This window comes from Homo sapiens, chromosome 2 (genome assembly GCF_000001405.40).
Source record: "Homo sapiens chromosome 2, GRCh38.p14 Primary Assembly".
NCBI classification, from domain to species: domain Eukaryota; kingdom Metazoa; phylum Chordata; class Mammalia; order Primates; family Hominidae; genus Homo; species Homo sapiens.
Genome location: NC_000002.12, coordinates 225,176,207 through 226,329,639, shown reverse-complemented (window position 1 = coordinate 226,329,639; position 1,153,433 = coordinate 225,176,207). Strand labels below are relative to the sequence as shown.

Below are 1,153,433 nucleotides of genomic sequence, written 5' to 3'. Positions count from 1 at the left end.
TTGTAGAGATGGGGCTTCGCCATGTTAGCCAGGCTGGTCTCAGAGCCAGAGAGAAGAGCATTACAGAGGACATGATGGTATGATGGATAGTAAATGCCTGGGTCCAGTCTAATAGTCTCTGAAACATCTTCAGTGTTGGCAGGGGTGACAGTGAGTGGATGGTTTGGATGTGCTTGCAGCACAGGGTGACAGTATCACCAAGCTGTTCTTGAAACTGGAGTCCTTGTCGTCAGTGTGCACACAGAAGCCAATGCCTAAACCATGTATGACGTCTGAGCCTCCAGCTCCCTTTTCTGAGGACAGACTGCGGCAGGCACAGGAGGGGAGGTTGGTTGGAAGAGCTGACACAGAGCTCAAGTTTCTTGTACTGCATTTGTCCTTAAAGCCACACTCCTCACAAGACATTCCTAAACTTCTTGTCTCCATGCGGGACCTTAGGTACACAGAATCAAATGGATTCAGTCAATCATCTACCCTGATACCAACACAATGTCATTTCTGTTCAAATAATAACTCCATGACTACTGTTGACTCCTTTTGTCTCTTTTTCCAGTTTCCACCGCTTTCTGTGCATTGGCAGCTAATCTGAACACTTAACTATCTATCTCCCATCAAGGACTTAATATACATATATTCTAAAACATAAAGTATTGCTTAGTGCATAATTTTAGAATTCATACAAATACATTATTTGGTATGAACTATACATACTGCAACTTTTCAAAATCATTTACCCTTACGTTTTTGACATTTATAATGACAAATGTACCTTGATTCTTCTAACTGCCGTATAGTATTCCACGGCACAGTTATATCACAATTTTGTTATTCCTCCACTGACCAGCATTTAGATTGTTTCCAAATTTTTTTTTATTTTTTATTATACTTTAAGTTTTAGGGTACATGTGCACAACGTGCAGGTTAGTTACATATGTATACGTGTGCTGTGTTGGTGTGCTGCACCCATTAACTCGTTATTTAACATTAGGTATATCTCCTAATGCTATCCCTCCCCCCTCCCCCCACTCCACAACAGGCCCCAGTGTGTGATGTTCCCCTTCCTGTGTCCCTGTGTTCTCATTGTTCAATTCCCACCTATGAATGAGAACATGCGGTGTTTGGTTTTTTTGTCCTTGCAATGGTTTGCTGAGAATGATGGTTTCCAGCTTCATCCATGTCCCTACAAAGGACATGAACTCATCATTTGTTATGGCTGAATAATATTCCATGGTGTATATGTGCCACATTTTCTTAATCCAGTCTATCATTTTTGGACATTTGGCTTGGTTCCAAGTCTTTGCTATTGTGAATAGTGCTGCCAAATTTTTGTTACTATAAGTTTTACAGCATGAACAATACTCTAACAAGCAACTGTGTACATGTTTCCTGTGAATTTGTGCTGTGTTTTCTCTAGAGTAAATGGCAAGAATTAGGATTTCTGAGTTTTGAGGCATACGTATTTTCAAATTTGTTTTTCAGAATGGCTGTGTCAACCTTTTTTCCTACCTGGAGTACAGGACAGTACCCAAATAAATTTACGTGCAAGCAACAGTCATCTCTGATGACTAGTTATGATACTATGTTATGATGTGGTTATGATATTACCTAAGGGCGGTTAGTTTGAGGTTCTTGACAAAGCCTTTCCATGGGATTAAGCTTGATCACTAGGGAAGCATTTCTAGGTGACCATGTCAAAGGCAAGACAGAAATGACCATGGAATTAGCCACCACCTAGTGCTGTATTTGTCAGTGTGTTGGTGTTATTAGGAAGCTGATGGAAATTGACGCATCACATTATGCACTGACTTCACACCAACTCTTAGGCCCCAACGTATGGCCTAGCCACTCCTTTCAATCTGCTGGCAGCCAAGTGGGATACTCTGGGGTCAGCAACTTGCTGAAGTGAGTAACCCCCTCTGCCAGCAGGCTTTAATTAAGCAGCTACATAGAAAACAGCTGCGAAAGATTCATCAATCACAGGATGTCTATTATTGGAATTAAACACCTTCTAACGGTGGCATAGATTTGCATTGATTGCTCTAGGCTGCGAGTAGCACCCTGCATTTCCTGCTTGCTCTGCACTGCTTCTCTGCCTTTGGACTGAAAGCTCAGATGTACGGGCTGATTTCCTTTCTTTCTTGGAGCCTACTTCTGTAATGCAGAGACAATGGGGTGTTAAATGGAATACAGATATGTCAGGTGACGTGATGGGTGTGCAGCCATTAAACTTGATATTATTGCAAACAATTCTTTGACAATTAAAAATGGGAACATATGATTTGACAACAATATTTTATGCTAATTCAGAATGTCAGAGGCAAGCTGGGAGCTGCTGTTTGACACTGAAATATGGTATATGGAAACAAGCAAAGGCAGTGTCTGAAATCAGGACTTTGGAAAATAGGGATGGTGGCCATATTGACATAATTGTCTCTCATGTCACTGTTCCGTGTCCTTGTGTAGCTGAACGCGGGGTTGTAGTTTATATTGAGGACAGTTTTATTAGAAGGATTTTTCTCCTGTCTATAAAGTATGTTATGACAGTCTTTTGGGGTCTTCTCAAAGTGCCCTAAATTTCACAACTAATAATAATGATTGATAATTTGTTATTGATAATTATATCAACTGTTATTATAATTTATAAGTTTTCTATTGCTATTGTAATTGATAATTGTTCAATTGCTATTGTAATTAACAATTTGTTGAACATGCATCTGACATAGCGTTAAATACTTTATATATAATGTCACTGAATCCTTACAGTGATTTAAGTTCTGAGTATGATTATGCCCATTTTCAAAACACGGAGACTACATCAACAATTTAAATTGATTTATTTGCTCGAAGGTGGCCAGTATTAAAATGTTCCTGAGAAGCGTGAATTTGTCAGGCCCATCCGAGGGAAGGTAAAAATGCCAGGAGCAACCGAGCGCGGTGGCTCACGTCTGTAATCTCAGCACTTTGGGAGGCCGAGGTGGGCGGATCATGAGGTCAGGAATTCGAGACCATCCTGGCTAACACAGTGAAACCCCGTCTCTACTAAAAATACAAAAAAATTAGCCGGACGTGGTGGCGGGCATCTGTAATCTCAGCTACTCGTGAGGCTGAGGCAGGAGAATGGCTTGAACCTGGGAGGCGGAGCTTGCAGTGAGCAGAGATCTCGTCACTGCACTCCAGCCTGGGCGACAGAGCGAGACTCTGTCTCAAACAAACAAACAAACAAACAAACAAATGCCAGGAGCTAAAATTCACCTGTCATTATCAAAGACGAACTTCTCTCCAGCTTTACATAGGCTATCCTCAACTTCTGTGCAGCTTCCCTTTGTGTGGTTCCTACTTTTATACTGTTACCTTAGGTCACTTGCATGTCCCATTCAGACTTTCATTCTTCACATGGTCAATGAATATTTTAAACTATAATATGGCAGTGCCAAATATATGTTTACAGTTCAATTTCAGGAAAATTGGAACTTTTGTCCATAGAGCAGCGTCTATTTGTGTAACTTAAAATATTTTCTTCATTTTTAAAATGAAAAATAATAATTTTTTTTAAAAAGTTCAATTACTTAATAATAATGAAAGAAAATTTCCTAGTATGGTCATTAAGACAAGAATGGGTGTCATTAGCCTGAATTGAGTGTTCAATGGATAAATGCACGGTTTCCTGAAATTACATTTACACATATTTCTGCCTTTGAAAATATAATGTGTAGGTTCTTGTTTTATTCAGGAAAAGCAGAAAACACATGCTTTTTGCATCATAGTGTTTTCCTCTCCTAGGAGCAGTTTCCCACTAATAAGATCTCTCTGCACCCCAAGGCTTTGTCCTTTCTGGGAAAGTTGCTTTCAGCCCACTTGTTGCTTTACTGGAGCCTCAAGGCTAAACAATAGGACAAAACATACCATGCAGGAAGAAGCCCTAAGACTGGATGCAGGAAATACCAAACCACAGAGTGGAGCAATGGACAGAGCATAACTGCCATTGCATTAATGAAGGGACTTACATGTTGATTTGTGAAATATGGCAAATCCCCTAACATTCTTTGATATAAGTTAGGGTGTAAATGCATAACACAAAACATAGTTTCTTGATTTTTTTTGTTTTTTTTTTTGAGACGGGGTCTTACTTTGTCACCCAGGCTGGAGTACAATGGCACAATCTCAGCTCACTGCAGTCTCAACATCCCAGGCTCAAATGATCCCCTTAGTAGCTAGGACCACAGATATGCGCATGCCACCAAGCCCAGCTAATTTGTGTGTGTGTGTATGAGTGTGTGTGTGTGTGTGTGTGTGTGTGTATGCGTGTGTGTGTGTATTTTTTGTAGAGACAGGATTTTGCCATGTTGCCAAGGCTGGTCTCAAACTCCTGAGCTCAAGTGATCTTCCTGCCTTGGCCTCCCAAAGTGCTGGGATTACAGGTGTGAGCCACCATGCCTGGTCGTTTTTTGAATTATTTTTGATGCTTCTCTTTCTCTTATCTTATATCTAATTGGATAAAAAGAACTTTGAAATATAACTGCTTTTATCAAATGTAATTGCTTCTTATCACCTCCACTGTTAAAGTGGTCCCAGTCACCATCACCTCTCAACTGAATGACCAAAACAGCCTATTTCATCCTTGCCTTTCACAGTCATATCAGACAGAGTGAATCTTTCCAAAGGGAGTTGGGTTCTGCTTTTCTGCTTGAAAGCTTCCAGTGGCCACTCTTCTTACTCAGGCAAAGGTATTGAAATGGCTTATGGGTCTATATATGCTATGGGTCCTATATATGCTACCCCCCACTGCCCTCTGTCCTCTCTGACCTCTTTTCTCACTACCATCCCCAGCTCCCAACCCTGACCACTGCTAGGGCACTGGTCTCTCTGTTCCCCCCTTAAAAGGGAAGAGCCAGTCACATGCTGCCTTTACACAGGCTGTCCCTAGATATCCACACAACTGGCTTCCTTACTGTTTTTACATCCCTGTTCAATATGAATGCTTAAATGAAGTCTGCCCTGACCACTCTTTAAAAAATAACATTTTTTAAAACAATTGTTTAAAATAACAATCATTTAAAAAAGTAACTTCCCTGACCACTCTTTAAAAGATAACAATTTTAAAAAAATAACAATTTTTAAAAGAGTGGTCAGGGTAGTTATTTTTTAGAGTGATCAGGATAAACTTCATTTAATCAGTCATTTGCAGTGTCCTTAGAAATACAAACTAAATATCATTACAAACAAGATATAAATAAAAATCTCCTTTAAAAATATGTCCCTGCCAAAAAGGTAAGTAAATATCTTTTAAATAAGGTATTTAAGAAATGAATAGAAATTGAATATGCAAATAACTATGCATATTTGTTTGAGTTTGGGACATAATAGAAATTAAAATCAGTTGGACTGTGTGTGGTATTTCCCCTAAATGTTTTTTAATAATTTTTGAATTTTTTGGTAAGTTGCTCACTTTTTAATTTCTGGAACCAAAAGCAATACATGCTGTTTTTAATAAAAAAAAATTGTTTAAAGAATAATGTTAGATTTACAGAAAAGTTGCAAAGATAGTACACAGAGTTCTCATAGGCTCCACACTGATTTCCCCTAATTTAACATCTTAAATTAATATGGTACATTTGTCACAACCAATGAGCAAATACTGTTACATCATTATTAACCAAAGTCTATACTTTATTCAGATTTGTCAATTTTTACCAAGGCTCTTTTTTTCTGTTCTGGGATCTGCTACAAGATACCATATTACATTTCATCTTAGTCTGCCTGGGCTCTTCTTGACTATGAATACATCTCAGACTCTCCCGATTTTTGATGTCCTTGAGAATTTTGAGGCATATACCGGTTGGTTGTTTTGTAGAGTGTCTCTCCATTGGGATTTGTCTGATGTTTTTTCTCAAAATTAGGCTGTGATAATATGCTTAGAGAGTGAAAAACACAGAGGTAAAGTTCCATCTCATCACATCCTACCAAGGACACACCCTATGAACATGACTTATCATGGCTTATGTTGTCCTTGATCACCTGGCTGAGGTAGTGTGTGTCAGATTTCTCCACTGTAAAATTACTCTTTATTTTTATTTTATTGTTTTTACTTTCCAAACTGTACCTTTCAAAAACATGGCACTGTAATCAGCTCACACTTGTGGAGTGGGGAGTTATGCTTCCTCTCCTTGGGTACAGAGTATCTATCTAAGTTGTTTGAAATTCCTCTGCATAGGAGATTGTCTCTTTTCTCCTATTTATTTATTCAGTCATATATTTACATCAGTATGGACTCATCCCTATATATATTATACTTTGGGTTAGAATCCAGTACTATGGTATTTATTTGTTGTTCAAATTGTTCCAGCTTTGGCCATTGGGAGTTCTTTCAGTTGTCCTCTGTATCCCTTTGAGATATGCAGCCATTGTGCATGATTGTGTGTTGGCGTGTTTAACACTTTCTTAATTTCTGGCACAACAAAATGTTCCAGGCTTATCATATGTATTCCTTGTCCCAGTCCTAGAGTCAGCCATTTCTCTGAGAACCTTTGGTTCTCTTTAATGGAAAATGAGATAGATCACCATCTAGGTTGTGAATATGCTTGTTGCTGTCCTTGCTTTCAGGCCCACTCATCTGCAAAGCAAAAGCATATACCAGCCAATGTTTTTGAACATTGTCCTTACATACCAAGTCCTCATGTTCTTCACTCTATTTTAGTCACTATAGGGGAAATGTATCCCCTAATTAAATCCTATTGACTCTGTTTAATTATTTATACATGTATGCAGGCATTTAAGAAAATATAAGTGAATCAACATTAGTTCACAAATGAAAAAAATAGCATCCATAGTGATTTCACTTCCCTGAGGGTGAAACTTGGTGGAGGGGTCAGCAGCATCACTCTCAAGTGGAAAGCACAGGGCTGTCATTTGCAGTCCCCTTAGAAATAAAAACTTAATATCATTACAAACAAGATATAAACCAAAATCTTTAAAAATCTGTCCCTGCCAAAAGGATAAGTAAGTATCTTTTAAATAAGGTACTTAAGAAATAAATACAAATTGAATATGCAAATAATTATGTATATTTGTTTGAGGCTGGGGAATAATAGAAACTAAAATCTGTTGGATGATAGTATTTCCCCTAAATGTTTTTTTAAAATAATTTTTGGATTTTTTTGATAAGTCATAGTTTTCAATTTCTGAAACCATAAGTAACATGTGCTGTTTCTTAATAGGTTTTTTTTTTTTTTTTTTTTTTTTTTTTTTGCATTGTAACCTTAAAGAAATATCTGTTTCAATACCTATAGATTAATGACATTTTAAATGGCTGCATATATCCCTGTATGTATCATATAGTATCATAACTAATTGATCAAATCACTATTAATGGACAGTTATGCTGTTTTTCACAATGTACCCAACAATACCTCACTGAGCAACCTTGACTATTATTTGCCTAAATATTTTTTAAAGAATAGATTCCTACAAATGAAATTTGTGTGACAATGTAGATAGGTAAAAGTTTTTATTCAGTTTCCTAAAGTGCTCTCCAGAAACAAATAAAATTGAGACGTGTATCAATAATTCATGAACATGACCAATCCTTCACATGTGTACTAATTGTTTTCAAATGCATACTAATTCTTTACATTTTTGCAAATCTGAATTTTAGCTTTTTAAATTATTAGTGAGTATATTTCCAGAATATGTTGGCTATTTGCACTTCCTTGGTGAATTGCCTTTACAACTTCCTATGCTATTTTTATATTGTGATTGCTGGCTAGATTTTTGTTTCTTACTGATATGTGAGAATTAATTGTATGTTAAAGATAGCAATACTCTGTCTTAAGTTGCCAGTGGTTTTCTAGGGTGTTGTTTGATTTTTGACTTTCTGTATTTTTTTCTTTCCTTTCCTACAAAACTTTTCATTTTACTCTACCCAATCTTTCCTTTATGACTTATAATATTGGAACCATGGTAAAAAAAGAAAAAAAGAAAAATTCTGTCTTAGTTCATTATTAAAAGAATGTTGATTAAGAACATGTGTTTATGCTTTGGAGCATATTTTTAATTGTTATAAAATTTTAAAATGTAAACTGTTTTCAGGAAACCCCTTAACCTACTTATGTATTGTTTAAAGAGGATTAAAAAGTGCTTTGTATTTTTTACCTTCTTAAAATTATTTATTTTATATCAATATAGATGTTAAAAACAATTACACACTGATCATATGAACATAAGTATTTTGTTCTTAATATTTTTTTCCACCAGAAGAAACTGAATTATCCATTTGTTACTGAAAAAAATGAGCAGTTTTTAAAAGAGGCAAAATTAATATTTTATTAAATGGGAAAATTTCTGTATACAATGCACTTTGTTGAGATGAATAGAATTATACATTATTGCTGGCAAAGAAAAGATCAAGATGATGTTATGTAAATTTACATTAGTACTTAACAGTTGCTATAGAATCATGAATCCAACAGACTTATTTGTGTTTATTAGTGACTTTAAATTAGATTCTTCAGTTTTTGTTGAAAGGCATAGTCCAAGTATTGCAGATTAATGGGTGCCCTGAACCTAGAATTCCATGTTTCTTCTTCCTTATCTCTCATGTGGAAGGACAGAGGAGACCAGGTATCTCCAAGAATTGTCTGTTTTTTTAATCCCTATCCCAAAAACATGTTTTCTAATGAAAGGACAGGAATGGTGCATAGAACTTTTAGGGAAGTGGGCCAAAGAAGGCTGAAAATTAGTGAACAGTCATGATGTGGGGCTGAGCACTCTACCTGTGTGAGCTCTCCTTGCCCCCTGAGCTCCTCTGGGTCCCTGAGTCCAGCCACTTTCATTGGATGGCACTCAGCTACTGCCACGGGGCACGCTAGCAGAGCACCAGCTAGCGGCGACTGGTGACCTGGCTTCTTGGAGCCTTCACTGGAAAATAAACTGAGCACACAATGGGCAATCTTTTGAATTCCATTCCAAAGAATTATATTTACAGAGCTGAGGTAGAGTACTCAACAGGGTGGGGCTGAAGAGCCCTGAATTAGCCACATCGATCCACGCAAGTGATGGCTATGTTCCCCACTGAAGAGGAAAGCCTTACAGAGTGAAGGGCTTTATCTTCTATTTAAAAACTCTATGGGCAAATTCATCAGGCTATCTGACAGGTAAATTAAGCAGGGTTGCAGCTTCCAGGGAGCCCAACTCATATTCCAACCAGGCAGCAACAAATCATAGCCAGTTCCATCCACTGGGCTTCCCCTTCAGGAGCTTAACAGGCTCAAAAACCAGCCTCAGAATTTGTGCCTCTCAGTCTGCCTTGCCATCCCAGCCAACTCTCTGAGAGTCACCAACAGGTGCTGTCACTTCTCCTGGATGTGGAGGCTATTCCTGGAACAGGCAGGCTTTTCTTCTTGCACAACCCACCCCAAGGGTAATTCATTCATTCCCAGGGCTTGGGGGAAGCTGTGGTGCTTATGAGGCAAAGCTTGGTCACTGTGGACCATGACAGTGAAGTAAGTGAATTCCTTTCAGGGACAGAGAGAACCAATACTTTCCACCCACTTTCACTATAATTGGAGAGAAAAACAACCCCAGCCAAGGGGTGGGGGGGAAGAAAAGAACTACAGAGGTCACCTTCCCGAAGAGAGATACTCTGTTGGCTGCAGGAGAGGAATTAAATAAATAAATTCTATGTCAGTTATTTGTTAAACATGCAGTGGATTACATTGCCTGAGATGCAGTGGTGAATAATACACTTGTGGCCTTGTCCACAAGGAATAAAATCCTCATGCCCCATTTGTACATTTTTAATGTCCCAATATATAATTAGATTGCTAATTAAAGGCAATGTCCTGGTCACTGCAGATAAATAAACAAAAATGACGTATATTTTTTCCCAGACCTTCATCCCTTCATGGCTATAGCTTCTCTAGTGCTTTTCATGAGCTCAGCCCTGCAGACAACACTGCCAACTAATTTTAGCCTTTTTCAGACTATCAGTGATATATTATTGGGCTGATTTCACAGGTGAGGGGATCAATGCTCAGTATCTTTTATCCATTCCTTCTTTCCCTCAACTGATATTGAGTGTCTACTATGTGCCAGGTACTGTTCTGGGGTCTTGCCCTAGAGGTCTGGGGGCCTGCAAAGTCCCTCACCCCTAGGCAATGCCTCTCTTCACAGAAGTTCTTTCCTCCTTGTAGATCTGCCCCACTCCATGCTGGATATGTAGGCTGAGGCTAGACGGAGGTTCACAGAGCAGGACTCATCACCACACTGAACCCTGTTTCTATGGTGGCAAATGCTATCATGGCTTTGGGTTCCCATTTGAGGAGCAGGACTTTGATGTGATTCTTTCGGCCCTCCCTTTGCTCTGAGGAGCCTGACACATTGTCTTGATAACCTGCTGGATGTTCCACTGGTGCTTAAACTGAGGTGCTGTCTGGCTCTTGCCAATCCTTGCAGGGGCTTGATAGCTGTCCTCTCACCCTTCAGCTCCGTATCAGGACCCATCCACCCTTCCCCAACTTCCTGGATGGCCTTCTCACAGAAGGGTCCTGTGTGTGGTCCCCCCAGACTCCTACTCGTAAACAAATGTACAGAAACCTAGGTTTCATTCCTGACTCCTCCCTCTCCTGCATCCCATATGCAGTCCACAAAAACTACTGCTTATTTCATCCTCAAAATGGCCCTGTATCTAGCCATTCTCTTTATCTCCTGGTCCAAGGTACTGTCATCGCTCCTTGAGCTACTAAGATGGCCCCAGACCAATCTCACTGTAGTCACTCAGGCACCCTCCAGTTTGTTCCCCACCTGCAGCTAGAGTGGCTTTGTTTAAACACAGATCTGAGGACTCTTCTCCTCGCCACTCCACCATGCTTCAACTCTTTAGTACCTTTCTCTTCTCCTTAAGATAAAAACGAAACTCCTTAACTTTCTTTCCTTTGGTCATTCTACCTTTTTGTTGTTGCTGGTGTTGTTTTATTTTTTAAATAAACAATAATGGGATACTTGTAGATTCATAGAAAAATTTCAATTATAGTACAGATGACTCCTGGATATCCCTTGCCCAGTTAATATCTTAAATCACTCTGGGTTGCATTTGTCAAAACAAACAAATTAGCACTGGTGCATTACTAATAACTGGACTCCAGACATTATTAGGATTTCACCACATTGCCATTAGCCTAATTTGGTTTTTGATCACGGGACTATAGTATTTAATGTTTGATCTGGATTCTTTTTTTTTTTTTTTTTGAGATAAAAGGGCACTCTTAATAATTACTAGGGACCGCAGGTGTGGATGGGAACTGCCCCAGGTCACTTTATCTAGAATGCAGGAGGATGACACTCCTCTACCTTCAACTCCCCTCACATTCTCAGTGCTCCAGACATGCCAACCTTCTTTCACTCTTGCTACTCATTTTCCCTTCACATGAGCTCTTCCCACTCATCTTCTCCTGGCCAATGGCTATGGACACGTTCTCACACAAATCTTCCCTGACCTCCTGAACTAGGTCAAATGACTGTTCTCACTTGTTTCTTAATATAGCATTGCACTCTCTCCTTACCCTCCCCTCCCCTCCCCTCCCTTCCCTTCCCTTCCCTTCCCTTCCCTTCCCTTCCCTTCCCTTCCCTTCCCTTCTGTTCCATTCCATTGCAGTTGTACTTAGTTCTGTGAGGTTATTTGATTGAATTCTACCTTCCTTGTGAGCCTGTAAGCTCCACGAGGGAAGGGGCAATGTTTCATTTTTCCCTCCCTTGTCTCCTCTGTGCCAAGAACACAGAGTGAGTATTGATATGAATAATTCTTTGATGAATGCCTGAGCAAATGTGCCTCTTGATACTACAGTGCCATTCAGTACATGCCACAATGTTCTCTGAATAGCAGGCTCCACCTGCCTAACTCCATCCTCTCCCACCAGCCTTCCCTATGCGCTTATATCATTCTAGTGGAAACATCTAGTTTTCGGGCTTTGTCCATGATAGGCATTGGATATATACATGTTCAATGAATAAACGTCTCTATTTATACACTCTTCTTTGCACCATGAATTAGTCAGGACTCTTCCAACTGTAAGTGACAAGTCCCTATTCAAACTGCTTTACCAAAAACTACATGGAAGGTGGAAGTAAGCAGTGAGTCACATAAAAGGGAAATAGAGGGGCTGGCTAATTTCCATTGTGGCCTTGATCTGGGTACTTAGATAGAGGCTACCAGGAGGCTATCTCACTCCCTCTGTCCCTACTCTGCTTGCTTTTGTGTTGACTCCGTGCTCAGGCAGATTGTTCTTGTGTGGTGAAAATGACCAGTGGCCATTTCAAGCTCATAAGGTCTTTAAAAGTCAAAGCTCAGAAGATAGTAATGTGTTATGCTATCAATATCAATATCCATTCCCAACAAAAGATTCTGATTTGGCCTTGCTTGGCTAACAGGTCCATCTGTGACTCAATCTCTGTGGCTGGGAAAGTGATTTATGCTAATTGGCCAATGGGAATAACATACTCAGCCCCCTGGAGCAGGAGGCCAGGACATACGATTCATGGTCCTGCTGGGTGGAAATGGGACTGGTGAAAAATTAGAGCTGCTCACTATAATCCCTGGCTTCCAGAAGCCTCACAATAAGAAATAGATTTCTAGCCTCTCTCTGTTACTTGTTTTCACTAATTTAAAATAGTTAGGTTACACGTAGCAATAAACTTTTTTTTTTCTGATAAACACCTTTATTGAAGCAAATATTTGATGCAGTATGCATTAATGACTTGTATGCAAAATACCCTCAAGGTTGATTTTTTCTTTTCTTTAAGTTAAAACCAACTTTTAACTTAAAAATTTCTGGTCTTTGGGCTCAGTGTTCCATATTTTGCTTGGTATATTTTCTGGAAGTAGAAAGGAAAGTTAAACTACCTCTCTAGCATCCCTTTGGAGTAAATTTATTTTCAAAACATTATTTAAAGAGAAGTTTTTTAAAAAATAATATAACAAGCTGAGAAATTCTTCTGTTTTCCAGATTAATCATAGAATGACATGCTATGATTATTTTAATATTCTGGTTAACTTAGAGTTACCCAAAATACCCTTCATGGATATTTTACAAAAATAAGGCCTGAAATTATTTAATCTTTAATATGTAATTTCGGAGAGGCTTCAGACACATTTAGGTTATTTAATTTGAGCACCACAGTCAGGCAACTGTAAAGAAAGTTTGGATTTGTTTGTTTGTTTGTTTAGGTCAGGGGCCAGCAAGTGTTTTCTATAAAGGACCAGATAATAAATATTTTAGACTTTGCAGGTCATGTGTGTTTCTCTACCTTTACTCAAAAGGGTGGCGGGCCGGGCATGGTTGCTCACACCTGTAATCCCAGCACTTCAGGAGGCCGAGGTGGGCGGATCATTTTGGGGCAGGAGCTCGAGACCAGCCTGACCAACATGGTGAAACCCCATCTCTACTAAAAAGACAAAAAAATTAGCCAGGCGTGGTGGCACAGGCCTGTAGCCCCAGCTACTCGGGAGGCTGAGGCAGGAGAATTGCTTGAACCTAGGAGACGGAGGTTGCAGTGAGCCGAGATTGCACCAGTGCACTCCAGCCTGGGAGACAGAGTGAGACTCTGTCTCAGAAAAAAAAAAAAAAAAAAAGGCGGCAAATTGGCCATAGACAATAAATGAATGAAATGTGTGCAGCTGTGTCCTAATAAAATTCTGTTTATAGATACAGGCAACAGGTACCCTTGGCCTGGACTATAGTTTGCAGCCCTCTTTTAGATTCTGCATACGCAGAATTTATGGTTGTTATCTTGTGGTCATAATCAAATGTTGTGTAGGTGTTTGCAGTATACTCTCATAGCATGGTTTAAGGAACAGAGTCTTGAAGAAGAAATCATAAACTTAAGGGGTCCTGGATCTATATGCTGACTATAGTCCAATTACTTCTTCCCTCTAAGCCTTTATTTTCCAAACCATAAATAGGGCCATTGAAAACTGTTCTACCAATCTTAGAGTTATTTGGCGAATCAAATAAAGAAATGTATGAGAAAAGGAATTGAATACATAGTTACTTTCTACCATAAGGTACAATTGATTTAATTTTATGGCACAGCAATTGTCGAAATATTTGAGGAAAAGGGAAAAACCATCTGAAAAAAATAATACGAGTTAAGAACCCTGTAAGAAACAGATAAACAACACGCATATTAAGATCTTTTTTTTTTTTTTTTTTTTTTTGAGGTGGAGTCTTGCTCTGTCGCCAGGCTGGAGTATGGTGGCGCGATCTCAGCTCACTGCAACCTCCGCCTCCCAGGTTCAAGTGATTCTCCTGTCTCAGCCTCCCAAGTAGCTGGGACTACAGGGGCCCACCACCACGCCCAGCTAGTTTTTGTATTTTTAGTAAGAGAAGAGGTTTCACCATGTTGGCCAGGATTTTCTCGATCTCCTTACCTTGTGATCTGCCCACCTCAGCCTCCCAAACTGCTGGGATTACAGGCGTGAGCCACTGCACCTAGCCTTAAGGTCATTTTTGTAGGGTTTTACATAAGGACTATTCAGAAAGATAAGGACAAAATATGAGGGTAGTGCAGTAATGTGGGAGGAGCAACCTCAGAACTTACTGACCTGAGACCCAGAAGGAAGAAGGAAGGTAGGAAGCTGCCACAAGAACAGCTGTGCCCTTCAGTCCAGGGACACAACTAAAGTGACCCTGGGACACAAATATCCTGCCTGCATCCTCCTTCTTCCCTCTTCTCTGCTGATTGATGCCTCCAACTGGTTGAACCCAACCAGAACCCATTCCAAGCAGGTCAGTGTCCCTGGGCAGACAGCAAGGTGAACAGTAGTTGAGAGGGGACATGAAGGTACAGACAGAAGCAATCCAAAGTGACATAACACGTATATATTCTCGGCAAGCCTACACATGGCTTATCAGTGATATTTTGCATGTTGCATTTCTCTCCTTTTTCTTTGTTGGCATGTTTATTTGTTGTAAAGCATCATTGTAACTAAAGCCTGTTGGTAAACTTACACAGATTAAAGCAAAGTCCAGAATAGTTTGGCACTAAATAAAAATCGCCTATAGAGAAACTAAAACTTGGGTGAAAATAAAAATGGGATAAAATGCTGCCTGCTACTTGTTCTTTACCTTCTCATTGAATTGGCATTTTCTATTACAGTATACTAATATATTTATGCTGAAGTGAAAGGGGAACTCTGGTAAAAGTCATGATAGGCTATTATAAATGCTTAGCCCAGTGAGTAAAAAATATTCCAACAAAACAAAACAAAAACTCTCACCAAAAGAAAGAAAAACTACCTTAGTTACTAGCAAGACAGTTTGACCAGTGTGCATGTTTAGACTTATTTTATCATGTCTGTTAAACTAATCCAAACTCAAGTAACCAGCATTTTCACGTTGCTTTAAAGAACATAGTCAAATTTTCAGAGAAAGAAGCTAATTTTTTAAAAGCCTACATTAAAAATTGATTTTGGAAAGCCTGACAACTTCCATGATATGGTTTAGGATGAGCTCTTGCTCGTCTCTGCCTGTCATGCTTTCAAGTCTATGCCAGAGTCCAGCATTGGGTTGGAGGAAGGATCTGTCACTTTGGAGATCCCTGCAAACCCAGAGATATTATCAAGCCTCGATTGAAGATGGAAATCATGACCTTGGGCATTGTGAAGACCTGATTAACCAGAACACAGTTCACCTTGATTGAGTGTATGTAACCAAAGCAGGAAAGTGGGCTATTATATTCCAACAATAAAGGAGAAAACAAGAGTGCTTCCTGGTCAACTCTCAATTTGCAGAATATTTGAATAACTCAGATCCTACCCTCCCTGAGCATTTTGATTAAAGACAGCTCCTTGCACATGTCTTCTCATTCTTTTCAGCATTTCAGAGGGAGCTCCGATATTTCCAATTCCTGATCATTCTAATGAAAGTAAGGTTGTTATAGGCATATAGGTATAGGTACATTGTATAGATATACCCTATACATCTTATTTTCATTTGCAATTATTCTTAGTTGTTGGTTTACTTGATTTTGTGGTTTGTTTACCCCATTTGATTATGAATTTGTGACTTGTTCCCCATTGTATTTCTTATGCTTAGCACAGTGCGTGACACAGAGTGGATGCTCAATAGATATCCTTTGAATGAATGAATGAATGAATGAATGAATATCTAACCCATAGGGAAAGGGACAGTAAACCTGGCAGGCTGGTGATACACACAAAGGTAGAGTAATTGCTAGGCTTGTCTGAATGTCTGTCTTAATGTAGTCTCGAAAGAAACTGGGCTTTATTACTGACGTGCTTTCTTCATTATCATAGACAATGGAGGCTGCTGTGAAACATGGCTTGTGAAAAGAATACATATGTCAAGCTCTAAAATATGCAGTGCCACAAATCATGAGGATTGACGTGTAGACAGAATCTATGTAAATGAATCACTGATCAAAGATAGACTTGTTAGGAAAGCAGACTTTCCATGACACTAGTCTATACATTTCTGAGGTTTTCACTGAATTATTCATTTATAGAAAGTGTTCATGGGTCTTGGCATTTACTTTTAAGAAAAGTATATAAGAAAGAGATAGTCTTTGGTGATATCTTTTCAAACACACTCTTTTCTTAAGGGTGGGATTTATGACATTTTGGGATAAGACAATTTGACGTACATTATTTAAGCAAATGGGTTATTGAATCAAACTGCTGGGTTTCAACTTCAGGTGCTTACTTATTATGTAACCTCACAAAGCCTCAGATTTCTCAATAGTAAAATTGGGAGGATAATATAACAATAGCATTTATCTGATGTGTGTGTGTGTCTTTGTGTGTGTGTGTGTGTGTATGTGTGTGTGTCAGACAGCACTGATGTAATCTACGTAAAAGTACTTAGCACATTATTTATTCTCACATGATGCACTTTTATTTAGATTTAATTACATGAAATTGTTTCCTAAGTTTGCTAAAACAAATCTCTTTGTACAAACATATTTCCCTTACATTTATATCTTATTTATTTTTGCTCCTTCCCTAATTTACCCCAAAGTGCAGCCACTACCTTCACTGTTTTGGAGACAGAAAGCCACTGTCTCAGAAAATTGAAGACAAAGCACCTCATGTGTGTGCTGGTGGTGGAGTGTAGGTGAGTGATCGATTTAAGGAATGACCCCATCCGATAAAACCACTGTAGTCTTTTAGATTTGTTGTCATCTTAGGAAACACAGAATCTACCACCAGCAGCGATTGTATGTGTAATAGTTTGATAGCAGTACTGGCTACAACACTTCAGCTAGCTCTGAAAACATTCTTTTTGCCATGCGACTTTACACAGCCTCTTATGCAACAGGCAGAGTCTGTTATGTTAGACAAGCATCTTATTTTGAACAAAAGGATGTTATCAGACATGACTCTTTAGAAACCTGAGAAAGTTCTTATACATTTCTGCTTCCCTTCTTGTTCCTCTGTCCTCGCATGAGAACATGCACAGAGTTGAGAATTGGGAAGCAGAGCTGAGTCTTTCTGGTTGCCCCAGCCTAAGCCAGCCTAGATCAGCCAATTCATGGTCAGTGGCCCCCCAGACATGGTGAACCCAGCTGAGCCCAGGAGAATGTGCAGGCTTATCCTGTCTGAACTGCCCATGTGAAGACTCCTGTGCCAAATAACCACTTTGTTTTAAGCCACTGAGTGTTGGGATAGTTGGTTACTTGGCATTATTGTGACAATGTATAACTGATATTGAACATGAGCTGAATAGTGTCATGGGACTCTTTGTGGAATCTCTCTAATGTATAACTAATCATATCGTGTTCATACTTAAATGGCCGTACTTTAGTTAGGCTCTATTTCATCAGCCTCATCTTTTCTCCCCCTAGAACCCCAAAACTATACTTTTTTAAAATTGTACTTGTATTTCTGAGGACTGCATATTATCTCAGTCTTGGGCCTTGGTTGAGCCAATTGGCCAGACTTCTTCCACTCCCAGCAAAGTCGGTTTCTATTTGTCCTTTGGTTCTTATTTTAGGAATCATCTCCTTTGGAAAAATCTACTTAGCCTTGCTAAGAAAAGGTTGGGTGACTCTCCTTTGGGTGCCCATAACATTCTGGTACTTAAGATTTTGGCATTATATCACTTTCTGAGTACTTAGTATATGTTGGCATTATGACCTCTTTTGGGGCTTTTCTCACTGGACTCCCTGTTCTTGGAGGGCCAAGAACATGTGTTTTGGGTTTTGTGAAGCAATGCCTCTCTAGCATAAAGCTCAGTGTCTGGCATGCAGTGTGCGCTCAACTAATAGATATAAAAGAAATGAATGTAGATGTTAAATTCATGGGCAAATGGGGAAAGGATGATATTGTGAGGGTCCCCTGTCCCAGAATAAAGATAAGTAGAATAAAGGGAAAGGAGAATATTAGATCCATCTGTAACTTGGGAATGTTGAAACTACTTAGAATGGTTTCTACACTGTAGACCTTTTGTATAAACTTCAAGGAAAGATCAACACCAACCCAACTGCTGAAATAAAATTAGAATTATTGGTTTATAAGTAAGCCACTCTTTCTAAAGAGGGTGATCCAAATAGCATCTGCCAAATAGGCATGTGGACTGGACTTCAATTTCTTCCCTAAGCAAGTTAAATAAAAATTGTAAAAAGACCCTGTTTAGAATTTCTTTTACAAAGAGCCACTTACAATTTTGGGGTATTATTTTAGGCATTGAATATGCAGTTTTAAAAACAAACAAAATGAAGGGCACAATCTTTTGGCAGTAAAGATAGGTTCCTATGTTACCAGGAGAATTCATGAGCAAGGGATGTAGAAATTTATAATCTCATGGTTATAGGATTCTAGACAAGGAGTAAACCTTTGGGATTTGCTAACCCAGTGTGTTCTGCAAACTAGTGGAACACAGGTTTGACATCCTAGGTCCACTCTTACTTCCACTCCATCTTCTTCTGGGCTTTCCTTTGGCTTCCCACACTTCTGTTTTCTAGAGTATATACACCATCAAAATTTAAATTTTAACCCACGGCTTTAGTTTACCTTTCCTCACTTTATAAATAAAGACAAAAATTCCCTGAAGTCATGATTGCCTGAGTTAACCCAAATGGTAATGCAGAAGGTAAAATCTACTTCTGGAAACTCGTGGTACACTTGGTGATTTTTTTCACTGTGATGCACTCTCTTTGACCCTTTTCCTCACACATTCCATTGGGTTGTGCAGAATCTGCATGGCTGGAATGAATACAAGTTGAAGGGGAAGTTAAATCCGTCTAAACTTTAAAATGTAGAGAAGATTTAACATCCTTATGTCCTTTGGAACGTTATGGTGCATTCATGGTTCACGCAGTCAGTAAACTAAAGGTCGGGCTTCAGTTGGTATTCAGCATAGTGTGTCGTAACATTGACAGGCTATATTTATACAGTGGTGCTGAAAGATTAAAATAAATATATATCAATGTTGATCCTAACAAATGTATGCATTGCAGCTGATAGAGTTACCATCAGTTTTTGAGTTTGTAATTGTTTACCCATATGTTGCCAATGGCAGTTTTTCCAAAATATAATAATTTGGCACTTCATTCTGTAGTTTTTTTTGGAGAACTAAAAAATAACATTTAATATTGGTACACCATGATTTCTAGACTACATTTGTGAGGGGAAAAATAGAGACCTGGCTTTCAATCAGTTCTCTAACCAGTTTTATGAGAATTCCATCTCTACCAGTCTCTCTGGCTACAATTTTTGCTCCTCCAAGTGCTAAGGAAAAAAATAGTTTGTACTCTCTGCTTTCTCACAAGAGAAAATGGCATGGACCTAGGGTCTTTAGAATAATTTGTTACTCCTACCTCAGCTCTGTGCCCACATTTCTCTTGCCCTTTGAGCAATGGGGACTCCAATCTCCTTCCAACAAGACTCAATTCATAATTTTCTTTTCTTTTTCCTTTTTTTTTTTTTTTGAGACAGAGTCTTGCTCTGTCACCCAGGCTGGAGTGCAGTGGTGTGATCTCAGCTCACTGCAACCTCTGCCTCCCGGGTTCAAGCCATTCTCCCGCCTCAGCCTCCCGAGTAGCTGGGATTACAGGCGCCCAACACCATGCCTGGCTAATTTTTGTATTTTTTAGTAGAGATGGGGTTTCACCATGTTGGCTAGGCTGGTCTTGAACTCCTGACCTCAAGTGATCCACCTGCCTCGGCCTCCCAAAGTGCTGGGATTACAGGCATAAGCCACCACACCTGGCCTCATAATTTTCTTTCTATTCACATCTCCAAGGGTAATGAAATGTTTCCTACACTTCTGTTAAAAAGAACTTCTGCCATGAGAAAGAATTCTCTCTCTCAGAATGGTGGTTCTTTTGGTTCAACTCATATGATCCCATCAGTCCTAAAATGATTGCCTTGATATATCCGGTTTGGAACTCTTTCAGATGAGGTCATTGACAAAAGAGCACATCTGGTAGCTATTCAGGGCAGCTCCACTGGATCCTGCTCCCCATGACACATGTCTGGTGTCTCACAGCTGTGCACGCATCCTTCCTATTCTCTCTTCATCCTTGCCTCTCCAGGGAACCCTCCTGAGGAGCTGAAAGACAACCTTTGGCTTATCTTGTTTGCATTGAATCTTTACTCTAATGGTCAGGGAACATTCCTCCTTCCAAGCAGCTGAGTATATTTCATGCAAATTGCACTTCTGGTACTTTTCACTGACAGTCAAGAGCTTCTGAGATCCTTCTCTGTTCTTCTGTACAGGTGTCTTTTTTTTTTTTTAACCCCAGGTTCATTGCCTACATTGATATTTTAATAATGTTACAGATAATGATAAACACATACTTAAATTAGATATACACATATGATTGTATGGGAGGGCTCTGTAGGCCAACATAAGGACAGTAACCATTCAGTAGATTCCCCATCTTTAGGTTTATCAAGAGATTTGAAGTTGCTATCTGGGGGACTTACTCATATTGTCTTTGACAATCTCTTTCTAGACTGTTTCTACAGTCTAACATCCTACAGTTTTGTTCCCTTACTATCTATACTTTATTACTCCCTATATTCAATTGTAGTAGGCACTTTTTTTTTTTTTTTTTTTTTTTGCCTTTACTCATGCTGCTCCCACCCTGGGATTCCTGTCCTGGGTTTTTCACTTATTAGTGTCTTCAGGAGATATGAGAAAGCACTCCCCATGTCTCAATCAGAAGTCATTACTTCCTTCTTTGTACTCCCAGTGCACATTGCTGACATTGCTGAGAGGTCATTGGTCCCATCATTTACTGCTATTTCTGTTGGGTGTATACGAATATTTATAATATATATGTGTATGTATGTTCGATATTATATATTTGTATTATGTATTTATGTAATATTATCACAGATTCACACAGGGTGTTAAAAATAGGAGATTCTCAATAACTACTAAACCAATGGATATTTTGTGTGAGTAACTGAACACATGATTTTCTTGTAAACCAATTTGATTTTATTCTTTTAATGATTAACTTTAAAATGAACAGAGGTAACTATTTTGAACAACTAACTGCTGTTGACCATGATTCTGATGAAAGTAACCTATGTCTTCTAGAAGTTTAGATTCATTCTGAATTGCCTAAACACATTTTTAACAAGAGTGTCCAATCTGGACCTACATAGTACACAAGTAAAAGGAAAATAGCACAGGCTCTCGGCGATAAAGCTTCAAGGTGAATTTATGAGTGTTCAGGGGAAGTTTTCTCCTTCACTTCCAAATGTACTGTCCCAATTTGACCAAATATTTGCATAGTATGTTGTACAAATATATAAAGTACCCTTTCATTTTGTACTTTCAATGCTTGTGTCACATAGCACCATAATATGAAAAAGAGGACAAGTGAATCCCTGAACAGAAACAAAAATGTTTTTATGTCACCAAGAACTATGTCCTTCCTCTTTAATAACAAAAAAAAGGAAACACACACACACACACACACACACACACACACACCCCAAAAAGAGATCAGGAAGACTCCATCTATGATGGTGTAATTTTTGTGCTGACGTGTTGGGCAAAAAGAAAATCACTGTCAGCCTCCTGACTTTCACCTGCTAAACACACAACCACAGGCGCTAAGAAACCTAGGAAAGCACTTTCATCAGCAAAAGTTTGTCTCCCCCAGCTACTTGGTAACTTCCTGAGTCCTCTGTGCCTCTGTCAGTTGCTCCAGGAGACCCAGGGCAAGGTAGATAAAAGTCATTAATTAGGAAAAGTAATGGAGAAATCATCCACAATGAGCATCTAGTGAATTGTTTTCATCACAATCTGAACTGCAAAGAGATCAGAGTACAGGACAGTGACACGCCATTGTGGAATCCAAGTGGGCTCAGGTGTGTTAGATGTTAGTTTGTGAAAAAATATTTGCTTATCAGCAATGTCAGAATAAAGAGGTATAAATATTTATTTGAAGTTTAAAATCCACATTTCAATTATTTATCCTACTTGAGTCTCAGTTATCCTAATCTAGAAAATGGGATAATAATAACTACACTATAGAGTTATTATGATAATTAAATAAGATAATATATGAAATGCTTGGCATGGCACTTTGGGTATCATGAATTCTCAGCCATGTCAGTTCTCCTAATAACAATAGTAATATTTATTCAGAACTTATTAGTGCAGTTGCGATTTTAAGGAATTCATATGGATTAGCTCATTTTGTCCTCTTAATAAACTCTATCAGGCCCTCCAAATGTTAAATATAACACAAAAAGTTTAGTTAAAGCTTTACCAGATGATTACTAATATAGTATATATAAAGCCATCGTTTTAGCATTTAGTATTCAGAGATTAGTTCATAGGGTCAAAAATTCTACTAATGTAGTTAGTATATATTATATCCACTATTAGAAATATGATAGCATAATGATTTCTTCACAATTGCTTTACAGTGCTAAAATCTCTTACATATGTGTCTTATTTGATCTTTAGAATAGTCCTACTAAATAGATAAAGTAGTTATTATCTTCCTTTCTTTTTTTTTTTTTTTTTTTTTTTTTGAGACAGACTCTGTCACCCAGGCTGGAGTTTAATGGTGCAATCTCTGCTCACTACAACCTCCACCTCCCAGGTTCAAGCACTTCTCCTGCCTCAGCCTCAAGAGTAGCTGGGATTACAGGCACCCGCCACCACACCCGACTAATTTTTGTATTTCTAGCAAAGACAGGGTTTCACCATGTTCGCTAGGCTGGTCTCGAACTCCTGACCTCAGGTGATCTGCCTGCCTTGGCCTCCCAAAGTGTTGAGATTACAGGCGTGAGCCACTGTACCCGGCTTTTCTTTATATTTAAAGCAACTGAAACAGAGAAATATTAAGCAACCTACACTGGTACATACCAAACCTGAAGAGCCAGGTCTCTGAATTCTCATTTAATGTTTTAAGTCTTGTATGAGTCTACATCATATAGCACCTCACACCACTCATTCAATAACTAGTTTATTGTGCATTATTTTTAAGTATATATCCTTCCCCAAGCCGTATAATGAGCACATTTAGGGTACTCTAGGATATCTTATGATCATTGAGATTTACAATTGGATGGGACATCAAATCCAGTGAAACAACTTCAGAGACTGCTCCTCTCTGCTCCCAAGATCCACATTCCCCTCCTGAATGCACAATTAGACCACTTTTCCCAAGTTAGGTGTGGTCATGGGCATGAGTTCTAGCCAATGGGATGTGAGCAGAATTGTCTTGTGCCACGTACAATTCTTTCTACTCCTCCACTAACTCGGAGAAGAGAAAAGGGAACATGTTGAAACTAGAAATATTTCATATATGTACATAAACACACATTCTTATGGATGTTGACTAGTAATCTTATTTATGTACATATGTGTGTATTTGTGTGTGGAGTGTATGTGTGTGTGTATCCTTCCTTAGAATATGTACAACAGATGAAGCTACAAAGCACTTATAAAGATGAGAGAGACTTTGGAACTTGTTTTTCCCCTCTTCTTTCTTGTTACACATAAACAAAGTTAAGTGAATTAAGAGACTTACCCCTGGGCACCTGGACAGGGACTAGCAGATGTGAAATTAAAGCTCAGGTTTCTTTGCTCTCAACCAAAAAATATCACAAAATATCCAGTGAAACACTATTTGTGCCGGATGATCACAGTTTTTATGAGACAAAGGGTTTCCTGGTCACGTGCATTTGGAAAATTCTGGGTTATACAAAGCATAATAAGTTCATTTGCTGCAGGATTTCTCAGGACCTTAATTTAATTTACCAGTGAGTTCTGTGAGTCTTCATGAGGGCAGCACTGAGTTTTCAGAATGTTCCCAAGTGATTTGTTACTAGGAAGCAGGGTTCCACATTGCACCAGGTTCAGCTTTTCCCCTCATTTGTACACAACCTCTCTGTGTGTTGAGAATAGAACGTGAAATTTCTGTTCACGTCTCTGTCAACAATAACAACTTGACCGTAAGCTAGTTCTAGTTACTTCTTTGGGCCTCAACTTTTCCATCTATAAAAGGAAGTGTAAGATGGTTTTCTTTTGAGGGTCTGATTATCTGTGTTAAATGCTGCCTATCAGCCATATGTGGAAGGGGACAAGACCAGGATACCTCAGGGTCAAGTTCTAGTTCTGTCACTAACAAGATGGATGACTGTTGGCTCACTGAACCTTTGCAGACCTCTCAGTTTTTATCTGAAAAACAGTAAAGTTGGACTAAACGGTCTCAAGCTCTATGCTCTAGATCACTGTGTTTGATAGGCCAAATATTATTCAATTTTACAGAGACTAGACCTGCCCTGAGAAGTGCTATAAAAAATAGCGAACTATTCAAATTTGATGAGCTGAACCTCAGAGAAAAGTGATACTATGAAATAATGTTACTTTTGGAATAGGAAAGAAAATGAAGGTGGCCCTCTTATTCTAAGATGGAGGGAAGAAGAAAAGAGTGAAGGGAATCAAAAATCGTGATAATATAAGGGGGGAAAGTTGAGAGGAAAGTATTATAAGTGTGTTGGAAATTTCTGAGATTAAGTTCCTCTTTTTCTCCTATCAAGTCACAGATTTCATAACATGACTAAAGAAACTAATTAAATAAGGGTAGTACTTTTACAGAATTGAAAAGGAACTCTAGCACTATTAAAAACTATATCCTCAATTCAAATGACTCATCTGGGGAAAACCAGGCGCCAAATATATCAACATCTCAAATAAAAGTTAACAAAATGGAAATACTGATGTCATCATTAGTAGTTTACAAAAATGAATATTATTCGCTGATTATAAAAGTAGTACATTTGAACATATATTGCAAATACTTCCCCCAGCTTGTCACTTCCTTCTTATCCTTTAGTCTTACAATATAGAACAATTTTTTAAAAATATAATCTTTACTGAATCTTCATTTATTATAAATAGAAATTATTATATTTCTGGTGCATTTGAAAGGCTTTTTGTGATAAGGAGTGAGGCAGGTATCAGATTCATTTTCTCCCCCATATGGTTAGTCAATTGTGTCATTACATTTTATAAGCCATTATTTTTCTCATTAATTCAAAAACGCCTTTTAAAATAAACTTACATAGTTTAATTTATCAATATTTTCCTTTAGAGTTTCAATGTTGAAAGAAAACCATTTTCTTCTACTAATGTGAATGTGTAGTTTATTTTGTTTTTCATCAAGAATTATTTGTGATGAAAGGCATGAAAATGGGATGATCATTTTAGCCAATATTTACCCAGTTATTTTCAGCACCATTTATCTACTCTTCCATCACTGATTTCAAATGTCAACATTCTTGCACGATAGAGATAGAGTTTGCTTTTGTTCTTTCTGTTTTGTCTCTTTCTGTGCCATTACTATACCTTTAAGATTGTTGTGCATTTATAATATACTTTAATATCTGATTGTATATTCATAAACAGCTGGTAAAGTCCCTGTCATTATATTCCTTTCCTCTTAATGCTCTTGGCTATTTTTGTATTTAGTCTTCAGATAAAATTTAGAATCATTTGTCAATCTAAGTATAATTATACAGCCAGGAGTAACATGTGTTATTTGGATATAGAGGCTTTAATGTTCTGTAGGGCTTTTTGAGATATCATAGGGAAAGTTCTTATGGAAAAATATGAACTTTTTAAAATGGTAAGTTCCTTTGCTTTAGATCAATATTCAGCCTGAATAAGAGCGAAGGACATTTATAAATTTTTATTTCTGTGCTGTTTATAGACTTTTTTTAAAAAAAAGAAAGCTATATTCTAATTTTAAGTCCTTAAAAAGTTTCACTGTCACCACAAAATTATTAATAAATATTTGTAGGCTAATAAATAGAAAACCGTCTGTGGAGTTCCTAATGAAAGCATGAGTCTTTGAAGAGGGACTTAAAACCAGTCCCTCTTTAAGTCTATCCAAGTCAGGATCATAGGATGATAGCACATTAAATTTAGCATAATAGTAATACTTGTTTTCAAAGACTTTTTTTCTACAAATCACAGAATAACACAGAATATTATTAACACTCAGTTTGCAAGATAACAACTATCTTTCAACTTCCTCCTCCCTTGCAAACAAAGCACCAGTTAAGGGCTAGTCCTGTAGTTCTCTTCTAGATCGGTAGCTCTCTTTGATGACAGTTTATGCAGAAAAGAAAGGAATGAGTGGGAGGTTTTGTGTAACCCAAATAAAATTCAAGATGCCTCATGGTTCAGTATTAGCAGTATGTTTTTCTGAAAGAAACACTGTCTAATAATCAGTATTATTAAACATCAATTTCAACCTTTACATATTTTTCTAATGATTTTAAAACGGATTCAAGAAATAATCTTAGACACAACTCTTTAAATGTCCTTTTCCTCTGTTCATCTATTCTGTAAAGCACAGCGACTTCTCCAGGGTCTCTCATTATTCATAGTCTTCATTCTCCATCAACATGTTTTTCTCTGATACTGTTGCATCCATAATGTCTCTCTTCTCTTTTGTTACCTTTTCATTTTTATTCTTCATTTCTAGTCCTTTCTATACTCCCAAGTTTGCATCACATGATTTTATAGGCCAGTCATGTAGAACTCTTCTTTAGAGAATAAAGATCAGGGATTGGAGGAGGTTTAGTGGGAAAATCCAAGATTCTCTTTGACAGGTAGGATGAACAGGCCAGAGATAGTTTAAGGCTGAGAGTACCTCCATATTAAATAATTTTGTTCCTGTTACCTTTGTACAGATTAATAAAATTCTGTCTAGGTCATATCAAGCTGTGGAATTCAGATTGGCATCTGTCAAAGGAGGAAGGCATTAGTAATTATTTTCATCTTTTGCTTAAGGAAAGAATTGCAGTTTTCTGCAGTATACCTTAGAAACGAAGTAGGCAAAAAAATAGGAAGCATTGTTAATAGCTATAATTTATTAACTAATGACTATATTCCATGCAGTGGGGTCAATTACTTTACATCCTAAAACAACAATGAAACTTTATGACAGTATTTATTTTTATCCCAATTTTTCTAGGAGGAAACAAATAATCAGAAATGTAATCAACTTTCCTCAAGGCAGATAACTAGCAAGTGGTGAATTAGTCTTCCACTATAGAGTCTGACTCCATATTTATTATTTTCCAACATACAGCAAAATTAGTAGAATATTATAAATTAGGAAAATAGAAGAGTAAAAGCATCTACAGTGAGCTATCCACAAAAAGTTCAGTGGAGAAAAACAGCATACACTCTCTCTAGTTACAGAGCAAATGTTCACTATTTTTCCAGTGAAATAAATAAATAAATGAAATGGCAATTTTCTTAATCATTAATACTGTTAATGTTTTATTTTATTTCATATTCTAGCTGATTTTTGAGTTTATTCTATCTTGCTCTATTTTATAAAGTATTGGAAACTCTTTTAAATTATCCTTGCAACGATGAAGGGGTCATAATTATGTGCAGTCTTGACAAATCACGTGAGTCAATAAAAATCGGAATATGTTTAGTGTTGTATTACTTCCAATTTTCATATTCCTAGGGATCCTTACTGAAGATGTATTGTGAATCAAGAAGAGTCCATGTAAGACATTTCCTTGGAATTTTTGAGAAAAGTCTACAGGATGTTAAATTCCCTACCGGGGTAGAAGCTCATGTTATTCATAATCACATATTTTGATATAATCAGGTCAATATGTAAGTGACTTTGAATGTGATCCATTGTGTCCATATTTTCTTTCAAAGGTTCAGCCAAGTCTGGTTTCTCCAGAGACAGCCTAGTCAATATCTGTGACTTGCACAAGCCAGATATGTGACATTTAGGGAGCCAAGCACCATGGAAGAATGGATTCCCATCTCATTTGCACACTGCACAAAGATTACCAATTATAGTAAGGATGACACTAGCATAAAAATTCCTGCTCCCCATTGTAGCCTGGACTTGCTGTTCCATCAGTTCAATACAAATTATTTCTGAGCAATTCTCCCCTGCAATTACCTGATTAGCAATCCCAATTGCTTCTCCATATTTCGAAGACCTTGATTAAATGATATCCCCTCCTGATTACTTTATAAAGTCTAGCTACCATGGATTATTGACAGCTCTGTGTTAACTAACTGCCTGTTTCTTTGGCAAGCTGCCAGGCAAATGGGAAAGCCACTGTTTCTTGAGATGGGGAGAAGAGAAATGCCAATGGATACAGTCTTTATGGCTTTTGCAAACTGAGAGGCTATTAGCTGAACTGAAATTGTTCTGGTGGTAGTTAGTGTGTTTGACATCACTTTGGATTACTAAAGAGTGATAACTAAATGGTGGAGGTGGTTGATAACCTGATGCAAAACCCCATCACCTTACAGTTTATAGAAAGCAGGTGTACTGTGGGTTGTTGTGAAGGTTTGCTAGATAAAGGAAATGAATGCTTCAGCCAATTTTTCAGAATTCTAACTACACAGGTTGTCCAAAGCCACAATGCTCACACTCGACTTTTGCTTAACTTCCTTGTTGAAACTGAAATCATGTGTAAAGGCTGCTGAACATGCTGATTTTCACTGAACAGCTCTATACGGTAGGAATGGTAATCTCTTTTCTATCCCTTACTCATAAACTCAGAAAGGTTTTGACACGTGTGCAAAGGTGACTTAAACATATTCATAATCATTCTTCTACCATTGTCATTAAATGTATATTATTTAATTTTTAGCTTTGTTATTTCCTTTCAAATATGAAGTCTCATTTAATTTACTGCCTTTTTTTCCCCTCCATCAAAGGTCCTTCAATCTGAATCTTGTGGCAGATGGGTAGGCAAAATGTTGTGCGAGACGGCTTGAGTTGATGAGTATTACTTAAGCACAACAATGTTTGCCTTAGCCTCACACTTAAATCACAACATTTTTTTTATCTTTTAAAATAAACTTCATTTTAGAACAGTTTTAGACTTACAGAATTTTTGTATAGGTTGTACAGAGAGTTCCAGTACATACCACATCCAGTTTCCCCCACTATAAATACCCCTACAATATTATGGAATCTTTGTCACAATTAATTAATTAATATTGATACATTACTACTAACTAAAGTCTATAGTTTATATAGATTTTCTTAGTTTTTACTTAATGTCCTTCATCTGTCCCAAGATTCCCTCCAAGATACCACACTGGATTTAGCCAGCATATCCCCTTAGGTTCGTTTTGACTGTGAGAGTTTCTCAGGATTAACTTGTTTTTGATGACCTTGACAGTTTTGAGGAGCACTGGTGAGGTATTTTGCAGAATGTCCTTACATGTAAAGAGTAATTTTAAAGTGAAGAAACCTGAAAAACACTACCTAAACCAGAAGATCAAGGTCAACACCAACAGTGATAAGTCATGTTAATAGTATGTACCCGTCATATGATATAATGAGAATCACACATTACGTTTGTGATTTTTCTCTCCTAAACCTGATACCCCAACCTAATGATGAGACAAATATTAGCAATATCAGTTGAAGGTTCTTCTACAAAATATCTGACCAATATGCCTCAAAACGGTCAAGGTCTTTAACAACAACAACAACAACAACAACAATTAATCAACAATGAATGAATGAATAAAGGAGAATAGACAAATCTGTGCAGAAGAACTTCAAATAATTTATGTAGATATTCTGTCTTCACAATGGACTCATGAATATTTATTTTGTACTTTGGATTAGAGACCAATACTACTTTGCTTGTTTGTTGCTCCAATTGTTTCAATTTGAACTCTTAGTTGGCACTTGTATCACTCTGATGTATCTCCATCATTGTGGGGCATTTTTATTTAGTTTTTTCAGCTGGGTAGTACTTTATCAACTCCAAATGTGAAAAAAATGCACATAGCACAATATTTACCATCTCAACTCTCTTTTTTTTCTTGCTGTATTTTATAAAGTATTGAAACTATTTTAAATTATCCTTCCAATGATGAAAGGGTCATAATTATATGCAGTCTTCACAAATCACATGAGTGAAAAAAATGCACATAACACAATATTTACCATCTCAACTCTTTTTTTATTTATTTATTTTTTTTTTGAGATGGAGTCTCTCTCTGTTGCCCAGGCTGGAGTGCAGTGGCATGATCTCGGCTCAATGCAACCTCTGCCTCCCAGGTTCAAGCAATTCTTCTCCCTCAGCCTCCTGGGTAGCTGGGACTACAGGTGTGCACCACCACGTGCGGCTAATTTCTGTATTTTTAGTAGAGATGGGGTTTCACCATATTGGCCAGGCTGATCTCGATCTCCTGACCTCATCATCCGCCTGCCTCACCCTCCCGAAGTGCTGGGATTACAGGCATGAGCCACCGAACCCGGCCTCACCTCTCTAAGTCTACAGTTCAGCAGTATTAAATGTATTCACATTGTTGTGCAACCAAACTCCAGAAGCTTTTCATTTTGCAAAATTGAAGTTCTATACACATTAAGCAGCAACACCCTTTTTTCTATGTCTCTAGCCCCTGGCAACCACCATTCCACTTTGTGTTTCTATGAGTTTGACTACTCTAGATATAGCATATAAGTGGAATTATACAGTTTTTGTCTTTTTGTGACTGTCTTCTTTCACTTGGCGTAATACTTCCAGGGTTCATTTATTTTGTAGCATTTGTCAGAATGTTCTTCCTTTTTGTGTCTTAAAAATATTTAATTGTACAGTATGTATAAACCATCTTGTCTTTATTCATTCATCCATTGGTGGACACTTGTGTTGCCTCTACCCTTTGGATATTGTGAATAATTCAGCTATGAATATGAGTGTACAAATTTATCTTTAAGACCTTGTTTTCAATTTTTGAATATATACCCAGAAAGGAATTGCTGAATCTTATGGTCATTCTATTTTTAATTTTTTGTGAAACTACCATACTGCTTTCCATAGCAACTGCACGTTTTAAATTCCCACCAATAGTGCACAAAATTTTAACCTCTCCACATCCTTACCAATACTTATTATTTTCTGTTATTTTGTTGTGATAGTGGTTTTGTTTTTGGCAGTAGTCATAATAATGGATGTGAAGTCATATCTCATTGTGATTTTGATTTGTGTTTCCATAATGGTTTGTGATGATGAGCATCTTTTCATATACTTATTGGACATTCGTTTATCTTCTTTGGAGAAATGTCTATTCAAGACATTTACCCATTTTTAAATCAGATTTTTGTTGTTGAGTTGTAGGAGTTCTTTGTAAATTTTGGGTATTAATCACATATCAGGTATAGGATTTACAAATATTTACCACTCCGTAGGTTGCCTTTTCACTCTGTTGATTGTGTATTTTGATATACAATAGTTTTCACATTTTAGTGTTGTCCAATTTATTGATCTTTACTTTTGTTGCCTATGCTTTGGTGTCAAATACAAGAAATTATTTTCAAATCCAGTGTTGTGAAGATCTCCTTCTGTTTTTTTCTAAGAGTTTTATAGTTTTAGCTCTTACATTTAACTCTTTGATGCCTTTAGGATTAATTTTTGTATATATTGTAAGTTAAGGGTCCAATTTCATTTATTCCCATGTGGATATACAGTTTTCCCAACACTATTATTTTTGAAAAGAATGTTCTCTTCCTATTGACTTGTCTTGGCACCCTTGTCAAAAATTATTTGACTGTACATGAGAGTTTATTTCTAGGCTCTCTATTCTATTGCATTGGTCTATATGTCCACCTTTATGCCAGTACCACACTGTTTTGATAATTACAACTTTGTAGTAAGTTGTAAAATCATCAACTTTGTTCTTTTTCAAGATTGTTTTGGAAATTTGAGGTTCCTTGAGATTCCATATGAACTTTGTGATGAAGTTTTCCATTTTTGCAAAAAATGTCATTAGGATTTTAATTGGTATTAATTAAATCTGTAGATGGCTTTGGGTAGTATTCACATCTTAGCAATATTAAGTCTTCCAATCCACGAACATTGGACATCTTTCCACTATTTATGTATTCCTTAATTTCCTTCAGAAATTTTTTGTAGTTTTCAGTATACAATTTTTTTATCTCTTTAATTAAATTTATTACTAAGTACTTTATTCATTTTGAATCTATTTTAAATGGAATTGTTTTCTTAATTTTCTTCTCAGATTATTCATTGTTAGTATACAGAAACACACTAATGTCCAATAACTTTTTTTTCCTCCAACTCCTGGGTTCAAGTGATTCTCATGGCTCAGCCTCCTGAGTAGCTGGGATTACAGGCACCTGCAACCACACTCAACTAATTTTTGTATTTTTAGTAGAGACAGGGTTTTGCCGTGTTGGCCAGGCTGGTCTTGAACACTTGACCTCAGATGATCCTCCCACCTTGGCCTCCTAAAGTGCTGGGATTACAGGCATCTAATAACTTTTAATTCTGATTTAACTGATAGCTTTAGGTAAAAATATATACATAGAATTTTAGAATCCATTGAAGGACCAAGTAGTTTTTCTGAAGAGGAACCCACAACCTCAGCATTTTGAGTTCAGTTGTTTTCACTTACATATGTGACTCAACATCTAATTTTTTAAGGTCAGTTTTTCACTGAAGGACTTTCCTTTTTACTATTTTGCTTTCTTTTACTTTAGGGGAGTTGTTATGCTTGTTCTTCTTGGTTATGGGAAAGAGAGAGACCAAGTTAGTCTCCTCTTGTGGTGCAAATTCCTTGAGACAGTGACAGCATTATTGCTACTGATAGAAAACCTTGCATCATGTGAGATAATTAGAATTTAGTTACTTGTTAGGAGTATGGCTTTGAGGTTAGAAAAGTCTGGTTTTGACTCTTGTGCCAAGATTTACTAGCTGTGAAATCTTGGTGATTTACTATCACTAAATCTCAATATTCTTCTTTGAAATAAATGATGAAAATACTATTAGCCACCTCCTAAAGTTCTTGTATGAACAAATTAGAGAATGCATGTGAACTGCTTAGCATAATACCAACCATGTAGAAGCCCCAATATATTGTATAAATCACTATCATGTTTATTATTTGATTAATGGCCAGGTAACACATCTGATGTAATGCTTAATACTGGAGTTCTTCAACTTTACTATTATTGATTGCAAGAGGAAAAAAATACTAACTTCTCTGAAAAATACAGCGGCACCAATGACTTTCTTGTGGGGGTGGGAGAAAGGATTTGCACCAGAAGGCATGACCATGAAGGAATACATCCTAGCTTATCTTTGTATTTAAAATTTGGTTGAGAAGGATCAGTCTGTAGCACACGGGCTTGGCAATGCAACATATGTGTATCGGGGACAGAAAGTAATGTGTGAAGTAGAATTCATAATCTACGTTGATTAGAAATTCAGATACCAAATTTCACAAACTGGCTCCATTCCAACTCTCCTGAATGTGTGCCTGAATCCAAATAGCATCCTTAAAGAGAAAAGAACAGCAAAACTGTGAAATGTGCAGTTAATGAACTTCCCAAATACAGGGACTTAAAAAAAAATCAGCTCTAAATGAAATAGATAAATGTGTGCTAAATGAAATTCTGTCTTCCAATACTCTGAAAGCCACTTGTCCAGAAGTCCTCCTACACCAATATGCTTGGGATTTTCTTAGCAAATGTGTATCACTTCAGATGAAAATAGTTAAAACTGAAATCAGTGGGTAAAAAAGAGAAGTGAACAGATGGTATGTAAGTATAATGATGATCCAATTGCACCATATTATAAATGAGCTATCACAAAATCTCAGGGGAGCTTCTGGCCAAACACTTGAACATAGTGGAGAAAAACCTTACTCTTATCTCCCCCACCCTTTTCTTTCACATTTTAAGAAAATTGCAAACAAATCAAGCAAATTACCAGAAAGTGTAACACAGAACACCTACTCACACAACAAGTATCCTTCTTATCACCCTCTGCTGGAAATTGAAAAACACCAGGCACTTGGTCAGAATGAGAAGTCTAAATACTATTTCCATGGAATTTATAGAATAAAGGGCTGATCACTGAAAGGGCCTTCAGAACAGCAAGAGAACACAGCACTTTCCCTTTCCTGGTCTTTTAGGGAAGCCATGCATTTCATTTTTCTCTGCTGCTGTGTGGCTTTCCGGCATCTTTTCTAATTTCCTCAAATTGTTGGTGGGAATTGCTTGAAACTACTTTGTTATCTTTCTCAGATGTTCTATGGAAACTGAAATGAATGTGTCATTTGTAATCATTTAACAGTTTTTTAAAAAGCACTTCTGTTAGAATCTCACAACATAATTTTGCATTCAGTTCAATCCCTTTCAACTAAGTTGAGCCAGTAGCAGAGATATTTGCAAGGGGCCAAAGATAATTTTATTAGCCTGAAATCAAACTAATTTCAATTCTTCTCAGCAAATATTTCCAGTACACCTACAGTCAACTTAGAACTGAGTGAGGTAGAAGGTCTCTACATTCTTGGGGAGTACTGAAATTTCCGTGCATAAAGAAATCTGTTCAGCCTGAATAGTTCACATTAATGAAATGTTTAAAAAGACATTAGCGGCTATTCACAGCTAAGTCTTTAATTTTAACAATTGACAAAATCCAAATGCCTATCATGTTAAATGATGAATTTTGAAGATTACTGTGAAATAGAGTTTCTCAATCTCAGCCCTATTGACCTTATGGTTCAGAGGCTGAAGGAAGTATCACATACTTTGAAGGATGTTTATTAGTATCCTTGGCCTATATCCACCAGATACCAATAGTGCTCCTTATCCCTGAATTGCAACGGCCAAAACTGTCTCCAGATTTGGCAAAATCACCCTAACCGAGATGCTATGAGATTTTTGTTTCCAGTGAGAAAAGGAATAGTACACATATTAGACAATTAAATTGTTAACAGTGCAAAGCCAAAGGTGACTATTAATTAGAAATGGCCTTTTGACTGGCAGTAATTGGAAAAAGCATGGTACTCATGCCTGTTGACATTTTTTAAATTTGTTGTATGATGTCTCACCTCATTCCTGATTTTCTGCCTATGCTGTTTTTTCCAGCAACTCTAAATGGAGAACCTAACTAAAGTATATTGGAGGTAGAGCTTATGCTATCTGTTCTATGATTGGAAATTATAATGTCAAATATCTGATATTAAACAAAGAGATATTTCATGGAGTCTAGAGTTAGCTCTAAGAAAATGGTAATCACTGATATCACTGACTTTCTATCACCATGATTACATATCATCTGCCCATTAAGCATTTATGGAGAATTTACTGTAGAAAAAACTGTCCTTTCCATCTCTTGTGAGTTGAGAGCAGAATCTCTCGCCCTTGTTAAAGATGGAAATGACAAGATACTCAATTCCTCATTTTCCTTGAAATTAGGGCATATGAGTGAATTCTGACTCCCCAAAAAGAAGGCTACAAGAGTGGGAGGATGTGAAGCTTCTAGAAAAGGTTTGGCACCATGGTGAGAAGGAATTCTTAGGAGTGACTCTCTTATTAACCCGTTCTCATGTTGCTAATAAAGATATATCTGAGACTGGGTAATTTATAAAGGAAAGAGGTTTAATGGACTCACAGTTCCACATGGCTGGGGAGGTCTCACAATCATGGTGGAAGACAAAGGAAGAGCAAAGGGACATCTTATATGGTGGCAGGCAAGAGAGCTTGTGTAGGGGAATTCCCATTCAGAAAACCATTAGACCTCATGAGACTTATTCACCATCACGAGAACAGTATGGGGGAACCATCCCCATGATTCAATTATCATTATCCCACATTGACATGTGGGGATTATTATAACTCAAGGTGAGATTTGGGTGGAGATACAGCCAAACCGTTTCACTCTCTTTCTTCTCTGTGGCTATGATCATATGAGCATATAGCAGCAGGAGCTGTAGCAGGCATCTAGGAGCGATAAGGAGACAGCCAGAGGATGGCAGCCACACTGAATGGCAGAAGTGAAATATGAACATCCCAGTGTCTATGGTGACATGCCTGTGTGGTTGAATTCTTCAATCCTATGCTGCCTGACTTCATACATCTTGTTAGGGAAGATTAACTGCCCTTATTAAAAAAGCTTCTGTTAGCAAGGTTTTCTGTGAATTGCAGCTTTAAAAATTCCTAGATAATATTTTCCACTATTTGCAAGACATGATGCTATTTGGTGTGTGGAATTTAAAGACCAATGAAGCAAGCAAAAAGAATGATGAGTTCTGTCTTTAAGAAATGCATTTTAACATCATTGTGGACACTCTGTTTCCAGAATTGATATTATGGCTTCAGAATCATCTTCAGCCTGCAGTGGACACAGATAGCATAGCATTTTGTCAACTTCTTTCCATGCCAGTAACAGGTTGAATTGTGTCCCTTCAAATTCATATGCTGAAGTCCTAACCCCTAGAACCTCAGAATGTGGCCCTATTCAGAGAATGTGTCTTTGAAGAAGTAATCAAGCTGAAATGAGGTCATTAGGGATCGCCCTAATCCCATATGACTGGTGTCCTTATAAAAGAAATGTGGACATAGAGATATGCAAGAAGGGAAGACCATATCAAGAAATGTAAGAAAATATGGCTGTCTACAAACCGAAGCAAGAGATCTGGAACAGGTCTTTCCCTCATGGTCCTTGGAAGAAAATAACCCTGCTGACACCTTGACTTTGGACTTACAGGCTTCAGAACTATAAGGCAAAATTTCTGTTGTTTAAGCCACTCTATTTGTGGTACTTTGTACTGGCAGCCCTAGCAAAGTCATACAGTGTCCAAAACTGAATTCTTCATATCCACTCTAAATTTGCTCCTTCAATGGTCATCCCTATCCTAGTTAATGGCAACTCCATCCTTACAAAGCTCATGTGGAAAACCTTACCTCCTGGATGTTCAGGCATTATCCCTCACTACTTCTTTCCCTCTCTACAGCTAGTCAGCACTACCGTCAAATGTATTAGAATCTCATAGTTTTGGGGCCGGGTACGGTGGCTGATGTCTGTAATCCCAGCACTTTGGGAGGCCAAGGAGGGTGGATCACCTGAGGCCGGGATTTTAAGACCAGCCTGACTAACATGGAGAAACCCCATCTCTACTAAAAATACAAAATTAGCTGGGCATGGTGGCACATGCCTGTAATCCTAGCTACTTGGGAGACTGAGGCAGGAGAATCGCTTGAACACAGGAGGTGGAGGTTGCAGTGAGCCAAGATCATGCCATTGCGCTGCAGCCTGGGCAACAAGAGCGAAACTCTGTCTCAAAAAAAAAAAAAAAAAAATGAATCTCGTAGTTTGATTGGGGGGAACCCAACCCCAACATTTCAACATAGGTTCTTTCTATTTTCCATAAATGTCGGCCAGCTAAGAAATAACGAGAGACAGTACAAAGAGGGGAATTTTACAGCTGGGTCACCGGGGGTGACATCACATATCAGTAGGACTGTGATGCCTACCCGAGTCTTAGACCAGCAAGTTTTTATTAAGGGGAAGGGATGTAAGAACAGGGAGTAGGTACAAAGATCACATACTTCAAAGGGCAAAAAGCAGAACTACTAATAAGGGTTTAACAAAGATCACAAGGCAAAGGGCAAAAGCACAACTACTGGTAAGGGTCCAACAAAGATCACAAGGAAAAGGGCAAAAGCAGAACTACTGATAAGGGTCTATGTTCAGCAGTGCATGTATTGTCTTGATAAACATCTTAAACAACAGAAAACAGGGTTTGAGAGCAGAGAACCAGTCTGACCACAAACTTACCAGGGCAGAGATTTTCCCCACCCTACTAAGACTGAGGGTACTGCAGGAGACCAGGGCATATCTCAGTCCTTATCCCAACTGCATAAGACAGACATTCCCAGAGCGGCTGTTTATAGACCTCCCCCCAGGAATGCATTCCTTTCCCAGGGTATTAATATTCCTTGCTAGGAAAAGAATTTAGCAATATCTCTCCTACTTGCATGGCTGTTTATAGGCTCTCTGCAAGAAGAAAAATATGGCTCTTTTTGCCCAACCCCACAGGCACTCAGACCTTATGGTTGTCTTCCCTTGTTCCCTAAAAATTGCTGTTATTCTGTTCTTTTTCAAGGTGCACTGATTTCATATTGTGCAAACACACATGTTTTACAATCATTTATACAGTTGACACAATTACCATAGTGGTCCTGAGGTGACGTACATCCTCAGCTTACGAAGATAACAGGATTAAGAGGTTAAAGTAAAGACTGCATAAGAAATTATAAAAGTATTATTTGGGAACTGATACATGTCCATGAAATCTTCACAATTTATGTTCCTCTGCCTCGGCTCCAGCTGGTCCCTCCACATGGGGTCCCTGACTTCCCGCAACATAGTTTTGACTTTACATTCAAATTTGATAGCATATCATTATCTCTTTTTACCTCCATAGCCACTACCCTAGTCAAAGTTGCTGTCACCTTTTTATTCAATTATAGCAAAAACCATAGACCTCTTTTTTTAAACCTCACTGGTTTTTCTATTAAAGTAAGCAGATTTATCCTGTTAAAATAACAGATGGGTTATGAACCTGTTCAAAAGTCTGCAATGGCTTCTAATGACTCAAGTAACAATCAAAGTTCCTGAAAAGGCCAGACCAGATCTTGGCCCTATTATCTCTCTAATTTTTTGTTACTACATTTTTCACTGACTAAGGCCAGAGTGGTTATGCTGGTTCTGCTTTGAGCCTTCGTGCATTCTCCTTCCCACTTGCAGTTCTTCTGCTAGGATAATTACTTCCCCCAGATTTGTTTGATTCACTCCTTTACCTTCTTTAGGTATTTCATTTGAGAAGACCGAATTTTCCTAATTAAGTTATCTATTTATTTATTTCATTTTAACAGGTGGTATTTGGTTACATAAATTCTTTAGTGGTGATTTGTGGGATTTTGGTGCACCCATTACCTGAGCAGTATACACGGTACCCAATACACAGTCTTTTATCCTTCACCCCTCCCCCACTTTCACCAAAGTTCTCAAAGTCAATTGTATCATTCTTATGCATTTGCATCCTCATAGCTTAGCTCCCACTTATGAGTGAGAACATATGATGTTTGGTTTTCCATTCCTGAGTTACTTCTGATGGCCTTATTCAAATATGAAATTGCTAGTTCCCCTCTCCAAATCCCAGCTTTAACCTACTTTTTTCCCTGCATTAATATTTATACTAATATTATTTGTTGCCTATATATATGTATTTCTTATTTATTTTGATTGATGTCTGTCTCTCTTACCATAATGCGATCTTTATGAAGGCAGGAATTTTTGTCTTCTTTGCTTACTGCTCCATCTCTAGTGCCTAAGAAATATAGTTGCTCAAAAAATACACGTGCAATAAATGGATGAATGAAGAACTCGCTTTGCCAATGTATATTACAAGATTAGAAGTTCTAGGGTATTTGGAGTCATTAAAAACTTCTTATGCTTTGTAGCATGGTATTGTTAGATTTGAAAAACAACACTCCTTGTAGTTTATGTGTAATGTTTTAAAACTGGTGAATAAACACTTAAGTACTTACGATGTGTAAATCTTTGCTATAACATAAGCCCACACTAACAAATTAAGAGGATGAACATATTAGGGGCTTAGTAAAATTTTGTCTAGGGATTGAAACTGCAAGTACTTGCCTTTTTACTTTTACTTTTTTTTTTTTTTTGAGACGGAGTCTCACTCTTGTCCCCCAGGCTGGAGTGCAATGGCAAGATCTCAGTTCACTGCAACCTCCACCTCCCTGATTCAAGCGATTCTCCTGCCTCAATCTCCTGAGTAGCTGGGATTACAGGCACCTGCCACCACACCCAGCTAACTTTTGTATTTTTTGTAGAGATGGGTTTCACCATATTGGCCAGGCTGGTCTCAAACTCCTGACCTCAACTGATCCACCCGCCTCAGCCTCCCAAAGTGCTGGGACTACAGGCGTAAGGCACCTCTCCCAGCACTTTTTACTTTAAATATCACACTCCAGGACTACCTGGCTGAATCCAGTAAGTACGTGTTTTTTTGTTGTTGTTCCTTTCATTCAGGGCTTGTTCTTAGGTCCTTAGGTTTGAAAGTTACCCAGGTAGATAGCTACCTTTGTAAATAGTTTATAATATTTATTGATGTGAATACTAGACTCAACTTTTGTTGCTAAATTGGTATAGTTTTCACTGGAGTGTGGGAAGGAGGGATAAAGCAAAATAGATTTGTTGTTATTTTTAGACTTTTATGATAGTAAAATTTGTTTGAAACCCCTCTGAACAGGAACACATTTTTTCTTCCCTCAACTTCTAGCAAATACATTATATATTTGTATATAATACAAATATTATATGTTAAATAGTAACATCCATTTACCATCCACTGCAAACATTTTATATGATAAAAGTATATGTTCCTTTTTCATATATTTTATGCTTGATATAGACTTAGGCCCCAAAATTTTAAGCTCTGTCAATTAGTCTGGAATCAGCTATCAAAGGATATTTCCAAGGGAACTCTGAGTATGGTCATGGACTCATGTTAATGAACACCTAAACCATCAAACACAGGTGTTTTTATAGTCTGGTTTAAAGGATTTTCAGGGTCAGAAAATCTAGAAGGGCTTTCCTTCGCTCCTAAGTCTAGATCATGCCTTAAAACAAACAAATCTATACCTAGCTTAAGTCATTCTTGCTAAAGGTAAATTCTTTTTTTATTTTGTTTAATCCTTAGAAGATATGGGTGGTCAGTGTCATGAGAAGAGGTGGAAAAATAGTACTTTAAGGCTATTTGCATGACACAAAAGCAAACTTTTAACCCATAGGCTTCTGGCAAATAATAGCTACAGAGATTCTTGCCAGAGATTTTGTAATGAGAAACATTACAGCTCTATTGGGTAAATTTATATAGAATCACAGTGGAGGAATCTTTAACACTTTGGCCTTCTCTCTCCCTTCTTTTTTCTCTTTTCTTGCCCCAAATATAAAATTTTAAGACCATGTCTTTCACGTGGGTAATTCATAATGGTGGGGCATCTATTATCCTTAATTCTTTCTACAGCCTCTCTGTTGTCAGACTAATGACCTTAAAACACAGTCGCTCTAAAACCTCCGTAGTTCCTCCATTGTGTATATAATACAATTTAAACTTCTTAGCTAGGTACTCCTGACTGCCCTAGGTCAGGTCCCCTAGAAGCCGGATCTGAGATAAGGATTCTTGTACAAATAAATGATGAAGGTGTTCCCAGCAGAAGCCCTTAAGGAAGAGAGTGAAGAAGGGAAGCAGGAGAGCGCAGGGGAAGATGCTAAGCAAACCACTAGATGGGGTTTCAGCTGACATCTAGCCTGAGTCTGACCCACAGGGGGTCTGGATTATGAATGGTACCATGAAACTTTTCCACTTTGAGGCAGAGGCCAGATTTGTACCCTTGTATCAGTGGTTGCAGCCCACCACCCATACTGCAGATCCCCTGAGAAGGGGCCCTTTCGGCTAAGGGCAATTTTCCAGGGAATGGTGTGGCTGGGAGTCCCTGTCACCAACACTCACTGCAGCTGGGAGGTGGATGCACCAGCCCAGTAAAGGGAATCTGGGTGGAGCACTGATAGGCTCCAGTAGGAAGGCTCTAGGATCTGCCTTCACTCTCGGATACCATTTTCTTCATTTGTGTATCTTCCCCTCTGCTGCTTCCTGTAAACACTTACTTCCCCTTTCTCCTCCTTTCTAATGTAAGGGTTTAAGAATCTACCACTTATTTAATCTTCCCTTCAGGGACCTGGATGATGGTTCACTCTAAGATTCTCTAGACAATTGGTAAAGTAGTACAACATTTATTAGACCATGTATACATCCAGGTAGATTTTCTTGGCTGCTTACCCCACCACCATTCTCATCTCCCTTCTTCCTGGTGGACAAGACTCACGTCATTCCAGCAGCTAGAAATGCTGCATACAACATTTCCCAAGCTCTCCTGTTGCTACGGCATGAGTGTACGACCTGCCCTGGCCAGAGGATTGGAGAAGTCTTCTGAGGTCTCGTTAAAGGAGGACCTCACCCTTGCCTTGCTGCTCTTGGACAACATCATGTGAAGATGTAGATGTGATGCTTCAAGCTGTCTCAGAAACCTTACAATTCAATGACAAAGCCCACGGAAGCTCAGGAAAGTCCAGCTGGTCCCCAGCTGGCAGTGAATTCCCAAATTAACCCTTGGGCTGCCATGGCCTTTTGTTGTTGTAGGTGAGTCAAACAGATCTCCACTGTTTAAGTTGTTTTTGTTGGATATTTTGTTCTATGCAGCTGAAAGCACCCTACACTATGAAACTTTCTGGTAAAAACTGGAATTGAGAAAATGGCTATGACCTTAGAATTACATAGATTCTCCTACTCCCTCCTCTCTGTATTGACAGCAGCTGGACCCAGCCAGCTACTTGGATGTGGGCTGTGGGTCTATCTCACAAGAGAGAAAATACAAGAGATCAATGGTTCAGTTTCTATACTAAACAGAAATAGGAAGCTCAAGAGTACAACTAATGAGGGGTCCAAGCAGCTGCTCCTCCATGCCTGAACACTGGCAGGCGGAGGGAACTGGCAGGGGAAGGTTCTCCCATGAGACACAGTGATTCTGCCCACTAGGGCAACATGCCCTGATGAAGGCCATCCATGGCCGCATCAGGCAAGTTACTCCTACTTCCTGGGAGATGGGAGTAGGGGTGCAAGATATAGGTTGCAGTTGGCATCAGACATCATCTCCCAGAAAGAGTCGTGCTTTTGGTTTCTTTGGCCAAAAAAATGGGTTGGAGAATGAGAAAAAAAGAGACTCTTCTCTGAAAATAATAGCAGTAATAATAATTTTAGCCTATAGCATGCAGGATGCATTTTACTAAGAGCTAACATGCATTATCATGTCTAAACTTCAAAATAATCATGGAAATCTGGTGTTTCCTTTCCTCTCTGACTTTTCTTTGTGTTTTCTTTCCTTACAAGTTCCTATTTGGTTTGGGCTTGTACAAAACCCACCAATATTTAGCTTACAAGCCTCTTTCATACATTCACAGGAGCAAAATTCTCTTCTGCTGGTGAACACTGCACCTCCCTCCACTTGTTTTTGTGTGCATAGAAGGGAACCACGGAGAACTGGAATGAGAGTGATGGATGAAATACCTCCTGATGAAAACCCTTCCCTTTATCTTCCAAGAGCTTTAAGTTTGGGAACACTTTTATTTACCCACCGTGGAACGTGTGTAATAGGAAATGTTCACTATTTTGTAGAGTTTGAAATTGGGATATAACTGAGTATAGAAAGAAGTTTACACAAGATAACTCTTGTAGAACATTCCTGTTTAAGACTATGTCTCTGAGCTATTAGTAGATGATCTTTGGGAAGAAGATTTTAGTTAAATAAATTTGAAAAACCCTGGATTTCACTAAATGAAAGAGTTTTTCTTCCTTACAGACTATTCTGGAATTTAATGCATTAATATCAACTGCAACTTTCCAAGAATAGAATATAGCCTGAAGAATTTATCAAATTTATCCAACCGTGAGTTCCGTTTCATGAGGAGCACCCATTAACATGTCTCATGTGAGTGTTCTGTGGCAGATACTTTGGAAAATGATTTTCGAATAGACATGAATAGTTTTTCTTATAAATCCTATCAATAATCTGATTACTAAAATCATGACATGAACACTTCTCACCAACAAAAGTTCTACTTCAATCACATTGTTATAATTCTCAGATATTTAAATCATACTGGATTTTATATATGTAATTATTAAGACCACGTATATTGAACTTTCTTTTTTTCTGGTAAGTTACTTCCTTATTTTCTTGCTTGGAAATGAACCAATCAAGAATGTCCAAAAACATTAAAAGATACTTCAGAGATGGGAAATGGGAACATTATATTTTATTAAAAATATGAATTAACTTATAATACAATATAGAGAAAAATAAAACCATCAGAAATATTATAAATCACTCTATCTGGAACAGCAAGGAATTAACTTTAATCTTTTAAGAAGTCCTTGCCACTCATCAGTGACAGGACTAAATAGTCCCAATATTGGTACCAGATTAAATATATTATAAGGTTGTATAATTGCATAATAATTCATATAATTCATTAATTCATGATAATTCATATGATACAAAGATAAGAACAGCTTGATTATGTATCAGATAGACAGAGCTTTAGAACATAGAAATGCCCTCTATGGTATTGGTTTGAAGTTTACTGCCAAGAAGACGAGGAACAAGGACTGAAAGAGAGTAGAGAAAAATATGAAATTGCAACATACATCATGTAAGAGGTACAATAGCCAGTTTTCTTTTTTGGGAATGACCTTATAAATGTCTCTGTACTTTTATTACTAATAGGTGCATTTGATAGGAAAAACTCAGCAATTCCTTTGAAAGTTACATGAGAATATCCACAAAGATGTGAGGATCAAGAAATACCCAAAGGTTGAGTTGAGTAATAGGAAAATCCCTGAACACAGAGCAAAAGAAGGTGCTTCTAAGTCTAACATTGTCCTGGAGGGAGGTATGTGCCCTTGGAAGAGGGTTATGGGCTACTAGATTATCAGTAAAGTAATTTATATTTCTAAATGTATGTCATTATCTTAATGGCATGTGAAAATAATTTACTAGAAGCCAAGTGTTTTTGGTACATATAATTTTGCCAGATGTATATTTGTTTGGCCTCCCTTGAAAATGACATAATTGTGTGTTAAACATAATTTACTGGATTTCTCAAGAGATATATGAAAGAAAACTGATGACTCCAGAGGAAGTAAGATGAAAGATAAGAAGGGGACTTGGTGACATGGTTTGTGATTTTTTTTTTTTGGTGTATGTGTCACCTTAGAAAGTGGTTCTTCAGTCCAACCTGTCTTGAGGTTTTCTTTACAAAGCCCTGATTACCATCAGATTTGGTAGGGTTTGGAGACTTGGAGGAGGTGTGTTCTGGTGCCTTTGTGCTCCCTCTGCCTTGGTCTGCACTGCAACTTTCCTCTTTCTCATAGGCCCTGAAGATATGTTTTTGTACCAGGCAGGATTGTCTCACATGGGCTCAATAGTTGCCTTTCCCTGAAATGTCTTCAGAAGGAATAGCTGGAGGGTATGTCAGAGGTGAACTTTCCTCTCAAATATATTTACGTTTTATGTATAATCATTCTGTAAAAACCTAATTTTTGGAGTCTTTAATGTCTGCAATTTGGCTAAGACACATTACCACAAACATAGCAGCTTAACATTCATTTGCTATCTTAGTGTCCATGGGTCAGAAGTTCAGGTATAATGAGGCTTTACTGTTTCCCTGATTAGAGTCTCACAACATAGCCACACCCTTTTTCACAGGATGTAAGTGTGGGATTCATTTTCAGGCTTATTCTGGTGAATTCAGTGCCATGCAGTTATAGGACTGAGGTCCCAATTTCCTCACTGGTTGTTGGCTGAGGTTGTTCTCAGCTCCTGGCAGCCACGTGCATTGGAAAGGCTTGTGAACCCTTTCAAACCAGCAGTGGTGGGTTGAGGTTGAGAACTCCTTTTCATGCTTTTAATTTCTCTGACCTCCCCCTTCTGCCTCATGTCTCCTGCCTTCCTCTTCTGCAACATCCCTCTTCTAGCTCCAGCCAGAGAAAAGTCTCTGCTTTTAAAGATTTAAGTGATTAGATTGGGCTCACATGGCTGTTTCAGGATAATCTCCCGTATTAATCTATTCTTACACTACTATGAAGAAATAACCAAGAATCCATAATTTATAAAGGAAAGAGGTTTCATTGATTCAAAGTTCCACATTACTGGGAAAGCCTCAGGAAACTTACAATCATGGTGGAAGGCAAAGGAGAAGCAGGCACCTTCTTCACAGGGTGGCAGGATGGAGTGAGTGCCAGCAAGGGAAATGCCAGATGCTTATAAAACCATCAGATCTCCTGAGACTCACTCACTGTCACCAGAACAGCATTGGGGGAACTGCCCCCATGATCCAATTACCTCCACCTGGTCCCACCCTTGACACATGGGGATTATGGGGATTACAATTCAAGATGAGATTTTAGGTGGGGACACAGCCAAACCATATCATCTCCCTATCTTAACATCCATAGCCTTAATTACATTTGCAAAGTCCCTTCATAGCAGGACCCAGATCAATGCTGAATAACTAGGAAATAGGAATCAGTGTATGTCTTTGCAAGTCTACATATTATAGTGGCATCATTTGGAATTTAATTAAATGTAAATACTTGTAATACTTAGATATGAATAAAAAAATAGCGTCATTCTCCTTCTTGGCTGATTCATTCATATACCCATTTAACATTCTTTCGGGAATACCTGTTGATTATTTGCCATGCACTGATCCAGGCACTCAGAATGCAAGGGTAAAGTGAGGCTAGACCTTTGTTGCCCAATATGGTAGCCTGTGACCATTTATGCAGCTATTGCAAACTTGAAATGTGCCTAATGAGACTAAGGAACTGAATTTGTAATTTTATTTAATTCTAATTAATTTAATTTAAATTTAAATAGCCACATGTGTGGCTATCCAATAGCACAGATTTAGAATATTTTGATCATTGCGAACAGTTATACTGACAGAGCTGCATGTCTCTGCATTCTTGCTGTTGATATTCTAGTATGGAATTGACATTCTAGTGTGGAATTGACAAACTTTTTCTGTCAAAGGCTATATAGTAAATATTTTAGATCTTTTGGACCAAATGGTTTCTGTTTCAACTACTCAACATTGCCATTATTGCTGAAAGCTACCATAGCCATTCATAAGTGAAATGGTGTGGTTGTATTTTCTAATAAAACTTTATTGACAAGAATAGATGAGGGGTCAGATTTGGCCAGGAGGCTATAGTTTGCACACCCCAGTTCTAGTGGATGATTCCCAATTCCTTCATCTTATGGCTATTGCAAAGTTTTCTCCACTTTTGCTGGGATCTTCACTTTTGCCACTAGGCCAAGCACTCTGACGTCATTTTATTCAACAATGTATGGGGCTTCAGCCTTGTATTTGTTTGCTAGGGCTGCCATAACAAAATATCTGGTGGTGCTTAGGTCTGGGGGCTTAAAAAAACAAATTTATTTTCTTGAAGTTTTTAAGTCCAATGGGCATAATTCTTCTGAGAGCACTCTCTTGGCTTGCAGTCATATGCCTTCTCACTGTGTTCACGTGGTCATTGCTCTGTGTGCTAGCCTCCCTGGTATCTCTCTGTGTGCACAAATTTCCTTTACTTTATTATAAAGACACCAGTCAGATTTGACTAGGGGTCACCCTAGCAGCTTCATTTTAACTTAATTACCTCTTTCAAGGTTTTATCTCCAGATATGGTTACCTGTGAGGTACAGGGAGTTAGAGCTTTAACTATGACTTTTGAGGAGTCAAACTTTAGTCCATAACAAGCCTAAAGTTTCATACAGTGCCTTCCAAACTTGGTCAACTTTAAGACTACTTGAGAGTTTAAAACTGCATCCTTAGGTCTTCCTTAAGAGATTTATTGAGTAAATTTGGAGTCCTGCCTGGGAATTGAAATTTTTAAAGTTCTCTGGATGTATTAGTCCATTTTCATATGCTATGAAGAAATACCTGAGGCTGTGTAATTTATAAAGGAAAACAGGTTTAATGGACTCACAGTTCCACATGGCTGGGGAGGACTCACAATCATGGCAGAAGGCAAAGGACGAGCAAAGACATGTCTTACATGGCAGCAGGCAAGAGAGCATATGGAGAGGAACTGCCCTTTATAAAACCATCAGATCTCATGAGACTTATTGACTATCATGAGGACATCATGGGAAAAATCCACCCCCATGATTCAATTACCTCCCACTGGCTCCCTCCCATGATACGTGAGGATTATAGGAGCTACAATTCCAGGTGAGATTCGGGTGGGGACACAGACAAACCATATCATTATGCCCCTGGCCCCTGCCAAATCTCATGTCTTCACATTTCAAAACCAATCCTGCCTTCCCAACAATTCCCCAAAGTCTTAACACATTTCAGTATTAGCTCAGAACTCCACAGCCCCAAGTCTCATCTGAGACAAGGCAAGTCCCTTCCACCTGGAAGCCTGTAAAATCAAAAGCCAGTTAGTTCCTTCCTAGATAGCATGGGGTTACAGGCAATGGGTAAATAAACCACTTCCAAATGGAAGAAATAGGCCAAAATGAAGGGGCTACAGGTCCCATGCAAGTCCAAAATCCAACAGGGCAGTCATTAATCTTTGAAGTTACAAAATGCTCTCCTTTGACTCCATGTCTCACATCCATGTCATGCTGATACAGGAGGTGGGCTCCCAGGGCCTTGAGCAGCTCCATCCCTGTGGCTTTGCAGGATACAGGCCCCTTCCTGGCTGCTTTTGTAGACTGGAGTTGAGTGTCTGCACCTTTTCCAGGTGCACTTTGCAAGCAATTGATGGATCTACCATTCTGGGATCTGGAAGATGGTGGCCCTCTTCTCATAGCTCTAGTAGGCAGAGCCCCAGTGGTGACTCTGTGTGGGGGTGCCAACCTCACATTTCCTTTCTGCATTAGCCTAGCAGAGGTTCTGCATGAGAGTTCCACCCCTGCAACACACCTCTGCTTGGACATCCAGATGTTTTCTTATATCCTCTGAAATCTGGGTTCCCAAACCTCAATTCTTGTCTTCTTCAGACCCACAGGCTTAACACTATGTGGAAGCTGCCAAGGCTTGAGGCTTGCATCCTCTGAAGCCATGAACTGAGCTGTACCTTGGCCCCTTTTAGCCATGGATGGAGTGGCTGGGACATAGGGTACCAGGTCTCGAGGGTGCACATAGCAGGGGGTCCTGGACCTGACCCAAGAAACCATTTTTCCCTCCTAGGCCTTTGGGATGGGGCCTGTGATGAAAGTGCTGCTGCAAAGGTCTCTGACATGTCCTGGAGACATTTTCCCCATTGTCTTGGTGATTAACATTTGGCTCCTCATTACTTATGCAAATTCCTGCAGGCAGCTTGAATTCTTCCCCAGAAAATGGGGTTTTCTTTTCTATCACATCATCAGGCTGCAAATTTTCCAAACTTATGCTCTGCTTACTTTTGAATGCTTTACCACTTAGAAATTTCTTCCGCCAGATACTCTAAATTATCTCTCTCAAGTTCAAAGTTCCACAGATCTTTAGGGAAGGAGCAAAATGCCTCTAGCCACTTTGCTAAAGCATAGCAAGAATCACATTATTCCAGTTCCTAATGAGCTCCTCACTCCCATTTGAGACCACCTCAGCCTGGACTTTATTGTCCATATCACTATCAGCATTTTGGTCAAAGCCATTCAACAAGTCTCTAGGAAGTTCCATACTTTCTCATATTTTCCTGTCTTCTGAGCTCTCCAAACTTTTCCAACCTCTGCCTGTTACCCAGTTCCAAAGTTGCTTCCACATTTTCAGGTATCCTTATAGCAGCACTCCACTCTACCAGTACCAATTTTCTCTATTAGTCTGTTCTCACAGTCAATAAAGACATAACCAAGACTGGGTAATTTGTAAAGAGAAAGTGGTTTAATGGACTCATAGTTTCACATGGCTGGGGAGACCTCACAATCAGGGTGGAAGGCAAAGGAAGAGCAAAGGCACATCTTATATGGTGGCAGGCCAGAGAGTGTATGCAGCGAAACTGCCCTTTGTAAAACCATCAGATCTCAAGAGACTTATTCACTATCATGAGAACAGCATGGGAAAAACCCATCTCCATGATTCAATTACCTCCCACCAGGTCCCTCCCATGACACATGAGGACTTGAGAGCTGGAATTCGAGATGAGATTTGGGTGAGGACACAGCCAAACCATATCACTGGATAATAAAGATAATCAACGAGGTTGGAAACTATTGTCCTATCATGTATCCAAATGCTATATACTATGAAATCCAGTAGTGACCTACGTGACACATCATGAGCAACTCTTCAAAGGCATGATGTTTGCATCTCTATGACCAAGTCTAAAAATTAATTCAGTTTAAAGTAACTTTTCTCAAGTTTTTCTCATCTATGACAATTTTGAACAAGCAACGTGCACTCAGGAAAACACTTACTTTTCCAGGGATGGTGCTGGTACTCCAGGATGCAGCTGATTTGTCCTGTCTATTTTACTGCATATGATGTCACTCATGTGTGTGAAAATGGTGATGGTGAGGGCTCAGATAAAGACATACCGATAAAGACCTTGGCTATGTGCTTCTAAAAAGAAAAACAATCATTAAAATTATAATGTGCCCTTGATTCTAAGCATCATTAAAAATTATGAATAATTGAAATCTTTCGTGTAGTGTGGAGAGTCCTAGACCAGGTGGCTTCAAGTTGCCTGTTTTGCTTCCTTTCCTGCTATCCTTATGTAAGACTTCCATGTTACAACTACCTAGCACATCTCACCATATTTATGCATGTGCTTTTCTCTCTATGGAAAGTTCTTTCTCTTTCTTTATGCCTTTTATAAAAACACCTTTTGATATCTTCCTTAAATTTTTAGACACAAGTACTTATGACCTCTATTTATTATTATTTTTCCTCTTGGGTTGTAGTTTTCTCTTTCTGTGTTTATGCTGCTCAACAGATCACACATTTCATCTTCCACCCCTTATCTCCTAACTGATTGTGGAGGTGATCTATGATAGTTCTCTCTCTTGCATGGCTGATATGTAGACTCACAACACAGTTCAACAAAGTACTCTGGGAAGACACCACTAACTGACCATTTGGCTTGAGATTCAAAATGCTTTCTATTTGGGCATTGAATGGCCTCTTAAGAGTGGAAATTGACAAACAGTCAAAGCTTGGTAAATAGGTAAACATGGGGCCGGGTACGGTGGCTCACACCTGTAATCCCAGCACTTTGGGAGGCCGAGGTGGGCAGATCACCTGAGGTCAGGAGTTTAAGACCAGGTTGGCCAATATGGCAAAACCCCGTCTCTACTAAAAAATAACAAAAATTAGCCAGGTGTGGTGGTGGGCACCTGTAAACCCAGCTACTTGGGAGGCTGAGGCTGGAGAATGGCTTAAATCCATGAGGTGGAGGTTGCAGTGAGCCGAGATTGCCCCATTGCACTCCAGCCTGGGTGACAGAGAGAATCCATGTCAAAAAAAAAAAGTAGGTATATATGCATTGAATTAATAGAATTTTGACATAATGAATGCAGACATAGCTTTTTGTTAAACTTTTTATTTTTAGATATTTGTAGATTCATATACAGTTGCAAGAAACAATACAGAGAAATCCCATATACCCTTCACCCAGTTTTTACTAATGGTAACATCTTGCAAAACTAGGGTACAAAATTACAACCAATATATTGACATTGATACAATTAAGATAGAGAACATTTCTGCCACACAAAGATACTTCATGTTGCACTTTGATAACCACTCTGTCTTCCCTCCTCTCTACACCCCTTACCCATAGCAACCACTGGCCTGTTCTCTATTTCTATAATTTTTGTCATTTTAAGAATCTTATATAAAAGGAATGATACATAATATAACTTAGAATTCACTTTTTGCATTCAGCGTAACTCTCAGGAGGTTCATTCAGGTTGTTTGTGTATCAATTTTCATTATTTTTTGTTTATGAGTAGTATTCCATGACAGAGATGTACCAGAGCTGGTTTAATCATTCACCCATTGAAAAACAATTGAGTTGTTTCCAGTTTGGGGCTATTACAAATAAAATCTCTATAAACATTTGCATACAGGATTTGTGTGAACATAAATCTGCATTTCTCTGGGATAAATGCCTAAAAGTGCTATTGCTAGATCATAAAATAGTTGCACGATAGATTTTTTTAAAAACTGCTAAACTATTTCCCAGAGTGGCTGTCCCATTTCACATTCTTGCCAGCAATGTATGAATAATGTAGTTTGCCCACATCGTTCAGAGCATTTGGTGTTGTCAACATATTTTACTTTAGCCTTCCTGATAGGTTTGTAGTGATATCTCATTGCAGTTTTAATTTGCATTTCCCTAATGGATAATGATATTGACTGTCTTTTCAAATGTTTATTTGCAATCTATATATTCTCTTCAGTGAAATATTTCTTCATATCTTTGACCATTTTCTAATTGAATTGTTTGGTTTCTTTTGCTCTTGAGTTTTGAGAGTTCTTTTTATTTCCTGGATATTATGGTCATCTCCATATGCAATTTGGAAATATTTTCTCCCACTCTGTAGCATGTCTTTTGATTCTCTTAAAGAGCAAATCTAAGAACAGAAGGGAACTTCCTTAGCTTTAGAAAGAAAATCTACAAAAACTTTTTAGCTAGCATTCTGCAGTGAAACCACCTGTGCCTGTAGATTTCTGTTTTAGGAGTTCTTAAATTACAAATTCAATTTCTTTAAGCTATAGGGCTATTTAAATTATCTGTTTTATAATGGGTGAGTTTTGGTTGTTTTTGGTTTTTGAGAAAGTGATCCATTTCCTCCAAAATTTCAAATTTATGTGGCTAGAGTTGTTTGTGGGATTCCTCCAGTGTCCTTTTGAAATCTGCAGGGTTGTGGTTATATCTTCTCTTTCTCTTCTGATATTGATAGCATGTGTGTTCTCTCTCTCTTTTTTCCTTTGTCAGTCTTGCTAGAGGTTTGGTAATTTTATCGATCTTTTCAGCTCTTTGTTTCATTGATTTTCTCTATGGTTTTTCTCTTTTCAGTTTCATTGATTTATAGTCTTTACTATTTTCTCCTTTCTGTTTAGTTTTATTTTTTCCCTGCTCTTCTTTGTTTTTGGTTTTTGAAGAGGGAGCTTACTGACTGATTTCAAACTTTTCCTCTTTTCTAATGTGTGCATTTAGTGCTACAGATTCCCTCTCAACACCACATTAGCCGTGTCCCACCAATTTTCATATGTTGTATTTAGTTCAATGTATTCTTTAAATTTCCTTTGAGACTTCCTCTTTGACAATGGATTATTTAAAAGCATAAGGGCTGGGGGACCAGGGGTAGAATGCTATAGACTGAGTGTTTGTGTTTCCTTAAAATTCATGTGTTGAAATGTAATTTCCCATGTGATAGTATTAGGAGGTGGTCTTCTGGGAGGTCACGAGGACAGAGCCTTCGTGAATGGGATTAGTGCCCTTATAAAAGAGATCCCAGAGACCGCCCGTGCTCCTTCTGCCATGTGAGGACGTAGTAAAAACATGCTGTCTGTGAACCAGAAAGCTAGTCCTCACCAGATACTGAATATTCCAGTGACTGTTGTACTTCCAGCATCCAGGACTGTGAGAAAATAAGTTTCTCACCATGTCTATGGTGTTTTGTTCAATAGCCTAAACAGACCAAAACATACAGCTTTTATATATTAGTTGCTCTAAGAATTACTTTATATATGTGTGTGTATATACACATGTATGTGTGTATGAAGATTATGTATATATAAAGTTATATATATATATGTGTTATTAGTGTCATATTACCAGTTCAAATAAGATATAGAACTCTTATCCTTTTATCTTCCTCTATTTATAATATAATTTTCATAAATATTTCTTTCACATACATTTAGAACCACATCAGGCAGTGTCATAATTTTTGCATCAACCATTAAACTTAATTTGGGAAACTCAAGAAATAGATATTTTAAGAATAGCATGCATGTATTTGTGTGAATACACACACACACACACACACACACACACACACAAATCCATATTAAAAATAAGAGGGGTTCATTGCTATTCACACTGTTGATAGACATTAATCAAATATGTTTTATTTGCAATCAGATTATTTATAGACTTATTTCTTTCAATCTTCTAAAAGACAATCTGAGGAAGTGGCAATAAATCAATAGAAGAATTGCAAAATCCTCCTAGAGCATTTAAACCTTCTCCTCTAAGCAGTGATTTATCACCATGAGAACTTGATGGCATTGCTTGTATTTCATATTATTAGTTGTTTTATGCATGTTTGCTCTTAGGCTTGGTTGTGCAGTCTCTAATAATGACTCCCTTGGAGAAGAAGCCTTCTCCCTTGGAGAAGAGAACATCACATAGAAACACGAAAACAAAACAATGGGGAAGTCTTTATACTGCATCTCATGAAGCAATGTTGCATATGCCTTTGCCATTACACAAAAATACCTCAGTTGACCACTTCTACTTTGTCCAAATGAAAAAAACAATGAGCTCAGTACAGACAAGGGGTTCTCAACAGCATCACTATTGGCATCTGAGACAGAACATTCTTTTCTTGTGGGGGCTGTCCTGTGCCTTGTAGGATAAGTGACATTCTTGACCTCTACAAATAGATGCCAATGGTACCTCTACCTCACCTCATCTCAGTGGCAACAAGCAAACATTTCTCCAGACGTTCCTAAGCCTCTCCTGGCGGGTGGGGGGGCTGTGGCCCCTGATTGAGAGCTGTTGATGTAAAGATGGGAGCTCTGACACTTGCCCTCTCTTGTCTCTGCTCTGTGCTTGTAGGCTTACTTCTTCCATTTCAGTGATAAACCCTTATTCATGACCAGCAAGCTGTCCATCTTTCTCCCCTCTGTTTACTTATAAACAGAGAATTCATTACTTAATTAATTTTATTCCTGCATTAATGTGTACAATTCCCACTACTGGGGAATGTGCTTGGTTCCAGTGGACAGATCTGATCATTCCTTGAAGAGGCCATCTTCATCAACAAAGCACCCTGCTTAGCCAGCCACAGCTACCAGATCAGAGCACAGGCAGGGTGCCTTGATGTCTCGGAAAACTTGGCATCATCCTGAAATGGGGTTTTGAGACAGCTGGGTTTTAAATTTTAATGTATTTATATGACATCTCAGAAATGAAGCAACGGACACAAAGAGATTGGAGGTGTAGTTTCCCAGTTCATCATTTTTAGCTACATATTTCTCAAAAACTGTTTCTTTGGACAGTAGTTTCAAATTATTCTCATAGGAGTAAAGCAAAAAAGGCTTTCATAGTCAGGTGAATTTGGGAACATATGAAGTTAAGCAAGACTCTTACTCAGAGCTTACTCAGAGCTTTTTATGTCCTATTAAAAAGGATAAGGCTAAGGCGGGAGAATCACTTGAAACCAGGAGGCGGTGGTTTCAGTGAGCCGAGATCGCGCCACTGCACTCCGGCCTGGGCGACAAAGGAAAACTCTGTCTCAAAAAAAAAAAAAAAAAAAAAAGATAAACAATAAGATAAAATGATACACAATATAAAAAGGATACATAATAGGACCTAACATTTTAAACTTTTTTATATCCTAGATATAGTTAATCATAGGGCCTTTTGTCTTCACAGAATATGTCGTCTGATCACTGATCCCCATATTACACTCTGGGAAATCTTGCAAACCTTAATTCAAAAAGTTGTACTTTAGGAAGCTTTGACCTAATTTTTTATTTTGGGAGAGAGGAAAAGACAGACACATAAACAGAGAAGTAATTATTTGTCTCACATCATTTATAGAATAAATTATTTTGATCTTACAATTTCAGTAGGTCATCCCTCATGAAAGGTAAGCACATTTCCCAAAGTTCATTGGACTGAGAATAGGACTGAATTATATCTTCTCCAGATGAACTATGGAATGGTGGGTAGAAGCTCATCAACTCCATCTTTAATGTGTTAACTAATTATGTAGCCTTAAGGAAAAAGTTTCCTGTCTCAGAATCTATTAATGTCTCCATCTATTAATAGATCACTTGGTCTCTAGTTGGCCCTCCATCTCTGAGTCACTATGACATCTTTAGCTTGTCAATTCATAAGTAAAACAGATAATGCTTGACCAGGCCTCTGAAGGACTTGTGGTGGGAAGATTTTTGTCTAAAGGCAATTTAAATGTTTAATGTCAATTTGTGCTACATTCTGTAACAAATATCCTTCTGGGATTTCAGGTTTCCCTTTTGGATGTTAGATTATTAACACTGGATGTTAGAAATATTTCATGTTTCTATAGTTCTGATACCAGCCTCAGAGTTTACAGTGGAGACAAGATATTTAGTGATTTTCTGCAATGTACTAATGAGGCTATTATAAATTACCATGTTCTTCCATTTGAAAAAGAAAGGGCAGTTACCTAATCTAAGCCTTTATAACCTACTCAACAGAGTAGAAAAATATCTACAAAAATTGCAAATTTAAAGTCGACAGGAAGCACATACATAAAAGAAGATGTCTGAAGAGCTGCTTTTATAATTCAAGCCATACTGTACAACTTAACCTTAGTATATGATATTATTTTTTCATCTAGAAATGTGGGCAGATCTACTAAAAGTTATTTGAGTTGTATAAATTTTAAAAATCATTTTACTGAAGTAAATTCAAGGTAGACATATATGTGTATCTTATCTTGTTCATTTATCTAAGCGTTCTCACAAATACTTTTAGAATCCATTTTGTTCTAGAAAAAAATGGAGAAGATATTCTTTTGTTTTTATCTCTCTCTTCCACTTTCATAGAATTTGCAATTCTCCTTAAAACATTGGGATGACCATTAAACAAAGGCAGCTCTGTCACTGTATTTTCCAACATTTCACATTTGAATTCCTGTAGATTCTACTTGCAAAGGTTACATTTCAACTCTGTCATGTTCAAGCTCAATTTATTAACTAGCAAATTATTTTCTGTTAGCCAAGCTCCTGGTTGCCAATTCCTTTATCCTTTATTTCATTATTTCCATCCATTTTTTTATTGTTGTTGTTCATCTGCTTACTGTGAAAAAATATTCTCCAGTCAGCAGATTTTCTCAGAATCTGTGAAAAGAGCATTGATCTGTTTGCTGGCCATCACAAGGGTAGGGCTGTGTAAGGAGGGGAGTCTGTCAGAGTAGAAAGTCGTCTTGTGACTAGATTTGAAAGATCTAAAATCAGGATGCTGAAATGTATGCAATGGCAATATCTGGCTTTCAGTGCAGGTAGAAAAATGAAATGAAAGCCTTTCCATTCAATCCTCAGAAAATATAATTGACTGCAGATGTGCCTATAATTGCAGTGCTGTGCAGCACAGCACAATAGAAAACTTTATTGCTTTGTGTCCCTCTAACACCCATTTGCATCTGTTTGTTGGTTGAATGTATTGGCTGTAATCAACACGTACAGATCTTGGCTGGCTCTTGCTTTGCTAAAGGTCTTTCATGGCAGAGTGCTTTGTTATTTATCTAGATATGTTTCTGTTTTCCTAAAAGAATACACTTTGATAGAAAAGAAGCAAAAAAGAAATGTGCCATTCAGAGATATACTAGGTAAGTTCTGTGCCAAAATGTTAGAAGAGTGACAGGATGTATTGCATCTGAGATAATGGAATCATGTGCTTGGAGGTGTGAACAGGTGACTGAGAATGGGATGCATTCATCATGAAGACCAATGTGCATTGGCTGTCTATGATGGTATTTTTCAAATATACATAACCTATTATATATATACTTATGTAACAGGGTAATAAGCACTTCCTTAAGTTAAAAACAAATCAGAAGACTAAGCAAGTTGATACGATAGAAATTGGGGAAGTCTCTATAATCCTCCTGAACTTCAGTAATATAAAAATGTCATCTACAAAAGAGACACTCATTTTCTGGCTATTTGTTGTTCACATTTCATTCTCTCTTCCAGCTGTTCCTGAAGGTTAGTTGATCTCAGCTTGTTTCCCTCTCCCTTTCAGCGAATAGAGGCGGCAAGGCCAATTGTTAAATTCAGATCAGTTGCATACAGATTGGGCACTCATATTCGATTTGGGGTACTCTGATCTAGTCCTAAGTCACTCAGAGAGACTATTGTTTCTCCAAAAAGCAACTACTGTTTTCTCAAACTCAATACCTTACATCTTTTTATTGCTTTAGAATATAAAGTCTAGTTTCATGTTTCTTCTTTCACCCACACAGCACTCTATGAAACCCTAGTTATTAAGTGCACTTCATAAGGTTATTAATCATCATTATTGTTTTATTTCACAGATTCTTGTGAAATAGCTCAAAACTATAAAGGAATGAAATGGGAATCAATCAGTCAATCAATCCATATTGCCTTCATAGTGGTAATAAAATAATCATAGTGAGGACTCAGGCTCTTTGGTGCTGAAATCAGCTGCTCCAGCCTGTTAGGAAGATATTCAGAATTAGACTTTGTCAAGAGTTTTCATTCCATGACTCATTATGCCACACAATAATTACCAGAATAAATGTTTATAGTGCATTCAGAATTAAATATCTTAATGATTCTCAGGACAGCTAGGATCGGGAAGCTGACTGGCTCTCTTCTTTGACACAAAAAGCAAATGGACATCTTTTCGAGGTACATGCATTTCTTCAGTCATAGATTCCTCCACTTCTTCAAGATAAATGAAATGTGACCTGTTTCCAATATAGTGTCATTTGTGCTGAAGACCCAGTCATAAAAAGAACCATAATTTCTGCTCTTTGTTGTTCAATAATGCTAACACTAATTGTAGTAAACTGTTGTATTTACACGTGGTATATAGTATGTAGATGGTAGTGAAAGCTTTGTGGTAGATGAGGTCATCTAAGGCAATTATGGAAAACGAGAAGAAAAAAAAGGCTGAAAGCCAAATTCCAGTACATAGCAACATGTAAATATTCAGTGAAGGAATAAGATTTTAAAAACCTGAAAAGAAGTAGGAGGAATTAGAGAATAGTTTCATGAGCATTAAAGGTGAGTGTGTTCATTTCCTGGGGCTCCCATGACAAAGTATCAAAAACTGGATGGCTTAAAGCATGAGAAATTTATTCTCTCATAGTTTTCAGGATTAAAGTACAGAATCAACGTGTCAGTAGGACCATGCTCCCTTTGAAACCACTAAAGGAGGATTCTCCCGTGCCTGATCCAGCCTTTGGTGGCTCCAGGAATTTCCTGGCTTGCAGCTGTGTAACTCCAGTCTCTGTCTCCATCTGCACATGGGTGTCTGCCCTCTGTGTCTGTGTTTCCACGTGGTATTCTTCTCCGTGTTTTTTTCTGGGTCTGATTTTTTTTTTCTTCTTATGAGGACTTCAGTCATATTGTATTAAGACCCACCCTAAAGAACTCTTCTTGACTTGATTATATCTGCAGAGACATTTTCCAAATAGGGTTGTATGTAGAGGTACTAGAAATGACCACTTCAATGTATCTTTTGGGTGGACACAATTCAGGAAGAAGGAAGGTAAAACACAAGAAACAGAGCAGAGTAAGGTCAAGGCAAAATGTGCCTGCTGGATTTTATGATTAAAATTTGGTTCATAACCTTATTTTCAACAGACTCACGGGAATGATAGGAAAACAGCAGAACCCATGGGGTTGAGAAATGGATTACAAAAGAAAACGGTGTCAAAAGAAAAAAGAGACGGCAATGACTAGAATGAGATCTAGAGATGAGTGTTTTGGGGGGTGTGTGTTAGTGAGGTGTGTAAAGCACTTGTACATATGTGTGCATTAGGACAGATTTTCTGCTTTCTTTAGCCTTTTTTCCTTATCAGTCATCACTCATAAGAAGAAATAGATCTTTTGATATAGTGACATCAAAGTGATGCTCTGAGAGATTAATATTTGTGAGAGGAAGGTCTGTAGAGATTGTCAGTATATTGCCATATTGAAACCAAGACCATTCCTCTGGAGTGACTTGACACAGGCAATGAGAAAAGCGGAGACCCTCTCTGTCCTACTTGATTTTGTAGATGTTGAGTTGCATTGCTGCTAAGTAAAGTTGCCAGGATAAACACGAGGTGTCCAGTGAAATTTGAATTTTAGATTTAAAAAGTCTAATACTTTTTGTAGAAATATATCATGCAATATTTGGGACACACTTGTATTAAGACATTTTTCATTGCTTAAATGAAATTTAATACATTGTTTAGTGTTTTCATTTGGTAAATTTAGCAACTCAGTAGCTGAGTGAATATGTGTTAATAGATGAAGGATGGGGTTCAGGGTGAGAAAGAGAGAGGAAAAGCAAAAGAAAGAGACACAGAAAGACAGAGACAGAAAGAGAAAGACTGAAAATAAGACAGAGAAAGTGAGAGAGAGAGAGAATGAATAAATAAGTATGAGTATAGGAACAATAGGAAGGGATAAAATCCTATGTTGGAGGAATTAACATGAAGTAGAAGAGACAATTCTTTCTATTGAGACAAGGAAAAAAGATATGGATCACATATAAATATATTCAATTTTGGGAATGTCACCTTGAATGAATTTAGTCCTAATCATCTCTACTTTTATCTGAATTAGGAAGGTAAACCATCTTCAGGGATTGAAGAATTAGAAGTAGAACTAGGAAGGAGGAGCTTGGAGAGAATAGGGAACACTTGCAATAGCCAGTGGAGAGAAAGTATCATAGGAAGGGGAGGGGACTGATTTGGGACTAGGAGCAAGCCCATGCACTTCCCTGCTGTTCTGCAAAAGCAGCAGGAAGAGTAACCCTACTTCTCAAGAGAACTGCGGAAAAAATTACTTAATGGTTTACATTGTAGGGCAAGGAGACTTGGCAAACCTTCAGATCTCCAAGTTTGGAAAATGAATTGGTGAACTGAAAAGGGGAGAGAAGACTGAAAAGATCTCTCTCTCTCTCTCTCTCACACACACACACACACACAATGTATTTCCACACATTAGTTGACTCATTAGGCAAGCTATAGTGTCACTGTGGCAAGATGCCAGCCGAAGCCTTAGGCTTCAGCCCCCCAGTAGCAAGATAATTTCTTTTTCCTAATTTTTATAGCATGCATCCAAGGACTGATTGACTCTGCTTGAATTAACTATTTCTGAATCAGTCATGTAGGTCATGTTAGTAGAAACTTTTGATTGGCCAATGCTAGGGCTGAACTGCATGGATTTGAATCCACGATCAAGGACAAGGAAACCTACAGTGCCCTGTGGCTGGCAGATGAAATCCACTACATAAATATCTAGAGTTTGAGGAAGACTAGGAAGGTAGAAAGTGACAGAGGGTCAGGAAAGAGTTAAACATAAATTGAAAACTGTGTTCTCAGATTTATCTGCCTTATATAATTTTCTATGTTAACTTTGAATTCAGCCCAACCATCTACAGACCTCAAAGTTTACAAAGGGGAATTCTCATGACATCAGTGGCACCTTTCTGTTTACAGGTGCAACTGTGCCTAACCATTTCAGGTTGTTAGATGTCTGTCTCCTTTTTCTAGAGCTCAAGATCTGGCTAAGAGTTATCCTAAATGAAACAGAATAATATGTAGTCTTTGAAGTATTCATGGCATGACCTACTTCAACAATTCAATGTAACAAGCATCTATTGGATGGCTGCCATGTGTAAGTCACTGTCTTACAGATTAGGGAATATGGAGTGCTGTATACACAGGTGCTCTCAGAAAATATTATTGAATGAATTCATTGATTTATTTAAGGGGCAGATTTAATGTTACATGGAATTGTAGCAAAAGTTCAATAGTAATGATTTATGTGGGTGATATTGGGTAAATAGTTGTGAAGACTTAACTTTGAAATTTCTTCTTGTGTTAATCATGATAGTCCAGGTTAAAGTGCAATAAGAGAAAATAAATTTCAGAGGCAGAAAACAAGACAGGCTTATTTTTGCTCATGATACATGTCCATTTTGCACTGGCAGGGTGCTCTGCTCCACACGGTTGTTGCTGAGGGGCCGAGGCTGATGTAAGCTGTGAACACACAGAATGGCTGTCAACACTTCAGAAGAAAGGGAGGGTAAAGAATCATGCAGTGGTTCTTATGTGCTTCCACCCAGGAATGACATGAATCACTTCTGCCCCTATGTCAGTGCCCAGAGGAAAGTTCCGTGGCCAGAGTAAAGTTTCATGGCCAAGCTTAACTTCCAGAGGGTCAGGAAAATAGAATCTTTGCCTGTGCTAAGAGCTCATGAGAAGCCAGATAGTTGTCAATCTCAGACTACCTCAGCTTCTCAAAGGTGGATTATAGCATTGAGTCATTAGCTGCTATCATGATGAGGATACTAGAGATTTTAATGATGAAAACCACCATTTATGGGGATCTATTAATTTCTAAGTATTGTGAAACATGGATTAATATTGGGTTTCCCTTTTCATAGATGAAGAAAGTGAGTCAGAAATTGTATAGATTTTCTAATGTCACAGGTGCTAATGTGGCTATATAAATAATTCATGTTGTCCAATTCTAAGATAGTTCACAAATACCTCAGATCTTGTTACTCAGGGAATCTTAGTGCTGAATAAATGTATGTAAATTATTACTCACAAAGTAACTAGTGAATGCCAGCCAGTGGTCTAAACACTTCCTGTGTAATTTCCCATTTCAGAAATATCTGCCTCAATTGCTCTAATTCTGTAGCTTGCCCTTGCATTATTTGATGGATATGTAATGAATTGGTTTGTTGCTGTAATCTAATAGTTAAAAATATTCAAATAGTTTAAAAAGAACACTTCAGGTAGAGGAGAATATTATATGGAAAGATCTTTAAGCTTGGCGTAGAGACTTCACACTTCATTTCATCTTCATTTCTCACTTCCTGAGCCAATCCTTGGACCTCTGTTTCCTTTTATGTAAAGTGAGCAAATTAGATCAGTTGACCTCTATGTATCCTACATTACCTATGGTTGCTTTTCTGTCAGTCATTCTACATCCAGTCAGATTAATACAATCAGATGAAATTTGAAGCCTCTATCAGCTTTTTGAGAAGGGTCCCCAAAGCAAGAAGAGTGACTAAAATAATAGCAAGAATCAGGCAAGAACACATGCAGTCATTGGCAGCGGTATCAGCTCCAGCAAGACACTCTTGGTTTGTGTTAGGTTTTGAGGGAGGGACTTAAAGAGTGATCACCGAGATTAATAAAAGCCAATGGCTCTGAATTTTTTCTTAGGTATAAGAGTGTACACACATATGCCTATCAGCTTGTTGCAGCTTTTCCTACAGCCTAAACATTTTTGCTTAGCCTCAGAATTAATGCTATACAATGAATCCGAATCAAGAAAGAAGTGAAATCGGAAGGACTTTAAATAAGAAGGAAAAAAATCCAGCCATTCCCCTCTCATTTTCACCTCTTTTGTTCCTTAAACACTTCTTAGATGTCCTTTGAGTTCATGATTCTTAAGTGGTTACTAAAATTACCTCCTTTTCATGCTCCTATAATGTTAAAAAACCACATTTCTAAAATGAAGTGCTATACCAATGGTATGAAAAGTAGGCTATTTTATGGAGTCAACAATTTTCTCTCCAAACAATAAACTTACCACATCAATTTTCCCAAGTGACAATAAACATACCAAAGAGAAGAATGGTTTCCTTCTTCAAATTTTAAAGTTAAGTGTTTTTGCTAAAGAATAGGTTGCATGATATGAACAATGCATACTGCATATAAGGTTGTGATGAAATTTTAGTTCATCATAACGTGTAGAAAAGATAGATGCTATTATAATTCAGCTAAAATGACCAACTAAGTCTCTAAACTTAGAGACTCAAGAAAGAACTACCTGGAAATATAAGTAAATCATTTAAATCCTTTCACATGTCTAGCCAATTAGTAATATAGATTATATCCAGGTAGTACAAATGTCTTAATATCATTTTCAGGCCTCATTCTGCTCCTTGCTAATTCAGATAAAGTGGCCAGATTTTCTTTTTAATAGTAATAATCAATATCTCTTTAATATTTTACTATGAATAATTGACTCTTAAACAATGCAGGGGTTGGGGGTGCCAACCCCTTGCATGGTAGAAGATTCATGTATAATTTTGGACTCCCTGAAAACTTAACTACTAATAGCCTACTGTTGATTAGAAGCCTTACAGATAACATAAAAATCTTATTAACATATATTTTGTAGGTTTTATGTATTACATACTATATTCTCACAATAAGCTGGAGAAAAGAAAATATTAAGAAAATTATAAAGAAAAGAAAACATATTTGCTATTTATTAAGTGAAAGTAGATCATCTTAAAAGTCTTTATCTTCATCATCTTCACGCTGAGTAGTCCAAGGAGGAGGAGGAGACAAAGGAGAGGGGTTGGTCTTGCTGTCTTAGGAATGGCAGAGGTAGAAGAAAGTCCATAGATAAGGGGACCTGCATATTTCAAACTCATGTTGTTCAAGAGTCAACTGTATACATTTTTTTCACATTAATTATTGACTATTTACAATAACACTGAAAAATAGTATTATTTTAATTCTCACTTTACAGGGAAGGAAACTGAGGATCAGTGTCCAAATCTCAAGTTGTAGTGTGACCATGATACAAACTCCCATCTTCAGCCTCCAAATCCACAGTAAGCCCTTCTGTCACATGAACCCTAAATTAACCATTATATCATATCTTGTCCTCAAAGAAATACAGGCAAAGTGGGACATTTTGATGTAACCAGGTATAGTGATCAAGACAAAGGAGTGTACCAGGAATGCAGACACAACAAGGAACAAAACAGCAGAAAATTCCGCTTCACAGATTTTAATGGAAATGGGTAGAGTAGGGAGAGTCAGATAATAGGTAAGACAAATATGTAAACTACATGCTACATTAACTGATGATGAGTGTGAGAAGAGAACAAGGTAGGAGAGCACAGAGTGCAGGCTGGTGCTGCTGTTTTAAATGGGTCAGTCAGAAAAGACTTTCCTGAAAATTTTGCAATAATCTGAAGCAAGGAAAGGAGATGAAGATGCAGGTAAACTGTAATTTGAAGAATTTTCAGGAACAAAACTGAGAATGCAATTCTATCACAGCTTTCCAAATTGTCTACATCCAACATGGAGGGAGGCAGATGAGCCTTGCTGGTGAACTTCCTGATAGCTTAGCATATTCCTCGGTGGGGGGAAACCAAGTGATGGACTGACTCCAGATGGTGACAGTGGTGACTGAAGTGCTAGCAGTAAAATAACCAGGGAGGAACAAGCTGAGGAAATGCCCAGTTTCCTTGGACAAAATATTGCTCTTTCAGTTTTCATGTTGGGAGAGAGCTCCTGGACAAGGTTCTAACTTTATTTCTCCTTCTTTCTCTAAAGCACCTTGTCTCTTCTCTCCTATCATCCTAATTGTCTTTTCCTTCTAATTTCCATATGGTAGGAAAAGGAAAGGGGTGTGAAAAATAGTAAGTGCCCAAAATCAGAGTCAAATCAGAGTTGGAAGTTAAAATCAATTTATCTCTTCCTCCTGTCCCACCTCCTACTCTTAATAATTTGGCTCATTGCTCATCTTAAAAGTTGCATTTTTCTTGACGATGCTTAATCAAAGTTGCCATCTTTTTTCTTCATGTAACCTCAATTCTCTTTGAGAATTTTATAAATAAAAGCTACATTTGCATGCATAAAGCGATTGATTCCACTGGGTGATAGATGAGTTTAATCTTTGAATGATTAAGTAAAAAATTTTTAGCTCCCTGTTTGCTTTTATTTAGCGAATCATACCATTTGACTGAAATATTGCAGCTAGAATTGTGACTTTGGTGATGTCAAGGGTGGACACATCATACAAACTGAAATAAAATGAAGTCGAACTCTCCATCTTTAGTCAAATTGGGCTATATGGAAAAGTCTCCAGATATTTTTATCATCATATTGCTGGATAATACTCAAATACAAGATTTTTAAAAAGTCTTCCCTTCCACTTTTACTTACAGCAGGTGTATTCAGTATTGGACCTCATTGCCTTCAGTGATGCTGTCCCAGTGAATCATCCATCTGGGTTGCCTTTATACTTTTGAAGCACAATGATAAATACCTGATTTTAAAATTTCACAGATGGTGTTTCCTTTTTGTTGGTCTTACTTTAAAAGAAAATCCATATTTTATCTGGGGGTAAAAAACAGCTCTTCTCATTTTACAGACTTCCCAAGCCTTTCCAACACTTCAAATACTTGCTTCTGTCAAAATAAATACAATGTAGAAATAAATGCAATGCTCTAGTCCAATTCATAAATGCCAGTTAAGGCTTAATTCTGGGGTTACATTATGTATAGAATTGAAAATGATGTTTTTAAAATTCAGAGTTTGTATACATTGAGAAATTCATAGGCTTATAGAAAATCTAATTGGAAAGGTTATTAGTAGTCATCCATCTGTACTCTTACCTGATGTATAAATCCACATAGCCCAAAAAATGGTTGTTCAGTTCAAACTTGAACACTAATAACAAGTCTTTCAAAATATACATGAGATCGAGGCTGTGTTAGTTGAAAAAAATGTTAAAAGGACAAGAATTAATTAGGAACATGATATCCTCTACTGTCTTTTTGTCCTCATTTAAACTAACTAGTCTTTGGCACAAACCCAAACATCCTCTTGTGTTCTGGAAGATTTTTAAAACAAGGATAAATTTAAAGACAGTATTACATATGACAATGTTCATCTCTCTGCCTATCACAGAGTAAAGTTACAACAAATTTTAGTCATTATTACTTAAAATGATTCCTTGGCATACATTTGATTATGCAGACAGAACCTGTTTTTTTTTGTGTGTGTGTGTGTATTAGTCTGCTCTCACACTGCTAATAAAGACATACTCAAGACTGGGTAGTTTACGAAGGAAAGAGGTTTAATTGACTCAGTACAGCATGGCTAGGGAGGCCTTGAGAAGATTACAATCATGGCAGAAGGGGAAGAAAACAAGTCCTTCTTCACATGGTGGCAGGAGAGAGAAGTGCAGAGTGATGGGGTGGGGAAAATCCCTTATAAAACCATCAGATCTCATGAGAACTCACTATAACAAGAAAAGTATGGAGGTAACCATCCCTATGATTCAATTACCTCCCACCAAGTCCCTTCCATGATACATGGGGATTATGGGAACTACAATTCAAGATGCAGTTTGGGTGGAGACACAGCCAAACCATGTCACTTGGGCTGTGTTGGTTAAGAATGAACAAAATCATCTGCATCTGTGGATGGCCAATGTGTCCTAGTTTTCCAGGGACTTGCCCATTTTAGTGCTGAAAGCCCTACATTCTCAGAATCTTTTTTTATGCCTGGACAAACCAGGATGATTGATAATCTGACCCAGAATCCAGATTTCCAGCCTAGATCTTTGATTCTCTCACCTCCTTTTCATGTCTATAGATTTTTTTCCACAGAGTAACTTCTGAATTTAAAAATACATGTAATATTCCAATATATATAATTGAAGAATGTAAAGGTTTACTCTAAATGTTCTAGTTCTAGATTAATAATAGCATGCTACGTTTTTAGGACCTGTACTACTAAAATGTGTAATGGTGGTTATTTTTCTCACCCATATCCCTTGTGACAAATTTAATTGGTTCTCAAGGTTGCTGGTGCCTTGACCTTGGATTTCCCAGCCTCCAGAACTGTGAGCAATAAATTTCTGTTGTTTACAAATTATCCAATTTAATGTATCTTATTCTAGCAGTCTGAACTGACTAAGACTCAGGGCTATACACAAAGTTTCTTGGAGATATAGCAAGAGATGAGATGTTCTTTGTCATCCAGCAAATCATGCTCCATTGTCAGACACACTGTACTTGGTTGAAGAGGTATTATGTAAAATTTAGCAGTTGATACCTCTAAATTTATGATTACCAGTGTTACATGCACCTTCAAAATTGTTTGTCAATCTTACTACTTTTTTGAACTGGCTTGTGGTTCCATTTAACATAAATGTCTATTTCAATATTCCACAGTATTGTCAAACCTCTAGGCTTCCTCCCCTTTTCACCGTCAGTAGATAACTGCTTCTTGCTGTACAAAGAAAGTGTAAATCATCAGGGAGAAAGGCTTTCAGTTTCTGAAATCAAATTTGCCTGCCTGCTAAATGGAAGTGATAGACATTTATTTATTCAAGCCCAGTTCCTTAAACTCTGTTCATGTCCTTCTCTTCCTCTTGCACTAGATTTTTATATTCTGTCTTCTGTGTCTTCAACTTGTGACTCTCTACCTGACCTTTCTTATCTCAGCTAAATTTGCTTCTCTCATCTTAAAATAAAAAAGCCTTTCCTTGATTTGAATCTCTTCCTACTCCTGCCTTTTACACTCCTTCCTTTCCCACTCAAAGTTCTTATGAGTTGTCCAGGCACATTGTCTCCACTTTTCCACTCCAACACTGTCCATGCTAATGCCACCTACAACCTCAGTATCACAAAATCTAAAACATGATCTTCCATTATTTTCTAAGTAACATCCCAATCACATTGAATGCATTTGATTTTCCTTGAAACAGTATCTTGCTTTGACTTCACTGACGCCGGAATGTTCTGATTTTCATTTACCACACTGGTCACTCCGTGACAGTCTCCTTTGCCATCTCTTTCTTTTAGAACCAATTTTCAAATGCTGACATTTCCATCCCAAGCTTGACCTCTCTCTCTAGTGCTCATTCCAGGCAAGATTTTATTCTTTCATCCCTCAAACTCAACTGCTGACTTGATCCGTGTATTAATAGCTTCAAACTCAACTATTCAAAACCAAATTATTTATTTTTCTTCACAAAACTGATCTTTTCCTAGGATTCTCCATCTCAATAAATGACACCATCAACCAGCATTTGGCTCAATGTAGAATTCTGGTTATCAAACTTACTACCTCCCTCTCCCCGCATCTGCATTGTATTAATCACCATTCTTTCAATTTTGCTTACCTCTCTTCATATGTAACATCGTATTCTAAATTAACAATGTCTTTCACTTGTTTTCCTCTTATCCAGTGTTGCTCCCTCAACCTCTACCTCTATTTTTTTCTTCTGTAAGCAGTTAGAGATGTCCTTACAAAAACAAACTTTTATCATGTCATTCTTCTTCTGCTGTTCAATGGAGTTCCTCATTGCTCCTAGAAAAGCCTTTAAAATCCTTAACATAGACTGCAGGTATTGAAATTACATCATTTGTATTGTTCTTGCCAACCTAATTTCTCATCATTCCCCACCCTATTCTCTGTCATATAGTCACCCTGGACTCCTTTTGATTTTTCAATTTTTCTGTGCCCCTTCACACCATGGAGCCCTCATGCACGTCTGACCTGTCCTGCCTAGGCAGATTTTTAACCTGCATCTTCACCTAGATAACTCATGTTTCAGTTCCTCACTTACAAATCGTTTCCTTTGAATCAAAATAGTCTCATATTTCCATTTTGTAATACAACAATTGACATATATGTAATTCTTAGTGTAATTATTTGTTTATAGACTATTTTGCTAGCAGGATGAGGCCGGGCATTATCTGCTTTATTTACAGCTGAGACCAGGCATTACTTGCCTCATTTATAGCTGTATCACTAGTTATTTTTTGAATGCATGAAGACACTCCAATCAAATTTCCCCTTTGTAATAACTTCTTGATTTATCTTGTTGCAAAAAAATCAGTCTGATAACTAATACAATAAAAACACTGCTTTGAAATCTTCCTGGTTGGTTGATTAAGGAATTTCCAGAGCTCTTCATAACTATTTGTGAAGTCTGTTTTTTAGTGTATATATCTTTTGTTCATTTGCCTACTTATTTACTGTATTGTAAATATTACAAACAGTATCAGAAACTTAAACAAAAGTGTTGTGCTTTTGTGATTATCAAGATCTTTTAAATAAACAAATAGCATCACCGGAGTTTAACTTTCAGTTATACTCTAAATTAATTATCTGGTCATTTATTTTTAAATTCATAGGTTAATGTGCATTTATATATTTAATATTATTAGAATCTAAATTACAGACATAAGCAGGGGGAAGAAAACTGACAAGGGATGGTGATGCACTCAGACACTAGTAGTATTACGAAGCCATTGTCATCACTAGGGCTGAATGAAGGGGAGGGAAAAGTGTTACTGGAATCTGACAAGAGTTAAAACAATGGAAGATGGGTCCCTCACCTGAAGCTGGAACATAGAGGAGAAAGGACACTACCTATGTGCATCAAGACTGGATAGGACTAGCAGCAGGGTGTGTGTGGAGGGGAAATTTCCTCACCTTCACCCCCATTACCAATTTTAAGCCTCTTGCTTCTGCCTGCCATTGGTTTATCCCCACAGGAAACCAGGGAACACTGTGGGAGAGAGGGTAGAGTTTGGGTGGGTGAGGGAGCTTCAGAGAACACCCAGTAAATCTCTTTTCCTCCATAATATTGTGGCAAGATGGGTTCTTATCTTACAACTCCTTTTTTTTTCCCCATGTCTGTTGTTTTATCTCTTCCAGTAGCCCAATGGTAAGATTTTAGTTCTCTCATTTCTAGTATAAATTTCTGTAGATTCCTTTTGTACAACACCAAAGTAGGCAGGTAAAATCACTAAATAAAGACATTTCATGCAAAGTACAACTCATAAATTATAACTTCCCCCATGGAAACTTTTATTAGATCATCATATGAATAAGACACAGAAATTTTATGAAGACGTGACCAATGTGAAACTGGCATCATCATGATTAAAAGAAAGCTAATATTAGGTTCATGATATCACATGGATACCTATAAATGTTTTAACCCACAAATGAAATTGATTGGATAAGGCAAAAACAACAGCAACAACAACAACAACAACAACAACAAGAGGTAGATAATAGCCAATACAAGAATTTGTAACTAGAGTATAAGATTTAATTCTATGTTGGAACCCATTTAATATTGTAACTCAAGCCTCATTATTTTGCAATTTAGATTTCTAAGGTTGTCCTATGTCACCTATGTTAATTGGACAATTAATCAACATTAATGTTACTTGATAATAGACCCTTTATTAAGTTGAAACGTCTGAATTGCTGATAATTGTCCATTTTGGCCCGTAAAAACCGTAAGACAGTGGTACCACATACTGTATAAATGCACAATAACCTATGAATTTAAAAATAAATGACCAGATAAATAAATGCACCCTTTGTTTCCAGTATTTATTATCATCATTATTTTTTATTGAAATATAATAGACATACATATTTTTGAGGTGCATGCAATAATTTAACATATTTATATAATTTGTAAAGATCAAGTCAATGCAATTAGGATATCTATCACCTTAAATGATTGTCATTTCTTTATGCTAGAAACATTCAAAGTCTTACTCAAAATATGTAGCCTTTTAAAAATGGCATTTATTTATTTGATGGAATGGTAGCAATTTTGAAAGAATTATACAATACTTGTACTATAGCTAGTGCCAACATGTGCATCTGTGCCAGAATTAATCTCTTTGACATAGCACTTTCTGAAAGTAATTTGTTTATCTCTTCCACAGTACATGCTTGTACACAATTCTTTTGTTAATACAACACAGACTCATCTTTTCATTAAGCATTTTGAATGTAGTCAGGTACCTTGGTGATAAGGAATAACAAATCTGCCTAATATATTTTTAAAAATCAAAAATAGCACAGCTATGATTTCTTCTTTGGCAATTTTACTGTTTGTGAGAATGCTCTATGGATATATTCTCTCTTTCAATTTTCACATTTTAACTTCTATCAAATTTAACAGGAGCTGAGAGTGTTAATTAGAACAAGCTTTGGCACAGTATTTTTCAAACCTTCAATCCTGAAGACCTCTAACTACTTATTTATCATTGGAAAAAAATAATAATTTTGATGTGTTGAAGACTTAACAAGAACATGTATAATGCCTATTTTTAATATAAACTTTCTCTCATTGGTATTATATATTATAGTTTTAGCCAAGAGAGATACGCTTATCTAGAGACATGTTTATATTTGTTTGTTAAAATTTATAAGGTAAATAATTTGTTTTTAAATCAATGTTTAATTTTCTGTGATAACATGCAATCTAAAATACCTCTAAAATAAACCAATTCTCCACTCTAACAAAATATACTGTTTTATTTTGTATGTTTTTCAGACTTAAATAGGAGCTCACAAGTGAATAGATTATCAATTTTATAAACCATTAGTTAATACATCTCAAAATCTTTTTCCACTAAAAGTGAGCTCCACTGTAAGAAAGAAATGAAAAAAATGAAAATAACTGAAAGAAAGGAGAGAAGGTATGGAGAAAGAGGAGATACGAAGAAAGCAAAAAAAGATTAAACAAGAGAATCAACCTAAAGCAAACTCGAAACAGATATAATGGCAGGAATTGCATCCCGGCATGTTGGAGAGTTACTCTACATGTTTCCTAAATTGGCTGTACCCTTTAGTTGAGTAGGGATGGCAGGTGACACTGACCTGGGTTATGTATTTGCTGAGGGATGATAAAGGACAGGAGCAAAGCCCTCCCTCACTGTCTTGGCAGCCATCTCTCTCTCCATCACCATGGCTTCAACTTTTGTTTTTAGAGGAGAATTTTAGGTGAAAGCAATATGTCTGGGGTTACAGCCAAACATGAATCAGAGGGAGTTGCCATAGTAATGGCTACCTCTGCTCAGGTTCAATTCTCATATGTCAGCTCGACATTTGCTCAGGGCAGGTGGTCTCGAAGATTTGGCTTACTGGATATTTTTCCAACCCTCGATGGAACTGGAGAAGCTGCCAAAAATAAGACAAGAGTAAGGAGCAGGCTCTCAGGACAGCTGATCAGCTACTCTCTATGTGCTAAGAACCAAGTCATTTCAAGTTCCGGAGTCTTATCCTCCCTGCATGTAAACTGGTATCTGTGTTTCTGGTTGCAGGAAATGTAATGGGCTTAGATTAGAGAATACAAATGGATGTGCTTTAGAAGCTACACAGTATTGTACAGATGGAAGGTGTAGGATTACAATTGTATTAATAGCTAATTTTAAGGCATTGTTTTGGAAAACTGAAAAATCTAGGAAACAAAAATCCACAAGAAAGTAAACTAAACCATTTGAACTTTTGGATAGTCTCTACTTATAGTGCATGCTCCCCAGGTGCTGTATGATTTTATCTATTGTGAAGATTCAGTCTATGACTGTGGGTTTTAAATGTAAGAAGTATCTGATACACTTAATGAAAATGCTGATGTCATTCTGCTGGAAGTGGTCAGCATAGAGTAGCTGCCACACTTTTATGGCTATCATAACATTCAACAGTGTTAGCCTTTGAGTCAGCTGTGAGCCTTACTACCTCCACAGCTTTCAGCACGTTTCTTCGTTTGTTCATTAATTCATTAGTCATTGATTCAGTCCATACTCACTGAGCATTTGTTGTGCTAGATACTGGCCAAGGTGTTGAGATAAACTGACAAACCTCTTCCTCTAAAAATTCTGATGCTTGTGGTAGCCAAGCAGGCAGGCAACAAGGAAGTAAAATCAAACAATGATTCATGCTGGGAAAATATAAACACTAGTTGTTTTTTTAAATTATTATTATACTTTAAGTTCTAGGGTACATGTGCACAACGTGCAGGTTTGTTACATAGGTATACATGTGCCTGTTGGTTTGCTGCACACATCAACTAGTCCTTTACATTAGGTATTTCTCCTAATGCTATCCCTCCCACAGCCCTCCACCCCGCAACAGGCCGCAGTGTGTGACGTGCCCCACCCTGTGTCCATGTGTTCTCATTGTCCAACTCCCACCTATGAGTGAGAACATGTGATGTTTGGTTTTCTATCCTTGTGATAGTTTGCTGAGAACGATGCTTTCCAGCTTCATCCACATCCCTGCAAATAACATGAACTCATCCTTTTTATGGCTGCATAGTATTCCATGGTGTTTATGTACCACAATTTCTTAATCCAGTCTATCATTGATGGACATTTGGGTTGGTTCCAAGTCTTTGCTATTGTGAATAGTGCCACAATAAACATAAGTGTGCGTGTGTCTTTATAGTAGCATGATTTATAATCCTTTGGGTATATACCCAGTAATGGGATCGCTCCCTCAAATGGTATTTCTAGTTCTAGATCCTTGAGAAATTGCCACACTGTCTTCCACAATGGTTGAACTAATTTATACTCCCACCAACAGTGTAAAAGCATTCCTGTTTCTCTACATCCTCTCCAGCATTTGTTGTTGTTGCCATTCTAACTGGCGTGAGATGGTATCTCACTGTTGTTTTGATTTGCATTTCTCTGATGACCAGTGATGATGAGCATTTTTTCATATGTCTTTTGACTGCATGAATGTCTTCTTTTGAGAAGTGTCTGTTCACATCCTTTGCCCACTTTTTGATGGGATTGTTTGTTTTTTGTAAATTTGTTTAAGTTCTTTGTAGATTCTGGATATTAGCCCTTTGTCAGATGGGTAGATTGCAAAAATTTTCTACCATTCTATAGGTTGCCTGTTGACTCTGATGACAGTTTCTTTTGCTGCGCAGAAGCTCTTTAGTTTAATTAGATCCCATTTGTCTATTTTGGCTTCTGTTGCCATTGCTTTTGGTGTTTTAGTCATGAAGTCTTTGTCCATGCCTATGTCCTGAATGGTATTGCCTACGTTTTCTTCTAGGGTTTTTATGGTTTTAGGCCGTACATTTAGGTCTCTAATCCATCTTGGGTTAATGTTTGTATAAGGTGTAAGGAAGGGATTCAGTTTCAGCTTTCTCCATATGGCCAGCCAGTTTTCCCAGCACCATTTATTAAATAGGGAATCCTTTCCCCATTGCTTGTTTTTGTCAGGTTTGTCAAAGATCAGATGGTTGTAGATGTATGATGTTATTTCTGAGGCCTCTGTTCTGTTCCATTGGTCTATATATCTGTTTTGGTACCAGTACCTGCTGTTTTGTTTACTATAGCCTTGTAGTGTAGTTTGAAGTCAGGTAGCATGTTGCTTCCAGCTTTGTTCTGCTTAGGGTTGTCTTGGATATGCAGGTTCTTTTTTTGGTTCCATATGAACTTTAAAGTAGTTCTTTCCAATTCTGTGAAGAAAGTCAGTGGTAGCTTCATGGGGATAGCATTGAATCTATAAATTACCTTGGGCAGTATGGCCATTTTCATGATATTGATTCTTCCTATCCATGAGCATGGAATGTTCTTCCATTTGTTTGTGTCCTCTTTTATTTAGTTGAGCAGTGGTTTGTAGTTCTCCTTGAAGAGGTCCTTCACATCTCTTGTAAGTTGATTCCTAGGTATTTTATTCACTTTGTAGTAATTGTGAATGGGAGTTCACTCATGATTTGGCTCTCTGTTTTCTGTTATTGGTGTAGAGGAATGCTTGTGATTTTTGCACATTGATTTTGTATCCTGAGACTTTGCTGAGACTTTGCTGAAGTTGCTTATCAGCTTAAGGAGATTTTGGGTTGAGACAATGGGGTTTTCTAAATATACAGTCATGTCATCTGCAAACAGACAATTTGACTTCCTCTTTTCCTAATTGAATACCCTTTATTTCTTTCTCTTGCCTGATTGCTGTTGCCGGAGCTTCCAACTTTATGTTGAATAGGAGCGGTGAGAGAGGGCATCCTTGTCTTGTGCCAGTTTTCAAAGGGAATGCTTCCAATTTTTGCCTATTCAGTATGATATGTGCTGTGTGTCATAAATAGCTCTTATTATTTTGAGATACATTTCATCAATACCTAGTTTATTGAGAGTTTTTAGCATGAAGGTTGTTGAATTTTGTCAAAGGCATTTTCTGCATCTATTGAGATAATCATGTGTTTTTTATCATTGGTTCTGTGTATGTGATGGATTACGTTTATTGATTTGTGTATGTTGAAAAAGCCTTGCATCCCAAGGATGAAGCCGACTTGATCATGATAGATAAGCTTTTTGAGGTGCTGCTGGATTCAGTTTGCCAGTATTTTACTGAGGATTTTCACATTGATGTTCGTCAGGAATATTGGCCTAAAATTCTCTTTTTTGTTGTTGTGTCTTTGCCAGGCTTTGGTATCAGGATGATGCTGGCTTCATAAAATGAATTAGGGAGGATTCTCTCTTTTTCTATTGATTGGAATCATTTCAGAAGGAATGGTACCAGCTCCTCTTTGTACCTCTTGTAGAATTTGGCTGTGAATCCGTCTGGTCCTGGACTTTTTTTGTTGGTAGGCTAATAATTATTTCCTCAATTTCAGAACCTGTTATTGGTCTATTCAGAGATTTGACTTCTTCCTGATTTAGTCTTGGGAGGGTGTATGTGTCCAGGAATTTATCTATTTCTTCTAGATTGTCTAGTATATTTGCATAGAGGTGTTTATAGTATTCTCTGATGGTAGTTTTTATTTCTGTGGGATTGATGTCCCCTTTATCATTTTTTATTGCATCTATTTGATTCTTCTCTCTTTTCTTCTTTATTAGTCTTGCTAGTGGTCTATGTACTTTGTTGATCTTTTAAAAAACCAGCTCCTGGATTCATTGATTTTTTGAAGGGTGTTTTTGTGTCTCTGTCTCCTTCAGTTCTTCTCTGATCTTAGTTATTTCTTGCCTTCTGCTAGCTTTTGAATTTGTTTGCTCTTGCTTCTCTAGTCCTTTTAAATGTGATGGTAGGGTGTCAATATTAGATGTTTCCTGCTTTCTCTTGTGGGTATTTAGTGCTATAAATTTCCCTCTACACACTGCTTTAAATGTGTCGCAGAGATTCTGGTATGTTGTGTCTTTGTTCTCATTGGTTTCAAAGAACATCTTTATTTCTGCCTTCATTGTGTTATTTAGCCAGTAGTCATTCAGGAGCAGTTTGTTCAGTTTCCATGTAGTTGATTGGTTTTGAGTGAGTTTCATAATCCTGAGTTCTAATTTGATTGCACTGTGGTCTGAGAGACAGTTTGTTGTGATTTCTGTTCTTTTACATTTGCTGATGAGTAAACACAAGTTTTAATAGAAAATGTCATAGGATTTCTCTTAGTAGTCAGAATTGTTCAACATAAAGATGTCCTGGCCACATCAATGATGTTCAATCTTAGACCATAAAGTATTTAAACATGCCAATGCTCCATTTTCTCATCTGTGAAATGGGAATAAATTTGGGATCTTGATGTAGTTTGGGTGTTTGTCCTCTTTAAATCTCGTGTTTTAATTTGATCCCCCATATTGGAGATGGGGCTTAGTGGGACATGTTTTGTTCATGAGGGTGGATTCCTGATGAATGTCATGGTGGTGTCCTCATGGGAATGAGTGCTTTTGCTTTATTCATTCCCACCAGAGCTGATTGTCAAAAACAGTCTGGCACCTCCCTCCTCTCTCTCTCTCTTCCTTCCTTTCTCACCACATGATGGCTGCTCCTTTTCCATCATGAGTGGAAGCTTCCTGTGGCATTCACAGAAGCAGATGCTGGCGCCATGCTCCCTATACAGCCTGCAGAACTGTGAGCCAAATAAAATTCCCAGAGAATACTCAGCCTCAGGTATTCCTTTATAGCAACACACATGGACTAAGACACACCTACCTCGAAAGGTTGTTGGGAGGATTAAATGTGGTGATCATTAGCATATTGTCAGGTACAAAGCAAATGTTCAATAAGGGTTAGTTATTAATAATACTAATTACTATTTAGTTTCTTGTTATAGTAAGGAAACATAAAAAGCAATAAATAAACAAAACAAGATTATCCAAGTAAATGAAGTAATAAATTTCTACTGTCTTGGAATTTTTTCAGTAACTCAACAGATAATGTGGGTTGTATAGTAACAGATTTATAACTTGTATAAATATATTGCCCCAAGTTAAAGAAAACGAAAGCCTTTTTAAAATGTCAGAGCATGTCAAAATCATTGTTTCACTAAAGCTAAGGCCATGATCCAGAGGTTTAGATGAGGTCAAAACAGGAGTTGAGATCAAGCCAGCAAGCCTGTTCTTCATCAGACTCTGATTCTGCTCGGTTCTGTGTGCCACTCCAACCTCAGGTTGGCAACCCAATGGTTACAGTGGTGCCCACACTCATATCAGGACATATCTGGAGCCAGTGAGAAACAAGAGATTATTTCCAAATTTCTCAGAAGTGAGAATTATCTTCTTTCTCAGAAATCTCAAGCAAACACCTCCTGTCATTTCCTTTGGCAACTGGGTCATCTCCTTATTCCTGAACCAACTTTTGTAGGAAGAGGAATGCCCTTTGCCATTGACATAGACCTTCCCATCCCTATCCAATCACTATGGAAAGGGTGATAGGATTAGCCTGATTGTACACTAATCAGGCCAACCCTGCTGCATTGAAAGATTTTTCAAATCACATCACTATACAATGACAAGGGGACTGTTGGGAAGGCCAGCACATACCCTATATGTAGTTCTGCAATCCTTAATCCCATAGTGGACTTGTGTGCTTCCAGTTGTAAGTCTAAAGGAACCAAAATTTGAAGTTCTTACTCAAAAGTAAGGTAAAGGTGACTTGAGGGAGAAATACTTTGATCTAAAGGGCAGAGTTGATACCGATCCTGTGAGCAGGGAGGGGTCTCAAGTCCAGAAATGTGTGGGGATAAAGCAGTTATTCATTCATTCTTCCATGTATTAAGTGCTAAATATTTGGTAGACACTATCTCCCTGTGGGAGCTTACATTCCAGTAGAGGTGAGGATGTGTGAGGGACAAGAACAGAGTATAAAATGGGAGGCATGATGGCAAAGATAAGGAATAATAGCATGATGAATTAAGACAAAGGAAGATCTTCAATATCCCCTATCTCCAGAGAAAGAAGAGCAAAGTAAAGAGGGACAATTGCTTTATAAATGCTTGTACTCTCTGTTCCAGCATTAACACAACCTTAGTCTTCTGGGTGCCAACTTTAACATTGTTTTTCAAATCCTCGTCTTATTTAAACCATTATTTTCACTACTTTCCACAGAGTAACTCTTTGAAACTTAGTTTTATTTTATTTTCATCCTTGCAGTCCTCAAACAGAAGTTTAATACGCTTCTTATATTTTAATAGGTATTCATTAAATGTATAATCAAATTTTTAACAAGTAAAATAAAATCAACAAGTAAGCATTTCTGTGTGCCACTTAAAATAATATCCTAGCTTGGCGTAGAGGCTCACGCCTGTAATCCCAATAGTTTGGGAGGCCGAGGCTGGTGGATCACCTGAGGTCAGGAGTTCAAGATCAGCCTGGCCAACATGGCGAAACCCCGTCTCTACTAAAAATACACAAATTAGCCAGGAATGGTGGCTTGGGCACCTATAATCCCAGCTACTTGGGAGGCCGATGCCGGACAATCACTTGAACCCAGGAGTGGGGAGGTTGCGGTGAGCCGAGATCACACCATTGCACTCCAGCCTGGGCAACAAGAAACTCCGTCTTGAAAATAACAATAATGATAATAATAATAAATAATAATATCTTAGCAGTGGAACCTGTCTCATGCTTTGAGAAGCATTGTTTTATTCTGATAATCCTTTTGGTAGCCTCTAGGTTTTAATTTCAGCATACCCAATCCAGCTTCAGGGCTCTCTAAGCCTCTAGATTTGGATGTCTTTAGCAACTCTAAGAGAAGCATTTTTCTGGGGATTTCAACTTGTATTTTTAAATCTCCCAAAGCCTTTTTTACTTACCCTGTTGGTGTGTCCTGAGAAAGTTCCCCTTCTTTCTTTCTTTTCTTTCTTTCTTTCTTTCTTTCTTTCTTTCTTTCTTTCTTTCTTTCTTTCTTTCTTTCTTTCTTTCTTTTTCTTTCTTTCTTTCTTTCGTTCTTTCTTTCTTTCGTTCTTTCTTTCTTTCTCAAGATGGAGTTAAAAGTTGGGTGTACCCATCCTTCATTCTCTGCTGACAGCCCTGGTACCCCTGGCTTAGCAAATGCAGTGAATACATTCTCCATGGCAGTTTGGCAGATGCCTCAACCGTGACATTTGCCTTTTATAGATTAAGAAAAGAAGGTGTCCCCTTATGAGCTGCCTGTGCTAAATCCCCTGACACATTTATTTTCGATTTATTGCATATTAGATTTCAGGTTTTTAATTTGCATGTTTCTGGCAAAGTGTCAGAAGGTTGTGTCTTAGCACGTGTCTAGAGTTGTATGTACATAAAACACAGGCAAATTCAATAGGTAAAGCTCAAAGAAGGAAACAAAGGGCACGTCTAATTGTTTAACCCAAATCATTTCGCTTTTTCTGCTGGATGTGTCAGAATATAAAGTGGCATCATTTAAAAAATACTCTAGATTATTTCTGAGGTTGTCCATTGATATTTTTGTTTCTTTACACCTAAATTAAAAGCAATGTCTGACTTTTAACAGCACATTTTTTAACAAAAAATACATAACACATACAAAATAGAAGCTTGTTTTATAATTCAGATCAGTTTTCAGATTGTGTTATGATGAATACAACCAGAAAATTATGAATAAATTCCTTCTAACAGGGCCTTCATTAAAACTGCTCGTAAAGCAGGATCTTTCCTCTTTACTATTCAGTTCACAAACACTGTTTTTAGACAATAAAAACCATACAATATAATTATGTACTTTGTCTGAAATATTTTATTAATTAAATAATAGGTTTAGATGACTGAATTCTAGCAAACCTCTGCCACTTGTAACCCAACAATCTGTGTCAGGCATGCATAGCCCCTCAGAGGCTCAGGTTTCCTCAACTGGAAAAGGGCATAATAATAACTAAGTTAAAAGCTGGCTTGTGGACTTGTTAAGGGAATTGAATAAGAAAATGTATGTGGAACTGGTTGGTAAATTCTATAGCACTACAAAAAGTACATCCATATGGTAACATAAAAATTAACTAGCACATATTGTAATATAATAATAGACCATAATACCGTATAATCTCATAAACTTAGAGAGTAGCCAGGACTTATAAACATGCTTGTGATTTCAAATACTATCTCCATATATGTCTAAAAATATATTGGCATGTAGTTGTCCAACAGGTTTGTTCTTCAAGAATATTTCTGGATCATTTGTAATTAACATGGATTTTAATTACTATAGTTGCTTGAGTATACTTATAGTTTCAATTTTTAATTTTGTATTTTGAAATGGCTTTTGCCAGAGTAGCCTTGTTCAATTGGGCTATATAAACATGTAATTATTTATACCAACTCACGTTAGGTTCATAGTTTAAAGACTGCCAATTTTCCACTGTTGTAATTATAGCCATAACAGATCTTAAGTTGTTTGAACTAAACAGTTCACTGTCTTTTAAAATTTGCCTTGTAAGTTATATGTTCATTACATTTTTAAAGGTAAAATTACTATACACACACATCCGTACACACACATATAAATTGTGTATGAGACATGCAATTCTTAAAAAGTTGGTAATTCTGACATTTAATATATGTTTCAGAAACAGTAAATACAACTTTAATTTCAAAATGTTCTTCAGATTTTAAAATAACTTTAATTTCCTTGGATATGAGTACTCTGTAATTAAGTAATCCCTGTTATACAGAAAAAAAGTGTTAGATGTAAATACATAATTCTGCCACCGCAGCTAACAGAAATGTTATCATTAAGTGTTTTCTACATTCTTGAAGAAGTGAGTAAATATTTCGAAGTCTGTCTTTTTTCTTTTTTAATGAAAGAAGCATTAGTCATATTGAATATCCAGTTCTAGCCAGGAAACAGGAAAACACAGAAGACATATTATCAAATACTTCTTGAGGGCAAACTTCTGTTTGTCAACCTTGGCTGCTATGAATGACATTATTAACTAGGGTTCACTATCATAATGCATTTCTTGTAGTTCTCACAGCTCTTAATTCTCTGAGTTGAAATAAATGCTCTTTGCAATAGTATGATTCCCAAGTTGGCCTCTGGTTTTGTAAGTAATTTTTTAATAGATATTTTTCACTTATTCATTCTGTTTGCTTATAGGGCACAGCTAATTTACGATTGTTCTGATCTAGTTCTGAACCTGGTATGTTGCCTACTACTGAATCATCAAACATAATTCACATATCTATGTCTAGGTAAACACAGCACCCACTGTATTTAGAGTAATGTTTTCACCAGAAGTTCCTGCAAAACTTTATATATAGCAATATGGGATGTTGGCATAAACAGACTTTTCAGGATAGATCAAAGAAGTTTGTGTGTGAGCAAGGAAAGGTTGACATGAAGCATCTCATAGCCAAATACATATGCTAGATTCACTTTCAACCCAAGCCACCTTCAGAATGTGCCAGATTTGGATAAAATTGCCTTTTTTTCCTCTCCAGAGCTTGGCTTCACTTATTCATCTCAAATTTTTCTCAGAACAACTCAACTAAAAACCCCCTAAACAAAATTTATGAGACTCCATAATCACCCTGTGGACAAACCTAATATAGCAGTTTTTCTGAAAACTACTAACCAAAAGGTGAGGAAATGTACCAGAAAAACACTTGTCCATCTGTATGTTTTCCAACATCTCCTAAATGACTTATCTTGATTGTGTATGCTGAATCTTTTGGGAGTACACATAAAAAAATTGACATATATGTAAATGATTTGCAGGCAGAGATGATATTTGTATTTAAATTTGAGCTAATTGTATTCTATCATTTTATTGCCTTACACTCATAAAAGATTACATTTAATTTCTTAAATTCAGATGATTTCAGACTTTGTTCCTGTAAGTAATATTATTTTATTTGAATTGCAAATAGTCACATAATCTCATTTTTAAATTTCAAGCCTGGGGACCCAAAGATTCTCTGAAAATCCAAACAGACATTTAATATGAAGAATGTTTACAGACTTACTAAATCAAATGTTTTTTGGTTACTAAATTTTTTGACAGTGCAAAAAGTTTTTAAGAAAAGAAACTAATTTTTGTGTGTGGCTTTCTTTACACAGCAATGGTGTGTGAAATCAATTGTTAAAGCTCCTTAGTTTCTACATTATAGATTCTGCAGAATGCAGCAAGGTATTTTTAAAGTCAACATCTGTACTTCTTATAGCAAAAGTAAAAGAGACCAGTTTTATCCACCAGTATTAAGCACATTTTTAGTTGTTTAGGAAAAAACTTAAATATATATATATATATATATAATGTAAGTATTCAGATATTGGAATACAGGCAATGAAGTTCTGTAACATTAGAGAAAGATAAAGTAAGCAAGCTAGGTCCTGCAACTGCCCCAGTACTGCCTTGAGATTTTCCAGGGAGGGGAGTGCAAGAAAAACCTATTGGTTACCTGCATTTTGGAGACAGCATCGAAAGGTAGGAGAGGACAAGGAGCTAGAGTTCCCATGACAGAGTAATGGTGAACAGAAAGTTGCATGAAGGGAAAATGAGCTACAAAGACCTGCCAAGGATTCCCCCCTCTGTCTTCAGCTGAATGAAATTGGTGCATGCATTTGCGGTAGCCAGCAAGGCCAGGGAAAGGACTACCTGTAAAGAGCAGGTGGAACAATCTTAGGCTCACAACAAGCCTTTAAAAGTTGATATTCTCAATAATCAGAATAGAAACCCCTTGTAAAACATGCAGCATTGAGTAGAATGTTAGAAAATGGTATTGCCTTAGCAGTGAGGAAAAATGAGGCCTGAACTAAAGACTTTTCTGGTCCCACTTGTAAAGCTTAGAGGCAGGTTTCAAAAATAGGAAATTATTTACAAATGACTTGAGAAGCCTAGAAAAAAAATCTTAAGAATGTTAAAAAAATACAAGACTCTTTGAAGAAATAATTAAAATTTCCCCCAAATTTGATTAGGAGTAGAAATACATTTATCCAAGAAATTCAATAAACAAAGCACAGGAAAATTAAGACAACTGCAAGGCATGCCATAATCAAATAGCCTACTAAGGATAATAGAGAGAAAATTATTAAAAGTAGCTAGAGAAAAAAGACACACTATATATAGTAAAACAAAGATCAGGATGACAAACAATTTCTCTTAGGAAGAAATACAAACCAGAATACAGTGGAAAAATATTTTTAAAGTTTTAAAAGGAGGTATTATTGTCCACCTAGAATTTTATATATAATATAAAGCCTTTAAAAAAACTAAGACAAAATAAAACATATTTCTAGAATACAAAAAAATGAAAAACATTAATTACCAGTAGGCCTGCACGATAGGAATGTAAAAGGAAGTCTTTCACAGAAGGAAAATTATATTGGGTAGATATATGGATCTAACAAAAAAGAAAAGAGCACAGAATTAGTAAGCATGCGGGTAAATATAAAATTGTTTTTTTATTTTGAAATTCAAAACTAATGATTTCAGTAAAAATGATATTATATTGTAAAGTTCATAACAAATACAGAATTAAAATGTATGATAATATCAAAAACTCTGGGATAGGTGAAATGGAAATATTCAGTTGTATATAAAGTGATGTAATATAATTTGAAGGTAGACCATAATAAATTAAATGTGTATATACTAGAAACCCTAAAAGTGAGCACTAAACACACACACACACACACACACACACACAGACACACACACACACAAAGGTTCGGATTAATAATCCATCATAGAGATAAAATTATAAAAGATACTAAATCCTAAAGAATGTAGAAAAAGAGGAAAAAAGGAAACAGAACAGATGGAACAAAAAAGAAACAAAAAAAATAGGATTGTAGATTTAAACAAAACCATGTCAATAATCACATTATATGTAAATGGCCTAAACATCCCTTTTAAAATACATAGATTGTCAATTTGTCATATGGATTAAAAAACAAGACTCAACTACTTGCTGCCTATAAGAAACTGACTTTACATTAATGCCACATGTAAGTTAAAAGTAACACTAATGAAAAGAAAGTTGGAATGCCAACATAATAGTATATAATGTAGATTTCAGGGCAGAGTTTAATAGAGATAAGTAAAGTCATTTCTTCAAAATAAAGTCAGTTAATCGTGAGGACATACCAATCATGAATGTTTATGTACCTAATAACAAGCTTCTAAACACATAAAGCAAAAACTGTCAGAACTGAAATAATAAATAAAGCAATTCACAAATATAGCCAAAGATAACACCAGTCTCTCAATAATCCCTAGAAAATGAACACCAAAAAATGTATTGGCAAACATATGGAAGACTTCAACAATGTCCTCATCTATTTCATCTAATTGACATTTAGAGACTATTACTCCTACCCAATACAGCATTGTACACATTTTTTTCAATTACATATAGAACATTTTTCGAGACAGACCATATTCTAGGCTACAAAGTAAGTTTTAGTATAATTATTTATTTATTTATTTATTTAGAGATGGAATCTCGCTCTGTTGCCCAGACTGGAGTGCAGTGGCACAATCTCGGCTCACTGCAACCTCTGCCTCCTGGGTTCAAGCAATTCTCCTGCCTCAGCCTCTTGAGTAGCTGGGACTACAGGCACGCACCACCACGCCCACCTAATTTTTTGTATTTTTAGTAGAGATGAGGTTTCACCATGTTAGCCAGGATAGTCTCGATCTCCTGACCTCATGATCTTCCCGCTTCAACCTCTCAAAGTACTGGGATTACAGGCATGAGCCACTGCGCCAGGCCAAGTTTTAGTAAATTTAAAAGTATAGTAGTCCCTCCTTCTTCATGGAGGATATGTTCCAAGACTCCCAGTGGGTGCCTAACACTGAAGATAGTACTAAACCCTGTATGCACTATGTTCTTCCTATGTACATATACCTAAAATAAAGTTTAATTTATAAATTGAGCACAGTAAGAGATTAACAAAAATTATAATAAAAAAGAACAATTATATCAATAGACTGTAATAAAAGTTATGTGAATGTAGTCTCTCTCTTTGCTGTCAAAGTTCTGTAATATTTTCAGACCATGGTTGACTATGGGTAAATAAAACTGCAGAAAGAGAAACTGCAGATAAAAAGGGACAACTGTATTCAAGTAATACAAAATAAATTTTATGATGATTATAAAATTAGCAATCAATAGCAGAAAGTTCTCTTTAAAAATTCTCCAAAGTCTGAGAATTAAGAAACCTACAGCAAAGTTAAAGAAGAACTAAAACAGGAGATTAGAATATTTTGAGCTGAATGAAAAATGAAAACAATATAAAAGCAATTCTGTTATGCAGCCAAAGCATTGCTTAGAGGGAAATTTATAACCTAAAAATCCTGAAAACCTGTAACATCTTTAAAAACTAGAAAATTAAGAGAAGATTGAACCTAAAGTAAGTGTAACAAAGGAAATAATAAACACAAGAGCAGAAACTACTAAAATATGAAATAGAATAACAATAGAGAAAATCAATAACACCAAATGCTGATACTCTTATAAATCTTTTGTCAGACTAACCAGGAAAACAAAGTAAGACACAAATTGTCAATATCAAGAATAACAGAGGAAAGACCTCTGTAGAACTTACACATATTATAACAGGAAAATAAGGAAATATTACAAACAAATTTATGTCAATTTCTACAGTTTAGGTGAAATAGACAAATTCTTTGAAAAACTGAAACTACTAAAGCTCTGCAAGAAGATGTAGATATACATATATGTATAAACATGATATATATAGACATAGATATGTATAGATTCATGAACATTCTGTATCTATTAAAGAAACTGAATCTGTGGTTCAAAACCTTCCCACAAAGAAAACTTCAGGTGCATGTAACTTTACTGGTGATTTTTTTCAAACATTTAAGAAGAAAAAATACCAATTTTACACAAACTTCACCAAAAAGCTAAAAAAGAAGGAATACTTTCCAACTTATTTTATGAGGCCAGCATTGGCCTAATAGCACAACCAGATAAAGGCATTAAAAGAAGCCTACAGCAACTCAAGATTTAGCCAATCAAGAAATAGTGCTGAAACAATTGGATATCTAAATGCAAATCAAAACCCCAAACCAAAAGTATTTTTTGAAATTTTTAAACATTATGTTTTTTACCATATAAAATATTAACTCCAAATGGATATTCCTAAATATAAAGCCAAAAATTATAAAGCTTCTGCAAGAAAACACATGAGAATAATCTTTCTCATCTTAAATTAGGCAAAGATTTCTTAGATTTAGGACCAAAAGCATGGTTCATAAAGGATACATTGATAAACTGAACTTTATTAAATTATGAACAGTCTTCTGTTTTCTGGAAGACATTGTTAAGAAAACATGGACACGGCCGGGCACAGTGGCTCATCCTTGTAATCTCAGCACTTTGGGAGGCCAAGGCAGGCAGATCACCTGCGGTCAGGAGTTCAAGGCCAGCCTGGCCAACATGGTGAAACTCTGTCTCTGTGAAAAATACAAAAATTAGCCAGGCTTGATGGCAGATGTCTCTAATCCCAGCTACTCGGGAGGCTGAGGCAGGAGAATCACTTGAAACCTGGTGGTGGAGATTGCAGTGAGCCGAGATCTCGTCACTGTACTCCAGCCTGGGCAACAAGTAAGACTCTGTCAAAAGAAAGAAAGAGAGAGAAAGAGAAAGAAAAAGAAAAGAAAAAAGAAAAGATAAGAAGGATACATAGAGAAGGACAACACACACAGGGACCTATCAGAGGGTGAAGGATGGATGAAAGAAGATGATCAGGGAAAGTAACTAATGGGTACTAGGATTAATACCAGGGTGATGAAATAATCTGTACAACAAACCCCCATGACACAAATTTACCTGTACATGTACCCCTGAACTTAAAAGTTAAAAAAAGAAAGCAAATGAAAAAGACATACCACAGACTGTCAGAAAATGTTTGCAAATCAAATATTGGATAGAGGACTTGTTTTCAGAAAATATAAAGAATTTTCAAAACTCAACAATAAGAAAGCAAATAACCAAATAAAGGAATGGGCAAGAGATCCAATCAACTCTTCACTAAAGAAAATAGAAGAATGGCAAATAAGCACATGATAAGATGCACAGCATCATTAATAATTATAGAAAAGCAAATGAAAACCACAAGGGGCTACCCTTCTGCATACACAATGATAGTAAAAAACAAAACAAAATGGTAGTGCCAAATTCAGGCAAAGACGCAAAGTAAAATATATTGCTGGTATGAATGCAAAATGGGGAAGCTTATTTAGCAAACAGTTTGGTAGTTTCTGGTACTTTTAAATATCCATTTGCCATATACCCCAGAAATCTTACTCCTATTTATTTAAAGGAAGTGAAAAATTATGTTCACATAAAAAATCCGAACTCAAATGTTTATTATAGCTTTTTTTGTGATCACCCCAAACTGGAAGCAACCAAAATGCCCTCAGTTGGTGAATGGATGAGCATTGTGTAGATATACAATGGAATAAAACTTAGTAATAAAAAGAAACAAACTGTATTAGTAGGGTTCTCAACAGGGACAGAATTAATAGGATATATGTATATAGGAAAGGGAGTTTATTAAAGAGAATTGATTCACATGATCACAAGGTAAAGTTCTACAATAGGCCATCTGCAAGTTGAGGAGCAAGGAAGCCAGTGGTGGATCAGTCTGAGTTGCAAAACCTCTAAAGTAGGGAAGCCAACAGTGCAGCCTTCAGTCTGTGGCCAAAGGCCCAAGAGCCCCTGGCAAACCCCTAGCATAAGTCCAAGAGTCCAAAAGCTGAAGAACTTGGAGTTTGATGTTCAAGAGCAGAGAGCATCCAGCACGGGAGAAAGTTGAAGACTGGAAGACTCAGCAAGTCTGCTCTTTCCAACTTCTTCCACCTGCTTTATTCTAGATGCACTGACAGCTGATTAGATGGTGCCAACCCAGATTGAGGGTGGGTCTGCCTCTCCCAGTCCACTGACTCAAATGTTAATCTCCTTTGGCAACACCTTCACAGACACACCCAGGAACAATACCGAGGCAGGGGAATCACTTGAACCGGGGAGCCGGAGGTTGCAATGAGCCAAGATCGCACCACTGTGATTTGGTTATTTGCTTTCTTATTGTTGAGTTTCGAAAATTCTTTATATTTTCTGAAAACAAGTCCTCTATCCAGTATTTGATTTGCAAATATTTGCATCTTTCAATCCAATCAAGTTGACACTCAATATTAACTGTCACATAAACTATGGATGTTTGTACCAACATGGCAGAATCTCGCATTACTTTGCTAGGGCTGTAGTAATAAAGTCACAAAAACTAGGCGTCTTAAACAGCAGAAATTTATTGTGTCATAATTCTGGAGACTGAAAGTCTGAGATCATGGTGTCAGCAGGGTTGGTCCTTCTGAGGACTGAGAGGCAGAAACTGTTAAATACATCTCCCCTAGCTTCTGGTAAATTTCTGATAATTTCAGGGTTACTTTGCTTGTAGAAGCATCATCCCAATCTCAGCCTTCATTTCCCCATGGCATTTTTCCTATGTGCAAGTTTGTATCCAAATTCCTCTCTTTTATAAGGACACCAGCCATGTGGGACTAGGGCTCACTCTGCTCCAGTATGACTTCATATTAGCTTAACAATTACATCTATAATGTTCCTCTTTCCTATGGATATATAGTAATATATAAACAATGGAATATTATTTAGCCATGCAAAAGAATGAAATCCTACCACTTTTGACAATATGGATAAAACTTGAGGGTTTTGTACTAAGTGAAATAAGTTAGACAAAGAAAAAAATGATCTCACTTATATGTGGAATTGAAAGAAGTTGAACTCATAGAAACAATAGAATGCCAGGTGCTGGGGAGCTGGGGGAGAATGGGAGATGTTGGTCAAAGGCACAATCTTTCAGTCATTAAGATGAATACATTCTGGGGATCTAGTATTCAGCATTCAGCATTGTGACCGTAGTTAACAATACTGTATGGTACACTTCAAATTTGTTCAGAGTAGATCTTAAATGTTCTTACCACCTGCCCCCTCCCACCAGTGGTAACAATGGGGTATTAGATGTGTTAACTAACTTGATCGTCATAATCATTTCACAATACATATGAATATCAAAGTGTCATATTATACACGTTAAATTTGTCCAATCTATGTCAATTATAACTCAATAAAGCTGGGGAAAAATAAATAGGAGCAGAAGTCTCCATATACATTAATTTTTATACAACATTGTTTTAATTAAAAGAATTAGAAATAGTTTAAATGTTCATCGATAAAAGAATGTTCAAAATGTATTACCAATGTTTTGGAATACAAAACACAACTGTTAAAATGTTGTACACCTTAAATGCATGTGAGTTATTTTTGTCAATTATTCTGCAATGATGCTAACATTTAAAAAAAAAAAAGTGCTGGGCATAGCGGCCAATGTCTGTAAACTCAGCACTTTGGGAGGCCGAGGCAGGCAGGCAGATCGCTTGAGCTTAGGAAGTTCAAGACCAGCCTGAGCAACATGGAACAACCGTGTCTCTACAAAACATACAAAAATTAGCCAGGTGTGGTAGTGCCACGACTGTAGTCCCAGCTACTTGGGAGGCTGAGGTGGGATGAACACTTGAGCCCAGGAAATTGAGGCTGCAGTGGTTACAACACTGCACTCCAGCCTGGGCCACAGAGCCAGACCCTGTCTCTCTCACACACACACAATAATAATAATAATAAAATAGAGTCAATCAATGATGTAGATTGGTAGATTTTCATTTATTCATACAGAAGATGTTCATGGTACAGCGGACTAATGCTACAGTGCCTACCAAGACCAGATGCTTCTTTGCTTGAGAACTGCAGTATGTTATTCTCAATTCCTAATACAAATGGAGTCAAAGAGATTCTCCCTTCTGAGAATATGGAATTGGGGTAAGAGGTGCTAGTTTATCTGAAATAGTTACAAGAGCGAACTGTGAGAAAGCCAAAACGATGAGAGTAGTGACAAGCAAAGGTGCAAAAAGAAGCAGACATGAGTTTCAGTGGCCCCAGAGAAAGATAGAAGAACGTAATGGAAGACAGTGGTTTTCCCAGCATCTCTTCTTCTTGATGCCGGTATTTCTTGATGCCCAGCTGTTCTCTCATCCTTGGGTTTTCTGAAAGATCTCCTATTCTTTATTTCAAATATCCTTTACTCCGTTAGCTAATCTTTCCTTTGGAGTTGAAAGATTACATGAAAAATAATGCTTAACAGTTTACGGACCCCCAAAAATGTCAGAGAAAGAGAGAGAATGAGTAAGCTTGGGCAGGAGATATACAAACCTGCTACTAGTGATTATCTGTAGATGGTGGGGCCATAGATGATTTTATTTTTTTAATACATACCTTAAATTTAGACATGAGCAGTTGTTCAATACATAGACACAGGAATGTGCCATTCCATCCCAGTTTAATTATTACAAGTGAAAATTATTAATGGTTTGATATTTACAGTAGTTTAGAATTCTTAATTATATCACTGAAGTATCATATTTTTCACTTTCAAGTAGTTTTGTTTGCAATGATAATGCATTTCTTTTTATAATAAAAGACCCATAAACATGTTTAAAATAAGTTAAAATCAATTTGTTGTGAATATAGCCTGTTTTCAGATATGAAATTATATCACATTTTCTCATTTCCTTGTAACACTGTGCCATTTCCCCTTGAAAATACATTTTCTTTTAAGTTGATGCTTTCCTTAGCTTCAGTGATCTTTATACAAGCAGAAGGAAAAATGTTTGTTATTATCTTCCTTTAAGTAAATCTTCTTATAGTGAAGAATTTCCTAAAGGAGCTCTAATTTCTTTGCTTTTATTGGAATTTATCATATTTAATATTGTTTCATTAAATCATAGGCATTTTTGATAACCATGTTTTTTAAAAAATTACTACTTAAATTTCTCACTCTTCAAATGACAAGAATAACACCTAGAAATGTTAAGTTACAGAGATCACCTTCAAGTTGATATTCTGTTTTCTAGAAGAAAATAACTTTGTATGATGTGATGTCTCAGGATATTAGACATTTCTTCTATCAGTGGCATCATTTCAATAGCTATAATTTATTCCTTTTTAATATATGAATTTGTAATCTGTGTATCTAAGTGTATCTAAGTGTACATCTAATGTATATTCTAGAATGCATTTGCTCTTCCTCCCCTTCCCATCCTTCCTCCTGCTCCCCCTTTTTCTCCTCTTCTCTTTCTACTTTCTCCTCCACTTTTAAATAAGATTTGACATACCAAGCTGTTTTAAGATCTTGTCTCCACTTCATTTTGAATTGGGTAACAAGTGAGACAAATAAGACATTGTCTTGATAGGGAGTTGACATTTGTTTTTCTTACTCTATTTACGTTTACAAATTTGAGAACTCAATACCTCACATTTGCCAAGTATGCTCTGTGAGCCAGATACTGAACTAAGTGATTTATACTGATTATTTTGTTTAAACCTCCCATCAACTGCTTAGAGTCTCCTATGGAAACTGAGGTCCAAATAACTTTTTCAAAAATTCAAACAGATTGCAAGAGGTAGACTTCTGATTCAAATACAGGTGGTCTGATTTCAGAGACCAGACTCAAAATCTGGGAAACTAAATTTGGTCAAGGTTATAAGGCTCAATATTTTAACTTCTCAGGTAGGAAACCAGTATTTCTAGATCACCACAATGATCTGCAGATGTCTGCCATTGTGACCACTGACCAAGTTTCTCTACTGGGAGAGGCTACTATGGACTCCAGCCGGGAACGAGGACATCCAGTTAGATCGAATTCAGAATGCTAAATTACTCTTCTAGCTGTGTGTGTGTGTGTGTGTGTGTGTGTGTGTGTGTGTGTGTTTTCTTTTTTTTTTTTTTTTTTTTGAGACAAAGTCTCACTCTGTCACCCAGGCTGGAGTGCAGTGGCGCGATCTCGGCTCATTGCAACCTCAGCCTCCCAGGTTCATGCAATTCTTGTGCCTCAGCCGCCAGAATAGCTAGAATTACAGGCGCCCACCACCATGCCCGGTTAATTTTTATAGTTTTGGTAGAGATGGGGTTTCATCATTTTGGCCAGGCAGGTCTCAAACTCCTGACCTCAGGTGATCCACCAGCCTTGGCCTCCCAAGGTGCTGGGATTACAGGCGTGACCCACCATGCCTGGCCTCAGGGTAATCTTTTAAGGAAAATTTCTTATCTGCCTTGAAGCTCAAGATGTTCTATGCTAGAAACTAAGCGACTATATATATTTTTAAAAAGTTCTTTCTTAAGGCTATTTACTTAGCTCCATAAGCAATATTAAAGGTTATGTTGCTTGCACTGATTGTTTATGGCAGTCACATAAATTCATGTGGACTGACAGTTTTGTCCTGTTCTCCAATGACCTTGAAGTGTAGATAAATATGATTTCTTAAAATAATTAAATATATGCTATATTAATACCTTTATTTAGGCATATGATGGCCAAAAGATACTTCTTTGCTTTTGTCATATTAATGTGGAAAAGGCAGAAATATTTGGGGCTGATAAATATATTATTTGGTGGTGAATCACTTGAGCCCAGGAGATGGAGGCTGTAGGTTGTGCCACTGCATTCTAGCCTGGGTGACAGAATAAGACACCATCTCAAAAAAGAAGACGAAAAAAGTATATATATATATATGTGTGTGTGTGTGTGTATGTTACATACGTGTGTGTATATATGTGTGTGTGTATATGTATATATATATGGTGGCTAGCATATTTTTACTTTTATTATGCCATGGCTAGCATATTTTTACTTTTATTATGCCACTAGATGTTAGTTAATCATACATCATAAATTACAGTGTTGTTTATAATTAAAAAAAGAAACCTAAATCTCTAGCAATATGGAATTGGTTAAGTAGTTTCATTCATAAGATGGGAAACTACACTCACTAAAATGTATTCAGATGAATAATCACATTAAAAAGCTTCATGAGATGTAATTAAATGGAAAAATATTTAAAAACACTATAAATCAGGATATGGGATATGAGTTTATTTTTGTAAAACCATCAACAAGTTAAGATATTTGCCCTAGTGTGAGTTATTTTACCTTTTCTTTTTGCACATTTCTATTTTTAACACCCAATATTTTTTTTTTTTTTTTTTTTTTTTTTTTTTGAGATGGGAGTCTCACTCTGTTGACCAGGATGGAGTACAGTGGTGTGATCTCTGCTCACTGCAACCTCTGCTTCCCAGGTTCCAGCGATTCTTCTGCTTCAGTCTCCCTAGTGGCTGGTATATTACAGGCACTGGCCACCATGCCTGGCTAATTTTTGTATTTTTAGTAGAGACAGGGTTTTGCCATGTTGGCCAGGCTGGTCTTGAACTCCTGATCTCAGGTGATCCGCTCGCCTCAGCCTCCCAAAATGTTGGGATTATGGGCATGAGCCACCATACTCGGCTGTATATTCTGTATAAGAAAAAATAACATACATAAAATATTACTTGAGGACAATGTATAAGGAGATAATCTGTGTTTGAAAGAAACACTGTTTAGGTGTTGTGAATGAAAGACAAAAATAAAAGTACCTCACTGAAAATGCTATCTTAAGATTTTATTTATGCAAATATTTGGGACCATATGCTGAACCTTACAGTTTGGCATGCAAATATCTCAGCTTCTAATTGCCCGGGGATCTTGCCTAGATTTGGGAGATTATTTAAAGTTATTTCCAATAACCAAGACCATTTAGTCTGTAAAACCAAGTAGAGTACAAAAAGATACCCCAAATAGAAATAGGTCAATTACATTATCAAAACCTATGGGCTTGTTATATTATTAATTATCTTTAAGGCCAATTATGTCAGTATGCATTTGTATTATATCAAGAATAAAATTTATATCAGTTTGAATCAGAAATCTTATTCTTTCTAAGGCCCATCTGGCCATTTGCAATCTTACTCATTGGCAGCTTTCCAAAGAAGGTCCAACATGCTCCAAAAGAGGTCTTCCCTTACAAATGCAAACAAACATTAAAACAATGTTGTCAATACACATGAAATGCTCAAACCTCTTACAAAGCTCCCATTGCTCTTAAAGTCTAAAACTTTAAAAATGATGTATAAGGTCCTCTGGGATCCGTTGCCTGCTTGTTCCCCTGGTCACCTCTGTCATGATTCCCCAGTCTCTCAGTACACTCAGACCAAACTGGATTTATTTCAGTTATTTGATTGTGTCACACTTTCTTGTCTCTGTGCCTTTGTATGTGCAATTTCCTCTGCCTAGAACATCCTGCCCCTTCTTCAGGCCAACTCCTGCTCAAATTTGAGATCTGGGCTGAGATATTCCACTTCTTCCAGGAACTACATGGTATCACTTTTTAGAGGGATGGTCCTGCAAATCACCTTTCCACTTAGATATGGGATAGAGACCGAGTCTCTCCTTCTCCATGGCATCACCTGGTCCTAACAAAAGAGGTATAGAAGGTGCACATTGAAAATGCAATGATCAATATCAATGCAGTTTCTTTTGAAATATTATGCTGTTTTCAGAAGATCCATGTGATTTTTCCCTCACTATGATGTGTGGGAAAGAGACAAATTTGAAGTTGAAAGGGTTCTTGTCCTTGGATGTTGAGTTAACTGTGATTGTGATCTGTCATTGGTTTCGCAACTTCCCCAACTGTCAGTTTCTTCAGTTGTAAATGGGGCCAATAAAGATATTCTTAATCTCTTCCTTAGATTAACTTCAAGAACAAATTAACTCACGCATAGGAAGTCATTCTTTAAATGAGCAAGTACCATGTATATGTCAGTTATTTTATTGACATTTTCAGTGGAAATCTCATTTGCCAGTGGTGGTGCTTGGATTGTCACTTCCCCTAAGGCTCTATCATCATCTCTCAACAAGGAACACCAAATGGATATATAAACTGAGTAAAAATAGTATTCTTGCTCTGCAAGCACATTGTCATACATCCTGAACAATACATACATTCCAAATATGTTTCTGCTCCTCTTATAATGAAATTGGAGAGACATCGCCATCTTTATGTTCAAAATTCTTATAGCTACAAGCATGTGGTAAACAAAATCCATCCCAAACAGATTAGCTTAAAATTAAATTGGCCAAATCTATTAAGGAAATTTTATAGTTGCCTTATTGTGTTACTGGATATCATTAAAGTGAAGTTCTGAATGGTGAAGAAAACATAATTTGGCATAACATTAACACCAAGATCAGTAGAAGAAATGCTGTTTTTAAATAGATTTTTAAAAGGGTTATCTGTAGAAAAATCTCCATTTAGGAAATGGTGACATTTGATAATTAAAACCTGGGATATCTCCAAAAGCAAAGATTCAAAATGGTTTTCTCTATTGCCTGTCAAATGTTCTCTTTTAAATAAGGTGTGTTGGGCTCATTGATTTGCATGAATTCTTCTGGTTTCTGTCATCTGAAAGTGTGTCTTGCAACTTTGAATGTTTATGTGCTTTGACAGTTCCCATCTGCTGTGGGGATGGCTAAGTGCCCCAAGCCTCATTGGCAGAACTCAGTTAAATCTTTGTATTTAGTTAATAGTTTTAAATTATTTATAGTGATTCTGTCTCATTGATTATTAGATAAAATTTTTGATGACACAAGAATGTCCTGTCAACATTTTCCAGATTATAAATAAATGCAAAGTAAAATGACACACACTTCTTATTAACATGAACTTTCTGATATTGTGATCATAATTAGTTGATCTGTGGCCACTTCATTAGTTATTTATTTATTCGCCTTCATTTTCCACTTCATTTTGGAAAGGATTTGTGGTGGTGTCATTTCATCAAGAAAAGTACAAGGGCAACCGTATCAGAAATGTCAATTCAGATATCGTCGACCTTGAAAAAAATCACCCTTCGAACTCTACAGATCTAAAACTCTTAACTATGACAGGAAGGCTTTCAACAAGAAAGGAGCTAGGGGAGAGGTAAGTTAGGAATGCCAACCCTATCAAGATGGCTGGCCCACATGCCATAGATGCCGGCTTTTTATGTTCAGGTCATGAGTATTCAAGCTCTGTGTATCACTGTACTTACTACACTTTACTTACTTGGGAAGTGACTGTGTGATAGTCATTAGCCATAGCTCTGGGAAAAAATAGAAAACACAGAGAAGGTACCTGTCCTCATGGAGTTTACATATTAATGGGACAAATCAGACAATAAATATGCCCCAAAACTTTTTTTAAGAGTTCTTCGAAGAAAATAGAGTGAGCTGTGGTTGAGAACAATGGAGATCAGACAGGGAGATATCCTCCTGCATAAATCTCTAGTTTCTCTGTTCTTGTCTTTGCTGTAAAATACCCTTTCAAATTAGAATGTGAGGTTGTGATCTTATATAAACAATGGACACTACACCTCTGATGTTATAATTTTAGGTCCAATTTTTTCTCTAGTGTAAAATTATCATTTTTCCTAATTGTAAGGTTGCCTAGTGAAAATTTTTCTTTTCATCTTCCTTTACTAGTTTTTGTAAGAACAAAGTAATGCTATGTAGTATTTATTGAAATTTTATCATGGTAAGCATGAGCTATGTCATTTAATCTCCACATATTATGAGATAGGTAGATATTATTTCTAGTCATTTTGTACAAATATACAAATAGTAGAACGTACAACTCTTAAGTCTACAACTTACAACATTTTACAAAGTGAATATACCTATGTAATTCCCCCAGATGAAATTATCTGTTCCTAGATAATGCTGGTGAGTACCCCTCCAGATCTCACCCCATACTGAATCTAGTCATTGCCTCCTCCTAAAGGCAACCACTTTTCTGAGTTTTATTACAATTGATTAATGAACTTCCTATAAATATGCATTCTTTTGTGTTAGGCTTCTTTTTCTCAATAGCATGTCTTGAGATTCATTTGTGTTGTTGCATGAAACAAGCTTGCTCCTTCTCCCTGATATGTATTGTAATGTGTGGCTATCTCATGCTGGATTTATTCCTCCTCTGTAGATAGACATTTGGGTTGTTTCCAGTTTGGGGCTATGATGGATAAAGAGCTATGAATATTCTTGTTTATGTATTTTTGTGCACATAGGTACTTGTTTCTAAGGGTGGATATTTAGGAATATAGCTGCTGATTTATAGGGCATGCATAGGTTCCACTTTAGCAGGTATTGACAAAAATTTTCTATCAGTTGAGATTTCATCAGAAACCTCAAGCCACTATAAATAATATATAATAAGAGATTTATTACCATGATTAAACTTTACTCAATTGTGGAAACTAGTGGAGCTGTCTATTGAGGATGCTGTCCCCCTGTCTAGTATCAAAATTCAAATTATTCTGCAACAGCTAGACCAGAAGTCAAGAAGAAATGTTGATTTTAAAAGAGAACAATAAGAAACTGGAACTCACAAGGCAGAACTAGAACGCTTGGGGAAAAACGGAAACCTTTGAGAAAAACTCAGTGATAGCTGATGAGCCTCTGGTGAGCCCCTTCTAAATCTCATTTAGAATGTCTTTTCCAACCAGGGCTAACAAAGAATCACATGCGGAAAGAACTTCTGTGAAATGCAGTTCCAGATTATTTGTGTAGACAAAGGAAAAATCCACTACATTCCAGCTCTCTTTCAACTATCCTTAATTCTTAAAAAAAAAGAAGCAAAATTATATTTCTATCTAACATAATGCAACTATCTCTCATATAACCCCAAATATGCTATCCTTCTCTTCAAAAGGGAACATAAAATAGTTGAATCTATTTTTGGATTATACTATTTATCCCTTTAGCTAAGTCAAATTCTCATTTTTTAACTCCTGTATTTAAATTTAATTTCTATGAGTATGCATTATAGTAGGTGGTAGAGAATAGGGAGAGAAAAAGGAAAAACATGGTTAATATAAATACAAACACCGTCATATCAAAATAAAGAAGAATATCCATAGCTACTCTAGTCATCATTTCTACAACTAGTCACACAGTTGGAACCAGTATCATTCTTTTTAAAATGGTAATTGTTAATTATAATTTGTATACACTTATGGGGTACAAAGTGATGTTATGACTCATGAATGCAGTGTGAATAATTAAATCAAGCTAGTTCGCATTCATCACCTCAAATACTTACATTTTTTTGAAAACTTTCGAAATTTACTTCCTTAGCAATTTTGAAATGTACAATATTATTAACTATATTTACCACACTGTGTGATAGAACTATTAAAAAAACCTATATTCCTCCTGTCTGAGATTTTGTACCGTTTGGCCATCATTGCCCCATTGCCCCCAGGCCCCAGCCTCTGTAACCCCATCATGCTACTCTTTGCTCCTAGAGTTTGATTGTTTTAGATCCTACATAAAGTGAGAACCTCCAGTGTTTGTCTTTCTGTGCCTGGTTTATTTCAGTTAGCATAATGTTCTCCAAATTCATCTATGTTGTTGAAAGTGACAAAATTTCTTTCCTTTTTAAGGCTGGTTAATATTTCATTGTTTAGATACGCTACCTATTCTTTATTTGCTCATTTGTTGATGGACAACTTTGTTGAGTCCATAACTTGGCTATTGTGGATAGTGCTGCCTTGAACATGAGAGTGCAGACATCTGTTCAACAAACAGATTTCAAATCTTTTGGATCAATATCCAGAAGTGAGATTGCTGGATCCTCTGGTAGTTCTATTTTTAGTTTTTTGTGGAAATGCCACAGTTTTCCATAGTGGCTGTACTAATTTACATTCCCACCAATAGCGTACTAGAGTTCCCTTTCCTCCACATCCTCATCAACACTAGCTATCTTTCATCTTTTTATAATAGCCATTCTGACAGCTGTGAGATGATATTTCATTGTGGTTTTAATTTGCATTTCCCTAATGATTTGCGATGTTAACCATTTTTTCATATTTCTGTTCATCATTTGTATATTTTCTTTTGAGAAATATCTATTCAGGTCCCTTGCCCATTTTTTTATTGAGTTTTTTGTTTTCTTGTTGTTGAGTTGTTTGAGCTCCTTATATGTTTCAGATATAAATTCTTTATTAAATGCATGGCTTACCAATATTTTCTCTCATTCCACAAGTTGTCTCTGCATGCTGTTGTTTCCTTTGCTGTGCAAATGCTTTATAGTTTAATGTAATCCCATTTGGGTCTATTTTTGCTTTTGTTGCCTGCACTTCTGAAGTCAAATCAAAAAAATAATTGTTCAGAGCAATGTTGTGTAGTTTTACCCCTATGTTTTCTTCTAGCAGTTTTTGGTCTTACATCTAAGTCTTTAATTGATTTTGAGTTGATATTTGTATAGGATGTGAGATAAGGATCCAATTTCATTCTTATGCCTATGAATATCCCGTTTTCTCAATGTCAGTCCCATAATTATTTTTTCCCTAAGCAAGACCTCAGCTGGTTGTAATTCCTTTCCTGGTATGGTGATTCAAATATTTATTTCTGAAAGAGCTGGGCGATCTACAGCCCTGCCTGTCTTGGGTATAATTTTCCATTTATTTTAATGACAGGACACGGGAGTACTAAGAGACAACCAAAGGATATTCCACATTCCAGGTATATTCCCTTATGCTCACTATGTAGTAGTACAATTTCCCCTTGATAATCAGGAATCATTATTCCAGGCAGCCTAGTAACTGTTGGATCATTCTCTTAGAAGCCTAAAATGGACAGTTATCAATTTCAACTTTTAGTGTAATGGAAACATTACAATCCCCTGGTTAAAGTATTAATCTTTTAAAACTGTAGACTTTGAGATAAACATTAGTCTAATATGATAGTCACTAGGTATATGTGGCTATTTATATTAAATTAAATTATTTTGAATTAAATCAATTTTTAATTATATTATCTGAGTTGAAGTAGCCATCTTTCAAGAGTTCAATAGCCACATGTAGCTAGTGGCTACCATGTTGAATTACACAAATATGGAACAGTGTTATCTGGTCTAGAGACCACCAGAATTCAAAGTTTTGTTAACAAACAACATTTTAACTAGGGGAATATCAGGGCTAATAGTTAGAAGAGTTCCTCTCATTTCCAACTATGTTGATCCTTGGACCCATGAATTTTGGATATGGGGAAACAGCACTATGTATAGCTGCTGAGTTAAAGCATATACTGCATCCTGGAGGACATTATCTCAGCCTCATAAGGTGTTCTTACCCAATTGGTGCCATAACTGATTTTTCTAAAAGCTATTGCACTATTCTATCATACTACTGCTTCAGAGTGATAGGAAACATTGGAAGACCAGTGAATTGCATAAATATAAGACTGTCCCTTGGTCAGAAGCAAAGATGTATGAAGTGAATAACATGGAAGTTGCTGTTTGGTAAGGGTTCACATGAAGAACAAATATTGTCATAGTCTGCACCCAGTTACAGAACCAATTTTCTGATTATGTTTCTTCCAAGCCCCTGTCCACTTATCTATTAGCCTCTGTCCACTAAGTGGCACAGATTCACGATTGTGGCCAGAAGCCATGGTTTTGGCAGAAGCATTACGGGCAAAGAAGGTAGATCCATATTCAGAGTAATATCTATTCCAATGAGAACAAGGTGTTACATCTTCCATTATGAATGGTCTCACAGGAGTTTCCAAGGGAGAGAATACAGTCATGGGTTCTTAGTTTCTGTTTCTGGTTTGGCCAGTAAAGCCCCTTCTTCATCCTCCTTTCTGCATATTACTAGAGACAGACAGTTAAATCCATGGCTTCGAGCTGCTAGAAGCCTAAAACAAAACAAAACAGAACAACAACAACAACAACAACAACAACAACAACAACAACAAAATAAGGAAAGTTGGACAAGCTTGGATGCAATCGACCTGCAGCATGTTCCTCAGCAATCTCCTTGGTAAATGGTGCAAAAATGGGGGCTCAACATTTGTCTCTGTTGATGGTAGGTCAGCAATGGCTTTAGCTAAATTGGCCTTGGTGAGTGATAGTTTATGTTTCTGAGCCCAAGTTTAAACTCTAGCCCTAAAACATCACCACTTTGTTCATGAAGCTCACTCATGACAAGGACAGAAGTGGCTGACTTACCTTCACAGAATGGGTCATTTTGTCTAAATGATCATTAAAATTCTCTTGTTTGAGGTTGTTGTTTTGTAAGTGTTCAGATGAAGAGCAAATATTGTCATAGTCTGTGCCTAGTTACAGAACCAATTTTCCAATTATGTTTCTTCCAAGTCCCTGACCACTTATCTAATCTTTTAGCCACTGTTCATTAAGTGGTGTAGATTCACAACTCTGGCCCTATCTTCTTCCAAGCAAAGCAAACAGCCAGATTCACTGCTCAAAGTTTTGTCCACTGGAGGCCTTCCCTTCACCCTTGTCCTCCAAGGCCACCCCAAATAGGTCTGAAAGGGGCTCCCATCTTTAAATGAAGCTGTATTATTTCAGTCAACCAGCTATAGGGAAATCTCTATGTGGTTATGAGGGCAGGTTGAGAAAGAGGAGGCATTGGATCAGGAATGTGGCCTGTGGGCCACTTGCTCATGCAACTTACATTTGCCTTTAGGATATGACTGGGCTGAATCTCTTACATGTCATTTGAATATGAAGTGCTGCTGTGCTTTTTGGTTTGATGGTTAGACAGCAACCAGTTCATGATAGGCAGCTAAGGCCATGTGGTAATTTGGTAGCCTGTGATAAAATGTTCATTCTTTGCTTGGCCCCAGCAACAAGACAGAAGTTGTTCCTCAAAACTATAATAGCTGTTTGCAGAGGATGACATAGCTTTGATCCAAAATTTTAAATGTTTGTACTGTGAGCCTCCTAGAGTGTTTTGTCAAAGTCTCCATGAAGCACCCTATCTGTCACAGACATGTCAAGCATCATGAGGATATTCAGGGTCATCTGGTCCAACTAGTAGGGCAGCTGAAGAATTATTATTTTTTTCCTTGGCCACACTCAAAATTGGTAGATTATCAAGTTACTCAATGAGTTGGTCTGAATAGCAGGCCCAAGTGAGGTTTATGGCTCTGCAAACTCTAAAGTGGTGCACTAGGCATTTTGGTTCTTTTTTCATGATAAAAGGGTGCACATGAAGCAACTGATCTTTCACTTTGAAAATATCACGCCATTCCTCTGTGCCCCTAGAAATGTCACTGAGGTGGCAGGTCCCTAAATTTGTGTAGGATTTATTTCCTTTCTTCTCTCATGCATATATCTTTGGAAGATGCCTAAAGCAGTAGTTACTTTCTGCTCATCTGATCTAATCAGCGAATCATAAATGTAATGGATTATCAGAGTAATGATGCCCTGTAGAATGAAGATGCCATAGAAGTCCCTGAGGAGTAGATTATGGCATAAGACTGGAGGTTTAATATGATACTGGCTCTGTTAGGGAAAAGCAAGTTGTTTCTGAAGTTCTTTACACACACACAGACACACACACACGCGCACACACACACAAAGAGAGAGCAGAGGGAGAGAAAGAGATAGATGCATTTTCAGATTGCAGATGCCAGGGGTGTGTTGATTGTTCCAGTAATGATACTACAACTGGGCCAGCAACTGCAATGGATTTCACCACCTGATTAAGTTTACAGTAATGCACTGTCATTTTCAAAGTCCCATCTGTCTCTTGCACAGGCCAAAATAATGGGTGTGTTGAATGCGGGTGTGGTAGTATCACCATACTGCATCCTTTACACCTTCTTGGTGGCTCTTATCCTTGAAGTCCCTAAAAAATATGCTATTTGCTATGGGTTTAGTATTTTGGTAGGTAGAGGCAGTTTCATCTGGATTTTTCTGCTGTATTTGCATGGAGATGTTCATGGACTTGGTTCATGCCTCTAAGAAGCTGACAGAGGAGACAGTGGGAGCAGAAGGAGTTGAAGGTCTGATTTATGCCCCAGGCCAACCAGGAGAGCTGGCAGATTAGTGACAAATTACATTAGCTGCCCTAGTGCCTGGTGCCCCAAGCTGGCTTCAGGGTATAAGCTATATGAATATTGCTTTACTTTGCCATCCAAATACTACCTCATAATCATGAAGATTTGTTTCTATTTTATCTTACAGAAGATTTATTGTTTACCATTCAAATTTAGTTCTACAATGTATCTGAAGTGGATTTTTTTTTTTTTTTTTTTTTTTTTTTTTTTTTTTTTGAGACGGACTCTCGCTGTGTCGCCCAGGCTGGAGTGCAGTGGCGCGATCTTGACTCACTGCAAGCTCCTCCTCCTGGGTTCCTGTCTCAGCCGCCCGAGTAGCTGGGACTACAGGAGCATGCCACCATGCCCGGCTAATTTTTTTTTTTTTTGTATTTTTAGTAGAGACGGGGTTTCACCGTGTTAGCCAGGATGGTGTTGATCTCCTGACCTCGTGATCCACCTGCCTTGGCCTCCCAAAGTGCTGGGATTACAGGCGTGAGCCACCGTGCCTGGCCTGGAATGGATTTTTATATGTGGCTTAAGATAACTACTGAAATGCATACTTTTCCTATATTGATACTGTTAGTCCACTTCTGTTGCTATAAAGGAATACCTGAGAGTGGGTAATTTATAAAGAAAAAAGAGCTTTATTGGTTTATGGTTATGCAAGCTACATATGAAGCATAATGCTGACATCTGCTTTTGGTGAGGGGCTCTGGAAGCTTACATTCATGACAGAAGGCAAACGGGAACCAACAGGTCACATGGTGAGAGAAGAGGCAAGAGAGAGAGAGTGGGAGGTGGCAGGCTCCTTTTTAAACAATCAGATCTTGTATGAACTCATTCTATGGGGAGGGGACCAAGCCACTCATGATGGATCCACCCCCATAACCCAAACACCTCTTACTAAGCCCGACCTCCAACACTGGGAATCACATTTTAACATGAGATTTGGAGAGGATAGACATCCAAACTATTAATATATCAGATACTGATTTGATTCAGCATCATTTTCTAAAAAGGACATCTTTTCCTCCATTTTGCAGCAAAATCTTTGCATAAAACAGGTGACTGACTGTATAGGGATTGGAATGGAACATAATTATTGTACTTTAATAATATATTTTTTCTTTTTCTTTTCCTTTATTTTTTATTTATTTATTTTTTTATGGAGTCTCACTCTGTTGCCCAGGCTGGAGTGCAGTGGCACCATCTTGGCTCATGGCAGCCTCTGCTTCCTGGGTTCAAATGATTCTTCCGCCTCAGCCTCCTGAGTAGCTGGGACTACAGGCATGTGCCGCCCTGCCTGGCTAATTTTTGTTTTTTTGGTAGAAATGGGTTTTCACCATGTTGACAAGGCTGGTCTGGAACTCCTGACCTCAAATGATCCACCCGCCTTGGTGTCCCAAAGTGCTGGGATTACAGGCGTGAGCCACAGTGGTGAGCCAATAATGTCTGGATGTCCAGTAGTGCAAATTCTCCAAAATTTTTGACTTCACAATTTTCATCTTTTGTTCTTTCATACATGTTTCAGAACTCGCTTGTCAATTGTCACCACAGTTTCTGTTGAGATTTTGATTGGGGTACATTGAATCTGTAAAACAACTTGTAGAGAATCAACATTTTAACAATATTGTATCTTCTCATCTGTGAACATGATGTATTTCTCTGTTTAAGCCTTCTCTAATTTCTCTCAATAGGATATTGTAGTTTTATGTCATGTACATGTCATTAGTTAGATCTAGTCATAGGTATTTGATGTTTCTGTATTGTTTCTGTGGTGCTATTGTACATAGTATCTTTTTTAAAAAAAATTGTATCTGAATTGTTTTAGTACTATGTAGAAACTTTTTATATAGATCTTTCATGTTGTAATTTTCTACATTTAAATATCAATAGTCTATGGAATTTTTTATGTACTCAATTATTTCGTATGAAAATAATGACCCTATAATTCCTATCTTTCCAATTCTTATAACTTTTATTTTTTAAAAAAACTTCCTTTGCCTGTTTTCTAGAATCTCCAGCACAATGATGACTAAATATAAGGACAATGAACAGTCTTGTCTTATCTATAATGTTAGCTAAAATTTGTTTTGTAGATTCTCTTTATTAGGTTAAGAAAACTCTGCCTTTCTATTTCTTGTTGCTAAGCTTTTAAATTAATGGAGGGTGATTGATTTTCCTTAAAATATGAAGATAATGATATGACTTTTCTTTATTTTTCTGATAAAAGGGTAAATCACATGAATCAATTTTTGAATATTAGCTGACTTTGCATTTCTTTAATGTAATTTTTAAAATATGTTATTTTGAATTTGACTGCTATCATTAGTTTGGTATATATGTACATATACTTACATTTATGCTCATAAGAGAGATTGCTGTTAGTTTCTTCTATGATCCGTAGACTACAGATTTGGAAATTAAGGTATAGAGAGATTAAATAATTAAACGAAGCCAGACAGTTACTTAAATTAAGGAAGTCTGATTCAATAATATATTTCCATGAAATTAAATTATTAAATGGCAGTTGCAGATTACAGTGTTTTCAGAAAATGGTATAAAAAATGATCCTGCTGTTCCGTGAAGTGCCCTATAATAAAGACTATAAATTTGTATTTGTCTACACATCATATCATTTTGGCAAGTTTTGTTTTTTTTCATACAGTGGTAATGTGTTTTTATCTCAACTTATAAGGCCGTAAATAATCTCTCTTCTTCCTCTTCCACATTCACACACACTAGTCTTCAGCTACACTGCCCACTTACTGGTTTTTGAACATGCCAAGGCTAACTGCTCTTCTCTGTCAAAGTCATTGTACATGCTATTCCCTCTGCTTAGAAATATCTCCCTGTAAACATCTGTGAGCCTCAGTCCCTCACTTCTTTCACTGCTCTGAAGAAATGCCTTCTTATTAGACAGGACTCCCAGAGCCATGCTGCCATCCTATGCAAGTGACTAGCATAGAAACAGAGCCACACTCCCTCCTTCCTGTTCTCCCATAAACTTTTCACTTGTTCCCTTGTATCTTACCTCTTACAGCCAGATATTTTAAATTCATTTCTCTAAGGTCTCCAAAAGTATGTAAATTCCTTTAAAAGAAAGGGCTTTGTTCTGAATCCTGCTCTATGTCTAAAACACAGATGAGTACCTGACATACTATAGTTTTTTTTGCTTTACAAATATTTGTTCTATGAATGAACAAAGAAATGAATGAATAAATTTACAAGTGTCAAAAGTTACCAAATTTATCAGAAATTCTTGCTAATTATTTTTTTTTCCTATGAATCTAACCTGTTTTCCCCTTCCGTGAATCTAACCCTGAAGAAAGACAAGCTTGGTGCCTTCATCATTATCTTCTCTTTATAGCAATCACTGCAGAAGGTGTTGATAGATATTTAACACATCTTTGAGATGCATCCTGGCTGTGCCCAAGGTAACTTGGAGGTGGCAGCATTAATCATTTGCCATATGATAAGCTTCTGTTGTTCGCTTGTGGTGCATGGAGTTCATAATGCCCACTTTATATGCAATATGCTTGAAAAATGAAAATTGTTGATATTATAGTAAGATATGTAATATCATATGTAATTCATTTCCCTCAATGTATGCCCTTTAGCTGTATTCAACCCTGTCCTTCACACCTAGTCCTGAGATAAATGTAAATGTGAGATTCTGTGTATAAAGGGTGCATCTATTTACCAAATTGATTTCTGGGGCCAAAGAAATAATTGTAATTTATGAGATACACCTGTGATAGTCAGGCATGTTAAGCAGAGTAGATAGGCTGAGTGGCATGACTTTGATTTTTAATTATAGGTCAGCTCAGCTTAGCTTAATTCCATTGTGTGAAGCATCACCTTTCTTTCAACTGAAAGCTAAAAGTGCAACGAACTAACCTTTGAATGTTAATCTGAGTGCCAGCAACTACATGTACAATTCTGAGCAATTATTCAGCCTCCTGGGACCTGAGTTTTTTTTGGCTTAGCCCATAGGATTTCTCAATGTCCATCTTTACACCTGCAAAATATGATTCTATATATCATCGTTAATGAAGGGAACCAATTTGAGGTTCAGAACTTAGATGAGAAGAAGTGTTTTAGTATGTCCTATACACAGCTTTCTGATAGAGAGGGGAAAAGAAAGGGAGGAAAGGAGAGTGACAGTTCTAAGTCAAATTTTTTAAAAAAATACAACCCCAGTTTTTAAAAAGTACAACCCCAGTTTTCCAGACCTTGTTTTCCTGTGGGGCCAGATTGGGGTCAGAGTTACAGAGTAACCCAAGTTTTACAGGCTCTTTTCTTTGCCTGCAGACCCAGAATCTCACTGTCTTCTTAAACACCAGTCTTCCTCTCCATGCAGGTGTTTCTAAATACCCCAATGACATGTGCTTGAGAGTGAGAAAGAGAATTGGGCAAGATTCAAGCAAAGAGGTTTTGGTGATGTCAACAGCAAGGATAAAGGTTTAATTATCTGATGCAGCATAGTGCAATGATGTAAGTAGAGCCTAAATAATGGGGCTTGAGGGGGAAGATGCGATAACATAAGACCAGAAAGGAAGGCAGGGGCTAGATCAATCAAGGGTCTGTAGGACAGCTCTTTTAGCTTGTATGTATAATCCTTCTGTTCAGTCCAAGTAGGGTTGATATGGGAGGAACATTCAAGTGCCAAATATCATATTATATTTAGGATTGATCCTTCTCCCACTTCTTTACTAGTTCAAATTCCTTCTAGGTGGTTCCTTCTTACCTAAGTGTAAGAGGCCTCCCAGGAGGTCTCCACCTTTTCATAAATTTGTTGGAGATCAGCCTCGCTAACTTATTAGATCAGTCTTGCTAACTTATTCATCATATCAGAATCACATTTTAGGTATAAAGTAATTTATCTTAGGCTATATCATAACATAGTATTATAATCAAAACTTGTGATGCCTTCAGGTGCCAAAAATCGTACATACTAAGTAGACATTGACATCTAATTAGAGATTAAAGATGTTTTGATAGGATTACTACTTGCCTTTCTCATCAAAAATGGATTTTTCAATCGCTTCTTTGCTATCTCCTTATTGACCCATGAATCCGGGCCAATCTCACTTCTTTATTATGGAGATGAAATCATACCCCTCTTGAAATAGATCTTAGTATGACAGGCCAGTGCCAGTGTGAAGATTTTCAAACTCTTTGACATAACATAGCCATATGTTTTCAGAAGGGCTGACAGAGAAATAGTTGAAAGTTGATATTTAAAACAATGATTTAGAATCTTTTGTACAACCTTAAATGTACACTGACTTCATGCAAACATGTTAAGGACACACATTGCCTTCCTATTAGGAAAGATGAGCAAATACATTCTCATATTACATATATGTAGCAAGGCTAGTTAGCAAGGTCTAACAGAATATTTGTTTCAGCCATAATGATGAAAACAAATGCTTGCATTTGGGAAACTTCCTCAAGTGAAACCAATCATTTTAATGGAAGGAACTCATTGTAATGCTAAAATTATGTTCCAGTAAAAAATGTTTACTTGTGGAAATGACGCTCTATTTAGAAATGCTTACAAAGCTTGATGAGGAAGTAAAAGGGCCAATAAACTGAAGTGTAGTATTAATTTCTTTGTAAGGCGTTTTATGTGGCTTAACTGTTTTGTGAATTCGTGTAAGGCTGTTTGTTTTTGTTCATTTGTTTTAAAGAGGAAGAATTCATTTGCTGATTCTTTTCCCCTTTTTGGGTTTATTAAATGATTTTCAGGCACATTATTTCAGGCCCTTTATTGGTAGGCTTTTATTGGGTTAATATTGCCTTTATTTGTTTCAAAGAGTTGATTCTATGGTTATTTGAGGTGAATTTGTTGACACCTAGGTTTTTTTGTGAAAAAAAGAAGCTTTAATCGCTAAGTTGTGAATAAGACGTGGGAGTTTGTGATGTCCACTTTGCTAACCATATTATGTTGCAGAGAAACCCAATAAAATTTCATTGACGCTTACTTAATTTTATTAACTAAGAGATGTATCTAAGTTATTTTATAAGATATCTCAGTACAGATTAATTATTAGAGATCTAAATACAAAATTCTCTCTTACCCCGATGATAGCATGAAGAATTACACATTGTTTGAACAAGTGTGCAAATTTCCAGGCATTTCTGTGTATCTATGGAATAGTTTCTTAAAATTCTTTTATCAGTTAATTGCATTTAGTTGCCCAGAATAGAAGAGTATATAGTTATGTAAGGCTAATAAAATTCTGTCAAAATTAAATTTTCTTACAGTTTGAGATATAATTTAAAACTTGAAACTCATAGAAAAAAAGCATCACTTTTGATGCTATTGACTCTTGGAAAGTTTGTGTGCATGGCCAAAGACCAATGTCATAAATAGCAGAAACAGAATTGCTTCAGTAGGGAAGATTTAGAGGTGAAACAATCATAGAAAGTGTTAGGAATGTAGGGTGCAGGTTGGGCTCCAGAAACAAGGATCCTTGCAGTAGAATCTGAAACCTCTAATGAAAATTCAGAGAAAATGGCTAGAGAAAGTTTGTTCTTCAGAAAGTAATGAGACAAAAGTCAATCTCCTCCTGTAACTTAAAGTTACGTGGCACTATTGCAGAGTCGAATCATGATAATAACAACTACTATCTTGAATCTAGGGCTTACTGTGTGCCAGGCACTTTGCATATTTTAGCTCATTTAATCTTCACAGTAATTCTCTGGGGTAGGCTTACTGTTGTTATCCCTGTTTTAAAAATGATAAAACTGAGGTACAGAGAGATTAAGTGGCCAAAGCTAGATAGCAAAAAGACAGAAGGGGTAGGATCTGAACCCAGGACATTTCTAGAGTCTGTGCTCTGTACCACAGGTCTATGCAGGAAGTTGGTTACCACCATTCTTGCTCTGGGTGGGTTGTAATACTGCCTGGACTCATATTGGCTCAGGAAGCTGGAAGAACAATTCCAGCTTAAGGTTCTAGTGGTTATTCTGGACACTTCCACAAGGGTCGGACCCTCTTGCCCTCTGTTTCCTGTCTTGGTTGCAGGTGGTAGCAATCAGGTTAGTTTTATGAACTTTGTGAAGGGAGAGAGGAAGGGGAGACAGAACTAACATTTGTTCGAAAGCTAAGCATAAAGAAGGAGAGCTTATCAAGACACAGTCAGGACTTTCCAAATAAGAAACTTGAAAAAAAAAAAAGTAAAGAATCTTAGCATACATTTTACCATAGCCTTGAATAATGGCCCTCCATTAGAAATGCATAATCTACCTACACCAGGGTTTCTTAACCTCGGCACTACTGACATGTTGAAACATGATTTTGTTGTTGTTGTTGTGAGAGGCTGTTATGGGCATTGTAGAATGCTGACCAGCACTTCTGGCCTCTACTGACTGGATGCCAATAGCAGTTTGATATGGTAACCAAAAATGCCTCCAGATGTTGTTCAATGTCCCCTGGAAGTAAATTTTTTCGTAGTTGAGAACCACTCAAACATGTAGTTGTGATATTCTACCTAGGTAGGGTAAAAGGTTTCCATGACTTTAGTTAGTATTAGTAGAATGATATGAATTCCTGCATTTTTGGAAAAATGAGAATTTTTCTTTCTTTCCTGATTTGAATTCATATTTATCTTTTAATTCATTAATTGATGGATTGATTTTTAGTAGCATGGTTAGTGGTATAAGATAAGAAGGTTTGTTTTCAGGGTATTAAATACTGAAGCCTAAAACAAACAGGAATGCTAAGATACTGACTTACTGAGAAATTTCAGAAATGATTCAAAAGAGATTTCTACTATAAGAAGAATGAAAGTTTTTCATATAAAAAGATAGGGCTCAGATGGACATATCAAAAAAAAATCAAAGGTGAAATGTTGATTTTATCAGCTTTCTTAAAAGATTACTATCATGGCATGTCAGAGTCAGAAATATCATTTAAGATCCTCTTATTCAATTCTTTCATTTTAAAAAGAAGCAGGGGTAGGCCGGGTGTGGTGGCTCACGCCTGTAATCCCAGCACTTTGGGAGGCCGAGGCAGGCGGATCACGAGGTCAGGAAATCAAGACCATCCTGGCTAACATAGTGAAACCCCGTCTCTACTAAAAATACAAATAATTAGCTGGACGTGGTGGCGGACACCTGTAGTCCCAGCTACTCGGGAGGCTGAGGCAGGAGAATGGCATGAACCCGGGAGGCAGAGCTTGCAGTGAGCCGAGATCACGCCACTGCATTCCAGCTGGGGCAACAGAGCGAGACTCCATCTCAAAAAAAAAAAAAGAAGCAGGGGTATAGGAAACCCAGATAGGAATGGGAGGCAGATCTGATCCTCATTTTCACTAAACACAGTTTCTCTGGTGAATGCATGAAATTAAGAAGTTAGTTGTCCTAAAGAGCCTTCAATTCCTACTTATAGAATCAAGGATTCCTTTTTTCTCTTCCCATTAACCATTTGGTTGGTTTCTCTTTCGCCAACTAAGTTTTGTTTTCTGTAGAGGAGAGGCTATCTTTATGTCCTTTCACTACCTAGCACAGTAAGTTCAGTGTTAAGAAAACAATATTCTATGCATCTTAAGAATTATAAATTCCAAGCACTGTAGATTGATATAGAGATGGTTGCTAAGTGCCCAATGGTACTTGTGCTTTCCCAATATAGGGGAAAGTATTGTTAGACACTATCATTTTATTTGATTGGGTTTTCCATCTTCCCAGATGGGCATGCTTCAACGTGGACAGGGCCCTTTTCTCTCTTGCTCAATCTTGGTTCCCCAGGGCCTCACATGGTAATTGGCAAAGAGGAGGTCTTTAATAAATTTATTTGTTGAATGATGAAATAAAGCAGTAGATTTGCCAGGGTAGACACAGTGGAAATTTTCAAAATGAGTTCACATGGAACATAGATACTTGACAACCATTTGCCAAACAGGGTATCTAGCATAATGTCTAGAAGTGGCAGACTCCACCAGTCAGACTTGGATGAGAAAGCCAGTTCTGTTTGCTGGCAGCTTTACGACTCTAGTCAAGTTTTTTAACTCCCCTAAATCTCAACTTCTGCATCTGTAAAATGGACACAATAGTAGTATTTATCTATCAGGATTGTTATGAAAATTAAATGAAGCAATGTAGATATATTGATTAGAGTAATGCTTGACACTTGGTAAGCAGTCGACAATTGTAAGCTGGGAGGGAAGGATGCCCCTCTCCAATCTCATCTGGCTATTCTTGCCTATGGAGAAAGTTTTATGGGCACAAACCCAGGTTTCTGGAAGGACTGTTACGCTGTCAGTATCAGGAGATACACCAGGCAAGTCTCTCATCACTTCAAACATCTGGGCTGTAAGTGCCCTCTGCTTCCCTCCCTCCCCGCCCTAGGTGCTCCAGGGGCAGGACATGGGCCCTAGGCCAGGCTCGCCATCTTTATCCATGTGACTCACTCTGTAACTGGACCCAGAGCCTCACCCACAGGACAGCCATCCTAGATTCACAGACACGGTGAAAAACAGCTCTTTGAAATTCAGCCTGAGTCCTGCAATTCAGCAGTGGTTTCCAGAGAAGCCCTGCATGAGGAGCGTTATAGAGTGTTCAGTAACTCCGGTAAACTGCACTTCATTTTCCACTTGGCCATTTTTGTCCTTTGTGTAAGGAACCTCTAGAGAGAGCACCAGGAGTGAGGTAACAAGCCCCAGCCCTTTTATTATTATTAAAGGAAATGTCGGCCTGAGGATCCTATCCTTTATCGAGATGAATAAATAAAATATACGTAACAACTAGCTAAGGGGTGAAATATTTAAGTGAAGAAAATGGAACAAACTATATATTTAAATACCGCAGAGAGACACTGAGGAAATGCTGACTGTATCATAATCTACCCCCCACACCCTCAGCCACTGCCATTCACTTCATGCCAAATTGTATCATGTATGTACTTCTGAATGTTTCCTCCTATGGTGTGACTTTGGGGTTGCATATAGAGTTTTTTTTCAGTCATTCCAGACAGCGTAATTAGAAGATGGTGAAGACTCGGGGTGTTGTATGGAGGTGAAGCTGAAGCTGAGCCGTCTAGAGTCTGGAGCGCCCCCTTGAGGAAGAGGAAGGAAAGGAAGGTAGCACAACATAGCTGAGGCCTGCAGGAGGTGGGGAGTGAAGGAAGAGGATGGGAAAAGGTGGCCTCGGAGAATGCCTATGTTCTGATGACCACTGCAGTGTGGATCTGCGTAGATTATTTTTAAAAAGTTATCTTTTCTTTTTCCCTCGAGCATGAAAACATTTTATGTCTCTGGGACCACTTGTGGGCAAGAATTAGGAAGGTGACAATTTTGAAACTTAAACAGGCCTTAAACATTAGAAGAAAGTACTCATTCATTCACTCATTCACTTATTTGTTCTTTGAATAAACAGTGTGTTTCTCTTATGTTCCAGACAAGAAAAAAAAATTCAGATATACATCTCAGTTGTGTCAAAGCTCTTATTGAAAATTCTGGAGATAACAATTTTGGAAACATTCTAGCAAGCCAGAGATGGTATATTAAAAATAACTGAGCTTTTACTGCAAATGAAGCACATACGAAATATCAAAATGCTTCTTTGTTATTTTATTTTAGTGAATATTAGGAAAATATTCTATCTACACTCTACATTTTGTTGTAACTGCTTTATCTTATAACAGAATGATAAAAATAAATGCAAGACTTTTTTAGAGAAAATTATCTATCACCCACTCATAACTGGGTGATAGGTGATTTATTTTAGTTCGTACTGTTGATTGGCTGTTTATGATAATTGCTTTTTGATTGGTTTGTGCAAATTGGAACTCGAAATTCCAAGGTGAGATTTATAACACTAGGAAGATTTTTATTAAGCCCTGAACAAAAAAAAATATGTTTATAATGTGAATTTTAATTGCATTCCACTGGAAAAAAACAAGTTCATATTTCACAATTAAATGAAAATCACTTAGGATTAAGAAATTCCTATTGCTGAAATATTCTAAGTTCCTTAAAAAGGTAAGCATTACTGGCTTGTTCTAGCACTACTGACTCTAATAATCAAAATCACATATAAATTCCAAAATAATAATACTGATAGCTTACATTTATTGATCACTTAGGATGTGCCAACTTCTGTGCCAAGCACAGGTCTGCTAGTTATTTAATACTCACCACAGCCATATGAGACAAGTATCATTATTTTCACTTTACAAATGAGCTGCTGTGGCACAGAGATGTTGAGTAATTTGTCCAAAGTCACACAGCTGGTAAAGAGTAGAGTTTGGATTTTCCGGGTCTGTCTGGTTCCTTAGCTTACTAGATTAACTAAGCTGGATGTCATTATATAGAAATTACTTTCTTTCACATTGTCAACTGACATTTGCATTAAAGAAAGATAAATATTCTTACTATAATTCTTGTTTGAATTCAGAACATGAAGGAGAAAATGGAGAGGAGAGTGGAGCCTGTCTCTTGGTGAAAATTATAAATGCCATCTCAATGGGACATGCCCTTTGATAGTTACTCTATTCTGCATCATGGCCTCCCACTCGGCTCTAAGAACTTTTAAGCTTGAAGAACAGCACATCCTAACCATAGTGAGCATTTAAGAAAACTCCCTAAAGTATGCATTATAAGGGGAAAATCCCAAGTGAATCTAAATAAAATAAAATGGGAAAGAATAAAATGAAACACACACACACACATACACACAGACACACACACACACACACACACACACACACACACACACAGAAGTTCAGCTCTATTCTTCCATTCTGCTCAACTCACTTTTTTCCCACCATCCCCCACTTTTTTCCCACTATCACCATTTGGGACACTTTCAACTTTCTCATGGTTTGAGCACAGATTTAGCTTTTTTGAGAAAACCATATTTGTCTTAGGCTAGAATATCTTTCATAAACATCCCCTGCCTATTTATTGAGGAGAGCTTCTGTTCCTTCTCACATTTTCTCCCTCCAAATTCTCTATTGTGATAGCAACCATAGCCTCCAAACTTTAATAATTAACATTTAGTAATAGGAATGTAGGCAAATTTATTCTCTGTTTCTCTTATCCCAAAGTGAAATTGCTTTTTCTTTAAGATCTCGAGGGAACACTAGGTAATGTGGCTGTCTTTTCTGCATCTCATTCCTGAAAAATTCCAGTGATGGAGATTAATCAGTTAGTATTGCGTTGAGAATAGATTCTTTTCCTTAAAAGCTCTTGACTGACTAATGCCACAAAAATGACATTTTAGCCAGAGATCCCGAAATGAATTGAGTCCTTCTTTCTCACTATTCTTAAGCCAATCACAGATGTCTGTAGTATTTATCCATTTAAAATGACAGGCCAGACAAATGCCAGATTGATCAAATAAAGATGAAAATAGAAAATGGGGCTGTAAGAGAGACTGGGAATTAAGATGAATGCTACAGAAATATGCTGTGGTTTCAGATGAAACATCAAATTTGTTCGTGGTATAACCCCAAGTATCAATTTATGAATAATATGTTATTTGGGTAATACTTACGTTTGAAAATATTTGGAATTCTTAATTTGATTTTTTATAGCTTGTGATATTTTTTATTTTCAGTTTTATTATGAATTTCTTTCTCACAATCTTTCAGCTGGACTGGTAATCAACTTTCCCCAAAACTAGTCCTAACTAGCCTTTGAAAACTATTCTCACAGTTCCCATCTAAGCCTGTTAAAATTAAGCCTCTTATAATGTCCTCCCTCTTCTTACCCCCGATGCTAGCTTGAATCTACTGTTTCTTTACAAGAAATCCTTTCCACGTTCCACATTCTGTACTTGTTAATAATTTCTGCTACTCTACTAGTGGGAAGAATATTTGCCCCCACTTTATTGGGGAGAAAAGATAGATGAAATATTGTACCTTTTGGGGCTGAAACATTTTGATTATATAATTTCAATACATTGTTTTTTGTTATGTTTTTCAATCTTCTCAAGAGTGGCAAAATTGTCAAAATGTTAGAAAAATGTAATTGTCTCTTCAAGAAAATACAAAGAACTGATATGAAATATTTGGCCATTTTCTGTATTAAATAAAGCAACAAATATATATTAGCTTTCTCATCCTAATCATGAGTAGAAGATTTGTTTCTGGGATACTCAGAAATGTTAACCAATTCTACCCAGGAGATAGAAAAAAAATTCCTATCGATTTTTTGAGGTTTAGCTGGAGCTATAGTTATCATTTTGTTCTTGAGACACCTATATCTTTATCACACTTGAGAAAACTAAAGAAAACAGACAATATAGATCTAAACTCTTGAAAATAGGCAGGTAAAGTCATTAACATGTGATGGGTTTTGAAAGATTCTAGAAGGTTCTGATTCCTGCCCCTCTCCCAAACTCTCTCTACTCCTGCCTCTTCAGAAACATGTCTACATGTCGGGTTGACCCTCTGTTTTCTTCACTTAAGTTACCCTTTTTTAATGTATGGTTTCAAGTCCTGTTAAAATGCAAGAGCATCCTTTTTCTTGTTTTGCAAAAACAAAAAACACAACAATGAGTGTATTTACTTTGCAGAGATAGCACCATTGTTACTGCAGAGTGTGACCATGATTAATAGCAACTTCAGGTGTTGCTTGCCTAGGAGGTAGCCTCATTAAATTGGACTGCATCCTCATCTTCTGAATGAAGAATCTGGGTGGTTTTGATAAGACAGTAAAAGGTTCAGGGAGAGAACTTAACCACTTGAAGTGCAGGTGCAGGTGATGGTGCCACAGAAGAGGTTCAAGGACACAGAAGGAGACAGACACTGAGTAGAGACAAACTTACTTGCTTTACAATTTTGCTGAAAGCAGCTTTGGCAGAAGCCTGCACTTATTGTCACCCAACTTGTTTATAGTTGCCAGCCCACATTTTAACCTCACCTCAACCTTCAAAATGCAGCTAAAAGACATGATTAGAAATGAGAACACCTACTACTCAATAAAAAACTATTAGGTCCCAAGAATCCACAGTGACAAAATGCAATTTCAGATAGATACAATTGTAAATTTCCTTATTTAAAATCTTGTCTCTCATTTAAACTCTCTTCATTTCATCTTTTGTAGGCAGGGCTTTTCTGCAGTAGAATCTGAATATGAACAGTCAATATGCCTATTAAAAATATATTTCTAAGATAAGGAGGAGTTGTTATTTATTCTTTACCCACACCATTAGCATATTATTAGCAGGATATTTTAAGATTACATAAAGTGTCTTTATGTCACTGAATCATATAACACATTATTATATATATATATAATATACACATATATAAACACGTATGTACACATATACAATATACACAAATACACAGAAATGTGAAACAACCTTTTACTTTTGTATTAGCCTTAATAACTAGTAATACATGACCTCCTATGGGCCTAAGATTATTAATATTGTTCTCATTTGACAGAGGAATTACCTCAAATAACCTGTTCCCACATAGAGTTTTATGGTCTGCTTTCCAAATAGTACAAATTACTCTGAAGTGAAATTCACAATGGAAAAGTTCCAGAATCACATTCTTGGCTCTGGAACACAATGCCTTGGTTGTCTGCCAACTTTCTTTTCTTCATTGTTCAGAATAGTTTGTAAAAAATGTTTATATGTGTCTATATTGAGCAATAGCTCCACTGTGTTCTCCTTTAAATTTATTGCTGGCAGCTTCCAAGATAATTTGGGAAGGAAAAGATCAGTATCAATTGAATAGTTCATTGATATCTAGGAGATCTCGCATTATCCTAAATACATGATTAATTTGTATTACAGAGACTCCATCTGAAATGTGTGGTCAGAGAGCAAAGGCATGAACCAAGACTTATAGGAACTTGCCGATAGAAAAAGATGCTACTGCCAATTTATGATCTTACCAGGGTAAATCTTTCAATGTCCCGAAGTTTCATTATAAGCATCATTAAAAAAAAAAATCATTTAGTATTCCATACAACATTCTGGGCATTTAAACACAGTGCTGTATAAACAATGCAAGGAACATATATTCTAATATTAATATACCTGTAGAAATTATAATACAGTATTACACTGAAATAGCATAAAATATGATTATGTAAAGTTCATTCAAGAATGCAAAAATGTTTTACTATTAGGAAATCTGCTTATCTACTTACATAACTCATCATATTAATAGGATGAAGAAGAAAAATATGTAACTCAATAAAGAAATTTGATAAAATTTCATAACCATTTCAGTTGAAACTTATTAAAGTGGTCTATTTTTCTTAATAGGATAAAACTAATAAAATTCAACTAATGTCTTACATCACACTAGAAGGATTATTATAAAATAAAGAACAAAATGTGAATTTACTCTCATCATCGTTTTTTAACATCATTCTTCAAAAGCTCACCAGTCCATTAAAAAAGAATAAAAAAAGGAAGTGGTATAAGGACAGAAAAAAATAAGGTACAATTGTCAGTATTTTATTTTTTGATTCTATGTCTATAGATCCCAAGACAACCAGGTGGAGGGAGGGGTGTTAGAACTACTCAGAGTTCAGCAAAAATAAGCCATTTAAAAATTAATTTACAAAACTATTTTTATTTTGACAATAATCCATTGAAATATATTGGAAACAAAAATAAAATGTTCTAAGAAGAGCAAGAAACACATGACACCTTCGTGAATAAAACTATAAATATTTTCTTGAAGTACATAAAATAAGACTTAAAATATGGACAGTCGGTTTTCCAAAGATGTCAAATTTTTTAATGAATCTATGTTAAGTCAATCCTAATGAAAATCTAAAGATATTTTGTTTATTTTCTAGAATGTGATCAACAGATTCTAAAGTTGATGTGGAAAAGAAAATATCTGATTATACAGAAACATCTGAAAAATATGAATGTTGAAGGAAATTTTAAAATTCATTGAAAAGCCATGGTAGTCAGAAAAGTCTGGTACTGAAATAAATATAAAGATATAGGTGAATTTAAATCCACTATTATGCTCCCTTAGTGCATATTGAACAGAAGAATCATTTCCTGGGCATGGTTTTTAATCACTTTACTCCCATTGACCTTGGCTCCATAAGCAAACAAAATTCACTGGAAAATTTACAGTTCTTGCTCTTGTATTCAACAATCTTTTTTTTTTTTTTCATATGGATGGACAGGTTATCTGAATGCAAAAAAATCACTTTTTAATGTCAAAGGTGCTAATTCATTAGTTCTAATTTCCTATAAACATTTATAGATTTTGCTGGTGTTTACGTTTTATAATATTCACATATTTAAAAAGCTATATGAATACACACATATATGTATATGTGTGTGTGTGTGTATATATATATAAAGAACACATGTTTAGAGACAAATGAGAAAATATAGATCTTTACCCACACTAGACATAATTCTTCTTTGTCATCATTGGCAATCTGATGGACTAAAATTAATATCTCATCTTAAAAATGTTATATTTAATTACTAGTGAGTTTGAAATTTTGCCTTGTGTTTATAGGATACTTATATTTTCCTGTGTGGATTGAATATTTATATTTGTAGGCCGTTTTTCTTTCTAATCTGGGTTTATATTTTTACAAACTGATTTATAAAAGTATATTTTCATACTAAAGGTATTAGGCCTTTATCTTTCAAACATGTTGCAAATGATTCCCCATATTGTCATTTGACTTTATTTAAAATGCATTTCATCATGGAGAAATTGTACTTTTTATGTAGTCAAACCTGTCGATCTTCCCCTGAAAATTGGAAGAATAGAAAATGCAGTGGAGGATATGAATGCAGAATATTTGTGGACAATTAGGGAGCAGTATTATTCTCCCTGAAATATTAGACATTTTAGTAGTTTTTTTTTCCTACCATGATTAACTCCGTACATGTCTTACATTTACCACAGTATCACTAGCTTTCATTTAATTTTTTTTTCTTGGTTTGCCTATTTTTGTTTGCTAAATAACGGAACTCCATGAAATGGGACCTTAACTTTATTTGAATAAAAATGTTTATGTATAAGAACTTAAAAACAAATCAGTCAGCTTCACTTAATTCCTGAGAGGGCCTCAGCAATAGTGATTGTTTCCCTCCTATGCTAATCATAGGCAGCATTTCCCAAAGACTATGACTTGGAACTTCTCCAGAGGTGACTGGTAGACCTATCCCCAACAAAGTGTTCTAGGGCCAATGAATCTCTGGGAAATTCTATATTAAACAAAGTCAAATATGTTTTTTTCTCCTCAGCATGACTTAGAGTCTTTTATATACTAGTATACACTATGACTTCCTCCCCATTCAGGGTATTCAAGGGTGTTTTATTCAGGGTTTCTCAAACATAGTGAGTCACAACCCCTGTTTTCCTCAGAGCTGTCAGGAATACAGGCCCGGGGATCTTTGCCACATCTTAAGGAGTCTCTGCTTCAAACGCCACCCTATCAGAGAGATTTTCCCCTGTTCCCACCTACCTAACTTACTATCACACCCACATCAATTTCTACCCTCTCATCTCACTTTTTGTTTCTTCAAAGAACTCAGTACCTGGCATTCTTATTGACTGTTCCTCACTAACCCTTGGAATTGAAGGTCTATCAGAATAGAGTTCTGCTGTCTCCTTAGTGCTTGCCACATAGTAAATACTGAAAAACTATTTGTTGCCTGTGTTTGTTTCTGGCTTTTGGCCCCAAGTCTACAATATGGCTGCCCTGCTTCCGGGCGTCATAACTATATTCTAGATAAAAACGGGCAAAAGGCAAAAGCCATGTGCCTGCTGGGTCTGTCCTTTCTGTCTGGAAAACCACTGTTTTCCAAGTAGGTCTACCCTGCAGACTCCTAAATTGGTCAGGACCATGTCACATGACTGCCATAGCTGCAAGAGGGGAATATTTTAACTAAGTAGTTGTGTTAAGTGAAATAAGATTTCTGTTAATAAAGAAGGCTATGCTGGGCATTTTGTGCACAACAACTCCCAGAAAGCTGTGATTGTCACACACTTGGCTTCACTCATGTCACTTGTTTGGCTCTCATAGGCATTTGAGTTTGCAAATTTGAACTAGAAATTTCTTAAAGTCATTTGCAATCTTTAAATTTAATGATTTTATGATCTATACATCTCCAGAAAATGCCCCAGACTTATCTGTATACAGACGATTTTCATGTGATGAGTTTAAGGGGAAAAAAGCTTTCTTTTTTTCCCTCCCATTTAAAAATAAGTCAACACTTCTAGGTAATGGTCAGCTCTGCTCTGAAGTCATTCTTGGTCATGTTCACTGAAGTAGAATAAATGCTCTGGAACAAGTGAGCGTCCCTCCCCTGGGATGGTCTGTCATGCAAACATCACGAGTCCTAATCACAGTCTTAGGACAATGATGACGCTGTCACTGGAAGGTCAGGAGAGGAAGCTGAGAAGCTCTGAAGTCTAAGCCAGAGCAAAAGCGACAAGGACACATTTTTTAAAAATTAGACCCAGACACACAAAAAAATGAAGACACCTGAAGAAAACACTTTGTGAAATGTGTTGAAAATTGGAACATTTGGTTCTATAAAATATCCTGTCACCTTCTAACAACTTTCCATTTTGCTGCTTGATAAGTGACAAGTTTCACGTTGCACAGGTGGCCAATTTCACTAAAAATAGTTTCTTGAGCCTTATCAGTATCATTTATCAGAAGCAGCAGGGAATGTTGCCTTGCACTGGAGACATTTTTTCTGGGGCTATCTAAACTCCTGACTGGCCACCGGACTTCAGGATGGGCTAAGATCAGATGAGGACATTTATTAAGTGGCTGCTAAGTGGGAGGCATTATAGGAGACATGTTCACATTTATCATACTATTTCTATTATAACCTTTTTCAACATACTACGAAAGAAGAAATGGAAGCACAGGGTTTAGATGTAGGCAAATTATTTGAATCTGCTGGTTTCTCTTTTTCTCTAAGCTTATTGCGATTGGACAGGGTGACACTCTTTTTCATTCATTTAAGACTAATTTTCAACAAGTGTCTTCCTTAAAATTTAGTTTCCTCATTTGTGGAATGGAGATAAGAATAGCTACGATACATCCCTCGCTGGGTTTGCATAAAAATAAAATGAAATAATATGTAAAAGTGTTTTTGTTACTGTCAACAATATGTAAAATTAAGTTGGTTTTAGAATTTTCAATTTATGTTCTTATGAGATTTTCACAAAACAATCTAGAATTGCATTTTTGTTTATGATATAAGACTAGAGGGTGAAGACATGTTTTTTCCCAGTAAGTATATCCAGTTGGTGCACCATTATTTTTAAATTAATGCCAACCCCTTCCCACTGTTCTGCTGTGTCACCTTTGTAATAATTAAGGTGACATATAGCTACAAGTCTGTCTTAGGACTCTGTTCTGTTCCATTAGTCTGTCTAGCCTTGTTTCAGTGCTACATTGTCTTAATTATTATAAATTAAGTAAATAGACAGCTTTAAAATAATTATCAATGCATAGTAGTGTTAGTCTACTAAATTTGTTCTTTTCTGGATGGCCCTAGTTATATTTGGACCTTTACAACATTGAGTTTTCCAATCCAAGAACATAGAATATCACTCCACTTATATGGGACTTCATTAATTTCTCACAATAATGTTTTATAATTTCCAGTGAGGGAATCCCACATACCTTTTCTTAAATTTATTTCCAGTCAATTTTTTTAAGTTTTTATGAATTTTTTAAATTTTAAATATCATTTTTTAGTTTTTCCGTGTGGTATATAGAGATACATTGTGCTTTTTTATATTGACCTTGTATCTAGTATCTTAGTAGATTTACTTATTTATTTTAGGTGTTTGTCTGAAGATTCACTTAATCTTTTTAATTTACACATCCATGTTATGCATGAATAATCATGGCTTTATTTTATTTCTTCATTTCTAGTCCCCATGACTTTGGTTTGGTATTCTTGTCTTTTTGCACTGCCCAGAGCCTGTAGCATATTTTTGAATAGAAGTGGTGACAATCGGCGTCCTTGTCTCATTCTCAATATCAAGGGGAATATTTGCAATATTTTATCAATAAGTATAAAGTTTGCTTAGGTTTTAAAATAGATATTATTAGATTTAGGATAGTCCATTAGGTTCCTAGGATGCTGAGATAGTTTTAAACCATTGAATCAAATTTTTAAAAATCTCTGCCTCTCAAATGTGACTGGATAGCTAAATATCATCAAACATATGTTGGGAGTTTGTGATGTAAAAGATTCAAAGATTCAAACAGGCAGGTAGAAACTATAAACAAGGAACATGCATTTCTGGAATGAAAAGATCCACCAATTGATTTGCACAGTGAATTTTAAAAAGCCCACTCCAGTGCACATCATTATGAAATTTTAGAATAGAGATTTTAAACATTTTCAAAGAAAGAAAAAGAAGACATAAATAACAAGGAAATATATAAGCTCAGAATCAGACTGTCTTTAGATTTTTTAAGAGCACCATAGGGGGGAAAAATACGAAATAAATAAATAAAACAATCACTTCAAAATCTTCAAGAAAAATTATTTTCTCCTAGAATTCTGTACCTTGACAAATATCAAGACAGTAAGAGGATAGAGTAGAGGTATTTTCAGAACTGCAGTCTCCAAAAATTCACTTAATTTCATGCGATCTCACCTGCCATCCCTCCATCATCCTTTCTCCCTCTGTTCCATGAAAATTATTACAGCAGTGCCTCAAATATAAGATTCTTTTGTGAAATTCAGTAAAAAATGAATTACTGGAAAAATTAAAGTTTTATTAAGACATAAGCACACACATTAAATTACATTCCAATAAATATGATCTGAACAAACCTAACATCGGGAAAAAAGGATCTCAACATCTGTATGTGTTGTTCATTGAAAGTGAGTGTAAATTAATAACAGGAGGAAAATTGAAAAATTCACATATGTGTGGAAATTAAACACACTCCAGAACAATCAAAGAGTAAAAGAAGAGATCAAAATGGAAATTTAAAAATATTTTGAAAAAAATGAAAATGGAAACACAGCATATTAAAGTTGTTCAATGCAGCAATAGCAGTTATAAAAGGAAAGCTTAAAACCACAAATGCCTATATTAAGAAATGCAGAAAAATCTCAAATAAACAGTCTAGTTTTATATCTCAAGGAGCTAGTAAAAAAATAAACTAATCTCAAAGGTAGCAGAAGAAAGGAAAAAATAAGGATTGAGTAGAAATTAATGAAATAGAAAATTAAAAGACAATAGAAAAGATCAGCCAAATGAAGAGTTGGTTATTTGAAAAGATAAACAAACCTGTAGTTAGACTACCAAGAAAAAAGGGACAGGGCTCAAGTAAAAACAATTATAAAAGGAAGAGGAGATATTACAACTGATAGCCCCCAAATCCCAAGGATTGTAGGACTATGAACAATTTTGCACCAGCAAATTCGATGACCTAGAAGAAATGAAAAATTTCTAGAAACCTACTAAGTCTGAATATTGAAGAAATAGAAAATCTGAATAGTTCAGTAACAAGTAAGGGGATTAAATCGGTAATCAAAAACCTCCCAACAACAACAACAAAAAACCAGGACCAGATGGCTTCACTGACGAATTGTACCAAAAATTTAAAAAAGAATTAACACCAAATCCTTGTCAAACTCTTCCAAAAAACTGAAGAGGAGGGAACACTTCCAAACTCATTTTATGAGGCCAGCATTACACTGATACCAAGGCCAGACAAGGACACTACAAGAAAAGAAAATTACAGGCCAACATCTCTGATAAATGTAGATCCAAAATTCTCTACAAAATACTAGCAAACTGCATTCAACAGCACACTGAAAGGATCATACATCATGATCAAATTGAATTTATCTCTGGTTTGCAAAGATAATTCAACAAATGCAAATCAATAGATGTAATATACCATATTAACAGAATGAATTTTAAAAATCATGTGATCATTTTAATAAACGCAGAAGCAGCATTTGACTGAATGCAGCATCCTTTCATAACAAAAAGTCTCAGCAAATTGGGGATGGAAAGAATTACCACAACATAATAAAGGCCTTATATGACAAGCCCATAACTCACATGATACCCAATGTTGAAAAGATGAAAGCTTTTTTTCTAAGATCAGGAACAAGACAAGGATGTCTACTCTCATCGCTTCCATTCAACATAGCACTGGAAGTCTAGCCAGAGTAGGCAAGAAATAAAAGGCATTGAAATCAGAAAGGATGAACATTGTCTCTGTACATGACATGGTCTTTTGTATAGAAAGACCTAAAGAGACCTCATTTAAAAAATGAACTAACAAATTCAGTGAAGTTGCAGGATAGAAAAACAACATGTCAACATCAGTTGCATTTCTATATACTAAGGGAAAACGATATTAAAAAAACATTAACAGTAGCATTAAAAAGAGTAAAATACTTAGGAAAAAATTGAACCAAGAAGTTGAAAGATCTGTACACTACAAACTAAAGCATTGTTGAAAGAAATTGAAGACACAAACAAATGGGAAGAGATCCCATGTTCATAGATTGGAAGAATTTACATTTTTAAAATGTCTATACTACACAAAACAGTCTCTAAATTCAATGTAATCTCTATGAAAATCCCAATAGTGTTTTTCACAGAAATAGAAAAAAACAATTCTAAAATTCATATGGTGGAATCACAAAAGGCCCAGAGTAGTCAAAGCTATCTTAAGAAAGAACAAAGCTGGAAACATAACACTTCCTGGTTATTACACTTGAAAATTGTAGTTGCTCCACATTTGTAACTTACAGTTATTACTGAAATAGTAATCCCTTATTTTAAACATCTGTATTTAGAATGAAATGAACACTATGTATATAAATATTTAATGTTTGTAATGCCACAGATGTGCTTGCTTTTTGCTTGTTAATGTATCCATTCTAGGTTGCACTGATTACAACAGTATTCTAGGGAAAGATGTATATCTAAAATGTTTCTATCTTTTTAAAAAATTACATTCATAATAGAAAAACCAGTTTTCCAGAATATGTGACAAAAACTAAAGAAGAAATTTCAAAGCAGTTTCAGCATGCTCAGGATATTCAGTTTTACCTTTTATTTAAAATGAAGCAAATGATGCTACAATTTCAACAATCATTTTCAATCTTTCACCAATAGAAAGTTGCAACAATCTATGCCTTAAAATATAAACGTTTTGTTTCCAATGAAATAACAAGGTTCTAGCTCATGAATGTCCTGTTGCCTTTTTTGTGATATAAAATAGAGATTAAAATGTTCTATCAAATTTGTGAGGTGTTCAGTTTTAACTTTTTCAGACGTATAATATCAAGATTACCTTCTACTTTATGGAAAATTGTGTTAAATTATGAAGTATATATCATAACAGCCTGCAAAAATTCTCTAACTTGTAAATTTTTCCATTGCCTTTCAATTTGATTTACCACTGAAAAGTATGTTGCATTCCTTCTTCACATAGTAGTCAGATAATTAGAAATATCAGTGATATTAAACACATAAGCAAATTTGTAAAATTTGTGTTCAATTTTTGTCTTTAAATTTGGGGGACCCAACAAATTTCTTATTTTTCAGGAGCACCAGAGTTGATTCCCTATTTCAATTTAGTCTAGAGTGAGTTTTTCCCCTTGATAACCATTTTACTTCAGCATACAAAAAAGCTGTTTGCAATTACTTTCCTTATTGTTCCATAATTAATAGAATAAGCTGAATATAATACATTAGCCTTACAGCTGATAGCTTTTTGAGTAAAAAATAAGACTTTTTGAGTAAAAGATGTTATGTTATTGATAGACATATTGATACAAAGTGTAATATTTTATAGTTTATACTCTAGACTGCAAACCTAGGTAAATTATTTTCTGCAATGAAAAAGCTTTCTTTAATTTTTACACATTTTAAAATAATTACTACATTAGCCATATATGACCAATACTCAACTTGTACTAAAAAGTTTTAAAAAAAATACTCGCTGGGTTGATTTGTTCCAAGTTAGAATTTGCTATGTGCTAATTGTGAACATGGCCCTTGATCAAATGTGTGCATGGAGTAGCACTATCAAAGTATTATAAAAGCCTTCGAATGCTTCCTATTGATTTCTGGATCCCTCTCATCACAGAACGATGATAGTCTGTGCACCAGAAATGGCTTGCAGACTCTCTAGTCTGCATGGCACTGTATTAGACGATGTACTCCACCAAGACAAGGAGGCAAAGGAAGAACAAGAAAGACCAGACCTAAGAGAATTCAGAGTAAGTGAAGTTATAGAACTTCACTGCTGAACTACTCAACTTCAGCAACTGTTGAGTAGACATAGAGCAATTTCCAGATTGGGCAAGGAGGCAATTTCCAGAGGACCAGGAATAGGCTAGAAGGAAAAAAGAAAATTGAACTGTTAGCTTCCTGGATGTGCTTGGCAATGTGACAAGGTGAATTCATGGGTGTTTTTAATTCATTTGGAGAGCTTAGGAAGCATTAATTACAATGATAAAAAGTCATGAACGCAAACAAATAGATATGATTATTAGCAGCAGAAAAAATGAAGTAAATCATGCTTCAAATGATCATCACAAAAGTATGACATAACTGCTGGAGAATGTAGAGAAAGGGATTTGAGGATGAGGGATGTTAAGGGTGCTTTTTGTTCTCTTTAGAAATTCAATAGATAATGCCTAAAAATTATAAGTGAAGAGGTAACAGGAAAAGTATGTTATTTAGAATTGTGGAAGCATATACCTGACTAAAGAATTGTCAGTAGTTACTTCTGATGAGAAGCAGGCCAGATTAAAGTGAAGTCAGAGACTTCTGATTTCTGGATAAGGTTCCTAAAATAATTTGACATGGAAAAATCTGTACATGTATAAAATAACATAATGAAAATTGCTAGTCTAATTTAGTATTTTTATTTTTTAACTTTATTGAAATTTTGATCTACTAAAATATGTTTCACACAGGATTCTTTTTGCTAAGTGTATGTACATACCAATCTCTATAAACTGTTTAAAATTAAACTCAGTTATCCTAACTACATCTAATATTCTAACATAATTTTGAGCCATTCTTAAAACTTCTAAAATTTTATATGAAGAATAAAATAATTCCCACATCATTGATATTTGTGTTTAAAGTTCAAGAATCTTTATATTTTAAAGGTTCAATATGGGTGATTGTTTTTTGTGCTTATGACTAAAAAGTGGCTCAGAAGACTTCAAATTATCTTTTTAGACATTCATCTCACCTCTGAGCAGAGAAACCCCTGCCCCTTAGAGAGAGAAAGCATTTGTACAAATTTCAACCGAGAAGAAATGAGGTTAGAGTGGAAAGTATTTGGCAATGATAAATTTTAGATCTTGCCAGAATTATAGTTATTGTGTTTTAAGTTTGTAAAATTTCATATCGCCATGCTTAGTATAAAATACGGTGATGTTCTTTGGGTACATACATTAAATGTTGTATTAAAACAAGTGAAAGCATAGGTGAGCTTGGTTTCATCAACTGCTATCATATCCTGACAATATCTTTTTCATGATTTCTTTTTCTATTATTATTTTAATTATAAAGGTAATGCCAAGATAAGGCAAAGAGCTTAAACCTAAAATGAATTTCATTCTGCTCAGTGACCTAAAACATCTCCCTGGGACATTCTTACTTCAGTCATATGACCCTTGTTTGTTCTTTGGTCTTTTATGGCCCAAAATCTTTCAGTGATTCTCATCCTTCTAAATGAAAAATTACTGTCTGACTGCAACTTACGGTCTCTGAAATTCCCACTGGAAATGCTACCAGGGTATGTGGATAGAGTGATGCCTGGAGAAAAACACATGAGAAATTGCCTTGAGTTATTCTGGAGCAAAATGACACTTGTGTTTGAAATGGAGAAGAGGTTGCTTTCTTGCTCAATCCCTAGGCTCCAAGTAAATTATACCCTCTATCTGAAGATTCACCATAGGGTTCACACTGACCTGGAAAAGCCATGGGGAAAGAGAAATAATGGTGTAAAAGCCAACTCATGAAATGAGTCTTTCATTCCCAAAATGAGTGTGCAGTTGAAATCAGGGTAATATGAATATCAGGGTCACAGCATGGCATAAGGAGGCTATGTGGAAACGCAAGGGCAGAATGACCTGCTTTGCCTTGGTGATGGCAAGTAGATTAATCTTAGGCTGCTTTGGCAATACATTGTGATGATGAGACCTTCTTCTCTACTGGCTATCTCCTCAAGGTGTCCCTTAGTCCTCTGTTTCTATGGAGTTCCCAAAGGCTCTGGGTTCAGGTTCACAATCCAATTCCTACACCCTTGTTGTAAGTAGCCACAGGGAGTAGAGCAAGAGAGATTTTAAGGACTGATTAGTTACTATTTGATTCCAAGTCTTTCAATTACTCCAACCCACAGTTGATCTCATTCCATCTCCCCCAACCCACTATTGAAGATTCAGTTTCTAGAACCACTTCTTCAGCCCTGTAGAGGGAGTTTGAACTAGCTTCAACTGTGTCCAGAGTAGTTAAGCATTGCCATCCTTTTTCTCTGGGAAGCTCCTCAAGGCAGTGAATTAAATCCCAGACCTCCACCCTGATTTCGAGTTATCTTTTATCTCAAGCTCTAAATTTCCATGACCTGTCCAATACACTAGGTATACCAGGTCCAAAGACTTTCCTGGATTTTTCCGTTTAAATATTAAGAGGAATCTCAAATGTAAAATGTTCCAAACTGAAATAATGATTTATCATGCTCCAAACTCAATCTCCCTATCTGTTCACTTTCATTATTGGTGGTAATTCCCCTCTCCTCAATCAGCTAAACCAGAAATAGTAGTATTTTCTTTGATTCCTACTTCCAAACTTTGTTCTTTATGTGACTTAGTCACCAACTCTTGGTAATTCTTACTCTATCCTGTTTCTCCCATTGATTCGTGTGGTCATGTCCCTCCTCTGCTACTGAAATCTGTGTTTCTGCTCTGCTCACCCTGCCCCCAGCCTTGTCTCATTCCTTATTCTGCTGGTGAAGTCACAAATAGAATGATTAAAGTCTTTCAGTGTCCCCCGATTGCCTCAGGATAAAATTCCTTTTCCTTAGCATAGCATGAAAGGCTTTTCTGATCTGATTCCTGTCTCTGTTCCACAGGATATCTCTTGTTCTACTCACCCATTCCCTTCACATTAATGCCTTGACAACGCTAAACTTCTTGGGTTGTTGCAGCAAACCAAGCTGTGTAACGCCTCTGTGCTTTGTTTGTGTTCTCCACTGTAAAGCCTTCTCTTCAGTCCACCTAGAAGATATCTAATCCTTCCTCAAAGGCTATTCAGGCTTCATCTTCTTGTGGGTCTGTCCCACACACAGAATCCCTAAGACAATCTAATCTTATTGTCCCACTATGTCATTTTCTTATGTCTTGTTTACTTCTCGGTCCACTGTAATCTGGCTTGTGCTTTCACTATTCCTCTGAAACTACTCTTGCCCAAACCCAAAATGACGTTCAATTTGTCAAATCCAATGGGCCCTTTTTGGAGCTTAGCTTACTTGGCACAACTGCTGTTTGATACTGTGAATTATGTCCTTGTCTGGGAGATCTTTCTACACGAATTGGGTTGTTAGACCTCCCATGCTCCTGATTTCCCTCTCTCTCTCTGACCAATCCTCTGTCTAATTTCCCTCTGTTTACTCTCTTTAATTTGTAGTGTTTCTTGGGTTACATTCTTAGCCTACCAACTTACTTATCTCTGTGATCTTACCCACTTTTATAAATCTTAGACTTATAAACCAACAGCCTATTAAACTTTTTCATCCAAAAGCCCAAAAAGAATTTCCAATCCAACATTCTCAAAACTGAACTCATCTTTGCCCTCTAAGACCTGATTTGCTCTTCTGTTCCTTTAGTTTGTGAAACAAAATTCTGTCTAATAATCTGAAATAGAAACTCAAGATTTTTCTTGATTTCTCACATTTTCAGAATCCCTAATCAATCACAAAGTCTTATGGATTTTTCCCCAAATATTTGTTGACTCTGTTGTGCCATTCTATTCTGTATTGCTTCTTTTTAGACTACTATGCAGACTTATAATTGGATATGTGCTCTTCCTATACTTGTTCAATCCCTCCTCCCCATAGCTGCCAGAGTAATATCTTCCCAGCATATAATTGTCTATGTAACTCCCTTGCTGATATGGTTTGGCTCTGTGTCCCCACCCAAATCTCATCTCGAATTGTAATCCCCACATGTCAGATGAGGGGCCTGGTGGGAGGTGACTGGATCATAGGGGCGAATTTATCCCTCGCTGTTCTCATGATAGTGAGTGAGTTCTCATGAGATCTGAAGGTTTAAAAACATGACACTACCCCCTTTGCTCTCTCTCCTGCTACCACGTAAAATGTGCCTTGTTTCCCTGTTGCCTTCTGCCATGATTATAAGTTTCCTGAGGCCTCCCCAGCCATGTGGAACTGTGAGTCAATTAAACCTCTTTTCCTTATAAGTTACTCAGTCTCAGGTAGTATCTTTATAGCAGTGTGAAAATGGACTAATCCACTGCCTAAGCCTTTTCAAGAATTTCCTCTTACCTACAAGACTGAAGTCCATGCTTACTAACAGCTCCAATATAACTTGATCCCTATCATGCTTTATGTTTTCTCTTTTTACCATCTACTTTGCACTTAATCAGCATCCACACTGACCCACTTATAATTATCATGCCCAACATGATGTTCCTTGCTTTTATGTTTTTGCTAAGTATCAATACTTCTCCCTGGAATGCTAATTCTCACATGTGTAAAATTTCTGTTTATCCTGGAAGAGTGAAAGTTTCTCTGCCTCTCACTTTTACTTCAACTCCTATGACATATAACTACAGATTGAGTTATTTTATTCGCTTCTTTGCTCCATGTTCTTTTCCTCCATAGGAGACTCATTTCAGGCCCATCTCTTCTCTCCTAAGATCTGGCTTCTGAAATTATCCCTTGCTATTGTCCACCTCCATTAGATATTTCCCTTCAGCTTCCAAATGTGTTCTTCCTTTTCAAGTGTTTTTAAAGTCTTTCCTTGATTCTACTCTCATCTCTTTTCTTTCTTTTATCATCCACAAAAGAAAGAAGAGTAGGCTACATCTGCTGCTTCAATTATGTCACCTTCTACTTCTTCAGTCTATTGTAATGTCATTTCAAATAGCAGCACATAATTGAAATTGCTGTCTCTAAGTAACCAATACTCTGCTGACTTTAAAGTCAAGGATTGTATTGTCCTTATCCTATACAATCCCTCTGAAGTAATTGTGCTTAATGCACATTTCTCTTCTCTGAAAATCTTTTTAATGTTGTTAATCTACAGTGCACCATTTTACTTTTCCTCCTGTATCTACTAACATTCCTTCTCCTACTTTTCCACTTATTCCTCTTCTGTTTTCCTCATATGCAGGAATGTCCTAAAGGAACAATCCACTTTCCTTTTCTCATTTTTTTTCTTATGTTGTAGCTTCAATCATCTCTTCTTTATCGATAGAACCCAAATGCATATTTTAAAACTTATCTCTTTTCCTCTTCTACATTTCAGATCTATCTATCTATCTATCTATCTATCTATCTATCTATCTATCTATTTTTTTTGAGACATAGTCTTGCTCTGTCACTAAGGCTGGAGTGCAGTGGCATGAACTCAACTCACTGCAATCTCTTCGGCCTGGGTTCAAGCAATTCTCCTGCCTCAGCCTCCTGAGTAGCTGGGATTACAGGCACCTGCCACCATGCCTGGCTATTTTTTTGTAGTTTTTAGAAGAGGTGGAGTTTCACCATCTTGGCCAGGCTGGTCTTGAACTCCTGACCTCGTGATCCACCTGTCTCAGCCTCCCAAAGTGCTGGGATTACAGGAGTGAGCCACCACACCCAGCCCAGATCTATATTTCTAATGACCTGTTGGACATCTCTTGAATTGAGAAAGTATGAAAAGGGACTTAATAAATCCTTATCTTGTTCCTTTCTTGAATGACCTATTCTCTTGTGTCCCCCATATTGATCATGTTTTGGAGCCTTAAACTCATCTTAAAATAGTCTTTTTTCCTCATCTTCCATACCCAGGTGATCTCTCAGTACTTCCAATCCTATCTCCATATAGCCGTTTCCTCTTTTTTGTTCCTGTTGTCATGACACTGGTCCACAATCTCTCTTTTAAGGTTTTTAACTAGATGCCTCATTGGTGTCTCTTGTCTCCAGTCCATTCTCTATGTTGCCATCATTACTCTTTCTAAAAGCTTAGGTCTGTCTACACCATTTTCCTACACACAAATCTGCTTTCTTCTCAGATTGCTAATAAAATAAGATTAAAATATGTTTTAAAAATTGTAAAACCCTCCTTAGTTCATGGATTAGCATTATCATATTTTGGATCAATCTCTTTTTCCAGACTTCATTTTTCCAACCATACCTCAAAATTATTAAAACACTAGTTGTAGAGAAATCTGCACTCCCATGTTTATTGCAGCATCATTCACAATAGCTAAAATATGGAATCAACCTCAGTGCCCATTAATGGATTAATGGATAAAGAAAATGTGATACATACACACAATGGAATATTATTCAGCCATTAAGAAGAACGAAATCCTGTCATTTGCAGCAACACAGATGGAACTGGAGGCCATTATGTTACATGAAATAAGTCAAGCCAGAAAGACAAAGATTGTTCTCATTCATATGTGGGAGCCAAAAAGTGGATCTTATGGTGGTGAAAATAGAGAATAGATTGGTGGTTACCAGAGAGTATGGGGAAATGGGGAAAAGCCTAACAGTTCTGGAAGTTGACCTGCACAACTCCATGTTATCTATTTAGAAATAATGATTAAGCACTTGCTCTAAGCTGGATTCTATGCTATGTACCAAAGATATAAAGATGAATAAGATGAAAACTTCTCGTAATTTTCACAGTCCTAGTGCAGAAAAATAATAAAATATAGTGTGTTAGATGCTATGCTAGAGGAAATACAGGATTCTGAAGTATATACAATAAGGCACCTTGCCTCATGCTTATAATAATTAAACACTTGCTCTATGCTGGATTCTAGGCTATGTACCAAAGATATAAAGAATAATAAGACAAAAACTGTGGAGGTTGCAGTGAGCTAAGACCATGACACTGCACTCCGTCTCAAAAAAAAAAAAAAAAATCCTATTTCTATTGGGAAGAATTATTCTGGTTGCAGTGTGAAGGATAAAATGGAAAGGCAGGACCAGAGGAACTGAAAATGTTTAGAAACTGTTGCTAAAATTCTTAAAAGCAGATTCTTTGTTACATGAACAGAGAAATGTGAACTGACTTAGAAAACAGGCATACAAAATGATTTCATGATTGCTTTATTGTCAATGATACAAAATTAAGTAGAATGGATGATGGCCGGTGCCAATGGGTAGGGGTTATACTGCCTGGAGCTCAGAAAAGAGATCAGGAATGAAGATGCAGATTTGAGATTCATTAGCATATAGGTTTAGCTGTAGTTATGGAAGGAGATGAGATCACTCAGAGAGGGTCTGTAGAGTGAGTACAGTATCTAAGACAGGACCTGCAGAAATGCCAATATTTTAAGCATTGTCAAAAGAAGAGGACTAGGTGGTCCTAGGAAACTCAGAGAAGCCATTGAAATTAGAAAAAGTTGGAAATGTCAAATGCAGCCAATGGTAGAAATGGGAGTTACATTTTAAGAAATTGGAGTTAGTCTTGAGGATATAATTTGTGAGTTTGGTGAGAGCACTTTCAGTGGAAGGGTGAGATGGAAGCTACGTTGCTTTCTTCATTTACCTATTGTTAGGTCCACCCCTTGGATGGGCCACCTTGGCAGCAGCCCTACCCTTGCCTTTGGCACTGGATGTAGGGAGTTACAGAGACCACGGGCCACTACACTTTACTCCTCTCTTGGAGCATTATTACAAGGCAACTTTGACATTTCTGCCTCTATTGATGTGCAAAGTATCCTATAAAAGATGGCAGCAGCAAGGCTTCCTTTCAAGTGCGATTATCTTGGGCTCCCTGCCATTGAGGGTTGGCACAGACCCTCTTCTATCTCCACTTTGTTGAAGTTCTATTCATTTTCAAGAGGCAGGTCAAATGTTACTTCCTCCTAAAAACATCCTCACTTCAACAGAGAATTATCATTCTTCTGGGTTCTCAGAACGATAAATGCTTTTATAAATTCAAATTTATTTGTATAAATTCAAAAAGCATTTAAAACATTTTTGCTTCACAGTTACTTACGTAGCTCTGTCTTCCCCTGTTTGTATCCATGATTTTATCTGGTGAGATGAGGTGTTTAATCCTTGTTTATGGAATTGAAGTGTTTACGTGCCATGGTTTGCCTGATCACAATAAATTATTTTGAAAGTTCAGACTTAGTTTTTCAAGAGGGAGAACTACATTTTCACAGGGGAAAAAAAATCTATGAGACAGGTGAAATCACTTTTGCTCCGTTTCATAGTATGAATACCTCTTCAGGTATAGCTCTGAAGTTGGACCTCTAGTCTTTGTATGTGAGAAAGACCTAGTGAATACTTTCTTGAATAGGGGGGAGCAAGTTAGACTCAATACTTAATATTTTGTGACTATAGTCTGTGGGCAGCATTCTGAAAAATGCACAGTAATCTTGGGTCTGCCTGTAAATTAGGTCTGCTTTAGACAGTCAGCTATATCGATAAAACAAATAAGTGACTTGCTATTAGGGGTGATGGTCTACTTTGCAATCTTCACCTTCAAGGACATATTGGAGCTGAGTAAGTCATAAAATTTTGGTCCTAAGGAAATAAATTCTAAGCTTGTGACTAAATGAGGTTTATGTTTCCTGCTGATATTATGCCTTTTAAAAATGTAATTTTATTTGTATGGTCTCAAACCTGGAAGAGTCATGTTTGATACTTTCAGCTGATTATTGCCAATGCGATGTTGAATTTGTGACATGTTTTCTCTGTAGTAGGGAAATATTTGAAATATGTATCAATTCTCAAGTCTCAAATGAATTATCAGGGTCCTTGAATGTAATGAAATCTGAATACCAGTGAGAAATATGTGACTTTACAAAGTAGGCTTAGCCTTAAAGAAATCATGAATTTCTGAACTTTTTTCTTTCTTTCCAAAATACTGCCTTTCTATGAGCAAACTGATACTTGGCAGAAGAATTGATGAAAATAAGTAATACTGGAAAGTGCTAAGAACTCTTGAAAGTGCCCATGCTTTAATTGTTATTTGACCCCATTCCTCTTCCCACCAGACAGAGCATATAGTAAATGACGTATATCAAATGCGTAGCTGTAATTCATCAATTAGGTAGACTTATAATGCTGCATTTTCAAACTCAATGAAAATGCCCAAGCTGATCAATATCTCAGTCAGTAGAATCGGTGCTAATATAATAGAGTGTTTTTTTTTTCTTTGAGTATATTTATGGAAGCAGAGTAAGGAGTAAACTTTATTTCTTATGATGGTGGGGGTAGGGTATCCTCACAGATGCAAAAGGAGACATGAACAGAATTTATATTCTGTATTTTAGAGTGTGTGTGCATGCGTGTGAATGAGAAAGAGAGTTATTAAAATGGTTTAAATATCCTCAAGTGTTACACAAGGAGGAGAGTGTCGTTGAAAAACAAATACTTGTTTTCTTGTTAGAATTATAATCATGTATTTTAATGAATGAGTTCTCTGTCATTAATGTCTTTAGGCTAATATTAAGCAAAACTGTAATGAAGTGAAATCAGTTTTTCAAGCTAACAGTGAAATTTTGCTTATATCTTTTTACAATAGAAAGTAGCAATAGATATTTTGGCATTTGAAAACAGTTCATTGAGAGTTCTCCATGAATAAATAATATTTTTTTCCTTTGTCTAAATTCACTGCCAAAATATTTGGGACTGGACACCTGGGGCACCTGATTCCTCTTTGAGTGCAGGCCTCCTTCTCAATTCATGTAGTGTTGACCCAATAAATTCTGTCTGTTACTGTCAGAACCCACATCCATCCAAAGTCAAAGAGAAAAACCTTGATGTTTGTGTCTACAGCTTCACTTCCTGCTTCATGGACCCCACTCTGAGGTGCCCTCTTAAAGCTCCATTCTTTCATGAGGCTGAGGCATTCCTGATTTCCTGTACCACCCTTCTCTGTACTTCAGATCAATTTCAGTCAGTTAGGGCTCATTGTGATTTTTATTTACGGGTACCTTTCTAACATTTCTGCATTTTTTCCAGGCTCTGATAGGTATGTGTATAGCTCTATCCCTATTAGAGGATTTCCAGGCATCAGTGTCTAGGGGAGAAAGCAACAGTCTCTTCCTGGCCCGTAGAAGTCATGGGCCCACGCTTTAACCACACAAGCCTGTCTTCACTCCCAGGCCTATGATGGACGTTCAAGTCCCTGTGACCTAAAACCACCAGCAGCTCTTTTCTTCTTTAACTTTTGGTCCTTTCATAGTCCAGATTTCTTCAAAGAACTTTAATAGCTTCTCTGATCTGTGGCCTATACATTACATAAACATCTTTCTCTACATGTACAGATATAAACCCTTTTATATATTTCTTGGAAAGAGCAATCCATTTTTACTTTATTTGTTCCCATTATTCAAACTTAGATGTGTTCTATGGGACAAACCAACCACTAGAGCCAATGTGGACTGAATAATAGGGTCTTTTCTCCTGTTTTAAAATATGTGCACACCATTTTTATGGGCTTCACCTCTGTTACCATTGGGCACCCAATTCTGCTGAAGCCACAGTTATTTTGCAAGTCAGCGAGGACTTCTCCAGCACTGGGTTGGAGTTACATTGGTAACTTTGCTCTAAATTCCCCCTTTAATGGAAAAAAATATGGATAGAAGGCAGAGAAGCATAAATCTTGCAAGTTGCTTTTCCGTGACCAGCCAGAACCAGCCCTAAATGAAGACACTGTATGCTGCTGGCGGCTGTAATCTCTTCATTCCTATTTCAATAAGTGTCCGACAGCCAGAGAAGCATTAGAAGGTAAAAGGGGATCAACCAGTTGTTAATCCAGTTGTGACTTTGGTTTGGGGTTCATTTCTTCAAACAGCCAAGTTGTGTGTTGTTCTGTGATTGAGTGCTTTTGTCCTGACAGAACTTTTCATTTTGTACCTTTCACCATTGTTTTTGGCCACGGACCAAGCCTCACATCTTCTGGTCACAGAATTCCTTTCTGCAGACTCCAGTGTAGGCCAAGGCCTCCGGGTAACATGAGACGCCTCCATTTCCCAGTAGACAGCACATTAAAGTGAGGTCTGTTGACCAGCTGCAGAGACAGGTGTTATTCTCTTTTAATTCACACCACCCCCATTTATTTGTCCTAAGAATTCCTCTTACAGTGTTGTTCACAAATGCTGAAGGAATTGGGCAGATTTTATAGGTGGTGGAGTCTGGGATTAAGGTGCTTCACCTGCTTGGTAGTTTAGCTTCATGAACAATACTTCCAGATTTAGCACACATTCTTTTTGTTGTTGTTTTTGTTTGCCCTCTATTGATGGGCAAGAAGAGGCACAGTGCCGCTCAAAAGTCCACCACACAATGTGTTTACCAACTCAGATTCCATCTTCGCTCTTTGAAGAAGGCTGACTCATGCTGCTTTCTGAGAAACTGGAGAAGAAAAGTAAATGCTATGATCATTGTCCCTTTTTCATCCATATAGCAGAGCCATGAAAACCTGCACTGATTGAGTCCTATCAGATTTAAAGTTGGTAGGCCTAATCCAGATCATTTTTTATAGCTCTATTATGTAGATGGAACAGGATCAAATATCACAGTGTTTACTGCAGACTTTGCTGTTGTTTCAAATATGACTTTGAAGAGTCCTATGATTTTCATTGGAGAAGGAGCTTACAGGATGCGTGAGAGTCCAAGATGTGGTCTATCTGGTAGAGATCACCATGTTCCACTCTTACCTCTCCTAACTGGGCAACTCTCCTTCTAAGTTGCATGAGTTTGTTTGTCTTCCTGATCTGAAATTTAGCCGTAAAAAGGCCTCTTTGAGTGGCCTCAACATTGTTTCAGAAACAACCTCCAACCCTCTGGGTCTATTTGCATAGGCTTGGCTTATTGCTTTTTCTATGCCTGAATGTGCTTCCATCTTTCCTTCTTCAAGGCCCAGCTTCTTAAATGCCTGCTCAGATAGGAGCTTCAGTGATATGCAGAGGCATCAGTGACATCTGTTCAAGGGCCTTTCTTTTCTTTCCATTATTTTTCATTTAAATCCATTATCCTGTAAACTCCGAGAGGACAGGAAAAGTGTCTTCTGACCCAACCTTGTGATACCTCTGTCAGCAGTAACTATTTATTAAATAAATGAGAATATAATTTTCCAGCTCTGGAGATATGTCTTGCATTTAGTTTGACACAGTCACAAGTGCAAAAGGCTGATTTCATTATTTTATTACAGTGTCTCTCTTTCAGGATAGTTGACTGGCAGGATTTGAGGTGGATAGCAATATTTATTAGACCAAAGGCTATTTAATGCAAATTTCTATGTCATTAGCACAATATATTAATTTATTTGATTTAGGTAATGTGTAAGTAAATGCTATATATCCAGAGAAACTATGATATTAACAAAGTGACTATGAGTTCATATAATTTCTTTGTAACATTAAGAATTGTCTCTTTTAAGATGTTTGGATGTGACATAGGCAAAACAGGAGATAATATCCAGCTCCCTATCTTCCAGAATTCCCAGAAGCTGATTTTTAAAGAAAATCAGCACGTTCTTCATTTAAATGCCTGAAGGCTGTTGCATCTATGGACTCTTCCTCCCTTCCTTCAGGCAGGAAATCAGATGAGCAGACTTCATAAGTGGCCTCCTACCTTACCATTACTTGTGACTCTCTGAAGAGACCTGGGCCATTGCTATGTTTGCAAATCCAGTTCTGCCCAACACAAACTACATTCCAACCGTAAACATGATAAGGCATGCAATATTCATTTGATGTTCTTCCAGGCCTTGGTGTCTTTGCATGTGACATTTCCTCTGCCCGAGCTGCTTCCTGGCCTCTTCTTTTCCCTGTCGTCACCCAGTGAATCACAACTTTTCTTGTAGCCCTAAAAATCAAGCACCTTCTTATTTGAGATAACTTCCCACCTTTTCTAAGCAGAGCTGGCTACTTCCTTCCTACTTGGTTTCTTGCCCACACCCCATTTTATAATGCGTCGTGTGATCTTTCTTCTAATCTTTGTTGGCTTTGGAGTGTTTGTTTTATACATAGGCCATGAGTTCCTTGAAGGTGAGAACTGTATCTTACTCACCTTTGTGCATCTAAGGCTTTCTTCACACCTTTCCCTCCCAAACTTCCTCCCCTGCTCTGTCTTGCAGAGTCCAAGACTCTGTAGGTGCTCAACTAATTTTGGTTAAATGAATGATTGAATAAATATGTGAGAAGTGAAGAAAATCATACTGATAATTGGTCTTGAAAGGTTTGGGAGGATAAAGACAGCCTCTAAACTCTGGGAAGGGGTCAACGAATGAAGGATAAAGAAGGGTCCAAACTTTAGGGACTCATTCTCTTGGACATAGTACAAATTGGTTACAATGGACTCATCAGACCTTTCATGTAATTTTTTCTTTCCCATCTATTTATTACTACTGTGTTCAGAAGAGGCACAAGATAAGTAGACAGTGTGGACAATTACTAGTATGACATCCTCCCCACTTCCCAGCAACTGGTCATCATGAACAGTTTTATGCAATGTTTTATATCTGCAAGTAAAATAAGTTTTACCTCTGCTTCAAAATAAAATCAGGCTTAATACACTGCTGCACCAAGATAAATATTAAAGAGTATTGTATTTGTCTTACTGTATGGAAAGTGGTGATTTTTGATCATGTGGTCTTTCTGGGCTGATCTGTTTCATTCCTTCTGTTCTCAACCTCTGTGCATATTTACTGAGCTGTGGGCAAACAGTCTGGTAAGATTCTGAGTACTTTTTAAAATCCTCAAAACAACCAATTAAGAAAGATGCTATTAAATCCCAGTTTTACAGGGGAAGAAACTGAGGCTCAGAGAGGTTAAGTATCTTACCCAAAGGGCACACAGCTGTTAAGAGGCAAAACTGAAATTAGAGCCCATTCAGTCTGGGTTGAGTCTGTGCTTTTAACTACCATGATAAACGGTCTCTTCTTCAGAAGTTGACCCTGTACTGTGTGAAGAAAAATTTATTTACAGGGATGAAAACTGGGCAGCTGGTTCAAAGGATCCCTTGGAACTACTCCATAGAAGGATAAAGAGTAGAGACAAATAACAAGCTCACTTGTAGTTTTAGACCCTGGTAAACTTTTGGATGCTCCTGCAATTTCATACTTCAAATGAAATAACTGAATATTTCCTGAAGTAAGTAACCAGCTCTATAACTTGGCAGAAATCTCTGACTCCACTTAACTCACGCAGAGGGCCATGACATGCAGCCTAAGTGCCCAGGAATTTTAAATCAAGATGTATCTATGTAGTGAAACTTTGTGTGCGTGTGAGTGTGTGTGTGTGTGTGTGTGTGTGTGTGTGTGGTTGTTTTACCCTTTGCTTCCTGCTTGGAAAAAAAAAGGTAAATATTTAAAGTTATCTACAAATTGTATTTTTTCCCTAGAATGCAAGAGTCACAGAGATAAACGTTAGCTGTCAGAAAAGCTGCAAATCATCTGAGATGAAGGTGGTGCTTTTTTATTACAGTATCTGAGAAGAAAAGCTTTCAGAGTGAAATTCAGTAATCCCTCGCTTCTGATTCCATGTCTACTGAGATGTTCAAATTTGAGTGCGGCCCTTGGTAAAGCACTGATTGCTGAAAGGTAGCTCTGTCCCATGGGAGGATTTGGAATGAGATCTAGTAGAAATTTTCATTCAAGTTGAATAGAAAACAGAAAAGTGAGTGTTCTATGGAAAGCAGAAGTCTGGCAATGATGGATTTGCCCTGTGAATGAAAGTCTAGGAATGTGTGTCCTTCCCACAGTTGGTTTATTAAGAAAGTCCTGCAAGTTAATATCACAGTATGTGTTTGAATACAGGTATAAATTTCTTGAGAGTCCACAAATCAACTATCAGTGGAAATCCTGATACCCACCAAATGATGTTTTTACATCTATGTATTCATCAATCTAATAATTTTCTAAGAGATAGCAGTGTGTCTATTCTATTGAGTAGAATACTATTGTTTTTCTTTTTTTTTTTTTTCTTTTTTCTTTTTTTGAGATGAATTCTCTCTCTGTCACCTAGGCTGGAGTGCAGTGGCACAATCCCGGCTCACTGCAACCTCTGCCTCCTGGGTTCAAGTGATTGTCCTACCTCAGACTCCCAAGTAGCTGGGAATACAGGCATGCATCACCACACCCAGCTAATTTTTGTATTTTTAGCAGAGACAGGGTTTCACCATGTTGGCCAGGCTGGTCTTGAGCTCAGGTGATCCTGACCTCAGGTGATCCGCCCTCCTCCGCCTCCCAAAGTGTTGGGATTACAGGCGTGAGCCACCGTGCCCAGGCTGTTTATCTTTTATTTGTAAATTTAGATATTTCTGAAGACAATATTAATTTACAGGGAAGTCATTATCCTTCTTCCTAGAATATGCCTGCATAAATCTATGGCATGAAATGCACACATTTCCGACAGGATTCTTTTAATAATACTCTCTCATTTTACAATATTCCCTGACACCATAGCATGACTGGATGAATTATTCTCCAGACATAGCCTAATTTCCAATAGTCATATTTCTTAAATATTTTTGAAATTATTTTTAATAGAAATTTGTAAGATTATCAAATTCAGTATTTTATTGATGGACAAAATTTTACCTGAATTGTCTTAAAAGTGCCACTTTTTATTTCTAAAAGCAACAGAAAATGAAAGGCATTCATTTTATAACTCCCTAGTGTGGATCCTTCTCCTGTTAACAAACTCAAATTTTTAGGAAGCTTCAATTCTTCCAATTCCACTTTAATGCCATTTTTTCTCTCATTCTGTTTTCGGAGGCAATGAAGAACAGCTGGTCACCATTCTCTGCAATAATAACCTTCATATAGTTGAAACCCAAATGGTTTTGGACATGGTACTTACAAAAACATCTCCTTGCAAATGATGTAGCCTATTTGGTATTTCCCCTGTAAACAGCTAGATTCCTTATAGCCAACCCTTCCAGCAACTATCAAATTTTAGCTCTGTTTAGTATAATGCAAGCATTTTCTGCTTTGTCTATTCAGGAATGTCTTCCTAGGAGGTTTCACAATAAAATTTATTGTGTTTCATTTATGACGTACAATGTAAGAAGAATGGAATGCTTTTCTGTTAGGATTTGCATTGATAATGAAAGGTTACTATAGTGCTGGTCTGCTTTGACCAAATTTGCCAAATTCTGAAGAGAATGCCAATTAGAAGGCTGTAATGCTTTTCACTGAAACAGACTGAGGCCAATACCTGGTGGTGGGGACCTGTCATTGTTGGCCAGACTCTATTTTTAATTGGGAGAGAAGGCAAATGCTAGATCAAACAGTGTTTACTAAGTGATACCAATAATTCCAAGTCATAGCCACACCCCAAAAAGCTGAGGAAGTGACTAAGTCCTTCTGAGGTCGTCTTTTCTATTAGTAGCAATGTAGCCAAAAGTCTGAAAACGCTCACATTTTGCTCTCTTTAGGAAAAGACAACATTGATTTTAGAGGTTTTTGTTATGGAGGCCAGGGGGATTTTTCCAGTGCAGCACAGAGAAATCTGGGTTTGGATTGGGAAGCCAGACATTTCTTGGCTTACATTTCCTACTTGAATGGGATTCGTTTGCCCCCTCCTCACCTCTCCCCAACCCCCAGGCAGCTAGAAGCCCCACCTCCTTGCTTGGACCATATGGGGAAGCTGGCTCGGTGGCTGTTATTCTACTGACTCCAAGTTCACGCAGCTGTTCATCCCCTGCTTAATGTACTGGTAATTACAGCAATGTGCTCTTCTCTTTCCAATCATGTAACTTTTACTAATGGAAAATGATTTGTTTTTAACAACTTCCATGCATTTCTTTCTCGTTTTAATAAGAAAGGGTGTCTTGTGGCATTGAGCTATTGAATTCTCTATAAAAAACAAAAGTCTCTATATGAGTTTCCAGCTCCATAGGAGGGCTCTGTGGGATTGGCCAAAGGTGGTGGGGAGACTTAAGTGAGTGTAACTAACTTGATATGAATAGGTCAGTTGGGAAACAAAGCAAGCTCATCGCCTTCTGATCATGGAGGTGGTGAAATAACATTTTTTAAAAATGTGAAACCGGGAAGGATCAGAAGTATGAATTGAGTTCTGCTTTCATGATCCAAACTCTATGTACTCTCAGAGAATTTTTAAAACAAATATCTGAAGAGGTTTTCACTTATTTTCATTCAATGTTTCAGAGCATGTAAATGTTCTCCTTTGATGAGAAATGTTGATGATTTGGGTTGGGTGGGGGTTGAAATGATTATAGCAAGTGCGTCTTTTGCTGTAGCCATGCTAAGCTACCAGGCACAGATCAAACAGGCATGTGGTCACATGATCGTTTTATTTGCAGATAAAATACAGACACCTTGGAATTTCCTTCCTTATATCCCCTAAATGGCACTGGAAATCACTCTAAAAGGATAATTTTTAAAGCAAAACTTTTCCAACTCATTAGAGGATTTCAGTTTTAGACTTTTATTTTAAATAAGTGGTTGAGTAGCAGTTGTAACAAAGAATGCCAAGTCACACCCTTGTGTGTGGATGGAAATACTGCTACACAACACACATAGCTAATTTTATCAGAAGGATGATAGCAAAAGGAATGTCTTCTCTACATGAAAACTCAAAAGTCAAGAGCATTGACGAGATGACAAACCATGATTGCGAAGCCTATTTGCCACATCTTGACATTTTAAAGATTCATATAATTCAAGATTTAGCTAAAATTGTAAAATACATATCCTGAGCTCAAAATTCTTTGATGTTAACATGTATCCATATCTTTTAAAGACATTAATTTTATTCCTTGTGCATTTCTTTTCTTCTATTCGTGGTTAATAATGACATGGCAGCCGGAAATCACCTATCTTCTCCTCAGCCCTTCTTATCTAGCTCCCTCCAGAAGTCTTGTTTTTTCTTAGAGATTTCTTTGGAAATGTTATTAAGCTAGAGTGAAGTAATTTTTAAAAACACACATTGAAACTTAGAACTGAATAATTTTTAAATATTTGTAATAACTTTAGCAAAACCATTGCTTTCCTCAAGAACCACAAGACCACACCAGCAGCAAAGAGGCACTATTGTTCCCCTGGAGTCTTGAGAAGCTCCTCGTGTGACAAACTCCAGCAAAGGGGGTCTGTGCTTCGCTCCTCCATAAATGCAACACCAAGTCTAGATCTGATTTTGCCCTCTAGGAATTCTTGTGCCTTGCTTTATGCAAAGCAAAAATTATGTTTAATATTTTAAAACTAGCTTCAGGAATTAGGATCTTCAGAGTTAGTGGTCTGACTCTAGTCATGTGCATGTCTTACATCATCTTCTATTTTTTCAGATGGTTGCATCAGTAGCTTTGGGAATATTTTATTTTTAAAGTTTTAAGTCATTCTGATATCCACGAGACCATCAAAAATATAACTATGATCTAATGAATGCCCAAATAAGTGGTTGCATAAATAACAACTACTTATCATGTTCACTTTCCCCGTTATTCATTTATTCATTCAGTATTAATTGAACAACTCGTATGTGCCAGGCATATTCCAGGGACCAAGGATTCAGTAGTGAATACAAAATCGTAGCTTTATAAAGGTAGTAGTTCAGTAAGAGGAGATAAACAAATAAAATATATAAGTAAAAAAAAGTTAAATAGCAATGAGCTCTAAGGATAAAAAGCACTGTAAAGGGACAGAATATGATGACAGAGTTTCAATTTTACATGGAGTAAAAGAGAAGACCTCAATATGTGACTTTTGAGCACACAAGGGAAGGAAGTAAGATAAAAGCTTTGTAGATATTTGAGGGAAAAACTGTCCAAGCAAAGAGTACAGCAAGAGCAAAGGTCCTAGGGATCGTGAATGTAGAGTGTTCAAGAGTACCAAGGAGGTCAGTGTGCCCGGAGTACAGATAGTAGGAGATAAGTTTAGAGAAGTGAAGGAAGCCAGATCTTACAAAGCCATAGTTTATTATAAGGACTTTGGCTTTTACTTTGAGATGGGGGAGGCTGCTAGGGATTTTTGAACAGAAAAATGACAGAATCTTGTATAACTTTTAACAAAATAATCCTGGCTGTTATGTTGAGAGTTGATTTAAGGGCGGCAAGGGAAGAAGCAGGGAGACAGTTTAGAAGGCTATTATAATAAGCCAGGCAACGGGACAAAGGGTAAAGGTGGAGAGAGTAGATATAAATGGACTTCCTATTATATAGCAGGCACTATGTTAGGCTTTGTTGATACATCAGGGGGAAAACAGAGGCTCTGTTCCCAGGGCCTTTGCATTCTACTGAGAGGAGCCAGGCAATCAACAAATAAGCCAGTGCATACATAAAATATCAGGTGATGATAAGTTATATGGAGAGAAACCCTAACCTGTTCCAAAGTTCATTATGGCAAACACCTAGAAACAAACACAGTCCTATATAGTGGGGGCTGGAGAAGAAAAGTGTGGCATATTCAAAGAGAGACTATTACGTAGCAATGAAAATGAATGACTTTAACTACATGCAACATTGCAGATGGATCATAGCAATATAATAGGAATACAAAATAAGTTATTATATATTTAAAACATTACATTTTTCATAAAGCCAAACACACGCAACCCAAACTAATACTTTTAAAGAAATACAAATAGATGTGTGAACATATATCAAATGAAGTCAGGAACATTGTTAATACAAGATTTGGGGTAGTAGTTGTCTTGAATGAGGAGTGGCAAAGAAATTCTTGGGATACTCACATGGGTTTCTGTGAGTGTTCTAGCTTCATGTTGGGTGTTGGGTTATTGGATTTAATTATATTATTTGCAGGGAAGGAAGAATGGAAGGAAGGAAGGAAGGGAGGGAGGGAGGAAAGAAGGAAGGAAGGAAGGGAGGGAGGAAAGAAGGAAGGAAGGGAGGGAGGAGGGAGTGAGGAAGGGAGAGAGGGAGGGAGGAAAGAAGGAAAAAAGGAAGGAAGGGAGGGTGGGAATTTTACAGGGTTAACCACTATGGATAATAATTCATCTAATTGTGTTTCCCTGTGGTGTAGGGTTGGGAAAAGTTATGGAGTATTTGCTTTTATATATATAAATTTGCCAGGGAAATCCTGTCTAAGGAAATGACATTTGAGCAGAAGCATGAATGGATTGGAGAAGTGGTTGGAGGAACAAGGAGAAACTCCTGGCTGGAGTGGAGTGAGCAAAAAGAAAGCAGCAGGAGGTGAAGTCAGGGAGAGCAGGAACAGGTCATCTTGACCTTTATAAGCTGTGAGGAACTCTGACTTATACTCCAGTGGACACTAAAAACAACTGAGAGGTTCTGACCAGAGGAGTAACATTATCTGCTGTAAATGTTAAAAGGATTGTTCCTGCTGCAGTGTGGGAATACACCAGGGTTTCTCTGCACAACTGACATTTTGGACTGGATGATTCCTTGTTGTAACAGAGATTCCTCTGCATTGTAGGATGTTTACCAGCACCCCTGGCTTCTCCCTAATAAAGCTATAATGTCACCCCCTACCCCCTAGTTATGACAACAAAAACTGTCTCCAGACATTGCCAAATGGGGGGCAAAGTCATTCTGCTTGAGCACCACTGGAATGTGCTAAAGGTGGCAAAAGACAGAATCAGGGAGAGGGGGTAGGAGGATGTTGCTGCATCCACCAGAAACAATGGCTGGGACTAGGGCAGAAAGGCTCTCTTTTCTAAACACACGTATTCATAGCTTGGGTCTGTAGCCCCATGGCTGGAATCTCTACAATTTGAGGATATTCAGAAATTCCCAACGATGAGTTGTTAAATATTCATTTACACTCATATATTTCCCAAGTGCTATAGAAATGGGGTACATTTGAGCATGAAATAATCCATATGGTTATTCCTTAAGGACTAGATCCAAATTGTCCACTTCTTTACCTCTTGGCTTTGTCCAAGCTGACAACTGATTCTTTGATTTGCATCCAGGTGAGTTCCTTGAAGCCCTGAACCGAGGACTTCTTGTGTACTTTAACATTTGTTATATCTGAAGATATTCTGATTGGCAACATTTTTAACATAGAGAACTGTTTAAAGAAAATACCGCCAGCACACAACTCATCCACAAATTGCTGTTTTTGAAAAAGATGGAGAGGCTGTGACTGAGATCATCAGAGAACCAGCCCGGCACCCCAAACATAATAGGGCAAAGGAGTCAGATGAGAATTTTGTTCAGTATGAGACACTGGACAACAAGACAGGACCCTTGACCTCAGAAATGCAGGAATTCAGGAATATTATAGAACATGAAGTAGCAGAGCCGTGGAGGAGAATTTATAGCACTAATCTTGAGCACTTTCCCCCGAGGACTCTGCGCTGTTTTCACAAAGGCCTCTCGGAATGCCAGGCTGTGAAAGGTAGAAATGTAAACACGGGGACAGGAGTGTCCTTCAGTCTAAAGAGTGAGCCACGCAGGTTTCTAGTTGCCAGCATTCCAGTAGTGGTACTGGGAAATGGTTTTATAGGATAAACAAATCACCCAAATGCAGAAAATGCAATTCCACTGAAGCAAATCCAACTTCCTTTCCTGACGGAGAATGTAATTAAATCCTGCTTCAGGAGGACGGTTTATATCCTCTGCTGCTGGGGGTCTCGGCTCATGCTCATCGCTGGTGTTTACAAGATGACATTACCTGCCTCCTGTGACATGCTGAGGCAGCCCTGACTTTGAAGATGGGGCGGTGGTGCATGTGAGGGAAGGGGGATGAGTGAGGCTGTGTTTCATTTGCAGAGCTTGGCTGTTCATCTCTCACATTCACATCTGACACCAGAAGCCCACACCATGCTTGGCTTTTCCAAAACAGTGATTCTAATGTAACACCCTAATAAGCTGTGTTAACTCACCTTTCAGAAGGAGGCTGGGGGGACATACATCACAACAAGTTGAGAGGAAGGGGTGATTGTAACAATATTAAATATAATTATCACCAGCAGAAGTTCTATGAGATGAAGTGAATGAATCACAGCTCATGATGTCTTCAAAATACAATTAAAAGTGCAATTTTACTTTATTTATTTAGTTATTCCTTGTATTTTAAAAGTTGAGTCACTGGCAGTAATCTCATCATGTCCTAAATTAAAAAAATCTAAGAGGTTCATGAATTTGCTACTCATTTTTGGTCCTGCAGTCACTTTGTAACACACAATCTCTATTTGGAACATAGAATGTCCTGTCCAAGATATTAATCAAAACTCAAGCTTGTTGTGATATCAACTATCACATCTTCTCCCTTCTCAGTTTGGATCTGCTTCTCCCTGGAAATAGACAAAGGGAAAGGGCTGTGGGAGTAGAGCTTGAGAGGCACCTGATTTCCTTTCTATCTTTTACACTGTGATCCTTATCCTCCCTCTAACAGCAGCTCACCAGACAGTGTCTGTCATTCAGATCCTGGCAGCGGGGAGACAGAGGAAAAGCCTTATTTGAACTGGACCTTCCTTATCAGGCTTCTCATTTTCAGGGTTCAACAGATGGCTAAGGTTGATGTTTCTGCTCGAGAGTCATCTTCATGGATTTGCAGAAGACCCCACTCCTGAAATCCCTTTCACCTGGGCCGATGCATCTAATTATGATGGTAGATTGAAAGCTTTTCAGCTCCCAGGGACACAGCATTCATTTCCATCTTCTCCTGTGGGGATCCCTGGCCCATCTAGTTGGATTTCTTAGAAGGACTTAAGGGCTCTACATTGGTTCTCTCTCCCACATAAAACAAGGAAGGGAGCATATTTGCTCCTTTATTCCAGCACTCTGAAGTGCAGGCAGGCCCTCCCCAAGGCAGTGACCCCTACCCCTCTACCTGAAGCCACTATGCCTTTGGCAGTCATGAGTCAAGCTGAGCCCATATTTCCCACACATTCCATGGCCCTCTGAATCATTACGTAGTCACTCCTCACTAGACTTGGGATGGAATGGGGTACCACTACCTGTGGAAGAAGAATGACACCATGGCCAGTAACAGCTCTCTCCCAAGGCATCTCTCCACTGTGCTCTCTTTCCCTCTCCTCTGTAAATACTTTTATAGCCTTGAAAAAAAGGAGGAGACATAAGAATTATGCAATAGTTTTTTTTTAACCTTTGTAAAATCTGTTTATAGTAAACTCTCTCATACACATCTTGTTATCTGATGTTAATTATTGGAACCTCATTCAAAGCTATGTTAGAAAGAGCCCCATTTAAGCTTCTCTTAAATTTATAAAAGAAAATTGTTCATAAATTAAATTATAAGGAAAAGAAAGTTGATTTTCTATATTCTTCCATGTTTGATCTTTCCACATGGTCATGGAAACCACCTCACGCCTCTTAATTTTTTAGTTCTTTTGACAGAAAACACAGAAACTATGGTTCCCAACACCATAGGGCAGTACTACCACAGTCTCCACCACCTCAAGCAATAGACTTTCCAACCTCTTCTCTCCATTAAACTTCTCTATTACCAGACTCTTACTAAATTATCTTACTAAAGATAGTTTTTGAATGTCTCTCTTGTGCTAAGAATTGTAGAGTTCTGGTGGCAGAAGATGACAGAGAGTTTTTTTTCTTTTTGTCCTAGAAGAATTTATAGTTTATTCTAGTTCTTTCCATTGGAATCTGAAACAATATACAAAAACAGTGCAATAGTTTTTTTCAATACATTTTGATCAATGTGGAAATACATTTTTGTAACAGTTGAGGATTCATACTGTATATTATAACGTTGGTCAGAATAACTGAGTCTGATGATTGAGTTGGGAGACGCATGGTGGGGCACGGAAGAATGTGCCCCTTTAGGTCAGAGGTAAGCTGGTGCCACCAAAAGGAACTTTGTTTATCACAATCCACTAGAACTTTTAATTTCTTTGTGTTTGTATTTTCTTTCATAGGACAAGGTCAGGGAAATAAGCATTTCTACTCAAACTCCCAAATAGTACTGAAAGAATACCAAATGAATAGGACTATAATGGTATATTTTAAACATTTTTTTCAAAAGAATTGGCATTTACCTTTTAACTCCTTCAATGTCACCCTAAGCTCTAGTGCTAGTAACTCAGAAAATTTAACAACCACTGATCCATTCACTATTAAAGAAAATGTTATAAACTCATTTGGACTGAGGTGTTAATTGTTATTTTTAAGGTTAATGGTTATTAGTTGTTCTTGATCTTCTAGGATAACATTTGCATTTTAGGCTTTAAAAAAAATCCCAAATGTCCTTAAACCTGAAGGACTTGGTTAGATAAATATTTTGGGGAATGATGGCAAAGCCTGCTGTGGCAATTTTTTGATAGGGTGAATACCAGTACTGGCTGATCCTCCCACTCAAGAAACACACTTAAATCCAGTGTTGGCTTTGGGAATGCTGAGAAAACATTGGCTTTGGGAATAGAGAAAGAAAACATCAGTAGAAAAATGAAAAACAGAAGTGATTTGAAGGACAGCTTTAGGCTTCACCATATTCTGTACCCATTAAATAACTCCCCATTTTTCCCTACTCCCAGTCCCTGACAACCACCATTTTAATTTCTATTTTTATGAATTTGACTAATCTAGATAACTTCATGTAATTAAAATCATACAACTTTTACCTTTTTGTGATTGTCTTATTTTATTTAGCATAATGTCATTAAGATATATCCATGTTTAACCCATGCCAGAATTTTCTTCCTTTTTAAGGCTGAATAGTATTTCGTTATGTGTATACACCACATTTTGTTTATTCATTCAGCTATGGATAGAAACTTGGGTTGCTTTTATTTTTCGCTATTGTAGACAGTGCTGCCGTGAGCATGGGTATGCAAATATCTCTTCAGGATCCTGCTTTCAATTCTTCTGGATAAATATAAAGAAGTGAGATTGCTGGATCACATGACAATTCTACTTTTTATTTTTTGAGGAACTTCCATACTGTTTTTCACAGTGTCTGCACAATTTTACATTCCCACCAACAGTGTACAAAGGTGTCAATTTCTCTGCATCCTCACCAGCACTGGTTATTTTCTGGGTTTTTTTTTTTTTCTTTTTGATAGTTGCCATTTTCATGGGTGGGAGTGATATCTCATTGTGGTTTAGATTTGCATTTCTCTAATGATTAATGATGTTGAGTATCTTTTCATATGTTTGTTGATCATTTGCATATCCTCTTTGGAGAAATGTTTATTCTTTTGCCCATTTTAAAATCAAGTTTCAATGCTTCCTGCTATTTATTTTAAATGTGCTTTACAAGTTAGAACTTGTGAATTTTGACCAGCATGATGTAATGCCACTCAGCATGGCTTTTCAGGCTGGTGTCGGGCTGGTAGAAGGATGAGTTAGAATGAGCAAGGCCAAAACTCAGAGTTCAGACAGGGGCAGGGGAAGATAGATAGTCCAGAGAGAATCATTCCTTTCTTCCTTCATGCAAACACACGTGCAAATAGCAAGGATTTGTTCCATGCTGCCATGTGCTAGGCACTGAGCTAGAGATATGAAAAGGGACACAAAGTGGGACAGGATACCTTTGGGGTTTGGAAGGTAGAATCTGCACTTAGACTGCTTGGGTGTGAATTTTAGCTGCAGTATCTGCAGCGTGTGGACATATTTTGACTGGGTTACATCATAAAGAGCTTTTATCTCATGCTAAGGGCTTACTTGTAAAGCTGTAAGACTGGGACCCATTGAAGGGTTTTAGGTATTACAAGCTTCAAAGAAAAACAAATGAAATAATCTAAACTTTTAAGGAAACTATCATAGAAAGACAGATTTAGAAAACAGAAAGGGGAATAAAATCCCCCTAAAAGCAAGGGCTGTAATGGACACAATTAAATGCTAGGGTCTTGGTTCTATAGTTCTATAGTTGACTAGTTATATGACCTGACAAAGTCATTTTAACTCTCTGGCCCAAGGTTTTCTTATATATAAAACAGGGATAATGCCTTACAAAACTTAAAAAAAATAATTAACTAAGAAGATGTACTCAAAAGTGTATTGCAAGGGTTTCTTTTTTAATTTTTCTTTCTTTTTTTTTTTTTTTTTTTTTTGGCACACAGGAGCAGTATGCTGTGTTTTAAAGGACATTTTAAAAATTGGCTTGGTTTCCTCTACTCACACCATTTTAGCCCCCGCATTTGGGGCTATTTCACCCTCATTTGCAAGCTTAGACCCGAGCCAGGGTCTGAGATTCATCAGGCTCCAACCCATGCCAGTTTAGTTTTTTTCTGATGTTTTTCTTTTTTTTCCCCCCAGAAATTTGGCTATTATACTTTAAAAAAAAAAAAAAATCTTGCTTAGACTGTTTGCTCCCCTATTTTCTTCTTCCCTTTCCCCTCAGCATCATGTATTGGAAAAAAGGTGAAAGTCTGGATTAATGAATCCAAAAATTAATGTTACCTTGTATTTTTACCTGTATTGTTACTTGTATTTTTCTAAGGCACCATAATCACACTACAAAGAGGTGAAGACACACAACACTACAGTGAAGGATAGAATGCTAGTTCCAGTTTGATTTTCATTATTTTTCAAGATTTTCTTTGGCGCTGAGTATTCTGTTGAAAATTTTTTTACACTGAAATATCAGGAGATAGAGTTTTAGGAGAATACACAACCAGGTGTATGCCCTGGACAGTCTATCTCAGAAACACAAATGTTTTGTTCTTTCCAGAAGGGAAAGAAGAGAGCAGCAACTGGCCACCTGGCACTCCTGCAACTCCTCTCTGATCAGGAAGGAAACTGCCTGGGCTCCTGTGGAAAATTAGCTTATTCTCATGGCTTTGGAATATGTTTCTCCATTCATTAAGAATATCTTTCTATCAGAATGGGCTAGGGGAGAAGCAAGAGAGAAATTTACTTTTTGATCTAGAGATCAAAAACTGAAAAGCCTTTGTTTGTTTGTTTGTTTTTATAAGAAAGAATAGCAGAACAGAATTAGAATGTAGATTTGAAGAAACATAAGGAAAAATAAATCCATGATTATGTGAATTGATTAATGTATTGTGTGTTTCTTTGACTATTTTAATTATTAATATATAAATATAAATCAGGCTGCGGAAGACTAGGAGGAAGATTATGTGCTTCCTGATCAAATTATAGCCCCAGCACATGGCACAGTGGCTATAGTAGATATTCAATAAACACTTGTTAAATGAAAGAAGGTAAGGAGAAGGAAGAAAGGAATGAAATACATAGGGAAGGCGAAAAGGAGGGAGTGATCAAAGAAGGCAAGAAGGAACATATACAACTGACGTGTGATTTCTCTGTTGAAACTGACAAGGGTACAATTGCATTATTTACCTTGTTCAATAAAATAAATCTGAAGATTTTCACAAACAATGTTGTGGAGTGAGCATTCCATATTCTTATCTATAATAAACAACAGGGATGAAGTGAACATTTGAGGGAGAACCTTGGTAATGAATTATTAGATAAATTATTTCATGCAGTTTCCATTCACTTTTCAAAAACAAAGAGATTGGATTAGAATCATCCATTCACATTGACATTCATCAATAAAGTTATAGATGACTCAGCAATTATCTAACCCAAAGCCTTAATTGAAGATGCAGCTGTCTGGAAATATTCTCCCCCGCTACTTCCAAAATACCTCCTTTAAATTTGAATTGTGGAATGTTTCTTTATTGGAAAAATAAGAGCTAACATTTATTCAGTGTTGACAATGTGGTGTGAACACCTATTCTAATCACATAGACACACACACATAAAATCCTTTAATTTTCACTAGAACTCAAGATATGATAGATATTATCATAGAGCCCAGTTTTACAGATGAAGAAACTGAAGAATGGAGAGGTTAAGTAACCTGCTTAGTAGAAGCAGAATTCAAGTTCAGACCAACTGACTCCAGAGGCTGTGCTTATATCTACTGTGTCTCATTGTACTTTCTGCTTATATTTTAAGTCTTTATGTGCATGGTTTGTTTTTGCTTCTAGTACAGTGGTTCTCAACTAGGGGATTGTTAGCAAATCTGGAGATATTTTTGAGGTGCAAGAAATGTGGTGGAACATTCTAGAATGCACAGGACAGTGTACCACAACAAAGAATTATCTAGCCAGAGGTTGAGAAACCTTGTTGCAGAGTATTAGACACTAAAGGACAAGAATTATGCCTTACTTACATTTGTATAGCATTTGGAACAGAGTTGGCTGAAAATTAATATTTGTCCATGAAAAACTTAAGTTACCTAGTCTGTTAAAAGGAAGGAGTTTTACATAATAATCAATAAGGTACTACTGAACTCTAACTCAGCAAATTAATGTCTGTGTCCTGGAAACATACAGTTTACCTATTGAGGCCAAGGTACTGGTTTTTCCTGCCTCTTAACTGTATGATGCTATGTTATGAAATTATATAGATTAAAAGCAAAAGAGTATAGGTGAGTATCATTAGAAAAAAAGGTAAGTAAGCATACAAAATATAGTTTTTATTTAATGAATATGAGAAACAGATGGAAAAGTGATATTACTCACCTTAAGAATTTACCAGCTGCAAGGAAAGTATAATTTATACAAAATTTTGGAATGAATGAGTTTTATACCTAACATCATTAGGCTAATGGCACTACAAATCATAACAAAAAGATAAAATTTTAGTTTAACAAAGCTTATTATGAATTGTTCTTGTAAAATTCTTTGTGCTTATATGGCACAAGACAGACTATGGTTCCTTAGTCTACCTCAATCCGGGGCTCAAATTTTTTGGAGTCTAACTTGTCAACAGAGAACCCTTCCCCAGCTCAAAGACAATAGCATCTCCCCTCCTTTTTGTTGACTTTCTGCAGGTAAGGTGCCCTGCTTTGTTGCTCCATGAGAATACTAAAATAAAAGTGCTACATAAAGGATAATTGTTGCAAACTGATAGTGTCTCTCTTTCATGGACTTTCAGAAAACAGGAGCTAAAATACACCTTTGAGCTAGCTCCATAAGGGAGAGAAAGTAGAAAAATGCTCTGACGCAACAATAAGGTACCATCTGATTTAATAGGAGTCAGGGTTCTCGGTAGCCTTCAGCGTCCTGCCGGGACACTTCATGAAACTGAAGAGACTCTCAGGTTCAGAATGTCTTTCTTTTAAAAAATTTAACAGTAGTGTTATCTCAAAAGTCTTGTAGCCTGCTCCATTTTTATGGTATTTTGAATGGAATTCTTCCTATTTTCCTGGAATCTATCAGCCTCAAACCTGTGGGCAAAGTGAGCTGGAAAGTCAGACATTCCACAAACAGGAAACAAACATCTCCAAGCTATTATAACCCAGCCCCAGTGGAGATAAGCAAAACAGCAAAACACCAGCAGAGAGAAGTTTGCTATGAAGTAATAATCACCACAAAAAAAAAATGCAAAAACAAAAACCCCATATTATTAGGAATTGAAGAGCTTGGGATTTTGTTATACTAAGCTAAGATAATCAAATAATGTATTATGCCCTGTCGCTGAAATTCTGAAAATGCTGAGGGCAAAGTAGTCTCTGATCCTGTGGACTGATTGATCCTTCAAAGGACCCTGTGAGGCTGTCATGGGACTTACCTGGACAGCTTTTGCAGTAACCGCTGAATGAAACCACTGAAGCGCCTCTCTAAGGATCTGTAACTCTCTAGTTACAAGGGAGAGTTTCACCTTCAAGCGTCACTGAAAACACAGATTGAATCCCAAGCCCAGGTGGTTGGCTTTTCTTTCAAACTCCCAGGCATGGCATTTTTGTGGGAGTGTACCATTCAGAGTGATTCATTTGTTATATTTCATTATGTTCAGGTCTGTGATTTTTTTTTTTAAATAGTGCTTTTTTCAGATTTTTTGATGGTAGCTCTTTTAAGAGAATTGTTAGCTGGGCACGGTGGCTCATGCCTGTAATCCCAGCACTTTGGGAGGCTGAGGTGGGAGGATCACTTGAGGTCAGGAGTTCGAGACCAGCCTGACCAACACGGTGAAACCCCATTTCTACTAAACAGACCAAAATTAGCTGGGCCTGGTGGTGGGTGCTTGTAATCCCAGCTACTCAGGAGGCTGAGGCAGGAGTATCGCTTGAACCCAGGAGGCAGAGGTTGTGATGAGCTGATACCGTGTCACTGCACTCCAGTCTGGGTGACAGAGTGAGACCCCATTTAAAAAAAAAAAATTGTTGACTATTCCTAGATAGGGACAAAAATTAAATGAAAAATGGCAATACCAATAGACAATAATGCAGCTGTGTAGGGTCACAGTGTCTGTGATTTGTTTCTAATATCGTTATTTTTATGACAATTTTTTTTCTTTTTTTTTTTGAGACAGTCTCCCTCTGTCGCCCATTCAGTGGCATGATCTCAGCTCACTGCAACCTCTGCCCACAAGATTCAAGCAATTCACCTGCCTCAGCCTCCCAAGTATCTCAGCTAATTGTTGTATTTTTAGTAGAGAGGGGGTTTTACCATGTTGTCCAGGTTGGTCTCGACCCCCTGACCTCAAGTGATCTGCCCGCCTCGGCCTCCCAAAGTGCTGGGATTACAGATGTGAGCCACCATGCCTGGCCAATTTTTATGTTAATTCTTAAATTTATTCCTAATGGTGCTTTTTTTCTCAAGGATTTACATGACCTATTGTCTTTAATTATGATTCATTTTATAACCAAAAAATATCTCAAATAAGTTAATGGTCACCATCTTCACTGTCCCGGCCTTAGTACAAAATATACCATCTCTCCTACCCAAGCTACTGCAACAGACTCCGAAACCCTATGTCCACACTGTCTCTTGCCAATCTATTACCCTTGAGGCAGCTATCATGTTTGATTATCTGAGACACTTGTTTTAAACCCTTTATTTTTAAAGACGTTTATTTTCTTTAAGAAGAAATCTAAATTTTTAAGATATGACTGACAATGTTTATCAAGACCTGCCCCTTCTCCAGCCTCATGTTGCATCAACCCCTCATACATCCCCCACCATACCTACAGACTCAGCTCAGCCACTGTGGCCATCTTTCAATTCTTCCAGTTCTCCAAATAGCCTTTGACATGCTCTTGCCTCTATCTAGGATACCCTCCTCCCTGCTCTCTGGCAAACTCACACTTATCTTTCATGTTACAACTTACATGCAACTTCTTCTTAAAAAAAAAAAAAATCTCCCTTAGCTAACTCATCTAAACTGTCTGCACCTCATTATTATCTTCCAAAATACTTTGTATCCCAAGTGCTCCCCAGTGCTTGGTGCATTATGAATACACAGTAAATATTTGTTAAATAAGTTTAAAAATGGTCAAATGTATAAATATGGGACATTATTTTTAATAATGCTGATGGTAAAATTAATGCATTTTTGCACCAGCAGTATAGTGAAAGGTAAAATCTTTTAAATGATTTTTCAACTACCAGGCATTTTAGTCTTTCAGCTTAAAAAATATAATCACAAATTACAAGCTATCAAAGCAATTTCAAACAATCAGCTGGGGGACTTGTCTGCACAAAGCCTATTATGTTTGAGCCCTAGTGCCTCTCTGGATGGAAAAGGATGGAGTGTGTTGGGAGAAGTGTCTGATACTGTGGTGTGGCCATATGGGGCTTGTATGAGACTAGTTGGACACTGAATGTGAGGAGAAAGTGTAGGTTGGGCAGACCTAGCTGTACATAGACAGACATGGGACCAGAAACTATGTGGAAGCCCAAGATTAAACATAAGTATTGTAGCAGAGAATGCCTGTGTTGAGTAAACAAAGACAAAAGGCTAGACAGTATTCAGCAGGTCTGGTTTCCAAGGGTAAAATAAAAGAAGCAGGAGCATTAGCAGGAATGTAGGTCCTCTGCTGCAACCTTGCAACTAGCAGGACCAGCATCAGACTCCAAGGAAGAAACCCTAAACTTTGAGCTACGGAATTTTTGAGCACACGTCCCTTTCCTGATGTGATCAGAAGTTGAGATCAACATTAGATCATTTGGCAGAACTTTGGTTCCAGCCTAATTCCATTGGCTCAGCATGCATGGTTGCAGCAGACCCAGCTCCTACTGTGCTATGATCAGTGGGCTGGAAATAAGCCCAGTGGATATAATTCACATGATATAGTGGATGGATAACTGAATTCATCAGCTCAGAATTCTTCCGGGATTGAGTGTCTTAAACACTTGACTATAGATGGTACCCATGGCACTTTATGAGTGGCTAATCTGCAAGGAATCACTCTTAGACAAAGTACTCCTTCTCTATCAAGTCTTGCCCATCAATAGCCATGCTTTTTTCCCTTGTTCCCTGACACACAATCAGACTTTGTTTCCCAGGCTCCTTGAGGTTAGTTGTGGCTACATTATTGAGTTTTGGCCAAAAGAATGCGGGTAATGGAATATAGATACCATTTCTAGATCTGATTTCCACAAATTCCTGGGTACCCTTTCATCTTTCCCAATATCTGTTGACTGTAGGAGATCTGATGGAATATGCTAAGGCCTTAAAAGGTACAGGAGCCATACAGTTGAAGAATCCTGGCCTTGAAATGACTATACAAAGCTAAGCTCCTTGCTAATACACATTAGATTTGGTATGAGCAAGAAATCAACCTGTGATTTGTTAAATCACTGAGATTTGAGGGATTGTCTATACAGCAGCTAATGTTACATACTCTGAATAATAAGCATATAAAGTAAGAGGCTGGTAGTTGAAGATAAGTAGAGAGCTAAATAGCACATGAAATGCATGAAAGATCAAGGCCCACTTGGCAGATGGGCAGATTCTACTGGACAAAAAAGTGCTATGTCAATGGGTTATTTTTGAGTTTTGTTCACTAAATTATAAAATCAGAGATATATATTTTGCCATTGGAACTCTACTTACTGTATCCTGATCTATTTAATGGATTTGCATGGTAAAGCACCCCTTGCCTTTTCTCTTTCCTTTCCCCACTACCTTGCCAAATATTTTACACATCCCAAAGTCAGTCAACATTAACATTTGCAAATGCTCCTGAGTGAGTACATTCAGCTAACATTGATGAAGCTCCTACTCTGTGCTGTCACTGCTAAGTGCTGAGGCTGAAAATGCAGTAAGACTTGTCTTTATTTAAGGCATCGAGAATCTAGTGTAGGATACAGCTGTTTAAATAACACGAACACTGTGTGCTGTAATTGAGAAGCATACAAGACAACAAAAAAGAACAGCCATCTAGTTAATATCAATTACATCATTAATTTTTTTTTAACATAGAACTTACAACTTTGAATTTATGTTTGTTTTGTTTATTTTATTTTCCCTGACCTTTTTCATTCCATATCCTTAGTGTATTGCCTGGTGATACTCAATAAATATTTGTCGAATAAATAAATGAAAATGGGTCAGTGAACTCTGTTCTTATTCATCTGAAAGAGGAGATCTAACATCAGGTTAGGAATTTGGACTTTATCCTGTAAATGGTGGGGGTTCAAAAGAGTTGTGATTCAGACAGTGAAATGATAAGAGTTTTATTTTGAAAATTTACTCTGAGATCTGAATGGAAGAGATTGCAGACAGTCAAGCTGTAGGCACGATAATTAGAGAATGATCATAATAGATTAGAAAGAAGACTAAACAATGACAGTATCAATGAGAAGAGAGGGAAGTGTAAAGTAATGAGAGTGACTGAGAAATTTAAAAAAATGACAGGGCTAGAGTATCTATTGGATATGGTGAAAAATGTTGGGGAAAGGAGGTAAATGAACCCCAGGTTTTTTGCTTGGATAATTACAGAGACAGGAATTCTGTTTGACAAACATTTTGGAGAAAACAAAATAATCGGTCCAACTTGGACAGTTTGGGCTAAACATAATGGTAGAACATATAGTTTGAGTTGGCAAGAGGCAGGAAAATATACGGACTTGGAACTGAGAAATTAGATAAGAACTAGAGGTAAAAGTTTGTGAATCATCTAAACATAGGTGGTAGTGAAGGATGAAGCAAGGATAAGATCGGCCAGAAAGGGTAAGAATCTTGATCAGAGAAAGACAACAGGTCAAAATCACTAAGGTGCTTTTTAAAATTAGACAAAATCTCCCACCTCCAACTTAGCTTTGCAAATATATGAGCTTCTGTTGCTGTTGCATACTGGGGCCCTCAGTGTACCTGGCTTGAAATACACTTGAGAACCACTGGGCTGAGAATGATACGTGGAGACCAAGAAGAGAACCCTGGCAAAAAACAAAACAATTTTAAGAGTTAGCACACAAAGAGGGGCTCGGGAAGAATATTGGTACCATTGTAAAATGTAAGAGAATACACACAAGCAAGACAAAACCCAGAAAAATGTCCTTAAATCTGTAGGTATTGAAAGTTTCAAGAACCAACAGTGATCAACAGTGTTAACTACTGGTACATCAAGCAACACAAACACTTCAAGGTCCCTATTAAATTTGACAAGTGGCAGGCTCTTTATGATCTTGGTGACAGCATCCAGATTTTATGGTGAACTTACAAGTGAACAGAAAGTGAGGAGCTAGAAAAAACAAATGTTTTTAACTCTTTTTAAAAGGTTGAACTGTGGAAAATGTTAGTGATAAGGCAGTGAAGATCCAAGCATGATGAAAGTATTATTTCATCCTGTTTTTTTCAGGTGAGGCTGAAAGAGATGAAGTTCAGATGAAATAATTTTTTTTTTTAAGATCCATGGGAAAGGGTGATCAGGGATGAGACTGGAGAGTCAAGCCACAGGATAATGGCCCCATGCACATAAAGCCTCACCAAAAAGTCTGGGAACACAATGAAGGATTTTAAAATAGATGTTGAAGAGATCACATTTTTATTTAAGACAAACTACTCTGAAGTATTATGGCGATTGAATTAACTAAAGACGAATGAGAGAAAACTAGCTATAATGCTGTTCTAGTAATATCAGTGAAAAGCGATGAACTACGTCAGTTACGTTAGAGAAGGGTGGCAACTGAAATGAACAAATACTTGGGAATGAAAATCAAAATGAACTTTCGATGGACTGGAGTTAGAAAGTGATGGAGGGAGACATGGTTAGAGAGTTCCCAGGTTTCTAACTTGAGTGATAGGATTGATATGTTACTGTTAATGAAAATAAGAAATAATGGAGGAGAAGCCAAACTGGAGGAAATATCATTGATTCAGGGTGAGATATGTTGAAATTGTGGTTCAAAACATCTTTGCAAGTGGATATTCAAGAAGATATGTGGTAGGAGCTCAATAGAGAGTGCTGGAATAGTTATGTATATTGGAGATTGCTTGATAAATTGTCCTGTAATAAATCAGGGCTGTAGATAAGATACATCTAGAGTGAAAAGAAAAGCAGATATCGGATCACACATATGGGAAATTTATTTGAAGGGCAGTCAAAGGAAGAGGCATCCATAAAGAAGACTGGAATACTATGATCAGAGAGTTAGGAAAAAAAAAGAAAAAGAAAAAACTAAGAGATACAAGAACCACAGAGTTTAAGACTCAGTGTACCTGACAGTCAGTTGGTAGCCAACGAGTGTTAAGTTCACTTCACTTGGTGATATAAAGTGGGACTGAAAAGGACCAATAAGACCAGGAAGATCAAGTTAGAGATGAGTTCAGAAATGTCCATTTGGCACAATTGATTACTGGATATCTTACTGATCAAGTTTTTAAGTCGTGATCCAGATGGAAATAAAATTTAGTGGGGTTAAGGTAGAAAGGACTGTGTGGAAAATTCAAGACAAAATGTGTCAGTCTTTCTGGACATTGTCTAAGGTGCTATTTACTCCTGAAATATTTCAAAAGACTGATAGTAAATATTTAGGACTTAGAGTGTTCTTAATAATATGCATATCATGTCTTCTACATTTCTCTAAAGACTGTTTCATAAGTAGGTTAGTGGAAAGTGGAACAGATTCTAACACAAGTCTAGCATGATGGTCTCACGTCACTTTGCTTTATCACAAACTGATGATCGCCAGATCACTTTGGAGACATGTCTGAATATATTTTATCAAATAATGATAGCTATCATTTATAGAGGGCTTACACTTTGCCACACATCATAGCCAGTATTTTAAATAGATTATCTGTTTCATTTAATTATCACATCACTTAACCAGTGAATACTAATATGATCATTATATCATAAATGATGAAATTAGTTGCAGAAAAATAATGTGCCCACAGGGGTCCATCTAAGTGGTAGAGAGGTTTTGCCAAGAAGTCTGATAATTGCACCTGCGATCTTACTCATTGTACCTCACTTTCTTCTGCAATTTGCACATTCTTTTTTTTCTTTTTTCTTTTCTTTTCTTTTTTTTTTTTTTTTTTACACAAGCAGCATGTTATAAGCGGCAGTTTTAAAATTTAGCACAAAGGTAGTGCTTTGCAATCAATATTTTTTCACGAAACCAAAAATAGTCAAGTTAGGAAGAGAAAGAAAATGTGCTGTTCCTGCACCTTTAATTTTAGTACTCAATACAAGACAATCAAGAAAAATCAAGCAACTTATTTTGCCAAGACAAGGTAAGATTCCAAAAATCTTTCGTATTGTGGCTGGCAAAATTTGTTTGTGCATCCATTGTGAATATTTGTGGTCAGAATTTTTGAAAGCAAGTAATTTTATGCACCAGGGCTGATCGCTAGTTGTTCAGATTAGTAATTTTTCCAAAATTAAATTCTACCAATCTATGCAAACAACTACAGCTTGTTTGAAACGCCATAGCGTCTTTATGGCAGTTTTAGCTTAAGTTCCAAAATTCCATTCTTACCTTTCCTAAGATGACATTGTTTAATATTTTGACATGCTTATTGAATAGGAAGGGGTTTATCAAGAGACTGTGCCTCTCAGTATTCACTGAAAAATATTTAAATAGCATCTTCTAAATACTTATCACTCAGTTGTATTGATAACGGTCAAATAATTAGACAAGACTAGAGTAATCCCACTGATATACATTTCACAATTCCACATAATTACCTTCAGGCATTTCATAAAATTCCACTGCTCAGTTGATTGCTAATCCTGATAAATCCTTTGCGGGAAACAAAAATAAATAAATAAATAAGAAAAGAAGAAGAAGAAAAAGAGGGAATTAAAATGTCCTTGGAAAGTGTAGGCTTTTATTCTTTGTCTCCCCAGTTGCTACTTCACTCCATCATTTGCTTGATCTATCTATCTATCTATCTATCTATCTATCTATCTATCTATCCATCCATCCATCCATCTATGCATCCATCCATCTATTAATATCATCTATGTATCAAATGCTTCCAAATACATAATATACATGATACAGTCAGAGAAAGCAGAAAGTTTAAAGATTGAGTGTGATTATAGACATATCTATCTATTCAGAAACAAAATGGATTCAGAATCATTACAACTCTCACTGTGTAGTGGAATTGATTAGTTGCAGACGGTTTATGACAGATTCAAGTGAAGGTGGCAGGTTTCCATCAATCACTACCTCTGTCAGCTACAGCTGACAGACTCTACTGTGTTTCCAGGAATGGAGCTGCCACTGATTGCTCACACTTCTGAATATGGAGTCATAACCATCATCTCACATCCTAGACTCAATATTAAGAGAGTACTAGACTTTCTTGCTCCTGAAAGGGCTACTAGAATTTCCAGGCCAGAGATGAAATGTGCTTACTTAATCTTTCTAGGCTTGATTAATTTCTTCCTCTTCCAGAAAGCCTCTCCTTATTTCCTGTAGCAGGGACAATCCTGAGTGGTTCTTGAAGTCCTTTTCATTTTCTTTCTGGGCACACAAGAGGACTAGGTTCTGCAGTCTGATTGCCTTAGAGAAACTGAATTCCGGCCAATAAGATGTGTAGGGAATGTAGATTAATCATTTTTTTTTTTAAACAGAGTCTCACTCTGTCACCCAGGCTAGAGTGCAGTGGCACGATCTCAGCTCACTGCAACCTCTGCCTCCTGGGTTCAAGAAATTCTCTTGCCTCAGCCTCCTGAGTAGCTGGGATTACAGGTGTCTGCCACCATGCTCAGCTAATTTTGTACTTTTAGTAGAGATGAGGTTTCGCCATGTTGGCCAGGCTGGTCTCGAGCTCCTGACCTCAGAAAATCTACCCATCTCTGCCTCCCAAAGTGCTGGGATTACAGGTGTGAGCCACCACGCCTGGCCAATCAATTCTTTTACACCACAAAGTGTTAAAAAAATATATTCTTTTTTATCTTAAATAAAATGCTAAGGTCTTTGATAAAAATAATAATATGCTGTTTCTTGGCCTATTATTATTTTTAAAAAGAGATAGTTGGCCCAATCTGTGAGTCAAGGTATTTTTAGCCTTTTAAAAATATGGACATACTTATAGTAACTTATTTCATATTTTTTCTACTAAAATGATATTTCAGACCCAAATATACAAATTGTATTCTCAAAGCTTTTTTTTTTTTTTTTAAATGATGTCCTAAAGATGGCAACAAAAGAAACTGGGGACTACTAGAGAGGAGAGATTGGGAGGGGGACAAAGGTTGAAAAACTAACCATTGGGTGCTATGCTCAGTACATGGGTAATGGGATTAATTGTGCCCCAAACCTCAGCATTATGTAATATATCCAGATAACAAACCTGCACATGTACCACTTGAATCTAAAATAAAAGTAGAAATTATTAAAAAAAAATAGATGTCCATAGCTGGAATGATAGGAAAGATACAGAACACCAAGTTGGGACAGAGGACCAGAGCATGAATGTTACTTAAGTCCGAAATAAAGAAAAGGTTCTCTTGTGTTGTTGTTTTGCTTAGACAAAGGGAACTCTAGGGAAAAAAGGATCATGACAATTAAAGAGACCCCAAAGAGCAGATGCAAACTGAATTTTACCATAAGTCAATCAACTGGGCCTAGGTTGATCTTAGAGCTCATTAAACTCCTTTTCTGGGATCAGCTTATGGAAGGCCAATCCTGTGGCCACCATTCCCCTTTGAGAGCCCATCACGCAGCATTCTGATGGCCTGGTGTTGTGTTGCAGAGGCATGTTGGAGGGTGACTGGTGGCAAAATGCAGTACACAGATGATTAACAATTGTTTGCCATGGACTGGCCTCATGTTGAAGGTGGTTAAGGGATAGGCATACATGAAACATGGTCAAAAGCTTCCACCAAACTTCTTTTAGTTTCTCTTCTCTCAGCCTCACCTAATGTATAATATTTTAAAGCTTTCTTTGTGAAAAATAAAAATGAATTAGCAGTAGAAAAATCATGAACAGTATTTGGTGAAAGTTCTAAATGTGGTTAAGAATAATTTAATTCAAATAGTAAATTTCCTGGTCTTACATTTCTTCTTCCTTATTCTGACAAAAACAAACAAACAAACAAACAAACAACAACAACAACAACAAAAACCCTCAACTTTCCTTTGGGAACCCATTCTTCTCATTTTTTTTAGCCAGTTATTGGCTGGGATGGCAGTGATGGCCAGGGTGGGGCATAGCACCCAGGCTTGGCCAATGAGAATTCCCAATCCCCCTTGTAGTCTCATGTCTCCCACGTGGTTCTAATCATAGTGAATCTGTGTTTCTGTGCTGTATGTACTGGGAATGGATGCTCTCTTATTCTGTTGGACTTAAATTTCAGAGAATGAATATAGAAAGCTACTGCTAGCTTCTTCCCATCACATGTAGCCTAAAGAGGTAGACAACACCACAGAGAGATGGGTAGAGACAAGCTAAACCAAAAGAAGGAGAGAAAATTCGTTGTAATTGGCATCATTTTAAAACAGGGATTTCTCAATCATATGTGCCAATAAATTATCTTTTTCTTTCAGTTTGAGATTATTTTCTTGCAAGTGATTGAATAAATAGCTGAATAAATACTGTATATTTCTCATTTTGAAGAAACAACTATACTACTGTACTGAAGCTTTTATTGACATTCTAACAGTATGTATTTGGGAAATTTATCAGGAACATTTTTATTAGGTGTGTTTCAAGGGAGAAATTAAGTAAAATAAATAAACACTTCTTTGGAGTGCCAGTTTTGGTATATATTAAATTCTGGTATCTATTCTCAGCAAAATACATATCAACAGGTAAGTCAGTACATACCCAAGGGAATATTTCATAGTTTTTCCTGTTTTGAAAATAAGTATTTGGCTGGTCAAAGGGAAACTGAATAAAAGAATTAGAAGGCCCGGCACAGTGGCTCATGCCTGTAATCCCAGCACTTTGGGAGGCTGAGGTGCGTGGATCACTTGAGGTCAGGAGTTCAAGACCAGGCTGGCCAACATGGTGAAACCCTGTCTCTACTAAAAATACAAAAATTAGCCAGATGTGATGACATACACATGTAATCCTAGCTACGGGGGAGGCTGAGGCATGAGAATTGCTTGAACCTGGGAGGTGGATGTTGCAGTGAGCCAAGATCATGCCACTGCACTCCGTGCTGGGCAACTGAGTGAGACCCCATCTCAAAAAACTCAAAAAAGAGTTAAAATAAATCACTGTCTATTGTGCCAAAGAGCTGTTGAAGTCATCATTCTTAGAAGAATAGACAGATGGTATTTCAAGGCTTGATTTATAGCAATCATATTTAATCACAACTTAATGGTCCATAAATATATGTGCTGTTATCAGTGGAACTGTTTCAGAAAACAGACATAATCTTAACTTTCTTTGTAAAGGATCAGCTAGTAAACATGTTAGGCTTTGCAGGTCATACAGTCTTTGTTGTAACTATTCAACTCCGCCACTGTTTTGTGAATGCAGCAATAGGCAATATGCAAATGATTGACCATGACTGTGTTCTAAAAACACTTTATTTATGGACACTGAGAGCTTAATTTCATGTTTCATGCCTTTCATGAAGTGCTATTTTCTTTTAAATTTCGGTTGATTTTTTTTAACCATATTAAAATATAGAAAACATTCTTAGCTCTCACACTAAAATGGGTGGTCTGCCCTTTTGGCTGATTTGGCCCAAGTGCTGTAATTTGCCCACTCCTGTTATCTTAAAGGCAAGTCCAGCCTTCCATGATCCTCAGTCTCTCGGTAAACCAAAAAGTTATTTTCCCATATCTAACTTTTACTTTTTGGTAATCGGTGAATCATTTGAAAATGGTCTATTTATAGTATTAAAATTCAGGTTTAGCTTTCAATTCTACATGTTTGATGACTCAAAAAGAGGTGTTCTTGTTTTCTTTTTAAATATTACCACGAGAAAGTAAATGAGAAGTGTCAGTTGATAAGTGTTTTTTGTTTTTGTTTTTTATGAGATGGATTCTCGCCCTATCGCCCAGGCTGGAGGGCTATGGTGCAATCTCAGCTCACTGCAACCTCCGCCTCCTGGGTTCAAATGATTCTCCTGCCTCAGCCTCCCAAGTAGCTTGGATTACAGGTGCCTGCCACCACACCCAGCTAATTTTTGTATTTTCAGTAGAGATGATGTTTCACCATGTTGGTCAGACTGGTCTCGAACTCTGGACCTCAGGTGATCCACCTGCCTCAGCCTCCCAAAGTGCTGGGATTACAGGGATGAGCCACCATATCCAGCCTGATAAGTTTTTAAATTAGAAAAAAATTTATTTAATAATAGAATCATACTAGAGGATGGGTACCAAGAATTTTCTCTTGTTTTTCCGTGTTTTAGGAATATGCATAAGGAAAAGAATTAACCCAAATATTGAAAGATGTACAAAAATATGAGGGATGTCATGAGGATATTAATTACTAATGTTGGTTGATATGTATTTGAGAAAGGCACAAAACAATGGAAACTTTTTTTTTGCATGAGCTCAAAAGTGGGGTATAATTTTGGCAAGTGTTTGATTGACAAGGGGCTATTTTGTTGATGGCAGCTTCTTTTATTATGATATCAAGAAAATATAGATTAGTGGCATGTTTTGAACAGCATAATCTGCCTTAAATAGGGTCGTTGGGAATAGGTTTACCAACAGAATTTCTCAAATAGGCTTTTCTGTCTCCTGTCTTTCAGCGGGTAGAGAAGGGACTATGTTACAAACTTTAACCTCTAAAGCAATAACTGCAGTGATAAACAAGGGTAGAGTTTAAATTTCAAAAGATTTACTGCTTGGAAAAAAAAGAAACAAAACGAAAACAAATCGCTTTTGAAGCTGACAAACAGACATATCTCCTCCCTAAGTTAAATTTACCTTTGGATTTAAAAACAGAAAATGTCAGGCAAAGCACAACTGAACTTCCAATCAAAGAAGCTATTGTTTTACAAGCTGGGAAGCCTGCATTCTTGACATTCCTCTCTAAAATACACAAGACCCCTGAGACACCTTTTTGCTCCTTCCAACCTTGCATGAATTTTAAATAAAACTGAAATCTCTTTAAAGCATAGGCTTAGGATATTTACATGTAAACAGATAATATTCCAAGATTTATGTCCTGTAGATGCAGGTATGATTGGAAATAAGATTTTTATTTACATTTATACTAGAAATGATAAGAAATGGATCATCATATTTTCCCAGACTAGAAGTTACCCACAATTCCAAAAAAATAAAGAGAAATATGATGTATTGTTAACTTCAGAAAAAGACTGATGATTTGTTTAAGTTCCTTATAGATTCTGGATATTAGACCTTTGTCAGATGCATAGTTTGCAAATATTTTCTCTAATTCTGTAGGTTGTCTGTTTACTCTGTTGATAGTTTCTTTTGTTGTACAGAAGCCCTTTCATTTAATTGGTTCCCATTTGTTGTTTTTTTTGTTTCTGTTGCAACTGCTTTTGGAGACTTTCTCGTGAAATCTTTGCCAAGATCTATGTCCAGAATGGTATTTCCTAGGTTTTCCTCTAGGGTTTTTATTGTTTTTGTTCTTATATTTAAGTCTTTAATACATCTTGGATTGATTTTTTGCATATAGTGAAAGGAAGGGGTACAGTTTTAATCTTCTACATGTGGCTAACCAGTTACCCCAGCATTATTTATTGAATAGGGAGTCTTTTCCCTATTGCTTGCTATTGTTGACTTTCTCAAAAATCAGATGGTTGTAGGTGTGCAGTTTTATTTCTGGGTTCTCTAACCCATTTCATTGGTCTATGTGTCTGTTTTTGTATTAGTACCATGCTGTTTTTGTATTAGTACCATGCTGTTTTGGTACTAATACATGCAGCCTTGTATTACAGTTTAAAGCCAAGTAGGGTGATGCCTCCCGCTTTGATCTTTTTGCTTAGAATTGCTTTGGCTATTCGGGCTCTTTTTAGGTTCCATATGAATTTTAAAATAGATTTTTCTAACTCTGTAAAAAATGATGTTAGTAGTTTGATAGGAATCATATTGAATCTGTACATCACTTTGGGCAATACAGCTATTTTAACAATATTGATTCTTCCTGTCCATAAGCATGGAATGTTTTTCCATCTGTTTGTGTCATCTCTGATTTCTTTCAGCAGCATTTTGTAATTCACATTGTAGGGATCTTTCACCTTGCTGATTAGCTGAATTCCCAGGTATTTTATTCTTTTTGTAGTTATTGTGAATGGGATTACATTCTTGATTTGGCTTGGATGTTACTGCTGTATAGAAATATTACTGATCTTTTACATTGATTTTGTGTCCTGAAACTTTACTGAAGTTTATCAGTCTGCAGGAGCCTTTGGGCAGAGACTATGGGGTTTTCTAGGTATAGAATCATATCATATGTGAAGAGAGATAGTTTGGCTTCCTCTTTTCCTATTTGGATACCTTTTATCTCTTTCTCTTGCCTGATTACTCTGACTAGGACTTTCAGTACTATGTTAAGTAGGAGTGGTGACAGTGGGCATTGTTATTCTTGTTGTAGTGCTCAAGGAGAATGCGTCCAGCTTTTGCCTGTTCAGTATGATGTTGGCTGTGCATTTGTCATAGACAGCTCTTATTATTCTGAAGTATGTTCCTTCAATGCCCAGTCTGTTGAAGGTTTTTAACATGAAGGGATGTTGAGTTTTATTAAAAGCCTTTTCTCAGAGAACTTAAAGCAGAATAACCATTCAATCCAGCAATCCCATTACCCAAAGGAATATAAATTACTCTACCAAAAAGACACATGCATTTATATGTTCATCACAGCACTATTCACAGTAGCAAAGACATGGAATCAACCAAGATGCCCAACAACAGTGAACTGGGTAAAGAAAATGTGGTTCACAGTCATAAAAAAAAGAGGAAAATCAGTCCTTTGCAGCAACATGGATGCAGCCGGAGGTCATTATCCTAAGTGAATTATCGCTGGAATGGAAAACCAATGCATATTCTCTCTTACAAGTGAGAGCTACACATTGAGTGCACATGGACACAAAGAGAGGAATGAGAGATACCAGGGTCTACTTGAGGGTAGAGGCTAAGGGGAGTCTGAGAGTCAAAAAACTGCCTGTCAGTTACTGTGTTCACAACATGAGTGATGAAATAATTTGTATACCAAACCTCAGCAACATGCAATTTACCCATGCAACAAACCTACACACATACCCCCCTGAACCAAAAAGTTGAAAAAGAAAAAAATAAATTGTATAAAAATGGAATATGGCAATTGTAAATAAGTGGTACTGCAAAAAGCAATAGAAATTAGAAAGGAATCAATGTGGACTGTGCATTTAAATAAAACATAGCTGAAGCAATGGGTTTGAGCCAGACCAGATGGGTAGGCAGGGTTTATATTGCAAGGGAATGAACTGAGGAGGCTTTCTGGACAAGAACAAACCTGGGAATGAACACTAGGAACTGACTGGGGATCTGGGATAAAGCAAACTAAACACAGAAGAAGTTTTGTACAGCTGAGAAAAAAGACAAAAATCAGTATAAGCTTCATTAGGAATGTATAGGATTCGTGGAGTGTAACCATAATGCCACTTAATTTTGTATTCTGTCTCTTTAAAATTCATTGAAGGGATTTCTTTCTCTGCCTGAGCTATATCTTGGGGCATGAGATGACTATGCAAATAAGTACCATGGATTCTTAAGTCACCAAACAGAATCTTCGTTCAGAAATTAGAATGTCCAAATGCATTTAATATGCAAAACTCCAAACTTGATTAAAGTTAAATTTTCTCAACTCCTCCAGTTGGAGCCTGCCTCAAACAAGAAGCCAGGAATGGAGATGTGGTCCTCATTACCTCCATCTCTCTCTCTCCCCATCATACTGAGACTGGGTTCTGATCCACCCTAGCAGCAGGAGTGTGGCGGAACTGAGGGCAAAAATAAAGGTGAAAGGAAGATATCCCTTGACCAGCATTGCTGTATGACGGTGTTGCACTCTCTGGGCCTGGCAAGTGTTTCAAGCTGCCTCTTGCTTTGTAAATGCCTACCTGGTTTGTGCAGAGGTTTCCATGAAAAAAAAAAAAAGACTGTGCTGCAATGATGCAGACTACCACCTTCCATTCACCCCTCGTGACTGCCCACCCCTCACAGACTGTCCCTGTTGAATCTCATTACACATCTAGTTGTTCATGACCTAGGATATTTATTCTGGGGTGAGCGTGTGGTGGGATTGCTCACCAGTAACTCAGAGATTACTATAAGGGAAGTAAAATCCAGTTCTTAACCTTTCTCTCCTGAGCCAAGGTTTCTACAGACTGATAGGAGGCCTAGGAAGGGTCTTAGGTCTATTTTGAGCCTCCATCCTTGACTAACTTATATATTTAGACATATTTAAAAACATAATATGTCATAATAATATTTGACATATTTAAAAACACATCTTAAGATGATTTTAAATGTCATTGTATTTAGATGCCATTGTTGCATCTAGACTTTTGGTAATAGGAAAAACCATCTTTGAAATTGACTGGGTTCATCACAGTGATCTGAATGTGTCTATACTTGTGTACTGAGATCACACACACACAAACCCTGAAGGAATGAGGGGAGTGATTTTGCCTAATGAATATAAATTTAGAATAAGGCAAACATTCTTAAGCTCTTTGTGCTATGGACTTTGCAGTATGGTAAAGCCTATAGACCTCCTTCTGAGGAAAAAAAAAGTTTTTCAAATGCATAAAATAAAATGCACATGATCCTAAAGGAAATAAATTATATTGAAGTATAGTTATAAAATAATTAAAAAGTGATATAGTAATGTCTGTTTCTCTTTTTTCCTTCTTTTTTTTGTTTTGCCTTCACTTGGCATGAACAAAATGTGTTTCTTTATTATATAATAAGAGTTAGTGTCAGGGCCAAGAACATTATATTTTAGAAGTATTGGTCCATGAAAATGGTATTCCATAATATCTCCTACAATTGAAATGTGATATGTGATATGACATACATGATTTCCGTTGGTGACACAGTTGGAGGTGTTGCAAATACTGCTGCAGTTTGTTTCATAAATTCCTAGTTAAGTAAAGTGCCACATGTCAGAGAACAGGGAAAACAAAGGTTTCTGAATTCCATCCTGGATAAAAAGCAATCTGCTTGCATATTGTCACTGCCTGTTTCAGTGAAATATTGCTAGTCTCTCCACTGAGGAGGTTTAGTCCATAGTATTTAATGAAAGATTTACCCATTCCTTGAATCTTGTTTACTGATTCCTCCCATCCCTTCTTTTCTTCCGGTAGATTGTCACAGTCTGTTTACAATGCTCAGTTCAGCCTGGCTTCCCTCATCAGCAAGGCGTGGTCCCTAGCTATTGAAAAATATTACTATTTCACAGGACAGCAGTTTTTTGTTTTATTTCTCCTAGCACTTTCCTGTGCATTGGGGCACTCATCTACACTGGATATGACTTTTGAAAGAACAGGAAGGGATCTATCAGGACCAACAGTTTTCCTTTTGCCTAATAAGATAATGATGGCACCAAAAATAAAATCCCTCCCTTCCCTCTGGAAATGCAGGCCTCCTGATGGGATTTCTACTTTGCCTCTCCAGCAGTGTGAAATGACCCAGGGAAAGACTTAATAAGTAGATGTCAGCCCCAGTGTAAGCAGAAAAAAAAAATGATGAATGGACCACTAGGCAACCCTATCCCAGCACAGTTTGGCCGTGGACTTTGCATTAGATTCTGTAGTTTTTCTGTCTTAAATATCATCAGGGATTCTCAAGTAGTTTCAGCCTGAGGCTATTACTCCTAATAATTGAGACTGATGAAAGGTCGTGGTATTTTTACAGTTTAGTTGTGGCACGCTATATATCACTTTGCTTCCGTCAAAGAAAATATTATACACTTCATTGGGAAAAGGTTTGATCCTGAGTTTTTCCTCTGCAAGTTGTCTACAATGTATTTACTTGGGTTTACCTACAAACTTTACATTTAAAATGCTCCAGAAAATTGCCTGGTACCAGAATGAGATCATTCAGGTAGAAAGCAAATGTTTCAGGATCATTAGGAAATTAATTACATGAAATGATTGACACGTTCCAGCTAGAGAGGAAGTGTTTCATACAGCCGTGCTTGTTTGAATACAACACTACAGATCCCTTGTGAAAAGCTGCTTACCGTGCTAAAATAGGAAAAGTGACTTAGGAGGAAAATCAACAGTGTTAGAAAATTGTCTAGTCAGGGAGTTTCAGCTCTGTGGTGATTAATTTTCTTTTCCTAGTTATGCCTAGTTATTGGTGGTTTCTGAGTTTCTATATAAAGGCTGGCACCCCAGCCATAAGTGCCTTGGAAATTTGTTGTTGTTGTTTTTTTTTTAATCAGGGAAACATTTTATTATTTGGCGGTTGGGGGGGGGGGAATGGGAGTGTACAAATTGAGGTGACTAGTAATAAAAAGAACAAGTTATTTATGATAAAGGAAATAGCACATATTAAAACCCAGAAAATCTGTCTGAAGTATTCAGAGGAAAATTCACAGTGTCAAATTCTGTATAAGTTGAATGACCCATACAGAAAAATAGAAAACATGTAAAGTAAGCTTGTAACCGAAGAATCCTCTCAAAGTCTTAAGGAGGACAACAAGAAAAAGTAACAATAAAAAGTAAAAATAAATATAGGTTTTTTTAAAAAAAGATATACTGGGTTTAATATATCTTAAAATTATTTACTTATGAAAACTTTTGCAAATATTATACATTTCAATTTTTAAGAAAGGTTTTAAGTAGAAAAAAAATCTGAATAACCAGACATAGAATGCTATAAAAGTTTCCAGTACCTGCTGCTGTAATGGTGAATTTGAATGGACTGCACACTTTATTCTTCTGAATCAATGCTAGAGAGACTACAGAAGCTCAAGGAAAGTATAGGTTAAGGAAAATAACAATAATTAAGAAAATAAATCAAGCTGAGATTGAAGACTACCAAGAAGCAGTCTCTGTGTGGAGAGGGCTGTGGTATGTCTGCAGCAGGAGCACAGGATAATAGGAGGCAGATAAAGGTGAGTAGTGTGGGGGAAAGCTGTTTTAGTTTTGTTTTTCCCTTTCTGTGTCACCTTGGCATAACCAGTTTCTTTGCCACGAAAAATATAGGACAGCCCAGGCCACAGAAGCTATCAAACGGTAGGTTTGCAGATGATGGTGGGTCTGGACTGCTGCTGCTCTCTAGCCTTACTTTTTTGTGTACTCTTCCTCCAACCCCCTCAATAAACTAAACAGGAAATTGCTTATTTAAAGTAGTTTAAAAGTGAATCTTTGACTAGGAGACTTATATAGTGGTTAACATGATGCTGTGGGGCCTGGGTTTCTCAGCCCTGGGGCATGTCCCTTCCCCTCTTTATAAACACAATGGAGAGACGCAGGCAAGGGCCTAGCCTTTGGGTCTACCCCAAAACATGTTATCAGGAATACCAAAATTAATAGACACCTGTGGAGTACACTCATTAAAGAAACAAATATTCAGATGTATATACATATATATGTGTGTGTGTGTGTGTGTGTGTGTGTATATATATATATATATACACACACACATGTAAAATAGAACGGAATTTTGGGACAAACCAAGAAATATAATAAATATGCACAAAGAGCTAAGAGAAAATAGACAGATACATGTGTGTATGTGTGTGTAATCTCCCTCTGACTTTATTAGGAATAAAATATAATACTTAAAACAAAGAACACATAGAAGGGATAAACACCAGGATGGATACAGCTAAAGAAAAAGCTGGGAATTAGACAGCTGAAAAGTCACATGGAAAAACTCCACAGGAACAGAAACTGATGAAGAAAAATAAAATAATAAGCCAGGCTAGAAGATGGAGAAAGAGACCATCCCGGCTAAAACGGTGAAACCCCGTCTCTACTAAAAATACAAAAAATTAGCCGGGCGTAGTGGCGGGCGCCTGTAGTCCCAGCTGCTTGGGAGGCTGAGGCAGGAGAATGGCGTGAACCCGGGAGGCGGAGCTTGCAGTGAGCCGAGGTCCCGCCACTGCACTCCAGCCTGGGCGACAGAGCGAGACTCCGTCTCAAAAAAAAAAAAAAAAAAAAAAAAAAAAAAAAAGAAGATGGAGAAAGAATCAACATATAGTAATGGGAGTCTCAGAAGACAAGGAAAAAAACAGAAAAGAGAACATGTCTTTAGAAATAATGAATATACAGTTTAAAAATTTCAAAAAGATTACATACCTTGCATTAAAAAGGCTCTTAGAGTATCAATTTGGAGAGAATTAAAAACCTACATCTTGACATATTGCAGCAATATTTTAAAACATTGGAGGGAAATATATTATTCTAAAAGTCTCTATAGAGGAAGAATAAATCATGGCAAAATAATAATCAGATTGATGCCAAATTTTTCAGTACCAATGCTGGATATAAAATAGAAACATAGAAATATTTTTAAATTATGAAGAAAAATAAATTCTACCACACTTTTATTTCAAGCCAAATTATTATTTAAATATGTGTGTAATCTGTTATAATAGCATAAAATACCTCAGAATGTTTACTACACAGTCTAAGAGGAAATATTGAGATTAAAAAAAAGAAATCAATGAGTAGCGGATGCCATAACATATGGGAAATATGTTTGAATAACTTGGTAAAGATTATTGTGGTTTAATACTCCTATAATAGATAGCCAAAAACATTGAGATAATTTCGAAAGAACAAATCCTCCAAATAGTCCTGAACCAGATTGAATGATGGACTTATTCACCAAATTTCTGAATAATTGGTATTTATAAATATAACATACTTTTTTCAATAACCTAGAGAAATATTTCAATGGACCTATCAATTTATCTTATAAATAAAAGTTTAAAATAAAATTTAATAAATAGACTAAAATAAAAGGTGACAACTAATCTCTATTTTAAATATTGGTATAAATATTATATTTAAAATATTGGTATAAATATTACATTTAAAATATTGAATTTAATATTTTGAAATAGGAATAGCAAAGAGAATTTATGACAGGAATGTAACTATGAAGTTATATTTGGTTATATAAAACTATAGTTTATTTAAATAGGCTAATTAAGGAAAAAATCTTAAGTGTCACTGGAAAGATAACTGATATAATTCTACTCGTATTTGTTATTAAAAATAAAACCTTTAAAATAACTATAAAAATGGTTAAGTATTAGTTTATTATTTGAACTAGGAGCCAGGAGACTTCTAGTTGGGATAATGTAATTTCAGATATTTAAGGACCCCATCTGCACCAGACGTATAGCATAATGGTAAAATATAAAAAGAAGAAATGACTATGCATATGAACCACAAGTAAAAGTTAAATATTTCTGTGGATGAAAAAAGATAAAATGAACTTAAAGCTTCAAGTATGCAGGGATTCTGAAATGATACATGTGGCATTACCAGAATAAATATTGTTCACTGAGGCAGTCTCTTTACTGAAAACTGAGGGCTGAGGAAGCTCATCTCCTTGAAAAGAGGTTGAAAAAAAACAAGCTAAGTCTAACTAGAGCCTGAAGCTACACTGTAGTTATAATTATAAACCAGGGACGTCAAAGGAGCAGGCATCACCTAGCAACCAAGACTTGGGTCAAGCTGCCCTCTGGTTTCATGAGTTGATCAACATTGTTCTCAGTATCACTGTGGGAAAGGTCTCAATAGCTAGCATAAGATCTAGCCCCAGACTGCTATCCAACTTCAGGCAACTGTGAAAAATTGTTAAAGGAAAAAAATAAAAGGGTGGGGTGAAAGTATGTAGGAAGAAAAGGAGAACTAAAATTTCCATTTAATATCAGCCTGCAACCTAAGCTATTAAAACACAGAAAGTAAACTAATGCTAAGACAGACAACCAACAATTTGAAGGTTAATTCACCCCAAGGAAAACGAAAATAATAGAATGTGCAAAAATGATTTTAAAATGAGTGTGCTTTAAATCATGTAATGAATAAAGAACTTAGAATGCAGTAAATGAACAAGAATTTATGAAGCAAACATGGGTAGATATAAGATATCCAGGCATTATTAAAATGAGAAAGACTGGAAATTTAAAAAAAATCTTAATTTAAAATAAAATCTCAATATATGGAATACTCTCAAGATAGCAGCAAGGAGATTTGGTGAACTGAAAAATAGTAACAAAGAATTCATCTAGAAGGTGGGGCACAGAAATAAAGTAGGATTTCTCATCAACACTTTTGTCACTTAGGGCTAAATAATTATTTGTTGTGGGGAGTGTCCTGTACATTGCAGAGTTTTAGCAGCATCTATAACCTCTACCCACTACATGCCCATAGCACCCCCTCCCCAGTTGCGACAACCAAAACTGGATTGTCCAATGTCCAGGTGACTACCCCTCGCCCAGTTAGAACCACTGAAATAAAGAGATAAAAGTACTCAAAAAGCAGTTAAAAGACATGGAATTAAGATGGGAAACCACAACAAAGTTTTAGAAGTTGCTCCACCAGAAGATTCTAGAAGAAATGGCAGAAGAGGAATATTGGCAGACATTTTCTGTAATTGAAGAAAAAGTAAGCCCTTAGATTAAAATAGATTCCATCTAGAGAAGAATAAATACAAATAAATCTAAACTTCACACCAGACTAAACTATAGATCATTGAGCATACACAAATAATAGTAATGTTATTAAAAAGCATAACGGATTTCCTAAAAAACTATTACAATCAGATGCAGCAAGCTTCTCATTAACAAAGTTTTCCAAATGACAAAGAGACTATAATCCACAAATTCTATGTAGTGCTAAACTGTTAATTAGAGAAGATAGATAGATAGATAGACAGATAGTTTTTTTTTTTTTTTTTTTTTCAGGCATATAAAGAGTAGAAAGTCACTACCTACTGGTCTTTTCTGTTTTTCTTTTTTTTTTTTTTTTGAGACGGATTCTCACTGCAAGCTCTGCCTCCTGGGTTTTACACCATTCTCCTGCCTCAGCCTCCCGAGTAGCTGGGACTACAGGCACCCGCCACCATGCCCGGCTAATTTTTTGTATTTTTAGTAGAGATGGGGTTTCACTGTGTTAGCCAGGATGGTCTGGATCTCCTGACCTCGTGATCCGCCCGCCTCTGCCTCCCAAAGTTCTGGGATTATAGGCGTGAGCCACCGCACCCGGCCCCTATTGGTCCTTTCTAACGTAAATACCAAAAAGAAAAATCAGAGAAAAGGAGGTAAGCAAAGATATTGTAAACCATATTTATAAATATCACCAATGATGTTAAAATAATTCATCTTGATCAATTTTGCATTTAGCCTTCTGACAATAATAACAGAAATAAAGTTTTTAAGAGAATGTGTAAAAGGAGCAGTCTGAGAAACATTAAGGAAAAGGATCAAAATACTGAATAGATTTTGTTGGAATAATTTGAGTTAAGTGTGTATTTAAAATTGATAGTGAAACTAAATACTAAAAAATATAATTTTATCTCGAAACAAAAAAGAAATAAAAGAAATATTATTAATAAAATAGATACTAGGGAGGTAGAAAATGAAAGAGGTAGTAAAAAGAAAACACACCATAAAATGGTGAGAATAATTTCAAAGTACTAGTTATCACACTAAATATTGTCCTAATCTATTGAAGGGCAAAGATTATCTGGATTAAATACATTAAACAGTAGTCAGCTTTGTACTTAATGGTCAACCACTAGCCGTGTTCTTCTAAAAGAGAAAAGGTTATCAATACTAAAGCTACTATTTAATATTGTTTATATACTAGTGGTATTAATATATTTGCTACGTTTGGACATCCCAACTCAAAGATTGATAATATATCTACATAAAAAACTAAATGATTGTATAACTTAAAAGAATCACAAAGTTTTGTTGTTGTTGTTGTTGTTGTTTACTTGTTTGTTTGCTTGCTTGTTTGTTTTTTGAGATGGAGTCTTGCTCTCTAGACCAGGCTGGAAAGTGCAGTGGAACAATCTCGGCTCACTGCAACCTCTGCCTCCTGGTTCAAGCAATTCTCCTGCCTCAGCCTCCCAAGTAGCTGGGACTACAGGCACGTGCCACCACGCCTGGCTAATTTTTGTATTTTTAGTAGAGACAGGCTTTCACTATGTTGGCCAAGCTGGTCTCGAACTCCTGACCTCATGATCTGCCCGCCTCAGCCTCCCAAAGTGTTGGGATTACAGGTGTGAGCCACCGCACCCGGCTACAAAGTTTTTAATATATAAACCTATTCCTTATATTTGGTTTGTATCCTGAATTCCAACCTGTTACACTGTCTACACAAAAAAAGGTGGGAATAGATTCTCTCTCCCATTCTGCTAGGTTCCTTTTTTCCCGTCCTGTTTTATGATGAAAATTTGCAAACATGTAGAAAAGTTGAGAGAATTTCAGAAGGGACACCCATATGCCCACTAACTAGTCTCTACAATTAATGTTTTGCTATACTTGTTTTTATTACACATCTATCTCTCCTTCCTTTTCTGAAAATGTATTTGAAAATAAGTTGTAGACTTTAGTACATGTTATAAATACTTCAGCATACGTATCATTAGAATTCAATATTTATTTATGGGTTTTCTTCTTTTCAAGTAATATGTACATACAATAAAATACTCAAATCATGCGACCACTTGATTACCTGAGAAAACAACCTGCTATTAATAAACAAAACATGACCGTCACTCCAGAAAGTTCCTTCATGTTCCTTCCCAATAAATCTTTACCCCCATTTCCACAGAAGCATTCATTGTTCTGATTGTTTTACACCATGAATTAGTTTTGCCTAATCTAGAAGTTTATACAGGTAGAATCATAGTGTATGTTAGTGTGTAAGACTTCTTTTGCTCCATATAAGGCTTTGGCAATTCATCCATGTTATTGTATATATCAGTAATTTATTATTTTTATTGCTGTCTAATATCCCACTGTAAAAGCATATTTTATTTATCCAATGTCCTATTGTTGGGTATCTAGGCTGTTTCTTTTTGGGGATTATTACAAATAAGGCTCCAATAAATGATTTTGTACAAGCCTGTTTGTGGAAATACATTTCTTTGGAATCACCAAGTCTTACACTACAGGTTGATCCACTTTTTTTAAGATGCTAAGGGAGCTTTTTCTAAAATTGCAGGATTTTCACTGCCATCAACAATATGTGAAAGTTCTGGTGGCCACAAGTCTTCATCAACCTTTAACATTATTTCTCTTTTGATTTTAGCTACTTCAGTGGATATTTGATATCTCATTGGGGTTTCAATTTGAATTTTCCTAATATCTAATAATATTCAGTGCTTTTTCATGTGCTTATTGGTTGTTTATAAATTAGCCTCTTTTGTGCATATGTTCAAATCTTTTTTCCATTTTTTTCTTTTTATGATTGCCTTATAAACTTTATTATTTTTTGTTTCTGAAAATGTATGCTAGTTACCAGTCCTAAGTCAGGTGTGTAAACTTCAAGTATGTCTCAGTCTACAGCTTGCCTGTTCATTTACTTGATGTCTTTAGATGAACCAAAGTTGTTAATTTTTTAAAAATACAATTTATATGTATTTTTATTTCATTGATATTGTTTTCTATGATTTTTAAAGAAACTTTTCTCTATTTGGAATCCACAAAAATATACTATTTTTAAAAACTTATAGTTTTAGCTATTATGTTGAGATGGATTCGAGAATCCATCTCAAATTAATGTTTGTACATGGTGTGAGATAGGGGTCAAAGTTTACTTTTTAATTTGCATAGCGTATTGTTCCAGGATCATTTGTTTAAAAGCTTTTCCTTTTCTCGTAGGATTGTTGTGTCCCTGTGGTGAATATCAAATGATCATATAATGTGAATATATTTCTGGGCTCTCTATTTTATTTCATTGATGTATTTGTTGATTCTTTGCCAGCGCTACACTGTTTTTATTATGGTGGCCTTATAGTAAGTCTTGAAATAGGGCTGTATAAAAGACTTTTGAGTTAATTGTTAGTTAAAATACATACAGTATATAAAAAACATAATGAAGGGACCATGTTCATTTAATGTATTTCTTACAAATTAAAACTGATAGGGAAATAAAATGAACTAAAGGCATTAACAGATAAATCAGAGAAAAATACATCACACACACCCAAAACACACACACATGACCATCTTACTTTCAATAAAAAATGAGCTACTACTTCACATATTCAAAAATGGCCATGTTTTTAAGTGAGTATATTCAGTCTTGATTAGAATGTATATATAGCTAATTGGAACAATAATTTGGTGTTATTTACCTGGATGCAACATTGCAATGTGTATATGAAGATTGAAAAAATTAGAAAGACTTGTCTTTTGACCCAGCAACTCCATTTTCTGTACTCATTTCCAGTGAGGGAGAGAGAAATTCATATATAAGAATTTTCATTGAATTTTTTATAATTTAGAAAATAAGGAACAATCTAAAGTAGAGGAATGATTTTGTTAGAAATAGTACATCAGGCCGGGCGCGGTGATGCCTGTAATCCCAGCACTTTGGGAGGCCGAGGCAGGTGGATCACAAGGTCAAGAGATCAAGACCATCCTGGCCACACATGGTGAAACCCCATCTCTACTAAAAATACAAAAATTAGCTGGACGTGGTGGTGCGCGCCTGTGGTCCCAGCTACTCGGCAGGCTGAGGCAGGAGAATTGCTTGAACCCAGGAGGCAGAGGTTGCAGTGAGCCGAGATCGCACCACTGCACTCCAGCCTGGTGACAGAGTGAGATTCCGTCTCAAAATGGTACAACAACTAATGTCAAATATCATTCTGCCATTAAAATATCAGGCTTTAGAGAAATATTATAGACCTAAGAAAATGAAATAAGCAGGATTAAAAATGTATGGTTAATATAATCCTAACTTTCTCAAATAAGAAAATTTATACACAGAAAAGAAAAGTTACCATAAAAGAAATTATTTCAGGAATTTAACCATTACTTATTTGATATTGGCTACTTCTGGACAGTAAGATGCAATATGAATTTTATCATCTACTTTATGGTTTTCTGTTTCTCTTGCATTTCATAATGAATATTTATTTTTACGATTAAATATAAACATTCTTTAAAAGCTTAATTGGTGGCCGAGTGCAGTGACTTATGCCTGTAATCTCAGCACTTTGGGAGGCCGAGGTGGGTGGATCACGAGGTCAGGAGATTGAGACCATCCTGGCCAACATGGTGAAATCCCCGTCTCTACTAAATATACAAAAATTAGCTGGGCTTGGTGGCACATACCTGTAATCCCAGCTACTTGGGAGGCTGAGGCAGGAGAATCGCTTGAACCAGGGAGTCGGAGGTTGCAGTGAGCTGAGACGGTGCCAGTGTATTCCAGCCTGGGCAACAGAGTGAGACTCTGTCTCAAAAAAAAAAAAAAAAAAAGTCTAATTGGTTTAAGAAGTAACAAACTACAGTGGGAACACCGTCTTAGTTCAGGTTACTGTAACAAATTATCATAGACCAGATGGGTATAAACGGAAGAAATTTATTTCTCACAGTTTTGCAGTGTGAAAGTCCAAGGTCAGAGTACTGGCATGCTCAGGTTCTGGTGAGGGCTCTTTTTCCAAATTGGAGACTAATGAGTTGTCGTAACCTCACGTGGTGGAAGGAACCAGCTAGCTCTCTGGTCTCTTCCTATAAAGGTACTAATGCGATTCATGAGGGCTCCAGCCTCATGTCCTGGTTATCTTCCAACAGCTCCCAATCCAAATACAGTCATAATGAGATGAGGGGTTCAACACACAAATTTTGGGGGCACACTAACATTCACTATATTGCAAACATATGTCCTCAGAAAATCTCTGAAAACAGAGCAAGTCATAACTTATGGATGAAAGAATAGAGGTGTACCAGAAAGAGAAAGGTCCCGCACTAGAAAGCTAAGCAAGGGAGAGCACAGTTTGACACGTAGGATCTTGCCTCTTTGTCTTGGCTATTTCTGCTGTTCAACACTGCATCTTTGGATAATTTCCAAATAACCAGACCATTCAACTAACCTGGATGATCCTGTAAGACAACAGAGTTAGCAGTTCTTCACACTCCTTGCTATTCCATGCATCTGCACAGAGAAGCAGAAGCCAATAACCTCCTGAACTTATGCATTTGTTTCATCTTAATGTAATAATTTTAGTGCCCTTTGAACCAGTGGCATACAGTCAGAATATGTATGTTTATTTAATGCTGACTGTATATCAGTTACATTGTGAGATCTTTGGGGGTTCACAGATGAAGGTGGCATGAGTAGAATCAGCATCCACTCTAGCTGCTTCCAGCATAACCAGGGTGAGGTGCTCCAGCAGGCCCTGGAGCTGTTTCCAGTGTGCCAGGTCTGCTCTAAGAGAATCAGTCCACTGGCCGAATCTGAAACTTTGGCAGCTTCCTGGTGCCAAGAGTAATGTAGCATTGTGTATGTCACTGGAGAGTGTAAGAAACAATGTTTAATTCAGTTATAAATTATTCTAGCAATAAGCATTCGCTTATAATGACCTGTAACCAAAGCAAACTTTTTTTTCTCAACCTGTTTTTTTGTTGTTGTTGTTGTTTGTTTGTTTTTTCAGCCATTAATATGATACCTTGGTTAGATAATCCAGATTCAGTCAGGTTAGTGACCTGGGCATATAATTGGGAGAACTGAAGATGCATGATTGTGATGGTTGATACTGAGTGTCAACTTGATTGGATTGAAGGATACAAAGTACTGATCCTGGGTGTGTCTGTGAGGGTGTTGCCAAAGGAGATTAACATTTGAGTCAGTGGGCTGGGAAAGGCAGACGCACCCTCAGTCTGAGTGGGCATAATCTAATTGGCTGCCAGTACAGCTAGAATATAAGCAGGCAGAAGAATGTGAAAAGAGAGACTGGCCTAGCCTTCTTTCTCCCATGCTGGATGCTTCCTGCCCTCAAACATCTGACTCCAAGTTCTTCAGTTTTGGAACTTGGACTGGCTCTCCTTGCTCCTCAGCCTGCGGATGGCCTATTGTGGGACCCTGTGATTATGTGAGTTAATAGTAAATAAACTCATATATATATATATATATATATGTGTGTGTGTGTGTGTGTATATATATGTGTATATATGTGTGTATATATATGTATATATATGTGTATATATATGTATATATATATGTGTGTGTGTATATATATATATATATATATATGTATGTATTCCATTAATTCTGTCCCTCTAGAGAACTCTGACTAATACAATGATTAAATATATAATTGACTTCTTTAGAACTGGGCTAATTTTGATCAGGTGTTTTCTGTGTTTTAAAAATCCAGTTAACACACACTAACAGCTACTTGGGAGGCTGAAGCAGGAGGACTGTTTGAGCCAGGAGTTCAAGGCTTCAGTGAGCTATAATTGCTCCACTGTACTCTGGCTTTGGTGACAGAGCAAGACCCTTTCTCTAAATAAATAAAATAAAATAAATAAAAATGTATGTGATTATTATGCATTGCATTCCTATATCAAAACATCTCAATAAATATGTACACCTACTATGTCCCCACAACAATAAAAAAATTAAAAATTTAAAAAATTCAATTAACACATCTGTTTTATAAACATAAGCATGGACAAAATCTATAAAAATAAGTAAATATTCTGGAGAGTCATGCACAGATGTAGCAGTTCACATGGGAACAGGAAACAAATTCCAATTTATCTAACTTCCTCTCACCCCGTGGAAGGTGCTAAACCATAGTCAGAGCTCTGGGCTGTGAAGAGAAAATTGATTTCAGTTTTCGAATTCAAAAGAAGAAAAATAATTTGATCTTAATTTTAGTGACTGGATGAAAATAAGGCAATACAAAGTATAAAATACTAGTGAGGCCTCATTTATAATTTGACAGACAACCTGTAGGGAAACACATTGCTCCTTTTGATTCTCAAATGCAAAAAAGGATACACTGGGTGCCTTGAGTTGGTCAAATTATCTCATGCAAAGTGTCATGTATTAAGCCACAGTGGTTTAAACACTAAGGCTCCACTCACCATCTGAAGAACCTGGAGGTATCTTCTTCTTTGGAATGTTCATGTGCTCACATGGTTCCGGGATATTGGCAAAATCAAAAGGAGTAACCTTCAACACTGACATTCTTTTATATTTTCATCTTATTTTTACGCTGGGGTGGACTTGTTCATTCCTCTTCCACCCCCAGTCAGAGTGAAGCTCTCCCAGTTTTGCAGACAGAGTCTCTCTCCCACTTGGTCATACCATCTGTTTCCACATTGCAGTTTACTCTACATGAATACCAGGTAGCAGACAGGATTTTGCCCAATAGCAAGTACAGCAAAAAGTCTTTCACAGGCTCCTCACAATCTGTGAACATATGATCAGTCTAGGATAACACATTGTACTAAAAATATACCAGAGAAATGTTCATGTGGTAATAAACAAGGAACCTGAATCAAGGAGGAAACATGCCATGAGCTTCTGAAGTGTATATTTCTCTGTGTACCAGAATGATGATGGTCTGTCAATGGGAGATGACTGGATCAACTAATGTTTGTTTCTTTATTGCAAGTGTTAATGTACATTTAACAGTGTGGACATAGTGTGTTTGGTCTAAAACCCAAACTGTGAGTTAAATGAGAGACAGTCTACAAGTATTTATCATGAGGTGGTTGGTTTGATAAACAGAAATATATGTAATTTCCATGATAATTTCTGAAACTGCACAGTGACATGATAAGGAATATCTCAGCAAGTCTGAGAGCACAAATTTAAAAGAAAAAAGATGGTGTCCTATATTTTATGCTGCATCATTCTTTCCTTATTAGCTATATCATCATTTTAATAGAACTTGACAATACTCCCCAAATGTTAGATATCTATATTATAGAGACCTTATGAAGACTGATTGTCAGCTCATGCAGAAAAGACTTGTGCGGACTTTTAGTATCTCATTTTATTACTGGATTCTGGAAACTGATTTTCTGTGCTTCGAATTTGTAACTTGCTTTAATTTATCTGATAGTCATAATACATTTTTATTATTTAGCTAAGTTGAACTTTATCTCATATTGTACCTGTTCCTCACCTCTCTTATTTTCATTTCTATTTGCTAGGGGAGGATGGGAATGGGAAGTCAGATGTCTTCTTAGATTGGGCAAATGATTATGTCTGGGATTGAATTGCACAATATAGATGTGGATCTAAATTCTGCATCTGCATTTGGTACAACCATTTTGGTTCTCATACTAATCATAAATGTTTAGAACTCCAGGTGGTATCTGCTCCCCTTGGTGCTTGAAAGCAATGGGAGGTAGTAGCGATAACAACACGCTAAACATCAGAAGGCTGGTGTTCACACTTGGGCCTTCCCTTCTGTGACTATATGGCTTTGAACCACTGATTTAAAGTCTATATGCCTCATCTATAAAATTTGGAAAACAATACACATGCCACTGTGCTGTGCTCCAATAAAACGCCTGGTCCATAACATCCCTTTTTTGTATCTGTATAATCAGTTGACACAAATAACATATTCCTCACTGTCTTCCAGTTCACTGTTTTACGTATGGATCTAACACAGTGTGATGGGTTCATGGTTCCAGAGGCCTGATTAAATTTGGCCTCATTTACTAGCTGGGTGATGAGAACCTGTCAGTTGAATTGTTGTGAGGATTAAACATATATTAAAATAGTATCTAACATATAATAAGTGGCTTATTAAGATTGTTGTTTTTACCATGTATAAATGAAGATTTGGAAGTATTGCTTCCACAGGACTGGTCACTTTGTTTCTTCAGATCATCCTCAAGCATTGATTGTGCAAAAAGAAATCTTTCTCTAGCTCCCATGGGTAAAGATTTCAACCAGTCCTCTGTTGTCTCTGCATGCTGCTCACGTATTCATTCCATCACATTTCATTGTGAATATCAATTGTCAGGTCTGTTTTCTCCACTGGACTTTCAGCTACTCAAAGACAAGGGCATACATATTCTTTTATTTCTCTCAGTGTCATTGGATCCAGGTTTTGCTGGCAAACAAATACCTGATAAATGCTAGTTTGATATAATCGTGATTGAATGGAAGAAACTGATTTATTCTTTTATGTTTCCCCTATAAAAGTATGTTCTTAATCTGTGATCCATGGATGTGCCTGGGCTGGTGGGTGTTTGTGAGCCATCTCACGTTGTTTGCAAAATTTGTTACCTTATACATTTGTCTAGGAAAAGGGTCCAAAGTTTCATCAGCTTCCTGGGGCAGCCTGTGGCCTTGAATAGATTAGGAACCATTCATAGAGAAGTTCCTTATATTCTTTCTAAGAACATCATTGTCTAAAAATCATGAAGCTTTTAAAATAATAATTGACTCAGTTCACTTTGCCATTTGCCTTAGACATTTGCCACTCTCTGTACTTGCTTCTTCAGTTTAATTCAATGTCTGCTGCCTAAAAAAATGCAAGCAGCTGCTGTGAAAATTATATATGCAATATCTGTCCATGAGAATGTAATATGGTCAATCAGATTCCTTTAACAAGTGATTTGGTTCTCATGTCAGCATATTGCCATATCTTGAAAATTGAGTGATAATCAATCATTATTATATCTGGAAGATAAAATTGACTTCAGCCCGTGAAGCCCAAGTGTCACCTAATGTTTCTCCTGTCCCCCATCCTGCCTACTGAGAAAGAAGTAGCAGAGAGGCAAATAACAAAGCAGAAGTTTGACTGATTTCTAGCATATGCAATATTTTAATTATTTCTTATTTAAATACAATTAGCCTTCAAAAAGCTACCCAAACCTGTGGAGAAAATGAGAAATATTTGGATCTGTTAACCAATGAGCAATTATAAGATTTCTATCAATTATGTTGTAGCCACTAGAATGAAATCTGAGTTGATGTAACAAGGAGACCCAAAGATCATGGTTCAGCAAAACAGAAGTTTATTTTGTGTCTCTTCATGGCACAGAGCAGGAAGGTGGCTTCTATTTCAGGAAGCCATGCTTTGGACAGAAAGGCAGTTCTGTCATCTCCAATGTAGCTTCCAAGGGAACTCTCTTGTTCTCATTTTCAGCTAGCAGAAAGACAAGTGAAGAGTGGTTTCAGAGCAAGTGTTTTCTAAGGAAGTAAGGCAGAAGCTACACATTTGACTTCTGCTCATATCCCATTGATGAGAATTTAGTTGCATGGCCACACCTCACTACCAAGAGGCAGGAAGATGTGGTGTGCCTAAGCAACTCAGCACCCAGATATACACTAGTACTCTGGAAAAAGCAGAACAGATTTTAGTTGGACAAATAACAGTCTATGTTGGACATACAGAATTAGAATTTAGACACATGCATCAAAAACGAGTTCTTCTTACCTCTTCCTTCTGGAAGGAACAGTATTCATTCCATTTTGAATGCTATGACCAAAAGTATTCATCTTTTGGTCCAAACTCAAAATGGTTTTACTGTCCCAGAAGAATGTGAAAGACAGAAAGTAACAGAGCATAGGTTTGGGCTTCAGCAGGATAGACAAAAAAGAATGGTCAGGACCCAGAGATAAGAAAGCTCCATTTGACAAGATAGAGGATCCAGAAAGATCCAGGTGTGAGATAGTAGAGAGGATAAGAAAGGGCTCTGATGACAAGAAGTAGAGACAAAGCAATGGAGTTTCATGTACATGTCTGTACCTCCCTCAAACTCTGGGAAGAGCACGCTTGGAGCTGGTCATGGGAACCAGAGCAACAGGTAGAAAGTTCTGGAAGAAAATGCCTGGCTCCTAGAACCCTGATACGTGGTCACGAAGAATAAAGCAAAGGTCTATTCACTAGAATCAGGATGAAAAGAGCGACTTAGCTACAAAAGAGATGAATAAAGAGTGGCTCAGCTAAACATGTAGATTGTTGTTATTTATTATTCTTAGGAGTTTAATAAGGTCTCATGGACTAGAGCAAGTTAAACCTGCAGGTGTCATTGAAATACACCCAGCTATGGTTTTGAGGTGCTAGGAGCAGCCAAGGAGTTAAACCATCTTAGCTTCTTGAATATAATGGAACGAAACTCCTAGTCATATTATCTCCTTAAATAAAACTGAATAAAACTCTAATCTCTTGATTATTTTTAAGAATGAACAGCTGCTTTTTAGATAGGAAGCCAAAGACTATATAAATTAGAAAAAGAATCAAAGTCAAAAAGATTTTTAAGGAGAGAGAAGAAAATGACAGTTAAGTGATTAGAACCCTGTTATAAAAATCAGTAAGGGGTACAGAGTGTCACTCAGGGAAGATGAAAAAGTTCTGGCAATGGTTTGTAGTAGTGGTTGCACAAAATATATACATATTTAATGCCACTGAATTGTATGCCTAAAAATGGTGAAAATACCCGGGTGCGGTGGCTCACGTCTGTAATCCCAGCACTTTGGGAGGCCAACGCGGGTGGATCACCTGAGGTCAGGAGTTCGAGACCAGCCTGGCCAACATGATGAAACCCTGTCTCTACTAAAAAAGTACAAAATTAGCCAGGCATGGTGGCACATGCCTGTAATCCCATCTATACGGGAGGCTAAGGCAGGAGAATCATTTGAACCCGGGAGGCAGAGGTTGCAGTGAGCCAAGATTGCGCCATTGCACTCCAGCATGGGCAACAAGAGCAAAACTCCATCTCAAGAAAAAAGGAAAAAAAAAAGTTAAAATGATAAATTCTAATTCTCTTTTACTAGAATAAAAACAATGTTTTAAAATTAAGAATTGAAAAAAATTAAAATAATGAATAGAGTGTAAAGCAATTATGGTATTTAAAAATTTGCATATGTCAATTATTAAGTGAAAAGAACACAGCTTTCAATGGGCCTATATGTTGAATATAAATATTTTACCATTTTCTCCTGTCTTAGACCATTTACTGGATCTTGAAATTTTCATTGTTAAAGTTAAGGTAAAAAAAAAAAAAGTAATATGAAGCAAAAATACATAAATTTAATTAAAGAAAATAAATATGTGAGACTGTGACATACAGGAGAGCAACAAGAAAACCCAGCCTCAGCCACATGTTCCAGAAGAGCCTCCAATCTGTGCAGGCTCCTGAACTGGCCACCCTGATCACCCACTACTTTCTACCAGGCGGGCTCTTTTCCCAGTTCTATTTTAGAAAAGAATTAGATGTCTAGACACCTTCTTACATTCCTGTTACCAAAACAAGTTGAGAGATGTTTACATATTTTTAAATGCTAGAGACTACAGATAGAGAGCCTTCTCTGCCCACACCTGTGGTCAGTGGGCAACCTGGAACATGATCCCTCATCACTGCTCCCTGCTACTCATAACCTTGTGTACTGATCTTTGTTTGAGCATGAATTGGACCTGTGACTCGCTCCAAATTAAAACAATGCAGCAATATTGATGACATCATCAACCTTAAAAGATGAGATTTGGGAAATATGACTAAGTATAAAGTTTATTTGAGTGCAGAGCTTAAGAGTAGCCACCTGGGAAACACAGACTCCAAAAGAATGGGTCAGCATTCCAAGGTGGGGAAAGTAAGGTTTCATTTATATAGGCGAAGACAGAGAAGCTTAACAAGGTTGCAGCATTTTTCAAAACAGGTTAGTACATGTGTTATAGTGATTTGATTGGTTACATTCGGAGGAAAACTGCCTTAACTTTCTGTAGGGAGGGGTAATGGTTTTGATGGGTCTTATCTCTGGTGCCGTTCAGCCTTTCCTAATCATTTACAGGGCAAGAATGAGGAAGAGATATGATCTATAATCAGAAAAGCAGAACTTGCAGCTTCATGCTTTGTGACTCAGGCCACATAGCCACATTCCTCTTAAGGTTTAAAATAATTTAAAGTTCCAACAGCTTTAAGTTTGAATTATTTAATTTCACAGGATGAAACTAACAAGAATAGGCTACAAAATATGGTGAATTCTACCTTGAGTTTCCTTTCTCACTCTCTTGATGGCTCATTACAGTGGAAGCCAGCTGCCAAGTTGTGAGTTTCCCAGTGGAAAGACCTTAGTGGCCAGGCACCTGTATCTACCACCAACCGCCAGTGAGGAAGTGAGGCCTGCAAGTGGCCAGGAAAGTGAGCTTGTAAGTGGATCCTCCCTGCAGTGTCTGTTGATGTCTATGAAAGACCGTGAGCCACGGGCATCCGGTTGAGCCACATCAACACTCTTGACTCATAGAAAACATGAGATACAAAGTATTTGTTGTTTTAAGTCATGAAATTTTGGGAAATTATTTTTCACAGCAACAAACAACAAATATACACCTGGGTAGTGCATAACGGTGATTCCTAAGCAAAGCAGGATGAGAAACACCTTGCTTATCAAAAAGGTGCTAAGCAAAGATGGCTGGCAGTTCACCAAAAATCCATGGTGACCTTCCACAGTGTAGAATTGTTGCTGGAAGCAGCTGCCAGGACAAAGACTAGGATTTCCAGCTCCATCTTCACCTCTTCATTATTATTATTTTTTAAGATGGGATCTCACTCTGTTGCTCAGGCTGGAGTGCAGTGGCATGGTCATAGCTCACTGCAGCATCAAACTCCTAAGCTCAAGTGATCCTTTAGCCTAGCCTGAAGAGCTGGGACTCCAGGCATGTGCCACCATGCCCAGGTAATTTTCAAAAACGGTTTTGTAGAGATAGGGTCTTGCTATATTGCCCAGGCTGGTCTCAAATTCCCGGCCTCAAGCCATCCTCCTGCCTCAGCCTCCCAAAGTGCTGGGATTACAGGAGTGAACCACTATGTCCGGCCCATCTATTCACTTCTAGGTGCCATGTGACTGGTTTTCACTTACAATAACATGTGTGGGAATGATTGTGGCACTTCCAGGCCTAGGGGTTAAGCCACAGATGGGCCAGTCCTGCCCTCTTTTTTTTTTTTCCATGCCATGCTGGGTCCTGAATGACCAGAAAGAACAGTCCTGACTCACTCATAGAGGACAGGAGCATTTGCTCTGAACTATTGTGAACAGAACATCTATTCTGGGCAAGAAATTAACTTTTCATGGGTTAAGCCAGTGAAATATTGGGGGTTGGGTGTTTAGTTACAGCAGCTAGTGTCACTCTAAATAATACAGAAATTCAGGAGCATAGCTTGAAACACTGAGATGAGACACTCCTCATGGAGAGTGAGTGCACACATACTTAGCAATGTCTAGATGCCAAAGTCAGAAGTTTTTATATTTCAGAGCAAAGTCTTCCAGGTAGCTGTGGTCTCTAGGGCAAGGCACAGGGAGAAGATAATATGATATGGATTAGGGTTGGTCATATCCAGTATCATCACGTGCAGGAGGGAGAGGAGAAATGAAAAGCCTTGTGTGTGTGTTTTTTTTTCATCTCTGTTTCCTTACTACAAAACTCTTGTTAAGTATAGTAAATTGTAGGTGGTTTAGTATTTGAAACTAACTCACAGAAGACCAAAAGGAGAGAGAGGAGAGAGAGAGGTGGCAGGAAGAGAGAGAGAGAGAGAGAGAGACAGAGAGAGAGAAATTTTTTAGGGAGAAAGAAAAGTGAAGAAATGGAAAAGGAAAAGGGAGAAAAGGTCATACAGTTTTAGTAAATATTATTCTATTTTAGCAAGATTGAGCATTTTGTAAACTGTTTCTGGAAAACTGTAATTGGAGTTCTTAAATTGGGGTTCAAAAAAGGAGATCTGAAAATCTCAATATTTTCTACCAAATGTCGATATTTATACACACAGATTTTTTTTTCTGGAATTGATGATCCCCCTCCCCCAAGTTTAAGAACCATTTCTCTAAAGTGACTTTGGCCATATTATTTAGGGCATTTTGATTTAATCTTATTCTTGCCAACTTTTTGCCTCCTTAAAAGTTATTACCAAAGGAAAATTTTATAAAAGCCATATGAAGAATGTGTATTTAAAAGCAGGTTGTATGTGTTTGAACAATGCTTGTTCTGTCTGCCTCTACATTGCTTTCTTAGATTATAAACAGAAACCATGCCTTTTCCCCAGAAAAATTACTTTATCAGAATACCTAAAACCAGGTTCCTTGCAGGATAGAGCATAATAAATGCTATTGTTTCCTGCTGATGAAGTGTCTAACCCAGTTCACACACAAGTCAATGAAAATACTGAAAATAAAACTTATATTTTCTATTCCACTGCCTAGTTAATAAACGTTGACATGCATAATTATTTTAGATGTAGGAAGACAAAACAATAAATAAGAGGAAAATACTGATAAGATGTTGTTGATTTAAATAAAGGAGCTGATCTCATGTGAAGGATGTATTGCACATAAAAGCAAGAGGCAAATGTGATGGCCCTTTTATTCCTGCATACTGTGGCTTATTTAAAAGGAAGTTAATGGTAGAGTATTAAGTCTTGTTTCCTGTGCATGTCATGTTTTAATGGTGTTTATTTCTTTTTTGTTTGTTTGTTTTTCTTTTCTTTTTTCTTTTTTTTTTTTTTTTTTGTGGCAGACAGGGTCTTACTCTGTCACCCAGGCTGGAGTGCGGTGGTGCAATCTTGGCTCACTGCAACCTCTGCCTTTCAGGTTCAAGCCATCCTCCCACCTCAGCTTCCACACTCAGCTAATTTTTGTATTTTTTTGATAGAGAAAGGTTTTTACCATGTTGATCCAGGCTGGTCTCAAACCCCTGACCTCAGGTGATCAGTCCTCCTCGGCCTCCCAAAGTGCTGAGGTTACACGTGTGAGCCACTGCACCCTGCCTAATGGTGCTATTTCTAATCTAGGTTTTGTACCACTAACCTGGATGTCTTCTACCTTGCCCAAGTTTGTCTGAGGAGCCCCAGAACAAATAGGACTATTGGTATTATTTCAGTACTAGATAAATTAAAATGTCCTCCTGGAGATGCTCAATGAACATTTGTTTGTCATTATCGAGTAACAAATATAAAATTAATGAATATTATTACTTCATGGATTCTTGAAGAATGTAACAAAAAAGGAAATGTACATCCGGATGAGGATTTAAGGTAAAATCTATGAAAATAAATTAGTTACTCATCACTTTATATTAGCAGATTAAAAAAAATGTAGCTGTCCTATAAATGAAGTGGTTTTTCCACTCACCTGTTTTGGGTGGACCATTTTTATGAAGTTGATTGTCTTGGTGATAAGACAGCATTAGAGAGAGACCATGAAGTGCTAGATTTTGAGTTCTGATCTATCTACATCTAGAAGATGATTTCAAATGTTAGCAACAAGAAATTAGATTGAACGTGATGCCAGTAGCTCTTCAGGAATCTACCTGCAAAACGTAGCATGTAGAGGACAGAGATGGGAAGATGGAGAAACGAGGATGATGTTTCTTTTTTCCTGCCTCCTCTCAGTGACTAGGCTTGACCACTAATAGGAGCACACTAAAGAGAGAGATCTGAATTACACAGGAAGCTTTATGAAATGCAGAGAACCAGCAGCTCAGCTCTGAGTGTAGATAGCAAAACAGAACACAACTGGAGAAAAACACATCCCATTTCTGACAAGAGCTCCCCATGATTCAAGTGGTACAAAGAGGGCTGGAGAGGAGGCAGTGCCCCTTGATATCTGGCATATTTGCCGTCTGGGGATGCCCTGGAAGGCCACATCCTTGGTAGAGTAGCAGTGTGCCCAGTGAGGTCACCTCCAGCCATGACCCCACAAGGCACAGCCCTCAAGTGGCTTGCAGACAGAAAACATCCAGGAGAATGCCAGCTGAGAAGAGAAAGGGGGATTTTTCCAAAGCATCCATGAAACATCCCAGAGAATAGGAAAAACAGGGCGAAAAGGATCTCAGGTGAGGTTCTGTGAGGGTCTTCAGGATGAGGATGAGGACCCTCACAGAAGGCTCCTGACACCACAGAGTTTGTGCTTTTTTGCAACAAGGGAGTTGGGCTCTGAAACTGCCTCACTAATTTAAGTCAGCCATTGTCTCAAGGCCTCCGGGCATTTGGTGAGCAGGCAAAAGAGCTCAGCTAGCCCAAGGATATAGTACTCTGAAGAAAACTGCAGGTGTTACACCTTAGAAACAAAGCTCTCAGAAGTTGGGGGTGGACACACAGAAACAGTAAAAGAAACTTCAGAGGATCAAGATAGAACCCAACCAACACTTGCTATGCCACCTTAGCCAGAAATAGCTGGGGCTAACTTTGCAGAAAATAGCATGGGTGCTGAGGGCCCGCAGTTCAGCAAATGGAGGCTAATAAGTTTACGTAACTGCAATGTCAGCATATACATGACCTCATTTATATTTGCAGGATGGTGAAGCCTTGGTGGGTTACATATGAATAAAAAAATTCAGAATTGGAAGGGATCTTGTAGATCATCTAGTGAGAACTCTTTCTTCCCATTCTGTAGCAAAGATACTGAAGTACCAAGAAAGATAAGTGATTTGCCAAAGAGAAGATAGCTAATGTGAAAGTGAATGCAAATGGAATCACTTGTGTTAAAAACAGACAAATAGGGCCAAGGAAGGCCATGAAAAAGGTTTCTCATGCGTGAATGCCTGATAACAAGGCTACCACAAAAGACTCTGCAAACACCACAACCTTGCACAAAGGCCATTGCAACCTTACAAACACACAAACAAAAAAAACAAAACTCACCAGGTCATTTGCCCAACAATTGCCTGTCCAACATCAAACTGACATCATACTTGTTGCTGATCCTTATAGCCAAGGATAATTTTCTCAAAAGAGCTACGTAACTTTTTTTTTAAGAAAAAACTTTGTCTTCCTTTACCTCCTTGAATACACATACAGTTTACTATGGAATGGGTATTTTCATTGCAATAACCATTACTGAATAAATATCATTCTGTTTTAGAGAGTCTCTCTCTGTCTGTTATTTAGGTTAACACTAACTAGTGGCAAAGCCAGGATTAAAATTCAAGTTTTCTGATCTCAAATTATGTTTTCTCTAATTATCCAAGACACATCATAATACAGAAAAATTTTGTAATTTGAGGATTTGCAATGCCTACCCTGAAAACATGTCAAGTATGTTGTGCTCCTTTCCGTGTCTTATGACAGAGTGTTGGCACTGTGATTTTATTACATTTACATTTAATCTACTCTTGTTCATATTATTACATTACTTTATGTTATCCTGAACACAAACTATTTTAATATCCATCTGTATTTACTAGTGACTTTCCAGGTAACATAATAGGAAAATGCAAAGCTCAAATTGCTGGTGTTGCTGAATGGGGGTGATAAAGAATACCACGTTTCCTTGTCTTCGCAGGGCTAGATTTACTGGAATCAATCTATTTCCTTTTTGAGAAATTGGGCAGCTGATCTCTGACTCCCTGGCCCATTGTTTTCTTGGGCTCTGATAGAGATTATTGCATAGTTTATTAAGCTTACTTCCCCCAAAAGCTGAATGTGATGTAATAGTGCCATCTGTCACCTTTTGTAGAAGGCAGAGAGGAAAAGCAATGCCTTAGGAAGCCTGAGGTTGATTATAACAGGTCCTGAAATACAGCTGTGGCTTCAGGTATTAAGGCCAATGGGCTGCTCTGTGCGGTGCAAAACGATGACAGAGCCTGGAGTGTTCTGGGCCATGGCCAGGGAGGAAAGGCCAGCAGAATAGCAAAAATAAACCTGCTGAGTGACCCTGAAATACCTGGTGCAGAGCCACATTCCTCTCAAGGTGAGCCTGGCTTTTCCTTGCCCTGGTTATCACATGGCCAGGGAGGGTGCTCTCTGTGGTGTCAAGACTATTCTTAGGCCTGATTCAAAGGGAACATATGAGGTCACAGAAAGTAGGTTTGGATACAGGACCAAATCTGCCATTGAATTCCAAATCTGTCACAGATTCTAAGATGTTATCATTTAACTATGCCATGCCTCAGCTTACCCATTTGATAGTGTAGAGTACAAGAATACGATGAAAATATGTGCCAGAACATTACACACAAACACATCTCTCTATATAGACTTCATACATATATAGCTTGCTTAAGACTGGGATCAATGAGGATATCAGAAATTTAGAAAACCTAGTCTCCTTGGGATAGCACTAATACTTCAATTTTTTTCTCCATAGATTATTTTGTCTTTCTTTTATTTCTTCCTTCCCTGGCCATGCTCTATTTTGGTGTGTGCTGAGTGCTGCATTCATTTTCTTATTTTATTTATCAAAATGTTTTCAGTAAATACATGTAGGATTTCTGTATTAAAGTATTACAAAATAAATTCCATCTCTTATAATCATCTTGAATCAACAAAAGGTTAGATTCTTGGCATATTTTATTATGACAAGTAATTCTATAATACAGTTTACATTTCATGGAAATAATTAAAATTAAATAAAATATTGGGGATGGAAGTGATTATGTTTGGTTATATAAATAATCCAGTTTTGTAGCACTCTTTGATTCTGTCTTATAACAGAGAAATGACACAACATTGTAACTGAATCAAAATGTCTATTGTACATATTGAAATAATGGGATTTTTTTAAATAAAAAAGATATAGCTAGAAGGAAATGGAGATAGATACATATTTAAGAAGTAAAACTGAAGAGAAGATTGAGAAAGTGGCTAGAAGGATGCAATTTGTTAGCTCACAGGACTAGCCAAGAAGACTTGAGTTTGTCTGTTTCAGAGACATAGGGGAGGAGACCATTCTCTGTAGTATTTTGGTGAGAATACCTTGGACAGCGAACATCAATGTAGCGCAACTCATTATCAGCAAGAGAGCCAACTGGAGGGTTTTCAGAGGCCTCCTGGGGATGTCAGCATGGTTTATGACAAGTTTCAAAGAAACTGAGAGGGTCCCACTTACTTGGTATTTTTTGTGGGCCCAACACTTAAGCTCTAATTTCTGCCATTTTAAGTAACATTTTCTAAACAAATAAACAACAAAAAATAAACAGTCCTTATATACTTTTCCTTTTGATTTGGCTCTAGAAATTTATTTGATTCCTAACCTATTGTCTTTGATAGTTTTACATATTGAGAATCTTTGTTACAATTAATATTAGATATATCATGTGATATAACAATGTAATGTGAAAATTAAAATTAAAAATATAAATAAAAATTACTAAGTAAAAACTGAGCAGATGCTATTTGCCTCCACCAAAGGCCACTTTCGTTTTTTCCCTAATTTTAATTTAGTTTGCACATCTACTCTTACTTCAACTGATTCACAGCCTAGCATTTGAAGTAGATTGTTATTGGTCTAGGACAACATTATTCCAACTATGAATCACAATAATTAGTAAATCCTAAAATCAAATCAGTGGGTCATATTATTGTGCCTCAAATTACATAGAATAGGAAATATCAGGTTACATACAGATTAGAGACAGGCTAAGAAAAATCTCATAAAAACTTAAAAAATTATGTATACATATGTACTTGGTGTCAATGTAAAAACAATTCTATCGTGGGTCACAATCAAAGAGTTTGGAAATCTTTGGTGTGAATCAGTCATCATGGCCTTGTTTCCCTTGTGATTGGATTATTTGTAGATGTGCAACAAAATTGCAAACACTGAGCTTTGATGAGAAGTTTGCTGAGTGTCATCCAGAAAAGTTTATTTATGGATTGTAGGAATCACTGAGTAAGTGATAGTCCCATTTCTTCCTCCGTATGTTTTCAAAAATGGATATAATAACCCAGAACTGCCGCAGAATCTTGCAAACACAAGATGAGCTGACCTATGGAAGGGTCAACTTCCTGATATGAGAAAACTGAGAGACAGAATGAATCTGGATTCTTAATGATATCATTGAGAAGCCAAGTGCACTCTGGTGCATCCTTACCTCTGAACTTCTTGTTGTAAGATAATACATGTTTGGGACTATGTAAGCCACTTGGCTTTGGGTTTCAGTTTTCTGCAGCTTAAAGCATCCTAAGTGATGTAACTACTATCTTATGTGTTGGTGCAGACTTGAAGACTAGGGCTAGCTTATTTAATAAATTATATATTAAGTGATTATTAAGTGTGGGGGTTTAAGTGCTAAGCATATAGCTGTGAAGAAAATAAATAATGCCTCTGCTCTCAACAGTTTAGATTCTAGTGATGTAGACAAGTAATAGATAGTAAACAAATAAATGCAGTTAGATTATAATTAATCCTCTGAAGGAAATAAATAGAATGACATGATAGAGTGATTTATTTGGTTAACAGGTGCTTCTTCAAACAGGATGATTACTAGTGACCTCTCTGAGGAGGAAGAGGCATTGGAGCTGAGACTTAAAAGAGAAGTTAGTCAAGGAAAGAACCATTGAGAAGTTCATCCCAGAAAGACGGACAACAAAAGTTATAGACTGTCTTGCAAGTGTAGTATAGTCACACGCTCTTTATATTTTTAAATGTTCAATTCTGGGAAGTTTGCAACCATGGTAAATGTTTTCCATTGATTTATTGGTATGAACTATAATATCGCCTGGAATGTGCACTCTAGATGCTAGAACTTAATGGATTTTCTCTCAGTAGACTGATTATCCCATACTTTATTGGATGATCCCTTAGTAGAAAGGGGTCCTGTTTTCCTGGCAGTCAGCTCAGCACCTGGACATTGGAAGCACTCACTGTGGGTTAAATAAATGGATGAGTGAATGAAAACTTGCAGGGATTTTATGCATTTGATAATGGCTAAAGGTAACGGAAAACTCAGTGTCCCTGAGAAGGTTATTCAGGTATGAGAAGGTTTACTCATACCCAAAGGTACGCTTATGCTATTTACCTCTTATGATTCTTCTCTGAAGTGCATTACTGCATAGAAAAATAGTTTGGTAAAACCCATATCAAATGTTCAAATACTAATGAGAGTTATCATTGGATTAGCAGATGTCTCCGACTATTTATAGGAATTTAATATTATCTTATTTTCTGATTTTATAAAATTACAATGCATCATTATGAAAAGGTAAAGACTATTAATTCTGTATTAGCACAGGATCTTGTGTACGGAGTAACTTGCTAATCCCTGGTAACTATTTTTGGAAAAGCTTCTGATTCTCGCTTCTCCTGTTCTATGTCTGAATATCTTTCCACTGTTTACTTAATGTCCAGCTCTGAGATGACAATGACCAAGTTTACTGTGGTCTTATATTGGCTTGTATCCCTCACTAAATTATCATCTACCTTTCAATACAAGATGTAGGTCTTATTGTATTGTTACCCCAGTGTATAACATAGGGTCAAGATTTGCTGAGGTTTCAATAAATCAAAATGAAAAAGGGTGACAATCAAATTTGCTCTAGAATCAAATTGTTTTATTTTTACACTATTGACCAAACCTCTCTATATGCTCTGTTCTTTCTCACCTCCAATACACCATTCATCACTCCTTAGCAAGATTGTATAATGTAATAGGGTTTTAGAGCTGCCAGTTGGAATTTTAGCTGTGACATTTGTTAACCATGTGATATTTAGCAATTTCCTTAACTTCTTTGAGTCATAAGATAATTTGAAGAGGTCATTTAAAAACCTAGGGTGGGAGATGGAAGAGAATTAAAAAAACTAACGTTGGGTACTAGGCTTAGTACCTGGGTGACAAAATCATCTGCACAACAAACTCCTGTGACATGAGTTTACCTGTATAGCAAAGCTGCACATGTACCCTGAGCCTAAATAAAGTTTTTATAGAAACCCCAAAACCATCCAGGCGCGGTGGCTCATGCCTATAGTCCCAGAACTTTGGGAGGCCAAGGCAGGCGGATCACCTGAGGTCAGGAGTTTGAGACCAGCCTGGCCAACATGGTCTCTACTAAAAATATAAAAATTAGCCAGGCGTGGTGGTGGGAGCCTATAATCCCAGCTACTTGGGAGGCTGAGGCAGGAGAATCACTTGAACCTGGGAGGCAGAGGTTGCAGTGAGTGGAGACCTCGCTATTGCACTCCAACCTGGGTGACAAGAGCAAAATTCCATCTCAAGAGAAAAAATAATAATAATACTTACCAAAGTGAAAGACAAAATTGGCTACGTCATCAGATTATTGCATTTCTTACTTTAAACACTTCATAATTCTCATGTATATCTATGTTTTCCTATTCTTCATTTTCTAAGTCAAAACTCATGATAAGCTTCCAAAGTCTTCTATGCTGTTTTAATCCCACCCAAATGAAAATATTCTATATTGGAAGCTCTGCCCTAGTTCAGTTCTGCCTGAGACCAAATGGTGAATCTACCTAATTTTAGGATGTAATTAGTAGGTCTGCCTTGACAATTGACCAAAGTTATGTTCTCTAATCTGACCTTCATCGGTAATAAAAATGGGGTTTTGATATCTTTTTTTTAAACTCTTCAGATGTGAGGAGAGTAAAAGTGTTAATAAGTATTAAATACTTTTTGAAGACTGTAATAATAACAGACATTTATTGAGTGCTTACTGTTTACCCAGAGTGGCGATACATGTTTTAGATACATCATATACCCAGAGATAATAATTATTTGGAATTCTGTTAAAAAAGAAACAGAGGTTGGGTGTGGTGGCTCACACCTGTAATCCCAGCACTTTGGAAGGCTGAGGTGGGAGGATTGCTTGAGTCTTGGAGTCAAGACCAGCCTGAGTAACATAACAAAAGCCCTGTCTCTGTAAGAAATAAAAAAATTAGCCAGGTGTGGTTGTGCACACTTGTGGTCCCAGCTACTCGGGAGGCTGAGGTAGGAGGATTGCTTGAGCCTGAGAGTTCAATGCTGCAGTGAGCTGTGATCACACCACTGTACATTCATCCTGGGTGACAGAGCAAGATCCTGTCATAAAATAAAATAAAATAAAATAAAATAAAATAAAATAAAATAAAATAAAATAAAAAAAAACAGATTTCCCTGTTCATATTTAGAAATATAAATGGGATTTTCTAGGAGATTTATCTAATAGTCTGTTTATTTAGCCATATGCTAGAGGAGCTTTATTTTCAGAGAAGGTTTTGGAAGCACTGAATTATTATATTTAATATTTACACCAGGAAGGATTAAATAAAACTTCTTTTAAGAAAAAAACAATTGAAGCTGTATCAAGAACTATAAAGGGTCTGAGATTTTACTCCATTTCCAAGCTAATAATTTAGTCTTCCAGAGATTCATAGATGCTGGCAGAAAACACAAACTCCTGTGTCAGAGACAAAGGAAAGTGTATCAGTCACAGAAATAGCAGTAGCAAGAGTGTCAGAATTTTCTTCTGTGAGTTCCTTAAGCCCTCATTCACATACAGTAATAAGATACAATACAGCCATGTAATGCCTACACAAGTAGTGGGTTATGTGACAAAAGAACCCGAGCTTTGCTCCAGAGGAAAACAGTAGTTCTATCTTTCTAGGCTGTTTTCTCTGTAAACATCTTTGGAAAGATAGCCTGGAACAGAAGCAGTCCGTGTCTCTGCTCAAAAAATGTGTAGGAACACAAAAACACCCTTAAGGAATTGTTTCTCAATAAGCTGGACTATGATACTTCGAACAAGAGGAATTGCTTAAATAAAGGTCCAGAGAGAGGAAAATAGAAAAACAACACAGCAAATTCTTCAGTTTTGCAGGAGGCTGGGAACAGATATGAATCACGTTTACATTCAATGTATTGAATAATTCTTGTAAAGCGATTCTGATCACTGAATTTGATTTCTACTGCTATGGCTTCCAATCAAGGATAAGTTACCATAGAAGTAAGGCCAAGGCTAACTACCTTAAAAGTGCATGACCGAAAATGGATTATCTCTATGTTCAAGTTTAAGAGATATGCAGTTGTTTAGCAATTGCCTGGCAATTCCCATATACAACATGCTTGAGCAAGTTTTATCAGGCAAGTTTCGGAAATAAAGTGATGAGTGAAGGGAATCAGAAAATAGTTAAGACCAATAACAAGAGAAATATGTAATTGTAAAGTTTACCACATTAAATTTATTAACTTTGGAAAATATTTGTTTTCAAACAACTCCACTAAAAGGGAAGAGTGGATCTTATGAAATTTCTCTCTTTTTTTCCTCCAACTGGGAGACAAAATGACAGATAAATCAATTGGCCTTTTTTATATCTAATTCTCTGAAGTCTCTTACTTAGAAACTTAAATGCTTCCAGTTTTGTTTCACTGGTAACTTGCTTTTTCATCTCTGTTTACTTCACTTTTTCTTATCTTGCCACTATCCTGTGCCAAAAGTATTACAAATACACATTAATATATACCATCTGGAATATTTTTCTCAAGAAGAGAAAAGAAAAATATGAGGGCTGATGAATTTGACCCAGGGCCCCAGTCCAACATCTGTAACACCCTCTCTCTCCAACAATGCCTGCGGGACATAGCAAGTCTCTTTTAGATCTAATCTGAGCGTCATTCACCCCCTGCCTTTCCCATAATGAAAGGGCTACTCAGACACAGAGGGGTTTCCTAGGTATTTCAGGAAGTGGGGAGATTTCCACCAGACCTTTGAAGTGAAGTAGTTTGGAACTGAGGAAAAGCTTTGTCACAATCCATGAAATGGGAAGGAGATGTAGGAAGAGTAAACAGACACTGCTCTGCCACAAAAGAATAACATGGGCTGCTTTCTTCTAGCACTAGCAAAGGCTTGAATATAGTTGGAGATCTTCCATGAAGGGAATTTGGGATGCAAACACACGGTTTTACCTATTTAATTGTCTTTGAATCATACAGTTTTCTCAATGTCTGTTATAAGTATAATTTTATTGCAAGGTTCAGATTAAGATTCAAGTTTGTGTATTCCTGAGAATGATAAAAGCAGTAGTATTGAGAGGAACTCTATAGATTAAACAGAGTAGCCAAGGAAACATTATGTCAATAAAGGAATTGGCATGATAGAGATGAAAATCTCTCTCCAAATCTGATAATAGACTACTAGACTAACATATATTTTATTCCTCAAGGAAAACTATGTTACAACCAACATTTGTATAATTTTCCATTTTTTTTTATCATTTAGCAAATTGCTAAATATATTATCTTCTGTGAGTAAGCTTCAAAAATAAGATTAAATGTGATAATTTCCTGTAAAATAAAGTCTCTATTTTTTCCCACATGTTTACTGGAATATAGTTTCATAGAATATTTGAATACATACATTATTATAATAGAGTTAGGCTGGAAAAATTTGCACTTCTAAAGTCTGTGTTCCCCTGAACAATGGCTGACAGATAAGGAGGGATTGATTTAAAGTATGAAAATATGGATTTAATCTGTTGAACCAGGCCCTACCCATTTTACCTGTCTTGAATTAGAATTTTACTTTTGGCAGAAAGACCCCCCCTTTTATATGCTAGAATGCTTTCAAAAGCAATCAAGAATTCCATTACTGAGGAAGCAAGCACTAAAGTAATTGCTGCTTCTCATTTGGGAAAAACTTAGGTTCAAGTCATACACAGTCCCCTCTTGAAAAGTTTGAGAAGTGGTTGAGTTAACAAAACAAGTCAAGGTGAAAGAGAGGACTCATATCAAGACAAAACAGTATTTCTCGAAAAGAAAGAGGAGGATAATATCCTCAATTAGTTTATTTCCTGCTCTTACAATTGTGTAATTAATCTGGTCTAGCAGTTGGCATGATTCAAAGTACCGCAGAGAAACATCAGGAAGCTTTTTTTCCATTTAAATTTTATTGTGTGGCTGGCTCCTCCCTGGGAAAAAAGCCTGTTCACATGAGTTAGCCATTCCACTGACATTTGAATTTGCGAGGGAAAAGCCAAGTGTCTCTAGCATGCAGTAAAAGAAATGTGCTGAGGCCATAAATATCCTCCTGCTGATGCATGATTTAGATAGAGTTGTTTATTTAGGTAGAATGGTCATTTCTCTCCTTCTACTCCTCCTTCCTCTCTTTTCTGTTCTCCTCCTTTTCCTCCTTGCTCTTCCTCTTCTTTTTTTTGTACAGAAACCTGTTGAGACAATATGAATGCCGCTGGAGGCCATTATCCTAAGCGAATTAACATAGGATCAGAAAACCAAATACCGCATGTTCTCACTTATAAGTAAAAGCCAAACATTGGGTACTCATGGACATAAAGATGCCAACAATAGGCACTAGTGGGAAGGGAGGACAGTGGTAAGGATTGAGAAACTAATTATTGAGTACTGTGCACACTACCTGGATGACCGGATCAGTCATATCCCAAACCTCAGTATCACACAATACACCCATGTTACACACCTGCATATGCACTCCCTGAATCTAAAATAAAAGTTGAAATTATATAGAAAAGGAACCTGCTGAGAACTAGGTAACCAAAATAATGATGACTGTGATGATTAATACTGAGTGTCAATGTGATTGGATTGAAGGATGCAAAGTATTGATCCTGGGTATGTCTGTGAGGGTGTTGCCAAAGAGATTAACATTTGAGTCAGTAGGCTGGGAAAGGCAGGCCCACCCTCAATCTGGGTGGGCACAATCTAATCAGTTGCCAGTGTGGCCAGAAAAAAAAGCAGGCAGAAGAAAGTGGAAAAGACTAGACTGGCTTAGCCTCCAAGCCTACATCTTTCTCCTGAGCTGGATGCTTCCTGACCTCAAACATCAGACTCCAAGTTCTTCAGCTTTGAGACTTGGACTGGCTTCCTTGCTCCTCAGCTTGCAGATGGTCTATTGTGGGACTTGTGATCGCGTGAGTTAATGCTCCTTAATAAACTCCTCTCTCTCTCTTTTTCTCTCTATCTATCTATCAAGATAGATATAGATATATATCCTATTAGTTCTGTCCCTCTAGAGAACCCTGATTAAAACAATGACTGAATCAGAAAATGCCAGTCTGATTTGATACTGATAGTGAGAAGCTGCACAGAGATGGTATAAATGTTAAATCACACCAACTTCCTCCTCTTCTTCTTTCCCTTCTACTTCCTGTCTTCAGTTTCTTATTTTGCAACAGCCCTGAGTGTAAGATGTGCAGAGATTACTCAAAGAAGAGAGAAAAAAATGTGTCTAGGGGAATCCAATTGTTTAAATTTAATTCTGATTCTATTACCTAGTAGCAGTGTGACATGGGACAAGGCTTTTAACATCTCAACCCTGTAGGCACTGAATAATAATCTCATCATATTGTGGAAGATTTAAATAAGGTAGTATAAATTAAGCTGGAAACAGGAATTACATGTTAATTTTTTATCATTATAGCCATATTTTTTCTGCTCTATTTTTGTGTTTTTATCCTGCGTTTTCATTGTTTTTATACCATGAACTTGGACTACTTCATAGGTTTCTGCAATTTAATGGCTAAACATATTATAAAGGTCAGGAAAATAGCTTTACAAATATTGTCATATCTTTTAGAGTAAGAGGGAGGATTTATTTTGAAGTTGGCATGATGTAGTCACATTTCCTCCCTAATTTAAATTTCCATATTATATATAAATCTGAAATCTCTTTTGTTGTCTAGCAATTATAACAATATGATAGATCAGAATATATATCAGGAAGCAGACAAGCCATAAATATGTTCAATGTTTTCAAAGATGACAATTTTAAATGTGAACACTGTGGATGAGATGAAATGGAAGGAAATATGAGGCTATTAAGATGGAAGAAACCAGGAAACATTTGGATTTAATTCCATCTTGGATCCATTCCACCAAAGTTCAACATAATGCAAGGCTGAAGCAAATGATTGCTCTCCTTTGCCCTTATTCTTTTAGTCTTCTTTGTACTTTTGCACTGCAGAATTCTGTTAATGCCACATAGTTTTTAAAGGATCATATTTCAGACCAGTTAGTAATATTACTTATTTTTTTAAAGGTCGAAAAAAAAGAGAGAAAAATAAACCTAATTTCAGGCTCTAGACGAATCTGGAGGGGGTTGTTTAAAGTGTTCAAACACAAGACAGCGTTAGAGTTGTGCGGCCAAGATGAATTTTGAGGAACTAACCCTAAACAGGAAAAATGCTTTTGTAAAACACTTAATAATGATTCTTTCATGAAAAGTCCTTTGATCCAGAATAATTACAGGAAACCAGTGGAACCAATGAGGGGCTACTACTGGGGACACAAATCTAGTTGGTAATTGTTCCAGACAGTGTATCATCAACTTGTATTTTATTTAAAACTATTATTTTGCTTATTAAAAAAAGTTGAGAAGTGAATTTGATGATGGATAGAACAACACTGCATACACATCCTTATCCATCAGCTGAGTCCCATAGTTTGCATATGCAAAATAAATATCACTTCAAATCTGTAGCTAATTTTTTTTTTTTTTTTTTTTTTTTTTAGTTTTGTGGGGAGATTAAAACCACAACAAGAAAGAATAACCTGCAACATGAGTGGATACTATGGTTGCAAAAGTTATTTAATATCCATATTTCACAAATATTCAGCAAAAGATTTCTTAACAAAATTGAATGACTTTCAAATGGACTTATTTTGAATGTTTTAAAAACTATCAATTTTACCTGAAAACAACCAATTATTAGCTGATTTTAATAATTGATCTAGAGATTATATTTACAAAAAAAATATTATGGAGCCATTACATAGCATTCAAAGTCATATCACTTCACCATTAACTGAGATATAACAATTTGGGGCAACATAACATTTAATATTCTTGAAATTACCTAAATAAGACCATTTGTAATCAATAATACATTTAAATTTTCACCCTGTTGAAACGGTGGCCAAATACATGATGATTGGATGCAAAGTGCTGTGAGTTCCATAAGACAAGCATTTATCCAATATGATAAACATCAGTATAATAAAGGTATCAGGAAATTTCTAGAAGTAATCGATGATCTGTTACTCTTTGGATGAACATTGACTTGTGTTTAGGTATTAGGAATATGTGTGTGTGTGCATATACATATGTATGTGTATGTGCGTTAACGCTACACAAGATAAAGATTGTTGAATGCAAGTATAAGATTTAAAATGTTTAATTTGCATTGCTTTGTCTGCTATACATATATATTTTTAGATGAGCAAAGCTTAGACAAATTGATTTTTGTTCATATTAATAAATAACATAGCATAAGTATACTTATTTTTTCTAGTTTTATCAAAAGTTTTTCAATTTAGAAACAATTTAATGACAAAACTAAAATATTGAAACTGGACTTCAGAACAAAATCTAATCTTTTAATCAAAAGCAAACAACTAGTTTTGGCTTGAAATGTAAGACATAATGTGTATTTAACCATGCTTATTTAGGTAGAATGTCTTATCTGATCCCAAGTCTACCCCTGATTTTTCTGTGAGCTCCCAAGTTCCTATTTCCATTGCAAACTCTCATTTTCTATAAAAATGTGAACTAACCTAAATGGTTTTTCCATAGACAAAGGCCGTAAAGTCACAAAACACTGTGCCATATAGTAATTTTTAACATTTTATTGGTGTAATCAATAGCAACCTGTATTATGACTTCTTTTTCTCTTGAACAAAGAATTTTTGAGTCCCAATCAACTGAATCTTTGTGATTTTCCAGCCAAATACTTTTAAAAATACCAATTAGCCAATCTTAAAAATTGACATATAGCTGCCATTAACACAGACCTTTTTGTTGTGGGATTTTACAGATATAATATGACACTGAATCCCTGAATGTTTGACCATTAGGAAAGCATAACATTTTCATAACGTTTTTATCCACTTATTTGTCGACTAATCTAATTGATTATTCTCCTGTAGCATTTTATCCTGTTTATGAAACTCTTTCCTTAGCCACCTTTATTTTGCAAGTGCATGTCATAAATTATAAAATCAATGGCATAGCTTGTCTGGCACCCGTAAAATTGATAGCTTCCCTTTCTTTTATTAGCATAATCTGCCAATTTATTATGAAAGAGTGAATGGCATGCTTGTGATTAGAACTGGTCATGACAGGTCACTTGAAAACATATTGATGGTGTATGAGACATGCTTTTTAATTAAAATGTAGGTCTGAGCTGGCTAGGCAAACACCAGTTTCTCCTTACTCATCACATTTATTGAGTCATGTATTTGCTTATTTATAATATTTTAAATTAACAATGATGAGTCAGATTAGCATACAGAAGACATGCCCCAGAGAAAAACAGAAAAAAAGCGTGCTATTTTACTTAGGACAAGCAAAAGCATACTGCCTGTAAAAATACTGTAAGAAGGTGAGAACATTAAAAATGATAACTCGAGATGTATAAAGTTTTACCAGATTTGCCAGTCACTTTTAAACCTACCCCTGTGTATTTGCTTAATATCCACTCAATTGTCTTAAGCAAGAACAACTCCCCCACTTTCACCCACTTTCTTTCACAAAGTTATAACTTAGGCAAGAGAGTCCCAACTCCAATTGCACAATATCCTCAGGGTTACTGTGAGCTCAAAGGATGTTGTGAAATCCTCGAGGCAAAATTAATCGTGATGTGACTTAATTTTTTAAAGTGAAATGTGTACCATAAAGTACCCCTAAGAGGAGGCTTAGTGGATGATGAGGGAGGTAATGAATACAGCAAACGATTACAGGGTGTCAGAACAGCAGGACTGGGGTGGCTGGCAGTGACTACTACTTTCATCCCACAGACATCTGCGGGTGAGGGCAGCAGATGAAAAGCCGTGCATCTTCTCTGTAATTTGTATTGCCACAGCATTCCATCTTGGCCACACGATTCAGTCACACGTACTTTTGTTGATTCAGAAGAATTTCCAAAGGACAAGCTTGCACTGTTCTTGCCATGAAAGAGAGTTCTGCTACTTTTTGATGAAATTGAGAGTTAGGGTCTGGCTTTATGTTTGTTTGTTTTTGCTTGTTTGTTTTGGAATACAATCTATGATTTCTAAGCACCCCCTTTTACTTTTATTTTTACTACTAAACAAGACAAAAATATGGATCCAGTCTAAATAGGACAAATGAGAAGCAGGGGGCAAGTGTGTTTTGCCCCTGGTAGTATCTCTGACTTCTTTTAGATTTTGTGAAGTGATTGTGACATAAAAAGAATTCAAAACAATGTTTTTAAATAGAGTAGAATGCACTCAAAGTCCAGGTGTGATAGGGTAAGCATGCTATTATTTTTTGGAGATAAGTTTTGAAATGATGAATAATCAATTATAGCTATTTAATGGAGGTAATAAGTGGATCAGGTTGCTACCTTAAGCTGACATATTAATCTTTTTCAAAATCCTGCTGTGTTTCATACTTGTTATTGCCCTCAGCTCAATGTACTCTACATAGTCCAAATATAAGACATTCTAGTATAGTGGAATCTGATAGTATACAAAGCTCAATTCAGGAAGAACAGATAAGATGTGCTTGTGCCAGTCTATTCCATCCCTCCTGCAGCATTGCTACTTAACTTCTCCAGGCCCAGCGAATTCCTAGCTTGATCATAGAATTCCATTGGTAGCTTTGCATGGTTTTCAACAGTTGTCTAGGCTGCTTATTTTCCCTCACTTTCCAAATTCATCTGATCTGAGCATATATGGCTTATGCATTATAGTTTACATACTATGGTTTATGACTAAGGATGTAACGATTTTTGACTTTGTTTTATTGCACTTGAGCTATATCAAATTAAACTGGCCTTCTTGTTAATTTATCATTGGTAAAATATTTCATATGCATTTTTTTGTTAATCCTGTACTTCAAACCTACGAATAGCTTGCTTAATTGTATTTTATGAACTGAACTGCAATGACCTCATACTTTGGCTTTACCTTTGTAATAAATTGACATTAGTAAAAAAATGTTAGTAAGTAATGTGGAATATTGCTAATATCATTGGGCTTGACATTTGCTTGGAAGGAAAACTAGGAGACACATCTTTTGAAAGACAAATCCATATACAATACATTCTGTAATATTTTTCTCATACCTCCATAAATTTCCCCTTGTGGATTTTAGTCTTCTCTGTCTGATATCAGCCAACACGCTGTCTTGATGTAAGACTGTGTAGCATGGAAGAAAATGAACTTCGGCATCAAAAGGACGTGGTTTTGATTGTAGGTTCTGTCCAAACTTTTGATAAGTTATTTAACTTCTTCAAACTTCAGCTGCCTTACCTGTGAGGTGGAGATTTGATATTTACATTTTAAGGCTGTTTTAATGTCAAATGAAATAATATTTGTCTAACAACAAGGAAGGTACACAGAATCAGTAGTAGCACTAGCCCTACTATTCTATTGAAGAATCTATAGAATCATGACAAATGATCTTGATGGATCTTTTCACCATTTATGGGCCTTAAAACTTTAATGCATTCATTCATTCAATAATAATTTATTGAACAACTAACTTGGAAACATAACTACAGAAGATGAGAAGATGAGAATCAGTAACTAAGACTGATATGTTCTACTTTCTATCAGTATGACTAGTAAGAAAGGAAAATTTTAATTTTTTATTCATTTTATAAATAGTTGCATAATACTTATTATATACACTGAGCACTGTTCCAAGTACTTCACAAATATTACCTAATTTAAATCTTATAATAACGCTATAGGTAATACATTATACTTATTTACATTCAAGGAATTGACACATAGAAGTTTAGTAACATATCCAAAGCTATATATTGCTAGTAGGTGATGGGAGCAGAAATGCAGGAATGAGCCCTGCTAAACTGGCTTCTGAGTTCATCCTCTTAGCCACTTAACCATGGTGCTTCTCCGGAAGTAATTGAATAGGATTAATTCTAATTGTAATAAGTGATATAAAGGAGATACACAGAATGCTGTAAAATGAGAATAACAATATCTGCCAACAAATGACTTTTTGAGAGCTCATTGTGTTCCATGCTCTGTGGAGTCCACGATGCCTTTAATTTCCTTTACTGAGCTCCTCTCACCACTAAAATACATTATGATTTGGAAATTTAACAAATGTTTTTCTAACAGCGATCTGCTAGTTCTTCTGCAAAAAATAAAAAAAGAAAGTGGCCCAAGCAATTACTTTAAAATATTATTATGCAAATGTTACATTAATTTAGAAAAAAACATGGCTGAATTGCATTGCCATTCTTCCAAAGCAAAATCTCATTTGATAAAAACAGTTTCTTTGCAAGTGAATGGTACAACACCTTTAAATACAGTTAACAACAACAAAAAAGTATTCAGGCCTGCTGTGACCATTGCTGACAATGAATGCAGTAGCAAGTCCTTACATCAGCCTGATGAAGTAAATACCAAGAGAGAAATGTTGTTCTAGATTAAATCACAAAAAGAGTAGCCAAGACTGTCCTTTTTATTACCTGTTTGTTTAAGGCTTATCTGGCTGTTGATATGCAACAAATGGCCTCTCGCAGGAACAAAATATATATCTTTGCCAGAAAGTTCTTGATAAAAAAAAAAAAAAAGTGCCTGATTCACTGCTATATGTCCTACTCTTTAAACAGGACCAGACAGATAGTAAGTTCTCAATAACTACCATTAGAATATTGAATTTTGAGTAGATGTCTTTTTGGTTACATCAATACTAGTCAACCAAGGAAGTCTAAATGGGACTGACATAATGTGGGTGAAAGTTACCCATTACATCTAGATTCTAGTCCAGCCTTTACCACCAATTTAGCTTGTGATCTGAGGTGAACGACTTTATCTCCCTATTTCTGTCCTTTCTCAGCTATGAAAGACCTAATACACTTCTAAAAGTGAACAGGCACACATCCCTTTGATAACCTGTTCTCAGTTTTAGCTTGCCAGAAGTTTATAACTTTATTTTTTACTACAATTAATATCTTTTTCTTGTGGTAGTGGGAGGAGAAACATAATGATGTACATGCAAAACCAAATATGCCAAAAGAATGCATGTATTTTCCCTCTGGAAGGAGTGCATGAAAGTTAGGCATGGTGAGTAACCCCGACTGATTAACTCTACCACTGATTAGAACACTGACTCACCATATGACTAACCACACATCAGATATTTATCTTGGGCCAACCCTGGTTGACTCATAATCTATGGTTTAAGATGAAGATCGGAGCTACTTTTGATCTTCTTCTTGCAAGCATTACAAAGAAGATAATACCCTGTGTACTAGCAGAGCCAACTTTACTGCCACAGAGGATGTACCCAACTCCCATTATTCTAATTCACTGGAGAACAGGTTACAGCAATAGCAACAGAGTCTGAAATAATCACTTTCAAATTTGTACTTGGGGCTGGAGAAGCTGATAGAAGTTATACCCCATTGTGTAGCTTTGAAAAAATAAGTATCTGAAAGCATGTGTAGACTTTTAAAAATAATCACATCCCTGTAACATTAGACACAGAAAACCAATATCAAAAATAAACCATGTATTTATCCACTTTATAAACATTTTTCCCTTCTGATTTCTATATGGTTATAGATTGTAATCTTTAAAGGCAGAGATTGAGCACAGTTTGATATGAAGGATATTGATCAGGGACCAACACCTGGGGAAGGGAGGGGTCAGCAGTAAGAGTAGGCAAAGAGAGAAGTCAAACATTGAGGCAAGCCCAACAAAGCCTTGGCCGAGTGTGCAGGGAGTTTTGGAGTGCGTATGGCTTAACAGGCTTGTTCCCCAGGAGTCAGAATGACTGCACTTTAGTACCCGCCAGAGGTCAGTCACTGGATGTGGGCTACTATGGAAAGGACGTGACCTTAGCCAGATCGCTCACTGAGGAGGCACCTAAAGGAGCTGACAGCTAGACCAGGCATGTGGTCAGCAGCAGCAGTAGAGGCAACAGTCCATTTCTGAAGAGGATCTGGGTAACAAAACTCCTTGTCTATCACTCATATCACATAGTGAGTAATTTTTAAAGAGAAAAATGCAGAATATGGCCAAATTTCTATGAGACAAACATAACTGCTTGATAATAAAATTGCTGTTCTATGATTTAATATGATTGTCCAACTGGGATGCTAGCGTAAAGCTTACTTTCTGCAACATACAAATATCTTGAGGCCATGGACTATATCACTGAACTGTATTTTTTTTTCAAAACTATATTAAGAAATCATTCAACACATCTAGTAATTGGCTGGCTCTTGTGATTCAGTTTTTTCAGAATAAAGATATGGTCATATGCCTTGAATGGTCAGAATTTACTATAGAGGGAAAGCTTAATGTGTCTACGTAATGTAACTATATATACATGTGTAAATATATAAATATATAAATATTTATATATAAATATATAAATATATAAATATATAAATATTTAAATATATAGATATATATGCATGTATGTGAATATATATACAAATTGTGAGCTCTCACTCACAAATTATGAGCTGTAAGTCACAAAGGATGCATGATGGTTAATTTTATGTGTCAATTTGACTGAACCATGGGCTGCTCAGATATTTGGTCAAACATTATTCTGTATGTGTGAGGATTTTTGGATGAAATCAACATTTGAATCAGTCAGTACACTGAGTAAAACGGATTGCTCTCCCCAGTGTGGGTGGCCCTCCTCCAATCAGTTGAAGGCTTGAATACAACAAAAAGCCTGCCCCCTCCCACAAATAAGAAGAAACTTTTCCTGCCTGACTGCATGAGCTGGGACATCAGTCTTTACTCATCTTTAGACTCAAACCAAAATGTTGGCTGTCCTAGTCTCCAGCCTCTGCCAACTTTTGGATTTTAGACTGGAATTATACAATCATCTCTCCCGCGTCTCCAATAGATTTTGGGAGTCTCAGCCTCCATAATCTTATAAGCTCATTCCTTATAATAAATATTTTTGAGAGGATATGTCAATAAATATCACAATCAAAATACATAAATTCACCACCTGCACTTCTCTATTTAATTCTTTTTTTATTATTATTATACTTTAAGTTTTAGGGTACATGTGCACAACGTGCAGGTTAGTTACATATGTATACATGTGCCATGTTGGTGTGCTGCACCCATTAACTCATCATTTAACATTAGGTATATCTGCTAATGCTATCCCTCCCCTCTCCCCCTACCCCACAACAGGCCCTGGAGTGTGATGTTCCCCTTCTTGTGTCCACGTGTTCTCATTGTTCAGTTCCCACCTATGAGTGAGAACATGCGGTGTTTGGTTTTTTGTCCTTGCAATAGTTTGCTGAGAATGATGGTTTCCAGTTTCATCCATGTCCCTACAAAGGACATGAACTCATAATTTTTTTATGGCTGCATAGTATTCCATGGTGTATATGTGCCACATTTTCTTAATCCAGTCTATCATTGTTGGACATTTGGCTTGTTTCCAAGTCTTTGCTATTGTGAATATTGCCGCAATAAACATACGTGTGCATGTGTCTTTATAGCAGCATGATTTATAATCCTTTCGGTATATACCCAGTAATGGGATGGCTGGGTCAAATGGTATTTCTAGTTCTAGATCCCTGAGGATTCGCCACACTGACTTCCACAATGGTTGAACTAGTTTACAGTCCCACCAACAGTGTGAAAGTGTTCCTATTTCTCCACATCCTCTCCAGCACCTGTTGTTTCCTGACTTTTTAATGATTGCCATTCTAACTGGTGTGAGATGGTATCTCATTGTGGTTTTGATTTGCATTTCTCTGATGGCCAGTGATGATGAGCATTTTTTCATGTGTCTTTTGGCTGCATAAATGTCTTCTCTTGAGAAGTGTCTGTTCATATCCTTTGCCCACTTTTTGATGGGGTTGTTTGTTTTTTTCTTGTAAATTTCTTTGGGTTCATTGTAGATTCTGGATATTAGCCCTTTGTCAGGTGAGTATATTGCAAAAATTTTCTCCCATTCTGTAGGTTGCCTGTTCACTCTGATGGTAGTTTCTTTTGCTGTGCAGAAGCTCTTTACTTTAATTAGATCCCATTTGTCAATTTTGGCTTTTGTTGCCATTGCTTTTGGTGTTTTGGACATGAAGTCCTTGCCCATGCCTATGTCCTGAATGGTATTGCCTAGGTTTTCTTCTAGGGTTTTTATGGTTTCAGATCTAACATTTAAGTCTTTAATCCATCTTGAATTAATTTTTGTATAAGGTGTAAGGAAGGGATCCAGTTTCAGCTTCCTACACATGGCTAGCCAGTTTTCCCAGCACCGTTTATTAAACAGGGAATCCTTTCCCCATTGCTTGTTTTTGTCAGGTTTGTCATTGATCAGATAGTTGTAGATATGTGGCATTATTTCTGAGGGCTCTGTTCTGTTCCATTGGTCTATATCTCTGTTTTGGTACCAGTACCATGCTGTTTTGGTTACTGTAGCCTTGTAGTATAGTTTGAAGTCGGGTAGGGTGATGCCTCCAGCTTTGTTCTTTTGGCTTAGAATTGACTTGGCAATGTGGGCTCTTTTTTGGTTCCATATGAACTTTAAAGTAGTTTTTTCCAATTCTGTGAAGGAAGTCATTGGTAGCTTGATGGGGATGGCATTGAATCTGTAAAATATCTTGGGCAGTATGGCCATTTTCATGACATTGATTCTTCCTACCCATGAGCATGGAAAGTTCTTCCATTTGTTTGTATCCTCTTTTATTTCATTGAGCAGTGGTTTGTAGTTCTCCTTGAAGAGGTCCTTCACATCCCTTGTAAGTTGGATTCGTAAGTATTTTATTCTCTTTGAAGCAATTGTGAATGGGAGTTCACTCATGATTTGGCTCTCTGTTTGTCTGTTATTGGTGTATAAGAATACTTGTGATTTTTGCACATTGATTTTGTATCCTGAGACTTTGCTGAAGTTGCCTATCAGCTTAAGGAGATTTTGGGCTGGGACAGTGGGGTTTTGTAGATATACAATCATGTCATCTGCAAACAGGGACAATTTGACTTCCTCTTTTCCTAATTGAATACCCTTTATTTCCTTCTCCTGCCTAATTGCCCTGGCCAGAACTTCCAACACTATGTTGAATAGGAGTGGTGAGAGAGGGCATCCCTGTCTTGTGCCAGTTTTCAAAGGGAATGCTTCCAGTTTTTGCCCATTCAGTATGATATTGGCTGTGGGTTTGTCATAGATAGCTCTTATTATTTTGAGATACGTCCCATCAATAGCTAATTTATTGAGAGTTTTTAGCATGAAGCGTTGTTGAATTTTGTCAAAGGCCTTTTCTGCATCTATTGAGATAATCATGTGGTTTTTGTCATTGGTTCTGTTTATATGCTGGATTACGTTTATTGATTCGTGTATGTTGAACCAGCCTTGCATCCCAGGGATGAAGTCCACTTGATCATGGTGGATAAGCTTTTTGATGTGCTGTTGGATTCAGTTTGCCAGTATTTTATTGAAGATTTTTGGATCGATGTTCATCAGGGATATTGGTCTAAAATTCTCTTTTTTTGTTGTGTCTCTGCCAGGCTTTGGTATCAGGATGATGCTGGCCTCATAAAATGAGTTAGGGAGGATTCCCTCTTTTTCTATTGATTGGAAGAGTTTCAGAAGGAATGGTGCCAGCTCCTCCTTGTACCTCTGGTAGAATTCGGCTGTGAATCCATCTGGTCCTGGACTTTTTTTGATTGGTAAGCTATTAATTATTGCCTCAGTTTCAGAGCCTGTTATTGGTCTATTCAGAGATTCAACTTCTTTCTGGTTTAGTCTTGGGAGGGTGTGTGTGTCGAGGAATTTATCCATTTCTTCTAGATTTTCTAGTTTATTTACGTAGAGGTGTTTATAGTATTCTCTGATGGTAGTTTGCATTTCTGTGGGATCGGTGGTGATATCCCCTTTATCATTTTTTATTGCGTCTATTTGATTTTTCTCTCTTTTCTTCTTTATTAGTCTTGCTAGTGGTCTATCAATTTTGTTGATCTTTTCAAAAAACCAGCTCCTGGATTCATTGATTTTTTGAAGGGTTTTTTGTGTCTCTAGTTCCTTCAGTTCTGCTCTGATCTTAGTTATTTCTTGCCTTCTGCTAGCTTTTGAATGTGTTTGCTCTTGCTTCTCTAGTTCTTTTAATTGTGATGTTAGAGTGTCAAGTTTAGACCTTTCCTGCTTTCTCTTGTGGGCATTTAGTGCTATAAATTTCCCTCTACACAGTGCTTTGAATGTGTCCCAGAGATTCTGGTATGTTGTGTCTTTGTTCTCGTTGGTTTCAAAGAACATCTTTATTTTTGCCTTCATTTCGTTATGTACTCAGTAGTCATTCAGGAGCAGGTTCTTCAGTTTCCATGTAGTTGAGCGGTTTTGATCAACTACATGGAACTCTTAATCCTGAGTTCTAGTTTGATTGCACTGTGGTCTGAGAGACAGTTTGTTGTAATTTCTGTTCTTTTACATTTACTGAGGAGTGCTTTACTTCCAACTATGTGGTCAATTTTGGAATAAGTGCGGTGTGCTGCTGAGAAGAATGTATATTCTGTTGATTTGGGGTGGAGAGTTCTGTAGATGTCTATTAGGTCCACTTGGTGCAGAGCTGAGTTCAATTCCTGGATATCCTTGTTAACTTTCTGTCTCATTGATCTGTCTAATGTTGACAGTGGGGTGTTAAAGTCTCCCATTATTATTGTGTGGGAGTCTAAGTCTCTTTGTAGGTCTCTAAGGACTTGCTTTATGAATCTGGGTGCTCCTGTGTTGGGTGCATATATATTTAGGATACTTAGCTCTTCTTGTTGAATGGATCCCTTTACCATTATGTAATGGCCTTCTTTGTCTCTTTTGATCTTTGTTGGTTTACAGTCTGTTTTATCAGAGACTAGGATTGCAACCCCTGCCTTTTTTTGTTTTCCATTTGCTTGGTAGATCTTCCTCCATCCCTTTATTTTGAGCCTATGTGTGTCTCTGCATGTTAGATGGGTTTCCTGAATACAGCACACTGATGGGGCTTGACTCTTTATCCAATTTGCCAGTCTGTGTCTTTTAATTGGAGCACTTAGCCCATTTACATTTAAGGTTAATATTGTTATGTGTGAATTTGATCCTGTCATTATGATGTTAGCTGGCTATTTTGCTCGTTAGTTGATGCAGTTTCTTCCTAGCCTTGACGGTCTTTACAATTTGGCTTGTTTTGCAGTGGCTGGTACTGGTTGTTCCTTTCCATGTTTAGTGCTTCCTTCAGGAGCTCTTTTAGGGCAGGCCTGGTGGTGACAAAATCTCTCAGCATTTGCTTGTCAGTAAAGTATTTTATTTCTCCTTCACTTATGAAGCTTAGTTTGGCTGGATATGAAATTCTGGGTTGAAAATTATTTTCTTTAAGAATGTTGAATATTGGCCCCTACTCTCTTCTGGCTTGTAGAGTTTCTGCCGAGAGATCAGCTGTTAGTCTGATGGGCTTCCCTTTGTGGGTAACCTGACCTTTCTCCCTGGCTGCCCTTTATATTTTTTCCTTCATTTCAACTTTGGTGAATCTGACAATTATGTGTCTTGGAGTTGCTCTCCTCAAGGAGTATCTTTGTGGCGGTCTCTGTATTTCCTGAATTTGAATGTTGGCCTGCCTTGCTAGATTGGTGGGGAAGTTCTCCTGGATAATATCCTGCAGAGTGTTTTCCAACTTGGTTCCATTCTCCCCATCACTTTCAGGTACACCAATCGACGTAGATTTGGTCTTTTCTTGGATAGCCCCATATTTCTTGGAGGCTTTGTTCGTTTATTTTTATTCTTTATCCTCTAAACTTCTCTTCTCACTTCATTTCATTCATTTGAGCTTCCGTCACTGATACCCTTTCTTCCAGTTGATCGAATCGTCTACTGAGGCTTGTGCATTCATCTCGTAGTTCTCGTGCCTTGGTTTTCAGCTCCATCAGGTCCTTTAAGGACTTCTCTGCATTGGTTCTTCTAGTTAGCTATTCCTCTAATTTCTTTTCAAGGTTTTTAACTTCTTTGCCATGGGTTTGAACTTCCTCCTTTAGCTCAGAGTAGTTTGATCGTCTGAAGCCTTCTTCTCTCAACTCGTCAAAGTCATTCTCCATCCAGCTTTGTTCCATTGCTGGTGAGGAGCTGCGTTCCTTTGGAGGAGGAGAGGCACTCTGATTTTTAGAGTTTCCAGTTTTTCTGTTCTGTTTTTCCCCCATCTTTGTGGTTTTATCTACCTTTGGTCTTTGAAGATGGTGATGTGCAGATGGGGTTTTGGTGTGGATGTCCTTTCTATTTGTTAGTTTTCCTTCTAATAGTCAGGACCCTTAGCTGCAGGTCTGTTGGAGTTTGCTGGAGGTCCACTCCAGACCCTGTTTGCCTGGGTATCAGCAGCAGAGGCTGCAGAACAGCGGATATTGGAGAGCAGCAAATGTTGCTGCCTGATCGTTCCTCTGGAATTTTTGTCTCAGAGGATTACCCGGCCATGTGAGGTGTCAGTCTGCCCCTACTGGGGCTGCCTCCCAGTTAGGCTACTTGGGGGTCAGGGACCCACTTCAAGAGGCAGTCTGTCCATTCTCAGTTCTCCAGCTGTGTGCTGGGAGAACCACTACTCTCTTCAAAGCTGTCAGACAGGGACATTTAAGTCTGCAGAGGATTCTGCTGCCTTTTGTTTGGCTATTCCCTACCCCCAGAGGTGGAGTCTACAGAGGCTGGCAGGCCTCCTTGAGCTGCAGTGGGCTCCACCCAGTTAGAGCTTCCCAGCAGCTTTGTTTACTTACTCAAGCCTCAGCAATGGCAGGCGCCCCTCCCACAGCCTTGCTGCCACCTTGCAGTTTGATCTCAGACTGCTGTGCTAGCGATGAGCGAGGCTCCGTGGGCATAGGACCCTCTGAGCCAGGCACGGGATATAATCTCCTGGTGTGCCGTTTGCTAAGACCGTTGGAAAAGCGCAGTAATGGGTGGGAGTGACCCGATTTTCCAGGTGCCATCTGTCACCCCTTTCTTTGACTAGGAAAGGCAATTCCCTGACCCCTTGTGCTTCCCAGGTGAGGTGATGCCTTGCCCTGCTTTGGCTCAGTCCTGCACCCCGTTCCTGACACTCCCCAGTAAGATGAGCCCAGTACCTCAGTTGGAAATGCAGAAATCACCCATCTTCTGCCTCGCTCATGCTGGGAGCTGTAGACTGGAGCTGTTCTTATTTGGCCATCTTGGCTCCACCCCACCCCCCCATTTAATTCTTATATGTAATAAACTTTGATTTTCTTAGTAACATGCCAATATACAGAAAGTTTCAGATCTAAGACATATAAATAATATCAGAATAGAAATTAGAAAAGAAAAATAAATGTAATTAGGAGTTCTGATATTTGTTACATGATTTTTTCTTATATATTTTACTTTGGGGTTGAAACTAAGAAAAAAAAATGCCCTGATAATTTGTAATTACAAGCTAAGATTCATGCAGAAACTCAGCCACATTCTTACTACTTGGGTAATTTAAGAATAAGCTTAAAGGAGTCTCAGTCTGTGAATACAACCCAGGTTACTGGAAGAGGCAAATATATATCACTCTGGAAGATTCCCCTTTATTCCAGTCTTCTAAGAATTCTTATAGATAATGTGTCAAGAAAAATGAGCAGGTTACAGCTAAGAACCCACAAAACAGTTAAGGAAAAAGGCATCATAGAGAGAGCAGAAGAAATATCACATAGAGCTAACATTGATTTGTGAAGTTTCAGATATTTAACTATTAGACACAGTTTGCAAATTATCTAGTATTTGACATTTTAAAGAAATTATGTTAGATATTTAAAATGGGAAAATGGGAAAAATTCATTACCAAGTGACAAATAGAACTTCTGTAGATGACAACTATAATATTTGCAATTTAAAAACTCAATGAATAGATTTATAGTAGATTAGACACTGTTGAAGAGAAAATTAATGAACTGGAATGAATATATAAATAAATTATCCAAAATATAGCAATTCTACACTTAGATTTAGATGTGGATACACAGACATAGATATCTGTGGCTCTTAAAATAAGTAATAGAATATTTGACAAATAAATTAAGAGACAAGGTAGATTTTGTAAGATATTTGAGCTAAATCTAATCAAGGTTCCAAGGAACAGGGAAACAGATACATAAAATATTTGAATTTATGTAAATTCTCCTAAACACTTATGAACTATCTCTGCAGAAAATCTACAGCATCCCATGTTCCTCATTTTTTAAGTACAATTAGTCTTTATTTTTTATTTCTGCATTTATGTCATCACTATCATTCCATGCAGCCCCTTCACCACACATTAGATGGTGGACTTTTTGTTGTTAGAGTTTGTATTGTTTTCATGTTGGCATTCCCATTCATCCCCAATACAGTGCTATATACTTAGGGCAGTAAATAATTATTTTCTTAATTTAATTTAAGTTTTGTAGGATGGATCACCGCAGTCTGATCTATGTCTACACAATTCAGTACAATCACTTGTTCTCAGTATTTCTGTAAGGAAGGAGACACTGTGGGCATAGGAAGACCAATGATGTTACAGCATAAGCTTTGAGATATCTGACTCTTTATGGTTGCTTAAATATATCTCATTAGTCCATGTTTATTCCGTTTTAGTTACCTACAATGTAAAATGTATTGCATTCTTTCAGAAATGTGTATTTTTAATATTCTAGTGGTTTGGAGGTTATTAAAGTAATTAATTGAGCTGAGTTAATAGCATAAAACATTTAAGGACATTTCTCAGAAAAAAAGAAAAAGATACATATATTTATATGTAGTAGATGGTGTTTAAGATGTAATTCAGAACAAATTTCATGGCTATATTACAAATCTCTAAATATAGTTGCTAAATGAAATATTTCAAGCATCAAGAGAATAATCAACCAATTTATCAAATTCTAGCATTTTTAAATATTAACCTTATATTTTTTTAAGCCAACGGATGTCATAGGTATATTAGAAGACTGTCATTTGCCTACCTCCATCAAATGAGATCACTTTAATAGAAACTCTGACCCTGATTTAACTACAGGAACATAAACAGTACTACTATAATATAACAGAAGTATAAAACATTATAAAAAATGACAGTAGGTCAAAAAAATCCCCTTCAGGTTAAGGAGAGTTAGATATTTATTTAATACACTGAAAAAGCCCATTGCTTGATTGTTGACTGCTCACATGTTTTTATTTCACTATTTAAACTCCAGACATTCATTTTTAGGGGAACTCATCTATAATTTGAGTTGAAATTATAAGAATGTGGGGATTAATAAAATGCTTGTAGAGTTGGCTGCAAACATACCACCTGATTTTATATAATTAGAGATGACAGACACTGAGGCTCAATGAATAATACGCTTTCTATCTGTATCAAATAGGGTGTGAAAAATAGGTAGAATAATACTAGTGGAAAAAATACATGTAATTTATTAAACAAAAAATAGGGTTGTGTTAGTCTTATTTTTCAACAGCTAAGTCATTGCTTTCATCCTGGTTTATCATACATCATAAAAAACACTGCACTTTCTGAAAATCCTAACTGAATATCACTGTATTAGTCAGGGTTCTCTAGAGGGACAGAAGTAATGGGATATATATATATATATATATATATATATATATATTTTTTTTTTTTTTTTATTAAGGAGTTTATTAAGGAGAATTAAACTCACATGATCACAAGATCCCACAATAGGCCATCTGCAAGCTGAGGAGCAAAGAAGCCAGTCCAAGTCCCAAAGCTGAGGAACTTGGAGTCCGTTGTTCAAGGGCAGGAAGCATCCAGCACGGAAGAAAGATGTAGGCTGGGAAGCTAGGCCAGTCTAGTCTTTTCACATTCTTCTGCCTGCTTTTATCCTAGCTGAGCTGGCGGCTGATTAGATTGTGTCCACCCAGATTAAGGGTGGGTATGCCTTTCCCAACCCACTGACTCAAATGTTAATCTCCTTTGGCAACACCCTCACAGACAGGCTCAAGATCAATACTTTGCATCCTTCAATCAAATAAAGTTGACCCACAGTATTAACCACCACAATCACAATATATGGGAATGAAGATAATTAAAAATTCAATGTATTCCCTGAATGCTAAAGCTATTCAACTAATAAGTGATTGAAAATTATAAAAATGGCTGGGTGTGGTGGCTCAAGCCTGTAATCTCAGCACTTTGGAAGGCCAAGGCAGGCAGATTGCTGGAGGTCAGGAATTCGAGACCAGCCTGGCCAACATAGTGAAATTCCGTCTCTACTAAAAATACAAAAACTAGCTGGGCATGGTGGCCCATGCCTGTAATCCCAGCTACTCGGGAGGCTAAGGCAGGAGAATCACTTGAACCTGGGAGGTGGAGGTTGCAGTGAGCTGAAATCACACCACTGCACTCCAGCCTGGGTGGCAGAGCGAGACTCCCTCTCAAAACAAAACAAAACAAAACAAAAAAAACAAAACAAAAAAAAAAACTGGAAAACCAGCTAACGTGCTTCTTTTGTTAAACCACTTTATTGAGGTTTGATTGGCATGCAAAAAGCTATACATATTTACATTTGGAGATAAGGATACGCTCATGAAACCACTACCACAATCTATGCCATAAACATATCTATATGTTTCCATATGGTTTCCTCCCACTGTATTTATTTCAGCTTGTTTATTGTGATAACACAACATAAAATCTCCCCCTTAGCAAAATTTTAAGCATACAATACAGTATTGTTAACTATAGGCACTATACTGTACCATAAATCTCTAGAACTTACTCATACTATATAAATAAAACTTTGTATCGTTTAACTAATACCTTCCCATTTCCTCTTCTTCCCAGTCAATGGCAACCACCATTCTTCTCTCAGCAGCTATGAGTTTGACTATTTTAGATTTCTCATATAAATGTATCATGTAGTATTCATCCTTCTGTGTCTGGCTTATTTCATTTAGTATAATCTCCACCAAGTTCATCCATATCGCAAATGGCAGGATTTCCTTCTTTTTTGTGGCTTCATGTTTTATTGTAGGTATATGTCACATTATCTTAAATTTATCATGTACTATTCGTCCTTCTGTGTCTGGCTTATTTCACTTAGCATAATCTCCACCAGGTTTATTCATATTTCAAATGACAGGATTTCCTTCTGCTTTGTGGCTTAATATTTTATTCTAGGTATATGTTATATTTTCTCTATTCATTCACCCATCAATGGACATTTAAGTTGCTTCCATAGTTTGGCTACAGCAAATACTGCTGCAATGGATGTAGGAGTGCACATATCTCTTCGAGGTCTTGATTTCATTTCCTTTGGATATATGCACAGAGGTGGGATTGTTACAAATATGGTAGTTCCATTTTTAGTTTTTTGAGGAACGTCCATACTGTTTTCTATAGTAGCTACACAAGTTAATATTCTCACCAGCTGTGTACATGGGTTCCCTTTTCTCCAAATTCTTGACAATACTTGCTATCTCTTTGCAGATGACATGGTCTTATTCACAGAAAACCCTTAAAACTGCACAAAAAATCCCTGATAGAGCTAATAAACAAGTTTAACAAAATTGCAGAATAAAAAAACCAATATACAAAATCAGTTGTTTCTATACAATACCAATTAGCTATCTGAAAAAGCAATTAAGAACACAATCTATTTATAATAATACTAACAATAAATAAATAAATAAATAAATAACTCAGGAATAAACTCAACCAAGGAGGTGAGAGACTTGTACATTGAAAGCTATAAAAAACTGACAAGATAAATTAAATTTGTGAAGACACAAATAAATGGAAAGACATTTGTGTTCATTGATTGGAAGAATTAATATTGCTTTAATGTCTATACTACCCAAAGAGTTAAATATTTAATATAATCGCTACCATAATCCCAATGGCATTTTTACAGAAAAAAAAAATCCTAAAATTTATATGAAGCCAGAAAAGACCACAAACAGCCCAATAAAGGAGCTAGAAAAAGAAAGCTGGTGGCATCACCATTCCTAATTTCAAAATATATTACAAAACTACAGTAATCAAAACAGTATTGTACTGGCATAAAATCAAACATCTAGATCAATGGAACAACATAGGCAGCCCTACAATAACCCAAGCATAGACTGTTCACTGAGTTTTAAAAAGGATATCAAGACTACTCAATGGGAAAAGGATAGTCTCCTTAATGAATGCTGCTGAAAAATCTGGATATTCACATGCCAAAAAAAAAAAAAAAAAGAAAGAAATTGGGCCCTTATCTTACACCATACACAAAAACCAATTCAAAATAGGTGAAAGACCTAATCATAAAATCTGAAGAGATAAAACTTCTAGGAAAAAACAAAGCAAAAGAGCTTATTGACATTGGCTTTTGCAATAATTTTTACCAAAAGCAAAAGCAAGAAAAGCAGAAACCAACAAATGGGATTCTATAAAAATCAAAAGCTCTGAACAACAAAAGAAATAACAAAATGAAAAGGCAATCTATAAAATATGAGATAATATTTGCAAACCATGTATTCGATAAAGAGTTAATATCCAAAGAGTATAAGGAACTCCTATAACTCAATAGCAATAAAACTAAATAACCCAATTTTTAAAAAATGGGCAAAGGGACTGAAAAGACATTTTACCGAGCACAACATACAAATGGCCAACAGATATATGAAAAAGATGCTCAACAATACTAGTCATCTGTGAAATGCAAATCAAAACCACAATGAGATATTTATCACCTCACACCTGTTAGGATGGCTATTATATATATATATATATATATATACACACTTATATATATATATATACACATTAATATATATATATACACACACACATATATATATCAAAAGTTCAAAATAAAATTAATGCAGAATAAATAAGAATTTTTGTATGTAGCAGAAATACATTTTGAGCAAATATGTGCAAAACTCAGAAATACACAATTATGGCTCATTTCTATAAATACTAAAAGTATTTACATTATATAGATTTTCCTTCTTTTTCAGGAGTTTTGACAAACAAGTAACAGATTTATGATACATAAGGTCTAAATTAGAGAAAGCTAAATGAACCTCATACTGAACCCCAGAATTCAGTGTATTTGTCTACTCTGCCATTGCAGCACTGGACCAAGATAGACAAATCTGTAAGTTTGCTAAGATAAGACATATAGCCTGGAAGAAGAGGGGAGAATGCATGCCACTTTCTGGTAGGTATTTTGTGCCATAAGGAATAAGGGTCTTGCCCAGTTCCTCTCTCAAATTCATCTATCAGGTAATTCATTGGCTTTCTTTAACATCTTATAAAAACATAATTTAGAAGTTGATTATCTGAATGAATAAAATGAAGTAGACATAAGTATTTTCTAGATCAGTGCTTTCCAATAAAAATGTAATACTTGATGCATACTTAAATTTATATTTTTTAGTAGGCAAATTAAAAAGAAAACTAAAAAGAAAAACATGAAATTGATGTAATAATATATTTTACTTAACCCAATATATCAAAAAAATCCCTTCTATTCAGGTGTATTCAAGTATATCTAAAATATTCATTACAACATGCAATCAATATGAAAAATTTATTAACAGGCTACTTTGTATTCTTTCTTTTTATACTAAGTTTTCAAATTTGGGTGTGTATTTTACACTTACAGAACTTCTCAGTTTGGACAAGCCACATTTTAAGTGCTCAGTCACCATATGTAGCCAGTAGCTGCCATATTGGATAGCACAGATGTAGGTTAGCAAGTCAAGCAGGCCCTATTGTTAGTAGTAGTATTAATATTTTCCTTTCTTCCTTTCTTTTCTTTCCAGCCTCAGTTAGAAGAAGAATATAGGTGCAAGAAAGCATCAGTGTAGTTCATTAGAAACCAAAAGTAGTCAAATTCAAAATCTTCTTAAAGTTTAATAAAATTTGTATAAACCAATCCACCCAATAAAGAAGGGATGCTGTAAATGAGAGGTATTATATGAATAAATTAACATTCACATTTTGGATTATGTGAATTAATATACAAAAATTAAGAGATATGTTAAATATGTCTCTACCAACACAAAGTAATTGGGTGGAAAAGTATATTTAATCATCTCTGTGTTTAATCTATAAAACATATAAAACTGATTTTTCTTTTTGTTGAAATAACTTGCCAATTGATTATTATTCAATCCATTTATTTATATCAGAAGCTATTTTAAATGGTATATGCAAAGTATTATAGCTATTATTCAAATATTCCTCTGAATATTTTGAGCAGCAAATTTTAGTGCTAAAATTACACAAATGAAATATAGTAATACAACACAAAAAGTGTGTATTCATGTCATCTAATTCATTATTCTATCATAACATGAATTCAATTTGTCTTTACTATCACTTTTGAGATTCAGCTCATTTATCATTTTTAAATGATGGAAACATCTATAATGTCATAATAAGTATGCTATCTGAAAAATTTTTTCTTACTTTACAATTGTTTTCTATGGATATTACTGGTTATCCTAAGTAATTTTAAGAGTACTGTCTTGAAAACAGTTTCTTCTAGATTTAGCATTATCTTACAGTATATGTTTTAGAAAAAATACTAATTCATGAAGTCAGGAATCATAAGACAAAATATGAAAATATGAAAGAAACATTTTCTTTCATTAGTACTAATTTTATGGTTGATAAATTAAAAATTTACAAGAATTGATAAAAACCTATGTCAAATTTCACAGTGACAATACTAAATATAGTATCCTAGACCATGCTATGAATTCAAAATATCATGAACCTTGACTTGCTTATCTTTGTTTTTTTTAATGGTTTCTGATGAGGCAATGCCAGTACATTTTGGTTGTTAGGGTTCCTCTTCATTACAGAATCTAAGATTTAACTTTTATCTTGTTTATAAATATTTGGTTTTGTAGTGACTCCTCACATGACCTCTTTAGTTATAGAATTCATATGTTAGTTGGAACTTAATTACCAGATTAGCATTTAGAATGCTTTTACAATGCACCAGTTATGCAAGCACTAGAAAATACAGACTTACTTTTTTTCAAATGTATTCTTAAAGATTCACTGGCAGTGTTATGGATGAATTGTGTGTTCTCTCAGTCCACATGTTGAAGCTCTAATTCCCCATGTGGCTCTATTTGGAGATAGGGCCCTGAAAGAGGTAATTAAAGTTAAATGAGGTCATAAGGGTGGGGCCTTAATCCAATACATCTGGTGTCCTTATAAGAGGAAGAGACACCAGGATGTGCATGCACAGATAAAAGGTCATGTGAGGTTGCAGCCTGAAGGCCAACATGTGCAAACCAAGGAGATAGGCCTCAGGAGAAACCCAATCTGTGGAGACTTTGATCTTAGACGTCTATCCTCCAGAACTGTGAGAAAATACATGTCTGTTAAGTCACCCAGTCTATGGTATTTTGTTATGTCAGCCCTAGCTAACTAATACAGACAGATAATCTCCCAGATCCAAACAGTCTTGTTTCCACACACTAGTACAGCTCTTTCTATATGAGTAGTCATTCTGCATTGTGGCATTTTGTTGTATTTATGGTAGCATTTATAAACAGTGAAATTCACCCATTTTAGGTGTACAGTTTGATAAAATTTGGTAACTATATATAATTGTTTAATCATCATCACAAAAAGATACAGGATGGCTTACTCTGCATGCATCTTTATAGCTAGAACCTTTGTACCACCAATCTCAGCATCGGACAAAACCTGATGTTCTTTCTATCACACTGTATTTGCCTTTCCTAGCATATCATACATATGTAACCATACAATATGTTGTCTTATTGATTGATTGATTGTGTTTGTCTTCTACTTAAGATAATTTTTGAGTTCATCCATGTTGTTGTACATATTAATATTTTTTCCTTTCATTGTGAAATAGCATCCTATAGTATGGATTTACCTCAATTTGTTTATCCATTCATCAGTTGATGGCCATTTGAGTTGCTTTTACTTCAGACTCTTATGAATAATATTGCTAAGAAAATGTGCATAGATTTTTTTGGTGGAATTGTTGGGTAAATACCTATGAATGGAATTGATGACTCATATGGTAATATGTACCATTTTGCATTTCTATCAGCAATAGTGAGATTTACAATTGCTTCACATTCTCACCAGCACTTGGTATGGTCAGAATTTCTAAAATCAACCATTCTAGTGGGTATGCAGTGATATCGCATTTTGATTTCACTTTGCCTTTTTCTGATAACTTGCAATGTTTAACACCTTTCCTTGTGCTTATTGACACAGACACTTCATTTGATAAATGTGTATTCAAATCATTTGCCCTTTTTTCTGTGGTTTGTTTTCTTATTATTTAAAGAATTCTATGTATTTTCTGTGAGGAAAAGCCCTTTCCTGTATGTCTTGCAAAAATATTTTTGCCAGACTGTGGCTTGTCTTATGCTTTTTAAACTATATTTTTTGAAGAGCAAAATGTGTAATGAGGAGAAATTTGGGTCCAATTTTATTTTTTTTCCACTAAGAGTTTGTACTTGTGTCCAGATTGAAAATTGTTTGCCTAATTGTCACAAATATTTTTCTCCTTTTTTCATCTAGAAGTTGAAACTTTAGCTCATTTAGAGTTGATTTTTTGTATGATGTAAGGCAAGGGCTGGAAATAATTTTTTTTATGAAGATATACAGTTGTTCTAGCACCAAAAGACTCACTTTGTCCCCATTTAATTGCCTTGGCAATTTTTAAAAACATCATTTGACCATGAGCATTGGTTTCTTTTTGGACTCTTTATCATGTTTTACTAATTTCTATGTGTATCTACACACCAATTCCAAACTGCCTTTAATACTGTAGAGTTACAATAAGCTTTCAATCAGGCAGGTTTTCAGTTTGTTTCAAATTATTTTATATATTCCTGCTTCTTAAAATTTAAATATATTTTTAAAAACAGTTTATCAATTTCTTTAATGAATTGTGTTAGAATTTAGTTATGAATGTTTTTAAAATAAAAAATAGAGATGCAAACGTAAAAAAGTAAAAAAGAAACAATAATTGATTGCACTGAAGCTATAAATCTATTTCAGTAGAATTGTTCTTAAGATTAAGTCACCAGTCCATGAACAAAGTATATATCTTACTTTAAGTCTTCTCCAATTTCCTTTTGCTTTGTAGAGTATGCAGCTTTTGCACAAATATTGTTATATTTATTCCTAATATTTAATTTTTGATGCTCTTTTAAATATAACTGGTTTTCAAATTGTATCTTTTATTTATTAATTGTTAGTATATGGAATTATAATTATTACCCTTAATGGCAAAAACCGCAATTATTTTTGCACCAATCTAATACTTTTTACAGCAACCTAGTGTCCTATAACCTTGCTAAATTCACTTATTCATTTACTTTTTTTTGTAGAGTCCTCAAGATTTTTACAAATATAATAATGTCTACACAGGAGAGTTTTAATCATTTTTACAATCTATATTAATTTTAGTTTTCCTTGCTTTGTTGCACTGGTTAATATGCTGAGTAAAATGTTAAATAGAAGTAATGAATGTAGACATCTTTGCATGTTTCTGATCTTAGCTAGAAACAATGGGCCTTTAACCATTGAGCGTGATATCATCTGTAGGCATTTCACAGATGCCCTTAATCAAATTGAGGATGTTTTCTTCTTTTTCTACTGCTTAAAAATATTTTATCATGTAAGAATGTTGAATTTTTATGAACAACTTTAATGCATCCATTGAAATGTGGTTTGCTTTCATTATTTATTGATAGGGTGACTTTTTTTAAGACTTCAACTTTTATGTTCAATACCACGGATAAATGTGCAGTTTTGTTACATGGGTATATTATACCCAGGTAATAAGAATAGTATACAATAAACCATCTCAGGTTTGTTTTTATTTACAGTGAAAGGTAAGGGTGTTTCATTCCTCTGCATATGGTTAGCCAGTTATCCCAGGACCATTTGTTGCATAGCATATTCTTTCTCCATTGCTTGGTTTAATTGACCTTGTCAAAGATCTGATGGTAGTAGATGCGTGGCTTTATTTCTGAGTTTTCTATTTTTTCCATTGGTCTATATGTCTTTTTTTTTTTCCCCCAGCACCATGCTGTTTTGGTTACTGTAACCTTATAGTATAGTTTAAAGTCAGGTAGTGTGATGCCTCCAGCTTCATTCTTTTTACTTAGGATTGCTTTGGCTATTTGAGGTCTCTTTGGTTAGAAGTGAATTGTAGAATAGTTTTTTTTTTTAATTCTGTAAAGAATGACATTGGTAGTTTGATAGGAATAGCATTGAATCTGTGAATTTCTTTGAGCAGTGTGGCCATTTTGACAATAGGGATTCTTCCAATCCATGACTATGGCATGTTTTCCCATTTTTTGTGTTTCATTTCTGATTTCTTTCAGAAGTGTTTTGTAGTAGTTCTCCTCATAGAGATCTTTCACCTCCTTGATTAGACATATGCCTACGTATTTAACTTTCCTTGTGGCTATTGCAATTGGTATTGTGTTCTTGATTTGAAGATCAGCCTAGATATTACTGGTGTATAGAAGTGATATTGATTTTTGCACATTGATTTTGTTTCCTAAAAACTTGCTGATATCATTTAATAGTTCTAGCAGTCTTTTGGTGGAGTCTTTAGTGTTTTCTAAGCATAGAATCATATTGTCAGTGAAGAAAGATAATTTGACATCTTTTCCTATTTGGATGACTTTTATTTCTTCATCTTTTCTGATTGCTTTGGCTAAGACCTCCAGCACTATGTTGAATAGCAGCAGTGAGAGTAGCCATTCTTGTTTTATTCCAGTGCTCAAGGAGAGTGGTTTCAGCTTTTGCCTCTTCAGTATGCTGTTAGCTGTGGGGTTTGTCATAGATGTCTGATTATTTTGGGGTATATTCCTTCAATGTCTAGTCTGTTGAGGGTTTTTATCATGAGATGTTGAATTTTATAAAAAGTTTTCTGTGCATCTATTCAGATGGTTATATGGTGTGTGCTTTTAAATTTATGTAATTAATCACATTTATTGATTTGCATAAGTTGAACCAGACATACATCCTAGGAATAAAGCTTACTTGATCATAGTGAATTATCTTTTTGATGTGCTGCTGAATTCAATTTGCTAGTGGTATTTTGTTGTGGACTTTTGAGTCTATGTTCATTGGGGATATCAGGCTGAAGTTTTCTATTTTTCACTTTGTTTCTGCCAGATTTTTGTAGAAGGCTGATGTTGGCTTCAAAGAATGAATTAGGGAGGAATGCCTCATCATCAATTTTTTGGAATAGTTTTAGTAGGATTGATAGAGGTTCTTCTTTATATGTCTTGTAGAATTTAGTTGGAATCCATCTGGTCCAGTGCGTTTATTTAGTTGGTAAGTTTTGTATTACTTAATCAATATCAGAGCTCAATATTGTTCTATTCAGGGTATCAATCTCTTTCTGATTTAATCTTGGGAGATTGTGTCTTTCCAGAAATTTATCCATTTCCTCTAGATGTTCTAGTTTGTTTGCAGAGTTGTTAACAGTATTCTTTGCTGATCTTTTGATTTCTGTGGGACCTGTTATAATGTCATCTTTGTAATTTCTGATTGTACTTATTTTAATCTTCATTTTTTTCTTTTTTAATCTAGCTGGCAGTCAGGTAATAATCCTGTTTGTTTGTTTGTTTATTTATTTATTTTTGAAGAACCCACTCCTGGTTTCACTGATCTTTTGTATGGGCTTTTCATCCCAATTTTATTCAGTTCTTCTCTAATTTTAGTTATTTCTTTTCTTTCACTAGCTCTGGTTTTTTTTTCTTCTAGTTTCTTTAGGTGCAAAGTTAGAGTGTTAATTTGAGATCTTTCTCACTTCCTGATGAAGGTGTTTAGGGCTATAAACATTTCTCTCAACACTGCTTCAACTGTATCCCAGAGATTTTGTTTAGTTGCGTCACTATTTTCATTGATTTCAAAGAATTTCTTGATAACTGCCTTAATCTTGATGTTCACCCATGAATTATTTAGGAGCAAGTTGTTTAATTTCCATGTGTTTATGTAGTTTTTGAGGGATCTTCTTGATACTAATTTCTATTTTTATTGCATTTTGGTCCAAGACTGTGCTTGGTATTGTTTCATTTTTTTTTAATTTATTGAGACTTGCTGTATGGTCATGCATGTGTTTGATCTGAGAATATGTTCCATGTGCAGAAGAGAAGAATGTATATTCTGTGGCTGCTGGGTGAAGTGCTCTGTAGAGGTCTATAAGGCCCACTTAGTCAAGTGTTGAGTTTACGGCCAGAGTATTTTTTGTTAGTTTTCTGCCTTGATGATCTGTCTCATGATGTGAGTGGGATTTAGAAATATCCCTCTATTATTGTCTGGTGGTCTAAGTCTTTTTATAGACCAAGAAGAACTTGTTTTATGAAACTGGGTCCTCCAGTGTTAGGTGCATGTATGTTTAGGATAGTTAAGACTTCTTGCTGGACTATACCCTTTATCATTATGTAATGTATTTCATTGTCTTTCTTAGTTTTTTATTGGTTTAGGTCTGTTTTATCTGATATAAGAATAGTGACTCCTCCTCTTTTTGTTTTCTGTCTGCATGGTAGATCTTTTCTTCATCCCTTTACTTTGGGTGTCATTACATATGAGATGGGTCTTTTCACAACAGTAGATGGTTGGGTCTTGTCTTTTTATCCAGCTTGCCACTTTACGTCTTTTAAGTGAAGTGGGACATTTAGCTCATTTACCATCAGGGTTAGAATTGATGTGTGAGATTTTAATCCTGTCATCATGTTGTTACTGGTCGTTATGTATACTTTATTGTGTAGTTGCATTATGGTGCATATGTGCTATGTGCTTAAGTGTATTTTTATGTTAGCAGGTGTCATTCTTTCAATTCTGTGCTTAGCACTCCCTTACAGACCTCTTGTAAGGCTGGTCTAGTTGAAATAAATTACCTCAGCATTTACTTGTCTGAGAAGGATTGTATTTCTCCTTCACTTATGAAGCTTAATTTGGTGGGATATGAAATTCTTGTTTGAAACTTCTTTTCTTTAAGAATGCTGAAAATAGGCCCCAATCTTTTCTGACTTGAAAGGTTTCTGCTGAGAGGTCTGCTGCTAGCCTGATGGTGTTCTCTCTGCACGTGATTTGACCCTTCTCTCAAGCTGCCTTTAAGATTTTCCCTTTTGCATTGACCTTGGTAAATCTGATGACTATGTGCCTTGGTGATGGTCACCTTGTATAGTATCTAGTTTGGCTTATCTGTATTTCTTTTACTTGCATGTTAACCTCTCTAGTGAGATTAGGATATTTTCATGGACTATATTTTCCAAGTTGCTTATTTTCTCTCCTTCTCTCTCAGGAATGCCAATGAGCTGTAGATGTCATCTCTTTACCTAATATCACATTTCTTAGAGGTTTTGTTCATTTTAAGAAATTAGTTTTTCTTTATTTTTGTCTGACTGAGTTGACTGAAAGAACCAGTCTGCAAGCTCTGAGATTCTTTCTTCATCTTGGTCTATTCTACTATAATACTTCCAATTGAATTATGAAATTCTTATAGTGAGTTTTTCAGCTCTAGAAGTTTAGTTTGATTCTTTCTTAAAGTGATTATTTTGCTTTTCAGCCTTTGGATTGTTTTACTGGATTCCTTGGATTCCACATATTGTGTTTCAACTTTCTTCCGAATGAGAGAAAGCTTCCTTGGCATCTACATTCTGAATTCTTTATCATTTCATTCATTTTATACTGGTGAAGAATCAGTGCTAGGTAGCTAGTAGATTGGAGGTAAGAGGGTACTTTGGCTTTTTGAATTGTGAGAGTTCTTGTGCTGATTCTTTCTCATCTGGGAGAGTTGGTGCTCCTTTAACTGTGGTATAAGTTGAGTACAGTCAGTTGGCTTTGTTTCTGGGTGCCTTCAGAGTGCCAGTTCTCTGTACAGAATCTTTATGTGTGGATGAATTATTGCACTTGGTTTCACAGGTATAGATAATAGCAGAATAATTTCTGGTGATGACGTTTGGGTTGCAATCCAGTAAGTGATGCTTAAGAATAATGGCTGGTAGCTAGGTCAATACTCAGCCACGGCTTGTTTGTACTTCACATTCATAGGCATGCTATGTGGTGAGGCAGGCAGAGAGATGGTCCCCTCACCAAGTCTGCTCCTGGGCCTTGGGGGAGCCACCTACAATTACTGGTACTACACTCACATATTTTTGTTAAGTGTTTCAGGCCATAGGGTTCCCCTTGGGCAGAGGCTGTGGCAGGGATATAAACCATAGTCTTTCAGGACTGGCTCTGTGGAGGGAGGCATGCCCCACTTGTGCACTGGCTCAGAAACCCAAATGTCTAACCCCTGTCAGTGCTCTGAGAGTGGAGGATTCTCCTCTGCTCAAGTACTGGACATGGGTCTTGGCTGTTACTACTGAGATGTGTGCCACAGCCATGGGGAGGAGGTGCCAGGATGTCTTGCAGCTTGACATTGGGCTCCAACTGTACTAGGGGATCCAATCTGCTCCAGGGAAGTACTCCAGTGGAGCAACACACTCAGGCTGGGATGCAAAGGCTGCGCTGTGCACCTACTTTTGCAGGGCAGCTAGGCATAGCTCCTGGTAGGGGGTGGAAAGCAGGAGGTTTTGTAGAACAGCTGTGCCCCAGTCCCATGGGCAAGCCTCTCTCCTGGCTTTGAGGTCAGCTGGAGCCAGAGCCTCCTGCAGCAGATGAAGAGCACTGGGGAAATGGGGTTGTATGGCTGCTCTCAGCCAGAGATGCACAGCATACAAAAGTGCCCAGGTTCCCTGCTGTCCGAAGGCCTGTCTCTTTCTGCTCCCTGGGGAGATCCCGCTGCCAGCTGACATGTCCATAGGGGACACAGGGTCCCCTGTAGCTATTGTAGGATCCCAGAGGTCTGTGGTGAGAGTGAGCTGACTCTCAGTTCCTGCACTCACCCCTTTCCCAGGAGCCATTTGGGGCAGGGAACTAGCTGTAGCATCTGGATATCCCATGTATAGTTCCCAGCTACCTTTCTCTTCAGCCTCAGCTTCAGCATTGCTTCTCCATCTACTCTCAGCATTTTCTCTCTGAAGACCTGCCCAAATGATGGTGGTTTATTTGATAATTTGGTCTCTCTCAGAGGGAGTGACACTTCTTGCTTGTGTCTAGTTGTCCATCTTGTTATCTACCAATATGACAACAGTTATTGACTGATAGTTAAGTGTTAAATTGACCTTGAATTCCTGAGATAAAAGGAACTCGGTCATGAAGTGTTTTCTTTTCTATGTATTGTTGGATTTGATTGGCTAATATTTTGTTAGTGATTTCTGCATCTCTATACATGACAGGTATCCTTGGTCTATTTCCTTTTCTACTAATGTTGTTGTTTTCCTTTTCTACTAAAGTAAGTTGTCTGGTTTTAATATCAGATAATACTAACCTCATTAAATTTGTTATGAAGTGTTTTCTCCTCCATGTTCTAAAATAGTTGGTGTAGGATTGGTATTATTAGTTCCTTAAATGATTGATAGAATTCATGAGTGAATTTGGAGTTTTTTATGAGTTTTTTGTTGTCATTGTTATTAATTCAATACATAATTGATAAAGTAAATCATGTTTGTTATTTCTTCTGTTACCAGTTTTGGTGATTTTCACCTTTCAATAAATTTCTGCATGTTTTCTAAGTTACAAATTCATTGAAATAAAGTTATTTATAACGTTCCTCTGTTATCTTTTTAATATTTTGGTATCTGCAATGATTTTTCTCGTTCAATTTTGATAATGATAATGTGTTTTCTATTTAATTATTTTGTCATTAGTCTGATAAGGGTTTTATCAATTTTACTGATACTTTTCAAAGTGTCAGTTTTTGGTTTTATTGATTTTTCTGAACTGGGTTTAAAAAAAAAAATGTTTCGGCTGGGTGTGGTAGCTTATGCCTGTAATCCCAATACTTTGAGAGACCAAGGCGGGTGGCTCACCTAAGGTCAAGAGTTCCAGACCAGCCTGGCCAACATAGTGAAACCCCGTCTCTACTAAAAACACAAAAATTAGCTGGGTGTGGTGGTGGTGGGCACCTGTAATCCCAGCTACTCAGGAGGCTGAGACAGGAGAATCACTTGAACCCACGAGGTGAAGGTTCCAGTGAGCCAAGATCACGCCATTGCACTCCGGCCTGGGCGACAAGAGTGAAACTGTTTCAAAAAAAAAAAAAATTGTATCATGACGTCTGCTATTTTTATCTTCTTCCTTTTACTTTTTGTGTTTAATTACTCCTATTTTTCTGGTTTCTTACGGTGAAAGACAAAAGTAAGAGAAGGAGGAATAGAGGAACAAGAACAGATAGGACAATGAGAAAACAACCAACCAACATGTTAGTCTTAAACCAAAGATATCAATATTACATAAAATGTAATTTAATAAAATATTCAAATAAAAGACAGAGATCTTCAGCTGAATTTTAAAAATTAGAGCTCAACTATATGCTCTTTAAAATAATATCCCTCACATATAAAGACACAAACTGATTAAAAGAAAATGGTGAGAAATGTGTGTTAGGTAAACAGTAATTAGAGAATGTTGATTTTACTAAATTAATACCAAAGTGGATTTTAAGACAAAGAACATTTCTAGATATAAAAGGGACATTTTATAATGATATAAGGGTAAATTTGTCAATAACACATAAATTCCCAAGTTTCTTGCCATCAGAAGGCCTGTCTCTGCCTTTATTCCAAAGACAGACTTTGGAATAAAATCAAGAATCTTAAATCTGTACAGAAACAATAATAGAACTTTACGATATATGAGTAAACATTGGGCAAAACAAAAGGGGAAATAGTCAAATCTACAATCATATTTGGGGGTTTGGGGGTTTTCATATGTTTTCCTCAGAAATTGATGGAACAAATAGACAAGAAATCAATACAAATATAAAATATGCAAACAATTCTAGCAACTAAGGTATATTTAAAGACTACTACACACACAGAACATATCATCCTTTCAAGTGCATGTGAGACATTCACTAAGAGAAATGATACACTATTTTAAAAAAACCCACAAAATAAATCTTTATATATCTAAAAAGAATGAAATCATACAGGGATCAAAAAAGCATTACATTTGAAATCAAGAACATTGTAATATCTTAAAATTTTCCCACAGGCCACAGAAGTCACAAGAAAATAATTTAAAAATCATGTTTTAATGTGAATGGTAATAATAAAGTAACATGTCAAAATTTATCAGATGCATGTAAAGCTGAACTTAAGAAAAATTTATAGTTTTAAATGCCACTGTTTAAAAAGTATAATGGCTTAAAATAAATAATCTAAATTATGGCTGAAGAAGTAATTAAAAAGAGTCAAATCAAAGTCTAAGTAAATAGAAGAGATAAAAATATAAAAATAAAAACAATTATTTTAAAAATCTTACAATAAAGAAAATCAACAAAGTCACATGCCAATTCTTTGAAAAAAATAAGCGAATATATTAGCAAGACTGAGTTGAGAGAGAGAGAGACAGAGAGAGAGAAAGAAAGAGATCTTGAAATAAGATCAATAATTTTTAGTTTGGTTCATAATTGTGAAACAACTCTGCAAAATATTGATGCTACTTTGCCTGATCATTAAATGACTCTTCTATACACTGCATGTTGTTCATGGAGCTTAACTTCAGAATACAATGAAAATTCATTCTTCTTTCCTGTTTTTATGGTGTGAAAATCTATCACCAGTCTTAGATATTTTCTAAAATTTTTAGAATAGTGGTATTATTTTTCTGTTGTCTCAACTCCCAACAATTATTTTTAAAGTTAGTTATGCAAAATTATAAAAATAAATCATCCGTACAGAATTATCCTTATGATGGCAGCAACAGCCTATCTTAAGTGGCAGCTGCAAGGTTGCTGGCTGCATTGGGGGGGTGGGGGCATGGCCAGGGTTGTGCCGTTTGTGGAGCTGGCGGTAGCTGGAAACAGGCAACAGCCCTGCCCACTACTGAGTTTGTGAGTCAGGAGCCCACTCTCCTGGGTGCAGCTGCAGCCACCCGACCTTAGCTCCAGACCCCAGCATCCTTGCACTCTCAGGGGTTCAGGAAGCTCCCTGCCCCTGCAGGCTTAAAGTGCCTGGTCCTGCTCCCTGGCCTTTCCCCACTCCAGGTGCCCACTCCAGGGCAGAGCAAAGTTGTGGCCAAGCCCAGGCACTGTCACAACCCAGCCAGGTGTGTGTGCACTCAGGGCAGCACTGACTCACCAGCCTCCTGTTGCCTCAGCCCCCTCGGACTTTGGTGCCAAGGAGCATAGGAAGGGGGATGGGGTAAAGGCAGCTCAGCACTGACCTATGGGAGCTTCTTGGTGTGGGGCGAGTCCCTGGTGAAACCTCACTTTCAAGCCAAGGATAGCCTGAAGCCTGAAAGCTGGGCTGCCAGTTCTGGGCAAAGTCCACCATTGAGAGTGAGAAATTCATTGATAACCATTTGACCAATTGGATGGTGCTTTTTCCAGGCCTGCCCTGTGGCTGCCCATTGACCAATCAGCATGCACTTCTCCATTCAGAGCAGACGAAAAGCCCAGACTCAATCAGTCTCACACACTCATCAGGACTACTTGGCTATGGAAAGGAGATAGCCACTATGGGTCTCCTCTCCATTAAGAGTTGGACACTTGTCCAGATGACCTGCCTACAGAAAGAAGCTACCCACTATGGGTCTCCTCTCCTCTGAAAGCTGGACACTCATTGGAACAACCTGCCTGCAGAAAGAAGCTGCCCACTTCAGGGCTCCTGAGAGCTGTTCTGTCGCTCAATAAATCTCCTCTCCACCTTGTTCACCCTCCAGTTGTCTGCATACGTCATTCTTCCTGGAAATGGGACAAGAACTTAGGACACACCAAATGGCAAGACTGAAAGAGCTGTAACACAAACAGGGCTGAAACATGCTCCTTCACTCACTAAGTGGTGGGCAATAAGTAGGAGAGAAGAGCTGTGTCACTTTGGGGAGCCCAAAGTTAAGGGCTCCCCAAGCCAGGGCTGTGCCACCCTCTTTTGGGGTCTATGGTTTCCAGTGTCTCTAAGCTTCTGGGCACCACTGTATTCCCTAGTGCCTGAAGCAGTACAGCTTGTGGTACACCTGGTCTAGCCACAGCCTCACGTGGAACCACTGCCTGTGCTGGAACCTGGAGATGACTGCCCTATTGCAGCCAGCATGCTGGGCTGTGCACAGTTGCTGTACCCTGTGCTCACTTGCTCACACACCCCTCACCACTCTGCTCCTGGCTTATCCTTGGCAGGTATGGGATCCAGGCCAGTAGTATGAGCCAGTTGCAGCCTGCTGGCTCAAATGGGTGGAATGAGCCCAGCAGGCGCAAGCAAAACACAAGCAGAGTTGCCGCCAGCCACAGAGGTTTCTGACTGGCAAAGTGACACCCCAAGGAACCCATGACAGTTAAGCAATAAAACTAAAAATATATCACTTTTTTGCAATACCTGAGGATAGAAGAATGTATACTGTAAATTCTTATTTTGTGTATGTATAAGCTGCATGCTTCATATACTATCTTTTAGGAGATATATTAGAATATCTTACATTAAGTATAAATTATTATTAATGTAGTTTTAGAATGGCATATTTGTGATTAAATCATAAGATTTTATGCATCAGGTTTGAATATTTCTTAACTGACTTTTGTGTTTCATTATAGATGTGTTAAGTTATTGCTGAGAATTTCCCTTTTGAATGCTATGCTGATAGGATGTTTCAGTGTTGTGAATTCTGTATTCTAGTGCTGATGCCTCCATCCCCAAAACCTGCCATTTCACTTTAAATACTGTAAAACAGGTTACCTACTCTCGTACGTAACTCAGAAGCACCTAATAGTATGGCTGATATTCTGTTGAAATAAACAACATAACAACTTGTATCGTTTGGAAATTCAGATACTGATATTCTTTGCCCTTTAGCACTTCTGTCTCATCCACTCAATTTCTCTTCAACATTCTCCCTCAACTTTTCAAATTATAAATCACAACAAATCAATGAAAACAGCATTGCTTATATAGCAGCAGTCCTTTAGGCATAATCAGCATTCAGTTACCAATTCATATAAAATGACAGGCCCAGGGAGGAACTGAGACCTACCACAACACCATGATAAAGGCAGAAGCCATCTGAGAGATATGAAAACGGCCAGAGGGTGTGAAATTAATGGAGAGGAAACAAAACACATATTGAAATCAGATAAGGGCTTGTTTGAAATACTATTTTGTAAACCATGTTCTAACAGCCACCATGGGGTCCTTTGTAACTCTTCACACTTAACTCCAACTGCCACTGCTCTCTGTTGACTAAACTCCCATCCACACTGACTGCTTTCAGTTTCTCAAAAGAGGCAAGCTCTTCCTGCCCTGGGACCTTCACTTAAACTGTTCTTCATACGTGTGATTCTCTCCTTAACATCTTTACATGATGTCTTTTTCCTGTCTTAGCCTCAACTTAAATGCCATGTCTTCAAGATATTTTATCCCAGTACCTAATATAAAATAGTGGCCACCAATATTATTTTCATAATTCCTTTTTTTCCTCATGTATAGAACTTATCACATTTGAGATCAAGTATTTGTTTGTTTCTCTAATTTGAGTTTGAGTAAATTAAACTGCCAGTATCACTATATACTTAGCTGTACCCAACTTTATATGGTTTGGCTGTGTCCCCACCCAAATCTCATCTTGAATTTTAGCTCCTATAGTTCCCATGTGTTATGGGAGGGACCCAGTGGGAGATAATCAAATCATGGGAGCAGTTCCCCCATACTGTTCTCATGGTAATCAATAAGTCTCACAAGATCTGATGGTTTTATAAGGGGAAACACTTTTTGCTGGTTCTCACCCTCTCTTTTTGCCTGCTGCCATCCATGTAAGACATGACTTGCTCCTCCTTGCCTTCTACCATGATTCTGAGGCCTCCCCAACCACAAGGAACTGTAAGTCCATCAAACACTTTTTTCTGTATAAATTACCCAGTCTTGGGTATGTCTTTATCAGTGGCATGAAAACAGACTAATACAGTAAAGTGGTACCAGTAGAGTGGGGTGCTGCTGAAAAGATACCTGAAAATGTGGCAGCAACTTTGGGACTGGGTAACAGGCAGACGTTGGAACAGTTTGGAGGGCTCAGAAGAAGATGAGAAAATGTAGGAAAGTTTGGAACTCCCTAGAGACTTGTTGAATGGCTATGACCAAAATGCTGATAATGATATGGACAATTAAATCCAGGTTGAGGTGGACTCAGATGGATGTAAGGAACTTGTTGGGAACTGGAGCAAAGGTGACTCTTGTTAAACATTTTAGCAAAGAGACTGGTGGCATTTTGCCCCTCCCCTAGAAATTTGTGGAACTTTGAACTTGAGAAAGATGATTTAGGGCATCTGGTGGAAGAAATTTCTAAGCAGCAAAGCATTCAGGATGTGACTTTGGTGCTGTTAAAGATATTCTGTTTTAAAAGGGAAACAGAGCAAAAAAGTTTGGAAAATTTGCAGCCTGACAATGAGATAGAAAATAAAATCCCATTTTCTGAGGAGAAATTCAAGCCAGCTGCAAAAATTTGCATAAGTAATGAAGACCCAAGTGTTAATCACCAAGACAATGGGGAAAACGCCTCCAGGGCATGTCATAGAACTTTGCAGAAGCCCCTCTCATTACAGGCCCAGAGGCCTAGGAGGAAAAAGTGGTTTCATGGGCTGGACCCAGGGTCCTTGTGCTGTGTGCCCCCTAGGGACTTGGTGCCCCCTGTCCCAACACTCCAGCCATACTTGAAAGGGATCAACATATAGCTCAGGCCTTGGCTTCAGAGGGTGCAAGCCCCAAGCCTTGGCAACTTCCATGTGGCATTGTGCCTTCAAGTGCACAGAAGTCAAGAATTTGGGTTTAGGAACTTCCACCTAGATTTCTGAGGATGTATGGAAATGCCTGGATGCCCAGGCAGAAGTTTGCTGCAGGTGCAGGGCACTCATGGAGAACCTCTGCTAGGGCAGTGCAGAAGGGAAATGTGGGGTTGAAGCCCCCATACAGAGTCCTTACTAGGGCACTGCCTACTGGGGCTCTTCCCTGTGAGAAGAGGGCCACCATTCTCCAGACCCCAGAATGGTAGATCCACAGGCAGCTTGCACTGTGCACCAGGAAAAGCCACAGACATTCAATGCCAGCCTGTGAAATCAGCCAGGTGGGGGATATTCCCTGCAAAGCCACAGGGGCAGAGCCGCCCAAGACCATGAGAACCCACATTTTGCATCAGCATGACCTGAATCTGAGACACAAAGTCAAAGGAGATTATTTGGTATGTTCTGGATTTTGAACTTGTATGGGGACTGTAGCCCCTTCATTTTGGCCAATTACTGTCTTTGGAACAGGTATATTTACCCAATGCCTATACCACCATTGTATCTAGGAAGTAAGTAACTTGCTTTTGATTTTACAGGCACACAGGCAGAAGAGACTTGCCTTGTTTCAGATGAAACTTTGGACTGTGGACTTTTGAGTTAATGCTGAAATGAATTAAGACTTTCGGGGGCTGGGCATGGTGGCTCATGCCTGTAATCCCAGCACTTTGGGAGGCTGAGGCAGGCAGATCATGAGGTCAGGAGATCGAGACCATCCTGGCTAACATGGTGAAACCCTGTCTGTAATAAAAATACAAAAAATTAGCCAGGCATGGTGGCGTGTGCCTGTAGTCCCAGCTATTCGAGAGGCTGAGGCAGGAGAATGGTGTGAACCTGGGAGGCAGAGGTTGCAGTGAGCTGAGATCACGCCACTGCACTCCAGGCTGGGTGACAGAGCAAGACTCCATCTCAAAAAAAAAAAAAAAAAAAAAAAAAAAGACTTTGGGGGACTGTTGAAAAGGCTTGATTGATTTTGAAATGTGATTTGGGAGGGGCCAGGGTGGAATGATATGGTTTGGCTGTTTCTCCACCCAAATCTCATCTTTAATTGTAACTCTCATAATTCCCATGGATTGTGGGAGGGACCCTGTGGGAGATAATTGAACAACTGGGGTGGTTTCTCCCATTCTCTTCTGGTGGTAGTGAATAAGTCTCACAAAATCTGATGGTTTTATAAAGGAAAACCTCTTTTGCTTGGTTCTCATTCTCTCTCTTTGCCTGCTGCCATCTATGTAAGATGCGTCTTGCTCCTCCTTGCTTTCCACCATAATTGTGAAGCCTTCACAGCTATGTGGAACTGTAAGTCCATTAAACCCTTTTTCCTGTATAAATTACCCAGTCTTGGGTATGTCTTTATCAGCAGCATGAAAATAGACTAATACACCAACCCATATATGGCTCAACTTTCCTTGATCACTTAGTGATATGCTCTATTTTATTTTATTGATTATTTTACAATTCATAAGTCAGAAGGAGTTTTCTTTTAAGGAAAACCATTCACAAGCTTACCATCTAGGCATAACAACATTTTATGACATTATTAAGGAGAAAAAAATAGGCAGAATCCAAATGCCATCACTAGATAAATGTATGAAATAATCGTGACATATCCATATATAAGACAATTAAAATGAAATATACGTGTACTGTCACCATGTATATCCATGTGAATACTCTAAAAATGTTTTGTTTTCTGACATCTTTACTACTACAAGTTTTAATTTCAAAATTGTGCCAATCTAGTACAACTGAAATGGTATCTAATTTTTAAATTTAGTGCTATCTTGATTACTAGTGAAGTTGAGCATCTTTTTAGAAGGTCTTTTCTATGAATTGTATCTTTACACACATTTTTTCATTTTATTGATTTGTAGACATCCACTATGTTTTCTGATTATTAATATTTTAATCAATTTTATGTAGCAATAATTTTCCCCTTTTCATGTGCCTGCATTAAACTATCTTAATCTCCAAAATTTGTTTTCAGTGAGATATGGAAAAATAACCTCTGTCTCATGTATTCCCAGTTCTTTGGTATCAACATTTTTCTGAGTATTTGGTTTTCTTTCTGTTTTATTAATGTTAATCTCTAAGTCTTTGCTTCTAAATTTTGGAAGCTCTATTGAAATTTGTCTTCCATATTTTAGTTTTCTGTAACATCAGATTTGATGTTTTCTGTCTTTACCTCCCATATTTAATTTTGATCCTATGATTTTAGTTTTCTTTTTCTCTCTTTTATAATTTTATTATTCTTTCTTTTCACCTTTTCATCTCATATTGTTATCTTTTCATACACTTCTTTCATTCAACTAAACTTTCTTATGACATTTTTTCTCTTTATTATCCACTACATTTTGCTGAAGTATATAGGAACTCTTCTGAAAAATTACTCTACATATTTTAGTTCAGTTTTTACAAGTATTTTTAGTGTAGTATCCCTTGTCTTATTCTATAGTGTGCCTTCTAGTTGATATATCACCTAGCATATATATATATGTATGTATGAATGTATATATGTATGTGAATGTGTATATATATATGTATATGTGTGTATATATGTATATGTATATATTTGTATATATATCCTCTTTAATGATCTGGACTAAGATTTTTATGAACAGACAGAATAAATCGGTCACCTGTGGCTCTGCTCTTTTTCACTAAGATGGTTAACCAGTCTCCTTCTGAAGTCTTTGAGTACTTGTGGGCCTCAGGCAGAACGCAGATCAATTGCTTGTATCCAGTAGATTTTCATGGAAGGTACCTTTGTTCTTTTGGGGTAGCTTTTTTCTTCCATTTCTGTTTTCTTTACTCATCTCTGAAACTCTAGACAGAGAAAATACCATGCAAAACCTTATTTTATTACCTGTTATTGTCCTGCTATTCACAACTCTTAACTTCTTGTCCCACTGTTTCCAAAGTCTGCAGTTTCAGCCTAGACATAGAAAAAGTGAGGTGGTGGAAAGTGAGAAAATAGGATCATGACTGCAGAGGCAAGAGTAATCAAAGGGGAGAAAAGAGTATATGCTTATTTTCTGCTTGCCATAAACACTTGGGCTTGGAGTCAAGGAACAGGGAAGACAGAGAAAGAAATACCTTCCCACTTTGAAACTTTTCTGAGTAAAGTATCATGGGGTTCATCCACATTCCCTGCCCAAACTTCTTGCCATATGGAGTAGTATCTTCTTGGGAGGTGGTAATATTAAAAAGCATAATTGAATTATATCTTATCTGATACTCAACTGTTCATGAAAACTATTTCTAGCCTAAAACTTCATTATATACTCAATCTTGTTATGTTTTTAGAAGTAACCTTATGGTATTTGTTAAAAAATTGCCTCTCACATGTTTTGGTAATAGACATAATGGCAGTCCACTTGGAAAGAACTTTTACCAGGTGCTTATTATTTTCTGCTTAACTTTTTCCTTGCTAGTTACATAGTAAATGTAACTGGAACTGTATTTTACTTTTTAGTGTGCTCATTTCAAAAGTACTACATTTGGCACAAAATAAGAGCTGTGTTAATGTTTGTTGAATGAACACACAAAAGAAATACATGAATTGAGAAGGGTAAGTAAAAAGTCACACATTTTCCCTGATAATCTATGCTTTAGTGTACAGAGCTGGCTTTAATTCCAATGGCCAACATTATTAATAGAATAAACAAACTGGTTCATGCTTTTCTTTGAAAACATTTCTCTTAACAACATGGATATTCAATCAATCATTTATTTCTTATTGGAGCAATCATGATTGAACATCTCCTTTGTGGCAGACTGTGTTCTATGTGTTGAAAACACAATAATGAATATGATGAACTAAGTTTCTGCTATCACATAGCCCACATTCTGGTGAGAAAACTGAGATAATAAATACCAAAAAGCACAAACAACTTGCAGATAATGGTATGCATTATGCAAAATTTAAAATGAATAATAGAGAAGAGCATCAGAGTTTAGAGATCCAGGCTACTACAGCTGAGGACAGCCTTTCTTCCTGGTAACTTTGAGCTGAAACTTGATAGTCAGTACAAGGTCCTGCAACCTTCATGTGAAAAATGTTGAAGTCAATGTAGTCATTTCCTTGGAATCAAAATGCACTTGATTACATTCCTACTCTTTCCTAAGGGATACATTTCCTGCCACAGCCTTCTTCCCCTTCAGTGTTGCACATATGAACACCCACACAGAAAGACCTATACATGCCTTCTTGGGAGTAATTACTGTGTTAGTCTTATTTAGTAATATAATGTTGATAACCTGATACTTCACATATTTTAATTATGTGTGTTTATGGCAGCATTTTTCTTAGGGAAATGTGTGGAAATTGCTATAAACTGTGTTACTCATAACTTTAGAGAACAATTAAAATCAGTTAGACGAGAAGGTGAAAATAGAGGAGGAAGATCTTTAAAATCAGCTTTCTATTTTCCTGCACTTGGCCCTTGAGAAGACAGTCTCTTAGTCTCATGGCCTCATATGGCATAATGCCATCTGTCTTTGATGGAGTTTCCAAATGATTTTGTGTATTAACACTTTGCAAAACAAATGACAGATAACAGTGCAAGACATTGCATGAAGGCACAGCTCCAATCATGATAACCCCCTTGAAGCATCAACTCCTGCTTATGCTATTTGTGGCTTCTTGCCTCCACCCCCACTCCAAACAGAGAACATACTGTGGTCAGCAAAATACAATAAGGAGGGAGCAAGAAGAATGAACCTAACTCCACTGGTTTGCTTCAAGACTTGAATGATGTAATTTACTGTCATGCTTCTCAATGTCAAGGCTCCCACAGATGACATGAAAGTGCACTAATGCACCTCTCCAGAATGCTGTGGTCATGAGATCACCCTATTCACTAAGACTCAAAGTCATCAACACACCCTCAGTTTCCTGGCCAATTCATTCATTGTATAATATGGATATAAATAATGTTTTATTTCAGATCCATTAGTCAGAACATTGGATTCAGGCCTTTGGAGCATATAATGAGTTTGTTTCTAACTATAGGAATTTGCTCCAACTATCTTCTTAAGAAAGGTCTATAAAACAGAAACTCAAAGCACAAAAAAAATTATTTTTTTAAAAAGAAAGGTCTAAAAGCTTATCCATAGTCTTGGTTATAACATATTAATCCCTTTTCCAAAGTGAGTTGTTCTCCCCAGTGGCCCCCAATGAAGCCATGATGTATTTAGGCTACAGTGAATCATTATATCTGGCTCATTTCCCTTGACTTTCTCTTCCAAGGTGGAACCATGCTGGAAAATGCATGAAAACCATTGTTTTTGCACTCAGTCAGGTTTTGCTCAGGCTTTTTTTTATCTCAAATAGATAAAGCTAATTCCCCCTTCATAGGATTGCTGTCAATGAACAATGCATATTCACATTTTAGAGAAGCCATTATCATTCCTAACAAGTTATCTAACATTTATTGAGCTTTTGAGAAATCCTAAGCTCTGTTCATACACCATTCTATTCAAGTCCCCTACAACCCTGTGAAATAGATTCTATGATTATCCCTATTTTCAGATGAAGGAATTTCCCACCTAGTTCATATGAAAGGGGGTCAGAATAAGAACATAGCCACTCTGATGCCAGAGCCTGGAGCAATTATCCTGTAAGGAAATTCAGATTAGTTTAGAGAAGACAGCAGGCCTGAGTGGGCCAAGTTGATGAAGGAAGAGGAGGAGGATGTGCCTCCAAAGTGTAGCAGTTAAGCCATCACATGGCAAGAATGTCACCAGTGTTCTTATTAATGAGAAAAATATGACTAATCATGAGTCCATTGCTTGACTGTGAGAATGGAATACAGGTATTAGGCCATGTTGAGGAAATAGGCTTAACTTTGGGAGAAAAGAATAAAACTGAAAATATAAACTGAGCATATGGGAAATGGGCAAAAAACAGAATCTGATCAGGGAAAGGAATAGGATTCAGCATCTGTCGGAGGAATACTAAGAACAGATTACACTATGATCAGGAGAACTGGACCTTGTCTTGGCTTAAGTATGCATTTTCTTGTAGGCTGCTGATTATAGAGTCCCTGGCTTTTAAGCCTGATGGTCAAAAGTTTAGGTTCTAGGAAGATAGCTTCCAGGTGTAATAGGGAACAAAACTAGACAGTGGCCTATAGTTAAGAGTCATAATTATTTGTAAATGGTGAAGAGCAAATAGGTTTATCTATTAATGTGCTAGGGCTGCTATAACAAAATATCAGACCAGATGGCTTACACAATGACAATATATTTTCTCACAATTCTGGAATCTGCAAGTCCAAAACAAAGTTATTGGCAGAGTTGGTTTATTCTGAGGCCTGTGCATGGCCACATTCTTCTTGTGTCTTCACATGGTCTTAACCTCTGAGCTTGTCTGTGTCTTAATCTCTTCTTCTAAGGACACCAGTCATCTTGGATTAGAACCCACCCTATTGACCTTATTTTAAGAAAATTATTGCTTTAAAGGCCCTCTCTGTAAAATACAGTCACATTCCCAGGTATTAGGACTCAACATATGAATCCTAGGAGACACAAACAACATTCATAACAACATCTGGTGCAAGTTTGTTGTTGAGTGGCTAAGAGAGGTATGTCTTGTATTGTTTCACAAACCCCAGAGACTCTTAAAGGATTAGGCTATATAAATAGCATTAACCATGTAATCATCTCTTCTATGTGTAAGAATTTCTAATCCCAAATTATTTAGTGTTATAACATCTTGTATCAAGATGGTCCCTAGTGCAATTTTAAATATCACCCAGGATGGAGGATGGCATATTTTTGAGATTATTCACTTTAAACATTTTTAGAACTATTGTAAAGCCACCTTTATAAATGCAATGAAAGCTATACCTGGGCATGCATGCTTTAGCAATTACAAGATTTCATTCTCTATCCTCCCGTGCTTAGATACTTCTGTTTGAGGACAGGGAAGTGGAACAGAAAGTAGAAAGGGCAAGAAAAAATATCAAAATGATAATTTATTTGTGTTGGTGGCCCTGAGGGTTTCTTCGGATAGGTAGATTCATGTAATAACATCTTCTTTCTACTCCTTCTGATAGGTAGATGCATGTAATAACATCGCTTGGAAGCTGCTCCTTAAAACTTGACTCTTTTTCAGTAATGAACAAGTAACATCCACCTTTCAGAAAAGATTTCTTAAGAAAAGAAAATAAACTCCCAGTGTTTGGGCTGGGAGGTGGGTGTGTCTCAAAACAAGTTCTGAAAAATATACTACACTTTGGTTTTTATCAATTCTAAGTATAACTTACCAGGCATTCTCTTCAGCTTATGTTTAAACCCATGTGTATCTCAATGGAAATCCAATCCATATGTTCCTGATTCATTTACACTTAGCTCATCAAAATATTGTTTTGCAAGAGCTATTTGAAGTCCAAAAAGGCTTTGAAAAGCTTTTTTTTCTTAGAAACAGGAAATCAGTTTTTGCCAACTGTAAACAAACACATTCCTCTACTCCCTGTGCCCATATTTTAATTGGAAATTTAGAAGACAGAAGGTTAGAGAGCTCTCTAAACCTGTCCAGAAACAAATTCATCCTCTATATGGCATGAACAGAGAAGTGTATTTACATTTGCTTTATATTCATTTTTAAGTGACCTTTTTCATGTAAATTTCCCTGTAATTGTATAAATACTTAAATTAAGATTTTCTATTTTACCTTAATTTTCATTAAATTCTTATCTCAGTATTCTCAAAATACATTATTTCTCCTAGGAAAATATTGTGCTTAAGCATTTGTCTGATAGAGTTTCAGATAAAATGATACCCACTTAAATTTTCTCCTAAATCTGTGAGTCAGTTTCAAAAACTAACCCTGCTTTGTGTGCTTGGCTTAGATAAATGGTCACATTCATGCCAGAGCTGGTCGTATCATTGTTCTTGGTCAAATTCTTTTGACATTCAGTCAAAGCATGATGAAGGTCTCCAAAATATTATAGAGTAAGATATTAATCTGGTAGATAAGGGGACCCAGGAAAATCACACTCAAATAAAGCACCCAGAACTATCAGCTTATTGTAAGAATTCCAAGTTAAACACATGATCTGTTATTATTCAGCATTTAGAAACACCTGAATCTCTGAGCTTCACTTATAATAATTTGGAAGGAGACCACTGTATGTCCATCCTGATGAGTATTTAATGTAAACCAAGAAGTAGATCCAGGGACTGGTCAAATAGGATAGTGACTCAAACCAGGTGTTGATAATGTAGATGAGCAGCCAGGAGCAAGAGTACCCAAGACCAAGTGCAGATTCTGACCCTGAAAAATATCCATAGTTAAAAGGATGAAGAACCTGAATCAGTAAAGGAAGTCAAAAGTAAGCAATCACATAAGGGCCGGAGTGGAATATCAAAAAGGTAGAAACAGAGGCTGAAATGAATCAACACAATTTAAGACTTTTGCCATGCACAGCCTAGAATGGCAAAAGAATACTATTCCCTTACAAGTGTAGGCCAGATGGCATGTGGATTACCGTGGTTTAAAGCACAGGAAGGCAATCCATGTAGATTGGATGCTACTAGTAGCTTCCTAAGTAAGCCAAATCTCTTCTTCCCTACCAGCCTCATAAGAACCTCCTATGCTGGATTAGGCAGGAGATACAGGGAAGGGAAATTGTATGATACTGGAATGCAACTCAACGTCCAAGCCACGGCTCAATTCAAAACCCAGTAACCAGCTATTTTAAGGATTATTTAGGAATTTAAATGGAAACATTCTAATGAAATGGAAACCCTATGCCATCCATAAGATTCAAATTCTACATTTTATTAACTTGACACTTGTATCATGTGATAAAAATAGCTGATGAATTAGGTTATACCTATCTCCTGCTGAGATTTCTATAAAGATTTCTACCTGTAGAAAAAAGATGTCCAAATTATGAATTGTTAGAGTGATGCAGAATTTTTCTTGGCCCCCTCACTGGACTCAGAGCAAGAGTGCCCCTCTCTGCTTGGCCTGCTGTGCTCCTTTATGGGAGGGAGCATGTGAGAGAGCAAATGCGGGACCCAGCTGGCTGCTCCAGGCACTGACACAGGAGCAAGCTCCATGCAGGGCCTGTGGTCAGACCAGGCATGTCGCCTTGAGGGGAACGTGGTGGTGTCCAGGTGAGGGTACCTGTGACTCCAAAGTCCCAGAGGGGGTGTTACAGTGCTCCTTTAGTTCTACTGTCCTTGGACGGCGGTGTGTTAGCAGCTCATTTGGCCCCTTGCCTCATCATGAGAGGTAGCTGCCCTCTACCAGTGATAGCAAAGGGCCAGTGTGACAGCCTTTCTGGGTACCCACACTCAGTGGGTCTTGAGCTCTTGTCCAGCATCTAAGAAGAATGAGGTCACATGGATGGTTGAAGGATGGTGAAGGTGGAGAATTTTCTTGAGCAGTAAAAATGGTTCTCAGTGTAGAGGGTTGGTGGAGAGAGGATGGGAAGCGCAGGTTGTCTTCCCCAGAGTCAGATTGTTCCTTCCCTGAAGTCAAGCCATCTCCTTTCCTGAAGTTAGGCCATATTCTCCTCTACTGACTGAGCCTGTGGTCTTTATAGGACAGGACGGGTAGAGCATGCTGACGGTTTGTGAGTGTGCACAAAAATTTAAAGCAAAGACACCACTCAAAGGTGGGAATGACAGTATAGAAAACCAATTAGGAAAGGGTAGGTATATGTAAAATAGGTGAAGAGGGGAGATCAATCAGAGGAAAGCATGCCAAACAGGAAGACAAATTCTTAATCTGTTCTGAGTATTTAAGTTTTGGCTTGGCTTTCAGGCTTTAAAACATCTTTGGACTAGAGGTGGGGTTTTACTGGGTACCCACCCCTATCTGCCTATGCATTTGGCTGCCTCCTGTCACTATCAATAGCATTATATATACATATTTTAGGTAAATATGTGAATCAAATGAAAGCTGTATTTAATCTACATTGCCAAAGTATCTAGAGAAAACAATGGTTCACAGAATAGTGACACATGAGGTAGGCATGGCCTCATGTTTGGATTCGGATCAAGCCAGGTCATTTGCTAACTCAAAGGATTGGAAAGACCTTAGAAGTCACGAAATTCAACGTGCTCTGATGCTTGACTGTCCCTCGCCCTTCTCCCCAACCCACATGATCTAGATCTGCTTTACCACTCTCCCTGAGACTGTAAACTATTCATATAGTTTCTCCTGAAGTACACCACTCGATTTTAGAGAACCAAATTCTTAGAAAGGCCTTTCTTGTTTTAACTAAATTATATCTCCCTATAAATATCTTGCTTTACTCCTGGGTCTGCCCTTTGGGTCCAACCAGAAAAACTCTCAAAACAGGGAATATTAGTTTTTATGTTTTTGGCTCTTTGCTTACAATTCAGCTTTTCAGACATTTGTAAATCCTGTCATAAACCTCTTTATTTAGCCCCAGTTTCTTCAATATTTACTCATGTTTTCTAATTGCTGCTAACTTCCCTCTCATCTGGGCCCTCTTCTCTGGCTAGACATGCTCTATTTTCTGATGTAGATTCCCTAACTTCCCATGATGCTCCCAAAATTTATACAACTTCCAACAATTTCTCCCACATCAATGGTTTTGAACTGGGCCAGAATTTCTTCTGATCTTAAAATCCTGTTCTTTGTACCAGGATTTCAGGTCTAATCCAATCTCTGCTGATTTCTAAAAGCAGCAATCTGTCAAGTTTTCACCACCACTTTCTGCTTTCCCTTTCTGTATCACAGGCCCAGTTTTAAACTTCTGTGACTTGTGACTCACATTGGCAATGTCAGGGAAAGACCTCTTCAAGACAACCTGTAAGCTACTTTTGAGACTCACATTACTGCTCAGGATAACACATCACCTTGATAGCAGAGACAAACTTTAATTTGTAATAGCCTTACATTGAACCGAGGCCAAAGTGAATAGTGATGCAATAGCTGTACCCCTAAATTACAGTATGTCCAAATGTGTTCATCCTCGATCAATGTGTTTTGGACAAGCTATAAATGTGTCAGAACATTTTCTCATTATCAGCTTGTCAACTAATCATATTCAACTTTTATTTTCTTATTTATGCAAAAATCCCAGATTGAAGTTCTATGTAATACATAGACAAGGCCAAACTTTATTAACTCCTCTCATATTCTAGTAAATGTCATCTGTGAATGCTCATAAATAACTTTTCAATTGTTTCCAATTCTTGTTTATTTTTCTTTTTTTATTCTCAGATCGAGCTCAGAGACTATTTTTCATGGAGGTCTGGTAATACGCCAAAGTTGGAAGCTATTGTTCAGCATATTTGGTTACTGTTGAGGGAAGGACATTTATAATGCTTTAATTTTACCCTTTACAAGTAAAATCAAAGCTTTGCTACTATGCTTTCTGTATCTCTTCTCTGCATTCCATCTATATACTTATTTTGTCAAGTTATTGACTATCACTTGCATGCAAATCATTAGGTTGGTCATCAGAAATTTTCCTTAGGAAGTGTCATGTTTCCTATCACAAACAATATCATGTTTGATTCCAAAGACTGTTGGCTCAAGTGGAAGAGTGACCTTAAGAGCAGTTTAGTATTGGTCTCACTGCAGATTCTGTTTTCTGTAAAATTTATAATTTATGATTGAAGGCTTCTATGAAACACACTTCTATTTTAAAATAAAATATCTTTTCTTAAAAGAATTCTTGAAACAGATTAATGGTGACTTCATAACACCCATGACTGGGGCCAAAATAAAGACAAATGTCTTACTTGAATAAAATTTGAACTGATCTTAAAAAATTATAGACAGAACTAAGACTCAATCTGGAAAGGATTTAAGAAGACTTGGTTTACATTTCAATAAAATGATCATTATTGGTGATGTTTATATCTACACTTCCTCTCTCTCTTTCTCTCCTTTTCCCTTTGTTTTTTAAGTTGGTTGTCTCCACCCCTTTCCAAGAAGCCAGCAAAACCATGAGTATATAAGGAAAAATATTAAAGCATACCATAGATGTTAAAAAAAATGCTATTTTGCATTTTAGACAAGATTCTATTCAAGTCCCTTGAAAACTTGCATTTTAAGTCTGGCTCCTCTCCAAAAAATTAGGGAAGATTAAAGGTGTGTGTGTGTGTGTGTGTGTGTGTGTGTGTGTGTTTATATATACTTATATATATTATATATAAATATATATACTGAGTATAAATATGGAGCTAAGGAAATATATATTTATATGTATATATTATTAAATATTTATATGCATATTTATAAATATATATATACTGAGTATAAAATATGGAGCTAAGGAGAGGATAAACTTGACAGTTATTAGAAATTGGTCTTTGACATCTGACCTTAAATTTCCTGCTTAAAACTGAAAATCTATGTGCTTGTTACAAAGCAAAAAAAAGTAGAGGTGTTTCCTTTATTTTAATATAAAAATTTATGTTCTGTTAGTGTCTCTTGGATTTCCAACCTCTCTAGGGAAATACAGGTTTGGGATTCTTTTTGTTGGTTTCCAAAAAGGTACTATTTTTGATATTGCATTTTATATAAATCTTCAATATGTATCAAAGTTATTGTATCTCAAAATTGCATTGGTTCTATAAAATTTGCCCTGATTCCACTAAGTCTTACATTAAGAGAGCATCATTCAGATGTGCCAGTGTAGAAAGAAGCAAGTGAGCAGACTGATCTTAAATGGCTTAGATGAGAAAGAAAATTAAAGAGGGTGGGTTTTTGTTTAAAGACTGTGGATTGGAGATACGCATTTAGCCAAACTCCCTCTTCAAACCTCCTAAAATGACACTAAAGATACATTAACAATAAAAGGCATACACTTACAAGTATAAAAAGATGGGGTAGGAGATAGAATAAATTATTTGAATACCTGAAAGCAAAGGCCAGTGAAATAACAGACAGGGAAAGGTAATCCTAAATAAGCAGGAGGGAAAGGCTCTAAAGAGTCCCCAGATGATCAGATGACTCTGGAAATGGGAAGGAAGGTGTGGCTAAAAAATAATTGGGTCAAATCCTCTTAAGAGACAGGACGCCCAATCTCTCCCTGACCTCTTCCCCAACTCTGAGTGTTAATAATCATGTCTTTTACTTATGATAGAACAGTTCTGGCAAAGAGTCTCAGTTTCAAAAATTTATGTGATATGATTGGGCTCACCTGGATAATCCAGGTTAATCTCCCCAAGTTAAATTGTTTAATCTTAATCATATCTACAAACTACCTTTTCCCGTATAAAATAACACATTCTCAAGTTCTGAGGATTAGTACTTGGATATTTTGTTCTGGGGTTAAGGGAGTTTGCATAAGTCACAAAGCCACAAGGACTTAAGGAAGGTATTACTTTTAGAAGAATATGGCAGTAATCCCTAAAAAGAATCACATTTACCTAAAATCAGCTATAAGGAGAGGGGACTGACTCTGGAAAGTTGAAAGTAGTTCAGACATTGTGGGGTGATTGCTTGCATTGATTGGATATGGAAAGGGAACATCCAAATATAATGCACAGATTTCTGTGTTGGACACTGAATGGTGAAGCTATTCCTTTATAATCAGAATCATAAGAAAACAGAATAAGTTTTGGGAAGGATGAACATAGTTTAAGGTATGAATTGAGTGAGGAGTCAGGAAACTTTTAGGTAGAAGGCTCAAGGCAAAGACCTCAGCTGGATTTACACATTTGAGGATCATTAGCAATGGCATATGCGTCCGTGATACTAAATAAGATCAACAATGGAAAAGATCTGTGTCTAGAGAACAAATGGAAGAATTTAGAGCAGAACTCAGAGATATATACTATCTGTATTTAAATGACACACAGAGAAAAAAGGAGGTGGAAAAACCAAAGAGTAGATGAAGGTTGGATGAAAACCAGGAAGACATAGGAAGGCAAAGACGTCAGTGGATACTGAGGATTGCCTGTTCTCATGGGCTGTGTGTTATAGTACTGGGCATGCCATTTACCTTAGAAGGACAAGAAATTCAACTGCATGTATATGTAAACATATGCGATTGCGACAGATTTTTCCATAGCTGAGAAATAAGCACTTATTCATTGGTCCTGGAGGTTCTGAATTTTTAAAACTCATTTGTTTAAATTTTACATAGGAAGGGCCTTCTTGCTTCTTCCTGCTAATTTTCTGTATTAGTCCATTTCCACACTTCTATAAAGATACTACCTGAGACTGGGTAATTTATTTAATAAAAGAGGTTTAATTGACTCAGAGTTCTGCCTGACTGAAGAGGCCTCAGGAAACTTACAATCATGGTGGAAGGTGAAGGGGAAGCAAGGGATGTCATACATGGCAGCAGGAAAGAGAGAGAGAGAGGAAGTGTCACACTTTTAAACCATCAGATCTCATGAGAACTCACTTACTATCACGAGAACAGCATGGGAGAAGCTAACCCCATGATCTAATCATCTCCCACCAGGTCCCTCCTTTAACATGTAGGGATTACAATTTGAGATGAGATTTGGGTGGGGACACAGAACCAAACCATATCATATTCTAAACAGTTCTATAAAACGTTGTTTTCTTTTATACTCTTCTCCTGTATTTAAACCAGATACAGGAATTTGTGTTAGTGACATGAAAAGATGTTCAAATTTTATGAAGAATTTAGCTGTGAGATTTCAAATCTGTAGCCGGGAAGACATAGTGTAAAATTTCGATCTACTGACTTGTTTGATCTTCACTTTGTCTCTTTCAAATGAGCCACATTTAAAATTTCTCTCCTAAAAGTACATGCCAAATCACATCAGGAGGTACCCACTTACTTCTCCTATTTTTAAAACCAACTAGATCATTTTACCAGATATTAAACGCTTATTGGGAGCCAATATTGTGTTGAAAACCATGTTGACTGCTTCATTGAACTGAGTCTGTGGTTTTCCCTAAGGCTCCTGATACTGTTGTAGACATGATTCAACACTTCTTTTCAAGTGACTTTCATACAGGATTTAATATGAATATAGAAGTTAGCAAGGTAGTATGATCAAAAGCCTAATCACGTATTGCCATGTAACAATGAAATTTGCATTAAAAATATAGTGAAATCATTAAGGGCCTATGTTGAAACATTTCAAACAAAGATTTACTTCCCAAATTATGAGTAATAGTATTTCAAAAAATATGTGAATGCAGAAGCCTTGTTCTAGTAGTAAGTTGATGTGTGATTTCTAATTTTAGTAATTAAACTATTTTAAGTGGCAGACATAAAATGTGTTAGATTTTGTCAAAATACTGATCCTATCCAAAATAGTACTTTACTTTTTTAAAAATAAGAAAGCTTTGCATAGCTGAGACTCTTTTCTGTATAAAATTTACATTGATTCCTTCGAAAAATTAACAATCTTCATATTTAGACGTTAGAATGGATACTGAAATGGAAATTGCGGCTACAGATAAAGTAGCCACACTGGCATATATGCAATTGACTTGATATAGGCCAAAATGATCATGCACTTCTTTATATGTTCCTGTTGGAGGTATTCTTGCATTTATCATTGCATTGGAAGATCCTGCTAGGATTTTGATAACTGTTTTCTCAGTCACTATCACCAAGCTCTTGGTATCTTGCTATGCCATCAATATGGCACAAAGTCATAAATTCTTGTTACATTTGACCTTAAGAGCCTTTTTCATAATTTCAAAGTCACCCAAAATAAATGAATATCTGAACATTGCAATTTAGAACCTCTTCTAAAATGGGATTGTCTGCCTCTATGTGAGGAACTATCTCAATTTCCTTAAAACAAGAAGATTATCGTTTGGAGAGGGAAGTGAATATAAAGTTAGAAGTTGTAGGTGACCTAAGATGATAACCTTGAACATTTTTAACAGTGGAATTTCTGTTGCTGTCTCTTACAATCTTATGTGTATTTGTCTGCCACTTCCTCTATATTGTTAGTTATTTAAAGGTCCATGGCAGGGTACACCCTGGGTATTGCATTCTTAGGAGAGGTAGATATAGTAGGAGTTGAATAAATATATGTTTATTGATTGAATAATTGAACAATGGATACCTGAATAAATACAAGCAACATTATCAGTGGCGGCAAGATATGGTTTGGGGAAAGAGAAAGAAAAGATATGAGATAAATTATAGCAAATTAAGATAATGAATTTCATTTTAGGCATGCCAGTTATCATCTTTACTTATAAAACACTTTAATATTTACAAAGAATTCTCTCTTTGTGTATAGCATTATTTGATATTCTTAACAACCTGGTAAAGTAATTTGGGAAGATATTATTTCCTCATTTTAATCATAAAAACCTGAAGCCCACTAAAATAGTGGTATCTCCAAGTTCAAAAGGCCTAGGTAGCTGAGTCTCCACTGTTGTTATTAAATATAAATCCATGCTTCATAGTTTCTCACTGACTTTGAGGTAAGAGTGATTAGGTTTTAGGGCAGGTGAAGAAATTAAGTAATTTGCCAGGCACCATGGCTCATGCCTATAATCCCAGCATTCTGGGAGGCCGAGTCAGGTAGATGAAGTCAGGAGTTCGAGACCAGCCTGGCCAACATGGTGAAACCCCATCTCTACTAAAAATACAAAATTGGCCGGGCTTGGTGGTGCACGCCTGTAGTTCCAGCTTCTTGGGAGGCTGAGGCAGGAGAATCACTTGAACCTGCGAGACGGGGGTTGCAGTGAGCCAGGATCGCACCATTGCACTCCAGCTTGGGCAATAAGAGAGAAACTCCATCTCAAAAATAAATAAATAAATAAATAAATAAATAAGAAAAGAAAAAAGAAAAGAAAAGAAATTAAGTAACTTAACCTTAAAAAATAAATAAATAAAATGTCAAAAAAAAAAACTTGAAACAAGAAAATGTATAGAGCAGATTTCAGGTTTCATGCTTGGGGACTCAGTCATTTGAAGATGCTATAAAAACAGGAGAAAGGAAAGACAAAAGAGGGAAGGAGAAAAGGAATGTGAAGGAAAGAAAAAATAAAAGAGAGTGAAAATGTTAACAATGCCAGCAAAGAAAGTACAGTGGTCAGCAGAAAAGAAAGCAAAGAGTAACTGCACAAAGAATACTGTATTTTTAAAATAGATCTATGGAGTTAGAAACCATCAAATTTTGAAATTTTAACACAGTAATTCTCATGAGTGATGCAAGGTCAGAAATAACCAGGTTCATGCACATTTGTGTCTTTCCACAGTGTTAGGCTTTTATCAATGCTATTTCAATCACAAAAGCCGGGAGCTACATGGAGTTTCCAAAGAGGCAATTCTCCTTAGTAATTCCTGTTCACTCATTAGTCAGAGCCTATGGCACACAGGCTCAAGCCATTTCATAAGTCAGTTGATATTGCAAACCATACATAATAGTACACTTAATCAACATACAAACAAACGTTATGGATTAAACAGTCCATAAGGGAATGGGAAAAGGAACCAGTCCAGGGAGAGCGAAGTAGACAAAAAGAATCTTCTGGTCTGGGCCAGGTAGTCCATTGGTCTTGCAAGGAAGAATCTTTGATGTGGGCAGAGCTCTCAGCGGCAGATCCTGGTGCTTATCACAAGTAACGGCAAGACTATGTCAGTCTGTTCTTTTTATAGCCACAGAGTTGTCTAGTGAGGACTGATAGTGGAAGAGTGTGCTTGGTTATGTCCTTATCTGGTTGGATGCTGTCTTTATTTATTAACCAAAATATCTGGTCCCTGTTGTCAAAGTGCCTTATTAATGTAAGATGGAGTCTTTTCTTAAGATGGAGTCTTTTCTTAAGATGGAGTTACTTATGTCAAGGGTGCACTATACAATGGTGGTGAAGGTTAGGAAGAAGAGCAATATGTAAAAAAAAGATTTCTTCTTTAAGTTGGTGGCTTTATAGATTAGCATGTTTGGGAGATAATTGGGTTGAGTTTGAAACTTGGCCTTAGACCTTACTAGTTTTATAACCCAAAAGGAGTTGTTAAGCCTCTCTCTTCTTCAATTTCCTCCTTTGAAAAATGAGAATGATCACAGTAACTGCCTTAAACAGTTGTTATGAGTTTTAAAGAGGCTTATGCAAAACAGCCTTGCAAAGATCCTTGGCACGCAGTCAGCACTGTACCACTGGAAGCCTTGACTAGGAATTTTTACTATAAAGGATGCGTTATTTGATTGAGAACGAGGACTGCTATGGACTGAATTGTGTCCCATCCAAATTTATATGTTGAAGCCCTAACCCCAACATGATGGTATTTGGAGATGAAGATTTGGGGAGACAATTAGATTTAGATGAAGCCATGAAGGGGGGCTCATCCTCATAATGAGATTAGTGACTTTATAAGAAGAGGCCCTAGAGAGTTTACTTTCTCTTTCTCCCTTTTCACCTTGTGAGGACACAGCACCTACAACTTAGGAAGAACCCCCTCACTGAGGAATTGAATCTGTAGGCATCTAGATCTTGGACTTTCCAGCCTCCAGAACTGTGAGAAATAAATACCTATTGTTTAAGCACCTGGTCCCCGGTATTTTGTCGTGTCAGCCTGCGTCTGTGCAGACAGATACAAGAGCTTTGTGCAGATCTTTTTATTTATATTTAAAAGTAGAAGGGCAGAAACTAATGGGGAGAATGAACAGGAAAATACTTGTGAGACAGGTGATATGTCTAAATAGTCTTTTGTGGACTCCCATTTTCTAATTTGCAATTCACAAATTGTATTTTAACTCACACATAGGGCAGGCAACTAGTAGATTAGAAGTGGTCTTGTTTTGTTTTGCTTTGCTTTACTCTGTCTTGTTTTAGACATGGGCCTCTTGCATGTGTAACAAAACAATGCCCTATTTTTTATTATAAAATTGAATATTCATTACCTCTTTCTTGCTGCAATTATGATTTAGATTGGAGATGATGAAACAAAAGATAGAAGTTGGTGCCATATATCTCACCTTTCTTAATGCACAATAGAGATTTCTAATAGATGGCAGGAACTCTGATTTTGCAAATATGTTTATATCTGTTTTATGTTACTGAAATTGCAGAGTAAAGAGTGTCTTTGATTTAAAAGAGCAGAGAAAAGAAAATAAGAAATTAGCAAAGGAGGTAGAAAGAACAGAATGGAAGGCAGGAGGGAAATATCTATTCCTTTTCATGATTTCTTCTAAGCTCTCTTTACTATTTTTGCCACTTCTCTTGTCATCCACTTAACTAGTTCTGCCTCCAAGTACATGATGAAGTGAGAATCTATTAGGCTGGAAAATCCCAAGGCACAACTGGCTGTTCTGCATTCACAATGTGAGCTGACTGTTAGTTATGGCCTAGCTGAAAATGACAGCAATTCTCATAAAGGCTATGGCTTTTTGATATAAAGCCAAGAGTATGTTCCCCTGCACAGAGCTGCTTGCTTTCTCTGGCTACATCTCTCAAATAATTCTGGAAGCATAAAATTTAAGTTGACTTTTAGAAGTAAAGGTTGATGCTAGGTCACAGGATGCCTTGTGAATTGAACAGTGGTTTTATATACACACATACACACACACACAGACACACACACACATATATTATATATAGTATATAGGAACTATTATTAGCTTGGGGCAGTGGTGCACACGTATATTCCCAGCTACTCAGGAGGCTGAAGAGGAGGATTGTTTGGGCCCAAGAGTTCAAGGCTAGCCTCAGCAACATAGTAAGACCCTATCTCAATAAAAAGAACTATTATTGTTGCTAATAATAGTGAGGAGTAGCTATTGTTATTAATATAAAGAGTGATATGAGAACCGATTAGCTGTGTGAATATAGAATATGGACATTGTATTAGTTCATTCTCCCACTGCTATAAAAGGAATAGCTGAGACTGGGTAATATATAAAGAAAAGAGGTTTAATTCGCTCACTGTTCCACAGGCTGTACAGGAAGCATGGCAGCCTCTGCTTCTGAGGAGGCCTCAGGGAGTTTTACTCATGGCAGGAGGCAAAGTGGGAGCAGGAGCCTTACATGGCAGGAGCAAGACGGAGGTGGTAGGAGGTGCTACACCCTTTAAAATGACCAGATCTCATGAGCACTCATTCACTACCAATTGCCTACCACCAGAGCCCACCTTCAACACTGAGGATTATAATTTGACCTGAGAATTGGGGAAGGACACAGATCCAAACCATATCAAGCATGAAGATCAGTCACTCAGCCCTGAAAAGGGTAGGTAGAAGGTGGAATGGGCAGACACACACACACACACACGCGCGCGCACGTGTTTATATGTATATTACCATGTTCTATGGAGATGTCACACACACATCCATTATACAGAAGACTATATATATATGTGTGTGTCTGTGTGTGTGTGTGTGTGTTCTCCTGTATATGGATGCGTGTGTGTGGCATCTCCATAGAACATGGTAATCAGAACTCTTATTTCTTCAGCATAAGTTCTAAGTTAAGAGCTTTCTATCTCTTAATCCTTTTGCATTCTGTTAAGAAAATGGATTCACTGGCTGGAATTTACAAATTCTTTAGTGTGTTCCAATTGTGTACCCTCTTTCACCTCTTTTTTGATTCAAGTGAATCAGCATTTGAATTATTGCTAAAAGGAGACTAAGTGAGGATCGGGCATCCTGACAAGTGTGGACATGAAAGAGGTTGGGAAAGTACAAGGGAGTCAGGATATCACTTAATCATGGATAGAATGGGGGGATTAAGGGCTGAGTGATGGCAGGACGTTTATTTCAATTGCAGGCTTTAACCATCTGAGACTCTGGGCTGGGAAGTAGCTCCCAGAGATCAATCAGTCCATCCCTCTGCCTCTGGGCAGAACCACACCTAGGTAATTCCAGACAGATGAGATATACTTCCACTGGGATTGCTCCACAACTGAGGCCTTACCAAAAAATACTCCTGCACTTGAATTACAAATGACTCATGAGCTTCAGAGTCATGATGTTGCTGTCATTTATAGCTTAATTAGTACCCTTTAAACCACATCATATTTTACTACATTTCTCATTGTCAGTTATAACTAATGGAAATAGCCCAAGCCATAAATGATTTTATTATTTAAAATATTAAAAGGAATAAGCCAGACACACAATGTTGGTTTCACAAATTATAGTAGTAAGATTTGTTTCAAACAGAGACAAACTATATACAAATGCTCAAATGCTAAACCTAGCCCATACTACTTAAAATGATAGAGAAATGAATCAGTTCCATTTTTATTAGTAATTATTAGAAGTCATAATGAATGAATTTATTTTAAAAATTAAAATACATGAAAAATATTATAAGAAAAAGCGAGCGTCCCAGCATTATTGTTTATGCTAACAATGCTTTATAAAGGAAAATAAGATAGTCAAGCTTATCTATTTATCTATTACCTATATATCATCTATCCATCTATTTAATCTATCTTTCAATATACATTTACGTCCATTTTTAAAATTCTAGGTCAACTACTGCTTTTGCTTTTTTGTCCACATCCTCACTAGCATTTGGCCTTATTTATTACTTAAATAAACTTTGTTCTTTATGAGCAGTTTTAGGTTTACAGAAAAATTGAGCAGAGAATACAGAACACAGACATTTCTCACATACCCACTCACTCCTGACAGTAGCACTGTTAGCACCTTGGATTTACGCCATTTTACTATGTTTGTAGTGGTATCTCATGTTTGATGTTGATTGTCTTTCATAGGCTTATTTTCTATGTGTATATCTTCCTTGGTGAGGTGTCTTCTCAAATCTTTTGCCCATTTTGTAATTGGATTGTGTGTTTTCTCACTGACAACTGTAATATATAGGGCTTTGGTAGTATGGCCATACGGTACTGGGGGAGGAGAAGCCTTCTATACTCCTGTCATTAGGTCTGTCTTTTAGTCTTTTAGTATGCCTGTGCCTCCACACTGTAAACTGGATTGTGAACACACATACCCTCTCCCTCTCATTCCCTCACCTCCACCTTAGGTGGGATAGGTGGAAAGAGAGGGCTGGAGTTGGGTATTTCTCTTCCCCTTCCGCAAATCAGTTAGGCTTCAATAAAACCTCCGTAGATTAGCTCTGGTAAAGTAGTTTCTCTTAAGGGTAGACCCTGTCAAGAAAAGTAGAATGCCCTGATATATTTCAAAATGGCTACTTTTCCCTTTCCCTTACTGGAAGCAGGAGGGGATTTTTCTCAGATCTTCACTGTGAGAACCTAATAGGGTTTCTGGAGGTAAAACTCATACAAGTGTGTAGCCCCCAGAAGACTGGCCCCTCCTAGAGACTTTAACTCTCAGACTTATCAACACTGAGCTCCAGCAATTTGTCAACTATAGTTTAGGTTTTCCTTCCCCCTATTGGTTCCCTCAAAGGTTTCTGCTCAGTTAAGTTGTGATTCTTTGTATCTGCCTGTCTTTTCAATTTGGGAGGTACTGGTTTGACCTGTGAACTCAATTATCTGGCAGATGTAAGAAAAGTTGTCTATTTTCAGTAGGTTCAGTTTTTTCCTTGTTGTGAGGATTCCAGCGATGCCTTCTAAGCTTCTTACATGCTGGACTGGAAACCAGAAGTCACTGAAATATTTGTTTTTAATGCTTATGATAGAAATCCATCTTGGTCTTCCATTGGATTTATTAATAGTCTCTCACTCATATTTGCTGTTTTCATTTATCACAGAGCCTTTAAATCATGGTATTTTCTTGTCAACAATAATTATTTTGTTCTTAAATTTCATAAAGTAAATTCTATTGAAGTAAATTTCATAAAGAAAATCCTATTGTCATCGGCATGCATTTTTGTCAATCAATATTGTCAAAATATTTTAATAATATTAAGGCCTAACGGTATCTCAAGAAGATACAAATTTTCTCTGAGTATGTTTTAATATTTTCGGATTTATGTTAAATACATCTGTGCTATAAATCTACTTAGGATTGTAGAAACTCTCAAACCACAAATAAAACTAAAACAAACTACTAACAAACCTGAACTAGTGAATTTGTAAGCTTACAGTAAAATCATAATCATGATGTAGTGAAAAATGAGAGTATAAAAATATATTAATTTCCTGTTTGGTGTCTTTTTTTTATTTCTGTAATTGATCACTTAGATTGCTGTAGTTGCTAATTGAATTATATTTAAAAATATATACACTTTATTTAGATCAGTGGAAGCTGTGAGCTATGTAGATGATGACATTATCCACCTTGTTTTCTTTTTATGAATGATTTGTAAATTTCAGCAATCATATTTTTTGTCTAATTGTAGTCTATATATCACCACTTCCTCTTCAAACAGCATGTTTCTGTCTGTTGGAATTTCATACCTCTACACTTACTTACTCACTTCACCACTGAGGATAATAAATATGATGTAGAGCTTAAGGTTATTTTCCCTCCTGGTTTGCCTTTCCATTGGTAATAAAAAAGAAATAACAGTAACTTTTAAAAAAAAATTAAAAATCTACTTGTTCGTTAACTTAATGAATGAGAAAAAGATAGTAATTCTCTGTTTCTTGCCCCCTACTTTTCTGCAATTGATAATTCACTTTTAAATATCTGCTGATATAAAAACAACTTTTATTGAAATGGCTAACTTACAAAGCATTTCTTAAAATGATTGTGAGATACTACATTCATGTTCATATAAAGCAATCACTTCCATTTTTAAGTTATAGGTGTAAGGCTAGAGCCTAAAACATTACACAGGTACTATAGATGGATTTCTAGGTTGATACAAAATATTTAAATATATATTTTAAAAGTTGATGACACTGTCTTCAAACTTCTAATTTCCATTAATTGTCATGTGGAACAAGTTAACCAAGAGCTGAATGTATGGAGCAGCTGAAATTGTAGAAACATACATATGATATGGTAAGAGAAAAGATCCTGCCTTCCCACACGGAAGTCATTGAGAATCAGTGGGAATATCCTCAGCTGAAAAAAAAATCCATGTCCTAGAATTAACAAGAGTACACATGTTTTACAGTTTAAGAAAGAGCAGCTAACACATCTATGTAATTTGATTACTGGTGAAATAAAGTCTATGTGATTTTATTATTGGTGAAAGGCTATCCCCGTGCGTGTGTAGTATGTGTGATGTCAACACCTATGAGACAGATAACTAACTGATAGAGAAACTTAGGGATGTTGAAGATTTACAATTTGTATCATAAAGTTTTGCTGTGGAGGGAAGTGATATAAATAAACCCTTGATTGTGAAATATAACTGTAGTGCACAGATCACTTTGGTTCATGGGAGTTCAAAGGGTTTACTTCAAAAGAAAACTTTATTCTTGGTTTGAACAAATAAGTCTTTATATGAAGACACATTCAACCAAAGGCATTTGGCACTGCTAACTTTAGGTTATTTGGTTCCACACTGACTAAATTGTAAGTCAAATCTCCCCAGGAGCTATGCTTTGGACTTTTAGAAAAACAAAAGTATTCTGTCTACCTTGTTGATGGCACTTTTTGGGGGCCTGATCCACACACACACACACACACACACACACCAAGCACTCTACAGTTCATAAACATGACTCACGGTTCTCCCTGTTCCTCAGTTACCTTGTCAGTTGCCTGGTTCTCCTTTCTTTGCTATGCTTATATCTGAGCAGCTGCTGTGCCAATCTCATTTTTGATTCTTCGATGATAATAGCAATAAGAGTAAATGATTACTTAATGCTCACTACATGCCAGTCTCCTAAGTGCTTATATGTATTAACTCTTCTAATCCTTAAGACGAAAGAGACAAATACTATTATTGTCACTCTTTTACCAATGAGTAACCATCTGAGGCAGGTTCCATTATTGCCCCCATTATACAGATGTAGGTACTCTTAGTACCCCCATTTTACAGATCAGTACACTATAGCACAGGCAGGTTAAGTAAGTTTCACAAAAGTTACACAGACTGATAAGTAACAAAAGTAGGGTTTGAACCCAGGCATTCTCTGTCCTTAGCTTCTGCTCTAACTTCTACATGATGGAACCTCAATCTTGCTGCTGGCTTTTGAATGTTGTTGGGCGACAGAGCGAGACTCTGTCTCAAAAAAAAAGAAAAAGAAAGGAAGAAAAGAAAAATACCAGTTTGCCTTCTCTTCATTGATGCAATCATCAATGTGTACAAATATGTGTGTGTGTGTGCATGTGCGTGTGTATGTACGCACATGCCTGTACATGCCTGCATGTGCGTAAGGGTTAGAGGAGTTATGGGAGGGGTATAGGATTTTGGAAAGCTACCTTTTACAAATACCAAGAACTCTAATAAACAGTAGTTTAAGAGTGTCGAAGTATATCTGATTGCTATGGTTTGAATATTTGCCCCCTTTAAGTCAGGTTGAAATTTAATACCCAATGTGGCAGGATTGAGAAGTGGGGCCTTTAAGGGGTGGTTGTATCCCGAGGGCTCTGCTATCATGAATGGATTAACAAATTAATGGATTAATAGGTTATCTTGGGAGAGGAACTTGTGGCTTTATAAGAAGAGTAAGAGATACCTGAGCTAGCACATGAGCACGCTCAGCTTTCCCATCATGTGCTGCCTTTTACCACCTGGGGACTCTGCAAACAGCCCCCACCTGAAAGAAGACCCTCATCAGATGCAGCCCCTAGACCTTGGACTTAGCCACAATAACCATAAGAAATAAATTCCTTTTCTTTATCAATTACCTTGTTTCAGGGATTCTGTTATAAGAACAGAAAACGAACTAAGATGCCACGTCTTTCACAGCCCAGATTCAAGTACAACAAGAGCTTAATATTGTCTTAACGATGTTTTCAATGTTTCAGTCAGCATGATTATTGACATTGTTCTTTTCATGTGCTTTTAAGAACTATTTCTGTTTCTCAAATAGCTCCAAACTTGGGAGCAAAAGAAAGGGTCCTACAACTTAGTGCAGTCTTGCCATAGTGTTCATGTTCTTGGTTATCTTTATTCTTCTGCACCAGGTATTCCAGGTGTTACAGATGAAAGGTCAAATATGTGTGGTGGGTTAGAGGAAATGTGCAAAGAAGCTCATTTGACGTGTTTTCTCTAGCTCAGGAAGGAGTCCTGAATGATTCAGCTTAGCTCAACAGAAATCTCCACTGGACTAGAACTCATACCTAATGGTAGTCAGGGTAGTCATTTTCCAGGTGAATTCTGTAAATGTGATTTCCTCAGAGACCTCAAGTTTAGGGCAGGATAGGGAGGGTCCGGTCAGCTCTCTCGTTCTCTGGAGTTAGAGAACAAAGGGAATAGGTTGAGAGCTTAGTCTTCTGCAGCAGCTCCATGTTTAAATCCCGGCTCTGCCACAGTTGAGGTTTAGCTTATGCAGCTAAACACCCCTGTTTCCTTCAGGGCTCATATTTATATGTCATAAACTCCATGGCATGAACACAGAGGAATGAGAAGATCAGTTTTATGTATGGTAATGGTTTAATGAAGGACCTAACTGACTTATGCATCAAGGAAGAAATTTGCAATTATCCTGCCTTCACCTGAGTTGAAGATAAACACCTCCTTCTTCTTTTCTTCCCAGTTGAGCCAAAGCAAACTGACAGCATGACCTGGGGAGGAAGTTAGAGCACAAAGAGGAGACTAAGGAGCTGGGCAGGGTCAGACTGTATCTGGTGTGCTCAGTATAGGAAGTCAGAAAGCAACTGGCAAGTGTAACCAGCATGGGGAACAAGCAAGGTTCCCCGAGGGTAATTCAGTGCAAGTACATTGTTGTCTCTCACTGCTCCCTTTAAATCTCTTCATTGTAAAGAAGCTCTTCCTCTGCCCCTGATGGAAATTCAGGGATTACAAACTCAGGCAAGTGCATGCCTCTTACGCTCACTCTTATCTTATGTAATCAAAGATCCTATGGCTTCTTTCAGTGGCAAACAGTCTTAATTTAGTATTGAGACTGCTATTAGTTTTAATGGCAAAAATGCAATTATTTTTGCACCAACCTAATTGCAATTGCTCAATATAACATGTTAATTTATAATCCAATATTTATTGAAGGGAAAGATTTTCACTTCACCTATCCTGAGCTGGTAGCCTGTAGTCCTGCCTTTTCCAAAAGCTAAGCACCTTCTCTCTTTATTGCTCACCTCCTCACCACTCCTTGGCTGCTGTTGTGAATGGCTTCAAGATTAACAGTGGGGGAGGAGTTAAGGGGAGGGACAAGAGATAAAGAAGGTTCTTATGTAACTGATAATGAGAACATGCTTCATGCTCTGAGGTCTTGGCAGATTTTTAAAACTGTCTCCACCTATCATGGGAGCTTTCCTGAGTTTCTCAGCATTTCCACTGGAGTAGTCAACTGTGCTTTCTATGATACAGGTGTTGCAACTTTATCTCGTCCTCTGGACTCCCATTAGCCTCTGGTTTCTGACAGTCCTTTTACATCATGTCTCACTGTTGGTCCTATCATTCTTTAAGATGGTCTTTTTAGAGAATGTCAGGTGTCTCTGTCCTTGCATGGTCCATCTGTAGACAATAAGAAAAACTCCTGAATTATTGTAGAATTGTAGCTAACTCAAACATAGCTGAGCACTCTTTTTATGTCCTACAGTTTACAACTAATAGCTGTAGATTCTTGCCTTTAGACTCTTTCGGCTTTTGTCAGGCACACGTCCACTATATACCACCAAACTCCTGGCTATATTGAAGCTTATGTCTTGTAATGAGGGGCAAAGAGTTGGGTTGGAAGATGGACTCACAGCACTCTGCCAATTACCCAATAATTTCTTTGAAAAGGAAAGATCTGTTCTGATCATCATTGCCTTGATCATCTTATGTATTTCGTATAGAAGATATACATTTTATATTCTCACTGCTCTCGGTCACCTACTTTGAATTACTTATAAGCATGCCTGCCTTATCCCTTCTATTGTTGGCTTGGTTCAATTTAACATCCAGTTTCATGAGCTTGTTCCTTTTGTGAGCAGAAAAATAAAAAAAGAGAGAGAAGAGAAAGAAGGCATTGTTTTTCTTTGGAAGCACCCACAGCACTGGGAACAAATGTGATTCCCATCTCCTTTTCCCAAATGGAAGAGATGGTAAAGATTGAAGAAGAAGGAAGCTTCCTTATCACCACTTCTGGGCTGGGAATCCTTCCTAGGTAGAAAAATTCCAAGAGGAAAGGGCATCAAGCAGTTGCCAGACTGATGGTTTTCTACCCAGTAGCTACTTTTCTCCTTTCTAATAAATTTGATTTTGAAAGGGGCAGCAATAAGCCCCATTTAGAAAATAAACAAACATGCAAACAAACAAACTTGCATTTCTTAGACTTATTTGCATAATGGGTGAATAAAATCCACCTTGCACTTGTTGACTTGGATTTCTGAAAAAACAGTGCTTAAGAGCCTATTCAGCCATTGGCACTTCCCTTCTGCCTCCTTCCAGCCTGGACTACTAACTTGCCACTAGGGTTGGAGCAGCCATCTTGAAACAATAATTTAACAACCAAAAGAATCATAGGGCTTTCCAGTTGATGTTCCCAAGTCTTAAATACCTGTTTCCAGACTTCTTGTTACAAAAGAAAAATGTCAACCCTCATTTGTTTAAGTATTTTTTGGTCTCTTTTACAGCCAAATATTTTTCTTAAATTATGTAGTAGCTGTGAGACTTTGGGCAGGTTTTATAATATCTGTGGACCTCTGTTTCCTTATTTGTAAAACGGAAATTTTACCCATCTCAGAAATATTTTGAAGATTAAAAAAATACCATGGATGGAGAGTGTTAAGCATAGTTCCTGGTGTACTATAGTGAATAAATATAAAATTACTACTTCTCTCCATATAAGTATGACTATTTCTCAAATCCAATTTAGATTCTAAATCAGGAAAATATAGGCTGTGGATGAGAAGAGTGGAGTACATTTTTAAAAATCACTGTAAGTACATTAGAGTTTTTTTCTTATTAACTCTTATTTGTAAACTTTGGGGAAAAAAATGAAGATGTACCCAAGTAAGTCAGCCAAATCCATTCCACATAATTCTGTATAACAAAAGCAGATTATTTGGATGAAAGAAGCTTATATCTTAAATTTTAGAAATTATGGGGGTTATTTGAATCCATTCTAATTCAAGAAGATTTTTTCATTATCATATTTACTTTTGTAAATGTAGATGTGATGTGATAAAATTATAATATTTCTAACTGAAAATCTCATCTTCCAACAAATGTACACTGCCACAGATGGTAACTGCCTTGGCTGTGGCCACATAGGTTAACATATATGCATGTGGATGTGTGTATATCCATGAATATATGCCTATAAAATTTTGGGTTGAAATGAGATCCCTTGTCTATTAATACTTAACACACGGTACTTCTGAAACAAGGCCCTAAAATCAAGGGAAGACGATGACTTGTTATTAACTCTCATGCTTACCAATTAACAACTCAAGCAAATGCTAGCTTTCTCCCCAGATTTAATCATTCCTTTCTTTCTTTTTTTTTTTTTTTTTAACTTTGCTTGGTTTCAGAATCCTCTAGGAGTCCTACCATGAAACCTTCATGTCCACGGCTTAATATTTTATACCATCTTGTTGTCAAACACTTTTTAAGGCTTACTTCTACAGAGTACCCTCTTCCTAACTACTGACTTTAGCATTGACCTGCATCTTGCTAGGCAATTGCTGTCCATAGTTGGAAAAGGTCGTAGTGAAAAAGATTATGTGCCATGGTCAAGAACTTGTAAAAATTTCCTTAATGCCTTCTTTTTCATCTTTAGGCCTACCAAGGATGTAGATACTTGATTCTTCCATAACATACACAAACAAATGGTTATAAGTCAGCTATTAAATCTTTTCATCAATATCATTCTTAAGGTCTTTATAATGGAAACTTAAATTTTCCATTGGCACCTAAGGTATCAAATAAATCATGATATCTGATTCTAGAGAGCTCTGGGCTTGAAAGGCCTTGGCAGGACTCATGTCACGGATGTGTAGTCTCACGCAGGGCCCTGCACTGGGCTTTAGTTTAATGCTCTGCTGTCATCATCTTGAAATTTTTAATTTGTGAACAAGGGCTCAGCATTTTCGTCTTGCACTGGGCCTTGCAAATTATGTAGCTGGTCCTGGGCTCAGTTTTTGACTACTTCTATTCAGTTGGAACCATAAGTTCTCTTACAATCAGTTGATTTTCAGAGGCTAAGTCTCTGGCAGTAAAGTTTCCCAATGGACTTTCTTTCTATTTTAGGATTCCAATATTACATTAGCAAACAAGTCCTTAGGGCTTTGGATTTATACCAGCGTTTTATAATTGACTTTGTCTTTTACAGTAAAAATAAAGTTTGTGCATCTGCCTATTATTTAAAACCACCTTCTGCATGGTAACAATTACTTTATTTTAAACAGATTCTCTTAATTTATATAAAGCATTTTTTCTCTTCTTTCCTCTACACATCTAAGAGTCATATTAATTGCAATTCCAATTTAAAATATACTAATCAGTGTTTCAAAGAAGATAAAAATACTGAATTTTTTCTTGCAATTTAATTAAATATCTTTGATTCAGACTCTAAGCGCAGTGTGTAAACTGAGATTGAATTTGGATTCTACAAGTGTATGTGTTCATGTATTACCTTAAGAGGGAAATAATTTGAGATGCAAAAATAACTGAAATGCTAAAAATAATATATTTTTATGGACAGAGAGCTAATATAGGATTGTTAGATATTAAGATAAATTGCAAGGTTCTATTTTCTCTCAATTGGTTCCTGAGTGAGATAGATTCATTCTTTGGAAAATGTACAGTATAAATCAATATCACTAATATTGTGCAAGTCCATAGTGGCTTTGATACTCTGGTTTTCTAAAGACTTTTAAGAAATTGATGCAATTTAATCTCTATAGAAGTATTTAAAAAAAAATAAAAGCTCCAGTGGATAGTGATTAATATGAAAGGGCAGTTGAAGGTAATGTGTCTTCCACTGAAACCCATCCCAAGCAAACAAGTAAAATAAGTAAACTGTAAGTAACATGTTACAAGTTCGTACTACATGGTCATTTTAAGGAACAATGCTTTGATTTATCCCAACAAGGTGTTTTATTTGTCTTTTGTTTGCTTTGTTTTGTTTATATGTAAAAGTTTCCAGCATTTCTTTTTTAAATTAATTCCAGTTTCTATCCTCTATCAACTGCATGCTAGTATCTCAAAAACAGTTTTTGTTTTTGACAAGTTTTCATTTTTGTTCTTTTTAGTTCTCTTTTGCTTCTCTCTTCTGTTTCCAATGAGCTTCACCCTTTTGGTGAGTTATCTCCTGACGACTTTCCATGCTTCAAGACTTAACATTTCCTCTCCCAGGGGGAGGTAAAAGGTGGGTGTTTTTCAGCCTTAACACCATGGCTCCCTTTGTTTTCTGTTTAGGAGCTTTATATTATCCATGAAGTTTATGCTGAATATCCAAACAGCATCCCTACGTGAAGCACAAGTTACGTTACCTTATTTTCTGTGGTCTCTAATTGACCTTACTTATGTGCTCCATCTCTAAAATGAGTTGCTTAATATTTGTGGAGTCATCAATTCTTTTGAGAGTCTGATAAAAAGCCATGGTTTCTTGCTCATTTCCAGATGCTGCATACAATTTCAGGAGTTCACAGGCCTATGAGGCCCATTCATGAACCAAATATTACAAACACCTGCTCTGATCTATTGATTTGTATTTTACAGATACTGCACTATGCATCGTTTTTCAAGTATGATCGACTTTGTGTCACTGGCCTTTGCTATCCACTCTGCCACCTTCTTTACCACATCCTTTCATTTTCAACTTTCATTTCTGATGTTCTTACCCAGAGGTCCTTTTATTCTTGGTATGTTCTTGCCCTATCGACTTCTCATAGTGAAATATAAAACAGGCATGCCCTCATTTAGCCAATATCGATTGAGTGCATTTTACATGCTAAGCATCATGAAGTGTGCAAAAGTAAAACTGAAAAGACTAGTTATATATTAATGATAATTGATAACTTTAATTACTAATATTGAGTGAATATATTTTATTTTCCAAAAACTATGCCAAATACATAATTATCATCCTTCATCCATTGTTTGTTTTTCTTCCTCCTCCTCTTCTTGTTTATCCTCTGTTTTTTCTCCTTCCTCTTCTTCCTCTTCCTTATCTTCCTCCTTCTCTCCCTCCTTCTACACATCATCACTTCTTTTTTTATTTAAACAGATAAGTTAACCTAAGTTTAAAGAGGGTAGATAACTAACTCAAGGTGTCAGCTACAAACTAACAGACCTTGGCTTCAAACTCAGTTTTCTCTAGCTTCAGAGCAGGCACTTTTAATGTCTTTATGCATCTCAGATAGTCTCTGGCTCTCGTTTAGCATAGTAGTGGAGAATATCTTTGGATGTGTGAATTTACCCATCCATCCACTCATCTACATTCACCTATAATTAATACAAAAGAGGAAGAAGAAAAATTCATAACATCCATATAAAATTATGTGAGCATTAGGAAAAGCCAGGAATTACTTGGACTTTTCTTCATGGAAGAAGTAGCATTTGAAACATGCCATAAATGATACTGAGACCAAATAGGAAATTGTATGGGAAAACTGTGAAGGCTGGGGAACTTGCAGAAGTGCATGCACAAGAAATGATTGGCAGTTTGACTTGGCTAGTGTAGAAAACGTGGAAAGTAGAATTAGAAGAAAAAATAAATATCAGAAAGAGTTATAGGCCAAATATCAGAGAACTCTGCATTCCAGGAATAGGGGTATGACCTAATTTTAACAATAGAAAATGAAAGAGGATTTTAAACAGAAAAAGGACATAATCAGAACTGTGTTTTTAGAAGATGACTCTGGCTGGCTGTGACCAGGAAGATGAGCAAAGGGTAAAGACTGAAGATGTGTGCTCATTCTTTTGACTGTGTTTTTTAGATTAAGACAAAAGTAATAAACTTTTCTATCGGAAGAGGCTTCGTATTGGGAGATCTATATAACTAATACTAAGAATAATTGAAGTTTCAACTACTTAAAAGGCTCAGTGTGTTTCATCCTTTTTTCTGACGGTAGTTATACATTCACTCATGTTAATCTTCTCCTTCTTCTTTTGTTTTGTATTAGCTCTTGTAAGAATTGCTTTCTAAGGCTATCTGTGTAGGGCCATCTTCACCACGGCATTTTTGATGACCTTTCTCTTCTACTCACTTTACCCCATCCATTGCTTTTCTTTTATTCTTATGGTTCTAGGTTCAGAGTTGTTGATACATGTTTTAACTTCCCTTGGAGACAATAATATGCTTATTTGTTGATTATTACCCTTGTAATCTGCTGAGCTTTGCCTCACATCAGCCCATCTTCCACCATATTTTTTCACCATCATATTGCATTTATCCTTCATATGTTGCAGATTTCTTTATAAACTGATCAACAGCCTGGAGACCCTGGCCTTTGCTGTAGCCTTCATGTGTGAGGGCTGGGATTGTGAGACAAAGCCTATGTGGGTAGGCCCAGGAGTTTATGTTTACTGACAACTGTGTTAGGATGAAGGCAATACCTGTCCTAGCAAGTAATGAAAGATGTTGGTGGATTGAAAAGCAGGATTCTATCAGGAATCAGATAGATCTTCAACAGAGATGGGACAAGGTCTGAAAACAAGTGAATATGTTTGCATGGCTCATGAGAAATAAGAAATATAATAATAACAAGTAGATAACAATAATAACCACACAATAAGCATGGTTAGGTGCTTAGTCATTTCCCAGGGCGGGGCTGTAATCTGTGGAGGGCTTCTTGTTTGCCGATGGGTGATCCTCGCTTAGAGTTGTGGTGTTAGGGTCATCATCCTAATTCTTTGACTGTATGTTACCGTCTCTTTCCTCTTTTGTGGGATTTAGGGACACCGCTAATCATTTGGATAAAACACCATGCTTGCATTATCTAAAGATCTTGTTGCATATTCTGAAGTTTCATAGGGTATGCATCCTTTTTGAAGACCCAGAAGAAAAAATTGTGATGAATCCAGATTTCTCTCATCCAAGTTCAACATGGTTATCTCCATGATGTATTGAAGGGTGTACTGTTACTTTTCTGATAAAACTTGATTTTCATTAAAAGATTGATTGCACTAATGTAATTCATTATTACTTCTTACTTATTTTTCTCTTTCAAATTGTTTTTTTGGCCTCTAATTCTCATATCGAGTAGAAGAAAAAAAGCAGATATACAGGAGATAGCTTGGGGTCTAAAAGGTAGGAAACAGGCCTTAAATGGAAACTATGATCCCTTCTTAGACTAAAATGATCAGAAATGTTCAGAAACTGGATGATTTTCCCATTTTCCTAAGCAATTCAAGGAACCAATGAATGTGTTGCTTGCATCAAATTGATAAATCATTTGGACTCCATTAATAGCTTTCCAATAAAAAGTAGGCAACGTCTTCCTCCCAACATGTTCCCCTCCTGCCTTCCTTTTCTCAACGTAGCAACCTTATTATTTCTGCATCCTGAGTATGACATTAATGAAAATGTGTTGGGTCTTACTGGATGACGTAGTGAGAGCCATATGTGTGAAAGGACAAGAGGATATTCTGACATCTTTTTTGTCTTAAACAAAAACTGCCTTCTTGCAGGTCACAAGCCTGACTTGACTTAAACGTATAAAAGAGGAAGTTAAAGATTACAGTTCATGTCGAGTATTTACATATTTTGATTTTATGTCTATCATTAAAGAATTAAAACTAATATAATAATAACAACTGTAAGAATAATAATAGGAAGAGGATGAGAAAGAAAGAAAACAAATTCCTACTAATTCAAAACACTCAAGTGTTAGTGATATAATACCTGTGAGAATTTTCTCAATTGGAATTATTCACCTATAAACATTGATTATTACTTTTCTTTGATTTTGTTGATTGTCAAATATCAGCTATTCTATATAGATAAGAAGGCTTTTAAATTTTAATTTATTAAACAGACATTTAAATAAATTGATTATATAACAATAGGTAAAGAATATTAGCCTGGGATAAAGAAATAAACAATTATACTTTTGAGTAGTATCTTCATTAATTTGCTTCAGCTCCACAATATTCCTGAATTATAATAACTTCAGAAATATATCACTGATAATTTTCAACTTTTTTATTAGTAGGATATATTATTCTCTTCTTTCTCATCTTCTATTATTCTTGCAATTATTATATTACTATTATGAGTTATTATAATAAAATTATTTACTACATGCCAAATAATTAAATTCTTGAATAAAAATAATTTCATATTACACACCTTAAACGTTTGAATGACTGGCATATTGCTATATATTTGTTCCCATCCCAACCTTTCCTAAGTGTATAATTTTCTCAACCAATTTAATATTAAATGATTGCTCTGAATTATTACCTTTGAGATACGTTACATAAAATTGGCTCAATAAAATATTCCTAAACCCTTCGTTTATTCTGAATACACATGATTTAAGGGCTGTTTGCTGTTTTCTGTCATTTCAGACAATGTGGTTATAGAAAACTCTTTGGGCTTTGGATTTTCTCCTTTACTAAATATATTTGATGGGGACTTCCAAGGGTAATTTAACTTCACACTGCCTTGGAGTATATTTTCATTTTTCCATACAAGTCACCTCTAAACAGTACCAACCCAACTCTTTTATGAAGTAAACTCTCATGGCAGTCAAGGTAGAACTTGTATGTTGCTCCCTCTCCCTACTTCTCTCCTAGCCACTTCACCCAGGCTAAGGGAAGGGGTTAGAAGATCGTGCACTACTGAGTTTAATTTATGCCAGTCCACCTAGTAAGTTGAAATATTTCCTCAAGGAAGTTTTCATTCAGTTGACATCCTGAAGGGTTAAGAAAACAGAACCCCATAGTATTACAGAGTTGTTGTTATGGATGTTGCTAAGGAAACCATAGCAGGAATGTTTAAGTGTCTTGTTTCTTTCCAAATCCACAGGAGTGTAGCTCGTTTGAGGTTTTGATATCCTCTCAGTTCTTGCCATCACTGCTCTGCCGTAGGGTTTCCAGCAGGGTCAGAATCCCTGGCTGCGAAGCAGTGCTGGCTCAGGGGCACAACATGCTCTCAGAGCAGCATTCAATTTTGCATCTTCTTTCTGAAACATGTTAAGGGCAATTCAAAATCAAATAGAAATTGATTTTATTAAAAAAAAAAAAAGGAAAAAAGTCCCTTTAATGTTTTCCCCCTAAATGCCCAATATAGAGTATTTTTAAACATGCACATTAGCATACTATCTGAATATTTGATCAAACATTTTTAAAAATGGATTCGTGTTGCAGAGATTAGAAGACTGAATGTATATGATAAATCAGAACATGTGTTGTTTTCAAAGGTGTTTTAAAGAGTGTGGGAGATGGAAGTGCTGTGATTTCTTTTGCTTTTATAGCTATGAACAATTTTTAATGTCACTTTATTTTTTGGAATTTTTTTTTTTTTTTTTTTGAGATGGAGTCTCACTCTGTCATCAGGCTGGAGTGCAGTGGTGTGATCTCGACTCACTGCAGCCTCAGCCTCCTGAGTTCAAGTGATTCCCCTGCCTCAGCATCCCGAGTTGCTGGGACTACAGGTACGTGCCACCAGGCCCAGCTAATTTTTGTATTTTTAGTAGAGACGGGGTTGCACCTTGTTGACCAAGATGATCTCGATCTCTTGACCTTGTGATCTGCCCACCTCGGCCTCCCAAAGTGCTGGGATTGCATGAAATTTTTATAATCAAATAAAATTGAAATTATGAAGAGTTCTGAAATAACATCCAAGAGTAGTAATTTTCTTAAGCTTGACTTAAAATATTTTCATAATTAGATTCTACAGGATGATTAGTACATCTTTTAAAAATGCTTACCCAAATATCATGAAGCCAAAGGAAACATAAACAATTTTCGTTCAAATTGTATAGGGAGAAAAAAATGTCTCTCTCTTTCTCTAACTCTGTTTCTCTGCTTTATTCAAAAATCATGAACATACATATGTATATTATAGTTCTATTTTATATATCCCAAACATTTAAAATTAGCTACATATACACAGAGTGGTAAAAACTTCTATTTTATTTCCATATCACAATTAACCAAGTGAGATCATACACTTTTGTTGTTATTAAATATGTGCAAAATAGCGAAGCAAATTTTCCCTCTAATCTGAGAAAGAAATATGATTATTTTAAATTATATAATTATCTGTTTATCCTACTGTATTTTAATATGACATGATATATTGTATATTATTTAGGTATATATTATAGAATATGTAAGATACATTTAAAATATATAACTGACATTTACTTTTCTCCCAATGTAATTTCTCTGTAATGGGGTTGGTTTATCATTTGCCATTTTCTCCTTTATTTAAGGCCTGGTAAAAATTTTTGAAGGAACACAAAATATTTAACCATATATGTGTGTTGTTGATTTATCTAAGTCACTGCAGCTAAAATATTGTTATTAGAATCTTTTGGGTAAATATTGGGTGCTTCCAACAATAAGGTAGTGAACACCACATGAATCCCTCTTATTTAATCTGTTCCTAAAGATAGATAAAAAAAAAATTGTTGGATAAAAAATTTTCAGGTAGTTACAGCTTATCTTCCATTATTTTTAATTGAAAAAATAATAATTTTCTCCTAACCCATCTAGAACCACCAACAAATTTCACTAAATACTTTAAATACATATGCAAATCCTCCACTGAAGATAAATGCTGTGATCATCAATTCCCCTATTATTTAACATTTAATGAAGTTGTGTGTAGTACATAAAGATGGGCAGGACATTATACTAATCACATTTATTCAGCACTGTAATGCTGATCCATCTGTAAATGAGCAATGAAATAAGATGCTAAACCTATAGACAAGTAATTGTGAACAAAAATAAATAGTGTAAAGGAAATAAATGAGTAGTTTTGGAGATTTTTGAGGTATCTTTTTGCTTTTTTCTAAAAACAATTTTCATGCAGGTTGAAAAGAGGCAGATTAACTACCAGCCAAAACCCAAGGCTAACTCAGTTCTTAACCTATCACTTTTATGGAATTGCTGAAAAGAGGTGCAATCAAAGGACTGTGTCTCTTGGTCTGGGTTCCCTTGAAAGCAGAGCCTGAGACACAGACTTGGGTGTAGGCAGGTCATTTGGGAGCTAATCCGAAGAAACAGAAGTGAGAAAGCATGCAAAATGAGAGAAGAAAGGAAGGCAATATTAGAGTCTGCTATGGAGGTCACTGCTTTTGGGAATGTTATTGAATTCTCCAGAGAAGCTTGCAAGAATTGTCTGCCTACAAATGAAAGGCAAGGGACTATCCACCAACTGTCAGTCTCTCTTGGTTGAGGACAGGCTGCCCAAAGGTTATTCACTACTCTGCATTTCCAGGCTGCAGGCCTTCCATGAGCCAACAGGCTCTAGCAGCTTCCAAGATGCTGGAAACCAAAAAGAACATGCAGTGAGACACTGAGCACAAAGTCAAGCTGCTGGCCACAGCTAGGCTAGCTACAGCTGAAATCAAGTGTCAAGGAGTGTTGAAACAACGTTTATTAGAAGCCCTGCCCACAGCTGCATTCTATTTAGGGGTTGAACACAAACTGCATGATTCTATAGACAGCTTTCTCGTATAATGCATTATTTTGATTTCAGTTGGCTTTTAATTTGAGAGCATAGGCATTCCTACAGCACTATGATAGTTCTGTTTTTGGAATGTGGTGGTTTTCAATCACTGGTCAACAGAAGGGTCTGCTCTACCCTGGGTCTATGGAAAAGCTCAAAGATCTCAGTTTCAAAGTTCTCTAAAATTGTCTTGTTAACAGCAGCATATCCATATGAGTCCGCAGCAATTCATCCTTACCTCCTCCGGGAAAAGAATTTGACCAAATGGCAGAAGTAAGTTTAAGGCAGAGAGTTAGACCAAGGCAAGTTTTAGAGCAGGAGTGAAAGCTTATTAAAAAGTTTTGGAGCAGGAACAAAAGAAAGTAAAATACACTTGGAAGAGGGCCAGGAGGGCTACTTGAGAGATTCAAGTGCCCTGTTGTGCCCTTAACTGGGTTTTTGTTTGTTTGTTTGTTTTTGAGACAGAGTTTCACTCTTGTCGCCCAGGCTGGAGTGCAATGGCACAATCTTGGCTCAGTTCAACCTCCGCCTGCCGTGTTCAAGCGATTCTCCTGCCTCATCCTCCCGAGTAGCTGAGATTGCAGTTGCCCGCCACCATGCCCAGATAGTTTTTGTATTTTTAGCAGAGACAGTGTTTCACCATGTTGGCCAGGCTGGTCTTGAACTACTGACCTCAGGAGATCCACCCACCTCGGCCTCCCAGAGTTCTGGGATTACAGGCCTGGGTCACCATGCCTGGCCGACTTGGGGTTTTATACATTGGCATGGTTCCGGGGTTTGCATTTATTCTCCCCTGATTCTTCCTGGGGGCAGGCTGTCCACATGCTTGGTGACCTGCCAGCACATGGGAGTGGCTGCATACGTAGTGTGTTTCCTGAGGTTGCGCACATGCTTGCTTGAGGCATTTTTCCCTTACCAGTTGCGCATTCCTACAGGAAGGTCATATAACAGTTAAATTCTGCCATTTTGCCCCTTAGTGCATGCTTGAATCGGCTCACCCAACTCCTGAGATGTTATCGGGAAGCTGCTGAACACCAGCTTCAGGTGTTTTCTATCTATTGAGAGACTGTCATTTGCTGGAGCTGGCTGCGATCAATTATTGTTTTAGAGAGACAGTTCAACAACTGCTCAACTATCACATGATGGTCTATTGACATTCCTGGAGATGGTGGGTGGTTCTCCTGCCCTGCTTATGTCTGCCTATCTACCTAACAGTTTCATTTCACCAATATTTCTTTTTACTGCAACGAATTAATGATGTCATATGTATGATTTTTGCTTCTTTACTGTCTTATAAATTTGACTTTACTAAATTCATTAATTAAAACTTTCATTTAACTTTCTCCTTTTTTGGGGTGCTATGAGCTCTTCTTAATTTTATAGTATGATGCATCGCTTTATCACCCACCAAGGTTTATAGTATAGAAACCAAATATTTATCCCAATTAGTATTTTTTTCCGAACTTGTATTTAATTTTCCCGTAGAAGGATCAGGATGTTTCCTGGTACCTTACATATCTATATAATTTTCAAAGAACAGTCTATGTAAATACAGAATATACTTGAGGTTTAGACAAAAATCCTCCTTTGACTTTATATGTATCATTAATATCCTCACTTTAATGACAGGTAAACATAATAGAGAATTCCATATGCACATAAGCTTTTGGAAAAATACATATCACTGCTGAAATAAAACTATAAGAATTCTAACTTTCCACAGATAACTAGAGATGTTATAAAAGACAGCCATAGTTTATCAAAATAAATTACAATTACATTTTTAAAGATGACTGGAAAATATGTAAAATATTACATGTTTAAGCCACACCTAATAAGTCAACTGGTGTCTTTTGCAAAATTTATATAATCTTCAGATTGGTTCCTGATAGGACCATTTCATAAAGGTATTTTTTTTCACCCAATTGGATCACATTTCAATTGAAATCTCATACTTACATCAAACATTAGCTGTGTAGTTTTAATGAGGAAATCCAAACTCTTCCATGGAATTAAATATGCCAAGCCCCAAATTCCCCATTTTTGCATTCTCCAATAATTTAATCTACCAGTTCAGAGTAAAAGAGAAACATATTTTTTAAAATAAAGTTAACAATCATTTTTATTGTTTTATTTTTCTGACCACCCTTTCAAACTCAAGAAGCCTTTAATACAAAATTCCCAAGTTTTTAATAAATGTTATATTTTACTTATACACATGTATATATATATATATATATATATGTTTGTGTGTGTGCTGTGTATCTATAGAGATACACTGCAAAAGATTAAAAATGAATCTTTTACTGAAAAAGAGTTTCCCACTGGGGCCGTGCTATTAGGCTACATTTTCAAAGCTTTTTCTTAAGTCCATATTTCTTACAGAAAGCTTAGCCTATGACTTTTTCTTATTACTCCCAAATTAAAATTCTCTTCTTGAGAGTAGAAAGTGCTTACAAAAAAACAAATTGGTTTAAAACATTCAAATTTAGATAATTTCAATTTCACACCCAAACTTTTGATGTCATCTTCTCTTTCTTGCTATAAATCACCAAACCACATTCAATCAAAATTTCAAACACTGAATCAGTAAATATACCATATATATACACGTGTGTGTGTGTGTGTGTGTGTGTGTGTGTGTGTACCCTAAGTTCTCTGACCGTCCTTTATTTGAATACATTGATAACAGTGTGTTTAATTTTTTTTTTTTTTTGAGTTAGAGTCTCACTCCTGTCACCCAGCCTGGAGTGCAATGGTGCAATCTCAGCTCACTGCAACCTCCGCTTCCAGGGTTCAAACAATTCTCCTTCCTCAGCCTCCCAAGTAGCTGGGATTACAGGTGCCCGCCACCACACCCGGCTAATTTTTGTATTTTTAGTAGAGACGGGGTTTCACCATGTTGGCAAGGCTGGTGTTGAACTCCTACCCGCCTTGGCTTCCCAAAGTGCTGGGATTGCAGGCATGAGCCACCATGCCCGGCCGTATTTAATTTCTAAGATGAAAAATCTTATCTGTTAAACAAAAAATTGCCTTATAATTTGGCTGCTAATAGTTTTATTTCAGCATCTAAGATTCTTAACTTACAATACAGTCCTTCTAATTCTCCTACCCTCTGGCCCTTCATAATTAGACTCAATCTGGGGAGATTTACTAGTATTTATGTTAGCTACATTACACAAAAATGAATACTGGAAAGTGAAGTAATTTCATTAAAACAGAGTTTAACTGCAAAGGGGACTTTGGTGCATTTCATTCACCACTGACCAGGATTTCTCGGGAGTCCTGACCTCAAGGCTCAGAGACTTGAGTGATGATACCCAGAGGGTGTAGTATTATATGCAGGCAGTCTGAGAGATGGCATCCTCCCACCCTCAGGGACAGGCGAGAACTAAAGCCCTGTGAACTCACCCCCTATACCCAAATGGTTTAAACTGAGGGGTAAAATATGAAGAATAATGAGGTTTACTCATTCTCATTTCCCCAGTTGTCAAGTGTTTTTTAATAGCTATACATTTCCCAAAATATTCTAGGGCTTTGGTTTAGAGTTTGAGACCAGTAACTTCGGTGAGGAGTGAGAGTTTGGTCTTAAGCTTTTGGGAATGTTTTACAGGTACCTGAGAAGTCTTTCCCCCCAAGCTAATTGCCCCCCTCTCCAGCAAATATTATAAATGAGGCTTTGGCATCTCAGATGGGCAGTTTAGGATTTTGTCTTAGTTGTATAAATCCCATTTTCCCAGGGACATCAAATTTTCATCTGGCCAAAATGTAATTTTTCATAGATGAGTTAAGGCATGATCACCCAGGAGCTATAAAGAAAAACTATAATTAACATTCTAGCACATAGTCTATGAATTTATCTACCTTAGCTCAATGAAAACATCTGTAAGCATTGAGAGAGGAATTGATTAAGTCTTGGAGGAGAATATACATACTAAAAATAATTTTACAGCTGAATTTATATAGAATGGCAGTTTGTAATGTCATGGGTCTAGGAAAATGCTTTTCCATCCATCAAAGAAGAATTTTAAGATGTTGTGTATGCCAGGGTCACAGTCATATTTTGACCTATGTTAAATCATGCCTATTGCTTTGTGTGTCACAATATCTTTATTTAGAAAGCAGCTCAGCATTCATTCTTCTTTTGAGGTTTTAGCTGTTTCATCCAAATAACTTCTGAAACCCTGGAGCCTCTTAACAAATTTAATATGAATTTATACAATTGTTTCCTGCTTTTAAATGCCATATGAAAGCAGTTCAGACTTCTAGTGAATTTCCAGACTTCTAACATCTAATAGAAGAGTGCTAAGCCTTTCTGGACATAGAACCAGTAGTGTGCTGGTTGTCTAAATTGTGAAGACATAGTGAAGGCATGTCAGTTGCACTGTGCATATAAATTTAGGGAGTTATGGTGGTTTACATCCTGAGTGAGTTGCATGGAGTGCTTTGAAAAGTAGTTCTTTCTTACAATAATCAGACTTATTTATAGCAGAAATTATGGCGCTGCCGACCAGAAGCTTGATGAACATAACTTAGAAAGAAATCTGTTATAATATTAGATATCCAAAGTAAACATTCTTAGAAACATGTTCAAGCAAGCTGGGGTCTTTTTACAGAAACAAAATGCTTTCCTCTGTGTTTAGTTTTCATAACTAGCTGCTTTCTTCCCAAAAAGTAAGAAAAAAACCTCAAATTACCTGGAAATTCTGTTCCTATCTATGTTTACCTCTGTGTCTAAAACTGGCAAAAGTTATTTTAAATGACCTATACTAGGGTCATGATGTCATCCATGCTCATATAAAGGTTTTGCTGCCTTGGGCTGTTGTAGGACTCTTCCAACATGAAAATCAAATGGCAGATGAAGTGTAAGGCACAGGAAAAGATGGTACCATTCTTATAGCTTTTGGATCCAAAGCTAAAGAACAGTATTAGCATTGGTAAGATTGGTGATCTCATTAAAAAGTTATTAACTGTATTAAGTTTTACAAGTTGTTAACAGCATTGTATATAGAAAATAATGGAGGTATTAAAGGTCCAAATGATGCAAATTAACAGAATGTAATGAGTAGCTTGTATATGAAGCTGTATTTAGTTCATAGCTTATACAGATACAGTGTAGCACACCATCTTCTATTTTAATATTTATTTATTGATCATTTTGGCAGATATTTATTGGATATCTATGTGCCGGGCACTGTTCTAAATGCAGAGAATATGCAAATTAATAGAATTGGCAAAATTCCAGTTCCAAGGAGTTTGCCTTCTGGTGAATTTAGACAGAAAATAAGTAAGTGAGCAAATAAACAGGTATTTATAGTCTGTGATGAGTGAATATAAGTGTTAGCAAATTGGGAGGCGTTAGGGAAAGCCTCTGTGAAAATGTAACATTTAAGGTGAGACTTGAAAGCCAAGAAGATGTCAGTCAGACAAACATTCAAGGGAAGAGCTTTCTGGAAGAGCCAACAACAAATGCAAAGGCCTAGAGGCAAGCATGTTCATGGACAGGAATTAGGCCAGAGTGACTGGGGCACAGTGAGCAGGAGGAAGGGAGTGTGAGATGGGGTGGCTGTGTTGGCAGGAGCCAGATCACACCCGTCCATCTGGGGCATGGTAAGGCATTTGATGTTATGCTGAGGGCAATGGAAAAGCCTTTGATGATTTTTAAGCTGGGAAAGGAGATGTAGAGTAACAAGATCTGACTGAGGTATTTAAAATATTACCCTGGCTTTTATAGGTACAGTGACTTGTTAGGGGAGAAAGAACTGAAGCAGAGATGCTAGGGGAGAGGATGGCTGTGAGTTGTAAAGATGGAGAGAGACAGACACAGGAGAGCAAGCTCTTAGGGGAGAGGATGGCTGTGAGTTGTAAAGATGGAGAGAGACAGATACAGGAGAGCAAGCTCTTAGGGGAGAGGAAAAAAGAAGGCTTCGCATGGCTTCCTTGGCTCATGCTCAGTGGTACTATTCACTGGGGTGAAGAATGTGCTTCCTCAGTGATCAGAGAACATTTTCAAAGCCCTCTGAATACAACAAAGCAAAAATCCTAGAGACTACTTGATATAAGATTTTAAAAACTCATTTTGAGTACTTATTGAGTCATGCTTGTTTTCTTATTTAAGGAGAAGGAAAGACTGCTAAAAAAAAATAAAAATGAAAAAGCCCAAAGAATGTCCTGAAGTCATAGTTCCAACAAGCTTCCCAAGTTTTTTAATTCAAGCAAGATTTACAGTGTGCTTTTATTAGTTTCTGATGGCTGATGTCACAAATTACCGTGATATTGGTGGCAGGAGTCTGAAATCAAGGTTATTCCCTTAGATCCAGTTTACAGAACAGATCCCAGTTTTTTGTTTTTTTTTTTTTTTTTTACTTTTCTCTGCTCCAGGTAGAGAATAACAGGAAGATTACCTCCTTGAGCTCACACACCACAATTAAGTATCTCTCTAACTTTGTTGTACAGAATTGCACTTCCTAAATTCACAGGACAACTTAACTGCAAAAATAAAGAGTGCTTTTTTATTTTTTGGGAAATGTATCCAGTCTCCTTATTTGAAGCCCACTGATAGTTAAAAAGTATGGTGAGAGAATAAACATACTTCCCTGTGATGGTCAGCTCTGTGTGTCCATTTGGCAAAGGTAAAGTACCCAGTGATTCAGCTAAATGCTAATCTAGATGTTGCTATTAAGGTGTTTTATAGAGGTGATTAAGGTCCATAATCAGGTGACTTATACAAAGATTATCCTAAATAATCTGGGTGGGCCTGATCTAAGCAGTTGAAAGGCCTTCAGAGCACAGCTGAGGCTTCCCTGAAGAAGAAGAAACTCTGCCTGTAAACAGTAGCTTCTGCCCCTGGCTGAGAATTCCAGATCATCCTTCCTGAAATCCTGCAACGCAGATTTCAGGCTTTCCCAGCCAGTCCCACAAGTTCATAAACCAATTCCTGGCAATAAATCTCTTAATATACATAAACTATTGGTTCCCTTTCTCTGATTGAATTCTTAATTATACATTCTCCATCTGGGAGTCAGAAAACAATCCAATAATTTAAACCGGCTTTTTAGGATTCTAAAATCCCATTGGCATTGCTCATAATTGATATAGATTCTCCTTCTGTGTCCACTGCCACCACTAACAGAAAAAGTTATTTTTGTTTTATTTAGTATTGTTTTGTTTTGTTTCAATCTGCAATGTGTTCTTGGTCTTGGAAGCACTAATGGTCTCCATCCATTTTGGCCCAAGCATCCACCCTACAGCTGCTGTCCTTTTATTTCATGCTGTGGTAGGCACTGCTAGAAAGCTCTGGCCAGGCTTTGATCTATTTGGGAACCATGTTCCTGCCAAACAGGAACTGAGGGTAGTTAGGGCAAGCTAAACACTGAAGCCTCCTCCTCCCAGCCATGCTACCCTGACTTTGATATAGCAATGCCCCATATGGCTGTGGGGGCAGACTACAAGATGGTCTTTCTTAGAACCCAAACTTTAGAAGGGAGAAAAGCCATAGTGGCCTTAGTGTTCCTCCCACACTCTTTCTGAACATGTCTAGGTTTTTGGCTACCTTATATTCTTTGGAATTGGATTTACCAAGGAAGTGGGGATGGAAATGAGGAGAGAACCTTATATTAGATCATTTTCCTTCTTCCTCTTCAATCCCCAGGGACTTGAAAGAATGGAGCTTTCCCTCTTGCTCTTCCTGTCTGGTATGCCCTTGAGTACACTCCAACAGTCTAGTTAGCCAAACATGGCATCCTTTTCATCCAGACCTGTCAGTGAACCTATTTTCTTGTTAAGTTTCTTAACTACCCTCTCTGTCCCTGGGATGATAACCCAAAGGATCACTCTGAGAAGGAGAAGCATGTAAGTGTTCAGTAATTTGAAGGAGAAATAAAAATGGATCACTTTAGTATTATAGGCATAAATCAGAAATATTGTGGGTTCGGTTCCAGACCACCACAATAAAGCAAGTCGCACAAATTTTTTGGCTTTCCAGTGCATATGAAAGTTACTTCTCATTCTACTGTAGCATATTAAGCATGCAATAGCATTATGTATTAAAAAAGTACACTTAAAAATACTTAATTTAAAAATATTTTACTGCTAAATATGATTATGAGACTTCAATAAGTCATGATCATTTTGCTGGTGGAGGGTCTTGCCCTGATGCTGATGGCTGCTGAATGATCAGGATGGTGGTTGCTGAAGGTTTGGGTGGCTATGGCAACTTCTTTAAGTGAAAAAAAAAAGGAAGTTTGCTGTAATGATGGACTGTTTTACAAAAGACATGTCTGCAATATGTGATGCTCTTTCACAGTATTTTACCCACAGTAGAGCTTCTTTCCAAATCGGTGTCAATCCTTTCAAACTGTGCCACTACTTTTTGAACTAAGTTAATGTAATATTCTGAATCCTTTGCTATCATTTCAACAGTGTTCACAGCATCATCACCAGAAGTTTTGCTCCCAAGAAATCACTTTCTTTCTCATCCATATGAAGCAACTCCTCATCCGTTTAAGTTTCATCATTAAATTGAAGCAATTCAGCCACATCTTCAGGCTCCACTTCTAATTCTAGTTTTCTTGCTATTTTCACCACATCTGCAGTTACTTCCTCCACTGAAGTCTTGAGCCCCTCAAAGTCATCCATGAGGGTTGGAATCAACTTCTTCCAAACTCCTGTTCATGTTGATATTTTGACCTCCTCCCATGAATAGCAACTGTTCTTAATGGCACTGAGAATGGTGAATTTTTCCAGAATATTTGTGCAGATCCATCAGAGGAATCACTGTCTATGGCAACTATAACCTTACAAAATGTATTTCTTATTATTAAGACTCAAAAGTTGAAATGACTTCTTGATCCGTGGGTTGCTGAATGAATGTCATGTTAACAGACACAAAAACATTACTCTCCTTCTACATCTTCATCAGAGCTCTTTGCTGACTAGGTACATTGACAAGGAACAGTAATATTTTGAAAGAAATTTTTGTTTTCCTGAGCAGTGGGTCTCAACAGTGGGCTTAAAATATTTATTAAAGTATGCTGTCAACAGATGTGCTGTCATCTAGGCTTTGTTGCTCCATTTATTTTTATTTATTTATTTGAGATGGAGTCTCACTCTGTTTCCCAGGCTGGAGTGCAGTGGCATAATCTTGGCTCACTGCAACCTCCAGCTCTAGGATTCAAGTGATTCTCCTGCCTCAGCCTCGTGAGTAGCTGGGACTACAGGTGCATGCCACCACACCAGGCTAATTTTTGTATTTTTAGTAGAGACGAAGTTTTACCATCTTGGCCAGGCTGGTCACGAACTCCTGACCTGAAGTGATCCACCCACCTTAGCCTCCCAAAATCCTGGAATTACAAGTGTGAGCCACTGCGCCCAGCCTGTGGTTCCATTTATAAAGCACAGACAGAACAGATTTAGCACAATTCTTAAAGGCCCTGGGATTTATAAAATGGCAAATGAGCACCAGTTTCAACTTAAAATCATTAGCTGCATTAGACCCTAACAAGAGAGTCAGTCTACTCTTTGAAGATTTGAAGCCAAGCATTTACTTCACCTCTCTAGCTATAAAAGTTCTAGATGGCATCTTGTTCTAATAGAAGATGTTTTTATATACATTGAAAATGTATTGTGTAGCCATAGCCACCTTCATCAATTATCTTGGGTAGATCTTCCAAATAATTTGTTGCTTGCTTCATCTTACACTTTTGTTATGAAGACAACTTTTCACCTTAAGCCTCATGAACCAACTTCTGCTAGCTTCCAACTCTTCTCCTGCAGCTTCCTTATCTCCTTCAGCCTCCACAGAATTGAAGAGAATTAGGGCCTTGCTCTAGATTAGGTTTTGTCTTAAGGGAATGTTGTGGCTGGTTTGATCATCTATCTAGACCACTCAAACTTTCTCCATATCAGCAATAAGGCTGTTTCATTTTCATATCATTTGTGTGTTCACTGGAGTAGCACTTTTAATTTCCTTCACAAACTTTTCCTTTGCATTAACAACTCAGCTAACTATTTGATGGCAGAGGCCTAGCTTTCAGCCTATCTCTGCTTTCAACATTCCTGTCGCACTAAGTTTAATTATTTCTAGCTATTGATTTAAAATGAGAGACATGAGACTCTTGCTTTCACTTGAACACTTGGAGGCCATTTTAGAATTGATTGACTCTTTTACAAAAGACCTGTCCGAATTTCAATATTGTTTGTCTCAGGGAATAGGGAGGCCTGAGAAGAAGAAGAGAAATTGTGGAATGGCTGGTTGATGCACCAGTGAAGACATACACATTTATCAAATAAGTGTACTGTCTTACATGAGTGCAGTTTGTGGCACCTCCAAACAATTACAATAGTAACATCAAAGATCACTAATCACAAATCACCATTAGAGATATAATGACGAAAACGTTTGAAATATTGTGAGAATTACCAAAATATGACAAAGACAGGAAGTGAGCACATGCTGTTAGAAAAACGGCACCAATAGACTTGCCTAGTGCAGGGTTGCCACAAACCTTCAATTTGTAAAAAATACATTATCCATGAAGCTCAATAAAATGAAGCACAATAAAACAAAGTATGCCTGTGTAACAATACTATCCCCACGGCATACTGCAGCTCACATTGATTTCTGCAGCTCACAGAATATATCAGTATGATATATTCTGTTGTCAATATTTTAGACCTATGATATGGTTTGGATCTGTGTCCCCACCAAATCTCATGCTGAAATGGAACCCCCAGTGTTGGAGGTGGGGCCTGGTGGGAGGTTCTGGGTCATGGAGGCAGATCTCTCATGGCTTGGTGCTTTCTTCACAATGGTGAGTGAGTTCTCTAGAGATCTGGTTATTTAAAATGTGTGTGTGACCCTCCTCTCTCTCTCTCTCTCTCTCTCTCTCTCTCTCTCTCTCTCTCACTCTCTCTCTCTTGCTCCTACTCTGGCCATGTGAATCATCTGCTCCTGCTTCACGTTCCATTATGAATAAAAGCTCCCCGAGGCTTCCTCAGAAGCCAAGCAAATGCCCATGCCATGCTTCCTGTACAGCCTGTAGGACCTCTTTTCTTTATAAATTACCCAGTCTCAGGTATTTCTTTATTGCAACATGAGAATGACCTAACACAACTTCTCTCTACCTCTTTCCATGTGGAGGAAAGGTCAGTGTTCCTACAAAGTCATGTCAGAACATGGACATCCATGTAAATGGCAGTATTTGAGTGAGAAAAATTAAGAAAAATCTTCAGATACAATATATCTTTCCTGGGGTAAAGAAGTGGTTTATGGCATCAAATTTAGACCTTTGATGTAGTTTTCAAACAAAGCTGTACATTCAGAAACTACATTGAAAGATGTTCATCATCAATGTCAAACTTTTGTCCTGTGACTGAGACACACTCAATGTAGCACAGCAGTTTACATTTTTATAATTATGAAATTTGTCTTAAGACTGCATAGATATATTGCATTATGCATGTTAAAATTGTTAAGGTATATTTCAGATATACTACTATTTCAAAACTCTTTTGGCACCTTAAAAAATATACCTGGAATCTCAAAAAATTCACTTGATCTTAGCCAAAAGGCCGAGAAGTGATTCTAAAATTTAAAAGTGGCTCAATCCTTTCTGGAACTCTGAGACGCTCTATCATCAGAAACCTTAAGATGATGAAGGTGTATTACTGGCTTTGTCCTCAAATCCAAGCTATAAATTACCAGTATTATTGTAGTTCAGTTATCTTTCCATTCTAATATAGTGATAGGCACATGGTAGGTTATTAAAAAATACATATTGAGTAAATAAAATATCTTAAGACTGTATTGGAAAGTTAGATATGGCAACAAAAGCACAAATGATAAAAGAAAAATAATTGATAAATTAAACTTAGTTAAAATAAAAACTTTGCTGCTTTGAAAGACACCATCAAGAAAATAACAAACTAACCCACAAACTGAGAGAAAACATTCATAAATCATATATCCAGTACAGGATTTGTGCCCAGAATATAAAAAGGATTCTAACAGGTGAGCAATAAAAACCAAATAACACAACTAAAAAAATGGTGGAAGGTTTTGAATATTTAGATATTTCTCCTTAGAAGATACACAAATGATTAATAAACACAGGTAAAGATGCACGTGATTGAACATAACAAAATGCAAATCAATACCACAATGTGATATTATTTCTCACTCACCAGAATGGCTATAATCAAAAAGACAGACAATAACAAGTGTTACTGTTTGGAGCAATTATAACTTTCATATGCTTTTGGTAAGAATGTAAAATTGTACAGCCACTTTGGAAAACAATTTGGCAGTTTCTGAAAAATGTAAGCATACCATATGATATAGCAATTCCACACTTAGTTAGGTATCTACCAAAAATAAATGAGAACATGTCTGCACAATGACTTATATGTGAATGTTCATTGCAGCATTAATCACCACGCCCAGAAATGGAAACATTTCTGTTCGTCAACTGATGTTCGTCAACTGATGAATCGATAAATAAAGTATGGTATAGCTATACAATGGAAAACTATTTGGCAATTAAAAGGAACAACATGGACGGACCTCAAAAACATTACTTAGGGCTGGGGCAGGAATGGATAGTGATCATAAATAATCACAATCTTTCTTTATAGAGTGATGAAAACATCTTAAAATGAAACTGTAGTAGTGGTGGCATAACGTAAATAATATATGAACCATTGAATTGAACACTTAAAGTAAGTGAATGTTATGGGATATGACTTATATCTCATTAAAACTCTATGTAAGTAAGCTGTTTGTAAGAACAGACAAGAACATTTATATCTTAAATATATAATGAGTAACTCACAGTATATTTCTTCAATTACTATGGGCATTGCCTTGGCAATTGGACATAACTTAAGAATTGGTCTGAACCAAATATTGTTTTCTATGTAAAATTTACAAGTCCCAAGGTCCATCATAGCATTGAATTTACATATCCAAATAAAATTAAATTTTTGGAGGAGACATTGGACTGATACAAGATATGCTGATCTATGCTTTGGATTTGTCAGTAGGTAGAATATTGACCACGTAAATTCAGTCATCTGTAGTTTTTAATAAAGTTTACTTGAAATGTCAAATAGTTTTAATAAAGTGTTTTCAATATAATTCACCAGTTATTAAATTATCAGACTACTATGGAAAGGAATATATTTAAAAGTGTTACTCAACACACATACACACATATCCTAGCCATAAATGTAAAACAAGTTTTCTTTAGCTTGTCAGTGTGCTGTGGATCTGATAGAGAAAAAATCAGCATAGCAAATGAAGATCGTTTGAACTTCATTTGTGTACATGCAGTGCATTCACTGCCTGGCATTTTTCTTTCTTCTTGACAGAAGCTTTACAGAATAAGAAAAAACGTGGCTTCTTATTAGTCTCTGTTTTTCTCCACTGGAACATGTAATGATAATTCTAAAATTCCTGGTCGCGGTTATACGAATACACCTGCACACAGCTTCTGAGATGTGCTTGCTCTCGCCCTGCTCCATCACCTAGCTGCTCGTGATGCAATTCAGGCTATCCTTAGAAGAAAACCCACTAACAGAGACCACCCCTGGGTGGCAAAACCTGGTGACTCCTGTTAGGATTTGTGGTTCTTTCGGACAGAAAAATGCTCCTTAAACTGAAATCCTCTAGTGTTCAACAAATACAGCTGCACCATCATTTTAGTATTCAGGATGCAAAGTAAGTATCTCCCTAAGCACACAAGTCTATTTGAGGAGCACACATGTACTCATAGACACATTTCTACAGTCATGATCCTCTGCTGCTGCCAGTGTCTCAAGCATCATTCCTTTCCTCTCAGGAGACAAGGGGGACCAGAGAGAGGGAGAGCTGAGATTTCATCCTTTCTCAGTCTTGGTATGCAGGCACAGGCACTATAAGAATGTGGTAGGTTGGCTAAAGCTATTTGTTTGCTAGATTTCTCAGAGTTCAATGAGATCATTTTTGTCATTTTCCCTGTGCTCCCCTGTATTTTCCAAAGATCTGCCAGCTTCCAACAACACTCTCTTTCTTCCCATTGGAAATGGAAACGAGTCCTCTGCAGGAATTTTCCACTTAACAGTTCCCCCTTCCCTAGCTGGGGCCTCAGCGCACCAGCCTGTAATGCTGTATTTCTTTCCACTGCAGTTTGACATTTTTGAGCCAGCACAATGAGTTGTATTCAGTCATTCTAAGTCCCCCTCCTTCTACATTATCTTTTTTTCTTTAATAATGCATACTTTCGAGCAATTTCAGAAAGAGAGCAAAGGCTTTTAAGCAACATTACATTTAATTAGTTATGTCACTGTCATCGAATCACCAGAATCCTTTGAGTCATCCCCGCCACCTTTTCCCCCACCCACACACCTCACCCCATAATTTTCCGGTCTCCCAGCCCCCTTCTCTGTCCTTCTGGTAAGTACATTAAAGACAAACCTCATGGTCCATATACTTTGCTTAAAATTGTTTGCCTTTGCAAATCATTTCCTTTAAATAATATTTACAAACTATATATCATTGCCTGACACGATGATAAGAGGGCACATAGATTGCTTATAATCTCAGCTGTAAACAAGAAACGGGGACGTGAGCTTGGAAATGTGTTCCATGCCCTGTCTGGACGCAGCCGCATTTGCAAACGCGCGCAGCTGAGCCGGAGCTGGGTCGCATCCGCAGCCTCTCTCACAAACACTGCAGCCAGAGACCAAAACGCTCAAGTCCAGGGAGTCTGCAGGGCAATCCCAAGTCCCCGAAGGGGGAAGGGAAGCGGAGGCATTGGGGAAGGGGGGTGTGGGTCAGCAAAAGCTTGCATCCAGAGGAAAACAATGCTCGCCTTCCCGAAAGCAAACGGCAGAACCTGCGAACACAGATGCCTGCGGGATCCGGGCTCCCGTGCGGCCGGGGAGAGGGCGGCGGGTGCAGGGGCAGGGCGGAGCCTCCCCTGTCTGGCCGGGTGGTAGCTTCTCAGACAGCGAGGGCCCAGGGGGTCACGCCAGCACAGTGGAGGGTGTCTCAAAAGGAACTGGGATTCTGCAGAGAGGGGAGGAGGGAGGAAGAGGGGGATTTGTTCAAGCTGGGAGGGTGGGCCTCAGGAAAAAAGAAGAAAAAGAAGAAATAGATTAATGCTTTGCAGGACACCTGGGGTATTTCTTTCAGTGGGTATTACTTCCACTTTTAGGCAGGAACAAGAGCTGGGAGGAAAACAGCAGCAAGGGCTGACAGCTCCAAGGTGATCAAAGGGGACTGCGTGAACGGCTTGCTCTGCCAGCCGTTTATTAGAAAGAGAGGGGTGCTCCTGGGCCACGCTGGCGGGGGAGAGGGATTAAGATCAAATAGAAAGAGATCGGCCTGACTCCTTTATGCAGGAGAAAAATGCGCGCATATATATTTATATATTTATATGTTTACATGTATATTTATATTCAAAGAATGCTGTCCACTACAAGATCCACTCCTTCCCATAGCCCCCCACCCCACCCCCCACACACAGGCGCGCGCTCCTCACACATGTAAAGGAAGGAAATTCCACCCTTTCTTTCCAAATGTTGTTACTTCTGCTTTCTCAGTGCTTGAAATATCACATGATGAATTATCCACTGGGGGACATTTTTATACTGAGGCACCACCCCCCCCCCCCCTTTGGGGAACGCTAACTTTGTGTGAGTCTGATTTACCTCAGAAATAACGTTTAACGCACTCCTGGGATTTGGAAAGAACCTCTCTTTCTATAGATAACAGGGCAAAGTGTTAAAATGCAGGTCACTGGTGCGAGAGATATCCTGTTGTAAAAACGGTGACCTCCAGAAGTTTTGGGAAGGATGGCAGCGGAGCCCTCTACATGTAGAAAGAACACAGATGTTGCTCTCGCAACAAATGCATGAGAATGGTAGGTAGGCAGCTGCCCAGCATATATAATGCAGTTTCTTCCCTTGTGAGATATGATCTTTATACCTAGAGATGCAATAAAGTTATTAAGGGGCCTGAATGGAATGAGAAAGACCTTGTCATATGATAATGACTTTATTTTGTCTAAGCATCAGTTACTCTCTCCTCTCTCTCTCACAAGACTTTTTATCAGCTACAGCTTTACAAGAAAAAAAAAACAGCAGCAACAAGCAAACTAAATTTTACGCAAATTCACAGTTTGAAATCTCCACACCCTAAATCTTACATTTAATCATAAAGTGTTAAATTTTAATGTATTCTTTTAACACAGCACTAGCATTTTGTCAAAGATAGGCATAGCCAGGAAGTTCAGAAGCTTTTCTTACAGTTAGAACAGGTGTGCTTTGTTTTTCCCTTAAGAAGTCTTTAACTTTACTGTTTTCTCCAATATTAGGGAGGTTTTTTAATATCTATTGTTTATTTTTCCAATTATATAAGAAAATATTTTTATCGTAGAATATTTACATAATGTAGGGCTATACACATTAAACAATGAAAATCTTTTATGAAGTCCCACTTTCCCAAATGATTCCCTTCCCCAGAAGTAAATTCATACTTCCCCACAATAGTATTCATCCAACCCTTATAAAATCCATCCAGCCCTTGTAAATATTTTTATATGCATAGATGTATATATGCAATCATATAAATTTTAGAAACCTACAAATTCACTCATACTATATGTTTTATTCTGTGAAGTGATTTTGTTCACTTACTACACCAAAGAGATCTTTTTTAAAAAATCAAGACCTATAAATCTATCTCATTTTTGACGGGTGCATAACGTTTCAGGATTTATTATTACATTATTGATACATAATGAGGGTATTTCCAGCTTTTTGTTATTATAAATAATACTGAAACTGACATTCTTAGGTATACATCTTTGACCATACATGCTAGTAATTTTATAGGCTAGATTGTACTGAAATCCATAAGTGAAAGGATATATGCATTTTAAATTTATGGATACTACCAAAGTTCTCTCACAAAGAGCAAAAACGATTTATATTCCACCAAGTTGTCTGTGACTAGACTATTGTTTTGCACAGTCTCTCAATCACTATTTGTTATCAATTAAAAAATGTTTTGTCAATATTTTGTAAAAAAAAAAAAACTTGTTTTCTCACTTGCCTTTTTAAATTACTACTGAGGTTGAACAAGTCTTACCTACACTGGACATTTGTGTTGTTTGTTTGTTTGTTCTGAGTTGCCTGTTTACGTATTTGCCCCATTTTTTCTTTGGATCTTTCTTTTTCTTCATGATTCTAAGAAATTCTTTACCTATAATGAACACCTTTGTTTCTTTTGCTTAGTGTAAATGTTTCTCTTAGCCTGTTGTTTATCTTTTAACTTGGAATGTGGAAACTTCATCATAGGGACATTTGAATTTTTGTGTAGCCAAATCTGTCAGCAATTTCTTTTATAGACTCCAGGTTGTGTCCTGATTAAAATTTAATAGAGAACATGTACTTATATCTTATATTCCAGATGGCAGATTAGCTGTCTAAAACTGTTTCTATTTCTTTAAGACCATTCTACATTAAAATAAGTGTACACTGTATCAATTAATCAGTAGGGAACTACATTCATTTGTTCTCTTTACCAAAACACTGAGGACATCTTCCCCTGTAGTAAACTAAGACTTTGCCTGTAGATAAACCCCAAAAATGTCTGTGGATTGTGGAGGGAACGAAAAGCATCAAAATAATGGCTTATTAAATGAATTAACCACAGAAATAGAAGACCAAATACTGCATGAGGGAGCTAAACATTGGGTACATATGGACAAAAGGATAGGAACAATAGACACGAGACTACTAAATGAGGGAGATGGGGGCAGGGAGGTAAGGGCTGAAAAACTACTTATTGTATACTACGCTCACTACCTGGGTGACAGAATTATTTGTACCCCAAACTTCAGCATCACACAATATACCCATGTAAAAAACCTGCACATGAACCCCCTGAATCTAAAATAAAAGTTTAAATTATTTTTAAAAAAGAAAAACAGCTTATTAAATAAAAGTCATCAGAACTCCTGGTTCCATTGGTTTTTAGAAACATGAATATACTCAAGATTGATTTTTTCAAAGGAATCTATGACATAGCCACTCTCAAAAGTTATAAATGTTGGCATCATTCTTCTCTCTCCTAAAGTAGTGACACACATCCTCTCTATAAAACTAGACACAAGGTGTCATTTGATGGAATAGGTAAGTGTTAACAACATGGCTTGCTACCTACCAGGCCTATGGCAGAAATGACCACAGAAACTATTCCCTGGGGAAATTTTTTTAAAATGAAGATTCCTAGCACCATCCCAGACATTCTGAAGAATAGTCTCAGGAATGGAGTGATATGTTTTGGCTGTGTCCCCATTCAAATCTCATCTTGAATTGTAGTTCTGCAATCCTCATGTGTCAAGTGGGGGGCCAGGTGGAGATAACTGAATCATAGGGGCAGTTTCCCCCATACTGTTCTCCAGGTAGTGAATAAGTCTCACGAGAGCTAATGGTTTCATAAAGGGGAGTTCCCCTGCACTAGCTCTCTTGTCTGCCACCATGCAAGATGAACCTTTGCTCCTCATTCGCCTTCTGACATGATTGTGAGGCCTCCCCAGCCATGTGGAACTGTGAGTCAATTAAACCTCTTTCTGTTATAAGTTACCCAGTCTCAGGTAGGCCTTTATTAGCAGCGTGAGAACAGACTAATACATGGGGGCTCTGAGATTTATAGTATTGGGCACTTGCTCATAGAGTAGCACTGGAAACCAACTTCTCCAGTTTATTTAGAACATGTAGTATTCTTTGGTTTCTCTTTGGCATGTTCTCTCTCCCCTCCTTACATAAAATAGATGAATGCATCTTATTGATTTTGCTTCTGAAGTGTCTTTCAATTCATATTATCCTTCCCATTCTATCTACTACTCTCCTATTTTAGGCCTCCATAGTCTCCTTATGAAAAACGGTCTCCTAACTTATTTTCTCAGTCTTTGTTGTTCCTCATCTTGGTATTTTCCAAAGCTTCTTGGCAGATTTATTCATGCTACCAGTACGTGAAAACCTACATCTGAATAGCCACACTCTTTTCACTCATTGAGTAACTTTGTGATTTTTATCTCAGCTGACTTTTCCATATCATCAACATCTATGCTGACCTCCTTTTTCTCCTCGAATTTGTCAGTGCCATGTCACGGCTCAAGCCCTCCGTATTAGTCTGTTCTCACACTGCTATTATAGCAAAGGCATACCCAAGACTTGGGCATTTATAAAGAAAAGAGGATTAATTGACTATTGACTCACAGTTCAGCATGGCTGGGTAGGCCGCAGGAAACCTACAATCATGGTGGAAGGGGAAGCAAACACATCCTTCTTCACATGGTGGCAGAAGAGAGAAGAACCAGTGCTCAGCAAAGGGGGAAGGACCTCATATAACCATCAGATCTCATGATAACTCACTCACTATCATAAGAACAAGATGGGGGAAACCACCCCCATGATTCAATTATCTCCACCTGGTCCTTCCCATAACATGTGGGGATTATGGAACTACAATTCAAGATAAAATTTGGATGGGGACACAGCCAAACCACATCACCCTCCATTTTACTTACCTGCTGTGAAGCCACTGTCATGTTTTTCTCTAGTGACTAACATGCCGTTCCCTTCATTATGGCTCTGACTTTTCAAGATTCAAGTCAAATGCTCTTTCTTCTGTAAATTTCTTCTGCTAATTTGCCCTTCCCTCTTCTGACAGTCTCATATTTTGAATTACTTTCTATTCTGTTATCATTATCAAAGACTCTATTACTGTCTTACATTGTTGTCTCCCACAGTAGGTTGTAAATTCCTCAAAAACAAGATCATTTCTAATTGAACATTTGGGTCATAATACCTAATAGTGTCTGTTACAAATGGTGGAAATGAAATAGATAACTTGAATATATCCAAACAGTCTATCTGAATGGTAACAAAGACTATGCTGTGTGATTCTTGGTTCCTATCACAGAAAGTCTAGAAATAGTTAAAACCAAGATTTTGATTCCATCTGTGTCAAGAATTATAAATAAGTAAGACTTACCAAAATAACAGCATGTCTACTGCTAAACAGCCAAACAAGATGAAGAAATAAATATATATATCCTCTAGAATTACGGAGACAAAATGATGGAATAAGTCAATTCTATTAAAGCTGACTTTTGTCATTTTTAATGTTATGATATTTAAATAATTCACTCTAATATTTCATTGAATGGAATTATATTACAATGTAAAAGGATTCGTAGGTAAAATCCCATTCCTTTATTCAGGTAATACAAATTCAGATTAGAGAAGTATAAGTTCATTTGTTTTCATGTCAAATCACATGATGTTCTAATAGGCATGAAATACTAGAATAAATGGCAGTATTTTAAGTGCCATAGAATATGGGCTGAAGTAGGAATCAGAGGATCTGAGGTTGAGTCCCTGATTGATTATGAGATCTGAATACCTTACATGCCTTTCCTCTCTCAATCTGAACTGTCTGATTGTAAAATGGAATGCTTTTTCTACTGTACAACTTTATAGACAAATGAGGTAATGTGTCTAAAATTGCTTCATAAACTATAAACAATGATGTAAATATTAATCGTCTATTTCAATTTAAGTCAGAAACTAAAGTCAAAGATGAGAAATGGGGCAAGCTCAAGCACTGTACACACCACCCCAGCTTCACTTGACTTTGCTAATTTTTTATAGCACTAAAGGTAATATAGATGCTCTTTGGCAATTTAGGGAACATCTCACCTGGCAAGTTAGAGTTACAGGTCCTTCCAAGAGTTTCATGAGGAACAACAGCAACCGAAAGGGTGTCAATTTGTGAGAAGAAATTAAAGGACCAATGGTCTAGACGTCTCAATGTCGAGCTTGATGCAGTCAAAGAACAGATGTCCTAAAGCAGAGGGCCTGTGAAGATCATAGATGACTATGTCAAGGAATAAAGAGTCTAGGACAGAGCTTTTCTAACTTCAATATGTGTACCACGCACCTCAAGATCTTATTAAAATTTTGTTTCTAAGTCTGTAGCCCTGTAAGGGGATGAATTTCTGAATTCTACAAAGTTCCGAGGTGATGCCAATGTCGCTGGCCTGTGGACCACTCTCTTTTTTTTTTTGAGATGGAGTCTGGCTCTGCGCCCAGGCTGGAGTGCAATGGCACCATCTCGTCTCATTGCAACCTCCACTTCCCGGGTTCAAGCGATTCTCTTGCCTCAGCCTCCCGAGGAGCTGGGACTACAGGTGCCTGCCACCATGCACAGCTTATTTTTGTATTTCTAGTAGAGACGGGGTAGTGTTGACCACATGTTCCACCCGCCTCAGCCTCCCAAAGTGCTGGGATTACAGGCGTGAGCCACCGCACCCGGCCTGGACCACTCTTTAAGTATGAAGAGACTAGAACATTTCATAAATTGTGCGTGTGGCTATGAAGTCACCTGGATGGGGCCAGGATGTGGGCTACAGAATAATACCATGAGGCATGTGCCGCCATCTTTGTGAGAAGGACTTCGTTAGCTGGTAGAAAGAAGGACGAGTAGAGGAGAACATTTCCAGTTAAGAGTTTCCAAGGAGGGAAGAAAAAAAGCTCCGGCAGTGAGGATAAAGGACAAGGCTGATCCATGTGAATTGCCATGTGCCAGTATGGTAGAGGAAAACATGTAGTTGTCACTAGAGCTGAAAGTTATATCCTCAGAGGTGAGTCAGATTTCAGTTTAAGCAAAGAAAAATTCAGCATATTCTGTGAAGGGTTTTGAGGACTTTGGAAAATTGCAAAGATAAGGTCAGGATGGTGGCAGCTAGGCCATGGAAGGAGAAGCACACAACAAAATGTTGATGAAAGTGTGGAAGAAGAAAGAGCAAACATAAAGGTTTACCTCTGTGAAAGGAAATTAAATTTTGGGACCCCAAACACATTTAGCCAAAGGGAAAACTCAAATTGGAAACTGGGTCATGCAAACCTGCTTCCCCCTTTTAGTTCCTGAATAACATGGCTGCAAGATGAAAAGCTACATGCCTCCCCCACATTTTGCCCACAAGGAAATTCCTAGTGAGCTGTTAAAATTTTCCCATGGCAATGGAAATTGATAGCTTATCTTTACAGGTGCAATTACTCCAGCCCACCAGAAACAAATGCATATCTGATCCTTCCCCTACCCTATTTTGTCTGTATTATCTTATGTAAAATGCAGATTCCCTGCATTTTTCCTCTGACCCTTTTGTTTATGTCATCTTATGTAAAAAAATACAGAGTCACTTACATGAAAACCATGTACTTCTCAATCTCCCACCCTTTCCCCTTTAAATTTAGAGCCCTCAAAATCATCTTTGGAGAAAGGCTTAGATCTGTCTCCTGGGCATGTCCTTAACTCTGGCAAATAAATCTCCTAAAATGATTGAGACTTGTCACATCATTTTCCTCAATTGACACCTCTTAAGAAATCACCTAACAAGATCAGTGTAGTGGATGCTGTGGTGTGTCTCCCAGACACACTCCATCCCTCGGCTACTAGGGTTTTGGAGGCTGACTTCCTCAGTTAAATGCTGCTCCAGGATTTTCCCTCGGTTGTTGAAAGCCACCTTGTGGTAGGCATGCCACCTTCTTGGGGGCGACCCCTATCAAATGACTGGCTGATATGTACGTACGTGAGCATGCTTGGGGAAGTGCATCACAAAGATACTATTCCTCCCACAAATCTCCCTGAAACTGGATTTATTTTCTTTACTATGAGAGATAACACTACTAATATCAGATAAACCTTTTTTCCTCATATTGTTTCAAGGTGGTCTATCACAGGTAAATAGACTTCCTGTGCAAGGTAAAAGTTTAAAAGTCTAAAATTAAGTGTATTCAATAATAATACCAATCTAAGACCAACATATTTATGTCTTTTTAACATAATTTCTACTGTATTCTTGAAAAATTATTTTTCATTTAAACAGCTATTTTTATAATTTATTTCACAAATATTTAATAAATTTTATCACTTGTATAACATATATTACATATACATCTATTTCCGAAGCAAAAAGCTGCCACACATCTACACATATAGACAGTTTTAATCTACTTTTACGTTAGATACCTCTTCAAGGATTTTTTTTTCCAAATAGCATTATTTTTCACTGTATTAAATTTATATAGCAGAGCATAAGCATATTCAAATAAACTAATCTGAATGCAAGTTTATGTCATTGTTTCTAAACATCATTCACTATTTTATCAATATTACAAAGATAATTGGTGACATTTCTTTTTTTTTTCTTTTTTTGAGACGGGATCTTGCTCTGTTGCCAGGCTGGAGTGCAGTGGCACGATCTCGGCTCAGTGCAACCTCCGCCTCCCGGGTTCAAGTGATTTCCCTGTCTCAGCCTCCTGAGTAGGTGGGACTACAAGCGTGTGCCAACACACCCGGCTAATTTTTAGCATTTTAGTAGATATGGGGTTTCACCATGTTGGCCAGGATGGTCTCAATCTCCTGATCTCGTGATTCGCCTGCCTCGGCCTCCCAAAATGCTGGGATTACAGGCATGAGCCACTGTGTCTGGCCTTAAATGGGTGATACTTCTTAGCACTTAATATAATGCCTCTTTTAATGCTCAATTTTGTTAAATGTCAATTTTAACATGTCTATCATGAGTAGGCATCTTAGGGCTTAAGGTAGGTTATAATCTCTGTTCCTGGAACAAAAGTACTCAAGGAGAGAAGAGTCATCTGTTGGTACCTACAAAGTGTTATACTTCTCAGTAGAATTCATAGATTTTTTGGTCAACTTTTATTTGCCTTTTATCCTGTCAAAATATGAACCTGTATGCCATCTGAACAGACATAATTATTATTTGAGAAAACAAACCCTTGAAATCTACATATGTTATTCAGAGAACAGAAGATATAGACAAAGACAGTAAAAACGGTTTGTTTCAACAGGTATGATGGTAAAATCTTGACCATACTTTATGTCAGGGGTCCCCAACTCCCGTGCCATGGACTGGTTGGTCCATGGCCTGTTAGAAACCGGGCTGCATAGCAAGAGGTGTGAGCAGCAGGGGAGTAAGCATTACTGCCTGAGCTCAGTCTCCTGTTAGCTCAGTGGTGGCATTAGATTTTCATAGAAACACCAATTCTTTCATGAGCTCACATGTGAGGAATCTAGGTTGCACACTCCTTATAAGAATCCAATGCCTGATGATCTGAGGTGGAGCAGTTTCATCCCAAAAGCATCCCCTGACTCCCTCTCCTCTACCATGGAAAAAATTGTCTTCCGTGAAACCAGTTCCTGGTGCGAAAAAGATTGGGGACCGCTGCCTGATGTTGATGTTCTATCTCCTCATCTTTGCTCTAATTGTAGGTCTCACCCACAGTTGTTCAGCATGTAAGTGCTACACATGTGGACAAGTGGTATTAAGTCATATGAGTCAGGGAAGTATAATGAACACCTATTCACTTTCTGGTCCAATAGCTACTGAGGAAACAGTGTGGTTAGACAGTTTGGGCAGACTCTAAAATCTGTGCAGTGCTTCGTCAGGTACCATGGAGCCTACTAGAGGATAAAATATAATCCTCTGCCCTTAAAGGATTTATAATCTATTGGGAAAGTAAAGTACAAAATATGAGCACTAAGGAACATTGTGGTAATAGGGTAGAGCTTTTTAATGAAGGTTGCCCAAGAAGTAGACCAGAGACAGTCTTAAATAATGAGAAGGGTCTGGCTAGGCAGAGGAATGAAGAAAGCTGAACTAAAGCACTATCCATTAGAAGTGTGAATATTTACTGTGTGCTTCCTAAGGTTCAGCCTCCTCACTTGATCTTACCTGGCTTTATTTAATCCCCCCAAAATCTATCCTGCTGTTAATAGTTTCATTTTACACAGAAAGAAACTCAGGTTTAGTGAGATTAAGTAACCTGCCTACTGCAGATACTGGGAAAGCCACGCTTTCAACTCAACCACCCTGATTCCAGAGATCTCATTACTCCATGCTGTCATCATGAGCCATGAGGCAACAGGGTGAGGGATAGTGTTGGTGATGAGAGCACCAATGCTACAAAACATGAAGTGAGGAGTTTTGAGTGGAGGCAGATTTGAAAGTTAGGCTGAGAAATTTAGTCTTACTGTGGTGATGTGGAGGGTGTCACTGAAGGTTTGAGAGCAGAGGACTAACATGGTAGAGACAGTATTTAAGGAATATTGATTGGGCAAAATTGTAGGAGATAGGCAGGGTTCTCCAACTAGCTGGCATCATTTTCAGAAAAAGGATGAAGCCCCTCACCACAATGATAATGGTAAGAATAGATTTCAGGGCACACATAGATCTTCTTTGCAAGTAAAACATACGAGAGAACTGTATCCCTACCAGTCAGTAGGTGAAGTAGTGGTATAGAATAAGGATTAATAAGGATTAATAACCATACCAGTATTTACTGATCATATATCAAATTCCAGGTACTATGGCAACTACCTGTAAAGCATTATTTATAATTATTCATGATGACTCTCTGAAGTAGGTTCTATTATTATAATACTCATTTACATATGAGGTTATATAGTATAAAGAGAGTTAATTAATCACTGGTAGACAGAATAGGCAGGATTAAACCTAGATTGTCTTGTTTTCTTGAATTGGCATTTCTTGACCTGGAAGGTAGAGCTTCTGAAGGCTTGTGATGTTGACAAGGCTCTGATGTCTCTCAGCTCCACTTTTCTCCCTTGGGAGAAAAGGTGGCATTTGTTTGCTTGCTTGCTTGTGTGTTTGTTTTGTTTTGGGATGGGTGAGTCCAGAGTTGTATGAGTGTTACTGGGAATGATGCAATAGAAAGTAGGAGGTTGAGGAATCAGGATTGAGACAGTGTTTAATCAGCTTATTTTTAAGTCATTGTCATTTGTTAGCCTGGTTTTCATTTATGGTTTATCATTATTAGCTACACTATGGAAGAGAACTTTGGTAGTATTGGTAGTATTTATTTTTAACCCTAATTTACACTAGGCAAAATGTGCTGGATTTTTGAATACTGGATTTTTGTTAAGTAAAGATGCACATTTACTGAGTGTAAAAATAGTAACAAATCAAATAGTGATGAAAATTAATATAAGAAATAAAGACCAAAAGAGTTTGCACTGATTTCACTCAACCTGGAGGTGCACATCAGAATGCCACAATAAGCATCTAGTCAGAATTAAAGTTCATGCATATTAATTCTGTAGCCTTAAACCTGAGAAACCTGTTGGTAAATATTAAGTGGTTGATATGGTTTGGCTGTTTCCTAACCCAAATTTCATCTTGAATTGTAGTTCCCATAATCCTCACGTGTTATGGGAGGAATGCTGTGGGAGGTAATTGAATCATGGGGGCAGTTTCCCCCATGCTATTCTTGTGACAGTCAGTTCTCAGGAGATCTGATGGTTTTATAAGAGGCTTCCCCCTTCTCTTTGTTCTCATTCTGTCTCCTGCCACCTTATAAAGAGGTGCCTTCCACCATGATAGTAAGTTTCCTTTCCACCATGATTGTAAGTTTCCTGAGGCCTTCCCAGCCATGTAGAATTGTGAGTCAATTAAACCTCTTTCCTTTATAAATTACCCAGTTTGGGGCAGTTCTTTATGGCAGTGTGAAAACAAACTAATAATTCAGTACATTGGTACTGGGTAATGGGGTGCTGCTCTAAAGATACCCAAAAATATTGAAGCGACTTTGGAACTGGGTAACAGGTTGAAACAGTTTGAAGGGCTCAGAAGAAGACAGGAAAGTGTGGGAAAGTTTGGAACTCCCTAGAGACTTGTTGAATGGCTTTGACCAAAATGCTGATAGTGATATGGATAATGAAGTTCAGGCTGAGGTGGTCTCAGATGGAGATGGGGAACTTGTTGGGAACTGGAATAAAGGTGACTCTTGCTATGTTTTAGCAAAGAGACTGGTGACATTTTGTCCCTGACCTAGAGATCTGTGGAACTTTGAACTTGAGGGAGATGATTTAGGGTATCTGGTGAACAACATTTCAAAGCAGCAGAGGTGACTTGGTGTGCTGTTAAAAACATTCAGTTTTTTGTATTCATAAAGATATGGTTTGGAATTGGAACTTATGTCTAAAAGGGAAGTAGAGCATAAAAGTTTGGAAAATTAGCAGCCTGAGGATACAATAGAATATAAAAACCCATGTTTTTGAGAAGAAATTCAAGTTGGCTGCAGAAATTTGCATAAGTAATGAGGAGCCATATGTTAACTACCAAGAAAATGGGGAAAATGTCTCCAGGACATGTCAAAGACCCTTGTGGCAGCCCCTCCCATCACAGGCCTGGAGACCTAGGAGGAAAAAATGGTATTGTGGGCTGGGCCCGGGATCCCCATGCTGTGTGCAGCCTAGGGACTTAGTGCCCTGAGTCCTGGCTATTCCAGCCATGGCTAAAAGGAACAAAGGGATAGCTCAGGCCATGGCTTCAGAGGGTGCAAGCCCCAAGCCTTGGCAGCTTTCACGTGGTGTTAAGCCTGTGGCTGCATAGAAGTCAAGAACTGAGGTTTGGGAACCTATGCCTAGATTTCAGAGGATGTATGGAAATGATGGATCTCCAGGCAGAAGTCTGCTTCAGGGGCAGGGTCTTCATGGAGAACCTCTGCTAGGGTGGTGTGAAAGGAAAATGTGGGGTTGGAATCCCCACACAGCACCACCAGGGCACTGCCTAGTGGAGCTGTGAGGAGAAGGCCACCATTCTCCAGACCCCAAAATGGTAGATCCACCAACAGCTTGCACCGTGTGCCTGGAAAAGCCACAGACACTCAACACCAACTTGTTAAAGCAGACAGATGGAGGGCTGTACCCTGAAAAACCACAGGATCAGAGCTAGCCAAGGCCATGGAAGCTCACCTCTTGTATCAGCCTGAACTTAATGTGAGACATGAAGTCAAAGGAGACTATTTTGGAACTTTAAGATTTAATTACTGTCTTGTTGGATTTTGGACTTGCATGGGAACTGTAGCCCCTTAGTTTTGGCCAATCTCTCCCATTTGGAATGGGTGTATTTACCCAATGCCTGTACCTCCATTGTATCTAGGAAGTAACTAGCTTGCTTTTGATTTTACAGGCTCATAGGCAGAAGGGACTTGCTCTGTCTCAGATGAGAATTTGGACTTGGACTTTTGGGTTAATACTGGAATGACCTGAGACTTTGGAGGACTGTTGGAAAGGCATGATTGTGTTTTAAAATGTGAGGACATGAGATTTGGAAGGGGCAAGAGTTGAATGATATGTTTTGGCTGTTTCCCTATTCAAATCTCATCTTGAATTGTAGTCCCATAATCCTCACGTGTCATGGGAGGGACCCAGTGGGAGGTAATTGAATCATGGGGCTGATTTCCCCCACGCTATTCTCATGATAGTGAGTAAGTTCCCATGAAATCTCATGGTTTTATAAGGGGCATCCCCCTTCACTCAGTTCTTTCTCTCTCCTACCACCCTGTGAAGAGGTGACTTCCACCATGATTGTAAATTTCCTAAGGACTTCCCAGTCATGTAGAACTGTGAGTCAATTAAACCTCTTTCCTTTGTAAATTACCCAGTCTCAGGCAGTTCTTTATAGCAGTGTGAAAATGAACTAATACAGTGGTGTTTAGTAACTTACACTATATTTGGTAAATTTAGAAGAATTCTGTTGTTCCTCTTCCTTTCAAAGTAAAGAATTTTCAGGCCAGGCACAGTGGTGGACACCTGTAATTCCAGCCCTTTGAGAGGCCAAGGTGAGCGGATTGCTTGAGCCCAGGAGTTTGAGACCAGCCTGGTAACATGGTGAAACCCCGTCCCTACCAAGTGTGGTGAGTGATCCATTCCTGTAGTCCCAGCTACTAAGGGCGCTGAAGTGGGAGCATCACCTGAACTTGGAAGGTGGAGGCCACCCACAGTGAGCAGTGACTATGCCACTACACTCTAGCCTGGGTGACAAAGTGAGACCCTGTCTCAAAATAAAAGCATTTTCATGTCTTAGTTTACATGGATTTGCAGTGTGTATACATGTATATATGTGTGTGTGTGTATATAATTTTTCTTGACATAGGGTATGTTTTATATCTGAGTGTACTTTTTAAAATGAGAGAACAAAAAGATGTCCATATACCTTTAATAATTTTGATAAAGTATAACTAGACATTGAACATTGTAAATTATTAAAAATAAATCTCTGAGGGTCAATAGGAAAGACTTTCAAAATTAATTATTCCTTAGTTTAAATCAACTGTACATAAAAAGTTATGAGGTATGTTATGTGTCACAATTTTAAGATTTTAAAATCTTCTATTTTTCTAATTTTCTATTATTTCAGTGAATTCTGGGAACAGATTTTGTAAAAGTCGAAATTAGGTCATGAAGACATTTAATCTTACTGAGCAATACAGTCAATATACAAGATATATAGAAAGCATGAGAATCTAGAAAAAGTGTAAAGGAGACAATGGGTAGTAATGTTTACAATAATCCAATGTACAACCAAATGAATGATTAGCATATAAATCATGACAGGTATTCATACATACCATGAATAACAATGACACAGGAAGGGGATGGTCATGATGTATGAGACGTTAGTTATTTTAAATGGGACAACAGGAATGTTGTGTCTGATAACGTAACATTTGAGCAGAAACAGGAATGAAGGGAAGGCACAAGACATATTAATTTCTGGAGAAAGACTATCTGCAGAGGGTGTAGCAACTTCAATATTCCTGAAGCCGGTGTTTCTTTACTCCTGGTGTTTTCAGGGAGCAAGCCCAGAGCTTGTGGTTTTCGAGTAGAGTGAACAAGAAGAGTTGTAGGCGATGAGGTCAGAGATGAAGCTGAGAGTAGACCCTCAGAGGCAAGAGTAGGATTTTTTCTTTTATTTTTATGCGATGGAAAAATACTGGGGACTTTCAGGAGAGAAGGTATATTATCTGAGTTAGGTTTTAATACAATTATTCCAGTTCTAACATGGAAAATATAATGTAAGGGAAAGGGCAGAAGCAGGTAGAACAATCAGGAAGTTAATAAAATCATGAAATAATCCAGATGAGAGATAATGGCTGAAGTAGTAATGGCAGATGTAACAAGAAGTGATTAGGTCAGAATATATATTTGAAGCTAGATCAGCCAAATTTGCCCATTAGTTATCTGTATAATGGACTAGATTGTTCAGTCCATGAGGACAGAGATTTCTGTTTTGCTCACTGCTGAATCAAAAGCACCTCAACTAGTTCTTGGCATGCTAGGTGTTTAACAAATACCTTTAATGCAATAAATGAATCAACAATAGATATGAATAAGTGGCAAGAAAAGAATTATTTGTATTAATTTATGTAGTCAGAAAAATAATATAGCTGTTACTTGTGTAATTTATAAATGGAAGCTATAATCTATTATACTTATAACCTTACCTTAACATTAAAATAACTTCAAGGATTATTTTACTTGAGAATTTATATAGAAGTTTAAAGGACTAGTTGAGAAGAAATTTTAATCAATATTAAAAACCATACAGGTAACATTCTAAACAGTATATATATATATATTCACACCCCCACACTTATAGACATATGTATATGTATATGTAGACATATGTATATGTTTGTGTGTAAGTATTTACTCATCATTCACAACAGATACACAAGTGTAAGTTACCCATAAATCAATATTGATGATAATAACTTCTTGCTAATAGCTCTCAGGACAGTTTTCTGTTCTTACTCATTCTGGATTGAGATTTTGCCCTTTGATTTTTCCGTTTCTGATTCTTCTGCTGTTTTTTGTTTTTTGTTTTTTGTTTTTGTTTTTTTTTTTGCCTCTAATCATTTGAATAGAGACTTTTCTCTGTTGCACCTGCAAGGCTTCATTAATTGTATATTTTGTTTAAACCACTGATTTACTTTAAACAATATTTATTATTTTAAAAATATATTAAGGTAGAAATTTATTTAAAGAAGGCACATGGCTTGTGATAATATGTCTCTGAATATCTAGGAATATATCTTGGTTTACCTCTTGGTTCATGGAGAAGCGGGGTTTTAAGGCATATTTAGGGTGAAGAAAAAAACTGGGATTATCTGGAAGTTGGGTTTCTTGTTTCTTTGAAGCCTCTGCTTTATAGTTTGCCTTGGTTTCTGACATCGACAGCTTCTTCATCAACTACAAGAGAGTTAATATTATTTGTGGTCCTATTGGGCTTTTGTTTATCAACACTTTGTTTCATACCTGTTTATATAAAAGTTGAATGTATATCCTTGAAATTTTTTTCTTTAGTTTTTTTCTAGAGGCATAACGATTCAGGAAAAGTTGATGAAAGCATTTAAATTTTCCCTGAATCAAGAATAAGCCACCCCAGTTATTAGCAAACTTCTTCCATAAAATGCCAGATGATAAACAATTTGGGATTTGTGGGCCATACAGTTGCTATCATGGAAACTCAACTTTGCTATTCTGGCAGGTAAGCAGACAGACAGTACATACATGAGTAAGTGTGACTGTGTTCCAGTCAATAGAACAGATATGGTCCTTGAGCCATAGTTTGCCAACCCATGAGTTGGACAGTTATTGGTAACAGGTAAATAATTTTGGCGCTGGTATTTGAATTTATGTAAATTATGTTGTATATTGTTAAATATGTTTTTATAATCCACATTGCACTGTGTTCTCAAAGATTTCATCTATTTATAACTATATAGAAAAATTGTTATTTTCTCTTTGATTCCATTAGTCTTAGATGACATGTGGAAAACCTTTGGTTCTGAAGGTCATAAGCAAGTTACAACTGCACACCTGGTGGTAGGTAATATTCTCATAAAGATGGAACACTCAAAAGGAAATCATTATCCCTGGGGTACTAACCTTTGCAAGCCCAAATAGTAAAACCCACAAGCCATCTTGAGAAACACCAACAAGCTGAGCTGCTTTTTCAGCTAGCAGTTCTGTTGTGTCAGGGTTTTCCTAGTCAGTGATTTGGAACATCTCAGGAAGGGTGTACTAACACTAAAAACAGTCCCTACCATTCTCCTGGGTTTTTTCTTGTTTTGTTTTCTGCCCATGTCCCAGAAAGGTAGTTGCTCCATAGATCTTTTCTTTCCTTGGCCTTCCTTCTTATTTTGAAATTTATTTTTGGGAAGTTTTCTGTCTTTTTAAAAAATATTTATTTCAACAATTTTTGGTTACATGGATAAATTCTTTATTGGTGATTTCTGAGATTTCAGTGTACTCATCACCTGAGCAGTATACACTGTACCCAATATGAAGACTTTTGTCACTCACCCACCTCCCAACCTTCCCCGCCAAGTTCCCCAAATCCATCATATCATTCTTTTTTTCTTTTTGAGATGGAGTCTCGCTCTGTCACCCAGGCTGGAGTTCAATGGCACGATTTCAGCTCACTGCAACTTCCGCCTCCAGGGTTCAAGCAATTCTCCTGCCTCAGCCTCCTGAGTAGCTGGGATTATAGGTGCACAACACCACGCCTGACTAATTTTTGTATTTTTAGTACAAACGGGGTTTCACCATGTTGGTCAGGCTGTTCTTGAACAGCCTTGTGGGTTTTACTATTTGGACTTGCAAAGGTTAGTACCCCAGGGATAATGATTTCCTTTTGAGTGTTCCATCTTTTTGAGAATAGCCTTCCACTTATAAGTGGAAGCATCATTTCCACTTATAAGTGAGAACATACAATGTTTGGTTTTCTATTCCTGAGTTACTTCACTTAAAATAATGGCCTCCAATTCCACCCAATTTGCTGCAAAAGATATTATCTCATGACTTTTTATGGCTGAGTAGTATTCCATGGTTTATAGCATTTTCTTTATTCACCGGTTGGTTGATGGGCACTTAGGTTGGTGCGAATTGTATTGTTATAAACATGCATGCACGTGAGTCTTTTTCATAGAATGACTTTTTTTGCTTTGGCTAGATACTCAGTAGTGGGAATTGCTGGATCAAATGGTAGAGTTCTACTTTTAATTCTTTAAGGAATCTCTATACAGTCTCAATAGTGGTTGTACTAATTTACATTCCCACCAGCAATGTAAAAGTGTTCTCTTTCTACTACATTCATGCCAACATCTATTGTTTTTTAATTTTTACATTATGGCCATTCTTGCAGGAGTAAGGTGGTATCTCATTGTGGTTTTGATTTGCATTTCCCCAATGATTAGTGATGTCGAGCAATATTTCTTATGTTTGTTGGCTGTTTGTATATCTTCTTTTGAGAACTATCTATTCCTGTCTTTTGCCCACTCTTTGATGGGATTATTTGTGTTTTTTTTTTCTTGCTGATTCCTTTGAGTTTTTTGCAGATTCTGGATATTAGTCCTTTTTCAGATGTATAGATTATGAAGATTTCCCCCCATTCTGTGGGCTATTTACTCTGCTGATTATTTCTTTTGCTGTACAGAAGCTTTTTATTTTAATTAGGTCCTATCTGGAAAAATTTTATCAAGATATCAGTAGTGGATTTGAGTTAATTTATGTGTGTTGTAATTTCTTTAATGCTGAAGACATGTAAGCTTGTATTATTGAATATGAAAGTAGAAGTTTTCTCTTGACTTTGCCCCAGACAGAGTTAGACAGGGAAAAAAAGAAAAGAAACAAAGTTAGGGAGCATGATATAGATGTGAAAAGACACCAACCTCATATTCTGAAAAGCTAAAGGGACTATTATGGACATGGATGGTTAGCCATGGAGAAGTTAAAGCACAGTGCTCTTAGACATCTCCTGCATACATCTAAAGTGCCTTTCAACCCCTTTAGGCTCATATTTTCTGCTACAATGACTGCTACTAGTTTTGTAAGTGCTAATGCTAATTGAAACCACATCATGGGTGCAGATCAAAAATAAGCCAGTCAGGCATCCCTGCTGAAAACGTACGCAGCAGGATGACCCCTTTGTTCTTCTTAAAAATGAACTAATTCAAGACAGGCACTGCCTCTGGATCATTATTCATTAATGTATGCAACATTCCCTCTGCCGCACTCTTTCCTCTTTCTCTCTCTACTCTTCACTATAATTTTCATGTGGAAAAGTAAAAGAACGCCAGTTCTCTTGTAAACTGCATAATTGGGTTTAATATGCAGACGTGCCATTTCTAGGCATGTACGTTTTCTGCATTAATAGGAGTTATACGCAAAGCATTTAGAGATCACCTGTGGATAGGCTTGTTAATTAACGGAGTTAGAGCCTTATTTCATTCCATTTAAACCAGAGTAATTGAAATCAGCATAATCACCACTGCAGTATTCAGTACTTTCGCCCCTTTTCAAGGTTATTTTGGCAATTATGTTCTTGGCTGAGCATGTTAGTAAATGCTGCGGTTACTTCCTGTACTACTTGACTTTTCTTAATGCTGTGCCCTGTAGAATGTATTTTTCATTATTCCATTATTTTAAAAAGCTAGTAATAATTTGAGTCACCCTTCAGTTTTTTCAAAAAAAAAAATCTAATCCAGTCTACAAGTTGCTTGGGGAAAATGTCAGAAGATTAGGTTAAATCTGATCCTCCAATAGGTCATATGCTACTTTGTGAATAATTTTTTAAATGCATATATATATACTATCAAATTTAATATTAGTTGGATGCTAGTACATATTCTGAGGTTCCGGGACATTTGTTATTATATATTTATTTATAATACAAAGTTTTTTAAAATTTGAAAATGAATGTAAATATTCTCAATTTTATCAGATGGAAGAAACTAAACTACTTCAACCTGTAGACAAAAATAAAAAGCCCCTTGAAATTATTTTTTAATTTTTAAAAATCATTTTTACAGAAGATGAGAAATTACCATCTTTCACACTTTCTACTACTACTGGGAAAGAAAACTTCCTATTGCTGTTCTGCATAATTCTAGGATTAGAATGTAAAACCCAAGATGATATTGTAATGATTCTATTCCGTTGACTTATAATAAAGTATTTTCTTTCATCCAAAGTGATACTGCAGAGTGGCCCAATGATTTTTTCCCTATATGCCCATTTTCCTGGGTATAAATACAACATTTTCTTACAAGTAAATTAACACTAGGAGTTTATACTGTGTTTGATAGTTTGCCTTCACACATTTAGCCTCTTTCCACTTATACTTGGTACAGTTCCAACAACTAATATTTACTTATTTTTTTCCTATTTGCATATCTATATAAACATATTTCTGAAGACTGGTTTCACCAGCAATATACACTTCGTGAATAATTTTATCACCTGATATATTAACAATCTTACAGTTTTATTATAAAATTGGTATATGGCTCATGTTGCTGAATGTTTTTAAGGGATATGAGAATATTGCTTATTTAGCTCCTTAAGATGAAAATGAGGATGTATGCATGTTTCCATTCAGTATTGTTGTCTGCATTGTCTTTTTGTGGGGAGCGTTTGAAAATAATCATCTGTTCACATATTCTAACCAATGGTATTTGCAAAAACAAAGTTGATATTTACATATATTTTAAACCATTTTCCAGTGGCTTAGTAAATCTTATTTCGACATGCATTTTCTATCTATATTTGAGCAAGTTTTTTTTTGGAAACCTCTTCTGCACTGTGCTTTCCAGTTAAAATTGTCGTTGTCAAAGACAACTTGAAAACATTCTTTTGAATCAGGTCATCTATGAAGTATTTACATTTAATATCTCAATGAGAGAGAAAAAAGAGAGAGGTTCATCAATAATGATGATTTAAATTCACTGTGTTTATCAGTGTAAATGAACAATCAAAAAACCAGACATCCCTGGTATCTTCTGTACTATCCTACCCAGGAGAGCTCAGCAATAACCTACTTCAGCAATTCTAGCTAATACTGCCTTGCAAATTTGCCCAAATGCATTTCTGTTCATAGTCTATCCTGATTTGGTAATATGCAATTACAGAAAATGACCATTTTAATATAGAACAATTTTCTTGTAAATTACACAGTAAAAAATATTTGAAACATATTAAAATCAAGTGGATTTAGAATGATTATAGTTATGAATTACTGTAATTTGGTCTTACACAGCTAATTCCAAAAGACAGAACAGCCGTTTAGCAATTTCCATTCTCTAAATTTCTCATAATGGGATTTAATGAAAAAAATGAAATCATCGTGTTTTCCCTAAAACTCTCTCCTCCTCTTATATGTTCTATTTAAATAAATGAGCCACCACCCTTTCAGACACTCCAGTCAGGGAAACCCAGGAATCACAATTTCTTTCCTCTACTCCTTACTTCAATACTCATGTTCTCATAGATACCCAGGTGAATGGATCCAGTCCCACCCATCTCCTCCACCATCTGCTCCCACTTCAGATACTCACTACTCACTAGCCTTTGAGCCTCCTCATGAGGCACGTAGCCCACCAGACATACAGCCCTTATTGCATGTTCAGCATAGTGGCTACAAAGGTCTCTCTAAAATGCAAACCTAGCCATGCCTGGTGGCTCACAACTGTAAGCCCTTTGGGAGTCTGAGGCGGGAGGATCACTTGAACCAAGGAGTTTGAGACCAGCCTGGCCAACATGGTGAAACTCCATCTCTAATAAAAATACAAAAATTAGCCAGTCATGGTGGCACATGCCTGTAATCCCAGCTACTCAGGAGGCTGATGCAGGAGAATCACTTGAACCTGGGAGGTAGAAGTTGAAGTGAGCTGAGATTGTGCCACTGCACTCCTCAAGCCTGGGTGACAGAGCGAGACTCTGTCTCAAAAATAATTAAATAAATAAATACAATACAATACAATACAAATCTAACAGTGTCACATTTCTGCTTAAAATCCTGCAGTGGGGGCCGGGCACGGTGGCTCACTCCTGTAATCACAGCACTTTGGAAGGCGGAGGTGGACAGATCACTTGAGGTCAGAAGTTCGAGACCAGCCTGGCCAACATGATGAAACCCCGTCTCTACTAAAAATATAAAAAATTAGGTGGGCATGGTGCGCACCTGTAGTCCCAGGTACTCAAGAGGCTGAGGCACAAGAATCACTTGAACCGGGAGGCGGAGGTTGCAGTGAGCCGAGATCATGCCACTGCACTCCAGCCTGGGTGACAGAGTGAGATTTCATCTCAAAAAAAAAAAAAAAAAAAAATCCTGCAGTGGGTAAAATGTTGTTTACTGTAAATTCAAACTCCCTGGCATGGCACACAAGGCCCTTCATGCATGAGCAGCCCCTGGCCAACGTCTCCAGCCTCATCCCACACCGTTATGTCAGTTGCATCTTATTCTCCAGCCACAGACTGTCCCAGCCAACTGCCCTTCCAAATGTCTGTCCTCACCCTAGAATGTTATTCACTGCTCTTCCCCACCACCTGCCCCTCCTCCGTCTGCTCTTCCTTATCCTTCATGACTTAGTGTCATGATAGCCCCTTCAAGGAAGCCTTCTGTTAAAGAAAATAATATTCTGACACTCATTAAAGTGGTAAGGAAGACTGTATTCAAGACTCACAATAGGGATATTGCAATAGGGGAGAGAGATTGGGTTCAACTCTAAATGCAACAAGGGCAAGTGGGGAATTATAACCAAGGAGCGAAGGAGGGGGTCAGTATATGGAAAAGTACTAAGAAGAGAAATCTAGGGGAAAGAGATTCTTATAAAAAACTGATCTAACAAGAGTCTTGCTAAAAGCAGGCAAAAGACTTATGCATCAAAAGTGGAAGAAGACCTTGATTAAATATCAAGGATGATTAGATATTTAAGGCTGGGGGATGAACTAGTAGGATTCTTTGCTAAAACTGTACTAATCACACCAAAGATAGGGCTAGTGTCAAAATTGAGGCCTAATTGAGAAGATGGCTCAGATGAGCCTGACTAAAGCTTGTCAGGGAGACAGTCTTTGTCGTTTCCCTAAGTCTCAGACACGGCTTGATCTCCACTCCTTCCTGCAATTTTCTGGGTTTCAATAGCACTCTAAGTATCTCTGCAATCCATGTGTCACATTCTGTTGTATTATGAGTATTTGTCTGCTCTTCCTCTAGGGTGAAAGTTCTCTGAGAGAAAGGATTTTGATTCTTATCTCTTGCACGTTGACTGTCACTTAGATGTTTAACAATGTTTGTTAACTAAGAACTGTGTGTGAACTGAAAGAAAATTAAAATTATCTGTCTACATTTCCTCTCTCTTCTAAAAAATATTTTGTAAAGATGGGGTCTTGCTATGCTGCCCAGGCTGGTCTCAAATTCCTGGCCTTAAGCAATCCTCCTGCCTCAGCCTCCCAAAGCACTAGAATTACAGGCATAAGCCACCATGCCTGGCATGCCCTCTCTTTTGTTTTCCACCTATTCCTCCAGGGTCTCTTTTGCTTTTAGTAAAAAAGGTATCTTTGTTATTTGTAGGGATTTTTTTTTTTGACCTAGATATTCCTAAACCAGATGTGAGTCACTAGTATTCACTCTTCATATTCTTATTATGCCCCTATGCATTTATCTTGTGCAGGGATCTATACAGGTGAAATCTCATTGCAACAAACACCATTAAAATGAAATTACTGAATCTCAAAATATATAAACCTCTTTTAGTGATCCATTTATAATAACTAATATTTCATACAATTCCAATAATAGATTTCCATTTTTTTGGAATTTGTGTGTGAGAGAATAAGTTATGTCCTGAAAAATACATCCATGACAGTTTTTCTGTTCTTTTCTTATCACTTTGTGTAACTCTAAAATTAAGAAATAGTTTATTCTGTAGAACCTAAACATTATTCTATAACAATAATTATCTCTTTCTGGGCATGAAAATGAATAAAGCCCTTTGCTCCTTTTTTTCAAAAAAAAAAAAAAAACCATTCATTCTTAAAGCCTATGTATTAAATCATCTACTCCTTTACTTGAAAAATGTATCACTAGTTATTGGCGGTGGTGAATTCAGTTTACATGGCTCTGAATTCATAGCAAGTTTATTTCTTTAGGAAAATGCAAATAGTTATTGTGGTTGGCAGAATTATTTTAATCCCGCAAGAGTACTATAAAATTAAAAATTAACATAAAACAGTAATTCATCATCTTACTAGGCAGAAATAACCATTGTGAGTAAGTGATAAATTGTTACTTTAGTAGCTGGCATTAGAGATCTTTCAAGGTAGGGAACTATCTTTATTTAGGAAAGTATCTTAATTGGCCACGTTGAGTGAGAAAAGAGAGGCCCAGAAGGCATGAACTCAAGAAAAGACCAAGAAACTAAAGAGATCGGCCTAAAAGTAGAGCAGGAAGATAAATGACATTAATTCCACTGAGAACAGGAGCTCCAGAACAAGAAGCCACAAGATTATTAGATTATAGAAATATGCAGAAACCTCAGGGAGCACATTGGTCTTCCCAAAGTGTAGACTAAGGGACTTAACCAAAATTTATGTAAACATTCCAGGGAGGAGTAAATTCAATTGAGAGAAAGATCTAGGATGGTGCTCAAGAGAGTAGATTCTGGAGTAAGATTGCCTGGGGTTCACTTTAGGTTCCAACACACTTTCTCTGTTTCTGTCTTTGTGTGTTAAGGTGTGTGTTCCTCAGGACCCACCCAGTAATGTAGGAACTCTTAAGAATTAAAACCAAGGGAGTTTAACACTGGCTACACTGATGATGGAAGGATGGAGAAGCCAAACTGCAGATAATATGGCACCCAGATATTGACAATAGGAGAAAGTTATTACTACCCTTAATAGAAAGGAACAAAGGGAGAAGCAATTAGAGGGGCCCAGAGATGAGAGTCATGTTTCAGAATCCAGAATCATAATAGAGAAAACTAGGATTGTAGCAGGTATGTCTAGTCGGAGTTGGAGCCATGGAGAAGGCACAGCAGCTTTCCAAAACTGCCCGGGGAAAACATCAGATACTTTACCTGGAAAAAACAGTTTGGTCCAACACATCCATAAACCAGATGTAATAAGAAGAAAATAATACTGACCAATGAGGTTCAGGGCCAGCGCAATGTATGTGTTTGCATATATGTATTTATGTTATCAAATATAAATATATAGGTACTTATATATATTACATATATATATGCACATACAACTATATCATGCAACCAAATGGAACCATCATGCACACATTTTTATAATCTGATCTAATACTTAATGTGAACATGGATATTCCCTCATGACATTAAATATAAATATAAGTCTGTAGTAGCAAAAAATGTGGCTGAATGATGTCCACATCCTAGTGATTTGTGGAAGGCAGGACTTAAGAAAGTAACTAAACTATGTGGGGGGGGGAAATCTCTAAACAAAATATTCAGGGTACCGCAGGGCTTTTCTTGACTGCTTATAGTGAAATGTGAGAAGACAGAAACAACTTAAAGATGGAATTTATAATCAAAAGGGACTTAGAACTCAAAGATCTGGAAAATTCTCAGCCTGGCCACATCAAGAATAAAAAAGTACATTGGGAAAAGAATACCAAGGGTGTGGCCAAGTGAACATTTGATAAGGAGATGAGTATGGATACTAGGAAGCCAGATGCGATTCATCAAGATAGTAGAAGGATGACCTCAAAAGCATTTCAGAGATCTTCATGACTGCCATTCCCATCACAGGCCCAGAGTACCAGGGCATTGAGGGCATACCAATTTCAAAGGAGGGGCCTGAGACACCCATGGAAACCTGGGGCTTGCTGCCCAGGCTCACTTCAAGTTTCTGCTCCCTGCAAGTTTCTGCCCCCTGCATTCTGTTGCAGTGTTTCTTGGCTACCCTAGCTATGGCTCAAGTGGCCCAGGTCCAGTTCAGGCAGCCCTTCCAAAAGGGCATAAGTGGTAAGTTTTGGTGACACCTGCATGATTCCAACTCTGCATGTACACAGACTGCGCAAAAGCTGTGGAGGAATAGCTACCTCCATCTAGATTTCAAAGGATTCCTTGGAGAGCCTTGTAGACCAGGTAGAGAACAGCCACAGAGGCAGAGGTACTCCAGAGAGTCCCCAGTAGGACAATGATTCAGGGAGCCATGAAGATAGGGCCACCCTGAGACCTCAGAACTGTAAATCCAGTATGCAACACCAGCCTAGGGGAGCCACAGACACCTGAGAGCTGTCACATGGGCTACACTCAGGTGAACCATGGGGGCAGGGCCACACAAGACCTTTCGGGTCCAGTTCCCTTCCCAGTGTGTCCGGAAGGCAAGACGTGAAGTCAAAGAAGATGATTCTCAAGCCTGAAGATTTAATGTTGTTTGCCTTGTTGGGTTCTAGACTTTCTGGGGACGTGTTACCCGTTTATTCTTCCATATTTCTCCCTTTTGGAATGGGAATGTCTATCTGATGCCTGTCCCACCATTGTACTTTGGAAGTACATAACTTCTTTGATTTCACGGGTTCAGACCTAGACATAAATTTGCCTCTGGATGAATCATACCTTGAGTCTCACCCATATCTGATTTAGATGGTATTTAGGTGAGACTCTAAACTAGACTTTTGGGTTGATGCTGGAACAAGTTAGTACTTTGGGGCTATTGGGATAAAATGAATATATTTTATATATGAGAATGAATTTTGGGGGATCACAGGTGAGATGCTATGGTCTGAATGTGTTCCCTCAAAATTTATGTGTTGAAACTTAATCACCAATATGAAAGTACTAAGAGGTGGGGTTTTTCGGAAGAGATTAAGTCATGAAGACAGAACCCTCATACAAGAGGTGTGAAGGAGCTGTTTTTCTATTTTGCCCTTCCACCTTCTACCATATGAGGACACAGCAACAAGTCCCCATCTTGGAAGCAGAGACCCCTCACCAGACCCTCACCACAGTGCCTTCATATTAGGCTTCTAGTCCTTAGAAGAGTCAGCAATAAATTTCTGTTGTTTGTAAATTCCCCAACTTAACATATTTTTAATAGCAGCACAAATGAACTAAGACAATCTCTAAAGGGATTCATTTTTTTTCAAACACCCATGAATATTACAAAAACTGGCCAAGGTCTTACACTATGAAGAAAATATCAAGTAATTCTCTAAATTACAAATCAAAGAGGACACATTATATAAAGAGTTAAAAATACATTCTTATATAAGGTTTGGCTTAAAGCAAAAGCTAAAACCAAAAGAAGAGATTATTTATAAATAAATGACCATTAAAAAGTAATACCATGAAATCAATGAAAAGTGGATACCAATGAAAAGATGATACCAAGATGGTAATTTATACTGTTAAATGCATTTAATTTAAAGTGAAAGATTAAAATGTAGACAAACAATGAATAATGAAGTAAACTTTAAGTTGGTAAAAGAAAAGAATAACAGTTGTAAGAGAAACTAATAATTAGACCTACAAATATAATAATTTTTAAAATGAATTCAAAACTAGTTATTTGAAACTTTTATTGAATTGCACAAATTTTTGAAAAGTCTGATGAAAGAATAAGTAAAAAAGAAAAAACAACCTAATGAATGTGAAAGGAGTCTTAGCTAAAACTATCAAAATTGCGTAAAAATTATGACAGATCCATGCTATAATTTTATATAGATCCATTTGGACATCTGAGGTTAAATTGATAGTTCTAAGAAAATATAAATGATTGATATTGACTCAAAACATATTCAAAAGGAAAACAATAAGTTAATAAGCTAGTTTAAATCAATTCTTTTTTAAAAAGCCCCCAGATATTATGAAAGAGAATTAAGAGAATTAAAGAAAGGACACAGTAAATACAGAGAGCTTTTGAGAGAAGTTGGAAAGGGAAGAAGAGACAGAACAATAGCTGTTGTGGGAGAAGAGGTGTCTGGAGTAGGTACAGTGCGTGTGTGCATGTGTGTATATGTGTGTGTTTTATTGAAGAGATATGAGCATATTTTATGCTGAGAAGAAAGGCTATGGTTAAAAGTAAAAATGAATATGAGTAAGAGCAGTGATATTTAGTAGTATAAGGTCTCTGGAAAGGTAAGAATAGTGAACCAATGCATGTCTATTGGATTGGCCTTAAATATGAAGTGATACTATTCCCTCTTTGTAATAAAAAGGAAGAAAGACAAGACTCATACAAGTTTAGTAGGCTAATATGCTTTCTGGTGGGAAGATGACCATGCCCCCTCTGGATACCTTTCATCTTCTCTATAGAGGAAAGCAGAGGAATAGGGGAGTTGGAGATCTGACAGCAATAAAGATTTAAACAAATCACTGTGGAGTTTTGAAGACTGAGTGCAATAAGAAACATAATGTTCTCTAGGCAGTCTTGAGGGCTTAATTGAGGTCAATAACCATAAATTCCGCGATTATTTTCAGATTTTCTTCATCAGAATTCAGCAGATCGGGTGCAAATGTCAAAAGAACAGATAGTTAAAGTTCATCGAGAGCTGTGACTTCAAAATACGAATAAGAAGAAAAGATAGAGAAATGAGACAGTGGAGTTTAGAATATTGGCAAAAGGCAAATCAAAATTCTGAAATCACTTATGAAACTCAAGTTGGATGAGGAGCAAAACAAAGAAAGGAAAAGATTGAGGGACTGAAAGTACAGGAAGTCCTAAGTCAAAGTATGGGCTGCAGTGACCATGTTGGCCAACGAGCACATTCTCTCACACAAGCAGATCTCCATGGGAACCAAACTGTAACCAAATGATTGCTCAGTAAGCAGGAAGTCACAGACTTATGAGATAGTCAGATGACTCAACAAGAACAATCCTCCCAAAAGACCAGAGTGTCACAGAGTTTGGGCACCAAGACACCCTTCCTTAGGCAGTGTTTGAATGGGCTCTGCTAATTTCTGCTTTTGAGGATCTCTTTTTCCTATGTGCTAGGTCATCGTCTCCCAAAGTGTGTTCCACTGGTTTATCTAGATGCGCTGAAGGAAAGGGTTTCCATGAAATAACTGCGGGAAAAGCTATACATAACCTTTTGAGACAGTCCACTTGTGAGGTTTTTTTTCATGCATAATGCAGCTATGTTTGTGTGGTAGGTTAGAGCCAAGAGTTTTTCCTTTAGAGGGCACGCTATCGATTGGCTATAACAAGATCATGGTAAAACAACAACAGAATGTCAATGTAGTTTTGGTGAATTACTCTTTCGAGAAAATGAATTGATTTTCATTATATTGGTCTGTTTCTGATAGAGGTGAGAGGCAAGTCTGTGATTCTCACTGTGAATTTAGTGTAGCCTAAATAATTGCCCAACAGTGAATGGAATCTGCTTTTTAGAACCAACTCCCTTCCCAATTTTAGCCCACGTTTTAGAAATACAGTCAGCTGCCACATAATGTTTTGGTCAACAGTGGACCACATGATGGTAGTCCCCATACAATTATAAACAGAGCTTACAATTTCTATCACCTTATTACATTGCAGTCATGGTAACTTTATAGCATAATGCATTACTCATGCATTTGTGGCAATGCTGGTGTAAATAAACCTACTTCTCAAGAAGAATAGGTCCTTCAGGAGGGATTCTGGAAGAAGACATCTGGTAATATGATAATCAAGGAAAATAATCAACCAAAAGGAGTTGATTAGTTCCAAATGATAATTTACTGTAATATCATTCCTGTATAAAATATGTACTTTATATAATGCTCTGGACTCAGGCGAACCTCTTGCCTCAGCCTCCTGAGTAGCTGGGACCATAGGTGTCTGCCACCATGACTAGATAATTGTGAATTTTTAAATTGTTTACAGAGACTGATTTTTGCTTTGTTGCCCAGACTGGTCTCAGACTTCTAATTTCAAGCAATGCCCCCTGCTCAGCCTCCCAAAATGCTGAGAATACAGGCCTGAGCCACTGTGCCCAGCCTAATTTATTATTGAAGAAAGAATTGTTTTAAATAAATTTAGTGTAGCCTAAGTATACAGCATTTATGAGGTCTACAGAGGTACAGTGCAACTTTGTAGCCTAGGAGCAATAGGCTACACCATACAGTGTAGGTCCTTAATAGGCTCTGCCACCTAGGTTTGTGTAAGTACATTCTGTGTTCACACAAGAACAAAACAGCCTAACAATGCATTTCTTGGAATGTATCACCATTGTTAAACAACACATGATGGTGGAGGTTTACTTTAAGTCATGTTCTCAGATTCAGCTTTATAACTGAGATGTGTACTTCAGGCTTGCATGGGAATTGTCTGTACAGCCCACAAACTGGCCCCCAGGTCTTTGGGACTCCTTCCTGTAACTTAGTGCTCTGATATGGAGAATAGATATATGATTGGCACCACAAGTCTCAGCTGACACATTTTATTGTATAACCTTACCTGTAAGTTATTTTTCAGTCACACTTTGCAGGCAATTTTTTGAATTACTTCCACAGAGGGCTAATGATTTATTATATCAAATGACAAAAGATATATTTATTAATTGGAAGGTTTCTGAGAAGGGGTTATCTCATCTACGAATTGAGAATAAAAAGAAAATGTAGAATTTTAATAGTAGGCGCATATCTCCATTTTATTTTGCATTCCAGAAAAAAATTTTTTTAAGACGGGGTCTTGCTCTGTTGCTCAGGCTGGAATGCAGTGTCGTAATCATGGCTCACTGCAACCTCAACCTCCCAGGCTCAAGTGATCCTCCTGTCTCAGCCTCCAGAGTAGCTGGAACCACAATCATGTGGTCCACACCTGATTTTTTCTTTCTTAATCTTTTGTAGGAACAGGGTCTCCTTATGATGCCCAGGCTGGTCTCAAACTCCTTGGCTCAAGCTATCCTCCTGTTTTGGCCTCCCAAAGTGCTCTGATTGCAGGCATGAGCCACCCTGCTAGGCATCACCCCTGGAACTTTTTAAATGGTTGCTACTATTATTTTTCTCCAAATATTCTACTCAGCAGTCCTTCTGGTAACTTACATATTGTACCACATTTTTTAAAGATTGTATGCTGCCTAAATTTTGCAAGCATTTTAACGTTCTCTTGTTTAGCCGTTAGATAGGGGTAAAGAAACTCAAACTGTATCTCTAACTTTGACTGTAATATCTATTTGCCAACATTAAAATAAAAGAAATAAAATAGTAACTGTTTAGTAATATTTATCTTAAGTAAAATGAAGGGACAAAGAAAATATAATGTATTAAATAATGTAAAAACCAATATTACGTGTACGTGTATGTGTGTCTATTATACATACACATATGTATGTGCATATTTTTTAAAAATGTTAAGTCTGCAATTCTAACCAGAAGAGTTGCATTTGAAATATGGAAATGTATTTTTTCCAAGTAGTTATTTCTAAAGGCAATATTTTAGTTCCTACTCTTTCTAAAATTCACACATTTAGTAATACATCTGGGAATTGTATTGACCTCACAAAACCAGTCTGTGGGCACAGTGTTGATGCAAAGGACAATAGGTTCCCAAGCTTGTTTATTTAGCCAAGGAGCCTTTGTTCTCAGAGACTTCATCCATCTGGTTTCTGGAAGTCAAACTGCTTACAGTAACTTTGGACATGGCAGAAGGAACCAGCAAATGGAAAACTAAATAGAACAGATTTCTAAAACAGTTCATTAGGCATTCGAGGAGTCTCTACAATTTCTGGGCATTAAGTCTTAGAAATTGTGGTGACAGTGCAGCCAAGATCAGCGATGCCCTTTGGAATATTTTATAAAAGATCCTAGATACCCAAAATGAATTTTACAGAAAAAGAAGGGGGGAAAAAAAAAGAAAAAAAATGAAAAGCTTTTGCTCTTGTGTGCAGTGGAAATTTTTATTTTCCCTTAGGGATCAGTAGAGAGAAATAAAGTAATTATTTTTTCCAATTAGCAAATCTAAATGTAACATAGGCCTCTCAGTCACTTAATTCTCAAATATCTTTTCTCTAATTATAACAAGAAGACTACCATGTGGAATTATAAAGCCCATAATCATTTTTAGCCCACTTTCATCCTCCATCACTGTGCCTCCAGTTATAGCTAGGTATCCATGCTCTCATGGGGGACTTTGTCTAGGAAGGCCTTTACCTCGCCTGTGTTGGGAGGGTCGTGCATGGAAGCACCAGATCTGGTAATATGATAATCAAGGAAAATAACCAACCAAAAAGAGTTGATTAGTTCCAAATGATAATTTAATGTAATATCATTCCTGTATAAAATATTTATTTTATATAATGCTCTGACTGAAGTAAGTGAAGAGTTTGAGGTTTTCAAGCACCATATCAGCTACAATGATAAAGACATTTGCGCTTGTACCCCCTCTGTCTAGTCCTTAATCATTCTTGCCTTTTCAGCCCAGACCCATACCCACTATTCTAGGGCAAGAACTTGCCTTTCTATCCCTATATTGTCACCAAAACTTGACTGCAATCGCTTCGAAGGCAAGGATCCACTTTTATGCTTCTTTGGAATTCCTTAAGATTCCTTGGACATTTGTTCATGGGAAGAATGGGAGGAGTTTAGAGCTGGAATGTTACACTACCAATAGCAGAGTCATATCCAGCAACATGGCTTTAAAACTGCCTGCCAGAGCGGTTAGCTGTCTTGTGGTTGTTGTTTTCTGTTGTTTTCTGTCTTCTCAACAGTTATGCTGGATGCAAAGGCGTAAGAATGACACAGTGGACTCTGGGGACTCAGGGGGAAAAAGTGGGAAGGGGGTGAGGGATAAAAGACTGCAAATTGGATGTAGTGTATACTGCTCTGGTGATGAGTGCACCAAAGTCTCACAAATCATCACGAAAGAACTTACGTAACCAAACACCACCTGTTCCCCAATAACCTATGGAAACAAAAAAATTAATAAAACAGAGTCTGAATTATAGAGCCAGACTTTTAATTTGAATACCATTTTTTCCTCTTATTAGTTATATGATCATGAAGGAGTTATTTAACCTCTCTGCTACTTAGTTTTATCATCTGTACAATATGGATAATTACAATACATTTCTCAAAGGTTTGTCATGAGGACTAAATGAATTAAATTAGTTAGTATATGGAAAGCACCTAGGACAGGGCCTGACACATAGTAAGTTACGCAACGTTAGCTGTAATTACTATTGGCTGTATAATTACCAGCAGCTTTTTCCTTTGAGATCCATGGTGCTTTGAACTATTTCCTTGGCCCTGATGTTTCATCTTCTTGATGAAACTTAAGTATTAAATTTCAAAGTTAGATTTGAATCCTGGATACATTCGATCTTATTAGGCTAACTGGTTTTTGTTTATTCTAAAGAAGTTGAAGATACACAAATTGAAAGCTAATTTTCTCTGGTATAGAGAAGGCATTTGTGTCCACACCCTTTTTTCCATGCTCTTTCGCTAGTTTAGGAATGATAACCGTGATGTGTGAAGTTAGGTTAGTTAGTTACTAGTGGATTTGTGCTGTTTCCCATTCTTCTGTAAGTCTGAACCTAGGATCCATTAAAAGTGAATGGTGGACCTACCTTGGAGATAGGGTGACAGCTCCAAGATATCTAGAGGTCAGAATATGATGTTATATTTGCAGGAGGAATTATTGCACAAGCTGCAGTGGCTTGCATATATGATGGGTATGTGAGGCCAGAAAGACACATGACACATTGCTACCATTTTGAAACATATAAAAATTACAGCTTTCAGAGATGGAAGGAATGAAAAAGACAATCTTGTCCACTGACCCATTTTCTGTACTAGAAAACCACAGAAGCTAAGTAATTTGTGAAAGTTTATGCACCCAGTTTAGTTGAAGAATCTGGTGGAGAATGGAGTTGGCTGGCCGCCCAGTCAATGTCGATTCTATTATTCCGTAATTCACACCAACGCCAAAGAGAGTCTCAATGTTGTAAATATTTGTAAATAATTTGCATTAATTAAAATGTATTAGCAATGTAAGACATCTATGATATCAGGATTAATCATTAGATCATCCAAATATAAATGGTTGAAAATTACTTAGGACTTAACATATTAAGACATTAATACCTGTAAATTGGTTATATGTATGGCACTTACCTAAAATTACTAGCATATATGAATTTTGTAACAGCATTTAGCTGTGTCTTTTGCATACTAAGTTCTCAATGAACACTTAGAAAGAAAAAATTAAAATTTGAACATTGTCTTAGTGTCTTAGCATGAAATAATATAATATTAGTACTATACAAGTCAATAAAATATGGATTCCTTATATTGTATATATTATTTCTGTATTATAATTGTTCCAGATGTTCAACAGTTATTCAAAGTCTACTTCCAGGAGCATAAAAAGACAAATTGCATTCGTTTTAAAATGCACTAATTAAAATATTTTGTTTTCCCTTAAAATGTTTTCTTAATCTCCAAATACAGTGAGTGACAGAATTCTGACTCATGATTTTTGTTAAGGTTTAGATCCTCTGAGCCTTGCTGATTTTTAAAAATTTGGTTATTGAAAAGCCTAGCATCTACCACATTTGTGCTTTTGTTTTCAACTGACATTTTGTTTACGATTCCAAACTTAAGGTCTCTAGGTCTCTATCCAGATATGAATTCCTTTAGGATACTTATTTTTTTATGAATTTTTCCTGGAGGTGGCCTTGATTATTAATTATTTGTTAATGTAGCCATATCTTTTAGCTTCACCTACATTGCTGGACTTCTTATAACAGTGAGTTTATTCTGCACTTCATTGCATTGCTCAATGCGATGACCAAAAAAAAGACACAACCTGGTTATTGTGAAATTTGCAAAGAAATATGCAAAGATTTTTATGTCACCAGGGTTATTGAATAACTAACATGCAAAGATTTGGAAACTTTAATTCAACGGTCATCATTTTAACATATTGACTTAATATATATCTGACTGTCTTTATTTCCTGGATAGTAGAGTGCCAGGTTCTGTCAACAGGGTCTCTCTAAGGGGTTCAATGATCAGTATTGAGTCTGTATCATAATACCAAGAGCATTGTTTACTAAGGGCATCATCATCTCTGGAGGTGATAATGCCTATTAAGAAAAACGATCCTGACTGAGGGCCAGGCTTTGTTTACTTTATAAAAAGAAACCACAGCCCAAAGCTTTTACAGTTCACAAGCCTGAGGAAATCCTAATGTAAGTTGTTTGCTGTTACGTTGCATCCCACCTACTCTTGCTTTGAGGCTACTCTGAAAATTCTTCAGTTAAAACCCAATGCTAAAACAGGAGGGGGCATATTTCACTGTAAGAGGGCTTTAAAAGTCCACAAATTAATTTGCTTTCTCCTTCCAGCTGTGCAATTCACCCCCACCTCCAGCTTTGAGCTGTAATTAAGGACATGTTTTTATAATACAAGTAATCTTTTCCTGGTGCTTCCCCAGCTGCAAATTCTGACCCAGATTCCCACTATGAATCATGACTGTCACATGTGCTTGAAATAAGTTTCATTTCCCTCTGCCCACCCCCAGCTGTTGGAGATACCCCTGGATTTATCTCCAACCTTACTGAAGAACTGGAGAGAGGATTTAACTTGTAAGAGCTCCTTGAAATGCTTGTTCTTTTTGTTTAAAGAAGGAGACATCAACCAAGCATCCAGTAACCACAGCAGAGGGCAAAAACCATACTTGTTTAACGTTGTCAAGTAAAACTAAAGCTGGCCACTGAGTTTAATTGGGTGCAGAATTAATACAACATTTTTAAAGTGAAGGCACACATCTCCAATAAGAGTTAAGGCCTAAGGAAGCTGTGTGCGGAGAACACATGTGTTTATGTATTCATTAATTGTGTTTGGATCCTTTTCCAAATTGTATCTTTCATTTGAAGATCTTCAAGCTTATCCTCATGTGTTCCTTTTTCTCTATATCTTCACAAGAATTGCACTGTAGTCCAAGACACCTTTGAGCCACCATTGTCTTTCTCTTACAAGAATCTTCTAACTGGCTTCCACATTCCCATTTTTGTATTTCTCTGATCCATCATTCATAGTCACAGGGCTCTTTGAAGCATGTAAATAATAAAAAATTATCACTCTGTCCCTAAGACTCTCCATTAGTTTCTCATCATAGTCTGTGTGATCTGACACCTCGCAGGAGGACTGCTAACCTCTACATTAAAAAGCTGTTTTTTCTATTCTCCCTGGCACTAAGATAGGCTGTTTCCTAGTAGTGGGGAGCTGGGGTAACTCTATGACTGTGAGCTAATGGAATGTCAGCAGAAGTGATGCATGTGACTTCCAGACCAGGAGAGCAAACACCTCCAATGTACCATCCTCCATGTTCCTTTCCTTGGATGTCGTCATTTGGAGGAAGCTTGGAAGCCAAGGGTTGCACATGGCAGAGTTGGCATTCACCTGGGTCTCTGAATAACTGCATGGGGGCACAATGCTTCTGCCCTCTCTATAATGGAACCATATTGGATTATTACATAAATGTGGTTTATCTATTACATCACTATCCTAGTAAAATTCCCCATCTACTGCAGACACTGAGTCACTCACTCTCTGTCACACTACCATATCCTATTTCTATGCAGAGTACTTATCACTCGATATGATTCCTATTTATTTACTACATCTACTTGTTTATTTTTTGTTCAGTCTCCCAACTAGAATGTGAACTCCTTGACAAAAATAGCTTGTCTTATTGTTCACAACTATGTGTCCAAAAAAAAGACAATGCTTGACATATAGTAGTCTTTTTATTTATTTATTTATTTATTTATGTTTAATTTTATTTTATTTTATTTATTTTTTTGAGACAGAGTCTCACTCTGTCACCCAGGCTGGAGTGCAGTGGCGCGATCTAGGCTCATGGCAACCTCCGCCTCCCGAGTTCAAGCGATTCTCCTGCCTCAGCCTCCCATGTAGCTGGGACTACAGGCATGTGCCACCACGCCCAGCTATTTTATTTTGTTTTATTTTATTTTGTGTATTTTTAGTAGAGTTGGGGTTTCACCATGTTAGCCAGGATGGTCTCAATCTCCCGACCTCGTGATGTGCCCACCTTGGCCTCCCAAAGTACTGGGATTACAGGCATGAGCCGCCGCATCTGGCCAATGCTTAGTAGTCTTTTACTAAGTTTCTACTGAAACTTAATGTCTTCTATAGAACAAAAAATCTTGATTTAGGTGATAGCTCTGAATATTCAGAAAATCAATTTTCTCTGCTTACTTTTTTTATAATTTAAAAAACCATGGCTTTTTTAATAATTAAAAATTCTCATCAGATCTTTATGAATGAAACCCTCTTTTAAACCTTATCTTTTATTGACATGAAGTAAACACAAGCATGAATTGTTACTTCCCCAGGTTTACTAAAAACCTTTTTCATTTACTTAAAGGATTCTGTAAAGACTGTATCCATCCTTTAAATCATCTACAGATTTAATTCAAATTAAAATGAAATATCAAGTCTGGCATGCTCTAGTCATTTGTTCCTCCTAGAAAGACATTAGCTCATGCCAGTCCAAGGCTAACCTCTCTTCTTGTGTCAGGATCCCCCTCCTCTCCTCTCAGCGTTTGTTCTGCTCACATCCTTTCCTCTCTCTTATCAGACATCAAGTTCTTGCCAGAGATTCATCCCTGCTGCCAAAAAGCCACTCCTCTTTTTTAGTTCTCTGTGCCTTCTCATTTGCTGAAGATATTCTGTCCTTTCTGCTCTCTCCACCACTAACTCAGAGTATGACCTTCCCTTCCTGACTCTACCTAACAATTGTCTTCTTCCTAATTCTTTATATTCTTTATCTATCACATCACTCTCCTAATACAATTCCCCATCTACTGCAGCCACTGAGTCACCCACTCTCTATCACATCATCATATCCTATTTCTATGCAGAGTCGTCATCACTCTGATATGTTTCCTGTTAATTTCCTTCCATCTTCTAACAATTGAAACTTCTCTTCCAGAGATCCCCAAACACCAAAAAGAAAAGGTCTCTTAAAGCCCTCATCACATCCTGTCTTCAGTTCTACGCCCTGGTAAGGTGTCTTCACGTCTTGAAACTATTTTCCCAGAGTTTCTAAAACATTTCCACCTTTCATTTTTTTCTCCTACCACCATGATTGCTCATTTTAGTCATTTTTACTGGTTCGTTTCCGTGAATCTCGGTAACAGTCAATCTCAAAATTTACCTTCATAACCATCGCCTGAACGGCAGTTAACCTGAAGGGTTAAAACTCATATTGCCGGGCCCCCACTCCAGAGTTTTTGACTCAGTAGGACTACAGCTATGTAAAACTATTTTTGAATTCTACAGCGGGGGCAAGTGGTGGCGCTTATGGTAGCCAAATGATGGGAGGGATGAGCTTACCCAACCAGTCTAGTTATAGAGGTCCTGCTGAGTGGTGGTTACGGAAGTGCTTATGGTGGTCAGAGCAGTGTGAGTGGATATGACCAAGTTCTGCAGGAAAACTCCAGTGACTATCAGTCAAACCTTGCTTAGCTAGAGAAGGAGCAGTAAACAGCTACTCCAGATATAAAAGTTGTGCATTTATGGGAGTTGAATGGAATGGGAGGGATGTCTACTATATCCAGTATGATTGGTAGATGGGAAATATAATTGATTCTGATCACTCTTCATCAGCTTCTCTTTCTTTATCTTCTCTCTTTCTTTCTCCTCTTTTAAGAAAACAAAAATTAAATTTAACAGTTTTGCATTACAGGCTTGTGATTCATGCTTACTGTAAAGTGGAAGTTGAGATTATTTTAAAACTTCAAGCTCAGTGATTTTGAACACGGAAACATTCATCTAGGACATAATAACAAAGTTCAGTATTGACCGTAACTGTTAAAACAATTTTCAGCTTTCCTCAAGCTAGATTGTAGGAGTGTATCTAAGCAGTAAGCGTATTTGGATTAATGCAGTTTCACTTATGTTAAATGTCGCTCTTATACCACAAACACATTGAAAACTTCGGATGCATGTTGAAAAATATGCTTTTCTGTAAAACTCAAATATAGGAACTGTGTCTATGATTTAAAATGAAGACATTCGGCATGTTTGTTAGTTCTAGCTTTTTGATTTAATATCCTGTGAGGCATGTGAGTATACATTTTTACTTTTTTTTTTTTTTAAAGGATATGGGACAATTTTAAGATGTAATACTGATACTTTAGGAGTTTGGTCATGTTGTTTGTATGAAATTCTGAGGCTTTGGTTTAAATCTTTCCTTGTATTGTGATTTCCATTTAGATGTATTGTACTAAGTCAAACTTGTTAAATAAATTTTTCTTTTAGAAACTTTTTTCTTTTTTTTTTTTTTGAGAGTGAATGAGTTTATCAGATCCTTCCTGAGAATAGGTTTTTCTGATAAAGGGTAAGTGTTTGCACACACTAAGGCACTTAGCTCCTGGCCAGGGCAGCAGGCCAGCGAAAGGAGGGGAGAAAAGAGCAGGGAGACCCTTACTCCATGCTTTCACCAAGTTCCTAGGTGATGATGAAGCTCCTTGTCTGGAGACTGCATTTGAAGAATGGTCTTTAAATTTCCCCCAGAATTCTTCTCTACCTCCACTCTTTCCTTGGGATCCTAGTTTATCCTTATGCTTCACACCAGCTCCATTGGAGGATGGCATCCACAACTGCATATTCAGACATCACTTCTCTCTTAAGCCTGACCAGTGATTTCAATTGCCCACTTAAACTGAAATGTCACATGGTCATTGACACCCTGCCCAGCTCTTTGGTATTTGCATGTGCTGCTTTTCCTGCCTGGAATACCCTCACTCTTGTTGATTCAGCACAGATATCACCTCCCCAGGCACCCCACCTACCTACCAACTTCCATATGTAATGTACTCTACTTAAGTTGATTAGTACTCTCCCATATTGCTTTGAAACTCTTACTTCCCAATCTGAGATCTGCTCCCTGATAGGTATTGTTGATATTGTTGTTTTTGCAAATTTAGTGCATACCATGATAACTGACATATGCTTAATATGCAACTGAAAGTATACGAAGAGGTATCCTACTTAAAAACATATTCATCTCGCAGGTTTTTGCAAAACCAACTCTTTTCTTCTCTTTTTTTGTGATCTTTCCCTCTCTTAAGAGGATCACCATGATTTCAGCTCTAGCTTTCTCCTGAATCTCCATAATCTTTGTATCCAATTAGGCAGCATATCATGTTATTTCATTTCTAAATTGTTTCTTAGAGTCATTTCCTTCTTTTTATAACCAATGTCATTGTGACTCTTGGCATTGCCACCTGGATTATGGAAAGCAGCTTCTTTCGTAACCACATCTTTCTTTAAGATTACTTTAAAACATAAATCAATGGTTCCCATTGCCTACAGATTAAAATATTTATTTGCTTGATTGGCATATAAATCTCTTTGATCTCTATTAATGGTTTCAACTCCCACGAATCCTCCTAGCAAATACCTTTCTCTGTGCTGTTCCTAATGCCTATCTGTATAGAATGAAAACAAGTGTCCTCCCACTGTCCCCTGCCACTCTCATCCATGATGGTCACTTTATTTATGTGTGAGGAATTATCTTCCATATTTCAGGCTCTCACTTTCTTTCTTTGAGTTACAGTATTCTTCCTCACACTAAAATTTCTATTTGCATATGTTACCTTGCCAACCTTACTAATACACTCAGTGAGGTCAGGGATCTTGTTTTTGTTAAAATATTTTGTAAGGTATAAACTGTTCAGCATAGAGTTATGTAAGTTTTAAGTGGTCAAAAAGTATTTATTAATTTGCACTGACATAGAAGTATCTGTGAATGTGTGTGTATAATAAAGGAAAAGAGACACAAAAATTAGTTCTGAACACATTTATCTTTATGTAATTATATATATAAATATACATATATATGTATATTTATATTAGTCCATTCTCACACTGCTATAAAGAATTGCCTGATACTGGGTAATTTATGAAGAAAAGAGGTTTAATTGACTCATAGCCTCACAGGTTTAGTAGGAAGTACGAATGGAAGGCCTCAAGAAGCTTAAAATCATGGTAGAAGGCGAAGCAGAAGCAAGCATATCTTAGCATGGTGGAGCAGGAGAGAGTGAGGGGGGAAGTGACAACTTTTAAATCTTCAGATCTACTGAGAACTCACTCACTATCATGAGAAAAGCATGGGAGAAATCCGCCCCCATTATCCAACACCTCCCACCAGTTCCCTCCCCTCACATTGGGGATTACAATTTGACATGAGATTTGGGTGGCGATACAGAGCCAAACCACATCAATATTTGTGAACATACACCATTATAAATTTGTCAAGCATTCACTAATAAACAATTCTTGAATATTTGCTATGTGTCAATCTGTGTTGGTTATCTTTCATTTGCACTCCAGGCCTCCCTCCTGTCCATTCATTCTCTACTCTTCCACGCTCCAGAGTGCAGACACAGGTGGGCTGTATCACCACTGGCTTTCTCTCTGTCTTTGAGTTGAGTTGAGCAAATGGAAGGTACTGTCAGGAGATCAGAGGGTAGCAGGAGAGAGAGGTCTTCCCCACCTCTTTCTTGCCTCATCCCAAGGTTCAGGCAGTAGCCACAGCCTCACAACTACAACGTCTGTTGGGCAGAACAACCCAGCTCTTACTTTTATTATTCCAATAAAACTGTTTCGGCACTCCGCCACTTCTTGCCTAGGTATATAACAGCTTCCTACTGTTATGGGTCCCTGGATGTTTTGCCATCTGTATTTGTTTCCTCAACTTTTTCTTTCTCTCTTTCTCTTTCTCTTTTTTTTTTCTCTCTCTCTCTTTCTTTCTCTCTTTTTTTTTCTTTTTTGACGGAGGTTCACTCTGTCACCAGGTTGGAGTGCAGTGGCGTGATCTCGGCTCACTGCAACCTCCGCCTCCTGGGTTCAAGCAACTCTCCTGCCTCAGCCTCCTGAGTAGCTGGGACTACCGGCGCCCACCACCACGCCCGGCTAATTTTTTGTATTTTTAGTAGAGATGGGGTTTTACCATGTTGGCCAGGATGGTCTCAATCTCTTGACCTCATGATCCACCCGCCTTGGTTTCCCAAAGTGCTGGGATTACAGGCATGAGACACCCACTGCACCCGGCCTCCTCAACTTCTGCTATACCTCTGTAAATAATCCCTTTTAAAAATTCACTTATTTTTATTGTGGCTTCTGTTTCTTGTCAGATCTATATATATTGCTTTAAAAATTATTTTCTGTTTCATGCTCAGTTCAGAATAAGTTCAATAGAAACAGAGATTTCCCTTTCTGTTTTTTTTTTTTTTTTTTTTTGTATCTGTATCTTTAGGACTTACATGAGGGCCTGTCTCATAAAAAATGTATGGAAAAATGAATGAATGAATAGCATTTCCTGTTAAGTGTTTGAAATGTATTAATTTTGTGGCTTGTAATTAGTAAAAATTAAGTTCAAGCATTTTTTGTTAAATGGTACTAAGATATTACATTTATGATTTGCTACTTTTAAAGATAAACTTTGCCTTTAAAAAATTGTATTTGTATATTTACTGCTGAGTTCCTTGGAACTTAGAATCAAAAGTTGCATTAGTGCTCATTAACTCTAAAACTTTACCTGGCTCTAAACATAGAATAGTTAGCAAAAATCAGGAGTTAGAGTCCTATATGGTTGTATTATGGCATGATTCTACATTAAGACCTTATTCTCAGCCAAGGATTGTAAGGCATTGGAAATACTATGATGATACCTCTACTTAAATGCCTTCAGTAAACACCAAATCAAATACTTAATAGCAAAATGTTTTTCAAAAATTGAGATATAATCCATGTACCTGTAATATTTGCCATTTTAAAGTGTATAATTCAATGTTTTTTAGTATATTTATGGAGATGTGCAATCACCACCATCTTCTAATTCCAGAGCATTTTAGTCATCCCCAAAAGGAACACAATTGTCAGTCAATTTCCATTCTCCACCTACCCAGTCCCCTGAAATCACTAACCTACTGTTTGTCTCTACATATTTTCTTATTCTTAAGATTTCATATAAATGAAATCATATAACATATTGTAGCATGTGTTGTCACTTCATTCCTCTTTATGACTAATACTCTATTATATATATTTTATATATTAATACGTAATTTAATATATGATATATTAAATATATCATATATTTAATATATAATTAATTAATATATATTTATATATTATATATAAATAATTAATAAGAAAATATATTATATATCAAATATATATTATATATTAAATATATTATATATCAAATATATATTATATATTAAATATATTATATATCAAATATATATTATATATTAAATATATTATATATCAAATATATATTATATATTAAATATATTATATATCAAATATATATTATATATTAAATATATTATATATCAAATATATATTATATATTAAATATATATCAAATATATATTATATATTAAATATATTATATATCAAATATATATTATATATTAAATATATTATACATCAAATATATATTATATATTAAATATATTATACATCAAATATATATTATATATTAAATATATTATACATCAAATATATATTATATATTAAATATATTATACATCAAATATATATTATATATTAAATATATTATACATCAAATATATATTATATATTAAATATATTATACATCAAATATATATTATATATTAAATATATTATACATCAAATATATATTATATATTAAATATATTATACATCAAATATATATTAAATATATTATACATCAAATATATATTATATATTAAATATATTATACATTAAATATATATTATATATTAAATATATTATACATTAAATATATATTATATATTAAATATATTATATATTAAATATATATTATATATTAAATATATTATATATTAAATATATATTATATATTAAATATATTATATATTAAATATATATTATATATTAAATATATTATATATTAAATATATTATATATTAAATATATATTATATATTAAATATATTATATATTAAATATATTATATATTAAATATATATTATATATTAAATATATTATATATTATATAATGTTTAATATATTTTAATTATATTAAATTAAATTAAATTATATAAATTATTAAATTTAAATTATATAAATATATAATATATTAAATTTAATTTAATATATAAATATATATTAATTTAATCTATAAATATATATTAATTATTTAATATATAAATATATATTATATAAATATATATTAATTATTTAAATATGTATTAATTATTTAAATATATATGAATTATTTAATATATAAATATATATGAATTATTTAATATATAAATATATATTTATTACTTTATATATTTATTATTTAATAATAAATATATATTTATTATTTAATAATAAATATATATTTATTATTTTATATATTTATTTGTTATTTTATATATAAATAATTGTTATATAATTATATCAATATAATACATAATATATACTATATAAAATACATGGTATTTATAATATATAATATATAACACAATTATATGTTTATATTCTATATATCATATAATATATATTACATATCATTTATTGTGGATATTATATATTATATTTATATATACACACACCCCACATTTTGTTTATTCATTCATAATTTGATGGTCTTTTCAGTTGCTTTCACTTGTTGACTATTAGGAAAAAGGTTGCTATAAACATCATGTACAAGTCTTTGTATAATATCAACATAAGGTTTCAGTTCTTGGGTGGGGTATATACCTAGCAGTAGAACTGCTGGGTCATATGGTAACTCAATTTTACCTTTTTGAGGAACTGCCAAATTGTTTTCCACAGTGGCTGAATTATTTTACATTTACACCAGAAATGTATGAGGTTCTAATTTCTCCACACCTTCACCAATACTTGCTATTCTTGTTTTTCATTTTAAAAAATCACAGCTTTTCTACTGGATATAAAGTGGTATCTTATTTTGGTTTAAGTTTGCATTTTCCTAGCGAGGATGATAATGATGAACATCTTCTCAGATGTTTATTTGCCATTTGTCTACCTTCTTCACAGAGATGTCTATTACATTTGTTTTGCTCGTTTTTATTTTGCTTATGTGTCTTTTTATTGTTGAGGTTTGAGAGTTCTATAAATATATCCTTGATACTACACATTATCAGATATACGATTTACACATATTTTCTTCCATTCTTTGATTTGTCTTTTCAATTACATGATACTGTCCTCTGATGCACAAATGGCTCTAATTTTGCTGAGGTCCAATTTATCTATTATTCCTTGGTTGCTTGTGCTTTTGGTGTCATACATAAAAAAAAAAAGTTGCCTAATTAAGGTCATGAAGATTTACATCTGGTTTTCTTCCAAGAGATTTAGAGCTTTAAATCTTAGGTATTTGATCCATTTTGAGTTGACGTTATGTGTGGTGTAAAGTAGCAGATCCAAATTTATTCTTTAGCATATAGATATCTAGTTGTCCTAGCACCATGAGTTGAAAATATGATTATTTCTGCATTACATTGTTTCAGTACCTTTTATGGGTTGAATTATGCTCCCTCCACAAAAAAAAAAGTATATTAAAATCCCAACTCCAAGTACCTCAGAAGGCGACCTTATTTAGAAATACGGTTGAAATATATTAGGTTGGTGCAAACGTTAATTGCGGTTGTTGCCATTGCTTGCACCAACCTAGCAGTCAGTAAAGATGCAGCTAAACTGGAGTAAGATGGACCCCTAATCCACATGTCTGGTGTTCTTAAAGATGATCGCCATGTGAGGAGAGACACATGGTGAAATTCACATGTGATGATTAGGGGAGAAACTGGAGTTATGAAGCTTCAACCAAACAATACTAAAGATTGCCAAAAAACCCATCAGAAGCTATGAAGTGTCAAGAAAAGATATTCCTGAAAATTTTAGAGGGATTGTGACCTTGATGATACGTTGATTTCAGACTTCTAGCTCTCAAAACTGTGAGAAAAAAAAAAATTGTTTGTTTAAGCCACACAATTTATGGTACTTTGTTATGGTACCCTAGAAAACTAATATAGTAGCCTCGCAAAAATCAGTTAACCCTAGGTGTATGGGTTTATTTCTGAAGTTTCAGTTCTATTATATTGATCCGTATGTCACCTTCATGTTAGTAGTACAGTGTTTTGATTATGGTAGCTTTCTAGTAGGTTTTGAAATCAAAAAACCTGAGTCCTCCAAATTTGTTGATCTTTTTCAAAATTGTTTTGGCTATTCTTTGTTGCTTGCATTTTCTTTGGGATTTTAGGATAAGCTTTTTTTTTTTGTTCTGTTGGGTTTTTTTAATTTTTTTTTCATATTTAAAAATTCAGCTATATTTTAATAGGCCTTAAAAATACAGGTTTACATTAAAGAGTAACATAGTGTTTTTGTTTTGTTTTGTTTTGTTTTTTTAATTATTTTTTTTTTTATTATACTTTAAGTTTTAGGGTACATGTGCACATTGTGCAGGTTAGTTAAAGTCAGAATGTTAACAGGGATTTTGTTGAATTTGTAGATCAATTTAAGGAGCATTGCCCTCCTAATAATGTTATGTCTTCTAATCCATAAACACTGATATCTTTTATTTTCTTTTATTTTGATCTTCTTTAATTACTTTCAATAATGTTTGGTAGTTTTCAGTGAACAAGTCTTGCACTTCTTGGTTGCATATTTTTCCTAAACATATTATTTTGCATGTTACTATGGTAAATGAAACTGTTTGTATTTTATTTTTAGATTATTCATTGGTAGTATATAGAAATATGACTGATTTTTGTATGTTGCTCTTGTATCCTGTAACTTTGATGAACTCATTTACTAATTCTAAGAATTATTGCTTTTGTGGATTTTTAGCGTTTTCTATAAATAAGATCATGTCATTTTCAAAGAGATATAGTTTTACTTCTTCCTATGTAATCTGGGTGCCTTTAATTTTTTTCTTACTTAAGAAAAATCTCTAGATCTGGCTAGAGCCTCTAGTATATTGTTGAATAGAAGTAGTGAGAGTGGACATCTTGTTTTATTCTTGATCTTAAAACAAAAAGCTTTCAATCATTAATCCTTAGGTAGAACAGTAGCTGTGTATTTTTCATAGATGCCTTTTACCAGGTTGAGGATGCTCCCTTCTATTATCAGTTGTTGAGTGTTTTTATCGTGAAAGTGTGTTGGATTATGTCAAATAAATTTTATTTGTATTGTGATTGTCATGTGGATTTTTCCTTTATTCTATTAAAATGGTGTATTACAATAACTGATTTTCATATGTTGAACTGACTATGCAGGACTGGGATAAATACCACAGGGTCATGGTTTCTAATTTTTTAATATCTTATTGAATTTGGTATGCTAGTATTTTATTGAGAATTTTTACATCTACATTAAGATATTGGTATGCAGTTATATTTTCTCAAGATGTCTTTGTCTGGTTTTGATATCAGGGTACTACTGGCCTCATAGATAAGTGAGGAAGTTTTCTATTTTATTCTATTTTTTCGAAAGAGCTTGGGAAGAATTAATGTTAATTCTCCTTTAAACATTTTACATAATTAATCAGTAAAACCAACCTGGTTTTGGGCTTTTGTGAGAAGTTTTATTATAATTATTACTCAATCTCTTTACTTGTTATGGATTTATTCAGGTTTGCTATTTCTTTACAAATCAGTTTTGATAATTTGTGTCTCCTAAGAGTTTATTCAATTCATCTAGGTCATCTAATTTGTTGGAATAATATTATTCATAGTATTTCCTTATAATCCTTTTTGCTTGTATAATGTCAGGAGTAATGTCTCCTATTGCAATTTTAATTTTAGTCATTTGAAACTTTTTTTCTTGGTTAATCTGGCTAAATGTCAGTTTGTTGATCTTTTGAAAGGAATAATTTTTTTGTTTCATTGATTCTTTCGATTGTTTTTCTATTCCCAATTTCTTTATCTCAATTCTGATATTTGTCTTCTTCTTTCTGCTTGTTTTGGTATAGTTTATTCTTCCTTTTCTAGTTTCTTAAGGTAGAAGTTTAAGTTATTGATTTGGGGTGTTTTCCCCCTTCTAATATATAAGCATTTTGAGATATAAATTTCCCTCTGAGCACCATTTTGAACAGCATCCCATCAGTTTTGGTATGTTTTGTTTTGTTTTCATTCACCTCAAATCATTTTCTAATTTCACTTGTGATTTCTTCTTTGACCCATTGGTTTTTTAGCAATGTGTTATTTAACTTCTACATTTTAAAGAATTTCCTACATTTCTTTTGTTATTTATTTATAATCTCATTTCATTATGGCTACAGAACGTGCCTTGTATGACTTCAATTTTTAAAAAACTCAGTGTAACTGATTTTAGAGACCATCCTTAAGTCTATCCTGAGGAATATTTCATGTACACTTGAAAACAATGTGTGAAAATTGTGATGGTGTTGGGTGAAGTGTTCAATAGATATCTGTTGTTAACTTTTTATATCATGTTGTTCAAGTCTTCCATTTCTTTCTTAGTTTTCTGTCTAGCTTTTCTATACATTGTTGAAAATGGAATATTGAAGTCCAATATTATTGCAAAATTGTCTATTTCTCCTTTTTAATTTTACTCAATCTTTACTTCTTTACTTCTTTATCTCTGGTAATAATTTGTGTCTTAAAGCCTATTTTATATGATATTAGTATGTCTGCCTCAGACTTCTTTTGATCACAATTTGCATGGTATATCTTTTTATTCTTTTACTTTTAGCTAATTTTTGTATTGAATCTAAAGTATATGTCTTATATACAGCATATAGTTAGATCCCAGTTTTGTTTTCTTTCCCATTATACTGAAACCATGATTGCAAAATTATAACTGAGAAAACTATTACAGTGAAAGAGATCTGATCTAACCAACTCCATTTTGCTTCTAACCTCCAAGCTGTCCTTGTTCATTCCTGAGTGTAGGCTGAACTAACTTTGGGAGAAATTTAGTTTATAGTTTAACTTTGAAACAAAGGTGGTAACAGCCCTTTCCCAAAACAAACCCCTTCCTGCCTGGAGACTAGACTGTCTTTGCAGGACTAACAAATTAGCCAAAAGATTAGAAATTACCATTTAGTAGTCATGCAGCTGGAGGTTACAAGGTTCTAACCCTCCCCAAATTGCTCCTGTGGAATAACATCACTATTGTAAAACCTAAAATCAGTGCTTGCGATATTATGAAGACCCTGCACTTGATGGATCAGCTGGCACCATGCAGATAGATAAACTGGCTCATCTGATATTGTGGCCCCCACCCAGGAACTGACTCAGGGCAAGAGGACAGCTTTGTCTCCCTATAACTTCACCTCTAACCCAACCAATCAGCACTCCTGACTCACCGGCCCCTATCCACCAAATTAAACTGAGAAACTCTGATCCTCAAATTCTTGGGGAGACTGATTTGAGTAATAATAAAACTCTGGTATCCCGCACAGCCAGCTCTGCGTGGATTACTCTTTCTCTATTGCAATTCCCCTGTTTTGATAAATTGGCTCTGTCTAGGCAGTGGGCAAGGTGAACCCCTGGGGTTGTTACAATACCAAGCCTGGTCTTTTAATTGGAGAATTTAATCAATTTACATTTAACGTAATTACCGATATGGTATGATTTACACCTGACATTTTGCTATTTGTTTTCTACATCTTAGGTCTGTTTTGTTCTGCAATCTCTTCATTGTTGCCTTCTTTTGTGTTAGACATTTTCTAGTGCACAATTTTAATTTTCTGGTAGTTTTTTTATGATATGTTTTTGAGTTATTAGCAGTCAGTATAGAGATTGCCATTAATACCAACTTAAATTCAATAGTATACAAATACTTTGGTTCTTTTAGACTCCATCTCCTTACATTTTGCTATTATCACAGGTTACATCTTTACACATTATGTGCCAATTAACTTAGATTTTTAATTATTGAATTATGCAGTTGTCATTTAATTCAGATAGGAGCAAAATAGGACATACAAACAAAAATATATTTATAATGTCTTTGAGTTTTACACATATACAAATGTAAATTATTACATTTACTGGTACTCTTGACTTCATTATCTGAATTGGTGTTGTTGTCTAATGTACTTTCATTTGACCCTCAAGGTCAGTGAGGAATAAGAGCTTAGGACCTCTCCTGTCTTTTGTGAGCATGAACACAGCTGCATACAGCCTGTGCATGCACAATGCCTTCTAGATTTCCAGGGATATATTGGAGCTTTTCAAAGCCCTATGGGTATCTCATTCTGCAGCTTTTTCTTTTAAGCTTTTTGACTAGTTTATTGTTTGCCCCAACTTTTATCCATTGCTTCGGGCAGCTGTGATGCTAAAACATTAGACACACACACACTTCCCTGAGGCATTTAGCACTGGAGGAGTTCAAGTGAGTTTGCATAAAGATAAGCTTTTGGAGTGGGGTTTTCCAGGGAACCACAAGACAGGTCAAATAATGGCAATCATTTGGGAATGACGTCTGTTCTCCCTCAAGTGCCAGGAATATAGGCTGTGATTTTTTTTTTTTTTGAAGACTGCCACTGAGGCCGGGCGCGGTGGCTCACGCCTGTAATCCCAGCACTTTGGGAGGCCGAGACGGGCGGATCACGAGGTCAGGAGATCGAGACCATCCTGGCTAACACGGTGAAACCATGTCTCTACTAAAAATACAAAAAGTTAGCCGGGCGTGTTGGCAGGCGCCTGTAGTCCCAGCTACTCAGGAGGCTGAGGCAGGAGAATGGTGTGAACCCGGGAGGCGGAGCTTGCAGTGAGCTAAGATCGTGCCATCGCACTCCAGCCTGGGCAACAGAGCGAGACTCGGTCTAAAAAAAAAAAAAAAAACTACCACTGAAATAAAAACCAGAAGATGAAACCGACTACCACTGAAACAAAAACCAGAAGATGAAACTAGGGTAAGTTAAAACATGACAGAGCCCACTGTTCTTACTGATATTCAACAGTTTTTCTTGACTAAACTCTCCTCTGGTTGCTGCAAGCCTTTTGTTAATTCTCCAAGTTCTAAAAAAAAAAAATCAATTTTGGCAATTTTTGCTAGTTTCTTTTATTGCTTTTATGGAAGGGTGAGCTTTCAGAGATTCTTACTTCTCTGTTTTCACTAACACACTAACAGCATCCTGTGTTTAATGGAACAAGATCACATTATATTGTATTGACTATAATCATTACTTTAGTAATTTAAGGAGTCATCAGTGTGAAAAACGGTTATTTACATTATGTGTATAAATCTACCTGTCCTAAATTATTGTATTTGCTCAGAATTTAAGTGTACCTCAGTTTGTGGTAGCTCAAGGTCAGTATTTACATGCAATCCATATTTTGACCTAAATATTGAACATTGTCTAATACTGCTGACTAGTTTATGAACTATGATATAGATTAAGGTCATCTACCTGGAAATAGTTTATAAATATCAAAATGAAATTACTGTAGAGAGTTGAGCTACAGGTAATTTGGACCCCAAAACTAATGTCATGGCAATGTTTGAAAAGCTTTAGTATTATAATCACAGTTAAAAATGCTTTCCCCTCCCCACTCTTTAAATCAAACTCACACTATCAACAAAACACAGTAGAATAGAAACTACTGCTAATACTTTATCTGGGAACAAAATAAGTTCAGAAATAACTGTGGAATGATGAGGAAGAGAACATAAGCCTAAAATTACATGCAACTATTTTACTTATCTCTACCTAATCTTTTAATTTTGTTGCTTTACTAGTAGATTGCATCCTTCAACAGCTCTTAATTTTTCTGTGGAGCAGAGAACAGCTAGCCATAAAACTAATTGCTTACCCTGAGTGACTATTAGTTGAACTGCTAATGGGAAGTTATGCTTGGAAATGTGGACACAAATGGGGGATTAATAAGTCTGAAAGCAGAGGCTATTATCATATCATAATCTCCCTTTTCATTCTGTTGTCCTAGAATTCTGTAAGACTTCATATTCTTTAGATGATGTATCATGTACATTTCTTCTGTATCAAAATATCAACTGGAAAGACAATGCATCCTTTATTTTAGGATAAAGGTAAACAATGGCACTGTTCAAGAAGGAAGCAGAGATCTGCAGTTTTCAAATAGCAGTTCTTTCAATGATCAAAACATGTCTCTCGCATGAATTCGGAGTCACTCTGAAGTTCACAACTAAACTAACTAAACTGTCTGTTACACTGTGAAGCTTTCACTTCTTGCCCTGCTAAAGGCCAGATTGATATATCCTCTCCCCGTCTTGCCATAGAACTTTGTTAATCCCCTATCACAGCATTGTTCACATTTTATTATGGTGGCATGCTTGCCTGTCTCTTCAGTTACATTTTAAATTTATGAAAAATAAGAATCGACTCTTATTTATTTTTATATCTAACTCCAAGGGAATTTTCACAAATGCCTCGAAAGAAAGGAGCAGGATTTGGTAAAATAGTAATAGAGGTACTTATGTAAGACTATATGGAGAAAAAAGGTCCTTCTACAGAGAAGACATTTAAGCAGATTCCTAACGAATAAGATAAAGCTAAACAGATAAAGCCAAAGTGAGGAAGCAGGGCCTGGGAAGTATTTTTAGGTTGAGGAAAGAGATCATGGAGTAGAGGTAGGTTGAAAAGTAGATAAATGGGTTGTATGAAAATGCAAGGAGGCTGATGTGAATGTTGCTTTGTTTGTTCACAAAGGGAACAAGAGAAAGTGTGGCATGAGACAAGTTCAGCAGCCTAATCATGCAAGTCTTTGGAACAATGATAAAAAATTTTATTCCAAATATTTATTCAAAGTGCAATAAATTGCAATTGAAGATATCAAGCAAGGGAGTGCAAAAATCTAATTTTCACTTTAAAGAGACCATTTAGGCTGTTAAGTGAGAAAGTATTAGTAATGGTGATATGGTTTTGCTGTGTCCCCACCCAAATCTCATCTTGAACTGTAGCTCCCATAATCCCCATGTTTTATGGGAGGGACCTGGTGAGAGGTAATTGAATTATGGGGGCAGGTTTTCCCGTGCTGTTCTCATAATAGTGAATAAGTCTCACAAGATATGATGGTTTTGTAAAGGGCAATTCCCCTGCATGCACTCTCTTGCCTGCTGCCATATAAGACATGCCTTTGTCCCTCCTTTGTCTTCCACCATGACTGTGAGGCCTCCCCAGCCATGTGTGACTGTGAGCCCACTAAACCTCTTTTTCTTTATAATATAAATTACTCGGTCTTGGGTATTTCTTCTTAGCAGTATGAAAATTTACCAATAAAAAGGAACATATTCCCTCAAAGTAGGAGAGTAGTTAGCAGGCTCAGGCAGTACCCTCAATGTTGGATGGATGAGTATTCAGACTAAGAAGGGCTTGGAGTGAGGTGGATGGATATGAGATATGCCCTGTAGATACAGTAAGACTTGTAAATCAGGTGACTGGATGTGAGAATCAAGGGAGGGGATATGTTAAGACTGACTCCTGGATCTTGGGCTTGAGCAACTGGGCGATGCCATATCCTAAGAAGAGGAAGGCTAGGCAAGGAGAAAAATGAAGAAATAGATCAATTTTTCATATTGAAATGTCTTAAGTCTGGGATGGAGAGGAAAGGTGAAACATTCACATGTACATGTCTAGAGGTCAGATGGGAGGGTTACATTAGAGAGCCATCAGAATATGAATGTGATTAAAAACTATGGAAAAAGTGGGGTACTTTAAAGCTAGAATAGAAGAAGTCTTATCTACAAGACCTGGGGCACTCTAACATTTACAAATTAGGTAGAGGAAAGGGCCAAAAAGGTGAGAGAAACACCAGAGGAGGACAATATTATAAAAGCCAAAAGAAGAGAGGTTTTTCAAGTCACAATTGTATTCATTCATTAAGTTATAGTGTAGAATTAAGCTCTGGGTCTGGTGTAAGAGGGCCCAGGTTCACACCCCTGCTCCACTATTCACCTCTTTTTGCCTCAGTTCCTACCCCATAAGATGTCATCAAGATTAAATTAAAACACACCTAAAGTATGTAGGGCAATAGTCAATAAATGTTTATTGTCATTTTTACTATTTTTCATTCATTCAATATAATTTATTGCATAATTTCTCCATAAAAGGTAGAGTGCTGACAACTGGTAAATATCACTAAAGAATGTGACATTTAGATGAGGCATTTACCTGGGAAAGTTGACATTTGTCTTCTTGGTAGAATTAGGGAAATGAGATGTACAAGGTTAGTAGAGATAATTTAGGATGAATAAAGTAGTAGAAAGGAAAAGAAAAGAAACATAGATTTGAAAGAACCTTAAAGGTAGTGAAGGTTATAAATTCTTCATTATGAATAAATTACAAAGTGAAAGGAATCTGGTTAGATAGGCATGAACCTGGCCATGAAAGAGTTAGTTTGATATGTAAAGACGTTAAAATTAGACCTTTAAGTCATGAGGAATTGTGGAATAAATTTGAGGAGGGAAGAGACCATAGCAAACAAAAGTGGTTAGCTAATACAATAGCCATTGCCAGATTCTTCTCTCCCCTACTTTCTGCTACCGAGACTGGGAAGCCTGATTCTCAGTTTCAAGCATCCATTGCAACCAGAGATATCCACAGGATAAATTTCTGCACTGTAGAATGTAGGTGTTACCTGGTACAATGGCTGGTTCATTGCACAATTGCTGTAAAGCAAAGCATGCCGGACAACAACCTCTGCCTAGATTCATACTGGTATTAAGTCATCTTTTTATGGCTACATTCTTACATAGGAGCAGACAATCAACGACTTCCATACCCTTGAAGAATGCCAGCAATATTAAAAAGTAAGACAAAACAAATGAAAAAGTAAATAGTCACAGATCGAGGAACAGAAAATAAATTATAAAAATGTCTTAATAGTGTTGTCAGATTCAAGAAGTTACTGTACTGATAAAGCAAGAAGTGTGAGTTATGAAAAATGAGCAAAGAACTTGAACAAGTTTCTTGAAATTGAAATATGATTTTCATTAAAAAATAATCAAAGGAGTAGAAAATAATGTCAGAACGATTTCTCAGATTAAAGATAAAAAAGATGAAGGATCAGAATATTGGCTTATGAAGATATATATGATCTTAGAAATGTTTTCTCTTTTGCTACCTTCTTTAGGAATCTAAGGATATACTCTAGTAGCATTTAGGAAAAGATTAAGAAAGAAGAAGACATGGAATCCATGAAATAGTGCTTTAGGAGGGCAGTGAGCTGTCCTCTGTATAATAGGAGAATAGCAAACTTAGATAGCAACAAGTTGATATGGTAATATGGAGGCAGAAAGTTATGGAGGGAGATTTTTTTGGAAATAAGAAGCATTAAAACAGAAACAAAGTGATGAGTCCTTTAAGAAAAAGTGAGCATATTGTCAAAATGATTGATAGAGAATAAACATTTATGAATCCATTCTAACTTGACTATAATCATATCCCATTTTCAGTGCAAAGAGGTTGTGACATTGATTGTGTTTGGCTCTGGAGTAAACACTCTGAGTGACCATCATAATGTAAACATCCTCGAATGCTTCTTAACTTTTAGATTCCACTTACAGATAAATCATGTAAAGCCCAAGTATATTTATTGAACACAATGTAAATATTATCAGCCTTATACAGGGATACCTCATTTTATTGTGCTTTACTTTATTGCACTTGGTAGATGTTGTGTTTTTTACAAATTGAAGGTTTGTGGCAAGCCTGTATCAAGCAAGTCTATCAATGCTATCTTTCCAACAGCATGTGCTCAATTTTTGTCTTGGTGTCACATTTTGGAAATATTTAAAATGTCAATATGGTTATTCATATATTTCAAATTTTGCCATATTATTGTATCTGTTATTTTTATCTGTAATCAATTATCTTTGATGTTACTGCTGTAATTGTTTTGAGGAACCATAACCAGCACCCATATAAGACAGCAAACTTAATCCATAAATGTTGTGTGTTCTGACTGCTCCACTGACCAGCCATTTCCCCATCTCTCTCATTCTTCTTGGGTCTTCCTATTCTCTAGACACAAAAATATTGAAATTAGACCAATTAATAATCCCACAGTGGCCTCTAAGTGTACAAGTGAAAGGGAGAATCACTCATCTCTTACTTTAAATCAAAAGCTAAAAATGATTAAGCTGAGTGAGGAAGGCATGTTGAAAGCCAAGAGAGGCCAAAAGCTAGGCCTTTTGCACTGAACAGTTAGCCAAGTCATGAATGCAAATAAAATGTTCTTGAAGAAAATTAAAAGTGCTACTCCTGTGAATGCATAATGATAAGGAAATGAAACAGTCTTACTGCTTATATGGAGAAAGTTTTGGTGTTCTGGATAGATCAAACCAGACACAACATTTCCTTAAGGTAAAGCTAAAGTAGAGCAAAGCCGTGACTCTTTCCAGTTCTATGAAGGCTGAGAGAGGTGAGGAAACTGCAGAAAAAATGTTGGAAACTAGCAGAGATTGGTCCATGAGATTTAAAGAAAGAAGTTGTTTTTATAACATAAAGTACAAGGTGAAGCAGCAAGTTATCCAGAAGATCTAGCCAAGATAATGGATGAAGGTGACTATGCTAAAAAATACATTTTCCATGTAAACTAAACAGCCTTATATTGGAGAAAATGCCATCTAGGATTTTTACAACTGTGGAAGAAAAGTCAGTGTCCAGCTTCAAAGCTTCAGAGGGCAGGCTGACTCTCTTGTTAGGGGCTAATGCAACTGGAAACTTTAAGTTGAAGCAAATGCTCATTTAACGTTCTGAAAATCCTAGGGTCCTGAAGAATTACACTGAATCTGCTCTACCTGTTCTCTATAAGTGGAACAACAAAGCCTGGATGGCAGCACATCTATCTATTTACAGCATGGTTCACTGAATATTTTAAGCCCACCTTTGAGACCCACTGCACAGGAAAAAAATGATTTCACAATATTACTTCTTATTGACAATGCACCTCGTCAGCCAAGAGCTCTGATGGAGATATACAAGGATGTTGTTTTTATGCCTCTGAGCATACTATCCATTCTGCAACCCATGGATTAAGGAGTCACTTCTAATTTCAAGTCTTATTATTTTAGAAATATATTTTGCAGGGATACAGCTATCATAGATAGTGATTCCTCTGATGGATCTGTGCAAAGTAAACTAAAAATCTTCTGGAAAAGATTTATCATTCTCAGTGCCATTAAGAACAGGGTAATTCATGGGAGGAGGTAAAAATATCAACATGAACAAAAGTTTGAAAGAAGTTGATTTCAACACTCATGAATGACTTTGAGGGGCTCAAGACTTCAGTGGAGGAAGTAACTGTAGATGTGGTGGAAACAGCCAGGAAACTAGAATTAAAAACGTAACCTGAAGATGTGAAGGAATTACTGCAATCTGAAGATAAAACTTTAACAAATAGAAAGTTGCTTCTTATGAATAAACAAAGTGGTTTCTTGAGATGGAATCTGCCCCTTGGGATGATGTGAACAGTGTTGAAGTGACAACAAGGGACTTAGAATATTATATAAACTTAGTTGATAGATTAGTGGCAGAGTTTGGGAAGATTGACTCAAATTTGGAAGGAAGTTCTACTGTAGGTGAAATGCCATCAAGCAGCATCACATGCTACAGAGAAATCTTTTGTGAAAAAACAAAAAGAATCAATCAATGCCAAAAACTTTAGTCTTATTTTAAGAAATTGTCCCAGCCACCCCACCTTTCAACAACCACAACTCTGATCATTCAGCAGCCAACAACAGAGGCCAGACCCTCCACCGGTAAAAAGATTATGGCTTGCTAAAGACTTAGGTGATTACTAGAATTTTTCAGCAATAAAGTATTTTTAAATTAATGTATGCATGTTGTTTCTTTAGATATAGTGCTATTGCATATTTAATAGACTGTAGTATAGTGTAAATATAACTTTAATATGCACCAGGAAACAAAAAAATGTGTAACTTACTTTATTGTAATATTTACTTTATTGCAATGGTCTGGAACTGGACCTCCAGTATCTCTGAGGTATGGCTGTAATGTAAAAGTATAGATGTAGCTGCAGCAATGAAGAGGTTGAAGGTGAGGAGAAGAGGTAAAAGGAAAGTTGGGAGAATTAAAGGCTTCATCTTACAAAAGAAATTCTAAGTAAGTTTAACTGAACAAGAAAGGAAGAATTAACTTACCCTTTAGTAAAAGAAATGACAAGTAAAAAACTGACAGTCATGTTTATACTTACATTAGAAAGTCAGAGGGAAACTAGTGTTGTAAGTTGCTAAATCCTAACCTAGAATATTAGAAGATAGTAGAATATGTATTCATTTCATAAAAGAAATAGTGCTATAATTTTTTTATTCATTGCAATAGAAAAGAACCAAATAATTAAAAATGTGTTTGCCAGCCTCTCCTCACATGCCAGCAGGAGTGGAATGGGTGAAACGTTGCTTTTCATTATATGTCATACTAGAATCTGATTTTAATTGTGAGCCTTTACTAGTGGGATAACTTTTTTTTAAATCTTAAAAATGACTTTTTTTTTTCCTGTAATAATAAGTAAGTATAAGAACGAGGATGGATTTTTGATCATTCCCAGATTTTGGTCTTGTTACATGGGGAAGAAGCAGATTTGGAGATGAAAAAGGAAATAATTGGGGGGACATTGAGGTAGCGATATTAAGTAGGCCTATAGATAATCAGGTTCTGAGCACTGGGGAGAAATTTGGGCAGGGGTACATGTTTTGGAGTCATCAGCACATAGATGTTAATTGAAGTCATGCAAATGAACCAAGTAACTCAGAGGATAAGAGCAAAAGAAGACTAAGGCTGGAGACTCCTAATTTATGAAGAAAAGAAGAAAGATGAGTCTGTAAGTAGAAGAAAGCAGGAATATAACAAAAATCAGTAGAAGGGGCACATACTCAAAATTTTCCACTTGTAGCTTTTCTTTTTCTTTTCTTTCACTATACTTTGTATGTACATGATTATGCAGTTTCTTACTTTCTGGTTATACTAAGTAAAAACCTCGTGTTCTGGAGTTGCAAATGAGAGGAAATCTATTATACATGGGCATCAAAGAAAAATAAGCATTTGGCAGTCATTTTATTCAGAAAAAAGCTAACATTTATTAAGCGCTTGTTGTGTACCACAGGTGTTTCTAAATGCAATAAACCATTTAATTCTCACCACAATATATGAAAACGTCATTATATTATTGATTTAGAGTTGGAGAAACAAAGGGACAAAAAACATGATTACTATAATCCTAAAATCCAGTAAACATCTTTCTTCCCATGCTAATGCATTATCCGCATTGTTTCTCAGATCCAGTATCCTAAACCTCAGAGTTCATTGAAGTATTAATTTAGTCCAATGACTTCTACTTCTATACCCCTTGAAAAACCTCCTTTACTGTACACACTGGTCCTGGTCATGATGCCAAAACTCAAACTCCAAGTTCCCAGGCGATGATAACAATCCCCCACCTTTCCATTACTCCCATTTCTAACTTCCACTAATTGCCCTCTGCAAACTCCTTAGGGCATTTCATGTCATAGTCTCTGCTCATTTATTCTGTCTGTCTGAACCCTCATAGTTTTCCTGCAATGCCTGGACATCATGGGCAATTGGCTTTATGGCTCTTTTATTATACTTTTTTTCCACAACTTGACTTTTCATACCCTCCTTGGATGATCAGATCACATTCATGATTTGAGAACTTGTTTTTTATATTTGCTAATAGTTATCTCTAGGATAGTAAAGTTAATAGTTGACCTTACATTGATTTAAACATCACAGTGAATGGTATTCCCCTATGTGATGGTTAATTTTGTGTGTCATCTAGACTGGGCCATGGAATGCCCAGATATCTGCTTAAACAGCGTTGCTGGGTTAGTTGCTAAGGATGTGTTCGGAAGAGATTAGCATTTGAATCCATAGACTGTGTAAATCTGAGCACCCTCCCCAGTGTGAGTGGGCATCAACCAATGCACTGAAGATCTGAATAGAACAAAAAGGCACAGGAAGATGAATTTGCTGTCTGTCTGCCTGACTGTCGAGCTGGAACATTCATCTTCTCATCTTCTCCTGCCCTCAGTGTTCCTGGTTCTCAGATCTTCAGACTGTAACTGGCATCTACACCATTAACTTTCTCCTTCTCAGGGCTTTAAACTACACTACGGGTCTCCAGGTTGCAGATGGCAGTTCATGGGACTTCTCAGCCTTCATCATCACTGAGCCAATTCCTTATAATAAATCTTACCTATTGACTTTTTTTCTTTGGAGAACCCTCACTATTACACCCATTATACATTAACAAAATTGACATTTTTGCCTTTTCTTCCACATTTCCAGGCTTGAAATATGTATTGCTATTAATTATAACATTAATGGTTTTAACAATTTCACATTTATTTTATTTTATTTTATTTTATTTTATTTTATTTTATTTTTTTTGAGACAAGAGTCTCACTCTGTTGCCCAGGCTGGAGTGCAGTGGCGCCATCTCGGCTCACTGCAAGCTCCGCCTCCTGGGTTCACGCCATTCTCCCTCCTCAGCCTCCCGAGTAGCTGGGACTACAGGCACCTGCCACCACGCCCGGCTAATTTTTTGTATTTTTAGTAGAGACGGGGTTTCACTGTGTTAGCCAGGATGGTCTCGATCTCCTGACCTCGTGATCTGCCCGTCTCGGCCTCCCAAAGTGCTGGGATTATAGGCGCGAGCCACTGCACCCGGCCAATTTCACATTTCTTAGTATGAACTCAATTTGACATTTATATATAGCATTGTGAACATTTGCTGCAGTCATTTGAAACTCATGCTGTGTGTTATTTCTCAGTTACTCCCCTACATTCATTTTGTATCAGAGCTTACTCATTCTGGAAGTTTATTTATTATAAGTATTAATCTGATACATCCTTTGCCTGCCTGGACATATATTTAGTTCGTATTTTTTCAGAAAGTACGTGTGTAAGGGTAAGCTTTACACCCTAACGCTTTCCAATATTTTTCTATTGCCCTCACACTTAAATAGCACCTTGAAATCTTAAAGAATTCATAGGAAACACCCCCCACCCCCGCCGCACACACCCCACTATCACCACCACCTAGCGTTTAATGATCTAAAGGTATTACTTAGCTCTTTGTAAATAAATGCTTCTAATATTATTTTTTCTTCTGGATGAAAATCTGTCATTCTCCCAATGTCCTAGAAATTATTTTAAATCTCCAGAATTTGCCACATATTGGCATATTTTTCATTAATTTTGCTTATTACTCTGAGGGTTCTCCAAATATTCAGAAAATATTTTTGCGCATTCACAAAAAGCATTTTTCTAGTATATATTCTGTTATTTCTCCCGTATTCTTACTTCTAGTCTCTTCTTACAAATAGCAATGAACTATATGCTTTTTTTCCTCTATTCTCTGTTGCTGACTTTTTACTCACCAAGTTGGTTTTTTTGCACTTTTCCTTTGTATTTGGAGAAAAAATTAAGGTTTTCCTCCCTTTCTCTAATATACTGATCATATTGTTTTATTTTATTGACCACTTCTAATGCTCATTTTAAGTACCTCTGTTTCTTTGTTCTGTCTGTATAGTTTTCTTTCGTGCATTTCTCACTTTTTTCAGTTTTGTCTCTCAGTTTCTTTTTTGTCTTTCTCTTGCTTTATTTAAATTATTTTCCTTTATCTGTTGTTTTGTATGTACAGCATGTGATATCTTGAATTTTATTAACAGTACAATGTGTCATTTTCTAAATGTATTTGTTTCTTAAAAAAAAACTTTTCAAAAACTTGTTATTTTTCATTACTTGTTTTTTGTTTGTTTGTTTGTTTTTGAGACGGAGTCTTGCTCTGTTACCCAGGCTGGAGTGCAGTGGCGCCATCTTGGCTCACCACAACCTCCAACTCCCTGGTTCAAGCAATTCCCCTGCCTCAGCCTCCCGAGTAGCTGAGATTACAGGCTCCCACCACCACGCCTGGCTAATTTTTTTGGTATTTTTAGTAGAGACGGGATTTCACCATCTTGGCTGGACTGGTCTCGAACTTCTAACCTCAGGCAATCTGCCCACCTCAGCCTCCCAGAGTGTTGGGATTACAGGCGTGAGCCCCTGGGTCCAGCCTCATTACTTGTTCTTAAAGGAGGCTGGACCTTTCTAGGTCAGATGTTAGTCCAAATCACTGCAGGTGTTTTTCCTTAGCTCTTCATACATCCATCTGGGTATTATTGGATCTACTTAGTTATTTTTGGAAAACTGATGTTCATAGCTCCTGGACAAATTCCTGGTAGTTTTAGTCTTTTATCTAGAGTAAATCTGTGGACCTATGCAAACACACTTCTGATGACCCTACCTAGTTGGAAATTGGTTGAGGATAATCTGAAATTAGTTGTATTCATTCTCTTGCCAGGAAGAGTAAATTTAAAAACTGAAGAAAAATGTGCTGATGTACTGGGAAATGCTTAACAGTAGGCTCTCCTGAGGGGTAAGAAAAGAAGCCGTGATATGCAGTATTTGCTAATTTCTATGTTATAAATGCTGCCACTGTGGTCTATTTCAAGCTACCACCTGACATCACTGCACATGGAGGAAGAGCTGTGGGTAATTGGCTCATGGAATCCAGCTCCAGATTTAACACTGTAACAAAGTGTTTTGTTTTTTCTAGTATATATTTTTCTAGTATATATTCTGTTATTGCTCCCATATTATTACTTCTGGTCTCTAGGCTATTTTACTGCTAACCTCAAATCTCTGATATTGCACGTTGTAATCCCCTGTTTATGTTGTCTTTCTGGAAATGTCAGTCTCAGAAAGAATTGCTGATTAAGGCTATAGAGGTGAACCAGTCCTGGCTGCAGCAGAAAAGTATGCTTCTGAGATGGCTTTCTTGCCTCTGGTTGGAGGACAGCCTTTGAATTTGAAGTAGAGTTGCAGATGGTGGTATAGTGGAGATAGGAGGAAGGGGAAGCTCTCATCTTTTCTTCCACAATGATCATGAGGATCAGCCTTTGTCTTCATTTCCTTTGATAAAAATTATTTCTGCCATACATAAATTATGCCAGCATTTTATTTCCCATGGTTGTTGAGAAATTGCATTTATCCTTTTAATTTCCATATATGTGTCAATGTTTAATATGGAGAAGTTAAATCAGATTTTACTGATTTTCTGCCAGAATATTTTCTTATCTATAAATTTGTGTACATTTTTGTTCTCATTGTTATGTGCTTCCATGAATACTTTAAAAATATATAGAGATTTATAAATAAATAAAAGTGCTGATAATTCCAGAGTCTATATCTCTAATTCTTAGTGTTCTACTTAAGCTTTAGGCAAATGTTGTGATTTGGATTTAATATGTTTATATTCATGAGTAGTTTGAACATATATATTAATGAGTGGTTTCACTAAAGCTATTAATGGTGAAATACTGGTATATTCATCACCTCTAGGTAAAGTCTGTATATATTTGGCACTTTTCTATCCTGCCTCTGCAGCTAATACGGAATTCTGTACCTGGTAGGCAGTCATAACATTTGAAAAAAAAATGATGTAGTAAGAGCCTAGATAGAAATAGAGGACTGAAAACAAACCTTCAGAGAATGTAAGCGAATAGAGGGAGAAATGGGTTTATCAAAACAGAAGAGAATTCTCTTTAAAGTGTTGCTTTAAAACCAGTTTGCCACAGATTTCCATATTGCAGATGTTACATCAATGGGTTCTTCTTTTCTCCTTCCCTAGATCAGTGTCTGTATCTACATATGTATATTCACATATTGATATGGTTTGGCTGTGTCCCCACCCATATCGCAACTTTAATTGTATCTCCCAGAATTCCCACATGTTGCATGAGGTAATTGAATCATGGGGGCTGGTCTTTCCCATGTCATTTTCGTGATAGGGAATAAGTCTCACGAGATCTGATGGGTTTATCAGGGGTTTCCACTTTTGCTTCTTCCTCATTTTCTTTTGCCACCACCATGTAAGAAGTGCCTTTCACCTTCCGCCATGATTTTGAGGCCTCCCCGGCCATGTGGAACCATAAGTCTAATTAAACCCCTTCTTCTTCACAGTCTCGGGTATGTCTTTATCAGCAGCATGAAAACAGACTAATACACATATATATTACAATATTGATATTTCTACTTATAGAGACACACTGCCATATTTTATAGCTATACAATTACTCAAAGGGAATAGGTTAAATAACATTGTTCAGAGCCCAGAGTAAAACTATTCACCCTGACAAATATAATTAGGCAAAAAAAATAAAAACTCCCTCTTCAGTCGCTCCTTGGCATTTTCTACCAGACTTTGCAACTGCTAAAACCTGGTACCAGATGACTTTTTAAAAAGCTATTTTTCATCATGCTAAATGGTGTCTCCAACTACTAGTCTACCAGAACAATACCTTTCTAAATAAAATGGTCTTGGCAAAACGTTGTGGATTTCTGAAGGTAATGCGGGATCATTTCAAGGTACTTGGTTTTGAGAAGTTGATAATGCAGTTTTCATGTTCTACCAGTTATACTTTTTCCATTAGTTAATTATGTAATTTAATAAACATACATTGAACGAGTATTATGTGCCATGTAATTCGCTGGGGATATAGCAAAGAAAATATCAAATTTGCTTCTTGCCATCATAAAGCCTACATTTTTCAGAGTGGTACAATAATAATAAAGTATTTCCACATCATATTACTCTATTTTATTCATCATTGGTCTTAGCAGTATCTAAGACCAATGATGATATTTTCTAATTTATTTCTTATGTGTTTTCTCTCTCTTCCCATGAAATTATGTTCCATGAAAGTCTCTTTTTGTTGTTGTTGTTACTACATTGCTTTTGGCGTGTCCAATGTTTGGAACACAGTGGGAACTTCATAAATATTTGTTGAATGAATGAACTTAAGCAATACCTGGAATAATTACAGATTTATGTTAGTGCTTGAAGGAAGCAAATAGGCTGTTATGATGGAAATAAATTTTATATAAGAATAGTGAGAAACCTCTTTATGTTGAAATGGCATACAAGTCTTAAAACCTTAAAAAAAAAGTGCGGTCACAAGGAGGAGAAAGGAAGGAAGGAGGAAGATAGGGAAATAGGAACAAAAGGAGAAATAAAAAACAGAGGTGTTGAAGGTGACGTTAGAGAGCTTAAAGTTTCTCTCAGTGGTTTGAGAAATCACAGATGAACATTAAGCAGGGGTGTTAAAGGACCCCGAGTATTAGAAACAAACAGGCTTCTTGTACATCCAGTATCACACTAACCATTTATCTCATTTAATGTGGTGGGAATTTTAAGTCCCCTAAAATTGAGATTTCCAATCCATTTAAGCAGGTTATACTAGGGGTGCGTGTGTGTGTGTGTGTGTGTGTGTGTGTGTGTGAGAGAGAGAGAGAGAGAGAGAGATTTAACAGAAAACACTTGCTCATGAAGCACTTGAAGATTCTATATGGTACCAGTAAAGAGAATTTGCCAACACACAAGTGTCCAAAGAGATCACTTCTTTAGACAGCCATGAATTAATTGACTTAAAACCATGAAAATCATGTTTCAGTGAAAATATTGAGTACATTAGTAGGGAGAATTATCACCCATCCTGTATATGTAGTCCCAATATTACATCCAATGTTTATAGTTGTCTTTCTTGTCTTCACTTTATAGTATTTTCCACAAATTTCCTGAAGGTTGGAGCTGTTGTGAAGAAAAGCTGGTAATACATATAATGTGAACACTAGTAACAAAGCAGTATTTAAGGTCTCTTTCATGAATTCCAGTATTAGATTCTTCTGACAACTGGTCTTGGGAGACGTTCTCAGCTTGACATCATTACATGACACTATGGAAGAAAATAAAGACATACAAGTACCACTGAACCACGATTTTCAATTTATTTTATCACTGGAATTTGTATGTGTAATTTTTTAGCCTGCTTTTTGAATGATTTCCCATGGGGAACAAAAGAATTGAGATCCATATATAATAAGCCTATTTAAGTGAGGTATTTGAAATAAGCTAATTTCTAACAGTTTAATCTAATACTGGCTTTAGATTTTCTGGAAGCAGAGGCAAAGATAAAAAATTTGGATTTTGTGATTTGCTTTTCCTTATTTTTTTCCAAGTCACATGTTTATTTTATGGTTTTATATGGGACAAAGTTAAACAGAATAAGGAAGCTTTTCACTTTCTGGTTTCTCAAGAAAATAATGTTGCTCAAGTGTATGATTCTAATATCAACTATCAGCCAAGGCAAAGGGTACAGCAGTGAATCATTTTAAAAGAGTATTTTTACCATCTTTATTTTCTTCAATCAGACATTTATTTCATGCTTTTGATGGGCCAGGCATATGATAGTTTTCAGAGATACAAAGTGAATTAATATATGATCTATGTTATTTGATAAATATTTATAAAGAGCCTAAACATTCAGTAAAATGTTAAAACAAAGTCCACAAAGTCTAGAGTCTGGTGAAGGTCCTTATGGGTTCTTTAATAAATCTGAAGGCTGGATTTGTCTTCATTTAACTATTTCAAGCAGTTAGAAAACATCTTCATCTTAACCATTCTCAGAGATCTTTAGTTATTTGTGTAGATCCAAGTTTCTGTTACCATATTCCTTTTATCTTAAAACTTTCTTTAGCATTTCTTTTAATGCAAGTCGGCTAGTAATAATACTCTCTTTTTTTGGTCTTTAAAAGTCTTTATTTCACCTCTGATTTTGAAAGATATTTTTGGATATACTCACACTATTTATCTTGAAATGTATTGTCTGATAGTATTAGCCGTTCCAGCCTTATGTTTTCTGTTTGCATGAAATACCACTTTCTTTTCGCTTTACTTTAGCCTGTATTTTACCTATATTTTTAGATTTGTATTTTTTATTTATACACCATATTTGTACATATCCATGAGGTACATGTGAAATTTTGTTATATGCATAGAATGTGTAATGATCAAATTAGGGTATTTACGGTATTCATCAGCTCGAGTATTAATTTACCTTTCTTTGTATTGGGAACATTTTAGGTCTTCTAGCTATTTTGAAATATAAAATACATTGTTGTCAACTATGGTCACACTACTCTATTTACTACTACATAATAGTAGTAATAGAAATACACAATACATTCTTGTTAACTATATCCACACTACTCTATCAAATACTCTGCTATTGAATACTAAAATTTATTTGTTCTATCTAACCACATGTTTGCACCTATTAACCACCCTCTCTTTACCCTCTCCCTAACACACCCTTCCCAGCCTCTGGTATCTATCATTCTACTCTCTGCTTCCATTATATCAATATTTATTAGCTCCCACATATGAGTGAGAACATGAATATTTATCTTTCTGTGCCTGGTTTACTTCACTTAATGTAATGACCTCCAGTTCCATCCATGTTGCTGCAAATGACATAATTTTTTTTTTAGTGGCCAAATAGTATGTGTGTACATTAAATATATATATTATAAATTTACATATAAATTATATATATAATTTTCTTTAAAAATTTATTCATTGATGAACACTTAGGGTGATTCCATATCTTTGCTAATGTGACTAGTGCTGTGTGTTTACATCATTGGGGTTCAGGTATCCTTTTGATATATCAATTTCCTTTCTCTTGGATAAATACCCTGTAGTGGGATTACTAGATCATATGGTAGTTCTATTTTTAGCTTTTTGAAAAATATCCATACTGTTTTCCACAGAGGCTGTACTAATTTACATTCCCACAAACAGCATATAAGAGTACCATTTTCTCCATATCCTCACCAGCATCTGTTGTCTTTCGTCTTTTTAAAAATAGCCATTCTAACTGTGCTAAGATCATATCTCATTGTGGTTTCGATTTTCATTTTCCTGATGATTAGTGATGCTGAACAGTTTTTCATATACCTTTTGGCTCTTTGTATGTTTTCTTTTACGAAATTTCTATTCATGTCCTTTGTCCATATTTTAATGGGATTATTTGTTGGTGTTTTTGTTACTGTCAGGTTGAGTTCCTTGTATATTCTGGATATTTAGTCCTTTGTTGGATGAACAGTTTGGAAATATTTTTTCCCATTCAACAGGTTGTCTTTTCACTCTGTTGATTGTTTCTTTTTCAGTGCAGAAGATTTTGAGTTTAATATAGTCTGATTTGTCAATTGCTGATTTTGATTGCTGTGATTTTGAAGTTTTAGCAGTAAAATCTTCACCCAGACCAATGTCCTGAAGTGTTTCTCCTATGTTTTCTTCTAGTAGTTTTATAGTTTCAGGTCTTATATTGAAGTCTTTAATCCACCTTGAGTTAATTTTTGTATATGCTGACAGATAGAGGTCCAGCTTTATTCTTCAAGTTTTTTCCTCTCTGTGCCTCTAATTGGAAAATGCATATATACACATTCAAATTTACTAACTTTTAATGTCTTCTTCATTCTGCTCTTTAGTCCATCTTTTATATATGTATATATACATATATTTATATTTAAGTTGTACATATTGTATTTTTCATTTTAGAGTTTCTTTTTCTTACCTTATTATACTTGTTCGTACCACAAGTACAATATTAAACAGAATTATGATAGCACCACACTTGCTTTATTGTGGACCTTATAGGAAAATCTTCCAAAATTTTATCAGTACATGATGTTTGTATTAGATAAAAGAAGTTTTTTTTTCTAGCTAATTTTCTAAGGCTCTTTATATGAACAGGGGATATTATCTATCAAATGATTTTTCTGAACTTATTGAGAAATCATGTTTTTGTTTTTTATAATAAAGCTTTTTAATTTGAGATAATTGTAGGTTCCGTGGCAGTTGTAAGAAATAACCAAGAGATTCCATTTCTTTTTTACCCAGTTTCCTCTAATAATAAAACTTGCAAAACTATAGTACAATATCACAACCAGTATATTGGTATTAATACAGTCAAGATACAGGACATTTCTATTACCACAACAATCATCCCTGTATAGCCACAATGTCTTTCATTCCACCCCCACACTCTGTAACCTCTGGCAATTTCTACTCTTTCTGCTGCTTTTACAATGTTGGCAAATCAAGAATGCTGGATAAATGGAATCTTACGGTATATAATCTTTGGGAATTGGCTTTATTTTGATTTTTTTTTGGATTTGGGAATGTGATTTTTCCACGATCCTCTGGAGATTCATGTATCTTGTTATATTTACTAATGGTTTGTTATTTTATGTTCCTGAGTAGTAGCTCAGGATATGGATGTACCATAGTTTATTCACTCATTGAAGGAAATTTGGATTGTTTCCTATCTGGACTTATTATAAATAAAGGTGCTATAAACATTTGTGTACATGTTTTTGTATAAAATAAGTTTTTATTTTTCAGGGATAAATGATGGTGCGTAATTAATGAGTTTTAGATTTGTCAAATGGTTTTTCTGCACCAACTGATATGAACATGTGGTTTATTTCTTTAGCCTGTTAATATGATGTCATATATTAATTATTCTTTGACTATTGAACAAATCTTGCATGCTTGGAATAAACCATCTATCTATTGAGATGTTATTATTTAAATAATTTATTCTGTTATTGTAGTGGATTATATTATAGTCTTGAATAAACTCAATGTGGTTATAATAGGATGTCCCTTTTCTATACTGTTGGGATTATTTTGTTAATATTGTTAATATTTAATTTGGGAATATTACATCTATATTTTTGAGTAAAATTGTCCTATAATTTTCCTTCTTAAAAATTATTTTGATGTCAGATATGTTATAAGGGTCATGCTGACCTTATACAATGGGCTGGAAAGTATTCCTCCTATTTCTATTCTCTGGAAGAATTTGCATGTGTTTGTCATTATTTCTTTCATACGTGTTTGGCAGAATTCACTGGTGAATTCTTTTTAGTCTTGGTATTTTGTGTTTTTCTAGGAATTTGTCATTATTTTCTAGATTTTAATTTTTATTGCTTTGAAGTTAATCAGGATAGCTTCATATTATATTGTTTAATGTCTATGATATTAGCAATATAACTCTTCAGTACTAGCTATTTGAGATATCTCTCTGAAATTTTCTCTATCTCTCCGTATCTCTGTCTCACCTCACCCCACCACTTCTCCCTCTTTGTTGATCAACATTATAAGGGAATTATCAATTTTATTAATCTTTGTAATATGTTAACTTTTTTTTGGTTTATTATATTGTCTACTTGTTTTCTATTTTATTATTTTCTCTTATTTATTAAATTTTCCTTCTCTTTGTTGAGTTTAATTTGATGTTATTCTAACTTCTTGAGAAGGATTCTTAGATCATTGTTTTCTGCCTTTCCTTTTATATATTAAATGAATTTAAGGCTAAAATTTCTCAGTAAGCAGCATCTTGCTTGCTGAGATATACAATAGTTTTATTCATATTCAGTTAAATATATTTTAAATTTTTATTAGAATTTATTTTCTGAAGTATATTTCTCTGGAAATATGTTCCTTAGTTTCCAAACATACGAGGATTTCAAAGTTAATTTTGTTTTAATTGAATTATAAATTAATTTCACTGTGATTTAGAAATGTCCTATTCATTATTTAAATTCTATGACATGTTGAGATTTTATTTCTAGCAAATAATAAATTTTGTTAAATATCTTATGGTCACTTAAAAAACCTATTTTCTATAGTTCTTAGGTGAAGTATGTTAATTAGAACAAATCTGTAACTCTGTAGTCTGGATCATCTATATGCTTACTTTTTAATCTGCTTGTTCTATAAATTACTAAAAAGAGGCTTAGTAAAATCTTCCAAACTTAAAAGTTTGATGGTTTTTTCTTTTTCTTATAGTTTTGTCGACTTTTTCTATACGTATTTTAGCCTAGGTAATATGTCCACATACATTTAAAATTGTCATGTCTTTTTGTTGGCTTGACCTTTTATTATTATAAAATATCCCTCTATTTCTACTAATTCTTCTTTCCCTAAAGGGTTTGATATTTAGCAACTTTTTTTAAATTTTTTACTGTTTACCTGGTATCCACACTGTGTCTATTATTTTAATTTTACCATTGTAATCTTTACATTCAAGTTGTGCTCTTTGTAAACAACATATAGGCTAATTTAAAATTTCATTTTTACAATGCTTTAGATAATTTAGTTTGTTTACATTAAATGTAATTATTTCAATATTTAAATTTAAATCCATAATATTACTGTTTGCTTTATATTTGTTCAAACTGTACCATGTTACTTTTTCATTTTTCTTATTTACAACTTATTATCTTATTCTTCTAATTTGTTATATGTTAACTAGCTATTAGTATAGATGAAATATAAATATAAATACAGTAAATCTACTTTTACTCTTTCTTTGTCAGTGAATTTACTTTAGAAAACTTTAACTTGATTTGGGCTCCTGAAAGTGAATCCTGCATTGATAGTTGTTTTCTTTTGTTCACTATTTCTACACAAAGAAGTCAAATATTAGGTTGTTTCAGTTGTTTTTATGAAGTTACTAATATTCCTATTTTTTACCTACTTTTAATATTTCCTCTCTCCACCCTTATTCTACTATTTTATTATGATGTAAATAGGAGCTTTATTACATATTTTTAAATCTCGTTAGAGATGAGGATTCTTTCTAATCACTTTGATATCTCTTCTCAGTTTTGAAGAATTTTCCACCATTATCTTTTCAGTTATTAGTCCGGACCCATCCTATTTATCTTCTCTTTTTCTTAGGCTCCAATTACACAGATAGCAATTTTGTAGACAGATTGCAGTAAAGTTGATCATACCTAAGACCTTTTTAGTTCCACCCAGTATGACTCTGGCCTTCACCATGTGACTTGCTTAGCCCATGGAATGTTAGCAATATTTATGCAAGCAGAGGCTTGAAGAAGTATTTGTGGCCATTCAATTTTAATATTTATGTCAGGGTAAGTGGTAGCAGACTACCCCTTATGTTTTTAACAACCATAAAAACAAACACAAAATATACGAAGAAAAACTTTCAGTATTGGAAGACAGATTGCACAAGACTGTGATCCATGAAAGAAGAGAAATAAGAAAAATTCCCTGGCTCTCTGTCTTGGGACAGTATTCCAACTGAAGAATGGATTTCTGGAGATTGAGGTGACTCTGACCATCTTAATGAGTGGGAAGGTAGATATCAGAATTCAAGGCAACTGACGCAGCTGGTATCTGTAGGACAGGACCTGAGGCAAAAGAGAGACTGAATCAGGGTTATCTCAAAGGTCTGTGGTGGCTTCCCCATGAGTCCTTGACCGAAAGCTAGATTTTACATGGAAGGAGTAATACAATAACTGACTTACGAGATATGTGTTCTCCAGGGTTGAGAAAGGAAAATTGATATTAGCAGTCAGTTAGTGATGTGGAACACGTAGACACTGGCTAGCCAACATATATTTAAAAAAAGAAGTTAACCCTTATTAACACTCTGGAGCTACTAGAAAGGCTATTCTTTAAGTATAAGGACGATGCCCTATGGTAAGCTCTTCTTTTAGCCTCATCCTAATAAACTTTAAAATTAAGTCTGAATTAGAGAAGACAGAGTTGTAGGTTGAGTCTGCCAATGAGAGGATATTAGAAATTTTGGGGGGATTTTTGTGGATCTGTTCTTACAAAACATAAAAATAAAGGCTACAGAAGTGTAAGTTTTTACCAGTAACTCAATTGCCTATTAGAACGAAGTAAATAACAATTTTAACGGAATATTTAAAGGAAAATCTAGAACATCTACAGTATATCTTTTACTATGTCCAGTGCACAGTTAATATAAATATTTTAAATAATCCAATAATGCCCAAATGATCTAAGGAAAATATAATCTTAATAGAGAAAGAAGAAGTAATGTGTGCAAAACAACTGAAGTTATGTGAAAGCACCAGAAAGATATTTTAAAACTTAAAAGCATGCTAACTGAAATTATATTTTTTTCTTTACAGCCGCAAAGGCATATTAAAGATAGTAGAAGAGATTGTTAGTAAACATGATTAGCAATATATGGAACTAATTTAATCTAATTAAAAGGGGAAAAAAGAAAAATGAAGCGAGCCCTCAGTGACCTGTAGGAAAGTATCAAGCAACTTAACATTAGTAAAATTAGAGTCCCAGAAGAAAGAAGAGAGAAAAGGAAATAGAAAAATTCTATAAAAAATAATTGCTCAAAAATAGTTTACTTATACTAATAGTAATAATAATAATGACAATAGACAATGATACACATATTAAAGATTCTCAGCTAGTCCCAAATACAGTACATATAAGAAAAATCACAGCTATACACATTGCAGTCAAAATGCTTTAAACGAATCGCAAAGATAGGATCTTATAAGAAAGCAAGAGAATGAAAGGTCAATCATATATACGGAAACTCTAATGATGATTAACACTGATATTTCCTTGAGGTCGAGGTGGTGGGAGAAAAACAGGAATAAGGACAACAGAACAAATTAAATAAAGAAGGGGGAAGTTAACTCAGAATTTAATATCCAGGAAAAATAAACTTCAAATATTATTTAAATTAAAATATTGTCAGACAGATAAAAGACAAGTGAATTTTTTTTACCAGTATACCTTCACTTCCAGTAATCCTAAAAGATGTTGTTCAGGTTAAAGAAAATGATACCAGATGGAATCTTAGAGCATCGGAAATGGTAAGTAAAGAGGTAAATGTAAAACATATTGTAATTAAATAAATTAATTATTGAGATGCAGTCTTGCTCTGTTACCCAGGCTGGAGTGCAGTGGCATGATCTCGGACCATTGCAACCTCCACCTCCCGAGTCCAAGCAATTCTCACACCTCAGCCTCCCGAGTATCTGGGATTACAGGCATGCACTACCATGTCTGACTAATTTTTGTATTTTAGTACAGATGGGGTTTAACTCCATGTTGCCCAGGCTAGTCTTGAACTCCTGGCCTCAGGTGATCTGCCCACCTCGGCTTCCCAAAGTTCTGGGATTAAAGGCGTGAGACACTGCACCCGACCTAAAACACTATTTTTATCGAAAAAATTAATTTCTGTAACTGACTCAGACTAATTTAAGTAAAAATAACAATATCGTGAGGTAGAGCTTATAAATATAGCATATGATTAAGAGAACACAAAACTGTAATCCCAGCACTTGGGAGACCAAGGCAGGAGGATCACTTGAGGCCAGGAGTTTGAGAACAGCCTGGGCAACTAAGAAAGACTCCTCTCTACCAAAAAATTTAAAAATATCCTGGTGATGTGGCATGTGCCTGTAGACCCAGCTGCTCAGGAGACTGAGGCAGAAGGATTGCTTGAGCCTGGGGTGGAAGCTGCAGTGAGCTGTGGTTCCGCCACTGCCCTCCAGCCTGGATGACAGAGCAAGACATTCTCTCTCTCTCTGTAGCTGTACTTGAAAATATTGCTTTTGATATATATAGCATTCTAAAAAAAAAAAAGAAAAAAGAAAATAGCACAAAAGATAGAAGTGTGGGTAGAGAGAATTATGACATTATTAGGTCACTTCTAGAAAGCATGATGTGTGAAATTTCAGGTATGAAATCAGAGAAAGTATCAAATAGGAATTGTAGAGTCAAGTATGAAATGTAAAGTAGTACAATATTGACACTAATTAGATATTGTTACAAATATATTTATTTACAAATGCATATTATTCACTTCAGAGCATATACTGAAAAATATTTTAAAAGGTGTAGCTAAATTTGTGGTAGTGTGGAAATAAAATAAAACACTATTATCTTTCGGTTTTCTATTGCAGTGGTTTCTGCGCTGATACTTATTTTCTTTCTACTCACATCTGAATTTCTTCTTATAGTGTCATGATGAGAACTTATATCAGTGGGCATCTCCTGAATACTGAATTTTTATTGATTTCTAAGTAAAGTGTATTGTCTTATGATAATATTTTACAAAATACTTCAATCTTTTAAAATGTATTTATACTCACTTTATGGTCCAATGTAACTTTTATTTTTGAAAATGTTTCATGTGTACTTGAAAATATTGTGTACTTTGATTTTGATATTTGTAGCATTCTGAAAATGCTTTTAATATCAATTTGGTTGACTGTTTCTTTAGGTATATTATATGCTTAAAATTTTTGGACTACTTGTTTTATTGATTACCAAAATGAGATGTTAAAATTTCCTGCTTTTATTTTAGATGTATGTGTTTTTCCCTTAGTTTTGTCATTCTTTTGCTTCTTGAGTTTTGAAGCTCTGCTATTTGATGCCTACATATTTTGGATTGTTATGTTTTCCTGGTAAATTGCCTGTTTCATTTTTATAAAATGTTTATTTTTTAGACTCATAATACTCTTTGCATTATAGTCATTTTTCTGATACCAATATGGCTTTATGAGCTTTATTATTATAAACTCTATGCTTCCAACTCATGTAGTAGGTTGTGCATTTTTGACCATTCTAATAATCTATTCCTTTTAATGGGAATGTTTAATCCATTTATATTTAATTAGGTATTGACACCTTCTAATTGAAGGAAAATATCTTCTACCTAGTTTTCCATTGGTCTCTTCTGCTTTTGTTATTATGGTGTATTATTGCTTTTTGCTGCCTTTTTTGCATTAATTGATAATTTTTTACAATAAAAATTCAGTATTCAGGAGATGCCCATTGATATAAGTTCTCATCATGACACTATAAAAAGAAATTATCAGACAAAAGTTGGATAATTGAAAAGATGGATAAAACTGAAAAGCCCTAGCAAGACAACACAACAATAAAGAAAGCACAAATTACCAATATCAAAATAAACACAGAAATACTATTATCTGTCTTCCAGATATTTAAAAGATAATAAAGATATGAAAAACTAATCTATGTCAAGAAATTAGATGATGTGGAAGAAATACAGAAGTACCTTGAAATATACAAGCTACCAATACACGTTCAAGATGAAATAGATAACCTAACAATATCATATCTTTAAGAAATTTTGAATTGTGATAAATAGGTCCCAAAGAGCAATCCAAGAGTAGATGGTTTCACTACTTTTTTCATCAATTATTTAAGGATGAAATTGTTTCTGTTTATGAAAACTTAGGAGAAGAATAAGCAAAAATACTTTGCTATTGATTTTTGTGAAAAGTTTAAGGCCTATGTCTAGAATGTTTTTGACTTTTTTATTTGCAAGTGGATGTCCAATTATTCCATCACTATTGTTGAAAAGAATATCTTTGCTTCATTGTAATTGTAATTTTTTTGATTCTTTGTAAAAAAAAAAAAAAGAGTCAACTATATTTATATGAGTCTATGTTATATGGGTCTGGTCTTTCTAGTCTGTTCCATTCATCTATTTGTCTACTCTTTCAGAGATACCACACTGTTTTGATTATTGTTACTTTATAGTAAGTTTTAAAGTCAGGTAGTGACAGTTCTCTGACTGTGTTCTTCTTCAATATTGAATTGACCATTCTGGGTCATAAAAGCTTTAGAATCGGGTTGTTGATATCCACAAAATTACTTGCTGGGATTTTTACTTGGATTGCATTGAATCTGTAGATCGAGTTGGGAAAAACTGACATTTTGACAATATTGAGTCTTCCTACACATGAACATGGAAAACCTCTTCATTAATTTAGTTCTTTGATAGTTTTCATCAGAGTTTTGTAGTTTTCTTCATATCAGTTTTGTACATGCTTAGTAGTATTTATATCTAAATATTTCATTTTGAGGGGTGCTGATGTAAATAACAATATGCTTTTAATATCAAATTTCACTTGTTCATTGCTGCTAAATAGAAAAATTATTGACTTCTGTATATTAACCTTGTAGTTTGCATTCTTTTTTTCCCCCCCAAGACGGAGTTTCTCTCTGTCGCCCAAGCTGGAGTGGAGTGGCACCATCTTGGCTCACTGCAAACCTCCAACTCTTGGGTTCAAATGATTCTCCTGCCTCAGCCACCTGAGTAGCTGGGACTACAGGTATGCACCACCACACCCGGGAAAATTTCTGTACTTTTAGTAGAGGCAGTGTTTCACCATGTTGGTCAGGCTTGTCTCAAACTCTTGACCTCAGGCGATCCACCGGCCTTGGCCTCCCAAAGTGTTGGGATTACAGGAGTGAACCACCACGCCCAGCCATATTTTGCATTCTTGATATAGTTCCAGGAGGTTTTTTTAAATTGATTGTTTTGGATTTTATACATAGGCAATCATGTCATCTGGCAACAAATACAATTTTATTTCTCTTTGTCCAGTCCGTATACATTTATTTTCTTTTCTTATTGCATTAGACTTCCAGTTTGATGTGGGAAAGCAGTGGTAAAAGGAAACATCTTTGCCTTTTTCCTGATCTTAATGGAAAGGCTTTGAGTTTCTCACCATGAGCTATGATGTTAGTTGTACTTGTTTCTTAAATGGTGTTGAGAAAGTTCCATTCTATTCCTAGTTTTTTTAGAGTTTTGTCAAATACATTTTTTAATTGCATCTATTAATGTGATAATGTGATTTTTTTCCTTCAATATGTTGCTGTGATGGATTACATTAATTGATTTTTGTATGTTGAACCAGACTTTCATACCTGAGATAAGCCCTATTTGGTTGTGGTATAATTCTCATTATATGTTATTTGTTTTGATTTGCAAATATTTTATTGGGAATATTTTCATATATCTTCACAAGAGATATTGATCTGTGGGTTTCTATCCTTATAGTGTCTTTGTTGGGTTTTGGTATTAGGGTAATGCTGAGCTCACAGAATACAGAAGTCTTGCCTATATTTTTTTTTTTGAGATTGTAGATAATTGGTATCATTTCTTTTTTAATTGTTTAGTAGAAATCACCAATGAACCCATGTAATTAGCTAGCCTGGCTAGAATCTTATTAATTTTATTGATATTTTCTTTTATATATATATATATTTTTTTTACTATACTTTAAGTTCTAGGGTACATGTGTACAATGTGCAGGTTTGTTACATATGTATACATGTGCAATGTTGGTGGGCTGCACCCATTAACTCATCATTTACATTAGGCATATCTCCTAATCCTATCTCTCCCACTTCGCCCCACCCCACAACAGGCCCTGGTGTGATGTACCCCTTCCTGGGTCCATGTGTTCTCATTGTTCAATTCCCACCTATGAGTGAGAACATGCGGTGTTTGGTTTTTCTGTCCTTGCGATAGTTTGCTGAGAAAGATGGTTTCCACCTTCATCCATGTTCCTACAAAGGACATGAACTCATCATTTTTTATGGCTGCATAGTATTCCATGGTGTATATGTGCCACATTTTCTTAATCCAGTCTATCATTGTTGGACATTTGGCTTGGTTCCAAGTCTTTGCTATTGTGAATAGTGCCATGATAAACATACATGTGCATGTGTCTTTATAGCAGAATGATTTATAATCCTTTGGGTATATATCCAGTAATGGGATGGCTGGGTCAAATGGTATTTCTGGTTCTAGATCCCTGAGGAATCACCACACTGACTTCCACAATGGTTGAACTAGTTTACAGTCCCACCAACAGTGTAAAAGTGTTCCTATTTCTCCACATCCTCTCCAGCACCTGTTGTTTCCCGACTTTTTAATGATCGCCATTCTAACTGGTGTGAGATGATATCTCATTGTGGTTTTGATTTGCATTTCTCTGATTGCCAGTGATGAGCATTTTTTCATGTGTCTGTTGGCTGCATAAATGTCTTCTTTTGAGAAGTGTCTATTCATATCCTTCGTCCACTTTTTGATGGGGTCGTTTATTTTTTTCTTGTAAGTTTATTTGAGTTCTTTGTAGATTCTGGATATTAGCCCTTTTTCAGATGAGCAGATGGCAAAAATTTTCTCCCATACTGTAGGTTGCCTGTTCACTCTGATGGTAGTTTCTTTTGCTGTGCAGAATCTCTTTACTTTAATTAGATCCCATTTGTCAATTTTGGCTTTTGTTGCCATTGCTTTTGGTGTTTTAGACATGAAGTCCTTGCCCATGCCTATGTCCTGAATGGTAATGCCTAGGTTTTCTTCTAGGGTTTTTATGGTTTTAGGTCTAACATTTAAGTCTTGAATCCATCTTGAATTAATTTTTGTATAAGGTGTAAGGAAGGGATCCAGTTTCAGCTTTCTCCATATGGCCAGCCAGTTTTCCCAGCACCATTTATTAAATAGGGAATCCTTTCCCCATTGCTTGTTTTTGTCAGGTTTGTCAAAGATCAGATGGTTGTAGATGTGTGGTATTATTTCTGAGGGCTCTGTTCTGTTCCATTGGTCTGTATCTCTGTTTTGGTAAAAGTACCATGCTGTTTTGGTTACTGTAGCCTTGTAGTATAGTTTGAAGTCAGGTAGCATGATGCCTCAAAGAACCTGTTTTGGTTTTGCTTTAGTCCATTCAGGATACTTTAACAAAGTACCATAAATGAAGTAGCTTATAAATAACAGAAGTTTATTACTCACAGGTCTGGCAGCTAAGTCCAAAATCAAAGTGCTGGTAGTATGACGTTAGCTATGGGTTTGTCATATATAACCTTTATTTTGTTGAGGTGTGTTCCTTCTATGCTTAGTTTGTTGAGACTTTTTACTGTGAAGAGATGTTGAACAGTTTGAGGAGAATGGGTGTTATTTTTTTCCTTTGTAAGTTTGGTAGAATTCAGCAGTGAAGCCACTCAATCCTGGGCTTTTCTTTGTTAGGGGACTTTTTATTACTGATTCAATCTTATTACTTATTATTGGTATGTTCAGGTTTTCTATTTCTTCCTGATTCAGTCTTCATAAGTTATAAGTGTCCAGGGATTTATCCATTTCCTCTGAGTTTCCCAGTTTGTTAGTGTACAGTTATTCTTAATAGTCTCTGATGATCTTTTGTGTTTTCATATATCAATTGTTATGTTTCCTTTATAATTTCTTGTTTTATTCATGTGGGTCTTCTCTCTTTTTCTTTGGGTTAGTCCAGCTAGTGGTTTATGAATTGGTGGGTTTTTTTCAAAATATCAACTTTCCATTGTATTGATCCATTGTATTGTTTTTTATATGTCTATTTCATTAGTTCTGCTCTGATCTTTATTTTTTCTTTCCTAAAACTAAGTTTGAATTTGGTTTATCCTTTTTCTTCCATGTGTGGGATTCCTTTAAATATTTCTTGTAGGGTCAGTCTTGTGATTAACTCTCTCAGCTTTTGTTCATCTGGAAAAGAATTTATTTCTCCTTTATTTATGAAGGGTAACTTTTCTGGTTATAGTATCCTTGACTAGCATTTTTTTTTTCTTTTTCTTTCAGCATCTTGAATATATCATCCTATTTTCCCCTGTCTTGTAAGGTGTCTGCTGAGAAACCTGCTGTTAATCTCATGGAGGTTGTCTTGTAAGTGACTAGGTGATTTTATTTCACTGTTTCTAAAATTTTCTCTTTGTCTTTGACTTTTGACAGTTTGATTAGAATGTACCATGGAGAAGATGTTTTTGAATTGTATATATTTGGGCATTTCTGAGCTTCCTTTATCTGAAAGTCTAAATCTCTTGCTAGACTTGCAAAGTCGTCAGCTATTATTTCATTAATATGTTTTCTATTTATTTCTCTTTGCCTTCTGGGCTACCAAAAATTTGAATATTTTGTTTATGGTGCCCTACATGTCATGTAGGCTTTGTTTATTATTTTTAGGTTTTTTTTTCATTTTTGTCTAACTAGATAATTTCAAAATACTTGTCTTCAAGTTTTGAAATTCTTCTGCTGGATGTAGTCTATGGTTAAAGCTTTTAAACATACTTTTTATTTTATCTAATGAATTCTTCAGTTTCAGGATTTCTGTTTGGTTCTTTTTTATGAAATATATCTCTGGTAAATTTATTATTCCTATCTTGAATTGTCTTCCTGATTTTTAAAACATTTGAGCATTTATTTTCTTCCCAAAGAAATTCATGGAGAGTGAGAGCGAGAGAGAGAGAGAGTCTGATTTTTTGTATTATTTATCTGTGTTCTCTTGTATTTCACTGATCTTCTTTAATGTCATTATTTAGAATTATTTTGCTGGTGTTTCATAATTTTTTTATTGAAATATGTTGCAAGAGAATTGTTGTGTCCCTTTGGAGGTGTTATATTTCCTTACTTTTTCATGTTTCTTGTATCCTTACATTGATATTTACATGTCTGTTGTAACAATTGCTTCTTCCAATTTTTGGATTTGCTTTTATAGGGAAGGACTTTTTCCTGAAGATGTATCTATGGTGTTGATTGGGTATGGCACTTTGCCTTTGCTTTTGGGTGTGTGCAATAGTGTAGTCCCTATATAATTTATTCATCTGTAAGCAGTGTCAATGGTTTTTTTCTGTGGCTTAGGGTGTAATTCTTAATGGAGACTGTGTTTAAGTTTTACTGTGGATGGGGATGCCAGGTGGGCCAATACTTGGGCCCATTGGTGGCAGCAGAAGGCCAAGCATGCCTGTTCCTGAGCCCCAAGGTATTGTACTCTGGCCCCAATTTTAATGGGCTTATGTGGGCTGATTCTTACAGGCAGCTTGTGGATTAGTTGTGGAATGGGCTGGTAGGTGGGTCCTTGGGCCCCTAGGCAATGGGCATGACATGGGTGATGCCATGGAAGACAGCAGTGGCAGGACAATCTTCTGGTTTCCAAGCATCTACACTGGTGTTTGTGGTGTCTGTGAAAGGCTAAGTGGGCTAGTTCCCAGGCCCACAAGTGGCATGTATTGGTGGGTGCCAACTGTGGTGGTTGCAGCAGGTTGAATGGATCCATGCTCAGGCCCTTGGGAGGGGTGCTCAGGTGTTAATGGCAGAATGGGCAGGATGACCTCCAAACTCCCAGATGGTGTGCTTGGGCACTGACAGGGGCAGAGCTGGGCCAGACAGGCGTGTCCTCAGGCTCCCCAGTGACATGTGCAGGTGCTTGCTTTGGTAGGTAGCCTGGGTGATACCTAGGCTCCTGATAGAATGGTTGGGTGGGGGAAGCAGTGGTTGTGCTGCAGGCCTGCTGCCGGTAAGAACAGGGTTGCTTTCAGTGGCAGTGGCCTTAGGCAGGCAGCTGGGGAGTTCTCACTTTAGTCCCAGGGAGCGGCTTCAGGCAGGCTAATCTGTCCTTAGGGTTGCTGCCAGTGGCTCACACTTTGGCCTCAGAAGTGACAGCCAGCAGCAGCAGCAGCCGTAGGTTGGGGAGTCTGTCCTCAGGGTACATGAAAATGTGACTGGTGGAAGGGCTGCTGCCAATAGCTCATGCCTTGGCCCTGGCAGTAGCAACCAGCAGCAGCAGAGTCTGCAGGCTGGGGATGTCAATGGGGCTCCAAGGTTTTAGAGATGCAGGGGTTGTGGGACCCCAGGGCAGGATGCAATCTTTTCGGGGTGGGTCTCTCTCTGTGTTATAGCATCTTGGAACTCGGGCAATATGGGACCCAGCTTGAATGCCTTCTCTGGAGCAATACCATTGTGTGATTTCCTGGCAGCTTCCTGTTAGTCTTAGGGCCCCAAGGGTCAAGGGGCTCTCTCACGGCCAGGATTGCAGGAGTCTGCAGAGGAAATGTTGACCACTGGGGGTCTCTCACCCTCCCTTTCCCTGTATTGAGGAGCCTCTCCGGACAGGCTCCCAGCTGATCCCAGCCAAGCAGCCTGCCTTACTTTCCTCTCTTTCCTTGCCTTAGGTGTTTCCTTCCAGACACTTCCCTATTGAATCCCTGCATTCTCTCTTAGATGATCTATTTGAAGTGTGATTATTTACTTGCTATTTTGGTTCTTTGTGGAGGAGGTGGGTTCCAGAGGCCTCCAATCACCTGTCTTGAAATCCCTTCCATACATAGTTATAGCAGTTTTAAAACTGCCTCTGATAAACCCAACATCAGCATCATCTTAGTAATAGTGTCTTGATTATATTTTCTCTTAAAATTTGCCACATTTTCCAGGCTTTTCAAATGTCTAGTATATTGGATTTTATCATTGATGTTGTGGAGTTATGTTGGGTATGTTCTGAATTCTATTATACACATTTGGCCATGTTTGTTTGTTTTATTTTGCATGTAATTAAATTGGTTGGGTTCAAACTGTAAACTCTGTTTCTTGGGTGGCAAATCAATCTCAGTACTGATTTTACATTTTGGAATATGTGCCATACTTTAGTGTTTAGAAGTTAGCTTGATATTAGGCTAAATTTATAAACAAAATTTGGAGTTCTCCCTCTTTGGCTCCATCTTTTCTGGGACTGCTCTCAATAACTTACCAGTGGCTACAATACACCAAATCTTTGTCTTGTGTTTCTGCAGGGGGTAAAGTATGTGAGCTCCCTAGAAGAGTTTTATATACCCCATGTGTAGACTTTGACCTGACCCTGAGTTAAAAGGCATAAAACCTGATAACTCACTCATGCCAGTTTCATCTGCCAAATGTTACCTTCCATTAGGAATTGGCCTGTGTATTAGTCAGTACTCACACTGCTAGTAAAGACATACCTGAGATTGGATAATTTATAAAGGAAAGAGGTTTAATTGACTCACAGTTCCACATGGCTAGGGAGGCCTCACAATCATGGCAGAAGGCAAAAGAGGGGCAAAATCATGTCTTACATGGCAGCAGGCAAGAGAGAGAGAGAGCATATGCAGGGAAACTCCCCTTTATAAAATCATCAGATCTCATAAAAGTTACTTACTATCACGAGAACAGCATGGGAAAGACCCGCCTTCATGATTCAATTACTTCCCACCAGGTCCCTCCCATGACACATGGAAATTATGGGAGCTACAATTCGAGATTTGGGTAAGGCCACAGCCAAACCGTATCAGCCTGTTTTGGTTCATTCTCCAGTTCCTTTATGTCATTATGGGATTTTTGTTTATATGTTTGTTTGTTTATATTTTTAAAAAATGTGTAGCTTTTATATGTGTCAGTATTGGGTCCTTTAAGAGCTACTTGGTCATACCAGAGGCAAAAATCTCTTGTTAGACTATTTTTACCCAATTCTCTTAAGGTAAAGAAAACAAAAATAACAGTGATGCCTTATGTTCCACTAATTTAAATATAGCATATAACGTATTTTTAAAATCAATTTTATATTTGCCTCCATAAAGTAAATTATCCCTTAGAAGAAAGGTTTAATAAAAATTACAAGTGTTACTAGCTCAATGATTTCTCATATTACCTCTAATCTTGCCTTTAGTTAACAATATTTGTCTAACCATCATTGATATTTTGGCTTGTTAACCTCAGAATATGTCCAGTGACGTCTTATCAACCACTATTTATAAAGAGGACTGGGAATCAGCCTTTTAAGTTCTTTCAATTAAATCCACTCTAAATTCAGTGCAATTGGCTTTCATTTGTTTATTTTGTTTTGTTCTCTCTAATGATTTACATACAGATGCGTGGGCAGTAGATTTTTTTTTAAGATGTGCAGTATTTTCAAAATATCTCTATTAGGAAGTTATAAATTTACATTTATTGGTTGAATATGTAAACAGTATGGGCTCTGCTACAAGATAGGCCTGAAGTCTAATCCTTTTTTAGGTTATTTAATCAAACACCACCCTTCTCATCAAACTCTTCTCCAGTCACCTTACCTAAAATTAAAACCAACAAACCCTTCTCATTTCTTATTTTTCTTCCTAATTTACCTTCTTCTTTAACACACATCACCTCACAAACTAACATATGACATACTTTATTGTCTTCTCTCCTAAAACCAACTAAAATGGTTGACAGGGATTATGATCTGTTTTATTTATTGCTATTTTTATTGCTTCTATAAGAGGTCCTGGTATAAGTTAGAGACCCTATTTGTTGAATCATGAATTTGGCCTCCCATACTTACTAGCCACATCATCTTGGGAAAGTTACTAACCCTCTCAAACTTCAGTTACTGCAGTTCAAGAATGAGGATACTAATAGTAAATACCACATGCTGTTTTATTGAAAATGAAATGAAATCATTCATCTAAATAATTTTGCACAGTATTTGGTCTAATTCAACATATGTATATATTTCATTTGATGCCAACTAATTCATAGCAACACTATTTTTAATACATCCAAACTAGAAGCAATCCAAATGTCCATCTAGAGTAGAATGGAGAAATATGTTTTGATATACTCATATATTCAAACAATACAATGCCATTATATAAATGGTACAACTTCCCAAAACATAAAGGAAAATTAAAACATTTAAATAAATATTTAATTAAAGGTAAAAAATAGGCATATGTTGTTTATAGTGTAAAGAATTAGTAGAGATTTTATCCTGCAGAAGGGCCGTGTGCATTGGAGAGTCTTAGGCATCTTTATGGGAGGCTGGCAGGACTTTGTTTTTTGATCTGGATGCTGGCTGCACAGTTGTGTTCACTTTGTACAACTTTACTGAGATTTACGCATGATTTATGTACTTTTCTGTAAACACGTTATATTTGAATGAGACTTTTACTTGAAAAAACATAGGTACAAACTTAAGCAGCCTAGTTATTCTCTCACTTAAATGATCTCTTACATCAGCATAAATTCCAAATGTTATTGATTCAGCTTTTCTCAAGAATATTATATAGACAGTTTATGTTATTGTAGAACAAGCAATTTCTCTTTCATTGTCACCTTGTTATTGATCATTTTCCATATGGTTTTTATTATATTTAAATAACTATTTATTAATTTTTTACAGAGTCTTTTTAAAAGATAGTTTCTGGTAACAAAACACAGAGAAAAGATAGATGACAAATTGTAAAATTGCAAGCAAGAAATACATGAAAAAGAAAAGTGGCTGCCTTAGAAAAGTTTCTCAAATATTTAATTTCTATTTTAACATGTTAATAGATAGGATTCTACATATAAATAAAATTTCGATTAAATATTGACACACATAAGCCACGTTCATTATTTTGTGCTACATATCAAGATTGTCTTTATCATATAATGGCTCTTCATTTACTTTTCTGTATGGCAAGTTGTGCGTTTTTACTTTTTAAACTCAGATTTTAAGGCTCATTAGGGAGGAGATAGTGCATGTGTGTGCATGTGTGTGTGTGTTTACTTTCTTTCTTATTTTATGTATTTATTTATTTTTTGAAATGGAGTCTCGCTCTGTCACCCAGGCTGGAGTGCAATGGCGTGATCTCAGATCACTGCAACCTCCGCCTCCTAGGTTCAAGAGATTCTTCTGCTTCAGCCTCCCGAATAGCTGGGATTACATGCGCCCACCACAAAGGCTGGCTAATTTTTGTATTTTTAGTAGAGAGGAGGTTTCACTATGTTGGCCAGGCTGGTCTTGAACTCCTGACCTCAAGTGATCCGCCCACCTCGATCTCCCACAGTACTGGGATTATAGCCGTTAGCCACAGTGCCTGGCTGTGTTTAATTTCTTTGTAATTTATTCTGTACTTATCACTGTGTTACTCAGCCAAACAATAGTGGACTCATTCTCAAATACAGTAATTTTGATTTATCTTACTTTTCACTATATTTATGAGGTTTAATTGCATGTATTTCAAAACCAAGTAGGATGTTAGGAGGTTGCAAAATAGGGGACATGAGTATTTGGAATTCATTTTCATGTTTTTTCTTCTCTCTGAAAATACTGTTTTTGGCATGTGACGCTATCTACCTATCACAGCCATATGTCCTCAGATTTTTAGCTGCTTCAGCTACAGATGGGTAGTAGTTGAAGAGATAATGAGTATAGAATTCCTGTTTTAGTTACTTCCTAGTGATGAAAGTAGAAGGAATGATACTCCAATCATTTGTGTTGACATTTGTAAAGATCTGGCATTTCGGGCACAGCCTCATTTACCTGTGGCATTCTTGGAGGCCTGTTCTTTGTTTCTGGGTGTCTTCCATCCCCACTGTTATTCCTTTAGTCTGTATTCACACATTCTCATACATATATAAGAGCTTGCCTCCATGACAGCATTTTCTTCTCTCTGTATTCCATGGTGCAGATGTCCACCCAAATTCTATAAACATAGTTTTCATTACACCACTTCTGAGTTTAAAAGCCTCCAGAGACTCCTGATGCCTGAAAAATCACCCTGTTCTCATTTGGTTTTTGAATATTTTTATTGAATATTTGATATCTGATATTTGATATCTGATAGGCATAATGTTAGGCACTGTGGAAAGAGGAAATTAAGGCAAATTCTTATTTTGCTAGTAAATGTATAATAAATCTACTGGAAAAGTTTGAACTTTAACCACCTTGATTATTTTTCAGCTATCTAATCAAACTTACTTTAAAATCTACTATTGCAAACCAACTTGAGCTTAGCTCTTTGCTTTACAAATACTCAGTATCCTGATTTTGATGCTTTAGCGTATGTTTTTCTGCACATCAAATGACTTCACAACCTGCATTCACTTGTTATGCCCATCCCAAGCTTATCTGTCTTACATAGTCCTTACTCTTCATAAGTCATTCCTGGAATGTGGTATCCAACACGTGTATCTTTCGTCCATGGGATTAGTAGTGATGATGACTCTATTAGCTATTTGTTGATGCATAACACATTTCATGAAACCAAATGACTTAAAACAACAGACATTTATTATACCAAAAATTTCTGTGGATCAGGAATATAAGCACAGGTTGTAACAAAAGTATCAACCAGAGCTGCCATCTCATCTAAAGACTTGACTGGGGAGGATCTGCTTCCAAGCTCACTCAACATACTCATTTGCAGAATTTACCTCCTCTTAATCTTTCATCAGAGGATTACATCAGTTCCTTGGCAACTGAACCTCACCATAGAGCATTTCACAGCCTGGCAACTGGTTTCTTCAAAGCAAGGCAAGTGAGAGGGCAAGAGAGAATGAAAGTAAGGGAGAACATGCTGGCCACATAGAAGTTATAGTCTTGTGTATCCCATCATATTCTATCAATTTTCCCATATATTTTTCAGTAGAAGCATGCCAGTGGATACAGCCAACTATCAAGAGGAGGGCTGTATATAAGGCCATAAATAACAAGATGTGTGAATCATTGGTAGCCACCTGTCATCTGTCACACTGGTGATGATAATGACAACAGCAACAACAATAACAAGAATTACAATGATAATTTATGTTTCTTGAGTATATTTCCCATTTAACTGATGAAAGAACTGAAAAACAGATTACATAACTTGCCAGAGGTCCTACTTGCAAAACCATGTAAAAGCCTGTCTCTAATGGACTATCACCCATCCAAATAAGCACAAAATATCTTGCAAATCATACATTAAGTAATTAACTATACACCACACTTATATTGTTTATTACAATATTTCATGTAAGCTAGTCTTGTTTTCCTGAGTATATAGCAATCTTTTGGAAAGAAGAAAATTACCCATATTTTTTCTATATGTATTGCATATATTCTTGACAATACTTAATGTAATATAAAAAAAAAATTCAATATATTTCCTGTAAACAGGATTTCTTGCATTGAACTAACATAATTAGTGACATTATAAGCATGGCAGACCGATATTGTACAATAGGATCCAGGTCTCAAAGAATATGACGTTGGGAAAAACCATAAGAAATGAAATGGAAGTAGACTGACAGTATTTTTAAAATTAATGTATTTTTAATTAAAAAAGTAATTGCTTGTATTTATGGGTACAGTGTGATCTGGAGGAAAACCTTTTAGTGATCTATTGCACCGTATGGTGACCACAGTTAGTAATAATGTATTCTATATTTCAAAATTGCTAAAAAAAATAGATTTTTAATGTTCTCACCACAAAAAATGGTAAGTAGCTGAGGTGATAAATAGGTAAATTAGCTTGATTTAATCTTTTGGCAGTATATACAGATATCAAAACATCACACTGTACCCCATAAATAGACTGATTGTATTTTTTAAAGTTTACTTCCATTTGTCTCTGTATAAAGAAATGTAGCTGCCCATAAAAAAAATAGTAAGTAATTATGGATATTTCTGGTATTTTCAGGTTTTTGAGTACCTGAGAAACCCTCATATTTGAAAAGATGCGGGACAAGCATTATTTTCAGGACCTGGTAGTGATAGAAGGATCTAAGAACTGCGTTCTTCCCTTCCTTTTTCCCTCTCCTATTTTCTCCCTCCCTCCCTCTCTCTCCCTTCATTCCTTCTTTCCTTCTTTCCTTCCTTTTTCCCTTTCCTTCCTTTCTTCCTCTTCCCCTCTTCCCTCTTCCCCTTCTCCCTCTTCCCCTCCTTCCTCTCGCCCTCCCTCCCTCCCTCCCTCCCTCTCTCTCTCTCTTTCTTTCTTTTTCTTTCTTTCTTTCTCTCTCTTTCTTTTCTTCCTTTCTCTCTCTCTCTCTGCCTCCCTCCTTCCCTCCCTCCATCCCTTCCTTCCTTCCTTCCTTCCTCCGTTCCTTCCAGAATAATCACCTTGTTTCTAACCCTGTGCTTAGCAGTGAGGATTCAAAACTAAAACATATAATTCCTAATTACAGTATGCTCATACTAATAGGATAACGACTGCATAAATTGAAAATTACTAATCCATAAAGATGTACTATAAGAGCAGGCAGTGTTCTATATGGATTGTTGAAAAGAGTATAAAATCAAACCCTGAAGGGAAAAGGGTTGGAATTTCTAGGAGGAAACTCTTGCTAATTGATGGAGCTTGAAAGCTACAGTTTCTTCTTGTATTTCTTCAATAACAAATTTAGATTCAAATATAACCACAGAAAGAAGCATATTCAAATATAACCACAAAAAATAGTGAAAGAAAATATTATTGATGCTTGCATAAAGAATAAAATTAAACTACCCAGTCTCACTACTCTTCAGCAACCCTCTTCCCAGTACTAAAGGTGTTAAAATGTACCTCCATATGCTATCAACTATAATAATAGACAACTAGTGAATGCATTCGCTGCATGGTTTGTATCCTAGCTTTGCATCCCTCCTGAATGTGAAAGGCATTTGGAGTGGGGTGAGGTGGAATGAAGAACAAGAACTTTCAGGAAGTCTACCCTGGGAAACTTGGGCACATATGTTGAGTGATTGCTGGAGCTATTGTAAGTATGTAACACATGTTTTTTAAGCACTTACTATGTGCTGGGAAGAAGACCTGGAGGTTGTGAAGACTCAGCTCTTGCTCTTAAAATGTTGATACGTTTTTGGACTAGGTAAGCAAGTAAAAAGGGCAACTAACATACTGTACAATGTGATACATGCAGAAGGGTAAAGAGGAGCATTATGAGAGTGCACAGGAAAGCACCGAACCCATTATTAGCTTCTATGTCTCCTTCATTTATTCCCCATGGGGAGAGCTATGAACATTCTAAAGGGATATCTTTACAAATAGCAATTTAAGGAGGAGGATCTTAGCATTTATTTTTTTCTCTTCAAAAGTACCCCTGATATTCATTCTAAATGGAATTACTTAATGCCCTTTAAATTGGTCTTCTTTCTTTCACTTTTGTGCATTTCTCCTACAGCCTGTTTTCTACAAAACAAGCCAAACTTTTTAAAATGTAAATCAAATTGTGTGACTTTCATGCAAATGTTTAAAATTCTCTAAGGCTTGCACATTGTAGCTGGAATCTTTACCTTGGCCTGTGAGACTCCAGAATCTGGGGCCTTTCTGTTTCTCTAACCTCATCCTCTCTATTTTCCCTTCCAGCCTCATCAACTTCTTTTTGTCCTTTGACCATAACAAACTCATATCCACATAACATTTTTACTTGCTGTTCAATTTGCCTAAAAATGTTCTTCTGTTGTGCTGTTGGATGGCAAGCTGCTTGTCACCATTGAAATATCAACTCCTGTAATCCCAGCTCTTTGGGACGCTGAGGCGGGTGGATCACCTGAGATCAGGAGTTCAAGACCAGCCTGGCCAATATGGTGAAACCCCATCTCTACTAAAAATACAAAAAAAATTAGCTGGGCATGGTGGCAGGCACCTGTAGTCCCAGCTACTTGGGAGGCTGAGGCAGGAGAATCCCTTGAACTCGGGAGGTGGAGGTTGCAGTGAGCCAAGATAGCGCCACTGCACTCCAGCCTGGGCGACAGACAGAGCCTCTGTCTCAATAAAACAAAACAAAAAAGAAATATCAACTAAAACGCTGCTTTATTCTTTGAGCTATAGCTGAAAGGAAAACAAACTGAAACAAAATAAAAATAAAATGCTGCTTCATCAGAGAGGGCTTTCCTGACCATCTTATCCGAAGTACCTTTTCTCACTTCCCATCTATCTTCTTTTTTCATTGCTTTGTTCCACTTAGTTCATTAGAACTTTTTAGAGACTAAAGGATAATCATCTTTATTGCCTCCCTGCACTTGGCAGTAAGACCATGATAATATGGACCTTATTTATTATTTTTTTAATACCTGCATACTGGCTCAAGATTAGTCCTAGACATAGTGAAGCTTAACCTATGTTTAGCAAATGAATAAACAATGATTTCAAGTGCAATATAGCATATTCGATCGTATTAAGACTGCTTAGTCGGCCGGGCGCGGTGGCTCACGCCTGTAATCCCAGCACTTTGGGAGGCCGAGGCGGGCGGATCACGAGGTCAGGAGATCGAGACCATCCCGGCTAAAACGGTGAAACCCCGTCTCTACTAAAAATACAAAAAATTAGCCGGGCGTAGTGGCGGGCGCCTGTAGTCCCAGCTACTTGGGAGGCTGAGGCAGGAGAATGGCGTGAACCCGGGAGGCGGAGCTTGCAGTGAGCCGAGATCCCGCCACTGCACTCCAGCCTGGGCGACAGAGCGAGACTCCGTCTCAAAAAAAAAAAAAAAAAAAAAAAAAAAAAAAAAAAAAAAAGACTGCTTAGTCAATCTGTAATAATTCTGGGGAGTTCAGTGAATAAGTAACCTTGAGCAATTTTTCGAATCCTCTGTTGACCTCAGTTTTATATCCGTACAACAGAGGTAATGATTGTACTTGTCTCATAGACCTGTTACCAGGATTGAGTAGGTTAATGTATGTCTAGCTCATAAACTACACACACAAGATGTTATCTAACCTGCCTAAAGAAGGTCTTACAACCTATTAAGATACTACAACCACACATAAAATTATTCAGTGCCCTAAGATTTCTCTCCCAGTGTTTGGTTGTTTTTCTAAAACAGATTTTGTAAGTAAATTAAATAAGATTCTATTTGATGCTCCAAACTTATGTACACTGGGTTAGTAATTTACAACCTCTGTTTCTGAGTACTCTTTTGGACCTGTGATATAATCCTGCAGCTGAAAGGTCTTAGTGAATAGATGCTATGGAGAAAGGCCAGGTCACATTTTAAACACCAAACCAAATTAACCAAAATTAATAAGTCAAACCTTATATCTATTATGATTAAATGCAATTACTGTTATGTAAGTGAAAATGTGTTAACAGTAGTTATGCTGCTGATTTCTTAACAGTAATCTTGACCTTTCACATTAGGTATTTGCATTCACTTGTATTAGGCTCTAGCAATTGAATATGGTTGGGGATATTGCACTTGTTGCATCATTTGGAATGTGAGACAAGACAAATTTAAGGGCTGCACCTGCTATGAAATCTTTAGTCACCACTGACGCTAAACTGATTTGGTTTCAATATCACAGCTGCATTTCTATTTATGTAAATATTTAAATATTTTAATTAAGGAAGGGACAAGGCTTATGTAAGGTGAACCATGTATGCTGTTTTATTTACTATTTATATATTATTACATTTCTTTGTATCTCAGGATCCTAAATTATAAAATAAGTGGATATGACTTGATTCTTAGATTCTTCCAGTTCTGAAATTCTCTAGAGCCATTAAAATATGGAGAAAAACATTGGCTACAATCATAATTGATGGACTGATGACAGTAATTTTATACAGAGGGTGCATTCAAATTCTCAAATCAATGCTAATGACTCAATAGATAAGACAGATAATTGATATGACGAAATAAGTCATGCAAACATGACTAGAATTCAAACACAGTAATATGGTACCATTTTCTGAATGATGAACATTTAAAAAATATAGCAAATTCTAGTACTAAAAATTGATATGCTCATCAATTATTGATTACAGTGCAGTTACTAGTTATCTTTTGGAAAGAAATTTAAAGAATTTTCAAAATATTTTAATTTCAGGGAAAAACTACAAGCTCCAACTAGCATGAGAAAAGAAAGTGGGATGATCATGGGTAGTTATTAGAGTCATGAGGCTCCATGTCTTAGCTGTGCCTTCATATGTGTTGGGTTGATGCTCAGGCTGACCCTCTTTATGGGCTTCATTGTTTTAATTTATATTGTTATTTGTCTGTAGTGTCACAGATTTACTGTGAGTACATATGTATTAGTCTATTCTCATGCTGCTTGAAGAAATGCCCAAGACTGAGTAATTTATAAAGAAAAAAAGCTTAATTCACTCACAGTTCCACATGGCTAGGGAGGCCTCAGGAAACTTACAATCATGGCAGAAGGGCCTTCTTCACAGGGTGGCAGGAGAGAGAATGAGTGCTGAGTGAAGGAGAAAACACCTTATAAAATCATCAGATCTCGTGAGAACTCATTCGCTATCACAAGAACAGCATGTTGGAAATCACCCTCATGATTCAATTATCTCCACCTAGTTCTGCCCTTGACATGTGGGATTATTACTATTCAAGTTGAGATTTGGGTGGGGGCACAGAGCCAAACCATATCAACATATGTGTTTGATATAGGTCTCATGGCTACACTTAAAGCATCACTGTGGCCATGCAATATGAGACTCTGACAGGCTAGGTCTAGATCATGAGTCAATATTTGGATCTGAGTGACAGAACTGTTCATTCATTCATTCATTCTCCTTTCAAGAATGTATTTAACATCTATTTATTGTGCACCAACAATATGTTGGGCACTGTCCTGGGTGCTGAAATATAGACATGTGCAAATCAGTCTTTCTTGTCAATTACACCACATGCCAGTGGGGAAGGAAAGAAAATAAACAAACACCAACTGTGTTGGGTGGTAATAATTGCTGTAAAAAAATTCCACTACTAGGTATATATCCAAAGGGAAGAAAATTAGTCTGTCAAAAAGCTATCTTATTGCAGCACTATTCAAAATAGACAAGATATAGAATCAAGCTAAGTATCTGTCAACAGATACTGTCAACAAATAAATACCTCATGGCCTCACTTATATATGGAAGCTAAATGTTTTATCACATAGAGGTAGAGAGTAGAATAGTGCTCACTAGAGGCTTAGAAAGATAGGGAGGAGTGGAGACAGGAAGAAGTTGGTTAATAAATACAGAAATCCAGCTAGATAGGAGTAATGTGTTCTAGTGTTTTATAATACTGGAGGGTGACTATAGTTCACAATAATTTATTGTATATTTTCAAATAGAAGATTTTCAATGTTTCCAAAATGGAAAAAATATCATAAATGTTTGAGGTGATGGATATGCTAACTACCCAGGTTTGATCATTATACATTGTACACACATATTGAAATACCACTTTGTACTCCATAAATAGGTACAGTTATTATGTCAATTTAAAAAATAAATGCTTAGCACATTTTTAAAAATTAGGGAGGCTAATGGGATAAGAGGGTTTGTCCATCCATCCGTTTGTTTGTTTGTTTGTTTGTTTGTTTGTTTGTTTTAGATAGAATGGTTAATATAGTCCTCCCTGAAAAGGAGATATTTGAACAAATACCTCAGTCATGTGAGGGAGTGAGCCATGTGGTTATGAACATAAGAGTGTCCCAGAATGAAGAGACAGTAAGTTCAAGGGCCTTGAGATGGGAATGTGCTTGAGATGGGGTATTTGAGCACCTGCAAGGGGCTGGGATGGGGACATAGCATGGCGGGAGCAGAGCTGGTGGATTAGAGTGAGAGAGCATGAGGTCAGAGAGGCACCTGGACACAGTTCTCTAGGCAAGTCTTGAAGGTTATTTTAAGGGCTCTACAGTTCATTCTTAGTGAATGGGGACATCTTTAGCAGATACTGTTATAACTTATGGTTTTAGACTAAGAATCAGCTAAAAGTGTTTCCAGAAGAAAAATTTAAGTGCTAAAAGAGGAAAAGTGAATATTGGGAAAGAATATAAAAGTCATTGAAATTCCCAACTTTTGATTCACTAATAAATGTGAACTTATTTTAACTACATGTGATATGAAAAAAATTTGATAACTGCAGCCTAATTTTAAAGATCTAGGAAAAATATTGACACGTAAAAAATCAATTAGTTAAATTATTCGGTCTATACCCATAGGCATTTTCTATTTGTTGGAGTTTAACTAGTTTTCTAGAATCTTCTGATATCTATAATAGCACAGTTGTTCTAAAGTTTATAAAGCTACCTCCCAAATTGTATTATTTTGGAGGAGTTTATGTAGATTGGACTACTCTAAATACAATTTTTGTCTGCTCAGGATTCTTTCCCATCTTCATTTGGAAATACCTTTTCCATTACATAAAATTTTGGTAGGAATTTCAGTCAAAGTTCTATAACATAATCTCTTATCCCTTCTACCCCTACCATTATAAGGATGTATGTGTTATGTAGACTAGGCCACAGATAATACCACATCTTCCTGCATTTTTAAGAGGCATCACCCCAAGGGAGACTTCCTGTCTTCAAATTTCTGCTGGAAATAAAAAAGACTAACCTTTGGATTTTAAGTTTGTAGAAAATTGTGTTAAAACTGTTATAATGAATAAATCCAGTCTATGTAACAGAAAAGCACATAATGAGATCAACACATACAGGATGCAGGGCTGAGAAATTAAGAAGGAGGAAAAGAGAGAGCAGGTAACATGATGACATAATTTGATCGAACTGAATCTGAAGATAGTTTGTCCTTGGACTTTTGGTTATGTAGGCAAGACTTTTTTCCTTTCCTATGGTTTAACATGGCTGAATTTGGATCTCTCACTTGCAACTGAACGAATCTTGACTAATACAGAGCAATAAAAGACAAACTGTAGAATGTATGGGAAGGTAGTTTCCAAAGCTGGAGAATAATACATCAGTTGTTCCTAAGAGAAAGGGCCTCTGAGAAACAGAACTTTAGCAAGAGTAACAAGTTTTTTTCTCAACCAGTGTCTGTGTTTAGTAAATACTGGTGAATTGTCCAAACTATACCCAGGTCAACTCTAGAGACATTAATAAGAAAACTCTTTGTTTGAAAGTTTGGGAACAGACTCTTTAGGGTTATGAAATGGAACTGATGGATTATTTCATTAGAGTGTGAGCTATCAAATCTTGATGATGTCTTGGAGGCAGGACAGCCAATAGTGACAATTGGAAGGTGAAATGAAGGTGAGTGAAGACTGAACTCTCAAGAATGGGGTAGGACAAATGATGGACATCCCAAAATAATTCTTTAGGACTTTACAAAGAAGGAGTAAATGGCCTATTCCTTGTTGGTAGTAGGGTTTTGTGAGGTCTCAGACCAGGAATATGAATAAATAATATCTAAGAAAAAAATTGGGCCATGCGTGGTTGCTCGTGGCTGTAATCCCAGCACTTTCGGAGGCCAAAGTGGGCAGATCACAAGGTCAGGAGTTCGAGACAAGCCCGGCCAATGTGGTGAAACCCCATGTCTACTAAAAATACAAAAATTAGCTGGGTGTGTTGGCGCATGTCTGTAATCCCACCTACTCAGGAGGCTGAGGCATAAGAATCACTTGAACCCAGGAGGCGGAGGTTGCAGTGAGCCAAGATCGTGCCATTGCACTCCAGCCTGGCAACAGAGAGAGACTCCGTCTCAAAAAAGAAAAGAAAAGAAAAGAACAAAATTGGGCGATAGAGTGATAGGAGAGATGAGCGAGTAAGAAAAGGTCATAAGAAAGACAATTTTATTTAGAAGGGAGGATGTATGACAAAATAAATACATAAAATAATAATATATTTTGAAAAAAATAATGGAACAGCTCAAAGAAGGGAAATGGCAAGCTGAGTGGGAAGAAGAGAGAGAGAAAGAGAGAACAAAGTAAAAGTTGCTTTGATAGAGGCAAATTTCCACATTTTAAAAAGTGTTTAAATATTTAGAAACCTCATTATATTATTTTCTCCTTGTCTGACATCTAGGTGCAATTATGGTTTGCGCTATACCAGCAGTTGAAATAAAGAAAACAACAGCAAAAATTTCAGATCAACATTTTTTTTTAGAATGAGTGTTTCTCTTTGTTTCAAACTTTGTCTTATAAACTAGAAATTCCATAAAAACATTTAGCATCTACTATCCAAAGTGGTTTGGTAGTCCTGTCCATAAGACATTAATTTAATAAACCAATTTTATATAATTGTTTTTTTAACTCTAGATTTTGACCTACTAATAACGTTTTGTTTTTTTTTCACAATAAAATTGCATTTTAAAATTCTTCATCTTCATCAGCTGTTTATCAGTGTTCCAGGTATTATTTTAAAACTAAGTTCTGATTTTTTTTCATCATAGAAACTTTAATTTGAAACACTAGACAACTTATATTAATAGGTATGGGGCATATAATTCCCAATATTAAACTGCCTAAGTATTATGTTGTAATGATTTATAGCACATAAATAAATGCCATTTATGCTGCAAGAGAAGTTGGGTTATAAATTCTGTGCATTAATCTGTTTATTCTTGAATCCCAATTGCCTATATAGAAGTCTAGAAAGTTCTCAGTTTTTTTCATTAATGATTGAATGCATGCCATCTAATATTTTATTTTATATTTATGGAAACTGAGACCCCGGAAGTAAAACAATTAGCCCAATGTAATACTCTTTAGTGGCAAAGTAGTGATAAGGTTTTACATTTCTTGATTCTTGGTCCATTTCTCCTTTCACAATTGCCTTTTCTCACCTGGGTTAAGAAAAAGAGGAAGAAAAAAGACACCTAAGTCTATCCGAGTTAATGTTTCTTTAACAACAAAATATATATTTTAATTACGAAAAATTCTGAGACCATTTTGATGTTTCATCTATGTTATACCAAATGTTCAGATATTTTTAAATGCTAATTGGATAGATTTCACACGGAAGAAAACCAGAATTAAGTGTTTAATAAGCTCTTATAATCTATTTCAATTAGCTAATTTAGCAATGAAAATAATCTCAAAGGACTAGTTAATTGAAATGTTGTCGAAAATCCTATTTATCATTACTAAACACCTGTCGTAGTTTTAGTACTTCCCGTTAACTTCTCCAACAGTCTTTGCATTTTAATATGTTTTTGAGATTTAAATGTATATTTTGCCATGTTTATTTCCCCACCAGGATTTTAAGTGGCTTGAAAAGAGTCTGTCTTCACTGTCTTGACTAAACATTTGGAATCACTGCAATGATCTCTGGGCTGAACAAAAAAGTTTCTATCTGCAGTTAGATGAATGTTATTACTCCACAAAATACATTTTAAAATGTTTGGTTTTAGTCCATGTTTTTTTCATGACTGATTTGGAAATGTGGAAAGCCCCATAAGCCTTGATGACTGAGGCTGTTATTCTTAACACAGAGTTAGAACGTTGTAAACATGAAATTTTATACAATAATGGGGTTGAAATTGGAACCAAGAGAGGGTAGGAGCTTACTAGTTGGCTTGAATTAATGCTTTGCCTTAAGTAGGATGCAGAAATACCAATTCCAAGAATTTTATAAAGTAGGAAGAAAGGAAAGTATATGTGAAAATAAACATCAACTGCCATAAACCAGAGCCTCAAAGCAAAAAGCATAACATCAAAGTAGAGTGTGATTGGATTGGCAAGTTTACAATCTGTCTCAGTATTAAATAACATTCCCAGCTTCTGACCCAGTCCAACTCAGTGGTGAACCTTATGGCTTGACCTTTCAAGATTCTCACTTGTTATGATTTATTCTTGTTCAGTTATAGACTTGTTGCATAGAAACATCTCACAAGACAGTGTAGTTCATTTCTCAATTTCCCAGCAGAGATGCATCAGGGCAAACTCAAGCATTGGGGAAATCTAGCATGTTCATTCATTTCTTTAAGGAATTATATTCTGTTTCCCAAAACAGAGTCTGGAGAATGATGCTGATTTCCAGTAAAATTCCCTTTCGAAATTATTTTTATTTTTATTTTTTTTATATTTTTTGAGACAAGAGCCTCACTCTGTCACCCAGGCTGGAGTGCAATGGTACGATCTCGGCTCACTGCAACCTCTTCCTCCCAGGTTCAAGCGATTCTCCTGCCTCAGCCTCCCAAATAGCTAGGACTACAGGCATGCACCACCACACCTGGCTAATTTTTTGCGTTTTTAGTAGAGACAGGTTTCACCATGTTGACCAGGCTGGCCTTGAACTCCTGGCCTCAAGTAATCCACCCACCTCGGCCTCCCAAAGTGCTGGGATTACAGGCGTGAGCCACCGTGCCTAGCCTCTATTTTATTATTATTATTATTTGATTGTTGGTTGAAATTAAGAAAAACTGGTTACTGTATACTTCTTAATACTCAAAGAATTAAGGGACAGTGTTTTTCAAATTGTCTTATTCTCATAGGCCATTATAAAGGTCTTAGTTTTCTATCGCAGCTGTAGTAAATGACCACAAATTTACTAGCTTAAAACACAAATTTATTATCTTACAATTCTGTTAGGTTAGAAATTTGATGTGGTTCTCACTCTGAAACCATGATGTCAGTAAGGCTGCATTTCTTTCTGGAGCCTCTAAGAGTAAATCCATATCCTTTCCTTTTTCAGCTTCCAAAGGACATTCACATCTCTTGGCTCATAGCTTTCTTCTTCCCTCTTCAAAGCTATCAATGGCAAGTTGAGTCTTTTTCACATCATATCATTCTGACACTGACCCTCATATGCCTCTCTTTTCCACATTTAAGGATCCATTAGCACCATCTGGAAAATCCAGGACAATCTCCCTGTTTTAAGGAAATAAGCATCCTTAAAATTAGCAACCTTATTTTAATTCCCCTTTCCATGTAACATAATATAGTCACAGGTTCTGAGGTTTAGGATGTAGATACCTTTTCTTTGGTGGAGAGTGTATTATTCTGCCTTTAACAGATGATTCTAAAAAATGTTTGTTTCTGTTCTATCCTTATAGTGCTACACACACACACACACACACACACACACACACACACAAACCCATAACTTTAAGGAAAAAAATTAAAGTAAAAATATTCCCCATGCTTAGGTTTAGTCAATTTTAGAATATCAGTATTTTCACCTAAGAAAAGTTGATGATGTGAAGAAGTAGATGACAAGATGACCCAAGACCAAGAAGAGAAGGCAGTTAGAATACAAAAGTGTTGATTACAAGGGTTTCCCATTTATGTCATCACTTCATAAATTCCCACTGAATAAATTGTAACAAGATATTAGGAGAATCAACCAAATATGTTTTCTTCTTTAGACAAGGCAACTCAAAATGACAAACAATTTTGGTAGTGAAACATTATTTCTCTTATGACTTTCATAACTTCCCTCTAGTTCTCATAAGTGTAAAGTCTCCTGAATAAAGAAAATCTCTACCAAAGCTCTCCTCTTAAAAATATTTCATTCTCAAGAAAAGAAAATTTGTTTCTCAAAATGTGCTATTTTAAACTCACTAAAAAAAGAATAGTAACATTAATATAAAAATTTTGAACTTTATTAAAGTCTCTAAGGACTGCTGGCATGGGGCAGGTTTCTTTTGGCAGTATTTGTCATTTCCTGCCCTCCAGAAATAAGACACCTAAACATAAACACCCTCAGGATTTCTCTTCATGTCCTACTGCCAACGATAATACCCTGTAAATGAGAGATACTGGCTGCTATAGAATATTTACATAGTAGAGAGTACTGCTTAAAAAATATCTGTTTATATGGGTCAGGAGATCCTTTTCTAAGAAAAATATAGCTTACAATGCAATATTTGAAGTATTAACTCTCTGCCATCATTCTTTTATATTCCAAATTGTTGTATGAAGATGAAGAGTCCAATATTTGACTAAATTTGGGCATGTTGTTCCCTTTTTATTTAGTTTGGCCTCAGCTTCTAATAAGCTTTTTTGAATTAAATATAATAGGTCAAAACGTAAATACTTGTGCATTAAGCACTACATGGGAATATCATGGCACAAAAAGTGCTGTCTAAATTTATATTCATTAGTATATTCTAGGTTGTGCTGAAATAACAATCAAAACAAGTTAGTGGCTTCACACCCCAGAGGTTTCTTTCTGAGTCATGCTAAGTTTTTGTGCATCCAAGTAACTCTCTCAGGCAGGTTTCCTCCAGGTAGAGATTTTGTTGACACACGAACCTTCAAATCCATAGTTCCACCATTAGAATATGAGTCTTCCTCCATGATTATCATAGAGGGAAAGAGTGCATGGAGACTCATATCAGCAATGAAATGCTTTAGCTGGGAAGTGACCCATGTCACTGCTGGTTGCTTCTGGACCAGAAACAGTTGCACATTGCTACCTGGATGGAAGGGTAACAAAGGCTAACCATTCCAGAAACCTGGAAAGGGAAGATAAATGCATATGTGTGAGTACTACGGGCTGTACCATAGCTGTCAAAGACAAATAAAACTAATTTATGTATGTTTTTGCAGTCTCTTTAAATTATATCATTTTTCACATAGAATAGAGTCACTATGTTTAAGGCAAATTTTCAGTCAGCCCATTGAATATAATATTTTTCCTTAAAAAGTCATAAACCATTCTGATGTGCTTTGCAGGAGTGTATTTCAATGTCATTTATAACCAATAAAGAGCGTTTTTGATTCAGTGAAGTAAAAGTTATCTATTCAGTTTCTATTTAATCTGTCAAAATAACAACCGGCAGTGACAAATATATATATAGTCTATATATAATAATTTTATGTGTGTATATATATGTATAATTTCTTCAGATTCATGATCCTGGTAGCTAGTATGGGCAAAAAAGCATAATGTTTTGTTGAAAACCATCTTTCACAAAGACAGTAAAGAATTTGAGCTTTCCAGATAGGATTTATGTTTATATCAAAACCTGCACATCTGTCATGAAAATAATTTATATAATTTTTTTTTCTAAAACCTCTCCTATGTTTAGACTTAAAATTATTTGTATAAAACAAAATAAATTGTCTTGGTTAGAAGACCTCAAACATCATTATTAAATTAAATTATAATACAGGTAATTTTTTTCTAATATTAAATTTACATGCCTTATATAAGAAGGTTAATTAAAATTATGTATTTTGTGGGAGGCCGAGGCAGGCAGATCACGAGGTCAGGAGATCGAGACCATCCTGGCTAACACGTTGAAACCCCATTTCTACTAAAAAAAAAAAAAAAAATACAAAAAAATTAGCCGGGCGTGGTGGTGGGCACCTGTAGTCCCAGCTACCTGGGAGACTGAGGCAGGAGAATGATGTGAACCCGGGAGGCAGAGCTTGCAGTGAGCTGAGATAGCACCACTGCACTACAGCCTGGGCGACAGAGTGAGACTCTGTCTCAAAAAAAAAAAAAAAATTATGTATTTTGATTTGCTCCCAGGGTTGGTTCTAATCCACTATATAATGACCATTGCCCTAAACTGTCACTTATGAAGTGCATATCACACATAGTTTTGCTCAGGACCAAAAGTCACTTATGCCCTGAATTTTGAGTTTTAAAAATGCCGGGTCATTTATTCTTTCTTCTGAGATGCATTTGCTCCAGACTTTTTCAAAATAATTTTTATTCACATATCATGTCCTTGGATCTATCTCCTGGGCGTGTATTCTGTTTGTAGAATATTGGGCTTAGTTCTTCATTTTCATCTGCTGTAAGCCTGTGGATGATATAAACCTGGGTATCTGGGAGCAGTTTCCTAGGAAACAGGAAGGGCAGCCCCTATCTTTGCAGCCTCTGTGTTCTGTGTTCTGTCCTCGTCACTTACCTGAGCCCTTAGCATTATTTCCTTTTATCCCCTCCTGTGTCTTCCTTCTTTAGGCTCAGCTCCAGACTCATGTTTATAGAGTAACAAGGTGAAACCCATGCTCTCTAGCTGGCCCCATTACTCTTCCAATGTTCACCTCCCTGATTATCACTCCTCCCGAGTTATGTGTTTCCTAATACCAGATAGAGTTTGGGGCTTGAGAAAATGCTATCAGATTTTCATCTCTAGATTTATACTTTTCTATCTGATTAAAACAGCCATAGCAACTTGGTATACCTAAGTATTAGGACACAATCACAGAAGACTTGTTTCTGGTACCATGCATGTTTTGTAAACATTTTCAATTATCATCACCATAAAAAAATGAAGACTTATGGTAACAAAATACTTATTTGTCTTCTTAAGTGCTTGTTCATAATTTAGTTTAATGATGCTACACTTTCTTGTGCTCTCTCTAGGCCTCAAGGGCCATTTGTATTGATTTACCCATTTGGTTTGTTTCAGTAACAGCCACATAAAACACAGAGTGGAGAAAGCAAATTTTCTCATGTGGAAATTCACATTTATCGGTGTAATAGAACTTTTGATTCTGGGTGACATCTAGGAAAGTATTCTAATTCTGTAAATATAAATTTGGATGAACATAATAAAGAAAGGTAAACTTAACTTTCATGATTACTCATTTTACATTTTTAGAATTATACACACAAACACACATCAATTGATAATAAAGCTTGTTGAGTTATTTTGCCCTGGAAATCTAGGTTTCTTCAAAGTGTTATATTATGTCTGGTTAATATGTAAGACAGTGGAGTAAAAAATGAATTAAGACAAAACAAAGCAAATAGACATAAAAAAAAAGAGATGAGAAATCAGCTAATTGAAGTCACCCTCAGATTGTACCTCATTGTTTCTGGTATAAAGTCCCCTGAAAAAAATATTACTTTTATTTAGCACTGCAAAGTGATTTTTGTTATTATTTTTGATTATGATATTTATTAAAATGATCATATTTTTCTTTACACATAGCATCCTTAACTTAGTTAACTGTATAACTCAAATCCAAGAGAACTGGAATTTAAAATCACAGAGAGCCTGTCATTTAAGGTTCTCAAGCACTTCATTGCAACTTATTATCCATGACAGGTTTTTCATTACATTTTTGCGGGGTTGAAATATTAAAGCATTCATTTGGATACAGGTATCTAGTTGAAAAATGAATCCAACTATCAATCATGAATAATCCCCATAAGACTATTGCACTGCAAGGGGAGGATGGGGTCAGGAAATACTGTTCTGTGAAAATTTATAATACATTATGCATATATATTACATGTAGAAATGGTATGCACGCATGAGAAAAAAGAATCATTTCATGCTTATTTGCAAATGGTCAGAGAAACATTTGGGGTCACTTCAGATCATTAGGACCATTAACTGTGATTTGAATTAAGAAAATAGAATTTAATAATCTTTGATGATATGCCTGATATGTGCCAAGAACTGTGCTGGGAACACTGAAATGAATAAAATATGGTACCTTCATTTCGTGAGCCCAAAGTCTATTGGAAGAGACAGACACACAATGAGGACTCAATACTCTTTTGCCCTTGTGGAAACTGACAGAGCTCACCTTCCGTTACCAAATCAGTCTTCTGTGTGTCTCACCAACACAGCCAGCTGGTTTCCTTTGTTGCATTGATGTTCCTGAAAAGACCATGCTGGAGATTTCAGATACTTTTCCAAAAATGAGTTTCCAAAAAGTTTTTTTTACATTGGCAGCAAACTTGGATACACATATAAGTGAGATTACAATAAATATAGTTCATTTTGATGTGTACATTCTGTTAAGTTGACTTTTTAAAATTACCGGTCCTATTTGCTAGAAGCAGCATGGTCAAAAAAAAATTAAAAATTGAATAAGTAGATCTCAGTCATATTTTTATTCTAATAAAGATTTTCTGGGCAGTGCTGAAAATATTTTTTATATTTTTCCTTACTGATAGGCAAGAAAAGGTGCTTTATCTTTTCCTTTTTTTTTCAGTGTTAACGTATTATAATTAACCTATTTAAATATCTCCAAAAAAAGTTGGCAGAATTTCTCAAGTTGGGCACCAGAAAGAAATGCAGTCTCATCTAAGCCAAGGTTAGGTTACAAAGCCAAGAGTATCAGGCAAACATTGTATGGGGTCAGATCCCCCTTGAAAATTGTTTGGGATGGTTCCATGTTTCAGACAGTCATAAGATATCTAAAAGCCAACACCACTACATGTGTAACCATGGATATTCTGTAGTTCATTTCTTTCATTTTTATTCTGAAGTAGAATACATAGATATTTCTTTAGATGAGGAGAAATTAAGTAGTTGTCTTGAAGTTTAGTGTCTTGGTTTATGAAAAATATTTATCTTTAAACATTCAGAGTTCACCAAGAATAGCACCCAGGGAGAAATCAATTTAGAAGACATGCTCTGATCTCCATGTAAATCTCTTCTTGTCCTCCTTTTCCCTCTAGTCTCAGAGAAGGAAGCTGATCCACTTCTGCTTACGAAAATGATTTCCACTTCCGCTCAGACCTTGTTCCATCTCTCATCACTCTCTGTGGTTGAATTAGACTTTACATTTGTTATCCGCTGAATCCTTCCCTGAAGTCTATGAATATATGACTCCTCCAACAAAATGTATGATCTTGATTTCAGAATTTTTTATAAGAAAAAATCTCTAAAAAATTCATAGAAACAGGCTAATAACTGTGTCATTTATATCACAGAGAAAAGAAATGCCAATCCAAGGTTCTATATTCAGTAAAAATATCCTTAAGAATGAAGGGGAAATCAAGAGCTTTTCAGGTGAAGAAAAACCAAGAATTTTTTTTTTTTTTTGCCAGCAATTTAACCTTTAATAAATGGCTAACCAAAGTTCTCTAAATAGAATATAAATGATAACAGAAGAATACCTGAAACTCCAGAAAGGAAGGAAAACCATGGATATGTATAAAAATGGGAGTGGTTTTGTATTTCTTTAATTAGTTTATTAAATCACATTTCATGGTTGGGGCCAAAACTGTAACACCATCTTACATGGTACTCAATGGATATATAGGAAATACTTAAGACAAACAACTATATTTTAAAAAGTAGAGAGGGCAAAAGGAAATAAATGAAAGTTTTCTACACTTCACTTGAGTGATAAGACATCAGTGCCAATGAACTATGATAGGTTACACATGTATATTGTAATTTCTAGACAAGTCACCAAGAGAACTATACAAAGTTACATACTCAAAAACACTGTAGATTCATAGGAAGAATTTCTAAAACATGTTCAAGAAACCAACAGGTAGGCAAGAAAAGAGAAACAAATAAATCAGAAACAGAAAATAAATAATAAAATGACAGATCTAAGCCTTAATATATCCACAATTTCCTTAAATGTAAATGGTTTAAATACACCAATTAAAAGATAAAGTACATTTCAGATCAAAGAAAATGGCTAGAGACAAAGAAGGACATTACATAGTGTTAAAATGACCAATCTGCCAGGAATTTGTAGGAATTCTAAACATGTCTGCATCAAGTAACAGCATAGACTGCCAGGCAAAATCATTGTTACCAAAAAAGAAAAAAAGTTATAGAAATTATTAATAAAATTTATACTATGCCCTGAAGAGTCAAGAATGTTAATATGGCAGCTGGCATTGTATCTAAAAGTAGAAGAAGGCTTGAAGCACCTGAATGAGAATCCTCTGGGTGCTTTGCAAAAGTGAAAATAGTTCACCCAGGAGCAATAGACCTTGAATGGGAGAGCTAGGAGTAGAGCCCTGGAATTCACAATTTGAACGGGCTCCCAGATAATCCTTTTTGCAGCCTAAAGTTTGAATTCTGAGAGTTAAGAATCATGCATTTGGCGTGATTGCAGCACAGGACTTATCATCCATGAAGGAACAGTTGGTACTAAAGAAAAAACAATCAGTGTATTTGTGACTAAGGTAGAGGGAGGGTAGGGCCTTAGTTATGGTTCTAGTTGAAACTGATAATATTTTTGTTCACAATCAATACATTTATTGCCAGAGTGTGGGACAGAGCAAATGAGTGAGTGAAGAAAGGCAGAAAGAGAAGAGAAGCATTTTACCAGGAGCCTCAGGGGCAGATTGGAATGGGCGGGTTGCTTCATGGAGAGACCACCCATGACTGAGGGAAGGAGGGAAATCAGAGATAAGCAGGTGTCCCATTGCTTTGCTTCTGTAGTTCTCTGTGATCAAGCAGGCTATTAATGCAAATAGTGCAGTTGGCTCTGACTCAGTAAGGCAGCAAGAGAGCAGAGTGGTTTCACTTGTAAGGTCAGTAGTGTTGGAAGTCCTAGTAAATATTATCCTTGTGAACATCACCAGTCACAGGTGACCACAGCAGGCATGACAGAATAGGGGACCACTTTTAGCAGAGAAACAGAGAAAATAACTGCCCATTTTCTATACTGTAAGAAGATAGCCTTACTTCTTAAAGTCTGTAGGCAGTTAGTTTGTGGGATCCAAAGTTCAACGTGATGTAAGTGGGATTAGGACCATTGAAATTTGGGTACCTTGTTAATGTGAGCCCTGTTTATTGCCTGAGATAACCATCTAGTTATCAAATGACTGAAAAAATGAATTCTAAACCCAAGAAAAATGATGTGTGCACTTACAGTGTACCTTGTAGAACCCAGCACTATAGTTTGAATAATTGCACTTTCCAAAATTCAACAAATTAAGTCTGCCATGTGTCATGGAAGGTTAATTCTTTTTAATAAATAAGCAAAAGAACATCTGTATTTTTAGAACACGTAAAGGTACTGAAGGAGTCTTGGCTGTTTTACAAAATAGTCTGAAGTTAAAAAAAGAAACACTGAAAACAATAATAAAAATATGTTCTTCAAGCTATTTTCACATTCTCATTGAGCAAAAACAGTAAGTTTAGTAAAAGTCCCAAGAAATGGTGTAAAAGGGAAGTTGTTCAAACCTCTGTAGCTCTACTCAGTTGGGGAATTATTGGAAAGGCCTTGAGTTGCAGTAGACTGGCTTGTGTCCAGTGGTATAAAGCACACAGTCCAGGAATGACATCCAAAATGACAGAGAGTTACCATCTTTAGTATAAACCTCAGGACGCAAAGAGATGCCCAGCGATGGAGACATTTTGGGTTGTTCGGCTCCAACAAGTCTTGACTGTCAGGCATCTATCAGAATGTGAAGTTTCTTATTGCTTTATGCAGGATTAGGAAACAATTTTAGGACCTGTAGAACTAACATGTAAGAATATTTAAAATATAGAGAAAGGACATTCTCAATATAGTAAACTTTGTGGAACAATCCCAGGCAGGTCTGGGTAAAATGCTTAGTTTGTAAAATTAAGCTGAGTTTATTAATTCACAAAATGTCTTAAGTCTGTTGGGACAAAGTAAAATATTAGGTGGTTTATAAATGAAAAATATTTATTTCTCACAGTCCTGGAGGCCAGGAAGTAAAAGATAAAGGTGGTGGCAGAGTTGATATGTCTGTTGAGACCCATTCCTCAAGGACAGCAACTTCTTGCAACATCTTTATAAACATTTATATTTATTGATACATAAATATAAGTCTATTTAATTTTATCTTTACATTTTTGTTTTGTGTTTGCCTGTGTGTGTGTATGTGTGTGTATTTGTTTGGCTTACCTAGTTACATATATGTACTTTTTAAGAAAAAGTCCAACATGTCTAACTGGCTTTTACATTCCACTAATGTCATGTCTCTTTTACATTTCACTAATGTCATGATAGAAAGGGCCAATGCAATGAGCTCCCTTGGGCCTCTTTTATAAAGGCACTAATCCCATTCATTAGGGCTCTGACATATGACATAATCACCTTCCAAAAAAGCCTACCTCTTAATACTATCACCTGGGAGGTTAGTATTTCAACATGAATTTTGAGGGGACACAAACATAAATACCCTAGCCCAAGACATAAGGGCAAAGTTGTACATATAGAAGTAATAAAATTATTCTTCTAGTGAAGTGACATGTAGGCAGTGCTCTCCATGCTCAAAAATAAGAACACAGTAACCATGTATTTAATAAGTAGATGGTTTGTGGACGAACACCCCAAGAGTACGGAGCTTCCTCCCCTAAATACAATTGCACAATGACCTACATAAGCTCTGGAAGTTCTGTTGAGTTACCTTTAGAAGACATATTTGAAATAAGAAAATGTTGCCCCCAAAATCAGCTGCCTAAAGAGTGAAATCATAATTTCAAAACAGAGTTAAAGAAGACATCAAGAGCTGAGGAGCACAACTGAAGACAGCTTATTTCTTGCTCGAGCCCATGCTCAATTTGAACAGATTTCCTGGGCAGCCACTGATTCAGAGATCTGGACTCTTATCAACATATGTCTCCACCATCTTGGAATCCTTTGCTTCCGGCCACATAGTCTGAGGAGAGATAGCATGGAAGATTGTGCAGGATGCTTTATGACCAGGTCTGGCCTGAGAGAAACAAATACTACCTCTTGTTATATTCCAGGAGCTAGATGCAGGAGGACTATGAAATGTCGCATTGTGTGCAAAATAGTGAAATGGATGCTGGCTACATAATTATTATAGTCTGTATTTCATAGGTTTGTATTGGTAAAGTCATCTCAAACTGTGAATTTAATGACAGATAGCTTAATAAAAACAGTTATAAAGCATGAGCAAAGGGGAAAAACTTCTTTTACCAAAAGAGACATGGCATTAGTGGAATGTAAAAGCCAGTTAGACATGTTGGACTTTTTCTTAAAAAGTACATATATGTAACTAGGTAAGCCAAACAAATACACACACATACACACACACACACGCAAACACAAAACAAAAATGTAAAGATAAAATTAAATAGACTTATATTTATGTATCAAAAGCATGGTGTGTGCAAATGATTTATTGCATCTGGGGTCTGTAGTTTAGAGATAAATCCTCAAATTCCCTAGCAGAGCATCAAGTTTCTTCAGGCATGCTAGATGGCATCTCTTACACCAAATTTCAAATCAAAGGAAACTTACTTTTAACTTTTTTATTTTTGGTGGACTCATAATAATTAAACATATTTATGGGGTTCAGAGTGGTATTTCAATACATGTATATGTGTTGAGATGTGTAATGTGTAATGTTCAAATAAGAATAATTAGCATATCCATCACCTCAAACATTTGTCATTTCTTTGTATTGGGAACATTCAAAATCCTCTCTTCCAGCTTTTTGAACATATACAATAAATTGTTGTTAACTATATATACTCTACAGCACTATAGAGCACTAGGACTGATATCATACTTAATACTTTAGCTCATATGGAGGATATACTTAAAATTCCAAAGAATATATGTTCATTCAGTCTTCAAAAGTATCCAAAATCATTTATTTGAATACAAAAGCCATCCTATGTGATAGGCCTTAGTAAGAATAGAGATCGATGGTGCATTTTTCTCTCTCAAAGTTACATAATAAATACCTCTTTTAGAATTGTATGTAAAGGGTTGTGCCTAGTAATGTAGGTGAACTCCACCCAGAGCTCGTGGCCTTACTTGGAATGAGAGGTAGGTTTGGAAGCCTGCTAGAAGAGAAAAGGATCATTTATTTGCCGGCATAAACATATATTCATTTAGTGTGTTTGTGTATAGACTACCTCTATCCCCACCTCCAAAGAGAAGATCAAACACAACAGATTGCATGTTTTACAAAACCACACACATCTAAATCCATTTTTACTAGCAGTGGGTTAAATTTACTTTGCCTTAATGTGTAACGCATTATCTGATTCATTTCAGTGACTGATCCATCCAGCCTCCATATCAGATTTATAGGAATATAGAGGAAATACTTAGAGTGAATCAATTTAAATGCGATGTTGAAGAAAAAGCGACCTTTGTGTGAAATCCAGATTTTATGAATGTGCTTTGTTTCATGTGAGCAGAAACATCAATGATACGTATAACATTAGCATAAGGAGTCACACAGAACATTAAAAGCTTTAACAGGAAGAGCGCTTGAAATAATTTAGTGCTGATAAACAGCACTGCAGGCAAGGTTTTGGCAATTTGTGATAAACCACAACATTTTAAAAGACTCACAGAAATCTTTCTAAATGTGCATTACACTGGAGTCACAGTGAGTTCATGGGGGTTCTCAGAAGAGTATTTTCAGAGCTGGACATTTTGCCATGGTTAACAAGAAAGTCGTTTCAGTAAACAGTGGGAAGTCTGCACACTTTAACAATGTTCCTATTCTGGATGCTGGCAAACCAAGACAGGTAGTAACAGCTCAGTCAATCAATGTTATGATTCTTGATCATGGCAAACTATCACAGATAGTAATGCTTTTTAAAAACTAAAAGTAGGGAGAAGTTTAGTTTAAAAAAATAGTAAAAGTTCTTAAATGCCAGGTAAGTTGATACAATTTTCTTACTAATTTTGTTTTTCTATACACTATCTTTTGCCACTTACCCTGGGCATTTGCAAGACAAGACACATTTTGATTCTATTACAGTCTCTATAAAAAAATTCATAAAATAATTAATTTCCTAGAATAATTTTTAAAAATGGTTAATGCCTTTAGAAAAATTCATGCGATGAAGGAAGCTATTAAATTTTTGTATAAGGAAGCCTCTGTACAAAGCTGACTACAATATCTGAACCCATAGTTACTGGGCAAGTAGTGAAGAATAATTCTTTTGAAATTTTATAACATAACAAAGTCTCTAATTTGTATAGTAGTTTAATTCTAACTAGAATAGGACAACACAAAAAAGAACAATTCATGACTTCTGGAAATAATTAGTAAAGGTATAATAATTTTGGAATTTTTTGCTTTAATTTTTTTTTGCATTAAATCTTTTTTGTGGGAAAGATAAGATAAAATTGATTGCATTGGGACTTTAGCGCATTTGGACTTGTATCTTTATTTATAGAAGTGGATATAATGACATCCTCTCTAGATATAATTTGAACAGTATGGAAAATTTGTAATTTATTGGAATTCCAGGAAGGCTGGGGAAAGACAATCAGCCAGTTGGCACTTATCCTCAAAGAGGAGAAGGGAACCGATCAAATAATCTAAATGATCATGCTTTCCAGGGATGATATAAAACAATGAAGGTTATTCACTGTTAGTACATCCCTGCAAAGACAGTGGAATATGAGTGTAATCCTAGAAAAAGAAGAAAAGAGTGCAAAATAGAGGAACCCAATTGTCAGAGAAATGCTGAGATGAACAGAATTGTCAAATGGGGTGTTCGTTCAGTGTTTTGCTCTGTAATGTGAATCCTTCTGCCTCCCTTGAATCTTTGGTACGATCCACTTTACTACTAAATGCTTTCGCATGGGCATGTTCTTTACGTTGAATGTAAAGTGCTAAGTCTGTTTTCGATGTTAGTATCAAGTGAGGAAGGAGGCTATGTATAAGATCACCCACATTTTGAGACATTATCCAAGGCTTTTAATTTACAATGCAGTGAAAATTCCATCTTTGATGAAGTATTCCCTTCCTATTTGAGCCAGGGTGCACCCTCATTGTCACCATCAAGCTGTCACTCTACGGATGCACAAAGATGGTTGCAATCAGGGAAATGATTCTGAGATCACTATTTCATTTTCTTCTTCTTGTGGTAAGAACACATACCATGAGCTTCACTCCTTAACATTTTAAGTGTACGGTACAGTATTGCTAATCATCAGTACCATGTTCTGTTCTGGGACTGCTCCACCCTTGACTCGTTGTTTCAGAGAGAAAGTAGGACAACTGTGGTATTGTGTGAGCATGTCTTAAAACATGTCTTATAAAATCACCAGCTAATAGTCAATGTTTAATTCAGTATTGACTGTTATCCAATATCATAAGATGAAATTCTTCCTAGAAGCAGAAGAGGCACCTATTATGGATTTGGAACTCATAATCCGCTTCACTTGATTAGACAGTATTTTCTGTAGTCTGAGTTGAAACGTGGAGTTGTCCATCAAATATGCATGGAAAACCCCATTTGACAATACTTGCCAGCAGTGACCAAAGCCATCTGCAAAGCATGAAATGGTTATTGTAAGACAGTACCACTAAAATCCTGCAGGAGAGACAGAGAAGCAATGGAGGTTAATACAATATTCACAGGCTCAGTCTTTAGGAATAATATGTGGACATGTGGCTGCAAATGCCTCTCTCTCTGTGGGGAATACCTACAAGCACACCTATGGTATGTGGTTATGCAGACAGCTGCTGTGATTTCTATCAAGTGATCACTAAATCATGACAGAGAAAAGAACTGCATGTGAGTTTATTCCTTACATCAGCAGAGGTTTATCGCGTGCCTTCTATGGCATACAATACTGTAATTGTAGGAGATATGGTAGTGAAAAAAAAAACAACAATGTCCATGGCCATATAGAGTTTTCATCTTATTCTTTTTTGTGTGTAATGCTGCAAAACAAGGTAGGTTGGCTGAAATTCTTTACTGAAGAAGCACCTTATGAAGAAGAACTTTATGGAGAAGCTCAGAAATTGTAGAAATTCAGAATTCGCTGAAGAGAGTTGAACTACTCTGTGAAAGCCTGCTCTTAGTGAATTAAATTTGAGACAAGAAAAGAAGGCAATAATACACTTAGTGTGTAGGACCAAATCTCTGAGGTTGAAAATTGGTTCAAACCTGGGGAACTAGAATAACTGGGTTAGGACTCATCTCCCAGATGCCACATTCTGATGAGAAACACTGGGGCAGCAGGACAATTCAGGTCTCTCACCTCTGTTCAGGCGTCTCCTGAGAATGCATCTGAAACTTTAGTTGAAAATGTTGACCATTAACTCATGTGGGGAGTGCGTAGGAAGGTGGGTTACAAACAGAAGAACTGGTACCACAAATAGAACATGTCTGTCGGGCGCCAGAGTGATTACAGCAAGATTACAGAAGAAGCAAACTATTGTCTAGCTGTCTATGGAGTGAGAATACTCACTCATTTGTTTTTATTCATTGTTTTGGTGGCAACGGTCTATGACTTGAGTCTCTTTGTATGAGTGAAGTCTGTCTTCCTCCAAAATTAAAGCCTGTAATTGAGGGAAACTAAGAGTGACTAGCCATTCTGCACTGAGAACAGAAAATTTTTGTGGACACCTGCACCCTTGAGGAGACAGAGACCCTTAGGGAGGGGAGGAAGTGAGCAGGTACCCAGCAAAGATGGATGCACTTGGACAATAGGGGACACCGGGGTGACTCTGACAATGAGGATGGAGGGAAATTAGTAGAAGATCCAGGCTCCAGATCCAGCTCCTAACAGCCCAAGTACATCAACAGATGCTGGATCAACAAAATGTAGTATATACTTAGAATATTATTTAGCCTTATAAAGAAATTGAATAGACTTTTGGTTCCAAAATGGCAGTGTAGTTGCAAGCTGGCTTTACTACTGACCCTCAAAGAAAACCTGTATATACTTACATATACACACACAGTGCTGACATTATCACCAGTAATATCCTAGAACTCAAGTATGAGAATGAGACAGTTTCTGAGGCCACAGAGAAGTAGAAGTAAAAAGACCTCAAGCAGACAATAAGAGAATCAGACTTCCATAGGGGCAATGCCCCTTCTCCCAATCTGCCTGGCTATAAGCAAATGGACAATTTCCCCCAACTCATGGTTTTACACTGGATAAAGTAAGATATAAGTAGACAATTAGCTTCCCCACCGTCTTGAGTTCCCTGGCAAAAGATTTATCTCTGTCTGAAGCCACAGGAAGATTGGGAATGTCTGAAGGGAGAAATACACCTGAGGACAGCCAGAGACAAAGGGGGACATGGTACTACCATTCCCATCCCTGAAAATTGTGCTCTGCAACTCGACTAAAGGAAACAACAAGTCAGAGTGGCTGTTCAGCAGCACCATGCTGTAAAAGGTTTGCTCCACTGGTGCCCTGGGCACAGACAAACAGCCAGCCTTCCCGCAGTAACTATGTATCACCTTTGGAACTTGCCTCATTCTTAACAGGCAGTACTCTGATTGTTTACTAGAGCTGAGGCAAACCTGGGCTTAAGGCACCATGTAGTCCTGAACAAGAGGCAATGACCTAGAGGGGGAAAAAAAAAGAAAGAAAAGAAAGAACATTAACAAGTAAATTACAACAAGTCTATAAGCAAACATATTCACTAAAACCCAAAGCAATCCAGACAGAGAAGACTGGAAGAAATAACAAATCATTTAATGCAAAGACATAGATGTACATTCCCAAAAAAAATGATCTCCTCAAATGGACAAAGCCAGGAACCAGTGACTGACCTTAACAAGGCAACCATATGCAAACTCTGACCAGAATTCAAAATAGAAGGAATTTTGGAAGAAACTCAGTGACCTTCAAGGTTACAGAAAAGCAATTCAGAACTTTATCAGAGAAATTTAACAAAGGCATTGCAATAATAAAAATAAAACCAAAATAAAATCAAACAAATCTTGGAATGGAGAAACATGCTTGTGGAACTAAAAAATTCAATAGAGGCTCTCAACAGCAAAATGAGTCAAGTGGGGAAAATAATTAGTGAGCTCAAAGACAGGCTATTTAAAAATAAATATTCAGGGGGAAAAAGAATGACAAGGAACAAAAATCACCCACAAGGTATAGAAAATTATCTCAAAAGATCAAATCTAAGAAGCACTGGTGTTCAAGATGGAGTTGAGCTAGAATATGGGGTAGAAAGTTTATCCTAAGAAATGATAACTTTCCTAAACTTAAATAAGAGATAAATATCCAGGCACAGGAAGGTTTGAGAAGACTAAACAAATTCCAGCCAAATAAGAATAACCCGAGACACATAGTACTCAAACTCTCAAAGGCCAAGGATAAATATAGGATCCTAAAAGCAGCAAGAGAAAAGATCCAAGTGACATATAAAGGGGGTCCAACTCATCTGGCAAAGATTTCTCAGTGGAAACCATACAGGACAAGAGGGAAAGGGACAACATTTTCGAAGTGCTGAAAGAAAAGGACGGTCATCCAAGTTACTGTGCCCATCCAAGCTACCTTTAAGTATGAAGGAGAGATAAAGTATATCCCAAAAAAAGAAAAGCTGAACAAATTTACCACCAGCAGACTCGTCGTATAAAAAATGCTAAAGGAATTCTTCTGTCGGAAATTAAAAAAAAAAAAAAACTAAGGTGAAAAGTGAAGATATTTGAAGTTATAAAGCCAATGGGTAAAATTAAGTACATGGACAAAACTAGATACTCTAATGCTAGATTTGTGGTGTTCAATCCACTCATAACTCTAGTATAAGGACCCAAACACAAATCAAAAACAATATTATCCACAGCAACCTAAGAAATAGGCAGTATAAGATTATGCACACTGAGAGAGCACAAAGTAAAAATGGATGGAGTTAAAGTGTAGAGTGAAAGTGAAAGATCTACAAAATACTGATGAAAGAAATTGAAGAGGACACAAAAAATAAAAAGATATTTCATGCTCATGGATTGGAAAAATTATATTGTTAAAATGACAGTTCTACTCAAAGCAATTTACAGATTCAATGCAATCTCTATCAAAATACCTATGTCATTTTTCATAGAAATAGGAAAAGTAATCCTAAAATTTATATGAAATCACAAAAGACCCAGAATAACCAAAGCAATCCTGAGCAAAAAGAACAAAGCTGGAGGTGTCACACTACCTAATTTCAAAATTTACTACAAAGCTCTAATAACCAAATGGGTCATCTTGGTACTGGCATAAAAACAGACAAATAGATCAGTGAAACTGAATAAAGAAACCCAGATATAAATCCATGCATTTATAGACAACATTTTCAACAAAAGTGTCAAGAACATATAACAGGGATAGGACAGTCCCTTCAGTAAATGATTCTGGGAAAACTGGATATCCATATGCAGAAGAATGAAACTAGACCCCTATCTCTCATTGTATACACAAATCAAATAAAAATAGATTAAACTATGAAACTATTAGAAGAAAACACTGTGTGAAATGCTCCAGAACATTGGTCTGGGCAAAGATTTTTTGTGTAGGATCTCAGAAGCACAGGCAACCAAAGCACAAATAGAGAAGTGGGATTACATCAAGCTAAACAGCAAAGGAAACAATCAACAAAGTGAAGAGATAATGCACAGAATAAAAGAAAATATTTGCAAGCTATGCATCTGACAAGGAATTAATAAACAGAATATATAAGGAGCTCAAACAAACAGATTTAAAAATCGGCAAAAGACATGAATTGACATTTCTCAAAAGAAGACTTACAAATAGCCAAATACATGAAAAATGTTCAACATCCTTAATCATCAGATAATTGCAAACCAAACCACGATGAGATATCATCTCACCCCAGTTTAAATGGCCTTTTATGAAAAAACAAACAAACAAAAAACAAAACAAAACAAAACAGAAAAACAGAGACTAACAGACAGTGGTGAGAATTTGAAGGGGAACCCGCATGCACTATTGCTAGAAGTGTAAATTAGCACAGCCACTACAGAAAACCATATAGAGATTTCTCAACAAATCAAAAGTACTACTACAATCCAATATACTGGTTATATATCTAAAAGAAAGGAACTTTATATATCAAACAGATACCTTCACTCTCATGTTTATTGCAGCACGATTCACAATAGCCAAAATATGGAATTAACCTAAGTGTCCATCAATGGTGAACAGATAAAATGTCGAATATATACATAATGGAATACTATTTAGCCATAAATAGAATGAAATCCAGTCACTTGCAACAACATGGATGGAACTGGAGGTCATTATATTAAGTAAAATAAGCCAAGGACAGAAAGACAAATACCACATTTTCATTCATATGTGGAAGATTAAAAAGTGAATCTAATGAAGATAGTAAATTGGTGGTTACCAGAGGCAAGGAAGGGTAATGGGGAAGGAAAAGCATGAAGGGATGCTGATCAATGGGTACAAATATACAATTTAGTAGAAGAAATAGGACCTAATATTCGATAGATCAGTGAGGTGACTACAATAATGTATTGTATATTTCAAAATGTCTTGAAGAGATTAATTTGAATGTTTCTAGCATAAAGACAATTATTTAAGGTAATTCATATCCCAATTACACTGATATTTTAAAATTACATAAATGTGTTAAATGATCACTTGTACCTCCAAAATATGTACATCTATTTTCCATCAAGTAAAAAATAAAAATAAACTAGAGCACTGATACACACCACAATGTTGATAAACCTTAAAAATATGATGGTAAATGGAAAGGCCAAACTCAAAAGGCCACCTATTGTATGTTTTTAGTTACATTAAATGTCCAGAATGGTTAACTCTATAGAGAAAGTAAGTAGATTAGTGGTTGTCAGAAACTAAGGGTCAGGGGAAAAAGGGGTGGAGGATGACTGCCTCATAAAGATGACAGAGTTTACTTTGGGAGTGATAAAAATGTTTTAGAATTAGATAGAACTGGCAGTTGCATAACATTGTAAATAGACTCAATGCCATTGAATTGTGCACTTTAAAATGGTTAATTGTGTGCTATGTAAATTTTTCTTAAAAAAATGTAGCTCATGTTTCAGATTACTGTCAAATCCTAATGCTACTGGGTCTCATCTGACGGCAACCTTACAGCTCTGAGTGTTCTCTCCCTGTCCCAAGCCCATAAAGGAAGACATAAGGCTTGGAGGAGATGAGACCCATTTGGGATCTTGTACTGCCCATGAGGAGATAGTGATGCAATCTCTTTGTGTGTATATAGACATGATTGATACCCATGAGAAGACCTGAGACACAGCAGAGTGTGAGCTAAGGGGCCTGAAGCTTCTACAGTGTGGGAGGCCTTCTTTAATAAATTTAAACAATATTTTGAATACAAAATTAGGAATCAATGTGAATATTTATTTAGAATAAGAAGATATCAGAAAATTGTACATTTTAGAATGCTGAAAAACCTACAATATAACAAAATCCACAAAAATAACACAATGAAAGACTTTTATACATAATTTGGCTGAACACAGCTTCATAAAAAAACTCAAAATATTATTTTCTGTAAAGAAATAGAGAAACTATTCACTACTGTGACTAAAAATATGTCTCTTTCTCTTAAAGAATTATTACTTTTGATAAAATCTGTGTATATTTTGGCTATAATTTATTCTCAGTACTAGAATAATTTCAATTGACTTCATTGCTTAACTTTATTACTTTTGTTTAAAATATCATTTTTTATAAGAAATTTCTTTCAACTCTTTAATCAATATATTTAAATTTGATAAAGATAGTACACACCATACAGATATAAGCCAAATTTGTGTATTTTTTTTAACTATCTCAATCATCCTTCCAAATTGGAAGGAGTACATCCAATGATGTACTCGAACTTTATTAAATATTGTGTTTCCAGTAAAAAAAAAAAGCATTGTGAATTTTTGATTGAATATACTGCCTTACTCATAATATTGCTGAAAGTAGAAATTTTTGCTCTCAATCAGGCTTTGATGAGAAACAAATTCCCTGATTGTAATTTTATATTTCTGATTTTGTGAAGAATTTTCAACAGCCTAGCTTCCAGCTCTATACATTTTAACTCATTTGCCTCTTCCCGCCTGCTTTTGGGACTGGGTTCCATGATTCCCATTCATAACACAATGCAGGCCTGGCTTTGTGTTCCCCCAGCAGGTGAGTGGGAATGGACAGCAGTGGGACTACTCCCAGAAACTGTCCCCAGCTAGCATACAGAAGTGACAGGGACCACATAAAAACATCCCACTAAATAGAAGTTAAAACATCCCTAACTCAGCTTCCCCTTAGCTGAATCTCCAAAATGCCATGACCAAACAAAAAGTAGAGGGAATTTGGAGTGGTAAGCAACAGTTTTCTTCAGTAAATATTAACAAAATATATGACTTTTGCAAAAATTGTATAAAAATAAGAACATGTGAACACACAGAGAGGGCTCATCCCAGATTCCTGGAAAATGTTCTGCAAGTGAGCAATTTTGAAGCTTATTCTTTATTTATTTCACAATAAACCTGACTGCAGTGGGAGGAATTCTGAGATAGTTTCTCCAAGACTCTCAGCCACTGGTGTACAACCCTTCTCCCAGTTAATTAGTATACTATTCTAGGTAACTGCTATGAAGCGATTTTGCAGATATCATTTAGGTCTTAATTCAGTGAACCTTGAGATAAGGGAGGTTATCCAGGTAAGCCTAAGCTAATTGCACCGGCCCTTTAAAATCCACATATTTTCTCTGACCAGGCACAGAAATGAAAGTCAGAGAGACATGCACTAGCTCACCTGGAAGAAGACAAACATAGGTTGTAAACTACCTGCGGGGCGTCACATGGTAAGGAACTAACAGCAACCTCTATTTGCTGCGAGTTGACTTCGGCCAACAACTAGAAGAAAAATGGGGATCTCCATCTTGTAGCTTCAGTGAAATCAATTCTGTTGACAATCAATGCGCTTGAAGTAGAAACTTGAGCTCAAATGAGACCATGGCCCCAAATCATATTTAAATTTCATCCCAGTGAAATTCTAAGAAGAAAATCTAGCCACACTACGCCCAAATTTCAGACCCACAGAAACTATGAGTAATAAATCTGTGCTATTTTAGGCTGCCAAGTTTGTGGTAATTTTTAAAATACCTTTCTTAGCAAGAATTAGGCATAGGAAGTAGGTTATAAGCTGGAGATATACAAACTCATACATGCAAAACCAGGGTGCGAGGGAAAGCGCAAAACGAGATGGAGAGGACTTTATTTACCACAAGTAAATTTGGTTTAGGGATAACTGGTGGGTGCATGGAGACTGGACCCACCTCCCCATGGATGTGAAAGCACCTCAGAATCACGAGTCAGGAGTGCTGGTCTTCAGAAGGCAGAGCATTGTGGGTACCCGGATTCTGTAAAGGCTTCTTTGAGCACAGCCAACACGGAAGTTTGAGGGGTACAAAAATAATGAACAAGTCAAATAGTGTTTTTTTCTGTGTGATTTGCACACAGACTCTCCAGGTTTCCTCCACAAAGTCTTTGCACAATCTATCAATTTAAGGGGATTTTGTTGCAAGTGAATACTCCGTGGTGAGAGTGAAGAGACATAAAATTGGTTTCAAGTTTGGGATGGGGCCAGTGCAGAGGAGCGTGAGAACCCCTTGTACCCAGGAATAATTAACATCCTTGCTCTTGGACAAGGATGTTCTAGGCATCAGCTAACTTCAATCATGACCCCAAATTGAGAGTACAAAAGAATTCTGAGTAAAATATTCATAACAAACACATGTACCTGTAGATGTTTGAAAAAGGACATGCTGTGAGATCAGAAGTGCCATCAGGGAAACAAGGTGGCATTTGCTTTGATGAATTCTCTAAGGTTCAGGGTTGGAACTCTGCTTTCATCTCAGAAGACTGATTTATGCAGCAGATGAAGAGGGTCTGTATCTCTGGGGAGAAGCAGGGGAGGGAACTACTCGGTAATCAAGCACCTGGAAATATATTTACACAACAATGTAAATTGACAATAAAAATATAATGTCAAGGGTACTGGTATATTTCTTTTTTTTTTTTTTTTTTTAGAAGGAGTCTCACACTGTCACCCAGACTGGAGTGCAGTGGTGCAATCTTAGCTCACTGCAACCTCCCTTTCCTGGGTTCAAGCGATTCTCCTGCCTCAGCCTCCCTAGTTGCTGAGATTACAGGCACTTGCCACCACGCCTGGCTAATTTTTTGTATTTTCAGTAGAGATGGGGTTTCACTATGTTGGTCAGGCTGGTCTAGACTCCTAACCTCGTGATCCACCCACCTAGCCCTCCCAAAGTGCTGAGATTACAGGCGTGAGCCACCACGCCTGGCCGGTCACTGGTATATTTCTATTGGAATGCCCAGCACCATTCTCTTCCCTTAAGTGTATTCACCCAAAAAGTTGAATATAAAAGGAAGTGGCCTTGATAAGCTTGGAATTAGAGCAAATGAAGTCATGGTAATGCTCCCAATGTTTAATAGCATCAGGATCTAACAGCCACATACTGCCGTCTTCATATCAGGGGTGCACCTGCCACTCTACCTGGAGTTGCATATTTCTATCCTAGAAAGTCCTTCTGCTACATTTTCTGGGTAAGTAGATATGCATTAGCACTGGGACTGCTTCTCAAATGTGATACTTTCCTCATTGTAATTGTGCTTCTAGTGAAGGATTTATCATATTATATTATTAAATGATATGCTCACTTAAATTATAAACTTTTTGAGGCAGGGGCCTACACTTAACAGTATTCATAACCCAGCAGCTAGCATAGTCTCTGACACATTCATAGATCCCCAGTAAATGATTGTGAATGAATAACCTAATAATGAATGACAGATGAACGAATGAAGTCTATGGGTGCTATTTTATAGACAGTCATCTTTTTTTTTCACTCATCTTTTCATTCTTCGTAGGGCTTGATATATTTCATTTTTTTCCTCTAATCAAATACTGAGATATTTGGCATCCATTCTATAAGGATTCTGTAGATGTGCTCAGTAACTTGTAATTTTAAAAGTAACTAAACATCTTTGTTGTAACATCTTTAAAGTGCTCTTTAAGTGTACGGTGTTAGCAGAGTTGCTTTCAACGTAGATCCACTCCAACCTAGCTTATCTTGGTTGTACACATACTGTTCTATATGCATATTTACAAAGGCACAGTTCAATTAGAAATTTATTTTTTAAATGCATAAAAGAAATACCAGTACTAATAGGGAATGTAAACCTTAAAGTAGCTCAAATTTTGAAAGTTAAAAAGTTGCTTTATCCTGGTTGTATCTTTGGAGGGCATTTGATACAACTTAAAGATAAGCAAAACAAAAAAACCTTACAAAAATAATTCATTGCTCTTTTGTCAGTTACTACTATTTTAATGAAAAAATTAGGTTCTAACATTTTTTATATTGTAATAACTCAAAAAGATCTCAGGAAGGAGTTAAAGAATGACCATGAGATACACCTTAGTTACTCCTCAAGTCTGTAAAAAAATTCCAGGATTTGCCTTTACCTATGGTCAAAAGAAAGAATAAATTGTGTGTCATTATTTTCCTTTAAAATGAGGTTTATCCAAGACACTGCCATTGATGAGAAGGGTCACTCCCGCCATGCTCTTCACAGATATTTGTGGATTACCTATTGGGCAACTATAAAATGAATCAGATATTATTACCACTCTTAAGGGACATAATCTAGAAAAAAGAGATATGTTTATGTAAATAAATGAAGAGTATTTCAACCCAGTTGAAGTCTATATCCAACTAGATTATCATTCAAGATAATGCAAAATTTAGACATTTTTCAGATAAAGATGTGACAGTTAATGACTCAAATACTCTTTCTAAAAGAACTTTTAAAGAATACACTTGGTAAGAAATTGAATTCATAAGGGAATATGATGCAAAAAGTTGTAACAAGAAAAGAGGCTGGTAAACTAATTGATAAATCTAAATAAGAACCTTTTGGCAACTACCAGTGTATTCACTACCTCCATGTGATCAATTTTTTAGCTCCCACACATGAGGGAGAATATGAGACATTTTTCTTTCTGTGCCTGGATTATTAAAAACCTAATGCCCTCCAGTTCATACAGGTTGTTGCAAATGACAGGATTTTATTTTTTATATGGCAGAATAATATTCCATTGTGTATATGTACCACTTTTTTTATCCATTCATTCATTGATGGAAACAGCTGCGAAATAAAGTTGGGTGGGCCTGGTGGTGGGGGGCAGGTAGATAAAGAGGGCTGGTTAATGTATAAAGCTATAATTAGATATTAATAGAAGGAATAAGATCTAGTGTTCATTAGCACAATAAGGTGATGATAGTTAACAGTAACTTACTGTATATTTCAAAATAACTAGAAGAGTAGATTTAGAGTATTCCTAACACAAATAAATAACAAATATTTTAGGTGGTAGATATACCAGTTACCCAGATTTGATCATTATATATCACATGCTGGTATCAAAATGTCACAGGTACCACATAAATAAGTAAAAATATTAGGTATCTATAAAAATTAAAAGTAAAATAAAAAGAATATTTTGAGAGAAAATAATGGCTAAGAAGTAGGAGAAGTTAAAAATAAGTTGAAACTAAAATATTGGACTGAAATACAAATTTATTAATAAATAAAATAACAATTGAAAGAGAAAATTAAGTTTTACAAAAAAGAAATTCTCAGTTTTGATTCTCAAAAAATCCAGCTATAAGCTGCTTAGAAGAGACATGTCTGAGGTAAGATGACCTACAAAGATTAAAAGTGAAAGGTGAAAATAAGATATGAAGCAAATCTTATAAATTAATATTAGTATTAGATAAAATAAATAAAAGTAGTTCCCAACTTAAAGATAAAATGAATACTCACTAGAAAATTAAAATTTTGAATTTGAATACAACATAATCTTAAAATATACAAAAAAGTTTGAGAAAATTATATTTAAAAATTGGAACACACAAAATCAGTGGAGATACTGACATAATTCAGAAAGTTGGCAGGATAAGCAGTAAAACAGTAATAAAAATACAGATTTGTAAACAACATAATGATTAACATTTATTTAAAGGAAATATACCAAGTTTACATGCCAGTTTTAAAGAATACAAATTATTTTTAAACATGCATGGTGGAATCTTTATCCCTTCCAAAAAAGATTTTAATATTTCTCTCTCAGAAGCTTGACAAGTCAAGCAACAACAAAACTAGTGAAAATATAGAAGTATTGGACGACATAATTAATACTCTTGATTTAAAATAAACATAAAGAAAAATTCACTTTACCTTTATATAGCACTGATTAGTTTTCAAGACATATGGGACTTTCACAAAATCTGACCAGTGCATAAGTCACAAAGTTAGTCTCAATAAACTCAATGATCTCCACCGCTGACTTCACCCTCAAAGTCCCATCTTATATGAACTTCTTTTACAACAAATGGCCACTTGGAGATTTCATTGCCAATAATAATTTAGTATCTGTAATTTATCATTTGATCTACACAAATCATTTCTTCTACCTGATTTCTCACCTTCTGTTTTCTTATAGTCTACCTAGTTGTCATGTATTTTTTTTGTTTAATCCTTTCCCTTACCATTAATCTCTATCTACAATCCATGTTCACTCTTAATATCTCATCATATTTCATAATACATGCCACATATAACCTTCTCTTTTATGCCAACTACTTCCACCTTGGTTATGGTATTTCAACAAGTTTAGCCTTTCTCCCTCTAGACTTCCTCTCCTCAATACGTCTTACATTAAACTACCAGTGCACCTTGCTGTTACAGCTTTTTAATCTTACCACTTAACTGTTCAAATAATGAGTTGTTTCCAGCATTTATGGGACAGACACTGGACCTAGACTCTAGCATTAAAAAATATCCAGTAATTCCACAGATGCCACAAATGACCTTTCCAAGTTTATATTTCGTGATGTTCCCATGTGGATACTTTCTCTAGAGAGTCAGAAGCATGGAGCAGTCTCTGCTGTGCATAGTGTACACATTTCTGTTTTTGATTTTGTTTTCACCAGTTTTTTCCCCACTATCAATGTATTTCCCACTCCTCTTTACATTCATCTTTCAAGGTCCAAGTTTCTACTTGACGTATCATCTGAACACCTCCTCCAAGGGATACAGCTACCTCTTCAACTCTTCCAGCACTTATTGTTTATATTATCAGTCTATGCCTTCTTTGGAGTCTGTCGTGTGATCTCTTACATTGTATTAACCACAATATCATTCCATACGTTTTTCTTATTTATTCTCTAAGAAGATGAACCTATAAATGGTAAAACGGAGAATGTCAGAGGTGAAAGGCGATGTTTTCTTTATTCAACAATTCTTACAAGTTCTTACTCTCACAAACCTGTAATGATAAACATCTCAGATATTGTATCTGCCTTCATGGGTTTTACAGACTGGTGAGAAGAAATACAGGATATAAATAATAATCAACTTGGGGTAAGAGCTCTGAAAGAGAAGTATATTGTATGTACAGAAAGTATTAACAAGGAAGGATATTTTAAATTGAAAGGGGGAAGGCATGGTAAGGGAAGGTTTCTCTGACATTTAATAAACGTTTAAGTATGTATAAATCTCTTCAATCCAAATTTTAAAAAATGAATATATTGTCAGAGAGACATAAGATTCAACCAGTTTTAGAACTCTGAATGTGTGTGATTTTGAGCAAGAAAATATCACAGGGAAGATTAAGAGATTAACAGCTATAGGTTAAAGAAAATAGTTTATTTAATCCAAATAAGACGTATTTCAATAAAAAAATATATTTCTCTTCAGGGACTGGTAAATAGTTTTCATACATTACTATCATTTAATACTTCTCACATTTTTATCAAAGGAAGGGGTATTTCCTACTTTTTACAAAATAGCACAGTTATATTGGAGATGTAACAAGTCAGTAAATGTTGGTTATATTTCTGTGTGTGGGGCAGGGATGAGGTACTTAGAAGGTACTTAAATGTGGGGGGTGATGTCTACCAATGACCAGCAGAGAGGGGCTCTCACAATCTCTTCTGTCACATTCTTCAACCCTTTTGGGAACACTCATATGCCATGTCCTGATTTATACTAAGGTTACTTGTTGCATTTGCATTAAGTCAGGTGAGATCTTAGAAGAGAGCATAGAAGAGAACATAGCAGTCAGATGACAGGTTACAATCCATTAACAATGTCCTTTACACTCCTTTAGCGATGTCCTGGATCTTAAATTTCCTCAGTCATAACATTGGGGATTTTTAGGCCAAGATTATCATTAAAGTCTTATGTAGCCCTGAATGTATACTCTCTTATAATCAATCAGATGCTTATAATCAAGTTTGCTCTAGAATATAAAACAAAAGGAGAAAGCACTAAAGAGAACAAGTCACAAAAATGAAGAAACAAACTTTGGAAGAGAAACATGCATAATAAAATTTATTACAATTGAAGTTATAGAAGTATTTGTTGAATTGTTGTTTTTGTTTTTGTTTGTTTGTTTGTTTGCCCATGGGTATTATTCAAAAGAGGATGTCCTATACGAACTGGTAATTTTTTTCTCTAATATTTCAAGGTAAGTCTGATCTCTGGGATTATCCAAATTTGACTCTAGTATACAGAATATTCTTACACTCTTCATCAGCTTGTGCAAATAGCATAAGGGTTTGCAATTCAGTCACTCTCCTAGACCTTTGAAGCCTAAGAAATGTGCTCCAAATATCATTGAGAATAAATATTTAATTAATCTATTTTCCTGAGATTGCTGTGAAAAGATGTCAGACTCAGTCATCTCCAAGATTTCATTACTCCCATATCTAGGTCCTAGGCTGGGATGACTTAAACGGCTATGGAGATGGAACTTCTGGGGCTCTTTGGACAAAACTCCTTATCACTATGTAGCTTCTCAATACGATTCCTTCAGCATAACAACTTCAGAATGATTAAACTTATGTGATGGCCCAGGACTTCAAAAATTCAAGGAGAGTGAGAAAGAGAGAAATTGAGATTGAAGGCCAGATAGAAATTAGCAGAAGCTAATATTCAGAATCGCACAGCATCATTTCTATAAAGCCCACACATGTTCACGGAGAAAAAAGCTGGACCCAATTTCTTGATGGAGGAATGTTAGTGTCATATTAAAACAAGAGCCATTTAAAAAAAATATATGCTACTATACTCACAGTTCATTAGCCATAAGTGGGTACATGACCCCATCCACTCATAAGGAGGCAAAAAAGAAGCACCAGATATATGTGTTGAGTCACACTAATATTGACTTTATGAGCCCCCCTCACAGACTTCCTTATGATGCACTGAAGTGCTAGGATAACGATATGTCTTGTTGGTTGGGATTTATGGATTTATACTTTATTTTTTATTTTTTTGGAGGGTCTGGGCTTTATTTATTTTCTTTGCTTTTTATTTTTATTTTGACCCTTTTTATGATTTTTATTTTTAATTTTTGTGGGTATATAGTAGGTGTATGTGTTTATGAGGTATTAAGATATATAAGATATTTTAGTACAGGCATGCAATGCATAATAATCACATCAGAGAAAATTTGGTATCCATCCCTTCAAGCATTTATCCTTTGTATTATAAACAATCTAATTATACTATTTTAGTTATTTTAAGATGTACAATTAAATTATTATTGACTATATTCCCCATATTATGCTATCAAATACTAGGTCTTATTCTTTCTTTCTATTTTTTTTTTTTGTGCCAATTAACCATCCCTACCTCCCACACAATCCCCACCCCACCTCCCTTCCCAGCTCTAGTAACCATCTTTCTATTTTCTCTTTTTTTTTTGAGGCAGAGTCTCGCTCTGTCACTCATACTGGAATGCAGTGGCATGATCTGCACTCACCGTAACCTCTGCCTCCCAGGCTCAAGCAATTCTCCCATGTCAGCCTTCCCAGTAGCTTGGACTACAGGTGTGCACCACCATATGCCTGGCTAGTTTTTGTATTTTTTTGTAGAGATGGGTTTTGCCATGTTACCCAGGCTGGTCTCAGACTCCTGAGCTCAAGTGATCTGCTTGCCTAGGCCTTCTAAATTGCCAGGATTACAAGTCATGAGCCACCACACCGGCCCATTCTTCTCTATCTGCATGAGTCCACTTGTTTTTATTTTTAGATCCCACAAATAAGTGAGAACATGCAATATTTGTCTTTCTGTGCCTGGCTTGTTTCACTCAACATAATGACCTCCAGTTTCATCCACGTTGTTGCAAATGACAGAGTCTTATTCTTTTTTATGGCAGACTACTACTCTATTATGTATAAGCACCACATTTTCTTTATCCATTTGTCTGTTGATGGACACTTAGCTTGGTTCCAAAACTTGGGTATTGTGAATAGTCCTGCAACAAACATGGGAGTGCAGAGAGTTCTTCCTTAAATTGATTTCCTTTATTTTTGGTATATACCTAGGAGAGGGATTGCTGGATCAAATGGTAGCTCTATTTTTACTTTTTTTATGGAACCTCCAAATGGTTCGCTATAGGGTTGTACTAACTTACATTCCCACCAACAGTGTACAAGGGTTCCATTTTCTCCATATTCTCAACAGAATTTGTTATTGCCTGTCTTTTGGATATAAGCCATTTTAACGGAGGTGTGTTAATTTCTCCTTGTAGTTTTGTTTTGCATTTCTCTGATGAACAATGATGTTGAACACCTACCTTTTCATATGTCTATTTGCCATTTGTATGTCTTCTTTTCAGAAACGTCTATTTAAATATTTTGCCCATTTTAAAATCAGGTTATTTGATTTTTTCCTGTGGAGTTGTTTGAGCTCCTTATATATTCTGGTTATTAATCCCTTGTCAGATAGGTAGTTTGCAAATTTTTTATCCCATTCTGTGGATAGTCTTGTCACTTTATTTTTATTGTATCCTTTGCTGTGCAGAAGCCTTTTAACTTGATGTGATCCCATTTGTCCATTTTTGCTTTGGTTGCCTGTGCTTGTGGGGTATTGCTCAAAAAAGTTTTGCCCAGACTAATGTCCTGGAGACTTTCCCCAATGTTTTCTTGTAGTAGTTTCATAGTATGAGGTCTTAGATTTAAGTCTTTAATCCATTTTCATTTGATTTTTGCATATGGTGAGAAATAGGGGTCTAGTTTTATTCTTTTGCATATGGATATTCAGTTTTCCCAGCATTATTTATTGAAAAGACTGTCTTTTCCTCAATGTACGTTCTTGACACATTTGTCAAAATGAGTTTACTCTAGGGGGTGGATTTGTTTCTGCATTCTCTATTGTGTTCCATTGATCTGTATCTGTTTTTATGTCAACACCATGCTCTTTTGGTTACTATAGCTCTGCAATATAATTTGAAGTCAGGTAATGTAATTCTTCCAGTTTTGTTCTTTTTGCTCAGGTTAGCTTTGGCTATTCTGGGTCTTTTGTGGTTCCATGTAAAATTTAGGATTTTTGTAGCTATTTCTGTGAAGAATGTCATTGGTATTTTAGCAAGGACTGCATTGAATCTTTAGATTGCTCTGGCTAGTAGAAACATTTTAACAATATTGATTCTTCCAATCCATGAACATGGAGTATCTTTCCATTTTTTTGTGCCCTTTTCAATTTATTTTATCAGCATTTTACAGTTTCATTGTAGAGATATTTCCCTTATTTGGCTAAGTTAATTCCTAAGTATTTAATTTTACTTGGCCTTTTTTAAATAGGATTTCTTTTTCAGATTGTTCATTGTTGACATATAGAAATGTTACTGATTTTTGTATATTGATTTTGTATCCTGCATCTTTACTGAATTTGTTTATCAGTTCGAATAATTTTTTGTGGAATTTTTAGATTTTTTCCAAATAAAAGAGTACATCATCTGCAATCAAGGATGATTTGAATTCTTCCTTTCCAATTTGGATGCCCTTTATTTCTTTCTCTTGTCTGATTGCTCTAGCTGGGACTTCCAGGACTATATTGAGTAACAGTGGTGAAAGTGGGCATTTTTTCATGTTCCAGATCTAAGAAGAAAGGCTTTCAGTTTTTCCCCATTCAGCTGTGAGTCTGTTATATGTATACAGCTTTTATTATGTTGACACATGTTCCTTCTATATCCAGTTTTTTTGAGGGTTTTCATCATAAAGAGATGTTGAATTTTATCAAATGCTTTTTCAGCATCAATTGAAACGATCATATAGTTTTTGTCCTTCTTTCTGTTGACATGATGTATTACACTGATTGATTTGCATATGTTGAATGATCCTTGCATCCCTGGGATAAATCTCACTTGGTTATGATGAATAATCTTTTTAATGTATTCCTGAATTCAGTTAGCTAGTATTTTGTTGGAGATTTTTGCATTAATGTTCATCAGAGATATTGGATTGTATTATTTTTTTTATGTGTCTTTTTCTGGTTTTGATATCAGAGTAACACTGTCCTTGTAGAATGAATTTGGAAGTATTCCCTCATTTTCTATTTTCCAGAACAGTTCTAATAGGATTGGTATTAGTTCTTATTTAAATGTTTGGTAGAATTCAGCAGTGAAACCATGGGGCTTGGACTTTTCTTTACTGGAAAACTTTTTATTGCAGCTTCAAACTCATTACGTGTTACTGATCTGTTCATGCTTTGGATTTCTTTGGGGTTCAGTCTTCATAGGTTGTATGTGTCTAGCAATTTATCCATTGCTTCTAGACTTTCCAATTTATTGGCATATAGTTGTTCCTAGTAACCACTGATGATCCTTTGGATTTCTGCAATATCAGTGGAAATGTTTCCTTTTTCATCTCTGATTTTATTTATTTGGGTCTTCTTTCTTTTTTTCTTAGTCTAGCTAAAGGCTTGTCCATTTTGTTTATCTCTTTTTTTAAAAAAGGACAGCTTTATATTTCATTGATCGTTTGTGTTGTATTCTTAATTTCAAATTCATTCATTTCTGCTTTGATCCTTATTATTTTTTTCCTCTCCTAATTTTGTGTTCAGTTTGTTATTGCTTTTCTAGTTTTTTAAGATGCTTTATTAGGTTGTTTATTTGAAGTTTTTCTTCTTTCTTTATGTAGGCACGTATATCTATTCATTTCCCTCTAGTCCTGCTTTAATTATATCCTATAGCTTTGGTGTATTGTGTTTCCATTATCATTTGATCCAGTAATTTTTTTCAATTATTTTCTTAATCTCTTCATTGACACCTGACCACTGAGAAGTATATTGTTTAATTTCCATGTATTTGTAGTTTCCAAAATTCCTCTTGTTAGTGTTTTCTAGTTTTATTCCATTGTGGTCAGAGAAAATGCTTGATATTATTTCAGTTTTGGGGGGTATTTTAGGACTTGTTTTGTAACCTAACCTATGGTCTATCCTTGAGAATAACCCATGTGCTGAGGAAAAAAATGTGTATTTGACAGTCATTGAATGAAATATTTTGTAAATATCTATTAGGTCCATTTTCTCTACAGTACAGATTAAGTTAGATGTTTCTTTGTTGATTTTCTGTCTGCATATCTGCCCAATGATGAAAGTAGGATGTTGAACTCTCCAGCTATTATTTATTGGGCTCTATCTCTTTCTTTACCTCTAATAGTATTTGCTTTATATAACTGGGTGTCCAGGGTTTGGTGCACAATTATTTACAATCATTATATTCTCTTGCTGAACTGACCCCTTTGTCACTATATAATAACATTCTTTGTCTCTTTTTATAGTTTTTATCATGAAATCTATTTTGTCTGACATAAGTATAGCTACTCCTGCTCTTTTTGGTTTCCATTGGCATGGAATATCCTTTTTCATCCCTTTATTTTCTGTCTATGTACATCTTTATACATGAAATGTGTTTCTTGTAGGCAACAGACCAATAGATCTTGTTTTTTTATTCATTCAGCCACTCTACATCTTTTGACTGGAAAGTTTAGTCCATTTGCGTTCAATGTTATTATTGATAAGTAGGGGCTTACTTCTATCATTTTGTTATATATTTCCTGGTTGTTTTGCAGCCTTCTCTTGCTTCTTTCCTTCCTTCCTGTCTTCCTTCTAGTGAAGGTGATTTTCTCTGGTGGTATGCTTTAATTTCTTGCTTTTTATCTTTTTGTGTCTCCATTGTATGTTTTTGATTTGAGGTTACCATAAGACTTGCATATACCATCTTATAACCTATTAATTTAAACTGATGACAACATAACACTGACTGCATAAGACGAAAAAAGAAAGCTAAGAAGAACTCTATACTTTAACTTCATTCTCTGCTTTTTAACTTTTTACTGTTTCTCTTTATGTCTTATTTCACTATGTCTTGAAAAGTTGTTGTAATTATTTTTTTGATTGGTTGATCATTCAGTCTTTCTACTTAAGACCAGAGTAGTTTACACACCACAATTACAGTGTTACACTATTCTTTTTCTTCTCTGTGTTTCCTATTACAAGTGAGTTTTGCACCTTCAAATGATTTCTTCTTGCTCATTAACTTTTTTTTTCTCAGATTGAAGAACTCTCTTCAACATTTCTTGCAGGATAGGTCTGATGTTGATGAAATCCCTCAGCTTTTGTTTGACTGGGAAGGACTTTATTTCTCCTTCATGCTTGAGGATATTTTTGTCAGATATACTATTCTAGGATAAAAGTTTTTTCCTTTATGTCATGCCACTCTCTCCTGGATTATAATATTTCCACAGAAGTCTGCTGCCAGATTTATGGAAGCTCCATTGTATATTATTTGTTTCTTTTCTCTTGCTGCTTTGAGGATTCTTTCTTTATCCTTGACCTTTTGGAGTTTGATTATTAAATGGCTTGAGGTAGTCTTTTTTGAGTTACATCTACTTGGTATTCTATAACTTTCTTGTGTATGAATGTTGATACCTTTCTCTAGGTTTGGGAAGTTCTCCGTTATTATCCCTTTGAAAACCATTTCTACCCCTATCTCTTTCTCTACCTCATCTTTAAGGTCAACAACTCTTAAATTTGCCCTTTTGAGGCTATTTTCTGGATCTTATATACAGGCTTCATTGTTTCTTATTCTTTTTTCTTTTGTCTCCTCTGACTGTGTATTTTCAAGTAGCCTGTCTTCAAGCTCATTAATTCTTTCTTCTGCTTGATCAATTCTGCTATTAAGAGACTCTGATGCATTCTTCAGCATGTCAGTTGCATTTTTCAATTTAAATTTATTTGATAGAATTCTAAATTCCTACTCTGTGTCAACTTGAATTTCTTTGAGTTTCTTCAAAACGGCTATTTTGAATTATCTGTCTGAAGGGTCATATATCTCCATTTTACTGGTATTGGTCCTTGTTACCTTATTTATTTCACTTGGTGAGGTCACATTTTCCTGGATGGTGTTGATGCTTATAGATGTTCGTCAGTGTCTCGGCATTGAAGAGTTAGGTATTTATTGTAATCCACTGGCTCTAAGCCCAGCCTATCCCTAAGAGTTGCCTGGGAATTGCAGTCCTTATGTCCTACCTAGGACCCCAGAGCACTTCACCTCATGGTGGTGAGGCTTTCTGAGAAACTCAAATTCTAACCACTGGGATGGGCAATTCCTCACTGGCTAGGGCTGGCCCATCACTCCCCTCCTGCATGGACACTGGCTGAGCCCAGCACGGCATCTTCTGTGTGTAAATAGTTGTTAAAATTTGTTATTCTAGCAGGAAGAATGAATGGTGTCAGCTTCTCTTCCACCATCTTGCTTCACCCACTGAGTTGTACTTTAATAGTTTGGTTTTTGCCTTGTGACCAACAATGCTCAAAATGAAAAGTAGCCAGCTATGTAAGATTCATGTGTGTATTTGCCATAGAAATATAGTTGAGAATGTTATTTATCACATCAGTATGGCCTATGTAAAACTTCTCTTGAGTTATTTCTTTTACATTTAAAACCAGCAGAAAACTTCTCTCTATTCAAGTACTGGTTGCTTCCTTCTTTCTAATAATGAGGACTATGCCATTTATCTATCATGTTGTCTTTTGACTCTGATGCCAGGAATTTCAGAGCCAGTTCTGAAACTTAGCCATAGTGACTGTGTTGAGCATTACTAAGCTTAGCATACTATGGTTTTCTGTTTTCAATATTCCTAATTTTGCATTTGTTTTTTCTTAGCCTTGTTAGTACATATGTTGATGTACGTCATGTTAAAGCCTTTGGAAATAAATGCATATAGATAAATTCAATACATAAATAGCATAAGTTGGAATATTACTCAGCAATAAAAAGAACAAGCACACAACAAATTGGATAAATTATTTTTAATGAATCGCAAGGGCATTAGTTGAGTGATAAAAGCCAGTCACAAAAAATCTACATTCTGTATCATTCCCTTTATATAACATTCTTGAAATGATGAAACTATAGAGACAAACAACAGATTAGTGGTTAACAGGTATTAGAGTGGTAAAAGGTAGGGTATGGGTGTAACTACAAAGGAGTAGCATGATGCAGTTTCCCGTGAATGTATACTGATTACAAAATTTGTTAAATGTTTAAAAAGAAATCTATGTACCTGCTGCACCCACACATGCATAGCCTCCCTTATTATCAACATCCCCTTGTAGAGTGGTACATCTGTTACAATTGAGAGAGCATATGAAAAATCTTTAAATTTTCTTCTCAATTTGGCTGTAAACCTAAAATTGCCCTAAAAATATAGTTTATTTAAAAAATTCATCAACCTGTACATTTTACATGGGAATTTTATTGTACATAAATTATACCTTAACTAATATTGATTAAATAATTCACAAGAATGCCATTATCTGCTAAATAATGAATTGATTGATTACATTGATTAGCTATTGGAGGGACCCTAGGGTTGAGTTCCTCAAGAAAATAATTATCCTGAAGATAAGTTGCTTGCAGTTTGGTTGGTCAAATCATCTCATGAAAAGCCATAAAGACATTTACAGTCAGCCCACTCATATAAGTGAATATAGTGCTGACAGCATAAAGTGTAAGCGGCTGACCTGAATCAGATGGGGTTTATCTTCTGGATACAGAATGATAGAAGTGCAAATAAGCAGAAAGGAAAGCTCTCAGAGTGAAAACAAAATGCTTTATCTGCTCAGCCAGCAACACCAAGGCCAGGATCCAAGTAGATGAGCACAGGTCACCAAGACCCACAGACCACGTAGGCATGCATAGACACCTCTTAAGTGAGAGAGGGCCTGTGCAAAACCCTGCACCCCTGCCACCTATGATTGTTCCAAAGCCATGAATAAGTACCATGAGGAGTTTGTCACTTGCCCAGACCCTTGAAGGGAATGGGTGATGCTCACAACCAGAGAGTTTCATCTACAGTGCAGCCATTAGGTCCATCAAATGAGGCGACAATATTAATATGTAATTTTTAAGCTATCCCCAATACTCTCTTTGAAACATTTCTTGTTAATGGGCTATTTAGAGAGAGTATCTGAAACTTTTGAGGCCCAGGACTGTACCTGCTGCCTTGATGGCACTGAACCACCAGCTTCTGAGCTGCAATTAAATGTTTCTTCTAGAAACTTTTCAGTCAGTATAGATAAAAAATGTATTGGTTTGACTTGATTTCTAAAGATTAGGCTTTGGACACAGGAAAATGTAGTGCTGTGTTTCTCAAAGTGTGGTCCCGGCCCCAGGGATTCCCAGTATCAACTGTAAATTTCAGTTCCAGCCCTGCTGAATCTCAGGAGGCAGGGCCTGGGAAGCTGCATTTTAACAGGAATCCACAGTACTGTGTATGCTAAGAATCACTGGTAGAGTGCAATGGAAAGAAGCAGATTGGTCAAAAACATTTTCACCAATAGTGTTTCATCATCCCCTTTAGTAACTTGTAGATGCCAGGTAGAACAAACCAGATAGAAATTCGCTCTTTTCCCCACCACACTGCAGGAGCCAAAAATTGGAAATCACCAGGAGGCAGGTAGATGACAGCAGAGGACCAGAAAGGGGCCCAGTATTTCCACCTGGGTAGTAGTTGGCTTCTGTGTGACATAGCATTACTAAATTCTAAAAAATCTTTGAAGTGCACATGGCTCAAAAGAAACTAATAATGTAATTCTAGAAGTCCACATTTGTTTCCTTAGATACATAACACTGCCCAAACAATTTGGTTGCAATTTTGAGGCAGTGGTTTCACAGTTACTTGATTAAACTGTGGTGCATTTTTATAAGAAGGAGACGGACTGATAGCACTTGAAGGTTTCTGCAAGTACCACAATAGAAAATTATAACTTTGCTTGCTTGTAATGATATTTTTTAGCTCATTTCTCCTGTTTATAAATATATTTCCATCTATTATTCCCATAAGATTTTCCTCATGATCACAGGGGCTTCTTTATCAACTAAGTTAATATACAACTTTTCTGAGACAAAAAAAAACAGGAAAGAAGTGAGTGTCACATTTAGCTTTTGAGAAAAATGTGTCATCAGCAAAGATGATGCCTCTACATTATTGACAAGAAATACTTCCACACACCATGAGCTTTCCTTACAGTTGACTGTCCTTCCCAAACCCCTAACATCTTCGATTAAGTAAGCCAACGTTAGGTGCAAAAGGGAAAGGGACTGAGCTATGAGATTCAAAGTAAGCAAGTAAGCAAGAAAGAAAGCTGGAAAATGCTGATGAATCACTGTGTATTCTGAAAGGGTGAGGTCATGCATTTTTTCCCATGAATAGTTATCTCCCTTTTTACTATGGACTACATCATCCATTTTATTTGGGATTATTTTGTTTGGGTGTCAGGGACATTTGTTCCTGTGACCACCCTCCCCCCATAGAAACCAACATTTTATCTATAAACACAAGACACTGTATCCTTTGAAGCAGGATGGCTCCCCTGGAGCCCCCGGAGCTGCTCAGCTGTTGCCCTTGACCTTAAGAGAACTTTTATTTTTCTCTCCACTTCTCAGCCCAGATTCTATTTTCATGCCAACATGACATTGTGGCCTTTCTTATGAAGGGTTTGCCAGTTGTGCTGAATTGGCAAAATTGTACCAAGTATTTGATATATATTTAATACATGTCATGTTGAACTGTAAAGAATTACTTTTGTGGAATACATTGCCCTTGATAGAGCAGGCAGCTTGATCTAAGCCAGTTTAAATATGTATGAAAGTGTGTGTACATTTATTAAGAAACGTTAATAAACTAGAAAGCTTTATCTTGTTCTTTTATTTTCAGCTTTAGATCTAAAATAGAAGCAAAGCCAAACAGAGTGATTCATTTAATACAAATTAATAGTTACATATTAATTTGTTGTTAATTATTATCAGCAAGTGTGTTACTTTTAAAAAATAACAGAACACTTGAATATTTTTGGTTTTAATTTGGGGAGAAGAAAGCTACTCAGAGAAGCAAAATAAAATAAAATAAACATGATTACAATGATCTGTTCCTGAAAAGAAATTCAGACCCTGGATTCTACTAATATTCCCTAGATGTCTGCATTATTGAGGCCACATATTTTGTTTTGTTTTTTGGGGGAATGAACTTTTCATGTTATAAAAGTCCAAATATCTGTTTATTCTTTCCTAAAATGAAGCAGAGAAAACTGCTTGGTGATGAAGGTTGTATGTAAATACACTTCATTCTTCCTTTGTGCCTTTTAAAAATAAATTCTGAAATGCTCATTATATGCCATGTAGAAATGCAGTCTTTGAAACACCATTATCATTCAATAATTGCAAAGGTGACCTATTTAACTAATTTTTGAGAAAGTACTACTTTCCCTGTGATAATATAAATAATGTCTCTAGAAAGATGAATTAATATATTTTTATGGTTTATAGAAATGTGAGTAACTAAAATAATAGTTTGAATTATGAAAACTGATTTCAAAATTCAATAGAAATTAACATACTTTTCTGTTAGGGAAGTCATTTTCAATGTTAAAGTAAAAAGATTATCAAGAGATAATTCTGATAACTTTTGATGATCATACTATTCTGGATGTCATCCATATTCTTATCTAGGTCCATATACCATCCTTCCTGGTTCTACCCTCTGTTGTAGAAGGCTGACCTCTATGGACTGCATCACTGGGCTACCTTGACCTTTGGCTTCCCAGTGGGTTGGATCAGTGAGAAGCCCTGGCAGTAGATCAAATTGGAGGAGAGAATGTGGTCACCCTTCTTACCAAGTGGCCACTGGTTAGCTGTGTCACTCTGCCAAAGGCCAGAAGCTTCCCAGGCAGTCCCATTGATACATCAAACTTCTCCAAGTTCTGGTGACCCCTTTCTCCACTTTAGGCCTAGGGGTAATAACAGCTACCCACCACTGCTAGCCCTGTGTGTGCTGAGCCATCCCTTGTTTTCTCTAAACCCTGGCTCACCCATTTGTAAAGAAAAGGGTTATCTTTATTAAAAATCTCTTAACTACGGTATTTGAAACAGGCATTTGTTTCTATCCAAACCTTATCATGACAGACATATTGATTATCAGAATTAAGTTCAAGCAGACCTTACAGAGATTAAAAAAAAAAATGGAAACTTCGCATCAGTTCTAGTTATTTTTTTCCATATTCTCAACAACCTAGGCACATTTATCAAAACGTAGCTGTCTTTTTTAATGAAATGGTTAATGTTCTAATAAAAATATATTCCATTTGCTATGGTTGGCATCATTACAGTGCTTTTAAAAAGCAGATTTTATTACTTTGGTTAAAGAAAAATATTAAATGCTGTGGAGAAAGGCTGTAAAAGCAGTGGGGTCAAAATATCTCCAAAATATACAATTTATTTTATTTTATTTATCTTATTTTTTAAATGTACTTTAGATTTAGGGGGTACATGTGCAAGTTTATTACTTGCGTATTTTGTATAATGGTGAGGTTTGGGCTTCCAGTGAACCCATTGCCCAAATAGTGAACATCGTACCCAATGGACAGTTTTTCAACCCTCTCCCCCCTCCTCCCTTCTTCTATTTTGGAGTCCTCAGTGTCTGTTATTTCCGTCTTTGTGTCCACAAAACATACAATTTAGCTAGAACTATTAGCCTTTCCATCAGTTCAAGTGTCTGCTTCATGTGGAGGATAAGAAATGTTTTCTTCATTGCTGTATTCCAAGCACTTAGCAGGGGTTGGCTCATGGTAGATTCTCAATAAATATGTATTGAGTTTGTAAAGAAATCAAAACTTACTTTATTTTCTAATATAACTGAAAAGGAGGATGTAAAAATATAAAATCAGAGTCTAATAACTACTTTACATATTTATTTTAAAAATTAGATTATACCTATCTGTGATATAAATTTCTCTACATAATCATTATTACATTAGAAATAAATTTAATTGAGCCATCATGATAAGGGGATTAGATTGAATACCCGACTCTGAGTTCCAGAATTGAATAATAGGACCTCATACTTAAAAGAGTTCTGCAACAAATCCAGCATAGAATTGGAAATCCCTTTAGAATTTGAAAATTGAGACCAAGAGAATGTAAGTGAATCATCCAAGATCACAAATGATTTAAAATTTAAATACTTTCCAACTTTACAGGCAAGTGTAAGCCCCTGGATTTTGATCTGTAGCCTCCTAGAGAATTCCAGCTGCCCTGTGGACCAAGCACTCAGTCTATGCTCTGAGAAGTGGATACTATTTGGGAGAAAAGGACCTTTGAAGCTACTAGAATATCAAATTGTGCAAGGGAAGGGACACAGGGTGAGGTAGTTGTCTCACCCTCCTCTCTTCTCCGGACCTGCAGAGCAGGGGCTGATCCCTGGTTGGCTCCCGGCTAGATTCCCAAAGACTTTAAAGGCTGATTGGTTCCCAGTGAACTTCTAAGAAGAAGTCGGTTCACTATTGGGCGATGGGTTCACTGGAAGCCCAAACGTCGCCATTATACAAAATACGAAAGATGAGAGAGAGCTGAGACAGAAGATACCAGACACAATACTATTCAGGGGTAAGGGAGAAGCCCAGTTATCCTTTTTGCTGCTCATTCCATTCCTCTTTGTCCCTCTGTTCCTCTTTTCCTCTTGTAACTCTCTCTCATCTCTCTTTTTTCACAAACTTCTCTCTGTGCCTCTCTTTCTCTCTTATCACTGACATTCTACTTCTCATTAAGAGCTTATTAGACCTGTACCATTACTCCTTCCACTGATAATGTCAGTCATATGTCTCTCTTTAACTGGTAGATTGGCAAATGGAATTCAATTTACTTTTACCAACTTTTGTTGAAGGCCAAACAGTGTTTCTAGGAATAAGTCACAGTTGCTAACCTCAGTGACTTTAAAGTCTAGGCAGACGGTTAAGACCTTAGGCAAATAATGGTCCTTCAATTTTCTTAAGTAGGAATAGATTTGATCACATCTACCTGAGTGAACCAGAACAAGCATATGAAGTAAGTAGGTAATAATTGAATTGAACAATTATTTACCACAGTAGGTAATTAGGCGGAGAGACCTTAGCTTGTTTTTTCAATTGTTAGTGTGGAAGAAAATACTAGATAAGGAGGATGAAACTAGTTTGGGGAGAGATTTCCATGCCAGGCTCCGAAATTCAGAGATGATTAAGTAGTTAGCGATGATTCTTTGAAAATATATTTAAATATAAAAGTGACATACAGTATTTGTTACATGTAACTTAAGTGACCCAAACTGACTAGAATCAACTAAAAAAAAAGATAACTCGTGAAAATAAAACAAAAGCAGATGGAAAGTGGGGCACACTGCTTGTTTGTGTGGTTGCTTGCTTGTGGTTATTTTTTATCTATCAACGTGATTAGTTATACGACATATTTTGAGAATCATACGTTTTGCCAAAAATTAAAATAATTAAAAATTGAAATAAAACAAACGAAATTTAAAAAACATAGAAACTTAAGCCTAGTATAATTTTAAGAACTACAAAGAAAGCAAGCATTTATTTAGTAAATATGCAAGAAAATAATCAGATTCTGCTCCCCTTTCATTCATTCATTCATTTTTCTCAACAAATAAATACTAATTGTCTGTTTTGGCCAGAACTATTTCAGGGATGAAAAGGTATCCCTTTCTTCCTTACTTTAGAGAAATGTAGATTTTGTGGTAGAAGCTCAGCATATCTAAAGACACCCAAATAGAATATATTCTACACCACTTTGAAGTAGTTTGAATGTCACCTGAAACAGAATATTACTTCTAATCCATTTCAGGCCATCTGTTTTTTTTTTGTTTTTCACTTTTCTCTTATAGACTAAATATTATCATAGTATTAGCACATATAGTATATATCAATCTATATAACATATGGTATTGGGAAACATTTTTACTAATAGGGATATTTACAAGAGAATTATGTCTCATTACGTATGTTCACAAATTTTAATAAACTCCTGTTTCTGCCCATTGCCAAAATGTTTCCTATCCTCTCAAGAAATAAAACTGTTACTTTGTTTTTGGTTGAACTCATAGAATATTTTCTTTTTTAGGGTAAAATTATTACTTTTCTTACATAAGTCATATCCTAAAGTCATATATTAATATGTTGAATTCCATACCTCACCAACTGGGATATAAATGATATAAATTATGTTTGAAGTGGAAAAAAAGCTTTTAAGATGGGCTGATGGCCATTGTCTTAAATATTACTTTCCCAACACCAGGGGTTACACCTGGAAACTGTTCATCATAGCCAAAAAGGCAGGGCTCCTTGGGATGTGGCTCATCAGAATGACTAATACAAAGTCACTTTTCTCATAAATCTGCCTATTCTCCCACCATCTGTTATTTGCATTTTTCCAGAAAGTTAAAAAAATACTGATGGAATGTTTTGACCCAATTGCAGTTAAATTCACATGGTTTACTCTTTGAGTTCCCAAGATGACATTTCAGCCAAGCCCTATAGTGGGGTGTTGCATCAGAAGATCTTCTATTATACAATGGGAATTCCAGGTGAGACATCTAGAGGCAAAAGGCGGAACTGCTTAAAAATTCAACTATCATTAGTAATATTTTGTTTCATATCAATTTTGAGCTACAAAAATCATCTAAAAATATGTACCCATCACTGAATTACTACCCTCTGTTCAACTCATAAAACTTTACATGTTTTAGCATGCCAGACATATGAGCTTAGTAGTTTTTTTTAATTTACAATGATTTGATAGAATGATTTGCATAGATTTTAAACTATCAACACCAAAGCATATTTCCAATTCAAGGAAAATGTATACATATAGAATACATATTATGTGTTATGTCTAGACATGCACACAGACATTTGAGCTTGGACAAAAGCAAGGTCATGCCTGTTTAAAGCTATTAATCTAGATGATGTTTCATTAAAACCAAAGGCATATGTAACATTTGTAATAAAAGCCAAACAAACAAATAAAAACTTTATTTGCCTAATTACATCTAAGACATTCTACTGGATACTGAGCTAATAGTGGTAAAAAAGGCAGAGATGGTCTCTGCCCTCATGGAGTTTATAATCTAGTATGAAGAGAGAGAGACTTCAAAAAGCAACAATAACAGGATGGATTATTACAAATTACAGGAATTGCTATGAAGGAAAGCAGAATATAAACTCATGGAACTGTAGATGTTCATTGACAGAGTGGCTTTAGACATCATCTAGTGATCAAATGTGATATTTCACAAATAAATAATATATTATTTGTGATATAATTGTGATATAGTCTAAGGTGATTATGGGATCTGTCCAAGGTCACATAACTATAGGGGGCATACATCAAATAAGACATAGAGAAAATTGACAGTTGATTATTTTTATTGCAAGAAGAGTTTGAAAATTTTTAATTAATTTTTTATTGACATAATAGATGTACATAATTCTGGGGTATATGGGGTAATATCATACTTTCATATAATTTATAAAGATCAAATCAGTGTATATTAGGGTTCTCCAAAGGGACAGAACTAATAGGATATATGCATATATGAAGGGGAGCTTATTATGAAGAATTGACTCAAAAAATCCCAAGGTGAAGTCCCACAATAGGCCATCTGCAAGCTGAGGAGGAAAGAAGCCAGTAATGGCTCAGTCCGAGTCCAAAAGCCTCAGAAATAGGGAATCAAACAGTGCAGCTTCAAGGCCCAAGAGCCCCCCGGCAAATCACTGGTGTAAGTCCAAGAGTCCAAAGGCCAAAGAACCTGGAGTCTGATGTCCAAGGGCAGGAATAAGGGATGGAAGCATCCAGCATGGGAGAAAGATGAAAGCCAGAAGACTCAGCAAGCCCTCTTCTCCCACCTTCTGCCAGCTTTGTTCTAGCTGCACTGGCAGCTGATTGGGTGGTGCCCACCCACATTGAGGGTGAGTCTTCCTCTCCCAGTCCAGTAACTCAAATGTTAATCTCCTGTGGCAACACCCTCACAGACATAGTCAGACCCAATACGGCTATTTAGGCATCCTTCAATCCAATCAAGTTGACACCTAATATTAACTGCCATACAGTGTGATTGGGTATACATCACCTTAAATATTTGTCTTTTCTTTATGCTAAAAACATTCAAATTATTCTTTTCTTGCTATTTTGAAATAAACAATAGAATCATGCTACTCATCTATCAAATGTTAGGTCTTATTTTTTCTATTTAACTGTATATTAGCACCCATTAATCAACTACTCTTCATTTTTCCTCCCTTCTACCCTTCCCAGCCTCTGGTGACCACCAATCTACTTGCTATCTTCATGAGATCCACTTTTTTTTAAGTTCCCACATATGAATAAGAACATGAAATATTTGTTTTTCTGTGCTTGTTTTATTTCACTTAATGTAATGACCTCCAGTTCCATCCATGTTGTTGCAAGTGACTGGATTTCATTTTTTTATGGCTGAACAATATTCCACTGTGTACATATACCACATTTTGTCTATCCAGTCATCCACCGATGGGCACTTAGGTTGATTCCATATGTTGGCTGTTGTCCCTAGTGCTGCAATAAACATGGGAGTGCAGGTATGTCCTCTATGTATTTTCTTTCTTTTGGATACATACCCAATAGTGAAATTGCTGAATCATATGGAAGTTGGATTTTTAGTTTTTAAAGAACCTCCATACAGTTTTCTATAGTGACTGCACTAATTTACATTCCTACCAACAGTGTACAAGTATCCCCCTGTCTTCATATCCTCACCAGCACCCCTTATTTCCTGCCTTTTTGATAAAAGCCATTTTAACTGGGGCGAGATGATATCTCATTTTGACTTGCATTTCTCTGATGATTAGTGATGTTGAACACTTTTCATTGACTTCTCAGTCATTTGCATGTCCTTTTTGAAAAATATCTATTCAGATATTTTGCCAATTAAAAAGATCAGATTATTTGCTTTTTTTGGTATTGAATTGTTTGAGTTCCTTATATATTTTGCTTATTAATTCTGTCAGACTGATAGTTTGCAAAGATGTTCTCCCATTCTGTGGGTTGTCTCTTCACTTTGTTTTGTTGATTGTCTCTTCACATGTTGTTGTCTCTTTAAGGTCAGCCACTGGTTTCTTTCTTTGTCCATTTAAGGAGGTCCCTGTTTGCTGTAGTTTCTTGTGGATGTATGTCTATGTCTTTGCATTAAAGGATGAGTTATTTATTCCAGTCTTCTTTGTCTGGCTTGTTTTGGTTTTTATTGGGTATGTTTACTTACATATTCTTTGTAATTTACCTGTTGCTTTTCTTTCTTTTCCTACAAGGTTGATGCCTCCTTTTAGGCCCTAGATGCTGCTTTAAGCTCACGTTTGCCTAGGAGCTAGTAACATATCAAACTGTGCCCATCTTGAATGGCAGAGGTCCCAAAGGTAATATCCTGGTAGTGTGGGAAGGCCAGCTAGGCATTCCTGCCGAAGGGCCTGTAGAACAACCTTCCTGCATCATTCTGCTGTTACATGGACACTCTGATCTCACTTCTCCTTTGGCCAAGTTACAGAGCAAAGTTTTTGGGACTGGGTGTGATAGTGCTGCCTCCCCACTTTGTCTCGGAATGTCCCCAGAGATATTTCTGTCTTCAGGCACTAGCAATGATTCCTGTGGGTTGAGGCAGGGAAAAGTTTCTGCTAGGGAGTCCAAGATGCTGGGGAAGCTGGTTGTCCACCTTGATCCCACTTTTTCCAGTGTAGAACCTGTGAATTAGGAGGAAATTGTCACTGTACTTTTTCCTGGGCAGAAAAGGGATAGGGGACTTGTGGATACGGGAGTCTGATTCTGTTCTGCTCAGAGTTTTACATCTCTCTGTGACACCAGGAACTCTCTCATTCTCATGTTTGAGTTCTGGGATATTGCTCATGATAATTGCCATGTGGTGTATTTGTTTTTGGTTTTCGGTGGGGGCAGTAAAACTGACTTGTTTCTGTGACGCCATTTTGGAACTGGAAGTGAAAGATGGTTAATTTTATATACAAAAATAGTCTATATTAAATTTAAATAACCCTTGATTTGCCTAGCTTTTCTGGAGTAAAATGAGATCAGAAAAGCAGTAGAGGAAAAGATTCTCCTTGGTTTACAAATACCAAAAGATAAATAAATTTGGTGATCCTTTTCAGGAGGTTTATCAGTCAGGCTAAGTTATATTTTGATAACAAATAATCCTAAAATTTTAGGGCAACACATCAAGAAAGGTCCCTCTCTCTCATGTCCTATGTGTTTCATAGGTTGCCTGTGTCTGTACCCCGTTTCATCTTCACTTCTGGGAACCAGGCTGATGGAGAAGTCTTCTAGCAGAAGTACTATGGGTCATGATGGCAGAAAGAAGAGCAAACTTGGTGGACCATGTGCTGGCCCTTGATGGGTCTACTCAGATGGGTCACGTATCTCTGCTCACAAGGTGAGTCCCTGGTTTCACCTGAGTATAGTTTTATTGCCAGGAGAGGCATCAAGTATGGGAGAATAATATACTACCTACCACATGCATGGAGTATATATGTTTTTTATATAAAGACTCTAAGGGGTGCAATATTTTAGTGAAAGGAACACGCTGGCTGTTTGTCTGGATTAGTTCTTAACAGTTATTTACTCCCTCAGTTTGAATCTACTTTCTGCTGGTAATAGCTCACTCATTTTTTGCTTGTGGAGGTCCTTCCTTCTCTCTTAGCTCAGGAGATCTAAGTCCCACCTCCAACTTTAAGAATGAAATATCCACTTTATATGCCATCTAAGCCAATCGCTACTTTATATTCTCCTGGCCATGAGGATTGGGTCAGAAGTGGGGACTTTATCTACAGCAAGTCTAGTTAAAGCAATTTTCATGCATTTTGTGAAGCCACGGGTAGATGGTAACATAAAAGAGAACTTTTTCCTGTGGGATCTGGACCTTGAAGCATGTGAAGCAGAAGCTGCTGCAGTCACCATGCTCATACTCAGAGCTCAAGGGTGAAACCCAACATAGGGAAGAGGGGACTATTGACCTGAGATGTGTAGAGAATCAAAACCCTTGCAAAATGTCTGGGCTCCTGAACGCAGCTATTCCTGAATACAGCATTGCTCTTAGGTTTTATAGTTATTGGGGGGTTTCGTTGTTGTTGTTGTAACTAATTTATTTGATTTGGGCTTTCAACGCTTGCAACTTGAAAAACATAATGTATGTTTTGGGAAACTTATTCTGAGTCTATGCCTTCTTCTCTGTTTAAAGAAATAAGAAGAGGATAATTGAATTAGATGACATCCAGATTTGGCATTTTATAATTTCATAATTTAAGACACCTTATTTCATGATTAAGATGTTAATAGAAGAACATTAATGTTTATATCCAATTGAAATTGGATTTCTAGCACATCTCTAATAATGTTGGTGACAAAAGTTGCTCTTTTCCATGGTAATGCAGCTTTATTCTATGACATGGGTACTTTACAATTACTTCTCAAGGGTCAAGAAATTATCGCAGAATAAATCTGCTAATACAGTTTTAATCATTGTTGAGTCACTAGCTTGAAAGTTTCCTAAGTCCCAGGCCCCTTCAATACCACCTCTTCCCCTATTGGAGCTATAATAAGGTAAGAAGACAGTATATAATACATGTAACATACAAAATGTATGTTAATTGACTATGTGATGGTTAAGGCTTCCAGTCAACAGTAATCTATTAGCAGTTAAGAAAATGTTAGTTAAAAAATTGTAAGAAAGAGAAAGTATATTTACTTTTCATTCAGTGGAAGTGAATCAGCATAAAGGCCTTCATCCTTGTCTTCGTGTTGACTAGGCTGAGGAGGAAGAGGAAGAGGAGGGGTTGGTTTGGTTGTGTCAGGGATGGCAGAGGCAGAAGAACATCCATGTATATATGATTGGACCTGCACAGTTCAAACCTGTGTTTTCCAGGGTCCGCTGTACAGTCACATGTCACTTAACAACAGGAATATCTTCTGAGAAATGCATGATTACATGATTCTGTCATTGCACGAACACCATCAAGTGAACTTACATAAACCTAGATGGTACAGCCTGTTGCACATCTAGCCTATCAGGTAAAGCCTATTGCTCCTGGCACAGACTTGTACAGCATGTTACTATTCTGAATACTGAAGACAGTTGTCACACAGTGGTGAGCATTTGTGTATCTACACATATTTAAACGTTGAAAAGATATATCAAGAAAACAGTATAAGAGATAAAACATGGTACAGCCGTATAGGGCACTTACCATGAATGAAGCTTGAAGAACTGGAAGTCAGTGACTGGTGAGTGAATGTGAAGGCCTAGGGCATTACTGTATATGACTGTGGGCTTTATAAACATTATACATTTAGGCTATACTAAATTTATTGAAATATGTTTTTCTCTCTTCAACAATAAATTAACCTTAACTGACTACAACTTTGATACTTTATAAACTTCTTAATTTTTTGAACTTTTTTGACTCTTGCAATAGCACAGCTTAAGACACAAACACATTGTACAGCTGTACAAATATTTTCTTTATATCCATATTCTTTAATCTTTTTCCCGATTTTTGAAATTTCTCATTTTTATTACATTTTACTTTTTAAACTTTTTAAAATTAGAAACGAAGACACAAACATATCCATTAACCTCAGATAAAAAAATGTACCACTGTTTTCCATCTTCATATCTTATCCCACTGGAAGGTCTTCAGGGGAAAAAACATGCAAGGACCTGCCATCTCCTGTGATAACAATGCCTTATTTTGGAATACCTCCAGAAGGACCTGCCTGAGGCTGATTTTCCACCTAATTTTTTTATAAGTAGAAGAAGTACACTCTAAAATAACAATAAAAGTATAGTATAGTAAATACATCGACCAGTAACATCGTCATTTATTATCATTATCAAATATGTCCCCTACACAATTGTCTGTGCTAATTTTATATGATTGGCAGTGCAGTAGGTTTGTTTACACTAACATCACCACAAACACATGAGTAATGCATTGCGCTACAACGTTATGATGGCTACAGCATTACTAGGCGATAAGAATTATTCAGCTTCATTATAGCCTCATGGGACCACTGTCCTATCTGCAATCCAACATGGACTGAAATGTCTTTATATGACACATGACTATAGCCGTTTTTGCAACTACATGAGGAGACATTAAGCCCAGTAACATGTTACATCCAAACCTGGTGGCAATTCAATTCCACAAACAATACTAAGCTCTGGTACTGAGCTTTACATACGTGAAAGTGTCAGGTTAAATATGATAGGGACATGCAGATAAAATCAGTTCTTTATACTCAGTGAGTTGGCACTGTCTCGGAAGATAAGGCAAGCATCAATAGATAGAGATGGGTTTCAAGGTGGAAGAGGTCCTACATTGTAAGGGAAGAGGAACTGAAAGTATTTCCTGGAGGAAATAAAAATTGAAGCAGATTTCGTGAAGCTAAAAACTCAAAATGGTGTTGATGATAATGATGATAAACAAGCAAAAAACAGAAACAGCTAAAATAATAAGGAATGTTTATTAAAGTATTACTTACAAATTCCAGTAATAATCCTATGAAGATCATATGATTAAGTCCTCGTAATGACATTGAGAGGAGGTACGCTTTCTTCATATTATGGTCAAGTACTGCTACAGCCCAGTGTGTTGAAATAACTTGTCTATAGCTACACAGCTAGCAGTGGAGTCAGGATTCATATCCAGGTTTATCTCATCCTAGAGCTTGAGCACTCATCTCACGTCTTGTCTCCTTGCCTTGGTCTAATGCTCCTTCTTCCTTCTCAATGTGTCCCATGCTCACCCTGTTCTGGGCTCTAGGGCCTCTGAAAGAAGGAAACTGTCCCGGCTTGCTCTGTCCTAGGACTCCAACAGTCATAACAGAGTTATATTGATGCTGACTATGCTGACAAAGTGGAGGTGACCCCACGAGGGCCAATGTCTTACCAAGGACTGGTCCAATCCAATAACAGAGCCGAAGGGTGGTCCCAGGGTATTCTGAAACCCCTTGCGGGTGGGAAATTTCTTCCCTGCTTCTTAATCCTTTACCTTGAGCTGTTAAGTATCACTTACGCTCTCAGCCAGTTGATGTAGGAGTCAACTAGTGGTGAATGCCCCACCAAATGATGCTGAGTCCATTTGTTTCAAATATTTAAGTAAGGGGAAGAACTAGAAAATCACTTCTTCATATTTTCTGAAGTGATAATACTTGTATTAGAATATGAATGGTGTTGAAAGTATGATGTCCAAGAATATGCCCTGAAAATCTTCCCAGTTTTTTATGTGCTAATCTTAAAATTCTTAAGGAGTGCTGACTACATTGTGACTATAATTTAGGTGTTTCTCTTGGGAAATTGCATTTTAACAAATATCTTTGAAATAATCTTGTTGTACTGTAGCATTCTGGTTATAAGATTTTCAAAGAACAATAGATTTATTAGACTAAGAATTTTGTGAATTAAATCAAGAGACTGTCATGAAAAATTGCAGTGTTTGGTTTTGTTCTTTAAAGACACTGAAGGCAAATAAGTCTTCACCTCTTCTGAGGTGACCACTTCCCCATAAAAGTTTACCTTCTCTGTTGATTGCTGAAACTTGAAGGTCTTCTGGTTTTCAGTCTTATTTTTATATGATTCTGTTTGTCATTTAATTGTTTCAGCTTAGAATTTGCCTGTGGGCCCTTTGAGTTGTGACAAAACAGCTGGCACATGACAAGTTGCTAGAGTTAACAGCCGCCCGTCACACTCCATTGCCAACTGTGACACCAATGATGAACGCAATTCCAGTTTAAAATGGACCCATTTTTTAACCTCGGAAAATTGTCTTTGTGATTTTGAGCTGTCAAGAGGAAAAGAAAATATCCACAGTAACCTATATCTAATTTGTCATTTCTTTAATGCTTTTCTCATACTGCTTTTTATTGATAACCAAAAGGTTATATAAATTAAAAATATAGATTTAAGAAGCATATGAAAAAGAAAGCACATTATTAAAGAACCACATGGAAAATATGGCACATTTTAAGGGAAAAATATGAATACCTTATCTCACACTTCCTAGGACATGAAATATCATAATAAACTAAGTAAAATACCATTACAAAGTAGACTATAGGACTGGGCATGGTGACACATACCTGTAGTCCCAGCTACCTGGGAATCTTAGGCTCAGGCAATCCTGAGCTGCAGTGCACTATATTCATGCCTATGAGTAGCTACTACACTCCAGCCTGGGCAATATAGCGAGACCCCATCCCTAAAAAAATCACATAAAATAAAAGTAGATTATATGTAAGAAGGTATTAAAGAAGGTTGCAAAATTTTAATCAGAATTTATATTATATTGTCATATTTAAGTCAAAGATTGCTACACTTGATGTCTTACAAGTCACCAAATATAAATCACTCATCCTTAAAGATTAAAGTTCAAACTTTCTAATACCCTATTGTGATTAATTGGAAATTAAACATCTAAGAATCTGTTCTGGTTTTTTTTTTCAGTATGAAACAAGCCTTCTACAAGAGTCCAGTAGAAAAGTAACACTTCACACAAAAAGTCATACTATCTTTACTACATGAGGATGAAAAGATAAATTTGAACAACACTGTAACAAAGCAAAAGTTAGAATTTGAGTGATATAGAAATAGAAAAATGAGAAAAGAACAAAAAGTAAATGACAAAGAAACAATAACAAAATGGAATGAGCCTTAAAAAATGACCAGATGTATTATGATTTAAAATATTCCCGTATAACCCCTTTGGTTTGTTCAAACTTTATTTTAAAAGTTAGAAACACTCAAATTCAATCATAAGGCAAAATTCCCAGTTACTATTTATAAGAAATATAGCTAATCCAACATGGTCCAGAAATAGAAGAAATGATGAGTTAAATAAGACACTACAGGCATAGAAAGGAAAAAATGAAGTAAAATAAACATGTCACGGTAAAAATTAGGGAAAGAATATATTCAATCACCACAGGGCTTACCTATACCGATAAAAGGTCCACTCCACCTTGAAAATATAGTAGCCATGCATATTGAAATACTGAGTAACTAAGATTAAAGTGAGAGGTTGTCCAAGATCACAGAGTGTATAAATCATAGAACTGGAACTTATACCACATTTCCTGTAGCTGAAAAGTTAATGCTCTTTCCAAGCTGATCAAGTTTTCAAAATATGGTTAGTCATGGATGCCCCAGTTAGATAAATTTCATTAACATGACTTCATGTGTGCACACTTTAAGGCTTCACGTGTAGCAGGACAACCTGTGATCATTTTTGGAGATTAAAAACACTATTACCACCAGCCAGCTGCAGTGCAAAATATGGAAATTTAGCCTCTGAGATCCTTTCCCATTTCTTTCTCGACCCCGAGTCCTCCTGTGCCCCCTCCAAATGCCCTCCTGTAATATTCCTTCTCACCAGGCACTCTCACTGGCTATTGTAAACTATGCTTTTTAGCACCATCTCTGCATCATCTCTTGTGCCCTTCATGAGAAAATTTTGTAAATGTTTTACCCTAGTCAACTACACCTAGGCAAGGAGAGACTCTTAGAACATCAGCTGGTGGCACAGGGCTGCTTTTGGTTCTCTGCAAATTCAAGGCTTCTTACTGTAGAATACAGATGTCCAGTCTGTTGGCTTTCTTGCCCCACACTGGAAGAAGAATTGTCTTGGGCCACACATAAAACATACTAACACTAACGAAAGCTGATGAGCTTTTAAAAATTTCAAGAAAAGCTCTTAGTGTTTCAAGAAAGTGTATGAATTTTTGTTGGGCTTCATTCAAAGCTGTCCTGGGCTCTATGAAACCCGTGGGTCATGGGTTGGACAAGCTTGCTCTAGAATGAGCAAAGGGGAGCCTGAGAAGCTGGGAAGGGAGAAGTCATTATTCCTAGCGTAGGACAGAGAAGGAGCTCACCTTTCCTGTGCTCAGTATATTAGGAAAACCAAAGTGAGTATGCACACTTCACTTGATCCCCAGAATGTTCCAACAGGTATTTCTTTCAGTATCTAAAGTAGCCACCCCCATCAGCCTAACCCCCTTAACTGCAAAAGTTTTTCTTCATATTATTTGTTTTCAATGTTACATATTTATTGTTTTAAACAGTCTTCCCTAATATGAGGGCAAGAATCATGTCTGTTTTGTTCACTGTGTCTCCAGGACACTGGCACGTAGTAGGGACTCAACAAACATTTGTGGAAGGAAAGTTGGAAAGAAGGAAGAAAGGAAGTGAGGAAGGAAGGGAGGAAGGAAAGAAGGAAGGGAGGGAGGAAGGAAGGAAGGAAGGAAGGAAGGAAGGAAGGAAGGAAGGAAGGAAAGGGGATGAAATGAAACAAAATGAAAATAAATGGAGAATCTATTTTTTCAGTGTGCTTTTCTGGAATAAGAGAAAATTCTAAGTTTCCACATAAAACTAATGATCTCTATTTTTCCACAATATTTTACTACGCTTTTTTAAAGTAATTAAGTTTGTTTTACATGTGAATGCCTTCCTGAATGCTTGCCTAAAAAGGAATCAAAACTAAATTACTTCTATAGCGGAGATATAGCTACCCTTACTAAGCAATCAGTTTCCTTTCACATGTTTTATATATAATGTCAAAGAATACTTCAAAAAAAAAAAACAAATTAACTTGAAACATCATGATAAGTGGTATTTTTCTGCCAGATGCTGAAGCAACCACTAAGAGCATTTCTTATCTTCTTTCTTATTGACATACACTTTAGGTTAGCTGTGTTCATGGCATGTACATTGATATAAAAACATGTTACCCTTGTGTAAAGGGTCAGTGAAGCACATGACTTTTGACAGGTAGCTGCCTTCAGTTTAGTTCTCTAACCATCTATAAAATACAGTAAATTTAAATTTTTATGCAAAACAATAAGGGGGTGGAGAGAAGTTAAATTGTTGATATTCATGTATCAGAATGTCTTCCAGATAATAGCAAAGATATTATTATAGCTTGTTCTTTTGCCCAGAGGGATTCAGCTACTTTATAAAATGATCCAATCAGTTTTCCCAGAATCTTTATTAAATAGCCAATGCCATTAGATAGCAAATGATTGATTTCTATTGGAATGCATCTTAAGGCACTTTTCGTTAATGGATGCTATTTACCTGGCCTCTTTAGGTTAAATTAACATAATATCATGTATTATAATCAGACAAAGTCCTTTTAATTCATATTTCTATCTAATGTGGTTTTCTAAATGCTTAATAAAGAAAATAAAATGTTAAAAATTACTAGGATGGTAATCAAAAACAGATTCATGTGAGATGAGAGAGGGTCCTGAGCTCCAGGTGAGGAACTCCCCCAAGTTGATACCTTGATTTCAGCCCGTGAGACCCTGAGCAGAGAACCCAGTGGAACTGTGCCTGGACTTCTGACCTGTAGATACAGTGATATAATACATGGATGCTAGGTTAAGCCATGAAGTGTGTTATTATTTCTCATGCTGCAATATAGAATTCTTTGTGTACATGAGTTTAATCCTACAGACTTTTGGATGTTTGACCATTTTTTGACGCATAAAATAATGGTAATTTCATAGAGTTCAATAACAAATAATCATGCTGATTAGCAATTTGTTGTAAGACTGAGACTCCTAGCAGCTAGAAGCCACTTGCAGTTGCCTGCCACGAAACCCTCCCCATAAGCAATTACATGGCAGTTTGTTTCCGCAAGGCCAGCGGCAGAATATGTCTACTTCTATGTACAACCTCTAGACCCTCTTTTAAAGGACTCACCTGATTGAGGAGTGGGGTTCACCTAATATAATCTCCTTTTTGATTAACTGAAAGTCAACTGATTTAGGACCCTAATTTCATCTGCAAAACTCTTTCACCTTTCCTATAATCTATTGGTTAGAAGCAAGTGACAGGTCTCACCCATACTCGAGGCAAGAGGATAACACCAGGAGGTGTGTCATTATCATTTAAATTACTCTCACTCAGAAACTGGTTAATTTGTTAATACAATGTGTCTAAGAAAATGATCTGTAATTAATTATCCAGAAAATCAAAGTCTGTTTGTCTCTATCTTTTTGTTTCTCTCTCTCTCCATAGTTCAGCTGCTATTTATTTTAGTCTGTATATGGCAAGCAGTTTTTCCCTTACACAACTTTGTTAGTTGTAGATAATTCTTATTCTTTACCTCTTCACTACTATAAAGTCTGTAACAATTTTATTGCTGAGATATGTGGGAATTTTGCTGATACACCTTCTGCTAAATGCCTGAGGCTACTTACTTATGCCCAGAGATATTTTGTCTCTTTACATGTTTATGGGGCTTTATATTTTGTTCACATTGCTTTGGTGTGCTTGCTTCCTTAATTCATTTATGTATTCAAAAATGTTTCAGGAGCCTACTCTGTGTCAAGGGAGATGAATATAGGCATCTCAAGAGTGGGGCTTAAAATCTAGTAGAGGAGACAGATATTAGTCAAATAATCATACAAAAATGGATAAATTGTGACTGCGACAATAGATATCAGAAAAAAAAAGTCCATGGCTTTACATTTGGACAATCTGCCAAATCAGAAAGTCCGGCTGTATTTCCCCGAGTTAAGAATGTTTGAAGTAGGTCTGAAAGGTGAGAAGAAGGGATAAGGCTAAGTGGAGGGAAATGAACATTATGCACATGGGGCAGGACATGTGCCAAAGCCCTGTGGTAGAAGGGAGTGTGATGAGGATGAGGGCCTGAGAGTAGCCTGGAGTGAAAACAAGGGTATAGGACAAGGCTGGAGGAGAAGCTGGGGACCAGATCCTACAAGTCCATATTAAGTTCCACTATTCTGAGAGCAATAGGACATTCATTCAAGAGTTTCTAGCAGGGGAAGTAGCGTGCTTCAATACAGTTTTATGCTGGGCAGTGCAAGAAATTAGAGGATATTCAAGGTGCCTCTGCTTAGATCAAGTAGGAGGCTATTTATGACCCATTCTGAGAAGGGATGATAGGTAGAACTAGGATAGAAACAAGGAGATCGACAAAACTGGATGGATTCAAGAGGCATTAGCAAGGTAATATTGATAGACTTGTTGATGGGTTGGATGTAAGGTGGCCAACTATTCCAGGTTTCCTGGAACTGAAGGAGATTGTGGAATATTAGTTTGGATGAAGGACTTTCAGCGCTAAAACTGGGAAAGTCCATGCCAAACCTGGCTGAGTTGGTCACCCTAGAAGGGAAAGTGGAGGGTGATTGTATCGGGCTTGAAAGTGCTTCTACCCATTTGGGCAGAGGAAATAATCTCCAGAGCTATCTTCCACTGGGAAAAAACTATGGGCATCGAGCAATTGTGTACGTTGTATTGATAAACATTTTCCAATAACTTCTTTCCTCTAACTTCTTAGTATTTTACTGCTCAACCGTTTTGTCTTCTCTTATCTGTGAGTTATAATTCATTCATTTATTCAGTCAATATTTTATGGAGCTTCTATTAAGCCTGTGGAGCTGAACATTCTAATTAGGATTCAAGGGAGGAGACAGGCATATATATTAGAATGTCAGATTGCAATAAGAATTATGGAAAATGATTCCCCATGATGAGGATTCCCAGGTGATATGGTTTGGCTCTGTGTCCCCACCCAAATCTCATCTAGGATAGTAGTCCTCATGTGTCAGAGGAGGGGCCTGGTGGGAGGTGATTGAATCATGGGGGTGGACTTCCCCCTTGCTAGTCTCCTGATGGTGAATGAATTCTCATGAAATCTAGTTGTTTAAAAGTGTGCAGCTTCCCCCTTCACTTGTTCTCTCTCTCCTGCTGCTATGTAAGACATGCCTTGCTTCCCCTTTACCTTCCGTCACGATTGTAAGTTTCCTGAGGCTTCCACAGCCATGTGGAACTATGAGTCAATTAAATCTCTTATCTTTTTGTATTACCCAGTCTCAGATAGTTCCTTATAGCACTGTGAAAATGGACCAATACACCACGAATAGTAGTGATTGAGAGTTTACTTTTTTTTTATTATACTTTAAGTTTTAGGGTACATGTGCACATTGTGCAGGTTAGTTACATATGTATACATGTGCCATGCTGGTGCGCTGCACCCACTAACTCGTCATCTAGCATTAGGTATATCTCCCAATGCTATCCCTTCCCCCTCCCCCCACCCCACAACAGTCCCCAGAGTGTGATATTCCCCTTCCTGTGTCCATGTGATCTCATTGTTCAATTCCCACCTATGAGTGAGAATATGCGGTGTTTGGTTTTTTGTTCTTGTGATAGTTTACTGAGAATGATGATTTCCAATTTCATCCATGTCCCTACAAAGGACATGAACTCATCATTTTTTATGGCTGCATAGTATTCCATGGTGTATATGTGCCACATTTTCTTAATCCAGTCTATCATTGTTGGACGTTTGGGTTGGTTCCAAGTCTTTGCTATTGTGAATAATGCCGCAATAAACATACGTGTGCATGTGTCTTTATAGCAGCATGATTTATAGTCCTTTGGGTATATACCCAGTAATGGGATGGCTGGGTCAAATGGTATTTCCAGTTCCAGATCCCTGAGGAATCGCCACACTGACTTCCACAATGGTTGAACTAGTTTACAGTCCCACCAACAGTGTGAAAGTGTTCCTATTTCTCCACATCCTCTCCAGCACCTGTTGTTTCCTGACTTTTTAATGATTGCCATTCTAACTGGTGTGAGATGGTATCTCATTGTGGTTTGATTTGCATTTCTCTGATGGCCAGTGATGATGAGCATTTTTTCATGTGTTTTTTGGCTGCATAAATGTCTTCTTTTGAGAAGTGTCTGTTCATGTCCTTTGCCCACTTTTTGATGGGGTTGTTTGTTTTTTTCTTGTAAATTTGTTTGAGTTCATTGTAGATTCTGGATATTAGCCCTTTGTCAGATGAGTAGGTTACGAATATTTTCTCCCATTTTGTAGGTTGCCTGTTCACTCTGATGGTAGTTTCTTTTGCTGTGCAGAAGCTCTTTAGTTTAATTAGACCACTGCTCAAGGAAATAAAAGAGGATACAAACAAATGGAAGAACATTCCATGCTTATGGGTAGGAAGAATCAATATTGTGAAAATGGCCATACTGCCCAAGGTAATTTATAGATTCAATGCCATCCCCATCAAGCTACCAATGACTTTCTTCACAGAATTGGAAAAAACTACTTTAAAGTTCATATGGAACCAAAAAAGAGCCTGCATCGCCAAGTCAATCCTAAGCCAAAAGAACAAAGCTGGAGGCATCACACTACCTGACTTCAAACTATACTACAAGGCTACAGTCACCAAAACAGCATGATACTGGTACCAAAACAGAGATATAGATCAATGGAACAGAACAGAGCCCTCAGAAATAACGCCACATATCTACAACTATCTGATCTTTGACAAACCTGAGAAAAACAAGCAATGGGGAAAGGATTCCCTATTTAATAAATGGTGCTGGGAAAACTGGCTAGCCATATGTAGAAAGCTGAAACTGGATCCCTTCCTTACACCTTATACAAAAATCAATTCAAGATGGATTAAGGACTTAAACGTTAGACCTAAAACCATAAAAACCCTAGAAGAAAACCTAGGCATTACCATTCAGGACATAGGCATGGGCAAGGACTTCATGTCCAAAACACCAAAAGCAATGGCAACAAAAGACAAAATTGACAAATGGGATCTAATTAAACTAAAGAGTTTACTTTTTATTTCTAAATAGTGTGTCCGAGAAAAGCCTAACTACAAAGGCAGCAATTTGAGCAAAGCTCTAAAGCACGTGAATGATTAGCCTACTACATGGAGAGGAGCATTTAATTAGAGAAGAAAACAATACTAATTCCTGAGGCAGGAATCTGCCTGGAAAATTTGAGGGCTTACAAGGAAATCCCAGGGTTCAAGCATGACAGCAATGGGCTATCCATAGGATATGAAGGGCAGGGTGATACCGTGCATGCAGATTGCACAGTTCATCCTGATGAGCTGTCTTGACGGAGGCCACAAAGAGTACAAACTATACTAGGTCATTTTCTTTTTAGTAATACCATCAGTGCTTGTCTAAACCAGCTCTACACTTGATTATTGAGGATATGGTGATTTCTTTCTGCCTTTTCGGCTTTGCTCCAAAATGATATTTAACCTATAAGCTGAGTCTTTTCTTCTTTTCTTCTCTCTTACTTTGTGTGTGCATGTGTGTACGTGTGTGTGTGTTTAAGATGGCAGAAAAGGGACAAATGTTTATTATGGATTTCTACATGCAAGGCACTATCCTAGGCAATTTTCATGCATTTATTTTCATAAATTAGAATAGTTACAAAATTATCACAATATTAGAGATGAATAAGCTAGGAGTCCAAAAGGTACTAGTACGCACTTGCAGAGTAGAGTTTCATATGCAAACCTTTGTATGGTACTAGATGATGCTATGATTAATTTCACCTATGATGTATATGATGCTAAAAATGTTCAAAGGCAAAATCAGTGAATAGAGAGAGCTAGCTTTCTTAATAGGTATAAAGGCGCATATTGGTGGGTAAACAATTTTATCTGGCATATGGTTCAATGTGCCAATGAAGTTCAGACTTGAATAAGGAAAAATAAAATGCAAGCTATTAAAAAGTTGGGAATCTCTGCAAACCAAGGGTATTAGTCTATTTTCATGCTGCTAATAAAGACATACCTGAGACTGAGTAATTTATAAAGGAAAGAGGTTTAATGGACTCACAGTTCTGCATGGCTGGGGAGGCCTCACAATCATGGTGGATGGCGAAGGAGAAGCAAAGGAATGTTTTATATGGCAGCAGGCAAGAGGGCTTGTGCAGTGGAACTCCCATTTGTAAAACCGTCAGGTCTCAGGAGACTTACTCTCTACCATGAGAATGGTATGGGGGAAACCACCCCCATGATTCAATTATCTGCATTCAACCCACCCTTGACACATGGGGATTATTCCAATTCAAGGTGACACAGCAAAACCATATCACCAAGGAATAGAACCTTTCACATTGTGGGGATTCATTGGAAAGGGGAGTGGTCATGAGAAAGGCTCAACCCACAAGCCTTAGTGGTCCTTTAACTCGGGCAACTCTAAGTCAGTGCTTTTAAAATTTTATCTGTTTTTCTCTCTGTTTATCATTAATACATTTTATCATTAATACATTTTTGTTAACATTAATACATCTTTATTAAGTTAGTTCATTTCTGTTAAGTTAGTTTCTTTGATGAACTAACTTGTCAGGATGATCACTGATAGCTTAAAAAACATTGAAATCTTACATCCTGACTGTGGTGGCAATTTCAAAAATAGCCCTATGTGACAAAGTTACACACACACACACACACACACACACACACACCCCTACAAATAAGTGCACATAAAACTGTGAAATCTGAATAAATCAGTGGATTGTACCAAGGTTAATTCTCCTGCTATGATATTATACTAGAGTTATGCAAGAAGTTTTCATTGGAGAAATTTTGTGAAGGGCGGAGGGATTTCTCTGTGCAGATGCTCCTCAACTTACAGTGGGGTTACAGCCCAATAAACCCACTGTAAGTTGAAAATATTTTAAGTCAAAAATAAATTTAATACACTTAACCTACCGAACATTATAGCTTAGCCTAACCAAATTAAACATACTCAGAGTATTTATATTAGTCTACAATTAGGCAGGATCATGTAACAGAAATCCCATTTATTTATTTATTTATTTAGAGACAGAGTTTTGCTCTTCTTCCCGAGGCTGGGGTGCAATGGCATGATCTTGGCTCACCGCAACCTCCACCTCCTGGGTTCAAGTGATTCTCCTGCCTCAGCCTCCTGAGTAGCTGGGATTACAGTCATGTGCCACCACGCCCAGCTAATTTTGTATTTTTTTGTAGAGATGGGGTTTCTCCATGTTGGTCAGCCTGGTCTCGAACTCCCGACCTCAGGTGATCTGCCTGCCAAAGCCTCCCAAAGTGCTGGGATTACAGGCATGAGCCACCACACCCGGCCCACAAAGAGCCTATTTCATATCTCACACAATTTATTGAATACTGTACTAAAAGCATATCGCTTTTACACCATTGTAAGTTAAAAAAAATCATAAGTGGATCCATCATGATTCAGGGACTGTCTGTATTGCATTCAATTGCATGTAAATATACAATTACCCCAAAATAAAATTTTAATAAATTATTAAATCTTAGAAACCAACATTAAAGAATATTGTTGGAATCAGACTTGACAACAAAAACTAGCAGAGGCATTTTAATGTTCCAAGGATATGACTTTTAATTTGTTGGCCAATATGTCTTTTGTTTAAATTAAATTAAAAATAACATTTACCAGAGCAACCAATAGAGAAGGGTTTTGTTCCTTTCCTTGGTCATGTATGACAGTGATGGAATATTTTTGTTTGCAACTAATTGTTCCCAGTAGACATTTTCTTTCTTTTTGACTATATTATACATATATTAATTCTATATGCACATCTAATATGCTTACTGAAACATAAAGGAGCTCTTTTTTTACTTCTTTTTAAATTCTTTTTGAAGTATCCATAGAAACTTAAAGTATAATAGAAAATAAAATAAATAAAATAAAATAAAGTATCCATAGAAAAGGAAAAATGAGCATAGGCAATAAATGTGTGGTTTGTGAGTTCACATCTTTAAAAATGAAGCATGTTATAAATTTAATATGTAAAATACTTTTTAACATGATGTCAATCAACCCATTTTAAATTCCAAAACCACAGAATATTCTTTATCTGATACTAAAACAAGTACCCTTTAGGTAGGTATATAGCTTGAATGTTGCAGTGGTTAATTTTATGTGTTAATTTGACTGGGACGAAGGGTGCCCAGCTATTTGGTCAAACAATATTCTGGGTTTGTTTGTAAGGGTATTGTGGATAAGACTAACATTTGAATTGGTAGAGTGTGAAACGAAAATTTCTCTCCCTGTGTGTGTGGGCCCCATTTAATTAACTGAAGAACTAGATAGAACAAAAAGATTGGCCCTTCTATGAGTAAGAGGAAATTTCCTTCTGTTTGACTGCTACAAACTGGGGCATTTTTTCATGCCTTCAGACTCAAATGGAAATAACCACTCTTTTTGGGTCTCAAGCCTGATGGCATTTGGACTAGAGCTACACCATAGACTCTCCTGGGTCTCCAGCTTCCTGACAACAGATCTTGGGACTTCTCAGTCTCCATAACTAAGTGACCCAATTCCTTATGATAAACTATGTATCTGTATATCCTATTTGTTCTATTTCTTTGGAGAACCCTGACTGATACAAATATGTACTATATGTAGGTAATATTAAATTCTTAAAGGTAAAAACATATAAGCTTTTCTGTATATATGTGTACATTTATTTCATATACTATGTCCTTCTTGATGTTCTGCTCACTATACCAACAATACATAAAATAATGAGCATGAAACAAGTATGGCAGAAATTTAATCCCCATCCTAAAGCAATTTTCATTTTAAAAGAACAGATATTTTGCATGAAGTAGGAAGCAAATGTAGACTATATATATAATTTATATACATATATCACATATATCATGTATATACATATATATCACACATATGAATACATATATACTATAAGTTTTTAGATATAAATTTACATGTATACATAAAATGCTTAAAAATGTGATACAAATCAAAGATATTGCCAGATTAAAATAATATTTGATAGGAAAGTCTTCCAGATGAACAAATAATAAAACTAACTAAAGTGGTTAACTAGAAAACTACAATAAAACTAGAAAACAAATTACTTTCACAAATTATTTCATCAGTTGTCTGAAATGATGGAAGACCTGGAGTTGTGACTGAGGGAGCTTGAGAAATGGAAGTCAGAGAGCATTCCAGCCCGATTAACTTGTAAGATAGAAATGTGGTTTCAGGAACCAGCAGATAGTGGAGGTAGCCAAGGAAGGTGTGGAGGGAGGGCTGATAATACGAAGGGGAAGAAACAAGATGGTATTTAAAATGCCACAGAATACATCACTAAAACTCTATACTCAGCCTCTAGAATGGCTTCACCACAGAGTAAAACTACAGAAGACTGTTTGAGCAGTTTTTGCTGGAATATTCTGAATATTAACGACCTAAGTGAGTGCCAGGTGCCTATCAGCTGAGCATCACATCTGGTTCTGATTATTAACATGTCCTTATCTGTTACCATTCTTGGATAGTGAGTACTACCGGGGGCTTCATGACTTCTTAGTCTTTGAGTTGGGATTTTAAAATACCTGGGTGTTGGCGGGTGGTTCTCTCACTCTACATGTAGCACACTGAGATGCAGAGAGTTTATTTATTAGCAAATCTGCTTACTGAGAGCCTAGAGAGAAGCTTTTCAGAAAGTCCAGAAAAAAGGAATGCAAAATTGTAAAGGCACGGAATGTTCTGATGTGCATCCACAAAGTATACTTTCCTAATTTATTGAAGGCAAATTAAACTGCCTGCCTCCAGTGCTCCTGAGGCTGTGGTAGAGATTGTGACTTCAAGGTACAGTGATCACAGCTCCATGGTTACTAGGATGCAGGATCCAGCAAGCCAGAGAAGAAAGCAGCTACCTTTCTGCTGGAAGAAAAACCAAAACCTCCGGGCAATGATGATTGTTAATACTGGAACTGGATTTTAGATTAAATGGTGTAATCTAATGGAGGTCTTTATAAGCAGAAGCAGGTTTAATATGTACAGGAGAGTACATATTAAATAAGGTAGACTATAAATTAAATGACTCTTGTAAGTTTTTACCATGGCCAATTTAGTTTCAATTATTGATAATATAAAAAGCCCAAATTAATGTATATGATAGAAATAGACCACTGTTGCTCACTCCTTGATCTTGTTTGTGGCTCTCAGTTACCTACAATTTATAGTCACATTTCATCAGCATAGACAGATATCCTAACCTGTTTTTCCAACCTTCTAAACTCTCCCCCAAACTTACTTTCTTCTCCAACACCACATATCCACTCTATAATAGCATTCTTAGTTGCTTAATAATTAGTTCTTTATATTGTATGTTCATGTTGTTTCTTGGTAGCATTAGAGATTGAATTTGTATTTCATGATGCAGCCTTAGCCTTTATTCTCTCTTCTCTTGATACTTCTAGTCCCAAATTCCAGCTTACGTCCTCAGGGAAGGTCCTAATTCCCCACTGTCCGTGATTCTATGTAATTCTTATGTCACTTATTTTCATGATGTCTTTGAGATATCTGCATACCTCTCTTAACAGTGAACTGCACAAAGGCAGGTAAAGACTATATTTTGCTCATCTTCCAATTATTGTTTAATAACCATGATGCATATATAAAAGCATTAGCATGATGTATATTTTCAAAGAGTTGCTTAATTGCATATGCATATTCAATATGCTTATTGGCACATTCTTTCAGAACACCTCCCGGATAACCCACATCATTTGGCAAGGTAAATCATAAATTCTACTGTGGAAGTGTCCGTGACTTTTTCTCATTCTTTCTAATCTGAGTGTCTAAGGCTTCCATAATTTTTACCTAGATTTGAAAAAATTGTCTTCTAACTAGTTTACATGTCTTCAGAGATTCCTGTTTTTAATACATCTTTTACAAAGTTATCATAGTTATTATTTTCAGGTGATTAAGATGTATCCCTGTCTTGTTCAAACAAACAAACAAACACAAATAAACTTTGATGTGTTTTCAGTAGATAATCAGCAAAGGAGAGATTGATGACTGGGGACGCAATGAACTAAAAAGTTAAATCAGACTTACTGGCAACCAGTGAAAGTAAGGATAAGCCTTGCTGGCAATATTCCCATCAGAACATAAATGATGCTCAAACCAGGACACAGACAAAGCCATGGTACTATCACAACATGACTACACATTCCTCACTTCTGACCAACGTGAGTAATTGCTGGTTTTTTTTTCCATTACAACACGAGCCCCATTTTGATCTTCCCACTGCAGCGACACATTTATTAAGATACCCAGTCACAAACTAGCCTCTGTTACTTCACAGCGCCCTATTCAGAACTGACTTTGTCTTCCCTAATTCCTTCTTAAAGTCACTGGACATAAATCCAAGACTTATAAAGGGTCCCTCCTTAATCCCACTCCATAGTCCTGTCAACTTTCCTTTGGAATGTGTTCACCATTGTTGCAGTCAGATAAGTAAACCTAACTCTGTTTAGCTACAGCAATGCTCCTGGTGGACTTTGTTTGTTGAACCTTGATGGACACATTAAGAACCTTACAATTACAAGTTATAATTTCACCCTCCCATCCCAGGGTACTTTCTATTCCCACAGAGATAGTCATGGTCCATAATGAGACTTAGTCCTGATGAAAGAATATTACTCATGGGTGGTGTTTGCAGGCAGAAAGGGTCAATCAATCTACAGAAATAGTAAGCACGGTATTTAAGGCACTTGGTCAGTTATCAAAAACTCCACCTTTCTGTCCTCTGGTCATGGATCTTAAGACTTCGCCATATCAAAAATATGCTCTTCCCTCACACATGATATACTTTTTTATATGATATTGCCATGCACATTCTCTCCTTTACCAATTTCATCACCAATTCTCTATGTGTTGACTCTCCGTGTAAAGCCCAGCACAACTCTCATCTTTTCTGGGAAATTGTCTCCAGTTCCAACATTCAGAAGGACCCACCTTTTCTTTTAGATCCCATAGCACTTTAGACTTTGTGTATATATCCATTTCCTGGTATGGATTATGAGCCCTTTGGGGGTTACGAGCCCACAATTTTTTATTATTGCCCAATATAGTTGCTTGACTATAGGGCTGCTCAATATGTATTTCATGGATTTGCCTCAGAGGCATTGACCCATATAACCAAATTCCAAGACACTAGTTAATAATCCAGGATTCTAAGTTAGCATTTCAACATAGGAGTCACATCTGGCTTGAAAACTTGAAGTCTAGCTTCCCAAACCATTTTTGATAGGAAAGTTGCCTGAGGAGGCCAAAAGATTATTTACATATTCATATGCAAATATTACCATGGAGCACCATGCTACAAAGGAGATGAAACTTTTTGGAATTCCGGTTCTAATAGATCGTATGATATCCTAATGTACAGTCTTCTTCCACTCAGGAATATTGCTAGGGAAATAACTGCTGCATTCAGCCAAAAACCAGATCATTTGCTTCCCTGAGAAAATTAGAAAAACACTAATGTTCTTGATCTTGTGACCCCACCACTCTAGAAGATTGAATTTATTTGGTTGAACCACGTAACATTTCCATTTTTTGGTCAAAAATGATCAAATATCATCAACACCATATGGTCAAAACCAATATATACTTCCTAACTCTAAACTGTGCCATGACAATTGAGCTGATTAACTTGCAGCTTCTTTTTGTTTTATTTTACTTTGGATGATGTGCTTTCATCATGAAGACTGAACTTAGTTGTTCCCTATCTCCTTAGCAACAGATACACACATCATTGCATAATGAGGATTCTTCCTGCAGATGGTGAATCTTAACCAGTTTATTTTTACAGGTTCAAACCAAGAGTTATTTTTTTTTATCTTGGCCTTAAATTCACTAATAAGACCAAAACCACCAGACTGACTATAGTTACCATTTTAGATACTTTAATCATAGTGCTGATGTAGGAATATATTATTAAAGTTTAAAAATTGGATCTAATCGTGATGCACAATGCACTTTACTGCAGCAAATCTATCCTAGGTCACTGCCCACATAATATAGTCTTTTTATAAAATATCAAATAGGGCTTGTTCCGATTAAAAATTATTTCACACATATAGTGATCTCACAGCATGCATACTAAGAACGGAGCTGTAGACAGCGATCAGTGTACTAGTCCAAGATGGTTGGTAATATCAACATTTAAAAAATCCTGTATAACAATGTTTGTAACACTAAGTGGTACACTTTACCTATTGTTGGAAATTTAATTTTTCTAAATTGTACCACCTGGGAAATATTGCCACTTAGGAAACTGATTACCACTTAGGTATCTTAACATTTACAGATTTCCTTTATTTAATTTATTTGCTATTTCTTTCTCCTTTCCTCCTTAGAAATCCTTGGCTCAAACATTTCAGTTTATTTTTCATCAATTATAACTGTAAGTTGAAAGGTGACAGAAAAGTCGGTATAAGCAAGTGAGATGGTGAAAGAACAGGAAGTCCTAACTGACATATTGATGGAAAATGATGAACAAAACATCAATATACAATGCGAAATAAAAAATGGGAGTCTTAATTACTTTGTAAGCAACTGTGCTGCCAATAATATCCCAGCTTCCCACAGTCCACATCAGCACATTTTAAAATATATTTCATTTTTAGTTTTTGTGGGTACATAGTAGATGTATGTATTTATGGGGTACATGAGATATTTTGATACAGGCATGTGATGCATAATAATCACATCATGGAATATTGGGTATCCATCCCCTCAAGCATTTATTCTTGTGTTACGAGCAATCCAGTTATACACTTTTAGTTATTTTTAAATGTACAATTACATTATTTTGACTACTGTCACATCAGCATTTTTCAAAGACTCATATATTTAAGTTTTTGGAAGTTTTTTTTTAAATAAAACATTAAAAACTGGTTTTAGATTTATAGAAATCTTGTGAAGAAAGTACAGAGTTACCAGCTATCTCACACCTTGTTTTCCTTTTTTTTAACATCTTAAAGTAGTATATTTTCACAAGTAATAAACCAATCATAATAGGTTATTATTAACTAAAGTCCATATGTAATCTGTTCTTCCTGTTTTATTTATTTATTTAATTTATTTATTTATTACCCTATGTCATTTCTCTGTTACAGAAACCCATCTGCAATACTGGATTAAATTTAGTTTTCATGCTTCCTTAGGCTTTCCTCCACTGTGACAGTTCCTAGGACTTTCCCTGTTTCTGACGATGATAGTATTGAGGAGTATAGGTCAGATACCTTGCGTAATGTTCCCAATTGGGATTTGTCTGCTGTTGTTCTCATGATTAGGCTGCATTGTTTTGAGAAATAAGTGCTATTACATATTATCAGCTTGATTTATTGATGGTGAGTTCATCTTGATCGTTGACTGAGTGAGAGTTTGTCAGTTTTCTCCACTGTAAAGTTACTTTGTGTCTTAGTTCATTTTGTGCTGCTGTAACAAAATACAGAAGACTGGCTAATTTACAATAAATATAAATGTATCAGCTTATAGTTCTGGAGGCTGGGAAGTCCAAGATGGAGAGGCCAGCACCTAGCAAGTGCCACTTGTTGCATCATCTCATGACAGAAAGACAAAAGAGAGTGAGAGAAAGGTGGGGGAGGAAGAAAGCCAAAAGAGAAACCCATTTCTGCAATAATGGTATTAATCCATTCAGGAGGGAAGAACCTTCATGGCCTAATCACCTCCTAAAGTCTCACCTCTTAGTACTGTCAAATTGGAAATTAAGTTTCCAACACATGAACTTTGGGGGACACATTCAAATCACAGCACTTCTTTATCCTCTTTCTGTATCGTACTCTTTAAAAGGACATGACTATGTGCAGTCTGCACTTAAGAAGTGGGGCGTTTAGTGTGGGCCCTTCTTGAGAGCATAGTACTTACATCAATTATTTATAATGATTCTGAGTAGGAGGTTTGTTCACACTCCTCCATGAATTTGTTTATTCAATATTTTTTGTAAAAGTCTAGACTCATGGCTATTTACTTTTTACTTTGGTTTTAATCCAATACTACATTATTTATCTTATTGCTAAAATTATTCTAGCTTTGGCCACTGGAAGCTCTTTTACTTGGCTCCTGTATCCCTTTGACATAGCCCATCATATATCATATGTGCATTTGCGTGCATGCACATGTGTGTGTATGTGTATTTTTTGAAAGCACTTCATCACTTTTTCTGGCACTGCAACATGCTCCAGGCTCATTTTGTGTACTCTCTAATCCAGATCTAGAATAAATAATTTCTCAAGGGGTCCTTGGTTCTTTTTTGTTGAAGAATGGTATTAGAAACCAAGATATGGTCAGAAGTTGTGCTCATTGCTACTGGATCATAATTGCTTCCAGACACCTTTAGCTGAAAGAGCAAGGAAATACATATGTGTATACTAGCTCATTTACTTACACATATGTATTTTTTCTATATATATTCTTTGTGTATTTACATTCTATAACTGTATATTTATAGAATATATATTTCTATATTGATATATCTATATTTATATTAAGTTAAACATGTTTATATTGATGTTTCCAACACTTAATGCATTACCACATGCATTATACTAGTTTCTTTCTTTTGCTCATCTGTAACCCTCCACTCCAGCATGAGAAACCTAACTCCTACCATGTGCCATTTTTTAAGCTAATTGTTCAGTTCCTGCATATGTGCACAGTGGTTTCAGAATTGTTTACTGATATATCCCCATGGGAAATAACTTTATCAAACAAAGTGCAATATTTATGTCCCTTTACTCTTTGTTCTATAGTCTCCATTCATTTTCAGTGTCACTTAGAACTCTTACCCCCAACCCCTTCAGAGAGATTATTTACAGCATTTATAATATAGTCCCATGCTTTTGTCACAGTCTGCCTTCCATTTGGGATCCCCCAACCTGCTAAATGAAAATTTAAATATGTATATATTAAGGTTAATTTTTTCACTGTGTAGTCTTATGCGCTTTAACAAATACATAGTGTCATGTACCCAACATAATGGCATACAAAACAGTTTTACTGATCTAAAAAGTCCGCTATGCTCTATTTATTCAACGCTTTCTTCTACCCAAGTCCTTGGCAATCACTGTTATTTTCTCTGTTTGTATAATTTTACCTTTTCCAGAATGTCATAAAAGTGGAATCCTGCAGAATCCAGTGTTCAAAATGACTTCTTCAGTTTATAAATATACTTTTAATATGCATCTATAATTTTGCATAGCTTAGTGGCTCACCTCTTTTTATTGTTGAATAGTATTCCATTGTATAGATGTATCACAGTTTACTGAATAACATCTTGAACAACATATTGAAAAACATCTTGAATAAAACTGCTATAAACTTTTGTATGCAAGATTTTATATGGGCATAAGTTTTTTAATTAACTTGGTAAATACCTAGGAACACAATTGCTGGATTATGTGGTAAGACTGTGTTTTACTATGTAGCAAACTGCCAAACTGTCTTCCAAAGTGACTGTACTGTTTGCATTCTACCCAGAATAAATGAGAGTTCCTGTTACTCTGCATCCTTGCCAGTCATAATTATTATCAAGTTTCAGGGTTAAACCATCCCAATAAGTATTTCTCAGCATTTCATTGTTGTTTTAATTTGCATTTCTCTAATGACAAATTATATTGAGCATTTTTTTGTGTGTCCTTGTTTGTCCTCTGTATATCTTCTTTGGTAAAGCGTCTATCCAGATATTTGGTTGGGTTATGTGGCTTCTTATTGTTGACATTAAAGATTATTTACATATTCATGTACAAGTCTTTTTTCAGAAATATATTTTGTCACCATTTTCTCATAGACTGTGGCTTATCTTCTTCTCACAACAGTTTCTTTCACAAATGTGAATTTTAAAATTTAATAAAGTCCAAACTATCCATTTTTATTTTATAAATGGTTACAAAATTTTGTGTTATACAATTTTGTGTTGTATCTAAAAATCCATCACCAAACTGAAAGTCAACTACACTTTGTTATGTTTTCTTCTAAAAAAAAGTATAGTTTTAACATTTACATCTGTGATCTATTTCCAGTTAATGTTTGTGCGATATGCAAGGGCTATGTCTAAGTTCGTTTACTTTTTAAATTTTTATTTATGCATGTGGATTCCAATAGTTCCAGCACCATTTGATTAAGAGACCATCTTTTCTCCATTGAATTGCCTTTGCATCTTTGCCAGTTATTTGAATCTCTTTGGGTCAATTTGTTGGGTTCCTTTGATTTAAAGGTCTATTGTTTCACTATTACCACTGTGTCTTGATTATCATAGCTTAATAGTATGCCTTGAAGTTGAGGTGTAAGTTGCCAACTTTGTTCTTCTTTTTCAAAATTGTGGTTGTTATTCCAGTTCATTTGCCTTTCCATATTAATTTAAGAATCAATTTGTTGATATCTACAAAATATCTTTCAGGAAGTTTGATTAGGATTACATACATTCTATAGGTCAATCTGGGAAGAATCAACATCTTAATATTGAGTCTTCCAGTTTATGTACAAGGAATTGTCCTCATTTATATAGATCTTCTGCGATTTCTTTCATCAGTGTTCTATAGTTTTCTAATGATATGGTTTGGCTGTGTCTCTACCCAAATCTCATATTGAATTGTAACTTCTGCAATCCCAATGTGTCCTGGGAGGGACCCGGTGAGAGGTAATTGAATCATGGGGGCAGGTTTTTCCCATGCTGTTCTCATGATAGTGAATAAATCTCATGAGATCTGATGGTTTCATAAAGGGCAGTTCCTCTGTACACGCTCTCTTGTCTGCCACCATGTAATATGTGACTTTGCTCCTCCTTTGCCTTCTGCCATGATTGTGAGGCCTCTCCAGCCATGTGAAACTGAGTTCATTAAGCCCTTTTTCCTTTATAAATTATCCAGTGTTGGGTATTTCTTCATAGCAGTATGAAAATGGACTAATTCATCTAAAAACAGATTTTTGCACATATGTTGATATATTTGTACCTAGACACCTTATTTTGGTGCTATTGTAAATGATATGTAATTTAATCATATAATTGTTCAATGCTTGTATATAGGAAAGCAGTCTAGTTTTGTATAGCCTTCTTTTATGTTATACTCACTTATTAATTCAAGAAGTATTTATGTAGATTCTTTGAAACTATCTATATAGACAATGTTATCATTGTCAAATAATGATAGTTTTGTTTCTTTCAAATCTCTAATTTTTTTAAGTTAGCCTGGGGCTTCCAGTATGATATTGAATAACAATTGTCAGAGAGGATATCTTTCCCTAGTTTCCAATCTTAGAAGGAAAGCATCCAGTCTCTCACCATTAAATATATTACTTGTAGAGATTGTTGTTCTTGATAAAGTTGAGAAACTGCTCCTCTATTCCTAGGTTGCTAAATGATTTTTCATGAATGGATATGAGATTGTATTGAATGGTTTTCTCATGTCAGTTAATATAATCATATAACTTTAACTTTTCTTCTTTAGCCTGTCAATAGACAAAGAACATTAATTTCTGAAAACTGAACTAGCCTTACATACCTAAATAAATCTTTCTTGGTTGTGATGTAAATTTGTATGCATTGTTGGACTCAATATACAAAAATTATAGCAGATAATTTTGCATCTATATTCATGGTAGTTATTGGTCTATAATTTTATTTTATTTTTTCTTGTAAAGTCTTTGTCTTGATTTTAGTGTTAGGGTAATGCTGAGCTTAAAGTATGAGTTAGGAAGTATACCCACTGGTTCTATTGTATGGGACAAATTGTGAAAAACAGTGTCTTTTTTTTTTTCCTTAAATGGTGGGTACAGTTCAAGAGCAAAACCACCTGGGCCTGATGGATTTTTTTTCTTTAGTTTTTAAATCACTTATTTGTAGTGTAAATATTAGCCTAATCGGGTTATCAATTTCTCTTTGTGTGAATTTTGGTATTTTGTGTGTTTCAATAAATTGGTTCATTTCATTTAAGTTCCACTAAGTTATCAAATATGTGGGTATAGAAATGTTCATAGTCTTGTCTTGTCTTTTCTTTGTTTGAGACAGGGTCTTGCTCTGTCAACCAGGCTTGAGTGCGCTGTTGGCTCACCACAGCCTCAACCCCCCAGACTCAATCGATCCTCCCACCTCAGCCTTCTGACTAACTAGGACTACAGGCACAGGTCACCATGTCAGGCTAATTTTTGTATTTTTTGTAGAGATGAGATCCCCCTGTGTTGCCCAGGGTAGTCTTGAACTCCTGGGCTCAAACGATCAGCCTCTCAAAGTGCTGGGATTACAGGCATGAGCCACCGTGCCTGGCCAGTATTTTCTTATCCATTTTATGTTTTTACTATCCATGAGATCAGTGTGGATGGCTCATCTTTCATTTCTACTTTTGATTATTGTGTTTTCTCTCTTTTATTCACTATCAGCTAGAGTTTTATTAATTGTTTTATCTTTGCAGTGAACTAGATTTTGTTGATGTTCTTTACTGTTTTCTTAATTTCAATTTCATTGATTTCTGCTCTAATTTTTATTTCCTCCATTTTGATTGCTTTTGGCTTAATTTGTCCTTTTTTTCTCTTATTTCTTAAAGTTATAGCTTAAGTTATTGATTTAGGATTTTTCTTATTATCTTCTTAATTAATATATACATTATATATATATTTCCCTCTGAATACTGTTTTCACTGAATCCCACAGATTTTGATAAGTTGAATTTTCATTCATTGAGTTCAAGATAATTTTTACCTTTCTTAAAATTTCTTATTTGACTTATGGGTTATTCAGAACTGTATTTTTAAATTTCCAAATATTTGATGATTTTCCAGCTACCTTTCTGTTATTCATTTCTTTTTTAATTCCAATGAGTTCTAAGAACATATTTTATATGATTTATTGTCTCTTAAATTTTTAAAGATATGCCCATGGCCCAGAATATGGTCTATGCAATTGTTCCATGTGAACCTGAAAAGAGTAGATGTTCTGCTGTTGCTGAAAAAAGTGTTCTATAAGTGATAAATTTGAAATATTCTGATGCCTACACTACATGTTAAGCTGTATAGAATTATTGTAAGGCAGACCAGGATAAGTAAGTAGTATATATTGTAAGTTGTAGCACAAACACTTGTTTTTTTAAAAAATATATAATTGATAATCTGAGAGAGTAGATAAATTGGAATCATATAAAGTGCTTACTAAAACCAGGGAAAGTGAGAAAAAAATTTAGGAGGAAGAAACAAGGAGCATATGGAATGAATAGAAAGCAGTTACAAACATGGTAGATATTAATCCAACTATCTCAAATTCATCCCAAGTGTTGTTATAACATTGCACTCATTGATTTCACTTATCCACGTGACTATAAACACAAAATACAATGCTATTGTTATTACTTTGAACAAGAAGTTGTCTTTTAAATCTGTTAAGAAAATTGAAAATAAGACTTTATTTTACTTCCTTATTACTTTTTCAATGTTCTTCCTTCCTTTCCATAGATACGGATTTCTGACATATACCGTTTTTCTTTGGCCTGAAGAAATTCTTTTAAAATTTCTTCCAGGAAAGGTATGCCAGAGTTAGAGTTGTTTTTGTTTGTCTAAGAATATATAATTTACTTCACTTTTGAAGAAAAATGTTGCTGAATATAGAATTTTAGTTGATTTGTTTTCTAACTCTTGAGATACTTCAGGCTAGTCTCTTCTTGCTTGCATGGTTTCAAATAAAAATTCACTCTAGTTCTTGTCCTTGTTTTACTGTAGTTAAAGTGTTTATTCCTTCTGGATTCTTTAAAGAATTTCTCCCTGACTTTGATTGATTGTAGTTGGAATATGATATACTTAGGTTGTTTTGTTGGTTTGACTATTTTTTGGTATTTATAATTTTGGTGTTCTCTGAACTTTCTGAATATATAGTTTGGGGCTTGTCATTAATTTTGCAAATTTCTTAACCATGATTGCTTTGTCTCATCATATTGTGTTTTCTTTTCTTTTGTGGCATGACTTTTAATTTTCTTGTTGAAACCTGAACATACTCTTTGGATTACAGGGAAGTAAACTTGCATTTATTGTGAGGATATTTGTTACTTTGGCTAGATGTTAGGTTGCATTTATACAGTGTTGTAGTTACATATATATAAGGTTCCAAATTTTTTTAGTGTCATTGTTTTTGTTTCCTCTTTTAAGTTTGGGCTTTCTCAAATACTTCTCCTCAGAGAAGCTCTTTCAGCAGCAATTTGTTTTTATTATAGTTGAGCTGTGTTACATGGTGGTAAAGTGCGGGTGAGGAGAGCTTTTATAATGCTATAATTAAATCTTCAAACTTTTAGTTGGCATCTTTCTCAGACCTATGACCTTCACAAGTGTTTCTTCAGTGTTATAGCTTTCTTCTGCGTGCCCTTAATTCTTTCCCTGGCTGCTACATTATTGATCTTTTTTTTTTTTTTTTTTTGAGACAGTTTCACTCCTATCACCCAGGCTGGAGTATAAGGGTCAATCTTGGCTCACTGCAATCTCTGCCTTCCAGGCTGAAGCAGTTCTCCTGCCTCAGCCTCCCAAGTAGCTGGGACCACAGATGCATGTCACCGCACCCAGCTAAATTTTGTATTTTTTGCAGAGACAGTGTTCTGCCATATTGCCCAGGCTGGTCTTGAACTTCTGAGCTCAAGAGACCTGCATGCCTCGGCCTCCCAAAGTGCCGAGATTACAGGCATGAGCCACCACACCTGGCCTATTGATCTATTTTCTTGAAACTCAGACCCCTGGTAACTGTATTTTTTCCCTCATTATATATGATAAGACACACTAGGACATATCATAGTCAAACTTATAAAAAATAAAGACAAAACAATATTTAAAGCATCCAGAGAAAAATAATATCTTATTTATAGTGGAAATAAAATGGAAAGTTAGTTTCCAGCTAGAAACCATGAAGGCCAGAAAGAAGCAGGGTATAATTTTTCAAGTGCTGAAAAAAAATAAGAAAATAACTGTCAACTCAGAATTCTATATCTAGCAAAACAACCTTTATGAATGAAGAGAAAGCAAGACATTCTTAGATGATTAAAAAAAGGGAATTTGTTATCAGCAGACCTTCTCTTTAAAAATACGGCAAAATGAAGTTCTCCAAACAAAAATGAAATAATAAAAGAAAGAATGTTGGAATATTTTGAAGGACGAATGAGTGAAAAGAGGAAAAATATGGTAACACAATAGATTTTTCTTTCTTCTTGAGCTTTCTAAATTATGTTTAGAGTGAAGCAAAAAATTATAATACTGTGTAATGTGATCCTCAGTGTTTATACAGTATTTAAGACAATTATATTGAAAGTGGGAGGGAGTAATGATCTCTGCACTTTACTGAAATTATTAAAATATTGGTTGACTAAATAAATCAAGATGGAAGTCTAAATAAATATTCAGCTAACTCAAAGGAAAGCAAGAAAACAAAAAACATAAATAACAGAATGAAGCAAAATAAAAAATAAATCACTACACTTGATCCATAACACACAAATAATTACATTAAATATAAAAGGACTAAATACATCAATTAAAATACAGAGACTGAGATTGCAGTTTGGTTTAAAAAATGAACCAACTATATGCTATCTACTAGAAATGCACTTTAAATATAGTGATATAAGTAAGTAGAAAATAAAAGGAAGGAAAAAGATATATAATACAAACATTAATCAAAAGAAAGCAGAAGTGACTACATTAACTTCAAATAAAGTAGATTTTAAAATAAATATAATTATCAGAAACAGAAACATGTTACACCATTTTAAAGGGTGAATCCACAAAGAAGACACAAAGATAGAAAATATGTATACACAAAGCAACAGGTTTGCAAAATATGTGAAGTAAAACTTATTGAACTGAAAGGAAAAATAGACAAGTCCACAATTACAATTGGAAACTTAAACATTATTCTCTTAAATGTTGATAGAACAATTAGAAAATTAGCAAGGATATAAATAAAAACACTATCAACTGAAAGATCTAATTGACATTTATAGAACATTCCATGAAACTATAGCCAAATACAATTTTTAAAAGTACCTATAGAATATATACTTAGGTGGAACATGTTATTTGCCCTAAAACAAACTTCAACAAACTGAAAATAACTGAAATTATACAGAGTATCTTATCTGACTACTATTAATTGAAAATAACAGAAATACAGATGAAAAATATCCAAAAACTTAAAAACTTAATAGCATACTTGTAAGTAACCCATGGGTCAAAGAGATAGTCTCAAGGGAAACTTTAAGAACTAGAAGAAAAATAAAAACTAAAAGAAAATAAAAATATGGCTTATCAAAATTTGTGGGACACAGCTAAGGAGGTACTGAGAGGAAAATAAATAGTATTAATTGCATACATTAGCACAGGGAGAAAATCTTAACCATTTAAGCACTAACCTAAGGAACCTAGAAAAAGAAGAGCAAAAATTAGCTTAAAATAAGCAGAAAAGGGAAATTGCAAAACATAAAAACAGAAATAATTAAATTAAAAACAACAAAATAGAGAAAAGCTAATGAAACAAAAAGCAGGTTCTTTGAAAAAGACCAATAAAATTGACCAAATTCTAACGAAGACTGACAAGAAAAAAAGAAGGAATACTCTAATTACCAGTATCCTAAATAAAACAAGATGTCTCTACAGTTCTTTAAGACATCAAAATGATAATAGAAAAATGCTTAGAGCAACTTTATATACATAAATTTGCCAACTTATGTGAAATAGAAAAATTTATCAAAATACAAATTAATACATCTTACCAGATATGAAGTAATTTGAATAGACCTATACCTATAAAGGAAATTAATTTATTATTTTATTTTATTTTGAGAAAAAGTCTCACTCTGTAGTGCAGGCTGGAATTCAGTGGCATGATCTTGGCTCACCGCAACCTCTGCGTCCCGGGTTCAAGCAATTCTCCTGCCTCAGCTTCCAGAGTGGTTGGTATTACAGGCACACGCCATGGCACCCGGCTAATTTTTTGTATTTTTAGTAGAGATAGGCTTTCACCATGTAGGCCAGGCTGGTCTTGAACTCCCAACCTCAGGTAATCTGCCTGCCTCGGCCTCCCAAAGTGCTAGGATTACAGGCGTGAGCCACCACGCCCAGCCTAATTTATAATTTTAAATATCCTGAAAAAAAAACTTTCCAGGCCCAGATGGTACCAAATAATTTTACCAAATAATTAAATAAAAATTAAGACAAATCTCATATAGTCTCTTTCAAAAAAAAGAGGAGGGAATGCTTCCTAACTTATTATAGTAGCTTATGTTACCTTATTACCAAAACCAGACAGATAGCACACACACAAAAAGAAAACTACTGACCAATACCTTTCATGAATATACATCCAAAAATTTTAACACATTATAAAATATGGTTCAGTAACGTATGACCAAGTGCGAGTTGTAGCAGAAATGAAGGCTAGTACAGTAGTTGGAAATTATTGTGATCCAAAATATAAGCAGACTAAAAGGAAAAAAAAATCATAAAATTTTATCAATTGATAAAAGGAAATATTGACAAAACTCAACACTCATTCACAATGAAAAGTCTCAGGAAACTAGAAATAGAAAATTTCTTCAACTTGGTAAAGAATATCTACAGAAAAAAATTAGAGTAAGGAAGTTAGAATGTTTTCTCTTACCACTACTATTCAACATAATAATAGAAATTCTAGCCAGCACAATAAGATTTTAAAGAATAGAAAGCACATAGACAGGAAAGGAATTTTTTTTAAAAACTGCCTACATATAGGCAGATAACATAATAGTCTATGTAGAAAATCCCAAGGAATCCACAAAAATCTTCTAGGACTCAGTGAGTTCAGCAAGTTCCCAAGAAAAAAGATAAACTTACAAACATCAACTGTATTTTTGTATCCTAGCAATTAACATGTGGAAACCAAAATTTAAAATACAGTACTATTTACAATAGATTGAAAATAAAATGCTTTGGTATACGTCTAATAAATATGCATAGGACTTCTATGCTGAAAATGAGAAAATGCTAATGAAAAAATCAAATTAAAAAATCAAATAAATGAGAGACATTCCATTTCCATGGGTATTAATAAAGATGTGACTTCTCAAATTGATATACAGGTTTAATGTAATTCCTATCAAGTCTCAGAAGATTTTTTTTTTTGCAAATGAGACTATTCTAAAATGTATATGAAAAGGTAAAATAACTAGAAAGGCTAAAATAATTCTGAAAAAAAAATGAAGGGAGAGGAATCATCCTAACTGAATTTAAGACTTATTATACAGCTACAGTTATCATATGGCTACAGTTATATGACTCCTTATTACATGGTTGTGGGGTATTTGTGGAAGGATGTCCATATAGATCAATAGAACAGAGTACTGAATCCAGAAATAGATTTATATAAATATGCCCAATTAATATTTGACAAAGGAGCAAAGCAATTCAGCAGCAGCTGGATTGCTTCCCCAATAAATGATACTGAAGAAATTCAGCATCTACAGACAGAAAAAGTAGACCTCACACTTTATACAAAACCTAAACTTCATACTTTATACGGAAATTAACTCAAGGGCCGAGCGCGGTGGCTCACGCCTGTAATCCTAGCAGTTTGGGAGGCCGAGGCGGGCTGATTATAAGGTCAGGAGAACGAGACCATCCTGGCTAACACGGTGAAACCCCGTCTGTACTAAAAATACAAAAAAAATTAGCCGGGCTTGGTGGTGGGCGCCTGTAGTCCCAGCTACTCTGGAGGCTGGGGCAAGAGAATGGCGTGAACCTGGGAGGCAAAACTTGCAGTGAGCCGAGATCACGCCACCGCCCTCCAGCCTGGGCAGGCGACAGAGCAAGACTCCGTTTCAAAAAAAATAAATATTAAAAAAATTAAAAAATTAACTCAAAATGTATTATGGAGTTAAATGTAAAGCCTCAAACTATAAAACATTAAGAAGATAAACTAGGAGAAAATTTTCACACTGTAGGTTCTGCACTGTGAAGACTTTTGAGATGTGAGACTGAAGGCACATTCTGTAAAAAAATCTAACTGAAATTTGTCATAACTAAACATTTTTACTCTGTGAAAGACATTGTTAGAAGAATTAAAGGATAAGCTACAAGAGGTAAAAAATAAATTGCCAATCACATAGCTGGCAAAAGACTCACATCTAAAATGTATAACAACCCCATCAAAAAGTGGGCGAAGGACATGAACAGACACTTCTCAAAAGAAGACATTTATGCAGCCAAAAAACACATGAAAAAATGCTCATCATCACTGGCCATCAGAGAAATGCAAATCAAAACCACTATGAGATACCATCTCACACCAGTTAGAATGGCAATCATTAAAAAGTCAGGAAACAACAGGTGCTGGAGAGGATGTGGAGAAATAGGAACACTTTTACACTGTTGGTGGGACTGTAAAGTAGTTCAACCATTGTGGAAGTCAGTGTGGCGATTCCTCAGGGATCTGGAACTGGAAATACCATTTGACCCAGCCATCCCATTACTGGGTATATACCCAAAGGACTATAAATCATGCTGCTATAAAGACACATGCACACGTATGTTTATTGCGGCATTATTCACAATAGCAAAGACTTGGAACCAACCCAAACGTCCAACAATGATAGACTGGATTAAGAAAATGTGGCATATATACACCATGGAATACTATGCAGCCATAAAAAATGATGAGTTCATGTCCTTTGTAGGGACATGGATGAAATTGGAAATCATCATTCTCAGTAAACTATCACAAGAACAAAAAACCAAACACCGCATGTTCTCACTCATAGGTGGGAATTGAACAATGAGATCACATGGACACAGGAAGGGGAATATCACACTCTGGGGACTGTTGTGGGGTGGGGGGAGGGGGAAGGGATAGCATTGGGAGATATACCTAATGCTAGATGACGAGTTAGTGGGTGCAGCGCACCAGCATGGCACATGTATACATATGTAACTAACCTGCACAATGTGCACATGTACCCTAAAACTTAAAGTATAATAATAAAAAAAAAGAACTCCTGAAATTCAACAGTTAAAGAAAAAAGTCAAACAATCCAATTAGAAAATGAACAAAAGACATGATGACAAAAATAAGCCTAAAAACAGGTGTTTAACATCATTAGCTGTTAGGAAAAATGAAATATCACTGCACTCCTATTAAAACAGTATACAGTTGACCCTTGAACAACAAGGTTTGAACTGTGTGGGTACATTTATGCATAATTTTTTTTTCAATAAAAGTTACAGTAAGTATGCCTGCTTCTCCTGCCTCTCCTTCCACCTCCTCCACCTCTGCCACACTGAGACAGCAAGGCCAACCCATCCTCTTCCTCCTCTTCCTCAGACCACTCAACACGAAGACAATGAGCATGAAGACCTTTATGATGATCCACTTCCACTTAATGAATGCTGAATATATTTCTTTTTTCTTAAAATTTTATTAATAACATTTTCTTTCCCTCGCTTACTTTACTGTAAGAATACAGTACATAATACATATAGCACACGAAATATGTATTAATTTATTGTTATTGGTAAGACTTCTGGTCAACATTAGGCAATTATTAGTTAAGTTTTTGAGGAGTCAAAAGTTATACATGGATTTTTGACTACGTGGAAAGTCAGTGCCCCTTGCCTCCATGTTTTTCAAGGGTCAAATGTATAAACACACACACACACATGCACACACACATGCACGCACACATGCATGCACAACCAAATACCAAATATTGGTGATGGTGTTAAAAAACTGAATCTATATCCATTGCTGGCGGGAATATAAAATGGTACAACCACTCTCAAAATACTTTGGAAATTTCTTTTGAAAACACTAAAAACACAATTATCATACACTCAGCAACTGCATATCTAGACATTTATCCGATAAAAACAAAAACTTATGTTCACACATGAACCTGTGCACTATTTTTCAAAACAGCTTCATTTGTAATAGCAAAAACCTGAAATGGCCAAAATGTTTCTCACTAGGTGAATGTTTAAACGGTGGGTCATCTATGCCATGAACTTTTATTCAGCAATTTAAAAATAACAGAATACTGACAGATATAACAATTTGAATGGCTCTCAAGGATATTCTCCTGAGTGAAAAAGGCCAATCCCAGAGTTGCATACTTTATAATGTAATTTCATTTATATAAGATTCTCAAAATTACAAAACTACACATGTGAAAAGTAGATTAGTGGTTGCCAGGGATTAGCAATGAAGAAGGGTGGAAGAATGTACGTAGTCTTAAGGGGTAGCACAAGAAAGGTCTAGCGGTGACGGAATAGTTCTGTATCTTTATGAATTGATTCCATAAATATGCACATTTGATAAAATTTTTTAGAATTCTGCACACACATTTTGCCAATGTCAATACTCTTGTTTTGATCTTGTACTATTATTATTTAAGATGTAACATTTGAGGGAAGACACTGGACAAGAGTACATGGAATATCTCTGTATATACTATCTTTGCAACTTTTGTCTATCTGTGATGATAAAATAAAAAATTTAAAAGTTATAAAATATTTTCCTATGGCAAACTTTCAAAAGGCACTTATTAATTCAACAAATATTATTAAATGCTTCTTTTGGCAGTTATTACTGTAAATGACAGGAATTTATCCATGAATAAAGCAAAGTTGCCATTTCGTTGGAGTTTCCATCCTTCTTGGGGGACACATAAAATTGGTAAATAAGCCTATATGTGATATATTTTGTGATTAAAGTTGCTATGAAAAAAATAAAGCAGAGTGAGGGGATAGAGAATGCTGGGCCAATGTGATAAGGTATAATTGATCTGAGTCCCAAAGGAAGGACAGGCACACCTTATTTTATTGTGCTTCACTTTATTGCATTTCACAGATATTGCATTTTTTACATGTTGAAGGTTTGTAGCAACCCTGCAGATAGTGAGTTTATTGGCGCCTTTTTCCAATAGCGAGTGCTCACTTCATGTTTCTGTGTCCTGTTTGGGTAATCCTCACACTACTTCAAGCTTTTTCATTAATATGGTATCTTTTATGATAATTTGTGATCAGTGATCTTTGATGTTTCTATTGCAGTGGTTGTGGGGCACCACAAACTGTGTCCATGGAAAATGCAATCAATAAATGTTTTGTATGTTATGACTGTCCCACTGACTGACCGTTCCCCCATTTTTCTCCCTCGCCTTGGGCCTCCCTGTTCCGCCAAACACAACAATATTGAAATTAGGCCATTTAATAACCCTACAATGGTCTCTTAAGTGTTCAAGTGAAAGGAAGAGTCCCATATCTCTTACTTTAAATCAAAAACTAAAAATGATTAAGCTAAGTGAGCAAGGCATGTCAAAAGCTGAAATAGGCTAAATCTCAGCCTTCTTGCAACAGCAAAGTCATGAATGCAAAGGAAAAAGTTTTGAATAAAATTAAAAATTCTACCCCAGTGAACATAAAAATAATAAGAAAGCAAAACACCCTCATTGTTGGTATGAAGAAAGTTTTAGTGGTCTGGATAGAAGGTCAAACTAGACACAACATCACTATAAGCCAAAGCCTAACCCTGAGCAAGGCCCTATCTCTCTGCAATCCTATGAAGGCTGAGAGAAATGAGGAAAGTGCAGAAGAAAAATTTAAAAGCTGCAAAGTTTAAACCTACAAAGGTTGGTTCATGAGACTGAAGGAAAGAAGCCATCTTCACTAACATGAAAGTGCAAGGTGAAGCAGCAAATGCTGATATAGAAGCTATAGTAAGTTACCCAGATGATCTAGCTAAAACAGTTAATGAAGGTGGCTATGCTAAATAACAGATTTTCAGTGTAGACAAAACAGCTTTCTACTGGAAGAAGATGCCATCTAGAAATTTCACAGAGAGGAGAAGTCAATGTCTGGCTTCAGAGCTTCAAAGGAAAGGTTTACTTCATTTTTAGGGGATAATGCAGCTGATGTTTCTTAAGTTGAAGCCAATGCACATTTATCATTCCCAAACTCCTAGGGTCCATAAGAATTATGCCAAATCTACTCTGTCTGTGCTCTATAAATGGAATAATAAAGACTAGATGACTTCATATATGTTGACATCATGGTATACTGAATATTATAAGCCCTTCGTTGGGGTCTACTCCTCAGAATAAAAGGATTCTTTTCAAAATATTAGTGCTCATTGACAATGCGCCTTATCTCCCAGGAGTTCTGATGGAAATGTACAAGGAGATTAATGTTGTTTTCATGTCTTCTAACAGAACATTCATTCTGAAGCCCATGGATCAAGGATTAATTTCAACTTTCAAGCCTTATGTAAAAAATACATTTTGTAAGGCTATAGTTGCCATAGATAGTGATTCCTCTGATGGGTCTTTGTAAAGGAAATTGAAAACCTTCTGGAAAAGATTCACAGTTCTCAGTGCCATTAGGAACAATTATCGTTCACAGGAAGAGGTCAAAATATCAACATTAACAGGAGTTTGGGAGAAGTTGATTTCAACACTCATGAATGACTTTGAGGGGCTCAAGACTTCAAGGGAGGAAGTAACTGAAGATGTGGTGGAAGTAGCAAGAGGAGCAGAATAAGAATGGAGCCTGAAGACGTAACTGAATGACTGCAACCTCATGATGAAATGTTAGTGGCTGAGGAGTTATTTTTTATGGATAAGCAATAATAAAAGTTATTTCTTAAGATGGAAGCTATTTCTGGTGATGATGTTGTGAAGAATGTTGAAATGAGAACAAAAGATGGAGACTATTACATAAACTTAGTTGATAAGGCAGTGGCAGGGTTTGAGAGGATTGACTCTAATTTTGAAAGGTGTTCTACTGTGGATAAAATGTTATCAAATGGCATCATATGCTACTGGGAGAACTTTGATATAAAGAAGAGTCAATCAATGCAGCAAACTTTATTGTTGTCTTATTTTAAGACATTGCTTCTCCATCACTTAGCAACTACCACCCTGATGAGTCGGCAGCCATCAACATCTGGCAAGACCCTCCGCCAGCAAAATGTTTACAACTTTCAAAAGGCTCAGATTATCATTAGCACTTTTTAGCAATATGGTATTAAGTACACACCTTAATTAAGGTATATACATTGTTTCTTTAGATATAATGCTAATGCATAGTTAATAGACTATAGTACAGTGAAAATATAATTTTTATATTCACTGGAAAGCCAAAAATGTTTGTGACTCACTTTATTGCCATATTTTCTTTATTGAGATCGTCTGGAACCAAACCCACAGTATCTGTCAGAGTAGATGTGGAAAACTGGGATACAGCCTGTAACACTGTTGAATTCTGAGCACCACTGATCTCACATTATTGAGCAGAAGTAAGGCTGGAACGTACTCTCCAGTTCCAGTTACAGCCTCACTGAACAGATTTTTAAAATTTTTTAATGAATAAATAAATTCATACATTTTATTTGTTTTTAACATGTTGATGACCTTTAGTGGATATATATAATTTTTATAATAAAATGCGTGTATGTGCTAAGAATATGGCTTACATGTGGCTCAACAAATAATCTGATGATGATAAAATAATTATGATAATGATCTATCTCAAAAGGTGAACCCTTGAAGATTACCAGCGGAGGCAACTTTGAAACCTGCTTCACCACCATATTATCAGTACCCTTAGGAGGACATGGTAATGTGCTAGGGGCATCTCAACACCAGATAAACATTACATGTCTCCTAGAGCATGAAAATTGCCCATAGTCCTATAAAAATAGCAGTATCTGTCACAGAAATAAAAACCAAACATGGGTCATTCATAGAGCTGAACACAAGTATCTGTTAATTTTTTAAATAGACTACAAGGTCTAGAGTTTTTTTGCACTTGCAAAAAATCTGCTTAGATGCTACCCCCTCAAAGTTCTGATGAAAATGTACCTTTCTAGTTCTTCCATAGCTGGGAATATTTATGTTTGAATAAGTCTTCCTTATGAAGTTTAAAGCTTGAAAGCTCAGACAGAACAAGAAATTGGATCTTGCCCAAGATACAGGTAGCATAAATTAATAGCTCTTTTTTTTAAGGTCTTCAATTTTGGGAAAAATCAGCTCCACTCTTCCTTCCCCCGCCCGCCACATCCTTGTGTTGTTTAGGTCAAGATTTAAACTGTCAGGGCAGAGAGTTTGCTGAGCCAACCTGTTCACAGCCCCACTGTTTAGTGGTGCTCTTGGGCACCTTTACTGGTAGTTCGGGAAAGGTATCATTTGCACCTCTGAATATATGTCAGACTTCTTTTAACTACATCAAGTTACTTCACATTGCCTTCTGATTTTCTTCTACTAGCTCCATAGTTCAGTCAGTTTAGACTTACTGAATAGAGTCCATTATTCAACCAAGATTGTTTTGTGTCGTTAGTCTTTTGCATACTTAGATTTTTCACGTATTTAGTTACTGAAAACCTACAAGGATGTAACCTACTGCCAAATAAGATTGAAGTTTATTTGAAAAAAATTTTTAGTCAAGTCATTGAACATCTGTTATATGCAAACTCAGTATGTTATCATGAAGTGCACTTTTACATTCAGAGTACAGCATATTAATGACATACACATATAATAAAGTAAGCTATTTACAAATAGACAATATGTAATAGATGTGCTTTGTAGCCCGTCATATACTAGAGTTGAAATTTCTTCATGCCTTACTTTCTTTAGCAGTAAAGTAGAATATACACTGTACCTTGGTACAGACTGTCTAGCTACTCACCAAATATACCCATTCCTTTTGGGTGCAGAGCTAGGCAACACTTTTCCAGCCTCCTGTGCAATAAGATAAGGCTATGTGACTGAGTTCTATGATGTATGCCACTTCCAAGCCTGGCCAATAAAATTATCCCATTTGATTCTCTACTATTTTTTCCTTCATCCATTTGGTGGATTGTATTGCCTACAAAGATCATTGGAATCCACGTAATTTGTATATGACTGTGCCTCCTTCAGCCCGAGTCACCTGAAAGACTGTATAGAAAATACACCTTGTTCTGCTCCCAAGTACATAACTGTGCTTTACATGAGTGAGAAAAAAATATCTTTGTGTAAGGTACTCAGATGATGGGATTTCCCTGTTATAGCAGTCAGCTTCCTTTTAATTAATGCAAATGCACACTACATAGGGTTGTTGAAGGCTTATTTGAGATAGTACTCACAAAGCGCTTCATAGAGTTCCCAACACATACTAAGACCTGCAATAAATGTTACTGCTATGGCTAGGTAATCCATATTTAGCTGAACAGGAAGAAGACAAACCATATCCAATTATTTCCCTAAAGATTACTAGGAGTTACGTATCTGAATACACTTTAGCTAATTTATTTTAAATTTGCTATTCTAGGTCAATGCTGAAGCTTACAACTACCAAGAGTTAAAAAGTCAATGTATGAAACTGAACCAGAATTACCTTTAAAAAAACACAAAAGTCTAAGCATCATAGTTCATTCCAAAAATTTCTTCCAAAAGCTCTTTGGGGCCTATAATTTTTTTTTTATTTATTTGTATCCAAATAAAACTTCATATAGAGATTGATAACTATGAAGGCAAATTGGTATGAAAATAAATCATAAATAAGTCATCCTGGACTTTTATTTTTTAAACTCATGTCACGGGGCTGGGTGCCATGGCGCATGCCTGTAATCCCAGCACTTTGGGAAGTTGAGGTGGGAGGATCACTTGAGCTCAGGAGTTCGAGACCAGCCTAGGAAACATGGTGAAAGCTCATCTCTACAAAAAATACAAAAATTAGCTGGGTGTGGTGGTGTGCACCTGTAGTCCCACCTACTTGGGAGGCTGAGGTGGGAGGATGGCTTGAACCCGGGAAGTAGAGGTTGCAGTGAGCTGAGTTGATGCCACTGTACTCCAGCCTGGGAGACAGAGCCAGACCCTGCCTCAAAAAAATAAAATTAAAAAAAATTAAAATTAAAAACTCATTTCATGAGTACTGAATTTAAAAAGACAAAACAAAAATGAAACATCTTTCAAATCATCAACTTCAATACTTTCATGAGCTTACAGCTTCCTAAGAAAATCTACAAGTCAAAATTTTTTATTAAGTGATCATCAACAATTCCAGGCTATTTGCCTAGATTTTGAGAAAATATTTTTACTGCCTTTATTCATCATCATCTAATGACAGAGAGTTGGAGAGAAAAGTACCTGGTCAGATGTCAGCTTAAGTTACATAATTCATTTTCCATACGTGAACAAGAAATTAAATTCCAAATAGGCATGCACTATTCCATAGTGAACAGATCCAAATTCCTAATGATACTTCCACGTCTGAGAAATACAAGTATAATTTTTCTAAAAGGAAGATGGTACTTGATGTAATTCTATTTGTTAAGATATAGAATTTGGCATAAAATCATCATCTCAATTGTGCCTCACGCACGTGGATTTGGCTGCTTGATAGCCCTAAGACCTTGTAGGTGGCTTTAAGTGTTTAATTAGAGCAATGTGTGGCCATAACTCTGATCTTGGAACTACTCATATTACAAAAATATATAAATAATGTAATCAAAATTATGTTTTTCATAGTTTTCTATGCTTACACAATTCCTTGTACAAATATAATTAGGATGACCCTCACATTTTATTCTGTCTGAGCCTGTAAACATTTTGAGAACAGGCTTGTGTTTTACTGGTCCATCTGTGACCAGCAAGTGTTCAAAACTTGGAACGAAATCTTTGTCTAACTCAATGTTTATTTATTGAATGAGAGAAAGACATTTATCTGAATAATCTGTTTCATAGAAACTCCTTTGATTGCAGAGATTGACTGTGAAGCTCTTTATGAAAAATGATATTTATTTTTGTTTGTTGGAAATAGTTAAATACTACCTGGGACCAAAGTAGAATTGGAAATAAAAGGCTTTGCTTGGCAATGTTCTGTTTGATTCTTTACACTGTCTTTTTGCCTAAAATTAAAAGAACTGTTCAGAAGATAAAAAGATACTAACCTGATCCTATTAATTTATAATAAGTTGCTGATACTATAAATCTAGTGACTTTGATACAAGCAATAGATCCTCCAAAACCTAACATGTACCTTAATCCAGATTATATATTAAAAAGACTTTTTTCTATCTTTTAGTAAATTTGCAGTCCTTTAAACAGGATAAAGTTATAACTTTAATGTACTTTATGAGGTTCACCTAGAACATTATTTTAATGTTTCTAAGGACACTGTGTTCTTTGCAGGGTCACAGTGACATGAACAAAGCAGCATGAATGACTAATAGAGAAATCTGTGGTGCCTCTGCACAGATTTCTCAATGTGAACTGCTGGATTTAACATCGGAATTCAAAACAAAATCTGTTTCTGATTAGATACAATTAAAAAGTTTGTTTTGTGTCAGGTACAAACCATGACCCCAATACCCACCCCTGCTCTGCTTTCTTGGAATTAGTGAAATTCAAGCTTTTGTGTTTATAAAGATTACAGTAAAAAATTAAGTCACTTGTGTCACAATTTTCTGGATAATTAAACAAGCAAACAAAGCTAGGAAATGAAGTAAAAATCATTGGAATGCTCTTTTAACCATTTGATTATATTTGTTCTAAAGAAAATGGTATTTTAAAAGTTTGCCTTCATTCTGAATACTAATTTGCAGTGGCGTGGTGAGTGACTATTATGTGTATGCTTTTGTATTGGACTAAAAGAGTCAGTTCTTAACTTGCAATTAAAGCAAATGGTAAGAGCTTCCTGATGGAGTAAATTCAGCATTTTAGCGGTGGTTGTGGATTTATCAGCTAGCTCCCAAGCCTGAGCTTTTAGCATGTTCTTCCCATAGGATTTCAGATCTTCGTATCATCAGACAGCATGGAATTCTGAAACCAGAATCCCAAATTTTCAGCTTGAGAGTATTAAACTTTGTTATTTTCTGTTGTTTTTGAAATTATTAAAAGTGATGTTACATTTCCACCCTGATATGTATGTAACTGTACAGATGTGGTCAAATCATACATATGCTTTTAATGCAGTACTTTAAAATATGTTTTTGCTTATATTCTGTCTTTTCTTCTCCTTCCTGTCCATCCCCCTCTCATCTGGTCTCCCATAGCCCATGTTAATAACATAGAAAGTAGCCTTTTATCTTTCTCATGCTCAGTAATCATTTCAATGATTATTTGATTTCAATTGATTCAATTGATATGAAATAATGAATATATATGTGTTATAAATATTTGTGATTTCTATTTTCCTATAAACATGCATATAGATACAGGGTTTTGATCATCATTTTAAAGAAAAACAGGATAATATGAGAGATCTATTTTACATTTTCCTTTTTTCACTCACCAGTACGTTGTGGACATATCTCCAAGTTAATTGCTACATAGAGGGATGCCAAGGGCAAGGGAGTGGCAGGGAGGATTTACACTGGTGGGGAGCAGTGTATTGTCTTGACCTCCTGGCCTCAAGTGATCCTCCCACCTTGGCCTCCCAAAGTGCTGGAATTACAGGCATGAGCCACGGGGCCTGGCTGAGAAGTATATTATCAGAAAGATTGTTTAGAATTACCAGCAGCATATCTTGATATAAATAAGCAGAGTGTCTTCTATTTGGGTAAATGTTTTACAGACAGAAAGCCTCCTTATAACCATTATCTAGGAGGACTGCTCTCACCACCTCTACTTAGTACACTGAGTGTACACTTACCCCTCATTCATTATTTTCAATAGCTGTATAATATTCCAGGACGTATATGTTTCATAACTTATGTTGTGTTTCTCTCTAATTTGGCATTCAGGTCTTTTTCTTAAAAGTAACTATAAACTCTAGCCCTGCCCTGACTCCAGAAGATTTGGTCATGAATGTTTACAGTGTGCTTTTCATCGGATATTTCTTTAACCTCATGGATGGCCTAATGCCTAAGTGTTCAACCTGGGACCAGATGTCCCTTTCATAGAAAACTTGTTTATACTGGCAGACACCCATGTGGTTCTTGTCTGATCTGTGTCCAGTTTACTCCTGCCAAGATAGTCAGTGTCTAAGAGAACACTGATCTTGAAAAATGTTGGGTTTGCAGATTGGACACATAGGAAGCAACTCAACAAAACAAATACAACAACAGGAGTAGTTTACTTACAGATCCTAGAAAGAAGAGGGCAGCATGCCTCAGGGGGCCAAAGTAAAGGGCAGAGCCATTCAGGACATGCACACTCAACCACTGGGTGGGGGAGCCAGAGACAGATGGGCCTATGAACCATGACCTTTATTGGGGTGTGAGGTATTATTATCCAGGCAGGTTTCCTGCAGGAAGTTCTAAATGGTGAGTTTAGAGCAAGCAGGCACATGTTCAATGGAGTCACAATGACTGTGGCATATCTATACAGTCCATACAGGGTATAGAAACTACGTAGGTTATGTATGGTTGTCCCACAGAGAGATGGTCACCAGGAGACAATTTTATAAAAGTCGGTTGATTATACTGAGGAACTGGGAGGAGGTGGAGGAATGAAAACTGTCGAGGGTAAATAAGCCCTGCTTCTGGTACAGGAAAGTTAAAACCATATTCAAAATGGATGCCAAGGCAACATAAAATTATAGGAATTTACTTATTGAACTTATTAACTTGCTTTCCTACTGAAGGTCATTCACTTTTCTTTTCTTTTTTGTCATGATAATAATACTCTAGATACCTGTGTTCCTATGTTCTGGTGCTTTTAGCTGTAAAATAAAGTCTCAAGATAAAATTACTTGTCCAAAGGAATATGTATTTTTAATTCACATTATTAGAATATTTCAAAGATGCTCTATGGAAAGCTGAAACAATTCCATTCTTACCAGCAATAGGTGTTTTTCCTCTTTTTTATTTAAATTACTGCAATGGATATAAAAACCTTGTTATATTATAGTTTACATTTCCTTGAATTTTATTGAGCTTCAGCATTTCATTTTTTCATACGTCTGTAGTCTCTTGAAGTTTGCTCTTCTATATTTACACTTTTTGTATTAAGTTGTCTCTTTTTAGTCAAAAAAGTAATAGCCTTTTGAATATTATATATTGAGCTCTCTGCATCAAAAATATTTTCATCAAATGTTTGTATATAGAATTAATTTTGCTATCACTTAGTCTGTAACATGACAAAAGCCTGTTTGAAACATATTTAAAGAGGAATTAAAGGAGAAAAAGAAATAAGCTGAAGTAATACAGAAGAATTTAAATTATATTAATATATGTCCATTTTTTAAAAAGTGTATCTCCTGAGTTCCCAGTCTTTGTTAAGAAGGTTTCTCCCATTACTAGATAGGTAAATATAGCCTCTCAGATTTTCTTACTATACTTTTACTTGTAATGTTTATTTATTTACTTTTACCTACCCCTTGACAAATAGAGTTTAAGATTGGGGTCTGTCACAGGTTAGAATCCCTAGGAAGCTGACTCTAAGCTGAAGACCACTAGCACAAGCTTTGTCAGGGAGTGCTATTGGGATCATTACCTGCAGCGAGGGAGGAACAAATAGAGTTGGACAGAGAGAAAAGTTGGATTACCATAATGTCTCATGAAGACCTCAGTCAGATCCACGGAAGCTCTGAAACCAGGATGGCTCTTCAAAGGTCTTACTAAGTATGTCTCGCTTGATTTTAATCAACCTAGAGTCATCTCAAAGTCTTCCTCACTCACATGCTTGCTGGTGATGCAGGCTGTCAGCTGGGACTTCATGGAGACTGGCAGCTGGGACATCTACACATGTCTACTCTATTTCGCCTGAGTTTCCTCACAACATAGTGGCTAGATTCCAAGCATGAGTATCCCTTGGGAGAGAGCAGAGGAACCATGTTCTTTTTTAAACCTTGTCCCAGAAGTCACAAAAGTGTCTCTTTAACCTCATTCTGTCTGTCAAAGAAACTACAAAATCTCCTCTTGATGGGAGAGTGTCAAAGAATTTGTAGACATGCTTTCAAATTACCTCATTTTTTCACTCTTCTTTCTTCTTGGGCTTCAGTTAGGTATTATTTATTGACCCATCTTCAAGTTCACTGATCCTTTCCTGTATTGTATCCAATCTGCTGTCAAACCTATTTAATATTCTTCATTTTTGATTTTGTATTTTTCACTTCTACCATTTCTACATTTCCATTTGGGTTTCTCATATTTCTGTGAATATTGTGAATCTTCTCAAGTATATCATTTAACATATTTTACAGTAGTTATTTTATAGTTCCTATCTTGTAATTCCAACCTCTGAGTTGCCTCTGAATCTTCTTTAGTTGACTGTTTCCTTTCTTGACCATATTTCACATTTTCTCATTTAAAAAAAATACGGCACATTGAAAATTTGTCTCCAGAAAGAGTCACACTTTTTTCCCATTCAGGCCAAATGAGTGATTATTGGAGCTGGCTGAAGAACTTGTTATAGCTTTAGTTTGATTCAGTTCATCACTAGATACAGTGTTTCTGGTCAATGTCAGGACCTTCTCTCTAGCAAGGCCTGGGGACTGAGCACTGACAAGCTCCCAGAGATCTCTGTGTGCTTTACAATGAAGAAGCCTGTTTTTTTGGTTGCTAGAGACTTCCCTTTGCTCTCCAATTTCCAACTCTGATATTTTGCTCTAAGCCTTATGAAGGAACTGCCTTATAGTCCCTGAGTGCTCAGAACTCCTTAGAGATGTTTCCCCAGTTCTCCTGTGCCATGTTCCTGCTTTTGGTAGGTGAAAGCTAGAATGTCTCAAATTGCTTTCTCTCAACTCTCTTTTCCTGCCATAGTGTCATAACTGAATGTGGGTTCTGTTGCTCGCCATTTGCAGAATCCAATTGACAAGAGTGAGGTATGGTAGAAAGAAGGTGACCTTATTTCCAAAGCTAGCAAAGGGGAGGTGGCTGAATTCCCATCCAAAGCACAAGAGTGAGGTATAGTAGAAAGAAAGTGACCTTATTTCCAAAGCTAGCAAAGGAGAAGTGGCTGAATTCCCATCCAAAGCAACCACTTCAAAATTTTTGGGGGAAGGCAAGAGTTTAGAAACAGAAAACTTGATATGCAAGGGATGCAAGAATTATGCCAAATACAATACCTATGTGTTTTGTTCTGGTGGCTATCTTGGGTGTCAGATCACCTGGAACATGGGCTGGCATCATCTCAACAATGGCTGGGTTGTTGGCTAGCTGCCTTGAGGTAATCACTGGAATTTTGCAGCTGGGTCTCTAGGCTTGGTCCGACTGTCTCAAGATTAGCCCCTGGAACTTCTAAGAAGGCACATAATTAGATACTAGCCTGCAGTTAAATAAATGTAAAGGGAGTATATGCAGTGAGAAAGGGAGCAATATGGAGCTTATTTTAAGGCTAAGTGAAAAGACTTCTACAGTTTGCTTCAAGGTTACATCTTGAAACCCAAGAGAAAGGTGTGTGTGGGGGGAAGCTTTAAAATGCATTTTCAACTTAAGCTGCCTGGTTACAATCTTAAAGGTAGGTGAGGGACTTGAGTACCCCAGATGGATTCCTCTCACCTCTCTTCAACACTCTTCCTCTCTCTTGTACATCCATTTAGGAAACAATGGCTCTGCACTTGGGAGAGGCCCCATGCATCTAAGCAGGATTTGTTTCATCCACTCCCTTCTTTCCAGTGTCTGGCATACCAGCCCCTAATAGTTGTTGAAGACCCAGGGGAAAAAACCAAAGTGTCATTTTTTGCTGGGCTCCTCAAAATTCTACTCTGGCCCTCCATCCATAAGCAGCCATACAAATTTGTTAAAAACTAAAAGTTTTTCTGTTTTATCCTTCCTCTTGTCTGTCATAAAGTCTTCCCCCTTCTCGTGAGTGAGGATGGCTTCTTTCCTATGTGAGAAGAGATTTCATTTTTAAAAAATGTAATCAGCTTAGGTTTTATTGCATTCTTTGCTTTGTCACAGGTTTATACAAATCTGTGGGTGTGATACTCATCCATGCTGCTATGGCTGTTAGGAGGAGAGTGACTGTTCTTACTGTTTTCCATATTCTAACTAGATAGCTGACCTCATAAATGGAATGATTATTTCCATTATTGTCAGTTTCCATGTGTGCTTAAAGATTACATTATTCCAGTTTTCTTTCTTTTTTTTTTTTTGGCTTTTCAAAAGAAATGTTGGGTTGGTTTTGTTTTAATATTTTTGTCACAGAAAACCTACTTTCTTGTGTCACATACTACCTCCCCACACCAAGCAGACAGGTTTCCAACTTCATTTGAATGATGTACTGCTGCTTTGCTAGCCTGATGAGATTTGACGGGGGGAGACCTCTCTTGAATACTTGTGGGTCAGATATTCTCCTTTGTGTGTGCACTTCACTCCCTGATTTTTACAAAAAGGTTTGTTGTATGGTTCTTTTATTCATATTTTAAAAACATTGGAATGTATAGAAACTAGCAGATAGTTAGACACTACAAATAACTAAGTCCCAGTGCAATGAATTATCTTTTGTGACTTGCCTCTGAGTTAGCAGTCCTAGAGACCAGGACCACACAGCTAAATGTGCTGATCCTTCCAGGTCTCCAACAAAGGCCAGGAAAGAATGTTGCACTCTTAAATGTGGATCAGAAGACATAATTCACTGAAGTTTCTATATTAACAATGGGGTGTGATCCTTGGTATTGGCAGAAAAGGAAAAATCAATATGACATAATGACCTTTTTGTTTTACAGTTTTTTTTTGTGAAATGACTTTTTGTTTTACAGTTTTTTAAATCAAGTTTTTACACAGAAGTGTCATTTTAGAAGAGATAACAATTAACAACTCCAGCTCCTACTGGACATTGCTGAATATACGTTTCTATTAAAAAGAACCAGATACAGTGATTTTGATCTGCTGTATGTGTTTATATAATTACAGAACACTGATTGAACAGACCATGTAAGTTCTTGGAGGTGTAATTTCTTCTTATTGGAAATGAAATATATAGGAGTGGGAACTTTTACCTGAGGTCACTGGACTCAGCTTTAGAATCCTGGAAGACCAGGATGCAGTTTTCTCAGGAGAGATAATTGATAGTGTGATGGTTAATATTGAGTGCCAACTTGATTGGATTGAAGGATGTAAAGTATTGATCCTGGGTGTGTCTGTGAGGGTGTTGCCAAAGGAGATTAATATTTGAGTCAGTGGACTAGGAGAAGCAGACCCACCCTCAATCTGGATGGACACAATCTAATCAGCTGCCAGCATGGCTAGGATAAAAGCAGGCAGAGGAGCATGGAAGGACTAGACTAGTTAAGTCTTCTGGCCTCCATCTTTCTCCTGTACTGGATACTTCCTGCCCTCTAACATGGGAGAGTTCTTCAGCTTTTTGGCTCTTGGATCTATACCAGTGGTTTGCCAGGGGCTCTTGGGCCTTCAGCCACAAACCAAAGGCTGCACTGTCAGCTTCCCTACTTTTGATATTTTGGGACTCAGGCTGGTGTCTTTGCTCCTCAGCTTGCAGATGGCCTATTGTGGGACTTCACCTTGTGATCATGTGAGTCAATACTTCTTAATAAACTCCCTTTCATATATACATCTATCCTATTAGTCTTGTCCCTCTGGAGAACCCTGACTAATACAGATAGCTTTCAAGAAATGTTCAAATAAGCCCATGGCTCAATAAATGGTTTGGAAATACTATCAGTATATTTGGATGCTAGATTGTCCCAACGTGATTTCTTTGTATATATTAACAGGCATTAATAGTAAAACATAATCTGTGCTAATGTCTTCTAAAAATTAATAGTCATTGGAGGCATACCATGTTCTGGGAATTGAACATGTGCTATTTCATGCAGTCTTCATGGTATGAGAAAGTGGGAGTTAATACCACTCTCATTTAATAAATGAGAAATTTGTGGCTCAAAGAAGTCAGGTTACTTCCCATGGCCATATGATTTGTTAGCTGTGGAGTTGGAATCTGAGGCCAACTCTTGCTCCATTCAAAAGCTCTTATGAGCTTTGTGCTTGAAGTGTTTGGGGAGGAAAAGTTACCATATTAACGTCTTTCTGAAATAAAGGAAATGGGCAAAATCATAAGTAATCACAAATCTATACATATTTATTGAAAAGATAAAATACTAAATTGGATTCCAGCATCCTTGGGAGATCAGGTAAACCTAGTTATCTAAACAAATACTTGGTGTCACTGATTCGGCCTTAATCTATTATTCTTAACTTTGCAAAGAATTTTTTTAAATGTCCCTCAATGAGGCAAAAAAATCCAAGTATCCACTGCTTGCTGTAAGGAAAATTCTAGATGTTAATGATTCTGCAGGGTGGCATAGGCAGGAACAGGAGTTCCCTCCTAGTATTTAATTTTTAGATACTGTACTTTAAATACTTTAAAGAAGACATGATTACTTTGGGAATATAGACATGAAATTAGGGTGATCCACACAATCCACAGCTTGAATACTCATAGAAGATACAGTAACGAATAGTAAGGAATAGTAAGTGAGTGGATATACACGTATTATTATCAGGAGAGGCATCCGGGGTATTATAAATTGAGGCAGTAAAATCCTTTCAAAAGGCAATTTGGAACTTGTTTGAAAAGCTATAAAAACCATTACACCTTTTGACCCAGTAATATCTCTCCTGAGATTTTATCCTAAGGAAATAATTTAAAAAATAGAATACAACTATATGCGTAAACTTATTAATTACAGAATTTACTCTACCTGTGAAAAAACAACCTAAAACCTAAAAATCAAACGATTGATGAATAACCAATTATGAGAAATTAAATTTAAAAAAATAGCCAAAATTGCAACTGCAATTTTGAAGACTGAAGCAACATAAAAAATACATGAGATGGATTTAATGAAAATAATGACTACCAAATTGCAGATATTTAGTGATTAAACCCTTTTTAAAAGGTAATTAGTTACACTTGGATAAAGACTTTAAGAGAAATAGAAGGAAAGGGAAACAGTTGTGTATCATGACAGTGGAATTCATGGCAAAATCAGTCTCCTATTGGCATGTCGTTTCCTGATGCTATTAGCAAAAAGTATGCAATAACTGAAAATCAGCAAAGGTCTTATGTGTATTTATACCTCTGGTATTTATCAGATGTCTGCAACAAAGGCCCAGTGGTTACAAGTGTTCATGCCAGAGATATTTTAAAACTTGCCCTCTATATTTTGGTGATTTTGAATTATTTGTTTTGTTAGGATAAATAATATTGAGGATTATGGATTTTTTTTATTATACTTTAAGTTTTAGGGTACATGTGCACATTGTGCAGGTTAGTTACATATGTATACATGTGCCATGCTGGTGCACTGCACCCACTAACTCATCATCTAGCATTAGGTATATCTCCCAGTGCTATCCCTCCCCCCTCCCCCAACCCCACAACAGTCCCCAGAGTGTGATATTCCCCTTCCTGTGTCCATGTGATCTCATTGTTCAATTCCCTTATTTCTTTCTTTTGGGTCTTCTCAGCCTCATTTATTGCAAACTCTTAAATGTGTGATTGTTACATTTATTTCAAAGGGCATCATAAATCACTTTAAGCTTAATGCCATTAAACGAAAGTAAAATTCTGCTATTACAAAGTTTATATACAAAGAAACACTAGGATACATAATATCAAAAAAGATTGCTTCTCTTGATCTGTTTCAAGGTAGAATTGTTTTGGAAAAAAATAAACATAAATACAACAACTTTCAAGATAGTAATTTCCCAAATTGTTTAATGATATTTTAGTTTTATTCATAAGAGCAAATTTAAGCAAAATACTATTTAATTTTATTATTATCTGTACAGCTCAGCTGCACAATACATTATTCAAAACATACAAGATTTTTCTATAAATATTTTCTTACAGTAAGAGGGTTTAACAAAGTATCTGGGTGCAGTGGCTTGTGCCTATAATCCCACCACTTTAGGAAGTGGAGGTGGGAGTTAGATACTTGTCTGGGCAATAAAGCAAGACTCTGTAGTTACAAATAAAAAAATTCCTTAAAAAATAAAATAGAAAAGTGGACATTTTTAGTGAAAATTTAGATATTTTGACTATTTGTGTAATATTAGACATATCTAAATAGCTAAAAATGAGTATGGTTTTCCTAACTGCATATGCATTAAGTACTTTTAGTTATTCCTCATTTCCTATTGGGTTAGTAGCTAAATCCCTGAGTCCCTACTTTAGTATGTTCCATTTTCAAACGCATTTTGTGAAAGCATGAATATAAGCCTATATACATTCTTTTAAAATTATTTATTGAATATCTAATATTTTCAGGGTACTATATCTCTCTCCTATGCTTACAGGAGAAAAAAATCCTTTATGTTGTATTCAAGGAACCTCAAAATCTATCCTCATGTCCTTTGGATCTCCCATAAAACTTTGCTTTGTGTGGCCAAGAGGTGGTACTTGCTAATCATAGCACACCACTTGCAATTTCTCATATCTGTTTCTTTGCAAGCTTAAAAACTTTACACACACCTAGTAAATCTCCCTTCTCTGATCTCTGGGTATTTAAATCCTCTCTATTTGTGAAGGCCCAACTAAGCCCTTTCTTCTACCAGAAGTCTTTCCAGAAAATTCTGCTGTAATTGATTTTCTCTTCTCTGAAATCTTATGTCACTGCAATTTGACATTACTTACATTGTTGATGTATTATTATACACTCAATGCTGCATACTTTTACTCTTTGCATGTCTTTATTTCAACAAGCAAATTATTAGGACTACAAAGGCAGGGAACTAAAACCCCAGACCTAGTAAAAGTAGGTACATATGAGCAACCAATGCATATGTGAATTAAATATTTGCCATCTGCTTAGGACACATTTGGCATTGGCTTAAAAACTCAGCCATCTCTGAGTTCTATCAAACTTTATCTAATACTCCATTACAATACATTACCCATAAATGCCAAAATAGTAAAACCATCTTGTATCCTGTCCCTCTCTCAGAGGCAACGTTCTTGGACCCAGAGGTACAATCAATCCATGTGTTATCTTTTTTGTATACCCCAAACATAAGCATGGCTTTTGTCATGGAGAAGTCAGCTGATATTTGCTGAACTTCACTTCCTTGGAGTATCTTATTATTGTGCATTAATTTAAAAAAATGCATAGTACCCTCTTGGAAGTCGAGTTTAGAAACAATAAATTACTGTACAAAAAGAAATGAATAATACAGAAAAGGAAGAAACAAAAATTTCTCAAGAGTTCTCTTTATGTAAATGCCTTAATATACATTATTTTATTACTAACAATAATGCCTACATTTTTTGAGTGTTTAATATGTGCCAAGAACTATTACAAAATCTTTACATGTAGCATTCTATTTGATTCTCACAACACCATTGTGTAGATACAATTATGCACAGATGATGGAGCTAAGGTAGCAAATATTTGTAAGTGGAACAGTTGATCTTCCCAAACAGGCAGTTGGACAGTGTAAATGCTGAAGAAATTAAATTTTCCAGAAGATGGCAAATAACAGAGAAAGGGTTACATTTAAAATCAACTTAATTAATTTGTAAAAGGAAAGGTAATGATACGAGTTAATCCCTGAAAATCATATTTTATGTATGTTTTAAATTGTTTTTCATTAAACCTGTTATGGTTTCATTGAGGCCAACATAAAAATAGATTTTAGAAGAAATATGAGAGGGCTTCAGAAAAGTTTGTGGAAAAATTAAATTAAAAGACAATAAAACATATATAATTTATTTCTCAATATAAGCTTTATCAAGATCAATACACTTTTGTAAGCAATAGTACAAACCATTTTGTCAATCCCTAAAATAACTATGGGACCAGGAAAGTAAAGATGTCAATGCAATGTTTGTTATATTACTAACTGAAAAAAACTGGTTGCCCTTTACAGATTTTCTTAAGATTAGGAAAAAAAAAAAAAGAAGTCAGAAGGAGACAAATAAATCAGGATTGCAAGGTGGATGCCTAATGATTTATCATCAAAACTCTTGCAGAGTTTCCCTTGTTTTATCAGAAACATGAGCAGGAACATTGTTATGATGAAGAAGGAATCTCTGGTGAAGCTTTGTTTTTGCTGTTTTCCTGATAAAGATTTGGCCAACCATCTCAAAACACTCTCATAATATGCAGATATTTATTGTTCTTTGGTCCCCTAGAAAGTCAACAAGCAAAATGCCTTGAGCATCCTCAAAAACTGTTGCCATGTAACAAACCTGTATGTTCTGCACATGTATCCCAGAACTTAAAGTAAAAAAAAAAAAAACAAAAACTGTTGCCATGTCCTTTCCTTTCGACCCATCTGCTTTTGCTTTGACTGGACCTCATTCAGCTGTTGGTAGCCATTGCTTTGATTGTGCTTTATCTTCAGGATCATACTGGTAAAGCCATGCTTCTACCCTGTCACAATACCATAAAGAAATCCTTCAGGTTCTCAATCCCACTTGTTTAAAATTTCCATTGCTTCCATTGCTGATAGACTGCTTTTGTCTGCAGTCTATCTGGGCATAACAGTTTTGGCACCCACAAAGTGGAAGTTTGCTCAAGTTTAATTTTTCAGTCAGGATTATGTTTACTGAAACAATCGAGATGTCTATGGTGTTGGCTATTGTTTTTGCTGTTAATCGTTGGACCTCTTCAGTTAGGGCATGAAAAACATGAATTTTTTCCTTGCAAATAGATGTTGATGGTCTGCCACTGCAGGCTTCATCTTTAACATTGCCTTGTCCCTTCTTAAAATGAATAATCCATTTTGTTGTTGTTGTTGTTGTTGTTTGTTGGTTGTCTTTTGTTTGTTTGCTTGTTTGTTTTTATTTTACTTTAAGTTCCAGGATACATGTGCAGAATGCACAGATTTGTTGCATAGGTTTACATGTGCCATGGTGGTTTGCTGTACCTATCAACCCGTCATCTAAGTTTTAAGCCCTGCATGCATTAGGTATTTGTCCTAATGCTCTCCCTCCCCTTGACCCCCACCCCCTGACAGGCCCTGGTGTGTGTTGTTCCCCGCCCCATGTCCCTGCATTCTCATTGTTCAACTCTCAGTTATGAGTGAGAACATGTGGTATTTGGCTTTCTGTTCCTGTGTTGGTTTCCTGAGGATGATGGCTTCCAGCTTCATCCATGTCCCTGCAAAGGACATGATCTCATTGTTTTTTATGACTGCATAGTATTCCATGATGTATATGTGCCACATTTTCTTTATCCAGTCTATAATTGATGGGCATTTTTGTTGATTCTATGTCTTTGCTATTGTAAATAGTGCTGCAATAAACATACGTGTGCATGTGTCTTTATAGTAGAATGATTTATATGCCTTTATATTTATATATATTGCTATATATATCCAGCAATGGGATTGCTGGGTTAAAAGGTATTTCTGGTTCTAGATCCCTGAGGAATCACCACACTATCCTCCACAATGGTTGAACCAATCTGCATTCCCACCAACAGTGCAAAAGCATTTCTATTTCTCCACAGCCTCACCAGAATCTATTGTTCCTTGGCTTTTTAATAATCACCATTCTGAGAGACGTGAGATGGTAACTTATTGTGGTTTCAATTTGTATTTCTCTAAAGATCAGTGATGATGAGCTTTTTTTCATGTTTATTGGCCACATAAATGTCTTATTTTTAGAAGTGTCTGTTCACATCCTTTGCCCACTTTTTGATGGGGTTGTTTGTTTTAGTCTTGTAAATTTGTTTAAGTTCCTTGTAGATTATGGATATTAGACCTTTGTCAGATGGGTAGATTGCAAAAATTTTCCTCCATTCTGTAGGTTGTTTGCTCACTCTGATGCTAGTTTATTTTGCTGTGCAGAAGCTCTTTAGTTTATTTAGATCCCATTTGTCAATTTTGGCTTTTGTTGCAATTGCTTTTGAAGTTTTCATCATGAAGTCTTTGCCCATGCTTATGTCCTGAATGGTATTGCCTAGATTTTCTTCTAGGGTTTTTATGGTTTTGGATTTTACATTTAAGTCTTTAATCCATCTTGAGTTAATTTTTGTATAAGGTGTAAGGAAGGGGTCCAGTTTCAGTTTTCTGCATAGCTAGCCAGTTTTCCCACCACCATTTATTAAGTAAGGAATCCTTTCCCCATTGCTAGTTTTTGTCAGGTTTGTCAAAAATCAGATGGTTGTAGATGTGTTGTGTTATTTCTGAGGTCTCTGTTCTGTTCCATTGGTCTGTATCTGTTTTGATACCAGTACCATGCTGTTTTGGTTACTGTAGCCTTGTAGTATAGTTTGAAGTCAGGTAGTGTGATGCATCTAGCTTTGTTCTTTCTGCTTAGGATTGTCTTGGCTATATGGGCTCTCTTTGGTTCCATATGAAATTTAAAGTAGTTTTTTCTAACTCTGTGAAGAATGTCAATGGAATAGCATTGAATCTATAAATTACCATTTTCATGATACTGATTCTTCCTATCTGTAAGAATGGAATGTTTTTCCATTTGTTTGTGTCCTCTCTTATTTCCTTGAGCACTGGTTTGTAGTTCTCCTTGAAAAAGTCCTTCACATTTCTTGTAAGCTGTATTCCTAGGTGTTTTATTCTCTTTGTAGCAATTGTGAATGGGAGTTCATTCATGATTTGGCTCTCTGCTTGTCTATTGTTGGTGTGTAGGAATGCTAGCAATTTTTACACATTGATTTTGTATCCTGGGACTTTGCTGAAATTACTTATCAGTTTAAGGAGTTTTTGGGCTGAGACAATGGGGTTTTCTAAATATAGAATCATGTCATCTGCAAACAGACACAATTTGGTTTCCTCTCTTTCTATTTGAATACCCTTTATTTCTTTCTCTTGCCTGATTGCCCTGGTCAGAACTTCCAATACTGTGTTGAATAGGAGTGGTGACAGAAGGCATCTTTGTCTTGTGGTAGTTTTCAAAGGGAATACGTCCAGCTTTTGCCCTTTCAGTATAACATTAGCTGTGTGTATGTAATAAATAGTTCTTATCATTATGAGATATGTTTCAACAATACCTAGTTTATTAAGAATTTTTAACATGAAGGGACATTGAATTTTATCAGAGACCTTTTCTGCATCTATTTAGATAATCATATGGTTTTTGTCATTGGTTCTGTTTATGTGATGGTTTACATTTATTGATTTGCATATGTTGAACCAGCCTTGCATCCCAGGGATGAAGCTGACTTGATCATGGTGGATAAGCTTTTTGATGTGCTGCAGGATTTAGTTTGCCAGTATTTTATTGAGGATTTTCACATCAATGTTCATCAGAAATATTGGCCTGAAGTTTTCTTTTTTTCTTGTGTCTCTGCCAGGTTTTGATATCAGGATTATGCTGGCCTCATAAAATGAGTTAGGAAGGAGTCCCTCCTTTTCAATTGTTTGGAATAGTTTCTGAAGGAATGATACCAACTCCTTTTTGTAATCTCTGGTAGATTTCAGCTGTGAGTCCATCTGGTTCTGGGCTTTTTTTTGCTTGGTAGGCTATTAATTACTGCCTCAATTTCAGAACTTGTTATTGGTCTATTCAGGAATTTGACTTCTTCCTGCTTTAGTCTTGGGAGGATGTATGTGTCCTGGAATTTATCAGTTTCTTCTAGATTTTCTAGTTTATTTGCATAGAGTTGTTCATAGTATTCTCTGATGGTAGTTTGTATTTCTGTGGGGTCAGTAGTGATATCACCTTTATCATTTTTTATTGTGTCCATTTGATTCTTCTCTCTTTTCTTCTTTATTAGCCTAGCTAGTCGTCTATCTGTTGTGTTAATTTTTTCAAAAAAAAAAGCTCCTTGATTCATTGATTTTTTTGGAGGGTTTTTTATATCTTTATCTCATTCAGATCTGCTGTGATCTCAGTTGTTTCTTGTCTTCTGCCAGCTTTTGGATTTATTTGCTCTTGCTTCTCTAGTTCTTTTAATTGTGATGTTATGGTGTCAATTTGAGATCCTTCCAGCTTTCTGATGTGGACATTTAGTGATATAAATTCCCCTCTTAATAGTGCAAGAGCTGTGTCCCAGAGATTCTGGTACATTGTCTCTTTGTTCTCATTAGTTTCAAAGAACCTCTTGATTTCTGCCTTAATTTCATTGTTTACCCAGGAGTCATTCAGAAGCAAGTTGTTCAATTTCCATATAGTTGTGTGGTTTTGAGTGAGTTTCTTAATCCTGAGTTCTAATTTGATTGCACTGTGGTCTGAGAAACTGTTTGTTATGATTTCAGTTTTTTGGCATTTGCTGAGGAGTGTTTTACTTCCAATTATGTGGTCAATTTTAGAATATGTGCTATGTGGTACTTAGAAGAATCTATATTCTATTGATTTGGGGTGGAGAGTTCTGTAAATGTCTATTAGGTCCACTGGGTTCAGAGCTGAGTTCAACTGCTGAATATCCTTGTTAATTTTCTGCCTTGTTAATCTGTCTAATATTGACAGTGGGGTGTTAAAGTCTCCCACTATTATTGTGTGGGAGTCTAAGTCTCCTTATAGGTTTCTAAGAACTTACTTTATGAATCTGGGTGCTCCTTTATTGGGTGCATATATATTTAGGATAGTTAGCTCTTTTTGTTGCATTGATCCCTTTACCATTATGTAATGCCATTCTTTGTATTCTTTGATCTTTATTGGTTTAAAGTTTGTTTTATCAAAGACTAGGATTGCAACTCCTGCTTTTTTTTTTTTCTTTCCATTTGCTTGGTAAATTTTCCTCCATCCCTTTATTTTGAGCTTATGTGTGTCTGCACGTGAGATGGGTCTCCTGAATATAGCACACCAATGGGTCTTGACTCTTTATCCAATTTGCCAGCCTGTGTCTTTTATTTGGGTATTTAGCCCATTTACATTTAAGGTTATAATCGTTATGTGTGAATTTGATCCTGTTATCATGATGCTAGCTGGCTCTTATGCACATTAGTTAATGCAGTTTCTTCAGAGTGTCATTGGTCTTTATATTTGGCTGTGTTTTTGCAGCAGCTGGTACCGGTTTTTCCTTTCCATATTTAATGCTTCTTTCAGGAACGCCTGTAAGGCAAGCCTGGTGGTGACGAAATCCCTTAGAATTTGATTGTCTGGAAAGGATTTTATTTCTCCTTCTCTTATGAAGTTTAGTTTGACTGGATATGAAATTCTGCATTGAAAATTCTTTTCTTTGAGTGTTGAATATTGGCCCCCACTGTTTTCTGGCTTGTAGAGTTTCTGCTGAGAGATCCACTGTTAGTCTGATGGACTTCCCTTTGTAGGTGACCTGACATTTCTCCCTGGTTGCCCTTAATATTTTTTTCTTCATTTTGACCTTGGAGAATCTGATGATTGTGTGTCTTGGGGTTGATCTTCTTGTGGAGTATCTTAGTGGTGTTCTCTGTGTTTCCTGAATTTGAATGTTGGCCTGTCTTGCTAGGTTGGGGAAGTTCTCCTGGATAATATACTGAAGTGTGTTTTCCAACTTGGTTCCATTCTCCCTGTCTCTTTCAGGTACTCCAATTAATTCTAGGTTTGGTCTTTTAACATAGTCCCATATTTCCTGGAGTCTTTGTTCATTACTTTTCATTCTTTTTTCTCTAATCTTGTCTGCATGCCTTATTTCAGCAAGGTGGTCTTCAAACTCTGATATCCCTTCTTCCACTTGATCGATTTGGCTCCTGATGCTTGTGTATGCTTTACAAAGTTCTTGTGCTGTGTTTTTCAGCTCCATCAGGTCATTTATGTTCCTCTCTAAAATGATTATTCTAGTTAGCAGCTCCTGTAACGTTTTATCAAGGTTCTTAGCTTCCTTGCATTGGGTTAGAACATGCTCCTTTCGCTCAACAGAATTTGTTATTACCCCCTTTTGAAGCTTACTTCGATCAGTTCATCCATCTCATCCTCTGTCCAATTCTGCACCCTTGCTGGAGAGGTGTTGCAATCATTTGCAGAAGAGGTATTCTGACTTTTGGCGTTTTCGGTGTTTTTGTGCTGTTTTTTCCTCATCTTCATGGATTTATCTACCTTTGATCTTTGAGGCCAATGACCTTTGGATGAGGTTTTTATTTTTAATTTTTTTTTTGGGGGGAGGTCTTTTTTGTTGATGTTGTTGTTGTTGCTTTCTATTTGTTAGTTTTTCTTCTAACAGTCAGGCACCTATTCTGTAGGTCTGTTGCAGTTTTCTGGAGGTCCACTTCAGTCCCTGTTTGCTTGGGTATCACCAGTGGAGACTGCAGAACAGCAAAAATTGCTGCCTGCTCCTTCTTCTGGAAGCTTCGTCCCAGAAGGGCACTGGCCTGATGCCAGCTGAAGCTCTCCTGTATGAGGTGTCTGTTGACCCCTATCAGGAAGTCTCTCCCAGTCAGGAGGCACAGGGGTCAGGGACCCAGTTGAGGAGGCAGCGTGTCCCTTAGCAGAGCTGGTGCGCTGTGCTGGGAGAATCCCCCTTGTCAGGATCAACCATTCTCTTCAGAGCTGGCAGGCAGGAAAGATTAAGTCTGCTGAAGCTGCCACTGCAGTCGCCCCTCCCCCCAGGTGCTCTGTCCCAGGGACATGAGAATTTTGCCTGTAAGCCCCTGCCTGGAGATGCTGGATTTCCTGCAGAGATACCCTGCCCAGTGAGGAGGAATCCAGAGAAGCAGTCTGGTCACAGCCGCTTTGCTGTGCTGTGGTGAGTTCCATCCGGTCCAAACCTCCCAGTCTGCTTAGCACTGTCAGGGGGAAACAGCCTACTAAGGCCACAGTAATGGCGGTCACTCCTCCCCCAACCAAACTCAATAGTCCCAGGTTGACTCCAAACTGCTGTGCTGGCAGCGAGAATTTCAAGCCAGCGGTTCTTAACTTGCTGGGCTCCGTGTGGGTGGGACTCGCTGAGCAAGACCGCTTGGCTCCCTGGCTTTAGCCCGCTTTCCAGGACAGTGGACAGTGGACAGTGAGACTGGAGTCTCACTGGAGTTCTGCACTGCTGGAGTATGAAAAAACTTGCAGCTCAGTGCCTGCCCAAACAGCCGCCCAGTTTTGTGCTTGAAACCCAGGGCCCTGGTGGTGGTAAGCTCGCGAAGCAATCTCCTGATCCTCAGATGGCAAAAATCCATAGGAAAAGCATAGTACCTTGGGCAGGTAGCAGAGTCCCTCACTGCTTTCCTTGGCTGGGGGAGGGAGGTCCCCAGCTCTGTGCACTTCCTGGGTGAGGTGACACCCCACCCTGCTTCTGCTCACTCTCCATGGGTCGCACCCACTGCCTAACCAGTCCCAGTAAGATGAACTGGGTACCTCGGTTGGAAATGCAGAAATCACCTGCCTTCTGTGTTGGTCTTGCTGGGAGCTACAGACCAGAGCTGTTTCCATTCAGCCATCTTGTCCCCTCCTCTGAATTAATGGCTCCTTTTGTAAACTGCTGATTCTTGGGGGCATTGTCTCTATACACTTTTCATAAAGCATCAATGATTTCATCATTCTTCAATCCAAGCTTCACCATCAATTTAAGGTTTGTTTTTGTTCAATTTTAGCAGAATACATGTTGCTTTCACAGGGGCTGTTTTCAAACTAATGTCTTATCCTTCTCACTGCGTCAAACTAGATCCTGTTCTGGCATATTATAACCAGTTAATATGAGCTTATTTCAGTGCAAAAATATTTTGAAATCCATGCATAGTTTCTTCATAATACACATTTTCCATGAACATTTTGAAGACTCCTCATATACTTTTCCAATTCTTAAATATTTCACATTATTTGATTAAAAATCAACCTGGATTTTGTGAATTAGACATTTTTTTTTACAGATTGATTTAAACCACACTCAAGGAATGGCATGAATCAGGATATTAGTGAAAAATTAATTATAAGATTTATTTGCTCTCTAGAGTGTTGATAAGCAAACACATTTTTGTTTTTTTAAAATCTAAAAATAGCGTTTTTAGACTTCAAGGAAATACTGTTAAGTAGGTTTATTTATTTTATTAGCAGTTATAAATGACTAAGCAAATCAAACTGATATTTATTTGACACTTCTTATGTTTAGTTGATAAAATGAGTCTGTTTCCCATTAGAATTTTTATAGCCAAGTATATAATTGTACCCTATGGTGTAAAATAATTTTAGAAATATCCAAAAACATCACAGCAACATCTACTGTGTTACTAATGGTTAGAAATTTTGTATTCATTTAAATGTACTTAAAATAAAATGAATAACCATGAGTTTATTCAATTCTTGACTAAAAGATGCTAAATTATTCAACTTCTACCCTGCAGTGATACCTTGATTAATATATCCTCTGGGAAGAAGGCTCAGGATCATTTATATCAGCTCAACTGTTTTATCCTAAAACATCAATTGGAAGATGAAAGAAATTGTCTTCCTAATGGAATGTCATGCGTCAACAAACCAGAGGAAGGGTTTTTGTTATTGTTTGTTTACGTATGTGCTTTTTCTTTTTTTTCTTTTTCATGCACCCCTGGAGTAACAATACCTTTTTTCTGACTTGTTCTGAAAACAAACCCAATTTGGTCCTTTTTGGAAAAAGAGATCACAGTGGCTATAATGACAGAATGAAAAATTTGTGATTTCTCATCTCTTTTCCTTCTACCTCTGACCCCCCCACCCTTCTCATATCAGAAAGCTACACAGCTGATAGAAGAGAAGGAATAAACTTAGCACTTGTAGCTGCACCCCCAAATCCGCATGAGGCTATATAAAGACAGCAAGTTCTGGAGTCAGACAGACCTGGTACTTATATTTTAATGTTTATTTTATTTACCAAACACTTATACAGTGCTAGTTATGTCCTTGGTACAGTTCTATATACTTGGCTAATGTGAACTAATTTAATCCTTATAGTAATTCAAATAAGGAAAATACTCTTCATATACCCATTTTATAGAAAAAGAAACTAAGGCACACAAGGGTTAAGAAACATGCCTAAGATCACAAGCCAGCAAGTGACAGAGGCTGGATCCAAGAAATATAGTTGGAGTATGTGATCTTTACCATTATGTACCTGAGGCTGACTCTCCAGATCTTAGCCAAACCACTTAGTGGCCAGGCCCTCTTGGGCACTTAACTTTTCTGAGCTTCTATTTCTTCACTTGAAAAACAGGAACAGTATCTACAGCCAGTGGCAGTTGTCAAAGTGCATATGACACTTTCTGATGGTCCTGTTCCTTATGATAATCTTCCCAGAACAGATCTGCCCAGCAATGTTTCCTTTTCCAAATACTGCCACACTCAAGTTTCAGCTGGACCTTGCCACCATACTTTTGATTCAAAATCGCATATGTATTTGGGGATGGTGGCACATTCAACATTATTAAAGTTAGTATTTAATGGCATTAATACTAGTAATTTAATGGCATTAATACAGTAACACATATTATATTCTAAAACATGTCCCAATATTTCTTATTGATTTTGCACATCTCTCAGTAGACTGGTAGCTGCGTCAGCATAGGAAAATGTGTCTGATTTATTCTAAACTCTATCCAAAGCCCACAGAGGACCTGGAAAGTGGGAGGAATTCAAGAGGTATAATGTCATAAAGAAGTGAGCGAATGGTTTTCCTACCACCTATAAAATTTCCATCAACAACATGTGCTAGTAAATGCATCCTCATTAACAGGCATGTTATCATAATGATAGCATTTCCAAGGAATGATAGCAATACAAATGAGCCAGAAGAAATGTGTAAAATAAAATTCAAAATTGTGCAAATGGAAAAACAAAGGCATTTGGCAAATTCTTAAGTTATTAATGTGCCAAATTAATGTTTATTTTTTCTTTTAAGAAAAAATATGAATTACAGTGGTAAAAATCAGACCTACTAACAGAAACATAAATAAACCCCAAACAACAACAACAATCAGCTATCAAGATCACAAAGCAAGATGTTTAAATGACATTTTTGCAGCGCCATGTTCCTGTCTGAGCACCATGAGATAAAACTCTCAGAACCACATGCTCTGGAGGCCACCCTGTTCCAGAGAGCTGAAAGTCAAGGAAATCCCCATATGTGATTACCAAGCATCTTAAACAGAGACATCTCACATTAAATTGCATTCAGGAGACAAAGGTTTGTCTAGTACAGCCACTGCTCACAAATGCTCACAAATGGCTTCCATATGGTGATGTCTTCAAGGCAGTAGGATCCTTGGTTCTTGCATGTGACTCCCCTTTCTACAACTTGAATTCCGAACTGAATTAAAATTAAAGCTTAAAGGTAAAATTGTCATTTCTCTTCTATTTTTATGCTAAAATGTTTTATGAAAAGCAGGCCTTTTTTTCTTAGTTTGGAGAATTGTATTTTTATTCATTCATATGCTAACAAGCTGGATATAGAAAACATATCACTATGCTAAGTGTGAGACAATATACTGACTTTCCATGTAAAAAAAGAAAAAAATGAAGAAAAGTACATGAAACCTTTCTAAAATGAACAGTGAACCTACAGAAGGAAACTCGAATGCGTTTACAAAATGGGCTTGAAGGCAAAACCGAAAGATAAATGTACGGGTTTAAAATTACTCGTGGGCAAGGTTCCCATCTTAAATATTTGAAGTATTCAGGCCTCCAGGCACCTGTTCAAGTTTGTGCTGTTTCTCCCCCCAGGCAGCTGCCTCACTTGCCTCTGCCTCGGGCTGGTCCTGAACGTGGTCCAGGATGCATCTCTGATGAGCAAGTTCAGCTGGTGCTCAGTGACAGGTGTGGGTCCTGATTGCCTTCAACAGTGTGGCATGTTTCTTAAAGAGGGAAACAAAGCCATCAAACACTTGCTTCTCAAACCCAGCTTTTTAATGTGTGAGCTCAAAATAAAAGCATACACTAGTAAAATAATAGGCCTATATCAGGCCTAAAGAATACCTTTTTAAAAAGAAAACTAAATAATGGACAACTGTGGTAAAGCAAAGAGCTGACATCACTGGTGGGATTTGAGGCATTCTATAAGGTCCAATAGCTCACAGGACATGCCTTTGTGAACACAAAAGCCTTGAATCCAGGTAGATGATGGACCCAATGGTCCAGACTCATGAAGAACTACAAGATCCCACTATGTCAGCCTCCAGGCTTCAGACTGTGGGTCACTGATGACATGGGCATGGAGAGCACTCTCAATAAGGTATGAGGCTAAGAGTGATGGCTCCACAACTAGATGCCCATATAACACTCCTAGTTCCATCCCAGAACACAGTGGGATTTTTCTGTGTGGCAGGATTCAGCAAACTATGACCCATGGGCCAAATCCAGCCCACCGCCTGTTTTTATATGCCCATTGTACTAGTCCATTTTCACACTGCTATGAAGAACTGCCTGAGACTGGGTAATTCATAAAGGAGGGAGGTTTAATTGACTCACAGTTCAGCATGGCTGGGAAGGCCTCAGGAAACTTACAGTCATGGTGGAAGGTGAAGGGGAAGCAAGACACCTTCTTCACTAGGCGACAGGAAGAAGTGCCGAGAAAAGCGGGAAGAGCCCCTTGTGAAACCATCAGATCTCATGAGAACTCAATATCATGAGAACAGCATGGGGGAAACCAATCCATGATCCAATTACCTCCACCTGGTCTCTCCCTTGACATGTGGGGATTATGAGGATTACAATTCAAGATTTGGGTGGGGACACAAAGCCTAACCATATCACCTGTAGCTAAGAAATTTTTTTTTGCGTGTCTGAAAATAATCAAAAGAAGAATATTTAATGGCATTGAAAATTATATGAAATGTAAATCATAGTTGCTATATATAACGTTTTATTGGAACACAGCATGTCTATTGTTTACATATTGTATATGGCTGCTCATGCACTAGAGTGACGCAGTAGTTGTTACAGAAACTGTATCATCCACAGAGTCTAAAATGTTTACTACCTGACTCTTTAAAGAAAATGTTTGCCAGCTCCTGGTGTAGCCACTTATCAGCTGTGGTAATGGGTAATTTACTAAGACACTACACTTTGAGTCCAGCTTTCCCATTTGTAAGGGTATATGAAAACTTGGGGGTTGTTGTGAATGATACAGGAGATAAGGCGTCACAAAGAACCTAAAATAATGGCAACAAATGATTGTTATTTCTATTCTTAAAGAAATGGGAGGGAGATAAGTATTTTCTGGTCTCTGTTGTGATTCTAAACAATGGAAGTGGCCACCAATCTCCCTTAGGTTTCAAACTGCCTGGCTGTGTTGGATGTTATTGTTGAGTTCTCAGCAGCTGTTGCACTATTTTTCCAATATGTAGCAACATTTGGTTCCATAAGTTTTAGGAAAGAATCCTGATTAGTCTTAAATAGTAGGGACACTCTTTCCTCTGAGTCAATTAGAGAGGGGCACTTTTAGTTGTCTCGGTGACTAGAGGGTGCCGTTGACACTGAGTGGCAGCAAGCAGAAATGCAAACGATTATGCACAATAGAGAAATGTCCCATCAAAAAAGCCCACAACTCCCCTGATGAGTGTCACGTAGGGTAGCGCAGCTCAGCTTGCCACATGTTTGGGCAAGTTAGGCCTTAGCCAAACACCATGTCTCCAATCAGCACAGATTTCAGGACATTTTCTGGGAATTGTGGACACCAATGTTCTCTCTCATATACAGTGTGGTGAGCAGTTGTGAAGTCTAAAACCTCTTTATAGCATTTTATGAACATAATTTCATGACCAGGCAATCCAGTTTAAGAACAAAGAAACAACAGAGAGCAGAGCCAAACCAGAAGAATCAGACAGGAACAAAGCAGCTCTCTAATTAAGCCATGCATCTAATCAAGCCACACCTGTTCTATTTCCTACCCGTGAGCTTCTCAGAACTTTAGAGTTTAAGTTACACTGCACTGGATTTATTGAAACTTGCTGACAAGATCAACTACTATAAATGGGACCTGCTTGTAGATTCAGATTGAAGGTGTTGCTCAGGTGATCCTAGTTTAGAGCAATAGCCAGAGAATCGGGACACAGTGATTCAGAAGTGTGCTACATTTTTATGTCAGGATCCATTCACAATTTATAAAATATCTCATATATATATCACTTAACAAATTCAATTTTTTACTTAGCGCCACTATGTGCAAATCTCTTTGCTCAAGCTGTAGGAGATGCAAAAATGAATGAGGCACATTACCAATCCTCAAGGAATAAATTACTTCATAGAGAAAAAAACACATAAACTACACAAGATGTTAAAATAGGTGGCAGAATAAAGTTATATGTGAGCTCTGCACAACATTAGAGCCAGAGAAGAGAGGCTATTGCCCTCCTCACCTGATTCTCACAACAGCTCTGTGGGGGAGGTACAACAAATGTTTTTATCCTCATTGTTACATATTTGGAGATTCAGAAATGTCCAGTGTGCCTGGGCTAATTGGTGGCTCTTTAATTGTGCTCAGTAATTCTCTCTGGAAGCCCAATATCTTTTCTATTCCTCCATGCAAATTCTTCACAATAATAACACAGAAAAGGGCTATTGTTTATTAAGTACTCATAAAGGCTCATATTTTACTCTGTTTTGTGTTACCATAACAGAATACCACAGACTGGATATTTTACAACAAAAAGAAATGTATTTCCCGCAGTTCTCTGGAGTTTGGGAAGTCCGGTATCAAAGTGCCAGTGTCTCGTGAGGGCCTTCTTGCTACCTCATACAGTGATGGAAGTTAAAAGGGTAAGAGAGGGTGAGTGAAAAAAAGATGGAACTCGTAGCTTCAGATCTCTTTATAATCAGCATGAATTTGTTCATAAGCATGGACCCTCATGACTAACCATCACCCACTAGGCTTCACCTCTCAACACTGCTGACTAGAGATTAAGTTTTCAGCAAATGAACTTTGGGGCCACATTCAAACCAAACTGGCTCACAAAGAGAAATCAGGCATATACTGTCAAGTTATAAAATGAGAAATGTGTAAAACAATAGGGAGAAATGGGGACTTTGAAAAACCAGAGGCCACCTGATCCAATTAGAGGAAACTACCACTCAGATCATGATTGGCCAATATTGTCAGAACTTTCCATTTGAAAAGAGATCCAGAAATATAATTATATGAGGAATCTCATAAAGTATTTTAACAATTTCATCAACCCCTGTTACTTCTTTCTCCAAAATTCTTGCTCAGCCACTTCCTTCCATGTCCTTGTGATAGCCCCTAAGTGATCCTCTAGATTCCAGTTGTATCCCTTTTTATACACCTTCTAGAGAGCAGCCAGTGATCAATTTTAAAAGTAAAGGTCATCATCATTCTATTCACCTCATATACTTATCAGTCAGGATTCAATCGTGAAAGTCTGGCCATTATGGGCATTATGGGAATAATTGACTCATTAGAAGGGTTAGACCTTGGACAAATGTGTGAGGAAATGGGGATGAGAAGGAGTCTAGAAGCTGAAGTAAAAAGCCATAGAAAGAGTCACTGACCCATCACAAAAAGCCCTGGTGTAGGTGGAAACCTAAATCTGTGTGTGTGTGTGTGTGTGTGTGTGTGTGTGTGTGTGTGTGTGTGTGTATGTACATGTGCTTGCATATGTACATGTGCACATGCTTGCAAATATGTTTGTATGTGTGTATACATGTAGCTGCCCAGTGGGTTCATTTTGTTTGCTGCCCAGATACAGTCAATATAGACAGGTGAATTGCAATAGAGAAAGAGTGCACATAGAGCAGGCCAAAGGGAAGATGGGAGTTTTAATTATTACTCACATCAGCCTCCTCAAAAATTCAGAGGCTAGGGTTTTTCAAGGATAGTTTGGTGGGCAGAGAGCTAGGGGACTGGGTGCTGCTGATCGGTTGGGGATGCAATCGTAAGGGTGTGGAAAATAGTCCTCATGTGTTGAGTCTGCTTTTGGTTGGGTCATCCAGTCAACAGAAAAGTGGAGGCCTGAAAGGACATCTCAAAAGGTCAATCTCACGTTCTACAATAGTGATATTATCTGCAGGAGTAATTGGGGAAGTTGCAAATCTTTTGATCTCTGCAATAATGCCTGGTGTTCATTTACACCTACATCTTAGCAGAATTCAGGCCCCTCTCATCCTCCTAACCTGGTCATCTTTCATTAGTTTTACAAAAGGTGTTAGTTTGGGGAAAGGGCTATTATCATTTAAACTACATTTCTCCCAAAGTTAGCTTGGGCCAACCCCAGGAATAACCAATGGAAGTTTGGAGGTTAAAGGCAAGATGAGGATTGGTTAGGTCAGTCTCTTTCACTGTCATAATTTTTTCATTGTTATGATTTTTGCAAAGATGGTTTTATACACATATATAATTTTCAATGAATACTTTTATTTTTTTATGAAGTCCTAAGTTATATAATTTATTCCATTATGAAGACATGTACATTTACTAAGATTGATAATTATGTAGACATAGATATAAGTATATTGATATTTTCACAAGAAAGTTCAGACCTGAATATCAGATGAAATTCTGACTCTGGCACATGATATAAGCAATATCGCCTACAGAGTTCAGCCTCCACACAGCTCACTTCCAGCAGCAGGTACTAGATATTTAACATTTAAAAGTAAATGGCCAGCTCACTCATTAGTTTCTGAAGGCATCATCATAGAGATCAATCCTTATAAAAAGACCAACATTTCAAACCACAAAATTCATATCAAATGGTTAACAAATTAGTTACTCCGAGAAGGGAAGCATTCTTCCAAGAACACGTTTAAGCTCTTCTACCTATTTGTTGTTTGTAACCACAAAGTTCTCTTATTCACAAACTAGAGAGAGTCACACCATCTGACTTCAGGTATTCAGGCTTTGGTCTCATGAGCTTTTGTACACTTTATTTCCTGATATGATGAGAAGAAAAAGTTGCACCTAACCTTCTGATGGGACACTTAGGATTGCAATGCTATTAAAGACTTGAGATCACTGGGGGAAACCTCAGGAACAGCCTGATCTTATGGGTCCTCACACTGCTCAGAGGGAATTGTAGAGGATTGCATTTGTCTTCATGAAATCTCATAGTGTCTGATACAACCTGTGCGCATAATAAATATTTGTTGAATAAACTATTAAATAGAATAAATAAAAAAGAAACAGATGTTGATACAAATATGAGATTCTATAGAATTTGGAGCTTTGCTCTCTGGTGTGGCTGAGCAATAATAGAATATAACACCAAGGTGCTTTCCATCCTTAACGCTGAAGTGTTCCTCCAGGAAGCAGAGCCTGGGTTGCTGGTAATAACCTTTGAAGAGCACCAAATATGTTCACAGCACTGAGATAACGCTGGCCATTCTGGTGTACAAGTGGCATACACGGGCTCAGGCAATCTTCTCTATATACATTGTGATTCTTCACATACTAGGTACTTGATCTGGATGTGGTGCTCTTCTTTAACCAGCACAGCCATTGTTAAGCCCAGGCACCCTTGTCAAGACTGGCTTTCATATATTGCACTCTTCAGCATGCTGTTGTAGGCACTGCCTTAATCTAGCATTCTCTCCACCAAGTCAAACATGAGACACACAATGAAATAACAGGTCAGAATTCAGGCAAAGTTATTTTTTCTTAATATTTATCCACAGAGAAGTGTAAGAGAGAAGAAAAAAAAATTGTAAGAACAAAGCTTGACACCTTTCAGATGAGTGAGAACTAAATTAAATTCTCTTCTTGTCCCTCTCATCACTACAAATAGTAAACATCCAAGAGCTCTAATGTCTTTGGACATTAAATTACATGCATGTCAAATTTTGTAACTGATTATAACTCATTTCAAAATAACACAGGAATTTCTCCACAACTAAATAATTGTTACTGTACCTTGTGAATGCCAAGTGGAGAGACAAAAAGAATGACAATCTTACAGATAATGTGGGTAGCAGAGCAAAACCTGTTTATGCCTGTCAAGCTGTGTAACTGATTCATTTTTTTTCCTTTTAGACATATTTGAAATTAAATCAACACAAAAATATGAGAGGAAAAATCTGTCTCCTAGGGTTACTCAGCATAGATAAAGCATAATACAGGAGATTGGGATCTTCTTTACAGATTCTATAAGACTGTCTGCTCAGACTTGTCTGCACAAAGATTACTGGATGAAGTTGGTTTTAAAATGTCAGTAAAGTAAAACAAACACTTGTAGTTCTTCATCAGTTGCTCTATCCAGATTATAGTTTTTTATATACCTGAAACTATACCCATTATGCCTCCAACATTTTTCAGGTATTCCCTTCTACGAGGAACTGATAAGTTCTACCATTTTTGTTTTCTGCCTCTTGGTAATTTCTTCTAAATCACTGTGGTCTTTAATTTTATCATTTAAACAGCATTACTACTCTTCCTTCTCTATATTGTTATCATCTGTTTAATTTTCTTCTCCTTTTCTATATCTCTTTCTCTTTCTCCTCCTCCCCTCCCCTCTTTCTCCTTCTTGTCTTTCTTCTCTCTTCTCACTTTCATTTATCCCTTACTGATGGTCTACAAGCTTCTGCATGATTGGCTCTTCTTTGTCTTCTTCAACCCATTTTTTTTCCCTCATGATATTCATCTCTAGCCTTAAACTTATCATTGTCCAACTCATGTGCTTCATATTTGCTATTCCTTGTGCCTAGAATTCTCTTCCTCAGGTTGTCTTCTTTCCCATCAAGGCTACAATATGTAGCTATGCATAGCGTGCAGAAAAACCCCAGGGGTGATACTAAGATTATGATGTGACTAGCTTCTCCAGAACTTGCAATACAGTGGCATGGTTTTCTGTTCTAAGGAACTCGGCCTATGTATTATATCTTTTTCCAACTCTGACCGATGAGATATAAAATGAAATTTAAAAAATAAAAATAAGGCAAAAATGACAAATTCCTATCCAGTTTCTCATACTACTTTTGGAAACGGGAAAATTTTTCTTCAACTTTCTTGCCCTATTTTTTTTAATTGGTGATTTATAAATTATTATTATCTTATGAGTTAATGTTAATAAAGAATAACTCTCTATACTAGTCTTCCATGACTCAGCTAAAAGAAGAAAGTAGAGCTAAATACATTGACATGGGAAGATCCCCAAAACATATATATGGAGAAAACAAATTACAGCATCATATTATTGCACAAGCTGAATTATGTTTGAAACAAACCCACAAATTCTTAAAACTATACATATGTGTATGCATATACATACACAAACATATATTTTATATCATACATATGGGAAAGCAAGGGTGTGTATAAATATAGCAAAAATTTTGAAGAATGCACATAAATTTTTGGTGGAACACTGGCTAAGGCTGTAATTGAAGGGGGTTTCACTTTTTGCTATATATCCTGCCCTAGTTTTTGTATTTTATGGTGGTATATGCATCTATTCATGTATTACTATGTAATAAACAGAAGGTAGAACACATGTTTATATTTCTCATCCCTATTATTTTATATATGGCATTTCTCTGTGCAAATTTTTCAGTCTATACCTGCAGCAGAAATAATGTGGGAGAAAAAACAAACTTTTTTTATTTTATTTTTACTGTCACATGATATAGGACCTGGGCCATGATAATCATTCAGTAAATGTTAATTGATTATGTTAAGGAGTAACTAAATAAGTGATTGATTGAATACAGATATTAAAGCTCCAATCTCTATAACATAAGCCTATCATCCTTATAGTTGACTAGCAACATGATATCCAATACAATCTAGTAGCTGTGGATGACCAGCCTTAATGAGGTTCCCGGAAACTCACTTTTAGTTTCTATTTAGTTTCTGTATTAGCCTGTTCTCACACTGCTGATAAAGACATACCTGAGACTTAGCAATTTACGAAAGAAATTTCGAAGTTTAATGGACTAACAGTTCCACATGGCTGAAGAGGCCTCACAGTCATGGCAGAAGGTGAAAGGCAGGTCTTGCATAGTGGCAGATTAGAGAAGAGAATGAGAATCTAGCTGAAGGGGTTTCCTGTTTTAAAATCATCAGATCTTGTGAGACTTATTCCCTATCATGAGAACAGTATGGGGGAAACTGCTCCCATGATTCAATTATCTCCCACTGGGTCCCTCTAACAACACTTGGGAATTATGGGAACTACAATTCAAGATGAGATTTGGGTGAGGACACAGCCTAACCATATCAGTTTCCATATCAGTTTTGTAGGGTTGAACTGTGACTAGAAAAAGAGGTGAGATGTTGTGTACTAACTTGAAGATGGCAAGATCAGTTGGTTTTCCAGGAGCATATTAGAGAAAATTTAAATGTCTATATCAATTTTAGTCATACTCTCATGAAGACTATTTGGAATGACAAATTCATTTTATTTTAGTGGACTGCCTTATAATCCAGTATTGCTCTGGAGGTGATGGCTGTGATGAGAAAACTGCTGAGGCAGGCAACCACCCATGTTCAGCTGGATGAGACTCGCTTTACATATCCAAGTATTCAAATTTCTGGCTCACTGTTAGATAAATTATGCTGTTTACCTATCAGCAATGTTCCTCTCTTCTTAACATATCAAATATCCACTCTCTGGGAAAGAGAAATGGCAAGTTTTAATGTACCGTGGACATCAGTGCTGTCAATACTGTTCAGAAATTCTTGAGAAAACCCATCATCAGATACCTTTCTGGAATCATCTGTATTCTGAATAAAACTGTGAGAGTTATGTGCTAGTAAATGATAGAGCCAAATGTGAATCCAGGTCACCTAACTCCAAAGCCATTAAATATTAAGTAATGTTAAGTAAGTAAATAGTCATCAAATCAGATAAAACTTAAAATGTTTGACAAAAAGCTATTATAGTCAAATCACTGTTCTAGAAGTAACTGGTCTCTGTGCATTTTAGTAGAGTAATTCATGGTATGGATAATGGTGGTGCTATGCTCACTGATGCCATAAACATGTTCAAAAAGTTGAAAAAATTGATGCTAGATCAAGAAGTACAACCCTATTGATATGGTTTGATTGTGTCTCCACCCAGAATCTCATCTTGAATTGTAATCTCCATAATCCCTATAATCCCCATGTGTCAAGGGAGAGACCAGGTGGAAGTAATTGAATCATGGAAGTGGTTACCCCCATGCTGTTTTTGTGGTAGTGAATGAATTATCACAAGATCTGATGGATTTATAAGTCTTTGGTAGTTCCTCCTGCATTCATCCTCCTTCCTGCCGCCTTGTGAAGAAGGTACCTTGCTTTCCCCTCATCTTCTGCCGTGATTGTAAGTTTCCTGAAACCTTACCAGACATGCAGAACTGTGAGTCAATTAAACCTCTTTCCTTTACAAATTACCCTGTCTCGGGCAGTTCTTTATAACAGTGTGAGAAATGGACTAATATGCCAAGAGTAATAGTGATTGGGAGTTTTAACACGCTTATGATTATTATCCATTTTTAAAGTGTCCAGAAATGGCATCAATATATGAGGGGCCAAGTTCATTCTTATGAATCTTCATGATAACATCACCCAAATGTATGACACTGAAAGTTTTTTATGATTTCTTTTTTATTAATGTTATTTGGTTTCTCAGGCTATAACATTCAGAAAAAAATCTGCTCATGTATATGAAAGTCTTCATAACAGGAAAAGTGTAATAATAAGCATTGAAATTTCCTTCTGTGAAACTTACATCTCTATATGTAGAAGGTGGCCTTCTCATGCAGTATACACATGAATAGGCTATCTGATTAAAACAAGAGAAACAGCCATGCCCAAATCTCACCATATCTGAGTGCTTTGATGGTATATTTGGATGAATGTGTTCTCCCCAAAATAATTAAGAAAAAATTTTACTTGACAAACGCTTAAAACATCTAATATGAACCCCTTCTTTTAAACAGAAAAAATAAAATCAATGGCAAAAACTGGAATAAATATCATATATCATATATAATACACATGTAAAGTGTGTGTGTGTCTGTGTGTCTGTGTGTGGTATAATGTGTGCTATAAGGATAGCAGGTTAGATATAAAACATATAAGCAGAGGGGACATGAAATGCATTCAGACTAACATGGTTATCATTAAATGTTTTCATATTTTAAGAGGGGTTGAAAAACATACATATTTTTTACTAAATGATATCTGGACCTTTATAGAAGGGCTTTTCAAAAAGGCCTTGGAAAATGTTTATTATGAAAAAACTATGCCTGGATTTCAAAATTTTTTACACCAAAATAAATTCATACTACCTTGCTATTACATGTTTGAACAGGATCTACTTTGAAGCACCAAGCAGAATGATGTATCAGTTTGAAAAGGGCCCCTATCAGGGCAACGTGTATTCTGCTAAAAGAGAAACAAGAACAGACATCAAACTGATGAAGCTTCAATGGAAGAATGGTTAAATCATCGATGCTTTATGAAAAGTTTATAGGGACAATGCCCCCCAAAAATCATCAGTTTGCAGATGGATTATTTGTTTCAAGAAGGGATAAGACAATGTTGACGATGAAGCCTGCAATAGCAGACCACCCAATCAATTTGTGAGGTAAAAGCTCAGGTTATTCCTTGCTCAGCTGAAGAGGACTGAAGATTAACAGCAGAAACAACAGCCCATACCATAGACATCTCAATTGGCTCAGCCTACACAATTCTGATTGAAAAATTAAAGTTTAGCTTATTTTCCATTCAATGGGTTCCAAAACCATTGCTCTCAGATTAGCTGCAGACGAGAGCAGAGCTTCCAATGGAAATTTTAAACAAGAATGATCAAGATCTTGAATCATTTCTTTGAAGAATTGTAACAGGAGATGGAACGTGGCTTTACCAGTACAATCCTGAGAGCAAAGCACACTCAAAGCAAGAGGTAGAAGTGGTCCAGTCAAAGCAAAAGCAGACCGGTCAAAGTAAAGGTCAGCTTTTAGGGATGCTCAAGGCACTTTGCTTGTTGGCTTTCTGGGGGACCAAAGAACAATAAACTTCTGCTTATTATGAGAGGATTTTGAGATGTTAGCCAAAGCTTTATCAGAAAAACACCCAGGAAAGCTTCACCAGAGAGTTCTGCTCCACCAGGACAACGCTCCCGCTCATTCTTTCATCAAACAAGGAAAATTCTGCAAGAATTTTGATGGGAAATAATTAAGCATTCACCTTACCATCTGATTTGGCTCCTTCTGACTTCTTTTTCTTTTTGTTTCCTAATCTTAAAAAATCTGTAAAGCGCACTCATTTTCCTTCTGTTAATGATGTAAAAAAGACAGCATTGATATGGTTAAATTCCCAACACCTTCAGTTCTTTAGGGACAGACTAAATATCTGGTATCATCATCTATAAAAGTGTCCTGCACTTGATGGAGCTTACATTGAAAAAATTATATTTTTAGCTTTTAATTTTGTTTCCCATGAACTCTTGAAGCTCCTTATGCCTCTATTATATTATTATATTCTAGTTGTAAAATTAATTTACTTAATAGGTAATAAATGTTTATTATTAAAAGAAAAATTTAAGGGTATTTAAGGTTAAAAGAGGAAAGAATTGTTACCAACATGCCTTCCAGCCCTCCCCACCCCCTCAGCCCCTGCATTAGTCTCTATCCTTGGGGAACACCATTGTTCCCAATTCTGGACTTTGACTTGCAGATTTTCTGTGCATATACAATTGTCTGTCAGGACAAAGGAAACCTACTTATTTTATAATATTTGAGTTTCATAATATTCTATGATATAATATGTTGCATTTTACTTTAATTATTAGTTTACTTAATTCTTTACTGGAATAAAATTTAGTGCTTTTGTATTACTGTTGAATATCTCCATCTGCAGTGCTACTCAAAGTGCTACTCAAAAACTTTACCTTGAGATAAACTACCACTGATCTGCAACAAAAGTATATAACTTAAGCATTAGTATTTAGAAACTGTAATGGCAATTGATGTTGTTGCAGTAACAAAGGATATATTCACTGTATTTTACAAAATTATCAGCCTACAACAGACTTTTGGGGGAAAACCCAATGGTTACAGTTTGAGAAATACAGCACTTAGGCTCATGAACAATGGCTAATACAGTGTAAACACTAAATAATATCTGTGGAAAGAATAAATATGAATATATATTCTTACATTTAGAAAATTAAAGCCTCTATAAGCAGTTATTATTCTATCAAAATGTGAAATATGACCAAAGGAACAGGATAGAAGTTCATCTTTAATTGAAATGAAATTAGTTTTATTTTGTACTAGTTGGAACTGATATGTAGGAGATTATGTTCCACAACCATTTAAATAATGTGACTAATGCATTATTTAAGCTAATAGAGAGCACTGCTACACAGGACTGGATTGCCAAGTCATACAGAAATCATAGCTCTCACAGGATATCAAGCTTTATTAATACAGGCAATCAAGGATATCTTGCAATTAAGGATATAAACAATTGAGAGGGTCAGAGGAGCAGGAGGAAGCTTGGGACATTGAGGACATCTCTCCCTGTCCTTCCTTCCTGCATCAGACACAGACTCTCTGGCCCAGTCTCTAAGTTGAGGTCATTACCTCCCACCATAGAGAACATTTAGTTTATGAAACTCATTCATTTTATATCCCAGTTTTCATGACATTTTCCAGGGAATCATGCCTCATAAATACATACATTTCCTCTTTATTTACTATAAAAAATGCTTAACCAGGAATATTCGATAGATATGAACTCCTTACTAAAAATGTTATTAGTCTGTTTATCTGGAAGTCTGGCTATCACATTGATAAGGCAATTGGATAAAGTCCGTTGACTTCTTTCCTTCCTCAGGGTGTGTCCTCCATTAAAGAGACTGTATACATTGTAGACTAGCCACCTTAGCTCCTTCCTCCCCACAGACTAAAGTCAATATTTGACAAATATTAGAAGTCTGTACAAGTGGTCTAAATATCAACTATGTCTTGACAGTTGGAAAAAATGTAACTAAACATCATAAATGGTAACTCACTCTTTGTAAAATGATTGCACTAATGGCTCAATTTTTACACCTCCGTGAATCCACACCCATTGGTAGTGCTCTCCCACGCTGATTCAGGTTTTGGCCATCTGACTTGCTTTGGAATTAGAACATGTGATGTAAACTGAACTTTGAAAACACATTCAAATTTTCCACTCTCCCTGCGACCCCTGCCATGTGAAGAAGATTTGGCTGTCTTACTGGAGGATGACAGACAACATAAAGAAAATCCACTTCATCTTAGCTGAGGCCATCCTAAGTCAGCTGCATTGAGCAGGTCAAGGTTAGAACAGCAAAGTGGCTCAGATCAGCAAAACATCCTAATCAGCCCAAAAGCTGTCCTGAAGGAGAGAGAGAGCGAAAGAGCTAGAGCGAGAGCATGAGAGAGAGAAAGAGATAGAGTGTGCACAAGGGGGAGTTGTTTTAAGCTCTGAAGTTTTGAGGTGGTTTGTTACACAGTGTATTAGCTTCCTAGGAGTGCACTAACAAAGTGTAACAAACTGGGTGTCTTAAAATAGCAGAAATTTACTCTCTGACAATTCAAGGGGGCCAGAAGCCCAAAGTCTTTTTGACATTTGGTTCTTTCTGGAGGCTCTGAGGGGGAATGTGTTCCATGCCTCTTCCCAGCTTCTGGTGATTCCAACAGTCCTTGACTTGGCTTACAGATGCATCATTTCAATTTCTGCCTCCATTGTCACATGACCCCCTTCCCTGGGTGTCTGCCTCCTCTGTTTGTGTCTCTCTGTGTCATGCCTCTTCTTATAAGGCCACCAGTCATTGGATTTAGGAACCATCCTAAATTCAGGAGAATTCCATCTCAATATCCTTCAATAACGTTTGGAAAGACCGTATTTCCAAATGAGGTTGCATTCAGAGGTTCCAGGCATGAATTTTTGGGGACACTATTCAAAGAACTACACAGAACAATGACTAACTGTATTGGAATATGTTGTGATTAAATAGGTACAATAATTAAGCCCATAATTAACTGAGAATGAATGAAGTATGAAACAGATTGCATACCAGGCTCCTTAGCAAAATCTCTGTATACTCAGCCTTTCCTCCAAAATGTTCCATTTACATTGCTGTCACTGAAAACTAGATGTTTCTTGCTTTTCACCCTGCAAGTGGCAAGTATTTTTAACTCTAACACTCCTCCTTTGCCTGGAGGTGGGGGAGCTATTCTCCATGCTTGTTATTGCCAGAGGCAGACCACTTTGCTCTCTCTATCATCTCTTACTATTCCAAGTTTGAATCTCCTATTATTATGTCTTGCTTACTGAAATTATCTGCCAACTCCATTAACTTTCTTTCATTCCCCTCATATTTGAGCTTCTTGTTCATTATCAGTCTTAAACCCTCACTGCTAGTCTAAAACTTGGTGATTTTAAATATCTGCATAGACAGTTCTTCCTATATCTTGCCCATTCAGATTTTCCTCAATAAATTTTGTCCACTCCTATCTCAGCTCGTCATAGAAATACCATTAGACTGTGTCATTACATTAACCACATCCCCTATACAATCTCAATTTTATACAATCTCAATTTTAAGCAACCAACTAACATTTTCTATTTTCTATCTCACTCTTTCAAGTCCTTAAATCCTGAAAATCCATTCACTACCCAGAATCTTTGATCCATTGATTCTATACATTTTCTTTCTCCCTCAGTTTCCTTCATGTACTCACTGCTTTTTTATGCAGTCTAAATTCCAGAGTCTGTCATCATACTTATGCACTGCATAAATCCCTAATTATCTTGCTACTATGTCATTTCGTTGTATTTGATGGCAAAACAACACAATTTTGCTCATTTGTGTCTGCAGCTACACAGCTGAACAAGGGTGGAGAAAACACACAGGCATGCCGACTTTCCTCAGGTAAATTTTGTGGCCAGTAACTTCAAGTGAGACCTTGGCACTATCTAGCAATCATATCAAATTTACCTGGTTCATTCACTTCCATTCTCCACAGCTTGTATTGCTGATTCACCTCTGTCCTCAATCTGTTAACACGCACACCTTCATAATCACTCCCAGTTGACAACGTGGCCTCATATTTTACTGAGAAACAATCAGTGCAAACTTTCACAATACCCTACCACCACCACTACCCACCTACCTGCACACAGGTAATGGCCATTATATGTGCTTCTCTCCTCTTACTATGGATAAGCTCTTCATGCTTCTATCCTTAGTCACCTCTTTATTTGTGCACTAAATCCTTTTCTATCTCATTTTATGAAAATAAGTTCAATTCAGCAAATCTTCTCCTGTTTTTCCTGCATCACCAGATTTCCCTGGCTATTGGGTATTTCACATCAGTATAAAAATATGCTGTTTTGGCCTGGTGTGATGGCTCACGCCTGTAATCCCAGCACTGTTGGAGGCCGAGGCAGGTGGATCACTTGAGGTCAGGAGTTTGAAACCGGTCTGACCAACATGGAGAAACCCCATCTCTACTAAAAATACAAAATTAGCAGGGCATGATGGCACATGCCTGTAAACCCAGTAATTCGGGAGGCTGAGGCAGGAGAATCACCTGAACCTGGGAGGTGGAGGTTGTGGTTAGCCGAGATCATGCCATTGCACTCCAGCCTGGGCAACAAGAGCAAAACTCTGTCTCAAAAAATAAATAAATAAAAATAAAAATAATTTTTTTTTAAATATGCTGTTTTGTCGTCTTCCATCCTAAAACAAAACCTGCATTACCCCAGTTTGTATCCTATATTCCCAATTCCCTTTATAACAACACTCTTCTAAAAGTTTTTTATATACTTTTTGCTTCTAATTCCTTCTCTCCAGAGATTGAACTGCCTGTTTAACATCTCTACTTGTGTGTTAAATGTACATCTCAAACTTATCTCTAAAACAAATCTCCTGATATATTGCCCAAAGTTAATCTATCCAGTCTTCTCCATTTTAGCAAATAGCTATTCCATTTTTCCAGTTGCTTAGGATACAATAAAACAAACAAATACAACTTGGAATCATCCTTTATTCTCTTTTGCTGCATAGTCAACCCATTAGCAAAGGTTCTCAGCTTTTCCTTCAAAATATATCTAGAAATGAATGTCTTCTCAACACTTCCACGAGTGGCCCAAGATTTTAGTACCTCTCACATGATTATTGAGGTTTCCTTATTCCTGCCATGGACCTCTGTGATCTACTGAATAGAGTAGCCAGAAGGATCCTCTTTCAAACATAAGTTGGACGATGTGTCTCCTCTGCTGAAAACTCTCCAATGACTGTCTGCCTATTTCATTCATAGTGAAAGCCAAAGTCCTCACAAAGCCCCAGTGTAACCTGGCTTTCCATTTTCCCTTTTATTTAATCTTCTACCATTTTCTCTCTCTTAATACATTTAAGCTACTTGGCCTTTGCCCTTTCCATTCCTTCTGCCAAGAATGGTATCTTCCTAGTTATTCACGTAGTTGGGTCTCTCGTTTCCTTCAGGTATTAGATCAAATGTTACCTTCGCAGATATGACCTTTATTCCCATCTTATTTAAAATTATACTTTAGCTGGGTGCAGTGGCTCATGCCTGTAATCCTAGAACTTTGGGAGACCAAGACAGGAGGATCCCTTGGGCTCAGGAGTTCGAGAACAACCTGGACAACAGAGTGAGACCCCCATCTCTACAAAAAAATAATTTAAAAATTAACTGGCTATGGTGGTAAATGCCTGTAGTCCCAGCTACTTGGGAGGCCGAGTTGGGAGTCTCTCTTGAGCCTGGCAGGTAAAGGCTGTAGTGAGCTGTGATCATGCCACCCACCACTGCACTCCAGCCTGGGCAACAAAGTGGGACCCAGTCTCAAATAAATAAATAAATAAATAAATAAATAGATAGATAGATAGATAGATAGACAGACAGACAGATAGATACATTGTACTTCTCCAGCATACCCCCTCCCCAGTGCTTTACTTTAGACAGGGATTTTTGTTTCTTTTGTCCACTGTTGTGTCTTTCAGAACAGTGATATTAAAAGTTTGGCATTTGTTACTGGTCCAAGACATGAGAAGTATAAAGAAACATTTAAAAAGGTTAATGTTTTAAATTAATAAAATCTGCCTTTTGACAGAGTAGTTTTATGTCCTTTGAATCCAATAATTTTTTTAAAAAGGCTTATAATTTGTATGTCTTTTTAGATTTACTTTTAAAAATAATTCTGTTTTATTTTATTTAAAAAAATGTATCATTTGGCAATAAATTTAGAATTTTAAAAACAAAACAAAACTGATCTTTCTCCTGAGATAGTTTTAGAATTATTGCCCTATAATATTAGCTGATTGAATCAATGTCTTGAGTGGCATAAAACCACATGAAGTTTCTAAGGCAAAATACATTTAGCAAAATGAGAACAGTAAAATATTTTTAAATGCATTTTTAAATGGTTTATTATTTTTATGAAATTCTTATGTCATGATTAATAGGCAGATGTAATACAATACCCAATAAACATTAATATTAAGAAATGTCAGCTTATAGAAATTAACCAATGGATATAATTATACTGTTTTACCATCATTTCAAATTTGGCACTTAGGGACTCATTGCTTTCTTCAGCATTTTCATATACTGGTTAAAGGTATATAACAAAATAATTTTTTTCTAAGAATGTATATATTTTTTCATTGATTTATTTCCTCTTTAAAAGTTAACCAATTTGTTTCTCTTACATATTTATTAAAACAAACATGTTTCCTTGATATTTAGCATATGTATAGGATAATATGTTGTAGCATGTTATATATCCCGTTTTTAAATGTCTTTGTGATTTCTTATTTATTTGAGAATTGTCTATTATTTTTTAAGTGGACTTACATATAGTAATTTATTGGTAAATGCTTCCTGAAGATTAGTTGACTGAATGAATGGATTACCCAACAGATGAATTGTTATCTCACAGACAGTTTACATTCAGGTAATGGTAAAACCATCTTTTACCTGTAGAAATGAAACCCTCATAGTAAGACATACTTTCTTAAAGAATTTTGTTATTCCAATCTAATATATTATGAAGGTATTTTACACAAACATGATAGTATTTTGATGCAATTTGAAAATTATGCTTTTACCAGTGGTTTAGAAAAACTGTGTATTAATCTGCAAATGTGAGTAACCATTAACATGTTTATGAGAATGGGTCTGAAGGAACAAGTCCACTACAATATTTTAAAACACTATTGAAATTGTTGCAAAAAGGGATTCAGCCTATACTTGATATTTAAGTAATCTGTTAATTAGCATCCTGTTTGGCTATAATACTTTTGGTTAGTTTAGAATACATTAATACAAGCGTCCTTTGTTAATTAAAGGTTTAGTTTATTAACAATAAACAAGACTGTATTAGTTCATTCTTATGCTGCTATGAAGAAATACCTGAGACTGGGTAATTTATAAAGAAAAGAGGCTTAATTGATTCACAGTTCTGCATGGCTGGGGAGGCCTCAGGAAACCTACAATCATGGCAGATGGCACATCTTCACAGGGCAGCAGGAAAGAGAATGAGTGCCAGCAGGGGAAATGCCAGACGCTTATAAAACCATCAAATCTTATGAGAACTTACTCACTATTACAAGAGCAGCATGGGAGAAACTGTCCCCAATGATTCAATTACCTCTCACTGAGTCCCTCCCATGAAACATGGGGATTATGGAATTACTATTCAAGATGACATTTGGGTAGGGACACAAAGCCAAACTATATCAGAGATCTATGGCAAATCTAAGAAGACATTAGGACCAAAATATTAAATCCTGTGTAAATTTGTTACCAAACTTTATAAATATGAATTACATTTCTCATTAATGAATAAATATCTAGGCCATTAATATCTTTGACATATATTTCATTCTCTTCATGCTCATAACCTAATCCTAAAAAGTATAAATCTCTAAAATATTAGCAGTCATTTAATCATTGTTTTTGAATGGTGTGGGACTAGCTCTGTGCAACAGGAGATACAAAATCTTATAAGACATTGTTTCTGGATTCTGATAACATAGAGGAAAAAAAGGGTCATAAAATTTTTAGAGATTTATTTTCAACATGAGTAATATTGGATTCACATATATTGAGTTTATGAAGCAAGAATCTATTAGCCAGCAGGTGCGCCATGGGAGAGTGTTTTGGACCAAATTGTGTCCCCCAAAATTCATACGTTGAACCCCTAAACCTCAATATGTTGAATTTGGAGATAGGGCTTCTAAAGAGGTAATTAACGTTAAGTGAGGACATAAGAGTTGAGCCCTAACCAAATACAACTAGTGTGCTTGTAAGAAGAGGAAGAGACACCAGGATGATGCACTTGCACAGAGGAGAGGCCATGTGAGGACTCAGTGAAAAGGTGGCCATCTGCGAGCCAGGGAGAGAGACCTTAGGAGAAACCAAACCTGCCAACACCTTGATCTTAGACTTTCAGCCTCCAGAACTGTGAGAAAATGCATTTATGCTGTTGAAGCCTACAGTCTATGGTACTTTGTTATTGCAGCCCTAGCAAATTAATAGAGAGGGAGGAATTTCACTGAAGCTCAGATATTGGAAGGCTAGAATGCTATGCAGGGAGAGCTCCTTCATCCCAGAAATGATGGTCCTCCATTGTTTCTGCTTAGGAAATGATATCCACCTCCACCTACATGCTGACCAGAAGCCTGGAGCACAGCCTTATCTCTTCCATTTCCCTCACTCAGGTATGAAATCTTGCAGTAAATATTTTCATCCTACCTCTTAGATATCTTTTAAATTCTGTGCTCCTCTTCATTCTCATCACCATGAGTGAGTCTAAGCCTTTATGGTCTCAACTCAGAACCACTTCCTTCTTTCTGGCTCTCAAACACCTTGGGCTTCTAAGTGACTTTTTTTTCAAATGCAAGTGGGGCAAGACTTTGTTTGCAGCCTCTTTGGGATAAGATGTAAAATCCTTAGTTTATCCCATATTAATCTGATCCTCACCTCTCTCTTAAGCCATCTTTTACCCTTGTACCTGTGTTCACTCCAATTATGATGGAATCCTTCCATTCTGTGAAGATACAACAATCTCTTGACCCTGCAGATCCTCAAGTCAGCTGTTCTCTCTGTCCTATGAAGTCCTCTCATGCTTCTTTAATTTTAAGTCTCAGCCACATATTGCTTCCACCAGGAGGCCCCGTGACTTCTTCCTGGTCTCTTACCTACCCAGAACAAATCGGTGTTCCAGTTATTAATCATTTGGTACTTTCTAATTTTTTTCCCTTAGCACCTGCTTTATGTTTATATAATTATTTTTAAGTTGACATTTCCCCTCTCACTGAAAATTCCATAAGGGTAAGTAACTAATCTGTATGTTCACTATTTTCTTACTAGTATCTAGTAAATATTAATTAAGTAAAGAAACAGTGATTTTAAAAAGGGGAAAAAAGTGAGGCTTTGATCTGACATTAAATTGGGGCTTTCTATTACCTCTCCAACAATTCTAGACATTGGGACATGCCTCCTTCTCAAACACTCCACCAGTCACTCCCCACAAAGGGTCACCATCTGGTGAACAAACCCAACTGCAAACAGATAGGGAGCATCAACACGTGGCCCCACTGCCTGCCTTGGAAAGCCAGGCTCTCAGCCTTGACTCAATGGGTCATAGAGAATGAGACAAGTCAATGGTCCTTCCAACCTGAACACAAAAGGAGCAGCTCCAGAGAAAGCAACAGATGTTGATCCAGTCTTGCCTGGGATGGGGGTCATGAACTGGCCAGTTTACTTTCCCTAAGTAAGTAAGAGTGAAAGGTTGTTCTTCAGCACTTCTGAGAAAGGTGAGGTAGTGATAGAATGCTTTTCTTTACAGGCTGATATTGTAATGTGAGAAGAATGGGGAAAGTGTTTCCTCTCGTTTAGGGGAGAAACAAGTCCAGATCTGGATCACAGAGTGAAAAAGGACAATTATCATAAATGAAAATGTAGAGGGAGGTAAGAAACTGACTGAAAGTGTAACCTGGGAAAGGCCAACACTTAGGGAATAGGACTAGAAGGACATGTTCATGAAAAAAATATATATTGACCATGCCAAATAACTTTTATTTAATATTTCAATGCCAAAAGAGGATTGACATTGATAAGAATCACTCTTTAAGAGAATGAAAATACTTTTTAGATCAAACGATGCTTTCAGCATGCATGAAGCTATGTTTGCTGAGAGTCTGCGGGGGAGAGCTGCTGTTCCTGCTGAGGTACAGTACACATTGTTATTAAATAAAGCAAACAGGTGTTAAGCACCCAGTCATTCCTGCTGCCTCAAGAATTATCACACCCACCATTGAAAATGTCATACTCAGTTTTGAGCCTATAATTCATATTTACAAAGTTATTATTTGAACTTCTTTGGCTTTCTGTTAGCACTGCTTCAGAAAAATAATTACTAGGTGCCTGAATAAATACAGAGATATTAATGAATCATTCAATAGTATGCTGGAAAAATAATGGAAAAAATATTTTATTTTTTTAAACAGACAGAATTATATAGGCAAATCAATCTTTTAGTGTGAATAGATTCCTGAATAATGCTATTCTGGTCAAAGATCTTTTGCCAGATGGTTAACACTATTTCCAAATTTAGAACACATGAGATTCTTTGGTTTCTATATTATTTAGGGTATAATTGTGGCTACTCTAACTGGGTCTCCAAATGAAAATGGCTTAAGCAAGACAGTTTATTTTGCTCCTAGGGGTTGATTCTGGGAAAGGAGCCTCGGGCTTATGTGGTGGCTCCATGATGTAGAGAATAGGAACTGAGCCTCTTTCCATCGAACTACTCTGCAGTCCTTGGGTACTGTCCTAATTCTCATGGTTCAAAGTAGCTCACGAACATTTCAGCCAGTGTGGAAGGGGAAATGTAAGAGGAGGCCATGTGCCCTTTAAAAAAGGTATGACTTCATTCTGCTCACCTCCCAGGTTGCAGAGTTAAGTACCATGGATAAACCAGACTACAAGGGAGGTTGCCAAGTGCTCTCTTGCTTGAACAGCCACTGGGATAGCAAAGACCCAAAGGCCCTATTACTACCAAAAGGGAGCAGAGCAGGGATCCTGGGAGACAGGTCACAGTAGCCACAACAATTGCTTGCTCTAAATGAATGTTTAACTTTCTCAACCAAAATCGTCAACCCTGGACCTGTAAAAGAAAAAATAGTTTGTACTTGACTATAAAAAAATATGAAATTGTGTAGCAAATCAATTCACAGCTGATAAATTTGCAGAAAAAAATTAGATATAAATAAAATTTAAATTTAAATAAGTTGGCAGAAAAACAATGTATAACATATATGCTAATGAAGGTTAAATATATTTACTATCCAACAGATTCACATGAATTGATAGGAAAAAGGCATCCATCACAATATAAAACAAGTCCAAGTGGCCAAAGAAGCATAAAAATATGGTCAAACCCACTAGTGAGGAACAGTAAATCATAGGAGTAAGATATCACTCCATACTCATTGTGCTGAAAGATTAAATAAAAGCTTCAATACCTATTCTGGCAGAAATGCAAGAAAAGGACTATGCCTGTTTACTGTTGGGGAAAAGACAAATTGTTGTAACTTTTTGGAAATTAATCTGGTAACACCTAGGAAATTTTAAAACACATATACCTTTTGATTCCACACCTTGGAATCTATTACATAGATACAAAGAACTGACTGGGAAAGGTACTAAGGTACTTAGGGCACCTTAGTTTGTAGTGATGAAATCTAAAAAACAGTGAATGACCTTCACTGGCAAGCAGTGAATAAATTATCAAGCACCTATACCATGGAATGTTATACAGGCATTAATAAATGTGGTAGAGCCATAACAATTGGCTGTAAGGAATTCCCATGAGGTATTCTGTGAAGAAAGAAAGATGCAGAAACTACATGTGTATGCATGTACACGTATGTTCTGTAAACAGCTCTTAGAGGTTTAATTGTGCCCCTCATGAAAATATATAGAAGCCATAACCCACAAAACCTATGCATGTGACATTATTTGTAAATCAGGTCTTCACAGAGGTAGGAAAGGTCATATTAGATTAAGACGGTCCCTAAATCTAATATGACCAATATCCTTATAAGAAGAGAAGAAACACAGACACACACAGAGGAAAATGCCATCTGAAGACAGAGACAGAGATTGATGTGGTGAATCTGCAAGTCAAGAAACATGAAGGACTCCTGGAAACCACCAGAAGGCAGCAGGATGACATGAGACAAATACTCCTTCAGAACCTCTGTACGAGAACAATCCTGGATTTGGAACTTTGTACCTCCAGAACAGGGAAGGAATGAATTACTGTAGTTTTAAGCACCCAACCCTAGGAAAACAACAGAACACCTAAATATCCTATATTTTTCTATATGATCATGGGAGAGAGCATGCAGGGGAAGAAGACAAAGAAAATATGGCAAAAATGAAGTTAATGAGGATTTTATAAAATAAGAACCAAGTAATTTTATGTAAATGTGTATGGATATAAATGTTTTAAATTAACAACCTAAAAATACAAACACATACAAACACACACTCCTTCACTTCAACTATAAAATTTTGACTATGATGGTACTGTATTTGGGTGAATGGGCTTGTCTTCTTTTTGCTTGCAGCCTTTGAATAAGATATAAATAAATAACTTCATCTTTTGATCATAGACGATACCTAGAGACTATAATCCTTCCTTTTTAAGATTCTGATCTGAAATCATATTGAGTTAGGAACGATATAATGCCTTGTAATATATAACCTAGTGCCTTACAAGAGTATCCTTCCATTTCTTCCTCCCTCTTCCACTATATTATAAAATCTATAATACATTGTTATTATATTTGCTTTAAACAGTCAATTATCATTTCCAGAAATGAGAAAATGCAAAGCAAAATCTGTTTTATTGATTTACATATTAATTATTACTGCCATTTTTCTTTTTGTAGATCTAAATATGCAAGAGATTCTTTTTAACATTGTTAATATTTAATATTTTAAAATATTTAAACAAAAAACTATGGAAGAGAAAAATTCAAAAATTATATTAATCAATGATTTCTTATTTCAGAATGAAAAAATATTTTATCATTTATTTAGAAACTATATTGTGTGAAACACTTTTGGGCACCTTTAAATTTATATTCCATAAACATTTAGTCTTATAGGTTTTCAATGGAATATTGGTTAAATAACATTCACAAATGTCTAAAATAAATGATTATTTCATATATCAAGCTCACAAAAGAACAGATTTCTGTGAAAGCAACTATTATATTATCATTAATCCACACCATGATGTTTGTACATCACGGTGAATAATTCTTCAAGCATTATTCAGTCCTCTTAATAACTTGTAATGGTAGTTTATTTGGATTGAAAACCTATCTTTCCTTTCTCTTGCTTTTACTCCTAGAATATTTATGAATATCTCTTCTTTTACTATTACCATTCTCCTCCAGCATATAACATTGTTGTGCTTTTAGCCATATACCGAGTATATTTTATGCCATTAAAATAATGAAATACAAGTATACATAAAGTTTCCCTTCTGGGACTGACCTAAATCTATGCCACCTAACTGCAAACTGGTTAGTTCAAGAATGTTCCTCCAAAGACAGTGATGTTTGCATGTTCGTAACCTGCAGGAAAGAGATGTTAGCCTGAACTTTTTTATTCTATGAATGAGGGTTCTGAACAAAAAAAAATGAATCAATAAGAATCTAAAATTGTTTCAAAAATTGAACATTAATATGCTTAATGTTCAAAGTAGCCAACAAAATGAATCAACAAGAATCCAAAGTTGTTAAATAATTGAATATCTGTACACTTCTTTTTTTTTTTTTTTTTGAGGTGGAGCCTCACTCTGTCACCCAGACTGGAGTGCAGTGGCATGATCTCAGCTCTCTGCAAGCTCAGCCTCCCAGGTTCATGCCATTCTCCTGCCTCAGCCTCCCGAGTAGCTAGGACTACAGGCACCTGCCACCACATCCAGCTAATTTTTTGAATTTTTTTTTTTCAGTAGAGATGGGGTTTCACCGTGGTCTCGATCTCCTGACCTCGTGATCCTTCTGCCTCAGCCTCCCAACGTGCTGGGATTACAGGCATGAGCCACCGTGCCCAGCCTACACTTCTCATATAGAAGTGCTATTACAACTACAAAACAAATAAACAAATAACTAGAAATTAGAAATAAAAGTGAATACACCAAGTATCAATGACTAAGAATTTCTTTTAACAATTACTGAATGCACTACTATGAAAGTATTACTACACAGGTATATTGTAGATTTCAGAAGATCAAAGTATTTTCCAGATTTTTAATTGATTTTGTTAACTTCCCTTTAATGTAGGGAAGGAGCAAGCATTCACTTCATTATATGATGTGATTTTTAAAAAACTGGTCCAGTGAATATTCAACAGATTTGCTGCCCAGAGTTAACATTTTTTGTGTGTGCGTGTGTTGGTGACCAGTCATTTTCCAAGCAGAGTTTTCACATCAACATAAAAATCCAAAGAAATATTACAAAATCACAGTGTAGGATTACAGCATATATCAATCACTCCTATTACCATAGAAGGCTATTAACATAGCTGAGCCATCAAAGCTACTACTTACGTTATTCTGTCACCCAAATTGTTAAGGGGATAGCACATGAATTTCACTAGGATATTTTATGACAAACATCTTTTACTATGAGGAAAGGTCAATTATTGGTCCAGCAAGAAAGATTTCTATCAGCTGCATGTGGAACTCCTTAAACATTGGATGCATTAGCAGAGAGGAGTGATAACCTTTAAAAATAAAAGACCTAGATGATCTGATAGCTGTAGCAAGAATCAGTGATCAAGATGTCCCCTGAGTATTTTGAAGTAAAAATATTTTAATGGAAGTACAATAATTGATCAAAGAGACACTCAGGTCTCCTGGGTCTGGAGTGAGGCTATTCCAAGTCCTTAAATCTGCCATAAAGCTCTATTGGACACCCAGGGGGACACTCCTGACAATTTATTTTAGTTTAATTGAATTCCACAACCTTAAATTACCAGAGAGAACCTAGCCATATTTGATTGCATTTTTTATTTCTGATTCATTTATGGATAAATTCAAATTTTTCATTATTAATAAATTTGTGATAAGCATCAAATAGCTAACAGCTATGTCATTGAATAACTCCTAGAAGGGAGTAAAGTTTATCTGCTAGAAGGGTCTGAATTTTGTCATCTATGCATGTTTATAATCCTTGGTTCAGGTTCTTAAAATACTCTCTCATTGCCTGCTCAAACACTAGTTCAAACCATCCTTTATGTTTGTATGTTTCATGACTTTTAAAAAAATTATATATTGCTTATGTAGTAGTGATATTAACTCACAATATTAACAAACCACAAATTAATGTTAGCCTGCTAGCATCTGAATAGAAAAAATGAGAGACCTCTCTAAAATTACTTCATATTTTCAGGCATCAGCAAAACAGTTGAGGAAAGAAGTAAGTTTATTGCCTTACATAGTATGGAGAATCTTCTTCCAAATAGCCTGCTCAAGTATGCAATAGTTTCCAGTCACACCATAACAAATGTCTGGAACAGAGCTGCCATTGATTTTATTCTTCCAGCTAAGCAGAGGAGAGTATGTTTTCAAAAAAGAAAGAAAGAAGGAAGGAAGGAAGGAAGGAAGGAAGGAAGGAAGGAAGGAAGGAAGGAAGGAAGGAAGGAAGGAAGGAAGGAAGGAAAGAAAGAAATTAGGAGCCCAAAACGCAAATGTTTAAGGCATTTTAGGTTTTAAAAATACATTGTGCTAGTGGTAACTAACCCCAGCCCCCATCTCAAATTTGCCTCCTTTGAGTCATCCAGCTGATTAAAAATAATTTATTGAACACCCACATAAGCCGAACATGTTGAAAACTCACTCCTCCTGTCTCTGCAAAATTCATGGCTAAAAGTACAAATCTGAAAACTGCAAGAATCTAACAGAAATGAAGGCCCTTTGGAAATCATTTCTGGTTTCCAAACATGGATGTTCATAAACTGTTTTAAATTACTTTTTACAAGTTACAAATTTCATACAGTAAAACTAGCCTATTTTAAGGGCTCAGTTTGATGAGTCTTAGCAAATGTACCCAGTTTTATAATCACTCTTATAATTAGGATACAGAAGATTCTATCACCCCAAGAAGTTCTCCCATGCCCCATTAAAATCAATCTGCTCACCTCACCCCTAGCCCTAGAAAACACCAGTATGTTTTCTGTCACTAAAAGTTTGCTATTTATGTAACTTCATATAAGTGAAATCATAGCTTGTATAATAATTTGTTTCTGGCTTCCTTCACATAGCATAAAATTGGATCTTGCTACTTTATCCAGTGTGAACAACCTTTATTTTCTCATGGGAACACTTAGACTATCTACATTTATTGGAAATTATCCATATGATTACTATGTTTTCTATTTGTTCCATACATTCTTTGTTATTTTTTTCTCTGTCCCTGCTTCCTTTTATATGAATTGAGTATTTGTAAGTTTATGCTTGCTGCTACTTTTATCAGCAATACTTCTTTTTAAAAATTTTTCGTAGTTGCTCTGGGTTTACAATGTACCTGTTTAATTTTTTATAGTCTATATTTAAATAACATAATGCCTTGTAATATGTAACCTAGTGCCTTACGAGAGTATCTTTCCATTTCCTCCTCCCTCTTCCACTATATTATAAAATCTATAATACATTGTTATTATATTTGCTTTAAACAGTCAATTATCATTTCCAGAAATGAGAAAATGCAAAGCAAAATCTGTTATATTGATTTACATATTAATTATTACTGCCACTTTTCTTTTTGTAGATCTAAATAAACAAGAGATTCTTTTTAACATTGTTAATATTTAATATTTTAAAATGTTAAAACAAAAAACTGTGAAAGAAAAATTCAAAAATTATATTAATCAGTGATTTCATATTTCTGAATGAAGAAATATTTTATCACCTATTTAGAAACTATATTGTGTGAAGCACTTTTGGGCACCTTTAAGCTTATATTCTATTAGTAAGTGTAATATAATATTTGCTTAATTTTCAGAAAACCCACTGTACCTAATTTATAATATCCTGTTTAACAGGGAAGAAATAGACTTACAGAAACTACTTAACTCAAATAACTAACTTATATAGCTAATCAATAGTAGATCATGGTCAAGAAGCTACATCCATCTGACACAATAGTTTGTATTTTTTATTTGATTTGATTCCCATATTAGTTGATATTTGCAACTCAGAGAATTTATGTAATGTGTCCATGGTCAAATACTGGTATGTGGCATGAGGAGAATTTAAAATTTTGCCTACTTGATTACAAACCTTTTTCTAGAATCCATTAAATTATACTAATATTCAATCAACTTTAAAGACGTGATCATCTATCTACAATAAAAGACAATTAATAAAATTATGCATTATAGTTCTATGTACATTTCTAGTATAACCTCAAAGGAAATTATTTTAATAAATTCTTTTAATTTGATGTCATCTAGAAGCAATTATAATTCTGATTTCTCCCCAAATATCCTTGGAAGCATATTAAAAACTAATTATTAAAAAATCAAATACCACAAGAGGAATTAAAATTAATATCAAAGTATATGTGAATTTTAAAAGATCAAATGAGTCTTTCAGCTCTTCCAAATGTATCCTATTAATCAAAGTAATTCTTACCTGACTTTTGGCTATAACTACATTTCATTTAGATTGTATTTTAGAAGGTTAAAATTCCACTAGTTTAAATATTGCTAAATTATTTTTTAAAAGTAAAATTGCTCTGAAAATTAATTAATAAGATAGAACTGTATGTGGCATAGAAGAAACCTAATTTAAAAAGCTGGTTCTCTTAAAGATTAATATATCAATCAACTTCTAGCCAGGCTAAACAAGAAAAGTGGTAAGAGTGTTCAAATTAACAGTATCAGAAATGAAAATAGCATCATCACTACTGATCCCACAGATGTTAGAAGGATAATAAGGGAAAGCTTCAAACAAAACTATGACTACATATTTTAATAACTTAGATAAAATGGACAATAACCTGAAAAATACAAACTTCCAAAATGCATACAAGGAGAAAAGAGTGACCTGACTAGTGCTATGTATGTTAAAGAAATTCAATCAATAATTAATAATTTTTCCAAAAAAGAAAGAACCAGGCCCAGATGGATTCAATGGTGCATTCTACCACACACCTATAAAAGAAATAACACTAACTCTCCACAGACTCTACCAGAAGATAAAAGCAGAGGGAACACCTCCTAACTCATTCTATGAGGCCAGCATTTTCCCAACAAAACCAGATGAACACATGAGTAGAAAGGAAAACTTTAAAGAATAATATCACTCGTGGGTAAAGATGCAAAAATTCTCAACAAAATATTAGCAAACAGCATCCATCAATGTGTACAAAGAATTACATACCACAAATGAGTGGGATTTATTTCCAATACACACACTGATTGAGCATTTAGAATTTAGTCAATGTGGCCAGGTGTGGTGGCTCACACCTGTAATCCCAACATTTTGGGAAAGCCAAGACAGGCAGATCACATGAAGCCAGGAGTTCAAGACTAGCATGGCCAACATGGCAAAACCCCCTCTCTACTGAAAATACAAATATTAGCCGGATGCGGTGGCACGTGCCTGTTATCCCACCTACTCAGGAGGCTGAGACAGCATAATTGCTTGAACCTGGGAGGCAGAGGTCACAGTGAAAGGAGATTGTGCCACTGCATTCCAGCCTGGATGAAAGAGCAAGACCCGTCTCAAAAAACAAACAAACAAGCAAACAAAAAAGTCTAGTCAATGTAACAAATCACATCAGCAAGCTAAAGAAAAAGCATATGATCGTATCAATTGACACTGAAAAAGCTAAAAAAATTCAATATCCATTCATGATTAAGAAAAACCACTCAGCAAACTAAGAATGGTGAGAAACTTCCTCAACTTGACAAAAAAACACCTCATCTACAAAAAAAACTGTAGCTAATATCATATTTAATGGTGGGAAACTTTCCCATTAAGATTTTTTCCCCTGAGACCTAGAATAAGGTAATGATGTCTCTTCTCACCACTCCTATTCAGGATGGCACTGGAAGTCTCTGAAAATAAAATAAGAAAAGAAAAAGAAAAATATACACATATACACATTGGCAAGGAAGCTATAATACCAAATGTATTTGCTGGTGATATTATATACCAAAAAATTAAAAGAAAAAAGAAAAAACAACAACCCCGAAATTAATAAGCAAGTATAGCAAGATCATGGAATAAAAGGTTCACATATGCAAGTCAATAGCTTTCCTATATATGTGCATCGAACTATTAGAATTTGCAATTAAATAAAACTACCATTTACAAGAGTACCAAAACAAAGAAAAACAAAATAAGACATTAAGTTATTAGGCATAAATCTAACAAAATATTCACAAGATCTATTTGCAGAAAACTATAATACATATGAAAAAAGATTATCTGAAAAAGTAAAAATATATTAGATGTTCATGGATTAAAAGACTCAATATTGTTAGGATGTCAGTGTTTCCTAACTTGATCTATAGATTCAATGCAATCTTAATAAAAATCCAAGTGAGATATTTAATAGACTCTGATAAATTTATTCATAAATATTTAATCAAAGACAAAATAATTAACTAAGATTTTGATTGAAATTTTATTAAATACATGGATCAAGTTGTGAAGAACTGATGTCTTGACAACATTGGAGTCTTACTGTCCATGTTCATGGAACATCTCTTCACTTAATTAAATCTTCTTTGATTTCATTCATCAGAGTTTTATAGTTTTCTTCATAAATATTTTAGATTATTTTAGACTAATACCTAAGTATTACTTACTTGGTGCTAATATAATGACAATTATTTTCTCATATACCAAGAATAAAAAATTGAAATCCCAATTGTCAATTATTTTCTTAGATACCAGAAATAAATACTTGGAATTTCAGTTGTTCATTCCTGGTATCTAAGAAAATAATTGCCTTTTAAATATTAACCTTGTGTCCTGCAAGCTGGCTACGATCATTTAGATCAAGATTTTTGGTTTTGCTTTTTATTCTTTACGATTTCCTACATAGACATTCATACAACCTGTGAATGAGGACAGTTTTATTTTTTCTTTCCTAAGCTTCTGTTTACATTTTTTTGAGTCCAGGTTCTCCAGATAAATAGAATCAATAATGTATACATACATATACACATGCACACATATACTCTGTTGATTCAATAAGTGTTTTCCTATCCTTAGACTTGAATTGAAATATCTGCTCTTCTTCAGGTGGAAACTACACCATTGGCTCTCCTGGGTCTCCTAGACCACCAGCTTGTCAACTCACATTGTGGATGATTTATATACATATATATGCTCATATATGTATGTATGTATGTGTGTGTGTATATATATGTATATGTATGTGTGTGTATATAAATGTATATAAAATAAGGAATTGGCTGTCATGTTGTCTTAGTCTGTTTGTGCTGCTATAAAAATATATACAAAATACTATAGCTTAGATAGCTTATAAATGTCAGAAATTTATTTCTGAAAGTTCTACAGGCTGAGAAATCCAAGATCAAGGTGCCAGCAGATTCAGTGTCTGCTGAGGGCCCTTGTGAGTGTCAACTTGATTGGATTGGATTGAAGGATGCAATGTATAGTTCCTGGGTGTGTCTGTGAGAGTGTTGCCAAAGGAGATTAACATTTGAGTCAGTGGACTGGGACGAGCAGACCCACCCTCAAGCTGGGTGGGCACCATCTAATCAGCTGTCATCATGGCTAAAATAAAGCCGGCAGAAGAAGGTGGAAAGAGTAGACTCAGCTAAACAGTGCCATCTATGAATGAGAACTGAGGCTGTATTAGTCAGGGTTCTCTAGAGGGACAGAACTAATAGGATGTATGTGTATATGAAAGGGAGTTTATTAAGGAGAATTGACTCACACGATCACAAGGTAAAGTCCCATGAGAGGCCATCTGCAAGCTAAGGAGCAAGGAATCCAGTAGTAAATCAGTCCAAGTCCTAAAACCTCAGAAGTAGGAAAGCTAACAGTGCAGCTTTCAGTCTGTGGCCGAAGGCCTGAGAGCCCCTGGCAATACACTAGTTTAAGTCTAAGAGTCCAAAAGCCAAAGAACTTGGAGACTAATGTTCCAGGGCAGGAAGCATCCAGCGTGGGAGAAAGATGAAGCATGGGAGAAAGATGAGGCCTGGAAGGCTACCTTCTTTCAAGGAAGAAAAATCCCTGGTGATCTCCTCAAGTCCACAAATCTTGTGGAGTACGTTTTCTGTTTAAACCAATGTTGGTGTTCGTGCTTCTCTTCACAGCTCTTTCTTTTGAGAATTCTTCAAAGGAAAGACATAATTACATGCTATTTTAACTTGCTTGGATATTTTAATACCTACTAATCTCTGTTTTAGGAAAGGTGCTAAATTGAAGGAGAAGAACAGAAGGGAAAATGATATTCTGGAGTTACTATGATGAACAAAGGAGCAATCGAACGCTTCATAGTCTGTCTAAATAAAAAATTCAGTAGTCAAATCATAAAATTCTATGTTCATCCATAGAGAATCTGTAATCCATATGGAGCCTTTGCCAATTTTATTTAAAACTTCATTTAGGCCAAGTGCAGTGGCTCACACCTGCAATCCCAGCCCTTTGGGAGGCCAAGGTGGGAGGATTGCTTGAGCCCAGGAATTTGAGACCAGCCTAGGCAACACAGGGAAACCCCGTCTCTACAAATAATTTTAAAAATTAGCTGGGTGTGGTGGTTTGTATCTGTAATCGCAGCACTTTGGGAGGCTGAGGTGGGAAGATGGCCTGAGCCCATGGAGGTTGAGGCTGCAGTGAGCTGTGATGGTGCCACTGCACTCCAGTCTGGGCAACCAAGCAGGACTCTGTCTCAAATAAATACATACATACATAAATACAAATAGATGTATTTAAAGGTTTGTAATTTTTGTGGCGGTCAGGGGATGTTTGCCAGAGGCAGGAGATGAAAGTGACAGATGGGGAAAGGGAAGATAGTAACCAAAGGGTGCAAAGTTTCAGTTAGACTGAAAGAATAAGTTTTAGTGAACTTACTGCACAGCATGGTAACCACAGTTAATAATAATGCATTGTGTATTTCCAAAATGCTAGAGGAATACATTTACAATATTCCTAATCACAAAGCATGTTGATAAGGTAATGGACATATTAATTAGCTTAATTGAATCTTTCTACAATGTATACGTAGATCAAAACATCACACTATAGCCCCTTAAGTATACACAATTATTATTTGTTAATTAAAATACAATCTAAAAATTTAATTTTAAAACAACCTTTGAAAAGGAATCACATAATTATAATCTATAGTATACAAATAAATAAAACAGCAATTTTAAGGAAAAATTTTGTAACTGATTTATAAAGCAGAAAATTTAGGTGTATTTTCTTCCATAAAAGTATAAAAGAGTTCTTTTAGTTAAATAATCTTAAATATGTATAAAAAGATGTTTCACTTTAAAATGTCAATGTATTCATGTTTTCTGAGATACATCCAATTGTAAAAAAAAATATTTGTACATGTAATTGCTAACATGATAATTAGCATTATACTCCTTTTTAACCTATAAGAAATGAATTTATTTCTACTGAACTTGCATAAATTATATTATTATGGGCCATGGTGTTTTTATGGTCAAGTTTAAGGTTTCAGACCACACATATGTTTATCTGTCAAGTTTGGCTTCACCTACTCCTTTTCAGAGAGAGAGAGAGAGAAATCCTACACAAACCTGAATATTTGCATATTGTAAAATGTCTTTTATCTCAAAGTGCTAACCTGTTATATACTAATGAATAAGTATATGCCTCAGAATAGCTACTTCAAAGAAATCATTGTAAACTGTTCACAATGGAGGCATTTAGAGTGCCTTTTTTTCCAATTGACAGTCAAGGCAAAAAATCATTTTAGATTTTTGACAAACAGATAAGGAGGTGCTAAAATAGCTTCAGAAGCTAAAACAATGTATAGGGAGAGATTTAAATAACACTTTTCATACTCATTTTTTAAAGAAAACAAAATATTTTCTGGGAATCGTTAATAGTAGCAAGAGATATTTCAACAATTCTGATGAATATACTTAAGAAATGGTTAAAGCAACTGCTTATCTTATTTAAGTAGGTTCTGGGATTCAGCTTGACTACAAGGAAATTTAGTTTCTTTTGTAAGATAGTGGAGCAAAACAGGCTCCAGAAATGAGAAATTGCAGACACTGCTTTTTTTAGGTCATAGTGGATAAATTATGAACATTAAATTTAAAAATGAAGCTGGGTCCTCCAGTGCTTTTTTCCCTGCAGGTTTTTCTTTTCATTTTAGTTGGTATTTATTTCCTCTTTTGAACCCAAGAAATTGCTAACATCTTCTTGGCCTTTCATATTAAAAGTATTTTCTTGTTCATTATCCATGCACTCCCATGGTCCACCTAAACAGCGTGTGTGTTTTTGAGAAGACATGATATGCTCATTGTAATAGAGTTAGGAAAGTTTCAACCTTTAGATACAGCAAGGCATTTCTTAGTGAAACATACCTCTTGAGTATATTATCTATGTCTCATAATCAATATGAGAATACCCTTTTAAAGCTGCTTTAGGCACTTTTACCTTGTTATTTGTCTTTGAAAGCTTTTCCATATATATATATATATATATAAAATATATATATATATATATATATATATATATAAAATACTGTATTTTTATACATACATGTATGTGTGTATATATGTATGTGTGTGTATGCATATATACTATGTGTGTGCACAAACGTGCATGTGGACTATTTTGAACCTTCAGTAATTGAGAGCTCTCAGGGCAATATAAGTTATAAATTTTTAGGTACCATCTTATTATATTTTAATATTTATATTATACTTTCCTGATCAATAGGTATTACAATACCACACATGCTCTCAGCTGATAAGTACTCTACTACAATCTCATCTTGACTGTGATTACAGTATCATGAGTATATGTAAATATATATATAAACTTATCAAATTGCACATGTGTATTGTATGTGGGCTAAGGTAGATCAATTAACCCTCAATGAGCTTGAGTAAAAGTGGTTGTGGAAGGGTTTGGGTGGGTGGGTAGCAGGGAAAGAAAATTTCTGTTCTGAAGGAAATATTTGCTATTTTGCTTTGAATGGTAGTTACAAATTTATTACACAGTATATTCAAGATATGAGTAAAAAATAAAATAAAAAACAATGAAATAACAAAAGAATGTAGAGATCACTGGAAAATGGGCATACTAAAAGGGCCATAAGTATCAGTGCAGCCTGAAATTAATGAGGACAAATTGCAGGGAAGGTCATTGGAAGAAACTATGGGCAAGGCATATCATGACCACTCAGGATTTGAAGAAAACAAAAGCAAAATTTTTAATTTAAAAGTACCAGAGATATATTTACATAGAACAGGGGTATCCTATCTTCTGGCTTCCCTGGGTCACATTGGAAGAATTGTCTTGAGGCGCACATAAAATACACTACCACTAATGGTAACTGATGAACTAAAAAAAAAAAAAAAAAAATTGCAAGAATCATCATGTTTTAAGAAAGTTTATGAATTTGTGTTGGGTTGCATTTAAAGCCATCCTGGGCTGCATGCAGCCCGCAGGCTGCGGGTTGGACAAGCTTGACATAGAGGATATGTAATATGTCTTTCATGACCAGGAATTCATCCTCTGCACCAACTATCTAAAGACATTAGGTTCCTAAGCACTGGATTCAGTGGGCAATGTGTGTACAACCTAGTACTAAAGTACTTGGAGATGTCAGTTTAAAGCTCTAGATACTCTTTAAGGGTTTCAAACTGATGATTTACTAAAATGTTTAGTGTCGGCAAGCTTACAAAGTACCACTTCTACTAGATATGAGGGATAAACCACCAGAAAAATAAAATCTATGGTTTAATTTATAAATTATACTCTAAGCACCACTAAGAAAACCCAATAAGACCTCTGATTATGTGATTAGTTTTGGTCTTACACAATTCAACAGCCCAGCTTAATTAATAATTACATTAAGTTGGTCAACTGTACCAAGTATTAGGAAAGGAATTTTTTTTTGCCTATGGTCTCTTGTGCCTAATACAGGAGACTGATTTATAATGGTAATAGACCTTCCTCCTTATGGATATTGTGTTGCTTAGGGACACATGTTATGAGTGCCTTAGGAAAAAACATCGGCAATTGAAAGGCTTTTGGGTATACATATTCTGTCATTTAGCGCCCAAAAAACAGTTTATATGGGAATCACAAAGGCTGATTGGCTAAGATTTCTAAGATAAATTCTAGGGTTTAATTTATAAATTATACTCTGAGCACCACTAAGGAAACCCGATAAGACCTCTGATTATGTGATTAGTTTTTGTCTTACACAATTCAACAGCCCTGCTTAATTAATAATGACATTAAGTTGGTCAACTGTACCAAGTACTAGGAAAGGAATTTTTTTTCCTATGTTCTCTCTTTGCTTCAGTTTCCCCTTCAGGAAAAAGAAAATTATAATAAGGGTAGCAACACAGTGAGGATTATAAGTATTACATATGTAAAGAGCTTAGACAAGTACCTGGCACACAAAATACGATATATCAGAATCCATTGCTATTGTCATCATGGACATTTTATTTCACACAAGCTAAATTAGTGAAGTGACCATGACTAAGGTGTTATGCCTATGTGGCATGAGTGTCAGACATACACTGTAGTCAAGTCTGGGGAGGAGAGAGAATTTGTAGCCATGCCAAAATGTGGCCCTAGCACTGCCATCACTAATATTTACATGAGAAGCTAAAATATGTGATTTGCATATTGAGTCTCTAAATTTCCAAGTTTTGGTTCAAATTCAGAAACCCATAATGCTCAAATAAAAAATATCTTCAGCTCAGATCTGCCCTTGAGTTTGTCATCTTTCAAACTCTGCTGTAAATATTTATATTGACTTTTTTTACGTAAGTGTTTACAAAGTTGATTTTTGTGCACAATCTCTCAGGAAAAAAGTCTTCTGTTGTTATATTACATAATATTTCTTATTTGTATACAAATGTATTTTCTGTCATTCCAGAAAATTTAAAGTGTAAGAGCTGGTTATCATAATTAGAGTAGGAATGCTACATGGGTGAGCTTAGTATAACACTTATTCTGGAAGGAAGGAAGGAGGGAGGGAGGGAGGGAAGGAAGGAAGGGGAAGGGGAAACAAGGGAAGGAGGAAAGGGAGGAAGGGAGGAGTGAGAAAGGAAGGAAGGGGGAAGGGAGGAAAGGGGGGAATGGAGGAAGGGGGAAGAAAGGAAGGGGGAAGGAAGAAGGGGAAGAAAGGAAGGGGGAAGGAAGGGAGGAGGAAGGGAGGGAGGAAGAAAGGAAGGAAGAAAGGGAGGAAGGGAGCAAGGGGGAAAGGAGGAAAAGTGGAAAGGGGAAAGGAAGGAGGGAGGAAGGGAGAGAGAAAGGAAGGGAGGAGGAAAGGAAGGGGGAAAGGGAGGGAGGGAGGAAGGGACAAGGGAGGAAGGGATGAGGGAGGAAGGGAGGAAGTAAGAAATGGAGGAAGGGAGAATGGAGGAAGGGATGAGGGAGGAGGGAGGAAGGAAGGGGGGAAGGAAGAAAGTGGGGGAAGGGATGAAGGGATAAAGTGGGAAAGTGAGGAAGGAAGGGAAGAAGGGAGGGAGGAAGGAGGGAGGAAGGGAGAAAAAAGGAAGGTGAAGAGGGAGGAGGGGGAAGATAGCAAGGGAGGAAGGAAGGCAGTAATGAAGGGAAGAAGGGAGGAAGGGAGGGAGGGAGGGAGGAAGAGAGGGAGGGAGGTTGGAAGGAGGGAAGGAAAGAAGGGAGGAAGGAAGGGGAAGGGAGGTATGGAGGAAGGGAGGACGGTAGGAAGCGGGGAGGGGAGAAGGACGGAAGGAGAGAAGAAGGGCGAAGGAACGAGCGTGGGAAGGCCACAGAGGATGAAGAGCACGACGAATGAGAGAACAAACGAGCCAAAAAGGGAGAGAGAAAGGAAGGAGGAAGGGAGGGAGGAAGGGAGGAAGGGAGGATGGAGGAATTGACAAGGGAGGAAGGGAGGAGGGAGGAAGGGTAAGATAGGAAGGGAGAAACAGAGGGAGGAAGGGAGGGAGGGAGGAAGAGAGGGAGGAAGGGAGGGAGGGAGGAAGGGAGGGAGGGCAGAAGGAAGGAAGGACAGAGGGAAAAAAAGGAAGGAGGAAGGGAGGGAAGGAAGGAAGGAAGGCAGGAAGGGAAGACAGAGAAAGGGTCTCTATGATAGAGAATACTAATCTTTGGATCTCTCAAAGATACTCGGAAGCAAAAAGCCCTTATATAACAAGTTTCTCTGAAAGAGTAAGCCAAAGGAGTGTCCTGGTATTGCAGATTACTTAGCCTCAGGATCAGGGGCTGGCTGTGCCCAAGTTGGGTGTGATTCCACTTCTCTTCACAAAGGTGACCTTTGTGACAGTCTGCTTCTGCCACTCATGGGCGGGTAATCAGATTCACAAGATTACTTTTTCTTAATATTTTTTCAATATGCCCCTAACTCCAAAAAGCCTGAGGGTACAAACACAATAAAGTCATTCATTCAAATCTGTAGTCAAACTGAAAACAACCTAATATAGTGTATTTCACACTGCCTCTTCATCTTGGCAGGCGATTAATAAGACAAGTTTTGCTTTATGTCCTAAAGATGAATAAACTTGGCCTAAAACAGCATAACACTCAGAGGTGGTTCACATTAGAAACTGTTTTGCTACCTTTTCCTCAAAACTATACCTTGGCTGCCTCAAATCTGTTTCAAAAAATAGGTAAAGTAGATGTGAATGAATAAACAAAATAAACAGCCAACTGAGGGATGATTTTCAGGGATACAAGTCAATCAGCTATTTTGAAAGAGCAAAGAGAAAATACACCTCTGGAAGCCAAGAATTAAACCACATGGGAGCCTTCATGACATCTGTCCCTGAAGAACATCTGCATCTATGTGGGAACTAACCAATTAAAGGTAGAACAGGCACAATGAGTACCGCTCTTTGGTGCACTAATCTGGTTTGGATTCTTATACCCTGACTGATGAAGTCTGCACTACCTGAAGATGTGCAAATCACTTTGATGCTTTCCCCAACAGCTCGTCAGCCTCAATCCAGGTAGATTCTGCTACCAGACAAACTGATGATCAGAAACAGGATTTATTAACCCAAAGTGATGCTAGGGATATAGACAGCAATGGCTGACACTGCCTTATAACCTTACAATCTTTCCAATGTTTATCACTTACACTATCTCAAAAGCTGCATGTGTAGATATTATTTGTCTTTTGAATGGTCAGCCAGAATGTACTTTTCAGAGTCTATCTGCTGAACTGTAACAAGATTTTATTGAATACGCACATAGGTAAGTAAACAAGACTTTGTAATAAAAATGTGGTTCTCGTCTATCAAATTCCCAGAGAATATTATGCAAAGCATAAATCCTCATTCTAATCATTCTCTGTCAAGCTTTTATCTGCAGTTTTTTATTGCTCTCTATGTGTCCACTTTAATTTAATGTTTCTTATTTACTCAGAAAACTGCTAAATAGGGATTATTAGAATCACATGCAAACAAGAATAACTAGGAATTAGTGATAATTGGGAAGCTTGCCTAGCAGTGGGCATTTAGGCAAATTATAATACCCAGATATCATATTTAACTTAGATGCTAGGAGATTTTTTAAATTAAATTATTTATTCTGAGTTGTGTTTCGAAAGGTGGACTGGCCACTTACTCATTTCCAGCTAGAAAGACTGTCTCTAGGGCAAACATTCACAAATTCACACAACTTTAAGACTCATGACGGACTTCCAAAATTTCCAGGCCCATGATAGATGGATGACACAGAATTGACAATGACAAGAAACAGACTGATAGGACAAGAAGCACTTTAACAGACAACAACATAAAATCATATAGGGTGCAAAATCTTTACTGCATTCCCTGAATTAATCTAATGCCACATTCTCAATGTGCTGATCAATTCAAGGACGGCAGCCCTATTTTATTTATCTTTACACACTAACACCTAGCAAGGTATTATTGTAAGACTGGGCAGGAAAAGTTGGTAGACCTGAAACTCACATAGTATTGCAGTTTAAGGACTTATTAACTCCAGCAAACCAGGTACCCTCACTCCAATGATACATGCACTCATTCAGATACAATAAATGGCTTCACAGTTTGTGCTTCTCCTGGGCTTGTGATTAAGGTGGAGGAGAGGTCTGCGACATCAGCTGTTTCACAAAGAGAACCTTACTGTTTCCCAGTAAGGTTCCCTTGGACGATCTTGCCATTACTTGGCATAGTGGATAGAAGAGTGACCCCCAAAAACATAGGTTCACTCCTCATTCCTGAAACGGGCTAATGTTACCTTGATTTGGAAAAAGAGTCTTTGTAAGAGTAATTAAATTAAGGATCTTGAGATGAGGAGATCATTCTTGATCATGTGAGTGGTCCTTATTTAAATTAAAAGTGTCCTTATAAGAAAAAGTCAGAAGGAGATTTGAGACAGACAGAAAAGGAGATGACACAAACAGAAGGGGAGGAGGCATTGTGATCACAGAGGCAGAGATTAAAGTGATGCGACCACAAGACACAGAATGCCAGCAACCACTAGAAGCTGGAAGAGGTCAGGAATGGATCCTCTAGGGACTCCACAGGGAGCTTGGCTCTGCTAACACTCTGAATTTGGACTTCTGGCCTTTAGAACAGTGAGATAAAAAAAATTCTCTTGTTTTAAGCCACCCAGTTTGTGGAAATTTGTTGGAGTGACCACAGGAAACCAATATGCTTGGGATTGTTCTCTGGTTTCAGCTCATAATGGTGCCAATGCATTTCTGTCCTTACAGAGGAACCACTCTCTTAGAGTGCATGAATTCCACATTCCAACTCACATGTATGTAAATTGTGTTCATTTAGGTCTTTCATTTTTAAAGAGTTCCAAGTTGGCATTGTTTTTTCTTTAGGAAATGCATGTTTAGCTCATGAGAACCTTGCAAAATGCTTCAGAGATGGACACCTTGGAAAACAAAGTCCTTGCTTTCTGCTGACTCAGAGGCTACTTTGGAAATTGACATTTTGACAACCATGCCTCCTCATCCATATCCATGCAGAGAATTGTGGGCAATCATTGCATACTTTCACTTGTATAGATCTTTGCCATCATTTTTATTTGTTTGTTTTAGGCAAGAGACACATTGTGGAAGGCTCTACAGCAATATTAGGTACTCAGTTCAATAATGACTGAATGCATGACGTGATATAATAAATAAATAAATATTCATTCAAGACATGCCTTCTTTATGAAGAGTTTGCTTCTTCAACACTCCTCTGTGAAATGCAATTTGGCTTGAAGTTAAGAGAATGGTCACCAAGAAGCAGAGTTAAATCTACTGCCCACCTGCTGTGCAATCCTGCAGGCATTGAAACTCTTTGCTTCAGTTTCCCCTTCAGGACAAAGAGAATTATAATAAGGGTAGCAATACCGTGAGGATTAAAAATGCTACATATGTAAAGCGCTTAGACAAGTACCTGGCACACAAAATACCATATATCAGAATCCATTGCTATTGTCATGATGGACATTTTATTTTACACAAGATAATTTAAAAGCCTACCTCTACTGGCTCAGTAGATTAGACATGGAATTGGATGGCGTCGCATTCTCTGGGAATGGGAACCCTTTGTTTTACTATAAATACCAAGAGCTCTCATCCTCAGTCTCTGATCTCCTGGGCTTTTGCACTACTTGGAGAAATTGCAGATTTTCTGAGTAGAAACACCACTTGTTGTTCATTTTGCATCTCTCTTTACAGCATAGAGTCCTGTCCCCTGTTGCTTTGTAAAGGTAGATCTCCAAATAAATTGATTAGATTAATTTTCTTCTTAAAACTTGTTCTTAATAATTGTTCAGTGAACTTGCTGTAGCTTCTTAGACTTTTAAAAAAGACTAACCAGCATGATGAGTGGTAATGATGGCTGCTTTTGCCAGGCCTATTTTTTGGTCTGTGCACCAAAAATGTGACTTGGGGCTGGTTTGAAAGGACTTTGAAGTGACAGAATAGCTTGAAAGCCCTGATTAAAGAGGACTTGTTTACAAAACAAACTTTAAGATTATAGGAAAACTTCCTCCCTGACTTTTTTAGGTCTTTGATTCGATGAACCAGATCCTTCTTTTCTCCCATGGGGTGAAGCTGACCTAGACCACAACAGAGAGAGTCTCGCAGATAAGCTTGCCAAATCCATGCCCGATACAATTAGTGGGAAACAAACTATAATCTTTAAAGAGCAGGTGGAGGAATGATGAATGAAAGCAAAATCCGTGTTTGGCCATATCTCCTGTTTTAGTGACCATTCATATTTTTTGCAAACGTTTAATTAAAGAGAAGACTTTTTTTAATTTTTCATCTTGGAGCTATAAATATGGTACTTCCAATCATAGATATTCTGGGAGCAGGTGATGAAACTAAAATGTCAAACCAAAAAGGAAGACCTTTGACTGTCATATAATTTTAAGACTTCTTTTCTCTCTCTATCTCACTTTTGTTATTTGTGCGTGTGTTTGTTTTGAAAATCTGACTGCTTTATTTTCAATGATATTTCTCATGGAACCACATTCTTCATTCCTGAGGGTCAGTAATTCTCAAAAGCTGCTCTCAGAGACAAGTGAATGGGCTGTTTTTCTCAGCATTGTGTTTCCAGCCTCTAGTCCACAGCATGAAATATTATACACACTCAGTAAATAGTTGTTGAATAAATAGAATAAAAGCCAATAGGATCTTGTCTTCAAGTGTGACCTTTTTTTTTTTACTTCCTTTTCACGTGCTAGCCATAAAAGCATTTCGATAAAGCTGTGAATAGACATTACTATTAGCACATGTAAAATTCTTTCTGACGGTTTCTTACATTTATTTACTCCATCTCAAATCTTGCCATTAACAGATTTTCTGTTATTTTTCAGAATTTTTGAGAATTTCTCTTGACTGCTTTATTCACTGCTGTCCCTACCACTCCACTTATTCACCATTGTATTAACTCTTTCCTTCTCTTCATCACACTTAGTGTGATAGGAAATGGGACTTTTACATGTTTATTGTCTGTTTCCACCACCGAAATGCAGTTCACTAGGTCTAAGTGAGCAGGGACCTGGCCTCTCTCATTCACTGTTCTACTGCCAATATTTAACATAGTTCTGAGTTCATCATAAGAGCTTAATAAATATTTGTTATAAATACATTTTTACATTGAAAACATAAACATTTCATTCAGTAAAGTTAATATTCATTTGTTAATTTCAGAAAAAGTTTTTCAAAATAGCTTTAAGTTATATTACATCCACATGATATTTAAGGTATATAAATTATTACAGAATATGAAACAAACATTGTGATTTCATCTCAACTTACCTATTTGATTTTCTATTATGGTTTGTTTTAATAAATAAGACTTTTCTGTGTTATATGTACTATGTTCAGACTGTTAACTAAAATAAGCCACAATAATTTGCATCAGAATAGAAATATCTGAGATAAACACTTCATTACATTTGCCTTTACACTTATAAAATTCATCTAAGTAGGTGTGATTAAAAGTTTTGATGTGTAGAAAATGATCTGAGGAAAGACCAACTGCAAGAAGCAACACATAAAATCAGAAAAGGGACCAAAAATTATATTTATTCACAGCTGACTTCTTCCAGTTTTGTGCATGTCTTAGTCCATTTGGGCTGTTATAACAGAGGACTATAGATCAGACGGATTATAAACAAGAGAAAATTATTTCTCACAGTTCTAGAGCCTGGGAAATCCGAGATGAAGGTGTCAGTAGATTCAGTGTCTTTGGAAGGCTCACTTCCTGGTTCATATCTAAATGGCCATCTTCTCATTGAGGCTTCACATAGCCAAAAGGCTAAGGGCACTCTCTAGAGTCTCCTTCCTATGAACACTAAGGATACTAATCCCATTCATGACAGTGAAGTCAAAATAACCTAATCAACTACCAAAGGTCCCACCTCCAAATATCATCATATTGGGGGATTAAGATTTTAACATTTAGATTTTGGGAGTACACAAAATTCAATCTATATCATTCCATCCCTGTCCTCTCCAAATTTATGTCTTTCTAACATGGAAAATATGTTAATTACATCCCAACAGTTGCAGCATTTGTTCCAGCATCAACTATAAAGAAAAAACCCAAAGTGTAATCTAAATATCATCTAAATATCATCTACATCAGATATGGGTGAGACTCAAAGTATGATTTAGCTTGAGGCAAATTCCTCTTCAGCTGTGAACTTGTGAAACTAAACAAGTTATGTGCATCCAAAATATAATATTGGGACAGGTGTAGTTTAAAGATATCCTTTCAAAATGGAAAAACAGGAAAGAAGAAAGAAGTAATGGATCCCAAGTAAGTCCAAACGACAAGCAGACTCCATGAGATTGAAGGCTTAAAAATAATCCTTTGTGACTTGATATGTTCTTCTCCAAGCAAGTCCAAATGACAAGGCAAACTCCTTGAGATCTAAGGCTTAAAAATAATCCTTTGTGCCTTGATATGTTCTTCTTCAGGTCCACTGGGCTGAAGGTCCCACCATTAAGACACACTAGGGTGGCAGTCCTGTTCCTGCAGCTTTGTTGGCTAGAGTTGGGCATTCATAGCTTTGAGTAGCCCTGCCTTCATTGGTTTTGGGCAGAAGTCATCTGGTCTGTTGAAAGGAAGGCAATGGTCCCTCCATTTGAAACTGAGGAGGTAGCCCTGATGATCTCTAAGTTACTTTTGGGCTCATTCATCACTTGTCTTAAGGAATAGCATCTGGTTTCTGTTGAGATTAATAATTAGGCCCATGGTTCACCTTCATACTTGTCTCCATATCAATGGGTTAATTGGCCACATCCTTAATGTTCTTTTCTGGACACACTTTCTCATGTTTTGCAATATGAATTGGTTAAAAACTTCCAAAATTTTAAAGTTCCAATTCCTTTCTGCTTAGCAATTCTGCCTTTAAGTTAATTCTCTTCTCTCTCATCTTACCATAAGCAGTTAGGAAGAGCTAAGCTGCACCTTGAACACTTTGCTTAGAAATCACTTCAGCTAAATATCTAATTTTACCACTCACAAATTGTAACTTTCACAAAACACTAGAACATGAACACAATTCAACCAACTTCTCTGCCACTTTATAAAAAGAATCTCCATTCTTCCACTTTCTAATAATGCTTTTTTTCAATTAAGAACTCATCAGAATGACTGTCCCTATGTGTACCAACACTCTGTTCATCACTATTATTATGGTTTGAGTCTGGTTTGTCCCCTCTGAAACTCATGTTGAAATTTTAACCCCAGTTCAGCAATGTTGACAGATAAGACCTTTAACAGATGATTGGGTCATGAGGGCAGGAGTAATAGATTAATGGGTTACCACAGGAGTGGGTTAGTTTTCAAGAGAGTAAGTCTGTTACAAAAGCCAGTCTGGCTTTCAGTGCACCCCTCTTGCCCCATGATGCCTTCCGCCATGTTATGATGCAGCACATGATCCTGACAGGAAGCCGACCAGATGTGGCTGCCCAATCTGGACTTCCCAGCCTCCAGAACTGTGAGAAATGAACCTCTTTTCTTTATAAATCACTGAGTCTCAGGTATTATGTTATAGGAACAGGACTAAGGCAATTACTTAAGTATTCTTTAAGAAGATTCAGGCCTTCTTCACAACTCTACTTTTATCTCTGAGCCTTCGCCAGAATTTCCTCTAAAGGTCTATTCACAGCAATATAGGGTTTCTCTATTATGCACTTCCAAACTCTTCCAGCCTCTACCCATCAGCCAGTTTCAAAGCTATTTTCACATTTTTACATATTTGTTACAGAAGCACAATCACTTCTCTGTACCAATTTCTATCTTAGACTGTTTGGGCAGCTATAATAAAATGCTACAGGTTAGGTGGATACTTTGCATGTGATAATGTAAATTCTGGTAGTCCAGCGGGGAATGTTATAAATGAAATGTTAACATCCCCCTAAAATTCGTATATTGGAATTCTAACCCCTTAGTACTTGATGATATTAAGAAGTGGGGCTTTTGGTAGGTAATGAGGACATGAGGGCTCCACCCTCATGAATGAGATTAGTGGCCTTATAAAAAAGACTTCTGAAAGCTCCCTTGGTTCTTCTACCATATAGGGACTCAGCCAAAGATGGCTGTGAACCAAGATGTGGGCCCTCACCACACACCGAATCTGCTGGTGCTTGATCTTGGACTTCCCAGCCTCAAGAACTGTGAGAACTAAATTTCTGTTGTTTATAAGTCCCCCAATCTCTAGCATTCTCTTACAGCAGCCCAAATGGGCTAAGACAGTGTATTTTGATATATTAAAATAGACTATTAGACAATAAAACTATAAATAATATGGTTTTATTGAAATGTAATGAAACTTCCCTAAGGCATTCAGCTTTAAAATTTTGTCATTTTAAATTTAACTTAAATCGAAAAAAAAATGTTCAAGAATCTTGAGACAGGATATTTAAAGAATTTACAGAAAAAAAAATTAAAGCTTTCTTAGTATAAGCTGTGATGGTAGTGAAAAACTTATTTTTCCTAACATACATTTCTGCATTTTTTTCTACCGGTTTTCTTATCCCAAATTATCATCACTCTGGCTACACCGTTCATGTTATTTTTTTCCTAAGTAAACATGTAATAGTCACATTGAATATAATACAAATTTTATAAAACATTTTTTAATGTTTTGAGTTGAGAAAATGTTTAATAAATGTTTATGATCTTTTTTATGATTGAAGATCATAAATCAGTGATATCCAATAATCATTATTGCTTTCTGCAATAATAAAAGTGTTTTATTTTTATTTGCCCAATATGGTAGCCACTAGCCACATGTGGCTATTGCAAACTTGAAATGTGGCTAGTGTACCTAAAGAAATTAATTTTTAATTTCATTTAATATTATTAATTTAAATTTAAATAGATACCCATGGCTAGTAGCTACCATGTTGGGCAGCACAGATATAGGTTATGGATTTGAAATATTTTTCCTGCTTTCACTTCCCAAACTCACAAAAGACCAATTTTAGAAGGGCCAATACAGTGTTAGTTCTCAATATTTCTGGAGTTCATCTGGCATAAGGACTTAAAGATTACCATTAAATTACAAACAAAATTATGTTTCTCACTTAAAGTTGCCCAGCCTCTGTCTTTTCTTTTTTCACGTGAAGGTTTTGTCTGGGTTTAAAAATCAGAGGGTCAAAGTAAGGCTGATTTTGCAGGATTCCATCTGGGAGTGGAAATAATGATGGGTGAGTGCCAGATATCTCAAGAAGGAGCCAGCACTCATGAGATCCACAGCCAAATTTACCAGATAAGGAAGAAGACAGAATGACAGAGAAAGAGAACCAGACAGAATAATATTAATAAAACTGTTTTGCTTAGCTAGGTCTGAAAAAAATGGTTTTACTTATATCAAACTGGGTAGGAATCTCACCATATGAAAAAAAAAAAGATATTTTTGGCGTTTGGGAGCAGGGGTTTTCATATAAGATAAGAATTTTAGTTTTTTGCCGGGTGCAGTATCTCATGCCTGTAATCCTAGCACTTTGGGAGGCCAAGGGAGGCAGATTGCCTGAGCTCAGGAGTTCAAGACCAGCCTGGGCAATACTGTGTAACTCTGTCTCTACTAAAATACAAAAAATTAGCTGGGTGTGATGGCGTGTGTCTGTAGTCCCAGCTACTCGGGAGGCTGAAGCAGCAGAATTGCTTGAACTCTGAACCTGGGAGGCAGAGGTTGCAGTGAGCTGGGATCGTGCTGCTGCACTGCAGCCCAGGCGACAGAGTGAGACTCCGTCTCAAAAAAAAAAAAAAAAGGAATTTTAGTATTTTTTAAATATGGAAAAAGTTGTTCTTTTACTTCCAGCAAACACACCTATTATTTTTGCTTCCTGTAAGTCATAAGGTTTGGAATAGAACACATTATATTCCAAATTGAACTACATGAATTCATAATTGCCTATTTTCTTAGATATCATTACCCACTTACCACACACTTGAATATGAAACAGAAATTAAATTTGTGGATTTCCTGTAACTGTAAAAATTGTACATTTCTAAAAGGGTTCAACTCACCACAGAAATTATCAACCCCTTTGAGCTATTGGGCCCCATTAATCTCTGCCATGTTTTGCAGATATATATCTGTCAGCTATGCTCAAAAGTTTGCTGTGCAACAAACACATGTATTTTACAAGAGAAAAACACCTTTGGAAACCACTTTTATAAAGAACACCTTTTTCTTCAGGCTCATTTTTGGAGTTTAGAACTCCAAGTAATGGAAATGGATCTGTCTGCTATTGTGTAATATAACAAATCCATAGGGGAAAATAGAATGAAATCAGAACCACAGAAAACCAGCTTCCTGCGCTCTATCACCCTCCAAAGGAAACAAGGTGATATATAATGCATGTAATAGAGTCTTGTGGGCCAAAGACAAATAGCACAGGCTGTACATTCCATTTTCACTCGAAAAGTTATATTAGAAATACCACCAAATGAGCAAACTTTTTAAATAACTGAAACAGAAACCAAGAAACAGTAGGTATATTTGAAGACAGAGATCTCTAGTAGATGCGCTAATGAAATGTTCATTGAAAGGGATTATAGAAAAGTTCCTCAAAAGTCAGTGACCAGCTAATTTATCATCCAAACTGAGGCACATTGGAAAGTGAAAGTTGGTGCTATTAATAATTAAGTGACTCTTCCAGACCAACCAAGACATGTGGCCATCCTAATATGAGTCTCTCTTACTTAGGCCATTATTCATCCTTCCTGGTGCCCCTCCATTACCCAAACACCACCATTTTTTTAAGACACTGTTTAATTCCTACTGTCACAGTAGTACTTTCACAAAGTCTTCAGCCCTCTTGGATATCTTCCTTGTTTATGCTTCTGCAACTCTTCTAATCAGTTCTACGCATTTATATTACATTTATCATTCACTTGTATGTTAGTTCTATTGCTATAATTAAACTGGAAGTTCCTGAAACCAAGCATTTTGCTCTATTTTTCAAATCTCTCTAAAGCCCAAAACAGTCCCCTGGAAAGAGTTACTTAACAAATAGTCTTCTTCTTATTAGTTTCCTATATTTTCAAAGCCCTACTCAGGTCTTTCTTCTCCTATGAGGCCTTCTCAAACCAAAGCAGAGATAGTAAGCACTCCTCTTCTTATGGACTGTGGATATTGCTGGCTAAAGCATAGCAATGCTTCATATATCAATACTGATTGCCTTACACAATGTGATATCTTTCCAGCTGGATGACAAGGGCATTGAGGGTAAGCATTATGTCTTATCCTTTTCCCCATCTCCAGTGTCTCTCACTGCACTTACATCTAGTGATGCTAGGAAACATCAAATATTGAACTGTAAACATCACAGTGACATACAGGTCATACGAAGCAGCGTCTAGCATACATACAGGTCATATGTAGCAGCATCTAGCAAGGCCAACTTAAGTAAAAATGGCCCAGATAACATAGAACCAACCTCGTCTTGAGTCATACATATAGCTCCTGCAGTAAAGGGGAGACGCTCTGGTCTCCCAAACACACTGGGACAAGCATAAAATAGGGTTGAAAAGGATAAGAAAAGATTGAAAGTTGTCCTGGCTAAAAATACAATTCTTTGTTATTATCTCCTGATCTTGCTTCAGTACAGGGCTAAAAGAATCCAGCCAGCTGCCCAGTCTGACCCTGAAGATGGACTCTGGGTGACCCAGAGTCACCAAAGCTCAAGCATGGATCAGGCGAGTGCAGTAAAAGGTGGTCCTAAATGGTGATCAAGGTGGAACTCCAGAGAGACTAGGAGAAGGGCAACTGTATGGCAGAAACCACATGAGAAAAGCTGGTTCTGGTGCCCCAAAGAAGGAAACTGTATTATTCATTTTCACACTGTTGATAAAGACATACTTGAGACTGGGCAGTTTACAAAAGAAAGAGGTTTATCAGACTTACAGTTACTCGTGGCTGGAGAGGCTTCACAACCATGGTGGAAGGTAAAAGGTAAGGAGGAGCAAGTCACATCTTATGTGCATGGCAGCAGGCAAAAGGAGAGCCTGTGCAGGGAAACTCCCTTTCTTAAAACCATCAGATCCCATGAGACCTATTCACTATCACAAGAATAGCATGGGAAAGACTTGCCTCTGTGATTCAATTATCTCCCACCAAGTCCCTCCCACAACACATGGTAATTATGGGAGCTACAAGAAGAGATTTGGGTGCAGACACAGAGCCAAACCATATCAGAGACTGTTGGAGTTAGGCTAGTATAAGGACCAAAAATCAAGGCAGGACACCGGACCACTGAGAGAACACTGTAGGAGAGGGGAGAGAGTGAACAAAGCACCATCAATGCCAGAACAGACTCATTCATCGCTTACCAGATAATGAGGGGAATCAGGATGTGATTTGAGCCCTGGCTGCAGTGCAGCAGCAGCAGCTGGGGCTCTTTTGAACCTATGATGATGGATGTAGGAACTGCGATGGCCTGGACACAGAGATGAAACCTGTTAATATCCCCAGCTGAGAAATACTAAGAGATAACATGAAACAGGAATGGAGAAGTCCATGGATAGAAGACGAGAAGACAGTAGGCTTTTCCTATGGGCATTCTTAAGGATATTAAGGACAGAAGAAAGGATAAAGTAGTAAGGTAAATGTTGGAAAAGCTGGGTTAAACAAAATTAACAGTTTTCTTTTACTAAATAGTCCCATGTGCACTATCTCAAGACATGGCTCTCTTATGCAGTAAAACACTAAAACATTATTTCTAAACAAGAGAATAGAACAGAGCCTGTATAGAAATGTTGCCTCAGGCACACTGGACCTGTGGAAGTGATAGAAAGTGGAGGGATGGTATACATGGAGCAAGTCCCTGGTTCCCTGGAGCAGTATTGCTCATCGTCTGCATTGCCTCCCAACACTTACTTGCTAGGAAAGTATTTGGGGGAATACTTTTAAAAATTAAAAAATATACAGACGTAGATTTCATAAAAATGTGTATGTGTGTATATTTACACACATACACACACATATGTGTATATATAGACACACATACATATATATGCATGTGTGTGTGCATGTGTGTAAGCACTGATTGTTTATTTGCCTTACCAGTCTCCCAATCAATTACTCAGTTTGTAGCACAGATAATAGTTGGCTTGTAAAAAAAGAAAGTGTGAAAACATCTGCCAGTAATTGTATACTGCATGAGTTTTCTATTCATCTCAGTAGTTTTTTCTTATAGTCCTTTTACTTTGTTTTTTGCTTCTTTGCTGCTAGAAAAAGTAGTCTAAGGTAGGCATTCCTGCAAGAAAACAGAAGGAATGAAATGAGTAATGCTAAATGATGAAGCAAGTTATACCAAGTTCTCCCAGCAAATAGTCACATGATGGGGAATGGTCTCATGTAGGCTCCCTTTGAAGTGACTCTGTGGTTACCACCCAACAAATTTCTTATATAAGTCATGTGAGAGGCTCTGCAGCACTGTACAAGGAGGCAGTGGCTTAAGGAGTATGGATCTGACTGAACCCAGCTCTGTCACTTAAGACTTTGTGCTCATGGATTTGGCATCATGGAGAGACACCTGGATATCTCCCTATGACCAAGGCATTTATTCTCCCAGCAGCTGCTAAGTGTGGGCTTCTGTGGGCTCTCACCTGAGAACACCCTGGAAATCGCCCTCCTCCAGAGGGAGCTCCTTCGCCCTGAGTTATGTCCCCTTCCTGGACCCTTTCATATCCAGTGACTGGTCAAAGCACAGGTGCAAAGGCCTAGACCTCTGTCCCCAAGGGAGAGAACTCTGAAGGCCATCCCAGCTCAAGGATCCCTGTGGCATCAGCTGAGTTCTACTGCCTCTGCGTCACAGCTAACATCTCTGCTCAAACCACCTACCCAACTCCCCCACAGGAGTTGTTGCTAAGAGTGTGTTCTAATAAATTTTCTGCACATGAACCTCAGTCTCAGAGTTAGTTTTCAAGAGAACTTGGTCCACAACAGCCGGTTCACTGACCTATCCAAGCCTCAGGACCCTCATCTGTAACATAATAGAAGTATTAATAGCTCATTGAGCTATTAATTGCATGGAGTGGTTACCATGTGTTGGGCTCTGTTCTAAGCATTTTTTAGGGATTATTTTAATTGGTCAACCACCTTATAATATACTCACATAAATCATTTAGTTGTCCCAAGGTCCAAAACCTAGTAAGTGGGGTTCCTGGGATTAATCTTATGACCCTGATTCCCTCACAGGACAATGGTTAAGATTGGAGAAGCATGTATATCCTATATCTGTCACAGTGCCTGAATATAGTATGTAATCAATAAATCTTCATTTTCTTCAATCTGCGTATACATCTAAGTGATGCAGGGTCACGAAGATGGCAGGAGATGACAGGATGCCATGATATGCATGGAAAGTCTGATCTCCAACTATAAGTGACCAGTGCTAATTTTCCAATGGTGGCACATGACCCTGTGGTAGGAACGGAAGTTTTAGAGTCAGATTTTTCACATTTGGAGCCTGGATCCTCTCTGTCTGCCACTTCGCTCTTCTGAACCTCAGTTTTCTCATCTATTAAAAAGGAAGTAATAATATTATCTACCTTGTAAGGTTGCTGTGAGGATCAAATTAATTATTACAGTGTTTAACATATTATCCGATGCATAGTAAAATTGAATAAATGTTAGTTGTTATTATAATTGTTATATTAGTTATTTATTATTGTAGTATTATAGTACTTTTTACTAAGGATTAGGCTTGTTTTCACACAACAGTAAAAAACTGAAATAATTAGTTTAAGTAAGATGGAACTTAATTTCTCTTTCTTGTAAAACAAGTCCAGTGGTGGGTAATCCTTTACTGCCTTGGCATAGCAGGTCCATGAAGGCACTAGGTACCTTTCAACACAGGGAACTACTAATCTTACTATTACCTCATGGTCCAAGATAGCTGTTAGTGCTCCAGCTATCACATTTGTATTCCAAGCTATATGCTAGAGAAAGAAGGAAAAAAAGATTATCCTTCCTTTGAAAAGTGTCCCACCAAAAATATTACTCCTAAATTTTATGGTCATTTACTAGCCACATGCCACATCTAGTATGTATAGGAAGCTGTGATATGTGGACTCTTATTATTGGCAGTGATGTGTTGGCTGAAATCAGGATTCTGTGACAGAGAAAAATGAAATAGATCTTAGAATTGCATCCAGCAGTCTCCACTGCAGGGGATGAGCTCTCGAGGCATCCAGTTAATAAGTTGTAACATTTTTCTGGTTGCCTTTAGGGAAAGAGACAAGTTGTTATTTTAGGTAATGCAAATATCCAATGTCAGTTAACTTAAAAACTGAGACTTTTAATTCTAAACCTAAACATTTTCATTTATTTCTGTCATAGTTATATTACTGACAATTCTAATTTATACAGCAAGTTTGCTACAGAAAATGTTATAAAATCATAAAGTAATCACACTAGTTCTTGCAGGTGTCTCATAAATAACACATTTAAAATATTAATTAAAGATGTCCAAAGCTTAAGATATTTATGTTTGCTATACAAATGCATTGTCATGAAGTTCACTGGAAACTAATTGTACGGAAAATAAATAAATAGGACCTTTGAATATTTGGGACTAGCCCTTTGACACCTAATATTAAGAGACAAGGAGCGAGAAATTGCCAGCAATATTTTCATTATGTACAATTAATAAGAATTAATAGCCTTGAAATTATTTGAGAAATTTACAATTTGAAAAAATTCTACTCTGTTAATTCAACTTACTTTCTTCACAAATACACATAAAATGTCAAAACAGCAAAGATGTTAACTAATAAAAAATGTGCAGAGGCAATCAAATACAGCTTATTTATAACAAGGAAGAAATCACATGAAAAGGAGCATGTCACTGTAACGGGAGGAACTGAATACTTTCTCCCATTCTAAGAATGTATTAGAAAGAAACCACCCACTGTTTTTCCACAGTTTTTTTAATCTGACTTCACCATGAAGCTAGCCAGTCAAAATATAAAGTTACGGGAACGTGATTTTCAGCTATACCACAAACCTGGAGAAACAAATGTTATTCTGAATCTATTATGTCATCATAGACAAGGATTACAAAACAGGAAACAGCCAAATGGCTGGTCGATCATTGACAAGGCTTTATTATTTACAAGGATGTAGTTTACTAAACGCATATTCTGCCCAGTGTCCAAATGTGTTCTGCATTGCTTCATTGGAACCCAAAGAAAATAGCTGGAGTAAAGAAATCATTCTGAACCACAGTTGCAGGCTTTTCAAATTAAAAAAATAAAAATTGCAAAGAACAAATATGAGTGTTTGAATTTCTGAGAAACAGTAGGCCTTGACTGACTCTACAGTAAAATGAAAACTACACACAGCTGATCGTCTTAACTTTGGATTAAGAGGCTCCCAAAATTAGACACAATGTAGATCACCTGATTGCTTTACATTTTCTTGTCATTGAGTTGAAAAGATTGGTTGGTGATTAGTCAGCAGCACCTGCCTTGGCCTAGTGGGTAATCAGCTGAAGAAAAGGTGATTTGTTTATATAATATTGTAAAGTATGCACAGCTTTTATTTCTTTTAACTTCAGTTAAAATGTAAGGCATGGGAAAAACATAATGTTCTAGGAACTCTTCCAACTGAAAAAAAAATTCCAAACCAAAGTTGCAAATATTATTTTTTATTCTGGCTCTTCTCTCTCTCTCTCTCTCACACACACACAAGCACATATGTGCACAGATACACACAGAGTACAGCGTAAAATTGAATATAAAGATCACAGTCTTTAGAATATTTGGGATGAAAAATAAAGCCTGAGGTTAAAGTTTCCGTGATTTTTAGACGTTACCTAGTGTGTTAACCCCTTTGGGCTTCTATAACAAAAATACAATAGACTGGATAGCTTTATCAACAAACATCTATTTCTCTAAGTTCTAGAGGCTGAGAAGTGCAAGATCAAGGTACCAGCAGATTCAGTGTCTGGCAAGAGCCCATTTCCTGATTCATAAATGTTCCTTCCTGCTATGTCTTCACATGGAAGAAGGGGTGAGGGAGTTCTTAGGGTTCTCTTTCCCCTCAAGACTTAACCACCTCCCAAAGATTCCACTTCCAAATACTATAACATTGGGAACTAGGTTTCAACATAAATTTGGGGGCATACAAACATTCAGTCAATAGCACCTAAACTCCCTGACTCTTAGCTGCTTCAATTGAGAAATTAGGATAACATCTGTATTAGTCAAGGTTCTTCAGAGATACAGAATCAATAATATAGGTATAGATATGTAGCTATAGATATATGGAGAGATTCATCGTAGGAATTGGCTCACACGATTATGGAAGCTGAGAAATTCCATATTATGCAAGCTGAAAGCCAAGAATGCCCTTGGTGAAATTCAGTCTGAGTTCAGAGCCCTAAGAACAAGGGGAACCAATAGTGTAACTCCCAGACCAAGGAGGAAGGCCTGAGAACCCAGTAAGAAGGGGAGTACTAGTGTAAGTCCCAGAGCTTGAAGGCCTGAGAACCAGGACCTCTGATGTCTGGGACCAAGAGGAGATGGACACTCTATCTCAAGAAGAGAGGAATTTACCCTCCTTCTGCCTTCTTATTCTTTTCAGGTCCTCAATAAATTAGATGATGCCTCACATTGGTGAGGACAGGCTCACTTCTTCCATAAATACCCTCATAGTCACACATAGAAACAGTGTTTTACCAGCTACCTGGGCATCCCTTAGTCCAGTCAAGCTGACACAGAAAATTAAACATCACAACACTTATTTTGAAGTCATGTCAGAAAATGAATAACATGAGCTTTGCAGTCAAAAAGGCCCTAGTTAAATCTTCCTCCTAATCTCTCTGAGCCTAGTGAGTCACTAGCACACAGGGTGCTATCCATCACCTTTCTTATTTGGTGTATTGCTGCAACTTTTACATTTCTGAGGCCAAATCAGTATCACAGATCCCACAAAAGAACATTTTTGTTGAAACCCAGCATTACCAAATGATCAACACCCCACAATCATGACATTTTCTCAGTCCCGTTAGTTACAGAGCTTTCCACCTGTTTGCGTCTACCAAGTATTTTGATCGTCATCTCTGGTTTGTTTTCTCCATGTCTCAGATTTCTGGTTGAATACCAGTCACGGTTCTTATTGGCGGCTATCCCACATTCTCTACAAAAAAAGATGCTCATGGACAGCAATCTCATCAAAGAAATGATTTGTTTTGAAGCAGTATTTGTCATATAGCTGTTTTTAATTAAAATGATCCCTGGCTGGGTGCAGTGGCCCATGCCTGTAATCCCAGCACTTTGGGAGGCCCAGGCAGGCCGATCACGAGGTCAGAAGATTAAGACCATCCTGGCTAACACAGTGAAACCCCGTCTCTACTAAAAATACAAAAAATTAGCCAGGCGTAGTGGCATGTGACTGTAGTCCTAGCTACTCGGGAAGCTGAGGCAGGAGAATTGCTTGAACCCAGGAAGCGGAGGTTGCAGTGAGCCAAGATCGTGCCACTGCACTCCAGTCTGGGCAACAGAGTGAGACTCCATCTCAAAAAAAAAAAAAAAAAAAAGATCCCTGATTCTCTTCAAATGCACTGTGTAAGGAAGGCATTTCCTCCTTGTTCTCAACTGTACTGTGCCTGCCACCTACAAGGTCAGGGACTACTAGACATGCTCATCCCGCCCCCACATTCCCAAGGGCCCTGTAGAATCTAAAGTTACCTCCACACCAAAGTAAAAGAAGCTGGTTGTGGCTTAAATCCATAGCCCTTGGGCATGGTGTTATTCTGGAATCTACCTTAGGAAGAGCAAGCCTAGAGCCCATAATCAGCAGAAATCAAAGCTTGACAATGTTTTTAAGCATCCTCTTTTCCAATTACCCCTTAATGCTGCCTATCCCCCATCCCACCCCCAATATGTAAAGTATTATTTCAGTACTATCAGAAAGAACATATATAAATAAGTGGATATGATTTTCTACATTATTTATGATTTCTTTGTCTTATTTAAGAAAGCTTTCCTTTTCTGTATTCTTAAAAATACGCTATTCTATAATTTTAAAAATTTGCTTTTCTACTTAGGCCATTAAACTATTAGTCGGTGCAGATCTACAAGATTTACACTTTGAAAGTAATCGCAAAAACTGCAATTACTTTTGAGACAGAGTTTCGCTCTTGTTGCCCCGGCTGGAGTGCAGTGGCACGATCTCAGCTCACCGCAACCTCTGCTCTCAGGTTCAAGCGATTCTCCTGTCTCAGCCTCCCAAGTAGCTGGGATTACAGGCATGTGCCACCACGCCTGGCTAATTTTGTACTTTTAGTAGAGACAGGGTTTCTCCATGTTGATCAGGCTGATCTCGAACTCCCGACCTCAGGTGATCCGCCCACCTCTGCCTCCCAAACTGCTAGGGTTACAGGTTGAGCCACTGCACCTAGCCACTTTTTGTATTTGAAATTTATGTGTAGTTGTGAGGTGAGAATCACGTATTATTTTAAATGGAAACATCAATGGAAACATAGGGTCAATAGGTTAAGGTGTTTTTTTGTTTGCTTTTTGTTTTTTGGGTTTTTTTTTTTTTTTTTTTGGTCACTTGTAGCAAACTTTTGTGTGTGAAATTTCTCCACGTAATCTAGGGTTTCAAAGGTATTGTGTATGTCTACGGTGTCCCATATCTACACGTTTATTCCCACTGCTGGTTTTGTGCTCCTCTTTTTTTTCGTAATAAATCAATTTGGGCAGGAGATGATTATTTTACTAGTCTCTAACATTTATTGGGTCCCGTATTAGTCAGGGTTCTCCAGAGAAACAGAATCACTAGGAAATATATATAATGGGAACTGGCTCGTGTGATGATGGAAGGCTTATGATTTGGTGTCTGCAAGCTGGAGCACCAGGGAAGCTGGTAGTGTCATTCAGTCTATGTCCAAAGGCCTGAGAGCCAAGGAAGCCAATGACATAACTTCCAGTGGAGTCCAAAGGCCCAAGAACCAAGAGCTCTGATGTTTGAGGGCAAGAGAAGATGAAATTCCACCTTGAGAGAAGAAATTAGCCCTCCCTCACCTTTTTGATCTCTTGAGACCCCCAATGGATTGGATGGTGCCCACCCACAGCGGTGAGGGTGATCTTTACTCATCCCACCAATTCAAATGCCAATCTCCTCCAGAAACCCTCTCACAGACATACCAGAAGGTCATGTTTCACCAGGTATCTGGACCTCTCATGGTCTAGGCAAGTTAAACCATCTTAGCTCCTCTAGGATTTGTTTTCTATTTCATTGCTTAGGGATCTAATTTTTATTATTTTCTGTGGGTTTACTTTATGCATTAGGCTTCTCTAGAAGGACAGGACTAATAGGATAAATTTATATATGAAAGGGAGTTTATTAAGAAGTATTGACTCAACCTGCACGTTGTGCACATGTACCCTAAAACTTAAAGTATAATAAAAAAATTAAATAAATAAATACATAAAAGAAGTATTGACTCACACGGTCACAAGGTGAAGTCCCACAACAGGCTGTTTGCAAGCTGAAGAGCAAGGAAGCCAGTTTGAGTCCCAAAACCTCAAAAGTAGAGAAGCTGACAGTGCAGCCTCCAGTCTGTGACTGAAGGCTGAAGAGCCCTTGGTGAACCACTGGTATAGGTCCAAGAGTCCAAAAGCTGAAGAACTTGGAGTCTGCTGTTTGAGGGCAGAAATATCCAGCACGGGAGAAAGATGGAGGCCAGAAGACTCAGCAAGTCTGCTCTTTCCATTTCTGTTTTTATGCTGGCAGCTGATTAGATGGTGCCCACCCAGACTGAGGGTGGGTCAGCCTCTCCCAGTCCACTGACTCAAATGTTAATCTCCTTTGGCAACACTCCCAAAGACACACTCAGGAACAATACTTTGTATGCTTCGATCCAATCAAGTTGACACTCAGTATTAACCATCACATTTTGTGTTCCTTTTCTAACCTCTTTTTGTTTGTTTTGTAGTGATAAGATCTTGCTATGTTGCCAGGCTGGCTATCCACAGGCATGATCATAGTGCACTACAGGCTTGAACTCCTGGGCGCAAGTGATTTTCCTGAGCAGCTGGGACTACAGGCATGTGCCACTGCACTCAGCAATCTTTTCTAACTTCTTAATTTTCAATTTTTTTTTTTTCTTCAAGCATATGGATGTAATGGGATATATTTTCCTGCAAGTACTGCTTTTGGCTGTGTCATACATTCTGTAAAGATGGTTCAATGTCACTCTGTTCCAACTACATATAGTTATGATTTTTTTATCACTCAAATTATTTTAAATAGCTTAAAAGTGGATTTAAAAAATTTAAATATATTTTGGAGTTATAGTCCTACCTATGTCTAATGTTACCCCTTTTTTCAGATATCATTGTCATCATATTTAAGACTTCCAAGATTTGAAGTATAGAAGATGATTTTTATAAATGTGCCATGCTCTTTGAGAATATGTATTTTCTAATTTTCTAGTGCAGCTCACTATGTATACACACATATATATGTATCATATTTATGTTGTATATATGATATATATGTGTATCATATATGTACCTACATATATGTAAATATATTCTATAGGTACATGCTCATCTATGTGTGTGTATATGTCTCTAGTAGGTAAAGATTATTATGTTTTTTGTTCAAATTTTCTTTATATTTATTATTTTCTAACCTATCAGTTACTAACAGAAATTCTGAAAGAATTTTAAGAACTGTTTACCATACCCCTATGATTTCATCCCCAACCAATCAACATTTCCCATTTCCTAGTCCCCTGCCTACAAAACTATCCTTGAAAACCCCTAACCTGCGAGCCTTACGGGAAATTGATGTGAGTAAAATCTCCGTCTCCTTCATGGCCTAGCTAACCTAGCCTCAATTAAATTCTTTCTTTATTTTAATACCATGGTCTGTGCAGTGGGCAGGAAGAACCTGTTGGGCAATTACATGGGCACCTAATGTAAAGTTAGTCTCCATGACAACTCATGGTGCAGGCTTGCCTGCTCAGTAAAGGCAATCTTTCCAAGATCCCCACTTTGGGAAGAGGTCTCAGTTCTGTTTCCTTGCCTTTTCTCCAGCTCAAACTTATTTCTCTTCTCCCTTCACAGGGGTTAAAATTTTAAGTACTAGAATAAGGGCTTCTCATGGCATAATCCCTTGATAAGCCACTTCAGCCCAACTCATAAAATTAAGCTTTCTTCTTCATTTGTACTTATTTGGAATCTCCAAAGCTATTTTTTATCAGTTTCTCCAGCATTTTTATGTGTTTTGTGTAGAATTAGAGTTTTGCCTTTGCCAGTGCCACCATTTCATCCAAACTGGAACTCTTCAGCCAATTCTTTAAGAATGATCATTCATTGCTGCCTACTATGCAGGAGAAGATAAATAACAGATGATTGCTGTCCTCACAATCTAGGGGAAGAGAGAGAGATTTGCCCTGAATTGTGTGTCGAGGAGCTTCATGGAAAGGCCTGAGGAGGCACAAAGAAATAAGTCATTAGCTGGACTGTGAGGATTGAAGAAGACTTCCCCAAAGAGAGATTTGAAATGACCTCTACAGGGTGACAAGGAGCCCCAGGGTGGAAAAACCAAGAGGAAGACATTGTCTTAAGAAGACTGAATGTGTAGCCTCAGGATGTCATATCAACACAGAGGTGAGAGTTGAGGCTGTAAGACCAATGAACATGGTCATGCAGAAAGCATGGGGTAGAAGGAGAAAAATTAATGACATGCAACTTAGGAGAAACAAAGTTGAACAGGAACCATCAAAGACCCTCATGTTCTATGGTTGAACAAAAACCTCTGTTGAAAGGAAGCTCCAATTTTGAGGGAAATTACAAGCAAAAGAGAAGGCCTTTGTGGGCCCAAATTAAGAAATGAACTTTCCTATTTGAGCAAAACGTCTTTTAATCTTCTATTCTCAATAAGGTGGTTTTAACCTTCTCATAACATTAATTGCAATGCTTAACTAGAGTTAAGGCTTATAGAAACCTCCTACATAATAAATCATAACTAAAGCTAGCAGAATATCACAGGTTTGGTTACTGCATGACAATTTCTATAATGGGCATTTTATTATTTTATTTTCTACAAGGCTGGAAATGTACTCACCTTTATTTTACCACATACACATCCCATGATCATCCAAAATGTCACTGTGAGCAGTCAGCAAAGAAAGGAAAAAACTAAACACGCATCTACTGAAACAAGAAAATGCCTAAAGGGTCTCTTAAACATCCTAAATCAGCATAATCTTCTCCTTTATCTTCAGAATTCCACAAGCTTCTATTATAACATAGACTCCTCTTGATCCCCTAAAGGTTTACAATCAGTCTAAAGTTTCCTCATTCTAAGCCCCAAAAGGGAATTTTACTTTTTAACTATCTGCACTAGACAAAAAGTTAATTCAAGGAATTGACTTCTGTGGCCTCAAGAATTGAGTAATAAACCCTCTTGTATCCATTAAGATTCTTTGAGAGTGAGAGTTCCCCCAAAGCACCAAAGGGCAATTATTGTAAATCTACCTGGACAGAGCTTTCAGCATAGGTAAAATTTAATTCTCAGCTTACTCAGAGGTGAAAAATGGCCTTACTGAGAAGGATGCCTTTTCTGAGACTCTGCTGGTTCCATATACAGCACCCACATTATACTACACTCCCTCTGACAACTAGCACAATTTGAAAACCACGATTTTCCCTGAACATATGTTATTCATGGTTCTCATGCAGCAGCGTTTACTACACAATAGGTACTAAAAAATGTTTATCCAGGAGAAAGCATGAATAACTGAGTGAAATACAAATCTTTTAGTTGAACAATAATTGAAGATGAAGAAGCAGTTTCAGGGAAGTTGGTGGTGGAACTGAGTCTAGGATGGACGTCTATATCTGACTTACCTTCATCACAGTCTGCTTCAAATGAAGGACAAACTTCAGTAGTGAAGGCGCATTGAATTTAGCATGTTCAGAACTTAGCTCATTCAATCTCAGACTTTAGCAGTTAAGCAAACACCTGAGAAGCTGATTTAAATTAAAATTAACTGATTTCATACCCAGATGTTATGATTCTGTAAATCTTGTATGTACCACAGAAATCTTTTTTTTTTGGAGACAGAGTCTCGCTCTGTCACCCAGGCTGGAGTGCAGTGGTGCGATCTCAGCTCACTGCAAGCTCCCGGGTTCACACCATTCTCCTGCCTCAGCCTCCCAAGTAGCTGGGACTACAGGTGCCCGCCACCAGCCCGCCACCACGCCCGGAAAATGTTTTGTGTTTTTAGTAGAGATGGGGTTTCACTGTGTTAGCCAGTATAGTCTCAATCTCCTGACCTCATGATCCACCTGCCTCGGCCTCCCAAAGTGCTGAGATTGCAGGCGTGAGCCACCATGCCCGGCCTTCTTTTTTTTTTTTTTTTTTTTTTTTTTTAATATGCCTGGTGATTCTGATGAGATACTGTGCCAGAGATATGGTGCTAAGCCAAATAAGCCACTGTCCTTATATCTACCATGAAAAATTTCACCACACACTACTAGAGAAAACTTTGTATAGCTGTCTTCGTTTTAGGAACAGGTATACTTGCTTAACATCAGTTATTGCATATAGAACCTTCTTCCATAGCTAGCTGACTCTAAACAATTTAAGCACTTCATTTGAGAATCAGTAATAGTTTTGTACTAACCAGCGGTACTAAACCATTTTCTGTCGCCCATGTATCTGAGGACATAATACTTTCATATCATTTGCAATGACATTTTCATTCGGTAAACAGCACAGACACTTGAGATGAGTCAGAAGAGGAGTAAGTATCATTTGAAAGGACCTTGCAGTTAATCCTAGTGCCCATTAACATTTAATTTGGGTTTTTTGTTCTGAATGAAGAGCTACCATGTGCTTTTAATATTTACAGTCATTCTCTTATTTTTCAGCTTTTCTGCTCTCTTTTCAATGCCTGGCTTAAATTATGCCTCTTCTCGGAAGTCATTTTATTTATACCTCTAAAATTATTCTATTCATTTATGCTTTTCAGCATTTTGTCCAAAACTCTGCATAATATAGCATATAACATATAACAAGGAATATTGGAACTTTTTGTTTACATGTACACTTCCTCATATGCTACAGCAGAAGCCTGTCTTACTCATCTTTACATTGTCAGCTTTTAGCAATGTAAAGCTAAAATTGTGTAGCCCAGAATATTGTTTCAATAAATATTCATGGAATAAAAAAAACTGGCAGACAGGCACATGCAAATGTTCTGGTGCTGATGTTAGAAACTCTCTGCACATACACAAGGATAGGCCTAGTCATTAGACTATGACAATAGACATAGACAAGGGTAACTGGATGAAAGATTCTTCTGAGTCTAATCGTCAGTAACTTTGTACTCTGCTAAACCTAAATACTTGAATGTCTTTTGGACGGTTTCAGTTTAAACATTATATATTGTAAAATTATGATAGCTTTACAATAATGATGTGTGTGTTGGATAAATTGTGCATTTTTTGATGACCTAAAGCAACTAGCATATAATGTTACTTGGTAAAGAAATGTTCTAGAGATTTACTTTAAAAACTGAAGATCCAATAACTTTTAGAAAATAATATTTCAGAAGAACAAAAGCCTTCTCAAACTCGTACAATCGTTGGCACTTTTCTCACCATGTACAAGGTTTGCAAATTTGTTTTTATTGATTAAAGTCTGCAAAGAAAACACATTTATTTAGATTGATTTGTGAAACTGGCTGCAGTAATGGAATACTGTACTACTTGTTTCAGTACTGGGCCCTGAAAGTCAATTACAGGGCACTGAGGACATTATTTTCCTCTTGTAAACAAAGGTTCTTTAAACTACAGAACATGCCCATTATGTTAGAGAATATGAACAAAAGTATTGCATTTAAAAAGGGTATGCCAACATTTTCCCACTTAGATTAGGTAATTGCCATAAAATTAATATTGGCTGATTCTGAATTTTCCAGTTATGCTCAAATGTATACATTACTAGAATAACAAAACAACAAAAGTCCTATGTTCACAACGACATTAACTTAAATGCCACTCCTAAAAATAAGAAAACTTTAAAGTCATTTCAAAAAATAATCTAAATTCTATGAAACGTCTTAGTCTGTGTAGAGCTAGAAAGGAATCTTCCCTCAGTGTGGGCCACTTGGCTGCAATGAAAGAATGTCATGGTCTTGTGGAATTTCCGGTTCTAGCCACTTAGATTTTGACCAACCCTCAATCATGCAGGTTTCACTAGTATTTACCAGGTTCTTTAAAAACAGATTTGTTCTTTTTCTGGAAAGATCATTTACAATTATATCCAAGGAACAATGCTTAGAGTTTATTTTTAAAAAGAAGAGGAAGTGTAGGTCAAGATTAAAGCATACAACCACGGTGAAGTCTCCACCCAAAGAGGCCCTTTGCATCCAAGTTCTAGGCCTTCTTATTATACTGCCTCATGGGGTGCTTTGGGGTCCTTTGTTTCTTCCTCTACAAAGAATGGAGGAAAATTCGTGGCAAAAGTAGGCTGAAAACCCAAACATGAACTTTTCAAAACCTTTGGGAAAATAGACCATGTAAATAGCTGATTTTCAATTAGGCTTTAAAATTCTCAAAAAGCAATCCCATGTTTGGAAAAAGGGTTGTCAGTAAGGATCAGTGTGTCTGCATATTAAAGTTAATGTCAAAAGGAGTGATAATTGGTAATGAGCATTATAGTTTTAAACAGCACCTGAGCTACATCTTTTTAAGAAGTACTTGCGAGGGCACCGCACGACATCCATACGCACAGGGCCTGCAATTGTACAAAGCAAACTTACCTATGGTGTTTCATTTCATCTTGTCATCAACTGTGTGACATAGGAAGGTAGGATTTATACTCCTTGGAGAAGTCTCTGAATCTGTCTTTCATCATTTGTAAGACTGTGATGATAAATAACAACTGTTCTAATTTTTTGTACTATAGAAAAGAATGAAGTGGTCTACATGACAGATAGCAAAATAAATACAATGGGAAACTAATGTACATTAATGTCCTTAAGATAAGGACAGAATTTGGGTTTGAAGACCATATATATATATATATATATATATATATATATATATATATATATATAAAACATTGAAGAACTGAAATACACCACATTATTAAAATTTATGTTACCTAAATATATATATACACATGTATATATATATATATATACATGTAAGACTATATATGTCATATATACATGTGACATGTATATATGACATATATATAAGACTTACATATATACTTTTATATATACTTATATATGACATATATACATATGACATAAGACTATATATATAGTCTTTATCTATAATCTATATATAGTCTATATATCTAGTCTATATATAGTCTTTATCTATATCTACAGTCTTTATCTATATCTATATAGTCTTTATAGTCTATATATATAGTCTTACATGTATTTATATATACACATGTATCTATATAGTCTTACATGTATGTATATACATATATCTATATAGTCTTACATGTATATATGTATATTATATATAACAAATATACATCTTTTATATGTTACATATATGTTTATATAACAAATATATAAACAAATGTGTATATAAACATATATATAACAAATATATATGTTTTATATATGTAACATATATATATATAACAAATATATATGAGACTATATTTATATGGTCTTTTCCCACTAATGTTTCACAGCCTGTGGAACTATAAAATATTTGTTTTATGCCTATTATTTCATCTTTAATCCCCTGAGAAAGAGTTTAATAAATGAATGGAGAAATGAACATAGCAATCTATCCAGAACAAGGATTAATTAGATATAGAGAAAGACCATATTCTGAGCCATAAAACAAGCCTCAATAAAATCAAAAGGATTGAAATCATGCAAAATATTTTCTTTGATCCCAATATAAGTTGTGTTAGAAATAAAACAAACAAAAATAGCAAAACCAATCAAATATTGGAAATTAACATACTTTTAATTAATCCATGAGTAAAAGGATAATCAATAAAAATTACAAATATTTTGAACTTAATTTTAATGCAAACACAATATATCAAAACTTATGTAATATAGCTAATGGTGTAAATAAAAAAATTTTGTGATCTTAAATGCATATATTTGTAAAGAAGAAGTGTTACAATGAATAATCTGAGACTGCATATTGAGAAACAAGAAAAAAATATCTAAAGCAGCGAGATGTTTGTATCTGGTATATGTCACAACTAAAATCAATTAGAACAAGATGAGCACACCAAAAGAAGAGGAAAAATGAATACCTAGAAACATGTAAAAAAGTGTCAAATTCATTGGTAAATTAAATGAAAATTGAAACCATAATGGGATACTGACATACAAGCTCCAGAATAACTAAAATTAAAATATTGATGATAACAAGTATTGATGAGGGTGTTCAGTAAATGAAATTCTTTTAGGTTTCTGGTAATGAGAAAAAAAATACACACCATCGTGCACACACACACACAAATTTGTTTAGCACAGTAGGGTAAACTGAGGAGGATTTCGTGGCATGAAGTAATCAAATTCACTACCAGGCAACCACCTAGTCACAAAGAGGACTAATGTGTTCAATACCAGGACATTTTATCTAAGCATATCAGTGTGCTAAGTCCACATCTTTTGAAAAGCTCTGTTCTTGGTGACTAAATTGTAATTTGAAGAAAGGGAAAATACATATTATAAAATACATGTTTATATAATATTTATGTAATTATATATTTTATAATTTGTATAATACAATTTATATTTATATATTTATATAATTTATATTTATATAATATATACAATTTATATAAATGTATAGTTTGTGTATAATATAAATATGCATACAAATATATTTATATATGTGTATATATTTCTATAGCATATACATTTTTCATTATTTGTAAAATAACAAATGCTGAATTTCCCAACTACTGTGCTGTATTAGAATAGGGAACAATCCTTAACAATCCCTAGATCTTTTTTTGTCTCATACATTGCCCATTTGAAGTGGAAGAAGCAGGTAACCCAGAAATGCTAACAGGAGCAGACAAAAAAGAAGTCGCAACAAAAGCCTTCTTTTTCTAGCCAAGAACCAGAAAAGAGGCAACTTAGCAAGACAGAAAACTTTTAGAAAATAACTGCTCTCCCTCAACCAAACACCACCGAGAAAGCTGTGGCCATCCCCACCTCATCCAAAACAGCAAAAGCTGAGTGGGGAGCCTCAACTTATCAAAATTAACATGCTATGAAAGATTCAGAATACAAAATATTTATCTTTTTTCAAAATTAACACCTCTCATTCCTTTCATTTGGAATCTTCAATATTATCCAAATATCATCAAGAAGCTAAAAAGGATTGAAAAACTGAAATAAACTAGATTATTAAATTTATATCACCTAAATATTTTAAAAAACATGAAAAAGACATAGCAAACTTCCAGACATATGGGCTAAAGTAGGAACTACCCCTACTACTTGAAACATATTAAAATTCAGAATATATGTAAGAGTTAAATTTTTAATATACTATGAACTCTAAAAAAGAAAGGGAGATCTTTACATGTCAGATAAAAACCAGGGATTTAAAGTCAGTGGTGCACACATAAGCTAAAGTTGAAGAGACGTGGGCAAAGCCAGCTTCTGTACAGATTTTAATAGGTCACGGCTGGATTTCAACCCTCCTGGAGAGAGATGAGGTGGGCCACAGATCTTTGCATAGAGGTTCCCAGATGCCTAGAAGCTATGCAGCTTTATCTTGCAATGCAGTGACAAAACTGTACTCCCAGAAAATGGGAGACAACAAAATAACATATGGTCAGTCTGATTTCATTAAACATGAGTCTTTCTACTCCTATTGTACACTGAGCAGGGGAAGGGACAGGTCCATTCACCTCTGTCCTTGGGCAGGGAGCTCTTTAGGATTTTCTCTTTTGGTAAGTGAGTGCTTGCGTGAGAAGAACACAGGTTTTTGGGTTGCCAGAGGCATATGTTATGGCAGGGGCTATTACTATCCCCAGAATATATTATCTCCTCTACATTTTTTTGTTGTTGTTAATAAATATCTTTCTTATCTCTCCTAGTTTTAGTTAAAGACACGATTTTGAGCTGAAGACCCATATTGAAGCTGCCTCCGTAGCTAACTGTGGTCATGGGACTCAGTGACTAGGAAGTTGCATGCGCTCCATGCTATCTTACTCTCTTCATTGGGGCTGAAAGGCAGCGGTGGTGCTGAGATCAACCTTAACTCATAGAGGTCAACTGAAATAATTGTTCTATCTTACTACAATTGCATATTTTGAGGGGATGTCTTCACTACAGCAACTTAGCCTAACATGCACTAATACAGAAAGAAGTAGGTATGAGAGTGGTAATAAATTTAATAATAATAATAATAAAATATAGAATAATGATAAAAATGAGCCATGAACTGACTCTTTGATATCAAGGTATTGAAAAAATAGTGAATGATTATTACACAATTTTATGTGATTTGTATACAAAAGAAAATTTCAGGCCAATCTCTTGAATATATGTACTAAAATCATATATAGCTATCTATATCCATGGAAATCTAGATGACAGGTGGAGAGAAAGACAACAGAGACTGTAGGGAGACAAGGCAGTGCTTGCCTCTATAAAGGGAATAAAAGGAATGCACTCAAGAGGTAGATAAAGTGCTAGGTGTGGTGGCTCATGCCTGTAATCCCAGCACTTTGGGAGGCCCAGGCGGGCAGATTGCTTGAGATCAGGAGTTCAGGACCAGCATGGACAACATGGGGAAACCCTATCTCTAGTAAAAATATAAACATTAGCTGGGCATGATGGCATATCCCTGTAATCCCAACTACTCAGGAGGCTGAGGCAGGAGAATTGCTTTAACCCAGGAGGCAGAGGTTGCGGTGAGCTAAGATCACGCCACTGTACTCCAGCCTGGTGACAGAGCAAGACTGTCTAAAAAAAAAAAAAAAAAAAAAAGCAGATAAGGAACACCTCCAGTTCTGTCTATAATGCTCCATACTTCTTGTTTGTAGTAACATTATAGAGAAATATTTTAACATTTGTTAATTTCTTGAAGAGTAGCTGCTGCACAGGTAATGATTACATTGTTGTCTTTTCTATACATCTTAAATTTAAATTTTTCAAAATTCAAAACAATTGGTAAAGGAAATAAAAACTGTAACTATAATAACAAACTTCTATATTTAGATGAAGGACACATGAGTTATCTCACTTGCATAAATTATATGTGCACTGTAAAATATAAGGATACTGATAATCTAAAATACAGCAGGAGTGACTTACAATTTCCATTTCCAATTCTTTAATGAATTATCTGCCTCATTTACTTAATATAAATGTAATTTTCAATTTGTGGAATTGAGAACGTCTTGTTAAACGGAATTTCTCTTGAGAAAACTTTTTTCCATCTCCCTTAATTGGATCTTAGTAATATTTTTAAATTTATTTTGAAGGTGTATAGTTTTCATTTTATCAAAAGCATACGGAAGAAAACCATGTAGGTAGCAAGGTATACATTCACTAGTTTCTCTATTTCTCCTCCATCCTTTCCAAGTCCCAGCTGCAATGGTCTGGCATAAGGTAAGAGGACCAATTACTTGCTATCATTACTTGTGTGGGTTGGGGAGCAAGAATAAAATTAAGGGTCACTTGGGTGTATGCTGTTGGTAAATTCCATGTCCTAATAAGAGACTGTGTGGTCCTAGGTGGCTGCTAATTCTGTCTGATATTCAAATTTCACTTGGCCCTGTCTACACACTTGAGGATAGCATTGTGTCTTTTGTTGGCCCTCAATAGATTAATGGGTTTTTGTTTGATTATTCTTCAAAGATAGTAACAGAAGCTATTCTGCACGAATCTAAAGTTCTAGCATTCACCAGAATGACTTAAGAACTAGTAAAATGCAGATTCCTTGTTTCTAACCAGAGATATTCCAACCAACACGTTGGGTCTGGGCAGAGATCTGCCGTTTGCATATCCCAAGGGATCCTCATATTGATAGCTCATGATATAGGAGACTGTGAAGAAGCCATGAATATGCAGGTAAAAGTGAGGTGTTGTTGCCTTTTTTTGGTTCTAAAGTTTTCTCAATTCCTCCTAGACCACCAGTCTATAGAATGGTCAGCTCTTAATGCTCACGTTGCCAAAAATCCAGAGGTGGGCTGAATTTTGCTATAGCTTTCATAGCAAAGTGTCAGAAACTGGTGGCTTAAAAAAGCAGAAATGTCCTCTCTTACTGTTCTGGAAGTTAGAAGTCCAAAATCAAGGCATGGGCAGGGCCATGCCACCTCCTGAGCCTTTGAGGGAAGATCCACTTTTGCTTCTTTCAGCTTCTAGAAGCCCTAAGTGTTCCTTGGCTTGTGGATGCATCACACTAATCTCAGCCCCAGTGTTCACGTGTCTGTCTTTTCTCTGTGTCAGTGTCTCTATGCCCTTGTATCTCTTCTTATAAGAACACCAGTCATATTGGATTAAAGGCCCACCCTATTCCAATGTGACTGCATCTTATCATTATATCTGCAACGACGCTATTTCCAAATAAGGTCATATTCTGAGATTTTAAGAAAGACATGAATTTCGGGGTGACACTATTCAACCCAGTCTACAAGCCTTAAACTATTTAATTACATATTATCTTAAAATAATGTTAAGTTCTTCACAAGAAAATGAGAACATACCCTTAATTTCCCAATTCCATTTCTTTTAGTTTTTTGTTTTATTTTTTAATTTCCAACTTTTTATTTTAGGTTCAGGGGGGTACACAAGCAGGTTTGTTACATGGGTAAATTGCATGTCATGGGGGTTTGGTGTACAGATTACTTCATCACACAGGTAATAAGCATAGTACCCTACAGGTATAGTTTTTTTATCCTCACCCTCTTCCCATCCTCCACCCTCAGAGTAGGCCTCACTGTCTATCATTCCCTTCTTTGTGTTTGTGTGTACCCAGTGTTTAGCTCCCACTTATAAATGAAAACGTGATATTTGATTTTCTGTTCCTTTATTAATTCACTTAGAATAATAGCCTCCTGCTCCATTCATGTTATTGCAAAGGACATGATTTTATTCTTTTTTATGGATGCATAGAATTCCATGGTGTATATGTACCATATTTTTTAAATCCAGTTTATCATTGATAGGCATTTAGGTTGATTCCATGTCTTTTCTATGGTGAATCATGCTGTCATGAACATATGCATGCATGTGTCTTTATGGTAGAACGATTTATATTCCTTTGGGTATACATCCAGTAACAGGATTGCTAGGTTGAATGACAGTTCTGTTTTAAGTTCTTTGAGAATCTCCAAACTGCTTTCCACAATGGCTGAACTAATTTACACTCCTACCAGCAGTGTATAAGCGTTCCTTTTTCTATGTAACCTCGCCAGCATCTATTATTTCTTGACCTTTTAATGATAGCCATTCTGACTAGTGTGAGATGGTATCTCATTGTGGTTTTGATTTGCATTTCTCTAATTATTAGTGGTGTTGAGAATTTTTCATATGCTTTTTGGCCACATGTATGTCTTCTTTTGAGAAATCATTTTATTAAGGTTATCTTTTATTCCTGTGTTAATTCTTTTTTAAGTTGTTTCCATTTGTCTGTTTTTCAGATGACAAAGCTATCATTCACTTTAGAATTACCTCATTGCTGTCTCTGCTAGATTTGGTACATCCTTAGAAACTAGGGATTGCTTCAGTAATACGTCTGTGTGTGCATACATGTTGGGGGAACAGACTAAAAATCCCCAGGGAAATCAACGCTCCATTATCCTTTGGTTGCCAAAAGAAAGAACTTTTGCAATGTGATGAATGGAGTGACCTTCAGAAGAGTGAGAAATAAATCTCCCTAACCTTGTTGAACAATGCAAGTTTGATAAGCATTGCCCATTAACTTTCTAAGAGAAAAAGCAAAGCCAAGTCATAACAATTCTGAAAAAGAATGATTTTTTTTTTTTCTAGGGCACACAAGGGAAACTCTTGAAATTCCAGGGAACTTTATTTACTGAAGCCAAAAGACTCCAATAGTCATGAATAGTGTCATCTCCAGAAAGGTCAGTTCTCAATGGAAGCATTTTCAGGGTGGAGAGAGGTGGTAACATGGAACAGCAATGAAAGTTACTCACAATTTAAATTGTTCTTGATTTTGTCTCAGCATCACATAACCTTATGCACTTTATTCTTTTCAAAGAATGGTGTTGAAGCTTCATTTAACTCAGAGAAACACCCTTCTTTTAAAATTTTTGTATTTTTTAAATTTTATTTTATTATTATTATACTTTAAGTTTTAGGGTACATGTGCACAATGTGCAGGTTAGTTACATATGTATACATGTGCCATGCTGGTGTGCTGCACCCACTAACTCGTCATCTAGCATTAGGTATATCTCCTAATGCTATCCCTCCCCGCTCCCCCGACCCCACAACAGTCCCCAGAGTGTGATGTTCCCCTTCCTGTGTCCATGTGGTTCTCATTGTTCAATTCCCACCTATGAGTGAGAACATGCGGTGTTTGGTTTTTTGTCCTTGTGATAGTTTACTGAGAATGATGATTTCCAATTTCATCCATGTCCCTACAAAGGACATGAACTCATCATTTTTTATGGCTGCATAGTATTCCATGGTGTATATGTGCCACATTTTCTTAATCCAGTCTATCATTGTTGGACATTTGGGTTGGTTCCAAGTCTTTGCTATTGTGAATAGTGCCGCGATAAACATACGTATGCATGTGTCTTTATAGCAGCATGATTTATAGTCCTTTGGGTATATACCCAGTAATGGGATGGCTGGGTCAAATGGTATTTCTAGTTCTAGATCCCTGAGGAATCGCCACACTGACTTCCACAAGGGTTGAACTAGTTTACAGTCCCACCAACAGTGTAAAAGTGTTCCTATTTCTCCACATCCTCTCCAGCACCTGTTGTTTCCTGACTTTTTAATGATTGCCATTCTAACTGGTGTGAGATGGTATCTCATTGTGGTTTTGATTTGCATTAGAGAAACACCCTTAATATGTGTTTTAATTTCTATAAGCCTTTGTTCTCAAGCCGCATGTCTCTTGTGTAAGCCTCCGTAGAGTCTTCAGGGTCTGCAGCCATCTCCTTGTGACTCACGGTTGCTCTATGTATCCAACATCACTATAATCTATTACATCACAGAAATTCACAAACTGTCCCAGAAACTCACATTTAACCAAGAAGCACTGTCACCCATAGTCGTCACTCAGTATCCAGGAACCATTGGTTCAAGGACCACCCTCATGTATATCTTCCTGTATATCTTAAATCATCCCTAGATAACTTATAATACTGAGTATAATGTAAATGCTATGTAGATAGTTGTATCTTTTTTTTAGTTTGTAGTATTTATTTTTCTGAATATTTTCAGTGTAAGATTTATTGAATTTTTGGATGTGAAATTCATAGATATGGAGAGACAATTGTATGCATGTTCACTGTTATATTGAAGTTTCCAGGATATTTCTGATGCTATTACTTCTGCGTTTTTCCTTTAAAGGATGGCTAAGGCACAGATACATCCTTACACCAAGCTTTCATGAAGGAAGTGGCTGTGCCCTTATACATTGTTCTTAACCATAATTTATAAACTTGGATTCTGAAGTATCTTCATAATGCTATCCAATGCTTTTGGTCAGAAGTATGTATATGTTAGATAGTTTAATAATTGTGGGCCGGGTGCAGTGGCTCCCACACCTGTAATCCCAGCACTTTGGGAGGCTGAAGCGGGCAGATCACAAGGTCAGGAGTTCGAGACCAGCTTGACCAACATGGTGAAACCCTGTATCTACTAAAAATATAAAAATTAGCCAGGCTTGGTGGCATGTGCCTGTAATCCCAGCTACTCAGGAGGCTAACGCAGGAGAATTGCTTGAACCTAGGAGGCGGAAGTTGCAGTGAGCCGAGATCACGCCACTGCACTCTAGCCTGGGCTACAGAGCAAGGCTTCCATCTCAAAAATAATAATAATAATAATTTTGGGTCTTGACACTAGTCTTGTATAGGCAAGAATTTTCCATTTATGGGTAGGAGAAGATGATCGGGAATATGTTTTTTTTTTTTTAAATAAATCTTCCACCAGCATTTTCAGGCCCCACTGATCATAAGAGATAGTTGGATATGTGTGGTATGAATTCACTCTGCCATGGAAAATGTTTTAGGCAATGTCAAATAAAAATAATTGTTAAAGAGATATGATCAAAGTTATTATGTGTTCTAGATAGCATGGTCTATAAACTAGTGTGTGATAATTCTAACTTCTTCCACATAGACCATTAAATGAATCAGTGCAAGTACAACGACTGAGTCCTCTATAGGTATTTGATAAAATATAAAGTAATATTCATTTGTAAGTTCCTTTACAGTAGTGGTTCTCAACCCTTGCTATGCTATCAGAAGTTTTTAAAGAGTTCAGAGGGTTGCACCAACCTGTGGTATGATCACACTATACAATACTGCTCAATATTCTCAATACAGTTTAAAGGAATGGTCTTCTGACACCCGCAATATGATGAATCTCAAAAGAAATATGCTAAGTGGAAACCAGGCAAAAAAGACTAATGGTCTCTGATTCCATTTACATGATATTCTGGAAAAGGCACAACTATAGGGATAGAAATCACTTTCAAATGAGATTTTACTGTAGTTAAAATATGTATAAGTCAACAAAGCTTGTGGAAAATTCAGATACTCAAGTCCTACCCATACAGATTCTATCTCAGTTGTGGAGGAACTCAGGCAAGGGTAAAATGTAAACACTCCCCAGGTGAATCTAATGCTGGGACTGAAAACTATCACTTCATTATGTTAATTTTAGACGCCCCAATCCATCGTGACTGTGGTATCACAAATCTTATTCAAAAAAGACAGCTACCTGAAGTATTCAAAATATAAACATTACCTCTTCTCTACAAATAGAATCATAAAACTTCCCTTATCAATGAACATACATTGATTGATTTATAATGCACTTATGACTAAATACAGTGGTTTTAAAAATATCGTTCCTTTGTGAGGATCACATTCAGGTATAATAATTAACTTCATTCAAGAATATTGGTGAACACTGGTAGTCCCTATGTAATACACAACACCACCAGACTAAATCCATTTACCTTATGATAACACATAATTTTGGTTTAATTCATACAAATGTGTCCGGAATTGGTGGGTTCTTGGTCTCACTGACTTCAAGAATGAAGCCGTGGACCCTCGCAGTGAGTGATACGGTTCTTAAAGGCGGCGTGTCCGGAGTTTGTTCCTTCTGATGTTTGGATGTGTTTAGAGTTTCTTCCTTCTGGTGGGGTTCATGGTCTCCCCGGCTCAGGAGTGAAGCTGCGGACCTTCGCGGTGAGTGTTACAGCTCTTAAGGCGGCACGTCTGGAGTTGTTCGTTCCCCCCCGGGGTCGTGGTCTCGCTGGCTTTAGCAGTGAAGCTGCAGACCTTTGTGGTGAGTGTTACAGCTCATAAAAGCAGGTGTGGACCCAAAGAGGGAGCAGCAGCAAGATTTATTGCAAAGAGCGAAAGAACAAAGCTTCCACAGTGGGGAAGGGGACCCGAGCAGATTGCCACTGCAGGCTCGGGCAGCCTGCTTTTATTCTCTTATCTGGCCCCACCCACATCCTGCTGATTGGTAGAGCCCAGTGGTCTGTTTTGACAGGGCGCTGATTGGTGCGTTTACAATCCCTGAGCTAGACACAAAGGTTCTCCAAGTCCCCACCAGATTAGCTAGACAGAGTGTCCACACAAAGGTTCTCCCAGTCCCCACCAGAGTAGCTGGATACAGAGTGTCCATTGGTGCATTCAGAAACCCTGAGCTAGACATAGGGTGCTGATTGGTGTGTTTACAAACCTTGAGCTAGATACAGAGTGCCGATTGGTGTATTTACAATCCCCGAACTAGACATAAAGGTTCTCCACGTCTCCACCAGACTCAGGAGCCCAGCTGGCTTCACCCAGTGGATCCCGCACCAGGGCTGCAGGTGGAGCTGCCTGCCAGTCCCCTGCAGTGCACCCGCACTTCTCAGCCCTTGGGTGGTCGATGGGACTGGGCGCCGTGGAGCAGGGGGCGGCGCTCATCGGGGAGGCTGGGGCCGCACAGGAGCCCATGGAGGGGGTAGGAGGCTCAGGCATGGCGGGCTGCAGGTCCCGAGCCATGCCCCGCGGGAAGGCAGCTAAGGCCCTGCGAGAAATCGAGCGAAGCGCCGGTGGGCCGGCACTGCTGGGGGACCCAGTACCCCATCCGCAGCCGCTGGCCCGGGTGCTAAGCCCCTCATAGCCCGCAGCCGGCAGGGCCGGCCCGCCGGCTGCTCCGAGTGCGGGGCCCGCCGAGACCACGCCCACCCGGAACTCCAGCTAGCCAGCAAGCGCCGCGCGCAGCCCTGGTTCCCGCTCGCGCCTCTCCCTCCACACCTCGCTGCAAGCTGAGGGAGCCGACTCCGGCCTTGGCCAGCCCACAAAGGGGCTCCCACAGTGCAGTGGTGGGCTGAAGGGCTCCTCAAGTGCCGCCAAAGTGGGAGCCCAGGCAGAGGAGGCGCCGAGAGTGAGCGAGGGCTGTGAGGACTGCCAGCACCCTGTCACCTCTCACTAAGACCCTTACGTGAGTCAAGATTTTGATGTAATCACTCAAATAGCCAAGGCAACCTTGATTTAACAGGAAATATCATACAAATCATCTTGTATTTAAAAGGCACCATCACCACCAGGACTACCACCCCCAGAACTTTAACTCTTGTGTGAGAAATAGGTTATGTCCATTCAAAACTAGAACAGATGGCAGGTACCAACTGGTAGCAATCATCTCTACAGCCACAGGGGGAGATAAAAGATTCCTCCACCTGTAGTGCTCAAACCTGGCTTACCCTCTCCTATTTTTCAGACAACAAATCCATCTACCACATGAACACAGGATTCGATTTCCTAATCTACAAATTTCATCTGTGACATCCCTGCCTCAAATCATTCCATGATGCCTCTTGACCTATAGGGTAAACACCAAATTCAACATGCGGTATAAAACTTGGCTTGATCTGGGCTCTGTCTCTTATACCAGCTTCATCCCACTGCTGTCCACTTTCCCCTCCCCAACATCCAAATGTGTTTCCACATCCCAAGCTTATTTAACACTACATTTAGGGGCGGTAGAGGGGAAAACTGAGAGTTTGTTGATCATGTATTAATTGACATTGAGCTAAGTGCAGGGCTGATTTTATAGGCTTGAACCTGTGCAGTAGCCCTGCTCTGAGAAAAACCCTACACTTGGTTTAATATTTTACTCTCACCATTTTGGAATTCTTAAAAGTTTTATATTTGACTCTGTGTTTTGGAAGTAAAATCCAACAGGACAATGGAGCATATGTGTAAATAGAGGAGATAACCCAGGTGGCGCCATGTGCTCGTGTAGTTGGGTCCAGCAACTGCAGATACAGGTATCAACACACATAGCAGTTGGCCCTGCGTGCAAGCTCAGACTCCAGGGAAATACTGGGAACCCCTCTTTGTTTTTGCAATGATGTTTTCTATGCCTGAAATGTGAATTTGCAACCCCTTTCATATTTGCCAGCTTATCATTCCTCTGCTAAATATTGGAGAAACTCCTAGGCATTCTCCAAGACTCAAATGGGCCCTTATTTCTTCTAAGAAGTCTTTTCCAAGCCTGCAAGAGTCCATTATTTCCTACTTTAAGCCACTGCTAGTCCTAGCACTAACCGCTATTCCAGCATGTATTATGAATATTATACAATCCTTCACAGGTATTTCAGCCCTCACTAAATTGTAGATCCCTGTAGGAAGTAACTCCTTTTACTAATCTCTGTATTCCTGATACTTAGCACAGCGCTCACTGCTCTCTCAGTAAGTGTTTATCTGAATTAAGCTGCTGGCTTTACTTAGTAAGTGGGCTTCCTGCTAATGGAAAGTGAATGTGTGGTCAAATGGTCCTCTTTATAAGCTGGGAAGGGTGTAGTCAGAGGAGAAGCTCTGTGTATTTGGAGAGTTCCAACCTTTCCAACAATCCACCAACACCCACTCTGATGAAAGAAGATGGCTATTTCCACAACAGGGAGCCTACCCTTTCCATGTACTCTGTTCCCTTTGCCTACCACTTATTCAGAGACCCTTTTATGTGAAATTAAACAATTTCTCAGATCCACTGGGGAGTAGGTTCCTCCCAGCTGATTGTATTTAATATTGCAGTGTTTACTTTCTGGCTTTTTGTTGAGTGTTTAAATCCAGGTGTTAACAATATGGATTTCTTCTGTAATTTCTGTTTATTTCAAGTGCAGATTTTCTTAAGCAGCTGGTGGCACATACGTAAACAAAATCAAAATATTTGTTTAAACTTTTCTAGGGTTTTGCATCTACTGGACCTAGTGATAGAAGGTATTTATTTTACAGATGACTGTGAATGAGGTAATAGAGATTGCATTGCCTGGGAAATATAAAACAATTGAAGCAGGATTTTTTAAAGAACATTAATGATTAGGGTATATTGGTATAATTATTGCAATAGTTATTGGCATACTGGCTGAATGAAGCTGAAAAAGGCATATATTGATATTGATATAGGTAACACATTTTATTCAGCACCCATTATGCAGGAATAGTAAGTTCAAATCAAGAAAATATGCCATGTGCTTTGGTAGCAGAAGAAACTAGGCACTCATTTTTGGGCCAGGTTGTAAATTTGTACATTATTTAGGCATAGCATATTCTTTAACTGATCTTAAATAATAACTGATCATCATGACTGATTTTCTTAAAATACAATAATCAAATTTTCTTCCAAGAAAGACTATTTGGGCCAGACACGGTGGCTGACACCTGTAGTCCCAGCACTTTGGGAGGCCAAAGTGGGCAGATCGCTTGAGCCCAGGAGTTCAAGACCAGCCTGGGCAACACGGCAAAACCTCGTCTGTACAAAAAAAAACACAAAAATTAGCTGGGCATGATGGTGCATGCCTGTTATGTTAGCTATTTGGGAGGCTGAGATGGGAGAATTGCTTGAGCCCGGGAGGCAGAGGTTGTAGTGAGTTGAGATCACACTGCAGCCCTCCAGTGTGGGCGACAGAGCAAGACTCTGTCTCAAAATCTATTTGGCTTAGTAGAAACGATGGGTAGCAGTTAAAGGCACAGCCAAAGCACATATGTAGACACAGGGTGGGCATGAGGGAGCTTTTCTTGGCCATTTTCTGAGCTCAGCACACCCATTACTGATGTGTCAGGCACAGGACTGGACACTGGAGTGCAGTGCAGAATGAACCGGGCATGGGTCTTGCCTGTGGCAGTGTCTTGATATGTATTAAACAATCAGAATTCTAATAAAAATTACACCTGGGTAAAATGCTCTAAAGGAGAATTATATGATGAGATTAAAGCCCGTGCTAGGAGGAGATGATGTCATCTGGAAATCTGGACGAGGGAAGCCGATAAAGGGAAGAGCATGTAAAAAGAATAGCAGGTTTGAGGGCTAGGGCTAGACTCAGTGGGGCTGACGTGAGGTGGGGCCATGGAGGGAGGCTGGGGCCTGTGGAAGACGTCAGGAATTTCAATTTTCATGTGAAAAGTCATGGGAAGCCCTTGCCCTTTTAGCAGCAGAGTAAACTGATCAGCTGAGCAGACCTTAGAAAGTCTGTCTGGCTGCGGAGGGGGGAAATATTGAAGATAAAAGGACAAGAGAAGCCTCTCCACCACCACATTGTTCTCAGAGGCTCTTATCTTAACTCAGCATCCAAATGCAATGGGCAACGTGGGGTCAATTGTGGATACTATTTTCTATTTATATATATATGCATCTATCTATCTATCTTCTATCTATATCTTTCCCTTCTGAAGACCTAGAATTGATCCATAAACATTAGTTAGTGGTGGAAAATATTCCCACCTACAATCTAAAAGCAACTCCAGGGACAGCAAGGCCGAGGCTTAGTGAGGTCACATAGCTGTTCAGCAGAATGTCTCTATCTTATAGGCCATGACCCCAGTATAAAAATGAAAACAACCTTGGGCGTTCCTTAGTTAACCTTGTGGAGCCTGGCAGCCATGCACAAGGATAGGCCAGCCAGGTTCAAGAAGCATCTGTGAGTGTCAAGGAATGTATAGAAATGTAAGCCAGATAAGCACTTGATTCGCTTTTGTAGGTTCTGACTGTGGGAGCACATATCTGTATGACTGCGTATTTGTGCTTCTTGCTAATCAAAAGCACCTGAATGGGGGAAACACAGAAGTCATTTCCTAATTGAGAACAGTTTGGGAATCTAAATACTGGCATTGATCCATCCCACCCTTCCTAATGAACTGCGTGGAGCTTTCCCAGCATATGGAAGAAGGAGTGGAGCTGCAATAACCTTCTGCTGAGCTAAACACCAAACATTGTGCCAGGCAGGAAGGATACAACTCATTCCTCACCCTGGATTGCAGGGATGTGAAGTCTTTCTGTAATGAATTACTACAAATGTTGATAACTTAAAAATAAGCAATTTTACTCCAGTATGATTACGTTTTGAGACATTTTAGTTCAACATCTATAAAATAATTGCCAAATTTATCTGTTGAGTTCCTTCCTTCAGCCTATATTTCTTGTACAACACATCAAAAGCCACGATCTAGACCAGGTTCTGGAGACACAAAGACAAATGACACACAGATCTTGCCCTAAGGAGCTTCTACACTAATGGTAGAGACAGACTGGTAAACAAGTAGGAAAGTTGATAGAAGACTGTGGTTGGTGTTACATGAGGCACAAGGTGGTAGGGGTGAGGGGAACTGTACACTTTATCTGAACCTCGTGGGTTTCCCTTGTCTTCTGTTCTCATCATCTATTTGTCTTATTGCAGGTAGCTACCCTTGCATTTCATCAGGGCTCTGCTTGCAAGAATCGCAAGGCAGATCAAGCCTAGCGGCCTAAGGTAAGAAGACTATTCCCCACCAATCTTCTAGGAAAGCCAAAGATAGGAGTCCAGTTATTCTCTAACCCTTCTCATTCTCTATCCTCCAACCCCAAGGATGACTTGCATTATTAGAAAGGGAAGTGAAATCATGTCAACAGAAAGTAAATTTAAAGCATATTTTTCACATTTCATGGGCTGCAAATCTCTGTCTTCCCAATCAATAAAGAAGACTCAATCCCTACCTTCTATTTTAATTGCTTATATAGTTGTATACCTATATTGTGTGTGTTTTAATTTATCACTGTTTACACAGAGCAAAGCAAATGAAATGATAGCTTCATAATTATAACATTATTATATTAATAATCATCTAAACGTTATTGCAAATGAATACCTTCTTAAAACAGTCAAGAAAATGTGGCAAAGTTCCTTCTAATTATTGCTTGGGGATAAAATATGAATAATGTGAATATCCTTGATGTAGAAGAATCAACAATGATCTATATATACACACGTATGTGATATATATTTTCTATATTAATTACTGCCTTAAATCTCTTGGCCTCTGATTTTTATGTGACCACTCCACCTCCCTTAAAATAAATCCACACATATGTATCATTCCTTCAGTTATCCTCTTCACTCCTATGTCTTGAAAACTGAGTGATGCAGGAGTAAATTATATTATTGCACAGTTTTGTGCTGATACATCAGATTTTTCTGTCTCATCTGGATCCTCAACACCATTTGTCAGTCTTTTATCTTATTCCAGTGATTAGCCCCCTTGATTCCATTAAACTTTGACTATGCTCCTCAAAAACCCTACACCAAATGCTCTTCTCTAACTCTAAGCCAATATACTCACCTAAATAAATCAATAGAGCATATCAGGTAGAAACTACCCTGTCTTATAATACTGCTCTCTCTGAACCAGTCTTCTCCTTCTCGATTCTCTGTTTTCATAAGCATATATCTTTCCTCTTTTTGCATCTTAAAGGTTAGTGATCTACAGAATTGTGTTCTGTCTTCCTTCTCAGTTGTCACTGGGTGGCTTTTCCCAGGAAAAGATAGATGTCACTGGACCAGAGCTTTGTTAGGGTGTTATCTGGGATTCAACACCCGTGGACAGGCAGGGAGCAGGAGTGGCCAGAGGGACCTTTCAGAGCTTCCCTAGGTTGGAGAGGGAAGAGCAGGCTTTTCTGTGTTCCTGTCAATCAATCACCAGATGCCTAGTTTGCTAGGAAGCAAGTTTGACCTTGGGAGAGGTGAGTCTCTCCAGTGGGAGAAATCTCTAGAAAGGGCTACATTAGAGGGCGGCAGCAACGCTCTCAGGAGTTGAATAGGAGTCTTTCATTCCTGAAGAGGGATCTGGACAGTGGGTCACATCATTGTGTCCACCACAGATTGCTGTCCTGGACACACACACAGACACACAAACGCACACGCGCGCACACACACACACACACGTGCTCACCATCACACACACCAAGACCTTGCGACTTTAGGTCTTGTCTGTATCTCAAATCTGACCTACTCTACCATGCTAGTATCCTCTTGGGCACTGAAGATGAAAGATTCAAGGTTTAGGAGGTGGTTTTCCTGCTCCCTTCCTCTTGGAGAAGGGTCATCCATGAGAATGAATCCTATGTTCAGGGAGACAACTTCCAGTGCAATCCTCTCTTTTCCTCAGCTAATTCAAGTGGTGCTTCTGATGCTTGGGACTGCAAGAAATCTTGACTAATACAGAAAATAACCACAGGCTGAGCTGAGCCAGATCCTGGTGGGTCATGATGCCCTTCAGGCTAGGCAGCACCTGCCCTGGAATCTGCCTTGTTTTGTGCAATGTATGGCTAACTTGTGCCAGTATGATTAATTCCCACCACATTTTCTCTACAGCCATACTTTCTTCCTCTTCTTTAATTTTATTTTAATACGTTGGGTTTAAATAGGGAAGCATTTGCATTTCTCATGCATTGACAGGATGATTCATTTCCCAGAAATGTTTATACCTCTTTTATCAGAAAGAAAAGACAAAGAAAGCTTTGGAATTAGTTTCCCTCACTTCCTTCCCCACTCCCAAGATTTAATTGCTCAGAAACACTCTTAAAAAACTATCTTTCAGCATATATAGCATATATATAGTTAGAGGGGAGGTTGGAGTAGCACATCTGACTTATCTTTTATAAGGTAAGAATTTAAAGGAATGTTGCTACAGAGGAGTGTGTGTGTGTGTGTGTGTGTGTACCTGTGTGTGTGAGTGAACATGCATGCATTGTAATAGGGGCTTTTTGGGATAGGGAGGCTCAGAAGTGGTCTGACTGTCTTAACAAGCCTTTTCCATCCAACAAACCGTCCATTCTCTTGTTAGAGGTTAACTGACCTCAGTAGAGCCTGCACAACCTCTATCTTTAGAGTTGAGCTAACATGAAAGTAACCAATGCCTCAGTAATGCTGATTCTTGAAACAACAAAGCAAAATGAGGTGGGAAAGGAACAACTTCAACTCATTGACTGACATTTAACTTGCATTCACTTTGAACCCAGCTGTCTCCCAGTCATTAAGGAAAACATTTTCCTAGAGTAAAGGATTAGAAGGACTTCATCCCCACTGCTATTATTATTTAATTCTGAGTTCCAGTTTACAATTTATTTCTAAAAAACACAAAACAAATAACATTGGTATAGAACTTCATACTGCATTTTTTCATGTACTTTTTTTTCTTTTCAGTGCTATATGATATTTTGAAAAGTAATTATTAACCTTCCCAGATTAGAAATTTTAAAACTTTAAAGGTCAAAGGAGGTTAAAATTTTAAAGGCCAAAGGAGATCAAAAGAAGTGCCCCAGATCACCAAATTACTAGAAAGGGGAGAGTTAATGTAACTTGAGTTTTCTGCCAGCAGCAACTAAAATTCATATAACACAAGCAGACAATAAATAAATGGGGAAAATTTGAGTTTCTCTGAAACAATATAAACCCAAATAAGCCTGTTGGCAATCTGCTCACATGAAAGAAAAATAAAAATAATATGTTTCTAAGACCTAGAGAGAATTCATTCAACAAATATTTATTGAGCCTTTATCATATGCCCACTTATTTTCCCAATGCCCAACAGCCTTGGCCTACTTGACAGCCTTTTTATAAAGTGGAATCCACATACCATTAACCCCTTTAGAGCCTGTGAAAAATGCCTGTTGTATCAGAATCCATAGGAGGAATATGCACCTTTAATATGTGGTCTAGGTGGTTTTTATGGATGATAAAGCTTAAAAATCCTGATTTAAGAATCTCGACTCAGATTCCCAAGTAGATTCAATGCCTCCTTTTCTTATTTCCAGTACACAAGGTAAAAACTTTCAGAGAAATGAGTGCCACTTTCTTTATCCTTCTATTATTTGCATTGAAATAATATTTTCACTCAAATAGTTCTCCTCTGAAACAATGAAATGATAGGTGCTATAATTCAGAGCCATAGAATCTAGTCACTAAACACAGCACTATCTGTCTGAGTTTGTTGGAGAAATCTACGAGGGTGGCCCAACTGCAAGATTTTTTTCTTTGGCAGCAATCCCATCAGTTTGTCTGACTAAAGTTTATGCCTATATTTTAATGACTCATATTCTCCTTCTGCTCTGTCCCATGAATTACTTGGCAGAATTTCTGCTGATTTGGAACATCACTTGTCAAGGAGAAGGTATCAGATTGTGTGTGTGTATATTTCAAAATGAGCAGATGCAAACGTCTGAACGATTTGCTCTTTTGCAGACCTCTCAGGATGACCTAATTTTCCTAAAGTCTTAAATTTAAAATCATAACATGCACTTCATGTTCTTTAACATAAGCTTTAACCTTTAAAATTTTCAAAGAATAAAATGACAAAATAACAAAATTGACAGGGAACTAGGGTGACAAAAATGCTGTGTACATCAAAGGAGGAAAGACGAAGGGAACTTTTACTGTTTAGCTCATGACGATCACTACTCCCTGACCTGTGAATTCTGCCCTCCAGAGATCTACTTCCCCTGGGAATGAATCCTGCATAAAGACCCATGTATGGAAAGCAAGGTGAGAACTTGGATCAAGAACTCATGAAGTATATAAAAAGATCAAAGCCACACAATATGTCTCTGACAAAAGTGCTAGACTATTTAACTATTGTTCATTAATAATATTAATCTCAAGTCCTTTTTTGCAATCTGAAATATTGCCTTCTTTCCACTTCAGAGCTTTAGTTATATGTCAGCTAGCCCCTTCACTCTTTGAGGTGTGGAGTGGGGCGGTGAAGTTTAGAAAGGGAGGGCTGAGTGGGAAAAAAAAAAGATGGGGGAGTTCCTCAAACCACAGGATGTAGAATCTTTTAGAACATGGAGAAGGGACATTTTCTAAAGTTCTATGTTCAATGCCAGGAATTTAAATTGCATCCTGCTATAATTGAAAATGTGTATGTCTAACCTAGGGTTTCTTAACCTCAGCGCTATTGACATTGGAGGTGGATAACTCTGTTGTGGAGCCTGACTTGTGTGTTATAGAATGTTTAGTAACATCTCTGGCCTCTTCCTCCAGATGCCAGTTGTCCTGTCCTCCATTAAGACAACCAAAATGTCTCAAGACATTGCCAGAGGTCCCCTGGGGGACAAAATCATACCCTGTGGAGAACCATTGGGCTAACTGGCCTGGATCTGCCACATGGGTGACCCTTCACATGTGAGGCAGTACCCAGCCTCCATCCGGCCCACCTTCCACCCTCAGGGAGTACCTGCTGCCCACTCCACCACTGCTGGTTGAGTCTTCCCTGCTGTTGGGCTCCAGCTGGCATCTTCTTCATGCAGCTAGTGCAGGCGAAACTTCTCAATAAAAGTTGGAGGTGGTGAAAATTGTTGCTGTGCCTCAGCACAAAACAAGAAGCAAATTGTGAATATTTGATATCAAAATGAATTAACTATATTGACCAATTCCATTGCAGAGAAATTCTCATGAACCATCTTTTTCCTCAATCTCTGATATCCTATCTTGGTCTAGGTTTCTTCCTTTCCCCCAAGAGTCCTTCTCTGGCTCACTCTTCTCCTCATACCAGTTTATGAGTTACTCCTGACTTTCCTTGCTACCACTACATAACTATACAGACCAATTTCACTCTGCGAGTATGTGTATGTATGTATGTATGTATGTACATGTGTACCTATCTATTTATCTATCCATCATGCAAAGATAGGTCCCAAACTTCAGGACCTATCTTTGCATGGTAGATAGATAAATAGGTAGGTATACATGTACATACATACATACACATATTCACTTATATATAAAGCACACATATATATGCATGTATATATATTAGCATACATTTGCATAGAGGAATATATGTATAAACACGCTAGTGTAGAAACAAAAACCATATTTGCTAAACCAAAGGGTTTAAATTGTTTGATGATCAATATACCCTTGATCTTCATACCTAATAAAATAAGCAGAGTATTTTCTCAAAGTGTCTCAGGCAAATGTTTGTGTAGACCCCCATCCCCCACCAAGCCAAGGAAACCTCAGGGATCAAAGAACAAATGGTAATTGTTCTGATTGTGTAGTAGAGCAGGTAGGTTTTATCCCGTTCTATGCTGAACACAGACCCTCACTCCATCCAGGCTAAGGCAATAGCAAACATTTCTTCTATGATGCAGTGCAAAGCAAGGCAGGGAAACACCTAACAAGAGACAGGCACTATGCAAACAAGAGGTTAATCTTCACTATGTAAAGATCTGATTGCCATTAAGACCCCTTGCATCAAAGTCATGCTATAAGGTCACAGTGAGTTCTTGCCCCCTTTTCCTTTTTCATATCAAGATCTAAAGCATCCCTTCCTCCCGTGGAGTGGCAGCTCTGGTTCAGACTAGGGAGGTGCCTAACACAAGATACCCATTAAAAAGAGGCAGGACCTCACAGAGGAGAGAGGCCGGGGGAAGGGTTAAGACCCTGCAAAGAGATGCTCCCCGACAACCACAGGGTATCTGACACTGGCTTCTCTACAGTCATATGCTCAGACCACAGGCCTAGGAACAGAATTCAGGGAGAAGTAATAGAATAGGCAGACCTTGTCAAGTTGAAATTTGTTGCCTGAACTTAAAATAAAGTCCTGATTAATCACTCTGCAAATTTTACTGGCAGCACCATCTTATTGAGCAATATGAAACCCCTCCCTTCCATAATTAGGGAATCACATCAACAAGTTTATATTACACTTAGAATATCCCGGGCATTCTCTTGTGCCATCTTGGAATATCTAACAACTAGGGTATTTTGGGAGGTCCCAGCACCATAATTGACTAACTAAAATGAGAATTAAGGGATTTGAATCATTGTAGGCATTTTAAACTACACCTATGACAAACCCAGGATGTAACACTCCTTCTAGATGGGTTTAATGGTGTTGGCTTGGGTTTTATTGTATCTCATATATTTCATTTGAAATCACATATGATCTGATGGAAAGAACTTTCCCCTGCACAAAATAATAGAAAGCATTCCTAAAGGGATGTGTTTTAGTCAAGGGAGAAAGGATTATGCCAAGGGATGTGAGTTAGTTCATGCAGCTTTGCACATCACTCTCATAGTCATGCCTGTGTCATATGGTTATTTTATCTTCTCATTAGCACATTTAATACGCTTAGATTCTATGGTTTAGAACTTTGAAATCTCAAATGTTTCCTTATGGGTACTGGAAAGGAATCCAAATTATATTTAGGAGAATATCACAAGTAGGATTTATGGCAAATTCACAGTTCAATCAAGAAATTTATACACATACACTCATACATATATATACATATATGGACATATATATCTATAACATATATACATATTTACTATATATGGTATATGATAGTTGAACCTTCACTCTTATGGACATAACATAAGCCATTGTCTAGATTACTAAGTCAGGAGAAAGACACCAATCAATATCCTGTACAGTATATACTCCCCGCCCATGGAAATAATTCAATCCATTCTTGTTGTTGAAGGAGAGAACCCAAGTCATAATGCAGTACCTAGATATGGAGTCTAGAATGAATCTCAAAAATTGCTCTGGGCAGGAAGTAGTTTTAGAACCCTTGTTGAGTACTGAAGACTTTTCTTGATGCCTCTTTTCCTTCTTCTCTGATGTGTGTGTGTGTGTTTTTTTTTTTCCTTATCTTTATGTCACCAATCAAGCTTGCCTTCTCATTTTTCTCCCAGTATCCCCATCTACCCTGGATACACGATCTCATGAGATTAACTATTGACCAGTTAAATTTAAACCACAGCTTCCTTTTCTAAGCTTCAGGACTACACATCCAAATGCCTCTTTCATTTTCCTATCTGAATGCCCTACAGCCTCCCATATTAACTTTCTGAAGATCTTTCTAATCATGTCTCTCCTACCTCTATCTTTGAATACAGTGCATCACCAAAAGTAAATGAGATCTTGTTAGGTTAATTTTCACACAGTTTGTTGAATGAAAACAATAAGTAAAATGACTGTTTTTTTTTAAAGCCACACTCATCCCCTCGATATTCTGACAGCTCACCCCTTTCCCAAAGGAGAGTTTCCTGCCATGATGAAAATTGCTGCGTTTTGTTATCCCTGACTTCAGGGTTGTCCTTCTCAATGTATCATCCACGTGCTGCCAAACACCTGTCAAAACAATCCAGATAGCAAGTCTTCTTCATTCTTCTGCTTAAACCCTTCAATGGCTCATACTGGTTTAAAGCTTTTTCACTCATGTCCAGCAAAATGCTCTGAGGGCAAAGTACGTACTTCTTTCATGGCTTAACCAGAGGAGTTCCCAAATAACAGAAGGGACTATTTTATATTGCTTTTAACAGCAGGTAATGTAGGAGAAGGAGACAGATTTTTTTTTTTTTTTTTTTTTTTTTTTGATGGAGTCTCACTCTGTCGCCCAGGCTGGAGTGCAGTGGCGCGATCTCGGCTCACTGCAACCTCCGCCTCCCAGGTTCACGCCAGTCTCCTGCCTCAGCCTCCCGAGTAGCTGGAACTAGAGATGCACACCACCACGCCCAGCTGAGTTTTCTATTTTTAGTAGAGACGGGGTTTCACCGTGTTAGCCAGGATGGTCTCGATCTCTTGACATCGTGATCCGTCCGCCTCAGCCTCCCAAAATGCTGGGATTACAGGAGTGAGCCACCGCTCCCGGCCAGGAGACAGATTCTTTAAGCAAAATTTTCTTACTTTTTCTCCAAACCAGCCACTCTTGGCTAGGTAAAAGATGTTTGAAATCGAGGAAACACAGTAAATTGGTATGTCTTTATCTTTTTTCTTCTTTTTGCAGAGATCCTAGGCTACAGGGTGGAGAACATCCCAGGTCAGACCAGGGATAGAGACGGGGATGAAAGGACCACATAGAAAAGGCAGACCATCTTGAGGGTAGCACTAGAGAATGGAAAATTAGGGCCTGCCTTGGGCAGTGAATGAAGAAAACAAGAAATGATCTATGAGGTATTCCCAACTCCCTCCCCAAAGCAAACTCTGTCCAGTCCACACCTGAAGTAAAGACCCATTCTCTGTAGTCTTTGGTGCTCGACATGTGAAGGGTACACTCGTTTTTGTTGCGGAGGGCAGGGGAACATGAGGTGTACCTTTCTAACTTCTTAGTGTCAAGCATACAGAAAAGGCAAGGTGAATTTTTGAAAAGTCAAGCTTCCTAGCAAAGCTTTTCATATCACTGTCTTAATCTGCCTCTGAATACTCATTTTCTGCCATGAACTGTCAACAATGCCTAAACTTCACTGTTGAAACACCACACCACGATCTGTGCTTTCACTTCTGTGCCCCTTCGCATAAAATGTTCTGTGTTTCTCCACTCTGCCTTGAACTACTAAACCCTCCTAATTTTTTTTTAAGACTCAACTGATCTTCTACAGAAATGTTTATCTCACGTTTTCTCTCAAGTTGAGTTTTGGTGCTCTACAATATTCATGTTGCAATATATCATCATTGCAAGCAGATATATTTATCCCATTCACTAAGTTGCTAGTTGCTTGTATAATTGTATCCTATTAATCTTTCAGGTAGCTTCTTTAGCACCTAGTGGATATTCAATAAATTTATTGAAGAAAGAAATACTAGAGTTATATGCATATTTGAATTTTTTTCCTTAGCATAAATTAGAGTTTATTTTCCTTATAAACTAAGGGTGATTCAGAGAGTATAATGGCAGGGCATTTTTCCAGCACGCCTACAATCCAATCATGTTATAAATCCATTGAAGATCATGGTGATCTCGGCAAGGAGCTACTTCAAGTGCTCTTCAAGTGACAGTAATCCTCTTCCTGAGGCCAGGTAGAGACCTGCCCCAGAAATCTGCCAAAAGCACAGCCAAAACTGAATTTTTGCCACAGCTACCTCATTTAGTTTCTGAAGAATGATTTACACTTTTTAATGTTCTAAGAGTCAAGTATAAATGACATTATGAAAAGCGTATCCAGTGACTTCAAGGAAGCATTTATTCTCAGGTGTCTGCAGGCAGCATCTTTGTTTTGACAACCCACAAATCTCAGCACAACCAAGTAATGTCTGTGAAAAATTAAACTTCTAGTTCCCAGTAATAGTGATTTTTATCTCAGTCTCCTTATAGAGGAAATGTATCTTTGAATTTTCTTAAATTTAATCCTGACTTTTAAGAATTGTTTTTTATAACATGAGCCCATTCCCAATTATTAAATATCCACTTAATTATTTAAATATATTATAAAATATGGATAAGAATGCATTGGATTGTGTTTATTGTAGCATCCTTTGATGAATATCACCTATGATATTAAAGTGACTTAATTCAATTGTGTTATAAATGGTCTACTGCCTATTGTGAGATGTAGGTTTTTCTGGATAAGATCTTGAGTCCATCATCTGAATAAAATATCTATATAATTCATCTTCACATAATCTGCAAATTTATGAAATAAGAGATAGATACCCAACTTAAAACACTGAAAGAGAGATGAAAGGGAAAATGCCTTGAGTGGAATTTTGTGGTGGTATTTGGGAAAAGGGAAAAACAAAGTGGATTATTCACTCTGCAAAGATTCTCAAATGCTAACTCTAAGGGTTTTTCCGGAAGGCCTTGACAACATTACGATTTATGTGGAACCCATTTGATCATTCTAGCTCCCCTCTTGCTTCTTGTCAGGCAGTTTCCCAGGAGCTGGAAATGTGGCAGTGAATGAGACAGACAGGACGCTTACTCCCATGGAATTTGAATTCTAAGATGGTAGTTCAGATAAATAAATGAAGAAAATATTTCTGATAAGTGCCTTTAAGAAAATGAATGCAGTGATGTACAGACTGTTGCTTGGAGCAGAAGGGAAGGACCACATATCAAATCAGATTCTCAGAGAAGGCCGGGAAGGTGACTTCTGAGTTCAGATCTGAAAGACAAAAACCAATAAGATTTTCTAAAAAGCAGTTGAATAATGAGAAACAGCAAATACAAACACACTGAAGAAGAAATAAACTTGGCAAGAATGTGGTCATGAGGGCTGAAACTTCATGAACAGGAATACATAGTCAGGGACCAGAGCAAATAGGAATGTATGGATTAAAATCGGAAATTGGATTTTGTGCCAAAGACAAGAAACCACTGTTGATTGCTAAGCCATAGAATGACATGATCTTAATATTTTTGAAACATCTCTCTCTTGCTAACAATGTTAATGTCCAAACACCATTCCAAAACAATAATGTTATTTTACTTCTGATTAATTTTCTAACCAACAGCATATCGAGTATTATTAGTAGTTTTAAGTGTGACTTAATTTCCAAGGCCTATCTTTGTATTTTATTTTTATTTTCAGTCATTATCATCATAACCGTTAATGTCATCCATAATCTCGGGCATTCTTTCCATGCTGCAAAAAATAGAATTCTAAATAATTAGAGTTTTATTATACTTTTATCCCCCCAAATATGGGCCTTAATATTTTAATTCTCTCTATAAAACATTTCTGTCTTTCTTTTTTTGACTGTCAATGAACATTTAGTTTTTTATACAGCTGTAAACCTGTATTCAAGTAGATAAAATGCATTTAAAGTTTTATGAAATCCTTTAAAAATAATTGACCACTGAAAGTACAGGACTAATCTTTCAAATCTCCAAAGCTCCTAAAAAGCAATAAGTTAGAATCACTGAAAAATAATTGATAGGGAAATAGGTTATATATAAATATGCAGAAATATTATTAAACATTTGTTGTTGAAAATGTTTATAAAATTCATAAGAAAAACATGTTCTTTCTCTACAATTGTATGTTTTCAATTTATACATATTTCAAACTTATAAGGAAGAGCTAGAAAGTGGCACAGGTAAGGTATGAAAATAAAGGAAAAGAAAGGAAAAGAAAATACTCATAGGTCACAGATGCTTATCTTAAAATCTCAGTCACTAGATCACTATATCCAAACATAAAATATCAGGAGGAATTAGAAAGTCAAAGAGAGAAATGTTCCAAGTTACTTTGCTTTGACTGACAAGAAGTGGATTAGTCAGCATCCTCCAAGAAAGACTTATTGTAAAGAATTGGTTCACATGATTATGGAGGCTGAGAAGTCCCAAGCTCTGTATTTGGCAAACTGGAGACCCAGAAGGGCTAACGATGTAGTTTCAGTCCAAAAGTTGGTAGGCTTAAGATGCAAGAAGAGCTGATGTTTCCATTCAAGTTCAAAGACAAGAAGAAAGCAATCTCCCAGCTCTAAGGCAGTCAGGCAGGAGAAATTTCCTTGTATTCAGGGAAGGGTCAACCTCTTTGTTTCATTCAGGCCTTCAACTGATCGAAGAAGACCTACCCAGTTTGGGGAGGACAATCTGCTTTGTTCAATCTATTGATTTAAATGTTAAGCATCACAAAACACCCTCACAGGAACACTCAGAATAATGTTTGACCAAATAACTGGGCACCTCATGGCCCAGTCAAGTTGACACATGAAATTAATCATCATAAGCAGCAAGGCAATCTTTACAGCTTAGGCCAGTAGTCACTGATTTATTCATTCTACCGTCATTTGTTGATACCCTGAGAAGCATGAAGTCTATTTTCCATGGTGGGGATTCAGTAAGATATAAGAAATTATCTCTGACTTCAATAGATTCATGCTCTTCGGGAAAAAGGAAAATGCATACATAAAATGCAGTGAGATAGTTACCAAAGGGAATAGGTTAGAAAGAAAGAGTGAGGTCACAAGTCACAGAAGGGATGCTCAAAAGTTTTAACTCTAAAATGTAGAGAATGGTAGTGAGATTACTTGCAAAGAGGAGATAATTGTTCCAGGGAGAGGAAGCATACCGACAAAAGCAATGGAGACAATCAGGAAGGACAGAGTGGGAAATGCAAATGGACTGGGAAGGAAGAAAAGCCTGAAAGGTCAGGAGAAGCCCAGGGACAGTGGAAGGTTATGTCATCAAAGGCTTTGTATGTCCTGAGCAATACATTGCTCCTTGATTGTTACCAGGATCCAGTATAAAATTTTTCCTAAGTAAAAGGGAATTCAACAGCTCACATTTTCCCAAAATTAATAAATGAATTTATTTCATTTTGGGAAAATTTTAACCAGTCTTTACTTGAATTTCACCAAAATCTTTTTTGCAGTTACCAACTGTTGATACTCATGCTGTCCTCCAATGACTTGTTCTGTCCAACAGTTAGTCTTCAAATGCACCTCATTACTCTTTTACTCAGCACCCATTAATTAAGCACAAGTTATGTCAGGTACCATGCTATGTGCTGATAGATTAGAGTGGACAGAACTGGTGTAACCCCTTCCTCATGAAGCAGAACAGCTTCTAGAGGAGTAAGTAGAGAATTACAAAAGAAAAATGCATACTTTTGAAATGTGATTACGGCAATGAATGTACAGACTAGCTAGTTGTCAAAACTGAAGTCAAAATCTGGCCCAGATGAAAGAATCGCAGAGAGACCCGAAGAAATTTGTTTTATGTCAGAGTTCCTGTGTCACAATTGTTAAGGTCCAAATCAACTCTTAAGTCACTTTAAAGTATGCACTAACCCATGGTCTCATCCAGGAATAGAACTATTATTTTAATTGCCATTCTTATCTGGAAGCAAGAAATAAATTTTAAGTTCCTTTTTGACTTCAGGGTCAGATTTATTTATTCATTACTTCTATTGATTATCACTGACTGACTTAACCACTCCCTTTCAGTGGTGTTGTTACTTAGTTCACTTTGAAATTATACCCAGAGCTCATGCTGTCAAAATCCAAGAAGCAACATAGGGAATAAGAATAAGGTTTGTCACAGTTTTCTGCCTCTAGGCAATTAAATTTTTATACTGCCTTATAACTAAATAGGAGACACAAAACCCTGTAATTGAAATGAGATAAACTCATTTGCTTTTCTAAAGTTCAAGCTGTTTTTCGTCATGTCAACTCCATTCAGAGGCTCCCAATATCCCCATCCTGAAGAAGAAAGCAAGAGATATGCCCCTCCAGTCTTTGGTAATAGTTGTGATACTGAAAAAGTGAGGGAGAATAAAAGAAACTCAGAAGCTGGTTCATATCCACTAAGCTTTGGCCCAATTCTCCAGGCTAACCTGGCATTTTAAAGACCAAACAATTTATTGAGGTTTTTTCTTATCAGCCTTTTACATACAACCAGGTCTTTCCACTGAGCTGAGCTCCTCTCCTTGTCTTCCTGTGCTTGTTGGATCCCAGCCATTACCATTCACCATCCCATATTAATCACACACCCACTTTAAACTGTCTGGGCCCTCGTCCACTCTGCTTTGAAAAGATCTGCCTTCACAGCGTTCACGCTCACAGGTGATGGGACTAAGGCCCTTTACAACTCCTGGTGAGCTGGGATTCTCTGTGCCATTTGCATAGCAAGAACATATGAAGGCTGAAAAGGAGACTAATGTTTGGGGGTGAATGCTTTTAATAGAGTAAAAGATTCTATGCACTGAACTGTAAGATAAAACATTGAATACACGATTTTGGGCTCTAATTTTGCATTTAAATGTCACCTATTTTAAGAACACCAAGACATTTAACTATACTAGGGATTGAAATTTTTAATTCTAAAAATATGAAAATTCAAATACAGCTGGGAGTTAAATTCAATTAGCTTTGTTTAATAGGCATTATTGAGCTCAGAGTGAACACATATTAATTCATTCATCCACTTAGCCATTCATGTATTATTTAACAAATATGTATTTAGGATCAACTCTGGGTAAGACTATGAGCCCCAAACATGTGGGAAAAGATTGGTTTTTATTTTCTCATCATATTGGACTTATATGACACAGAAGCCTATAAATGTAATATTTGAGACCTTCAGGATTAGAAAAAATGTTATCTATTCCTAGAATCAAGCAAACAACAGCATTATTATAGTTCTATTATCTCATTAATTCATTCATTCGTTCAGTAAGCATGTACTGAAATCCTAGTATCTATGTTGGATGAGGCTCAATTGCTATAGAACGAAACTATTATCTCTATAGATTTTTTGGATAAATACAAAAAATTAGCATGGCTTGCTCACGAGATGTTAAGATCAGAAGGCAGGAGAGCAAAATAGATTTGCTGCTTTATCAAGAAGTGGAAACTCTCCTTACACAATTGAGAATAATTAAAGACTTTAATAGAGAAAGAGGAATCTGTTCAAGTTAGCAAAATCTTTTGGAGGAAGTTTGGAGAAGGAGTTAGAGGACTGAAAGCCTAGGGAGAGGAAGGAGGCCTGGAAGGGAGTTACTGCAGTGAACCCTGTGAGATACAGTGGGATCTCAACCTGGCACTCAGGCTGTGGGATGAAGAGGAAGTAACCCATTTGGAAGAAGTTGATATAATTGTATTAGTGTGGGTTCTTCAGAAAAACAGAACCAATAGGAGATATATGTATATATACACACACACACATATGTATCTATATATACATATTTATTCATATATATATATATAAAACACATATATTACACACATATATAGATATTTATTATAAAAAGTTGGCTTACATTATTGTGGAGGCTGAGAAGTCCCCCATCTGAGATCTGCAAACCAGAGCATCAGAAAAGCCCGTGGTGTAATTCAGCCTGAAGGCCTGAAAGTCACTGGAGCCAGTGATGTAAACCCCAGTCCCAAGACAGGAGGCTATGAGATGAGATGTCCCAACTCAAGTAGTGAGGCACGAACAAAAGGGGTGCGTCCTCCTTCCACATTTCAACCTATTCAGACCCTCCATGGATTGGACAAAGCCCACCCACACTGGGGAGGACACTCTATTTTGCTAAGACCAATAATTCAAATGCTGATCTCCTCTGGAAACATGCTCACAGACACACCAGAAACAATGTTTAATGTGAACACCATGTGGTCCACTCAAATTAATACATAAAATTAACCATCACAAACCCCAGTTATGTAGATTTAGGAATCACCATTATGTAGACAAATATAAATCTGTTAAGGATCAGAAGTATTATGCAGTAAAGCCTAATATTTCCATAGCATTTACCATATGTCTAAATGCTGTACACAGATTCACTTTCAGAGAACAGACTCACTGATTAAATCCTTGCAGTGATCCTAGGAATAAGCTACAATTTCCCTGATTTTACACGTGAAGACACTAAGATGAGAGAGGTTAAAGAAAGTTTCTCAAGCCTCTGAATAAGTGCTAGATTTAAAACCCAAGCACACTTACCTCCATGGATTTAACCACTACACAAATGATATTATTGTTACTGTCATTGCATCTTTATTATAGTAATTCTTGCTCATAGTAACATTAAATTGTACAGAAAAAAAATAAGCTAAAGTATAACATTGGTCTATTTCTTTATTTCCTTATCCATTCTCTATGAATCTCTTTTCATCTTGATTGTTTTTAGATCTTATGATGGTTCCCTCTGTAATTGTCAATGATATGCTTATTGACACTCTTTAATAAAGATGACACCTATTTCCCCCTCACTCTGAAAGAAGAGTTACCTTAAATGCACTTCAACGCACATTCTCCATTCCTGGTCCCAAAGTCTGATAGTTGTGATCATTGCTCTTAGCTTTTATATTGACCATTTATCACACTAGTAATATACATAAAGTATTTATTGTTCCGTAACATTCTTATGGGATCTGTTGATCCTTAACCACTTCTGATGATGAGTTGTCCTAACCCTCACCCCTACTTTCCCAATATTCCCACACTTGCCTTGCTCTTTCACCTCCTGTTATGCTAGTGAAATTTTTTCTTAACTTTACACCTCCATGGTACCCTTCTGGTCCTGAGTCATATGTGACAGACTCTATGAGACTTGTTAGACTCTAGGGTTTTTGATAGAAATACCATAAAAATCTTCTCTGTGTTTGACTTCCCCAAACTCCATAGAAATTCCAACACCCAACACTCATCCCCAACCCCACCACACTCAAGAATGTAAGCTTTAGAAGAGACTGGGAGGCACAAGTCCTTTTACCAAGGATGAATATCAGTGATTTATTATATGCTATTTTTTCTGAACTCTCACCCTTTGCCCCCAGTTCAGAGCATTCTTAGCTGCTGGAAAGATTCATTCTCTATGATTCTTCCAAATCTCTAATTTAGGATTGTCCTTCAATAATTAGCACATTTTATCTAATTTTGCTTTTCTTTTTTAACTACCTTACCCTGTGTGTAGAAGATCCTTTAGACCAAACCTCTCCAGAAAATTGATTCTTCCAATAACTTCCTGAGGATCAATGTACCACACTCCAAAAATGTCTGAATCTTAATTCCAGCTTGAGCTGGAAAATAGTTCTACAGAATAGCCTTAATTAGTAAATGAGTTTTACCAAACCTTAAACCCACGCTTTCCTAAAGCAAAGCTGGAAAGCAAAGCTGGCCAAACAAAAATATTTTTGAAATTGAACCTGACCCTAACTGATAAATCTTTCTGGTTTAGTTCCTCAAATAGAATTGTTTCTAAATTTGACCTGGTCTCAAGATGTTTGGAGACAAAAACAGCTAAAGATACCCGTATCTATTAATTCTAACCTCAGGTCTCCCACATATTGTGGGCATCTGAAGGCCAGTCCTGTTTATGCCATGTCTTTCATCTCAGCCCTTCAGGGATCTGCTGGAGAAAATGGGCTTTTAAGAGGATGGCTGAGGAGGCAGAGTTTCTGCCACTTGGTAGGCTGAATTCCCATGTGCTGCTGACTCCGATGAACTGGCAGCTCTTAAAGACTGTTCAAATTCATGCTCAGTCCTCAGGTGGCCTGCAAATATCAGACATTTTTTTTCTGATTTTTTTCTGGTTTTCTCCTTTTTGCTTTCCTCTCTTATTGGAAGACCATTTAAATGGGTTAAGTCGGAGCTGTGGTTATTTTAAGTAGATGCTCTAACCATTCTCATTAAAGTTTTAAGGATCTTCTAGAAATAAGAAAGTAGTTATTAGCAAGTATTTCATGAATTTTTGAAATTAGGAGAAAGACAAATCATCAAAGTGTCTCAGTTTTGTGCTTAAAAATATCATAAACCTATTTTATTATTGCTACATGCTGCCATACAATACTTTTTTTGGTAATAAATTCTTAGGGAATCCTGAGGGCTTTTAAAATATCGTGGAATAGATTCTTACAACCTGGAACCATTGAGGTCTAAATATGGGAAGAGTGCTGGCTACATAATCTTGCAAAATCCTCTAACCCTCTAATGCTTTGATTGATGAATCTGATACTACTTTGCTTCAAGCTTCATAGGTCCATTGACTACTAATCAGGCTTAATAAATATAATTCTACTTGAAAATATAAAGTACCATAAAATTATTGCCTTGATGATTTTTAGCCAAGTGCATTGATAAGAATTTCTGACAGTCTTCCTGAGCAGTGATCATTCAACAAAACTGTTTTCTGGATGGAATGTATCACATCCAATTTCCTTAGAATTATATTTTCAGAGGTTTTCCTCTTCATCTATAATCCAAGATGAAAAGTTAAGTAGTTAATGAACAAAGTTTCCTAATATGACTTACAAGATAAAAGCTTATGAAGAAAAATTCATGAAGGCAATTTATTCTCTGAAAATTCAAATAAGTGGGAGTTGAACAATGAGAACACATGGACATAGGGAGAGGAACATTACACACCAGGGCCTGTTGGGGGGTGGGGGGCTAGGGGAGGGATAACATTAGGAGAAATACCTAATGTAGGTGACTGGTTGATGGGTGCAGCAAACCACCACGGCATGTGTATACCTATGTAACAAAACTGCATCTTCTGAACATGTACCCCAGAACTTAAAGCATAATAAAATAAAAGAAAATTCAAATAAAGTTTACTAAGTAAGAGGGCAAATCTATTTTGATAAACATGGATTAGATAATTGGGCAACATGTAAGTAAGAATACACTGGCTTAACTGAAAATTTAAGGAATCAATTAGCTTCCTTAGTGCTTAATGCCACCAAGGGGAATTTCATAAAATGTTCTTGAAGCTTTTTTACAATTTATTTAAGAATCAGGTTAATTATTGCACAGAGACCAAGATATATAAAACTGAGCACAGATTTATCATGACATTAAAATACAGTTCCTGATAGGCTTACATATGATAAAACTGTGAGAGGATAAGCATGGTGGCTTATACATTTCCACAATCTATTTTTTACAACGTTAACATCTAGCTAAACTAGCAGTTGCAGAAGCAAGTTCATTGTACTGTGAGGCTTCTGTGATGGTTAATTTTATGTCAACTTGACTAGGCCACGAGGTAGCCAGATATTTGGTCAAGCATCATTCTGGTGTCTCTGTGAGTGTTTCTAAAAATTATTTATTTAACATTTAAATCAATAGACTGAGTAAAGCAGGTTGCCCTCTCTAAGGTGGGTGGGGCACATTCAATCAGTTGAAGGCCTGAATACAACCAAAAGGCTGACCCTTCCCTGAATAAGAGGGAACTCCTCCTGCCTGACTGCCTTCAAACTGGGACATTGTTTTCTTCCTGCCGTCAGACATGAATGGAAACATCAGCTCTTCTTGGGTCTCACCCTGCCAATCTTTGGACTAAAATGACATCATCAGTCCTCCTGGGTCTCCAACTTGCCAATCACCCTGCAGATCTGGGGACTTGGGACCTGGCTGCCTCCATAATCACCTGAACCAATTCTTATAATAAATCTATTCATATCATATAAATATATGTGTGTGTGTCTGATATGTATGCATATACATATCTATATAGATATACACATATATACACATCTAGATAGATATCTTTATACACACATATATATACACATATATATAGATATATACATACATAAATAGATATGTAGATATATATTAATATATATGATATATATATTAATTAGCTTAGGACAATCAACAACCCTGTGTGTGTATGTTGGGGGTGTGTTTTGGGGGGGTGGTAGGGATGGTGTTTCTGTGTGTGTGTGTGTGTGTGTGTGTGTAAGTGATGACTGTGATGACTATTGAGGAAAAGGACCAGGATTTTTTTCCTAAACAACTCTTTTGTTTTAAGAAATGGGAGAGCCACAGGGAAGAGACCAAGGGCTAAAATTTCCTAGTAAAATATATTTTGGTCTGATAAAAGTTAATGACTCCTTTATTTGGGAATAGCTAATATTATAGAATGCATCTTCACCAATCCACACAAATATTACTTGGGACATAAACAATATAGAGAGTAAATTCACACAAATATTTTTTGGGAAATACAAGATATAGATAGTAAATCTACACAAATATTTCTTGGGACTTATAAGATGCAGATAGTAACTTTATTTTTCCAGTTCACCTCTTGATAATTATTTTTTTCCATCTAAAGAAATGGAAAAAGAAGATCCAAGAAACTTTGGTGACGTTCTTAAATTAGTTTTTAAATCAGTCAAGCAATATTAATGCATTCCTACAATTATACTTTGAAAAACATATTACAGTATATAAAGAAAAAGTTAAAGTATCCCATCACTACTCCCAACCAACGCTGTGCCACAATCTTCTTGTTAATGGTTGGTCTTACAATTTCAAAACTTTGTCAATTCATTTCCATGAATGTATATATACATATACAAATATATGTATTTTCAAGATAGCAATGGAATTTAAATACACTGTAGAACTACATTGGAACTTTTAAATTGAGATATGAACATATTTATCTGCTTCATTCTTTTTAGGTATAATATATTTTTATTCCATGGAGTAGTAGTTCCTTAATTTCTTGTACTTCTAAGAAACACACAGTAGATTTAATTTGCAGTGCCCTTGAGGTTAGGTATTTCCCTGTGAATGATATGTGAGTGGGAGAGACATGTTATCATTTTTAAGTGGAAGCTTTAAGAGCTGTCTGCAAGGCACCACACCGTCTCTTCTGCTAGGAATACGGTATAAAACTCCAGACTGGTGGTGGCACTGTCTGCCTGGCCCCTGGATGAGAACACAAGGCAGAGCCCCAGCTGACCTGAGAGGACTCTGTGTGAGCAAGACATCACCTTTTGTTTTAAGCCACTGAGATTTTGGAGTTGTCTACTACTGCGACATACTCAAATACTTCTCAACTCATACCCAGTACTGATATACAATCGGTATTGTGGGCTAGTTTAATCATTTTCGTAATAGAATTATTGCTTCCAATTGTTCACGAATACAAAATAATGGCAATACACCCATTTATATTTATATTGTACAATTTTATACCCACAGGCAGATTTTTCTGTAGGCAATTTTGACAAATACTGCCAAACTGTCCTCTAAAAAGGTTGTAGTGACCGCACGTGGTTGTTCACACCTGCAATCCCAGCACTTTGGGAGGCTGAGGCCGGTGGATCACTTGAGGTCAGGAGTTGGAGATCAGCCTGGCCAACATGGTGAAATCCCATCTCTACTAAAAATACAAAAATTAGCCAGGCATCGTGGTGGGTGCCTGTAATCCCAGCTACTCAGAAGGCTGAGACAGGAGAATCAAATCGCTTGAATCCGGGAGGTGGAGGTTGCCGTGAGCTGAGATCGTGTCACTGCACTCCAGCCTAGGCAACAGAGTGAGACTCCATCTTAAAAAATATACAAAAATAAAAATAAAAAATAAAAGGTTGTAGCAATTTATTCTGTTAGAAATGGTCCACGCATGGGCAATATAGAGAGACCCTATCTCTACCAAAAATTTAAAACAAAAAATTTAGTCAGGTATAGTGCACACACCTGTGGTCCCAACTACTTGGGAGGCTGAGATGGGAGGATTGTTTGAACCCAAGAGGCTGAGGCTGCAGTGAGCCATGATCATGTCACTGCACTCCAGCCTAGGTCACGGAGTGACACCCTGTCTCTAAAAAACAAAACAAAAAAAAGAAATGGTCATGAGAATACGCATTAACTCATAGTGTAGCCAATATTAGATATGACCTATCAATCATGTTAATTTGTGCAGGATCTGATAATCTAGAAATATCTACCAGTGTTGTTTAGCTTGCATTTTCTGATTATTGATTTGACTATATTTTGTGTATTAGCTATTCGGGTCTACTCTGAATTGCATGTTTCTATTATTTTGCTTTTTCACATGGATATTTAGGGGCTCTTATGTGTTACACATTTTTACTTTGGGTATGTTGTAAATTTTGCAATTTTTTTTCTGGACTAACTTTTGCCTTTTCATTTGATTTGTGTGTATTTCATTGCACATAGTTTTTACTTTCGTAGAGTAAATTTATCAGTTTCTTGATATATATGGAATTTGAAATTTGTTGCATGTAAGAACTCTTTCCCCACTCAGCAAAGCATTATAAAATGTATTACATTCTATTATGACTTAAATTATTTATAAAATGCCATTATAGTTTTGAGGGGTATTTTATCTTTATTCCTCAATGTAACTGGAATTTATTTTAATAAAGTAGAGACCAAAATGAATTTTTGTTTGAATGAATAAGCAACTATTCCCACTATTTGTCGAATAATCTTTTTTCCCTGCTGACTTGAAATGCCACATGCATTCTGTGTTTATTCCATATATATATATATATATATATATATATATATATATATATATATATATGCACACACATACACACATATAGATATAGATATAATATACTTTGCTCTCTCTGACCTCTATTCTGTTATTTTTACCTCCCCTACTCTATTTTTTTGTGTCAATATGACACAATTTTAATTATTGGACTTTCATAGCATGTTTTAAAACCTATCAGGCCAATTTCTCCCCATTTGTTCATTTTCAATTTTGTATTGCCTATTCTCACACATTTTTAAATCTAGATGAATGTTAGAGTCAACTCATCAAGTTTGATACAGAATCTTGTTGGATGTTGAAATTTTAGATTAATGTGTGTGGTGGAGTCAAGGTGGTGCCACTCAGGTCCCCTTCAAGAAGACTGCAGCCCAGCTGCAGAGAGTGAGGGAAGCTGTTGGCTCCAGCTATCCACTCCCCAGGGCTGTTTCTACAGCTATTTCTGGAGCTGAGAAGTGTAAAAAATAGACCATTTGGACCCAATATAGGATCTTTCAGAGCTCCAGAGCTCCCTTCAGGGCCTCTTGAAAGGTTGGCCAAGACTTTGTGGGGCCTCCATCACTGTTCAGCTTCATCCTTGGCCGAGTGCCGTTCTTCACCTTTCCCTTCACATTTGCTGATCGCAGACAAAGACCTTGCATCCCAAATTCTGTCTCAGTGTCTGCTTCTGGAGGGCTGAATCTGTGGAAATTTGGAAAGCACTGATATATTTACATTATTGGCACTCAATGGCTAATGTGCGGATATTGTTCTTGAGAATAGTTCATCCTTAATCCTCATAAAACCAAGTCCCATGTAGCAAGTCTGTAATCACTGTTTGTTTATTAATTCCTAGAATGCACACCACCATGAGGGAAAACCAGCACAGTACCAGAAACGGAGTTCAAACAGATGTCAAGCTGGTAATATCACTGAATGAAGTGGGGCTTAGGAAGACAGTAGGGAGGGGGAGAGAGTAGAGCAAATGGGAGAGGATCTGCTTTGGGTACAGATGGGATACTCAGCTTTAGCCTTTCCCTGCCATGTGGACACTTGGGACCAGGGAGGTTCCTCCCCCAGTTTTATTTTTTCCGAGGGAATACTATATATCAATGTATTACCTACTATTTCTGGCTGCCTGATCAAGAATACGCACAAACATGTTTCCAACCATTTTTTTTCCTAGAAGGAATAAGGTTTCTGAAACAGAGAAAAAAATTGCTCTATTGAATATATATTAAAACTTAATTCATCTTTAACAATTTGCCTGTTTTCAAAGTCATGAACTATGAGATGACAATGTATTACCAAGGCCAAATGTCTGCTGCTAGGTTCACCGACTTTCTTTTTTTTTTAAATTTTATTATTATTATACTTTAAGTTTTAGGGTACATGTGCACAATGTGCAGATTTGTTACATATGTATACATATGCCATGTTGGTGTGCTGCACCCATTAACTCGTCATTTAGCATTAGGTATATCTCCTAATGCTATCCCTCCCCCCTCCCCCAACCCCACAACAATCCCCGGAGTGTGATGTTCCCCTTCCTATATCCATGTGTTCTCATTGTTCAATTCCCACCTATGAGTGAGAACACGCAGTGTTTGGTTTTTTGTCCTTGCGATAGTTTGCTGAGAATGGTTTCCAGTTTCATCCATGTCCCTACAAAGGACATGAACTCATCATTTTTTATGGCTGCATAGTATTCCATGGTGTATATGTGCCCCATTTTCTTAATCCAGTCTATCGTTGTTGGACGTCTGCATTGGTTCCAAGTCTTTGCTATTGTAAATAGTGCCACAATAAACATACATGTGCATGTGTCTTTACAGCAGCATGATTTATAGTCCTTGGGTATATACCCAGTAATGGGATGGCTGGGTCAAATGGTATTTCTAGTTCTAGATCCCTGAGGAATCGCCACACTGACTTCCACAAGGGTTGAACTAGTTTACACTCCCACCAACAGTGTAAAAGTGTTCCTATTTCTCCACATCCTCTCCAGCACCTGTTGTTTCCTGACTTTTTAATGATCGCCATTCTAACTGGTGTGAGATGGTATCTCATTGTGGTTTTGATTTGCATTTCACTGATGGCCAGTGATGATGAGCATTTTTTCATGTGTTTTTTGGCTGCATAAATGTCTTCTTTTGAGAAGTGTCTGTTCATATCCTTTGCCCACTTTTTAATGGGGTTGTTTGATTTTTTCTTGTAAATTTGTTTGAGTTCATTGTAGATTCTGGATATTAGCCCTTTGTCAGGTGAGTAGGTTACGAAAATTTTCTCCCATTTTGTAGGTTGCCTGTTCACTCTGATGGTAGCTTCTTTTGCTGTGCAGAAGCTCTTTAGTTTAATTAGATCCCATTTGTCAATTTTTGCTTTTGTTGCCATTGCTTTTGGTGTTTTAGACATGAAGCCCTTGCCCATGCCTATGTCCTGAATGGTAATGCCTAGGTTTTCTTCTAGGGTTTTTATGGTTTTAGGTCTAACATGTAAGTCTTTAATCCATCTTGAATTAATTTTTGTATAAGGTGTAAGGAAGGGATCCAGTTTCAGCTTTCTCCATATGGCTAGCCAGTTTTCCTGGCACCATTTATTAAATAGGGAATCCTTTCCCCGTTTCTTATTTTTGTCAGGTTTGTCAACGATCAGATGGTTGTAGATATGCAGCATTATTTCTGAGGGCTCTGTTCTGTTCCATTGATCTATATCTCTGTTTTGGTACCAGTACCATGCTGTTTTGGTTACTGTAGCCTTGCAGTGTAGTTTGAAGTCAGGTAGCGTGATGCCTCCGGCTTTGTTCTTTTGGCTTAGGATTGACTTGGTGATGCAGGCTCTTTTTTGGTTCCATATGAACTTTAAAGTAGTTTTTTCCAATTCTGTGAAGAAAGTCATTGGTAGCTTGATGGGGATGGCATTGAATCTATAAATTACCTTGGGCAGTATAGCCATTTTCATGATATTGATTCTACCTACCCATGAGCATGGAATGTTCTTCCATTTGTGTGTATCCTCTTTTATTTCATTGAGCAGTGGTTTGTAGTTCTCCTTGAAGAGGTCCTTCACATCCCTTGTAAGTTTGATTCCTAGGTATTTTATTCTCTTTGAAGCAATTGTGAATGGTAGTTCACTCATGATTTGGCTCTCTGTTTGTCTGTTATTGGTGTATAAGAATGCTTGTGATTTTTGTACATTGATTTTGTATCCTGAGACTTTGCTGAAGTTGCTTATCAGCTTAAAGAGATTTTGGGCTGAGACAATGGGGTTTTCTAGATATACAATCATGTCGTCTGCAAACGCGGACAATTTGTCTTCCTCTTTTCCTAATTGAATACCCTTTATTTCCTTCTCCTGCCTAATTGCCCTGGCCAGAACTTCCAACACTATGTTGAATAGGAGTGGTGAGAGAGGGCATCCCTGTCTTGTGCCAGTTTTCAAAGGGAATGCTTCCAGTTTTTGCCCATTCAGTATGATATTGGCTGTGGGTTTGTCATAGATAGCTCTTATTATTTTGAGATACGTCCCATCAATACCTAATTTATTGAGAGTTTTTAGCATGAAGGTTGTTGAATTTTGTCAAAGGCCTTTTCTGAATCTATTGAGATAATCATGTGGTTTTTGTCTTTTGTTCTGTTTATATGCTGGATTACATTTATTGATTTGCGTATGTTGAACCAGCCTTGCATCCCAGGGATGAAGCCCACTTGATCATGGTGGATAAGCTTTTTGATGTGCTGCTGGATTCAGTTTGCCAGTATTTTATTGAGGATTTTTGTATCAATGTTCATCAAGGATATTGGTCTAAAATTCTCTTTTTTTGTTGTGTCCCTGCCAGGCTTTGGTATCAGGATGATGCTGGCCTCATAAAATGAGTTAGGGAGGATTCCCTCTTTTTCTGTTGATTGGAATAGTTTCAGAAGGAATGGTGCCAGCTCCTCCTTGTACCTCTGGTAGAATTCGGCTGTGAATCCATCTGGTCCTGGACTTTTTTTGGTTGGTAAGCTATTGATTATTGCCACAATTTCAGAGCCTGTTTATTGGTCTATTCAGAGATTCAACTTCTTCCTGGTTTAGTCTTGGGAGGGTGTATGTGTCGAGGAATTTATCCATTTCTTCTAGATTTTCTACTTTATTTGCATAGAGTTGTTTGTAGTATTCTCTGATGGTAGTTTGTATTTCTGTGGGATCAGTGGTGATATCCCCTTTATCATTTTTTATTGCGTCTATTTGATTCTTCTCTCTTTTCTTCTTTATTAGTCTTGCTAGTGGTCTATCAATTTTGCTGATCTTTTCAAAAAACCAGCTCCTGGATTCATTAATTTTTTGAAGCGTTTTTTGTGTCTCTATTTCCTTCAATTCTGCTCTGATTTTAGTTATTTCTTGCCTTCTGCTAGCTTTTGAATGTGTTTGCTCTTGCTTTTCTAGTTCTTTTAATTGTGATGTTAGGGTGTCAATTTTGGATCTTTCCTGCTTTCTCTTGTGGGCATTTAGTGCTATAAATTTCCCTTTACACACTGCTTTGAATGTGTCCCAGAGATTCTGGTATGTTGTGTCTTTGTTCTCATTGGTTTCAAAGAACATCTTTATTTCTGCCTTCATTTAGTTATGTACCCAGTAGTCATTCAGCAGCAGGTTGTTCAGTTTCCATGTAGTTGAGCGGATTTGAGTGAGTTTCTTAATCCTGAGTTCTAGTTTGATTGCATTGTGGTCTGAGAGACAGTTTGTTATAATTTCTGTTCTTTTACATTTGCTGAGGAGTGCTTTACTTCCAAGTATGTGGTCAGTTTTGGAATAGGTGTGGTGTGGTGCTGAAAAAAATGTATATTCTGGAATAGAAGCTGATCAAAATGCATGTCCTCTGTGAGACACAGAACACATTTGAGCCAGGTTTTTGTCCCAAACCAAAAATGATGTGATTCCTCCTTCCCTAGGGAAGAATAGAGAAGCAAGTGAGAGAGAGGCCAAAAAGTTATTGGATGCCCCTTGCACAGAGAGAAACATTACACTGGAAAATAAGTTTTATGCATTGTATTAATGTGATTATACTATTTGATATTTTAGAAAATAATATGCTTAAACCCAGACGGTATCAGAACAGCTAACTTTCACATTCTGTATTTATGCATTATAAGTAGTAAAATATTTACAATATTTTATTTTATAAGAAAGAACAATAATTGTATAGTTCTTGGTATCATCATGGAGCCTTTTCTCCAGAAGAATACAAACTCTACTCTAATTTATTACTTATTCATTCATACATTTTTATCTGCTATAACCATTTATAATGTAAAGTGACAGAAAACAATGTTATTTCTTATAGAAAAATGGAAACAATACATATTTAGCTGTTTTACCATATTACTGCCTCCTATGGACCAAGCCAGTTATATTTGTTAGGGTGGGGGTTGAACGGTAGCTATGAACTGAATATTTGTGGCCCTCTGAAATGTATGTGCTGAGACCCTAGTTCCCAATGCAATGGAATTTGGTGATAGGGCCTTTGGGAGAAAACTACATCATGAGGGTGGGGCCTTCATAATAGGACCAGTGCCCTTATTAGAAGAAACACTAGAGAGCTGGCTTCCTCTCCCTTCCTCTCCACCTTCTGAGGGTATAACCAGAAAGAGGATCCTCACCAGGAGCTGAATCAGCAGGCAGCTTTGATCTTGGACTTCCCAGCCTCTAGAATGGTTAGGAATAGATTTCTGTTATTTAAGCCACCCAGTCTATGTTATCTTGTAGCAGCCTAGGCTGACAATGGTACAACAAATAGATTCACACATGTAACAAGTCAATATAATAGATTATTTTCCCTTTCTGTAAAAGTCCAGGGTAGCTCCAAGTGAAATAAATGTGCACAGATGGGGAAGAGGTAACTCAGTTTTATATACTGATGGAGAAACTAGTGGAAGGATACTATGCCATCTCCAGCATGCGTCTTCCTAAGTTGCCTAGTGTGGGAGTTGAGGGAGCCCACCCTAGTCAGCTTGGAGAGGTCAAAGTCACCACAGAGCACATCTAAGTAGCTTCCATAGCCTGGGCTGGCATGGATGCTCATCTTCTCTATTCACATTTTAAATTTAGTCAAGGGCCACATCCAAGTATGATTCTGGAAATGCAATTCAGTGATATACACAGAGAGAAGAGAAAAAATGAATTTTAAAAAAGGATTAGTCTCTGATCTCTTTCAGGTCTAAACTACTGCTACTCAGCCATTGTAATAACCATCTAGCAGATCAGTCCTGCAGTCTGCTCTCCCTAACCAGCCCCACCCTGAGGGCTGAGGCACACTATAGAACAGCATCCTGGTACAAACAGCATTCTTAGGAAGACTGGAAAATATTTTATTTAACCATAGCCATCTCCCTCTTTGTTGTGCTCATTCTCATCAAGTCTTCTACCTTTTCTGGATAGCAGACGACCTTGTATCTTTCTGTTTGGGGATAATTAAGAACATAGAACAGAAACTCACCTAATATTCTGCCTCATTCTCAATAAAATTCTTCATATCTTTACCCTTTGCTCTTTCTTTCCAACTTCAGATGATATAAGGCCATTCTTCCACCTCAAGACCAACTCTCTTACCTGTGTTCAGTTTTATAAAGTATCAAATGCATTAAATTTAATTTTATTTAATATTAACAAAAATCTTGAAAGTGAGGGGAATAAAATTGGAGAACTTGCCGAATTTCAAATGTCTTTTATTTAAAAGCAAAAGATTAAGAATACCCCAATAAAATATATACAGGATGTATTAAGACATCTAACAAGTAAGTAGGACCAAAATCTACCAATATTTATTTTGGCTCAAAAAGTTTATCACAAGTTTCAATGCTTTGCTGTCATCAATAGTAAAGTGACTATAAGATTTATAAAATGCAAATTTATATTATGGGGATAGTAGAAATAGTTTATAAAACTGTTTACAAAAATGAAAAACACAATGATAATCGTAAAGAAAATAAAAAGTGTATTGGTCAGAATTCAACTAGGAGGCAAAAACTACACAGTAATTTGAATGGGAAAAATTTGAAGTAAAGAGCTATTAACTCTAATAGAGAAAATCTAAAAAGCAGTAAAGAGAATCCTAAACATTTCCCTAGGGTTGGGGGAGATTGCTCAAAAGAGAAATACATATATGGAAGGTGAGAGTCCCTTCCTCAAGGCAGGGATCCAACCTCAGGAGACAAATGTGGTTGTGACCAACTGGATGGCAGAGATGTTTTCTAGGTTCCCTGGGACACACCTGGTTCATAGTCCCTAAAAAAGCAAAAAATATCTCTTTGGGGTTCCATTGAAATAAGATGGAGGTGCACACTACAAATGACTCATAAACATCCTGCTGGCAGCTGCACAATAAGAGTAAGAAGTAGGTGATAAAAAGAACCAGGAAGAGAGGACCTTCTTCCTGCAGTGTCGCTCTGTCACCCTCTGCTTACAAAGCTTAACATCATACCAGCTATATAGAAAAACTAATGTAAAGGGCCCAGCTAGATTTTCATACAGCAGGCAACGAAGGGCAACTTTTGGAGCTGAGGAGGTGTACATTGATCATTTTAAGTTATATTTAACTCTCTTTCTTACCTAGTCATTTCTGTGTGAACATATGTGCTTAACTTTCCAAGTAGATTAATTTCATCAATTCTCATAAATATTGCAGTAATCATATGGTAAAGGAAATGAGCATATTCAGGAAATGAGACTATTTTGGTGATGTATATAAGATGCTTAATATAGCCTTTGGACCTAAGGGTTTCCTAGATATCCAAATCATATTTCCCTGAAATGGTGGGTAAAATGGCTCTACTCTTTTAACTATACATATTCTCTTGTTTGTTTTCTTTTGTTTGAAGGGATGAGGGAAGGGCAGGCAGCTGAATTAGTCCATATTTTATGAGTTTTATTTTTTCTGATTTATTTTTCCCTTTGCAGTTTGTTTTAGTTTATGGAAATTATATCCCTTTGGATATCTATGAATATCTATGAGAATGAGAGGCAACTCCAAATTTTATGAGGACTGAAGCTTATATAGATGAAAGAGGGATGTTTTTAACCAAAAAATAAAATATGAAATTATGAATTATGTGAGCCACATGAAAATACCCTGCTAAAGTAAATGTATATCCAATCCAAGTTCTTCTTAGCCAAATCCCCAAAATTCCCATAGCCATTCCAGAGCCCCCAAAACAAGAAGTAGGATGGAAAGTAATTTAGAGTAGAAAAAGGTATCACTCTCAACTGACCATAGTCAAAATAGCCCTACTTTTACAAATTTTACCAAATCATATGACCACACACGAACACATTAGTAGGGTCTCTCCCCTCATCTTAGAGTAGTTTTAACATGTGTGTGACCATTAAATTTAAGCTTCATTAGTTTCACATTCAACCCACTTCTGGCAATCAATCTAACTGTAATTTATTAAACATCTTTTCCTTTACTTACCTATTTTATTTAATTTCCTTTTATTCATACTGTTAGTTTTCATCAAATGTTTGGTGATTCTTGGTCTTCTTCCCACACTTATTAATAAATGTGTTGATCAGTTAAGGGAGGGGTAATGAATATCCTCTTTAGTAGATCCATAAACTCTTAAACTTCACCTATGGCTTTGGTTTTTATAGATAAGTAAAATGTTTTCCACAGTGCCTGTATATAAACTCCACAGTGCCTACATAATCTGGCCCCTGCCTCTCTCCCTGACCTCATCTTTGTGATGACCTGTATGGTTCCCCAACACATCAAGTGTACTTTATCTCAGAAACTTTACAATTCCCCAGATATCTAAAATACTCCCTCAAGTATTTGCATAGTTGACTATTCATTGTTTGTATCCCATCTCACCTTCTTAGATCTAGTGAATGATGCATTGATAAAGCAGAAAGAAAAATCTATGAGAAGTCATCAGAAAATAAGGTGGCCAATCAATTTTTGGCCTTACTATTTCCTTGTACTAATTTTTCTTCATTTTTATGTCTTGACTTGTCTTACTTTCCTTTCTAAACCACTCTGATGAAGTTCTTCAGTGGTGTATTTTACAAAGTCCATATATTTATTTGAAAAGAGTCTACACATTCAAATAAAAATGATGTAAACTTCTTTCAAAGATTCCACCCAACAATATTTGATATGAATTACGTTTTCCAGAACTAGATAATCTTAATCTTATTTTTTAGCTTCATAACATCCCTACCCTTGTGTCTTTCCCCGGCAAACTTCATACCCTCATGTTGAAGTTTGTATTGCAGGCTACCCTCTCCTCATCTTCCAGTTTTTCAATCTCTACCTTGCTTATGACTGTTGCAATATTTGATGACAGAAACTTGCCTCTCTTGCATACAATCATTTGAATTTGAGACCTTTGAAGAGTGATCCTGGAGTCTGGGAGGAGGCAGGGGTTTCTAGGGACTTATATGTAAGATACTGGGTTGATAGGTTTCAGTAAACAACAGCGGGATGGTTTGGAACTTGGACAATGTAATTGGCGTTTGAAGGCTATGAGAAGTCAAGAAAATTTTAGAGTAGAACAAACATGTGAATTCTAGTTTCAGAAAAAGTCTAGAGGATCCTCAGGCAAGCAGACCATTTTGAGAGAATTATATTCGTGGCTATCTAATGATCTCTAAAGTGGTTTCAGGCCTCTGTGTCATTTTCTTCATAGTCTTCCTATTGCAAAGGAAAAGCATATGTTTACCAAGGAAGCAGTAAGTCTGTGTGTGTAACCTCTGACAAACAGGTGTCAAACCCCAAGGGAATGAGGAGAATGGGCAAAATAATGCCTCTACTAGCACTGTATAATCTTCTAGTCTCAGAGCAGGCTCCTTGCAGCCGTTTGAATACTTACGAGTTTTGCCACATCTGAGTAGCACTTGAACATCATACCTTATAGTCCTTAAGGTGAAGGTTGGGTTAAGTTGATGCTACCAACTTCAACATTGATATAAATAATTATGTCCATTATATAAGCTCAAAGATAAGTGAGGTTGCCGTCTTTTATTCATGACCATAGCCTGATTACTGATCACCATGGCTGGTATTACAACAAGTATTCAAGAAATATTTATTCAGTGAATGAAATAAAGTAGTTTAATATGTTAACTTTATATTTATGTAAAAAATTCTTAACTATTAAAATTAAAAAGTGTGGATTTTTTTATATTGAAGTGTTATGAGTAACACCTTTCAAGGACCCTTGTGAGAAAATATTGCTAGAGCATTGAGGCACAAGTGCCCAGCGGGATGGGACATTTTAACTTACTACCAAGTCTCTCTCTTTCTTTTTTCCCTTTCCTTAATAAACGTGATATCATATGGTATATTCACAAAGAAAGACAAAAAAATTTAGATTAATGCATTCTTTAAAACCAAATACCTCCAGAAGGCAGCAATAGTTACCCTAAGGAAAATCAACAAGCAGAATCAATTTAAAAGCCAGCTTACTATTTCACCCTAGCAAACTGATTTGTTCTTCATTGAAACCAGCTAGAAGATCGATAAGAAATTATTAAGGACTAAGATTTTAGCAAGCATAAAGTCCTCTACACTGATCTGTAGTACCTATGAAGTTTGTTGTATTGTAGAGAAAAATACTGCTTTTTCAGTGACGAGTATATATACCTAAGTTAGATGGGTCACTTCCATTCAGGCTACATGGAACTGCATAGTGATTAAAATGTCTTTGAGTATCTGTATATGATGAATAGCAAACTAATACAAATTAATTTAAATGAGAGTCTATGTTACATTGGTTTGGTTTTTGATTCAGATAAGCCTGGTTTGAATTTCCACAATCAATTACTATTGTGTATTAGTTTGGGAAAGTTTTCTAAACCTCAGCATCTTTACCCAGAAAATGAACATATTCATAGGGTTGAGGTAAGAATTTGAAAAGATGTCTTAAAAACTTAGTTCAGTGTTTTGCATAAAGTAAGAAATAAATTGTAGCGGTCTTACTATTGTTATTATTAGTCTTACTATTAAAATGAATTATAAACCCATAAGTAGTGACACTTAGGGTATCATTGTATGCATTTTGTGAACTAAAATTATTCCTGATTGGTTTTATCTCATGCTCTAACTTGTGTTTCATTCTCGTTAAAATTCTCACACATTTCTAATGTATGTCACCTTGCTATATTTGCACATTAATTACAATTGCTTTATTTGGATAAAAAGCGGAGTTTAAATAAATATATAGATATAAAACTTCCTAAATAATACTCACATGTATATATAACAATTCTGGTGTATAAAGTGTCACAGGATCTCACCCAATATTTGTTTCATATAATGAGAGAGAAGAGCAGAAAATATAACCTCAAAAGAATATATAAATCAACTAGCATCAAAGCTTTACCAGTATACTGAGTTTTACCTTTTATGCCCAGAACAGTGCTTGGTATACAGGTGGACTTCAGTTAGTATTTGTTGAATAAATACATAAATTAAATAAATGAACATTTTCTAATAGTTTTAAGTGCAGAGCAATTGGCCAGGCACTTTGTAGAATACAAGATTTATAGCAAATAAATGTAGCTTCTCTTTCTGGAACTCACCATGTAAGTAGAGAAGACAAATTCCCAAAGAAATAACTATTATAAGACAGATGGCATTGTAATGAAAACCCGAGCACAATACTGTGTATCAAGGTAGTGGGGGAGGGTGCTTGAAGGGTGTACATTAATTCCAACTGGGGAAAAACATAACACAATCCTAATACTATTATCAACAGTTCAGAGCCCTTGACACTAATTTCTAAGCAATATGTAGAATAATTTTAATATAAGCCTGATCTCATGAAAAATATTGGCCTCCTAAAATGGGAGATGGGTACCAATCACAAGGAGTTGATTTAACCAAAAGCTGGGACTTTTTTTTCACACCACTCTTTACCCTGAAGTACCTGAAAGTCATTTTGATGAGGAGGGTTATGAGGTGGTGCATTCTTGAGTTTGGCCCTGTGGATGAAATGTTATTTCTGGGGGAAATGATGCAATTTCCAATGTATGGGACAGAGTTGATTCTCTAATATAGCTGTCTCAGTACCAACTTCATATTCTAATCCCCTAGGGGGTTCTGAGAAAGAAAGAAGAAAAGAGAAAAAGGTGGAGGAGAAAAAGAAGAAAAAGTTGTCTAGCCCTAACCCCAGACTAATAAAATCATAATCTCTGAGAGAGGGGCCCAGATATTGGCATTAGATAAAAATCTCCCAAGAATGTAATGTGTTGCCATGACTGAAAGCCACATTGGTCTAAGACAATGCATCTCAAACTTTGCTGGGCATAAGAATCACCTGTATGGCTTGCTGAAACAGGATCCATGAGCCTCAGCCCTAAAGTTCTATCTGGCATAAAGGTGAAGGTTTTTCATTCTAACAAGTCCCAAGATAATGCTGTGCTGTTGGTCTCTGAAGTAGGCTCTGAGTGGCAGTGCTCTAGGCAATGGCTACCAAGGCTCCCTAAGTATAGGCAGAGCAGCGAGTTGCCAAAGAGTTGCTGCTCAAAGGGTGATCTATGGACAGGCAGCATCAGCATCTCCTGAGATCTTGCTTCAGATTCCAACTCTCAAACTCTTCTAAATCAGAATCTATATGCCAACAAGATCCTCAGGTGATAAAGCATGTACATTCAAGTTTGAGAAGTACATTCAAGTTTGAGAAGTTTGCTTTAATACTCAAATTTGATTCCATATTGGACTGATCTAGATTTTTTTAAAACTGCCAGCACCTGTGTACTGCTCTAGGCAGCCTTCTGGACATTGGGAGTTTTTAAGAACTAAGTGAGGTTTTTTTTTTTTTTTTTTTTTTTTTTTTTTTTTTTGCACAGCAAGGTTTGAGAGAACCACCACTCTACAAGACATGAGGTGAGATGATATTATGCAAAATTTTCTCTAAAGTTATTTTCTTCCGATCTCCTGGTTTGTTACATTGCCCGACATTCTAATATTCACTCATGCATGTTAGTAAGAATCTTCTCAAATACAAATCACTATAGGATGAACATTGTTTTATCAGTCATTCACATCATTGTGTCAACATAATTTAATTAGAATCTGAGATCACAGAGATGGAAAAAATGATTTGTAATGGCGGTTGGGAGAATGGAAGAAACCAATAATTTCAAATATTGGGGAGCTTTTTTTTTCATGGGCTGAGATGGATGAAAGGTTGGACTGTTGATGGTGGTGGGGTGGTGATAGGTTAGTTTTTGTTCAAACAAAAGGTAGAGTAGCACACTGAGCATTTGAGTAGCTGGAAGGGTGGGACAAAACAGTGATAATAAATTTCTTTCTTTTTATGAAATGAACATGGAAATAATTGGTGAGAAATTATGACGTTATAATTAATTATGTTGAGATTGGATATAAAAGAGAGTATGTAAGCGGTTGATGAAGTAGCCATTAGAAACTATTAGAAGTCTCTACATTATTTTACAGGCATTTTTTGTAAACTGACTGAGCTCCAGAATCTTGTCATATATTTACCATGCTCGATGACATTTTAGATATTGATATCCTAGCAACACTGTACATACTGACTTGCTCCTTATTTAAGCCAGGTTAACTCTAAAAGTATGACTGAATAAATGAATGTGCTAAGTAGCACCCCTCGAATAAATACCTTGTCTACATACACAGGTCTAGGATTGCCAGAATTTTCTCTTTCATGCCACCAGCACACCTTAGATACACTCTGAGTCATTTAACTGGAATTAGGTACATATGGAAGAAAGAGAAGTGTCAATGTTCCTCTTACTTAATGGATCACCTTGAGGGAGAAGCCAAGCAGTGATTAAGGGCAACTGGGGGGTCACAGAACAAATTAGAAAGTCTAGACCCTCAATACTCACCAGCATCAGGCTTCTACAATACATGCAATCTCATGGTCAACTGCAGAAATTGAAAAATGTTGTATTTTTCTTTGAAAAAGTTCTTATTTTGTTTCTTGATAAATAAATACCAGTAACGACAAAGTCAACTAATTTAAACTATTGCTTTTATTATAATTACACGGGAGCACAAATAAATAATCACAAAAAGTATTGTAAAATATTGTCAATGCACTAAAGAAAACAATTTATTTTCAAACAACATCTGGTTACTTTAGTAGTATCAAAGTACATTTATAATTACATGTTACCTAAAAAAATCAAGTACAAAAATTAAGAGACATTAAAACATCAGTGTTTATATTATTATATATATAGAAATGGCTAATAACACATGAGTAGAGAAATCTGTTATCTAATGCTTATTTGCACAAATTTTCAGGCACATACCTGACATTTCTAATGAATTATGAAAAATGCAATATGACATTCAAATTTTTAGATATGGTAAACATGTTATATTGGAATGGATGTTAAATGGTTTTCTTTAAAAACCCTGTCTTTTAAAAATGTAGTGCCGTTATCCACTAAAAAACATATTATTTTTATATCATCTTCTCATAGCTATTTGTTTCAATTGTCTGAAAGAGCAAGAAAGTAAACATACAACTGCTAAATACGTAAACACATTTTTAGTGCAAGATAACAAGACCTGTGACTTTACTGTGCTTTGTTTTTTATAATCACAGTGCACTTTACACAAGTTGCTACACTATAAATGTTAACTTAAGGAGTTCCAATCAAAAGAAGTGCATACTAAACATTTTCATATATATTATATACAGTATGTATACTGTACGTGGGTGTATACATGTGTAAATGTAGATGCTTTTAGGGTGGGCAAACCCAGTTATATTTGGGAACAATTGAACACTTCAAAAGAATTTTCATGTTTGGTTGAGACAAATCCAACAGCATTTCTTTAAAAAAATTCCCCTTAAATTTGAAACTTCATAATATTTAAAGGGAAATATAATAAGACATTTTTTCCATATTACACACATTTTGCTGCAATGTAATTGACCCAAATATCAAAGAGTTTTAAATCATCCAAACCCCAAGTCACAATGTTCAAGTCCAACATGGCAAAATGTGTTACCCTTTTAATGATTTACATAGACAGCAGTACATATTATATATGCACACATCGAGGCTTACACATAAACATATTCTATACTTAGACATTAAGTTTAGTATGTTTAGAATTTTACCTTGACTATACACTTGATCTGAAAAAAAAGAGAATGCCATATGTAAACACAATTGTATATCTTCTTAAAAACAATTGGCTTTATTTTGAAAATATTGATGATTGCATAATTAAGCTCCTTGAAGGATGGGACAACATCTTTTTCAATGTTTAACACCAAGTGCTTTAGAATTTTTAAATGCCTGATACATAAGTTTGCTCAATAATCAACTGTTAAATAACAGATTAGTAAAAAATGGTCCACATTCTACAATTAGCTGTCTATTTTGTATACATGGAAGATGTAGTGACATAATGTTAAATGCTATAGGTACCATTTTTCTTTTATTTCCACTTAAGTTTGGGACACAATGAATTGTGAATTGCTATCTATTCTACTTCTATTTCTTTGCAAGTGTGAATTCCCTCTCATCTCGGATAACTTACTGCTTAAATCGTAGGAATTGTTTCTTAATTTCACATGTGAGTGTAGTTATTTTACAAGCTCTTTTCTACTTGTCTTAACATGGAAGTGATATTAAAATTGCATTTGTACGTGCATTGTGTTGATGTCTTATTTTATTAGTTAAAATAATAACCCAATGGCTTTAGTTTTATTGACGTAGTCACTAGATTTGCTCAAAAGAATCAAACTAAATTCCATGTATAGGCAAGACCTACCAACAAAATGTAGTAATAAAAACATTCTTTTATTCTCTAGAAGCATTCAAAGAAAATTTTGTCACTACTTTGGAAAGTAAAGTTGTATCTAGTTGTCTCCAGACAATTGGCATGTATTTGAATATATAATACTTTAAAACTACAAATTTAAATCTCCGGACGTTTTGTTTTACTTTTCTAATTATTTTACATGGGTGAGTATTAACCTTCATTTACATAAATCCATCACATTTGGCGCCAAGCTTGCTTCAGTAGCATAAACATGGGAGAGATGTGAGCGGTGTTTATGTAATAGACTACTCTTATACCTCAGAGGATGCTGGCTTCTGCGATTGAAATAAATGCAGATTTTTATATTTTCTTTTCATCAATTCTAAAGAAATTTATATCTTCTCTGCTAAGGAGTGTTTCACATATAAAAGCATCTTGTGACATCCAATAAAATTCTGTTTCTATGAAATTTGCTGTGAAAGGACCATTTTTCATAAGTATGAGCTCTTTCAACCTGATAACCAGGCCATGATATGATTTGTTCTTTGGCACTGCTAGAAATATGAGCTTTATCATGGCATAGTGTTCTGGCTATCTGTAGGCTATATTCTGACCAAATTAATATATTGAAGTATCCCAGTTGATTACTTTCAGAGAGTCAGCTTATTTTTCTCTACATACTAATGATCTCCTTTTCTCCATTTAGAGAAACACTACACAAAAAGGAAATTGATCATGGAATGATTATTGCCACAGTGGACAATCGTATAGGCACAGAATAACAGTTCTTGAGTCAAATCTCAGTGAAGCCACTTTTCCAGATCTTTCAGTCACTTTCCACTTAAGTAGAGATTTGCGGAAATAAATGAAAATGGTTGCCTAAGGTCAAATTTTCAAACAAGTTACCGCCTCAGAAAATAATGCATTTGAAAAAGGAGTGCATGAAACCTGGCCCTAGCATAAGTTTGATAGAACAAACAGGAATGGTTTAATCCAACACAGATCATTTTAGTACTTTTGTTTCCTTCTTGACAAATGGCCAACATTAAATAAACTTTCTGCCTAAATCAGAGTGATATGGGAAAGATACGCATCTGAAAAACACACTTGCATCTCCCCACAGAAAGATGTTCCCTAAATATAAATTTTAAGGGAGGGTTAATCATCACCATACTGAGCCTGAATATATACGTAATCATAGACATGCTGAGAATTAGTATCTTGTGTCTGACTGATAGGCTTGAGTATATGTGGTCATAATAACTTAAATCAGGATAACAACTTGGGTCATAAACACATTTTATTTCCATTCTGATTTTATCTAAACACATTTTCATCACCCTTAGATTTGTGCTTCATAGATTATTTGGTTTGAAACATAATCTATAGCTGGTGAAACATGCTGGCGGGTTTTATTTAAGCTACTTAAGATCCCTTCCTAATTTCCTGCATTTGTGATCCCGGTTTTCTACCACCTCAATTATACAAGCAGAACCTGCAACTTCAGTAAGCGTTTTATGTATACAGTTCTCCCACTGAGTATTCGTTCATGTACACACACACTCACACACACACACATGCACGCACGCTCACAGACACACCAACCATACACTGCTCCCACTTACCTTTTTCCTTATTTTTTCAGAATTTGAATTGGACATCAAAATACACATTAATTATAAAACATTAGAAAATCATGTTATAACATTGAAAAGGCTTTTGAAAGAAACTATTACTGATAAAGCATTACTAGGTTTGTAGCAATATAGATTACAAAGATTCTCTAACTCCTGTTATATTTGGTTTTATTGAGCAGCACTGAACTATTGCTGTCAATACCCTTACAAGAAAAACTGCTATAACAATAACTTCAAAAACACATCTTTTCTCTCAGAAATATAATACTAAATTGATTGTTAACAAAGAACCACATACTATCAATTTTAGGAGGCATAAATAGTAATTTAAATATACAAAATATATGCGATAGTTTCTTTTTTATTCATTCGTGGCAATATTTATATTCAACTAACAAGTTCTTCTTAAAAGATATATATGATTTTTTTAACTTAAATTTCACCACTACATAAAATTGAATCCACCCCATCCCTCATCCCCTGCATTTCCTGTCTCTTTCTTGAAACAAAATGAAATGAAACATGATCATAATTCTTTGGTCATGGTGTCATAATCAGTAAGAATGGGTGTGATGATCACATACAGAAGATTATGACCCAGAAATGTGGTGATAACCAGTTTGAAAAAATTAACAAGAAATACATATTTTATTAATAGATCTAAACTTTTAGAAAGATTGGCATTTAGTGTATTAAAATATGTAAACTGGTCTAGTTGAATGTTTATTTCTCATTTTCTTGGGGAAACAAGCATACACATGAAAAGTTACTTAAATATAGTGATTATGGTGGCTACAATGCCACTGGTCCCACTTTCTTGAAAGCAGTCATGCTCTTGAGCTATTAATTCCTTGTTCCTTCCATTGTCACAGTGAACCCTGGTCTCCTCCAATCAGATCAATGATGCAAGGACACATGTCCCTAAAGTCATTTCTGAAGGAAATGTTTTCTGCTGGGATGTCCAATATATCCTAGTAACTTTCTCTGGAGTCTGACTAACCATTGCTTAGTTATTACTAAGTCAGACTAATGGTTAGCCTAACCATTGCCAGAGGATGCTAAAGAGAAATTCTTATAAAGCCAATGTAGCAAAAATATTGTTGTCAATGTAACTTGGACGTCCAAATTAAGCATCACATTTGCATTCATTTCCTGTCAAACCCTTGAAACTTAAAAAGCACAGATGCTCTTAACAAATATGATATTCAACTTCTACGTTACTAGCACCAGATCATATATTACGTGATTGAACATGATTTATAGTTGTGAGCTCTTGTACAGAAACCAAATGTGGGCAAGGGAAAAAAAACATTTTAAATGCAAAAATTAATAATAAAAGGCATCAAGGGATTACATATAAAAGAGATAACAAACCAGTTAATACTGAAATTATATCATATAGTAAACTCTTGATATTTCTGTAATTTATATACGTATAATGTGTATTATTTCAGATGTCACCCATAAACTAGTAAAATATTTACATTTTAATATCTTCTGGATTCAAAATAATCCGGGATAAATAAGTGTGCCTTCATTGCAAGGACATATGCATTTTATCTTGAACTTGCCACGAATAGGCACAGCTTCCCGTGGCATTCCACTCCCACAGAAAAGATATGTAACAGTTCATTATCATATGACCGAGTCGACCTCCCTCTTCATATTAAGAAATGTAGAGCTCACACCATCCTGCACACACTCATATGGCAGTATCCCAGAATACCGTTTGCTGTTTAGAATACGGTGGAGGGCTGTACTTCTTGGCACCTGCATTCTTCTTCCAGCTGGGCAAGATAGGCATGCTATCCTGTTTGCAAAGGCCCTTTTCCGTTTTCTGTCTAGCCTTTATTTCCTTGCACAAGCAACGCTTTTTCTCAATCATCTCAAGCATTGTATGGTCTCCATGAAACCACTGCATGCATGCCACCTAGCAAAAAAGAAAGAGTGAATACAGAAGAAAAAAATGGAATGAAAGCATATTTCTTTTGCACTGTGCTAGTAGTTTCTTAGAACAATGTCAGCTGTTTCTATATCTCTTCTAAAATTCTTTTTAGTTTTGTCTTGTTTTAGACAAGGTCTCACCCTCACCCAGGCTAAGAATACGATGATGCAATCACAGCTCACAGCAGCCTCAACCTCCTGGGCTCAAGTGATCCTCCCACCTCAGTCTCCCCAGTAGTTGGGACTACAAGCATATACCACCATGCCCAGCTAATTTTTTAAAAAAAATTTTGGTAGAGATGAGGTCTCTCTATATTGCCCAGTGTGGTCTCAAACTCATGGGTTCAAGCAATTCTCCCGCCTCAGCCTCCCAAAGTGCTGGGACTACAGATGTGAGCTACTATGCCCAGTCCAAAAACTCTGAAGATAAATTAAGAAATAATTCTTACAAAACAAAAATAAAAGAATGGAAACTATAAACAAATTTTGTACTTAAATTAGTAAACATCGCGATATTTAACAATTTGGGCATGAATATTTTTCAATATGTTCTGAAAGTTCATGATATGAAAATTAAATCTTTTACACTTTTAAGCAATTTTCCAAATATTTACCTGTAACTTTATGTTGGCTCCATTGTCTTATTTGTGCCCATATTTTTAAATTCAATTATTGGAATTACTTTTCAGTGAGGTCTAATATTAATGTGATATGTTTTAAAGATTTGAATGAATGTTTTTTTATTCTTGAAATAATTTTAAACAGGTTTATTTATAAACAGAATGTAGTAGAATATTTTTAATAATTCATCTCATCAAAATGATTTTAAGTGCACACCATATGCTTAGAATGTAAATGCTTAAATATTTCTTCTGCTAAGAAGTTTTTGCTATAGTTTTTGATGCTTCGGCAAATGTCTACATTAGAACCATTGGTCCCTGTAGTCAGACTGACAAGGATTCTAATCAACTTCAAAAATTTAGAAAAATGGATTCATGAGGTCAGTTTGGTTACCAGAAGAAAGCTCGGTGTGGACTATATATTGATACATACATACACATATGTACATATTACTGGACAAGTAACCACTGCTTCCAGGTATATGTGGCACCATGTCTACCAGTAACTGTTCTTTGGAACAGAGCTAGCATGTTGCGTCTGTCACACAAGGGCGGCAATAAAATTGGGCCCATGAGCTCAGCTAGGTTGTGGAAGCTTCCACATAATTGTTTAAACAAATCTACTGTATGACTTGAAGCATTAAAATAGTGCACTTGAAGTCATTGAACTTGCTGTTACAATTTTAGGGTGATAATTAGAGCAAATACTTACATAATGCTTACTCTATAGCAGATTTCATTCTAAGTACTTTGCATAGTTTAATTCATTTATTCCTCATCAAAATGCCCTGAAGTTGTACTATTTATTAACCCATAGTGATGAATAAAATGAGAGTTAAAGTGATTTGGTAACTCTCCCAAAGTTACAGAGCCAACAAATGGCAGAGTCAAGATTTGAACCCAAGAGTTTATGCCCAACACCCATGCTTTTAACAACTACACTATGCTGCCTCTCAATGTATGTATACACAGAACTAGAAAGAACTGTGAACGTGGATTTTAGTACAACACCCTATGCATAGATGAGGAAGTTATATATCTAGTCCAAAACCAGGCAGGTAGGTTTTGGTGTGAACAAAGCTAAATCAAATTCTCACAATTCCTAATCATTTAGGGAAAGGGCAGGTCCTAGACCTAGAAAACATGGATTTAAATCCTGATGTGTCAAATTTCCATTGGTCACTGGGCTTCCTGGCTTCTTTATCTGAATGAGTGAATTGATAAATTTGGTGTGAGGTTTAAATAGGATAATGAAGGTCAATTCATTTTAAAAACAGTAAACCATTGCCCAAGTCTTATTATTCTAACACTGATGAATACCTAGTAGTTTTCCATACCTATGCTCTGCCAGGCATGTTCAAAGAGCTCTGTTTTATATTAAATCCTCCAAGCCACACTGAAAGAATTTATCTACCTGCTGCAATTACAAAACTAAGTCTCAGAAAGTTTAAGAAACTAGGTCATGGTCACAGCTAATAAATGATACAGACCTATATCAAACTCAGGTCTGTCTGACTCCAGAGTTGATATTTTTCTAATTATATTATGCTCCATTACCTGAATTTTACTTATAAATTATAATAATAGTTATTGTTGTATGTATTACTGTTTCCAGATGCTACTCAAAAATACAACTAAATTTGTGGCTTTATGAGTGAATAAAAACTGCTTATGAAATAATTAAATCAAAGTTACTAGCTTGGACTTGGAGCCCAGAAGATGATACTCTCAGATAAATATCTTGCTTGTACCTAATTTGATAGAGAGTTCCTTGAAAAAATGGGCTGTATTTTATGCCTTTTGGTGTCCTCTAATTCCTAGCTCAGGACTGTAGACATGAGCATTCACTTTTTAAATAAAATTTTAGGTGTTTGTTGAGTTAATCTAATGAATAAGTTTGTGTTCCAACAGGAGACTGTCAAAGTGGCTCAGAAATTTTTCAAAAGACTTACAATATTTCATAACATGATAATCTGTGCAATAAAAATGCAGTAACTCTATTTTGGTGAAAATGCAAGAAAAATTTATTGAGTAACTACAAACTGTCATAATGAAATTTATAACACAGAATTCCCAGAGGACAGGCTTCAAATCTCACTCATCTTGGTGGTCCCAACATGTAGAACAGAGTCCTAGGCTTTCAATAGAAGTTTTATGACTTAAATAGAAGCCAACATCATAGAACAGTTTTTGTTGTCTCTCAAAAAAATAAAATAAAATCCAGATAATCTTCTTAGTAAAATACTATGGGTTCTATACATTTCAACATCATTGCAAAACCTCCAAACTTCTTTAAGTCCCAATATTTCTTACAGCATCACTTCTATGATTTTATTTTATTTAGTTGTCTACACAAACATTAAGTCATGTGTTACTTAATTCCCTTTAATATATTTTGGCATAAATTGGTATGTGCAACTGAAAAATAATTTTTCTGGATTCCCTTGACAACAGGGTCACCTATATATTTCACAGTTGCATAACATTTCATATATGTATATACAGTGTACTGTATTATCCATAAAATATGTATTTTGTGTCAAGCAGAAATGCTATAGAGGTGTGTAAATTTATTAAGAATATATTTCTTAAACTCTAAAGAATAGAAGAATAAGAATAAAAATTATAAAGCTTGGAATTTTATTCTTTAGATTTTTATTTTGCATTAAATAGTTATATGTCCACTTGATTGATAGAATGGTCTGAATTGCTAGAAAAAGAAAATAACTTTTTTTTTCAGACTTACTCCATAATATTTAACTCATGTTTTGGAGACATGTGTAGTGAGTAAGAAAATATTGCCCAATATATAAACTTCCATGAAAAAAGCATTGCCCAATACATGAAAGATGGCTAGGTATCAGACAATAATTCAAACTCAGGTTGCTGGAAGATTGTCCATTCAAAATATAAATATATATTTGAAAATATCTCAACAAATATATAGATTCTAGTATATAATCTTCTTATTTTATATCTGCTATCAATTTGTTTCCATTTAAACTCCCCCAAAATATTTCTGTTAAGATGTGATAAATAAACATAGAATATAATTATATTGTGGGAAGATATATCTGCTTCCCACATTTATTTTTAAATAGCACATGTTTGGGTGCATAGTCATTTTAATTCTCAAAATCGAACTCCAATGTTGCTACTGTGGCCATTTCCATCGTTGAGTCCCCCAAAAATATATCTAAATATTATTTTTTGTTGATAGTAAGATGTCATGCTTTCATTCATTGTTTTGGATATAATAAATAGCATGTTTAGCAAGTATGTGAAGTATGTTAAAAATACTACCCATAAAAAATTGCATCGCTTTTCTATTTTCTTTTCTTTTATCACAAAATTCTTCATATTCTTAAAAGAAAAAAAAAAGATGTGTAAAATCCCATTCCACCTCTCCCTGGAATTGAAAGAACTCTGGGAATTGACTATTAAAACGAATTTGAAGCCAAGCCCAGTAAATAAACTCTTCTAGTTTAGTTATTTAATTCAATGGCCTTATTTCTTATCTTTAATCCAAAGGCATTTATTATACTGTTTATCCCATGAAGAAAAGAAAAAATGTATACGTAAGTAGGTAAGTACACATCAAAAGTTAACTGTAGGACAGTTGTTCAATTCATATGAACACACACCTCTAGGACAAGATTTTTATACCAGCATGATTCAGCAGAAGCAACATCCTTGGATAATAAGTCCATGGAAATAAAATCAAGTGAAGCTTCCTGTCTAGGAGGTGAAATTTCAATCTCCACCCCTTTTTTGTGGGCTACACACAGTGACTTCTTCCTAAAAAGTACAGTGTGGAAAGCTAGGAGGAAAGTAACTATACATTGGAGGAACCTGGTGTTATGGTCTGAACGTTTGTGCCCCCTTAAAATTCTTATGTTGGGATCCTGACCTTCGAGGTGATGGTACTAAGAGGTGGGACCTCCTCAAGGTGATTGGGAGGTGCATGGGACTAGTACTCTTATAAAATAATCCCAAGAGAGCTCTTCCACCCCTTCAGCCAGGCTGCCGATACAGCAAGTAGTCAACAGTCTGCAACCAGGAAGAGTGTCTTTACCAGATCATAACCATGCTGTCACCCTGGTCTTGGACTTCTCAGTTTCCAGAACGGTGAAAAATAACTTTTTGTTGTTTATAAGCTACCCAGTGTATAGTATTCTGTTCTGGCACCCCAAACGGACAAGAAACCTGGCAAACATCACCCCCAACAGGCGATCAACCGTAGTAAACTATACTGGCAGTATGTATCCTTGGTATAATGTGATGAGACCAGAGACACTTTTACCTCTGCCATCTTCCTCCTCAAAACCCATAACTCCACTCTAATCATGAGAAACCACTAGAGAAACCCAAATTGAGAGACAGTTTACAAAATACCATACCAGTACTCCTCAAAGCTCCAAAGGTCATCCAAAATAAGGAAAGTCTGAGAAACTGTCACATCCTAGAGAAGGGTAAGGAAACCCAATGACTAAGTGTAATTAATTTACATGCTATCCTGAAAGGGACTCTGGAGCAGGAAAAGAACATTGGATTAAAAACTAAGGGCACTGGAATACAGTATGGATTTAAGCTGATAATGATGTATCAATATTGATTCATTAGTCATGACACATGAACCATGGTAATGTAAGATATTAACAATGGGAGAAACAATGGGTGTGGAATATGTGGGAACCCACTATACACTCTTTGGAACTCGTATGTGAATTAAAAACACTACTTTAAAATTAGAAATATATATGTACACACACATATATGTGTAAATATATGTGTGTGTGTGTGTGTGTGTGTATGTTTAAAGATAAGTGAAGAGACTATATTCTTTTCAAATCTTAATTTTAACTGTATCTTTCATTCTTTAAAAGGAAGCAACATGGTATCATGGAAAGAGCTAAATGACTTGATTGGGATCCTGATCATTGTGTGACATTGAAAAGTCATGAATATCTCTGAATTTCCTAAATACTATATATTGAATGAATATTGGTACATAATTCATACATACATAGTATATAAATTTATATATGCTTCACATATACATTTTATGGATATTGTACTGTGTGTGTGTATATATATATAAAAAATACATGTTGCTACACACGTCACACTTTATGTGGTTGTAGGAGGCAGAGAGCTAAAGCATATAAATGGAGAAATCCCCATATATTGTAACAATCTCATCTAATGATCCTTCAATGCATAAGGAGTGACACAAATGAGAAAGAACCTTTAGTTCACTTCAATAATTACTTTCTCTAGAAAATAAAATTAATTACTTCCTGAGATTAAGAGTATATTTTCTCCAAAGAACAAAGGAATAGCAATGCAGTGCCATAATAAATCTCCATAATATTCAATTTTCCAAAGTAGATAAATCATAAAGAGAAAAGAAAATACTCTGAAATAAGCACTTGGAGTATTTCATTATTGAAAATGATACCAAAATAAAACTGATACAAGCATGCATATCTCTATTGATTTTGATTTTTGTGCCTCATTAGTTAGCATGTGAAAAACAATAATTTATCAAAGGCCTAGGAGACAGAGCACGATGCCAAGCAAGCGCCTTGTTAACCTTGGAATTAATTTCATCTAGGAGTCTTGAGACTTGTCGTGAGAGTAAAATTTAATTTCTTGAACAATAGGCACAGCAATCAATCAATACTAATTTTCAGATGATCTGGGGCAACATTGTCAGTCCTGTGTTGCTGTCTCTGGGCCAACCTCTCCAACCTGCATTGCCGGTTGTGTGAGAAATTGTCATTTCCTGCATAAGGAGTGTAAGTTTAACCTGGCTGAAAAGGAAGCTGGAGTTCTCAAAGTTCTCTGGATTTTCCCTTTAAGGGAAGTTTCTCCAGGAGACCATGGATAGCATTGGTGAGGGAACAAGGAAGAGAAGGCATGAAACCCAGTGTGTGTGACTCAAGAAGGGGAGACAACTTCAGAAATTATGGGAGGCCGCGAGTCACCTGCAACTGTGCTTGTCCTGTCTTTAGGAGTCATGAGGTCGGCCAGGGGTGTTATTGCTCTCATTGAAAATGTTCTTCTTCTCCCATGTAGTGGGCAAAGAGGTTGATTTTTGAATTATAAAAACATACAGGAAAAAGTAAGCACATAAACACCATGGCTTTTTTACATATATCTTCAAGATAATGGATAGGGGTCGGCAAACTACAACCCACTGGCCAAATACAGCCCACTGCCTGTTTTTGTGCTGTCCATGAGTAAGAATTTGTTTTTATATTTTTAAATAGTTAAAAAACTAAAATGAAGTGTATTTCATGACACATGGAAATTACATGAAATTCAAATGGTGGTGTACATAAATCAAGATTTGGGGCACACAGATGTACCTATTTGTTGACGTACTGTCTACAAGGTAGAATCGAGTAGTCAGGATAGAGACTATAGGCTCATAAAGCTGGAAATATTTATAACCTGCCCCTTTACAGGGAAAAAAAAAAGCGCTCACTCCTGAACTATCATGTAAGATGAAAAATAATTAATAAAATTTAACCACTTTGCTATGATGCATAAACTATCTGAAAAACTCAAATAAATAGTATGCTAGACCTGTAAAAAGTGGGAAAATAATTTTAATTAAACATCTAAAAACTTGTTAAATTTCCACTTACCTGCACCTCAGTAAATGGTTTTTGGAAAAAACTACTGTTACCCTAACATCACACTCTTTCCTAAACGTGTTTTCAACTAAGTAAATGATCATTTGACCCTTAAAATAAGTATCTATTAGAATTGTCTGATAGAAGGCAGAAAAAGATAATGTTAGTATTGGTGCTATATAAACAACTATAAAACAAAATCAAGAGTATTGATTCACACGGGCTTACAATATTTTTCCTATTGAGTTTGGCCCATTAGATAAACCAGAAATGATGAAACCTAGATTTGAAATCAGTTATAGAAATTTATTTAGAAAATTTCTCTATTCTAAATATGTCAGTTACATATTTTATAATTCCATCATTAGAAGGAAAAGCCGTATGTTAGAATTAAAGAGAGAAACTGATTTAAATTGTATAGATAAGAGATTTAATATTAGGTCAACTCTTTTTAATAACCCTGCAGAGGTTACTTAGTTGCCTGTGATGTGTTACTGTGGTGACTTAACCTGAAAAATATAAATTTAATTTGAGAACTTTCCCCCTAGTTTTAGTGAATTTATTTCAACTATATTTTGGAAAGTATGGGTCAACTTTACATAATTTGGACAACAACATAGCCCTCAATAAATCTTTTGAAATTGATATAACGTAGAGCTGGAAGGATTATAATTTTCTGCACTTGTCAGCATATTCAGTAATAAAATTGCTTCCTTAGTTATCAAATCACAAGTCTTTCAAATGATCATCACAGAGAAAAAAAATATTTTTAATGAGCATATTTGACCCATGTATCTGTTATAAAATAATTGATATGTTGGAAACATATAGAGGCAACACTACTCCTCAGAATATTTTACACTAAATGTTTAAAAAGGAACAGTCAGATAATTCATGTGGGTTTACAATTAATTATAGACACCATTTGTGCCACTTTAAAAGTATAAATTCAAGGCTAGGAACATGACTCTGCACTATAATTTTCTTCCTTTTTATGAAGGCCGAATGAAGCTATTTGAACAGGTAATCTAAGTGGGCAATACCAAAATAGTAGGGGCTTTTCAATTCCATTGGCCGGAATTTGATTTTAGGCTTTCAATCTCACTTTGATGACATTGTATAAGTTACTTATCTGGCTTTCTTGAATAACATGACAATTAGGGATTATATATAAAATGTACCTAACTTTCAGACTTTGATATTATTTGAAATAATATGCACCTCTGTCATATCTTTAGGTTTTTCCATAGTCCTTCTCCTGTATTTTTTTCCATCTTTAACTCTAATCTACTGATCATGTATTTCTTTAATTGTCCCCTTATAATTCTCCCTCATTTATCAGCACTGTTGACTCAGAACACATGTTTTATGAAAAATTATTAGGCAAGTCTACACCTGAAGCATGTACTGGAATTGCAGTATTTATTTCCCATGTCTAAATTTAGTTTTGAGATATAGACATATTGAAAAAATGTGAACCATGTCTTGATTTCAGAGTTGCTTTTGAATGCAAAATCATGAGTACACATTAACTCCTGCTCTTCTTTTTCTAGATCTAAAAATCACCTGTGATGTACAGTCTCTGATCAATTGCTAGGTACATAATAACAAACATCACATGTTGATATTTTAAGTTATATATACTATTTATTTTTATGTATCTGGGCTTGCTTACCTTACCAATTACATAAAAGTCACTCATCAAGAAGATTTAAAAGTTATAAATGAATAAGACAGTTACGTGATTATAAAGAAAAATCATTTCAAATTAACATCTATTGCTCATTTTCTCTGCCTGTAAAATGAGGAAAACACCTAATGCTTCAATCTATAGTGATGTCCTTTAAGCAAGACCCATGTCACAAATTACTTTCAGGGATGAAGGCTGGTTTCAACTACCATGCTGAACAGTGACAATTAATAGCTTATTTCAAGCTCCTAATAGAATGCACATCCCTTTTAAAATATGTATGTGTGTGTTTGATGTTCAATTTTCAAGCTGGGCGCAGTGGCTCACACCTGTAATCCCAGCACTTTGGGAGGCTGAGGCAGCAGATCACTTGAGGTCAGGAGTTCCAGACCAGCCTGGCCAACTTGGCAAAACCCCATCTCTGCTAAAAATACAAAAATTAGCCAGGCACGGTGGTGTACACCTGTAATCCCGGCTACTCGGGAGGCTGAGGCAGGAGAATCGCTTAAGCCCAGGAGGCAGAGGTTGCAATGAGCCAAGATCGTGCCACTGCACTCCACCCTGGGTGTCAGAGCAAGACTCCATCTCAAAAATAGACAGACAAAAAAAAGTTGATTTTCTATTTTCTGAGGAGACAGTATAAGATGAATAAAATGGATAAGATGATGTGGTTTTTATCACTTATTATATGTGAGATCAGAACAAGTTACCTAACCTTTCCTTTTTTTAACCTGTAAAATGAAAATAATAAAATAGGTTTCTTGAGAAGATTAAATGTCCTAATTTGGTATCTACTGAAAAGTGGACACTTCTAAAAATATAAGCTTTTCTACCCCAGTAGACAATGAACTCTTTAAAGACAGGGACTCCATTATTAATCTTCATATTCTTAGCTTTTAACACAGTAAAATTATGCAATAAATGTTCATAAAAAATGAATGAATAAACAAATGGATCACACTAAGTGTAACATTTTCTGAGTATTTTCAGGAAAGGTGCTTTTGAAATCCTTGATTTCATGAATGAGTTCATTCCACTTTGGCTCAACTGAATCCAACAATACCTCAAATTGTACAAAGTTAACAAAAATATTGCCTGGGCTTTATAAACCCCAGGAGGCATCTAACCTGAAACTCAGTCCTCAATGCCATGTGAGTCACACCTGGGTGTTCAATGACTGAGAACGTCTCTTTTTCAAACTCTGGACATCAATCCTTGGCCCTTTGGCTGAAGTTGAGACACAAATCAATGCTCCCTAAGCCTTAGTATGCATTCAACCAAGGAAGTATGCAACTCCCTTGGGAGTTTATTAAAATGCAAATTCTTAGGCACCAATGTCAGAGAATCTGACTTTAATTCTAGATAAGGTGGGTCTTAAGCAGTTATAGTTTTATTAGGCTTCCTAGTGATTTTGATGGATGATAGGCTGAGCACCACATTTTGAGAGATACCCAAATTCTAGTTAATGATAAGAGGTTATACTAACTCAAGAGGGCGCAGAAACGTTCTCTCAAGATCTGACCTTTCCCGTTCTCTGTCCATACGTACTGGGTACAACATGCAAGTAAAGAATCAATTGAGATTTTGAGAGAAGTCAGACAGATTTTTGTCTTAGCAAATTATTTCAAGTACAGTCTATCCATTTTGCATATATTTATAAATGTATCCATGTATCTCTATGCATATTTACACATATGTGCATATATTATATATTTATGATTAAATCACTGAATCATTTTAAGGTCTCTTAGTTAACATATTACTTAAGAAATAAAATTGCAAAAGTGTCTTAAAGAATATATGTGTCAATAATGTCATTCAAGAAAAAGTGGTGGCCTAAAGTTAATAAGGTGCCATATATTGAGATTTTTGATTGATCTAAAGGAATTATCCCAAAACATTCTTCAGTGACATCATAAAAGTTCTAAGATAAATTGGCAAGTTATATGCACCTTCTATCTTGTGACTTTGGAGAGAAGGATTGTCACAATCTATAAAATAAACATAGCAGTATCAACAATGTAATAATACCAACAACCATGATTTATTGCACATAACCATGTTCCAGGCACTCTATGAGCCCTGGACATATCTCAATTCCCTTAAAGCTTAATAACTCTTAAGCATGCCCTATTGATATATTTCAGATAATAAAATGAAGCTTGAAGAGATTAAGTTACACGTATAGCATCACATGCCTAATAGAAGACAGAATTAGAATTGCAATTCAAGACTAAATATATCACATGCTAAATAAAAACTGCACTCAGTATTATAGCAGATTGCTTCACAGCTAATTATGAGTAAAGTAGTTCTTATTAGAAACACATACACACAAGCACAATTACTTCCCTTCATATAGCCCATGACATGGGAAGTGCACTTGATCAAACAAAGGCTGTTAAGTTTGCTGCTGGAAGATAAGAGGACTTATAAACTGTTAATCAAAACTTTGATGGATAAATGAAAATTTGACCTTTCTATTTGTCATTGTTGTCATCACTACCATTGTCTTCGTCTTCATTATTATCAAGATCCTAGGCACAATAACCACAGTGTTTCCACACAGTGGGCAAGGCACTGTGTAATCACTATGTCTGCTCCATCTTATCTCACCTCCAAATAGCTTACTCACTGGTAGAACCTCCATATACTTGTGTACTGAAAATACATTGCCCACTATGGGTACAGCATCAAAAGAAGTCCCTCTAAAGGTAAATTTTTAAAATTTTATTTCATCAGCCACACTGCAGATCATTTCAGTAAACCCTGTTTTCCTCAGTTTCATGGTAGCAGACAAATATAGTACAGTAATCCTTACATACATATTTATGCTTCTGTAAGTATATTCACAAGTATGTTAGTGTCTCTTGAGTTACATGAAAGTGTTAGCTGATACACTGAATTGCATTAGGAGAAAAAGCCAGGGAGAAAGTCTTCACCCGTGAAAAAGGCCAGGAATGGTTTTCTTCCCTCCATGAAATAAGATGCTAATTGCATGAAACCATCATTTTACAAACTCTTGCTGCAGCGAAATTTTAGAGAATGAAATTTCAAAATCTAGAAAATACATCACATTTGCATATTACAAGATGACAACTAATACAAAATCAGAATAGAATGTTAACTTTGTATCTCTTAGGAGCAAATGCAAAGAGCAAATTGGAAATGTATATGATTTAGCACATGTTCTCTGCTGAAAGACTATAACCAGACATACAATGAAAACCTACCCATCCAACAGCACACCATCTATCGAGGTGTGAGTGACATGGTATTTCTTCTTTATGCATGTATACAGAGCATACATACAGGTGTAATAAGTAAATTATTACGGGTAAAACTACAAGAAAATAAAATGACAGAAAAAAATCATAATATTGCATGAAAAAGACTTGATTTGTAACTTAATTCTTGTGTGTCTGAAATTGGCTAAAAGTTTTGTTCCATTGAAATTTGTATAAAGTTGTGAAGAATATCTAAAATAAGCATAAGTGACATGTGATGCAACATACTTATATATCACATCGTAAGAGGCTTTTCAGAAGAAAATTGATTCACACTAAAATATATTTTAAAAACTATGTTTGTGTCCACATACAGAACCATGGTATAATCTTTAAAAAGCAATATATGATTCTTGATTTGACTTTTGACTATTTTATGATTATAAAGTATTTGGCCTTGGAGATTAAAAATGACTATAGAAAAAAATGTGACATATTATTTTCCAATAAAGAAGACAGAACTTATTTCTCAGTAATTCAACCTAGTAATGACTACAACTACAGTTGCAGCTATTAATTGATTAAGCTAATTGTTTGTTATAAAGAAAAAATCCTCTGAGCAGATTCCTGAGTTAATTTATGTGTTTTTAAATGAGCAAGAATTCTGTAAATAGAAGGCCTTCTAAAGAGATATTCCCTGAAGGAACAAGCAGTATTACAAGATAAAATTCAATTATAAAAAAGGTATTGATATCTTTCACTAAGTATATTATCTTAATCATTTATATTAGCATTAATACAATTTCAAGTTTAATTTCATTATAAAATATTGGTTTTTAATAGTATATATGGGCTTGACCACAGATAAATGAGGGAGAGCCACTTCTCAGTAAACATGTGGTTTATCCAGCAAAAGAAAAGGAAGCTCATAGGCAAGGAAAACATACTAATACTCAAGAACAGACTTAAATTATAATTGTTTAAACAGCTAAAAAACATTTTTAGTTTTATAACTTTGAATTGAACTGGGGAAGTACCTGTAAAATATGTTTTTTCTTCACTAGAATGCATTTCCCAAAATGAGCCTAAGTACATTATAAAAGGAGAAACATGCTGGCAATTCCAATAATTCTGTTCTGGAGCCAGTTATTTTGCTAGCTCTGGGCAAGTCATGTCACTTATCTTGGCCTCAGGTTAGAACAGACCAGTGGGTCCAAACTGTGGAACATATCACACCCACAGTTGTGTTTTGTATAAAATGCAGCATATTTGGTTGGCTGTGGTGGCTCATGCCTATAATCCCAGCACTTTGGGAGGCCGAGGGGGGCAGATCACCTGAGGCCGGGAGTTCGAGACCAGCCTCACCAACATAGTGAAACCCCATCTTTACAAAAAGTACAAAAATTATCTGGGCATGATGGCAGGTGCCTGTAATCCAGCTACTCTGGAGGCTGAGGCAGCAGAATCGCTTGAACCCAGGAGACGGAGGTTGCAATGAGCTGAGATCATGCCACTGCACTCCAGCCTGAGTGACAGTGAGACTCTGTCTCAAAAAAAAAACAAAAAAACTATATTTAAGATTTTTGAACCAAGGTGGAAAAAACAAATCAGGAGATTACATAGTAAGAGAGAAGAGAAAGGTGAGAGCTGGGGGTGGGGAGAAAAGGTAAGGCTGACAGAGCCTGAATTTTGGCTTCTCTAAAAAAAAAAAAAAAGAGAGAGAGAAAGAAACATAGCAACAATGAACTGCAGCAGAGATTTCTCTGCCCTTTTCAAGTGGGCTTGCCTTTCCAGTTCAACCTAATCCCAATTGTGATCTCCACACAGAAGCAAAGTGCCGGTTGCCATTTTTCATCTCACTGGTAATAAAACTTTTCATAGAGCAGAAAAAAATATTTGCCATACTTGATTCTATCAAAATGAGGAAGTACTGATTTCCATTCTCTCCTCGGCAGCAGCCACAGGTATTGGAGTTTGTGTCTCTCTGACCAGACCATCTAAATAAAATCTCCTTTTAATCTGTGACTCCAAGTCTGAGTCACATTGACCTAAAGCCTGACCCTTTTCCTCCAAAATCCAAACCAACACTTACTCCCCAAGTAATCAAAATAACACTTGTAATTTTGCCCATAAATTGACTAGACTTCTCTCATAATTGGACTTCCTCAAAAGAGATTGATCATTTTGCCTTTTAACCAAATTTGTCCAAATATGTATGAGGTCAGTATGAAAAGGCAGAAAAAAAAATGAACGTCCCTTATGAGAAACCCAAAATCAGCATAGGAGCAAGCCGTTTACTTCCAGTTCGTGACCTACCAAGCCAAGAGTTCAAAAGATAGCCCCCTTCCTTGCTGCTTTTATATTTTCCATCTTGCTCTCTTTTATGGCTTCTCTCCTGCTTCTCATGCTGTTTACCCATTGCCAAAAAAGACACCTTTCCCTTTGGAGCACCTAAAAATGAGGTGGCATGGCCCATCTATCTACCTGTTGTCTAAAAGAGACATGTATGTAGAAGGAACCTACCCAGGGATTCCATTGGTGTCTCAACTAAAAGTCTCAAAATGTAATTTCCAAAATTTGCTGTTAACTTACTTCTCATTAAGATAATATGATGTCATTTGCTCAAGTCAAAATAACTGGAAAGAATTTTTTATTAAATGCTGATTAAGGTTTTTAGCATTGAGGATGCCAGCTAGCTTAAAAATATCTTCTCTAAATCAATACTCACGAGGCTTCTATAGTTGTGACAAACACACACTGTAAGCCTGAAGGTGATCGAAGTTATTACCCAGAAAATGGCTCTCCCCTCTCAGGCTCTCTCAGCACCAAGCTTTCAAGGGATATTGCCTGTGGGTCATGGCATTATTCTCATCTATAGATAGGGACCAGCTTAGGCTCAGAAATAGAATAGTAAAGTGCCACCAAAAAGTTTTTGCTGAAAATTATTTCAGGCTTGTCCCTACGCCTCTTCCATATGATATCATCCCAGTTCACAAGCCACGATAGCATTTGCCACCATGATATCTTTCAGTTGTATGCTCCAAAGAATGCAAAGAGTCAACAGAGGAATAATACTGGGAAGAGTAGTAGGAAGAACAGAATGGGGGGGGGAAATGACTATTACTACCCTAGTTTTCTTCCTAGTGAAACTGCTTTCCTCATGTCATTTATCTGCCTAGAAATGTCAATGGCTTCCATTGTCAAGAGTATTAAGTCTACATAACTTCATCTGTAATGGAAACATATGGAACTTAGAGCTACATCTGCCTTTATGATCTCATTGCCTACAATTCTCTCATAAGAACTCTGGGCTCTCTCAGCTTATGGCACCCATCCTATTTCTGATTCAAATTGAAAGATGATTTTTTTCTTATTCAAGACTCCTAGGTCTCATTCCAAAGATGAAGCATGCCTGCTACTTTTGAAAATATGAGGAATTCTTTTGATAGCTGTTTGTACCCAGTTTCTAAGAGCCTGAAGAAATGACAACACAACTTCACAAAGCCATGCTTTCATAAAAACCGTAATGACAAGTCTCCTTTCCTCCTCCACCTCCAGTTCTTAGACTAAGATCCATTAGCCACTCAGAAATAAAATACAAGTAAGGGAAAAAATTAAAATCAAGACAATGGAGAAGCAGGAGGCTATGAGTGTTTTCTAATAGTTTGTAGCTACTGGAAGTGTTCAATTGGAGTTGAAGTGGCCAAAAAATTATAACACTCTCCTACTTTCATATCTTCTTCCTCATTTTAACAGCTTTTACTCATGGCTTTTCACACTTACTGAAATAAAGAGAATTCTAAATGCATTGGCTACACTGTGGTAAAATAATTCACTAAAGACCTTATAATGTGTCACAGCTATGCTTTGACCATAGTGGGAGATAATAAAGACCCTATATTTTGTAACAATTCTTATTTTTCTTGGAATATCTTCTTCAAGACCAGTATATGATGAACTTTCTCTAATGATACCAATGTAAATGCTTTTCTCAGTTGGCTACAGAAGGCATGTTCAAGCTCAAGATCATGCTCACAATGATTGGATGGTTTGGCTCTTTCAATAAGTGTCAAAGTACAATAAGGACTAGATAGTATTTCTCTGTAGTAATAATAATTGAAATGCTAAAAACAATACAAACAATGGCTAACATATAGTGAGCACAAGCAATCTGCCGGGGGTCTTCCAAATGTCTTATATATGCTAACCTATTTACTCCTCATACTCACACCAGCCTTATAAGGTTGACATTATGATGCTCACTTTATAGATGAAGAACTGAGGCTCTGTGAATAAGAAACATGCCCAAAGGGACTGAGCAAATAAGTGGATAGAACTGGAATCTGAACTCAAGTGAACTAACTCCAAAACCACCACTTTTAAGTCTTGTAGAATGTGGCTCTGCAATTGAGGTTGTGCATAAATGCAGTGAGATTATGGGTATTTTATATTATGTATCTACCACCATTCCTGGAAAATAGCATGTGACCAAAAGTGCTCATTTTCTTTTTCTTATTCTTCCACAGATTGAATAACTGAGGCTTGATAGAGTTACATCACTTGTCCAAAGAGATAATGCCAGTGAATGGAATAGCCAGATCGAATTCCAGAATCCGTAAAGCTCCACTGCTTCTCTCTGAATGTAATAACCCATCCACAAGCCCTAAGATATTAGACACATCAGTGATCACTCCATCTGCTTTTGGCCCATTGCTGTTGTCAGGATTTATGCATTTATGTCTGCAATAATTATTTATTGAGGACCTTCTCTCTTGCAATTGCATATGGCCTTATAACTGAATTCTGACTTTATGTCTCTCTTAGGATAGACAGATAAAAATTTTTCATATGTGATCTTCTTTCTGTCCCCTACCTCTCAGCTATGAGCCTGAAACAGCAGATTCAGTAGAACAGAGTTTCTCAGGAATGGCAGAGCCACAAGTTGGGAGGAGCCCAGCTCTGTCCAACAACCTGGAACATCCATCAACCAGGAAAACTGTTGCACTTTATGTGATTAAGAAACATTTTTTAAGGAAAAAAGCAGTAAATTTTTGGGTTATATTTGTTGCAATAGCTGTGTTACTTTCCTAATGCACAATCACAAATGTAAAATGCCACACACAGAGTGTGAGGAAATATATTGCTATTGGACTACTTGTAGTCTATTTAATTTTTTTATATAGCTATAGCCAGATCTGGGGTGAAATGGTTTAGAATAATAATTTCCAATAGTATACATCATACCTTTAAAAAGACTTTTATGGATGGATAAATATCTAATTATGGAACTGCCCTGCAACGTAAGTGGTGAGAGAAACTCTTTATATATGCTTTGTTTTTTTCTGAATGCATAGGTTCAGAATTATTAAACAAATCCTCATCTTTTGACAGCCAGTAATCAATTTCTCATTTGCAGGGAATCTAATTGCATTAGAGGGGACACTGGGGAAGTTATGGACTACCTCATCTTTCTACTATAAAAAATGAAACTACTTGTCTGTATTGAATTTGATTTTATATGTTCAATGAAATATATCATATCCTTATAATAAAGTTATATAAGTTGCAATGACTATCTTTACAAGGTTTTCTTATCAGAACATTCCTTAATTATTTTAAAAAAGAATTTCTTGAGAAAACTGAACACTAGAACTCTAGAAAAATGCAAATTATTGCCTGTAGAATAATGCAGGGAGCAGTGCCATACTTGGCATTCATAATTGGACAGAATCTACTCTATAAGATTGCAACCCCTTTCTATGTGTAAGCAGAATCAACTACATACTCTTAGGCTTTATTGGTATCCTCTTATAAGAAAACTGAGAGCTTTTCCTATACTTCTAAACTTAAGAAACACATTACATTCTGCCAGAGATATCCTTGCTTAGCAAGGGAGAGACTTCTTTGTGCAATTTTCTTAAAAACATTTAATGACTTCTGCTGACGTTTTGACTTGATGCCTTGGAGCAAGTGAGTAGCTAAACTGAAGAATCCAAGCTCTCATTGATTGTGTGCAAGAAATATGCAACAAGGGAAAGTGTGAAGAGGGAAACTGAACAGTCATAGTATGTTAAACCCGGTGCTATCTATCTCATAGATTATCTCATCTAATCTTATATGTTCATGTAACAGTATCTACCAAAATATTTATGACTATATATTACAAGTGAGGAAACTGAAACTCTCAAGAGCTGGGTGGTAAAGGGCAGAAAGTTTTAGGCCAGTGCTGATTGATTCTAAGGGTTGTCATCTTTCTACATGCAAATACATTATTTCAAATTAGAATAAAGATAAAAGTCAAAAATAAAATAGATTAAAAAATTAAATCAGGCCGGGCACAGTGGCTCACACCTGTAATCTCAGCACTTTGGGAGGCCGAGGCAGGCAGATCACAAGGTCAGGAGATCAAGACCATCCTGGGCAACATGGTGAAACCCTGTCTCTACTGAAAATACAAAAATTAGCTGGGCATGGTGGTGCATGCCTGTAGTCTCAGCAACTACAGAGGCTGAGGCAGGAGAATAGCTTGAACCAGGGAGTTGGAGGCTGCAGTGAGCTGAGATCACACCACTATACTGCAGCCTGGGAAACAGAGTGAGACTGTCTCAAAAAAAAAAAAAAAAAAAAACAATTAGAAGCTCCACTCTTAAAATGAGAATGTATTACCAACATGTTTGCAATATTTAAATGTTGTTTGAAATTCTGTTGGGTGGTGAATAGAATTACTTCAATTAAATATAACTATCATGTGCATTAATGAACATTGTAGGTAATATTGTTGCAAATACCAAGATGCTCTCTGCACCATATATAATTAATGCAAAACATCTCAGTGGTTAGTTTTAATTTTGTTCTAGGACCATGACTTCAAATTATACAGTGTTATTAATATTTTCTTTTCTACCTTTTTTTTCTCAAATAAAGTACTTGCTTTTATAAGGCATTCCTCAAAAGTGAGAACATGATTCCAAAAGCAATTGTTATTGTGTCCATACTTATTAAGCTACATTTTCCCCTGAACAACACTTGCCAAGTTTCTTATACAATATACTTAATCTCTCTTTCTTAGCTGGGATAAGAATAAAATAATGTATTCATTGTCCTTTGAGGATTGAACAATGATAAGAAAACCAATGATGTCATCAATCTACTTTATCATAAATTACCATTATCCTCTATTCTTTAGGACTCTAATTACAGCTCATCTTAATTACCTCTATTTTTCAGATAAGGCACCTGAGTCAGAAAGGTTAAATAATTTGTCCATGAAACTCAGCAAGGGGATAATTGAGCCAGGGTTAAACCCAGAAATTCCATATGTCTGCACATTTACATCCATTCTCACTGCTTCATGGGCAATGCATTTCATAAGTTAGTATTTCAGTTGAAATACCTCTTGGCCCCTCAACCTTGTATCTGATACCTTATCATGCAATTCAAGTATATGTAACGTCCAAGAAAGAAACGAAAAGTCTTTTTATTTTTACTCTCTTTAATAAAATGCAGCATATTGAAGAAAAGATTGACTTCTTCCAATAAGATTTTAGAAAAAGGACTGAAAGAACTTTATCTTCAAAGATACTGCTATTAATTGGTTCTAAGTTTTGAGAAGAGTAAGGGATGCAATGAGAGGAACTAGAAAAAGATCAATCCAACCACACAGCTGGCAGAATTAAATACATAAATAAATAAAATCTGAGAAGGACTCAATGAAATTGAGACCCAAAAGTTCATACAAAAGATCAATGAAACAAAGTTAGTTCTTCAAAAGAATAAATAAATTGATAGATCATTAGCTAGATGAACAAAGGGGATAAAAAGAGAAGATTCAAATAAACGCAATCAGAAATGACAAACATGACCTTACAACCGCTCCCACAGAAATACAAAAGATCCTCAGAGACTATTCTGAGCACCTCTGTGTAAAAGTTAGAAAATCTAGACAAAATTGATAAATTCCTGAAAACACACAGCCTCCAAAGATTCAATCAGGAAGAAAGTGAAAACCTGAATAGACCAATAAGAAGTTTGGAAATAGAATCAATAATTAAAAAAACAACCAACCAAAAAAGAGACCTGGACCAGATGGACTCATAGGTAGATTCTATCATATGCACAAAGAAGAACTGACATCATTCCTGCTGAAACTTTTCCAAAAATTCAAGGAGGAGGAGTTTCTCCCTAACTCATTCTAAAAAGTCAGCCTCATCCTGATACCAAAATCTGGCAGAGACACAATGAAAAAAGTAAATTTCATGCCAATATCCCTGATGATCATAGACACAAAGAACCGCTACAAAATACTAACAATCCAAATCCAGCAGCACCTCAAAAAATTAATTTAAGATGATCAAGAAGATTTTATTTCTGGGATGCAATGTTGGATCAACATATGCAAATCAATAAATATGATTCACCACACAAACAGAATCAGAAACAAAAACCATATGCTCATCTCAATAGATGCAGAGAAAGACTTCAATAAAATCCAATATCCCTTCATGATAAAAAAAAATCCTCAACAGATTAAGCATTGCAGGAACATACTTCAAAATAATAAGACCCATCTAGGACAAACCTGCAGTCAACATCATGCCAAATGGGCAGAAGCTGGAACCACTCCCCTTGAGGACTGGAAGCAGAACAGGATGCCCACTCTCACCACTCTATTCAACACAGTACTGGAAGTCCTAGCCAGGGTAAATCAGAAAAGAGCAATAAATAAAACACATCCAAACAGGAAAAGAAGTAAAACTATTCTCTCTTTGCCAAAGATATGATTCTATGCATAGGAAACCCTGAAGACTCCACCGAAAAGCTCCTGGAACTGATAAATAACTTTAGGAAAGTTTCAGGATACAAAATCAATGTGCAAAAACGAGTAGCATTTTTATACACCAATAATATTCTAGCTTAGAACCAAGTCAAGAACATAATCCCATTTATAATAGCCACAAATAAAATGAAAAACATAGAAATCCATCTAACCAAGAAGGTGAAAGATCTCTACAAGGAAAACTACAAAACACTGCTCAAAAAAATCAGAGACTCTCTAACACAAATAAATAGAAAATTATTCCATGCTCATGGGTTGGAAGAATCTGTATAGTTAAAATGGCCATACTGCCTAAGGCAACTTACACATTCAATACTATCCCTATCAAAATGCCAATATCATTTGTCACAGAATTATAAAAATCTATTCTAAAATTCATTTGGAACCAAAAAGCCCAAATAGTCAAAGCAATTCTAACCAAAAAGAATAACGCTAGAGGTATCACATTGCCTGACTTCAAACTATACTATAAGGCTACAGTAATTAAAACAGCATAGTACTTGATATAGTTTGGCTCTGTGTCCCCAACAAAATCTTATCTTGTGGCTCCCATAATTTCCACATGTTGTGAGAGGGATCTGGTGGGAGATGACTGAATCACAGGGGTAGGCCTTTCCTGTGCTGTTCTCGTGATAGTGAATGGGTCTCACAAGATCTTATGGTTTTTAAAATAGAAGTTGCTCTGTACAAGCTCTCTCTTTGCTTGCTGCCATCCATGTAAGATGAACTTGCTCCTCCTTGCCTTTCACCATGATTGTGAGGCCTCCCCAGCCATGTGGAACTGTAAGTCCCATTAAACCTCTTTCTTTTGTAAACTGCCCAGTCTACAACCATATAATCTTCAATAAAATTAACAAAAATAGGCAATGGAGAAAGGATTCCCTATTCAATAAATGGTGCTGGAAGAATTGGCTAGCCATATGCAGAAGAATGAAACTAGACCCGTACCTCTCACCATATGTGAAAATTAATTAAAGATGAATTAAAGATGTAAATGTCTGACCTCAGAATATAAAAATCCTAGAAAAAAAACAGGAAATACCCTTCTCAACCTAGGTTTTGTGAAAGAATTTATGGCTAAGTCCCCAAAAGCAATTACAACAAAATCAAAAATTGATGTGGGGCCTAGTTAAACTAAGAGCTTCTGCAGAGCAAAACAAATTACCAATAGAGTAAACATACAGCATATAGAATGAGAGGAATTATTCATAAACTGTGCCTCTGATAAAGGTCTAATATCCAGAATCTACAAGGAACTTAAATCAACAAGCGAAAAACAAAAACAAAAGCAAAAAATCCCAGTGAAAAATAAGCAAAGGACACGAATAGACATTTCTCAAAAGAAGGCACACAAGTGGCCAACAAACATATACAAAAATGTTTAAGATCGCTAATCATCAGAGAAATGCAAGTCAAAACCATGATGAGTTACCATCTCACATCAATTGGAATGGTGACTATTAAAAAATCACAAAACTACAGATGTTGTCAAGGGAGCAGAGAAAAGAGAATGCTTATACATGGTTGGTGGGAATAAAAACTAGTTCAGCCACTGTGGAAATCAGTTTGGAGATTTCTCAAAGAACTTATAATAGGAGTACCAACTGAGCTAATAATCCCACTACTGGGTGTATACCCACAGGAAAACAATTCATTCTATCAGACACATGCACGATATGTTCATTGGAGCACTGTTCACAATAGCAAGGAAGTGGAATCAACCTAAGTGCCCATAAACAGTGGATTTGATTTTTTAAAAAATGTGGTACAAATACACCATGGAATACTAGGAAGCCATAAAAAAGAACAAAATTATGTCCTTTGCAGCAATATGGATGATGCTGGAGGCCATTATCCTAGGCAAGCTATTGCAATACTAGCAAGTCAAATATTGCATGTTCTCACTTATAAGTCGGAGCTAAACAGTGACTACACATGAATGTATAGATGGGAACAATAGACACTAGGGATCACTAGACGGGGAAGGGAGGGAGGTGGGGGTGTGAGCTGAAGAAATGCCCATTGGGTACTATGCTTACTGCCTTGGTGATGGGATCATTGGGACCTCAAGCCTCGGCATCGGCAATTTACCCATGTAACAAACCTGGACATGTATACTTTAAACTATAATAAAAGTTGAAATTTTTAAAAAGTTCGATGGAAATTCTTTTACCACTAATAAACAATAAATTGTGAAAAAATCACTAATATGACATATGTGGCTTGTAAAAAAATTTCTAGTTAAATAATTTGAGAAGGTAATAATGGATAATCACTCACTTTACTATAGATATTAAGAATTTCATCCTTTCTTTCCTGTTAACACATAAGACTGGGGGCTTGCCCTCACTTTGCTGACACACAGTCTACTCTAAAATCAGTATGTTACTGGAAATATAACATTCAAAATACACCCCCTTTTCAAATTCCCTGAATACTGATGACCTCATGCCTTTGGCAAAGATCGACAGATCTCCCAACACTCCTATTGTGACCAAATTTAACCTCCTGTTCCCTCAACATACTGCCTCCAGGAGAATCTACAAATAGATGAGGTTCAAGATATGTGATAAAACATATATTCCACTTTTGACAAATATCGAGGGGCTTCCTGGTCTCCAGGAAAGGAGAAAAATCAACAGACTAATGACATGTCGGGGGTCATGGTCATAGGATGGTGATTCTGGATTGAGGGCAGTTTTCCTGCACCCTCTGCTGATTCACTTTGCATGTGTCTAGCTTCTCCGCTAATCACTGTAGCACCTTAACACACTTCTGCCCCTCACATACTCACAAGTCAAAGTCCCAGCGGGCAAATATAAACACAAAGATTCCTTGTCAATTTTTCCAAACACACTAACCCTTCCTACAGCCACAGCAAAGCTTCTAGATAAAGGGATGTTAAACTCTTCTGAGGGGGACTAATAAACCCTCAGCTATTTTGAAATTAATTTCACTTGCAAACACCAGAAAACATAGCCCTTCTTTGTACAGCATGTCAGAACACATTTTTAACCCCCAACTCCAAATACCACAACCTAATATACAATCAAAGCCCCAACTCTCTACAAGTTACATTATCTTCAAGTCCCCAGTCTCCTCATCAAAGTCTTGTCAGAAGAAATGAAAGTTTTTACTTTTTTTGTTTCCTCTCTCTCTCTACCCCACAGCTCTCAGAGCAGAAAGCTACTTACTGAAACTCTTTTAGACTCAGCTCAGGCGATTTCAGACTCCAAGCTTTGTGGCTTCACCTGACTTCCTCAGCCCCGAATGGGGTCCTCTGCTCATCACAGGGGAAATTTGTGAGCTACAGTTCTGAAGTCCATCTGGGTCAGGAACAGACAGCCTGCTTTGTCATTGTACCCAAGATAAAAGGGAAACAGAGGACTGTTGGTAGTGAGTACACACAGGACTGTAGACGGCTTTGTTCTTTTCATACTCCCTGCCAGGGAAGAGTGGATAGGAGGTACTATTCCTGGAGTCACAGGCTGAATGTTCTTGTTTTACCACATATCATTTCTCAAAGAAGACTGAGCTTTCTGACTATCCTGCAGATCTAACAATTGCTCTTTAATGCCAGAATCCTAACCCCAAAAGGGTTATATGACTGCAGCATAAGACATTAATTTGATTCACAGTGGTCAAGGTAAGAACCATATCACCCATCACTGCCTAAAGAAAAATTTAAAAAGTGTAGTTTGTAATGAATGCACAGCAATAATCCAAAGATTGTGTGTATTTTTCTAAAGAAATTGTTACATAAGCTTACCTCGTTTTATTGTGCTTTGCTTTATTGTGCTTCATAGACATTGCATTTTTTTTTAAATAAATTGAAGATTTGAGGCAACCCTCTGTCAAGCAAGTCTGTTGTCACCGTTTTTCCAACACTATGTGATCACTTATTGTCTCTGTATCACATTTTCATAATTCTCACAGTATTTCAAACTTCTTCAGTATTATTATATGATATGGTTTGGCTCAAACCAGATCTCCAAACCAAATCTCATCTTGAATTTCCATGTGTTGTGGGAGGGACCTGGTGGGAGGTAATTGAAGCATGGGGGCAGGTCTTTCCCGTGCTGTTCTCATGATAGTAAGTAAGCCTCACCAGGTCCGATGGTTCCATAAGGGGGAGTTTCTCCACAAGAACTCTCTCTTTGCCTGCCACCATCCATATAAGACATAACTTGTTCCTCCTTGCCTTCCACCATGATTGTGAGGCCTCCTCAGCCATGCGGAACTGTAAGTCCATTAAACCTCTTTTTTTTTTTTCCCCAGTCTCAGGTATGTTTTTATTAACAGTGTGAGAACAGACTAAAACATTATATCTGTTTATGGTGATCTGTGATTGCCTTTGATGTCACTATTGTAATTGCTTGGGGGCACCACGAACCATGCCCATATAAGATGGCAAACTTAATCAATTAGTGCTTTACGTGTTCTCACTGCTCCACCAACCAAATATCCCCCATCTCTTCCTCTCCTCAGGCCTCCCTCTTCCCTGAGACATGACAATGTTGAAATTAGGCCAATTAATAACCCTACAGTGGCCTCTAAGTGCTCAAGTGAAAGGAAAAGCTGCACATTACTCGCTTTGAATCAAAAGGTAGATATGATTAAGCTTAGTGAAGAAGGCAAGTCAAAAGTCAATATAGGCCAAATGCCACGTTTCTTGTTGCCAATAGTTACCCAAGTTGTGAATGCAAAGGAAAAGTTCTTAAAGGAAATTACAAGTGTTACTGCACTTAATATTTGAATGATTAAAAAGTGAAACAGCCTTCTTGCTGATATGGAGAAAGTTTTAGTGGTGTGGGTAGAAGATTAAACCAGCCACACATTCTCTTAAGCCAAAAATTAATTCAGAGCAATGCTTTAGCTCTTCAGTTATACGAAGGCTGAAGTAGGTGACTGACCTATGGAAGAAAAGTTTGCAGCCAGCAGAAATTGGTTGATTAGGTTTAAAGAAAGTAGCCATTTTCATAACATAAAAGTGTAAGGTGAAGCAGTAAGTTATCCAGAACATCTAGCTAAAATAACTGATGAAGGTGGCTATACTAAAAAGACTTTTGATGTAGAAGAAACAGCCTTCTGTTGGAAGAAGATGCCATCTAGAGCTTTCCTAGCTAGAGAGAAGTCAATACCTGGTTTCAAAGGACACGTTGACTCTCTTGTTAGGAGTTAATGCAGCCAGTGACTTTAAGTTGAAGCCAATGCTCATTTACTATTTCAAAATATTAAGGCCCTCAAGAATTATGCTAAACCTACTCTGCCTGTGCTCTAGAAATGAAAAAAAAAAGTGTGGATGCCAGTACATCTGTTTACAGCATTATTTATTAAATATTTAAAGCCCATGTTGAGACCTACTGCACAGAAAAAAAAAGAATTCCTTTCAAAATATTACTGTTCATTGACAATGCACCTGGTCACTCAATAGCTCTCATGGAGATGTACAAGGAGATTAATGTTTTTATGCCTGCTAAGATAACATTCATTCTAAATCCATGAATCAAGGAGTAATTTTGACTTTGAAATCTTATTATTTAAGAAATCTATTTCATAAGGCTATAGCTGCCACAGATAGTGATTCATTTGATAAATTTGGTAAAAAAAAGTAACTTAAAAACTTCTGGAAAGGATTCACCACTCTAGATATCATTAAGAACACTTGTCATTCATGGGAAGAGTTTGAAATATCAACATGAACAGGAATTTGGAAGAAGTTGATCTCAACCTTTTGGATGACTTTGAGGCACTGAAGGCCTCAGTGGACTGCAGATGTGGTAAAGTGGAAATTATAACAAGAAAACTAGAATTAGAAAGGGAGCTTGAAGAAGTAACTGAATTGCAGCAATCTCATGATAAAACTTGAACACATGATGAGTTGCTCTTTAGGGATGAACAAAGAAAGTGGTTTCTTGAGATGAAATGCACCCCTGGTAAAGGTGCTATGAACATTGTGGAAATGACAAGAAAGGATTTAGAATATCACATAAGCTTAGTTGATAAAGCAGTGTCAGGGTTTGAGAGAAATGACTTTAATTCTACTGTGGGGAAAATGTTCTCAAACAGCATCATATGGTTTGGCATAGGTAAAGGAGGGAAAAAGAAAAAAAAACAGCATTGCATTCTACAGAGGAATCTTTTGTAAAAGGAAGAGTTAAATTGATGTGGCAAACTTTGCTGTTGTCCTATTTTAAGAAATTGCCACAGCCACCCCAACCTTCAGCAACCACTACCCTGATCAGTCAGCAGCCATCAACACTGAGGAAAGACCTTCTACTGGCAAAAACATAGGACTTGATGCAGGCTCAGATGATCGTTAGCATTTTTAGCAATGAAGTATTTTTTTAATTAAGGTATGTACATTGTTTAGACACAATGTTTACACTTAATAGACTGGATTATAATGTAAAAATAATTTTTCTATGTACTGGAAAACCAAAAAATTATTGAGACTTGCTTTATTGCAATATTCACTATATTGCCATGGTCTGGAATTGAACCCATGATACCTCCAAGGTATGCCTGTAAACAATCCAAAGAAATCTTAGCAATATTGATTTTAATACAGATCCCTGTCATTCCAAAACACATGATAAACAATGAATTACTGCTTGATGCTGCCAAAATGATTGCTGAAAGCCTATGTAGGAATTTTTTTTTTTTTTTTTTTTTTTTTTGGAAAATACTGAAGACGTTTTCCCAGGAAGGACATAAACTAATGCAATAGCACCCCTTTGTGGTGACATAAGGCTATAAAAATCATAACCAAGACCATTAATTTGTAAGGGTCTTTTTTAGAATTTCCTGCAGAATTACATTGAAATGGCCTAAAGACTCATTTAGTAATCCTTTCCTTTCTCTTAGGCAGAACCACACTACTATCATCTCACCAATATGGAAATTTACTGTGGTTTTAAAGGTCTCCAAAGGAAAGATTGCATGACCTCTCCCCGTACAACATTCCAGGGTTCTGCTTTCAGGTCTAATAAAAATAACTTGACACACGAGCATGCACCCATTTCCTCTAGTTAAACCTGCCTCTTTGGTTGAGATGAGAACCAGATGGCTGTTATCCTTTTTATTCCTTGGCATCTATGTACACCAACTGTGAAGGCCAAGGATACAGAACCATAGCAAGATTGTACAAAATGGATTTGGTCAGAGGAAGTAATCATGACCTATCTATAAAACCTTCCAAAGTAGGGCCTGCAAATACCACTTCTGTTTGGAGCAGAAAGTGTTTTAGTGGGCCAGAATGTGCAAAGCACATTTCTTCATTTGAAGAGCTCTTCATCTTCCCCTCATGTAAGGTGAATCGCTGCAACCTGGGTGTACTTCATAACAACCCGACTCTCCTTGGAGGAGGTGTGCTCACACTGCTTTCAAACAACTTGAGTCTTTGGAATGATCGTATCTATTTATTTAACCTTCTTGCCCTTTGCACATCATCTGACTGCTGGACAGAACGGAAATAAAAATTGTTATTTTTCTCTTTTTAAAGTCTAACACAATTACACATTTTCTACTACTGAACTGAATGCTACTTTGAATTTTCTCCATTTCAGCATTTTAAATATTAATAAAATTTTGATTTTTTTGTTATTCACTTTAGCAGTTCCCAGTGGTTTTCAAATTATAGAACAAACTGAGCTCTTCCCAGAACATTCTGGATATTTGTTTTCATAGGGTTGACATTACAATACTGTGTTTCTTTCTTCCTTTTTTTTCTCACTAAATGATTTTTTAAATTGTAATCAAGAAAAATAAGTTGTTGAAAATGTAAGCTGCCAGTTTTATCTCTAGTTAGGGTTTATTTTTGTAACACATAATCAGTTGAAATATATAGAGATTAGCTTTGCCCATTTTTGTCCATACGAATGAGCTTTTAAGGGATGAATTAAACAATGGTGTCTTATTTGTAGTAGGTAGAGACGTGATGTGCAGAAACCTACGTTAAGGCCTTTCATTTTAAAACAATACAGGGTAATAAAAGCCAAATTCACGTGCCATAATGACTTTTGATCTCTTTTGTAAAAAGAAAGAGATAGAGTCATGAAAAATAGTAATAATTAACATCTGCTCTGTATGTTCATGTACCACATGCTTTATGCCTCAGGTAGATAACATACATTGTAAAAGAACAGCCAACTTCATGTTCCTGCCTGAAACCTCACTGTAAATAAAATATGAGTCAGACATTCATTATGTAGTTTTTGGTATTCATACTTGTCCTTAATCATCCTCTATTACGTCTGTAGTTAATGCATATGCAATCAATTTTAAGCCATTAGCAGCAAAAAAAAAAAAAAAAAAAAAAAAAAAAAAAGCAGGGGACACCAATTAGGACACAATTTTTTTCTTTATTTATTCCTGTGTATGTAATTACCTTACATTAATAGTTTGACTTGTCAAGTAATTTCTAGCCCAAATGAATGGAGACATGTTAACTTTGGAGATCCTCTCCCTCCCTCTAGTGGTGATGAACTGCACAGGAAATCTTCAGTATGTGTTTGCTCTATAATACCCAGGAGAGTGCAGCTGACACACACACAGGAAAGGACAGTGCATTGAGAGTAAGAAGAGAGGGGTTCAAGGCCGAGATCTGCCATTACTCTGTGAACTTGAGATTTCACTTGGCCTTTTGTTTCTCAGTTTTCTCATCAGAGATGGGATAATGATTATGATTTGCAGGACTGTTGTGATGGTCACATGAGAAAACATTAGGTCAAATATATTTAGACATCGATAAAACATAATTAGATTTCTTCTTTTTCTAAGAGAAAATACAAGAAACATAATATACTCAATCCACTGATCTGATCCTCTAATGGAAAATCTGAGGCAGCCCCCATGGCCTCAGTCTCCTGGTACGCAGAGTATATAGAGTAGACAAATCTAGAGAGAGTCTTATTGATGTTGTGTTCAAACATCAGTCCCAGTGATGAAACCAACTGATGTCATCTGCTGTGTGACTCTTGGAGAAGGTCATCACATGTAGTTTTCTTGCTAAGCATGGTGAACTCAAATCTAATCACAAGAGAACAATCAGACAAAGGGACATTCTGGAAAAAAAGCAAAATCGTTCTGGACTCTGAAAATGTCACTTATCTTGAAAGACTAATGAGGTTGGGAAGTATTTGTGATTCAGGAGATTTGGAGAAACAAAGAAAGAAACTGAAAACTATATGTAATGTCGTATCCTTGATTGGATCCCAGACTGGGGAGGGGTATAATATTGGGGCCCTTGTAGAGATTTGAGGATTCCCTTTATATTAGATGATAGTAGGTAGTAGTGAATTATTATAAATTACCTGACTGCTTTTTTGAGTTTGATTGTTTAGAAGAATACACTCGGTCTTAGGATAGTCATGTTCAAATATTCAGAAATGAAGTGACATTATTTTAAAAAACTGTATGTGTTTAAAAGCACACACATTATACTAGTCTTCCAACCGTGCATCTGTAAAGCATCTCTATTAAGGTATCTCTATTAAGTAGTTTCAAAAGGAAAATATGAAACAAATGATTGCTCTTAGGTATTCTATCCATTGAAGATTCATTTGGGTTAAGAATGCCCTCTTTTGTAATGCTAATTGTTCAGGGAAGGGCTCTCTTCTACAATCCCCCTGTCATCTGAGGCTTAAGTGAGATGATCTCAGGGAATCAGAATTTAAATTAAAAGGAGACAGCTCCTTAGCAAATTTCTGTTGACTTGACTTTCTACGTGAATCAGCTTCCTCAAAATGGGAGTAATAATGATCATGCTTATGGTTCCTAATTCTCCCAGAGCATTACCACATGCTCTTCATCCCCTAATCATTTTTCTACAATTTTTCCCACCTCAACATTTGTTAATCCTATAATGCTAAACTGCTTGCATTTCTCTGACAAATTGTATGACTTCAGACTTCTCACTCCTTTGTAAACTGTCTTATGTCTGACTGTAAAGGCCTCCCACCCACTCTTATTAAATATATATGATATTTATATTTATATATTCACACACACGTATTTGGCTTCTTTATCAGGCTGAAATTTCTTTGAACACAGGAGTTTGTCATATCAACCATCTTCAAACTCAAGCATCTAGCAGAATATCTGGTGTTTAGCAGTACACAACAAGAATTTGTTGGCTGAATACAGGAAGGCAACTTATAAATTCTGAAGTCTGAGGACTAAGCTCTGATTTTTTTAGCTTGCACAAATTCCTATCTAACGGGTCTGGAGAGTCATGCCCTACAAACCATAAATTCTCATCAGAATGGTTTTATTTAACCCTATATACCGTGACTTACTTTCCAATCTGACCCTGGCATAACATTACATGACAAAGAAGAAAGTCAAAATATTTTACCCCAAAACATGTTTCTTTGCTGTATTTTGAAATGGTCCTGCAAAGCTGTCCTCTGTGTGTGTGTTGGGGGGGTGGGGGGGCATGGAGGGGGGGGAATATGTATCTGTAAAGAATCTCTATTAAGGTAGCTAGATCTTTTTCTTTCAGGCCCTCCCAATCCTGAAAAGATTAAGAATCTAGTACTTTTTAAAGGTCCAAATAAGAAACATTTGTCATCTATTGTCTCTAAGGGCAGCCACTTTAAGACTTCAAAAGAACCTTGGTCTCCACAATCTTTTATCTTAACCTGAATATTTCCTTTCTATTGATCTCAAGTGTTTAAACAAACTCAACCAATTATCAATCAAAAAATGTTGAAATTTACCTGTAGCCTGGAACCATCCCCCCAACCCCGCCCAAGCTTTGAGTTGTCTCGCGTTTCTGAACCAAACCAATATATTGTTTCAATGTATTTCATTGATGTCTCATGCCTCCCTAAAATGTATAAAAGCAAGCTTCACCCTGACCACGCTGGGGAAATATTCTCAGGACCCCTGAGGGCTGTGTCACAGGTCATGGTCACTCATATTTGGCTCAGAATAAATCTCTTCAAATATTTTACAGAGTTTGACTCTTTTTGTCAACAAGTACTAATGTTGATGACTGCAAAATGTCAATGACAGTGATATATGTCAGTTATTGGTGTTTGCTTGGTGGTGCAAGAGAAGGTAGGCTACATAGGTGACATGGGACATATGGGGTGAACAATTTGGCATTAAAGTAGGTGACTTTAGCGCATGGAGACTTTGGAGAGAGAAGAAAAAGGTAAATTGGCCGAAAGTTAATTTTACACACACCACCCTTTTGCCAAGACCCCAGATGATGGTCTTCAGAGCTGTGGCATCTAAGGTTGCCAGAGCAGCATTAGAAAGTGTGCACCTAACAGCATCCTCCAGGGTATCCTTTTTCCCCAGGTCTAGCCACTCCACCCAAAGCCCCTGGGAATAGCTGAGAGGGAGGGAGTGGGATAAGAAGGAAAGAAGGTCGTGATGTGCTCTACTCTAGGCCACCTCGTTTGCCTCACTTACCTCCTGTCTATCTGGGTGGTGGGCTTTTTTTTTTTTTTTTTTTTTTTTTTTTTTAGACGGAGGCTTGCTCTGTTGCCCAGGCTGGAGTGCAATGGCACAATCTCAGCTCACTGCAACCTCTGCCTCCCAGGTTCAAGCAATTCTCCTACCTCAGCCTCCTGAGTAGCTGTGATTACAGGCACGCACCACCACACCCGGCTAATTTTTGTATTTTTAGTAGAGACGGGGTTTCACCATGTTGGTCAGGCTGGTCTCCAACTCTTTTTTTTTTTGGTCTCAAAAAAAAAAGGAGCTAGGGAAAGGTGGTGTGCTGCCCTCTCCTGGCAGATTTAGCAAATCTTCACGCAGCTCATGAGACTGTTCACCAGTTGTGTTAAAACGCTCCATTTTTGTGACTCCTATTGAGAAGACCAGCAGGACAGGAAGGGGAGAGACCTTCTTTCGGTTCAATAAACTGTAGTAGTGAACAGCTGTTTGTCACTGGGGGTGTTCACACTTAAAAACATTTTTTTTTCTTTTGCCTTTGTATTTGAATTTAGCTGCAAGAGTATTTTTAAAGATTCTATGGGCATGTAACAAGTGCTAAATCACCCAAGGAGGAGGTCTCCATGTGTTTAGGGAACCTGCTCAGCAAAGCCAGGGCAGAACTATAGAAAAAAAAAGAGCAAAGTTCAGCTTCAATAAACTTATGCAAAATTTTGTAAAGAGAAAATCTAAATAAAGTTAAGTAAAATGTATGGAGAAATTATGTAAGGTTTGTGCTATTTGCAAAGGTAAAATTCTATATTATTTGTGGAGAGAAGGCTTCATAATCCCTTCTGTTCTCAGAGACTATAAATGTCTTAATTTACTCCAATCATAGTTCATGTTCTGCCTTAAATATATACTTGTATCACTCGAGTATGGAATGTCTTTCTAGAATTGTTTCCATGATAGTTTCTCCTAATATTCATAAACCTTTGGGGGTTTTTGTTTGTTTGTTTGTTTTTGAGATGGACTCTCGCTCTGTCGCCCAGGCTGGAGTGCAGTGCCGTGATAGCTCACTGCAAGCTCTGCCTCCCAGGTTCACGCCATTCTCCTGCCTCAGCCTCCCAAGTAGCTGGAACTACAGGCGCCCGCCACCACGCCCGGCTAATTTTTTTTGTATTTTTAGTAGAGACGGGGTTTCACCATGTTCGCCAGGATGATCCTGGTCTCGATCTCCTGACCTCGTGATCCAACCACCTCTGCCTCCCAAAGTGCTGGGATTACAGGCATAAGCCACCGTGCCCGGCCGCATTTCAGTTCTATTCTCTAATTTTTCTCTCTCATCCTCAGTAAGTAGGTAAAACTTGTAAGTAACTAGCTGAGGTGGGCCTATGTGATGACTGTGTGCAGAGCCACAGTCAACAGTCCCAATGTGTCTGCAAGTTATTATAACAGTGATACAATGACATACTAATCCGTTTCCACTGTTAGCAATTATTTATTCATTCAATATGTATTGAGACAGCAAGAGATTTCCAGGATAAAAATAGACATTCCCAGCCCTCAAGAAGCCTCCATTCTAATGCAAACAATTATAAGCTGAATTTTTGGAATCCATACATGCTCCTTGGAAAAATGCAAAAAGCATTCCATGGTTGGATATATTTGAGAAACATAAGCAATATTATATCCCTCGCTTTGCAATTTCCGGTGCACATCAGCAAATTTGAAACTCAGATAGTAGCAAAATTTACTTAACTTGACTTTCCCCACACTGCTTTACTGTGTAATAGAGTTCCTCTCTGATGCAAAAATAAGGCCTTTCATGGTTATGACAGTAAGTACAGGGAAGAGACAGAGAAGGGAGAGCTGCTTGGGAAAGATAAAAAAGCCTTGTGGATGGGAGAGCACACTTGATCCCAGACTTGACAAATAAGCAATAGTTTGCCAGGAGTCAAGGACTAGGGAGGGTGTTCCAAGAAGAAGGAAGAGTCAGGCAACTCTTGGAGGCATGCCAGGAATATTTAAAAGTGATACAGGGCCGGGCGCAGTGGTTCACATCTGTAATCCCAGCACTTTGGGAGGCTGAGGCAGGCAGATCACAAGGTCAAGAGATCAAGACCATCCTGGCCAACATGGTGAAACCCCGTCTCTACTAAAAATACAAAAATTAGCCAGGCGTGGTGGTGTGCACCTGTAATCCCAGCTACTTGGGAGGCTAAGGCAGGAGAATCGCTTGAACCTGGGAGGCGGAGGTTGCAGTGAGCTGAGATCATGACATTGCACTCCAGCCTGGGTGACACAGTGAGACTCTGTCTCAGAAAAAAGAAAAAAAAAGTGAGAAAGAACTGTGGTGGGTGTGTGGATGAACCTGAGGTGTAGCAGGTGAATGGAGGCAGGTAATGGATAAGGAAGCTGAACAGGAAAACCAGGGCCAGGTCACACAGGGCCTTGAAATCCAAGCAAAGTTGTTTGTGATTCATGCTGTGGGCAGTGGGCACCTTTAAGTATTTTGCATGGAGGAACTCAACTACAATCACTCTTTTGCTGCTGTGAAGAATGGATCTGGGAACAGAGGGTGAGTTTAGAGGCTGGAGCTGGGAAAATGGGTGAGAGATGCTAAACCTGTGATCAAACTGCAGAGTCATCTTGCGAGACTTGTTTGGATTCAAGAGAAAAAAAGCACAAATCATAAAGATGCTGGAGTGGCCCCAGTCCCCTTCTGTACTGGTTTCCTGGGCCCATCTTGCTTCTCCCTAGTGCTCCATGCATGCTTACAGTAAAAACAGTGCTTTGTACTTTTTTGCTCAAAGAAAATGTTAAAAATAGCCCATGTTTTAAATAAACGAATGACTGAAAATGAACACATTTAACACTTCTGGTCTAAAGTGTGCTTTTGTATTCATTATTTATTTTATATGGAGGTAGAAATCAAAATACTTGGAAATTCCGCGAGGCCTGGAGACTGCGATCGTCGGATATGAGTGTTTGCTTTCTCCAAGGGTAGGTCCCTTGTTTCATTATTTAGGTTTATATCAGACAAGTGACAGTACAGATTGTGTTCCTTCCTAGATCGTTCCTTGAATGATAAGCAACTTCAGCTCTATTGGTTTCTCCCGAAAAACCTCTACCCCTTTCATATGCAAAGTTGATTGGGTTGGGTAGGATTACTCCTGACACCTTTTGGTCCTTCAAATAACTTTCTCATTTTCTGGGAAAGAAGTCATTAAATGCAGCATTCCAAATGCCATCCCTGTCAAAATAGCTGACAACTAGGGATTATTAACTAGCTCTAATGCAGCATTTACTTTAGAAAACAAATGCTTTGACATGACAGTACAGTTGGGGTTCCCCCCTCCCACTTTAAAGTGTCTGTTCGTAGGATTCTGTGGAAGTCCAGAAGCCAGATACATTTTGGTGAATACGTCTTGGTCTTTTGTGTTGTTGGTTAAATCTACAACAGTACTCTGGAAGCTGATATCTATGTGTGCATGTGTGGGCGAGGATATGTTTTCTTTTCAGAATGTGGAAAGGGTTCGATGTGCTCAAGTGTTAATATCCACAGACACTTGTGCACATGCACAGCTGCAGGGCTGATGTCCCATGGCACTAGTCCATGGTCCACAAAAATGTAATAACCGATGAATGGAACTTAGCTTTCTTCCAGAAGTTACTTTCCCAACCTCATGTCAACTTTGGAGATTTTGCTCTTGGTTGGCACTCTGCTTATTTGAAGTCCTAGTTGAATTTGTCCTCTGCTATGACATTTTAGTCTCAAAAAGTCAAAAGGCAAGACCTGGGAAATTGAAGAGTGATTAAATAAATGGATGAAAGTGAAGGAAAATAAGTTTTAGAATGGGAGCAAATTCAGGGGCAGGTGCAGTGGCTCACGCCTGTAATTCCAGCACTTTGGGAGGCCGAGGTGGGCAGATCACTTGAGGTCAGGAGTTCGAGACCAGCCTGGCCAACATGGTGAAACCCTGTGTGTATTAAAAATACAAAAATTAGCCAGGTGTGGTGGTGCATGTCTGTAATCCCAACTACTTGGGAGGCTGAGGCAGGAGAATCACGTGAACCCAAAAGGTGGAAGTTGCAGTGAGCAGAGATCATGCCACTGCACTCCGGCCTGGGTGACAGAGCTAGACTCCGCCTCAGAAAAAAAAAAAAAGAGAGAGCAAATTCAAAAAGGAAGTTATATATGAGGCAACTATGCATAAAGCAGGGGTTTGATAGATAGAACTACCTGGTTTTATATCTTACATCCATAAAGCCACTCACTGGTTATAAGACCTTCAATAGGTAACAGAAACTGTTTAGCCAAAAATTTTATCATCAGTGAAACGGGTATAATATTACCTACTTCAAAAGTGTGCTGTAAGAACAACATTAGATAATACAGCATTCTGAGCACTCTGGCAAACACATAAGAAGCTCTCAACAAAAGCTATTTTAGGAATCCAATTTATCTGGAGAAGTGTTTTCAACCTGAAGGATAATGTTCATTTGCAGCACAGAATGAAGAATGAAGATTTGTCCAGCAGGTGAGCTGGGTGCTAGTGCTAAAGATCTCTAGTGTTTCTTGAGTAAAAAACTCATGGCAAAGACATATTTATTATTCTGAATGAAGGGTACTGCCACTCTGAGCCAGTACTAACAGCATGTAAACATTTATTCCTAATGCACATGCAATTTAAGTTGGAGGTAAATTTACCCACAAGTTAGCAAGAATACTATTTTCCGGAAAGACTCTCAAGCTATCTGTTTCAAACATGTTAATGGAAAACAAAAGAAATCAAGAAGGAATTTTTCCATTTAACCAGTCATGCTTTTTTCTGTTCTTTTCCTTTTCAGTTGGCAAAAGAGGGATAATGATCTCCTTTCCTGGAAACTCAGGTTGAATTAAGGGATTTACAATGCACAGAAGATGTCATAAATCCTAATGAAAACAGCTGCACATATTCATAAATAATGCATAGCACTCTGAGATCAGTAGCTGTGATTCATTTTTCCCCTAAGTATTATTTTTAAAGGCATACTATTTAAAAGTTAGAGAACCTAAAATTGCAAGATTAAAGTAACGAAAAAAATTCAAAACAAAAATCATCAGCAGATTTTGTCATAGATTTCTACAGGCGTTTTGCTTATTATCCCAAACAACGCATACATCTTCTGTGTCATAAAACAGTTTTGTTTGATTCAATTTTTGAAAGCCAAGTATAGATTCCAAAGTGCGCTACAGACGCTAGGTGGCGCCATGTATCCACCTAGTGTTATGCTGTGTTTCCACAGGCTGAGTTGGCCCGCCCCATCTGAAGCCAGACATTCGTTTTAATAGTTAAATCGATACATTTTATAATGTGAATGGTTGCAGGCATTAAAAAAAATAGGCATTTAAAACTGGTATGTGGAATCTTTAAGTAAATGCTGAGGTTGGCAAAAAAAAAAAAAAAAAATGTATCCTGTGTCTCTAATACCTGCTGTCCCGACCCTAGCAGATAATAGCTTCCTATATAGACTTAATGTTTTCATTGTATTTTCTCCTACCTTAATTCAAAGAGGTGAGTAAGTAGTATTGGGGGCAGGAGAGCTGACAGTTCTGAAATGCTACCTGTAGCCAATTTCTACGTACTTTGCCTCCAACCCACATATGAGACCTACAAGGTAAGAAGAAATGCCAGACCTAAACTCCCTATTACATGGTAAATAACTTAGTAACTAATTTTGTAATTGTGAAAGAAGGAGTAATGAATATAATGGGCTCTAGGGGGGTACCAAGGACAAGGTGGGGGAAATCAATTTGCCCCAGGTGCAGGCAATAAGGAGATGCACTGTCTACAGAGAACTTAAAACCAGTGATAGAACCAACTAGAAATCTGTCTGCTTTTTCTTATCACCATGCACTAGCAGTTGTATACCAGCTTGGGGATAGTGGGGTGGACCAATCATTCCTTCAGTGACTACTGCCTTTGGAATAACACTGACTGAACTACTTTTCTCTTTAGAATTTTCCAGCAAGCAGAAAAATTGAATTTTTTGGAAAGAGGAAAAACTGTTAGGAAAAGGAGAAAGAATTAATATTTTTTTCCCACAAGTAATGTCTGTCCAGGACTTTACACACCTATGTTATCTCATTAATCCTCAACAACAACCCCAGACTCAGAAAGGTTCAGCAACATATTCCAGGTCTTACAGCCACTAACCAGTAGAGCCAGGATTCTAATAAATCTTTACTTCCTGTAAGTCTCATATCTATCTCAGGTTTTTGTCTATCTCAGGTTTTTGACTGGTTAATATCAGGTTCTGAGTGGTAAATCTCAGGTTTTTGAGTGGTTAATGTCATAGCCTTTGACATTTAATAAATACAAAACTTTGGATAAGCTATGTAACCTTACTCACTTTGGTATCCTTGGTTGTGATGTGGGATAATAATAGTACCCATCAGTGAGGACTGTAGGGAACACACCTACAATGATGCAGGCATGCTCCGAGCCCAGTCCTGGCACATGGTAAGCACATGAGAGGTGACAAAAATGGCACATCATGTTCATTATGCAAACTTCACCTAAGAACCCTGAATAACTTTTTGTCCCTTCCAGATGGTAAAGAAAGCTGGAGTACGTACTTCTGCTACTTCACACCTGTAGCTCTGGTGGTGAAGTTGATAACTCTGACCTCGGATGCTGAAGAGAGGGACACACACAGGTACCAGCGACAGCAGAGTTAGATAACAGGCATCCTCAGAGTCCACTGGGCCCAATCCCCACCCTTATTTGTCAATTGGTTCAAGACTTCTTTGAGAACATCTTCTTGCTTATTATACCCTCCTTGCTCTGACAGAATAAATGACAAGGTTGTTGGCGGCAGGCATGAGCTTGTTTTGTTTTATTCCACTCTATAATGGAGTTACTGAGAGACTGATCATGGAACTTCTGGACTTGAAAAAGTGACCCACAAATATTCTGCTGCCTAAAGTATGTAAAAGTTAATAAGCACGCAATGGCTAAATAATATGTAAATTACTTAGCCCATACTTCAGCTAAGTTGTAAAGAGTTATGACCCTCTGAATTCTTTGTATTAAAGTAGAAAGGAAATAATTCCAACATTTCATTTTACATATTCCTTGATTCAGCTACTATTTAAAAGTAATAATAAATTTTATTTTCCACCTTAGATATGACATTAATTAAAGCTCATAGAGAGTGCCATAAAGAACTAAAGCCTAACATTTTTATAAAACAATTTGACAGGACCATATAAAGCACACATAAGATAATGCTTTTTATATATTTTTTGCACTTGCATTGTTTTAATGCAACTAGGCTATAGTACTTGGTAATAGATCCACTTAGCCACTGACATTCTTATTTGTAACATGAATTTATTCCACATTTCACAGGGCTAGATCCAAATTCTTTGGTAAATATCATTTTTATAACAAATAAGCATAATTTCTTTGTAGCATAATTTCTTTTTAACATAATCTTTGTTAACATAGCACTTTATTTTACAATTTGAAGTTAGTACAGAGAAACACTTCTCAAACATAATGCTGATGTTGTACTGTGAACTTAGGGGGGTGTTCCAAGACCTCCTCTTAGGGTTTTTCATGTTTGGAAATATATGTAAGGTTGACATGTATGCAGAAGGAAGTAAATAATAAGAGCCAATTTTAATATGTGTTGCACAGCCTGAAAGAAGCTGTGTGGTGGTGAGAAGCTGTGTGTTAATGAGTTCAGATTTTGTTGGTTCTGTTCTGTGTGTTGTTTCTGCTTTTCTTCCATTTCCATCATGTGGTGTAATCATGAGCATACAATAAAATCAGCTGTGTAAAGGTACAAATGGCATGGAAAACATGTTCTCAGTTCAGGTCTGATAGGAGAATCTGGAATATCACAGAATCTCAAAAAAGAAAAAAAGAAAACACTTTTGTTCAACACTTGAGCAGCACATTATAGAGAAGGGGCCGTTGGTCACACAGAGTGAGGGTGGCACATGCTCTCCAACTACATATTCTGTGGCTATCTCATTCCCAGCACTGCTTTCTCCTGTGGACTGTAAAACCTTAGTCTCAAAGTAGGAAACACTTGACAATGTATCCAACTGATCAGGTAAAATGTCCCTGGTCTATAGGACAAGGGGCTAAACTAAAGTGTGCATGACTTTGGCAAAACAAGTCATCTCTATGCTCATAGTGGCCTGAGAATTGTAAAGAGAAAATATTTTTGAAGTTTTTCTACTCTTACATTTTACGGTGTTTTGGTTTTTGTTTTTACTTTCCTTTTCCTTTTTTTTTTTTTTTTTTAGAGCAGTTTTAGGTTCACAGCAAAATTGAAAGAGATTTCCCATATTGCCCTTAGGACTTGTTTTTGTTTTTCTGCTTGATTCTATTGAAGGCACAAATTAAATGAGGATGGAGCTTTGCAGCCTTTAAGGTCAGGTTATTCAGAGTTGGGGTGGGCACCCAGGAGATGAAATTAGATTTCCTGCTGGGCGCAGTGGCTCACGCCTATAATCCCAGCACTTTGGGAGGCTGAGGCAGGTGGATCACGAGGTCAGAAGTTTGAGACCAGCCTGGCCAACATGGTGAAACCCCGTCTCTACTAAAAATACAAAAAATTTAGCCTGGTGTGGTGGCAGACGCCTGTAATCTCTGCTACACAGGAGTCTGAGGCAGGAGAATCAGTTGAACTTGGAGGTGGAGGTTGCAATAAGCTGAGATCGCATCATTGCACGCCAGCCTAGGCAACAAGAGTGAAGCTCTGTCTCAAAAAAAAAAAAAAAAAAAAAAAAAGGAATTAGATTTCTCATTTCACACTCTAGGCCTTACTCTCCTGGCTCCCTTTGTTGTTAGCCTTTCTCACACTCTCCAGGCTCCCAGGCATGTTTTATGTGCAAATGTACTATCTAGAAAGTTCAATGAAAGCTCAGAACTCACAGACCCTGCTTTGGAAATATTAAGGACTGAAGAACAGGAACAAAATCAAATTGTTTGAGAAAAGATTTTTTGAAGCGCATATACAGAAAGATGTTTATAGAGAGAGGTGTTGAGTAAGTCAACAAATGATGACTGAGGGCCTCACTTTGCGCTGGGCATTGGAGGAAGACCTCTGAACTGAGCACAGTCCCTGCAAAGAAATTCACCTAAGTCCTTCACCCTGGTCTTCACATGTACTGACCCCACATCCCTATTTTGGGTTGTCTATCTTCTTTTTTTAAGTCTGTAGAAAACAATTCTGGCATCTGAGCATGTTCAGAAATACACTCTAGATATGCATCAAGCTATGGACCCCCTAACATGTTCCCTTATCCAGGATTGCCAGCCGGTGCTGACATAATGACATAGCTGTGGAGCCCATGGAAAGAGAGAACCTGCATCTGCTCCAGAGGCAGCCTGGGAAGACTCTCATTCTCCTGCAAGGTCGTCAAGCAAAGGGGAAGTTAGGAGCTTGGTGAGAGGCCAGGGGGCTGCTATGAAAAGGAATAAGCATTTGCTAAGTAATCCCGAAGAGACAAGTTGAAAGGAACGGGGCTTAGTAGCCTGGATAACAGCTATTAAGTATACAGAAGGGACTGGGCTGGGCAAGTTTTGTCCTGGGTGGTGAGGACGCAGGTATCATGAAACACAGGACCCACAGAGATCATGGCTTCAGAGGCAAAGCACTATGTGGTTTCTAAGCACTCTGTGTAGGTTTCTAAAGAGATTTGGTCTGTCAAACTTTGGAATGTGTGTCCAAAGGAAATTACAAGTGACCTTTTCCTACCTCCCTCCCCCAAATCAAGGATGATCAGAGATAATTCAGTTTAGTGTGATAAACAAGCCTCCGAAGAAGTTGAGGTTTCAGTTCAACACTTGGGTCACTCTTAGCTTTGTAATTCCTTGACATGAGAATCTGCTGTAAAAAAAATATGTGTTTGTGAGTGAATGTGTGAGATTGTGTTGGTGTGTGTGTGTGTGTATGTGTGTATGTGTGTGTGTGTGTGTGTGTGTGTGTGTGTGTGTGTGTGTGTAGTGGAGGTTGTGGCTCTCATTTCCTTCCTTCCTAGAAAAACAAATTCAAACATGTCTTGGGAACATTTTTCCAAGGAAAGCTGCAGTTCTGTTTGGAGACACATCTTAGCCGCTCCATTCTTGCAGGAAAGCATGGTTTGATATGGCCTGTGCATCAGCTGCTATAGCATCACCTGTGCAGCAAGAGTATAGATGGCACTGTTTCCAATGGGGTCACTGAAGAAGGAGGCTGAGATCAGCCAGAGATGGAGGAATCACATGAGCATCACCATCTGCTGTGTCTAAGAGCATTCACATCTCTTTCTTCTGAGTACATGGCTTTCTACTCTATTACAGAGAATACAAAAGAGAAAGTAACGTGCTCCAAGTATAATACATGACTCCTGTGCAGTTTGACTTTTTTTAACTAAGAAAATAAGTTAACTTTCTAATGGTAGGCACAAAAATTCAGTCTGATTTCCAAAGATTTCTATGAAGGTAAATGCAGAAACGTGGCTGCATTACAAGGAAGTTCCAAGAAAATGTCTATAATTGCCCCATGTCTAGTCTATTTACTCAGGAGCAAATTAAGAAAAAATAAAATCTTATTTTTAACTCTCTGAGTGTCAGAGAATAATATGTGTTTTGGGGCAAACTCTAAATGCTTTAGAACTCATACTTTTTTCCAGAGTTTCTCATTTTCTCTTACATATTTTGAAGTTCCAGTCAAATACAATTATACATTTCTACAGATCGTGTGTCTGCTGTAGTTACCTGAAGCTAAAACTGATTTCAAAGGCAAGCAAACATACCTTCCCCTTTGTTCATATACCACCTCTGGTGGTGGGCTGTCACTATTGGCCCCAGGCCCATGGGGAATGGGGACCAGTCACTTTGGTCACCTCTGTGAATCTCTGCCTTAGTGATGTCAAGCACTTTCACCTAACTCCACCTACAACATTTCTTAGACAGCTCCAACCATGACACGAAACGGTGAGTGACAAACTAGGACCAAGAAAACTGAACAGAGATGGGATGACAACAACAATCTGAGAAGTAACACAGGTCTTTTTGTACGAAGGGTAATGCCCCATAATGTGGCTGAAATGTCATAGCATTCGTAAGGCCAGATTCCTCCATAGACAAGCACCACTGGAATTATTTAGAGGTGAGTGACTGATTTTGTTTGTTTTATTTATTTTTTGTTTTATTTTATTTTTTTGAGATGGAGTCTAACTCTGTTGCCCAGGGTGGAATGCAGTGGCACAATCTCAGCTCACTGCAACCTCTGCCTCCTGGGTTTAAGCGATCCTCCTGCCTCAGCCTCCCAAGTAGCTGGGATTACAGGTGTGTGCCACCACGTCCAGCTAATTTTTTGTATTTTTAGTACAGATGGGGTTTCACCATGTTGGCCAGGCTGGTCTCAAACTCCTAAAGTCAGGTGATCCACCTGCCTCGGCCTCCCAAAATGTGGGGATTACAGGTGTGAGCCACCGCACCTGGCCTTTTATTTGTTTTAAATAGATCACATGAATTCCAATGATTTTCCTAGTAAGAAGTCTATTAATCTCCTATTAAGAATTCTGGGTTTTAATAACTACCAGGAGTCTTGGTGTTGCGAAAACTGCTTAAAAAGTGACCAGAGGGATTGTTTGTTTGATAGTGCTAGGTGTTCCCTATCCTTGTTTAGGTATGAGTAGTCATTGTTAGATTCAACAGTTTTACATGTTTTTCCACCATTGTCTTGCATGCCTGAGCACAGGGCAGTGCCGTCCTAGTTGTAATTTAAACAGACATCTTAGTCAAGACTATGGTTGAGGGCATGGGAAGTAGGTGAGAAAAGGACTTTTAATAAGTTTTTTTTTCTTTTTCTTTTTTTTTTTTTTTGAGATGGAGTCTCGCTCTGTCACCCAGGCTGGAGTGCAGTGGTGCGATCTCAGCTCACTGCAAGCTCCACCTCCCAGGTTCACCACATTCTCCTGCCTCAGCCTCCCAAGTAGCTGGGACTACAGGCGCCCGCCACCACACCTGGCTAATTTTTTGTATTTTTAGTAGAGATGGGGTCTCACCGTGTTAGCCAGGATGGTCTCAATCTCCTGACCTTGTGATCCACCCACCTCTGCCTCCCAGAGTGCTGGGATTACAGGCGTGAGCCACCACGCCCAGCCAATAAGTATTTCTTGACTTAAGTTGAATGCTAAGTCAGAGGAGTTCAGAGCAGTGTTCATATGAGCTATGCTTACCACTTCATCTCTAGAGTATAGGAATGCATGTATATTACAACTGGCTATAAGCCACAGAGGAGAAGCCTAGAGGCCAGCCTTCTAATTTATAGCTCTGACAGCCCATGTATGATTTGACTGTGTGTCAGAATCTCTATCAGCAGGTAAGGAAACTAACAGCATATAAAGGCGTCCTGGGCTTTCTCCCTTGCTACATTTTGAAAAACGAAGAACTTCCCATCAGGTGAACAAAGAGTTGATAATGCAAAGGCACAAAGGGTATACCTTGTCTCTATTCTGGAAGTTTATCCCAAGAACCTGCTTTCATTGAGAGTTTGAAGGGGCTTAGGGTGAAACAGCTATAAAGACAACTAGGAAAAAAGCAAAACAAAACAAATAATACAAAACATCTCTGAGATATTGAAGGTAATATACTAGCAAGGGTCATAAACTTGAAAACTTGATTGTATTAGTGCAATCCTCTGCCAATTAGCTAAACTTCTCTTCTTTCAGTACCCAATGTTTTTAAGCTTTAAATGTTGGTAAGTACAATATTTTTGGAATAGCTTTAATTAGCTAAGTTGGCAGTTTATCTTATTTATTTTATTCAGTGTCTTACTGTTTCTACTTCTTTTATATCCAAAAAGTGTTTGAGTTGGTACATTTAGTTATAAAGGCATTTAACATTTATATAAAGGCATTTAAATTTTAAATTAAGACACAAGAAATTCTAAATGGTACTTGAGATACCCTTGAGAGAAGCCTCTCATTTCTTGTATTTGCAGATACCTCATATATTTATAAATCAACTATTTTGCATATTTAAGTCAGACAAAAACACTAAGAGGCACAATGTCTCTCATTAGAAGAAAACGCAATTATTCTACTTAGTTATGTTTTTAAAATAGCCTGACATTTAAAATAATAGATGAATATGTAATTTTCTCATCAGTAATGGGCAGTTCCCTTGGAGGTATCATCAGTGTTTTATAAGTTGCTATTTCAGAAGAGTTTCATGAATGCAAAGATTGAAGCTAGGAAGCAGAGAGAAAACATTCCAGAATGACACCACCCTACTTAACACCTATAATACTTAACAGTAACGACAATTAAGCCTCACAAATTAAGTCAATGTATTGAATTCCTATTGGGTGAGCTAAAGATAGGACATTTATGTGTAGTGATTTTTCCCCATACTAATTCCCCATCCACAACCACGTACCCAAACGAACATCAGAGCAACATATTATGCTGTAAAGGATTAAATGATATTTCAGTTTATGCCTTTATTTCTTGTCTCTTTTCTCCAAGTGATAATTGAGATCTCATTTACCATGCATGAACACTTACATTCCCTTTCTGAGAACATTTCTGATATTGTTGGTATAAGAGAGAAAAGTCATTCATTTAAAGGTTGCCTTATTAATCTGCAGTTTTTGTTAAATATCTAGATTATCTGGCCAGTCAATTTGTCTGGCCAGTCAAATTGTCTTAGGCCAGTCAATAGCCTAAGAAAGAAGAAAGACTAGCTGCCATACTCAATCCAAATGAATCGGGATATGAATATTTATAAGGACATCAATATTCAACAGTGTCTTACAGTCATGCTCCAAGCTAAATAAAAATAAAACCACCAGAAATATTACAGTATAATAGGATAAGAGCTAAGAAATATGTACAAATTCATTGACAACATCTGTGCGAGTGTTCTGGACAAAACATTTAAAAAGAAATCTACATAAAACAAAGTAGATAAATTTATCAAATATTGATAAATTTTCAGAGACAGTATAAAAGTACACAAAACATGAAAGAGAGAAAGAATTTAAAAAAGAACCACTAAGCCAATACATATAGTACAAGTTTACTACATTTATATTACAGAATGATGGAAACCAGAGACAAAAACGATTTGGTAACAAACAGCAAAGAAAGTTTCACCACCAATCACAAGGAAGAAAGATATTCTTTTTCAAATGAAAACACAGACTGCCAGAACTCATCCCCCGCATCCCCTAACCCATACACACATAGAAAAATAAAAGCAAATGCGAAAGTTGTCTACAGCAACAGGACAGACAGAGGTGGGAAGCATTTGGCAAGTTGTATCACAGGAAGTCAATCACGATTGGCTAACGATGATGGTACCTGGCTCTGTTGCAGGTCACTGCTTTGCCTGAGGGGAGTGACTGATGGAGGAGGCACACCTGACGTCGACGCAGACCGGCCTAATTTGCAGCTTACTTTAGGCTCTGGAAACAAGCGGAAAAAGACACAATATTAGCTGACTGACATCTGGAATAATGAAGTGGCTTTTCAGTCTTTCTGTTTGTTTCGCTACTTATTCTTGGAATATACAAAATGCTCCTGATGTTTGCTAATAAGTAGCAGGTGATAAAACACTTTCATGGCAGTTGACTCTAAAAGGAGCTTTATACCCAGATTGGCTTCTGGGGAACAACTCTCAGAAGCACAGGCCTTGTGCCTTTGCACATTTTACCTCACTTAGGGTTGGTTTCTATGGAGTCATCCCTGGAGCAACAACAACCCATTAGGAGAACAAGCAAGTACCATGACTATTTTGAATGTTTCACTTTTAGCTTTGATCCGTAGGATTTCTGTGTCCTAAAATGTCTTCTATCCCTTCTCCAAATGTTCTGTTTTCCTTCCTTCCATGAATACTATCATCATGTTTTCAATGTAACATTTCTTCAACTCATCTTGATTTTCATTAAATTTTATAACTGTCTTCCAAGACTTTTACTATCTTTCATAATATTATTTTTCCAACTTAAAAAGCTTTCTCCTACCTCTTCTCTAATTTGAGGAGCCCAAATTAGCTGCCTAGGCCACTGACAGGATGCTTTAGAGATTACAGTTTGAGGACTGAAAGAGTTCCCTTCATCCAGAAAGTACAGGATATTTGGGAGGTAGAGATGATTAATTTAAAGACATATTTGAAGATATTTGACAAAGGAAAAACAAGTCATAGAAAGAAAAATGGACATTTATACTTTATCACAAACTTCAGTGTAAGCTGTTGGTTTTTGAGTGCCTAGTACATTCCAGCTTCTGTGAGGAGTTACACCTAAATTATCTCTAATCCTAAGAACTCTCTTTGGAGCTACGGAGTTAGCTATCAATATCCTCAACTTACAAATTAGAAACCTAAGGTTCTCCACATCCAGTCTTTGCCTAATAAATAAACAAGTGCTTTTCAAAAAGCCTTTCTTTATAAACTTGACCTAAAAATTAAACTCATCGAACAACTGGCTTTAAATAATATGACATAACTACGGTACTGAGAACTGACACGCGTGCCAGAGAGCCAGAATGTGCCCAATTCCGTTGGAAGAAAAGAAAATGTGTTGCTCACGCTGGGGAGGTGCACTATCCTCATGCCATTTCTATATGAATCGCACTTCAGAGAAAAGCATTGACTATATCTGCATTGCATGAATGGTTCACTGCCAACTTCAGTTTCCATCAATTGCCTTCCACTCCTCCACTCCCAACCCCTCTCAGACACAACATGCAGACACACAGAATGAGTAAGCTTACGCCTACTTACACACAGACTCATACACTCTCACCCATATGCACCTTTCCTCTCTCAGTCCTGTTTCCACCTATTCAACAATGCTTCACCTCTCTATTAATATTATTCTCCTAAGGGAACTAATAGTTTTCTTTCTTGGCAAATAAAATAGTGTTTTCTCTGTACTTCTGATTTAGAGGAAAACAATAAAAGACAATAAACAAGGTTTGGACTTAGAGCTAATTTTGAATCTGACTCTGCTAGGTGTATGATCTTAAACAATTGTTTTCATTATTCAAGTTTTAGTTCTTCTCAAATAAAATGAATTTAGTCACTTATTCAACATTCGGCATCTATGTATTTTATGCCTACTATGTGCCAGGAACTTGCCAGAGAGTTGTGACCAAAATCCCAATATTGCCCTAAGGGACTGCACAGTCTATGCACTAAACATAGACATTAAACAACAAATGATGGGCCAGGCACAATGGCTTATGTCTATAATCTCAGCACTTTGTGGGGCTGATGCGGGTGGATCACTTGAGCCCAGGAGTTGGAGACTCCATATTCTAATGACGTTTATGTATTCTCAGGGGAGAGACATTAAACCTAAAATCATTTGCCAAAAATTAGGAAATATGTTAGAAGGAAGACGTAGAGGGTGCTGTGATATCATTTATCAGAGTATCCACTGTGTTCTGGGGAGCAGGGCAAGGAGAGACCCTGAAGAAGCTGCAGTAATTAACACCTGCCAAAAGGACTGAATGGGCAGCAAAATCTGAAGTGGGAAGTATCCTGGATCCACAGACTTTACTTTCCAACCGATCCAGAAGTCAAAAGCATTTCAGAATGTATTGCTTGCCTATTATAAGGAAATAGTAATAGTGAAATATCCTGGTTTCCAGGTTAGTGGAGAAGAGTTGAGCTAGTGCTAAGTAAACAGATAAACTGAATTACATGCAAAATTCATAGAAAAACACCAGACACATAACAAGTGCTTTTAGTGAATGCTAGCTCTCACCCCCTACACACATACACACACATACACACGCACTTGCACAAGTACGTGCATAGTGACCCTTACCTCTATTCCTCCTGCTACTTTTAATGAAACCAACTACATTCTCTTTCTGGAAAATGACTCTCTTTCCACCTGTGATATGCATTCCTTCACCTCTCTCTCAACCCAATGTCCTTTTAGCTTCATCAACTTGTTTCTTGCTTGGCCTTTTCCCTCTGCACCTTCTCTCTTAAGAACATCAGCAGTCGCATGGTTTCAAAGATAATGTTTTCCCTTGGAGTCAAATGCAGGTTCCCATAGCTCTGTCCCCTTCCCATGCTCCTTTTTGATTTTGAGCCCCTGTGCTTCCTGGTCCCTAGGCTGTCTACATTGCTTCAGGATGCAAACCAAGTTCCAGCTTCTTCTCAATATCTTGGATCTTCCTTCTACTTTTCCTATGTATAGTAGAAACATCACCTCCATTTTCCTAAAGTCTTAGGGTCCAAATCTTGTACTTTTTCAGTTTAGAGCTTTCTTTTCCTCTCTCTATAAATTTAGTCCTGTTGGAATTTGCTTTTTTTCCCCCTTGCAATGGCTCTTATAGTTATCTCAACTCATCTCAGAAACCTCCCCATAATCTCTCTGCTCACATCTAACTTAGACACAATGCAGACTGTGTTTCCTAGATACTTTAGGCCACTCATCTTGTTCAAAAATGTTCAATTATTCCATATTTATTATCATGAAAAACGTCTATTTTCCAGAGGTCCTCTGTGACCTGGCTCCATCTGATCGGATCCACTCTATTTTCCACTGCTTCTTGCTTTCTAAAATATATACTATTTGGGCCGGGTGCAGTGGCTCACACCTGTAACCCAGCACTTTGGGAGGCCAAGGCAGACAGATCACCTGAGGTCAGGAGTTCGAGACTAGCCTGGCCAACATGGTGAAACCCTATCTCTACTAAAAATACAAAAATTTGCTGGGCGTGGTGGCGGATGCCTGTAATCCCAGCTACTCATGAGGCCGAGGCAAGAGAATCACTTGAACCTGGGAGGCAGAGGTTGCACTGAGCCAAGACCATGCCATTGCACTCCAGCCTGGGCAACAAGAGCAAAACTCCATCTCAAAAAATAAATAAATAAATTATATACATACATATGCACACACACATATGTATGCACACACATATATATATAATTTGATCTACCCTCTTGGTATCGACTTTTGATTCTTTCACCTTTCACCTCAAGTTGTTGCCAAGCATGGACTTTAATCAAACCATATCTCACCATTTTCTAAGACCTAGTTCAAAGTGTAGTTTTATTGAAAAGCATCCTGTGATCTTGTTTTCTTCTTTCTCTCTTCTGAACTGCCTTATCACTTAGATAGCATTTGCACTGCTTGTTGTGGTTTTCAGCATTTTTGCCGGTAGGAACCACCTAATAAGCATTCAATTATTATGTATTTTTCTTTCACTGAAGATACTCAAATTAACCTAGAAAAGGTCACTGCAACTCCTCAAAGCAAGGAGGCAATGATGTAACAAAGAACCTGTTATAAGACCTAGTTTCAAGCCTCTCTCGCCTACTTACCATGGCAGTGATTCCAGTTAGAGGGGATGTGACCCTCTGGGGTCCTACAGAGAAGGCACGGCATTTGAAAATTCTCCCTTGATTTTGTGCGGGTGTTTAACGTCTGCCCACCCATTCTTGAAAATACCACTGGATTCTCTCTGAGGCTGTTTAAACACAAGTGTATCATATGATGACATAGATACAATATCCTAGTAACTTATAAATTAACCTCATTTCCCAGGATGCCTAAATCCTTGCATACCTTAAGGAATCATCCTTTATTATATAAAACAACAAGCAAAGCATCCATCAGAACCCTGGTTGACATGTTTCCATAATAAGCCAATGTTTCCATACATGCCATGACTAGCTTAGCACATTTGGTCACATGGAATGAGAAAATTCAGTATTTTTTTTTTCCTAGAAAAGGATGACAAATAATTATTTACTATAGAGATTTTTTCCAGTTTATGTTGAAGATATTATCATCTGATGAAAAAAGATTATCTAACCAGATCAAAGGCTTTTATATCACCTAAGGTACCTAAAGATTAATTTCCCCTTTTATTGGTTTCTGGTCAGACCAAACCTGTTTTCACTGTAGGCAACATTATTTCCAATGCACAGACTACACCTCACCAAAATCCAAGCAAACTCCAAATGTCACCGTGACCTGGAAACGTCTTGCTCTACCCCCATAGGATGCCAGTCCAGATCATGTCTAGGTTCATCAAGCCCCAGTAGGCACTGCAATATAAATCACTAACCACCCATTGAACATGGCAAATTAAACTACTAGCCAAGTACCCTGTGTGGGCTAGTTCTACAATGAGGTCACCCAGTGGTCTAATGTTCGATACCAGCATGGAATATGACTCCATATGCAGGGATAGAGTAAGATCATTACCATATATTCATAATGTACACATACATACACTGGCAGATACACACAGACACACACACATACAGTCCATAACACTGCTGCTTAATGGTATCACATGGCAGGAACTTTTTTTTGAGACCGAGTTCTGCTCTTGTTGCCCAGGCTGGAGTGCAATGGCGCAATCTTGGCTCACCGCAATCTCTGCCTCCCAGGTTCAAGTGATTCTCCTGCCTCAGCATCCTGAGTAGCTGGGATTACAGGCAGGCGTCACCACGCCTGGCTAATTTTGTATTTTTAGTAGAGATGGGTTTTCTCCATGTTGGTCAGACTGGTCTCAAACTCCCGACCTCACGTGATCTGCCCGCCTTGGCCTCCCAAAGTGCTAGGATTGCAGGCATGAGCCACCGTGCCCAGCCAGCAGGAATATTTTTTAAATGGTGAGATTTTTGTTTATCCCATTTATTTTGGCTCTTCTTTCAGTTTCACATCATTCCTAACCTAAATGCATTTGGAATTTCCTATGGTGTTTCTGAGACCAGGCTGATGAAACAAATCCTTACAAGGTTGCATCCACCAAGGTTTCTTTGACCAAAAGAATTATCTCAAGCAATCATGAAAATCCTAGAAAATATTCTAATTATAACCATGCCTTTCAGAGATCCTTTAGGCCTGTGACATCAAAGTGCAATTGTTCAGCTCAACTAACTTGACCAAAAGAATTATCTGAAGCAATCCTGAAAATTCTAGAAAAGATTCAAATCAAGCCTCTCACAGATCCTTTAGGATCTGTGCATCTAAATGCAATGTTTGGCTCACCTACCTTTGGAAATGCAATGCTCTTTGAGACTTGAACGGTGAGGCTGAGGAGTCATGACACTGGACAATAAGTTTTGATCCTGAATTTTAATAGAATAATTGCCAAGAATTTTGGGGTCCACCAACAAGGGGCACATACCTGGAAAGAGATCTAAGACAGAGCTTTCCTACCCCAAGGAAATCCTAATTGAGAGATTAATTATTAACTAGAAGGCACTTGTTCTTCCTAAGTCCAAGGAAATATTTCTTCCTTTGAAAACTCTTCTAGTATCATCCCAGAAGTAAAAGTTGACTCACTTGTGCAATTTAGTGAAGATCAAGTGTAAAGAGAATAAGAAAAAAATGAGAAAGAGGTTGATTCAGAAAGAGAGAGAGAGAAAGGCAGTGGAGGAGGGAAACAGAGAGGAAGGAAAAGGAAGAAAGAAGAAAAAAGAAAGGAAAGGAGGGAATGAAGGAGAGAAGGAGGGAGGAACACAGTCATTTTAACTCCTTTGAGTAAACAATTATCAAGACAATACAATGAGATGTTTCCAGGTCTGTAACTCACCATCATCAATTTTATTAAGTAGGTACCAGTAGGACTATGTAATTTATTAGTTAGCTTTTTTCTTCTTCTTTTTTTTTTTTTTTTCTGCCCAGGCTGGAGTGCAGTGACGTGATCTCAGCTCACTGCAACCTCCACCTTCCGGGTTCAAGTGATTCTTTTGCCTCAGCATTCAGAGTAGCTGAAACTATAGGTGCATGCCACCATGGACGGCTAACCTGTATTTTTAGCAGAGACAGGGTTTCACCATGTTGGCCAAGCTGGTCTCGAACCCCTGATCTCAGATGATCTGCCCACCTTGGCCTCCCAAACTGTTGGGATTACAGGCATGAGGAAGTGTGCCTGGACATTCTTTTTGTTCCTAATAAACTTTCATTGCTTTTTATGGAACCAAAAAAGAGCCTGCATCACCAAGTCAATCCTAAGCCAAAGAACAAAGCTGGAGGCATCACACTACCTGACTTCAAACTATACTACAAGGCTACAGTAACCAAAACAGCATGGTACTGGTACCAAAACAGAGATATAGATCAATGGAACAGAACAGAGCCCTCAGAAATAACGCCGCATATCTACAACTATCTGATCTTTGACAAACCTGAGAAAAACAAGCAATGGGGAAAGGATTCCCTATTTAATAAATGGTGCTGGGAAAACTGGCTAGCCATATGTAGAAAGCTGAAACTGGATCCCTTCCTTACACCTTATACAAAAATCAATTCAAGATGGATTAAAGACTTAAACGTTAGACCTAAAACCATAAAAATCCTAGAAGAAAACCTAGGCATTACCATTCAGGACATAGGCATGGGCAAGGACTTCATGTCTAAAACACCAAAAGCAATGGCAACAAAAGTCAAAATTGACAAATGGGATCTCATTAAACTAAAGAGCTTCTGCACAGCAAAAGAAACTACCATCAGAGTGAACAGGCAACCTACAAAATGGGAGAAAATTTTCGCAACCTACTCATCTGACAAAGGGCTAATATCCAGAATCTACAATGAACTCAAACAAATTTACAGGAAAAAAACAAACAACCCCATCAAAAAGTGGGTGAAGGACATGAACAGACACTTCTCAAAAGAAGGCATTTATGCAGCCAAAAAACACATGAAAAAATGCTCAGCATCACTGGCCATCAGAGAAATGCAAATCAAAACAATGAGATACCATCTCACACCAGTTAGAATGGCGATCATTAAAAAGTCAGGAAACAACAGGTGCTGGAGAGGATGTGGAGAAATAGGAACACTTTTACACTGTTGGTGGGACTGTAAACTAGTTCAACCATTGTGGAAGTCAGTGTGGCAATTCCTCAGGGATCTAGAACTAGAAATACCATTTGACCCAGCCATCCCATTACTGGGTATATACCCAAAGGACTATAAATCATGCTGCTATAAAGACACATGCACACGTATGTTTATTGTGGCACTATTCACAATAGCAAAGACTTGGAACCAACCCAAATGTCCAACAATGATAGACTGGATTAAGAAAATGTGGCACATATACACCATGGAATACTATGCAGCCATAAAAAATGATGAGTTCTTGTCCTTTGTAGGGACATGGATGAAAGTGGAAATCATCATTCTCAGTAAACTATCGCAAGAACAAAAAACCAAACACCGCATATTCTCACTCATAGGTGGGAATTGAACAATGAGAACACATGGACACAGGAAGGGGAACATCACACTCTGGGGACTGTTGTGGGGTGGGGGAGGGGGGAGGGATAGCATTGGGAGATATACCTAATGCTAGATGACAAGTTAGTGGGTGCAGCGCACCAGCATGGCATATGTATACGTATGTAACTAACCTGCACATTGTGCACATGTACCCTAAAACTTAAAGTATAATAATAATAAAATTAAAAAAAAAGATTATAAGGGAGCCGAAAAAAAGAAAAGGTAACTTTTTATACAATTAATTTGCCAGTTGTGTATTTTAAAACAATAAAACATAGGAAAATGCCATGTTTAAGCACAAGGAACATGGGAAATCCTTTCAAAATTTCAAGGGATTTGGGAACCACCAGTTAGGAAATGCTTTCCTGGAAAAATCTCTATGGCAAAATCCAAGAAACACTGTTTTCTGCCCATGAGACCTGAGGGAAGTTATACAAACTCTCGGGGGATTTTTTATCATCTATAACAAGAAGCAAATTCCAAGGTTCTACTCATTGATTCTTTGACGCTAGTAAATGAAATTTGTTAAAATAATTGAATGACCTCAAAGATACTCTTGATTAATCATGAGCTAGTTTATTAAGGTCATTTATTTTACTCCTGTTTTCTGGTCAGCATTTTTGTTTTTGTCTGTGTATTTGTTTTTTAGTAACAATGTTGATAGAATTATGCATAACTCAAGTTTGCTATTTGTTCAAATGTTCTAACACTGTTGATAAAAGTTTTGGTAGTAAATAGTTTTTAAACACCCATACAAATTTATTTAAAAATAAACATTTAGGAGAGGTAATGGTCATCTGTCATTTTTCTCTGTCTAAAATCAATTTCCTCTTTTTCTGGAATAGTAATTTGATTTTTCTTCAGAGAACAGTATCACCAGTTATCTTAGTTCTTATGGTTCTGTAGTAAGAGCTGACTTCAACTCTACCTCCAGAAGTGGCCACATGAATCAAGTCTGTCCAATCGATTATTCTATCCCTTTGGTCTCATTGACTGGTACAGGGATGGACATGTGACCAAAGTCAGTCAATGAGAGTGGCTTTCATACTTCTGCTGGAGCTTTTGGGAAAGAGCTATACCTTTTCACAAGGTTTGCTAAACTCCCATCACTTCCTAGCTGAACAACCAGGAGAAATTTGCTTGACCTCTCTACACTTGTTTGTTCACAGATAAAATGGGAGAAATAATGGTACCTAGTTCACAGGATTTCTGTAAGAATTAAATAAGATAATACATGTTAAGATTTTTCCATAGCAAAAACCATGTACTAAAATCTCAAGAAATGTTAGTGGTTTTTATTATTGGGGGTCAATCTGATTTTTTTTAGCTTCCCTGCTTATAATAAATTACATACCACTTCCACACAATGGTACACACAGCTCAGCTTATACGACCAGCTTCATCAGTAGCCTTGCCCCCAGCACACTGCCCCGGTTTATCCTAAGCTCCCTGCCTTCTTTTACTGTAGGATTTTAATCACACTACTTCACTCTGCCTGGTACACTTGGTCCTTCCTTCCCTTTCTTCCTCTACTAAGCTCCATGCTCTTTGAAAGCAGGAACCATGTCTGTCTCTTTTCTCAGTATAGTTCCCTGAGTAACATGATAACTGATCCTTGATAAGGACTCATTAAGCATTTATTGATTGAATTATTCTAAATAATATTTTAAAGTATAAGCCCACTCTAAAAGATGATTTTTATGTTTCACATGGATAAAAAGCCATGTTTCTCCATCTGTTCACCTTCCCCATGTTTCCAGAAAAAAAAAAAATCTAAATTACATTGACTAGTTTTCTTTTTTTATTTTTTGAGATGGAGTCTCACTCTGTAGCCCAGGCCAGAATCCAGTGGCACAATATTGGCTCACTGCAACCTCTGCCTCCCGGGTCCTGGTTCAAGCAATTCTCCTGCCTCAGCCTCCTGAGTAGCTGGGATTACAGGCACGTGCCACCACGCCCAGCTAGTTTTTGTATTTTTAGTAGAGATGGGGTTTTACCATGTTGGCCAGGCTGGTCTTGAACTCCTGACATCGTGATCCACCCACCTCGGCCTCCCAAAGTGCTGGGATAACGGACGTGAGCCACCGCACCTGGCCTACATTATCAAATTTTCAACTAAGTACTTTATAACCTTAAAAAAAAAAAATTGTGTGTGTGTTTGTGTGTGTGTGTGTGTGTGTGTGTGTGTGTGTGTGTGTGTGTGTGTTTGAGGGATTGCAGTTCCTGTGTTGGACAGTAGATGACAATAAACATATTATTTGATACGTATTCTGGGCCGATTACAAAACTTCCAGAACTAGTCTTTGTAAATGCCTAGCATAATTCAGACAGAGTCTTCTATTTTATAATGTCTTTTGTGGCTTTTCGCAGAAACAGAAAGGGCATTCTTCGTGAACACTGTTGGTGCAGCATCTCCACAGGGCCTTTCCAAAGGAATCTAACAGCTGTGGTCTAGGAGCAATGTCAGGGTGGACTCCTCTAGGAGAGGGCACAGGGTGGAACCACCGCCCTGCCGTGACAGACACCTGTCACTGATGCTACAGTCAAAACTGGAGTCAGCACACTGTCATTGTGGTTCTCAAGCAGAATTAATCTTGTATTGAGAGGCAAGGCAAGGAAAGGCACTTTCTGCATCATCCCAATGGTTTCTACCTAATTGTTTTCCCCAATAGAATCAGAATAGTTGGAATCCAGAATTTCTCTACTGAGAATGAAATTACTATCAAGTTGTATTTTTTTCTAGCAGTGTTCAGGGTATCTATATAGTATACGGTATCATACTGTATGCATGTGTTTAGCAGAAACCAAGTTAAAGGGGAAATATGTGTGTGTATGAATATAATGCATATATAAAATATGGTAACAGGTAATTAGCTGACTTTGCAGATCTAACAATATGAAACTTATGTTTAAAACCCGTAAGTAGCCTCATGGCTTTATATATGTACACACACATCAGTTAATATCACCAAATTCCTTGACTCTAGGCTGATCCCATAACTTTAGCTAACCACCTTCCTAGAAAAAAAAATGGGAATAAGAACACAAAGGGTTTGACGAAATTTCACAAAGCAGCAAAGACTAGGACTAGTTCCCTGTTTTACTGAATCAGAGGCACTAAGGCTCCCTTGCTGTATAAAACCAACTGAGATCACAGATATAAATAAGCTCCTTGAAGGCAGGGGTCATCCTTTTGTCACCTCATAGTGTTCTCACTGAGTGAGTAAATGACTGGACCAAAGAAAGACAAGCATACATAATGTTGCTGATTTTTGAAAAAAACAACAAAAACACATGTGTAACATGGCTGCTCAGGTGCTCAATAATTAATTTTTATAGATACCAACAATCAGTGAAAAACACCTCTCAATTAGGTATAGGAAAGGTGAAATCTCATGGGTTAGAGAGCGAAGATAACAGTTCTCCTTCGGATTTATAAGGCAGGTTATTTGGGGCAGCCTGTTCACGTTGATCTCCATAAATCTGTTTCTCTTGGTTTAGGATGGGTGATCATAAATTAGCTGACTCTGTATATGTGATCACATAAGCCCTGGGTTAAAAATCCATAAATGGCTTCCTGTCATTTTCAGGTAAGACCCGAGTCATGGATGTGGCTGGCTCACCCTCACCCTTGTCAGGTTCTTAGCTTCTTCTCTGCCCTCCTTTTAGCTCCTCAATTATGTGGGTCATGGCGTCACAGAGTTCTGGCATCTACTACGTCCTCTTCCTTGATTGCTCTTCCTCCTAACTCACCTTGAGAGCTCAGTCCCCAGGTTATTAGGATGCGTTGAAACACACTCTAAAGGAAGCGCCCTGTCACTCTCCTTTCATCACCGATTGTAATTACAGTTTTAAAATTTTGTCATTTCTGTAATGGCTCTCTCCCTCACTGGCATGTACTCAATGGTTGGTAATTTTATATTGAATAAAATAGATGAATAAATGAAAGAATAAGCGAATGTGAATAAATGAATAAACCTGGGAGCACAGAGGTGGAAATAGAGAAACCCAGCCTAATTAAATCATGGGAAGAGAGCTGTAGTAGGAGTCAGAAACCCAAAGTTCATTTCTTTATTTGAATCTACTACTTATCAGTGAATCTGGGCAATTGACTTGATTTCTCTTGAGCCTCAGTTTTATCACCAAAAAAAAAGAAAAAAATGTCAGATAATGATACCAGCCCACTGATGCACAGGTTTTTGTGAAGTACAGATGAGACAGTACACATAAAGGCATTTTAAAAGCTCTGGTATAATAAAAATAAGACATTATTTTAAACAGGTCACAGATAACCCACAAAGGTAATAAACTTAAATTCCACAACTCAGGTTATATATAATCTGCAATAACCTTAGAGCAATTTTTAAAAATTATACCAGAGTCTGTTCTCTTTAAACTTGTCAATTTAACTGTTTGTTTGAACATACAGGATCTTATATGCATCAGAAAACTGTATTATTTTTTTCTCCCCAGAAGCCAGAGCTGTACCAACCTGTTCTGGGGGAGCAAAGGTCTTTCTTGTGCTTTAGAGAAACTCTCTACTGAGTCCCAAGACTTTTTTTTTTCACTTTGATGATTAAAAATCTTTCAGTTTCTTTTAGTTACAAAAAGTCTTACTGAAGTAATAACTTAAGTGCCCAGTTACTTACATTAATCAAAACTATGAATATTATCTCAAGGAAACACTTCTCCCTTGGCCCACTTTGGGCCAGCTCCTGGCAAACAGAAGAGATGGCCTCTGTCTTGGCCTCCTCTCCCTGTTCTTCCACCTCTGTTCCCAACTTGGTCCCCACAATGCCTGCTCTCATCTGGGCAGAAACAGGAGAGAGCAGGAGAGATGGGGAAAGGAAAGGTTCTTCAAGGGCCTGGCACGGGCTAGTGTCTCTCACCCTCTGGCTGGGAAAGGTGTTTGACACTGAAGCTCTGTCTTCTTGGGGTGCTTTCCAGTGTCCCTGAAGGCCTCCTCTGATTGGTTGGCCATCTCTCACCTGGAGACATCATGGTTGTTCGCTCTCTGTCTTTTGTGGGTAACTGGGTATCCTGTAGGGCACCTTGAAACACGTCCTGAGAGTCCTGGCTGCCCCAGGCACTCTCATGGTCTAGGCCACCTCCAGAGTTCCTCTCCAGGACCAAATCTGGTCCATAGAAAACACACTTTATACACATCTTTAACCCACCATCAGCAGCCGAACAGTTACTTGCTAAGCAACTTTCTCTGTGGTCACAGACCATTCACCCAGTCTCTTGTGCTTTTTCCTTCCACTCTATCCCTCAAACTGTTAGAAATAATATCAACTTTTCTGAATGGTTCCATTAAAGTCTCTCTCATTTGACTTTCCACTGCTGGAGACACTTCTCACCCCTCTTCTATTGGATGGACACTCATCTCTCTGTCTCTCTCTCTCTGTCTCTCTCTCTCTCACCCCCCTCCCACACCACACACACACACACACACACACACACACACACACAAACACACGAGTCTGTTTAAAATTCTCTCTAATATCTAGAGTCTATTTAAAATTCTCTCTAATATCTAGAGTCTATTTAAAATTCTCTCTAATATCTAGTCTCTGTCTCTCTCAGCCTCTAACCACTTTCCTAGGCTAGAAATGAGAGTTCAGTTAAGGACAACAATATTCATTTCGATCAACTCCTTTGCAAGCTCTGCTTCTGCAGTCAAGCTTTTCGCCTTGAAATGTGAGAGTCATTATCTTCTATTATTTTGTAATTAGCCTTTTGCATTTTGTACCCTGTTTATTTACATTCAAACTCTAGAAAGACATGCTTTGACCATTTAAAATGGTTAACTCCCTCCCAGTTCTCCTTTTCTGGTTGTTTCTCAAAGCCATACTACCAGTATCAGGAGAAATCCAAATAAAACTTTCTCTGATAAACATGCATTCTAGCCAGCAGAAGTCACAGTTTTCCACAGAGAAATAAAAGTGGGAGTCTTGGGGCTACAGCTTACAGTACCCTCCAAGGCCCCTCCAAATGAGAATTCTGTTATGCATTTGCTCCTCAAATTTAGAAAGGGAGAGTTAAACTGCAGAGTGAGAAAACGGTGAACAGAACCAGGCAGCAGAACCTGGCAAATGTTCCCCGGGGAAGCCACCAAGCACCCAATTAGAACTGGAAAGGAGAGCAGATGTGGAGAATTGTCTTCTGATGCATGATCTGACTGCACAGAATGGCAGCCTTGAGGGTCGTAACTCTGGAAGTTCACAGCTGCCCGGTGCTGAAGTGGAGCCAAGCAGGAAGTTAGAGAACAGCCTACAGTGAAGTCTAAATTACAATGAACACCCGAACTCCAACAGATTGGTTTGCTGTTCCTGTTGCGTAACAAAAATGAATATAACGGAGAACTCATACTCCTTATCAATACTCAGTCCCTAAACTATGAAAACATGATGGTTTAACACAAATACTTCCTAAAGTGAGATGATGAAGGAAAAGGCAGGCGAGTAGAGTTTCATTTTTTACTTTAACTTTTTGTCAATGAGCATACTCTACTTACCTGTTATTATACTACTATACTATTACCTAATAATAAAGCAATAAAGCATTTTCACTTGGAAAAAAAATAGCAAAACACAAACAGATCATGGTATCTGTGTCACGCCACACCCAAACTCAGTGTCTTAAAATGACACTCATTTAGTCTTGCTCATGAGTCTATGGGTCTTCTGGGTGATTTTTCTGGTCTCAGCCTGGCTCACTCATGCATCTTTAGTCAAATGTGGGTCAAGTAGATGGTTCTGCTATTCCATGCTGTGCTTTCTCACATTTTGGGGGGTTCTCCTCTATTGTACTTCATCATCCAACAGGCTAGCCCAGGCATGTTCACATGGTGGTGGCAGGGTTGGAAAAGAGCCATGAAAGCATTCATACCTCATGAGGCCAAGGATCAGAATTGACATACAGTCACTTCCATCTCACTCTATTGGTCAATGCAAGACTCAAGGGTAGTCCAGATTCAAGGGATGGGAAATTGACTTTACTTCTTGATAAAGAGCTATGAAAGCACATTACCATACGTGTGCATGTGTCTTTATAGCAGCATGATTTGTAATCCTTTGGGTATATACCCAGTAATGTACCCTAAAACTTAAAGTATAATAATAATGAAATTAAAAAAAAAAAAAGAAAGCACATTACCAAGGGCATGATTACAGGGAGAGGGGAATAATTAGGACCATTAGGAGAAACCTTGGCATCCTGAAGGAGATGGGCCACATGAAGAAATGAAAGAAAGAAAAGAAGACACAGCTTAGAAATTATGTAGATATATTAAAAAGTTGAATATTAACCAGGTTCTAAAAGCAAAGTTTTTATCCACACTCCTGAGTGAGCTGCAGGAAACACTCTATCCTCTCTTATTTGCCTGGCTCCTACTCATCATGCTAGTACCAAATTTAGTGTCACATTCTCCAGGAAGCTTGTTTGAATGGCCTTCCCTTTAGCCAGCTGTGCTTGGCTTACTTATAACATTCTTTGGAATAATTGGTTGTTTTATTTTCTGCTTTACCTGCTAGAATATGAGTCTAGGGTACATTATATATATTCCTGTCCTCCCCACCCTCTGCACAACACAAAGTATACGTTGAAGAAATTTTAGTTAGAAAATAAACACAAAGGGAATAAATGACTAAAGGAATAGATAAATGAATCTCAAGCTGGATATTTATTAGAGAAGATGTACACATTTGCAGACATCAATATTTTCTTGTGATTCCCACATCCTTGACAACCTGGTTTTAAATCCTATTCATTGCTTCTAAGCAGAACAGAAGCATTGTGAGAGATTAGGATTACTTATTTGATAACTGTGTACGATGTAGCAACCAAGTCTTAAGACCTGCCCCTCATTCTTCCTCCAAATTCCATCTATAAATGCAGACTCAAGGCAACCCAAAAAGGGTCATCACACTGGCCACAAATCTTTGTTGAAAAATGCACAAGTCAATGAAGCATACATTGTCGCACTAATAGTAGTCTCATAACCACTTATATTATGTTCTGCCAAAGAAATATCTTATCATATTTGCAATGTGCTGATCTTTCAAAAGAAAACATCTAGTCTTGGTCCTAGAAAAAGACAGGTATTTTTCCAGTAAAATTGAATGGGAACGGAATAAACGTTTGTCTACTAGCTGTTATAAACCGGCTTTGTACCAAGCATTCCATGCATTTTTTAATTTAATCTTCATCATAACCTACACAGTGAGATTTATTTGATCTCTCCTGTAAAGATAGAGAAAGTGGGTCACAGCAGTGTTTTGTTATTTCATCAAACAATTGACACCAAAATATTAATTTATTAATATTGTTGCCAAGCATGATTTACTTACACACTAAAAAAAGAAAACTATGTCGATTTATTACGGTCTTCCAAAAAGGACCGTCATGAGTACTGTTCTGCAGCTCGCAGTCCTGCTGCCCAATTCTGCATGGTTTGCCTGTTTGTCACCTCTCCAAACTTGTGTGCATGGGAGTCTTCTTGGATATGGAGGCTGAAGCATAAATGGCTTTGAGTTATTGCTGTCAGGAAGTTTATCAGCAAAGTTAGCCAGTCATTTCAGTGTTATCAAGTAAAGTACGGGAAATATGTTTTAGAAGTTTCAAGAGAAAATCATCTTTCTTATAAATCAACTGATAAAAATTCAGTACTCAAAGACTGTGCTTTTGAGTTCAATTGCAGTTCCATTCCTGAATCCCAGCTCTGTTGCTTATTGTAAATGGCCCCCATTTTGCCACATCTTCCCAGGTCTCCACTTTTGAGCCTTTGAATAACCTCTCAAGGTCTTTGTGATCTCTTCAATCTTTAATGTAGTGACCAGAAGATGAATTATGGCTGCAAATGTCTTATGAACCATGGTTTGGGTGTGTAAAGTGTCATGTTGGAGCCAGAGTGCCCACTGTCTTTGACAAAATAGAATGAGGATTTAAATCCAGATTTGCAGGTTGCCTGACCATTTGGTGCTCAACCACTGCATTATACCTTATGCATGCATTTATAATTAGTATAGAATTTACAAGCACAGTGTGTAAGAAATGGCTTTTTTTTTGTTTTCTTTAAATGAAATTAAATCCACATCTGTTTTTCACTTTTCTGAACTTGTGTGTACAAGACTCCTCTTGGATATGAAGGACTGAATCATAAATGATGATGGAAAATGCTTCCCTACAATGGGTCATGAAGTCCCAGAACCGTTCTGCAGAGCAGAATATATAATATGGTCCTCCTAGTCTTTAGCTCATACTGGTTGTCACGTGAGGGGTCTACTGTTCGAGCACAAAGAGCCCCTTGAAGTACAGAATTCCATATTTTGAAGGTTAAAACCATATGGCGCATAAAGCCCAGCCTATGCAAACTCTACCCCACCCAACTTCTCTGCCAGTTAGAGGTCGTGCCATTTTGCAAGGGTGCTATGAAGGATTAGGCTGCTGGCCCTCACTATTCATGGAATTCTAAACCTCTATTTCTCTTTTAGTGCTAAGGAATTCCCCCTTCCTTCCCTGGCCATCAAAGGCTGCATGTCTCTCTCTTACCAGTGTTGCTATTGCTAGCATTTCCTTGTCCAGGAACAGCAGCTTCTGGAAAATAAAAGCCAGGAGGACAAGGTATCTACTGGGACCTACTGCTTCCAGTAGAAAGCAGCTTCTCTGTGCCACAGGGTCAAATCCATGCTTCCACCTAATGGTCATCGCTTGATTTTACAAACCAGAAAATGCAAGTGTGTGGTCTTCGGGTCTTACCCAGCTAAAAGAAGTGAATTATTCTACTCAATTGTTTTCTAAAAATTGAATTACATTTAAAAGTTGGGAGATTTCACATAATAGCAGTTAAATCTGGGAACCCTGGGTGAGCATTTCTCATGGCAGCATCAGCTGGCACTGAGTAGCTTTTGTCCACTTGGGGTGCCCCTATGCTTTCCAGGTCACCTGCATTTCCATCATTGAGTCCTGAGGTGCATCAGCTTGCAATAGATTTTCCTTGTAATGGAGAAATATTTCTCCTTAGCAATGCTTCTAACAAATGTGGGAATATAGAACTTAGAACAAAAGGGCTTCAAGTTTCAAGAAAAGTGGGAAAAACATTTTCCTTTGTGGGAGTAAAGTACATTTGTAAGTGTTTCATGTATAAGCAAAATACATGAAGGAAGGCATCTTTCCTGCTTCACTTGCTAATGATACCTGTCTGTCCTGAAGGCATCTCAATTAGCATCTCATCTTAGACCTTTTCAGAACAGCAGAAGCACAGAAAGTTGAACACGCAGAAACCAAGGGTTTTATAATATAGCTGATCCTTCCCTTTATAGTGTTTTCATTCTTTTTAGATTTAAATGTTACACTATAAACCCTGTTTGCCTATATATGTCTGTGTGCATGTGTGGGTATGATACCACTTTGTTCATAAGCCAAGGGCTGAGTTTACTTCCAAAAACACTTCTGTCAGGGTGGCCCAGCAGGGCCAAGCCAGGGCAGGTGTGTCTCTTCACCTTTTTCATCCCATGTGGAATATTCTCTTTCCACTCAATTGATAATCATAATGATTTTTAAGAAGATCTAGAATAATCCTGATGTGAGACTCCATGTCTTCCATTAATCTCTCCATCATTTTTCAAGCCTACACTAATTAATTGTTCTCTGAATGATTTTAAACGTATAGTAAGCAGTAGATAATAATGAAAATAATACATTTAATTATAACCTAATTAATTTGTGTTCAATAGTTCTGTGTCATAAAGAAACATAGTAAAATTTTTGAGGGTCACAGATTGTATTTTACAGTCTGTGGGGGGTAGGTGTGTGTGTCCCCAGAAACCATAACAGAGTTGGATACAAGCTGTGTGGAAACTATTTGTTAATGGGTTCAGTGGTTGAAATCTGAGTTTTTGTCAATACCATATTTACTTGTATAATCTCCTCACGCTTTCCTATTATGTTCATGAGCATTTGGGTCCCAGTTCTCCACTGCCTTCAAGAATCACCCTGTGGGGAATCTGTGATTTACTAAACAACAGTGACTTTAACGAAGTACCCCAGCAACCAGTGTTAATGTTAATTAGAATTGAGATCTCCTGACACATTTGCTTTACTTCAGCAATTCCTTCATTCCTCAAAAGAGCTGTTAAGAACAACCATTTCAAGTGGCTAAACTACTTTTGGTAAAGCAATAGCCTGTGACTGGTAGAAGTTTGTATGTATATCAGTGTGGAGGGGGGACAGAGAGAAATAGACGCAGAAGCAGAAAGTTGACAGAGGAAGGAGGGGTTTATAAGTAGAATCTTCTTTCCTCTCTAGTGTGAGGTAGGAAGTTGAGTACCCAGGGGCAAGGAGGCAACAATGATGAGGAAGTATAAAGAGAAGGAGGAGAAACAGTTAATACTGACTCATTGTCTTCTGTTCCAAAACAGAAAGTCTAAAACTCCCTCTTGATGTACCTACTTGCTTATTTTGGACAGAGACCATCTCATTGATGAATATTCAAGTAGTGCATGGTTTGCTTAAAACACCAAAGGTGGCCGGGCAATCCCAGCACTTCAGGAGGCCGCTTAGGCAGGTGGATCACCTGAGGTCAGGAGTTTGAGACTAGCCTGATCAATGCGATGAAACCCCGTCTCTACTAAAAATGCCAAAATTAGCCAGGCATGGTGGTGGGCACCTGTAATCCTAGCTACTCGGGAGGCTGAGGGAGGAGAATCTCTTGAACCCAGGAGGCGGAGGTTTCAGTGAGCTGAGATCATGCCATTGTACTCCAGCCTGGGTGACAGGGTGAGACTCCATCTCAAAAACAGAACAAAACAAAACAAAACAAAGCAAAACACTACCAAAGGTGAGTGTGAACTTCAGATACTCTATACATTTTTGCCATTTTTGGCATTTTCTAGTTCAGAACTGGCACCATTTAGGTTCTTTCTCTTCAGAAAAATAAAAGCTAACAACACAACATTTTTCCCTTTCTCCTTTTCTTTCCTGAAAAGTAGTAGAAGGGTAGACTAGAGGTTCAAGTAATGGTAACATTAATTTGAGTTTCGCTTTCACATAAGCAACTGGCTTGCACTGACATTATATATGTAACTCTACACTTGCCCCTCTGTTTTGCATTTCTTCTAATATGAATACAACCATCTCATTATTTAAAACTTAACAGAATTTATGTCTTCTTCCATCTTTGCCTACCTCCTTCATAATCTAAGATAAAGAATACATACTAAAAATATGTATGTCATTTCTTCTGGTCAGTAGACAATTTCCTGCTCTACAAACAACACTAAAAACCTCAGGAGGGCAGATTTTACATGCTGTAAACCAAAAGAGATGCTTTGGGGTTTTGATATGGAAGAAAGTGAAAGTATGGTATAAATTCTGTTTACACTCTGAATTTATTAGAATATTCATATCAAAGTGTAAAGACACTGTACGGTACATGTTTATCAAACTATATGTAACTTACTAAGTGTTCAAAAAAGTTTAATTATGGACTATCTAACTGTTTCATTTCTATGTATTTACCCACACTTTGAAATGTGTGGATTTCCCCAGGGTGTCATCTGAATTTCCTGCTCTCCTAGTTTAGACTCATCCAGTCTTACTGTTCTAACCACGCCAAAGGAGTCTAGTCTCAGTTTTGAATCCACTAAATCTCTTTAGCTACAGATCTATAATCTGAACAATCTACTGGTTTCTCAATTTGATGTCCCAGAGCATTTCTAACTTAACATAAGCAAACTGTAAGTCCTGACTTTCCCTCGTAAATCTTGCTCCGCATCTCACATTGACAGTCTCTATCTCAGTAAATGACTTCCCAGTCACCCAAGTTTAAAGCCACAGAGTCATCATTGGGTGTTCCATGATGTAAACTGAATTACATTATCCCTATCCTTAAAAAATAGTAAATAACTACAAAAATATCCAAATATCCACCACATAAACTTAAAAACCTAATTACATGGCAGACACCATCTACTGCTTATGCAACATCATTCCCCTTTTATCCCTGCTAATAGGCTTTTGATTTCATTTCCAGATGGAAGGCAAAGGACCCTTGCTTTAGGGGAAAAAGGGTTCTCTACAAGCCCATGGAAATCCCATTTTCCTTCACTCAGAGATTGGACCAGACAAGATGTTTGCCAGTTCTGACCAATTAGATGAAATGGAGAATCTTTGAGGTATGATGCCCAGAACTGTGTAGTCCATCAGCTTTGTCATCATGAAAACAATCATCAAGGGTAGCAGAACAGAAGAACTGAAGGATACAAAGTTCCTGGGTCCTTGACGTCCCTGAACAGCTGCAAAACACCTGGAACTGCCTACCTCGGAGCTTGATGCTAAGGGTGCAAACAAGGGCTATTATTTGCTAAGCCTCTGGTAATTTATACTTCATAGCTAAAAGGCTTTCTAATTAATAACAAGGCCCTTCAGGACTTTTGCTATCTTGTCACCACCTACCTTTGCAGTTTCTTCAATCTTCCCTCATCCTTTATACCAAACACTTTGTTCCATCCCATAGACTTTTAGGATTTTATCCAGAAGGCTGACTTTTTTCTTCATCTTCCTGGTGAGAAACTCATTGTTTCAAGTTCTAGCTCACATATTCTTCAAGCAAATATTATTTATCTACCAAAAGTTCCCGATTATTACTGTTAAAATCACTCTGCCCCAGGAAGAACTAACTGATTTCTCTTCAGCTGTGATTTGGATATGGCTTGTTCTCACGAAAACTCATGTTGAAATCTCATCCCCAATGCAGCAGTGTTGGGAGGTGGGGCCTAGTGGGAGGGGTCTGGGTCATGTGGGTGAGTCTTCATGAATGGCTTGCTGCTGTTCTTGAGGTAGTAAGTGCTCACTTTGGTGAGACTAGACTGGTTCTTGAGAGAGTGGGTTCTCATAAAGCCAGATGCCCGTTGAGTTTTGCCTCTTCATACATATCTACTTCCCCTTTGAACTTCCACCATGTTTTGACCCAGCACAGAAGCCCCAACCTCATGGTGAGCAGAAGCCAGCTCCATGCTTCTTGAACTTCTCAGCCTGCAGAACCGTAAGCCAAATACACCTCTTTTCTTAATAAATTACCCAGCCTTGTGTACCCAGAAACACAGAATGGATTAAGACATCTTCTGTTTCCCATAGTATTCATATTTTTATGTAACACACGTGATTTTATGTGTCAACTTGACTGGGTTAAGGAATGCCCAGATAGCTAGTAAAACATTTTTTCTGGGTGTATATGTGAGGGTATTTCTGGAAGAGATTAGTATCTGAATCACTAGTCTAAGTAAAGAAAATCACCCTCACCTAGGTGGGTGGGCATCATCCAATTTGCTGAGGATTTGAATAGAATGGAACAGAGAATAAAGGGCAAATTTACTCTTTCTTCTTGAGCTGGGACATCTGTCTTCTCTTGCACTTGGACATCTGCATTCTAGCTTTTGGGATTTTTGACTCAGATTGGGACTTAACACCATTGACTCCCCTAGTTCTCAGGCCTTTGAGCTTGGACTAGAACTCTGCTATTTTCTTTCCTGGGCCTACAGCTTGCAGAAAGCAGATAATGAGAGTTTTCTGCCTGCATGATTATGCGAACTAATCCCTCATAATAAATCTCTTTATATATTTATATCTATATATCCTATTGGTTCTGTTTCTCTAGAGAATCCTGACTGAAACACACAGTATACTGCAGTTGTCTATTTGTCTGTCTTGCTCTAGACTTTGAGCACTTAAATGTAAGGATATCTTTTTTGTCATTGTATTCTCAGATCATAGAACTGTGGCTATAACATAATAGAAACCCAGAGAATGCTTCTGATTTTTATAAAATATATATCTAGCCACAATAGAAGTATATATTGTTCACGTATTTTCAATAGAATTGGTACAAATTTTGATAATTCTTTAAAACTACTGATAAGCCCCAAACTAATCATAAGACTCAATTAAATAGTGATGTCAAAGTTTTTTGGGGAAGTGACTTTTTTCCCCATAAAAACACTATTTGTGAGCCAGGCACAGTGGCTCAAGCCTGTAATCCTAGCACTTTGGAAGGCTGAGGTGAGTGTATCACCTGAGGTCAGGAGTTTGAGACCAGCCTGACCAACATAGTGAAACCCCGTCTCTATTAAAAATACAAAAACTTAGCTGGGCGTGGTGGTGGGCACCTGTAAGCCCAGCTACTAGGGAGGCTGAGGCAGGAGAATCACTTGAACCCAGGAGTCGGAGGTTGCAGTGAGCCAAGATCGCACCATTGCACTCCAGCCTGGGCAACAAGAGTGAAACTCCATCTCAAAAAAAAAAAAAAAAAAAAAAACTATGTGTTCTCTATGTTTCTTTTTCTTTGTGACAAAATGCACACCTATAGCAATTTATACTTTACTATCAAAAATATACTTTGAAATTTTTATTAAATTTATATAGTATTCCTTTGGCCAAATTTTAACTCATGCTTTAGAGTTGGTTATCCACATATGTGCTATGGCTCTACCACCAAAGCTTCAAGTTACATGTTAAGTCTGGGGAAGCTAGTACTTTGCTCCTGTCTGGGTATTGTTCCAGGAATATCCTCAGCAATTGCAGAGACCATTCATCCTATTCCAATTTTAACTTGTGCACGACTGTCTGAGAGACCACAAGCTAAATTCATGTAAATTGCTTTCTAAGATGAGTATCAGAGCTGAAAAGAATATTAAAGGATTAGTCTTTTCTTTGGAGCTCTAACACTCTTAAGAAATAGAAACCTGAAACTACAGGAGGTTCCTTGATTATTTGTTGTTTATTTCAATTGACAGCTCTCTGTGAGTCCAACACATAAATTAATAAATTCAAAGCAAACATATGCTGTTTTTTAAAAAGTTGATGTTTAATAATACCTACCTATTAACCATGTAAAATTGCATTGCAGATTTTAATTTTAACTTGTGACATTTAAAGGTACATTCTATTAAAACTTTTACATTTTCCTTTGACTTAGATTTGGGAATTTAGTGCCATTCCCAATGCCCAGTTATCACCTTCAGCTCAAGATTTCAGATGCCTCCTAATATCTACTTTCTTTACTGCTTTCAGATTATCTTTGTTACATTTCTGTTCTCAATGTTACTTTTGTTCATTTTTTATCAGTTGCCCAAAATATTTTTTGAAGCAAATGAAGCATAAATTCTAAATTACTCAAACTTCGCAAGTTAAAACTGCTTTAGATGAGGCCTCTAGATATTTTTGAAGAAATTTAGTATAAAACTTTTTAAGTTTTCAAGGCTGCTATCTTGCATAGCTCCAAGAAGCACCGTTCAGGTATCTTTCATCTCTGTAAATAGTTGTACCTTTGAGCAGTACAATATATTGTTATATCCCTTTATGTAACCTACGTGAATGGTTACTTGTGGTGCCTCTCTGTGTGCAGACAGAGATATCTGTGGTGATAATTCTGTAAGTGATATTGCATGAAAGTAGTCTCTAGAGACAGGAGGAATTACCTTCTGGAAGATCATAATCTGCCTTACCTGAACTGTGGTTTCCCGCTAACAAGGTGGGGCTCACAGAGCATCTTCCTAGTCGACTGGTGACCACAGGTGTCCCTGGTGTTCCATCCCATTCCTGAGCTTTGACAGGCTCTCTGGAGGAAGACGCCCCATGGTGGCCTCTTTCCTTGTTGTCCAACTTTGGTAATGGCTCCGTGCTGTGGCTTCGGACTTTCAGTTCCTCTGTTGATTCTGTGTAGTAACCAGAATTACATTCTGTTAAACAAGAGTAAAGTTCTTCCTAAATTACTTTCAAAAAATTAGTGTGATTTTCTAAAATTGTCTCAATATGTTGTTGGAAACTCAGACTTGGAGACTACAACATTTAAATATAACAGAAACATAGACTCCAGGGGGCCTTTTTTCTGAGTTGTGTAGGCTAGTATCTCTGGGAAATACAATTTTCTTTTTGGAAAAAGAGTACCTCGACGAATCTTTAGTAACTCTTCCCTTGGGCTCATCTCTGAGTACACTTATTTAAGAACACTTCACACTCACTCTCTTTACTTTCTAATCTTTACAAAAATTCAGCCAAACCACGCTATCCAATCTGCTCCTGATAACATCACCTAGTGCCTTTTATTTGGCAAATGTATAAGGCTTTTTTATCAGCCATTTGACAATTATTTGATTACTCACTCATTTATATTTTCAATTCTCTTGGCTTTGCTGATGGTCCATCCTCCTGTGTCCTGTTCTGTATCTAACACCTTTCCTTTGTCATTTATATCATCTCATCCTCCATGCATCCCTGGCACACTGGTTGTTCCCGAGGTGCTAGCTTAGCCACTGTGCTGCTTCTGCTACACATATTCTTTCTGATTTTTGTCCTCAAGGATTCAGTTAGCAATCATCTAATTGTTAGTGATTTCTAAATATTTTATCAGATGCCTGGACCATTCTTTTTATCTTTACATTCATTTATCCAACTGCCTGCTAGGTGAATCCATCTGGAGTCCCCATATGAACATTTCAGATACTGAACTGATAATTTCTTATTAAACTACTGGTTCTTTCTGTCCAACCAACTATCCAAGCTAGAAACTTTTCTCTCTCTTTCTTTAAGTGATAATGCCCAAATCTATCAGTCAGAAGATTGTACAGATTTTATTTCTGGATGTCTTGCTCTTGCTTCTCTTCCACTTTGTTTCATGTCTACCTCAATGGCTCTGGTTCAGCTCTAATCCTCTCACTTGAATTACTGCAACCCGTCTCTGACTCTATCCTTGACTCCTCAAAGTATAAGCTCCTTATACTGCCAAAATGATCTATTGAAAATGCAAATCTGATCATAATGTAACCCTGAATAAAATCCTTCCAGAAGCCTCCTGTTGCCCATAGAATGTCTAAGCTCTTTAATATCATCGGCAAGAATCTCCACCTTCTTGCTCTTTCCTTCCCCTCTAGCTTTGTCTTTCCCTGTTAACCTACCTGTATTACATTGGTTGTAGGTTCTTCCTCCCTACTCCTCCCCCAATAAAAACAATGCTGTTTTCTACAGCTATTACCACCCCTCCTTTGAATGCCCTTATGTCTTGTGTTTCTTTGCTTAACTAACTCTACTCTCTCCTGGTAACTCAATTTAAGTATCCTCTGAAGCCCTCCCACCCATTCACCACTCTTGCAGGGTCATGGTCATCTCTGCACTGACCTTGCTTTATAGTTCTATGTATCTGCTCTTCCCGAAAGGCCTTGAGTTATTTTAAGGCAGGTATTGAGGTTTTGTTTGTTTTGCGTTTTTAAAAAATGGTTGACTCCACCACCTATCATATTGCTCCATGAATTTTTAATTTAATTAATTTATTTATATTGCAGATTTCTCAGTTCTTCACACATCATTCTAATCTATGTAGGAAATATAACATTCCTGATGGAACTGGAAAATCAAGTGATAGCAAGTATGTTAATGGAGCTAATAGTATTTTCAAAAATCTGATTATCTAATAATCACAAGTTGTAAAATTCACCAGGTTAACAGTTTAATTCAAATAAGGAATTTTTTTAGAAAATCACAGAAATGATTCAAAAAATCTGAATTTTTTTTTTTTTTTTTTTTTTTTTTTTTACGCTTGGGTTAAAATCCTTATCAACTTTCAGCAGTGTGATAACACAAATGTCACACTTTGGTTCACCATTATCTGAATCTGTGGGACACAGATAGAACAGGCTGTCATATATTGAGCAGTCCGGGTCAGGAATCTCAGAGGCCTCAGCTTTGCAACTGTGGCTGTGACCCATGTCACCTCTTGGGGAACCTCATTTTTCTTACGTACAAAACAAAGAAAATACCAGCCCTACCTAACTTCCTTGATTTTATTTTAAAAATCTGATAATATTCTACAGTTTAAAATATTTTGAAAACTAAAAAGTGCCAGACACATAAAAAGTAGTATTGAGTTAAATACAGTCATTTGGCCTTTATTAGTTTATTTAATTTTTCTACATTAGATAATTACTAAGAGTCTTATACAAATGGAAAATTGCCAAATCACATTCAGAAACAGAACTGTAGCCTATTATCTACAGTAACTAGCTTGGGAAGTCAACCTATGAGGTACCAGTCACACTTGTAGGGAGTAGACCCGTCTCTAGGAAATAATCCTAAAAGCTAAACAACCACCCATGTAAAAATTGGCCTCAAATAGTCAAGACTTGAGTAACAACTTAGCTTCCCCAATTTTTGCCCCAGTTTCCAACTTAGGAACAACTGAGGAAAAGTAAATATACACCTTTAACCAATCACATAGAATGCCCCGTTTCTAGTGTGCTTACCTGCCACTTCCCCAAGTTAATAGTCCCCAATCAAGGTACACTTGAAGCCTTTTCATTGTTGTTGATAAACGAAACACTTTAGACAAACTTAATTTAGCAGAGTTTATTTGAGAAAAAGAAATGATTTGTGAATTGGGCAGCACCCTGAACAAGTAAAGGCTCAGAGATCTCTGCCCAGCAACCTGGTCAGGCAGTATTTATAGAAAGAAAAAATAAATAACATATAGAATATACTTTTCTTTATATACTTTTCTCCAATAATACATGTTTACTTTAAAAATTGTTGCAGTAAAGAAAAACCTTTAACTGAGAAATATGGAAATAGCGTGTTAATTTTCCATTGGCTATGATGGAATTAATATTGTATTTTAAAAATGCATATTGATCACTGTAGTTCTAAAACAATTTTTTAAATAAACCAGCAGGTTGCTAAAAGAAGGCATTTTATCTAAAGTTATTTTAATACGTGGTATAGCAGTAATTTCAAATTTAAGAGTTGCTTTTACAGTTAACAATGGAATATGCCTTCTCTGCTATGTCTGGAAATAGAAGCTATTTATTATGAGCTTCTACAGGTATTTTTAAATAGAGCAAGCATGTTGAATTTAAAATATGAATAACCCCACCCAACAATTTTTAGTTTGTTTTTTGCTTTGGTCGAACTTGGTGTGTGTTCATCACCCATCAGTTATTTGTGAGGGTGTTTATTCTATATGAATATTGTTTCATGTTTGCATAGGAAAATTGTAGCTAAACATTTCATTGTCCCCAGTCTGAAAAAGAAGCACAATTCTATTGCTTTGTATTGCTTATAGTCATTAAATCGTTACTTTTACATAAAAAAAAAAGAAATATCCTGATTGATTACAGGCCAGCCTTCACCTTATTGATTACAGGCCAGTTTGCAGTCTGTGATTGGCTGAAAAGTTGGCTGCTATGATTGGCCAAGACTCAGCTACTAGTTACAATAATATACTTTTATGATAGGTTGTAGTTTATTTACATACTAAGTTAGGTTGCAATTCATTACATATGGAGGTAGCTTTAGGCCAAATTTAATTGAACATTTTTTCCCCCATAAAGCCTTCCTACTCCTCTGCCTGCCTCTGAGTCTTTGCCAAATGCAAGCTCTGAATAAATAGCCTTTGCCTGTCTCTTTTGTTTGATCTTCATTTATTTCCATATTGCTATAGTCTCTTCCAATACAGTCTCAGAAAGATTTCAGGTTTTTAAATGGGCCTGTGTATAAACTTGTTTTAGTTATAATGAAATCAAGTATATGAAGTCTACATATTTTTTTGGAATGAACATGTTTCGGAAATTTATTAATCATTAATGATGAAGCAAGATGGTAAAGCTGATCCAAAGAGCATTTGGAGGACCTAAGTATTTATAGACATTTTTAAAAGAATGTTAGAATAAAATTGCTAGGTTAGAAATAAAACTGGTTGTGGCTGGGCATGGTGGCTGAAGCCTGTAATCCCAGCACTTTGGGAGGCAAAGGCAGGTGGATCACCTCAGGTCAGAAGATCAAGAGCAGCCTGGCCTGGCCAACATGGTGAAACCCCATCTCTACTAAAAACACAAAAATTAGTCGGGCGTAGTGGCAGGTGTCTGTAATCCCAGCTACTTGGGAGGCTGAGGCATAAGAATCGCTTGAACCCGGGAGGTGGAGGTTGCAGTGATCCAAGATCGAGCCACTGCACTCCAGCCTGGGCAACAGGGCGAGACTTTGTCTAAAAAAAAAAAAGAAAGAAGAAAGAAAGAAAGAAAGAAAAAGAAAGAAAGAAAGAAAGAAAGAAAGAAAGAAAGAAAGAAGAAAGAAAGAAAGAAAAGAAATAAAATTGGTTAATGTCCTTAAGGCAATACAATTACAACCTTTAGAGTCATCTTTCTACCAAATAGAAATAATTTGCATCTCTAGCTGGGGGCAGGAAGAGGGCATTTGGATGGTAATCAGTGCTCTGCAGAAAAAACAAAGCAAGGAAAAATAATTGAAAGCAGGAGCCAGGTTCAATGCCTCACGCCTGTGATCCCAGCACTTTGGGAGGCCAAAACAGGAGGATCATTTGATCTCAGGAATTCCAAATCAGTCTGGGCAACATAGTGAGACACTGTCTCTACAAAGAAGATAAAATTAGCTGGGCATGGTGGTGCAAGCTTGTAGTCCCAGCTACTTGGGAAGCTGGAGTGGGAGGATTGTTTGAGCCTTGGGAGGTCGAGGCTGCAGTGAGCTGAGATTGTGCCACTGCAATCCAGGCTGGGCAACAGACTGAGACCTTGTCTCAAATAACAATAGTGATAATTGAAATCAGGAGCTCAAACAGGTATTTGTACATCCAAGTTTATAGTAGCATTATTCACAAAGGACAGAAGCAACCCAAGTGTCCATCGATGACTGGGTCAACACAACATGGTACAGGCATACAGTGGGGTATTATTCAGCCTTACAAAAAAAGGAACTCTGGCACATGCTAGCATAAGGGTTTATTGCTACTGGAAGGATGTTATCATAAGTAAAATAAGCCAGTCACAGCAAACCACCATGGCATGTGTATACCTATATAACAAATATGCCCATTCTGCACATGTATGCCAGAACTTAAAGTATAATTAAAAAAAAAATAAAAAAAAACTGTATTAAAATATACCACAATATAAAAGTACTATTTTAATCATTATTTTTATAAAAATATAGTTAAATACATATAACATAAAATTTCCCATCTTAGCTATTTTTAAGTGCATAGTTCACTAGTGTAAAGTACATTCATTTTGTTGTATAATCAATCTGCAGGGCTCTTTTTGTCTGGCAAAACTGAAGGTCTGTACCTACTTAATAACAGCTCCTCATTTCCTCCTCCCTTTGGCCCCCGACAACCCCTCCTCTACTTTCTGTCTCTAAGAATTTGACTACATTAGGTATGTCATGTAAGTGGAATCAAATAGTATTTGTCTTTTTATGAGAAGTCAAAATATTGTAAAGGCAATATATTCCCGCACAATAATTAAAGATAATTTAACCAACACTTGTTTTTCAGTGTCCTGAGACAAAAGGAATAAAACCAGTATCAGAAAATAACATTATAAACTATTCCCAAGCTGTTTATTCACAGCTTCAAAGAAAGTGTAACTCTAGCTTCCAAACGTCATAGCCTCAAAGCCTAACGACCCATCTACTTCAGCCCACCTTCTCTTCTAGATTTTTTTTTTTTTTTTTTTTTGAGACGGAGTCTCGCTGGTCGCCCAGGCTGGAGTGCAGTGGCACGATCTCAGCTCACCGCAAGCTCCGCCTCCCGGGTTCATGCCATTCTCCTGCCTCAGCCTCCCGAGTAGCTGGGACTACAGGCGCCCACCACCATGCCCGGCTAATTTTTGTATTTTCAGTAGAGATGGGGTTTCACCATGTTAGCCAGAATGGTCTCGATCTCCCGCCCTCGTGATCCACCCACCTTGGCCTCCCAAAGTGCTGGGATTACAGGTGTGAGCCACCGCGCCTGGCCCTCTTCCAGATTTTAAACCAGGGAGTGTCACTTAGGTCTCCAGCCTCAATTAAATAAAAGCCTACAGCTTTGGAAAGGAATTTTGTGTGTGTGTTTTTCTCTTCTTCTTTGTTTTCAAGTCCCAGAGGTTAGTCTTCAGTAAATTTTAGGCAGGTGTATTTAGAGAAACTTGAACAAAAGGATTAAAGAAATGGTACTACTCAGACCTGTGCCTGTATACCTTAATGTCTGCCTCCTAAATAGAAAGCAGAGCTGAAAAATCTGTAAGAAAATCATAAATGTATTATGGAGAATTTTATTTGGGAATAAATCTGTTTTTTCATGTGTGTGTGCGTGCGTGTGTGTGCGTGCGTGCGTGTGCGTGTGCATGCGCGTGTGTGCGTGCGTGTGCGTGCGTGTGTGCGTGCGTGTGCGTGCATGTGTGCGTGCGCGTGTGTGCGTGCGTGCGTGTGGGTGCCTGTGTGTGTGTATGTATTCAAGAACTGCTTCCTAACCAAGGTGTTTTCTAATTCAAACAAATATGAAAATCTTCAAAATAGCTGTTGAAAAGAGACAAATTGAAAGTGGACAATTAGACTCTTGTAATATATAATATGTAAATAAGATATATTGAAAACTCAAGGAAACGTATTCAGAGGAAAAGGACATATTTATCCATATCCATATATCTCAATGTCTTTTTAAAGTCTGTTGAAAACAAAATTGATTTTAGTAACATAAACTCTCTGGAACAAGATCAATCTTACATACTGTGGTAAAGCTTTATGTGGAATCTGAGTTATTTTAAGTGTTCACAGTTACAGCCCCAGCATGTAGCTCACGGTGCCAACTGCATAGAACGCACCTATCCTCTATTCAGTGAATGAATGAGCGAATGTTGACTATTGCTCTAAAATCTAATTCTCACATTGAAATCTGAACTTGAATTAAATTTATTACAAAAATGGATGTATTATTTTATTATATTTGTATTTCAGACTGGGTGTTTTGTATATCATTGTCTTAAATTTGTTACAGTGTTTAGGCTGAAGCAGGATACAGAAGAAAGATAACACCAGGAGCAATTCATTTTTGAGCAAACACTCTCTCCAGGATTCTAATCCATCACACCTCATGCAGCTAACCCTGAAGTTTCCCATTTCCTGCCTCTCTATGCTGTCTGTGGGTCTACTTCTGTCTCTCTGGCTTCTTCTCTGTCTCTCTCCCTCTCCATCTGTGTCCTGGATCCTGGGCCACCTAGGAAGACTTGGTTTCCTGGGTCTAATGGCTTTTACCGCTAGGTCTGACCCCATACATTAGTGGGTTTTACCAGAATCTCTTATTCACTCTTCCTCATCAACATTGATTCACTCAGTAACAAACGAGTACTGAAGATTCTTATAAATCCTCACCACCTGAAGATCTCTTTTAAGCTCTAGGAACAAAACAGTATAGCATGAATGAGCCTTTGCATATGACCGCCTGGGTGGGGGCACAAGCTCTTAAAACTGGCAGCACTATTCTCTCTCTGAACTTGCTCTTCTTCTAGCTAAAAAGTCATGGTCTTCAGAGCCAGACAAACTTCCACTTTGCATTTTGGCCATGCCATGTATTTGCTACTTAACCTTAGTCAAGGTTCCTGAACCCCAATTTCCATATTTGTAAACAAAGATAATAATTGCTATTATTGTGTCCCTGTGAAGATTAAATGAGATAATGCATTTAAAGTTCCTTACATAGCAATGCTAAGAATTATTTTTTCTCCTACTGTTCTTTTTAGTGACATAGATTACCCTTCTTACAGGTTCACCAGGAAGACACTTGGCAATCGTCTAATCTATGTCATCCCTAGCACAGAGAGTGCCCACAACTTAGCAGTCTTGGGATTAGGACAGGAAACAGAAGCATATAATACTTTTCCACACTTTTCCCTAACCAACATCATGGCTCTATTCTTGCCTTCACTTTTCTTCTTTGTGTTAAGGCAAAAGCCCCTACCTGCCTGTCTCCTGTCATGATCCATTTCCGTTTATTTTCCAGTGAAATTACTTCCTGATTCCCCAAGGCCCTTAGAACCAAGTTCCAATGCTTTGGGTTAAGACATCAGGCCCTTCGTAAACTAGTTTCTGGCAGCTCTCAACATTTCTTTTCCATTACCTATTTTAATTGTGGAGATGATGAGTTGTTTTCTCTATATTTGCTCTTTCTTCAGCCTGACACACCTCTCCTCCAAAGCAAAATGATGAACTGATTAGCCAGGTCTTCTTGTTTGGGAATACTTAAGTTGGGTGTTATCATTCAAGGAAGACTTCTCCTAATTCCTTTTCCTAGTTTGAGTTAAAGCTGTGAGTAAAGAGTTAATACCAGGCTTGGGCTGCCCTAAAGAAAGTGACCTCGGAGCCTGCCATATTGTAATACTTTCACCTTGGCAATTACAATAACACAGAGTGTAATGTTGCACCTGTCCTATTTATTGTAAGCCCTGATCTGTTGGCCTGCACCTGGACAGGTGGACTACTAGGTGACATGAGGACCTGGGACAATATGACAAAAATAATAAAATATTTGTGCGGAGCCAAGGCTGCAGCTTCTTTGGATCTTCTTTGGATCAAGGTGACATGTGGGTGCCTTGGTTTTAATTCCAGCAGTCATAAGCCCTTGGTACGGTAGCTGTGTATATGGTAGCTGCTGGGGGTACCTATGAGATATAGAGCCAAACTACATTTCTGCAACCTAAGCAAACAGGGTATTACATTAAAACGTTGTGTCATTGATGGGCCACCCTATGCCTTCCATGGCACATGTCTTGTGCTCTGATGTGACTTGTCACAGTTGTTGTTTATATATCTTGTTGCCCCCGTTGGATCACAAGCTTTAGACTAAAGACTACATCTTTCACATTGGTACTCAGTATCTAATAGAGTCCTCAGTGAGAATTGAAGGGATGGGATGAATAACTGCATGCCTGCTTCACCCAGGATAATAGCTTATTACTGTTTGCTTCTGGCTCTAATCCCATCCCTGGCTCATACCCACCTCTCCAATGTTTCCCTGCAGATGGGCCATGCATAGCAAGCATAAACCAATAGCCCTCAATAACTGGAGAACATGAGTTAGTTGCTGTTGTCAAAATTGTCTTTTCTTAAGCCATAAATGTTTCCACAATTACCACTTGTTATTAATAGGCCATAAAAAACAAGTAATTTGCCTGGAAAAATGAGTTTTATTTGGAAATATGAACAGTCACATCATTTACTTGGGAAAATTTAAGATTCTATTCTCCTATTTTTTTGCAATATTTAAAAGGATTCAACTGTCATTCATTTAATTGCTTCTATGAACATGTAGATGACTCAGATGATTTACATAAAAAGCTTTTGTATGTGTGGTTCATGACTGCTGTTTTTTTTTTATTTTTTTATTTTTTGATAGAGTTTCACTCTTATTGCCCAGGCTGGAGTGCAATGGTGCAATCTCGGCTCACCGCAACCTCCATCTCCCGGGTTCAAGCAATTCTCCTGCCTCAGCCTCCCTAGTAGCTAGGATTACAGGTGCCCACCTCCACACCCAGCTTTTTAATTTATTTTTTTAGTAGAGATGGGGTTTCACCATATTGACCAGGCTGGTCTCAAACTCCTGACCTCAAGAGATCTACCTGCCTTGGCCACCCAAAGTGCTGAGATTACAGGCATAAGCCACTGATGTGATTTTTGAAATGTCACAATCTCACATAGAGATCGCTTGGTTACAAAATATGGGCTCTGATTGTGCCTGAAAATAGAGAGACCAAAGGTCTGTTGCAGATGAGCAATTGAGCTTTCTGTGGACATAAAGAATGCTTCCAAGTTGTTGCTTCATATTGGCATAATCAACAGGATCAAAGACACTGCATGCTACTCCAACTGCTGAACAATGAGAATAAGGAGAAGTGATCAAGGCAGATTAATTAAGCAGAAAAGACAACACGTTTTAAGCACTAAAGGAGGCACTGAACTAAGTTGCATTATCAGATGGGTATTAGATTCAGTCATCAAATTTTAGGACTGAAACAGCCCTTGGAAATCACCACTTGGAACAGTTCACTCAAGGTAAGATGTGTGTTTGTAATTACTGAGATGGTTGTCCTGCCTCTCGGAGGATAACTCCAGGGAAGACCAGTTCCTACCTCATGGGAAACCTTGGCTCAATTCTGAAAATCTTTAATTTCTAGAAAGCTCTTACAGAGCTCACGTTGACTTTCTTTCCAGTACCACCATTGGTTAGTTGTTGGTACTCCTGATACGAATCTAGAACTCTCACTCTACCAGTCACCCTGACCTGTATTCTAATTGAATATCACAGAGTATTTTAAAACTGTGGTTTCTGGAGCTGATAAGAGCCAGCCAGACAGAGAAGTTTACCTACAAGCCCAGGCAAGTGCTGGGGGCTTCTCGTTGCACTGCTATTATTCCATCCTCCAAGTCTCTAGGGAAAAGAGGGCAAAGGCCCTGTGCCTCCACCATGAAAGAGTATGGAGGAGCGGGGGCATATTTTTATATTTCATTATTCCTTCTCTCTTGTATAAACTGTTATTTGGGGTCAGCTATGTCAATTCTTACATCCAAGGGATGCCTTCTCTTCAAATATATAGAGAGAAAGAACAACAGCTCAGTCATTTGGAGATTCCATGGTTTTCAGTACAGTTGGAAAGAAAGCCCAGGTTTGTGTTTATGAAAGCAAACAAGATAAAATGATGTTTTACACACAGATGGGGCACACTGAATCAAGTGGAATATGCAAAAAGTCCTAATCACTTTACAGGTGTAAAAACATCACAGAGCCTTCACACAACTTGCCCAAGATCGCACAAACAGCAATTAGCAAAGACCTGATAAAGAAAAAGCCTTTTTCTTTATCAGAGATTCTTCAACAGAGTTTACACAAGAGAGAAAGAATAATGAAATATAAAGCATTGCCCCTGCTCTGCCATGCTCTTTCGTGGTGGAGGCACAGGGCCTTTGCTCTCTTTTCCTTAGAAACTTAGAGGGTGGAGAAATAGCAGGTCAACGAGAAGGCCCCAGCACTTGCCTGGGCTTGTAGGTAAACTTCTCTGTCTGGCTGGCTCTAATCAGCTCCAATCAGCTCCAGAATCCACAGTTTTGACACACACTGTGACATTCAATTAGAATACAGGTCATGGTGACCAGGAAAGTGAGAGTTCTAAATTTGCATCGGGAGTACCTACACCAGGCAGTGTTCACCTCTCACTGTAACACAGGGGAACACACACACTGACTTATACACAACAGTTCTCCATAAAATAGTTGCAAATAATAACAAATTTTCATAGCATGGAATAATAAATAGAATTTTTAAGACCATGTCTGGCCTTTAAAAGCTCTCCACCAAATATCCAGACGTTGGAATTATTCTTTTTTTTTATCAGAATACATGAGGATTGTAGAGATATTGCCACCAAATTATTTCTGCCTGAAACATCCCTCATTAATAGTAGATCTCAGGTATTGGCACATTTCAGTAACATTTTCTTTGAGAAATTCTAGTATTGCAGGGCAGAGCAGGGCAATTTGCTCAGAGAACTCAATCTATTTTTTCATTTATGTTTGTACTGAGGAAGTCAAGAGACTAGCCACATGCTGACCAAATCCCTTTGTCCTTCTTTCTGGGCATCTAGTTAAGCCATGTTTATGAGCATTCCTTGCAGCTAGGGAGAGCTGTATAACCGAGGTCTAGCCATTAGAATGCAGGTGGAAATGACATATGCTACTTCCAGGTCTGGGCATCAAATGTCCTATAAAATCCTTGTCCTTTTGCTTTCTTCTGCCAGCTGGAATTTTTTTGACATTTTAGAGGCTGTCACACCCACTAGATGGAAACTTCCCGATAACCTGGAAGAGTAGCCCATCTTTCACTGAATTCACTAATTGGTTTCCACTTTGCCTGTGACAAAAATCACGGCCTGTGACATAACCCAGAAGTAAATCATATTCCAGTACACTGCTGAGGTTTTGGAATTGTTTGCAATAGCAGTTGGACTATTCTCTAGATGTAACTCTTAATTCTAATTATAAATTCATGTAGCACTCAGCTTCTGCCCAACTCTTCATACAGATTTTAACAGAAATTATTTCTCATTTTCTCTTCTGTAAAACACAGTCTAAATATTAGATCCTTGTGTTTCTAATGAAGAAAATGTTTTTATTGGTATACTGACAGAAAAACTAAGAGATAGAGAAATTAGGTTGACAAATACAGTTCAAAAATCCAATATGTGATGCTTTTGTTAGCTCTAGTTGTAATAAAATGCCTTTATAAAACTCATACTCTTTATTGAGTATTGAATAGATATTTTAAATCCTCTGGCTTTAGTAAATATGTGTCAAGTGTAAAAGTAGTTGAATCTCTAGAATGATCATTCATTTGAACAGCTTACATATATTTTATTTGTATTAATTTGAATGAGGCTAGTGCCAACCAAAATTTTCAAATAGTTTTTCATTCAAAATAGTAGCAAAACCCCCAAATCTGTAAGAAATAGTTTAAAAAATGATTATTTTAAAATGTTCATAAATAAAATATTAACTGTTCTTAACATTCATAATTTAGATATAAATCAGCTATACTTAGGAACAAATAAGAATGAATTAAAATATTTTCCCAGAAATACAAAAACTATAAAACATCCTGGCTTGGGGTTGAGATGATCTGTAGTTCATTCTCAGCTCAGTTCAATAAAATCTTTGGGAATCTGAGGAAACAACTCTTACTGAGCCTTGGTTTTCTCAGATACAATCGTGGATTTGAAACAAACTGTAAGAATTTTCCTATGTCTAAACTTGTATACTTCTATGACACCAAAGTTTCAGAAAAAAACAAAACAGTTCATGAGGCTTCAACAATATTAGTTCTGTTTTAAAATACACCTTCACTTTACATTTCGGAGAGTGTCTACGTTCTTTTTATTGTAGTCTTCAATTAAATTAAACTACATATAGTTTAATTTAATTCTCCTTTCTACTACCTTCCCCCAATCAAATCACAGTGGACTATATAATAAATGAAGACAGTGAGCTATTAAAAACATTAATGATTTGTTTTTAATGTTTTTCCCTGCCTATTATTAAAAAAAGTTAATGTCTTCTAGTTACTATTGGAAAGTCAGGAATGCAGTTCTTCTACATGATGTCTTATAACAGCAGCAGCATCAACACTGTTATTAGAGCTACCACGTATTAAGTGGCTACTATGGGTCAGATGCTGCACTAGACTCCTTACAAATGTTATTTCCAGTTTTTAATATGATGGTTAATTTTAGGTGTCAATTTGATTGGATGGAAGGATGTCTGGATAGCTCATAAAGTATTGTTTCTGGGTAAGTCTGTGAGGTGTTGCCAGAGGGGACTGACATTTGAGTCAGTGGACTGGGAGAGGAAGACCCACCCTCAATGTGGGTGGGCACCATCCAATCAGCTGCCAGCAGAGGTGGAATAAAGCAAGTGGAAATAGCTGGGATAAGCCGGCTTGATGAGTCTTCTGGCTTTCATCTTTCTCTGGTCTGGGTGCTTCCTGCCCTTGGATATCAGACTTCAGGTTCTTCGGCCTTTGGACTCTGAGACTTGCACCAGTGGATTTCTGGGGACTCTCAGGCCTTCAGCCATAGACTAAAGCCTGCACTGTAGGCTTCCCTACTTTTGAAGCTTTTGGACTTGGACTGAGACACGACTGGTTTCTTTGCTCCTCAGCTTGCAGCCAGCCTATCGTGAGACTTCGCCTCGTAATTGTGTGAGTCAATTCTCCTAAATAAATTCCCTTTCATATGTTCAAATATCCTACTAGTTCTGTCCCTCTGGAGAAACTTGACTAATACACTTACCTAGCCCTTCCAGGCTTCACTGTGAAGCAAAACTTAGGGTCCTGTTGACTGGGAAGACTCACTGTTATGGACTGAATATGTGAGCCACACCCCCTCCCCAATTTATATGTTGAAGCTCTAGACCCAGATGTGATGTCATCACACACATTGGGTGTGATGTCATCACACACATTGGGTGTGATGTCCAAAGGTGGGGCTTCTGGTAGATAATTAGGTTTAGATGAGATTGTAAGGGGGGGGCCTCCATGACGGGATTAGTGCCTTTATAAGAAAAGGAAGGGACAGCAGTGCTTTCTCTGTCTGCCATGTGAGGATACAGCAAGAAGGTGGCCATCTCCAATCCTAGAAGAGAGTCCTCACCAGTACTTGAATGTCTTGGCACCTTGACTTTGAACTTCCCAGCCTCCAGAACTGCAAGAAAGAAATGTCTGTTGTTTAAACCACCCACTCAATGGTATTTTGTTATGGTAGCCTGAGCAAACTAAAACACTCACCAAGGAAAACTCACCAAGGGTCTCAACGGTTGTGTAAGCTCCCCAATGCCAGTCAGAGGTGGGTGACAGGAGGAACCAGGACATGAATGCAAGTCTATCTAAACAAACAGCCTTTCCAGAGAGGGTTCACTTTGTTTTCTTTTTGTTTTGTTTTGTTTTGTTCGGGTTATTTTAAGGAGGATTACTTATGTTATTAAAAACAACAGAATTTTCTTTTCAGAAAATGTGAAGACTATATAAACAGGAAGAGTGGTATAATGAGATGTGGAAATGGAAATCTAGGTAGTACATCTTATACACAACTCATCTCCTGAGACACTTCAATAGACAGTCATAAAGAAGCCTGTAGTAGTTTTCAGCTGGGACACATACTAGATCAGTACTCCTGCACAGTAGTGGTTTATCCAAACCACAGTTACTAAGATATATTTATTGGTAACATTGAAACAAGACAGAAAACAAAGAATGTGACTTTTCTAAAACTGGCTTCAGCAGTTTACTCTGAAATTTTTTTGGATTGATTTTTTATAAAAGACAAGTGAGGAAAAGTGTGTGTGTGTGTGTGTGTGTGTGTGTGTGTGTGTGTATACACACACACACATATATATACATATATATATCTCTCTCTATATATATACTTATTATGTTCAACCAATGGTAAAATGTATATGCCTTTACTGTATCTGTCTAGACATTTTGAATGCCAGGCACTGTGATCTGGAAGAATAGAACAGTGAACTAAAACACCATGACCTCTGCCTGAATAGAACTCCTAATGTAAGGTAGGGAGAAAATAATTACATGAACTCATATGGAATTAGAGCTCTGATAAGAGCTACAAGAAGAGATGATAGATATAATGAAAAGATATAATAGATGATTTTTTTTAAGGAGGGAAGTCGAGAAATCTTGATTAGTGATTCAAAAATGGCAAAGGGGAGGGTGAGGGTGGATTAGATTAGTTTTGCGGGCAGAGGGAAATATTTGTGCAATGCCCATGGCAAGTTGGAAGAGGGGAAGATCTGCGCAGCTGGAGTGAAGAGAGAAAGGGATAAAAGGCACTAACTGAGGGTGAAGAGACAGAGCTGGTCAGATATACGGGGCCTCCTTCTGAAAAGAATTTCATTGCTCAGTTTGAGAGCAAAGAAAAGCAGCTGAATGTTTATGTAGGGATACATGGAAAACACACACACACATGATTAAGATTTGTAAAAGATCACTCTGGTTGCAGTACAGAGGAGGAATTGAGGCTCTAGTCTTATAAGTTTTCCTCTGAGAAGGGAAGTGTCTGGAAACTAGGGGTTTTGATGGTTGATTCCAGACTTTCCATAACAGAGTAATGTAGATCCCATAGTCTACATTTGATTTCTGTCTACCACACATTTTCAAAATTTGCTTCCTGCCCCATTCTCTTCCTTTCTGCATCCCAAACTCAACCAGCTTGCTGAAACCTTGAAGTCCATAAATTAAGCTTTTGATATAAGCTAAAGGCAAATTCTACGTGGCATAAATATTCTACAACTGTCAATGGAGTATAGATGTTCTTAACAAAATGGTTCTATTGTTAAATAACTTTTGAAAAGGCTTGGTTAAACAGTTAAACAGAAAGCCTTGCTATTAAGATTTCTTCAAGTCTTTAATGAATTATTAGGCATTGTGCATGTTTAGAAGGCTCATGTAATGTTGAGATTCCTTAATTTTATTCTTTAGGGTGACTTTCCCCCCATTTCAAGAACAATTCCAAAAGATATATTATTACACAGAATGCACTTTGAAAACTATGAATGTATGGCCTACTGATAGCCTGTTGCTGGCAGAGATGGGGCTGAAATTCAGAATATCTATCCCATTCTATACTATCCCATAGTTTTGGGAGAAAATTAAACCCTGGTGTATAACAGAAATTTTCAATTATTTACATGTATTTACTATTTCCTTCTATCTACTATTCTAAACTCTCTGGAATGTTATGAAGACAGAATTTTGACTCCCCTTAAAATTCACATGTTAAAGTCCTAATCCCACAATGTGACTCTATTTGGACATAGGCCCTTTAACAAGGTAATGAAGGGTGAATATGGGCACAAGGGTGGGGCTCGAAACCCATAGGACTGGTGTTCTTACCAGAAGAGAGAACCGAGGTATGCATACACAGGGAGTAAAGGTCACATGAGCACCCAACAAGAAGGTGGCCATCTGCAAGCCAAGGAGAGAAGCCTCAAGAAAGACCAAATCTGCCAACATCTTGATGTTGGGCTCCAGAACTGTGAGAAAATAAGTATCTGTTTACCCCACCCAGTCCACAGTTTGATGTAGTAGCCTAAGCAGACCAACATACCAACCGTACATGAAATCTTAATCTAATTCTACCACTTTCTAGATTTCATTTGGGGTAGGAAGAAATTTGAAGAAATGAATGGAGGACAATGAATGTCTTCTAAGAACTATGAGGCAACTACATAATCTTCATTTTACTGATGAAGAAACCAACGCACAATGAGGTTATATGACTTACCCAGTAACACCTGCTTGGTGAACAATAAAGCTGAGGTGTGATTCCCAATTTATCTGAATTTAAATACAGTATTGACTGCAGTTTACCACATGCTTTCTGGATTCCCATTTCTTCATTTTTAAAGTGTGGATATCATGCCACATTCAAGCACCTTTAAGGACCTTTTCCAAATCTCGAATATTATGATGCTATTAACACTTTAATATCATTGAGTTTTACATCTTTTATTTGGGGCAGATTTAAATAAAGAAAGTACCACCCTTAGCTCTGGGCAACCAGTGTCCCTGCCCTGAGCACCGCACTTTGGAGGTTCTCACTCTGATTCTCATCCTGTTACCTCTCAACATGGGACAAGGAGTCCATGAAGCCAAGAGCCTGTGCCCATCTAGAGCCTCTATCCTCTTTTACAGACTTCTCCATATGCAGCTTGGACCTAAGAACTCGCTGCATTTCTGGCCCCAAGCTGACTTCCAGGTCCTGGGCTGTCTTCTTTCCTTGAGTTTGTCCTACGAAAAGCTGATGCTGAATGTGCTATGTCCACATCTAGGCCTAAGAAATGGCAAGAGGAAAGCTGTTTGCAGGGATGGTGAACAAGAGAGGCAGGACAAAAAGTAAGGGTCTCTATTTATGCTCTTACAAAAGGCCTCATAATCAGGTAGGCTCATGTAAGAAGAGTATGAACGGCATCACTTGGGACTGGAGTTGACTATAGCTTACTGTCTTGGATCCATCCTATCCTCGGTTTGTTCATTCAGATTACAAGTATTATAATACCTATAATTTTCCAGAAGACTTAAAGATTTAAAATTATGTAGCAGCTGTTCTCTGATTTTAGTAGGTTTGCAATCTAGTAGGAGAGATGACATATCTTACAGGGACTGGGAGTCAATTAAAGAATTTTGAGCAAGAATATGACAAGAAGTAAAGGCAGCGATCTATAGGGCAGATTGGAACAGCCATAGTTTAGAAGGTGAGGTTTCAGGCCAGTGTGATTACAATGGCCCACTGACAGAAGGAATGAAAAGAGAAGACACAAAGAGAAGTTGGTGCAGGAACAAGGCTGGAATATAGAGGGAGAGAACAGTCCAGGGTGACATTTGGACTAGGGAATGGGGCCACATCTATGCTACCATCCTCCCTTCCCTAGTCACATTTATTCACATGTATGGTGTTGTGGCTCAGAACTAAGAATAAGGCAAAAGTGACCCAAATCACAGATCCTCCTTTCCAGAAAGTCACTGTGTGGTAGAGAAAGTCACTGTGTGGTAGAGACACGTAGAAAATAAGCAAGTTAAAGCCCACAAATGTCCAGCCTGACAAAATAGCACAGCAAATACTTTTTTTAAAAAATTGAAAGATGGAGAGAAATAATGGTTCAGGGACCGTAATAAGTTCAGCCTGTTTCTGAAAGGCAGGCTTTGTATTAGAAAGAATGAGACCTGAATTTACATAGAAAAGAAGTAACAAATTGAATGTTTTAAGTGGCAGGCTACAGAGTTTGTATTTATTTTCAAGGAGCAGGATATGATGATGCCATCAGTTTTAAAGGAAGATTCACCCAAGAGAGGTGTATGAGAGGCACCAGAAGGAAGATGTGAGAATAATTATCCCAGGTCACAGGCTCATTATCAGTGCTGCCTTATCTCTGGGCATGTGAAATCAACAGACATCCAGATGTCACCATCTCAACATCAGAATGCCATCAACTTCTAAAATACCCTTTTCAACGTATTGTACAGACCTAGTTTTAAAAATGCAGAAATATAAAACATTTAATAGTGTATATTTTTATAAACAACTAGTGTTTGCATCCAATGCCACAGAATTTGTGGCTATCTACCAGATGAAGATCATTTTATTGGGATTCCAAAATCTACCAACTGTTCAATGACAAGATAATCATTTTTTGTTAACCAACCTCATTGTCTGGTCTTAATCTGATGTCAAGATTTAGTGAGAGAAATACCAGACAAGGTTATATTGAGAATTCATTAAATAACTACTCTGAACCCCGAGTCAATTCTCTGCGTATTAAAAATGGAACATAATTATAGAAAGTGTCCTTATTGTTCAACAACCCTTTTTACTTCAAAATAGTGCATAAACATGCAAATGTCTCCCTATAATTTACCGCATTAAATATGTATGCCCACAGTTCTCTAAGGCCCCTGTAATGGCAATGGTGTGCTTTTAGTCCTTTTCCATTTAAGACCTGACAGTGTGGCAGTTCATTTTATTCCCTCTAAATTCAGTTCTTCATGGTTCTTTTGATAAACAACTGATAAAAATCTCCTAGAGGGAAAAATAGAATTCTACAGTCTTGACCAAACAGGATTTTAGGGTTATAAAATCTTTATAACCTGGGTCAGGTACAAATTTTGACTTAGGATGTTTTAAGATGTCTTTATCTTTTGACAAATTCCAAAATCATGTGCCAAAGTTATGGAAGACTTGCTGCTAGAGTCAGTCTTAAATAGGACACAACGCAGCAAATTAACATAAAGCTAACAACTTAAAAAAGAATGTTCTTGAAGAAAGGAGGCCACAGGACTCAAACATATGTCATGTTAGATTGGTTCTCCTTTCCACTGCCCCCATCATAGTAATGCTGAATAGACTGGCATAGTACAAAGATCTCTGGATTTAACTCCTGGAAAACCTGACCCTGGTAATGGTTTTGCCATCATCTGTGTGTCACTGGGTACATTTTCTTACTTTCTCTGCCTCTGTGTACCCATCGCTCAAATAAGAGATTTAGGCCATACCATCTCTGAAATGCCTTCTGGATCTTAAATTCTATGGGGAAAAAATAAATGAAAGGGCCGAGATGTAAAATTATATACACTGTTTTCTCAGTTTAAAGTGAAATAGGATTCATGTGAGCCTTAATACATGACAAGAAATGATGTTTGATGAGAAGTGTCCCCCTACTGAAGTCCAATATTCTTAAAACTACAAAACTGACCTGTTTCAAGGAGATTTTCTAACTAATTAATGATACCTTACAATAGAACAGAAGAAGGGTGGTTTTACATACAAAATATCCTTAGGTGCTGCCAGCAGTGTGAACAATCAGACAGCCGAAATACAGAAGAAATGATGCCAAGCTCTAGGAGAAGCAACAATGTTATATACAGAATAAAGAAACCATGCCTATAATTTGAGTGGCCCATTTATGAGATATTCAAGAGAATTTGGCTTTATAAGAGGAATTTGAATCTCTGATTACTAAAGCCATGGCAAGAAAGTAGACCAATTATCTATTGGATGCAAGGAATTCAAATTAACTTTTCCTTCTATAGGAAAAGAAAATGTGAAACTCTATCAATGTCTCTACCATTTCTGTTTTCATGTATTTTTTAAGTGGTGATGTCAGAATAACCCTTTGAACAATAGGATAGAAAGAGAATGACTGAAAAGTCAAAGCAGTACTCTGTGAATAGACATTTTATAGGTTGGGAAGATGTAATGTAGAACATTTTTATGTATCCTCAACACTGAGTTAATACTCATAGGAAATTACAATTAGGCATTTGTGGAACAAAATCGAAGTTCCTGTTGCATGGGCTATTACCACATTTTATTAGAAATGGCCTAGATGTTGTTGGAGAAAATAAAATTGGTACTAATAATGTAGCGCATAAATTTATACCAGCAATTTGGAAACCAAGTGCAGAAAGTTCACACCTCTGGACACTTTGATCTGGGGAGTCCCAGTCATAGCACCGCACAGCCACAACATTGTACAGAATCATCTTTGGGGTTATGAGCCCCTGGGTACCAGTTCATACTTAGCCCTAATTAACTCTGAGGCTTTGGGCAAATTACTTTCCTCTATTTGCTTAACTGTAAATGAGGAATTTAGACTCAATGATCTTCTACTAGGATTCTACTAAGTACCAGAATGAATTCTATATTAGATGTTCCTGTTCTTGACTGCATATTAGAAATGGGATCTTTCAAAAAATATTCATGCCTAGGCCACAATTAAAACCAGGATTAAGAGACACTGTTTTATATTACGGAAAGTTTTTAGCAACACTTAACATATTTTTGGTTATTAATTTTGTAGACTGGCTAGATCTTGTGATTCCACTGTTTTCCCTAATTTAAAATGAAAGCATTTTATTTGTCCTGTTTGCCCCAAGAGAAAGAAAAGAAAAGTAGAAGTAAATAAATAAATAGGAGCTAATCTATTTTATATTTATTAGAATTATTTGGGAGAAAACATGTTACAGGTAGTAAAGAAAAATGTTTCACTACTCCAAGTTTGAAGATGATTGCCATCATTTATTTATTTATTTATTTATTTACATTATGATTATTCCCCAACTTCATAAATAAGGAAAAACTTGGCTGCCAAATCTAAGAACAAGCACAACCACAACCAACCAGTGAGTAGGTGGATGAGACTTTGTTATTAAATTCTGATTTTTTACTTAGCTACTTCAGCTAGGCTGCTCTATAAATGAAAAGAAAACCAGCAGATTAAGAAAGATAATCAACTCTTACATCAACTGACAAACAATCATTAGGAGGTTAAAAAGTCACTGATCTAAGACAGCCAGAAGGCATTGTATTTAACACTTCACAGTATTATCTGTCTTCTATGACTATAAATTTTTTTAAAAAAGATAAGAGTTCCCACTTTTAATTTTTGGAGGAAAGACAAGCTTTTCCACTCTTAGGTGGGAGTGTGTGGGTAGCTGAATATATGCACAGGTGCAATCAACTTTAATTAAGACTCAAATCATTCTAACAGGCAGATGGAAAAATGCCTCAATCTTTAAAAGAATCAGAGGCATTCAGGCACTAAAAATATTAATGCATGGGGAGAAAAATATCGTTTCCATTCTTCCTAAAAGATATAATTCTGAAAATACATTCATGAATGTTTCTGAAGCAAACACCAAATGCTAAGAGGAATAATTCCTCCATTACAAAGGCTAATGAGAATATTTAATTTCTATCAAAGTAAATGCAGAACTTGGTATTGCTGGAATCACAGTTACTAATACATATTTGGAAGAGATAAATATGTCATAGCTATTAAAATTTCATGTAAAAAGTAAGGCAGAAAGAGTAAACATTTTAGGGATATTATAACTGATGGCCATAGCACTGAATGTATCAGTACTGTACATTTTGCTGATTTATTTACTGATTCTCTCAATAAATATGGTTATAGAGAGTAATAGTGTTTGGGAATCATTAGTGGCCAATATGAAATTTGTCGTAGTATTCCTGGGGAAAAAAATATACATATAAATATGGAGGAGAGATATTGTTTAGGGAAAGCCAATTAACCAGATTTGATTTTTTTCCTCCAAAATGACATTGTAAATGGAGTTAGTTAAGAAGATCAAGTAAAACCATATGCAAAACACATAGAAATATATTTAAATATTGATCTCTTAGCAATATTTACAGGGCACATATGAGAACTGGAGCTCTGTTTCAGATCGTGCTTCTTCATAATACTATGGTTTTGCCCAAGTAATTGAACCTCTTTGGACTTCAGTTTGTCTGTGATATCAGGGAGTTAAATATGATTATTTCTAAGGCCCAGCAAATAGTTATTGAGCCCCAGCTGTAACGCATGATTTAAGGATGTAGAATAGGGAATCACTAATCTTATTTTCCAGGCGTTCACATTAAAGCCAAAAAAGGAAACGTACAAAACTTCTTCTTTTGGGAATTTTATGTGGCAATACCATTTCCACCTCATTTTGTTTCCTATGTTTTCAGCTTTTTTTAGGTTAGGTGTCTGCCATCTGCTCCCTTGAATGAACTCTTGTCATCCTCTTTTCTTCACACTCTTTCACTTCTACACACATTCAAAATGCATGTATGAACTGTTTACTCACAAAATACCTTGGGAATCGTGGTGTTTACTTTTTATTTTTTGTGAATTAAATGAAAGAAAATAGAACTTGTCTTAGATGTTATTCCTTATTTCTGATGTTACTGATATATTTTATTGCTATTGTATCTTTTTTCATAAATTATCTGGTAACAGACTTCCTTGTGGCAAAATCAAAGTAAAAAAATGAAGGTCTCAGAGGGTTTCAATATCCATTGTTTTGGATTAAGCTCATCAGCTTAATCAGCGAAAGTGACAAATGAAAGAAAAAGAGAAGGAATAGGAGAAGAATGAAGAAGGAGCCTATTTTCAATACAATATTCTTCAGATAAGGTTATGATTAAGCCTCAAACAAACAAAACTATCTTCTGAGTGTCACCAGAACCAGTTCACTGGAATGGGTGCCAGGATGCTCAGGTCTTTGTGAGGTTCAGAACCCAAAAAAATCATTGAGACATGGGCCAGGAGAACCAGAATGGAGCAATGTGGAGGCAAAGAAGAAAGAAAACACAACACCCTTCCTAAAATGCTCAGTTCTGGAATCACTTAGAATCCTGAAGGAGGAGATTGCAGTGAGCCGAGATCGCATTACTGCACTCCAGCGGGGTGACAGAGTGAGACTCTGTCTCAAAATAAAAATAAAAGTAAAATGAAATGCTCAGTTCTGAATCTGTCTGTCTTCTTTACTACCTACAACTTTGTTAAAAATATACTTGACTGTCACATCTTCACTTAGAAAATACTCCATTATTAATGTATCTCTGATCCTAATTTGAATTCTTGATTTTATTTTCTGAAATTTCAAAATAAAGATGCTAGCACCTAGAATAATGCCTGGCACAGACTAGGTGTTCTATAAACATTTATTGAACGAATGAAAGACTGAATGGATGCATAAACATGATTAAATGTTTATATATTAATACCATGAAAAAGAATAAAATACTTAGGCATAAACGTAACCAAGGAAGTAAAAGACTTATACACTGAAAACTTTAAACATTGCTAAAAAAATTTCAGTAAATGGAAAGACGCCTCAGCCTAATATTTTTAAGATGTCAATTCTAAGCAAAGCAATGTATCTAGTCATTGTAATCCCCAAAAACAATCCCAATAACTTTTTTTTTTGCAGAAATAAAAACATCCATTCTAAAATTCATATGGAATCTCATAGGACCTCAAATAGCTAAAACAATCTTGAAAAAGAAGAACAAAATTGGAGGTCTCACATGGCCCGATTTCAAAACTTGCTATAAAACAGTAACCAAAACAGTGTAGCACTGGCATAAGACAGACAAATAGACCAATGGAATAAAATAGCCCAGTAATAAACTTCTATATATATGGTCAAATGATTCTCACCAACTGCCAAGATCATTCACTGGGATGATCTTTTCAACAAAGTAGGTTTGGAAAACTGAATATCCATATGTAAAAGAATAGAGTAGAACTCTTACCTTACACTACCTATAAAAATTAACCCAAAATGTGTCAAAGACCTAAATGTAAAACCTAAAACTATAAAACTCCTAGAAAAAAATGCAGGGGAAAATATTCATGACATTATGAGAGAGGAGAAAGAAAGAAACTGGTCAAGCAGGCAGTTAGGATGGCTTCTTGGTAAAACTCTTTCAAACAAAGAACAGCCTCAAAGTCAAACTGCAGGCCCCAGATAAGAAAAAGCCTGCCTCCATGAATGGAAACACTCAGTCTGTGAACCCAGATAAACAAATCCCACCCTTTTTTGGACATATTTCTCTCCCCTTCACGTCTTTGTCTCTCACTTTTCACCTATTTTACATATGCCTACCTCTCCGTAATTGACCGTGAGCTAAGTCTTCATTTACATAGGGTAAATCATCACTTCAGCCCCTGATTGGTCCCAGGCGAAGCCTTCACATTTACCTCCAATTGGTCCTCCAAGATGGCCCATAGACCAGTCAGCACATTCCTCCCCTTCCAGTCCATAAAAACCCCAGACTGAGTCCCATAGCTGGCAACCCTCTTTTGGGCCCCCTCTTCACTGCAGAGAGCTTTCCTCTTTTGCATAATAAACTTTCGCTCCAAATTCAACTTTGGTGCCCATGCTCCTTAATTTTCTTGGTCATGAGACAAAAAAATCATGGCAATAACTCAGACAACAAGACTGCATTTGGATTTGACAATAACTTCTTGAATATAACAACACAAGCACAGGCAACAACAGTCAAAGTAGAGAAATTTAAAATTTTTGCGCATCAAAGGACACTATCAGCAGAGTGAAAAGGCAACCTATGGGATGGGAGAAAATATTTCCAAATCATATTATATCTGATAAGGGATTAATATACAGATTATATAAAGAACTTCTACAACTAAACAACAAAAAGAAATCAAGTAACCCAATGAATAAATAGGCAAAGGACTTGGATAGATATTTATCTGAAGGAGGCATATAAATGGCCAATAAGCATGTGAAAAGATGCTCAACACTGGGAAATGAAAATCAAAACCAAAAGAAATATCACTTCATACACATTAGGATTGGTATTTACAAAATAAAACAAAACAAAAGAACAAATGTTGGCAAGGATGTAGAAAAATTAGAACTTTTGTGCATTGCTGGTGGGAATAAAAAAATAAACAGCTGCTATGGAAAACAGTACGTAGGTTTCTCAAAAACTTAAACAGAGGCTGGGTTTGGTGGTCCACGCCCGTAATCCCAGCATTTTGGGAGGCCGGGAGGATGGATCACGAGGTCAAGAGATCGAGACCCAAGGTCAAGAGATCGAGACCATTCTGGCCAGCATGGTGAAACCCCGTCTCTACTAAAAATACAAAAATTAGCTGGTCGTGGTGGCACATGCCTGTAGTCCCAGCTACTCAGGAGACTGAGGCAGGATAATCACTTGAACCCAGGAGGTAGAGGTTGCAGTGAGCCAAGATCGCGTCACTGCTCTCCAGCCTGGGGACAGCAAGACTCCATCTCAAAAAAAAAAAAAAAAAACTTAAACACAGAATTACTACCCACATGATTCAGCAGTTCTACTTCTGGGTATTTCTAAAGAATAGAAAGTGAGATCTCAAACAGATTATCATACACCACTCATGTCCATCACATATTTTGTATTACTCAAAATAGCCAAGAGGTGGAAACAACCCAAATATCCTTCAATGGATGTATGAATAAATGCAATGTGGTATATCCCTAAAACAGAATATTATTCCGCCTTAAAAAAGTAATGAAATCCTGCAATATGCACGGGTGAAAATTGAGGACATGCTAAGTGAAATAAGCCAGTAACTGAAAGATAAATATTGTCTAATTCCACTTACATCAGCTACCTAGAATAGTTGAAGTATTCAAGACAAAGTAGAATAGTGGGAAGAGGGGATTGGGAATTATTATTTAATGAGATGGAGTTTTAGTTGGGAAGAATGAAAGCTCTTGAGTGGTGATGATTGTGAAACTGATGGTTGTGAAACTGTTACTGCAAAGCTGTAACTGAGACAGTGAAGGAGATCTGACCTAACCAACTACATCTTGCTTCTCACCTTCAAGCTGTCCTTATTCATTCCTGAGTGTAAGATGAACTAACTTTGGCAGGAACTTAGTTTATAGTTGAAAACAAAGATGATAACAGCCCTTTTCCAAAACAAACCCCCTTTTTGCCTGGGGATTAGACTGCCTTTGTAGGACTAACAAATTAGCCAAAAGATTAGAAATTATGCAGCTGGAGGCTACAAGATTCTGACCCTTCCCAAATTGCTCTTGGGGATAACATCACTATTGTAAAGCCTAGATCATTTCTTGAGATATTTTGCAGATCCTGAACTTGATGGATCAGCTGGCACCACCCAGATCAATAAACTGGCTCATTTGATCTTGTGGCCTCCACTCAGGAACTTACTCAGCACAAGACAATTTCAACTCCCTATGATTTCATCTTCGACCTAACCAATCAGCACTGTTGACTTACTGGCTGCCCACCACCCACCAAGTTATCCTGAAAAACCCCTATCCCTGAATGCTTGGAGAGACTGATCTGAGTAATAATAAAACTCTGTTCTCCTACACAGCTGGCTCTGCATTAATTATTCTTTCTCTGTTGCAATTCCCCTGTCTTGATAAATAGGCTCTGTCTAGGCAGTGGGCACTGTGAACCAGTTGTGTGGTTACATTTGCACAACAGTATGACTGCATTTACTGCCACTGAACTCTACACTTAAAAATAGTTGAAATTGTAAATGTCATATATATTTTATAATAAAAATGTTTATGTAGTTATTGATTTGAGTTGCAGGGTTGGTGTAAATGACTATGAAGCAGTAACACAGATCTTAAACATTGATGCTTTTTAAAAGTACAGATCTTCTCAACTTCAACACTAATTGCAAAATAGTATCCTGGACTTTGAATTCTTCCATCAGTTTTACTGATACCTTCTTCCATCAGTTTTACTGGCTTAGCCCCACTTTAGCTTAGTGTGCTGGAATTTGACAGGGAAAAAGTCTCCAAGGTCAAGGGTCAGGGTTTCACATTGGCACAAGCCATGAAGGTCTGTGGCTGCACTTTAGAGGGAACTTGCTGCTCTTAGTAGGACCCTGGCCTGATGGAGGCCCAGTGTGCTCTACCATGCCCTGATGACTACTGCCCTTCTGTCAGGCTGGTTTTAATTCTTCTTCCTAATTCATGACCTTCTGTTTGGGTTCTTAACACACCAGTCTTCAAAAGATTTGCCATACAACATATGTTCTTACTTTCATAGGCCTCAGCACATAGGTATCTGAAGATCATATTCTGGTGAATATAATTTTTTTCATGGAATATATTTGAATGCAAGTGAGTGCTTTTTAGGTCTTTCTTTCGCTTCCTCAGTCCCAGACCTAGTGGTTCCTGTTAACTGGAAACCATTACATGTGCAGCTGACACAGCATCTCACAATTCCCCTGGGCATATAACTCGGGAACTCGGGTATGCCTTCACTTATCTTGCTCAATAGCTTCCACAGTCTTCTCTATTCTTAGAAGAATGAGAGAGAGAGGAAGAGAAAGAGACTGAGAGAGAGAGAGAAGGAGGTGTGGGGGAAGGAAGCTGAAGCCCAGGGAAACACACATTTTACACCAACACAGATTATGAGCTTCCTGGCTTCCTTAAATGTCAGCTACTCATGAGTCTCTTGAAGCCCTCCATTGATTTCACGTGGAAGTAGGTCAGGGCTGTTTTTAACTGGAGAAGCCTCATGCTGCAGGTTTCATTTAAGTGTGAGGAGTGAATATTAAAAATTGATATGCAAAACAAACCTCTGCTTAATTAGCATCTGGATAAAGTCTTTTACTAGGAAAGCCATTAATTTTGAAAAATGAGAAAATTGACAATGAAGCCATTTGTGTCTATAGCCTTTCACATATAAAAAACATTATGGATAGTCACTTATCATGCATTGCCTTCTCTATGCTAGCTTATCTGTATTTAGGAGGTTAGCATTCCTTCTGTGCATTTGTGGTTACACACATGTTTTAAAATAACATTTGAGTGTTTTTTTTCTGACATTCCATTTTTCAAATGCTAATCTTAATTTTTTTCATCTCAAATAATCACTTTAAAAGAAAATGAGCTGCTTCTACTTGAATGTACTTAGAAACAACACTTCACAAATCATATTTTTTAACAGTCTTCCATCCACATACTAATTATTTTTGATATTAAGTACTTCAACTATTCTTGGTTTCCACTTAATGATTTGGTTAATACCTATAGCTTTTTGGAAGCAAAATTTTTATTTTAAAAGATAAATTGTTTGTAACCAGGACATTTTTAAAAATTACATTTGAAAAATATATCAACAACCCAGTGATATTGAAGCTTTTTCTTCTGCTGGTAAATCATCTTTCACAATCATGGTGTCATGCTGCTCAGTCAGCCCTTTGTACAATAAAGATGGCCTCTTTGTTCTCAGAGTTATTCTTTATGGCGCAAGGGTACTGGACTGCATCGTATGTGAAGGCCCTCCAGCGTCAAGGCTTAGATAGCATTCAGCAGCCTTAAAACATCCTGCCTCCTGTGGGAACAGAGAATGGCTTGCATTCTCTCCAATTCTTTATGCTCCTAACCTCAGGTCGTAGAATGATTCACTTAAGATGTCAGATCCTTTACCCAAACTTAACTGAAGAGCAAGTTATGCAAACAACAACATGGAACCTCTGAAAATTTATTTCATTTGAACCTTACTTTATCTTTTACTAAAATATTTATTTTTTTACATGTATCTAAAGGTTAAACAATCACCCTTTATAGTTGCATAGCAATGAACATTTACAAGGTATTGTCCTGTGCATGATTTCCTTTAAATTGTCACAACAATCCTATGAGGTAAATATTTAAAAATTAAGACTCCCAAAGTTTGGCTTTTCCTAAAAGAACGGCTGTTATTTGATCCAGCATTCCCACTACTGGGTACCTACCCAGAGGAAAAGAAGTCATTATACAAAAAAGATACTTGTGCACACATGTTTATAGCAGCACAATTCACAATTACAAAAATATGGAACCGGCCCAAATGTCTATCAATCAACAAGTGGATAAGGAAATTGTGATACATATATATATATATATATTTCTCCTTGGAATACTATTTAGCCATAAAAAGGAATGAAATAATGGCATTCACAGTGACTTAGATGGAATCAGAGACCATTATCATAAGTGAAATAACTCAGGATTGGAAAAACAAACATTGTATGTTCTCACTTATAAGTGGGAGCTAAGCTATGAGGATGCAAAGGCATAAGAATGATACAATGGACTTTGGGGACTCAGGAGAAAGGGTGGGAGGGGGGTGAGTGATAAAAAGACTACAAATTGGGTACAATGTATACTGCTTAGGTGATAGGCACACCAAAATCTCAAATATCACCACTAAAGGACTTATTCACATAACCAACACCACCTGTTTCCCCAAAACCTATGGAAATAATTCTTCTTACAAAGAACAGCTGTTAGACGGCAGATCTATTTTTTTAACCCCAGGACATTAGACTCCTGTGTTTTGTTTTGTTTTTCACAGATACAAATACCATAACCTTCCACTCTATCTTCCACTATAAGGAGGTTGTTTTTTAAGCTGGTTAAACAGACGACTTTTTAAAACAAAGATATGAAAATGAAGGTACACTTTTATTCTTACTTTATTTTTCATCTTCTGAAAATTAACCTGCAAATGGACTGTATTCAATACCATGCAATCTAGCTAATAATTTTGCTGTCGACAACATGATATTCATTTATCTTGCTGCTTGTTACTTGCTTTCCCCAATCAGTAATGGGACTGACTTCTCTTTTCAGTATTATGTATAAGAATAATCTAAACCTGGATTCTCCATTGATATTCCTTGAAACATTTGGTTCCTAAATATCTTAACTACTGTTGATCTTGGCATTCTCTACAAAGCTCAGATTAAAATCAATATTGGTTAATCATGGCAATTCTATTGGATGGTGCTATTTTTTAAAAAAAATTAGCTTTAGAAAAATCAATAAATCTACAAATATAAACTGATTATGCAAAATTCAGTCACAGGGACCATGGAAATTTACAAAAAATATAAACTGTCCCTGCCCTCAAAAACTTACCATTTAATTGGGGAGGTCGGATGCATATTTGTTCACTCAAATAGTTGAACACATGCTGAGCATACACTTTATGCCAGAAAATGTGCTATTTGCTGCAATAAAAAAGACTCAGTATGTGTCCTAATAATTTAGTGGGGGAGGCAAATATTTAAACACACATTTACAACACTGTCAGTCATATGTCAGAAGAACTTTTTCATAAAAATGAAGGAGCAGAGTTCCCTTAAAAAGGAAGCAGAAGGGACACAGTTTTAAAATGATTACTAATGAGGATATCCTATTGCATGGAAATAAACAGAAAAATCTTAACATGTTAGGCAAGAGTGTGGCCCCAGCTACTTGGGAGGCTGATGCAGGAGGATTGCTTGAGGCCAGAAGTTGGAGGCTGTAGTGCACTATGAACATGCCTGTGAATCACCACTGCACTCTAGCCTGGGCAACATAGCCAGAGCCCATCTCTCAAAAAAATATATGGAATTATTTACATAGAATAATCAACAATATCAGATGTTTCATGAAGGTTTAAAAGAATCAGGAGAGGAAAAATGCTAGAACCAGAGCCCAATTAGGAAGCCTCATGTAACTCTGGGGTGAGTAGAAGAGGAAGCCAGTTTGTGGGAAATTAAGGCTGGAATGAGGGAGAAGAAATGGAGGCAGCAAGTACAGCACATTCACTTAAGTGGATTGGCCATGGAAGCTAAATGGAGAACTATGGCTGGACATAGAATCAAGCTTCTGTTTTATGAAACATCAGTGGGCAATTTGATTATGGTTTATATTAAAGAGCCATACACACAGCTTGGTTCAGATGCCAAAATGAATTCTGCAGGCTACAAGTGAGATTATCAATTAGCCAAAGAAAAACAACTGTGAGGTAATCTGCTTTAATTTCTTAGGTTTAAAACTTCTCTTTGACCATTTCAACATTGACAAAAAGCTTTCATTTGTTTGACACATATCTCTTGTCATTAATTATTGGTAAGTGGTTAATAACTAATGGTCAAAAGAATGAAAGTTGTTTGTAGATATAGACACAATTTGGATGTCCAGAATGTGTAACTTAAATAGAGCAGTACTTTATTTCAGCTCTGATCATTCTGTTGCAGGCTACTAACAACTAAATCCTTTTTCATCCTTCTAGTTTTTGGGGATCTAGATTTCTTAGTTGTGACATGGGAACAAAAAGATGCATTAGAATTATCCACCCATAGCACTATGGTTGGATCTAACGTTGGACAACACATGAATACCCCAATCTCTATTTTATGACTGCTTCTAGCTATTGTTTTTTCATCCTTATTCTTTCTTATCTTTATTATATCAGTTCCATCTACGAAAAGAAAAGCAAAACATAGGAAAATTCTATTTTATTGAATATAACTGAAAGTTGAGTAGTAGAATATGTATAGAAAAGTTTTTCCTCCATTATCAATTATCAGAAGAATATTACGGACTTCTGCATTGGAATTTTTTCCTTTCAGTTCAGCTGTTCTGGGTTCTTTTCTAGCCAGCTACAGCTTTACACGCTGCTTTACAATCCATGTAACTAATACTCCTTACTTCCCTCTTAGATTCCTTAATATTTTTACTTCTTCCATTTGGAAATAGCAATAGCCCAGATTTTTCAGTTGATTGGTTATTCTGCTAGGAGTGGAACTTTTAATTAACCTAGCTCCCACCAGCAACAACAATAATGAGTTTGCTTCTACCAAGAAATACCATGCACCACTACAGACATTTAATTAAATTTGGGATTGTCATCCATTTACTGAATTCCAAAAAAAATTATTTTATCAAAAACTGAGAAAAGCTTTTCAAATATTTTATAACTAAAATCCATTTTTTCACCAGGGAACACACATATTCAAGACCGCGAGTCACATAATGATAGCTTTGTGGATTTATGCAATGTCTTTCCAACAAAGATGTTAAATGACCTATTTGAATGTTTTTATTTTATTTTATTATTTTTTTTTAGACAGAGTCTCACTGTGTCACCCAGGCTGGAGTGCAGTGGCACGATCTCGGCTCACTGTGACCTCTGCCCCCGGGTTTAAGTGATTCTCCTGCCTCAGCCTCCTGAGTACCTAGGATTGCAGGCACCCACCACCACACCCAACTAATTTTTGTATTTTTAGTAGAGACAGGGTTTCACCACGTTGGCCAGGCTGGTCTCAAACTCCTGACCTCAAGTGATATGCCCTCCTCAGCCTTCCAAAGTGCTGGGATTACAGGCATCAGCCACCGCACCCGGCCATTGAATGTGTTTTTATTGTCTTTACAATTTTTGATCAATAATGCATAAGTTAAGCAGATTGAAATTGCTTCTTTAAAATGTTATTTTCTTTTTTTGAAAAAGGTATCTTTCTTTCTACAAACATAGAAAAGAGATCAATTTTCACAGCTCATTCATTTGTACCGAAACCGATGATGATTTGACCTTACAAAATGGTCCAAATTTAAATGCTTGATGGGCATATTCTTTATATCTTTCCCTCCAATAAATCTGCCTGGAATGGAATGGCCATTCTTTCAAACATGCCACTTAAGAGTAGAAGCAATGATTCAGCATTCAGCATAGCTGCTTTTTTGCTGAATGACTATATTGATTTTAATGTGGAATATTCTAAGTCAAACATAGAAGCTGATTTTTGTTTTTTCACTTAATGGTCAAACATTTCTTATATGGCTTTTTTCCCTAAAGTTCAATAGCCTTCTTAAGTGTGCCTATTAATTCAACAAGTTCAATAAATACTTATCATGTACCAACTTGGGGAAAGATTGTATTGGATCAAGTATTACAAAAAGTAAAATGATGAAAAGGTTTGTAGCTTGTTTTCCCTGGTCCTTTGTTTCAATAGAGAGAATCAGATAGAAATAATCTTCACAATGCATTGGAATAAGTCTTACATCATTCAAAAATTTGAAAAAAAGTAGTCAAAGACAATAGCATAAGAAAAACACCATGGAGAAATTGGTAGACTGAGTTGGGAGTCAAGGATTAGGCTGACATTTTTTTCATTAAGTTTCTGGCGAAGTCCTTTCAGCAAGGGAGAACAACATCAGAAGGAAAGTCTCAGAAGGAGGAAGGGGGTCCTCCCTTTGGAGATTTACAGATCAGCCAGTAATCTGCAGAAGCCCCACACAAGAAGCCAAGCCAGAAGGGACTCAGTTTTAGCATCTAATATTTTCATTTGAAAAGTGAGAAAACTAAGACACTAAGAGGCAAACTGACTTATCTAAGGTCTCAAAGCTTGTTAATGGAAACCACCTCTTGTGACATCCAGCCTTGTGCTAGACTTCAAGATCATATTTAATTAGAATGTGGGACACACTGAGGGTAACATGATGTAGCCAGTAGGAACTCACTTATACTGAATATTTAATTACTTATTGTTCTCAAAGTGTCAAGAGTACATGATAGTCTCTAAAAAAACAGAAATTAAATGTTTATTTCAAGTAACAGAACAGGAGGGAAAAATCAGTTCTAGTATTTTTCATGTATATAAAATTAAATACTACTGAGGGAATCTTGGTTTAAATAAATAGACTGGTATAACTTAATTTCTGAATTGAAAATGTTTCTGCATTTTATACATCTAAAGCAGGTAGGGTTCTTCTTAATGGAGAGAATTGCTGATTAAATTGGTGACAAGAAATTGCACTTAAAGATTCAGCAGACAGAGAATATAAACACGGGGGATAAACACATCTGCCTGCATCAATCAAGGACAGCTGCGGTCTACCCCCAGAAAGGTGAGCAATTATTTATGAAATTATGTCTTCTTCAGTGATTCTATATTGCAATTCTAGGATAAACTAAATGAGAAAAACAGACAATGTCATGGTCCCAATTAACCAAGGAGTCACACGAATTTTCAAAATCAAGGAATTTTACTTATACTCTATTTAACCTCATCCTGAAAAAAAATCCCTTCACTTTAAAAACATAACAATAGGCCAGCTTGTTCTTGAAGAATTGTATTTTTAAAAAACTTTAAGGATGAGTGTCTGATTCTGTCAAGTACATAGTACCACAAATGTAAAGAGTAAAGAGGTGGTGCTAAGAAGCATAGGGCCCCTTGCGCTGCTTTGTCTGTTTTACCCCAGTCAGTTTTCAGATTAGTGCTGCTAGGGTGCTCATTGCTTTGGTGCATTGGCTGGGGTTTTTGATTAATCAACTATTTTTCCCCTTGGAGTAGCCATGGGCCAAACTACTGCATAGTTATTATGGCCAAGATGCAAGCACTGAAAACAAAAGCCCTGTATCCCAGGATGGTAGCTCAGTACTGCGTATCTGACAGGCCAAAGAAACCTGCACATACACCCTTAAGTTATGCTTAGAGGCATTGAGGTGAGTACCCATATCTTTTTAGCAAAGAAACCTGAACATACATCCTTAAGTTATGCTTAGAGGCACTAAGGTGAGCACTCACATCTTTTTGCTTAGGTCATTTAGGCGATTCTGAGGCCCACTGGGCAGCAGACCACATGCCTTCAGGGGCAGCTCAGAAACCTGGGGTACAGAGTTCCTTACAGTGACTGGGATATTCCAAAGTGAGTTTTGAAGGGTGCCCAAAAGATTTCCCACCCCCTTCCTAAATTGATGCCAATCATTAAGTAGTTCATGCCATTTGTCTACAAATTAGGCTTTCTTTCATTAAGCAGATATCCCTGAGAATAACGTCATGAGCCCTTAGACTTTTGATGAAAATTGGTGAATTTTGGAGAGATTGATCAAGTATAGATAAGGTATCATTAAATCGAAGAAACTCTAGAGCCAAATAATCGGGGTTCGAATCCCAGATTTACTCCCCATGTGACTGCGTGAGTTGTGCCTCAGTTTCTTCCATCTTTAAAACGGCAAGGTCAATATCACATGCCTCAGAGTACTGCTACAAGGACTGAATACTTGTAAATTTTTAGAAAGTTCTGGTACAGAGTAAATGGCATGAAGGTTAAGTATATGCCACTATTATTATGGAAGTGTTCTCGAGGAAGGGGCTGGGCACTGCTGCCTTCTTCCACATCCTTACCACTAGTTTCTTTGATGTTCCCACTCTAGGCTTAGTTGGTCTTGCTATTGTTCCTGAGACAAACCTGTTTGAGCCCAAGGCACTTTGTAAGAATCTTACTACCTTATTCCTCATTAGCATTATGAGCCCCAATTCCTCAGCTCCTTGGCCCAGTCATCAACGCTAGAGCCCCAGATTGCCAGTAATGCTCTCATTCCATCCTCCCAGTGCCCCATAAGAAAGACTTCCATTCTCTCCTATTGCCTGTGAGTTACACTGTTCTCTCTGCTCTCCCACACTGACTAGAGAGTGTCCTCTGAGATAGCACACCTTTGTTCTGAGTCACAGCTCCATCTGGAGGGCCCGCCATGCTCTGGCTAGTCCTCCCCCTCCAAAAGCCTGGACTCATCTGGATGGACTTCTGAGGTGAGGACTGCTGCCAGCCAGTCTTAGGTTTCTTCCTCGCCTTCTGGACCAGCAGCACCAGCTCCTGTCTGAAGCAGCTTTTATCAGTGGTTCTCAAACTCAGATATTGAGGAATTCTGATGAAGGAAGTGGCACACACTCGGCACAGCTAAGATGGAGATGCTAAGACAAGGATAGATGCGATTCACAGATCGCCCACCATGTATTCCATTCTTAAACTCTCAAGGCCTCTGGGAGAATCCACAGGTAGTGAAATTGTTATCTCTTTTGAATCTACGTTACCCTGATCTGTCCTCGTTGCAAGCTGCCACTAATCAGTAACTTAGTCAAGGAAAGGAAAACAACAGTCACTCATTTTGAGTTGTCTGTTTTACTTTCTCCTGTCTCTCTTCCTTTGCTTACATAAATTATCTTTTAACCTTGTTAGATGAAAGCAATAGTTTCTTGAATACAAGTCAATGGTGATGCTCACATTTAACCATATGTCCCCAAGTTATTGTTTGACTGAAGGCATAAATATCACCAGGGATTATCATTAAACAGTCAACATCCCAGGCCTAACCCCTAAAGTTTCTCATTAAATAGGTCTATAATAAAGCCCAGCAATCTGTATTTTTAACAACATCCAGGTGAATATGATGCAGGCATTTGGACCACTCACCTAAGCTTTCTACCTCTTGCCTACCATGCTTTGAACTACACGAGAAACTTCTCTGGAGGCTGAGCGCATCCCCAAGGTCACATCCTGGGAGAATCATCATTATACAGGTCCTGGCTTGATTTCCCTCCTGAGCTGCTGGAAGGACCCTTGCTAAGGCAGAAGCCAGTCTGAGGCCACAGGAGGTCACTGTGTGGGACTCTCGGCAGAGGAGCAACCAACAAACAGCAGGACAGGAGACCCGAAAAGGGGTTAACCTTTATTTGAGATGTTTAAGAAAATTAACAGGTCTGGATCCTGCCAGAACTTTTGGAATCTTCCTCATGGTATCCTCTGAGGTGGCTTCAGGTATCTGGGTATAGCTCAACTCCTAAATACCTTTGTATTCCAGAGTACAAGAGGTTCCGAATCCAGCCCCTAACTCCGGTCAGGTTGCTCCAAGTTACCGTACATCCAGGAGTCCTGCCCAAAGTCAACATGCCTGCATGTGGGCAGTCACAGGCTGAGGATTCTCTCATTCTCTATTGCAAAGGAGAGATCCAAGACTATAGACTCCCTCCTCCAACCTTCCCTTTGGTTTTTCAATACCTGTTTTGTCCTACTCTTTGTCAGCACCTGCTTAAACAGAGGGAATATAAAGTCCTTAACTATTTCACCTGCAAAGTTTTAATGAAAACGAAATGTAATTTATTTTCCTATTTTTTAAGACAGGGTCTTGCTCTGTTACCCAGTCTGGAGAGCAATGGTGTGATTATAGTTCGCTGCAAACTCAAACTCCCAGACTCAACTGATCCTCCTGCTTTAGCCTCCCAAGGACCTAGGACCGCAGGCATGTGACACCACACCCAGCTATTAAATATATATATATATATATATATATATTTTACTTTTAGTAGAGATATAGTCTTAGTATGTTGCCCAGGCTGTTCATGATATCCTGACCTCAAGCAATCCTCCCACCTTGGCCTCCCAAAGTGTTGGGATTACAGGAGTGAGCCACCACATCCAACCTCAAAATGTATATTAAATAGGCCAAACAAAATGTGTGGATTCTCCTAAAAAAAAAAAAACTAACATTTATTCCATGTTTTCCAGGATTTCTTATTTTTTTGGGAAGTTGATGTTCCTAACCTCTCAGATACAAATCCAGAACTCTAGGCAAGACCTAGTTGGTGGATAAAGTGGCCTTTGGAAGTACAAGTCACACAGTCTCTATGTTGCAGGTCACATACTTTAATTAGTTGAGAGGCTGCTTCTCAGACAAGTTTGGGTATCTGGTTTCTTGGTCCACAACTGATTTTTGATTTGATATTACAATTAGGAAAAGAGTGAAAAGAGAAGAGGAGAGGCAGAGATGGTGGGAGAAGCTAGATGCATCAATAAAACTATCTGAAAGAAAGGGAGAAGGTAGGAAAACCACAGGAAACAGAAATAAGAATTTAAGTGAATTTAAATGATATAATAGTAGATGGCACTTCAGGTCTACAATCTCAAATAGACCCTGAAGACATCTCAGCAGAATAATAAGCTATCAATACTGTGTCACTGCTATTACGGATGACCAGAAACAATGATACCACCTTTGTGTGAGGCCTCCCCTGTTCGGGTCAACTTGCTCAACATTTTGCATTAGCCTGTGGCAGGCATACAGTGACTATCACAACAATGACCCTGAGTTACCAAGACAGCCAGCGTACATTAGTAGACCCTTCTTTTTTTCTTACAAATGGAACAGCATATAAAAGTAGAAATATATTTAAAAATACTTTTTCCAAAATAATTCTGTTAATTTACACAGTTTAAAAATAAACTTCAGAATTTTTTATTTACAAATTCTTTAAAAATTAAATTAGTAAGAGTTAGTTGGAGCAGCTCCTTCATAGTCAACGCTTGATGTTTTAGGTATCACTGGACCTCACACAGCACAAAAAAGGAGAGAGGTATGTGGGCCTGTATGTCCATGTGAGGCAGGGGTTAGGTGTTTTTCAGTTTTTGTGGGTTTGTTTTGTGTGTTTGGAGCTGTGGTTTCTATGTGGATTTTTTTTTTTCTAAGAAGGTCAATGAAAAGGCAAAGATGATATCTGATTTCTAATTCTATTTCATCAGATCTACAAGACTCATTTATATCTATAATTTTAAAAATATACTATGACATCTAAAAGAATTAAATACTGGCTGGGTGCAGTGGCTCACACCTATAATCCCAGCACTTTGGGAAGCCGAGGCAGGCAGATAACCTGAGGTCAGGAGTTCGAGATCAGCCTGGCCAACATGGTGAAACGCCATCTCTACTAAAAATATGAAATATTAGCCAGGTGTGGTGGTGCATGCCTTAAATCCCAGCTACTCGGGAGACTGAGGCAGGAGAATTTCTTGAACCTGGGAGGCAGAGGTTGCAGTGAGCTGAGATTGCACCACTGCACTCCAGCATGGGCTGCAGAGCAAGAATCCGCCTAAAAAAAAAAGTATTTACTACTTTTTAAAGGCTAAAAGATGAGGTTTAATAGGAAAAACTTACGAATCTCCAATAATGTAGAATACGGTTGAGTATGATATAGCTTTTTTTTTTTGTAATGCCAAGACATCATTTCTCTTTTAATAATAATGACAGGAGTTGAGTGGGTCTGCACCTTCATTTTCATCCCTGCTTCTGGAGCTCCACCATGCCCCATGCCTTCTGCCCTGTTCTACCTGTCTCTTTCTGAAAGGAGCAACCTGATGAGAGTTAGGGGCTAGATTTGGAAGCTCTTGCACTGTGGAATTCTTCAAAGGTATTTAGGAGTTGAGCTACACCCAAAGACCTGAAGACACCTCAGAGGATACCATGAGGAAGATTCCAAAAGTTCTGGCAGGATCAAGTCCTGTTAGCATTCTTAAACATCTCCAGTAAAGACTAATCCCTTTCTGTGCGCCTCTCTTCTTGGTGCCCAAATCTGTTCACATGCCCTTCTGCCCCGGGCGTGCATGTCTTTTGTATCTTAGTGCCTTAGTTTATTCCTTAGTCTCTTCCTTTGCTGCTTCATCTTCTACTTTTTCTTTACATTTTTAATTTACATTTCTCCATTTATAACATCTCTATCTCACTCTTTCCCTCAGATTGTAAATTTTAATTATGTTCTTCAGTAGATCTTGTACTTTTTCATAGAAATGTACATTTGCTCATCTATGTTGAATACAGGCTGATATGGTTTGGCTCTGTGTCCCCCACCAAATCTCATCTCAAATTGTTATCCCCATAATCCACACGTGTTAAGGGAGGGGCCAGGTGGGAGGTGATTGAATCATGGGGGTGGTTTTCCCCATGCTGTTCTTGTGATAGTGAGTTCTCACAAGATCTAATTGTTTTATAAGACAATCTTCCCTGCTCTTGCGAGCTCTCTCTTTCCTGCCACCATGTGAAAAAGGTCTTTGCTTCCCCTCCGCCTTCCATCATGATTGTAAGTTTTCTGAGGCCTCCCCAGCCATGTGGAACTGTGAGTCAATTAAACTTTTCTTTATAAATCATCCAATCTCGAGTAGTTCTTTGTAGCAGAGTGAAAATGGACTGATATGAGGGTTAAACATTTCTTTTAAAAAATATTTCTTGTTTGAGGGAATAAATAAAGTTTTCTACTTTTAAAATTTGGTTTGGTTATTAATTTCTATGATTCATGGCACCTGATTTATTAAAATGAAATGGCCCATTTGTGACCTACATCTTCTAAAAAATCAAATCAAAATCATAATGAATATATCAAAAAATGCAAAAGAAAGATGAAAATGATAGGTAGTAAATTATTTTCATTTAAGTCTCCAAAGTTCATCACAAAAATATTTGTACCTGACCTGCTTACCATTTACACAAAAATTTTTAGCAATAGCATATGAGTTGATCACTTCTTACATGCCTCATGTCATTCACCTCTCTGCACAAAATTTTTAAAAAATATTAATAATGACCAACTAAAAAAAGTACTAGAGCTACAGACTATCAGGTGTCCTAATTTAATCATAGATAAACATAACAATGTCCCATCAACCAGGAAAAAACACTTCCTATAACAATGAATGTGAAGGCCATATTTTCAAAATTGTGAAACAAAATGAAATTTAATTATAATCTACCTCTTTTGTCTTATTTTATTTCTTCTCTATTGACCAATCCCCATCAACAATTATAAACCTTTAAAACATGAAATTGATACATTTGGTGTGCATTTTACAGATTATTAAAAATGAGTTTAAGGTATACATTTTATTTGACATCGTTTTCCTTAATTAAAACAAAGACTATATTTGTTGAGATTAAATATTAGTAAATACTTAAAATTGACTTCTCCACTAAACCAACAGAGGCTTGGAAAATAGAGATATCAGTTTTGCTTTTATTCCTGAAATGTAGAAAATTCCTGAAACTTAAAAAGAATAATGAGACTCAGGGTCATAAATGTTATACTACTTCATATCACTTATTCTGTCCCTAAGGTATCAACAGGTCCACAAAACCTGTCTGGGAAGAGTAAAGGGGAGAATTGTATCCATGAGTGTACTGCAACAGAAATTACTAGTTAATTCCCAATTAACAATTTTGGTTCTATGTTTTGCATTATGAAAAGATTCTGAGAGACCTTTTGATTTTGTGAGCAACTAATGGTGTCTTTCTACTTTCCTCGAGAGTCAAAAATAAACAGCAATTTGATTTGTCCATTTGATTTTTTGATTATTCATTTGTATTACCTGCATTTTTCCTCCCTTCCATTTACGTAAAGTAAAATATTGAGGTTAATGTAACTCAGAGGCATGCCCTTTCTCTGCAGAGTTGATGCATGGTTAATAGCACATGTGAAATAATTCAATCCTTGGCTCCCTAAAAGCTATAAAGAGCCTTGACCACTCTTCCATGTACAAGCTTTGTTTTAGAAGTACACAAAGCTTGTTTTTGGAGTCGGATGAGAAAGTCTGTGACATATACACGTAGACTGATTCTAACAGATGGATTTTTCTTGAAATAGCTTCATTAGTTAATCATTTCTTTTACATATACTTTTTTTTTCTAGTTAATTGGCATAGCTGCCAGCTGGAGCTGTTAAGGATCCTCCAAAGAAGCTGATAGGTAGGGAGGAAATCCCATTGTCTCACCAATTCTAAGATGAAACTTCCATTAATTTCACAATACCCATTATGTATTTTTAAATAAAATGTTTAAAAAATATTTTCTCTTATTCTAAATACCTTATTTGATCTGTGTGAAAACCAAATCAATCAATGAATTATCTGGAAGAAACTTTAAACTTTAGTAAATTATCTAGACCAGGGTTTTCCAGCCTTGGCACTATTGACATTGTAGACCAGATCATTCTTTGTGTCTGTGTGGGATCAGGTGGCAGTCTTGTGCATTACATGCTGTTAAGCAGCATCTCTGGCTTTTACCCAATAGATGTCAGTAACACCCCCTGTAGTAACAACCAATAACATCTCTAGATATTGCCAAATATCCCAGGGGACAAATTGCCCTAGTTGACAACTGCTCTAGAAATAGATTGTTCCTAGTTTTAAATTCAATTCTTAAAATAATTTTATGTATGTATGTACATATGCAAGCATATAACTCCAGACATGCCTAATATATTAGAAATGTCTGCCTTTCACTTAGGTAATTAAAATGTTTTGGGGGCAATTATTGAAGTAGCTAACATTTTCATAAGTCTCTGGGTAAAGGGAAAAAAAGAATTAGTGGCTTGTAACTACCAAGGAATATTAGTTATCTAAAAAATGCCATTGTCATTTTCATCATCAAAAGTATTGAGAGTTTCTTTTCCTTTAAGGAAAGTTCTCAGTATGAGTGTATGAATAGATAAATAAAAAATCACATGGAGGGATTACTTGAGATGTAAGTGATTAATTATCAGCTTAGGTGCCTACGGCATTTTTAAATAAGAGAAAGAAATGTAATTTAATGAAATGGACATAGAAAAAACTAATCTGGGTCTGTTTTGACTTTACTATATACTTGTGAATTGATTTAATACTCATAAAGGTGTTAGTCATTCAGATAGATAAATTTCCTGGTCTTTGAAATTCAGTAGTAAAAGTAATGTTCACCACCTTAGTGACTTTTCTGTAAGTTATATATTGATGGATCTAGGAAGAGTATCATAGAAATAAGATGTAAAATCACCATGGCTTTTAAAAGGAAAATAATGGGTCTATGTTCATTTATAGTAATGGTAAAAATACAAGAACATGAAGTATACAGACAGAATCATTTTGTATGTCAAAGAAGATTCTAAGTTCTAATCAAACTGCTTTCTTTCCAACACAGGTTTTCTAATGGGAATTTGCTCAAGAAGGTTTTTTTTTTGTTTGTTTTTTGTTTTTGAGACAGAGTCTTGCTCTATCGCCCAGGCTGGAGAGCAGTGGCATGATCTGGGCTCACTACAAGCTCTGCCTCCCGGGTTCGCGCCATTCTCCTGCCTCAGCCTCCCGCGTAGCTGGGACTAAAGGTGCCCGCCACCACACCCGGCTAATTTTCTTTGTATTTTTAGTAGAGATGGGGTTTCACAGTGTTAACCAGGATGGTCTTGATCGCCTGGCCTCGTGATCTGACCGCCTCGGCCTCCCAAAGTGCTGGGATTACAGGCGCGAGCCACCATGCCTGGCCTCAAGAAGTGTTTTAATATAAGATGAAGGCAAGTTTTAACATTTATCAATTGCATGTTTGAATGTTTAATTCCGCCCCCCACCTCCCTGCCCCCAAAACAAGGTATTTACCTAAAAATTCCATAGTGGTCTCTGTTTTCACTGTTTGACTTTCCAGGGCCATTGTAAGAACTTAGATTTTGTACTTTTTTTTAAACACTCTTCTTTTAAATAGGAATATAACATTTCCTATTTAAAAATGTTATATTGTGCAGATTGTCATTTTTAATTCTTTCAGCTTACATTCAAGATACACTATTTGGCTTAGTGTGGCAAAAGTGAATTAACACATTTTGCACGTTAAGATTGCAACTCAAAGGCCCCAAGACCACGTACTCCGTGCGTTATCTGCACATACCTAAAATTCCATAGTGGTCCCTATTTTCACTGTTCAACTTTCCAGGACCATTGCAAGAATTTAGATTTTATACCTTATTTTTCAAAATCACTCTTCTTTTAAATAGGAAATAGTATATTTTGCAGACTGCCATTTTTAATACTTTCAGGATACACTATTTGGTTTAGCATGGCAAAAATGAACTAACACATTTTGTTTGCATGCTAAGATTTCAACTCCAAGGCCTCAAGACCCCGTACTCTGTGCGTTATCTGCACACAATGGGCTTCACCCTGGTTGTAAGCCTGGCACTGGGCTCTGGGGCTCAGGCAGGCCCTGCACACTTACTCTCTGCAGGCTCTTTGGAGCGCCGGCCACTGGACGACTTGCGCAGCAGGCTGCGGCCGGAGGAGAAGAGGCTGGTCAGCTCCTCCAGCGGGCTCGTGGGTGTCCGGGACCGGGAGCCACCCGGGGCTGCCCCGTAGGTGTTCACCGCGGCGTTGACCATCTTGGCCCCATCTTGCGACACGGGTCTGGGGGTCGAGTGAGGCACTGAAGGAGAGCTCCTTGAGAGGCTGCCCGAATGCACAGCGTCGTAAGGGGGAGGCCTTTTGAGGCTCAGGGGAGTCAGGGACCTCCCCATGCTGACGGGGGAGGGAGAGGTGGAGTGACTTTTAGGGTAGCCATGGGGAGACTGGGTTCGGTACAGCGTAGACGGGGGTGGGGGCGACGAGGAGAGCGCAGGGGTGGCAGAGGCAGGTCCCAGGGCCGCGGCCTGCTCTTTCTCCAGTTTCGCATGGCCGGGGACGTGGGACGGCAGCGTGGAGGGCGACGCCCCGGCTGGCTGTTTCATGTAAGACACGTTTTCCAGCACGGGAAGCTTCGTGACCTCCAGAGGGGTAAGCGGGGACTCGTCGGAGTTGGGGGAGCAATGCACGGGGGCGGGGGGAAATACCAGCAGCGGGGGTCTGTGAGAAAGCAGGTTGGGGAAGGGCGGAGGGATGTCGCAAAGCAGCCCCTTGGGGGGGCATGGCACTGAGGCCTTGGCGAAGTCCAAGTCAGGCACCGTGGGAGTAGCACACTGCGAAGAACAGCTGTGATGGTCGAAGTCACATTTGGCGTCTTGGCCCAAGTCGTCAAAGATAGGGTACTTCATTTCCTCGTAGACGGCCTCGCTCTGGTCATCGTCCTCCTTCCTGAAGTCTCTGAGAATGTTCCCCACCATCTCGATGTACACGGGCTCCTCTTCCTCGGGGTCTCCCGCGGGGCTGCCCATCTGGGACAAGGAGGAGTCCCGCGGCAGCGACGTCCTCCGGGGCCCATGCTTTTTGATGTACGTTTCATCGAAAGATGTGCTCAGCTGAGTGTTCGGATTTCGCTTCGGTTTGGGAGGAGGAATCTTCTTGGAATATTCATCGCTGTGGGGTCTTGGTTTAGCTGACGCTAAAAGAAGAAAAAACGTAGTGGAATAGATGAGTATAATAGGAAAGTTTTCAAAAATGATTTGCATGTGGGTTTACTACAATAAACTTTAGGCCAGAGGGGTAGACAGCTTCATTCTTAGTTTGAGTTTCAGAGTAAAAATCAACCAAAGAGTCAAGCATTCCCTTATTTAGAAAACCTGATGGCAGAATAATAGTCATCTTTAAACTGATATTAATAATCTAACACTGATAAATGCATTAAAACCAGGACTGTTCACCCCTTTCCTTTAGAATGCCTAAGGAGAAGCTTTCAGATGAAACATACTGGATAAAATACTCATAAATTTTGTGAAAATTAACCTGCATGAATTGAGAAAGAAATGCAGGAGGAAAAAAAACCTAAAGTCTCTGTTAGCACTATTGGTCAAAAATACCATACAGATTGCACTGTTTTACTGATGTGGTTTTTATAGGTGAACACATCTTGCTTGCATTTAGGATAAAAATTTCTCAGCCTGCTAGACTTAAAATCTGTCTTGGTTCAAATAAATAGCTTCCATACAGATGGGTCTGATATTTCAGGGGAAATTGATGTGAAAATCTTATGAGGCTAGACAAGTTAATCTTTAAATCTCCAGGTATTGTTGATTATGGTGTATTTGTCTGTTTTTGTTCTTAAGATCTCTTATGATATTCCAAATGCTGTCTCAGAATGAATTTATTAGATATGTTCCACTGACACATCAGAATGCCCTCAAGAGTGTTAAAAGAGAATAACTCAGGGAATGATGTGTAAGTTTCAAGAATAACTTCTGGAAACTCACAACAGATATGTGTACCAACGTATTGCACAGCCTGCTGGAAGACCCTTTATTGACAGAACATAAACTTCTGACATCATACAATAGCACGGAAGAGGCTGGCAAATGCCTGTGACTAAATTCAGTTGTTTAGCATGCAAGGAAGGTACTTGAGTCTTGTTATTATCTCATTATCTCATTGTGTTGATATATGATTACAGTGATCATCTTTATTATGCAATGTAGCAGAATGTGGTTGCTTACAGAAGATAGTAGCATATAGTGAGTTGACAGTACAACTTAGAGTTGTAAGACTGTGAGGAGCTAACAAGCTAAAGAGAAGGGTCTCAAGGCACAAATCGGGAAACACCTGAGTCTTCCTTTTTTTTTTTTAACTGGCCTAATTTATATACAAGAGTTTTACTAAAACATGGTAAAGGAGCTGAAAGTGCTTAAGGATAAGCTAGATGGCTGTTCCATCCATCAACTGAGACTTCAGCAACAGGGAACCAATCAAATATTCTAGCAGTGACTATGTATTTCACCTTTCTAGATCACCCCTGTTTCAAATATTTTGTTCCAATGTGCCTATGATGATGGTTTTACTCACTACAATCAAACAGCTTTTTGAGGGGAAGGTTCATAATCTGTGTAGAATTTCCATTAACCCATACTGGGTAGAACTAGATGTTATTTTCCAGGGGGAGGCTGTAGCAGTAAAGTCTTTTAATGCCCAAAGTGAAAAGCCTAGAGACAAAATGGGGTGAAAACTATGCAGTCAATCTTTTTAGGAGGGACCTAAAGCAACCAATAATTGTACCACCTAACTTGGCATATATTTTACTGGTTTTGAAATCTGAGTACATTAATTTTCATATAATTTTAGTAAGTCATCAGATTATATACAAAAGTCTGAGCCCCAATAATGTAAAACTGTAAATCAGTGAACAAGGTTGACAAAGTTTTGGTCAGGACTTGGAAGAACCAAAGCTCATCCAGACTATTCTTCTGGAACTTGTTTCCTGCCACCCTCAACAGCAAGAAATGACTGTAGACCAAGTGCAGGCTCTGGGAAACTATTTTCTACAAATATTGAGTTATAGGAATTGAATGGACTGGGGTTGAGGGAATTCTTTGAGGGCAGAGGACTGAAGAGAGAGATGCTCTATGAAGGGAGGGTTAACCTAAGGCTAGAAATTAGTGTGTGTCCCTGAGATGGGTAATTTCATCATACAGAAATAATCATATTTAGAATTATATTTTCATTTTCACCCTCTTAAATTATAATTTGCTTTCATTATCTTTGACCCTTCACTAAAGTCTGATACTCCAACATAGATTATGGAGAGAAATAACAGGGTAAGAACTTAAGCATCTGCTGAGCCTATGCCTAGGTAGCAGCACTGCATTTATGGGAGGCTACAGTGTGGGATTCTCAGGTAGTGAGGCTTTCAGTGGCAGATCTGGGCATGGCACGGCATTCAGAGAAGCAACGGTTGATGAACAACACTGGTGACAACTTCTCTCTTTCCCACACAGATGAGAAGGTGGCCTTTGGAATGGAAGAGAGCTATGTCTGGATTTACTCCAATTGTGAGCAAATGCCATTTCGTTTGCCAAAAGAAACAGAAAAAATGAAATAAAGCCCCTCTATATCTAGGAAATGATTTAAGAAACAGAAGTTTCTATTGCAGAGTGCAGCATACTTAGAATTAAGTAGAACAACTGCTAATTGAGAAGGAATCTGGACAATCCATTTACAAACAATTTCAATGACAAACCAAGTATAGATGTTGTATGACACGGGAAACAAAATATAACATATGGCTCTTATGGTGCCTGTGAGATTATCAGAGTTGACAGTTGCTATTGACTGAATTGGGTCCCCATTCTTCCACAAAAAAATTCATCTGTTGAAGCCCTAACTTCCAAAGTGATGGTATCTGGAGATAGATCCTTTGGGAGATAATTAGGCTTGGATGAGGTCATGAGGGTAGGACCCTCATGATGTGATTGATTATAAGAAGAGACAGCAGAGTTCTCTCTCTCTCTCTCTCTCTCTCTCCCCTCTCTTCTCTCTGTCTCTTCATGTCTCTGTGTGTGTGTGCACGCGCGTGTGTGTGCGTGCACGTGCATGCCGTATGAGAACAGAGAGAAAGCATCAGTCTAATCAGTCTACAAGCCAAGTAGAGAGCCCTCATCAGAAACCGACCATGCTACTATCTTGATTTTGAATGTTTAGCCCCAAGAATTGTGAGAAAATTTCTCTAATTTAAACCACTCTCTAATTTTCTTACAGCAAAATGAGCTTAGCTACCTAAGACAACATTATATTTATTAAGTCCTAATGTAAAAGACCTTTACAGATGAACGATGAACATTTTAATGTCATCCTCTGGCACTGGAAAACATTAACTAACTTTGTTATTTTACAATTAAACAACTCTTTCCAAGCCGCTTAAGTTTCTCCTGCTCCCTGTCCCTTATCTCCTTAACTTTTACAACTATGTCACAGAGAGCACATTCTGGCTACATCTGGCGATGCTTATCCCATACATGGGCCAAGAGCACCCTTCCACCACATGGCTTGTCCTGCTTACTCTTCTTGATCTGACTCTCCAGTTTCTAATTTGTGGAAGGCGCTTACTACTTAAATCTGACCCATTTTCTGGATGTTTGCTGTTTGTTGTTTGTTTTGATACACTTACTCCCTGCATCACACTGCTCTGCTTGTTCAGCCCACAAGCTGAAGTTAGTCTCTAGCCTGCCTTGCCCAGGGAATCCCTCTTTATCTAGGCAAGCTTCTTCCCTCTTCCCTTCCCTGCTTGGTGAAGAGAGCCTAATGCAGGCAGATTCATAAAGTTCAAGCAATTTCCCCTCCAGTCCTTTTTCTTATTATTGATCCAACTTTAAAATGAAGGTGTGAGTGTGGGGTGCAATGGCTCACACCTGTAATCCTAGCACCTTGGGAGGCGGAGGCAGGTGGATTACTTGAGGTCAGGAGTTCGAGACCAGCCTGGCCAACATGGTGAAACCCCATCTCTACTAAAAATACAAAAATTAGCCAGGCGTGGTGATGCATACTTATAATCCCTAGTATCTCAAGAGGCTGAGGCAGGAGAATAGCTTGAACCCAGGAGGCAGAAGTTGCAGTGACCCAAGATGGCACCACTGTACTCCAGCCTGGGTGACAGAGCAAGACTGTCTCAAAATATAATAAATTAAATTAAATGAGGGTGTGAGGATGTTTAGAGAATAGACTCTTCAGTAAATTATAGATGATCAGGATGAATTAACAGATTCATTCTTTCAATATGGGGGCAGGGGCTTCTTTTTTTAAAAAAAAAAAAAAATCTGCTTTTCATTCCCTGACATCCGTCCTTGTAATCTCATGGTTCTTCGAGGTAAATCAGAGGTTCTTTGAGGTAAATCATGGTTCTTTGAGGTAAGTCAGAGGAGGAAACAAATTTGTTTCCAATAAACTAATTTTTCTTTTCATTTTCCATGAATCATCTGGTCTTACCTTAGTGCAAGTATTGAGTAAATAATTTATATAACAATGAAAATGTGTTTCAACTGCCACTATCATGGGTGCTGTTTTAAAAGTGTATCTATATAAGAAAAGTACAAAATTTCAGATAACATTGTCCCATAATGTATTCCAACTTAACCTCATTCTAGGAACATAAAAATTAAAAAAAAAATTATTTAAAATGCCACTTCTTTATAAGGTACTTAAAAATAGTCTTGAGTTACATACATAGATGCTAAAATATTGCTAATAAAAGACAATAAAATGTCACTGCAAATTTCAATTTAACCAAATTCAACCATAATAAAAAGGTGATTTTTATCACTCCTGAATAAATTTTAAATTATTTCTAATAAGCCCAAAGATAGAAGCAATAATTCCTGTTCAGCTCCAGAACACAAGTTTAATGCTTAAAATAGTATCATGACAGTAGCATTTAATAAGCAGAAAGTGACATTTTTGAAATGAGCTATGTGAGCACAAAGGTTATACATGGCTTTCAGTCATGCCCAGATGATCTTCCTTTCACAGTTAATTTTGGAAATTCACCTCGTGCCTTGTCAACCTATCTTTAGGAAATACTTTTTTCCTTATTTAAAAAAAAAAAAGTGTAATGTAAAACCATGCTTTAGTATCTGTAGGTGTTCTTGACCCAAGAGGTGAAAAAAAGAGATACAACAGAGGTTAGCCTTGTCCCTTCCTAGAAAGACTGTGGCCACAGAATCCCAGAATACGAAGGGCTCTTTGAGATATCCAGCCCAGATTCCATATATTACTAATGAACAAATATGAATTCCTTACTAACCACAATATCTAAGAGAATCTCAAAACTTAAATTTAATTCCACACCCTTTGAAACAAAGAAACCCATAAAGGAAAAAGCTATGCAATTCATTATTTTGTATATGGCATAAAGTATCCTTTTAAACAGTCCTTTCCATAGCAGCACTATAACTTTGCTTATCATGTTTTAGAGTTATATTTAAATAAGTAATTCAAGCAGGAAAATGTGAATCCATTGAAGGAAAATAATGTCTACACTGTGTGATACTGGAACTGGCTGATTCTGGAAGGTGAGAGACACATTTCCCACTTTCAGCAGAACTGTGCTCACAATAACTCTTTTCACAACTCACAACTCCATGACTCTGAAGGATATTTTTATTTTCACAGTCACAAGCCCCACAATACTATCCACTATTTTTTTTTAATTAAGATGTTTGTTAAGGAATGGAAGTTGCAAATGGCCTTAGTCTGTTTATAGTAGGAATAAGAAAGTGTAATCATGTACAAAAAGGATCGGGTTCAAAGTTGTAGGACCTGTGTTACAGTCCTGGATCTGGCGACAGTGAAAGTAGAGAACTCAGATGAACATTTTGGTGGAACCAGATGAAGTAAGGCATGGAACTGGCTCAACAGTGTGGTCAAAAAGTCAAGTGGGACTGAAAGGGTCTTGGCTTAAACTAGAAGACATAATTCTAATCCCTTCTCTGCCTCAGTCAGGATGCAGAACATTGGAAAATTACTTTGAAGTATATTTTTATTTACACTCACTTTTGCTATATATACAACAAGGGACTTTAATCAGAACTACTGTTCTTTGAAGTGTTCATTTCAATCCACTAGTTGTAAAATAAAATTAGAGTTTGTAACCAGCATTTTAAAACAATAAATTAGAATAGATTAGAAAATATAAGTACCTTTCATGGCAAAGAGCTAAAGCTTGCTTCTTGAAACAATATTTAAGCATATAGAAATTCCCTAAGCCACACACATTTCTTATAGGTCATGATCAAGAATGTTTGGAAAATCCTAAGCCAGAACACATCTGGCTGACAGTCTCCAGTAATTGATCTATAAATTCTTTTTCTCCCTATACCTACATATGTTCTCATTCAGTAAGAAGTGGAGTCTATTTCTTCTCCCCTTGATTCTGGCAGCTTCCACTTTCTCCCAAAGAAAACAAGCCACTAAGTCATAAATCTGAACACTCAGAAGATCACCATGCTGTAAGGAAGCTCAAGCTATCCATGAGGAAAAGAACCAAGAAATGGAATCAATAATGAAAATGAAACCCTAGCCATACAACTTCAGTAAAGCTGTCCCAGTGGCCCCCACATCTGCCTGAGCTACCTTAGATGAGATAGCAGACATTTTGGCTCAGTGGTAAGCCATCCCCACAGTGTTCTGTTGAAATTTTAACCCACAGAATTTTGAGCAAATATAATCATTGCTTTTTACATCTCTAAATTATGCAGTTATACATACCTAAAACTGGTATCAGAAGTATGGTGCTACTATAACAAAAATCTAAAACTTGTACACCGGTTTTGGTACTCAGTGACAGCAGAGGCCTGAAGGATAGTGAGGAGACCAGCTGTAAGCTCTAAAGCTGTTAAGGAAATTGATATTGGAGGCTGGAAAAGGGGAGCATGGTGTTATATATTGGGGAAAAATTGGCAAGATGTTGCCTGTCGTAATGCAGAATATACGAAATGTACCTCATGAAACTGTGGACCTAACGAAGGAGAGTTCTGGAAGAAGATGAAACTGAGTTGGTCTGTTTTAGCTATGTACGATACAGGATTGCAGGAGACAGAGCACTAAGGAAAGAACTGCTTAGTTCTCAAGCAGAAATGAAAGGAAATAGCTTCAGTGCAGTGTTTGCCATGAAGACTTTTCTGAGCAGCAAAAGGTTTCAAAATGAAAACAAGCCTCAGAGCAAAGGTCAAATTCAGAACTCCGCCAGTAAAATGTGGACTTGTAAAAATCAAATGAAGGGCTTGACTATAAGAGCCCCTGTTGACATCTCTGAAAGATTTACGGTACTGAACCTGGGGCTCTAAAGCATCTCACAAACACTGTGCCACAATGCACTGACCATAGCCTTAAGTAGAGAGAAGCCTTTCTCAAGGCAATTTGTAGTTCTGTCTTTCATCTAAAGAAATGTAGTATGATCTCATTCATAGAAAGCCCACAAAAATTATAAGAATACTTGGCAACACTGTTTAGACAGGAGAGAGATAGTTTAAAATTTAAATGAAAAAACACTTTGGGCCCCAAAACTTTTAAAGGCTGGAAGTAGCTAGGAAAACTACTCACTTACAGGTACAGGTCATTTGTTACAGAAAAGAAAAGAGGATTTGGAGAGTAGATTCAAGAGCTTAGAGAGCAAAATCAAGAACCACAGATAATCAAAACCAGGGAGGAAAATTGAGCCCTTATCAACAATCTTTTTTGCCCTCAGAGTAGGGAGAACTGGACATGAGTCTAACTGAACTTCTGAATTGCTGCGAACCAGTGACTTCTATGTTCCTCCCCTTCCTCTAGCCCCCACTGTTTGAACGAGACTGTACATCACACTTTACCTGCCCCTGACCTGCCAGTGTATATTGGGTTTGTGCGGTTGCAGATAAACTGTACTTTTAATTCAAAGCCTTTGCATATGAGGAATTGCAACCTAGGAGCTGTGCCTGAGAAACTGCACCAAGATGCCTCATTGCACATGGGCGTGACTTAGATAATGAAACCTTGATTTCAATCTGATATTGCCATGTCATGAAACTTTTGGGGAACAGGGTGAGAATATTTTGCCTATTGGAAATATTGTGGCTGGAAGGCAAATTTCGTTTGACAGTCTTTCAAGATAGCCACCCTCAACACCTTCCCTGCTTTTACACATTCTGTCTATCAATAGATAAGATCTATCTCCCTCTCCTGAAATAAGAGCTGACCTTGTGACTTGCCTTGACCTACAGAGTATGTCAGAAGTGATTTTCTAAGTCTTAGATGTAAGAGGACTGGCAGGATTCACTTCCTCTATCTTGAGAGCCAATTGCTGTGAAAGACCTCTTAGACCAACATGTTACGAAGAAGTTCAACCTAGTCATAGAAGAGGCCACACAGAGGAGAAAGATTGCTCAGACATGTGAGTGAAGCATTCTTCAACGTTCCAACCCATCCCAACTGCCAGCTGAGTACAGAAAAATAAGAGGCCCCAGCCATTGTCACATAAAGCAGAGGAACCACCCATATAAGCCAACAACTCACAGAACAACAAGAAATAATAAAATTTTGGGGCCAGGCGTGGTGGCTCACACCTGCAATCCCAGCACTTTGGGGGACTGAGGCAGGTGGATCACAAGGTCATAAGTTCGAGACCAGCCTGACCAACATAGTGAAACCCCGTCTCTACTAAAAATACAAAAATTAGCCCAGCGTGGTGGCAGGCACCTGTAATCCCAGCTACTCGGGAGGCTGAGGAAGGAGAATTGTTTGAACCATGGAGGCAGAAGTTACAGTGAGCCTAGATCACGGCATTGCACTCCAGCCTGGGTGACAAGAACAGAATTTTGTCTCAAAAAAAAAAAAAAAAAAGAAATAATAATGTTGTTGTTGTTCTAAGCCATGGTATTTTGGTTTAGTTTATTACACAGCAATAGATAACTGAAAAAAAAATCCAAAATTAATTTCCTGTGCATGTGGGTATCTCATTGAAAAAATAATATCATTTTCATAGAACTAGGGTATAGACTATACCCTGAGGATACAGAAAGCATCCTTTTAGAATATAGAAATTAAGAAAGTAAGCTTTCCTTTGAGTATTATAAAATCACCACAGGATGATTCAGAGAGGAGATAGAAAAAGATTACATTCTTTCTAGTCAAAAATCTGGATTGAAATCAGAGACAAGGTATTAATATATATATAAAGGAAGAACAACCAGAGTAGAGGTCGCCAGCCACAAGGATGGAAAACCTTAAGACCATGGAGCAAAGCCTGGTGGCCCCTTACAGCAGTACCTAGGGGATCTGGTCCTCTGTCAGATCTCTGTTGTGGACATGGACTCAGCATGCTAGTAGAGCCTGAAGCCACTACATACATAATTCTTATGAGTCATTCATTTTCTAAGTTCAGATTCGATGAGAAAGCTTTTAATAATTTATATTTCCAAAGTTTTATGCCTATGTTTCTAATATGATTTGACTGTGTCCCCACACAAATCTCATCTTAAATTGTAATTCCCATAATCCCCAAATGTCATGGGAGGGAACCGGTGAGAAGTAATTGAATCATGGGGGTAGTTTCCTCCATGCAGTTCTCATGATAATGAGTTCTCACAACATCTGATGGTTTTATAATTGTCTGACATTTCCACTGCTGGCACTCATTCTCTCTCCTGCACCCCTGTGAAGAGGTGTCTTCTGCCATGATTGTAAGTTTCCTGAGGCCTCCCAGCCATACAGAACTGTGAGTCAATTAAACCTCTTTTCTTTATAAATTACCCAGTCTCAGGCAGTTCTTTATAGCAGTGTGAGAACAGATTAATACAGTAAATTGGTAACGGATAGCGGGGCACTTCTGTAAAGATAGCTGAAAATGTGGAAGTCACTTTGGAACTGGGTAACAGGCAGAGGTTGGAACAGTTTGGAGGGCTTGGAAGAAGAAAGGAAAACGTGGGAAAGTTTGAAACTTCCTAGAGAGACTTGTTGAATGGTTTTGACCCAAATGCTGATAGTGATGTGAACAATGAAGTGCAGGCTGAAGTGGTCTCAGTTGGAGATGAGGAACTTCTTGGGAACTGGAGCAAAGGTGATTCTTGCTATGCTTTAGCAAAGAGACTGATGGCATTTTGCCCCTGCCCTGGAGATCTGTGGAACTTTGAACTTGAGAGAGATGATTTAGTGTATGTGGTGGAAGAAATTTCTAAGCAGCAAAGCGTTCAAGAGGAAGTAGAGAATAAAAGTTTGGAAAATCTGCAGCCTGACAATGCAACAGAAAAGAAAAACCCATTTTCTATGGAGAAATTCAAGCCTGTTGCAGCTGCAGAAATTTGCATAAGTAACAAGGAGCCAAATGTTAATCACCAAGATAATGGGGAAAATGTCTCCAGGGCATGTCAGAGGCCTTCACAGCATCCCCTCCCATCACAGGCCCAGAGGCCTAGGAGGAAAAAAGGGTTTTATGGGCTGGAGCCAGGGCCCCCCTGCTCTGTGAAACCTCAGGATATGGTGCCCTGCATCCCATCTGCTTCAGCTCCAGCCATGGCTAAAAGGGGCCAAGGTACAACTCGGCCATTGCTTCAAAGGATGCAAGTCCTAAACTTAGGCAGCTTTCATGTGGTGCTGGGCCCTGTGGGGGCACAGAAGTCGAGAGTTGGGGTTTGGGAATCTTCACCTAGATTTCCAAGGATGTATGGAAATGCTTGTATGTCTAGGCAGAAGTTTGCTGAAGAAGCAGAGTCCTCATGGAGAACCTCTGCTATGGCAGTGTGGAAGGGAAATGTGGGGTGGGAGCCCCCATACAGAGTCCCCACTGTGGCACTTCCTAATGGAGCTGTGAGAAGAGGGCCACCGTCCTCCAGACCCCAGAATGGTAGATCCACTAACAGCTTGCACCATGTGCCTGGAAAAGCCTGGAAAACCCACAGACACTCAACACCAGCCTGTGAAAGCAGCACAGAGTGGGGCTGTACCATCCACAGCCATAGGGACTGAGCTGCCCAAGGCCATGGGAGCCCAATTCTTGCATCAGCATGACCTGGATGTGAGACAAGGGGTCAAAGGAGATCATTTTGGAACTTTAAGATTTAATGACTACCCTATTGGATTTTGGACTTGCATGGGGCCTGTAGCCCCTTTGTTTTGACTAATTCATCTTGTTTGGAACATGCATATTTACCCAATGCCTGTAATCCCATTGTATCTTGGAAGTAACTAACTTGCTTTGATTTTACAGGCTCATAGGTGGAAGGGACTTGCCTTGTCTCAGATAAGACTTTGGACTTGGCCTTTTGGGTTAATGCTGGAATGAGTTAAGACTTTGGGGGACTGTTGGGAAGGCATGATTATGCATTGAAATGTGAGGACATGAGATTTGGGAGGGGCCAGGGGGCAGAATGATATGGTTTGGTTATGTCCCCACCCAAATCTCATCTTATAGTTCCCATAATCCCCATGTGTTATGGGATGGGCCCAGTGAGAAGTAATTGAATATTGGGGGCAGTTTCCCCCATGCTGTTCTCATGATAGTGAGTGAGTTCTCATGAGATCTGATGGTTTCATAGGCATCTGGCATTTCCCCTGTTGGCACTCATTCTCTCTCCTGCTGCCCTGTGAAGAGGTGCCATCCACCATGACTGTAAGTTTCCTGAGGCCTCCCCAGCCATGCAGAACTGTGAGTCAATTAAACCTCTTTTCTTTATAAATTACCCAGTCTCAGGTTATTTCTTTATAGTGGTGTGAGAATGGACAAATATAGTTTCTTATTAGAAAAAGAGCAAAGTGGGATTCTAGTTCTATGTACCCATCTCTTTGAGTTTGTCTACTCTAGACATCTGATGAGAGGGAGTTTCTGAGCTTGTAGATTGTGGCCAAACCTGTACCAAGGCAAATTCAGCACAGTAACACCCTTTTGTGGCATTCTATCCAGGCAGGCAGCCAGCATTCCCAAGAAGACACAGCCCTCTGTTCACAGTGTATATCACAAGTTCTAGTTTGATATTTGCATTCCAGGGCAGTAGCTTGTTTCCAAATCACTCTCCTCCTGTTCTAGACATGGGATGTCCATTAGACATAGCCTGCTTGTAGAGAACAGAAACAGTGGTGGTGCTGCAGACATTTCCTCAGCTCTACTACTACAGGCTCTCAGATTGCACCTGCCATTCCATCCTTTACACAAGTCTAGTAGGATAAAGAAAAGAATTGGAGACAATGTATCTATCAGGGACAGGAACTATTCTGCAGGAATGATCTCAGTGGGAGGTTATGCTAAAATATTAGGTTCCATAACCTAATAGATGTGAACAGCAGAGCATAAGACATGAGAACACATAGGGAGAACGTGCTCTGGAATCAGAGAGATCTCAGTTCCAATCCTATCATGATCTTGAACCACTACTTAACCTGTTTGTTCATCTATAAGGAGGAGATATTTGTAGGACTGATTATGAAAATCAAACGAGACAATGAGTCTGTGCATTTAAAACCATTAGCAGAATTCCTGCCACTTGGAAGGGCCTCAAAATGTATACCTATTAATATTTTACTTTCTCTAAAACACTGAGTTTATTCCTGCTCCCAGGAATGCTTGTGTTCCTGTTGAAGCATGGAAGTCAATAGCCCAAAATACAGCACTGTGACATGCTGGCCTAAAGAAGCAGTCTCGAGGTCTCTCTCACCTCCCCCCCTCACTCCTCCTTTCTCTCAATCCCCTCTCTCTTTGAAAGCACAGAATTGAGTTGTTATCTGAAGTTTCCTTACTGCCTAAAGCCCAGACCTACCAAAGAAGAAAACAATTTTCTCTGGTACCTTCCCTGAGTTTTCATTAACTTAAATCATATTGCAAAAAGAAAGACTGAAGTCTGTCAACACACCTGAACAGACTTTTGTCATAAGCCATTGTCTTCTATTTCTGTCCCATTCAGTATCTCAAAGGTAATCATTTACCAGCCATTGTCTGCTCTGTGGGCCCAACAGACTTCATCCCAGGCCACTTTATGTTCTCCAAGTCCATTCATTTCCCCACTAAAAATTATTTGCTATCCCTCATATAGCTGCATTTCTTCCATTTCCCCTTCCCCTATGAAGAAATTTATATAAACATCTGTACCCCATCAGGTTATTAGGTAATCATTCCTCCATGATTCCCCTGTGCTATGCACATTAAAATAAAGTTTGTTTGCCTTTTCTCTTATCTCCCTTTTTTTAGTTGATTTTCAGGAAACCTTCAGAGTATAAGGGGGAAAGCTTTCCCTCTCAACCTCTATATCTCCTATACAATGCTGACTTCTTTGTGTCACTCAGATCTCAGCATAAATGTTACCTCTTCAAAGAAGTCTTCTATGCACATCCAATCAGAACTTATCCCTGTTGGATATTTCTCTTGTTTTCCTCTCCATTGGTTTATGTGAGCTTATTGGTGCCAGTTTAGGTATTTCCCTTTTCCCCACTTGACTATAATCTGCATGACAATAATGGTTCCTTGTCTGTCTTGATCTTAGCTAAATCATTAGGGTAAAGTGACTAGAATATCACAGATTCTTGGTAAATCTTTGTTCACTGCTGAGTGACTTATAGACCTTTGACAGTATTAGAATCGGCATTCAGAATTTGGGGTATTTTGTAATAACACTAAAGAGTCATGAGCACCCCTATAATTTGTCATTTCCTCAAATAGTCTTGAAGAAGCAGGATGATGAGACTAATAAAGAGTGGTAATAATGGCAAAATAAATAAAAGGAGAGTGGTGAGAGTGGTCAGTGAAGGAATACTCAACATTATCCATGTGGAAAAATTGAGGCAGGTTAAATATTTTACTTGCCAAAAAGAAAGGTTAGAAAAATTAACTGAGAAATTAAAATTTTCCTCTTTCAGTTCCCTTATACTTTAAGTAAAGGTCAAGGGAAGGCATGAAGGGACAGGGCAGAGGGAAATCACAAGTTAGATTTTGCAATATATAAAACACTTAAGGTCTAATGACTTTGTAAGCATAATCCCAGACCACAAATTTGAGATTAAAACAATCATTTTCTGGCAAAAAACCTCCTGTGTAGTTATAAAGCTTAATATAGCAAGACCATTTGAAAGACTATCACTAGCAATATAGGGAATAAAAATATCCTAAAACTCCTTCATAACTCTCATCCTTCCTATGTATGAAAGTGATGCCATGTGGGATTGCTCTGAAGTAGTAAAGAATTACTGCAAAATATGCCACAGCCAGTATGATTTTTCTTCCTCTAATAGCATGCCAGACCTCTGATCATAACCCAAAATAGTTTCCATCCTTTTTCCCCTTGGCTTCTTCATATGCCCTTCACTCTGGCCAAACCAAACTACCACTGTTCCACACACTTATTAGATATGTGTATGTTCAGACTTTACTGAGACATTTCCCCTGTTCTTGTACCATCCTACCCTAAATAAGACCCTTCCCATCCTTTCAGGTCCAGCTCAAACATCACCAGCTCCTCCCCTTCCTCCTCCTTCTCTTCTTCTTCTTGCCCCACCCTCTGCCCCTCACTTTGGGCTTCATCTCTTTCTTTCTTGTGAACTTCCTCATTTTTACCTTGTACTTGATTATCAGCTTCTCTCTCAAAGGCTATGAGCTTTCTGAAGGGAGAATTAATTTATCTTTTTAAAAGTCCCAGCAAACTGTACACAGCAACTTGCTCCCAATAGGCAATCAATCAATAATTACTATAAATAACTGTTCATGGGATAATAAACTATAAGTGTATAATGATTCAAAGTTTTCAAATCTCTTTCTTATATATCCCTTCAAATTTTCTTTTTTTCTTTCCTCCACTTTCATTTCTTTAATGAAAGTTTATGTGCCACATAATAAGGGTGCAGTCAGCTATGGATCCCATATACAACTGTGGTCTCATAAGATTATAATACCATATTTTTACTCTACCTTCTCTATGTTTATATATGTTTAGATATGCAGATACTTACCATTGTGTTACCATTTCCTGCAGTACTCAATATTGTGACATGCTATACAGGTTTGTAGCCTAGGAGCAACAGGCTCTACCTTATGGCCTAGGTGTGTACAAAGCTATGCCGTCTGGGTTTGGGTAAGTACACTCTATCATGTTCCCATGACAACGAAATTGCCTAATGACACATTTTCTCAGAAAGCATCCTTATTGTTAAGCAATGCATGACTGTATATGCAAACACACACGCACACACACACACACACATATTACTGTAAGTTCCTCAAACCGAGAGATCTATGAGTGGTTTTATCTCAGCATGCCAATCACCTCCACCCAGTGGTCAATCAAACACTAGAAGTCCAAGCTAAGGAAAACAATATGCACATTTAAAACTTAGGGATTGCTGAGCTATTAAACCAGTGGTTGATAACTCTTTTTTCTCTTTGCCCAAATATTTTGAAGCCATCAGCAAGTTTTCTTTACAAGTTCACTGTAGCTATCACTTGCAGAATTTCTACCTACAGTGAAAGGAAGTTACCAAGTTGATTTCCTAAGTCTTAAGGGAAAGAAATGTGACAGCACAAAAGTGTCCATGGAAAATGCATGATGCTAAGCACCCAATAAAAGCACAATTAATTTGGATTCAACCCAGGGGGATATTATCTTAAAGAAAAGTAAGTTGGGAGAAAAATCCGATTAATGATTGGAACATTTCTCCTGTCCTTGGGGCAGTCAACTCTGTAGAAGCTGAATCCCTGCCGTTTCATAGATACAGTCTACTGAGGATTATCCTTTGGAAGTCTGTCCTGGTTGTGATAAAAAGACAGAAATGTTTGTGATCTTCTTAAGTACCTGAGATCACAGAGGAAGCAGCATGGAATTACACAGCCATAAAACATTTCATCCAACTTCATTGAAGTTGTGTGCTAACATTTCCTTTAGTGGAACTGTAACTTCAGTAATAATAGTAATAATGATAATAATGCATAATAATAGCCACTATTTATCAAATGCTTTATTTGTATCAGACAATGCGCTTTGGGGGGATTATTTCATGTAATCCTTACAACATCCCTATGAGGTAGGTACAATTATAAACTCTGTTTTACAGACATTAAAATATAGTTATAGAGAAATTGAATTACTTGTCCAAGTGGCAGAAACTGTGTGAACATGGGTGAGCTGGCTCTAGTCACCATACTGTCAAAAAGACTAATTTGCCTCTATATATGATGGTGCATATTTGTTTTACAAATATATTGTTAAGGGCATTTTTTTACCGTTTTTTAAAACACTACCAATACTCTTCCATAAGTCAAATTAGTCTGAATTTGAATCCCAATTTAGTAGTTGTATAACCTTGGGAAAGTCAACTCTAACTTTACGAAGCCTTGTTGAGCTCAACTGTTAAATGGATATAATGATGCTTATTCATATATGCATGTGAGGATTTAAAAAGACATTCTACCTGAAGTATTTAGCATACTGCCTGGGATATAGGAAGGGCTTAAAATGTAGAATCAAGTATCATTATCAATTATTATTGCTATACATGGAGAATTATCTCTGACTACATTGGAAGATAGGAGAGCATATGCTTTTACACATACTTCACATTTATCTATCACAGAGCTATAAAAATTAATGCTGCCAATACCAAAGAATCTACCAGCTCTGGGAAATTGTAAAATGAGTGATTTTGCCAATAAATACAGATTCTATGTTCATTGAACTATGAGACCAATATGTCAGTTTCCTTCTGCATTAGGTTTATAGCCCATGTATGTGAAGGTAATAGAAATGGATTTACTTTGAACAAAAAAAGCAACATGTGTTTTAAAAATATGTAGTTACTGGAACTTTTGGGATATTACCATTTTAGTATTGATAATCTTAGTTTTCTTATCAGTTTTTTAAAAATGATTTCCCTTAAGTGAGTTTTAATTGAAGGTGCAACTAAAAATCACAAAGTGGAGTAAATCACAGCATATGCATGACAATAGAAAATTCAACAGATTAACAATTTTTATTAAAACTTTTTTTTTTTTTGAGACGGAGTGTTGCTCTGTCGCTCAGTCTGGAATGCAGTGGTATGATCTTGTCTCACTGCAACCTCTGCCCCACAAGGTACAAGCAATTCTCCTGCCTCAGCCTCCCAAGTAGCTGGGACTACAGGCACCTACCACCATGCCCAGCTAATTGTTGTATTTTTAGTAGAGATGGGGTTTCACCATGTTGCCCAGGCTGGTCTTGAACTCCTGACCTCAAGTGATCCACCTGCCTTGGTCTCCCACAGTGCTGGGATTATAGGAGTGAGCCACCATGCCATAGATATATCCCTTAGGTTTTACAAAATTACATTGGTGAGTTATTTTCTATACTTCTCAAATTTAGGAAAAGTGTGACTAGATTGTTAAAAAAATAGAGAATATTTCTAAAAACTGAGATGGCTCATTATGAGGACATGCAGATAGTGAGCATGTTTTTTTTTTTTATATTTATGCAGTTCACCTTCAGATATTGCAGGTGTTCTATTATCCCCATGCAGTGTACCTTCATTCTTGAAGAGTTAGGTGGGAAAAGAGAAAAGATTTTTTTGTTTGTGCACAATTTTAATTTAGTCCCAATGACCCAATACTCTTTAGTTGGTCTTTTATGTAAGTTCTGTTTACCTTTCTCTATATTCAGATGAGGAAAATGGTTTCGTCTAGGACAGAGTAGCTTGATCCATGTTAGAATCTCACTGACCACAGGGACCAGACACTGGTATTTTTTGGTTCTGAGCTCTTAGGGGTTACTAAAAACACAACACAAGCAGAAGTAGCAGTGGACAATGGAAAAATCTAATCCTTGACTTTTGAACTCAAGGCCTTAAATCAGTTTTGCTCTTTTTTTTCACATTATTTGGAGGTTCTATTTAATCCACAGTAATTTCAGGGAAAAGTGTTATCTCAGAGACAGGGCTCTGAAGAGTCAGGACCACAGTGGGCCACACAGAAGCAACATCCCCAAGGAGACCTTAGTCTTCCTTGCCTTAGCTGGAGTCATGGGCTATTTGTGAATTTATTATTATTTAAATAGTTATGAAAACTTCAGAGGCTATTCTTTGGTTTTAGTTTTAGATCTAAGTTTGTTTTCTTTATAATAAATGCCATCAAGATGACATGGATTCTGAGTCTAAACTATAAGAAAGGAGAGAGACATTACAGTTCACCCAGTCTGCAATATTCTCAGATTACAGTCCACAGATTATTCCCCGTGTGGCTTTTCCCACCCCCAAGTCATACCTTAAACATCTAACTCAAAGTCAGGATGGGATATTAACCTAAAAATTAAACTTCAACACATAGACAATTTGAGTAATATTAACAGGAATTTAAAGAAATCACTCTAAAACTAATTTGAAAGTACATTTTCAAACTCAAATTTGAATTTGAATTTGAATATGGATACACAAACACATGTGTATGCATGCATATATGCATGTATGTCTCTCTCTCCTTCTCTCTCCCTCCTATATATCAAGAAATGTTCTGCTTTGTGATCACTATGAAGATCCTTCATATATAAAATTGTAAATACTGTAATCAATTAGCTGTGACCATGTCACGAACCCATTCCTTTACCCCTCCAATGTTCTCCCATAGTTATTACAGTACACATAGCCTTCTATGACCTGGCTTCCCTCTCTTTCTCCAGCCACATCTCACAATGCTCACCCCTTTGATAACTCCCTGCAGCCAGAGGCTTCTCTTTCAGTGATTCAGACGAAAAAAGTGATTTCCCAACACCAGGCTCTTTTGTCAAATGCTTCCTACAGCTGGAAGACCTTTCTCTTCACTCCCCTGCCTCCCTTGCTACTTAACCTCTAAGTCTTAGTTTAATGTTCACTCAAGGACCTCTTCTCTGGAAAATCAATCTAAGAATAATCTTCTTTGGAACCCTCCCCTGTTTCTTGCCACCATCTCTAGGTGCATGTTTATTTGTGTTACTGCTTGCTTAATGTCCTTCTCCTTTAGATAGAGAGACTGTGTTTGTCTCTCTCACTTCTGGAGCCCCAGCTCCAAGCACAGTGCCTGCTTGATAATAAAATTAGAATCTTTTGCAAAGTTACACATAAAAAGATGCAGACTTTTACACTGTTCATTCCTTCTAAACATCTTTTGTTAATTTCATTTCAGAAATATTTTGCCATGAAGTGGGTAAGTGGGGAGATCTTGTCTCATCATCAGACATCTTATCCAAATAGGAAGGACAAATGATAATGTGATAATCTGCAACAGCTTGTCACTATTGAAGTAAGAGAAAAGATGCTGTCAAAGTACACCCGAGCTAAGCTGGCAATTTAGGTACCGACAAAACAATTATAAAGTAGTGTGATGCTGGAAACGCACAAGTAGAAAGCTCTAACATGAGAGGAAGTTAATCTTAACAGGAGCGAGGTTTGGGGTGGTGTCCTGGGTTTCTCAGCAGGTACAAACTATACAGAACAAGTGCATGAGGTAATTGGGAATAGTGCAGCCTCTTCCACTTCGACTCTGTATGTTCCAAGCAAATTTGCCCTTACAATGCTTTTCAAATAGCACAAAAACCCAGGCAGGGAAGACAAATTGTTCTCAGCCAATAGGAATTTTGGTGTTACCTTGGAGATATGGATCCTTTGCAATCAAACCCATGTCCTAAAATTCTCCCACAATCACCCTTAAGTACACAGTACTTAGACCAGAAAATAAAAGCTTTCAAGGGCATACCCCAGCAAGCCGTTTAAAACAATAACAGAAATTCCTAAATTCATAGAGATAATTGAGACATTGAACACATACAGTAAGTGCCCTTAGAACAATCAGGAAGCCACATGCCCTGGATTTCTAGAATGTTTCTATGTATTTCTGTGAACAGATTCCAATGGGAAGAATTGTTTTTCCTCATTTGTGTGTCATTTGTCATATGCCCACACAAAGCAATAGCAGAAACTGTTCTTTCCCCCAGTGAATTTACCATTTAAAGGGGAAACAAAACACATATAATTTCTAACTATTTACCAGCAAGTGAGACTCACAACTGACAAAACAAGTAGGAAAAGCACCAGTGGATCCAAATTGCAGCTCCCACTCCCTCCTGCCCCACTCTGTCTTCCAGATTTTCAGTGAGCTTTTCTTAACATTCTAATCATTTAACTAAGTTCCAGTTAGGTCCAGAACTTTTTGAGAGACAGGAAGCCAGATTCAGTGATTTCTTTTTCCTCTTGATTTCATTGCCATGAATTGAAGCAAACATGAAAAAAAAAATATATAGCCCCTAATTCCAGGACCCCATCCAGATGAGCACATGATTTAACATTTACTGTCAACATAACATGATACATATAATACAGAAATATAGAATGATATGTGCAGGCTACTAAAATAAAAAAGAATCATTTTATTAAAAACATACTGATTTTTACATTGCAACTATCTGGGTGAATTGTTACTCTTGGGCTCCAGCTAAAGCCTCTATTTCACCTATAATAGCATGATCACAATAAACTATAGCTGCCTCTATGCCTCTGTGTTTCCTCCCCTGGAATGCTTACTCCATGCCAGCCCTGCCTGTCTTTATCCCCTGTAGATACCCACTGTCTATCCAAGGGCCTGGAGTACAGCAGGAACTTTAAAATATGTGTTGAATGAATGGCCTCAAAATATGAGGCACATGGAATCCCTAGTGGGTCTTATAATGCCATGAGTTGACTAACCCTTGCCCGTCCTTCCAACTTCATCTTTTGTGCCTTTCTTCCAGGTTCACTCTGTTCCAGCCACCTCTGGCTTCCTTCCTATTCCTAACTGCCAAGCATGCTGTAATCTCAGACCTTGTACTAACTCTTCCCTCTGTCTGGAATGTGCTTCCCCCAGCGATGTACATGGCTTGCTTCATTACTTCTTTTCAATTCAGGTCAAATATCACCTCATCACTGAGGGTTTCTCATGACCACCTTATTCAAAATGGTCATCCCCCTGTCTGTCGTCCCCCTAATTACTTATTTATCTTCATAGCACTTGTCACTAACTGCCATCATATTTACTTATGTTTACTGTAATATCGCTGCCTCTTCCCACGAGAACATAAGTTCCACGATAGTAGAGACTTGTTTTTAGGCATGGCTGCATGCTCCAGGCCTGCAGCAATGCCTGTCATAGACTAATTGCTTAATAAATATTTGTTGAATTGATGAATTCATGAGAAGCCACCAAAAAAAAAAAAAAACGTTTTGGAAAGGTCCTTTGTTGCCTGCATCTCTTCCATCTCTGACTTCTACAGCAAATTTATTTATAAAAGCTAGGATGGAATATGTGGACAATTTTAAAATAATAAAAATTAGAATGGATTAAACAAAAACCAACTTGGATTAAAACCATTTTCCCTGCTCCTTTGTTTCCCCAAGCCCCTATAGTTTTGCTGAGCCAAGTTACACATGTAAAATTCTGAGCACATCACAAATATCCTTCCAGCTCCTGCTTGTGCCAGAGTTTCTGTTCCAATTGATCAATTATACCCTCTAAAAATATGCCCAATCATCTGGATATAAATGCAATATACTATTGATAGGAAAGATCCCACTGAATTTACCAAAGCCTATTCAAATTTTGCTATGATTATGGTTCTTTAAAATAAGCCAAGCTGTTTAGGTGGGCAATTTAGCATCATGTATCAAATTCTTTGAAAAGCTCAATGTCCTTGCCTGGAAGATTGTACTTGCAGGCATGGATCTCAAGACAATATTCAGTCATATTTGAAAAGATATGTCCAAAGATATGGTATGCTCTATGTCATAGTGTTTCTCTCAAAGTATGTTAGAAACAACATAAATATCTGAGAAGAATATTGTATATCTAAATTAACAAGACCCTTATAACTATACAATAAAGTACTCTGCAATAAAAATAATGTTGTGATAATATGCCTATTGGCATAGAAAAAATGGTCAACATTTACAAAATTATATTTTTGTAAAGTAAGTGTCTATTATGCATATATATGTAAGTGTATAGAAAGGTATCTTGATGGATTGAAAAATTTGTCTATGACTTGGAAAGGGAGGTGGGTAATGGCTATTCTTTACATATTCTTTTTTGCATATGTAATATATTATGATCTCCTTGTGATAATGAGGCTTTACTTTTAAAATAAGCAACTATAATATGAAATTGAGGAGGAGATAAAGTAAAATATGCCCCTTCAGTTTACATCATGCATTCCTAATGCAGGCAATATCTTCTCCAACAGGATGAAATTTGGTTCTTGGGAAAGGGGCAAAATATCTCTTTCTTTTCATGTATAAAGCATAGATATATATATACAGCACATGAACAGATATATTGTATATCTGTAGCATTAAAATTTTATGGTAGGGTGACTAGGAAAAATATACCTTATAAAGCTCCTTTTGGGAGTATAATGAAAAAAATTGAAAGCCCCACTTCATTTCAATCTAATATTTTAATATTTTGTTTGTGTGTTTTTAGAGCTTTTAAAATTCCTTCCATTTATTTGATACATAATGACTTCTCCTCACTTCCAGTAAAAACAGGTTTAAATCGAACCATGGGTCCTGAGGAGAGTGTCCTACAAAAATTCATGAGGAGTTTCTGAAAAGAAGTAAAGGAATGAGGTTACTGGATCACTAAAGGCAAAAATCTTCAGCTTAGGAGAGAGTTAACTCCAATATCCAGTAAGCCACTTCAGGCATCTCAGAAGCAATCCTTAGAAATATTTCTGCTTTTTCTAATTGAGGTCAGACAATGGGAAGCTTCTCCTAATCCCCAGACATAGCACATTTTTTTTTTTTTTGGCATTTGTACAATGCCTTCATTTAAGACCTTCCTTAAAAGCATCCTCTCCATGATAAATGAGCGATGGAGTTGGCAAGCTTTTTCTCTACTGACACTCATATTTCAGAAAGTCAGGATTATGATTAGAGAAGCACAATATCAAAGACAAGACTCAAATAAGTCCCCAGAGCAAGAGCAGCTGAAATTAGAATTATCACCAGCATTTCCTCCCAGGAACAATTTCAAATCCATCAAAAGGACAGAAGGGGATAATTCTAAAACATAAACAGAGAGGAAGAGAGAGAAAAAAGACAGCCTCCACCTCCTAATATAATAAAAACAATTTCTCCAGGTTGTCATAAAATATCCTCAAGGAGTGACTAAAACTCCAGTTACCCAAAGTAAACAAGCTGGAGCTTTCTGGTAACGTGTCACAGTGTACTCAGCCCCCAGATGTATGGAGTTCTTTGTCAAAAGCCAAGTTGTATCATAGTGATAGGAAAACATGAGTGTTCTTCTTGCCCTTTCCCAGAAATCAGGTTAATCCCATTACAGAATGGCTCTGTCTGGTGATGCCTCTCATCGTAGAGGAAGCTGCAACCATAAATTTAAAGAGAAGCTATGGAAGATAGAACAATGGCACCCCCCGAAAATGTCCATAGCCTAAAACCTGCAGCCTGTGACTACATTACAAAGCAAAGAGAACTCAACAGATGTGATTATGGTTAAGGACTTTGAGATGGGGAGATTAGCCTGGATTGTCCAGATGAGTCCAGTCTAATCACAGGAATCTTTACAACAGGGAACCTGTTCCCTGGCTGTTATTGGAGAGAGAGGACAGTGGAAGCAGAGTGAGCAAGATGCGACATGAGAATGTGACCAGTCGCTGCTGGGCTTTAAAGATGGAGGACGGGGGTCATAAACCAATCAGAAATGCTATCATTTACTGATTTCCACAAGAAGTATATGCAGCTAAAGAAGCTGGAAAAATGGACAAAGGGTTTCCCCTAAAGCCTCTAAAAGTAAATATAGACATGCTGACACCTTGATTTTAGCTCAGTGAGACTCATGTTAGACAGAATTATTAGATAATACAAGTATTGTTTTCAGCCACTAAGTTTGTGATACACATACTTTTATAGCAGCAATGAGAGATTAATATGAAGCTAAGGTTGGAAATCTCAAATACTCACTTTATTACATCCATGGCTAGTTCTTAATAATGCAAAACACCTTGAATGTTAGTTGACAGATCCAGCCCTCCTCCACAGCCAGACCACTCCCTGGAGGGTCATATCATAGGATCGAACCAATCAATCCCCAAAGCAGTACACAGGCAGAGCAGAAAAACCAGGGAAAGGGAGAAATATTTCTGAGGATCCTTGTTCATTTTTCTCTGGATCTTTTAAATTTGTACTCTAATGCATTGGGCAACATTATTCAACTTTACTTCCTTAATTGTAGCTTTGTTAGAAACATAAAGGCCCTCCAAACAATGTGATTCCACCTAACTTTAAAATAACTGGGCACATTGTAGACCCTGGCAATCAGCCTAGTCTATTCTACTTAGCCCTTTTTATATTAACCTGACAACTTAAACATGATAAATGGATGCCAGGGAGAAAAATGAAATAAAACAAAAGGGAGAAGCTTAACAGATTCTTTTGGTATTGTGACCCTCATTAGAATGACATATTTGATTATAAATACATGGCTGTTTTATTCTCAGCTCAATTATTTAGAAAGGTTCTCCCTCACCAACTATTTAATGTTGCTCCTTCCTCTATATAGTTGTATTTCCCTATTTCCATTTATTCATAATATAGTAATATCTGAAATTATATTTATGTTTTGTCTCACACATCTATTTTCTCCACTAAAACATAAGCTCCATTCTTGCTTGGTAGTCCTGGAAAAACATACATACAAACATACATACAAACATGCATACATAAAAAATAAAATAAAAGCTTCATGAAATTGGAGACCTTTTGAAGATCTTATTCATGCTATATCTTCATGGTGTAAACTAATGCTTGACACATAGAAGGCAAGCATTAAATAATTTATGAAAGGATGGATGGATTGATAGATGGATGGAAGGAACAGAAAAAGGATATTTGATGTCCAGAAGGTAAACAAATCTTTAAACAATGGCAAGATTTTGTAAATCTTTAATAGGTGGCTATTAAGTAGACAGATGGAGAAAACAAGCATTCCAGATGACATTTCCCATGTAGATAATAATACTTCCTTTGACCAATGAAATTAGAGCAGAGCTAATCTGTTCTATATCTAAAAATTTAGATATGTGTGTTTTGCTTTGGCCTCTTTCAACCATGCTCATGAGAAAAGTGTGGCCCAAGTGCTGTTGCTACTTAGTCTAGGCCTCAGAAAGAGAGACATTTGAAGTAAACCTGAACATGACCAATGGTCCGAGGTTGAGCACAGCCAAAGATATTGACATGCATTAGCCATTATATTCTTCTGACTGTTATGCATAATTATAACAGCACACTGTTATAATCATTAGTATCACTAATACAGCTGGTCAATGGGGAAGTATGCTACAGGAAAGCTTGATCATGAAATATAGCAGAAAATGGTTAAAAATCCATTAAAATTCATGATTCCCCTACCATAGTGTAGAGCTGTTCCTAGGAAGTAGCTGCCAACCAGAGACTGTACAAACTATTGCACCCAGGGGGAGCCATTTGACAGTTCTGATCAATAGAATAATATTGGAAGTGATGTGTGTTACTTGAAGTAACCAAGATGGTCAAAACAATTAAGAAGCCATCTCTTTTGCTTCATCCAGGTGGATACTAATGACTGAGGAGCTCAAGGAACAGCAGAGCCATAACATTGAAGAAGTCTAGATGCCTAAATTATCACCTGGGGGAGTGCCACTCCAGACCAAAAACACCCACGTTTGGACTATTACGTGAACAATAATGAAATTTGTATTTTGTTAAGCCAGTAAAATTGAGTTTGCAACAGCTGGTAATAGCCTATGTAATATGTTTAACATGTAATAAAATTATATCTATTAAATAATGATTATACCTGTATATGCTATATTGTATATGGTGTAAGTATATCGTATATGTGCAGGATTATTTCAGAATCAGAAAATGTTTATGTCCACTTAAGGGAATGCTTCTCAGAAGAGAAAGTTTACTTTAAAGAAAAAAGCAAGCTTTCCAATATGGTAACATTTTCTATTCATTCCTATAAACAAATGGAACAGAGAGTCAGAGGTTCTAGCTGATGAGGCTCCATTGGCAAAAAGACTCCTGCCTTCATAGAGTATGTATACTAGTAGGACTTAGACAATAAACAACCATAATACATAAGTCAATTATATGATACATTAGAAGGTAATGACTGCTTATAGAAACAACAGAGCAGGGTAAGAACTGATGGGGTATAGTGTCAGGATCTGTAGGGGTGCAGGGGAGCACAACTTAACTAATATTTAGATGTTCAATGCCCAAAGTGAATGGAACTGAAGGTAGAGAGGAGCATCCCCAACCAATTTCTTCCATCTGTGTTCCTCACCAGCTCTCAAGGTGATTCTGGAAATTGTAGGACTCCTATTGTCCTCATCTCAGCTTTAAATGAGTTGGACTCTTGTTTTTACTGGGCAGAAGAAGAGGAGGAGAGCTAATCGGGCTTAGACAGGCTGACAAGGCAGTGATCCCCCTTCTGTGTGTTCAGGAAAGCCTACTTAGGCATTGGTTGGCACAGGGACCAGATCTGTTAGTTGCACATTTACCATTGAAAACTAGATGGATGGGTCACACATCTGGAGGTACTGGTGATCCCTAAAAATCAAACATGTTATGGATTTGCTGCTCTGTTGTTTCTATAAGCAGTCATTACCTTCTAATGTATTAACCTGAGACTATCACTAAGAGATTTTAACAACATAGAATCTTCGGTTGTGATGGCAACTCTAAAAAAAACAGTCTTAGGAGAGGGAAAAGAAAGTTGTTTATTGATTAGCCCAAATTTGCCCCTACCTATATGTAATTTGAAAAAGGGAAGAAAAATGAAATAAAGCAAAAACCCAACTCAGGTGCACAGAATATATTTTTAAAACATAAAAAACAAAACGCTTGTTTTTCTCCTCCCACCCTAGCCTATATTTATTTTGGCTGCTCACACCTCCTTCCAAATGGTTGATCAAAACACAAATCCTTCTGGGAAAAAAAGCTTGAATATGATGATTTCAGTCTCAGAATTATTTTCTGAAAATCATTCAAAAGTATTAACATATTTTGTATAGATAATAAAGATGGAAAACTGTGAAGAAAAACTGGAAAATGCTTGAAGTTTCTGTATGTTGCTATAATCTTGCATTTAGAAAGCTATGATTATTTCACAAATGCTGTTCAAAATTCCAATAATCTTTTCATTAGCTGTTATTTTTTATTTATAAAATACATTTTATCATGTATATTTAAAATATACATATATAGTAAAATGGTTATTATAGTGGAACAAACTAACATATCTATCATCTCACATTGTTACTCATTTCAACTCCTTGTGGCAAGAGAAGCTATAAGCTACTTATTTAGCAAAATTCCTGAATATAATACACTATTATCATCTGTAGTCTTCATGTTGTACATTAGATCATATCCTTTGACCCACATCATCTCTCCCTTTGCCCCTCCCCCAATCCCTACAATCCCAACTCTGGTAACCACTGTTTTATTCTCTATATAAGATAAATGTAGGCTGGGCATAGTGGCTCACACCTGTAATCCCAGCACTTTGGGAGGCTGAGACAGGCAGATCATGAGGTCAGGAGATCAAGATCAGCCCGACCAACATGGCAAAACCTGTCTCTACTAAAAGTACAAAAAAAAATTAGCCATGTGTGGTAGTGCCCACCTGTAATCCCAGCTACTCAGGAGGCTGAGGCAAGAGAATTTCTTGAACCTGGGAGGCAGAGGTTTCAGTGGGCTGAGATTGTGCCATTGCACTCCAGCTTGGGTGACAGAATGAGATTCTGTCTCAAAAAAAAAAAAAAAAAGATAAATGTTTTCTGATGACAGTTTTATATGGTTTTAGATTGGGAAATTTTTCTGTAATACAAATAAATAGTTTATACTAAGGCCATAGGAGAAAAGAAGCAAAAAAAAAAAAACAACAACAATAACAACACCTTGGATTACTTTAGAATATATATTGTTTAGCTGCTGTTATTGCCACTGAAAAATGAAAATACTGGTATGTAAAAGGATTAGTAATGAATGTAAGGGACCAAATCATTATGGGTTAACTAAATATCTAACCTTTTTAATTGTTTTGAAATACTTTTTTCATCTTTTCTTTTTGAATTCTTTCTGAGACAGAGTCCAGGCTGGAGTGCAATGGGGCAAACTCGGCTCACTACAACCTCTGCTTCCCGAGTTCAAGCGATTCTCCTGCCTCAGCCTCCTGAGTAGCAATACCATGCCAAGCTAACTTTTGTATTTTTAGTAGAGACAGGGTTTCACCATGTTGGCCAGGCTGGTGTCGAACTCCTGACCTCATGTGATCCACCCGCCTCAGCCTCCCAAAATGCTGGAATTACAGGTGTGAGCCATGCACCCAGACTCTTTTTGAATTCTTGATAAAAGTTGATATACTTCTCCAGGTCATCCTAAGCCAGAAATGGAAAGCACATATACTTTTTGATATCAGCACCTTTAAAACAGTGGTTATGTTCATGAAAACAAAAAATAAAGAACACTTGTCCGATCCTTCTCTGAAGCTATTGTAATCACATATTTTCAATGCAAATGATTAAGACATATAAAGTCAGCTTCCATTTGGCTGTGCTAACCTTTCTTCCTCTCTTTCTCCCTTGTACCACTGAAGAGAAAAATGGCAAAGATGGTTATTAAAAAACTGTGCTGGTTATTCAGCTTTTGCTCCTCAGCTTCCATCTCATCCTTCCATGTTCAGCCCTGTGATTCTGGAGTTGGGACTCTGCAACCTTGTTTATTCTGTGCCAGGTGCTCCCTGTTAGAGGAGGAAGAGGCCCTAGAGGAAAGTAGAATACTCAGAAGAGAGAGGGGGAACTAGGGGGAACTTGTTTCTTCCTGGTTTACTACTTGTTTTCACTATAGTGGTAGCATTTGGTTCCAGTTTCCAGGTTCTTCTAGTGGTCCTAGAACCAGCTTCTTTATGTTTCAGAATTAGCAGCCGCCGCCAGGCAGGGACGTCCCGTCAGAGCTCCACAAGCCTTGCTGTTAGGGCCCTTCCTGCAAGCTTCTGGAGTTTGATAGTCTCTTTCCTTCGCTGCCAGGGATATGTCCTGGTCTGTGTTGGCTGCTATAACAAAGTACCATAGCCTTGGTGGCTGATAAAAACAAAAAGTTGGCTGGGCACGGTGGTGGCTCACGCCTGTAATCTTAGCACTTTGGGAGGCCGAGGCAGGTGGATCACGAGGTCAGGAGTTGGAGACCAACCTGGCCAATATGGTGAAATCCTGTCTCTACTGAAAATACAAAAATTAGTCAGGTGTGGTGGCAGGTGCCTGTAGTCCCAGCTACTCGGGAGGCTGAGGAAGAATCACTTGAATCTGCAAGGCAGAGGTTGCTGTGAGCCGAGATCACGCCACTGCACTCCAGCCTGGGCAACAGAGCGAGACTGTGTCTCAAAAAACAAAAACAAACAAACAAAACCTTGTTTCTCACAATTCTGGAAGTTGGAGGCCTGAAATCAGGGTTCCAGCATGGTCAGTTCTGGTCAGGGTCTCTTCCTGGTTTGTATCCTCACACAGTAGAGAGCAGAGAGAGAGAGAGAGAAAGAGAGAGAAAGCTCTCCCTTCTTATAAAAGCACCAATCTGATTTATGAGAGCTCTATCCTCATGGCCTGATCACCTCCCAAAGGCCTCATCTCCAAATATCATCACATTGTGGATGACGAATTCATCATATGAATTTGGTGGTACATAAACAGTCAGTCCATCACAGGATGGTAGTCTCTTCATGAAGTTATTATTCCTGAGTTACCTCTGTGTCTCCTTTTTGCTTTTTTAGTCCTTCTATATTTGTTGACTTCATTCTTTATATGAAATTCTATGTGTTCAAGTGGCAAGTATCATGTATCGTTTTTATATTTATGACTGGGCATGGTCTAATAGAGGAAGCAAATAGAAAAGTTTGAAAATCTGAGGGAATTTTGGACAATGCTCCATGAAATTGGACAAATGAGGCAAAATAATAAGAACAATGAATCAAAAAGAAAGAAGTGCCAGGTGCAGTGGCTCGCACCTGTAATTCCAGCACTTTGGGAGGCCGAGGCAGGTGGAACACTTGAGGTCAAGAGTTCGAGACCAACCTGGCCAACATAGTAAAACCCCGTCTTTACTAAAAATACAAATATTAGCTGAGTGTGGTGATGCACACCTGTAATCCCAGCTATTTGGGAGGCTGAGGCAGGAGAATTGCTTGAACCCGGGAGGCGGAGGTTGCAGTGAGCCGAGATGGCACCACTGCGCTCCAGCCTAGGCAACAAGAGTAAAACTCCATCTCAAAAAAAGAAAAGCAATTAATGCCCACATAATGGAAGAAAGATGTTGCAACTACTGTGTATATGCCTCAACCTTTCAAATAAAATGTTTGAGGCCAAGACCAGTGTCCAATACCTTTTTTATCAACCTCTTAGGCCTTAATATACTGGCCTGTACATAATAAACATCTAAATTTATTTTGATGGGTTGATCTCTTCTTAAAAAAAGAACAAAAGAGCCTACAAAGGATAGACATTACAGTGTCACTTTTCTGCTATGTAACAAACCACCCCATAACTTTATGGCTCAACAATGAATTATTATTTCTCACTGCCTTGGGGTTTGTCTCAGTTCATCTGGGAAGTTCTGCTCCATGTGGTATAGCTGAAGTCTCTCATGCTACTACATTCAACTGGAAGTTTGATTGGAAGAGGTCTTCCAACCTCTAGCATCTCACTTCATGTAGTCTTATGGGATTCAACAGTCTATCTTTACAGCATGGCAATGGCTTCCAAGAGCAAACATTTCCAAGGCTCACACCTGATATGCAAGTATTTATCATGCCTCTGTTTGCTTCATATTTGCTAATTTCCCATTGGCCAAGCAAATCATATGGCCAAAGCCAGAGTGGACGTGGAAGAGACTATACTAGGATACCAGAAGGTGAAATTCACTAGGGGTCACTAAAGTAGCTGTCACAGGTTTCTTCTATTTTCTAAAATAAACCATTATTATCTGTTAAATGTGAGTTGGGAAAGAAATATGAAAAGTAAGACCCGTTATGGGAATTGGAAAATCATAATATTTTGGGCCAGTGCTGTGTGACTGCATGGGCTGTAGTCATATCTATAATGGATAATAGCCTGAGTCTTCTATTACTTTAATTTTCTGTAATATTATTCAGCTGCTCTCCATTGCACACAGGAAACTAGAACATCACTAAATAAAAATTTCCTCTTATTTTCACCACCCAATAAAACTCAAACCAAAATTTACAGCCGGTTCTTCATTTTCCCTTCTTTGGTTGCATTGGAAAAAGCTCCAATCTCATCAAAGGCCCTGATGGGCTTTATTTCTTATTATTTGACAGCTTATCAGGGGCTTTCCTCCTTTGGTTATCTCCTCTCTCACTCATCAGTGTTTCTTTCTTCTCTGGATCTTTCTTATCACCATTCTAACATGGTTTCATTCCTCCCATAATTCACACAAGAATGTTTTTATATATACATTACCCTGATCCCTCATCTCCTTCCAGCTGCCACCCATTTCCCTACTTCTTTTTATGGGCAACTGTCTCAAAAAATTATGTTTGCCTCCTCTCTAATTCCGCACAGTTCACTTTCTCTTCAACCTCCACCCCAATTTGGCTTACGCCTCCACCACGTCTGAGATTATTTTTCCCTGATCACCAATGCCTTCAAATATTGCCAAATCTAATAGATTCATCTCTGTCCTCAACCTAATTAAGCTCTCAATGATTTGTCACCATTGATTACTCTATCTTTTTGTAATATCTCATATAATACTGTAAGGAAAGTGAAAAAAAAAGAATGGTTATATGGGTACTCAAAGAAGTGTAGTTTCTACTGAATGAGTATTGCTTTTGCACATCCTAAGGGGACCATCCATGTGTATAAGATTTTAGACATTTACTGATGAGAAATGTTTTCTGGTCGCCATATCTTAATGACTTTTTTCCTCCTGGCTTTTAAAATACTTTGTGTTTTCCTTCTGACTTGCTGACCTTTTTCTCCATTTCCTTTCTTGGCTTGTTCTCTTACATTTGACTGAGCCTGAGGTTCACATGGATTGTTTTCTTTTTTTTTCTCTCTCTCTATTTTTTATTTATTTATTTATTTATTTTTTTGAGACAGAGTCTCACTCTGTTGCCCAGGCTGGAGTGCAGTGGTACAATCTCGGCTCACTGCAACCTCTGCCTCCTGAGTTCAAGTGATTCTCCTGCCTCAGCCTCCCAAGTAGCTAGGATTACAGGTGCACGCCACCATACCCAGCTAATATTTGTATTTTTAGTACAAACAGGGGGGTTTCACCATGTTGGCCAGGGTGGTTTTGAACTCCTGACCTCAGGTGATCCACCCACGTCAGCCTCCCAAAGTGCTGAGATTACAGGCATGAGCCACCGCCCACATGGATTGTTTCTAGACCCTCTCATCTACTGCATTTTCTCCCAAGGTGATTTTGTCTAACTCGATAGCTAAATGTCATCTTTATTCTAATGACAATCAAATTTTTTTCTCTAGGCTTTCAGAGAAATATATCAAATTGTTTACTTTCCATCTCCACAAGCAACCATCTCAAGCACAGCCATCTGAAACCCAGTACTTTACACTGATCTTTCCCATCAGCAATGACTCCATCAAGTATTCATTTGTTCCATCTAGAATCATACGAGCTTTGCTTGACACACTCAGGCTTTCAAAAAGCATTTAACTGAGCACTTACTAACACCAAACACTATATTCAATTAATATAAATTTTGTTCTATAGGAGTTCACTGTTTAGAGTTGGAAACAGATACGTAAATGGATAATTACAATACAAATTTTAAAATGTTAAGTAGAGACAAGATAAAGCACATCTATAAACTAGGAAATAGGTTTTGTGTCTCATTCTTGGAAGTAGAGAAAACTATTTCAAATAGCTGCATTCTGGCTGGGCATGGTGGCTCACACCTGTAATCTTGGCACTTTGGGAGGCCCAAGTGGATGGATCACTTGAGGCCAGGAGTTTGAGACCAGCCTGGCCAGAATGACAAAACCCTGTCTCTACTAAAAAATACAAAAATTAGCCACTGTGGTAGTGCATGCCTATAGTCCCAGCTACTTGGGGAGCTGAGGCAGGAGGATCGCTTGACCCAGGAGGTAGAGGTTGCAGTGAGCTGAGATCATGCCATTGCACTCCAGCCTGGGCAATGAGCAAGACCCTGCCTCAAAAAAAAAAAAAATTGCTGCATTCTGAGAAATTTTACTTTTATTACAAAAACCATTCAGTGCCTTTTTTATCAGATTATTTCAAGGTAACCAAACAAGTTGGCTCAAAGTTGTCCCTTAGAATGAAAAGTTATTAGGTTTGAAATAAATGTTTTCAGAAGCATTTCCCAATGTAGAACCTTTTTCTTGTCAATTGTGGATTCTCGTGGTAGCACTGGTTTATTCCCTTCCTTATCAGATGTCTTCAAGTTTTTTTTCCTCTCAATGTTCCTACAGAATATGGCTATAAAATCTACTTTCATTTACTTCTGTCTGCATTCTTCGTTTGCTCCCACCGAGCATAATTTTAGAGTTTCAGGACACTTGACATCCCCAGTAAACCTCCAACTCTCCAGAGACACATAGCATTATGTAATAGGATAGTGGGGTACATTGCTTAATACACAGACATTTTTATTGTAAATACTTATATTTGGTTACAATTTGAGTATTAATAAAAGTATATCCACATGTCATGCTTATCTCAGGGAGTTCTAGAAGATTAAGAATCAGAAAGAATTTTGCGTATCTAGTATGATGACCTCTGGACCTCTTGACTATAAGAGTTAAGGAAAAATAACTATGTTCCATATTTTAAAAGTATGAATAAAATGTGGCTTTTATTGTGCTTACAGGAGTGGGAAATGTCACAAATAATGTTAAATATTTCTCCAGATAAAAATTTTCCACAGACAACATCTCCTCAGTTCAAAAACTGCTCCAGTGGGGTAAGTAATTACTAGTAACATGTTTAAGTTGGTATATAATGGTAAAAATTAGTTTGTAAGAATGAACTATTATTAGCTAATGTATCTCTAATTAGTAGACTTAACATTAGTTCTTGCAACTTTCTTTTTAAATAAATGAGGGCCAACTTCAATGCATATGTATTTCATGTAGTGAGCTTCAGGAAATATAGTAGGGATATAAAGAACAGGAAGACCTTCAAGAATATACAGCTTGAGGGTGGAGCAAGATGGCTAAATAGAATCATCACCACCCCAACCCCACGGGAACAACAAATGTAACAACTGTCTACACACAAAATAGCACCTTCATAAGAACTAAAAATCAGGTGAGCAATGATAGCACCTGGTTTTAACTTCATATCACTGAAGGAGGCACTGAAGAGGGTGGGAAAGACAGTGTTGAATTGCTGATGCCACTTCTTCCCCATCCCCCAGCAGTGGCCACATGGCATGAAGAATCCGTGGACTTGGCAGAAGGAGAGTATAGTGATTGTGGGTTCCTTCATTGAACTCAGTGCTGTCCTATCACAGAGGAAAGCAAAACCAGGCTAAACTCGGCTGATGCCCAGAGGGCGCATTTAGACCAGCCCTAGCCATAGGGAATCATCCATCCCAGAAGTCAGAACTTGAGATCCCACAAGCCTCACCATTACAGACTAACGTGCTCTTGAGTCCTTAATAAACTTGAAAGACAGTGTAGTCCACAAGGACTGCAATTTCTAAGCAAGTGTTAGTGCTGTCCTGGGCTCAAAGCCAGTGGATTTGCAGGGCACATGATCTAGTGAGACAGACACAAGCCGGGGTGTCCAAGGGGGTGCTTATGCCATGTAATTAAATAGTGGAGTAAATTGCTAGGCCTGGGACTCACCCTTCAGGGCAGTGGGCTACCCAGTGGGCCCAGGGTAGGTCCAGAAATGCCATTCAAGAACTAAGGTCCAGAATCAGGAAACCTAATGGTTTGCTTGGCAGTGCAGCTTACGGCAACAAAAGGGATTCCTTCCTTGTGTGGGAGGGGAGGAGAGGGAAGAGTAAAGAGGACTTTTTTCTAGCTTTGTGGACACCCGCTTAGCCACAATAGGATAGGGCACCAGGCAAAGTTGTGAGACCCCCTTCTAGGCCCCAGTTCCCATATGACCTTTCTAGACACACTCTGGGCCTGAAGAAAACCCACTGCTTTGAACGAAGGACCCAGTCCTGGAAGGATTTATCACCTGCTGATTAAAGAGCTTGCAGGCCCTGAAGAGCCAGCAGCAATGTGCAGGTAGAACAGGTCAGCCTGGGGTGATACTTTGAGATATGTTGTCTTCAGGTGGAACCCAGTACATTCACAGCTGTGATGGCTACAGGGAGAGACTCCTTCTGCTTGAGAAAACCAGACAGAAAAGTAAAGGGGACTTAGTCTTTCATTTTAGGTGCCAGCTTGGCCACAGTTGGGCAGAGTACCAAGTGAACCACTGGGGTCCCTGATTCTGGGCCTTAGTTCTTGGATGGCATTTCTGGACTTACCCTGGGCCAGAAGGGAGCCCACTGCCCTGAAGGGTAAATCCAAGGCCTAGCAACATTCACTACAAGCTGACTGAAGAGACCTGGGTCCTTAAGTGAATATCGGCAGTAGCCTGACAGTACCCACCATGTGGATCTGTGGTTGTGGTAACCATGTGGAGAGGCTCCTCTGCTTGTGGGAAGGAAAGGGAAGAATGGAAAGGACATTCTCTCATGGTTTGAGTGCCAGCTTAGCAACAGTAGAATAGAGCATCAGGTAGATTTCTAAGATTTTTGACTCCAGTTTTTGGCTCCCGTGTGGCATCTCTTGATTCACATGGGGCCCAGCGGAACTTGTCGCCCTGAAGGGAAGGACGCAAACATGGCTGGCTTCAGCAACTGCTGATTGTAGAGCTTTAGAGTCTTGAGTGAACATAGGTGGTAGCTAGGTAGTGGTTACAATGGGCCCTAGGAGAGACTCAATTCTCTGCTGGGTTCAGGTCTGATCCAGTGCAGTCCCAGCGGTGGTGGCCACAGGGGTGTTTGTGTCACCCCATACCCAGCTCCAGATGGCTCAGAACAGAGATATAGACTTCATTTGTTTGAGAGAAAGTAAGGAAAGAGAACGAGAGCTGGGTAATCTACAGAATTATTCCAGATCTTATCCAAGACCACCAAGGCAGTACATCTATGAGTCTGTAAGAATGACAGCATCATTGGGCTTAGGGTGCTCCCTAACACGAGTAGGGCTTAGATAACAATGTCCAAATCCCTTCAAATACCTAGAAAGTCTTTCCAATAAGGACAGGCACAAACAAGCCCGGACTGCAAAGACTACAATAAATACATAACTCTTCAATCCCCAGACACCAACAGATATCGACAGGAGAAAGACCATCCAGAAAAAAATGTAACTTCACCAAACAAACTAAATAAGGAACCAGAGACTAATCCTGGAGAAACACAGATATTTGACTTTTCAGAGAGAGAATTCAAAATAGCTGTTTTGAGGAAACTCAAAGAAATTCAAGATAACACAGAGAAAAAATTCAGAACTCTATCAGATGCATTTAACAAAGAGATTGAAAAAATTAAGAAAAATCAAGTAGCTATTTTGGAGTTGAAAATGCAATTGACATACTGAAGAATGTATCAGAGTCACTTAATAGCAGAATTGATCAAGCAGAAGAATTAGTGAGCTCAAATACAGGCTATTTGAAAAGACATGGTCAGAGGAGACAAAATAAAAGAATAAAAAACAATGAAGCATGCCTATAAAATGTATAAAATGGCCTCAAAAGGGCGAATCTAAGAGTGATTGGCCTTAAAGAGGACGTAGAGAAAGAGATAAGGGTAAAAAGTTTATTCAAAGGGAAAATGTCCGAGAACTTCCCAAACATAGAGAAGGATATCAACATTCAGATACAGGGTTATAGAACATCAAGCAGATTTAACCCAAAGAAAACTACCTCATGGCATTTAAAAGCGAACTTCCAAAGGTCAAGGATAAAGAAAGGATTCTAAAAGCAGCAAGAGAAAAGAGACAGATAACATACGATGAAGCTCCAATAAGTCTGGCAGCAGATGTTTCAGTTGAAATCTTATAGGCCAAAAAAGAGTAGCATGACATATTTAAAGTGCTGAAGGAAAAAAAATAACTTTTACCCTAGAATAGTATGTCTAGCAAAAATATCCTTCAAGCATGAAGAAGAAATAAAAACCTTCCCTGATAAACAAGAGCTGAGGGATTTCACCAATACCAGACCTGTCCTACAAGAAATGCTAAAGTAACTACTTCAATCAAAAAGAAAAGAATATTAACAAGCAAGAAGAAATCACATGAAGGTAAAAAACTAACTGGTAATAGTAAGCACATAGAAAAACACAGAATATTATAACTCTGTAATTGTGGTATATAAACTACTCATATCTTAAGTAGAAAGGCTAAATAATGAACCCATCAAAAATAATAACCACAACTTTTCAAGACATAGACGGTACAACAAGACATAAAGAGAAACAACGAAATGTTAAAAAATAGGAGACGAAGTTAAAGTGTAAAGTTTTTATTAGTTTTCTTTTTCAGAAAGTTTTCTTTTTTCAGTGTTCATTTATCCAATTAGTTTTGTCATCAGTTTAAAATAATGGGTTCTAACACAGTATTTACAAACCTCATGGTAACTCAAATTAAACATCATACAACAAATACACACACACAAAAAAGCAAGAAATTTAATCCTACCACGAGAAAATTACCTTTACTAAAAGGAAGACAGGAAGAAAGAAGACCAGAAAATGAATAACAAAATGGCAGGAGTAAGTCCCTATTTATGAACAATAACATTGAACATAAATGGATTAAACTCTCCAATCAAAACACAGAGTGGCTCAATGGATAAAAAAAAAAAACACCCAATCATCTGCTTTCTATAAGAAACACATTTCACCTATAAAGATACACATAGACTGAAAATAAAGGCATGGAAAAAGATATTCCATGCCAATGGAAACCAAAGAAAAACAGAAATAGCCATATACTTATATCAGGAACTTATTTCCAGGACTTATATCAGAAAATATAGATTTCAAGACAAAAACTATAAGAAGAGACAAAGAAGGTCACTATACAATGATGAAAGGGTCAATTTAGCAAGAGGATATAACAATTGTAAATACATATGCACCTAATCCTGGAGCATTCAGATATCTAAAGCAAATATTATTAGAGCTAAAGAGAGAGACAGGCCCTAATACAATAATAGCTGGAGAATTCAACACACAACATTCAGCCTTGGACAGATCTCCCAGACGGAAAGTCAACAAACATCGGACTTAATCTGAACTATAGAACAAATAGACCTCATAGATATTTATAGAACATTTTATACAACAGGTGAAAAATACACATTTTTCTCCTCAGCACATGGAACATTCTCAAGGACAAACCATATGATAGGTCACAAAACATGTCTTAAGTGTTAAAAAAATTGAAATAATATCTAGCATTTTCTCTGACCACAATTTCCACAATGGAGTAAAACAAGAAATCAATAAAAAGAGGAACTTTGGAAACTATACAAACATATGGAAATTAAACAACATGCTCCTGAATGACCAGTGGGTCCAAGAAGAAATTAAGAAGAAAATTGGAAAATTTCTTAAAACAAATGAAAATGGAAAGAACATACCAATACTTTTGGGATACAGTGAAAACAGTCATAAAACAGAAGTTTTTAGCTATAAGCACCTACATCAAAGAAAAAGAAAAACTTCAAATAAATTACCTAAAGATGTGTCTTAAAGAACTAGAAAAGGAAGAGTAGACCAAACCCAAAATTAGTAACAGAAAAAAAATAATAAAGATCAGAGAAGGAATAAGTGAAATTCAAACAAAGCAATGCAAAAAGATCAATGAAACAGAAAGTTGGTTTTTTTAAAAAGATAAAGGTGTGTCAATTTTGTTTAGCTAGACAAAGAAAAAGAGATGACCCAAATAAATAAAATCAGATATGATAAAGAAGATATTACAACCAACAATGCAGAAATTCAAATGATTATTAGTGGTTACTATGAGCAACAATAGACCAATAAATTGGAAAATCTAGAAGTGAATAAATTCCTAGACACATACAACCTACCAAGATTGAACCATGAAGAAATTCAAAAACTGAACAGACGAATTGCAAGTAATAAGATCAAAGCCATAACACAAATTTTTCCAACAAAGAAAAGCCTGTGACCTGATGGCTTTATTGCTGAATTCTACCAAACATTTAAAGAAGAACTAATACCAATTCCACTCAAACTATTCTGAAAAATAAAGGAGAAAAGAATACTCCCAAAACCATTTAATGAGGCCAGTCTTATCCTGATATCAAACCAAAGATGCATCAAAAAAAGAAAACTATAAGCCAATATTTCTAATGAATATTGATGCAAAAATCCTCAACAAAATACTAGCAAACTGAATTGAACAACACATTAAAAAGATCATTCATCATGCCCAAGTGGGATTTATCCCATTGAGGCAAAGATGGCTCAACATATGCAAATCAATTAATGTGATATATCATATCAAAAGAATGGAGGATAAAAATCATATGATCATTTCAATTGATGCAGAAAAAGCATTTGATAAAATTCAACATTCCTTAATGATTTAAAAAACTCAAAAAACTGGGTGTAGAAGGAACATACTTCAACATAAGAAAAGCCGTATACAACAGACCCACAGCTAGTGTCATACTGAATGGGGACAATCTAAAAGCTTTTCCTCTAAAGATCTGGAACATGACAAGGTGGCCCACTGTCACCGCTGTTATTCAACATAGTCCTGGAAGTCCTAGCTAGAGCAATTAAACAAGAGAACTAAATAAAAGGCATCCAACTGGAAAGGAAGAAATTCAATTATCCTTGTTTTCAGATGATATGACCCTGCATTTGGAAAACCTTAAAAACTCCACCAAAAACTATTAAAACTGATAAATTCAGTAAAGTTGCAGGATACAAAATGAACATACAAAAATCAGTAGCATTTCTATATGCCAATAGCAAACAATCTGAAAAATAAGAAAGTAATCCTATTTATAATAGCTACAAATAAAATAAAATACCTAGGAATTAAGCAAAGAATTAAGGATCTCTATAATGAAAACTGTAAAATACTGATGAAAGTAATTGAAGACAACAAAAATTGAAAAATATTCCATGTTCATGGATTGGAAGGATCAATAATGTTAAGATTTCCATATTCCCCAAAGCAATATCCAGATTCAATGCAACCTTTATCAAAATACCAATGACATTCTTCACAGGAATAGAAAAACAATTCTAAAATTTATATGGAACCACAAAGTCCTAGAATAGCTAAAGCTATCTCAAGCAAAAGAACAAAACTGGAGGAATCATATTACTTGACCTCAAATGATATTGCAGAGGTATAGTAACACAAACAGCATAGCACTGGCATAAAAACAGACACATAGACCAATGGAACAGAACAGAGAACCTAGAAACAAATTCATATATCTAAAGTAAAATCCTCTTCAACAAAAGTTCCAAGAACATACATTTGGGAAAAGACAGTCTCTTCAATAAAAGGTGCTTGGAAAATGGGATATCCATATGCAGAAGAATGAAATTAGATCCCTATCTCTTGGCATATACAAAAATCAAATCAAAATGGATTAATGACTTAAATCTAAGACCTCAAATCATGAAACCGCTAAAATTAAACATTGGGGAAACTCTCCAGGACATCGGACTGGGCAAAGATTTATTGAGTAATACCCCAGAAGCACAGGCAACTAAAGCAAAAATGGACACATGGGATTATATCAAGTTTAAAAGTTCCTAAACAGCAAAGGAAACAATAAACAAAGTGAAGAGACAACCTACAAAATGGAATAAAATATTTGCAAACTATCCACCTAACAAGGGATTTAAAACCTGAATATATAAGGAGCTCAAACAACTCTATAGTAAAAAATATAATAACCTGACTTAAAAATGGGCAACTATCTGAACAGATATTTATCATAAGAAGACATACAAATTGCAAACAGGTATATGAAAAGGTGTCCAACATCATTGATCATCAAAGAAATGCAAATCAAAACTACAATAAATATCATCTCATCAAAATTAAAATGGCTTTTCCCAATTAAAAAGACAGGCAATAACAAAGGCTGGCGTGGATATGGAAAAAAATGAACCCTCATAGACAGTTGGTGGGAGTGTTAATTAGTAAAACCATTATGGAGAACACTTTGGAGATTTCTCAAAAAACTAAAAATAGAGGTACTATATGTTCCAATAATCCCACAACTAAGTATATATCCAAAAGAATAGAAATCAGTATGTCAAAGAGACATCTGCACTCCCATGTTTCTTGCAGCACTACTCACAACAGCCAAGATTTGGAAGTAACCTAAGTGTCCATCAATAGATGAATGGATAAAGAAAACATGGTACATATACACAATGGAATACTATTCAGCCTGATATGATTTGGCTGTGTCCCCACCCAAATCTCATCTTGAATTTCCAAGTGTTGTGGAAGGGACCAAGTGGGAAGTAATTGAGTCATGGGGTCAGATCTTTCCTCTGCTATTCTCATGACAGTGATAAAGTCTCATGAGATTGGATGGTTATTATAAGGGGGAGTATTCCTGCACAAGCTCTCTTGTCTTGTCTGCCACCATGTGAGACGTGCCTTTCACCTTCCACCATGATTGTGAGGCCTGCCCAGACATGTGGAACTGTAAGTCCAATAAAACTCTTTCTTTTATAAATTGCCCAGTCTCAAGTATGTATTCATCAGCAGCCTGAAAACAAACTAATGCAGTAAATTGGTTCTAGTAGAGTAGGGCAATCCTGAAAAGATATCTGAATAAGTGGAAGCGACTTTGGAACTGGGTAACAGGCAGAGGTTGGAACAGTTTTGAGGGCTCAGAAGAAGACAGGAAAACTTGGGAAAATTTTGAATTTCCAAGATATTTGTTGAATGGCTTTGACAAAAATGCTGATAATTATATGAACAATAAGGTCCAGGCTGACGTGGTCTCAGATGGAAATGAGGAAATTGTTGGGAACTGGAGCAAAAGTGATGCTTGTTATGTTTTAGCTAAGAGACTGACAGCATTTTGCCCCTGCCCTAGAGATATGTGGAACTTTGAACTTGAGAGAGATGATTAAGGGTATCTGGCAGAAGAAATTTCTAAGCAGCAAAGCATTCAAGAGTTGACTTGGGTTCTGTTAAAAGCATTCCATTTTATAAGGGAAGCAGAGCATAAAAGTTTGGAAAATTTGCAGCCTGACAATGTGATAGAAAAGAAAATCCCATTTTCAGAAAATTTTTGCAATCTATCCATCTGACAAAGGACTAATATCCAGAATCTACAAAGAACTTCACAAATTTATCAGAAAAAAAAAATCAAACAACCCCAACAAAAAGTGGTCAAAGGAGATGAACAGACACTTCTCAAAAGAAGACATTTATGTGGCCAAGAAACATGAAAATAAGCTCATCAACACTGGTCATTAGAAAAATGCAAATCAAAACAATAATGAGATACCATCTCACACCAGTTAGAATGGCAATCATTAAAATGTCAGGAATCAATAGATGCTGGAGAGGATGTGGAGAAACAGGAATGGTTTTACATTGTTAATGGGAGTATAAATTAGTTCAACCATTGTGGAAGACAGTGTGGCAATTCCTCAAGGATCTAGAACAAGAAATACCATTTGACCCAGCAATCCCATTACTGGGTATATACCCAAAGGATTATAAATCATTCTACTATAAAGACACATGCACATGTATGTTTATTGCAGCACTATTCACAAATAGCAAAGACTTGGAACCAACCCAAATGCCCATCAATGATAGACTGGATTAAGAAAATGTGGCACATATACAGCATGGAATACTATGCAGCCATAAAAAGGATGTGTTTATATCTTTTGCAAGGACGTGGATGAAGCTAGAAATCATCATTCTCAGCAAACTAACACAGGAACAGAAAACTAAACACCACATGTTCTCACTCATAAGTGGGAATTGAACAATGAGAACACACAGACACGGGGAGGGGAACATGACACACCAGGGCCTGTCAGGAGGTGAAGGGCTAGGGGAGGGATAGCATTAGGAGAAATATCTAATGTAGATGACGGGTTGTTGGGTGCAGCAAGTCACCATGGCACGTGTATACCTATGTGACAAGCCTGCATGTTCTGCACATGTATCCCAGAACTTAAAGTATAATAATAAAAACAAAGAAAGAAAGAAAGAAAGAAAGAAAGAAAGAAAGAAAGAAAGAAAGAAAGAAAGAAAGAAAGAAAGAAAAGAAAAGAAAAGAAAAGAAAAGAAAATCTCATTTTCTGAGGAGAAATTCAAGCCAGCTGAAGTAGTTTGCATAAGTAACAAGGAGGCCAATATTAATCCCCAAGACAATGGGGAAAATGTCTCCAGAGCATGTCAGAGGTCTTCACAGCAACCTCTCCCATTACAAGCCTAGAGGCCTAGGAGGAAAACGTGGTTTTGTGGGCCAGGCCCAGGGTCCCTGTGCTGTGTGCAGCCTAGGGACTTGGTGCCCTGCATCCCAGCCACTCAAGCCTGGCTGAAAAAGGGCCAACATAGAGCTCAGTCCATGGCTTCAGAGGGTTCAAGCCTCAAACCTTGGCAGCTTCCACATGGTGTTGAGCCTGCCAGTGCACAGAAGTCAAGAATTGGGGTTTGGGAACCCCCACCTAGTTTTCAGAAGATGTATGGAAATGCCTGGATATCCAGACAGAAGTTTGAGCAGGGTGGGGCCCTCATGGAGAACCTCTGCTAGGACAGTGTGGAAGGGAAATGTGGGGTTGGAGCCCCCACATGGAGTCCCTACTAGGGTACTGTCTAGTGGAGTTGTGAGAAGACAGCCACCATCCTCCTGATTCCAGAATGGTAGATTCACTGACAGCTTTCACCATGCACCTGGAAAAACTGCAGACACTAAACGCCAGCCTGTGAAAGCAGCCAGGAGGGAGGCTGTACCATGCAAAGCCACAGGGGAGCTGCCTGAGACCATGGGAACCCACCTCTTGCATCAGTGTTACCTGGATGTGATGCATGAAGTAAAAGGAGATCATTTTGGAGCTTTAAGATTTGATTGCCCCACTGGATTTTGGACTTGCATGGGGCCTGTAGCCACTTTGTTTTGGCCAATGTCTCCCATTTGAAATGCCTGTATTTATCCAATGCCTGTATCCCCATTGTATCTAGGAAGTAACTAACTTGCTTTTGATTTTACAGGCTCAAAGGCAGAAGGGACTTGCCTTGTCTCAGATGAGATTTTGGACTGTGGACTTTTGAGTTAACACTGAAATGAGTTAAGACTTTGGGGGACTGTTGGGAAGGCATGATTGGTTTTGAAATGTGAGGACATGAGATTTGGGAGGGGTCGGGGTGGAATGATATGGTTTGGCTGTGTCCCCACCCAAATCTCATCTTGAATTCCCAAGTGTTGTGGAAGGGACCAGGTGGGAGGTAATTGAATCATGGGGTCAGATCTTTCCCATGCCATTATCATGATAGTGAATAAGTCTCATGAGATCTGATGGTTATTATAAGGGGGAATTATATCTGCACAAACTCTCTTGTCTTATCTGCCACCAAGTGAGACATGCCTTTCACCTTCTGCCATGGTGTGAGGCCTCCCCAGCCATGTGGAACTGTAAGTCCAATAAATCTCTTTATTTTATAAATTGCCCAGTCTCGGGTATGTCTTTATCAGCAGTGTGAAAACAGACTAATACACAGACATAAAAAAAAGTGAGATACCGACATTTGTGACAATATAGATGGAGTTGGAAATAATTATGTTAAGTGAAATGAGCCAGGCACAGAAAGACAAACTGCACATGATCTCACTTATTTGTGGGAGCTAAAAATTAAATGAAGACAGAGAGAGAAGGGAAGATTACCAGAGGCTGGGATGGTAGTAGGGGGTTGGGGAAAGTGGGCATGGTTATTGGGTACAAAAATACAGTTAGAAAGAATGAATAAGGCCGGGCTCAGTGGCTCACGCCTGTAATCCCAGCACTTTGGGAAGCCGAGGCGAGCGGATCACAAGGTAAGGAGATTGAGACCATCCTGGCTAACATGGTGAAACCTCGTCTCTACTAAAAAAAATATAAAAAAGCCGGGCGTGGTGGCGGGCACTTGTAGTCCCAGCTATTCGGGAGGCTGAGGCAGGAGAATGGCGTGAACCCGGGAGGCGGAGCTTGCAGTGAGACGAGATCACACCACTGCACTCCATCCTGGGTGACAGAGCAAGACTCTGTCTCAAAAAAAAAAAGAAAGAAAAAAGAAAGAAAGAATGAATAAGACCTCCTACTTGACAGCATAATAGGATGACTATAGTCAATAATAATAGTACATTTAAAAAAAACTAGCATAACTGGATTGTTTAGTACACAAAGAATAAATGTTTAAGGTGATGACCCCATTTGCCCTGACGTGATTATTACACATTGTATGGTTATATAAAAATATCTTATGTACCCCATTAATATATACACCTACTATATACTCAAAAAATGAAAAAAGAAAAAAACAAGGCAACAACAGCAATAAAAAGAATATAGAGCTCAAAGGACCCCATCAGCACATTCTTTTCTGTGTGCTCCCTTCCATAATGTGTGGCCACTAGCAATGCCTAGTTTGAAGGATGGGAAGAATTTCCCAAAGGCCAGGGGGAAATAGGCCACCATTTCATGCAGGTAATGCCATGAGTAATGACAAGGGGCAGGAAGCAGGTGAATTTTTCAGGGCAAGAGGGAATGGCATAGGCTGAGAGCACTGTGCTGCCTACCATGTGGTAGCGCCTTGGGAGAACAGGAGGAAGAAGGCTTGGCCGACTGACAGCAGCAGCTGGAAAGGGGTTGGGGGTTCAACTGAGGGGTAGCCTTTATCCCAGATAAGCTCTGAACTAGATTTATTTTTGAGAAATATGAAGGTGAAATACAGCCTTTTGCAATTATTTATTTGATGAAATAGCTATGGCTGCTATGTTTATAATTTAAGCATCTATAGATCTCTTACTGAAACTCATTGGCAGTTTGGAATCTTTTGAATTGCAAGAAAAAATGTAAATGTAATCAACAGCAAACATTTAATGAGTGTTTATATAGAGTCTAGGATCTTTATGTCACAGAAAAATTTTTATGGATAAGACACACATATTCTAGATATATCTATATCTATCTATCTTTCCCAGTAAGGAAGGAATGGAGGTAGGATTATGAGTAGCTTATTCAATAGGAAATGTAGCACTTTTCTCACTATTTACCAACTGTTCCACTGTTCCTACCTCCATCTAAGCAACCACCATCTGTCTCCTGTATTCCTGCAGTAGCCACCTGACTGGCCTCCTTGATTCTATCTGACCCCTGTACGTCTATACTCAATAGGGATCACAATGGTTGTTTTCAAGTAGTCATGCCACTCTTCCACTCAGACCACCACAATGCTCCCTTGGAATAAATCTCAAAGCCATAGGATAGCCTATAAGGAAAGCTGCAGGGTCTCACCTTCTTTTTCCTCTCCAATCTCATTTCCTGGTCTTATCCTTTTGATCCAAACTGTTCCCTCAACACTGACCTCCTTGTGATGCACTATTCTGCCTTTGGGTTCTGTAGCAACTGTTTTTGCCACTTGTAACACTCTGTTACAAGATATCTACATACGTCATCCCACATCTCCTAACTATCTTTGGGAACTATCAATTGATTGCATCTCACTTCCAAACCCATCTTCTTTCCCTGCTTGTGACAAAGGAAATAGGCTCTTCAAACATTTTCTTCTGGGCTGGCTGGCCCAGTGTTAAGTTTTGTCCATAGAAGATACTGGAGAAACATTGAAGCAGAAAAGAGTTTTGCTTCCTGGTTCCTGTATCTCACTGGCCAAGCTTCTGCAGTGCAGGTGGCTTCTCCATGCTCAGCTGCTGCAGAACATGCAGCTTCTTTGGCATTTAACTTCTAAGACACCCAAAAGCTATTAGCCGCCTGCTGATCTCAGGCCATTATGTAGTGCAGTGCAGTATCTCTGGTGAGAAACTCCTGGGGACAGTTTTCCCCAGCACCCTAGAGGGTAATTCTCTGACAAGTTGCAAAGGCTGCATTTCCAGCAAGTCCTGCCTTGCACAGTTCCATAGCAGTGTCTCTGGCTCCGATGACGCAAAACTGCGCACTCCCAACAAGGTCTGGATCTTAGCCCTGGGCCAGAGGCTACTCTGACTCAGCCCTGGGAGTTAGTGGCTGCTCCTTGTATCTTCTATTCTTGTATTATTTGCAGCTTGCTTTACTTTTTACCAGACAATTCTCTTACTCCAATCCTCTTGTCATTACTGATTCTTTACAGTAAACTTTTCCTGTTCCAATTACTATAAGGTTTCTCTCTCCTGTCGGGCCTAGACTGATACAATATTTTAGCTCAAATATCAAGATGATGTCTTTTCTGTCCTCTACTTAAAATTTCCTTCTGCATCTCTTTACCTTGCTTTGGATTTTTCTTTCTTCTATTGCACTGATCATCTTCCAACATACTAGCCAGTTTATGGATTATGTTTATGATTTATCAACTGCTTACTTCTGTAGAATATAAACACCTCAAAGGTAAACATCTATTTCACTTTTGCTCATGGATATATCTGCGACTTGTAGAATAATGCTTGGCCCGTAGTAGGTGCTCAATAAATATTTATTAAAGAACAATCATATGGATTCCAAGCATCTGTCTCTCTGAAGAATGCCTACATTGGCCCCTGCTGTGGGAATTTAACTTGTTGCCAATGGCTACGGTTAGTATTCCCACATCCTTTGGGGGAATGAGGGAAATGCTAGTCCTCCCACTTGTCCTAGGTTATAAATTATAGAAGCTGCTTATCGTTGTATGCACAGGCCTTCAGACGCAATATTTCCCTAAACTATCATACAGGAATGTTTTCTCAACATCTCCAAATTGATTTAGCCATTTTAATCAAATCAAGAAATCCTTATTCGGTTGTTTTTTTTTAATGTGCCAATTAATTTTACATTTAATTTACTTGTATTCCCTGTCAAGCCAGTTTACTCATATTGCTAAAACAAAGATTTTCACAGATACTGAAATGTAAATTTTGGTTAGAAACATAGGATAACCTGCCAGTTAAGAAACAGATCTGTATAACTCTGGCTTCCTTTATCTGATAGCAAATGTTTATATGACATGTAAATAACCATAGCCAAGTTACCTAGACATAGTTAGGGAAAAAATTAAATTACAAAATATTGAAACAAGTGAGGTCTAATTTTCATTTATCTGGCTACTATTTAATTTATGGGAGCAGAGTCTTTTTACTATATGGAAGTGAATATCTCTAATTTGAATTTCATTTCTATGTACTTTTTTTTTTTGAGACAGAGTCTTGCTCTGTCACCCAGGCTGGAGTGTAGTGGTGCGATCTTGGCTCACTGCAACCTCCACCCCTTGGGCTCAAGTGATCCTCCAGTCTCAGCCTCAGAAGTACCTGGGACCACAGGTGCACACCACCATGCCCAGCTATTTGTTTTGTATTTTTAGTAGAGATGGGGTCTTTCCATTTTGCTTAGGCTAGTTTCAAACTCCCGAGCTCAAGCACTCCACCCGCCTTAGCCTTCCAAAGTGCTGGGATTATAGGCATGAGCCACCGCACCCAGCTGGCTTTCTTTTAAAGATAGCCCAGCTCTTATATCACACAGAGATGGAAGACTATAGAAGATAAAATAAACAACAGGACTCCTTAAATAATGATTGTATATGGAGAGTAGAACTTTTGTTACTTGGAACTGCAAGGACATTACTCAGTTTGGTTAGCCACATTTTTGGAGACATAAGAGCATTTTTATTCAGTAGCAACATACTTTTTCATTTTAAGCATTTTTATAAGAAATATTTCTAAAATACATATGTCCTTATTTTCAACAGTTAAAGACACTTCCTCTGAGAAGCCATCTTTGGCCCTTCTAGTTTGGGGTAGGTGCCCTTGATCTATGCTCACAAAATACCTGGTATCTTCCCTTCCAAAGCACAGATTTCATTTCACTGTTGACATCAGTGGGCTACACTGGGTTGTCATGACTTTTAAGGGAGAGAATCTATCTTTCTTGTTTCTCTATTGCCTAGCATAGTATCGTGCCACATGCATAGTAGACACTCAGTAAATATCTGTTGACTAATGACATCTTCAAGGGCATCACTGCAAACACTGAAAACAACACAGGGCAGATCATAATCAAGGCCTTGTAAGTGGGTGGTGCTATGTATACATTCTTTAAACTTTGGCTAGTAGCAGGTACCAGTCCTTTCATGTTCTTTTCCCCTGCTTGTACATTGTTTCCTAATATGCTATAGGGTTAGAGACCCCAAATCAAATTTATACTAAGTAAAAATAAGTTTAAAAATTAAAGAAAGAAATAAACTAAAATTCACAAGTTTTAGTGCAAGAAGAAGGAGTTTGGCTTCTCTAAGTTCCTTCTTATTCTTAGTTTTCAGCTGTTCTGGTTAGACAAAGTTGTCAGAAAGCAGAGATTTCCAAAGGGCAATGTGTTCCTGTGTTCTGCTCCATGTAGACCACTTAATTTAATACATATTAATAGCTAAAAATAAATTGTAAAAAGCAGGTCTTAAATCACTGCCCTCCTACTTAACAAGAAAAATCATAGATAGCAATTCATATAATAGAAACTGTTAGTGCAGCTATAGAGCCATAAAATCAAAGTACTCTTTATGCAATAAGTCTATGCTTCACTGAAGTCAATTAAAGCAAGATTTATGCACACAGGCAGTCACTCCACCTTAAAAAATGGCTTTTACACACTGTAAGGTAGGGTGAAGAACTGCTCAAAAGCTGGATCCCTACATAATGGAAAAAAAGGAATGAATCTGGAAATATATACCTGTCCTCTAAGAATATGATAGAAATGGCTAAGTGAAACCGGAAATATACAGGCATAAGAAAGATTAAAATTAACATCCAGAAATCATTTAAGGAAAAGAAATCTCAGCTCTCTGTTGCATCTCAATTGATAACATTATTCTTTAACCTTATATAAATGGCACAAGCTGAACATTCTTTGATTTATATTATTTGGATAAAGTAAAAGATACATGGTGCCAACAACACATTAGTCTGTCAACAGTATTCTTTGTGACAACCCATAATTAGTTTGTGTACCAATCAAGATTCATAAATACAAAACAACTGAAGAAAGGCAGGGTTTTACAAACCGAAAGAGCCAGCAAAGCAATCTCATCTTTTACATCATTCAGAGTGGTTGCTGTATTATAAACAAAGCAGGGCCTGAGTGATGGATGGAGAGAAAATGCACTCGCTCTCTGAGGATCATAAATCACCATGCTTTTCTCTAAGCTCTCCAATATCGGAACTTCTTTCTACATTAAAGGTGCCTGAAAGTGCATTAACTCTTCATAGTAATTAGTCTCCTGAAAGACTTATTTATGAAAACATACATTATTCAAAATGTTCCCATTCATCATTACTTATTAAGCCCACGTCTGCAGTAGGCATCAAAGGTACAACGACAAAAGGACAAGGTCCATGTCTCTAAGGTATAGTCTCATTGGGATACAAAAAAGATAGGCAGATATTTACAATAAAATATATTAGCAGATATAATGGCATTGTACACAAAGTATAGTTCAATCACAGAAAAATGCCTACATAAGTTATTACAGAGAAGGTAGTTGACCCTGTTCCTTGAGGGATGAGTGGAAATTTGTTGCAGAGAATAACTTGGAAAAGAAACTCCAGAAAGAAAATTTTACAAGCAAGGGCACAGAGGCAGGAACAAGCATGGTTTGTCTGGAGTAAACTAGGTAGTCTGAGTTGGCTGTAAGAGGCATGGTTGGCAGGAGGTGTGGCTCTGCAGGCAGGAGCAGATGAAAAAGGTCATGCTAATGAGTTCAGTTTTATCAGATAAATGATAAGCAGGATAGTCACACGATCAGATGAAATGAGCAGAATGGTGCTATAATTGGATACACATGTGAGAAAATCCTCTCTGAAAGTAATAGGGATGATGGATTTGTGAAAGTGAACCTGCAGGAAAGATGACCAGTTAGGTGCCCATGCAATTGTCCAGGTGGGAAACATGATGGCCTGAATGAGATAGGAGCATAAAAGTGCAAACAGGTGGAGAGACTGACATAAGTGGAGCAGAATTGGCTGGACTTGATCACTGATGAGAGATCAGGGCAAGTGAAGGAGTGCAATCCAATTAGGCTCTTGCATGTCTAACTTGGGTGTCAAGATAAAAAACCATGGAGGAAACGCCTGGGTCAGTGTGGATATGACAAGTTTGAAGGCTCTCTGTGATATCTACAGATAGATGTATGTGTGAAGATTGGGACATCTGGAGATAATGTGGAATTCATGACTTATTTATTCAACAAAGATTAGAGTGAGAAGACAGGAGAGCCAGTGAGAGTTCAGAGACATCATTTAAGAATCAGGCAAAACAACAGACACCCTCAAGGAGACAAATAGAGTAGTAAGAAGATGAAAATTAGTAGAGGGTTAGGCATAAAAAGCCAAGGAGCATGGGATTTAGGAAGTATGGAGGTTCATAGTCTAAAATGCTGAAGAGACATACCAAAGGATAGGGATAAAAGGACAACATTGAGAAGAGAACCGAGATTCAATTTAGTGTCATGGCTAGGGCATCAGAGAGCAGTGGATTTTGGATGAGGGTGGAGGCCTCAGAGCAAACATGTGCAGGAGGCCTTTCAGTAGCCAGCTAAGCAGGAAGGGAGGGATGCAGGACGGTGGCCTGAAGGAGCCACCTGCTCAAAGATGCAGTCTCAAATGAGTTAATTTCATTGTCAGACTGCTCTGGGGTACATTCACCCATTAGAAAGATTTCTTTCCATTACTATTAAATCTATGAGATGGAGAGTAGCAGTATAAACAAGAAAAAGTCACTTTCTTAAAATTAAAAAAAAAATAATTTTATAGTTTTGTACAGTACCAAACGCTTTATATTATCAAATGGGAAAAATGTTTTTGTCAGGTATACTCTCTAAAAAAATACTGACTGAGGCCAGGCACGGTGGCTCACGCCTGCAATCCCAACACTTTGGGAGGCCAAGGTGGGTGGATCACGAGGTCAGAAGATCGAGACCATCCTGGCCAACATGGTGAAACCCCGTCTCTACTAAAAATACAAAAAATTAGCCAGGTGTGGTGGCAGGCACCTGTACTCTTAGCTACTCAGGAGGCTGAAGCAGGAGAATTGCTTGAACCCAGGAGGCAGAGGTTGCAGTGAGCCAAGATAGTGCCACTGCACCCTAGCCTGGGCGACAGAGTGAGACTCCGTCTCAAAAAATAAATAATAAAAATAAAATAAAAACACTGAGTTGGAAAGACGAGAATGAAGCCAAGTTATCTCCCAGGGAACATGCTTATATAAATATAGGCAGGGGCCAGGCACGGTAGTTCATGCCTGTCTTCCCAGCACTTATGGAGGCCGAGGCGGGTAGATCACTTGAGGCCAGGAGTTTGAGACTACCCTGTCCAACATGGCAAAACCCTGTCTCTACTAAAAATAAAAAATTAGTTGGACGTGGTGGCTCATGTCTGTAATGCCAGCTACTCGGGGGGCTGAGGCAGAGAATGGCTTCAACCTGGGAGGCAGAGGCTGCAGTGATGAGCAGAGATCATGCCACTTCACTCCAGCCTGGGCGACAAGAGAGAGACTCTATCTCAAAAACAAACAAACAAAAAAACATAAAACAAAAAACAAACAAAAGATAGGCAAGCTCTGAGGTGCCTTCTGAGGACGGTGGCATCGATTTCCTTTAGGTCTTAGGGGCCATGTTGAAGTCTAGAAACATGAAGGAAAGGTAAAACATTTGATGAGAAAAGAGATAAAGAGGTGGAAGTCGTTTAATAAAGGCAGGTTATGAACTCCTTTCTGCCATTTTGTTTAGAAAATCCTAGTAATTATTAATTCAATAATTTAGCACAATACTTTCTAATGCTTTCATATAAATGCAAAGAAGAGATCAATCTTTATATAGGTTTGAGGCCAGACAAAAACAGAGACTTCGGGGAAAGTTGCAATGAGGGTTACATTTAGTATTCTGCCCTTTCTCCACTTCGTCTGCAGACATGCTTTTTGATGTCTATTCACCCATTACTGGAAATTGATGCAATTGTTGCAATTAAGGAATTGTATAACTTGGGAACATCGAGTCTCATATTTCTCACCAAAATGCTACAGAACAGGCAGAGATCAGAAAGGTACACAGCATAAATTAACATCACCAATCCCTACAATCCAGGGGTTCTGGAGAATCACAGGTGAAAGCACTGGGAAGTGGGTTTGCTGTATCAAGAACACTGTGCATTATCTGTTCCACAACTCTCTAGGGATTTAGGGGACCAGTTCCCATGCTGGGTCAACAAGAGAGCTCCCAATGAGGAAACTCAGCAGTGAGGATCATTCAGACTGATGTTTATGCACACTCTAATTTTAATCCTAATATCATTTTAGTGTCAGTATTTTACTTGGATCTTTATGTTCTAGAAGTTCTTTGGCCTGAGGACTGCTGGACTAAAGAGTGTATTTTCTCACATGTGAAGCCAAAGGAAATGAGATTTTTTCCAACCAATAAAATAATCCAAGCACTTTGCGGCGGGATGATTTCCATTATGTGGAGCAAAGGAAAGACAAAGAGAAAAATAGGGAAGGGAATTATATTTTACCCTATTTATTTGCCAAGTATTTAGAATGTATTGTGATATTTCTATTATCCCATAGAATTTTAGTTTACCTTTTGCAGTTTTCATTAACTTTCCATGAGTTGACTTTTGAAGCATTCAACCAGATAGCTGCATGGTTTCTAGGAAAGCAATATATGCCTGTTCCTAGTATCACCCTGATAACTCAGAATTCTAGGTTGGACACAAGATTCCTGCCCTCTGGAGTTTATACCCTGTATAATTCTCTCTCATTGAGTGCAGAAGCAGGACCATGAATATGATGGTATTTCATTCCTTTGATTAAGTTAGGGATTATGGAAGAAGGTGAAGCGATTTTCCAGTTATAATTATTGCTTTTACTAGGTTGACTCTGAGTTAATAAGAAAGGAGATTAGGCCCAGTGCAGTGGCTCACACCTGTAATCCCAACATTTTGGGAGGCCAAGACAGGAGGATCATTTGAGTCAGGAGTTTGAGATGAGCCCAGGCAACATAACAAGACCTTGTCTCTACAAAAAATAGAAAAATTAGCTGAGCATGGTGACACATAACTGTAGTCCAAGCTACTTGAGAGGCTGAGGTGGGACGATTGCTTGAGCCCAGGAGTTTGAGGCTGCAATAAGCTATGATCATGCCACTGTGCCCCAGCCTGCGCAACAGAGAAGAAAGACCCTGTCACAGAATAATAATAATAAAGTAGATTGTTCTGGGTGGGCCTGTGTTAATCAGGTGAACTCTTTAAAAGAGGGTCCAGGCTTTACCTGAAAGGACAGAATCAACATCCAAGAAACTCTTCTGTTCTTGAGAAGCAAGCTACTGCATGTTCTATAACAGCATAAATAAATAATAAAAAGAAGTTTTGCCAACAACTATGTAAGCTTGAGAAAGAACTCTGAGCCTCAGATGAGACTCCAGCTTCAGCTGACACCCTAGATTGAAGCCTTGGAAAATCCTGAGCTGACTCCTAACCCAAGGAAACTGTGAACTAATAGAGGTATGTTGCTTTAATCCATTACATTTGTGGTAGTTCGTTACACAGCAATAAAACACACCTCTAAATCAATGCCTGATTACAATAGACACACAGGCACATTGGGCTTATTGATTTCTCATGGAAGGCTCCATCTGTGCCAACAACATGGGTAATGAGTCATATTATGAATCTAAGACACTGAACAAACTAGGCCAATGCTGAACTTAATAGGAAGATGTTGGGTGAGACCAGTAAAAAGGCAGGGTATTCTTTGGACTGGACAACAACCATGGCAAGAACCGAGAGAAAGATGCATTGCATGATGACTTGACTTGCAAACTGTTTCATTCATGAGCCTCAGGGTACGTTTAGAAAAAGATCACACATGGTAGATGCGCAACTCCATCTCCATCTGAGCAGTGCCTGGTTTGACAGATGGGTCTTACACTAGGAAGCCTAGCAGCATCTGATTCTGCCAACCTGGGAAGAGAAATCCAGGAATGTGGGCCTTCAGTTATAATCTCCTACATCCTTTCCTCATAAAACAAGAATACACATTAGAACACTATCCAATGCAAAAAACAATGGAGATTTTGAGAGTTTGCTTTCAACCTTCTTTGTGCTTTATTAGTATAGTGCTAAGCAGTGTTTTGAGCACTTCTAGGGGGCACACTATGAAGTACAAGTGCCACTTGCTATGTGAACAAAGGCATTAACAAGGCAAGTTGCAGCCATGTAGACAAGCCTGTCAAAAAGCCACCAGAAAAGCCATTGCTGAGCCATTTGAAGGAACTAAAAATGTTGCTGAAAAAGGAGACTCTTTCAGAAGAGCCAAATAAATTCAGAAAAAGCTAAGCAGCTATTCAAAGGGCTACATATGTCAGTATTTGCTGAACCTCTATCATCTCATTTATTTTCAAAGTCTGGCCAGGGACATTTGGGAAGTCACTGCTGTTGTCTTAACCACCCTCCCCTACCTGAGAATACAGCCCAGCAATGACAGGGGAAGGGAAGTAGGGTTATCAAGCATCTGCTATTTGTCAGACACTAAGCCAGGTGCTTTGCTAAGTTGCTTTTCTCTGTCTAGAAACTTTGTATGATGGATTATTTTTTGATTGCTGCTTAACAAGTGATCACAAATTTAGCAGCTTAAAAATCAATACCTTTACTAGCTCACACTTCTGTAGATCAGATGTCTGGGCACAGCCAGAATCCAAAAGGCTATGTTCTCTGCTCAGGGTCCCATAAGCTCAAATAAAGGTAGCAGCCAAGCTGAATCTTCATTTGGAGGTTCCAGGGAAAAATCTACTTCCAGGCTCACTCATTGTTGGCAGAATTCAGTTCCTTGCAGTTATAAAACCAGGTCCCACCTTTCTTGCTGACTTTCAGCCATGGTGCTGCTCTCAACTCTCAGAGGCTGCCCATGTGCCTTACCACATGGCCCCTCTATCTTCAAGCCAGCAACTGTGCCTCAGGTCCAAAGATGATACAGAAGTAGTACAGCAGGGAGTGGGGGAATCTTGAATACCGTCTTAGAATTCTGCCTACCACATATGGTGAGTATTGTTATTTCCATCTTACAGAGAGAAAACTGAGGCTGAGGAAGAGAAAGAATGCTAATGTCTGCAGCACTGATATGAAACCAAGATCTGTGTGCTGGGCTTTTGTTGTACCCATCATTCAAATAGTGCACATTGTATCCACTAGATGATTTTTCAGCCCTCACCACCATCCATCCTTCTACCTCTTGGAGTCTCCAATGTTGTCTATTATTCTACTCTGTTTGTCCATGTGTACCCATTGTTTGGCTCCCACTTATAAGTGAGAACATGAGGTATATGACTTCCTGTTTCTGAGTTATTTCACTTAGGATGACTTCCAGTTCCATCTAATCTGATAGAAAAGACATTTCATTCATTGTTATGGCTATGTAGTATTCTATGATCCATTTGTATGTGTATGCTGCATTTTCTTTATTCAATCCTCCATTGATGGACACTTAGGTTGATTCCATATCTTTGTTATTGTGAATAGCGCTGCGATAAACATACAAGTGTGTAATGAACTACCACAAATTTAATGTATTAAAACAAAAGAAAACATTTGATGAAATGGTTTCTTTCCCTTTGGGTATATACCTAGTAGTGAGATTGCAGCATCAAACGGCAGTTCTAGTTTTACTTCTTTAAGAAATGCCCATACAATTTTCCATAAAGGTTGTACTAATACATATTCCAACTGACAGTGTATAATGTTCCCTTTTCTTTGCATCTTTGCCAACATCCATTTTTTAACTTTTTAATAATAGCCATTCTAACTAGCATAAGATGACATCATACTGTGGTTTCAATTTGGATTTCTGTGATGATTGGTGATGTTGAACATTTTTTTCATATGTTTATTGGCTGCTTGTATGTCTTCTCTTGAAAAGTATCTATATATGTCCTTTGCCTACTTTGTATGGGGTTACTCATTTTTTCCTTTAGTTGTTTGAGTTTCTTATAGATTCTGGATATTAAGCCTTTTTCAGATGCATAGCTTGCAAATGTTTTTTCTACAGTTTCTCTGTTTACTCTGTTAATTGTTTCTTTTGCTGTGTAAAAGCTTTTTAGTTTAAGTCCCATTTGTCTAGTTTTGTTTTTGTTGTGTTTGCTTTTGAGGACATGGTCAAATTCTTTGCCTAGACCAATGTCCAGAGGCATTTTTGCTAAATTTTCTCCTAGGACTTGTATAGCTTCAGGTCTTATATTTGGATCTTTAATCCTTCTTGAGTTGATTTTTGTATATGCTGAGAGGTATGGATCCAGCTTTGTGATGGTTAATACTGAGTGTCAATTCGATTGGGCTGAAGGATGCAAAACATTGTTCCTGGGTGTGTCTGTGAGGGTGTTGCCAAAAGAGATTAACATTTGAGTCAGTGGACTGGGAAAGGCAGACTCACCCTCAATCTTGATAGGCACCATCAAATCAGCTGCCAGTATGGCTAGAATAAAAGCAGGTAGAAGAATGTGGAAGGACTTGACTTGCTGAGTCTTCCAACCTTCATCTTTCTCCCATGTTAGATGCTTTCTGCTCTTGAACATCAGACTCCAAGTTCTTCCACTTTTAGACTCTTTGACTTACACCAGTGGTTTGCCAGGGCCTTCAGCCACAGACTGAAGGCTGCACTTTTGGCTTCCCTACTTTTGAGGTTTTGGAAGTCAAACTAGCTTCCTTGAACCTCAGCTTGTGGATGGCCTATTGTGGGACTTCACCTTGTGATCATGTGAGTCAATACTCCTTAATAAACTCCCCATCATATATGCATCTATCCTATCAGTTCTGTCCCTCTGGAGAATCCTGACTAATACAAGCTTCATTCTTTTGCATATGGCTATCCAATTTTCCCAGAAGCATTAAATAGAGTGTTCTATCCTCAGTGTACATTTTTGTTAACTTTGTCAAAGATCAGTTAGTTATAGGTAGGTGGCTTTATTTCTGGGTTCTCTATTCCCTTCCATTGACCTATATGTTTACTTTTATACCAGTACCATGCTGTTTTGGTTGCAGTATCCTTGCAGTATAAAGTCAGATAATGTGATCTCCCCAGTTTTGTTCCTTTTAAGGATTGCTTTGGCTATTCAGGCCTTGTTTTTTTGGTTTCATGTGAATTTTAGGATTGGTTTTACTCATTATATGAAAAATGACATTGGTAATTTGATAGGGATTGTGTCAAATCTCTAGATTGCTTTGGACAATATGGTCATTTTAATCATACTGATTCTTCTAGTCCATAAACATGGATGTTTTTCCATTTGTGTCATCTATGATTTCTTTCATCAGTATTTTGTAGTTGTCCTTATAGAGATGTTTCACTACCTTGGTGAAATATATTCCTAGATATTTTTATAGCTATTATAAATGGGATTGACTTTTTGAATTGGTCCTCAGCTAGATATATATACATATAAAATTTTATTGATGTCTGAATGTTGATTTCCTATCGTGGTACTTTACTGAATTCATTTATCAAATATAGGGAGGTTTTTTTTTTTGGTGGTATCTTTAGGTTTTTCTAGATACGAGATCAAATCATCAGTGAACAGGGATAATTTGACTTCCTCTTTTCCAATTTGGATGCCTTTTATTTATTTCTTACCTGACTGCTCTTGTGAGGACTTCCAGGAATAGTCTTTTAAAAAACGTTATGGCCACTTATAAGTGTCACAGATCTGCACTAGGAACTGAGAAAGCAAAATCAAATATGTGGCTGGCCCTGACTGGTGCTGACTTAAGTCCTCAAACTAGGATTCTAATCTGGGAAACCTGTAAGTTCCCCAAGATGAACACACTCAATTTGTTTCCACTCCTTTTTCTTCAACTGTCTCCAGGTTGTTTCTAAAATTTTACACTGGAAGAAAATCTAATTCTGGCTTCTTTAAGTTGGTCAACACCAAACAGCCATAATCAACAGATATTCTTTATAGGAAAAAGCACAGTATTAAAATGTGTTAAACCATTTATTCTCTAGATAAACACCCGATTACATGAAAGAAAGGCACGTGTTTGTCATGCCAGATTTTCTGGTTTCTAGAAATTGTTCCTTTAACTCATTGCTGGCTCTATGACCTGGATAGAGTAAAACAGGCTATGCTGGTGAAGTAGAACCAAAACTGTTTGTAAGCAACAAGAAAGAAAGGACCATTTGTGTTCTCTCTGTTGCTGGAGCTGGATCCCAGTACAACAGGGTAGATACTCAAAGTATTTTCTGAATAAATGGAGGCATGAGAAATGACATTATTAAAGGCTCTAAATTACTTTTTTGGGTAATTCTTAAAAAGAGGTTTTGTGTCTATTTTTAAGGCAGTGACTTATAACAAACTTCAGCTTCACTTGGTTCTGGCTCAACCACACATTCCAAGATTGTAACAACAACCATGATTGCAAATATTGTAGCAGGTATCCCAATTTTTGCTTCCAAAGACATGACTTTACTAAACATGTCTAAAACAAAATCAGAAATCAGGAGAACTATCCCAATCAAAAGTATTTCTTGATGGCTTTGTAAAGAGACAGTCATGAAATTATATAATAAAGAAGTTTGAAAATAACTTGAGGAAGAGTTCATAACAAATGGAAGGTAGGAATACTTAGCTGGTTCTTGTAAACACTTGAAAATGTAGAGATAATTAAAGGTTAATAAAGCAAGACTAATAAAGAAGAAAAGAGAGAAGAATCAAATAGATGCAATAAAAAATGATAAAGGGGATATCACCACTGATCCCACAGAAATACAAACTACCATCAGAGAATACTACAAACACCTCTATGCAAATAAACTAGAAAATCTGGAAGAAATGGATAAATTCCTCGACACATACACCCTCCCAAGACTAAACCAGGAAGAATTTGAATCTCTGAATAGACCAATAACAGGCTCTGAAATTGTGGCAATAATCAATAGCTTACCAACAAAAAAGAGTCCAGGACCAGATGGATTCACAGCCGAATTCTACCAGAGGTACAAGGAGGAACTGGTACCATTCCTTCCGAAATTATTCCAATCAATAGAAAAAGAGGGAATCCTCCGTAACTCATTTTATGAGGTTAGCATCATCCTGATACCAAAGCCAAGCAGAGACACAACCAAAAAAGAGAATTTTAGACCAATATCCTTGATGAACATTGATGCAAAAATCCTCAATAAAATACTGGCAAACCGAATCCAGCAGCACATCAAAAAGCTTATCCACCATGATCAAGTGGGCTTCATCCCTGGGATGCAAGGCTGGTTCAATATACGCAAATCAATAAGTGTAATCCAGCATATAAACAGAACCAAAGACAAAAACCACATGATTATCTCAATAGATGCAGAAAAGGCCTTCGACAAAATTCAACAACCCTTCATGCTAAAAACTCTCAATAAATTAGGTATTGATGGGATGTATCTCAAAATAATAAGAGCTATCTATGACAAACCCACAGCCAATATCATACTGAATGGGCAAAAACTGGAAGCATTCCCTTTGAAAACTGGCACAAGACAGGGATGCCCTCTCTCAGCACTCCTATTCAACATAGTGTTGGAAGTTCTGGCCAGGGCAATTAGGCAGAAGAAGGAAATAAAGGGTATTCAATTAGGAAAAGAGGAAGTCAAATTGTCCCTGTTTGCAGATGACATGATTGTATATCTAGAAAACCTCATTGTCTCAGCCCAAAATCTCCTTAAGCTGATAAGCAACTTCAGCAAAGTCTCAGGATACAAAATCAATGTACAAAAATCACAAGCATTCTTATACACCAAGAACAGACAAACAGAGAGCCAAATCATGAGTGAACTCCCATTCACAATTGCTTCAAAGAGAATAAAATACCTAGGAATCCAACTTACAAGGGATGTGAAGGACCTCTTCAAGGAGAACTACAAACCACTGCTCAATGAAATAAAAGAGGATACAAACAAATGGAAGAACATTCCATGCTCATGGGTAGGAAGAATCAATACCATGAAAATGGCCATACTGCCCAAGGTAATTTATAGATTCAATACTATCCCCATCAAGCTACCAATGACTTTCTTCACAGAATTGGAAAAAACTACTTTAAAGTTCATATGGAACCAAAAAAGAGCCGGCATCGCCAAGTCAATCCTAAGCCAAAAGAACAAAGCTGGAGGCATCACGCTACCTGATTTCAAACTATACTACAAGGCTACAGTAACCAAAACAGCATGGTACTGGTACCAAAACAGAAATATAGATCAATGGAACAGAACAGAGCCCTCAGAAATAACACCACACATCTACAACTATCTGATCTTTGACAAACCTGAGAAAAACAAGCAATGGGGAAAGGATTCCCTATTTAATAAATGGTGCCAGGAAAACTGGCTAGCCATATGTAGAAAGCTGAAACTGGATCCCTTCCTTACACCTTATACAAAAATCAATTCAAGATGGATTAAAGACTTAAATGTTAGACCTAAAACCATAAAAACCCTAGAAGAAAACCTAGGCATTACCATTCAGGACATAGGCATGGGCAAGGACTTCATGTCTAAAACACCAAAAGCAGTGGCAACAAAAGCCAAAATTGACAAATGGGATCTAATTAAACTAAAGAGCTTCTGCACAGCAAAAGAAACTACCATCAGAGTGAACAGGCAACCTACAAAATGGGAGAAAATTTTTGCAACCTACTCATCTGACAAAAGGCTAATATCCAGAATCTACGATGAACTCAAACAAATTTACAAGAAATAAACAAACAACCCCATCAAAAAGTGGGCGAAGGACATGAACAGACACTTCTCAAAAGAAGACATTTATGTAACTGAAAAACACATGAAAAAATGCTCACCATCACTGGCCATCAGAGAAATGCAAATCAAAACCACAATGAGATACCATCTCACACCAGTTAGAATGGCAATCATTAAAAAGTCAGGAAACAACAGGTGCTGGAGAGGATGTGGAGAAATAGGAACACTTTTACACTGTTGGTGGGAGTGTAAACTAGTTCAACCCTTGTGGAAGTCAGTGTGGCGATTCCTCAGGGATCTAAAACTAGAAATACCATTTGACCCAGCCATCCCATTACTGGGTATATACCCAAAGGATTATAAATCATGCTGCTATAAAGACACATGCACATGTATGTTTATTGCAGCACTATTCATAATAGCAAAGACTTGGAACCAGCGCAAATGTCCAACAATGATAGACTGGATTAAGAAAATGTGGCACATATACACCACGGAATACTATGCAGCCATAAAAAATGATGAGTTCATGTCCTTTGTAGGGACATGGATGAAGCTGGAAATCATCATTCTCAGTAAACTATCGCAAGAACAAAAAACCAAACACTGCATATTCTCACTCATAGGTGGGAACTGAACAATGAGAACACATGGACACAGGAAGGGGAACATCACACTCTGGGGACTGTTGTGGGGTGGGGGGAGGGGGAGGGACAGCTTTAGGAGATATACCTAATGCTAAATGATGAGTTAATGGGTGCAGCACACCAGCATGGCACATGTATACATATGTAACTAACCTGCACATTGTGCGCATGTACCCTAAAACTTAAAGTATAATAATAAAATAAAATAAAAAATAAAAAATAAAAAAATAAAATATTCTTTATACTAAATACTATGTTAATATCATATTATTAAAAGATTATGCCTTGGGAATACTTATTAATATTACAATATTATTAAAAGGTTATTTTGCCTGGGGAATATTTCTTAATGCCATAATATTGTTAAAAGATTATTACAACTGAGGAATATTTTTCTGTTTATTTGGGCCATTGTGCAATTCTTTTTGCTCCTTTTCCTTATTTTCATTTTATTTATTTTTGATACAGAGTCTCACTCAGTCGCCCAGGCTTCGATTCAGTAGCACAGTCTCAGCTCACTGCAATCTCTGCCTCCTGGGTTCAAGCAATTCTCCTGCCTCAGCTTTCTGAGTAGCTGGGATTACAGGCTCCCGCCCACATGCCTGGCTAGTTTTTATATTTTTAGACCGATGGGGTTTCACCTTGTTGGCCAGGCTACTCTCGAACTCCTGACCTCCAATAATCCACCTGTCTAGGCCTCCTAAAGTGCTGGGATTATAGGTGTAAGCCACCATGCCTGGCCTATTTATTTTTAATTGGCAAAAATTGTGTATATTTGCCATGTATAATATGTTATTTTGAAATATGTATACATTGTAGAAAGGCTAAATTGAGCTAATTTATTTATATATATATATATAAGCTCACAAGCTAATATATATATATATATATATATAAGCGCACACGCTAATATATATATATATATATATATATATATATATATATATATATATATATTAGCTCACATACTGTTTTTTTTTGTAATGAGAACTCAAAGTCTCTTAAGGATGCTCAATACAATATGTTGTTATTAAGTATAGTTACCATGATGTACCGTAGATGTTTTGAATTTATTCCTTCCAACTGAAATTCTGTATCCTTTGACCAATACTTTCACCCACTCCTGCCCTAGCCCCTGGTGATCACCAGGCTACTCTTTACTTCTACAGGATTAACTTTTTTACACTTTACATGTAAGATCAAGCAGTATCTGTCTTTCTGTGCTTAGCTAATTTCATTTTACATAATGTCTTCCAGGCCCATCCATGTTGCCAAAAATGTCAGGATTTTATTCCTTTTTATGACTGAATAGTATTCTATTGTATGTATGTGTGTGTATGTGTGTGTGTGTTTGTGTGTGTATGTGTATGAATGACATTTTCTTTATCTATTCATCTGTTAAGGGGCACTGAGGTTGATTCCATATCTTGGCTATTGTGAAGATTGCTGTAATAAACATGAGAGTAAAGATGTCTCTTCAACATACTGGTTTCCTTGGAAGTGTATCCAGTAGTGGGATTGCTGGATCACATGGTAGTTCTATTTTAAATTTTTGCTCTGTTCACTATTCCTTAATGGCTATCTTAATGTCTATCAATAGTGTATAAGGGCTGTCTTTTCCCCACATCCTCTCTAGTGCTTATCTTTCATGTTTTGGCAATAGCTAGGTGTGAAATTAAGGCTCTAACATGCAAAGTGGGTGTGCATATCTTTTCTTTTCCTCTTTGTTTTTAATATATGTGCTATACCAGACCAAAATTTCATGTTATTCAGGCCTATTAGAAGTGGTGATTCAATAAGGTATTCAGCTCTATTTGTACGGCACCTTCTTTGTACCATGCACAATCATTGGCATTAGTTCACCAGGTTGTCATAAAGCTGTGAGGGATGCAGGATCTGATCATTTTTTCCGTTATTCACAATCACTTTAAAGGTAAAGAAACAGTCCCATTGGATCACTTGCCTAAAGTCAATGTTTGCCTGTTGATCCTAAGTACAGTCTCTTTTGCCTAAACTAGACAGCATTTCTAACAATGACATTATTGAGGAATCGGCTATGTGTTTACCTGAGGAATGGGGATGACCAATGTGAGGGTGCACACTCCCTCCTTTTGCTGGATCACACATGAGACACAGCTCATAGGGCCTCTCACTCTTTCTACTTAACCCCCTTTAGATCATCTAATCTTTCCTCAAAATAAGCAGGAACCACACTGAAGCAATAAAAAGGGGTAATTAAAATATTTATAGTATACTGATTGCCAGTTTATGCTCACCACTATATAAATTTTTAAAGGTGTTTCTGTTGTAGATAATCTGAAAATAGAACAGTAAACATATATTTTTAATGTAACAGAGTTACAATTTTTAAACACTAAATTATACTTTTTTGGTATGTGATTTTTTTTTGTTTGTGCTCAACAGTTTTATTTTTTTCTACTCTGAAAAGCCATTTTGTAGAGTCCAGTTCTTTTTACTTTTATCCACAGGGAAGTCATAATCCCTTACTTAAATAGAAGCCTGTTACCATGGCAATCATTCTAATGCCACTGAATCAATATTTTGATTTTTCTGGCATTTAATGTAAAAAGAAAAGACAGGCTAAGATTTATAAAAGTTATTTTTTATGTTTGTTATACTGTTGATAGCTAGAAAAATTATAAAGAAAACATATGCTCTGTAATGAACTCCAGTTATAGCACAATTATAAAGAACTGAGAGTTCATAAAAGAACAATCTACATATTGATATATTAATAATTTTGGCTCTGAGTACACATATATATACACATGCATTTGGACTCAAGAGTTTTCTCCTATCCCTGAATTGAGCCCTGTCTTTATGCTATTATCATTGAGGTCATAACTTGGTAGAAGAGATTTGCATATATCTGCTTTTGCAATTGCTGTTTTATTAAGTGTTCTGAAGAGAAAAAAAAAAGGGAAAGTAAAATTCCCATGAAGAATCACTTCTCTATGGGAGTCTACCATTTCTGCACTGGGTCCCGACAACTTATGTAGCCCACTGAACACCCTCAGAGCTCCTTTTTGAGGAGAAATGCTGGATTTGGAGTTGGTGTTTAATGAGCTCACTACCTATCAAGTATTTTTTCCAAGTCTAACAAGTCTTTGCTGCTACAGTTCAACCACATTTGCTACTTTGTCTTCAGAAGAAATAAAGCTTGTTGAACTGCTGCATTCTGCTTGACAAGTAGCCATTGGGAGCCCACTATCCTTAGATGGTGAAGGCATCTGAGAGAGAATTATGATACTCTCTGCCCCAGGAACTAGCGATGAAACATCCCAAATGAATGGGAATCCCTTCTATTTTTAAGACAAGTGAATGGCCACTCAAATTTTTCTTCTGTGGGACAGTAATCACGATTTTCTCCATACTTTCACTCTAAGTAGCCCAGCTCCCCCTCCACGAAGGCGGCTTTTCTGAGGTATTCTGAGGTATTCTGAGTGTATTTTACACGCTTTCTAGAAATGTTTCTGCCAACAAGGCATTGATAACACATCCCTTATGGGCTACTTTCTTTGTCCTTCTCATCTCTCTTCTCTCTTTGGGTGGTTCTTTTATTCCCCTTTATTCTTGAATTATTCCTGACTGCATTCAGGCCCCCCATCTTTCAGTGATCACTTTCTTAAATCAGTAATTTTCTTTTGAAAACAATCTAACATAATTTATTAGGTAGTTTTCTGGCAGTAGAAGTAGGACAGTGGTGACTTCTGCACAGAGAATCACAGAAAATAAAGAGAAATGAAAAGCACCATGTATCAAGGAAACCTATGAACCACATTTAAAATTTACAAATGGTAGGCCTCTGGGGCCTTTTAGTATACTACTGGGTTAACTAAACACCTATTAATACATTGTTTCTTAAAAAAATGTGTTATAAGTTGAAGGACTTACTGATAACTCTGAATCATGAGAAAAAGAATCAAATGTCTAATACTCTAAGAGGGCAGAGGAATAACAGTTATACACACACACACACACACACACATGAATGTTCATTGTAGCACTATTCATTGTAGCTGCAAAACAATCAATCTGAGTATTCATCAACAAGATAATGATTAATTACTTGGCTGTACACTTCTCTCTGTTAAAGTTGTTTCTTGACAAATTGCACACCATGGAAATTAGTTACAATAGAAGAAGTGAAAATACAAAACACAAGACTATACACTATGATGTCAATTTTGCAAATATGCAAACACATACATATTATTCATTTGTGTGTCTTAACCACATATACTTACATGCAAGGCATTTTTTGCATATGTATAGCAGGAAAAACTGAAGCCACAGGAGTTTTTTTGTAGAATTTATGGACTGACTCTATCTCCAGGCATTTATTGGTATTGAAGATATTGGTTGTTTTTGGCTAAAGGCACCTGAACACCAATGAGAGAGGAAGGAGAGACAAAGATGATGGGAGAGATGGCACATACCTCATAGGCATCTGATCTCATGGACTGCCTATGAGAATCTGTGGAAAGATTAGGCCAGAAGGCCAAGGGGCTTTCATGAGGGACTAGGGAGCCCATGTCACAATGAACACTGCCTAGTTGAAGAAAGGACCATGTGGCTCTCTGCGGCAAATATACTTGGTACCCTAGAGCTCAGAGAAGCTTGCTGTGGAGAAAGGAGAGTGGGGCAGAAGAGAAGCTATGGGACCTGGTGGAACGCCTCTCTCAAACTGGTCACTGGCAGCATTGGGAACCTTGAAGTGTTTTCCACATTTGCTATGTAAAGATCTCAATGTGCCTGTGCAATGAGCTGAATGTTTGTGCTCCCCAAATTAGAATGTTGAAAACTTAATCCCATAATGATTGTATGTGGAGGTAGAAAGGGAAGGAGAGCAGTGCTTTCAGGAATAGGATTAGCATCCTCCTACGAAGAGGCCAGGGAGGCCTTTCTGCCCTTTGAGGATACAAGGAGAAGTCGGCAGTCTGCAACCAGGAAGTGGGCCCCAACAGAGCTCTCAGGCTTCCAGCCTCCAGAACTGTGAGAAATAAATTGCTGTTGCTTATATGCCACCCAGGCTATGGTGTTTTGTTATAGCAGCCCCAAATGACCAAGATAGCTTGTGTCAAGGCACACTTAAGGCTACTTTCCCACCATGGAATTCTCAGGAGTAACTCAGGGAAGCTGAGACTCTACTAAATTCAGTAAGGCCTAAAGAGCTGGTGAGATCTAGTGTTAATATGACCTAATTTATATTCATAGACCAGCAAGGAGGCTGGGATATATTTGACTTGTATGTTTCATAGCTGAGAAAAAACACAGGCAGATAAAGGTAAAAATTGGAGATATTAAGGAGAGTTTAAGATTATAGTATGCACACACATACACACATAAATACATAAATTCATATTCATTGGAAGGAAATTCACCAAAACATTAAAAATGATTATAAGCTTTTTCTTGATATTTTCCTGAATTAAAATGTCCCCTTGATAATCAAATAATAATACCTTTAATTGTATAAATAGTATAAGAAAATATAACTTTTAGATATATTTCTGGGCAGAATAATTTTTGAATAATTTGAAGCTTTAAAGGATTAAAAAACTCATATATTGCCTACCCTTTCTGAACTATCAGAAATACATTCTTCTGGAAATTTGACAACACATCAATAAATAACCTTCCCCTCAATTCTTCTTTTCTGGGACTTCAGGGTGAGAGGCAGGATTATGTGGCCCAGTGAAGAAGGCACTTGCCCCTGGGCATGCTGACCTGAACATACTATCTGAAAGAGATTTCTAGGTGACATGGACATGGCGTGTTTTACCTTCAGTCCTCTCAGGGGTTTTCCCGCTCTTACTGGCTGCAGTGCTGCTGACTGTCTCTGATGAGGTGCTCAGCTTGGTGCTGGGGTCCCTCTTGGGTTTGGGTGGTGGTTGTCTCCGTGAGCCACAGCTGCTGTCATCGTCTGTGCCCCCAACCGAGTGCAGGGACTGTGATCTCACAGAAAAGCCACTGGAGCAAGGATGGGGAAGTCTGTCCTGAGGAGCAGGCATTGTCATGAATCCCATGCGGAAATGTTTGCCCACGTAACTTCCTTCGTGGCCTCGCCCTACTTCTCCACCTATGCTGTAAAAGAAAGCAGACCAAAAACCATGAAGACAAAAGGAGCCAGGATATACAAGATCATACATGTGAGAATATTACTAATAGGGAAAATTTCAAATCTTCATTTTAGTCCGGTGAAATGCTGCCTTTTAAAACAAACTCAAGTAGCATGAAAGCATTCTAACTTTTGTGTTAAATTTTGTTTTCCCCAAAGGAAAGAAAAAATACTGCATAGAACACTTATCTTCAATCACTTTATATTTACTTTAGGTAAATCTTATCAGTGGCTTAAAATGTAAACAAGAATTCCATGACTATGACTCAGATTCATTTTGACGTGCAATTCAGTCCTAGTGGTCAGCACTTGAGACTCTTGTCCACTTCATCAAAACCATTCCTGCTTTTATCTGCTTAATATATTGGAGAAAATGAAACAAAAAACAATAATAAATGTTCTGTTACGAAAGAAAGAAAGAAAAAGAAAGGAAAGGAAAGGAAGGAAGGAAGGAAGGAAGGAAGGAAGGAAGGAAGGAAGGAAGAAAGAAAGAAAGAAAGAGAGAGAGAGAGAGAGAAAGAAAGAAAAGAAAGAGAGGGAGGGAGGGAAAGAGGGAAAAAGAGAAAAAGAGAAAGAAAGAAGAAAGAAAAACGAAAAAAGGAAGGAAGAGAAAGAAAGAAAAGAAAAAAGAAAAAGCAAAGCAAGACAAGCAAAGCAAGACAAGCAAAGAAAGATGGGAGGAAGGGAGGGAGGAAGGAAGGAAGGAGAAAAAGTAAAAAGCAAAGGAGAGGAAGGGAAAGGAAAGGGGAAGGCAGGAAAGGAAAGGAAGGAGGGAAGAAGGAAGGAAGGAGGGAAGGAAAAAGAGAAGAGAAGAAGAAAGGAGGAAAGGCAGGGAGGGAAGGAGGAAGGAAGGAGGAAGAAAGGAGGGAGGGAGGAGAAAATATTTGCTTAAATTGGTGAAGGTATTGCCAACCACTCTCAATCCTCCAGAATCTTCAGTTACATTAGAAACAGTCCTACTAAGAAATCAGACACACAAAATAAAACAGCAACATTGAGTAAAGAAGTGCAGCTTAAATATCGTTTGATCCTGAGATGATTCTAATACTTCATAAATATTCAGTGTATGCAAAGTTTCCAAATTTAAGGTTCTTAAGTTTTACATAGGAAAGTTTGAACAAAAATATTAAAATATAAGAAATCCCCTCTAATTTTGGAACTCAAGCAATTATTTAGGAAATGACTCTTGGGCCTCTGTCTATGCTATTAAGTAATAGTGACTCCTTTATGAAAAGAAGGGACACAAATGTGAATGTAAACTTTTAAAAGGAAGATTTTTCTAGAGTTTCTTTTTATCTATGAAGTTCATTCACCAAGAGTAAACACAATTTTTTAAAAATACCATTACAAAATTTTTGACTAATTTTCTTAGATATGTTTGAATGGTAAGAAGTACCTCTGAGTATATGAAGTTTGGAAGCTTGCTGAGTCTACCTTCCCAGACATGTAAGTTTATTCAGATCTTCATTTAGTAAAACTAATTTTGGCTGGCTCTGCCTTCATAATATGATGGAATTTTATATCTTTCATATCGTTACAATGTTTGTTATGATTTTAACATTCCAGTAGGAACAATAATGAAAAATGAGATTTTCTTTTCCTCCTTCAACTGGGGACTTATGACAATTACATGTCCTTTGGGGATACAGACAAGAAGAATTTAACAAGAACATTAGATTCTTGATTCTGACCTTTAACACCAATGATAACTTGCCACTCAACCCAAAATATTTTATATGTATTTTTTTCTGAATATTTTCAACTGATACTCAGACACTAAGCACGGAGTACCATCTTTGCAATAAAGGTGGCTGGAATTTCAGTGCACTAAAAATCAACAGTATCCAGAAGCATGAATGGAGTCCAAGTGATGGCTAAGGGGCAGTGTTGACATCATAGCCGAAAGTATCCTAAGTCAGTGCAGTGTTTTTATGTGTTTTATCCTCTCTCTCTCTCTCTCTCTGTGTGTGTGTGTGTGTGTGTGTGTGTGTGTGTGTGTGTGTGTGTGTTTTAAAGAACGGCAATTAAGACATACATTAGAAGCTTATCCAAACAGAGTGGTTTGTGAAAAATGAAGAATATGAGAAAGGATGGGATAGTGGACGTGAGGGGCAGTCTTGGTATAGGAAGGTCTGTCTTCAGTTTGTGATGGTTGTGGTTTTGATCTTTCTCATAGATGATATACTTGATGTAATCTAACTTTGCTTTCAATTATTTTTCATCCTAATGTCTTTTGTTCATTTCTGTTTCATCACAGCACAAAAGGTGCTTTAAGGATTTATTTAGCCAGTCATCCCATTTCTGGTAACACAGCCAGCTGGGGAAATTTATGCATGTGTTAATGCACATGGGCATTTATGAGTTACTAAAAATAATTCTATCAGCAATTTCTCAGTTACTTTTGACCTAAATGGAGCCTGAACTTTTTCCCGGACTGACAATTTAGTCTGCTTCATTTCAGAATTATCTTTTTTAACAGCATACAACAACTTAATCTAACTCTATCTGCTTTGGTTCATATATGCCTTTTACACACACACACACACACACACACACAAACACATTAACATTTCTTTCAAGAGAAATTCAATGCATGCTTCAAGCACTAGCAGGTACCACTGCAAGTTTAGTTTGACCAGGCTGTAAATACAAGATGAAGAAATAGGACAAAAACAAATTTGGATGCGAAGACCATTGTTCAAGTCAAGGCTAGGGACAAACAGTAAAGGTGATGGCACATCTAGGTTCAAGAGACCCAGAAAGGTTATTAGCCCAAAACAAATTGAAGATTGTGAAATGCAGCATACAACTAGTTTCTGAATTTGCTAGGAACATGTGGAGTTTTTTAAATATACAGATTCCCAGACTCCATATGAAGGGCAATGATTGAATCATACCTGTTGAATCAGAATCTCTGTGGGTGTAGAAGATGAATTTGTGTTTTTAAAACTATATCCAGATGTTTCTGATGTAGCTAATCCAGAACCCCCCCAGAAATATTAAGAACAATAGTTAGGGCCATTAATGAGTAGATATATCAATTAGAAGCAATCAGGAAGAGGTAAATACTAAGCAAAATATCACGAATGAGAAAACATACAACCTATTAGCCAAATCTTATTAGGTTATCCTGCAGTAACAAACAATCCCCAATCCCTAATGTTTTTTAATGATATAGGTTTGTTTCTTGCTTGTATGAATGCACATCAACTGTGGCTCTGTTTCACATATATTCTTCACCCCAGGATGTAGCCCCATTGGGACTTTTTCTCCTGGCAGAGAAGGAAAAACACCAACTAACTTATATGTCTCTCCTGGCTTCTGCTCAGATGTGGCTTATAATCTTTCCATCACTCTCCACTGACTAAAACCAATCTTATGGTCAAGCTTGAGGTCAGTGGCCTGGGGACTTATTCTCCTCCAATAAATACTGCAAGTCATATGGCAATATATGGGGATGCATATTCCTTGTACAGGTAGGAGATCAAATACCTGGCAGCTGTGATGGTATGCAACTGAGATCTCTTAAGAGAGCACTTGCCATGAGGAATGAAGTTAATTGACGAGACAACAATGAACCATTGAGCACTTTATGTTTCCGATCCCTATAACTCTGGACTCTACAGAGTTAAAAGGTCCAGGTCCCCAAAGAGGCACACTCTTTCTAGAAGACACAGGAAGTGTCCCATTGAACAACAACTTATAGCTGCCCCTTCAGCAATTTGAACACCCCTTGTGTAGTGGGTAACGGGCAACAAGAAGCTGATCATGGTGGTGTGCACCTGTTTCCCAGACACTCTGGAGACTGAGGTGGGAGGTTTGCTTGAGCCCAGGAGTTCAGGGCTGCAGTGGGCTATGATCATGCCACTGCACCACTCCAGCCTGGGCAACAAAGAAAGACCCTAGCTCTAAAACAAAGAAACAAACAAAACAGAAGTGTCATTGCCATTGTGGAAGATATCCCTGATCCTGGTCAGCAGGAGGTAAGGCTGATTTTATGCAATGGGGCAGAGAGAAGTATGTGTGAAACCAAGGTTATCCACTTGGGTGCCTCTTGATACTGTCTTGGCCAAATGTGACTTTGAAAGGTCATACGCAGCAACCCTGGCCCAGAAAGGTTATGGTTACTAAGGACTCCAACTTCTCACGAATGAGAGATTAGTCTCTCCACCAAGTAAGCCACTGAGACAAGTGGAAGTGTTTCCTGAAGGTGGGGTGAATTTAGGATGAATGATGGAGGAGGGAGATGACGAGAACCAGTCGTAGCTCCCATACAAACTGCGGTGATGAGGGCTATAGTTTATCTCACTAACTGCACCCTTCCAAGTTTCCCCTCAAGAAGAGCCAGAAGAGAGCTAGGAGAGAACTGTTCCCAAAGCCTGCAGGAGAAGGACATCAGCTGAGTCTAGGGAGTGAACTGTGGCAGCCATGGAGGTGTGTGGCTCAGAAGTCCCTCAACAGAGAACCTCCTCTGAGGATAGCAGTCAGCTGCCAGCTGCCGTCTTCCAAATCTGGTGCAGCATTTTAGTTGAGGCTATGTTGTCCATGGGCAGCTCCTAGACAATGGATGAGCACAATGAGGTATTACACCTGATTACTTCTTCCCAGATTCAGGCAACCTTTATGGCTGGCTTTCCCTGTTGCACTGGTCAAGACCTTCCTTCTCATCACTGCATCACAGTCTGATGATCTTCCTATTCAATTGCTTTTCCTCCCCCTCTCCTTCTACAGGTGCTAGACCTGCATTGTGATCTCAGACTTGTCCTACCTCTTCTGCTTCCTCCTTCTTTATCTCTCACAGGCATTCTTCCCAATAAACCTCCCAGACTTCTAACTCTGTCATGGTGTCTGCTTCCTGGGAGACCTGAACTGACATACTTGGGAACAATTCCTCCGGCATTCAGAAACCAAAGAAGCAGGGAAAGAGAAGGCATCACGACAAATGGAAGACCCCAGAAATAAGGAATGCCTGTGAAAATAGGTCATTCTCCTGCTTCAGACTGAGCATTTAAATGAGGCTTGAGGAGTTAGAAGCTAACTTCACTATAGGAATATTTGGCTGGAAGTGAAAGTTATGTGGGCTAAAGAAAGAGTCTTGTTGCAATAAGACTCCAACACTCAAGATAGATTAAGCCTGACACATCTCATGTTATAAAAATAAAAACAAGTTTCATAATCCTGAATTTAAACAAGTATGCTTTTTCTCATATAATGAAGGCAATGTTGTGAGATCTACTTGTCTGTTGGTTAGTTATTCCATTACAAAACACAAAGTGTAAAATATTATCTAAATCAAGGAGGGTTATTTTTCCAGAAGTAATTGATGCAATGTTTGTAAATATCTCCACCAAACAAATTATTGGCTAGTAGACAGGCCTGGACATTTGTGCACTGGAATCATGGAGTTATAGACTATCCCAGAGCCATTATTTAGCAGCTGTATAACATTAGCTACTGAATCCCTGGGGCCATTTCCTTAGCTGTTTAATAGCGGCATTGGCCCCGTCAAACTGGTATCAAATTTACCTGATATACTGCATATGAAGCATTTAGCAGTCTGATATATAAAATGCAGTCAATAATTTTAGCCATAAAATTCCTACATTTAAGTCTTTTCCCACTGAATTTTGCTTATAGGATAGTCATTTGCATTATAAGGCCATGCCTGTAAAGCATGCCATATGGTACCATGTAACCTCAAAAAACTTCACACAAAGAAAATCAAAATAAAATCCTACATTTAACTCAAGGTATCAAGATAATCTAGGCAACTGTAGCCCTCATGTTGTTAACTTTCTTAAATACTTGCATCAATTTTTCAAAGCACCTGCTGATTAGGACCGATAAAGAAAAGTACAAAACAAGCACTTCAAAACTGCTCTGACAATGCTAATCACCACAGTTTGTTCCTTGTCTTGCTGTCTGCTTGAAATCCATCAGCATTGATGTTGTGTGTTTCCTTATGAGAACTGCTTCCTTTCGAAGACAAAAACAAAACCCATGAGAAAGGTGAGCTGCTGAGGTGAGACATCATCTTCAAAAGTGACAGGGGTGTTGCTTCTGCATGCAGTTTTGAGGCAAACATGTCAATATTTTGTAGTAGAGTTTTCTTTGCTAAGCACTGGGAAAAATATAATCCCACCCCAGATAGATAATGATGATGACAATGATGTAGACTGATAGCTAGATAATGATTGATAGATAAGTAGATAAAGATATTGATCCTCTTTTATGCACATCTAGAAATTTGAGATACAAACTGAAGGGTTGCCTAGGAGTTTGCTTGCTTGAGTAATTCTTTTCTGTAGTGATATTTTGGAGTTGAGCTCAAAAACCTATCTCTGAAACTGATTCATACTCCAGTGTATTTCTACCTTTGCAAACTTTGCAAACCATTTGGGATTTTTTGTGTTAAATTTTCAAAAAGATGTTTTCATCTAGTATCAGGGAAAGGGCACATTCAACCATACATTAAATGGGGGAACACCTGAAAGGGAAATGGTGGTGGTTACAGCTGTAAAGAAGAGGATGAGATTTGCCTGTGGGCAGGTGGGCCACTGTCACCTGTTAACTCTTGGAATCTTTCATGTGGGCATTTCTCTATGAATGAATAGAAAGAAACTAATATTTACACTTTCTTCATTAAAAGTATGATTTAAAAAGTTTATATTTGATGCTGCCTCCCTGTTGCCTTCTCTTAAGATGCTCAAAGCCAAATGCTCACCTTGTGCTGCCTACTGAACATCCCCCTGGCCCATCCTACCAGAAGGATCCCTGCTCCAGCAGAATGGCCTTTTCTAGGTATCAGGACCAGCTAGGCTGAGCTGTGCTCATGGAAATTGGCCATCTAGAGAGCCACTAGTAACACCTCTTCCTGTTTGACAAGGAATATGCCTCAACTCAAAGTCAGACTTTTAAGAGAGAGGCATAATTAGTTACATCTGCTTTGACTTTTGGCAGGTGTAACTTGTCATACAATTCATCATATTCACACGCTCTCCCCAGCCCCATTGGCCTTGAGTACAAATGGCTGGTCACATTCACTTACCCCCAGATTCATGAAAGCAGGCATTCTATCTCCTTGCTCACCATTCTAGTCACTAACACACATTTGTTTTACAAAGGAAAAATGAGTAATGGAAGTAAGTCCACTTTGGAGATAGCCTAATAAAAGGATTAGTTAAAAAAAATTGTGGACATATTTCACTTTTGCTTCCCAGGGATGCATTCTCCTTTATCTTTGCAATGGAAATTCCTGTAGGGAATCTTTTTTTTTTCTCTCTCTCAGTCCACCATATTGCTCAGTCTCAGCCAAACAAACGTTGGATCACCCTGGCCACCGTGACTATTTTAGGAACTGGCAAATGCCTCAAGGTGGTCCAATCAGAGTGAAACCAGGGCATACACGAAGCTGCACTGGCCAGAAGTCCGGACCTGCTTCATCCTTCTTCCCATTGTGAATGAAAATAAGTGGGACCAGGTCTCCAGGCCTTGAGGAAGACCTGGCTATAGCTATGTCTGCAGCTAGAATAATCCCAAACTGTTCAGGTATATCAACTACTAAATTCCATTTTGTTAAAGCCAATTATATTTGGGTTTCCTGACAAATGTATTGAGAAAAGTCCTAAATGAACCAGTATAATAATCTGCAGACAGTAGTTACTAAATAAGAGTTATTGGCTGACTTTTATCAGAAAATGCATCTGGTGTCAGGGATAGACTCAGGATGATACAACACAGGAAACAAATGCATGCAGCTTTATTATTTGAAGAAATCCCTCCTATTTAACACTATGAATAAAAATAATTAACTGCTTTATATATTTGCCCCATATATAGTTTTTAAATCAGGCAGTATACTTGGATATGAAAACTTGGCTTCAGTAAAATTAAACTGTGTTCATATTTTCTTCAAATTGTTTACTCACCATTACCCTTAATGTCTTCCCTGAGCCACACATGCTCATTCAAAACCATAATTTGTGGATTTCTTGCCTTAGGCTCAAACACTCATTTTCACCACTTCATATCCTCAATGATATCTATTTTCTACTTTATGCACCTAATATTTTAAGTCTCCTAGTTTTTTTCAGACATTAATTTCCTGTGTCTGGCTCTTTATTGATACTTCTCGGATATGAAGGTCAAGTGTTAAAAGTGGGATTTTTACACATCTTTTTATTAACTGCTGTGATGAACTGTTATAGAAAAACAAAATAAAATGACAAGAAAAAAACAAAACTGTCCTGAAGAGAAAGGACTCAGTTTCCATTAGTTCCAGATATTATACTTTAAGATAATGATGATGATGATGATTTTTTTTTTTTTCGAGACGCAGTCTTGCTCCGTCACCCAGGCTGGAGCGCAGTGGTGCAATCTTGGCTCACTGCAACCTCTGCCTCCCAGGTTCAAGCAACTATTCTGCCTCAGCCTCCCAAGTAGCTGGGATTACAGGCAGACACCACCATACCCAGCTAATTTTTGTATTTTTAGTAGAGACGGGATTTCACCACCTTGGTCAGGCTGGTCTCAAACTCCTGACCTCATGATCCCCCTGCCTCAGCTTCCCAAAGTGCTGGGGTTACAGGCATGAGCCACCGTGCCTGGCCTAAAATGATATATTTTAAATATCAAATATGTTCTTTCTCCTTGGTAGGAGATTTCACCTCTGCCAAAATTCAGTATCTTAGAATTTGAGATATGTAACTAACCAACTTATTTACTAGCTATCCAATTATAGGTAGAAGACATATACTTTATGAACTTCAATTATGCTTATCTTTATAAAGAAACACTTTCCAGGGTTGTTATAAAGTAAAATGAAATAAGACATTTTAAAATAGCCTATCAAGGTGGCTGATATAAGTACAGGTGCTATAGACTGAATGTTTGTCGCCCCTGCTCCCCCACCCCAAATTCATGTGTTGAAACCTAATCCCCAGTGTGATGGTATTTGCAGATGGAGACTTTGGGAAGTGATTAAGTCTTGGGGGCAAAACCCTCAGAATGAAATTAGGGCCCTCATTAAAGAGATCCCAGAGAGCTCTCTCACCCCTTCTATGGTGTGAGGACACAGAGAAAACAGCCATCAATGAACCACGAAGCAGGACCTCACCAGACACTGAATCTGCCATCAGCTCAAGCTTGGATTTTCCAGCTCCCAGAACTGTGTGAAATAAATGTCTGTGGTATTTATCCTAGCAGCCTGAGTGTACTATGACAGGAGGCTGGACAAATGTTAATTTACCTCCCCTTCCTTCCTGACTTACCTAACTCTGTATCAATTTTTATCTTTCTGTTCCCAGTCATCAAATAGCCATTTTTAATAAGTTTCCACCCTAGAGCACCATGAAGGAAAACATACTCTAATCATATCAATACATTTTGTTTATTTTTGTAAGAGGGCTTCAACAGTATTGTCATGCAATATACTTCCAAATCCAGACAGTAAATAAAAAGAAAAAGTCAAGAAAAAAAAAGCTATAATTATCAGTGGACATAATTATAGAGTTGCACAAATCTATTGAATGGATTTTATGGTCATCTCTATCAAACACCATGATAATTTAAGATTTTTATGAATGTTAGAGCTTAGGGTAATCATGGCTAGGGAGTTATGCTTGAAAAACAAGCACACAACTTATTTATCACGAAGTGCTATTGCCAAGAGTTTGAGGTTAATATTGCTGCCCATTAATGTGATGCTTAATTATAATAAAGGAAGGAGGTTACAGAGGGAAGTAGAGAGATTTTTTTAACCTCTATCAAAGTTCCTTTTCTTCATTTCTGAGTTTCTAAAGAGGCAGGACAGAAATATAATGCTTATTAAGGCCAGAATAAATTCTATGGAACATCTTTAAGAGACTTATTTTTACTTAAAACATGACAAGTGCTTTTAAGATTAACATATGTTATTATCTACGGTACTTTGGAATCTAAAATTAAAACATTCCTCATTTCTATACATAAGACTCTTCTACTTCTTGAAGTGTCATGGCCTAAAGAGAGGGTATATGGAAAATAAATTATAATATTCAGATTGAACTTAGAATACAGTTTACAGAAGTTCACATCGTGGGAGATCTTTTCCAAAAATTCAACCAGAGGAGGAGAAGTTCTGGAAAATATATTTTATTTGTGTCTTCAAAACTGACATAAGCTTTGAATATGGTTTGAGAACATGCCAAGTTTTTAGAAATGAGTTTAGCTAACCATATGTGGCTCATTTTTTTCAACCTAGAAGTAGAAACTAGAAATATAGAATAACATATAATGGCCTTGAACTTCCTGAGCAGAAGGCCTTAACTTAATGCCAGTTTAAAGTATAATAACTGGTTTAGCTTTCTAAAGGTATAATTTTTAAGGAGGACAAAACAACTCTGTCTTGAGGAATTTATTTACTCACTATTTATTTACAAAATATCCAAGTGCCTATAGTTTGTCAGGCAGTGAACAGAACAGAGTGGTCAGGGTCCTCAGAAAGTCACTGGCTCTTGAACCCCTATGATTTCAGCACCTTGTGATCAGATGTTCTCTCACAAGAAGTATAAGGCAGGTGCAATGGAACAACAAGTCCTGGGGCCCTAACAACCACCAAAGGGCTGGGAAGCCCCATGGGAAGATGTGGCTTCTCAGCTGATGCAGATCATGAGTAAGACTTCATCAGATGAAGAGAGAAGTGGGGAAGAAGGGGATTTGTGAGCTGGCAGTGGGGATCTATAGAAATTGAAAAATTATCAGTATATTTGGGCAAAACTTAATTGGTCCTTGTCTGTCTTGTATTTCCAATGGCTGGAACAGTGTTTGGCCCAAAGGCACAACCAATAAGTATTAATTAAATAAATGAATGTATACATATATGTTTGGGAATAGTTCAAGAATAACTCACAGGTTTCTTAAGCAACAGGATGGATGATACTATTATTTAATGACATTCTTCTCTATTTCCTTCTTCAGTGGCCATTTTCTCAATTTATGATGAAGGAGAAAGGAAAAGTCTGTGACTACTCATACACTATTAATTTTTGTCCCTGTTGGAACCAGTAATCTGAATGCAGAGATCAGCTTAATCCCCTTCTCTCCATCTCTACCGCTCGGCTTTGGTTTAGGTGCTCATCACTTCTTGGCTAAATTAATGCAATTGCCTCTTAGCTGATCTTTCTCTACAGTGCTGCCAGATTTATCCTTCTAAATGCAGATTTGCTCGTGTCACTCTCTAAATTAAAACCCTTTGATAGCTCTTCCATTTCTTTGGACTAAAAATCCAAACTTTTAAGTTATACTCATGGTCTTTTAAGGTCTGGATTCTATGCCAGTTCTCATCTACAACATGTTCCCTTTCTGACCTCAAGAATTCTCTAATGGAACATGTTCCTGCCTTAACATTGCCAAAGGACTCTATGCTCCTCCATGTGATAGCACCTCCTTTATCACACCCTTCAGGTGTGTTCTCTGATTTGATCTCCTCCACTGGTCTGTGAGCTCCTTGAGAGCACAGACCATGCATTGTTTGTAGCAAGTGGAAAGTGGGTAGAGATAGTGGAAGAGAGAGAAAGATGTGACCCAGTAAAAACTGCTAGGTAGTTTCAGAAACTTTTCTTTTTGAATTATTTTGGGATAGGCATTTTCAAGCTCTCATTGGAAAGAAAAACTACAATGATACTATGAGGCTTAGGTATGATTAGCTAATAATTGCTTTCACTGTTGAAACAAAAAAAAATGTATGATGGAATGCTGTTTTCAGATATCCCAACGGCCAATTTGAAAAATTCAACATACAATTCTAGCTCTATTACAAACTAGTTTTGTGACCCCAGGCACATTAATTCGTTCAGTTTTGTTATCTTCACCTCAAATTAGAGGCTACCAATATCTCTCTCTCATATTGTTTTATACATTATTTACATGCCTGAGATAACACAGTAGAAGCCTCTAAATTAATCATTATTTAACAAATCCCTGGATTAGATATCATTTTCCTTCAACTTTGTAACCATCTTGATTGACACCAATGGCATTTTGAATTCCAGAGTCAAGAGGCTACTCTCTGGTTTGTCCATACACTTATGATCTGGAGACTAGATTGTATGCTTATGAGATCAGTTATGTTTACTCTCAAACCTTAAGCCAGTTTGAAGTTGGACCTAGAGGGAGAACACATGTTCCTATTAGTAAGAACTGTAAAGTCATGCCCTGGATTTGAGAAAGAGCCAAACAACTCAAAGAAGTGGCAGATGCCATACTCTTCAGTATAATTTCAGTATGTTTTCTTCTCTGAAAAGTTTCCTATCCATAATAAGGCAACTAGTTACTTTCTCAGCCCAGACCATCATCTATGACACAGTATTAGATACTGACACCACCCTTGAATGCTTCCTCTTTTTCTGTTTTAGGGTGCAAAACTACCAAAATATGTACCCCATTTTGCAAAATCTCTATTCTCCATAATATTGGAAGAAAGGGATTAGCATGACCCCAAACTATTTCTGGCATGAAATTTCATACCAGAAAAATGAGTTTTCTTGAAACCTGTACTTCCCAGGTATATTGCCATCTATTCATTGACCTTCTAGCAGAGAGATGGTGTGATTTGTCAAACAAAATCAGAAGACTGAGATAAAAAAGTTTTCATGTCAGCTCTGTCTTAAACCTACAGCATTCGCCCTTCCCAAACATTTGTAATATGTGCTTCTTCTGATAATAGTGTCTTAAGATTTAATGAAATAATGCTCTAAATTTCTTGAACAAAACAAGATCTAAAAGACTTTATAGAAAGTACCTGAAAATTGAAAATATTTGAGCACAGTGAAATGCTTCTTGCAAAATATTCTGCTGAGGTCTCAAATATTTTGCAGTTTAAAACAGAGTCATGAAGATGAAAGGGAAAAACACACCTCAGACAGATCCAGAAATCCTAGCCATGTATTTACGGAATCATTGTGAAAAATGAACTACCAAGGAAGCAAAATAAAACACTGTTTCATCTTTCATATCAATTCAAAAATAATTCAATGTCTTTCTAAATAATGAATGCAACTTAAACTTACCCTTCTTAAGATAACTCTGCAGTTACACGTAGTACACACCTCTTTATGACTGCAAGCTTTAGGAAACCTCGGTTTTGACAAATCTGAACCCAGTCCCTCAGAATAATACCTCAAGGTCTATTTCACTAACAAGATTGTTGTTCTCCAATGAGAGGTCCCTGGGTCTTTCTCCTCTACATATTTCAATTTCTCTACATCATTAACTATATTTTTTCCTCTGGTATGCTGACTCAATATCTCTTAACAATTTTTATACATATATTGTTCTTCCACTTTATTCTCCATGGTATATTCTTCATTGATTATTCTCATCAGCAATCCTAAACATTTCCAACTCCCCTTTCTTTAGCAATACTTAGCTCAAACATCGTGAGCTCCTGCTTCATCTCTTGTATTCTTTCTCTGTTTCTCTCTATCCCTCCCTTTCTCCTTCCCTTCTGCTATTTTTTCTTGTCTCTCATTCGTTTACTAAATCATTCATTCATCTTTAATTCACAAACATCTATTGAGCATCTCTTTTGTGCCCAATACATTGTTAGCTGCCAGGGATGCACCTTTGAACAAGACGGCAAAGTCTCAAAAGGGGTTCTTACCTTCTTATCACTGTCCTTAAGTCACATTCTTTGTGTATCTGTTGTACTCTGGCTTCTACCACCAGAGTCTACTGAAATGGTTTTCTTAAAGCGGTGGCTCAAGCCTGTAATCCCAGCACTTTGGGAGGCCAAGATGGGCGGGTCACCGGGTCAGGAGATCGAGACCATCCTGGCTAACACTATGAAACCCCGTCTCTACTAAAAATACAAAAAAAAAATTAGCCGGGAACAGTAGCGGGCGCCTGTAGTCCCAGCTACTCGGGAGGCTGAGGCAGGAGCATGGCGTGAACCCCGGAGGCAGAGCTTGCAGTGAGCGGATGGCGCCACTGTACTCCAGCCTGGGTGACAGAGCAAGACTCCGTCAAAAAAAAAAAAAAAGTAACCTTTTCCTTGCTAGTGGCATAAACTAGAAAGTTTTATTTTTCTCTAGATTCTTCTCAATACCTTTAGAGCCATTTTATCTCTTTTAGACCGCAGCTTCTTTCTGGAATGTCCTATTTCCTTGGCTTCCTGAATACTGTCCTCTCCTGCTTTTACATTTTTCCAATTTGTCCTACTTGGTATTTCCACTGACTTCTCTTATTGCCCCTCATGCTTCAGTGTAGGTCAAAGTTCTGTTTCCCCTTTTATGATTTTTCTGTGGTTGTCTTTGACAAATATCAATTTTTAAGACTTCAATGCTATCCTGTCCACGTGATTTTCAAATCTAATATTCCATGGTTACCTGCATTCTGAGACATCTATTCGCCCTCTCAACAAAATACTGCGCATTTCCAAATGGGTGTTCCTTTGACACCCAAGATTAGCATGTTCCAAGCCAATGTCATTGCCATCTCCCTTTTCCCTCTAATGAAACTTTGTCTTCAAAGCATCATTCTCTCAGTCACAGAGAACAAATGCTTCCAAGAAATTTGACACCTATATACTTCCTATATATACAGACACTCAAACTGTCAACCGATTCTTCCTCTTCTACCTAGATTTCACATCTATTCCCTATTTTCCAAACCATCTACAAGGCTTTTTATGAACTTTTGGTCCCAGCTACTAAATGATATTCTTACTTGGATTATTTGTCTCAGTTTTCCCTAGCAATAATGCATTCATTGACCTAAAAAAAAAAAAAGTCCTAAAAAATAAATGGGATCACATCAATCCTCCTCTTAAAAGTCTTCAGGATTACCCAAAATAAGAGTCCAGTTCCTCTGTAAGGAATTTAAGCTCTGCTTAATGTGGCCCAGCCTTCTTTCTTATCTCGTCATATCCACTCACATAATTCTTCTTCCCTCCACTCCCCTGGGGTCTTTTCCCCTTCAAACTACATCTCTATTTGAGGAAAAAAAAAATCTCAAGTTATTCAGGGCCTAAACCAATGCCACTTCTTTCTTAAACTTTCATCAATACCCACTCTCTTCTTTAGTGAACTTCCTTCATATTGTCACTATTTGCCTTATATTACAGCTATTATATACAACCTTGACATTATACAATTTGTGAAGATAAAAATCAAAATGTGCATGTTTCCTTTATCTCCCATGGCATCTAGTATAATTCTTTGAGTGTAAAAGTTACCATGTAAATATTTATGGATATAAATTATTTTAGACCTACATTAAAAGGAATACATAGTTAATTATATTATTTCCAGGCATATATTAAAGAGTTACAGAAATTTTGCTTCAGTAGAATAAATCTAGAAGACCAAAATCTTTTTAAAATAGAGACTTGGCTTGAATAGGAGTAAAGAGATAAAGTGAAATATAGATAATAAGTTATGTCATCCAGAAATTTCCAACCTCTAAAGGGAACTGATCTCAGTATCTCTAATTGAATAGTCAAGCCATACATTTTCCAGGAAGTGAAAAAATTCCATCATCTGTGTGTCTATAGAAAAAGACACTATAGATCACACACACACATGCATGTACATGTACATTGTTTCCAGACAGAAAATTTCATTTCTAACACTGCTCCTAAATCATTGTGTGACCACTAGAGAATTCATTTCCCAATAGATTCATTCATTTATCCAGTGAGGTAGTAATACCTTACCCCATGATCCCTCAGGATCCTTGTGGGATTAAATGCACATATAAACCCAGGTCAGGTTTTATTCATGAAGAGTTTTTCCTAACTTAACAACAAAAAGCATTTTACAAACATTTCTATTGGACACATCACCTTGGCAAACTGATAAAGCTGAGAAGTGTCCTCCCTGGCATTTTTGAAGTCCATTTAAAAAGTCAGGCCTTAGAGTTCTAAAAACCCAGCTTCCAGCCCTCATTCATGTAACCGGAGTGACATGTAAATGTGAATCACTAAAGACGCTACTTAAGAGCCAAATACTTATGCGTGGATGCATTAGTTACTGTAAATAGAGTGGCCAGTGTGCTGTCTCTATGCACAACAGGTTGCAGATCTGCTTAATGTACCCAAATGTAATAATATGATAGATTGAAATATAGGTGGCAAAATTACCTATGCAGAGGCCAGGAGCTTGGCTCCCTGTTTTTCTAGAATAGCTTTCTGGGAACAATGCACTTTCCCTGATTGGTTTTCTTCTACAAAATAATTGAATCGAATGCCCTGTGTCAATGAAGGCACTTGGATTATCCGCTTTATGCTGTAGCCCTAAGGGGTGTCAGCGTCCAGTGTTAATTTGCCTTTGATCAAACCTCATCTTCTCCAACACATATTTATTCATAACTAATTAAAAGGTATTGTCACAACATATTAGCAACGGTTTTAATGCTCACAATGCATCTAAAAATAAAAAAAAAAATTCTCCATTACAATGGAGGCAGTATCTTAGTTGGTCTCATTATAGTATTTATCATCTATTATTTGTTGCACACAACAGCACAATGAGCCAGTACTGTACAATAAAGATATACACCCCTCAGGGTTTACAGTTTAACTGAGAGCACATTTAAATTTAAGATCCACCCTATTAAAATAAAACCTTCCTGTACACATGGAAGGTGACCAGGGAAATTTAACTTCACAGCTTCCTTATTGGAAAGAATCTCCTTTTTACTGAAGCCTGGTTCAACTTAAGGAGGACAATTAACTTAGTGATTCTTTGGCAAAGGTTTTCTGTGGGGCTTTATTGTTTTTGTTTTTGTTTTTTCCATTTATAACTCATTTGTGGCCATCTGTTTCAGTTTTTTCTTAAAGAGTTTGCAAACCTTGGAAAATACAGGATTTGGATCAGGGTAGGAATCACCAAAAGATATTTTCATTGCAACCCATGTAGTTTAAAAAAAGGAGGATAAAAAATGTAAGTTGTAGGCTAATTTGGGAATGCATGAGACACAGTGTTAAATATACACATATTCCCTGGCCACACACTTTCTTGAAATCTTCTCCCCAAAGATATTTTTTTTTTCTTCCTGTCATAGCCACCACACTCAGGGCCACAATCTGGACTTTTGATTACCAGTAACCTCACTCCCTCTGTAACCTCAGTTTTAAGCGTCTGTATGTGTGACTACCATCACTTGCCTTTTCAGTTTGCTTCCTTTGCGTTTTCAACCTTAGCTCTCCTTTGACCCCCTTTTGGAACTTTTTCCGTTCCTTGGTCTTGCAATCTTTTCTGTGTTTCTCAATTGCTGTAAATCTTGTCTTCCTAAATGCAGCTTAAATTTTGTGATCAATCATCTCTACCACTCCCTGGTATATACCTTCAACATGCTTATCCTTGAAGTGGTAATGTGATGAGCACAGGTGTGTCAAATGCGGAGGTCAAGATCAGTTAATTCAGACTCACAGCAGGTGGGGCTGTCATCATTTGCAAGGATGACCTCAGCAACAAACCAGATTTGGTCTGCGGTCTTCTCATCTATCTTCCATAGCTTTACTAGGTCAGTCTACTGAAGATATGCTTAAAGGGAACATTCCTTTGTTCAAATCCTTGCAATGGCATTTTATTTTAAAATATTACATAATGCGGCGACACTGCACATGTTCAATCTTATTTTCTGCTACAATAATCACCAGTATCTATTCTTGTGATTTTTATGGCCCCATAAAATCACAAATATCTGATTTATTAGTCAATTAATTAAACCCATAACTACTGAAGACCTGTCTGTCCTAGATAGTGTGCTAGGCCCTAGTCATTCAACAAAAAAACAAATTATCTCTCCCTGTAAAACATAGAGATTAGGGGTAGAGTCAGGTGATTAAGATTGATGCTACAAAGAAAACAGAGTGATATGAAAGGGAAAAATAGGGAGGACCTCCTTTAGATGGAGGGGATGAGTGAATAATGAATTCTTCTGATAGAACATATTCTTTCCATTTCTTTAAATCTCGCCTTATAAGATCCAGAGTCAATCCTCCAGTCGAGTTCAATCTATTCTCATTGACAGCTGTTTTCGAAAATTCCCTCTTTCCTAACCCCTGAGAAGTACAAATAGAATAGATATTCCCCCAAATTCACTTCATAGTGTTAAGTTTTTGTTTTTAAATAAAGTAAAAGTCTTGGGGTAGAAAGGCAATCAGTGCTGTTTCTTATACTCAGGTTTAAGCTGTATAGGTCTCAACATGGTTCTGAGCATTTACAAGACTATTTTAGTAGAATAATTGACCTACTAATATTTTCTTGTAAATTATTAAAATAAGCACACATGTAAACTTTATGCATAAAGTTATGTGAGCACTAATTAATTCAGCATAAGCAAATAAAAGTGTTTGAATATCTTGTTGCCAAATTCAAAGAATTTGCATAAAGTTCATGCATTACTGGTTTTTACATATACTAGGGTAAGAAACACAGACATAAACTCTATAGTTTTTTATATCTTATATTGAACATTCTTGTGAAATCCAAACATATCTTCCCACAAGAATGGAGGTGAAAATGCAGCTGTATTGTGTATACAAGCTGTGAGCAGCCACCACCTGATTCAACCTCTTTCTTTTTCCTTCTCCACTGCAATCCCCAAAGCATCATTAACAGTAAAAGTAAATAACCTTTCCATAGACAATATCACCAAGCTTAGAAAAATTATAAAAATACCAAACCTTACCTTGAGATGGCAAAAGCGTATGGAAGGCCTATAAGCAAATAATTTCCTTCTAACCTGTCTCACACTCTCTAGGACCTAATTTTCTGGGAGGAATGAAATTGTTTATCTTGATATCTGGTATCTTCTTTTAACAGCCAGGAGACAGGCTCTGGAGAAGAAATGAATGCTAAATGGGGATGAGAAGATGAATCCAGCAGAACTGGTGGTAAAGCATTAGTGACTGGACCTATACAATGAATGGGACTGGATGTGACTGAAAACACATGGCAACTGATTCATTCTTGCCTTATTAAGTCATCTTCAAAGTCAAGCAAAGTAATACTTCCCATTTCCCTGCAGAGGTATCAAGGCTATTCACAGTAAATCAGGTGACAGAAGGCTTGATTCACATCCAGTTTTGTGGGGAGACATAGTCATTGAGTAATTTGTCTTGCTCAGTGAAGGACAGTGATCTATGTGTCACATTAGGTGAACTGGCAGTGTTCCCATCAACTTGGATTTATAAAATATTTTTCTTCTTAAGAGCTCTTAATGCTGTCATACATTTTATGTGATGTGTTGCTACAGACACTTTCCCATTTTACAAAATAACTAAGTAGTAAAGAGTGTGAAACTAGAGAGAAGAGTGTAGCATTGGAGGCAAGATAAAAGAGGTAATCAGAAATTTCACGGCCATTGACTTGACTCATGGTCATTGTAAGAACCTTACTTTGAGTGGTTCAAGAAGTCATTGGGCATATTTTTAGTTGTGTACTGAGGTTGGATTACAATGGGTTGGCAGAGCTGCTTGTGCACTTCTTTCCAACTCTGACGTGACTTCACATTGGTAGCTTAAAATCAACCACTGTGAAATATTTCCACCATGGAAATTAGCAAATGCCACCAAAAAAATTCTTTTCTTTTTCCCTATAAAGGTCACTGTTAAACTTTTCATTCATTTTGAATAAAATAGTGACATGGTATGAACTACATTTCAGGTTAATAACAGGAGTGGGAAGTGAGATCAGAGGCTGAGAAGTCAATTAGGAAGCAATTGCGCAAATGCACGAATCCAGGTGAGAGCCACCGGTGACTCAAACCAAGGCAGTAGTAGTAGAGACACTGAGTTACCTTGTAAATCTCCAGTCAGAAAAATAACTCTACCAATTGTTTTGAGAAACTATGGAAATCCACACATTTCTGTAAAATCTCCCATTTTCCCTTATGTTGGTCACCCTGTACATGTTAGATAAACATGACTAAGCAAAGCTCCAGTTCATGATCCTGTATCAGCCATGCTTCTTGCTGAGGCAGTGAATGGCAACATCACTATTCACTAACGTAGGCTTTGGCAATGCATTTTAAACAGACTTTTTAAAAAAACATAAAAGTTGCTATGTGCCAGGTGTGGTAGCTCACACTTATAATCCTAGCACTTTGGGAGGCAGAGGTAGGCAGATCTCTTAAGCTTAGGAGTTTGAGACCAGCCTGGGCAACATGGCAAGACCCCTATCTTTACAACAAATACAAAAATTAGCCAGGTGGTGTAGCACACACCTGTAGTCCCAGCTATTTGTTGGGGCTGTGGCAGGAGGATCCTTGAAACTGGGAGGTAAGGCTGCAGTGAGCTGAGATGGTGTCACTGCGCTCCAGCCTGGGTGACACAGTGAGACCCTGTCTAAAAAAAAAAAAAAGTTGCTATAAAAGATATTATGTCAGCAGAGCACACATTCCTCTGCCAGGATACATTGATTTAGTTTGAATCTCCCCTCTAAATCTCATGTTGAGATGTAATTCCCAGTGTTGAATGTGTGGCCTCATAGGAGGTATTTGGATCACAGAGGCAGATCCCTCATGGCCTGGTCCTGTCCTCATAATAAATTACTTCTCATGAGATCTGGTTGTTAAAAGTATGTGGCATCCTCCCCTTCTCCCTCTCTTGTTCCCTCTCTCACCATGTGACATTTCTGCCCCTATCTTGCCTTCCACCATGAGTAAACACTTCCTGAGGCCTCTCCAGAAGTCAAGCAAATGCCAGGGCCACGCATGTACAGTCTGCAGAACTGTGAGCCAATTAAACTTTTCTTTATAAATTACCCAACTTCAGTATTTCTCTATCAATGAAAGAACAGAGTAACATAAACATTATGGAAATAACACCTAAATTATCAGAGCCCTTTACATTTATGCCAAATACATTTCTTATGTGACAAGTTTATTACCATGCCCCTGTTTTGCAAATGGAAAGATGAGTTGCAAGGAGTTTAACTAACCAGCCTAAGTTCTCATAACTTGGAACTGAGTTGGTTGTGAAGCAGGCCTACCTATCCCCAGAGTTATGCAGTTATAGGACAGAACACACAGGAATTCTTTAAAAGAAAAAAGATATATTCCAAGTGTAGAGTCTTAGAATGTAAATATACTTCTTGACAAGATGGCTTGGTTATAACAGTGTTATATCTGATGGTTCTGACATAGATGCTTCCTACAATCAACCGGCAAAGGAACAGTCACCAGGACACATGGGCATTTGCTCTTCCAATCACACACACCGGCCACATGGGCTATGGAGCAGCCAACATGTGAAAGGGCACATGGATCTTCTCCTGGCCTTAAGCACTCAAGTTCAGGTCTCTGCACTTGACCTGTCCTACCCAGGCCCTGGACTCAGCCCACACCCCTTGGGTCATACCACCACCTCCTCTTCTATACCTGTTCATCATCTCCTGGTTTCTTAGCCAGATAGGGTATAGGTTTTTTAAGTCTTTCACTACTGGAGAACATCCAGCTAATGCATAACGAAAATAAACTACAGTAAATGGTTAAACCACAAGCTTTTACAGCCTGGAGAATCTTATTGCTTTATATGAAGTATCATGCAATTGATGACTTTTGTAGACAGGGCAAACTTTTCTGAGATCATATCCAATCTGGAAATGTCTCCTGCCAAAAGTCAAGGCTGTTAGCATCTCTCATGACTTGAAATGTCACTAACTACATAGTAAAGACCCCCAGTCCAGCCCACTAGAGAGAAGCCATCTGTGGCATACAGTTTTGCAACATACGTATTGGAGGAGGGGAAATAGTACCAAGTTCTTTCCAAAGACAAACCATTGTAGTAAAAACTATAGAGATATATTTGATGAAGACTCTATATTTAAATCTAGATTTCAAGAAATTGCTGAGAAATTACAAATTCACAGACACTTAAATTCTCTGATTTAGAATCCATAATTTAAAAAAATTAAGATAGGTAGGGTGAGATGATAGTATTCAACATAAAATATGATTTGTGAATAATAAAAGGTGGTAGGACCCAGAAGCCTAATGATGGAGATATAGGTTTGACAAGCAATGGGACACTTCCTCGCACCTCAACCAGGCTAAGGAATTCACTAACTCCTTAAAGAGCAAGTTGTTCAAAATTTCGTTCTTGCCTTGTTTTTCATATAATGTATCACTTATTGCTCATGTAATTAAGCTTAAGGTAATAAACTCTAGGCAATTCCCCTTCTGTAGCCAGGAATTTAATTTAAACTTTTTTTCTTTTTTGCCTTTTTACAGTCCTGTGTCAAGAACTCTTCAGGCATCATTGGGAAGGGATGTTAGACAGGCTGAATGGGATTCAGAAGACCCCACTTGTCCATCTTGGTTTCCACTCTGTCTCCATCATCTAGGGCAGTGCTTAGAACACGAACACCTTCAGGAAATACTGGTTAAATAATGGAACAAATGAAAAATTCCATAACAGCAGTCAAGAGTGTAATGCTCCATGCAGGTGGGCAAATCTGAGAAGCAACATCTTTTAACAGTCATGAGTTGTGCAACTCAACACACAAATACTCAGCAGCATTCAGGTCACGGAAACTAATAACAAAGTTTAAGACAATGTTTAGCAACTCTGCATTGGAGAAAAGACAAAGGCACATCTAAGTTTTAATTTACATTGATTGCAATGTGTCTCATCAGGCCCCATGCCCTGTCAGGTTCCTCTCTGAGTCAGCCCTGCAGAGGCTCCCTTTTAGTTTCTGGCTTGGTAATCCTGGATTTGGATTGCCTAATCCTCTCAAGCTACATCTCTTCTTCAGTCTGCTTATCATTTCCCTCATCCAGGAGGCCTTGCTGTAGAACAGTAGCTGCTACTTATAAAATTTAATTTATAAAGAGAGTCAAGCAGATATATTTACATCTGCAAGGAAAATCCCCAGTCTTTCTCAAAGCTGGTCTTTCTCTTTACTTACAAAATGCATTTTATACTGATGCTCCACAGCATCCTTCATGAAGATGCCTTGACATTTTTCTTAAAAGGATAATGATTATGAGTCTCATGTGTTGCTGCTAAAGGAGTCAAACAAGAGTCTTTATGTTGTAAGTAATCAAAGGAATACCTTTGGGACAATATTGCATGTGGAATGGTATAGAAGAGAACAGAATGGGATGGAAATTGAGTCTCAGAGCCAGAAACTGCCCAAATTCCCTAGAGTATTTAGTTCAGTGCTTTCCAAAGTGCTCTGACAAATTGAAGCTCCTCTAACTGGATAGATATGAATTAAAGGAGATTCATAGTCAAGTCAAACACAGTTTGACTTGTCAAAGACAGTTCAGGAGGTTTCTTAACTGCAGGTCACTTGGATGAACAATATCAGAATGTGCATTGTGAACATCTAAGAACCTTTCACAGTTTGCATTGTTTCTCAAACTGTTTTTCCAGGATTCTCAGAACTATGAACACCCTTTGGAAAATGAGCTTGTAACTCAGCAGTTCTCAAACTTGGCTATACATTGGATCCACCCCGGGGAGCTTTAAAAAACGCTGGTGCTGGAATCCATCCCCACAGATATCTATTATTTGATCTGGGTCAAGGTCCCAGGACACTGGTATTTGTTTAGACAATTCTCAAGGGCCTTATATTTGCCAGTTAAGGGTTGAGAATCCTTGCACTGTGTGAGTTCAACCCCCGTTTTCAGAAGGAGGATACCCTGCTGGCTTACACATCCACATCCTAGCCATATGACTCCAGATTACTAGAGAAAGTTGGGTATTTCAGAATATGGCAAAAGCTGGTACTTGTTTCCTCTCTAAAAGGAGAAATAAATTATTAGACTTTTAGTAAGAAAGGAAAACAGGAATCTATTGTCTTATTTTATGATTAATTACCAGCTACAGGTGAATCTTAGAAAAAGGGGAGACCGGGCACGATGACTCACACCTGTAATCTCAACCATTTGGGAGGCCAAGGCGGGTGGATCATCTGAGGTCAGGAGTTCAAGACCACCCTGGCCAACATGGTGAAATCCCATCTCTACTAAAAATACAAAAAAAAAGTAGAGAGGTATGGTGGCGGGCACCTGTAATCCCAGCTACTCGGGAGGCTGAGGCAGGAGAATTGCTTGAACACAGGAGGTGAAGATTGCAGTGAGCCAAGATGGCATCATCACTGCACTCCAGCCTGGGTGACAAAGCAAAACTCTTAAAAAAAATAAATAAATAAAAGAAAGAAAGAAAGAAAAAGGGGAAAAAGGGGAGCCTCTTATATATGAGAAAATCTTTTACAAAAATATAAGTACGATGCAGACTTTGGAGTAAAACGTGCTGGTGAGTGAGGAAAACCTATTATTTCAGTTGACCATTGACATCATCAGTCATGAAATCATTTTGCAGATGAAGTTAGAGCAGTTCTTCTGCCTGGATTCTTAGCAAAGCTGTGCTGGTAAGCATTCATTTCCTTACCTGGGTGGCACACTTCCCTATTTACTATGTGGTTTTGAGCAAAGCTGCTCTTTAAAGGAAGTCCCTATTTCAATATTACTAATAAAATCAAACTCACCAACCATTGTAGAAGAATTCATTTCATGACTTGGTTCTGTAGACTATGAAAACTGTCTAAAGTCTGTCCCAAAAGAGTGTCTCTTAGAGAGAAGCCAAAGGGAAACCCACCTGTTCAGGAAGTTTGGGAAATAAAAATCCTATCAAAGGCTGGATGTGGTGGCTCATGCCTAAAATCCTGTCAAAGGCTGGGTATGGTGGCTTATGCCTATAATCCCAGCACTTTGGGAGGCCAAGGTGGGCGATCATTTGAGGCTGAGAGCTCGAGACCAGCCTGGCAAACATGGCAAAACCCTGTCTCTACTAAAAATACAAAAATTAGCTGGGCTTGGTGGTATGTGCCTGTAATCTCAACTACTTGGGAGGCTGAGGCATGAGACTTGCTTGAACCCAGGAGTCAGAGGTTGCAGTGAGCCAAGATCATGCCACTGCACTCCAGCCTGGGTGACAGAGTAAGACTCTGTCTTAAAAAGTCATATAAAACAGATGAAATAAAGATTCTGTTATGTTTATGTGATTGGCTTATAAAATGAGCAGTCTAACTTTTTTCTTAAGTTAAATAAACAAAATCTGTTTTATTTTATTTTTAAAGGTTAAGGATTATCATTCTTTTCCTGGCACTTATGACTTCATTAGGCATAAGCTGCCAAGCATGTTTGTTCACCTTCAAGCTCTGTGGGAGAATGATTAAGATTTTTCTGTCATTCCTTTTTCTAAGCAGTAGCAGGATTATGCAAAGGAAATACATAAATTTTGATTTAGCCTGTATAATGATCCGTGGATATGGGTCAGAAGAAACTTCCTAGGAGAACAAAGAGAACTTTGTGAATGCTGAGTCCAGATTTTCTTTTCTAGTCCCAGATGGGCCCCTTCCTCTTACACCAAGCACTTTGGGAATGTCAGCTAAGCTTCAGCCAATGCCATAAACAGATGTGCCATCATACATAGAGAAAGCGAATAGAGGATTTGGTTAAAACCAATAAAACTTAGAAATGCCACCTATAAAATTGATAATCTGTATGTGGGTGTGGGTGGAGGATATCAGAAAGGGGGATAGAAAATAGTGACTGCTAAAATATATCTATATATCTATGAACAAACATCCCCATAAATAAATACTATGTCTGTGTTGTATGGATAAAGCTGGTCTAGCAAAGCTAATTCAAAATTCCTAAATAAAATCTATCAGGTTGAAAGTTTGCCAGGCGTGGTGGCTCATGCCTGTAATCTCAGCACTTTGGGAGGCTGAAGCAGTTGGATCACTTGAGGTCAGGAGTTCAAGACCAGCCTGGCCAACACGGTGAAACCCTGTCTCTACTAAAAATACAAAAATTAGCTGGGTGTGGCGGTGGGCGCCTATAATCCAAGTTACTCGCAAGGCTGAGGCAGGAGAATCGCTTAAACCCAGGAGGCGGAAGTTGCAGTGAGCCAAGATTGTGCCACTGCACTCCAGCCTGGGTGACAGAGCAAGACTCTGACATGGAAAAAAAAAAAGAAAAGAAGAAAGTTACCAATTAGAAATGAGAAAGGAGGCTCGAGGCTACGGCAGAGGTCCAGGGGAGCTGTGAGGGCCATCATGGGCCTGAAGACCAGTGTTCCTGAGAGATCTCATGTATGTGCACTGTCCACTCCATTTACTTCCTGCCGAAATACTAGCTTGTGGCCAAGGCCAGGCCAGCATTTACTGACTCCTGGTGCAAAGCAGAGACTATGCCAATATTCTCCTTCCCAATGAGAGGGAAGTGCAGCCAGGGAAAGCCTACTCATTCCCCAGAGGGTGTTCAAGAGAATCTAAACTGGAGGAGATAAGAGCACCAGGCTGGCCTTGATTACCAGACAGCAATATGTGACTTTTGTCTACCTATAATTTCAAAAGTGCTACTCATATGTTTTCCAATCCCAGTGGTGTTCTCCTGCACTACTGGCTAAAGTTCCCTTAACTGTAGGGCCCTTCCCATTTAAAATGTTTAAATGTAGGGAATTCTAGGGAATAGCTGGAACTCAGATCTGTAGGGAGGAGGAGTTAATGGCTGGTATCTGATAATTTTCCCAAAGGGGAGGGCCCAGGGAGGTTGAACTGTGAAGGGAGAATATCCTATCAGAACCTCAAAGAGAGCATGGTCTCCAGCCAACTCACCTACAAAGTAGGCCCTGATGGGTTTCTTATTCTGCATTATAAAATAGCTACAATTGCTTTGAACGAGTACAATGAATTTAGATGAGCAATGCCTGGAAACAAACCCGGAGGTTATTTCAGAGGTTATTTATGAGACACAAATTTCTCCATGGAGAAAATCAGTGGGATTTGGAAGCAGAGATCAAGTGTACCTAATACCATAAGCCCAGCTCAGCAGCAGGCAAGGCTCAGTGCCTGCGCCTGCCTGCTCCTCACACTGGGGCTGTTTGCACAGGCCTTCAGAGAATTCTCAGTAGCATCAAAGCTTAGAACATTTACCTCCTACAGAATCACTAATAGCTGGCAGTTTTCTTTTCAGCTCATGCACTCCCATAGCTCCTACCCTTAGCTATTCTTTCAGAGGCCGCTGTTGCCAGGAGCATAGGAGTGCTGAATACCCTCTTGGTTTTACAGTCTACCTCTCACTGCTAATTTATTTTCCAAGCAGAGCAGCCAAGCTTCTCAAAAATCTGGGTCTCCTCTTTTTCACACTTGTTCTAAAATAATAGCCAGGAGAAGGAAGGCTTGGTGGATAATGGCTATTCCAGCCAGGGCACCACGCACCTTGCTCAAGGGTGGGTGGCCTCATGATAAGGAGAAAGTGATAAAGGGAATTCCGCAGGGTGCTAGTTCTCAACCAAATGGGGGTAGGAGAGAAGTGGGGGCAGTTTTACCACCGCCCACAAGGAGACATTTGGCAATATCTAGAGATAGTTCTGACTGTCATGACTGGGGGAGGGGTGTGGCTACTAGCATCTAATGATTAGAGGCCATGGATGCTGCCAAATATTCTAACATGCACAGGGCAGCTGCATCAGCAAAAACTCATCCAGTCCAGAATGTCAGTCACGCCGAGAAACCTTGACCTAAGGGCTTCTGAAGCTTTTTGAGGTAATGGCATGCTTCTCTCCTCTTTTGCCCAAGTCATTTGAGCAATTTGGAAAATATCCATCTCTCCCTTTCTGTGATTGCCCTGAGTGCAAGGCTGTGAGATTCAGTAAGAGGGGACTGAATTTAAATACATTTTATGTGTTTTTCCTGGATAAATGAATACAACAGGGACTCACACACACCCCTCCCACCAATAATCTCTGGCTCCTCCCCACCATTGTCCAGCTTTTAAACACTCCTCTGGAAAATAACATAAAGCCAGAGTCTAAAGGGAGTACATTCATCTTAGAGACATCTAAGTCTGCCTCCCTCTCAAGTAACCTTTCTAAAAATGCTGCTGGGTGAAGATGAGCACAAACCTAACTTAGAAATGAAGTTGCTAACATGGTTTGAGAGTTAATGACTGTATTTGTCAGTTCTCATGCTGTTAATAAAGACATACCCAAGACTGGGTAATTTATAAGGGAAAGAGGTTTAATTGACTCACAGTTCCATGTGGCTGGGGAGGTCTCACAATCATGGCAGAAGGTGAATGAGGAACAAAGTCATGTCTTACATGGTGGCAGGCAAAAGAGCTTGTGCAGGGGAACTCTCATTTATAAAACCATCAGAGACTCACTATCACGAGAGAACAGTATGGGGGAAACCACCCCCATGATTCAATTATCTCCACCTGGCCCCACCCTCAACACATGGGGATTATTACAATTCAAAGTGAGATTTGGGTGGGGACACAAAGCCAAACCATATTAATGACCAACTGCTGTAAGCATATTAATGAGACTCTGAATAGGCCAGGCTCAGAGAGCCTCAAAATTACCCACAGGGGTTCTTAAAACTCACACTGATGGGCCTCACCCTTAGGGTTTCTGATTCAATAGCACTGGGGTGAAGCCCAAGTTTTCATTTCTAGATGATGCTGATACATTTCAGATGACGCTGATACATTTCAGATGACACTGATGCAAAGACCACGCTTTGGAAACCACCAGACCAGGCCAATCAACTTTGATTTCAAAGCACGTGTTCAAGTAATAAGATTCACAGAATTTTAGAGCAGAGATTAGCCTTACAGAGAACTCTATTTCTCATTCTCCAAGTGAGAAAATATGACATTAAGCCAGTCAACATTAAGCAGGAGGCTTACAGTAGAGTAGAAAGAGTAAAAGATGTCTCATCAGGACATCTGGATTCTAAGCCAGTGGCTCCTTAGCCTATGGGCTAGTTGAGCTAACTAGCTCTGGTAAGTAATTTAATCTCTGATCCTCAGCCCCTCATCTGTAATCAAGAGAAAATACTTCCTTGCCTAATTCACACTGTCATAGAGATTATTAAATGAAATTTGATAAAATGATAAACTATGTCTTAACACTAGAGGCTAATTAATAGTAATGCCTATTACTTAGCAACTAGCCTGAAGCTGCAGATATAAGTGGCCGAGCCCCAGTGAAGGGCTGCCCTCCTAGCTAAGTCAACTAATCATTTGGGACGTGTACACTGAAAAAATACATGTTGGAACACCATCCTTCTTACAGTCCTACAGTTTATGGCCTGCTTGTAGAACTAAGACAAAAGAGCAAAGTGGATACAGGCCTTTAATTGCTGTTGGCATTTTAGAAAATGTGAGCACCAAATGCCACTCTTAGCAAAATGGAATACCTACACACATAAAGCACCAACTTAAAAACCTGATTTCTCTAAACAGTTAGTGTTCATTTACTATGGTGGTGGAGGAAAACAATCTTACTAAGTTGGAAATACCCAAGACCCTCAAATCCTCAAGTTTTTCCTGTAAACCACAACCTTGGCAAGTGTGAGTCCTTTAAGAAATTTCTTTCACATATAGTTATTTAAAATTTTAAAGTAAATTTTATCCATGTATTATAGTTTATCTTATTTCTTAAACAGAAGAAAGTATTTGACTCCAGATAGTATTTGAAATAATTTAAAAGACACTTTTCAAGAGAGTTATTTTTCCGTGCCTGAAATATGGAAAGGGCTATAACATTTTTTTCTCATTTAGCAATTATATCATCAAATTATTTCCGTATAAACCTTTTTGGGACTCAAATATAAACAAAACTTTCCATTCTCCCTGTAAAACTGAAAACGAACAAATATTTTGAGCAGTATGTTTTATTTAGAAGGTATTTTCTTCTTAGGTATGTTATTACTCATGCTATTATTTTAAATTGTGTGTGTGTGTGTGCACACACGTCTCACTTTTTCTAAGAGTTGCTCTTGTGATAATTGCAAATAATCCTAAATGAAGGTATTTTGACCAGTGCTTTTACCCAATGTTTACCAGTTCCACAAACAGCTGTAGAACTGAGTAAGAAAACAATACTATTTCTTTTCAAAGTCTCTGCTCAAACCAGGGCAGGGATTTTGGATGGTGATGGATTACCATATTTTTTTCTTACCATTATTTATGTATTTACATAAAAACTATGCATAATTAACAATTATAGTTTGATGAGTTTAAAGATATGTGGTAATAAAGCCATCCTCACATTCTATATCATGAACCTGCCTATTACCTTCAAATGTTTCCCCTAGCTCTCTTATTTATTATTATTATTTTGTGAAAGGAACACTTAACTCAAGATCTACCTTCTTAAAACATATTTAAGTATATGATACAGTGTTATAATATATAGATGTTATGTTAGTTAATTTTTTAAACAATTTAAAATAAATGACAGATTTTCACATTACTCATCACCTGGATATAAATTACCAGTACAGAATATTCAAACAGGTGCACTATAGCAACATATTTCTTACGAAAACACAAACCAGTCTCTTCTTGGTAAAGAAGTACAATATTTACCAGCTGTCTGAAGAAGTCCTGAACAGTCCACAAAATCCCTGAAATAATGGATCCATGGGCTTTGTCTTCTCTCCGTATACCATTTTCTCCATTTCTCCCACTCTGTTGTTCTTTGCATTAGCAGTAAGATTGCACAGTTGTTTACCCAAGGAGTTTGTTTGGGGTAGGGCTGGCTGGGGAAAAGAGCTGCCTAGGGAATCCAGCTAAGAGACCTAGAAGAGGAAACTTAATGATCCTAGAAGGGAAAGAAGGAGGTGACAGTGAGGAAAATAGGCTCTGTGGTGGTGGAGCAGCAAGAACATCAAGTAACATTTTGGAAGGTTTGATTTTTCTGCTGCATTTGAGTAAGGAGAGAATGAGAAAGGGGTAAACAGATGCATTTCAGAAGCCTTCGGGAAACCCCACACTCTCTTTCTATTGAAGTGACCCATCATTAGTAGCAGTACTTTCCTTTTAGTATTCCTTTAAACATTGCTGGCATAGTGAAGCAGAAAAGAAATATTGAATATATTATTTTTGATGAAACAGTGGCAACAAAGGCTAAGACTAAGGGAAACACTGCAGAGGAACCTGCAAGCAGCCACACTGTACACTACTCTAACAGGCACCATTCTATTACCAATCCTTTTTGTTCTCAGACCACTCATCTCACACACATGAATAAAGGAGGTGAGGGCAGCCCAACAAAATGGCCCCACATTTTTATGTGCAAAATCAGATAGGAAGATGTTTTTATAATGAAAAAACTTTAATGGAGCTTTCTGTAAAATCGCAGGTAGTGAAGCTTAAAGGGTTTTAAATCAAGTCACTGTAGAATTTTATGTTAAAGGAATAGAATATAATGGAATAGGAATTATTACTATGCATTATATGTAAAAATAAGATATTTTTGTATACTGTGGCTTCATTTAATTCTACTCTCATTACAGTATGCTATAAGTGTATGTCACATTGCTTTTTGTTAATCATCACAGTTGCCATTGCATGTTTATTTGTGTATGTGTGTGTGTGTTTGTTGTTGAAATTGTTGTTGTTATTGATGTCTCTCTCTCAACTAAATCACAAACTGCAGGGGCCTTGGGTTTGCCTCCTCATTCTTATTTCCAGCACTTAGCACAATGTTGGACCAAACTAGGAATCAAAAATATTTATTGAATAAATGATAAATGGATGCCTAAGGGGGTGGAACCTTGCCTCCCAAAGGCCCACCCTGACCCAGAATGTCACAAACTTCATCTATTTTGCATTTGTGGCTTTCAATATATAAAATATTCAGTGATTTTTCAAACTTCAAGAAATACTACTTCATATTATTGTTTGCAAGAGAGAAGTAGCTCACAGGTAAACATTATTAATTTAAATAAAAAACCTGAGTTTGAAAAATTAATAAATTAGTAACCGGTCCCATAAGTTTGTTCTCCATGTGGTTGTTCATGATCAATTAAATTCTTTATTAGCAGGTCAAAAAGTGAATAAGTAAATATGTTTTATGTTCAAACTTAATGTTGAAGTTGAGAACAAAAATGTAAAGGTAACAAAATGTGTTGATTCACTGGACTTTAGAGAGTATTATTATCCTAGAGCATTTTCTAACAAATACAACAGTCATTAGATTTTGACAATAACTAATAGAGAAAATAAATAATTATTATTATAATTTGACCATTTAGTGAAGAGAATTTGACCATGGATGTAAACACTGATAAAAGTAGAGTTATAAAAAGTACATGGATAACCTGACTGCTTCTTGAGAGATGATGAATTATATACAGGATGACACTTTTAATTGACAAATATTTCTGAGGAAAAGGTTTTTTAAAGAAAGAAACAGTAGAGATCAATAGTCATCATCCTACATTTCTCTGAGTTTTCCCTTTGATTTCATGGAACACATTAAGAATGATTCTGAAATTTCAAAGAGATGTCAACTTAAGGCAGAAACGGGAAGGAAAATATAAAGTTATGTTCTTGAGACTCTTGTTGAATTGTTAGGGAGTCATTACATCAAAGACATTGTAAATTAGCAGAAGGGGTGTTTACTCTCAATTTAAGATAGTTAATTCTGAAAATATCTGGATACATGGATCATGTTGTTGGACTAAAGTATAGCAACTATTTTTTAAAACAACTAGTTTTAATGTAAAAACCATTTATATAAGAAAGAAAACCAAATTGTCTCCTCATTGTTCAGATCATAGTATACAAGTTTTAAGTCATCTTCTCAAACACAGCTCCTATATGTAATTCTCCTGCTTAAATATCTTCAATGGAATCTATTTGACCATTTATTTTATTTTTCCCTTTAAGATCCTTCTTGCTATACCCTCAACCACTTTTGCACAGCTTCACAATATATCCTATGTCCCAATCACGCAAATACTCGCCTTTCTATGAAGCCTGCATTTTTGTGCCTCAATATTCCTTTATGCTATTTTCCTTCCTCGGCATGTCCATTTTGAATGAAGTTCACTTATCTACATTCCTTCAAGTGCTAGCTCAAATGCCCTTTTAGTTAAGAAATATAGCTTAAACTCACCCACTTGGTTTTCATCTTTCTCTCCTTCATATCTCCATTATGCTTCCAATTTTTAACAGTACATTTTGGTTTGTATCAGACTTTCATTTACATATCTATCTTCCCCTAGTATACATATATAAATCTTAGATGGAGGAGATCATTTTTTTCTTTCTAGAATTTTACCACACCCACTCTTCCCAATAACACCTGTCATGATACCCACATGTAGTAGACATTCAATAATATCTATTGAATTTTTAGTCTTAACATGAAATACCTTCTAAAAATTATTTTCTAAAAATTAAAAATGTCTCAGGCTGCCAGAAACAATTGTCTACATTAGGAATTCACAGATTTACAGAAGTTTGGATTTCCTTAGAAAGTAATACATACTTTGATTGACTTAACTTTTACCAAAGTTACTTGGCTGGTAAAGTCCAGTGACGTCAGTAGACAAGTAAAAGAAGTAGAAGAATTTCTTAATATATATTCACCTTTGGGATTGTTTGAAAATTGAAGAGAGGAATATGGAGGTGCAATACTATTTTGCATTAAGAAAGATGCTTTGAAGAAAATAGGACTGGGGAAAGGGAATCACATTGGTACAAATTTGATGAAATTACATGTAGAAAAAAATTTAGATGTTTTTCCTATCCTAACAATTTAGCTAAATTTAACCTCTGAATCGTCTGAAGTTTGTCCTTAAGAAAAAGCTAATCATAGCACAAAATATACAAGGTGACTGCAAATGCAAATATCTTTGGTAATTACTGGTGGATTTAAAAAAAAAAACTATGGTACTTTGGAATTCTAAGCATTTTCACAATGCATTGGAACCGATTCAAAAATGCTATTAGAAGTTATTATTTTGGCTGGACCACAGGTACCATGCAATGCTGAACTTTTGGCATGTCATACTCTTTTATTAAAGGACTTTTGGTCTGCATATAGAAACAGTGCCTTTTAACTATTTCAATGGATCACTTAGGATGGTTCAAATCATCTAGACCTTTTTCATTAAATATTCTTGCTGAGATTCACTTAATAAGTAGATCGTGTTGGCATAATCTAATTCACTGAGGTACAGTGTTAATTTAGGACAACTTATATTTTAAATTAAGAGTCACTAACCTGATTTTATAAGAATAAGAATTTCTCATGCAAATTATACCAAATTCAAAGGGATGGATTTGGTGGCAGTGGATTTATAACCAGATTTTTCTTCTGGCTGAAGAGTAGAGAGAAGCTTATGTTGCTGTAATTCTTACTCTTTCTTCAAATATCTCCTGTTCCTTTTTCAATCTTTTCCTATTGTTTTTTCCATTGGCTCCCACTCGTTGACTGTTCCCAAGTCACATATGAACATATTTTTCTCCCTCAATATTCAATCACATCTGCTAGTACAATTTTAAAACATATTAACACCATAATGCTGAATCTCTTATTTTTTTTCCCAATGATTGGATTCTCTAGCAGCATCTTAAATTCACAGGTCAAAGCTTTTGACTTTTGTGTTTGGTCCATGAAGAGTCATCTTCCAATCCTTGCACAATATTCAGATCATGCTCCTATACTAATAGGTGATACAAGAGATATTTTGAAATTTCCTGTAATGTTGTTTGAAAAATACTTTTTATATCAGGATGTAATGCCTGCTTTTCTTCACCACCCTCCAACAGGGTCCTGAATTACTCCAATCTCATGTTCCTGAACCTAGCTTTCAGGACCATTGTATTTTCATGAAAATTTGTCATCAATTTTGTTTTTTCCACAGATTAACCTTGAAAAAATTTAAGGTCACGTTGCCAAGAATAAAAACAATATGAGTGATGGACTGATTAGAAAGGGGTATCCCCACCTTCAGGCTTGAAGTTGGATTTGGTTCTGGCAAACCTGTCTTATGGTCCAAGACAAAAAGGTAGCATATAGAAGATTCCTCACAAACTCACAAGATTTATGACCATATACTTCTTGATTATCATGTTACTAAACCTGCTGTGAGTTCTTCTGTTGAATCACTTCAACTTTGGGAAAAATGAATTCATAAACAGAGTTAACATCTTCTTTTATTTTTAACTTAGGAAGAGAGAGAGAGAGACTGGCTTCTTCTTCCTGGATTCCTGTTTATGCAGCTGCACCATCATGTTCCCAGTTACTGGGGCTCAGCATCCCCGACTCTTCATCCTCCATATATCCAGGATCCAGATTCCTCCCAGTTCTTCCTTCCCTTGGACATAGGTGCTTACCACTTACCCCTAGCTTGTGACAAACAGCATCTCTATACTAAGTGTAGTTTGCCTCACACTTGGATAGCACCCGATTAAACTTCCTAGAGCATAATTCTTTAAATTAATGACTTATGTTCCTTAAATGCCTACAGGATTAATTTCAACCGTTCCTGGCTGAAACTCAGGGTTTTCTTTCTTCCCTTATGACCTAACATCTCATCAACCTTGAACTAATTTCGGGCTCCTTGAACACTTCTTTTAATACAAGGATTGATAAAGGCAGTTTCTCCTCCTCCTCCTCCACTAGGCCATGGCAGCAATTCCAACTCCCATTTTTTCTCCTGTTTTCTCTACAGAATGTCATTTAATTATATATCATTTTGTTTGAGTACATGGAGGGGCCCGTTTCAAATTACAGATATAGATATACATGTGTATGTATATGTGTGTATATATGTGCGTGTGTATCTATGTGTGTAAAACTGTACATGTGTGTATGTATGTGTGTATGTATCTAAACTAACATGCACACACACATATGCAGTGAGAGAGAAGAAGATTGACTCTTATAAAGTAAGTTTCTAAGGAAATTAGTCAGGGCCTTTGCTATTCAAAGTTAGGTCCAGAGACCAGCAGTATCAGTAAGATCTGTGAACTTGTTAGAAATAGAGACTCTCGGCCGGGCACGGTGGCTCACACCTGTAATCCCAGCACTTTGGGAGGCCGAGGCAGGCGGATCACGAGGTCAGGAGATCGAGACCATCCTGGCTAACACAGTGAAACCCCATCTCTACTAAAAATACAAAAAATTAGCCAGGCGTGGTGGCGGGCACCTGTAGTCCCAGCTACTCGGGAGGCTGAGGCAGGAGAATGGCATGAACCCAGGAGGTGGAGTTTACAGTGAGCTGAGATAGTGCCACTGCAGTCTGGCCTGGGTGAAAGAGTGAGACTCCGTCTCAAAAAAAAAAAAAAAAAAAAAAAGAAATAGAGACTCTCAGACCTGCTAAATCAGAATCTGCCTTTTAACAAGATGCCCATGTGATTTACATGCACAGTAAAGTTTGAGAAGCACTGCTACAGAGGTATACTTCCAAAAGCACACATATAATATATATACCTCACAAGTGCTGGATATGATGTGTACTACATATATGTGGGGCATTGTGTAATTTTTTTTCATATTCCCTTTCCTTCAAAGGCATAGGCAGTGGTGGCTTAAAGGTAGTTAATACAGGTCAGCAAAAAACAACCGTTAAAATTTCAGAAAATTTATGAGACAGTTGTTAAATAGCCGTTTTTTAAAGTCAATTATACAAATTCACAATTAAATAAATTATATTAAAAACAAAGGTAACATACTGAAACTCATCACTTTATAATTATTATATTCATTTTACTATTATCTGTATCTTAAAGTTACTTAGGTCTATTGTATCTGTATGGCATATTGCTATATAATGATGTATGTATCTCTTCAATTCTATGTTTAGGGACCACTGGTGTGTGCTTGAAATTCATCACAACAGTAGTATTTACACAATGGAAATCCATAAATACTGTAAGTAAGGGTTTGATATATTGTTTTGATTGTCTGGATTTAGGAAAGTGATAGAGAAAATGATAATGCAGATTAAATTTAAAAGTGTGTCATAAAATATATATTTGCATCCATTTTTCTGTTTTAAAAGCCTGTTAAAGATTTACCAGCACATTGCTGGGTAAAGGCATTAGAAATAGAATGTTCCTACAATGAACAAAAACCTGGCATATTTTTTAAGTAAATTTTTTTTTTTTTTTTTTGAGACAGAGTCCCGCTCTGTCACCCAGGCTGGAGTGCAGTGGCGTGATCTTGGCTCACTGCAAGCTCCGCCTCCCGGGTTCACGCCGTTCTCCTGCCTCAGCCTCCCGAGTAGCTGGGACTACAGGCGCCCATCACTACGCCTGGCTAATTTTTTGTATTTTTAGTAGAGACGGGGTTTCATCGTGTTAGCCAGGATGGTCTCCATCTCCTGACCTCGTGATCCGCCCGCCTAGGCCTCCCAAAGTGCTGGGATTACAGGCGTGAGCCACCACACCCCGTCAGTAAAAATTTTTTTAGACTTCTATTAAGACTAATCTGCCTCACAGATTTTTGTCAGTTCATTTAGACTCTCCTCATAGTTTTCTCTAAATCGATGTTGAGCTCTGCAGCACCACCATTTATAAATTATTCCATTAAATAGGTTCTGACTCCACTTATTTATTGGAAAATCATCTAATCTCTGCAGTTCTGGAAGCTCTGCAGGCTTCTGTTACTTTCATTGTAAAATGAAGAGTTCCATATTCCATAAGGTGCCATGTTCTCCAGAACCACTACTGCCAGAGAATATTCTAAATAAATAGCTTTTATGAGACACTGAAACAAGTATATTTGTCAGTTTCTCATTGGGAAATCAGTTCAGTATTATGAAAATATATCCCACAAAACCAGACTAGGAGATTTGAATTATAAACAAAATATTGATTTACTCTCTGGCTCTCTCTACTCAATTGCAAAATATCTGATTTCTGAAAAGATTTATTTTCAGATATGAAACTTATTCAAATAATAAACCTCACAACTGAATGCCTAACTAAACAATTTTTCAATCCAGATTTTGGGGAATAACACAAACACAGAAAAATGTCAAAATACCATTCTTGCCTTTCAGACTCAAATATAATTGTTTTTCCCTACCTTATTTAAAATTTATACTCATATACATCAAATGAAACTGAATTTCACTTATTTTCCTTAGTTTATGGCTTTAATAACAGCATTATCATTAACTAACATTACAGAGATAACTTTAACTCCTCCCACCAGGGGAGGGTAGAACAAAGAGAAAATTATGTCTTTGAAGAAGGAGAATGTACTACATCAGTGCATTGTATTGTAGGGTTTGGTTTGGTATGGTTTAGCAAAAGTGTAGAACTTGGCCAGGAAGAAAAATAAAAAAACCTGAAAAACTGGTCAGTTTGGATAAGTTGACATTCTTCAGATGATATATTCCAAAATGGAAATGGTAAATACATTTGTTTGCTTCATTTATGACTTTATTTTCTTATGCTTTTGCTATAGTTTTCTGTACTTTCAAAAGTTTCTATCATAAGCAGGTATAAATTTAATATTTTAAAAATTAGAATAAAGATTTCTTCTAGAAAACAGAAATACTGATCTTCCTAGAACTGGAGTGTTATGCAAACAAATACAGATGCTTTTATAGCTGTACAAAGTCTCACACTTGTACATATATTCAGAAAATAACAAACTTCTGTAACAGGTGATGTTTTGAAAAACAAAGGAGTACAAGACAGGGATGCCCTCTCTCACCACTCCTATTCAACATAGTGTTGGAAGTTTTGGCCAGGGCCATCAGGCAGGAGAAAGAAATAAAGGGTATTCAATTAGGAAAAGAGGAAGTCAAATTGTCCTTGTTTGCAGATGACATGATTGTATATCTAGAAAACCCCATCATCTCAGCCCAAAATCTCCTTAAGCTGATAGGCAACTTCAGCAAAGTCTCAGGATACAAAATCAATGTGCAAAAATCACAAGGATTCTTATACACCAATAACAGACAAACAGAGAGCCAAACCATGAATGAATTCTCATTCACAATTGCTTCAAAGAGAATAAAATACCTAGGAATCCAACTTACAAGGGATGTGAAGGACCTCTACAAGGTGAACTACAAACCACTGCTCAACGAAATAAAAGAGGATACAAACAAATGGAAGAACATTCCATGCTCATGGATAGGAAGAATCAATATTGTGAAAATGGCCAAACTGCCCAAGGTAATTTATAGATTCAATGCCATTCCCATCAAGCTACCAATGACTTTCTTCACAGAATTGGAAAAAACTACTTTAAAGTTCATATGGAACCAAAAAAGAGCCCTCATCGCCAAGTCAATCCTAAGCCAAAAGAACAAAGCTGGAGGCATCACGCTACCTGACTTCAAACTATACTACAAGGCTACAGTAACCAAAACAGCATGGTACTGGTACCAAAAGAGAGATATAGACCAATGGAACAGAACAGAGCCCTCAGAAATAATGCCACACATCTACAACTATCTGATCTTTGACAAACCTGACAAAAACAAGAAATGGGGAAAGGATTCCTTATTTAACAAATGGTGCTGGGAAAACTGGCTAGCCATATGTAGAAAGCTGAAACTGGATCCCTTCCTTACACCTTATACAAAAATTAATTCAAGATGGATTCAAGACTTAAATGTTAGACCTAAAACCATAAAAACCCTAGAAGAAAACCTAGGCAATACCATTCAGGACATAGGCATGGGCAAGGACTTCATGTCTAAAGCACCAAAAGCAATGGCAACAAAAGCCAAAATTGACAAATGGGATCTAACTAAACTAAAGAGCTTCTGCACAGCAAAAGAAACTACCATCAGAGTGAACAAGCAACCTACAGAATGGGAGAACATTTTTGCAATCTACTCATCTGACAAAGGGCTAATATCCAGAATCTACAAAGAACTCAAACAAATTTACAGGAAAAAAACAAACAACCCCATCAACAAGTGGGCAAAGGATATGAACAGACACTTCTCAAAAGAAGACATTTATGCAGGCAACAGACATATGAAAAAAGGTTCATCATCACTGGCCATCAGAGAAATGCAAATCAAAACCACAATGAGATACCATCTCACACCAGTTAGAATGGTGATCATTAAAAAGTCAGGAAACAACAGGTGCTGGAGAGGATGTGGAGAAATAAGAACACTTTTACACTGTTGGTGGGACTGTGAACTAGTTCAACCATTGTGGAAGACAGTGTGGCGATTCCTGAGGGATCTAGAACTAGAAATACCATTTGACCCAGCCATCCCATTACTGGGTATATACCCAAAGGATTATAAATCATGCTGCTATAAAGACACATGCACACGTATGTTTATTGTGGCACTATTCACAATAGCAAAGACTTGGAACCAACCCAAATGTCCAACAATGATAGACTGGATAAAGAAAATGTGGCACATATACACCATGGAATACTATGCAGCCATAAAAAACGATGAGTTCATGTCCTTTGTAGGGACATGGATGAAGCTGGAAACCATCATTCTCAGCAAACTATTGCAAGGACAAAAAACCAAACACCGCATGTTCTCACTCATATGTGGGAATTGAACAATGAGAACACTTGGACACAGGAAGGGGAACATCACACACTGGGGCCTGTTGTGGGGTAAGCGGAGTGGGGAAGGATAGCATTAGGAGATATGCCTAATGTAAATGACAAGTTAATGGGTGCAGCACACCAACATGGCACATGTATACATATGTAACAAACCTGCACGTTGTGCACATGTACCCTAGAACTTAAAGTATAATTAAAAAATAAAAGAAAAAAAAGAAAATCAAAGGAGTAACACTGCATTTTTCTATTGCTAGCAAGGAAAGAGATATCCCATCCAATTTCTTTCTAGATAATTCATACTGAAACAGTTTTGAACAAAAATTTAAATTAAAAAAATTACTCTTTGGACATAAATGTTTCTAACGATGATGAACTTCCTATGATTTTTACACAGCCCTCCCTGAGCATATCTTGAAAATTGGTCCCTTTTTTGACTACTCAGGGTCATAATTAAGAGCATAAATATTGTACCCTGATTGAAAATAGGCCCATGTCTTTAGGGACTGTTTAATTTTGAAGGACTCTTACCTCTGTACCAAATGCTGTCAGGCTGCAATGCACTTATGCTATGCCTCACAGTTAGCCAAACACACTCACATTCTTCAGGGGTCAGTGGGGCTATGGGAGCAGATTCCTCTTGTCCTGCCTTTTCCCTGTCTACCCCTTCAAATTCCTGCTTCTTACTTGCTGCTGGCTGAACATGCATAGGCAAACATGATAATTAGCTCCAAATAAAAGTAAAAAGCAACAAAATGAGAGCCTGAACAAATGAGTAGACATGTATGACATCAAAGGTGATGTATTTTAGTTTTTTTCTTCTTGAGAAGCAGGATGAGTCGTGCGAGCCAGATTCTTTGGACTGGTTGGGTGGGTTCAGATCCCAGCTCTACCTCTTGCTAGACATATGGCTTTAAGCAAGTCACTTAAAATCTTAATGCTTAGTTAATCCACTGATAAAATGGGAATAATATTCATATCTCCCTCGAAGGATGGTAGGGAGATTAAATGAGGTAATACATACCCAGTTCAGGGAATATAATAAGTACTCATTAAACAGTCTTATTATCATTTTTACCTCTTGGTTAAATTCTGTATGTTAAAATTAGTAGCTTTGTGATGTCTGATAGGTTTGCTGCATACTAATGGGTTCCTTGAAGCATTTTAGCTGTCACAGAGAGATAGCTGAATATGGCTTTGAAGGCAGAGCTAGTATCAGTCCTGGTTTTGCCATTTGCTGTGCACATTTAGAAGCAGCTTACACTCTCTCAACTTGTTTTCTCCTGTGTAAATGTGATAACACATATTTCACAGGGAATGCGTGGAGATTACATAAGATAATGCCTACATAAAGCACTTTATCTAAGACCAGCGACTTAGTAAAACACACTACAAATATTTGCTGAAATCAACTGCAGCCATGCAGGTGTTTGGATAGGGTAGCTGCCAAGATATTTCTGTTAATATGTTACTATATGTCTAATTTAGTGACCCACCCCAAATTACAGTAAGCTAAGTCATTTAAAATTATGTTTAAATATACCTGTGCCTCAATATTTTCTTGCACGCAGAGAATAAAAAAACTATTTGAGAGAAAATATTATTTTCAAACATCAGATTTTTAAATATTCGTGACTATAGTCATATTCAAGGATCAAAGTCACAAAAGAAGCTGGTTTTCTAAGCAGTAAAATAATTAAAATTCATCCAAACCATTCTGCGTCACCACATTCACTCACGTGTATAGATATAGACACACATGAGGACATGAATAGCTGTTCAGGACTGGATTTTAAATTGACAGTTGCTTCATTTGAGGACAACCATGTTTATAGTACATGCAGTAATGCAGACATGGTATCTGGCAGACATTTGTTGCAAAGTGGCTAGCATCTGTTTCATTTCCACAAACAATGGAGGTTTGTCTAAATCCCTCTATATTGATTTGAAGGTCAATCTTCAATTTTACTTTAACATATTTTGTGGGGAAGTTCAAAGATAAGGAAGCATATTAATAAGATTTAGCATCTTTTTTACATTGCCATCTAAAAAGAAATCAAGAAACCCCCTGCCTCAGTCTCCCAGGTGGGAAGTCTTCCCAGCTGGGAAGGAGGCTGAGGTAGGAGGACTGCTTGAGCTCAGGAGTTTGAGACCAGCTAGGCAACATAGAGAGACCCCATCTCAATATATATACACACACACACACATATACATACATATATATTTCATGTAAGATCTGTATATGTAAAATCTTACATTTAAAAAAATAGTTCTTACAAGCCAATGCAATCATGTGTTCTAGGTTCTTGCTTTTGTTTTTTAACCACAGTCCCAAGTAAGGAGTTGGCTATTCACACTTTAGAACACTGTAAGACAGCACGTATAATTTCCTGTATTCTGTGGAAAATGGGGATTTCTCAGCAGGCATTCCCCCTATGATGTTTTTATTCCAATTGCTTTTTACCCACCAGAAATGTTGAGTATCCTTTTCCTCAAGTGTGGCACAAATTTCAGCAAGACTTAACAGAAACTCAAAAGAGCTTGTACCATATATGCCAGACTGCCATGTATGCCCATATACCATATATGCCCCTAAATTTGGGGGTTTCATATAGTGCTCATGAATAGGTCAAATTGAAACCTCACGGTATTTTACTTTTATTTCTACTAACTGGGGAAATGGGTGTGAGTGCATATGCATACAATAAAAGAATGAAGAGAAGTGAAGAAAATAGAGAAGGGCAAGATTTTTCCATGGTATTGTTTCAAGGGAAGAGGCTTATCAAGTCTTTTACTTTAGGCACAAAAAAAATCAGGTCACAAATAACATTAGGAAAACAAACCCATTTTTTCACTGTGTGGTGGGTTCTAAGTGGAAAATGCACAATGCAATTACTTACATTTATGTATTGCTTAATAGATAAGACAGATGAAATATACTTCATTGTGAAATCTCCAGAACAGGCCTGTTAGCTATTAGGTGTTAGGCCCGTTAGCTATTAGCTAGTATTTTTTTATTATTCTACTTCAAGCTCTGGGGTACATGTGCAGAACATGCAGTTTTGTTACACAGGTATACACGTGCCATGGTGGTTTGCTGCACCCATTAACCTGTCACCTACATTAGGTATTTCTCCTAATGCTATCCCTCCCCTAGCCCCCCATCCCCCGACAGGTCACAGTGTGTGATGTTCCCCTCCCTGTGTCCATGTGTTCTCATTGTTCAACTCCAATTTATGAGTGAGAACATACAGTGTTTTGTTTATTGTTCTTGTGTTAGTTTGCTGAGAATAATGGTTTCCAGCTTCATCCATGTCCCTGCAAAGGACACGAACTCATCCTTCTTTATGGTTGCATAGTATTCCATGGTGTATATGTGCCACATTTTCTTTATCCAGTCTATCATTGATGGACATTTGGGTTGGTTCCAAATCTTTGCTATTGTGAATAGTGCCACAATAAACATAGTATGCATGTGTCTTTATAGTAGAATGATTTATAATCCTTTGGGTATATACCCAGTAATGGGATTGCTGGGTCAAATGTTATTTCTGGTTCTAGATCCTTGAGGAATTGCCACATTATCTTCCACAATGAACTAATTTACAACAGTGAAAAAGCATTCCTATTTCTCCACATCCTCTCCAGCATCTGTTGGTTCCTGACTTTTTAATGATCATCATTCTAAATGGCATGAGATGGTATCTCATTGTGGTTTTGATTTGCATTTCTCTAATAACCAGTGATGACAAGCATTTTTTCATATGTTTGTTGGCTGCATAAATGTCTTATTTTGAGAAGTGTCTATCCATATCCTTTGCCCACTTTTTGATGGGGTTGTTTTTTTCTTGTAAATTTGTTTAAGTTTTTTGTAGATTCTGGATATTAGCCCTTTGTCAGACGGATAGATTGCTAAAATTTTCTCCCATTCTGTAGGCTGCCTGTTCACGCTGATGATAGTTTCTTTTGCTGTGCAGAAGCTCTTTAGTTTAATTAGATCTCATTCGTCAATTTTGGCTTTTGTTGCCATTTATTAGGTAGTGTTTTTTTCCTTATTTTTTCCAATTGGAATGAGAGTCTTGAGGTACTACCTGGCCAAATGGCAGAGAAATTCTTAATGGCAAGGCTAGAATTTAGTAATTCAAATAAATAGTCCAAACTATTACCTTTACAGGTTACACAGAATCATTATCACAATTAGAAAGAAACTCCTCTTTTTGTCTTTTTTGTCCTCTTCATGTCCTCAGTGACTTATTCCTCCTCTGTCTCCTTAGACAGACTCTTGTCCAATTGTTTATTAGAATGGCTAGATTATTTAAATCAATGGTTTTGTGTATTGCTGTAGGTTAATTTCCTAAAGTGCTCCTTTGATCATACCTCTTTTTCTCAATGATTTTCTATTGTCTAAGTTTCTTCATTTATCATTGAATCACACTCTTAATCTGAATGCCAATTCTTCCTAGAATATATTGCCCACTTCAGTTGAAACAGTGGTTTGAATGACTGTATTTCTTTCCCCACTTGTTTGTGTCCTGTTTCTTGTCTATTCTTCCTTTCTCACTGGCCTGTCTTGGCTTCCTGTGTTAGTTTCCTAGGGCTGCCATTAAAAGAACCACATGCTGGATGGCTTAAAATAACAGAAATGTATTCTTTTGAAGTTCTGGAGGCTAGAAGTCCAATTCTTGGCATTCCTGGGCTTATCAACACATCATTCCAATCTCTGCCTACGTCTACACATGGCTGTTTTTCCTCTTCGTGTCTGTCTCCTTTTCTTTTATTATAAGGAAGCCAGTCATATCAGAGTAGGCCCACCTAATCCAGCATGATCTCATCTTAACTTGACTACATCTACAAAGACTTTATTTCCAAATAAGGTTATATTTATAGGAACCCAGAAGTTGGGCCTTCAACATCCTAATGTAGGACACAATTCAATCCAAACATTTCCCTAAAAGTGATTATATTATTCATCTCTCAGTGCTCAATATATGCCCAAACTCTATCAAGAGGGTTTTTCTTGTTTCTCCAGTTCACCCTTTTTTGAACTCTCATAGGCTTGAATGACTCCCTGGAGTACTCACTATGTCTGCTTTTTTTTCACCCCTCTATCCCAGGAGACTTGGAGTAGTGGCCAGCATGCAGTAGGAACTCACTAAGTATTTGTTGAATGAATGATTGTATTCAAAAAGTGAATGAATTTATACTACATACTTCAGTTATTTTTGTAAGTGTGGTGGCATAGTGTTATTTTCTGTCTTTAACTGCTCCTCTAAGGAAGTGTGAAAGACATTATTTTAACCCTATTTTGTATCCCAGAGCCACAGAGTCTTGCATGGAATTCTCACTTGGATAGTAATCTGATCAATGCTTTGCTAATTGATTGGTCTAGAAAAATTTGATTGAAAGGCAGTGAGACTTTGATAGTCTATTCTGAGGTATTTTTTAAAAATGGAAGTCTATTTCAGGTAGGAAAAAGGGCAAGGCCAAGTAGATTGGGTGACTAATGTTTTGTTTATACTGTTACAGTAGGTAGCTAATCAGACGTGAACAGGGCAGGAGAGGCATCAACCACAACAACCCCCACCACCCCAATCAGGAATGTCAGGTGACCATCAGTTGATGGTCAGGCAGTTTTTAACTGTCTCTCTAAAATAATAACTGGTTGCAGCTGGTGCAAGGGGTGAGTCAGTCTCCCAATAGGTAGGAAAAACCTGAAACTGGTGATCAGTGGCTTCCGGATAAGAAGATCTCAGGGCTCACACATGTGCACTAAGAGGCAAAATGGTGGAGTTTAATTGGTATCTGACCTCTAAGGACATTCGGCTGGTAAGGGAAGAATGCCTCAAGTGAGTATGCGTACAACTCCGGTAAACACACTGCGCATGTTCTCCTCCCAAGCACTGACAGGCCACTGCGCAGGCAGACAGCCCACCCCAAGGAAAGAATAAGGGGAGAAGGAACACAAGATCCGGAAGTATGCCAACGTAGAAAACCCCAAGTCAAAAGGTCAAACAGCACATTTGTCTTTCAAGTCACCCACTTGGCCCTCTCCCAAGTGTACTTTCCTTCCTTTTGTTCCTGCTCTAAAGCATTTTAATAAACTTTTACTCCTGCTCTAAAACTTGCCTCGGCCTCTCCTTCTGCCTTATGCCCCCCTCAGCTGAATTCTTTCTTCTGAGGAGGCAAGAATTGAGGTTGCCGCAGGCCTGTATGGATTTGCAGCCGTAACAATACCAAATACAAATTCTCTCAATATTATAAAAGATTCCAGATATCTGGCTGATCAGAATTGTTTAGATACCATCTTGACTTACCTTTTCATACCTCATGTTTTGACTTTTTGGATGCAAGTGGCTCTTGACTTTTTGGAAGCAAGTGGTTCTCTCCTTTTGCATGTTTTATTAGAAATATATAGTGCTAAACAGCATTTTCAACTGGAAAATCATAAGAATAACTCCTGCAGTCTCCACTCTTAACTTTGCATAACCCCTAATCAGTTGCACAATGGGGAGCAGAGCAAAGCTCACACCTGCGGTCTTAAATATGACAAATAATGCTTGAAAGAAAATAATTAAAATATTTTTCCACCTTTCTATTAATGTTTTCACTTAAGTAGTCCCTTTATCCCCCAAGTAAGCCCAAATGCTCACTTTCTAAACCCTGAAGAAAAAAAATCTAGAAAATATAATAGGCACTCATGACACCCACAGAAAATGAACAAAAGCAAAGAATTCAAACAAAGTCCCTTATATTCCATATAGGAATGAGAAAATAGAAAACAGTATTTGTCAAGAGGGCATATAAATCTTCAAGTGTTTGAGGAAAAGCATTTTGGAGAAATAGTATATTCAGAAAATGTTGTGTATGTGTTATTTGGTTAGTTTGGTGTGTTATGACAGCACAAAAAGAGATCGGGCTTCTCCAGGAGTTGCAAAGTGCTCAAGCCATTCACGTGGCTGGTTCCGGCTGCCAGGCCTACATTTGCAATGTAAATTAGCAAGCGGCATGGTGTCTTCAATTGTAGGTGAGCCTTAATAGGCCTGCTGATTGCTTCTTAAGAGTGTGGATTTTGTGCAGAAGAAATTGCTGAATGTTAGGGAACAGAGCATCTCACCAAAAACCCCACAAAGGGCAGAAGTGATTGAGTGTAGAAGAAAAGATTAAGTACACTTTAGTAAGTGATTGTGTTGAAGAAAGAGTTCAGAGTTCTGTCCACTGAAATAAGTCATGGGACACCTGACATGTCTTTCAACAATGCACTCAAGGACACAGAGAGTGTTTTTTGTTTGTTTGTTTGTTTTTTGAGACAGAGTCTCATACTGTCACCCAGGCTGGAGTGCAGTGGCGCGATCTCGGCTCACTGCAAACTCTGCCTCCCGGGTTCACTCGATTCTCCTGCCTCAGCCTCCTGAGTAGCTGGGATTACAGGCGCCCGCCACCATGCCCACCTACTTTTTTGTATTTTTAGTAGAGACGGGGTTTCACTATGTTGGCTAGACTGGTCTCAAACTCCTGACCTTGTGATCCGCCCACCTCGGCCTCCCAAAGTGCTGTGATTACAGGCATGAGCCAATGCGCCCGGCCCCAGAGAATGGTTTTAGAATGTATATAGATCTAGGAAGCACCCAACAACATAAATTTATTTGTGAGTCTATCCCAGGAGGTGTAACTCTAAGAAAAATGTAGGGTCACAGAGGTTGACAGAATATACAAATGGGCATATCTGCAGGAGGGTCAGGTTCATGCACAAGTAGAGATCTGCTTTGAGATAGCAGGCCTGGAATTCAGGTCAAGAGGACTCCTTTTGTCCCAGTGGCAAAGAAAATCATGCCCAAAGGGTAAGTCGATATGTCCTCCACTTCTCATCTATTTGCTTTTGGTTTTATGGGGAACCTAAGGAAATTTGCTATTTTCCTTATATCAGCTCTTTTAGATACTTAAAAATGGTATCTTGCATTGCCTTCTAGTATTAGATTCCTAAGTTTGTACCATAGAAAAGGGTGAGACGAAAATACTCATAACTTTTGCCAGTAATTGAATAAAAGTCTCTAACTAGCTCACCCTATGCTGAGGTTGTTACACAAATATTATCCCAATGTGAAATAGACAGTTTCAGAGGAAAGAGGAAAACGAACACGCATTACAGATAAAAATGAAACTGAAACTGCCTGACTACTGGTACCTGCTCAGTCAATGATCGTCTCTTCCCTTTGCAAAATGAGGGCACATCTGTGCCTATTGCTCACGTTCTTACTCTCCCCACCAAACCACCTATGGGTTGGAAAGATATACTTTAATCTAGAACAGAAAACTAACGTGGATTGCTTTCCCATAGCCTGTACACTTATAAGTATCAGAAATTTCATGTTAACAATTGTTTAGCTTCTCCTTAATCCAAAAGTTCTGGTAACCATGGATCCACAAGCCCCTGTCCCTGCAATGGCCGGGAAGTGAGCAGGCTCATGCGCTGCCCAGTTACCTGAAGTCACCATCCCTCCCTACTGACCTAGCATTGGAATTTCTCCATCGTTCATGCTCCCTTCCTGGCCCGCAAAGTATTTTCCCTGTGATCCAGAGATGTCTACCTACTTCTCTGCACCTTCTCCCACAGACCCTCTCACTCTGTTTTTCCCCCAGGTTTCATGAAATGGGGTTGCAGGGTGACACATAGGATGTTTATCACAAGGTGCCCTTGTGTCCAATATTTGCACCAGGGATAAGGAAGAGGCAATTGAGCAGAGGGAGAGGTCCAGCTGCAATGCAGTCTTGATGTCAGCCTTGACTGACACCACAGAGAATTCTGGAGTTAACATGGCTGTCAGAATCATCCTGCATTTAGCTTTTAGACTCCTGCCTCAATCGGTCTCTGTTTGTGGGTCTCCCTACTGTTCACCACACACCTAGCAGCTAGGAAGACAGGCTTTCCTTGAAGGAACTTTTGGCAGAGCATCTCTGAATGCACCACATCCTGCAAGCCAGTTTGCTGGGTCCTCCTTCCACAAACCCTCCCATCTGAGACAGCATTTAAAAAGTCACTGACAGGGCTGTTCTTTGTTGCATTCTAGCTGTAATCTCTACAACTGCTCTAAGGATCCCACACTTCTGTAGCTCCAGAGGGTAACCAGGATGAACTCCACAGCTGCCCCTCCACACAAGCAGAGTTTTCCAGGATTCCCAAAGTGCATGCTGCTCACAATCCACAGCCAGATAAACTCTGTGCTTATCCTGCTATTGCCTGCCACTCTTCATCACCCCAGTGCTTACTAAGTCTCCTAAAAAAGACCTGCATAGGGATTTTCTGGTAGCATATAAAGGAAAGGATGAGATGTGGAAGAAAAGAACTCCAAATGATTTGACCGAAGTCATTTTGTCCACACAGCACAATTTATCCAAATGGCACAATTAAATCTTGATTGACAATAAAATAAGCCCAGCACTTATTTTTGTATTTGTTTTTCACTTGCTGGTAACTTTAAAAGACATTGTGGGCAGGTTCCCCTGCCCTGAAGTATTCACTATTACAAACAGAGTTGAATAATACATTTTTCAAAGTAGGAGCACCTGAAAAAGAGATCAAATTATTCACAAATAAAATGTTCATCAAAGACACATGAGTGTTACAAATACGAGAAAACACATGATTGATTGACTGATCACCTATTCAATTTGACAGAACTATTTCTGCAAATTTGTTTGCCACTAAATACTCTGCTACAGAATCATTCCAAATGCCACAGATAAAACTGGGCTTGTCTTTATCCCACACTCTAGCACTGAAAACAGGGCTGCTCAAGGTTTTCACCCTGTTATGACAGCTAACTTTAAATCCAAGACTGATGCAATGCAGGTGTAAGCCTGCCTTAGCAATGCCTGTTTGGAATCCACAGTGTTAGAATGTACTATATGCATATATTATACCACTAGAGGGAAGAGGCAGCTGATGGACTTAATTGGGGCACCCCTCTCTAGTTTACCTGTCTCCACCTACTCATTTCTTATCTAACCTGCTTCATGATTTAAGTTACATGTCTGGTCTGTATAAGTTATTTGGGTTTGAATCTTCTGCTACAGATCATTAGTACATAGACACCAGATAATCACAACCATTTAAAAATATTGACACGGCTAAGATTATCCGGACTAAACAATCAAAATCAATGTTGTGAAATGCTCTTGGGGTAAACAGTCAGATGCCACTGGAAGGCAAAACAGGTCAGTTTTTTTAATGGACCAACTGAAGCTACTAGAGGGGGCTCTAAATTATATTTCAATCTGACTAGAACTCAGTATTACTAAAAATACTTCTATTGTCTGACATTCTGATTGTGCTCTGATTCAGGTCATTCACATTTGCGAAGTCAGGGATTTCAATGTGGTTTATGGGGAATTGCATTTCCTGGGAGCTGGCCTGGAAATGTATGATCTAATAAGATCAAGAAGATGAATAGAAGATGTCTTTCTCCTCTGACCTATGCATAACATCATCCGAGTTATAAAGTCATTCATTGGGATGGAAGAATTGGAAACTGGAGCCTTCTAGTCTGGGTGGGTGCATTTGGTCAGGATAATGGGTAAAACTTCTCAAGGCACAAAAGAAAGGTGAAGTCAGGTCTTGATGGAATGATGATGGGAAGAAGAAAGAGACAGGAAGAGAACACACAGAAAGAAAGTGCAAAATGAAAGAAAAGAAATGTACTCAACCTTCATTTCAAACATAAATCCACATTTTCATCATTCTTATGACTTAAACTTTCAGATCTTTTTTCCCAAGTTTAGTAACAATCACTTCCATGTACATTGATTTAGAAATATTTACAGAAATATATTTAGAATAGCAAATCCAATGATCTAAGCTTGAGTATTAATTAAATAAACCTATGCAACTATGCAGTGTATATGTACACAGTACACATTTATATGTGCAAGTTTATTTGATGAGATATTATTTCTTTATATGACATACAGACAGACTGCAGGGGGAAATCACTTTCTAATTAGGATTGAGTCCTTTTGAAATTTACATTTCTAATTAATTATTGTTGATGTTGAGACACCCACATTCAATTATACCGCAATCTGTGACAGAAGATACCTGTTTTCACTCAAATAAATAATAAAACAAAAGTACATAAATTATTGTCTTTCCTAAATTAACAATGACACTAAACTTGAAAAGAAATTAAAAGTCTATAATAATTATTATCACCAATGATTCAGAACCTAGCAGATTTTTCACTAACAGATCTGTTTAACAGACAGAATGAGGACTGGCTGCTTTTGTCAATGAAGATTATCTTATCTCCAATCCATGGAGAATAATGAAATTTTAGGGATATACTTTGTAGATAAAAGAATTTTTGGATTTCCCTCCTGCCCTGAGATGGTCTCCAAAATAAAATATGGTACAAGCTATGAAGCAAAAAGTAGGACAGAGACATCTGAAGACCAATGATGAAAGGTAAAAGTTACAAGGAGGTCTACCTCCGTAGACACAGAAAGAGACCAGTTTATCTTTCAAACTCACTCAGTCTTCCACTACCAGAAGCATATTCCAGGAACAGACTTTTCTCTATGGGTCCATTCTTATTTGGCAATATTAGGCAGTTTCTCGTTTTCTGTACAGTGTTCAACTGCCACTTTACAAGGACAGATTGCACAATGAGAAAAGATGTATGGAGGGTTGTGCACAACCTGGGTGCAATTTCAGGCTGGGTGACAATTTCAGTGCTACACACTTGTGTGAAAAAGCCTTGATATGTTTCCAAGTCCCTGAAAGTTTTTGGCACAGGCTTTTCTGGGCCAGAATCTGAGATAACCCAGTTAGACACCTCCACACACAGAACAAATGGTAAGGTGCATCTGGCATTTATTTAGAGGGAGCCATCATTTAGCTTTAAGCAGAACTATTTGCATGGGGAGGAACAATTCTGGTAGAGTTTATGAACAATCCCCACCATGGCAGTGTACAAATGATCACTGATATTCTCTTGGAAAACAAATCTTTTTTTTTTTTTTTTTTTTTTTTTGAGACAGAGTCTCGCTCTGTCGCTCAGGCAGGAGTGCAGTGGCGCGATTTCGGCTCACTGCAAGCTCCGCCTCCCAGGTTCACACCATTCTCTTGCGTCAGCCTCCCGAGTAGCTGGGCCTACAGGTGCCTGCCACCATGCCCGGCTAATTTGGAAAACAAATCTTATCCACGTAATGGATAACCTAACCTCTCTTTCAGTCATCAGAGTAAATTTTGGTCACTTATTGATGGGTATAATGAATTCATCCAACAGGAGTAACATGTTCATCCTGTTTACTAAATGCCAATTTTAAATTCCAAAGCGATGGTCTAGCATAGGCAAACACTTTCTCTCTCTGGCAATCTTAATGAAGGAAAATAAGAATGAACTAAAGTAAGCATATCCAGATAATTCTTCCAAATGGACCAATCGGAAAGTAACCCCTCCTCTCTTACCTTCAGAGAGAGACTAGAAATGTTACACTGATTGATCTTCCTCCATGTGAAGAGAAATATCAAGATTAGAGAAGAATTATTATTACCCACCTCCCAGCATGAAACAATAAACATATCACCAAATGTGACTTTATTTTGTAACTCAGTAAGCTTTCTAATGAAATCTGACAAATAGAAAAATAAGACAAATGAAGAAATTACAAGTTCAGTGTTTTATCAAAGTAATCAGTAAAAATAATCTACCATGAACAACCCTAGTAGAAACTGTCACCTAAAATACATATGTCAAACTGATTAATAAGAAATTGCTACCTTATTAATTATATAGTATCTGTAAGGGGGACTGGTAGCCTCTTGAAATCTTTCAAGAGCTAATATTATGGGTGATAGATAATGTATATACAAAAAAAATCATCATTTGATTGGTTAACTAATTGATTGATTAGAATCCATTCCACACCTAAAGAGGAGTGAATAAGAGACAATGTCATCTTGAATCTTTTAACCTACCTCAATTGCTAGTACTTTCTAATTATAATAAGCTACCTCGAACTGAGTTTCCAAAGCATCAAAACATCAATAGAGGCTGGGCGCTGTGGCTCATGCCTGTAATCCCAGAACTTTGGGAGGCCGAGGTGGGCAGATCACAGGTCAGGAGATCGAGACCATCCGGGCTAACACGGTGAAACCCCATCTCTACTAAAAACACAAAAAAATTAGCCAGGCGTGGTGGCGGGTGCCTGTAGTCCCAGCTACTTGGGAGGCTGAGCTGTAGTCCCAGCTACTTGGGAGGCTGAGGCAGGAGAATGGGGAGAACCCGGGAGGTGGAGCTTGCAGTAAGCTGAGATCACGTCACTGCACTCCAGCCTGGGCGACAGAGCGAGACACCATCTCAAAAAATAAATAAATAAAATAAATAAATAAATAAATAAATAGAGGAAAAAATGTAGCCCTAATCCATTATTAATCAAAGCTTCTGTTGTTCACTTTCAAATGTATATATGCTTAATTATTCAATTTAAGTTTCAGTATGTTGAAGTAATTATATGGAAGCTTAAGTTAGTCTGCAGACATAGTTCAACCATTGTTAGGAGGAGATATTTATTTTCAATCCGTTAAATTTCTTAACAGATTTTTGGAGTTCTTAAAGAAAAAGTACTGTGCAAACATCAGGTGGGAGAGGAAGTACTATGTTAGTCACTGGGGGATACAAACACCAACAAGACATCCTGACTATAACCCTAACCTAAATCCCAATGTCAACACTGCATTGTTGTGCATAAATATTGCTGAGGAAGAAGACAGGTGCATATCAATAACATTAGCACAATGAGAATCCAAATTAAAAACAGATATTAAAAAGTAAACATAATTTAAAATCATTACCATCAACATGTTAAACGGTTTAGCTATATTACATAGATTTTTAATCCATATAACACAGTATGATACAATAAAGCAGAAAGTAATTATGAATATTTCTCACTCTTTGCCCTACATATACTGAAAAATTGGTGAATATGCATCTTTTGTTTCTAGAAAAATAAAGAGAAACTAGAAAGAGACTAAATATGAGGTTGTGGAACTGAAAGCAGAGTAGACCAATGAAAAGTTTAAGCAAAACATGATTCATGTTTAAGAACGAGACCACTGTCCACACTCTCTGTCTGTCCATGGAAAAAGAGGAAATGGATTTAAATTTTACTATCCACAAAGAATTACTTTAAAACCAACACAGCTTCTTGACTAAAGTGGTAAGAAGGAACTAGATGTTTATATTTCCAATAAACCAAAACATACCATGTGAATTTAAATTTTGAGCTGCTAAAGGTGGGACACGTTTAGTGGAAGCACTTAACTGAGCACTCTTACCAAATCTTCACACAGACATGTAAACAATGGAAATGAAGCAGAGATCAGGCTTCTGCTCTTGTGAACCTGGATTTAACAGAATGTTCTTCTTCAGTATGAATCAGAACTCAGAGTTCTGTTTCCCCAGCACAAAGCAGCATTCCTTTTGTTTGGCAATCAGATAAATCTAAGCCTGTGCTATAGTCTATTAAAATAAAATCATTAAGTGATATTTTTTTCTAAATGTAAGGATTAAAGCTATACTAACATTGATTCAATAAAAAAACTATAATTCAATTTTATCTATAGATTCTGACTTGCATTTTGAAATATTAAAACTAAAGAGAATGCCTTAAAGTACGTAGATTTTCTGTCACCCAGGCTGGTGGGCAGTGGCACAATCATGGCTCACTTCAGCCTCAACCTCCCCACTCAAGCGATCCTCCCACCTCAGCCTCCTGAGTAGCTGGGACTACACGTGTTTGCCACCTGTAGTACGCAGAGTACAATAACAACATGTAGAATACAAAAGAGATTCATTTTAAAAATCATTAAAGAAAATGTAAAATGCCTGGCTAATTTTACATTTTCTTCAATGACTCCTTAAATGAATCTCTTTTGTACTGTGCGTATCGTTTTTTTTTCTTAAGTATCGGTGGAAATTAGTTAAGCTGTAACAACCAGGTAACTAAAGAATAAGGAGATAGAACTAAAGCCCAAAAAATTAGTTGCCAGAAAAACATCTTAGAAATGATTCTACATTATTTCTGCATGACCAAATGCTTTTGTTCTAAAAAAACATCATAGATGAGTACTGTTGCCCCTGTAGACTCATCTGGGTATTAAGACAGTTGTTTTCCTCTCATGATGTTTAATACAGAAAAGCAAATGTTTCATTAAGCACTATCTTTTTCCTACCTGCCTGCCACATGACCTTTGGTCTTGATTAACATAATAATGAATTACATTTATCTCTCTGTGTTCACAAATACACTCTTGGGGCCAATAAAATGGCATATGGCATAATTGAGTCATCTGTTCAGTCATAACTATTATTAGCTAAACACTTTCAGTCTGGTGGAAGTTGACAAGAGTCCATCGTGTTCCCTGGACTCAGGGGTTAAGATGTTACTCTGTTCCTTGTTTTAGGTTTAATTTCATTCAGGTTTTCCTATTTTCTTGATACTATGTACAGTAGCAGTGTCTGCTGTCTAGTGTTAGACTTTTTGTTCCTTTATTTGACTCATGAAAATAACCACAATAAGATATAAAGTGGGATTAGTTCAAAGTGCTTTTTTTAATCAATAAAGGAATGTGTCCATTGAAGGGCTGGTGAAATCTGCCCTTCAATGAAGGTGAAATTTACTCATAAATATTAGCATACCTTCTAGAAATAAACCTGAGAGCTTCATTAAAAGAATGTTAACTATCACATTAAATCTATGTAATAAAATTCTATTCTGCACTAGTTTCAGAACTGAGTAGAGACCAACACCAGGCACATGACAGCGATATTATAGGAAAAGCACAGGATGTACATTGCATTCACTCCGCATAGCGTAGGACCAGTGCCTGGCACATGATATGGGCTCGATAAATAAACAATGAATCAATAATGGAAGGTGACAGAGCAGGAGCACCATCATCTTGGACAAATACCGCCATTTTAAGTTCCAGCTCCCTTTCTAACCTCATGCATTTCAAGGAAATCACTTTTCTTCTAACAACAAGCAGCCAGAAAGAGCACAGTAAAACACAGATAAGATAGCTTGGGCACAGAAGAAGGGGGGAAAGTCTTTTGGGTAATCACCAAACTTCACACTTATACAATGGGCCCAGTAAAACAGTGGGCCCTAATAAGCACATTCCTTTCCCTTTAGGTGCACTCAGATAGGGAAGCTAGCTGGGGTATGCCTGCAGCTGCAGGAAGATATATGGGAACAGACACAAAAACTCTTCCTCTCAGATAAGCAAGACAAAGAGACACAAACTAAAAGTTGGCCTATGTGGTCTAGGAATGGGGTGAAAGCTGATAAAAACTCTTCTCTATACAGACAGCACACGTGGTTGTAACTGAACCATCAGGCCCTAGGAGGATAAGGCATCCCCTCCTCACCAGCCCCTGAACCCTTAAATACCCTCAGTCTATAAGAGAGAAGCTCCTGACCTAATTAGGCCAGAAGCTCCTCTCAGGTTTATTCTCCAAAATAAACCTGTCTTTGACTGTTGAGTTGCTTTTTGTGTTTCTTTCTTCCTTCTTCAACTCTTACAGAAGGGAGTGAAGAAAGGGAGGCCAAGGCAGAGACAGAGATTCAAGGCAAATTCATGTTCTCAGTCTCAGAAGAGAAGATGCCAGGACACAAGTCAGTAAGGCAAGTATCAGATCTTGAACTATCAATCCAAGACAATATGAGGAGCTCGCAGTGTCAAATGTTTCATCAGGAGATACAGTCTCATGCAGAAAGTCTGGGCAAGGGTGACTCAAATTCACTGGGCCATTTCTGGTTGTCTCAGAGCTTTTTAAAAAGAGCAGGCTAAGCCCATTGCTAATTAAGCAGTGGACTCATATGCAAATGTAATGTGTGACAAATGTCTTTCATCTGAGAACTGCAGCAATAAAGTAATTAAAGTGGCTGATTTTTGTATGCTTAGATACTGGGAGACCAACCTGCCTGGGGAATGAATATGCTGATTGTCTTATGGACCAGTGCCTCTAGAAATCCCAGAACTATTTACATGATACCTGATTAAGAGAATGAACGCATCAGACTCTTTAAAATTTATTTTCTAACGGCAGGTCTATGCATCACTTAATCAACACTGACATTTTAAGAGCTTGTCAATAATCATAAAGAAGTTGAGTGAATGCTGAACCTTCAACCAAAGCACTTAGTTTCTCAAACATTTCCATCCAGCAGTCATAAAGTATGGTCCTGGAGACTGAAAGATATGTGTGAGAGAACCCTACAATTTTCCAATATTTTCTTATTCACCTTAAAACTTATGTCAATATTCCATATTCTTCATAACACATCCATTTGAAAGTATAAAAATAACAAAAGGCTATAGGAGTATATGCCATGTTTATTCTCACTTTACATACACTAGTCTCATTTGTGTCTAAAATCAGGGACATTTTTATTTCCATTTTACACTGAGTCATTGGCCATTGCCTATCCTGCCCATTGACAATAAAATTATATGGTTAATTATGAGGAAAACTTCATTGGACTGTATATTGAAGGGGAGCCACTAATTATTTATCAGGCTGTTTGGCATTAAATAGTATATTGTACGTAGTGGATAATGTATAGCTGAGAATAGGGATATGGATATAGATTAGAGGTGCACATTTTGAACGTGCACTGCCTGGCCAAATGTTAAAATAATTATTCAGCCAAAGACAAGTGTATCCATTTCCTATTGCTGCTGTAACCAACTATCAGAACTTAGTGGCTTAAAACTACACAAAACCTTTCTCTTTGTAAAGCTGTGGAGTTCAGGAGTCTGAAATGGGTCTAACTGGCTAAAATAAAGATGTCAGCAGCTCTTTCCAAGACTCTGGGGGATAATGTGGTTTTTTTAATTTTGTTTTGTTTTGTTTTGTTTTTTGCCTTTTCCAATTTCTGGAGACTGTCTGCATTCCTTCACCCAAGCTCTTTACTTCCTCTTCAGTTGCCAGTGAAGTTTGCTCAGGTACTATCACTATGACACTTTTGCCTCCCTCTTTCCCATTTAAGGACACTTTTGACTACATTGAGATCACCCAAAAATAAATCTAATTTTTCTATGGTCAGCTGGTTAGCAAACCTAATTCCATCTGAAATCTTAATCGCCCCTTGCTATTTAACATAACACGGTGGTACCCAAACTTTTTGGCACCAGGGACTGGTTTCGCGGAAGACACTTTTTCCACAGATGGGGAGGGGTTTGGTCTTGGGATGAAACTGTTCCACCTCAGATCATCATCAGGCATTAGATTTTCATAAGGAATGTGTAACTAGATTCTTCGCATGCGTAGTTCACAATAGGGTTCATGCTCCTATGAGAACCTAACGCTGCCACTGATCTGACAGGAGGCGGAGCTCAAGTAGTAATACTCTCTTGCCTGCCACTCACCTCCTGCTGTGCAGCCTGATCCCTACCCCTGATGTAAGATATTAACAGCTTCTGGCAATTGGATGTGGACATCTTTGGGGAGCCCTTAATCTGCCTACTAAACTAAAATTGAAGCTAATATCACCATCATAACTGAATTCCTAGGACACTAGACTAAGTCTATAATTGTATTAAAAAATTCTATTGAGATTTATTGACAGTAATCTATTAGTCAATTTTTTAAAGTTTTTTGTTTTTGTTTTTGTTTTGTTTTTTGAGACAAGGTCTTACTCTGCCACCCAGGCTGGAGTGCAGTGGTACAATCATGGCTCATTGCAGCCTCAATCTCCTGGGCTCAAGTGATCCTTCCACCTCAGCCTCCCAGGCATTATAGCTGGGATTTCAGGCACATGCCATAATGCCCAGCTAATATTTTAATTTTTTGTGTGCAGATAGGGTCTCGCTATGTTGTCCAGGCTGGTCTCAAATTCCTGGGCTCAAGTGATTCTCCCACCTTGACCTCCCAAAGTGTTGGAATTACAAACATAGGCAAGAGCCACCACTCCTGGCCTCAAAAGTTTTACATTACAACACAAAAATATTAATTGCTCTATAAAAAAATTAATAGATGGCCAGGCGCGGTGACTCACACCTATAATCCCAGCACTTTGGGAGGCCAAGGCAGGAAGATCATTTGAGGTCAGGAGCTCAAGACCAGCCTGGCCAACGTGGTGAAATTCTGTCTCTACTAAAAAAAAAAAAAAAAAAAAAATTAGCCGGGCGTGGTGGAGGGCACCTATAAACCCAACTACTCAGAAGGTTTAGGCAGGAGAATTGCTCAAATTTGGGAGGCAGAGGTTGCAGTGAGCCGAGATCACACCACTGCACTCCAGCACTCCAGCCTGGGTGACAGAGTAAGACTCCATCTCAAAAGAAAAACAAAAACAAACAAACAAACAAAAAAACTTGATAGTTTTCTGAAAAGTATCCCATGAGACTTTAGAAGAATTACTGCCAGAAATTTTAAAACAGTAATTAAAAGTTATTTTGTGATATGTAATGAGCAAAAAAATCTCTAAAGCTTAGAACTACAATATCTCATTTTGATTTTTTGCTATATATTTGTATTAATTTTCATAATTAATTGTCACAAGCAAGAGTTAATATTTTTCAGGATTGGCATCACTGGGAAGCTTGAAAGAAATAACAGAATCTTAGAGCCAATCCCCTTGAATTAGATCTTAAGTTTTTACAATATCCCCAGCCAATTTGTGAGCAGAGTCTGAGAAGCACTGATATAGCAAACAGTCTCTTACTTAATATAAACATTTATATTAGCTGTCAATATGTTTCCCTGTTTATTTCAGTGTTTGAATGGCCTTTACTAATGTTTTGGTATATGAAATTAACAACTTTCATAATCATAGTTCTATTTGTTATAATAATAAATACACATTTATACTTCAAATCATTGGTAAGATTTTAATCTATAAAGACAGAAGACATACTGAGTTGCATCTAGAATTCACCTATATTTGAAAGTGGCTATTCAGACATAACCACAGAGCTCAGTGACATGCCCTGTTTCATCACTCAGCTGGGCATGCTGACTGGATGCGAAGGTATCCTAAAACATTTCATAATGGTTGATTATGCACAAATGTAACAATTCTGGGAATTCCATTGAAACAGGCATTTGGTTACTGTGCCGTCCAGAGGCCAAGGATAAAGCCAAAGCTAACAAGTAGATTTTAGCCAACCACTCACCGTGGTTGAAACTGAGCCCTGTGTGTTGAGCTCTGTTACGTGTGCATGTGTGTGGTGGGGTGTACGCGTGCATGACTGCATTAGTGGATTGTATTGTCTTTTACTATTGACTTGGAAAGAAAACAAATCAAAATAAACAATAACAAAAGACTAATCAACATAACACTCTAGGCACTCTTGGGTTGCTTAGTTTAGAATGAATCAAATTCAGTGGGAAACCGCAATTGTCTTTATAGATTTGAGGAAAGGAAAAAGGAGTGAGAAATGTCTATTGAGGCCCTAAGTGGTAAGACTGAGACCTATGTGAAGAAGTTACAGAGGAAGGATTTTTATCCTCATAAGATATAACTTACAACCATCCAAGAAAGCTGTCCAAAGATAAAATGAGCTGCTTGGGGACTTAATGAATTGTCTTCTGCCTTAGGTGTTTAGCTTTAGACAGAGTGCTGGCAGAAGGGATTCAAATTTCATTTGGATGATTAATAATAATAGCTCATATTTGTTGAGCACTCTTAAGAGTGCACTTCCTACAGTGCTAATGCAACTTACAATATTAACTCATTTGCCCACAACAGCTTCTTAAGGTAGGTGCTACTGTTCTTTATTTTAAAAAGAGATATGAAGAAGTTAAAGGACTTAGTCTAAGCAATGAGTGGCAGAAATAGCATTTGAATCCAAGTCCCTCAGATTATAAAGCTATAACATATTGCAAACGAAGCAGGATAGATTTGAGCCCTCATCTTCCCCTCAACTGGAACAATTCTTCCTGGTAATTGGTGTTAAGCATCTTTTAAGAATGATGCTTTACATTTTGACTTTTTCAAGGCATTGAATATTTCTCAATGACAATTTATGTGTGTGTGTGTATATATACGTGTGTGTGTATGTGCATATATATGTAATGAGAGAGAGAGAGAAATTGGGAGGTTGTCACTACCTTCTGTACAGTTATTGACAGGATCAAACAAGTTAATATAAAGCAATTCAAGAGTGAATGGTTTAGAAGAAATTCAGGAAATGTTTGTTGAATGAATGTACAAATGAATGAAATTTCCATTCTTATTAGCCTACCATATAACAGAGCTTTGAAGCTAAGAAAAACTATTTCACTCATTATTTTTAGCTTATATTTCTGAAATGCCACAGAAACTTGTACCTGCGTAAAGTAAGTAAAGGAGGTGGTATAAGGTTTTGTGATCAATATGAAATAGAATTAGCCAGCAGTTCCCACAGCTCTAAAGTGGTCTACCTGTTATTCTAAATTACAATCACAGTAATGGTTTCTGTAAAGAATACATCATCTGCTAGGTCTGGTAAATGCATTCATCCTGATATATATATATATAATAAGTAGTGATGGCATTGTGCCAGATCTAAGTTATCATAGTATAATTAAGAACACTTTGTTTTTTTAGCTGCAATGAAATTATTTTTTGTATAAAAAGGTATATTTGCATTCCTACAGATATAATTATTAAAATAAAGAAAATATTAATATTGACAGATCAAGTACATTTAAAATTCTTAGAAAAAAGCCTTTTTGCCATTCACAGTGGACATGAACAGATGGTGAAGAAAGTTTCAAATTGATCCTGGTAGTTTCTTGCCTTCCTGGTGCCTGGCAGCTGTAGACGGATCTTCTGCCTCCAAGTTTTCCTCATTTTGTTCACCTGTTCCTTCCCTTGCCAAAGATGAAATCCTTCTACAATCTGGTTTCCACCTTTCCTTTTAATTTAATTCATTTTTGAAAATTATTCTCTTTATGGCCTGCAGTAGTAATTTATGCGTTTTACTATTTAGCATTAAGTCCCCTTTTAGATGACAATGGCACCTCTGTTTTGCTTTTTGGAAATTTCCCCTCCCCCAGCCTAAGTGATATTTTTTCATCTATTCCAAAAGTATTCTCATGAACAGCATTCAACCTAGGTCCGACACAGGAATTTTCTGGCCATAGTGATTGGTGTGAGAATGACAAGGCAGGGCCATCAGGACTGTGAAGCAAGACATACTTTTCTACTGGTCCTCAGCCTTGGAGGTGTTAGATGCTGCACAAATCCTGAGAGATGGAGAGAGGTGGCAGAAATGCAAAGAAACTGAGCCCTAGTAATTACAAGATTAACATTTGTGGACAATTTACTATGTGGCAGCCACTTTTCTAAGGACTATAAATATGTAAATGCACAAATTCACTGGTCATAAAAATCAGATTCCCATTTACAGTTGAGGAAACTGAGGCACATAATTTTTAAGAAGTGCCAAAACACATACATTATCAAGTAGCGGAGCTGGAGTTTGAACCTGAAAAGTGTGGCTCCAGGAAGTGTGTTTTGTTCACCACTATCTTCTTCTGCCTTTCCGGGTGTCATAATGTGAGCCCAAAGCTAGTTCTATTGCTGTGATTTTCATTTCACAGAGCTCAAAAATTCCACTAGGACACCTTGAATTGAGTTTGCCATTGTTACTAAAGACCAGATCAGTCTCTTCAGAAACAAACACATCTCTTGTGCTTCTCTCTTCATATTTACTGATGTTAGAAAAAGTCCATTAAATCTATTCTTTCCAGCTGGGTATTTTCTACTGAAATTGCATTTTCCACATGAGGCTACCCTCACACCCTCACACACTCCAGTCTATGAGGCTGCTCCCTACTCTATACTTACTAAACCTACACAAAGGTAGGTTATACAGCATTCTTGACAATGTCGAACTCCTCATTTCTAGTGTCTATGGCATCTGTTTTCTAAATAAACCATATGTCCTTACAGTAAGGATCAAGACCACATATTATCTTTCTCTATCTTTCTCTGATTCCTCAGGAGACATACTACCTAATGATATTTATTATACCTAATAAATACTTATCAGGTGTCAGATTATCAGATACAGGAATGGTGCATAGGAGCTATCTCGTGTATGGCTTATCGGCCGGGTGTGGTGGCTCATGACTGTAATCCCAGCATTTTGGGAGACCGAGGTGAGTGGATCACTTGAGGTCAGGAGTTCGAGACCAGCCTGACCAACATGGTGAAACCCCATCTCTACTAAAAGTACAAAAAAAGCAAAGTTAGCCGGGTGTGGTGGCAGGCACCTATAATCCCAGCTACTTGGGAGGCCGAGGCAAGAGAATCACTTGAACCTGGGAGGCAGAGGTTGCAGTGAGCTGAGATTGTGCCTCTGCACTCCAGCCTGGGCAACAAAGTTAGACTCTGTCTCAAAAAAAAAAAAAAAAAAAAAAAAAGAGAAAGAGAGAGAGAGAGATCTGGTTTCCTTGGGTGAAATGTAGAAAAGGATATTTTAAAATGAAAAATGTAGTTTGAAAAGAATCAATCCAGATTTTGCTTTGTGTTACACACATTTAATGATCTCATATTATCACTCTTCACTGCGGTTTTTGCAATATCAAGAATCAGCTGTCATATTCTTAAATAAATAGTAAAGTTCATTCTTGGAGACAGTACTTCATATCTATCACATTATAAGAGTTCATATTTGCAAAGCTTGTTGAAGTTTACTTTGTGTGGAATATGTGTTGTTTCATTAGAGCTTCAGAATGAACTTGTGAGGTCAGTACTATTACCCTATTATATAGTTAAGGAAAAATACATTCAAGGATAAATGACTCCTAGTGAGTGAACACCTAATATTATGCTGCGAAGCTTTGAAACTTACACTTGAACTCATTCCACTTTTAAATTTTATTATTTTATGACTAGGAGAATATCTACCACTTAGCAGATGCTCAATAAATATATACTTGTTTAACTGACTGTTATCTTAATTATTATAAATATATTCTGTATGATATATTGAATACTACAAGATTCAATGAGGTGCTATACCACACAGACATTTTTTATTGTGTCCAGGAGTTCATCATGCAGTTTGTACAGAAATGCCCCAACATAAACACATCGTGTCCTTTTCGCTCACCAGAGTTGGTGCAGATCTGAATATACACAAACCCATGGGCCATGAATATAAATAAAGATCACCCTTTGCAAACTGGTTTAAAAATTAATAACCTAAACTTAGAACTGCTCATTGAATCTCTCTGGCTAATTTTGATTCTGGAGCATGACAAAGACAATGGCTTGTCACCGTTCAGTGCTTCTAAATAGTAATGATAATTTGAAAGCTTGATAGTTGCAGCTGAAAGTGTGAGCTCTCTGGGGGAAGAGAGGGCCAGCCCTACTGGGAATATTGAAACCTGGATGCAGACAGGCACAGCCACAAGAGATGTAAATACATATATTAAGTTAGTTATAGAAACCAATCATGTAGAATCATTCCTGACCCATAATTTTAGTGTAAGAGATTTCTTTTAGGACATGTTTATTCACATACTTCTTTTTAAATTAATAAGGATGGGCACATTAATTCAGTGATTTCATTAAAAGAGAGGTAGCTGCTTCAATAATCTAGCATCCTTCCCCACTTCCATCCCCTTAATATTTCAGTTTAAATAAATCTCCTCTGTTTCTCTGATTAATTCCCCTGGTCGCTTTCAAGTGTGAAGCTACACAATCACAGCCATGTCACATTCTCCTGATCTGTAATAGTTATTGATGACTATCACTGAATTACAGCTCCTACCCACAAAAGCAGGAGGTGGTGTGTTAATTGGCTGAAAAGATTCCAACTCCTCCACTTGGCCCTCTGTCTCTATTTTTCTTTTTCCACCAAAGTGCTTTCTTTGCTCTGCTTTCAGAGAGCTGGATCTATCACTTACCAGCCATAGCGTCACACTTGTATTTTGCCAGCAGAGCTGAGAAGGCCCATCTCAGGTGGCAACAAACCGGGACAGCTTCCCAGGTTCATTAGCTTTTTCACTGCAAGTTCAATCTTCCTAAATTCCACTTCAAATGGAATCCCCACCTGAGTTCTTTTTAAACTAAAGATCACACCCAAGAACATCAAGAAAATTCACAGAAATTATATTTGTTTGAACAGCTGCTTGGAATTGCTCTCCCTGTAGTCAGAATCTTCTTTTATAATCTCTTGGTCAGGGAGCTATAAGTTCAAATTGCTAATATTGAATTAAGCATAAATGATGCGGTAGAATGTAGAAGACATCAATTTTACCATTCCCTGGCCATTTCTAAGTTCCTTCTAGTTTTAGTGCTTTGAGTATCACATATTTATGTTATTTAATATTTCAACCTCTTCTATTTAATCATTTTGTTTGATTTTTTCATGCATTCTATATTAATTTAAAGAATTGACAGTAGATTTGAGGTTCTAACCTTCAAGTTTAGAATGTACTCAACATTATTCTTATTTATATTTCCTTTTTGGTGCTAGTAGCCTACATCAGGTTTGGGATCTGTAATTCAAATTACTTATTTATAGAAGCTCCATATTGTCTTAATGTAGAACTCTCTCCATCTATATAATAAGCTTGGAGTTTATTTGATATTAGTATCAACTATGTCAAGATGTCTTGGGATTAACAAATCTAATATCATAAATAATGTTAGATATTAGTGAAAATTACAGTAGAAACAAACAAACAAAAACCTCTATGTATTTAACAAAACCTGAGGAAGGGTGCAGTATTGGTTATAAGAATCAAAGAACAATGGGGTCTAATCTAGAGGTAGAAGGGAACAGCTCCACTAGGAAGTATCCTGTTGAGTTTTCTTGTCTCCACCTGGGCTACATATGCAAGGCTGGACCACAGTCTTATTAGACTCCTGGCAGAAGACCCTGCAACTTCTGCTGGAGCCAAGGAAGGTAAGCAGTCTGGTGAGGAACCATCATGAGGCAATTTCTTATCAATCTTGCTCCCCCCACTCATCTTAGGCTATTGATACAGGATTCCCATTAAGTCTATAAAACTGCTTGGCTGTAGTTTAGCTTGGCTTCTCGGTGAAAGAGACACTGTCTGCTTTGTCTTCAGATAGCCTCTCTGGTTGAATTGTCCTGTGGGACTAGAACATGGGGAGCTGACTCCGTGCTGATCTTGCCTTTGCTATCTGTGTAAGTGAAAAACTGTCTGAATCTATTTGGGCTCATTGTCTTTTTACCAGCCAAATTTAACAGGCGCAGTAGTCATCCTTGTGGCCCTGTTAATCACCCTGCTGCTGTTTACAGACTGTTTTACTACTTAGGAAAATTACAGTTGCTTTGAAGTTACACTGTTTTCAATAAATCAATATTACATAATTGGATTTTACAATAAATTGCTAACCACTAAAGATTGTCACCATTTGTAGGTGCCACAGTATGGGGTCTTGCAATTCTAGCCTGTGTTCAGTTAACACTTCCTTCCTCTGTGTTTCTATATAACTTTGTATTTTCATATTCCTTTCTATATAACTTTCATGCAACTTCATAACACTTTCTCATGTTCAACAGAATTGGTAATGCAATTGGTTTTTGGGTTTTTGTTTTGTTTTGTTTTGTTTTTTGCATCTTTTTCCTACCCAGTGCAGTTACTCACCCTGGAGAGTATTTTTTGTTTTAGTACTCCAGATTCAGCAGAGTATAATTAATTCAATGAATGAATGAATGAACAATAGTAACAGCTAATATTCATTTTCTGCTTCCTAATTCCACATATATATATATATATATATATATATATATATATAGAGAGAGAGAGAGAGAGAGAGAGAGAGAGACAGACAGACAGACAGACAGACAGACAGACAGACAGAGAGATGGAGTCTCAGTCTGTTGCCCAGGCTGGAGTGCAGTGGTGCAATCTGGGCTCACTGCAACCTCCGCCTCCCGGGTTCGAATGGTTCTCCTGCCTTAGCCTCCAGAGTAGCTGAGATTACAGGCTTGAACTACCACACCTCTCCAAAGTTCCATACACTTTCTAAGTCATTTAATTACTTAATAATCACAATAACTCTATGAGTTTTACACTAGTTTTACAGTTGAGGAAATTTAGACACAGAAAGGTGATATAGCCCAATATAAGGTTGAATATTATTACTAATAAGTAAATAAACTAATTTTTCAAAAGCTGCAAGGGAAAATGATCATTTTTGGCCTTTTATTTATATATCTATACACTTCTATAGTTAAAATATTTTGAATTTAATTTCTTCTTTGTAATATTTTATAGGACACTCATACTCTAATTCATTCTTAATTTAGCCCAGCACCAAATTGGGCTGCTCAGATTTGATAGTAAGCCTTATTTTTTTAAGCTTCACATTTCTTAAGCTTTACATTTTTAATTTTTTAAAATATATTTTTAAAAGATATCACAGGTCACATAAATCACATCTTAGTGATTCACATTAGAATTTAGTTTTCCCAATATACATAAAATTCAGTATATCTAGTATAAAAAGTGGTCAATTAAGAGAGAAGCACTTGCCTTTTCCAGATGGCACTCTGAAAACTTTGTCATTCTACAATTCTAAGATCTGCTTACTGATTTTATATAAATTCAAATTAAGCATCAGAAATATTAGTGGGTGAGAGCCACTTTTATGTTCAATTGATACTTTGTTATTCTTTAAAAAATTAAAAGAGGAAAATTTTTATGTACTTTAGCATAATTTCCTAAAAAACTTTAGGAAAAGTACATAAAGTACATAATTTTATGTACTTTAGCATAAGTTCCTAAAAAACTTTAGGAAAATTTTTACATACTTTAGGTGAACGTGGTATTTTGGTAAACTTATATACAGAAAATAAGTCAACATTTTGTAGTTAGAGCAGTTGAAACATCTTCTGATTATATGAGTAACCCAAACATGTTTTTAATGTTTCGCCACAGAAAATGTCAGTTACATACCTCTATATTTTTTCCAAACTACAGCACTTTCTGTGGATTAGCTATATAAGCATAGTTAAATGCAAAGCAACATAACTCATAGCCAAGTCAGTAACAGAGAATACGGAATAGTTTTTTCATTCCAAATCTTTTGTGCTGTTAAGGGAAAGGGGGAGAAAAGTGTTTCAGATTTTCAGTATTTCTCTCTTCAATTTTATGAGAGGCACTGATCAATAGCACAAATAAGTGTTATTGTCTTTTAACATGCTATTATATACATTATTAACATTTCCAGAGTAGATTGGAGAAATGTTTTTGTTTCTAAGTTCCCATGATATTTTAGCCTGGTTGGTGGACAAATGGTGAGGAAAGTAATGCTTTTCAAGTTACTACTGGCCAATGATGACTTCAGTGAACTCAGAAATCCACTTCCCTTGCCTTGCCACAATACAAATTCTAGAAATCCTTCATTATCAAAATAAAGAATCATGTCCTTCAAGAAGTTTTCTCCAAGGAAGTTGATTGAACAGATAGTATTCTCTTAATTATGATTTCTACATTTTATATTACTGTGTCACGTCTGTGTGTGTGGTGTGAATGTGTGTGTATATAAACCCAGTAAATCAAATATTTCAGGAATGTATAAATTTATATGCAAATCTTTATGGGAAGATTTAACTTTTCAGAAACACTTCAGTCTGCATCATGATCTTAAATTCCCACTGGAAGCAGTGGAGATACAGATGATGTGTGTACTAAGAGAAAGAAACACTGTACTCAGGGTGAGTGTGGTCATCAGTGCACGTAATTTTACTTGTATTGATTCTGGCCATGTTGGTGTGAATGTTAGACCATATATGTTAAGTTTCTAAAGGAAATGTCAATGCTATAATGAAGACAGAAAACAAATCTCTCTGGGAATCATCGGCTTGTATGGTAATTCTTTCTTAGTTGTTGTCTGCCATTTAAATTTATACAGTTTCAGCCTTCTGAAATAATTCCAAGGTTATCTGAAAAAAATGCAACATGAGCAGATGATTGTCATTATGAATTTAACTCACACCATATGGAAATGCCCATTGAGATCATTTGAATCTAAGTAGCAGCTGCCATCATGGCGTGGCACAAGACCATGCAAAGGAATGTATAAAACTTCTTGGGGGCTGGCAGATCACACAAGGTCAAGAATTTGATCTTTGGAAAAGTATGTCGACTCAATTGGATCTATGGTCAGTGACCATTCCTTATATAAGTCTTGACAGGTGTCTCATAAAACTACTTTACTAGTCCACAGGGAAAGGAGTAACAATTATATGGAACAATTACTATAAAGCTGTTCTTTAGAAGAAAACTCAAAACTTTATGTGTAATATTTGCTTCCAATAAAAAATAATTGGTTTAGTGGTTAATACAGATGTAGTTTACAGGTAGTTTCTTGCTGGTCTAGCTCTATTTTTAATTTAGATGTATGATATTTCCTTTTCTTTTCTTTTTTTTTATTTTAGACAGAGTCTTGCTCTGTTGCCCAGGCTGGACCATATACATACCAGTACCATCATTTTGTACTATGCTTGTGGATTGGTTCAGCTCCAGTACGTAGTATTGATGTGTAAAAGGATCTTGGTTTATATCAGCATTAGAATGTCATTTCACCTGGCAACCTATGTCTGCTCCCAGAGCTGCGTGTCTGGGGTCTTAAACTGTTTCCTGTCCATGCTTCAGGAATGGCAGGAAGAAGAGGAACTCGTGTTTAAGTATCTTAGTAGGTGTTGTCATTCTGCTATCTCATTAATGCCTTACTGTGGGTCTGTCAGATTGGTAATTACCTCAATGTTATAGGTGAAGAAACTGAATCCTAGAAAAGTAATAATTTGCCCAGAGTCAAATTATAATTGGCATTAAATATTAAATAGTTTACAAGTGTGATATGGTTTGGCTGTGTCCCAACCCAAATCTCATCTTGAATTGTAGCTCCCATTATCCCCATGTGTCATGGGAGGCACCCAGTGGAAGGTAATTAAATCATGTGGGCAGGCTTTTCCTGTGCTGTTCTCATGATAGTGAATAAGTCTCATGAGACTGATGGCTTTATAAAAGGCAGTTCCCCTGCACACTCTCTCTTTCCTGCCACCATGTAAGATGTGCCTTTGTTCCTCCTTCACCTTCTGCTATGATTGTGAGGCGTCTCCAGCCATGTGGAACTATGAGTCCATTAAACCTCTTTTTCTGGCCAGGCACGGTGGCGCACGCCCATAATCTCAGCACTTTGTGGGGGCCAAGGCAGGTGGATTACCTGAGATCAGGAGTTCGAGACCAGCCTGACTAATATGGTGAAACCCTATCTCTACTAAAAACACAAAAATTAGCTGGGCGTGGTGGTGTGTGCCTGTAGTCCCAGCTACTCGGGAGCCTGACACAGGAGAACTGCTTGAACCTGGGAGGCAGAGGATGCAGTGAGCCGAGATGGTGCCACTGCACTCCAGCCTGGGCAATAGACAGAGACTCTGTCTCAAAAAATAAATTAATTAATAAAATAAAATAAAATACAAACCTCTTTTTCTTTATAAATTACCATCTCAGGTATTTCTTCATAGAAGTATGAAAATGGACTAACACAAAGTGAGAAATGTGATTTCCAGAAACTCAGACAGGAAATAATGCACATTTTCTTCATCAGTGATTCAAAAAAAGTCAAAGTAGCAATATAAGATATTTGGTGATTTGCCTTCACTGTTTGGTGGCTTCAGATTTTAATAAGCTGATTATTCTTTTCTACACAGTGGTAGAACTACTACTGAAATAGAAAGTGTCTCTTTTTCCTTCTCCAGTGCTTAAACAGGACCTGCCAGTTTTTTCTTTTGTGCCTCTGAATTTTGTATTTTTCCATGGCTAATCAACTACTCCTCCTCACCTAACTCCTGTATTGGAACAAATACGGATTATTTGAAACAGTCTGAAGTCAAGACCTGCTGATTATTTGACTCTTCATGAGAAATTCTCTGAGAAATTGAATGTTAATATAATAAAATTATCAGACAACAACTTTATTTCCACAGACTTGAGAATGCCGCACTGAAGAGCTGGCAGTGTTGACATTTTGGCTTCTGTTATTAATAATGAGGATGGTGATGATGATAGTAGCCATTTATGGAGTGACGACTGTTTACTAGGCACTGAGCTAAGTACAGTACATGGGTATGTATGACATAGGTATTCATGGCATTTCCAATTTATAGATGAGGAAACTGAGCCTTAGAAAAGCTAATGAACTTGTCCAACATTATTTCACTAGTCAGTAGTTGATATGGTTTGGCTCTGTGTCCCCACTCAAATCTTATCTTGAATTGTAATGGAGGGAAGGACCTGGTGGGAGGTGATTGGATCGTGGAGGCAGTTTCTCTCATGCTGTTCTCATGATAGTTAGGGAGTTCTTGTGCAATCTGATGGCTTAAAAGGGGCAGATTCCCCTGCACACTCTCTCTCTCCTGCCGCCTTTTGAAATCGTGCCTTGTTTCTCCTTTGCCTTCCGCCATGATTATAAGTTTCCTGAGGCCTCCCCAGCCCTGCAGAACTGTGAGTCAATTAAATCTCTTTTCTTCATAAATTAGCCAGTCTCATGTAGTATCTTTATAGCAGTGTGAAAATGGACTAATACAGTAGTCTAGCTGGGCTCTAAAATGTGACCATCAGACTTTGAAATTTACATATTATTTGGAAACTGTCTCTTATGTGCCTTTACATGAAATGACCAACCAAGATTTTCATTGTTTTGCCCTTGTTAATTATTAGATTTGGTTTATCATATTAAAGACAGCTATTCTATCATTTTCCCAGTTATATGTCTGAGATTATGCAGAATACATGCAAGTTTTGGAAATGTAGACTATTGTGTAGTATTAGTTCTGTAGAGGGATTCACTGATCTGCAGAGCTTCATGCCTGTGGAATACGTAGCTCTTAAGGACTCAGCCTAGTTCACAGTATTCTCATTACTGCAATCCTTGAGGGCCCAAAGGATGCCACTTATCACAGAGGATGGCCATGACACAATTTGCATCAGAAAAGAGTTATGGTTAGATGGTAATGTAGATCAGTGCACAGAATGTAACTCATAGAGAGCAGCAGTGATCACCAAGGCTCCTTGACACCAGCCTCCATTGACACCAGTGTCTCCATTCTAGACATGGAGACAGCCAGATTTTGTTTGACGTCTCTAAAGCAAGGAGTCTCCCATCTATTATCAGGGCAATTCATCCAATCTGCAGGTTCTCAAAATTCTAGGCAAACTTATTCCTACCCACCAGGAGAGCTGAATCTTTTGACAAACCAGAAGTTAGATAAATTCAATCCAGCATGCTTCACAGCTCAGTTTTCCTTGGACACAGCAATAGCCTATTTTTTTGCTCTTCTCCATACTCTTTTGTCTTTCCTCAAGTCTGTGCTTTATATCAATGCACCTCAATCTCTTTCACTCTCTCCTTGATCTTGTCCTACATTATTCCTCTTGCTCTTAAGTCTTTTTACTCTGCCCTCTCTAACCCATGTTTTACATTAACGAAATCCTCCGTACATTCAGAAGGCTTTATTGAGCATTTATTATTGCTCCTTAGCCTTAAAGAACCACAATGCTTCTCCAAGGAAGTTGTTTTGTTTTGCTTTTTGTGAATATTTGAACACAAACCGTCATATCCCAAAGGTCTTATACATGCTTCACCCTAAATTATTCAGGTAAAACCAGATTTCATAGCATTGTTGAAGTTATCAGCTAATATTTTCACTCTGTCATTCTCTCATTAACTGTTAGTGTTAATTGAAATATCTTCATTTATTCTACCCAGCGCATCCTATGATCTGAAGGTGGAATTAGCATCTCCATGCCTGCAAAATGCTGCTTCCAGGCATTTAGCCTGCTAGCCTCATGTAAAAAAATGGCTGTTTGATAAGGTTTTGCTCTGTGTCCCCACCCAAATCTCTCCTTGAATTGTGATTCCCATAATCCCCACGTGTCAAGTGTGGGACCATGTGGAGGTAATTGAATCATGGGTGTGGTTCCCACATGCTGTTCTAGTGATAATGAGTGAGTCTCACAAGATCTGATGGTTTTATAAGCCTATGGCATTTCCCCTGCTTGCACTCACTCTCTCTCCTGCCACCCTGTGAAGAGGTGCCTCCCCATGATTGTAAGTCTCCTGAGGCCTCCCAGCCATGCAGAACTGTGAGTCAATTAAACGTCTTTTCTTTAAAAATTAGAGTATGGGAGTTCTGTTTCCACTCTATTAAATCTTGCAACTGCAAAAAAATAAAAATAAAAATAAATTACCCAATCTCAGGTATTTCTTCATAGCAGCATGAGAATGAACTATAACACTGTTCCCTTGAGCTTCCTGACATTTGCTTAGCTTCCCTTATTTTCACCCTTCCCCATTTATTGAAGATAGGGAATGTGGGTCACTGTTGTCCCCCTCCACTCCATGTCTTGCCATCATTCTGGACATCTTCAATGTCTCATGAAAACGGACTCATGAAACATTCTTGTCTCTCATTGCCTTGGTGTCCTAATTTCCAAAACATTTGCTTCTATTTAACTTCAGGGACCCACCTCTATGGCTACAGGCTGAAATCTGTAGTGACCCACAACTCTCCACCACTGAAAAAATGAGTTCAGACATCTTATTCTGTAATCACAATTTTCCATCCTTTCAGGACTCTCAGTGACTTTTTCTCTTACTCACGTTCTACTACCTTGTCCATTAATCTCAATGAAACTCCAAATTTTAGGCTTTCTACTTTTTCCCTAACTATGAGGCCATCACTGGCTTAATCCCCTTCTTTATTTGGCTTAGAATCCATGATCTATTTTTTCAACTGTGCTCTTTCCTATATCTTCAACTTCCTTTCCTCAAGTACATCCTTTAAATCCACCTAATGAAAACCCAACCCTTATACACTTGGGTGTCTGCCTTCTTCATAGCCTAACCCAAGATCCTGGGCACTGGTGGATCCTCCACAGTCCCCAAACAGTCCTCAACTGTTACCGCCTCACCCTGCAATATTTACACCAACTTATACCAACTCACATGCAGATGTATGCATCCTCTGACTCCCGCTTTCCCTCCAGCACATCTCACTTACCCGGAACATTCTCCTTTAGTCACACCACTTCTTTGAGTCTCTTAAACACATTATACTTGGGTACTTCTGAGCACTTTTCTTCCTTTGACCTTGAAAACTCTTCTACTCATACTGTAGGTCTTACTTTATGTATTTATTTTCCCAGGAAACCTTGTTTGATACTCTAATTCTGGTTTAGGTGTATGACGTGTGTAATTCCAAAACATATACATCCCCATCATAATTTTTAGTGCAAAAACAAAGGTCAGTGTTAACTAAATCTGTGTTGAATAAATGAGTAGATGAATGAACAAGCAATTTAGATTGTCTTCTTGTTTTACCTCTGGACTTCTGATGATGCTATTTTAAAGATATATACTATCTTTAATTCTTAATTCTTTCATTTGGAAATACAGAAAGATATTATGTAAGTTATTATCTACCAAAACTTCTTGATATTTTTATCTTTGGAAATTAAATCAACGCAAAGTGCTATTGAACAGCAGCAGGCATTTGTCAGTGATTTCACAATACTTGCAGGGCTCAGTGGATGACCCTGTCACCATAATGCCATAGCAGAGGCAATGCACTGTGATGAATGGCAGGATGTGTCTATCTTTGATAAAGCTAAAGCACTTGCCAGACTCTTTTGTTCTGTGGCAGTCTCTTTACACCACTGCAATAGCATTATAAATGTTCCTGAGTTTGTCCATGGCATTACTTGATGTGACAGTTTTTCAGATGAAACTCATCTATACTCATAAAGTTAAATATCTAGAACCAATCAGTGGGAGTTTCAACACATCTACTAGATATGTGGTACTGGGCAGAGCAGAATAAAGTATCCAAGAGACATAAGATAAGACATGAAACTTGCTATTAGGAACATACTCAACATCTAACCTTGTAACAGGAAAACAATCATGTTCCAAGCTATTGTATTTCAGCCATAGGTATATGTTATACTAGTTCAGAGAGAGAGAGAGGGCAAGAATGAGAGTAAGAAAGAGAGAAAGAGAGAGAGAGAGATCATTGTTAGGCAGAGTAACTGGTGAAGCTTTATCATGATCTGGTCTGTGGCTATTTGAATTGATGTCCCCATTCATAAATTGCATATAGAAAGAGAATTGAGATGATAGAATAGATAGAATCATGAACTATGGAGTCAGATGGGGCTAGGTTTGACATGATTTCTGAAACTTACCTGCTGTTTCATGTTGGTCACCTTACTTAGCCTTTCTAAACCTGAGCTTCCTCATCTGAAGGGATGATTAAATCAGATGTTTACGTGAAGCACATAGCCCACTGTTTGAGGCAAGTGAAAGAAGACCTCATTTACACTTGCAGATATGTTGGTTTTATTTTATTTGGCATGGTGGTGGAGAGGTGCCCTTCTTTTCTGAAATGAGTTCAAAATACTACCATGCATTGTGACTTTGTTCCAATTAGTGGCAGGAAGTGAAAACATGAAACAATTGTGATCTACAAGCAGTGTGATCTGAAAGTGGGGAAGGTCATGCAAACATCCCCAGGTATCAGAGCCAGATGAAATGATTTTTACTTGTAGACAGAAATAGCCTAGCTACCTTATAGCTCATGCTGACAAACCTCCTTCAGTATATGGTAATACCAACAGTTCATATCTGTTTTTCTCTTTAGATGATTAAAACACAGGAGCAGAAAGTATCCTTCACAACTGTCATATACTGAGTCCTCCAAAGCTTAAACAGTTATGTGACTGCCATGAAGCCTTTCCACGTGGCTGTGGATGACTACCTGTGATGTGCCCGTGCTCCAGTCCAGCCCACTACCTCTTCAGAAAAGATGGCTGCTTGGTTTTAGAAACTAGACACCAAATAACAAGATTATTCTAATTTATATTGCTTGGGTGCTATATATACATATATATATATATATGATTTGATGAACTGTATTTTCCACTTCATAGCTCAGTTCTCCTTTTCCTTTGAATAATGAATTCCATTTTGACAATTCCTCAGGGTGACTTCTATGGCTACTCAAGCCAAGCCTTGCCCTGGTGGGTATCAAGTCCCTCAGCCCCACCACCAGCTCCCACTTGAAGGAATGAGGCTCTGATATGGCAGAAGTTCAGAGCAGAGTCTTTTCAGCAGGAACAGGACAAAGCCAGAGACAGTGGGAGTGAAGATGGGGACAAAGAAAGCAGAATAATTTTACCTGAGAAGAAACCAGGAGGCTTCTTCTTCTTCTTCTCTCTTTTTTTTTTTTTTTTTTTTGACTATACAGAAGAAAACTATCAGAGTTAGGTTAGAGAGTTGGGTTTGGGGTCAGGTTGTAGCATGTGTTATATTATGGGTTAAATTGTGTCCTCCCCAAAATTAATATGTTGAAGTCTTAACTCCCTGTACCTCAGAATGTGACCTCATGGGGAAATAAGGTCATTGCAATATAATTAGGTAAAATAAGGTCATACTAGAAGAGGGTAGGCCCCTAATCCAATGTGACTGGTGTCGTTATTACAAAGGGAAATTTGGACAGAGACACACATGGGGAAAATGCCAGGTAAAGATGAAACCAGAGATCAGAGTGATGCTTCCACAAACCAAGGAATGCCAGAGATTGTCAGCAAACCATGTCAAGCTAGGGAGGGTCTTCCTCACAAACCCCAGGGACAAACAATGCCAATACCTTGATCTTGAACTTCTCACCTCGAGAATTGTGAGACAATAAATGTTTGTTGTTTAAGCCAATTGGTTTGTGGTACTTTATTAGGGCAGCCCAAGGAAACTGATACATGTTTAAAGATTGTTTGACCTTTATTTTATAGGCAAAAGGAAAGCACAGAAAAAGTCAGGGCAGAGATATGATCTGACCAATTAATCTGGTTTCCATATGTTAAATTGACTAAACGGGGTGTGTAGGGGCTAGACTGGATGGAGTCCACAACACAACTGCAAACTACAGTGTCTGGTGCCTAGTAGGTGATCAATAAATAATTTTATCTTATATTTCCTAGTTCTTAATATCTGACATAGTTCTTGCATCACATTTAATGATTGCAACCACCCCATAAGGGAGATAGTATATCTCGTTTACAAATGAGCAAATTGATGTTGAAGAATGGTGAGAGATGGAGCCAAAAATTAAATCCAGATTTGTCTGTTTCCAGGGCCCAAGTTCTTTACTACTAGCATTCATGATCATGTAGTAAATATATGTTTAATAACTAGGTGAATGCATGTGGATGCTTGTGTTTGCATTCATGTGCATAAATATGACTGAGAAATAAAGCCAAAAAGAGTAACTGCTATAATATAAATTCATCCCTTCAGGTTACTGAAGTGGATATTTTACAGGGAAATTAATTAGAAAAAGAAATACCAATATGTAGAAAATTCATAAGCATTTTAATAATTAGGAATGATACACAATTTATTCTGCTCAAGGAAAACTAAATTAAGAAGCAGACTGTAGATACAGGCATGAGGAGATTTGAAATATTGAGTATTGGACCAGTCAAGTCAAATTAAAAACTTAAGCCAATTTAACCTCCACTTTGATGACTTCTTTTGAAGTCTTTAACTGATGTGTGAAAGATCATTTGACTCTCAAGAGTTTCCATTTCAACTCACTTTCATTTGTATTTATAACACGGGCACAGTTGAGTTTCAGTAGACTTATATTTTTTATCTCTTTATATGGGTCACTTTCTGTTTCTTACCCGATTCTTTACTGCCTTATGTATTCAATAAAATAAAATGATGCCTTTATTCATGTATGCCTTTGCTTAATTTACTTTCTATGCTTATTTGATTATTCAAGAACTTTGAGGGCAAATAGCAACTGTCTGGGATATAAATTCAGAGGAGAAGTGTCACCGAAAAAAGCAAAACACACAAAAGATCATGTTTATAAAAGGCCAATAAGGAAGTCACAAAATGGGTCAAAATGCAGGAAGAGTAGTACCATGAGATAAAATAAACTTTTTATATATCAGGACACTTTTCAGGCTTGGCTAGGAAAACACACTCAGCTAGTTGCACAATAGCTTTCAAGAACTATAATGTTCTTCTTAATAAAGGATTAATTCAGCATTGAGGTATTCGACAAGTCTAATCATATATGATGTATTTGACAAGTCTAATTATATATATATCAAGTTGCCTTTTAAACATACCTGTATCAGTTTTACACATGTGTGTACACACACACGTGTATATATAAAATGGTGGTGTGATTCACTTAATGAAACGTGTCCAACACATTAAATGATAATATAGAAACATGTATCATCTACAACAATGGCACTGTCCATGTATTTCTGTATTATGAAATAAGACAGTGTACAGTCTTCAGAGGAGAAAGTTCACAGAGAAAATGCATTATTAGGACATACCAGCTGGTGTTATGCAGCACCTCCAAGTTCATGCTATACGTTCCAGTGCCCACTAATAACATGGGCACAGAGTGGACAATCAATCGATCAGTATCAGTTGAATGCATGAACATTTTCAAAAAACTGCTTCTCTCTTCATGAAAATTCAAAGAATTAATTTTCAAGCCTCTACTTTTAATTGCACAAGTGTCAAACTTCTAAACTCTAAGAACAGCCAGTTCTTGTCCCCCAATACTGAAATTTGTGCTAGAATTTTATGAAAGAAATAGGTTTGTTTCCTTCATTTACACGTGGAAAAGCTGGTGCTACTGTGGCTGTGGGCTGACAGAAATGTTTAAGCAGCTTTGAAGCCCCCTAGGATGCTGCTGTACTGGAGGGCAGAGGGGCAGTTGTCTCTGACGCCGCTGGACAGCTCCCAATCTTACCTATTGCAGCTCCAGAGTACTGGTCTGTCTTTACGCTGTGTCATTTACATCACAGACAACCTTGCTAGGTTCTCCTTCCTAACTCTTCTGAAGGTAACACAAAGAGCTTTTCTCTTCAATATTCACACAAACCCTCCCTTACTACTGAATAGAAGAAACTCATGGGCAGTTGTGATGATAGATCTTTTTATTAAAATATAGTGGTCCCTGGTTTGGTAATTATAGAGATACATGCCATTCCAAATCATTTTATTCACATTCCATTTTACATCCCCTAAATACTGATATTTGCAAAATACAGCTTAATGAAACACCTGATGTTTTATCACTTCAACTGCTTGACTCTAATAATTCTTTTTTTTTTTTTTTTTTTTTTTTGAGACGGAGTCTCGCTCTGTCGCCCAGGCTGGAGCGCAGTGGCGCGATCTCGGCTCACTGCGAGCTCCGCCTCCCGGGTTCACGCCATTCTCCTGCCTCAGCCTCCTGAGTAGCTGGGACTACAGGCGCCCGCCATCACGCCCAACTAATTTTTTTAAATCATTTACTCAGGACTATTTAAAAATATTTGAAGACCATTAAATCACTTAGTTTTGGAACTTCCCTACTCTACTCATACAAACTAAAATAGACATACATATCACTTAATATCATATTTTGCTATATATATTTTAAATTTTTTTTTAAATTTGCCCTTTAAAAATTTGACTATACATTTCTTGTTTAATTTATGGTTACCTATAAATTTTTTCGGCAAATATACATACGCCAGGATTTTGGCAAAGGGAGGAAATTCAGTGAAAATATTGTTTTCCAAACAAATTGCTTTTTTTTTTTTTAAACAGATAGGGTCTCACTACTTTGCACAGGCTGGAGTGCAGTAACAGGCACGATCTTGGCATATTGCAGCTTTGAACTCCTGGGCTCAAGTGATCCTCCTGTCTTAGCCTCCTGAGTAAGCTGGGACTACAGGCATGCACTACTGCACCCAGCTAAAATGGCTTTCTTAGTGAATACATAATTAGACAATTAATGAAGTTGGTATACTTACAATAAGTATTTAATGAAATATTAATTACATTACATTTTATAGGTTTTTTTAAAAAAGTATTTTCGAACCAATAATTCAAGATGCTCAACCAATATTCATTTCCTTGCTGAGCTAAAAACTATACTTCCCAACATCCCTTACAGCTAGGCATAGTCATGTGACCCAGCCAGGGCATATGGTTTATGAGTGAAAGGGAAGTGTACAATTTTTGATCATACTGCAGAATAAAGGAACCTGCCTCCCCTTCCCCCTACTTGACCGCTAAAATATGTATGCCAGAAGGAGATGGAGCAGCCTTTTTAGATCACAAGAGGGAATTTGTATGGAGAAGACAGGTGAGAAAAATATGAAGGAGTCAGAACCTAAAACATGGTGGAGATGCCATATCAGTCCTGGACCGGTTATGCTTAGACTATCACACAGAGAAGGGAGGGAAGAGTCTTTTACTTTACTTAAGTCAAGGTTATTTTTTCCTTTGTTACAACAGTTGAATTGGCATCCTAGGTGGTATTTTGGAAAGTACAGAGCAGAATTAGATATAACTCCAGCTCTCAAGATGTTCTGGTAGGGGAGATATCTATATAGCCATATATATTTATATAAGCAATTTATCTAAATATAAATTTACATATAGCTATATAAATATACCTATATCTCTCTATTTATATATATTTATATAGCTATATAATAGATATACACACATATATACATAAATTTATATATATAAAGTTGATTTTATTTACACTGCCTTTTCTATCAAATCTGAACATATATATATAACACAGTACAAATGTACATATAATATCCCTGATCAGTCACCACAGTCAAGAGCTTTAAAACCTATCATTGCTGGCCGGGTACGGTGGCTCACGCCTGTAATCCCAGCACTTTGGGAGGCTAAAGCGGGTGGATCACGAGGTCAGGAGATCAAGACCATCCTGGCTAACACGGTTGAAACCCCGTCTCTCCTAAAAATACCAAAAAAAAAAAAAAAAAAAAAAATTAGGCGGGCGTGGTGGCAGGCATGTGTAGGCCTGTAGTCCCAGCTACTAGGGAGGCTAAGCCAGGAGAATGGCATGAACCTGGGAGACGGAGCTTGCAGTGAGCCGAGAGCGTGCCACTGCACTCCGGCCTGGGTGACAGAGCGAGACTCCATCTCAAAACAAACAAACAAACAACAAAAAAAACCCTATCATTGTTATAAATTATATGGCCACACACACTCTTGCAGTATAAAATTATAAAATTATTATTTTGTCACACGTCATGTAAGTCTGATGACTTTGCTCATTGATAGGAACTTTTGGTCAACCCTTCCCATGTTCAATTCCTCAACATTTCTGTGTTCACAGTAGATGGAACATGGCTTGCCTTATAAGTGGACTTCTTAATGCATAAATGCATTTTGCTAATGAGTTCCCGGAACATGCTAATGACATTTTGTTCTGGATCATTTCCAAAGTGGTTGCAAGCAAACAAGCTCATTTAAGAGAAAAAGAGAGAGAGAGAGAGTTCAGAGGAAGACATTTATTCAATGACTGTTAACTAAAAACATTTGCACATAAATGTGATTACTTGAGAAATTGCATCAGTCTGATTGACTGACATTGGAAATTTAAAATAGACTCCCTTGAAGTTCAAAGCTTTACCACAAATCACAAGAATCATTAATTACCCTACACAGGATCTTGGGAGTTGCCTGTTTGTAAAATCTGCTGCCTTTATGTTCAAAAAGCTTAAACTAGATAAGCAGAGTCCCAAAAAACAACTAGAAAATGGAATTTTGTTAATTAAAACAATATGTAAACGGAAAGTCTGAAAGAATGCCAACGGTCTACCGTTTGTTGATGAGGTATGATTTCTCTACAACAGCAGCATATGGAGATCACGTAACTGTGATGTATTTGATCCAAGTGGATTAAAATACTAGTCTGGCATTTGAAATAACTTCTGAAAAATACAGAGTTACTATAGTTTCATCATAATTTTCAAGAAATAGAATTGATATGTACCACAGAATTTATTTTATTTTATCATTTTATTTTTTAGAGATATTTGAACATGTTTAATGTAAGTCAAACCAATCTAAATGATGTAATAATTTGGAGAATATGTGAACAAGCTCTTTTTTGGCCACTAAATTTTTACATCTTTCCTTCTCTCTGAATGTACATTTTCATTGCCCAATCCTCAATTTAATCATTTACTTTTTTATTTTTTAAATTGACAGATAAAATTAAATGCATTTGTTGTGTAAGACATGATATTTTGAAGTCTATATACACTGTGGAATGACTAAATCTAGCCAATTAACTTATGCATTACCTCACATGTTCCATCACAGAGTTTAACATCTGTTTTTGTTTTGTTTGCTGTATTTTCCTATTTATGTCTGTATTTTTCTTTGTTTTTGGTTTTAATAAAAAAAAAATAGCATTCTAGTTAGGGCACTGCCTCTTGGGTTCAAATCCCTGATGTATTGATTAATAACTGAGCACTTGGGCCTCAGTTTCCTTATCTGTAGACTGGAGTTAATAATAGTAACTAATTCATAGTGTGGTGGGGTGTGAGTTAATATATGCAATGCACTTTGTACAGTGGCAGGCACTTTGTCAGTGTGTGGTAGATGTTAGTGGTATCATCCACCATAACAGAAGCAGCTAGCAAATTGAATATCTGATACATGAATAGATCACTTTTCACCTAATAAATAACTTTGATGCTATTAAAATAATGGCTAAGAAAATAATATCCCCTCATAAATTGAAGAAGGGAATCTAAAAAACATGGGCAGATTCCAATAATTTGTGCTGTAGACATGTCTGATTATTCTATATTTGGAAAGGCTTCATGTTATTCATGTTCTAAGATTTTGATGGGGGAAATTAATAAGGTCCTGGACATCGAAAAACATTTTTATCCAGTCATGGTGAGTTCAATAGAAAGGATTATTTTGAGAAAATCTAAGTTGGCAAATAAACCTTTAATCATTGTATTCTACATCTAAAAGAAGAAAAATAAGGGAGACAAAGAAGAAGAGAGGAAGAGAAAGAGAGAGAGAGAGATAAATATGAGTGAATAGATTTTAAAAAAGCAGAGAGTTGCAGGAATCAGAATAATCCAGAGTTTATCAGTTTACGCTGACACATTTTCCTGGCAAAGGCCCTGACTGTAGGCAGAGTCACATGACCAGGAGGCTGTGTGTGTGTCTGCTTAAGAGCCCGTGAAGCTCTTTGGCTCCAAACTAGCATGTGCACCATGTGACGCTGGGGTTGCCATGGTAAGTACATAGTGTGCAACTGATGCTTTTTTTCCTGATATGCTGCTCTATCATAGATGCACCAGAATTCAAATTAATACTAAAAAGAAAATGACTGCAAGAGGAAGCTTTATGGAGCCTTGGTTAAATATTCAGCACTTACGCATGGGCTTACCCTAGATTCTGCAAACATATGTGCTATATCTATCATTTTTCCTCAAATATAATTTATCTTAAAATAGTCAATGGATTATCAGTATACAATTAAATAAATATATTAACCTCAGTTTTATTGTTTTCTCTTTTGCTATGCAAAAAAGTTTCATTTTACAGTGAGATTTTTAGCTACCTGAATATTATTGATTTCAAAAGAAAATGATTTTTCTTTGTTCTTCAAAATATTCCCATGCAAAATGCCAGAGACATTGCAAGGAATTCCAGGTATACTGAACTTTGTGAAAATCTGAAGACACTATTACGGATCCGATGTGAAAGCTGTCCCAAGTACCAGTTTGTGGCTTTGGAAACTTTCAAGTGCTCAGAAGGTCCTCTTGGTTATCCAGTATCACTATGCAACATGCAAGCTTAGCATTTGAATTGTGAATTTGGAATCCTGCTGTGGTTTCTTTTGTGGTCTGCCAGATTTGATTCATATACAAGAAACTGATGGGCAGGTCATTATTTGTCCCTAAATCCCCCCTCGACACCCCCAGCCAAATAACGCATTATTTCTTATTCTCTCTTTCCTTTTTCATAACTGTTCTTGGGAGTCAGATACATCTGAGCTTTACCTTAATTCTGCCACTGGCTAATGATATGATTTTGGAGAATTTCTTAAAGTCTCTAAGACTCAGCTTAAATAAAACAAATGATAGAACCTGCCTCATGGAAATATTATCTGGATTAAACAGATGTCACATGTAAAGAATTTATAGGATATGTTATATAATAAGCACTAAATCAATGTCATCAGTTATTATGGTCTCTTTATGGTTACTTACATTTTTCTCTCTTACATAATGCAAATTTTTAAAAACTAGCTGTCCCAGAACTTTAAGAATTTCCAGAGATGTTCTTGAAGTTTTACTGTGTATGTGGATCAATAATCCAAAGAACTCAACCACAGATTCAATTCTAAAGCCCAGTTTCCTGATGCTTTCCCAGGAATCACGTTTGGGAAGGCCAGAATACACAGAAATCTCTTCCAAAGAATTGGCCTAGGTGATGACAATTAGGTCAACAAAATGAATGGATAGAGTAGTAGCAGGTGTTTGAAAGCTATGAACTGCAGGCCAAATCTGGCTTGTCACCTGTCTTTGTAAATAAAGTTTTATTGAAACACTGCCACACTCATTCATTTAAGTAGCCTTGAGGGCAATTTCATGCTACAACAGCAGAACTGGGTAGTTGCCTTATGGTACAAATGCCCAAAATAATCAAATTATTACTATCTGAAAATATTTGCTGAGCTATGGACTAGAGGGTACCTGAGTAGGAAAACACAGGAAGTGGGAGGAAGATTTTAAAGAGCAGAGCTGCCAAATGATATTCAGAACTCAAGTTTCAAGTAATCTTTCCAGGTTTCCCCTGGATTCCTATATTGAAAAAGAACTCAAAGGCCAGCAGGGAAGAAAGGGCAATAATCAACTATGACTGGGACAAAAATGAATATTTTAAATTATAAATGACAATAAACTTCATTGATTCTTTTCTTCCTAAGAAGGGAGAATGCTTTCTTACTAGGTCAGCCCAGGGACCTACTCTCTCGTACAGAGTTCAGATATCTTTCAAAGACTGAAAGAGGAAAAATCAACCCCTTTTGCATACCCATCAGATCCTCCAAATCCAGAAATGTTACCTTGATCTGCACAATAATGAGCTTAACCAGAGAGAGAAGTAGAGAGAGGGAAGACTGGGTTGGCTGGTATGGGGACTCTTAGGAGTTTATAGGAGGAAGGAGAGTCATTGTTTTTTAGGTTTTTTGTTTTGGAATAAAATGCTCCTTTGGGTATTCTTCCAGAGACACCAGCAAAGATCTGAATCACTTTACAAATCTTCCAGGTTATTAGATTCTCATTTGTTCAAAAGGGATTCTGTGCCAGATCTGGCCATTATTTGGCTCACTTTTAATTTTATGCATGGAAAGAAAATGATTAGAGGAGATGCATTAAACTCAGAATAGAATTATGTAGATTATGTAAAGAATGCTAGTAGACCAAAATAAGAGATAGCAAGCAATAGTGCCTGTGAAGACCAGAGAAGGTTTCAGTGAGATACCACTTGGGCTGAGTCCTGAAGGAGCCACAGGGACTTGGACAGGGAAGGAGCCACACGGGTGGTGAATGATGGAAAGGACACAGACGTGAGCAGAGGCTAAACTTGCAGGAGGACTACACATTCTCTACGGCTGGAGAGCAGTGACCCGTCCAGCAATACTGATGATCTATTTAGTCCTCACTACAATCTGTCAAGACGGACATTGGGATTGTGATTGTCACAGACGAGGAAACTGTGATATTAAAAGGAAAAATGTATTTGACTAAAATTACACAGTTTGATGAAGTGTCATTATTTGTATCTCACTTAGTATCACATTAAGAAAATTGTCCCTTTTGTGGACAATCACTGGGATGTTAAATTCTGGAGGGTGACTATTTGAGGTAAGATTGAATAGTTACCCAATCTGAATATTCCCTAACATTTCTCCATCTATTTTGGAGTTGCATGGATAAACTTTAAGGATGACAGGCAGCTTTTCTGCTCAGAGGTCATTAGGAGGTTTTCAAACTTTCCATTTTTCTTACACAAAGATTCTAGGTTTGATTGCCCAACTGATTCCTATGTCCAATAAAAATCTAAACTAAACAGAATAATTTTGGTTGGAACTAGTCTTATTTTTCTTTTAAATTTAGCAATGACTTGCTATATGACCACAGGTAACTCACTTTTCCTGTTTGGATGACATTACATTTTAATCCAAATCTGAGAAAAACTGTAAAATACGGGATTAGTTACCGGCTCAGGGCCACTCTTTATTTCACAGTCTTCTTGCTGCTTCTATTTTCCCTTAAAACTGCAGTGCTCTCTCACCTATTATGTGGAGTGGGCCTAATAAAATCACTCATAGTCAGGCAGAAGTGACTAATAATCATCAAACTGTACTAATATGTTATCTCTTCGCTTGTCTTATTAAAAGTGAACAAATATGCAAGCCAAAAGAATCGTTTCATACTTTGGGGATTTATGGCTTTAAGCATTTCAAGAGAGGTATTTTCTCAGGGTAAGGGTTGAGTAAGCACTTCCTCAAATTACACCACACGACTAGCTTCCTATTCATTCATTAATAAAATCTCAGGATATCAATCATTGAATCAATCACTCAGATATACTTATTGAGTGTCCCCTGTTCCAAGTGCAGTGGATGAGCAAAGCGAGTTCCTGCCCTCATGTTGTGGGTACGTTAGTGGATAAGAGTTCACACTGACTTAGCACTTACCGTGGATTCTCTTTTATGTTTTCATTGAGTCTAAAGTCATTTATTTCTTACAACATCCTAATCTGTAGGTACTGATATTACATGGAGAAAACTGCAGCCCAGTGAGTCTGAGTAATTTGTCCGTAATCACACAGCGAGGAAGAATGAGGGTAAAATGTGGCTTGGAAGGAAGTCTGACTCTACAGATCCCACTGCTACATTATATTATAGATTGAGGTGAAAATATTAAGTAGAATTTTTAAAAAAAAAAAAGAAAAGAGAAAGAAAGCAAAGTATAACATGTAACTAATTTTCTAGGGGATGTTATAATTTTTAAATTTCAATTATCAAGAATTAATTCCTGTCAAACTACGTCTTTATTTTTTTCATCTTGATGTTTCTCACTGTAATGAATTTAAACTTGAGCTTACCCTTAACTATTCCTCTCCCCCTTCATTTATTTCTTTCTTTTTCTCTCTCTCATACAATGACACACTAATTCTTTTTCACAATCCAGTCATCAAACTGAAAATAATACACTTATATGACATGTATGTCCAATTAGTACAGTTTCATTACTTAAACAAAGGAGTTTCCCTTGAAAAACTCTTCATTAATGTGCCTGCTAAAATCTATTATAATAAAACCCTTGGTGGTTGTATAAAATCCTAAAGTAATTCTAAAAATACAAATATTTATTTCTCTTCGATTATTCTCTGCACAACAGTCGTTTCCATCCTACCACAGGGAAAAAGAAGTGTATTTTTAAACATATTAGATAGGTCTCTTAGAAAAGTCCATTTTCAAACAGAAACTCAACAATAGAAAGGCCTCTTTAATTTCCCCTTCACATTAAGTTTCCCATTCCAAGTGTGTGTCAAGAATTTAATTGCAGCATGAAATTAGCCAGTTATAAAATACCGTACTTGTGCCCTTGCCTTCTAAAGCAGAATGCACTAAATAATTTGCTTAATGGCCTCTAACATGAGACCTCAATTTAATAACCAGAGTGCCCTTACTTGTTGGATAAATTCCTAGTGAGATATGCTCTGTGTGTAATCCATCAAAACATCAATAGATCAAACACACACACAGTCACACACACAGAAACTAAAAGAAAAATATAAATGCTGATATGCCAAGCTGACTAGTTTAAAACGAACCAGGCTGGCAGATGGCTGTACCTTTTATAGGAATGCACCTGATTCCTTCTCTTGTAGCTGTGTGAGCAATACCCTCAAGGACTCAACGGTGGGAGATTACATGGCCAGTCCACAGACATGAGTGTGCTAGGGACCTTAAATGTTTCTGTCTCCTTTTTCTGAAAGCTCTATTTCTTTTTTTAAAAAAAATAAGTTTCTATAGTTGAGGTTGCCAAAAGGTTGGCTTCTAGAAAACCAATGTTTCTATAATGATTATGTGTCAGTTTAGACATACCACTTTCAATATGATGGAAACGAACTCAATCTTTTTTTATATACTTCATAGAACTACACAGATTTCTTTTCCCGATTACTTCTAACAAGCATTTTGCAAACTTATTAGTTCAGAGACTAGAGAAGATGGAAACAAAATCTGGCTGTTTAGTGAACGGGCTAACATTTCTTGACCTATAATCTCCCTTTTTACTTTAGTTTATATTGAATTTATATCCACATATTGCTTTAGATTTATGAGAACTAAGTCAATGAGAGTAGCAGAAGACAATAGAATAAATATAAAATAAATTAAAAAAACAGAGGAAATTACAATTTGAGGGAATTCCAAAACCTTCATATTGACTTTTTGACTTTGTAGTTCAGATGGGTAAATATAGGTAAATGCATTGCTAAACCAGTGCATTTATGGCATTTATAGTGAAGATATTGAAATGTAAGGACTTGATAAAAATAATACTAGATCATAACTCTGGGACTTTAGGTCTCAAAAGCCAATATTAAAAAAAATTTAAAATTTCTATGTTAATTTATGAGCTAAGTAAAATGGATGACTCTTCTTACAGTACTTAGAAGTGTTGTGCTACATTACTTATTAAGTTATTTGCTTTGCTCAGAGATGATAATTAGAGTTCAAATAAAACAAATTGAAGCTGGAGAATATTAAAAGAAAGTAAGCAGATGAGATTGATTAATTTGACTTACTTATACCTCAGAAGAAAAATAATTTGATAAAAACTTAAATTTTAATTAGTTCATTGTCCTGCTATCACATTTGTTACAAAATAACATATTCTTGGTTCACTTTTTAAAATCTACGTTAATTAATTTGAAAGAGTTGAGAGAGACTCTCTTTTTCACCAAAGTTTAGATATGAATGTAAACAAAATAAAATAAAATGTCATCTTTGAGATATTCAGTCTCAATCTTGAATTCATGATATTACATTTCATCAGGTATCTTAGGGACTGTGTTATCAACATGAGAAATAAAGTATCTCTGCATCTTTATCTTAGAAAATTTCATAAAAAGATCATATATTTCCATCACTGATAATACCTTCATGATGCAGGTATTAAAAAGGTGAGGTTTTTATTAACTAAATTGACTGCTCAAGGAGTTGAAACTAGTGAATGTATCTATTATGTACTATTTCTTGTCTGCCAGAATACGTTGCATTCTTATCAGCAACTAACAAGAGTTGCTAGTTGGCACATGGAGATAGTTTTATTGTGCTGTATCAGGTTGAGCATTATGAGCCTGTCACTAAAATAGGGTTTTATCTATGTGACTGAGGTAACATAACATGCATGCATTATTAAAGCACATCATTAAAAAATAAACATGCATACACTTGTCTAGGCGAACACCAGGCCACAATATGAGAGATCTGTTTATTCCTCCACATGTTCACTGAGGCCATTTCATTTTTTTCCCAAGTTATAGTTCCTAGAATAGTTCATACATGCCATCAAGCCTGAATTGAACTCTTGATTCAATTCTGGGGTGACAGAGGTCAGGCTGTTTTCATGTTAACTAAATCACAGTCTGTCTCAAACCAAGATGGCCAATTGTGTTAAATTAAAGATAGAGGTTCTTTGCTGAAGGCAGCTTACACAGGGGGCTGTGTTGACACCTCTAAGCTGACTTTCTTTTAGAATTCTAAGTCACATTGAAATAGAATGACTTGGATAGACAGGGTCACTGCATTAATGACAAATCCACAAGCCGCATGGCATTCCTTCCTAAAACCCAATACCATCCTAATCTTTCATTCCTCTTCTTTAATGCAATCATATAACTGCAGAGGCTTCGTGTTTTCACCTCAATCCAAAATGCTCTCTTATATGCACCATCTCTCCTTGGAGACTTCTAATCTTGTAAGAAGTGATAGAATACTTTCCCTTCCACTATAGGCTCAGAAGCAAGTGCTTTTATTTTCTGGTATGTGTGACACTGATTGACTTCTTTAGAAAACTCATATGGTGTCAACTCAAACCAGAGTATCAGAAAGCCATATTTTATAGTGTCTTTTAATAACATCTGTTTATAATAATGAGAGCTTCTGATAGCTAGCCATTGGGAAGAATACTAGTCATAGTATCTATCATTAAAAAGAATCGTTCACGATTAGAAACCAGACTAAGATGCTGTCATTAAAATATTCATGGAAGCGTTCTGTTACTTTGTTTCCTTTTCTCCTTTATTCTCCTTGTCTCGTGCCTGAGAGTTTCCACCTGAAGGATATCTCTACACTACAGTGATGCCCTCATCTGACTTTGCAAATTTTGTATTGACTATACTTTTTTCCAGTTGTATTTTTAGCTGACACTGTTGGTAATGGTGTGTAGTTGAATTACTCCCTGCCAGTCTTTTTTTTTAATAATAGATCGGTTCACAGCGTCCTTGCCTATTGCTTATCTCTCCAGTTATCTGTCCTTTTTTGCTGTTGCTGGTGGTGTTCATTCAGACAGACATTATTCTTCCCTTTTACCTGTTTATTCCAGTCTAACCCTCTGAAAAAAATTTGTCATGAGTCAGGAGAAATTCCTCATGGCATGTATTATTGGTATTTGTGATTTGACTGGCAGCCGACTGACACTTAGAGAACAATTTATCTACCTGAATTGGACTAGACATCACTAATGCACATGGCAGATTGATTGCACAGCTTCAGTGGATGTATTCTTTATTAATGAGATTCAGTATGATTTGCTAAAAAGCCTTTTACTGGGTAGTCATTTTCCTTCCCCCTTCCCGATCTCTCTTTATCCCATTTAATCTGTTGAACCATGTACCATGTTTTGAAAATGTGTTCCTCTCCTTTACTTTTATTTGAAATACCCAGACATTTTAAGTAATTGCTAGCAAACTGAACAGAACAAACACAAAATAAAAGAAAAGAAATATTGGAATTGAAATGGATTATAAAAGACAGGAAACCAGAAAAAGAATTAAAATCCTAAAAAGTCATTTAAATGAAATAAATGTAAAATTATGTGGAAAAGAAGAAGAAGAAAAAAACAAATCAAGAATAACATTAGATATTTGAAATAATTGATTTCTAGAAATGAATGTATTGGTACTGATAGGGGTTGTAAAGTGTCATGGGATTTCTTTCTAAAGAAAATATGCTATTTGTATTGATTTGCTGAGAGTTGTGAGTTGCTGAGGTTTGGGGACTTCAAATAGGGCCCAGCAAAATCTAGAGAAAAACCATAAACTACACATCTCTTAACCCTTTGCTTCATTATCCAGAGGCCACTAGGCCGGAGAGAATACTTTATCTTAGCTTTGAGTTTTTTCTAGAACACCAGAAGGTGACATAAGGATGAACTATTTTAGATTCTAGTCTCACCCTGAACAAACATTCCCTCCTATGTAATTTCCAACCTGGTATAGGAGGAGGATAAAAAGGGAAGTGACTTCTCTACTCCTGAGAGAAGAGTCTTCATGTGCTCTGATCACTATAGATATTTCCCCATTGTCTTTCTTTTTAAATTTCCCCATTACTGTTTATTTTTTGTAAATCACAAAATGTCATCTGTCCCCTAAGTAAAATAAAATACCAGTTGCTGAAAGAATAATGTTCTCCTAAAAATAACCTAGAAAAAATTTGCTTGACAAATGATTTTCAATCCTATTTTGTCACTCATCTCAAAAACAAATACTATTTAAATTGTGTATACTAACAGGCTTCTAAATAATTTTTAAAATTATATGTGACAGTCTAGTAACAAGCATCCTAGGTGGTTAAGAAGCCTTCTCACTAGGTGTGGTGACTCATGCCTGTCTCCTCAGCGTTTGGAAGCCTGGGGAGGGAGGATTACTTGAGCCTGGGACTTCAAGGCCAGCCTGGGCAACATAGTGAGATCCCTTCTCTACCATTAGCTGGGCATAGTGGTGTGTGACGGTGGTCCTAGCTACCTGGGAGGCTGAGGTGGGAGGATCACTTGAGCCTGGGAGGTTGAGGCTGCAGTGAGCCATGATTGTGCCACTGCACTCCAGCCTGGGCAACAGAGGGAGATTCTGTCTCAAAAAATTCAAAAAAGTAAATAAATAAAATAAGAATCCCTGTAGAAAGAAATCCTAATAGCTCAAATTTATCCATGCCATTCTGATTCTCTATGTAAAAGAGCTGGATATGTCAGAGTTACGATGACTGTATCAAGTACTATATGAAAAAGGAAATACAAAAATTAGCCGGGTATGGTGGCAAACATATGTAGTCCGAGCTACTCCAGAGGCTGAGGTGGGAGAATCACTTGAGCTTGGGAGGTAGAGGTTGCAGTGAGATGAGATCACGTCACTGCACTCAGCCTGGGTGGCAGAGTGAGACCCTGTCTCAAAAACAAAAAAAAAAAAGAAAAGAAAAGAAAAAGAAAAAAGAACTCCTCTTTCCCTGTGCAAAAAGCAGCTATCGGTTATTGTTGGGCCAGCTTCCACTCACATCCTCAAACCAATATGAAGCTTCAACCTGTCAGTAGCATTTACCCTGTGATGTTGAATATACATTGCTCTTCAGAAAAGAAATCAAACTATAAAAAAATTTTAAAAATTATTTTAGGTTTTAGTTCTTGTAGACATAAAGTAGGCATTTTATCTTCATAATTCATTACTTCCTTCCCTCTTTAACTTTAGCCTAAATGTGTGGCAGTTTCACCAAAACATTTCTATTAATAGAGTAAAAATATAGCAGCTCATGTGCCCAGAAAGAAAACTTTCAGGGTAATTCCCTGAAAATATCTGGAAATTCATTAGCAAATTGCACTTAAAATATCACATGCTATGCCAGCTTATTTACTATTCCCTAGGAGAAGCCATCATCAATGCACTGAGTGGGTTCAACACAATCTGATTTGACAAATGTTTAATAACCTACTATGCACAAGAGACAGCTTCTCCGCTCTTGGAAGCCAGTTTAATAATTAAGACTAAACCTACCAATTATTGCATCCTTTTGAATCTATTCATATGCCAAAATTATCCTCATGTAATTTTAAGTATTTTAGGAAAAAGAACAAAATATGTGTACATTGATAAGATAAAACAAAATGATAACTTAGAAAATTCACAGTTGGGGGCTGGGTACATGTGTCATTTGCAAATGCCCAAAGCAAACAATCTTCCCCTGTATTGCTTTCTACTCTACATGGAAGTGGAATCTTTGTAGACATGGTGCCATGTGATGTTATTGAGATAGTCACATTAAGTGATAAAGATGAAGGTAAAAATGGTGACAGTAAAAATAATAACAGTAATAATAATATTAATACAAATACAATAATAGCAGCTACCAATTCTATAATATGTTGACTACCCCGCTAGTTGTGCCATGTGTTGTATCTTTTCTTTCTTTTAACAGCTCAACAAAATGAAGATTGTTATTTCCAATTCAAAAGGAATAGACGACTTTAAGATAAGGGACTCATTATGAATCTCACTAAAGCTAGCAAGTGAAAGAAACTGATTCCATCTTGTATTAGGGCACAAGGATTTTCCCACTACTATGTTCCGTTTCACCCACATCCACAGCATTACTCCAAGTTTCATTCTTACAATGAGGTAATAACCTACAGGTTTATTGAAATACCCAAGAACAGAAAACATCCCCAATGTGCATCAACTAATTATCTATGTCTCCATCATTGCAGAAATGTCTTAAGTGAACATTACCAATGCTAATAACTGAATCTTCCCGTTATCGGAGCATCTTTCCTTTTTGAAAATGTCAAGCATTCTGTAGGCCTACATCTGCCTTTTATCTTCCTTCTTGTATTACAGGATTTGTGACTGTCATCTCTGCCCTAAACTGGAAAGCAGCCGAGTGTGTGGATCATATAGCTCTTAGAATCAGTATCGCCGACTGCATGATTTCACTAACTGCGCAAAAGGCAGAGACCTCTAGGCAATTGTTCATTTGTTCTGGTTAATCTGGGCACTTGCCCTCCATTTGCTATTTAATGAGTGTAAAGTTTCAGTTTTGCAAGATGAATAAGTTCTAGAGATCTGTACCTGTAGTTAACAATACTGTGTTATACACTTAAAAATTTGTTAGGAGAATAGATCTCATGTGTGATGTTATTACACACATACAATAACAAAAACTTTCCTGAAACTTAGATGTGTATATGTATACAATTTTTAGAGTTTTATAAAAGTATTCAAAATTTTTGACTTTTCTAAAAGTATATAAAAAGTTTTATAAAAGTGTTAACATTTCTGTAAAATTTTTAACCTCATACCTACAAATTATCAAAAATGAAACATGAAATTCTTACAAATATCAACAAATCATTGAAATCCTAACACACATCTCAAACATACTATGTCTAAAACTTTTCTCACCAAACATGATTCTTCTGCCATCTTCCCCATCTCAGTTAATGGAAACACCATCCTTTTTGCTTGCTTTCACACCTCCCATCCAATCTGTCACCAAATTCTGTCAATTCTACCTTCAGAGTGTAACTACGATTCCAGCACATCTCACCTCCTCCAGGACTGCTGCTCTGGTCCCAGCCAACATCTTCCCTCATCTCTATTGCTTTTACAGCCTCCTGACTGGTCTCCCTGCCCTGCCCTTACTGAGACCTCTCTCATCCCAATTTCACCCTGAGCTAAGCCAGCTTCCTGACAGTAACCTCCATGTCCTCACAAGATTGGACTCCATTGCCTCTGGCCTCATCTTCTAACCTCCGCCTCACCTGCTCTGCCCTGTTCGAGCCACAGTGAGGTCCTTCAGGGACCTTCTATGTGCTGTGAATGCTCCCCATTACGACCTTTTCTCTCCACATTTCTTCTTCCTTAGAAATCTGTTTTTCCTGAGATCTGCATGGCTTCTCTCCTCACTTATTACTTCAGGTCTTTACTCAAATGTCACATCCTCAGTGAGTCTTTCCCTGAGCTTATTTTAAATTGCACTCTCCCCATACCCCTGACCCTCAATTCTCTAGTTTAGTATTTTTTTTTCACAGAATTTGTTACATTTGCACTTACTCTATATTTACTTGTTTCTTTTTTTGTCTGCCTTCTCCACCTCCCAACCCCCTACCAGATTGTAACTCCGATGAGGACAAGCATGTTTTGGTATTCTGTTCACCATCTTATCCCAAGCACCTAGAGCAATGACTGACATAAAATAGATGCCCAATATATGCTTAATGAAAAATATAATATGGAAACAAAATAGCTATGCAATACATATAAACATCAACCTAATAGAAAATTAAGAAGTATCCTTGGTAACGGCCCTCTTCATTCTTTGCTGAACCACTTCATTTTTTATTCAAACATCAGGATATGCTGAGTGGTATACTTAGCCCCAAATCAGAGACGAAAATGCAATTTACTAATTAAAATAATGGATTTTAAATACTTCTTTTTTATTTTTTAAAACATCTTCCTTGTACATCTTATTGAAATTGCTTTTCTCTATTTTTTTAAGTGATCTTTTTTTCTGCTTCCTAGCAGGCTGGCTATATTTACATTCCAGTATGGACATGAATATTCCATTGTGTATTTCCAAATATGAGCATTATTGAGAATAACTTTTAACTAGAGGCATGTGTTTCAAGCAGAGATTCATTTTGAGGGGGGACTTGATTTTCCTTTTACCAATTCATGATTAAAATTAATTTTAAGGTAACCCACACATGTATAATGAAGACATTTTCTTTAGGCTACCTCAAAGTTAGAAGACTTGGAGCAATTTTATTAGCATGCTCAGGCTCTATTCTAGCAGTTTCATTTGTTACATTACACACATTCTCTAGGAGACATTGCATTTTTAGTAGTTCAAAAAGTCCCCTGACTCATAGCCTTACTCCATAATAATTTCTTTCTCTTACGGGTTCTTTGGAAACATTTTACAAAGGCCATCTTTAGTTAAAGATATCCTCCAATAGCTTGAAGAATATAAAAAATAGACCTCAACAGGAAACTATTGACAGTCAGTCTATAACCATCTCTCCATATTCAACATTACTTTTCAAAGAAAGATTACCTTAAATTCTCCAACGGGCTTCTGTTTAATCATTCAATTTGCCATGGTGTTGGATGTTTGGAAGGTCCACTCTTCACTGCAATTTCCTCTGTCAGAAGAGCTTAATTCTCATGCTGACTGAGTAGCTCACATGGGGCTCTGTTCTGAAAGGCCCCTCCTCTTGCCAACATCTGTCTATTTATTTCAGATATAGAACAGATACTGAGCTTCTTAAAATGTAAAATAAGTGCTAGGTCTAGGATATAATTAAAGTCAAAACAACCAAAAGTATAAATAGCTCTTGAAAGGTACGTGAGAAGACTGAAGGAGGCTTACCCTAACAGGCACCTTTAAAGGAACTTTTTTAAATGTTGTCTCTAATCTGTCCTGGCAGGTGACTAGATGAAAAACCCAGGATTGTCTCTATTATTAATATAAGTATAATGTAAATTGTAAATTTATAAATTCTGAAGTTTGTATTAAGCATCTTGGGAAACTTGATGGCTCTAACTGAAAACAATAGGCCAGCAGGACAGACGCCATTTTGACCTGTATAAGGGGACTCCTTAGATTAACTTTTCCCATGAGCATTGAAAAAAATATATAGAGCACCTAGCATAAGTTAATTCATTTAGAATCAGCCTTGCAGATTAAACTTCTGGCTCAATAAAGAATTTTTCTGGTCTAATTTTATGGTTTGAGGAATAAAAAACTTGCCCATGCATTTGATTTTTTAACCAAAATTACTCCCATATATGAATATCTTGTTTAGCTTTGAGGAAGAAAATCTGGATGCATGATTTTTACATAAAAACAAGCAAAGCAACCTGTGGTCCCCTGAAATGATTAATAGAAAAGTGATTCGAATTAATCACAAACACAAGAGGAAGCTGAAATTAGAGAGGGTTATTAAGATACTGGCTGCTGTTTAATCTCACCCGTTATCAACACATTAACCTTGTTTTCTCTGCCTGAGCACTAAGTCCTACAGCAAAATTAGGTCAGAAATTCACATCAGATCAGATCAGCTGATTCATTCCAGCAAGACCCTGACATGCTGCAGATTTGAGTTTAATTCTAGATAGGAGGATGGCTGAGGGCTTTTTTTTTTATGTTGCTCAAAGCATAGGTTAGTTATACAGTATTTCTGTGCTACCTGTAGAGTATTCCCAAATACTCTTAGGCAAGCTGGTAGAGTATTTCTTAAAGTTGACAATGTGTTTCCAAACCTTTGTTTAACCATGTTCACTTCACCTGTGTAATGGGGCTTAAACACTCCTTTTCATGTAGAAATAGGGTATCTCACTTTTCTACATGCCTCCAATTAAAACAAATCTAATAATATTAGCTATTCGTGACAAAAATAGCTATTCATGGTGCAATGAGCGGGTATATCATTCACAAAAATGCACTTCAGTAGATGCTATTTCCACAAAGTCTACTGCCACAAATCATGGGTATGATCCCAGAAGTCATTACTATCTAAAGAGGATTTATGTAACTGTTAACATTTCTCTAATAAGAGCTCTCTGTGTAATTATGTCTTTGGGTAAAGTAGTCATTTAAAATATTAACCAATTCAAAACTTGGATATCATAGCCATTTGCTTTTGGGGCAGCAATGTATTAGTAAAGGAAAAACAAATATTTTCTTTATTTTTATTTTTGTTTTATTTTTCTTCATGGTCCAAAGGATGGACTTTAGTGGTTCTTTTTGAGTAACAGAAATACTGAATCTTTCAAATACAGATAGCTTTCAAGTATATATAGTAATATGCAATTGCATGTATTTTTTTAAAGGAGCTGTAAGTAATGTAATTCCATTTCTGTCACTTTTAAAGAGGAAATATAACCTCATATAGATCCCTTGAGGGCATCCACAGGGAACAGAGACATTCCTAATCAGCCTAAGTAGTCCTTTGTGTCAGAACCACTTTGCTAAAGTCGAGAGCTGTCTTCCAGATTCACAATGTTTTGGAAAATTTAACTAATGTAGCATTTGTTTGATTAGAAAAAAAAATCCTACCCTTACCTATGGTAGATATGATGCTCAGAAAGACATGTACTGGGAACAGATTTTCTTGTTGCTTTCAATTTAAAGGATGTTTCGTATATCGTTTTTAAAATACTATAGCTAATAGCAAAATCAGACAGTGCAGGGACCAGTTTCAGATTTAAGAAAGAAAACTTTGTTTGAAGGGACTTTTTGCACATTTAGCATACCAGATGATCTTTGGATTGCCCGTCCTTCTCAGTGAATATCGTCACTTGATGGCCTAAACTTGGTGGCCTGTAAATAGTCAACTCCAAGGAAGGTGTTCACAGATACACCCAGGTACCGCCTTAAGGGATGTTTGTGGCCGGACTCTGTTCTCGTTGGTCACTTGCCTTCTTCTCATTGGCTGGTTCCTGAGTGTGTCAATGGTTCAATACACGACTATCCTTCCTGTTTCTTACCTTTTCTCTCACTCACATGATAAACTGGGATTTTGCAACCCATCTCAAGGGAACTCATTTGTGTGAAGCTATAGGTTTTGTGTGTTTGTTTTCTTATAGGTTTTTCATAAAAAAGTAAATCTCATTTAACAGTGCCTGCACAAAACCATTAGGATTTAAAATAGCAGAAAAGATGAGCTACTAAAATATTTTTTCATTCTCCATTAACTTGTTTCCTTTAAGTCTTTTTCTCTCTTTCTCACCAAATGTTATTTGAAGCTGTTAAGAAAAACACTAAGAGCATCGCTTTTTATTTATTTGATATTTTTTCACCCAGCCAGACTTTTGAGTAAAATCCCATTTGAGAAATGGAAGTGAAGGTATGAGAAAGGTAATAGTGATAAGGTGCTCAAGTTAGTTGAAAAATAAGGAATTGGGCTCAGAAAGCCTAAGTGACTTAGAACACTGAGAAAGTGATGAGGATATTCTTTTTCTAAGAGCTCAGTGTTTTAAGCTTCCCAGCTTCAGCACAAAAGGCATTTCAGCACATATGTGATCCAGAAGGTCAATCATACGAAATCCTATTTCCATTTTTTAAGCAATCCTTGGCAGTCTGCACGTTTCTGAAATTGCAACTGGCATATTTCACAGAGAATTATCATCAATGCCTTTTCAAGGTCAAACATGCCCCATCTTTAGATTTTCAGCATGTATATTCTATACACTAAACAGCAGTATATTTCTACAAAGCATCCAGTAGATATGTTACATAATTTTAAGTAATTAGACTATGTTTATTAAAGCCTCATTGAATTCTCTCTACTCAATGTAAATTGCATGCTAAAAATATTAAAACGTGTTAGGTTTAGATGTTGGTCCTCTGTATCTTTCACCATCCCTGGAATCCCAAAATGCCAGTGTGACTAGGATCTTGCTATGGACTTTCTCAAAATATTAAAAACACATTTTTTTAATTAAGAACATGGCAGCAATTCCAAAATTGTAGTTTGAGGAAATAATAAAAGACTGTTATTATTTTTAAATTGTCAGAACTCCAAGATATCCAGTCACCATATGAATCAAATAAAATTGAATTTGGACATTACCATGAGTACTGAGACTAGATCACTTGAGATTCCACAGCTCTAACTGTAAACAAGAGGCCAGCAGGACAGACGCCAGTCTATCATAAGGAGGTTTAAGACTTTAGCCTCCTCCTCCTGTCCTATTTTTTATTTGTTTATTATTTATTTTTTTGGCCTGTTTCACTTTTCTCTCTCCAGCTTCCTCCCTTACCTATCCAGATACTATCTCTGTCCTCACACTGTACGTGGGTCCTGATTTTGGAAAAGAAAGACACTTGAGAAATCTCAACAACTAGAAGCTTTACTAGTATTCTGCCCCCTCCAAAGATATTTATATTTTAAATTAAAATTCTAGAAAAATATGTTGGGGGAGGGAGAGTAGGAAAGAAAGGAAGGTTTTAGATAGTAAGACACATACTACATTTTTCAAATCCTAGTGCATGTGCTGACTGTGAGGATAGTAATAAAATAGTGTTTGAGATATGATTGACCTCACCAGGTTTGAGGCATGGCCCGCAAATGACTGTCTCCCATGTGTGCACCTGGTCAGTGTTCCTGCTGCCATCTGAGTCTCTACCTGTGACTGTCTTTGAGGTGAGGTCTGAGTGTGTCCTGATGGGAGTAATTCCTCTGTGCCTCTGCAGTGCAGGCATGGAACAGGCTTCCATCTTGGTTTACTTTCCTAGCCCGCTATTTTCCGACTAGAACTTATCCTAGACCCAAGCCTCCAGCTCTTCTCCACTTGGCAGCTTTAACTGTACAGAAACTTTTGGAGAAACAGGGAGAAGGGATTGTTCTTTAATTCCACCTTTCTGTTTCTTTTTCTACTATTCTCAGCTGCTCTGATGGTTTTTCACAAATTTTACCTCCATAATTTGGCTCCTGATTTAAATCTATGTATTGACTTTAGAGAACCAGGTTTGGGGACTTTTCATGCCAGTTTTTAGTCTTTCATTCATTCATTATATATTCATCCACATAATGTGGCATATGTCCTCTTAGCAGGGCTGAGCAGTCCGTGCTCCATCTAAAATGTTCTAGACGCCTCCTTTCCTACCCACTCAAGGACACTCTAACAGTAATTTTTCCCTTTCTCTAAGTCATCAATATTTCTCTTTCTGCAGTAATCATTCACAACCACATTTTAAATATGCTGATTTTCTCCCTTCTTACAGGAACAAAATTTTTGTTAAAAAAAAAAAAAAAAAAAAAAAAAAGCCGGGCGCAGTGGCTCACGCCTGTAATCCCAGCACTTTGGGAGGCTGAGGCAGGCGGATCATGAGGTCAAGAGATAGAGACCATCTTGGCCAACATGGTAAAACCCCATCTCTACTAAAAATACAAAAATTAGCTGGGCATGGTGGTGCATGCCTGTAGTCCCAGCTGAGGGACTGAGGCAGGAGAATCGCTTGAACCTGGGAGGCAGAGGTTGCAGTGATAAATGATATATAAATGATAATATAATATTATTATAGTATAATATAATATTATTTGTAAATTATTTATTTAGAAATAATAAATATATCATTTGTAAATAATTATTTATATTATGCTTCAAATCCTTTATTTTCATTCTGTTGTGAACATAATCCCACTGAGTTTTGTTCCCAGCCCTTCAGTGAAATTGTTCTTATTAATAACACAAATGTGGTAAAAAGCAATGGTCAGTTCTCAGGCTTCAACATATTTGATATATCAGCCAAATGTCTCTCTCTTCTTTAATCGCTTTTGACACTTCACTCTAAGGCATCATACTCCTTTGTGGTTCTCCCCTCTCACTAACCGTTCTTACTGAATTCTTCCACTGTTCCTATCATATGAGCAATCAGGTGCCTCCAGGGGGCAACCCTGGGTTTTTTTTTTATCATCTCTATTTAAATTTAAGTCCTTGGCTCATGATGGTGAAATCTATAGACTACAACTCTCACATTTGTACCTTCGGCTTGGAATTCTACCATAGCTCCAGATTCTTTACTCAACTGCCTTTCCATCATCTCCACTTGGACATTTAAAAGGCTTCATAAAATCGTCATACCAAAGCTGAGCTCCTGCCCCCCCATCAGTTACGCTAAACCTGCTCCCCTTTTAGTCTTTGCCATTGCATTAAATGGAAACATCATTCTGCTAGCTTAGGCAGAAACAAAATAAAGTAGAAAACAACAACAGAACAAACCTGAGGGCCACCTCTAATTAATTCTTTTCTCTTGCTCAACTACTGCATCTCATCAATCAGAAAATTCAAATGGTGTCCATAATTTGATTATTTTACACCACCTTTACTGCTATCATCCCAATGCAAACCAACATTATCTCTCAACAGTTAGGACACAACAAAAGGATGTACTTCTGTCTTTTGCTCTATACTCAAGTAGGACTTAAATTTTATCTTCTGCTTATGGGGTGAGTAGAAGTGAATGTCTCCAGATCATGTGGGACTTCTTCAATTCAATGTGTGATCTGAGTTATCTTTACTTTTATGCTATTAACATAGTTCTGAAAAATATTGCTTTATCAGACTAGCAGGAATCAACTCAAAGTTCACACAAATGGATTACTTAGACCTCACTTATTATGTAATGACAGGGTTTTGCTGTGTCTCCGTCTACCTAAATTTCTGTTCCTAAGTCCCTTGGACTTTAGTCCTCTGAGGTTATGCCCCTTTTTGAACACTTGACAGTTAAGCACCTAAAAATTAGCCATTTTTGTTGTCTTAACAACTATGAATCTTTAAATAGAAACCTACTGAAGCTTGTTAATGAAATACAGAAGCTAGTAGTAGAGTGATAAGCAAACTTTGGGTGTTCTGTAAAAGCTAATGGAATGATCCAGAAAATAATTTTATTTATATGCTTATAGAAAAGGATTTATTATTGAGTTTTAATGCCAAGATTACAAACTTCAGATTTTAGAGTTTTGAAGTTACTTTCAAAAACATGTAGGCCATCCGTTGTATTTTGAATTTTAGAAAACTCAGATTCATAAAACTAAAGTTAAATGCTCACACACAAAAAAATGTCCATCAAAAATACTTCACAGAAAAAAAAAATGTCCTAAGAAGGCATTTATACACTCTAGAAAAGAATCATGACACCAGTTAAAATTGGTTAGAAATCAAAATAACATAGTCCTCAACAACAAATTAATTGACTTTAAATATAAATACATGCAATTGTGAAAATGTTGATCAATTATGCAATTTCTATACCTGATAATATATTTTCATTTTAATCGTCCAGAGAAAAAAGAGTTCTCTTTTAAAACAATCTTGTACACCATTCCTTTCTATTTCTAGTTTTTTGCTTTCAAATCATCTCTCTCTCTCCATAAAGTTATTTTTAATTAAGTTATTGGAGTAGTGTGATCTCACCTAGCTTCTTTATAAGCATGAATAATTCATTTTAAGAGAACATTTTGGTTTTTTAAATATCACAGCGTTCAGAGATGATAAGCAAAAGTATTAATGCCAGATTAGATGAAAAAATCTCCCAATTAACCATCAAAATATCTTTCATATTATTACTATTATTCAGTTATCAAGCTAATTGATATGGATTAAGTCCCTATATTCTGGATTTTGCACTTAGTAAGTGAACTTTATTTGAAGAAACAGGACTCCATCTGACACAGGTGTCTCTCTCTGTACCACCAGAAGACACACACACAGGCAAACTGAAAACATTGTAACATTCTTTTTAAAAAATCAAAAGATATGCATTCTTCTTTTGGTGTCAGCGCTCTAGGAAATTTAACCTCAATTTGGAAGGCCACCATCTGGGGCTCACCAGCTAGTAGCTGGTAGGTTTTGCATCATAAAAGTAATTCCATTTGAACAAACTTGTGGCACTTGGTAACAAACAAGAAATTTAACAGCCATAAAAGTCTGCATAGGGAGAGCACACCCTGAGGATTCTACCTGCCTTCAGAGGCTCACGTAAGTATAATTATTGATGTATCTTGGCCATAATCTAGAAAGAAGATGAGCTCTATTTAAAGGTAAGAACTATAACCAAAGGCCATTAAAGGTAGGGATTTTCATCAATCTTGGGCTATTAAAAGGTTTGTGTGTTCCCTTGCGTCTTTGCCAAGAGGTTATTGAGTATGAGCTTTTGTTCAGAGGAAATTGAATTTTTCCCCATCCTGTCTGTAGCTGCATATGCACACACACAAGGAAATAACTTTTGTTAACTAAGGATGCTGTTGGCAGTGTGGGTGGTGTTTTTGTTATAGTTGAGGGGTCGCTTTCATATGCTCTCACCAAGTCTAACTGACTCTGGAAGACCTTTTCTGACCAAGTGACAACATCACAACTTTAGCAGCCCTCATGGACTTTCTCATGTGCACAAAACTCAAAATAATTTTATTTATATTTACCGCTTTATTGCTTCTTCTTGTCTTCGGCGTTTTTCATTCTTCTCTTTCAAATAGGCTAGGTTAGTTTCATTTCTCAAGCGATCATTCTCTCGAGCAATATCTGACGCATTCTGAATAACCAAGCCATCATAGGCCTTCATCCCCATATCCTCAATGTACTGGAGAAATGTGTCCAAAGGGTCTTCCTCAGGATTAGAACTCATCATCTTGGAGGATATCATGTAAAGAGGAACACTGCCTGCAGGGTGAGAACACATTTTACTTTTATCCAGGGTGGGGAAAAAAGCAAGGTGCTGTTTATTATCCCTAACAACTCAAAACTCCAATAATTATGGCCAAATCCGATTGGAGAAAATATCTCACTAGAATAATTACAACCACAATATTTGAAGTAAATATTAAATAAGTGCTACCTGAATAGCAAACCTTCTCTCAAAGCAGCAACACTAGCAGGACAAAGGTCAAAGCTCTTGAACTAAAATATGATGGGAAGGGGTAAATACTGTATGCAAAGTTAAACATTTGGTTGCATAATTACAATAATAATTTTGTTTCTTAAAATGTGTTTTCACACAAAGAAGGTATATAAGATCCAAACTTCATGTATTTCTGATTGCCATAAAGACTTTTCTGTTCAATTTCAAGTAAAATGATGTAATTATTTGGAAAGAACTTTTGTACATATATGTGCTTTCCTTAGTTTTTGAAATTAAAATGTATGAATCTGAACTATGTATGCAAAATATAGTAGTAGTAAAAGAAAAACACATTTCTAATATAACTTTTCTAGAAAAGAATCCTTTTTAACTCTTCATTTCTTTCCATAATGTTCCTCCATAATGCCTTCATACTACAACTAACATATCATAGGTCACTAGGACCACATTAGTCCTGACCAGTCTGGTAATTCAAGCATTGACAACTGTTGTCTCATTGTTACATGAAGTTTTCAAAACTTGAGCCTCAGAAAAGATTACTGAGAAACCAAAATTAAATCAAAACAAAACAAAAAAGCATAGGAATTTCAACTAGTATATATTACTCTCAACTGTAAAATGATGCTAGTAATAACTCCTACCTCCTGCTGATGTGAAGATTATGAGAGATGAAGACTGTAAATAATTTAGAATAGAGTTCAACAATAGTAAGTATATAATACTATTAGCTAATATTATCATTAAAAAGTATGAACTGGCAGCAATAGTAATGTCAAATGGATATGTGTGGCTAGATGGGGAGATGGACAGATGGATGGAAGGAAGGCTTACTGTCCTAATTGCATATTAATTGTGGTATAAGAAACTGGTATAATTGAGTCAGATTAAAAAACCAAAAGCAAAGTCAATTAACAAGGGGAAAAATTTCTCCATTCAAAAGTTATCAATTCCCTTGCATGTTTTTCTTTCTTTACAAAACTTAGAAAGATATTATTAAATATCAGCCCAACTATTTGATGTAAAACTCCCAGACTTTCACTTTTTCAATTACAAATAATTTTCATTCTGATTTTTTTACAGGTATAGTCATGTTCCAAAACCTGGATAATAACTATGGAAATTTTACTTCTCATCAGACTTTATTAGCATTTCAGCTGCCAGTCAATCCATATTTGATTTGGAACCCATCCTGAATTTAAGGATTTTTCTCTCCTATCTAAGAAATTATTGAAACTGGAGTCTAGATAAGGTTGTTTGTTGACTCTTGATTTTTATGTTAAGTTTTTGTATGTTTTGTTTTATGTTAAGCTGTAATGGGTTAGCAAATGAAATGGACTTTTAATTCCAACTATCTGGTGTAATTGAATTGTATTTTACTATCAGTCCATCAGATTAGATGCTTACATGATGGACATGAAGAATAGTAAATTAATGCTACAAATGATTGCAATTTGGGGAAAAATACAAGAAAATGATTCTCAGAGAGCTAAAGCATTGCCATTGTCAGGAATTCACTTCTACCAAGGACTTTTGCACTAGGAGTGCCTGGATAAAAAAGATCAGCATAACTTCACGACAATTAATTCTACCCAAGTTAAGCAAGCCAAGTCACTATTACAAGAATTCTAGAGATAATGCCTCCGGCTGGAAGATGATCACTCCTTCTTTGCCCTCTAGCAAAATTGTATATTTCCCAATTGAATAAGGCATTATTACCCAAAGGTTTTAATTTTTTTCCTTAAGTTTTCCTCCAACCAAAATGACACCAGAGATTCCTACGCAGTTTCTATATTCCAAATATCAATAAGTTTATTTGTTTACCTCTGAAAGTTAATTACCTTCCTAAGTGGTCTTTCAAATTGGCTGGAATTTAAATTATTTTTGTTCTGAGAAATTATTAACTAATAATATTATAAAGTATTTACACTATAGAAAGATGCATTTTTTAAAAACAAAAAGGAGATCAAATTTTTTGAGATGAAAATGAACCATCACATCTAGTAAAACTTCAAAGTAATGAAAATTGAATAAATGTTTGTACACATGCTCCTGCCACCTAATTCTAGAAAAGTATTAAATTCCATGACCATTCTTTTTTTTCAAGTATTTGTTGAGCACGTGTTATGAAAAGCCCTAATGAAGGCAGAATTGTGTCCCTCTAGATGTCTTCGTGGCAGTGTTAGAGCAAAATAAATAAATAATTGCAATACTTGTGACTAGTGTTGATTTAGGTGGACTTCACTAGTTGGTCATACATGTTTTATTTTCACTGTTTTTAAGGGTGAACAAGAAATATTTTTCAACAGTCGTGTTAGTCTCCGAAAACGGTCACAGGCCCTGTCAATGTCTAAACATCACACCTCTTTGTTTACTTGTCCACATGTAAAAAGTATAATAGTTTGTAATATTGAGGAGGCTGTGAGGCTGTCCTGAAGGGCATGGATAAGGAGGCTGGCAGAATGGCCTAGAAACCCCAGTGAAGGCACCTCTAGCTCTAAAACTTCATACAAGTTAATTACTGTTTTTAAACTTCAATTTCCAAATTAAAAAAAAAAATAGTGGTTGGAATAGACCCTTGTTGTGAGTATTGAGTTAGAAATGCATAAAAGTATTCCATAAATTTAACTATAATTAATAGTCACTAACATTACTGTTAGTTTCCCAATTCTTAAATGTGGCTAGAATTATATTTAATAATAATATAACCCCTTGATAAATGTAATTTTACTTTGAAACAAAGGTGAGTACAATGTTTATTGTAGTGCAACTTCCTTAAAATTGCATGTGTAAATGTGTAAATGGAGGCCAGGTTAGGAGTTGATACATTCTTCCCCCAATCAAATCTATATGGACAGCTCCACATAACCATTGTCCCCCATTGTCCACATCTAGAAAATAAAGAAACTGGGACATATGGACCACGAAACTCATCCCATCTCTCAAACCCTAGGTCTCCACCCTTCCAAGCCCAAAGTGTTTCTCAGACAACTGAACTATGAGTAAATAGATTCATGGCCTCACTAGAGAAAAGAGAACCTTATGTTCATTGTCTACTTCATTACAACAGCTACCAATTCAAAGCAGTGAGAACCCACAGACGAGTACAACCATAAATCTCTTTGTTTTTCAGAAATTTATATTTACACCTAAGATAGATATTGAATAACATATGTTGTAAACCACCAAAAACTTGACTGCATTTTGACTCTTAGATATTAAGTCAAGTTTATGTCAGGCCCTTAAATGACAATTATGTATGCAAGAATTTTATAAAGACTTGCCTTGAACATCTAATCCTATGTCAGCATCCTAGAAGACCCTATTTGTTAAGAGGCAAATGTCCCCTCTCCTCCAGGTAGCATCTTTAGCTCTGTCTCAGTAAGTAAGGGAAACTGGCTTACTGGACCATTAACTGGTGCATGAGGTATTTGTGACAACAGAGTGGGTGAGATTAAGGTGGAACTCTGGCTTTTCTACAGGCATCCCTTTTAATTGAGTTCATCCCTTTAATTGAGTTCATTGAGTCTGTTGCCATTTTTGCTCAAAACAAATTAGATATTTTAGCCCCTTCCCTGCTCCCTGAGCATTGGTTGAAAATGAGCATCCATGGTCTTCATTTAGAAGACAGATGTGTTCTCTTTGCAATGCACAATGTTGATACAAGTAGTGCAACACTGTGTGTGCATTCCTTGAAATTTGTGGCCAACATTTAAAATTTGTGTCAGGGACCCTCCTGGGAAGGCACCTAAAATCACCAACATCGGATTTCCTATACAATCTACAGATACCTTTACATCCTCCCTCTCTGCCTTTCCTCCACTGTGGTATTCTGCATTCACAAAAGACTCTTTTTGTTTAAGTTTTTAGATTACTGTATCTAGAATCATCACCATTCTAATATAAGTTAAAGATGTTGACTTTCACACAGCTGTATGGTTAATTGTTCAGCTTTATTTTATTTTTTCACTTTGTTATTTACATCATGTTGACCACACCCTTCACAAAGATCACTTTGTATAATACTGTGACACTTTCCAAAATTTGAAATTTCATTCCACCCAGCTAAATTGCACCAAATCAAACTGGTTTAATTCTTACCATAAGTTAAATACTAAGCATTTAACTGTTTATTGAGTTAACAATTTTCTTATTTTCTTTTGTGCAAGGCCATCATTATACTTTTCCAATGCTGAACCTAGAGCTTAAAGTAGCATTCCATTTCTTTACAATTGTTTCCACTGAAATAAAACTACCCATTATATACACATGTGGAGCATAAGCTAAGTCTGCTATGTCAAAATGGAATTCATAGAAACATTAAAACATTTAAAAAACAACTCGTTTTTTCTTTTTCTATAGTTTCCTGCTACTGCTTCCATCCAGAGAAGTCAAGAAGCTAAGACACTATGTGACCCTTAGTTCTGAAGCTTAAAAAAAAGCAGCATTTTTGAGAAAGAGGTGTATGCAAAAGAATCAAACTAAGATTATAGATTTATGTGGGCTATTCTCATTGTAAATTAAGGTATCAATTGCGTGTGGTCTCAATCTACCAGAGGGTATTTAATGTAGCACCAACTAATATCAAGATTGAGTTCCCCAAGGTATAGAGGGCTTTCGATTAATTCCAAGATACTGTTGAATCAAGGGTGTACAAAGAGTCAGATAAATATTAGGCATGCCATCTTCCTTCTCATACATGGTTAAGCATTTCTTTTCTCTTTGCTTCAGAGCAAATTTCTTCATGAGTGTAATTTCATACATTGTGATATCAACCACTCTAGCTCTATAAGGACTGACTAGAATGGACATGTACACTGATTTGTCAGGCAGAGGCTTCCAATGGGCAATTTATCTCCATTTACCAAAAGCAGAGTTTTATAGGTACTAGTATCATCTGAGTAAGTTAGTCCAGTAGCCTTCATAGGCACAGGTCCTTTTATCTTTTATTAAGGTATTTATCTGGAATTTCTGATATGGAGCTATTCTCCATCTGAAACTTTTATTTTCCAAGATATAAAGTTGTGACACCTCTGTTAATTTGGTTATTTGCCACATATACTAAGTGGTGGAGGGAGAAAAGGCTCTGTTTTGGGAAAGAATGGCTTCCTAATCTTAATACCTGAAGCTCTATGAGAAGCTTCCTTAATTTTAGGCCACAGTTAATCCTACAAGATAATCTTATAGCTATAATAAGATAGTTTATTTTGTGCGATTATTATAATGCTAATTGTGACCAGCCAGAAGAACACAATACATAGAATGGAACAAATGTCCTGATGGAAACCTAAATATTTTACTTTTATTGTACTTCACATTTGTGTTTTTATTTTATTTGCAGAGGGTAAAGTTTTCTAGTCTCCACCTTTATATATTTCTGAGCTCTTTAAACCACACCTGTCTCAATGCTGTGAGGAAGTTATTAGAATTTGAGTTATTAAGATTTGAGTTTCCTTCCTACTCCAATCATTGCATCTTCTTTGAGGTAGAGAATCCTACTTTTTTTCTAGTAGTATTGATCCAATAAAAGTTTCCCAAGGCAATTTTGACTATTTTTTGTTGTTTTTGTTTAGCAGGAGAAAAAAATCTTTTACAACTTTTGCATGTACTCAAACCAATTTGAAAACACATTGTGTATGAAAATGTAAGGATTTAAATAATCAGGCTTCTGATACATATGTAAAATACATATGCAAATTAATATTTAAAATTTGCTGACTTCACATAGGACCAAATCATCAGACTAGCCTGGTTATAACCCATAACACATGTAAACCATGTCAAAATTTTTTTCTGATAAAATCTTATAATTTGTCAAGCATTACTCCTATAATTTCACTTTGATTATGCTTGAAATCCTACTCCCTACCCCACAAATGGTCACACTCATTTTCTCATTCTCAGTGTCATCAAAATGCAGCTGTTCTGCCCAAAATGGGAAATGTTGAAGCTACAACCAAGAAAGCTTGCTAAAGTGACTACAAAGACACTGATTGCTTTTTTCTCAGAAAGCAGATTACTTTGCAGTGAGTTTTTCTCCACTATCTCTCTTCCCAAAATGAGTAAGATAGGCATAAATCGTGTTAATGCAGTAGCATCATGAATTGGTATCTCCCCCTCATCTTCCAGGTTGTCATGGTGCTGTTTGCCCATGGTGTAAAGAGATTGTACATTTCCATTAATATTGGAGACTCATGCAAAATGCCAGTGGCTGAGATACTTTTTGGAGGCTTGGGCCAAATGGTTCCAGATGCTTACAAGGCATTATTTGCAAAGTAGATGTAGTCAGTCTAATAAATTGCTGACTGGAGCTACAGTGGGAACCATCTAATTGAATTGGGAGTCTATAATTTATTTATTTTTTTAAACAATAACCAACCTTCTTGTGTCTAGGATTTTTACACTTCTCTTTCTAAACTTGACAGATGCTTCAAGTCCTCAGGCTTCTCCACTGTCCCTTGTGCAGTTGTAATATTTTCCTCTGGTCTGTTTCCACTAATTCTCTAAACTGTCTATGTCCTTCACATAGTCCCTTTCTTTGCTGAGTTGGCTCATGTATGTTGCACTTTCCATAGGAAAACAAAATAATTTCTGCATTTGTGGACCACATTTTCTCATTAATTTGTGTAATTAGTGCTTGACAATATATAAAATAAATGAGAACATTGTCTAAAATGTGAAGAATTAGGAAGAGAGTTAATTTTCACTCTTTCTCTATATTTGTTATTCCACACTACTTGGTTATAAATGCTTGGATGTTAAAATGACTAAAACTACATCATGTAAGCTTTTCAGAATTTCATTATTTTTCGGCTATATTTAGAAAAAAAAATCCAATTCTATGGTACCAAAAGAACTTTAGTATTTCCCAATGATAGTGAAAAATATTATTTTATGTAATAGTTTTTCCAGATATGAAATACTCACATGTCTTGTATTTAAAATATTGCTGAGTAGTTGGAAAAATTAGGATGGAGACACCCCAACAAAATAAGAACATGTCCCAAGTAAAACAAGTCCACCTAAAGTTTTACAGAAAATATTTATTGTGATGAGACTAATAAAATCTTTCTGACATTGAATAGTATTAAAAAATGTTTCTCAAAGAGGTTTATGTCTAATCAGTCAGGAAGAAGCAGTGTCGGCTTTGCTGTTTGTCTGGTAGTTTTGAATTTTGGGGGATACTGTGTCTTTTCTCCTGAGAATGTAAAATTGGGCTCTCACTGCTGACATAAATGTGCTAAGAGACAGTTGTAAAATATTTATGGTATGGAATAGCGGATAAATAGCTAGCATGCACAACTTGAATGCCAATTAATACCCTGGAAAACATTTTCAAAGCTTTAATAATTCAACATGGCTTATTTTACTAATGAAAATCTAGTTTAACCATTTCCATGGTAATGTAACTAAGTGGGTAAGGGAGTAAAAATAGCCTCAGGCTCACTAAAGCCCTGGATGCCTTCACTGTGGCTTTATTTCTGCTCCACCTAATAAGGCATGCAAACTTCAGCATTAAGTATCCCTAACTAAAATCCATTCCATTTTATCACCAGATTGCTTGATCTATTCAGTGCTGGATTCGATTAGCATGCTTAGAGAATCTGAAAAATGAGATACATACCAAAATTTAAGTCCCCAGGGAGAGCTAAGTGCAATAACCAGAAGGTGACTTGTGTCTGTCAGAGCCCTCTCTCACGGTTGATCTCAGGGCAGTTCTGTAGGAGTAATCCAGCACCATAAGAAATAGACTTGTAGTTCAGCTCAGTGTTTCTTCAATTAAAGTGCATTGTGTCTGGATGGGAAAAGTGTCGACTCCCAGATTCTTCATCACTAGATCAGAGCATTCTCGATGTCCTTCCTATCAGATAAAATGGCCTTTAAAGTTTGCTAGGAAGATGCAGTGGCGGAAGACAGGTGCTTGCTTCCTTAAATCGACATTCGGAGAAAAGAGGGCATAGCTAATGGGTGGGGATGAACACACAGCCCCTCTCCTTCCAGGTCCAGCAGGGAAGAAATTGAATGATTTTACCCACTTTGCTACACAGATGATTACAGGACCAGAAGCAATCACCAAGCTGGCTAATGTACCTCATTTGATTATATTCTGCGAAGACAAAAATAAATGAAAACAAAAAATCAGAAACATCCTTTCTAAATGTCTCCTTTCAGCCAAAAAGATGCTCTTTCTCATTGCCACTTACATACAGAAGGTTTGGAGCAGCCCAGCTTGTGGCATAGTCCCTCCCCCGTGACAACCAGCTCTCTCTCTCTCATTCTCTCTCCCTCCACTCCCTCCCTCCCTCCCTGCCCCTGACTCCCTCCCTTCCTGCTTCTCTTTCTCCTCTCCAGCTGCCTTAGTCTGTTGAAGCTGCTGCTGATTAATCAGGGATTCTGAAACAAAGAACCTACCTTCTGAAATAAGCAGTAATCTTTCTTCTCTGTTTCTGCAATCCGTCTGCATTGAACGGCAAGGCTGCCAGCGTTCTAGCACCTTGGATAGTTCCTGCTCACTAGGCCCATTGGAAAAGGGAGAAGCAACTGAAGAAATTGCAAGAAACCGGAAAGCGGCATCGTTCTACTTTGGATTTCGGCTCCCTGGGGGCTCCCATCCTCATTAAAGGCCTCACATCTAGGCAACAGAACCTCTCTCTTTTATCTAACTGAGCTGAAGTCTGATTAGTAAATAATAAAAGGAAAAGAGGGTAAAGAAACACCCTTCATTTATATTCACTATAGCACTAATTCAGTCTTTATGGAGAGGAAAAATATAAATCCATTGAAAACAAATGTTCTTACTACAGAGAATGGTTAAGTTATAAGCATTTCACCCCTGGCGTGGCTAATGAAAATGAACAACAACTTAAATGGAACATCTAGATCTCAGTTTGATACCCTTATTTGATATCAATTTTGCCTCCACCCTCCCTGCACAGCCGAGCCATGCACACAATTACTGCTGACGTACTTCAGGCTGCTGCTTGGGGAGAGAGGGGAGGAGCCTTTTAACCTCATCAAAACAGCTTCATGCCACCTGCTCCCATGGCATGAGAACAAAACTAGTCCACTTAGAAAGAATATGCACAGCACACACGTGTGTGGAACAAAGGTCTTACTCGGACTGCACATTTTTTTAACTAAAATAAGATGCAAAATAATTATGATATGTATGTCATTAATTCCTATAGACTCATTGTTAAAATTAAAGTCATTCTATTTCTGATATTTCCCAAAGACTCTCCTCATTCTGTTCTTAATACTCTACTGAATATATACATATATATCACATTATATACCACAACTTATATATGTGTGTTTGTGTGTATTTGTATTTATTAAGCTCAAAGTTTTTCTCATACTGGCTCCTCCTCAGTAAAAACTAAAATGTACATGTTTTAATCTATTAATTTTGCACTATGATAAAAGGAATAATATATAATATGTTTCTGATGGATATGAGCTTAAAAAGCAATTTTGATGGGAGGGGATGTGCTTATTACTTGATAGTGACCTATAGATTTTTCCCCTCACATTCTTTTTCAGTAACTCACTGTAAATGACCTTCACTTGCAGGTTGGTTTTCCCAAGAGTGTTTTTTAACGTCTATATTCATAACCAAAGTCTTAGAAAATAGTTTTCTGAATTTAGTTTTTAATGCATTGACAGACCACAAAAATAAACAAGTTCACCTGTCTAATTCTTAAATGTCACCTGAGACTGTGCTGTAATTTTCTTAAATTATATTTCTTTAACTTGTAAGTATCTGGGGAAAAATAAAATCAACACATTACATTACTATAAAGCTTTTCTATTTTACATGTCCTGAAGTGCATTCCTGAAGCTCATCACTTATTTCTTGGTCTTTGTGTATCTAGCTTTTGGTTAGAACAGGACATCTGTTTAATTTTAAGAAGGATTCTGCAAGATTAGATAGATGAAAAGGAGGAGAAATACAAACGGGGAAGAGAAGAGGCCAGACCTCTCTCATATTCTCTTCCCCCTATCCCAATGCTCTCCCTTTCCCTCTCTCTCTCTCTCTCTCTGCCTTATGAAGGTTCTAAATACTTAGCACATTGCTGAAAAGTGCCTCAAGCACCACTTATAAACTAGTAACAGCCACCACACTGTGATCAAGAGGTTTACTAATGTGCCATTATTTTGGTAGTGAAGTGTTCTCATAGATGTTGTCTTTCAGCACATGACCAAAGGTGGAAAAAGTTCTTTACAAAAAAAAAATTATTGACAGACATTTTAGAAAACGGAAACACTTTATCATGACTGATAATTTTGCCAGTCTGGGGGTCTATATTTTGAACTATGGAGAGCTTGAATAAGCTCTAGTGTAAAGCCCATTTCTATATGTAAGAAAAATACTACCAAGATAAGTAAACAGACTTACTTGTTTCTGACTTACTTAATTGCCTCATTAGGATTAAGACCCAAGGTCCCTGGGCTGACTGCAGGTCTCCTCATCTTTGGCCAGTACAGTGGTTCTCAGTCCCCTTGATTTCATGCACCAAAATAATCCAAACAAAGTGAGGAGAGGCTGACATACAGTTGCCAAGCATAAAAAATGAAGAATCTGCCATTTCCTCACCACAAAAATTCAAAAAGTAAAAGGAATCTTTATATTAGAAGAATAGAGAAAGCATATTTATAACAATAGATGGTCTTTTAAGTTTCATATATTCAACTTTAGGAAAATATATCTTTTTCTTTCTTTCCTTCCTTCCTTCCTCCCTCTCCTCCCTCCCCTTTCCTTCCTTGTTTTGTTTCTTCTTTCTTTCCTTCATTCCTTGCTTCATCCCTCCCTCCCTTTCTCCCTTCCTTCTTTCCTTCCTCTTTTCCTTCTTTACTTCCTTCCTTCCTTCCTACTTGCCTGCCTCCCTGCCTTTTTCTTTTTCTTTCTTTTTCTCTTTATATTACAGAATAGGGCTTGAGAATCATCACATTTTACCAATCCCATTTTCTCAATCCCACACTTTCCTCATTCTAGGTGTCAATGTCACTGACAGGGCAATATATTCTCTGGAGACATATTAGTGTATAGGAGTTTATAGAACCTTTGAGGATCGTGCTGAGAAGGACCCCAGAACTACTTTAGGTCTCACTGAATGAAACAGCAAAGCATCTTTACTCTTGCAAATCATCTTAGAGCCAAATGCAGAACGCACCTCTACTCATTTCAATAGTATCTGGAGAAAAGTGCGTTGGACAAAATTTAAGTTAAAAATCCTCATATCGGGAATAAAGGTATAGAGATATTTAAAAAGCTCAAATTATACTCATGTATTGGTTTATTTCTTGTGCATCTTTATAAAATACATGGATGTTTCTATTCTATTTCTACTCTATTGAATAGACATCTTATTGATGTCAATAAGAAACAAGTCATTGAGATACCTGATGACTTGATATTTCTTTTAAAGTTCTTTAGTCAGGGTAGAGTTTAGCTCTTTTGGTTACACTGTATTAATAGAGTTTGATGCTTTGGGGGTTAAATAGGTCCCTTCAGTGAACTTGGATAGACCAGACGAGTCAGCGCCCTGAAAATGCTTCTTATTCTATACATCAGCCAGATGGTGGAAAGTGCTTGTTGTATAAAAGTGACGTAAATGAGAAAAGTGAGAATTGAAATAGAATAATTTAGTTACCTAAATTTTAAAGGGTTTATTCAAATACATGAAGTGAGGATGAACTCTCTGAAGTCATATCAAAATTTACTACAAAGCCTTTCTAGTTTTTTTTTTTTTTCCATGATCTGTACTCTTTCTATCATTCTTTTCACATTTAGCTTAGGAAGGTGACCCCTCTGTTAAAATGAAATTATTCCACTAAGGAAAAAGCTAATCTCCTTCCCATCCAATCAGGATTTCTAACCCTTCTGGTAACAGTGTGAAATGAAAGTCTTGGTAGAATGAAAACCATATGCTCCTCATGATTTTTGCCTATAACAATGTAGATGTCGACAGAAGTTGCACATATGACTTAGGGGTCGTGGGGCAGCAAATGGTGATATGGGTGCTCCAAGATCCAGCATACTCAGTAGCTAAAACAGAAAGAAAAAGTAAAAGATTTATGGTCTAATAATACACACAAAAAACTACTTTTACAGTGCCAAGGGGGAAAACTGACAATAAATGAAATATTCCCCTGGCAAGAGACTTAGGAATAGATCCAAACATCCCTCCATTGTTTTGTCCAACAGATATTTTCCAGTAAAGATTTCAGAAATACCATCAATGTATTCATCGCTATACTAAAAATGATAAAAATATTTCTAAACAAGGATCCATATATTCTAGTGAATCACACACCCACACTCCAACCAACCATCTCTCTTCTTTGCATGAACAATATCTATACTTTTCAAAAGTCAAGTATGTCTTACTCTCATAGTTTGTCCTAATTTACCACATTCAAACTGGATGCTTGCTCTCTGTATTATGAAATATCCAGTATAATTAAAAATAAAATCATGAATTTTTTATACTCTACCAAATATTCCTATTTCATTGTTCAAATGTTTTTGCCTAAGAGTCCTTAAGAGTGGAGCCCTTCCTTTCTGTTCGCATGGCCCCAGCTTACTGATTGCATCTAGCCAGTGGTAGGGATTTATTGAATGAATGCATGACTACATATCTCATCTGGTGACATATTCTGCACAAGTAGAAAATTCAAATGTATCCATATAATGAACATGAGATTGTCTTTTTTTAAAATAAAAGTATAAATGGAAATTTAAATATACAAGTAACCAAACTAAACTCCAAGTAAGTGAGGAAGAAAAATATTTCCAAAGGGACTCCATAGTTTTTCTAACTAAAAATGCAAAATAACCAGTTTGAAACTTACTAGAAATAATAAAATTGCTCCATAGGAAGACCAACTGAATATATGAACATAAGGATCATATTTAGAGAAAACAGTAAGATTCTTCTAAGATACTGTTTTAGTCAACTCAGGCTTTGAAAACAAGATACAATCGACTGAGTGGCTTAAATAACAGAATTTTATTTTTCACAGTTCTGGAGCTTGGATACTCCAAGATCAAGGTGCTGGCAGATTTGGCTTCTGGTCAGGGATTCTTTGCTGGCTTGCAAATTGTACCTTCTGGCTGTGTGTCCTCACATGGGAGGGAGGGAGGGAAGGAGGGAGGGGGAGAGAGACAGAGAGAGAGAAGAGAGAGAAGAGAGAGTAGAGAGACAGAGAGACTCTTCCTCTCTTTACAAGGACACTAATCCCATGACAGGGGCCCCACTCTTTTGACCTCTTCTAAACTGTATTCCCTCCCAAAGGCCCCACCTCCGAATACCATCACGCTGGGGAGTAGAGCTCCAGTGTATGGATTTTGGGACAGACACAAAGATTCAATTCAAAACAGAGACATAAAAAAGATATGGGAAATTATAGGAATTCCTTGTTCTTGAATAGGAAGAATAAATTTAATAAATAATTACTTCTTACTAAATTCACTAGAGTGAATGAAATTCCAATTTAAATAAAACTGTTTGGTAGGCCTTGAAAAGCTATTGGCAGAGATGTGCTTGACTAAATATTAAAACATCCTGCAAAGCTTTTTTGATTTTATTGTAGTATGGCACAAGACTTGATTGTGAATCTATAGAAGAGGTTAGAAAGTGCAGGGAAAATATATACAACTGTAGATATTTAGCATATAAATATGTCATTGCATATCAATAAATAATAAAATTGAAAAACAGAGAAATGTACACATACACAATGAATTTTCACAGTTCCTTACATAAAAATAAATCTAGACACTTGCAACACAAAATGTGGTCTAAGAACCTACAGCACCAGCTCATTAAATACGCAATTTGGGTCTTTCCCCAAAATGCCTGTCTTAGTCTGTTCAGGCTGCTATAACAAAATGTCATAGACTAGGTGGCTTAAATAACAGAAATTAATTTATCACAGTTCTAGAGAGTGGAGGTCTGAGTTCAGAATGCCAACATGCTTGGGTTCTGGTGAAGACTCTCTTTCTGGCGTCCTCATATGGGGTGGGGGAGAGAGAGAGAGAGAGAGAGAGAGAGAGAGAGAGAGAGAGAGAGAGCTAGCTCTCATAAAGTCACTAATCCCATCATAAGGGCTCTACCCCATGACCTAATTACCTCCTCAAGGTCCCATCTCCAAATACCATCACTTGAGAATTTAGGGTTTCAACATATGAATTTGGGGGGACACAAACATGTAGTCCATAACATTATTCGAGTAAGGATCTGCATTATAACATATGCCTAGGTGATTGGGGGTACATATTAACATTTGAGAAAAACTGTTCAAATAAATTTATCTGATGATGAAAACGGTATATATCTGCACTGTCGAAAATAATAACCATCAGCCTGATGCAGTAGCGTGAACCTGTAGTCAGCCTACTTGGGAAGCTCAGGCAAGAGGATTGCTTGAGCCCAGGAATTCAAGGCCAGCCTGGGTAGCGTAAGGAGACCTAGTCCCTGAGAAAATAAAATATAATATAATAGCCACTAGCTACACGTGGCTATTGAGCACTTAAACTTTGGTTAATATGACCGAGGAACCACATTTTAGATTTTATTTTAATTAATTTAAATTTAACATGCACATGTAAATAATGGCTACCATATTGAACAATTTAGCTCCAGACATCTGAAACATTTGTATATAAAAACACTAATTTACTAAAAGAAACTTTAATATGATCTTAGAGTGGAGATGGCCCATCTAAAGATAACTAAAGACAAAGTTTGAAAAAACTAAGTGATAATAAAGAAAACTGAATACATAAAAGCGTAAAACATTTTTTAAAATTTATTTTTAACCTTTATTTTAGGTTCGTGGGTTCATGTGAAGGTTGATTATATTGGTAAACTCATGTCATGGGGGTTTGTTGTACAGATTATTTCATCACCCAGATATTAAGCCCAGTACCCAATAATTTTCTTGTGTTCATCTCCCTCAAGTAGACCCCAGTAACTGTCGTTCCCTTCTTTGTGTTCATGAGTCCTCATCATTTAGCTCCCACTTATAAGTGAGAACATGTGGTATTTGGCTTTCCGTTCCTCCATTAGTTCAACCACTGTGCAATGCAGTAGGGTGATTCCTCAAAGAGCTAAGAGCAGAGTTACCATTCGACCCAGCAGTCTCATTACTGGGTATATACTCCGAGGAATATAGATCATTCTACCGTAAAGATATATGCAAGTGAATGTCCATTGCATCACTATTCACAATAGCAAAGTCATGGAATCAACCTAAACACCCATCAACGACAGATTGGATAAAGAAAATGAGCTACATATACATCATGGAATACAATGCGACAACGAAAAATAATAAAATAATTTCTTTTGTGGGAACATGGATGGAGCTGGAGGCTATTATTCTTAACAATGTAAAACATTTAAGTAGGAAAAGATTATAAATAAAGTTAACAGTTACATATTTCTATATTTTATTATAAATAAACAAGAACTAAACACCATAGTACTAACAAGGACAAAGAAAAGGAATGGGTCAATCATAAATAAGAAATTGAAATGGCAAATACATACAAAAAATATGTTTAACCTTATAGTAATAAAATGAAAATTAAATCAAGAATGGCTCTTAGTTTTTCATAATAGCTCATGCTGGCATACATGTGGAGAAATGAATGGTTGTGTAAATGCACGCAACCAAAATGTGAGGAAATCTGATACAGTTTCAATTTTTTAACGTGCACAGCCTTTGAAACAATAATTTTACTTTCAGGACATGATAAGTGTGCCAGACTGTATATTTGAGACTATTCATGGTTTGGAATAGCAAAAATGTTAAAACTTCCTATATGTCTAAAAACAAGAGCTTGAAAGATAAGTTATTACATAACAATTAAAATTATAATATAAATCTATATTCATTTATGTGAATGTGGGTATTGTGAGGAGGGCAAGAGCATTAGCTCTGAGAAGGAATCACTGGGCTGGTGTACTGCTTACCCTGTAACCTAACTGTGTGACAATGGGAAAGATACATAATTTCTCGCTGCCTCAATTTCTTTATCTGAAAATGACAATAATGATAGTATAAACTCACACATTTATTTTGAAGATTAAATTAGTTATATGTAAAAGCCTATGTAAAATAACTACATTTAGAATTTAATAAGTATCAATAAATGCTAGCTGATCTTTAATTTTTATTTTTATTTTAAGTTCTGGGGTACATGTGCAGAATGCGCAGTTTTATTACACAGGTAAACATGTGGCATGGTGGTTTGCTGCACCTATCAACCCATCACCTAGGTATTAAGCTCAGCAAGAATTAGCTATTTTTCCTAATGCTCTCCCTACCCCCACCCCCTGACAGACCCCAGTGTCTATTGTTCCCCTCCCTGTGTCCATGTGTTCTCATTGTTCAGATCCCACTTACAAGTGAGAACATACAGTGCTTGGTTTTCTGTTCCTGTGTTAGTTTGCTGAGGATAATGGTTTCCAGCTCCATCCATGTCTCTGCAAAGGACACGGTCTCATTCCTTTTTATGTCTGCATAGTATCCCCATCAATGATAGACTAGATAAAGAAAATGTGCTACATAACACCATAACTGATATTTTAATAGATGTAATAATAGTAATAAGAAAGTACTTGGAAAGATAATCAGTAATAGGTCTGCCTTTGCCAAGTCACCCATTAGTTCATGAGTGGCCGTTTAACTTCCTTTACTATTTCACCTGAAATACTGTTTCATCCTGTCTTTCATGACATTGGATTATTCTGTTTTTCCTCTTATTTCAATGACTTCTTTCTCCTGGTCTCTTTTGCTGACTCTCTCCTCTGATTAAGTTCTAAATGTTAGAAAGCTCCAGATCTCAATCTTGGCTCTCTGTCCTTTCTCTATGCGTATTTTCTTCCTGATCCTTCAGTCTAAAAATGAAAGCCACCAGTCACTTATTATTACATCGACTGGATACATTTCATTGCAAATATGTACCACCATTTGAATGATGTTGTTTACACACACGTATGTAGGATATATTCTTACTACTGGTAATTTTATTAGTTTCTCCTTACTAAGATGCAAGCCCATGAGAATAAGAACCTTGTATGTGCTTGTTCATCTTTGCATCCCAGCATATGGATCAGTGTCTTGTATAAGAGTTCCTGAACTAAAATTTATTGAATAATTGTATTACCTAGGAAATAGTAACTTTTAGAACATGTGCATAAATACAATGCTTTTGCATAAACATAATATTCACAATAACAACAGTAATAGCAAGCACATACACAATGTTTATTATGTGCCCTACTTACATTAACTGAATCGTTCAATCACTACACTAATTTTAAGAGATAGGCACTTTAATTCTTCTCATTTAAAAAATTAGAATATTGAGGCAAACAGAATTTAAGTGATGTCTAAGGCTATGCAACTATTACATGTAGAGGAAAATGCATATTACGGAAATAAATAGCATAATTTTGTTTATATTTGGCATTTGTCTATTTTTTATTTAAAAATAAATGTCTGTGTTGCTTAGTTCTCCCCAATAGGTGTACACTATTTTTACAATAATTTTATATGGTGATTTTAGAGGAAATGTAAAATCCTATCTTCACAAAACACCCCCTGAAAGAAGAGCCTTTGGAATCTGTGGGTTTCCACTTATTTTTAAAATGAGAAGGCTGGGTCAGCAGGATTTGTGAAATAGAAATACCTCCAATGCATTACCAAGTTGGCAATATCTGCAACAAAGAGATAAAAATTCAAAAGTAAGTATGAGTGTATTGGGCAGATAGGATTTGGGGGAAAGTAAGAAAGGAGGGGATTGCAGGTGGAAACAGAACCTGCCTAATGGAAATATTTAAAACAGAGTTTAGGAGATGATGTCCTTCAGGTTTGGGGGCAGGCTGGTTTTCAGTGACTGGCTTCCTTGATGCTGAGCCAAGTCTTGCCCACTTTTTCAGCTTCTGTCACATAAAATACTATAGCCCGTTTCACCTAAATGGGGACGCTGTAGTTTTCTTTAAGCTCACACAGAGTTAATATGTATTTGAAAATACCCATCAGTAATTAGAGAACAGTGGAAGAAACAAATGACAGCTGCAGCCTACAATATATTCTCCAAGTCTATTTCCTCACTTCATTTAGTTAATTCAAGTATAGCAATCTGAGGGAATTTTAAGGCATGTGAAGTGGTCACGAGAAATTGATTACTGAAGTAAAACATGAGGACCTAACACTCTCAAAACTTGATAGTCAACAAAATAATAAATTCACAATTATATTCCTCCATGTCCTGATTTTTTAACACTAGGTTGACTATAAATTAAATTTAAGGTGCTCTAGGATAAAATTTCAATTTAATTGTTCTGTAGTACTCTCTATGTGGCTGACCATTATTATGAGGTCAAATTTAAATATAGAAACAGGATTTTGGAGATAATCTAGTCTAACCCCTTCATTAAACAGATCAGGAAATCGAAGCTCAGAAGTCAGGCAGCTTGCCTAGGAACACAGCACTGATTCTTCAGGTATTCAGGACTCGTTTCTTCTAGTGTGTAACACTTTATTTTCATTCATAGATCTTTCCCTTAGCTCTCTTTCCAGGCGGTTAAGATAAACTACTGGATTTCAAATGGAAATTAAGGAGTAAATTAAGGAGTAAACTGAATTTTGTGCAGAGAAAGAGGCACTAAAATGTCCATTGGGATATGAGACGGATTAGGCTAGCCTTGGTAAAATTGTGAAGTGGTTTTCCAGAGACCCCAGGAATCTCTAACTCCATCCTACTCCCTCAGCCAAGTGCCTCATGCCCTCTCCTTGACTCCTGAAAACTACAAACTACAGACAACAAAACTTAATAACAGATTGTCACGAGACAATCTGTTATTGGTTCCAGTTTTGCACTCATGACTTCCTCTATTTGAGAAGTTTTTCCCCCAGATACCTGTGTGTCTGTCTTTGATGCTTCCTCCAACCTCTTTCCTGAACATCACCCCCAGTCACTGTCATATTACCCTGTTGGCTGTAGAGCTAGATTAACCCAGGTTTACATTACAGCTTTAGTCTTTGTTAGCTGTGTAACATTGACAATGATTTAATTTCCCTGTGGTTCAACAACCTCATGATTAAAGTTGCAAGAGTACTTACCTTACAGAGTTGTGATAATTAAATGAGTGAATATTTGCAAGATGAAAACATTAGCTCCTATTACCCTATTTATTACCTTTCTTTTTAATTTTTGAGACATGGTCTCACTCTGGCACCCAGGCTGGAGTGCAGTGGCATGGTCATGGCTCTCTGCAACCTCTTCCTCCTGGGCTCAAACAATCTTCCCACCTCACGGTCTAGAGTAGCTGGAACTACAGGCACGTGCCACCACACCCAGCTAACTTTTGTATTTTTTTAGTAGAGATGGGGTTTCCCCATGTTGCTCAGGCTGGTCTCACACTCCTGCAATCAAGTAATCCACCCTCCTTGGCCTCCCAAAGTGCTGGGATTACAGACATGAACCACCGCACCCGGCCTTTATTACCTTTCATGTATTTGTATTATGTTATCTTAATATATTTACTAATTTATTAATTAATTTATTGTTTATCTCTGCTGTTAGGATACAATCCTAGGAGAGCAGGGAACTTGATTTTCTTTTCATTTTCTTTTTTCTTTCAAGACAGATTCTCACTTTGTCAACCAGGCTGGAGTGCAGTGGTGTGATCACAATCACAGCTCACAGCATCCTCAACTTCCTGGGCTCAAGCGATCCTCCCACATCAGCCTCCCAAGCAGCTGGGACCACAGGGGTAGACTATTAGCTCAGTTAATTTTTAAAACACTTTTTGTAGAGGTGGGGTCTTACTATATTTCCCAGGCTGGTCTTGAACTCCTGGGCTCAAGCAATCCTCCTATCTCAGCCTCCTAAATGATTTTCTTTTTCAGCTTATATCCCAAGTATTCAGAAAGTTTCTTTGCAAAGAGAAGGCCCTCAATAACTATTTCTTAAGGAGCCAACAGTTATTTACATTTCAGTGGGCACTCAGGTATGTCCTCAGGCCCCATCAGCCCCAGCCTCATTTTTTTTTTTAATTTTACTTTAGGTTCTGAGATACATGTGCTGAACGTGAAGGTTTGTTACATAGGTATACATGCGTCATGGTGGTTTGCTGCGCCTATCAGCCTGTCATCTAGGTTTTAAACCCCACATGCTTTGGGGATTTGTCCTAATGCTCTCCCTCCCCTTTCCCCCACCCCCCAACAGACCCCGGTGTGTGATGTTCCCCTCCCTGTGTCCATGTGTTCTCATTGTTCAACTCCCACTTATGAGTGAGAATATGTGGTGTTTGGTTGTCTGTTCCTGTGTTAGTTTGCTGAGGATGATGGTTTCCAGCTTCATCCATGTCCCTGCAAAGGACATAAACTCATTCTTTTTTATGACTACATAGTATTCCATGGTGTATATGTGCCACATTTTCTTTATCCAGTCTCTCATTGATGGACATTTGGCTTGGTTCCAAGTCTTTGCTATTGTAAATAGTGCTGCAATAGACATACATGTGCATGTGTTTTTATAGTAGAATGATGTATAATCCTTTGCGTAAATACTTAGTAATGGGATTGCCCAGCATCATTTTTCACCACTGAATGAAGCTCTGTTTTGTTTAAAGGTGTTTCAGGCCTCAGTAAAGAAGACTGTGGAAGGTGTTGCAGACTCATCTGTACAGGCACTACCAATTCTATGTCTACATGAGTGACCTCTGAGTGCTGAGCAGAGTCCCTTCCCCAAGTGGTTTTCCCACATGAACCACAATAGTTCCTGGAATTCCATTCTTCTCTTCACTTAAGCTCAGTCTTTACCAGAGGTTCACTAAAATACTCAATGCAAGATATTTGTGTTCATATACATGTGAATTCTAAGTTCTAGGTTATCAACTAGTTTAATCATTTTGCTAGTAAATAGGACTCTGACAACAAAACCAAAGCTTGTGGTTATAATCACCTAATTACTCTGACCAGTGCTATGTAAGTATCTGGACAACAGTACAGGCAATATGATAGAAATGAAATATGGAGGCAACATCACTTATTAATTTTCTTGCTATGAAAACTTTATATTTTTAAAAATGTCTTCAAGTTTTAATTTTTCTCCATTCTATGTCTGAAATAAATGAACCTGGAACAGAATGCCAAACAATCAAACAATATATAGAAAGCCATGCCTTGGGAAATGAAATAAACTAGCCTTAGACAAAAGTCAAGGATGAAAGAAAATCAACTGCTTTCCAAGTTTAGATCACGTTTGACCTAAAGTCTAAGAGACCAGCAATAAATCTGAAGGAAGCACAGATAATCAGGCCAAGCATAAATATCACCAGAGGTAAGGAAAGGTGAAGAGCTGATTTTGGAAGTGAAAAAAAACTTTTGAAGACATGGATACCCAACAGCTATCTAGTGCAGGAGCTACAATCATTTCAATAACTGCTGCTAACTGAATAATGTATAGCATAGAGGTAATAGGCTTTTTGCTTCTTTCTTCCTTTCTTTCTTTGTTTTTCTCTCTTTCTTTCTTTCCTCCTTCTTCTTTATATTGTTGTTATTATTATACTTCCTATGGCCATACAAATTTAAAGCACATTTAAGTTAATATTTATTTTGTGCTCCCACCAATTAAGTAAAAATAACTTAAAACAAATGTTTGTGACTGAGTTCTTCCTGGGCATCTAGTGAAGATGTTTTGAGATGAGGGGGAGAAAGAATGCAGAAATGGAAGAGGATAGACTTGCTGCTTCATTTATTTTACAGTTTGGATTAGAGCTTGGAACAGTCTAGAGATTTTTGTTAAATTTTCACTTATATACCTGCTGATGTTTAGATGAACCATTTCAATAAACTTGTGTTTTTCTTCCCTATTAATAAAACAGGGGCTATAAATTACTTTGTCTACACAAACAAAATAAAACCATATTAAAATTATGAGACTATAACTGTAAGAAAACCATATTAAGTGAAACCACATAACATAAAGCAGATATATAAAATTAATTTTTCCAATGTCTTTATTTTATAAGTAAAGAACATGGCACCACAAAAATTTGTGATTTGTGCAGTCCACCAATGATCAATCTGTGGTAAGATTCTAATTTTCTCACTCCCAGTTTGCTGCTCTTTCTCCCAGAGAGAAGACCTGGAAGAACAGAGGCTGGAGGAGATGTGACCAAGCTTCTACTTCTTCATCTAGAAAACAATATTTTGTGCTCAGGTGTGTTCCCAGGTACATTCACCTAGAAAATCATGTAGTGAGCAGCTTACAGCAAAGTGTATGTAACTGCATGTATATAGAGTCATCCGTCAGTATCCACAGGGCATTGGTTCAGACACCTGCAGATACCAAAATCTGCGGAAGCTCAAGTCTCTTATATAATAAAATGGTGTCATATTTTCAGTATTTTAAAATTCTTACACATATTCTTCCATGTACTTTAAATCATCTCTAGATTACTTATAATAGCTAATACATTGTAAATAATGTGTAAATAGTTGTTATACTGTATTTTGTATTATTTTTATTGTTGTATTGTTTTTTATTGTTTTTTTGGCTAATATTTTCAATCCATAGTTGAATCCACAGACAGATACAAATGGCCAACTATATTCTCAGAGTAAATGCACCACGATAATTTTAAAATCTACCCATTTGTGTGTTAAGGTAAAGTTATACTAAGATACAGGATTTGAAAAGAAGTGGTTTTTAGTAGATGCTCTAAATTTTAGTTTATAATACAATCAGGGTAGGCAATTTAGCATGGATGTACCATTAGCAAATAGGTAGTAAAAATCCAAATAAAAAATAAATTTTAAAAAGTTAGTAAAAGTCTAATGTAATCACAACTGATTTATAGTACAATATTTATTTTGAGTGGAGACTCTTATCTCATTTAAAATATTCAGAGCATTGTGTATAAGGATTAAAGTTTTTGATCCATTAAAAGAAAACATGCAAATTGCAGGATGCTCTAACAAAGCAAAACCAAACCCAAATGATAAATGCACACAGCCTATTTTAATCTGAGGTCCTCCGTGAAAGGTTATGCATTTACTTTTATAAAAAGAAATAAATGTACAATCATCTAAAATCATCTCAGAAACACCTTAAACTACTTACAGTATCTTTAATTTGGCTGTCTTCCATTATTTTCTTAAGGATTTTTTAATGGAAATGTTTTGCTATGAAAATGCATGTAAATGTTGACAGGTTATGTTTTAAACCCATTAAAAGCTATACTGTTCTCCTTATACCCAGGTTCTAAAACTAATAATCATATGCAACAAATAATTTATAAGTATGAATCCACTTTCACACTTCTATAAAGAACTACCTGAGACTGGGTAATTTATGAAGAAAAGAGGTTTAATTGACTCACAGTTTCACAGGCTGTCCAGGGAACATGGTTAGGTAGGCCTCAGGAAACTTACAAGCCTGGCAGAACAGCAAAGGAGAAGCAAGCATATTCTTCATATGGTGGAGAAGGAGAGAGAGTGAAGGGAGAGTGCTACATACTTTTAAACAACCAGATCTCATGAGAACTCACTAACTATCATGAGAACAGCAAGGGGGAAAAATCTGCCACCATGATCCAATCACCCCCAACAGATCCCTCCCCCAGCACTGGGAATTACAATTCCATATGAGATTTGGGTGGGGACACAGAGCCAAACCATGTCATTTTGCCCCTGGTCCCTTCCAAGTCTCATGTTCTCACATTTCAAAATACAATCATTCCTTCCCAAGAGTCCCCCAAAGTCTTAATTCATTCCAACATTTTACTTCAAAGTCCAAGTCCAAAGTCTTGTCTCAGTCCCTTCTGCCTATGAGCCTGTAAAATCAAAAACAAGTTAGTTACTTCCAAGATACAATGAGGATACAGGAATTGGGTAAATGCCTCTATTCAAAAATGGAGAAATTGGTCAAAATAAAGGGGATACAGGTCCCATGCAAGTCCAAAACCCAGCAGGGCAGTTATTAAATCTTAAAGCTTTCAAAATAATCTCCTGGACTACATGTCTCACATCCAGGGTGCACTGATATAACAGGTAATATCCCAAAGCCTTGGGCAGCTCCACCCTTGTGGCTCTGCAGGGTACAGCCCCTGTGGCTGCTTTCATGGGCTAGTATTGAGTGCCTGCTGAGTGCAAGTTGCCAGAGGATCTACCATTCTGGGGTCTGCAGGACAGTGACCCTCTTCTCACAGCTGCACTAGGCAGTGTCCACGTGGGGATTCTGTGTGGGAACTCCAACCCCACATTTCCCTGCAGCACTGTGCTAGTAGAGGTTCTCCATTAGGGCTCTGTTTCTGTTCTGCCTGAACATCAATGCATTTCCATACATCCTCTGAAATCTAGGCAGAGGCTCCCAAGGCTCAACTCTTGCCTTCTCTGCACTCACAGGCCAACACCACATGGAAGCTGCCAATGCTTGGGGCTTACACCCTCTGAAGCAACAGCCCAAGCTATATATTGGCCCCTTTTAGCCACAGCTGGAATTGGATCAGCTGGGACACATGGCACCATGTCCCCAGGCTGCAGAGGGCAGTGAGACTTTCAGTCCCACAAAGCATTTTTCCCTCCTAGGCCTCTGGCCCTGTGATGGGAGGGGCTGCCACGGAGGTCTCTGAAATGCCCTAAAGGCATTTTCCCCATTTTCTTGGCTATTAACGTTTGGCTCTTCATTACTTATGCCAATTTCTGTAGTCTTGAATTCCTCCCCAGAAAATGAGTTTTTCTTTTCTACCACATAATTGGGCTGCAAATTTTCCAAATTTTTATGCTCTGCTTCCCTTTTAAATATAAGTTTTAGTTTCAGGTCATTTATTTGCTTATAAAAATGAACATAGGCTTTTAGATGCAGCCAGGCCTCATATTGAATGCTATGCTGCTTAGAAATTCTTCCATCAGCTACCCTAAATCATCTCTGTCAAGTTCAAAGTTCCACAGATCTCTAGAGCAGGGGTAAAATGCCACCAGTCTCTTTGCTAAGGCATAGCAAGAGTCACCAGTTCCTAATAAGTTCCTCATCTTTATCTGAAACCACCTCAGTCTAGACTTTACTGTCCATGTCACTATCAGCATTTTGGTCACAACCATTCAACAAGTCTCTAAGAAGTTACAAACTTTCCCTCATCTTTATGTCTTCTTCTGAGCCCTCCAAAACTGTTCCCACCTTTGCCCATTAACCAGTTCCAAAGTTGATTCCACATTTTCATTTCCTTCCACTTTCATTCCACCTTTATAGGTGAGATGAAGATAAAGGTACTTTATAGGAATGTCCCCCTCCTGGTACTAATTTTCTGTATCAATTCATTCTCACACTGCTATAAAGAACTACCTGAGACTGGGTAATTTATGAAGAAAAGGTTTAACTGACTCAGAGTTTTGCAGGCTGTACAGGAAGCATGATTGGGGAGGCCTCAGGAAACTTACAATCATGGCTGAAGGGCAAAGGGGAAGCAAGCACCTTCTCCACATAGCAGAGTGGGAGTGAGAGTGTGAAGGGGGAGTGCTACACATTTTTAAACAACCACATCTCGTGAGAATTCCCCATCATAAGAACAGCAAGGGGGAAACCTGCCCCCCATGATCCAATCACCTCCCAACAGGTCCTTCCCACTATATTGGAAATTACAATTTGACATGAGATTTGGGTGGGGACAGAGAACCAAATCATGTCATTGTACAATTTCAACAAGTATTCAATTAGATTGAAAGATTTTGCTGTTCCAAATAAACGTTATATATATAACTCATTTATGTCTTCTGTGTAGGTAAACATGAGAAAAAAGAAAATTGTTTGATACTCAATGTTTAATTGATGTTTCTTCTAAGTTTTCAACTCAAGTCACATTGGAGGTCCCACATTTTTTCACTCTGCTATACGGTGTCACTAAATGCTAATAGGGCAATTCCATGGGGATATATTTACAAAGTCCACTATTTTTGCTATAGAGTTTATCCTGATTTATGAATGAGAACTCTTCTTGTGGCAAAAACAAGACTTAAATGAACTTAAAAGAGAAAGGGGAGTTATTTTTTTTTAAAATCATGGTATGTTGCTTTCATCTTCAGTGTCTGAACAATCAATTGTCTGAGGGCTGGATTTGGTGCACATAAGAGACAATAGACATGGGGTCAAATGCCAAAAGGAGAGTCTCATGCTGTCTCTTGCATGTTCTTTTAGCTCACCTCGGCTTGATTTTCTCTAAATACAGAGTAGTTTTCTTCACATGGCAGTGGACATGGCTGTCAATAGTTCTCAAGATCCATAGCTTACAGTTTTCCTCACCAAGAGGAATTATCCATTTTTGAAGTTCCAGGAGAGAAGCAAGAAAGGACAGAACACGTCTGTTTCCTTTAAAGCCATTACCTGAAAACTCCACAAATCACTAATCCTTAAATGCTACCAGTCAGAATTTTGACTCATGGCCAAACTTAGCTACAAGAAACACTGAAAAATTTGCCTTAACCAAGGCAGCCATGTATCCACATAAATTTTAAGAAATCTATTAAAGAATAATATGAATATAAAAGGACAACTAAAATTCCACAATTATGGCAATGAAGATATGATAAGAATTTAACTCAAGCATTAATAGGTGGATGTAACTGAGTTACAAAGGGGAACCAAAAGAAAGGTGCTTCCCAAAATAAGACAGAAGGCTTTAGAACAGGGGTCCCCAATCCCATGTTCTAAAGACCCACCAGTACCAGTTTGTGCCTGTTAGGAACCAGGCCACACAGCAGGAGGTGAGTGATGGGCAAGTGTGTGATGCTTCATCTGTATTTACAGCTGCTCCCCATTGTTCGCATTACTGCTTAAGCCCCGCCTCCTGTCAAATCAGCAGTGGCATTAGATTCTCATAGGAATTCAAACCGTATTGTGAACTGCACATACAAGGGATCAAGGTTGCTCACTCATTATGAGAATTTAATGCCTGATGATCTGTCACTGTCTCCCATCATCCCCAGATGGGACCGTCTAATTGCAGGAAAACAAGCTCAAGGCTCCCACTGATTCTACATTATAGTGAGTTGTATAATTATTTCATTATATATTACAATGTAATAGTAATAGTGATAAAGTGCATAATAAATGTAATGCACTTGAATCATCTTGAGACCATCCCCCCAACCCACCCCAGTCTGTTGAAAAATTGTCTTCCATCAAACCAGTCCCTGATGCCAAAAAGGTTGGGGATGTCTACTTTAGAAGACATGCTTTAAAAAAATTCCTTTTTATAGCTGAATAGTACTCCATTGTGTATAAGTACTACATTTTCTTTATTCATGGATTAAAATGAAGGTCATTATGCTAAGTGAAATAAGCTAGGCACATAAAACAAACATCGCATGTTCTCACTTATTTATGGGGTCTAAAAATCAAAACAGTTGAACTCATGGAGATAGAGAGTAGAAGGATGGTTACCAGAGACTGGGAAGGATAGTGAAGCATGAGTGGGAGAGGTGGGGATGGTTAATGGGTATAAAAATTAGTTGGAAAGAATAAGACCTAGTATTTGATAGCACAACAAGGTGATTTTAGTCAATAACAATTTAGCTGTACATTTAAAAATAATAAAAGAGAATAACTGGATTGTTTGTACCAAAAAAGATAAATGCTTGAGGTGATGAATACCCCATTTTCCATAATGCAATTATTACCCATTGCACGCCTATATCAAAACATCCCATGTAACCCATAAATATATACATCTACTATGTACTCACAAAAATTAAAAAAAAAAGTTTTTAAAAACCTCATTACTGCAAATAAGTCTTTTACTTTCAAATTATTTTTTACAACATTTTTAGCTGGCTAATAAAATTAAGGTCAAAGCAGCTTAGTTTTGGTTTCCTCCATTGTATTATGGTAGTTTTATTTAAAAGGTTAATGAGTGAGTGTGCTTGTCAGGAAACTCAGGAACCTATTTGCTTTCAGATGGAATATTGCTTCCTTGATAATAACACCTGAACTTCTGAAAGCTTCTGATTAAGAGATTAAAAAGAATGTGCTAGACCCTGCCAGTTGAGTCACTACTCACTAGATGAAAAAGTAGGACATCAGACTCACAGAGTAATTTTCTCCAACAAGTGTTAAATGGTACTTCAGTGAAGCCGTGCTGACTCCCTCATTCTAAGTACCTATTTAAGACCTTGGAGCAGTTGAATCACGCAGTAGAGCCTGATCCAATCCACTTTTCAATTGCTCCCCTCATTCCATATAAAAAGCAAAAACAATTAAACCTCTTTCAAGCACCCAAATCAGAGACACCCCCAAAATATTGTCAGCACCTGATGTAGTGCCTATGGCGTTCTCTAATGGAGATCTATTATGTGCACCTAAATATCTTTCACATTTTAAATCTGATGAGTAATCCTTTGTATCACCTCCTGCCAAAATATCTATTGTATATTTTAACTAGGAGAGGATGGCTGCCATGTAGCTAAATTGGAAGTATGGATATTTTTAGTGCTTGGTGAAAAAACTTACATAAAGAGCAACTCTATTCACCCTATTGGGATCGTCTTATGTAAAAGGCCTGGCACGAGTGCAAGGTATTATTATGACTATAAAAGCGCCTCAATCTGTAATCATAGGAAAGGCAATATTATAGAGAAATACCATGCAGTTGCATGGCAACTGAATCCTGGTGGAGTTAGCTGCCACGCAGTGGAGTTATTACGAGTGCTTCGATGCAGCCCAGCCAAAAGAGCACCCAGACCACAAGCAGGTAAACACCTACCTGTTGCCTGAGGACATTTTCTCCTCCACCCTGGTAGTCAAATGAAATTGAAGATGAAGATGTGGGTTTGCTTCCCGATGCAGAGCCTGAATACCAGTTAAGGTTGTTTTGTTTGACAAATGTCTAGCACCTTGGTTTATTGTGTAAGAAAGAAAAGACATGCACATCACAGTGTCAGCAACAATGGGAAATCCACGACAAGAGCTTGTGCCAAATTCAGATGGTTCTAGAAATGTAAATGTACCTTGCTGTCTTCCAAAATGGGTGTAATAGCTCAAGGTCTTCTCTTGTTAAAAAATAAAAATGTAAGTGCTTGATATTGGGTCGTTGTTATGTTTTACCTTCCAGTATTCCTTCTTTTTGCAATGAATAGCAATTTCAGCTTCTTTTGAGAACTACACTTTCCTCACTGTCAATCATGCAGTTTCGGTGAATCTCATCTGTGGCAGGGATAGGCAGGTGATCCAGACGTGACCCATTCCCCTATTTCATTTACCTGATAACACTGAAATTGGGTCAGGGTTGGGCATAAAGCAAAGCCAGGTGAATGAGACCCATTCTGGGGCTTCTGATGGAAGTTTTCTAAAAGAAGTGCTCTCTTTCTGCTGGGCAGTCTTAGTCGGCCAGAGGTTCCCCAGGAGTGGCTGGCGGCCACCTTGCCTCCTATGGACATGCTTTGCTAACTTACCCAAAGTGAAGACAGCTCTGAGGAATGCAGGGCCAAGAGATGCAGGAGACAGCTGGTTAACTGCATCATTCCAACACCTGCATCCTGCTGGGACAAAAATCCTACCCCCAAACTTTGGCAATAGGTGATTTATTTGTCTTTTAAATTTAAGCTATTTTGAATTAGGTTTCTGCCCTTTGCAAGAAGACAGGTTCCTACCAATATTCAGCACGAACTTGAACTTTGGAGTTTACATCTGCTCTCTACCACTTACTAACTGTGTGAGCTGGGCAAGCTACATACTTTCTCTGGGCTGCAGAATCTTTGTTTTTAAAATGAGCCTAATAATGGTACCTTGTTTGTATTAAATGAGACAGTGCATGTGAAGAACTTAGCCACGTTCCTGGAATGAAAGATGAGCTCAGTAAGTGGTATTTATTATTTGTTAAAGATTTACAAGGGTATTTGTATGAGTTGAGCGGAGTATGTGATTTGCAGAGAACATGACCCTTTCAGGGATATCCTCCATCACTCATATACTACTCTCTGGGCCCCTAGTTCTTGAATTTCATTTAACCCAAGAAACACTAGTGAGCCTTTAATAGGTTCAACAAATTCCTCTTACACCAAGGTCCTTGGAGCACTGCAAGAGAGTAGTATTGGCCACTACTATTCAAGCAACTTGTGGATTTACATCTTTGTCCTATGATTGAGGGAACCCTCCCTGGGTCTTGTTCCCTCAAAGCACACTTTCCTCTCTTCTCTCTTAGAAAACTGATAGACTCTTAAGCCTTCAAAGCCATGCTGGGAAGTCCTCTGCATAAAGATTTTGCTCTGCCATGCAAAATTTCTCTGTAGTGATAAAACACCATGTACAGGAATACATCATTGGAAGGAGAATGTGATAAAAGAAAAAATACAGAAAGCACAAAATGAAATTAATATCCCAATATATCGTTCCTACCAAATAGTTAATACTCAGTGAGTTGTCACAACACCCCCTGTGCTAAGCAGAAATCCCCACCCTGCTTATATCAGTAACTTTTTCATGGCACCTGTAGGCCAAAAGAAATACCTAACAATACTATTTATTAAATGGTTAGGTCCAAATACCTAAATAACTACATTGTAATAACCTAGTATCAATTTGAAAAATACATTAATATTGAACAAAAATATTTTTATTTCATTTAAAAAATATCCACAGTGATTTACTAAAATCTGTGCACACGTATCAGATGTCGCACAATTTCTCAAAACGCAAAACCAGTTTGGGCATTGCCAACCTCATTTCCTGTTCCTCGTTGACTTTTGCATGACACTTACTTTTTATCACAACCACTATCAAAACCCAGCTTCACAAAGATATGACAGCATCAAAAATAATGTTGTGCAACCTTACATTTAAACTCAAAATATCTCTGCTATGAGTTTGCTGCTAGCACTCAGGGGCACCTGGGCACAGTTTGGGGACTGTGATGCAAAAACATTTCCAAGTGTTACCTTATGTTATGCACACAACAGTCTTGTGAGGAGAGGGACTTTAATCAGGTTTCAAAGATAAAGAAACCAGACCAGATTTTTCGGTATAATAACTTGTTTAAAGTTACTAAATATGGGAAGGCAGGTACTACTCAGGGACTCCAAAGTCCCTGCCTTCAACTATTACTCTCTTTTGTCTAAAGTAGGAAAAAAAATGTATCTATGTTTTTCATACTGTTGTTAATTTCACTCCTTAATTTATACAGTCACACATAAAACATCTCATAAACACTAACTTTGTGCTCACTGCCAAGCTTGGGTCTGAAAATTCAGAATGAGTAAGAACTCAGAAAGCAGAGGGGACAAATAAGGACAATAAACGTTTGTAAAGGTGCTGTCACAGAGTATAGAGGGTACCGTGGGGATCCACAGTCATAAAAGCTTCATTGAGCATCTGATGCCTCAGGAGAAGTTGAGATGATTAAGCAGCATCAAGGTACCACCACATTGTTCAAAAAATGTCATCTCCAGCAGAAGCAGTAACATACACAAACTGCCAAAGACCATAAACCATCTGAGAAAAGGGGGGTGCAGAATGTTATGGAGGCAGGAAGGATGAGGCATATCTAGATATGGGGCTGAAAAATAAGGGAGGGGTCAGATTATCAGCATTTTCCCAGGAATAATCCAGTACATCAGTGTTTCTCCAAAAAGTGACATTGATGCTGGAAAGTTGATTCTTAAAAAATGGATCCCCATAAGTGTTGAAGAACCACTCTTGGGTTTCAAAATGAACAGAAGCATTACAAAAGCTTTGAGAATATCTGCTGCTTCAATAAAAAACAACTAAACAACAGTAACAAAAAGCTTTTTTCTGAGTGTTTCTAGTCCTTGGAAATAGTGCACTCTAGGAGCCACTGCTTGTGGCAACAGGGAGCTTTGCCTTCTCACTCACCTCTGACAATGACAATTCTTTAAACTGTTTCAGATAAATCTGTTTTTCTTTAAAAAATGCGTATGCATTTTTTATTTCAGATGTTGGGAGGAGATGATAGGTTGATACAAGGATGATGATTATAATCCAAGTGGTCCAGTGTCTATGCCCTCCAGCCCAGGGATGCAAGTAACTGCCAGAAATTTTAGGTATAACAATGAGTTTGCAACCTGAGCAGCTCTGATTTGGTGTTCTGAAGAGAAGCCTGTGTGACTTCAGTTACAAGTTCTATCAAAGAAGCAGAGCCCTGTAGACAGGGTGGAGCTGAAATAAATACGTATGCCAAAATCCCCTTCAAGGGGAGAGCAAGGTTGTCTCTACTCAAGGGTGGAATTGGCTCTGTTACAATTCAAACATATCATAAAAATGCTTAATGATGCATGTTCACTAGGCTTGCCCATCAAAGTCCCTGCGTGCCTGATCTTACAATTGCGACGCTAATGGATCAGAGTTTGGAGGGAGATTTATTACCAAATTAATGGGGAAGTGGCCATATACCAATAATGGTTATAATATATTGAGCATTTATAATATGCTAAGACCTGTATGAAATGTTTTACATGCCTCTGCTCAAATATCAAACAACTCTGAAGAGCAGATATAAGCGGTTCTAATTTTACTGACAGGGAAGTGAATTGTAAAAGCATCATGCCATGATGTTAGCAGCTGTAGCAGGATGGGAATATAAATATGAAGAAGCCCAAATCCGTGGTCTTCATTGCTTTTTCCATTTTTTTTAACAAACAGATTACAATAAAGCCATTTCCAAAAATGTGTGCTTTATTTTGTGTAATGACACCAAGAGATTTCAGCATTCAGGTCCCAAGGAAGCTTGGCTGTTTGAAGCTTTGTTTCAGGCATCCGGATCCCTGCCTCAGTTAAGAGGAGAGAGAGGAGAGTACCTGACTGATCTTTCTCATGTTGTTTCCTGACAACCTCTGGGATCTGATCCAACAAGGGCGGATGTGATCGGAAGCTCTGCATATCAATAATCCCTTCATTAAAGGTTTTAGACACCTGACTTCACTGAAATGCTTCACCACACTTGTGTGTGAAAAGATCCCTGGGGTCTTCTGCATGGTGAAAGTACAGTTAGCAAGCAGGTCTAACCTGTATTTCTTGATCAGACTCTTCTGGTTATCGGTATACTAAGATATTTTAAAAGGAAAAGGAAAAGAAACACAACCACTTAACAAAGAATATGCATGTTAAGATTTTGGTCACCATTTTGAAGGGAGCATTAGGAAAAAAAAGTAGATTTGTAAGTCATTCCTGACTTTATTTGTGTATCAACACAATTCTGAAATTGTCACAAACATGGAAAAGATTTGGAGTCTTGATTTACCTTTAAAATTAAAAAGAAAAAGAACCTTCTGTATTATACCACTCATCAGCAGGGCTATACTTAAAGTTCTGTCAGTGTTTTCATTAGCCTTTTTCCCTGGCAGCCATTGACAGCTATATTCTTCCTAACTAAGATAAAACAACACTCCAATGCATCTGTAGTGTGCAGCAAAATCCTCCCCATAAGGCTGAAGATAGGGAAATTCCAAACTACCCAGTGAATACATAGATATAAGGCACATCAAGCAGGTATAAACCAGTCATAAACAAATATAATAAATAAAAATAATTGTATTTAATAATTAAATGTTTTCTTGATTCTAAGGGTCTCTACCTGTCATAGATAGGGTTATTATTCAGCAAATATTTAGGCCCCATACTTCCTTTGAATGTGATTTACCTTGACCTTTGGACAGTGAGTAGATGTGATGCTAGCAGAGATTTCAAATGTGCACCCATGATTCCTGTTGTCTTCCTGTACTGCTAAGATGCACATAAGAAAAGCATACTCTGGTAGCCACTACCTCTTCTCCTGTGGGACAGAATCATCCCAAACAAGCCAGCCAAACTGCCTGCAGCCTTCTGAAATGACACCTTTCACTGTGACTCCTGACTCATGAGTGAGAAAAAATAGATGCACGCTGCTGTATTTTGATATGGTTTGTTAGACTGAATTATTGCAGCCTAACATCCCACCTCACTCCACCTCCAGGGATGTCTAATGACAATTTATTCTAGACAACTCTGGCAAACTGTACAGGATCAAGTAATTTTAGAGGTCAAATTAAGCTATTCTTTCTGTCTCTAGCCAGTACGAAATTCCCACTTTAAAGCTCCCTCTCCATTAGCAAAAATGTTATTCTGTTTCTATTGCCCAGCTTTTAATTTCACAAAACTTGCCTAGAGCCCTTAACCAGCTGGTAAAAGAAGGACTACACCATTTGTTTAAGAGATTGTCAGCACACAAATGCACAGAGGGTTTGTATTTGATTCCATATTTCCACCTTCTTCTTTCTCTATTTTCACCATTGGAGTCCTCATAGCCGTGGGCTCTCTGATGCTGGCTGGTCCAGCTACTCATGTCTTAGTGGTGACTCTCTCATTCATGTTATTTTCTACTTTTATGTTTTGATAAATGAGAGGGTCTTGGATACTTAAATAGATTTATGCACAGATTCTCACATAGCTGAGAGTGTGGCAGCCTGGCCACTTGTCCAAAGACCATCCCACAGCCTCTGCTGGTGGGGTTATTTCATCAGCCTCTTTGGGGAGATAGCAAAATATAACATACTCCCAAATTACATCCATGGTCTACCTTCAAGCCTACAGGGAAACTAGGAACACCTCCAATGGAGAGACGTCTTTGCCCTCTCCTGCCCAACCCTGCCACTTGGACACTGCTCTTTCCCTAATACAAGAGCAGAGCTTTCATGAGATTCTCAACCAAAACCTTCTGTCAGATTTCTCAGATTTACCCGAATTTATTTCTTACCCTTTGCTATCACAGGCAAGAAATTTGAACAAGTAGGATTCCAGCTGGGTTAATGCAGGAGAGAGTAATTTACTCACTGCCAAAGCAAAGATCAAACAATCAAGTTTCTTTCATTGCAGCTTGGTATGAATCTGGGGAGTGAGATAACAAGTATAAATTTCAGGGAGTAGAAGAAAGGATTTATAGTTACCCATTAGAGAAGTTACTGTTTATGCTCTCTGCTGTTTTTGATGTCAGGTAGTCAAAGAAGTAGAGAAAAGAAAACAGAAATCAATATCTTATATTTCAAGTCATTGCGGTCATTGTTTGAAAATCATGTCAATGATGTAATTTTTCTTTTAAGCAAATGCATTAAAGAATACATTTGATTGATAATTTGGATTTGAGCAGTTGGATGATTGTCTACAGAATGTAAGCTCCCTGAGTACAGGGACTTCATTTTGCTCACTGCAGGGAACAAGAGTGCTATGTGCTTAAAAAAAAAAAAAAAAAAAAAAAAAAGTAGTAGTTGAGTGAATTGATATAAATAGCCTGAAGAATTTTTTCACCATATGACTTTGACTTTAAATTATCTGACAAATTTTGGATCAACTTGAAGAAGATAGGCTAGCTATTATGTTTCCCCCTCTGCCCCCCGTCCCCCACCCTCGATTTCAATTTCTTTTTCATCTATCCTACAGGTTCTTCTCTTTATTAGGGAAACGTCAAACATCGCACATACATTACTCTTTGTTATTCAAATCCCCACATTATTTTCTTTAAGCCTAGGGCTAAGTATCATTAAAAATTAACCTGTTCATTATATTTAATAGTTTTTATTCACTAAAAGTAAAGAACCCACTTTCAGTAACAAAACCTTTCAGTAACTTTCAGTAACAAAACCCACAGTGTTTTCTTAACCAAGAAAACACTGAACTAGTTTGAATAGAGTAGTTGTAGTTTTCCTAAAACACACCACACACACATACACACATGTGCATGTGTATATATATATATATAAAATAATATATTATATATATAATAGGACACATATCCTTTGGGTATTGTTTCTCTGGAAAACCTTAAGTAATATGTACTCCTAAGGCAGTTTTAATTGGTCAAATCTGCCTAAGCACAAACATTCAAACATGTCAGTGGACAGCAGGGCCCTTTGGACATCTATTATCATCCCACATCAACATCATAAACATTCTGTAATCTGTGCTGTTTAATGTGGTAGCCACTAGCCTGGTGTGGCTATTTTTATTTATATTAGAATTCATTAAAATTAACGAACAGTATAAATTCAGTCCCTCAATCACACTAGCCAAATTTAAGTGTTCAGCAGCCACATGTGGCCAGTGGCTACCACATTGGACAGCACAAATGTAAAACATTTCTTTAATGGAAGAATATTCTTTTGGATTGCACTGGCCTATACAATGCTGAGTTCTTATTCCATTGGCCCATAATTGCAGAGCCCTCTTGTATCCCTTTATTTCACTGCAAAGTTTCTAGCGCAGTAGAAACAAATAGTGTATAGTCAAAACTATTCCTGAAAATGCATCAAGGATATTGGTATTTTGCACATAAAACCTTGTACCAATATGTAAAAGTGTATAAGGTATGTATAAGTGTATTTATATTTAAATACAAATATATGAAAATATATATATGTGCATATATAACATAGTGTTTAACTATTTCATTTATTCTCTAATAATCCCTCCCTCTGACAGGTGGAGCATTCCTGAATTTACATCAGTATAAAAGTGAAACTCCTCTGTTTCTGTCTAGGTTTCAGGTACACAAAGGCTCTCTTACATTGTGCTAGTATATTTCCAAATCTGGCTCTGGAAATTCAAGATCTGAGTGTGCCCATTTCACTGCCAATAGTATGGCAGTACCAGGGACAGGAATTGGTTCATCAATTAACATTATCAGAATGACTACCTCTCCACTGGTAGTAAATGGGTGCCTTCCTCAACCTGCAAGGACTAGTATGTGAGAAGTAGGGAGGAATTTGGGTAGGAGAACAGTGTGGGGGAGTCATTATTGGGTTAGGCAAGATCAAAGGTAGGCCTTGAAGAGAACATATAACATGGTCAGGTGGAGAGGAACAGGTAAGATACTTCAATCAGAACTACTGAAATGATCTACGGCACAAAGGTGAAAATTGGCACAGCCACTCATGAGAAAGAGAAGACCAGACCTGTCCAATTTCATATCCAGCCATTACCAATTATGCCTCTTATGCTTCAGTCACATCTGAACTATCTCTTATTCCTCAACATACCATTTTTATGTTCTCTCTCTCCCTCCCAATCTTTTGCATCTGCTATCTCTAGAACACCCCGAAAATCTTTCTCCACCAAGGAAATTCTTAGCTCCTCTCATCTCCCTGTCATCTTCACCTCTACAGAGCTTTGTCTGACTCTTCTAGGCAGTCACACACCGATTCCTCCACACTCTCACAGTACATTGTTTATCTGCTATCCTTTTCCCATTGCATGTTTGTGTGTCTGTCTTCTCACTAAATTCTGAACTGCAGGGGGCATGTCCATGTCTTATTAAACCTTGTGTTCTCAAGGCCAAAACAATGCCAAGGACACCGTATGTGTTTACCCCACTTAAGAAGAATCAATGGTTGAGAGATGGATAAGAAAGAGTGGCTCAATAGCTCCAGCCAGTTATTATTGAAGTCTGCATGGATTTAGTGAAAGTGCTACTATGGATATTAGAAACCTCTCAAATCTGTCAATATTTCTGGATTACTCAGAATATTTTGTTTTCAAGTAACAAAAATCCAACTCAAAGTGGTATAATCAATGGAAGAAAATCTTTGGTCTGGCTGATAAGCCTCAGCACAGCTGGATCTAGGACAGTAGCGTCAGGTGTCAATCACTTTCCAGCTCTCAGCTGTGCTCTCTTATCTGTTGGATTTGTGTTGGACAGTCCTTGCAATGTAGTGATCTGGCAGCTCCATGATGACAAGTTACTGTCCCACCAACCTTCCTAGAAAGAGATCTCCCATTTCTCTACTGTGCTAGGAGAATTCCAGGTGAGCCTATCTTTGTACCACTGGAGGTGGTACTTCTCTGGAGGATGTGATGTGGAGTGCAGAGGAGGTGATACTGTGATTATCCCGACTTAGGTCACATGATGATTCCTGGAGCCAAGACTGGCATTAGCCTTGCTGTATCCACAGTGACTGAGAAGTCAGCAGTGGTAATCCAAAGGAAACCTGAGGTATTCTTATTAAAGAGGGAGGCTATACACTGGGCAGACCAAAACAAATGTGTCTCCTATGGTTCCTTTTCAATGTAATTATCTTCCTGCTACAATATGAAAAAAACAGTTCATTATGTGTCTTTATTTTCTTTGTGGTAGAAACTATTACACCAATGCTTTTCTTATTACTGTCTCCAAACCTACAAGTGGCTATTTCAAATAACAGAGGGAAAACAAATGTTACATGTTGATTTGTTCTTTGAATCTCCTACCGGTCATCATCATGTATTATAATCAACCTCTTCCCAACTCTAATCTGCTATTGCTAGCTATTAGCCAAGTGATTCAGGTTCAGATTGGTTCACTCGTTTGTTCTCTCAGTGGCAGAAGAATGAGCCGATAGAACATTTTTTTTCTCTCTTTTTTCTGATAATGCTCATAGGATTCCATCTAAACTGGTGTTCCTTCACTGCAGGAGGTGCTAAATGCTTTTAGGTGGCGTGGCATTAAACAGCGTCAATCCACATGGTGAAAAAGTTAATCTTCCTTACATTCTCTAAATCTCCTTCTAATTATAGAGCCAAGAAAATCTGAGTTTTGATTCCAGTCTTGTTTTTTCGTATTTCCTTTTTACTGCATAGAGTCAGCTTTACTCAGATTTTTTAGTGGGTGCCAGTACATGGATAAAAGTCCATAATATTTTGTGGCTTTTTTTTTTCTAATCTTCAGTTGTACCATTAACATCTATGTATCCCAAACAATGGAAGTTTCCATTTAAAGCAGTGTGGAAAAAACAACCTTATCTACATTTATATAGGTAAAAGAAAGTAGTCAACCTTTGCTAAAATATTAAATCCATAGACATACAGATGATATGTTATAATGCTAAAGTAGGCATAATTTCGAATGAGTATAGTTTTGGCAGTGCTAGGAAGCTAAAATGTGACCCAATTTAGTGCCTTCAATGGGCCACTTTTGTTTATACAAGTCGGGATTCAGTAATGGAAGTTTTCTTTTTAAGTTTCTAAATTGTTAAAAAATGTGTTTAAATATACAGTGAATAAGAATGATTATATTAAGTAATATTTTGGGGATGTGAATTTTAACACAAGATGTAGTTTTATTTAATTAGCAGACAAGTGGGGTCTTTGAGGGTAGCTGGTTTTACATCAGTTACTGCAATGCAAGGAGGAAGCATCACGCCAAGGGTCCTTCATGTCAGGGCAATATGGAGAGTAATCACATTTTACTAGTTTCAAAATAACCACACAAGACAACCTCTGTGGTGCTGAAACAAGGGGCCCATGGAATTGTAGATTTGCTCTAAGAGAAGGTATTCAATCACAACTGTCATCGATTAGCCACAGTTTAGGGGTAACAGATGTCATCCTCTTCCTGTGCAGGAAACAAAGTGTTAACCTTAAGAAGTTACTTCAACCAACAGTAGAAGCAATCCTACCTGGGAACATCAGAATAGATAATGACATATGAAGCACAGGTTTTCCTGAACCAAAAACAGCAAAAAAAGAATTAAACAAATGATGAATCAATAGTTACATATTATGTTCCCTTATAGCATTTCAGTAATATTTTGGCTCCACTAAGACTAGGGGGTAAGTGCAGTTCAAGAGCAAAAGTACTGGTGTCACAATCTGAGCCTATTCTTCCTTGAATGCTAGAACATGTCTATTAGCTTCAAATGGACACAGAAAATGGGTTTCCTAATGAAAGTTTCCTTCAAATTTACTCATGGTCATTAAAAAAGACATTTGTTTTCTTATTGCCCCTAATTTCCCTAGCAGGCTAAAGAAGTAAAAGTTAAAGACTAATAACAAAAATAACCTTGGTAATTGTTACACTGAAGTAAAGAAACAATAGAGAGGAAATAAGGGAAAACAATAGAGAGGAAATAAGGGAAAACAATATTTCCCCCAGTCTGGGGCATAGTTAAATAGCAAATACACTCTTTCAAACATTAGCTGAAACAAACAAATTATTTCCTACTGCATCATTCTAGATTTTAACAGCATCTGTTTTAGCTTTAGGTGCAATATTATGAAGCTCAAAAACTCAAGCAATTCTTGTGGAATTAATACATTTCAGCATTCAGGGTCTTTAAACACAAGTTGTTCAGTATAAAATTGCTTTTTAAAATGGTGCAAAACATAGGCTACATATTGAAGCTACATATTGAAAAGACAAGGTGTATGGTTTCCATTAAATATGTAACATTATAATAGTAATTCTATAAACAATCATAACATAACATTTGAAGAAAAAGGCCCATATCTTATTTCCACTGGATTTTTTAGATTTTAGATTTAATGTAAAATGAAAATAGCATTTTCAGTGTAAATTGATTAAGAGTACATCCTGTAAATCTCTGTGAGTTATAGCTGTGCCCCAGTGAAGTCCATATAAATTGAACTCTTTTAAAAAGGCATTCAAACATTAGCAAGTTAAATATGCCCTGTGAAGGTAAATAAAAACTGAGGGAAACTGGATAAATAAAACAGACATGAAAAAAGTCATGTATTGGGAAAAATACGTCTTGGTTCTTTTCAAGGGAGAAGAATACTAATATGCATACACATTGCAAATTGTCAAAAGCAAACTTATGGTGGGTACAATAAAATCAAAAAGATAAGAAATACATATATACAAAATTTGGTTTAAAACAGAAAAAGAGTTGTTTTTTGTTTTTGTGTTTGTTTTCGTTTTGTTGTTGTTCTTTGTCACCAGCAAATAATGCTTCCTATGCTTTGTAAAATAGATTGGTGCCTGGTAAAAAATTACACTATCCAGGAATATTTTACTCAAGACTATTGCAATAGGGGAGAGATACTGAAATTGACTCCATTGAAACAAAGGCAAGAGAGATTTTAAGCAGTGAGGTGAGCTTGTGAAATGGTGCTGAAAGATGGAAGACATTTGAGGGGAGGGTCTTGGTCACTGAGATCAGGCCCTCTGTGTTTGCTAAGGGCCCAGCGAGGTCCCTAACTTCCTGCAAAGCCTGAAAGACAGGAGCACTGCCTTTCTTGATGATTATCTTTCAAAGAGATGGCTCTCAGGTCCTTGAGAAAGACATTCCTGGTTTGTAAAACTGGCAAGAGTCTGGGAGAAGGTTCATATTTCAAAGGAGCAAAGTGTGCAACTGCAAGTTTTCTAAAGTAAACCCTCTTAAGAAAAGGGAAGTTAAGAGTCTAAGGACAAGAAGAAATCTGTCTTAAGTTTAGTCAAGTTGAGGGGAATGTTAAGGCCCTCCTGGTCAACATACACACACACACACACACACGCACACACACACATATAAGTATACAAATAAAAGGATGATGCAGCCTACATAAATACATTTTCTTCCAGAATTTTTCTGATAAATATTCAAATATTGTTGATAAAAATTAAATACCCATTCTAGATTTAATAAAGAAAATCAAACAAAAAAGCACTGAATAAAATAGTAGAATTCTTCTTTCACATTTTAAAATATCTATCTTAAATCAATAATCAACATTCTTTAATAGTTCAACTGGAAATATTTCCAATAAAATCAGGAGCAAGATAATGATATCCACCAACACCACTATTTATCTTTTCCTTATAGTTCCAGATCAGTGGTTTTAAAGAGGTGGTCCATGAACCAGCCATACCAGCATCCTCTGGGAGTTATTAGAAATGCAAATTCTTAAGCCCCACCTGATTCCTATTGAATTGTAAACTCCAGAAAGTAGCACAGAGCAGCAATCAGAATTTTTAAAAGTCTGTCAGATGACTCTAATGCATACTGAAGTTAGTTCTTGGCAATATTCCATACCACATTCCAGACAATATTCAACAGGCAAAATTTTTCTGCAAAGGACCAAATAGTAAATATTTTATGCTCTGTATCCTTGTTGTCTCTGTTACAACTCTGCCAATATAGTGCTAACAGAGACAATTTTTAAAGAATGGGTGAGGTTTTGTTCCAATAAAACTTTATTTTAAAAAATAGATTGAGTAAAATGGTCAATAAGCACATGAAAAGATGTTCAATGTCATTAATTATTAGGGAAACGCAAATCACAACTATGAGATACCACCCACACCCATTACAATGCAATGGCTACTACCAAAAAAAAAAAAAAAAAAAAGCCAGAAAATAAGTGTTGGTGAGGATGTGGAGTTATTGGAACTCTTGTGCACTGTTGATGGTAATGTAAAATGGTACAGCCACTGTGAAAAACAGTATGGAGGTTCCTCAAAAAGTTAAAAATACAATTACCATATGATCCAGTAATTCTGGGTATATACTCCAAAGAATTAAAAGCAGGGTCTTGAAGAAGCATTTTTGTACAACCATGTTCATAACAATTACTTACAATTGCTAAGACATGGTAGTAACCAAAATGTCCAATGACAGATGAGTGGATAAGCAAAATGTATTATTCAGTCTTAAAAAAGAAGGAAATTCTGACATATGCTGCAATATGGATGAACATTGAGGACATTATACTCTGAAGTAAGCCAGTCACGAAAAGACAAATACCATGTGATTCTATTTATATGAGGAATTTGACTTATATGATGATTTTGAGTACTCTAAGTAGTATGATTTTGACTACTTAGAGTACTCAAAATCATGGAGACAGAAAGAAGAACGATGATTTCCAGGGGTTTAGGGGGAAGGGAGAATGGAGTGTTTTGAATAGGTACAGAGTTTCAGCTTGGAAAGTTGAAAAGTTCTGGAGATGGATGGTGGTGATGGTTGCATTACAATGTGAATGTACCTAATGCCACAGAACTGTAAAAGTTAAGAGATTTAAGATGGCAAATTTTATGTTTTGTGTGTGTGTGTATATATATATATATATATATATATATATATATATGTATATATATATATGTATATATATATAATCATAACTTTTTAATCCAGAAAAAAACTCACTCAATATATTTAATACCATTAAACTGTGCACTTAAAAAATGGTTAAGATGGTAAATTTTATGTCATGTTTATTTTTATGTGTACTACAATCTTAAACAATGTAAAAACAGATTGATGGCTGAATTTGGTCCTCAAGCAGTAGTAGCCTGCCCTACATTTTTTCTAGAAGCCAGAATATAGATGACATGAGACAAGAAGCCTAGAAAGAAATACAAACATTAGAACATAGAAGTAATTTTTTTCATTATTTCTGGCTGATATAACACTCACTATCTTCTAACTATATATTTGATTTACTTACTGGTTTATTTTCAGAATCTCTCAACAAGAGGGTGAGCTCTGTGGTTACTGAGGTTTGTGTGTGCCGTGTTCATTGCTGGAGAGCTGGCTTACAGAGCGGTGCCTAGCACATAGTAGGAATTCCATTGATATTTGTTAATTAAAGGAATTTGATAATTAAAGGAAGGAATACTTATTGCTCTCAAATTAATTCCTAGAATCAATGTAATCCCCAGCTGGAAATGGTTTGAAATTTAACAAAACAAACTCAAGATTCATCTAAACGAGTGAAAACAGACAGTTATTGGGGGAGGAGAAGCAGCAGGGGTGAGGGGGGTGAAATGTAACTTTGCTGATATTAACCTGTAGTCACTGTAATTATCAAAATATTGACAAATTAGAAATCTAGCCAATGAGTCCTGAATTTAATTAATATAAGACAAAGATGGTATGGCAAATCTATGGGAAAATAAATATTGAATATATGGCATTCTTAAAAGAATAACCAAAAGATTATTATATCAATTTAAAAGCAGGCAAAATAATTGAATGTCCTTGAAAAATGAAGTATCTGTGTGGTGGTAGTATAGCCATGGGTAAAAACTTGGCTTTTTGATTTTGGAAGCTCAAATTCAGATTCCACCATTGAATTATAGTTTGAGCTTGGGCAAGTTATTTGTCTTCTGAAAAACCTTGAGCCTTCTTTGCAAAATAGGACTTAGAGTGTTTATATCATAAATTGCTACAGTCAGTTAAGGAAGTAATATACGTAAAGAACATAGCATTTCATTTATCTTGTAGTAAATATTTAATAGGTGCTGATTTCTATGACATCAAAACTGCATGCAAAAAAATAACCTGAATGTCCAAGAAAAAAGAATTGAATGATTTAATTATAACACTGCCTAAGAGATCATTATGCCAAAAATAAAATCATGTATTTGAATTATATTGAAGGACATGCAAAAGTAATTAGACCAAAAAGGTAAATCATAGAAGACAACAACACACAAATTGTATAAAGGGGATGGTAAAGATTTTAAGAGATAAGGAGAGAGAGAAAGATACATGGATAGAAGCATTGAAATGAATACTGGCCAAAAAGCACGCCAAGCAATTCATGGAAGTCCTCTCTGAGTGGCAGGCTTATGAGTGATTTTCTAGTATGAACATGTGTTACTTATTATTATTATTATTTTAGTTTTTGTAGAGACAGAGTCTTGTTATGTTGACCACATTGGTTTCAAACTCCTGGCCTCAAGTGATCCTCCTACTTTGGCCTCCCAAAGTTTTGAGCAAACGGGTGTAAGCCACCATGCCCAGCCTGTCATCTTTTTAGTAACAGAATAAATAAAGGAATTCTTAGAGATTAGAATAATTTCCTAATATAGATATATCTAGTATATGTATTTCAATGATCATTAATTCAAATTATTATGCACTTTTATAATGACATTTTAAGGAAACAGATTGACATGGAATTTTTTCCCTTGAGATTTGTGTTCATGGTGTCTAGAAAGCTCACGTTTTCTTTCTTTGTGTGTTTGAGACAGAATCTCACTCTGTTGCCCAGGCTGGAGTGCAATGGCATGATCTCAGCTCACTGCAACCTCTGCCTCCTGGGTTCAAGCGATTCTCCTGCCTCAGCCTCTCAATTAGCTGGGATCACAATCACGTGCATGCCACCAAGCCCAGCTAATTTTTGTATTTTTAGTACAGACGGGATTTCACCATGCTGGCCAGGCTGGTCTCGAACTCCTGACCTCAACTGATCCACCCGCCTCGGCCTCCCAAAGTGCTGGGATTACAGGTGTGAGCCTTCGTGCCTGGCCAAAGCTCATGTTTTTACGTTTACTTTCTCTTAAATATTTCCAGACTGAAGAAGACAGAGCTCTAATTTAATATATTTTGGGAGGTGAGTGGAAGGAGGGGAAAGATAATTCTGAAGGTTGTGAAGAAAGGCAAAACTGGCATGCTTAATATGTCCTTGGAGAATCAGTTTAACAAGCTAAATTGGTTTCTTAGAAGACTGGGATCATGTTGTTTAATAAGAAGGTTCCTGTTTCCAGGATTCTATTCTCTTCTTATCTAAAAATATCCTGGACTGCGATAGTCTTAAAACCCCTTCAAAACTTGGCGTTCCTAAAAGGCATTTCAAAATAAATTCAGTTGCTTTATTATAGAAGACTTGGTTAGGCTCTTATTTCACACATTATTTTAGACACTGACAATGAATCCAGAAATTCAAAACATTGGTAAATAATTCAAAATTACCCTTGAAAGGCTACAAAGGAGGCAGTGGTAGGGAAAATAATATTGAGCTGGAATAGAACAGGTTGTATTTCTGGATTTGTTACCAGTGTCTGTGTCACCATAGGCAATTCATTTTGATTCACTGGGGCTCAGTTCTCTGATCTGAAAAATGAAGAGGCTGGATGTGATGTTTCTGAAGAACCTTTTTAAATGTAAAGAGAAGCCTGTGAAATTTCATGGATTTACTTGATATTCCCAGGATATATGAATTCTATAGCCATGATGACATACATTAAAATCAGTACACTTTTTCTTTTAGTGAGAAGAGATGTGATAAGAATATTAAGTTCAATCCTTAAATTCTTAATATAGGGAAGGTTATCAGTGCAGCAATTAGCAATGCAAACCTTTGAGTCCCAGTAAAATCAAACAGTAGATTTTCCTGTGTTATAGGAAAATATCAGCAACCAGAATGGTTATATGTTAAAAAAAAAAAGTGATGAGCTTTAATTAATTGATTCCCCGCTAAAGGTAGAATAAAAATCTACCAATATAGATCATCTCATAAGGAATCAGTCTTCAAGCCAGGACATTTTAGTCTTTGATGCTGTCCTAATAATAATTTCAATTATTTTTTCACTGCCTCTGTCTCTCTCACACACATCTCATGAAAAAAAAAAGTCTTTAAAAATGTTTTAGTTCTGCCCAAATATTGATAAAAATCTTTAATAAAATCTACTTGGAAACTGGAAAAATGGTTGATTCTGGCTTCCTTAAATATCTAAGGTCCAAAATCTCTGATAAAGCTCTATGGACAAGTTACCAGACAAAATACAAAGTCTGGAAAGGCTAAATGTAAAAGATAGTGAGTGTTCATATATTGTTCTTTTAATATTTAAAATCTTACCCTTAACACATTGCCTAATAGTTATGTTTACATGATGGCATCTTCTTCTGTACTGTGATCTCCAGGGTGCAAGTAGCCTATCTCAGTATAAATCTCCAGAGCTTTGAATATGGTGAATGCTTAATACATGTCTGTGCAATTAATGTTGGATGAATGAAGACTCAAGAGTATGTCCTGGATTTAAGACATATTGGTTTCGAGTTTTTGGTTTTGTTTGTTTTTATTTAAACAAATTGTCTTCTCTCATGCTTTTGTATTTTGATAAATAAAGCCAAGTCATTATAATATCACAGAATTATTTGATAGTGAAATAGTGTTCATGAAATTACTTTCTTGTATAAATATCAATCCTAATAGGTTGCTATTATGTTTACCAATATAGCATAATATTAAAGGAAGGCCTCAAACTGAACAAAGTATCTATCCTCTTGGTTCTAATGTCACCTGGAATTTCTTGGAATGTTGCAAAATGCATTATTCTTTCATAAAGACAAGACTGAAACAAAAAACAAACATCCTTTTGAGGAACAGCAGAATGACATGGTTACATACGAGTTACTGATGTCGGATTTTTTTGGAGTTGGACAGAGAAAAGGCAGAGGAAAGTGTACGTGCAATAGGAAAGATATGGAATGACAAAGAAGTCCTCCAAGGAGAGGACGGCTTCAGGTTTCCTAAAACTAACCCTCAGGATGCTAATGCCCTAAATTCTATGCTCAGGGGAGTTTTTTAAGTTCTTTTTTCATATTCTGATTTTTAAATAAAATAATTTGCAAGTCCTTCCTTATTCTGGAATAAAAATGGCAACACATTTAGCAGAGGAACTCTATTCTGAGGGTACAGAATATAGAATCACGCATTCTGGCTGACTGCAGTCTTGATTCCAGCACTTACTAGCTGAGTGACCCTGAATGAGTCGTCACTCTGAGTCTTGTTTCCTCATTTCTAAAGTTGTCATGGTATCACAGAGCATATGGTTGTCATTCAATGTTAGTTTTCTACCCATCCCATCCACCATACTTGAGTAGGAGAATTAGTGAGCTGCATGGTTTTACTATTAGGTGTACACATGACAATACAAAGAAAACACTAAACACACTCAAAAAATAGTAGAATGAGCCTCCTGACTTGAGGTGGGTATAGTGGAGGAAGGACAATGTGGCCGCAGAAGCACTAGCTCCTTGACATAGATTATTGTGAGATGTCAGTTTGTACTGCCTTCAGATTAATTAGTTTTTCTTATGCTCTATTTAGAAGGAAGTAGCTTAGGCACAGATAAGCTAATATCCTTATATTACTTTCTTTTCTTCTAATGGAATATTGTTGCTTGAAATCTCTCATCTACCCCCATAGATGGAAGTGTATGTCTCTGAATCTCTAGCGAGATAAAAAGAATTAATGTGCTCAAGGGTATGGTTATAATCGTTGGCAAGACGTATAAAAGGGAGTTTGGTTGGATGACTTTTGCAAAATCTCTTATTTTATTAATAAAGTTTTTATTTCCTTTGAACCAGCACTGTAATACTTGTTAATAGTACTGTAAATAGCTATTATAAATATGTTATCACTATTAGCAGGAAGTAAAGGAAAAGGCTTAATTGAAAAAAGCACCTGAAAAGATTTTGGTGATATTAAAAGCATAAAGTACAGAGACTAAGTCATCTCCATAACTCATTATGAAAAAAAAAGTGTATCTCTATTAGGCTAAACACTCTGCATAATATGTTAGCTAGGCATATGGTCAACTATCTTTGCAATAGAAATAGGCCAAGTTAGAACTCACTAGTCTTTTTTACCAGCTGTACTATAAAGTCATGGATATGTAGGAAATCCCATTACTGAGCATCTCCTTTTATTTCCTCATGAGCAAATGTGTTCTATCCACACTGGGTCTTCTTTCTATGTTTTTCACCTCATTCTACTTTTGGCTTTTGCTCATACATCCACTTAGAATGCTTTGCCCACAGATCTTGACCTGGCAGTTTCATATAACCTCTTCAGGGAGGCCTCCCATACTTTGGCAGTTTTCCTTTCATCTTAAAATTTTATTTTGTCTTTAGAACATGAACTTGTCTCCCCAGTGTCTAGAATGGTGTCTGATACTTAAAAAGCAACAGATGTTGAAGGATGAATGAATGAATGGCTAAGTTCTTGTACTTTAACCCCACAGTGTGGATTGATTCAAAGCCAACATAAGACAAAGATGCTCACAAACAATATTTTTAAATGTTTACTTTTGAATTTTATGCCTTACTCCTTATAAAAAAAACACCTGAGTAAAAGGCAAAATATAAACATTAGTGAAGTCTTTCTCCTCCAAGTATGCCAGTGTAGGTCGGCCAGTGTCCATCCTTGACACCTCCCTCTTTGGTGGTATGAAGAAAGAAGAGGCAGGCCAGGGTGGGAGGTGTGCAGAGGGACCCAAGAGTCTTAGGCTTTCAGAGGCTCTAGCCTGCTGCTCCAACATATAAGGACAGTTGAAGTTTTAGAATATTTTTTAAACACAATTGGTAACCAAAATGAGCACCTGGAATCTCATTAAGTTCTGCCTCATATTTCATGCTTTGAATAATCAATCAAGCTGCTATAATATTTTCCTGAAGTAAAAAATAAAAATAAAAAATATGAAAATGTAAATATTTTCTCCAGCTACTTAAAAAATTTACATTTTGGCTGGCTCAAGCCTGTGGCTTAAGCCTGTAATCCCAACCCTTTCAGAGGCCAAGGTAGGAGGATTGCTTGAGGCCAGGAATTTGAGACCAGCTGGGGCAACATAATGAGACCCCACCTCTACAAACATTTTTTTAAAAATTGCTCAAGTATGGGATCAGTGCCTGTAGTCCCAGCTACTTGAGAGGCTGAGGTGGGAGGACTGTTAGAGACCAGGAGCTCAAGGCTGCAGTGAGCTATGATTGTGCCACTGCACTTCAGCCTGGGAAACAGAGTGAAAGCCTGTCTCAAAAGAGAAAAAAATGTTTTATTTTAAATTTACATGTCAAAAAAAGAATATTGTCACTCAAAGAGAATAGGACTGAACCCTTTTGTGAATTGATTATTGAGCAAAAATATGTTTTTTTCCCTTAGTATTATACACATTCATTATACGTAAAATATAATGATAGGCCAGGTGCAGTGGCTCAAGCCTGTAATCCCAGCACTTTGGGAGGCCGAGGTGGGTGGATCACCTGAGGTCAGGAGTTTGAGACCACCCTGGCCAACATAGTGAAACCCCGTCCCTACCAAAACCACAAAAATTCGCTGGGTGTGGTGGCATGCACCTGTAATCCCAGCTACTCGGGAGGCTGAAGTGGGAGGATTGATGAACCCAGGAGGCAGAGGCTGTAGTGAGCCGGGATTGTGCCACTGCACTCCAGCTTGGGAGACAGAGTGAGACTCCATCTAAAATATATATATATATATATGTAATTTACTCATTCATTCTTTCCATGTATATTTGAGTATTTAGCACATACTAGCTTTGTCCTGGTTTCTGGGAATACTGTAGGAGAAAACATGGCTGAGCACTCTGCCTTTGTAGGATCTATGTTCTACTGTAATTGGGGAAAGCAAGAATACACAAATACATGAACTGGCACATTTCCACCCAGTCAGTGCCAGTTGTATATAAGGCAAACGTGTGTGTGCATGGATTAACTTGGAGACACACTTCTTTTTATTTATTTCCCATTGGATTTAAGCAGGTCCAAATAGTCCAAAGACCATAGATGATACAAAGCACTAGATGCTGTTCCTTCACAAGGAATAACCAGCACTTTTTCTGAACAGATACGATATATCTTCCAGTGCCGATACCTCAAACCCAGTGTCTTTTTCAATTCCTTTGTCTTCAAATATATGTGAAGTGATCCGCCAGTTTACAAAAATCCAGCCACAAGTTGGAAGGAGTAGATTAAGCTCTAGTAATGCTAAATTTTAACTAAATCTTAGAAAAAGATATTGTATCTAATGTTGGGTAAATGGAAGAAATAAACCAGGCAAATGTGCAATTGCAATTAGTGGATACATTTAAACTCTAACTTCGTAATTTTCTGTTAAGAATAGAAGTCAACGGCTCTTCAACTGACATTGAACAAATTGCATAATTCTTTCAAACTTTTCTCATTTTGTATGCCAGTGTTAATACCATTTTCCATTTACTGACCTCAAACAAGGATCTGTCCTAGAGTATATTCTGTGTTCTAAGATCTGCCTATAAAAATTTTCTGCATTAATAGAAATCACTATTAATTTGTTGAAAATTAATATGTCTTGGTATTTATACAGCACCTCAAAGAGTTAGAACCTTGTCTTCCATCTTAGCACACACAGAGCAGCTGAGTTTCTGCTTAATTTCTCCCACAGGTGTTAGTTTGTGTGTTTCCAGTATGGGGCTTTTTTTCCCTGGTCATACGTCTAACCTCTTCAGACTTTTTTATGTTATCTTTTCACCCTCACTTGTGAATTCAAAATCATCCCATTTAGCATCATTAGCAAATTTAATTAACATATTTTTCCAGATAGTAACGATGTTAAACAAAAACCTTACATGTTACTATAATGACATCAAATTCAGTTCACTTTTTGAGATAACTGGCTACACAAGAGAGCAGATGTGGGAGTCTCTGCCACAAAAGGAGCAACTGAGAATAGAACGGAGCAAGTTGGGAAGACATGGGATAGGACATCCTTGCTATTGTATTCCAGGCTGATGACCAATAAATGTACTCAGAAAATCAGAAGCAATGGAGTGGCAAAACAATTGTGTTTTGGGTCCCTTCAGGTTAGTGTTAGGAATATCACTATATTGAATAAAAATAATTCTGAGTTTCTTCCTCCAGGGGATCATCAGACAATTGAAAGTTAATAATTATAACTAGCATGCACTGAAGACCTGATAGCCACTGTGATTGGCACTAGGATACATTTTGAAAAGCCTTTAAGACATGAACCCTGCTTTTAAAGAGCATGCATTGTGTGAGAGACACAGAAGCACAGTTAATTTTAATCCAAAATGAGAAGTGTAAAATGGGCCTCAGCGATAGAAGAGACAGTGAACTGGGTGAAATGGGTGGAGCTCAAAGAATAAATGACATTTGAATTGAATTTGTAAATAGCAGTTTGATCAGAGAAAAATGGGAAGAAGTTTATCAAAGGGAGAGATGCATGTGTGCAAAGGTGTTTGAGAATGAGACATATTCCTATGCTGGGGAATAGCAAATAGGCTTAGTGTGGTTGGAATAAAATCTGCCAATGGTGAGAGCAGGTGGAAATGACGGAAGATAAGGCTTAAAACCATAAGACCGGCTCTTGGATGCCTTGTGAGGGTTTGAAGTTGACCCTGTAGACAATTGAGTGGGGATTGGGAGCAGCATAGAATTTAAAGTTGGGAATTAATATGATAAATTGATGTCAATATTGTGATAACTGGACTGATGTGCAAAGAAATTTTAATCCTGTTACAATGTTTATGTATTTCAACCATTCTAATAAAAGCTATATTACCCAGATGTAATAAATAGATCTATGCAAGCAAAATTCCACACAAATGAATAGTTTACCTATTGATTTCTCCTCCATCTCTGAAAAGAAATTTATTGTCATTAAAATATTACTCACTCCTCTAAAAGGAGATCACATAAAATGTATTATATAGTAAAAAAATGCCACTTACTAAAATGTTCATGATAACATAATTTTTTTCTAATTTTTCTAGTTATGTGAGAATTAATTAGCAAGGCTCTTTTTTAAGTACTGCTATTAAGACATGCATAATTCTTTATATATTTATACAGATTCAGTATATTTACTTAATTTTCTAGTTGCCTTAGAAATAACTAACAAAGACTTTGTTAAGGTCTGCTGTTATGAAAACATTTCTAAATCATTTCAATACACTATTCTGCCTCAAGAAACATAATTAACATGATATTAGCACTGATGATGAACAATTCTGCAGTTAATTAAAGCCTGGATATCAATTCCAATTTTTATATATTAGCAAACATTTAAAGACAGATGGCATGAAAATAGAGTTCTGTAGATCTCAAGATGTTATAAAAAGCTTTAATTTTTTTTAACTTAATATATGAGAACAACATGTTCGGTGGATTTACTCCTAAATAGAAAGCCCCCAAAATTAGTTAATAAGGCTTTAAACTAATAGTGTGGAGCATGACGCCATCCACATACTAAATTATAGATGTATGTTTGTTCATTGAATGAATGGATCTTCGGTTAAAGCACTTGTAATGTAAATTGATTAAATATATGACTATTATCCATTCTACTGACAGATGTTCACCATTCCCCTGAGGCATACTACTTGCTGTTATCTATATTTATTGAGCATTCACAAAGATTTAGGCACTGGACATGCCCTTTGCATTAAGGCTCCCTGTTTTTCATAGAATTTTACCTTCTGCCAGAACATCACCTGGCTCTTAGATACATTAAACGTGTCACAGCAAGATATAAATGCAGTTCTACTTACATATCCATTCAACCAATTTTCTTTTATTGTATTTGTGTGGTTGGCACTATGCTAGGTGCGTGAGATATACACAGCAAAAATGGATAAATAGGACCAGTGTGGTCTCCACCTTCATGAAATTTATGGTGTATCAGGCAAGAGAGGCATTAAGCAGATACTTACAAATGTTAACACTGCTAAGAGAATTCGAAATATTAAGGTGCTGTGGAACCTGTAGGGTGGGCGCTAGGTTAATTTGGGGAGCAAAAATTATCATTACTTGTTTCTTCAGTTTTGCTCTAGTTACTTAATTTTTTAGGCTTGGTGTTGAGACCATGCATTTATTTGTTCATTCCACCAAAGTTAATCAGTTTAACAGTCAAGTCTATCAGGATGAAATGTCAGAATGTTCATTCAAGCAATTCGGAGATACTCCATTTATGATAGGGCTAATAGCGGGTGGATATGTGAGGTATTTAAAATTATATTTTAAAAACTGTAGAAATCATTTATTTCTAGAAGAAAGGAGCCCCCCAAAAAATCTGAAAACTGAATAATTACCTTTTTATTCCAAGAGGAATTATTTTCATTATTCCCACATATGAAGAGATAGTCATTTTCCAAGTGTTATTCATGTTAAACTTTCCACATCCAAATTTATAGACAGTATTTTAGCAATCAAACCAGCTTAGAAATGAAATGCCTAAGGTTTCATTATTTTAATAGAAATCTAAGGAGCAAAGTTTATGTGCCTCTTTTATCAATCAGGATTTTGATCATCACTGTTAATGCCACAGGGATATAATATGAGAGGTGAAGTGAATTTTCTATCCATGCAAAAATAGCAATAAAAAATGAAGGTGACATTATTACTTCTTATCTGCTAAGCTTCATTATTCATCTGTCTTATGCCATTCCCCAACCACATTATCAGTGCCTCTTTCCTTGGGTGTTTCGGATACTTAACAATGGTTTAATTATAGTTACCCAAAATAATATGGGGAACAAAATGATTATGCACTATAAAGGATATTTAATTTCCCAATGTCAGCCACAAAACAAGTTTCATCTAAATGACTATTTTAATTATATCTAGAAGTCTTGTCCAAGATCTATACCAATGCAATGGCACTTTCCACTGATGTAATCTGTTAGTTAAAACATATGGACCAAGAAGATACAGTTGTGAGTCATAAATAGCTGCCCCTGACCCTCCCCACTTTCTCATTACATACAAACTCTCTTCTTTCCCTTTCCTATTGTGATCCATGACTAATTTACAGCAGCTGAAAGCTGACCTCAAAGAAAAAACTTCCCGTCTGCTCTCCTTTGATCTCTATGGCAGCTACAAACTAAAACGCTTTGCAAATCTCTAAGTCTAGGCATCCAGGGACAGACTGTCAGTCAGGCAGTAACCTTTATTTAGATTCAGCGTGCATGCAGGGCACTGCTCTGGAAGCTCTGGGATATTACAAAGGTACTGAATGAAGTTCCTGCAGAAGCCCTGACCATCAAGGGCTCTTAGAGTAAAAGACAGTAATCAATTCCAGATGAATCTATGACTATACAAAGAAGATCTATTACTGCTGGAAATTTTCCACTGAACTCTACTCTTCAACCTCTGAGCTTGCACTGAAATACTGATAGGATTGCCCATGACATCCTTTTATAATTCAGCTGCTGGCTCAATCCCACCCAGACAAGTCAATCATTCCAGAGCGAGAATAATGAAAATAATCCCTCTTGGAATAAAAACGTATCACCATATACTCTAGAGAAATAGTATTCTTTTGATATTGATGATTGCATTTCATTTAACAACACATTTAAGTTTTGTTTGTTTGTTGTCTTCTAGTAGTTAACTGTATTGTGTAATTTGGAGAGCCTTACAGGGGAAATTTTGCTATTCGTATGCATGGTGTTCCCATATATGAAGAGATAGTCATGGATTGAGGGATGATGATTAAGCAACAAGGGATTTATTTTTGGGGTAGTGAAAATCTTCTAAAGTTAATTGTGGTGATATGAACATACTGAATGACATTGACTCACCTCCTTTAAATGGGTGAATTGTATGCTATGCCAATTACATACCAAAACTGATTTAAAAATCTCTAACTTTCTGTATTTGTGGGCTTTTTATTAAATAATAGCCATGACCAGCATTCTTACTCCTTTGTTGATTTACTGTATGTGACTGTTTGCAAAATTCAGGTTTACTTATTTCCCTTAGCCAATATAAAAGAAAAAAAAGGCCAAGGGTCTGAATCAGATATTACCTAATGCACATGGTTTAATTAGATGCAACCTTTTTAATTACAAAACGGTATTCAACTATCCAAAATGCAGACAAAACATATAGTTGTTCCCATCATTCTCTGCCTTTGAGAAGTACTTCTTTGTTGTGCTTTAGCTCTAGTCTGTGATGTGGGTTATTGAGGGCTTTCCTTTCTCCTTCATCTTCCCCCCGAAATAGTTCTCAGACCAACCTGCTCCTTAAGCATTAGGCTAACAGAAAGTGACTAAGTTTTTTCAAATTACAATTTCTCTTTTTTATTAGTGCGGAAAAAGTTCTGAAGTCAAGGTGAACTCCAGGGCCATTTTAAGGCTATAAAATTAACAGAGATTATATTTAAAGGCTCCAATAAAGAAAATAGAGTAATTCAAGGTGTACCCCAATCTAGGCCTTCATGCTTGTCATGCTTGGAACTATTCTTTGGGTCTCCACAGCCAGTGGTTTTTTTTTTTGTTTTTTGTTTTTTGTTTTGAGACAGAGTCTCGCTCTGTCGCCAGGCTGGAGTGCAGGGGCGCCATCTGGGCTCACTACAACCTCCACCTCCCTGGTTCAAGCAATTCTCCTGCCTCAACCTCCCGAGTTGCTTGGACTACAGGCACACACCACCACACCCAGCTAATTTTTGTATTTTTAATACAAAAGATTTGTCGTACAATTTCTCTTTTTTATTTTTTTTAGCCAAGTATAAGTACATAAAGTATTATATTATTCCTAAGTACATCAAGGAAAATGTGTGCATTTTATGACTTGCTTGCTTTCATCCTTGTCCAAATGCCCTCCCTCACAAAAAATTAAGTTGTAAAAGAGGTATATATATATATATATATAAAATGGTAACAAAGCAAAAACAAACCAAACTAACCTCAAAAAATGTAATAATTATTGAGAAGAAAATAAAGGGCTGGAATAAGGAGCAATAAAAAGATGCCAGGTACATATGGCTACTTGGCTACCACAGCTGAAAGACAAAACATTCTGAAAACTACATAGTGACATTTGTTTCCCCAGTCCAGCTCCCTGTCCCAGGCTCCTTTCTGAAATTGATTTGCTTTAACGTAAAACCCAAGATAAAGCAAACCAATGGAGTTGTTTATTTAAGTTCATTTTAAGTTTTAGCTATTCTTAGTGCGGAAAAAGTTCTGAAGTCAGGTGAATTCCAGGGCCATTTTAAGGCTATAAAATTAACAGAGATTATATTTAAAGGCTCCAATAAAGAAACTAGAGTGATTCAAGGGGTACCCCAATCTACGCCTTCATGCTTGTCATGCTTGGAACTATTCTTTGGGTCTCCACAGCCAGTGGTTTTTTTTTGTTTTTTGTTTTTTGTTTTGAGACAGAGTCTCGCTCTGTCACCAGGCTGGAGTGCAGGGGCGCCATCTGGGCTCACTACAACCTCCACCTCCCTGGTTCAAGCGATTCTCCTGCCTCAGCCTCCCGAGTTGCTTGGACTACAGGCACACACCACCACACCCAGCTAATTTTTGTATTTTTAATAGAGACGGGGTTTCACCATGCTGGCCAGGATGGTCTTGATCTCTTGACCTCATGATCCACCCGCCTCGGCATACCAAAGTGCTGGGATTACAGGCGTGAGCCACCACTCCCGGTCACCACAGCCAGTCTTTTATGCTTAGGACTAATCTTTAGTTTGAAACTAGCAGGGAGTCTCAATAATTTAAAAACTTCAGTCTTATCATTTATGTCCTGACAATTGATAATATATTGGCTCATTAATTAAAAAAACTAGCATCATCAAAGCTCTCACTCTTTCTTAGCCCATCTTTCTTTCACTTCCCACCTTCTAAACATAATATTTTTCCAAACTCATTACTTAGACTCTACTAATGTCCTCCACATTTCCTTCATGGAAAAGATACAGCTAGTACCTTTACAGGGAATCCCAAATTCTTATCTCCAATCTAGTCCTTTCACTCAAGTGCCCGGACTCAAAGTGCTAGTCAGTCACTTCTACTTAGATTTCTCAAAAGCATTACATTTGAAACTGAACTCTTCACACACTCCCATCTTCCAAAGAACTTCCCATCATAACCACTGTGTTTTGTCAGAGGTTGTTACCATTTTCGCAATTTCCTGAGCTCAAAGTACTAGTATCATTTTGAATCACCATTTTTCTTCATTTCCTACATTCATTTAATCCCTAAGCCTTATTGATTTTTCCTTTAAATTGTTGCATATAATTCTTTACATTTTCACTGTCATTTTCAAAGTGTAACACCTTTTCTCTGATTTACTGCAACAATCTCCTGGCTGATCTCCACACCCCTATACCCCCAATTTCAGAGTTGGCCTCTTCAAATCAATGTCAAGCATAGTTCTCAATTTAATCTCCCCTAACCATTGCCCTTGCTGGTTCATATGGTTTGTGATAATTTGTGATAATTTGATGCTTCTTCATATTTGTAAAGGAAACATTTTATTTGGAGGTCAATTTAAAAGCATACATTTTTCCATATAATTTTCCCTGACTGCTTCAAATTTCAACAAACTCACTCCTCTGAATTACTTTAGAACATAGAGTTTGCACAACTTATCAATTAATTGCATAAGGCTTTGTTTAGCCAATATTTTTTCCTTAGTACTGGTTGAGATTCTTGCGGATAGGAACTATGTCCTTTGTGGTTTACTAAATAATGATAATGGTGGTTTAATGATGATGATACTGATATTCACAAGTCACTCACAGTAGTATGGCACAGCTATGTTGGAACATAAGCTGCCCACTCCTGGGAGAAAAGAAGGAATGAGCCAAAGATGATTTGATGGGTTTGGGGGGAAATGTATTCCAAGGAGAGAGTAAGAGCCAAACCACTAAAAATAAGGCATACAGCAAATGCAAGGTTGGGGAATGAGGTAACAAGCAGAGAAGGGGATTCTAGGAAGTGGGTTCTATCTGAATCACAGGTCAAGGTAGTTCCTTCCAGTCCATTTGACAGATTCTAGAAGCAGAACAAAGGCTTGAAAAAAAAAGAGGAATGGTAGTAATTACATGAGAGATGAAGATTCACAACCTATAAGACAGGAGAGACCAGAAATGGGAGTTGATCAGGAAGATTATGCCAGCCCAGAGAGAACACAAGGTGTCACATAGATAGCTTGCCCTTCCCATGCAAAGAACAGTGTTTATGGGAAAAGTATCTAGGGTGAGGTATTTTCTTTATACATTCCTAGGTTCTTGTTTCTCTCCTACCTCTTGATCAAAACGCAGAATGAGAAATTCTGATGGTGTATATTAGCTCATTGGCCTAATTGAGGCAGCTAATCTATAAAAATTCGTAAATCTCAGAAATCTGATGTATTTCCTGTTTCTTTCCTTCCTGGACTAGTACAAGGCAGTAACTCGTATAAGTGTTTAATCTGAAGACTCCTTTCCTTTGACTAAGTCTGGATCAGAGTCAGTGTATAAGAGGAAGGAGAGACAGATTGGTAGCAGTCTATTTTGCTCTTATACTAAACCACTTTCTAGTGCAGAACATATTGCACAGGTGAAAAAAAATCTGTAATCTGTTCAGAGATAGTTTTTCTGCCCAAGGCTAAAGATAGAATAAAATATTCAAAATCAATTTATTAGTTCAAAACAGCTGAGAAGGCAGGAATAAATCAAGTAGATATGCTCTTAATAGTGGAGGAATGGACATATTCCTCCACTATTAAGTCTGGCAAGTCTGGCAAGATATAGACCAGACTTGTATGCATGACTTCAGCTAGAGGCTTTGTAGTGGTTGTCAACCCATGGGATTGAAGAATACTGACAAAAAGTGTCTACTTCAGCATTGAGAAATATGCTGTTTGTCTTTCTGAATATTTTTATTAATAACAATACCAATACTGCCACCAAAAAGAAAAACCCAAAAATCCTACAAATGTTCCCCTAAGGACAAGTTTTGGTTGTTATTCCGTATGTAATAAAAATTTACTGAAACCTGAAATCATGGGGCCAACTCTAGTTATTTAAAGACTATTCTTCTAATGAAGGATTATCAGCTTTATTGTAATTTTGTCTATTAAAAGATAAAATGTGGTTAATCTTTTGTTAATGTTAAAGAATAGAGAATATTTGTATTATAAAGAAATGCTAAAAATAAATTGCTTACCCTCACAATAAGATATAACATTTTATTAAATATTAAAGATTAAATTGCTAATCATGATGATAAGATATATCTATAATTTGAAAAGGGCATTGAATAAAGCCTTTAGAAACATTGAAGATATTACATATGTACTATCTTCAGGATATATAAAGCTATCAGTCATTCATTCCAAAAAATCTTGTGTCTTTTGCCAAACACTCTTCAAGGCAGTGAAGATATAATGATGAAACAGACTAGGGATCCTGCTTTTATAGAACTTACAAGCGAATTGAATACTTCCAAGGTCATCTTTTAGCTTTCTTTGTCTATCATTTCTGATTTTCTCTGGGTGCTGGGTTTGTTTCAATGGACTGCTTTCTTTATACTATGGACACATAGATGCCTCTCAGCTTGACCTCTCAGCTTTTTGAATTTTAAGAAAGAAACTATGGAAATATTATTATTCCTCAGTTTGGTTGGATACACATTCCTTGTGACTGAATGTGAGTGTCCACATTGGTAAGAAGATGTCAGCCTCCTTTGGAAATACAATCATAGCAAAGGGAAAGACATTTTCTGAAAGAAATACCAGTGGAATACTTGAAAGACCAAATAGCACACCACAAAAGAGCATCTGATAAATTTTCAACTACATTATTTACATTATCAAATCTCAAAAGAAAACAAAGAATAGTGAAAGAAAATGTACAAAGCAACAGCTGAAGGACTGAAAGAACTCAGCAGAAATTTCATTTTGTTCCCATGACAAAGAAGCCAGAATATAGGGCCTGAGTCAAGAAAACTAACTGCCTGCTAGGTCAAATAAACATATGCCAAAGATAACATAATCCTGAATCTCTATAACAGCAACCACAGTGCCAAAATAATTTTAAAGATTATATATGCAAAGAAAAAGAAAAATATGACTTGAAAAATAATTGGAAACAATCAAGATGCCCCTGGTGTTGGAATTCGTGGACGAGGATGCTAAAGCTCTATTTAAATCTTTCAGAGATTTAAAGGAAAATGTGATCATAATGAATAAATAGATAATCCTGGCAATTACATAGAAAGTATGAGAAGAACCAACTAAAGTTCTAGAACTAAAAAAATGAAATATCTAAAATGCTAAATTTATGAGATTGGCTTAAAAGCTCATTGGAAATGTCCAGAAGAGAGAAACAGTGACCTGAAGGTAAATCTATAGAAATTTATAGATCTAAAACAAATGAAAGAAAAAACATCTAAACACACCAAGTAGAAAGAAAAACAAATGAACTGAGCTTCAAATATTTGTGAAATAATGTCAAGTGAGCTGACATATCTGAACTTGGATTCCTAGAAGGAGAAAAAACGAAGAAAATGAAGTTAAAAACATAAACAAATCTGTGAGGCTTAGTAAACAAGATAACAAAGAAAGAAACCAATATTAGATGCATTATAGTCAAGCTATTTAAAACCAAAGATTAAGAAAAATATTACAAACCAGAAAAAAACATCAAATTATATAAACAAGAACAATTACAATAACTTCTTATCAGAAACAAAGCCAAAAGGCAATGGATATACTTTAAAAAACAGAAAGTAAAAGAAATCTGGGGATTCAGAATTCCACATGCAGTAAAAATACCCTTAAACATAATGATAAATATATCCCTTTTAGTAATGAATGGAACAACCAGGCAGATCAATAAGGAATAGAAGACTTCAAGGATACTATAAACCAAATAGAACTAAAAGCTATCTATAGAAAAGTCTACCCAACAACATCAGAAAACATTATTTTCATATGCTTGTGGAATATTCTCTAAGAGAGATCATATTTTAGGCCTCAATGTATTTAAAATGAATGAAATCTTACAAAATATGTTCTCTGACCAAAATGGAATTAAACTGAAAATCAATAACAGAAAGAAAATTTGAGAAAAACATAGGAATTAAAAACACATTCTGAAATAATCACTAGGTCAAATAAAACATCCCAAGGGAAATTAGAAAACACTGGGAGATGAGTAACAACAAAAATATAACATACAAAAACTTACAGGATGTGCCTATACAATCTTTAGATGGATATTTATAGCTATAAACATCTACATTTAAAAAGAAGAACAATTTCAAACAAATAAGCTAAATTTCCACCTTAACAAACTAAGAAAATAAGAGAAAACTAAACACAGAACAAACAGAAGGAAGAAAATAATAACAAAACTACAGTACAAATAAATCAAATAGAGAATAGAAAATAACCACACATTGCTCCTTTGAAAACATCAACAAAATTGTCATATTTTAGCTAGGTTAAACAAGAAAAACAGGAGATAACTCAAATTAGTAAAATCAGGAATGAGAGGGGCTATCACTACTGACCTTACAGAAATAAGAAGGATTATAACAAAACACTATGAACAACACTATGACAACAAATTCAATCACCTAGATAACTTAGCTACAATTATATACAACTTAGGTAGAAAGATGTAAAATACTAAAACTAAATTAAGAAGAAATTGAAAATATCAATAAACTTATAACAAGTAAAAAAAAAATAGAATCATTAAGCGAAAATCTTCCCAAAAATTAAAGCCTAGGTCGAGATGGCTTCACTGGTGGATTCTACCAAATTCTTCCCAATCTCTTCCACAAGAAGGAAAAGAGAAGAGGAGGAAGAGGGAGGGGAAGATACTTCTCAAATCATTTTATAAAGCCAATTACTACCCTGATACCAAAACCAGAAAAAGGAGTCACTAGAAAATAGGCCCATATCCCTTAAGAATATAGATTCAAAGTCCTAAACAAATAATGAATTGCAAACTAAATCTAACACTATATAAAAAAGTACTATACACTATGGCAAAATAGAGTTTATCCCAGGAATGCAAGATTGGAGTAATTTTAAAAATCAATTAATATAATACACCATATCAACAGAATAAAAGACAAAGAATGATTATTTCAATAGACACAGAAAATGCATTTGAAAAAATCCAACACTGCTCCATGATAAAAAAAATACTCAATAAATGATAAATAGAAAGGAACTTCCTTACCTGATAAAATTTATCCCTGATAAATTTATCTCTGATAAAAAATTATCTCTGATAAATTTACAACTTACTATCATAATTAATGATGAAATTAATTAGTCCATTCTCATATCGTTATAAAGAGCTACCTGAGACTGAGTAATTTATAAAGAAAAGAGAAGGTGTAATTGGCTCCTGGTTCTGGAGGCTTTACAGGAAGCATGGCTGAGGAGGCCTCAGGAAACTTTTAATTATGGCAGAAGGTGAAGGGGAAGCAGGCATGACCTACATGGCTGAAGTAAGAGGAAGATAGAAGAGGGAGGTGCTACACACTTTTAAACAACCAGATCTCATGAGAACTCACTCACTATCATGAGAACAGCAATGGGGAAGTCTGTCCCGCTGATCCAGTCACGTCCCACCAGGCCCCTCCTCCAACATTGGGGATTACAATTCAACATGAGATTTGGGCAGGGACACAAACCCATACCAAATCAAAGATTGAATGCTTTCCTCCTAAGATTGGGAACAAGAGAAGGAGGTCTGTTCTAAGCACTTCTATTTAATATTGTGCTGGAATTTCTAGCCAAGGCAATTAGGCAAGAAAAAGAAATAAAATGCACCCATTTTGGAAAAGGAGAAGTAAAACTATCAATTCTTGCATATGACATAATCTTGTATGTAGAAAATTCTAAGGAATACACACACCCATACACACACACACACACACACACACACACACACACACAATGAGAGTAAATAAACGAGTAAGATTTCAAGATATAAAACCAGTACACAAAAATCAATTGTACTTCTATACTTTAGCAATGAATTATCTAAAAAACTAATTAAAAAACAACTTTACTTACAATAGCATCAAAATGACTAAAATATTTAGGAATAAATAATAACAAATAAGCCAAAGATTTGTACACTGAAAACTATAAAACATTAATTTGATATGTATGATAAGCCTTAACATTAAAGCTAAAACCATAAATCTGCTAGAAGAAACTATTGGATAATCTCTTTATGTAGTGACAGAAAGCAAAAATTTCTTAGAAAGCAAAAAGCAATAATTTCAAACATAAAAACAGATTCAAAAATAAAGGTTTTTCTCTATAAAAAGAACGCTTAAGGAAATGAATAAGCAGCCACAAACGGGAGAGGATATTTGCAAAACATATATTTGACAAAAGGACTGATGTTAAAAATATATGAAAATTACTGCAATTAAATAAGAGGATTACAACAAATTAAATTTAAAAAACACAAACCACAGACAATAGACGTTGGTGTGGATGTGGAGGAAAGGGAAGGCTTATGCACTGCTGGCGGGAATGTAAACTAGTACAACCTCTATGAAAAACAGTACGGAGATTCCTTAAAGAGCTAAAAGTAGATCTACCATTCAATCCAGCAATCCACTACTAAGTATCTACCCAAAGGAAAAGAAGTCATTATATGAAAAAGACACCTACACACATATGCTTATAGCAGTAAAATTTACAATTGCAAAGATGTGGAACCAACCTAAGTGCCCACCAACTAATGAGTGGATAAAGAAGATGTGGTGGGCTGGGCGCCGAGGCTCATGCCTGTAATCCCAGCACTTTGGGAGGCTGAGGCGGGCAGATCACGAGGTCAGGAGATCCAGACCATCCTGGCGAACACATGGTGAAACCCCGTCTCTACTAAAAAAAAAAAAAAAAAAAAAAAAAAAAAAAAAAAAAAATGTGGTATATATACACGTCAAATACTACTTGGCCATAAAAACAAACAAAATAATGTCTTTTGCAGCAATTTCGTTGGATATGGAGGTCATTATTCTAAGTGAAGTGACATAAAAGTGGAAAATAAAAAACTATGTTATCGCTTATAAGTGGGAGCTAAGCTATGAGTATGCAAACGCATACAAAGTGATATAATGGACTTTAAAGACTCAGAATAGGGAGGGTGGGGAAAGGGTTAGGGATTTAAACAAACTACATTTTAGGTCCATTGTACGCTACTTGAATGATGGGTGAACTAAAATCTCAGAACTCACCACTACACAATTCTTCCATGTAACAAAAAAACGCTTTTACCCCAGAAGCTATTGAAATCAAAATGTAAAACACACGCACACACACACACACACACACACACACATTCTTGAATGAACATTTTCCAAAAAAATTTATGAATAGCCAATACAATAAGCACATGGAAAGTTATTGAATATAGTCAACAGGAAGTTGTAACCACAATCGAATATCACTACAATCTCACCAGAAAAACTAAAAATAAAAAGATTGACTGTCAAGTCCCAAATAATGGAGAACATATAGAGTGGCTGGAACTTTCATAAATTGCCAGTAGAAATATAAAATGATAAAAAGATTTTGGAAAATGATTGTGCTTTTTGTTTGTTACAAATCTAAGCATACATTCACCTGTGACACAACAGTTGCACTCCTAGGTATTTAATCAAGAGGAATAAAATAATACGTCCACAAAAACACTTAGTCAAGAGTCTTCATAGAAGCTGTATTTCTAAGGGTCAAAAACTAGAGACAACTCAAATATCCATCAATGTAAGACTGGATATATAAATTGTAGTGTAATCATTCAGGGGAGTATTACTCAACAACTAAAAGAAATAAAGTACATACAAAAGCATAATGAATGAATCTCAAGGTCATTGTGCTGAGCAAAAGATGCCAGGCACAAAATGGGTGTGTATTGTATGTATACGGCATTTCGTAACTGACAAAACTTATACATAGTAGAAAAATCCTCACAAAGATAAGTACTTTCCTATGGGTGAGCAGGTGGAGATTGGCTGAGAAGTGGTAAGAGGAAATTTCCTAAAGTTATGAAATTGTTTGTAGTTTAATATGAAACTGGTGGGTTTCAAGGGCAATTGTATTTTTTAAAACTCTTTAAATTTTATTCTTAAAATTTTTCCATTAAGGTATGTAGAATTTACCTTTAAAAATACTGTAAGCAAATAGTGAAGATAGAAAGCCATGAAGAAAAGCGATTACTCATGCTTAATGCCCTTTAAAATAATATTGTTATCTGTTCAAGATGATTGAAAGCAAGATAGACCTAAGGATTTGAGATGGTAGGGAGAGCAAGTGCTTGCTAGAGTAAGCTCTCTGCCTCCAAGTCCAGAAAGCTTTACAGTATATTTGTAATGTGAAGGAAAATATGAACTCTGTCATGTGAACGTTGAGTCTAATTAATAACGAGAAACTGTCAAAGTGATGGAAGAATAAAATCATACGATCTTGGAATCATTAGTTATGAGAGAGAGAGAGACACTGAATAAAGCAAGGTCACTCCATGTCTGTCGCCCTGTGTCTAGCTATAATAAACAATGGAAAAATAGGCATCTAATTGTTCACATGTTCATTATTGAACACCATTCAGGGTCTTTGCATGCACAACTCTAGGACTATCATTGGCTATAAAGTTCTGTTCTAGGAAAGTCCATTCAAGACAAGAATGTGAATGGTGACCTCCTGGAGCCATGTAACATGGCAGGTGATTCAGGTACCATTTATATATGACGAGAACTGTGCCAAGGTCTGGGAATAATTACAGAGGCATTGTTCTCAGAGAAATCACAACTTGAGGCAGAGCCACAAACAAAAATGCACACTCTCACATATAAATACACACATCCACATACACACACACACACACACAATTTCAAGCTAAGCTAAGAATTGTATTTGTAGTAGTATTAAGTGGTTAGATACTTGGTAGTGCAAGGCTTTTGAATTATCAGAAATAGAATTTTTGAAATTTTTTAAATCATCAGAATTATACATGGACTTCAAAAAGGATCATGAAGAGTGATGGGAGAAGCTGGGGATTTTAGACATGCATATCAATTATAGCAACAAATAGAAATGCATTAAACACTCCAATTAAAATAATACAACTCTCAGATTGAGTCAAAATTTAAATATGTGCTGTTTTAAGTAAAAAGCCTAAGATAAGAGTACTTTAACAATTTAAAAGAAAAATAAGAAAATGCTTAGTAACAAAAAGAAAAGCAGTAACCCTACACTGAAGAAAACTACAGACACCATATTAACCAAGTAGTCAAAGCTAACATTACCAGCAATGAGATAACTAGACACTATGGGCCTCCTGATATGATGCACTGAGATTCCTGTGGCATTGTTGAAGAAGAAAGCATAGACTAAATTTAATTATGAGAAATTATCAGACCAACTCAAATTGATGTACGTTCTACAAAATAACTGCACTGTACTCTTCCAAAGTACCAAAGTGAAGAAAGACAAAGAAAGGCTCTGAATCCTTTCCAGATTTAAACAGACTATGGGAGATATACTATTCAGTTGGAAGTTATTTAGCTGTTATCATTTCTAAAAATTTATATAAAATTAGTAGATTTGATTAAAAATGTGATCATATTAAAGTAATATTCTTAGCAGAAAAGAGTATAAGGAGACTTGACAACTAAATACAACATATCATCCCAGATTGGATCCTAAACCCAGGAGAAAATTTGTGAGAAAGGACATTAAGGATACAACTGGCAAAATTTGAACATAGACTACAGATTAAATGATAGTATAGTAACAATGTTAAATTTTCTGATTTTTATAATGGTAGCACAATTATGTAACAGAAGGCGCTTGTTCTTAGGAAACACTCATTGGTGTGTTAGAAGAAAGGGGCTATAATGTCTGCAGCACATTCTCCAATAATTCTGAAATATAGATACATGATGGACAGAGAAAGAGAGAGAGAAGTAATGTAAAACAATTATACAAAGTCTTTGAAATATTTAAACTTAGGTAAAGGGTATACGTAATATCTTTATATGATTCTTGCCTCATTCATGTAAGTTCGAAAACATATATAAAAGTTACAAAAATGTTTAATTTCACTGTGAATAAATGAAAATTCATATTGAAGGGGTAGGTAAAGGGTTGTTCTAATTTTGTTCATTTTCTCAGAGTCAAAGAAAGTAGGAACAAAGAAACAGATAGTTATTTAATATCTAACAAAAGGACAATTAAGAACCATATGGAAGTTATTTTTCAACTTGAAATATTAGACCTGCCAGAAGTTTTTCTGTGTGAACAACTCTTTATACATTTTAATGGATTAACATCAAAAATTCTTTGCGTTTTGATCCAAACTGTATTTGAAATTCTTTCAGTACTCTACCATGAAACAAATTTAGTAAACAAGTGTCACAGGGAAGATTTCCCAGCTTTAATATCTGCTCTCAAGATCTAAGTTTTTGGAGGCTAAATTATTCATTTCCTCATTTTGGTTTTGAAGGAAGGGTGAAAAACATACACTGACTCATTTATTTAACTTAGCACTCAATTCTCACTCAACAATCTGACATCGTCACATTTTTCTTTTTTGACCATACATGCTATCAGCACTAAGGTAAATAATTAGAATAGAAATAGTATGTTTTCTCTTCTAGGCAGTATTTTTTAATTATCATGCCCTTTAATTTCTTTCCTTAGGAAATTTTAAAATAATTTATGTTCCCATCCCCCAAGGTTATTTGTTTTTAAAATAGTGATGTGTTATAACTCAAAAAATTAGTAGCATATAGAAAAGTAAAATAAAATCTTCAAAGCCTCTAGTGAAGTAAAGTCATACAAGTCAACATTCTCTCATTTCTATTTTCTTTTTTTAAGTTTTAATTTCTTTCAGTTTAGTGAGAACACTACATTAGAATAGTTAGAAGCCAGAAAGAAAACTACTCAATGTTCCATTACCTAATGAAATCAATGTCTTTGTTCATGGTAACCCTTGAACTTGTGCACATGCACATTTTTATGTGTATATGGCAACATTACAGATAGAATTTTATTCTACATATGATATAGAATACCATGCATATATTCTTATTTGCCACAGCTTTTTTTCTTATCTCTTCTTCTTCTTTCCTTTTACTTTTCTCATCCAGCTTTCCATCCATGGTAGCCAATGTTAATAAATTGACATATATCCTTTCATGTGCGAGTATTTTGCACACTCACAGTATATATATATACATATGATCAAAGATCTCTTATCTCATTCATCAGAACTGGGAATTCTTCAATAAATGGGGAGTATAAAACTGATAGAGGTATAGCTTGAAAATCTTCTAATTTAATCACATACATTTAAACACATTATATTTCTAAGAGTATGAACCAGCTGATTTTAAACTTTCTCGCATTAGCTACATCAAAACTTCCAGTTTGGGTTTCTTTAAAGTGCATCAAAATTTTGAAGTCATTTGCTAAGCAATTTAATGTAGAATTTTCTACCCTGCTCCTTTCACAATGGTTTTGTCCATATCTGTGTTCTAAATATATATGTTTTAGTGATTTTCATTTCTGTAGTCTTTCCAAAGTTTTTAATTTTGCTTTCATAGAAGCAATAACTCTTTCATCACATTTATTTATAATAACTTCGTGTAATGTTTTATTAAATGTCATAATTGCAATAGGAAGAACAAGTGCACAAAGAGATTTGGTAACAAATACAACTAATCCTTAGTAAGTGAAAGTTTAATGGTAGGAATAGAAATGTGTGGATAACTAGATTGAAATCAATTTTCAGGGAAAAATCTATGAGCTTTTTGCACATTTTATAGAGGAATAAGGAACATAGATGAATTTGTTGCATCAGTTAAGTGGAAGGTGGTTGAAAGAACTACTTTCTGTACCTTTTAGATAATTTGTTTTACATAAATGAAATTATCCAATACATATTTATCAACAACTTGCTTTTTCACTAACTATATATAATTGCTCTTTTCAAAACAATAGTTTGGATCTAATGCATTCTTTTCAATAGCCGAATGATGTTTCATGAAGTGAATATGTTAAAGCCCCAATCAATCTTTTCTTACTGATAGACATTCAGATAATTTCCAGGTTTGGCTACTTCAAACATTGTTTTAATGGAGAGCTTTATACATATATCCTTAAATACTGCTGCCTTTATTTCTGTAGGATAAATTCTCTAAAGTATATTTCTCTAACCTTATATTTCAAATATAATTATACAATACTTTATAATAAGGCCAGGGTCTCAAAATGGATCATTATAATTCAACTTTACACTTGGCAAGATTTTGACCAGTTTAAAAATTTCAACCAATCTGTGAAGGAATTGCTGTTAATTTTGAGTCCACTAGGACTCAGTAGCCTATCATTCATCTATTGGTTTGAAGAGTTTTGTAAGTAAGTTTTCTTGGCCCCCATACTTCTTGTATATGGAGAATACTACATCTAGAATCATGCTTATTTATTCCTATGATTTCTTTCACTGAAAAATCTGTCATCAAGTCCGAGAGAGACCAAGTAAAAGTTAGTCTGAATTGAGATAGTATGGGAAAATATGAAGCATTTAAACACATAAAATGTTAATATACATCTGAACACATGGTTTCCACTTCTTACAAATCAGAAAAATGTTATACCTGTAACGTAAAAGTTAGCTTTGTTTTACCCATGATAATTGTAAGTTACTTTAAATGTTATATTACAGGCCACTGGGATGTAACACACCAGCATGTGATTAATAGACTCCCATAAAACAGTGACCAGTATTAATAAGCTATTTTTGGTAGATTCAAGGTTCATAAATACTCTAGAAAAGTATTGGGGCTACCAGGCTACATGAATCTTCCCTTTAATGTCTCCAGTAACATTCTGCATCTTCTAAATCAGCTGCTATGCACAAGCATCTAATGACATTTGACTGCTGATTCTGCAAGATGCACTCCTATGTGCTTTGAGATAGAGGAGACCTCATGTATCAATAAGATAGTTTTTCTATTGATTATCAGTATCTTTGAAAAGCTGTGGAAATTTGCTAATAACTTGAAACTTGGAAGTTGAGTTTTGCTGTATTTTTTTCTTTAGTCATTGTAGACCTACCTAGTATATATAAGCTCCTGCTTCCCTGGGATTCAAGTACCCCCATTACATTTAGATTTTCCAGTTTGGTGACGGCAGCGCCCACTGTAAGGTCTGGTCTACAGAGAAGAGTAATCATAGATCTCTTCAAGGATGCCAGGGATGTTGTAAATTTACTTCTCATAGTTTTGGTAAAAGATATGCCTTCTGGACCTTCCCAGTGTGGATAATGAGGTCTTAAATAACAAACTTATTCTAACATTCCAATCACCTTAACCCTTTGAGTCCCCTGCTCTATGTTAAATCAAGTCAGCCCAGCATTTCCAGCTTGATCACTGTGATCCACGTTTTTTTGGTGAGTATTTCAGCCAACCAAACAAATTGTTATAGCCCTTTCTATCTTTTCAAACTGCAACATTAGATGCAGAATCTGTTTGGTGAGCCCTTACAACTAATTTTTTTCTGATTTGACATTATGTTCCTTTTACCTTTATTTTGATGTTAAGATCTATTCCAGCACATGTTTTACAGATTCTGCCTGTATAAATTAGAAAATTTGAGTAGTTATTTTGAAGTATAGAGTGTCTCCTCATGGATTCACATTCTTTGTACTTTACCCTTTGGGCTCCCCTAAGACATAAGTCAGGTTGTAGGTCTAGAATCAAGGAGGAGCAGTGAAAGTGAGTCCCAGGGGGACTTAGCATTGTCTTCAAGGCAACTGTCTCAGGGGAGCCCATTGCAATTTCCTTGGGCAATGCAGGGTTAATCCACTTAGAAGGAGAAGGTTGTGGAGAGGCTGCTACCCCTCACGGGGGAGAAGCCACTGGCAAAGAAGTCTCATCAGAGTTTAAGGGCTTAATGACCCAAATTTCATCAGGATCTTCCCACATGTCTCAATTCTAACATGCCGATTCCAATTTATTCCAAATCAATGCCCTCTTTTATAGTTGCCCAACTGTAAAAATGCCTAAATTTTACAGTTGATATTCTGCAAGGCTGAGAATTCAACTTATGTTGTAATTGAGACAGTTTCAGGATGATATCCTGTGTTTGATTTTCAGCAATCTCAATCGTGTGGCTACAGGATATAAGGGTCTCTTTGAGGGCATAAGTAGAAGCTCTCAGCTTATTTATGCAGTGCTTGAGTTGGAATTTGAATTCCTGAGCTCTGAGCTCATCTGGTTTTGTTTTGTTTTTTAAACCACTTTGTTCAGCAGCATTAGCAGCAACCAGTTAAACTTACTTACTCATTAGTTTTCCAAGAATGTTCAAAAGTATTTTATAAACAGTCACCCTGCTGCTTGCTTCTTATAAGTGGTAGATTAGGAGTATCTGATGCAGATATTTTGCATATCTCAATTGACAGATAACATCATAGACAATCAATGCTCTTTACTGCTAGAAATAGTCATTAGTGTCTTTAAATCTAATCAGAGACACAATTCCAGAAGTGCCAGAATGAATTCAGAAAACACATCCTTAAAATTGTTCTTCTAGGACCACTCAGTACCAAAATCTGTATGTCAGGGTTCACCAGAGAAATAGAAAAAATTGGAGAGAGAGAGAATATTAACGATAGATAGATAGATAGATAACAGAAAGATAGATAATAAAGAATTGGCTCATATGATTACGGAGGCTAAGCAGTCTCAAGATCGGCAGTCACCAAGCTGGAGACCTAGGAGAACCAATGGTGTAGTTCCAATCCAAGTCTTAATCCAAAGGCAGGAGAAGACATGTCCCAGCTTGAAGACAGTCAGGCATAGAGAGGGAATTCTTTCTTACCGAGCCTTTTTATTCTATTTAAGGCTTCAATAATTGAATGAGGCCCACCGACGTTTGGAGGGCAAACTACTCAGTCTACCAATGCAAATGGTAATCTCATCCAAAAAGACCATTTAAGACACACCAAAAATAATGTTTAACCAAATATCTGGCCACCCTGTGGTCCATTTATGTTGACACATAAAATCAACTAACACAGGTCATGACTGGGGTTTGAAATAAGTCACCATATGCAAAACAATACTAACTATTTTAGGTAAATCTAAAACAATTTAACATGATGTGTTTTTTCCATAAAAATATAATAGTCCATAATTGCTTGAGACAGTAGAGCCTTATAATCACATATCTACACATGTATTTATTTATTCTACCACTTGATCTTCCATGAGATTTTGTTGGAAGTAATTCAACCATTCAGCATCTCAGGATTTAACTCTCAAGTAGAGTCATTATGTTATACTCTTCTTACTAGAAAGTTATGACTAAGTAATGTAAATGGTAAGAATGTTTCAAATTTTACATGAGCAACAATATCACCCTAAGCTATAGGACAACCTTGTGAAATATAACTTTCTGAAATGATGAAAATGTCCTATACCTATACTGTAGAATTAAAAAGTCAGTGACTCAGTTGAAATAGCTACCTTTCAAGTGCTCAACTGCCACTTAATGAAATTAAATTAAACCTGAACTTAATTTAATATGGTTCCCATATGGAAGTGCAGCCTAAGAAAGCAAGCTACCAATGCTTTTTCCTTCTTCATCAGCAAAATTAACAGTTAGCCAATAATTCTGTTCCATGAGATGACAATCATGGGATTTTGAAAAAGGAAATTTGCTTATAAATGTTAAAAACTATGTTTTTCACTAATAGTGGCAAAAGTAAAACAAAATTATTTATACTATCACAAGAAACTGATCAGGTCACAATTTCCAGTATCATCTTCCATCTTATTTGAAATATTTCCAGTCCTAAAACTCCCCTAAACCAAAATTCAACATGAAGTTTTCCTATAAAATGTTTATTTATAGGAAAGTCTATTCTAAAAACTTAAGTTTTAAGAAGGGAATTCTTTGTATTATTCAATAAATTTGAAACCAACAAAGTTTGTATTTAAAGACTTGTGTGGTTTTATACTGTTTATTAACATTCAATGATGTTTGTAAATGTATGTTCACTCTGCTTTTTGATGTAGGAAGCATACATACTGCAGCACATAGATTTTTAAATAATTACATTTTCTTTTATAAAAGGAATGTTAAACATAGCTGAGGACAGCTAGAGGAAGGTAGAATAAATATTAGAAATGGGCACAGATATGGTGGTCAATAAATGAATATTTGAATGAAGTCTTACTTCTTTAAGACTCATAAAAGTACCCAATATAGATGCTTATTTTTTCTATTATTAATCTTAAAATAAATGTTCACCTTATAAAACATGAAGCACTTCTTAACACTTAGTGATATATCTAAAAATTATTTTTTGGAACTAAAGTGTATATTTAGTTGAGAAACAATTTACCATAAAATTCTAAAATTCGATCTCACTCAAAGAAGTATCTGTAAGCCTGTGGCTATCCTACATTGGGCAAAAGAGCTTCTCCTACTGTTTTCTAAAATTATTTTGGACCCAATTTAAAATATAGCAAAATAAAACAATAACAGCAACAAAAATATTTATAATTCTAAATGATTAAATGAAATTTTATTGTTACTTTTTTATTAGCTGATCTCTATGATGGGCATTGATCTTTTGGCAACACTGTTCAAACTCTCTAAACGATATGCCAGGAAAAATATGTATTTTGTTTACCTGTCCTAGAAGGACTTAGAAAAAAATTCACCTAGTTCCTGCAATTAAAATGTCAAAGGCATGCACAAAACAGTTTGGCTGGTACGTTCAATGATAAGAAACACAGGCTTAGTTTAATTCATTTTTCTAAAGTACCAACTGACAAGTTTTCATTGAATTCAGTCCAGGCTCAAAAGTATAATTGACGTCAGCTCAGATTCTTAGCCAAAGACAAACACTGAATCTGTTGCTGTTGGCTTTGTTTGGGTTTCAGGTGCAGGACCACCGCCATATGGTAGCCTTGAGGCTGTTTTTGTTATGGCGTGTGGGTCTGTATGTGTGAGTGTGTGTGCTTTTTAATATTGCAAACATCCTTCAGTTGCAAAGCAAACAAAGAAAAGGCAATCCACTCATTGCCTAGAACCACTACAGACCACCAACTGTTGGGTGCTATTAAAGTTATACAGAGCATTAGACAAATAGAAGTTCTTGTCAAAGATATTGCTTCACCACTGAATTCTTTATTTGCCCCTGACATCCTGTTTTCTTTTCACCAACAAATGGCTATGCATTTATAATTAATGAGTTTACACTGTATTATTAATATAGAATTGAGGACATTGTACAGCAAGCCAGTGTACACTTTCCAAGTTTTGCACCCACAGTGTTTATTGAATCATCATTATCTATGAGACTAGAGCAGTTTTCAATGTGTAAAAATGTTTTATTTCAAAATGGGAAATAATTTGGACTGAATGATAAGCAAATGAATCAGTGAATGAATCAATGAATGACTGCTTGTGGAAGAAGCTATTACATATTATAAATAGTTTTCTCGGTCGGGCGTGGTGGCTCACGCCTGTAATCCCAGAACTTTGGGAGGCCGAGGCGGGCAGATGACGAGGTCAGGACATTCAGATCATCCTGGCTAACACGGTGAAACCCCGTCTCTAGTAAAAATACAAAAATTTAGCCAGGCATGGTGGCATGCACCAGTAGTCCCAGCTACTCAGGAGACTGAGGCAGGAGAATCGCTTGAACCCGGGAGGCAGAGGTTGCAGTAAGCCCAGATCAGATTGCGCTACTACACTCCAGCCTGGGCGACAGAGCGAGACTCCATCTCAAAAAAAAAAAAGTTTTCTCCAGCACAGTCAATATATTTAATACTATATTCAATAGCTTTGAAAAGATTTACAGTTTTCTTCCTTGTTTAGATAATTACAACTCTAATTCCTCAATCAAGTTATTATTAAAGACATAAAAGTTCAGGCACTGCACAAGGCCATATGGTAAACATCATAAAAAACAAAAATCTCTAGGCTCAAAAAACGGAGTTTTCATATCTAACAGGAATATGTATGAAACAACAGTGGATACTGTAGGCAGAATATAATCATTAAATACAAGTAGTATAGGATAAAAAGGCCAGTATATAAATAATACTGGGAGGTTCCATAAAGGGGGTGGGGCTTACAACAACTCGGAGGAAGAAATAGATTTTACACAGAAAGGTGTGGATATTGAACATTCTTACAGGACAGACTAACAGTGTGAAGAAAAAGGAGTGAGAGGGAACACGCTGGGTTATAGGTAATTATGAACAATATATAGTGTGACTACAGTGTAATAGGCAATATTGTTAGATAATTGAACTAGCAGGATTTATAAGAACCTGATTTCTAGGCATTTAGACTTGATGCAATAGAGTAGTGTGTTCAATAAAATCTGGGATTGTAGATTAATCTATTCAAGGCCCCTGAAGTTATCTGATTTCACTAGGAAATCTCCATTTTGGTCTGTTTCATATGTTCGGAAGACATTGTAAAATTTTGTTGAATAAAATGGTTATGATATATAAAAAATACAGTTTCAACAGGCAATAAGAAATTTCTATTTACTTAAACCAATCATGAGATAAACTTAGCCTATATAAACACATATAATATATTTACAGTGTAACAATTTAATTTTTCTGACTTGGTCATTATTATGGCTATTAGTAAGTTATAAACAGAAGCCAAAATTCTAAAAAATCCTGCCTCTAATTTGTACCTACCCCTTTCTTATAACTGATACTCTAATTGTAATACAATTAACAAACATATCCCCAATGACGAATTAGTTGACCCTATTGAGGAAATATAGTAGGTGTGTATATTTATATATATACTTACTATATATTATATATTATTACAACTACTATATATTATATACTACTATATAACATACAGTACTATATATTATATACTACTACTTACTACATACTATATATTATATACTACTACTATATATAATACTATATATTATATGGTACTACTATATATAAATATAAATGTATTTTTTTATAAATAAATATAATTTCTAGTAGGTGTTAAGCTACTTCTGCTAGACATTTTTGAAGGGCAAACTTTTCAAAATAATTACAGGTAAGAGAGGTTTCTCCTGTTATTACTGCACACTTCAAGAGTTCAAAGACTAATAAAAGTTATTAGTTTCACATTTATCAGCTTTATCTGTGTCTTATTTTTCTTCTGGGCCCTCATACAACTACTAAGTCTCAAAGATCAAGTATACGAGACACATGGTCAATTCAACATCTAGCTCATGGGAAAACCTTGGTCAAATTCTTAATGATTTCATTGTCTATCAAATTATATTAAAAGCCAAGCTCATTCTAAAAGGTGTGACTTCCTAATGAGTTCACCTCTAAGCACTTCTCCAGCAGTTACCAAGGTCTGTGTTTCAAGTACTCTAACTTGTAAATTGGAAGTTTTCCTTGATTAGAACTCTGACTCAAAAGCTCTGGGTGGAGGTTATAGATAAAGGGTTTTGACTGATTTTCAAAATGTTGCTTCATCAATATGGGAGCTGATTTCTGTAGTCGGTGTCATTAAATGCTCCTCTGAAAGGTCAAGCCGGTGTGGAAGACAGTGTGGTGATTCCTCAGGGATCTAGAACTAGAAATACCACTTGACCCAACCATCCCATTACTGGGTATATACCCAAAGGAATATAAATCATGTTACTATAAAGGCACATGCACACGTATGTTTATTGCGGCACTATTCACAATAGCAAAGACTTGGAACCAACCCAAATGTCCAACAATGATAGACTGGATAAAGAAAATGTGGCACATATACACCATGGAATACTATGCAGCCATAAAAAATGATGAGTTCATGGCCTTTGTAGGGACATGGATGAAGCTGGAAACCATCATTCTCAGCAAACTATTGCAAGGACAAAAAACCAAACACCGCGTGTTCTCACTCAGGTGGGAATTGAACAATGAGAACACTTGGACACAGGAAGGGGAACATCACACACCAGGGCCTGTTGTGGGGTCGGGGGAGGTGGGAGGGATAGCATTAGGAGATATACCTAATGTAAATGACGAGTTAATGGGTGCAGCACACCAACATGGCACATGTATACATATGTAACAAACCTGCAAGTTGTGCACATGTACCCTAAAACTTAAATAATAAAATATATATATATATATATATATATATATGTATATAAAAAGGTCAAGCGGGGCTGACCAATTTGTCCTGTGGGATATTAAATTTAACCTTTGGACTGTTGCTCCCCCTTCTCCTAATCCTGCCCCCTAGATACTCCTTTTCTTTCCATGCATTTCAATGGAACTTGGTGGCCACGCTGTTAGTCATTAGAAAAGGCTTTGTTACAGATTTATGAATGTCCTGGATGCTGGATAAAGTGTTTTTAGTAAACGAGTAATCATTATGTACCTTATCTGCAGCTTTTCCTTACTCTTACAACCATTTCTTTAAAGTGGTGATTCTCAACACTGGCTTGACATTAGAATAACCTGAGGAGCTTTTCTACAACTTCAAGGATAGGCCCCACCACAAACCAATTAAATCAGAATCTCTGGCCTTGGGATCCAGCATCAGCATGTTTTTAAGGCTTCCAAGGAGATGCCAATGAGTAGCCAAGGCTGAGAACTGTTGTGGTAAAGAGATGCTTTGTCTTCTCAGATCTTTGTCTAAAGGTTATGAAGAACTATTTGACATCTTTCAATCTCTGGTTCTCTGCCTGGAAGTTCAATTGGATCAGTGTCACATGCTTCTAATTTGTGCCATATTTTATGATATTATGCTCCATCTAGTATTTCCCCAAATTATCGTAACTCCATTCTCTTCTGTGGATTCCAGAGAGTAAGAGAGACGAAGAGTTGGCTTGTAAAGGGGATGCCGCTGCACTCTTTCTTTTGCAAGTGATAGAAGACTTACCATAAATTAAAATAAGGAACATAGAATAACACTTACTGAGTTATGTAACTGAAATGTTCTGGGAGTGGGACTAGATCAAGAGGTGGCTTGATTTCAGAACTAAAATGATGGTGTCACCAGGACTTGGTGTTTCTTTATTTCTTGGCTTCATCTGCGGTCCTGTTGACTTCATTTTCAGATCCCGTATTTGGGGACCCTTTCAGTTCCAGGCTAATATTATTCCAAGTACAAGCTAAATAGCAGACAAGTCTCTTTAAATAGGCCATGTTTAAGCTCTGGCAATCATTCTAATAGGCTACCTAGATCTTGTATTCCTGAACCTACCCCTAAACCAATTATGACCTATAGAGATATTTAGAGTATAAAATAAGGCCTGTGTTTTCCCATGCTCCCTCTCTGGAGTCAGGATAGTGTGAAGCACAATACCTGAAATTGGAGACAGGTATTTTCTACCAAAATTTATATTGCTCCTACCTAAAGAGAGGGAATCAGTAACAGGCTTCAAAAAAACTAACAAGCAAATTGTCCATCACAGGGCAACAGAGCCAATAGGGTGAGGTCTCCAAGGAACTTGCAATAAAAATGAGTCTCTCTCATAGATCAGTGAATGACAAATATGAAAGAGTTTCTGGGGACACCTTAGCCATGGCCAGCTTTTTATTAACCGTAGGCAGAAAGGATCCAGTATAATGATGGAAGGTTACAGGATATTTTAGGAAAGGCAAGAACCAGTAAAGAATTACTTGATATCAGCATGTCTTTCTTAATGAAGTGTAGGTTGTAAAAACACTCATTTAAGAAAAAAAGAGGAACTAAATGACATTTTATAAAGTAAAAATGAGAGATAAGCAACAGTTCTTTTAATTTAGCTGTTTCTCTATTACCTAAAAAAAAAAAAAAAAAAGATTCACAAGGCTAAGAATCATGCTTTATTCAATCTGCATGGGAAAGCCTATAAATATTTGATAAGATGATGCTATGGCCATAAAAGAAAATGGTGAGAAAAGGTCCCTTCTCATTATCATGAAGATGATATGATCTAGAGATTACACAGGTTTTCAAATCAATTGCTTATTGAATTCAACTTCCATGTGATGTTTGGTGAGACTTTTCACTTCTGCCTCAGCTGCTTAATGTCTAAGGTCGGATAATAATAATTCTTACCTATAGCGTTTTGAAGTGAGGTTATCCATGAAGCATGAACAAATGTTTGGCACAGAGTAAGTGCTCAATAAATATTAAACATTTATCTCTTCCTTCTCCTCTCCCTCCTCCTCTCTTTTATCTTATCATGATCATAATTGTTATTGCATGGCAGTTAATGTTATTTAATCACTGAAATAATGTACTATTTTCCTTTGGATTTTTTAGTTTAATTTATATATCTTTCTGGTCTGTTTCTATTCTAGAAGTAATAAGACTCGATATGGTTTGGATCTGTGTCCCCACACAAATCTCAAATGTAATCCCCAGTGTTGGAGGTGGAGCCTGATGGTAGGTGATTTGACCATGGGGGCGGTTTCTCAGGAATGGTTTAATACCATTCTCTTGGTGCTGTTCTCATGATAGTGAGTGAGTTATCATAAGATCTGGTTGTTTAAACGTGTGTAGCACCTCCCTACTCTTTCTCTTCCGCCTGCTCCCACCATGTGAGAGGCCTCATTTCCCCTTTGCCTTGTGTCGTGATTGTAAGTTTCCCAAGGCCTCCCCAAAAGCTGAGCAGATGCCAGCATCATGCTTCCCGTACAGCCTGCAGAACTGTGGGCCAATTAAGCCTCTTTTCTTTATAAATTATCCAGTCTCAGGTATTTCTTTATAGCAGTGCGAGAATGAACTAATACAAGATATATAGGAAAAACAAAATTATAAGAAAAAAAAGGAAACAAGAAACCATGATGTGAGAACTAAAAATAAAATCCTAAGTCCCCCAAAGGATGAAACAGACCCCTTTTGGCCAAGAGGATCCTAGAAAAACCTTAAAAACTGAGTTCCCAGCCATGATAGGAAGAGAGGTTGGACACACCTTGTTGTACCTCCTCCCTTTTGCAGTTCGGACACAACTGATCAGCATTAATGTTAAAATAGAGACCATAAGACTGATGGAATAAACTCTTTGTGGCAATAAAATACCAAATTATAAACAAGACCTAAGGCCATGCCAGGCAAGGATGAAGTCACTCATCCTTACATTTAAATAAACTATGTTCTAACTGCCACAATGTTGTTCTTTTTTTCTGGTAGCTAAATAAACAATGGCCTTGAGATAAGCAATATTGAAACCATGACGGTTCATCCTCCTCCAGACACTGACTCACTGACCCCCTGGCTCCACCAGCCGTAACTACAGCTTTGATCAAACCAAGAGACTGATTTTAGTAGTTTTCTCCTGATAAGAGAACGCTGACCATGGACTGGCTCTGACTGGTTTACAGAGACTGGGCACCTGAGCACTCTGCTTCAGCTTTTGATGTATACCGCCTAATTGTAATATATTTAAAGGTAATGTCTTCATCCCAAAGTGAATAGGGGGTTGTATGAAACATGGATGTTTGTTCAGTACGCACATGTCAGGACCCTGTTTGTGAATATCCATAGCTCCTCCTATAACTTGTTGAATACTTAGCCAACCCCTTCACGATAAATTCCTGTCTCACCTTCCCTCCTTCCAAGTTCCTGCCTTTTGGCTTTCCTGGTACCTATGCTCCCCAGCCTGGGTGGTGGCCAACCTGCAGATTGTAACCTTTCATAAGAAATAAAGTCTCCTTTCTAAATTTATAATTTGGTGATTTTTCAATTGATGTATCCATAATTCTGTCATTCAAATTTAAATACTACTAAATATTTTGGTGTTTTTCTTCCTTCATTTTCTTCTGAATAACTTTGATATGCTTATTTTTTATTTTAAGAATAAAATACTCTATATTTGTTAAAATTGCCCTCTACTAATTTTTAAATGTTTGTATCCATAGAAGATATAGCATTTCCCACAATATTCAAAAAATGTAAACATTCACCTGAATTCCTATTTTTCAGTTCTTTAGTTAGCTAACTGGTTAAATAGATATTCATCAGATTTTCCATTTTAGTTTTTATATTTAAGAATCAGGAAACATTTTTTAAACTTCTGCAGACTAAAAGTAGCATTGGATATTTTCTTAGTCTGGGTAAGTGTTGGAAATAATCATAATCATTTAAGTGCAGATTTTACTATGTAAACCAATTAATACATATCCTAAGTAAGATAAATTACATAGTTTCCTCAGAATGGGGCAGGTTCAAAAATATATTTATAAATTATTTTGAACTCCAAGTTAACCTTAAGATTAAACTTAATCTAACATGTAAACAATTCATTTTGTTATAAACCCATTGGGAATCATCTTTTCTAAAACTGCAAGACAGAAAAAAATAAAAAACATATTCCCAGTTCTCCCCTGTGGAGAGAACAAGCTTTTCCTGACTTTCTTACACATTCTTGAAAGAACTAAAGAATTGCTTCATCTCTGCTGCAAGCGGACAATTACTCTCCCACAGTCAGTCACACAAGGCAGGCATGCCCCAGCACCACTTACAGCCTGCTGAAGCACAGCCTCTCCCACCTTCCACCAGAGGTAGCAGGGAAATCAGTAAATAGGCAGGGTGGCAGAATGGAAATAGGAAGAAGTGAGACATCCTCATCTGAACCTTTTTCAGCCATGCACTCTTCTTCTTCCATCCCTAGTCAATTCCAAGAAGAACTGCAAGTCAGGTAAAAGACCAAGAAGAACCTAATTGTTTTCTGCTGTTCATATCATGAACAATACCCCAAGATGAAATAGGCTGAATGTGAGAGTGCTTTTGATAACAAAAACAGGAAAGTTTTGGCATCACCACCAACTCAGCCCCTATGGTCTTTCCCAAATGCCTATATCTCTCTTACTTCCCTGCCACTCCCATGGTCAATGGACCACAGACGTACCAATTCACTTACCAGACAAGATTTCCAAGTGTCTTCCCATTTATTCTCTTCTCCTTTCTATTTACTTAGTAACTAATTCTCATCCTTTCTTTCATAAACTGGCTTAGGAAGCTTCAGTTGGTCTCCCTGATTCCCATACTCCCAGTTCCATTTATTCTTCCTGCTCGTGCTAAGATTTATCTGTTTGTACATCTGTCTAATTGTTCTGCTTTTAAAAATATATAAACAAGCCAGGCGCGGTGGCTCATGCCTGTAATCCCAGCACTTTGGGAGGCCGAGGTGGGTGGATCACGAGGTCAGGAGTTCAAGACCAGCCAAGATGGTGAAACCCTGTCTCTACTAAAAATACAAAAATTAGCCAGGCGCAGTGGCAGGTGCCTGTAATCCCAGCTACTCGGGAGGCTGAGGCAGGAGAATCGCTTGAACCCAGGGAGTGGAGGTTGCAGTGAGCCAAAATCGTGCCACTGCACTTCAGCCTGGGTGACAGAGTGAGACTCCATCTCAAATAAATAAATAAATAAATAATTAAATAAATAAATAAATAAATAAATAAAAATATATAGAAACAATTTCCACTCTTTCTTCGTGTGAATGAGATAGATACAAACTTCTTAGGGTGGCGTAAAAACCTTTGCATGGCATGTTTCTACTTTAACATCAGGATGCCATCTCAGCCATCATCGCTCCTGCTTTATCCTCTCCCCACCACACCTACTTTCTTTTCTTTTCTTCCTCCTCTCCCCCATCACACATGCCACCATTCTCTTCATACATCATTTCTTTTCCTGCCCACATACACATACACTTGCATATGCCATTCTTCCAGCACAGGAAAGAATATGAGAAGTAACATTTGTTGAGCACACTTAATTTTTCAAGCATGCAACCTGCACAGGATTGTAAAGACATGGGAATGATTGTTTCTATATTGTAGGAAAGAAAACTGAGGAGAAGGAAACTCTCCAAGCACATTATGATGATTGGCGGTGTTGCCTGGCTTAAAATTTTTGTCCTTTCTCCTGTGTGGAATGCCGTACACCCAATTCTTTGCCAGAAAAATCTTCATTTGGCCTTTAAATCTCAGTTTAGATATGAGCTCACCTCCCAAGGCTCAGAGAGAAGAATAGAATAACTTTCTATATAATGTTACTTCTTCAGGTGATCTCAAAATTTCTGCATGGGAGACTCAGAGGAAGAATCCATTTGCAAGGGAAGGATAGTGGGGGCAGGCAAGGGGACCCATCTTGGAGCTTTGTTTATGTCATGAGCACACAGTTTCAACTTTGTTTTATGCTGATGAAGATGAGTATGCAATGCCTGCAGACAACCTGCCTCTTGGCATTGTAATATGACATCTCTTACGACACAAGTTATATTCTAGTCTTCCATGAATATAGCTACCTGATAGACTAATAAAGTGAGCTTCCTGGGTCTTGCACAACATCTCATTCATCTTTCTTTTCAATACCCTCGACAGGGATCTAGCTTTCCATAGGTGCTCAGTAATTGTCGGGTGAATGAGAGCAGGAATAGATGAAATGATTATTTCCTGCCACAAAAATACTTTGGAATCTTTCAATGAACTTCGTTAGCAAACAGTGTGGAAGTATGGTGTTTTCAAATATCAAAAACCAAGGCTCTAAGTACCTGTTAATGGCACGTGTGGCTATTTTAGTTAAGTTTTAATACGTTTAAACAAATAGATCACTTTAATACCCAAAGTCAATGATCCATTTAGCCAAGTAATGCCATAATTTACTCTCAAAAAGATCACGTCACAGTTCCACTTTAATCTTGGTAATGGTTGTATTTCTATTATTGTGATTCAATTAAAATTAAACAATTTTCTTAAAAAATTAAGGTGGAAACTTGGATAGTTTAGATAAAAATAGTAACTGAAAATTATAAAGGTACTAAGAAAACATGTCACTTATGCTTTTATAACCTCAAAATGGGAACTCATAAAAGACAGGGCTGTAATTCTATAGGAGATCTAATAGCCAAGATCCTAATATTTTGTATCAGATGTTGAGGAAAAAAAGTTGACAAAGAGCCACATAAAGCTCATTGCTTCTTCATTTACCCAATGAAATAAGGCCTCAGGCCACCATAATATTTTAGTTTTCTCTCTAAACTAACTATGACAGTGACTGTTATTTGAGTCTCCATCAGACAAATCACTAGATTCTTTGCATGAACTATCCTTCTAATTCTCACAAATATACTTTAGAGTAGATAATGTTCTCTTTTCTCTACAAATAAGGACACTGAGGTTCAAAGAATTTGTAAATGATTGGACATGTATCTTCTATAACTTATCTGATATCTAAAGCCTGACAATTGTTTCTATACAATTCTACACTTATAACTATAAATTCTACTTAGTTATTTCAGGCATATGGAATTCTTTTTTTTTTTTTAAATTTATTTATTATTATTATACTTTAAGTTTTAGGGTACATGTGTACAATGTGCAGGTTAGTTACATATATATACATGTGCCACGCTGGTGCGCTGCACCCACTAACTCATCATCTAGCATTAGGTATATCTCCCAATGCTATCCCTCCCCCCTCCCCCAACCCCACAACAGTCCCCAGAGTATGATGTTCCCCTTCCTGTGTCCATGTGTTCTCACTGTTCAGTTCCCACCTATGAGTGAGAATATGCGGTGTCTGGTTTTTTGTTCTTGCGATAGTTTACTGAGAATGATGATTTCCAATCTCATCCATGTCCCTACAAAGGACATGAACTCATCATTTTTTATGGCTGCATAGTATTCCATGGTGTATATGTGCCACATTTTCTTAATCCAGTCCATCATTGTTGGACATTTGGGTTGGTTCCAAGTCTTTGCTATTGTGAATAATACCGCAATAAACATACGTGTGCATGTGCCTTTATAGCAGCATGATTTATAGTCCTTTGGGTATATACCCAGTAATGGGATGGCTGGGTCAAATGGTATCTCTAGTTCTAGATCCCTGAGGAATCACCACACTGACTTCCACAATGGTTGGACTAGTTTACAGTCCCACCAATAGTGTAAAAGTGTTCCTATTTCTCCACATCCTCTCCAGCACCTGTTGTTTCCTGACTTTTTAATGATTGCCATTCTAACTGGTGTGAGATGATATCTCATAGTGGTTTTGATTTGCATTTCTCTGATGGCCAGTGATGATGAGCATTTTTTCATGTGTTTTTTGGCTGCATAAATGTCTTCTTTTGAGAAGTGTCTGTTCATGTCCTTCGCCCACTTTTTGATGGGGTTGTTTGTTTTTTTCTTGTAAATTTGTTTGAGTTCATTGTAGATTCTGGATATTAGCCCTTTGTCAGATGAGTAGGTTGCACAGGGATGCCCTCTCTCACTGCCCCTATTCAACATAGTGTTGGAAGTTCTGGCCAGGGCAATCAGGCAGGAGAAGGAAATAAATGGTATTCAATTAGGAAAAGAGGAAGTCAAATTGTCCCTGTTTGCAGACGACATGATTGTTTATCTAGAAAACCCCATCTTCTCAGCCCAAAATCTCCTTAAGCTGATAAGCAACTTCAGCAAAGTCTCAGGATACAAAATCAATGTACAAAAATCACAAGCATTCTTATACACCAACAACAGACAAACAGAGAGCCAAATCATGAGTGAACTCCCATTCACAATTGCTTCAAAGAGAATAAAATACCTAGGAATCCAACTTACAAGGGATGTGAAGGACCTCTTCAAGGAGAACTACAAACTACTGCTCAAGGAAATAAAAGAGGATACAAACAAATGGAAGAACATTCCATACTCATGGGTAGGAAGAATCAATATCGTGAAAATGGCCATACTACCCAAGGTAATTTACAGATTCAATGCCATCCCCATCAAGCTACCAATGACTTTCTTCACAGAATTGGAAAAAACTACTTTAAAGTTCATATGGAACCAAAAAAGAGCCCACATCGCCAAGTCAATCCTAAGCCAAAAGAACAAAGCTGGAGGCATCACACTACCTGACTTCAAACTATACTACAAGGCTACAGTAACCAAAACAGCATGGTACTGGTACCAAAACAAAGATATAGATCAATGGAACAGAACAGAGCCCTCAGAAATAACGCCGCATATCTACAACTATCTGATCTTTGACAAACCTGAGAAAAACAAGCAATGGGGAAAGGATTCCCTATTTAATAAATGGTGCTGGGAAAACTGGCTAGCCATATGTAGAAAGCTGAAACTGGATCCCTTCCTTACACCTTATACAAAAATCAATTCAAGATGGATTAAAGATTTAAACGTTAGACCTAAAACCATAAAAACCCTAGAAGAAAACCTAGGGATTACCATTCAGGACATAGGTGTGGGCAAGAACTTCATGTCCAAAACACCAAAAGCAATGGCAACAAAAGCCAAAATTGACAAATGGGATCTAATTAAACTAAAGAGCTTCTGCACAGCAAAAGAAACTACCATCAGAGTGAACAGGCAACCTACAACATGGAATTCTTTAAGATAACAGCATCATTTAGAATCATAGGCATATATTGAAATTTACTTAACCTTTGTAATGTCTCAATTTACTTTATAAAATGATTTTGAGGATTAAACGATAGAATCAATGTAAAGCAACAGCTCTGAGCTTATAATAAGGCTTTTAAGAGGTTCCGAGCTTATCATAAGCACTCAATAAACTTTAGATGATGATGATGGTCATGATGATGATGATGATGGTAATAATGATGATAACAATGATTTAGTCTAACCTACTCATTTTTCTGTTTCAATAAGAAGCTGACTCAGAGAAATCAAATGACAAGCACCCATGGGAAAACGGTGGTAGAGCTGATTCTCACTTCTCTAGGGCACTGCTTACCTAGAGATTGCTTGATGATACAGTATGATGAATATTACCATGTATAACCTGGCATGCAGCTAAAAAAGAAAACAAACAAAAAGAGGTAATCTTCTCTAGGTTCAGAGTGATATAATATCTTGCTACTCAATGTGTGTTCCACAAACTAGCACCATCAGTATCACTTGAGAATTGGTTAAAAAGGCAGACTCTCAGACCCCTCTCCAGACTTGCTGAATCAGAATCTGCATTTTAACAAGATGCCCAATGATTCATAATCCCACTAAAGTTAGAGAAGCATGGCTACAGTGCTCAACCACCTGGAAGCAAAATAAAGATTAAGAATATGGGCTGTGGAGAGACACCTGGATTCCAACCCTGTCTCTAGCATTTCATAGCTGTGACACCTTGGGCAAGTTCTTATAAAAATTAAATGCTATCACCTGAGGTTAGGAGTTCAAGACCAGCCTAGCCAACATGGGTGAAACCCCGTCTCTACCAAAAATATAAAAAATTAGCTGGGCGTGGTGGCAGGTGCCTGTAATCACAGCTACTTGGGAGGCTGAGGCACAAAGAATCACTTGAACCCGGGAGGCAGAGGTTGCAGTGAGCTGAGATTGCACCATTGTACTCCAGCCTGGGCAACAAGAGCAAAACTCTGTCTCCAAAAAAAAAAAAAAAATTAAATGCCATAGTATATTTAAAGCACGTAGTACAATATGGTTATACTCATGTCATAATAATGAAGACAGACCTAAATACTAAGAAGTGTACTTTAAATGACAAATAATGAGAAGATAGAGACTTGGACATGGGTCTAAAATTTTCACCTTCCAAATCAAATAGGAATAAAAGAGACTTACAGAAAAAAAAATGAGAGTAATTATGAAACATCTAATTTTTAAAAATGTATATATATGCATATACACACATGCACATATATATGTATATACATATATGTATGTATATGCGCATATACATACATATATGTATACATACCTACACATACAAATATATATATAATTTCTCAGGTTTATACAAAATGTTTGTTATCATTCTCAAATACAGATCCTATTCATGCAGGGAAAATGAAACTGAGACTGAGTCAAGAGTGCATGTCAGATTCTGTCCACTAGCTATGTCTAGATCCTTAACTGACTATTCTCATTTTTCACAATCAGTTTTCATGGAAATGGACATTTTCTACTTGCTGAGTAGAGAATTAGCTCAGTGTTAATGCTCATCTTATTTCATAGTTTTCAGTGTGTTGTAACACTGACACATCTACAAGATGACCTGTCATCTCATCAGCCTGGCCAAGTAAAACTTAAATAAAGATAGATGGAGATTAATATGACTTATATCATAACAAGATAGCATTAACCAGAAAAGATAATGGGGGCCCATGAGTTTTAGAAAAAATTAATTTCTCTTGAGCAAAACTGAAGTTCTTTTTACTAACAGTACTTTCCAAATGTACTTGAATTCCCACAGTATCATTTTCTATATTTGTAAAATAATGATATTATGACAGTCACTGATGAAATGGTATATCAAAGCACATTTTTGGATTTGGAAGCATATTCTATCATGCCTAATGTCACATGATTAATCTGAGTCTGTGCCAAATTGAAGCCCTAATTAAACATGCACTTTTTAAATGAAGATGGAAGGGTCTTCCTCCACCAGCCATGCCTGGTAGCATCTACCTATTCATTCTCCATCATGTGACCAAAAAATGTGCTCTTTAAATTTGTTGTAGCTGGTGTTGTAAATGAGAAATGAGTAGTCTTTAACCTGTAAGCCCACCAGATGGCTTTAGCATAGATCAGATAACAGGATAATAGTACTACAATTTCTCCAGGGCATATTTTTCTCCCTATATGGATAATTATATCTTCTTCATCTCAGTTTTTTCTGAAAATAATAAGCAAATTACAAGTTGGTGACTGTAATTGTCACATTTCAGTCTGTATTTTTCATTACCTAATGTTGGTTTTCAAGTATTCTATGTGTAGCTGGGGCACTAAGGTTAATGTCTAGTTTAGGACAACTAATTTTAGAGGTTTTGATAATGAAAATCTAAAACCATAGAGACAGATTGATTTGGGTTGTTTAAAATTAATTTGGCCTCTTATTTTAAGTTAAAAAGAAGTCTGGATTGTGTCAAAGATTAGCTGACCTCTCCCTCAACAAATTGTTCACCAATAAAGCTTAGGACTTAATTTTTACTTATCATGGTAGCCTGTCTTTGCATTTATTATCAGTTCACACCATGGACCTCTAGGGAATTGCTTGTCAGTGCTGATTATTTTTGTCATTCCAGAGATCCTTGAAGTATTATATCTGATAATGATCCTAAGATCTGATTAAATTGCCTGAGATGAGAGGCTTTTTTCTTGCACCTCATCCAGATAGATAAGTTATCTACAGCCACTAAGAGTCAGTCAGAATGGATTTCATTCTGATAATCAAAGCCTAAATAAATCTCCTTTTCCTGATCTTTGAGGTTAATATGCATCAATTTCTTCTCTCTTACAAGTGATGCCATATATAAGTATATGAAAATAATTATTTCATGTTTTTATAATATTGCATTCTTCTTTATCTAAAGGTTTTTAGTTTAAGCTATCTTAAAAATATTTGAAAAGGTCACTGACCTTAAAATTGCTATAAATTATATGGAATCAAAATTTTTCATCAATATATCATTAAAAGTTTATTTTCCAGTTCAACATCTATAACACGTTACAGAAGGTGCTGTAAAATACATTCTGTGTTCCACACCTGTGTATTATCTGCAACCACCTCACATCTGAAGAATTGCAAAAGAGTCCAATCTGTTCTATCTGCTGCCTTTCTTTTTTTCTGTCTAATTATTTAATTCATTATATTCATTCATTAATACTCTCTTCTGGTTCTCAGTATATGCCCTCTCCTGGGTTTTATAAGTACAGTGGAGAGCCGAAAGAGATGTAGTTTCTGTCCTTAAAGACCTTGCAAGCAAGTTGAGAAAAGAAAAGATAATCAGAAGACAAATGGACAAAATAAAGTTGCCAATTACTTAGTGCCAAGCAGGAGATGCTGTATAGTTAAAAGGGGGATGAGGGTGGGCTGGGCGCAGTGGCTCATGCCTATACATGCAAGCTGTATTTGGGCCCCTTTTAGCCATGGCTGGAGCAGGAGCTGGAACTGGTGGGATTCAGGGAGCAGTGTCCCAAAGCTGCACAGGGCAGTTGGGCCCTGAGTGTGGCCAATGATACCATTCTGTCCTCCCAGGCCTCCAAGCCTGTGATGGGAAGGGCTGCCACAAAGGTTTCTGAAATGCCTTCAAGGTTTTCTCTCCATTGTCTTGGATATCAGCACTTGCCTTCCTTTTAGTTATGTAAATTTCTGCAATCTGCTTGAATTCCTCCCCTGAAAATGGGCTTTCCTTTTTCTACTATATGACCAGACTGCAAATTTTCCAAACTATTATGCTCTGCTTCCCCTTTAAATATAAGTTCCAGTTTTAGATCATCTCTTTGCTCACACAATGGGAATAGATGGTTAGAATCAGCCAGGCCAAATCTTGAACACTTTGCTGCTTGGAAATTTCTTCCACCAGATAACTTCAGTAATCATTCTCAACTTCAAACTTCCACAAGTCCCCAGGGCAGGGGCACAATGCAGCCAACCTCTTTGCTAATGTATAACAACAGTGACCTTTGCTCCAGTTCCTAATTAGTTCCTCATTTCCATCTGAGACTTCCTCAGCCTGGACTTCATTATCCATATCACTATCAGCATTTTGGTCACAAGAACTTTACAAGTCTCTATAAAGTTCCAAAGTTATTTTCCATTTTCCCACCTTCTTCTGAGCCCTCCACACTATACCAATCTTTGTCTGTTACTCAGTTCCAAAGCTGCTTCCACATTTTCAAGTATCTTTACAGCAGTTCCCCACTTCTCAGTACCAATTTTCTGTATTAATCAGTTCTTGCACTACTATAAAGAAATACCTGAGACTGAGTAATTTATAAAGAAAAGAGGTTTAATTAACTCATGGTTCTGCAGTCTGTACAGGAATCATAGTAGCTCCTGCTTCTGGGGAGGCTTCAGGAAGCTTACAATAATGGCAGAAGGTAAAAGGGAGGCAGGCACATTTTAAATGGCCAGAGTAGGAGGAAGAGAGAGAGGGGAAAGGTGCTACATACTCTAAAACAATCAGATCTTGTGAGAACTCACTCACTATACAATACCAAGGAGGGGATGGTACTAAGCCATTCATGAGAACTTCAACCTGTTAAATCAAACTAAATATGGCCTGCAAAAGCTTCTGTACTTCCATATTTGAGTCCTTGAGAACAAACCATAACTTAACTAGTAGGTAGACAAGACTGAAAACTTAATTTAGGAGTATGCTTCTGTAACAACTGCTGAGTCTCAGCCAAATCCAGCAGCCATACTTGAACCACTCATATGCTGCTGACTGTTCAACTGTGTTCAAATAAAGCAAATGCCAAGCTGTAACCAATCCAGCTGTTCCTGTAACTCATGTCTGCTTTCTGTACATCACTTTCCTTTTTTTGTTTATAAATTTGCTGTGACCATGACACACCCCTGGAGTCTATCTGAATCTGCTGTGATTCAGGAGTCTGCCCAATTTGCAAATGTTTTTCTCTTGCTCAATTAAACTCTGTTAAATTTAATTTGTCTAAAGTTTTCTTTTAACTGCCCCCATGATCCAATCACTTCCCACCTGCAACACTGGGAATTACAATTGAACATGAAATTTGGGTGAGAACACTCAAAAAAATCCAAGATCCAAGCCATATCAATGCTGTTACCACTTAATAGACTGAACTCACAATATCTCCAAGGTATGCCTGTAAAAGCTATGATTCTTGACATAAATATGACATAAATATGTTTTCTCCTCTTCCTTCGTCCATCTCTTTCCTAACTTCACATTTCTGTTTTCCTTATCAAAGTACTTAGTTCCATTTTGATAGCTTTGCTCACACTGATCCCTCCCTCCTCCACCTCTTCCCAAACCATAACTCAACAATGTGTTTCTTACTCTTTACCATTTTTTTTTCTGTCTTTTCCTCTCTTCAAGACAGAACAAACTAAGGTCTATACCTAATTAAAATCTCAGCTCCTTCATTGTGACCTCCTAGAACACCTTAGTCTTTTTTGGTTATACCTCCTTTGATTTCAAATTCCTACAGGAATAATTCTCTTCCCCATTTGTCCATCACTCAGTTTGTGCATCAAAGCATTTTTATTTATTTTTCTGTGGAAATAATTTAGATATTAAACAGAATTGCACATCCCTGAAGAACAGAATCTCTTAAAACTCCTTATATTCCTATGAATGCCATAGTGAATAATTAATCCTGAAGTCACATTATTTTATTCTTATACCTGTGGCTACAGGGTAGCCTCAGTCCCATCTAAATCTCACACAAAGGGATCTCCAAAAAGAAAGTCATGTTATTGGAAAATGGAAGAAATCAGAGAGGGTAGAATTAAACAAAGCAGAATAGAAGAGATGGCCTCTATAATTCACTTATTCATTACCAGCTCTTTGTGACAGAGCTATCACATTCTCCTGCTTATCATTCTAACAATATAAAGTGCTATATTGTGTAAAGAAGGCAATTGATAAATAAAACATGGGGTATATAATTCCAGCAAGGTAGTAACAAATAAACTTACACCTTAATTTGAATTTTGGAAATTAGGTTAATAAAAGCAAGAATGCTTATTTTCTTAGTAAATATTTACTTTGGGTATTTAGAACCTATTTCAAGGCAAACGGCAGGTGCATAAAATTGACCCTCAAGTAAGGCGTCAATTAAATGATGATTACTTCTAACCTATTCTTGCCCAGAGCAGAGTAAATGGATGTTATCTCTTCTCTAAACTGACCATATGTTTTCTGTCTTCCCCAGGGCTGACCCAAAACTTCTCGTGTTCTTTCACTTTCCCATACCTTGAGTCTATGCATTGCTATTCTACTTTTTCTGTGAGTGAACTTTGAAACCCCCTCCACTGCCAACCTTTTAGGAAGCAGACTCTTCCACTAATGATCCAGACAACAAGACAGAAGTAACAAAGAGGTGATAGCATGTTCTGACTGTGTCCCAGCCTTCCTCAAAGAGGGAAAGGCTGTACTCACCCAAAGCACCTACTGCTCACACTTTGACCACTGCCTCTCACCCCACTTTCTCCCATATCCCTCATAAATCTTCTCAGTCCTCTTACTTTCACTCTTCCCACCCCAACATTTGTACCCATGGCGTAGCCATCATCCTCCATTTGTATGCTTTATAACTCAATAACCAGGGTGCACCTTCCTCATACTTGTTTTTGCTTAATTTTAATTATTCACCTTTTTGTTTTTTAATATGTCTTTAGCTCATTTAATTTTGCTACTATTTTATCTATTTTTAATTCTTACCTTATATTGTGGTCTTATTTCTAATTCCAATGTCATGCTCCATATTAGTTCTTTCTGCCATTCTCCTTTTAATGTTTTTCTGAGAGTTTCTCTCTTTTAATATTTTTCTCTTCAATCATTTTGATTTCTTTCTTTAGCAACATTTTAAATTATTTTAAAATAATAATGACTCAAGGCAAGGAAGATAAAAAGGGGAAATTCCTCATGATTCTCATGCAAAATATTTATTCAAAACTTTATAAAATGTTATATTTCTCTGTTTTCCTCATTCCTGAATATATTCCTCTATTTATTTCTCTATATCCCAAGGCAAGAACAAGCAACTAATAAGACTTTGTGACCACAGTTAATAATAATATATTGTATATTTCAAAATTGCTTAAGAATAGATTTTTAATATTCTCCCCTCAAAAAAATGTTAAGTTGGTAAGGTGAAAGGTACGTTAATTACCTTGATTGAATCTTTCTACAATGTATACATAGAACAAAACACCACATTTTACTACTTAAATATAAGAAATTATTTATTTATTTATTTAAGAGATGGAATCTCACTCTATTGTCCAGGCTGGAATGCAGTGGTGCAATATTGGTTCACTGCAACCTCCGCCTCCTGGGTTCAAGTGATTCCCCTGCCTCAGCCTCCCAAGTAGCTGTGATTACAGGCGTCCACCACCATACCCAGCTAATTTTTGTATTTTTAGTAGAGACGGGATTTCACCATTTTGTCCAGGCTGGTTTTGAACTCCTGACCTCAGGTGATCTGCCCACCTTGGCCTCCGAAAGTGCTGGTATTACAGGCGTGAGCCACTGCACCTGGCTTATCATTATTATTATTATTATTTAAGATAGAGTCTCACTCTGTCACCCAGACTGGAGTGTAGTGACACGATCTTGGCTCACTGCAACCTCCGCCTCCCAGGTTGAAGCAATCCTCTCACCTCAGCTTCCAGAGTGGCTGTGACTACAGGCATGCACCACCACGCCCAGCTAATTTTTTTGTATTTTTAGTAGAGACAGGGTTTCACCATTCTGGCCAGGCTGCTCTCAAACTTCTGATCTCAAGTGATCTGCCCACCTCAGCCTCCCAAAGTGTTGGGATTACAGGTATGAGCCACCATGCCTGCCTAAATATAAAAAAATTATCTGTCAATTGAAATTTTGTTTAAAAAGACACTGAAATCCCATAAGCTCCTGGCACTGGTTGAAGTGGCACGTGCAGGGAGGAGAAAATAACAGAACAGTTAATGGAGATGCTATTATGACTAGTTTAAAAGAGTCTCCAGATCAAAAGGTTTGTGTTTGAAGACATTCCAAGGATATCAGCCTCCACAGTCGTGCATACGTCAGAAAACATCAAGAATATTAGCAAAATGCAATGTAGACGCCATACCGTGCTGTGGACCCAGAGAGCAGCAAATGTCCCCAGTGTAATTTGCTTCTTTGGAACAAGCTCAAGTTCAATGCCTTCTTAAATCTATCAAAAGAGATTACTTCTCATCTTAATGACACCAAGGGGCTGAAGAGATTTTCAAAATTATCACCAAGACAGGTTCTTCATTTCTTGATTGTCCTGGAATTTCAGAAAAGCAGAAAATAGGTTGTTCGGAAATCCCTAGGTTTATTTTTAGAGAGTCTAATTCTAGAATCCCAGATCTCAGTCTCAGTACTTTTTCCCAGAAGGTGCTTGGTGGCTTGGTGTAATCAGACAGCCTAAGGTTCAGAAAACACAGAAGTCGTTGGAAACCAGCCAGGTGGACAATGTGGAATACAGAATTGCACTTGGGTTTTCTAAAAATAATATTGGTTAAATTTGCACTTTATTATCCCTTTGCCATAATTTCCCTTACTTACTTTATACAATTCTTTTCTTCTTGAATTTTATGGGTAAATACTTTGGAGGACAATGTGGGACACATGTTAGTTAATTAATTAGCTAATCAATCACTGCAGAGATAAATGAACACAAATGTTTCTGTAGATGTAAGTTTTATTGAGCTTTCTTAGACATTCAAAAATTAGCTATGAACATGCAAAAAGGCTCAAGTCTTTATTCATGTTAACTTTATTGCATTTTTATGATGAAAAGAGTGCTTTAACTTTATAGCACTTTTTATAATGAAAAGAGCACTGTTCTGATTCCATATTTTATTTTAGTTCTTACTCTTTTTGTAAACTCCTCCCACTTCCATTCTCCACCTGTCTTCAAGGTGCACCCATTCATTTGATATGCATCCTATTTTATAATATTGCATTGTTTGTGTGTATTTTTAATTTATATAAATTACACTGTTATATATATTTTATTCTGCTTCTTTTTTTTTCCTATTCAATGCTGTTTCTAATATCTACTCGTGTTGCTCTATTGATCTAGTAACTTTGTGCTCTTTTCCTATTGCTGCTGTAACAAATTACCAGAAATTTAATGGTTTAAAACAACACAAATGTATTCCCTTAAGTTTTGGAGGTCAGAGGCCCAAAATGGGTCTCACTGGGCTAAAATCAAGATGTTGACAGCATTAGTTTTTTTTTTTTTTTTTCTGGAAGCTCTAGGGAAGAATTTGTTTACTTGCCTTTTCCAGCTTCCAAAGTCTGCCCACATTCCTCGACTTATGGCCGCTTTTCATCCTCAAAGCCAGCAGCAATTGTTTGTTGAGCCTTTCTCACATTGCATCACCCTGACAGTTCTGCCCCTCTGCTCCCCACTTAAGGATGCTTGTGATTATCCAGGGTCCACCTAGATAATTCAGAATAGTATCATAATTTTAAGTTCAGGTGATTAGCAACTTGAATTCCATCTGAAAACTTTATTTTTCCTTGCCATGTAACCCAACATATTCACAGGGAGTAGGACATAGGAATCTTTGGGAGGCCATTATTCAGCCTACCCCAAATGACATCATATTCCTTACTTTATCTGCCATATTTTCATTTACCTCTTCCTCTTTCTAAGGGACAGTTGCACTGTCTCTACTAGGCACCATAAAAATATTATTATAGGTTATGTTGCATTAATATTATATAGCATATATTACATTGCATAGTATAAAAGTGTTATGTTGGGCCGGGCACGGTGGCTCACGCCTGTAATCCCACTTGGGAGGCCGAGACGGGCAGATCACGAGGTCAGGAGATCGAGATCATCCTGGCTAACACGGTGAAACCCTGTCTCTACTAAAAATACAAAAAAAAAAAAAAAATAGCCAGGCGTGGTGGCAGGCATCTGTAGTCCCAGCTACTCGGGAGGCTGAGGCAGGAGAATGGCGTGAACCCGGGAGGCGCAGCTTGCAGTGAGCGGAGATCGCACCACCGCACTCCAGCCTGGGTGACAGAGGGAGACTCTATCTTAGAAAAAAAAAAGTGTTATGTTGGATAAGTATATATAAATGTCTAAGTCAATATTTTATATTAGATATATATGTACACACACATACAGTTGGCACTCTCTACATCTTTGGGTTTCATATCCACAGATTCAATCAAGTGAGGGCTGAAAATATTTGAAAAAAATTTAAATAACAATGCACCAATAAAAAATAATACAAGTGAAAAACCTTAGCAGAAGTTGCCACAGGCTGTATTTAGAAAGGCCACATAAGTTCTATAGTTATGAATATCTTATTTTACTAGTTATATTAGTTGCCCAGCTTCTGTAACAACTTACTACAATGTGTTGGCTTAAAACAATAGAAATGTATTCTCTTAACGGTTCTGGAAGCCGGAAGCCAGAAACCCCAAATCAATTTTAGTAGATTAAAGTCAATATGTTATCAGGGCTGATTTCTTCTACAGAATTCAGGGAAGAATTGGTTTCTTGCCTTTTCTAGATTCTGGATGCCACCTGCATTCCTTCTGCAAATGACTTCAACCTCTTGCTTTCACGGTCACATGTTCTAGCTCCTCTTCTATCTCCCTCTGCCTCCCACTTATAAGAACACTTGTGGTTACATTTAGGACCTAGCTGGGGCCACAGGGGTAATCTAAAGTAATCTTCTCATCCCAAGATCCTTAACTTTATCATATCTGCAAAGTTTCTTTTTTCAGGCAAGTTAACATTCACAGATTCCAGGAATTTTGACAGTGATGTCCTTGAGAGCCATTATTCAGCTGACCACTGAATTCCTAGTCTTATTTCACAATGCACATGTTCTCATTATTTCAATGTATTCATTTATATAAAAATTATTATATACAGATAATATTTCAGACACAGTGTCCTACAGTGGAATGATAACTTCATAATAAAATGCTTTCAAGGGGCGGAGAGAGGATAACAACAAAACATGGAATTAGTACTAAGAATTGTTTTGACTTTCTGGGTTTCCAATACATTCTGCACAGTGTCTTAGTTACATTATAACATTACCTGAATATTACAAACCTGCTTTATATCTGAGTCTTATGCAAATGTCTGGACTCCTATTCCACTATGAGCCTCCCTTTTATACACCCCCACACAGGACTGATTCTCTAGTGCCAGACCCAGACTCCACCTTTCCACTCATGTCTGGGCCCTCTTCCAAACCTAATTTACTCCAGCATGCAAACCTGCCCTACACCCCTACCCTTGGATCAGGCTGGCTTGACTGATTAACTAAAGGATCTTACTTTTAGCCTTTAAATGACATCATTGAGAACATCAGTTTACATCAAAAGAAGATGACTTGCTGTGCTCCATGAGTTGTCATTACACATAATTTAAGTGAAACATCCACAGCATATCTATTTTATATATCCATAGCCTTCAGGCATTTACATCTTATGATAAAAGATAAAAATTATGTATTACTTAAAGCCATCATTTATCATTATGATTAACAAGGCCATTCAATACATGTAGTATAAAAGAGTATTGGGAATCTGAAATGCCAAATATAACTTTAATATTGAGCTATTATTTCTTTGTCTATATGTACTAAATTCTTTCACTTGCCACAAGCCTCCAGGATGTTTATTTATTTTTCAGGGACCAATTACTCTCTGGTGGAATGCAGAGGACTAGTTGGAGGGAAAACTGGTGGAAAGGAAAAAGTCCTGGCTCTTGGTCTCAGAATAAAAGCTACAAAGCAGTACACGTATAGACGGTGGAGATAAAATTATTTTAAGAGTTTCTTCTAATTAAGATGATATAGAAAGAGGAAGAAATAAGATACTAGGAATAATGGAGAGTGCTAGGGTAGTATAAAATTGTCCTAGGTCTCAAATGGATTCTTAAAATTTTTGAGAAAGACAGAATAGTCGATTAAATAACACATTTAGTATTAGGCAGAAAATGTAAGAAAAATCGTACATTTGAATTCATTGCATTTCTATCCTAAGTCTTCCGCCTTCTCTCAAAAGCTAATTCTGCTGTTCTACTCATTGGCTATTTCTTTTCTACTTTTATTTTGCCATTTGGCTATATCATTTATTTAACTTAATTATCTTAAATTAAATAGAATGTTTCAGGTGTGGATAGACCAGAATCAAGTAGGCAGGCAAGGATAATTGACTCTCCGAAATGTGGGATAATTGCTCCTGTAATGTGAGCTCAAAATAGGGTATCCAATTTCCATGCTTTATAAGACCAAAGTGAGAGAGTGTTCACATGTTTCATCCTATTATTCCATTTTTTCACAGGTATCTTACCATATTGGATCACATTTGTTGATTTTTTTAGTTTTCCCTGGAAGGATATACATTCAGTGTGAATAACTTGGAAAGCAGGAGATGCTGTGAGTGAGGCAGAGACCAGATGGGGAGAGCAGATTAGTTATCAGTTTGTAATATGCTTCAAGGGGACACCAGGCCAACACAGTTGGAAGCTGCATACTCAGTGATTCATTCCATATACTAATTTCATTGGTAAAATAATTTTTGTGTGGATGAAAAGAAGTGAAAATGTAAATCTTATTTAGGAAGGACTGAAGTTTAACATAATGCCCTTGTAACAAACTCAATAAGATGAAAAAACAAAACAAAATAGGAGATGTTAAAAAACCAACTCATCTCTAGAGTTCCCTGATTATTTATAGAAGCTAACCTGGATGGATTTTATACCTGAAATGCCTGACATCTGCAAGCCAGGGTTCTTTCCCATAGAGGCACAGCCCCTTTCTTTGACATGTGTGATTTTTCAGTGGCGCCTAGAACCCATACATAAATGGAGGATGAAGGTAGAGTACAAACAGCCCATTACTTGAAATAATATTGGATCCAGTTGCAAAAATATGACTTTCTGCATTAAGCAAGTCATCATTACACATAAATTAAGTGCAACATCAACAGTGTATCTATTTTATATATTCATAGCCTTCAGGCATCTACATCTCTTTGACATGTCACGCCAAATACAACGTAGGTATAACTGTCATTTATGGAATTTTGGCAACCCTGTGGATGCCAGGGTGTCCAACATGTCCTATGCAACATGTGAGATCTTCTCAGCTGCAACTATCACCAAGGTCCTTCTCCTCAGTCCCTGTAGAAACCAGATTTTCATGTGCACCACCAGAGGAATTCTGTACTCCCAATCCTACCCTGCACACTTTGTTGATCTGAGGCTTCCCTGGTGCAGCTGAGGTATGAGACATGTGGGACCGGCTCAGTGGGATTTAACATACTGCAGGGTGAACTGTTGACCCCTGTGAAATCAAGAAGCCGGCAGGTTAATTCTTTCTCTTCCACAGACAGGCTATCCTGATGCAGGTCTCCATATGGTCTCTCTAAAGATGGTCTCATGAGATCAAGCAATCAGGTGTGCTAGTAACAAGCAGTGACCAGAGGGCTAAAACACTTCCCTGTATTTGCTCTTCCACCTTTCCTGCCTCAGCTCCCTTGTCCTTCACTCCTGATTTCCTGGGATTGTTCTTCTGTATAAAGTATCCATACATAAGCCTTTGCCTCACACTGCTTTCTAGAAAAGTTGGTTTAAGAGAAGTAGCTGTAGGCAAAGATGTGTATGAGTGGATTCCTCTCCCAATCCAACCTCTGAAAGATAACTTAAATGAATCCAAGAATCTTCTAGTTTTATATGAAATTCTAGGCAGTTTTTGTCCTAGGTGTCTTTTCACTTTGAACCATTTATCCTATACTATGCCTCCCAATCCAACCTCTGAAAGATGATTCGAATGAGACCAAAGATCTTCTAGTTTTAAATGAAATTCTAGGTGGTCTTTTTCCTGGGTGTCTTTTTACTTTGAACCATTTATCCTATAGTATGCCCCATTGTTCCTCTCCCAATCCAGCCTCTGAAAGATGATTCGAATGAGACCAAAGATCTTCTTCTAGTTTTAAATGAAATTCTAGGTGGTCTTTTTCCTGGGTGTCTTTTCACTTTGAACCATTTATCCTATATAGTATGCCCCATCATTCCTCCCCCAATCCAACCTCTGAAAGATGATTTGAATGAGTCCAAAGATCTTCTAGTTTTTTGGGTTTTTTGTTTTATTTTGTTTGTTTGTCTGTTTGTTTTGAGAGAGAGTCTTGCTCTGTCACCCAGGCTGGAGTGCAGGGCGGTGGCTCACTGCAACATCTGCCTCCCCGGTTCAAGCGATTTTCCTGTCTTAGCCTCCAGAGTAGCTTCTTCTAGTTTTATATGAAATTCTAGGTGGTCTTTTTCCTGGGTGTCTTTTCACTTTGAACCATTTATCCTATAGTATGCTCCTTCTTTTTGCAACTAGATACAATATTATTTCAAGTAATTGGGGTACTCAGCTATAAATTGTGCCCCACTGGTAGTGTATTTACCATTATGAGAAAAATCACGATTTAGGCTATGTCATGTTAAGGAACGCTCATAAACATGATACACAAGGTAAACACTGAACATTGGGCTCACCAGTTGAATAGAAGAAACTCCTACTGCTCAGTCTCATCTAACAAAAGGAGATGGAATTCTCCTATTATTAGGTTCCATTCTGAACCAGGGGCCTTAAGGCAAGCTATGTAAGTTAGGCCCCATTAGGAAGCTGTGCAATTTGGTAGAAACTCTCAGGAGAGAGAAGGAACAAGCACACATGAGGCATTAGGCTCAGGCATTGCAAAGGTCTGTGCTCCTGACACTTGAGCAGCACTTCCATCAGCAAAATGATGAATTCTAAGTTTTGGTTTCATAATTTTATGAAACTTATAGTTTAATTTCAAGAAATGCAATGAGACCAACTAAATCATGCCTGAAGACTTTTAGTATACAAAGCTCTAGAGCAGCAGTTATTAAACATGGTCTCAGGAAACTTCTATACTCTCAAAAATTATTGAGGACCCCAGTCCTTATTTTAATTTGGATTATAGCTATCCCATTTTACTATAGTAAAAATGAAAATTGAGAAATTATAAAAAATATTTATTTAATTCATTAAAATAGTAACAAATACATTTTATGCTAACATAGATAATATATTTTTAGGAAAAAGTATATTTCTAAAACAACATAATAATGAAAAAGGAAACATGGTTTTACATTTCTTCAAATCTATTTAACGTCTTGCTTTGTAGAAGACAGCTGAATTCTCATATGTGTTTTACATTAAATCTATAGTTGAGAAAGGCAGAAGTGTTTCAATAACTTTTCAGATAACTATGGATATTCATATTTGGTACTACACTAAAACTTAAACAGTTTTAAGAGGCATTTCTTTTTTTTTTTTTTTTTTTTGAGATAGGGTTGCACTCTGTCACCCAAGCTGGAATGCAATGGCACAATCCCTGCTCAGTGCAATCTCTGCCTCCGGGGTTCAAGTGATTCTCCTACCTCAGCCTCCCCAGTAGCTGGGATTACAGGCATGCACCACCACACCAAGCTAATTTTTGTATTTTTAGTAGAGATGGGGTTTTGCCATGTTGACCAGGCTGGTCTTGAACTCTTGACCTCGAGTGATCCACCTGCCTCCGCCTCCCAAAGTGCTGGCATTACAGGCGTGAGCCACCATGCCTGCCTGAGGTAGTTCTTAAAGAATTTTTTGCAATGTGAATCTGAAACCATATTAATGATTTTTGTTGTCGTTGTTGTTACTCTGTTACATTAAAATCCCTTTGGTCTAACTTGTACTTTGAATGGATGTTTTACCTATATATTATTTTGTAGCAATATATACAGATCAATTAGAAAATACTGATATACTGAGTCATGCACATCTTCCATATGCTGTAATATGTTCATATAAAATAGCAAAAATATCACAACCACCCTGATCACAAAAATGTTTATGATTTAGGAGACAGTCTAGTTCACAATGATACCTAGAAATTTTCCAAAATTTCTGGATAATGCTAAAGAGCTCAAATTTTATCACTGACAATGAACATTGTCAGTTACTGTCCATGATTCTATGAAACATTGGTTATTTGATGCTGACAATGAACATTGTCAGCTATTTGCCATAAATTGACTGGCTTAATTCATTCCTTTTTGAGAAAATATCTACCAAATGCCCAAATCCGATAACCAGTTTGCCTGTCAGTAGTTTTTACAGGTAGAATTTAAAAAAAAAAAAAAAGAAAAGAAAGTCAGTGCTAGCTCAGCTTAAAACTAATACAATCACAACAATCTCTTTCCTCAAGACAACATCAAACTTTAATATGCAACAAAGTGCTTTATATGCTTCCCATGTCATCACATAGAGTGGAACATTAAAATAACATGCATTCAAGGTCAACAGTTAACACGATTAATAACATACTGTTTTAGTAAGGACAATTTTTTAAAAAATGAAATTGGCCTCTTTTTTTCTGCTAGTATGTGGTGATGAAGAATTTGAGAATTACTACAGTTCAGTAGTAATCAAGCACATTGTCTTGATTCATGGAGGTGCCAGCAACATTGCCCACTATTGCTCTGTGCAAATATTAACACAGTGAAGGAAAGAGGCATATAACATGTTACTATTGTGAAAATAGTTTTGGCCTCTTAGGTCTGGTCAACCACCAGATGATCACAGACTACACTTGGAGAACCTCTGCTCCAGGATATTTTGTGGGGTGGGAGAGGATCCAGTAAAGCACTTCCATGAGTCTGAAGTTCTGTCAAAGGGAAAAAAGAAACATCTGTACTCCAGTTTTGGAAGACAAGGGAATCAAAAGCACACAAGAATCAAGAGACAAGGGGAGTCCTCCACAGAAGGTGGTTGCCAAATCAAAGATGGAGGCCAAAAGAAGAGATCACAAAGATCACAAACCCAGTATTAAGTTTAGGAATCAGAGGACCACGTAAAGAGAAAAATAATGGTTAGAATGCCAGCAAGAGAGACACCTGAGTGAATTTTGGGAAAAGACAGTATCACGAAATTATTTGTCTTGAAGTCTCCATTATATGAAATAGGAGAGTTGACTGTGTTTAAAAGGCCAGTGACCAGTGGCTTTAAGGGTCTCTCTAAGTTGAATGCTGGGTATGTTGATGAATCATAAGCATATTTAGATGTACCTGCCATTAAGGAAATCATAATATGCAAAAAATAAAAAGTATATAAGCTAAGGGCAATTCTGTATATTACAAAATATTGATACACAACTTACAAAAGGATTCAATATGTCATTCCTTTCAATATCGCCCTACTGATTTCATCAAGCCTGTAAACTAGGTGACTCACAAAACTTCAGACTTAGGGAGAAAAACACTGATGTGAGTAGGTTTCCTCTAGGGAAGTAGAGAAGTGAAAACATTTCTTATCGACACAGCTTCTTAAATGGAATACGGTGACATTAATTAGGCTCTCTAAAAGGAGAAAATATTCAAGAAAACCGAACAATAATGTGCTGCAAATAAAATTTGATATTTTAGTAATTATGGAAAAATAGAGACTACAAATCACAAGGGAAAGAACTGTAAATAATGCATCTTAAAAATCTCAACATTAAATAAAACTCGAACAATAGGATTTGCCACTTCAGTTTTCCATACTATTCTCCTAAGGCTCTAAACCATGTTTTATGTGATTTTTTTTTTAAACTCAGGTTTATTGTGGTAAAAATTTACATGCAATAAAGTGTACCCTTTTTCAGGTGACAAGTATTTTGACAGAAATATACAGTCAGGTAATTACCACTAGCACAATCAAAACAAAAATTCCAATTACCTGAAAGAATTTTCTCATGTTCTTTGGTAGTCAATCCCTGACCTGCAACGCCAACATGGGCAACGGGTTATTCGAATTCTGTTTCATAATTTTTCTAGAATGTCATATAAATGAAATCATACAGTGTGAGCCTTTTGTGTCTGGTTTCTTTTACCCGGCCTTATGATTTTGAGATTTATTCATATTGTTTGGTACTGCAGTGTATTAGTCTGTTTTCACTCTGCTGATAAAGACACAACCAAGACTGGACCATTTACAAAAGAAAGATGTTTAATGGACTTAGAGTTCCACATGGCTGAGGAGGCCTCACAATCAAAGTGGAAAGCAAGGAGGAGCAAGTCACATCTTACATGGATGGTGGCCAGCAAAGAGAGCTTGTGCAGGGAAACTCCTGTTTTAAAAACCGTCAAATCTCCTTAGATCCATTCACTATCATGAGAAGAACAGCATGGAAAAGACACACCCCCATGATTCAATTACCTCCCACTGGTTCCTCCCATGACATGTGGGAATTATGGGAGTTACAATTCAAGATGAGATTTGGGTGGGGACACAGAGCCAAACCACCCTGGACCCTCCCAAATTTCATGTTCTCACATTTCAAAACCAATCATATCTTTCCTAACAGTCCTCCAAAGTCTTAACTCATTTCAGCATTAACTTAAAAGTCCACAGTCCAAAGTCTTATCAGGACAAGGCAATTCCCTTCCACCTATGAACCTGTAAAATCAAAAGCAAGTTAGTTACTTGTGGTCAGGTGTGGTGGTTCATGCCTGAATCCCAGCACTTTGAGAGGCCAAGGCAGGCAGATTACCTGAGGTTAGGGGTTCGAGACCAGCCTGGCCAACATGATGAAACCCCATCTCTACTAAAAATATAAAAATTAGCCAGGCATGGTGGTGGGCACCTGTAATCCCAGCTACTTGGGAGGCTGAGGCAAGAGAATCACTTGAACCTGGGAGGCAGTGGTTGCAGTGAGCTGAGATCATGCCACTGTACTTCAGCCTAGGTGACAGAGCAAGATTCCATCTCAAAAAAAAAAAAAAAGAAAAAAACAGGTTAGTTACTTCCTAGACAAAATGGGGGTACAGGCATTGGATAAATACAGCCATTCCAAATGGGAAAAATTGGTCAAAACAAAGGGGCTACAGGCCCCATGCAAGCCCAAAATCCAGCAGGGCAGTCAAATCTTAAAGCTCCAAAATGATCTCCTTTGACTCCATGTCTCATATCTGGGTCATGCTGATGCAAAAGGTGGGTTCCCATAATCTTGGGTAGCTCCACCCCTGTGGCTTTGCAGGTTATAACCCCCTTCCTGGCTGCTTTCACAAGCTGGCATTGAGTGTCTGTGGTTTTTCTAGGTGCACAGTGCAAGCTGTCAGTGGATCTACCATTCTGAGGTCTGGAGGACAGTGGCCTTCTTCTCACAGCTCCACTAGGTGGTGGTTCCCAAGTAAGGACTCTGTAGGGGTTCTGATCCCACATTTCCCTTCCACACTGTCCTAGCAGAGGTTCTCCATGAGGGCTCCGCCCCTGCAGCAAAATTCTGCCTAAGCATCAGGGATTTCCATACATCTTCTGAAATCTAGGCAGAGGTTCACAAACCCAATACTTGACTTCTGTGCACTGGCAGGAACAACACCATGTGGAAGCTGCCAAGGCTTGCAATTTGCACCCTCTGAAGCCACAGCCCAACCTCTACATTGGCCCCTTTCGGCCATGGCTGAAGTGGCTGGGATGCAGGGCACCAAGCCCTAGGCTGCACATAGCACAGGGACCCTGGGTTCCAGCCCCCAAAACCACTTTTTCCTCCTAGGCCCCCAGGCCTGTGATAGGAGGAGCTTCCCTGAAGACTTCTGACATGCCATGGAGACATATTTCTCATTGTCCTTGGGGATTAACATTTGGCTCCTTGTCACTTATGCAAATTTCTGCAGCTGGCTTGGATTTCTCCTCAGAAAATGAAATTTTCTTTTCTATCACATTGTCAGGCTGCAAATTTTCTGAACTTTTATGCTCTGCTTCCCTTATAAAACTGAATGTCTTTAACAGCACCCAAGTCACCCAGTCACCTCTCCAATGCTTTGCTGCTTAGAAATTTCTTTGACCAGATACCCTAAATCATCTCTCTCAAGTTCAAAGTTCCACAAATCTCTAGAACAGCAGCAAAATGCCACCAGTCTCTTTGCTAAAATAGCAAGAGTCACCTTTACTCCAGTTCCCAAAAAGTTCCTAATCTCCGAGACCACCTCAGCCTGCACTTTATTGTCCATATTGCTATCAGCATTTTGCATAAAGCCATTCAACAAGTCTCTAGTTCCAAATTTTCCCACATTTATCTGTCTTCTTCTGAGCCCTCCACACTGTTCCAACCTCTGCCTGTTACCCAGTTCCAAAGTTATGTTCACATTTTCAGGTATCTTTTCAGCAGCACCCCACTCTACTGGTACCAATTTACTGTATTAGTCTGTTTTTACGCTGCTGATAAAGACATACCCAAGACTGGGCAATTTACAAAAGAAAGAGTTTAATGGACTTATAGTTCCATATGGCTGGGGAGGCTCACAATCATTGCAGAAGGCAAGGAGGAGCAAGTCACATCTTACATGGATGGCAGCAGGCAAAGAGAGAGAGCTTGTGCAGGGAAACTCCCTTTTTAAAAACCATCAGATCTCATGAGACATATTCACTATCACAAGAACAGCATGGGAAAGACCCACCTCCATAATTCAGTCACCTCCCACTGGGTTCCTCCCATGACACGCGGGAATTGTGGGAGCTACAAGATAAGATTTGGGTAGAGACACAGAGCCAAACCATATCATCTTTTTATTGTGAGTAGTACTCGATTATCCACTTACCAGTTGATGAACATTTGAGTTGTTTCCAGTGTAGGGCTAAAATAAATAAAGTTAACAAAATCATTCACTTTTGGGTCTTAGTAAAAACATATGTTTCCATTTCTCTTAGGTAAAAATTTCTGGTTTATGATGGTAAGTGTATTTTTTTAACTTTAAAAGGAGCTGCCAAATCATTTTCTAAGGTGGCTATATGTTTTGCATTCCTATCAGCAATACATGAGTCTCCATTGCTCTGCATCCTCACCAACACCTGTTCGTTTAAATTTTAGTCACTGTACTCACTGTGTATATTAGTATTTAGTATCAGAGGTGGCTCTGACATACCTAATGTTGAGCACTCTCCATATGCTTAGTCACCATCCATACCTCTTCCTTGGCAATATCTATTCAAATCCTTCGTCCATTCTATGTGGAGGTAAGCGGTGGAACATGTGCACATGATTTGTAGAGCTTGAGGTAAATCCTACTCATGGCCAGAAATAGATACACTTCTGTGAAGTGGCTAGAAGTGAGCTGAGTCAATTTATACTTGTTGTTTTTGTCGCTTTGGTCGTCAGCACATCAGCAATGTCAAATTCCTTGAGCTGTGGGCTGCTATTCCCTGGCATTTCCTGTGGAGTGTGGGAAACAGGTTTTCCCAGTGTCTTGCCTCATCCTCAGGTTTCAGCAGATCCTGCACACTCGTGTCAGAAGTGTGGGGGTGTGTCTCTCTCTATCCTATTATTCCTGTACCAGCAATACACTTTTTTTTTGCTTCTTACTGCCACCTAATCTCACGGTAGGGAAGGGGTGGGAATGGGGATAGGGGAAAAGATCGTGTTTTGTTTTCTTGTCCAGCCCCCGTTTTGGTCTGAGAACATTTCTCAGTTCACCCTCCACTTGCCCTCCATGGCAGCAAAACTCTGCCTTGTAACTGTGGGGATCTTGGTTAGGAAACTCTCCCACCTCTTCTACAGTGACAGAAGATCCTGGCTTTGTATCAGTGGAAGAACTTGGGTCCATTGGTATTTCCTGACCTTATCCTTGAGAGCAGTTGTTTTCTGTTTATATCTTCCCACAAGGTGCAGGATTCTATCTCTTCCCTGTACCTACATGTGTGAGAAAGCTACACATGTGAGAAAGGTCTAGGGAAGTTACACCTCTCTCAAGTGGCAGCCAATCACCACACACTTGTCTGTACTACCAAGGGGGATTTCTCTCTGATCGATTGCCATGCCTCCTCAGTCTTTCCAGTAAGGACCCAGTAATATGCAAAGTAAAAATAATCTATTTTTTTTAAAGACAGGAATAAAATATGCAGAAATGATAATAGGTGTGTCTTTGTAGTGGAGCTATAGATTAATTTTTTAATACTCGGCACTTTCCAAAATTTCTTAAACAAAATTCATTACTTGTCAAAATGATTATGAATAATCAATACAAATAGAAAAAAACTTTTGAAAGTATGCACTGATTACCTGCCTAATGGAAGGCATGAGTCTGGACATCACAAGTTCAAAAGTAAATAAGACATGCCCCTTGCGCTCGTAAGAAACGGGCTAGAATTTCCACAGATGTTTCATGTGCATTATTTTACTTCATCTTCCCAAACACTTTGTGAAACAGACAGGTCAGTAATCATATTGATTTTATCAATAAAAAACTGAGGCATAAATAAGTTAAGTGATTTGTCAATGGTCCTGTTACCACTGCTTCATTTTAAAAAATCTCAGAATGTAGCAGCTTAAAATTATTTTATTTTTCTCTTGATTTTTTGGGTCATAAAATTATCATTTTATTTTTCTCTTGATTTTTGTGGGTCATAACCTTGGGAGGGCTTGACTGGACAGTCCTTCTTGGGATCTCGACTGGTGGGTAACCAAGATGGTGCCCTCACATGGCTGGCAGATAGTGTTGGCTCTGTCTGTGGGCTCAGCTGGAGCTATCATCTGGGGCACCCATCTCTAGCCACTCGAGTATAGCAGTCTCAGGTGGTCAGACATCTTCCCCACCTACTAGAGAATCAGTTCGAACTTCATTCAGGTAAAGCTTGAACTCTCCTGATCTAGCCTCAAATGTTATAGAGTGTCACATCCACCGCATTTCTATGGTTAAAAGGAAGTCACTTAATGTCAGCCCACATTCAAGGTACAAAAACGTAAAGTCCACTTTCCAGTGAGAGGCATGTCAAGAATTTGTGCACATTTAAAAACTGTCGCAATCAAGGTGGCATTACAACTCAGTGGCAGAACCAGAATTAGAACACTGGTATCTCTTCCAAGCACAGTTTTCTTTACACGATATCTACCTCATTTATGGATATTTAATTTATACATTTAATTATGCCCTTCCAAATGGAAGCTGGGAAGTTGGAAAGGTTTTGAGAGTGCCACTTTCAATTTTCACATTAACATCCCTTTTTAATTAATTGATTTTGGCAACACCGCACCTGCATGTATTCAAATGAAAGCAATGCAAAGTCATCAACCAATTCATTGAAAATGCTGTGCAATCTTTAACCTCCTATATTGATATAATCCTACAGAGATTTTGTTAAAAGGTTCATATTTGTCACATGTAATAAAATAATTTTTGGATTCCTGTATTTTCTCTGTTGCTCTTGGTCTCCTGTGTTGAAGTGGAAGTGTTAGTTTAAAAGTTCATTTTTAAAGGTTTGATATACTGAGGCTGGTCAATGGCAAGCATCTTTACCATGACCTACCTGGCGTGAAGGCAGTAAACATTCTCACCTGATAATTAAAGACTAAATTCAGAGCATATTTATTTGAATTCAATAGTGAATGTTTAAAGATAAGCCTCTGCTTCCCTGAGGAAGATAAATTCTGATGGGATGTTCTGTCACTGCTGATGAAAAAAATCTTTTCAAAATTCTACTATAAAAAGTTGCAAAAACCAAAAAGTAAAATCACTTATTGTGCGATTAAAACTAATTATATGGTATCTGTATAACAAAATAAAGGATAAGCTTGTGATACTTTGCTGTAGAAATTCAAGTGATTAAAATACTCATTACCTCTCCTAGAATTAGGAGTTACTTTTCCATCCATAGAGCTCAATACCACCCTTGCCGTTAAACCCAAGGATTTGAAAACAATAAAAATTTCGTAGCTAAATGGGATATGGTGAAATGCATCCCATCCCACTATTACTGACCCACTATACAAAGGAGCATAATCTACAGCACTATTACTGGAGTTTTTCTTGGTTTCCCAAGAAATATAAAATATACTTATCACTCGGAGCCTCGACATTGCTGGGCTGTAGTACACTGAGCCATGAACTTCTCTTCCTCTCTGTGCACAACCGATATCATCCATAATGAGAATTCAGTCACCTGAAATTAAGAAAGAAATAAAGCAACATACAAAATTGATGAACGAAATTAGTACTCAAAATCTAGAGAAAAACTAAACTCAAATATTGGTAGAAGTAAAAATATATTAATTGCCTTTTCTAAGAGTAATCATATGGCTATCTCGAAGAACAATCATAGTTTTCTTTGAAAAAATGGGTGATGATACACGGGTATTTCCAATCTATAGTATAAAAATCCAAATTTAGACAGGTGAAAACTATTGGTTAATTTATTGACATTTCTTTTCATTTATGTTCAGATTGCTTTCATTCCATCCTAAATTCTTTCAAAGTGATCATATGTATGATCTTATCACTTTTAAAAAGGGAAGGAAAAAATATATCAAATCCTGTCATTATTCCATTTTTAGACATGTGTGCAGAATGCACATTTTATAAAATAACGTATATTGGAAAATACTTGTCATTGTTTTTATTGTTTCAGTTTTCCTGTTTTGTTTTGTTTTTTCACTGTCTTCTATTTTGTGGGTCCATTCCCTGTGTTGCTCTATTCTATTTTGTGGTTGAATTTCGTACTGAACTCTTTGATGTCAGGTAAATCTTTTTCTTCAAGTATTCAAATTTCTGAGCAGGGTATTAGTGTGAACCTGAGAAAAAGTTGAGAGAAAGAGTACTATGAAAATTTTTGGTTTTGCATACTCAAACATTTCCAAAGTTCAGCAGGGTCTGGTTTTACACGTAGAGAATTTTCCACATAAAGAACTCTTATGCCTCTGAATAGTTAACCACTCTCCAAAATATGGAAAGTCTAATTAAAACATTACCAATAGTAAGATTTTTATCCACTGTCTTAAACAGAGGGCTTATAAAAGAACACTTATATTGGAAAGCAGACAAGAATAAAACTGACTTCACAATAAATGGATTACTCTAGGAGTTAGGAGCACAGGATAGCCTCAGAGCAAAAGTTCTTTTTAAGTTTTCTTTACACGACTTACAGAGTGGTTTAGAATGCCATGCCTTTAACTTGGCTTGGTTTTGTTAACATATGGGCAGGGGGAGCAGTACAGCGCTAAGGAGAAATGTAGTGTTTTTTCAGTCTTGTTCAGATGGGTAATAACAAACACACTGTTAAAGTCCCTGTCCCATGAGGATTCTATTTTTTTCTCCAGCAGAAGGACATCAGCTGGCTTTGTGAGACTAAAACCTAAGCAATGTATGCATTATAACTGAATCCTTCTTGTATAAAATAACACTTTCTTCCCCTTTCCTTAAACTCTGATAATCCTTGACTTACAGCACACTAAGTTTTCTCCTTTAATTTACATGTTGGATTTCACTCATACAGTGAGCTTCTCTGGATTTTAACTTTCTAGAACCTGCTTTTCAAATTTTAGCATGCATCAGAATCACCTGAAGAGTTTTCTAAAACACAGATCTCTGGGCTCATTCACAGAGAGTTGGAATTCATGTGTCAGAGGTGGGGCACCAGCACTTGCATTTTCAGTAGACACCAAGGCCTTATTAAATCCGAGTATAAGCGTGGTACAATTAACAGTGCTTAATTACCCATTTCATTGAAATGAAATGCATGCATGCATTTAAATATGCTTTACATACAAAATTAAATAGATAAAAACTGAATGAGAAACTACTCATCCCTTACCTACTCAAGCACAAATTTGCATAGAAGTTTTCTGAAATAACTTGATTTACATTTTGTATGTACATTGAGGTATAGGTATTCACACATAGCCATGTCAAATTAGCTCTAGTTTTAGGGAAACTGAATACATTTGCTCCACTGTCACCATATGTGTTTTTAAAAAGGTATGCAATAGTATTCTACATTGTGGTTGGCTGATACAATACAAAAAGAAAATCCAGAAAAACACCCCAAGTCATACTTTTTACAACTCAAGGCTTCAGACATTTGCTCTAGGCTGCCCGTGCCTTATAGACAGTTCTGTCTTTAATTCTTTCTTAATTCAAAAATATTCATAAAGCACTAACTATGTGCTAGAAGACCTCAGGCTTATAAAGATTATGAACTGACAGACTGTCTCAGGGATGTCTCATTGCATTGTCTCAATGGAGCTCCTGTACCCATGACTATATCACAAGGCATATAAAAATGTTGAGAATATAGCATGGGAATTTAAAGAAGAAAGAGATTATTTAAATTTGTAGACATAATTAAAGTACTATGTTGGAGCAGTTGGAAGAGAACTTAGAACACAGGAGGTGATCAACAATTCATCATCAAATGGAGATGCTGTGTGGCTTGGGCTTTTAGAGACAGATGCAGGATCCAGACATACAGAACTGGAGAAGTTAACATTCCAAGAGTAGGAACAGTTTGAATGTGAGAAAAAGACTACTAAAGCATGGAATTCTATGAAGGAATTATATTAATTTAGTTTTATGGCAGTATAATGTGCATGAACAAAAATAATAAAACTAGAAGTTATTTAATAATAGTTGACATTAGATTGAAGAGATATTTCAGTTCCACACTTAGGATATTGGTCTTTATTTGGTAGGAAATTGGAAACTCTTCACTGCTATGGATGACAGAAGTTTTAATAAATATTAGTCTGGCAGTAAGTATAGAAAGATTTAACAAGGAAGAATGATAGAATCTGGAGACCAAATAAGAGGCTATGATAACAGAACCCTTCTAGTAAGGTAGTGGGCATGGAGAAGAGATGGATTTGACTAATGCTAAAAGTGTAGAATTCATGGTACACAAAAACTGGTATTTGTTTGTGAAAGGAGAATGGCCTAATAATAAGTACCAGGTTTCAAACCTTTATCACCAGGAGCTGTGAGTCCAGCGTGATGATAATTATCTAATTTAGACACATAAATATTCATGTGTTGTATAACAACATTTTGCTTATTGACAGACCACCTATTACGTCATGGCCTCATAAGATTATAATGAAGTTGAATATCACCTAGTGACATCATAGCCATCCTAAGTCACACCACACAATGCATTTTGCATGCATTTAGGACGATACTTGTATAAACAAAATTATTGTACTTCCAGTCTTATAAAACTATAGCACATATTAATATGTATAATACATAAGAATTGATAATGATAATAAACAACTATGTTACTGGCTTATGTATTTACTATACTATATTTTTAATCATTATTTTAGAGTATACATCCAGTACTTATATAAGGAAAAAGTTGACTGTAAAACAGCCTTAGGTGGATCTGTCAGAAAATATCCAGAAAAAGGCATTATCACAGGAGATGACAGCTCCATGTATGATATTGCCCTGAAGACCTGGACAAGACATAGGGGTGGAAGACAGTGATATTAATCATCCTGACCCCATGTAAGCCTATGATAATGTGTGTGTTTGTGTCTCAGTTTTTAACAAAAATGTTTGAAAAGTAAAGAAGAAAATTTAAATAGAAAAGAGCTTATAAAATAAGGATATAAAGAAAAAATAGTTTTGTATGGCCGTACAATGTTTTTGTGTTTTAAGCTAAATGACATTACAAAAGAGTCAGAAAGTTTAAAAGTAAAGTTTACAAAGTAAAAGTTTACAGTAAGCTAAAGTTAATTTATTATTGAAAAAATATGTCTAATAAATGTAGTGTAGCCTAAGTGTGCACTGTTTATAAAGACTACAGTCATGTATAATAATAACCTAGGCCTTCATATTCACTCACCACTTGCTCACTGACTCACCCAGAGCAACTTCCAGTCCTGTAGGCTTCATTCATGCTAAGTTCCCTACACAGGTGTCCCATATTTTGTCTTTTATATTGTATTTTTACTGTATCTTTTCTGTGTTTTAATATGTTAAGATACAGAAATACTTAACATTGTGTTAAAATTTGCCTACAGTATTCAATACAGTAACATGCTGCACAAGTTTGTAGCCTAGGAGCAATTGGCTACACCGTCTAGCCTTGGTGTGTGATAGGCTACTCCCATCCAGGTTTGTGTAGGCACGCTCTATAATATTTGCACAATGCTGAAATCACCTAATGACACATTTCTCAGAATGTATCCCTGTTGTTAAAAAAATGCACTGCTGTAGTTTGAGGAATACTTTAGTAGTTATACTTACTTTCTGCTTTTTTTTTTTATGAATGAGAAACTCTCCTATCATGTTTTTTTTAAATCTATGCCCCAAATCATATTTTAAATATGCATATTTCTAACATACGGCCTTCTTTGACCAAGATAGAATGAAAAATGATTATACTCATTAATGTTTAAATTTGCTGGCTATAAAATTGCTAAAATTAAGTTTCTGGCAAGCGAGTGCATTTTCAGGAATAAACAAGTGCACTGCTCTTCATAGTCTTTGCTGGCACTCTGGTGAGCTGCAACGGCACGCCAGCCGAATTGCCTCTCTGACAATCTGTTCATTTTGGTCCTCTCCAGAATCAGCGGAGTAGAATCATTCATATGCTGCTTGTCACTGAACATAAAAATGACAGAAGTCAGCACATTGGCAAAGCCACCATCCATTCATTCGCCTTCTAGAAAAGTATCATATGTGGTTTCTGTACCCAGATTTTTTTCTTGACTCATTTTTTTTCTAGTTTATTATTTAAATCAAGAAAAAAGCTCAAGTCTACCTAAAATCAATAGGTACATTAACTTGCTCAAGATATGATTTTGATTTTGAGAAATTAAATGACACAGTCTAGAATTGCTGAGAAATTAATAACTTGGTTGGGATTAGAGTGTGGGATTTGTGTTTTCTGTGGCTATGGAGAATTTCTAAAAATTAATTTTCACATACTCAAAAGTAATTAAGACTTTCAAATTTCTTAAATTCAGACAACAAAATTGTATCGAAATATACGCTTTCCTTGTATTGGAGAAAAACTGTACCTTTCACCATTTTACATAAGAATTATAAGCTTTTTGAAATTCCATGCATGTTCAAGGATGGCATATTCTTACACCATCACCTCTAGGACAGCACTGATGTCAAGAGAAAGGGGAGGACAAGATGAATCTGAAAACACTTTCAAAATAATGAAGTTGTCACTGATTATACCTTCCATCTGTAGGTCATAAAGCACTGTACATAACAGTATTCTTTCTCAGTCCTTGTGAGGTAGGACTGTATTACCTGTATTTTACAGTTGGATAAACAGGAGCTCAATCTAGTTTAAGATCACACCATGGGAGAGCTGGGAGAAGAGCCCAGAAGATCAAATTCCCAGTTAGTGGCCAGAATCATTAGTGTTGCTCTAAATACACTCTTCTCCTTGGCTTGACAGTGAACTGTGACCCTGAAAAACAGGGAGAGAAAAGAGAAAGGAAAGAATAAAGACAGGAGAGAAGGAAGAAGGAAGAAGAGATGAAGATGGTTACGGACCCAGTTTATTTTTGTATGTGTTCACTGTAGAAAAGACAGGCATGTACCTATTTGGTAACGCCCATAAATAGCATGAACCATATGCATCATAAATGCAAATACACACACACACACACACACACACACTATTAAAAACAGGCAACTCGGCATCATAGATATTTCTGCTTAGGTTTGTCATCTTATTCTGGCACTACCAATGGTGTGATTGTGGACAAGTTATTCAAACTCTTTGGGCCTCAGTTTACATATGTGTGAAAGCCAGGTGGTAATTCCTACATCACAGAATTGTTGTGCACATTAAATAAAATTCTTAATATGTAAAGGATGTCAGTTTTGCCACTGTCCAGTCCCATCCAAGTACATATGTTCAGTACTTTCCTGACCATACTGCCACTGCCTTTCTGGGCTTTAAAAACTCCACTGTCTGTTTTGGGGCCATGTCCAAGACTTTAAAGTGGGCAGGTCCTTACTGAAAGTTTGGATGGGAAATTTGGAAAGGCCCAGGTCATAACCAGGAATCACCTATGCTGGAGGATCTAGAGTAGATATAGAGAAAGCTGCTGATGGAAGGTCTTCATCAGATCACAAAAAGGTGTTGAACATGAGCACAGGCAAAGTGAAGAGCTCACCCAAGCCCTAATGAGATGCTTGGACTGCAGAACAGATGTGGTCCTGCTGGGGCAGCACGGAGTTCACCAGGATGTCAACGCTGTCCTGAACTTTCCTCCGTGGGTCCCCTCAGGGACTTCCACTTAAGGCCAAACCCCTTCCAGATTTCCCCATCATCTCCTGTCTAGTTAATTTCCATCTTGTTATTCTGACAGTGAGCTAGGCTGGGCCTTCTTTTACTCTTTTTCTACTCTATTGTGGCATAAACTCAATGCCCGGCTTCCTTTGGAGCTATCCCAACTGCTTTTTCCTCCCCTCCAAAAGTTTCATTTTATTTCAAGTGAAAAACTTTGGCTTTCAGGGTGTTATTCCTGTTATGAGACTTAAAAGATTATAAATTGTTCTACTATAAAGACATATGAACACGTATGTTTATTGAAGCACTATTCACAATAGCAAAGACTTGGAACCAACCCAAACATCCATCAAAAATAGACTGGATAAAGAAAATGTGGCACATATACACCATGGAATACTATGCAGCCATAAAAAAGGATTGGTTCATATCCTTTGCAGGGACATAGATGAAGCTGGATACCATCATTCTCAGCAAACTATCACAAGAACAGAAAGCCAAACACCGCATGTTCTCACTCATAAGTGGGAGTTCAACAATGATAACACATGGATACAGGGAAGGGAACATCACACATTGGGACCTGCTGTGGGGTTGGGGGCTAGGGGAGGGATAACATCAGGAGAAATACCTAATGTAGATGATGGGTTGATGGGTATAGCAAGCCACCAAGGCACATGTATACCTATGTAACAGAACTGCACGTTCTGCACATGTACCCCAGAACTTAGAGTATAATAAAAAATAATAATAATAATAGCACCAACAACAACAACAAAAAAGCCTATTTGGGGTGTTTTAATAACCAGATATAGTTTCTTCCTGCATTCTTCCGTTTTGTAATGATTATAAGTCTCCTCAAGGCAAAGGGGATGCAACTGACCCAACTAGGGGATGAGTCAAGTACAAGAAATGCTGAAAAGGGAAGTGCCGGGATTAATATTTCAAGGAATTTCGTGCTTCATATGTGAAGCACTTAATGCAATGTCAGCCACATGTTAAAAATTTAATAGACACTGGGTCCTATTGCTTTTATGTCTGTTTCTGTCTGATGTGGGTCTGGTAAAAGCTTTTTCTCCATCCTTTTGGTTCCTTCCATCATCTACACACATTTGATCACCTACTAAGAATTGACTTGTACGTCAGACACTGCACGTGTTGACAGGAAATAGTAAGACACGTACTATCACCTCATCATTCAAAGAGATCATCATTAAGTAAAACAGGCCATCAGGTTGACAAATTGCTTGACATATTAGGGATATCATAAGAGTCTTTAGGGAGTTCAGGAAAGGAAGTGACAATGAAGGATGAAAGATATCAGACTCGATAGAGGAAGTGACATTTGAGCTTCGCTGTGGGGAAGAATATGTTACTCAATGGAGACTGACAACAAGGGAATTTCAGACAGAGGAATTCACCTGGGCACACGTAGGAAAGTTTCAAACTCATAAAACTGCAAGGAAATTAGTTAATCCAATTAGGAATATAACAGAAGGAGTAGCAGGGAGTGGTGTGAGCCAAGAAGTTGAGAGAATTTGGGTCCAGATTGTGAAAGTCCTGATATGCAAGGAAAGAATGGTGCATTGCTTTTTCCTGTGAGCAAGTGAAAGCCAATACAAAATATGCTTTTAGATGCTTTCACTAACCGACTCCTGCATCCCTCTTCCTTGACAAATATTTCAGCAAAAATTGTCAGACGCTGATCATTCTTTCTCCATGTTCAAAGAGAATATATTTAATACAGACAACAAAAATATCTTAAATGTTTTCTTGTATTAAGTGTTAAAAAATCTTTGCAGACAAAAGTAAAATTATGTTTTATAAATGACCATTAGAGAATTCAACCTATGTGGCTATAAGCATGTTAAATTCACAGTTTTAACTTTCTCCCCAGTAGAAAAAAAAGAAAAATGAATGATGGTTTTCCCAGCGGTAAATCATAGTAACTACAAGTCAAACTTCATCACTCTCAGTTCTAGGTTAGGAGAAGGGCCTTAGGCATATCACTTAAGAGATTTTCAGGATCATAGGTGGCTCTTTTGATGACTTCAGATCTTTGTGATATCTGGCCCAGAAGCTGTGTTCCAGTTGTCACCACAATTAGTCAATGGACCAGGATTAATCATGAGATTGTTTCAGTTGGTTTTATGATACCTCTGCTTCCAAATCGCTGTCAGAAATGGGGCTCTTGGACTCTGAAACCATACAAAGGCAGACAGTAGAAATGCATGAGGGCTGAGTGATACTGTCAGTCCCGGGCAGATGACTGAGGATAGTGCACAGACTTAGTAGTCTGCCATGGCTTTTTGTTGAGAAAACATTTCAAAACAAATAAACAAAAAATTAAAAATGCCTACTCATGTACATGACTCTACAAATTACTGAAAACTGGCAGAATTGCATTTGGCCAATCCATTTGGAATTACACACATTTCTTTTTTTATATGAGTAGTGTGAATACACTGTTGAAAGGATTCTGGATTAGCCATTAGTAGGTGTATTGTGATTTTCTTTTTCTTTTTTCATCATTGCTTTTCATCATTTTTCATCTTTTTTCATCATTGCATTTGGCAATTGATGAGCACAACTAGATTAACAGGTATAATGGTCAAATAATTGAAAAATCAATATAATCTTTGAGACTGACAAGCACAACTTTTCCTCACTTGATTTTGGAGCGCTGTTATTGTAGAAGTTTCAGTGACCTCTCCATACCCTCAGGCCTTCACATCTGCTAGCCTGAACACTGTTTAGTGCAAACATCATGAACTCTCTGCCTGAGAACATTTTTTTCTGACCAAGAGAGTGCATCAATTAGTGTACAGGGCAATTCACAAATGCCAAAGAGGTGATGCACCTAGAAGCAAACTTTAACCAATGGAAGACAAGGAGCTGGTATATAAAACCTCTGTTCCCTTGCCCTTCAGTTGACATAACTCTGAAGTAAATTTCACATAGTTTCTATGAGTTCGTCAGTGACATTGCACTCCAGTTGCCCACAGTGGTGACTATTTTAATAATAACGCAGCTTTTGTTGGGTTCGCACACTTTCTTATCTCTATTCACCTCTGCCCTATGGATGTTTCTTGAATCACTTTTCAAACAAACAATCTGCACTCAAATATTAGTCTCAAGGTTTGCTTCTGGAGTAACTCAGACCAAGACTTAGAATGCTGTGTGCCTTCAGTATAAATGTAACCACCTACACAGTTTGTGTATTTGCTTGAGAGCCTAGAGGTTTTCCTTATATTTTTCAGTTCATGATCCAAAAAATAGATAAATTCAGACCCACACAGCACATTAGATTGGCCATTCATGACCCCAAATGAAGGAAGCTTCCTCTTGGCCTCTTTAGGCTAGAGGACTATATATGATTACATGGGGCAGAAATTCAAGGTTTCAAGCTCAGTTTCAGCTTCATTATCTTCCTCTGTCCTTTGGACATGCCTTCTGCTCTCAGAGAGCATTAGAATCACATCCCCGCTACCAGGCCATATCCAGGACTAAAGCCCCATTGGGTTGCTGTATTAGTCCGTTTGCATGCTGCTGATAAATAACCCAAACTAGGCAATTTACAAAAGAAAGAGGTTTAATGAACTCACAATTCCACATCACTGGGGAGGCCTGACAATCATGCCAGAAGGCAAAGAAAAGTAAGTCAAATCTTACATGGATGGCATCAGGCAAAGAGAGAGCTTATACAGGGAAACTCCTGTTTTTCTTTTCTTTCTTTTTTCTTTGAGATGGTGTTTCATTCTGTCACCCAGGTTGGAGTGCAGTGGCATGATCTTGGCTCACTGCAACCTCCACCTCCTGGTTTCAAGCGATTCTCCTGCCTCAGCATCCCAAGTACCTGGGATTACAGGCACACACCACCACGCCCAGCTAATTTTTATATTTTCAGTAGAGATGGTGTTTCACCATGTCGGCCAGGCTGGTTTTGAACTCCTGACCTCAGGTGATCCACCCACCTCAGTCTCCCAAAGTGCTGGGATTACAGGCATGAGCCACCACACCCAGCCGGAAACTCCTGTTTTTAAAAACATCAGATCTCATGAGACTTATTCACTATCACAAGACCATCATGGGAAAGGCCTGCCGCCACAATTCAACCATCTGCCAACAGGTCCCTCCCACAACATATGGGAATTATAGGAGCTACAAGATGAGATTTGGGTGGGGACACATAACCAAACAATATCAGTTGCCAGGTCACCACCAGATCTCTCTGTTCATTTCTTAAATTTTAATATACCATTTGATTAAGTGTTCAGAAAAGTTACCAATATATTTTTCCTTTGTTTTAATTTATTACAAAACATTTAAAACACCCAATCAGTGTGAAGAACAATGTAATGAATATCTAAATATGAAATATAGATCTAGAAATAGATAGTAGATATAGATTAAAAATTATACAAGACAGTATAATATTTGAGATATGAGGTATATAAGATGATGTTACACATAGTTTAAGTTGATATTACATACAAATGTAGATTTATTGTTGCTGTTACTGTATTTTAGCCAACATGTCTGTGAGGTGGAGCAGGTAGGGTTGTCTACACCAGCCATATATGCCAGGTTGTGAGAGATACCTGCCATTTTTATACCATCTTTGTTTTCCTCTTTTATCCCCACTATGAAAAAAAAGAAACTGTTATGCTTTTGTTGGGCATTTTGGAGTTTCCGATTCATTCTTTTCAACTAAACATTATTTTGGCAGAATTTAGTTTTTTTATTGCTATCAGATTTCAAAATCAAGCATTCAGTCCCCTTTATTCCTCTCTGAAAAAATGTAGAAATATGTTTAGAAACTTCTAATAAGTGTGGTATAATATGAAGTTATTGACTTCCTGGGGTTATAGTAAGAAATGAATGAGTTGGTATATCCAAAGAACTTACACCATGTCTGGTGCACAGTGCTGAAACAGGAGAGTTCCCTGACCCCCCCTTGCAGGACATGTGACATGGGTGTAGCTCATTTGTTCAGCTGCCATGCTCAAACCCCTTAAGAGAGTAGGGGCACACAGATGGACAGGTGCAGGAGCCAGGGCTAGTGTTTTGGGGGCTCTGGCCCCATGGTAGCCATGGGGTTGGGTTGGGTGTCTTCAACTCCCAAAGCCCAAGTGGGCACATGTTAGAATGTGTTCTTTTAGCCTTGCCACCTGCAGGTGGTTTAAGTGTTAGACGGCTCAGTGGACCCCCTTGGGACCCAGTTCCTTGTCCAGCAACCAGGAAGAACCAGGTCACACAGGGACTTGAAGAATGAATGCAGGGTTTTATTGAGTGGTGGAGGTAGCTCTCAGCAGGATGAATGGGGAGCTGGAAGGGGGACAGAGTGGGAAAATGATCTTCCCCTAGGGTTTGGCGGTCCAGCAGCTGATCTCTCTGATTGTCCCCAGCTGTGCTCCTCTTGACATTCAGATGCTTCTTCTCTTCTTTTCTGCTCTGCCATTCTGCCGTTGTTCTGCTTGCTCATCTCCTTTTGGAGCCCAGGGTTCAGGGTTTATATGGGTACAGGATAGGGAAGTGTAGTGTACCAAAAGGCAACTTTTTGGGTACAAAAACAGAAACACTTTTTCTCACTGAGGGCTGTGGGTTTCCAGGCTGTGGATTTCCACGCTTGAGAGTGGGGCCTTTGCCAAGGAACTGCCCTCTCCTACCCAATGTCTCCCTGTCTCCTGTCCATATCAGTGTTATTGTTGCCATGGTTGTGGTTGTTATCATAGGAACAGAAGGCGGGGTCGAGTAAAAGTTCCACAGGTCACAAATAAGGGATACCTCACTGTTGCAGTTATTATTCAACTTTAAAGTTGGGCCTCCAAGTTTTTGCCCAGAACTCTCTGATGAGAAGAATGTGAGGGATCCACTGAGCTCAGTGAAAAGGGCACCATTCTTAGACAGCAAAACACACAGGTGAAGAAGGTTAAGAAGTCTGCTTTCAGACAATTACTCATTGGTAATAGGGATTTGAACCCAGTGCTGTCAGAGTCCAAAGCCCCAGATCCTAATAGCTGGTCAAATGGCTCCCCTTCATTTGCAGACAGAAGTGGTCCCTGAGAGATCAGATTTCACTGTGATCAGCTTATTTGGATTTCTTGATACCAAGACAGTCTCTGTGGGGTAACCAATCACTGTCAAATCAGTACTTCATTCTGGAAAGAAACTGTTGGTAACAGCTGGTTGACTGCTGCATCATTAAGTTGGAGTTCTCTGAAATCCCGTCCCTTATTTTTTCATTTCATTGTTTAGAATATTTGAAATATGCTAATTTAGCCTAAGATAAGGCAGAAGGGTGGTATATTACATAGAATTTAAGGTTGAATTATTTACTATCTTTCTTGTTCTCTTTTTCTTCCTCCTAGCAACAGGAGTAGGAGGAAATCCAGACTATGTATCTCAGAAAATGGTTTTAATTTACTTCACAAAAGGTGCTGTAGTATTGAATGTTCCTTAATTTGAAAGTAATTAAAAAGTAGTCTCAGTTTTCAAAATGCTCAGAAACTCAATTGACCCTAGAAAAAGACATATTTATACTCAATTGAAAATTTCACCAACATATACTTTCTTATTTCTTTTTTTGTTAAATGTATAACTTTTATCCACATGACCTTATTACCAGACATTCCAGTTCTTCCAAGCTATAAGTAAATATCCTAGCTTCTGGTGACATGCATTCAGCCAAATGTAAACATGTGAAGCACTGAATGAATGGATTTACGTATAGGAATTTTCAAAAACTAAAATACATTACAAATAGCAATAGAAATAGGAGTCATAATCATACATAAATCCATGCAGAAAAAAACAGAAAGGGTGTGAAATGGCTATTAGATAATCTAAGGGAACACATGAGTCTGGGAATCAAATTTGGTTATAAACACTAGCACATAAAACATTTGGGACTAGCTAGAAATTGAAGGGGAATATCCATAAGGATTTGAAGTGCAACAAAGTCAAATTCTGTTTCAATTGAAGTTAAAAAATTCCTCATAATGGAGAGTAAAACAAAAATTTAACATCAATTTCCTGAAACTTTTGAAGTTTTGAAGTTTCTCTCCTGGCTACATTTACCTAGGGGCCATATCCCAGGCTGGAATTTAAAATAGGCTCATGAGGCAGGCATGGTGGCTCACGCCTCTAATCCCAGCACTTTGGGAGGCCAAGGCAGGCAGATCACTTGAGCTCAGGAGTTCCAGACTAGCCTAGGCAACATGGCAAAACCCCGTCTGTAGAAAAAATACAAAAATTAGCCATGCATGGTGGCATTTGCCTGTAGTCTGAGCTACTCCAGGGGCTGAAGGGGATCACCTAAGCCCAGGAGGTGAAGGCTGCAGTGAGCCAAGATTGCATCACTGCACTCCAGCCTAGGAGACAGAGGGAGACCCTGTCTCAAATGTATATAAAATAAAATAAAATAGACTCATCTATACATTTTCTCCTCCCACCTCAAAATCTGGGTGGAAACCATACAGCTGATTCACAGAGAGGATTAAAACCATACCTTTACTCCACCAGAGAATGGGTACTCATTTAACATCGGAAGCTAGGCAGCCCAAAAGCAATTTGTACTCAGCTCTGTTCAGACTCTAATATGCCTAACAACTGTGCTGACTTGTATTATTATTTGGGGCATGTCTGCATGTATGTTTTCTCCACTAAATAGTTCTATAAGAGTAAGGAGTCCATTCTCATTCATTGTTATAACTTGCACATTTCCTCGCAATAATATTAATAAGTACTATTTATAAAATCCCTATTGTGTGATGTCTCATCTCTTTGCATATGTTATTTCAAGTCCTTACATCTCTGTAAGTCTATTATCCCCATGTTTGTCGATGGTATTAAATGAACATTCTGAGATAACAAACTTCCATGGTGAAAACACACAGTGAGATATTTCCAATTGGCATCACTTAGATGGAGGCCATCTACGAAAATCATGCAGTTGATTTTCACGATAACTGTTGCATGCTCCTAGTATCTTAGGGAGGGAAGCTATGGTGCTAACTGCCCTGAAATGTAAGACACAGCTTCTCTCAGTTAAGAACGGCCTTACCCAAAATGCCAACAGGGTCTAATTGGAAATCATTAGTAGGAAATCCTTTGTTCATTCTTCTTGAATGACCTCTCCCCTTTTCTGTATGAACTGCCTTAAAAGACCTGTATCTAGCTCTGGTTAAGCTGCCTGGGGTAATGCCACTTTAACAAAGCAAAACAAAACAAAAGAGCATTTAGGGGAAACATGGGAAATGGAGAGAGATTAGTTTCATCTGGATTTTGGCTTCTCATCTTCGGCACCATATCTTCACAGTAAGGTTATTTCCAGGCACTTAATTCAAGTGGCTTTTTTTCCCCAGTGACCCTATTAGTCAATTGATAATGCAAAAGATGTTAAACATAACCTGTCTTCCCCTTGACACCCCTCACACTGTGAACAAATTAAGAGTTCTCTTTACTCCATTGTTTACTGTGGGAATAACAACCATAGGAGCTCAAAATGCATTTTTATGCACTTTAAGAAATAAATCATTTGCAAATGATATTACGCATGGATCTATCTCCTCTGACAACTCAGTTGTTTGCAGTGCTGCCAACTGGAAATGACACTAAAAGCATGCAGTGATTTAAGAAGCTAGTTGACTCATGCACCAGCAAAGGCAGAGTTGATGGGTGGGGGAACTGCAAGAGCTTGCAGTATCTGCATATTTTCATTGTCATTGAAAATTAGGCAAAAAATGTTTTCAAAATAAACTTTTATGCATTCCACTCATTGTTGACTTTATACTGAGCTTAATGCATGATTAAACAATGAGTTCTTAGCCTCATCAATGAAAACCCATCCATTTTTCTTTCCATTTTGACAAAAAGCAGCAATATTGCCATGGGCTGCCATGGATAAATGATGGTAAGGTAGTAAACAGCACGCAATCAATAATAGAAATTCCCCAGAGGTAGCCTCAGCTTGGAGAAACAGAAGGTGGTGGGAAAGGAAGCAACATTTCCTAAATTTGTGTAAGGTTATCAATGCCTTTGCTCTATTGTCCCCTCTGCTGGCTGATCGAAGAAACAGCATCAGTTCCTTGCCTAGGCCTCACTGTGATTATTGGCAGCACATCATTGCTTAGAGCATTTGGCAATTAACGGGTCAAGTCTAAGACCAGCCTTGGGCAAAATGGTGTCAGAATTAGTCCTCAGCATCTTCTTCTCTTCTCCTTCAAGTTCACCCTGATCTTGACCCTCACTCTACACTTATCTCTAGTTTAAAGAGAAAATCAATTAGAAAGCTCATTGCTTACTGTTCTTCCTTCCTTCCTTCCTTCCCTTTCTTCCTTCTTTCCTTCCTCTTTGACATATTAGAAGCCACAGGAATTATGCTTTTACTCATCTAACCATTATTAATTGTGCAACATTCCTCAAGCATTCTGTGCTGATCCTGGAGAGAGTTTAGTGACATTTATCACATTTCAATTGCCTGATGTAAAATACAACCAACATTTAGTGAGGGCCAGCTGTGTGCCAAGATCTGTGTCAGACACACTTCATTATTTTATTTTTTCTGAGATGGAGTTTCGCTCTTGTTGCCCAGGCTGAAGTGCAATGGCACGATCTTGGCTCACTGCAACTTCTGCCTCCCAGGTTCAAGTGATTCTCCTGCCTCAGCCTCCTGAGTAGCTGGGATTACAGGTGCGCTCCACCACACCCAGCTGATTTTTTTGTATTTTTAGTAGGGATGGGGTTTCACCATGTTGGCCAGGCTGGTCTCGAACTCCTGACCTCAGGTGATCCACCTGCCTCAGGCTTCCATAGTGCTGGGATTACAGGCTTAAGCCACTGTGCCCAGCCCGCACTTCATTATTAATACAACACCCTGATTGCTGTAGAAGAGCTTGATTCTATAAGGCAGATAGATAAAGGAATTTAAAGCTGACCAATGAGTGGTGTAATAGACACATGCTCCCAGGACAGAGGAAGCCCAGCATACCCACAGGGAATGGGAGTATCCAGGTGAGCTTTCTGGAGAGTTTTTTGTCTAAATTTTGGTATGGAAAGCTAACGAAATGAACAAAGGGTGAGAGAGTCCAGGCAGAGGGAACAGTTTGCACAAATATAAAGAGATGAGAATAAGCATGATGTGAACCAGGGTTGGTATGAAGTTCAGGGTCGCTGGCACACTGCATTTGACATAAGGGGTGGTAGGGGAAAAGAAACCAGGTAAGTGGGAGCCCCTCTATTTTTGTATTTTTCTTTTCCTTTTTTTTTTTTTAGACAGAGTCTTCTTCTTGTTGTCCAGGCTGGAGTGCAGTGATGCAGTCACGGCTCACTGCAACATTCGCCTCCCAGGTTCAAGCGATTCTCCTGCCTCAGCCTCCTGAGTAGCGGGTTACAGATGCCAGCCACGATGCCCAGCTAAATTTTGTATTTTTAGTAGAGATGAATTTTCATCATGTTGGCCAGGCTGATCTCGAACTCCTGACCTCAGGTGATCTGCCCACCCGGGCCTCCCAAAGTGCTGGGATTACAGTGTGAGCCACTGCTCCCAGAGGGAGCCCTTTTGATCTGATCAAAGCTTGAGCTTCACCATGTAGGCCATGCAGAGTCAGCTAGAACACCCTGGAGATAGTGTGGAGGCAGGATTTGAGGAGGAAACAGAAAGAGTGAGGAATCTTTGCAATAACTCTAGCGAAAATGATGCAGGTCTAAATAAGGGGGAGAAGTGTTTAGATTCCACAGATATCTAGAGGTTGGTGATTGACTGGGCATGGGACTATTAAGGGGAGAGAAAGGACTCAAAGGCAACTTCAAATCTTTTTCCCTCGTCAAACAGTAGTTCCTTCCAGTGAGACACCAAATACAGAAAGGCGAGAAACTCTGGGAAGACCAAAGATGAATTCAGTGTTGTGTTTTTCCTTTACGGTAGAGATTCTCGTGTAGAATTTAGGTAAAAAGCAGAAAAGATAAGGGGTGGAAATATATATTTGGAGTTCATTCTGATTAAAAACGTCTAGTTAAAACCATATAAATGAATCATGTTGCTCAGAAATGTATTATAATAAAGCCACAGGCATTTGCCAATGTGATCATTTATTTAAAACTAGATAAATATATAGAGGAAAAGGACCACAGAAGGGAGAAAGGAGGTAAAAAGATGTAACATTTCGTAGACATCATAGAAGTTGCGCACTTCATGAAGCCAGGAATTAATGATCATATTTGGCAGAGAGACACAGATTAGATAAGCACTATAAATGTTGAACATGGGACATTGTTGGTGGTTAAGTGAGTATAATTAACGTGAGTGTGGGTAGTAGGTCAATGGGTATGAGTGAGGGGTGTGTGTGAGTGTGCGTGTATGAGGGGTTATGAGTAAATGTGAGGAGAAAATGAAAAATTAAGAATGGAAGAAAGCCAAATAAACCAGAAAGGAAAAGGATCTGCCATGAGTAGGTGACTCTATCTGGGATCTTAAATGAGAGAAAGATGTGACAATAGCAAAAGAAGACGTCACCTTAAAAGAGGTCGCAATTTTTTGGAGCCGAAGTGGCCAGAGAACGTTTAATGACTGAAGGAAGAGATTTAATCTGGAGGGAGCAGTTATGGCTATGGAGAGGAGTCCACTGGTGAAGGAGGTTCCCGAGAGATGCGAGTGCCAGGGAAATGAGCAGAGGTGAAGGAATTGGCTTCATTCAGGATGAAAAATACCTTCTGCAGTTGGAGATTACAAAGTAGACAAAGGTGTGTGAGGAAGAAATTTGAGGGAGGTCAGGTTACGAGATTGGTTGATTTACTTCCCAAAGATCTCCATTTTCTTGCCTATACTAATGCCAAGGTTTTCAGCATTCATGGTGGTAGAGGGACAGGATAGTGGTCTGAGGAGAGAAATTGAGGTTTTCAGTGCTCAGTAAATGAAGAATCAATAGAGTAAACCCTGCCTGGATCAGTAGTGTTGAGGGCCCAATGGCAAGTAGAATCTATCAATTTCCAATCCACCCAGCTGAGTCCTGGTTCACAGTCCTCCCAGAAATCCAATTTGAGTCAAATGGTAGATTGTTGTATTGATACCAGAAAGAGGTATTATTAGATGGAAAGGATCGAAGGTTGGTGATAGAGATTCTAAGGGAGTAAACTCATGTCCTCACACCAGAGTTCCAGACTGGAAGACAGAAGAGGAAAGCCATATACAGGCACTTTCAGACAGAGAAAATGGAGAGAGGAGTAGAGAGGCAGGCCATAGCCTAGGAAACTAGCAAGAGTTGATTGTGCACTTCTCTTTTCAACTGTTTAAATGACCTCATGTGGGTAGCTTGAAAAAAGCATTGTTGGGAATATCTGTGCCTTGGAAATCAGCAAGCACCACAAACTGGGGCCTTATTTTTTTCAGAGAGCCAGTCTACTGCCACACCACTGGATTAAAAGATAGAATATGAGCTGTCTTGGTCAGTGCAGGGTGCAAGACTGGAGGCCTTATAAACAACAGAAATATATTTCTCATGGCTCTGCCACCTAGAAAGTCCAAGATCAGGGTGCCAGTATGGTCAGGTTCTGGTGTGGGCCCTCTTCTGCGTTGCCACCTTCTCTTTGTATCTTTGCATGGCGGAAAGAGAACGAAAGAGCTCTCTGGGGTCTCTTTTATATAAGGGCACAAATCTCATCTATGAGGGCTCCACCTTAGTTAGGAAGCCTCATCTCTTAATATCGTCACATTGAGGGTTAGGATTTTAACATGAATTTGTGGAGGGATATAGACATGCAATCCATAGCATGAGCATTAGTAATTTTAGAAGAAGAGGAGGCCATCGTCAGAGTCTAAAATGTGGACATTTAATATTAGTGACATAGAAAATGAGGAAAAGTTTCAGGATGTTTTTGTTTCATTAGATTAGTTAATTAATTAGTTATTTCATTAGTTTTTAAAGCCTGAAGCTGAAGCACAGAGAGAAAACCATGTAAATGGAGTTCCAAGCTATTGTAGTAGATGATTTATAAACAAGAACATTAAATTTTCCTAGGTAGAGGGCAAGAATCTATTCAGGCAGTCAAATCTCCAATTAATTAGATGGAACAATTAGAAATTAGATAAGTGTCATCTATGAGGAAAAGGAGAGAAAATGACATCATGAACCTCAAGAGAAGAAGAGTAATGTTTCTTCCAGATTTTCCCAGACTTACTATATTTAATAAGATTCTATTCAACAGACTTTTATTGTTCACAATATTATGCTAGATGTTAATATGGAAAGGAGCACTTGATAATTAATAATTTAAACCTTCATATGAAACATTATTTCTCTTGTAAAACATTTAAAATTAAAGATTTAGTGGCAAAAAAAGGCTACTTTTTCTTAAAATTTTGTCCTGTGAACCCCGTTGGTAAAAGCTTGCTCATTTGAATGTTGCTAGGGAGTTGCTAAGGGATATTGTACAGAGAAATTTATTTTGCATTACCTGTGATGACCCATGATGAAAGGAAAAATGCTTATTTCTTTTTTGAAAGAGAGTTAAAAAAAATCAGACCATTCCTAGACGAATGCTTAATACCCAACAGGCATGCAAGAAATATTTGCTGCATTGTACAGCATCTCACTGAATGTCCTTCTCTTTGGAAGATATTCATTCATTAGCTTATATTAATTTTTATTAACTGGCTTTAATTTTTATTTGATTGTGATGCTACTAACTTGATTGTGATTATTCTTCTCCTGTTTCTTTTCTATAAGTAGAATGACAGGAAATTCCTGAGTAGGGAAGGGGAAAGTAGACAACTTCTATTGGCACTGGCAGAAAATTTTAAAATACCCCTCGAGCCAGGTGCATGACACATGCCTGTAATCTCAGCCACTTGGGAGGCTCAGGAGGGAGGATTGTTTGAACCCAGGAGTTGGAGGCCAGCCTGGGCAGCACAGTGAGACTCCAATCTCTAAAAAATAAAAAATTAAAAAATTAAAATACCCCTCAAATGTCAGCATGAAGGCCATTATCTTATTATGTCTACCCAGAGAGCTGCCCTTAGATTAAAAGTTCCTAAGCTGTTTTGGAATAAGCACCCTTTCAGGACATGATAAATACTGTTCGTCCAAAACCCAGTAAAAAATAATTGTTCATGTTATAGTACAGAACCTCCCCAGCTAATAATAACTGCTCTTAACCTTCCAACCTTGTTGCTTTAGTACTTTCTCTTAACTTCTGCATCCAATACTACTGCCACCCCTCTTGTAGCCCCTTGAAGGCACCACTCCACATCATGACTTATTTCCTGGCCACAGACTCTGTCCCTCAGGGCAACAGATCTTCTAGATGTTAACTCCCAGGAGCCCGCGTTGCAGAGAGGTCAGCCAGGATTGGGGATGCACAGACCCTCCCCACTCTCTCTCAGTTGCATGCTGTCACTAGAACAAAAACATACCTGGCTGTGGGTCTTTGTCTCAGAATTACCCAAGGCAACAGCTCCTTCCATTTCTGTTTTCACCACTCCTGTTCACAACACCATGGACCATTATCCAAGAGAAACACCAGGCTCTCCTTCACCCTATCTTTTTCCACGGCATCTCACAAAATATTTTACCTCTCGCCTTAAGCCCCAAAAGATTCTATTTACGAAAATATGATATGAAAAAGCCTAGAAAGACACTACAGAAGAAAAGCTTTACTGATGTCATAAAGAAAGATATGATTCTATGGAGATGAAAAGAAGAAATAAAAAGATGGGAGTTCTCGCTAAATTATTGTGTGAGTCTAATATTGGGGTGAGCAATGTCTAGCAAAATCTCAATGATACTTTATATTAACAAAATCATTCTAAATTTTACCTAGAACTTGAGGCATGAAGAAAAATGTAGGCAATGATAGAAAACAATTGGAAAAAAAGTTATTATGGAAGAAGGCATTCTATCATTTATATAAACATTTAAAAAATATATAGGTTAAAAATTATCTCAAAACAATATAGAAGAAATATATTATTATAAAATGTTTTGTCTTAGTTGTCTGAGTATTTTGAAAATAAAAGGTAACCATACCTCTACCATATCAATTATAGGTAAATTATAAAACTGAATATTAAAAAAACTAACTTAAAACATAAATATTCAACAGGTCTTTTCAAGAAGGAAGTTGTTAAATGTAATGAACAAAATATGAGAGAAAAAGAATGCATTATTTCAAAATGTTCCATTAAAATTCATAAAGAAATTAACAGGCCAGGCCTGATGGCTCATACCTGTAATCCTAGCATTTTGGGAGGCCGAGGCAGGAGGATCACTTGAGCTCAGGAGTTCAAAACCAGCCTAGGCAACATAGTGAGAACTCATCTATATATATGTATATGTTTAAAAAAAAGGAATAACCAGGTGGAAACTAAAAAGTTCATTGGTAGGAAAAATAATGACAGTAAATAAACTTGAAGTTAAAATGATTTCACTCATTGATGAGGGAAAAACTAAATTATCTTGTAAGAGAAACCTCGGCATTTTACCTTATCCTCTCAGCCAAAACCATTTCAGTGAAATTTGAACAATTCCAAAGGCCAGCACCTGCATCTCTTTGCCCAAGGGCTTTCTCCATTTCATCTGGTAAAAGTCACCTCTTCTTGCAACCCCCAGCCAAGGAATAACAAGAGTAAGTAATGAGCCCAGCTCTCTAGTCCTGCAGATGGGATAACTCTGAATTTCTCAGTTCTGTAATGGGATTAAAGTTCACCTGTCTGTGCTGACAATCTGTTCAAAATGCACACTTAGGGGATTTCTTCTGTCCTCGTTTCATTTCCCCATTCTCCTACCAGCGTTTGTCAGGATTAGCAACCAAATTAACTGCTTATTTTCATATCCTAGCCTCATAACAGCTTCGGGTGAACCCAAGACAGACATTCACAAAAAAGGTGGGTTGTGCAGAGACAAATCATAAAAGAAGAAACATTGTCAAAGGTAAATTTATTTTGCCTCACAGGTTTCAAGGAAATGAACATTAAAGGAATAACTAATTTTTTTAATTAATCAGATTGTCTAAGATTTAAAACTAATCCTCAATGTTATAGAAGCACTATTCAGGGAATCCTTTTATACTCTACTGATGAGAATACAAATCTATAAAAACCATGTAAAAAGGGAATTTAGCAAAATCTATCTTTCCAAAATGTTTACACTCTTTTGCTCATTGGGTCCACTTTTATTATTTCTTTATTCATTTATTCACTAAATTACATTAAATTAAATGTGCTTTGATGCAAGGCATACTTTATGCTAAGTATAAAATCAGAGACTAAGGAACCCTAAGTGCAAACTCTCAGAGTGTTAGTTATGTTAGAGGAAACTAGTAAATGTGGAGGAGGCAGGGTTAATGAAGGAATAGACAAAATTTCCTTAGATTCCCTTATTTGTCTCCATTCCTCTTGGTCTGATATTGCACTGCCCTCAAGGTCCTGGCTCTGATACATGCCCTTGCTTAAGTGTTGATGTCTCCTGCTGGCCTGATTCTGGACCTTGACCCTTCCTAAGTTATGAAATTGTATTACTGGCATTGGCCTACCTATTTTTTCCTGGGTGCCTGACTTGGATCTCTTTCAGTTTTTAATATCTCTTCTCCCATAACTCAATGTTAACCACTTCCATCTTGTAACATATTATCACCCAAACTATTGCTCCATTTGCTAGCATGCACTATCAGGGTCTATGTTTTACAATCCATGTAAACAGTGATTGGAAAAAAAGATAAGACTAATAGACTTTAACATATACATCCCAGAGTCTAGGAATTCTCTTTAAAAAAAAAGATTCGGTAAAAAAAAATGTTAAACCATGAAAATCACCAACAAATGATAGGCACACTGTGTGTGTGTGTGTGTGTGTGTGTGTGTGTTTCTGTGTATGTGTGTGTTTAACTAAGAACATTTTTTTTCACAAGGGAATCTTTTCTGTTGGAATATTTTACATACAATGAATGATATTAACAAATAAAGATCTGAGGACTATGATCCTCAGGATATTAACTATGGGAACTTTAAAAAAATACCTCAAGTTTTTCCTAAACTCTTAACATAGGAAGATAAAATATTTCACAGTTCTAGGTTTTGAAATAGCCCCACACCCCAGGGATTCACTAGTGCTTAATCAATTGGCCACTGGCCAAGATGTTCTGGCATCGGCAAGAAGGTGCAGAGCTGTTGCCAAACCATGATTTACAGAAGTAACCACAGCTGATGATCAGGTCAGAGCTGCTGCTGAAGTTCTGTTCAAATAAATGCCAGGGAGTTGGGCTCCAACCTTAAGACTTGCATCTTGGTGACAGAAATGTACATATCAATCTCAAAGAGCATTACCTACCTATTTCTAGGAAGGTAAAAGATGAAATAAATGCATTGTGAAATTAAATAGGTACTTGAATTTACTGCCAGCATTTAAAAATGAAATTTATTTTTCATTCTATATAAAATCATCTGTCATATTTAACACTACATAAATTATATGGTGAAGTGTATTGAACTTCCTGGTCCAAATATATTTAAATGATCTCTCTGGCTTAGTGATGGATTTGTGAGACAAAACTTTAGGTGATTTCCACTATACAAGTGGGTTGTGCTGACCTACAAAAATCTCATTGTGCCTAACAACTACATGTCTCAATATATGCAACTCAGACTTGTAATATCAGTGCTTTAGGATGCCAGGTGGAAGGATCACTTGAGACTAGGAGTTCAAGACCAGCCTAGACAAGCTAGCAAGACCCCATCTCTACATAAAAAAATTAATAAATAAAACATCAACCAGCATAGTGGCACGTGCCTATGGTACCAACTACTCGAAAGGCTGAGATGGGAGAATCCCTTCAGTCCAGGAGTTCAAGGTTACACTGAGCTATGATCATGCCACTACATTCTAGCCTGGGTGACAGAGCACAACTCTAAAATATGTATGTGTATATATTCACAAATATGTATATATTCATATATATATACACATATATATGAAGTTAAGTGTATGCAGACCTAGGTATCTTCCATTAACCTGTGATAGGACTGTATTAGTCCGTTTTCACCCTGCTATAAAAATACTACCTGACACTGGGTAATTTATAAAGGAAAGAGGTTTAATTGACTCACAGCTCAGCATGGCTGAGGAGTCCTCAGGAAACTTACAATCACAGCAAAAGGTGAAAAGAAGCAAGGCACCTTATTCACAAGGTGGCAGGAAGGAGAAGTACCTAGCAAAGAGGGAAGAACCCCTTATAAAACCATCACATCTTAAGAGAACTCACTCACTATCATGAGAACAGTGTGGGAGAAACTGCCCTCATGATTCAATTACCTCCACCTGGTCTCTCCCTTGACACATCAGGATTATGGGGACTATAATTCAAGATGAGATTTGGGTGGGGACGCAAAACCTAACCATATCAAGGACCTTCTTATTTGTGTGGCTTTCATAGGGTGAAAATACTTGAGAAGTATTTAATGTTACACATCAAATAAAATATTTGAAAACTGCTAGAAATCATAAAACATGAATACCTAATATTTACAGAGATTTTATGTTTCCCCGCTATTTTCATTGAGCTATTTGCACTTTATGCTTACAATATGCTTATAAAGCAAAAGGAGTCAGTGAATACAAAATTCTATTTTCCAAATGGGACAGAGCGAAGTCAGGAATTTGCCAGAGGTCAAAAACCTTGGCTAACAAAGACCTGAATAAGTGTATCTTTGCTGCCTCATCTTTGTGCTCTTCCAAACAAGTGACCTTGAAAGGGGTAATCTTCCACTGGCAGAATTTTGTGTTTAATATGTATAATGAATATTTATTGGCTTTCCAGATAGTATTTTAACAAATCAGCTCTGAGTGAGACACTTATTTACTTTACAGTGGAGATAACCTCTGCATGTGATTAATTATGACTTATAATTACAGTCTGCATATGAGTTCATTTTAGCCATGTGTCATTGAGTTATTTATTAGTAATATTGTTTTAGCCCAGCATTTCAATTAACTATACATATCATTGGTGATTTCTAATGATTCCCCAGTTTTAAAAATGAAAAATTGTGGTTTTTTGTGTATTTTAATTTACCAGATAAAACAAAAATGTTTACCAAATGATATTAGTTTATTTTGTGCAAAAGACCAATAATATCAAATACATTCATAAAAATTTGAAAAATAAGTGAAAATTCTGCACTTTGTTCAGCATTTTGAAAAGTTGTTCAGTCTCTAGCTGGAAAATGGAATCACAATGCTGGAGTCTATAACATACAAAACATAATAATAAAACATCCATTGATGTTTTGATCCAAAGTTTGCAAACACTTTTGTACATATGATGTCACTGAATCCAGACAACAATGAATAGTAGCTAATGAATGGAAAGGATCAATCTGCCCTGGTACAGTCAATTTGGGCCCCTACCATTTATGGGTGATTTTCATGGTTTAGAATGAATTTATGCAGAAATGTGAAGCCAGTATCCAGTGTTTTTAAGAAAATCTACTTCTTACATTCTGGAAAATATGTGCATAAAGTCCTTTTAATTTTCTGTCACCACTACACATCCCTTCCCACCATCACTTATGGCATTAATTGTAAAATAGCAAAATCAGTTCATGCTATTCAAACATAGAGCATAATAGTGCATTCTATCAAATGGTACAATAGTCCAGGTGATAATGTGCTAAAAAATGGAATGAGTCACTATTGAATGTTGGGAGGAATGACATTGAAAACTGGATGAGATCCAAGTCAGGCACCAGGGAAAGAACAGGTAGGCCAATGCCAGACTAATGCTAGACATGCAATATATAGCTCAGAACAAGTGAAGATCTGGAAACAGGCCAAGAGAAGGTGCTTCCAAGACTTAAGCAATGGTGAGCATCAGAGCCAGAGTCTTGAGGGCAGTGTAACATCAGAGTCAAGATGAATACATGAAGGAGAAAGGTAAAGGAATTCACAAAACTTTTGTCTATTCTCTCATAAACCTTGCCTCCTCCACTCTTCCCAGTTTCCCTTATAGTAACTAATATTCTGAGAGCTTGAATGTAGGTTTTTCTCATTCATTTTTCCAGCCCAGGCTGGCACGATCTCGGCTCACTGCAACCTCCACCTCCTGGGTTCAAGCGATTCTCCTGCCTCAGCCTCCCAAATAGCTGAGATTACAAGCATGCGCCAACATGCCCAGCTAATTTTGTATTTTTAGTAGAGACAGGGTTTCTCCATGTTGGTCAGGCTAGTCTTGAACTCCTGACCTCAGGTGATCCGCCCACCTCGGCCTCCCAAAGTGCTGGGATTACAAGCATGAACCACCATGCCCAGCCAGTATTTTCTAATTAATTAGATATAATTTCTAACAGATCTACAAATACCTATTAAAAGTAGACATACTGAGTTGAAAAACAAATGTTTTTAAAATATATTCGTAAGTATTTTTGCTAAATCACCTTCACATTATGGGAAGATTTCCTGAATATACCCTTTATAACACACTGAGTTTTATCTCTTAATTTTGGACAATCTTGACAAAATAAAAATAGGATCTCCCTATTTGTTTAATAACTACAAAGTAGAAGTTTTTTTCACTTTTATTCTGTGGGTTTTCTGTGAATAAATATTCATGTTTATTCTGTAGTGGTTTGTTTACTCACTTTTTACAAATTTTAATTGGCAAAATTGTATTTATTTATAGGGTACAATGTGATGTTTTGGTATATGTTTACTATATGGAATGGTTTCATCAGGTGAATTAATAAATCCATGACCTTAAATTATGCTCTTTTTTTGTGATAAAAACATCTCAAAATTTGAGCAATTTTGAAAACTTAAAAAATTGATGTGGAAGTGTCTGGGTTCTTATAGGAACTTTCCCTGACAGTGGTATTTGAGTGAAAGTAGTGGGTTGAGTTGGTAATCCTGGAAAACCCTGATCACAGAGAAGGGAAATCAGAGAAGAGAAGGGGCTGATAAAGGCTCTGTGTTTTAGAGGGTTTCCATCCAAAATCATCCCACCCATGGACTAGAAAGCTAGGGTATTTCCACAACAGCTCCTGTCCGTCTATAGCTAGGAACTGTTAGGGGATTGGGCATTAACTCTCTAGCACTTTCAGCCTGCCACAGGCCACCAGGGGTAAGGAGAAGTGAGTACTGGCTTCCTGCCAATATTATGAGCCAAGAAGAGTAAGTGAGTCATCCACAGTGTCTGCTACAAGGTGGATTGTTGCCTTCGTTGTTGTGAAGAAATCTTTTAATCTTGAAGGATGCTAATTCTTCATCATTTTTCTAGCAACTATTTTTCCTAACTTATATTTGTCTTTTAATTTTTATGGATATTTTCATGTACAATTTTAAAATGTCACCCTTTTCACTTACATTTTGTCCATTGTTCTTATTCTTAAATCTATTTCCCACTAGGAGATCCAATAAATATTCACCAATATTTTAACTTAGATCTCATTTTTCATATTTAGAGTTCCAAATACTATAAGAAAACATAAAACAACTGGTGTCTGTAATATTCTCACTGTAAACATTGAATACATTTGAATATATACTCATACATTTGACATTTGTTGGTTGCATAATCTAAAAGTACTCTCTCTTCTCTCTTCCTAACAGAAACTAGAATTTTCTTTGGAGAATTTTTCATCCATCATTGTGCAGCATTGGATGAACCCTAATTGTACAATCTTTACCATGGATACTGCCATGGATACTGGACCAGATAATGGTCCTTTCCAAATTGGTATATGGCATTTTCTGTGCTCACAGGGTCTGAACTGGGAGTCCCTCAATCAAGGGGAATCACAGGCATTTGTTTGATTTTCTGGTGCAACAATGCCCTCTCCACATGGGTGAAAATGAGGAAGCCATAGCTATAGTTGCTGCTTGCACCTGTCTGACAGTTACATGGTAAAGCAGCCTGAGAACTAAGCCAACACAGAGAAGAATGCCAGAATGGCAGATGAATGGATGTGGAGTCCTAACTAGATTGAGGCTGTTAGGTTTTTTCAATGTCATCATCCAATAATTCCACTTCATTGTTTAAAGCAGTTTTTGTTTCACTTCATTTACTTACAAGATACAGTTCTGATTTAATTAAATATATGTACTTTTTGTTAAGATCATATTTGATTCATTTTTAGATGGAAAGGAAAATTATTAAAGATGTTTATAACCCAATAACACATACATTATTTATGATAATAAAAGAAAACAATTACCTGATGTTAAATGTGAATGCCCTTAGTTTTCTATAGAAAGTCCTAGCAACATTTGTTCTTGTCTGTGTACAACTCCAAAGTGTTTATTTTCTGATATGGTCAGGCTTTGTGTCCCCACCCAAATCTCATCTTGAATTGTAACCCCCATAATCCCATGTGTTAATGGAGAGACAAGGTAGAGGTAATTGAAGCATGGGGGCGGTTCCCCCATGCAGTTCTTGTGATAGTGAGTGAGTTCTCACAAGATCTGATGGTTTTATAAGGGCCTCTTCTCCCTTCGCTAGGCACTTCTTGCTGCCACCTTGTGAAAAAGATGCCTTGCTTCCTCTTCGCCTTCTGCCATGCTTGTAAGTTTCCTGAGGCCTCCCCAGCCATGCTGAACTGTGAGTCAATTAAACCTCTTTCCTTTATAAATTACCCAGTCTCGGCAGTTCTTTATCATGGTATGAAAATGGAGTAATACATTTTCCTTGCAAAGATCCATCTACATATAATGGACCTTGGTAAATAAGATGATACTCTCAACTTTAATAATTATTGTGTTTTAATGAGCCATACAGATATTCAGTCAAACTGATTCATTTTACAAATAGAGAAACTGAGGCCCACTGAGGTTAAGCTATCTGTTTGCAGAACTACTCATTAAAAAAGAAAAATGATAAACCAGGCCTCTGGCTTTTCTTTTTTTTCTTTGAGTATTTTTATTTGAAAATGTTAATTCCTTGTGGACAACAAAAGTTTATGAATATTACATTATCCCTGTTGATTTAAATCTTTATTCTCAAAATATTTGTAGCTTAATCATCAATTTACTATTTTTGATATTTTTTGATATGATAGGAAATTATTCTCTATTTGGAGAATGTTGATATACAGCAATTAAGTATACCCACACTTGTCCCTGGGATTTTTTTTGTACTATAAGAAGTTTCATGACTTTTTAGTAAAGATTGCTTAAAGTTTAACAGGGAAAAAATATAATCAACTGAAAATTGAATGAATTGAATAACGAATAGATGAAAAACATTTATGATCAAAGTTCCATCCACGTGGTGCTTTGAGGACTCTGTTTAAATTAAGTACATTTTATATGTGAAATCTTAGTGTGTTCATGCAAATGTGTATACTTTAAAAATTATTCATTTGCATTTTCTGAATTGTTTCAGAAACACTCAGATTATAAGGCTACAGAAAAATTCTAGTTCTAGTACACAATGTTAGTGTCAGACTTCTAACTATTGTGACCAACAACATTACTCTTCCACTAATTTCACTGATGAGTTCAGAAGTAAAATAAATGCCATCACTGGTATGTTTTACTTATTATATTCTTGTTTTCAAAACAATTACAATAGAGAATGCTTTTCATCTCTTTATATTTTGTATCAGACTAAGTTCCACTGAAATGAGAATGGCATAGGCCTATTGCTTTCAAGAATGTTTCTGTAAAGCAAAACATTTTTATCAACTAAACTAACATGGCTCTTATGAATCTGATAACAAAGGTAACAGTTGAAATCCAGCAATGGAGAAAAGAAAAATATCTACGACAAACCCACAGCCAATATCATACTGAATGGGCAAAAACTGGAAGCATTCCCTTTGAAAACTGGCACAAGACAGGGATGCCCTCTCTCACCACTCCTATTCAACATAGTGTTGGAAGTTCTGGCCAGGGCAATTAGGCAGGAGAAGGAAATAAAGGGTATTCAATTAGGAAAAGAGGAAGTAAAATTGTCCCGGTTTGCAGATGACATGATTGTACATCTAGAAAACCCCATCCTCTCAGCCCAAAATCTCCTTAAGCTGATAAGCAACTTCAGCAAAGTCTCAGGATACAAAATCAATGTACAAAAGTCACAAGCATTCTTATACACCAATAACAGACAAACAGAGAGGCAAATCATGAGTGAACTCCCATTCACAATTGCTTCAAAGAGAATAAAATACCTAGGAATCCAACTTACAAGGGATGTGAAGGACCTCTTCAAGGAGAACTACAAACCACTGCTCAAGGAAATAAAAGAGGATACAAACAAATGGAAGAACATTCCATGCTCATGGGTAGGAAGAATCAATATCATGAAAATGGCCATACTGCTCAAGGTAATTTACAGATTCAATGCCATCCCCATCAAGCTACCAATGACTTTCTTCACAGAATTGGAAAAAACTACTTTAAAGTTCATATGGAACCAAAAAAGAGCCCACATCGCCAAGTCAATCCTAAGCCAAAAGAACAAAGCTGGAGGCATCACACTACCTGACTTCAAACTATACTACAAGGCTATAGTAACCAAAACAGCATGGTGCTGGTACCAAAACAGAGATATAGATCAATGGAACAGAACAGAGCCCTCAGAAATAACGCCGCATATCTACAACTATCTGATCTTTGACAAACCTGAGAAAAACAAGCAATGGGGAAAGGATTCCCTATTTAATAAATGGTGCTGGGAAAACTGGCTAGCCATATGTAGAAAGCTGAAACTGGATCCCTTCCTTACACCTTATACAAAAATCAATTCAAGATGGATTAAAGACTTAAATGTTAGACCTAAAACCATAAAAACCCTAGAAGAAAACCTAGGCATTACCATTCAGGACATAGGCATGGGCAAGGACTTCATGTCTAAAACACCAAAAGCAATGGCAATCAAAGCCAAAATTGACAAATGGGATCTAATTAAACTAAAGAGCTTCTGCACAGCAAAAGAAACTACCACCAGAGTGAACAGATAACCTACAAAATGGGAGAAAATTTTCGCAACCTACTCATCTGACAAAGGGCTAATATCCAGAATCTACAATGAACTCAAACAAATTAACAAATTTACAAGAAAAAAAAACAAACAACCCCATCAAAAAGTGGGTGAAGGACATGAACAGACACTTCTCAAAAGAAGACATTTATGCAGCCAAAAAACACATGAAAAAATGCTCACCATCACTGGCCATCAGAGAAATGCAAATCAAAACTACAATGAGATACCATCTCACACCAGTTAGAATGGCAATCATTAAAAAGTCAGGAAACAACAGGTGCTGGAGAGGATGTGGAGAAATAGGAACACTTTTACACTGTTGGTGGGACTGTAAACTAGTTCAACCATTGTGGAAGTCAGTGTGGCGATTCCTCAGGGATCTCGAACTAGAAATACCATTTGATCCAGCCATCCCATTACTGGGTATATACCCAAAGGACTATAAATCATGCTGCTATAAAGACACATGCACACGTATGTTTATTGCAGCATTATTCACAATAGCAAAGACTTGGAACCAACCCAAACGTCCAACAATGATAGACTGGATTTAGAAAATGTGGCACATATACACCATGGAATACTATGCAGCCATAAAAAATGATGAGTTCATGTCCTTTGTAGGGACATGGATGAAATTGGGAATCATCATTCTCAGTAAACTATCGCAAGAACAAAAAACCAAACACCGCATATTCTCACTCATAGGTGGGAATTGAACAATCAGAACACATGGACACAGGAAGAGGAACATCACACTCTGGGGACTGTTGTGGGGTGGGGGGAGAGGGGAGGGATAGCATTGGGAGATATACCTAATGCTAGATGACGAGTTAGTGGGTGCAGCGCACCAGCATGGCACATGTATACATATGTAACTAACATGCACATTGTGCACATGTACCCTAAAACTTAAAGTATAATAATAATAAATAAAGAAAAAAAAAACTAAATCATAGACTCAAAATCATTAACTCAACAGATAACATGAGATATGTATATCATATATAATTTGGGACTGTTAAAATCCAGTATATTTTGCTTTCCAAAAAAATGTAATGCCATTGGTGAGAAAAAAATCAATATTCTAATAACATCTACCCTGGATTCAGTTTCATTTTTCCCTGAAAATATCAGTTTCTTAAAAAAAGTACTCAATTTTTATAGTTTATAATAACTTCTGTTAATTTTATGATTACAATGGGTCAAATACTATTTTAAGGGTTTTATAGAAATGATCTCATTTGATATTCACATCAACCATTTGGGAGAATTGTTTTAATGACCTCTCATTTATAGATGAGGAAATGAGGATTCAGAGTGGTTAAATAATTTCTCCAAGATCTCAGACTTTTTACACAGCTGAGATGAGATTAAACCCAGGTCAGTTTTTAATTTAAATATCATATTCTTAATGCTACACGATGCAGCATTCCTGCCTGTCAATTTTTTTCTCCTGAATTATTTTATGTTTCTTTGGTCTGCTGTTTTCCATACTGGCATTTGGGATCTCTTGGGTATGTGCAATGAACACATTTCAGATACCATGACATTTACATGGTAAATAATCTTGTCAAAAATAAAACTGATTACCATAAATTCTGCTCTTTGTACTGTTCCTACTTTAATTCAATATGTTTGAGAACCTACTGTGCTCCAAAGACTAGATTGAATTTTTTAAACCTAAAGATGAATATAATACAGTTCATACTCTTTAAGATTTCTCAAAGTGCCTTAATGTATCTTGAAAAGTCGTAACTCTAGCAAAGGAAGGCATATTAAAAGAGAGAAAAAAATAAATTTCTAACATTTCTGGTTGTTTTTTACATTTTTTTAATTTTTAATTTTTGTGGGTACACAGTAGATGTATATATTTATGGGGTAGATCAGACATTTTGATACAGGCATTCAATGTGAAATAATCACATCATGGAGAATAGGGTATCCATCCCCTTGGGCATTTATTCTTTGTGTTACAAAAAATCCAATTTCATTATTATAGTTATTTTTAAATGTACAGTTAAGTTATTATTGGCTATAGGCACGCTGTTGTGCAATCAAATAGTAGGTCTTATTCTTTCCATTTTTTGTACCCATTAACTATCTCCTCTTCCTGCTCCACCCCCCACTACCCTTCCCAGGCTCTGGTAGTCATCCTTCTACTCTTTATGTCCATGAGTTCAATTGTTTTGATTTTTTGATCCCACAAATAAGTGAGAATACGCAACATTTGTCTTTCTGTGCCTGGCTTATTTCACTTAATGATCTCCATTTCCACTCAGGTTGGTGAAAATGACAGGATCTCATTCTTTTTTATGGTTGACTAGTATTCCACTGTGCATATGTACCACATTTTTCATCCATTTATCTGTTGATGGATACTTAGGTTGCTTCCAAATCTTAGCTATTGTGAACAGTGCGCTGCAACAAACATGGGGAGTGCCGACTATTTCTTTGATATACTAATTTCCTTTTTTTTTTTTTTTTTTTTTTTGAGATGGAGTCTTGCTCTGTCGCCCAGGCTGGAGTCCAGTGGCGCGACCTTGGCTCACTGCAAGCTCCGCCTCCCGGGTTCACGCCATTCCCCTGCCTCAACATCCGGAGTAGCTGGGACTACAGGCGCCCGCCACCACGCCCGGCTATTTTTTTGTTTGTTTTTTTGTATTTTTAGTAAAGACGGCGTTTCACCGTGTTAGCCAGGATGGTCTCGATCTGCTGACCTTGTGATCCGCCCGCCTAGGCCTCCCAAAGTGCTGGGATTACAGGCGTGCGCCACCGTGCCCAGCCTACTAATTTCCTTTCTTATGGGTATATGCCAGCCAGTGGGATTGCTCAGTTTTTCGTTTTTGGATCATATGGTAATTCTATTTTTGGTTTTTTGAGCAACCTCCAAACTGTTCTCCATAGTGGTTGTACTAACTTACATTCCCACCAACAGTGCACAAGGGTTCCCTTTTCTCCACATTCTCACCAGCATTTGCTATTGCCTGTCTTTTAAATATAAGCTATTTTGACTGGGGGGTGATGACATCTCAGCGTAGTTTTGATTTACATTTATCTGATGATTGATGAAGCTGACTACGTTTTCATATGCCTGTTTGCCATTTGTATATCTTCTTTTGAGAAATGTCTATTTATTTATTTTGCCATTTTTGGTGGAATTATTACATTTTTTCCTATAGATTTGTTTGAGCTCCTTATATATTCTGGTTATTAATCCCTTGTGAGATGGGTAGTTTGCAAATATTCCCTCCCATTCTATGGGTTGTGTCTTCACTTTGTTGATTGTATCCTTTGCTGTGCAGAAGCTTTTTAACTTGATATGATCCCATTTGTCTATTTTTGCTTTGGTTGCCTGTGTTTCTGGGGTATCACTCAAGAAACTTTTGTCCAGATCAATATCCTGGAGAGTTTCTCCAATGTTTTCTTGTAGTAGTTTCATAGCGTGAGGTCTTAGATTTAAGTCTTTAATCTATTTTGGTTTGATTTTTGTATATGGTGAGAGGTAGGGGTCTAGCTTCACTCATTCTTCTGCATATGGATGTTCAGTTTTCCCAGCATCATTTATTGAAGAAAATATCTTTTCCCCAGTGTATATTCTTCACAGCTTGGTCAAAAATGAGTTCATTGTTGGTGTGTGGATGTGTTTCTGGGTTCTCTTTTTCTGTTCTATTGGTCTATATGTCTGTTTTTTATGCCAGTACCATGCTATTTTGGTTCTATATCACGGTAGTATAGTTTGAAGTCAGGTAATGTGATTCCTCTAGTTTTGTTCTTTTTGCTTAGGATAGTTTTGCCTACCTTGGGTATTTGGAGGTTCCATATAAATTTTAAGATTGTCCTACTTCTTTGATGAATGTCATTGGTATTTTGGTAGGGACTGCATTGAATCTGTAGATTGCTTTAGGTAGTATAAACATTTTAACAATATTGATTCTTCCAATCCATAAACACGGAATATTTTTCGATTTTTTGGTGTCCTCTTCAACTTCTCTCGTCAGCGTTTCATAGTTTTCATTATAGAAGTCTTTCACTTCTTTGGCTAATTCCTAGGTATTTAACTTTGTGGCTATTATAAATGGAATTACTTTTTAATTTCCTTTTCAGATTTTTCACTTTTGGCATATAGAAATGCTACTAATTTTTGTATGTTGATTTTGTATCTTGCAACTTTACTGAATTTATCAGTTCAAGTAGGTTGTTTTTTTGTAGAGTCTTTAGGTTTTTCCAAATATAAGATTATATCATCTGTAAACAAGGACAATTTGACTTCTTCCATTCCAATTTGGATGACCCTTATTTATTTCTCTTGTCTGATTGTTCTAGTGAGGATTTCTGACACTATGTTGAATAACAGCGGCGGAAGTGGACATCCTTATTGTGTTTCAGATCTTAGAGGAAAGGTTTTCAGTTTTTCCCCATTCAGTATGATGCTAGCTGTGGGTCTGTCATACATGGCTTTTCTTATGTTGAACTATGTTCCTTCTATACCTGGTTTTTTTAGAGTTTTTATCATCAAGGGATGTGAAATTTTATCGAATGCCTTTTCAGCATTAATTGAAATCATATGTTTTTTGTTCTTCATTTTGTTGATATGATGTATCCCATTGATTGATTGGCACATAATGAACCATCCTTGCATCCCAGGGATAAATTCTACTTGGTCATGATGAATGATCCTTCTAATGTATTACTGAATTCAGTTTGCTAATATTTTATTGGTGATTTTTGCATCAACATCCACCAGAGATATTGGTCTTTAGTTTTCTTTTTATGATGTGTCTTTGCCTGGTTTTGATATCAGGGTAATATTGGCCTCATAAAATGAGTTTAGAGATATCCCCTACTCCTCTATTTTTCAGAATAGTTTGAGTAGGATTCGTATTAGTTCTTTAAATGTTCGGTAGAATTTAGCAATGAAATCATCAGGTCCTGAGCTTTTTTTTTGCTCGGAATTTTTTTATTACGGCTTCCATCTCATTACTTGTTATTGGTTTGTTCAGATTTTGGATTTCTTCCTGATTCAATCTTGGTAGGTTGTATGTGTGCAGGAATTTTTCCATTTCTTCTGGATTTTCCAGTTTATTGCCATATAGTAGCTCACATTAGCCACTAATGATCCTTTGAAATACTGTGATGTATGAATCAGTTGTAATGTCTCCTTTTTCATTTCTGATTTTATTTATTTTTATCTTCTCTCCCTTTTTTCTTAGTCTTGCTAAATGTTCGTCAATTTTATTTAACTTCTCAAGAAACCAACTCTGTGTTTCTTTGATCTGTTGTATTTTTTGTTTTAATTTCATTTATTTCTGCTCTGATATTTATTATTTCTTTTCTTCTCCTAATTTTGGGTTTGATTTGCTCTTGCTTTTCTAGTTCTTTAAGATGCATCATTAGATTGTTTATTTGAAGTTTTTCCTCTTTTTTGATGTAGGCACTTATAGCTATAAGCTTCCCTCTTAGTACTGCTTTTGCTGTATCCCATAGATTTTGGTATGTTGTGTTTCCATTATCATTTGTTTTAAGAAATTTTTTAATTTCCTTCTTATTCATTGACCTACTGGTCGCTCAGGAGTATATTGTTTAATATTTACATATTTGCTTAGTTTCCAAAATTCTTCTCATTATTAATTTATAGCTTTATTCCATTGTGGTCAGAGAAGATGCTTCATATTATTTTGATTTTTTGAATGTTTTAAGACTTGTTCTGTGACCTAACATATGATATATCCTTGAGAATAATCCATGTGCTGAAGAAAATAATGTGTATTCTAAAGCCATTGGATGAAAAGTCTGTAAATATCTATTAGATTCATTTGGTCTATAGTGCAGATGAAGTCCAGTGTTTCTTTGTTGATTTTCTTTCTGGAAGATCTGTCCAATGCTGAAATTGGGGTGTTGAAGTCTCCAGCTATTATTGTATTGGGGCCCATCTCTCTCTCTTTTTAGTTTTACCAATATTTGCATTACATATCTGGGTGCTCCAGTGTTGAACGCATATATGTTTAGAATTGTTATATTCTGTTGCAGAATTGACATCTTTATCATTGTATAGTGGCCTTGTCTCTTCTTACAGTCTTTGTCTTAAACTCTATTTTGTCTGATATAAGTATAGATTCTCCTGCTCTTTTTTGGTTTCCATTGGCATGTGATATCTTTTTCCATTCCTTTGTTTTCAATTTATTCGTGTCCTCATAGGTGAAGTGTGTTTCTTTTAGGCAACAGAACATTGGGTCTTTTTGTGTGTGTGTGTGTGTGTGTGTGTGCGCATGTGCGCGTGCCACTCTCTGTCTTTTGATTGGAGAGTTTCGTCCATTTACATTCAGTGTTATTGTTGATAGGTGAGGACTTAATCTTGCCACGCTATTATTTGTTTTCTGGTTGTTCTGTGGTCTTCTCTTCCATCTTTCTTTCATTCCTGTCTTTGTTTACTGAAGGACATTTTCTCTGGTGATACTATTTAGTTTCTTGCTTTTTATTTTTTGTGTGTCCATTGCATGATTTTTGGTTTGAGGTTACCATGAAGCTGGCAAATAGTATCTTATCACCTATTATTTTAACCTAATAACAATTTAACACTGTTTGCATAAACAAACAAAAAGAAAAGTAGTAAAAACTCTATGCCTTAACTTCATCCCCTCACTGTTTAACTTTGGTTGTGTCTGTGTATGTCTTACTGTACCATGTCTATCTTGAAAAGTTGTTGTCATCGTTTTTTATTGGTTCATAAGTTAGTCTTTCTACTTAGGATAAGAGTAGTTTATAAAACCACAGTTACAGTGTCATAACATTGTATGTTTTTCTGTGTTTACTTACTATTGCCAGTGAGTTTTGTAACTTCAGGTGATTATTTATTGCTCATTAATGTCCTTTTCTTTCTGATTGAAGTACTTCCTTTAGAATTTCTGGTAGTACAGGTCTGGCGATGAAATCCCTCAGCTTTTGCTTATCTGGGAAAATCTTTCTTTCTCCTTCCTGTCTGAAGTATATTTTTGCTGAATATACTATTCTAGAGTAAAAGTTTTTTTTTTCTTTCAGCACTTTAAATATGTTGTGCCATTCTTTTCTTGCCTGTAAAGTTTCCACTGAAAAGTCTGCAGCCAGACAAATTGGAGCTCCATTGTATGTTGTTTCTTTTCTCTTGCTGTGTTTAGGATCCTTGTTTATCCTTGACCTTTGTGAGTTTGATTATTAATTGCCTTAAGGTAGTCTTCTTTGGGTTAAGTCTGCTTGATGTTTTATAACCCTTTTGTATTGCTATCTTTCTCTAGGTTTGGGAAGTTCTCTCTTACTATTCCTTTAAGTAAACTTTCTACCCCATATCTCTTTCTCTACCTCCTCTTTAAGGCCAATAACTCTTAGATTTGGCCTTCGGAGGCTACTTTTTAGATCCTATAGGCATGCTTCCTTGTTTTTTATTCTCTTTTCTCTTGTCTCCTCTGATTGTGTATTTTCAAATAGCTGTCTTCTAGCTCACTATTTCTTCTGCTTAATCAACTCTACTATTTAAAAACTCCAACGTATTCTTCAATATGCTAATTGCATTTTTCAGCTCCAGGCTGTTTGATTCTTTTTAATTTTTTCAATCTCTTTGTCTGAGAGAATTTATCCAAAATTTAACTGATAGAATTCTGAATTCGTTCCCTGTGTCATCCTGAATTTCTTTGAGCTTCCTCAAGCAGCTATTCTGAGTTCTCTGTCTGAAAGGTCACATATCTCTGTTTCTCCAGGATTGGTCCCTAGTGCCTTATTTAGTTCATTTAGTGAGGTCATGTTTTCCTGGGTGGTGTTGATGCTATCAGATGTTCTTCAGTGTCTATGCATTGAAGAGTCAAGTATTTTTTGTAGTCTTCCCTTTCTTTTGTACCTGTCTGTCTTGAGAAGGCTTTGCAGATATTTGAAAGGACTTGAGGGTTGTGATTTAAGCTGTATCTTCTTTAGGGGTCACCACAAGCCAATAATGATGTGGTTTTTGCAGACTTCTAGAGGTACTGCCTTGATGGTCTTGAACAAGATCCAGGAGAATTCTCTGTATTACCAGTCAGAGACTCTTTGCTGTCTTCCCTTACTTTCTCCCAAACAGAGTCTCTCTCTGAGTGTGTTCTGGGCCACCTAAAGCTAGAGGTAGGGTGACACAAGCACCCCTGTGGCCACCACTGTTCTGACTGCACTGGGTCAGACCTGAAGCCAGCACAGTACTTGGTCTTGCCCAAGGCCCACTGTGACCACTCCCTGGCCACCACCTATGTTCACTCAAGGCCCTGGGGCTCTACACTCAGCAGATGGCAAAACCAGACAGGTCTGTGTCCTCCCTTCAGGGCTGGCACAACAATCCAGGCATATCTTCTTCCCTTCAGGGATTTCTCCCAGACCCAAGTGGGTCCAGAAGTGACTCAGGGACTAAAGTCAAAAAACATCTGAAGTCTGCCTGATGTTCTATTATACTGCAGCTAACCTGGCACTCAAACTACAAGATGAAGTCCCTCCCATTCTTCTGTCCACTTTCCAAAGGCAATGGAGCCTCATCCTATAGCCACCACCACCATAAGCCATGGGGAGTACTGCCAGACTAGTGGTGATGTTCCCTTACAGCCCAAGGGACCTGACCTAGGCCAGAGGGGAGCCCAATGACCTGAAGAGTAAGTCTCAGGCCAGCGGCCCAGGGCAGGTCCAGAAATGTGTCCAAGAGTCAAGTCCTGGAATCAGGGACCCCAAGAGCCCACTCGATGCTCTACCTTCCTGTGGCTGTGCTGGTATCTCAGGTGAAAGACAAAGTCTCCTTTACATTTCCCTCTGCTTTTCTCAAGCAGAAGAAGTTTTGCCCTATGGCCACCACAGCCATTTATTTGCTGAGTCTCACCTGAAGCCAGCACATCTCAGAGGCTCACCAAGGCCCTCAATGTAGTACCTGAGTATCACTGCTGGTTATTCAGGGCCCAAGGGCCCTTCAGTTAACAGGTGATGAATGCTGCCAGGATTTGATCCCTCCCCTCAAGGCAGCTGGTTCCCTTCTGGCCCAGGGTTTGTCTATAAATGTCCATCTGGGAGGTAGGGCCTAAAACAAGAGCTTCACAACTCTGACTGGTGCCCTCTCCTGCTGTGGCTGAGCTGGTATCAAGATGCAAGACAAATTGCTCCCCACTATTCCCTCTCCTCTCCTCAGGTGGAAGGAAGGAATCTCTTTTGAAGCTATGAGCTGTGCAGCCTGGGGTTGGGGAAGGGGTGATGCCAGCGCTCACTTAGTTGCCCTTGGCTGGTGTCCCAGTAGGTCATGTGCCTCACCCCCACCCCCAAGTCCACTATCTCTGGGCCCAGTCAGCACTAGGACTCACCTAAGAGTTGCAGTTCTTGTGGCTTAAACTGCTTTTGAAATTTACTTGAAGACACACAGCACTGTAGCCCTTGGTGGTAAGATTTGCTGGAATTCAAGTTCTGTCCATTGGGACATGCAATTTCTCTCTGGCTAGGTCTGCTTTAAATGCTTCCTCCATGGGCAGGCAACAGCTGGATTTGGTCTGGTTTTCCTTTATTCTGTAACAGGACAGCACTGAGTTCAATGCCTCACCACTGTCTCCCTCCCCTAGCACCTAGAGAAGCTCCATGCACCATACGCCTCTGTAAAGGGGGTGGGAGAGTGGTGGCTTCAGCAATTCAGGTCTCTTTTTTTTTTCTATCTCTTTAGTGCCTCTTTCAAGGACACAAAGATAAAACCAATATTATGAGGGCTTGCCTGATTTTTGATTCTTACGAAGGTGTTTTTTTTATGTGTAGATAGTGGTTAAACTGGTGTCCTTGTAGGAAGGATGATTGGTGGAGCCTACTATTTCACCTCTTGCTCCTGTACTCTATTTCTGGTTTTTTAGACCTGTAAATATCATTCCTTAGTTGATATGGTTTAAGTTTGTGTCCTCACCAAAACTGATGTTGAAATGTAATCCCCAGTGTTGGAGGTGGGGCCTGGTGGGAGGTGAATGGATCATGGGGGTGGATCTCTCATGAATGGTTTGGCACAATCCCCCTCCCCCTTGGTGCTGTCCTTGCAATAATGAGTGAGTTCTCCTGAGATCTGATCATTTAAAAGTGTTTGGCACACCCCCCACCCCACAATTGTATCTTGTTCCTGCTCTTGCCATGTGATGTGCAAGCTCTCACTTCACCTTCCACCATGATTCTACGTTTCCAGAGGCCTCCTCAGAAGCAGATTCCAGTGCTATGCTTCCTGTACAGTCTGCAGAACCATGAGCCAAATTAACTTCATTTCTTTATAAATTACCCAATCTTAGGTTTTCTCTATAGCAATGCAAGAAGGGCCTAACACACTAGTGTAAGATTGCTGGCTTTGGAATTAGCTATTTGCATGCTACTCAATTCACAGATATTCAACAGCAATTATGTAAGGAGAAGTATGAAAAACGACAGAGATGGGAACACAGGTTTTGAGAAAGTCTGTGCACAGCACTTTGGCCTGGCAAATATATCTTGTCCCATCCCATTTTCCAGTGGTCAGTTCCTGTTAGTTTATATTACTGTGTAACAAGTTACCACAAATCTAGCAGCTTAAACCAGCACCCTTTTATCAGCTCACAGTTCTGTAGGTCAGGAGTCCGAGATGGTGTGCTTGGGTTTTCTGCTTATGGTTTCACAAGGTTGAAATCAAGGTATCTGCAGAACTGAGTCTTCATTTAGATGTTGTGAGGAAAAATCTGCTTCAAAGCCCATTCCCATGTGGGAGAATTTAGTTCCTTGCCATTGTAGAGCTGAGGCTGTGTTTCCTGGAAGGCTGCTAGTTGGGGTTTTCTCTTACTTAGACACCCATATTCTGTGTCTATCCTCCATCTCCAAGCCAACAAAAGTTCTTCAAAAACCTATTATGCTTTAAATTATTCTGACTTCCTTTTATGCTACTAGCCTGAGAAAGTTGCCTTTTTTACAGGATTCTCATAGCCCCTTAAGGATTAAGCCCATCTAAGAAATCTCCCAGGGACATGGTCACAGACTCTGAGCATTAGGGTAGGACACAGCTACTTCCAATGGATATTCAGAAAGTGTTGGGCCCATCTTGCATCCCTTATGAGAGGTTTTTTTTTTTTTTCAAGTTTGTGTCGTTATCTCAGTGACCACCCCACTCATATCAGTGCTTAGTATCTCCATTTCCTTTGCAGTCGGTCATGCCATGTCCCAGAATTCTTGGCCACAGTGCCTTCAATGGGCTGCTGTTGCTCTGTCTTCCAAGGAAAGAAGAGAAACTGGAATGTGAGAAAAACCACCCTTCTCTGGATTCCTTTTCTTCACGCCTCCCAAGCACACTTCATGGGTATGCTAGACTTCCCTGAGGGATGAGGACATGTTCAAGAATTACAATTGAAAAGGGAATCACACTCAGGATAGTGTTTTGAAAGACAGAGCCTGGACTAGGGTGAGGAAAAGAAGATATTGAATTTGCAAAACTTAAGAAATCACTCTTGGATCTGTAGAAATGCTAGTTCTACCCTCACTGATCCTGCACTTCCAAAGACCTGAGAGCCAGTTCTCTCTTTCATGTAGTACCCTTGGCACCTGATCCTGAAGGAAACATTCACCTTCCAGTTTGTGCCTTGCAAGACCCTAGTTCCAGCTCTGTTCAAATCATAAAATAAGATGCATGAGACTACTAAGGAAACTGAATATATTGAAATATGATTATTAAAGTAATTAAAATCAAATACGTGATACCTTAATACATGAGCTTATGAATGCAGAAAATAAAAATATCCAGGCATGAGCCCAGTAATTTTGAAACAGTGGTAAACATGAATGATATTTCAAAATATCTGAAAAATGTAATGTGATTTGAAAATATCCCTGATTTTTTGTTGTCAGTAAAAGTTCAGAAATACTGCTAGCATTACAATGCTGAGGTGGGGGTGGGTGCATTGCTTATATTCACAATAGAAGGAAATGCTGACTTCTAATTAAATATTCCTCATGGGAAAGATCCATTTTTCCTCCCAAGTTCACAGACTCCTTTAATTCTATCCATTAACTCCAGTTTAGAACTCCAGTGTAAAACCATCATTCAACATTCTGAATATTTAGAGGAATTTGGAAGGAAAAACAAAGAGAAAAAGCAGTTCTGATTCCCCAAGAAAGAATAGATTTAAATTCGATTTGTAGGTTATTCCTGAATATCTACTATGTGCAGGGTGTTTGTCAAAAAAAGTGACAAAGGAAACAAAAACACTTTATTCGAAAAAACATAAATAAAACTAAATTACAAAAGAATGTTCTCTGCAGTCATTGTGCTGACTTTACAACAGGATTTCTACTGCTCCCAGAGGGAGCTGAGTTTCAATTATTGAGACATACGTTTGATCTAGTTTAACTAACCTACTTTCCGTGGGCCTGGTCTTGGAAGGGAAAGATGCAAAAAATAAGATTGTTCTGTAGGGCATTTTTGTGATAAGTCAAAACACTTCACTGATTCATCGAAGATTACCAAACTGCAAGATTCCTAAGCGGCAGTAAATATTTAAAACTCAAATGGAAACAGAATTAGAAGCAAGAATTAAGTCACCTAATCCTTTCACCTACTCAGAGGCAATGGGAAGGCTTAATGAGAGAAACCTTTGGATATTTGCTGATGGTGCACTTGTGAGCTTCCCTTCCGTTACTGAACACATGGAGAGAGTAATTCTTCAAATTGACATTCACTTTTGAAAATGGTTTAATATGTTAAAATAAATCCAACAAATGTAAAGAACCCATTATTTTAAATGAGATGAACAGCAATAAGCTGATTCATGTCATGAGAATAATTTTATGTTAGTAAATGTCTTCTGCATATCATCTGCAAAGCTTTTTCTAAAAATAAACCCTTGAGAAACTAAACCAAACTGCTTTTTTTGCAGTATGTAGAAATCTTCAAAATACTACAATTTAAAAGCAAATTTGACCAGAGTTGGTTTACTTTCACTTTGTTTGTTTACAGGTCAAATTGCCATTAATTTCACAAATAGTTTCCCAAAACAAGCCTGATATTTATAACAATAGGGCATAGGGTAGATGCAACTAGCAGGAAATGCAGGATTAATAACTCACCAACAGAGCTCAACTTCAGTGTCTCCATTAGAAGGAAGACAGTAAAATGCTCATGCCTTTCAGCCTTAATTCTGACACTGACCTCCAGGATGCATTTTAACTATGGTGCCAGGTACTGGTGAAGAGCAGAGTTGGAAGAACTGAATTTGGCTCTTTCGTATACCAGCTGGATGGTCTTGAGCAAGAGCCTTATCCTTACTAAGTCCCAGTTTATGTATCTGTAGAGTGGAGCTAGTACCCTCACTTAAAGGGCTATCAATGAGTATTGAATGAAATAATACATTTGAAAGAACTTGCAAACTATAAAATATATGAGGTTTTTTTAGCATGTACTTTTTAATTTGTTCCGACTCCATTTTAGTTTTCTTTAACAGGATTATTGGCTGTAATTAATATATAAAACCTCGCATGTATTTAATGCATATAATTTGATGCATATGTTTGGACATATGTATACAGCCATGAAGCCATTATCACAATCAAAGTAGCAAACATAGAAGTTGATTGTTATTTCATAAATTATTTTAACTTTCATTTAATTTTTTCTTTCAAATTGGTGGTTCAGGTAAAACAAAATTTAGCAGCTTAGAAAGGACAAACCCCTCTCTTAAGTATCATATGCTATAATTGAAGGAATTTACAAAGCTCTTCATGTGTGCTTCTGAGGACAAAGGAAAAGAAAGGCGATCATATGCTAATGACAAGGAGAACACTCATCCTAGCAACAATCCTAAAATTCATAAGGCTAGGTTGATGATATGGCGGAATGGCCCATTAAAGCAATCCAGCTAAAAGCACAGGTATCGGACAAAATACCAATCTCCAGGAAAAATAAGAAACCTTTAGGACTCAATAATAAGATACACATCAAATATAAAAAATGGACAAAAGTTTCCAACAGATTTTTCACCAAAGAAGATATACAAAATGAAAGTAAACACAAGGAAAGGTATTCAATATAATTAGTCATCGGGGACACGAAAATATGACTAAGGAAAACATGAAATAACACTACATACTCACTTAAATGGCTAAAATTTAAAAACTACTGATAGCACCAAATATTGGTGAGAATATGAAGCAACTGGAACTCTCATACATTGTTAGGAGGGATGCCAAAGTGTAGAATCATCATGAGACAGACATTCTGAAACTGGAAACACCCCAAATGTCATCAACAGAAAAATGGATAAAACGTAGTATTTATGCAATGGAATACTGCTCAATAATTTTAAAAGCTGGCTACTGATACATGCAATAACAGGGACGAGTCTCAGAAACATCAGGCTGAGTGAAAGAAACCTTACAAAAAAAAAGAATACATACTGTATGATTCCATTCATGCAATGGTCCAGAGCTAAACCATAGTAAATAATAATCAAAACAGTGGGTTTTGTTTTCTTGTTTTTGTTTTTGTTTTCGCCAGGGGGTGAGTTGGGGATTGTCAGGAAAGAGGCATGAGGGAACTTTTTAAGGTGATGATGGAGTATAAGTTACACGGATGCATGCATTTTTCAAAATTCAGCAAATGTACGCTGAAGATTTGTGCACTTCATTGTATCTAAATTTTACATCGAAATTGTTTAAAACAATAAATATTGAACTCTAGTTACTATAGGCACACTGAAGTACTTAGGGAAAAGTATATTGATACCTATAATTTATGAAAGGCATAAAAAATAAGATTGATGGATCAATAGACAGATGAATAGATACGTGACAAAACTAGTATAGATAAAATGTAGAATCTAGGAGCTGGGTAGATAAAGGTGCACCGTAAACATTTTTTCAAATTTGCTACTGACATACTTGAAATTATTATGATACAATTCTGAAAGAAATTGTGGAAACACATCCAATTGTGCTATCATCTGCGACTACTATTCTAAGAAACCTGAAGTCCTGAATAGCAGGATGTGGTATGTCCCTTACCTCCATAAAAGCAGCCATAAGGCAGTGTCTCCAGCACCTAATTATGACTCCCTTTAATTTTTTTAACAGCCCTGTTACACTGAATGTTCTCACTTGGAGAATTTAATAGTCATGGAAGAGTGCTTACTTCTCTAGGAGCCATAATAATATTTGCATGACACTGAAAGTTGAGACTACTACCCAGTGCTCCTGGGAATCAACTAAAAATGTAGAGTGATGTTGGCTCAAAGACTGAGCCTTCATCATGGGCATAGGGTTGCCATCCTAGAGTAGAGCCCTTGGGACTCTTCAGAGCAGGGATGAAAGATAAAAGAAAACTACAATAGTCCTAAACAAGCAGGACAGCCTACTCAACGAATAGACCTCTTGGAAATGAAAGTGTAGGTAATTCCTGGTTTTAGAAACCTGACCAAGGCAAGAATAGGGAATGAACAAAGGAAGAAAACTGCAGAGGAAATGTCCTCTGGATATGTGATCACTTGGAGAATGGTGAGTTAGACTTCCCCTGTATCTTAGCTTTCTTTTCTGGATTTCCTCAGGACATTCAGTACAATGAATTCAGAATGACAGCCAGTGGGCTGAATCCAGCAGAAGGTGGCCCATGCAGTGTTTGGTGTCACTTTTTAATTTTAATTTTAATCTCTTTCACTAGGACACACACTCTCCTGTTCAAGCCAGCTGTATTTGTCACACTGTCTTACAACTATCCAGATTTACGTATTTGTATTACCTCCATGACCTCTACAGGAAATTGAATTTACCACCACTTCTTTGGAGAGATATTTTCATGCCTTTTTCTGTTATTTTTTTCTTTCCACTTTACAATAGGAGTTGATCCAGTAGTTGTTGCTTAAAATGATCTGTGTGTTGTTGTTGTTGTTTAATTATTGGTAGGTTTACACGTGCTGTTTATTTCAAACATAGTAGAACCCACAGGCTGTGAGTACTGAGATGGATCCAGCTACTGTGGTAATGTCTCCTCCAATTGCAGAAGTTGGTGTTGTACGTGTACCATCCTGCCAGAGTGAAATGTGTATGTGTGGCATTGAATGTGTGATTGCTGGATTATGCGGGGGCTGGATAGGTATTGCTGTGGCTTAATATACCAGGTGACACCTTAAAAGCAGAACATAATGAACCCAAATCTCTATGCAGTTTCTTAGCACAAAATATGCTAAATATTTTGTGTTCTCTGTTGGATGGTGATAAACCAATCCCGCTAGAACTTTTCCCTTGGAAAATGTAAGTAAGTGACCCTAGAAAAGGTGGAGCTCTAGAGCTTGGATTTTATCCTAAAAAGTGCTGGTGGGTTCTTTTGTGTTCCTTAATAGACTTCTTGCATAGTCCAGTCCTAGAAAAACTGAGACTAGAGTAAGTTCTTGACTGCTGAGACAACCTTCCCTGCTCCCTCATCTCCCGATATGTCCATGCAACAGAATGCCACCAGCAAAGATAATCTGCATGTGCCTCTTTCTTGACTCCTGAACAAGGACCCATACACAGGTAGTTCATGTATCCATATCTGTGCATCAATTTAGTATTATATCAAATGGTCTTCCTTGTATCATCAGATCCAGTCAAGTGCCCAGCACTTTATAGATGCCCATTGATTCACTGATTCAGCAAATGCTCACAGACGTTCTCCTCTAGACGGCACTGGCCTAGGTGCCAAGGACACCAATAATCCCAATAAATAATGAATGAATGACTTTCTATAAGTGATGTTAGGTTCCATGTAGATGTTACCCTGGACTGTGCTATATAGATCTCTTAAGAACCCAACGGGCAAGCAATTAGAGTCACATAATTCTACAAGAAAAGTAGCTGGGCACATGGAGATTATTCACCCAAATCTCCTGGCTTTACAAGTGGTAACTACCCAATAAAGGCAAGATACCCCAGAACAGGTATTTTATACATTTAAGAAGGTTAAGTTGCCAATTCTGTCATAATGAAAACATTTGGTAGGCATCCAGGGTAATGCACATCTTTTCTCAATTTAGACTAGTTGCAAAAAATCTGTTACAGAAGAAATATCTCCATAAATGTTTTCTTGAAATCTAATATAATGTGTGCAAGGGTGTTATCTTGCTTATTGCCAAACCAGGAAAAACGTTGCTGTTTAACAATTTAGTTCAAAATAATTAGCCTCAAAGAGGTTTGTGATTTAGAAATGCTGCCCGTAACTCACGTTAACTTTAATTGAGTTTATAGTACATGCAGGAAGGAAAGAGACAGAGAGAAAGACAGAGAGAGAGAGAGAGAGAGAAAGCACATAGAACTCCCTTTTAAAATTAAATTTAGGGTAAATTCAAGAACTATAGCTTCTTGTTGACCTGGTTCTTCTGTTGAAATTATTCCCACAATTGGTTTATGACCATTTTCACATCATTAACGTTTATAGTTGTTTTTTGTTTGTTTTAAACCACTCCATGCTTATCCTTTCAGAGCTCCTCATTTGTAGACCTCTAAAATTATTTTTGAATGGCAAGTTATTTCCCAGTCGTCCCATTTCTTCCAAAGTCAGCCTTTGTTATTACCATTTTGAAGCTGTTTCTCCCAGTTCATTCTCCTTCTCCTGGAGCCTCACTGTTCATACTTCCTGATTCTTCCCCCCAGTGAGACATTTGCCACATAGTAATATCTGAGTTGCATCACCTATTGCTTTTCTAGCTTTTCCAAAGAAAGATTTGCATTTTTTTCCACATAAAATATATGTTGTGTCCTTGAAAATCTAAACTGCGACCTAGACTTAGGGGAATTATCAAGGAAAACAATCCTGGTCAAAGTGCTAATGGAAATGGAGGCAGAATGAAGGGAGTCTGGGAGACGGGAATCTACCCTCACCTTTCATGCTATATGCACCTCTTCACCCCAAATCTCATGGACCCCTTGAGTCCTCTACTAACGTAGTTATCATTTTCCCTCAATATTACAACTTCCTTTCCTTTAAAATCATAAAATATTTTCAGTACATAGAAAAGTATAGAAAAAGAATGATTTGGCCGGCGTGGTGGCTTACACCTGTAATCCCAGCACTTTGGGAGGCCAAGGTGGGCGGATCACAAGGTCAGGAGATGGAGAACATCTTGGCCAACATGGTGAAACCCCATCTCTACTAAAAATACAAAAATTAGCCTGGTGTGGTGGTGTGCACCTGTAGTCCCAGCTACTCTGGAGGCTGAGGCAGGAGAATTGCTTGAACCTGGGAGGCAGAGGTTGCAGTGAGCTGAGATTGTGCCACTGCACTCCAGCCTGGGCAACAAGAGCAAAACTCTGAAAAAAAAAAAAAAAAAAGAAAGAAAGAAAGAAGAAAGAGAAAGAAAGGAAGGAAGGAAGGAAAGGAAGGAAGGAAGGAAGGAAGGAAGGAAGGAAGGAAGGAAGGAAGGAAGGAAGGAAGGAAGGAAGGAAGGAAGGAAGGAAAAGAAAGAAAGAAAGAAAGAAAGAAAGAAAGAAAGAAAGAAAGAAAGAAAGATGAAAAGAAAAGAATGATTCCATTTCTCAGTAAATTAAATTTTAACATTTTGCCATTACTGCTTCCATTCATTTTCTATTGCTGTGTAACAAACTACCACAAGCCTTGTGGCTTAAAACAACAGAAATTTATTATCTCACCGTTTCTTTTTTTTTTTTACACTTTAAGTTTTAGGGTAAATGTGCACAATGTGCAGGTTAGTTACATATGTATACATGTGCCATGTTGGTGTGCTGAACCCAGTAACTCGTCATTTAACATTAGGTATATCTCCAAATGCTATCCCTCCCCACTCCCCCCACCCCACAACAGGCCCCAGTGTGTGATGTCCCTTCCTGTGTCCATGTGTTCTCATTGTTCAGTTCTCACCTATGAGTGAGACCATGCAGTGTTTGGTTTTTTGTCCTTGCAATAGTTTGCTGAGAATGATGGTTTCCAGCTTCACCCATGTCCCTACAAAGGACATGAACTCATCATTTTTTATGCTCATCATCACTGGCTATCTCACCATTTCTGTGGAAGTCTGTTACCCTACGACTCGCCCTCTGGAGTAGCCCAAGGCTGACACCAAGGTGAGGGCTGGGCTGCATTTTCATCCAGAGGCTACAGGTAAAAACAATCTGCTTCCATGCTCATTCTTGTTAAAAAAAAAAAAAACTTTCAGTTCCTCGCAGTACCAGGACTGAAGTCCCTGTTTGCTCTCTGACTGTGAGTCAGGGGCTACTCTCAGCTGCATTTCTTGCCATGTGGCCCCTCCATTTTCAAGCTAGCAATGGCATATCAGATCCTTCTTGTACTTTAAGTCACTGACTTCTATCCCTGACCTCTAGGCCCAGATTTAAAGGGCTCATGTGATTAAGTCTGGTCCACCATATATATATATATATATATTTTTTTTTTTTTTTTTTTGAGACAGTAACTTGCTCTGTCACCCAGGCTGGAGTGCAGTGGCTCGATCTCAGCTCATGGCAACCTCTGCCTCCCAGATTCAAGCCGTTCTCCTGCCTCAGCCTCCCGAGTAGCTGGGACTACAGGTGCGCACCACCACGCCCAGCTAATTTTTGTACTTTTAGTAGAGACGGGGTTTCACCATGTTGGCCAGGCTAGTCTCAAACTCCTGACCTCAAATGATCTGCTAGCCTAGGCCTCCCCCAAAGTGCTGGGATTACAGGTGTGAGCCACAGTGCCAAGCCAACCATTTTTTTAAAGTTAATCTGTGCCATATAAATTAATCTAATTTCAGACATAAAATTAATTATGTTCATTATCTGGGATTATGCATGACATATATACAGGGGCCAGGATTCTTAGGGATCATCTTAGAATTCTGCCTACTACACCACTCCAGCAACTTCTTTCCTTTTTTTTTAATATAAAGTTTTACTCTGTCACCCAGGCTGGAGTGCAAAGGTGTGATCGTGACTCACTGCAGCCTTGACTCCCTTGGCTTAAGCAATCCTCCTGTTTCAGCCTCATGAGTAGCTAGAGCTATAGGTACATACTACCACACCTGCTAATTTTGTTATTTTTTTGTAGAGATGGTGTCTCACTATGTTGCCCAGGCCAGTCTCTTAACTCCAGGGCTCAAGAAATCCTCCCACCTCAGCCTCCCAAAGTGTTGGCATAATAGGTGTGAGGCACTACGCCCAGCCAATTTCTTAATTAATATACTGCAAACATGCAATAGCATACTACATTGCTGTTGAAATAAACAAAGAAGTTCTATATTGATCCACATGGATAAATCACTTAAAAATAATTGGAAAAAGGAAATTTAAGATGGTATAGACAATGATATACTATTCAAGTAAATTTTATAAATGAAGATTATTTTTTTCTCTCTCTCAGTGCATTTGGTATTTAAATATTGCTGAACACAATCCTATTACTGGGTATATACCCAAAGGAATATAAATCATTCCAGCATAAAAATACATGCACGTGAATGTTTATTGCAGCAATATTCACAATAGCAAAGATGTGGAATTAACCTAAATGCCCAACAATGGTAGACTGGATAAAGAAATTGTGGCACATATACACCATGGAATACTACACGGCATAAAAAAGAACAAGATCATGTCCTTTGCAGCAACATGGATGGAGCTGGAGGCCATTATCCTTAATAAACTAATGCAGCAACAGAAAGCCAAATTCCACATGTTCTCACTGATAGGTGGGAACTAAACATTGAGTAGACATGGACACAAAGAAGAGAACAATAGATACCAGGGCCTTCTTCAGGATGAAGGGTGGCAGGAGGGTGAATATAAAAAAACTACCTATCTGGTACTATGCTTATCACCAAGTGACAAACTAGCCTGCACATCAAACCCCTGTGACATACAATTTACCTCTATAACAAACCTGCACTTGTACTCTTGAACCTAAAATAAAAGTAAAAATAAAATATATATTGCCGAACACAGTTTCTCTATTACACATTCTAGTACAGTGCCCAGAGCTCTTATCAGCTGCTAGATCCATTAGTCGCTGATCCCTCACCTTCTTCTCATTCTTCTTCATGATCACAACTTCTGGAAGGAAGCTGCCATGCTAACTCTGGAGGGGCAACAGGTAGGAAGTGCAGTGATTTTGGGTCCTGATTTTTCTGTCCTTGAGTGAATGCCTTTCCAGCAAACCTTTCATTTATACCCTTTCATTGACCACCATTAAAATGAATTCCTCCCCAATTACTGATCTGAATAGGTCAAGGTTGATGCTATTGTCTTTCGGATAGATCTCATCCAGCTTCCTTCTGAATTTGTTGTCGCCTCTCCAGTATCACTTCTCTCAGGTGCTGCCAGAATCTTTACTCTCTTGAAAGCTTCACCTCCTTACCATGGCTCTGGGAAAGCTCCTCTAAGAGTCTAGTGTCCCTCAGTACCCACCATTACTTTTAATTTATTCGAGCTGTAGTTCTCATTCCCTACTATCTGCCAAACATTCTTCTAGGACTGGACAATACTTCCATATATATGTGTATGTATATATATGTTTGTGTGTGTATACATCTCTACACACATACATACAAATATATATATACATATGTGTATACATACATGCACACATATGAATACACACAAACATAAATATGCACACTGTATACATGCACACATACCCAGAGAGAAAGAGAGAGAGAAACAGAGCAGATAAGTAAAATATATGAAAAACATAGCATGTTAGGTAGTATTATATGGTTATGGACCAAAAATAGGAGTAGGGAATAGAGTAGATGTGTTGGGTGGTGGGTAAAGTATAGTTATCTTCATTATCATTGCACTCATTTTTACTAAAAAAAAAAGTCTGCTCATCTATCTCTTTTCATATGTTATAAACTCTTTGAACCCAGGGACCATATCTTACACTAATGCCACAAATAAGTGGAATGTTCATTATGTACTACGTGGTGAAGAATACAATAGTGAATAAGTATACAGGGGCCCCCACCATCTCAGAGCCTAGAGGTTTGTGGAGAATGCTGGCATTAAACAGTTAATTCTAAGGGCAGTGAGCAGACATTCACAAAACGATTGTTGCGTAATGGGACTACTGGGTTCCTAAAGCATTTTCCAGCAGGCTACTTTTTAATCTCTTTTTTCTTGTCTATGAAAAATGGCCTGGGTCTTCAGATTTAATCTTCCTGTAACACGTGCTCTGAGCATCCTGATGTCTGAGCTAAACATGACCTGAGATTCAGTGAATAATTATTTGGTATTCCTTTGTTGCTTGCCACAGATTAGAGGCTCAATAAATAAATTAGAGACCTTATATTAATTACAGTTTCTTAAGACTGCAACTCTAGCTTTGTGTTACCTAAATAGCATTGTCTGTACTGTCATTGTTTTTAAATTAAATTAAGGTAATAATTTTCTCACCAAGATTGGCCTGCTCTTTCAATAGAAGGAAAGCTACACTTTGACAATTATCTTTAAAGGCTGTTGGTAACATAAAAGTAGAGCAGTTTTTGAGATCAATCACTTGGCCAGGAAAATCTGAATTATTTTGTTTTTCATTCACTTATCTCAGATTATTCCTTCAGGTATAGGGCATCTCAAAAGTTTGAGATCATAATTTTATATTTGAAATATGATGTACAATTGCACACCGTAAATTACTACTACTGCACCTGGGTGCCTAGTAGGACAACTGGCATAGTACAGGCACTTAATAAATTGGTTGAACTGAGTAATATATAAGGTCACATCATGTTTTTTGTTTGTTTGTTTATTTGTTTTTTAGACAGAATCTTGCTCTATCACCAGGCTGGAGTGCAGTGACGCAATCTCATCTTGCTGCAACCTCCACCTCTCGGGTTCAAGTGATTCTCCTGCTTCAGCCTCCTGAGTAGCTAGGAGTACAGGCACAAGCCACCATGCCCAGCTAATTTTTGTATTTTTAATAGAGATGGGGTTTCACCATGTTGGCCAGGATGGTCTCAATCTCTTGACCTCGTGATCCGCCTGCCTCTGCCTATCAAAGTGCTGGGATTACAGGCGTGAGCCACCGCACCCAGCCCACATTATGTTTTTTAATGGTTTACTTGATTTTATATTTTTGAGGATAAGACAAGTATCACTAAATATGCTTTCCATATAATAAATAATAGAAAAGAAACATGTTTTTAAAATACAAGGTATTGTATATGAAGTCTATAAAGCTTATAGTATGTGTAAATATATAATACAGTGCTTGACACTCAATGTGTCCTTAGTAAATATTAGTTCTAGTCCCTTCATCCTAATTAAAAATATTTCATACATCAAAAACATAATTTCTCTCATTTCCCATTTTAACTCCATTTTCCCTAATTAAAATAATTTATTTTCCTTTATGGGTTATAGTTTGTCTACTTTCTTTTATTTTGAAATCCCGTATATGCTTTCCAAAGCAAAGCCATCAAATTATAATAACTCATTTGCAAGCTGGGTAATTAACTTGGTTCATGTTTTCAAAATGATTTCTGATATTTATGTCAATTTGCTAGTCCTATTCAAATTGAATCCAACTTTTATTTACAAAATGGCTATATAGAGAATTGGATTAAAGTTTAAGTTACTACAAATAGTGGAGGCAGCAAAACATATATTAAATAATGTAGTAAAATTAAAAATACATAATTGTATGACTGAAGAGTATTATGCTGTTCTTTATACCTTCCACTTACATTTGGGCAACAAATCATTTTATTCAAGGACACTCAGTGGGAGTATCTGACCTAAAACTAAAGATTTTTACATTGGGCAAAAAAATCATGGTATTTATGGGAAACTTTGTTTTTCTGTGCACTTGTCCAATTGATCAAGCTAATAAGCAGTGGGAATAACTATCAATTGAAAGAAATATGTACTTCTTGATTACAACATGGTGCTTCTGTTATATTTATGTCAAGGCATCATCATCATCATTCATGTTCTTCTTTTCTGGGATTCAGCATTTCCATTTTAAGATCCTATTCAGCCACTAATACTTCATTATGAAGCAGCCTATTGGCTAAAGTTGGTATTTATACAAGCAATAAGCTTAGCAGCATATTTTCTACATGATGATCAAATTTAGTTTCTGTGAATGATATCTTTTGATGGCTTTATTCTGCCTATTTTGCTGTAGAGTCTTTCTATTATGCATGATTACTTTGGCAGGCAAATGCAAATACATTTTCAAGTCTTTATAAATGCACTTATTAATGAGGATTGCTGCCACTCTTCTGCTCTCACACCTAGGAATTTATATTATAGTCATGTACCTTAACTCACTCTCTTATTGGTCACCTCTCAATATGACACAGTGTTTACTTGTAAAGAAATCAACTGAAATATTAAGAAGCCATTACCTGATATAGAAAGCAGTGGCCCATTCTCAAAGGACAATGCTTTATTAGTATCTAATCGATTGCTTGAAATAAACTTGAGCCTGTTACCAGAATGTGATTGAAGAGATGAAGCCAAAAATCAAAGAAAAGTAAACAATGGGATAAACTGAAGGCATCTTCATCTGTTGTTCAAGACTTAAGTCTCCCCTGCATCAATCACAGGATGGAGTAGGGGTGACCTGGGAAACATCTCACCTGTTAGTTTCTATAAGGTCGGAGGTTAGTAAGATGGAATCTGTGAAACACAGGAGAAAAAGAAACATTCCACTTAAACAAATGAAGTGATATGTAACTGTGCTGGCTTAGTAAACAACTTCTAATCATCGATTTGTATTTTCAGGAGGTTGAAATCGGTCACTATAGATCATTCATGTAATAGATATTTTCTAGCAACTAGTATACACTAGGAATTGTATAAAACACTAGAGATAAATTTATGAATAAATATCCACCGCCACCACCACAATAATAATGCAATGTCATATGTTTAACTCATAATTGTCAAGTACTTTGCCATATCCTCTTCTTGCCTCTCAAAACCATGCAAATACCAAAGAAGGAGATACTAAGATTAACTGCATTTTGCTAATGAGAGAACTGAGTTCTGTGTGATCCTGTCTGTGCCTCAGTCTGCTCATCTGTGAAGCAGGAATAATTACAGTGTCAAACTAACTCCTAGGGCTGTTATAATGATTACATAAGCAAATATAAGAGAAGTTTTGGAACAGTGTCCAGCGTATAGTTAGGCATCAAGTTAGGGTTTCAGTGTTATGATGATATAGTATAAAGTGAACAGGTGTTAGAATCTTGTTCAAAATATGAACATAATTTATTTACTATTATTTACTATATCCTTATAACAAAAAGCCACGCAGATGTAGAAGTGGAGATTTTTTTGTGCATTCTAAATTTCTAAATAAAGTAAATCTTATATGTAAATTTTATTGAATATATGTAAAGTATAAATATGTATATATGTCAATTTTATAAAATTAACATGAACTCTTTTACTAATTAAAAATGAAAACTTGTAAGAGAATAAACTGAAGTTGGCAATAATTTTCTTTATTTCTTGATCTGGAATTAAATAAAGTTGCTTTTAAAGAATATTCTAAATACAAGAAGTGTTATAACAAGTTTTTCAAGTCAACTATTCCTCTAAGTGCTTGAGTTTATTTTTATAACATAATATGTGAAATGGTATTTTTACATTATCAGGTATATTGCAAAATGAAATTACATGTATTTCCAAAGTAAACCTTTTCCTTCTGAAATTAATTTTGAAAATAAATATATGCTCTTTGTTACAACTCATTTCCCCTCAAGAAATGCAAAGATAAAGAAAGATCTATTATTTCCTGCCTGCAAGATTAATATCTCAGCAACTACAAATATTCCAAGAATAACTGTAATAAACCAAAATGAAAAAGCATAGCTGATAGCATCTTCAGTTCACCTCTGAAGTGCATGCCAAGCCAAGATGAGTTCATAACCAAGGTATCGTCTCTGCCAAACATGTTGGAGCACCCAAGAGACCAAATGAACCTGAATTTAACAAACATACATAAACTGTTGGACTAGATATAAAGATTAATTTTCTCAATCCATATCATTCTGCAAGGCACTGTTTCAGACTCTGTAGGGAATTCAAAGAGATGGACAACCAGCTTCCATTTCCATGAACCCTGTAATCTGTTTGGGAAATTCAGATTCAAGACTTTAACAACAAAACTAGCAATAAGAAGTAGGTACAGAGTTGGCCAGGTGCGGCTGTTCACGCCTGTAATCCCAGCACTTTGGGAGGCCAAGGTGGGTGGATCGCTCAAGGTCAGGAGTTCAAGACCAGCCTGGCCAACATGGCAAAACCCCATCTCTACTAAAAAAAAAAAAAAAAAAAAAAAATACAAAAATTAACCAGGCATGGTGGTGTGCACCTGTAGTCCCAGCTACTCGGAGGCTGAGGCAGGAGAATCTTTTGAACCCGGGAAGCAGAGGTTGCAGTGAGCCGAGATCATGCCACTGTACTCCAGTCTGGGCAACAGAGAAAGACACCATCAAAAAAAAAAAAAAAAAAAGAAGAAGAGGAAGAAGAAGCAGAGGTACCAGGTTGCTTTCCAGGGAAAGGAGGTGGCTCTGAGAATGTGAACAAACTAGACTAGCCTGGTAATTTATCCAATACTAAATGAATTCCATGACACTAGATGTAACTTCTTGTCACGACATTATTCTTCATAGATATTGCACATCATATGATTTGTATGTGTGCTATTATACTATCCAACACTCCTTCAAGAATTAGGACACTCTTTTTCTATAAAATATGATCTATGGCTGGAGCAATTGTGTTGAAAGCCAGTGAACGACAGCTTACTTAGAAAATTTCTCTTTTACGACATCACTTCAACTCCCACTTTAGTAAATTAGCTTTAGGTACATAGGCTCAATTCTCTGAACCTGAACAGATGGAGCACAATACATTTTTCACATGAAATTTTCTACTGGAGCTGGTAGAACATAGTCTAGGTAGACAGATTAGAAATTTTTATTTGGCAATGCTCTCTAAATTTGTAATAATATGGCATGCGCTGTTTATGAATTTAGAATTCATGATACACTTCTGCCTATATTAATTCATTTGACCCACACATTAACTGTGTGGGGTGGGAATTATCATATTATCCCATTTCCAGATGAGAAGAAGATTACACTAGGAAGTCACCAGATTTGCTGATGCTCACAAATCAAGACATGATGCCAACTGTTAGGATTCTAGTCATGATTACTGGGCAGGAAACTAAAGGACTACATTTATTGACATATTAAGAATGTAACTTCTTAACAAAAAAATACAACAACAAAAATACCCTGAGTATGTTTTGATAAACACAAATTATAATGGCACTAATATTAAATACTGAGATACAACTGTTTCACAACTCCCCAAGTTTTTCCTCAAGCTAATCTTGTGTTGACTTCTAACCAAGAAATTCTCTAACTCAAGATGTTAGAAATTCCTAACTGAAGATGTTTCACTTAATAAACCCCAAGAAATTCTCTAACTCAAGATGTTAGAAATTCCGAACTGAAGATGTTTCACTTAATAAACCCCTTAGTCAGAAAACATTGTACTAGTCACATGTTGCAAATATCCTTCCCTCACTATAAATAGTAAGCATAGACCTTGATTATAACCAATATTTAAAAGCCTTATTCACAGTGCTCTTTGGTCTCTATGATGCCTTTAACATGCCCTTATGATTTATCATCAGCAAAGTTATATTAGCTCCCTAGATTTCATTGAATACACCATGTTACCTCGAAGCTTTGAGCCTTTGCACAAGCTACCTCATCTCCCTCCATATTCTTCCCTCTATTGCTGTTGATGAACTCCTTATCCTTAAACCTTTGGTTCAGGCATGAACGACATGTGACTAGTACAATGTTTTCTGACTAAGGGGTTTATTTATTTCTCAGACTAAACCCTCACCATTGTGGCCTGGGTTGTTACTGCCCTTGAATGTTCCTATGCAACCCCTACTTCCTTATTCATCATGAGCTTTATTCATTTATTTACACATCCTCTTATTCGATATTTACTTAAATGTCTTCTCCATGCCAGACACTGTCCTAAATACAGAAAATACAATACAGCAGAACAAAGAAGAGTATTATCCCCAGAAAACTTACATTCTAAGTGGAAAAAGACACTGAATAAAGAAGAAAAATAATTAATGAGTAATATTATTAAAATTATAATCGTTATTAAAAGGGAAATGAACAGGGCAATGGCATGGAATATATGATAGAATACAAGTGGATGAAAAATTACACAAATGATGTTATCTGGAGAGGCTAGTCAAGTTATAAATTGAGTACTACTCAAGAATAAATTTGAACTAAGAGATGTGAAGGATGAGGTCCAGCCAGACATTTGAAAAGCTGGACTAAGAGCTGACAACTGAGAGTGGTACAAAAGCTTTCAGGTAAAAATGGATTGGCATGGCTGAGAATTCAAAAGCATTCTGATAGCTGCAGCTCAATGACCAAGTGGGAACGTGGTATTAGATAAGTCTGGGGCACATGTAGAAACTGGAATGTGCAAGACCTGCTGGAATTTTAATTTTATTCTAAAAGAAGTGGGAAGGCTTTGAATAAAGAGGGGAATGACATGATTTTATTTTAAAAAGTTATGTCAAGAGTTTCCAGTTCAATTTTCTACACAAATATATGATTATCAATTGACAACTTTTCTTTTCCTGTTTTCCTTCTTCCCAGAGTTCTTCATCCTCCAGCTCCAATCTGAATAATGTTCGCCTCCACATCAAAGGTAAAATTATTAGCCTTGGAATGTCTCTTCACTACTGACTTAGAAACCAACTTTTTGCTTTCCTATATTAGATATGACACATATTTTTATTTTCAGTCTCTATTTCCTGAATCCCCAGCTATACTGTTGTGGCTTTTACACTTAACAGCTACTTTTTCTCTCCCCATCCTCACCATACTTCATGCAGGAAAAGTATGTTTCTTCAAAGTATGTTTCTTCACTCCAGTGACTTTGGGATTTTTTGGCCAATGGGATATAAGCAGAGATTGTACAACGTCCAAGCGGAAGTTTTAGATGCACTTTCATGGTTTGACTCTCTTCCATTCTAGAAACTTTTCTTGTATTATTTCTTTGCTAGTTTCCTGTTTTCATTTTTTTCTATTTTTTTTCCTTCTGCAACTCCTGTTAGTGGGATCATTGATTTTCTGCACTGATTCTCTACTTTAACTCATATTTTTCAACCAACTGCCTTAGTTCCTTTCACTGAGAATTTACTCGATTTTATGTTACAATCCCTTTATTGACTTAAAATCTTGGTATGAACAGCTAGGTAAAATGCATTGTCACTTACTGAAATTCCTAAGGCTGGTAGAGGAACAGTTTTGCAAGAGAGGGAGGTAAGAGTTCTATTTCAGACATATTAAATTTGACCACTCTTAGAGATGAAAGAATTTGGACTTAGATTCAATGTCTTAGAAAGAGATATAAATTTGGCTCTTATGAGCATCTACATGGGATTAAAGTCAATGGAATGGATGAGATCACTAAATGAAAAAAAAAATATGGTTAGAAAGAAGTCCTACAACCAAGCTATTAGGAGCTCCAAGAGTTGGAACTTGAGTAGAAGATTATGAGATAGCAAGAAATTGAGAAGGAGTTATGATTAAGATAGAAGTGAATGTTGCAGAAACCGAGAGATTATTAATTGCTATCATAAATGTTGTTAAATGTGCTTTTTTTACCACAGAGAAGAGAACAATCAGTTTTCCCTAAGTGGGTTAGGGAAATTTTCACAACATTTTGACACACATTGAAGGATTAGTATTATTTCACTAGAGAGATAAATAGGGGTGGAAGGGAAAACATTTCAAGTAAGAAAAAATAGCATAAGCAAAGTTCCAAGAGTGTGAAAGGCAAGATATGCATGTGGAAGAGTCCATGGAGACTAGGGCATGATGGAGAAATAAGAGAAATATTAGGTGACATAGAGAGTAAGGCTGGAAATTAGATTGGAAAAGAAAGGTGGTGTCTAATTAAGAAGGACCTTCTATGTCCTACTAATATACCTATCAGTATGAGAGCAGTATCCTGTGATACCAATAGTTGGTGTTTACAGAGCCTTTGCAATGTTTCTGACATCATGACAAGCAATATCACGTATTATCTGACTGAATTATTAAAAAATTTCTGAGAGGTAAATATGTCTGTGTTTCATTTTAAGAACAAAAACGTATAACAAGACTAAGAGAGTGATTTAACCTACTTTCATAGTATTAGTCAGTAAAAGCTTACTGCTGTAATAAATAACCCTAGTATTTCAATGACTTAACCTAGGGAAGTTTATTTCTTACTCAGATAAAGCCTAATAGCATGTGCATTAAAAAGCATTCCATACAGTGATTTGGGGATCCAGGCTTCCTCTATGTTGTGGTTCTAACCCCCAGTGCGTTCTCTGAGCCCTGTAAATTTATCCGGAAAACGAGAAAAAGAATATGGAGAAGATTACCACCCACCATTACATGCTTAGCCACTTGAAGCATTTTCTGCTTATTTCCTGCTTCCTTTCATTTTCATGAAGTATCAAATGTTTGGTAAATGGTTGAACATGTACTTGGGAGGGTGTCATAAGTGAGAAATTTTTTTGTTATATGCATCACAGATTTTTAGAAATATATAAGAGCAATTCTTAGTCACTGAAAAGCCACTCTATCTCTTAAGGACAGCAATATCACCAGGGCTGTGTAACTCAAGTCCTCAGCTCTCCTTGAAGTTTAGTCCACCACGGGCATCTCCTCTGGGCATGTTGAGATGGTCAGAAATTTCTATGGGCAGAAGATTTCACCTGCTTCCTCCTTTTGTCTCCACAATTTCTACCTTGAACATTTCTAGATCTTCCATTTGCAAAATTGGGTGGTGATGGCCTGGTGATGAAGGGAGCAATGTGGGTTATGAGCCACTGATATCCCTCCTGTCGTGGGTCACATAGTGGCCTTAGAAAGATCATGTCCACTCAGAACCTCAGAATGTGTCCTTATTTGTAAATAGGGTATTTGCAGTTAATGATCTCCATATGAAACCATTATGGGCTTCGGATGGGCTTTCAACTCAATTACTGGTATCTCTATCAGAAGAGAAGAGGACAGGGAAAGATTGAAAAAGAAGGCCATTGAAGACAGAGGAAGTGAGAGTTATGTTTCCACAAGCTAAGTGAAACTGGAAGAAGGAAAGAAGGATTCTCTCCTGGGGTCTTCAGAATGAGAATGGCTCTGCCAACACCTTGATTTCAAGCTTGTGGACTCTGGATTGCCAGATAATGAATTTCTGCTGTTCTAACCTACTCAGTTTTTAGTAATGTGGTTCAGCATCCTTGGTAAACTAACACACTCTGATCTACACCTAGTTTTCACTTTGAACAGACTAGAAACTGCTGAGTTATTTTTCAATTTGCTTTCTCTCAGCATTTCCTAAAATTAATCAGGCACCATTTTCTATAAATTTTACTATGAAATCTTTTGGGTTTATTACTGTCTACATTCACTGTCTGTCCTCCTCCAGCTTATGTTTCAGAGTTTAGGGATTCATTATCACTAGCCTAGAATTGCAATATCTTCCCTGTTTTTAGTCTCTCTTTCAATCCCCATTGCAAGCATATTTTTTTTTCCTTGAAATCATATACGATCAGACTGTCCTTTCCCCAGGAGCCGGGAAATGATTGAGTCTATTATATATCAAAGCTAAGCTAGTAAAATAATGCTTTGTAGTCTAGAACTCTAGGCCTCTTTCAGCATAACAAAATACAAAGGTTATCCGCCAATTCCCTAAAATTAGATTTCAAAGTATACATAGAAACAGTCCTCCTCTTTTCTTCTTTCAAGACTTCCAAAGCGACAGGAAAAGATCAGAATGGTGGACAGTGTGTGTATTCAGGGTTTCTTTAGGGCTGCTGTGACAAATTACTACAGATTTTGTGGCTTAAAACAAAATAAATTTATTCTCTCACAGTTTTGGTGAGAGATTCTGGGCATGGATCAGGTAGATCTGCCTCCAAGGGCTGCCTCCATTTACTCCTTCTGGAACATTGAGCGGTGCACTTGAACTCTGGGGCCCCCAGTCCGCTTATCTGGGAAACAGGAATAGTATATTCTCAATTCATATATTGGTTAAAGGAATTAAAGGAAACAATTCAGATAAACAACGTAGCTTAATGGGTTGCAAACATTGTGAACACTAGTTATTGGTAATATTTAGCAAAGCAAGATTTCCATGAGTATCAGCTATCATATTAACAGACATAAAGTATCTGTTCTCATTTTTGTACCACATCAGGCATCAGTATGGGCAGAAGATGCATGACATTCAAAATGAAATCATAGGACCTGGAATCAGGCAGAGCTGATTTGAATCTCAACTCCACTAGAAGTGCCTTGAACTCTTCTCTTAACTTTTTGTAAGTATTAGCATCCTCATATCTAAAATTGGATTACTAATGGCACCTACTTCATAGGATGGCTTTGAATATCAAAAAAGAGAAGGTAAGTAAAGTACTTCACACAGACTTTGCACATAATAAACAATTGCAAAATGATAGCTACATTATTATTAAAATAATACCATCATTTACTCTGATTCTACTAAGCACCAGACCCTATAACAAGTCCTTCTGCAGATTATTTCCTTGAAGTCTGGGGACAATTTGATGAGTTAAATACTGCCATTGTCTTCACTTCACAGTTGAGAAAGCACAACTCTAGTGACTGCTACAAAGTTCCAGAGTTAGTAAGTAGAGGATGGAGCTAGAGCTCAAACCCACAGAGTCTAGCACCAGAACAGCCTCTTAAACATCTAACATTATATAAAGCATTTAATAAACTTTAACAGGATACACTGTCTGCCCCTGAGCACTCATTAGTGAACTCTTTTGGGCACCAAAGGCCCCATACTAAGCGAGGGGTCAGTAATGCAGAGTGAGGGCTTCTCAGTTAAGACCTTAGAACTCATATCTGGCACTCCAGGGCTTTGCAGAGCTTGAGGATGGGGCAGAAAACTGCTTTGCTTTGAGCTACAAAATCTACAAACTAGATGTTGGGGAGAACAACACAAGGACTCAGTGTCCCCAAAACAAAGAAGCTTTATAGATCCAGTAAGCATTAATAAAGCCACCAGACCATTTGCAATAAATCATATTTCACTTTCCCAAACACATGAACTGATCTCTCCCCTCAAGAAAATTCTTTTTGAATTTATACATTATCGAATTTGAATACTTTATTGTCTTATAAAAATCAAAAGAATATATAGTGCATTTCTAAATAAAATACCAAAACTTCCAGAGAAGTTTTGGCATATTACAATATTTTAATTATAGATTTAAAATTTTGTTATTTATTTATCTGAAAATTAAATATAATAGGAGACAAAATAAATGTTTATAGTTTGAAATTGTCTTAAAAAATGATAATCAAATTGTGTTTATGGATATTAAGTGATGGGACATCAGCTTATTATCACATATAGCAAAATATAAATCATATAAATCCCTCCTTGCTGCTTTCCTACATCCCTATATTCCAATTTCAAATTGTACATTTACAATAGGAAAACCAGATCCTATTTATTCACAAACTAGCATTTTCTGTCATCTGATTTCAAACTTTTAATCACTATTCCTCTGCTGAAGAAGCCCTGAGAATATTCCCTCTGTTAGTTCCCTGTTTCTAAAGGCAGGAACGAGGCACTGAATACTATTTGGAACCAGCTGAGTCACCTCCAAGTACCTTCAGGCAGTTGATTCCAGAGGCTTCTAATCATGAAAACCACTGAGGCCACCATGCAACTGTAGCCTGGGAGGTTGCCATGGCAACATGTGAACATGACCCCACAAATGCAGATGCAAGTGTGGTCACATCCAGCACAGTCGACAAAAAGACACCCCACAACACCCAGCTGCACCCAGGGTATAAAATCATCAATATGTGAGCGTGGACAAGACATCGAAGTAGAGCAATATTATATATACACCCGCTTGAGCACTGGTTCCGGTAGCTTGAGATTACATTTGAATCCCCATTTTCTTCCTCGCCCTCAATATCCAACCTTTATTATCAATTTCCATATGGAAAACGTGTCCTTTTATCTCCATCTCTCCATTACCATCACCTTGGACTAGATCATCGCAATCTTTCACTCAGATGAATGCAACAGTCTCTGGTGAATTATCTTCTCTCCTGCAATATTCCATGCTCCTCACGCCACTCCAAGGATGAACTTCACCTAGATGTTACTTTCTAAACACCACTCTCCAGTAAAAGAGCCAGGTTTGGAAGGGGGAAACAAGATGTACCTGGAATCATTATGACAAACAAATAAGGAAGTACCCCAAAACTGATGGGAATACGTTGAAGGAAAAAATGACCCAGGTTAAATGAGCAGCCACTGGCGAAGTAAAGACAATTTGTGCTGCAAAATGAATAATGCAGGGATAGATTTTAAACCATAGATAAAACAAGAATCTATGAGTTCGTACTGAGAATAAATGAGTAAATACCTAAGCAAGTAAACAATTTTAAGTAAGAAATAAGTAAATAAGAATGACAACTAATGTAAAAAGAACGGAAGAGTTATAAAATTCAACCATCGTAATAATAATTGATTCAGGTAAGAATTACCAGTAGTGCTAAATACCACTAAGTAAAGTTTAATAAAAAAACTGCATGTTTACATATTCTCAAAGTATCCCCCGAGAAAGGGAAAAATAATAAACTTTCTAGTGTAGAAACCTAGCAGATTTTTCCACCCTAAACAATTAGTCAAAGTTAATACCACTAATTAATGGGACAAAGTGAATATTATCTAATGTAATGAAGTAAGAGAGTCATAATTTCTGTATTATTCCTGTAAAAGGACATCGCTTCAGTGGTATTCCTGCCAAAAATGCATTACCTGAATGTAATCATGATGGAGCATGGGACAACTTCAAATTAAAGGGCTGTGAGTTTGTACCTCAATTGGCCTATACTCTTCAAAATGTCAGTGTCAGGAAAGACAAAGGCTGAGACCTCTTCCGGACCAAGAAGACAAAGAAATCATGGCAACTAGATGCAGTGTGTGATCCTGGAATGAATCCTGGACCCAGACAATGGAGCTAATTGCGTGTAAAGAATTTACAGAGACAGTTGGAAAATTTATTTATTTTTTTTTTAAGACAGCGTCTCACTCTGTCACCCACACTGGACTGCAGTGGTGCAATCTCAGCTCACTGCACCCTCCACCTCCCGGGTTCAAGCGATTCTCCTGCTCAGCTGGGAGTATGGGCGCCCACCACCATGCCTGGCTAATTTTTGTATTTTTAGTAGAGATGGGGTTTCACCATGTTAGCCAAGCTGATCTCAAATGCCAGACCTCAGGTGATCCACCCGCCTCAGCTTCCCAAAGTGCTGGAATTACAGCTGTGAGCCACCACACCCGGCCTAAATATTCTTTATATATTAGATAGTACAACAATTTTATAATTAATAAATTTGGTGATTGCATTGGAGTTACATAAGAGGAAGTCATTTTTCCTTCGAGATACTGAAATACTTTTGGGTAAAGGGCCATGATGTCTATAACCCACATTCGAATGGCTCAGTAGTAATAACAATAATAATAATAGTTCTTTTCTATATAAAGAGAGGATACATGATAAGTCACAAATTTAGAGTGTAAAGAAATTCATTATACTATTTTTGCAAATTTTCTATTAGTTTTGTTTCAAAATAGTGGAACATTTCAAAACCAATTCTTAAATATATATTTTTTCTGATTGCTTGTCTTAAATCTCTTCAATAGTTTCCCATTTCTGTTATAGTAAAATTAAATTCCTAAAATGTCCCAACCATCACTATAGCCTCACACAGATCAAATCTAATGATCTCATGGGTTTCTGTCATTTCCAAGAAAACGCCATGAGCTTTCACTACTTGCTGATGCTTTCCTTTCCCTATTTGCATATTTGGCTTTCTATCTATCTATCTATCTATCTATTTATCCATCCATCCATCTATCAATCATCTATCTCGTCTTTTCTTTTCTTTATTTTATAAAGCACCCAGATTAATAAAGGACAGCTCCTTACAGAAGTCTTCTCTGCCTTATCCACTCTTATTCCCAGTTTTCTCTATCAATCCTTCACCTACTTCCTTCATAGCACTTTCAAAACTGATATTATTCAATTTCATCACCTGTTTTCTTACTTGTCAGTAACAGTCATTTGAGTTTACCTTGACGCTTCAAAAGTCAGGAAATACAAATACCTTGTCCACTGCACTATTTCCACCCCAGTGCCTTAGCAGAGTAGGGCCACCTGAAAGAATGGATACGCTTAGATGCCTGTTTGCCAACCATTCGTGCAATGACGGGCTAGGCAAATACATGTGGTCTCCCTCCAGTTCCTTTCTACCTCCACCTCTTTAATAGCTCAGTAGTTGCAAGGGGACTTCTCTCTCCCTCCATTTCTCCCTGGCCCCTTACTCCAATGGTCCCCATAGGGTCATTCAGGGAGTTTCCTGCTCTGTACTACAGGTGAGCTTGATACATACAGGTCTAATGCAGCCAACGTGTTCTCTATGTAAACAGAGTGATTCTCCAGCCTCTGTCATTTGAAACTAATGCATCCTGAGTTGTTGATCCATTCCACTTTTGAGTGCCTTTCAGGTTTAAAAAGTTTTTCTCTTAGTTCTCTTTCATTTGTCATTGCACTAACCACAGTTCCTGGCCCACTCAGAACAAACTTAATCCCTTTTCTATATGACAATGTTTCCAATATTTGTAGGTAGCTACATGTCTAAGGTTTCTTTATTTTTTATTCCTAGCTTTTCTCCGTTGGTATTTTCTCCTTTGGTCTAATGAAAAACATCTCTCTCCCTTTTTGAGAAAATAAATGCATGTTTCTTTTGTATTGGAATATTTTCTCAGTGTCTTAGTTGGGGAGGGGAGCATTTTCCTCATGTCTCTGCTGTAAATTAAAGCAAAAATGAATGAAAAGAATATGATACCTGGTTTCATTCTTTTAAGCCAGTCAAATGTGCTGTTTCTAAAAGCACTGAGACTATATTCCCTTTCTGAGCTTTTTTGAAGGTTTTCTTCAGATACATTCTCTCTCAAATTAAGCTTTCTTTTATTGCAATTTAGTGTACATAAAGTAAATGGCCACATCTACGTGAAGAACATTAGCATTTGAGGACTTACTTTATGCCAGTGAGAGGTGACAGCGTGCTGGCAGTCCTCACAGCCCTCACTCGCTCTCGGTGCCTCCTCTGCCTGGGCTCCCACTTTGGCGGCACTTGAGGAGTCCTTCAGCCCACCGCTGCACTATGGGAACCCCTTTCTGGGCTGGCCAAGGCCAGAGCCGGCTCCCTCAGCTTGCAGGGAGGTGTGGAGGGAGAGGCGCGAGCGGGAACCGGGGCTGCGCGCGGCGCTTGCAGGCCAGCTGGAGTTCCGGGAGGGTGTGGGCTTGGCGGGCCCCGCACTCGGAGCAGCAGGCCGGCCCTGCCGGCCCCGGGCAATGAGGGGCTTAGCACCCGGGCCAGCGGCTGCGGAGGGTGTACTGGGTCCCCCAGCAGTGCCGGCCCACCGGCGCTGCGCTCGATTTCTCGCCAGGCCTTAGCTGCCTCCCCTCGGGGCAGGGCTCAGGACTGCAGGCCGCCATGCCTGAGCCTTCCCCCGCCTCCGTGGGTTCCTGTGCAGCCCGAGCCTCCCCGACGAGCGCCCGCCCCCTGCTCCACGGCGCCCAGTCCCATCTACCACCCAAGGGCTGAGGAGTGCGAGCGCATGGCGCGGGACTGGCAGGCAGCTCCACCTGCAGCCCCGATGCGGGATCCACTGGGTGAAGCCAGCTGGGCTCCTGAGTCTGGTGGGGACGTGGAGAATCTTATGTCTACCTCAGGGATTGTAAATGCACCAGTGGGTACTCTGTATCTAGCTGCTCTGGTGGGGCCTTGGAGAACCTTTATGTCTAGCTCAGGGATTGTAAATGCACCAATCGGCACTCTGTGTCTAGCTCAGGGTTTGTGAGTGCACCAATCCACACTCTGTATCTAGCTACTCTGGTGGGGCCTTGCAGAACCTTTGTGTCAACACTCTGTATGTAGTTAATCTAGTGGGGACGTGGAGAACCTTTGTGTCTAGCTCAAGGATTGTAAACGCACCAATCAGCGCCCTGTCAAAACAGACCACTGGGCTCTACCAATCAGCAGGATGTGGGTGGGGCCAGATAAGAGAATAAATGCAGGCTGCTGAGCCAGCAGTGGCAACCCGATGGGGTCCCCTTCCACACTGTGGAAGCTTTGTTCTTTAACTCTTTGCAATAAATCTTGCTACTGGTCACTCTTTGGGTCCACGCTGCTTTTATGAGCTGTAACACTCACCGTGAAGGTCTGTAGCTTCACTCCTGAAGCCAGCGAGACCACGAGCCCACCAGAAGGAACAAACAACTCCAGATGTGCTGCCTTAAGAGCTGTAACACTCAGCACGAAGGTCTGCAGCTTCACTCCTGAGCCAGCGAGACCACGAACCCATCAGAAGGAAGAGACTCCGAACACATCCGAATATGAGAAGGAACAAACTCCAGACGCGCCACCTTAAGAGCTGTAACACTCACCACGAGGGTCCGCGGCTTCATTCTTGAAGTCAGTGAGACCAAGAACCCACCAATTCCGGACACATCAGTGCTTACTTTATGTTACTATGTCATTTGTTTTCCACATTTTACTTATCATCTGGGTATAATTATCCTCATTTTTTACATTAGGAAATGAGGGAGTTAAGTAATTTGTCCTAGGCACACAACTCATAAATGAGTGAGACTGAATTTCTACCTTCATTTTATATCAAGTTGTTCAATGAAACAAAAAGAAGAACTTAAAGAAAAAAACACTGTAAATAAATTAGCCAGATGCTGGTACTAAGATTGCAAAACAGAATAGATATGCAACACACCACTAAAGAAGATTACTAAATGAAATTAAGGAAAAAAAAATCTGAAGCAGTGTTTGATCACAAGTGAAATATTAGTACATACCTTTCTAGTGGTTGGCACAGAAGTGATGTTGGCAATAGGATTTGAAGAACAGAAGTGATATAATAATATAACATTAAAGTGAAAGAGTGAGTAATCCTTTCAGCAAGTGAGATCCTTATTATAATAATGCCTAATATTGATCATCAGCCTTTAAAAAATTCTAGAATAATTGGAGAGAGTTCAAGAAATACAAACAGAAATAATGAAATTGGCAAAAAATAGTATAATAAGGCACCCAAATTACTTGCTAAAAATGAATATACAAACTAATGAATGAAATTGGCTCTTTATACTAGAACAAAAAAAAATACGAAATGGTGACCTGATTACAATCTTGAAGGATTGAATGGGGTTGTTCTCTGCATCTGTAGAGATTTTTAAAGCGATATTTAAAAGGGGATCTTTTCATGAGATTTTAAGAATAACTCCTCTATCATCAAAATGACACAATAGTGAAATAGAGTGTCATAAGTGGTGGACAGATGTTCATAAATAATTAAGAACAGAATAGAAAATGATTTGTTAGAAATGATTTTGGCTTTTGGGGTCAGAATGCATGGGTCTAGACCATTACTGCCATTGTAACCCTTTCCCCTCACTCAAGGACATCCCGGTTTAATCCACTCATTGTCATAAAAATAAAAATCTATCTCCCATTAAATATCTCAACAGAAGTCCCACTGAATACATCCCTAAGTTTAAAAATTATTGCCCACAGAAATAGTAAATTAATATCAACAACAGTGACAAGTAGCTTCTGTATTTGTCAACGTTCTCTGAGAAACAGAGGTCAAGACTGAATCCAATGTGAAAGAAAATCTTAAGGAAAACACCTGTGACTGAAAATGGGAACAATATTGAAAGAGGCTGGGAGTGCCATCAGATCTCCATGCATTTCTGATCTCAAGTGAAGGAGAGAAGGGAGAAAGGAAGCTTGGGTAGAAACATCTTAGACTGCAGAGCAGTTTTAAAGGAAATTCAGCCAGACTGTTGAGGAGTCCTTCACCCAAAGTCACCTGTCAGAAAGAATCTACCCATCACCTAATCTCCCAGGAACTGTCTGTCTCGGTGTCTTTGCCACAGTCATTAGCACTTACACAGCAATAAATTTCAGAATCACCAGCTTCTACCCTAAATCAGTTTCACTTTCTTCAATGATCTGAAAGGCACTTTCCCATGTCCACCAAAGCCACAGTTACTTATGTCCTAATTTTGTGCCACTCACTGTGTCTAATACTCTGAGACGTGTTGAATTTTTACAAAACTGTTGAATATTCCATCTCTTTGACTCAAAAGCTTTTGCTCCTAACCTCCACTATCTGCCTCCTACAAGACTATTCCACCTCCCTCTATGCCATACCACCCTGATCGCCCTTTAAAAATATCCAGAAGTCATAATTTAGGCTATGATTTAGAGCTATTTGTGTGTGGTTTTCACTGTGATAAAAACAGAAAGAATAGATCAATCTAACCCTTCAAATGCTTAAAAAGTGTACTTTGATGAACAGCACAAATTCCCTTAATAGGTTTGTACAGAATTTGTGACTCAGCATTTTCATGATCGCTACTTACCGGTAGCTATATGTTCATGAAGACCTCTCAATATGTATTACACTCATATTGCTTATATATTCTTGTTGTAGATTTATCTTATTTCTGAAAGTCTTGAACACAACCAGCATTTACCTCCTGTGGATACATGCCTCCTACGTCTTTAAATGTATTTTCCTTTTATCCTTTTCCAATGCTACTTCAATTTCTCATCTTGTATTTTGGTGATTGTTACTTTTATCACTTGCTTTTCAACTTGATCTCATTGAGAAGTTTTACGAATATGCTTTGTGTTCCCTCTGAGCTTTTAAGCAACAAACACTAGGTCTAAGCACCAAATTTGCAAATGAAAATTCCACCAATTATTTGCTTTTTCTGAATATGCCTTTGATTCTCTTCTGGAACATGATTTCATCAACTATCTAATTAACAACAATTGGGTGCTTTGTTTTTTTCAATTTTAAAAATTATTTTTATTAAGGTATACCTTGCATGCAATGAATCAAGCTATTTAAAGTATACTCTGTCATTCTCGCACACAAATGAAGTCATGTAAACACCAGCACAATCAAGGTGTAGAATAGTTTCATCGCCTCCCAAAATTCCCCCATGGATCTGTTGTTAGCTCCTACCCCCACCATCAGCTTCTAATAAACATTTACCTTTCTCCATCTCTGTAGTTTTGGCTTTTCCAGGATAGTATACCAATGGAAGCATATGATATGTAACCTTCATATCTGGCCTCTTTCACTTAGTATAATGAGATTCATATATGTGAACAGCTAGAGATAGGAGAAAATTATATCTGTTGCAGAAAGATTAATTTGGTAAATTTGTTTCATTTAACACATAATCCCCATGATTTATCGAGTTCCTATCCAGGTGTCACACCATGGACTTGCTGCTTTCCATATATCATCCCATTCCATCCTTAGTACAATCCAACAACGACAGTATTATGACATCCATTTACAGATAAAATTGAGGGTCAGAAGATTTAAGTAACTTATTTGGTATCACAGTTAGTAAATAAGTGATGTACAACTCTTAGTCGGAGATGTCCACATTCAAAGTCTATGCATTTTCAATTACATCATTGCTTCAACCTTAACTTTGGCTTAAAATATAATCTAAAGTAACTTTTTTAATGCTACTATATATAAACTTTCATCTGTAAAGCCAAACAGTGTATGTTCCATCTGTAAAAATCACATAGAAATGGCTTTTCTTCTACTGTATCTATTGTAAAACCCAGCTGGTTATAAAAACATTTTTATTCTGTTCTATACTATCTTGTTTCACTATACTAGATGGTCCAAATTTTTATGTTTCAGTTTTAAAATATTCTTGCTATTATTAATAGATCTACTTTTTGGGCAAATTGGCACAAAATCTTTACTTATTTGTTTTGCATCTATTTTAATTATATAAGCATAAGAATGAAACATATTAGGATATTGGATGCATATACCAAAATGGTCTAATGTTCCAGCATTTCAATAACATAATATGTTGATTTCGATTGTGAAGTACTATGTTTAAATCACATAAAGAAAACTCATAGATACTTATGAAATCCAGAAGTTGTTTTATAGACAGTTTGTATAAAATTAACATTGAATCATAAAATTGAACATGATTTTTGTAAAGAACAAAAATTCAGGAAAAATTATTTTAAATTCAGAAAAAAAAGGGAGAAAACCTTTGCACTTTTACATCAGTGCACCTTAGCAATTCACACGGAAGCTCCTTCATTTTTTCCACCCCACCTCATAATCTCTCATACAGAAGTAACTTTAAACAAATTATGTCTGTAGTCTCCATTGATATTATAGCATTGACTTTGGGAGGTATGAATTTAAATCCCAGCTCTGCCTTTATTTTGTGCTTTTGTTTTTTAGTCATGTTCTTTATCTTTTTGAATCTTATTTTCTGCCTAAACTTATTTTCTCTTTCCTTATCTTTATTACTTAAAATATTAATAAACTATCACTGGTAATTTATCATTGTAACTCTATCATTGGTAATAATCAACTCTGTCATTGGTAATTTCAAAGATACAAAATGTTCCACCATTTTGAAACAAAATAGAGAATTTTAAAATATACATCTACATGCATACATATGTAGCCTGAATTTTCCTCTACCTCACAAGCTTCTGGGTATAACATTTAATATGAAGAGTTAAAAGCAAATTTCTTGAAGTGTAGGCCTATTTACACCTCCTCATTCTCCATTTCTCAGGATTTCATGGCTGTCTCCAACAGCTCCATGAATTCTTCAAGACAGTCTTACCTGCACTCATGGATCAATGTGGCCTCTGCGATTCCAAGATCTGCCATACAGTTCATTTAGACCCTTCAGCTCTGTGTTTCTCCATTGCCATGGTTCTCTGCTACTCCAGAGTTTGACATTAATTCTAATGGATTCTAATGGTGCTGTCATAGCTTGGCTGTTTTCTGACTAAGCCATTCAAGTAATAAGTTGAATATGTCTGACCCTATATGAACATTGATCTGTGAGGGTCTCAATGCTGAGCCACTGGGTTTTCCCTACATATATTCATGTCATCATGAATAGGGTGATGAGATGAATTGAGATATCACTGGCTTCCCTATGACCACAACCACTAATTCCTTACAGCCATGAGAACTTATTGCTGAAGCTACTTGCCATGAAACAATTCCTTATTAATTTAAAGCAAGGCCTCAAGCCAGAAAATGGCAGGATTCTATGTGTGCTCTCCCACATCTACCACTACAACCACAAAGCTTTTTCAGACGTAGCTGGGGTGCCTCAACTCAGATTAAGGACATAGTTTTTTAGTTTTTATTTTGTATTGTTTTACCTTCAGTCTCGCATCCATCCATGTAAATTAACAGACACAAGCAGGAGTTTAGTAAGTGTCTCCACAAACTAGATCTATCTGAGTCTCAGCTCCATCCCCATTTAGATCTCTTCTACAGAAATAAGGGCTAAGAATTGATAGTCTATGTAAGATGCTGGGCATTATAGCTATAATATAGTGGGTATTCAGTACATCTGATTTTCCTTTCCTTGCTTGTAGGAGGCAAAGATCCTTCTCATAAAGCACCTTTTCTCATTTTTTAGTGTTCCTTCAGTGATCTTTATCACATTGCTATGCTAAAAATAGTTTATAGGTATTTACTGAGTGAACAAATAAAAGCTTAAGTAAGAATGACAAATAATGTTTAATAGAAAGACAAACAAAATTATTCCTGTGTGAAAATCTTACCACTTAACTGCCTTGTGTCCCATTTTCTAAGATGTATAATGAAATATCAAGATAAAATGATTCATTTCTGGATTCCTTATATTTCATAAAACATTGACTCAATTAGATGAATATAGGTAAAACTTCAAAGCTATAGTCTAAGCAAAGACTTTCAAAGCCTAATCAAAACTCAGAAAAAGATTAAAAGCACATTTTGCAAATAATGATTAACACTATAATTAAAAAGGTGAAATTGTCAATTACACTAAAATCTGTACACAGTACACTAACATTTTTTAAAGTGTTTTGACTATAAAATGAATTTAATTATTCTTGCTTCACCAAATGAAACATTACATTTGCTTTGAAATAGCTTATCTTTTTGTTTTAAATTATTCAGAAAGGTAAGATATATCTCTGGCATATTTTCATTATAAATGTCCAAATAACTTTGTCTTATAAGAAATGTCATCTTAAAATGAACAATTATAAAAGATGAAGGGATTTAATATTTCCATCTCAAAGATGGTTTAAATAGGCTATTTTTATCAAGACTTTGATATTATTATATCAACTTTCTTATGTGATGATCTCTTCATTTAGGCTAATCACACTCTCACAATAAGAGTAAATTTCATCAATCTCCTAAAGAGAAATGTAATAAATATTATAACAACAAGAAAATGTCTTCTTATTCACAGTAACGAGACTCATTCTGGCCTTTGGGTGACGTTGGGTCTTACTCCCTCATATTTGCCTGTGATAGTGTCTGAAATTGATCTGATTCATTCTCTGCCATTCCATGATCAAATTAATCTACATACTTTATAGATCTATTTGGATCACTAGGTTTAAAATTATAAAGAAGATTTATACAGAGAAACCAAATTATCCTGTTTAGAAAACACCTGTGTGTTTATTGATATTGCTTGGTGGTTTGAGGTGATTTACATCAGTATGAATATTGCCTGCTATTCAAATGCAGTCAAATATTTTAGAGGTATATTTCATATTGGTTTCTCCATTTCTATAAATCTTCAGGAAACTGCAGTGTTATTATGGTATTTTAGTTGTTTTAAATTTTTCACAAAATTACTACTTATGGTTTTATTCAATTTCAGACACTCATTCATTGATCTAAGATGGTTAGCATGATTCCTAGGGGCAATTATTTACTAAAAGATAACAGTTAGCTGGTAATTAAGTCCTATTGAATAAGCAGTTCCTAGTGCTAGCTAACTGAGAAATATAAGCTTCTTTTACTAAAGTTCTTGGATAGCCTCTCTTCACAACCCTGTACAAATGATTTATTGGATGTCAAGGACCCTCCTTAGTAGAAACCTAGACATTGGTCCGGGAACAGTTCTAGTTATGTTTTTAAATGTTTTTAAGACTTTGAATTATGATACCTAGATTTCTCTTCTCTCTTTCATCTTATGGACCTCTTTCTCAAGACCCTTTTTCACGGAAGAAACCCCTGTAAATCTAAGTAATGTATACTTTCCTCTAAAGGAGAGACTTAAATCACACTGGTTTCTGCGTAGAAGATGGAAGTACTGTTTGTTTTGTTACAGTCTACCTGGTGTCCAATATTCAGCATCCAAGATGAGTGGATAGGCAAAGGAAATGAAGGACTACATGTCCCTGATTTCAAGCGGGAACATGTTTTCAAGCATAAAAAAGCAATAAAAAACATAGATAGGTCCATGAATTAGTGTTTTCATGTAAATTATGTTCACAAAAATAATAAATTATTTTCAAATTAAAAATTAGAACCATTAGGCACGGTGGCTCACACCTGTAATCCCAGCACTTTGGAAAGCCGAGGTGGGCAGATTACCTGAGGTCAGGAGTTTAAGACTAGCCTGGCCAGCATGGTGAAACCCCATGTCTACTAAAAATACAAAACTTAGCCTGGTATGGTGGCGCACGTCGCTGATCCCAGCTACTTGAGAGGCTGAGGCACAAGAATTGCTTGAACCTGGGAGTTGGAGGTTGCAGCAAGTTGAGATAGTGCCACTGCACTCCAGCCTGGGAGACAGAGTGAGACTCTGTCTCAAACACAAATTAGGACCACTGTAGGCCTTAAAAATAAGCTCTATATACCTATAAATTATCTTCATTTCAAATTAGGAATTCAAATTTATTATTCATAAAAACGAAGATAAATGTGAGCTATTTTAAAAGGATCGTAGGGCATCGTAAAAGGGCAGTAAGGCAGTATCAAAAAATTAATGTCTAATTTTAAATGTTTTTACAGAAAAATGTCTAAAAAGCTATTTTATAGTTATTGATTACTTTCTAAGCTATTAAAATGATAGTTTTTAAGCTGCTAGTGATTTTCACATAAAAATAAATACATACTTATATTTACGTTTTAAATATTTTAACATATTTTAAATATTATCACTTTTGACTAAGGATTAATGTCAGGAGCCAGGATAACTGTGCCTTTTGAGCTTTCAATTCTCAGTTTTTCATTGTCAACCATTATCCATAACTCTGTGAGTAAATAAGATACAACCATGAAACAAAAACAAGTTATTTGTGTAAGACTTGTCCACAAGGCCAACCATTGAAAAATGGAAGGGCTGAATAACAGGGCTTTTTGTTTCAACGTTATTCAGTGTTCATCCATTTTATATGGAAGCATCTACCATACCAAGCAATATCTAGATGCTGAAGATTCAATAGTGAACAAGACAGAAAGCCCATCCTGACATATCACATCTGGGGGCTTAAAAGCATCAAAATACAATGTGATGAATGATGTTCAGAGGTATGTTTAAACAGGCATGAGATAGATCAGAGTGGATGGAGCCATACATAATTCTAGGGAAAGGTTTCACAGAGGAAGACGCACTTGGGCTGAATCTTTTTTTTTTTAAGTAAATTTTGTAAAAATTTTCTCCCACTCTGTAAACCCAGCAATCCCATTATTGGGTATATACCAAAAGGAATATAAATCATTCCATTACAAAGATATATGCACACCTATGTTCATTACACTATTCACTATAGCAAAGACATGGCATAAACTCATATGCCCATTAATGATAAACTGGATAAAGAAAATGTGGTACATATGCACCATGGAATACTATACAGTAATAAAAAGGAACAATATCATGTCCTTTGCAGGGACATGGATGCAGCTGGAAACCATTATCCTCAGCAAACTAATGCAGGAACAGAAAACCAAACACAGCATGTTCTTACTTAAAAGTGGGAGCTGAACAATGAGAACACACGGTCACAGAGAGGGGAACAACACACACTGGGGCCTGTTGGGGAGTGGGGTGGAGGGAGGGAGAGCACTAGGAAAAAAAGCTAATGCATGCTGGGTTTATTACCTAGGTGATGGGTTGGATAGGTGCAGCAAACCACCATGCCACATGTTTATCTATGTAACAAATCTGCACATCCTGCACATGTATCCCATAACTTAAAATAAAAATTTAAAACTAAAAAAAATGTAAATTTTTTGTTTTTCAAATCATAAAAATAATCAAAACTCATTAAAAAATTGGAAAATATAGAAATGTAAGAAGAAATAAGAAAATACAATCTTTATTAACATTTTGGTTCAATGTTTTTAGTGCAAAGGGGGGGCTTATATTTTATGTAGCAAAATTCAAGGTGTGTATAAAATGTTTCAAAATAGCACTATGCCATAAGTAAGTGCTTATCTTATCATATAGTATTGTAAGCATCATTTTTTTTCAGAAACTTCTTTTTAATCAAAGAGCAATCCATACATGTCACAGAAAATACTAAAAGCATATTAGAAAAATTTAAATCATCTGAAGTGTTTCCAATGTTCCCATGACCTGTTTTTCCTTGTTTCTGTTTCTACATTTAATTTGGCATGTTGGGACATAATTTACATAAACATCCTCCCATAATTTGTTGATTTTTAATATTTGGCTATTTTAAATACTTCAGAGAGGAACATCTTTGTTCAGAATTTTTTTCACATTTGGGATTATTTCTCAAAAGTATATTATGAAATATAGAATTGCTGAGTGATATGGTTTTGCTGTGTCCCCACTCAAATCTCATCTTGAATTCTAGCTCCCATAATCCCACATATTGTGGGAGGGACCCAGTGGGAGTTAATTGAATCCAGGGAGTGGGCTTTTCCCATGCTGTTCCATGATAGTGAATAAGTCTCACAAGACCTGATGGTTTGATAAAGGGCAGTTCCCCTGAACACTCTCTTGTCTGCAGTCATGTAAGACATGCCTTTGCTCCTTCTTTGCCTTCAGCCATGATTTTAAGGCTTCCCCAGCCATGTGGAACTGTGAGTCCATTAAATCTCTTTTTCTTTATAAGTTACCCAGTCTTGGGTATATAGCAGCATGAAAATGGACTAATACACTGGGCTACAGAGAAACTGGCATTTGCAGGATACATAGACTTGTCAGTGGATTTGGGTGCAGGGATGGGAAGAAGAATATAAACTTCCCAGGCAGAGGAACAAACATCCCCAATTCATGAAGATTCAGGTCTGTAGCTGCCAAACAAGCTTGGCTGGGCTGATGTACAGCTCACTCTTTGATTTAAGGTCTCAGAATGAGCCCTCCTCCAGTGTCTCAAGTTGTTCCATGCTGTTCAGGTGTATAAAATCATATTACAAATGCTGAGAACTTCCTCATCTTGTAGAGATGTTAACATTGTAATTACTGAAAGTTATTAGTAGGCCAAGCCACTGAAAATGACCTATAAGACCAGCTGTGGTTAAGTGGAAAACATAAAAGGCCTGCTGATTATAGAAGGCAAAATTTTCTCAGGGCCTCAAATAATGATGAATAGTCAGATTGCCTAATTAAGGTCACAAAAAATAATATAATCTGTAAGGTCTCACCAATTCTAAAATTCCATGTGGCAAAAATAACATTTAATGGTTTCCCTCACTATAATTCTGCTAGATACCTGGCCAGTATAATTACTTCTACTGCAAATTCTTTCATGAAATGAGGTTTGTTGCATATAAATAAATGAATAGATAGATAAGCCTATCAGCAGACGGGGTTTTAAAAATATTCTATATAATTTGCATCTCATTGAAAGACAAGGGAAATTGTTATTCAGAGCAATCTATGTAGAGTACCAGTATAAAAATTCTAAAATCATGCTGTTTTTATATCCTTTCAATTTTTGTGTGAATCGGTGTCTTCCAAGCAGCCTGCAGCTGTGATAAAGGACCCATTAAATTTTTTTATGAAGTCCACACTTTATTTGCTAAATGGGAAACTGGGGAATAGTAACTACATTGAAGCAAGTAGTACTCATCTTACCCTGTAGACCATTTTTTCCCAATTTCCTTAGAACAGATTTGTATTAAGGAGTTTAATGAACAGAAGCTACTATATTATAGCATTAGTTTTCAGGGAGTACACAGACTGCATATGAACTGTTAGAATTACCAGGAAGCCTCAATCCCTAAATGCCCACAAAGTAACCTTTCCATCAAATTTCCCAGTTTCCCCGTTTTTCCTGCAATTCCAATGAGTAGACCAATTAAGACTTCCTCTCAAACCTATTCTCTTTGAATGTTTTAATATATTCATTTCCATAGAATGAGAATGACCGTTTACCCTGACCAACAGTTCTATTGTCCCAGTATAATTATTAATAGTGCCCAGCTTCCCTCAAAAATTTGGATGAGAAATGATATGCTCATCCTGCATATAAATGACCCTTACAAATATCTGGGGAGGAAGTTAGACAAAACAATACATTTGGAAATTTAACCACTCTCCACTCTATATGCAAAAAAAATGCTCAGTAAAATGAATCTAAAGAACTAAAATCCTATCTGAGCAAAAAGGCAAGAAAGCAAAATATCTAAGTGCCAGAAGGAGAAAAAGAAAACCCACAGACTTAAAGGTAATATTTGAAACCCTGTGGCTACCTGCCAAGGTCTTTGAACCATATATAAATCCAAGAACTGGAGTTTTGATGTCAGCGATGGGATAAAATTTGGTATCAGAAAGCCAGGATGGGATCCTTTCATTAAAATAAAACCTGGAAAAAAGTTAACTTGCCCACAAATAGTCATGGGAAATTTTCTACCAGCTGGTACAGATCTTTGGCATGAAGGCCATCTGTGGAAACTGAATGACTGAATAGAAATCCGAGCACAGCATTTTTTAGAATACATGTATTTGAACCACATTTACAAAACCCAGGTTGGATAGAAACCCCAAGAAACAACTCTCTAAAACTGCCCCCAACCAGAGATCTCCACAATGTGAAGAACTTGTCATTTTCACAGGATATTTTTCATAGAAACCCAGGTCATAAACAAATGTCATAAAAATTGGAGCAAGTCTAACACCAAGAAAGATTGATTAGAGACCCGAAAAGAAGATAATTGAACTGAGAAACTCAAAAGAGAAATCAGACAGAATCTTTAGAAGTATATGTAAATTGTTCAGAGAGATAAAGTTATGCCAAACACAAAATAAGATCATGATACAGAAACAACTAGATTTGGGAATGAAACAAGTATGAATCTTTGAATTATTTTAAAAGTTGTGGAAATTTTTTAAAAAAATTAAAAATTATAAGTTGATTAGACAGGGTGAAAAGGTAATTAATGAAGACAAATAGAAAAAAAGTCAGAAAGACTTGTAAAGGTATAAAAGAAATAACGGGATTCACAGTGAAACATTTGAATTTGAATCTTGACTCCACCATTTACTACCTATGACCTTGAGAAAGTCACTTAATTTGTATTTCATTTCTTCATCTATGTATTTAGAATAATAATGTACCTATTATGCTGTTTCTATGAAGATGAAATGAAACATGTATAAGCCATACAATGCATTGCCTGCATTGGCTATTTAGCTAACCAAAGAGTATTCTTTTCCCTTTCTCTCTTCTCTTAACAACTGTTTGCTGAGTTCTTATTTAAATACTAATAAAGAAAATATTTACGATGTAATGAATGTCTACTATACATACCATTCTTTACATTCATTTGCACAATAACAAACCAGATAATTTATATGATTAATAAATCATTTTATAGAATAAAAACTGAGACAGGTAAAATAATTTAAAAGCCTCAGGTGACAATAGATAGCATACACAGATATTTGACCCAGGAGAATTATATATCAAACCTTACTATATTAACCCCTGATTCTTTTACAGTTATCTTTCAGGAACCAGAAAAAATGATCAATTATTCAGTCAATTTCCCCTGGTATAGGCCTGGCAGACAGAGGATCAGGAAGTGTCAGGCTCTAAAACAGCCTAGTGCTTAAGGGTAGATCTCATAAATCCCACCAGAGCTCTCCTTTGTTACCTCACTAGCTTAGCTGACATCCTTTTCTTGGAGACATAGAGGCTGAGATATAATTAGAGATGGTTCTAATTAAACGTGGATTTTTTTTCTTCAGAACCAGTTTACAGGGTTGGACATACAATTTGGTGACTTTATTTCAGCTTCATAAGCTCTTTTTAAACATGTGATAAGATTTTATATTTTATGTTTAGAAAGGGCATCATTTTACAAAATAAAGTGAAATAGCACTTTATCACATCAGCTATTTTCAAGGAAACAGTAAGGCGTTGCTTCTTCAGTTAAAAAACAAAATTCCTAAGCATGACATTTTTTATATAATGGTTTCTAGGAAAAACCAGATGAGGGCATTTTAACTCATTTTTTCAAAATTCAAGAGAAAAATAAGAAAATAGTGTAATTATGAGAAAACACGATTTATATGTCTTTTTAGATCCAAGCCCCTAACAGTGCTTTGTACATGAGTTGTGTTCAATAAATATTTGTTGAATTGTTTCAAAGTAAGATTTTTTTTTCAATTTGCTTTGGGGTCTTTAAATTAAATTTCCCCCAAATAATTAAAATAGAAATATAATCTTTCTGTTCTAATACTGGTATTACCGCTTAGTAACATGAGAACATATATTCTGTCTGCTTTATATACAGTTCTGATATATAAAATTGTCAATTCATTTTGCCAGATAACAATAGCACGAGTAGGCCGGGCGCGGTGGCTCACGCCTGTCATCCCAGCACTTTGCGAGGCCGAGGCGGGTGGATCACGAGGTCAGGAGATCGAGACCATCCTGGCTAACATGGTGAAACCCCGTCTCTATTAAAAATACAAAAAATTAGCCGGGCGAGGTGGCGGGCGCCTGTAGTCCCAGCTGCTCAGGAGGCTGAGGCAGGAGAATGGCGTGAACCCGGCAGGCGGAGCCTGCAGTGAGCCGAGATCTCGCCACTGCACTCCAGCCTGAGCGACAGCGAGACTCTGTCTCAAAAAAAAAAAAAAAAAAAAAAAATAGCACGAGTAAGTGTTTGGAGTGATTTGCAAACATCATTGCTGTGCTTTGAATGTTTGTATCCTTTCCAAAATTCATGTTGAAACTTAAATCCCCAGTGCAGCAGTGTTAAGAAGTGGGGCCTTTAGAAGGTGACTAGGCCGTGAGGGCTCCGCTCTTACGAATGAGATTAGTGCCTTTTTAAAGGGCTGGAGGGAACTAGCTGGGTCCTTTGTGCCCTTCTGAGCCTTCTGAACCTTTCGCCATGGGGACACAGTATTCATTCCCTCTGGAGGATGCAGCAACAAGGCATCATCCTGAAAGCAGAGACCTTGCCAGACATGGAACTTGCCAGCACCTTGATCTTGGACTTCCAGCCTACAGAAATGTGAGAGGTAAATTTCTGTTATTTATAAATTACCAAGTCTCAGGTATTTTGTCATAGCAACACAAACTAAGACATATATCTGAATTGCAATAATGCTAACATTTATATATCTGCTATTCATTGCCTTCTAAGGGAGCACTAGATTGATCTAGTTCTTCAGATCTATAAAAATGATTTTTATAATTTTCTTTATTAACTGATCAATATTGTATCTCCTACTGTGAGTATGATCAAGGCTTGTTATAATTGGAAGTTACCCTGACACAAGTACAAAATATCAGCTCAAACTGGGAAATATAATCATTTGATATAACTTGTATGCTTTTAATTCTGGACATTAACTTGTATGATTCATTTACTCCATCAATGAATAAATATCTAATGAATTTTAACTATATATGAGACTCTAAGTTAGGCACTACAAATACATCTAGAGATAAGATGTAGACTGTAATCATATAGTTTTACTGTTGAATTGTGAGACAAGTAAGGAAACAAGGTATTAAAATACAATAGGATGAGTCCCACCTACTTGGGAGGCTGAGGCAGGAGAATCACTTGAACCCAGGAGGTAGAGATTGCAGTGAGCTGAGGTGGCGCCACCACACTCCAGCCTGGGCTACAGAGCAAGACTCCATCTCAAAGTAAATAAATACAATTGGATGAACACTATTATAGGGACTAGCACAAAGTTTTGTAGGAGTCCTGGAGGCACAGTACACACAAAGGCATCCTGAGAAGTGACACTTAAATCTAAAAGGACACTAGGAGATAAACAATGGGAATAGGGAAGGGTAAAGACACTCCAAGTGGAAAAGAAAAAGGAGTTCCTATAAAGAAAAGGAAGCACAAACAAGATGCATGAGTTGAAGTTCAATTTTGGCTGTGATAGATGCTCAAGAGGGAAGCACTGGCTGTGGTGGGAAGATCATTTCCATGACACTATAATAAGGCTTTGGCCATTGTATTTTCAGGGCAACTAGAAAACTTTAAAAGTATCGGGTGGTGTGATGGTCAGTTTTATGTGTCAACTTTGCTAGTCTATAGTCTTTGATCATTCAGTCAAACATTAATCTAGGTGTTGCTGTGAAGGCATTTTACAGTTGTCAGTAAAGTCTATAATCTGTTACTTTGTGTAAGGAAGATTATCCTATATAATACAGGTGGGACTGCTTTAATCAGCTGAAAGGCCTTAGGAGAAAAACTGAAACTTCCCCAAATAAGAACAAATTCCACTTTTGAACAGCAGCTTTGGCTTATGCCTCAGTAAATGAGAGGTTAATGTAAAGACAGGGGGATGATGGGAGAAAGATCAGAAAGCAACTCAGCAGCCACAGCAAGGTCTCAGGGAGAGCTGGAATATTGTTTAGCATGCAAGGGAGCTCTGGCACTCTGATTTTCTGGGTTTTTTTGTTGTTGTTGTTATTGGTTTTTGTTTGTTTGTTTGTTTGAGAAGGAGTTTCGCTCTTGTTGCCCAGACTGGAGTGCAATGGCGCGATCTCAGCTCACTACAACCTCTGCCTCCCGGGTTCAAGCAATTCTCCTGCCTCAGCCTCCCAAGTAGCTGGGATTACAGGCACGTGCCACCACGCCCAGCTAATTTTTATATTTTTAGTAGAGACGGGGTTTCACTGTGTTGGTCAGGTTGCTCTGGAACCCCTGGCCTCAAGTGATCTGCCCGCCTTGGCCTCCCAAAGTGCTGGGATTACAGGTGTGAGCCACTGCGCCCAGCCCTGATTTTTCTAATACCACTTCATCACACCCCACCCGGAAAGCTGGCAATTCTAATGTTCTGCCATAACGATAGCCCAGTCACTGGGTTGTGCTTCTTATGTTAATGACCGCCTCTCCTATTAAGCTCTTCAAGAGAGCATTACCATCAGTGCTGTGGCCTTCCAGGCAGCTAGAGGTTTCTTTGTGCTCCTTACTTCCCCTCCTGTTGGCCTCCCCTCACTCCAGCCCCTCTTACATCAAAGCTAGGAAAAGGAGGAAGAACCGGAAGGGCCTGATTTGAAGAGAAGTTCTGTCTACTTTCTGTATGTGAAACACTTTTTTTTAAACTAAAATATTAGCTTAGTGTGTTGTGGCTCACAGTGTTCCTCCATCCATGGGACTGATGATGTAGCAAGGCCGGTTTTCTCCTTCAGAGTCTCTCTCTCTCTCTTCCCCACCTCCATCTCTTTCTCCCTCTCTCTCTCTTTTACCCCATCTTCTTCATTTCTTCTCCTATTAATAGCTCTTTTTTCACCATTGTGCATGAGAGGTAAGAGGGTTAGAATTCTTTCATGTAATGTAAGTTTTTTGTCTTCTGGCCACTTTTGAAGGGCCTCTCCTCTACCATGTGGCCATGAAGCTTGCAGCTACTAGTCTGGGAAGGTCTGGGTGACCTAGGCCACCTGTGGTGTAGAAGCTGGAGTAAGCAGGCTCTTCCTCTGTAAATGCCTAACACTGTGGAGCAACCACTATGTGGCAGGCATTAGGGCTCTGGGCTAAATGCTTTACTTGCATCTTCTTATTTAATTCCCATAGCAACCCCATGACGTCGACAGTTTGATTATTCACATGGCATGTAAAGGACACTGCTTGGTTTGAGGCTACGTGAGCTTTCTTAGGAGTGGGAAAATATAAACTTCCATGTAGTCTATGCTAGCTCCTTCCAGATATTTAGAATAAAATCTCTGGATAATCAGATATAGTGATTTACTTTGATTTGACCTTTCTTATCTTATATATGTTTCAGAACTTCACAAGGAAAAATAACCACTGAAGGACTCTATTTGAGTATACACTATATAGTAATATAGTATGCACACTATATAGTGTATATTATAAACTGTTATACTATATTACACTGTATAGTAATATATACACACTATATAGTGTATACTATAAACTATTACACTATATTACTATGTAGTGTATATGGTGTATTTTACTATATTACTATATAGTGTATATTATAATTTTATATACATGTATATACACAATTTTATATACATGTATATTTACATCTATACACATATTACATTTACAATACTGTATACATATGTATATACATGTAGTATATAGTGTACACTCCAATATTATGTACATGTATTTACATATGTATATATGTATATAATATGTATGTACATATGTATATTCATATTATATACATATATGCATACCTAGTATATACATATGTATATATGCATATGTATATAATAAAGATGTACACATACTTATTATATGTGTGTTATACTGTATACTATATACTAGTATATTTTACAATATACTATACTATATACTACTACATACTATATATATTATATTCTCTACATATCTATATAGTATATACTAATACTATATACTACATACACTATATAGTGCATGAGACTATATCCTATATTACTAGTACATATACTATATATGATATTACTAGTATATATACTATATATAAATATATGGTATATACTATATATGTACTACATAGATGTATATGTATATACTACATATACACATATGTATTATATTATATATACTATATATGTACTACATATATAGTATGTATACTATAAGTTATAGTTTATATAGTTTATAGTATATATATATACTATATATAAAGACACAGTTTTACTATTTTCAGGATGATTTCCTGCATGTGTGTGTATGTGTATATATATATATACTACATATATATATATGTAGTAATATACTATATATAATAGAATATATAGTACATTACACTATATACTATATTACTAGTATATATATACTATATATACTGTACAATCTCTTCAGATTATTTTTATCTATTGTAGCTATAAGGTAGAAATGCAGTATATAATGGTGTGTCAAACCAGCTACCACCAGTGGTCCTCAAACTTTAATGTGCATCAAAGGTACCTGAAGAGTTTTGTTTCTTTTAAACACAGACTGCTTGCAAGGCCTCACACCCAGAGGATCTGATTTAGTAGGTCTTGATGGGGCTTGCAAACTGTCGATGTCAAGTGGACAGGTATTATGATGTTGTGGGTCATCATGTTGTGGATCAGGTGCTATGATGTTGTGGCCCAGGTGCTAAAAGTGTGAGATGACACTTTTAGAGTGACAAGTGTAAACCAGCTCAGGAAATAATTGTTATTGTCTAAATTTAAAGATAAGTGTATTAGTCTGTTTTCACACTACTATAAATACATACCCAAGGCTGGGTAATCTATAAATAAAAGAGGTTTAACTGACTCACAGTTCTGCATGCCTAGGGAGGCCTCAGGAAACTCACAATCATGGCAGAAGGGGAAGAGGCACGTCTTACATGGCAGCAGGTGAGAGCGAGCAAGCAAGAGTAAGGAAAACTGCCTTATAAAACCATCAGAGCTCGTGAGAACTCACTCACAATCAGGAGATCAGCATGGGGGAAAACATCCCCATGATCCAATCATTTCCCACCTGGTCCCTCCCTCAACATGGAGAGGATTATGGGGATTACAATTCAAGATGAGATTTGGGAGGGGACATAGAGCCAAACCACATCAATAAGGAAACTGATTTAGAGAGTTCAGGCTTCATATTCATTCTCACCTAGTAGATACACATACTAATTATTTACGTCTCAAACACATATTTTCATATCACAGCTATTTCGTGACCACAATAAGTCTTGACATAGAAAACTGAAGTTACTGCATGCAGCAAATCATCCTGAGAATAGTAAAACGTTAGTGTGTCATTTTTAATGACAGAGATACACAATTCATATGTCTATTTGTAAATAACATTCTTAGCCATTTAATTTGTCATTTATAGAGTCATCTACATTAGAGAATTTATGCTTATTATAATAGCTATGAAATTCCTCTATTTCTTTTCTTTACAAATGAAGAAGCTCATACAAGCTCATAGATAATCATGATTGCCCAAATCATGTTTATATGATTACTATTGCAAGATTAAAAATTATTTTACATTGATCTGCCACAAAGCATAACTTGTTTTATCACAAAATACTTCCAAATACAGAAGTAAGTTCTAATACAGAATAAAGTACATGATAAATAAGTGAGAAGGACTTCCATTTTCTCAAACCACTGTTAGCCTTAAAGCAAGAGTAACTGGCCTCTGGCTTCTTCCATGGAATCATCACGTAATTTCTCAGTCATTTTTTTAATGTCTGTGAATTCTCTTCTTACAATCATGCTAGTCGGTTTTATGGCAGTTCTCAACAATGAAGCATCAGTATAATCAAGCATTATTTAAATTTCTTGGGGGAAAAAAGTGTGACATAAAATTCAATTTCTTTTTTTACCACTCAGGCTAATAATATCTCAACCTTCAATCAGACCCCAGATATCAGAGACCAAAAGTACATGTGGGTGGTTTTTTCTTTTCAAAAGGGAAAGGCTTAAAAGGGCAAGTCACAGAAACAGCAAGAAAAATGAGAACAGTCTCTAAAATGGAGATAGTTTTAGTTTTATACATTACTAATTAGATCAGGGCAATATTAATTTGTTAGGTGGTTCTGCATTAAGTACCATGGTAGACACTGAAGAGAGATAAACAAACGATGGCCCATGGGAAGCCACAATATTGTAGGACTGACTTAAAACAGGTCTCTAACTGAATATAATCCATGTCGGATTCAGATTCAGATACATGGAGAAAGAGATATAAAAATTAAAATAGTTTTACCAAGTTAGTAATATTGTGAGGGAGGGGTTTATTTATTTTATACTCTTATTGCTCAGCTTTCTCTTAAGTGATAAGAAAGAGGAAAATGATGTGTATGCCAGTAGAGAAGTTACTGAGCCAGTCTATGTGGATCTCAGAAGATCCTCAGAAAGGATTCCTGAGATATTTGAATTGAAGTCTTTAGAAAGGACTCTAGGGACATTTCAAAATGGACCGGAAGTTCACTAAGTGGAGAAGCCCAACTGTTTCATCCACAGGAACTAGGAAGAAGTGGCACACAGAGATGGAAAAGTGTGAGTCCAGAGATGGGAGAGGAGCCTTATTTCATCAGAGCAGTGACCTCAAAACTTTCATCATGCCACTTCCACATTTCTGCCTTATCTGTTACTACCTGTGCTCACATTTATGAAATATATTCTATATTGCTACTTAATTTTAAAAATATTTAAAAGGAGACACTGTGTCACTAAAATGAATTGGGTAACAGTATCTCTCAACATGAATAGAAAATCACTTAATAAATAAACGCAATAAAATTTTGACCCTTCATCTTGATGGAATGGAATGATTCCAAGAAGGCTTCCTCATCCTGGGCTCCGGTGGTGCTCAAGGTCATGCCCTTCTCTAATTCTTCTAATTCACTTCTTTGTTTTGTGTAAGCTAAAGGACTGCATTTGAAATTACGTTCCAGGTCAAACACTGTTTCTTGCTAGTCTGGCTGCTTAAAACTAAGCATTCCCTCCTGAAATCCCTCTGCAATTCGATGAGCTGCCTAAACATTTCTTCCTACCACCACCAAGTCCACATTTCAGAAGCACTGAGCTGGATTGTTTGGTACATGAATAAAAACCAGAAATCTTGAAAATGAAGTATGGGCCAAATTGTCCATGACCTTCAATATCTTTTAAAGATAAAGCCATCAGATGTTTGTGTATAAATATTCTCAAGCAATCCCTTTTCCATTCATATTACACATTTTTTAACCATTCATTTTTTCTAGGAAATACTACATGGATTTGAAAATATAGGTATTTGAGTGTTGGGTATTTTTGAAAAATCACTAAAATGCCATCGATGGTTGTTTTTTTAAAAAAAAAACTTCTTGTTTGTTCATTTGTTTCAAATTTAAATCTAAATTTATGTGGGTACATCTCATGGGACCACTGAAATCCTTAGACATTCACTACTATCATCCTGGATCTTAACACATATGTAAATAATAAGTGCAAGAGAATGAGCAAATAGCTGTAAAGCATCTATTATGTAAAAATATAGTATCAATAGCTTGTCTTTTAACATGAGTACATAATCGCTAGTTAGTAAATGGTGAGACTGATTAGGTCATCATTTTTAAGAATGTTTGAGAAAAACTGCCCTCACACACAATACAAAAAAAAAATCCGTAAACTGATGTACTGATTAACCATGGCCATGTGAAAAAGAAAGTAGCTCATCATTTCTGTCCAAGAAAAGAGACCTCTGACTCCTTACATTGATTTACAAGAATTTTCCTCGTTTCTAAATCCAGTTTCTACATACAAGATACAAAAGCATGAAATAAGTCAGAAATCTGGCTTAAGTTTTCTTTCAATCACGATTTGGTGAATTTTTTTAAATGTCAAATGATTAAGTAATGCAGAAATAGCACAATATAATAAGGGTTCTTTAAGAAGTCATAATCAACCATGTGTTTGCACATGAACTTTACAGCTGACTACCCTCTACAGCCCATAGAATTTCAGATCTTTAGTTTTATTCAAATTTCCTATGGAGTGTTTAAGTGATGGATGTGTCTGGGACATTTCAACCAATCTTCCAAGGCTCCATCTGCCAGGCCATCTGGATTTTGCATCCACAGAGAACTACTTGGTGAATGATTATAGACTATGACTTAAAAAAAAGAAAGAAAAAGATAATAGTAAATTGTAACGTAAACACAAATGGAACAAAAATCATTTCTGTTCAGTCTTTTATAAAAGGAAAAGTTGGCAACTCAGGAAGAGAAAAGCACTTTATGTTTCCTTTCCCTCATCATCCACATAAATTACAGTAAGTGCTTGACCTTTTTCTGTAAGATGTTTAAATGGCAGCTGTTATGGCTGCAGTATACCATTTGGGCAAAAGCTTTTGAGGACAATCGTTTGTTTTGCAAAGGTCATATTTTTTATATACTTGTGAATGTGTTCAAAAGGCTTACTAACTAAATATAAAACATTTTTCATTGAGAATAAATTATATAACAACTTTAAAATTAAATGTAAGCCAAAAAAACTACAGTGGATACTTTAAGAGAACTTTGAAAGTCCATTTCAAAACTTGTATAGAATATTCTTTAAAACAAATTAACTGGGGTTCATAGAAAATATGTAGTAAATATATGCTTAATGATTTATTAAAATTCCTAATATAGAAACAAGATACTAGTTAAATCTCCTTATACATAACATAAAACATGTAGAAGTATTTAAATATAAGAATATGTATCTACTGGTAGAAAAAAGGAAAGAAGAGTTGGTGTTTTCTCATTATGCTTCCCATACCAGCCCCTTCTTCACTCCTATGTTAAAGAGGAAGCTGCAACTTAGACAATTTATGTCACTATCAGCCTAACAAAATCTAGAGTAACTGTGCAGATAATGCTAACTGATTGGTCTTTCAAAAAAATAGTTGTGTTTTGTTTTATTGTGTCAGGCTTATGGAGGTATAACTCTCATGCAATAAAATTCACCCTTTTGAAGTATGTAATTTGGAAAGCTTTGGCTAATATATATAATTGTGTAACCACCACAACGATCAGTATATAAATCATTTTCATCAACTAAGAAAGTTCCCTTCTGCCCCTTTGCAATCAATTCTCTCTCCCCACGCCAGCCATTTGGCTTTGTATTTGTGTTCTCTATAGTTTTGCCCTTTCTAGACTGTCGTATAAATGAAGCCCTTCAATATGTAATCCTCTGTGTCTAGCTTCTTTCCATTAGCATAGGCTTTTGAGATTCATTGATGCTGTTGCATGCATCATAGTTGATTCCTTTGTATTGGTAAGTACTATTCCCCAAATTGGGTACACCAATTATTTACCTATTCACCAGCTGAGGGACATTTGGATTCTTTCTAGTTTTGGGTGATTAATTTCCATAAACATTTGCGTACAAGTCTTTAATTATAATTACTGTATTAGCCCATTTTCATGCTGCTGATAAAGACATACCCAAGACTGGGCAATTTACAATTGAAAGAGGTTTAACAGGACTCACAGTTCCATGTGGCTGGGGAAGCCTCACAATCATCATGAAAGGCAAGGAGGATAAAGTCATATCTTGCATGGATGTTGGTAGGCAAAAAGAGAGAACTTGTGCAGAGGAACTTCTCTTTTTAAAACCATCAGATCTCATGAGACTTATTTACTATCACGAGAACAGCACAGGAAAAAACCTGCCCCCATGATTCAATTACCTCCCACTGGGTCTCTCCCACAACATGTGGGAATTCAGGATGAGATTTAGGTGAGGACACAGCCAAACCATATCAATTACCTACGAGTAAGATTGCTGCATCATTTGGTAAGTGTACATATAATATTATGAGAAATTGCCGAATTGTTTTACAATGTGGCTGTGTCATTTTGGGTTCTCATCTGCAATTCATTAGCGTTCCAGTTATTCTCACATCCTCATCAGGACTTGGTATTTGCATTATTTTAAAATTTTAGCCATTCTAGTAGATGTGTAATCTCAATCAAAATTTCAGGCTTTTTAAAATAGAAGTTGAAAAGTTTAATAGAAGTTGGAAAGTTGGCTGGGCGCAGTGGCTTATGCCTGTAATCCCAGCACTTTGGGAGGCTGAGGCAGGTGGATTGCCTGAGGTCAGGAGTTCGAGACCAGTCTGGCCAATATGGTCAAATCCCATCTCTACTAAAAATACAAAAAATTTAGCCAGACATGGTGGTGCATGCCTGTAATCCCAGCTACTCAGGAGGCTGAGGCAGGGGAATTGCTTGAACCAGGGAAGTGGAGGTTGCAGTGAGCCAAGATAGCGCCACTGCACTCCAGCCTGGGTGACAGAGTGAGACTCTGTCAAAAGAAAGAAAGAAGGAAGAAAAGAAAGAAAAGAAAGAAAGAAAGAAAGAAAGAAAGAAAGAAAGAAAGAAAGAAAGAAAGAAAGAAAGAAAGAAATTGCTGAAACAATTTTGAAAAAGAAGAAAAAGTTGGAGGACTCATATTTCTGATTTTGAGATTACAGAAATCATTACTGTGTGGTTTGGGCATCAGAAAGAACATATAGATCAGTGAAACAGAACAGAAAGTTGAGAAACAGACCTACAAAAGTATGTTCAATTGATCTTTGGCAAAGATACCAAGGGAATTCAATGAGGAAGAGATAGTCTTGTCATCATATGGTACTGGAACAATATTTTTTAAAATCCTTTTTTATTGCTGTGTAGTATTCCATGGTATATATATATACCACATTTTCTTTATCCAACCCACCATTGGCTGGCACAAAGCAGATTAAAACAGGAACAGAAAACAAAATACCACATGTTATCACTTATAAGTGGGAGCTAAACATTGAGCCCACATGGACATAAACATGGGAACAATAGACACTATGCACCATTAAAGGGAGAAGGAAGGAGGGTGGCATGGGTTGAAAAACTCCCTATTGGGTACAATATACCCAGGTAACAAACATGCACATGTACCCTCTGCATCAAAAATAAAGGCTTAAATTAAAAAATTCTTATCTCACATCATATATTAATTGACTTAATATGGATCGTAGCTCTAAACATAAAAGCTAAAATTGAAAAACTTCTAGGAGAAAACTTTATGCCATCAGATTAAGCGAAGGCATTTTAGATAGGACACAAAAATTGTGAAATATATAAGAAAAACAAAGATAGCTTGGAATTCATCAACAATTAAAAACTTCTGCCCTTCAAAAGAGATCATTAAGAAAATGAAAAGACAGTGATAGAGTGAAAGAACATATTTACAAAATGCATAGCTGATAAGAAATTGTGTACAAAATACATAAAGAATTCTTACAACTCATCAAGACAAACAAATTAGTAATAAATATGAGCAAAAGATGTGCACAGACACTTCAACAAAGAAGATACATGGATTGCAAATGAGCATAAGAAAACATGTTTAATATCATAGTCATTAGGGAAATTCAGGTTAAAACCACAGAAAGATACCATTGTAAATTATTTTTAAAATATTTTGTTTAGAGGATAAAGTAATTAAAATATTTTTGGGAGAATTTAGATCTGTACTTTTATTTTGTGCATTTGAAATGAAACATTGACTAGAAAATGATTTAGAAAAAAGACAGCTTTTTTCATTAATATATTGCATAATTATCTATAAACACAATTAAGACACCTATAGAATATTTTTAGTCCAGATTTCAAGAGGATGTTCTTGTTCTTTATGCTTTTTATTCTTATTTTCTTTTTTATTACATATAGTAAATGTCAAATTAGACTTCATATCTGTATTTCAAAATGACAAATTCTGAACTTAGTTTTAAATTCTGTACATAATTTTCACAGGGAAAAAGTATTGGTTCTTATTACTTAAAATAACTAAATAAAAGTTGCGTAAACATTTACAACAGAGAAATAGAATGAAAACAAAATAAAAGATATGGATAATAGATTAAATATAAACTAACAAAAATATAAAAATATTTTATTGGTAGTCTTAATTTGCATTTTCAATAATGAAGTTAAATATTTTTCTCATTGATGTACTTATTTATATATTCTCTTCCACAAAGTACCAACATTTTTTCTGATGTAATTTTGGCAAATATTTTTGCCAGTTCATTCTTTTCCACAATTTCCTTTGACAGATGATTTTAAAGCAAAAGAGTCCTTATATTCACCAGTATGGAACAGTAAATCTTCCCCCATAATTTTAGTCAGCCTACAGCTTTGGCTACATGATGCCAAAACATCTGGCTGATAAACAAAAACTAAGAGCAAGCTTAATGTGTTCTTTTAAGTACATTTGAAAACAAATGGACAATGGAACTGTGTGCTTTCAATGTACTATTGTAGTTTGTTTAAGGTTGAGTTTTCATAAACCAATTTTTTACTTTTTAATTCAATAGTTTTTTTGCCCAATACATAAAGAATTTCATTCATTGTTCATGGTAAATATGACGTTCTGTGGTCAAATTTATAGGAAGTTTGAAAATATTTTTAAAGTTGTAATTTTTGCAACCAAACATGTTGTGTGATTGTGTTGTATGTGCTTAGACAGATTATAGCATGGGTTTTATAAATCTAGAAGCTTCTGGTTTTATTAAATATATTAAATTGCCAATCCAACTTTTATACTTTCATTTCTAGCCAAGATAGACTGAAAGTGCTGAATTTATCCTTCCACCTTTGAAATAATGACATAGTGTTTGATTATCTTCAGATCACATGTCCAGAATGGGCAAATCCCAGAGAGAGACAGTAAATTAGGACCTGCAGGAAAGGAGGAATTAGTAGTGATTGCTAATTGGTATAGGTTTTCTTTTTGTAGTGAGTGAAGTATTTAATATATATTTAATATATAAATATTAAATGTATATTAACATGACTGAATTATACACTTAAAAATAAATTTTATGTATATGAAATTTTATGTGACTATAATAATATACATATGAACATAATAATGTTAATAAAACTGTTATAAAATTCATAAAGAAAAGTCTGATAGAAATTCAAAGAGAAATAGTCACATTCAAAATTTTGTTCAGAGATCACAATATTCCTCTATCAATAAGCAACAGAACAAGTAGACATAAGGATGTAGAAGAATTGAGTAACACTATTAATAATTTGACCTAATTGACATTTATGGAACTCTCCATAAAACCATATCCAGATACAGATTATTTTTAAGAGCACCTGATACAGCTGCCAATATAGGTCATATCTTGATCCATAAAGCAAATCTCAAAAGTTTAATAGCATTCAAATCACGCAAAGTATTTTTTATGACCACAACAGATGTAACATCCAAATCAATATTATAAATATATATAGATAATCCCAAACGTGTAGGAATTAAGTAACATACTTCTTAAAAACTAAAGGGTCAAAAAGAAATCAAACTGGAAATCAGAAATTATTTTGAATTAACTAAAAATAAAACAACATATCGAAGTTTATGGGATGCTATTATAGTAGATTTAGAAGGAAGTTTACAACCCCACATATCTATATAAGAAAAGAAAGATCTCAAATGATGAACTTAGTTTTCACTTAACAAAATTTTATAAAGAGGAACAAATTAAACTCAGAGTAAAGAGAATATCTGAAATAATAAAGATTGGAATGGACACCAATAAATTAGAAAACAGAAAATAGAGAAAAATCACTGAAAGCAAAAGCATTTTCTTGAGATCAATAAAATTAATAAATTTCTAGCCTAACTAAACAGCAAAAAAAGATAACATACAAGTTAACAATCTCAGGAGTGAGAGAGGTGTTATCATTATAGCTTCTGCACATATTAAAAGAATAATATGTCCATTTGAATGAAATGACCAGATTCACTGCAAGACACAAACTCGCAAATCTCACCTAAGAAGAATTAGATACCCTGAGTAGCCCTGTAGCTACTAAAGAAATTGTAATTGTATTATAGTTAAAGTGCTTCCCACAAAGAAACATTTAGGCCTCTATGTTTTTACTGAATTATACCAAACATTTAAATGGGAACAACACTAATTTTACACAAAATCGTGCAGAAAATCAAAGAGGAGGAAACACTTCTCAATGTACTCGATGAGGCCAGCATTATAATGATACCTAAACAAAACAAAATAAGGAAGACTTGGAAAGAAAAGCAAACTACAGATAAAAATCTGTCATGCACACTAATGCAAAAATCTCTAACAAAGGTTTAGCGAATTAAATCCAAAAATGTATTTTAAAAGGATTATACACTTTTTGACCTAGCAGGTTTTCTCCCAGATATACAAGATTTGCTTACCTTTTGAGTACAATTCAGCATATTAATAGAATAAAAAAGAATAAAAAATATGGCTATTTAAATACGTGCAGTAAACAATTTTTACAAATTTGAACTTCTCTCAAGACATATAACAAACTAAGATCTTCTCAATTTGATAAAGTATAGCTACAAAAAAACAAAACACAAAAATAAAAACTATAGCAAGTATCATGTCTAATACTGAAAGGCTAAATGCTTTCCCTCTAAGATGTTCTGTCACTATGTATTCAACAAGCAGGAGGTCTTAGCTACTGCATTATGGCAGGTGAAAGAAATAAAAGGCCTACAGATTTGAAAGTAGTAAAACTATCTTTATTTAAAGATGAGGAGATTGTCTAGGTAGTTGATACCATAAAATCTATTAAAAGCCCTAAAGCTAATTTATGAATTTATCAAAGTTGTATATAAGATCTATATAGAAGAAACAACCTTATTACTATAACAGAAATTGCAATTAAATATAATACTATTTGGGAAAATTCTCACAAAAGATGTGCAAGACTTCTTTAATGAAAAAGACAAAATATTGCTGAGAGAAATTAAAGACCTACATAAAGAAGAGATAAACTATGCTCTTAAATTAGAATTGCCCATGAATTCTTTCCTGGGAAAAGCCAAGAACCCTCACAGTCTCACTTTGTGGCTCGCCTGCCCTGCATCAAAACTAGAATCAAAATACATCAATAGAACAGGATAGGACATCAATAGAACAGGATGAGACACAGGCCTATGGATATAAGGTCAACCGACTTTGCCCAAAGGAGCAAAGCCAACTCAGTGGGGCAAAGGTAGTCCTTTCAACAAACAGTGCTGGAACAATTGGATATTGTATTAGTTTGCTAGGCATGTCATAACGAAGTACCAGACACTAAGTAGCTTAAACAGCAGAAGTTTATTTTCTCATAATTCTGGAAGCTAAAAATTTTAATACATTGGACTTCAACAAAATGGAGAATTTCTCTTTTTCAAAACGCATACTTTTATGACAACAGAATGGTCACAGACAGGGAAAAATATCTGTAAAACATACATTTAACTCAGAATTTATATGAAGACCATAAGTAGAATACATACAACTCAATAATAAAAAGTCAAACAACCCAGTTTTTAAAAATGGGGAAAAATTTGAACACACATCACAAAAGATAGGATACAGATGATAAATAAACATAAAACATGATCAACATCACTAGTCATTAGGAAAGTACAAATTAACACCATTGTGTATTACTAAACACCCAGGAAAATGGCTAAAAGTTAAAAAAAAAAATGATCCTGCCACTATTGGTAAAGATGTGAAGTAAGTGAAACTCTCAGATGCTGGTGATGAAAACAGAAAACAATACAAACGCTTTGGTAATTTGATAAAAATGTTGAGGATACGATCCATTCATTCCACTCCAGCATATTTATCTAAGAGAAATGAAAGCATATGTCCACACAAAACTTTGTACACAAACATTTATGTCAGCTTTCTTTGTATTAACAAAAATTAGGAAACAACTCAAATGTCAACTTGTGAAAAGATAAACAAATATGGCATATCATCACAATAGGAAACTACTCAGGAATAAAAAGGAATGAATTATTGTTATACATAACAACATGGATGAATCTCCAAAAACATTTGGAAAAAAAGCCAAGTAGAAAAGCACACAAACCATGTGATTACATTTATAAAAGCTTTAGAAACTACAAACTATTGTGACAGAAATCAGATCAATGATGTCTGTAGATGGTCAAGGAAGGAGGAAGGAGTAGTAAAGGGGCATGAGAAAATTTTGGGGGTCATGTGACCTGTTCATTTTCTCAAGAATCCCATTACCCCTGTTAATGTTTAATTTAGGGATTTAATTAAGCAACATGAATAACAGCCCCTTTTTGGTCTCCACATACTATCATGGGAATATAAAATTGGGCTGCTATAATCATAGGCCTGAGGGTTGCATCTCTGTACTAAGGATGGAAGAGCAGAAACACAAACATAACGCAATTTCAGGTAAAATCATTAAATTGCTGAATTAACCAACCCTAGAAACTCCCTCCATTCCTCTTATTATAAGATAAAATAATTTATTTAGAGTTTTAAAAGAGTTGACATGGGGTTTTGCTTTGTCCCTGTGGTAGTGAAGTCTGTCATCTTTGCCACCTATCAACCTTAGCTTCCTAGACTCTTTATTTCTTTTCCTCAAGATTATTGGTTTGTGTATTTGTATCTGTATATGTGTGCACACGCATATGTGTGTGCCAAGTCTGGGACTGGAAAGTAAGTGATATGTTTTTCTATGGTCATTATCATTCCCTATTTCTATTTGCCTGATCCTCCAGTAAAAATGTAAAATACTACTAGATCCACATGGCAGATCTCTGAACTGTTTAACATTTACAAATAAGCATATTACATTTTGGAAAAGAAATCAAATAACTCTAAACTGGTAGAAAGCCAATAGTCTGTACAGTTATGATGATTGGAGGTTGGTGGCAGGAGGTGAAATTTCGTTGTGGAAGCAATTACAAGTTCAAGGAGTCAGTTTTTAGCACTCACAGTGAATTAATGGAAATTTTGTAAACGTGATTGTTAGCTGTTTGTAACTTATTGAATAGGAAGAGGGTAGAGAAAATCATTTGGATAAGAGTTTGATAATTGTCAGAAGGAACAATTAAAGCTCACTTGAGACATTCCCCTTAATGACTACTGCCATCATGCTTCCTGATATAGTGGTTTGGTTTCAGATATTGTAGATTAGCAAGATGGATTAACTTCCCTTAGAGAGAGTAGAAACTATTGGTACCCATCCTCAGGCACTAAGGAATATAGTTCGATTTCTAATAATGTCTGATATATTTTGTATTTTTGCTGACATAGATTATCCAGCAACCCAAACATATAGCTTTCAAGACTGCCCATGGCATTAGGGGTTAATAACTGTGTCTAGTTTGTGCACAGAGAGAGCAAGACAAATAAATAGAGTGTTCTTCCCTAAAATAATATACACAGTTTTGACTGAGATTAGACTTCCCACCAGCATGGCTAGTACATAATCCTTATGTGCTCTTCTCTTTGGTAATCTCAACCATAACACATTTTAGACTTAACTAGGAGTTTATATTATTTGAAAAACAAAACACCATAATAAAAAAGTACTTGATAACATAGTGAAAAATGAAAATACTTAATAAAACAATAATTAGAATGAGTTTAATAAAATTTAATTATTCATTAATTTCAATATCCTGAAACATTTTACTCATGGTATTGTTAGCCATAATTATTTGTAATTACCAATATAATATAGGAATACAGTGAGTTTGACAGTATTCAAGTAATTTCATCCAATGCACCTCCATTTATTGGGAGTAACTGGGAAAATGGCTAAAATATAAGCAGAAGCTAAATGGGAAGAAAAATGCTTTTACAAGATGCCAGGGTTAATAAAAGACTTACCCTTGGTCCTAATCTAGCACCTTCAGAGAAGATAAAATACAGATCAGCACTAGTTAGTATTTTCTATGTCTAATTTCTTTAAACTTGTATACATTATATTCACAGAATTCCTAAATTTTTGAATTAAAATATAATATTCTTCTGGCCCCATAACTATATGTACAGATATGACAAAATTTCATGAAATAAAAGGTAGACTGAACTATCATGAAATCCACAAAAATGGATGAACTGTCATGCAACTTATGTACATTATCACGAACTAGCACTACATTGCATAAACAAAGCAGAATCTCAACAAGCTGAATTTTAACTCCATGTACAATTTTCTATGAGACCTAATTCACTTCCTTTGAAGTAGAACTTAATGTGTTCAACTTTCATCTACAATATAAATATTGATTAAAAGTAGGACTAACACACTTCCATCTCATCCAAAGCACCTAAATTTTCTCACCATTATTTGTGAGGCCATAATAAAGTTACACTCTTCATATTCTTGATTTATATTTTAAATTACTCCACATTATAGTTTTTCATTATAAGTATATACATATGTAAACACACACACATACATACACATACACACACACACGTATATATTTCCCCTGAGTGAGAAGACAGTAGACTACGATATAGTGCTATTATGAAAGTATATAATTTCATTTTCTAGAGGTTTTTAAATAATTAAAAGGGCATTTATTTGTGCAAGTTTCTAATGAAGTGCTATTAGAACATTAGCAAACATTTGGGGATGTTATAGCTTGAGTCTTAGAACTGTAAGCAGTAGGTAGATAAGAAAACTAATACAGGAAATACTTAAGTGGTTACACAGCAGCATGTCTTCAACAACAAAAAGGCCAAAACAAATACTATTTTTTTCCTAGCCCAACATAAATTTTTGCACAAGAAATGTTGTTATTGTAAAGTTGTTAATGTAAATGCTGCACTATATTCATGACTTAAAAATCAGTTTGGCAAGGTATAGCAGGGGGATTCTGCATGATATACTTCTACGTGAAGGACTTGGTACACATCCAAAATGGAAAGATACTCTTAATTCTAAAAATGAGAAGTGCATGTGATTCTTGACCTGCTGTGCTAAGAACACTAGAAATCAGTTCCAATGGCCATAAATCAGGACAAGAATCATCACATGAATAAAAAGGAGTTCCTGCTCTCTTTCCAATGTATTTGAGCCTTTTGTAACTATTCACAAATAACATTGGTGGGGATTTACCAATAGGGGAATACTCTTTGAAAATTAAAAGCCCTTAGGTCAGGAGTTACTACTGTGTAGGGATATGTTGGAAATACTACTACTAGCCCTGATTTCTAAAACGCGTACATGAAAACCACAGCTTAAAAGGTAAGTGTGTTTGATTATTGTACTGTGATGAAGGTCTCATCCTGGCTAATTCAATGTCTTGCTGAAATTTCTCTACATGACATTAGACAGTACAGTAGTTATCACTTTCAGAACTACTACTAATCGGGAAACTCTGAGTCCAGCCTGGTTCTCCTGCAACCAGTTGCATGAAGTTAAACTCATCCTTTAACCTTTGTAAGTCACCCTTTTCTCCTTGATAACAGGGTGACTACTTATTGATGTCATTGTGTGAAACTGAAGAGGTTACGTATCAAAAATATTAAAGCCCTGCTTAAGTGTAAGTATATAAATACTTTCCTAATTTCCCCTGAATCAAGTTTTAGTTTAAATAACTTTCTCATGTGTCTATGTTCTAAATCTACATGCTTATGGGGAGCTGTTTGGTCATGAGCATTAAGAGAACCTACCATTCCAAGTGCATTGCTATGCTTGCACATGATCACTTTAGGGGAGAATTTATTGCAAGGATGCTCCCCTTGCACAAAACATATTTTGAAATTCTCTTTTATAATTGCTTCAAAATTGGTTAGTTACCCAATTTTAACGATCATGCTTTGTAAGCAACGTAAATATTGTTAATGTTATCACACACTTCATTCACCACAACTGTATCAGAATGCCTTTGTGTTGCTGTGATTGTAAGTCATATGGAAATAAGATTGTCAGAATTTGGCAGCAGAATGAATTTTAAAAGCCCACAGATACCGAATCAGGAAAACTGAAGTAATTCCTATCCTTGGCATTTACTAAAATTTCTGTCTTATGAAAGTTGTTTGCTCCCTTTCATTCTATTTCTTCACTAAAACTGGACAATTATAGTGGTATGCCTACTTCATTACATTATTAGAGCAATGATATGATTGTGGACCACTATTTGTTCAAATGTTAAAATATGAGATGACGTTTGTTAGTCACTGAATTGTTAACTGATGGTAACAACTGTAGAACACTTGGGAGGTGGATTGGGAGAAGTGTTTGGCGTGCAATGGTTAATGCGAATTTATATAAGACAGCTGTACAGGGAAGTAAAGTTGGTAATGGAGACAGTAGGGAAGTGCAACCCACAAGTAAAAATTTATAAAGGAATTTACTAATGGAAGGTCAAAAGCAAGAATTTGAGTAACACCTATATTTAAGATATATTTATAGGAGGCTGAAGAAAACAATCCAGTGTTAACAGAGAACAAGAAAGAGGGTTTCTAGTTGTGAGACAGAAGGGTATTAAAAATGCAATGAAAAAGTTTTCGGCTGGCACCAGTGGCTAAGGCCTGTAATCCCAGCAATTTGGGAGGGCGAGGCGGGTAGATCACAAGGTCAGGAGTTTGAGACCAGCCTGGCCAACATAGTGAAACCCCGTCTCTACTAAAAATACAAAAATTAGCCAGGCGTGGTGGCAGGTGCCTGTAATCCCAGCTACTCGAGAGGCCGAGGCAGGAGAATCGCTTGAACCTGGGAGGTGGAGGTTGCAGTGAGCTGACATCATGCCACTGCACACCAGCCTGGGCGACAGTGAGACACTCCATCTCAAAAAAAAATAAAAAAGTTTTCAAGAAGAATATAAGTTAGGGGATTAAGATAACATTGATGACCTTTAAGAAAGCAGTTTCAGTAGTATGAGAAAAACAGACAAATATGTGTGTTTTTCCCACATTTGTCTGTTTTTCCAACACTACTGAAATTAGATGTGTATATGTGTGTGTGTGTACATATATGTATAATTATATATAATTTAATTTCCATAAAAGAAATTTAAATATATGTATCTATAAATTTGGCAGGAGTATGTTATGATGAAGGGAAAAGTTAAAAAATGATAAATTTTATCATTATTATGCATTTAAAACACTAAATATTCATTCTAAATAGAAGTATGATATGCTATGATTACCAAAAATACGGGTATTATAATGGAAAAGAGGAATTGCAACTCATGTTTAAACATTTACTTTAAGCATTAAGAACTTTAAGCACAAATGCCTAATTTAAGAATTTAGTTCTTTTGTTTACAATAAAAACCAAATCGGAAGTAAAAATAATAGTGCTTTAAATTTCAAACCTATATATCAAATCATGCCTCTCATCAGATATTTAATAAGCATCTTAAACTTAATGTATCCCCAAACAGACTTCATTTCCCCTAACCCTACTAAGCCTACCCCTCTCCCTGAGTCTCTTCCCTTAAAACAGAAGTTCCATGAGTGAAGAACATCATCTCTTTTATTTAATTAATGAAGAGAAAAACAATAAATAATCACTCAAAGTAAAGGGCAGTGTGTTTCAAAGTATTTGGTTTCTAGATCTCCTTATAGTACCAAAAATTATTGAGTACCCCAGGGTCTTTTTTATGTGGATTAGATGTACTAATATTTCTATAATAGATATTAAAAATTTAAAAAGTTATTAATGTATCTAAAAATACTAGTAATAAATTTATATCATATAAGGATAATAATTTTACTTTAAAAATTCCTATATTTTCTAAGACAAAAATTCAGTGAGAAGAGTGGCATCATCTTACATTTTTGCAAATCTCTTTAATTTCTGGCTTAATACAGGACAGCTGGATTCCCATATCTGATTCTGCACTCAATTAATTGGGATATGTTACTGGAAAGAAAAGAGTGCTTTCCATAGCCTTTAAAAATATTTGTGATTTTTCTTCACAATTCTACCAACACTCAACAACTACTAGGTTTTTAAAGATTGGCGCTAATGTAGAATCTAAATCCATATAAATAAATGTTCATATTCCACACACTAATATCCACATGAATATCCACTAGTCTATATTGCATACAAATGGAAATTTTACCCATGAATTTTGTAAAATCAAACATTAGTTACTTGGAAAATATTGGCCCACTGAGCTAAGCAGAACTTCTAAATTTTGGCACATCCATTATAAAATATTATTTTTAGAAGCACATTTGATAATATCAGTAAAAGACTCATCAAGAAAGTGCAAAATTCTAATTGATATGAAAGCCTGAATTACACCACTAGCAAAATGTACTCAATTGTTTTTCTTAAAAAGATAGCTCCTTCTTTTTCATTTCAGAGAAAATATTTGCTGAATACTCAACTCTGAATATGAATAATTTGTCTGTTAGTCATTGTTTAAGTAAAAATGGTGTTTCATCATAATTTCGGTATGCGGCAGCAATGCTTCATGCCTACTCTTCATTTTGTCACAGAGATCATTAAAAAGATGTATAATTAAGAGTCAAGAGTTAATAAAATTTATACTTATTTTACTTCATTAAGGACATTCTTAAATGAAACTGCATTTTTCTCCTATCTTACTAGTACTACATCGCTTTTACTAAGTTTCCAGAGTTTTACCCACCACTGATTTTGCACCAATTACAAATGTAAACCCAATGAAAAAGGCAAATAATATCTTACTGTTATTATGAAAACAATAGTTTGGCTTTACGCATCTCCTTACAGAGTTTCAAAGACTACACTTTGAAAACCATTGGTTTAGAGATAATTTTATGTAATATTATTTTCATAAAGATGATCTGGAAATACTGAATTTATATAAAGATTTGTACATTATTTCATCTCAATTATTGTTATTCTCCATTAAAAATATATCTAAAATTTTAATATATACCATCAAATTTGAACTCCATGAAACAAACTTTATAGTAACCTACAGTACTTACTTCAATGTAGTAACATTTTGTGAAATCCACATTTAGTATCGGTACCATCTATCCAAAAGTTAGATTTCCTCCTACTTGAAGGCAGTGATGAAATGGTGATTAAAAACTGCAGTTAACACAAATTCATGCCTGCTAATTCAGAAGAATGCTTGGAGCTGCCCAATGAAGCATGGTTCCAAAGCCAGCAGAGTGAATTGTTTGTAACTAAGACTATTGGCTTAAGAGTTTTATACAGGTGATTTTCCATGGTAATGTGGAAATCATTTCATTTTGTGTGTTGCAAATAGCAAAATAAAGGATTTTGTTAGCTATCTTTATAATCAGCTACAATCAAATGTGCCTGTGAAAAGTTAAAGTACAATAGTAGTTACAGTATAGCATAAAGACCAGAGATGCAGCCAAATGACCCAGGGTCCAATCCCACCACCTGCTACCTGTGAGAACACATCAGGAAAGGGGGGATCGCAACAGTGCTTCCTCTTATTAGTACTAGTGATTATTATTATTAATACAATAGTTTTGGAAACACAAAATGAGTATATGTAAAGTTCTCAGAACAGTGCAAGGAATAGTTAGTAATAAATGTTTTTATTTCATCTGTCAAAAAAAATTGTGAAAGACTTTGAAATGGGTGAAAAGATTAGTGAGTCCTGGCCAGTCCACTCCTTTGGGTTCACTCAACCATTGTTTATCTTTAAACCATTTTACAACTTTGTAAATTAATGAAAACTAATCATAATGCAAGTATTCTTGTAAGGTGGAAAACAACTGACTATTGCCCTGCGGATATTAACTAATTTTACAAATATGCATAAATTTATTTCAGCATTCCTGAACATCTCTGTGTATGTCTATTCTTGTTCTTTTTCCAGCAGGTTGAAATGTCTTACTGGTTCCCTCATTAATTAATAGACTGTAAAATAATTAACAAGGGTTCATTTTATATTTGTATAAGTATCATGATTTTAGAGTTTTAAAAAGTTTACTCCTCATCACATTGTTTCAAAGAAATCTGATATTGATTAAAGGGGAAATCATACTATGAGGAGAATTAATGTAATTTTGGAATATGCCAAGACCAGGTGGTATGGCTTACTGGCGACAGTACTGGAAGTCCTCAGAGATCATCAAGTTAATACCACTGAGCTCTCAAATCAAAGGTAATCAGGTTAGAATATTTTCACTATTGAAAAAAGATAGGGGAACAAATATACTCTTTCTTAAAGTTATTTTTAATAGACTATGGTTAGATATTTATTTTAGGCTTAGTCATCTAGGATATTTATGTAGAATATCTCATTTCCTAACAAAACGGCATATGCAAAATGTTATCCACAAAAACCAAAAGGCTTTTTTCTTTTGTCCTGTTCTGTCAGAGTAATTTAAGCTGATTCCCTTGGTGTTCTGTCCAAGGTTACAATTCTGGATCTGGAAGCAGCAAATCTTCAGTTGCTTTCATCCCACTTTTTCTACTGGCAGCCTAAAAATTCACAGAGCTACCAGATTGAGTTTTTAATGTATTATATGATTTTATATATTTTATATGATTTTATAATTTAAAAAGACATTTATTTTATTTCATACACAATTTAAAACCCAAATATATAGAATGTGTAAATATATTCACTTTTAATAGATATCTTCTATTTTTCCTTTCAATATAGCCCTATATTTAAAAAATATGAATACAATAAAACCAGGGAATTGGAGCTGAGTAAACGGGAGGTCACCATACTTCAGGCAGGAAGACACTAAATTTGCATTTACCATTATGTATCTTCTATTCATTTCAGAAAATTATTTACTGGGTATGTTTAGCATGAAATAGTGCAAAATGTCTGTTTTACTTATTAAAGAATAAAATAAGGGGTATAAGCATATATTTACACATAATCCTGAGACAATAACACATAATTGTTATTTACTGATTTAATGGATCTACTTTTGAGTTTAAAATAGTCTGAGGTTAAGTATACACTAAATATAGGTTAGTTTCTTTTCATAGCAATATTTTATAATTCAAAGTAGTTTTTCAGATAAAATATTGGGTGTTTCCTTTTATATATGAAATAGAAAAAATGTTTTTACCCTAAAAATATCTGAATACTACTTCCTTTGTGCAAATTCATTAAACACATTAAATTGTTTGTTTTACAACAAGTATGCAATGTCTGACTTTTCTTTTCTGCCACTGTTTTATTCCAAGAAATTCAATGATGCCCTTTCCTATATGAAAAGTGAAATCTTATATATCAACATGGTGGAATCAGGCTGCAGAGCAAAGTGGGGGGTTTAACTAACTATATTGCTCCAACTATCACAAAATGGGAAAGCTGTAATACAGATTTGCACCTTCATGTCAAATTTCTGGCATGCAATTATGTAAGTAGAAGTAAAACTAAAACCTTCTGGAAAACTAGTATTTAACCATCATAAAATTCTGCATTTTCATAATGAGGAGTAATTGCATTAGTACTTTTTATGGGTAGATTAACTTACTACATTCTGGCGTAGGTGTTCTTAAATATTCTCTAATCTTGGACCACTTGGATTTGTCCAAAGACTCCATAGATCAATCACACTCAACAACCCCTAATTCCTAAGTACCCTTCCCACCGAAAAAAAGAATGCAGAGAGAGGGAAGTTATACAGAATGGGGGGAAAGAAACCTCTGTTTATGATAAGACACTAATAAGACAATGTGAACTTTTTATTGAATTATACAATCATCCCCCAAACAAAAGCTTGGTTTTTATCACTCTGTAATCATGAATTATGCAAGCTTGATTCCAGTTAAGCATTCTTAACTATGTGGGAACTCTTAAACAGGCGACAGTAATTTACTTGAAGAAACACTGCAAAAGACAGAGAGTTGCTCCTGGCAGCCTTAGAGAGAGGGAGACCCTAAAACTGTGAACTGGGAATTAGAGATGAACGAGAGAAACGTGTGCTACTTCCATAAGCTTGCTCTGTGATTTTGGGTTACTGACTTCTTTCAGATACTTTTTCTCTCATTTCATCTTTTCATTAACAATGCTTTAGCCATTTGATTCAAATTTAATCAAATTTGAATTTGATGATATTTAGCATATTCTTATGAGTAAGCAAAATAATTCCTCCTTCTTTATAACTCTACTTGTAAAGACAAGGCTTTTCATTGCACAGATAACATTTGGAACCATTACAGAAGAAAAATTTGTCTTTCAAACTCATTTCAAGACTCATAGCAAGATAACTTTGTTCCATCGTATATGGTTATTACTTCCAGTAATAACCCTGTACTATATTTATAACTAAAACAAACCTCCTAAGTATTATGTACCTCTACAAAATAACAAATTGCCCCCTAAGGTTGTAATCAGAATGAAACCCAATAATTTGGTTAAATTTCTTATACTTGAAGTAAGGTAATTTTATAAATTCAAATAGTAATACTAGTTATTGTACTCGGTTTTTACATGAAGTTTGTATTTTAATACCTATATTTCTGTTTAAAATATACTGATGTTCAGCAAATAAAATATATTTTAAGAAGTTTTGAGTTTTGACTATGCTAAACTACCACTAAGAATGTTTTCTTAAATTCTATAAATTCAGTTTTACTTCCTTTCACCCAACTGCTAAATCCATGACACAGGAAATGCGAACAATAATAAGTAGACTTCTTAAATATGATGTTAATCCTGGCATGTTGTCTTCTAGCCCTTCACAAGTCACGTTTGGAAAGCAGAAATCTCATTCTGCCCCAGCAAAGTGCTTTATTCATGACTTTGAAAAATGCCAAGATCAAGAGGGGGTAGATCTAATTCAATTCAATTTGTTCAAGTGAACAGAAAAGATGTTCTTTTATTCCGATGACAAGGACATTTGATCCAGAAAAGCTGTAGTACTTCCTTCTAAAAGAAGGGCACACACCTTGCTTTATGAATTCTGTTTTGAAAATGTCTTTGCTGATCAGCGTATTAATAGATCCAAATAACAATCTAAAAATGAGGCAATTAACAGTTCTTCTGGCCAAAAAGGCAAAGAGAAGTATGTCATTATCAACAGCCCATAAGCATAAAGAACCACCTTGTGAGATTTTGTTCCTCTGAAAACCTTGGGCAGAGTTGAGGGATGCCACTTCTCAAGCTCTGTGAATTGAGAGAAAAAAATACTTCATATGGCATCAATAAATCTAAGCAGTTTATTTATCAAAAGGACAGAGGACTATCCTCACTAGCAACCCTTAGGGAATCAAACTTTAAGTTTTCCATAAAATGATTTCTTAAAGAGTACCTTTGCCACTGGTATTTTGCCAAAAACTGGGCAAATCTTATGGTCTTCCTTACTCAGAAATAAGCTCTTCAATGGTATATGTCACTGTTTGGTCATGTGATAAGGAAGCAAAACAGAGGGATCAAAGGATCTTGAAAACACAAATTACAATAAAAATTAAATTAAAGGATGTGGGAGGGTGTCATTCCACTAGAAAATGGGACATCTTGAGGATGTGGTATTTACTACAAATATAGGACTCCAAGAAAAATATGGATGCTCCACGGCAGCTTCCCCAAAACTTGGTAAATTACCAGCTCCCTGATTAGCCTTTTAAATGTTAGCACCTGAACGTCTAGCTTTCCAGAGTAGGGGGTGTTCATGAGGCTGAGCAGGGTTTTCACCTTCATCTGCACATCAGTATTACCCGGAAAGCTTTTATAAAATGTGGAAGTCTGGGTCTCTTTCCGATTAAATCTAGGTCCTCGGGCTCCAAGCACAGATAGTGTTTAAATGTCACCATAAGAGATTCTAACATACAGCCAGGGCTGCAAATCATTGATTTGGGGGATAAATATAGGATTTGCAAAGGGAAAAGGTAAATTTAGGAAAATATAAATTCGGGAAGCAGAAATGTAAATATATTGTATCCCAGGGCTTGACTGACATGTCCTGAGGTCTGGATACCACTCTGTGGATACCAACGCTAGATAGCTTTCACTGCAGTATTTCCTAATCAAAGGGAGGATGTGTACATTGCATTCATTCCTTGTTATCCTCTTTTTTTGTTGATCAGATCCAGGAAGTTAGAGCAACAACCACCAGCCATGATCTTCTCATAACCCTGGCAATAGTCTTACCAATTGCAACCCTTTTCTCAGGAGAGCAGGCGACAATGGTACTTTCAAGTGAAAACATGGGCAATAAGTAAACTTGACTTTGGTAGATCATTGCTTTGGAGCTACTGACTCTATAAGACTGGATTAACTGAAACTTATCTTTTGCCTTGCCGATTTCATCCCTAGAAATAGGAAGCTGGGTTTCACGGTAAGAATGTGAACTGGCAAAAATGCCCTGGTGGCTGTGCAAGCAAAGGCTGCTAGAAAGCAGAAGGCTGCTGGCCCGGCTCCAGAGGAAAAAAACACCTCTATGGCTGATAGTGGCAATGAATGTCCAATGGAGAGAGAAGTAACACAGTTTAATTCTCTCAATTCCTTCTCTTCCAAGTGCCAAGGTGTGGGCAGCAGACTCATGTTGTAAAAAGTGGTTTCTACCCCCTTCTACTGTTTCTCACCAAAGAATCACATCGGCAGCCTCAAGAGAAGCAGGTACATAGAGTTCGTAATGATGGTGGTGATTATGTAAAATTATAGTATTTCCGAGAAACACACAAAATGATTTCTGCACAGAATAGCTCGCAAGTTCATATACGTCATTTATGTCCAATATGTAAAACCTTTCAAATGAAGCCTTTTTATTAGTATCTCCATGTGAATTTAGAAGTAGTGGCAGAAGACTCCAAAACCTAAAAGGTCAGAAAGCTGCATGTTTAGCTTTTAAGAAACTCCAAAACTACTTTTTAGAGTTGTTCTAAAATTTTGCACTTCCACCAGCAATGTATAAGTGGCCCAGTTTCACAACATCCTCACTCCTGTTTGATGTTGCCGCTATTTTTTATTTTAGCCATTCTGATGGGTGTATGGTGATATTCCACTATAGTTTTAATTTGCATTTCCCAAATGGCTAAGGCTGCGAAAAATCCTTTTATGTGCTTATTTCCTATCTGTACATCATCTTTAGTGTGATGTCCGTTAATGTCTTTTGCCCGTTTTCTAATTGGATGATTTCTCTTTACTGTTGAGTTGTAAGAGTTTTTTTGTGTAATCTAGTTATTAGTTTTTTTCAGATATGTGGTTTGCAAACATTTTCTTCCAGTTTTTAGCTTGTCTTTTCATCCTTATTAGTCTTTTTTCAGATATGTGGTTTGCAAACATTTTCTTTCAGTCTTTAGACTGTCTTTTCCTCTTTTAAACAGAGCGTTTCACAGGACAAAAGTTTTCAATTATAGTGAAGCACAAATTATCACTTTTTTAATTTATAAATCATGCTTTTGGTGGCAAGCCTAAGATCCAAAGACCTTTGACTATTCCTAGATTCCAAGATTTTATCCAATTTTTTTCTAAAAGTTTTATAGTTTAATGTTTTACATTTAAGTCTGTGATCCATTTTGTTTTTTTGCAGAAGGTGTGAGGTTTAGGTAAAGATTAATATTTTGGTCTATGGATGTCTAACTACTCTAGTAATAATTGTTGAAAAGGCTATCTTTCTTTCATTAAATTGGTTTTTCATCTTTGTCAAAAATCAGCTGAGCTTATTTTTTTAATCTATTTCTAGTTTATCTATTCTTTTCTATAGCACAATGACTGTACTCACTAATAAACAAGACTTGATGAAAAATGCTTATCAATGTCTCTGGTGGAATTTAAAAAAATTGAAGGTGCCTCAAATGTCATTTATGGTGAAAATATTATAATCTTTTTTTTTCTCTTATTAAGCATTGCCTCACCACACAAGTGTCATTAGGCAAATCACAGCCCCTCTCCCCTACTGATATAAGCAGGATTAGTGAAATAGCAACAAATTCTGTTTCACCCTCATATCATCACTTCTCCAGATCCCTGTGCCTATGTATCCACTGAGTCCTGTCAGAAGGCAGTGACTAAAGCTTATGACTTGTGATGGATCAGAACATTACATAATTACTACTCTCTTCTAGTTTATCACTGAGCCCAGATATATTGTATAAACTCAATTACCAGATCACTTATACAGTCCAGACTGCTTAGCAGTATAACTAAAATGATGTGAGGCCAGCAGCACCAAACACTCTACCATGAACAATTCTAGATAGACAGATAGATAAAAGAATAGATAGATGGATGGCTAGAGAGAGAGAAAGAGAGAGAGAGAGATAGAAGAAATTCAATAGTGAATCTAACTTCAGTGAAGCCTGGTGCAAGGCCTTTAACAATACAAAAGTCAATCTCTCTCTCAGTCTCTTTCACTTTTTCAGTGTCTTTATAGCAAGTCAGCAACTTGATCAGTCTGGCTTGCTTCCTGTGCTCACTTCTGGGCCAATCTCAGCTTATAACGCGTGGAGTTCTATGCTTGTTCAGGCTCAGGATATGTATTGAGACTCTCAGACCCTCTAGAACTAGATAGAGAAAGCTTCTGAATTGGAACATGACTGGACAGGCAAAAATAAGAAGAGGCCACCCTTCTAAGCAAGATGAAAGGTCAAAACTAGCTCCCTGTCCCAATTCCACCCAGAGGAACCTCACTCAAGGGTGTTTGTGTCAATTACTTCTTCAGGCCTCATACACCAACTGCCCTTTACTGGGAGGGCTTTAGCTTCTGCAGCATCTCCAAAGATGGAGCATCACCCAGTGGGAAAGCTCTCATGGCTTTCATGGCTTTAAAGTTCCAAAAAGCTAATCGTTGAAGATTGTCACACACAACCAAGACACACACAAACATACAACAGTAGAAAATAGAAACAAATGCCAAGAACCCAAAGCAGCCATGATGTTGGCTTTTAGTCCACTCAATTCCCTCATGCAATATTTCCCCATACAAAAGCAAAGTTCTAGCACCCCAATTATATCACAGAGATTCACTGTGTCTGTGTCTGTCCACCTCCCTAAATAAGTCTTTAGGTATTAACAGAGTATGTTCCAGATTTTGGTCCTTATGATAAGCGTGGTTAGAAGACATTAAACCATTTTTAACACAGATGTCCTCACTACTTCCCCAACAAGAATCTTCTGGCTGCTGTTCTTAGAGGAATTTGAAGTGAGAAATACAGTCATTTCTCCATATCCATTGGGGATTGGTTCCAGGACCCTGCAAGGATACCAAAGTCTTCAAATGCTCAAGGTCCTTACATAAAGCGACATAGTATTTGCATTTAATCTATGCACATCTTCCCATATATAGTACTTTAAATCATCTCTAGATTATTTATAATACCTAATACAATGTAAATAGTTGTTATACTCTATTTTTAAAATGTATATTATTTTTATTGTCATATTGTTATTATTTTTTTCATAATTTCTATTCACAGTTGGTCGAAGCCACAGATATGGAACCCACAGATACAAAGGGCTAACTGTACAGGAATCTGCAAGGCCATTTAGGAAGTTATGGCAGAAGTCTCAGCAAGAAAAAATGGAAGCTTGGATGAAGGCACTACCAGATTAAATGGAAAGAAGTGATAACATCCAGAAAATTTTAGACTACAAAATCAATGAGAATTGATCAGGCAATCTAGATATCAGTAAGAATCACTTTTCCCCTGACATTTACATAAAATTGACATCATCTTTATGCCAACCTGTAGAAGTCCAGTGCTCCTCCCAAGATGTCTGCAAATCCTAGGAGCCTGAAGCTGTCAGAACTGCCTCTCGTGTTCTATTCCCCCTTAACTCTGAACTCCTCTCCCTCATATGTCAACTCCTATAGTTTTTCTTAGTCCTTAACTTTGCCCTTACCTTCAAGGAAACAGAGCCCCATTTTCTTGCTTTCTCCAAAACACCAACCCACTTGGCATCTGTACAACTAACTGTTGGAGGCTAAGGAGGATGTGAAGAGGGTGTATAACAGATTTATGCAGTATTTTTAAAGTGCAACAAAGCTACCCATTTCAAAACGGAATAACCTCTCCTTTGAATATCCTGCAGATACCAGGAATTTTTCATTGTCAGGTATTTCTCCCCATATCTCCTGTCTTCTATGTATTGTCTCTTACTTATCTTTTTCCCAACCATCCATATTGTCTTATCCTCCCCAAAAGCCCTATTTGCTTTCTCTTTGTCCACCTAAATATATCCAGGTTATCACTAGATAGCTTCAATTTCAAAACTAAACATGCCAGTGAAGGTGGTTTTACAAAAAAGCCTCACTTTTCCTTGAGTGGAGTTCTGTGGCCAACTCTCAAACTAGTTTTGTTTTGTTTTGTTTTGTTTTGTTTTGTTTTGTTTTTTTCCTTGCTACCATTAAAAATGGAAGGATTAAGGATAGCATCCTAATTCTAGCACTTTCACAGCTGTATGTATGTGTGGTGCCGGGAGGTAAATTATGATGCTGTTTCTTACATTCGGGAGGAAAAATCTATTTGCCTCTGTCTCTAAAACAATCTTGTTTTCTTGCAAACTGCAAAAATTTGCAGTCATTGCACCTAAAGTTCTCAAGTTTTCTTGGACTTTCCTTCCTTTTCCTTGGTGTCAATCCTGTGTTTAAATTTCATTTCTCTTTTGACCTAGAGTGTGTGGCATCTTAACACGGGTATCTTGAGTTCATAACAGGAAACTCTCCAAAGTTCACAGCCAATATGTCCTCGGTCACATGCTACTCCTCCAAAATTTCACCTATACTCAGAATTTGGCTTTTTCCAGGACTTGTATAAATTAAGACTTATTGAACAGTAGCAGAAACACTCCTTTCTACTGTATTTTTTCTGCAGCAGATGGATATGTCTGTATATCCTCCAGATCACCATTTCTGTTTCCTCTTCTTATATTTCCATCTCCTTTCAAGCAGATCTTAGCTGAGCTTTATAAAGTTCAACCTACTTCTTCAATTAGATCCCATTTCTCTTCCATTCGTAAGGCTGAGCTTTTACTGGATAAGAATGTCATCATTTCTTTTTCTTTCTTTTCCCTCAGTTTCTACTTTTACAGCAAAACAAGACTCTTTTTTTTTTTTTTTGGTAATTCAGTTAATGTCACTACTAATGTTCTTAATGTGCCTTTTCCAATGCCTAAGTAGTACTCTCTTCACATATTGGATAGACAATGCTAGCGGCTGCAAGAGACAAGCCCTGGAATCCCAGTGAATTACCAAGACAAAAGATCCCTGACTGCTCACATCACAGCCAGGGTTTGGTTAAGTGGCCAGTGTCCATCTTGTAGCAATGCCATCTGGACCACACAGCTTCCAAATCACCATGGCAGGAAAACAGAGAGCTAGAAAACTGCATGGGATGTCTTTAAGGACTAGGTATGGAAGATGTTTACATAACTTCCTTCCACATATATTAGCTACAAATTAGTCACATCATCTCTAACTTCAAGGGAGTCTGAGATGGAGGAATGGACAAATGCAGGTATAGATAGGATGTATGATAAGTGCTAACGGTCTCTGCTACATGTTCTCAATTCTCCTTTTATGATATATATACATGTTTTTATGTTTTTAGTTTTTATATGTGTTTTCATATAAATATTATATTATATATTTTATATATCATATATTATATATATTATATATTTATATATATAATATATATTTATATATTATATTATATATATAAATTTTATATATAATATATATTATATATATTTTATATATATAATATATATTATATATATATTTTATATATATAATATATATTATATATATGTTATATATTTATATATTTTATATATATATTTATATATTGTATATATTTATATATATATTAGAGAGAGAGAGAGAGAGAGAGAGACTTGCTACGCTATGTTGCCCAGGCTGGTCTTAAACTCCTAGCCTCAATCAATCCCCCTGCCTCAGCCTCCCAAAGTGCTGGGATTCCACATTCTCAATTCTCATCCTCACAGTTTTTTTCTCTATCTCACAGCAACTTGCAATGTGACTAGTTTGACTAGAGATGTGCTATATGTATAAAACATAAAATATACACTGAATTTTGAAAACTTTGCACAAAAAAGAATGTAAAAATATCTCATTAATAATTTTCATATTAATATAATATTGAAATAACATTTTGGATATATTTGGTTAAGTTAAATATATTACAAAAATAATTCCATCTGTTACTTTTTGCTTTTTAATCAATATGACTACTAGAAATTTTTAAATTATATGTGTGGCTAATATTGTATCTCTATTGAATGAAGCTGCTGTAGAGATATAATGCTCCATACATAAGTCTTTCTTTAATTATATTTAATTATGGTCTTGCAATGACTTCCTTGAGGTTTTCTACCTTGGCACTCAAGAGAATGACATACCTTCTTATAATAAATATCCCCATTCTTCTTATTCATTCATTAATGATTTCCTCCCTTACTGTAGGTAGATCCACTTTCTAGATTTCTGAAATCCATAATCTCCCCCTCCCTTAAATCAACAACAATCATGTATTTGCTCACAATACTGAAACTTTGGCAGAGTTTAGTGGGGATGGCTCCAGTCTGCTCCACTGTTGCCCTGGGGAACTGTTGACAGGTATTTCAACTGGGCCTGGAAAGTCCAAATGGCTTCACCCACTTGGCTGGTGCCTAAGGAGAGGTGATGGATGCAGGAGCACAGGGGCTGGCTGGGCTCTTCCCCCTCTCCCTCTAGAGTCCCTCAGCCACCTAGGCCTCTCTCTCTCCGCATAGGCTTTTTTGGCAGTAAGGTTATTGGACTTGTTTAGTGGCTGGCTTTACATGACACAAGGCCCCTTAAGGCCTGAGCCTGGAATAGGCACAATGACATTTCTGTCACATTTCATAGATAAAAACAAGCCACAGGGGTAGTCCAGATTCAAGTATAGTCATGTAATTCATAAAAACATTTCATTCAACAATGGACCACATATATGACAGTGGTCCCATAAGATTATAATAGGTATGGTAATGTCCTAGACCTTCACATTCCTTCATCCCTCACTTACTAACTCATCCAGAGCAACTTACAGTCCTGCAAGCTCCATTAATTCTACATGTTCTATACAAATGCACCATTTTTTATTGTTTATATCATATTTTTACTGCACCTTTTCTATGTTAAGGTATGTTTAGGTATATAAATACTTAGCATTGTGTTACAATTGCCTCAATATTCGGCATAGTAACATGCTGTACAGCTTTGTAGCCTAGGAGCAATAGATTATACCATATAGTCTAGGTATGTAGTAGGCTATACCATCTAGGTTTGTGTAAGTCTCCTCTATCATGTTCACACAAAAATAAAATCACCCAGCAATGGATTTCTCAGAACATATTCCTGTCATTTCCTTACACAACATGACTGCATAAGGAAAACAATGCCACCATTTGATGAGAGAAATGTTTAACAATCTTATTTGCAGACCATCCTTCTCATTCAGCAAGGAGTTTAGATTTTTTCATAAAGTGAATTAGGAAGCCATTTTATCTAGCAATGAAATGACGTGATTTAATTGCAGTTTTGAAAAAAACTGGATGAGGAAATGTTAAGACATAGGATATTCTTGTAGTGACCTTTTTCCTATGCCTTAGCAAGCTCACCAGAAACATGAGCAGAAACTCATGAGAACCCAAAATCCAATGAAGAAGTAACAAGTGTCATAAAACACAGCCTAAAATTCTCCCTCTGAGAAAGATCCCAACCTCCCCCAATAGTCTGCATAAACTGCATCCATACCATTAGGGCTATGGAGTTGATTGTTTCATTCACCAGCTTGTTTAATTTTATTGCATAATTACGGACTACACTCATGGCCGTGGCTACTTATCTCACAAATCTGCTAATTTAATCACAAAGTAGATAAACTTAGCATGAAACAGTGATTGGTTTGACTCATAACCATAAAACCACTAGAAAAACTGTCAAAGTCCATGTCCTACCGTCAAAAGGTTATTAAAAACAAAATGATCTTGTACATTTACTATGCTTTTAAATTATCAGCTTTCTGTATCCTAACATTAAAGTAATAGGTATACTAGAAATCAAAATGCCAATTGTCATGCTTATAAAATACTCATAAATGCAAAAATCAGTTGCATACAGTATTAGCTCTCTCAATTACCTTTTCATATAAACTTTGATAGTCACTCAGCCATTTTATATTTTTATTCTTAAATAGGTTTTTAATTATTGATATGGCATTATACAGTAAATACTCTCTATATTCACTTATTGTATTCCTCTGCTGGATGCATAAAAGTCAATTTGACTTCGGTCCACTTTAACTGTACTATGAACTTTTATTTATTGATTATTTATTTATGCCTCTTTAAAAAAAAACACATGCCTCAAGGGAAATTTACAGTGAATGACAAAGAAACTTAGTCTTAGTACTAGATGTGTTTTCTAAAATAAAAATTAAAGGCACCAGGCATCAAATCATTAGAAGAGTCATTAATGATAATGGAAAGCATGCAATGGCCTTATTTCTCTGTCATTGAAAACAAGGCAAAGAAATGTTCTAGGAGAATGATTTGAGAATAGTCTTAAAGTCAAAACTAGCTAATCAGCTATTTTTCCCTAGGTAGTAGAAGTAATAATACAATTTCTTTCCTGTCATAGTATCAGGGGAATAGAATAAATGTGTTTCAAGCATCACCTGAAAGAGAAAATAGGAATAATTTTAAAACATTCTCATTAAGTTTAGCATGATTTTATTGTCCTTCAATAAAATGCATTTTCTATCAGGGAACTCTATTTCACTATTCCCTTGAAACCGGTTTGAAGAGGAAGGCATGAACATCTTGAATAATTTCCTGCCAGCTATATGCTATTTTCTTACTGTTGCTTTTCAGGTTATTCCATAAAGTAGACTTGGCCTTACCTAAAACTTAAAGCGCAGATATTATGTCTGTGAATTAAATCACAATCAGCAGTGAACAAGCTTTAAGAGAACCATATTAAATTTTCTTGTATGAGAAAGAATTTTTCGTAATGCAAAAAAGGAGCACTTGATTTATTTACTTTGGACTTGGGGAAAGGCAGAGAAACAGAAGCATTAGGGAGAAGGAACTGATGAAGGACTGCTGTGAAGAAACGGAATGAGAAGGGAAAAGGGGATGAGGGTGGCCAGAGGAGTTACAAGAGTGGGGAATTAGGACACTAACAATGCTTAAAGAACATCCCATTCTAGCTCTTATTAAACCCTGTGAAGCTGTATCTTTGCTCTAACAGGGCTGCAGGTAAAACCCAAATGAGTTATTTTCATTCAGTGATTCACAGACACCATCTCTTCAGTGTCCAGGTTCAAACTTTTCTCCTAGTTCCAATGGAAAGAAGATAAACAAATGATAGAAAGAAGTTCAAAGGGAAAGAAGGCAAAAAAAAAAAAATGGCATGGACTACGCAATGGTTTGAATGTTTGTCCCCCTGAAAACTCACGTTGAGGCAGGGCGTGGTGGCCCATGCCTGTAATCCTAGCACTTTGGGAGGCCAAGGCAGGCAGAATATTTGAGGTCCGGAGTTCAAGATTAGCCTGGCCAACATGGTGAAACCCCATCTCTACAAAAAATACAAAAATTAGACACAGTGGCGCACACCTGTAATCTCAGCTACTGGGGAGGCTGAGGCTGGAGAATTGTTTTAACCTGGGAGGCGGAGGTTGCAGTCAGCCGAGATCATGCCACTGCACTCCAGCCTGAGTGACAGAGAGAGACTCCTCAAAAAAAAAAAGAAAGAAAGAAAAAAGAAGTTGAAATTTAATTGCCAAAATAATGGTATTGGGAGGTGGGGCCTTTAAGAGGTGATTAGACTTTTCAGGCTCCACCCTCATGGATGGGTTTAATGACTTAATGAAAGGGCTTTCAAGAATGAGTTTTCTCTCTTGGCTCTTCTTCTCTTCTGCCGTATGAGGAATAGCACTTCTCCCCTGCAGAGGATCCAGCATTCAGGCCACCATCTTGGAAGAGGACACCAGGCCCTCACCAGACACCAAAACTGCCAGCCTTGATCTTGGACCAACAGTCCAATCTTGCTCTTGAACTTCCTAGCCTCCAGAACTGTGAGAAATAAATTTCTATTTTTTATAAACTACTCAGGCTGTGGTGTTCTGTGATAGCAGTACAAAACAGACTAACACTGACTGTTTCATAATTTTGGCTTAATGAAGTCATTGTATAATGAAGTGCACTCTGGCTCTCAAAGGCCTTGGCATTCATTAGCACCACAGACAACTGTGAGGCATTCCCAGAAGAATGCAGCATTGCTCCAGATGGCAGTGTAAGGTTGAACACCAGAGGCAATCACAGGAAGTGCCTTTGCCCATCCTCCATGTAGCTAATGGGAGAGGAAGAAAATGATGCATGAGGAAGCAAGCAGGACGGGCTCCTCAGTATATCCAGCAGTGCATATATTAACCAGAAGTAATTGAGAGGTTAATTTAAAGAGTAGTTAAATGTATCTAAGAGGGCAACTGATGTGTTTCTAGTTATCTAGCATCCATTTCTCCCTTAACAAATAGCAGTATGATCTTCTGGAAGTTACATCTCTCCCCACTGTGTATTGTCTTGTTTACATGGTAAACTAAGATGCCCTCCCATGAAGAAAACCATGGAGAACCCCAGGTACTATGGCAGATCATACCTCTTCCTTCTACTAAAGGCCATAATGCAGAAACGTGATGTAAGCAATAGTAATTGACATCTCTGCCAATGCACTTTGAAATTTGAACATAATGAATTAAAAACTGAAGAAATAGGGGGAATTAATTTCTCCAGTGAAGGTAGTAGAGCTATGCTATCAAATGGTTTCTATGTTGAGATCTGTCAAATTTACAATTGCTAGTTCCTGTTATTTCCAATCATTATTCTGCTTTTCCTTCATTCCTGTGGGTTCCTATATACTGACCAATAAATTCACTTTGTGCTTAAGAGAGATACTCTCTACTGTTTGTAACATGAGCAAATAGAGTAAGCTTTTTATGTAAAAAACAGTTATAATTATCGCATCTTTAGAAAGGCAGTATAATACATCATGTCCCACTTTATGCAATATGGTATTATTAAAAATTGAATTTTAGATAGACCATTGCTCTATCAGGTCAACAGTTTCTGGATAATGTGTTACGTGATAGGACCATGGTGATGCATTACAGTTGCACCTCATTTGCTGTAGACTTGGGTCCTTCAGCCCGAAATGACTTTATGCAGTATTCTGTGTCAAAGACTGCCAGTGCGTCCTGCCAGTGTAAGCCCTCAAATAATGGTGCCGGTAAAAGCAGGAAAGACACATTCATACCAGGAATATGTATGATTTCCAGTCAAAAAAAACTGTTTATTCCCAAGC

The 1,153,433-nt window shown here is 36.9% G+C and overlaps 1 protein-coding gene and 3 long non-coding RNA genes across 11 annotated transcripts, besides 11 other annotated features; 1 reads left to right on the top strand and 3 right to left on the bottom strand.

The window, feature by feature from the left end:
- Window positions 28,867-28,996: an enhancer, noted in NCBI's record as "active region_17192". NCBI's record gives its function as "activates an Ori minimal core promoter by ATAC-STARR-seq in GM12878 lymphoblastoid cells {active_cell/tissue: GM12878}" and the evidence as "EXISTENCE:reporter gene assay evidence [ECO:0000049][PMID:35858748]".
- Window positions 149,578-186,846, bottom strand: LOC646736 (uncharacterized). Its single transcript, NR_046102.1, has 7 exons — window positions 186,673-186,846; window positions 183,916-184,033; window positions 165,096-165,252; window positions 164,417-164,471; window positions 154,825-154,893; window positions 150,507-150,605; window positions 149,578-149,840 (listed from the first exon to the last, which is right to left on the bottom strand). It is a non-coding gene; the product is annotated as an uncharacterized LOC646736 (long non-coding RNA).
- Window positions 169,413-169,707: an enhancer, noted in NCBI's record as "tiled region #2716; HepG2 Activating DNase matched - State 5:Enh". NCBI's record gives its function as "activates a minimal TATA promoter and a strong SV40 promoter by Sharpr-MPRA in HepG2 cells {active_cell/tissue: HepG2}" and the evidence as "EXISTENCE:reporter gene assay evidence [ECO:0000049][PMID:27701403]".
- Window positions 204,637-205,183: an enhancer, noted in NCBI's record as "OCT4-NANOG hESC enhancer chr2:226989173-226989719 (GRCh37/hg19 assembly coordinates)". NCBI's record gives its function as "activates a minimal SCP1, AML or CMV promoter by ChIP-STARR-seq in primed H9 embryonic stem cells {active_cell/tissue: H9 hESC(primed)}" and the evidence as "EXISTENCE:reporter gene assay evidence [ECO:0000049][PMID:30033119]".
- Window positions 213,002-213,828: an enhancer, noted in NCBI's record as "OCT4-NANOG hESC enhancer chr2:226980528-226981354 (GRCh37/hg19 assembly coordinates)". NCBI's record gives its function as "activates a minimal SCP1, AML or CMV promoter by ChIP-STARR-seq in primed H9 embryonic stem cells {active_cell/tissue: H9 hESC(primed)}" and the evidence as "EXISTENCE:reporter gene assay evidence [ECO:0000049][PMID:30033119]".
- Window positions 214,213-214,507: an enhancer, noted in NCBI's record as "tiled region #10559; K562 Activating non-DNase unmatched - State 24:Quies, and HepG2 Activating DNase matched - State 5:Enh". NCBI's record gives its function as "activates a minimal TATA promoter and a strong SV40 promoter by Sharpr-MPRA in K562 cells, with weak activation in HepG2 cells {active_cell/tissue: HepG2 | K562}" and the evidence as "EXISTENCE:reporter gene assay evidence [ECO:0000049][PMID:27701403]".
- On the top strand, window positions 438,049-649,091 carry LOC105373914 (uncharacterized). Of its 5 annotated transcripts, XR_007088111.1 has the most exons (9): window positions 438,053-438,129; window positions 439,992-440,098; window positions 443,811-443,983; window positions 581,051-581,142; window positions 589,941-590,012; window positions 594,004-594,059; window positions 612,859-612,925; window positions 648,045-648,160; window positions 648,399-649,091. It is a non-coding gene; the product is annotated as an uncharacterized LOC105373914 (long non-coding RNA). The 5 variants fall into 5 exon arrangements; XR_007088110.1 differs by lacking the exons at window positions 439,992-440,098; window positions 581,051-581,142 and having other exon boundaries at window positions 438,049-438,129; XR_007088109.1 differs by lacking the exons at window positions 439,992-440,098; window positions 581,051-581,142; window positions 594,004-594,059 and having other exon boundaries at window positions 438,049-438,129.
- On the bottom strand, window positions 440,922-559,067 carry LOC107985992 (uncharacterized). The gene is made up of 3 exons (XR_001739907.2): window positions 558,970-559,067; window positions 445,295-445,356; window positions 440,922-443,282 (listed from the first exon to the last, which is right to left on the bottom strand). It is a non-coding gene; the product is annotated as an uncharacterized LOC107985992 (long non-coding RNA).
- On the bottom strand, window positions 625,986-931,701 carry NYAP2 (neuronal tyrosine-phosphorylated phosphoinositide-3-kinase adaptor 2). 4 transcript variants are annotated; one of them, XM_047445201.1, is made up of 9 exons: window positions 931,372-931,701; window positions 929,385-929,485; window positions 928,597-929,079; window positions 920,539-920,776; window positions 815,968-816,269; window positions 746,605-747,699; window positions 702,514-702,723; window positions 678,105-678,208; window positions 625,986-631,323 (listed from the first exon to the last, which is right to left on the bottom strand). In XM_047445201.1, exons 4-9 carry the CDS (start codon window positions 920,757-920,759, stop codon window positions 631,096-631,098), a joined length of 2,160 nt encoding a protein of 719 aa, XP_047301157.1. In that variant the 5' UTR covers window positions 920,760-920,776; window positions 928,597-929,079; window positions 929,385-929,485; window positions 931,372-931,701; the 3' UTR covers window positions 625,986-631,095. The 4 variants fall into 4 exon arrangements, with proteins under 4 accessions (XP_047301157.1, NP_001358202.1, XP_047301156.1 ...); NM_001371273.1 differs by lacking the exon at window positions 931,372-931,701 and having other exon boundaries at window positions 929,385-929,930; XM_047445200.1 differs by lacking the exons at window positions 929,385-929,485; window positions 931,372-931,701 and adding an exon at window positions 929,177-929,216.
- Window positions 660,888-660,937: a silencer, noted in NCBI's record as "silent region_12387". NCBI's record gives its function as "represses an Ori minimal core promoter by ATAC-STARR-seq in GM12878 lymphoblastoid cells {active_cell/tissue: GM12878}" and the evidence as "EXISTENCE:reporter gene assay evidence [ECO:0000049][PMID:35858748]".
- Window positions 770,940-771,140: a silencer, noted in NCBI's record as "peak4061 fragment used in MPRA reporter construct". NCBI's record gives its function as "represses an SCP1 promoter by STARR-seq MPRAs in K562 erythroleukemia cells {active_cell/tissue: K562}" and the evidence as "EXISTENCE:reporter gene assay evidence [ECO:0000049][PMID:32103011]".
- Window positions 798,740-798,940: a silencer, noted in NCBI's record as "peak4060 fragment used in MPRA reporter construct". NCBI's record gives its function as "represses an SCP1 promoter by STARR-seq MPRAs in K562 erythroleukemia cells {active_cell/tissue: K562}" and the evidence as "EXISTENCE:reporter gene assay evidence [ECO:0000049][PMID:32103011]".
- Window positions 838,900-839,100: a silencer, noted in NCBI's record as "peak4058 fragment used in MPRA reporter construct". NCBI's record gives its function as "represses an SCP1 promoter by STARR-seq MPRAs in K562 erythroleukemia cells {active_cell/tissue: K562}" and the evidence as "EXISTENCE:reporter gene assay evidence [ECO:0000049][PMID:32103011]".
- Window positions 862,179-862,679: an enhancer, noted in NCBI's record as "H3K4me1 hESC enhancer chr2:226331677-226332177 (GRCh37/hg19 assembly coordinates)". NCBI's record gives its function as "activates a minimal SCP1, AML or CMV promoter by ChIP-STARR-seq in naive H9 embryonic stem cells {active_cell/tissue: H9 hESC(naive)}" and the evidence as "EXISTENCE:reporter gene assay evidence [ECO:0000049][PMID:30033119]".
- Window positions 1,010,810-1,011,381: an enhancer, noted in NCBI's record as "NANOG hESC enhancer chr2:226182976-226183547 (GRCh37/hg19 assembly coordinates)". NCBI's record gives its function as "activates a minimal SCP1, AML or CMV promoter by ChIP-STARR-seq in primed H9 embryonic stem cells {active_cell/tissue: H9 hESC(primed)}" and the evidence as "EXISTENCE:reporter gene assay evidence [ECO:0000049][PMID:30033119]".

Coding starts and splice junctions, on each gene's coding strand:
- NYAP2 (XM_047445201.1), bottom strand. CDS start 920,759: ATGATATCCTCCAAGATGATGAGTTCTAATCCTGAGGAAGACCCTTTG. Junction 816,270..920,538: donor CAAGAAGAAGCAATAAAGCG/GTAAATATAAAT, acceptor TTTCTTTTACAG/CATAGGTGGAGAAGTAGGGC. Junction 631,324..678,104: donor GTGACCTGCAACAGAGCCAG/GTACCATCATCG, acceptor CTTTTTTGCTAG/GTGGCATGCATGCAGTGGTT.